General features: G+C 39.9%; 4 protein-coding genes across 8 annotated transcripts; 2 read left to right on the plus strand and 2 right to left on the minus strand.

The window, feature by feature from the left end:
• Positions 1 to 180,338: 180,338 nt before the first annotated feature.
• On the minus strand, positions 180,339 to 504,412 carry LOC126483668 (molybdenum cofactor biosynthesis protein 1-like). The gene is made up of 8 exons (XM_050106732.1): positions 504,388 to 504,412; positions 491,374 to 491,572; positions 472,881 to 472,994; positions 367,023 to 367,247; positions 358,422 to 358,532; positions 214,132 to 214,166; positions 202,646 to 202,731; positions 180,339 to 180,394 (listed from the first exon to the last, which is right to left on the minus strand). Exons 1-8 carry the CDS (start codon positions 504,408 to 504,410, stop codon positions 180,339 to 180,341), a joined length of 849 nt encoding a protein of 282 aa, XP_049962689.1. The 5' UTR covers positions 504,411 to 504,412.
• On the minus strand, positions 279,208 to 358,521 carry LOC126483669 (cyclic pyranopterin monophosphate synthase-like). The gene is made up of 4 exons (XM_050106733.1): positions 358,387 to 358,521; positions 353,408 to 353,493; positions 293,637 to 294,437; positions 279,208 to 279,390 (listed from the first exon to the last, which is right to left on the minus strand). The coding sequence occupies exons 2-3, from the start codon at positions 353,448 to 353,450 to the stop codon at positions 293,662 to 293,664; spliced, it is 819 nt and encodes a 272-aa protein (XP_049962690.1). The 5' UTR covers positions 353,451 to 353,493; positions 358,387 to 358,521; the 3' UTR covers positions 279,208 to 279,390; positions 293,637 to 293,661.
• A 12,831-nt stretch (positions 504,413 to 517,243) lies between the features above and the next one.
• On the plus strand, positions 517,244 to 565,275 carry LOC126484159 (sex-regulated protein janus-A-like). 5 transcript variants are annotated; one of them, XR_007587818.1, is made up of 6 exons: positions 517,244 to 517,389; positions 517,474 to 519,944; positions 528,780 to 528,915; positions 537,265 to 537,467; positions 541,705 to 541,860; positions 564,982 to 565,275. XR_007587818.1 is itself a non-coding variant. In XM_050107557.1 (4 exons), exons 2-4 carry the CDS (start codon positions 520,516 to 520,518, stop codon positions 565,219 to 565,221), a joined length of 480 nt encoding a protein of 159 aa, XP_049963514.1. In that variant the 5' UTR covers positions 520,224 to 520,319; positions 520,421 to 520,515; the 3' UTR covers positions 565,222 to 565,275. The 5 variants fall into 5 exon arrangements, 2 of the variants coding, with proteins under 2 accessions (XP_049963515.1, XP_049963514.1); XR_007587819.1 differs by lacking the exon at positions 541,705 to 541,860; XR_007587817.1 differs by lacking the exons at positions 537,265 to 537,467; positions 541,705 to 541,860.
• Positions 565,276 to 565,841: 566 nt separating this feature from the next.
• Positions 565,842 to 676,605, plus strand: LOC126484190 (molybdenum cofactor biosynthesis protein 1-like). Its single transcript, XM_050107602.1, has 7 exons — positions 565,842 to 565,895; positions 608,861 to 609,081; positions 613,258 to 613,513; positions 627,324 to 627,548; positions 636,774 to 636,919; positions 649,567 to 649,652; positions 676,526 to 676,605. The coding sequence occupies exons 1-7, from the start codon at positions 565,842 to 565,844 to the stop codon at positions 676,579 to 676,581; spliced, it is 1,044 nt and encodes a 347-aa protein (XP_049963559.1). The 3' UTR covers positions 676,582 to 676,605.
• The last annotated feature ends 476,828 nt before the right edge of the window (positions 676,606 to 1,153,433 follow it).

A 1,153,433-nucleotide genomic window follows, 5' to 3' on the forward strand; every position in this document is an offset into this window, starting at 1 on the left:
AAATACAAAAGGCACAATGCCGTCTCAAGTACAAGAATACTGGCTCTTCCTACTGTCTATGTTTTGAACCATTCCTGTGACACTAGCAATAGATTCCCATGCTTCACTGCAGGTTCACTGTGTCACTCTGACCTCCTTATTGACGATGAAACACAGAAATTGCATCGGAATTAAACACAAAAGGCACAATGCCGACTCAAGTACAAGAAGGCTGGCTCATCATACTGTCTATGTTTTGAACCATTCCTGTGACACTAGTTATTGATTCCGTTGGTTCACTTCAGGTTTACTGTATCCCTCTGACCTTCTTATTGACAATGAAAAACAGAAATTGCATCGGAATTAAATACAAAAGGCACAAAGCCGACTTAAGTACAAGAAAACTGACTCTTCTTAGTGTCTATGTTTTGAACCATTCCTGTGACACTAGTTATAGTTTCCGATGCTTCACTTCAGGTTTACTGTATCCCTCTGACCTTGTTATTGACGATGAAACACAGAAATAGCATCGGAATTCAATAGATAAGGCACAATGCCGACTCAAGTACAAGAAGACTGGCTCTTCTTACTGTCTACGTTTTGAACCTTTCCTGTGAGACCGGTTTTAGATTCCAATGCTTCACTTCAGGTTTACTGTATCCCTTGGACCTTCTTATTGACGACGAAACACAGAAATTGCATCGGATTTAAATACATAGGCACAATGCCGACCTACGTACAAGAGAGCTGACTCTTCTTAATGTCTATGTTTGAACCATTCCTGTGCCACTAGTTATAGATTCCGATGCTTCACTTCAGGTTTACTGTATCCCTCCGACCTTCTTATTGATGACGAAACACAGAAATCGCATCGGAATTAAATACAAAAGGCACAATCCCGACTTAAGTACAAGAAAACTGACTCATCTTACTGTCTATGTTTTGAACCATTCTTGTGACATTAGTTATAGATTCCGATGCTTCTCTTCAGGATTACTGCATCCCTCTGACCTTCTTATTGACGATGAAACACAGAAATTGCATCATAATTAAATACAAAATTCACAATGCCGACTTAAGTACAAGATCACTGACTCTTCTTACTGTCTATGTTTTGAACCATTCCTGTGACACTAGTTATAGATTCAGATGCTTCACTTCATGTTTACTGAATAACTCTGACTTTCTTATTGACGATGAAACACAGAAATTGCATCGGAATTAAATGCAATAGGCACAATGCCGACTTAAGTACGAAAAGACTGACTCTTCTTACTGTCTATGTTTTGAACCATTCCTGTGACACTAGTTTTAGATTGGGATGCTTCATTTCAGGTTTACTGTATCCCTCTTACCTTCTTATTGACGATGAAACACAGAAATTGCATCGTATTTAAATAGAAAAGGCACAATGCCGACTTAAGTACAAGAAAACTGACTCTTCTTACTGTCTATGATTTGAACCATTCCTGTGACACTAGTTATAGATTCCGATACTTCACTTCAGGTTTACTGTATCCCTTTGACCTTCTTATTGACGACGAAACACAGAAATTGCATCGGAATTAAATACAATAGGCACAATGCCGACCTAAGTAGAAGAAAACTGACTCTTCTTACTGTCTATGTTTTGAACCATTCCTGTGACACTAGTTATAGATTCCGATGCTTCACTTCAGGTCTACGGTATCCCTCTGACTTTCTTATTGACGATGAAACACAGAAATTGCATCAGAATTAAATACAATAGGCACAATGCTGACTTAAGTACAAGAAAACTGACTCTTCTTACTGTCTCTGATTTGAACCATTCCTGTGACACTAGTTATAGATTCCGATACTTCACTTCAGGTTTACTGTATCCCTCTGACCTTCTTATTGACGATGAAACACAGAAATTGCATCGGAATTAAATACAAAAATCACAATGCCGACTTAAGTACAAGGAAACTGACTCTTCTAACTGTCTATGTTTTGAACCATTCCTGTGACACTAGTTATAGATTCAGATGCTTCACTTCATGTTTACTGTATAACTCTGACTTTCTTATTGACGATGAAACACAGGAATTGCATCGGAATTAAATGCAATAGGCACAATGCCGACTTAAGTACGAAAAGACTGACTCTTCTTACTGTCTGTGTTTTGAACCATTCCTGTGACACTAGTTTTAGATTGGGATGCTTCATTTCAGGTTTACTGTATCCCTCTTACCTTCTTATTGACGATGAAACACAGAAATTGCATCGGAATTAAATACAAAAGGCACAATGCCGTCTCAAGTACAAGAATACTGGCTCTTCCTACTGTCTATGTTTTGAACCATTCCTGTGACACTAGCAATAGATTCCCATGCTTCACTGCAGGTTCACTGTGTCACTCTGACCTCCTTATTGACGATGAAACACAGAAATTGCATCGGAATTAAACACAAAAGGCACAATGCCGACTCAAGTACAAGAAGGCTGGCTCATCATACTGTCTATGTTTTGAACCATTCCTGTGACACTAGTTATTGATTCCGTTGGTTCACTTCAGGTTTACTGTATCCCTCTGACCTTCTTATTGACAATGAAAAACAGAAATTGCATCGGAATTAAATACAAAAGGCACAAAGCCGACTTAAGTACAAGAAAACTGACTCTTCTTAGTGTCTATGTTTTGAACCATTCCTGTGACACTAGTTATAGTTTCCGATGCTTCACTTCAGGTTTACTGTATCCCTCTGACCTTGTTATTGACGATGAAACACAGAAATAGCATCGGAATTCAATAGATAAGGCACAATGCCGACTCAAGTACAAGAAGACTGGCTCTTCTTACTGTCTACGTTTTGAACCTTTCCTGTGAGACCGGTTTTAGATTCCAATGCTTCACTTCAGGTTTACTGTATCCCTTGGACCTTCTTATTGACGACGAAACACAGAAATTGCATCGGATTTAAATACATAGGCACAATGCCGACCTACGTACAAGAGAGCTGACTCTTCTTAATGTCTATGTTTGAACCATTCCTGTGCCACTAGTTATAGATTCCGATGCTTCACTTCAGGTTTACTGTATCCCTCCGACCTTCTTATTGATGACGAAACACAGAAATCGCATCGGAATTAAATACAAAAGGCACAATCCCGACTTAAGTACAAGAAAACTGACTCATCTTACTGTCTATGTTTTGAACCATTCTTGTGACATTAGTTATAGATTCCGATGCTTCTCTTCAGGATTACTGCATCCCTCTGACCTTCTTATTGACGATGAAACACAGAAATTGCATCATAATTAAATACAAAATTCACAATGCCGACTTAAGTACAAGATCACTGACTCTTCTTACTGTCTATGTTTTGAACCATTCCTGTGACACTAGTTATAGATTCAGATGCTTCACTTCATGTTTACTGAATAACTCTGACTTTCTTATTGACGATGAAACACAGAAATTGCATCGGAATTAAATGCAATAGGCACAATGCCGACTTAAGTACGAAAAGACTGACTCTTCTTACTGTCTATGTTTTGAACCATTCCTGTGACACTAGTTTTAGATTGGGATGCTTCATTTCAGGTTTACTGTATCCCTCTTACCTTCTTATTGACGATGAAACACAGAAATTGCATCGGAATTAAATACAAAAGGCACAATGCCGTCTCAAGTACAAGAATACTGGCTCTTCCTACTGTCTATGTTTTGAACCATTCCTGTGACACTAGTAATAGATACCCATGCTTCACTGCAAGGTTCACTGTATCACTCTGACATCCTTATTGACGATGAAACACAGAAATTGCATCGGAATTAGACACAAAAGGCACAATGCCGACTCAAGTACAAGAAGGCTGGCTCATCATACTGTCTATGTTTTGAACCATTCCTGTGACACTAGTTATTGATTCCGTTGGTTCACTTCAGGTTACTGTATCCCTCTGACCTTCTTATTGACGATGAAACTCAGAAATTGCATCGGAATTAAATAGAAAAGGCACAATTCCGACTTAAGGACAAGAAAACTGACTCTTCTTAGAGTCTATGTTTTGAACCATTCCTGTGCCACTAGTTATAGATTACGATGCTTCACTTCAGGTTTACTGTATCCCTCTGACTCTCTTAGTGACGATGAAACACAGAAATTGCATCGGAAATTAATACGATAGGCACAATGCCGACCTAAGTAAAAGAAGTCTGACACTTCTTACTGTCTATGTTTGAACCATTCCTGTGACACTAGTTATAGATTCCGATGCTTCACTTCAGGTTTACTGTATCCCTCTGACCTTCTTATTGACAATGAAACACAGAAATTGCATCGGAATTAAATACAAAAGGCACAAAGCCGACTTAAGTACAAGAAAACTGACTCTTCTTAGTGTCTATGTTTTGAACCATTCCTGTGACACTAGTTATAGTTTCCGATGCTTCACTTCAGGTTTACTGTATCCCTCTGACCTTGTTATTGACGATGAAACACAGAAATAGCATCGGAATTCAATAGATAAGGCACAATGCCGACTCAAGTACAAGAAGACTGGCTCTTCTTACTGTCTACGTTTTGAACCTTTCCTGTGAGACCGGTTTTAGATTCCAATGCTTCACTTCAGGTTTACTGTATCCCTTGGACCTTCTTATTGACGACGAAACACAGAAATTGCATCGGATTTAAATACATAGGCACAATGCCGACCTACGTACAAGAGAGCTGGCTCTTCTAAATGTCTATGTTTGAACCATTCCCGTGCCACTAGTTATAGATTCCGATGCTTCACTTCAGGTTTACTGTATCCCTCCGACCTTCTTATTGACGACGAAACACAGAAATCGCATCGGAATTAAATACAAAAGGCACAATGCCGACTTAAGTACAAGAAAACTGACTCATCTTACTGTCTATGTTTTGAACCATTCTTGGGACATTAGTTATAGATTCCGATGCTTCTCTTCAGGATTACTGCATCCCTCTGACCTTCTTATTGATGATGAAACACAGAAATTGCATCGGAATTATATACAGAAGGCACAATGCCGACTTAAGTACAAGAAAACTGACTCTTCCTACTGTCTATGTTTTGAACCATTCCTGTGACACTAGTTATAGTTTCCGATGCTACACTTCGGGTTTACTGTATCCCTCTGACCTTCTTATTGACGATGAAACACAGAAATTGCATTGTAATTAAATACAAAAGGCACAACGCCGACTTATGTACAAGAAGACTGATTCTTCTTACTGTTTATGTTTTGAACCATTCCTGTGACAGTAGTTTTAGATTCCGATGCTTCACTATAGATTTACTGTATCCCTCTGACCTTCTTATTGACGATAAAACACAGAAATTGCATCTGAATTAAATACAAAAGGCACAATGCCGACTAAAGTACAAGAAGACTGGCTCTTGTTACTGTCTATGTTTTGAAACATTCCTGTGACACTAGTTATAGTTTCCGATGCTTCACTTCATATTTACTGTATCCCTCTGACCTTCTTATTGACGATGAAACACAGAAATTGCATCGGAATTAAATACAAAAGGCACAATGCCGACTTATGAACAAGAAAACTGACTCTTCTTACTGTCTATGTTTTGAACCACTGCTGTGACACTAGTTATAGAATCCCATACTTCACTTCAGGTTTACTGTATCCCTCTGACCATCTTATTGACGATGAAACACAGAAATTGCATCGGAATTAATTAGAAAAGGCACAATGCCGACTTAAGTACAAGAAAACTGACTCTTCTTACTGTCTATGTTTTGAACCATTTCTGTGACACTAGTTATAGATTCCGATGCTTCACTTCAGGTTTGCTATATCCCTCGGACCTCCTTATTGACGATGAAACACAGAAATTGCAGCGGAATTAAATAGAAAAGGCACAATGCCGACTTAAGTACAAGAAAACTGACTCTTCCTACTGTCTATGATTTGAATTAATCCTGTGACACTAGTTATAGGTACCGATGGTTCACTTCAGGTTTACTGTATCCCTCTGACATTCGTACTGACGATGAAACACAGAATTTGAATCAAAAAGAAATAGAAAAGGCACAGTGCCGACTCAAGTACAAGAAAACTGACTCTTCTTACTGTCTATGTTTTAAACCATTCCTGTGACACTAGTTACAGATTCCGATGCTTCACTTCACGTTTACTGTATCCCTCTGACCTCCGTATTGACGATGAAACACAGAAATTGCATCGGAATATAATACAAAAGGCACAAAGCCGACTTAAGTACAAGAAAACTGACTCTTCTTACTGTCTATGTTTTGAACCATTTCTGTGACACTAGTTACAGATTCCGATGCTTCACTTCAGGTTTACTGTATCCATCTGACCTTCTTATTGACGATGAAACACATAAATTGCATCGGAAATAAATCCAAAATTCACAATGCCGACTCAAGTACAAGAGAGCTGGCTCTTTTTACTGTCTATGTTTTGAACCATTCCTGTGACACTAGTTATAGATTCCGATGCTTCACTTCAGGTTTACTGTATCCCTCTGACCTTCGTATTGACGATGGAACACAGAAATTGCATCGTATTTAAATAGAAAAGGCACAATGCCGACTTAAGTACAAGAAAACTGACTCTTCTTACTGTCTATGATTTGAACCATTCCTGTGACACTAGTTATAGATTCCGATGCTTCACTTCAGGTTTACTGTATCCCTTTGACCTTCTTATTGACGACGAAACACAGAAATTGCATCGGAATTAAATACAATAGGCACATTGCCGACCTAAGTAGAAGAAAACTGACTCTTCTTACTGTCTATGTTTTGAACCATTCCTGTGACACTAGTTATAGATTCCGATGCTTCACTTCAGGTTTACTGTATCCCTCCGACCTTCTTATTGACGACGAAACACAGAAATCGCATCGGAATTAAATACAAAAGGCACAATGCCGACTTAAGTACAAGAAAACTGACTCATCTTACTGTCTATGTTTTGAACCATTCTTGTGACATTAGTTATAGATTCCGATGCTTCTCTTCAGGATTACTGCATCCCTCTGACCTTCTTATTGACGATGAAACACAGAAATTGCATCGGAATTATATACAAAAGGCACAATGCCGACTTAAGTACAAGAAAACTGACTCTTCTTACTGTCTCTGATTTGAACCATTCCTGTGACACTAGTTATAGATTCTGATACTTCACTTCAGGTTTACTGTATCCCTCTTACCTTCTTATTGACGATGAAACACAGAAATTGCATCGGAATTAAATACAAAAGGCACAATGCCGTCTCAAGTACAAGAATACTGGCTCTTCCTACTGTCTATGTTTTGAACCATTCCTGTGACACTAGTAATAGATTCCCATGCTTCACTGCAGGTTCACTGTATCACTCTGACCTCCTTATTGACGATGAAACACAGAAATTGCATCGGAATTAAACACAAAAGGCACAATGCCGACTCATGTACAAGAAGGCTGGCTCATCATACTGTCTATGTTTTGAACCATTCCTGTGACACTAGTTATTGATTCCGTTGGTTCACTTCAGGTTTACTGTATCCCTCTGAACTTCTTATTGACAATGAAACACAGAAATTGCATCGGAAATAAATACAAAAGGCACAAAGCCGACTTAAGTACAAGAAAACTGACTCTTCTTAGTGTCTATGTTTTGAACCATTCCTGTGACACTAGTTATAGTTTCCGATGCTTCACTTCAGGTTTACTGTATCCCTCTGACCTTGTTATTAACGATGAAACACAGAAATAGCATCGGAATTTAATAGATAAGGCACAATGCCGACTCAAGTACAAGAAGACTGGCTCTTCTTACTGTCTACGTTTTGAACCTTTCCTGTGAGACCGGTTTTAGATTCCAATGCTTCACTTCAGGTTTACTGTATCCCTTGGACCTTCTTATTGACGACGAAACACAGAAATTGCATCGGATTTAAATACATAGGCACAATGCCGACCTACGCACAAGAGAGCTGACTCTTCTTAATGTCTATGTTTGAACAATTCCTGTGCCACTAGTTATAGATTCCGATGCTTCACTTCAGGTTTACTGTATCCCTCCGACCTTCTTATTGACGACGAAACACAGAAATCGCATCGGAATTAAATACAAAAGGCACAATGCCGACTTAAGTACAAGAAAACTGACTCATCTTACTGTCTATGTTTTGAACCATTCTTGTGACATTAGTTATAGATTCCGATGCTTCTCTTCAGGATTACTGCATCCCTCTGACCTTCTTATTGACGATGAAACACAGAAAATGCATCGGAATTATATACAAAAGGCACAATGCCGACTTAAGTACAAGAAAACTGACTCTTCTTACTGTCTATGTTTTGAACCATTCCTGTGACTCTAGTTATAGTTTCCGATGCTACACTTCGGGTTTACTGTATCCCTCTGACCTTCTTATTGACGATGAAACACAGAAATTGCATTGTAATTAAACACAAAAGGCACAACGCCGACTTATGTACAAGAAGACTGATTCTTCTTACTGTTTATGTTTTGAACCATTCCTGTTACACTAGTTTTAGATTCCGATGCTTCACTATAGATTTACTGTAAATCTCTGACCTTCTTATTGACGATAAAACACAGTAATTGCATCGGAATTAAATACAAAAGGCACAATGCCGACTCAAGTACAAGAAGACTGGCTCTTGTTACTGTCTATGTTTTGAAACATTCCTGTGACACTAGTTATAGTTTCCGATGCTTCACTTCAGGTTTACTGTATCCCTCTGACCTTCTTATTGACGATGAAACACAGAAATTGCATCGGAATTAAATACAAAAGGCACAATGCCGACTTATGAACAAGAAAACTGACTCTTCTTACTGTCTATGTTTTGAACCACTGCTGTGACACTAGTTATAGAATCCCATACTTCACTTCAGGTTTACTGTATCCCTCTGACCATCTTATTGACGATGAAACACAGAAATTGCATCGGAATTAAATAGAAGAGGCACAATGCCGACTTAAGTACAAGAAAACTGACTCTTCCTACTGTCTATGATTTGAATTATTCCTGTGACACTAGTTATAGGTTCCGATGGTTCACTTCAGGTTTACTGTATCCCTCTGACATTCGTACTGACGATGGAACACAGAAATTGCATCGTATTTAAATAGAAAAGGCACAATGCCGACTTAAGTACAAGAAAACTGACTCTTCTTACTGTCTATGATCTGAACCATTCCTGTGACACTAGTTATAGATTCCGATACTTCACTTCAGGTTTACTGTATCCCTCTGACCTTCGTAATGACGATGGAACACAGAAATTGCATCGTATTTAAATAGAAAAGGCACAATGCCGACTTAAGTACAAGAAAACTGACTCTTCTTACTGTCTATGATCTGAACCATTCCTGTGACACTAGTTATAGATTCCGATACTTCACTTCAGGTTTACTGTATCCCTTTGACCTTCTTATTGACGACGAAACACAGAAATTGCATCGGAATTAAATACAATAGGCACAATGCCGACCTAAGTAGAAGAAAACTGACTCTTCTTACTGTCTATGTTTTGAACCATTCCTGTGAGCCTAGTTATAGATTCCGATGCTTCACTTCAGGTCTACTGTATCCCTCTGACTTTCTTATTGACGATGAAACACAGAAATTGCATCGGAATTAAATACAATAGGCACAATGCTGACTTAAGTACAAGAAAACTGACTCTTCTTACTGTCTCTGATTTGAACCATTCCTGTGACACTAGTTATAGATTCCGATACTTCACTTCAGGTTTACTGTATCCCTCTGACCTTCTTATTGACGATGAAACACAGAAATTGCATCGGAATTAAATACAAAAATCACAATGCCGACTTAAGTACAAGGAAACTGACTCTTCTAACTGTCTATGTTGTGAACCATTCCTGTGACACTAGTTATACATTCCGATGCTTCACTTCAGGTTTACTGTATCCCTCTGACTTTCTTAATGACGATGAAACACAGAAATTTCATCGGAATTAAATACAAAAGGCACAATGCCGACTTAAGTACAAGAAAACTGACTCTTCTTACTGTCTATGATTTGAACCATTCCTGTGACACTAGTTATAGATTCCGATGCTTCACTTCATGTTTACTGTATCCCTCTGGCCTTCTTATTGACGATGAAACACAGATATTGCATCGGAATTAAATACAAATGGCACAATGCCGACTTAAGTACAAGAAAACTGACTCTTCTTACTGTCTATGTTTTGAACCATTCCTGTGACACTGGTTATAGATTCCGATGCTTCACTTCAGGTTTACTGTATCACTCTGACCCTCATAATGACGATGGATCACAGAAATTGCATCGGAATTAAATACAAAAGGCACAATGCCGACTTAAGTAAAAGAAAACTGACTTTTCTTACTGTATATGGTTTGAACCATTCCTGTGACACTAGTTATTGATTCCGATGCTTCACTTCAGGTTTACTGTATCCCTCTGACCTTCTTATTGACGATGAGACACAGAAATTCCATCAGAATTAAATACAAAATTCACAATGCTGACTTAAGTACAAGAAAACTGACTCTTCTTACTGTCTATGTTTTGAACCATTCCTGTGACACTAGTTACAGATTCAGATGCTTCACTTCATGTTTACTGTATAACTCTGACTTTCTTATTGACGATGAAACACAGAAATTGCATCGCAATTAAATGCAATAGCCACAATGCCGACTTAAGTACGAGAAGACTGACTCTTCTTACTGTCTATGTTTTGAACCATTCCTGTGACACTAGTTTTAGATTGCGATGCTTCATTTTAGGTTTACTGTATACCTCTTACCTTCTTATTGACGATGAAACACAGAAATTGCATCGGAATTAAACACATAAGGCACAATGCCGTCTCAAGTACAAGAAGACTGGCTCTTCTTACTGTCTACGTTTTGAACCATTCCTGTGACACTAGTAATAGATTCCCATGATTCACTTCAGGTTCACTGTATCACTATGACCTCCTTATTGACGATGAAACACAGAAATTGCATCGGAATTAAATACAAAAGGCACAATGCCGACTCAAGTACAAGAAGGCTGGCTCATCATACTGTCTATGTTTTGAACCATTCCTGTGACACTAGTTATTGATTCCGTTGCTTCACTTTAGGTTTACTGTATCCCTCTGACCTTCTTATTGACGATGAAACTCAGAAATTGCATCGGAATTAAATAGAAAAGGCACAATTCCGACTTAAGAACAAGAAAACTGACTCTTCTTAGTGTCTATGTTTTGAACCATTCCTGTGACACTAGTTATAGATTCCGATGCTTCACTTCAGGTTTACTGTATCCCTCGGACTTTCTTATTGACGATGAAACACAGAAATTGCATCGGAATTAATACGATAGGCACAATGCCGACTTAAGTAAAAGAAGTCTGACACTTCCCACTGTCTATGCTTTGAACCATTCCTGTGATACTAGTTACAGATTCCGATGCTTCACTTCAGGTTTACTGTATCCCTCTGACCTTCTTATTGACAATGAAACACAGAAATTGCATCGGAATTAAATACAAAAGGCACAATGCCGACTTAAGTACAAGAAAACTGACTCTTCTTACTGTCTATGTTTTGTACCATTCCTGTGACACTAGTTATAGTTTCCGATGCTTCACTTCAGGTTTACTGTATCCCTCTGACCTTGTTATTGACGATGAAACACAGAAATAGCATCGGAATTCAATAGATAAGGCACAATGCCGACTCAAGTACAAGAAGACTGGCTCTTCTTACTGTCTACGTTTTGAACCTTTCCTGTGAGACCGGTTTTAGATTCCAATGCTTCACTTCAGGATTACTGTATCCCTTGGACCTTCTTATTGACGACGAAACACAGAAATTGCATCGGATTTAAATACAAAGGCACAATGCCGACCTACGTACAAGAGAACTGACTCTTCTTACTGTCTATGTTTTGAACCATTCCTGTGCCACTAGTTATAGATTCCGATGCTTCACTTCAAGTTTACTGTATCCCTCCGACCTACTTATTGATGATGAAACACAGAAATTGCATCGGAATTAAATACAAAAGGCACAATGATGACTTAACTACAAGAAAACTGACTCGTCTTACTGTCTATGCTTTGAACCATTCTTGTGACATTAGTTATAGATTCCGATGCTTCTCTTCAGGATTACTGCATCCCTCTGACCTTCTAATTGACGATGAAACACAAAAATTGCATCGGAATTATATACAAAAGGCACAATGCCAACTTAAGTACAAGAAAATTGACTCTTCCTACTGTCTATGCTATGAACCATTCCTGTGACACTAGTTATAGTTTCCGATGCTACACTTCGGGTTTACTGTATCCCTCTGACCTTCTTATTGACGATGAAACACAGAAATTGCATCGGAATTAAATAGGAAGGACACAATGCCGACTTAAGTACAAGAAAACTGACTCTTCCAACTGTCTATGTTTTGAACCATTCCTGTGACACTAGTTATAGGTTCCGATGGTTCACTTCAGGTTTACTGTATCCCTCTGACATTCGTATTGGCGATGAAACACAGAATTTGAATCAAAAAGAAATAGAAAAGGCACAATGCCCAATCAAGTACAAGAAAACTGACTCTTCTTACTGTCTATGTTTTAAACCATTCCTGTGACACTAGTTACAGATTCCGATGCTTCACTTCAGGTTTACTGTATCCCTCTGACCTCCTTATTGACGATGAAACACAGAAATTGCATCGGAATTTAATACAAAAGGCACAAAGCCGACTTAAGTACAAGAAAACTGACTCTTCTTACTGTCTATGTTTTGAACCATTTTTGTGACACTAGATACAGATTCCGATGCTTCACTTCAGGTTTACTGTATCCATCTGACTGTCTTATTGACGATGAAACACAGAAATTGCGTCGGAAATAAATCCAAAAGGCACAATGCCGGCTCAAGTACAAGAAGGCTGGCTCTTTTTACTGTCTATCTTTCGAACCATTCCTGTGACACTAGTTATAGATTCCGTTGCTTCACTTCAGGATCACTGTATCCCTCTGACCTTCTTATTGACGATTAAACACAGAAATTGCATCGGAGTTAAATACAAAAGGCACAATGCCGACTAAAGTACAAGAGGACTGGCTCATCTTACTGTCTATGTTTGGAACCATTCCTGTGACACTAGTTATAGATTCCGTTGCTACACTTCAGGTTTACTGTATCCCTCTGACCTTCTTATTGACGATGAATCACAGAAATTAAATCGGAATTAAATAGAAAAGGCACAAGGCCGACTTAAGTACAAGAAAACTGACTCTTCCTACTGTCTATGTTTTGAACCATTTCTGTGACACTAGTTATAGATTCCGATGCTTCACTTCAGGTTTACTGTATCCCTCTGACCTCCTTATTGACGATGAAACACAGAAATTGCATCGGAATGAAATAGAAAAGGCACAATGCCGACTTAACTACAAGAAAACTTACTCTTCTTACTGTCTATGTTTTGAACCATTCCTGTGGCACTAGTTATAGATTCCGATGCTTCAATTCATGTTTACTGTATCCCTCTGACAATCATATTGACGATGAAACACAGAAATTGCATCGGAATCATATACAAAACGCACAATGCCGACTCAAGTAAAAGAGGACTGGCTCATCTTACTGTCTATGCTTTAAACCTTCCCTGTGAGACCGGTTTTAGATTCCGACGCTTCACTTAAGGTTTACTGTATCCCTTGGACCTCCTTATTGACGATGAAACACAGAAATTGCATCGGAATCAAATTGAAAAGTTTTAAAGCTGATTTAAGTACAAAAAAACTGAGTCTTCTTACTGTCTATGTTTTTGAACCATTCCTGTGACACTAGTTATAGATTCCGATGGTTCACTTGAGGTTTACTGTATCCCTCTGACATTCTTATTGACGATGAAACACAGACATTGCATCGGAATTAAATAGAAAAGGCACAATGCCGATTCATGTACAACAAAACAGACTCTTTTTATTGTCTATGTTTTGATCCATTCCTGTGACACTAGTTACAGATTCCGAAGCTTCACTTCTGGTTTACTGTATCCCTCCGACCTTCTTATTGACGATGAAACACAGAAATTGCTTCGGAATTAAATAGAAAAGGCACAATGCCGACTTAAGTACAAGAAAACTGACTCTTCTTACTGTCTATGTTTTGAACCATTCCTGTGACACTAGTTATAGATTCCGATGCTTCACTTCAGGTTTACTGTATCCCTCTGACCTCCTTATTGACGATGAAACACAGAAATTGCATCGGAATTAAATAGAAAAGGCACAATGTCGACTTAAGAACAAGACAACTGACTCTTCTTACTGTCTATGTTTTGAACCTTTCCTGTGAGACCGGTTTTTGATTCCGACGCTTCACTTCAGGTTCACTGTAACCCTTGGACCCCATTGTTGACGATGAAACACAGAAATTGCATTGGAATTAAATACAAAAGGCACAATGCTGACTTAAGTACAAGAAAACTGACTCTTCTTACTGTCTATGTTTTAAACCATTCCTCTGACGCTAGTTATAGATTCCGATGGTTCACTTCAGGTTTACTGTATCCCTCTGACATTCTTATTGACGATGAAACACAGACATTGCATCGGAATTAAATAGAAAAGACACAATGCCGATTCAAGTACAAGAAAATTGACTCTTCTTACTGTCTATGTTTTGAACCATTTCTGTGACACTAGTTATAGATTCCGATGCTTCAGTTCAGGTTTACTGTATCCCTCTGACCTTCTTATTGACGATGAAACACAGAAATTGCATCGGAATTAAATAGAAAACGCACAATGCCGACTTAAGTACAAGAAAACTGACTCTTCTTACTGTCTATGTTTTGAACCATTTCTGTGACACTAGTTATAGATTCCGATGCTTCACTTCAGGTTCACTGCATCCCTCTGACCTCCTTATTGACGATGACACATAGAAATTGCATCGGAATTAAATACAAAAGGCACAATGCCGACTCAAGTACAAGAAGACTGGCTTTTCTTTCTGTCTATGTTTTGAACCATTCCTGTGACACTAGTTATAGATTCCGATGATTCACTTCAGGTTCACTGTATCCCTCTGACCTCCTTATTGACGATGACACACAGAAATTGCATCGGAATTAAATGCAAAAGGCACAATGCCGACTCAAGTACAAGAAGGCTGGCTCATCTTACTGTCTATCTTTCGAACCATTCCTGTGACACTAGTTACAGATTCCGATGCTTCACTTCAGGTTTACTGTATCCCTCTGACCTTCTTATTGACGATGAAATACAAAAATTGCTTTAAATTAAATAGAAAAGGCACAATGCCGACTTAAGTACTAGAAAACTGACTCTTCTTACTGTCTATGATTTGAACCGTTTCTGTGACACTAGTTATAGATTCCGATGCTTCACTTCAGGTTTACTGTATCCCTCTGACCTTCTTATTGACGATGAAACACAGAAATTGCATCGTAATTAAATAGAAAACGCACAATGCCGACTTAAGTACAAGAAAACTGACTCTTCTTACTGTCTATGTTTTGAACCATTTCTGTGACACTAGTTATAGATTCCGATGCTTCACTTCAGGTTTACTGTATCCCTCTGACCTCCTTATTGACCATGAAACACAGAAATTGCATCGGAATTATATACAAAGGGCACAATGCCGACTCAAGTACAAGAGGACTGGCTCTTCTTACTGCCTATGTTTTGAACCTTTCCTGTGAGACCGGTTTTAGATTGCGATGCTTCACTTCAGGTTTACTATATCCCTTGGACCTTCTTATTGACGACGTAACACAGAAATTGCATCGGAATTAAATACAAAAGGCACAATGCCGACTCAAGTACAAGAAGACTGGCTCTTCTTCCTGTCTATGATTTGAACCATTCCTGTGACACTAGTTATAGTTTCTGATGCTTCACTTCAGGTTTACTGTATCCCTCTGACCTTCTTATTGACGATGAAACACAGAAATTGCATCAGAATTAAATAGAACAGGCACAATGCCGACTTAAGTTCAAGAGGGCTGGCTCTTCTTACTGTCTATGTTTTGAACCTTTCCCTTGAGACCGATTTTAAATTCTGATGCTTCACTTCAGGTTTACTGTATCCCTTGGACCTTCTTATTGACGACGAAACACAGAAATTGCATTGGAATTAAATAGAAAAGGCACAATGCCGACTTAAAAACAAGAAGACTGACTCTTCTTACTGTCTATGTTTTGAACCATTCCTGTGACACTAGTTATAGATTCCGATGCTTCACTTCAGGTTTACTGTATCCCTCTGACCTCCTTATTGACGATGAAACACGGAAATTGCATCGGAATTATATACAAAAGGCACAATGCCGACTCAAGTACAAGAGGACTGGCTCTTCTTACTGTCTATGTTTTGAACCTTTCCTGTGAGACCGGTTTTAGATTGCGATGCTTCACTTCAGGTTTACTATATCCCTTGGACCTTCTTATTGACGACGTAACACAGAAATTGCATCGGAATTAAATACAAAAGGCACAATGCCGACTCAAGTACAAGAAGACTGGCTCTTCTTCCTGTCTATGATTTGAACCATTCCTGTGACACTAGTTATAGTTTCCGATGCTTCACTTCAGGTTTACTGTATCCCCCTGACCTCCTTATTGACGATGAAACACAGAATTTGCATCGGAATTAAATAGAAAAGGCACATTGCGGACTGAAGTACAAGACGCCTGACTCTTCTTACTGTCTATGTTTTGGACCACTCCTGTGACACTAGTTATAGATTCCGTTGCTTCACTTCAGGTTTACTGTATCCCTCTGACCTCCTTATTGACGATGAAACACAGAAATTGCATCAGAATTAAATACAAAAAGCACAATGCCGACTCAAGTACGAGAGGACTGGCTCTCCTTATTGTCTATGTTTTGAACCTTTCCTGTGAGACCGGTTTTAAATTGCGATGCTTCACTTCAGGTTTACTGTATCTCTTGGACCTTCTTATTGACGACGAAACACAGAAATTGCATCGGAATTAAATACAAAAAGCACAATGCCGACTCAAGTACAAGAAGACTGGCTTTTCTTTCTGTCTATGTTTTGAACCATTCCTGTGATACTAGTTATAGATTCCGATGATTCACTTCAGGTTCACTGTATCCCTCTGACCTCCTTATTGACGATGACACACAGAAATTGCATCGGAATTAAATACAAAAGGCACAATGCCGACTCAACTACAAGAAGGCTGGCTCATCTTACTGTCTATCTTTCGAACCATTCCTGTGACACTAGTTATAGATTCCGTTGCTTCACTTCAGGATTACTGTATCCCTCTGACCTTCTTATTGACGATGAAACACAGAAATTGCATCAGAATTAAATAGAACAGGCACAATGCCGACTTAAGTTCAAGAGGGCTGGCTCTTCTTACTGTCTATGTTTTGAACCCTTCCCTTGAGACCGACTTTAGATTCTGATGCTTCACTTCAGGTTTACTGTATCCCTTGGACCTTCTTATTGACGACGAAACACAGAAATTGCATTGGAATTAAATAGAAAAGGCACAATGCCGACTTAAGAACAAGAAGACTGACTCTTCTTACTGTCTATGTTTTGAACCATTCCTGTGACACTAGTTACAGATTCCGATGCTTCACTTCGGGTTCACTGTATCCCTCTGACCTTCTTATTGACGATGAAACACAGAAATTGCATCGGAATTAAATAGAAAAGGCACAATGACGACTCAAGTACATGAAAACTGACTCTTCTTACTGCATATGCTTTCAACCATTCCTGTGACACTAGTTATAGATTCCGATGCTTCACTTCAGGTTTACTGTATCCCTCTGACCTTCTTATTGACGATGAAACACAGAAACTGCATCGGAATTATATACAAAAGGCACAATGCCAACTCAAGTACATGAGGACCGCCTCTTCTTACTGTCTATGTTTTGAGCCCTTCCTGTGAGACCGGTTTTAGATTCCGATGCTTCACTTCAGGTTTACTGTATCCCTTGCACCTTCTTATTGACGACGAAACACAGAAAATGCATTGGAATTAAATAGAAAGGGCACAATGCCGACTTAAGTACAAGAAGACTGACTCTTCTTACTGTCTACGTTTTGAACCATTCCTGTGACACTAGTTATAGATTCCGATGCTTCACTTCAGGTTCACTGTATTCCCCTGACCTCCTTATTGACGATGTATCACAGAATTTGCATCGGAATTAAATAGAAAAGGCACAATGCCGACTGAAGTAAGAGACAACTGACTCTTCTTACTGTCTATGTTTTGGACCACTCCTGTGACACCAGGTATAGATTCCGTTGCTCCACTTGAGGTGTACTGTATCCCTCTGACCTTCTTGGTGACGATGAAACACAGAAATTGCATCGGAATTAAACAGAAAAGGCACAATGCCGACTTAAGTACAAGACAACTGACTCTTCTTACTGTCTATGTTTTCAACCATTCCTGTGCCACTAGTTATAGATTCCGATTCTTCACTTCATGTTTACTGTATCCCTCTGACCTTCTTATTGACGATGAAACACAGAAATTGCATCGGAATTATATACAAAACGCACAATGCCGACTCAAGTAAAAGAGGACTGGCTCTTCCTACTGTCTGTGTTTTGAACCTCTCCTGTGAGACCCGTTTTAGATTCCGATGCTTCAGTTCAGGTTTACTGTATCCCTTGGCCCTTCTTATTGACGACGAAACACAGAAATTGCAACGGAATTAAATAGAAAAGTCACAATGCCGACTTACATACAAGAAGACTGACTCTTCTTACTGTCTACGTTTTGAACCATTCCTGTGACACTAGTTATAGATTCCGATGCTTCACTTCAGGTTTACTGTATCCCTCTGACCTCCTTATTGAAGATGAAACACAGAAATTGCATCGTATTTAAATAGAAAAGGCACAATGCCGACTTAAGTACAAGACAACTGACTCATCTTACTGTCTATGTTTTGAACTATTCCTGTGACACTAGTTATAGATTCCGATGCTTCACTTCAGGTTTACTGTATCCCTCTGACCTCCTTATTGACGATGAAACACAGAAATTGCATTGGAATTAAATACAAAAGGCACAATACTGACTTAAGTACAAGAAAACTGACTCTTCTTACTGTCTATGTTTTGAACCATTCCTGTGACACAAGTTATAGATTCCGATGGTTCACTTCAGGTTTACTATATCCCACTGACATTCTGATTGACGATGAAACACAGACATTGCATCGGAATTAAATAGAAAAGACACAATGCCGATTCAAGTACAAGAAAATTGACTCTTCTTACTGTCTATGTTTGGAACCATTCCCGTGACACTAGTTACAGATTCCGATGCTTCACTTCAGGTTTACTGTATCCCTCTGACCTTCTTATTGACGATGAAATACAGAAATTGCATCAGAATTAAATAGAAAAGGCACAATGCCGACTTAAGTACAAGAAAACTGACTCTTCTTACTGTCTATGATTTGAACCATTTCTGTTACACTAGTTATAGGTTCCGATGCTTCACTTCAGGTTTACTGTATCCCTCTGCCCCGCTTATTGACGATGAAACACAGAAATTGCATCGGAATTAAATAGAAAACGCACAATGCCGACTTAAGTACAAGAAAACTGACTCTTCTTACTGTCTATGTTTTGAACCATTTCTGTGACACTAGTTATAGATTCCGATGCTTCACTTCAGGTTTACTGTATCCCTCTGACCTCCGTATTGACGATGAAACACAGAAATTGCATCGGAATTATCTACAAAAGGCACAATGCCGACTCAAGTACAAGAGGACTGGCTCTTCTTACTGTCTATGTTTTGAACCTTTCCTGTGAGACCGTTTTTAGATTGCGATGCTTCACTTCAGGTTTACTATATCCCTTGGACCTTCTTATTGACGACGTAACACGGAAATTGCATCGGAATTAAATACAAAATGCACAATACCGACTTAAGTACAAGAAGACTGGCTCTTCTTCCTGTCTATGATTTGAACCATTCCTGTGACACTAGTTATAGATTCCGATGCTTCACTTCAGGTTTACTGTATCCCCCTGACCTCCTTATTGACGATGAAACACAGAATTTGCATCGGAATTAAGTAGAAAATGCACATTGCGGACTGAAGTACAAGACAACTGACTCTTCTTACTGTCTATGTTTTGGACCTCTCCTGTGACACTAGTTATAGATTCCGTTTCTTCACTTCAGGTTTACTGTATCCCTCTGACCTCCTTATTGACGATGAAACACAGAAATTGCATCGGAATTATATACAAAAGGCACAATGCCGACTCAAGTACAATAGGACTGGCTCTTCTTACTGTCTATATTTTGAACCTCTCCTGTGAGGCCGGTTTTAGATTGCGATGCTTCACTTCAGGTTTACTGTATTCCTTGGACCTTCTTATTGACGACGAAACACAAAAATTGCATCGGAATTATATACAAAAGGCACAATGCCAAGTCAAGTACAAGAGGACCGGCTCTTCTTACTGTCTATGTTTTGAACCCTTCCTGTGAGACTGGTTTTAGATTCCGATGCTTCACTTCAGGTTTACTGTATCCCTTGCACCTTCTTATTGACGACGAAACACAGAAATTGCATCGGAATTAAATAGAAAAGGCACAATGCCGACTTAAGTACAAGACAACTGACTCTTCTTACTGTCTATGTTTTGAACCATTCCTGTGACACTAGTTATAGATTCCGATGCTTCACTTTATGTTTACTGTATCCCTCTGACCTTCTTATTGACGATGAAACACAGAAATATCATCGGAATGATATACAAAAAGCACAATGCCGACTCAAGTACAAGAGGACTGGCTCTTCTTACTGTCTATGTTTTGAACCTTTCCTGTGAGACCGGTTTTTGATTCCGACGCTTCACTTTAGGTTTACTGTATCCCTTGGACCTCATTATTGACGATGAAACACAGAAATTGCATTGGAATAAAATACAAAAGGCACAATGCTGACTTGAGTACAAGAGAACTGACCCTTCTTACTGTCTATGTTTTGAACCATTCCTGTGACACTAGTTATTGATTCAGATGGTTCACTTCAGGTGTACTGTATCCCTCTGACATTCTTATTGACGATTAAACACAGACATTGCGTCGGAATTAAATAGAAAAGACACAATGCCGATTCAAGTACAAGAAAACTCACTCTTCTTACTGTCTATGTTTTGAACCATTCCTGTGACACTAGTTACAGATTCCGATGCTTCACTTCAGGTTTACTGTATCCCTCTGACCTTCTTATTGACGATGAAACATAGAAATTGCATCAGAATTAAATAGAAAAGGCACAATGCCGACTTAAGTAAAAGAAAACTGACTCTTCTTACTGTCTATGTTTTGAACCATTTCTGTGACACTAGTTATAGATTCCGATGCTTCACTTCATGTTTACTGTATCCCTCTGACCTCCTTATTGACGATGAAACACAGAAATCGCATCGCAATTATGTACAAAAGGCACAATGCCGACGCAAGTACAAGAGGACTGGCTCTTCTTACTGTCTATGTTTTGAACCTTTCCTGTGAGACCAGTTTTAGATTGCGATGCTTCACTTCAGGTTTACTGTATCCCTTGGACCTTCTTATTGACGACGTAACACAGAAATTGCATCGGAATTAAATACAAAAGGCACAATGCCGACTCAAGTACAATATGACTAGCTCTTCTTTCTGTCTATGATTTGAACCATTCCTGTGACACTAGTTATAGATTCCGATGCTTCACTTCAGGTTCACTGTATCCCTCTGATCTCCTTATTGACGATGAAACACAGAAATTGCATCGGAATTAAATACAAAAGGCACAATGCAGACTCGAGTACAAGAGGACTGGCTCTTCGTACTGTCTATGTTTTGAATCTTTCCTGTGAGACCGGTTCTAGATTGCGATGCTTCACTACAGGTTTACTGTATCCCTTGGACCTTCTTATTGAAGACGAAACACAGAAATTGCATCGGAATTAAATACAAAAGGCACAATGCCGACTTAAAAACAAGAAGACTGACTCTTCTTAGTGTCTATGTTTTGAAACATTCCTGTGACACTAGTTACAGATTCCGATGCTTCACTTCGGGTCTACTGTATCCCTCTGACCTTCTTATTGACGAAGAAACACAGAAATTGCATCGGAATTAAATAGAAAAGTCACAATGCCGACTTACGTACTAGAAGACTGACTCTTCTTACTGTCTACGTTTTGAACCATTCCTGTGACACTAGTTATAGATTCCGATGCTTCACTTCAGGTTTACTGTATCCCTCTGACCTCCTTATTGAAGATGAAACACAGAAATTGCATCGTAATTAAATAGAAAAGACACAATGCCGACTTAAGTACAAGACAACTGACTCATCTTACTGTCTATGTTTTGAACCATTCCTGTGACACTAGTTATAGATTCCGATGCTTCACTTCAGGTTTACTGTATCCCTCTGACCTCCTTATTGACGATGAAACACAGAAATTGCATCGGAATTAAATAGAAAAGGCACAATGCCGACTTAAGTACAAGACAATTGACCCTTCTTACTGTCTATGTTTTGAACCATTCCTGTGACACTAGTTACAGATTCCGGTGCTTCACTTCAGGTTTATTGTATCTCTCTGACATTCTTATTGACGATGAAACACAGAAATTGCATTGGAATTAAATACAAAAGGCACAATACTGACTTAAGTACAAGAAAACTGACTCTGCTTACTGTCTATGTTTTGAACCATTCCTGTGACACTAGTTATAGATTCCGATGGTTCACTTCAGGTTTACTGTATCCCTCTGACATTCTCATTGACGATGAAACACAGACATTGCATCGGAATTAAATAGAAAAGACACAATGCCGATTCAAGTAGAAGAAAACTGACTCTTCTTACTGTCTATGTTTTGAACCATTCCCGTGACACTAGTTACAGATTCCGATGCTTCACTTCAGGTTTACTGTATCCCTCTGACCTTCTTATTGACGATGAAACACAGAAATTGCATCAGAATTAAATAGAAAAGGCACAATGCCGACTTAAGTAAAAGAAAACTGACTCTTCTTACTGTCTATGTTTTGAACCATTTCTGTGACACTAGTTATAGATTCCGATGCTTCACTTCATGTTTACTGTATCCCTCTGACCTCCTTATTGACGATGAAACACAGAAATCGCATCGCAATTATGTACAAAAGGCACAATGCCGACGCAAGTACAAGAGGACTGGCTCTTCTTACTGTCTATGTTTTGAACCTTTCCTGTGAGACCAGTTTTAGATTGCGATGCTTCACTTCAGGTTTACTGTATCCCTTGGACCTTCTTATTGACGACGTAACACAGAAATTGCATCGGAATTAAATACAAAAGGCACAATGCCGACTCAAGTACAATATGACTAGCTCTTCTTTCTGTCTATGATTTGAACCATTCCTGTGACACTAGTTATAGATTCCGATGCTTCACTTCAGGTTCACTGTATCCCTCTGATCTCCTTATTGACGATGAAACACAGAAATTGCATCGGAATTAAATACAAAAGGCACAATGCAGACTCGAGTACAAGAGGACTGGCTCTTCGTACTGTCTATGTTTTGAATCTTTCCTGTGAGACCGGTTCTAGATTGCGATGCTTCACTACAGGTTTACTGTATCCCTTGGACCTTCTTATTGAAGACGAAACACAGAAATTGCACCGGAATTAAATACAAAAGGCACAATGCCGACTTAAAAACAACAAGACTGACTCTTCTTACTGTCTATGTTTTGAAACATTCCTGTGACACTAGTTACAGATTCCGATGCTTCACTTCGAGTCTACTGTATCCCTCTGACCTTCTTATTGACGAAGAAACACAGAAATTGCATCGGAATTAAATAGAAAAGTCACAATGCCGACTTACGTACTAGAAGACTGACTCTTCTTACTGTCTACGTTTTGAACCATTCCTGTGACACTAGTTATAGATTCCGATGCTTCACTTCAGGTTTACTGTATCCCTCTGACCTCCTTATTGAAGATGAAACACAGAAATTGCATCGTAATTAAATAGAAAAGACACAATGCCGACTTAAGTACAAGACAACTGACTCATCTTACTGTCTATGTTTTGAACCATTCCTGTGACTCTAGTTATAGATTCCGATGCTTCACTTCAGGTTTACTGTATCCCTCTGACCTCCTTATTGACGATGAAACACAGAAATTGCATCGGAATTAAATAGAAAAGGCACAATGCCGACTTAAGTACAAGACAATTGACCCTTCTTACTGTCTATGTTTTGAACCATTCCTGTGACACTAGTTACAGATTCCGATGCTTCACTTCAGGTTTATTGTATCTCTCTGACCTTCTTATTGACGATGAAACACAGAAATTGCATTGGAATTAAATACAAAAGGCACAATACTGACTTAAGTACAAGAAAACTGACTCTGCTTACTGTCTATGTTTTGAACCATTCCTGTGACACTAGTTATAGATTCCGATGGTTCACTTCAGGTTTACTGTATCCCTCTGACATTCTTATTGACGATGAAACACAGACATTGCATCGGAATTAAATAGAAAAGACACAATGCCGATTCAAGTAGAAGAAAACTGACTCTTCTTACTGTCTATGTTTTGAACCATTCCCGTGACACTAGTTACAGATTCCGATGCTTCACTTCAGGTTTACTGTATCCCTCTGACCATCTTATTGACGATGAATTACAGAAATTGCATCAGAATTAAATAGAATAGGCACAATGCCGACTTACGTACAAGAAAACTGACTCTTCTTACTGTCTATGATTTGAACCATTCCTGTGACACTAGTTATAGATTCCGATGCTTCACTTCAGGTTTACTGTATCCCTCTGACCTCCTTATTGACGATGAAACACAGAAATTGCATAGGAATTATATACAAATGGCACAATGCCGACTCAAGTACAAGAGGACTGGCTCTACTTACTGTCTATGTTTTGAACCTTTCCTGTGAGACCGGTTTTAGATTGCGATGCTTCACTTCAGGTTTACTATATCCCTTGGACCTTCTAATTGACGACGTAACACAGAAATTGCATCGGAATTAAATACAAAAGGCACAATGCCGACTCAAGTACAAGAAGACTGGCTCTTCTTCCTGTCTATGATTTGAACCATTCCTGTGACACTAGTTATAGATTCCGATGCTTCACTTCAGGTTTACTGTATCCCCCTGACCTCCTTATTGACGATGAAACACAGAATTTGCATCGGAATGAAATAGAAAAGGCACATTGCGGACTGAAGTAAAAGACATCTGAATCTTCTTACTGTCTATGCTTTGGACCACTCCTGTGACACTAGTTATAGATTCCGTTGCTTCACTTCAGGTTTACTGTATCCCTCTGACCTCCTTATTGACGATGAAACACAGAAATTGCGTCGGAATTATATACAAATGGCACAATGCCGACTCAAGTACAAGAGGACTGGCTCTACTTACTGTCTATGTTTTGAATCTTTCCTGAGAGACCGGTTTTAGATTGCGATGCTTCAGTTCTGGTTTACTGTATCCCTTGGAGCGTCTTATTGACGACGAAACACAGAAATTGCATCGCAATTATATACAAAAGGCACAATGCCAAGTCAAGTACAAGAGGACCGGCTCTTCTTACTGTCTATGTTTTGAACCCTTCCTGTGAGACCGGTTTTAGATTCCGACGCTTCACTTCAGGTTCACTGTATCCCCCTGACCTCCTTATTGACGATGAAACACAGATTTTGCATCGGAATTAAATAGAAAAGGCACATTGCGGACTGTAGGACAAGACAACTGACTCTTCTTACTGTCTATGTTTTGGACCACTCCTGTGACACTAGTTATAGATTCTGTTTCTTCACTTCAGGTTTACTGTACCCTCTGACCACCTTATTGACGATGAAACACAGAAATTGCATCGGAATTATATACAAAAGGCACAATGCCGACTCAAGTACAAGAGGACTGGCTCTTCTTACTGCCTATATTTTGAACCTTTCCTGTGAGACCGGTTTTAGATTGCGATGCTTCACTTCAGGTTTACTGTATCCCTTGGACCTTCTTATTGACGACGAAACACAAAAATTGCATCGGAATTATATACAAAAGGCACAATGCCAAGTCAAGTACAAGAGGACCGGCTCTTCTTACTGTCTATGTTTTGAACCCTTCCTGTGAGACCGGTTTTAGATTCCGATGCTTCACTTCAGGTTACTGCATCCCTTGCACCTTGTTATTGGCGACGAAACACAGAAATTGCATCGGAATTAAATTGAAAAGGCACAATGCCGACTTAAGTACAAGACAACTGACTCTTCTTACTGTCTATGTTTTGGACCACTCCTGTGACACTAGTTATAGATTCTGTTTCTTCACTTCAGGTTTACTGTACCCTCTGACCTTCTTATTGACGATGAAACACAGAAATTGCATCGGAATGAAATACAAAAGGCATAATGCCGACTTAAGTACAAGAAAACTGACTCTTCTTACTGTCTATGTTTTGAACCATTCCTGTGACACTAGATATAAATTTCGATGCTTCGCTTCAGGTTTACTATATCCCTCTGACCTTCTTATTGACGATGAAACACAGAAATTGCATCGGAATGATATACAAAAAGCACAATGCCGACTCAAGTACAAGAGGACTGGCTCTTCTTACTGTGTATGTTTTGAACCTTTCCTGTGAGACCGGTTTTTGATTCCGACGCTTCACCTTAGGTTTACTGTAACCCTTGGACCCCATTATTGACGATGAAACACAGAAATTGCATTGGAATTAAATACAAAAGGCACAATGCTGACTTAAGTACAAGAGAACTCACCCTTCTTACTGTCTATGTTTTGAACCATTCCTGTGACACTAGATATAGATTCCGATGGTTCACTTCAGGTGTACTGTATCCCTCTGACATTCTTATTGACGATGAAACACAGACATTGCATCTGAATTCAATAGAAAAGACACAATGCCGATTCAAGTACAACAAAACTGACTCTTCTTACTGTCTATCTTTTGAACCATTTCTGTGACACTAGTTATATTTTCCGATGCTTCACTTCAGGTTTACTGTATACCTCTGACCTTCTTATTGACGATGAAACACAGAAATTGCATCGAAATTAAATAGAAAACGCACAATGCCGACTTAAGTACAAGAAAACTGACTCTTCTTACTGTCTATGTTTTGAACCATTTCTGTGACACTAGTTATAGATTCCGATGCTTCACTTCATGTTTACTGTATCCCTCTGACCTCCTTATTGACGATGAAACACTGAAATCGCATCGGAATTATATACAAAAGGCACAATGCCGACTCAAGTACAAGAGGACTGGCTCATCTTACTGTCTATGTTTTGAACCTTTCCTGTGAGACCGGTTTTAGATTGCGATGCTTCACTTCAGGTTTACTGTATCCCTTGGACCTTCTTATTGACGACGTAACACAGAAATTACATCGGAATTAAATACAAAAGGCACAATGCCGACTCAAGTACAAGAAGACTAGCTCTTCTTTCTGTCTATGATTTGAACCATTCCTGTGACACTAGTTATAGATTCCGATGCTTCACTTCAGGTTCACTGTATCCCTCTGATCTCCTTATTGACGATGAAACACAGAAATTGCATCGGAATTAAATACAAAAGGCACAATGCCGACTCGAGTACAAGAGGACTGGCTCTTCTTACTGTCTATGTTTTGAACCTTTTCTGTTAGACCGGTTCTAGATTGCGATGCTTCACTTCAGGTTTACTGTATCCCTCTGACCTTCTTATTGACGAAGAAACACAGAAATTGCATCGGAATTAGATTGAAAAGGCACAATGCCGACTCAAGTACATGACAACTGACTCTTCTTACTGTCTATGTTTTGAACCATTCCTGTGACACTAGTTATAGATTCCGATGCTTCACTTCAGGTTTACTGTATCCCTCTGACCTTCTTATGGACGATGAAACACAGAAACTGCATCGGAATTATATACAAAAGGCACAATGCCATCTCATGTACAGGAGGACCGGCTCTTCTTACTGTCTATGTTTTGAACCCTTCCTGTGAGACCGGTTTTAGATTCCGATGCTTCACTTCAAGTTTACTGTATCCCTTGCACCTTCTTATTGACGACGAAACACAGAAATTGCATTGGAATTAAATAGAAAAGGCAAAATGCCGACTTAAGTACAAGAAGACTGACTCTTCTTACTGTCTATGTTTTGAACCATTCCTGTGACACTAGTTACAGATTCCGATGCTTCACTTCAGGTTTACTGTAAATCTCTGACCTTCTTATTGACGATGAAACACAGAAATTGCATCGGAATTAAATACAAAAGGTACAATGCCGACTTAAGTACAAGAAAACTGACTCTTCTTACTGCCTATGTTTTGAACCATTCCTGTGACACTAGTTATAAATTCCGATGCTCCACTTCAGGTTTACTGTATCCCTCTGACCTTCCTATTGACGATGAAACACAGAAATTGCATCGGAATGATATACAAAAGGCACAATGCCGACTCAAGTACAAGAGGACTGGCTCTTCTTACTGTCTATGTTTTGAACCTTTCCTGTGAGACCGGTTTTTGACTCCGACGCTTCACTTCAGGTTTACTGTATCCCTTGGACCTCATTACTGACGATGAAACACAGAAATTGCATTGGAATTAAATAGAAAAGCACAATGCTGACTTAGGTACAAGAAAACTGACTCTTCTTACTGTCTATGTTTTGAACCATTCCTGTGACACTAGTTATAGATTCCGATGGTTCACTTCAGGATTACTGTATACCTCTGACATTCTTATTGACGATGAAACACAGACAATGCATCGGAATTAAATAGAAAAGGCACAATGCCGATTCAAGTACAAGAATACTGACTCTTCTTAATGTCTATGTTTTGAACCATTCCTGTGACACTAGTTACAGATTCCGATGCTTCACTTCAGGTTTACTGTATCCCTCTGACCTTCCTATTGACGATGAAACACAGAAATTGCATTCAGAATTAAATAGAAAAGGCACAATGCCGACTTAAGTACAAGACAACTGACTCTTCTTACTGTCTATGTTTTGAACCATTCCTTTGACACTAGTTATAGATTCCGATGCTTCACTTCATGTTTACTGTATCCCTCTGACCTTCTTATTGACGATGAAACACAGAAATTGCATCGGAATGAAATACAAAAGGCATAATGCCGACTTAAGTACAAGAAAACTGACTCTTCTTACAATCTATGTTTTGAACCATTCCTGTGACACTAGATATAAATTTCGATGCTTCGCTTCAGGTTTACTATATCCCTCTGACCTTCTTATTGACGATGAAACACAGAAATTGCATTGGAATTAAATACAAAAGGCACAATGCTGACTTAAGTACAAGAGAACTCACCCTTCTTACTGTCTATGTTTTGAACCATTCCTGTGACACTAGTTATAGATTCCGATGGTTCACTTCAGGTGTACTGTATCCCTCTGACATTCTTATTGACGATGAAACACAGACATTGCATCGGAATTGAATAGAAAAGACACAATGCCGATTCAAGTACAAGAAAACTGACTCTTCTTACTGTCTATGCTTTGAACCATTTCTGTGACACTAGTTACAGATTCCGATGCTTCACTTCAGGTTTACTGTATCCCTCTGACCTTCTTATTGACGATGAAACACAGAAATTGCATCAGAATTAAATAGAAAAGGCACAATGCCGACTTAAGTACAAGAAAACTGACTCTTCTTACTGTCTATCTTTTGAACCATTTCTGTGACACTAGTTATATTTTCCGATGCTTCACTTCAGGTTTACTGTATCCCTCTGACCTTCTTATTGACGATGAAACACAGAAATTGCATCGGAATTAAATAGAAAACGCACAATGCCGACTTAAGTACAAGAAAACTGACTCTTCTTACTGTCTATGTTTTGAACCATTTCTGTGACACTAGTTATAGATTCCGATGCTTCACTTCATGTTTACTGTATCCCTCTGACCTCCTTATTGACGATGAAACACAGAAATCGCATCGGAATTATGTACAAAAGGCACAATGCCGACTCAAGTACAAGAGGACTGGCTCATCTTACTGTCTATGTTTGAACATTTCCTGTGAGACCGGTTTTAGATTGCGATGCTTCACTTCAGGTTTACTGTATCCCTTGGACCTTCTTATTGACGACGTAACACAGAAATTGCATCGGAATTAAATACAAAAGGCACAATGCCGACTCAAGTACAAGAAGACTAGCTCTTCTTTCTGTCTATGATTTGAACCATTCCTGTGACACTAGTTATAGATTCCGATGCTTCACTTCAGGTTCACTGTATCCCTCTGATCTCCTTATTGACGATGAAACACAGAAATTGCATCGGAATTAAATACAAAAGGCACAATGCCGACTCGAGTACAAGAGGACTGGCTCTTCTTACTGTCTATGTTTTGAACCTTTCCTGTGAGACCGGTTATAGATTGCGATGCTTCACTTCAGGTTTACTGTATCCCTTGGACCTTCTTATTGACGACGAAACACAGAAATTGCATCGGAATTAAATACAAAAGGCACAATGCCGACTTACGTACAAGAAAACTGACTCTTCCTACTGCCTATGTTTTGAACCATTCCTGTGACACTAGTTATAAATTCCGATGCTCCACTTCAGGTTTACTGAATCCCTCTGACCTTCCTATTGACGATGAAACACAGAAATTGCATCGGAATGATATACAAAAGGCACAATGCCGACTTAAGTACAAGAAAACTGACTCTTCCTACTGCCTATGTTTTGAACCATTCCTGTGACACTAGTTATAAAATCCGATGCTCCACTTCAGGTTTACTGTATCCCTCTGACCTTCCTATTGACGATGAAACACAGAAATTGCATCAGAATTAAATAGAAAAGGCACAATGCCGACTTAAGTACAAGAAAACTGACTCTTCTTACTGCCTATGTTTTGAACCATTTCTGTGACACTAGTTGTAGATTCCGATGCTTCACTTCAGGTTTACTGTGTCCCTCTGACCTTCTTATCGACGATGAAACACAGAAGTTGCATCGGAATTAATTAGAAAAGGCACAATGCCGATTTAAGTACAAGAAAACTGGCTCTTCTTACTGTCTATGTTTTGAACCATTCCTGTGACACTAGTTATAGATTCCGATGCTTCACTTCAGGTTTACTGCACCCCTTGCACCTTGTTATTGACGACGAAACACAGAAATTGCATCGGAATTAAATTGAAAAGGCACAATGCCGACTTAAGTACAAGACAACTGACTCTTCTTACTCTCTATGTTTTGAACCATTCCTGTGACACTAGTTATAGATTCCGATGCTTCACTTCATGTTTACTGTATCCCTCTGACCTTCTTATTGACGATGAAACACAGAAATTGCATCGGAATGAAATACAAAAGGCACAATGCCGACTTAAGTACAAGAAAACTGACTCTTCTTACTGTCTATGTTTTGAACCATTCCTGTGACACTAGATATAAATTTCGATGCTTCGCTTCAGGTTTGCTATGTCCCTCTGACCTTCTCATTGACGATGAAACACAGAAATTGCATTGGAATTAAATACAAAAGGCACAATGCTGACTTAAGTACAAGAGAACTCACCCTTCTTACTGTCTATGTTTTGAACCATTCCTGTGACACTAGTTATAGATTCCGATGGTTCACTTCAAATGTACTGTATCCCTCTGACATTCTTATTGACGATGAAACACAGACATTGCATCGGAATTCAATAGAAAAGACACAATGCCGATTCAAGTACAAGAAAACTGACTCTTCTTACTGTCTATGCTTTGAACCATTCCTGTGACACTAGTTACAGATTCCGATGCTTCACTTCAGGTTTACTGTATCCCTCTGACCTTCTTATTGACGATGAAACACAGAAATTGCATCAGAATTAAATAGAAAAGGCACAATGCCGACTTAAGTACAAGAAAACTGACTCTTCTTACTGTCTATCTTTTGAACCATTTCTGTGACACTAGTTATATTTTCCGATTCTTCATTTCAGGTTTACTGTATCCCTCTGACCTTCTTATTGACGATGAAACACGGAAATTGCATCGGAATTAAATAGAAAACGCACAACGCCGACTTAAGTACAAGAAAACTGACTCTTCTTACTGTCTATGTTTTGAACCATTTCTGTGACACTAGTTATAGATTCCGATGCTTCACTTCATGTTTACTGTATCCCTCTGACCTCCTTATTGACGATGAAACACAGAAATCGCATCGGAATTATATACAAAAGGCACAATGCCGACTCAAGTACAAGAGGAGTGGCTCATCTTACTGTCTATGTTTTGAACCTTTCCTGTGAGACCGGTTTTAGATTGCGATGCTTCACTTCAGGTTTACTGTATCCCTTGGACCTTCTTATTGACGACGACACAGAAATTGCATCGGAATTAAATACAAAAGGCACAGTGCCGACTCAAGTACAAGAAGACTAGCTCTTCTTTCTGTCTATGATTTGAACCATTCCTGTGACACTAGTTATAGATTCCGATGCTTCACTTCAGGTTCACTGTATCCCTCTGATCTCCTTATTGACGATGAAACACAGAAATTGCATCGGAATTAAATACAAAAGGCACAATGCCGACTCGAGTACAAGAGGACTGGCTCTTCTTACTGTCTATGTTTTGAACCTTTCCTGTGAGACCGGTTCTAGATTGCGATGCTTCACTTCAGGTTTACTGTATCCCTTGGACCTTCTTATTGACGACGGAACACAGAAATTGCATCGGAATTAAATACAAAAGGCACAATTCCGACTTAAAAACAAGATGACTGACTATTCTTACTGTCTATGTTTTGAACCATTCCTGTGACACTAGTTACAGATTCCGATGCTTCACTTCGGGTTTATGTATCCCTCTGACCTTCTTATTGACGAAGAAACACAGAAATTGCATCGGAATTAAATAGAAAAGGCACAATGCCGACTCAAGTACATGACAACTGACTCTTCTTACTGTCAATGTTTTGAACCATTCCTGTGACTCTAGTTATAGATTCCGATGCTTCACTTCAGGTTTACTGTATCCCTCTGTCCTTCTTATGGACGATGAAACACAGAAACTGCATCGGAATTATATGCAAAAGGCACAATACCATCTCAAGTACAAGAGGACCGGCTCTTCTTACTGTCTATGTTTTGAACCCTTCCTGTGAGACCGGTTTTAGATTCCGATGCTTCACTTCAAGTTTACTGTATCCCTTGCACCTTCTTATTGACGACGAAACACAGAAATTGCATTGGAATTAAATAGAAAAGGCAAAATGCCGACTTAAGTACAAGAAGACTGACTCTTCCTACTGTCTATGTTTTGAACCATTCCTGTGACACTAGTTACAGATTCCGATGCTTCACTTCAGGTTTACTGTATCTCTCTGACCTTCTTATTGACGATGAAACACAGAAATTGCGTCGGAATGATATACAAAAAGCACAATGCCGACTCAAGTACAAGAGGACTGGCTCTTTTTACTGTCTATGTTTTGAAACTTTCCTGTGGGACCGGTTTTTGATTCCGACGCTTCACTTTAGGTTTACTGTAACCCTTGGACCTCATTATTGACGATGAAACACAGAAATTGCATTGGAATTAAATACAAAAGGCACAATGCTGACTTAAGTACAAGAGAACTCACCCTTCTTACTGTCTATGTTTTGAACCATTCCTGTGACACTAGTTATAGATTCCGATGGTTCACTTCAAATGTACTGTATCCCTCTGACATTCTTATTGACGATGAAACACAGACATTGCATCGGAATTCAATAGAAAAGACACAATGCCGATTCAAGTACAAGAAAACTGACTCTTCTTACTGTCTATGCTTTGAACCATTCCTGTGACACTAGTTACAGATTCCGATGCTTCACTTCAGGTTTACTGTATCCCTCTGACCTTCTTATTGACGATGAAACACAGAAATTGCATCAGAATTAAATAGAAAAGGCACAATGCCGACTTAAGTACAAGAAAACTGACTCTTCTTACTGTCTATCTTTTGAACCATTTCTGTGACACTAGTTATATTTTCCGATTCTTCATTTCAGGTTTACTGTATCCCTCTGACCTTCTTATTGACGATGAAACACGGAAATTGCATCGGAATTAAATAGAAAACGCACAACGCCGACTTAAGTACAAGAAAACTGACTCTTCTTACTGTCTATGTTTTGAACCATTTCTGTGACACTAGTTATAGATTCCGATGCTTCACTTCATGTTTACTGTATCCCTCTGACCTCCTTATTGACGATGAAACACAGAAATCGCATCGGAATTATATACAAAAGGCACAATGCCGACTCAAGTACAAGAGGAGTGGCTCATCTTACTGTCTATGTTTTGAACCTTTCCTGTGAGACCGGTTTTAGATTGCGATGCTTCACTTCAGGTTTACTGTATCCCTTGGACCTTCTTATTGACGACGACACAGAAATTGCATCGGAATTAAATACAAAAGGCACAGTGCCGACTCAAGTACAAGAAGACTAGCTCTTCTTTCTGTCTATGATTTGAACCATTCCTGTGACACTAGTTATAGATTCCGATGCTTCACTTCAGGTTCACTGTATCCCTCTGATCTCCTTATTGACGATGAAACACAGAAATTGCATCGGAATTAAATACAAAAGGCACAATGCCGACTCGAGTACAAGAGGACTGGCTCTTCTTACTGTCTATGTTTTGAACCTTTCCTGTGAGACCGGTTCTAGATTGCGATGCTTCACTTCAGGTTTACTGTATCCCTTGGACCTTCTTATTGACGACGGAACACAGAAATTGCATCGGAATTAAATACAAAAGGCACAATGCCGACTTAAAAACAAGATGACTGACTATTCTTACTGTCTATGTTTTGAACCATTCCTGTGACACTAGTTACAGATTCCGATGCTTCACTTCGGGTTTATGTATCCCTCTGACCTTCTTATTGACGAAGAAACACAGAAATTGCATCGGAATTAAATAGAAAAGGCACAATGCCGACTCAAATACATGACAACTGACTCTTCTTACTGTCAATGTTTTGAACCATTCCTGTGACTCTAGTTATAGATTCCGATGCTTCACTTCAGGTTTACTGTATCCCTCTGTCCTTCTTATGGACGATGAAACACAGAAACTGCATCGGAATTATATGCAAAAGGCACAATACCATCTCAAGTACAAGAGGACCGGCTCTTCTTACTGTCTATGTTTTGAACCCTTCCTGTGAGACCGGTTTTAGATTCCGATGCTTCACTTCAAGTTTACTGTATCCCTTGCACCTTCTTATTGACGACGAAACACAGAAATTGCATTGGAATTAAATAGAAAAGGCAAAATGCCGACTTAAGTACAAGAAGACTGACTCTTCCTACTGTCTATGTTTTGAACCATTCCTGTGACACTAGTTACAGATTCCGATGCTTCACTTCAGGTTTACTGTATCTCTCTGACCTTCTTATTGACGATGAAACACAGAAATTGCATCGGAATTAAATACAAAAGGCACAATGCCGACTTAAGTACAAGAAAACTGACTCTTCTTACTGCCTATGTTTTGAACCATTCCTGAGACACTAGTTATAAATTCCGATGCTCCACTTCAGGTTTACTGTATCCCTCTGACCTTCCTATTGACGATGAAACACAGAAATTGCATCGGAATGATATACAAAAGGCACAATGCCGACTCAAGTACAAGTGGACTGGCTCTTCTTACTGTGTATGTTTTGAACCTTTCCTGTGAGACCGGTTTTTGATTCCGACGCTTCACGTCAGGTTTACTGTATCCCTTGGACCTCATTATTGACGATGAAACACAGAAATTGCATTGGAATTAAATAGAAAAGGCACAATGCTGACTTAAGTACAAGAAAACTGACTCTTCTTACTGTCTATGTTTTGAACCATTCCTGTGACACTAGTTATAGATTCCGATGGTTCACTTCAGGTTTCCTGTATACCTCTGACATTCTTATTGACGATGAAACACAGACTATGCATCGGAATTAAATAGAAAAGGCACAATGCCGATTCAAGTACAAGAATACTAACTCTTCTTAATGTCTATGTTTTGAACCATTCCTGTGACACTAGTTACAGATTCCGATGCTTCACTTCAGGTTTACTGTATCCCTCTGACCTTCCGATTGACGATGAAACACAGAAATTGCATCAGAATTAAATAGAAAAGGCACAATGCCGACTTACGTACAAGAAGACTGACTCTTCTTACTGTCTACGTTTTGAACCATTCCTGTGACACTAATTATAGATTCCGATGCTTCACTTCATGTTTACTGTATCCCTCTGACCTCCTTATTGAAGATGAAACACAGAATTAGCATCGGAATTAAATAGAAAAGGCACAATGCCGACTTAAGTACAAGACAACTGTCTCTTCTTACTGTCTATGTTTAGAACCATTCCTGTGACACTAGTTACAGATTCCGATGCTTCACTTCAGGTTTACTGTATTTCTCTGACCTTCTTATTGACGATGAAACACAGAAATAGCATCGGATTTAAATACAAAAGGCACAATGCCGACTTAAGTACAAGAAAACTGACTCTTCTTACTGTCTATGTTTTGAACCATTCCTGTGACACTAGTTATAAATTCCGATGCTTCACTTCAGGTTTACTGTATCCCTCTGACCTTCTTATTGACGATGAAACACAGAAATTGCATCGGAATGATGTACAAAAGGCACAATGCCGACTCAAGTACAAGAGGACTGGCTCTTCTTACTGTCTATGTTTTGAACCTTTCCTGGGATACCGGTTTTTGATTCCGACGCTTCACTTCAAGTTTACTGTATCCCTTGGACCTCATTATTGACGATGAAACACAGAAATTGCATTGGAATTAAATAGAAAAGGCACAATGCTGACTTAAGTACAAGAAAACTGACTCTTCTTACTGTCTATGTTTTGAACCATTCCTGTGCCACTAGTTATAGATTCCGATGCTTCACTTCAGGTTTACTGTATCCCTCTGACCTTCTTATTGACGATGAAACACAGAAATTGAATTAGAATTAAATAGAAGAGGCACAATGCCGACTTAAGTACAAGAAAACTGACTCTTCTTACTGTCTATGTTTTGAACCATGTCTGTGACACTAGTTGTAGATTCCGATGCTTCACTTCAGGTTTACTGTATCCCTCTGACCTTCTTATTGACGATGAAACACAGAAATTGCATCGGAATTAATTAGAAAAGGCACAATGCCGACTTAAGTACAAGAAAACTGACTCTTCTTACAGTCTATGTTTTGAACCATTTCTGTGACACTAGTTTTAGATTCCGATGCTTCACTTCAGGTTTACTGTATCCCTCTGACCTCCTTATTGACGATGAAACACAGATATTGCATCGGAATTAAATACAAAAGGCACAATGCCGACTCAAGTACAAGAAGACTGGCTCTTCTTTCTGTCTATGATTTGAACCATTCCTGTGACACTAGTTATAGATTCCGATGCTTCACTTCAGGTTCACTGTATCCCTCTGATTTTATTATTGATGACGAAACACAGAAATTGCATCGGAATTAAATACAAAAGGCACAATGCCGACTCAAGTACAAGTGGACTGGCTCTTCTTACTGTCTATGTTTTGAACCTTTCCTGTGAGACCGGTTTTTGATTCCGACGCTTCACGTCAGGTTTACTGTATCCCTTGGACCTCATTATTGACGATGAAACACAGAAATTGCATTGGAATTAAATAGAAAAGGCACAATGCTGACTTAAGTACAAGAAAACTGACTCTTCTTACTGTCTATGTTTTGAACCATTCCTGTGACACTAGTTATAGATTCCGATGGTTCACTTCAGGTTTCCTGTATACCTCTGACATTCTTATTGACGATGAAACACAGACAATGCATCGGAATTAAATAGAAAAGGCACAATGCCGATTCAAGTACAAGAATACTGACTCTTCTTAATGTCTATGTTTTGAACCATTCCTGTGACACTAGTTACAGATTCCGATGCTTCACTTCAGGTTTACTGTATCCCTCTGACCTTCCTATTGACGATGAAACACAGAAATTGCATCAGAATTAAATAGAAAAGGCACAATGCCGACTTACGTACAAGAAGACTGACTCTTCTTACTGTCTACGTTTTGAACCATTCCTGTGACACTAATTATAGATTCCGATGCTTCACTTCATGTTTACTGTATCCCTCTGACCTCCTTATTGAAGATGAAACACAGAATTAGCATCGGAATTAAATAGAAAAGGCACAATGCCGACTTAAGTACAAGACAACTGTCTCTTCTTACTGTCTATGTTTAGAACCATTCCTGTGACACTAATTATAGATTCCGATGCTTCACTTCATGTTTACTGTATCCCTCTGACCTCCTTATTGAAGATGAAACACAGAATTAGCATCGGAATTAAATAGAAAAGGCACAATGCCGACTTAAGTACAAGACAACTGTCTCTTCTTACTGTCTATGTTTAGAACCATTCCTGTGACACTAGTTACAGATTCCGATGCTTCACTTCAGGTTTACTGTATTTCTCTGACCTTCTTATTGACGATGAAACACAGAAATAGCATCGGATTTAAATACAAAAGGCACAATGCCGACTTAAGTACAAGAAAACTGACTCTTCTTACTGTCTATGTTTTGAACCATTCCTGTGACACTAGTTATAAATTCCGATGCTTCACTTCAGGTTTACTGTATCCCTCTGACCTTCTTATTGACGATGAAACACAGAAATTGCATCGGAATGATGTACAAAAGGCACAATGCCGACTCAAGTACAAGAGGACTGGCTCTTCTTACTGTCTATGTTTTGAACCTTTCCTGGGATACCGGTTTTTGATTCCGACGCTTCACTTCAGGTTTACTGTATCCCTTGGACCTCATTATTGACGATGAAACACAGAAATTGCATTGGAATTAAATAGAAAAGGCACAATGCTGACTTAAGTACAAGAAAACTGACTCTTCTTACTGTCTATGTTTTGAACCATTCCTGTGCCACTAGTTATAGATTCCGATGCTTCACTTCAGGTTTACTGTATCCCTCTGACCTTCTTATTGACGATGAAACACAGAAATTGAATTAGAATTAAATAGAAGAGGCACAATGCCGACTTAAGTACAAGAAAACTGACTCTTCTTACTGTCTATGTTTTGAACCATGTCTGTGACACTAGTTGTAGATTCCGATGCTTCACTTCAGGTTTACTGTATCCCTCTGACCTTCTTATTGACGATGAAACACAGAAATTGCATCGGAATTAATTAGAAAAGGCACAATGCCGACTTAAGTACAAGAAAACTGACTCTTCTTACAGTCTATGTTTTGAACCATTTCTGTGACACTAGTTTTAGATTCCGATGCTTCACTTCAGGTTTACTGTATCCCTCTGACCTCCTTATTGACGATGAAACACAGATATTGCATCGGAATTAAATACAAAAGGCACAATGCCGACTCAAGTACAAGAAGACTGGCTCTTCTTTCTGTCTATGATTTGAACCATTCCTGTGACACTAGTTATAGATTCCGATGCTTCACTTCAGGTTCACTGTATCCCTCTGATTTTATTATTGATGACGAAACACAGAAATTGCATCGGAATTAAATACAAAAGGCACAATGCCGACTCAAGTACAAGTGGACTGGCTCTTCTTACTGTCTATGTTTTGAACCTTTCCTGTGAGACCGGTTTTTGATTCCGACGCTTCACGTCAGGTTTACTGTATCCCTTGGACCTCATTATTGACGATGAAACACAGAAATTGCATTGGAATTAAATAGAAAAGGCACAATGCTGACTTAAGTACAAGAAAACTGACTCTTCTTACTGTCTATGTTTTGAACCATTCCTGTGACACTAGTTATAGATTCCGATGGTTCACTTCAGGTTTCCTGTATACCTCTGACATTCTTATTGACGATGAAACACAGACAATGCATCGGAATTAAATAGAAAAGGCACAATGCCGATTCAAGTACAAGAATACTGACTCTTCTTAATGTCTATGTTTTGAACCATTCCTGTGACACTAGTTACAGATTCCGATGCTTCACTTCAGGTTTACTGTATCCCTCTGACCTTCCTATTGACGATGAAACACAGAAATTGCATCAGAATTAAATAGAAAAGGCACAATGCCGACTTACGTACAAGAAGACTGACTCTTCTTACTGTCTACGTTTTGAACCATTCCTGTGACACTAATTATAGATTCCGATGCTTCACTTCATGTTTACTGTATCCCTCTGACCTCCTTATTGAAGATGAAACACAGAATTAGCATCGGAATTAAATAGAAAAGGCACAATGCCGACTTAAGTACAAGACAACTGTCTCTTCTTACTGTCTATGTTTAGAACCATTCCTGTGACACTAGTTACAGATTCCGATGCTTCACTTCAGGTTTACTGTATTTCTCTGACCTTCTTATTGACGATGAAACACAGAAATAGCATCGGATTTAAATACAAAAGGCACAATGCCGACTTAAGTACAAGAAAACTGACTCTTCTTACTGTCTATGTTTTGAACCATTCCTGTGACACTAGTTATAAATTCCGATGCTTCACTTCTGGTTTACTGTATCCCTCTGACCTTCTTATTGACGATGAAACACAGAAATTGCATCGGAATGATGTACAAAAGGCACAATGCCGACTCAAGTACAAGAGGACTGGCTCTTCTTACTGTCTATGTTTTGAACCTTTCCTGGGATACCGGTTTTTGATTCCGACGCTTCACTTCAGGTTTACTGTATCCCTTGGACCTCATTATTGACGATGAAACACAGAAATTGCATTGGAATTAAATAGAAAAGGCACAATGCTGACTTAAGTACAAGAAAACTGACTCTTCTTACTGTCTATGTTTTGAACCATTCCTGTGACACTAGTTATAGATTCCGATGCTTCACTTCAGGTTTACTGTATCCCTCTGACCTTCTTATTGACGATGAAACACAGAAATTGAATTAGAATTAAATAGAAGAGGCACAATGCCGACTTAAGTACAAGAAAACTGACTCTTCTTACTGTCTATGTTTTGAACCATGTCTGTGACACTAGTTGTAGATTCCGATGCTTCACTTCAGGTTTACTGTATCCCTCTGACCTTCTTATTGACGATGAAACACAGAAATTGCATCGGAATTAATTAGAAAAGGCACAATGCCGACTTAAGTACAAGAAAACTGACTCTTCTTACAGTCTATGTTTTGAACCATTTCTGTGACACTAGTTTTAGATTCCGATGCTTCACTTCAGGTTTACTGTATCCCTCTGACCTCCTTATTGACGATGAAACACAGATATTGCATCGGAATTAAATACAAAAGGCACAATGCCGACTCAAGTACAAGAAGACTGGCTCTTCTTTCTGTCTATGATTTGAACCATTCCTGTGACACTAGTTATAGATTCCGATGCTTCACTTCAGGTTCACTGTATCCCTCTGATTTTATTATTGATGACGAAACACAGAAATTGCATCGGAATTAAATACAAAAGGCACAATGCCGACTCAAGTACAAGAGGACTGGCTCTTCTTACTGACTATGCTTTGAACCTTTCCTGTGAGACCGGTTTTAGATTGCGATGCTTCACTTCAGGTTTACTGTATCCCATGGACCTTCTTTTTGACGACGAAACACAGAAATTGCATCGGAATTAAATACAAAAGGCACAATGCCGACTCAAGTACAAGAAAACTGACATTTCTTACTGTCTATGTTTTGAACCATTCCTGTGACACTAGTTATAGATTCCGATGCTTCACTTCAGGGTTACTGTATCCCTCTGACATTCTTATTGACGATGAAACACAGAAATTGCATCGGGATTGAATATAAAAGGCAGTGTGCATACTTAAGTACAATAAGAGTGATACTTCTAAGAGTTAGTGATTTGAGCGGCTCCTTGGAGACCAGTATTAGATTCCGATGCACCAGTGCAGGTTTACTGTAAGCCTAGGACCTTCACATTGACCATAAAACACAGATATTGCATCGGGATTGAATGCAAAAGACACAATGCCAACTTAAGTACAAGTAGAGTGAGTCTTCTAAGAGTTTGTGCATTGAGCAACACCTGGCAAACCAGTATTAGATTCCGATGCATCAGTGCAGGTTTACTGTATCCCTTGGACCTTCACATTTATAATGAAACACAGAAATTGCATCGGGATTCAATACAAAATTCAGAATGAATACTTAAGTACAAGAAGAGTGAATCTTCTAAGAGTTAGTGCTTTGAGCGACTCCTGGAAGACCAGTATTAGATTCCGATGGACCAGTGTAGGTATACTGTATCCCTTGGAGCTTCACATTGACTACGAGTTTCAGGAATTGCATCGGGACTGAATACGTAAGGCTAAATGCCGTCTTAAGTACAAGAAGAGTTAATCTTCGAAGTGTCTGTGCTTTGAGGGTCTCCTGCGAGACCACTATTAGTATCCGATACAGCAGTGCATTTTTACGGTACCCTTTGGAACTTAACATTGACCATGAAACACAGACATTGCGTCGGGATTGGATACAAAATGCACAATGCCGACTTAAGTACAAGATGTGTGAATCTCCTAAGTGTTTGAACAATGAGCGGCTCCTGGGGGACCAGTATTAGACTCCGAAGCACCAGTGCAGGTTTACTGTATCCCTGGGACCTACGCATTGACCATGATACACATAATATGCATCGGGATCGAATAAAAACGGCACAATGCCGACTTAAGTACAGGAAGAGTGAATCTTCTAAAAAATAGTGCTTTGAGCGGCTCCTGGGAGACAAGTATTAGATTCCGATGCACCAGTGCAGGTTCACTGTAAAACTTGGACCTTCACATTGACCATCAATCACAGATATTACATCGGGATTGAATACAAAAAGCACAATGCCGACATAAGTACACGAACTGTGAATATTGTAAGAGTTTGTGCTTTTAACGGCTCCTGGGAGACCAGTATTAGATTCCGATGCACCAGTGTAGGTATACTGTATCCCTTGGACATTCACATTGACCATGAATCACAGGAATTGCATCGGGATTGAATACATAAGGCTAAATGCCGTCTTAAGTACAAAAAGTGTGAATCATCTAAGAATTTGTGCTTTGAGCGGCTCCTGGGAGCCCAGAAATAGATTCCGATGCACCAGTGCAGGTTTACTGTAGCCCTCGGACCTTCACATTGACCATGAAACACAGAAATTGCATCGGGATTGAATTCAAAAACACAATGACGACATAAGTACAAGATGACTGAATCCTCTAAGACTGTGTGCTATGAGCGGCTCCTGGGGGTTCAGTATTAGATTCGGATGCATCAGTGCAGGTTAACTGCATCACTTGGACCTTCACATTGACCACGAATCACAGAAATTGCATCGGGATTGAATACAAAAGGCACAATGCCGACTTAAGTACGGGAAGAGTGAATCCTTTAAGCGTTCGTGATTTGAACGGTATCTGGGAGACCAGTATTAGATTCCGATGCATCAGTGCAGGTTTACTGTATCCCTTGGACCTTCACATTGACCATGAAACACAGGAATTGCATAGGGATTGAATACAAAAGGCACAATGCCGACTTAAGTAAAAGAAGACTGAATCTTTTAAGAGTTTGTGCTTTGAGCGGCTCCTGGGAGACCAGTATTAGATTCCGATGCCCCAGTGCAGGTTTATTGTATCCCATGGCCCTTCACATTGACCATGAAACACAGAAATTCCATCGGCATTGAATACAAAGAGCACAATGCCGACTTAAGGAAAAGACGAGTGAATATTCTATGAGTTTTTGCTTTGAACGGCTCCTGGGAGACCAGAATTAGATTCCGATGCACCAGTGCAGGTTTACTGTGTCCCTTGGACCTTCACATTGTCCATGAAACACAGTAATTGCATCGGGATTGAATACAAAATGCACAATGCCGACTTAAGTAAAAGAAGACTGAATCTTCTAAGAGTTTGTGGTTTGAGCGGCTCCTGGGAGACCTGTATTACATTCCGATGCACCAGTGCAGGTTTACTATAAACCTTGGACCTCCACATTGACCATGAAACACAGAAATTGCATCGGGATTGAATACATACGGAACAATGCCGACTTAAGTACAAGAAGAGTGAATCCTCTAAGCGTTCGTGATTTGAACGGTCTCTGGGAGACCAGTATTAGATTCCGATGCATCAGTGCAGGTTTACTGTATCCCTTAGACCTTCACATTGACCATGAAGCAGAGGAATTGCATAGGGATTGAATACAAAAGCACAATGCCGACTTAAGTACAAGAAGAGTGAATCTTCTAAGAGTGTGTGATTTGAGCGCCTCCAGGGAGACCAATATTCCGATGCACCAATGTAGGTATACTGTATCCCTTGGACCTTCACATTGCCCATGAATCATAGGAATTGCTTCGGGATTGAATGCATAAGGCTCATTGCCGTTTTAAGTACAAGAAGAGTGGATCTTGTAAGAGTGTGTGATTTGAGCGGCTCCTGGGAGACCAGTAATAGAATCCGATGCTCCAGTGCACGTTTACAGCATCCCATGGACCTTCACATTGACCATGAAACACAGAAATTGTATCGGGATTGAATACTAAAGGCACAATGACGGCTTAAGTACAAGTAGAGTGAATCTTCCAAGCCTTTGGGTTTTGAGCGGGTCCTGGGATTCCAGTATTAGATTCCGATGCACCAGTGCTGGCTTACTGTATTCCTTGGACCGTCACATTGACCATGAATCACAGGAATCGCATCGGGATTGAATACAAAAGGCAAAATGCCGTCTTAAGTACAAGAAGAGTGAATCTACCAAGAGTTTGTGATTTCAGCGGCTCCTGGGAGACCAGTACTAGATTCCGATGCAGCAGTGCAGGTTTACCGTATCCCTTGGGCATTCTAATTGACCATAAAATACAGAAATTGCATCGGGATTGAATACAAAAGGCTTAATGCCGGCTTAAATACAAGAAGCGGAATCTTGTAAGAGTTTGTGCTTTGAGTGGATGCTTGGGACCAGAATTAGATTCCGATGCACCAGTGCAGGTTTACTGCAATCCTTGGCCCTTCACATTAACCATGAAACACAGAAATTGCATCGCGACTGAATACAAAATGCACAATGCCGATATAAGTACAAGAAGAGTGAATCCTCTAAGTGTGTGTGCTTTGAGCGACTCCTGGAAGACCGGTATTAGAGTCCGATGCACCAGTGCAGATATACCGCATCCCTTGGACCGTCACATTGTCTATGAATCACAGGAATTGCGTCGGGATTGTATACAAAAGGCTAAATGCTGTCTTAAGTACTAGGAGAGTGAATCTTCTAAGAGTTTGTGCTTTGAGCGGCTCCTATGAGACCAGAATTAGATACCGATGCACCAGTCCACGTTTACTGCATCCCATGGTCAATCGCATTGACCATGAAACACAGAAATTGTATCGGGATTGAATACAAAAGGCACAATGCCGACTTAAGTACATGTAGAGTGAATCTTCTAAGAATATGTGCTTTGAGCGGCTCCTGGGAGGCCTGTGTTAGTTTGCGACTCATCTGTGCAGGTTTACTGTATCCTATGGACTGTCACATTGACCATGAAACACAGTAATTGCATCGGGATTGAATACTGAAAGCACAACACCGACTTAAGTACAAGAAGAGTGAATCTTCTACGAATTTTTTCTTTGAGCGGCTCCTGGAAGACCAGTATTAGATTCCGATGCACCAGTGCAGGTTTACTCTACCCCCTCAGACCTTCCTAATGACCATGAAACACAGAAATTGCATCGGGATTGAATACAAATTTCACAATGTCGACTTAAGTACAAGAAGAGTTAATCATCTAAGAAAGTGTGTTTTGAGCGGCTCCTGGGAGACCATAATTAGATACCGATGCACCAGTCCACGTTTACTGCATCCCATGGACCTTCACATTGACCATGAAACACAGAAACTGCATCGGGAATGAATGCAATATTTACAATGCCGACTTAAGTACTAGAAGAGTGAATCTTCTAAGAGGTTGTGGTTTGAGCAGCTCCTGGGACACCAGTATTAGATTCCGATGCACAAGTGCAAGTTTACCGTGTCCCTTGGACCTTCACATTGACCATGAAACACAGAACTTGCATCGTGATTCAATATTAAAGTCACAATACCGACTTAAGTACAAGAAAAGTGAAACATCTTAGAGTTTGTGTTTAGAGCGGCTTCTAGGAAACCAGTATTAGACTCCGATGCGCCAGTGCAGGTTTACTGTATCCCTTGGACCTTCACATTGACCATGAGTCACAGACATTGCATCGGCATTGAAACAAAAGGGACAATGCCGACATAAGTACAAGAAGTGTGTATCTTCTTAGAGTTTGTGGTTTGAGCGGCTCCTGGGAGACTAGTATTAGATTCCGATGCCCCAGTGCAGGATTACTGTTTCCCTTGGACCTTCACAATGACCACGAAACACAGATATCGCATTTGGATTGAACACATAAGGACCATGACGTTTTAAGTACAAGAGGAGAGAATCTTATAAGAGTTTGTGGTTTGAGCGGCTGCCGGGAGACCAGTAGTAGATTCCGATGCACCAGTGCAGGTTTGCTGTATCCCTTGGTCCTTCACATTGACGATGAAACACAGAAATTGCATCGGGATTGAATACAAAAAGCACAATGCCGACTTAAGTACAAGAAGAGTGAATCTTCTGAGCGTTTATGCTCTGAGCGGCTCCTGGGTGACCAGTACTAGATTCCAATGCGCCAGTGCAGGTTTAATTTATCCCTTGGACATTCACATTGACCATGGAACACAGAAATCGCATCGGGATTAAATACAAAAGGGACAATGCCGACTTAAGTATAAGAAGAGGGAAGCTTCTAAGAGTTTGTGGTTTGTGTGGCTGCCGGGAGACCAGCATTAGATTCCGATGCACCAGTGCAGTTTTACTGTATCCCTTGGACCTTCACATTGACCATGAGAAACAGAAATTGCATCGTGATTCAATACAAAATGGACAATGCCGACTTAAGTACATGAAGAGTGAATCTTCTAATAGATTATGCTCTGAGCGGCTCCTGGGAGACCAGAATTGGATTCCGATGCACCAGTGCAGGTTTACTGTATCCCTTGGACCTTCAAATTGACCATGATACACAGAAATTGCATCAGGATTGAATACAAAAGGCACAATGCAGACTTAAGTACAAGAAGAGTGAATCTTCTAAGAATTTGAGCTAGGAGCGTCTGCTGCGAGACCAGTATTAGACTCCGATGCACCAGTGCAGGTTTACCGTATCCCTTGGACCCTCACATTGACCATGAAACACAGAAATTGCATCGGGATTGAATACAAAATGGACAATGCCGACATAACTGCAAGAACAGTGAATCTTCTAAGAGTTTATGTTTTGAGCGGCTACTGGGAGACCAGTATTAGATTCCCATGCACCAGTGCAAGATTACCGTGTCCCTTGGACCTTCACATTGACCATGAAACACAGAAATTGCATCGTGATTCAATATTAAAGGCACAATGCCGACTTAAGTACAAGAAGAGCGAAACTTCTTAGAGTCTGTGCTTTGAGCGGCTTCTGGGAGACCAGTATTAGATTCCGATGCACCAGTGCAATTTTACTGTATCCCTTGCACCTTCACATTGACCATGAAACACAGTAATTGCATCGGTAATGAATACAAAAAGGACAATGCCAACTTAAGTTCAAGAAGAGTCAATCTTCTAAGAGTCTTTGCTTTGAGCGGCTCCTGGCTGACCAGTTCTAGAATCCGATGCACCAGTGCAAGTTTACTGTATCCCTTGGACCTTCACATTGATCATGAAACACAGAAATTGCATCGGGATTGAATACAAAAGGCACAATGCCAACGTAAGTACAAAAAGAGTGAATCTTCTAAGAGTTTGTGTTTTGAGCGGCTACTGGAAGACCATAATTAGATTCCGATGCCCCAGTGCAGGATTACTGTAACGCATGGACCTTCACAATGACCATGTAACACAGAAATTGCATTTGGATTGAATACAAAAGGACCATGACGTTTTAAGTGCAAGAGGAGAGAATCTTATAAGAGTTTGTGGTTTGAACGGCTGCCGGGATACCAGTACTAGATTCCGATGCACCAGTGCAGGTTTACTGTATCCCTTGGACCTTCACGATGACCATGAAACACAGAAATTGCATCTGGATTGAATACAAAAAGCACAATGCCGACTTAAACACAAGAAGATTGAATCTTCTAAGCGTTTATGATCTGAGCGGCTCCTGGGAGACCAGTATTAGATTCCGATGCACCAGTGCAGGTTTACTGTATCCCTTGGACCTTCACATTGATCATGAATCACAGAAATTGCATCGGGATTGAATACAAACGGCACAATGCCAACGTAAGTACAAAAAGAGTGAATCTTCTAAGAGTTCGTGCTTTGAGCGTGACCTAGGAGACCACTATTGCATTCCGATGCACAAGTGCAGGTTTACTGAATCCCTTGGACCTTCACATTGACCATGAAACACAGAAATTGCATAAAGATTGAATACAAAAGTGACAATGCCGACTTAAGTACAAGAAGAGTGAATCTTCTAAGAGTTTATGATTTGAGTGGCTGCCGGGAGACCAGTATTCGATTCCGATGCACCAGTGCAGGTTAACTGTATCCCTTGGACCATCACATTGACCATGAAACACAGAAAATGCATCGGGACTGAATACAAAATGGACAATGCCGACTTAAGTGCAAGAAGAGTGAATCTTCTAAGAGTTTGTGTTTTGAGCGGCTTCTGGGAGACCAGCATTAGATTCCGATGCACCACAGCAAGTTTACCGTGTCCCTTGGACCTTCACATTGACGATGAAACACATAAATTGCATCGTGATTCAATATTAAAGTCCCAATACCGACTTAAGTACAAGAAGAGTGAAACTTCTTAGAGTTTGTTTTTAGAGCGGCTCCTGGGAGACCAGTATTAGATTCCGATGCGCCAGTGCAGGTTTACTGTATCCCTTGGACCTTCACATTGACCATGAGTCACAGAAATTGCATCGGCATTGATTACAAAAGGGACAATGCCGACTTTAGTGCAAGAGGAGAGAATCTTATAAGAGTTTGTGGTTTGAGCGGCTGCCGGGAGACCAGTAGTAGATTCCGATGCACCAGTGCAGGTTTACTGTATCCCTTGGACCTTCACATTGACCATGAAACACAGAAATTGCATCGGGATTGAATACAAAAGAGACAATGCCGACTTAAGTACAAGAGGAGAGAATCTTATAAGAGTTTGTGGATTGAGCGGCCGCCGGGAGACCAGTACTAGATTCCGATGCACCAATGCAAGTTTACCGTGTCACGTGGACCTTCACATTGACCATGAAACACAGAAACTGCATCGGGATTGAATACCAATGGGACAATGCCGACTTAAGTACAAGAAGAGTGAATCTTCTAAGAGTTTGTGGTTTGTGTGGCTGCCGGGAGACCAGCATTAGATTCCGATGCACCAGTGCAATTTTATTGTATCCGTTGGACCTTCACATTGGCCATGAAACACAGAAATTGCATCGGGATTCAATACAAAAGGCACAATGCTGACTTAAGTACAAGAAGAGTGAATCTTCTAAGAGTTTGAGCTTAGAGCTGCTCCTGGGAGACCAGTATTATGTTCCGATGCACAGCTGCAGGTTTACTGTTTCCCTTGGACCTTCACATTGATCATGAAACACAGAAATTGAATAGGGATTACGTACAAATAGTACAATGCCGATTTAAGTACAAGAAGAGTGTATCTTCTAAGAATTTGTGCTATGTGCGTCTGCTGCGAGACCAGTATTAGACTCCGATGCACCAGTGCAGGTTTACTGTATCCGTTGAACCTTCACATTGATCATGAAACACAGAAATTGCATCGGGATTGAATACAAACGGCACAATGCCAACGAAAGTACAAAAAGAGTGCATCTTCTAAGAGTTCGTGCTTTGAGCGTGACCTGGGAGACCAGTATTACATTCCGATGCACAAGTGCAGGTTTACTGTATCCCTTGGACCTTCACATTGACCATGAAACACAGAAATTGCATAAAGATTGAATACAAAAGTGACAATGCCGACTTCAGTACAAGAAGAGTGAATCTTCTAAGAGTTTATGATTTGAGTGGCTTCCGGGAGACCAGTAATCGATTCCGATGCACCAGTGCAGGTTAACTGTATCCCTTGGACCATCACATTGACCATGAAACACAGAAAATGCATCGGGACTGAACACAAAATGGACAATGCCGACTTAAGTGCAAGAAGAGTGATTCTTCTAAGAGTTTGTGTTTTGAGCGGCTTCTGGGAGACCAGTATTAGATTCCGATGCACCACTGCAAGTTTACCGTGTCCCTTGGACCTTCACATAGACCATGAAACACAGAAATTGCATCGTGATTCAATATTAGTCACAATACCGACTTAAGTACAAGAAGAGTTAAACTTCTTAGAGTTTGTTCATAGAGCAGCTCCTGGGAGACCAGTATTAGATTCCGATGCACCAGAGCAAGTTTACCGTGTCACTTGGACATTCACATTGACCATGAAACACAGAAATTGCATCGTGATTCAATATTAAAGTCACAATACCGACTTAAGTACAAGAAGAGTGTATCTTCGTAGAGTTTGTGGTTTGAGCGGCTCCTGGGAGACTAGTATTAGATTCCCATGCCCCAGTGCAGGATTTCTGTTTCCCTTGGACCTTCACAATGACCATGAAACACAGATATTTCATTTGGATTGAATACAAAAGGACCATGACGTTTAAAGTACAAGAGGAGAGAATCTTATAAGAGTTTGTGGTTTGAGCGGCTGCCGGGAGACCAGTAGTAGATTCCGATGCACCAGTGGAGGTTTACTGTATCCCTTGGACCTTCACATTGAGCATGAAACACAGAAATTGCATCGGGATTGAATACAAAAAGCACAATGCCGACTTAAGTACAAGAAGAGTTAATCTTCTAAGCGTTTATGATCTGAGCGGCTCCTGGGAGCCCAGTACTAGATTCCGATGCACCAGTGCAGGTTTACTTTATCCCTTGGACATTCACATTGACCATGGAACACAGAAATCGCATCGGGATTGAATACAAAAGGCACAGTGCCGACTTAAGTATAAGAAGAGTGAGTCTACCAAGCGTTTGTGCTTTGGGCGGATCCTGGGAGACCAGTATTAGATTCCGATGCACCAGTACAGGTTTACTGCATCCCTTGCACCTTCACATTGACCATGACACACAAAAATCGTGTCGGGATTGTATACAAAATGCACGATACTGACTTAAGTACAAGAAGAGTTAATCATCTAAGAAAGTGTGTTTTGAGCGGCTCCTGGGAGACCATAATTAGATACCGATGCACCAGTCCACGTTTACTGCATCCCATGGACCTTCACATTGACCATGAAACACAGAAACTGCATCGGGATGGAATACAAAAGCCACAATGCTGACTTAAGTACAAGAAGATTGAATCATCTAAGAGTGTGTGCTTTGAACGGCTCCTGGGAGACCAGTATCAGATTCCGATGCACCAGTGCTTGTTTACTACTTCCCATGGTAGTTCACATTGACCATGAAACACAGAAATTGTATCGGGATTGAGTACAAAAGGCACAATGCCGACATAAGTACAAGAAGAGTGAATCTTCTAAGAGTTTGTGTTTGAGCATCTCCTGGGAGACCAGTATTAGATTCCGATGCACCAGTGCAGGTTTACAGCATCCCATGGACCTTCACATTGACCATGAACCACAGAAATTGCATCGGGGTTGAATACAAAATGCACAATGCCGACTTAAGTACAAGAAAGTGAATCATCTAAGAAAGTGTGCTTTGAGCGGCTCCTGGGAGACCAGAATTAGAAACCGATGCACCAGTCCTCGTTTACTGCATCCCATGGATCTTCACATACGCCGTGAAGCACACAAATCGCATCGGGATTGAATACAATATTCACAATGCCGACTTAAGTACAAGAAGAGTGAATCTTCTAAGGGTTTGTGCTTTGAGCGGTTCCTGGGAGACCAGTATTAGATTCCGATGCACCAGTGTATGTATACTGTATCCCTTAGACCTTCACATTGACCATAAGAACCCAGAAATTGCATCGGGATTGAATACAAAGCACAATACCGACTTAAGTACAAGAAGAGTGAATCTCGTTAGAGTGTGTCCTTTGAGCGGCTCCTGGGACACCAGTATTAGAATCCGATGCACCAGTGCTGGTTTACTGCATCCCATGGACCTTCACATTGCCCATGAAACACTGAAATTTTTCGGGATTGAATACTAATGGCACAATGCCGACTTAAGTACAAGTAGAGTGAATCTTCCAAGAATTTGTGCTTTGAGCGGCTCCTGGGAGGCCAGTATTAGATTCCGATGCACGAGTGCAGGTTTACTGTATCCCTTGGACCGTCACATTGACCATGATACAAAGAAATTGCATCGGGGTTGAATACAAAAGGCACAAGGCCGACTTTAGTACAAGAAGAGTGAATCATCTGAAAGTTTGTGCTTCGAGCGGCTCCTGGGAGACCAGTATATGATTCCTATGCAGCTGTGCAGGTTTACTGCATCCCTTGAACCTTCACATTGACCATGAAAGACAGAACTTGCATCGGGATATAAATCAAAAGGGACAATGCCGACTTGAGTACAACAAGAGTGAATCTTCTGAGGGTTTCTGCTTTGAGCGGCTCCTGGGATAGCAGTATTAGATTCCGATGCACCAGTGCAGGATTCACTTATCCCCTGGACCTTCACATCGACCATGAAACATAGAAATTGCATCGGGATTGAATACAAAAGGCACAATGGCGACTTAAGTACAAGAAGAGTGAATCTTCTAAGAGTTTTTGCTTTGAGCGGATAATTGTGAGACCAGTATTAGATTCCGATGCACCAGTGCAGGTTTACTGTGTCCCTTCGACTTTCACATTGACCATGAAGCACAGAACTTGCATCGGATTAGAGTACAAAAAGCACAAAGCCGACTTAATAACAAGAAGAGAGACTTTTCTAAGATGTTGTGGTTTGAGCGGCTCCTGGGAGCCCAGTATTAGATTCCGATGCACCAGTGCAGGTTTACTGTATCCCTTGGACCTTCACATTGACCATGAAACACAGAAATTGCATCGGGATTGAATACAAAATGCACAATGTGGACTTAGGTACAAGAAGAGTGAATCTTCTAAGAATTTGTGCTTTGAGCGGCTCATGAGAGACCAGTATTAGATTCCGACGCACCAGTGCAGGTTTTCTGTATCCGTTTGACCTTCACTTTGACCGTGAAACACGGAAATTGCATCGGGATTGAATACAGAAGGGACAATGCCGACTTAGGTAAAGGAAGAGTGAATTTTCTAAGAGTTTGTGTTTTGAGCGGCTCCTAGGAGACCTGTATTAGATTCCAATGCACCAGTGCAGGTTTACTGTATCCCTTGGACCTTCACATTGACCGTGAAGCACAGAAATCACATCGGGATTAAATAGAAAAGGCACAATGCCGACTTAAGTACAAGAAGAGTGAATCTTCTAAGAGTTTGTGCTTTGAGCGGCTCATGGGAGACCAGTATTAGATTCCGATGCACCAGTGCAGGTTTACTGTATACATTGCACCTTCACATTGACCTTGAAACACAGATATTGCATCGGGATTGAAACCAAAAGGGACAATGCCGACTTAAGTACAAGAAGAGTGAATCTTCTGAGAATTTGTGCTTTGAGCGGCTCCTGGGAGACCAGTATTTGATTCCGATGCAGCAGTGCAGGTTTACACTATCCCTTGGACTATCACATTGACCATGAAAGACAGACATTGCATCGGGATTGAAATCAAAAGGGACAATGCCGACTTAAGTACAAGAAGAGTGAATCTTCTGAGAATTTGTGCTTTGAGCGGCTTTTGGGATACCAGTATTAGATTCCGATGCACCAGTGCATATTTAACGTATCCCTTGGACCTTCACATCGACCATCAAAGACAGATATTGCATCGGGATTAAATACAAAAGGCACAATGGCGACATAAGTACAAGAAGAGTGAATCGTCTAAGATTTTGTGTTTTGAGCGGCTCCTTGGGAGACCAGTATTAGATTCCGATGCACCAGTGCAAGTTTACTGTATCCCTTGCACTTTCACATTGACCATGAAGCACCGAAATCGCATTGGGGTTGAATACAAAAGGCACAAATCCGGCTTAATTACAAGAAGAGTGAATCTTCTAAGAGTTGTGCTTTGGGCGGCTCCTGGGAGACCAGTATTAGATTCCGATGCACCAGTGCAGGTTTACTGTATCCCTTGGACCTTCACATTGACCATGATACAAAGAAATTGCATCGGGGTTGAATACAAAAGGCACAAGGCCGACTTTAGTGCAAGAAGAGTGAATCATCTGAAAGTTTGTGCTTCGAGCGGCTCCTGGGAGACCAGTATATGATTCCTATGCAGCTGTGCAGGTTTACTGCATCCCTTGAACCTTCACATTGACCATGAAAGACAGAACTTGCATCGGGATATAAATCAAAAGGGACAATGCCGACTTGAGTACAACAAGAGTGAATCTTCTGAGGGTTTCTGCTTTGAGCGGCTCCTGGGATAGCAGTATTAGATTCCGATGCACCAGTGCAGGATTCACTTATCCCCTGGACCTTCACATCGACCATGAAACATAGAAATTGCATCGGGATTGAATACAAAAGGCACAATGGCGACTTAAGTACAAGAAGAGTGAATCTTCTAAGAGTTTTTGCTTTGAGCGGATAATTGTGAGACCAGTATTAGATTCCGATGCACCAGTGCAGGTTTACTGTGTCCCTTCGACTTTCACATTGACCATGAAGCACAGAACTTGCATCGGATTAGAGTACAAAAAGCACAAAGCCGACTTAATAACAAGAAGAGTGACTTTTCTAAGATGTTGTGGTTTGAGCGGCTCCTGGGAGCCCAGTATTAGATTCCGATGCACCAGTGCAGGTTTACTGTATCCCTTGGACCTTCACATTGTCCATGAAACACAGAAATTGCATCGGGATTGAATACAAAATGCACAATGTGGACTTAGGTACAAGAAGAGTGAATCTTCTAAGAATTTGTGCTTTGAGCGGCTCATGAGAGACCAGTATTAGATTCCGACGCACCAGTGCAGGTTTTCTGTATCCGTTTGACCTTCACTTTGACCGTGAAACACGGAATTTGCATCGGGATTGAATACAGAAGGGACAATGCCAACTTAGGTAAAGGAAGAGTGAATTTTCTAAGAGTTTGTGTTTTGAGCGGCTCCTAGGAGACCTGTATTAGATTCCAATGCACCAGTGCAGGTTTACTGTATCCCTTGGACCGTCACATTGACCGTGAAGCACAGAAATCACATCGGGATTAAATAGAAAAGGCACAATGCCGACTTAAGTACAAGAAGAGTGAATCTTCTAAGAGTTTGTGCTTTGAGCGGCTCATGGGAGACCAGTATTAGATTCCGATGCACCAGTGCAGGTTTACTGTATACATTGCACCTTCACATTGACCTTGAAACACAGATATTGCATCGGGATTGAATACAAAACGCACAATGCCGACTTAAGTACAAGAAGAGTGAGTCTTCTACGAGTTTGTGCTTTGAGCGTCTCCTGGGAGATGAGTGTTACATTCCGATGCACCAGTGCAGGTTTGCTGTATCTTTTGGACCTTCACATTGACCATGAAAGAAAGAAATTGCTTCGGAATTTGAATACAAAAAGCACATTGCCGACTTAGTTAAGAGAAGCGTGATTCTTCTAAGAGTTTGTGCTTTGAGCGGCTTTTGAGAGTACAGTATTAGATTCCGATGCACCAGTGCATGTTTACTGCATCCCATGGACCTACACATTGACAATGAAACGCAGAAATTGCATCTGGATTGGACACAAAAAGCACAATGACGACCTAAGTAGAAGATGAGTGAATCTCCCAAGATTTTGTGCTTTGAGCGGGTCCAGGGAGACCAGTATTAGATTCCGATGCACCAGTGCAGGTTTATTGTAACCCTTGGACCATCACATTTACCATGAAACACAGAAATTGCATTCGGATTGAATACAAAATGCACAATGCCGACTTAAGTACAAGAAGAGTGAATCTTCTAACAGATTTTGCTTTTAGCGGCTCCTGGGAGACCAGTATTTGATTCCGATGCAGCAGTGCAGGTTTACAGTATCCCTTGGACTTTCACATTGACCATGAAAGACAGATATTGCATCGGGATTGAAATCAAAAGGGACAATGCCGACTTATGTACAAGAAGAGTGAATCTTCTGAGAATTTGTGCTTTGAGCGGCTTTTGGGATACCAGTATTAGATTCCGATGCACGAGTGCATATTTAACGTATCCCTTGGACCTTCACATCGACCACGAAACATAGAAATTGCATCGGGATTGAATACAAAAGGCACAATAGCCACTCAAGTACAAGAAGAGTGAATCTTCTAAGAGTTTTTGCTTTGAGCGGCTCCTTCTGAGACCAGTATTAGATTCCGATGCACCAGTGCAGGTTTATTGTAACCCTTGGACTTTCACATTGACCACGAAGCACAGAGATTGCATTGGGGTTAAATACAAAAGGCACAAATCCGGCTTACTTACAAGAAGAGTGAATCTTCTAAGAGTTTGTGCTTTGAGCGGCTCCTGGGAGACCAGAATTTGATTCCTATGCAGCTGTGCAGGTTTACTGCATCCCTTGGACCTTCACATTGACCATGAAACACAGAAATCGCATCGGGATTAAATAGAAAAGGCACAATGCCTACTTAAGTACAAGAAGAGTGAATATTCTAAGAGTTTGTGCTTTGAGCGGCTCATGGGAGACGAGTATTAGATTCCGATGCACCAGTGCAGGTTTACTGTATCCCTTGCACCTTCACATTGACCATGCAACACAGATATTGCATCGGGATTGAATACAAAACGCACAATGCCGACTTGAGTATAAGAAGAGTGAGTCTTCTTTGAGTTTGTGTTTTGAGTGGCTCCTGAGAGACCAGTATTAGATTCCGGTGCACCAGTGCAGGTTTACTGTAACCCTTGGAGCATCACATTGACCATGAAACACAGAAATTGCATTCGGATTGAATACAAAATGCTCAATGCCGACCGAAGTACAAGAAGAGTGAATCTTCTAAGAGATTGTGCTTTGAGCGGCTCCTGGGAGACCAGTATTTGATTCCGACGCAGCAGTGCATGTTTACAGTATCCCTTGGACTTTTACATTGACCATGAAAGACAGATATTGCATCGGGATTGAAATCAAAATGGACAATGCCGGCTTAAGTACAAGAAGAGTGAATCTTCTGAGAATTTGTGCTTTGAGCGGCTTTTGGGATACCAGTAATAGATTTCGATGCACCAGGGATATTTAACGTATCCCTTGGACCTTCACATCGACTATGAAACATAGAAATTGCATCGGGATTGAATACAAAAGGCACAATGGCGACATAAGTACAAGAAGAGTGAATCTTCTAAGATTTTGTGTTTTGAGCGGCTCCTTGGGAGACCAGTATTAGATTCCGATGCACCAGTGCAGGTTTACTGTATCCCTTGGACTTTCACATTGACCATGAAACACAGATATTGCATTGGGGTTGAATACAAAAGGCACAAATCCGGCTTAATTACAAGAAGAGTGTATCTTCTAAGAGTTTGTGCTTTGAGCGGCTCCTGGGACACCAGTATTTGATTACGATGCAGCAGTGCAGGTTTTCAGTATCCCTTGGACCCTCACATTGACCATGAAACACAGAAATTGCATCGGGATTGAATAACAAAGGCACAATGCCGACTTAAGTACAAGAAAACTGAATCTTCTAAGGGGTTGTGCTTTCAGCGGCTCATGGGAGACCAGTATAAGATTCCGATGCAGCAGTGCATTGTTTCTGTATCCCTATCACCTTCACATTGACCATGAAACACAGATATTGCATCGGGATTGAATACAAAAGGCACAATGCCGACTTAAGTACTAGAAGAGAGAGTCTTCTACGACTTTGTGCTTAGAGCGGCTCCTATGAGGCGAGTATTTGATTCTGATGCACCAGTGCAGGTTTACTGTATCCCTTGATCCTTCACATTGACCATGAAACACAGAAATTGCATCGGGATGGAATACAAAATGGACAATGCCGACTTAAGTACAAGAAAAGTGAATCTTCTAAGAGTTTGTGGTTTGAGCGGCTACAAGGAGACCAGTATTATTTCGATGCACCAATGGCAGTTTTCTGTACCCCTTGAACCGTCAAATTGACGATGAAATACAGATATTGCATCGGGATTGAATACAAAATGCACAATGCCGACTGAAGTACAAGAAGAGTGAATCTATTTATAATTTGTGCTTTGAGCGGGTCATGGGAGACTAGTACTAGATTCAGACACACCAGTGCAGGTTTTCTGCATACGTTTGACCTTCACTTTGACCTCGAAGTACAAAAATTGCATCGGGATTGAATACAAAATGCACAATGCCGACTTAGGTACAAGAAGAGTGAATCTACTAAGAAATTGTGCTTTGAGCGGATCATGAGAGACCAGTATTAGAATCCGGCGCACCAGTGCAGGTTTTCTGTATACGTTTGACCTTCACTTTGACCATGATCACGGAAATTGCATCGGGATTGAATACAGAAGGGACAATGCCGACTTAAGTACAAGAAGAGCGAATTTTCTAAGAGTTTGTGGTTTGAGCGGCTCCTGGGAGATCGGTATTAGATTCCGATGCACCATTGCATGTTTACTGTATCCCCTGGACCTTCACATTGACAATGAAACACAGAAATTACATCAGGATTGAATACAAATGGCACAATGACGACCTAAGTACAAGATGAGTGAATCTCCCGGCCGGCCGCGTTGGTCTAGCGGTTCTGGCGCTGCAGTCCGGAACCACGGCACTGCTACGGTCGCAGGTTCGAATCCTGCCTCGGGCATGGGTGTGTGTGATGTCCTTAGGTTAGTTAGGTTTAAGTAGTTCTAAGTTCCAGGGGACATGACCTAAGATGTTGAGTCCCATAGTGCTCAGACCATTTGAGTGAATCTCCCAAGATTTTGTTTTTTGAGCGGGTCCAGGGAGACCAGTATTAGATTCCGATGCATCAGTGCTGGTTTACTGTAACCCTTGGACCATCGCATTGACCATGAAACACAGAAATTGCATTCGGATTGAATACAAAATGCACAATGCCGACTGATGTACAAGAAGAGTGAATCTTCTAAGAGATTGTGCTTTGAGCGGCTCCTGGGAGACCAGTATTTGATTCCGATGCAGCAGTGCAGGTTTACACTATCCCTTGGACTTTCACATTGACCATGAAAGACAGATATTGCATCGGGATTGAAATCAAAAGGGACAATGCCGACTTAAGTACAAGAAGAGTGAATCTTCTGAGAATTTGTGCTTTGAGCGGCTTTTGGGATACCAGTATTAGATTCCGATGCACCAGTGCATATTTAACGTATCCCTTGGACCTTCACATCGACCATGAAAGGCAGATATTGCATCGGGATCAAATACAAAAGGCACAATGGCGACATAAGTACAAGAAGAGTGAATCTTCTAAGAGTTTTTGCTTTGAGCGGATAATTGTGAGACCAGTATTAGATTCCGATGCACCAGTGCAGGTTTACTGTGTCCCTTCGACTTTCACATTGACCATGAAGCACAGAACTTGCATCGGATTAGAATACAAAAAGCACAAAGCCGACTTAATAACAAGAAGAGTGACTTTTCTAAGATGTTGTGGTTTGAGCGGCTCCTTGGGAGACCAGTATTAGATTCCGATGCACCAGTGCAAGTTTACTGTATCCCTTGGACTTTCACATTGACCATGAAGCACAGAAATCGCATTGGGGTTGAATACAAAAGGCACAAATCCGGCTTAATTACAAGAAGAGTGAATCTTCTAAGAGTTTGTGCTTTGGGCGGCTCCTGGGAGACCAGTATTAGATTCCGATGCACCAGTGCAGGTTTACTGTATCCCTTGGACCTTCACATTGACCATGATACAAAGAAATTGCATCGGGGTTGAATACAAAAGGCACAAGGCCGACCTAAGTACAAGAAGAGTGAATCATCTGAAAGTTTGTGCTTCGAGCATCTCCTGGGAGACCAGTATATGATTCCTATGCAGCTGTGCAGGTTTACTGCATCCCTTGAACCTTCACATTGACCATGAAAGACAGAACTTGCATCGGGATATAAATCAAAAGGGACAATGCCGACTTGAGTACAACAAGAGTGAATCTTCTGAGGGTTTCTGCTTTGAGCGGCTCCTGGGATACCAGTATTAGATTCCGATGCACCAGTGCAGGATTCACTTATCCCCTGGACCTTCACATCGACCATGAAACATAGAAATTGCATCGGGATTGAATACAAAAGGCACAATGGCGACTTAAGTACAAGAAGAGTGAATCTTCTAAGAGTTTTTGCTTTGAGCGGATAATTGTGAGACCAGTATTAGATTCCGATGCACCAGTGCAGGTTTACTGTGTCCCTTCGACTTTCACATTGACCATGAAGCACAGAACTTGCATCGGATTAGAATACAAAAAGCACAAAGCCGACTTAATAACAAGAATTGTGACTTTTCTAAGATGTTGTGGTTTGAGCGGCTCCTGGGAGCCCAGTATTAGATTCCGATGCACCAGTGCAGGTTTACTGTATCCCTTGGACCTTCACATTGACCATGAAACACAGAAATTGCATCGGGATTGAATACAAAATGCACAATGTGGACTTAGGTACAAGAAGAGTGAATCTTCTAAGAATTTGTGCTTTGAGCGGCTCATGAGAGACCAGTATTAGATTCCGACGCACCAGTGCAGGTTTTCTGTATCCGTTTGACCTTCACTTTGACCGTGAAACACGGAAATTGCATCGGGATTGAATACAGAAGGGACAATGCCGACTTAGGTAAAGGAAGAGTGAATTTTCTAAGAGTTTGTGTTTTGAGCGGCTCCTAGGAGACCTGTATTAGATTCCAATGCACCAGTGCAGGTTTACTGTATCCCTTGGACCTTCACATTGACCGTGAAACACAGAAATCACATCGGGATTAAATAGAAAAGGCACAATGCCGACTTAAGTACAAGAAGAGTGAATCTTCTAAGAGTTTGTGCTTTGAGCGGCTCATGGGAGACCAGTATTAGATTCCGATGCACCAGTGCAGGTTTACTGTATCCATTGCACCTTCGCATTGACCATGAAACACAGATATTGCATCGGGATTGAATACAAAACGCACAATGCCGACTTAAGTACAAGAAGAGTGAGTCTTCTACGAGTTTGTGCTTTGAGCGTCTCCTGGGAGACGAGTGTTACATTCCGATGCACCAGTGCAGGTTTGCTGTATCTTTTGGACCTTCGCATTGACCATGAAAGAAAGAAATTGCTTCGGAATTTGAATACAAAAAGCACATTGCCGACTTAGTTAAGAGAAGCGTGATTCTTCTAAGAGTTTGTGCTTTGAGCGGCTTTTGAGAGTACAGTATTAGATTCCGATGCACCAGTGCATGTTTACTGCATCCCATGGACCTACACATTGACAATGAAACGCAGAAATTGCATCTGGATTGGGCACAAAAGGCACAATGACGACCTAAGTACAAGATGAGTGAATCTCCCAAGATTTTGTGCTTTGAGCGGGTGCAGGGAGACCAGTATAAGATTCCGATGCACCAGTGCAGGTTTACTGTAACCCTTGGACCATCACATTTACCATGAAACACAGAAATTGCATTCGGATTGAATACAAAATGCACAATGCCGACTGAAGTACAAGAAGAGTGAATCTTCTAACAGATTGTGCTTTTAGCGGCTCCTGGGAGACCAGTATTTGATTCCGATGCAGCAGTGCAGGTTTACAGTATCCCTTGGACTTTCACATTGACCATGAAAGACAGATATTGCATCGGGATTGAAATCAAAAGGGACAATGCCGACTTATGTACAAGAAGAGTGAATCTTCTGAGAATTTGTGCTTTGAGCGGCTTTTGGGATACCAGTATTAGATTCCGATGCACGAGTGCATATTTAACGTATCCCTTGGACCTTCACATCGACCACGAAACATAGAAATTGCATCGGGATTGAATACAAAAGGCACAATAGCGACTCAAGTACAAGAAGAGTGAATCTTCTAAGAGTTTTTGCTTTGAGCGGCTCCTTCTGAGACCAGTATTAGATTCCGATGCACCAGTGCAGGTTTATTGTAACCCTTGGACTTTCACATTGACCATGAAGCACAGAGATTGCATTGGGGTTGAATACAAAAGGCACAAATCCGGCTTACTTACAAGAAGAGTGAATCTTCTAAGAGTTTGTGCTTTGAGCGGCTCCTGGTAGACCAGAATTTGATTCCTATGCAGCTGTGCAGGTTTACTGCATCCCTTGGACCTTCACATTGACCATGAAACACAGAAATCGCATCGGGATTCAATAGAAAAGGCACAATTCCTACTTAAGTACAAGAAGAGTGAATATTCTAAGAGTTTGTGCTTTGAGCGGCTCATGGGAGACGAGTATTAGATTCCGATGCACCAGTGCAGGTTTACTGTATCCCTTGCACCTTCACATTGACCATGCAACACAGATATTGCATCGGGATTGAATACAAAACGCACAATGCCGACTTGAGTATAAGAAGAGTGAGTCTTCTTTGAGTTTGTGTTTTGAGTGGCTCCTGAGAGACCAGTATTAGATTCCGGTGCACCAGTGCAGGTTTACTGTAACCCTTGGACCATCACATTGACCATGAAACACAGAAATTGCATTCGGATTGAATACAAAATGCTCAATGCCGACCGAAGTACAAGAAGAGTGAATCTTCTAAGAGATTGTGCTTTGAGCGGCTCCTGGGAGACCAGTATTTGATTCCGACGCAGCAGTGCATGTTTACAGTATCCCTTGGACTTTTACATTGACCATGAAAGACAGATATTGCATCGGGATTGAAATCAAAATGGACAATGCCGGCTTAAGTACAAGAAGAGTGAATCTTCTGAGAATTTGTGCTTTGAGCGGCTTTTGGGATACCAGTAATAGATTTCGATGCACCAGGGATATTTAACGTATCCCTTGGACCTTCACATCGACTATGAAACATAGAAATTGCATCGGGATTGAATACAAAAGGCACAATGGCGACATAAGTACAAGAAGAGTGAATCTTCTAAGATTTTGTGTTTTGAGCGGCTCCTTTGGAGACCAGTATTAGATTCCGATGCACCAGTGCAGGTTTACTGTATCCCTTGGACTTTCACATTGACCATGAAACACAGAAATTGCATTGGGGTTGAATACAAAAGGCACAAATCCGGCTTAATTACAAGAAGAGTGTATCTTCTAAGAGTTTGTGCTTTGAGCGGCTCCTGGGACACCAGTATTTGATTACGATGCAGCAGTGCAGGTTTTCAGTAACCATTGGACCCTCACATTGACCATGAAACACAGATATTGAATCGGGATTGAATAACAAATGCACAATGCCGACTTAAGTACAAGAAAACTGAATCTTCTAAGGGGTTGTGCTTTCAGCGGCTCATGGGAGACCAGTATTAGATTCCGATGCAGCAGTGCATTGTTTCTGTATCCCTATCACCTTCACATTGACCATGAAACACAGATATTGCATCGGGATTGAATACAAAAGGCACAATGCCGACTTAAGTACTAGAAGAGAGAGTCTTCTACGACTTTGTGCTTAGAGCGGCTCCTGGGAGACGAGTATTTGATTCTGATGCACCAGTGCAGGTTTACTGTATCCCTTGATCCTTCACATTGACCATGAAACACAGAAATTGCATCGGGATGGAATACAAAATGGACAATGCCGACTTAAGTACAAGAAAAGTGAATCTTCTAAGAGTTTGTGGTCTGAGCGGCAACAAGGAGACCTGTATTAGATTCCAATGCACCAGTGCAGGTTTACTGTATCCCTTGGACCTTCACATTGACCATGAAACACAGAAATCGCATCGGGATTAAATATAAAAGGCACAATGCCGACTTACGTACAAGAAGAGTGAATCTTCTAAGAGTATGTGCTTTGAGCGGCTCATGGGAGACGAGTATTAGATTCCGATGCACCAGTGCAGGTTTACTGTATCCCTTGGACCTTCACATTGAGCATAAAAGAAAGAAATTGCTTCGGAATTTGAATACAAAAAGCACATTGCCCACTTATTTAAGAGAAGAGTGATTCTTCTAAGAGTTTGTGCTTTGAGCGGCTCCTGGGAGATCGGTATTAGATTCCGATGCACCATTGCATGTTTACTGTATCCCATGGACCTTCACATTGACAATGAAACACAGAAATTACATCAGGATTGAATACAAATGGCACAATGACGACCTAAGTACAAGATGAGTGAATCTCCCGGCCGGCCGCGTTGGTCTAGCGGTTCTGGCGCTGCAGTCCGGAACCGCGGCACTGCTACGGTCGCAGGTTCGAATCCTGCCTCGGGCATTGGTGTGTGTGATGTCCTTAGGTTAGTTAGGTTTAAGTAGTTCTAAGTTCCAGGGGACATGACTAAGATGTTGAGTCCCATAGTCCTCACAGCCATTTCAGTGAATCTCCCAAGATTTTGTTTTTTGAGCGGGTCCAGGGAGACCAGTATTAGATTCCGATGCATCAGTGCAGGTTTACTGTAACCCTTGGACCATCGCATTGACCATGAAACACAGAAATTGCATTCGGATTGAATACAAAATGCACAATGCCGACTGATGTACAAGAAGAGTGAATCTTCTAAGAGATTGTGCTTTGAGCGGCTCCTGGGAGACCAGTATTTGATTCCGATGCAGCAGTGCAGGTTTACACTATCCCTTGGACTTTCACATTGACCATGAAAGACAGATATTGCATCGGGATTGAAATCAAAAGGGACAATGCCGACATAAGTACAAGAAGAGTGAATCTTCTGAGAATTTGTGCTTTGAGCGGCTTTTGGGATACCAGTATTTGATTCCGATGCACCAGTGCATATTTAACGTATCCCATGGACCTTCACATCGACCATGAAAGACAGATATTGCATCGGGATTAAATACAAAAGGCACAATGGCGACATAAGTACAAGAAGAGTGAATCTTCTAAGAGTTTTTGCTTTGAGCGGATAATTGTGAGACCAGTATTAGATTCCGATGCACCAGTGCAGGTTTACTGTGTCCCTTCGACTTTCACATTGACCATGAAGCACAGAACTTGCATCGGATTAGAATACAAAAAGCACAAAGCCGACTTAATAACAAGAAGAGTGACTTTTCTAAGATGTTGTGGTTTGAGCGGCTCCTTGGGAGACCAGTATTAGATTCCAATGCACCAGTGCAAGTTTACTGTATCCCTTGGACTTTCACATTGACCATGAAGCACAGAAATCGCATTGGGGTTGAATACAAAAGGCACAAATCCGGCTTAATTACAAGAAGAGTGAATCTTCTAAGAGTTTGTGCTTTGGGCGGCTCCTGGGAGACCAGTATTAGATTCCGATGCACCAGTGCAGGTTTACTGTATCCCTTGGACCTTCACATTGACCATGATACAAAGAAATTGCATCGGGGTTGAATACAAAAGGCACAAGGCCGACTTAAGTACAAGAAGAGTGAATCATCTGAAAGTTTGTGCTTCGAGCATCTCCTGGGAGACCAGTATATGATTCCTATGCAGCTGTGCAGGTTTACTGCATCCCTTGAACCCTCACATTGACCATGAAAGACAGAACTTGCATCGGGATATAAATCAAAAGGGACAATGCCGACTTGAGTACAACAAGAGTGAATCTTCTGAGGGTTTCTGCTTTGAGCGGCTCCTGGGATACCAGTATTAGATTCCGATGCACCAGTGCAGGATTCACTTATCCCCTGGACCTTCACATCGACCATGAAACATAGAAATTGCATCGGGATTGAATACAAAAGGCACAATGGCGACTTAAGTACAAGAAGAGTGAATCTTCTAAGAGTTTTTGCTTTGAGCGGATAATTGTGAGACCAATATTAGATTCCGATGCACCAGTGCAGGTTTACTGTGTCCCTTCGACTTTCACATTGACCATGAAGCACAGAACTTGCATCGGATTAGAATACAAAAAGCACAAAGCCGACTTAATAACAAGAAGAGTGACTTTTCTAAGATGTTGTGGTTTGAGCGGCTCCTGGGAGCCCAGTATTAGATTCCGATGCACCAGTGCAGGTTTACTGTATCCCTTGGACCTTCACATTGACCATGAAACACAGAAATTGCATCGGGATTGAATACAAAATGCACAATGTGGACTTAGGTACAAGAAGAGTGAATCTTCTAAGAATTTGTGCTTTGAGCGTCTCATGAGAGACCAGTATTACATTCCGACGCACCAGTGCAGGTTTTCTGTATCCGTTTGACCTTCACTTTGACCGTGAAACACGGAAATTGCATCGGGATTGAATACAGAAGGGACAATGCCGACTTAAGTACAAGAAGAGTGAGTCTTCTACGAGTTTGTGCTTTGAGCGTCTCCTGGGAGACGAGTGTTACATTCCGATGCACCAGTGCAGGTTTGCTGTATCTTTTGGACCTTCGCATTGACCATGAAAGAAAGAAATTGCTTCGGAATTTGAATACAAAAAGCACATTGCCGACTTAGTTAAGAGAAGCGTGATTCTTCTAAGAGTTTGTGCTTTGAGCGGCTTTTGAGAGTACAGTATTAGATTCCGATGCACCAGTGCATGTTTACTGCATCCCATGGACCTACACATTGACAATGAAACGCAGAAATTGCATCTGGATTGGACAAAAAGGGCACAATGCCGACTGAAGTACAAGAAGAGTGAATCTTCTAACAGATTGTGCTTTTAGCGGCTCCTGGGAGACCAGTATTTGATTCCGATGCAGCAGTGCAGGTTTACAGTATCCCTTGGACTTTCACATTGACCATGAAAGACAGATATTGCATCGGGATTGAAATCAAAAGGGACAATGCCGACTTATGTACAAGAACAGTGAATCTTCTGAGAATTTGTGCTTTGAGCGGCTTTTGGGATACCAGTATTAGATTCCGATGCACGAGTGCATATTTAACGTATCCCTTGGACCTTCACATCGACCACGAAACATAGAAATTGCATCGGGATTGAATACAAAAGGCACAATAGCGACTCAAGCACAAGAAGAGTGAATCTTCTAAGAGTTTTTGCTTTGAGCGGCTCCTTCTGAGACCAGTATTAGATTCCGATGCACCAGTGCAGGTTTATTGTAACCCTTGGACTTTCACATTGACCATGAAGCACAGAGATTGCATTGGGGTTGAATACAAAAGGCACAAATCCGGCTTACTTACAAGAAGAAAGAATCTTCTAAGAGTTTGTGCTTTGAGCGGCTCCTGGGAGACCAGAATTTGATTCCTATGCAGATGTGCAGGTTTACTGCATCCCTTGGACCTTCACATTGACCGTGAAACACAGAAATCGCATCGGGATTAAATAGAAAAGGCACAATGCCTACTTAAGTACAAGAAGAGTGAATATTCTAAGAGTTTATGCTTTGAGCGGCTCATGGGAGACGAGTATTAGATTCCGATGCACCAGTGCAGGTTTACTGTATCCCTTGCACCTTCACATTGACCATGCAACACAGATATTGCATCGGGATTGAATACAAAACGCACAATGCCGACTTGAGTATAAGAAGAGTGAGTCTTCTTTGAGTTTGTGTTTTGAGTGGCTCCTGAGAGACCAGTATTAGATTCCGGTGCACCAGTGCAGGTTTACTGTAACCCTTGGACCATCACATTGACCATGAAACACAGAAATTGCATTCGGATTGAATACAAAATGCTCAATGCCGACCGAAGTACAAGAAGAGTGAATCTTCTAAGAGATTGTGCTTTGAGCGGCTCCTGGGAGACCAGTATTTGATTCCGACGCAGCAGTGCATGTTTACAGTATCCCTTGGACTTTTACATTGACCATGAAAGACAGATATTGCATCGGGATTGAAATCAAAATGGACAATGCCGGCTTAAGTACAAGAAGAGTGACTCTTCTGAGAATTTGTGCTTTGAGCGGCTTTTGGGATACCAGTAATAGATTTCGATGCACCAGGGATATTTAACGTATACCTTGGACCTTCACATCGACTATGAAACATAGAAATTGCATCGGGATTGAATACAAAAGGCACAATGGCGACATAAGTACAAGAAGAGTGAATCTTCTAAGATTTTGTGTTTTGAGCGGGTCCTTGGGAGACCAGTATTAGATTCCGATGCACCAGTGCAGGTTTACTGTATCCCTTGGACTTTCACATTGACCATGAAACACAGAAATTGCATTGGGGTTGAATACAAAAGGCACAAATCCGGCTTAATTACAAGAAGAGTGTATCTTCTAAGAGTTTGTGCTTTGAGCGGCTCCTGGGACACCAGTATTTGATTACGATGCAGCAGTGCAGGTTTTCAGTATCCCTTGGACCCTCACATTGACCATGAAACACAGAAATTGAATCGGGATTGAATAACAAAGGCACAATGCCGACTTAAGTACAAGAAAACTGAATCTTCTAAGGGGTTGTGTTTTCAGCGGCTCATGGGAGACCAGTATTAGATTCCGATGCAGCAGTGCATTGTTTCTGTATCCCTATCACCTTCACATTGACCATGAAACACAGATATTGCATCGGGATTGAATACAAAACGCACAATGCCGACTTAAGTACTAGAAGAGAGAGTCTTCTACGACTTTGTGCTTAGAGCGGCTCCTGGGAGACGAGTATTTGATTCTGATGCACCAGTGCAGGTTTACTGTATCCCTTGATCCTTCACATTGACCATGAAACACAGAAATTGCATCGGGATGGAATACAAAATGGACAATGCCGACTTAAGTACAAGAAAAGTGAATCTTCTAAGAGTTTGTGGTCTGAGCGGCAACAAGGAGACCAGTATTATTTCGATGCACCAATGGCAGTTTTCTGTACCCCTTGAACCGTCAAATTGACGATGAAATACAGATATTGCATCGGGATTGAATACAAAATGCACAATGCCGACTGAAGTACAAGAAGAGTGAATCTATTTATAATTTGTGCTTTAAGCGGGTCATGGGAGACTAGTACTAGATTCAGACACACCAGTGCAGGTTTTCTGCATACGTTTGACCTTCACTTTGACCATGAAGTACAAAAATTGCATCGGGATTGAATACAAAATGCACAATGCCGACTTAGGTACAAGAAGAGTGAATCTACTAAGAAATTGTGCTTTGAGCGGATCATGAGAGACCAGTATTAGAATCCGGCGCACCAGTGCAGGTTTTCTGTATACGTTTGACCTTCACTTTGACCATGAAACACGGAAATTGCATCGGGATTGAATACAGAAGGGACAATGCCGACTTAAGTACAAGAAGAGCGAATTTTCTAAGAGTTTGTGGTTTGAGCGGCTCCTAGGAGACCTGTATTAGATTCCAATGCACCAGTGCAGGTTTACTGTATCCCTTGGACCTTCACATTGACCATGAAACACAGAAATCGCATCGGGATTAAATATAAAAGGCACAATGCCGACTTACGTACAAGAAGAGTGAATCTTCTAAGAGTTTGTGCTTTGAGCGGCTCATGGGAGACCAGTATTAGATTCCGATGCACCAGTGCTGGTTTACTGTATCCCTTGCACCTTCACATTGACCATGAAACACAGATATTGCATCGGGATTGAATACAAAACGCACAATGCCGACTTAAGTATAAGAAGAGTGAGTCTTCTACGAGTTTGTGCGTTGAGTGGCTCCTGAGAGATCAGTATTAGATTCCGAAGCACCAGTGCACGTTTACTGTATCCCATGGACCTTCACATTGACAATAAAACACAGAAATTGCATCAGGATTGAACACAAAAGGCACAATGACGAACTAAGTACAAGATGAGTGAATCACCCAAGATTTTGTGTTTTGAGCGGGTCCAGGGAGACCAGTATCAGATCCCGATGCACCAGTGCAGGTTTATTGTAACCCTTGGACTTTCACATTGACCATGAAGCACAGAGATTGCATTGGGGTTGAATACAAAAGGCACAAATCCGGCTTACTTACAAGAAGAAAGAATCTTCTAAGAGTTTGTGCTTTGAGCGGCTCCTGGGAGACCAGAATTTGATTCCTATGCAGATGTGCAGGTTTACTGCATCCCTTGGACCTTCACATTGACCGTGAAACACAGAAATCGCATCGGGATTAAATAGAAAAGGCACAATGCCTACTTAAGTACAAGAAGAGTGAATATTCTAAGAGATTATGCTTTGAGCGGCTCATGGGAGACGAGTATTAGATTCCGATGCACCAGTGTAGGTTTACTGTATCCCTTGCACCTTCACATTGACCATGCAACACAGATATTGCATCGGGATTGAATACAAAACGCACAATGCCGACTTGAGTATAAGAAGAGTGAGTCTTCTTTGAGTTTGTGTTTTGAGTGGCTCCTGAGAGACCAGTATTAGATTCCGGTGCACCAGTGCAGGTTTACTGTAACCCTTGGACCATCACATTGACCATGAAACACAGAAATTGCATTCGGATTGAATACAAAATGCTCAATGCCGACCGAAGTACAAGAAGAGTGAATCTTCTAAGAGATTGTGCTTTGAGCGGCTCCTGGGAGACCAGTATTTGATTCCGACGCAGCAGTGCATGTTTACAGTATCCCTTGGACTTTTACATTGACCATGAAAGACAGATATTGCATCGGGATTGAAATCAAAATGGACAATGCCGGCTTAAGTACAAGAAGAGTGACTCTTCTGAGAATTTGTGCTTTGAGCGGCTTTTGGGATACCAGTAATAGATATCGATGCACCAGGGATATTTAACGTATACCTTGGACCTTCACATCGACTATGAAACATAGAAATTGCATCGGGATTGAATACAAAAGGCACAATGGCGACATAAGTACAAGAAGAGTGAATCTTCTAAGATTTTGTGTTTTGAGCGGGTCCTTGGGAGACCAGTATTAGATTCCGATGCACCAGTGCAGGTTTACTGTATCCCTTGGACTTTCACATTGACCATGAAACACAGAAATTGCATTGGGGTTGAATACAAAAGGCACAAATCCGGCTTAATTACAAGAAGAGTGTATCTTCTAAGAGTTTGTGCTTTGAGCGGCTCCTGGGACACCAGTATTTGATTACGATGCAGCAGTGCAGGTTTTCAGTATCCCTTGGACCCTCACATTGACCATGAAACACAGAAATTGAATCGGGATTGAATAACAAAGGCACAATGCCGACTTAAGTACAAGAAAACTGAATCTTCTAAGGGGTTGTGCTTTCAGCGGCTCATGGGAGACCAGTATTAGATTCCGATGCAGCAGTGCATTGTTTCTGTATCCCTATCACCTTCACATTGACCATGAAACACAGATATTGCATCGGGATTGAATACAAAACGCACAATGCCGACTTAAGTACTAGAAGAGAGAGTCTTCTACGACTTTGTGCTTAGAGCGGCTCCTGGGAGACGAGTATTTGATTCTGATGCACCAGTGCAGGTTTACTGTATCCCTTGATCCTTCACATTGACCATGAAACACAGAAATTGCATCGGGATGGAATACAAAATGGACAATGCCGACTTAAGTACAAGAAAAGTGAATCTTCTAAGAGTTTGTGGTCTGAGCGGCAACAAGGAGACCAGTATTATTTCGATGCACCAATGGCAGTTTTCTATACCCCTTGAACCGTCAAATTGACGATGAAATACAGATATTGCATCGGGATTGAATACAAAATGCACAATGCCGACTGAAGTACAAGAAGAGTGAATCTATTTATAATTTGTGCTTTAAGCGGTTCATGGGAGACTAGTACTAGATTCAGACACACCAGTGCAGGTTTTCTGCATACGTTTGACCTTCACTTTGACCATGAAGTACAAAAATTGCATCGGGATTGAATACAAAATGCACAATGCCGACTTAGGTACAAGAAGAGTGAATCTACTAAGAAATTGTGCTTTGAGCGGATCATGAGAGACCAGTATTAGAATCCGGCGCACCAGTGCAGGTTTTCTGTATACGTTTGACCTTCACTTTAACCATGAAACACGGAAATTGCATCGGGATTGAATACAGAAGGGACAATGCCGACTTAAGTACAAGAAGAGCGAATTTTCTAAGAGTTTGTGGTTTGAGCGGCTCCTAGGAGACCTGTATTAGATTCCAATGCACCAGTGCAGGTTTACTGTATCCCTTGGACCTTCACATTGACCATGAAACACAGAAATCGCATCGGGATTAAATATAAAAGGCACAATGCCGACTTACGTACAAGAAGAGTGAATCTTCTAAGAGTTTGTGCTTTGAGCGGCTCATGGGAGACCAGTATTAGATTCCGATGCACCAGTGCAGGTTTACTGTATCCCTTGCACCTTCACATTGACCATGAAACACAGATATTGCATCGGGATTGAATACAAAACGCACAATGCCGACTTAAGTATAAGAAGAGTGAGTCTTCTACGAGTTTGTGCGTTGAGTGGCTCCTGAGAGATCAGTATTAGATTCCGAAGCACCAGTGCACGTTTACTGTATCCCATGGACCTTCACATTGACAATGAAACACAGAAATTGCATCAGGATTGAACACAAAAGGCACAATGACGAACTAAGTACAAGATGAGTGAATCACCCAAGATTTTGTGTTTTGAGCGGGTCCAGGGAGACCAGTAATAGATCCCGATGCACCAGTGCAAGTTTACTGTAACCCTTGGACCATCACATTGACCATGAAACACAGAAATTGCATTCGGATTGAATACAAAATGCACAATGCCGACTGAAGTACAAGAAGAGTGAATCTTCTAAGAGATTGTGCTTTGAGCATCTCCTGGGAGACTAGTAATTCATTCCGATGCAGCAGTGCAGGTTTACAGTATCCCTTGGACTTTCACATTGACCATGAAAGACAGATATTGCATCGGGATTGAAATCAAAAGGGACAATGCCGGCTTAAGTACAAGAAGAGCGAATCTTCTGAGAATTTGTGCTTTGAGCGGCTTTTGGGATACCAGTAATAGATTTCGATGCACCAGTGCATATTTAACGTATCCCTTGGACGTTCACATCGACCATGAAACATAGAAATTGCATCGTCATTGAATACAAAAGGCACAATGGCGACATAAGTTCAAGAAGAGTGAATCTTCTAAGATTTTGTGTTTTGAGCGGCTCCTTGGGAGACCAGTATTAGATTCCGATGCACCAGTGCAGGTTTATTGTATCCCTTGGACTTGCACATTGACCATGAAGCACAGAAATTGCATTGGGGTTGAATACAAGAGGCACAAATCCGGCTTAATTACAAGAAGAGTGAATCTTCTAAGGGTTTGTGCTTTGAGCGGCTCCTGGGAAACCAGTATTAAATTCAGATGCACGAGTGCAGGTTTACTGTATCTCTTAGACCTTCACATTGACCATAAAACACAGATATTGCATCGGGATTAAATACAAGAGGGACAATTCCAACTTAAATACAAGATGAGTGAATCTTCTAAGATTTTGTGATTTGAGCGACTCCTGGGAGACCAGTATTAGATTCCGATGCACCAGTGCAGATTTACTGTATCCCCTGGACCTTCACATTGACCATGAAACACAGAAATTGCATCGGGATGGAATACAAAATGGACAATGCCGACTTAAGTACAGGAAAAGTGAATCTTCTAAGAGTTTGTGGTTTGAGCGGCTATAGGGAGACCAGTATTAGATTCCGATGCACCATTGCAGGTTTTCTGTATCCCTTGAACCGTCACATTGACGATGAAATACAGAAATTGCATCGGGATTGAATACAAAATGCACAATGCCGACTGAAGTACAAGAAGAGTGAATCTGTTTATAATTTGTGCTTTGGTCGGGTCATGGGAGACCAGTATTAGATTCAGACACACCAGTGCAGGTTTTCTGCATCCGTTTGACCTTCACTTTGACCATGTAGTGTAGAAATTGCATCGGGATTGAATACTAAAGTCACAATGACGACTTAACTACAGGAAGAGTGAATCTTCTAAGAGTTTTTACTTTGAGCGGGTCATGGGAGACCAGTATTAGATTCATATGCACCAGTGCGGGTTTTCTGTGTAAGTTTGTCCTTCACATTGACCATGAAACACAGAAATTGCATCGGGATTGATTACGAAAAGGACAACGCCGACCTAAGTACAAGAAGAGTGAATCTTCCAAGAGTTTGTGTATTGAGCGGCTCCTGGGAGTTCAGTATTAGATTCCGATGCACCAGTGCAGGTTTACTGTATCCCTTGGACCTTCACATTGACCATGAAACACAGAAATTGGATCGGGATGGAATAAGAAAGGCACAATTCCGCCTTATGTACTAAAAAATGAATCTTCTAAGAGTTTGTGCTTTGAGTGGGTCCAGGGAGACCAGTATTAGATTCCGATGCACCAGTGCAGGTTTTCTGTATCCCTTGAACAGTCACATTGACGATGAAACACAGAAATTGCATCGGGATTGAATACAAAATGCACAATGCCGACAGAAGTACAAGAAGAGATAATCTTCTAAGAGTTTGTGCTTCGAGCGGCTCCTGGGAGACCAGTATTAGATTCCGATGCACCAGTCCAGGTTTACTGTATCCCTTGGACCTTCACATTGACCACGAAAGACGGAAATTGCATCGGGATTGAAACCAAAAGGGACAATGCCCACTTAAGTACAAGAAGAGTGACTCATCTGTTAGTTTGTGCTTTGAGCGGCTCCTGGGATACCAGTATTAGATTCCGATGCACCAGTGCAGGTTTCACTTATCCCCTGGACCTTCACATCGACCATGAAACATAGAAATTGCATCGGGATTGAACACATAAGGCACAATGTCGACCTATGTTCAAGATGAGTGAATCTCCCAAGATTTTGTGTTTTGAGCGGGTCCAGGGAGACCAGTATTAGATTCCGATGAACCAGTGCAGGTTTACTGCATCCCTTGGACCTTCAAATTGACCATGAGACACAGATATAGCATCGGGATTAAATACAAAATGCACAATGCCGACTTAGGTACAATAAGAGTGAATCTTCGAAGAATTTGTGCTTTGAGCGGCTCATGAGAGACCAGTATTAGAATCCGACGCACCAGTGCAGGTTTTCTGTATACGTTTGACCTTCACTTTGACCATGAAACAGGGAAATTACATCGGGATTGAATACAGAAGGGACAATGCCGACTTAAGTACAAGAAGAGAGAATTTTCTAAGAGTTTGTGGTTTGAGCGGCTCCTAGGAGACCAGTATTAGATTCCGATGCCCCAGTGCAGGTTTACTGTATCCCTTGGACCTTCACATTGACCATGAAACACAGGATATTGCATCGGGATTGAATACAAAACCCACAATGCCGACTTAAGTATAAGAAGAGTGAGTCTTCTACGAGTTTGTGCTTTGAGCGGCTCCTGAGAGATCAGTATTAGATTCTGATGCACCAGTGCACGTTTACTGTATCCCATGGACTTTCACATTGACATTGAAACACAGAAATTGCATCATGATTGAACACATAAGGCACAATGACGACCTATGTTCAAGATGAGTGAATCTCCCAAGATTTTGTGCTTTGAGCGGGTCCAGGGAGACCAGTATTAGATTCCGATGCACCAGTGCAGGTTTACTGTAACCCTTGGAACATCACATTGACCATGAAACACAGAAATTGCATTCGGATTGAATACAAAATGCACAATGCCGACTGAAGTACAAGAGGAGTGAATCTTCTAAGAGATTGTGCTTTGAGCGGCTCCTGGGAGACCAGTATTTGATTCTGATGCAGCAGTGCAGGTTTACAGTATCCCTTGGACCCTCACATTGACCATGAAACACAGAAATTGCATCGGGATTGAAATCAAAAGGGACAATGCCGGCTTAAGTACAAGAAGAGTGAATCTTCAGAGAATTTGTGCTTTGAGCGGCTTTTGGGATACCAGTAATAAATTTCCATGCATCAGTGCATATTTAACGTATCCCTTGGACCTTCACATCGACCATGAAACATAGAAATTGCATAGTGATTGATTACAAAAGGCACAATGGCGACATAAGTACAAGAAGAGTGAATCTTCTAAGATTTTGTGTTTTGAGCGGCTCCTTGGGAGACCAGTATTAGATTCCGATGCACCAGTGCAGGTTTACTGTATCCCTTGGACTTTCACATTGACCATGAAGCACAGAAATTGCATTGGGGTTGAATACAAAAGGCACAAATCCGGCTTAATTACAAGAAGAGTGAATCTTCTAAGGGTTTGTGCTTTGAGCGGCTCCTGGGACACCAGTATTTGATTACGATGCAGCAGTGCAGGTTTTCAGTATCCCGTGGACCCTCACATTGACCATGAAACACAGAAATTGCATCGGGATTGAATAATAAAGGCACAATGGGGCCTTAAGTACAAGCAGACTTAATCTTCTAAGAGGTTGTCCTTTCAGCGGCTCATGGGAGACCTGTATTAGATTCCGATGCAGCAGTGCATTGTTTCTGTATCCCTATCACCTTCACATTGACTATGAAACACAGATATTGCATCAGGATTGAATACAAAAGGCACAATGCCGACTTAAGTACTAGAAGAGAGAGTCTTGTACGACTTTGTGCTTAGAGCGGCTCCGGGGAGACGAGTATTTGATTCTGACGCACCAGTGCAGGTTTACTGTATCCCTTGGACCTTCACATTGAGCATGAAACAAAGATATTGCATCGGGATTGAATATTAAAGGTAAAATGTCGACTTAAGTACAAGAAGTGTGAATCTTCTTAGAGTTTGTGCTTTGAACGGCTCCTGGGAGACCTATATTAAATTCCGTTGCACGAGTGCAGGTTTACTGTATCCCTTAGACCTTCACATTGACCATAAAACACACATATTGCATCGGGAGTGAATACAAGAGGGACAATTCCAACTTAATGGCAAGATGAGTGAATCTTCTAAAATTTTGTGCTTTGAGCGACTCCTGGGAGACCAGTATTAGATTCCGATGCACCAGTGCAGATTTACTGTATCCCCTGGACCTTCACATTGACCATGAAACACAGAAATTGCATCGGGATTGATTACGAAAAGGACAACGCTGACTTAAGTACAAGAAGAGTGAATCTTCCAAGAGTTTGTGCATTGAGCGGCTCCTGGGAGTTCAGTATTAGATTCCGATGCACCAGTGCAGGTTTACTGTATCCCTTGGACCTTCACATTGACCATGAAACACAGAAATTGCATCGGGATGGAATAGGAAAGGGACAATGCCGCTTTATGTACTAGAAAAATGAGTCTTCTGAGAGTTAGTGCTTTGAGCAGGTCCAAGGAGACCAGTATTAGATTCCGATGCACCAGTGCAGGTTTTCTGTATCCCTTGAACCGTCACATTGAAGATGCAACACAGAAATTGCATCGGGATTGAATACAAAATGCACAATGCCGACAAAAGTACAAGAAGAGTGAATCTTCTAAGAGTTAATGCTTCGAGCGCCTCCTGGGAGACCAGTATTAGATTCCGATGCACCAGTGCAGGTTTACTGTATCCCATGGACCTTCACATTGACCATGAAATACGGAAATTGCATCGGGATTGAAACCAAAAGGGACAAATCCGACTTAAGTACAAGAAGGGTGAATCTTCTTATAGTTTGTGCTTTGAGCGGCTCCTGGGATACCAGTATTAGATTTCGATGCACCAGTGTTCTTTTGACATATCCCTTGGACCTTCAGATTGACCATGAAAAATAGAAATTGCATCGGGATGGGATACAAAAGGCACAACGGCGACTTAAGTACAAGAAGAGTGAATCTTCTAAGAGTTCGTGCTTTGAGCGGCTGCTTGGGAGACCAGAATTAGATTCCGATGCCTCAGTGCAGGTTTACCGTATCTCTTGGACCTTCACATTAACCATGAAACACAGAAATTGCATCGGGATTGAATACGTAAGGGACAATGCCGACGTAAGTACAAGAAGAGTGAATCTTCTATGAGTTTGTGCTTTGAGCGGCTCCTGGGAGACCAGTATTAGATTCCGATGCACCAGTGCAGGTTTACTGTATCCCTTGGACCTTCACATTGACCTTGATACAAAGAAATTGCATCGGGATTGAATACAACCGCACAATGCCGACTTAAGTACAAGAAGAGTGAATCTTCTAACAGTTTGTGCTTCGAGTGGCTCCTGGGAGACCAATATTTGATTCCGATGCAGCTGTGCAGGTTTACTGCATCCCTTGGTAACCATGAAAGACAGAACGTGCATCGGGATATAAATTAAAAGGGACAATGCCGACTTAAGTACAAGTAGAGTGAATTTTCTAAATATTTGTGCTTTGAGCGGCTCCTAGGATTCCAGTAACAGATTCCGATGCACCAGTGCAGGTTTACTGTATCCCCTGGACCTTCACATTGACCATGATACAAAGAAATTGCATCGGGATTGAATACAAATGGATCAATGCCGACTTAAGTAAAAGAAGAGTGAATCTTCTAAGAGTTTGTGCTTCGAGCGGCTCCTGGGAGACCAGTATTTGATTCCGATGCAGCTGTGCAGGTTTACTGTTGGACCTTCACATTGACCATGAAACACAGAAATTGCATCGGGATGGAATACAAAACGGACAATGCCGCCTTAAGTACTAGAAAAGTGAATCTTCTGAGAGTTTGTGCTTTGTGCGGCTCCAGGGAGACCAGTATTAGATTCCGATGCACCAGTGCAGGTTTACTGTATACGTTTGTCCTTCACATTGACCACGAAACACATAAATTGCATCGGGTTTGATTACAAATGGGACTATGCCGACTTAAGTACAGGAAGAGTGAATCTTCTAAGAGTTTGTGCTTCGAGCGGCTCCTGGGACACCAGTATTTGATTCCGATGCAGCTGTGCAGGTTTACTGTATCCCTTGGAACGTCACATTGACGATGAAACACAGAGATTGCATCGAGAATCAATACAAAATGCACAATGCCGACTGAAGTACAAGAAGAGAGAATCTTCTAAGAGTTTGTGTTTCGAGCGGCTCCTGGGAGACCAGTATTTGATTCCGATGCAGCTGTTCAGGTTTACTGTATACCTTGGAACTTCACATTGACCATGAAAGACAGAAATTGCATCGAGATTGAAACCAAAAGGGACAATGCCGACTTAAGTACTAGAATTGTGAATCTTCTGAGAGTGTGTGCTTTGAGCGGCTCCAGGGATTCTAGTATTAGATTCAGATGCACCAGTGCTGGTTTAACGTATCCCTAGGACCTTCACATTGACCATGAAACATAGAAATTGCATCAGGATTGAATACAAAAGGCACAACATCGACTTAAATACAAGAAGAGTGAATCCTCTAAGAGTCCGTGCTTTGAGCTGCTACTTGGGAGACCAGTATTAGATTCCGATGCACCAATGCAAATTTACTGTATCCCATGGACTTTCTCATTGACCATGAAGCACAGAAATTGCATCGGGGATGAATACAAAAGGCACAAAGCCGACTTAAGTACAAGAAGAGTGAATCTAATAAGAATTTGTGCTTTGAGCGGCACATGGCAGACCAGTACTAGATTCAGATGCACCAGTGCAGGTTTTCTGTATCCGTTTGACCTTCACTTTGACCATGAAACACGGAAATTGCATCGAGATTGAAAACAAAAGGGACAATGCCGACTGAAGTACAAGAAGAGTGAATTTTCTAAGAGTTTGTGGTTTGAGCGGCTCCTGGGAGACCTGTATTAGATTCCGATGCACCAGTTCATTTTTACTGTATCCCTTGGACTTTCACATTAACCATGAAACAAAGAAATTGCATCGGGATTAAATACTAAGAGCACGATGAGGACTTAAGTACAAGATGAGTGAATCTCCTAAGAGTTTGTGCTTTCAGCGGCTCCCGGGATACCACTATCAGATTCCGATGCACCAGTGCAGGTTTACCATTTCCCTTGGACCTACACATTGACCATGAAACACAGAAAATGCATCGGGATTGAATACGAAAGGGACAATGCCGACTTAAGTGCAAGAAGAGTGAATCTTCTACAAGTTTGTGCTTTGAGCGGCTCCTGGGAGACCAGTATTAGTTTCCGATGCACCAGTGCAGGTTTACAGTATCCCTTGGTCCTTCACATTGACCATGATACAAAGAAATTGCTTCGGGATTCAATACAGAAGGCACAATGCCGACTTAAGTACAAGAAGAGTGATTCCTCTAAGAGTTTGTGCTTTGAGAAGCTCCTGGGAGACCGGTATTAGATTCCGATGCACCAGTGCAGGTTTACTTTATCCCATGGACCTTCACATTAACAATGAGACACAGATATTTCATCGGGATTGGATAATAAAGGCACAATGCCGACTTAAGTACAAGAAGACTGAATCTTCTAAGAGGTTGTGCTTTCAGCGGCTCATGGGAGACCAATATTAGATTCCGATGCACCACTGCAGGTTTACTGTATCCCATGGACCTTCCCATTGACCATGAAACACAGATATTGCATCGGGATCGTATAGAAAAGCACAATGCCGACTTAAGTACAAGTAGAGTGAGTCTTCTATGAGTTTGTGCTTTGAGCGGCTCCTAGGAGACCAGTATTAGATTCCGAGGCACCAGTGCAGGTTTACTGTATCCCTTCGACCCTCATATTTACCATGAAACACAGAAATCGCATCGGGATTGAATACAAAAGCACAATGCCGACTTAAGTACAAGACGAGTGAATCTTCTGAGAATTTTTGCCTTGAGCGGCTCATGGGATACCAGTATTAGATTCAGATGCACCAATGCAGGTTTTCTGTATCCGTTTGACCTTCACATTGACCATGAAACACAGAAATTGCATCGGGATTGATTACAAAATGCACAATGCCGACTGACGTACAAGAAGAGTGACTCATCTAAGAGTTTGTGGTTCGAGCGGCTCCTGGGAGACCAGTATTTGATTCCGATGCAGCTGTGGAGGTAATTGTATTTGTTGGACCTTCACATTGACCATGAAACACAGAAATTGCATCGGGATGGAATACAAAACGGACAATGCCGCCTTAAGTACTAGAAAAGTGAATCTTCCGAGAGTTTGTGCTTTGAGCGGCTCCAGGGAGACCAGTATTGGATTCCGATGCACCAGTGCAGGTTTACTGTATACGTTTGTCCTTCACATTGACCATGGAACACAAAAATTGCATCGGGATTGATTACGAAAGGGACTATGCCGACTTAAGTACAAGAAGAGTGTATCTTCTAAGAGTTTGGGCTCAGAGCGGCGCCTGGGAGACCAGTATTTGATTCCTATGCAGCTGTGCAGGTTTACTGCATCCCTTGGACCTTCACATTGACCATGAGAGACAGAAATTGCATCGGGATTGAAACCAAAAGGGACAATGCCGACTTAAGTACAAGAAGAGTGATTCTTCTATGTGTTTGTGCTTTGAGCGGCTCCTGGGAGACCAAAATTAGATTAGATGCACCAGTGCACGTTTACAGTATCCCTTGGACATTCACATTGACCATGATACAACGAAATTGCATCGGGAGTGAATACAAAAGGCACAATGCCGACTTAAGTACAGGAAGAAAGAATCTTCTAAGAGTTTGTGCTTCGAGCGGCTCCTGGGAGACCAGTATTTGATTCCTATGCAGCTGTGCAGGTTTACTGCATCCCTTGGACCTTCACATTGACCATGAAAGACAGAACTTGCATCGGGATATAAATCAAAACGGACAATGCAGACTTAAGTACAAGAAGAGCGAATCTTCTGAGAGTTTGTGGTTTGAGCGGCTACTCGGATACCAGTATTAGATTCCGATGCACCAGTGCAGGTTTACTGTATCCCTTGGACCGTCACATTGACGATGAAACACAGAGATTGCATCGAGAATCAATACAAAATGCACAATGCCGACTGAAGTACAAGAAGAGAGAATCTTCTAAGAGTTTGTGTTTCGAGCGGCTATTGGGAGACCAGTATTTGATTCCGATGCAGCTGTTAAGGTTTACTGTATACCTTGGACCTTCACATTGACCATGAAAGACAGAAATTGCATCGAGATTGAAACCAAAAGGGACAATGCCGACTTAAGTACTAGAATTGTGAATCTTCTGAGAGTGTGTGCTTTGAGCGGCTCCAGGGATTCTAGTATTAGATTCAGATGCACCAGTGCTGGTTTAGCGTATCCCTAGGACCTTCACATTGACCATGAAACATAGAAATTGCATCAGGATTGAATACAAAAGGCACAACGGCGACTTAAATACAAGAAGAGTGAATCTTCTAAGAGTTCGTGCTTTGAGCTGCTACTTGGGAGACCAGTATTAGATTCCGATGCACCAATGCAGGTTTACTGTATCCCATGGACTTTCTCATTGACCATGAAGCACAGAAATTGCATCGGGGATGAATACAAAAGGCACAAAGCCGACTTAAGTACAAGAAGAGTGAATCTAACAAGAATTTGTGCTTTGAGCGGCACATGGGAGACCAGTATTAGATTCAGATGCACCAGTGCAGGTTTTCTGTATCCGTTTGACCTTCACTTTGACCATGAAACACGGAAATTGCATCGAGATTGAAAACAAAAGGGACAATGCCGACTGAAGTACAAGAAGAGTGAATTTTCTAAGAGTTTGTGGTTTGAGCGGCTCCTGGGAGACCTGTATTAGATTCCGATGCACCAGTGAAGGTTTACTGTATCCCTCGGACCTTCACATTGACTATGAAACACAGATATTGCATCAGGATCGTATAGAAAAGCACAATGCCGACTTAAGTCCAAGAAGAGTGAGTCTTCTATGAGTTTGTGCTTTGAGCGGCTTCTGGGAGACCAGTATTAGATTCCGAGGCACCACTGCAGGTTTACTGTATCCCTTGGACTTTCACATTGACCATGAAACACACAAATTGCATCGGGATTAAATACGAAAGGGACAATGCCGACTTAAGTGCAAGAAGATTTAATCTTCTACGAGTTTGTGCTTTGAGCAGCTCCTGGGAGTCCAGTATTAGTTTTCCGATGCACCAGTGCAGGTTTACAGTATCCCTTGCTCCTTCACATTGACCATGATACAAAGAATTTGCTTCGGGATTGAATACAGATGGCAGAATGCCGACTTAAGTACAAGAAAAGTGATTCCTCTAAGAGTTTGTGCTTTGAGCAGCTCCTAGGAAACCAGTACTAGTTTCTGATGCACCAGTGCAGGTTTACTTTATCCCATGGACCTTCACATTAACAATGAGACACAGATATTGCGTTGGGATTGAATAAAAAAGGCACAATGCCGACTTAAGTACAAGAAGAGTGAATCTTCTAAGAGTTTGTGCTTTGAGCGTCTAATGGGAGACCAGTATTAGATTCCGATGCACCAGTGCAGGTTTACTGTATCCCTTGGACCTTCACATTGACCATGAAACACAGATATTGCATCAGGATCGTATAGAAAAGCACAATGCCGACTTAAGTCCAAGAAGAGTGAGTCTTCTATGAGTTTGTGCTTTGAGCGGCTTCTGGGAGACCAGTATTAGATTCCGAGGCACCACTGCAGGTTTACTGTATCCCTTGGACTTTCACATTGACCATGAAACACACAAATTGCATCGGGATGGAATACAAAAGGGACAATGCCGCCTTAAGTACTAGAAAAGTGAATCTTCTGAGATTTTGAGCTTTGCACGGCTCCAGGGAGACCAGTATTAGATTCCGATGCACCACTGTAGGTTTACTGTATCCCTTGGACCGTCACATTGACGATGAAACACAGACATTGCATCGGAATTGAATACAAAATGCACAATGCTGACTGAAGTACAAGAAGAGTGATTCTTCTAAGAATTTGTGCTTCGACCGGCTCCTGGGAGACCAGTATTTGATTGCGATGCAGCTGTGTAGGTTTACTGTGTACCTTGGACCTTCACATTGACCATGAAAGACAGAAATTGCATCGGTTTTGAAACCAAAAGGGACAATGCCGACTTGAGTACTAGAAGAGTGAATCTTCTGAGAGTTTGTGTTTGAGCGGTTCGTGGGATACTAGTATTAAATTCCGATGCAGCAGTGCTGGTTTAACGTATCCCTTGGACCTTCACATTGACCATGAAACATAGAAATTGCATCGGGATTGAATACAAAAGGCACAACAGCGACATAAATACAAGAAGAGTGAATCTTCTAAGAGTTCGTGCTTTGAGCGGCTACTTGGGAGACCAGTATTAGATTCCGATGCACCAATGCAGGTTTACTGTATCCCTTGGAGTTTCTCATTGACCATGAAGCACAGAAATTGCATCGGGGTTGAAATCAAAAGGGACAATGCCGACTTAAGTACAAGAAGAGTGAATCTCCTGTGAGTTTGTGCTTTGAGCGGCTCCTGGGATACCAGTATTAGATTCCGATGCACCAGTGCTGGTTTAACGTATCCCTTGGACCTTCCCATTGACCATGAAACATAGATATTGCATCGGGATTGAATACAAAAGGTACAACGGCGATTTAAGTACAAGAAGAATGAATCTTCTAAGAGTTCGTGCTTTGAGCGGTTGCTTGGGAGACCAGTATTAGGATCCTATGCTTCAGTGCAGGTTTACCGTATCCCTTGGACCTTCACATTGAACGTGAAACACAGAAATTGCATCGGGATTGAATACGAAAGGGACAATGCCGACTTAAGTACAAAAAGAGTGAATCTTCTAAGAGTTTTTGCTTCGAGCGGCTCCTGGGAGACCTGTATTTGTTTCCGATGCAGCTGTGCAGGTTTACTGCACCCCTTGGACTTTCACATTGGCCATGAAAGACAGAACTTGCATCGAGATATAAATCAAAAGGGACAATGCAGACTTTAGTAGTAGAAGAGTGAATCTTCTGAGAGTTTGTGCTTTGAGCGGCTCATGGGAGACCAGTGTTAGTTTCCGATGCACCAGTGCAGGTTTACTGTATCGCTTGGACCTTCACATTGACCATGAAACACAGATATTGCATCGGGATTGTATAGAAAAGCACAATGCCGACTTAAATACAAGAAGAGTGAGTCTTCTATGAGTTTGTGCTTTGAGCGGCTCCTGGGAGACCAATATTAGATTCCGAGGCACCAGTGCAGGTTTACTGTATCCCTTGGACCCTCATATTGACCATGAAAAACAGAAATAGCATAGGGATTGTATACAAAAGCACAATGCCGACTTAAGTATAAGAAGAGTGAATCTTCAAAGAATTTTTGCCTTGAGCGGCTCATGGGAGCCCAGTATTAGATTCAGATGCACCAGTGCAGGTTTTCTGTATCCGTTTGACCTTCACATTGACCATGAAACACAGAAATTGCATCGGGATTTATTACAAAATGCACAATGCCGACTGACGTACAAGAAGAGTGAGTCATCTAAGAGTTTGTGCTTCGAGCGGCTCCTGAGAGACCAGTAATTGATTCCGATGCAGCTGCGCAGGTTTACTGTATCCCTTGGACCTTCACATTGACTATGAAAGACAGAAATTGCATCGGGATTGAAACCAAAAGGGACAATGCCGACTTAAGTAAAAGAAGTGTGAATCTTCTGCGAGTTTGTGCTTTGAGCGGCTCCTGGGATACCAGTAATAGATTCCGTAGCACTAGTGCTGGTTTAACGTATCCTGTGGACCTTTACATCGACCATGAAACATAGAAATTGCATCGGGATTCAATACAAAAGGCACAACGGCGACTTAAATACAAGAAGAGTGAATGTGCTAAGAGTTCGTGCTTCGAGCGGCTACTTGTGAGACCAGAATTAGATTCCGATGCACCAATGCAGGTTTACTGTATTCCTTGGACTTTCTCATTGACCATGAAGCACAGAAATTGCATCGGGGTTGAATACATAAGGCACAATGACGACTTAAGTAATAGATGAGTGAATCTTCTAAGAATTTGAGATTTGAGCTGCTCATGGGAGAACAGTATCAGACTCAGATGCACCAGTGCAGGTTTTCTGTATGCGTTTGACCTTCACTTTGACCATGAAACGCGGAAGTGGCATCGGTAACGAATACAAAAGGGACAATGCCGACTTAAGTACAAGGACAGTGAATTTTCTATGAGTTTGTGCTTTGAGCGTCTCCTGGGTGACCAGTAATAAATTCCGATGCACCAGTGCAGGTTTACTGTATCCCTTGGACCTTCACATTGTCCATGATACAAAGAAATTGCATCGGGATTGATTACAAAAGGCACAATGCCAACTAAAGTACAAGAAGAGTGAATCTTCTAAGAGTTTGTGATTTGAGCGGCTTCTGGCAGACGAGTATTAGATTTCGATGCACCAGTGCATTTTTACTTTATCCCTTGGACTTTCACATTGACCATGAAACAAAGAAATTGCATCGGGATTCTATACTAAGAGCACAATGACGACTTAAGTACAAGATGAGTGAATCTTTCAAGAATTTTTGCCTTGAGCGGCTCATGGGATACCAGTATCAGATTCCGATGCACCAGTGCATGTTTACCGTTTCCCTTGGACCTTCACATTGACCATGAAACACAGATATTGCATCGGGATTGTATAGAAAAGCACAATGAAAACTTAAATACAAGAAGAGTGAGTCTTCTATGAGTTTGTGCTTTGAGCGGCTCCTGAGAGACCAGTATTAGATACCGAGGCACCAGTGCAGGTTTACTGTATCCCTTGGACCCTGTTATTGACCATGAAAAACAGAAATCGCATCGGGATTGAATACAAAAGGCACAATGCCGACTTAAGTACAAGAAGAGTGAATCTCTCAAGAATTTTTGCTTGAGCGGCTCATGGGAGACCAGTATTAGATTCAGATGCACCTGTGCAGGTTTTCCGTATCCCTTTGACCTTCACATTGACCATAAAACACAGAAATTGCATCGGGATTGATTACAAAATGCACAATGCCGACTGACGTACAAGAAGAGTGAGTCATCTAAGAGTTTGTGCTTCGAGCGGCTCCTGAGCGACCAGTATTTGAATGCGATGCAGCTGTGCAGGTTTACTGTATCCCTTGGACCTACACATCGACCATGAAACATAGAAATTGCATCGGGATTGAATACAAAGAAACAACGGCGACTTAAATACTAAAAGAGTGAATCTTCTAAGTGTTCGTGCTTTGAGCGGTTACTTGTGAGACCAGTATTAGATTCCGATGCACCAATGGAGGTTTACTGTATTTCTTGGACTTTCTCATTGACCATGAAGCACAGAAATCGCATCGGGGTTGCATACATAAGGCACAAAGCCGACATAATTACAAGAAGAGTGAATTTTCTCAGAGTTTGTGGATTGAGCGGCTCCTGGGAGACCAGTATTAGACTCCGATGCACCAGTGCACGTTGACTGTATCCCTTGGACCTTCAAATTGACCATGAAACACAGATATCGCATCGGGATTGAATACGATGGGCACAATGACGACTTAAGTACAAGCAGAGTGAATCTTCTAAGAATTTGAGCTTTGAGCGGCACATGGGAGAACAGTATCAGACTCAGATGCACCAGTGCAGGTTTTCTGTATGCGTTTGACCTTCACTTTGACCATGAAACACGGAAATTGCATCGGGATCGAATACGAAAGGGACTATGCCGACTTAAGTACAAGAAGAGTGAATTTTCTGAGAGTTTGTGGTTTGAGCGGCTCCTTGGAGTACCGTCTTAGATTCTGATGCACCAGCGCAGGTTTACTGTATCCCTTGGACCTTCACATTGACCATGAAACTCAGAAATTGCACCGGGATTGAATACGAAACGGACAATGCCGACTTAAGTACAAGAGGAGTGAATTTTCTATGAGTTTGTGCTATGAGCGGCTCTTGGGAGACCAGTATTAAATTCCGATGCAAAAGTGCAGGTTTACTGTATCCCTTGGACCTTCACATTGACCTTGAAACACAGAATTAGCATCGGGATTGAATACAAATGGGACAGTCCCGACTTAAGTACAAGAAGAGTGAATTTTCTAAGAGTTTGTGGTTTGAGCTGCTCCTGGGAGACAAGTATTAGATTCCGATGCACCAGTGCAGGTTTACTGTAGCCCTTGGACCTTCACATTGAGCATGAATCACAGAAATTGCATCGGCAACGTATACAAAATTCACAATGCTGAATTAAGTTCAAGAAAAGTGAATCTTCAAAGAGTTTGTGCTTTGAGCGGCCCCTGGGAGACCAGTATCAGATTCCGATGCACCAGGGCAGGTTTACTGTATTCTTCGGACCTTCACGTTGACCATGAAACACAGATATTGCATCGGGATTGAATACGAAAGGCACAATGCCGTCTTGAGTACAAGAAGAGTGAATCTTCTAAGAGTTTGTGCTTTGAGCGGCTCCTGGGAGACCAGTATTAAATTCCTATGCACCAGTGCCGGTTTAATGTATCCCTCGGACCTTCACGTGGACCATGAAACACAGAAATTGCATCGGGATTGAATACAAAATGCACAATGCCAACTTAAGTACAAGAAGAGTGAATCACCTAAGAGTTTGTGGTTTGAGCGGCTCCTGGGAGACCTGTATAGATTCCGATGCACCAGTTCACGTTCACTGTATTCCTTGGACCTTCACATTGACCATGAAGCACAGTAATTGCATCGGGATGGAATGCAAAAGGCACATTGTCGACTTAAGTACAAGAAGAGTGAATCTTCTAAGAGTTTGTGAGCGGCTCCTTTGGGACCAGTATTAGATTACGATGCACCATTGCACGTTTACTGCTTCTTTTGGACCGTCACGTTCACCATGAAACACAGAAATAGCATCGGTGTCGATTACAAAAGGGACAATGCCGACTTAAGTACCAGAAGAGTGATTCTTCTAAGTGTTCTTGCTTTGAGCGGCTCCTGGGAGACAAGTATTAGATTCGGATGCACCAGTGCAGGTTTACTGTATCCCTTGGACTTTCACATTGACCATGAAGCGCAGAAATTGCATCGGGGTTGAATACAAAAGGCACAAAGCCGACTTAATTACAAGAAGAGTGAATTTTCTAAGAGTTTGTGGTTTTTTGGGGCTCCTGCGGGACCAGTATTAAACTCCGATGCACCATGAAGCGCAGAAATTGCATTGGGTTTGAATACAAACGCACAATGCAGACTTAAGTAAAAGAAGAGTGAACCTTCTAAGAATTTGTGATTTGAGCGGCTCATGGGAGACCAGTATTAGATTCCGATGCAACAGGGCAGGTTTACTGTATCCCTTGGACCTTCACATTGACCATGAAACACAGAAATTGCATCGGGATTGAATACAAGAGGGGCAAAGCCGACTTAAGTACAAGAAGTGTGAACCCACTAAGAATTTGTGGTTTGAGCGGCTGCTGGGAGACCAGTATTAGATTCCGATGCACCAGTGCAGGTTTACTGTATACCTTGGTCCTTCACATTGACCATGGAGCTCAGAAATTACATCGGGATTGAATCCAAATATCACAATGGCGACTGATGTACAAGAAGAGTTAATCTTCTAAGAGTTTCTACTTTGAGCGGCTCCTTGGGGACCAGTATTAGATTCCGGTGCACCAGTGCAGGTTTACTGTATCTTTTGGACCTTAACGTTCGCCATGAAACACATGAAAACAATGACAATGAAATACAGAAATTACTTCGGGACTGAAAACCAAAGAGACAGTGCCGACTTAAATACAAAAAGAGTGAATTTTCTTAGAGTTTGAGATTTTAGAGGCTCCTGGGAGACCAGTATTAGATTTCGTTGTACCAGTGCAGGTTTACTGTATCCCTTGGACCTTCACATTGACCATGAAACACAGAAATTGCATCGGAATTGAATACAAAAAGCACAATGCTGACTTAAGTACAAGAGGAGTGAATTTTCTAAGATTTTGTGCTTTGAGCGGTTCCTGGGAGACCAGGATAAGATTCCGATTTACCTGTGCTCGTTTACTGTATCCCTTGGACCTTCACATTGACCATAAAATACAGAAATTGCATCGGGATTGAATGCAAGAGGGACAATGCCGACTTAAGTACAAGAAGAGTGAATCCTCTAAGAGGTTGTGGTTTGAGCGGCTCCTGGGAGACCAGTTTCAGATTACGATGCACCATTGGAGGTTTACTGTACCCCTTGGACGTTCACATTGACAATGAAACACAGAAATTGCATTGGGATTGAATACAAAAGGCACAATGCTGAATAAGTACAAGTTCAGTGTATCTTTTAAGAGTTTGTGATTTGAGCGTCTCCTGGGAGAAAAGTATTAGATTCCGGGCGTCAGTGCAGGTTTGCTGTATCCCTTTGACATTCACATTGACCATGAATGACAGAAATTGCATCGGGATTGAAATCAAAAGGGACAATGCCGACTTAAGTACAAGAAGAGTGAATTTTCTAAGAGTTTGTGGTTTGAGCGGCTCCTGGGAGACCAGTATTAGATTCTGATGCGCCAGTGGAAGCTTACCGTATCCCTTGGACCTTCACATTGACCATGTATCACAGAAACTGCATTGGGATTGAATCCAAAAGCACAATGCTGACTTAAGTACAAGAAGAGTGAATCTTCTAAGAGTTTGTGCTTTGAGTGGCTCGATGGGAGACCAGTATTAGATTCCGATGCACCAGTGCGGGTTTACTGTATCCCTTGGACCTTCATATTGACCATGAAACACACAAATTGCATCGGGATTGATTACACGATAGACAACGAGGACTTATGTACAAGAACAGTGAATCTTCTAAGAGTTAGTGGTTTGAGCGGCGCCTGGGAGACCAGTATTAGATTCCGATGCACCAGTGCAGGTTTACTGTTTCCCTTGGACCATCACATTAACCAGGAAAGACAGAAATTGCATCGGGATTGAAATCAAAAAGGACAATGCCGACTAAAGTACAAGCACAGTAAATCTTCTAAGAGTTTGTGCATTGAGCGGCTCCTGGGACACCAGTACTAGATTCCAACGCACCAGTGCAGGTTTCCCATATCCCTTGGACCTTCACTTTGACCATGAAACACAAAAATTGCATCGGGATTGAATACAAAAGGGACAATGCCAACTTAAGTACAAGAAGAGTGAATCTCCTAAGAGTTTGTGCTTTGAGAGGCTCCCGGCAGACCAGTGTTAGATTCCGATGCACCAGTGCTGTCCTACTGTATCCCTTGGACCTTTGCATTCACCGTGGAACACAGACATTGCATCGGGATTGAATACAAAAGGCACAATGCCGACTTAAGTACAAGAAGAGTGTATCTTCTAAGAGTGTGACCTTTGAGCGGCCCCTGGGAGACCAGTATTAGATTCCGATGCACCAGTGCAGGTTAACTGTATCCCTTGGACTTTCACATTGACCATGAAACACAGAAATTGCATCGGGTTTGAATACGAAAGGAACAATGCCGACTTAAGTACAAGAAGAATGAATGTTCTAAGTGTTTTTGCTTTGAGCGGCTCCTTGGGGGACCAGTATTAGATTCCGATGCACCAGTGCAGGTTTGCAGCATCCCTTGGACTTTCACATTAACCATGAAGCACAGAAATTTCATCGGGATTGAATACAAAAGGAACGATGCCGACCTAAGTACAAGAAGAGTGAATTTTCTAAGAGTTAGTGTTTTGAACGGCTCCTGGGAGACCAGTATTAGATTCCGATGCACCAGTGCAGGTTAACTGTATCCCTTGGACCTTCACATTGACCATGAAACATCGAAATTGCATCGGCATTGAATACAAAAGGGACAGTGCCGACTTAGGTACAAGAAGAGCAAATCTTTTAAGAGATTGTGCTTTGAATAGCTTCTCGGACACCAGTATTGGATTCCGATGCACCAGTTCCGGTTTACTGTATCCCTTGGACCTTCACATTGACCTTGAAACAGAGAATTAGCATCGGGATTGAATGCAAAAGGGACAGTCCCGACTTAAGTACAAGAAGAGTGAATTTTCTAAGAGTTTGTGGTTTGAGCTGCTCCTGGGAGACAAGTATTAGATTCCGATGCACCAGTGCAGGTTTACTGTAGCCCTCGGACCTTCACATTGAGCATGAATCACAGAAATTGCGTCGGGAACGTATACAAAATTCACAATGCTGAATTAAGTTCAAGAAAAGTGAATCTTCAAAGAGTTTGTGCTTTGAGCGGCCCCTGGGAGACCAGTATCAGATTCCGATGCACCAGGGCAGGTTTACTGTATTCTTTGGACCTTCACGTTGACCATGAAACACAGATATTGCATCGGGATTGAATACGAAAGGCACAATGCCGTCTTGAGTACAAGAAGAGTGAATCTTCTAAGAGTTTGTGCTTTGAGCGGCTCCTGGGAGACCAGTATTAAATTCCTATGCACCAGTGCAGGTTTACTGTATCCCTCGGACCTTCACGTGGACCATGAAACACAGAAATTGAATCGGGATTGAATACAAAATGCACAATGCCAACTTAAGTACAAGAAGAGTGAATCACCTAAGAGTTTGTGGTTTGAGCGGCTCCTGGGAGACCTGTATAGATTCCGATGCACCAGTTCACGTTCACTGTATTCCTTGGACCTTCACATTGACCATGAAGCACAGTAATTGCATCGGGATGGAATGCAAAAGGCACATTGTCGACTTAAGTACAAGAAGAGTGAATCTTCTAAGAGTTTGTGATTTGTGCGTCTCCTGGGTGACCAGTATTAGAATCCGATGCACCAGTGCACGGTTACTGTATCCCTCTTACCTTCACATTGACCATCAAACACAGAAATTGAATCGGGGTTGGATACAAAAAGGACAATGCCGACTTAAGTACAAGTAGAGTAAATTTTCTAAGAGTTTGTGGTTTGAGCGGCTCTTGGGAGACCAGCATTCGATTCCGATGCACCAGTGAAGGTTTACTGCATAACGTGTACCTTCAAATTGACCATGAAACATAGAAATCGCATCGTGATTGAATACAAAAGGCACAATGCCGGATAAAGTACAATAAGAGCGAATCTTCTAAGAGCTTGTGGTTTCAGCGGCTCATGGGAGACCAGTATTAGATTCCGATGCACCGCTGCAGGTTTACCGTATCCTTTGGACCTTCACATTGTCCATGTAACACAGAAATTGCATCGAGATTAATACAAAAGGTACAACGCCGACTTAGGTAAAAGAAGAGTGAATCTGCTAAAAATTTGTGCTTTGAGCGGCTCCTGGGAGACCAGTATTAGATTCCGATGCACCAGTGCAGGTTTACCATATCCATTGGACCATTACATTGACCATAAAACACAGAAATTGCATCGGGATTGAATACACAGGGCACAATGCCGACTAAAGTACAAGAAGAGAGAATCTTCTAAGAGTTTTTGCTTTGAGCATCTCCTGGGAGACCAGTATTATATTCCGTTGCACCAGGGCAGGTTTACTTTATCACTTGGACCTGCACATTGACCATGAAACACAGAAATTGCATCGGGACTGAATACAAAATGCACAATGCCGACTAAAGTACAAGAAGAGAGAATCTTCTAAGAGTTTTTGCTTTGAGCATCTCCTGGGAGACCAGTATTAGATTCCGATGCACCAGTGCAGGTTTACCATATCCATTGGACCATTACATTGACCATGAAACACAGAAATTGCATCGGGATTGAATACAAAAGGCACAATGCCGACTAAAGTGCAAGAAGAGAGAATCTTCTAAGAGTTTTTGCTTTGAGCATCTCCTGGGAGATTATATCCCGATGCACCAGTGCAGGATTACTTTATCACTTGGACCTGCACATTGGCCATGAAACACAGAAATAGCATCGGGATTGAATACAAGAGTGACAATGCGGACTTATGTACAAGAAGAGTGAATCTTCTAAGAGTTTGTGGTTTGAGCGGCTCCTGGGAGACCAGTATTAGATTCCGATGCCCCAGTGCAGGTTTACTGTCTACATCTACATCTACATCTATATTGATACTCCGCAAGCCACCCAACGGTGTGTGGCGGAGGGCACTTTACGTGCCACTGTCATTACCTCCCTTTCCTGTTCCAGTCGTGTATGGTTCGCGGGAAGAACGACTGTCTGAAAGCCTCCGTGGGCGCTCTAATCTCTCTAATTTTACATTCGTGATCTCCTCGGGAGGTATAAGTAGGGGGAAGCAATATACTCGATACCTCATCCAGAAACGCACCCTCTCGAAACCTGGCGAGCAAGCTACACCGCGATGCAGAGCGCCTCTCTTGCACAGTCTGCCACTTGAGTTTATTAAACATCTCCGTAACGCTATCACGGTTACCAAATAACCCTGTGATGAAACGCGCCGCTCTTCTTTGGATCTTCTCTATCTCCTCCGTCAGACCGATCTGGTACGGATCCCACACTGATGAGCAATACTCAAGTATAGGTCGAACGAGTGTTTTGTAAGCCACCTCCTTTGTTGATGGACTACATTTTCTAAGCACTCTCCCAATGAATCTCAACCTGGTACCCGCCTTACCAACAATTAATTTTATGTGCTCATTCCACTTCAAATCGTTCTGCACGCATACTCCCAGATATTTTACAGAAGTAACTGCTACCAGTGTTTGTTCCGCTATCATATAATCATACAATAAAGGATCCTTCTTTCTATGTTTTCGCAATACACTACATTTGTCTATGTTAAGGGTCAGTTCCCACTCCCTGCACCAAGTGCCTATCTGCTGCAGATCTTCTTGCATTTCGCTACAATTTTCTAATGCTGCAACTTCTCTGTATACTACAGCATCATCCGCGAAAAGCCGCATGGAACTTCCGACAATATCTACTAGGTCATTTATATATATTGTGAAAAGCAATGGTCCCATAACACTCCCCTGTGGCACGCCAGAGGTTACTTTAACGTCTGTAGACGTCTCTCCATTGATAACAACATGCTGTGTTCTGTTTGCTAAAAACTCTTCAATCCAGCCACACAGCTGGTCTGATATTCCGTAGGCTCTTACTTTGTTTATCAGGCGACAGTGCGGAACTGTATCGAACGCCTTCCGGAAGTCAAGAAAAATAGCATCTACCTGGGAGCCTGTATCTAATATTTTCTGGGTCTCATGAACAAATAAAGCGAGTTGGGTCTCACACGATCGCTGTTTCCGGAATCCATGTTGATTCCTATATAGTAGATTCTGGGTTTCCAGAAATGACATGATACGCGAGCAAAAAACATGTTCTAAAATTCTACAAGAGATCGACGTCAGAGATATAGGTCTATAGTTTTGCGCATCTGCTCGACGACCCTTCTTGAAGACTGGGACTACCTGTGCTCTTTTCCAATCATTTGGAACGCTCCGTTCCTCTAGAGACTTGCGGTACACGGCTGTTAGAAGGGGGGCAAGTTCTTTCGCGTACTCTGTGTAGAATCGAATTGGTATCCCATCAGGTCCAGTGGGCTTTCCTCTATTGAGTGATTGCAGTTGCTTTTCTATTCCTTGGACACTTATTTCGATGTCAGCCATTTTTTCGTTTGTGCGAGGATTTAGAGTAGGAACTGCAGTGCGGTCTTCCTCTGTGAAACAGCTTTGGAAAAAGGTGTATAGTATTTCAGCTTTACGCATGTCATCCTCTGTTTCAATGCCATCATGACCCCGTAGTGTCTGGATATGCTGTTTCGAGCCACTTACTGATTTAACGTAAGACCAGAACTTCCTAGGATTTTCTGTCAAGTCGGTACACAGAATTTTACTTTCGAATTCAATGAACGCTTCACGCATAGCCCTCCTTACGCTAACTTTGACATCGTTTAGCTTCTGTTTGTCTGAGAGGTTTTGGCTGCGTTTAAACTTGGAGTGGAGCTCTCTTTGCTTTCACAGTAGTTTCCTAACTTTGATGTTGTACCACGGTGGGTTTTTCCCGTCCCTCACAGTTTTACTCGGCACGTACCTGTGTAAAACGCATTTTACGATTGCCTTGAACTTTTTCCATAAACACTCAACATTGTCAGTTTCGGAACAGAAATTTTCGTTTTGATCTGTTAGGTAGTCTGAAATCTGCCTTCTAATACTCTTGCTAAACAGATAAACCTTCCTCCCTTTTTTTATATTCCTATTAACTTCCATATTCAGGGATCCTGCAACGGCCTTATGATCACTGATTCCCTGTTCTGTACATACAGAGTCGAAAAGTTCGGGTGTGTTTGTTATCAGTAGGTCCGAGATGTTATCTCCACGAGTCGGTTCTCTGTTTAATTGCTCGAGGTAATTTTCGGATAGTGCACTCAGTATAATGTCACTCGATGCTCTGTCCCTACCACCCGTCCTAAACATCTGAGTGTCCCAGTCTATATCTGGTAAATTGAAATCTCCACCTAAGACTGTAACATGCTGAGAAAATTTATGTGAAATGTATTCCAAATTTTCTCTCAGGTGTTCTGCCACTAATGCTGCTGAGTCGGGAGGTCGGTAAAAGGAGCCAATTATTAACCTAGTTCGGTTGTTTAGTGCAACCTCCACCCATAATAATTCACAGGAACTATCCACTTCTACTTCACTACAGGATAAAGAACTACTAACAGCGACGAACACTCCATCACCGGTTGCATGCAATCTATCCTTTCTAAACACCGTCTGTACCTTTGTAAAAATTTCGGCAGAATTTATCTCTGGCTTAAGCCAGCTTTCTGTACCTATAACGATTTCAGCTTGGACCTTCACATTGACCATGAGACACAGAAATATCATCGGGATTGAATACAAAAGGCACAATACTGATTTAAGTACGAGAAGAGTGAATCTTCTAAGAGTTTGTGCTTTGAGCGGCTCCTGGGCGACCAGTATTAGATTCTGATGCACCAGTGCAGATTAACTATATCCCTTGGAGCTTCACATTGACCATGAAACACAGAAATTGTATCGGGATTGAATCCAAAAGGCACAATGCCGACTTAAATACAAGATGAGAGAATCTTCTAAGAGTTTGTGATTTGAGCGGCTCCTGAGAGACCAGTACTAGTTTCCGACGCACCAGTGCAGGTTTACCGTATCCCATGGACCTTACCTTTGACCATGAAACACAGAAATTGCATCGGGATTGAATACAAAAGGCACAATGCCAACTTAAGTACAAGAAGTGTGGATCTTCTAAGAGTTTGTGCTTTGAGAGGCTCCTGGCAGACCAGTATTAGATTCCGATGCATCAGTGCTGGTTTATTGTATCCCTTGGACCTTTACATTCACCATGGAACACAGAAATTGCATCGGAATTGAATACAAAAGGCACAATGCCGACTTAAGTACAAAAAGAGTGAATCTTCTAAGAGTTAAAGATTTAAGCGGCTCCTGGCAGACCATTATTAGATTCCGATGCACCAGTGCAGGTTTACTGTATCACTTGCACCTTCACATTGCCCATTTAACACAGAAATTGCATCGGGACTGAATACAAGATGCACAATACCGTCTTAAGTACAAGAAGGGTGAATCTTCTAAAAGTATGTGCTTTGAGCGGCTCATGGGAGCCCAGTATTAGATTCCGATGCACAAGTGCAGGTCTACTGTATTCCTTGGAGCTTCACATTGACCATGAAACACAGATTTTGCGTTGGGATTCAACACAAAAGGCACAATGCCGACTTAAGTACAAGAAGAATGAGTCTTCTCAGAGTTTGTGCATTGAGCGGCTCCTGGGAGACCAGTATTAGATTCCGATGCACCAGTGCAGGTTTACTGTATCCCTTGGACCTTCACATTAACCATCAAACACAGAAATTGCATCGGGATTGAATTCAAAAGACACAATGCCGACTTAAGTACAGGAAGAGTGAATCTTCTAAGAGTTTGTGCTTTGAGCGGCTCCTGGGAGACCAGTATTGGATTCCGATGCCCCAGTGCAGGTTTACTGTATCCCTTGGACCTTCACATTGAGCATGAATCACAGAATTTCCATCGGGAATGTATACAAAAGGGACAATGCTGAATTAAGTACAAGAAAAGTGAATCTTCAAAGAGTTTGTGCTTTGAGCGGCCCCTGGGAGACCAGTATAAGATTCCGATGCACCAGTGCAGGTTTACTGTATTCTTTGGACCTTCACGTTGACCATGAAACACAGATATTGCATCGGGATTGAATACGAAAGGCACAATGCCGTCTTGAGTACAAGAAGAGTGAATCTTCTAAGAGTTTGTGCTTTGAGCGGCTCCTGGGAGACCAGTATTAGTTTCCGATGCACAAGTGCTGGTTTACTGTATCCCTTGGAGCTTCACATTGACCATGAAACGCAGATATTGCATTGGGATTCAACACAAAAGGCACAATGCCGACTTAAGTACAAGAAGAGTGAGTCTTCTAAGAGTTTGTGCATTGAGCGGCTCCTGGGAGACCAGTATTAGATTACGATGCACCAGTGCAGGTTTACTGTATCCCTTGGACCTTCACATTGACCATCAAACACAGAAATTGCATCGGGATTGAATTCAAAAGACACAATGCCGACTTAAGTACAAGAAGAGTGAATCTTCTAAGAGTTTGTGCTTTGAGCGGCTCCTGGGAGACCAGTACTAGATTCCGATGCACCAGTGCAGGTTTACTGTATCCCTTGGACCTTCACATTCTCCATGAAACACAAAAATTGCTTCGGGATTGAATACAAAAGGGACAATGCCGACTTAAGTACAACAAGAATGAATGTTCTAAGAGTTTGTGCTTTGAGCGGCTCATGGGAGACCAGTATTAGTTTGCGATGCCCCAGTGCAGGTTTACTGTATCCCTTTGACCTTCACATTGAGCATGAATCACAGAAATTGCATCGGGAATGTATACAAAATTCACAATGCTGAATTATGTACAAGAAAAGTGAATCTTCAAAGAGTTTGTGCTTTGAGCGGCTCCTGGGAGACCAGTATTAAATTCCTATGCACCAGTGCAGGTTTACTGTATCCCTCGGACCTTCACGTGGACCATGAAACACAGAAATTGCATCGGAATTGAATACAAAATGCACAATGCCAACTTAAGTACAAGAAGAGTGAATCACCTAAGAGTTTGTGGTTTGAGCGGCTCCTGGGAGACCTGTAATAGATTCCGATGCACCAGTTCACGTTCACTGTATTCCTTGGACCTTCACATTGACCATGAAGCACAGTAATTGCATCGGGATGGAATGCAAAAGGCACAATGTCGACTTAAGTACACGAAGAGTGAATCTTCTAAGAGTTTGTGATTTGTGCGTCTCCTGGGTGACCAGTATTAGAATCCGATGCACCAGTGCACGTTTACTGTATCCCTCTTACCTTCACATTGACTATCAAACACAGAAATTGCATCGGGGTTGGATACAAAAAGGACAATGCCAACTTAAGTACAAGTAGAGTAAATTTTCTAAGAGTTTGTGGTTTGAGCGGCTCTTGGGAGACCAGCATTCGATTCCGATGCACCAGTGAAGGTTTACTGCATAACTTGTACCTTCAAATTGACCATGAAACATAGAAATCGCATCGTGATTGAATACAAAAGGCACAATGCCGGATAAAGTACAATAAGAGCGAATCTTCTAAGAGCTTGTGGTTTCAGCGGCTCATGGGAGACCAGTATTAGATTCCGATGCACCGCTGCAGGTTTACCGTATCCTTTGGACCTTCACATTGTCCATGTAACACAGAAATTGCATCGAGATTAATACAAAAGGTACAATGCCGACTTAAGTAAAAGAAGAGTGAATCTTCTAAAAATTTGTGCTTTGAGCGGCTCCTGGGAGACCAGTATTAGATTCCGATGCACCAGTGCAGGTTTACCATATCCATTGGACCATTACATTGACCATGAAACACAGAAATTGCATCGGGATTGAATACACAAGGCACAATGCCGACTAAAGTACAAGAAGAGAGAATCTTCTAAGAGTTTTTGCTTTGAGCATCTCCTGGGAGACCAGTATTATATTCCGTTGCACCAGGGCAGGTTTACTTTATCACTTGGACCTGCACATTGACCATGAAACACAGAAATTGCATCGGGACTGAATACAAAATGCACAATGCCGACTAAAGTACAAGAAGAGAGAATCTTCTAAGAGTTTTTGCTTTGAGCATCTTCTGGGAGGCCAGTATTAGATTCCGATGCACCAGTGCAGGTTTACTGTATCCCTTGGACCTTCACATTGACCATGAAACACAGAAATTGCATCGGGATTGAATACAAGAGTGACAATGCGGACTTATGTACAAGAAGAGTGAATCTTCTAAGAGTTTGTGGTTTGAGCGGCTCCTGGGAGACCAGTATTAGATTCCGATGCATCAGTGCAGGTTTACTGTCTACATCTACATATACATCTATATTGATACTCCGCAAGCCACCCAACGGTGTGTGGCGGAGGGCACTTTACGTGCCACTGTCATTACCTCCCTTTCCTGTTCCAGTCGCGTATGGTTCGCGGGAAGAACGACTGTCTGAAAGCCTCCGTGCGCGCTCTAATCTCTCTAATTTTACATTCGTGATCTCCTCGGGAGGTATAAGTAGGGGGAAGCAATATACTCGATACCTCATCCAGAAACGCACCCTCTCGAAACCTGGCGAGCAAGCTACACCGCGATGCAGAGCGCCTCTTTTGCAGAGTCTGCCACTTGAGTTTATTAAACATCTCCGTAACGCTATCACGGTTACCAAATAACCCTGTGACGAAACGCGCCGCTCTTCTTTGGATCTTCTCTATCTCCTCCGTCAGACCGATCTGGTACGGATCCCACACTGATGAGCAATACTCAAGTATAGGTCGAACGAGTGTTTCGTAAGCCACCTCCTTTGTTGATGGACTACATTTTCTAAGCACTCTCCCAATGAATCTCAACCTGGTACCCGCCTTACCAACAATTAATTTTATGTGATCATTCCACTTCAAAACGTTCTGCACGCATACTCCCAGATATTTTACAGAAGTAACTGCTACCAGTGTTTGTTCCGCTATCATATAATCATACAATAAAGGATCCTTCTTTCTATGTTTTCGCAATACACTACATTTGTCTATGTTAAGGGTCAGTTCCCACTCCCTGCACCAAGTGCCTATCCGCAGCAGATCTTCTTGCATTTCGCTACAATTTTCTAATGCTGCTACTTCTCTGTATACTACAGCATCATCCGCGAAAAGCCGCATGGAACTTCCGACAATATCTACTAGGTCATTTATATATATTGTGAAAAGCAATGGTCCCATAACACTCCCCTGTGGCACGCCAGAGGTTACTTTAACGTCTGTAGACGTCTCTCCATTGATAACAACATGCTGTGTTCTGTTTGCTAAAAACTCTTCAATCCAGCCACACAGCTGGTCTGATATTCCGTAGGCTCTTACTTTGTTTATCAGGTGACAGTGCGGAACTGTATCGAACGCCTTCCGGAAGTCAAGAAAAATAGCATCTACCTGGGAGCCTGTATCTAATATTTTCTGGGTCTCATGAACAAATAAAGCGAGTTGGGTCTCACACGATCGCTGTTTCCGGAATCCATGTTGAGTCCTACATAGTAGATTCTGGGTTTCCAGAAATGACATGATACGCGAGCAAAAAACATGTTCTAAAATTCTACAAGAGATCGAAGTCAGAGATATTGGTCTATAGTTTTGCGCATCTGCTCGACGACCCTTCTTGAAGACTGGGACTACCTGTGCTCTTTTCCAATCATTTGGAACGCTCCGTTCCTCTAGAGACTTGCGGTACACGGCTGTTAGAAGGGGGGCAAGTTCTTTCGCGTACTCTGTGTAGAATCGAATTGGTATCCCATCAGGTCCAGTGGGCTTTCCTCTATTGAGTGATTGCAGTTGCTTTTCTATTCCTTGGACACTTATTTCGATGTCAGCCATTTTTTCGTTTGTGCGAGGATTTAGAGTAGGAACTGCAGTGCGGTCTTCCTCTGTGAAACAGCTTTGGAAAAAGGTGTATAGTATTTCAGCTTTATGCGTGTCATCCTCTGTTTCAATGCCATCATGACCCCGTAGTGTCTGGATATGCTGTTTCGAGCCACTTACTGATTTAACGTAAGACCAGAACTTCCTAGGATTTTCTGTCAAGTCGGTACACAGAATTTTACTTTCGAATTCAATGAACGCTTCACGCATAGCCCTCCTTACGCTAACTTTGACATCGTTTAGCTTCTGTTTGTCTGAGAGGTTTTGGCTGCGTTTAAACTTGGAGTGGAGCTCTCTTTGCTTTCACAGTAGTTTCCTAACTTTGATGTTGTACCACAGTGGGTTTTTCCCGTCCCTCACAGTTTTACTCGGCACGTACCTGTGTAAAACGCATTTTACGATTGCCTTGAACTTTTTCCATAAACACTCAACATTGTCAGTTTCGGAACAGAAATTTTGGTTTTGATCTGTTAGGTAGTCTGAAATCTGCCTTCTAATACTCTTGCTAAACAGATAAACCTTCCTAACTTTTTTTATATTCCTATTAACTTCCATATTCAGGGATCCTGCAACGGCCTTATGATCACTGATTCCCTGTTCTGTACATACAGAGTCGAAAAGTTCGGGTGTGTTTGTTATCAGTAGGTCCGAGATGTTATCTCCACGAGTCGGTTCTCTGTTTAATTGCTCGAGGTAATTTTCGGATAGTGCACTCAGTATAATGTCACTCGATGCTCTGTCCCTACCACCCGTCCTAAACATCTGAGTGTCCCAGTCTATATCTGGTAAATTGAAATCTCCACCTAAGACTATAACATGCTGAGAAAATTTATGTGAAATGTATTCCAAATTTTCTCTCAGGTGTTCTGCCACTAATGCTGCTGAGTCGGGAGGTCGGTAAAAGGAGCCAATTATTAACCTAGTTCGGTTGTTTAGTGCAACCTCCACCCATAATAATTCACAGGAACTATCCACTTCTACTTCACTACAGGATAAAGAACTACTAACAGCGACGAACACTCCATCACCGGTTGCATGCAATCTATCCTTTCTAAACACCGTCTGCACCTTTGTAAAAATTTCGGCAGAATTTATCTCTGGCTTAAGCCAGCTTTCTGTACCTATAACGATTTCAGCTTGGACCTTCACATTGACCATGAGACACAGAAATATCATCGGGATTGAATACAAAAGGCACAATACTGATTTAAGTACGAGAAGAGTGAATCTTCTAAGAGTTTGTGCTTTGAGCGGCTCCTGGGAGACCAGTATTAGATTCTGATGCACCAGTGCAGGTTTACCGTATCCCTTGGAGCTTCACATTGACCATGAAACACAGAAATTGTATCGGGATTGAATCCAAAAGGCACAATGAAAACTTAAATACAAGATGAGAGAATCTTCTAAGAGTTTGTGGTTTGAGCGGCTCCTGGGAGACCAGTATTAGATTCCGATGCACCAGTGCAGGTTTACTGTATCCCTTGGACCTTCATATTGACCATGAGACACAGAAATATCATCGGGATTGAATACAAAAGGCACAATGCTGATTTAAGTACAAGAAGAGTGAATCTTCTAAGAGTTTGTGCTTTGAGCGGCTCCTGGGCGACCAGTATTAGATTCTGATGCACCAGTGCAGATTAACTATATCCCTTGGAGCTTCACATTGACCATGAAACACAGAAATTGTATCGGGATTGAATCCAAAAGGCACAATGCCGACTTAAATACAAGATGAGAGAATCTTCTAAGAGTTTGTGATTTGAGCGGCTCCTGAGAGACCAGTACTAGTTTCCGACGCACCAGTGCAGGTTTACCGTATCCCATGGACCTTACCTTTGACCATGAAACACAGAAATTGCATCGGGATTGAATACAAAAGGCACAATGCCAACTTAAGTACAAGAAGTGTGGATCTTCTAAGAGTTTGTGCTTTGAGAGGCTCCTGGCAGACCAGTATTAGATTCCGATGCATCAGTGCTGGTTTACTGTATCCCTTGGACCTTTACATTCACCATGGAACACAGAAATTGCATCGGAATTGAATACAAAAGGCACAATGCCGACTTAAGTACAAAAAGAGTGAATCTTCTAAGAGTTAAAGATTTAAGCGGCTCCTGGCAGACCATTATTAGATTCCGATGCACCAGTGCAGGTTTACTGTATCACTTGCACCTTCACATTGCCCATTTAACACAGAAATTGCATCGGGACTGAATACAAGATGCACAATACCGTCTTAAGTACAAGAAGAGTGAATCTTCTAAAAGTATGTGCTTTGAGCGGCTCATGGGAGCCCAGTATTAGATTCCGATGCACAAGTGCAGGTCTACTGTATTCCTTGGAGCTTCACATTGACCATGAAACACAGATTTTGCGTTGGGATTCAACACAAAAGGCACAATGCCGACTTAAGTACAAGAAGAATGAGTCTTCTCAGAGTTTGTGCATTGAGCGGCTCCTGGGAGACCAGTATTAGATTCCGATGCACCAGTGCAGGTTTACTGTATCCCTTGGACCTTCACATTAACCATCAAACACAGAAATTGCATCGGGATTGAATTCAAAAGACACAATGCCGACTTAAGTACAAGAAGAGTGAATCTTCTAAGAGTTTGTGCTTTGAGCGGCTCCTGGGAGACCAGTATTGGATTCCGATGCCCCAGTGCAGGTTTACTGTATCCCTTGGACCTTCACATTGAGCATGAATCACAGAATTTCCATCGGGAATGTATACAAAAGGGACAATTCTGAATTAAGTACAAGAAAAGTGAATCTTCAAAGAGTTTGTGCTTTGAGCGGCCCCTGGGAGACCAGTATAAGATTCCGATGCACCAGTGCAGGTTTACTGTATTCTTTGGACCTTCACGTTGACCATGAAACACAGATATTGCATCGGGATTGAATACGAAAGGCACAATGCCGTCTTGAGTACAAGAAGAGTGAATCTTCTAAGAGTTTGTGCTTTGAGCGGCTCCTGGGAGACCAGTATTAGTTTCCGATGCACAAGTGCTGGTTTACTGTATCCCTTGGAGCTTCACATTGACCATGAAACGCAGATATTGCATTGGGATTCAACACAAAAGGCACAATGCCGACTTAAGTACAAGAAGAGTGAGTCTTCTAAGAGTTTGTGCATTGAGCGGCTCCTGGGAGACCAGTATTAGATTACGATGCACCAGTGCAGGTTTACTGTATCCCTTGGACCTTCACATTGACCATCAAACACAGAAATTGCATCGGGATTGAATTCAAAAGACACAATGCCGACTTAAGTACAAGAAGAGTGAATCTTCTAAGAGTTTGTGCTTTGAGCGGCTCCTGGGAGACCAGTACTAGATTCCGATGCACCAGTGCAGGTTTACTGTATCCCTTGGACCTTCACATTCTCTATGAAACACAAAAATTGCTTCGGGATTGAATACAAAAGGGACAATGCCGACTTAAGTACAACAAGAATGAATGTTCTAAGAGTTTGTGCTTTGAGCGGCTCATGGGAGACCAGTATTAGTTTGCGATGCCCCAGTGCAGGTTTACTGTATCCCTTTGACCTTCACATTGAGCATGAATCACAGAAATTGCATCGGGAATGTATACAAAATTCACAATGCTGAATTATGTACAAGAAAAGTGAATCTTCAAAGAGTTTGTGCTTTGAGCGGCTCCTGGGAGACCAGTATTAAATTCCTATGCACCAGTGCAGGTTTACTGTATCCCTCGGACCTTCACGTGTACCATGAAACACAGAAATTGCATCGGAATTGAATACAAAATGCACAATGCCAACTTAAGTACAAGAAGAGTGAATCACCTAAGAGTTTGTGGTTTGAGCGGCTCCTGGGAGACCTGTAATAGATTCCGATGCACCAGTTCACGTTCACTGTATTCCTTGGACCTTCACATTGACCATGAAGCACAGTAATTGCATCGGGATGGAATGCAAAAGGCACAATGTCGACTTAAGTACACGAAGAGTGAATCTTCTAAGAGTTTGTGATTTGTGCGTCTCCTGGGTGACCAGTATTAGAATCCGATGCACCAGTGCACGTTTACTGTATCCCTCTTACCTTCACATTGACTATCAAACACAGAAATTGCATCGGGGTTGGATACAAAAAGGACAATGCCAACTTAAGTACAAGTAGAGTAAATTTTCTAAGAGTTTGTGGTTTGAGCGGCTCTTGGGAGACCAGCATTCGATTCCGATGCACCAGTGAAGGTTTACTGCATAACTTGTACCTTCAAATTGACCATGAAACATAGAAATCGCATCGTGATTGAATACAAAAGGCACAATGCCGGATAAAGTACAATAAGAGCGAATCTTCTAAGAGCTTGTGGTTTCAGCGGCTCATGGGAGACCAGTATTAGATTCCGATGCACCGCTGCAGGTTTACCGTATCCTTTGGACCTTCACATTGTCCATGTAACACAGAAATTGCATCGAGATTAATACAAAAGGTACAATGCCGACTTAAGTAAAAGAAGAGTGAATCTTCTAAAAATTTGTGCTTTGAGCGGCTCCTGGGAGACCAGTATTAGATTCCGATGCACCAGTGCAGGTTTACCATATCCATTGGACCATTACATTGACCATGAAACACAGAAATTGCATCGGGATTGAATACACAAGGCACAATGCCGACTAAAGTACAAGAAGAGAGAATCTTCTAAGAGTTTTTGCTTTGAGCATCTCCTGGGAGACCAGTATTATATTCCGTTGCACCAGGGCAGGTTTACTTTATCACTTGGACCTGCACATTGACCATGAAACACAGAAATTGCATCGGGACTGAATACAAAATGCACAATGCCGACTAAAGTACAAGAAGAGAGAATCTTCTAAGAGTTTTTGCTTTGAGCATCTTCTGGGAGGCCAGTATTAGATTCCGATGCACCAGTGCAGGTTTACTGTATCCCTTGGACCTTCACATTGACCATGAAACACAGAAATTGCATCGGGATTGAATACAAGAGTGACAATGCGGACTTATGTACAAGAAGAGTGAATCTTCTAAGAGTTTGTGGTTTGAGCGGCTCCTGGGAGACCAGTATTAGATTCCGATGCATCAGTGCAGGTTTACTGTCTACATCTACATATACATCTATATTGATACTCCGCAAGCCACCCAACGGTGTGTGGCGGAGGGCACTTTACGTGCCACTGTCATTACCTCCCTTTCCTGTTCCAGTCGCGTATGGTTCGCGGGAAGAACGACTGTCTGAAAGCCTCCGTGCGCGCTCTAATCTCTCTAATTTTACATTCGTGATCTCCTCGGGAGGTATAAGTAGGGGGAAGCAATATACTCGATACCTCATCCAGAAACGCACCCTCTCGAAACCTGGCGAGCAAGCTACACCGCGATGCAGAGCGCCTCTTTTGCAGAGTCTGCCACTTGAGTTTATTAAACATCTCCGTAACGCTATCACGGTTACCAAATAACCCTGTGACGAAACGCGCCGCTCTTCTTTGGATCTTCTCTATCTCCTCCGTCAGACCGATCTGGTACGGATCCCACACTGATGAGCAATACTCAAGTATAGGTCGAACGAGTGTTTCGTAAGCCACCTCCTTTGTTGATGGACTACATTTTCTAAGCACTCTCCCAATGAATCTCAACCTGGTACCCGCCTTACCAACAATTAATTTTATGTGATCATTCCACTTCAAAACGTTCTGCACGCATACTCCCAGATATTTTACAGAAGTAACTGCTACCAGTGTTTGTTCCGCTATCATATAATCATACAATAAAGGATCCTTCTTTCTATGTTTTCGCAATACACTACATTTGTCTATGTTAAGGGTCAGTTCCCACTCCCTGCACCAAGTGCCTATCCGCAGCAGATCTTCTTGCATTTCGCTACAATTTTCTAATGCTGCTACTTCTCTGTATACTACAGCATCATCCGCGAAAAGCCGCATGGAACTTCCGACAATATCTACTAGGTCATTTATATATATTGTGAAAAGCAATGGTCCCATAACACTCCCCTGTGGCACGCCAGAGGTTACTTTAACGTCTGTAGACGTCTCTCCATTGATAACAACATGCTGTGTTCTGTTTGCTAAAAACTCTTCAATCCAGCCACACAGCTGGTCTGATATTCCGTAGGCTCTTACTTTGTTTATCAGGTGACAGTGCGGAACTGTATCGAACGCCTTCCGGAAGTCAAGAAAAATAGCATCTACCTGGGAGCCTGTATCTAATATTTTCTGGGTCTCATGAACAAATAAAGCGAGTTGGGTCTCACACGATCGCTGTTTCCGGAATCCATGTTGAGTCCTACATAGTAGATTCTGGGTTTCCAGAAATGACATGATACGCGAGCAAAAAACATGTTCTAAAATTCTACAAGAGATCGAAGTCAGAGATATTGGTCTATAGTTTTGCGCATCTGCTCGACGACCCTTCTTGAAGACTGGGACTACCTGTGCTCTTTTCCAATCATTTGGAACGCTCCGTTCCTCTAGAGACTTGCGGTACACGGCTGTTAGAAGGGGGGCAAGTTCTTTCGCGTATTCTGTGTAGAATCGAATTGGTATCCCATCAGGTCCAGTGGACTTTCCTCTTTTGAGTGATTCCAGTTGCTTTTCTATTCCTTGGACACTTATTTCAATGTCAGCCATTTTTTCGTTTGTGCGAGGATTTAGAGTAGGAACTGCAGTGCGGTCTTCCTCTGTGAAACAGCTTTGGAAAAAGGTGTATAGTATTTCAGCTTTACGCGTGTCATCCTCTGTTTCAATGCCATCATGACCCCGTAGTGTCTGGATATGCTGTTTCGAGCCACTTACTGATTTAACGTAAGACCAGAACTTCCTAGGATTTTCTGTCAAGTCGGTACATAGAATTTTACTTTCGAATTCAATGAACGCTTCACGCATAGCCCTCCTTACGCTAACTTTGACATCGTTTAGCTTCTGTTTGTCTGAGAGGTTTTGGCTGCGTTTAAACTTGGAGTGGAGCTCTCTTTGCTTTCACAGTAGTTTCCTAACTTTGATGTTGTACCACGATGGGTTTTTCCCGTCCCTCACAGTTTTACTCGGCACGTACCTGTCTAAAACGCATTTTACGATTGCCTTGAACTTTTTCCATAAACACTCAACACTGTCAGTTTCGGAACAGAAATTTTCGTTTTGATCTGTTAGGTAGTCTGAAATCTGCCTTCTATTACTCTTGCTAAACAGATAAACCGTCCTCCCTTTTTTTATATTCCTATTAACTTCCATATTCAGGGATCCTGCAACGGCCTTATGATCACTGATTCCCTATTCTGTACATACAGAGTCGAAAAGTTCGGGTGTGTTTGTTATCAGTAGGTCCGAGATGATCTCCACGAGTCAGTTCTCTGTTTAATTGCTCGAGGTAATTTTCGGATAGTGCACTCAGTATAATGTCACTCGATGCTCTGTCCCTACCACCCGTCCTAAACATCTGAGTGTCCCAGTCTATATCTGGTAAATTGAAATCTCCACCTAAGACTATAACATGCGGAGAAAATTTATGTGAAATGTATTCCAAATTTTCTCTCAGGTGTTCTGCCACTAATGCTGCTGAGTCGGGAGGTCGGTAAAAGGAGCCAATTATTAACCTAGTTCGGTTGTTTAGTGTAACCTCCACCCATACTAATTCACAGGAACTATCCACTTCTACTTCACTACAGGATAAAGAACTACTAACAGCGACGAACACTCCATCACCGGTTGCATGCAATCTATCCTTTCTAAACACCGTCTGTACCTTTGTAAAAATTTCGGCAGAATTTATCTCTGGCTTAAGCCAGCTTTCTGTACCAATATCGATTTCAGCTTGGACCTTCACATTGACCATGAGACACAGAAATATCATCGGGATTGAATACAAAAGGCACAATGCTGATTTAAGTACAAGAAGAGTGAATCTTCTAAGAGTTTGTGCTTTGAGCGGCTCCTGGGAGACCAGTATTAGATTCTGATGCACCAGTGCAGGTTTACCGTATCCCTTGGAGCTTCACATTGACCATGAAACACAGAAATTGTATCGGGATTGAATCCAAAAGGCACAATGCCAACTTAAGTACAAGAAGTGTGGATCTTCTAAGAGTTTGTGATTTGAGAGGCTCCTGGCAGACCAGTATTAGATTCCGATGCATCAGTGCTGGTTTACTGTATCCCTTGGACCTTTACATTCACCATGGAACACAGAAATTGCATTGGGATTGAATACAAAAGGCACAATGCCGACTTAAGTACAAAAAGAGTGAATCTTCTAAGAGTTTAAGATTTAAGCGGCTCCTGGCAGACCATTATTAGATTCCGATGCACCAGTGCAGGTTTACTGTATCACTTGCATCTTCACATTGTCCATTTAACACAGAAATTGCATCGGGATTGAATACAAGATGCACAATACCGTCTTAAGTACAGGAAGAGTGAATCTTCTAAAAGTATGTGCTTTGAGCGGCTCATGGGAGCCCAGTATTAGATTCCGATGCACAAGTGCAGGTCTACTGTATCCCTTGGAGCTTCACATTGACCATGAAACACAGATTTTGCATTGGGATTTAACACAAAAGGCACAATGCCGACTTAAGTACAAGAAGAGTGAGTCTTCTAAGAGTTTGTGCATTGAGCGGCTCCTGGGAGACCAGTATTAGATTCCGATGCACCAGTGCAAGTTTACTGTATCCCTTGGACCTTCACATTGACCATCAAACACAGAAATTGCATCGGGATTGAATTCAAAAGACACAATGCCGACTTAAGTACAAGAAGAGTGAATCTTCTAAGAGTTTGTGCTTTGAGCGGCTCCTGGGAGACCAGTATTGGATTCCGATGCCCCAGTGCAGGTTTACTGTATCCCTTGGACCTTCACATTGAGCATGAATCACAGAATTTGCATCGGGAATGTATACAAAAGGGACAATGCTGAATTAAGTACAAGAAAAGTGAATCTTCAAAGAGTTTGTGCTTTGAGCGGCCCCTGGGAGACCAGTATTAGATTCCGATGCCCCAGTGCAGGTTTACTGTATCCCCTGGACCTTCACATTGACCATGAAACACAGATATTGCATCGGGATTGAATACGAAAGGCACAATGCCGTCTTGAGTACAAGAAGAGTAAATCTTCTAAAAGTCTGTGCTTTGAGCGGCTCCTGGGAGACCAGTATTAGTTTCCGATGCACAAGTGCTGGTTTACTGTATCCCTTGGAGCTTCACATTGACCATGAAACACAGACATTGACTTGGGACTCAACACAAAAGGCACAATGCCGACTTAAGTACAAGAAGAGTGAGTCTTCTAAGAGTTTGTGCATTGAGCGGCTCCTGGGAGACCAGTATTAGATTACGATGCACCAGTGCAGGTTCACTGTATCCCTTGGACCTTCACATTGACCATCAAACACAGAAATTGCATCGGGATTGAATTCAAAAGACACAATGCCGACTTAAGTACAAGAAGATTGAATCTTCTAAGAGTTTGTGCTTTGAGCGGCTCCTGGGAGACCAGTACTAGATTCCGATGCACCAGTGCAGGTTTACTGTATCCTCTGGAGCTTCACATTCTCCATGAAACTCAAAAATTGCTTCAGGATTGAATACAAAAGGGACAATGCCGACTTAAGTACAACAAGAATGAATGTTCTAAGAGTTTGTGCTTTGAGCGGCTCATGGGAGACCAGTATTAGTTTGCGATGCCCCAGTGCTGGTTTACTGTATCCCTTGGACCTTCACATTGAGCACGAATCACAGAAATTGCATCGGGAATGTATACAAAATTCACAATGCTGAATTAAGTACAAGAAAAGTGAATCTTCAAAGAGTTTGTGCTTTGAGCGGCCCCTGGGAGACCAGTATTAGATTCCGATGCACCAGGGCAGGTTCACTGTATTCTTTGGACGTTCACGTGGACCATAAAACACAGAAATTGCATCGGGATTGAATACAAAATGCACAATGCCAACTTAAGTACAAGAAGAGTGAATCACCTAAGAGTTTGTGGTTTGAGCGGCTCCTGGGAGACCTGGAATAGATTCCGATGCACCAGTTCACGTTCACTGTATTCCTTGGACCTTCACATTGACCATGAAGCACAGTAATTGCATCGGGATGGAATGCAAAAGGCACAATGTCGACTTAAGTACAAGAAGAGTGAATCTTCTAAGATTTTGTGATTTGTGCGTCTCCTGGGTGACCAGTATTAGAATCCGATGCACCAGTGCACGTTTACTGTATCCCTCTTACCTTCACATTGACCATCAAACACAGAAACTGCATCGGGGTTGGATACAAAAAGGACAATGCCGACTTAAGTACAAGTGGAGTAAATTTTCTAAGAGTTTGTGGTTTGAGCGGCTCTTGGGAGACCAGCATTCGATTCCGATGCACCAGTGAAGGTTTACTGCATAACTTGTACCTTCAAATTAACCATGAAACATAGAAATCGCATCGTGATTGAATACAAAAGGCACAATGCCGGATAAAGTACAATAAGAGCGAATCTTCTAGGAGCTTGTGGTTTCAGCGGCTCATTGGAGACCAGTATTAGATTCCGATGCACCGCTACAGGTTTACCGTATCCTTTGGACCTTCACATTGTCCATGTAACACAGAAATTGCATCGAGATTAATACAAAAGGTACAATGCCGACTTCAGTTAAAGAAGAGTGAATCTTCTAAAAATTTGTGCTTTGAGCGGCTCCTGGGAGACCAGTATTAGATTCCGATGCACCAGTGCAGGTTTACCATATCCATTGGACCATTACATTGACCATGAAACACAGAAATTGCATCGGGATTGAATACACAAGGCACAATGCCGACTAAAGTACAAGAAGAGAGAATCTTCTAAGAGTTTTTGCTTTGAGCATCTCCTGGGAGACCAGTATTATATTCCGTTGCACCAGGGCAGGTTTACTTTATCACTTGGACCTGCACATTGAATATGAAACACAGAAATTGCATCGGGACTGAATACAAAATGCACAATGCCGACTAAAGTACAAGAAGAGAATATCTTCTAAGAGTTTTTGCTTTGAGCATCTCCTGGGAGACCAGTATTAGATTCCGATGCACCAGTGCAGGTTTACCATATCCATTGGACCATTACATTGACCATGAAACACAGAAATTGCATCGGGATTGAATACAAAAGGCACAATGCCGACTAAAGTGCAGGAAGAGAGAATCTTCTAAGAGTTTTTGCTTTGAGCATCTCCTGGGAGATTATACTCCGATGCACCAGTGCAGGATTACGTTATCACTTGGACCTGCACATTGGCCATGAAACACAGAAATAGCATCGGGAATGAATACAAAAGGACAATGCCGACTAAAGTACAAGGAGAGTGAGTTTTCTAAGAGTTTGTGGTTTTAGCGGCTCCTGGGAGACCAGTATTAAATTCCGATGCACCAATGTAGGTTTACTGTATCCGTTGGACCTTCACATTGACCATGAAACACAGAAATCGCATCGTGACTGAATACAAAATTCACAATGCCGAATTAAGTACAAGAAAAGTGAATCTTATAAGGGTTTGTGGTTTGAGCGGCTCACGGGAGACCAGTATTAGATTAAGATGCACCAGTGCAGGTTTACTCTATCCCTTGGACATTCACATTGATTATGAAACACAGATATTGCAACGGGATTGAACACAAAAGCCACAATGCCGACTTAAGTACAAGATGAGTGAATCTTCTAAGAGTTTGTGCTTCCAGCGGCTACTGGGAGACCAGTATTAAATTCCGATGCACCGCTGCAGGTTTACCGTATCCCTTGGATCTTCGCATTGACAACGAAACACAGATATTCCATCGGGATTGACTACAAAAGTACAATGCCGACTTAAGTACAAGAAGAGTGAATCTTCTAAGAGTTTGTGCTTTGGGCGGCACCTGGGAGACCAGTATTAGATTGCGATGCACCAGTGCAGGTTTACCGTATCCATTGGACATTCACATTGACCATGATACACAGAAAATGCATTAGGATTGAATACAAAAGGGACAATGCCGAATTATGTACAAGAAGAGTGAATCTTCTAAGAGTTTGTGTTTTGAGCAGCTCCTGGGAGACCAGTATTAGATTCCGATGAACCAGTGCCGGTTTGCCATACCCCTTGGACCTTCACATTGACTATGAAACACAGAAATTGCATCGGGATTGAATACAGAAGGGACCATGCCGACATAAGTAGAAGAAGAGTGAATCTTCTAAGAGTTCGTGCTGTGAGCAACTGCTGGGAGACCAGTACTAGATTCCGATGCACCAATGGAGGATTACATTATCCCTTCGACTTTCAAATTGACCATGAAACACAGAAATTGCATCGGGATTGAATACAAAAGGCACAATGCCGACTAAAGTACAAGAAGAGTGTATCTTCTAAGAGTTTATGCTTTGAGCGTCTCCTGGGATACCAGTATTATATTCCGATGGACCAGTGCAGGTTCAGTTTATCACTTGGACCTGCACATTATCAAGAAACACAGAAATTGCATCGGGATTGAAATTAAAAGGGACAATGCCAACTTAAGAACAGGAAGAGTGAAACTTCTAAGAGTTTGTGCTTTGAGCGGCTCTTCGGAGACCAGTAGTAGATTCCGATGCACCAGAGCAGGTTACTGTATCCCTTGCCTCTTAACACTGACCAAGAAACACAGAAATCGCATCGTGATTGAATACAAAAGGCACAATGCCGAATTTAGTACAAGAAGAGTGAATCTTCTAAGGGTTTGTGGTTTGAGCGGCTCATGGGAGACCAGTATTTGATTCCGATGCACCAGTGCAGATTTACTGTATCCCTTAGACCTTCTCATCGACCAAGAGACACAGATATTGCATCGGGATTCAATACAAAAGGCACAATGCCGACTTAAGTACAAGAAGAGTGAATCTTCTAAGAGTTTGTGGTTTGAGCGGCTCTTGGGAGACCAGCATTCGATTCCGATACACCAGTGAAGGTTTACCGTATAACTTGGACCTTCAAATTTACCATGAAACACAGAAATCGCATCGTGATTGAAAACAAAAGGCACAAGGCCGGATTAAGTACAATAAGAGCGAATCTTCTAAGAGTTTGTGGTTTGAGCGGCTCGTGGGAGACCAGTATTTGATTCCAATGCACCAGTGCAGATTTACTGTATCCCTTAGACCTTCACCTTGACCATGAAACACAGATATTGCATCGGGATTGAATACAAAATAGAAAATGCCGACTTAAGTACAAGAAGAGTGAGTTTTCTAAGAGTTTGTGGTTTGAGCGGCTCCTGGGAGACTAGTAATAGATTACGATGCACCAGTGAAGGTTTACTGTATCCCTTGGACCTTCACATTGACCATGAAACAAAATAATCGCATCGTGATTAAGTAAAAAACACAATGACGAATTAAGTACAAGAAGAGTGAATCTTCTAAGAGTTTGTGGTTTGAGCGGCTCATGGGAGACCAGTATTAGATTCCGATGCACCAGTGCAGGTTTACCGTATCCTTTGGTCCTTCACATTGACCATGACACACAGAAATTTCACCGGGATTAATACAAATGGCACAATGACGACTTAAGTACAAGAAGAGTGAATCCTCAAAGAGTATGTGCTTTGAGCGGCTCCTGGGAGACCACTATTAGATTCCGATGCACCAGTTCAGGTTGACTGTATCATTTGGACCTTCATATTGACCGTGAAACACAGAAATCCCATCGTGATTGAATACAAAAGGCACAATGCCGAATTAAGTACAAGAAGAGTGAATCTTCTATGGGTTTGTGGTTTGAGCGGCTCATGGGAGACCAGTATTTGATTCCAAAGCACCAGTGCAGATTTACTGTATCCCTTAGACCTTCTCATTGACCATGAAACACAGAAATTGCATCGGGATTGAATACAAAAGGCACAATGCTGACTTAAGTACAAGAAGAGTGAATCTTCTAAGAGTTCATGTTTTGAGCGGCTGCTGGGAGACCTGTAATACATTCCGATGCACCAGTAGAGATTTACTATATCCCTTGGACCTTCGCATTGACCATGAAACACTGAAATTGCATCGGGATTGAATACAAAAGGCACAATGCCGACTTAAGTACAAGAAGAGTGAATCTTCTAAGGGTTTGTGGTTTGAGCGACTCATGGGAGACCAGTATTAGATTCCGATGCACCAGTGCTGGTTTACTGTATCGGTTGGTCCTTCACATTAACCATGAAACACAGAAATTGCATCGGGATTGAATAGAAAAGGGACAGCCTACTTATGTACAAGAAGAGTTAATCATCTAAGAGTTTGTGTTTTGAACAGCTCCTGGGAGACCAGTATTAGTTTCCGATGCACCAGTGCAGGTTTACTGTATCCCTTGGACCTTCACATTGACCATGAAACACAGAAATTGCATCGGGATTGAATACAAAAGGACAATGGCGACTTAAGAACAAGAAGAGTGAATAATCTAAGGGATTGTGCTTTGAGCGTCTCCTGGCAGACCAGTATTAGATTCCGATGCACCAGTGCAGGTTTACTGTATCAATTGGACGTTCACATTGACCATGAAACACAGAAACAGCATCAGGATTGAATACAAGATACACAATATTAAACTATAGTACAAGAAGAGTGAATTTTCTAAGAGTTAGTGATTTGAGCGCCTCCTCGGAGACCAGTGTTCTAATCCAATGCACCAGTGCAGGTTTACTGTATCCCTTGGACCTTCACATTGACCATGAAACACAGAAATAGCATCGGGATGGAATACATAAGGGACAATGCCGACTGAAGTACAAGAAAAGTGAATCTTCTAAGAGTTTGAGCTTTGAGCGGCTCCTGGGTGTCCAGTATAAGATTCCGATGGACCTGTGCAGGTTTACTGTATCCCTTGGCCCTTCGCATTGACCATGAAACACAGAAATTGCTCGGGATTGAAAACAAGAATGACAATGCCGACTTAAGTACAAGAAGAGTGAATCCTCGAACAGTTTGTGCTTGGAACGGTTCCTGGGAGACCAGTATTAGATTCCGATGCACCAGTGCTGGTTTACTGTATACCTTGGACCTTCACATTGACCATGAAACACAGAAATTGAATCGGGATTGAATACAAAAGGGTTATAACGACATAAGTACAAGAAGAGTGAATCCTCTAAGAGTTAGGGATTTGAGCGGTTCCTGAGTGTCCAGTATTAGATTACGATGCACCTGTGCAGTTTAACTGTATCCCTTGGACCTTCACATTGACCATGAAACAAAGAAATCGCATCGGGGATGAATACAATATGCACAATGCCGATTTAAGTACAAGGAGAGTGAATCTTCTAAGGGTTTGTGGTATGAGCGGATTATAGGAGACCAGTAATAGATTCCGATGCATCAGTGCGGGTTTACTGTATCCCATGGACCTTCACATTGAACATGAAACAGAGAAATTGCATCGGGATTGAATACAAAAGGGTCAAGCTGACGAAAGTAGAAGAACAGTGTATCATCTAATTGTTTGAGCTTTGAGCGGCACTTGGTTGTCCAGTATTACATTCCGATGCACCTGTGCAGGTTTACTGTATCCCTTAGACCTTCCCATTGACCACGAAACACATAAATTGCATCGCAATTCAATAAAAAATGCACAATGCCAACTTAATTACAAGAAGAGTGAATTTTCTAAGTGTTTGTGCTTTGAGCGGCTCCTCGGAGACCAGAATTACATTCCGATGCACCAGTGCAGGTTTACTGTATCCCTTGGACTTTCACATTGACCATGAAACACAGAAATAGCATCGGGATTGAATACAAAAGAGACAATGCCGTCTTAAGAACAAGAGGAGTGAATCTTCTAAGAGTTTGTGTTTTGAGCGGCTCTTGGGAGACCATTATTTGGTTCCGATGCACCAGTGCAGGTTTACTGTATCCCTTGGTCCATCACACTGATCATGAAGCACAGATATTGCATCGGGATTCTATACAAAAGGGGCAATGCCGACTTAAGTACAAGAAGAATGAATCTCTTAAGAGTTTGTGCTTTGAGCGGCTCCTGGGATACCAGTATTAGATTCCGATGCACCAGTGCAGATTTAATCTCTCCCTTGGACCTTCTCATTGACCAAGAAACACAGAAATTGCATCGGGATTGAATACAAAATGCACAATTCCGCCTTAAGTACGAGAAGAGTTAATACTCTAAGAGTTTGTGTATTGAGCGGCTCCTGGGAGACCAGTATAAGATTCCGATGCACCAGTGCAGGTTTACTGTATCCCTTGCACCTTCACATTGACCATGAAGCACACAAATCTCATCGGGATTGAGAACAAAAGGGACAATGCCGACATAAGTAAAAGAAGAGTGAATCTTCTTAGGGTTTGTGCTTTGAGCGGCTCCTGGGACACCAGTATTAGATTGCGATGCACAGGTGCAGTTTTACTGTATCCCTTGGACCTTCACATTGACCATGAAACACAGATATATCATCGGGATTGAATACAAAATGCCAATGCCGTCTTAAGTACAAGATGAGTTAATATTCTATGAGTTTGTGCTTTGAGCGGCTCATGGGAGACCAGTATTAGATTCCGATGCGCCAGTGCAGGTTTACTATATCCCTTGGACCTTCACATTTACCATGATACACAGAAATTGCATCGGGATTGAATAGAAAAGTGACAGCCTACTTATGTACAAGAAGAGTTAATCATCTAAGAGCTTGTGTTTTGAACAGCTCCTGGGAGACCAGTATTAGATTCCAATGCACCAGTGCAGGTTTACTGTATCCCTTGGACCTTCACATTGACCATGAAACACAGAAATTGCATCGGGATTGAATACAAAAGGACAATGGCGACTTAAGAACACGAAGAGTGAATCTTCTAAGGGATTGTGCTTTGAGCGTCTCCTGGGAGACCAGTATTAGATTCCGATGCACCAGTGCAGGTTTACTGTATCCATTGGACGTTCACATTGACCATGAAACACAGAAACTGCATCGGGACTGAATACAAGATACACAATATTAAACCATAGTTCAAGAAGAGTGAATTTTCTAAGAGTTAGTGCTTTGAGCGCCTCCTCGGAGACCAGTGTTCTAATCCGATGCACCAGTGCAGGTTTACTGTATCCCTTGGACCTTCACATTGACCATGAGACACAGAAATTGCTCGGAATTGAATACAAGAGGGACAATGCCGACTTAAGTACCAGAAGAGTGAATCTTCGAACGGTTTGTCCTTTGAGCTGTTCCTGGGAGACCAGTATTAGATTCTGATGCACCAGTGCAGGTTTACTGTATCCCTAGGACCTTCACATTGACCATGAAACACAGAAATTGTATCGGGATTAAATACAAATGGGACTGCCGACTTAAGTACAAGAAGAGTTCATCATCTAAGAGTTTGTGCTTTGAGCGGCTCCTGGGAGACCAATATTAGATTCCGATGCACCAGTGCACGTTTACTGTATCCCTTCGACCTTCACATTGACCATGAAACACAGAAAATGCATCGGGATTGAATACAAAAAGGACAATGAGAACTAAAGTGCTAGAAGAGTTAATCTTTTAAGGGTTTGTGCTTTGAGCGGCTCCTCGGAGACCAGTATTAGATTCCAATGCACCAGTGCAGATTTTCTGTAGCCATTGGACCTTCACATTGAGCATAAAACACATAAATTGCTCGGGATTGAATTCAAGAGGGACAATGCCAACTTAATTACAAGAAGAGTGAATCTTCGAAGGGTTTGTGCTTTGAGCGAGTCCTGGGAGGCCACTATTAGATTCCGATGCACCAGTGCAGGTTTACTGTATACCTTGGACCTTTTTATTGAGCAGCAAACACAGGTATTGCATCGAAATTGTATACAAAAGGGACAATTCCGACTAAAGTACAAGGAGAGTGAATTTTCTAAGATTTTGTGGGTTGAGCAGCTCCTGGGAGACCAGTATAAGATTCTGATGCCCCAGTGCAGGTTTACTGTATCCCTTGGGCCTTCACATTGACCATGAAACATAGAAATGCATCGGGATTGAATACAAAACGGACTGCCGACTTCAGTACAAGAAGAGTTAATCATCTAAGAGTTTGTGCTTTGAGTGGCTCCTGGGAGACCAGTATTAATTCCGATGCACCAGTGCAGGTTTGCTGTATCCCTCCGATATTCACATTGACCATTGTAATATTAGTAATTTTCGCCTCACAAACATTAATATACGCTTAATAGTAAACGCCTGTTGGCCTAAAGTTATCGAACAATTGTAAAGTAAACGTAATGAACCATCGCATAGCAGCGACATAATCCATTATTCTTTATCTTTGTCATTCTTGCGCGGTGCCAGTAAATCTCTATGTACATGTATCGATTAATGGTATAAAAAAGAATTCTGTATTTCAAGACAAATGAGGCTGTTGGCGCCTCACCTTTCACTGTTTGTATTCCATGAGAGGCGGACGTGGACTTGCTGCGTTCTACAACTGTATTTTATATTTGATGTGAAAATATTGAGTGAATATGCTAATTGTTATTTTTTACAATTAGAAAAGATGTAGTTTCTAGTAACTGATATCGAACAGACAGCATCAAGAGGACATTTTGACTGTTATGTATAAAGTATTTAACCACAATGGTCATCTATTGTAATTTAATATGAAAAGGTATGTAGCATTAAAAAAAAACGTGTGTTAAAGATAAGTGTGTTTATTTTCGTAAATTAACCTTGATGAGTCCATCTCCTCATTTACTTAACTTAATTATTTTGTGTTACTTCATCATCAGAAATTACGATCATCCTGATGGGCCGAACGCAGCATGAGGCAGAAGGAACATTATCGTTTTCCTATTATTTCTGAACCAATTTTTTTTAATTGTGTAGTGCTGCATTTCTTTTAAAGTCTATAAATCTTCTGGTCCCTTAGTGTTGTTCCGGGTATGACTGTATCGCGACTATAAAAATGCACAGAAATGATAATGTTTCTTCTGAGCGATCTCAAATATATATATATATATATCAATATGCTGCTCTTATTCAGGTATTTAATGGTCAACGTATGTTATTATAATAGCGTAATAAATCTCTGATTCTGTTGCCAAGTGGCCCACCAAAATATTCACTTTTTCGACATTAAAAAAAAAAAGTAACAATTCTTTTTATTGTTTGTCCCCCAAGAGCAACGCTACACTTGGCGCCCGAACAGGGACATGATCAAAAATCATTTCATGTATGTGTTTATTAATTTTTCAGTGCTTGTTCTAATAACTGTTTCATTTTTTCATGTGGATGCTATTCAACCAAGAAAGAGAAGTGGGAAAACCTTTTAATTTATTCAGAAGAACGATTGATGAAATTACCAAAAAACGCGAGTATCCAGCTGTATCATTATCAAGACAGCCATAGTAAGTTAAATTTTTATACGCAGTAGCCAAGCTTTCGTAGTGACGTAGCATCTTTCGAGTTGATCAGAACGTAAACCTGTCTTTCCTTGCCTTGAAACAGCTTTATTTCAATTTGTCCATAGTCCATTCTTATGTAGTTAAATTCAGTGAAAGTGTACCATTGTTGTCAGTGCATAAAAAAAATTGCGATATGGCGGATAACTACGCTCAAAACGGGTAAAACGTGTGATATTTCATTTGTTTGTAATTAGTAGGAACCATCTTGTCTTCTTGGCGTAAATGAACGTCAGTTACCCAGAGTTAAAATTTTATCTTAGGTCCCAGTAAGCCATAGCACTACGTCACAGACAAACGACTGACGGCAGTGACAAACAGTATCTGTAGCATTTTGACATTTGACAAATAATTCACGACCATGGCTGACGGTAAACAGCGCACACAAACAAAACCAGACGACAGCGGTGATGCGAATGGACCTCACCATCCATTACGATCACGCGCGATAGGTACACGAGCGGAAGCAGAAGCAGCCTCGACCTAAGTTTTAGAAGCTGGTCCTAGTGTGCAAACTATTCCCGCATTTGAAAAAAATGACTTGGCTGCAATGATCGAAGCCATAATGGAACGCAAGTTCGAAAGCTAAAAACAGGAAAGATTAGATGAAAAGGCCCGCGAAGAAAAAGAGAAGGCCGAAAGACGGCATAATAAAAATCAGGTCCTTACAAATCTGTGCAACTCAGTAAAAGAAGACATAAATTCAATAAAAACAGAAATAAATTCGTTAAAAATAGACATAAATTCAGTAAAAACAGATCTGCAAACGGAGATAAATGACCTAAATACACAGTTAAATTCGGTAAAGGCCGAACTAAAGGCAGACATAACAGCTGATTTAAATACCCTGTTGGGTAATGTCCAAAGCCAAATCAGTAGTCAGATCACGATCATGAGCCTAGAAATTGACACACAAGTAGAGTCAAAAATAGAGGATATTTCAAAACGGTTAGATGAAAAAATCGAAGCAGCCCAGTTAGAGATAAATTCAAAAGTGATAGAATATCAAAAACAAGCTGCGACCTTAAAACAAGATTATACTGCAATCTCTGATGAGGTCAAAGGAGTTAAAACCGCAGTAGACACGATCGAGAATCTTGCTGATGATCTTTCCAAACAGATTGAGACTCTTAATGTAGAGGATCAAATAAGGAATACTGTTAAGGCACATGCTGAAGCATTGTCCGACCACTACCAAGAGTGGATTAAAAACAAAAACGGATTCATAGAAAACAAGGTCAAGAACGAACTCAGGGGAACGGTCAAAAACGTGGCCTTTGAAATATTGGCAGCCCCTGGAAAAACAGGAGACACAGTGATGTCAGAATTAGGCCAGATAAGACGAACGTTAGCTCAAGATTTACCTGAATGGCGTCAACAGATAGTTGATGAAGTTCGTACACTAAAATGTCAAATTGAAAATTCCCCACCTTCCGTGTCAGGAGAGTGGAATAATTCACCACGAAGTAATGAACAACAGCAGGTACACTACCGTTCACCATTTGATAACGCACAAACTCATAGTTCTATAGAAGCACAAGTTAACCAGACTACCAGCCCACCCACTTTTGTCAGTTTGATGCAGGAGGAAAGCGTGATCAAACATCGTATTTTTCCGACCTTTCACCCACAGAAAAGAGAAATTCATCCTATAGTGTTCCTCCGAAATTTTTCAGGAATTTTCCCGAATAGCTGGAGTGACCGATAGCGAATTCAATTCGTTAGTGGATTTATCGTAGGCGATGCTGCCTTATGGGGAACCGAAATGGTCGACTCTTGTAAAAGTTACAAAGAGTTTGAACAGATGTTTTTAGCTAAATTCTGGAGTTCTGGTGTGCAGCAGCGCCTGAGAAAAGAGGTTTACAACGCCGAAGTGTTTAACAGCAAGCGCGGTGGTTTGAGAAGATATTTTGAAAAGTATTTAGCGAAAATCAAGTTCTGGGATTCGCCGATCACCGCCAAAGACGTTATTATGATTCTAAAAACTAAGCTACCGATTGGGATCAGAGAAAAGTTAGTAAACGTGTCTGAGGACGATACGGACACTTTCCTATCTGTGTTAGACTCGTTAGATCTGATTTACGAGGACGCTAGAGTTGATGTTGGCAACGCTCACTTCAGTGCAGGCGGCCAGCACAATACAGATTACGTAGGCAACACTGGTGGCCGAGCGAAAGCGCGTCACAGCGACAACCAGTACCAACCCCACAACGGTTTCAAAAATAAGAACACTACGTACTCCAACAGCAAATACAAAAATAAGTACAATAACGGCCAGAGATACAATCCAATATATAATTCGTCACCACCTCAGTACGAAAATGCACATTATAACAAACAGCCCCAGCAATATGGAAACGCGCAACCGATCAACGGGAATTATCAAAACGATCAGTCTTACGATTCAAATCGACAGTGGAAAAGAAATAAATGCCATAATCAAGGTGGACACCAATGTACACCTTTCACTAACGGTTACAATCAACACAAGCCACAGCAAAATACTTTTCAGCCACACCTTCGGGAACTCTGAAGCCTAAACGCCCGCATAATACGCAAATTTATTATGCGCAAGCGAATACGCCAGGACAACAAGAATCGTTTCCAACCGAGTTCGTACCACAAAACCAACACCAGTTCCAGACGGAAGAAACATTAAGAAATATAAATCAGCAGGAAAGTAAGCGTCGAGCGGAAAATTAAAAGCAGCACCTTTGAGCCTCCTAGATGATGCTGCAGGTTTGAATGGGGGCACCCTGTCCCTTAGTCCACACGAAATTAAAAAAATTAGGTATGACAAAGAGACAAACTTACGGGATGATCTAGTAGCAGACACTGAGACGAAAGACAATGATGACGTATGGGACGAACAAGTTCAAGCTTCCATAAGAGTATCAATTGCCAACATACCAGTAACAGCCATTGTAGATACAGGAGCTAATATAAATGTCTTATCTTTATGTTTATTTAAGCCAATATCCTCTGTATGCAAAGTTTTATCACTTCCAATTCAAGGTTGCACCGTATCGGGAGCAATTGGTCCACTAACAGAACGTGTAAATCTTCAGACTCAGCTTCAAATCCAGATAGAGTCTATTTCAGTAACGTGCATTTTTCTTATTGTTAAAAACCTATCAGTGCCATGTATCCTGAGTATGGAATTCTTGAGGCAGACGAAAGCTAAAATTGACATCGAGTGTGGAATCTGTACTCTAGTAGCGAGTCAGCAACAAGTAACTGTAAATTTGTTAAGAAGTAAGGTGAAGACAAACTTTGGGGTGCTTCAAATAGCAGTACGGCCATGGACTAAAAGACAACAGTACAGTCAGACAGAAGACATGACAGATCTTGAAAGTGTTAATGACGATGAGTATAAAGACCTAATTCCCAGTCAGAATGAATTATACGGTAAAGCTAGTGAGTCCATTGAATTATCCAAACAACAGAAGAATGAGCTTTACAATTTGTTAACAGATTACGTTCAAGTATTTTCTAAGAAACCTGGACTAATAAAAGGCTTTGAATATCGAATGGATGTCCTGCCCCATTCAACCTACTGTAGAACAAGCTATTACATTCCATATGCGAGACGAGAAGCTGTCAAATGCGAGATCAAGAAAATGTTACGCTGGAATGTGATAGAAGTATCTCATTCACCTTATTCGAGTCCTTTATTGTCTGCGCTAAAATCAGATGGTAGCGTAAGGCTAGTCCTAGATGCAAGATTAATCAATAAAATTATAGTACCCATAAGAACGAGACCAGAGGCTCTTGAAGAGCATCTACAGAAGTTTCATGGAGTTAAGTATTTGAGTACCCTTGATTTGAAAAGCAGTTACTGGCAAGTAAAACTTGCGCAGGAGTCAAGGAAGTACACTGCCTTTATATTTGCAGGTAGATCTTACCATTTCAAAGTTGTACCATTTGGACTAAATGTGAGTTCCGGAATTTTTATTTCTGCCCTTGACTATGTACTAGGTCCTGAACTTTTAGATGAGGTAACAGTCTATGTGGATGACGTTCTTGTAGCATCGAAAAATTGGGAAGATCATGTGGCCCTTCTGCAAAAGATATTTCAACGATTCAGAGAGTATGGTGTTACAGCAAATCTTAAGAAATCCAAGTTTGGAAAAAGTGAAATTAAATTTTTAGGACACATCATCACCCCTGAAGGAATTAAACCCGACCCGGAAAAATTGTCTGCTATAAAATACTTTCCAACCCCTGTTACAAAAAGGCAACTGAGAGGATTTATCGGTCTTACGTCATTTTTCAGACGTTTTGTTCCTAATCAGGTATTGAACAATCCCGCTCTTCACAACCTTTTAAAAAAGAATTCACATTGGAATTGGACGCCGGAATGCCAAGACGGATTTAAGAAAATTAAAGACAGTCTGGTTAACAGTAACATTCTCCATCATCCTCAGATGGATAAGGAATTTTGTATTACTGCAGACGCTTCCTTTGTGGGTATCGGCGCTTGTCTTTTCCAGATTCAATTAGTAAATGGACACGAGCAAATCCAAGTGATTAGCTTTGCGAGTCGAGTGTTATCAGAGTGTGAGAAGTCTTATTCGGTTACGGAGTTGGAGGCACTTGCCGTAATATGGGCTTTTAGGCGATTTAACTATTATATCTATGGAAGAAAAATTAAAGTCTATTCAGACCATCAAGCTTTATCATTCCTCCTTACATGCAAGTTGCAACACCCTCGTCTTACTCGATGGTGCTTATTCCTGCAGGAATATGACTTTGACATTGTATATATAAAAGGTAAAGATAATGGTATAGCAGACGCACTTTCTCGCTCACCTGAGGGCTTACTAGAAACCTGCGAACTGGTGGAACAAATGTCTAATTATAAAGTTTTGTTAATGAAAGATCCAATTCACAGAAAGTATTTTCTTCAGTTATGTAGGCAGATTCAGATTCTTCAAAATACAGATCCAAAATGGAAAAAGGTTAGACAAATTCTTCACGAAAATCCAGCCCACAAGTTGTCCAAGTTTTATAAAGTTCATAACCAAGTGCTATTTCATAAGACGTCTGAGTCATCTGAGGGGTGGTGTGTTTGCATCCCTCGAAATTTCATTGAACATCTCTGTGGTACACTCACATTTCATGGGGTCACTACGGACCAGAAAAATGTAAAAGGAAAATCTCGACTTACTGTTATGTTCCGAATCTGCACCAGAGAATTCATAAATTATTGAGAAACTGTGTCATCTGTCAAAAGGCAAAATCCTTAAACATTTCCACTTCAATTCCACTAAATCCAATAGTTGCTGAAAGGCCAAACCAGCTTCTTAGTATTGATTTAGCAGGTCCACTACCCACCGGTAGGGGAGGCGTTAAATACTTAGTAGCAATCCTGGACAATTTTTCTAAGCACATAAGACTGTACGCAGTAAAATCTTCTTGTGCAAATCCAATAATTCGTCGCATTGAAAATGATTATTTCCCACGATTCGGGGTTCCAGAATCAATCTTGTCTGATAATGCTTCAAATTTCACATCACGCCCGTGGCGTGCATTTCTTGCTCGCCATGGAATCAAACAAATTTTGATATCCCTGTTTCGACCGCAATCGAATCCGACAGAAAGAATCTTCAAAGAATTTAACAGATTTATAAGGACGTACATTCGGAATAAGCAATCTAAGTGGGTAGACTTCGTAACACCATTCGAACAGATTGTAAACCACCTTCCTCATCTGTCGACCGGATTCACGCCACATGAGTTAATGTCAAGATCAAAAGAGAGGAATGAGTGGATAGACCCCCTTCCAAAGTTACAAGACAACGAATTGGACCTAGACGCAAAAATCAGGCAAGCTCTCATATCATTGACAACGTATGCTAACCTCCGAAAAAAGGCATTTGATAAGAAGGTAAACAGAGTTATAGATTTCAAAGAAGGAGAAAAGGTTTTAGTCAGGACTCACTTTAAACCATCCCTGTTGTTAAAGAAGAATCGTAAGTGGCAACACATTTATGAAGGTCCCTTTGTGATAATGAGGAAACCACACATTGGTAGCTATTTGTTATCTGACCCTGCCACGAATAAAATCAAAGGTTTGTTCCACCATCAAGATTTAAGAAAATTTTATAACGCCAGGAATTAAGTTAATTTAAGCTGTAAGAAAATTCTAAGGTATTGGAGATCAGGATTAACCAATGAGTAACAAGAACGGAACTGAACTGACTATGGACGTTAACCGGTGCTGAAAGGAAACCTTATGTATTAAAACAACGCGTCTGGAAAATAAAATACAGAATAAGTTGTAGACGAGTATTTACATGAATAATCTTTATGCAAACAGGAGGACATGTCCTAGAGGCGATTTTCAATTTTAGTTATAAGTTAGTATGTAAGGAAAATGATGTACTCGAGAGGTATTAATTAGCCCCAAAGTACTAAAATGAGGAAAGAGGAAGGAGCGAATAATGCACTTCTCTCGCTAAATAGTAATTTGAGAATGAGCAGGAAGGAGCGAATAATGCACTTCTCTCACTAAATAGTAATATGAAAATGATGATTATATGTGCTTAGTATTAGTAAGTGAAATTTAATCGAGGACAAATTAATGACCTGTTTTAAAAGGAAATACTTAAACGTCCAGACAAAAGAGGAAAGTTGTGAGAAAGATTCGATTCCATGAGGTTATTCCCTATTTTCAAAGGTGACGTAAATAAGGCACCACCTGTTAGCGTAAAACAGTCGGTAGATTTAACTTGTAAATTCCAGCACAGTGCTGTGCCAGCGATAAAATAACATCTCTTTGAAGTGAACAGATACATAGGATTAAGCATGAACAGATTGATAACGCAGTGCAATTGTTCTAAAAAGGCCTGACGTTAACCTTAAGTAAAAGCGTGATGGAATAAAAAGGAAGTTTATTATATAACGCAAGGTAAGATGAGTCCACACTATAAACAAGCTGAGTAAAAGAACATATGAGTAACATGGTTTATTATGTCAACTTCACGGTACTATTGAGCATTAGCGATACTGCAAATTCACAAGCTAGCAGCACATAGAATAAGGATCTCGCCCAAGCTTCACAGGTAGCGACAGCAGCAAACAGCACTCTAGTGAGAGGCTTATATATACAAATGATAATTAATACCCAAATGCGTAATGCATAACTTGACTTAGTCTAAGAAATGAGCAAAGAGTAGTAAGCAAGCTGCAGCAAGATACATATTAGATATACATGCTTGAAGTGATAGATTTTATTTTAAGTGTGCACTGCAATATTTATTGTTTTCTCTGTGATTATGTGATTATTGAATCCCTTTCCTAAGTGCAAATCCTTTAAGATCCTTGATCCTATCCACTCCTCAGGATCAACTTGTAAAGATGCACGTGTGCTTAGGAAGTGAGGCACTACATTTAAAAATGAGTAGGTTCGCGACGCGCATATTGCTTTTGTAATGCGCAAGGTAAATTAAAGTTTCGACCTGGTTGAGGAGTAACTTAAATTCTGTCGACGATCAGCGAGTAGACCCGCTTTTCCCACCTTTCTTTTTTCGACTGTTTGTATTTCTACACGAAACTCAGAGGCGGAATTGCTATTTTCAAATCTGTCCTCGAACTTTCTTTAAAGACAAGCACATACGAGAAAAACTTTTGACATAAATGAAGCTCCCCTCACAAGTCACTAAATAAGACGAGCACTAAAAGAAAAAGTATTGGTCCTACAAAATGAATAAGCAAGCGTGATAAAGATTACTATGAATGAAATTAATTTGTAAAGGAGATTGGAATGGATTTGGTCAAAGAAAAAGGACTTATAATAGCCTACCTGTGACCGTAGGCTTAAATAAAAAAAAACTAATTAAGAAACAATTGTTTTGATTCAAAGTGGTCAATTAGATTATTTATCGATTTATATGAACTCTTGTAAATATTAGTATGTAAATCAACTTGTAAACACCGTGTGATGTTATGACGCGAGAATTTCTTTTAATACACCGTTCATGCAGACGCTCGACACAGTGCAAGTGAAGTTTTAAAGTTCGACGGTTTTCAGTGGCAGTATTCTACTGCACCATATGTGTGAAAAATCCGTTGATGTGTGCAGTGTGTAATAATCAGTGTCATTCCACACATGCAGTTGCAGTGGTAGCTACCACTTACCTGTGAATCCGTAACTGGATAGTGGACAGGAAGTGATGTGAGGCAGTTTCGGTGGCAGAAGCTCCCTCCAGCAATCTAAAAAGCACAAAGCCACGATCCGCCGAACAAAAGCGACGCACGGCACCTCAAGCGCGAAATCAACGCTCTGCAAGAAAGCTCCGGTCACGTGCGCGCGCACAGACTGAATTTCAAGATTGCTCGCAACAGTGGAGGCGGACAGCCACCACGTGACGAAATAATGTAAACGTTCAACCGCCAACGCAGTTGCTGTGCGCTACATTCTGTAGCAAAAACATTCACACCCAGTACTGAAAACATTTTATATGTATCATAAACCTTCCGAGAGACTCTAAGATAGAGAAGTTAACGTAATTATTGTAATGACTGATTGTACACAGAGACAAGTCACAAGGTCACCTCTGAACACTGTTGAAATGTAAACTTTGACGAGAGGTCACGATACGAATGAAAATAAGCACACGAAAATACGTCAAAGGATCCGATCCTTCCTATATCCCATCCCACATGTATATAAAATTAGTTTTGTAAGCTATTCTAATATAAGATATTTTATCTGTTTCATATGTGAAATAATTCGGAGAGCCACACACGAGCCCTGAAAGTGAAAGATATGGACTTCCTTGTCGAAGCCATCACCAGTGGCCGCTCTACAATCCACGTCTATCATAAATAGTGTATGTGCGACGAAAATAAATGTATAATTAAGTGCGACGACGGACAAGGCAATCAATCGACAAGACGATGACAATATAATGAATACTGTCAAAAGAGAAAGTTGTGTACCAGTTGTGATAGTCAAATTACTTTTGCAACGATGAAAAATGAAGTGTGACTCTATTTCCTTATAAATTTTGTAAATATGTGTACTTATAGCCTTAATTTTAAGAATCATCAAGATAGACTGAATCCATACAAACACTGATAGAAACACAGAACAAATTCACAATGATCCACCGTCAGTAATTACAAATTGAAACGTTAATTCTTTTTTTATGGAATGAATATGAAATGAAACTTTTAATAACCTGTGTGTTACACCCGAAAATTACAAATATTCCAATGGGCATGAGGATGAAAGTAATACCTTCGGTATTCCTTCCCTCCTCATGGGAGGCAGTGTAATATTAGTAATTTTCGCCTCACAAACATTAATATACGCTCAATAGTAAACGCCTGTTGGCCTAAAGTTATCGAACAATTGTAAAGTAAACGAAATGAACCATCGCATAGCAGCGACAGAATCAATTATTCTTTATCTTTGCCGTTCTTGCGCGGTGCCAGTAAATCTCTATGTACATGTATCGATTAATGGTATAAAAAAGAATTCTGTTATTTCAAGACAAATGAGGCTTTTGGCGCCTCACCTTTTACTGTTTGTATTCCATGAGAGGCGGACGTGGACTTGCTGCGTTCTACAACTGTATTTTATATTTGATGTGAAAATATTGAGTGAATATGCTAATTGTTATTTTTTACAATTAGAAAAGATGTAGTTTCTAGTAACTGATATCGAACAGACAGCATCAAGAGGACATTTTGACTGTTATGTATAAAGTATTTAACCACAATGGTCATCTATTGTAATTTAATATGAAAAGGTATGTAGCATTAAAAAAAAAGTGTGTTAAAGATAAGTGTGCTTATTTTCGTATATTAACCTTGATGAGTCCATCTCCTTATTTACTTAACTTAATTATTTTGTGTTACTTCATCATCAGAAATTACGATCACACTGATGGGCCGAACGCAGCATGAGGCAGAAGGAACATTATCGTTTTCCTATTATTTCTGAACCAATTTTTTTTTTAATTGTGTTGTGTTGCTTTTCTTTTAAAGTCTATAAATCTTCTGGTCCCTTAGTGTTGTTCCGGGTATGACTGTATCGCGACTATAAAAATGCACAGAAATGATAATGTTTCTTCCGAGTGATCTCAAGTATATATATATATCAATATGCTGCTCTTATTCAGGTATTTAATGGTCAACATATGTTATTATAATAGCGTAATAAATCCCTGATTCTATGGCCAAGTGGCCCACCAAAATATTCAATTTTTCGACATTAAAAAAAAAGTAACAATTCATTTTATTTTTTGTCCCCCAAGAGCAACGCTACACCATGAAACACAGAAATTGCATCGGGATTGAATACATAAGGGACAATGCCGACTGAAGTACAAAATGAGTTAATCTTCTAAGGGCTTGTGCTTTGAGCGGCTCCTGGGAGACCAGTATTAGATTATGATGCACCAGTGCAGGTTTACTGTAGCCATTGGACCTTCACACTGATCATGAAACACAGAAATTGCATTGGGATTGAATACAAAAAGCACAATGCCGACGTAAGTACAAGAAGAGTGAATCTTCTAAGAATTGGTGCTTTGAGCGGCTCCTGGGAGACCAGTATTAGATTCCGTTGCACCAGTGCAGGTTTACTGTATCCCTTGGACCTTCGCATTGACCATGAAACACAGAAATTGCATCAGGATTAAATACAAAATGCACAATGCCAACTTAAGTGCAAGAAGAGTGAGGATTCTAAGAATTTGTGCTTTGAGCGGCTCCTCGGAGACCAGTATTACATTCCGATGCACCAGTGAAGGTTTACCGTATCCCTTGGACCTTCACATTGACCATGAAACACAGAAATTGCATCAGGATGGAATACATAAGGGAAAATTCCGACTAAAGTACAAGAAGAGTGAATTTTGGAAGAGTTTGTGCTTTGAGCGGCTCCTGGGAGACCAGTATTAAATTCCGATGCACCAGTGTAGGTTTGCTGTATCTCTTGCACCTTCACATTAACCAAGAAACATAGAAATCGCATCGGGATTGAATACAAAAGGGACAATGCCGACTTAAGAACAAGAAGAGTGAGTCTTCTAAGAGTTTCTGCTCTGAGCGGCTCCTGGGAGACCAATATTAGATTCCGTTGCACCAGTGCAGGTTTATTGAATTCCTTGGACCTTCACATTGACCATGAAACACAGAAATCGCATCGGGATCGAATACAAAAGCACAATGCCGACTTGAGTACACGAAGACTGATCTTCTAAGAGTTTGTGCTTTGAGAGGCTCCTGGGTGACCAGTATTGGATTCCGATGCACCAGTACAGGTTTACTGTATCCCTTAGAGCTTGACATTGACCATCAAACACAGAAATTGCACGCGGACCAATACAAAAGATACATTGTCGACTTAAGTACAGGAAGAGAGAATCTTCTAATAATTTGTGATTTGAGGGGCTCCTGGGAGACCAGAATTACATTCCGTTGCACCAGTGCAGGTTTACTGTATCCCTTGCACCTTCACTTTGACCATGAAGTGGAGAAATTACATTGGGATTGAATACAAAATGCACAATGCCAACTTACGTACAAGAAGAGTGAATCTTCTAAGAGTTTGTGCTTTGAGCGGCTCATGGGAGACCAGTATTTGATTTCGATGCACAAGTGCAGGTTTACTGTATCCCTTGGACCTTCACATTGACCATGAAACACAGAAATTGCTTCGGGATTGAATACAAAAGAGACTATCCCAACCTACGTACAAGAAGAGTGAATCTTCTAAGAGTTTGTGCTTTGAGCGGCTCCTCGGCGACCAGTGTTCGTTTCCGATGCACCAGTGCAGGTTTACTGTATCATTTGGACCTTCACATTGACCATGGAACACAGAAATTGCATCGGGATGGAATACATAAGGGACAATGCCGACTGAAGTACAAGAAGAGTGAATCCTCGAACGGTTTGTGCTTTGAGCGGTTCCTGGGTGACCAGTATTAGATTCCGATGCACGAGTGCTGGTTTACTGTATCCCTTGGACGTTCACATGGACCATGAAACACAATAAATGCATCAGGATTGAATACAAAAGGGACTGCAAACTTAACTACAAGAAGAGTTAATCATCTAAGTGTTTGTGCTTTGAGCGGCTCCTGGGAGACCAGTGTTAGATTCCGATGCACCAGTGAAGGTTTACTGTATCCCTTCGACCTTCACATTGACCACGAAACACAGAAATTGCATCGGGATTGAATACAAAAGGACAATGCCAACTTAAGTACATGAAGAGGTAATCTTTTAAGGGTTTGTGCTTTAAACGGCTCCTGGGAGACCAGTATTAGATTCCGATGCACCAGTGCAGGTTTACTGTAGCCATTGGACCTTCACATTGACCATGAAACACAGAAATTGCTCAGGGATTAAATACAAAATGCACAATGCCAACTTTAGTACAAGAGGAGTGAATCTTCTAAGAGTTTGTGCTTTGAGCGGCTCATGGGAGATCACTATTAGATTCCGATGCACCAGTGCAGGTTGACTGTATCCCTTGGCCCTTCACATTGACCATGAAACACAGAAATTGCATCGGGATTGAATACATAAGGCACAATGCCGACTTAAGTACAAGAAGAGTGAATCTTCTAAGAGTTTGTGCTATGACCGGCGCCTGAGATACCAGTATTAGATTACGATGCACCAGTGCAGGTTTACTGTATCCCCTGGAGCTTCACATTGACCATGAAACATAGAAATTGCATCGGGATGGTATACATAAGGGACAATGCCGACTGAAGTACAAGAAGCGTGAATCTTCTAAGAGTTTGAGCTTTGAGCGACTCCTGGTTGTCCAGTATTAGATTCCGATGCTCCTCTGCAGGTTTACTGTATCCCTTGGACCTTCGCATTGACCATGAAACACAGAAATTGCTCGGGATTGAATACAAGAGGGACAATGCCGACTTAAGTACAAGAAGAGTGAATCCTCGAACGGTTTGTGCTTTGAACGGTTCCTGGGAGACCAGTATTAGATTACGATGCACCTGTGCTGGTTTACTGTATCCCTTGGACCTTCACATTGACCATGAAACACAGAAATTGCATCTGGATTGAATACAAAATGGACTGCCGACTTAATTACACGAAGAGTTAATCATCTAAGAGTTAGTGCTTTGAGCGGCTCCTGAGAGACCAGTATTAGATTCCGATACACCAGTGCCGGTTTACTGTATCCCTTCAACCTTCACATTGACCACGAAACACAGAAATTGCATCGGGATTGTATACAAAAGGGACAATGCCGACTTAAGTACAAGAAGAGTTAATCTTTTAAGGGTTTGTTCTTTGAGCGGCTCCTGGGAGATTAGTAGTAGATTCCGATGCACCAGTGCAAGTTAACTGTATCCCTTGGACCTTCACATTGACCATGAAACACAGAAATTGCATCGGGATTGAATACAAAATACACAATGACGACTTTAGTACAAGAATAGTGAAACTTCTAAGAGTTTGTGCTTTGATCAGCTCATGGGAGACCAGTATTACATTCCGATGCACCAGTGCAGGTTTACTGTATCCCTTGGCCCTTTACATTGACCATGAAACACAGAAATTTCATCGGGATTGAATACAAAATACACAATGCCAACTTAAGTACAAGAAGAATAAATTTTCTAAGAAATTGTGCTTTCACCGACTCCATGGAGACCAGTGATCGATTCCGATGCACCAGTGCAGGTTTACTGTATCCCTTGGACCTTCACATTGACCATGCAACATAGAAATTGCATGGTTACCAATACAAAAGGTACAATGATGACTTAAGTACAAGAGGAGTGATTCTTCTATTATGTTGTGATTTGAGCGGCTCCTGGGAGACCAGTATTAAATTCCGATGCACCAGTGCAGGTTAACTGTATCCCTTGGACCCTTGGACCTCCACGTTGCCCATGAAACGCAGAAATCGAATCGGGATTGAATTCATAAGGGTCACGCCGACTGAAGTACAAGAAGAGTGAATCTTCTAAGAGTTTGAGCTTTGAGCGGCTCCTGGGTGTCCAGTATTAGATTCCGATGCACCTGTGCAGGTTTACTGTATCCCTTGGAGCTTCACATTGACCATGAAAGACGGAAATTGCTCGGGATTGAATGCAGGAAGGACAATGCCGACTTAAGTACAAGATGAGTGAATCTTCGAAGGGTTTGTGTTTTGAGCGGCTCCTGGGAGGCCACTATTAGATTTCGATGCACAAGTGCAGGTTTACTGTATCCCTTGGACCTTCACATTGACCATGAAACACAGAAATTGCTTCGGGATTGAATACAAGAGAGACAATCCCAACCTAAGTACAAGAAGAGTGAATCTTCTAAGAGTTTGTGCTTTGAGCGGCTAATCGGCGACCAGTGTTCGTTTCCGATGCACCAGTGCAGGTTTACTGTATCCCTTGGACCTTCACATTGACCATGGAACACAGAAATTGCATCGGGATGGAATACATAAGGGACAATGCCGACTGAAGTACAAGAAGAGTGAATCCTCGAACGGTTTGTGCTTTGAGCGGTTCCTGGGTGACCAGTATTAGATTCCGATGCACCAGTGCTGGTTTACTGTATCCCTTGGAAGTTCACATGGACCATGAAACACAATAAATGCATCAGGATTGAATACAAAAGGGACTGCAAACTTAACTACAAGAAGAGTTAATCATCTAATTGTTAGTGCTTTGAGCGGCTCCTGGGAGACCAGTGTTAGATTCCGATGCACCAGTGAAGGTTTACTGTATCCCTTCGACCTTCACATTGACCACGAAACACAGAAATTGCATCGGGATTGAATACAAAAGGACAATGCCAACTTAAGTACATGAAGAGGTAATCTTTTAAGGGTTTGTGCTTTAAACGGCTCCTGGGAGACCAGTATTAGATTCCGATGCACCAGTGCAGGTTTACTGTAGCCATTGGACCTTCACATTGACCATGAAACACAGAAATTGCATAGGGATTAAATACAAAATGCACAATGCCAACTTTAGTACAAGAGGAGTGAATCTTCTACGAGTTTGTGCTTTGAGCGGCTCATGGGAGATCAGTATTAGATTCCGATGCACCAGTGCAGGTTAACTGTATCCCTTGGCCCTTCACATTGACCATGAAACACAGAAATTGCATCGGGATTGAATACATAAGGCACAATGCCGACTTAAGTACAAGAAGAGTGAATCTTCTAAGAGTTTGTGCTATGACCGGCGTCTGAGATACCAGTATTAGATTACGATGCACCAGTGCAGGTTTACTGTATCCCCTGGAGCTTCACATTGAAAATGAAACATAGAAATTGCATCGGGATGGTATACATAAGGGACAATGCCGACTGAAGTACAAGAAGCGTGAATCTTCTAAGAGTTTGAGCTTTGAGCGACTCCTGGTTGTCCAGTATTAGATTCCGATGCTCCTCTGCAGGTTTACTGTATTCCTTGGACCTTCGCATTGACCATGAAACACAGAAATTGCTCGGGATTGAATACAAGAGGGACAATGCCGACTTAAGTAAAAGAAGAGTGAATCCTCGAACAATTTGTGCTTTGAACGGTTCCTGGGAGGCCGGTATTAGATTACGATGCACCTGTGCTGGTTTACTGTATCCCTTGGACCTTCCCATTGACCATGAAACACAGAAATTGCTTCTGGATTGAATACAAAATGGACTGCCGACTTAATTACACGAAGAGTTAATCATCTAAGAGTTTGTGTTTTGAGCGGCTCCTGAGAGACCAGTATTAGATTCCGATACACCAGTGCCGGTTTACTGTATCCCTTCGACCTTCACATTGACCACGAAACACAGAAATTGCATCGGGATTGAATACAAAAGGGACAATGCCGACTTAAGTACAAGATGAGTTAATCTTTTAAGGGTTTGTTCTTTGAGCGGCTCCTGGGAGACCAGTAGTAGATTCCGATGCACCAGTGCAAGTTAACTGTATGCCTTGGACCTTCACATTGACCATGAAACACAGAAATTGCATCGGGATTGAATACAAAATACACAATGACGACTTTAGTACAATAATAGTGAAACTTCTAAGAGTTTGTGTTTTGATCGGCTCATGGGAGACCAGTATTACATTCCGATGCACCAGTGCAGGTTTACTGTATCCCTTGGCCCTTTACATTGACCATGAAAAACAGAAATTTCATCGTGATTGAATACATAAGGCACAATGTCGACTTCAGTATAAGAAGAGTGAATCTTCCAAGAGTTTGTGCTTTGAGCGGCTCCTGGGAGACCAGTATTAGATTCCGATGCACCAGTGCAGGTTAACTGTATCATTTGGACCCTTGGACCTCCACATTGCCCATGAAACGCAGAAATCGAATCGGGATTGAATTCATAAGGGTCACGCCGACTGAAGTACGAGAAGAGTGAATCTTCTAAGAGTTTGAGCTTTGAGCGGTTCCTGGGTGTCCAGTATTAGATTCCGATGCACCTGTGCAGGTGTACTGTATCCCTTGGAGCTTCACATTGACCATGAAACACGGAAATTGCTCGGGATTGAATGCAAGAGGGACAATGCCGACTTAAGTACAAGATGAGTGAATCTTCGAAGGATTTGTGTTTGAGCGGCTCCTGGGAGATCAGTATTAGATTCCGATGCACCTGTGCAGGTTTACTGTATCCCTTGGACCTTCAATTTCACCATGAAACACAGAAATTTCATCGGGATTGAATACAAAATACACAATGCCAACTTAAGTACAAGAAGAATGAATTTTCTAAGAAATTGTGCTTTGACCGACTCCATGGAGACCAGTGATCGATTCCGATGCACCAGTGCAGGTTTACTGTATCCCTTGGACATTCACATTGACCATGCAACATAGAAATTGCATGGGGACCAATACAAAACATACAATGATGACTTAAGTACAAGAGGAGTGATTCTTCTATTAGGTTGTGATTTGAGCGGCTCCTGGGAGACCAGTATTAAATTCCGATGCACCAGTGCAGGTTAACTGTATCATTTGGACCCTTGGACCTCCACATTGCCCATGAAACGCAGAAATCGAATCGGGATTGAATTCATAAGGGTCACGCCGACTGAAGTACGAGAAGAGTGAATCTTCTAAGAGTTTGAGCTTTGAGCGGCTCCTGGGTGTCCAGTATTAGATTCCGATGCACCTGTGCAGGTTTACTGTATCCCTTGGAGCTTCACAGTGACCATGAAACACGGAAATTGCTCGGGATTGAATGCAAGAGGGACAATGCCGACTTAAGTACAAGATGAGTGAATCTTCGAAGGATTTGTGTTTGCGCGGCTCCTGGGACACCACTATTAGATTCCGATGCACCAGTGCAGGTTTACTGTATCCCTTCGACCTATACATTGACCATGAAACACATAAATTGCATCGGGATTGAATACAAAAGGACTGCCGACTTAAGTGCAAGAAGAGTTAATCGACTAAGAGTTTGTGCTTTGAGCGGCTCCTGGGAGACCAGTTTTAGATTCCGATGCATCAGTGCAGTTTTACCGTATCCCTTGGACCTTCACATTGGCCATGAAACACAGAAATTGCATCAGGATGGAATACTAAAATGAAAATCCGACCCAAGTACAAGAAGAGTGAATTTTGTAAGATTTTGTGCTTTGAGCGGCTCCAGAAAGACCAGTATTAAATTCCGATGCACCAGTGGAGGTTTACTTTGTCCCTTTGACCCTCACATTGCCCAAGAAACACAGAAATCGCATCGGGATTGAATACAAAAGGGATAATGCCGACTTGAGAACAAGAAGAGTGAGTCTTCTAAGAGTTTGTACTTGGAGCGGCTCATGGGAGACCACTATTAAATTCCGATGCACCAGTGCAGGTTTACTGTATCCCTTGGCCCTTCACATTGACCATGAAACACAGAAATCGCATCAGGATCAAATACAAAAGCACAATGCCGACTTGAGTACAAGAAAGGTGAATCTTCTAAGAGTTTGTGCTTTGAGAGGCTATTGGGTGACCATTATTAGATTCCGATGCACCAGTAGAGGTTTACTGTATTCCTTGGAGCTTGACATTGACTATGAAACACAGAAATTGCACGCGGACCAATACAAACGATACAATGTCGACTTCAGTACAAGAAGAGTGAATCTTCTAATAGTTTGTGATTTGAGGGGCTCCTGGGAGACCAGTATTACATTCCGATGCACCAGTGCAGGTTTACTGTATCCCTTGGACCTACTCATTGACCATGAAACACATAAATTGCTTCGGGATTGAATACAAAAGAGACAATCCCAACCTAAGTACAATAAGAGTGAATCTTCTAAGAGTTTGTGTTTTGAGCGGCTCCTGGGAGACCAGTATTAGGATCCGATGCACCGGTGCAGGTTAACTGTATCTGTTGGTCCTTCACATTGACCATGAAACACAGATATTGCGACGGGATTGAATACAAAAGGGACAATGTCGACTTAAGTACAAGAAGAGTGATCTCCTCAGAGGTTGTGCTATAAGCGGAGCCTGGGATACCAGTATTGGATTATGGTGCACCAGTGCAGGTTTACTGTATCCCTTGGAGCTTCACATTGACCATGAAACACGGAAATTGCATCGGGATGGAATTCATAAGGGACAATGCCGACTGAAGTACAAGAAGAGTGAATTTTCTAAGAAATTGAGCTTTGAGCGCCTCCTGGGTGTCCACTATTAGATTCCGATGCACCTGTGCAGGTTTACTGTATCACGTCGACCTTCACATTGACCATGAGACACAGAAATTGCTCGGGATTGATACAAGAGGGACAATGCCGAATTAAGTACAAGAAGAGTGAATCCTCGAATGGCTTGTGCTTTCAGCGGTTCCTGGGAGACCAGTATTAGATTTCGATGCACCAGTGCTGGTTTACTGTATCCCTTAGACCTTCACATGGACCATGAAACACAGTAATTGCATCGGGATTGAATACAAATGGGCTACCGACTTAACTACAAGAAGAGTCAATCATCTAAGAGTTTGTGCTTTGAGCGGCTCCTGGGTGTCCAGTATTTGATTCCGATGCACCTGTGCAGGTCTACTGTATCCCTTGGACCTTCATATTGACCATGAAACACAGAAATTGCATCGGGATGGAATACATAAGGGACAATGCCGACTTAAGTACAAGAAGAGTGTATCTTCGAAGGGTTTGTGTTTGAGCGGCTCCTGGGAGGCCACTATTAGATTCCGATGCACCAGTGCAAGTTTACTGTAGCCCTTGGATCTTCAGATTGACCATGCAACACAGAAATTGCATGGGGACCAATACAAAAGATACAATGATGACCTAAGTACAAGAGGAGTGATTCTTCTATTAGGTTGTGATTTGAGCGGCTCCTGGGAGACCAGTATTAAATTTCGATGCACCAGTGCAGGTTAACTATATCCCTTGGACCCTTGGACCTCCACATTGCCTATGAAACGCAGAAATCGAATCGGGATTGAATTTATAAGGGACACGCCGACTGAAGTACAAGAAGAGTGAATCTTCTAAGAGTTTGAGCTTTGAGCGGCTCCTGGGTGTCCAGTATTTGATTCCGATGCACCTGTGCAGGTCTACTGTATCCCTTGGACCTTCATATTGACCATGAAACACAGAAATTGCATCGGGATGGAATACATAAGGGACAATGCCGACTGAAGTACAAGAAGAGTGCATCTTCTAAGAGTTTGAGCTTTGAGTGGCTCCTGGGTGTCCAGTATTAGATTCCGATGCACCTGTGCAGGTTTACTGTATCCCTTCGACCTTCACATTGACCATGAAACACAGAAATTGCATCGGGATGGAATACATAAGGGACAATGCCGACTTAAGTACAAGAAGAGTGTATCTTCGAAGGGTTTGTGTTTGAGCGGCTCCTGGGAGGCCACTATTAGATTCCGATGCACCAGTGCAGGTTTACTGTATCATTTGGACCTTCACATTGACCATGGAAGACAGAAATTGCATCGGGATGGAATACATAAGGGACAATGCCGACTGAAGTACAAGAAGAGAGAATCCTCGAACGGTTTGTGCTTTGAGCGGTTCCTGGGTGACCAGTATTAGATTCCGATGCACCAGTGCTGGTTTACTGTATCCCTTGGAAGTTCACATGGACCATGAAACACAATAAATGCATCAGGATTGAATACAAAAGGGACTGCAAACTTAACTACAAGAAAAGTTAATCATCTAAGTGTTTGTGCTTTGAGCGGCTCCTGGGAGACCAGTGTTAGATTCCGATGCACCAGTGAAGGTTTACTGTATCCCTTCGACCTTCACATTGACCACGAAACACAGAAATTGCATCGGGATTGAATACAAAAGGACAATGCCAACTTAAGTACATGAAGAGGTAATCTTTTAAGGGTTTGTGCTTTAAACGGCTCCTGGGAGACCAGTATTAGATTCCGATGCACCAGTGCAGGTTTACTGTAGCCATTGGACCTTCACATTGACCATGAAACACAGAAATTGCTCAGGGATTAAATACAAAATGCACAATGCCAACTTTAGTACAAGAGGAGTGAATCTTCTAAGAGTTTGTGCTTTGAGCGGCTCATGGGAGATCACTATTAGATTCCGATGCACCAGTGCAGGTTGACTGTATCCCTTGGCCCTTCACATTGACCATGAAACACAGAAATTGCATCGGGATTGAATACATAAGGCACAATGCCGACTTAAGTACAAGAAGAGTGAATCTTCTAAGAGTTTGTGCTATGACCGGCGCCTGAGATACCAGTATTAGATTACGATGCACCAGTGCAGGTTTACTGTATCCCCTGGAGCTTCACATTGAAAATGAAACATAGAAATTGCATCGGGATGGTATACATAAGGGACAATGCCGACTGAAGTACAAGAAGCGTGAATCTTCTAAGAGTTTGAGCTTTGAGCGACTCCTGGGTGTCCAGTATTAGATTCCGATGCTCCTCTGCAGGTTTACTGTATCCCTTGGACCTTCGCATTGACCATGAAACACAGAAATTGCTCGGGATTGAATACAAGAGGGACAATGCCGACTTAAGTACAAGAAGAGTGAATCCTCGAACGGTTTGTGCTTTGAACGGTTCCTGGGAGACCAGTATTAGATTACGATGCACCTGTGCTGGTTTACTGTATCCCTTGGACCTTCACATTGACCATGAAACACAGAAATTGCATCTGGATTGAATACAAAATGGACTGCCGACTTAATTACACGAAGAGTTAATCATCTAAGAGTTAGTGCTTTGAGCGGCTCCTGAGAGACCAGTATTAGATTCCGATACACCAGTGCCGGTTTACTGTATCCCTTCAACCTTCACATTGACCACGAAACACAGAAATTGCATCGGGATTGTATACAAAAGGGACAATGCCGACTTAAGTACAAGAAGAGTTAATCTTTTAAGGGTTTGTTCTTTGAGCGGCTCCTGGGAGATTAGTAGTAGATTCCGATGCACCAGTGCAAGTTAACTGTATCCCTTGGACCTTCACATTGACCATGAAACACAGAAATTGCATCGGGATTGAATACAAAATACACAATGACGACTTTAGTACAAGAATAGTGAAACTTCTAAGAGTTTGTGCTTTGATCAGCTCATGGGAGACCAGTATTACATTCCGATGCACCAGTGCAGGTTTACTGTATCCCTTGGCCCTTTACATTGACCATGAAACACAGAAATTTCATCGGGATTGAATACATAAGGCACAATGCCGACTTCAGTATAAGAAGAGTGAATCTTCCAAGAGTTTGTGCTTTGAGCGGCTCCTGGGAGACCAGTATTAGATTCCGATGCACCAGCGCAGGTTTACTGTATCCCTTCGACCTTCACATTGACTATGAAACACAGAAATTGCATCGAGATTTTATACAAACGGGACAATGCCGACTTAAGTACCAGAAGTGCGAATGTTCTAAGAATTTGTGTTTGAGCGGCACCTGGGAGATCAGTATTAGATTCCGATGCACCTGTGCAGATTTACTGTATCCCTTGGACCTTCAATTTCACCATGAAACACAGAAATTTCATCGGGATTGAATACAAAATACACAATGCCAACTTAAGTACAAGAAGAATAAATTTTCTAAGAAATTGTGCTTTCACCGACTCCATGGTGACCAGTGATCGATTCCGATGCACCAGTGCAGGTTTACTGTATCCCTTGGACCTTCACATTGACCATGCAACATAGAAATTGCATGGGGACCAATACAAAAGGTACAATGATGACTTAAGTACAAGAGGAGTGATTCTTCTATTATGTTGTGATTTGAGCGGCTCCTGGGAGACCAGTATTAAATTCCGATGCACCAGTGCAGGTTAACTGTATCCCTTGGACCCTTGGACCTCCACGTTGCCCATGAAACGCAGAAATCGAATCGGGATTGAATTCATAAGGGTCACGCCGACTGAAGTACAAGAAGAGTGAATCTTCTAAGAGTTTGAGCTTTGAGCGGCTCCTGGGTGTCCAGTATTAGATTCCGATGCACCTGTGCAGGTTTACTGTATCCCTTGGAGCTTCACATTGACCATGAAAGACGGAAATTGCTCGGGATTGAATGCAAGAAGGACAATGCCGACTTAAGTACAAGATGAGTGAATCTTCGAAGGGTTTGTGTTTTGAGCGGCTCCTGGGAGGCCACTATTAGATTTCGATGCACAAGTGCAGGTTTACTGTATCCCTTGGACCTTCACATTGACCATGAAACACAGAAATTGCTTCGGGATTGAATACAAGAGAGACAATCCCAACCTAAGTACAAGAAGAGTGAATCTTCTAAGAGTTTGTGCTTTGAGCGGCTCCTCGGCGACCAGTGTTCGTTTCCGATGCACCAGTGAAGGTTTACTGTATCCCTTGGACCTTCACATTGACCATGGAACACAGAAATTGCATCGGGATGGAATACATAAGGGACAATGCCGACTGAAGTACAAGAAGAGTGAATCCTCGAACGGTTTGTGCTTTGAGCGGTTCCTGGGTGACCAGTATTAGATTCCGATGCACCAGTGCTGGTTTACTGTATCCCTTGGAAGTTCACATGGACCATGAAACACAATAAATGCATCAGGATTGAATACAAAAGGGACTGCAAACTTAACTACAAGAAGAGTTAATCATCTAATTGTTAGTGCTTTGAGCGGCTCCTGGGAGACCAGTGTTAGATTCCGATGCACCAGTGAAGGTTTACTGTATCCCTTCGACCTTCACATTGACCACGAAACACAGAAATTGCATCGGGATTGAATACAAAAGGACAATGCCAACTTAAGTACATGAAGAGGTAATCTTTTAAGGGTTTGTGCTTTAAACGGCTCCTGGGAGACCAGTATTAGATTCCGATGCACCAGTGCAGGTTTACTGTAGCCATTGGACCTTCACATTGACCATGAAACACAGAAATTGCATAGGGATTAAATACAAAATGCACAATACCAACTTTAGTACAAGAGGAGTGAATCTTCTACGAGTTTGTGCTTTGAGCGGCTCATGGGAGATCAGTATTAGATTCCGATGCACCAGTGCAGGTTAACTGTATCCCTTGGCCCTTCACATTGACCATGAAACACAGAAATTTCATCGGGATTGAATACATAAGGCACAATGCCGACTTAAGTACAAGAAGAGTGAATCTTCTAAGAGTTTGTGCTATGACCGGCGTCTGAGATACCAGTATTAGATTACGATGCACCAGTGCAGGTTTACTGTATCCCCTGGAGCTTCACATTGAAAATGAATCATAGAAATTGCATCGGGATGGTATACATAAGGGACAATGCCGACTGAAGTACAAGAAGCGTGAATCTTCTAAGAGTTTGAGCTTTGAGCGACTCCTGGTTGTCCAGTATTAGATTCCGATGCTCCTCTGCAGGTTTACTGTATTCCTTGGACCTTCGCATTGACCATGAAACACAGAAATTGCTCGGGATTGAATACAAGAGGGACAATGCCGACTTAAGTAAAAGAAGAGTGAATCCTCGAACAATTTGTGCTTTGAACGGTTCCTGGGAGGCCGGTATTAGATTACGATGCACCTGTGCTGGTTTACTGTATCCCTTGGACCTTCACATTGACCATGAAACACAGAAATTGCTTCTGGATTGAATACAAAATGGACTGCCGACTTAATTACACGAAGAGTTAATCATCTAAGAGTTTGTGTTTTGAGCGGCTCCTGAGAGACCAGTATTAGATTCCGATACACCAGTGCCGGTTTACTGTATCCCTTCGACCTTCACATTGACCACGAAACACAGAAATTGCATCGGGATTGAATACAAAAGGGACAATGCCGACTTAAGTACAAGATGAGTTAATCTTTTAAGGGTTTGTTCTTTGAGCGGCTCCTGGGAGACCAGTAGTAGTTTCCGATGCACCAGTGCAAGTTAACTGTATCCCTTGGACCTTCACATTGACCATGAAACACAGAAATTGCATCGGGATTGAATACAAAATACACAATGACGACTTTAGTACAATAATAGTGAAACTTCTAAGAGTTTGTGTTTTGATCGGCTCATGGGAGACCAGTATTACATTCCGATGCACCAGTGCAGGTTTACTGTATCCCTTGGCCCTTTACATTGACCATGAAACACAGAAATTTCATCGTGATTGCATACATAAGGCACAATGTCGACTTCAGTATAAGAAGAGTGAATCTTCCAAGAGTTTGTGCTTTGAGCGGCTCCTGGGAGACCAGTATTAGATTCCGATGCACCAGTGCAGGTTAACTGTATCATTTGGACCCTTGGACCTCCACATTGCCCATGAAACGCAGAAATCGAATCGGGATTGAATTCATAAGGGTCACGCCGACTGAAGTACGAGAAGAGTGAATCTTCTAAGAGTTTGAGCTTTGAGCGGCTCCTGGGTGTCCAGTATTAGATTCCGATGCACCTGTGCAGGTTTACTGTATCCCTTGGAGCTTCACAGTGACCATGAAACACGGAAATTGCTCGGGATTGAATGCAAGAGGGACAATGCCGACTTAAGTACAAGATGAGTGAATCTTCGAAGGATTTGTGTTTGCGCGGCTCCTGGGACACCACTATTAGATTCCGATGCACCAGTGCAGGTTTACTGTATCCCTTCGACCTATACATTGACCATGAAACACATAAATTGCATCGGGATTGAATACAAAAGGACTGCCGACTTAAGTGCAAGAAGAGTTAATCGACTAAGAGTTTGTGCTTTGAGCGGCTCCTGGGAGACCAGTTTTAGATTCCGATGCATCAGTGCAGTTTTACCGTATCCCTTGGACCTTCACATTGGCCATGAAACACAGAAATTGCATCAGGATGGAATACTAAAATGAAAATCCGACCCAAGTACAAGAAGAGTGAATTTTGTAAGATTTTGTGCTTTGAGCGGCTCCAGAAAGACCAGTATTAAATTCCGATGCACCAGTGGAGGTTTACTTTGTCCCTTTGACCCTCACATTGCCCAAGAAACACAGAAATCGCATCGGGATTGAATACAAAAGGGATAATGCCGACTTGAGAACAAGAAGAGTGAGTCTTCTAAGAGTTTGTGCTTGGAGCGGCTCATGGGAGACCACTATTAAATTCCGATGCACCAGTGCAGGTTTACTGTATCCCTTGGCCCTTCACATTGACCATGAAACACAGAAATCGCATCAGGATCAAATACAAAAGCACAATGCCGACTTGAGTACAAGAAAGGTGAATCTTCTAAGAGTTTGTGCTTTGAGAGGCTATTGGGTGACCATTATTAGATTCCGATGCACCAGTAGAGGTTTACTGTATTCCTTGGAGCTTGACATTGACTATGAAACACAGAAATTGCACGCGGACCAATACAAACGATACAATGTCGACTTCAGTACAAGAAGAGTGAATCTTCTAATAGTTTGTGATTTGAGGGGCTCCTGGGAGACCAGTATTACATTCCGATGCACCAGTGCAGGTTTACTGTATCCCTTGGACCTACTCATTGACCATGAAACACATAAATTGCTTCGGGATTGAATACAAAAGAGACAATCCCAACCTAAGTACAATAAGAGTGAATCTTCTAAGAGTTTGTGTTTTGAGCGGCTCCTGGGAGACCAGTATTAGGATCCGATGCACCGGTGCAGGTTAACGGTATCTGTTGGTCCTTCACATTGACCATGAAACACAGATATTGCGACGGGATTGAATACAAAAGGGACAATGTCGACTTAAGTACAAGAAGAGTGATCTCCTCAGAGGTTGTGCTATAAGCGGAGCCTGGGATACCAGTATTGGATTATGGTGCACCAGTGCAGGTTTACTGTATCCCTTGGAGCTTCACATTGACCATGAAACACGGAAATTGCACCGGGATGGAATTCATAAGGGACAATGCCGACTGAAGTACAAGAAGAGTGAATTTTCTAAGAAATTGAGCTTTGAGCGCCTCCTGGGTGTCCACTATTAGATTCCGATGCACCTGTGCAGGTTTACTGTATCACGTCGACCTTCACATTGACCATGAGACACAGAAATTGCTCGGGATTGATACAAGAGGGACAATGCCGAATTAAGTACAAGAAGAGTGAATCCTCGAATGGCTTGTGCTTTCAGCGGTTCCTGGGAGACCAGTATTAGATTTCGATGCACCAGTGCTGGTTTACTGTATCCCTTAGACCTTCACATGGACCATGAAACACAGTAATTGCATCGGGATTGAATACAAATGGGCTACCGACTTAACTACAAGAAGAGTCAATCATCTAAGAGTTTGTGCTTTGAGCGGCTCCTGGGTGTCCAGTATTTGATTCCGATGCACCTGTGCAGGTCTACTGTATCCCTTGGACCTTCATATTGACCATGAAACACAGAAATTGCATCGGGATGGAATACATAAGGGACAATGCCGACTTAAGTACAAGAAGAGTGTATCTTCGAAGGGTTTGTGTTTGAGCGGCTCCTGGGAGGCCACTATTAGATTCCGATGCACCAGTGCAAGTTTACTGTAGCCCTTGGATCTTCAGATTGACCATGCAACACAGAAATTGCATGGGGACCAATACAAAAGATACAATGATGACCTAAGTACAAGAGGAGTGATTCTTCTATTAGGTTGTGATTTGAGCGGCTCCTGGGAGACCAGTATTAAATTTCGATGCACCAGTGCAGGTTAACTGTATCCCTTGGACCCTTGGACCTCCACATTGCCTATGAAACGCAGAAATCGAATCGGGATTGAATTTATAAGGGACACGCCGACTGAAGTACAAGAAGAGTGAATCTTCTAAGAGTTTGAGCTTTGAGCGGCTCCTGGGTGTCCAGTATTTGATTCCGATGCACCTGTGCAGGTCTACTGTATCCCTTGGACCTTCATATTGACCATGAAACACAGAAATTGCATCGGGATGGAATACATAAGGGACAATGCCGACTGAAGTACAAGAAGAGTGCATCTTCTAAGAGTTTGAGCTTTGAGTGGCTCCTGGGTGTCCAGTATTAGATTCCGATGCACCTGTGCAGGTTTACTGTATCCCTTCGACCTTCACATTGACCATGAAACACAGAAATTGCATCGGGATGGAATACATAAGGGACAATGCCGACTTAAGTACAAGAAGAGTGTATCTTCGAAGGGTTTGTGTTTGAGCGGCTCCTGGGAGGCCACTATTAGATTCCGATGCACCAGTGCAGGTTTACTGTATCCCTTGGCTCATCGCATTGACCATGAAACACAGAAATTGCATCGGGATTGAATACATAAGGCACAATGCCGACTTAAGTACAAGAAGAGTGAATCTTCTAAGTGTTTGTGATTTGAGCGGCTCCTGGGAGACCAGTATTAGATTCCGACGCACCAGCGCACGTTCACTGTATCCCTTCGACCTTCACATTGACCATGAAACACAGAAATTGCATCGAGATTGAATACAAACGGGACAATTCCGACTTAAGTACCAGAAGAGAGAATCTTCTAAGTGTTTGAGCTTTAAGCGGCTCCTGGGTGTCCAGTATTAGATTCCGATGCACCTGTGCAGGTTTGCTGTATCCCTTGGGCCTCCCAATTGACCATGAAACACAGAAATAGAATGCAAGATGGACAATGCCGACTTAAGTACAAGAACAGTGAATCTTCGAAGGGCTTGTGCTTTGAGCGGTTCCTGGGAGACCAGTATTCGATTCCGATGCACCAGTGCAGGTTTACTGTATCCGTTGGACCTTCACATTAACCATGAAACACAGAAATTGCATCGGCATTGAATACAAAAGGATCTGCCGACTTAAGTACAAGAAGAGTTAATCATCTAAGAGTTTGTGCTTTGAGCGGCTCCTGGGAGTCCAGTATTAGATTCCGATGCACTAGTACAGGTTTACTGTATCCCTTGGACCTTCTTATTGACCATGAAAAACAGATATTGCATTGCGACCAATACAAATGACACAATGTAGACTTAAGTACAAGAAGAGTAATTCTTCTAATAGTTTGTGATTTGAGCGGCTCCGGGGAGACCAGTATTTAATTCCGATGCACCAGTGAAGGATAACTGTTCCCCTTGGACCACCACATTGACCATGAAACACAGAAATCGAATCCGGATTGAATACAAAGGGAACAATGAGCACTTAAGTACGAGAAGAGTGAATCTTCTAAGAGTTTGCGGTTTGAGCGGCTCTCAGGAGACCTGTATTAGATTCCGATGCACCAGCGCAAGTTTACTGTATCCCTTGGACCTTCACATTGACCATGAAACACAGAAATTGCATCGGGATTGAATACAAAAGGGACATTGCCGACTGAAGTACCATAAGAGTGAATCTTCTAAGAGTTTGAGCTTTGAGCGGCTCCTGGGTGTCCAGTATTAGATTCCGATGCACCTGTGCAGGTTCACTGTATCCCTTGGAGCTTCACATTGACCATGAAACACGGAAATTGCTCGGGATTGAATGCAAGAGGGACAATGCCGACTTAAGTACAAGATGAGTGAATCTTCGAAGGGTTTGTGTTTTGAGCGGCTCCTGGGAGGCCACTATTAGATTCCGATGCACCAGTGCAAGTTTACTGTATCCCTTGGACCTTCACATTGACCATGAAACACAGAAATTGCATCGGGATGGAATATATAAGGGACAATGCCGACTGAAGTACACGATGAGTGAATCTTTTAAGAGTTTGAGCTTTGAGCGGCTCCTGGGTGTCCAGTATTAGATTCCGATGCACCAGTGCAGGTTAACTATATCCCTTGGACCCTTGGACCTCCACATTGCCCATGAAACGCAGAAATCGAATCGAGATTGAATTCTTGAGGGACACGCCGACTGAAGTACAAGAAGAGTGAATCTTCTAAGAGTTTGAGCTTTGAGCGGCTCCTGGGTGTCCAGTATTAGATTCCGATGCACCTGTGCAGGTTTACTGTATCCCTTGGAGCTTCACATTGACCATGAAACACAGAAATTGTATCGGGATTGATTACAAAATGGACTGCCGACTTAAGTGCAAGAAGAGTTAATCATCAAAGTGTTTGTGCTTTGAGCGGCTCCTGGGAGACCAGTATTAGATTCCGATGCACCTGCGCAGGTTTTTTGCATCCCTTCGACATCCACATTGCCCATGAAACGAAGAAATCGAATCGGGATTGAATTCTTAAGGGACACGACGACTGAAGTACAAGAAGAGTGAATCTTCTAAGAGTTTGAGCTTTGCGCGGCTCCTGGGTGTCCAGTATTTGATTCCGATGCACCTGTGCAGGTCTACTGTATCCCTACGACCTTCATATTGACCATGAAACACAGAAATTGCATCGGGATTGAATACAAAAGAGACAATAACCACATAAGTACAAGAAGAGTGAATCTTCTAAGGGTTTGTGCTTTGAGCGGCTCATGGGAGACCGGTTTTAGATTCCGATGCACCTGTGCAGGTTGCTGTATCCCTTGGACCTTCAATTTGACCATGAAACACAGATATTGCATCGGGATTGAATATTGAACGCACAATGCCAACTTAAGTGCAAGATGACTGAATTTTCTAAGAGTTTGTGCTTTGAGCGGATCCTTGGAGACCAGTTTTAGATTCCGATGCACCAGTGCAGGTTTACCGTATCCCTTGGACCTTCACATTGGCCATGAAATACAGAAATTGCGTCAGGATGAAATACATAACTGACAATGCCGACCGAAGTACAAGAAGAGTGAATTTTGTAAGAGTTTGTGCTTTGAGCGGCTCCAGGAAGACCAGTATCAGATTCCGATGCACCAGCGCAGTTTCACTGTATCCCTTCGACCTTCACATTCACCATGAAACACATAAATTGCATCGGGATTGAATACAAAAGTGACAATAACCACATAAATACCGGAAGAGCGAATCTTCTAAGTGTTTGTGTTTGAGCGGCTCCTGGGAGATCAGTATTAGTTTCCGATGCACCAGTGCAGGTTTACTGTATCCGTTGGACCTTCAATTTGACCATGAAACACAGAATTTTCATCGGAGTTGATTACAAAATTCACAATGCCAACTTAAGTACAAGAAGAGTGAATTTTCTAAGAATTTGTGCTTTGAGCGACTCATTGGAGACCACTGTTCGAATCCGATGCACCAGTGCAGGTTCACTGCATCTTTTGGACCTTCATATTGACCATGAAACACAGAAATTGCATCGGGATGGAATACATAAGGGACAATGCCGACTGAAGTACAAGAAGAGTGAATCTTTTAAGAGTTTGAGTTTTGAGCGGCTCCTGGGTGTCCAGTATTAGATTCCGATGCACCTGTGCAGGTTTACTGTATCCCTTCGACCTTCACATTGACCATGAAACACAGAAATTGCTCGGGATTGAATACAAGATGGACAATGCCGACTTAAGTACAAGAACAGTGATTCTTCGAAGGGCTTGTGCTTTGAAAGGCTCCTGCGAGACCAGTATTGGATTCCGATGCACCAGTGCAGGTTTACTGTATCTGTTGGACCTTCACTTTGACCATGAAACGTAGAAATTGCATCGGGATTGAATACAAAATGCACGATGCCGACTTAAGTGCATGAAGAGTGAATCTTCTAAGAGTTTGTGCTTTGAGCGGCTCCTGGGAGACCAGTATTAGATGCCGATGCACCAGTGCAGGTTTACTGTATCCCTTGGACCTCCACATTGACCATGAAACATAGAAATCGAATCGGGATTGAATACAAAGGGAACAATGCAGACTTAAGTTCAAGAAGAGTGAATCTTCTTTGAGTTTGTGCTTTTAGCGGCTCCTGGGAGACCAGTATTAGATTCCGATGCACCAGTGCTGGTTTACTGTATCCCTTTAACATTCACTTTGACCAAGAAACACAGAAATCGCATCGGGATTGAACACAAAGGGGACAATGCCGACTTAAGAACAAGAAGAGTGAGTCTTCTAAGAGTGTGTGCTTTGAGCGGCTCATGGGAGACCAGTATTAGATTCCGATGCACCAGTGCAGGTTTACTGTATCCCTTGGCCCTTCGCATTGACCATGAAACACAGAAATTGCATCGGGATTGAATACATAAGGCACAATGCCGACTTAAGTACAAGAAGAGTGAATCTTCTAAGTGTTTGTGATTTGAGCGGCTCCTGGGAGACCAGTATTAGATTCCGACGCACCAGCGCACGTTCACTGTATCCCTTCGACCTTCACATTGACCATGACACACAGAAATTGCATCGAGATTGAATACAAACGGGACAATTCCGACTTAAGTACCAGAAGAGCGAATCTTCTAAGTGTTTGAGCTTTAAGCGGCTCCTGGGTGTCCAGTATTAGATTCAGATGCACCTGTGCAAGTTTGCTGTATCCCTTGGACCTTCACATTGACCATGAAACACAGAAATTGCTCGGGATTGAATATAAGATGGACAATGCCGACTTAAGTACAAGAACAGTGAATCTTCGGAGGGCTTGTGCTTTGAGCGGCTCCTGGGTGACCAGTATTCGATTCCGATGCACCAGTGCAGGTTTACTGTATCCATTGGACCTTCACATTAACCATGAAACACAGAAATTGCATCGATATTGGAAACAAACGGGAATATGCCGACTTCAGTACAAGGAGAGTGATATTTCTAAGAGGTTGTGGGTTGAGCAGCTCCAGGGAGACCAGTATTAGATTCCGATGATCCAGTGCTGGTGTACTGTATCCCTTGGACTTTCAAATTGCCCATGAAACTGAGAAATTGCACCGGGAATGAACACAAAAGGGACAATGCCGACTTAAGTACCATAAGAGCGAGTCTTCTAAGAATTTGTCTTTTCAGCGGCTCCTGGGAGACCAGTATTAGATTCCGATTACCAGTGCAGGTTTACTGTATCCCTTCGGCCTTCACATTGACCATGAAACACAGAAATTGCATCGGGATTGAATACAAAAGGGACATTGCCGGCTTAAGTACAAAAAGAGGTGATCTTCTAAGGGTTTGTGCTTTGAGCGGCTCCTGGGAGGCCAGTATTACATTTCGATGCACCAGTGCAGGTTTACTGTAGCCATTGGACCTTCCCATTGACCATGAAACACAGAAATTGCATCGGGATTGAATACAAAATACACAATGCCAACTTAAGTACAAGAAGAGTGTATTTTCTAAGAGTTTGTGCTTTGAGCGGCTCCTCGGAGACCAGTGTTCGATTTCGTTGCACCAGTGAAGGTTTACTGTATCCCTTGGACCATCACATTGACCTTGAAACACAGAAATTGCATCGGGATGGAATACATAAGGGACAATGCCGACTGAAGTACCAGAAGAGTGAATCTTCTAAGTGTTTGAGCTTTGAGCGGCTCCTGGGTGTCCAGTATTGGATTCCGATGCACCTGTGCAGATTTACTGTATATCTTGGACCCTCTCATTGACCATGAAACACAGAAATAGCTCGGGATTGAATACAAGAGGGACAATGCCGACTTAAGTACAAGAAGAGTGAATCTTCGGAGGGTTTGTGCTTTGAGCGGGTTCTGGGAGACCAGTATTAGATTCCGATGCACCAGCGCAGGTTTACTGTACCCCTTCGACCTTCACATTGACCATGAAACACAGAAATTGCATCGAGATTAAATACAAACGGGACAATGCCGACTTAAGTACCAGAAGAGCGATTCCTCTAAGAGTTTGCGTCTGAACTGCTCCTGGGAGATCAGTATTAGATTCCGATGCACCAGTGCAGGTTTACTGTATCCCTTGGACCTTCAATTTGACCATGAAACAAAGAATTTTCGTCGGGATTGATTACAAAACACACAATGCCAACTTAAGTACAAGAAGAGTGAATTTTCTACGAATTTGTGCTTTGAGCGACTCCTTGGAGACCACTGTTCGATTCGGATGCACCAGTGCAGGTTTACTGTATCCCTTGGACCTTCACAATGACCATGAAACATAGAAATTGCATCGGGATGGAATACATAAGGGACAATGCCGCCTGAAGTACATGAAGAGCGAATCTTCTAAGAGTTTGAGATTTGAGCAGCTCCTGGGAGTCCAGTATTAGATTCCGATGATCCTGTGCAGGTTTACTGTATCCCTTGGACCTTCACATTGACCATGAAACACAGAAATTGCATCGAGATTGAATACATACGGGACAATGCCGACTTAAGTACTAGAACAGCGAATCTTCTAGGAGTTTGTGTTTTAACGGCTCCTGGTGATCAGTATTACATTCCGATGCACCAGTGCAGGTTTACTGTATGCCTTGGACCTCCAATTTGACAATCAAACACAGAATTTTCATCGGGATTGATTACAAAATACACAATGCCAACTTAGGTACAAGAAGAGTGAATTTTCTAAGAATTTGTGCTTTGAGCGGCTCCTTGGAGACCACTGTTCGATTCCGATGCATCAGTGCAGGTTTACTGTATCCCTTGCACCTTCACATTAATTATGAAACACAGAAATTGCATCGATATTGAAAACAAACGGGAATATGCCGACTTAAGTACAAGGAGTGTGATATTTCTAAGAGGTTGTTGGTTGAGCAGCTCCAGGAAGACCAGTATTAGATTCCGATGATCCAGTGCAGGTTTACTGTATCCCTTGGACTTTCACATTGCCCATGAAACTCAGAAATTGCACCGGGATTGAATACAAAAGGGACAATGCCGACTTAAGTACCAGAAGAGCGAGTCTACTAAGGGTTTGTGCTTTCAGCGGCTCCTGGGAGACCAGTATTATATTCCGATGCACCAGTGCAGGTTTACTGTATCCCTTGGACCTTTACATTGACCATGAAACACAGAAATTGCATCGGGATTGAATATAAAATGCACAATGCCAACTTAAGTGCAAAAAGAGTGAATTTTCTTAGGGTTTGTGCTCTCAGCGGCTCCTCGGAGACGAGTATTAGATTCCGATGCACCAGTGCAGGTTTACCGTATCCCTTGGACCTTCACACACAGAAACACAGAAATTGCATCAGGATGGAATACATAAGGGACAATGCCAACTCAAGTACAAGAAGAGTGAATTTTGTAAGAGTATGTGCTTTGAGCGGCTCCAGGGAGACCAGTATTAAAATCCGATTCACCAGTGCAGGATAACTGTATCCCTTTGACCTTCACATTGACCAAGACACACAGAAATCGCATTGGGATTGAATACAAAATGGAAAATGCCGACTTAATAACAAGAAGTGTGAGTCTCCTAAGAGTTTGTGCGTTGAGCGGCACATGGGAGACCAGTATAAGATTCCGACGCACCAGTGCAGGTTTACTGTATCCCTTGGACTTTCACATTGCCCATGAAACACAGAAATTGCATGGGGACCAATACAAAAGAACCAATGCCGACTTAAGTACAAGAAGAGTGAATCATCTACAAGTTTGTGTTTGAGCGGTTACTGGGAAACCGGTATTAGATTCCGATGCACTAGTGCAAGTTTACTGTATCTTTTGGACCTTCACATTGACCATGAAACACAGAAATTGCTTCGGGAATGAATACAAAAGGGACAATGCCGACTTAAGTACCAGAAGAGCGAGTCTACTAAGGGTTTGTGCTTTCAGCGGCTCCTGGGAGACCAGTATTATATTCCGATGCACCAGTGCAGGTTTACTGTATCCCTTGGACCTTCACATTCACCATGAAACACAGAAATTGCATCATGATTTAATACATAAGGGACAATACCGTCTGAAGTAGAAGAAAAGTGAATCTTTCAGGATGTTTGAGCTTTGCGCGGCTCCTGGGTGTCCAGTATTAGATTCTGATGCACCTGTGCAGGTTTACTGTATCCCCTGGGCTTTCACGATGACCATGAAACACAGTAATTGCTCGGGATTGAATTCAAGAGGGACAATGCCGACGTAAGTACAAGAAGAGCGAATCTTCGACGGGGTTGTGCTTTGAACGGCTCCTGGGAGACCAGTATTAGATTCCGATGCCCCAGTGCAGGTTTGCTGTATCCCTTGGACCTTCACATTGACCATGAAACACTGAAATTGCATCGGGATAGAATATAAAAGGCACAATGCCAAACTAAGTACAAGAAGAGTGAATCTTATAGAGTTTCTGGTTTGAGCGGCTCCTGGGAGACCAGTATTACATTCCGATGCACCAGTGCAGGTTTACTGTATCCCTTCGACCTTCACATTGACCATGAATCACAGATATTTGCATCGAGATTGAATACAAACGGGACAATGCCGACTTAAGTTCAAGACGAGTGAATTCTCTTAGAGTTTATGGGTTGAGCAGCTCCTGGGAGACCAGTATTAGAATCCGATGCACTAGTGCAGGTTTACTGAATCCCTTGGACCTTCAATTTGACCATGAAACACAGAAATTGCATCGGAATTGAATACAAAATACACTATGCCAACTTAAGTACAAGTAGAGTGAATTTTCTAAGAGTTTGTGCTTTGAGCAGCTCCTCAGAGACCTGTGTTCGATTCCGATGCACCAGTGCCGGTTTACTGTATCCCTTGGACCTACACATTCACCATGAAACACAGAAATTGCATCATGATATAATACATAAGGGACAATACCGTCTGAAGTACAAGAAAAATGAATCTTTCAGGATGTTTGAGACTTGAGCGGCTCCTGGGTGTCCAGTATTAGATTCCGATGCACCTGTGCAGGTTTACTGTATCCCTTGGACTTTCACGTTGACCATGAAACACAGTAATTGCTCGGGATTGAATTCAAGAGTGTCAATGCCGACGTAAGTACAAGAAGAGTGAATCTTCGACGGGGTTGTGCTTTGAGCGGCTCCTGGGAGACCAGTATTAGATTCCGATGCCCCAGTGGAGGTTTACTGTATCCCTTGGACCTTCACATTGACCATGAAACACAGAAATTGTATCGGGATTGAATTCAAGAGTGTCAATGCCGACGTAAGTACAAGAAGAGTGAATCTTCGACGGGGTTGTGCTTTGAGCGGCGCCTGGGAGACCAGTATTAGATTCCGATGCTCCAGTGCACGTTTACTGTATCCCTTGGACCTTCACATTGACCATGAAACACAGAAATCGCATCGGGATTGAATACAAAAGACACAATGCCGACTTGAGTACAAGAAGACCGAATCTTCTAAGGGTTTGTGCTTTGAGCGGCTCCTGGGAGACCAGTTTTAGATTCCGATGCACCAGTACAGGTTTACTGTATCCCTTGGACATTCACATTGACCATGAAACACAGATATTGCATGGGGACCAATACAAAAGAAACAATGTCGACTTAAGTCTAGAAGAGTGAATCTTCCAATAGTTTGTGATTTGAGCGGCTCCTGGGAGACCAGTATTAAATTCCGATGCACCAGTGCAGGTTTACTGTATCCCTTGGACCTTCAATTTGACTATGATATACAGAAATTGCATCGGGATTGGATACAAAACACACAATGCCAACTTAAGTACAAGATGAGTGAATCTTCGAAGAGTTTGTGCTTTGAACGCCTCGTGGGAGACCTGTATTAGATTCCGAAGCACCAGTGCACGATTACTGTATCCCTTTGACCTTCACATTGACAATGAAACACAGAAATTGCATCAGGATTGAATACAAAAGGGACAATGCCGACTTAAGTACAAGTAGTTGAATTTTCTAAGAGTTTGTGGTTTGCGCGGCTGCTGGGAGACCAGTATTGGATTCCGATGCACCAATGCAGGTTTTCTGTATCCCTTGGACCATCACATTGGCCATGAAACACAGAAATCGCATCGAGATTGAATACAAGAGGCACAATGCCGACTTAAGTACAAGAAGAGTGAATCTTCTAAGAGTTTGTGGTTTGAGCGGGACAAGGGAGGCCAGTATTCGATTCCGATGAACCAGTGCAGGTTTTCTGTATCCCTTGGACATTCTCATTGACCATATAAAATAGAGTTTGCTTCGGGATTGATTACAAAACGCACAATACCGACTTAAGTTCAAGAAGAGTGAATCTTCTAAGAATTTGTGCTTTGAGCGGCTCCTGGAAGCCCAGTATTAGATTCCGATGCACCAGTGCTGGTTGACTGTATCATTTGGACCTTCACATTGACCACGAAACACAGAAATTGCATCGGGATTGAATACAAAAGGGACAATGCTGACTTAAGTACAAGAAGAATGATTCTTCTAGGAGTTTGTGCTTTCAGCGGCTCCTGGGAGACCAGTATTAGATTCCGATGCACCAGTGCAGGTTTACTGTATCCCTTGGACCTTAAATTGAGCATGAAACACAGATATTGCACTGGGACCAATACAAAAGATACAATGTCGACTTAAGTACAAGAAGAGTGAATCTTCTAATAAATTGTGATTTGAGCGGCTCCTGGGAGACCAGTATTGAATTCCAATGCACCATTGCAAGTTTACTGTATCCCTTGGACCGCCACATTCACCATGAAATTCAGAAATCGAATCGGGATTGAATACAAAGGGAACAAAGCCGTCTTAAGTACAAGAATAGTGAATCTTCTAAGACTTTGTGCTTTGAGCGGCTCCTGGAAGACCAGTATTAGATTCTGATGCACCAGTGCAGGTTTACTGTAACCCTCGGACCTTCACATTGACCATGAAACACAGATATTGCATCGGGATTGAATACAAAAGGCACAATGCCGTCATAAGTACAAGAAGAGTTAATCTTCTAACAGTTTGTGATTAGAGCGGCGCCTGGGAGACCAGTATTAGATTCCGATGCTCCAGCGCACGTTTACTGTATCCCTTGGAACTTCACATTGACCATGAAACACAGATATTGCATCGGGATTGAATACAAAAGGGACTGCCGACGTAAGTACAAGAACAGTTAATCATCTAAGAGTTTGTATTTTGAGTGGCCCCTGGGAGACCAGTATTGGATTCCGATACACCAGTGCAGGTTTACTGCATACCTTGGCCCTTCACATTGACCATGAATCGCAGAAATTGCATCGGCATTAAATACAAAATGCACAATGCCGACTTAAGTACAAGAAAAGTGAATCTTCTAAGAGTTTGTGCTTTGAGCTGCTCCTGGGAGACCAGTATTAGGGTCCGATGTACCAGTACAGGTTTACTGTATCCCGTGGTCCTTCACATTGGCCATGAAACACAGACATTGTGTCGAGATTGAATACAAAAGAGACAATGACAACTTAAGTACAAGAAGAGTGAATCTCTTCAGAGTTTCTGCTTTGAGCGGCTCCTGGGAGGCCAGTATTGGAATCCGATGCTCCAGTGCAGGTGTACTGTATCTTTTCGACCTTCACATTGACAATGAAACGCAGAAATTGCATCGGGATTGAATTCAAAAGGGACAATGCCAACTTAAGTACAACAAGAGTAAATCTTACAAGAGTTTGAGCTTTTAGCGGCTCCTGGGTATCCAGTATTAGATTTCGATGCACCTGCGCAGGTTTACTGTATCCCTTGGACCTTCACATTGACCATGAAACACAGAAATTGCATCGGGATTGAATACAAAAGGGACAATAGCTACATAAGTACAAGAAGAGTGAATCTTCTAAGGGTTTGTGCATTGAGCGGCTCCTGGGAGACCAGTATTACATTCCGATGTACCAGTGTACCGGTACTGTATCCCTTGGACCTTCACATTGACCATGAAACACAGAAATTGCATCGGGATTGAATACAAAATGCACAATGCCAACTTAAGTGCAAAATGAGTGAATTTTCTAAAAGTTTGTGATTTGAGAGGCTCCTCGGAGACCAGTAATAGATTCCGATGCACCAGTGCAGGTTTACCGTATCCCTTGGATCTTCACATTGACCATGAAACACCGAAATTGCTTCAGGAGGGAATACATAAGGGACAATGACGACTCAAGTAGAAGAAGGGTGAATTTTTAAGAGTTTGTGATTTGGGCAGCTCCTGGGAGACCAGTATTAAATTCCGATGCACCAGTGCAGGTGTACTGTATCCCTTGGACCTTCACAATGACCATGAAACACAGGAATAGTATCGGCATTGAATGCAAAAGGGACTACCGACTTAAGTACAAGAAGAGTTAATCATCTAAGAGTTTGTGCTCTGAGCGGCTCCTGAGAGACCAGTACTTGATTCCGATGCAACAGTGCAGGTTTACTCTATCCCTTGGACCTTCACATTGACCATGAAACACAGAAACTTCGTCGGGATTGCATACAAATTGGACAATGCCGACATAAGTACAAGATGAGAGAATTTTCTAAGAGTTTGTGGTTTGAGCTGCTCCTGGGAGACCAGTATTAGATTCCGATGAACCAGTGCAGGTTTATTGTATCCCTTGGACCTTCACATTGACCAAGAATACACGGAAATCGCATCGGGATTGAATACAAAATGCACAATGCCGACTTGGGTACAAGAAGAGCGAATCTTCTAGGAGTTTGTGCTTTCAGCGACTCCTGGGAGACCAGTATTAGATTCCGATGCACCAGTACAGGTTTACTGTATCCCTTGGACCTTCACATTGACCATGAAACACACAAATTGCATTCGGACCAATACAAAAGATACAATGTCGACTTAAGTACAAGAAGACTGAATCTTCTAATAGTTTGTGCTTTGAGTGGCTCATGGGAGACCAGTATAAGATTCCGATGCACCAGTACTGGTAAACTGTATCCCTTGGCCCTTCACATTGACCATGAAACACAGAAATTGCATCGGGATTAGAACATAAGGCACAGTGCTGTTTTAAGTACAAGAAGAGTGAATCTTCTAAGAGTTTCTGCTCTGAGCGGCCCCTGGAAGACCAATATTAGATTCCGTTGCACCAGTGCAGGTTTCCTCTATCCCTTGGACCTTCACATTGACCATGAAACACAGAAACTGCATTGGGGGATGAATCCAAAAGGGACAATGCCGACCTAAGTACAATAAGAGTTTTTTTCTAAGAGTTTGTGGTTTGAGCGGCTCGTGGTGGGCCAGTGATAGATACCATGGCACCAGTGCAGGTTTACTATATCCCTTGGACCTTCACATTGACCATGAAACACAGAAATTGCATCGGGATTGAATACAAAAGGGACAATGCCGACTTAAGTACAAGATGGGTGATTCTTATAAGAGATTGTGCTTTGAGCGGCTCCTGGGAGACGAGTATAAAATTCCGATGCACAAGTACTAGTTAACTGTAGTCCTTGGACCTCCACATTGACCATGAAACACAGAAATTGCATCAGGATTGAATACAAAAGAGACAATGCCGACTTAAGCACAAGAAGCCTGAATCTTCTAACAGTTTGTGCTTTGAGCGGCTCCTGTGGGACCAGTATTAGGTTCCAAAGCACCGGTGAGGTTTTACCGTATCCCTTGGTCCTTCACATTGACGATGAAACACAGATATTGCATCGGGATTGAATACAAAAGGGACAATGCCGACGTAAGTTCAAGAAGAGTGAATCACTTCAGAGTTTGTGCTTTGAGCGGCCCCTGGGATACCAGTATTAGATTCCGATGCACAAGTGCAGGTTTACTGTATCCCTTGGAACTTCACATTGACCATGAAACACAGAAATTGCATCGGGATTTAATACAAAAGGGACTGCCGACTTAAGTACAAGAAGAGTTATTCATCTAAGAGTTTGTACTTTGAGCGGCTCTTGGGAGACCAGTATTAGATTCCGATGCACCAGTGCAGGTTTAGTGCATCCCTTGGCCCTCAACATTGACCATGTAACACAGAAATTGCATCGGGATTGAATACAAAATGCACAATGCCGATAAGTACAAGAAGAGTGAATCTTCTAATAGTTTGTGATTTGGGCGGCTCCTGGGAGACTAGTATTAAATTCCAATGCACCAGTGAAGGTTTACTGTATCCCTTGGACCGCCACATTCACCATGAAATTCAGAATTCGAATCAGGAATGAATACAAGGGGAACAATGCCGTCTTAAGTACTAGAAGAGTGAATCTTCTAAGAGTTTGTGATTTGCGCGGCTCCTGGGAGACCAGTATTAGATTCCGATGCACCAGTGCAGGTTTACTGTATCCCTCGGACCTTCACAATGACCATCAAACTCAGATATTGCATCGGGATAGAATACAAAAGGCACAATTCCGCCTTAAGTACAAGAGGAGTTAATCTTCTAACAGTTTGTGCTTTCAGCGGCGCCTGGGAGACCAGTATCAGATTCCGATGCTCCAGTGTAGGTTTACTGTATCCCTTGGACCTTCACATAGACCATGAAACACAGAAATTGCAACGGGATTAAATACAATAGGCACAATGCCGTCTTTAGTACAAGAAGAGTGAATCTTCTAAGATATTGTGCTTTGAGCGGCTCCTAGGAGACCTGTATTAGATTCCGATGCACCTGTGTTGATTTGTTGTATCCCTTGGACCCTCACATGGACCATCAAACACAGATATTGCATCGGGATTGAAAACAAAATGCACAATGCCCACTTAAGTATAAGAAGAGTGAATCTTGTAAGAGTTTGTGCTTTGAGCGGGTCCTGGGAGACCAGTATTAGATTCCGAAACACCAGTGCAGGTCTACTGTATCCTTTGAACCTTCACATTGACCATGAAACACAGAAATTGCATCGGGATTGAATACAAAAGGGACAATGCCGACTTAAGTACAAGAAAAGTTAATCATCTAAGAGTTTGTGCTTTGAGCGGCTCCTGGGAGACCAGTATTAGATTCCGATGCTCCAGTGCAGGTGTACCGTATCCCTTGGACCTTCACATTGACCATGAAACGCAGAAATTGCATCGGGATTGAATACAAAATGCACAATGCCGACTTACGTACAAGAAGAGTAAATCATCTAAGAGTTTGTGCTTTGAGCGGCTCATGGGAGACCAGTATTAGATTCCGATGCACCAGGGCAGGTTTACTGTATCCCTTCGACATTCACATTGACCATGAAACACAGAAATTGCATCGGGATTGAATTCAAATGGGACAATGCCGACTTAAGTACAAGAAGAGTGAATCTTACAAGAGTTTAAGATTTGAGTGGCTCCTGGGTGTCCAGTATTAGATTTTGATGCACCTGTGCAGATTTACTGTATCCCTTACACCTTCACATTGACCATGAAACACAGCAATTGCATTGGGATTGAATACAAAGGGAACAATAACTACATAAGTACAAGAAGAGTGAATCTTGTAAGGGTTTGTGCTTTGAGCGGCTCCTGGGAGACCAGTATTACATTCCGATGTACCAGTGCAGGTTTACTGTATCCCTTGGACCTTCACATTGACCATGAAACACAGAAATTGCATCGGTATTGATTACAAAATGCACAATGCCGATTACGTACAAGAAGAGTAAATCTTCTAAGAGTTTGTGATTTGAGCGGCTCATGGGAGACCTGTATTAGATTCCGATGCACTAGTGCAGGTTTACCGTATCCTTTGGACCTTCACATTGACAATGAAACACCGAAATTGCTTCTTGAGGGAATACATAAGGGACAATGCCAACTCAAGTAGAAGAAGAGTGAATTTTTAAGAGTTTGTGCTTTGAGCGGCTCCTGGGAGACCAGTATTAAATTTCGATACACCAGTGCAGGCTTACTGTATCCCTTGGAATTTCACATTGATCATGAAACACAGAAATTGCATCGGGATTGAATACAAAAGGCACAACGCCTACGTAAGGACAAGAAGAGTGAATCTTTTAAGAGTTTGTGATTTGAGCGGCTCCTGGGAGACCAGTATTAGATTCCGATGCACCAGCGCAGGTTTACTGTTTCCCTTGGACCTTCACATTGACCATGAAACACAGAAATTTCATCGGGATTGAGTACAAAATGGACAATGCCGACATAAGTACAGGTTGAGAGAATTTTCCAAGCGTTTGTGGTTTTAGCTGCTCCTGGGAGACCAGTAGTAGATTCCGTTGAACCAGTGCAGGTTTATTGTATCCCTTGACCTTCACATTGACTATGAAACACAGAAATCGCATCGGGATTGAATAAAAAACGCACAATGCCGACTTGAGTACAAGAAGAGTGAATCTTCTAAGAGTTGTGCTTTCAGCGGCTCCTGGGAGACCAGTATTAGATTCGGATGCACCAGTACAGGTTTAATGTATCCCTTGGACCTTCACATTGACCATGAAACACACAAATTGCATTCGGACCAATACAAAAGATACAATGTTGACTTAAGTACAAGAAGAGTGAATCTTTTAGTAATTTGTGAATTGAGCGGCTCCTGGGAGACCACTATTGAAGTCCGATGCACCAGTGCAGGTTTACTGTATTCCTTGATCATCCACATTGACCATGAAACACAGAAATCGAATCGGGATTGAATACAAAGGGAACAATGCTGACTTAAATACAAGAAGAGTGAATCTTCTAAGAAATTGTGCTAATGAGTGGCTCCTGGGAGACCAGTATTAGATTCCGATGCACCAGTGCTGGTTTACTGTATCCCTTGGACCTTTACATTGCCCATGAAACACAGAAATTTCATCGGGATTGAATACAAAAGGGATAATGACGACTTAAGTACAGGATGAGTGAATCTTCTTACAGTTTGTGCTTTGAGCGGCTCCTGGGAGCCCAGTATTAGATTCTGATACACCAGTGCAAGTTTACTGTATCCCTTGGACTTTCATATTGACCATGAAATACAGAAATTGCATCGGGATTGAATACAAGACTGTCATTGCCGTTTTAAGTACAAGAAGAGTGAAGCTTCTAAGAGTTAGTGCTTTGAGCGGCTCCTGGGAGACCAGTTTCAGATTCCAATGCAGCAGCGTGGGTTTACTCTATCCCTTGGACTTTCACATTGACCATGAAACACTGAAATTGCACCAGGATGAATGCAAAAGGGACTGCCGACTAAAGTACAAGAGGAGTTAATCATCTAAGAGTTTGTAATATGAGCTGCTCCTGGGAGACCTGTATTAGATTCCAATGCAGCAGCGTAGGTTTACTGTATCCCTTGGACTTTCTCATTGACCATGAAACACAGAAATTGCATCGGGATTGAATACTAAAGGGACTGCCGACTTAAGTGCAAGAAGAGTTAACCATCTAAGAGTTTGTGCTTTGAGCGGCTCATGGGAGACCAGTATTAGATTCTGATGCACCCGTGCAGGTTTACTGTATCCCTTCGACATTCACATTGACCATGAAACACAGAAATTGCATTGGGATTGAATTCAAATGGGACAACGCCGACGTAAGTACAAGAAGAGTGAATCTTACAAGTGTATAAGATTTGAGTGGCTCCTGGGTGTCCAGTATTAGATTTCGATGCACCTGTGAAGATTTACTGTATCCCTTAGACCTTCACATTGACCATGAAACACAGAAATTGCATTGGGATTGAATACAAAGGGAACAATAACTACATAAGTACAAGAAGAGTGAATCTTGTAAGGGTTTGTGCTTCGAGCGGCTCGTGGGAGACCAGTATTACATTCCAATGTACCAGTGCAGGTTTACTGTATCCCTTGGACCTTCACATTGACCATGAAACACAGATATTGCATCGGGATTGATTACAAAATGCACAATGCCGATTACGTACAAGAAGAGTAAATCTTCTAAGAGTTTGTGCTTTAGCGGCTCATGGGAGACCTGTATTAGATTCCGATGCACTAGTGCAGGTTTACCGTATCCTTTGGACCTTCACATTGACCATGAAACACCGAAATTGCTTCGGGAGGGAATACATAAGGGACAATGCCAACTCAAGTAGGAGAAAAGTGAATTTTTAAGAGTTTGTGCTTTGAGCGGCTCCTACGAGACCAGTATTAAATTTCGATGTACCAGTGCAGGTTTACTGTATCCCTTGGACCTTCACATTGACCAAGAAACACAGAAATCGCATCGGCATTCAATACAAAATGGACAATGCCGACTTAAGAACAAGAAGAGTGACACTTCTATGAGTTTGTGCTTTGAGCGTCTCATGGGAGACCAGTATTAGATTCCCATGCACCAGTGCAGGTTTACTTTATCCCTTGGCCCCCAACATTGACCATGCAGCACAGAAATTGCATCGGGATTAATACATAAGGCACAATGCCGACGTAAGTTCAAGAAGAGTGAATCTTCTAAGAGTTTCTGCTCTGAGCGGCTCCTGGGAGACCAGTATTAGATTCCGTTGCACCAGTGCAGGTTTGCTCTATCGCTTGGACCTTCCTATTGACCATGAAACACAGAAATTGCACCGGGATTGAATACAAAATGGACAATGCCGACTTAAGTACAATAAGAGTGAATTTTCTAAGAGTTTGTGGTTTGAGCGGCTCGTGGGAGACCAGTGGTAGTTTCCGATGCACCAGTGCAGGTTTACTGTATCCCTTGGACCTTCACATTGACCATGAAACACAGGAATTGCATTGGGATTGAATACAAAAGGGACAATGCCGACTTAAGTACAAGAAGGGTGAATCTTATAACCGATTGTGCTTTGAGCGGCACCTGGGAGACCAGTATTAGGTTCCGATGCACCAGTGCAGGTTTACTGTACCCCTTGTTCCTTCACATTGACCATGAAACACAGATATTGCATCGGGATTGAATACAAAAAGGACAATGCCGACTTAAGTACAAGAATAGTGAATCACTTCAGAGTTTGTGCATTGAGCGGCTCCTGGGATACCAGTATTAGATTCCGATGCACCAGTACTGGTTTACTGTATCCCTTGGAATTTCACATTGATCATGAAACACAGAAATTGCATCGGGATTGAATACAAAAGGCACAATGCCTACGTAAATACAAGTAGGGTGAATCTTTTAAGAGTTTGTGATTTGAGCGGCTCCTGGAAGACCAGTATTAGATTCCGATGCACCAGCGCAGGTTTACTGTTTCCCTTGGACCTTCACATTGTCCATGAAACACAGAAATTTCATCGGGATTGAGTACAAAATGGACAATGCCGACATAAGTACAGGATGAGAGAATTTTCCAAGCGTTTGTGGTTTGAGCTGCTCCTGGGAGACCAGTAGTAGATTCCGTTGAACCAGTGCAGGTTTATTGTATCCCTTGACTTTCACATTGACCAATAAACACAGAAATCACATCGGGATTGAATAAAAAACTAACAATGCCGACTTGAGTACAAGAAGAGTGAATCTTCTAAGAGTTGTGCTTTCAGCGGCTCCTGGGAGACCAGTATTAGATTCGGATGCACCAGTACTGGTTTACTGTATCCCTTGGACCTTCACATTGACCATGAAACACACAAATTGCATCGGGATTGAATACAAAAGGCACAATGCCTACATAAGTACAAGGAGAGTGATTCTTCTAAGAGTTTGTGCTTTGAGCGGCTCATGGGAGACCAGTATTAGTTTCTGATGCACCAGTGCAGGTTTACTGTACCCCTTCGACATTCACATTGACCATGAAACACAGAAATTGCATCGGGATTGAATTCAAATGGGACAATGCCGACTTAAGTACAAGAAGAGTGAATTTTACAAGTGTATAAGATTTGTGTGGCTCCTGGGCGTCCAGTATTAGATTTCGATGCACCTGTGCAGATTTACTGTATCCCTTAGACCTTCACATTGACCATGAAACACAGAAATTGCATTGGGGTTGAATACAAAGGGAACAATAACTACATAAGTACAAGAAGAGTGAATCTTGTAAGGGTTTGTGCTTCGAGCGGCTCGTGGGAGACCAGTATTACATTCCAATGTACCAGTGCAGGTTTACTGTATCCCGTGGACCTTCACATTGACCATGAAACACAGAAATTGCATCGGGATTGATTACAAAATGCACAATGCCCATTACGTACCAGAAGAGTAAATCTTCTAAGAGTTTGTGCTTTAGCGACTCATGGGAGACCTGTATTAGATTCCGATGCACTAGTGCAGGTTTACCGTATCCTTTGGACCTTCACATTGACCATGAAACACCGAAATTGCTTCGGGAGGGAATACATTAGGGACAATGCCAACTCAAGTAGAAGAAAAGTGAATTTTTAAGAGTTTGTGCTTTGAGCGGCTCCTAGGAGACCAGTATTAAATTTCGATGTACCAGTGCAGGTTTACTGTATCCCTTGGACCTTCACATTGACCAAGAAACACAGAAATTGCACCGGGATTGAATTCAAAACGGACAATGCCGACTTAAGTACAATAAGAGTGAATTTTCTAAGAGTTTGTGGTTTGAGCGGCACCTGCTAGACCAGTATTAGGTTCCGATGCACCAGTGCAGGTTTACTGTACCCCTTGGTCCTTCACAATTACCATGAAACACAGATATTGCATCGGGATTGAATACAAAAAGGACAATGCCGACTTAAGTACAAGAATAGTGAATCACTTCAGAGTTTGTGCTTTGAGCGGCTCCTGGGATACGAGTATTAGATTCCGATGCACCAGTGCAGGTTTACTGTATCCCTTGGAATTTCACATTGATCATGAAACACAGAAATTGCATCGGGATTGAATACAAAACGCACAATGCCTACGTAAATACAAGAAGAGTGAATCTTTTAAGAGTTTGTGATTTGAGCGGCTCCTGAAAGACCAGTATTAGATTCCGATGCACCAGCGCAGGTTTACTGTTTACCTTGGACCTTCACATTGTCCATGAAACACAGAAATTTCATAGGGATTGAGTACAAAATGGTCAATGCCGACATAAGTACAGGATGAGAGAATTTTCCAAGCGTTTGTGGTTTGAGCTGCTCCTGGGAGACCAGTAGTAGATTCTGTTGAACCAGTGCAGGTTTATTGTATCCCTTGACCTTCACATTGACCATGAAACACAGAAATCACATCGGGATTGAATAAAAAACGCACAATGCCGACTTGAGTACAAGAAGAGTGAATCTTCTAAGAGTTGTGCTTTCAGCGGCTCCTGGGAGGCCAGTATTAGATTGGGATGCACCAGTACAGGTTTACTGTATCCCTTGGACCTTCACATTGACCATGAAACACACAAATTGCCTTCGGACCAATACGAAAGATACAATGTCGACTTAAGTACAAGAAGAGTTAATCTTCTAGTAATTTGTGAGTTGAGCGGCGCCTGGGAGACCAGTATTGAAGTCCGATGCACCAGTGCAGGTTTACTGTATCCCTTGGACATCCACATTGACCATGAAACACAGAAATCGAATCGGGATTGAATACAAAGGGAACAATGCTGACTTAAGTACAAGAAGAGTGAATCTTCTAAGAATTTTGGGCTTTGAGTGGCTCCTGGGAGACCAGTATTAGATTCCGATGCACCAGTGCTGGTTTACTGTATCCCTTGGACCTTTACATTGCCCATGAAACACAGAAATTTCATCGGGATTGAATACAAAAGGGACAATGTCGACTTAAGTACAAGAAGAGTGAATCTTCTAGTAATTTGTGAATTGAGTGGCTCCTGGGAGACCAGTATTGAAGTCCGATGCACCAGTGCAGGTTTACTGTATCCCTTGGACATCCACATTGACCATGAAACACAGAAATCGAATCGGGATTGAATACAAAGGGAACAATGTTGACTTAAGTACAAGAAGAGTGAATCTTCTAAGAATTTGTGCCTTGAGCGTTTCCTGGGAGACCTGTATGAGATTCCGATGCACCAGTGCACGTTTACTGTATCCCTTTGACCTTGACATTGACCATGAAACACAGAAATTGCATCAGGATTGAATACAAAAGGGACAATGCCGACTTAAGTACAAGAAGGTGAATTTTCTAAGAGTTTGTGGTTTGGGCGGCTGCTGAGAGACCAGTATCAGATTCCGATGCACCAGTGCAGGTTTACTGTATCCCTTGGACCATCACATTGACCATGAAACACAGAAATCGCATCGGCATTGAATACAAGGGGCACAATGCCGACTTAAGAACAAGAGGAGTGAATCTTCTAAGAGTTTGTACTTTGAACGGCTTCAGAAAGTCCTGAATTAGTTTCCGATTCACCAGCGATGGTTTACTGTAACCCTTAGACCTTCACATTGAGCATGAAACAGAGATATTGCTTCGGGATTGAATACAAAAGGGACAATGTCGACCTAAGTACAAGAAGAGTGATTCATCTAAGAGTTTGTGCTTTGAACGGCACCTGGGGGCCAGTGTGAGATTCCGATGCCCCAGTGTAGGTTTGCTGTATCCCTTGGACCTTCACATTGACCATGAAACATAGAAATTACATCGGGATTGAATACAAAGGGACAAACCGAACTTAAGTACAAGAAGAGATAATCTTCTAACAGTTTGTGCTTTGAGCGGCTCCTGGGAGTCTAGTGTTAGATTCTGATGCACTAGTGCAGGATTACTGTATACCCTTGGACTTCCACATTGACCATGAATGACAGATATCGCATCGGGATTGAATACAAAAGGTACAATGCCGACTTAAGTACCAGAAGAGCGAATCTTCTAAGATTTTGTGCTTTGAGCAACTCCTGGGGGAACAGTATTAGATTCCAATGCACCAGTGCAGGTTTACTATATCCCTTGGACCTTCACATTGACCCGGAAACACAGAAATTGCATCGACATTGTATACAAAAAGGACAATTCCGACTAATGTACAAGAACAGTGAGTTTTCTAAGAGATTGTGGTTTGAGCGGTACCTGCGAGACCAGTATTAGAATCCGATGCACCAGTGCAGGTTTACTGTATCCAATGGACATTCACATTGACCATGAAACGCAGAAATCGCATCGGGATTGGATACAAACGGTACAATTCCGACTTAAGTACCAGAAGTGCGAATCTTCTAAGAATTTAAGCGGCTCCTGAGAGATCAGTATTATATTCCGATGCACCTGTGCAGGTTTACTGTATCCCTTTTGTCCTTCACATTGACCATGAAACACAGAAATTGCATGGGGATTGAATTCAAAACGGACAATGCCGACTTAAGTACAATAAGAGTGAATTTTCTAAGAGTTTGTGGTTTGAGCGGCACCTGCTAGACCAGTATTAGGTTCCGATGCACCAGTGCAGGTTTACTGTACCCCTTGGTCCTTCACAATTACCATGAAACACAGATATTGCATCGGGATTGAATACAAAAAGGACAATGCCGACTTAAGTACAAGAATAGTGAATCACTTCAGAGTTTGTGCTTTGAGCGGCTCCTGGGATACGAGTATTAGATTCCGATGCACCAGTGCAGGTTTACTGTATCCCTTGGAATTTCACATTGATCATGAAACACAGAAATTGCATCGGGATTGAATACAAAACGCACAATGCCTACGTAAATACAAGAAGAGTGAATCTTTTAAGAGTTTGTGATTTGAGCGGCTCCTGAAAGACCAGTATTAGATTCCGATGCACCAGCGCAGGTTTACTGTTTACCTTGGACCTTCACATTGTCCATGAAACACAGAAATTTCATAGGGATTGAGTACAAAATGGTCAATGCCGACATAAGTACAGGATGAGAGAATTTTCCAAGCGTTTGTGGTTTGAGCTGCTCCTGGGAGACCAGTAGTAGATTCTGTTGAACCAGTGCAGGTTTATTGTATCCCTTGACCTTCACATTGACCATGAAACACAGAAATCACATCGGGATTGAATAAAAAACGCACAATGCCGACTTGAGTACAAGAAGAGTGAATCTTCTAAGAGTTGTGCTTTCAGCGGCTCCTGGGAGGCCAGTATTAGATTGGGATGCACCAGTACAGGTTTACTGTATCCCTTGGACCTTCACATTGACCATGAAACACACAAATTGCCTTCGGACCAATACGAAAGATACAATGTCGACTTAAGTACAAGAAGAGTTAATCTTCTAGTAATTTGTGAGTTGAGCGGCGCCTGGGAGACCAGTATTGAAGTCCGATGCACCAGTGCAGGTTTACTGTATCCCTTGGACATCCACATTGACCATGAAACACAGAAATCGAATCGGGATTGAATACAAAGGGAACAATGCTGACTTAAGTACAAGAAGAGTGAATCTTCTAAGAATTTTGGGCTTTGAGTGGCTCCTGGGAGACCAGTATTAGATTCCGATGCACCAGTGCTGGTTTACTGTATCCCTTGGACCTTCACATTGCCCATGAAACACAGAAATTTCATCGGGATTGAATACAAAAGGGACAATGTCGACTTAAGTACAAGAAGAGTGAATCTTCTAGTAATTTGTGAATTGAGTGGCTCCTGGGAGACCAGTATTGAAGTCCGATGCACCAGTGCAGGTTTACTGTATCCCTTGGACATCCACATTGACCATGAAACACAGAAATCGAATCGGGATTGAATACAAAGGGAACAATGTTGACTTAAGTACAAGAAGAGTGAATCTTCTAAGAATTTGTGCCTTGAGCGTTTCCTGGGAGACCTGTATGAGATTCCGATGCACCAGTGCACGTTTACTGTATCCCTTTGACCTTGACATTGACCATGAAACACAGAAATTGCATCAGGATTGAATACAAAAGGGACAATGCCGACTTAAGTACAAGAAGGTGAATTTTCTAAGAGTTTGTGGTTTGGGCGGCTGCTGAGAGACCAGTATCAGATTCCGATGCACCAGTGCAGGTTTACTGTATCCCTTGGACCATCACATTGACCATGAAACACAGAAATCGCATCGGCATTGAATACAAGGGGCACAATGCCGACTTAAGAACAAGAGGAGTGAATCTTCTAAGAGTTTGTACTTTGAACGGCTTCAGAAAGTCCTGAATTAGTTTCCGATTCACCAGCGATGGTTTACTGTAACCCTTAGACCTTCACATTGAGCATGAAACAGAGATATTGCTTCGGGATTGAATACAAAAGGGACAATGTCGACCTAAGTACAAGAAGAGTGATTCATCTAAGAGTTTGTGCTTTGAACGGCACCTGGGGGCCAGTGTGAGATTCCGATGCCCCAGTGTAGGTTTGCTGTATCCCTTGGACCTTCACATTGACCATGAAACATAGAAATTACATCGGGATTGAATACAAAGGGACAAACCGAACTTAAGTACAAGAAGAGATAATCTTCTAACAGTTTGTGCTTTGAGCGGCTCCTGGGAGTCTAGTGTTAGATTCTGATGCACTAGTGCAGGATTACTGTATACCCTTGGACTTCCACATTGACCATGAATGACAGATATCGCATCGGGATTGAATACAAAAGGTACAATGCCGACTTAAGTACCAGAAGAGCGAATCTTCTAAGATTTTGTGCTTTGAGCAACTCCTGGGGGAACAGTATTAGATTCCAATGCACCAGTGCAGGTTTACTGTATCCCTTGGACCTTCACATTGAACATGAAACACAGAAATCGCATCGGGATTGAATACTAAATGCACAATGCCGACTTAAGTACAAGAAGAGTGAATCTTCTAAGAGTTTGTGGTTTGAGCGGCTCATGGGAGACCAGTATTAGATTCCGATGAACCAGTGCCAGTTTACTGTATCCCTTGGACGATCATATTGACCATGAAACACAGAAATTTCATCGGGATTGAATACAAAATGGACAATGCCGACTGAAGTACAAGATGAGAGAATTTTCTAAGATTTTGCGGTTTGAGCTGCTCCTGGGAGACCAGTATTAGATTCCGATGCACCAGTGCAGGTTTACTGTATTCCTTGAACCTTCACATTGACCATGAACCACAGAAATGGCATCGGGGTGAATACAAAACTATCAATGCCATCTTTAGTACAAGAAGAGTGGATCTTCGAAGAGTTTGTGATTTGAGCGCCTCCTGGGAGACCAGTATTAGATTCCGATGCACCAGTGCACGTTTACTGTATCCCTTTTGACCTTCACATTGACCATGAAACACAGATATTGCATGGGGATTGAATACAAAAGGGACAATGCCGACTTAAGTATAAGAAGAGTGAGTTTTCTAATAGATTGTGGTTTGAGCGGCTCCTGCGAGACCAGTATTAGATTCCGATGCACCAGTGCAGGTTTACTGTATCCCTTGGACCTTCGCATTGACCATGAAACACAGAAATAGCATCGGGATTGAATACTAAATGCACAATGCCGACTTAAGTACAAGAAGAGTGAATCTTCTAAGAGTTTGTGGTTTGAGCGGCTCATGGGAGACCAGTATTAGATTCCGATGAACCAGTGCAGGTTTACAGTATCCCTTGGAACTTCTTAATGACCATGAAACACAGAAATTGCATCGGCATTGAATACAAATGCACAATGCCTACTTAAGTACAAGAAGAGTGAGTCTTCTAAGAGTATGTGCTTTGAGCGGCTCCTGGGAGACCAGTATTAGATTCCAATTCACCAGTGCAGGTTTACTGTATCCCTTGGAGCTTCACATTGATCATGAAACACAGAATTGGCATCGGGATTGAATTCAAAAGGCACAATGACGACTTAAGTACAAGAAGAGTGATCGTCTACGAGTTTGTGTTTTGAACGGCACCTGGGGGCCAGTATGCGATTCCGATGCACCAGTGCAGGTACACTGTATCCCTTGGACCTTCACATTGACCATGAAACACAGAAATTTCATCGGGATTGAATACAAAAGGCACAAAGCCAAAGTAAGTACAAGAAGAGTGAATCTTAAAGAGTTTGTGGTATGAGCGGCTCCTGGGCGACCAGTATTATATCCCGATGACCCAATGCGGGTTTACTGTATCCATCGGACCTTCACATGGACCATCAAACACAGAAATTGCATCGGGATTGAAAACAAAAACCACAATGCCGACTTAAGTACAAGAAGAGTGAATCTTCTAAGAGTTTGGGCTTTGAGCGATTCCTGGGAGACCAGTATTAGATTCCAATGCACCAGTGCAGGTTTACTGTATCCCTTGGACATTCACATTGACCATAAAACACAGAAATTGCATTGGGATTGAATAGAAAAGGGACTACCAACTTAAGTACAAGAAGAGTTAATCATCTATGAAATTGATTTGAGCGGCTCCTTGGAGACCAGTATTGGATTCTGATGCTCCAGTGCAGGTGTACTGTATCCCTTGGACCTTCACATTGACCATGAAAGGCAGAAATTGGATCGGGATTGAATACCAAATGCACAATGCCGACTTACATACAAGAAGAGTAAATCTTCTAAGAGTTTGTTATTTGAGCGGCTCCTAGAAGACCAGTATTAGATTCCGATTCACCAGTGCAGGTTTACTGTATCTCTTGGACCTTCACATTGACCATGAAACACAGAAATCGCATCGGGATTGAATACTAAATGCACAATGCCGACTTAAGTACAAGAAGAGTGAATCTTTTAAGAGTTTGTGGTTTGAGCGGCTCATGGGAGACCAGTATTGGATTCCGATGAACCAGTGCAGGTTTACTGTATCCCTTGGAACTTCTCAATGACCATGAAACACAGAAATTGCATCGCGATTGAAATCAAATGCACAATGCCAACTTAAGTACAAGAAGAGTGAATCTTCTAAGAGTTTGTGCTTTGAGCGGCTCCTGGGAAACCAGTATTACATTCCCATTCACCAGTGCAGGTTGACTCTATCATTTGGACCTTCACATTGACCATGAAACACAGTAATTGCATCGGGATTAAATACAAAATGGACAATGCCAATTTAAGTACAAAAAGAATGAATCTTCTAGGAATTTGTGCTTTCAGCGGCTCCTGGGAGAATAGTATTAGATTCCGATGCACCAGTGTAAGTTTACTGTATCCCTTGGATCTCCACATTGACCATGAAACACAGAAATTGCATCGGGATTGTGTACAAAAGGCACAATGCTGACTTAAGTACAAGGAGAGTGAATCTTCTATGAGTTTGTGGTTTGAGCGGCTCCTGGGAGACCAGTATTAGATTCTGATGCACCAGTGCACGTTAAATGTATCCCTTTGACCTTCACATTGACCATGAAACACAGAAATCGCATCGGGATTGAATACTTAATGCACAATGCTGACTTACGTACAAGAAGATTGAATCTTCTAAGAGTTTGTGCTTTGAGCGGCTCCTGGGAGACCAGTATTAGATTCCGATGTACCAGCGCAGGTTCACTGTATCCCTTTGACCTTCACATTGAAGATGAAACACAGAAATTGCATCGAGATTGAATAGAAACGGGACAAAGCCGACTTAAGTACAAGAAGAGTGAATTTTCTAAGCGGTTGTGGGTTGAGCAGCTCCATGGAGACCAGTATTATATTCTGATGCACCAGTACAGGTTTACTGTATCCCTTGGACCTTTACATTGCCCATGAAACACAGAAATTTCATCGGGATTGAATACAAAAGGGACAATGCCGACTTAAGTACAAGAAGAGTGAATCTTCTAACTGTTTGTGTTTTGAGCGGCTCCTGGGAGACCAGTATTAGATTCCGATTCACCAGTGCAGGTTTACTGTATCCCTTGGACCTTCACATTGACCATGAAACACAGAAATTGCATCAGGATTGAATACAAGAGGGACAATGCCGACTTAAGTACAAGAAGAGTGAATCTTCTAAGAGTTAGTGCTTTGAGCCGCGCTTGGGAGACCAGTATCAAATTCCAATGCAGCACTGCGGGTTTACTGTATCCCTTGGATCTTCACATTACCATGAAACACAAAAATTGCACCGGGATTGAATACAAAAGGGACTGCCGACTTAAGTACAAGAAGAGTTAATCTTCTAAGAGTTTGTGCTTTGAGCGGCTCCTGGGAAACCAGTATTACATTCCCATTCACCAGTGCAGGTTGACTCTATCATTTGGACCTTCACATTGACCATGAAATACAGATATTGCATCGGGATTGAATGCAAATAGGACAATGATGACTTAAGTACAAGAAGAGTGAATCCTCTAGGAGTTTGTGCTTTCAGCGGCTCCTGGGAGACCAGTATTGGATTCGGATGCACCAGCGCAGGTTTACTGTATCCCTTGGACCTTCTCATTGACCATGAATCACAGAAATCGCAACGGGATTGAATACAAAAGGCACAATGACGACTTAAGTACAAGAAGAGTGATCGTCTAAGAGTTTGTGCTTTGAGCGGCTCCTGGGAGGCCGGTACTACATTCCGATGCACCAGTGCAAGTTTACTGTATCCCTTGGATCTTCACATTGACCATGAAACGCAGATATTGCATCGGGATTGTGTACAAAAGGCACAATGCCAACTTAAGTGCAAGGAGAGTGAATCTTCTAAGAGTTTGTGGTTTGAGCGGCTCCTGGGAGACCAGTATTAGTTTCCGATGCACCAGTGCAGGTTTACTGTATCCCTTGGTCCTTCACATTGACCATGAATCATAGAAATTGCATCGGGATTGAATACAAAAGGCACAATGCCAATTAAGTAAAAGAAGAGTGAATCTTCTAAGCGTTTGTGGTTTGAGCGGCTCCTGGGAGACCTGTATTAGATTCCGATGCACCAGTGAACGTTAAATGTATCCCTTTGACCTTCACATTGACCATGAAACACAGAAATCGCATCGGGATTGAATACTTAATGCACAATGCTGACTTACGTACAAGAAGATTGAATCTTCTAAGAGTTTGTGCTTTCAGCGGCTCCTATGAGACCAGTATTAGATTCCGATGTACCAGTGCTGGTTTACTGTATTACTTGGACCTTCACATTGACCATGAAACACAGTAATTGCATCGGGATTGAATACAAATGAGACAATGTAGCCTTAAGTACAAGAAGAGTGAATCTTCTTATAGTTTGTGCTTTCAGTGGCTCCTGGGAGACCAGTATTGGATTCTGATGCACCAGTGCAGGTTTTCTGTATCCCTTGGACCTTCACATTGACTATGAAACACAGAAATTGCATTGGGATTGAATACAAAAGTGACAATGCTGACTTAAGTACAAGAAGAGTGAATCTTCTAAGAGTTTGTGGTTTGAGAGGTTCCTGGGAGCTAACTCGTTACAATACACCCAGGAAGTGGAGAGGAACCCGCACTGGACACCTCAAAAGGCTGAACATTGGGAATAATTGTAGATGTAGCTAAATGGAATATCTGAAGGGAAGTAACAAAATAATGTGTACTAGGATATGACAAACCTGCCCAAGTCCTCTACAAAGGATACCAAGGGTCTAAATAATTTTTTGATAACATTTTGTATTTAAAAATATTTGTGTGTATAAATTGTTCATGTTGATGTAAATTTGACAATTTAAGAAATGGTCATGCTTAGGAACAATATAAGAAATAGGCGTTATGTAAAAGCCAGTGTGCTTTTGTTTGAAACGAAAATGGCTATGGAGAGTGGAAAAGGTTCGGAAGGCGAATTGGCGTGCTACCTTGAGCAAGTGCGGGAAGTAAGTCACACAGTCTGTAGGCAGCAGTGATTGAGGTAACTCCTTTGTGGAGCAGAAGCTTTGCCTGCAAATTTTCATAAAAATGCCTCGGTTGAAGACTGCAAACAGCTTGCAGCATAGCTGCGAGTTGTTGAGCTACTGTATGTAGAACTGAATGAAGCCAAGTAGAGAAATTGAGCCCATACAGCAAGAAACTTGCAGGCTGTTATGTGGGTAGTTTAGCCGTCATAACTGTTCGCCACACCCAAGCCTACAGCCCACAGATAAGATTTTTTTCTATTTTTACCTTTGTAGGGCATGAACCATTAATTTAAACTGTGTTTTAATAATCATTCTTGAACTTTACGGAAACTGGTTCACCCTGTTATTTCATCCTAATCATACATCTGTATAGGGTTCCTTCCTGGTGTTTGATTAATCCGAGTGTCCTGTTTTACAGACTTATGAAGTTCCAAGTTAATATAAAGAGGCACCATTTAAATAGCTTTAGTGTAAATAATAAAAATGTTTTCTTAACTATTGCAAAGTGTTGTAGTTTGGTTACATAAAATTCAATCACAGTGAAGCCAAGTTACTAAAACCTGTTAGATGGCTATACAGAATTAGTTCAAAGAATAATAGCTTTTGAAAGTTAATTCCACCATGAAAGAGGTTTTCTTTAAGTGAAATGTTCAGTTAAAAAGTGTGTGCTTTAGTGTCTAAGTATTTAAGTTTCTTGATTATGGAAAGTGCTTTTCTAAAGGTTGTCCCCCCCACCCCGGCTAATTTTTTTTACCTTCCTCGAAGTTATCTACTGGGCTTTTTCTTTTTTAAAAACATAATGCATAAAGATGTAGCCCAAAATTGTTTAAGTGGGGTAATTTATTTGAAGAGCCAAACTAAACAGTAGCAAGAAAGTAGGCAAAATTCACATTTCTGCTTCTCCAATACTTCACTATTTCATTGCCAGGATAGGTTGGTGACCATTAAGTACATGTTTCATACCACTAAATGAACTTGGAAATGAGTTGTCCTAGCTTCAGTATATTATTATTCATACTGTGTTTCTATCTAGCCACTGGGTAAGATCTTAGGAAAAGAAGTGAATAGTCAAATTTTCTTATCCATTAGATGCAACACATGGTAAATCCTGTAAGAAGGATAACTCTATTGATTATCTTTTCCTATAAACAGGATTATCCTTCCATAGTGTATTTTATTTGGAAACTAAATTAAATTTTAGTAAGAGGGTTATACGTGGCAACATAGAGACAGGGTTTCTGTTATTTACGTAAAAGCATGCTAATATCATAATGGTAGTGTTATAAGGTCCTATTAATGTGTGGTCATGACATTTGTTAAATGTCTCACCACATTCCTATTGAAACTATTTACTCTTCTTGTAAATAACACCTATGACAATTTTATACAAAAGACCACTAAGACTTTGCTCGTCAACTTTCATTTAGGTAACAGCGATCTTTAGATGTATTTAAATCAGTACTGTTAAGAAATACTGACTAGCTTTATTTTCAAGAATCTCAAGTTTAAGTTATACATACTGTTATCCTCCAATAAGAATCATTGGCCGATTCTTCATCTTTGACAGGTTTAGCATGCCTGCAATGCAAAACATTATCTTTTGTATTAACAGATGAAATCCAACTTTTTAAATTTAATAAATGCTTATACAAACATAAAGTTTCTTCAAAAAATGTATTTCTGACAACTTCCTGTCACAGATAATTTTCACTGAATGTTGCAACCCAGTTATATTGCTGATGAGAAGCAAATGTTGATCTTTTCCCTCTCTTCCTTCACCATCTCCTGTTTTCAGAATGAGATTTTCACTCTGCAGCGGAAACGAGGTACTGGCAGAAGTAAAGCTGTGAGTACCGGACGTGAGTCGTGCTTTGGTAGAGCACTTGCCTGCGAAAGGCAAAGGTCCCGAGTTCGAGTCTCGGTCGGGCAAACAGTTTTAATCTGCCAGGAAGTTTCATCTCCTGTTTTGTTCACCTTGACATATTTCTACCAAAAAGACTACCCCAATGGATCCACTGCTTATATTTAACACACAGTAAATTCAGTTCAAATATTTCCTTAACACAGGATGTGCATTGACGAGCTTGAATTAATCAGAAAAATATAAACAGATACTAACCATTCCACAGCTCTTACAAAATACTTGCATTAAGTAATCATCAAAGCTACTTTTTGTACAGCAAGAGGACTAACAGTCAAAATGGTGCTACATGCTACAGGCAGTGCAATACAATTTATTTTACTCATTGCTACAGCAATAAATGTACTTATAAAAATATTCAGACTTAGACTATAATCAAATACAGAGAGAGAAAATATTCTAACTAAAGAGATATAGCAGCCATAGGCAGAAACAAATAAAAAAACTGATACTAATCTTAGCTTTGAGGACCAAAAGTTTCTTCATCTGGAAAATGTAAAAAGAGAAATGAGACTGTTCAAGAATTACGGATGAAAATTCAGGATCTTGAGTCAAGGAAGATGGATGGTTAAATGAATGAAAAAACTAGACTGGACATGATGAAATTGAATTGCGAAAGAGCAGCAGATGATGTAATTTTAAATGCTGAGAAATGAGATCTCTTCAAGAGGAGCCACCAAAAGGTCAAATAAGTGAAAAACAAGCTGAAAATACCGGTAAATGGGCTAAAATGGCGGCAAATAGATAAACGAAACAGAAAGATAGTGCTGAAGAACAGGCAACCAAACAACCACAACAACAACAACAATAATAATAACAGCACATTGTAGCAATATATAATAGCAGTCCCACAACATCTGGAGGAAGATTTTCCACTAACAGAACAATAAATTCATGAAGCCATCAAATCATTCCAACACTTCAAAGCAACAAATGAAGACTCCACTACAGAAAAATTATTGAAATAGTCAGAAGACACAAATGATCTACGACTGCTGTTTGAGAACATTTGGAAAGCTGAAGAGATTATGGAAAGCATTAATCCACAGCTATGAAAAAAAGGGGACACACAAAATGTCAACAATTGCAGAGATGCCTCACTTCTGCCAGTGGTATACAAAATATTATCAAAAATTCTCTGGACAGAGTTGTAGAAACTTTAGACAAATAACTGGGAGAATCTCAAGGAGCTCTAGAAAGGGAAGACCCTGCACAGAGCAGATGTTTATTAGAAAATTGATAATTCTCCACATACTGTTAATCACCAAACCTATAATAGTATCATGTATTGGTTTCAAGAAAACATTTGATTTGGTAGGCAGAGAAATTATAGGTAAAATCATCAAAGAATTTTGTGTTAAAGCAAACATAATCCTCAAAACACTAGCAAATAGGATGGCAGAAGCTAAATTTATGGGAGAAGTATCTCAACCATTTGAAATAAAAACTGATGTTAGACAAGGGGACAGTTTATCACCTTTACTGTACACTGAATTCTAGAAAAAATAGAAAGTATCTGGAATTTGGAGAAAAAAAAATCACAAAATTGAACCAATAATTTTAGGATGAAAAACAAATGGAATTAAGGTAAACTGCCTGGCTTCTGCAGATGATTCTGATATACTTTCAAAAAATCTGGCAGACAGTTATTGAAAGAAATCTTTTGGAAGAAATAGCAAAGGGAGCTGGTCCCAAAATTTCAGCCGAAAAAACAACATTGATGACAATTTCAAACAATGCATCAACACTCTTAGAAAAACAAAAATGTAAAATAGCATTAGGAAGCAAATTTAAATATATTGGACAAACTGTACAACAAAATGGACTAGAAGAATTAACAGTAGATGCAAGAGTCAGAAAACTGGAGAGAGCAAATTGTTTGACAAAGGATATTTACAACAAGAAATGTACAACTAAAAAAACAAAACTAAGACACTATCCCACAGTGGTATGACCAGGATGTTTATATGGTTGAGGATGCCTAATGATGAACTATAAGCTGGACAGAACAGAGGTTCCTCAAAGGAGCATTATTAGAAAATAATGGTTGCAATACAAGCTACAGATGGCTGGAAAATGAGAAGTAATGAGGAGATCTACAAAAATTTTGAGAAAATATCAGAAGTAATGGCTAAAAGAAGATTAATCTTTTTTAGAGACCTCTACTGAATGAGTAGTTCTGGAAGAAGGAATCAATGATAGCATGGATTACAGAAATAAGAAAGAAACAACATCAAACAATCAGAAATAATAGAAAGAAACCTTTTTACAGATAAAATACTGAATTTAAAAGGATCATCACCTCTCCAAGATCAAAATTAATTTCATCCCTCTCAATAAGACCATGAAAACCGGAAATAAAATTCATAAATATGATATTGCGAAGCTCAAAATCAATCAAAACATATTGGAACAACGCCACCAGTAACTGACAGTTGAATCCCATAAATGGGCAGACATTGACTCCATGATCCAACAAGCAGCTAATACTAAAATCCTGACAGCTAAAAAGAGGAATCATACATGGTGGAATGAGGTTTGTGGTGAGGTGGTGGGCCAAACAGCAAGTGCATGGAAAAAGTGGAACTCTACCAGGAGACCTGATGATTTTGATGTATTCCATGAAGTTCGAAAATATGCAGCCAGAACTCTACGAAGGGCTAAGCAGTTGCATGAGAAACAGCAGTTATAACAGATCGATCAGCGTTTCCAGATAAACAATGTCAGAGACTTCTATCAGACGTTCAAATCGAATTTGAAAGGATAGCAAGCCCCTAGTTTTTGTTTTAGAGACGAAAATGGAAAGCTCAGTGTTGTGTACATAGTTCCACATATTCAGCGCGTACACAAATTTCCCACTAGAGTGAGCCCCGCTAAGCACAACAGCGCAGGCGCAGCACTCGTCCATCTCCGCACTACGAGATTGCGCTGCCACAGAGACGGACCAAATTCTGCTTCCGCCGATCCGCGTATTAATATGTAACACAGCCAATGAGATTGCTGCTAAGATAGAACACTTTCTCCTCGCGCATCACACTCGCGCAGTGATACATGAACGTGCGAGGTATTATAACGAGTGTAAAGACCTTCGACCAGTCAGTCTGCATTTGTCTGCACCAGTCTGCATTAGTCTGTACCAGTCTGCATAGTCTGTACCAGTCTGTACGAGTTCTACAATTGTCTGTACCAGTCCATAGTCAAGATTCAGTCTGCGCCTAATAAGATTACCATATTCCTGTACATTGCCATGAAGATAAATGTATAGACACTTTCGTCAAGTACCCGAGATATATGTGAGAATAAGATTAATGTATCAATACCAAAGGAACTTCAGATTGTCAATTGTAAATAGCATCCAGAACCAAGTTAAGTAATTTTTATATTTGTTATTATTTTAATAAATGTATGTGAAAATTAATCAAGTTCTGTTTAAAGTTGGTCACCGTCAATCTGCTACTCTCAGCGTGCAAGTGGCATTTCTATCGTCTGACCTAATGGCAGAAGATAAATACGCCATGATAAGACCACGAGACATATTGCTGACACTCGCTTACTTTGTTAGAGCAACAAGTCAAATAATCTGATGGTGTGTGCACTGAAGGTCTTACAGTACACACACCACACTCGGCCTGACCAACAAAAAAACTGCAAGATAATGTCTCGTTACTTTGAAAACCTACTTAATTGTGATGAACCGAAAGAAAGATTCCCTGTATGTGCCCCAATCCACAAACTACCCCTCATCTCCATCTAGTAAAGAGGAGACCAAAGAGATCATCAACAACTTTAAGAATAATAAGGCAGCTGGAGAGGATTCAATAGTCGTGGAACTACTAAAGCTGGCAAATAATGAAACTCTAGATATACTAGTCCAACTTTTTGAGGAGATCTGGAGAGCTAGGATGATACCAACTGAATGGCAGTCAGCTTTAATCCATCGTCTACACAAAAAAGGTGATAAATAGAATGTCAATAACTATAGGGGTACCTCTTTAGTATCTGTTCCATATAAGATTCTCTCGAAAGTGATACAGAATAGAACAGAAGATCATTGTAACCAACTGATTGGGGACTATCAAGCTGGTTTCCAAAAGGGTGATTCTTGCGCAGAACAGATCTTTAACCTGAAGAACATCATGAGGTACAAAAAAAAATTGGAAGAAATAACTATGTGGTCATGTTTGTTGATTTTCAGAAAGTATATGACTCCATCGACTGACATGCATTAATGAATATTTTGGAAAAGTTTGGGGTGGATAATACATCAAGAAAGCTGATCAAACAAACTCTTGCTAACACAGTGTCGAAAATTAAACTTATGGGTGAGGTATCTGAACCCTTTACAATCAGAACGGACATAAGACGAGGAGATGGACTATCCCTCTCCTTTTCAATTGTGTCTTGGAAAAGGTCATTCGAGAGTGGAGAAAGTTATTAGCCCAAGAAGAAACAAATGAAGAGTGGTTCAGACTTGGTCCTAAGAACAAAGGGGTGTGCATTGACTGCTTAGATTTTGCGGCTGACCTGGCCATTTTTGCTAACAACATAGAGTCAGCAATCAACAAGATAAATAGGCTGTCAGAAATTGATGAAAAAAGTTAGACTCCAGATCTCTATTCAAAACACAAAATATATGACGAACATCTGTGACGGACCTGAATGGAAGATAACCAACCTGGGAAAAAATCGGATGAGTTAAGAATTTCAGGTATCTCGGTGAAGTCATCCACCAGGAGAATGGATTAAAAGAAGAAGCAATTGTCGGGATGAGGAAGTTAGACCAAGCATACCAACTGACAAAGAATACTTATAACAAAAAGTCTATGAGTATATGGGCCAAGTTCCAACATTATAATACAGTTGTACAACCTGAGGGCTTATAAGCATCCAAAACTTTGACCACGAATAGACAAGGTCAAGCTGAGTGGCTGGAAAAGCGTGAGTGTAGGATATTAAGGAAAATCCTAAGGTAATAGATGGGTCGATGGACAATGACGAATGAGAGCAAATGAGGACACGTGCAGTGAGACAGAACCTATCACAGCATCCATTACAAAGAAATGATTGTTATTTTATGGTCATCTCATGAAAATGGACGGTGATTGACTAACAAAAAGAATACGGAGTTTCATCCTATCTAAGAAAACGAGGCCGAGATGGTTCAAAGAATGTGAAAAAGATCTTAAGCAGATTGGTATCTCAGAGAGAAATTCCTGAAAGGAACAAATTTAGAAGATTGGTGACCAACTACCAAGGTTTTAACATGGCATCAACATCCGAAAGACAGTGAGGACCATTATCTGAAGAGCATAAAAAGGCACTTCTTGCAGGGGCTCAGAAGATACTGGCAGGAAGTCAAAGCTGGAGCAAGAACAAGACCTGGACACTAGAGTGAAGTCGGTTGTTACCACGCAGTCCGTAGAGACTCACCTCAATAAAAAAAATAAGTAAATAAAAATAAAAGGCTTTCAATGCAGAAGAAATAGGGGATTGAGAACAACACGAATAGAATAAAGGGGGAAAAACATGAGGAGGAGATGGACGAGTACTGGAAAAACAGGAGACGACAAGGGAAGAAGAAGAAGTGAAGTTATTACATGATGAGAGATGGTGATTGGATTTGATTTGATTCAGTTTTCATTACATACACCGAAAAAATGAGATGATTCTCGAGGGTGTGGAACATGTCAGAATGTATAACACAAAACATTTTAATATAATGAATACTTCCCTGATCATTTGTCACGAGATTGTCAAAATAGGTGAATACAATACAGTAAACTGGAAAAGCTAATATTTACAGAATTAATACACTGTCAGAATGAAACATTGTTATGCACTATTAATAAATTTATCATACACAAAATACTTAATATTGACTGTTGCAACCAAGTGCTGTCAAATCTTAAATCTAACATATTTTTACTTAAGCTGGCCTTTCAGTCTCTGTTAGGATATTCATCTATAGAGTAGAAGGCATTGCCTATCAAAAAGTCATTCAAACTCTGTTTAAACTGTGCTTTATCTGAAACCAAGTTTTTAATGGGTGCTGGTAATTTATTGAAAATGTGTGTTCCTGAATATTGGACCCCCTTTTGGACCAACATAAGTGATTTTAGGTCTTTATGTAGATTGTTCTTATTCCTAGTATTGATAATATGTATTGAGCTATTTGTTGGAAATATAGATATGTAACTTGCAACAAATTTCATTAAGGAGTAAGTATACTGAGAAGCAATGGTTGGAATTCAAAGTTCCTTGAATAGGTTCTACACAATGTTCTTCAAAGACTGGTCCCAGATACTCCATTGCACCATTCACCGAACCTGATAACCCCGAGCCGTCAGTAACAAAAATTAAGTCTTGCTTAAGAGATTTACAACACTACATGCACTTGTTACCAAAGCCTCATCTACTTTTAGAGCTATCTGTTCCACTTCCTTTTTGGCCCCACTTCTATCTGTCTTCACTATATCCCATACAGTTCTTATTTTGTTGATACAATTATCTTTTTCTCTTAATAAAGCTACTTCAATTTCTGGATTACTTGATTCAATATTTTGCAGTATTCTTTGTAATGCATTACAATGCTAATATCAGAAATGTTCCTAGATAGTAGATACAGTCTCCTTTTTCCCCACATGATATCTTTATTCCTTGTGTAATCCATGGTTTATCTTTTGACTTCTGTGTGATTTGAGTTACGTTTAGGGGAAAACAATTTTCAAAAGAGGAGGTAACTTTATTAATAAATGCTTTGTATTTTCCATTTGAGTCAGGTAAACATCTCTCCAGTTCATGTCTTTGAGCAATTTCCTGAATTCCTCAATTTCTGGCTTATTTATTATCCTCCTGTACTCAGATTTAATATTTTTTTTATCCTGACAAGTTTCAACATTTAACACAGGATGCTGCACGTTGTGATCAGATAGTCCATTTACTATTGGTTTTGTGATATGACTTTTTTCCCCTAGATTTGTTCATAAAGATATTATCAATAGCAGTCTCAGAGTATTTACATATCCTAGCTGCAAAGTTCACAATAGGAACTAAATTGAATGATAGTGTTAAAAACACCAGCAACCACTATTTCCTCTTTTTTTTTTTTTTTTTTTTTTTACACACACACAAGCCATTCCTTTCGCTTTGTGAAATGAAGCACTGCCTAGTTCCAAAACACAGGACTACTATGACAAGGTGAAATGTTCTCAGAGTGCTACATGTATGATAGTAAATGTAATCAGCACTATAGTTGTTTTCTGAGTAGTTATGCTGTGTGTGTTTCATTCAATCAGATGAAATGGAATAAAATCATCTATTTATTTATTTGGGCTCTTTATCACCAAGATACATTCAATGTTGGTTGAGGTTTATCTTTTGAATTCACTCCAGTGTAGATTGTCAAAATTTTATCAGTTGTCAAAGTACTTGTAACACAGTTTTCGAATTTACTGCCATCCAGGAAAGTCTCGCACTCAAATTATTCTCAGAGACTGAGAGCTGGCTGAAACCCAGAGTTGAAAGCTCTGACATATTTAGTGATTAATGGAATATATATCGGAAAGGCAGGTTAGACACTGTAGGAGAGGGAGTGTCCATTGTCTCTATTGAGGTCAAAGCTGATTGTGACAGTGAAGTTATCTGGTTGCATATAACAAGTCTACGTGAAATCAAGTTAATTAATGAATGTTTTAATCAGCCACCCGGTTCTGCTATGACAGTTTTGGAGCCATTCACAGAAAGTCTACAGACAGTAGCACGTCAATACCTAGATCATGCAATACTAGTTGGAGGTTAATTTAGCCTACTGAGTATAGATGGTAGCCTATGGCTTCATTGCAGGGGGTGCAGTCAATCTTGTGAAGCACTTTTGAATGTGGTTTTCAAAAATTGTCTTGAGCACCTAGTTTGGCATGCCACATGCAATGGAAATATCTTAGACCTTGTAGTTACAAACAGGCCAGATATCATCAATGACTTCAGCATAGAAATGGGGATTAATAATCATGATAACATCATAATAACTAAGGTTACAAAAATTAATAAATCAGTCAAAAAGGCTAGGAAAACGTTCATGCCAGAAAGAGCAGATAAGCAGATGTTAGCATCTCACTTAGACAGAACTGACATCACTTAGTTCCATTAAGATGGACGTAGAGAGATTATGGTCAAAGCTTAAACAGATCGTGAATTGCACTCTCAACAAGTCTGTACCTAGTAAACGAATTAAGGATGCAAAAGAGCCACTGTGGTTTAACAATGAAATTCGGAAAATACTGAGGAAGGAAAAGCTACTGCACTCTTGGTTCAAAAGAGAATGCCAAATGGCAACAAGGAAAGGTTACTACCACTGTCATACCTCAGCAAAAGATCTGGCTGAGAAGCAGGGGAAATTATTGTCCTATGTAAAATCACTAAGTGAGTCAAAGGTTTCCATCATGTCACTTGACCAGTCTGGTGTGGCAGTAGGAGATAAATGTTTTAAATTTTACATTTAAGAAATAATTCATGCAAGAGAATCATATAAACATACCGTCATTTGACAATAGCACAAAGACACCTAACAACAATCACCTGTAAACATGTGCCATGTCAGTGCTCTTGGAAGAGAGCTGTGGCAGTGACACGGCTCTGTTGTTGTTCCTGTGTAGTGATCTGCAAAGACGGGGGGGGGGGGAAGGGGGGGGGGGGACGGGTAGAGATTCAAGCAGTGATGAAGTACTTCATAAAGATAGGTATAAAAGCGAAGGACATTCATGCCGATTTCCAGAATACACCAGGGGCTCTGCTCCTTTGTCTTCAACTGTTGCCAAGTGGATAAATGAATTTAAATTTGGTCAGGAGAGCTTAGATTATGATCATCCATGAATAGGTCAGCCAAGATGTGTCACTACTCTAGAAATCATCGCAAAAGTGCGCATAATGATCAAGGAGGATAACCAATTTAGAGTGCATGAAATTGCTCACGCTTGCCAGATGTCATCTGAAAGGTATTCACAAGATGGGTGCCGCGACTCTTGATGCTGGGTCAAAAACACATGAGAATGGACATATCACAACAATGTTTGGCCTGTTTTAGGAGAAACAAACAAGAACTTTTGTGCTGGTTTGTGACCACGAGGAAACTTTGGTTTACTACTATACCCCAGAGACAAAGCAACAATCAAAGCATTGGAAACATGCTGAATCTCCGCCGCCAAACTCCTTCAGCGGGGAAGGACATGGCGTCAGTGTTCTGGGATGCGCCACCAAATTCCTTCAGCGGGGAAGATCATGGCATCAGTGTTCTGGGATGAGAAGGGGATTCTGTTTGTACTTTATCTCCCCACTGGGCAAACAATTACTGGAGAATACTATGCTAACCTTCTGGACAAATTGCAACAAAAGATATGAGAAAAAGGCCAGGTTTAATAAGGAAGAAAGTCATCTAGCATCAAGCCAATGCACGCTCGCACGCATGTGCCATCGCCATGGTAAAATTACACAAACTAAGGTATGAATTGTTGCCACACGTGCCTCTTCCCTAAACTGAAAATTTTTCTTTGTGGATGAAGATTCACTTAAATTAAGAATTGATAGCCTGAGTTGACAACTATTTTGTAGGCCTGGAGGAAAATCATTGTCGAGATGGGATCAAGGTATTGGAACACTGTTGGACCAAGTGAATTAATCTACAAGCAGGGTACATTGAAAAACAAAAAAGTTTCAGTGACATAAGTACTTTTTTTCTATTCTGTTTCAAGAACTTTTCAAACCACCCTCGTAAGCATCCCTGACACCTGAAATAATTAAAAACAAATAAGTCACCAGTTGCAGATGGAATCTCAATTTGGTTTTACAAAGAGTGCTATATGGCACTAGACCCTTACTTAGCTTGTATTTATTGTGAATCTCTCACCCAGCAGAAAGACCTAAGCAACTGGGGAAAAAATACAGAGGCGTCTCCTGTATGTACGAAGGGCGAAAGAACAGACCCGCGAAATTACAGACCAATACCCGTAACATCAGTTTGCTGCAGAATTCTTGAACATATTCTGGGTTTGAATCTAATCAGTTTCACAGAGACCAATAAGTTTATGTCCACAAATCAGTACAAAGCATCACTCATGGGCAACTCAGCATGCCCTTTTGTCATACAATGTCTGTTCAAAAAATTCCAGAACTTTGTCCACAAAATTTTCTATGCTTATCTTTTAGTTACTATGGATTGTCTCCTTCAAAATACTCTACTCCAAAATTGATACACTGCTCCCAATATCATTTCCACTTCCAGGAGCAGTCTTGACACACATCTTGCTGGGTCGCATAAAGTGCCGTCTGCGAATTTTCTTTTATCTCATCTACCATTGCAAAACTTCATCCTTTTCACCTTTGGAAATAAAAAGAAGTCTGCAGGGGTCATACTATTCTCACAAGGAACATCTCAGTCTCATTTGTAAGATCCAAAAAGTTTTTTTGGTCTTGACTCATGAGTGTGGAATGAACTTGACGGCAACACAATGCATTCCAAGATGCTGTGTCATTTCATAACATGATCCAATTGAAATGTTACATTCTTCTACAATCTCTCGGACAGTGAATCTTCGACTGGCACACACAATTTCGTTGACGTTCCTGACACAAGCATCATCAGTGGACATCTAAGAGCGTCCTGAACAAGGATCATGTTTGACTTTTGTAAAGCCATTTTTAAAACGTGTGAATAATATGTAACACCGAGTATGGGTTAAGTACTCATCGCTATAGGCTCCCAGCATCATTTGGTGTGTCTCTGTAAAGGTTTTCTTGAGTTTCACACAAAATTTAATGCAGATGCATTGCTCCTCTAACTTTGCCATCACAAAATTCACAAACCCAGATTCCATATTTCTTGATTTCCGAGAAGCATTTGACATAATGACTCAATGCAGACTTTTAACAAAGGTACAAGCACATGGAATACATTCCCAGACATGTGAGTGGCTCAAAGACTTCTGAAGTAATAGAACCCACTACATTATCCCGACGGTGAGTGTCCATCAGTGACTGGGGTATCATTAGGATCGTTCCAGGGATGTGTGATAGGAGCACTATTACTCATATTTTCTATGTGCATAACTGATTTGATGGACAAAGTGGACAGTAATCTATGGTTGTTTGCTGATGATGTTGTGGTGTATGGAAGGTGTCATCGTTGAGTGATTTAGGAGGATAAAAGATGACCTGGACAAAGTTCCCAGTTGGTGTGATAAATGACAGCTAACCCTAAATGTAGAAAAATATAAGTTACTGCAGAGGAGTTGGAAAAACAAATCCATAATGCCAGAATCCAGCATTAGTAGTGTCATGAATGAAGAAGTCACATTGTTTCAATATCTGGACGTAACATTGCAATGCGATATGAAATGGAACAAACGTGTGAGGGTCATGGTAGGGAAGGCGAATAATCATCTTTTGTTTGTTGGGTGGATTTTACTACAGTGTGGCTCAGCTGTGATGGACATCACATATAGGATGCTAGTGTGATCTCTTCTTGAGTACAGTTTGAGTGTCTGGTATCCGCAAGGGGTCGAATTAAAGCAGACATTGAGGTAATTCAGAGGCAGGATACTAGATTTGTTAACAGTAGGTTGAAACAACAACATACAAGTATTATGGAGATGTTTCTGGAACTCAAATGGGAATCCCTGGAGGGATTTTAAGGAACACTGTGCTGACTGCAGAACAATTCTGCTTGCACCAACATACATTATGCGTAAGGACCACAAAGATAAGAGACAACAAATTAGGACTCATAGAGAGGCATATAGACATTCACTTTTTCCTCACTCAATTGGCAGATGGAACGGGAAAGGAACTGACTACAGTTGAAATAAAATTACTTGATAGTTGGCACTTCAAACGCCAATAAGAGTAGTCAGCGTCACGCTTGAACTGTCTGCTGTTGCCAAACTCCACCAAAATTGGCCAGTCACTTCCAATTCCTGGTTCAGCATTCTTTCTTGATGTATTTGTATCCCGAATTATGAGCCCGACACTTTTATTATGTATTTCATGACACGCGATAGCTACACCAAAAACAACACACATTAACAATGCTAATGAAAGACACACATTTCATTCATAGCACTAACCAAACACTACTGAATAACTCAGCACAAGGTGTGATTCAGTATCATACATATAGTTATCATATTCACAGAGATCATCTTACATTAGATAAGCTTTTCACTACACTGCGTGAAACTGAAATTTTTAAGGTTGCAATTCATAGTTGCAACTGGGTCACTACATTCACATATATAAATACTTCATGCAGTGCTGTGGCATAGCACAATGGTTGGCAGATTAATCTAATATGTAGCATGTTGTAGGTTTGAATCTCATCAATGTAGCAAAATTTTTATTTTTAAATCTAACCAAAAGAGTGTGATTATTATTTTCATTCAATTAATTGGTTTAAATATATTTTTTTCTATTTTTAATAATTTGCTGCATCATTTTTCATCATTGTTTTGACTGTTCTATTTGGTCTTATTTTTCTTCCTGTCATTATTTCTTCATTTGGAATCTGCCTCAGTCATCTATAATCCACGACCAAGTGCCCACATGGACTGTTCACTGGTTTCTAACATGGCAGCATGTGCAGCTAGTGTAAGGATAGTTACAGGTAACAAATGACATGGAGAAATTTCAATTTGCTTTCAGCCCTGAAATTGAGTTTTTGTTGTCGTGCGTTTACCCTTAAGGGTTAGCTTTAATTGCCATGAACAAAGCGATCATGATATTAGTACTGCTGCAGACTGTTGACCACAATTTTCTCGGCTGGGTTAGGACACAAGTTTACAGTCAGGGATACAAAACGGGTCGTCTGCCCCAGTTCAGTCACTGGTCACTTTAAATCAATAGTCGACAGAGTATCCAACATTTCTGACATACCTTGCACCAGCCACTAGAAAAATTGCTCTGTGTTAAACATTTAACATAATTTGTGAAGTGAGCTGCTTGTTTGTTGTCACCTGTAACCAAACGGTAGCTGGTAGCCAATGTGGCAACATTGTTGCAGCAAGTGATTGATGTCAACTATCAAGTAATTTTATTTAGACTATTGTAGTGAGACAGGGTACCTTCTGCCATGCACCATATGGTGGCTAGTGGAGTATGTATGTAGATGTGGAATCACATCCCATCTGGAAAGTCAGCCCTTGATCTGCAGTTCTGGGTAACTTTCTCAAAATCTACCCTTTTTCCTAGACCTATCCTTCACCCCTCTTCCTTCAACTTCAACCCTTCTGCCTGAAGAATGAGCTACTGGCTCTGAAGCTCGCCTAATTATAATCTTCTTTTATGTGTGTGTTCTGCCGCCACTTAGCAAGTAGGTTGTTTATCTATCCAATTCAATTATCATGTAAACAAAAGCTGCATTTAACACACCAAGTCTCTTTTACCAATCACTTTTAATATGTCCTACAGAATGTACTGTCTATCCTGTCCTTTTTTGAGATTACTGTTTTGTTGTACTTTTCTACAGGCATCATCTTACTTATTAGGAGTCAGTTCCTTCATGTTGTTGTTGTTGTTGTGGTCTTCAGTCCTGAGACTGGTTTGATGCAGCTCTCCATGCTACTCTATCCTGTGCAAGCTTCTTCATCTCCCAGTACCTACTGCAACCTACATCCTTCTGAATCTGCTTAGTGTATTCATCTCTTGGTCTCCCTCTACGATTTTTACCCTCCACGCTGCCCTCCAATGCTAAATTTGTGATCCCTTGATGCCTCAAAACATGTCCTACCAACCGATCTCTTCTTCTAGTCAAGTTGAAGAGCTGCATGTCCTCGGGAAAAATTATGGCTGTAGTTTCCCCTTGCTTTCAGCCGTTCGCAGTACCAGCACAGCAAGGTGTTTTGGTTAATGTTACATGGCCAGATCAGTCAATCATCCAGACTGTTGCCCCTGCAACTACTGAAAAGGCTGCTGCCCCTCTTCAGGAACCACATGTTTATCTGGCCTCTCAACAGAAACCCCTCCGTTGTGGTTGCACCTACGGTACGGCCATCTGTATCGCTGAGGCACACAAGCCTCCCCACCAACGGTAAGGTCCATGGTTCATGGGGGGAGTTCCTTCATAGTCAACAGTTAAGTAATGGGTGGCTGAATTCATATGTGGCATATGTCTCTGTAAGATGACTCATGAACTACTTCCTAGAATTACAATCAAATATGAAAATGCTGAGAAAGAACACAGTGTGATATTGCAAGATCAGTAATTAAAAAGATGTGCAAAACAGTTGATGCCGTGGCCATACCAGAAAGTGAGTGGCATGTCTGTTGAAGCCTGACTACAACCTAATGTGAAAAACAATTTGGGACAATCTGACACACAACTGATTCTATGCACCAATCTGTTCCCGTGGATGAAATGAAACAGCAGTTGCACAAAAATAGCCAAGGTGACTTAATCGGAGAGAAAGAGTGGTCATTGTTTTCTAGGATGCTAAAGGGATTGTATTTTAGATTAGCTTGCAAGACTGAAACAATACCTCACAAATACTATGCAAGTATTCTGACTCAACCGGATGAAAAAATATGGAGCCAAGACCCAGGGGGAAAAAAAAGTTTATCATCAGTGAAATGCATATGGTCACAAAGGCACTTTCACAATAGGAAAACTGGGAGTTTCAAGTGTGAAGTCTTCAAATATCTATTCCATTCTCCAATTTTTTCACATTCTGACTTTAGCTTCCTCTTCTTTTCTTTTTGTATGAATGATTCACTTAAGACTACATGCGTCACAGCTCAAAACCGCTTTGTGAGTCAACAACTGGATATGTTTTCACTGCTCTGTCTCTTGTAACTCCGTTGGACATGGAGGTAGCAAATGAGGATGCTGTGCTGTCAGAGTGACCTGAAGTCATATCCGATGCTGCCCCAAACGCCCTCTCCCTATGTCGTTGTCATACTCACTGACAACTGTCATCGCGGGTCTTGTAGAATGTGACTCACTGCTGATCACATGACAGGTGCAGGTGTGAAAGGGTTACAATGTGCTCGGCGTACTTGCAGCAATTCTCCCATGGGCTCGTCAGACACGGTCAACCGGAAGCTTGCTGACAAGCAAACCGCCCTTACGTACCCAAGCAGTCCAACATGGGGACACTACCACATCTGAATGTCTCACAAATCTGCATACTGCATAATTCAATCAGCCTGGCAAATGGAGACACACAATTAGGCCCCTTCAAATTTTGTTACGTGCTGATAATGCTGACTCACAGAAGTACAGGGCATCTGTGTCCTTAACAGGGATCACTCGACATCTTACGCTCTTCACATCTCTTATAGCTCCTACCAGTCACGGTAACAATCCGAGACACAAACAAAGCTAATGCAATCTGGTGACCTTTTTATCCATTTCAGAGAGTTGCGACTCTCATAATTTACCACTGGTATGCACACTCGTGAAACTACGTTGCTTCAGGGAGCTTCCCTTTTTTTTCTTCAAGCAGTTTAGTTCTTTGAATCCATTTTTCTTGTAGCTCAGAATAATTATTTTATTGTGTAGCAAACTTACAGGCTAGCATTCTGGCCTGAGCTGTCTGAGTTGGTGGTCATGTGTGTGTGTGGTGTGCTTGCTTGTGTGAATGAATGGTGTGTATTTCTATTTCTTTTTCTGATGAAGGTTGTGGCCAAAAGCTTATGTGTAAGTGTCTTAACTGTGCCTGTCTGCATTTTAACGTGCCATCTTTATGGTAATTAGCACTCTATCTTTTCCTACACTGCTGATATTCCAACCTGTAGTTTCCATTGTTTGAACTTACGGTCTACTGTTTTATGTTGCAGTGCACTTCTACAAGTGTAATACACAAATGTTGCCTTAGGAAAGTGTCACAATAACATCCATGTCTACCGTTTGCTATTTTTTACGAAATAGCATGTCACACTCGAAATTTAACTTAGCCAATGAAATAAGTTTGAAGATTTATTGTGTGTAAGAGACACGAGGGCCCACTGTGTGGGAAATGTGGGAAGTTCTGTGCAGAGATGGAGTTATCCACAGACGCAGTAAGTCTTGTGAGCTATACGGGTGTTTAAACATCGCCACCTGCTGGGATGAGGGGCCACTTACTCTGAGGTGGCGCTGTGCCAGCAACGAGCTCGACCCATTGATTAGCACCACAGATGACAATGAGCAACCAGCTGCTTCTCTGTGCAGAGATATAAAATTTATCGATTTTGGACATCGGGTGACAATCTGTCACATGGAGAACAATGTTTACTCTGGCAATTTTAACACTAATCTAGTGTTCTGCAACATATTAATGTGAAATGTTGTCTATGATGTTGAAGAGTTTAAGTTAAACTGATATCTGAGAATTTGTTGTTTTTGTGGCACTATCCGGAAAATGGCCTCTCTTGCAGCTCCAAGCATAAATGTATAGTGAAGAAGAATAATTAGCACAGCACACTGGAACCGAGTAGGGATCCGGTTTACTGCTCGGCCATAAATTAGCATATTGTGAGTACACCAGAAGAGACGCTGTACACACTTGCATATACTACATGCACAAGTACAAGCATCGATCAAGCTACTGTGAAACTGCACTCTGTGTGACTCATCACTACATCAGAATACTGTAAATGTGGTGATTCCAATTTCGTAAGGTCTCTTCCTGTTTGTTTTCATCAGTTGGATCTTATTTTTCAAGTATGTGGGAATCCAATGAGCTGCCTGTTTGGATACATTCTTTCTGTATGTCCCACAAGTTGGATTCTTTGGAGACACATTGTAACAAGAGTTTTTTGGAATTTGCCTGGAGATTTCACACTGGGTTCTGTGTGATGTATTCCATCTTTTATTCTTGGACCTAAGATTTTTACTACAATTTTACATTCTTCTAATTCAGTTTGCTGTTTTCATGTCTTGTGTTGGACAAAGAGTCTCTCTCATGCATAAAGAAATTCTAATTTGATCACTGTTGTGCAATGTTAGATTTTAGAGTTCCAGGAAAAATACTTTTAGTTAACTGAGAGACAGTTTGTATTTTCTGAAGTCTGGATTCTATGCCTTCTTTTCATTATGATGTTCAGTGGTCTTTTTCACCTAATTATTTAAACTCTTTATCACCGAATACTATGTTGTTGCCTATATAAGTTCACCCAGTGCCATTTTGGTATCGTCCATTAATTTTTTATCCAGGTGAAATTATTAGTCCAATTTTCCTAGATTGCTCCCTTAATATTTCAATTTGCTTTAGCACATCAGTGATGTTTTTGTCAATTAGTATTATGTCATCGGTATAGGTTACACAATATAATTCTATCTTTAAGTTTACGTTCTAGTCAGTGTAATAGTGCACCTGCTCTTCTCCATTATCTTACAATTTTCTTAGGGGCATAGTTGAATAGCAATGTGTTATGCCATCCCATTTTCATATACTTATGTCTGTCTTAAATTACACTGCTTGAAAAAAAGTGAGACACTCAGAAGGTGGGGAGAAAACAAATTGAAACATAGCTAATTTAGAGGGTATGTGATGTTATTTCAGTGATAAGAAAACAGAGTCAAATTTACACAGAACTTATCAGTTTGAGCCCACTTATCAACACAGCAATGCACCCTGTCTGGCCTGGACAGTGCGGGAGGATGTCGTAAAGCTGCTGCATACCCTCCTGAGAAAGGTGATCCACAACTGTTGTAACTGGACATTGCAATCATGGATACAGGCAGTGGGATGGAGTTGACGTCCATGTTGGTCCCATAATGTTCTATCGGGGACAGATATGGGGATTTTTCTGGCCACAGGAGTATATCAACATCACGCAGACAACTTAAAGAGACACACACTACATGTGGACAAGCACTGGCCTGTTGAAAAATAGCACCACAATACTATTACACACTGCTGTACCATCAGAGTTCCCTCGGCCATTACAAGCCGTGACCTGAAGTCATACCCAATGGCTCCCCACACCATGGGACTGCTTTGTGACCCCCCCCCCCCCAAAATGTGGAAGAATGGGACCTCTCCCCATCTCCCCGGGTCACTGTCGAACTTCTCCACGATAGTCATTTGGAGCAGTGCAGGACTGGGACTCATTAGTGAACATAATGTGACACCATTCATTAGCAGTCCGTACTTCTCGATCATGGCACCACTTCGCATGCAGTCATTTGCTTGGGTGTTAATGGCAGCCTATGTGCAGGACGGCAATTCCATAGTCTGGCTGCTCCTAGCTGTATGACACAGCATGTTGCAAGGAGTCTATTACAGTGAACTCCTGTTTATCCTAAATGATCGGGACGGTGGCCGGTTCCGATAACAAAAATTTCAGATAAATCAAAGTCCCCCTGTTTTCACATGTGAACACTCCAAATTGCATCAATATTGCGAAATACGATCGTAAAACGTGCGTAGGGTATGTAAAACGTTACTGATATGGTTGCAAATAACCCTGCACTTTTTTACTGAAAAAATTGTGTTGACATGTTAAAAACGCACCAAACTATGATTGAAAACTCAAAGTTTTTAAGTGCTGTATAACAAAGCTCGTTTATTTTGCATTCTTACAGAAAAAATCTCCCTTATTTGGCAGCAGGAAATAACAGGAGTTTTAATATTATTACCTACTCTTTTGAGTAAAAAATAAACTACTGAACAAAATTATGAAACAAATCTAAAGATTACTCAAAGGAACAAAAAGTCTGTCTAGAGGAACTTTCAAGAAAATTAAAAAAAAAAAAAACTTTTTAAGTTATGGACATAGAAGTTCTAGGATGCTTCATTAGAGTTTATTTTTTGGTAACGAAGTCACAAACGTCTTTTTTTTTGTTTTTTTGCTTGAGAAACTATTGCTGCAACAATACATCTCCAACGTTGAAATCAAACTATTTCAAGATAAATCGTCTCCGCCTGTTGGCTGATGTACTCCAGGGCAGTTTGGATCACTTCGTAACAGAATGTGTGAGGAATATTTTTCTCTGATTCATCATCAGAAACATAGTCTTCTGACACTTTATGATCGGTCACAATTTGGACGATTTCATCCTCAGTCACATGAAAAAATGCCATTTTCTATCCACTCTTCAATGTCTTCGAAGTGTGTGTCTTTACAACCAGCTTCTCCAGTAAATTCACCAAAATTATGTCAGCTTGAGTTTCGGTGTTGCCTCCTCCTTCCCACCACTTAGGTTGCCTTACGATCTAAGAGTTTTTTCCAAGACCTAACAAGAGGAACTGGAGGAATTAGATTCCAAGCTTCAGCAATCAATGAATGACACTTAAAACATCGATTTTTTTAAGAGCTTCCACAAAATCATCTGCAGCATCAATCACACCTATTAATTATTCCAGCATCTTGCGTCTGTAATGTTTTTCCATCGCCTCAAGAATACCTTGGTCCATTGGTTGACATAGAGATGTGACATTTTGTGGGAGAAATACAACTTTGATATCCCCATCTTGCAGATCACCTGGGTGAGAAGGAGCATTGTCCACAAGAAGTAGCACTTTTCAAGGAAGTCCTTTTCCTTCCATGTAATTTACTACAGTTGGAACAAACTCTGCCTGGAACCACTCTCTGAAGATGGCACTGTTCATACATGCCTTAAGACTGACTCGTGTACCTCAGTGGCAAACTGGTTGGTTGGTGTCTAAATGCTCTTGGTGTTTTGGATTTGCCAATTAAAGTAAGACACAGTTTATGATTGCCAGTGGCATTACTGCAAGCAAGGACAGTAAATCTTTCTTGGATTTTTTTGTATCCTGAAGCCATTTCTTCTTCTTTAGAGGCAAGGGTTTTCATTGGCAGCATTTTGTAATTCAACCCAGTTTCATCACATTTGTAAAGTTGATTGCCAGTATAACCTCCTTTGTCAATGATTGTGTGCAGTTTCTTCTTAAAATCAGTGTAGCAGCTTCATCCCCAGATAATGATTTGGCACTGATGGCAATTTCATGAATGCCATGCTGCTTCTTGAAACGATCCTGCTGGCCATTACTTCCGAGCAATTCTTGCTTCTTTCCTTCAATCAGCTCATCAGCTCATTTTGACAAAGTAGAGGACCTGAAACTGACACACCTTTGGCTCTTATTTATTCGTGCCACAAAAATAATGCCTCTTCTAACTGAGGATGTGCACCTTTTCTCATTGCTTTTCAAGATTTCACTGCGCTGCCCAATGCTTGGATGGAACAAAATTTTTAAATTCCTGATCAATTTGTCTTCCAATCAGTAATTGTACTCCTACTCTGCAGCAACTTTTGTGGGTGGCTCACCAGCATCAATTCTCTGCAAAGTGTGAAGCTCTTTTTCCAACAAGATCGCATTCATTTTATGTTTCGTGCCTGTAGTCACGTTCAGTGTTCTTTCTACAGACACTCGACTGAGTCCTTTATGGTTTTTGGCCCCTTTTATCTCTGGACACTTTAAGGCACATAGTGGGAGCACGAAACCTCAAATCAGAAACACACAGATGCACAACTTGACAACACTCGAGATGCACTAGACAAACTTTTGACTTTTGAAACCAGGCTGTGGCAGCCATCAAATGAAAGCATTCGATACATCTATGCCATTTCCTCTGTTCTACCCAAGCCCACGTGGCAACACAACAGGGTGTTGTACATTCACTGTTAAACACTCAGCTTTGATGTACCGACAACAAGTGGAAAGTGTTAGGGGGCGCACTCTAATTGTCGGTTTTGACAGGGCTACGTTGCGCTGCATAGAACAATACTGTATGTACTGTACTACCAAGGAGTTCCAATAGATGGCAGTGGCATGAAACCATGCAATATGAATAAGAAACACACTAGAGCTTCAACCAACACACGCACGAATTGATGATACTTGGACTTTTGACACGCACCAGTGCACTGATTAGCAGTAGATTGCCAAAAAACACCAGCAAATGCTTGGCTCCAGGTGCACGCAAACTGAAACTTGTCAAGTGTCAATCTAGCTAGCCAAAAGTGTAGCTGCACGAGAGTTTACTGTACTTGTTCTCAGATGGCAGTCACAGATGTGAACAGGTTACAATGTACTCAGTACACTACACAGTGATGCTCCCTTGTAGTGGTCTCATGTAGTCAACTGGAACATTGATGATGAGTATGCCCTTACTTTCCAACATCAGGCCACTGTCAGATCCAAATACTCCAAAAATACAGATGTTGCAAGGTTTAACCAGGCGACCAAATGGACATCCACAATGAGGTTTCTTTCAAACTCTCATCAGATAATGCTGTCTCACACCAATATGCAGCACCTTCATATCCTCCAGAGTGATGATTCATCTGACGCTATTTGCATCCCTTATATACCACATGATGCTTGCTAAACAGCAATAAAAACAAAGAACACTAATGAATAATGAAGGAAAAGACAGACTGTTACTTACCATAAAGAAGATACCTTAGGCTGCAGATGGGCAGAATTAAAAGACACTTACATAAAGCTTTCAGCCACAGCCTTCACCAGTAAGTAGTAATCTGCCTTTTCCAATATTGTTGATATTCCTACTGGAGTTTCCATTGTTTCAAGGACACTGATGCTTTTCTGTGAGTGTTTGCTTTTTGATGTTTTCTGCATTTTAGCTTTTTTTTAAAAAAAGAAAAAAAAGAAAGAAAGAAAGAAAAAAAAAGGATTTGTTGCTGGAAAACTTCTGAAGTCCAATAAAGGAGTTACAACAGCCATATATGGTTATCTGGTGGACCTTGCAGAACCAAATTCTAGGGCTGAAATATCTTGTTGACCAATGGGCATTAATCAGAATGAATACTAAATAAAAATTAAATCCAAGTTTACACAAAAAACACAGGTTCTATCACTGTTGTTTTTCGTTCTATTTTGCTCTTATGTTTGCTATGACTTGTTAAACAGAAATTTTCTTTCTATCTATAGAGTTACATTTGCTGTAATGTATCTTACCTCGATGTTGTTTCTTCCTTCTTCTCACTGCTGCCCCAATCATGGCAAGCAAGTCATCCTCACTGCATTTGCTTCGTATTGCATCTCTGAAACAACTGTTAAAACACCCGTTAAACAGTACCAGGCAATTACCACACAGTGAAATGTTGGTACACTAAAAAGGAAGAAAAACTTTGCAGAAATCTTCAACAGTAATCTTGTAGTCTGCAGTAGGCAACAGCAGGATAACAAACCCACTGGACAAGAATGGGAAAGTCATGATAGAAGTTACTTTTATTTTTATAAATAAACAGGTATCTTACACAAATGCTCAAGAGTGTACATAGGATCTTGGGCTGAAGAGGTGGAGCAGAAACTGACATTAGTTTTGTTGAAGAGGGAGTACTGGAACACAGCACAATTTCTTGCAAAATGAAGCCAAATTTATTGATAAACTCTTAATTAATTGCCAAGCTCACTAATGTGATCATTTTACGACAGGTACTTACTGCTTGGAGTATATGTGACTTTTCAGGCTTGCCTGATAGATCTGTTGCAAAAACACTTTGGGTTCCCCACCAGATAACATTATGCAAGTCCCTCCCTCAATATTTAAGTGACACAACGTTTTGGCATCTACAGGTGGTGGTGATTTCCACCATCACTGCTGCAAGATGCAACTGGCAATTTCCACATGACAGCTTTGAAATTTAACATGTGGATGACTATGACCATCATACACTCCGGGAAATGGAAAAAAGAACACATTGACACCGGTGTGTCAGACCCACCATACTTGCTCCGGACACTGCGAGAGGGCTGTACAAGCAATGATCACACGCACGGCACAGCGGACACACCAGGAACCGCGGTGTTGGCCGTCGAATGGCGCTAGCTGCGCAGCATTTGTGCACCGCCGCCGTCAGTGTCAGCCAGTTTGCCGTGGCATACGGAGCTCCATCGCAGTCTTTAACACTGGTAGCATGCCGCGACAGCGTGCACGTGAACCGTATGTGCAGTTGACGGACTTTGAGCGAGGGCGTATAGTGGGCATGTGGGAGGCCGGGTGGACGTACCGCCGAATTGCTCAACACGTGGGGCGTGAGGTCTCCACAGTACATCGATGTTGTCACCAGTGGTCGGCGGAATGTGCACGTGCCCGTCGACCTGGGACTGGACCGCAGCGACGCACGGATGCACGCCAAGACCGTAGGATCCTACGCAGTGCCGTAGGTAACCGCACCGCCACTTCCCAGCAAATTAGGGACACTGTTGCTCCTGGGGTATCGGCGAGGACCATTCGCAACCGTCTCCATGAAGCTGGGCTACGGTCCTGCACACCGTTAGGCCGTCTTCCGCTCACGCCCCAACATCGTGCAGCCCGCCTCCAGTGGTGTCGCGACAGGCGTGAATGGAGGGACGAATGGAGACGTGTCGTCTTCAGCGATGAGAGTCGCTTCTGCCTTGGTGCCAATGATGGCCGTATGCGTGTTTGGCGCCGTGCAGGTGAGCACCACAATCAGGACTGCATACGACCGAGGCACACAGGGCCAACACCCGGCATCATGGTGTGGGGAGCGATCTCCTACACTGGCCGTACACCACTGGTGACCGTCGAGGGGACACTGAATAGTGCACGGTACATCCAAACCGTCATCGAACCCATCGTTCTACCATTCCTAGACCGGCAAGGTAACTTGCTGTTCCAACAGGACAATGCACGTCCGCATGTATCTCGTGCCACCCAACGTGCTCTAGAAGGTGTAAGTCAACTACCCTGGCCAGCAAGATCTCCGGATCTGTCCCCGATTGAGCATGTTTGGGACTGGATGAAGTGCCGTCTCACGCGGTCTGCACGTCCAGCACGAACGCTGGTCCAACTGAGGCGCCAGGTGGAAATGGCATGGCAAGCCATTCCACAGGACTACATCCAGCATCTCTACGATCGTCTCCATGGGAGAATAGCAGCCTGCATTGCTGCGAAAGGTGGATATACACTGTACTAGTGCCGACATTGTGCATGCTCTGTTGCTTGTGTCTATGTGCCTGTGGTTCTGCCAGTGTGATCATGTGATGTATCTGACCCCAGGAATGTGTCCATAAAGTTTCCCCTTCCTGGGACAATGAATTCACGGTGTTCTTATTTCAATTTCCAGGAGTGTATTTAGAATTCAGAGGATTTCATAGAATACCTGAAGATGCTTAAACTAGAACTTTCAGATCTTTTAGTTAGCTCAAATGTTATATCATTACTTACAAAAGTGCCCCTGCAGCCCTCATTAGAGGTTATTAACAGCAAGTTTGAGAAAGAAATTGTGGTGCTGTTTAAACATGTGCATACCTCATCCTATTTCTTATGTAACACCAACTACTTTAATCAAGTGGACAGTGTTCCCATGGGAGATCCTCTATTTCCCTTAGTAAATATCCAACATTCCTCCTTCTGGCAGAATGCTGAAGAGACATTTGTGGTGTGGCCCACATAATACAGACACTACCTATGTCCCTGCAGCATTTGCACTCGCTCCATCTGAATATTCAGTTCACTGTGGAAGTACAAAAAGATAGCAGCTTACCATTCCTGGATGTCACAGTTAGAAGAAAAGCTGACAGAACACTGGGGCATAGTCTCTACTGCAAACTGATACACGCAGAGTTATATTTGCGGTCCAAAAGTTGCCATCACCCTGCACAATGTGGTAGTGTCTTACACTCCCTGGCACATAGAGCACACGTGATCTCAGATACCAACAGTCTGCCTGGTGAACTGTAAAACCTAATAACAGTGTTGCAGCAGAACGTTTATTCTTGTAAATAGATTTGCAATGTGTTCTGAGCAAAGCAAGTTCAGTGTAGGGATGTAAATGAAGATACTTAGACAAGCATTGCAAATGGCTTTCTTACCATATTTCAGTGGCATGTTTTCAAAAATAGAAAGAATCGCTAGGAGAAACAGAATCAAGTGTGTTTTTCGTCTACCAGCGAAACTAAGGAAGTGTTTGTGTTAAGTTAAAGACAATCTTGACCCTAGAAAACATAGATCATATATAAGATCTGATGCCATTATGGGAAATCTTATATAGGGCAGACACCTCACATTGTGCAAGAACACTGTGTTCAACAGCACTGACAAAAATGCCACCCAGTAAATTAGTGGTAGCAGAGCACTGCCTGAATACAGGGCACCACACGTTTCCCAAGAGGCCATACGGTGGGCAATCTTACCAACAGGAATATGGAATTTTGACTAAGCACTGCCCAGAATCCAGCACTGACTGCCATGAAATTAAAACAGTAGAAACCAGATCCTCCGATGTATGACCTGATGCAGCACCTTGCAGAGAGTTAATTCAGCTTTTAACCACACGAGTGTCCAGAAGTGCAGTCATTGCCCACAACACATAAGCAGAAGGCTACTATGAATGGCATTTCCATCCAACTGGGAGTGCCTGTCCACACATTCATACTCCTGCTTCTAGCCTGACAAATTTCAATTCTGCTGTGCGAATATCACCAGTCACATCTTGCAGCAGTGATGACAGGACCCACCACTACCTGAAGATGACGAACAGTTGTGTTGGTGAAATATTGCGAGGCTTGCACAAAGTTATTCAGTGGCCAATCTGAGAAGATTTGTATACATTATTTTTCTGTGACACAGGTATTGTGCAGCAAAATGTGATAACTTTCTGCATTTGCCTTTTTGTAAATTTCAAAATACCCCAAAAATTGGTGAGAAACACTGAACATATGACGTAACCAGATGACATACCCCACAGCATGTGCAGCAGTCGGGGTTGAGTGTAAAGGAATGATTGAGCAGTGCAATACTTTCATTTGAGAAAACAGAGCAAATTTCAAAACATTTTGTAAATATGATCTGTTGTAAATGTAGATGTTACAAAATTACTGTCCTTGCTGTAATCAAGCAAAAGCAGTTCTGATTTTGTGTTTTTTGCTTCTGTCACTTCTCTTTTTGTTTACAGACATTAGTTAGTAAAGAAAACAAAGGTCATTTAATGGCGATGATGCTATTCTGAAGTTTACACTCATCTACTTATGGTAGGTTTTCATTGTACTGTACTTTGCAAGAAATCAAGGAAACTGCAAGACCGGTAAATAAAATAATAAACTTCAATATAAATACATAATTGTTTAACACAATGAAAAAATACTGCCTGCCAGATGCAAGACGCAAATCCTGAACGCCATCACTAAAGTCGCACACATGTATCCGTAGCCACAACGATATGAATACTTGACTTGGGTTGGGATGATCAAGTGTGACAGACCAAGAGGCTCAACCACTGCAAGCATGGCAAGGTACATCATCTGGTGACATTTGTCATTCGCTTTTGACACATTTCCCAACATTTGTATCGTATCCAACATTTGTGATCCACTGTGTCTTGTATTAAATTACTTGTCTCAGGGTCATCTACAGTGCTTTGGAGGTTTTTAAATGTTAATACGCATCACCCTGTGTGTGTGTGTGTGTGTGTGTGTGTGTGTGTGTGTGTGTGTGTGTGAGTATGTGTGTGTATGTGTGTGTTTATATATATGAAACAAATACTAACAAAGAGATAGAGGGCCTGGTGAGTACTTACCTCAGCTCAGTACAGCCGATAGATACACAAAACAGAACAGAAAATTGACGTATCCTAGCTTTCGGAACTTCGTTCCTTCATCAGGGAGGACAGAGGGGAAAAAAGGGGAAGAAGGGAAAGTGGATTCAGTTATTCACAACCCAGGTTATGAAGCAACAGGGGAAAGGTAAACAGGGAGGGTAGCAAAGATGGAGGCATGGATGTCAGAGGGAAGCCAAAGATATTCTACTGTAATTACTGTGCCAGCTTCAAACCAAGGAGGATGAATACAGAAGTAAAGAGGTACATAGTATAAAGATAAACACAACTATGTAGGATAAAAAGATGCGTGAATGGCTAAAGTGGAAAGGGAAAGAGGAGAAGACTAAAGAGTAAATGGGAGTGAGGTTGGTTAACATTGGTTCAGTCCAGGGGGATGGCGGGATGAAAGGATGTGTTGGAGTGCAAGTTCCCATCTCCGCAGTTCCGAGGTACTGGTGTTGGGTGGGAGAAGCCAAATGGCACATATGGTGTAGCAGGTTCCTAGGTCCCTAGAATTATGCTGGAGGGCATGCTCCGCTACTGGGTATTGGACATCTCCTAGGTGGACAGTTCGTCTGTGCCCATTCATGCGCTCAGCCAGTTTAGTTGTCGTCATACCAATGTAAAAGGCTGTGCAGTGCAGGCATGTCAGCTGATAAATGACGTGCTGTCTCACATGTGGCCCTGCCTTGAGTTGTGTATGTTATACCAGTAGCGGGGCTGGAGTAGTTGGTTGTGGGGGGATGCATGGGGCAGGTTTTGCATCGGGGTCGGTTACAGGGGTAGGAACCGCTGGGTAGAGAAGGTGGTCTGGGAATATTGTAGGGTTTGACAAGGATGTTACGGAGGTTAGGGGGTCGGCAAAAGGCAACTCTGGGTGGTGTGGGGAGAATATTGTCAAGGGATGATCTCACTTCAGGGCTTGACTTGAGAAATTCATATCCGTGGCGGAGTAATTAGTTGATGTATTCGAGGCCAGGATAATATTTTGTGACAAGGGGGATGCTTCTGTGTGGTCTGGGGGTAGTAACATTGTTGTTGGGTGGGGAGGAATGTATTGTTTGGGAGATCTGTTTGTGGACAAGGTCTGCAGGATAGTTGTGGGAGAGGAAAGCACTGATATATAATATAATACAGGGAAACATTCCAAATGGGAAAAATATATCTAAAAACAAAGATGATGTAACTTACCAAACGAAAGCGTTGGTATGTTGATAGACACACAAACAAACACACACACAAAATTCATGCTTTCGCAACCCACAGTTGCTTCATCAGGAAAGAGGGAAGGAGAGGGAAAGACGAAAGGATGTGGGTTTTAAGGGAGAGGGTAAGGAGTCATTCCAACCCTGGGAGTCGAAAGACTTACCTTAGGGGGGAAAAAGGACAGGTATACACTCGCACACACACACACACACACACACACACGGGAAGTTTTTTGATCACTCCTTATTTTGCACCCTGCCACCTTGGCAATATGTACCGCAAATCATCAGACAGACGACCTTCCTGCATGCTTCGAGCATCCCCCGGTGCTGTTCCGAACCAATGCTAATCTTTGTAACTGTGACGAGCAGTGTGCAGATTGCATCTTTGTATCCCACAAAGAGGTGATAGTTCCCAGTGGCATGAATGGTTACTGTTTATTGACTGTCACTGAGTTGGTGAGTCATTTGCTACATTGTGGCCCACCTGTTCGCTGCTAAAGCCATGCTAGTCAGTGGTAACCCCTGTCAATGATATCCTGTTGCCCATAGCAGTTCACTCTGCTGATTGTGGTAGTATTTTCCTTGAATAAATCTGCTCACAGTACACCTTTGACACTGTGGTACAAGAAAGCCCAATGACTACACACCCATATAGAATAAGTGTCTCGAGCCATGGTTACCCACGATATGGCAGTGATAAAATCACCCTGTGATCAACCGTCACACTGCAGCTGTAAGCTGCACCTCCTTTTTCAGAATACTCAGGTTTATTAATTTGAAGTAAATCAGATCTTTTGCAGGAAGGTTTAACAAAAAGAGCACATCCACGAAAGGATGAAACCATGTCTAATTAACTGGAACACAAAATTAATAATTAGTGGTGACAAAGATCCTCTGCAATAAAAAATAATGTCCACTTACTTCATGTATTAGTCTTCAAGTGACAGAATATATGTAACTGTGTCCTTCTTATTTACACTGATTAAACAATGGAAATTCCAGGTAGGAATATCAACAGTGCAGAGAAAGATAGATCACTATTTACCATAAAGAAAACAAAGTTGCACACAGGCACAACACACAAGCAAGCACTCCACGCGCGCACGCACGCACACACACACAGAGAAAAAAAAACTGCCAAGTCCAGCAGCTAGGGGCAAGGTACTGGAGTTGTCAGTCATATGTGTGTGACACGTGCTTGCCTGTGTGTATGAATGTGTGTGTTTCTCTGTATCTCTTTTGCTGACGAAGGCTGTGACCGAAAGCTTTGTGTAAGTGCCTTTTTAATTGTGCCTGTCTACAATGTAACATGTCTCCTTTACAGTAAGCAGCAATCTATGTTTTCCTATATTTTTCATTTACACAGATGTAATTAACAAATCAGAGTCTATTTATTCCAGAGAAGTGACAGTTTGTTCATGACAGTTCAGCACAAATCTGATTTTTTATATACAGCAAGGCTACCTATAAATTATTCTGTGTGCCAGTGTTCATGCTGACTATAGGGATTCACACGGATCATGTGTAATTTGACATCTGGTCCTGTAAACTTACTTCTGCTCAACGTGAAAAATTCTCCAATCCACATTTTATAATTAACCTTAGCATATCAAATAATGCACCCTTCGATATAACTGCTTATTGTCCACTTCCCATCACTCTATTCCCAATGTCAACCCAGTTGACCTCTTCTTCTAATCCAAAAACCATGGTTGACTCAATGTTTGCTATTGCAAGCTATTGCTATTGCAGCACAAAAGTGCCAGAGGCACCAGTAATGATATATAATTAAAAATACTAGAAAGTAAGGCTCACTGGTCCGTACATGCTAAGACAAACACTACAAGTGTGTAAGACACCGCGCTCTCACACAACAAGTACAAGGTCTGAATACATTCCATTTACGATACACTAAACTGTTTCATTCACGGTGCAATATACATACTCTCTCCCCAATAAACAGAATAGTTATAACTCAATTGTTCACAAGTGTATATTATGACTCTTGCCACAGCTATGCAGTCAGTATGCCACAGGGGTGCCATAGAAAGGGATCAGGTTCAATTCCTTGTAGAGCCGGGAAATTCTGCTCGGTGGACGGACTGGAATAGGGTACACTCTGCTTGTAGTTCCAGCTGAGGAGCTACTCAAGTGAGAAGCAGTGTCTTCAACTTCTGGAAGTTGATAACAGCCTGGAGAGTTGTATACTGACCCCCTAACTCTCCATAGATACGAGGGTCGGTCAAAAAGTAATGCCTCCCATTTTTTTTCTACTTAAAGAAATTAAGTTAAGTGAAAAATTTGAATTTGGCGCCATTCCTCAAACCTTCTTCTGCAATCCACTGCAGTAGTAACTTTCTGTGTCAACAGGTGGCAGCACAGCAGAAGTTTGTAAGATGGGCGACATCGATGTTCGTTTGAGACAGCGTTGTGTGATTGAATTCTTGAATGCAGAAGGTGAAACGCCCATACGCATTCATGAAAGACTGAAGAAGGTGTATGGTGTTGTGACAGTGGATGTCAGCACTGTTAGACGATGGGTTCGTCGTAAGGAAGCTGAAGGGCAAACACCGTTGACTGACGAAAAGCGGAGCGGCAGGCCGGTGAGTGCAGTGACTCCAAACAACATTCAGCAAGTTGATGACATCATTCGTGGTGACCGTCGGGTGACTGCAGATGAAGTGTGTCGCATTATTTCTCTTAGTAAAGGCAGTGTGATCACGATTATTAAACAATTGGGGTACTCAAAAGTTTGTGCACTGTGGGTTCCAAGAATGTTAACCGATCAGAATAAAGAGGCAAGGAAAACAATAGCCTCCCAACACTTGCAGCGCTTCCGTTTGGAGGGAGATGAGTTTCTGAAAAAAATTGTGACCGGAGACGAAACATGGGTGCATTTTTTTGAGCCCGAATCAAAGAGGCAGTCAATGGAGTGGCGTCACACAAGCTCGCCGAGGAAGAAAAAATTCACAACTGTGCGATCGGCAGGGAAAGTTATGGCAACAGTTTTCTGGGATACAGAGGGTGTGATTCTGGTTGATTTTTTGGAGCAGGGATGCACAATAAATTCTGTTCAATACGTCACAACCCTCAACAAACTTAAAGCACGTCTTCAGCGAGTTCGCCCAACAAAATCAATGGCAGATGTTCTTCTTTTGCATGACAATGCAAGACCACACACCAGTCGTCACACCTCTGACGAGACTGTCAAAATTGGATGGGAAGTTTTGCCTCATCCCCCATACAGCCCTGACCTGGCACCATCAGACTTCCATCTGTTCGGGCCACTAAAAGAAGCTCATCATGGGATTCATTTTGAAGATGAGGAGGCCATCAAAACATCCGTGCGTCAATGGCTTAGGAAGCAGAGCTGTGATTTTTACCGTGCTGGGATACATGCCCTTGTTCAAAGATGGACCAAAACTGTAGAGATGGGTGGAGATTACATTGAAAAATGACAAAATGATCCTCAATGTTGTGGTTTTCAACCCATGTAATTGCATTTAAATTTCCTGACAATTAAACGTAGAAAAAAAAATAGGAGGCATTACTTTTTGACTGACCCTCGTATATAGTAGAGGACATCTCTCGAAGGGCATTGCGTGGTCTTCTGGGCCCAATGCAGAGTTCCTTTATCAATGTATATTGTATATCACCACTTGTACACACTCATCAGCACAGTACTATATTGTCTCTTCGCGTGGCAAATTTTTATTCCCTTGTTTCCAGATCAAGATTTTTCCACTTCCTCTTCTTCTTCTTCTTCTTCTTCTTCTTCTTCTTCTTCTTCTTCTTCTTCTTTTTTTTTTTTTTTTTTTTTTTTTTTTTTTTTTTTTTTTTTTTTTTTTTTTTTTTTTTTTTTTTACCACACATATTCCACACGGTTTATGCTCACTCCTTCAATGATACTTCCTATCCTCCTCTAGTGTCCGAGTTGTCCCTGCTTTCCTGCGTGTTTGTTGGTTTAAACACCCTTGTTTCAAAAGAGAGTGACAGCTTCGATACAGTCTTGTCAACATTTTGTATTTTTATTTAGCAATTATTGTTTGAGCCTTATAGGCGAATGTCACAAGATATTGTCAACCACTGCATTCACTAGATTGGAATGGGGTTCATGGTAACTTATCAATTCATTTTTTAAGTTGCTGTTATCTTTTTCATCTTATCTTGGACTAGCTTTTCCATACTCCCACTCTATTTTACGTAGTCAAACAGTTATCTGCCCTTGCAAACTTGCTCCTTTACTACCAAGTTAACTAATACTGGGCAGCCTAACAGAAGTTCCAATATCCAGTCTTTCACCACAATTCACCTACACACACTTTTCACTCACTGATTTTCTTTTTTCAATGTCATAAATATTTTGCTTTCACAGACTGCTGTGCTATGAACATAAAATTGTAGGAACATCTGCCTCACAGGTCATTTTTTTTTTTTATTAAAGAATATGTTCCTTGCTTATTCCTATTTGCTTCTGATACATTTCCATTCTCACTTTTATTTTGTTTTGATCCATTTCTTTTTTCTTTGATAGACAAGTCAAACAACAATGGCTATATGTTGCAGCCCCTTGTGTTTCACCCTACTTACTATGAACTTACTTTTCTTAGCTTCCAATTTTGTTAGTCATTTGGTTTTTAAGATACTTAAATTAATTGTTTGTCCCTGTATTTTTATATCTTATTTTACCTTCGGTTGATAAAGGATTTCTGGTATGCTCACAAAGAGAGAGCTGATTCTTCCCACCCCTCACCCCCCTTACCTTGTCCTGAAGCAAACTTATCGCCAAGTATCTTGCAGTTTTTTTCCTATTATTAATCTCTTAGTCTAGTCATCAATTTAAAAGTGTCAGTTGTTGGTCCCATTGTCTAATAATTTGTACATTTATACACATGAAGTTCCAATTTTTATTTGGAACATATAGACTCTGATAATCATGAATCACAGTTCAAATGGCTCTGGGCACTATAGGACTTAACATCTGAGCCAAGGCAGGATTCAAACCTGCGACCGTAGCAGTCACGCAGTTCTGGACTGAAGCGCCTAGAACCGCTCGGCAACAGTGGCTGACGAATCATAGTTACCATCACATGGACAGAAATATTGTGTTAACTTTATTACAACATAGGGACATAACTAAAAATGTCTTTACATAATTTCCAGTTCTGATTACTTTCCTTTAATTTAATCTCACAAATAGGTTAGTGTAACATGATGTTGACAGAGGCAAATTATATATACTCACAAATTATTTAGCTAGAGGTATCTGGTTTGTATGTCTGGGAGGGAGGAGGGTGCAAGCTGAAAACTTCAAGAAAAGATTACTCATTTCATACCTGCTGGATTTAACTGCAGTTTATCTCTTCCATATACCAACCACATACCTAATGTGCATGGCAAACAGTTTGAAAGTATTATTCTATACTCAGCATTTGGAACTATCAGTTCCTTAATGAGAGAGGAAAGAGGGATAAGTTTCTGAAGGTCTCAAAGGTCACTCGGACTCCATGACTAATGTGAGGACAAGAGGAACAAATGTGTCTATAAGAAGTTTTGGAATTTCACCTCCTGGAGGTAAAATACTGATCAGTCTGTCAGTCTTCTAGTAATTTTATGGTTTCCTCACATGAATTTTCACTTGGACACGATTATTCTATGTTTCATCACTCACCTGAGAGATATCTCTGAATTCCCAAAGAGACACACCTTCAAATTGCCATCAGCTGTTATCCGTAAACGGTTGCACATGCCACAGAAGTGTTCACTCATTGAGGTAATAAATCCCACATGTCCCTTGAAGCCCGGCACATGGTATGCCTGCAAAAAGAAATTGTAAGAAAATAGCTACTGCTGTTGTGAAAATACTATAAATGTGTTGCTCACCAAGTGGAGGAAGGAGAAAATGTGCATTAAGGGGAGTTTGAACGCCATATCCTGACAATGTTAAATTTAGTGACTTAACTTCCCCGTATTTCAGGAACAACTGTAGCCATTGACAAGAAACTTTTACAGGACATTAAACTATATGTTCTGAGTCTTACAATAATTGCATTTCAGCCACTGCTTTTGGAAATACAATTTTTTAATTACACAGTTAAAATTTTGTGTACTTTTTTGTATGTTATTCTAAATAATTTTATTTATACATAACATTATGTTCTTCTTTTAGTCCAGAAGGCTCAGGATACATACTGAAAATTTGAATTCGCTATTCGAATTAGTTACTGAGATTTAGGGAAAAATGCAAGACAAAATGTAAATTTTCAGGAAGAGTTTTTAAAGTTTTAATAGACTGTAACTCAATATATGCTTAACATTTTATTTTTAGTCACTCAGAAGCACCCTGCACCATACTGTATATCATCCTCTTGATCTTTTTTAAGTTTTTTCTTGTTTTCTTCTTTCTGGACTCTGTAGTGGCCAACTGTGCTGCATACTCTGCTATACCAGTGCAAACCTTGTCCATCCATTCAAATTCTCTGATGCAGTTTGCTCCAGAATTAATTCCCATATGTTGTAGCACTTTCACGCTACCAATGTTGCCATCAGTAAAAGCAATAACAGCATGACTGACCCCCACTTTAGTGTCTTCATTACAAGAAAAACATTTTTTGGTCTACATCTACATCCATACTCCTCAAGCCACCTGATGGTGTAGGGTACCTTGAGTACCTCTATTGGTTCTCCCTTCTATTCCAGTCTCGTATTGTTCGTGGAAAGAAGCATTGTCGGTATGCCTATGTGCGGGCTCTAATCTCTCTCATTTTATCCTCATGGTCTCTTTGCGAGATATACGTAGGAGGGAGCAATATACTGCTTGACTCCTCGGTGAAAGTATGTTCTTGAAACTTCAACAAAAGCCCGTACCGAGCTACTGAGCGTCCCCCCTGCAGAGTCTTCCACTGGAGTTTATCTAACACCTCTGTAACTCTTTCCCGATTACTAAATGATCCTATAACGAAGCATGCTGCTCTCTGTTGGATCTTCTCTATCTCTTCTATCAACCCTATCTGGTACGGATCCCACACTGCTGAGCAGTATTCAAACAGTGGGCGAACAAGTGTACTGTAACCTAATTCCTTTGTTTTCGGATTGCATTTCCTTAGGATTCTTCCAATGAATCTCAGTCTGGCATCTGATTTACCCACGATCAACTTTATATGATCATTCCATTTTAAATCACTCCTAATGCATACTCCCAGATAATTTATGGAATTAACTGCTTCCAATTGCTGACCTGCTATATTGTAGCTAAATGATATGGGATCTTTCTTTCTATGTATTCGCAGCACATTACACTTGTCTACATTGAGATTCAATTGCCATTCCCTAAACCATGCATCAATTCGCTGCAGATCATCCTGCATTTCAGTACCATTTTCCATTGTTGCAACCTCTCGATATACCACAGCATCATCCGCAAAAAGCCTCAGTGAACTTCCGATGTCATTCACAAGGTCATTTATGTATATTGTGAATAGCAACGGTCCTACGACACTCCCCTGCAGCACACCTGAAATCACTCTTACTTCGGAAGACTTCTCTCCATTGAGAATGACATGCTACGTTCTGTTATCTAGCAACTCTTCAATCCAATCACATAATTGGTCTGATAGTCCATATGCTTTTATTTTGTTCATTAAACGATTGCGGAGAACTGTATCGAACGCCTTGCGGAAGTCAAGAAACACAGCATCTACCTGGGAACCCGTGTCCATGGCCCTCTGATTCTCGTGGACGAATAGCGCGAGCTGGGTTTCACACGATCGTCTTTTTCGAAACCCATGCTGATTCCTACAGAGTAGATTTCTAGTTTACAGAAAAGTCATAATATTCAAACATAATACATGTTCTAAAATTCTACAACTGATCGATGTTAGAGATATAGGTCTACAGTTCTGCACATCTGTTCGACGTCCCTTCTTGAAAACGGGGATGACCTGTGCCCTTTTCCAATTCTTTGGAACGCTACACTCTTGTAGAGACCTACGGCACATTACTGCAAGAAGGGGGGCAAGTTCCTTCACATACTCTGTGTAAAACTGAACTGGTATCCCATCAGGTCCAGCGGCCTTTCCTCTTTTGAGTGATTTTAATTGTTTCTCTATCCCTCAATTTCAATATCTACCATTTTGTCATCTGTGCGACAATCTAGAGAAGGAACTACAGTGCAGTCTTCCTCTGTGAAACAGCTTTGGAAAAAGACATTTAGTATTTCGGCTTTAGTCCACCATCCTCTGTTTCAGTACCTTTTTGGTCACAGAGTGTCTGGACATTTTGTTTTGATCCACCTACCGCTTTGACATAAGAGCAAAATTTCTTAGGATTTTCTGCCAAGTCAGTACATAGAACTTTACTTTCGAATTCATTTAACGCCTCTCGCATGGCCCTCCTCACATTACATTTCGCTTTGCGTAATTTTTGTTTGTCTGCAAGGTGTTGGCTATGTTTATGTTTGCTGTGAAGTTCCCTTTGCTTCCTCAGCAGTTTTCTAACTCGGTTGTTGTACCACGCTGGCTCTTTTCCATCTCTTATGAGCTTGATTGGCATATACTCATCTAACGCATATTGTACGATGGTTTTGAACTTTGTCCACTGATCCTCAACACTATCTGTACTTAAAACAAAACTTTTGTGTTGAGCCATCAGGTACTCTGAAATCAGATTTTTGTCACTTTTGCTAACCAGAAAGATTTTTGTACCTTTTTTAATATTTCTATTTATGGCTGAAATCATCGATGCAGTAACCGCTTTATGATCACTGATTCCCTGTTCTGCGTTAACCGTTTCAAATAGTTCGGGTCTGTTTGTCACTAATATGTTATCGCCATGCATCAGTTCTCTGTTTAACTGCTCAAGGTAGTTTTCAGATAAAGCTCTTAAAAAATTTCACTGGATTCTTTGTCCCTGCCACCCATTATGAAAGTTTGAGTCTCCCAGTCCATATCGGGCAAATTAAAATCTCCACCCAGAACTATAACATGTTGGGCAAATCTAATCGAAATATTTTCCAAATTATCCTTCAGGTGCTCAGCTACAACAGCTGCTGAGCCAGGGGGCCTATAGAGACATCCAATTACTATGTCTGAGCCTGGTTTAACCGTGACCTTCACCTAAATTATTTCACATTTCGGATCTCCGTCAACTTCCTTCGATACTATTGCACTTCTTATCACTTTAAACATGCCTCCCCCTTCACTTTCCAGCCTGTCTCTGCGGTATACATTCCAATCTGAGTTTAGAATTTATTATTGTTTACATAGGGTTTCAGCCAACTTTCTGTCCCTAGTACTATGTGGGCATTGTGACCGTTTATTAATGAGAGCAGTTCTGGGACCTTTCTATAGACGCTCCTGCAGTTTACTATTAGCACATTAATATTGTTATTCCCTGTTGCATTTTGTCTACTCCTACCTTGCCGCATCTCAGGAGGTGTCTTGTCGGGCCTAGGGAGGGAATTCTCTAACCTAAAAAACCCACATGTGCACTCCACACATACTCCGCTACACTTGTAGCCACTTCCTGCATGTAGTGCACGCGTGACCTATTCAGGGGGACCCTACATTTCTCCACCCGATAGCGGATGTCGAGAAATTTGCACCCCAGATCTCCGCAGAATCGTCTGAGCCCCTGGTTTAAGCCTTCCACTCGGCTCCAAACCAGAGGACCACTATCGGTTCTCGGAACGATACTACAAATAGCTAGCTCAGATTCCACCCCGCGAGGCTTTCCGCCTTCACCAACTCCACTAACCGCCTGTATGAACTGAGGATGACCTCTGAACCCAGACGGCAGGAGTCATTGGTGCCGACATGAGCAACAATTTGCAGTCGGGTGCACCCAGTGCTCTCTATCACTGCCGGCACGGCCTCCTCCACATCTCGGATGAGACCCCCGGCAAGCAGACAGAGTGAACACTGTCCTTCTTCCCCGACCTTTCCGCTATTTCCCTAAGGTGCTCCATCACCCGCCTAACGTTGGAGCTCCCAATAACTAATAAACCCCTCCCCCCATGTGCCTGCTCAGACCTTGCTGAAGGAGTGGCCACATGTCCACTCACAGGCAGAACAGGCGATGCCACACAGCCAGCCTCCACACTGACCCTCCGCCTCGTGCGCCGCGAATGCTGCTGAACCCGCCACTCCCCTTGGGAAGAGGGTGGCCCAACCGCGCCCGGTACCCGCAAAGATGTGTCGACAGAAGGGTCAGTGGGTGAAGCATGTATCACCTGGGGTGTACCATGCAAAGCACCAGACTCCCCACTGCCGCTACACTCCAAGGCAGCAGCCTGAAGATGGGTAACCGCGGCCATCAACACGTTCAGCTGTTCGCGAACAGTGGCCAGCTCCACCTGTGTCCATACACAGCAGTCACACATCCTATCCATCCTAAGAAATCAATTTACTGTAGAGAGTTAATCAACTTATAACTAGACTGCTAATTCACTAAAGGTGGCTGATAGTTGACTAAACTGTGGTTACTAGACACTTCCTGTAGAAAACAATGAAAATAGCCCTACCTGTCTCTGGACTGTATTGAAAACAAACACTAGCACTACTGGCACTATGGCTTACTAAACGGACTCTCTCTGACTGTATTCAAAACAAACACAAAATCTATGGAACACTATTACTAGCACTCGACAATAAAAAGCTTCCTAAAAGCAAAAACACATGGAAGAAGAAGTGACAAGTAAGAAAAATAGAGTTAATACTTAAATTAGCGTAGCTCGCTGCACAGCAGACATGACGCAGACGGCAGTTACGACAACACTGACACTATAAGATTATTGAACGACTCATTGGGATTTTGAGTCTGACAATGCAGACACTTCTTCAATAATTCCAGATTGCCAGGTCTCTGTAAACAGGTTTTATGATATCCACAACTGCTGCTGGGATAGAATGTTTATGGCTGTATGACCTGTTTAAGTACTGGGCATTGGGGTAATTGCACCGTGAACCAGATCCAGGAGGGCAAAGATGGTGTACTGGTTTATCATCAGCTGACAGTCTCTGGAAGAAGGTAGCCCGTACTGCCTGCTTCAATTTCAACAAATCCTCAGTATTATTTCTAATGGCAATCTCATAATACTGTTGTAATTGATCAATCATTTTGTCTGTCAGCCTGCTTCTTATGGTCTTACCACCTGAAAGTTTCTTGTCTCTCAAACTTTGTTTCAACTTCCTCAATCTGGTACCCATCCTCTTCTGGACATGACCAACACATTCCAGTTCTGTGATAGGCTTCTCACCATAAGGCTGAGTGGCTACTACACTGTTATATGCATTTGAGTCTGCATAACCTAAGAACTTAGTGTAACACACTCGCCTTTAGTTTACAGATCGATTATAAATTTCAACAGCTGCACAGGCCTCCGTACGACTAGTTGTCCTTCATAATTTCTGTCACAGATATGCCCTTCTTCATGCCCTGATTTATACTTATAACAATGTTTGGTTAAAATCTGGAAATCTATTAGCTTTCCAGTATCCACACTGGTCACTGTAGCAACAGAATTCTTAGAAATGCAGCTGCGCTTCTACCAAGTGCCCCAAAAGCTACGGATATGTCAATCATACCATCGTTTATTTCAGCAGCTTCATTTGCAGCACACTTAATTGACTCACATGCAGCAGATTTCACAGCAGCTCCAATAAATCCTGCATACTTGTCCATTTTACAAAGTGGGCGTGGCATATACATCATGACACACATTGTTTCTGCTGCAGTGTAACCTTTGCCAATAGCTCTCAATCCATAAAACCACCTAACATTTATTTCAAAATAATTATCTTTACACTTATCAGAACTCCAAAATGAATGAGTATATTTACAACTGGCAGAATTAATGATACGTTTCCTGGCTAGTCCATTTGATACCTCAATGTCTTCATGTAAACTAACTGGCCCTCCACATACATACAGCACGCACATTCACATAACACCCCTGTTAGGTTGTGTAAATGTATCAGAATATAACCTAACCTACCGTTTACATGAGTTTTGTTTTGAGATAACTGTGTTATCACTATGTTTCATTTTAATCTTCGAAGCACTAATGGGTGTTTCGCTAGATACTCATGAGTTTGCCAGTATTTCGTTGTCTGTAACTTCACACACCACATGCTGAACGCAAAGTTTCTCTTTATACAAAAATTTATTACCATGAAACCCACATTTCTTAAAAACACTTCATTTTGGAGTCATACTTTTTGAGAGATTTACCAGTCTATTCGTCACTTTTCCTCGGAAGAACGTTAGCACTTCGATATACAAAGCATGTTTATACTATGAAAAGATACGATACTATTTTTGACAGTGCTACCAATACAAACACATAATTTAACATTTGTAACACAGTAATCCACAGCATTCTACAGGGTGGTCCATTGATAGTGACCGGGCCAAATATCTCACGAAATAAGCATCAAATGAAAAAACTACAAAGAATGAAATTCGTCTAGCTTGAAGGGAGAAACCAGATGGCGCTATGGTTGGCCTGCTAGATGGCACTGCCATAGGTCAAACTCATATCAACTGCATTTTTTTAAAATAGGAACCCCCATTTTTTATTACATACTCATGTAGTACGTAAAGAAATATGAATGTTTTAGCTGGACCACTTTTTTCGCTTTGTGATAGATGGGGCTGTAATAGTCAAAAATGGTTCAAATGGCTCTGAGCACTATGGGACTTAACTTCTGAGGTCATCAGTCCCCTAGAACTTAGAACTACTTAAACCTAACTAACCTAAGGACATCACACACATCCATGCCCGAGGCAGGATTCGAACCTGCGAACGTAGCGGTCGCACGTTTCCAGACTGTAGCGCCTAGCACCGCTCGGCAACTCCGGCCAGCTGCTGTAATAGTCACAAACATATAAGTATGTGGTATCACATAACATTCCGCCAGTGCGGACGGTATTTGCTTCATGATACATTACCCGTTTTAAAATGGACCGTTTACCAATTGCGGAAAAGGTCGATATCATGTTGATGTATGGCTATTGTGATCAAAATGCCCAAGGGGCGTGTGCTATGTTTGCTGCTCGGTATCCTGGACGACATCATCGAAGTGTCCGAACCATTCGCCGGATAGTTACATTATTTAAGGAAACAGGAAGTGTCCAGCCACATGTGGAACACCAACCACAACCTGCAACAAATGATGATGCCCTAGTAGATGTCTTAGCTGCTGGGGCAGCTAATCCTCACATCAGTAGCAGAAAAATTGCGCGAGAATTGGGAATCTCAAAAACGTCGGTGTTGAGAATGCTACATCAACATCGATTGCACCCGTACCATATTTCTATGCACTATGAATTGCATGATGATGACTTTGAACGTCATGTACAGTTCTGCCACAGGGCACAAGAGAAATTACGTGACGATGAAAGATTTTTTGCATACGTTCTATTTAGCGATGAAGCATCATTCACCAACAGCGGTAACCTAAACCGCCATAATATGCACTATTGGGCAACGGAAAATCTACGATGGCAGCGACAAGTGGAACAGCAGCGACCTTGGCAGGTTAATGTATGGTGTGGCATTAAGAGAGGAAGGATAATTGGCCCCCATTTTATCGATGGCAATCTAAATGGTGCAATGTATGCTGATTTTCTGCGTAATGTTCTACCAATGTTACTACAAGATGTTTCACTGCATGACAGAATGGCGATGTACTTCCAACATGATGGATGTCCGGCACATAGTTTGCGTGCGGTTGAAGCAGTATTGAATAGCATATTTCATGAAAGGTGGATTGGTCGTCAAAGCACCATACCATGGCCCGCACGTTCACTGGATCTGACATCCCCGGATTTCTTTCTGTGGGGAAAGTTGAAGGATATTTGATATCGTGATCCACCGACAATGCCTGACAACATGCGTCAGTGCATTGTCAATGCATGTGCGAACATTACGGAAGGCGAGCTACTCACTGTTGAGAGGAATGTCATTACACGTATTGCCAAAGGCATTGAGGTTGACAGAAATCATTTTGAGCATTTATTGCATTAATGTGGTATTCACAGGTAATCACGCCATAACAGCATGCGTTCTCAGAAATGATAAGTTCACAAAGGTACATGTATCACATTGGAACAACCGAAATAAAATGTTCAAATGTACCTACATTCTGTATTTTAATTTAAAAAACCTACCTGTTACCAACTGTTCGTCTAAAATTATGAAACATATGTTTGTGACTATTACAGCGACATCTATCACAAAGCGAAGAAAGTGGTCCAACTAAAACATTCATATTTCTTTACGTATTACACGAATATGTAATAAAAAATGGGGTTCCTATTTAAAAAAAAACACAGATGATATCAGTTTGAGCTATGGCAGCGCCTTATAGCAGGCCAACCATTGCGCCAGCTGGTTTCCCCCTTCGAGCTAGACAAATTTCTTTCTTTGTAGTTTTTTCGTTTGACACTTATTTCGTGAGATATTTGGCCCGGTCACAATCAATGGACTACCCTGTATATAAAAAATTACCGATTTTATTAGGTCTTGACGTAATGCATGTAAAAATTTTAACATTTTCAACTGGTGTAGATTATATTTTAGAAAATAAAATAAAATACTTCCCACACAAGTTTATAAGTAATATACATATCATTTTAGTTGGAGAATTGCAAATTTTATAATCAGATAAAAACCCAAAAAAGTGAAAAAGAATGTTTTTCCCTTCTAACTCCCCTTAAAGTTATGGAAATGTGCAAGCTTTTGGAGTCAGTGGCTTCTTCTTCTGGCAGAAACAATGAAGGGGAAGGAAAAGGGAAGAAATAAAAGGATTGTCAAGGTTTAGGAAATGGGGAGAGTTGCAAAGAAGCTGCAGAGAAACCCAGGCCAGGACAGACTTACTGAATGGGATGAGAAATATGTAACTAAACCAGTCCATCTCTCATACCACCAGCAGATGTGAAGTATTCTTGTGATCGGTAGTAAGTCATAAACATTAAATTATTTTCAATGTATGTTCATATGTAATACTGCACGTACCTTTGAGGTATCATTGGGCCCATTGGGAAGAGGATCAAAATCAGGCCACTGCTTTCTAATTATTTGGAGCATTTCACTAAAGGAGACCATTATCCCATCATTCCATTTGTTGCCGCTGAAAGGCATGTACTCGATAAATCTTACATCAACATTTTTCTCTTTTGTTAACTCCACAAAACTGCACACTTCATCTTCATTAAAACCTTGCATTACAACACAAATTATCTGTGGAAGAAAGACACCATTAAAAACTTGGTATCAGATAAAGCATGGTTTAAACAGAGTTTGAAAGACTTTTTGATAGGCAACTCATCCTACTCTATACATGAATATCTTAACAGTGGCTGTTAGGCCAGCTTAAATAAGAATGTCTGTTAGATTTCAGTTCTGAGAGCACTTTGTCATAACAGTCAAGATTATGTACTTTTTGTTTGATAAATTTATGAATAGTGCATAACAATGTTTCGGTCTGACAGCGTATCAATTCTGAAAATATTAGCTGTTACAGTTTGTATTGTATTCACCTAGTTTGACAATCTCCTGACAAATGATCAGGGTATTCAAATGTTTTATATTTTTTATGTTATACTTTCTGGCATGTTACTCACCCATGAGAATCATCTCATGTTTTGGGTCTTGGAACAAAAGCTGAATCTAATCTAATCTAACCTACAAAATAATGGTTCTACAAGTCTGTTGTTATATTTGTATACCTCACTGATTCTGTTAAATTAATCTTTTTCTCTCTTTTTAGAGAATGTGGGAATTTATCTTAGCATGCCAAACTGTTAACCTTCTTAACAATTTAAGAAAATTAAACTACATACGTCTCCAATCCTTTTTCCCACTCCAACGCACACATCTTTTGCTGAAGGTATTATTTTAACTATTACATTAAATTATGAAGCTTTCTTGAAACTGTGCTGCCATTTGTGAAACAAAGTTAAAAGTGTTCTCAAGATAAAAGGTCTTCACAAAAGGAGCATTTAGTATCTGTGCAGGTAGTAACACTGACAACCTTCATATAAACAAGCCCATATGGTAGAACATCCTGCTTGACACATACACGCAATGGCAGAAAAAAGGAAAAGAGCACACCTTTCATTCAAGCATTGAATATATAAACTGATGAGACAAAACACTATGACATCCTGTTTGATAATGTGTTTGTCCACTGTTGGAACACAATACAGCAGTGATTTTGTGTGGGACAAGTTCAATAAATTTCAGGTATGTTCCCAACATTATGTGAGGTATGTTCCCAGCATTATGCAGCACCGCATGTCTAAGCACAGGTCATGTAATTCCCATAAATTGGAGATCAGTGGTTTCTGGGTGCAGAACTGGTATCTGATATCATCGCAGATGTATTCCATCAGATTCAGAAGGGGTGAATTTGATTCTGGCCTCGTGACACTGAAAGTCATATTGTTGAAACATGTCACCTTCATTAGGGACAGAGTGCGGACAGTGCACAATAATGTTCACACAGAACAAAGCTGTTATGGAGCCTTCAGTTCCTACCACAGGACCCATAGAAGACCAGGTGAATGTCCTCCATAGCATAATATTGCTCCCACTGGCCTAAGTCTGTAGCAAAGTGCACCTTTCAAGCACCAATTCACTCTGTTGACAGTGTATGTGCACAAAACCGTCAAGCAGGTGTAATGCGAAACACGAATGATTCAACCAGATGACACATTTCTATTGATTCACTGCCCAATCTCAATGCTCCTGAGCCACAGAAATTGTAATTCAACAGTGTTGTCAACATGGGAACATACAGGGGTTGTCTACAGCAGAGCCCTATGTTTAACAATGTGCAATGATTGGTGTGCTCTGAAATACTCGTGCTTCCACCAGCACTGTGTCATCAGACCTGCCACAGAAATTAGCTTCCTCAACCGAATGTCATCTTTTTCAAAGGAACCATCCCAGCATTTGCCTTAAATCAATTAGGGAAATCAAGGGAAACCCAAATTTTGGTGGCCCGATGGGTCTCGGGTCCGTTGTTCTCTCGAAGGCAAGTCCACTGTCTGACCACTGTGGTGGCATGACCTAGTCTTAATTAAGCCAGAAAATCCTGGGAAATGCTGACATACTTATTGATTTAAGATATAACAATTTAAAACAATCCTTTCATGAATTTCACTACAATTTTCTGCTCTTTTGAAAAAAAATTTCTTTTGACTGTTTTGATGTTGTTTAGTATGTTTAAATAATGATGGCAGTCTCTATAAAAGGGCAGTTTGACTTTTAAGTTTAGTTATACTGTTTTAAACTACATCCTTCATCTATTTGTCCACCCAGAAGTGCTATAGGATATAACTTGAAGACTATGGTGAGATGGTGGGGGACAGTCATGTGTTGAGAAGGAGGTGCTGCCAGAAACGAAGTGTGTGAGGTGACGTTATTGACACTGCATACAGGGAGAATAAAAATACTCTATTCCATATTCATTTACAATCTACGTCTGGCCCCCATATGGTTTTACTTTTCTCCAATAAGAAAAAAAGAAATTGTCAGTAACTGTCTTTATAAGGTATTAAAAGGAAACAAACAATAGAAAATCTAGGCTGGAATAATGACCATATTATAAAAAAGATACATTGCTATTCACTGTATACAGGAAATGTTAGGTCACAGACAAGCACAACAAAAAGACTACTAAACAAGTAAGCTTTCGATCAGAAAGTCTTCTTCCAAAGTGGACAACACACACACACACACACACACACACACACACACACACACACACACACACACACACCCATGACCGTTGTTTCTCCCATTATGCGCAGTTGCTCCCAGTCTGGCCCTAGCAGCCAGAGACAGTGGTCATGTATGTGTGATCTGCATTTGCGCGTGTGTGTGTGTGTGTGTGTGTGTGTGTGTGTGTGTGTGTGTGTGTGTGGGAATGGGGGGGGGGGGGGGGGGCGTTTGCACCAAAAGCTTACGTGTTTAATAGGTGGTGTTTCCCCCCCCCCCCCCTGCCAGCAACACAACATCTACACTATACAGTGAGTGCCAATCTATCCTTTTCATAATACTGTCGTTACCACCTTGCCAAGAGGCATATTGTGGAGTAATCCGAAGGGCTCTACTAATTTGTACAAGAGGAAGGAGAGCACAATCTCAATGTAAGTTTTTAGAAAACTGGTATGTGCGTTACTTCTCCAAACCTTTCAGAAAAGACACGGTATGCTCTTCATTCAGCAAGATGCGTAATAAACAATATTAGCAATACTGCATCAAACTTGTTCACTTTCATCTTTGGATTAAACATTCGATTTCAGAGAGTACAGAATTTGGCAGAATCAAATTTTGGGGATATGTGGAACTGGGACAATGGCAAATTTTTTACCCATTCAACAAACTAAGCACTGCTGATTGCTACTTTTATTGTGTCTGCTGCTGCAATGCATATATGAAACTGTAAGTGCAGCATCTATGATGGAATAAAATGTTATACAAATGAAACAAACAGGCACAGTGAAATAGAGTAGTATGGCTCATCATTTCGGTCTCACAGATTAGCAGGTGTTGACTTGAAAGATAATACTTAAGAAGTATTTACTCAAATCCAAGCCGCACTTTTTTTCCGGTTTTTGTAATCCAAAAAACCGCCTGCGGCTTAGAATCGAGTGCAAAGCAAGTGGAAGTTCTGAAAAATGTCAGTAGGTGCTGAAACAACTAACTTCTGCCGTCGAATATATGTAGCGCTACACAGGCATGCTTCATAGGCACAAAGATAAATACTGGCGCCAAAACCTCTGCGTCAGTAAATAAATTAAAAAAAAAAAGGTGGAAGACAATTTTCATACATTATCCAAAGAAGTAAATACAAATTCCGTATTGTTCATCTTCGAATGTAGCAGAACTTCAATGTATTACGAAAATCCGACTGGCAAGACTGTTTGGGATGTTTGTCAATATGGCCAACTCTACGTTCTGAATGTTTTCCTACCTGTGAGAAGAGATGGTTGCTAATAGGAACCTGATGAAATGTGAATCAAATGCAGTATTCTCTTCATCATAAGAGTAATACGAATATAAACATTTTGCCACATATTCTTTCGTGTTTGCTGCTATCTTATTTAAATCCTGTCTGCCTAATAAACTACGAAACTAGAGTGAGACAACAGCAAATGCGGAAGAATATACGTATCGTGTCATGTTTATATTCGTATTATTCTTATGCCTAATAGTGATACAGTCAGAAATGAAGCATGGCAACTGACTAGATTTTTATATCTAAGATGACTCTAATTTCTGTTCAGAATTTGATGTACTAAAGAAGCGGCCGCAAAGATTTTCAAATGGAGAAAAATTTTCGCCTAACTCTCGTTCAGAACATGTTCTATCATACGCAGTCTATTATTTGGTTCTTGTTGACCATTATCAAAGAAAGCAGCAGTGTAAGTAACAAGAAATAGTAGTCTCTTGCCATTGTTCTGCTAATGAGACAATTTCTCTCTCTCATTGTTTTTTAAAAAAATTGTAAGCGGCGGTAGCGTGCACAAAAGCAAGCCATGCCGCGAGCGACGAAAGGCTGCAAACACGCACTATCAGAATGCGACAAACAATGCATGACACAGTACAGTAATGCATTTTCAGCTTAGAGTGACATAAACGCCTATAACAAGGAAAATGGCACTTATCAGATCAAAGCAAAATAAGCAATCGATTCAAACCAGATGAAGCACGTGAAAAAGGAAGGGTACCAGTATAAATACGGACGGAGCGCCTGACGCATAGCAATGGCTACCTGGTAAAGCTTAAGTGCTACGCTTACGACTCGAACCAAACTACTGTAGCTGTATCGTCATTCACTCGAACTAAATTGTGTCTCATATTACAATGGACTGACTTTGTTTCGATTTGGAGGTGCGGCCTAAAACTTTTCTCTCCCCTTCAACTTCGAGTCTCAAATTTCAGGTGCGGCTTAGATTCGGGAAATTTTTTTTTTCCTTCCTTTATTTCGAGTCTCATTTTTCAGGTTTGAGTGCGGCTTAGATTTGAGTAAATACGATAGGTGGTATTTCACCTAATTCTGACTATGAAATAAAACAAAGTACAGCAGGGAGCTCTGACGAATTAAAGAGCAGCGATGAAGATTCTGATGAATAGTAAAGTATGAGTTAAGAAATAAGATGCTACTGAGATCATAAATTTTTCTTGTGTTGATGAATCTGTTAACAAACATATTCAAAAATGCACTGAAACATTGGCACATGTAGTGTTGGGAGGTGATAAACTGTCATTACTGTTAGAGGAGCTACGTATTTCTTGCTGTTCTACTCCTACATGACACTGTATCTGAAGGTATAGAATGAATCTTCACTGGCTAGAGAAATGGGTAACACAATTTTACAAGTCTCTGCTGTCATGTAATCTCTTCAGGGAAATCATGACTGTACTACGATTCGGTTTGTGGTTGACAAGGTCAGAGTCATTAAGAAATGCAAGGCAGCTACCATATCAGTCCTAGAAGAAAGAGACGTAGCAAACTGTCAAAGCATGTACATCCCTGGTCCTTATGTTTGTGGTGATGTACTAACCAAGTAATACTGAAGTGTGATCCAAGTCGCACAAATATGGCTTTAATAATAACCTCCGAACAATATGCCTCTAAGGACTCAACAAGACACAGAACGCTGATGTGCACATTACAAACTAGAATCACACAGAGAGTCAGTCAGCACTGTTCCACACTTACATATGTGCAAGTCGCCAGCAGATGGCATGGCAGGGACCACACGGCACGCTTGGCTCCCAGAGACGGCCTCCAGCAGCCAGCCTGCAATGATCAGTCGGTGACCAATTTAAAGACGCAAGTACGGCAACACCACTCTCGGTGCACTCACACAGACACGTACTAGTAGCACGATACAGCAGTGATGAGCAGTAGTACCCCTCCTGTCTTGCGCGCCTTTTATCTGGCCCTACAATTTACTTTCCTAGACCCACACAAATGCCTGATCCTCCTAATTCAATTTGCTCTGCAGACTATTTAAAATTCATAAAGAAAAAGGAGCCACAATTGCACTTTGTGTGCCAGTTACTTTCCAATACATTGGCACCAGCTGATCTTATTTAAGAATACTCAACTTTCGTAGCCATACTTACAGCACATCCTTTGCTTCCTGGTCTAAATCCAAGTTAACTCCCAGCCCCCTCCCCCCCCCCCCACACACACACACGCCCCTCCCCCCCCTCTCCCCCCCCCCCCTCGCAATCAGCTAGTTGTGTGCTGTTATCTCACGTCACACCCTAGTCTATGAGTACCCAGCTGTCTGTCACCTGACCCCTCTACCTGCACCCCTAGCTAGCCCACAGATGGCTCCCCACTCTCCCACGAGCCACTAAATGCTTCCCTCCAAACCCCTCCCATCTCTCTCCATCCCTCACATTGCCTCAACCCACCCCATCCTACCCCACTCTAAAGCCCCACCTTACTCCAGAACACTCACTGTGGGCCAGTAAAGAGCTGGCAGTTGAGCGACCACAAAATAAGGAGACGTGCATGCGCATGTGAGTGTGTGTGTGTGTGAGTGTGTGTGTGTGTGTGTGTGTGTGTGTGTGTGTGTGAAAGTGTGCTCGTGCTCATGTTTTCCCTACAGCTAGAAAAAGAAAGTGCATTCTGGAAGCTCGCCAAGCAACGTACCTTTTAGTTTGGAAGGTAGAAGACGAGGTACTGGTGGAAGTAAAGCTGTGAGTACGGGTTGTGAGTCGTGCATGGATAGCTCAGATGGTAGAGCACTTGCGCATGAAAGGCAAAGGTCCCAAGTTCGACTCTTGGTCCGGCACACAGTTTTAATCTGCCAGGAAATTTTCATATCAGTGCACACTCCACCGCACAGTGAAAATCTCATTCTACATACCTTTTGTTCATGTGCCTATCGATGAGACAGTGCTTCTGCCTTTTGGTGAGCCATCTCCTTTATTCCTAAATAATTCGTAATTTTCAACAGAAACTTTCCGTACGTTATTATTGTATCCTACATTACAATATGCAATTTCCACAATATGTGGTCCTCTGTGAATATAATGGGGGTAACAACTGTAGGAGACCAAAAACTGACTGCAGTAAGCAAGTTCAAGTTATTGTACGCTGCAGTAGTTATGCAGAGGTGAAGAGGGTCACACAGGATAGGCTAGCATGGTCAACTCCATGAAACCAATCTTCAGATGGAAGATCACAACAATAAAAACATTTGATTCAGCATACACCAGACTCCAAACAGCGTACACAACCTGTATGCTCAGAAACACAGAAAATCATATTGGTTCCATCAGCAGGAAACTTCAGCCCGTAATTGTTATGGAACACTGTGGCGATTTTGTTCATTAATAAAACCCAAAACTGGGGAGTAATAAGAGAGGATTGTTGTAACTTCTTATCAACCTGGTTACCAAAATACATATTAAGAACACTGGTAAAGTGTTATTTTAAAGGGGTCACTCCAAAGCGCCACGAAAGTATTTGAGCAATGTATAAAATTAGAGAATCAGTGCACAATATTGAAAGCCTATCTACATAATCTATATCTGCATGACTAGTCTGTAATTCACAATTAAATGCTGGCAGAGGGTTCAGAGAACCACCCTCAACCTATTTATCTACCATTCCACTCCCCTACAGCATTTGAGGAAAAACAAACACTTCAATATTTCCGTACAAGCTCTGATTTCTCTATTTTATTACAATGATCATTTCTCCCTATGTAAGAGGGCTCTAACAAAATATTTTCACATTCGGAGGAGAAAGTTGATGATTGAAATTTTAAGAACCTGCTCCAGCAAATTGCTTTTGCTTTAATGACTGCTACCCCAATTCACATGTGATATCTGTGGCATGCACTTTCCTGTTTGCCAATAATACAAAATGAGCTGCCCTTCTTTGAACTTTTAAATGATGTCCTCTGTCAGTCCTATCTGGTAAGGATCCCACACCATGCAGAATACTCCAAAAGAGGACAGACAAGTATAGTTGTAGATAGTCTCTTTAGTAATCCTAATCTTCTAAATGTTTTACTATTAAATCACAGTCTTTTGTTTGCTTTCCCACCGCATTATCTATGTGAGCATTCCAATTTAAGTTATTTGTAAATGTAATTCCTAAGTATTCAGTAGACTTCACAGCCTTTAGATCTGCGTGAATTATCACGTAACCAAAATTTAGTAGATGCCTTTTACTACTCATGCGGATGACATAACAATTTTTATTATTTAAGGTCAGTTACCACTTTTTGCATCATATGGATACGTAGCCTAAATCATTTTGCAGTTCATTTTGATCATCTGATCACTTTACAAGACAGTAAATGATTTGCAAGACTGTAAATGATAGCATCATCTAAGAGGACTGCTCAGATTCTCTCTTAAATTGTTAATGTAGATCGGCAACAGCAGGTGGTCTATAACACTTCCTTGAGGAATTTCAGATATCACTTCTGTTTTACTTGATGATTTTCCTTCAACTACTATGAACTGTGACCTTTCTGACAGGAAACCACACATCCAGTTGCACAACTGAGACAATACGCCATAGGCACACAATATGATTAGAAAATGCTTGTGAGGAACTGTTTCAAAAAGTCTTCTGGAAATCTACAAATATGGAATAAATTTGAGATCCCCAGACGACAGCACTTATTACTTTGTGTGACTAAAGAGCTAGCTGTGTTTTAAAAGGTCGATATTTCTGAATCTATCTTGGCTATTTATCAATGAATCATTATCTTTGAGATAATTCATAATATTCAAACACAATATATGTTCCAAAATCCTAATGCAAATCAACATTAGTGATGTGAGTCTGTTATTTAATAGATTACTCCTCTTTTCTTTCTTGAGCATTGGTGTGACCTGTGCAACTTTTCAGTCTCTAGGTATGGATCTTTATCAAATGAGCAGCTATATATGATTTCTAAAGGAGCTATTGTATCAGCATTCTCTGAAAGAAACATAACCGCTTTATTACACTGAGGAGAGCTACTACTAAGTTACTCACAGTTGCAGTTGTTCTTGATTTGAATACTGCAATATTTACTTTGTTGTCTTTGGTGAAGAAATTTCAGAAATCCGTGTTTAGTAACCCTGCTTTAGTAGCACTGTCATCAGTAACATTACCACAGCTATTGAGCAGTGAAGGTATTGGTTGTGTCTTGCCATTGGTGTACTACACATGCAACCAGAACCTCTTTGGATTTTCTTCCAGATTTCAAAATGAAGTTTCACTATGGGAACTATTAAACACATCTTGCACTGAAACCCACCCTAAGTTTCGAGCTTCAGTAAAACATCGCTAATCTTGGAGATTTTGCATTCTTTTAAATTTTGACATGCTTTTTTTCATTGCTTCTGCAGCTGAGTTTTGACATATTTTGTGCACCACCCTTTTAATTTATTTGGTATCCTTTCAATTGCACAAACAGAATGTGCAAAGTAAGTGGAAATTACTCGTCTCTTCCCTGATTACAGTGCAATAGAAGATACTACAAGATGTTGACAGATTGCCATATCTCGGTAGCTTTATATGTAATAATGAGGTCACAGATGCAGAAATCACCAGCAGAACTGGAAAATCAGTCCATATGGTAATTAGGTCTGTAATATGTCAACAAAGCTTTGACTGTACTCCTTTATCATTTATATGTGTGAGACTTGGAAAATATCAGTAAAATCAGCACACAGTCTCCATATTTTTCACCAACAATGCTAGAGACGAATTCTGAAGATGTTAACCCAACCAAGTTACAAACGATGAAGTGCTGAGAATACGAGGTCTACACAGCCTGCACGTAATTATTGTTGAAAGAAGACTGAAGATTGCAGGTTATGTTCTACGCATGTAAGGTGGAAGAATCCCAAAATCAACACTGTTGTGGAAATCAATGGACAGATACAGATGTACAGGAAGACCTTTTAACACCTGGAACTTTTGCAATGAATCTTCAATGCATGGACACAAACTTGGAGGAAGGTGAGAACTTGGCAGCTGATCGAGTGAACTCTGTGAAACCAGTTCCTTGTATGGTACACAGCAAATCTGAGTAAGTTAGTAAGTAAGTAAGTAAGTAAGTAAAGTAAGTACAACTGGGGATTTTGCAAAACTGCTGGATGATCGATATTATTGTCTAGATTTGTCACTGTTGGACTTCTACCTTTTCCTTGATGTGTATTCTTCAGATTGTGAGTTTTATGAGAAAGCTGATAGGTACTTACCAATCAACCTTCCCTCACATGAACTGACATTGTCTCTTTATAAATTCTACTGTGCTAACAATTATCTACTGAGAATCCTCAACTAGGTCTCCGCAGCTCAAATGAGCCAGTTTCTTTTAAATTTCTGTCTTTGGCTATAATTGTCTTCCAAGTATGGTGACACAACATCCTGTCATGAAACTTTTGCCTTTACATTTGTTTACTTTTCTGGACACTGCCTTTTTCTGCACTGTGCACCAAATACACTATGTGAGTAACGCCCAATCTCCAACAACCAATCGTGAACTGTAATCAGTTGTGAACTCTACCAGGGCACATAACAAACAATTAACATTTGCGTTTTAGTGTTCTAAGCTGTGAAGTCATCAGCGGACAAATAATTTAGTACCTATTCCTGGACAGCCGGAGTGGCCGTGTGGTTCTAGGCGCTACAGTCTGGAACTGAGTGACCGCTACGTTCGCAGGTTCGAATCCTGCCTCGGGCATGGATGTGTGTGATGTCCTTAGGTTAGTTAGGTTTAATTAGTTCTAAGTTCTAGGTGACTGATGACCTCAGAAGTCGCATAGTGCTCAGAGCCATTTCAACCTATTTCTGACATGCTGTTGTTTGGAACAACAACTGACATGATCCAAAATATTACTTTTTTTTATTATAGCTTCACTTTTATTTTGTCTAATGATTACTAATTTCAGTATCAAATTCCATCATCAAGCCACTATATGATTGGAAAGCAAAGTGTATCGTTAAAATATTGTTTATTAAACAGATTACCATTATATCATCATTCCTTAAAGTAATGTCCAAAGTGGAAGGACAGATGATTGATTTTGAGTATATACAAAAGTCAGAGTACTGAACCGGATATGAAAGAAGGAAAACCAGAAGGGCAGTGAGAGACGGGTGCCTTCTATCACCTTACTTCCTTAATATTTTCATCAAGGAAGTAATAACAACAACAAAGAAAAGATGACAAGAATCAAAAGGTAATTTCTGGAATACTCCAAGGAAATGTGATAGGACCGTTACATTTACAATGAATATAAATGATCCAGTAGAAAGTGTCAGAGGCTCCTTAATATTGTTCACAGGTACTCTCACTTGTCCATCAGAAAGTAGCAACAACAGAAGGCAGTATCAATTTGCACAATGACCTGCAGAGGATTGGTGAATGATGCAGGCTCTGGCAGTTGACCCTGCACATAAATAAATGTAACATATCACTCACACACACACACACACACACACACACACACACACACACAGGAAAAGAAATCCAATACTGTACAACTACACTATTAATGACAAATTGCTGGAAACAGAATCTACCATAAAATATCTAGAAGTAACTATCCAGAGCAACCTTAAAGTGGAATGACCACATACAACTGCAATAGAAAAGCAGATGCCAGACTAACATCCACAGGAAGAATCTTAAGTGAATGTAAATTACCCCTGTGTCCTTACCCAGTAGGACTGACAGAAGAGAGAAAGAAGATCCAACGAAGTGCGGAGTGTTTTGTCGCAGGATCATTTAGTCACTGTGAGATCATTACAGAGATGCTCAGCAACTCCAGTGGTAGATGCCATAAGAGAGCAGTTGTGCATCACGGAAAGATTTACTACCCAAATTTCGAGAGAGTAGTTTCCGAGAAGAGTCTGACAACATAATAGTTTCTCTCATATACAATTCACGAAATGATCACGTGAAGAAAATTTGAGAAGTTAGAGATAATACAGAAGTGTACTGACAGTCACTCTTCTCAGGCACTGTTCACAAGTGGAACAAGGCAGAGGGGATCAGTTGGTGGCATGAGACGTACCCCCTGCCACACACAGTTAGGTGGTTTTTGGAGCATGATGTCGATATGGAAATTTAATTGCATGCATATACACTGCAGATTGATGACATCACAATAGTAAATCAGAGTAGGAACTAAATAAAATGTTTCAGGCCTTAAATCAAGAAGTGGTAAAACTAAAGCTAAAAATGAATACAAAGAAGACAAAAGTTATGGCTACAGACAAGAAAGGAGGTGGAGGTAGGACTGACACAAGAACAGGCAATGAGCAACTCAAGAAAGCAACTGAAATTCAATATCTCAGTAGCTTTTTGAAAGAAAACAATCAATATTTCAAGACATTCAAGAAAAGAATAGCACAGGTGAAGAATTCCTTCCAAAATAAGAAGAAGCTGCAAGTGAATAACCATATCAGCTTCCACATTAACAAAATATTTGTAAAGACCTTTGTGTGGAGTGTTCTGACACACAGATGCAAAATCTGTACATTAGAAAAGCCAAAGGAAGCTCGCCTCAAACCTGCTGAAATGTGGTTCTGGAGGAGAAGTACAAGAACTAGCTGCATTGACAGAAAAATTAAAGGAAATAGGAGAGAAGAAAAAACCACTGAAAGTTATAGGCCAGGGCAAAGCAAAATACACTGGACACTTAACTGGAGACGATAATCTTTTAAAAAACATTTCTGAAGGCAAGATCGTAGGTAAGAAAACAAGGGGATGACTGAGAACATCCTACTTAAACAATGTGATCAATGAATGGGATTTTCTTCACACATGGAGATGAAGACAACTGCTGAAGAGAGGAAGCTGTCGCTGCAGAGACAAGGTTTAACCTTTTGGAAGAGTAAGGACAAACAAATACGAAAAAAGTGAGTCTACATGGTAGCTACATACGGAATAAATGACAACTTCTTGTGTGCAGTCATCAAGTCACTTACCCCAGTAGGTGTCTTATCTACTAAAAGTAAAGGTCACTGTTGTGCTTTCAATAGATGTGAACTGCACCCTGAAAATGGTATGTCTAGTTTGTAGTTGTACAGAAGCTTTTTATTTTGCAAAATGGTTCAAATGGCTCTAAGCACTATGGGACTTAACATCTGAGGTCATCAGTCCCCCAAATTTAGAACTACTTAAACCTAACTAACCTAAGGACATCCCTGCCTGAGGCAGGATTCGAACCTGCGACCGTAGCAGCAGCACGGTTCCGGACTGAAGTGCCTAGAACCGCTTGGCCACAGTGGTCAGCTTTTATTTTGCAAAGAAATTTTTGATAATAAGATGAACTGATGCTGATACTTGCTACTGAAACCAGTAGTACTTAGATACAACAAAAGTGTGACTATAGAATTAAGAATAATTTTTCCAAACAATCGAGTATTTTTTTCAAAATGGCACCACAATAGAGGATACTTATTTTAAACTAAAGACACAAAAGAAAAAAAGAGAAACTGTAAAGATCTTGAGTTTCATAATGCTCCCTTGGGAGGAAAATATAAGATACCAATTACAAATTATTTGTTTCAGTTGCTTTAGAATAATTTCCTGTTTCACAGGTGCCTTGAAGAAAATAAAGATCTCAAAAGTGTCTTAATGACAACCGATGGCCTCATGTTGACAATAATTGGTAAACTTGCAAGCCATACTTTTTTATGTTGTATAAACTACGAAACTGTTAGCATCGTCAGCTAAAATTTACTTCTTCTGTCTTAATATACCTTCCTTCACTTACAGCTGCAGTGTGGAGACAGCGGTGAGGGTGGGAGCGGGGATGGGGGTGAGGGTGAGGGCGTACTGCTTTAAAATGGTGATTCTTGTATTGATATTCTTAACAACAGATTTATATCTTTTGTTTATGAAAGTCTGCATGCGATGACAGCTGCACTAGTAATACCTTCACAGGTTCGTATTCAAGTTGCAAGGCTAGATCTATGCCAGCCATGACACGCTCCCAGCCTTTCCTCCTCATGATCTGGTTGTAGCGTTGGGACTGCAGGGTGTCTAAGCTGATGTTCAGACCGTCAAGCCCTGCCCTCTGCAAGGCAACCAGCTGTCTTGTCAACATGAGGCCATCGGGTGTCATTAAGACACTTTCGAGATCTTTTATTTTCTTCAAGGCACCTGTGAAACAGCAAATTATTCTAAAGAAACTGAAACAAATAATTTGTAACATTGTTGCTGCATATGAAACAAAACTCCAGTTGATAAATTGAAAATACAAATTCCTTAAAAGTTAACTGTACATTTGCCCTAATACAAAGAGATAAGAAGGGTTAATAAACTGAACTGGAGAATGCAAGTTAAGATAGCAATGAAAAAATAATTAGAGGCATAAGATCACCTACTGCAACAGGGAAATGGGAATCAATATGAACCATTACCCAGCTACTGTCAACTGATTCCATGTCTCCATGCACACTGTATAAACCACTGTGGGTTTGTCCGACAAAGTACATTGTTGTACCACACATTATGGCTTATCCTCATTCAATGCTCATGTGGAGTGTGGGAAGAATGATTCTTTAAATGGTTCTGTGCATGCTGTAATTAATCTTGCCTTCATGGTCCCTATAGGAGTGATACATATGTAGTTATTGTATAATCCCTAAATACCTCGCTTAATACAGGTTCCTGAAATTTCATAAGTTGGGTTTTGTCATATATTTGGCGTCTATCTTCACTTGTCTGGCATTTCCAATTTTTAGTAGCTTCTTGATGCTCTCCCATGCATCAAATAAATCTATGATCAATCATGCTACACTATTTTGTATACATTCAATGTCTGCCATTAGCCTTATTTGTTATGGGTCGTACTTAAGCAATATTCTAGAATGGGCCACACAAGTATTTTGTAAGCAATGTCCTCTATAGACTGATTGCATTTTCCAGTATCTTACCAATGAATTGAAGTCTGCATTCTGCTTTGCCTACAAGTGAGTCTATGTCACCATTTCATTTCATCCAGATATTTGTATGAGTTGACCAATTAAAACTGTGATTATTTGATAATGTAGTCATACAATACTGTCTTTTATTTGTTTTGTGATGTGCTCCAATGTACATTTCTGAAAACTTAAACTCAGTTGCCTATCTTTGGAGCAATTTGAAATGTTATGATCTGACTCAAATTTGTGCAGATTTTTTTCAGGCAATAATTCATTATAGACAACTCTATCATCCAGGAAAAGTATGACGTTCCTTATAATATCATCTTCCAGAACATTAAGGTACAACATTAATGTAATAGTATAAATTACTATAACTGTATAAATAAGTTTATAAGTGTGTAAAATACATTGAACTATTTGTTACAACAAAACATTGTACTGGTATACTCAGCAAGATGTTAAATCAGCAGATAGCTACATTTTATGTTCAACATTTTGTGTACAGCATATATGCTGGAAAGGATTTATACCCAAATTAAATAAATCTGAAGAAATGGTAGTGTGTCTCTGGAAAAATAATCCATAAAAACTTGTACAGTCCAATTTGCTATTATGTCACTGTTGCTGAAATATAATACAAAGTAACTGAATTCGATGAACATTCTCAGAGTGCAATATGCCTCAGAGTGAAATGCACAGTAATGTCAACATTATTTTTCAAGGCTATGTTTGTGAAAATGGATGAAAGCAAACCACACATTTTGTTCTCAATCTGCGGAAGCATTATGCACTGTGAAACACTGTACTGCTGTTATACATAAAAGCTGTCTCATTGTCAACATCTTTCCCCTGCTGGCTGTTCTACACTTCTCATCATTGATTCAACACATTGTAAGATATTTTATGCTGTATGACACCACAGTCCAGTCTGGTTAGGACAGCATAAAAATAATATATGAATTTCAGTATTGAAACTGGAACAGCAGAACAGCTCTCATCACACTGGATATTAAATCGAGGTTGGATTACAGCCGTGGGTACATCATTTCATGCTACTCAACTGTATGTCATATGTCAGAGTTCTTCAACTGTAGTAGCTGGTGACTGGTGGCTGGCGACTGGTGGCATACCCATCTCTTGGCATCCTGTGAACAGACGTTCTCCACAGGTGACAGATTTGAAGGAAATGCTGGATACGGCAACAGTGGAACACTCTCTGTATCGAGGTAGCTCAGTACAGATCAGGTGATGTAAAGTCTTGCATTATCCTGTTAAAAGATAACATCACGGAGCCCTTGAAAATAGGGTACAGCGATAGGCCTTAACAAAACACAAATGCAATGGCTGCTGTCCAAATTACTGGCTATGTGAACCAGAGGTTGTGACATGTATCCAGTTGCACCCCAAACCATCACATCACATGCTGGACCTGCATGTGAATGACAGGTACAATCTGGCCAGGTCTGTTGGCATCAGAGCCTCCACACACAAGTACATCAATTGTGACGATGTTGCAGAACCGAGACTCATCTGATACAATGACACAGTGAAATTCCTGTGTCTGGCATTGTTGTCAGTTGCACCGCTGTCAGTTCAACTCTCTCTAGAGCTGCATTAATGGCTTGACAGTCTGTGCTGCTCCAGATGCCATCACATTGTATGTGTGGATACTTGTCTCACTGTATACAAGCCCACTTCCTGACTAAATGTACACAACTTCACTGCAGGATCATGTACGCATGAGCGAACACTTGTCTGCCCTCTCAGGTGCTAGTTGGATGGCACTACGGAGGCCCTGCAAGGCATTTAGCATGGCCCTCCTGAACCTACCAATTCTATGTTCACACAAAATGAGATTCTGAGCAATGCAAGCAGCAATATAGTGAAACAATAAACCAGAGTCTCACCAGACCATGAGCCTGCCACTGCCAAATCTGGAATGCTGATAAACATTTCTCCTTCTTCCATTATGCTTAACACGGTCTTTGTGTACACAACCAACACTGAAATAGAATTTCTGAATGAGAAACCTGCTTTCTTGCATACAGAATATGCATGGGAGTGCTGAAAAGTAATGCCTCTGAATTTTTTATTCTGTTCTCAATATCGGTCGAGGTATGACACGTCACGCATATTACTTGGTCAACTTTCCCACTTCACTGACTCGTGGCACACCCCCCTCCCGCTAACAGATGGAGTCGCAATAGGCAGCCCACTCTGACCAGAGATTGTGAATATGTTTACGGTGCACTTCAAGGAAGAGGCCCTGATGTCATCCAAATGGAAATCCATCTTCTTCTTCTTCTTCTGTTATGTGGATAACACACTTGTCATCTGGCCTCATGGAAGAGACAAACTTCTTGACTTCTTTGTACATCTGAACTCCACACGCCACAAAATCAAATTCACTATGGAGACCAAAGAAGAAGGAAGACTACCATTCCTGGACATCATAGTCAGGAGAATAACGGACAGCACCCTGTGCCACAGTGTGTATCTGACTCTATAAAACACATAAACTCAGTTCTCCCTATGTCACTGTGAATAATTTCAATAACAAAAACTGAGATGAATGTTGCAGCGTACATTTAATTTCCACTTTGGCTTTGCATTCAAGATCAGTCTTACCTGAGAGTGCAACATTACATCTTTGTTTAATTTAATTATATGTTCATTAGATTTTGTTTGTAAGGCACGTTTTGCTTCCTAATGTTTCATCTCCAAATGCTGGAAACAATCCATGGAGGAAGAGGAGTATGTAAGACATTGGTGGACCAGGTTGGAAGTATCTGTGAATTTCAATACTCTGTAGAAGAGCTCAATCATTTGAAAATAACTTTCAGACCTTGTGGCTATTCTAACAGATATACATAGGGCACTACATTCTAAAATATTTGCATCTTTCAGTGACAAAACAAGCAACAAGATTAAACGTTCTCTTGCCACTTGTAAAAACAGTCGCAGATCGCGACCTCTGAGTGCTATAAAGACTTGCATGCCAACAACAACACCATCTATCCAATCTGTTTTTATTTCACTTTCATGTAAAGCTTTCTCCACAAAGGATATCATCTGCCATGTAGGCAGTGCAAGAGGAAATTCCACACTCACATTTGGGTAACCAAGTGGATTCTGTGTCTTGTCAGAACCAAGTACAATCAACCCAATTTCATCTTTACCACTGGTAAATATCTGGAAACATATTAAATGGTAAAAATAAGTTTTGTTTATAACAAGTTGTATACCAATAAAAACATCACACACAGGTACTCTTTATAAAATCATTTAATTCGATAGATAAAAAATCTACTCACCAAGCAATGGCAGAACACACACATAAAACACTGTTGTGATAGGCAAGCGTTTGGAGCCAGTGACTCCTTCTTCAGGCTGAAGGGTTGCAGGGGAAGCAAGAAGGGTGAAGGAAAAGGACTGGAGAGGTCTAAAAAAAGGGGTAGATTTTGGTAAAGTTACCCAGAAACATGGGTCATGGGTGACTTACCGTACAGGATGAGAAGGAGAGACTAATTGTTGGGGAGTGCATCGGGCAAGATTCGGAAACCTGAGAGCTTAAAGGTGGAAGACAGGGTAATATGCAAGACAGAGATTACTACTAAAACTGTACATGAGTTAATAAGAGTGAGAAGCTAAGTGTATTGTATGCAACAGCTGTGGGAGGGGGCAGTGAAAACAGACGGGAAAGACAATGAAAGATGTAGAAAGCTAAAACGGAGTGAAGCAAAGAGTAATTACAGTGAAGAATAGCTGAGACAGGAGAAATTAACGTAAATTAAGGCGAGGTGGGTGGTGAGAACCAAGGACATGTTTTAGTGCTAGTTCCCACCTGCGGAGTTCTGAGAAACTGGTGTCTGGCGGAAGAATACAGGTGGCATGTGTGGTGAAACAAGTGCTGAGGTCACGTATGCCATGTTGAAGAGCATGCTCTGCAACAGGATATTGCGAGTTCCCAGTATATACACTACGCCTGTGCCCATTTATCCTAACTGATAATTTGGTGGTAGTCATGCAGATGTAGAAAGCTGAACAGTGTTTACATAATAGCTGGTATATGACATGTGTCGTTTCTATTTCTCGCCTGATCCGCAGTTCTGTGTGACTTTCCCAAAATCTACACCTTTTCATGGAACTCTCCAGGCCTTTTCCTTTACCCTTCTTCCTTCCCCTTCAACGCTTCTGTCTGGAAGAGCCACTGTCTTTTATGTGTATGTTCTGCTGCCGCTTGGTGAGTAGATTTTTTATCTATTCAATTAAATAAATGTATCAATAATTTATTGTTTTTGTTGTTATAGTTACTCTTTATAACCTACTTAAAATACATCACGTACCCTCCTCTCCACAATTCTTCGAACACATAGTTTTGCCTTTTGTAAAAAATCACTGCGTTTCTGTATAACATACTTGGAGTCAAAGCGTCCAACATCTATTACAATTATAAACAGATGAAAGAAAGTCATTGTATTTATTGGCAGTATTACGCAATCAAATATTTTGAAAGAGTTCCAGTGGTATAAATTTACAATATCCTACAAATAAATATATACGTTTATTCTTTATATCAATTCTTAGCAATAATATAATAGTATAAATTGCAGAATCAATATAGCCAATTTTAATGTAATGACTGCAATACTAATACAAAATAACAGCGGTAAGTTATTACAAATGAGAGGGAGAGAGAGAGAGAGAGAGAGAGAGAGAGAGAGAGAGAGAGAGAGAGAGAGGCATTTAGACAATGTTTCATTACAGTGTGAAACTTATTAGAATTAAAATGAAGCCATAGTGAATTATTACATTCCAAAAATAATAATTATTGTGTTCTTTCACATCAAAATAATACATTCATTAGGCAATGTATACTTTTAATTTCAGAAATTTTTACAACAGCTCTGAACTTCACTGTTTCGATGAATTTATTACATGTGTCAATGAATGAGGGTTGATAACATTGCTTTAGTCATTCATTGCTTTGTTCATCATGTGATATGCACAATGTTCTTAATAACTTCTTATGTAAAGTTCTATCATCAAAAAGATAATCTACGTAAGTTTTAAAAGTCGCGAATCTTTAAACAACAACTTGAAAATGGGTATATCAGTATTTTGTATACATTCTAGCATTGCTAGATTTACTTTTAAATTTTAAAGTATATGAGCAGATTGAGCGACTTTCCATCCAGAAAATTTGCTGTTGGCAAGACCTCACTACAAAGAAGAATGGTCTTTCCGGAGTCAAATGCTAAAAAATTCATAAATACCAGCATTGTAAGTTATACAAACAGGTATTAAGCAATGGGCATAAATATCGTTCTGCTTGACTTGAAAAAAAGTAGGTAGATGAAAGAGTAAATTGGGTGCAAGGATTGAACATAAACTCACCCAAATTGCAAAGGTTTAAAAAAAAAAAAAAAAAAAAAAAAAAAAAAAAAAAAAAAAAAAAGGACCAAGAGGGTCACTGCTCAAGAATTGAGAACAGCCCCCCCCCCCCCCCCCTTCCCTTTCTTTTACAGGCATGCTTTCACTTTTCAGATGAGACCATGTCCCCCATATGTGAAGAAAATAGCCAATACGTAAAGAGAATTACAGATAAAGCTTTTTCTAGAATGAGATTTTCACTCTGCAGCATAGTGTGCACTGATATGAAACTTCCTGGCAGATTAAAACTGTGTGCTGGACCAAGACTCTAACTTGGTGATCTTAACCCCAGATCTGTGTTGCCGATTTGGGAGGTAGATCTCGTATCTGGAAAGAGGAGATGACAGTTAGGGTACTATGGGTGAGCAGCTGCCATCAATTTTTGATGGTGCAGAACCCACAATAGTGGAACTGCTCCCTAGTCCAAAGGCACCTGTTACCAGTCTTACCCCACAATAGTGTATCGAATCCAGACGTAATGTCGAAGCTGATGAAAAGTCATATGAGAGATTCCTGTAATCTAGGTGTGACTTCACCAATGCTGCATACAGCCATATCAAAGTAGAGTGGACCACACCGTGGTCAGTGTCGCTGAGGCATAGAAGAGCATTCAGGTGCGACCTACATGTCTACTTTAGTTGACAAAGACGGGGAACCCATGTCAACTAGGCATCTAAGACCGGTCCTAAAAAACACAATGACAGAAATGCATAACATAGGTCATGGCAGGCAAAAAATGGATGCTATGAGTGAAAGCCCAGGATTGTGCTTGGTGTATTGCTCCCTGCATTCTGCCTCCAGCAATAGCCGTCGTGGATGAACAGGAAAGATGGGGACACCATATGCCATGCAGCTGCCACCAGATCATTGATAGCCACAAAAAGGAGAGTGGCACTCAAAACAGAACCTTGTGCAAGCCCCTTCTCCTGCAGGGGGGGATGCTACAGGAGGCACCAACCTGTACCCAAAAAGTGTGACATGGAAGAAAGTTCTGGATAAAAATCAGGAGTGGGCCATGGAGGCCCCACTCCTTTAAGGTGGCAAGGACGTTATGGCACCATGTGGTATCATAAGATATACACGCAGATCAATGAAAACTGCAACAAGGAACTGATGCTGAGCAAAAGCTGTTCAGCTAGCACACTTCAAGTGGACTAAATTATCTTCAGTAGAGCACCCTTGGCGAAAAGCACCCTGGATCGAAGCCAAAAGATCCGGGGATTCAAGGACACAATACAGCCTTCGACTAACCATATGTTCAAGTAACTTGCAGGACACTGAGTAAACAATCTGGACGACAGCTGTCCGTTTGAAGAGGCAATTTATCTGATTTAAAAACTGGAAAAACGGCATTTTCTCGCTACTGGGAAGAGAATTCTGCATTGCACCAGGGATGGTTAAAGAAAGGCCAGGTACTCTGACGGAAAAATTTGCAACACCCAAAAATAATTAATGTAGAGTAATGAAATACCAGGAATATATTTGTTGAGACAATGTATGTAAAGTGATTAACGTTGCAGGATCAGAGATCAATGTGAGTGTGAGATAAGCCACTGCAAATGTAAATGTAAATGCTGATACGCTGTTGTACATGTGTCATGTGTGTGTGTTTGTGGGATGTAGTTCCATGCCTGTTGCACTTGGTTGGCCAATATAAGGACAGTTAATGATGTTTGTGGATGGGTTGAAGCTGTCATCAGATGATGTCCAATATGTGCTCGATTGGAGGTAGAGCTGGTTATCGAGCAAGCCAAGGCAATATGTTGACACACTATAGCATGTTGGCTTACAACAGCAGTATGTGAGCAAGTGTTATCCTGTACGAAAACACCTCCTGGAATGCTGTTTGTGAATGGCAGCACAACAGGTCAAATAACCAGACGGACATACAAATTTGCAGTCAGCGTTCGTGGGATTCATACAGACAGTTTTGTCAGTGGAAAAGCGAAAGCCATTGTTGATGCTCCAGGAGTAAAGACAATCAAGACATTGCTGAAGATGCCACTAAGTGAGACAGGTTCATAGAGAACTGCAATAGAAGGCAAAATCGTCAAAAAAAAGGGAGCCGGAGATGCCCAGTGGGAGACATGCCATTATAGGGTTAATGGTGATAGCAAAGAGAATGACACTCAGAATGGAACCCTGAGACACACCATTTTCCTGGATAAAGGTGTCCGACAAGGCAGACCTTTCATGAACCTCGAAAACTCGGTCTTTTAAAAATGTCTGAAGGAAACAGGGTAGGTGGCCATGGAAGCCCCACATGTGAAGAGTATGGAGGGTACTAGCTCTCTAGCAGGTGTCATAGGCCTTCTCACAAATCAAAAAACACAGCGACAATCTGGGATTTCTGCAGAAAACCATTCATGACATGGATGGGCAAAATAATGAGACGGTCCACTGCAGAATGCCGTGTTGAAAGCCACACTGTGCATTCATCAAAAATTGTGAGACTCGAGCCACCATATCATCCGGGCATGAATCATATGTCCCATCACCTTGCGAACACACTGGTAAGAGAGATGGAGTGGTAGCTAGTAGGAAGAGTGTGTGTGTGTGTGTGTGTGTTTTTGTGTGTGTGTGTGTGTGTGTGTGTGTGTCAGAGAGAGAGAGAGAGAGAGAGAGAGAGAGAGAGAGAGTGAGAGAGAGAGAGACAGAGACCTAATTTCGGCAAGAGCTGGATTTCAATCAATAAACTGAGTTGAAGTCTGCTGTTGTGGTCTTCATCCAGCTACTGGTTTGGTGCATCTCACCAGCCTATTCCAGCCTTTGTAAGCCTCTTCATCTGCATAGTATTTCAACCTAAATCCACTTAGAATGGAGAACCACCATTCAGAGAATAACTTTTTAACAACACAGTTCGACTTCTCTAAAGGCTTCTATACTGAGAATCCAACATAATATCTCACAAATTCAATTCCAGTAGAATTAAATAGTGGAAATTAACCCCTCTGTCATCTTTCCAAAGCCTTTGACTGTTTAGATTAAAAAATTCTGTGAGGGGAAGCTAAAATAGTATGGCATTAAAAGTCTTCCCCTTGCATGGATTGAGTTGTACTTTAACTACAGAAAATGGAAGGTCACATTAACAAATGATAAGACAGGAAGTGGGCGCCATGTGTAGAGAGTACAAACGATACTAGTCCCCAACAAATGTCGTAGGCTTTCTCCAAATTGAAAAACACAGCCAGTCTGGGATTTCCACAGAAAACCATTCATGACATGGGTAAACAAAGTGGGTGATAGCCAGAAGGAAGTTGTTTGTCCTTACCGGGCTTAGGTGTGGGTATAACAGTGGCTTCACAACAGTGGCTTAATAACATGCCCTCTGCCCAGGTCCGGTTGTACGTATTAAGCAAAAAGTGCTTGCCCACAAGAGAAAGGTGCTGCAACATTTGAAAATTAACAGTGTCTGGTCCAGGGCAGAGGATTGAGATAAAGTGAGAACGTGAGCTAGCTTCCTCATAGTAAAGGCAGCACAGTAACACACACGATTCTGAGAAGAGAAGGGTATTGCCTGAGTCTTCTCTGCCCATTTCCAATAGAGGTAGGCAGGATGATAGTGGGAGGAGCTCAAAATTTCTGCAAAATGGCGACCCAAGGTGTTGGAGATAGCAATATGGTACACGATGATACTGTCTGCTACTGTCAGGATGAAAATTGGGGAATGGATCTTGCTCCCAGAGAACCATCGGAAGTTGGTGCACACGATGGAAGAGGGGGGTGAAACTGTTAAAAGAACTAGTGAACGAAGTTCAGCTACCTTTTTGGTTATCCTGAAGAATGCGAATTCCATCGCAGCAGGCTTCAGTCCACCAAAGGATTGGGACACAGCATGGTAAAGAGGAAGTGTGAGGAATGGAATGTTCTGCGACGGTAAGGATAATGTTTGTAAGAAATTCCACCTGTGACAACTGTGGAAATCATGTTCGTTGAAGGTCGCCAGGGCGGGGTAAAGTCTCCAGTCAGCCTTAGTGTGCTGCCATTTCGATGTGCACGAAGGTGGGGTAGGAGTCAGCAAATGGATAGCACACAGGAAATGGTCGCTCGAGTAGGTGTCAGAAAGAACGGACCGTTCAAGATGATGTGCAGGACGGGCAGTGAAGAAGGAAAGGTCCAAATGGGAATGGGAGTGCGACGAGTCTGAAAGCAACATGGGTGCTTCTGTGTTAAAGATGAAAAGGTTAAGTTGATTAAGAATGGCAGCGAAGAGGGCACCTCTCGGATAGGTTCTGGAAGAGCCCCAAACGGGATGGTGTGCATTAAAGTCCCCAAGCAGCAGAAATCGCCGAGGAAGCTGTCCAATAAGCTGGAGGAAGTCGAACCTGGTGACATCAAATGATTGAGGGATGTAAATGGTAGAAAGGGAAAAGTTCAAGTGAGGAAGGAAAAGACAGACTGCAACAGCTTGATGACAGGTAGTCAGGGAGATGGATGGGTTGACTATGAATGTCATCCCATATGAGCAGCATGACTCCTTCATGAGACAGAATGCCAACCTCGAGCGGAAGGTCAAAACAGACCAGGAAGAAATACAAAAGCTCAAAGCAGTCGCGAGGATGCAATTTTGTTTCCTGAAGGCAGAGTACAAGTAGAAGCTGCGATTCTAAAAGCAGTCATAAATCCTCTTTGTTGGATCAAAGTCTGCAAAAGTTCCATTGGAGGACAGTCACGATGAGGACAATAGGAAGGGGTGTCACCTCGGCAGCTGCCAAGTGTCAGTCTGCGAAAACTCACTGCTACAGGGCACAGAGGCAAGAGGATCCTGCTCCATGAGGTCCTACAGAAGTGTCGGCTTTCTTCTGCTGTCGACATGAGGAATTCAGGGCATGTTGTCTGTAGTTCAACAATGCCTAGATGATCCTTACTGCAGTTTGATTGCATCTGCATTATTACACTTTGCCAAGAAGGGCTCTCAGCAAGGGTAGTGTCCAGACATCGTGGAGTGAACCGTGGCAATGTTGTTCGGACATGGAAGAGATAGAGAGGGACAGGAACTATCAGTGACATACCTTGCTCAGGCCACCCGAGGGCTACTACTGCAGTGGGTGCCTGCTACCAACAGATTATGGCTCTGAGGAAGCCTGACAGCAATGCCAATGTGTCGAATAATGCTTTTCGTGCAGCCACCGGACGTCTTAGGCTTGTTGCTCTTCCATTCATTGAAACTACAAAATTCCTGAAGCTCCTGCTTTATACAAAACTATCTTGGTCCTCCGACTTCATGCTCCCTGCAGCTTTTTCGATGGGTGTGAACCCTTCACCATCTTGGCTTCATGCGGCAGCCCATCTTCACCTTGACCTTCAGGCTCGCCTTCAGTTTCACGACCTATGCATGGATTTTTGCAACAGTATCTTTGTGTACACTGATGGCTCTTGGACTGACCATGGTGTCAGGTGTGCCTTCAACGTCAACCAACATTTTTTGGTACTGACTTCCGGCACATTCTCAGTATTTACAGCAGAGCTCTTCACCCTGTATCAGATCATGGAGTACATCTGGTGACATACTCTTTTCAACTGTGTCACTGCTCAGACTCTCTCAGCACCCTTCAAAGCCTCTGTGCACTGTAGACTGTCCATCCCTTAGTGCACCGGTTCCAGGAAAGCTTCCACTTGCTCACTTTTTATGGAGCCACTGTGATGTTTACGTCGGTTCCAGGTCATATCGGTCCAAGAGGTTGCTGACACTGCTGCCAAAGCTGCATTCCTCGTACTTCAGCCCAATAATTCTTGCATTCCCTCTGATGACCTCTTGTTGCTTTCTGTCAGGAGGTGGTGTCACTTTGGCATCGCCACTGGTCCTCCATTCATAGGAATAAGCTCTGGGTTATTAAGCCTCTTCCAGTGGCTTGGACAACCTCCTCTCAGTCGTCCTGGGGCGAGGAGGTCATTTTAACTAGGTTGCATATTGGGCACTGCCTTTTTAGCCATCACCATTTGTTAAGTGGTGCTCCCCCACTACTTTGTGTACATTGCACCCAACTTTTAACTGTCTGCTGTTTCCTCAGAGGGTGCCCTTTTTTTTTACCGTTTACGTTCCCGTTTGGGTTTGCCATCTGAGTTATTGGCCGTTTTAGTGAACAATGCGTGGGCTGTCGACCGTGTTTTACTTCTTATCAGTTGTAGCAATATGGTGAAGGCCATTTAACTTTTAGTTCTGGGCCTCCATTTACCTATTGCGTACTTCATAGACCTTTCTCCACATCCCTGATTGTAGCTGTCCTCTCTCCTGTCATTAAACGTTGACATGTAATCATTTTTAACTCCTCTCCTCACCTTTGTGTTTCACAGTTTTGGCATGGACACATATGACCCTAGTTGTTTTTGCGCCCTAAAACAAAATGGGGGAGAAATACAAAGCCCTTACATTCTTTTGTCGACTTATGTCTTTACCTCCCCTTGAGACCTCAAAATTTGTCGGGGAAAAATTCTAAAATGTGTCTGTGGAATCAGAGATATCAGGGAATTTCACTTGGAGAAACTTGTGGCAGCCCTGATTTTAGGTTTTTATATATGGAAATTATTTTTGCTTCTAGTATTGCAGTTCTGAATTGCTGAGTTCATCCTAAACTCACACGTGAGTGGTATCTGCATACCCAGGAACTTAGAACACGGGAGCCTAATTGCCCATTTATCCCTACTTTTGATATTCGTATCTGTAAGTCACTTTCATTTCTTTAGAACTGCACAATACAAGTTTTTAGGCATTAAGCTGGTACCTGTGGATCAGTACACGCCTGTTCTGTTATTCTCCTGGATGTTTCTGGTATGGATGAGTTTAGATCTTGCATCAATAAGTTTGTGGCACTGCAAAACATTAGAGTTTTTCCTAAGCCCTCCAGTGCCGGAAGTAAATCATTTTTGTGAACTTGGCAGCAAACACTGTGTGCCACATCATACTTTATGTTCTCCCTTTTTGAGTTTAATCTTATTCCTGTCTTATCATTTGTTAATGTGACCTTCCATTTTCTGTAGTTAAAGTACAACTCAATCCATGCAAGGGGAAGACTTTTAATGCCATACTATTTTAGCTTCCCCTCACAGAATTTTTTAATCTAAACAGTCAAAGGCTTTGGCAAGATTACAGAGGGGATAATTTCCACTATTTAATTCTACTGGAATTGAATTTGTGAGATATTATGTTTGATTCTCAGTATAGAAACCTTTACAGAAGTCAAACTGTGTTGTTAAAAAGTTATCCTCTGAATGGTGGTTCACCATTCTAAGTGGATTTAGGTTGAAATACTATGCAGAGATGAAGAGGCTTACAAAGGCTGGAATAGGCTGGTGAGATGCACCAAACCAGTAGTTGGATGAAGACCACAACAGCAGACTTCAACTCAATTTATTGATGGAAATCCAGCTCTTGCCGAAATTAGCTTCTAGCTACCACTCCATCTCTCTTACCAGTGTGTTCGCAAGGTGATGGGACATATGATTCATGCCCGGATGATATGGTGGCTCGAGTCTCACAATTTTTGATGAATGCACAGTGTGGCTTTCAACACGGCATTCTGCAGTGGACCGTCTCATTATTTTGCCCACCCAAGTCATGAATGGATTTCTGCAGAAATCCCAGATTGTCGCCGTGTTTTTCGATTTGGAGAAGGCCTATGACACCTGCTAGAGAGCTAGTACCCTCCATACTCTTCACATGTGGGGCTTCCATGGCCACCTACCCTGTTTCCTTCAGACATTTTTAAAAGACTGAGTTTTCGAGGTGCATGAAGGGTCTGCCTTGTCGGACACCTTTTTCCAGGAAAATGGTGTGTCTCAGGGTTCCATTCTGAGTGTCATTCTCTTTGCTATCGCCATTAACCCTATAATGGCCTGTCTCCCACTGGGCATCTCCGGCTCCCTTTTTTTTTGACGATTTTGCCTTCTATTGCAGTTCTCTATGAACCTGTCTCACTTAGTGGCACCTTCAGCAATGTCTTGATTGTCTTTACTCCTGGAGCATCAACAATGGCTTTTGCTTTTCCACTGACAAAACTGTCTGTATGAATCCCACGAATGCTGACAGCATTCCAGGAGGTGTTTTCCTATAGGATAACACTTGCTCACATACTGCTGTTGTAAGCCAACATGCTATAGTGTGTCAACATATTGCCTTTGCTTGCTTGATAACCAGCTCTACCTCCAATCGAGCACATATTGGACATCATCTGATGACAGCTTCAACCCATCCACAAACATCATTAACTGTCCTTATATTGGCCAACCAAGTGCAACAGGCATGGAACTCCATCCCACAAACTGACACATGACAAGTGTACAACGGCGTACCAGCATTTGCATTTACATTTGCAGTGGCTTATCTCACACTCACATTGATCTCTGATCCTGCAACGTTAATCACTTTACATACGTTGACTCAACAAATATATTCTGTTGTGTGTAGACAAGACAGCCTAGACACAATAAGAGGAAGCCGAAAGGCATGCGCTACGCTCACGCAGATGGGCGTGAGGTCTGAAACAGGATACGTAATGAATGCTATACAGAAAAGTACGTAGCTTCTGTAATACTTAACTTTAATCCATCCTTTTGGTACATCTGGGGAATGTGGTGATACAAGTGAGACTCTTTAGATACATGCAATGTTACTAATGGCGCCTTGCTAGGTCGTAGCCATTGACTTAGCTGAAGGCTATTCTAACTATCGGCTCGACAAAGGAGCGAGGCTTCGTCAGTATAGTCGCTAGCTATGTCGTCCGTACAACTGGGGCGAGTGCTAGTCCGTATCTCGATACCTGCCTTGTGGTGGTGCTCGGTCTGCAATCCCTGACAGTGGCGACACGCGGGTCCGACATGTACTAATGGACCGCGGCCGATTTAAAGCTACCACCTAGCAAGTGTGGTGTCTGGCGGTGACACCACATTCCTCCCCCGCAAATCGGCGAACAGTCGTGTTATAAGGCTTCCGCCCGCCGTGGGGAGGACCCCATGTTGACATATGCGATGAGGTGGGGAAACTAACAACAGGCGAGGCTGTGCCACCCGCACCCAGCCATTCGGTGCGAGGGGATCTAGGAAACGCCTGAAAACCTAGTCCAGGGTGCACGTCAACATGCGGTGTATGTGCCCGTAAAGAGACAGGAGGTGCCGAAGGGTCAACCGCGAAGACGCCATGTGGTCCGGAGCGGGCAAGAGCTCCATGGTGGAGGACAGCTGGTCACGGGAAGCGATCGGTGGCGCGTGACCCAGGGAGGCGCTTGGCGGCTGCAGCGAAGCGTCCACTGTGGGCGGCGCCGGCTGGAGGACAGGCGGCGGCGGCGGAAGCGGCAGCGGCGCGTCGCCATGGGGCAAAATGGAATTCATCGTCGGTAACACCTGGGGATGAGGCGAGCCAGTAGATGGGTCCCCAGGGCGCTGACCGGACGGCACCGTCGCTGAAAGCAGACGGGGAGCGGCAGAACCCGTGCGACGACAGAGGCGCAGCTGATTGAGATGCCGACGCACCTCACCAGAGGCCCCCAAAACCAAATACATCACGCGGCCGAGGCAGCGAAGAATGCGCCCTGCGAGCCAACGCCGTGAACCTCGATAGTTGCGATAAAATACAACGTCGCCTGGAGCAAAAGCAGAAGTCTGCCGCTGCACAGGAACCTGATGCGGCGGGTGCAGCAAAGACATCAAGGTTCGATGAGGACGACCGTGGAGCAACTCAGCCGGCGAGCGACCATCTCGGGGCTGAGAGCAATACGAAGACAAAAAGAGCAACAACGCGTCCTCCCGAGAATGCGACTCTTTCAACTTCAACATCTGTGACTTGAAAGTCCGGACCAATCGTTCAGCGTCACCGTTTGACTGAGGCGAAAACGGCGCGGATGTCAGATGTTGAATACCATTGGCCTGGCAGAATGACTGAAATTCTGCGGACATGAATTGTGGGCCATTGTCAGAAACAATAGTCTGCGGAAGACCTTCAATGCAAAAGATAGCAGACAACGCTTGGATGGTGGCAGTTGACGTCGTGGAAGACATCCGGACAACAAAAGGAAAATTACTGAAGGCATCTACCAGAACAAACCACCGAGCATTCCAGAATGGACCAGCAAAATCGATGTGCAAGCGTTGCCAAGGGGAAGTGGCTTTTGGCCATGCAAATATTTTCCGCGGCGGTGCTGATTGTTGTTCGGCACACGCCATGCAAGAAGAACACATATTCGTAATCGCAGCATCGATGCCGAACCAAGTACAGTGCTGACGAGCAAGTTGTTTCGTTCGCACTATACCCCAATGTCCTTGGTGAAGAAGCCGTAAAACAGAGGACTGTAACGAACGTGGGACCACGACTCTGGACTGATCATTATCAGAACGCAACAACAAAACACCACGTCGAACAAAAAGTCTCTCCTTGTGAGCAAAAAATCGGCGAACCAACGGATCCTCGATCCGAGACTTTGACAAAGGCCATTGCGTAGCAACAAAACGCAAAACGGTAGCAAGGACCGGGTCAGCAGCTGTGGCTGTAGCTACACGACGAAAATCAATCGGAAACGATTTGACCACGTCATCGGTTTCCGAATCAATGAGCATACAAGCAAGTTCGGAAGAGTCGAATGCTCTATCCTCAGCAACAGGCAAACGGGACAACGCATCGGCGTTTCCGTGCTTAGCAGTGGACCGATAAAAGATATCGTAGCGGTAATGCGAGAGGAAAATAGACCAGCGAATGAATTTCTGCGCTGTACACGGAGGTACAGGCTGGTTCACTGATAGGTCCTGATTTACTATAGACATGTTAAACAACTGAAATAAATCTAAACCAAACAAGTTCACTGCAGTAGAAGAACGAAGAACGTAAAATGACACAAGTTTTGTTTGTCCCTTGTATGTTGCAAGAAGGGTGCACTGTCCTAACACAGGGATATTCTGACCTGAATAACTATTTAACTTAACATTTGCGGCACGCAACAGAGGTTTGCCCAGTTGTTTGTACGTGTCATGATTGAGCAATGAAACTGCAGCTCCGGTATCAAGCTGGAATGGTATGACCTTGCCATTTAAGTCCAAATCTACAAAAAGTTTATTGTCCTGGTGACGACAAGAGCGACTGTCTCATGCAATTTGAACTGACACTGGTACAGAAGCACTTGCGACTTGACGCGAGTTCCGGCAACGTCGACGCACAGCATTTGTGGAACGAACACAGTCACTGTTAGAGACAGTGGCACTGGACGAAGTGGAATTAACTACATGAATGTCCATGGGCGAAGGTGCACGAGCCTGAGTATTCTTGGTTCGATTCCGGCGCGAAGCAAAGGGCTTGGAATGATTAAGAGTGTCTGATCTGAGCTTTTTCTGGCAAACACTTTGAACATGTCCTTTCTTATTACAGTAAAAACAAATAGCTTGGCGTGACGGGCAATTTTCACGCAAATGTCTAGTAGCACACCGCGGGCATGATTTCACTGCAGTTGTATGCTGTCACGGCACACCTGGTTTAGAGCGAGGCGGCAGCTGCGCGGACGCGTGCGAGGGCAGTTTACTGGGCCGTGCAGTGCGCCCGGCGGACGGGGTAAATACTTTTCGAAGTTGGACCTAGCAGATGCGTACTTGCAAATCCCAGTGGACGCCGAATCCCAGCGCGTCTTGGTGGTTAACACGCATCTTGGCTTGTACCGATTCAAAAGACTGCCATTCGGGTGTGCATCCACCCCTGCATTGTTTCAGCAATATTTACAAACTGTTTGTGCGTCGGTGATGATGGTAAAGTGACGACCATACAAGAAATCATGGAACTTAGTAACACCAAACACGAGAGCCAAAGCTTCTTAATGTGGTATCACCGCCAGACACCACACTTGCTAGTCCCTAGCTACGTCGTCCGTACAACTGGGGCGAGTGCTAGTCCGCATCTCGAGACCTGCCTTGTGGTGGCGCTCGGTCTGCGATCCCTGACAGTGGCAACACGCGGGTCCGACATGTACTAATGGACCACGGCCGATTTAAAGCTACCACCTAGCAAGTGTGGTGTCTGGCGGTGACACCACATATTCCTGGTATTTCATTACTCTACATAAATTATTATTTGGTGTTGCAAATTTTTCCATCAGTGTACCTGGCCTTTCTTTAACCATCCCTGGTGCAATGCAGAACTCTCTTCCCAGTAGCGAGAAAATGCCGATATTCCAATTTTGAAATCAGATAAATTGCCTCTTCAAACGGACAGCTATCGTCCAGATTGTTTACTCAGTGTCCTGCAAGTTACTTGAACATATGGTTAGTCGAAGGCTGTATTGTGTCCTTGAATCCCCGGATCTTTTGGCTTCGATCCAGGGTGCTTTTCGCCAAGGGCGAAGATAATTTAGTCCACTTGAAGTGTGCTATCTGAACAGCTTTTGCTCAGCATCAGTTCCTTGTTGCAGTTTTCATTGATCTGCATATATATCTTATGATACAACATGGTGCCATAACATCCTTGACACCTTAAAGGAGTGGGGCCTCCATGGCCCACTACTGATTTTTATCCAGAACTTTCTTCCATGTCACACTTTTTGGGTACAGGTTGGTGCCTCCTGTAGCATCCCCCCCCCCCCCCCCTGCAGGAGAAGGGGCTTTCACAAGGTTCTGTTTTGAGTGTCACTCTCCTTTTTGTGGCTATCAATGATCTGGCGGCAGCTGCATGACATATGGTGTCCCCATCTTTTCTGTTCGTCCGCGACGGCTATTGCTGGAGGCAGAATGCAGCTAGCAATACACCAAGCACAATCCTGGGCTTTCACTCATAGCATCCATTTCTTGGCTGCCATGACCTACGTTATGCATTTCTGTCATTGTGTTTTTTAGGACCGGTCTTTGATGCCTAGTTGACATGGCTTCCCCGTCTATGTCAACTAAAGCAGACATGTATGTCACACCTGAATGCTCTTCTATGCCTCAGCAACACCGACCACGGTGTGGTCCACTCTACTTTGATATGGCTGTATGCAGCACTGGTGCAGTCACACCTAGATTACAGGAATCTCTCATATGACTTTTTATCAGCTTCGACATTACATCTGGATTCGATACACTATTGTGGGGTAAGACTGGTAACAGGTGCCTTTGGACTAGGCAGCAGTTCCACTATTGTGGGTTCTGCACCATCAAAAATTGATGGCAGCTTGTCACCCATAGTACCCTAACTGTCATCTCCTCTTTCCAGATATGAGATCTACCTCCCAAAATGGCAACACAGGTCTGTGTTTACGATCACCATGTTTGACTCTTGGTCCAGCACACAGTTTCAATCTGCCAGGAAGTTTCAAATCAGTGCACACTATGCTGCAGAGTGAAAATCTCATTCTAGAAAACGCTTTATCTGTAATTCTCTTTACATATTGGCTATTTTCTTCACATATGGGGGACATGGTCTCATCTGAAAAGTGAAAGCAAGCCTGTAAAAGAAAAGGGGGGGGGGGGGGGGGGGGGGGGCAGTTCTCAATTCTTGAGCAGTGACCCCCTTGTTTTTTTTTTTTTTTTTTTTTTTTAACCTTTGCAATTTGGGTGAGTTTATGTTCAATCCTTGCACCCAATTTACTCTTTCATCTACCTACTTTTTTTCTCGCCAAGCAGAACGATATTTATGCACAGTGCTTAATACCTGTTTGTATCACTTACAATGCTGGTATTTACGAATTTTTTAGCATTTGACTCCGGAAAGACCATTCTTCTTTGTAGTGAGGTCTTGCCAACAGCAAATTTTCTGGATGGAAAGTCGCTCAATCTGCTCATATACTTTAAAATTTAAAAGTAAATCAAGCAATGCTAGAATGTATACAAAATTCTGATATACCCATTTTCAAGTTGTTGTTTAAAGATTCGCGACTTTTAAAACTTACGTAGATTATCTTTTTGATGATAGAACTTTACATAAGAAGTTATTAAGAACATTGCGAATATCACATGATGAACAATTGAATGACTAAAGCAATGTTATCAACCCTCATTCATTGACACATGTAATAAATTCATCGAAACAGTGAAGTTCAGAGCTGTTGTAAAAATTTCTGAAATTAAAAGTATACATTGCCTAATGAATGTATTATTTTGGGGTGAAAGAACACAATAATTATTATTTTTGGAATGTAATAATTCACTATGGCTTCATTTTAATTCTAATAAGTTTCACACTGTAATGAAACATTGTCTAAATGCCTCATTCTCTCTCTCTCTCTCTCTCTCTCTCTCATTTGTTATAACTTACCGCTGTTATTTTGTATTTGTATTGCAGTCATTACATTAAAATTGGCTATATTGATTCTGCAATTTATACTATTATATTATTGCTAAGAATTGATATAAAGAATAAACGTATATATTTAATTGTAAGATATTGTAAATTTATACCACTGGAACTCTTTCAAAATATTTGATTGCGTAATACTGCCAATAAATACAATGACTTTCTTTCATCTGTTTGTAATTGTAATCGATGTTGGACACTTTGACTCCAAGTATGTTATACAGAAACGCAGTGATTTTTTACAAAAGGCAAAACTATGTGTTCGAAGAATTGTGGAGAGGAGGGTATGTGATGTATTTTAAGTAGGTTATAAAGAGTAACTATAACAACAAAAACAATAAATTATTGATACATTTATTTAATTGAATAGATAAAAAATCTACTCACCAAGCGGCAGCAGAACATACACATAAAAGACAGTGGCTCTTCCAGACAGAAGCGTTGAAGGGGAAGGAAGAAGGGTAAAGGAAAAGGCCTGGAGAGTTCCATGAAAAGGTGTAGATTTTGGGAAAGTCACACAGAACTGCGGATCAGGCGAGAAATAGAAACGACACATGTCATATACCAGCTATTATGTAAACACTGTTCAGCTTTCTACATCTGCATGACTACCACCAAATTATCAGTTAGGATAAATTGGCGTAGTCATAGTGTATATACTGGGAACTCGCAATATCCTGTTGCAGAGCATGCTCTACAACATGGCATACGTGACCTCGGCACTTGTTTCACCACACATGCCACCTGTATTCTTCCGCCAGACACCAGTTTCTCAGAACTCCGCAGGTGGGAACTAGCACTACAATGTGTCCTTGGTTCTCACCACCCACCTCGCCTCAATTTACGTTAATTTCTCCTGTCTCAGCTTTTCTTCACTGTAATTACTCTTTGCTTCACTCCGTTTTAGCTTTCTACATCTTTCATTGTCTTTCCCGTCTATTTTCACTGCCCCCTCCCACAACTGTTGCATACAATACACTTACCTTCTCACTCTTATTAACCATATACAGTTTTAGTAGTAATCTCTGTCTTGCATATTACCCTGTCTTCCACCTTTAAGCTCTCAGGTTTCCGAATCTTGCCTGATGCAGTCTCCAACAATTAGTCTTTCCTTCTCATCCTGTACGGTAAGTCACCCATGAGCCATGGTTCTGGGTAACTTTCCCAAAATCTAACCCTTTTCTTAGACCTCTCCAGTCCTTTTCCTTCACCCTTCTTGCTTCCCCTGCAACCATTCAGCCTGAAGAAGGAGTCACTGGTTCCAAACGCTTGCCTATCACAACAGTCTTTTATGTGTGTGTTCTGCCACTGCTTGGTGAGTAGATTTTTTATCTATCCAATTAAATAATTTTATAAAGAGTATCTGTGTGTGATGTTTCTATTGGTATACAACTTGTTATAAGCAAAACTTATTTTTACCATTTAATATGTTTCCAGATATTTACCAGTGGTAAAGATGAAATTGGGTTGATTGTACTTGGTTCTGACAAGACACAGAATCCACTTGATTACCCAAATGTGAGTGTGGAATTTCCTCTTGCACTGCCTACATGGCAGATGACATCCTTTGTGGAGAAATCTTAACATGAAAGTGAAATAAAAACAGATTGGATAGATGGTGTTGTTGTTGGCATGCAAGTCTTGAAAGATGAGCTAGAGTAAGTATTTAAAGCTGTCTGTTTCATGACATTCCTGGAACATGTTCCAGAATGTGTGTTACACAAATCACAGTGACATAGTTGTGACTCTATAAACTTGAATCAATATGTTTTTGTAATGAAAAAGAAACAGAAGGCACAATACCTGCGGAAATAGGAAATTTTTTTGTGCGATTTTACTGTATGAATGTTTTTTACAGTTTTTCAGCTCAATAATTAAGGAGGTATTGATACAAGGCTTTGCCAAAAATCCATCTGTCACCTACAAATCCAGCCCAGTCACTGGCATTCCCTACCCCACAATATGACTGGGCCACAATGAAAGCAGCCACATCATTGTCAAATTCACTGAAACTACTGCATAGCAATTTGCTTGAGTATGGCTGCTGTTGTGGTCTTCAGTTTGGTTTAAGCACTGTGTCAATACCTTCTCTTCATAGCACACGGAGGTCGTTAACTGCGACAGTTTTTACAAATGGCAACAGAACTTTTCCTCTAGTTGCTTGTTTCTCACTGAAAGATGCAAATATTTTAGAATGTAGTGCCCTATGTATATCTGTTAGAATAGCCACAAGGTCTGAAAGTTATTTTCAAATGATTGAGCTCTTCTACAGAGTATTGAAATTCACAGATTCTTCCAACCTGGTCCACCAATGTCTTACATACTCCTCTTCCTCCATGGATTGTTTCCAGTATTTGGAGATGAAACATTAGGCAGCAAAACGTGCCTTATAACCAAAATCTAATGAACATATAATTAAATTAACCAAAGATGTAATGTTGCACTCTCAGGTAAGACTGATCTTGAATGCAAAGACAAAGTGGAAATTAAATGTACACTGCAACATTCATCTCACTTTTTGTTATTGAAATTATTCACAGTGCCATAGGGAGAACTGCGTTTATGTGTTTTATAGAGTCAGATACAAGCTGTGGCACAAGGTGCTATCCGTTATTCTCCTGACTATGATGTCCAGGAATGGTAGTCTTCCCTCTTCTTTGGTCTCCATTGTGAATTTGATTTTGTGGCGTGTGGAGTTCAGATGTACAAAGAAGTCAAGAAGTTTGTCTCTTCCATGAGGCCAGATGACAAGTGTGTTATCCACATAACAGAAGAAGAAGAAGAAGATGGATTTCCATTTGGATGACATCAGGGCCTCTTCTTCGAAGCGCACCATAAACATATTCACAATCTCTGGTCAGAGTGGGCTGCCTATTGCGACACCATCTGTTTGCGGAAGGGAGGTGTGCCACAAGTCAGTGAAGTGGGAAAGTTGACCAAGTAATATGCGTGATGTGTCATACCTCGACCGATATTGAGAACAGAATAAAAAATTCAGAGGCATTACTTTTCAGCACTCCCATGCATATTCTGTATGCAAGAAAAGCTTATAGAGCAGGTTTCTCATTCAGAAATTCTATTTCAGTGTTGGTTGTTTACACGATGACCGTGTTAAGCATAATGGAAGAAGGAGAAATGTTTATCAGCATTCCAGATTTGGCAGTTGCAGGCTCATGGTCTGCTGAGACTCTGGTTTATTGTTTCACTATATTGCTGCTTGCATTGCTCAGAATCTCAATTTGTGTGAACATAGAATTGGTAGGTTCAGGAGGGCCATGCTAAATGCCTTGCAGGGCCTCCGTAGTGCCATCCAACTAGCACCTGAGAGGGCAGACAGGTGTTCGCTCATGCGTACATGATCCTGCAGTGAAGTTGTGTACATTTAGTCAGGAAGTGGGCTTGTATACAGTGAGACAAGTATCCACACATACAATGTGATGGCATCTGGAGCAGCACAGATTGTCAAGCCATTAATGCAGCTCTAGAGAGAGTTGAACTGACAGCAGTGCTACTGACAACAATGCCAGACACAGGAATGGCACTGTGTCATCGTATCAGATGAGTCTCGGTTCTGCAACATCGTCACAATTGATGTACTTGTGTGTGGAGGCTCTGATGCTAACAGACCTGGCCAGATTGTACCTGTCATTCTCATGCGGGTCCAGCATGTGATGTGATGGTATGGGGTGCAACTGGATACATGTCACAACCTCTGGTTCACATAGCCAGTAATTTGGACAGCAGCCATTGCATTTGTGTTTTGTTAAGGCCTATCGCTGTGCCCTATTTTCAAGGGCTCCGTGATGTTATCTTTTAACAAGATAATGCAAGACTACACATCACCTGAGCTGTACTGAGCTACCTCGATACAGAGAGTGTTCCACTGTTGCCGCATCCAGCATTTTCTTCAAATCTGTCACCTGTGGAGAACGTCTGTTCACAGGATGCCAAGAGATGGGTATGCCACCAGTCGCCAGCCACCAGCCGCCAGCCACTACAGTTGAAGAACTCTGACATATGACATACAGTTGAGTAGCATGAAATGATGTACCCATGGCTGTAATCCAACCTCGATTTGATATCCAGTGTGATGAGAACTGTTCTGCTGTTCCAGTTTCAATACTGAAATTCATATATTATTTTTATGCTGTCCTAACCAGACTGGACTGTGGTGTCATACAGCATAAAATATCTTACAACGTGTTGAATCAATGATGAGAAGTGTAGAACAGCCAGCAGGGGAAAGATGTTGGCAATGAGACAGCTTTTATGTAGAGCAGCAGTACAGTGTTTCACAGTGCATAATGCTTCCGCAGATTGAGAACAAAATGTGTGGTTTGCTTTCATCCATTTTCACAAACATAGCCTTGAAAAATAATGTTGACATTACTGTGCATTTCACTCTGAGGCATATTGCACTCTGAGAATGTTCATCAAATTCAGTTACTTTGTATTATATTTCAGTAACAGTGACATAATAGCAAATTGGACTGTATGAGTTTTTACGGATTTTTTTTCCAGACACACACTACCATTTCTTCAGATTTATTTAATTTGGGTATAAATCCTTTCCAGCATATATGCTGTACACAAAATGTTGAACATAAAATGTAGCTATCTGCTGATTTAACATCTTGCTGAGTATACCGGTACAATATTTTGTTGTAACAAATAGTTCAATGTATTTTACACACTTATAAACTTATTTATACAATTATAGTAATTTATACCATTACATTTATGTTGTACCTTAATGTTCTGGAAGACGATATTATAAGGAACCTCATACTTTTCCTGGATGATAGAGTTGTCTATAATGAATTATTGCCTGAAAAAAATCTGCACAAATTTGAGTCAGATCATAACATTTCAATTTGGTCCAAAGATAGGCAACTGAGTTTAAGTTTTCAGAAATGTAATTTGGAGCACATCACAAAACAAAAAAAAGACAGTATTGTATGACTACATTATCAAATAATCACAGTTTTAATTGGTCAACTAATACAAATATCTGGATGAAATGAAATGGTGACGTAGACTCACTTGTAGGCAAAGCAGAATGCAGACTTCAATTCATTGGTAAGATACTGGAAAATGCAATCAGTCTATAGAGGACATTGCTTACAAAATACTTGTGTGGCCCATTCTAGAATATTGCTTAAGTACGACCCATAACAAATAAGGCTAATGGCAGACATTGAATGTATACAAAATAGTGTAGCATGATTGATCATAGATTTATTTGATGCATGGGAGAGCATCAAGAAGCTACTAAAAATTGGAAATGCCAGACAAGTGAAGATAGATGCCAAATATATGACAAAACCTAACTTATGAAATTTCAGGAACCTGTATTAAGTGAGGTATTTAGGGATTATACAATAACCGCATATGTATCACTCCTATAGGGACCATGAAGGCAAGATTAATTACAGCATGCACAGAACCATTTAAAGAATCATTCTTCCCACACTCCACATGAGCATTGAATGGGGAAAAACCGTAATGTGTGGTACAACAATGTACTTTGTCGTACAACCCACAGTGGTTTATACAGTGTGCATGGAGACATGGAATGAGTTGACAGTAGATGGGTAATGGTTCATATTGATTCCCATTTCCCTGTTGCAGTAGGTGATCTTATGCCTCTAATTATTTTTTCGTTGCTATCTTAACTTGCATTCTTCACTTCAGTTTATTTACCCTTCATATCTCTTGGTATTAGGGCAAATGTACAGTTAACTTTTAAGGAATTTGTATTTTCAATTTATCAACTGGAGTTTTGTTTCATATGCAGCAGCAATGTTACAAATTATTTGTTTCAGTTTCTTTAGAATAATTTGCTGTTTCACAGGTGCCTTGAAGGAAATGAAAGATCTCAAAAGTGTCTTAATGACAAACGATGGCCTCATGTTGACAAGACAGCTGGTTGCCTTGCAGAGGGCAGGGCTTGACGGTCTGAACATCAGCTTAGACACCCTGCAGACCCGACGCTACAACCAGATCATGAGGAGGAAAGGCTGGGAGCGTGTCATGGCTGGCATAGATCTAGCCTTGCAACTTGAATACAACCCTGTGAAGGTATTACTAGTGCAGCTGTCATCGCATGCAGACTTTCATAAGCAAAAGATATAAATCTGTTGTTAAGAATATCAATACAATAATCACCATTTTAAAGCAGTACGCCCTCACCCTCACCCCCATCCCTGCTCCCACCCTCACCCCTGTCTCCACACTGCAGCTGTAAGTGAAGGAAGGTATATTAAGACAGAAGAAGTAAATTTTAGCTGACGATGCTAACAGTTTCATAGTTTATACAACATAAAAAAGTATGCCTTGCAAGTTTACCAATTAAATATCTTATATTTTCCTCCCAGGAGAGTCTTATGAGACTCAAGATCTTTACAGTTTCTCTTTTTTTCTTTTGTGTCTTTAGTTTAAAATAAGTTTCCTCTATTGTGGTGTTGATTTGAAAAAAATACTCCATAGTTTGGAAAAATTATTCTTAATTCTGTAGTCACATTTTTGTTGTGTCTAAGTACTACTGGTTTCAGTAGCGAGTACCAGCATCAGTTCATCTTATTATCAAAAATTTCTTTGCAAAATAAAAGCTGACCACTGTGGCCAAGCGGTTCTAGGCACTTCAGTCCGGAACCGTGCTGCTGCTACGGTCGCGGGTTCGAATCCTAACTCAGGCAGGGATGTCCTTAGGTTAGTTAGGTTTAAGTAGTTCTACGTCTGGGGGACTGATGACCTCAGATGTTAAGTCCCATAGTGCTTAGAGCCATTTGAACCATTTTGCAAAATAAAAAACTTCTGTACAACTGCAAACTAGACATACCATTTTCAGGGTGCAGTTCACATCTATTGAAAGCACAACAGTGACCTTTACTTTTAGTAGATAAGACACCTACTGGGGTAAGAGACTAGATGACTGCACACAAGAAGTTGTCATTTATTCCATATGTAGCTACCATGCAGACTCATATTTTGTATTAGTTTGTCCTTACTCTTCCAAAAGGTTAAACCTTGTCTCTGCAGCCACAGCTTCCTCTCTCCAGCAGTTGTCTTCATCTCCATGCGTGATGAAAATACCATTCATTGATCATATTGTTTAAGTAGGATGTTCTCAGTCATCCCCTTGTTTTCTTACCTACAATCTTGCCTTCAGAAATGTTTGTTAAAAGATTATCATCTCCAGTTAAGTGTCCAGTGTATTTTGCTTTGCCCTGGATTATAACATTCTTCTCTCCTATTTCCTTTGATTTTTCTGTCAATGCAGCTAGTTCTTGTATTTCTCCTCCAGAACCACATTTCAGCAGGTTTGAGGCGAGCTTCCTTTGGCTTTTCTATTGTACAGATTTTGCATCTGTGTGTCAGAACACTCCACACAAAGGTCTTTACAAATATTTTCTTAATGTGGAAGCTGATATGTTTATTCAGTTGCAGCTTCTTCTTATTTTGGAAGGAACTCTTCACCTGTGCTATTCTTTTCTTGAATGCTTTGAAATATTGATTGTTTTCTTGCAAAATGCTACTGAGATACTGAATTTCAGTTCCTTTCTTGAGTTGCTCATTGCCTGTTCTTGTGTCAGTTCTACCTCCACCTCCTTTCTTGTCCGTAGCCATAACTTTTGTCTTCTTTGTATTCATTTTTAGCTTTAGTTTTACCACTTCTTGATTTAAGGCCTGAAACATTTTATTTAGTTCCTACTTTGATTTACTATTGTGATGTCATCAATCTGCAGTGTATATGCATGCAATTAAATTTCCATATCGACATCATGCTCCAAAAACCACCTAACTGTGTGTGGCAGGGGGTACGTCTCATGCCACCAACTGATCCCCTCTGCCTTGTTCCACTTGTGAACAGTGCTTGGGAAGAATGACTGTCAGTACGCTTCTGTATTATCTCTAACTTCTCAAATTTTCTTCTCGTGATCATTTCGTGAATTGTATATGAGAGAAACTATTATGTTGTCAGACTCTTCTCAGAAACTACTCTCTCAAAATTTGGGTAGTAAATCTTTCCGTGATGCACAACTGCTCTCTTATGGCATCTACCACTGGAGTTTGCTGAGCATCTCTGTAATGATCTCACAGTGACTAAATGATCCTGTGACAAAACACTCCGCACTTCATTGGATCTTCTTTCTCTCTTCTGTCAGTCCTACTGGGTAAGGACATGGGGGTAATTTACATTCACTTAAGATTCTTCCTGAGAATCTTAGTCTGGCATCTGCTTTTCTATTGCTGTTTTATGTCGTCATTCCACTTTAAGGTTGCTCTGGATAGTTACTTCTAGATATTTTATGGTAGATTCTGTTTCCAGCAATTTGTCATTAATAGTGTAGTTGTACTGTATTGGATTTCTTTTCCTGTGTGTGTGTGTGTGTGTGTGTGTGTGTGATATGTTACATTTATTTATGTGCAGGGTCAACTGCCAGAGCCTGCATCATTCACCAATCCTCTGCAGGTCATTGTGCTAATTGATACTGCCATCTGTTGTTGCTACTTTCTGATGGACAAGTGTAGTACCTGTGAACAATATTAAGGAGCCTCTGACACTTTCTACTGGATCATTTATATACATTGTAAATGTAATGATCCTATCACATTTCCTTGGCGTATTCCAGAAATTACCTTTTGATTCTGGTCATCTTTTCTTTGTTGTTGTTATTACTTCCTTGATGAACATATTAAGGAAGTAAGGTGATAGAAGGCACCCGTCTCTCACTGCCCTTCTGGTTTTCCTTCTTTCATATCCGGTTCAGTACTCTGACTTTTGTATATACTCAAAATTAATCATCTGTCCTTCCACTTTGGACATTATTTTAAGGAATGATGATATAATGGTAATCTGTTTATTAAACAATATTTTAACGATACACTATGCTTTCTGATCATATAGTGGCTTGATGATGGAATTTGATACTGAAATTAGTAATCATTAGACAAAATAAAAGTGAAGCTATAATAAAAGAAAGTAATATTTTGGATCATGTCAGTTGTTGTTCCAAACAACAGCACGTCAGGAATAGGTTCGAATGGCTCTGAGCACTATGCGACTTCTGAGGTAATCAGTCGCCTAGAACTTAGAACTAATTAAACCTAACTAACCTAAGGACATCACACACATCCATGCCCGAGGCAGGATTCAAACCTGCGAACGTAGTGGTCACTCGGTTCCAGACTGTAGCGCCTAGAACCGCACGGCCACTATGGCTGTCCAGGAATAAGTACTAAATTATTTGTCCACTGATGACCTCACAGCTTAGAACACTAAAACACAAATGTTAATTGTTTGTTATGTGCCCTGGTAGAGTTTACAACTGTTTACAGTTCACGATTGGTTGTTGGAGATTGGGCGTTACTCACATAGTGTATTTAGTGCACAGTGCAGAAAAAGGCAGTGTCCAGAAAAGTAAAAAAGTGTAAAGCCAAATGTTTCATGACAGGATGTTGTGTCACCATACTTGGAAGACAATTATAGCCAAAGACAGATATTTAAAAGAAACTGGCTCATTTGAGCTGCGGAGACCTAGTCGAGGATTCTCAGTGGATGATTGTTAGCACAGTAGAATTTATAAAGAGACAATGTCAGTTCATGTGAGGGAAGGTTGGTTGGTAAGTACCTATCAGCTTTCTGATAAAACTCACAATTTGAAGAATACACATCAAGGAAAAGGTAGAAGTCCAACAGTGTCAAATCTAGACAATAATATCTATCATCCAACAGTTTTGCAAAATCCCCAGTTGTACTTACTTTACTTACTTACTTACTTACTTACTAACTTACTCAGATTTACTGTGTACCATACAAGGAACAGGTTTCACAGAGTTCACTCGATCAGCTGCCAAGTTCTCACCTTCCTCCAAGTTTGTGTCCATGCATTGAAGATTCATTGCAAAAGTTCCAGGTGTTAACAGGTCTTCCTGTACATCTGTATCTGTCCATTGATTTCCACAACAGTGTTGATTTTGGGATTCTTCCACCTTACATGCGTAGAACATAACCTGCAATCTTCAGTCTTCTTTCAACATTAAGTTTGTGCAGGCTGTGTAGACCTCGTATTCTCAGCACTTCATCGTTTGTAACTTGGTTGGGTTAACATCTTCAGAATTCATCTATAGCATTGTTGGTGAAAAATATGGAGACTGTGTGCTGATTTTACTGACATTTTCCAAGTCTCACACATATAAACGATAAAGGAGTACAGTCAAAGCTTTGTTGACATATTACAGACCTAATTGCCATATGGACCGATTTTCCAGTTCTGCTGGTGATTTCTGCATCTGTGACCTCATTATTACATATAAAGCTACCGAGATATGGCAATCTGTCAACATCTTGTAATATCTTCTATTGCACTGTAATCGGGGAAGAGACGAGTAATTTCCACTTACTTTGCACATTCTGTTTGCCTTATCTCTATTAATTTCCTGCCCTACACAATAAGGCATTTAATGAGAAAGCAGATAAAAATTAACTTGATGCCTTCCAAGAAGACGGTCTCTACTAAGTCTCTACTCCTTCAAGTCTGACTATGTAAGTGTAGACCAGAGATGGTTTAAATTCAGAGAAATAGTATCGACATCAATTAAGAGATATATACCAAATAAATTGAAAGGATACCAAATAAATTAAAAGGGTGGTGCACAAAATATGTCAAAACTCAGCTGCAGAAGCAATGAAAAACAGCATGTCAAAATTTAAAAGAATGCAAAATCTCCAAGATTAGCAATGTTTTACTGAAGCTCGAAACTTAGGGTGGGTTTCAGTGCAAGATGTGTTTAATAGTTCCCATAGTGAAACTTCGTTTTGAAATCTGGAAGAAAATCCAAAGAGGTTCACGTTGAATGTGTAGTACACCAATGTCAAGACACAACCAATACCATCACTGTGCAATAGCTGTGGTAATGTTACTGATGGCAGTGCTACTAAAGCAGGGTTACTAAACACGGATTTCTGAAATTTCTTCACCAAAGACAACAAAGTAAATATTGCAGTATTCAAATCAAGAACATCTGCAACTGTGAGTAACTTAGTAGTAGCTCTCCTCAGTGTCATAAAGCAATTATGTTTCTTTCAGAGAATGCTGATACAATAGCTCCATTAGAAATCATATATAGCCGCTCATTTGATAAAGATCCATACCTAGAGACTGAAAAGTTGCTCAGGTCACACCAATGCTCAAGAAAGAAAAGAGGAGTAATCTACTAAATAACAGACTCATATCACTAATGTTGATTTGCATTAGGATTTTGGAACATATATTGTGTTTGAATATTTTGAATTATCTCAAAGATAATGATTCATTGATAAATAGCCAAGATAGATTCAGAAATATCGACCTTTTAAAGCACAGCTAGCTCTTTAGTCACACAAAGTAATAAGTGCTGTCGACTGGGGATCTCAAATTGATTCCATATTTGTAGATTTCCAGAAGACTTTTTGAAACAGTTCCTCACAAGCATTTTCTAATCATATTGTGTGCCTATGGTGTATTGTCTCAGTTGTGCAACTGGATGTGTGGTTTCCTGTCAGAAAGGTCACAGTTCATATTAATTGATGGAAAATCGTCAAGTAAAACAGAAGTGATATCTGACATTCCTCAAGGAAGTGTTATAGACCACCTGCTGTTGCTGATATTCATTAACAATTTAAGAGAGAATCTGAGCAGTCCTCTTAGATGATGCTATCATTTACAGTCTTGCAAATCATTTACTGTCTTGTAAAGCGATCAGATGATCAAAATGAACTGCAAAATGATTTAGGCTACCTATCCATATGATGCAAAAAGTGGTAACTGACCTTAAATAATAAAAATTGTTATGTCATCCGCATGAGTAGTAAAAGGCATCTACTAAATTTTGGTTACACGATAATTCACGCAGATCTAAAGGCTGTGAAGTCTACTGAATACTTAGGAATTACATTTACAAATAACTTAAATTGGAATGCTCACATAGATAATGCGGTGGGAAAGCAAACAAAAGACTGTGATTTAATAGTAAAACATTTAGAAGATTAGGATTACTAAAGAGACTATCTACAACTATACTTGTCAGTCCTCTTTTGGAGTATTCTGCATGGTGTGGGATCCTTACCAGATAGGACTGACAGAGGACATCATTTAAAAGTTCAAAGAAGGGCAGCTCATTTTGTATTATTAGCAAACAGGAAAGTGCATGCCACAGATATCGCATGCGAATTAGGGTGGCAGTCAATAAAGCAAAAGCATTTTGCTGGAGCAGGTTCTTAAAATTTCAATCATCAACTTTCTTTGTTTGGCACGGCACTTGGAGGGCGACGGTTCAGTCTTCACCCATCTGTCTCTTTTGTCCCATGTCCTGATTATTTTCTCCTCATGCCTCACTCCTGTCTTTACTTTGAACAGTTCATAGATCTCTCCCATGAACTTCACTTTCGATATTGCATTTTTCATGTTTCTTGTCATATTAACATCAAAGATAATGATAATGTGCAAGAATAATGTAAGGCTAGCATCTTTTTAGTCACATATTTCTGCTGATACAGCTTATATTGTACACCTGGAAATACAATGTCAATTTTGTTCCGATGACAACGTATGTCACCTGGGAGTAGTAGATGTACTGGCAATGGTTTCAGTGTCATCCGCCAACAGATAGTGTAATGGCATAGCTATCAGAGTGCTATATGTGTCTACCCTTTAATAGGAAATGCTCACAGCCAGTGTGATGCAGACATGTGAAGCAAGCAGGCAACCATGCCAGGAAGGCACACTCGTGATTCTTATAGCCAACGAGTCAGTTTAAAAAGGGGTAAAATTGTGGGCTTCCGAGTGGCAGGATGGTGCTTTCGGGGGAATTTCCACACAAGTTGGATGTGCTGCATCAGTTATGCAACGCTGCTAGTATCAGTAGTCACGTAAACATTCTCACACACGTAATCGAGGTTCTGGACATCCACACAGCACAGATGCTCACTAGGATTGTTGTACTGAAAGGGCAGCAGTTGCAGATCGTACGGCTACCACAGCACAGATAAAAGGTCTTGTGAGCCCCAGATGTGTCAACACAAACTGTTGCGAAGCAGTTATTGCCAGTTGCGTTACGGACGTGCACACATCTATCCTGTCTTCCAATCGTGCCTCAGCACTGACATGCATGGTTCGAGTGGTGCCATTAGAGGATCTCTTTGAGGATGGCATGGCACGCCATGGTTGTAAGTGATGAAAGCAGATTCCGCTCACACACAAGTGATGGTCGTATCAGCAAATGACATAAATCTGGTGAGCACTCTCTTGTAGAGTGCATTTGCCCAAGATACAGTGGCCCCACCCCAGGCCTTATGGTCTGTGGTGCGATAAACTACAACTCTCATTCATCTGTGGTGTTTCTGCACTTGGTACATGCAGAATGATGTTACACCTGTTATTTTTGCATTCTTGTAACTGGAAGGTAATGTACTGTTCCAACAGTATAGTGAGGACCCACACGCTGCCCATGAAACTCAGTGTTCTCAGAAAGATGAGCAGTGACTTCCCGGGCCAGCATGTTCTACGAGTTTGTCTCCAACTGAGCACATGTGGGAACATGGGATGAGAAGTGACTCATGCAACTTGTCAACCAACAACTCTTACATAACTATCTGAACAGATTGAGCATGTGTGACATAATTTATCTCAGGACAGTTTTTGCCATCTGTACTATCGACTGAATGCCGTAGTCAGTGCCTGCATTGTCACCAGTGAGGGCTACACCACGTACTAATGTGTGTGTTTTGGCACGGGTCGATACATGCTAGCTGAGAAGCATTTGCAGTATTGATCTGTAAATGTGATCATTTCATGTACTCCATATGCACTGTTGCAACATTAAATCTAGAGTGAATTTTCTTCTGGCAGTGGGCACAGACTTTTACCTCACAACTTTGATACATTTTACTTTTTCTTTTTCTTAGTCTTTATCCCCTGCTATCACAGTCTCAGCATGTTAATGTGGATTTGGCAGTATTAGTGGTAAATTGTGGCCAGATGCCCTTTCCATGCCACCTCCCCCCCCCCCCCTCCCCCCCCTTCCAACCCACACCAGAGTGAAAGTTATGTACCCTGTATCTGTATGTATCTAATATTATCGTGTGTGAAAGTGTGAGAATGTTTTCAAAATGTTTGAGGATCATGTAACTGATGTGGGGTGTGCATACCAGTCTGCTATTCATCTAGTCGGATGTGGACAACAGCCTAAAAACCATGTCCACACTGGCTCTAGCTGCATGCTAACGTTGGCATCTACCCAGGAGTATTACAATTTCGATAGAGTACAGTAGAGTTTTAATGATTTATACAATACTTTTATGTCATGAATTTTAGAGAATTGATTGAAGATGTCTTTCTGCTGTTGTTTAATTTATGATATAGCCGCAACAGAAAATCCAACAGAATATGTTAATTATTCTGGTCTTGTTCATTTCCGTATTTGTTCTGTGTTAAAGTAATTGTTCAGATGCATACAACATAAAAGTAAAAGTAAGGTCTATGATGACAGGCAGTGACTGGGCTGTTGTCCTGACAGCAGGTAGGGTGCAGCCTTTGTTCACTGTGGCACTAGGAGGGAGAGGGTTAATGGCCTATCACCCCAGCTTCCTTTTACCCCTGGGAAATATCCCCAGGAGTCACCTGATAGCAGGTTGGCGTCACCTGGGGGCCATCCTGCAGTCACTGGAACAAGGAAAATTCCCCACCTTTTATGTTTTATGGGGAATCGAGCCCAGGACCTCCTGATTGGAGTCTAGTGCGCTACCCACTAGACCTCCACAACCACCGTGCTTATGGGATATGAAATGTCTGCATCTATATGACTACTCTGCATTTCACAGCTCAGTGCCTGACAGAGGATTTATCAAACCACTTCCATACTGTTTCTCTACCGTTCCACTCTTGAACAATGTGTGGGGAAAAGTAACACTTAAATCGCTCTGTGTGATCTCTGATTTCTTGTGTTTTATTATAACGATCATTTTTCCCTATGAAGGTGAGTGCTATGAAAATTAAAATGTTTTTGCATTTGGAGGATGAAGTTGGAGACTGGAATTTTGTGAAAAGATCTTGCCACAGCAAAAAAGTATTTCTTTTTGTGATTACCATCTCAACTCGCATATCATGTCTGTGACTCTCTCTCTCCTAATATTTTACAATAATACAGACTGAGCTGCCCTCATTTTGACTTTGATTTCCTCCATCATTCGTATCCCATGGTGTACTTGTGCATTGTCATCTTGAAACACAACCAATGATCATCCAAATGTCGACTATATGACAGGACAGTAGGTTCGAGGATCCTATCATCATATTGCACAGCCCTCAAATAGCCTTATTAGAAATGAGATGTGTCAGACATCTGTATACCATACTGGCCCAAAACATGACCGATCCATCTGCCTGCTAAACTTAAAAGACTGGACTGCAGGTCTGAAACACATTTTTCACTGGAGCGGACACAAATGAACAAGAATTATCTATGGCTCTGAACAGTAGCTGAGCACAAGCAGACACCATTCTGTTGCATTTGGTTAGCATTCACAGGTGTTCACTCATGTTCTGCCCATTATCAGTCCTTTGATGAACTGTCAAACGAAGTCTCCATCATCTCTGCATTGGTGAGAGCAGGAGAGAAAGAGCTAAATTCTGGTGTTTCATCAGTGAACTTTTGTCTTCAACTCAAGATCTTTGAGCAGCAGAATGGTCTGAAGAGAATGTAATGTTTCTGATAACAGAATAGATGCTCGTGAATTCCAAGATGTCCACGCCATAAATGCCAAATAAAAAGAAATACAATTGACAGAGAGTTTCCGAGGTACTGGGAACATGAGAAAGATGATAATTACATTAGATACTTTCATCAGCCAGGAATGGAGTGAATAAGCACGAGCTTTGTATTTGTTTTTATTAAAAAAAGAACAGCACAACAAAGTTCCTTGAAAGTAAACATGTACAAAAATGTATCTATCATGCTGATTAAAATTATGTACATACCCCACACGAGCTTTGTATTTGTTTTTATTAAAAAAGAACAGCACAACAAAGTTCCTTGAAAGTAAACATGTACAAAAATGTATCTATCATGCTGATTAAAATTACGTACATACCCCACAAGCCACCTTAGTAATTTCTTGTCCTGTTCCACTGACAAATAGTGCTAGGAAAAGCAATAGTCTATATGCCTCTGTACAAGCCCTAATTTCTCTTGTCCTTGTGGCCTTTACATTAATTGTAAATTGGTGGCTGTAGGATCATCCTGCAGTCAACCTCAAGTACGAGGTACCTAAATAGTTAAATAGTGTTTTGTGAAATGAATATCATCTTCCCTCCAGGGGTTCCTATTTGAGTTCATGAAGCATCTCTATAATACTTATGTGCTGATCAAACTTACTGGTGATAAATCTCTGAATTGGTTCAATGTCTTCCTTTAATCCAATGTCATGCAGATCCCAAACACTCAAGCGATGCTAAAGAATGGGTCACACTAGTGTTGTGTCCTTTACAGATAAGCTACACTTTCCTAAAATTCTTGCAATAAACCTATTTGGCCATTTGCCTTCCCTACAACCAATTTTGCTTGTTTCATGTCTTACTGCTTTGCAACATTATGCCTAGGTATTTAATTGACGTGACTGTCAAGCAGCATACTACTGATGCTGTATTCAAACATCATGGGATTTTTTTTCCTTCTCATCTGCATTAACCTACATTTTTTTTATATTTACAGTAAGCTTCCATTCATCTCACCAATCACAAATTTTGTCTAAGTCATCTTATATCCTCCTATAGTCACTCAATGGCGACATTTGCTCATACACAATAGTGTCATCAGCAAACAGCCTCATAGTGCTGGCCACATTGGCTGTCAGATCCTTAATGTACACTTATTAGCCAAAACATTATGACCACTGCCCACTGCAAGTTGGATGCTGCCTGGTGGCATTGCGGGCATGTGATGCGGTAACAAAAATATGTAAATAGAGCAGAGGGGGGTGGGGGCTCACTTAGGTAAGATATGGGCTGCAAATGGGGAAATCAGTTGAGATAAGTGATTTTGATATATGGCAGATTATTATTATGCTAAGCCTGTGACACACATCTCAAAAGCGGCAATGCTGGTCAAATGTTCATGTGCTATCTATCACTAGGTGCTAAATGGTTAGACATCCATGACTCTTCACAGTACTTGGGGTTTGGCGGCATGTCTGGCTGCAATGTAGGATAGACGGTGATTTGTAGCAACTCTGCTGAAAGAGCACAATGCTAGTGCACGCACAAGTGTTCCATAGCACACTGTTCATTGTAAATTCTGGAACACGGATCTCCGCAGCAGACCACTCCTACATGTTCACATGTCTACCCAACAACATCATCACTTGTGATTGCAGTGGGCACAGGACCATTCGGATTAAACCATCAATCAATGGAAATGTTGGCTCTTTGGGTGAATCCCATTTTTGCTACACTAGGTTGATAGGTGTCTCCACAAAAACCATCATTGAGGTGAATGGCAGCTCCAAATGTGCAGCACACCACGGATGCTGGCTGGTGGGAGCAGCATTATGCTTGGGAGACATTCTCCTGCACTTGCATGTAGTAATCAAAGACATGCCGACAGCTGTGAATCACCTGTGTCCCTTCATGCTTGATGTCTTCCCCGACAGCGATGTCATCTTTCAGCAGTGTAATACTGCCTGCACCAGTCGAGCCAGGAAGACGAAAGTTTGAAGGTCAGGTTGACAAAACAGATTTTTAATACTCTTGGTAACAACCTTTAAGTTTCTGACGTAGTTCAGGGGAATGACAAAGGGATCTTTGACAGGCTGGATTAAATCTGGGCGGCGTCTCAGACCGACCAGAGTTACAACTTTAAAGGCTTCTACACTGAGCAAATACAACGGGCTGTTGGAGGAAGAATGCAAAGGCAGCTTCTAGTAATGTGCAATTGCTATTCTGCATGGTCTTTAATGGCCATTATCAAATTTTAAAAAATTAAGAATAACAATAACACAGTACACAACAGGAAGGGTACAGCAGACTTTCCCTGATGGTTCCTTACATTATCTTTCCTTGATTTTTTTTTTTAATGATAATGTTTCTAAGTCTTTCCTGGTTTCCATTGAAAGGTTTGGATTGTTTCAAAGATTAATTTACACATTTTTTAATATTTTAATGTATTCTAGGACAGGAACTCAAAGAGCACAAGTATAAAAAAACTGCATGTAGGACATTCATGTAAAGCTTCCCATTTTTAACTGCAAGGTAATGGCAATCTATTTTGTTACAAGAAAATGAATTGGGACTTAGTTCTCCAGAGCTGATACTATTATAAGGAGTTGTGATGGAAGAACATGAGTTCCAAACAATGGATGCCTTGGATCTGTTTGCTGCTGCTTCTTTTTAATCTCTGCTGCTAATCCCATGAGTGAAAGATCTCTACCAATGAAAAAGTAGATTTGAATGACATTAAGTTTCTTCTCTTGTCAATAGTTGTTTCTACTGAAGAGAAATGAGTCTGGTCATCTTTGTCCATTTGCAGTAATTCAAAGGTGTCGTAGCACCTGACATGTATGCTTGAAAATAACAAACGATCAAAAATGTAATTAACAGAAGTATTGACAGCAGTAAGCTGTATTTATCACATTCAAAAAGTTTGTAATAGCTGTGGACCCTTGTTTTATCATGTCAATCCATTTGTGCCAATGGCTAACAGAGTACCATTCACCATCATGTCAAGTGGCAATAACAGTTTGCTTGCATCATAAATATTGAGTGTCAAAAGATAATTCTAACAATATGAAATAGGACAGATTGCTACTCACCAGTTAGAGCAGGCAATGGGCAGCAGACAAGCATACTGAAAAAAAAAAGAAACTGTCAGGTACTATATACTCAAAAAAACACTTAGGTACTGAAGGAATTATCGAAATACCAAATAGGGCTGAAATCAGTAAATGTGACATACATGTGAAGACAGAAAAATAATTACAGTTTCAGAAAAAACTGGATGATTTATTCAAGAGAAAGAACATCACAAATTGGATGAGATGGTCCACCTCTGGCCCTTATACAAGCTTGGCTCTGGCTGATAGAGTTGTTGGCTGTCCAACAGAGGGACATCATGAAAAATTCTATTCAAATGTCACTGTAGATAGTCAAAATCCCGAGGTGGTCTAACGGCCCTGCCCATAATGCTCCTTACATTCTCAATTGGGGAGAGATCCAGCAACTTTGCTGGCCAAGGTAGGGTTTGGCAAGCATGAGGACAAGCTGTGTGCAGACAGGCATTATCTTGCTGAAATGTAAGCAATGTATGGCTTGCCAAGAAGGGAAACAAAATAGGATGTACAGTATTGTCAACAGACAACTATGCTGTAGGGGTGACATCCATGTCACCCTTACAGCATAGTTGTCTGTTGACCAAAAGTGATCTGTTACGAAAAGAAATCGCACCCCAGATCATCAGTCCTGGTAGTTGGACCATATGGGATGTGGCATTCACGGTGGTATCCCACCGTCTGGGGCGTCTTCAGACGCATCTGTGATGATCATTGAGGCTCAGTTCATAGTGGGACTCATCACTGAAGCCAATTATATTCCAGTCAATGCAATTCCAGACCAGGGACGTGCCTGGGGACACACCAGATAGCAGTGCGATACCAACCCGGCTGCTGGCTGCCATACAGCCAAACGAGGACTGATGGTCTACTGTGCCATTTCTTTTCATAACAGGACCTCTTTGGTTGTCATCTGTGTCACCATTACAACACAGACATCTGTTGACGATATTATAAACCCCATTTTGTTTCTCGTCATAACAAGCCATCATTTGCTTACATTTCAGCAAGATAATGCCTGCCCACACACAATTTGTCTTCATACTTGCCACACCTTATCTTCGCCAGCTAGGTCACGGGATCTCTCCCCAACTGAGTATGTCTGCGGCATTATGGGCAGGGCCACCCAACCAGCTCATGATTTAGACAATACAATGTGCCACTTGGATAGAATTTGGCTTGATGTCCCTCAGTAGGACATCCAACAAATCTATCAATGACAAACTTGCTCAAGAGTCAGAGGTGGACCAACTTGCTCAATTTGTGAAGCTCTTTCTCTTGAATAAATCATTCAATTTTTCTGACATTGTAATTTTTATTTTATTTATTTATTTATTTATTTATTTTTTTTTTTGTCTGTGCACGTACATCACATCTACATATTTCCATCCCACACAGATAATTCTTTCATGCTGCATAATGTTTATTTTCATCTTACGAGTGTAATCTAATGGACAGAGCCCACCTCAGCATAGGGAGTCTCTGCTGGTTGGGAGTGTGGAGGTGGACAGACAGAGAGAAGTGTACTAGGGGGACGTAATAGTGTGTGAGGTTGGAATGGGAGCAGGGGAGGGCATTGAGGTGTGGGGCCACAGGAACGAAGCCTAGAAACTCTAGCTGCGACATATTCTTCACTCCTGTAAACCCCGTTACCTAAACCTTTGCTAGTCTCTCTGTCTCACATATCTAGGCCTTTACCTGCTCCCACCCCGGCCTCACACCACCACACCTGCTAGATGAGGACTGTCCCATACTTTCTAATATCTAAAAATCTTCCTTCAATGTGCCAGTCTGCCACTCAGTGTCTCCTCTAGGTGGGGAGCAGAAAGCTATCCTATTCCATATTATTGTTATTCCATCCCAGATATCCCAATGCTTAAAAATTAATTTTAGGCTTGCCGTAAAGTATTACACAAACACTAATTGGTTATTTTTTCTGATATTCAAATTATATTTTGCTCTCATTTTTGTCCCTTTATCTAATCAACTTTGCATTGTGACATTTCTGACGAAAGTATGAGTTATTCAGAAATTAGGTAAAAAGTAGTGAATTCTTCCTTTGAATCACTCTCACTTTGTCTCAGGCACGAGCAAATGTGTGTACCTGTATATGCATTTAGCTGTATCAAATTATCTTCCCCAACACACAAAATGGGGGTCATTATTCAATTTATCTTGAAAGTATGTGTGAAATGCACTTTCCACAAAAATGCTCAGATGCATAACTCTCAAAATATGTGTTTGAACAATAGGTCTGGAATTTTTAAAGACAAGGTGAAGAAACCATTGGATTGTATAATTTTTTTATTAATCACAAAGAAACAACATGATTCAAAGACATCAACAATAGCAATGGAAGTTCAAGTGAATTGTCTGCCTCCAATTCTGATCACAGAGAAACACTCCAATAGGAAAGAGGGCACAACATCCTGCTCCATTTTCAAAAGCTGCAATGTCAAATATTACAACCTGTAACAGAAAAAGGTCACGTGATAAATATTGTTTACATATCGATTACAGTAACAGAGGCATATATGGTCTAATAGGAAGGGTGAACACAAGGGCAGGACATGGGGAACAATGAACAGATGAGATGTGAAACCACGGTAAGTTAATAGTGGTGATAATGCCAGTTAATTACATGGGTGGGAAAAGCAACCACTCTTGCAACTCAGAGCTACTCTTGTTTCTGCAACTGATCTTCCGTTCCTTCATTGTTCCTATTTTTCTCATATTAATAATTCTAGTTATAGAAGGTTTTCTAACTAAAAGCTTATTAGCATTTTGTAATGAAACCGATAAACAATACAGTCTCATTCTCTAATGGAAGAACACAGTACATCGCGTTCGTAAATAACTTGATCCAACAAAACAGTGGACATTCATTACATGACATTTAATTTTAAGTATCAATACAAACACTTACATAAAACATTATTTACACTCAAAACCCATTATTCAAAACTGATGTCCATATGTGTAACTGTTTACAGTAGCAATTATTAATATAGTTACTATTGCTAGCTTTAATATGGATTGTTAAAAAGTTTAGAAATGTTAACTTAAAAATGAACTGTAAGCAAAATCTTTTCTGTTAAAAAGTTAATGTTGAAACCACTGGAGAAACATTATAATGTATTATTGTAGTCATCATGTACACTGAAAAAAAAAAAAAAAAAAAAAATTTGCAACACCAAAAAGTAATTAACGTAGAGTAATGAAATTTCAGGAACATATATGTCTAAGTAACTTATTTAAGTGATTAACATTGCAAGATCACAGGATAATATAAGTGCGAGATACACCATTGCAAATGTGATACACTAATGCATTGAAATCCAGTGTAACTGCCCGAATGTAAGCATGCAAACGTGCATGCATTGTGCTGGTTATGAATTTGTGGGATGAAGTTCCATGCCTGTTTCACATTGTCATCAAAACAGGGATGGTTAATGCTGTTTTTGGGAGACACTGGAGTTGTTCGATGATGTCCCGTGTGCACTAAATTGGAGCCAGACCTGGTTATCAAACAGGTCAAGGCAACATGTTGACATACTGTAGAGTATACACCCATGCCTCCATCTTTGCTACCCTCCCTGTTTACCTCTACCCTGTTGCTTCATAACCTGGGTTGTGAGTAACTGAATCCACTTTCTCTTCTTCCCCTTCTTTCCCCTCTCTCCTCCCTGACGAAGGAACAAAGTTCCAAAAGCTAGGATACGTAAATTTTCTGTTATGTTTTGTGTATCTATTGGCTGTACTGGCCAGCCCCTCTATCTCTTTGTTAGTATTTGTTTCACGTCTTTATATGAGATTTTCCATCATCACAGTAATGTTAGTTTATAATTTACGGACAGCCTAATCCATTATTTCCTGTCAAGGTTTGAAACTTTAGAAAATCATAAATTTTGTCTTGGTAAAATAAAGGTGATTAGATGTTTCCCTTATGCACATGTAAAAGACTGTCAGTTCACATCTACGTTTATAATCTGCAATCCACCAGGAGGTGCATGGTACAGGGTAAGTCCCATTGTACCAGTTATCAGGGTTTCTTGCTGTTTCATTCATGTATGGAGCATGGAAGAATGATTGTCTGAATTTGTCTGAATGCCTCCGTGTGAGCAGTAATCATTCTAATCTTATCTTCACGACCCCTGTGAGAGCAATATGTGGTGGCGGGGGGTGGGGGGGGGGGGGGGGGGTTGTGGTATATCCCTAGAGTAATCATTTAAAGACAGTTCCTGAAACTTTGCTAATACACTTTCTTGGGATAGTTTACACCTGTCTTCAACAGTCTGCATTTCAGTTCCTTCAGTATCTCTGTGACACTCTCCCATGGATTAAGCAAACCTGTGACCATGCTGCCTTTCTTTGTATACATTCAATGTCTCCTGCTAGTCTCATCTGGTACAAGTCCCACACACTTTAGCAATAGTCTAGTGGGGGTGGGAGGGGGGGGGGGGGTCACACGAATGACTTGTAAGCATCTCTTTAGTAGACTGATTGCACTTCCCCATTATTATACCAATACACCAAGGTCTACAACCTGCTTTACCCACAACTGAACCTATGTGATCATGCCATTTCATATTCCTACAAAGTGTTACACACAGGTATTTGTACGAGTTGGCAGATTCCGACAGTGACTCACCAATATTATAGTCACAGGATACTAAGTTTATACATTTCTAAACATTCAGAGCAAGTTGCCAATCACTGCACCATGTTGCAATCTCATCAAGATCTGACTGAATATTTATGCAGCTTCTCTGAAATAGCACTTCATTACAGATAGCTGCATCATCTGCAAAAATCCTGATTTACAGCAAGGTCATTAATGGACAAGAACTGCAAGGTCCCCAACACACTTCCCTGGGGCACACCTGAAGTTACTTCTACATCTGATGATGACTCTCCATCCAAGGTAACATGCTGTGTCCTTCTTATCAAAAAGTCCTCAATCCAGTCACGTATTTCACTTGATACCCCATATGATCGTACTTTTCACAGTAAGTGTAGGTGTGGAACAGAATCAAATACTGTTAGGAAATCAAGAAACACAATCTACCTGTTGCCTTGATCCAACGCTTTCAGCAAGTTATGTGAGAAAAGTGAGAGTTGGATTACATATCATCTATATTTTTGAAAACCATGCTGGTTGATTCGAGAAGGTAGTTCCGTTCGAGATACCTCATTATGTTTGAGCTCAAAATATTTTCTAAGAATCTACAACAAATTGATGTCATGGCTACTGGATGGTAGTTTTGTCACTCCTACAACCCTTCTGGTAGACGGGTGTGATCTGTAACTTTTTCCAAAAACTAGGTAAGGTTTTCTGGATAGATTACAGTGAGAAGAGAGGATAACTCAGCCACAAATTCAATATAGAATCTGACTGTGATTCCATCGGGGTCTGGAGCTTTGTTTAATGATTTCAACTGTTTCTCAACACAACTGACACTAATACCTATTTCGTTCATTTTTTCAGTGTACGAGGATTGAATTGGGTCAGTTCTCCTGGGTTTTTATTTGCAAAGGAACATTTGAAAATCGAGTTCAGAATTTCAGCTTTTACTTTGCTACCCTCAATTTCAGTTCCTGTCTCACTTGCTAGGGACTGGACACTAACTTTTTTGCCACTAACAGCCCTTACATACGACCAGAATTTATTTGGATTTTGTGAAATGTCATTTGACAATATTCTGCTACAGTAGTCATTGAAGGCTTCATGCATTGCTCTCTTGACAGCCAAACATGTTTCATCCAGCGTCTCTCAATCTATAATCCTACACTTTGTTTTACACCTATTATGCAGTAATCTCTGTTCCTTTAGAAGTTTTCTTTACAGTGACTGTATACCACGGAGGTTCCATCCCATTATGAACTGTTCTACTAGGAACCTATCTACTCAGTGCGTGGTCAACTGTTCTTTTCAAGTAGAGGAAGAGCACCTCTACATGCTCCTGACCTGTGCTGAAAGTTTCAAGTTCCTCACTGAGATAAGATATTACTGATTTCTACTTAGTTAACTGAACGCATAATAAGAGGGAAACATTCCATGCAGGAAAATATATCTAAAAACAAAAATGATGTGACTTACCATACGAAAGCACTGGCAGGTCGATAGACACACAAACAAACACAATCATACACACAAAATTCTAGCTTTCGCAACCAACGGTTGCTTCATCAGGAAAGAGGGAAAGACGAAAGGATGTGGGTTTTAAGGGAGAGGGTAAGGAGTCATTCCAATCCCGGGAGCGGAAAGACTTACCTTAGGGGGAAAAAAGAACAGGTATACACTTGCACACACACCCATATCCAACCACACATACACAGACACAAGCAGACATTTGTAAAGGCAAAGAGATTCGGCAGAGACGTCAGTCGAGGCAGAAGTACAGAGGCAAAGATGTTGTTGAAAGACAGGTGAGCTATGAGCAGCGGCAACTTGAAATTAGCAGAGGTTGAGGCCTGGCGGATAACGAGAAGAGAGGATATACTGAAGGGCAAGTTCCCATCTCCGGAGTTCTGCCAACGCAGAAAATCTTTTTGGTTTCAATGCCTTTCGCGTTTTTGGGTTCTCCATAGTTGACTCTGTCAATATTGTCTCTGACGCTATTCCTTATGCTCAACTGGATTCCTTGTCGACTACATTTTCGTCCCTTTTTTCTCCCCGTTTAGGCTGTGCGAACGACTTTGAAGCTCATATCATGCTCAAACCCACGGCTCGGCCTAAGTTTTTTCAGGCTCTGCCCATTCCTGTGGCCCTTCGAGATCGGGTAAAATGGGAGTTGGATCGTCTCACTGCGTCAGGGGTCTTACTTCCTGTCACTTCCAGTGAGTGGTCCTCCCCTGTTGTTGTAGTTGCTAAGGCCAATGGTGATATTTGTCTCTGTGGCGATTTCAAAGCCACTGTAAATGCTCAATGCCTCATTGACACTTACCCTATGCCCCGTCCTGAAGAACTGTTCACTAAACTCGCTGGAGGACAGTATTTTTCTAAAATTGACCTGTCAGAAGCTTATCATCAACTTCCTCTCGATGCTGCTTCCTGGCAGTTTCTGGTCCTTAACATGCCTTTCGGCCTCTATCAATACCAACGCTTGCCATTCGGGGTTGCTAGTGCCCCTGCTCTCTTTCAGCGATTCTTGGAACAATTATTGCTCCCTGTCCCTGGGTGTATCAATTACATGGACGACATTGTTGTCACTGCCTCCACCACTGACGAACATCTTCAAAATCTCTGCACACTTTTTAATGTCTTACAGACTGCCAGTCTTAAATGTAATCTTCAGAAATCACAATTTTTTCAGGCATCTATAACGTACTTTGGGTTCCAACTCTCTCGCGATGGTATTCAACTGTTTCAACACACTGTCGCTGTGATCGATGCCCTTCCTCGCCCTACATCTGTTAAGGAACTGCAGGCCTTCTTGGGGAAAGTAGCATACTATCACAAGTTTTTACCATCTGCGGCGTCGGTGGCTCAGCCGTTGCATCCCCTGTTGCATAAAAACGTGCCTTTTCACTGGTCCGCGTCATGTGACGCGGCTTTCCAGAAATTAAAGACTATGCCTGGCTACTTATTGACCTGGCCAACATCTTGTTCTTGCCACAGATGCCTCTCAATACGGGGTTGGTGCAGTCCTTGCACACCATTTTTCTGACGGTTCAGAACAACCCATCGCTTATGCCTCCAAAACGCTCACGGATGCCCAACAAAGGTATTCCCAAATTGAGAAAGAAGCTTTGGCCATTATTTATGCTCTTCATAAGTTTGGTGTTTTTCTCTATGGCTCAAAATTTCATCTTGTTACGGATCACAAACCACTTGTTTCCTTGTTCCATCCATCAACGTCACTTCCCGACAAGGCTGCACACCGCCTCCAGCGTTGGGCTCTTTACTTGTCCCGTTTCAATTATGAGATTCATTTCTGGCCAATGGCTCAACATGCGAATGCTGATGCTTTGTCTCGCCTTCCCATGGGTCCTGATCAGGCATTCAATAGGGACGAACTTTTGTGTTTCCACCTGGATGTTGCCGAGCAGCGGGTTGTGGACGGGTTCCCCATCACTGGGGACAGGCTGGCAGCTGCTACGGGTTCTGACCCTACCCTCTCCCGGGTTTTACACCGTATTCAGGAGGGTTGGCCAGATCGCCCGTCCGCTAAGACTTCTGATCCGTTGCGGAACTACTACACTTTGCGCTACCGCCTTACGGCTAGGGATGGTATTATCCTCCTCTCCACTGACAATGCTTCACCGCGTGTAGTGGTACCTGCATCTATGCGTGTTGCGGTCTTGCGCCTCCTTCACCAGGGGCACTGGGGTGTGTCTCGCACAAAATCTCTGGCGCACCGTCATGTGTACTGGCCTGGCGCTGACTCTGAAATTGCACACATGGTGGCTGCCTGCGGCCCTTGTGCGTCACAGGCCGCTGCCCCGAAGTCATCTTTGTCACCGTGGCCTTCACCTGAGAAGCCCTGGGAGTGCATTCATGCTGACTTTGTGGGACCTTTTTTAGGTACTTATTGGCTCCTTGTAATTGACGCCTAACCTAACTTTCCTTTCATTGTCCGTTGCACGTCACCTACCACCGCGGCAATCACTAGTGCTCTCACCCGCATTTTTTCTTTGGAAGGCCTCCCCTCTACTCTTGTTACTGATAATGGTCCGCAATTTGCCTCTTCCGACTTTGCAGATTTTTGTGCTCGTCACGGCGTTACTCATGTCACGGCCCCGCCGTTCCATCCACAATCCAACGGTGAGGCTGAACGGCTGGTCCGCACATTTAAGGCTCAGATGCGGAAACTTCTGACTTCTTCTGCTGATGATGATGCGCTTCTCCAGTTCCTGGCGTCTTACCGTTTCACCCCCATGGGCGATCACAGCCTGGCTGAGCTCTTACATGGTGACAGCCCCGCACGCTACTTCATCTTCTGCGGCCTCCCTCCTCATGGCCGTGGGTGCCTTCCCTTGGCCGGTTCACCGCCGCCGACCTCGTCTGGGTACGCGGATATGGCAGGCGGCCAAAAAGGAGCCCGGGCCGCATCTTACGACACCGTGGTAGACGCCTGTATGAAATCCAGATGGACACGGGTGTTGCAGTGCGTCATTCGGACCAGCTTCGGCCTCGGGTGCCAGCAACGCCTGTTCCGAATGCTGCCACACCACTTTTGGCTCTACCTGATGCCCGGGATCTTGGCATCTCTCAATACTCACAACGCAGCCCTCTCACCGTCATCGCGATGCCAGCACCAGAACGGACGCCACCAGGAGACGTGCCCATGCAGGAACCGGAGGATCATCCTCTGTCAGAGTACATCTACTCGCTTCCTCCTTCAATGGATGCCGACACATCACCCACGTCTCCTGTCATCTCGACCCGTTATCATCGGGGACACTTCCGTCCGTACGGGAAGCCTCCTCCTCGAGACTTTACATTAGCCATCTCCAGGACACCTCCATCAAGACCAGTGCAACAATTTCAAAGGGGGGAAAAATGTTGTGACTCGCCGATTATTCAAAGTGCTGCCGCGCAATTACACGCGTCCTCTACGTGCGGCGCTGTCTGCCAGCCATGCAGCAGCTGCGCCACCTAAGCGGCCAGCCGAGCAGCGGCCGCTAGACTGAGACTCAGTGTTGAATCGAATGCCGACTTGTACACAGGTCAACTTACTCAGTGACTTATATGTGTTGTTGTGTTGTTCCTAAATATATGTGTTAAACTTGAAGTTCTAACACTTCTCTTTGGCAGTAATCTTTTATACAATTCTATTCTACTAGAATGATCCTGCAGTTAATGAGGTCCCAAATGTTTCATTGTATCCTCAATTGACTGCTCTCTTTCTTGATTTTAGTTTCAATATTACATTTCTCCCCCCCCCCCCCCCCCCCTCTACCCCTCTCCACCCTCACTCCATCATTTTCTATGCCGATCACTTCTGCTTTGCAGTCAATATTAGAGGCGAAACTGGTGACAGAAGACATGCAGAAAATGCAAGTCTTTATGTCTGTCAGTTTCAATATTTTACAATAAAATACGAGCCTAAAGTATGCTTTGTGAGAAAAAGCTATCAGAAACATAATAGTATGTAAAATAACTACCTCTATGTTATTTATATGAAATCAAATAACAACACCAAAACATTTGATGATGAGCACTGTAAACAGAAATTGTAAATGGAAACCACTGAAATTGTAAGGTACCAAAAATGTTGTCTTACACTTGGGACTAAGAGAACTATGTCTACTCTAAGTGACGTTAAAAGGGCAATATCACAGCCCTTGACAATTTGGTACCTCAAAGATTTCCAGTTCTTTGCCCACATTCTCTGCCAACTGAGAACATGAAGGGTGGATTTCACTTCATGGTCTTCTTTCCTGCATTTAGCTTCCAAACATCAACTCTCACATATAATTTCAAATCAACAGTACAGGATGTCAACAGCATAGAAACAAAACCAAATACACACAATTATAATGTTGTTTCCAGACTTAGGCCTGTAAGTTCAATATTATATTCTCTTACTTTTTTGTTCTTTTCGAGGGTTTTGAATGGATTTAAGAACACTAGAAACACACGATTCTATGCCTTTAGCAAACTCAAGTGGTCCACTTTTAACTAAATTTGAGTTTTCTTTTACACTGAATAAGATGCTGCACATTGTTCCCAATTTATTTCTTGGGTTGGTAATAAAATATTTAACCAATGGTGGTCCAAAATTTCTATACAGTTATTTTCTAGTTTCTGTTTTTAGGACTTTTCCAATTTAGGAACACAATAAGGATCTGTTGAACCACATGCTGAAAACTATAAATTTCTACATCAATTCTTTAAGTCTGAAGACAACATAACCATACCATTAAACAGAGACTCACATTACACAGGACTGAAAGAATATGCACATAAAAACACACATCACTAAAAATAAAAATAAAATTATATTTATACACAGGTACTACTCAGGACAGTAAAATGTTATCATAAATGAATCAACCAAAAAGAAGACATCAGGGGTAACATGAGAAACTAAAAAGGTTTTCAGCTAGTGAAGGAGGCAAGTTGAAAGTATATTTTACAACAACAAGCATTTTTGGTTACATTCAAAACATTAGTGGTACATTCAAAACATAAATAAATAATGAAGCTAGTTGTTTATCTCACCATTTTTTCAAGTTGTGTGAAAATTGCACAAAAGTAGGGAACACCATTTGTGCCGTAACAAAGAGCAGAACAGCATTAAATGAAATATAAAATAATCCATTCACTGTTCAATAAAAGATATTAGATATTTATGGCAACTGAGTTTAAATTCACACTAACCACAAAAGCAAATCAGAGTAGTTAGAAACAGGATAAGTTTAAGGAAGAAAAGTTGAAGTACAAGATGGAGGAAAGGAAACATGAACAAGCTTTAATATCTGGTAGAGTGAGATGTACCCTCTGTCATACTCTTCATAGTGGTTTGCAGAGCGTGGATGAACATGTAGATAGCATCATCAAGAACGCAATCAACGTGTATCTGAAACTTGAGCTTCTCCTAGTGTGTAGTGTCACAAACGTTTTGACATTATTATACATACTTCTGCCACTGGGGCAATCATAGGTAATGACTAATTTGGCAGTAATATGCAGTGCTAGATTTGTTAAAAGAAAAAAAATAGACTTCTTAACATTTATTTATGGTAAGTAGCACTCTATCATTTCCTATATTTCTAAGTTCCTACCGAGAGTTTCCATAGTTTGATTTAGACTTCTGAAAAAGTTATAACACTTTTCTGAGCTTTTTAACAGTGTGAATACAACATTTGTATCTTACCGCTTCAACTAGAGCAAAAGTTCTATTGTATCACATCTCAAAATCTTTGGGTCTAATTTTTTTCGTCATCAGCGGTATACTGTCACAAATCAAGCCTTGGTTATGTGTATTGTTAGATTTTGTTTATTTTTATTTATGTGGGGTGTATGAGCAATGCAGCTGACTGGGATTCACCTGCTGCAAGTCATAGACTGACCGCTGCTGTGTTCACTGCCTGGGTCAAAGGTGCTGAAAGGATGTGCTCATTGATGCTATGGAGACACTGTTCTGTGTTTTATTTTAATGACAATTATTGTCAGTTTCTTCTTGTTTTGTTTATAAGAAAGGAATGAGGACATCATTAGATCTTTTGAAGAGTACACTACATAAATCACAAAATGTTATTTCTGTATTAGCAAAAAATTGGACTACATTGTATGATAGAGATGAAAAAGAAACCGTGATTAAATTCTTTCTGTGTTAGATTCCTGAACCTGCTGATCTTTGAGAGAGAGAGAGAGAGAGAGAGAGAGAGAGAGAGAGTGAGAGAGAGAGAGAGAGAGGGGGGGGGGATGGGATTTAATTGTATCTCCCCATGCAGCTGTAGCATTTTGGCATGTCGTACATTGGTCAGATCATCAGTAGCTTGGAGGACTCGTATGTAGGGCATAAGCAACACACACACACACACACACACACACACACACACACACACACACACACTTAATAATAGTCAAGAAAATTTGCAACCGCAAAATATTGCCTCGGTACAGGTCATAGAATCTAATATACAACACAGATATTTCAATATGCATATCCAGTTACTGGAATAGTGTTATTAAGAAAGCTGTTGAGAGACAGAAGTTTTTGCTTAAATTCTTATAATTTACACCAGATGATGTACAAAATAAACTCCAAATTACTGTAACAACATAGTGCACAAAGCACACATTCATTTTCTAATTACAACAATCATACCCCAAACTATAAAAATTAAAATATTGAAGACCAGAATCAAAGTTTAGCTGCTACAAAATTATGTCACAGGTAACAATTATTTAATTCACTTCTTAAACATAACAATTTAATTTAAAAAAGACAACAAATAACATTTTTAAGTACAATATTCAAGTTTAGGTGCTGCAAAGATGCATAACAATCATCTATGTTTCAACATTCATATAAAAAATACAACATAAAAAGGAAGACCTGATTGTAGATCATGGGTGGGCTATGTAAAATAAATGACAAAAATCAGCAGCTGTAAAAGGCAGATTTTTTTCCAACTACAACCAATTCCTCCATTTTACAGCAGCATAAATGAATGCAGCTCTTTTTCCCCAAATTTGCTGCTTCAGATTATTAGTGTCATAATGAAGTCTTTTAAGAATTAGAGGCACAAACAGATTAATAAATACAAACAAAAGCAGGAATATTCAATTTGCTCGAGGCTACCAAATGAAAGAAGAAAGGGGGCTAGGGAGGAAAAAACAAGATCACGTAAGAAAGAAATAAACTGCTGATTGTTTGCATCATTCCTAGACTCAAAACCCTAAGCAAAAGAAACAGTGATGATAGCATTGATTTAAAATCATGTCAGAAAAGACGACAGCTAATTCTAGGTGATCCTCCATAAAGCCATGGTCTCACGTTGTCAAACCCCTAAAGGATTGTTTGAGGGACAATGATTTGACATTGATTGTTAAGTCAAAAAAGCAATGCATCTTTGACTGAAGAAACAATCAAAAATATATTCTTTTAATGGAATATTTACATTGCAGTGTACTGATCTGAGAAACATACTGAAAAGAAACATGTCTATGTTGAGAAATTTTCATTTTGTATTTTCTTATATTTGTAACCGCAGTACATGAAAAAAGTGACACTCGACATTTGAGTTAACTGAAAGATGAAAGATTAGGGTTTCATGCCCTGCCGATCATTGTCCCCAAACGGGGACAGCCCGCAAACAGAATTCTACCAACCAGCTTGGACTGAAAACATAACACACAAGAATCGTGCCCGTGAGTGTAGATGACACTCGGAATATCACGCAACACGGATACCCGAGGATGGTGTCTGTCAGAGCAGATTGCAGATGAAGCACGAAGGCAGAGGGAACAAATTACAGACCTGCTCCATCTGACGGTCAGTCTCAAGTAGCACTTTGTAAAAGCAACAACTAATGTCACCGAAATATGCGAGGAAGACAATGATGTCCGACTGTGCAAAGGACAACTCAGGAATTTCAGCAAACTTCTGGAAAAACCTGAAGAATTAAATTGACAGAAACCTGTTCTGGATTGGTAACTTACAAAATAAAACATTTTCAATCTCTGGACTAGTCACACACAAGAAAGATAATAGGCCTTTAAAAAAGAGGATACCATACAGTGTAAAGCTGAAACATGTAAATTAGTCTGGCCAATATGCTCTACACCTGAGCAAAAGTATCAATGAAGTGGTGCACCTTTTAGGAACTGTTAAAAAAGTGTCATTTTACATCAATGAACACAGCAATGACAACCTGATCCTAGGAGAAAAGAGCCGATACACACTATTTATTTAAGAATGAACACTTCACCTCAACTTTTCACAGCACGGGACCATCAAAAATTGAAACAATAGAGCAACACAGAGGACACTACCACACAGCTGGGGGAGGGCACAGAGAGAGAGAGAGAGAGTTTAATGACCTACTTACTCACTTTTTACTGGCAACAAGATAAGAGTGCAGGTGGTGTCATATCAAAATTGTAGAGAACATGCACGAGAAAAAGTTTTAACAATAGCAAATTAACGTACTTGCTAGTGCTTATTTTTTGTTTTAAATATCTCTCTCAAACTGATCAGGTATTGGAAAAAGAAAGATAAATATTTTGAATTAAGACTTAAAACAGGATGGAAACGGGTACCATATTGGCCTGAATATAAGATACACCATTTCTACAAAAAATCTCCCATAAAAACTGGGACTTATAAATCATAGAAACCTCAACTGTAGTGCTTTTTCTTAAGTTTGAAATGAAACAAAAATATCACTACAGTTTGTAAATCAATTGTTGTGTATGAGGTAGCAATGCAAACATTCTCTTTGTTGCTATCCCATTTAGGTAGTGACTACAGAGGGATCCAGAAAAATGTAGACATTCTCTGATAGTTATTACCTTTGGAACAAAGTGTTATATGGCTGCAATTTTGAGTAGTAGTATAAACCACTGTTTTCCCAACAGATCTTGTCGTGTGGGTTTCCAGCAGATGACAATGCAGCACTGGATGAAGTACAACTATTGTTTGAGCAATGCAAGGCTGTACTGAAACAACAATTTATTGTATTTGGTATAAATTTTAAGCCGACAATGCTGTTTAAAATGTGCACAAGGAAAGGTCCTCTGAACAACAACATCAACCTCCAGGTTCCAGCACTGCTGTATTGCAACATTTTTCTAGATCATCTCAAAAATCTATGAAGCATTGTGTATGGGGAAGTGGGATAAGCTGATCAAGTGCATGATAAATTCTGAAGACTGCAAAGTGGAAAGTGTACATTCCAAGATTGTTTCACACTATGAATGAGGACAACTCGAATCGAAGGATGGAGCACTTCGAGTGGTCTGAAGGCATGCTTCACGAAGATGAATGGTTTGCAGGGAAGGTTATCTGGCCTAATGAGGCACAATTCAACCTGAATGGTAATGTAAACTGTCATAGCTGCGTGTATTGGGCTGCTGAAAATCCTCATGTTCACATGGACAAACATGTTACTTCACTTGGTGATAATGTGTGGTGTGGTCCGTCATAGTATTGTTTCTCTGACCCATTCTTCTTTGAAGGTACATAACTGGTGAGGTGTATCATATACTGCAAACATTGATTTTATTAGCCATCCAAGTGGTGTTTGGAAACAAAAGATTTTTACCTACAAGACTGTACTCCGCCTCACCACCACAGAGATATCAGATTCTACTTAGATGAAAATATACCTGGACGACAGATAAGACGAAGAGGAACTGTCAAGTGCCCACCAAGTTCATGGGACCTTACAATTCTCGACTTCTACCAATGGGGGACCTCAACAAACAAAGTTTACCAACAGAACCCAGCTACACTGAATGAGATATGAGAAACCATCAAGACATCCTGTGCAGCTACCACACTGGCAACATTGACAGCTGTACTTCAGTCAACAATTCAGCAACATTGATGTTGCTTGGCTGCTAACAGGTGTCACTTTGAACACACAAAATGATCTTCCTCCCATGCAAGAATTTTGACACTATGCCATTTTGTTCCATCAATATTGACTATCAAAGAGAGTCTACATTTTTCTGGACCCCTCTGTATTCCCATTCTCACAGTTTCACTATTTTAGACAGTGGAACAGGCACAGTTTTTCTCTAACTAAAGAATATAATTTATTCTTCACCAATGAAGCACAACATTGAGAGAAAATTTTGGAATTCGGTACAGTTATGTTGCAAATTTCAAACTCACAGTTATTCATCTAACAGATGTGCTTTTTAAAGGTACGGTTCAAGAAATGCTGCACATGCAATGCCCGGGATTGTAGCGACGCCACTGTACTTTGGGAGGAGAGTGACAAAAATACTGACAGTGGCAAAACAATGAATGTTAGTGAAGTTAAGAGTGTCTTACATGAAAACTGCAACTGAAAGCTTTGTTTTTGTGTGTAATTTATCTATAGTGTACTACAAAAAACTGGTTAAGGGTAAATCACATTTTGAAAAGCTTTTGTAAATGGGCAACTTGACAAATTATTTTTAATTAAGTTTCTCTCTTTTTCGAAATTAAAGGTGCAACTTATATTCAGGCCAATTCGATGTGTATATAATTTATGATAACTATGAACAGACTTTGAAATTTGCCTACATCACACCAGGTATACTTAACTTATTTCACTGCCCCACACAGATGCTCATGTCCGGTGGAAGTCTCCTCTAGTTCCCCCACTTTTGGCCAGAAGCATTATTTCAGATATCAAAATGTCATGACTCACAGCTTTGCACATATCGTACACTGTTAAGGCAGACACCGATACAGCAGCGAGAACTTCCATCTCCATGCCCGTCTGCCCTCTACACTTTGCCGTGCCAGTTATAATCACACAGTTGAGAGCAGAGTAAAGTTCAATGTCCACAGCCACAGAGGATAAAGATATGTTATGACACAGAGGGATAAGGCTGGACGTCTGCTTGGACCCCACAATTCCCGCCAGGCGAGCAACGCTAAGTACCTTCAGGCCATTTTCTCGTATGAGTTTCATCAGTTCGGGTCCCACAAAAACCTTTGCTCGTGCTGTAGCAGTCCGTTCTGTCACCAGCTTCGAACCCACGTTGACCATTTTCGCCCTGCCAGACCGGTCAACATGAGTCCGACTTTCGGACTGTGCTCCCAAACTGCAGAAACGGCAAGAGAAGACAGAGGGCTGTGCTCTGTGTGTTTGTTTTGTTAGGAGTCCTGCATTGCACATAATGCTTGGGGCACAGGGAAGCAAAAGAAACTGTTTTCTAGATTCAGTCACTACACTCAAATTACGTGACAACAACTGAGACATCTGTGTATCCGACACAAACAGGGGCGAAATATTGGTATCTGAGAAGAAGTACTTTTGAAAATCTTGTTTCTGAAGGTTTAACAACTTCCGACTTTGTGCCTTCACGACATCACTACAGCCATCAAGTTCAGGGCCACCTGGAACAAAAATACAAGCTGTAACAAACAACTCTTCATAATCTGAAAATAAGTTAACTACAAAAGAATTTTTAAGCATTCGTGTTGAAACACCCCCGATTAATTCCTTTACTGGATTTTGGGTAATTTACCGAAGACACCAAACAGTTAATTATTGTGATATATGACCATGTGCTTAATGGATGAAAGGCTATTGGTTGTTCTGCTGTGGTTTCAGGAGTATTTCAACCGAATGCGGCTGTTCTGGGACGGAATAGCTAATGATTGAACGTTTGTCTATTGTTAAGAATCACAAAGGTTGTGATGTACAACTGATGTATATTTCCTACTAACACACAAATTCTGAGGCAGTTGCTACCTTTGCCTTACACGTCTAATTGTGGTTATCTCTTTTTATTGATTGCTGATTTTCAGTACTTTGTCACACGCAATGCTGATGGTTAACATTCACAACAATCCTCACTGCAATCCATGGTTGTTGCTGGCCGACACGGTTGACGTGAAACACGTAATTCGGCACTTGTCACTTTCTGTTTCTTATCACTTGCGAATCGGCATTAGTGAGAGTCAACCCCACGACGATCAGGGGGACGTGCTCACTCGTCATACTCCAGTGAATTTTACCGTTTACAACTCACTCGACCACCATTCTTCCCCATCTTTCCTGCTCTACTGCTCACTTGACACTCTACCATACTACTGCGCACTCAGCACTAGTCTCACTGCCTACTGCAGCGCTCGACAATCTACTCCTGTCCACTATCGACCTGGGCGTCAGATACTAGCATCTTTGTTTGTGGGATCAGGGATCCCTTACAGTGTTCAAGACAAGTTCTTTGAACCTTAATGATCTGTGATGATTCTTTTCTTTCCTAAGCTAAGGTCGAAAATCTGTTTTGTCTGCAGAAGTGTGCAATATGAATATTACACAAAGTTGATAGGAACATCTCACATAAATCTCCTCAGTGGCTGTAGTTTTCACAATCTTGCAGGAGTGGATATAAGGGGAGGTCGTGGCAATGGTGAAAACTACCACCCACTTCCCAAACAACATATTATACTGGGGTGCACTTAAGAAGGCAGCAGTGTGGTGCATTCTGTGCAGAAAGAGATGGGGAATGCTTTATGGTGCTGTCTGTGTGTTCTCTCTCTCTCTCTCTTTCTCTTTGTCCCACGACTCACATTTCAGCCACTTCCAACCCTCGTATCTGGCACAGGCCACTGTGTCTGCTTCTGACTCTGCCTAGTAGAATTTATGCGGTCGGAAAGCTATCGCTGTTGCTTTCTAATGTAATACTTGTCATGTTTACTTTATGCCAGCCATTGTGAACATTAATGGCTAAGTAACCTCATCATACCTAAATGCCTTGTATCGTACACGCACCCCAAAATGCACACTACAGACAGATGTGGCAGAATGACACGATGTCTTTATATTTTTTACTTCACCAATTTCCAAATGCACACATAACTTTTGGAGAAGGAGGTAGCATGGAAACAGAAGTGTGTCAAAAATGCCAAGTTCTTCCAGCAATGACAAGCTACATGTAATAAAGGACACTTTTCAGATGCTCGTGCTAGGGTCTGCCCACAAGGACATGCTTTTGGTCTGATTGACAACATTCCAGCCGGGTAAAGCTGCACACCACTGGGTTGAACATACCAGCTGTCAACAGATCCGATACAACAACAACAGAAAGAATGACTTCCCGAACACAGTTGGAAATCACTGATAGAAACGGTATTCCCCTCATTCACATGTGTTTGCAGACCTCTGTTCAGTCATAACGTTTATTGAAATAATGATGGTGAGCACACACTCTGACAGAGTTCAACTTCGTTGTTACATGGTTGTTCAGCTTTTTCCTTCTTTCCTCCTCCCTTTTCTCTTCCCAAAATCTTTTCATTCTTTGACTGTGTTCCTGTTTCCTTTGATATGTACATATTTTCTCTGTTTTCTTCCTTCCCTTTACTTCAAGTTTTATGTTCATAATTTTGATTCTGAATTTGTCTCTTTCATTCATCATTTCCATTCTGATTCCTGCTCGTTTTGGCATTCTTCTATCTCTTTAAACCAACTGGTTTTTTTGATTAAGGCATTTACTACATCCTAAATCCCTTTGTGAATCTGTCGCTGTTCATTGTGTGTATGTGTCCACAGAATGTTAGTCGGTGTTTTCTGATTGTGACTGAATCTGCCTCTGTGTTCTTATAATTCTCTGGTTGATCTCTTCATCCATATGCCATCTCTGTGCACTGCTCCAAAAAATTTTCTGAGGATTTTGCATTGTATTCTTTCTGCTTTGTGGTGCCTGGTCCACAGATTGTGGTCATTTCTGATGCGAAGAGTGCTTCTGATACTATAACTGTATTATAGCGCATGTGTTTGCCTTGTACTGAAATGTTTCTTTTATTACAGTGTGTCCATGTCAGTTTGTACACTTTATGAAGTTCTTTTGTTTGTTCTACGTTTTCTTCCTTCTTTGATCCACCTATTTGTATTGTTACTATTATATTGAATAATTTAATATATTTTTGTGTGTTTATTATTGTTATTAAAATTGTAGATGTCTGTCGTATGCTAACAGCGACGTTGCTAGCGAGTTGCATTTTTGAGGGAAGCTGGGTGAGGGGGGGCGGAAACAATAACAAACTGTCACTCCCCCCCCCAAATAACCCAACCCTGGATGCCAATACATTTGCTCTGTATAGGTGTTTGTGTCCAGAAGTATGAGTCAATTTAGCAAAAAAAAGCAAAGGAAAGCTTCATGTTCTGGCCCACATAAAAACCAGATGACCAACCACAGTGTAATCCTCTGCAATGGCATCACTGAAAGCAGTATGGTGGGAGGGGGAGGGGGGGGAGTCAGCACACCCTGTTCTGGTCACTGCCAGCTTTCTTGACCTCAGAGTCACTACGTCTCACTCCAACAGTTCCTCAATGGGCATCACAAGGCTTGGTGCACCTCGTTCCAGTCCTCCCACCAAGGAAAACCTCGGGCAGTACTACGGGTGAGTCGCAGCTGAGCAGCTGCCTTCCCCCTGTACCTGCAGTAGCTGCGAGAGGATATTTGTGTTACACATACGCTAAAACTGGTGTAAATGCCACAGGACACTCTTTGGAGTGTCACCTACAAGCACACGCTGCTACACACTTGACAGTGCTAGGTGGCCATGAGTTCTGGCTCAAAGTTCCTGCAACTGTGGTTGGAACTTCCCCAGTGTGACTCTCCCATTCTTTAATAGGGTATTTGAGTGTCCGGGGCACGTTCACATTGGACAACACTGTCTAGTACAGGCTGCTGTCTTCCACCCGTGCTCTCTTGCACTGAGCATTGCATCTTGCACAAGTGAGTCATAAGGACTCCCCTCTTCTGTATGTACACTAAAAAAGCAAAATTGTCTTTTCAGACGAAAAAGTAAAATTGTCTCATATCCACATTCTATCCTTAAAAGTATCCTTATGTCTGGGAGACGCAGATCCACCGAGCAGATCCCACCCGACGACCCGTAGCAAGACTGCAGCACAAGAGGCAGGAGTGCCATCTGTTCCCTTTGACGTTTCTGTCTTGCTTTGCCACCTATCAGTAAGTGATGAACCAGCTAAATCTGGACTTTGCTGCCACAAATCAAGAAGCAATGGCTCGGAGACAGCATGAGCTCATTGTCCAACTGACGGGTGGAAGCAACGCAACAGCAACAGCAACACCAACACCAGTCACACCACCAGTGAATATACTAGAGAGGCCCTCAATACCACCGCAGTAGTCCTCGAGCTGGAAGTGACAGCTCCGTGGAACAAAGATGGACCTTCGAAGCTGGTGGGTCCAAAATGCAATCAGCAGCAACATACACGAACAACTGAGCCTACTGACTCACACGGCAAATGCAGCGTGCTTTTACCAACACCAGTTCTGAGCATCGGTAATATGAGGGACCATACAAACAATTCTGCAGCACCTCAACTACACAACACTACCCCAGCCGCTACGCAGAACACTACACCGACTGGCTTCCCACTGGTCATAATACACAATTACACTTGCCTCGGCAAGCTAAATAAGACATTTGTAGAATGTCACTCCCCACAATATACCAAACACAAAACTCACAAGGGACCATGTATCACTGTATGTATGCAACAAAACAGATTGCACAAATCTCCTGAAAATCGTCAAAGCTGGGGGAATTGAGTATCATAAATATAACACCCAAGGGGGGAAAACTCGAATGTACATCGTGAAAGGAGTTGACACCACAACCCTCAATGACATTCTTCATGGTATAATCACAGCTCTCAGCTGGGACTGTGAGAGCATGAGATGAATTCTTGGATTCGTGACACACAGATTGCAGCCAAACTATTTAGTGGAGTTCGATGACACAGCTTACTCCTGCAACTTTCTGACGCAGATGCTCCTGCTTCACATGGTCGTAGTAGAAATATACACACTTCCGTGTGTCCCCCAACAGTGCCACCACTGCCAGCAGTTTGGCCATGCGGCACCCGATGTGATCTGGCACACGGTGCCGCAAATGCACTGGTAACCGTGTAGCACGACACTTTAAACTTGGTACAACTATCAAATGTACCAAATGTGGAGGGGTCCATGTGCAAACTACAGATGGTGTGCAGCATACAAAGAAGCTCTAAGGTGCAAAAGTGCCAAAGACAGACAAGTGGTAACCAGAACAGCTCCAAGACACTCCCCACCCCCCAGCCAGTAAGGTGTGGAACCTCTTTTACTGGCATTGTCAGTGGAAGTGGATGAACTGAGGATGCACAGAGCTCCACAAACTCACGGCACACTCCCACAACAACAGAACCACAACCCACACCTGCAATGCTAGAAACTGCCCCTGTACTGATGACAATACTGCCGGTCCCAGACAACACCAAGTCAACTCTGTCTAGGCCAGATTGTGACACTTGTGATATCACAGAAGACACACCCAAACTAGGGCAACCACAAACACACGAAATAAAACAGAGGTACCCAAAAAACAAAAGAGGGGACACTATCACACCACAACAAATACACCAACAACAGACCAGACAAACATAGGAACACATTAAAAGGAACAATGTAACTGTAACTCACACTCTTGCCCCCCTCACCACAGCAATAACACAGGTGACCCCAGATGAAATACGAACCATGAATAACACACAAGCCAGCCCATCCAGTACACCAACATAAGGACCACCAGCCACCAACACCACCGCCAGCACCTTGGCTGACATAACAAACATTCTCACCACAATCAGAGGCATAGTGGAGACACTATACCCCACTCACATGGCTTAAGATCCTCTTGAGGCTCTTCATCGTAACACATGCACAAACTCATGACGGCTACACACAGCCAGTGCATGGCTGCTATACAAACTGCTATCACCACACTGCCCACACACTTCCATAGGTAATACACCACAAAACACAAACAACAGTACTTTGACCTAGATGCTGTTCTGGAATGCAGATGGGATTGGCAACAAAAGGGCAGAGCTAGCTGCATTTATGGAGGAGAAGGGAATCTGGAATGCTCTCATGAACGAAGCTGAGCTCCAGTCACACAAACAACTACTCTTCTCAAGATATTACATCTACTGTACTGACCACCTGAAGGCACAACTGTGGATGGAACAGCAATCTTCATATATTGAGACAAAGAATACACAAATATTAAGATCCCTGAACCTGAAAGACTAGAAGCCACAGCTGTTAGGGTCAAGTCAATTGAGTGAACACTACATTGATATCGATATACAATTGATCTGGTAATATCATAACAAGCGATATCAGCACAATACTCAACATAGCATAGTGACTAATAGCCACTGGTGATCTTAATGCTAAACACTCTGCTTGGAACTAACAAAGATCAAACACCAATAGCAAAAAAACTATGCGAACATGCACTGCGCCCAAACTACATTACACTAGTGCCAGCTGAGGTGACACTTAAAACAGGGAACAGAGACTAAATGTGATAGACATTAGATGTGATAGGCATTATAGTCACAATCAACATTGAAATTATACATGATTTGGCCTCATCAAACACCTGTAATACTTTACTCGCAAGAAACACAGCAGTATGATGAATCTCACAGGATACTGAGCTACAAGCGTGTGAATTGGGCATTGTTCAAGGAAATGCTTGAAAAGTCGTATCCCACAAATTCCCAAAATTACACAAAGCAGGAAACTTGTTGAAGCTGTCAAAGCCCTTACCACCGCAGTTCAGGATGCAATAGCAGGTACCATTACAGTACTTATACCACAAGAATGCTCAATGGCCCTGCTCCCAGAAATACAGGGGCCAATGTCAATGAGAGATCATCTCGGGAGATACTGGATGTACAAACAGCATATTAGCAGGCTCCAGGGGATCATACAGGCTAAATTAAAACTTTTAAAACTACAAACTGGGACAATAGACTCGCAGGGCTGCACACCACATGACCTGGAGTGTGGCAAATAGCTGTCCACTCCACCAAGAAGAAATACTACACACCAAGTTTACAAATACCTTACAGACCAGCATACTCCATGGAGGGGAAGCATGAGCTGATGACCAGAACACTAGCAACATCATTCACACTGAATCTGGCTCCTTCCAATCCAGCACTGCTACTTGAAATGGACCAGGAGGTTACATGGCCCGTAACCCAGCCCAAGTGCAATGTAACAATACATACTGCTACACATGAAATTACACAGGTTATTAAGCACAAAACAACTAGAAAAGCTCCTGGTCCCAATCACTTTCAAAACCATGTCACCCAGGAGTTCACGAATAAAGCTATAGAGCATCTCGCACATATGATGAATACCATTCTACAACATCAACACTTCCCTGTCCTGATGTTCAGGAAGCCAGGGAAATACCACTCCCTACCACAAAATTATGGAGCCATCAGCCTGCTGAGCTCCCTGAATAAGATTGTTGAGAAGATGATTCTCAAACATCTTACTATGCACTGCAACACCAATCACTCGCTGAGACTGGAGCAATTTGGATTCAGCAATCACCACTCCACAACACAACAACTCCTCCGTGTAGTAGAACATATTACACACACCCCCAACACCATAAAGCTACAGGAGCACTGTTCCTGGTCTTCAGTCATTTACGGAACAATCGTCTCATTCGCAAACTCTGCACTGCTAGTCTCTCCGACGAGCTCGTACACCTTACACACTCATATCTCACTCACAGAAGCTTCAACACCGACATTCAGGGCAAACAGTCAACACAACACAGTATACAAGTGAGAGTACTCCAAGGCAGCATCCAAGGGCCCCTCTTGTTTAATCTCTACGTCAATGACTTTCCAACTGAACAAAACACAATGGCAACCATCTACGCAGATGACACTACCATCCTAGTGCAAGACTGGAAACCATCAGGCATAATTCGCAACTGCAAACAAAACTGCCTAGCTGGAACGACAGTGTGTTAAAGCAAATGCTGACAAGTGTGAAGCAGTTCTGTTCACTGACAAACCATAACAACTGCACAATCATTAAGTGTTCTGGCATACCCACAAGCACTGGAATGAAAATTAAGATCGCAAGAGCAAAGAAGGCAGTGAACACACCGTCAGCGAATAGCCCACTGGCAAGGACCACACCACAATGGGACCAGGCCCCTAGACAAAGAGAATATAAGTGCCACTCCTGCCAGCCTCGGCCACTCAGTATTTGGACAGGATTAGGACAGTATACGGACAGGCCTAGCGCAGAATGCTACAATAACAGTTATTAGTGATCCACAAGCTGTGTGTGAAACTTGCACGAACATTGTATATAGCAAAGGACTCGGATTTATACTGCATGTCGCCTATTGCTTGCGACACCATTGTAAATTCCAGGTCAAGCATTGTCAAGCTTCTTATTTGTAATAAAAACTATTAATGTTGTTTGCTTGAATTGTTGTATAGCATTTTGAGAATGCAGCATCCTTTAGGCACCCTATATGAGATGAGTGGGTAGGACCCCACATTAAGACTGCAGACAAATAACACTACACACACGCCCAATACGTTTCAGTGTGAAAGTCAAATACTTCAGTGACAGGCCAACTGAGCAAATGCAAGGCTCAAACAGTGTTACTCTAAGCTCAACAGGTAAAGCACACTGAATAGGAGGATATCGAGGTCCGTGTACATGATACTGATTAGACCCATGATGATACATGCAGCTGCAGTCTGGGGTTACGTGGCTCTGACCGCCTGTGCCGCCTACAGGTGATACACAACGAAGTGCACCACAGTCCACACACACTGTCGACCTTCACAGAGAATACTGCCTTGAGACTCACACACAGATATTCAAAAAACTCACCACACTACTGTACAGGAACTTGAGACACTCTGACAATCACTTCATTCTTAACCTGGGAAACTACGACCACAACCACTGGTGAAAACACAACTGCTGAAAAACACTTCTATCTAGGGACAATTAATCACCTGTGGACAGCACAAACTCACAGACAAAATAAACACTGGTGAATCCCTGCATTACAGCAAAACTAAATGGCATTGCCAGCTGCAAATATCTAGCTGACCAACTGGCAATACAGGAAAGCAGTATTGCACACTAAACATAAACATATCCAACCAAACCTCTTTATGGCCAATTGACCACTCGTATAATGACCTTGGCATGTTACAAGTACAGATGCTGCAGGTGGCCCAGGAGAAACTCAGGTGCACAGCCCAGGAGTACCCCTCCTCAATAGGACTGACACCCGTAAAGAGCTTAGGGTTAAGAAAACTGTTTTATATTCAGGTGCAACACCCTTTTAACATCTCCCAGCCGAAATTAGGAGCAATCTGGAAATCCCCAAATATTCAAATTTAAAGTAAAAAATGTTTTATTAGCCAGTCCACCAATAATTTACCTGGATATGTGAATTTACCTACCTGTCCCACCTCAGATACACAACGCACAAACACTTTCTAACAGAAAACCATATTTAGCCATGCAACATATTCTCTAGGAGCAGACAGGAATGGTAGATGGTTTACTCCACAGAGGGAAGCTGGCAGCAGCTTTGGAATGCCTTTTGAAGTGGTGATTCCATCATAATAATAGCCTATGTGCAGGTACGGTTGGTTCTCCACGGAACAGAAACTACTGTACTGTTCCCAACGTGGCATTGACAGCATAAAGGACATTGCACAGGAAGGAAGTATATGAATTTATCAGAATAAGTTTAGATGACAGTGTCCTGTGTAGAATTAAATGCCCATTTAGCATGAAGTATTAAATCAAAATAGTGGCAGAGCAGTTTAAGTAGCAGAGCATTGGCTTTTTTCAAGTAGTTGCTTCTCTGCATATTTATAAAAATAAAATGATGTAGAACTGATCCCCTTGAATAATGATTAATGTGAGCAGATTAGTAGTAGATGAAAATGGTTGTTAGTAGTTCAGTGGCACTTCTCACTTACTCGTTTTACACCCCTGAAGGCTCTCATCGGTGATGGAGCTGTTGGAATATTACATGTGAATGAATGGCTGAACTCGATAATTTTCAAAGTATTCAATATTCTTGTACAGTGCATTCAAAACAAAGTTATATAAAAATGAAGAGGGATGTGTACTTCATAAACTGGCTTGACAACAAGCACACAACGAAGCAGTGTGATGTAGCTTACTCAAGCACCTCAGTTTCGCAGGAGACCCTGAGGCAACAAGTACACGCATCATGTTTGCTCACTGTTTTTTATTGCCTGTGCTCGAGCACAGTATGAAATGTATTAATTTCCTTCTCCAATCTGTGGCTGCTTCCCATCTCTAATTAATTTGTCGTTAACAGGATGTTAATTGTAATATTCCCTTTAATGAACTCATTTTCAGCAAATTGCTAAGCTGGTAATCTTCCTTTTTGTATTGAATAATAATAGTAACTCTGACATTTACATGAAGAGGCATACCAGCAGCAGCAGTTAGCTGTCTTTTAAACTTCATTTGATGCATCCAGAACATTGGAGATATACTGCAACGTCAGTAGGACATATTTACTGAGAAAAATCATACATGACACACTTGCCTCCACTGAACGCATCCACACCCATTAATGTACAGGCAAAAATCCACAAAACCTAACATTCTAGAAGTGGAACAAAATGAATAATATTTTTCAAATACAGTGCTTAAAAAAGTTTCACACTGCCCCCACAGCTTGCATACTTTGTCTTTAACCCATTTGTAGGCACATTTTTTGTAGCAGCCCTGTAAAGTTAATTGTTTTGGTATCATTTTAGAAGTTTCAACTAAATTTAATTTTTGATTATTTTATTTTTGTGATTTAGGAGCAAAAAACTATAGTAGTAAGTATACTTCCCACTGTCTTTAGTAAGCTGTTATGAGTTACTACTACATGTGAAAAAAAGGAATTTTCTGTTTTTATTTGACTATCTATTTTACAATCCTAGAAACTTCATTTAACACTGCTTAAAGAAACGAGCTGAGACAAGTCACAATAGCATATATTGCAGAATGAAACAATGTGTTCTGTTGTAACAAGTGACAACAGCACTGATGTCATGACAAACAGACACCAGTTGTTTAGCATATTATCACAAAAGGTCAACCACATCCAGAGGAGGTACAACATTTTCCCAAGAGCATAGTAAAACAACTAAATTAGTGGTAAGTATGGTCAGTTGGTGGTAAGTATCTTTTCTGCAGTCCAAAAAAGAAATTAATTTTGTGGTAAGTATATTCCCCTTGTATCACGGAAAAATTACTTTGGTAGTAAGCATACTTCCCAGTGGCCTTCAAAACAACATTATTTGGTGGCACGTATATTTGCAACTGCTTCTGAAAGGAACAAGTGACATTTAATGACAATTAAAAGCTACATTTCATAACAGACAGAAAGTTCAGCTGGTGCAGCAAACTAACATCAGGTGCCAGGTGCATACAGAGCTCGTATGATGTGTTCTCAGGAATACAGTAAAGAAATACAGTTGATGGGAAGTACACTTCCCACATCCTGTGAAATGGTTAAATCAGGAACTTCTCTCAAAATATATCGAGCGAGGTGGCACAGTGGTGAGCTCACTGGACTCACATTCAGGGCAACTAACAGTTAAAGTCCATGCATTACTCTCCTGTGGCAACCTGTTCATCTCAGAGTAGCCCTTTCAACCTGAGACAATGTAGGTCGAATGAATGACGATACAGCTACAGTAGTTTGGTGCGTGTGGTAAACTTAGCAGTTAAGCTTTACCACGTAGTCATTGCTATGCGTTAGGCTCTCCATCCATATTTATACTAGAGAGCCTTTTTCACGTGCGTCGTCTGGTTTGAATTGATTGCTTATTTTTCTTTGATCTGATAAGTGCCGTTCTCTTTGTTATAGGTGTTTCCGTCACTCTAAGCTCAAAACGCATTATCATACTGTGCCGTGCATTGTTTGTCACATTCTGATTATGCGTGTTTACGGCCTGTCGCCGCTCGCGGGATGGCTTGCTTTTGCGCACGCTACTGCCGCTTACCATTAAAAAAAAAAAAAAAAAAAGAGAGAGGAATCATCTCATCAGTGAAACAATGGCAAGAGACTGCTATTTGTTGTTACTTACACTGCTGGTTTCTTTGATAATGATCAACAAGAACCATATAATAGACTGCATATGATAGATGTTCCAAACGAAAGTTTAGCAAAAAATTTTCTCCGTTTGAAAATTTTTGCAGACGCCTCTTTAGTGCATTACATTCTGCACAGAAATTAGAGCCATCTTAGGTTTAAAAATCTAGTCAGTTGCCATGCTTCATTTCTGACTATATCACTATTCAGCATAGGAATAATACGAATATAAGCATGACATGATATATATATTCTTCCGCGTTTGCTGTTGTCTCACTCTAGTTTCATAGTTTATTAGGAAGACAGGATTTAAATGAGATAGCAGGAAACATGTAGGAATACATGGCAAAATGTTTACATTCAAATTATTCTTATGGTGAAGAGAATACTGGATGTGATTCACAATTCATAAAAGTTGCTATTAACAACCATCTCTTGTCACAGGTAGGACAAAAATTCAGAACGTAGACTTGGCCATATTGACAAACATCCCAAACAGTCTTCCAGTCGGATTTTCATAGTACATTGAAAGGCTGCAACATTCGGAGATGAAGAATACGGAATTTGTATTTACTTCGTTGGATAAAGTATGGAAATACAGTGGTTGAACCTTGGGGCAGAGAAAAAAGCTCATCTTCCACCCCCACCCCTGTTTTTTTTTAGTTTGTTTACTGACGCATAGGTTTTGGCGCCAGTATTTATCTTTGTGCCTGCAAAGCATGCCTGTGTAGTGCTACATATATTCGACGGCAGAAGTTAGTTGTGGCGGCACCTACCAACATCTTTCAGAACTTCCGCTTACTTTGCACTTGATTCTAAGCCGCAGGCAGTGTTTTGGATTACAAAAACCGGAAAAAAGTGCAGCTTAGATTCAAGTAAACACAATATGTCTTTTGTGAATCTCGGGAAGCATACTTGCCAACCACTTAGTGGTTTTACAAAGCTTTTGGGAATATATATTACCATCTGTAGATGTACCTGGTATCTTGTGATAGTACACTGTACCAGATGCATAAAAATTGCTACAACAAACAGTTTTTGTTTATTGTCAGATCACTACTATCGTCACTTGTGTAGTTGGAAAAAAAAATTGCCTCATTTTCACAGAGGAAAATACCAGCTCACAAAAGGGCTCTAGGAGAAATACACTACCACTACAGTTTTTGTACTAAACCACAAAAATAAAATTACAAAAATAAATAAATAAACAAACTGATCACATGTCCAATATAACATCAAAAAATTTGACGTTGCAAAGGGATTAAAGCGTTAATGCTTAAAGACTGCCCAGGCATTGTTACTTTACAGTAAGAATGCTTGTCAGCATGGAAAGTTACCACACAATTGGCAAACGCTACAGCGACATCAAATGAACATTCCACAGCCTTTGCAGTAACAAAATGTTAAAAATCAGCACTACAGAGATTGCTCAGAGCCAACAACAACTGATGACTGCTAACTTCAAATTATAGCTGACAGGTAATACCTCGGGAACTTACTGTAACTGCACTGTGACTTTTTTTGCAGATAATGGGGAGAGCTGTGTTGACTCACACGGTACACAACCATCTCGACACATTCAGTGGGGTCTCTAGGTGTCCATTATGTACTACAGTACAAACCCCCGAGGAATGTAGTGCACAAAGAATCGTGGTGTACATGGAAACCGGTGGATGGCAAGCGACAATCTTTTTAAGGAGCACTAGTGAGAAAATTTAGAGAAATGGCTGTTGACGCTGACTGCAGAACAATCTACTGCGACTAATAGGCATATAGACAAGTCATTTTGCCCTCACTCTGTTTGTGGTGCAATAGGAAAGGAAATTACTAGTGGTGATACAGGGTGTCCTCCAGCGGAACTTGGATCAGTGGTATTGTATTCCTTTCACAATAAGTGAAGCATTTCTTTGATACCTGATGATCCTTGTAGAAGGGTGCGGAAATGGCCAGGTACCAATGCATGTCTCAAGTGTGAAGACCCACAGATTCAGCACATAGTTGAGTCAGTCTGGTTTTGGTCTGGTGTCACCTATGGATATCAAATGCCTCTAACAACTAGTAAGTATAATTTGAGAGCTGTGCAGTATCAGAACTGAATCCTCCAACCTACTGTCTTGCCAACATAATGTCAAAATTTCAGCAATGGGTCTCTCGACTAATAGTGCACTATGGCATAGGTCCTGTTCTTAGCATGCATTTATTGTAATTTCCTGCTTAATGCAAAGTCCTAAGCAATTGGAAAAAAGCACGGTAATTCCTGTATATAAGAAGAGTAAAAAAATGGACCCACAACATTACAATCCAATATCCTTAACAATGGTTTGCTGCAGAATTCTTGAATGTATTTTCACTTTGATTTCCATGAGACAGAAAAGCTTCTGTTCACAAATCAGCACAGATTTAGAAATCATCGTTCGTGTGAAACTCGACTTGCTCCTTTCTCACAAGATATCCTGCAAATCAGCGATGAAGGGAACAGGCAGATTCCACATTGCTGTTTCCAGAAAGTGTTTGCCACAGTGCGCCACTGCAGACTGTTGATGAAGGTCTGAAATTACAGATTAGGTTTCAAGATATGTGAATGGCTCGAGATGACTTCTTGTGTAGTAGAAGCCAGAATGTCGTCCTTGATGGTGAGTGTTCATCAGAGGCAGGGGTATTGGGGTTATTCTCAGGAGTGCCCCGGGGAGGTATGATAGGATCACTCTCATTCTCTATACAGGATGTTACAAAAAGGTACGGCCAAACTTTCAGGAAACATTCCTCACACACAAATAAAGAAAATACGTTATGTGGACATGTGTCCGGAAATGCTTAATTTCCATGTTAGAGCTCATTTTAGTTTCGTCAGTATGTACTGTACTTCCTCGATTCACCGCCAGTTGGCCCAATTGAAGGAAGGTAATGTTGACTTCGGTGCTTGTGTTGACATGCGACTCATTGCTCTACAGTAACAGCATCAAGCACATCAATACGTAGCATCAACAGGTTAGTGTTTGTCAGGAACGTGGTTTTGCAGTCAGTGCAATGTTTACAAATGCAGAGTTGGCAGATGCCCATTTGATGTATGGATTAGCACTGGGCAATAGCCATGGCGCGGTACGTTTGTATCGAGACAAATTTCCAGAACGAAGGTGTCCCGACAGGAAGACGTTCGAAGAAATTGATCGGCATCTTATGGAGCACGGAACATTCCAGCCTATGACTAAGCAACTGGGGAAGACCTAGAATGACGAGGACACCTGCAATGGACGAGGCAATTCTTCGTGCAGTTGACGATAACCCTAATGTCAGTGTCAGAGAAGTTACTGCTGTACAAGATAACATTGACCACGTCACTGTATGGAGAGTGCTACGGGAGAACCAGTTGTTTCCATACCATGTACAGCGTGTGCAGGCACTATCAGCAGCTGATTGGCCTCCACGGGTACACTTGTGCAAATGGTTCTCCAACATTGTGTCAATCCTCATTTCAGTGCAAATGTTCTCTTTATGGATGAGGTTTCATTCCAACGTGATCAAATTGTAAATTTTCACTGTCAACTTGAGTGGGCTGACGAGAATCTGCACGCAATTGTGCAATCACGTCATCGACACATATTTTCTGTGAACGTTTGGGCAGGCATTGTTGGTGATGTCTTGATTGGGCCCCATGTTCTTCCACCTACACTCTATGGAGCATGTTATCATGATTTCATACCTGTGCTGCTAGAACATGTGCCTTTACAAGTACAACACAACATGTGGTTCATGCACGATGGAGCTCCTGCAGATTTCAGTCGAAGTGTTCGTACGCTTCTCAACAACAGATTCAGTGACCGATGGATTGGTAGAGGGCGACCAATAGCATGACCTCCACACACTCCCAACCTCAACCCTCTTGACTTTCATTTATGGGGGCATTTGAATACTCTTGTCTACGCATCCCCGGTACCAAATGTAGAGACTCTTCATGCTCATATTGTGGACGGCTGTGATACAATACGCCATTCTCCAGGGCTGCATCAGCGCATCAGGGATTCCATGCGACGGAGGGTGGATGCATGTATCCTCACTAATGGAAGACATTTTGAACATTTCCTGTAACAAAGTGTTTGAAGTCATGCTGGTACATTCTGTTGCTGTGTGTTTCCATTCCATGATTAATGTGATTTGAAGAAAAGTAATAAAATAAGCTCTAACATGGAAAGTAAGCGTTTTCGGACACATGACCACATAACATATTTTCTTTCTTTGTGTGTGAGGAATGTTTCCTGAAAGTTTGGCTGTACCTTTTTGTAATATTCTGTTTAGACTGGTGGTCCAAAACATTATGACCTGCTTAATAGCTTGTTTGTCCATCTTTGGGACAAAATACATCACTGATTCTGCATATCAGGAATCAGACAGCTTGTTGTTAGGTTTGAGGAGGTATGAAACATTAGATGTCTACACACAGGTCTTGTAATTCACGTAAATAACATATCACTGATTTGCATACGTGGTAATGATGGTTGATAGCGATCCAGATGGGTTCTTTAGGTTTACATCAGGCAAATTTGGCCACCAAGACATCAACATGACGTCACTATAATGCTTTTCAAACCTCTGTAGCATGATTCTGGCTCTGAGACACAGACATTTACACTGCTGAAAGATTACATTGCTGTCGGGGAAGACATCAAGCATGAAGGGACATAGGTGATTCACAGCTGTCAGCATGTCTTCGATTACTACATGCAAGTGCAGGAGAATGTCTCCCAAGCATAATGCTGCTCCCACCAGCCAGCATCCGTGGTGTGCTGCACATTTGGAGCTGCCATTCACCTCAATGATGGTTTTTGTGGAGACACCTACCAACCTAGTGTAGCAAAAATGGGATTCACCCAAAGAGCCAACATTTCCATTGATTGATGGTTTAATCCGAATGGTCCTGTGCCCACTGCAATCACAACTGATGATGTTGTTAGATAGACATGTGAACATGTAGGAGTGGTCTGCTGCGGAGCTCCGTGTTCCAGAATTTACAATGAACAGTGTGCTATGGAACACTTGTGCGTGCACCAGCATTGTGCTACAAATCACCATCTATCCACATTGCAGCCAGACATGCCTCCAAACCCCAAGTACTGTGAAGAGTCATGTATGTCTAACCACTTAGCACCTAGTGATAGATAGCTCATGAACATTTGACCAGCACTGCCGCTTTTGAGATGTGTGTCACAGGCTCAGCATAATAATAATCTGCCATTTATCAAAATCACTTATCTCAACTGATTTCCCCATTTGCAGCCCATATCTTCCCTAAAGTGAGCCCCCATCTGCGTCTGCTCTATTTACATATTTTTGTTACTGCATCACATGCCCCCAATGCCACCAGGCAGCATCCAACTCGCAGTGGGCAGTGGTCATAATGTTTTGGCTAATAAGTGTACATTAAGGATCTGACAGCCAACGTGGCCAGCACTATGAGGCTGTTTGCTGATGACGCTATTGTGTATGAGCAAATGTCGCCATTGAGTGACTATAGGAGGATATAAGATGACTTGGACAAAATTTGTGATTGGTGAGATGAATGGAAGCTTACTGTAAATATAAAAAAATGTAGGTTAATGCAGATGAGAAGGAAAAAAAAATCCCATGATGTTTGAATACAGCATCAGTAGTATGCTGCTTGACAGTCATGTCAATTAAATACCTAGGCATAATGTTCCAAAGAAGTAAAACATGAAACAAGCAAAATTGGTTGTAGGGAAGGCAAATGGACAAATTGGTTTATTGCAAGAATTTTAGGAAAGTGTAGCTTATCTCTAAAGGACACAACACTAGTGTGACCCATTCTTTAGCATTGCTTGAGTGTTTGGAATCTGCACGACATTGGATTAAAGGAAGACATTGAACCAATTCAGAGATTTGTCACCAGTAAGTTTGACCAGCACATAAGTATTATAGAGATGCTTCATGAACTCAAATAGCAACCCCTGGAGGGAAGATGATATTCTTTTCACAAAACACTATTAAACTATTTAGGTACCTCGCACTTGAAGCTGACTTTAGGTCGATCCTACAGCGACCAATTTACAATTCATGTAAAGGCCACAAAGACAAGAGAAATTAGGGCTTGTACAGAGGTATATAGACTATCATTTTTCCTAGCACTATTTGTCAGTGGAACAGGGCAAGAAATTACTAAGGTGGCTTGTGGGGTATGTACGTAATTTTAATCAGCATGATAGATACATTTTTGTACATGTTTACTTTCAAGGAACTTTGTTGTGCTGTTCTTTTTTAATAAAAACAAATACAAAGCTCGTGTGGGGTATGTACGTAATTTTAATCAGCATGATGGATACATTTTTGTACATGTTTACTTTCAAGGAACTTTGTTGTGGTGTTCTTTTTTAATAAAAACAAATACGAAGCTCGTGCTTATTCACTCCATTCCTGGCTGATGAAAGTATCTATTGTAATTATCATCTTTCTCATGTTCCCAGTACCTCGGAAACTCTCTGTCAATTGCATTTCTTTTTATTTGGCATTTATGGTGTGGACATCTTGGAATTCACGAGCATCTATTCTGTTATCAGAAACATTACATTCTCTTCAGACCATTCTGCTGCTCAAAGATCTTGAGTTGAAGACAAAAGTTCACTGATGAAACACCAGAATTTAGCTCTTTCTCTCCTGCTCTCACCAATGCAGAGATGATGGAGACTTCGTTTGACAGTTCATCGAAGGACTGATAATGGGCAGAACACGAGTGAACACCTGTGAATGCTAACCAAATGCAACAGAATGGTGTCTGCTTGTGCTCAGCTACTGTTCAGAGCCACAGAGAATTCTTGTTCATTTGTGTCCGCTCCAGTGAAAAATGAGTTTCAGACCTGCAGTCCAGTCTTTTAAGTTTAGTAGGCAGATGGATCAGTCATGTTTTGGGCCAGTATGGTATACAGATGTCTGACACATATCATTTCTAATGAGGCTATTTGAGGGCTGTGCAATTTGATGACAGGATCCTCGAAACTACTGACCTGTCATATAGTCGACATTTGGATGATCATTGGTTGTGTTTCAAGATGACAATGCACAAGTACACCATGGGATATGAATGATGGAGGAAATCAAAGTCAAAATGAGGGCAGCTCAGTCTGTATTATTGTAAAATATTAGGAGAGAGAGAGTCACGGACATGATATGCGAGTTGAGATGGTAATCACAAAAAGAAATACTTTTTTGCTGTGGCAAGATCTTTTCACAAAATTCCAGTCTCCAACTTCATCCTCCAAATGCAAAAACATTTTAATTTTCATAGCACTCACCTTCATAGGGAAAAATGATCGTTATAATAAAACACAACAAATCAGAGATCACACAAAGCAATTTAAGTGTTACTTTTCCCCACACATTGTTCAAGAGTAGAACGGTAGAGAAACAGTATGAAAGTGGTTTGATAAATCCTCTGTCAGGCACTGATTTGTGAAATGCAGAGTAGTCATATAGATGCAGACATTTCATATCCCATAAGCACGGTGGTTGTGGTGGTCTAGTGGGTAGCGCACTAGACTCCAATCAGGAGGTCCTGGGCTCGATTCCCCATAAAACATAAAAGTGGGGATTTTTCCTTGTTCCAGTGACTGCAGGATCGCCCCAGGTGACACCAACCTGCTATCAGATGACTAATGGGGATGTTTCCCAGGGGTAAAAGGAAGCTGGGGTGATAGGCCATAACCCTCTCCCTCCTAGTGCCACGGTGAACAAAGGCTGCACCCTACCTGCTGTCAGGACAACAGCCCAGTCACTGCCTGCCATCATAGACCTTACTTTAACTTTTATGTTGTATGCGTCTGAACAATTACTTTAACACAGAACAAATACAGAAATGAACAAGACCAGAATAATTAACATATTCTGTTGGATTTTCTGTTGCGGCTATATCATAAATTAAACAACAACAGAAAGACATCTTCAATCAATTTTCTAAAATTCATGACATAAAAGTATTGTATAAATCATTAAAACTCTACTGTACTCTATCGAAATTGTAATACTCCTGGGTAGACGCCAACGTTAGCATGCAGCTAGAGCCAGTGTTGACATGATTTTTAGGCTGTTGTCCACATCCAACTAGATGAATAGCAGACTGGTATGCACACCCCACATCAGTTACATGATCCTCAAACATTTTGAAAACATTCTCACGCTTTCACACACGATAATATTAGATACATACAGATACAGGGTACATACCTTTCACCCTGGTGTGGGTTGGAAGGTTGGGGGGGAGGGGGGAGGTGGCATGGAAAGGGCATCTGGCCACAATTTACCACTAATACTGCCAAATCCACATTAACATGCTGAGACTGTGATAGCAGGGGATAAAGACTAAGAAAAAGAAAAAGTAAAATGTATCAAAGTTGTGAGGTAAAAGTTTGTGCCCACTGCCAGAAGAAAATTCACTCCAGATTTAATGTTGCAACAGTGCATATGGAGTACATGAAATGATCACATTTACAGATCAATACTGCAAATGCTTCTCAGCTAGCATGTATCGACCCATGCCAAAACACACACATTAGTATGTGGTGTAGCCCTCACTGGTGACAATGCAGGCACTGACTATAGCATTCAGTCGATAGTACAGATGGCAAAAACTGTCCTGAGATAAATTATGTCACACATGCTCAATCTGTTCAGATAGTTATGTAAGAGTTGTTGGTTGACAAGTTGCACGAGTCACTTCTCATCCCATGTTCCCACATGTGCTCGGTTGGAGACAAACTCGTAGAACATGGTGGCCCGGGAAGTCACTGTTCATCTTTCTGAGAACACTGAGTTTCGTGGGCAGTGTGTGGGTCAACACTGTACTGTTGGAACAGTACATTACCTTCCAGTTGCAAGAATGCAAAAATAACAGGTGTAACATCATTCTGTATGTACCAAGTGCAGAAACACCACAGACGAATGAGAGTTGTAGTTTATCGCACCCCAGACCATAAGGCCTGGGGTGGGGCCACTGTATCTTGGACTAATGCACTCTACAAGAGAGTGCTCACCAGATTTATGTCATTTGCTGATACGACCATCACTTGTCTGCGAGCGGAATCTGCTTTCATCACTTACAACCATGGCGTGCCATGCCATCCTCAAAGAGATCCTCTGACGGCACCACTCGAACCATGCATGTCAGTGCTGAGGCACGATTGGAAGACGGGATAGATGTGTGCACGTCCGTAACGCAACTGGCAATAACTGCTTCGCAACAGTTTGTGTTGACACATCTGGGCCTCACAAGACCTTTTATCTGTGCTGTGGTAGCCGTACGATCTGCAACTGCTGCCCTTTCAGTACAACAATCCTAGTGAGCATCTGTGCTGTGTGGATGTCCAGAACCTCGACTATGTGTGTGAGAATGTTCACGTGACTACTGATACTAGCAATGTTGCATAACTGACGCAGCACATCCAACTTGTGTGGCAATTCCCCCGAAAGGACCATCCTGCCACTCGGAAGCCCACAATTTTACCCCTTTTTAAACTCACTCGTTGGCTATAAGAATCACGAGTGTGCCTTCCTGGCATGGTTGCCTGCTTGCTTCACATGTCTGCATCACACTGGCTGTGAGCATTTCCTATTAAAGGGTAGACACATATAGCACTCTGATAGCTATGCCATTACACTATCTGTTGGCGGATGACACTGAAACCATTGCCAGTACATCTACTATTCCCAGGTGACATGTGTTGTCATCAGAACAAAATTGACATTGTGTTTCCAGGTGTACAATATAAGCTGTATCAGCAGAAACATGTGACTAAAAAGATGCTAGCCTTACATTATTCTTGCACATTATCATTATCTTTGATGTTAATATGACAAGAAACATGAAAAATGCAATATTGAAAGTGAAGTTCATGGGAGAGATCTATGAACCGTTCAAAGTAAAGACAGGAGTGAGGCATGAGGATGGCCATCACCCACTCTATTTAACTCAGTTTTGGAGAAAATAATCAGGACATGGGACAAAAGAGACAGATGGGTGAAGACTGAACTGTCGCCCTCCAAGTGCCGTGCCAAACAAAGACTGCACTCTACGTGTAGTCAGATCATGTCACACACCACACCATGACTTTCGAAATATATATGCACATGTAGATAAAATGTCTGGCCTTTGCTGATGATATAGCCATCATAACAAATAACAGAAAAGAAGACAAAAAAGCTCTACAAACTCTTTATCAAATCTCAATCAAAACGGGACTACAAATCTCAAATGAAAAAAACTTGTACATTGACACAATGTAAAGAGACAGACACCCACTGGTAACAAAGTATGGGAAGATATCACATGAAGAAAGTTTCCAGTGCATGGAAGAGATTACACAGAAAATAAGACTGAACTCAACATCCAATGAAAAAAGAATCACAAAACTACATAAGGTATTCAGACTTATATGGAACAATTATAACAAAAGAAGTTTTTCCATCAATGCCAAATTAAGACACTGTAGTACAGTAGTTACCACAGGCCTTGTACACCTCAGAACAACAGCCATGAAGGGAAGAACAAGAATCAAAGAGATGGAAAAACAGAAGGAAAGATCTACAGGCCAGTTCAGAGAGAGGGGATCTGGATAAACATATTGACAAAAGAACTGTACAAATACAAACAGAGGATTAAAAACAGCACCAGGTAAAGAAGGACAAGGTTCTAGAGACACATACAAATTATGCACAAAAACAGACTTACCAAGAATATTTTTTATATAGTTATGACTAATAAAGTGAAAACCAACTGGGTATAGGAAACCATGGAGGACCTCAAGAAACAAAACATCTCCACAGAAGACATCACAGACAGGAAAAAATACAGAGTAAAAAACTGGAAAACAGAAATTTCAGCAGATATTGAAAGAGAAGAAAATGGGGAAGAACGGTACAGAAGAGAGGAAGAGGAATCACAATGAATATATGAGAAGTTTTTGAAAGACAAATGAAATAGACAGAAAAAAAGCCTTGAAAATTGATGGTGCTCTCCTTAAGGGGGTATTAATTAACAATAATTCAATATAATAATAATAATAATAATAATAATAATAACAATAACAATAATAAGAAGAACTAAAAGAAAAATATAGACAAAGACTAACAGAAATACTGAAAACAGAATTGACAGCAAGAAACAAGACAAAAGCTATAAATACTTATGCCATACCAATATTGACCTACTCATTTGGAGTAGTGAAATGGAGTAACACAGACCTAGAAGCACTCAATACACTTACACGATCACAATGCCACAAATATAGAATACATCACATACATTCAGCAACAGAAAGATTCACATTAAGCAGAAAGAAAGCAGGAAGGGGATTTATCGACAGAAAAAAACTACATTATGGACAGGTAGACAATTTAAGAAATTTCTTTCTAGAATGAGCAGAAACTAGCAAAATACACAAAGCAATCACTCATATAAATACATCGGCTACACCACTGCAACTTCATAACCACTTCTACAACCCTTTAGATCACATAACATCAACAGATACGAAGAAAGTAAATTGGAAAAAGAAAACACTTCATGGCAAGCACCCGTATCATCTAACACAGCCACACATCGATCAAGACGCATCCAACACATGGCTAAGAAAAGGCAATATATACAGTGAGACAGAAGGATTCATGATTGCAATACAGGATCAAACAATAAACACCAGGTATTACAGCAAGCATATTATTAAAGATCCCAATACCACAACGGATAAATGCAGACTTTGTAAACAACAAATAGAAACAGTAGATCACATCACAAGCAGATGTACAATACTAGCAAATACAGAATACCCCAGAAGACATGACAATGTCGCAAAAATAATACATCAACAGCTTGCCTTACAACATAAACTTTTAAAACAACATGTTCCTACATACAAGTATACACCACAAAATGTACTGGAGAATGATGAATACAAATTATACTGGAACAGAACCATTATAACAGATAAAACAACGCCACATAACAAACCTGACATCATACTCACCAATAAAAAGAAGAAATTAACACAACTAATCGAAATATCCATACCCAATACAACAAATATACAAAAGAAAATAGGAGAAAAAATTGAAAAATACACCCAACTGGCTGAGGAAGTCAAAGACATGTGGCATCAGGATAAAGTTGACATTATACCAATTATACTATCAACTACAGGAGTCATACCACACAATATCCACCAGTACATCAATGCAATACAGCTACATCCAAACATATATATACAACTACAGAAATCAGTAATTATTGATACATGTTCAATTACCCGAAAGTTCCTAAATGCAATATAACACATACCATACAGTTGAAAGGAAGTGACGCTTTATCAAGGTCCACGTCACTTTCCATTTTTAACCAGACTTAACGTCTGAGGAAGTAAAGAATAACAATAATAATAATGACACTGTCTCTGTCTCAAGAAATTGATCTTCGAAGATCAGCTGAAGTTATCTCCCATGTCTTACTCTGCCTCTGTCCATGTGAATAACAGTAAAATTTAGGCTTATTTGGGAAAACAGCATCAAAGAAATTGTTTATTACAAATGGAACAACAGTATTATAGATTGCACATGACAAAGATTTATTGTCACAAATTGATGTTATCACCACTCTTGATAAATCCTGTTAATACAGTACAATAAAAATAACAACACCCGATAAATCTCTGTACACACGCCACATTACCACAAGTGAAAACTACATGGAGTGGAAACAGGGAGATACTACGATGCAAAATTGTTTCCATCTTATGACCTTTTTGTTGTTGCTGTGGTAGTCTGAAGATTGGATTGCTGCAGCTCTCAATACTAATCTATCCTGTGCAAGCCTCATCACCTCCACCTCTACATATCTATTACAACACCCACCCGTTTAAACCTGCTAGTTGTCGTGAAGTCTTGATCTATTTCTACAGTTTTTATACCCCTTCCCTTCCAACACACACACACACACACACACACACACACACACACACACACACACACACACACTAGCCACCAAGGAAGAGCCTACAGCTTTGATTCAACCCCCTCCCACCCCCCCCCCCCCCCCCCCCCGGTCGTACCCTCATACCTCCCTAACTATGCTTTGTTCGATACTCCATCTTCCACAATCGCAACGAATTCCTCCATCCTCCATGAGATATATACATCCTAAGCACCAATCCTGTAAAACTGTTGTCAACCTTTCTGCCACAACTCTTAGCCCTGCAGACGTCTTGGTACTTTCTAAAGGCCTCACCGTTAGCCCAAAACCTAAATTCAAGTGTGCTGGACTTGTAAAGGACCTTCTTTCCTTACCTAATCTCTGCAGCTGAAATTTCTTCAATGTGCGTTACGGAGGTATGAGGGTATGACTGGAAGAGGCGGGGGGGGGGGGTTTGAATCAAAGCTGTAGGCTCTTCCTTGGTGGCTAGTGTGTGTGTGTTGGAAGGGAAGGGGTATAAAAACTGTTGAAATAGATCAAGACTATGCTCCAGACTGAATGCGGAAAGGCATAATCAGTCTTAAATGATGATGATGATGCATCCCACTAATAACAGCCAACAAAAACCTCACATAGAACCTTGCTTAAAACAGTTCCAGCCTCCCTCCCACCCTGAACCTCCCATTCCAGCCAGTCATCTCTTGGTTATCTTTCAGGAATTCATCACTTCTAAACCGGCCTTACTTTCCTTTCCTAAATCCTCCCTAGTGAGACCAACATCACTCCTATCTAACACACAGCTACCCATATCCTTAAAATCAATCCGTGCCTTATCATCTTTCCTACAGATAAAAGCTTCATCACAGTGTTCATGAATCATAGTGACTATGTGGCTGAGAGTCTTCACCAACTTTCTAACACCTCTGCATACAAACCTTACAACCATGATCACATCCGTGAATTCCAACAAGACTCCAGCAGCTCTCCAAGACCTTAAGTCCATCCCATAACCTGACTCCTGGATCTATCTCCCTCCTCACACCACTCCTTCCTTTTTACCTATTCGCCAACCCAACTACACAGGTCTCTCCACTTGCCCAACTGTGGCTGGGTACAATCCTCCCACTGAACATCACATGCAAACCATTGTCTGTAACCTCCCATCCTACAGTGAAGACAATGCTTACTTCCTTCACCGCCTTTCTGCAGTTCCTGTTTTGCTACCACATGACTCCTTGCTGGTTACTATGGATGCAACATCATTTTACAACATCCCCCATGCCCATGGCCTCACTTTCCAAACATCCTCCTGATACCAAACCCACCACCTCTTTCCAAATCCCCTTCCCCAAACACATCCTGACTCACAATTATTTCACTTTCAAAGACCGAGTCACAGGGTGAAATGCCTAAAGCTCGCACCACAAGTATGAAGTGCTATTGATTTGCGGCTTTGACTGAATGGATTGGTAGACAGGGACTCATTACTGTTACCCAATCAACAGATTGTAAAAATCCTTTCTTGCGCAGATGTACACTTTTTAAATGAAACTGTGCTTACTGACATTAACAAACTAAAAATATGGTAAATCAGAATGTCAGTGGGGTTTGTTGCAGGATTCTAGTACAGGTTGTCAATGAGATACAGTATTTTTAAAAGTTTCCACACCAATACTAGTTTGTGCCACTCAATCTGGGTAGTTGCTAGGTATGATGTTGTTTGCTTACAGTGTGTTTGTGTGTGTGTGTGGGTAGTTGCTAGGTATGATGTTGTTTGCTTACAGTGTGTTTGTGTGTGTGGGTAGTTGCTAGGCAACCTCTTCAACCAGTTATGTGGAAGTCATAGCCTAACTCTTAGCAACATAACAGATGAAACAAGTAGTTGATCCACATGTTACCTCTTGCACAATCGCATGTGGAAATGGCATTAATCGGGCAAGTGTCCTATGCATTCTCCATTGATATAGGTGTATCCCTTTCTATAAAGAGCTGCATGGAATTGATCAAGAGAATTGTGTTAACTTCCATACATGGGAATTAAGACAGGATACTCCAGCTGTATCATGTATCTTGTTTAGCGGTGAAGGAAATTTTAACAATCGTGGCCTGGTAAAGTGCTGAAATAAGCACAATTGGTCTGTTAACAATTGTCTTTGGCTGTGGCAGGTGGAATCTCAGCATCCTTGGAGTGTAAACGTGTGGTGTGAGGCAGTGAACCATCAGCTCATAGGCCCGTTTTTCTTAGAAAGAACACTGAATGCGCACAAGTATCACAGCCTCCTAACAAATCATCTTCCACGGATGCTAGAAGAGATTCCTCTGCAGACTAGGAGCAACTTGTGGTACCAATACGATGGCTGTACAACTCACAGTGCACGAAGTACAACATGGCTTCACAAACTGTTTACAAATCATTAGATTGGATGCAGAGGACCTGTATCTCGGTTGATCCATTCGCCAAATTTCATGCCTGGAGACTTTTTTTCTATGGGGAAAGCTGAAAGACTGTCTACAAGGGCATACCAACTACATCTGATGATATGCAATGATGTATTACTGCAGCCTGTCAGATTGTCCCTGCTGAAATACTGGTATGTGTGCAGCAGTCTTTCCATACCAGAATGGGAGCATATACTGGTGCTGCCAGTGGTCATTTTGAACACAGCCTGTGATGATCAATTGTCTCATTACTGGTCACAATCCACATAACTAGTGTATGGACTTGGACTGTTCTTTGGTGTGTGCTACCGCAGCTAATGTACAAGTGTTGGTGTGGGAACTTTACAGCTAATGTACAAGTGTTGGCGTGGGACCTTTTCAAAATATGATATCTCATGAATGGCTCACACTAGACTCCTGCAACAAACACCGCTGATAGACTAATTTACCCTACTTTTAGTTAATACCGATAGGCATAGTTTCATTTAAAAAAGTTTATGTTTGCACAAAAAATGCACTTTCTAATATCACTACAACCTGTTGGTTGGTTACTAGCATAAGCCCCCAACTACCAATCCATTCTGTGAAAACCACACATCAATAGCACTTTCCATTTCTGCAATGTTTGTGGTGCAGGTTTTAAGTGATTATCCCTGTATAAACAAATCTGTCGTACTGCCATGGGTACTCGCATGGTGCCATCCTATACCAGCTTTTATATTGGCCATCAGGAGAAGTCCTTCCTATCCTGTCAACACCTAAAACCCATTGTCTGATTCAGAGTAATTGAGACATTTTCATGATCTGGACTCATGGTATAGACTGCTTCTTCCATAACCTAAAAACCTACTCCCAAATCATCTTAACCTGATTATTCTCAACTCAATGCGCCATATCACTAGACATCGATATCCATAAATACAAGTCAAGTGGACCAACCACCAACAGTACCTCCCTCCACTTTGACAGCCGTCACCCATTCCATGTCAAAAAGGCTCTTCCATGCAGCCTTGTCACACGTGGACTCACTATCCCCAGTGGAAAGCAGGAGTTGTCTAAATATGGCAATAGCACTACCAGAGCCACAGTATCCTATCCGTCTCATTCATAAATAGACCTCCCGTGCCATCTCCTCATTTCACACCTGTAACCCTGCTAACCAGACAATGGTCAGCACTCATCTAATCACCCAGGCCTTGAAAAGCTCAACCACATCCTTCACTGGGGCTTTGGCTATCTCAGATGGGGTATACTGTACTCAAGATACTACCCTATTCCTGCAAAGTAATGTTCCACTGCCCACACAATCTAGAGAACATCCTTGTCCACCCCTAATCCTGTGAGTGACCCAGGTGCAAGACCTGTCCCACAGATCCACCCACCACCTCCTACAGCAGTCCAGTCGCAGGAATCTCCCACCATATAAAAGGCACGATCATGTGCAAAAGCAACCTGTTAAAAATCAGCTATGCTGCAATTACCATACAATTTTCCATGTAGGGATGACAAGTAACCAACTGTTCACTCGCAGTAATGTCCAGCACCAAACTGTGGCAAACCACAGACTTGACATTGCAGTTGCCAAGAGGCTGTACACCACTTCAACAACTGCTTCACTAGACATACCATTTGGATATTCCCTTCCAGTGCAAGTTTCTCTGACCTACGCAGGTGGAAATTGTCTCTCCAGCACATCTAGTGCCATCCACCTGACCTAAACCTCTGCTAATTTGTTTCCCACTGTATCACTTCACCTTTTCCCTTCTCTCTTCTGTACCCACCAATCTTTTCCCATTCAGACAATGTACTGTCTTCTCCAATCACTCTGCCCCCCCCCCTCCCCCCCCCCCCCAACCCCCCCACCCCACCCCGTGCAGCTACTGCGGGTGTGTACATTTGGGTGTTTGTGTGGTTTCCAAACTAAACCATGTGCATTTTAGATATGTTAGATCCATATACTTTACCTGAAACTAATTCTCTGAGGTACTGAGACTACTGCTTCCTGGCTCTATTTTCAGCTAACACAGAAGTATTGTCTACAAACAAAAGTGTATGGGACAGGATATTTACCAGTGAATCATTCACACGGGACACCAAAAAGACTGTTGTGTGGCATGTAGACAACCCCCGAGATGGTCCACCAAGGCAGTGTGACTGCAGGAGCATACAGCAAAAACTCTACACAAAAGATGGTCCAGCACTTCTCAGAGCTTACAGTCAAAAATTATCAGGCAAGGTGTCCATATTATGCAAATTAACGTAGGATTAACAAGTGACAAATGCAGTTACCAAAGCAAATTAGATGATGAGCATGCCATCAGTATTATAGCTCTATAGGAAATGCATTTAGGTGATAATTCAGAAGCTACATGCAAGATTACGCAATATAAAGCAATATCAATACTCCTCTCAATTGTTAGGTGCTACCACAATAAATGAAAAAAGAAACAGCTCTTGGATTATGCTGGCTTAAGCTGTCAGAAAATTAGTGATGTAGAAGTAATTAGAATAAAACTCAAAGGCCTGGTTATTACATCAGTCCACAAATCACCTAACGGAAAGTGTCTGACACTAGTCTTACACACAGCAACTAGACAGCACGTATATGTTTAAGATTTTAATTCCAAAACACAACCCGGAGATACATAAATAGAGACAAACATAGAGAACCATTGTTCGAATGGATCAACACACAAGAAATTATCTAAGTTTGATGCCAAGGAATTTAAAACGTTTTGGGCAGGCAGATGGAAACTGATACAAAACCTTACCCATCCATCTTTTCCACTGATGAGAACAAATTACCACTGAATCACTCAATAGTGGGTACTGAAACATTTTTCAAGGAGTGTACATTGGCTCACAAAAGTTATCATTGGTGCTGAAATATCAGTTACAAAATACATTGATAAACCCACATGGAAATTTGAAAAAGCTAACTCGATACAATACACCCAGGAAGTGGCGTCGAGTATGCAAGCAGTAGTAAATCGTGCCGTAGAAAATCGTATTACATTTAGTTTAAAGTGCATAGTCTGCCAAAACAGTATTCATAGCGGTATTTGTTTGTGCTCTTTTTCACATATATGGATCCATCTATCGTGTATGAACAACAGAAAAGTGATAAATCCGAATTGTGTATGTGGCTTTGTTAAGTGCAGTGGTCGAAAAAGTGCAGTCAAGATGTATAATGCTGGTACTGAAGAACTCATCTCTGATGTGCTGAAAGAAGAACTTGCAATAGCTAAAAAATATATGAATGACATCGAATCGTTAATTAATTCTTTGAATGTCGATTTTAATCCTTTTGTGAAAAATGTACAAAGTGAAAACTACAACACTCTCAAAGAAACCGTTACTGAAATTCAAAGTGCTCCAATATCTGCTATAGTTACGAAAAACTCGTTTGCGCCCATTGCACAAGAGAAACACCGACAAATGAAATTATTGAGAGAAGACGAGACAAAACCAAAAGTTTATATCTTTGCAGACAGCCATGGATGAGATTTAGCCACTATTCTTACGAATATGCAATCTAAATTTTCCGTTACTGCCACAGTAAAACCCGGGGCTCCTTTCCAGCAAATAATTAAAGATTTAAGCCCTCAACCAAACGATGTTTGTGTAATTATTGCTGGAGCTAACGATGTTTATAAAAATGAGTCGAAAAATGCAATCACAGCATTGCGAAATGCACTGGAAAGAATCTCGCCAAGAAAAACAATCATCGTTAGCATCCCATATAGACATGACCTAATAAACAGTTCATGTGTAAATAATGAAATCAAATTCACAAACAGAATGTTTCAAAAGGTATGCAAAGCATTCAAGGACGTGAAGTTTTTGGACAGTAATTCCGAAGAGAGAAACCATTTTACTCGGCATGGAATGCACAGGAACTGGCTAGGAAAACGTGTACTCGCTAAAGCATTATTAGCAGAAACATTCAAACTATTTGAAAACACCACTCCTCCAATCATTCTAAAAGCACCTGCGTCCATTGAAACTGTACCATTGGAAGAAACACATACAGTGTCGTCAAAATACTCCTTCAAACCTAATGGAACAGCTGAAGGGAAGACTTCATATGCAGCAGCACCTGTATGTGAATCAACACAAACAGGTCCTTTATACAAAAGCAAGACAGCACCAGCAGTTACAACTCAAGTGGGAAACGTTAGTCCACCGCCAACTTGTGAAGCAGCAGCATTTAAGGAGGAAGAACAGTCATCAATAGCAGAAACAGCAACACCAACCCCCACAGGATCAAGTGTATAAGCCGACAGTGTAGAAACCTCACCAACAGGAGATCCACCCTCTATGGCAAAAAGGATCACAGTAGTGACTGCAGCTGCTCCACATAGGATGTGCCTGAGATCAAGAAAGTCCTCAGCTGCAAATGGGGATTTTTTATGGTACTGGGGCAGAAGGGGGAAGGTTCCAATCAGAATGTAAGTAATGTAGTTAATAACAACAAATGTGGGTGTTACCAGCACAACAGCTCCCTCTTCCCTGCAGAAAACTGTTCCTGTAATACTGGTATGTCAAAAGTAATAAAACTCAGTCCTAGCAATGGTAACACCACAACTAATCATGTAATTAAAAATGAGCTCAAAATTTTTCACCAAAATATTCAAAGCCTGCTCTGTAAGTTAGACCAATTTATTGTAAATATTGATGAACCAACAGGCGCAAATTGTGCTCATATTTTCTGTCTGACAGAACACCATATCACTTTTGGCATTGAAATGCTCAATATACCAAATTATGGTTTAGCTACCTCATTTTGTAGAAAGCATATGTGCAAAGGTGGGGCAGTTATTTATGTGAAAAACAGCCTGTCCTTTGATACAATAAATGTAGAGAAATATTGTGTAGAGAAAGACTTTGAGGCATGTGTCACAGAAATAGTAGAAGGTAACAAGAAACTGGTAATCGTAGCAGTATACAGGGCTCCATCTGGTAATTTTAAAGTATTCATGAAACAATTAGATTCTGTGCTATTGTATCTCACAAGAAAAAATAGGGACATTATAGTGACTGGAGATTTTAATATAGATTTCCTAGGAAGCTCATCTTCTAAGACAGAGTTTGCAAACTTAATGCATACCTACAACCTTGTCTCCACTGTCAGTTTTCCCACAAGAACTACTGCCACTTCCAGCACTCTAATAGACAATATCTTTGTAGATATGAGTAAAACTAATCACATCAAAGTTGAAAAAGTCATAAATGGACTCTCTGATCATGATGGGCAAATACTCACAATTGACAACTTTAATACAAATCAGAACAAAGCTAGTGCACAGTGGAAAACCATTAGAAACATGAATGAGGAAAATATCCAAAAATTCAAATTATGCATTCGGGAGACTGACTGGAGGTATGTTTATCTTGCAAATGATGTTAATACAAAATATAATTTATTTACTGATGAATTATCAGATATATTTGAAAATGTCTTTCCAAAAAAGGTCTGTAGACTACAGAACAGGCAATCAAGCAAAAAACCATGGCTGACCAAGGGCATAAAAATATCATGCCAGAGAAAAAGGGAACTGTATATAATATCTAGACAATCCAATAATCCCCTGCAGATGAAATATTATAGGACATACTGCAAAATCTTAACTAAAGTCATTAAAAAATCTAAAAGTATGTGCATGCAATCTAAAATTAACTGTTCAAACAATAAAATCAGAACGATTTGGAATGTAATAAAGAGGGAAACAGGTACTTCACCATCTGACAATGAAAAATCTGCTGTCCTAAAAATTAACGATTTGGAAATAACTGATAGTAAACAGATAGCAGACACATTTAACAACCACTTTCTAAGTGTCACCTCTCAAATAGGTTCAGTGGTGACCTAAGAGAAGCTTTAGATATTCTGAAACTTAACCTCCCACAATGTTTTAATGATATAAATGTAACACCCATAACTGTTAATGAAATAAAAAAAATAATTCACTCATTGAAAAGTAAAGGATCTTCAGGTATAGATAACATCTCTAATAAACTGTTGAAAGCCTGCAGTAATGATGTAAGTGTAGTACTTGCTCACATTTGCAACATGTCTCTTTATGAGGGAGTTGTTCCAGAGAGAATGAAATATGCCACTGTGAGACCTCTTTTCAAGTCTGGCGATGCTACAGATGTAAAAAATTATCGTCCTGTCTCTCTCTTAACAACATTCTCAAAGGTTCTTGAAAAGGCAGTGTATAACAGGATTGTGGCACATCTTGATAAACTTAATATTATTAACCACAGACAGTATGGTTTTCAAAAAGGGGTTTCCACAGAGTCTGCCATATATTCACTCACAAATGATGTCTTGGAGCCTATTAATAGTAAGAAGTCACCAGTTAGTGTCTTCTGTGATATTTCCAAGGCCTTTGATTGTGTAAACCACAAGATACTCTTGGAGAAGGTCTATCATTACGGAATCAAAGGGCCTATAGGTAACTGGCTAAAATCATATCTTCAAGACAGGAAACAAAAGGTGGTTCTACATGGCTGCAACAAAGGATCTCCTAATCTAGTGGATTCTGAATGGGGCAAAATTCAGCATGGAGTTCCCCAGGGATCTGTCCTTGGACCCTTGCTGTTTTTAATATATGTTAATGATTTACCCCTGTCCATTAGTAAAAATTGTGAATTCACAATGTTTGCTGATGATACAAGCATTGTCGTTGATGGTCAGTCTACTGCTGATATGGAGACTGATGTTAATGATATACTCAGAGAAGTTACAGCTTGGTTTTCAATTAATTCTCTTTCAGTTAATATTAAAAAAACTAATTTTATACAGTTCCACACAAAAATAAAACTCTAGAAAGTATAGTAATTGCTCATGACAACCAGGAACTAGAACAGGTGCAATCCACTAAATTCCTGGGGGTTCACATTGACAGTAGGCTCAACTGGGAACAGCATGTGTCCCTTACTCTAAAAAGGCTTTCATCAGCAACTTTTACTCTAAGAATAATTACTCATTTTGGGGACATCAACATTTTAAAATCGTCTTACTTTGGGTACTTTCACTCATTAATGAGTTACGGAATAATATTCTGGGGTAATTCACCAGCCTCAAAAAAAATCTTAAATGCTCAGAAGAGAGCAGTCAGAATCATGTGTGGGATTCCTCCACGAACCTCATGTAGAAAACTTTTTATACAGTTAGGTATTCTGACCACAACATGTCAGTACATATACTCTCTGATGAATGTAGTTAATAAAGACTATGCTCAGTATGAAACAAATTGTTCATACTATAACTACAATACTAGAGGTAAAGATGATCTACATGTTGAACTAAAAAATTTAACACTTGTACAGAAGGGAGTAAAGTATGCGGCTATAAAGACTTTTAATGCATTGCCTAATTATATTAAATGTACAATAGAAAATGAAACGCTGTTCAAAGGTATGTTAAAAAAATACCTGCTCGACCATCCACTGTACTCGTTAGATGAATTCTTTTCCAGAAGTAATGCCCTCCCTTAATAATAGATGTATTTAGTCTCTTAGTTATTAGATGGATGATACAATATTATGTTAATGTTATAGTGTTAATGTTATAGTTATAATGTTATGTTGAGAATTGCTATACTAGTTTAATGACAGCTTGTAATATCTATATCATTGAATTATATTACTATTCTGTAGCATTAATTGTATTTGTACAATTGTATTGACACGTTCCACATCCAGGCGAATCACTCGCATGTACGGATCTATGGAATACGCATATCAAATAAAAAATAAAAACAACCCGCACTGGACACCTCAAAAGGCAGAACATTGGGAATTATTGTAGATGTAGCTAAATGGAATATCTGAAGGGAGGTAACAAAATAATGTGTACTAGGATGGGACAAACCTGCCCAAGTCCTCTACAAAGGATACCAAGGGTCTAAATAATGTTTTGATAACATTTTGTATTTAAAAATATTTGTGTGTATAAATTGTTCATGTTGATGTAAATTTGACAATTTAAGAAATGGTCATGCTTAGGAACAATGTAAGAAATAGGTGTTATGTAAAAGCCAGTGTGCTTTTGTTTGAAACGAAAATAGCTGTGGGGAGTGGAAAAGGTGCGAAAGGCGAATTGGCGTGCTACCTTGAGCAAGTGTGGGAAGTAAGTCACACAGTCTGTAGGCAGCAGTGATTGAGGTAACTCCTTTGTGGAGCAGAAGCTTTGCCTGCAAATTTTCATAAAAATGCCTTGGTTGAAGACTGCAAACAGCTTACAGCATAGCTGCGAGTTGTTGAGCTACTGTATGTAAAACTGAATGAAGCCAAGAAGAGAAATTGAGCCCATACAGCAAGAAACTTGCAGGCCATAGTGTGGGTAGTGTAGCCGTCATAACTGTTCGCCAAACCCAAGCCTATAGCCACCAGATAAGATTTTTTTCTATTTTTACCTTTGTACAGCATGAACCATTAATTTAAACTGTGATTTAATAATCATTCTTGAAATTTACGGAAACTGGCTCACCCTGTCATTTCATCCTAATCATACATCTGTATAGGGTTCCTTCCTGGTGTTTGATTGATCCGAGTGTCCTGTTTTACAGACTTATGAAGTGCCAAGTTAATATAAAGAGGAACCATTTAAATTGCTTTAGTGTAAATAATAAAAATGTTTTCTTAACTATTGCAAAGTGTTATAGTTTGCTTACATAAAATTCAATCAGAGTGAAGTGCCAAGAGGGGACTGATGACCATAGATGTTAAGTCCCATAGTGCTCAGAGCCATTTTGAAGTGCCAAGTTAATATAAAGAGGCACCATTTAAATTGCTTTAGTGTAAATAATAAAAATGTTTTCTTAACTATTGCAAAGTGTTATAGTTTGCTTACATAAAATTCAATCAGAGTGAAGCCAAGTTACTAGAACCTGTTAGATGGCTATACAGAATTAGTTCAAAGAATAATAGCTTTTGAAAGTAAATTCCACCAAGAAAGAGGTTTTCTTTAAGTGAAATGTTCAGTTAAAAAGTGTGTGCTTTAGTGTCTAAGTATTTAAGTTTCTTGATTATGGAAAGTGCTTTTCTAAAGGTTGTTCCCCCCATCCCCGGCTAATTTTTTTTACCTTCCTTGAAGTTATCTACTGGGCTTTTTCTTTTTTTAAATCATAATGTATAAAGATGTAGCCCAAAATTGTTTAAGTGGGGTAATTTATTCGAAGAGCCAAACTAAACAGTAGCAAGAAAGTAGGCAAAATTCACATTTCTGCTTCTCCAATACTTCACTATTTCATTGCCAGGATAGGTTGGTGACCATTAAGTACATGTTTTAAACCACTAAATGAACTTGGAAATGAGTTGTCCTAGCTTCAGTATATTATTATTCATACTGTGTTTCTATCTAGCCACTGGGTAAGATCTTAGGAAAAGAAGTGAATAGTCCAATTTACTTATCCATTAGATGCAACACACGGTAAATCCTGTAAGAAGGATAACTCTATTGATTATCTTTTCCTATAAACAGGACTATCCGTCCACAGTGTATTTTATTTGGAAACTAAACTAAATTTTAGTAAGAGGGTTATACGTGGCAACATAGGGACAGGGTTTCTGTTATTTACATAAAAGCATACTAATATCATAATGGTAGTGTTACAAGGTCCTATTAATGTGTGGTCATCACATTTGTTAAATGTCTCACCACATTCCTATTGAAACTATTTACTCTTCTTGTAAATAACACCTATGACAAATTTATACAAATGTCCACTAAGACTTTGCTCGTCAACTTTCATTTAGGTAACAGCGATCTTTTAGATGTATTTAAATCAGTACTGTTAAGAAATACTGACTAGCTTTATTTTCAAGAATCTCAAGTTTAAGTTATACATACTGTTATCCTCCAATAAGAATCATTGGCCGATTCTTCATCTTTGACAGGTTCAGCATGCCTGCAATGCAAAACATTATCTTTTGTATTAACACATGAAATCCAATTTTTAAATTTAATAAATGCTTATACAAACATAAAGTTTCTTCAAAAAATGTATTTCTGACAACTTCCTGTCACAGATAATTTTCACTGAATGTTTCAACCCAGTTATATTGCTGATGAGAAGCAAATGTTGATCTTTTCCCTCTCTTCCTTCACCATCTCCTGTTTTGTTCACCTTGACATATTTCTACCAAAAAGACTACCCCAATGGATCCACTGCTTATATTTAACACACAGTAAATTCAGTGCAAATATTTCCTTAACACAGGATGTGCATTGACGAGCTTGAATTAATCAGAAAAATATAAACAGATACTAACCATTCCACAGCTCTTACAAAATACTTGCATTAAGTAATCATCAAAGCTACTTTTTGTACAGCAAGAGGACTAACAGTCAAAATGGTGCTACATGCTACAGGCAGTGCAATACAATTTATTTTACTCATTGCTACAGCAATAAATGTACTTATAAAAATATTCAGACTTAGACTATAATCAAATACAGAGAGAGAAAATATTCTAACTAAAGAGATATAGCAGCCATAGGCAGAAACAAATAAAAAAAAGTGATACTAATCTTAGCTTTGAGGACCAAAAGTTTCTTCATCTGGAAAATGTAAAAAGAGAAATGAGACTGTTCAAGAAATAAGGATGAAAATTTAGGATCTTGAGTCATGGAAGATGGATGGTTAAATGAATGAAAAAACTAGACTGGACATGATGAAATTCAGATGCGAAAGAGCAGCAGATAATGTAATTTTAAATGCTGAGAAATAAGATCTCTTCAAGAGGAGCCACCAAAAGGTCAAATAAGTGAAGAACAAGCTGAAAATACCGGTAAATGGGCTAAAATGGTGGCAAATAGATAAACGAAACAGAAAGATAGTGCTGAAGAACAGGCAACCAAACAACAACAACAACAACAACAACAACAATAACAATAACAGCACATTGTAGCAATATATAATAGCAGTCCCACAACATCTGGAGGAAGATTTTCCACTAACAGAACAATAAATTCATGAAGCCATCAAATCATTCCAAAACTTCAAAGCAACAAATGAAGACTCCACTACAGCAAAATTATTGAAATAGTCAGAACACACAAATGATCTACAACTGCTGTTTGAGAACATTTGGAAAGCTGAAGAGATTATTGAAAGCATTAATCCACAGCTATGAAAAAAAGGGGACACACAAAATGTCAACAATTGCAGAGATGCCTGACTTCTGCCAGTGGTATACAAAATATTATCAAAAATTCTCTGGACAGAGTTGTAGAAACTTTAGACAAATAACTGGGAGAATCTCAAGGAGCTCTAGAAAGGGAAGACCCTGCACAGAACAGATGTTTATTAGAAAATTGATAATTCTCCACAGACTGTTAATCACCAAACCAATAATAGTATCACGTATTGGTTTCAAGAAAACATTTGATTTGGTAGGCAGAGAAATTATGGGTAAAATCATCAAAGAATTTTGTGTTAAAGCAAACATAATCCTCAAAACACTAGCAAATAGGGTGACTGAAGCTAAATTTATGGGAGAAGTATCTCAACCATTTGAAATAAAAACTGGTGTTAGACAAGGGGACAGTTTATCACCTTTACTGTAACACTACATTCTAGAAAAAATAGAAAGTTATTGGAATTTGGAGAAAAAAAATCACAAAATTGAACCAATAGTTTTAGGACGAAAAACAAATGGAATTAAGGTAAACTGCCTGGCTTCTGCAGATGATTCTGATATACTTTCAAAAAATCTGACAGACAGTTATTAAAAGAAATCTTTTGGAAGAAATAGCAAAGAGAGCTGGTCCCAAAATTTCAGACGAAAAAACAACATTGATGACAATTTCAAACAATGCATCAACATTCTTAGAAAAACAAAAATGTAAAATAGCATTAGTAAGTAAATTTAAATATATTGGACAAACTGTACAACAAAATGGACTAGAAGAATTAACAGTAGATGCAAGAGTCAGCAAACTGGACAGAGCAAATCGTTTGACAAAGGATATTTACAACAAGAAATGTACAACTAAAAAAAACAAATTTAAACACTATCCCACAGTGGTATGACCAGGATGTTTACATGGATGAGGATGCCTAATGATGAACTATAAGCTGGACAGAACAGAGGTTCCACAAAGGAGCATTATTAGAAAATAATGGTTGCAATACAAGCTACAGATGGCTGGAAAATGAGAAGTAATGAGGAGATATACAAAAATTTTGAGAAAATATCAGAAGTAATGGCTAAAAGAAGATTAATCTTATTTTAGAGACCTCTACTGAATGAGTAGTTCTGGAAGAAGGAATCAATGATAGCATGGATTACAGAAATAAGAAAGAAACAACATCAAACAATCAGAAATAATAGAAAGAAACCTTTTTACAGATAACATACTGAATGTAAAAGGATCATCACCTCTCCAAGATCAAAATTAATTTCATCCCTCTCAATAAGACTGTGAAAACCGGAAATAAATTTCATAAATATGATACTGCGAAGCTCAAAATCAATCAAAACGTAATGGAACAATGCCACCAGTAACTGACAGTTGAATCCCATAAATGGGCAGACATTGCCTCCATGATCCAACAAGCAGCTAATACTACAATCCTGACAGCTAAAAAGAGGAATCATACATGGTGGAATGAGGTTTGTGGTGAGGTGGTGGCCCAAACAGCAAGTGCATGGAAATAGTGGAACTCTACCAGGAGACCTGATGATTTTGATGTATTCCATGAAGTTCAAAAATATGCAGCCAGAACTCTACTGCATGAGAAACAGCAGTTAGAACAGATCGATCAGCGTTTCCAGATAAACAATGTCAGAGATTTCTATCAGACGTTCAAATCGAATTTGAAAGGATACCAAGCCCCTAGTTTTTGTTTTAGAGACGAAAATGGAAAGCTCAGTGTTGTGTACATAGTTCCGCATATTCAGCGCGTACACAAATTTCCCACTAGAGTGCGCCCCGCTAAGCACAACAGCGCAGGCGCAGCACTCGTCCATCTCCCCACTACGAGATGGTGCTGCCATAGAGACGGACCAAATTCTGCTTCCGCCGATCCGCGTATTAATATGTAACGCAGCCAATGAGATTGCTGCTAACATAGAACACTTTCTCCTCGCGCATCACACTCACGCAGTGATACATGAACGTGCGAGGTATTATAACGGGTGTAAAGACCTTCGATCAGTCAGTCTGCATTTGTCTGCACCAGTCTGCATTAGTCTGTACCAGTCTGCATTAGTCTGTACCAGTCTGTACGAGTTCTACAATTGTCTGTGCCAGTCCATAGTCAAGATCCAGTCTGCGCCTAATAAGATTACCATATTCCTGTACATAGCCATGAAGATAAATGTATAGACACTTTTGTCAAGTATCCGAGATATATGTAAGAATAAGATTAACGTACCAATACCAAAGGAACTTCAGATTGTCAATTGTAAATAGCATCCAGAACCAAGTTAAATAATTTTTATATTTGTTATTATTTTAATAAATGTGTGTGAAAATTAATCAAGTTCTATTTAAAGTTGGTCACCATCAATCTGCTACTCTAAGTGTGCAAGTGGCATTTCTATCGTCTGACCTAATGGCAGAAGATAAACATGCCATGATAAGACCACGAGACATATTGCTGACACTCGCTTACTTCGTTAGAGCAACAAGTCAAATAATCTGATGGTGTGTGTACTGAAGGTCTTACAGTACGCACACCACACTCGGCCTGACCAACAAAGAGAACTGCAAGATAATGTCTCGTTACTTTGAAAACCTACTTAATTGTGATGAACCGAAAGAAAGATTCCCTGTACGTGCCCCAATCCACAAACTACCCCTCATCTCCATCTGGTAAAGAGGAGACCAAAGAGATCATCAACAACTTTAAGAATAATAAGGCAGCTGGAGAGGATTCAATAGTGGTGGAACTACTGAAGCTGGCAAATAATGAAACTCTAGATATACTAGTCCAACTTTTTGAGGAGATCTGGAGAGCTGGGATGATACCAACTGAATGGCAGTCAGCTTTAATCCATCGTATACACAAAAAAGGTGATAAATAGAATGTCAATAACTATAAGGGTACCTCATTAGTATCTGTTCCATATAAGATTCTCTCCAAAGTGATACAGAATAGAATAGAAGATCATTGTAACCAACTGGTTGGGGACTATCAAGCTGGTTTCCGAAAGGGCGATTCTTGCGCAGAACAGATCTTTAACCTGAAGAGCATGATCAGGTACAAAAAAAATTGGAAAAATAACTATGTGGTCATATTTGTTGATTTTCAGAAAGTATATGACTCCATCGACTGACAGGCAGTAATGAATATTTTGGAAAAGAAAGCTGATCAAACAAACTCTTACTAACACAGTGTCAAAAATTAAATTTATGGGTGAGGTATCTGAACCTTTTCAATTGTGTCTTGGAAAAGGTCATTCAAGAGTGGAGAAAGTTATTAGCCCAAGGAGAAACAAATGAAGAGTGGTTCAGACTTGGTCCTAAGAACAAAGGGGTATGCATTGGCTGCTTAGATTTTGCGGCTGACCTAGCCATTTTTGCTAACAACATAGAGTCAGCAGTCAACAAGATAAATAGGCTGTCAGAAATTGCTGAAAAAAGTTAGACTCCAGATCTCTATTCAAAAGACAAAACATATGACGAACATCTGTGATGGACCTGAATGGATGATAACCAACCTGGGAAAAAATTGGATGAGTTAAGAAATTCAGGTATCTTGGTGAAGTCATCCACCTGGAGAATGGATTAAAAGAAGAAGCAATTGTCGGGATGAGGAAGTTAGACCAAGCATACCAACTGACAAAGAATACTTATAACAAAAAGTCTATGAGTATATGGGCCAAGTTCCAACATTATAATACAGTTGTAAAACCTGAGGGCTTATAAGCATCCAAATCTTTGACCACGAATAGACAAGGTAAGCTGAGCGGCTGGAAAAGCGTGAGTGTAGGATATTAAGGAAAATCCTAAGGTAATAGATGGGTCAATGGACAATGGCGAATGAGAGCAAATGAGGACTCGTGCAGCAAGACAGAACCTATCACAGCATCCATTACGAAGAAATGATTGTTATTTTATGGTATCTCATGAAAATGGACGGTGATCGACTAACAAAAAGAATATGGAGTTTCATCCCATCTAAGAAAACGAGGCCGAGATGGTTCAAAAAATGTGAAAAAGATCTTAAGCAGATTGGTATCTCAGAGAGAAATTCCTGAAAGGAACAAATTTAGAAGATTGGTGACCAACTACCAAGGTTTTAACATGGCATCAACATCCGAAAGACAGTGAGGACCATTATCTGAAGAGCATAAAAAGGCACTTCTTGCAGGGGCTCAGAAGATACTGGCAGGAAGTCAAAGCTGGAGCAAGAACAAGACCTGGACACTAGAGTGAAGTCGGTTGTTACCACGCAGTCCGTAGAGACTCACCTCAATAAAAAAAATAAGTAAATAAAAATAAAAGGCTTTCAATGCAGAAGAAATAGGGGATTGAGAACAACACGAATAGAATAAAGGGGGAAAAACATGAGGAGGAGATGGACGAGTACTGGAAAAACAGGAGACGACAAGGGAAGAAGAAGAAGTGAAGTTATTACATGATGAGAGATGGTGATTGGATTTGATTTGATTCAGTTTTCATTACATACACCGAAAAAATGAGATGATTCTCGAGGGTGTGGAACATGTCAGAATGTATAACACAAAACATTTTAATATAATGAATACTACCCTGATCATTTGTCATGAGATTGTCAAAATAGGTGAATACAATACAATAAACTGGAAAAGCTAATATTTACAGAATTAATACGCTGTCAGAATGAAACATTGTTATGCACTATTAATAAATTTATCATACACAAAATACCTAATTTTGACTGTTGCAACCAAGTGCTGTCAAAACTTAAATCTAACATATTTTTACTTAAGCTGGCCTTTCAGTCTCTGTTAGGATATTCATCTATAGAGTAGAAGGCATTGCCTATCAAAAAGTCATTCAAACTCTGTTTAAACTGTGCTTTATCTGAAACCAAGTTTTTAATGGTTGCTGGTAATTTATTGAAAATGTGTGTTCCTGAATATTGGACCCCCTTTTGGACCAACATAAGTGATTTTAGGTCTTTATGTAGATTTTTCTTATTCCTAGTATTGATAATATGTATTGAGCTACTTGTTGGAAATATAGATATATAACTTGCAACAAATTTCATTAAGGAGTAAGTATACTGAGAAGCAATGGTTGGAATTCAAAGTTCCTCGAATAGGTTCTACACGATGTTCTTCAAAGACTGGTCCCAGATACTCCATTGCACCATTCACCGAACCTGATAACCCCGAGCCGTCAGTAACAAAAATTAAGTCTTGCTTAAGAGATTTACAACACTACATGCACTTGTTACCAAAGTCTCATTTACTTTTAGAGCTATCTGTTCCACTTCCTTTTTGGCCCCACTTCTCTCTGTCTTCACTATATCTGAAACAGTTCTTATTTTGTTGCCCGATACAATTATCATTTTCTCTTAATAAAGCTACTTCGATTTCTGGATTACTTGATTCAATATTTTGCAGTATTCTTTGTAATGCATTACAATTCTAATATCAGAAACGTTCCTAGATAGTAGATACAGTCTCCTTTTTGCCCCACATGATATCTTTATTCCTTGTATAATCCATGGTTTATCTTTTGACTTCTGTGTGATCTGAGTTACCTTTAGGGGAAAACAATTTTCAAAAGAGGAGGTAACTTTATTAATAAATGCTTTGCATTTTCCATTTGAGTCAGGTAAACATCTCTCCAGTTCATGTCTTTGAGCAATTTCCTGAATTCCTCAATTTCTGGCTTATTTATTATCCTCCTGTACTCAGATTTAATATTTTTTTATCCTGACAAGTTTCAACATTTAACACAAGATGCTGCACGTCGTGATCAGATAGTCCATTTACTATTGGTTTTGTGATATGATGTTTTTCCCCTAGATTTGTTCATAAAGATATTATCAATAGCAGTCTCAGAGCATTTACATATCCTAGCTGCAAAGTTCACAATAGGAACTAAATTGAATGATAGTGTTAAAAGCACCAGCAACCACTATTTCCCCTTCTTTTGTTTTTTACACAAGCTATTCCTTTCGCTTTGTGAAATGAAGCACTGCCTAGTTCCAAAACACAGGACTACTATGACAAGGTGAAATGTTCTCAGAGTGCTACATGTATGATAGTAAATGTAATCAGCACTATAGTTGTTTTCTGAGTAGTTATGCTGTGTGTGTTTCATTCAATCAGATGAAATGGAATAAAATCATCAATTTATTTATTTGGGCTCTTTATCACCAAGATACATTCAATGTTGGTTGAGGTTTATCTTTTGAATTCACTCCAGTGTAGATTGTCAAAATTTTATCAGTTGTCAATGTACTTGTAACACAGTTTCCGAATTTACTGCCATCCAGGAAAGTATCGCACTCAAATTATTCTCAGAGACTGAGAGATGGCTGAAACCGAGAGCAGAAAGCTCTGACATATTTAGTGATTAATGGAATATATATCAGAAAGGCAGGTTAGACACTGTAGGAGAGGGAGTGTCCATTGTCTCTATTGAGGTCAAAGCTGATTGTGACAGTGAAGTTATCTGGTTGCGTATAACAAGTCTAGGTGAAATCACGTTAATTAATGGATAATCAGCCACCCAGTTCTGCTATGACAGTTTTGGAGCCATTCACAGAAAGTCTACAGACAGTAGCACATAAATACCTAGATCATGCAATACTAGTTGGAGGTGAATTTAGCCTACTGAGTATAGATGGTAGCCTATGGCTTCATTGCAGGGGGTGCAGTCAATCTTGTGAAGCACTTTTGAATGTGGTTTTCGAAAATTGTCTTGAGCACCTAGTTTGCCATGCCACATGCAATGGAAATATCTTAGACCTTGTAGTTACAAACAGGCCAGATATCATCAATGACTTCAGCATAGAGATGGGGATTAATAATCATGATAACATAATAACAACTAAGGTTACAAAAATTAATAAATCAGTCAAGAAGGCTAGGAAAATGTTCATGCCAGAAAGAGCAGATAAGCAGATGTTAGCATCTTACTTAGACAGAACTGACATCACTTAGTTCCATTAAGATGGACGTAGAGAGATTATGGTCAAAGCTTAAACAGATCGTGAATTGCACTCTCAACAAGTCTGTACCTAGTAAACGAATTAAGGATGCAAAAGAGCCACTGCGGTTTAACAATGAAATTTGGAAAATACTGAGGAAGGAAAAGCTACTGCACTCTTGGTTCAAAAGAGAATGCCAAATGGCAACAAGGAAAGGTTACTACCACTGTCATACCTCAGCAAAAGATCTGGCTGAGAAGCAGGGGAATTTATTGTCCTATGTAAAATCACTAAGTGAGTCAAAGAATTCCATCAAGTCACTTGACCAGTCTGGTGTGGCAGTAGGAGATAAATGTTTTAAATTTTGCATTTAAGAAATCATTCATGCAAGAGAATCATATAAACATACCGTCATTTGACAATAGCACAAAGACACCTAACAACAATCACCACAAGAGGCCAGCACTAGCACAAGTTGTTCACATGATATTCGTTGGACTGTTGCCTGTAAACCCGTCCCATGTCAGTGCTCTTGGAAGAGAGCTGTGGCAGTGACACGGCTCTGTTGTTGTTCCTGTGCAGTGATCTGCAAAGACGCGACGGTACGGGACGGGGGGTTGGGTCGAGATTCAAGCAGTGATTAAATACTTCATAAAGAAAGGTATGAAAGTGAAGGACATTCATGCCGATTTCCAGAAAACACCAGGGGACTCTGCTCCTTTGTCTTCAACTGTTGCCAAGTGGATAAATGAATTTCAATTTGGTCAGGAGAGCTTAGATGATGATCATCCATGAATAGGTCAGCCAAAACGTGTCACTACTCTAGAAATCATTGCAAAAGTCCGCATAATGATCAAGGAGGATCACCAATTTAGAGTGCATGAAATTGCTCACGCTTGCCAGATGTCATCTGAAAGGTATTCACAAGATGGGTGCCGCGACTCTTGACGCTGTGTCAAAAACGCATGAGAATGGACATATCACAACAATGTTTGGCCTGTTTTAGGAGAAACAAACAAGATCTTTTGTGCTGGTTTGTGACCACGAGGAAACTTTGGTTTACTACTATACCCCAGAGACAAAGCAACAATCAAGGCAGTGGAAACATGCTGAATCTCCACCGCCAAACTCCTTCAGCGGGGAAGGACATGGCGTCAGTGTTCTGGGATGCGCCACCAAATTCCTTCAGCGGGGAAGAGCATGGCATCAGTGTTCTGGGATGAGAAGGGGATTCTGTTTGTACATTATCTCCCCACTGGGCAAACAATTACTGGAGAATACTATGCTAACCTTCTGGACAAATTGCAACAAATGATATGCGAAAAAGGCCAGGTTTAATAAGGAAGAAAGTCGTCTAGCATCAAGCAAATGCACGCTCGCATGCATGTACCATCGCCATGGTAAAATTACACAAACTAAGGTATGAATTGTTGCCACACGTGCCTCTTCCCTAAACTTAAAATTTTTCTTTGTGGATGAAGATTCACTTAAATGAAGAATTGATAGCCTGAGTTGACAACTATTTTATAGGCCTGGAGGAAAATCATTGTCGAGATGGGATCGAGGTATTGGAACACTGTTGGACCAAGTGAATTAATCTACAAGCAGGGTACATTGAAAAACAAAAAAGTTTCAGTGACATAAGTACATTTTTTCTATTCTGTTTCAAGAACTTTTCAAACCACTCTCGTAAGCATCCCCGACGCCTGAAATAATTAAAAACAAATAAGTCGCCAGTTGCAGATGGAATCTCAATTTGGTTTTACAAAGAGTGCTATATGGCACTGGACCCTTACTTAGCTTGTATTTATTGTGAATCTCTCACCCAGCAGAAAGACCTAGCAACTGGGGAAAAAAATACAGAGGCGTCTCCTGTATATACGAAGGGCGAAAGAACAGACCCGCGAAATTACAGACCAATACCCGTAACATCAGTTTGCTGCAGAATTCTTGAACATATTCTGGGTTTGAATCTAATCAGTTTCATAGAAACCAATAAGTTTATGTCCACAAATCAGTACAAAGCATCGCTCATGGGCAACTCAGCATGCCCTTTTGTCATACGACGTCTGTTCAAAAAATTCCAAAACTTTGTCCATAAAATTTTCTATGCTTATCTTTTAATTACTATGGATTGTCTCCTTCGAAATACTCTCCTCCACAATTGATACACTGCTCCCAATATCATTTCCACTTCCAGGAGCAGTCTTGACACACATCTTGCTGGGTCGCATAAAGTGCCGTCTGCGAATTTTCTTTTATCTCATCTACCATAGCAAAACTTCATCCTTTTCAACTTTGGAAATAAAAAGAAGTCTGCAGGGGTCATACTATTCTCGCAAGGAACATCTCATTCTCATTTGTGAGATCCAAAAGTTTTTTTGGTCTTGACTCATGAGCCGTGGAATGAACTTGGCGGCAACACAATGCATTCCAAGATGCTGTGTCATTTCATAACATGATCCAATTGAAATGTTACATTCTTCTACAATCTCTCAGACAGTGTATCTTCGACTGCCACACACAATTTCTTTGACGTTCCTGACACAAGCGTCATCAGGGGACATCTAAGAGCGTCCTGAACAAGGATTATTTTTGACTTTTGTAAAGCCATTTTAAAACGTGTGAATAATACATAACACCAAGTATGGCTTAAGCACTCATCGCTATAGGCTCCCTGCATCATTTGGTGTGTCTGTGTAAAGGTTTTCTTGAGTTTCACGCAAAATTTAATGCAGATGCATTGCTCCTCTAACTTTGCCATCACAAAATTCACAAACCCAGATTCCATATTTCTTGATTTCCGAGAAGCATTTGACATAGTGCCTCACTGCAGACTTTTAACAAAGGTACAAGCACATGGAATAGGTTCCCAGACATGTGAGTGGCTCAAAGACTTCTGAAGTAATAGAACCCACTACATTATCCCGACGGTGAGTGTCCATCAGTGACTAGGGTATCATTAGGATCATTCCAGGGATGTGTGATAGGAGCGCTATTACTCATATTTTCTATGTGCATAACTGATCTGATGGACAAAGTGGACAGTAATCTGTGGTTGTTTGCTGATGATGTTGTGGTGTATGGAAGGTGTCATCGTTGAGTGATTTAGGAGGATAAAAGATGACTTGGGCAAAGTTCCCAGTTGGTGTGATAAATGACAGCTAACCCTAAATGTAGAAAAATATAAGTTACTGCAGATGAGTTGGAAAAACTAATCCATAATGCCAGAATCCAGCATTAGTAGTGTCATGAATGAAGTCACATTGTTTCAATATCTGGACATAACGTTGCAATGTGATATGAAATGGAACAAACTTGTGAGGGTCATGGTAGGGAGGGCGAATAATCATCTTTCGTTTGTTGGGTGGATTTTACTACAGTGTGGCTCAGCTGTGATGGACATCAGATATAGGATGCTAGTGTCTGGGATCCACAAGGGGTCGAATTAAAGCAGACATTGGGGTAATTCAGAGGCAGGATACTAGATTTGTTAACAGTAGGTCGAAACAACAACATACAAGTATTATGGAGATGTTTCTGGAACTCAAATGGGAATCCCTGGAGGGATTTTGAGGAACACTGTGCTGACTGCAGAACAATTCTGATTGCACCAACATACATTATGCGTAAGGACCACGAAGATAAGAGACGACAAATTAGGACTCATAGAGAGGCATATAGACATTCACTTTTTCCTCAATCGATTGGCAGATGGAACGGAAAAGGAACTGACTACAGTTGAAATAAAATTACTTGATAGTTGGCACTTCAAACGCCAATAAGAGTAGTCAGCGTCACACTTGAACTGTCTGCTGTTGCCAAACTCCACCAAAATTGGCCAGTCACTTCCAATTCCTGGTTCAGCATTCTTTCTTGATGTATTTGTATCCCGAATTACGAGCCCGACACTTTTATTATGTATTTCATGACACGCGATAGCTACACCAAAAACAACACACATTAACAATGCTAATGAAAGACACACATTTCATTCATAGCACTAACCAAACACTACCGAATAACTCAGCACAAGGTGTAATTCAGTATCATACATATAGTTATCATATTCACAGAGATCATCTTACATTAGATAAGCTTTTCACTACATTGTGTGAAACTGAAATTTTTAAGGTTGCAGTTCATAGTTGCAACTGGGTCACTACATTCACATATATAAATACTTCATGCAGTGCTGTGGCATAGCACAATGGTTGGCAGATTAATCTAATGTGTAGCATGTCGTAGGTTTGAATCTCATCAATGTAGCAAAATTTTTATTTCTAAATCTAACCAAAAGAGTGTGATTATTATTTTCATTCAATTAATTGGTTTAAATGTATTTTTTTATTTTTAATACTTTGCTGCATCATTTTTCATCATTGTTTTGACTGTTCTATTTGGTCTTATTTTTCTTCCTGTCACTATTTCTTCATTTGGAATCTGCCTCAGTCATCTATAATCCACGAACAAGTGCCCACATGGACTGTTCACTGGTTTCTAACATGGCAGCATGTGCAGCTAGAGTAAGGATAGTTACAGGTAACAAATGAAACGGAGAAATTTTAATTTGCTTTCAGCCCTGAAATTGAGTTTTTGTTGTCTTGAGTTTACCCTTAAGCGTTAGCTTTAATCGCCATGAACAAAGCGATCATGATATTAGTACTGCTGCAGACTGTTGACCACAATTTTCTCAGCTGGGTTAGGACACAAGTTTACAGTCAGGGATACAAAACGGGTCGTCTTCCCCAGTTCAGTCACTGGTCACTTTAAATCAATAGTCGACAGAGTATCCGACATTTCTGACATACCTTGCACCAGCCACTAGAAAAATTGCTCTGTGTTAAACGTTTAACATAATTTGTGAAGTGAGCCGCTTGTTTGTTGTCACCTGTAACCAAACGGTAGCTGGTAGCCAATGTGGCAACATTGTTGCGGCAAGTGATTGATGTCAACTATCAAGTAATTTTATTCAGACTATTGTAGTGAGACAGGGTACCTTCTGCCATGCACCATATGGTGGCTAGTGGAGTATGTATGTAGATGTGGAATCAGTCTTTCCTTCTCATCCCATCTGGAAAGTCTCCCCTGATCTGCAGTTCTGGGTAACTTTCTCAAAATCTACAATTTTTCCTAGACCTATCCTTCACCCCTCTTCCTTCCACTTCAACCCTTCTGCCTGAAGAATGAGCTACTGGCTCTGAAACCTTGCCTAATTATAATCTTCTTTTATGTGTGTGTTCTGCCGCCACTTAGCAAGTAGATTGTTTATCTATCCAATTCAATTATCATGTAACCAAAAGCTGCATTTAACACACCAAGTCTCTTTTACCAATCACTTTTAATATGTCCTACAGAATGTACTGGCTATCCTGTCCTTTTTTGAGATTACTGTTTTGTTGTACTTTTCTACAGGCATCGTCTTACTTATTAGGAGTCAGTTCCTTCATGTTGTTGTTGTTGTGGTCTTCAGTCCTGAGACTGGTTTGATGCAGCTCTCCATGCTACTCTATCCTGTGCAAGCTTCTTCATCTCCCAGTACCTACTGCAACCTACATCCTTCTGAATCTGCTTAGTGTATTCATCTCTTGGTCTCCCTCTACGATTTTTACCCTCCACGCTGCCCTCCAATGCTAAATTTGTGATCCCTTGATGCCTCAAAACATGTCCTACCAACCGATCTCTTCTTCTAGTCAAGTTGTAGAGCTGCATGTACTCGGGAAAAATTACGGCTGTAGTTTCCCCTTGCTTTCAGCCTTTCGCAGTACCAGCACAGCAAGGCCGTTTTGGTTAATGTTACAAGGCCAGATCAGTCAATCATCCAGACTGTTGCCCCTGCAACTACTGAAAAGGCTGCTGCCCCTCTTCAGGAACCACATGTTTGTCTGGCCTCTCAACAGATACCCCTCCGTTGTGGTTGCACCTACGGTACGGCCATCTGTCTCGCTGAGGCACGCAAGCCTCCCCACCAATGGCAAGGTCCATGGTTCATGGGGGGAGTTCCTTCATAGTCAACAGTTAAGGAATGGGTGGCTGAATTCATATGTAGCATATGTCTCTGTAAGATGACTCATGAACAACTTCCTAGAATTACAATCAAATATGAAAATGCTGAGAAAGAACACAGTGTGATATTGCAAGATCAGTAATTAAAAAGATGTGCAAAACATTTGATGCCGTGGCCATACCAGAAAGTGAGTGGCATGTCTGTTGAAGCCTGACTACAACCTAATGTGAAAAACAATTTGGGACAATCTGACACACAACTGATTCTATGCACCAATCTGTTCCCGTGGATGAAATGAAACAGCAGTTGCACAAAAATAGCCAAGGTGACTTAATCGGAGAGAAAGAGTGGTCATTGTTTTCTAGGATGCAAAAGGGATTTCTATTTTAGATTAGCTTGCAAGACTGAAACAATACCTCACAAATACAATGCAAGTATTCTGACTCAACTGGATGAAAAAATATGGAGCCAAGACCCAGGGGGAAAAAAAAAGTTTATTGTCAGTGAAATGCATATGGTCACAAAGGCACTTTCACAATAGGAAAACTGGGAGTTTCAAGTGTGAAGTCTTCAAATATCTATTCCATTCTCCAATTTTTTCACATTCTGACTTTAGCTTCTTCTTCTTTTCTTTTTGTATGAATGATTCACTTAAGACTACATGCGTCACAGCTCAAAACCGTTTTGTGAGTCAACAACTGGATATGTTTTCACTGGTCTGTCTCTTGTAACTCCGTTGGACATGGAGGTAGCAAATGAGGATGTAGGATGTCCATGACATACTGCTGTGCTGTCAGAGTGACCTGAAGTCATATCCGATGCTGCCCCACACGCCCTCTCCCTATGTCGTTGTCATACTCACTGACAACTGTCATCGCGGGTCTTGCAGAATGTCTCACTGCTGGTCACATGACAGGTGCAGGTGTGAAAGGGTTACTATGTGCTCGGCGTACATTACAGCAATTCTCCCATGGGCTCGTCAGACACGGTAAACCGGAAGCTTGCTGACAAGCACACCACCCTTACGTTCCCAAGCAGTCCAACATGGGGCCACTACCACATCTGAATGACTCACAATTCTGCATATTGCATAAATCAATCAGCCTGGCAAATGGAGACACCCAATTAGGCCCCTTCAAATTTTGTTGCGTGCTGATAATGCTGACTCACAGAAGTACAGGGCATCTGTGTCCTTCACAGGGATCACTCAACATCTTACACTCTTCACATCTCTTATAGCTCCTACCATTCTTGGTAACAATCCGAGACACAAACAAAGCTAATGCAATCTGGTGGCCTTTGTATCCATTTCAGAGAGTTGCGACTCTCATAATTTACCACTGGTATGCACACTCGTGAAACTACGTTGCTTCAGGGAGCTTCCCTTTTTTTTCTTCAAGCTGTTTAGTTCTTTGAATCCATTTTTCTTGTAGCTCAGAATAATTATTTTATTGTGTAGCAAACTTACAGACTAGCATTCTGGTCTGAGCTGTCGGAGTTGGCGGTCATGTGTGTGTGAGGTGTGCTTGCTTGTGTGAATGAATGGTGTGTATTTCTATTTCTTTTTCTGATGAAGGTTGTGGCCAAAAGCTTATGTGTAAGTGTCTTAACTGTGCCTGTCTGCATTTTAACGTGCCATCTTTATGGTAATTAGCACTCTATCTTTTCCTACACTGCTGATATTCCAACCTGGAGTTTCCATTGTTTGAACTTACGGTCTACTGTTTTATGTTGCAGTGCACTTCTCCAAGTGTAATACACAAATGTTGCCTTAGGAAAGAGTCACAATAACATCCATGTCTACCGTTTGCTATTTTTTACGAAATAGCACATCACACTCGAAATTTAACTTAGCCAATGAAATAAGTTTGAAGATTTATTGTGTGTAAGAGACACGAGGGCCCACTGTGTGGGAAATGTGGGAAGTTCTGTGCAGAGATGGAGTTATCCACAGACGCAGTAAGTCTTGTGAGCTATACGGGTGTTTAAACATCGACACCTGCTGGGATGAGGGGCCACTTACTCTGAGGTGGCGCTGTGCCAGCAACGAGCTCGACCCATTGATTAGCACCACAGATGACAATGAGCAACCAGCTGCTTCTCTGTGCAGAGATATAAAATTTATCGATTTTGGACATCTTTTGACAATCTGTCACATGGAGAACAATGTTTACTCTGGCAATTTTAACACTAATCTACTGCTCTGCAACATATTAATGTGAAATGTTGTCTATGATGTTGAAGCGTGTAAGTTAAACTGATATCTGAGAATTTGTTGTTTTTGTGGCACTATCTGGAAAATGACCTCTCTTGCAGCTCCAAGCATAAATGTCAAGTGAAGAAGAATAATTAGCACAGCACACTGGAACCGAGTAGGGATCCGGTTTACTGCTCGGCCACTAAATTAGCATATTGTGAGTACACCAGAATAGACGCTGTACACACTTGCATATACTACATACACAAGTACAAGCATCGATCAAGCTACTGTGAAACTGCACTCTGTGTGACTCATCACTACATCAGAATACTGTAAATGTGGTGATTCCAATTTCTTAAGGTCTCTTCCTGTTTGTTTTCATCAGTAGGATCTTATTTTTCAAGTATGTGGGAATCCAATGAGCTGCCTGTTTGGATACATTCTTTCTGTATGTCCCACAAGTTGGATTCCTTGGAGACACATTGTAACAAGAGCTTTTAGGAATTTGCCTGGAGATTTCACACTGGGTTCTGTGTGATGTATCCCATCCTTTATTCTTGGACCTAAGATTTTTACTACAATTTTACATTCTTCTAATTCAGTTTGCTGTTTTCATGTCTTGTGTTGGACAAAGAGTCTCTCTCATGCATAAAGAAATTCTAATTTGATCACTGTTGTACAATGTTAGATTTTAGAGTTCCAGGAAAAATACTTTTAGTTAACTGAGAGACAGTTTGTACTTTCTGAAGTCTGGATTCTATGGCCTTCTTTTCATTATGATGTTCAGTGGTCTTTTTCACCAAATTATTTAAACTATTTAACACCGAATACTATGTCATTGCCTATATAAGTTCACCCAGTGCCATTTTGGTATCAGCCAAGAATTTTTTCTCCAGGTGAAATTAGTAGTCCAATTTTCCTAGCTTGCTCCCTTAATATTTCAATTTGCTTTAGCATATCAGTGATGTTTTTGTCAATTAGTATTATGTCATCGGTATAGGTTACACAATATAATTCTATCTTTAAGTTTACGTTCTAGTCAGTGTAATAGTGCACCTGCTCTTCTCCATTGTCTTACAATTTTCTTAGGGGCATAGTTGAATAGCAATGTGATATGCCATCCCATTTTCATATTCTTATGTCTGTCTTAAATTACACTGCTTGAAAAAAAGTGAGACACTCAGAAGGTGGGGAGAAAACAAATTGAAACATAGCTAATTTAGAGGGTATGTGATGTTATTTCAGTGATAACAAAACAGAGTCAAATTTACACAGAACTTATCAGTTTGAGCCCACTTATCAATACAGCAATGCACCCTGTCTGGACTGGACAGTGCGGGAGGATGTCGTATAGCTGCTGTATACCCTCCTGAGAAAGGTGATCCACAACTGTTGTAACTGGACATTGCAATCATGGATACAGGCAGTGGGATGGAGTTGACGTCCATGTTGGTCCCATAATGTTATATCGGGGACAGATATGGGGATTTTGCTGGCCACAGGAGTATATCAACATCACACAGACAATTTAAAGAGACACACACTACATGTGGACAAGCACCGGCCTGTTGAAAAATAGCACCACAATACTATTACACACTGCTGTACCATCAGAGTTCCCACGGCCATTACAAGCCGTGACCTGAAGTCATACCCAATGGCTCCCCACACCATGGGACTCCTTTGTGACCCACCCCCCCCCAAAATGTGGAAGAATGGGACCTCTCCCCATCTCCCCGGGTCACTGTCAAACTTCTCCACGATAGTCATTTGGAGCAGTGCAGGACTGGAACTCATCAGTGAACATAATGTGACGCCATTCATTAGCAGTCCATACTTCTTGATCATGGCACCACTTCACATGCAGTCATTTGCTTGGGTGTTAATGGCAGCCTATGCGCAGGACGGCAATTCCATAGTCTGGCTGCTCCTAGCTGTATGACACAGCATGTTGCAAGGAGACTATTACAGTGAACTCCTGTTTATCCGAAATGATCAGGACGGTGGTCAGTTCCGATAACGAAAATTCCAGATAAATCAAAGTCCCCCTGTTTTCACATGTGAACACTCCAAATTGCGTCAATATTGCGAAATACGATCGTAAAACGTGCGTAGGGTATGTAAAACATTACTGATATGGTTGCAAATAACCCTACACTTTTTTACTGAAAAAATTGTGTTGACATGTTAAAAAGGCACCAAACTATGATTGAAAACTCAAAGTTTTTAAATGCTGTATAACAAAGCTCGTTTATTTTGCATTCTTACAGAAAAAATCTCCCTTATTTGGCAGCAGGAAAAAACAGGAGTTTTAATTTTATTACCTACTCTTTTGAATAAAAAATAAACTACTGAACAAAATTATGAAACAAATCTAGAGATTACTCAAAGGAACGAAAAGTCTGTCCAGAGGAACTTTCAAGAAAAGTAAAAAAAAAAAAAAGAACTTTTTAAGTTATGGACATAGAAGTTCTAGGATGCTTCATTAGAGTTTATTTTTTGGTAACGAAGTCACGAATGTCTTTTTTTCTTTTTGCTTGAGAAACTATTGCTGCAACAATACATCTCCAATGTTGAAATCAAACTATTTCAGGATAAATTGTCTCCTCCTGTTGGCTGATGTACTCCAGGGCAGTTTGGATCACTTCGTAACAGAATGTGTGAGGAATATTTTTCTTTGATTCATCATCAGAAACATAGTCTTCTAACGCTTTATGATCGGTTAAAATTTGGACGATTTCATCCTCAGTCACATGAAAAAATGCCATTTTCCATCCACTCTTCAATGTCTTCGAAGTGTGTGTCTTTACAACCAGCTTCTCCAGTAAATTCACCAAAATTATGTCAGCTTGAGTTTCGGTGTTGTCCCCTCCTTCCCACCACTTAAGTTGCCTTACGATCTAAGAGTTTTTTCCAAGACCTAACAAGAGGAACTGGAGGAATTAGATTCCAAGCTTCAGCAATCAATGAATGACACTTAAAACATCAATTTTTTTAAGAGCTTCCACAAAATCATCTGCAGCATCAATCACACCTATTAAGTATTCCAGCATCTTGTGTCTGTAATGTTTTTCCATCACCTCAAGAATACCTTGGTCCATCGGTTGACATAGAGATGTGACATTTTGTGGAAGAAATACAACTTTGATGTCCCCATCTTGCAGATCACCTGGGTGAGAAGGAGCATTGTCCACAAGAAGTAGCGCTTTTCAAGGAAGTCCTTTTCCTTCCATGTAATTTACTACAGCTGAAACAAACTCTGCCTGGAACCACTCTCTGAAGATGGCACGGCACTGTTCATACATGCCTTAAGACTGATTCGTGTACCTCAGTGGGAAAGCTGGTTGGTTGGTGTCTAAATGCTCTTGGTGTTTTGGATTTGCCAATTAAAGTAAGACACAGTTTATGATTGCCAGTGGCATTACTGCAAGCGAGGACAGTAAATCTTTCTTTGATTTTTTTGTATCTGGAAGCCATTTCTTCTTCTTTAGAGGCAAGGGTTTTCGTTGGCAGCATTTTGTAATTCAACCCAGTTTCATCACATTTGTAAAGTTGATTGTCAGTATAACCTCCTTTGTCAATGATTGTGTGCAGTTTCTTCTTAAAATCAGCATAGCAGCTTCATCCCCAGATAATGATTTGGCACTGATGGCAATTTCATGGATGCCATGCTGCTTCTTGAAATGATCCTGCCAGCCATTACTTCCGAGGAATTCTTGCTTCTTTCCTTCTATCAGCTCATTAGCTCATTTTGACAAATTAGAGGACCTGAAACTGACACACCTTTGGCTCTTATTTATTCGTGCCACAAAAATAATGCCTCTTCTAACTGAGGATGTGCACCTTTTCTCATTGTTTTTCAAGATTTCACTGCGCTGCCCAATGCTTGGATGGAACAAAAATTTTTCAATTCCTGATCGATTTGTCTTCCGATCAGTAATTGTACTCCTACTCTGCAGCAACTTTTGTGGGTGGCTCACCAGCATCAATTCTCTGCAAAGTGTGATGATCTTTTTCCAACAAGATCACATTCATTTTATGTTACGTGCCCGTAGTCACGTTCAGTGTTCTTTTTACAGACACTCGACTGAGTCCTTTATGGTTTTTGGCCCCTTTTATCTCTGGACACTTTAAGGCACATAGTGGGAGCACAAAACCTCAAATCAGAAACACACAAATGCACAACTTGACAACACTCGAGATGCACTAGACAAACTTTTGATTTTTGAAACCAGGCTGTGGCAGCCATCAAATGAAAGCATTCGATACATCTATGCCATTTCCTCTGTTCTACCCAAGCCCACGTGGCAACACAACAGGGTGTTGTACGTTCACTGTTAAACACTCAGCTTTGATGTACCGACAACAAGTGGAAAGTGTTAGGTGGCGCACTCTAATTGTCAGTTTCGACAGGCCTACGTTGTGCTCCATAGAACAATACTGTATGTACTGTACTTCCAAGGAGTTCCAATAGATGGCAGTGGCATGAAACCATGCAATACGAATAAGAAACGCACTAGAGCTTCAACCAACACACGCACGAATTGACGATACTTGGACTTTTGACACGCACCAGTGCACTGATTAGCAGTAGATTGCCAAAAAACACCAGCAAATGCTTGGCTCCAGGTGCACGCAAATTGAAACTTGTCAAGTGTCAATCTAGCTAGCCAAAAGTGTAGCTGCACGAGAGTTTACTGTACTTGTTCTCAGATGGCAGTCACAGACGTGAACAGGTTACAATGTACTCAGTACACTACACAGTGATGCTCTCTTGTAGTGGTCTGATGTAGTCAACTGGAACATTGATGATGAGTAAGCCCTTACTTTCCAACATCAGGCCACTGTCAGATCCAAATACTCCAAAAATACAGATGTTGCAAGGTTTAACCAGGGGACCAAATGGACATCCACAATGAGGTTTCTTTCAAACTCTCATCAGATAATGCTGTCTCACACCAATATGCAGCACCTTCATATCCTCCAGAGTGATGATTCAACATCTGACGCTATTCACATCCCTTATATACCACACGATGCTTGCTAAACAGCAATAAAAAAAAAGAACACTAATGAATAATGAAGGAAAAGACAGACTGTTACTTACCATAAAGAAGATACCTTAGGCTGCAGATGGGAAGAATTAAAAGACACTTACATAAAGCTTTCAGCCACAGCCTTCATCAGTAAGTAGTAATCTGTCTTTTCCAACATTGTTGATATTCCTACTGGAGTTTCCATTGCTTCAAGGACACTGATGCTTTTCTGTGAGTGTTTGCTTTATGATGTTTTCTGCATTTTAGCTTTTTTTTAAAAAAAGAAAAAAAAGAAAGAAAGAAAGAAAAAAAAAAAAAAAGATTTGTTGCTGGAAAACTTCTGAAGTCCAATAAAGGAGTTACAACAGCCATATATGGTTATCTGGTGGACCTTGCAGAACCAAATTCTAGGGCTGAAATATACTGTTGACCAATGGGCATTAATCAGAATGAATACTAAATAAAAAATTAAATCCAAGTTTACACAAAAAACACAGGTTCTATCACTGTTGCTTTTCATTCTATTTTGCTCTTATGTTTGCTATGACTTGTTAAGCAGAAATTTTCTTTCTATCTACAGAGTTACATTTGCTGTAATGTATCTTACCTCCATGTTGTTTCTTCTTTCTTCTCACTGCTGCCCCAATCATGGCAAGCAAGTCATCCTCACTGCATTTGCTTCGTATTGCATCTCTGAAACAACAGTTAAAACACCCGTTAAACAGTACCAGGCAATTACCACACAGTGAAATGTTGGTACACTAAAACGGAAGAAAAACTTTGCAGAAATCTTCAACAGTAATCTTGTAGTCTGCAGTAGGCAACAGCAGGATAACAAACCCACTGGACAAGAATGGGAAAGTCATGATAGAAGTTACTTTCATTTTTATAAATAAACAGGTATCTTACACAAATGCTCAAGAGTATACATAGGATCTCGGGCTGAAGAGGTGGAGCAGAAACTGACATTAGTTTTGTTGAAGAGGGAGTACTGGAACACAGCACAATTTCTTGCAAAATGAAGCCAAATTTATTGATAAACTCTTAATTAATTGCCAAGCTCACTAATGTGACCATTTTATAACAGGTACTTACTGCTTGGAGTATATGTGACTTTTCAGGCTTGCCTAATAGATCTGTTGCAAAAACACTTTGGGTTTCCCACCAGATAACATTATGCAAGTCCCTCCCTCAATATTTCAGTGACACAACATTTTGGCATCTTCAGGTGGTGGTGATTTCCACCATCACTGCTGCAAGATGCAACTGGCAATTTCCACGTGACAGCTTTGAAATTTATCATGTGGATGACTATGACCATCATATTTAGAATTCAGAGGATTTCATAGAATACCTGAAGATGCTTAAACTAGAACTTTCAGATCTTTTAGTTAGCTCAAATGTTATATCATTACTTACAAAAGTGCCCCTGCAGCCCTCATTAGAGGTTATTAGCAGCAAGTTTGAGAAAGAAATTGTGATGCTGTTTAAACATGTGCATACCTCATCCAATTTCTTATGTAACACCAACTACTTTAATCAAGTGGACAGTGTTCCCATGGGAGATCCTCTATTTCCCTTAGTAAATATCCAACATTCCTCCTTCTGGCAGAATGCTGAAGAGACATTTGTGGTGTGGCCCACATAATACAGACACTACCTATGTCCCTGCAGCATTTGCACTCGCTCCATCTGAATATTCAGTTCACTGTGGAAGTACAAAAAGATAGCAGCTTACCATTCCTGGATGTCACGGTTAGAAGAAAAGCTGACATAGCACTGGGGCTTAGTCTCTACTGCAAACTGATACACGCAGAGTTATATTTGAGGTCCAAAAGTTGCCGTCACCCTGCACAATGTGGTAGTGTCTTACACTCCCTGGCACATAGAGCACACGTGATTTCAGATACCGACAGTCTGCCTGGTGAACTGTAACACCTAAGAACAGTGTTCCAGCAGAATGTTTATTCTTGTAAACAGATTTGCAATGTGTTCTGAGCAAAGCAAGTTCAGTGTAGGGATGTAAATGAAGATACTTAGACAAGCACTGCAAATGGCTTTCTTGCCATATTTCAGTGGCATGTTTTCAAAATTAAAAGAATCGCTAAGAGAAACAGAATCAAGTGTATTTTTCGTCTACCAGCAAAACTAAGGAATTGTTTGTGTTCAGTTAAAGACAATCTTGACCTTAGAAAACACAGATCATATATAAGATCTGATGCCATTATGGGAAACCTTATATAGGGCAGACACCTCACATTGTGCAAGAACACTGTGTTCAACAGCGCTGACAAAAATGCCACCCAGTAAATTAATGGTAGTAGAGCACTGCCTGAATACAGGGCACCACACGTTTCCCAAGAGGACTGAAATTTTATCCTCAGCATCATCACTCTAGGACTGTGTTTTTAAGAATGAGGCATGTATCCATACGGTGGGCAATCTTACCAACAGGAATATGGAATTTTGACTAAGCACTGCCCAGAATCCAGCACTGACTGCCATGAAATTAAAACAGTAGAAACCAGATCCTCTGATGTATGACCTGATGCAGTACCTTGCAGAGAGTTAATTCAGCTCTTAACCACACGAGTGTCCAGAAGTGCAGTCATTGCCCACAACACATAAGCAGAAGGCTACTATGAATGGCATTTACATCCAACTGGGAGTGCCTGTCCACACATTCGTACTCCTGCTTCTAGCCTGACAAATTTCAATTCTGCTGTGCGAATATCACCAGCCACATCTTGCAGCAGTGATGACAGGACCCACCACTACCTGAAGATGACGAACAGTTGTGTTGGTGAAATATTGTGAGGCTTGGACAAAGTTATTCAGTGGCAAATCTGAGAAGATTTGTATACATTATTTTTCTGTGACGCAGGTAATGTGCAGCAAAATGTGATAACTTTCTGCATTTTCCTTTTTGTACATTTCAAAATACCCCAAAAATTGGTGAGAAACACTGAACATATGACATAACCAGATGACACACCCCACAGCATGTGCAGCAGTCGGGGTTGAGTGTAAATGAATTATTGAGCAGTGCAATACATTCATTTGAGCAAACAGAGCAAATTTCGAAAACATTTTGTAAATATGATCTGTTGTAAATGTAGATGTTAAAAATTATTGTCCCTGCTGTAATCAAGCAAAAGCAGTTCTGATTTTGTGTTTATTGCTTCTGTCCCTTCTCTTGTTAGTAAAGAAAACATAGGTCATTTAATGGCGAAGATGCTATTCTGAAGTTTATACTCATCTACTTGTTATGCAATATGGTAGGTTTTCATTGTACTGTACTTTGCAAGAAATCAAGGAAACTGCAAGACCGGTAAATAAAATAATAAACTTCTATATATAAAAATAAAGATGAGGTGACTTACCGAACGAAAGCGCTGGCAGGTCGATAGACACACAAACAAACACAAACATACACACAAAATTCAAGCTTTCGCAACAAACTGTTGCCTCATCAGGAAAGAGGGAAGGAGAGGGGAAGACGAAAGGAAGTGGGTTTTAAGGGAGAGGGTAAGGAGTCATTCCAATCCCGGGAGTGGAAAGACTTACCTTAAGGGGAAAAAAGGACAGGTATACACTCGCACACACGCACATATCCATCCACACATAAAGACACAAGCAGACATATATATATCTGCTTGTGTCTGCGTGTGTGGATGGATATGTGCGTGTGTGCGAGTGTATACCTGTCCTTTTTCCCCCTAAGGTAAGTCTTTCCGCTCCCGGGATTGGAATTTTACTATCATTACTTTTTTTTTTTTTTTTTTTTTTTTTTTTTTTTTTTTTTTTTTTTTTTTACCACACATATTCCACACGGTTCATGCTCACTCCTTCAATGATACTGCCCATCCTTCTCTAGTGTGTGAGTTGTCCATGCTTTCCTGCGTGTTTGTTGGTTTAAACACCCTTGTTTCAAAAGAGAGTGACAGCTTAGATACAGTCTTGTCAACATTTTGTATTTTTATTTAGCAATTATTGTTTGAGCCTTATAGGTGAATGTCACAAGATATTGTCAACCACTGCATTCACTAGATGGGAATGGGGTTCATGGGGTTCATTTTTTAAGTTGCTGTTATCTTTTTCATCCTATCTTGGACTAGCTTTTCCATACTCCCACTCTATTTTACGTAGCCAAACAGTTATCTGCCCTTGCAAACTTGCTCCTTTACTACCAAGTCAACTAATACTGGGCAGCATAACAGAAGTTCCAATATCCAGTCTTTCACCACAGTTCACCTACACACACTTTTCACTCACTGATTTTCTTTTTTCAATGTCATAAATATTTTGCTTTCACAGGCTGCTGTGCTTTGAACATAAAATTGTAGGAACATCTGCCTCACATGTCTTTTTTTTTTTTTTTAATTAAAGAATATGTTCCTTGCTTATTCCTATTTGCTTCTGATACATTTCCATTCTCACTTTTATTTTGTTTTGATCCATTTCTTTTTTCTTTGATAGACAAGTCAAACAACAATGGCTATATGTTGCAGCCCCTTGTGTTTCACCCTACTTACTATGAACTTACTTTTCTTAGCTTCCAATTTTATTAGTCATTTGGTTTTTAAGATACTTAAATTAATTGTTTGACCCTGTATTTTTATATCTTATTTTACCTTCGGTTGATAAAGGATTTCTGGTATGCTCACAAAGAGAGAGCTGATTCTTCCCACCCCTCACCCCCCTTACCATGTCCTGAAACAAACTTATCGCCAAGTCTTAGTCTAGTCATCAATTTAAAAGTGTCAGTTGTTGGTCCCATTGTCTAATAATTTGTACATTTATACACATGAAGTTCCAATTTTTATTTGGAACATATAGACTCTGATAATCATGAATCACAGTTCAAATGGCTCTGGGCACTATGGGACTTAACATCTGAGCCAAGGCAGGATTCAAACCTGCGACCGTAGCAGTCGCGCAGTTCTGGACTGAAGCACCTAGAACCGCTCGGCAACGGTGGCTGGCGAATCATAGTTACCATCACATGGACAGAAATACTATGTTAACTTTAATACAACACAGGGACATAGCCAAAAATGTCTTTACATAATTTCCAGTTCTGATTACTTTCCTTTAATTTAATCTCACAAATAGGTTAGTGTAACATGATGTTGACAGAGGCAAATTATATATACTCACAAATTATTTAGCTAGAGGTATCTGGTTTGTATGTCTGGGAGGGAGGAGGGTGCAAGCTGAAAACTTCAAGAAAAGATTACTCATTTCATACCTGCTGGATTTAACTGCAGTTTATCTCTTCCATATACCAACCACATACCTAATGTGCATGGCAAACAGTTTGAAAGTATTATTCTATACTCAGCATTTGGAACTATCAGTTCCTTCATGAGAGAGGAAAGAGGGATAAGTTTCTGAAGGTCTGAAAGGTCACTCGGACTCCACAACTAATGTGAGGACAAGAGGAACGAATGTGTCTATAAGAAGTTTTGGAATTTCACCTCCTGAAGGTAAAATACTGATCAGTCTGTCAGTCTTCTAGTAATTTTATGGTTTCCTCGCATGAATTTTCACTTGGACATGATTATTCTATGTTTCATCACTCACCTGAGAGATATCTCTGAATACCCAAAGAGTCACACCTCCAAATTGCCATCAGCTGTTATCTGTAAACGGTTGCACGTGCCACAGAAGTGTTCACTCATTGAGGTAATAAATCCCACACGTCCCTTGAAGCCCGGGACATGGTATGCCTGCAAAAAGAAATTGTAAGAAAATAGCTACTGCTGTTGTGTAAATACTATAAATGTGTTGCTCACCAAGTGGAGGAAGGAGAAAATGTGCATTAAGGGGAGTTTGAACGGCCTATCCTGACAATGTTAAATTTGGTGACTTAACTTCCCCGTATTTCAGGAACAACTGTAGCCATTGGCAAGAAACTTTTACAGGACATTAGACTATATGTTCTGAGTCTTACAATAATTGCATTTCAGCCACTGCTTTTGGAAATGCAATTTTTTAATTACACAGTTAAAATTTTGTGTACTTTTTTGTATGTTATTCTAAATAATTTTATTTATGCATAATATTATGTTCTTCTTTTAGTTCAGAAGACTCAGAATACGTATGTTATTACTCCCTGAAAATTTTAATTCGCTACTCGAAGTAGTTTCTGAGATTTAGGGAAAAATGCAAGAGAAAATCTAAATTTTCAAGAAGAGTTTTTAAAGTTTTAATAGACTGTAACCCAATATATGCTTAACATTTTATTTTTAGTCACTCAGAAGCACCCTGCACCATACTGTATATCATCCTCTTGACCTTTTTTAAGTTTTTTCTTGTTTTCTTCTTTCTGGACTCCGTAGTGGCCAACTGTGCTGCATACAGTGCTTTACCATTGCAAACCTTGTCCATCCATTCAAATTCTCTGATGCAGTTTGCTCCAGAATTAATTCCCATATGTTGTAGCACTTTCACGCTATCTGGTACGGATCCCACACTGCTGAGCAGTATTCAAACAGTGGGCGAACAAGTGTACTGTAACCTAATTCCTTTGTTTTCGGATTGCATTTCCTTAGGATTCTTCCAATGAATCTCAGTCTGGCATCTGATTTACCGACGATCAACTTTATATGATCATTCCATTTTAAATCACTCCTAATGCGTACTCCCAGATAATTTATGGAATTAACTGCTTCCAATTGCTGACCTGTTATATTGTAGCTAAATGATATGGGATCTTTCTTTCTATGTATTCGCAGCACATTACTCTTGTCTACATTGAGATTCAATTGCCATTCCCTGCACCATGCATCAATTCGCTGCAGATCATCCTGCATTTCAGTACAATTTACCATTGTTGCAACCTCTTGATATACCACAGTATCATCCGCAAAAAGCCTCAGTGAACTTCCAATTTCATTCACAATGTCATTTATGTCTATTGTGAATAGCAACAGTCCTACGACACTCCCCTGCAGTACACCTGAAATTACTCTTACTTCGGAAGACTTCTCTCCATTGAGAATGACATGCTGCATTCTGTTATCTAGCAACTCTTCAATCCAATCACATAATTGGTCTGACAGTCCATATGCTCTTAAATTGTTCATTAAACGATTGTGGGGAACTGTATCGAACGCCTTGCGGAAGTCAAGAAACACAGCATCTACCTGGGAACCCGTGTCTAAGGCCCTCTGAGTCTCGTGGACGAATAGCGCGAGCTGGGTTTCACACGATCGTCTTTTTCGAAACCCATGCTGATTCCTACAGAGTAGATTTCTAGTTTACAGAAAAGTCATAATACTCGAACATAATACATGTTCTAAAATTCTACAACAGATCGACGTTAGAGATATAGGTCTATAGTTCTGCACATATGTTCGACGTCCCTTCTTGAAAACGGGGATGACCTGTGCCCTTTTCCAATTCTTTGGAACGCTACGATCTTGTAGAGACCTAAGGTACACTGCTGCAATAATGGGGGCAAGTTCCTTCGCATACTCTGTGTAATATTGAACTGGTATCCCATCAGGTCCAGTGGCCTTTCCTCTTTTGAGTGATTTTAATTGTTTCTCTATCCCTCTGTCATCTATTTCAATATCTACCATTTTGTCATCTGTGCGACAATCTAGAGAAGGAACTACAGTGCAGTCTTCCTCTGTGAAACAGCTTTGGAAAAAGACATTTAGTATTTCGGCCTTTAGTCCATCATCCTCAATTTCAGTACCTTTTTGGTCACAGAGTGTCTGGACATTTTGTTCTGATTCACCTACCGCTTTGACATAGAAGCAAAATTTCTTAGGATTTTCTGCCAAGTCAGTACATAGAACTTTACTTTCGAATTCATTTAACGCCTCTCGCATGGCCCTCCTCACATTACATTTCGCTTTGCGTAATTTTTGTTTGTCTGCAAGGTGTTGGCTATGTTTATGTTTGCTGTGAAGTTCCCTTTGCTTCCGCAGCAGTTTTCTAACTCGGTTGTTGTACCACGCTGGCTCTTTTCCATCTCTTACGATCTTGCTTGGCACATACTCATCTGACGCATATTGTACGATGGTTTTGAACTTTGTCCACTGATCCTCAACACTATCTGTACTTAAAACAAATCTTTTGTGTTGAGCCGTCAGGTACTCTGAAATCTGATTTTTGTCACTTTTGCTAACCAGAAAAATCTTCGTACCTTTTTTAATATTTCTATTTACGGCTGAAATCATCGATGCAGTAACCGCTTTATGATCACTGATTCCCTGTTCTGCGTTAACTGTTTCAAATAGTTCAGGTCTGTTTGTCACTAGAAGGTCTAATATGTTATCGCCACGAGTCGGTTCTCTGTTTAACTGCTCAAGGTAGTTTTCAGATAAAGCTCTTAAAAAATTTCACTGGATTCTTTGTCCCCGCCACCCGTTATGAAAGTTTGAGTCTCCCAGTCTATATCCGGCAAATTAAAATCTCCACCCAGAACTATAACATGGTGGGCAAATCTACTCGAAATATTTTCCAAATTATCCTTCAGGTGCTCAGCCACAACAGCTGCTGAGCCAGGGGGCCTATAGAGACATCCCATTACCATGTCTGAGCCTGCTTTAACCGTGACCTTCACCCAAATTATTTCACATTTCGGATCTCCGTCAATTTCCTTCGATACTATTGCACTTCTTATTGCTTTAAACATGCCTCCCCCTTCACTGTCCAGCCTGTCTCTGCGGTATACACTCCAATCTGAGTTTAGAATTTCATTACTGTTTACATCTGGTTTCAGCCAACTTTCTGTCCCTAGTACTATGTGGGCATTGTGACCGCTTATTAATGAGAGCAGTTCTGGGACCTTTCTATAGACACTCCTGCAGTTTACTATTAGCACATTAATATTGTTATTCCCTGTTGCATTTTGTCTACTCCTACCTTGCCGCATCTCAGGAGGTGTCTTGTCGGGCCTAGGGAGGGAATTCTCTAACCTAAAAAACCCACATGTGCACTCCACATATACTCCGCTACCCTTGTAGCCACTTCCTGCATGTAGTGCCTGCGTGACCTATTCAGGGGGACCCTACATTTCTCCACCCGATAGCGGAGGTCGAGAAATTTGCACCCCAGATCTCCGCAGAATCGTCTGAGTCCCTGGTTTAAGCCTTCCACTCGGCTCCCAACCAGAGGATCACTATCGGTTCTGGGAACGATACTACAAATAGCTAGCTCAGATTCCACCCCGCGAGGCTTTCCGCCTTCACCAACTCCGCTAACCGCCTGAATGAACTGAGGATGACCTCTGAACCCAGACGGCAGGAGTCATTGGTGCCGACATGAGCAACAATTTGCAGTCGGGTGCACCCAGTGCTCTCTATCACTGCCGGCGCGGTCTCCTCCACATCTCGGATGAGACCCCCGGCAAGCAGACAGAGTGAACACTGACCTTCTTCCCCGACCTTTCCGCTATTTCCCTAAGCGGCTCCATCACCCACCTAACGTTGGAGCTCCCAATAACTAATAAACCCCTCCCCCCATGTGCCTGCTCGGACCTTGCTGAAGGAGTGGCCACATGTCCACTCACAGGCAGAACGGGCGATGCCACACGGCCAGCCTCCACACTGACCCTCCACCTCGTGCGCCGCGAACGCCGCTGAACCCGCCACTCCCCTTGGGAAGAGGGTGGCACAACCGCGCCCGGTATCCGCAAAGATGTGTCGACAGCAGGGTCAGTGGGTGAAGCATGTAACACCTGGGGTGTACCATGCAACGCACAAGACTCACCACTGCCTGAAGACGGCTAACCGCGGCCATCAACACGTTCAGCTGTTTGCGAACAGTGGCCAGCTCCTCCTGTGTCCGTACACAGCAGTCTCACATCCTATCCATCTTAAGAAATCAATTTACTGTAGAGAGTTAATCAACTTATAACTAGACTGCTAATTCACTAAAGGCGGCTGATAGTTGACTAAACTGTGGTTACTAGACACTTCCTGTAGAAAACAATGAAAATAGCACTACCTGTCTCTGGACTGTATTGAAAACAAACACTAGCACTACTGGCACTATGGCTGACTAAACGGACTTTCTCTGACTGTATTCAAAACAAACACAAAATCTATGGAACACTATTAGTAGCACTCGACAATTAAAGCTTCCTAAAAGCAAAAACACATGGAAGAAGAAGTTACAAGTAAGAAAAATAGAGTTAATACTTAAATCAGCATAGCTCGCTGCACAGCAGACGTGACGCAGACGGCAGTTACGACGACACTGACGCTATAAGATTATTGAACGACTCATTGGGATTTTGAGTCTGACAATGCAGACACTTCTTCAATAATTCAGGATTGCCAGGTCTCTGTAAACAGGTTTTATGATATCCACAACTGCTGCTGGGATATAATGTTTATGGCTGTATGACCTGTTTGAGTACTGGGCATTGCGGTAATTGCACCATGAACCAGATCCAGGAGGGCATGACCAACACATTCCAGTTCTGTGATAAGCTTCTCACCATAAGGCTGAGTGGCTACTACACTGTTATATGCATTTGAGTCTGCACAACCAAAGAACTTAGTGTAACACACTCCCCTTTAGTTTACAGATCGATTATAAATTTCAACAGCTGCACAGGCCTCCGTACGACTAGTTGTCCTTCATAATTTCTGTCACAGATATGCCCTTCTTCATTCCCTGATTTATACTTATAAGAATGTTTGGTTAAAATCTGGAAATCTATTAGCTTTCCAGTATCCACCACTGGTCACTGTAGCAACAGAATTCTTAGAACTTCAGCTGCGCTTCTACCAAGTGCCCCAAAAGCTACTGATATGTCAATCATACCATCGTTTATTTCAGCAGCTTCATTTGCAGCACCCTTAATTGACTCACATGCAGTGGATTTCACAGCAGCTCCAATAAATCCTGCATACTTGTCCATTTTACAAAGTGGGCGTGGCATATACATCACGACACACATTGTTTCTGCTGCAGTGTGTCCTTTGCCAATAGCTCTCAATCCATAAAACCACCTAACATTTATTTCAAAATAATTATCTTTACACTTATCAGAACTCCAAAATGAATGAGTATATTTACAACTGGCAGAACTAATGATAAGTTTCCTGGCTAGTCCATTTGATACCTCAATGTCTTCATGTAAACTAACTGGCCCACCACATACATACAGCACACACATTCACATAACACCCCTGTTACGATGTGTAGATGTATCAGAATATAACCTAACCTACCATTTACATGAGTTTTGTTTTGAGATAACTGTGTTATCACTATGTTTTATTTTAATCTTCGAAGCACTAATGGGTGTTTCTCTAGATACTCATGAGTTTGCGAGTATTTCATTGTCTGTAACTTCACACACCACATGCTGAACACAATGTTTCTCTTTATTCAAAAATTTATTACCATGAAACCCACATTTCTTAAAAACACTTCATTTTGGAGTCATACTTTTTGAGAGATTTACCAGTCTATTCGTCACTATTCCTCAGAAAAATGTTAGCACTTCGATATACAAAGCATGTTTATACTATGAAAAGATACGATACTATTTTTGACAGTGCTACCAATACAAACACATAATTTAACCTTTATAACACAGCAATCCACAGCTTTCTACAGGGTGGTCCATTGATAGTGACCGGGCCAAATATCTCACATAATAAGCATCAAATGAAAAAACTACAAAGAACGAAATTCGTCTAGCTTGAAGGGAGAAACCAGATGGCGCTATGGTTGGCCTGGTAGATGGCACTGCCATGGGTCAAACTCATATCAACTGCATTTTTTTAAAATAGGAACCCCCATTTTTTATTACATATTCATGTAGTACGTAAAGAAATATGAATGTTTTAGCTGGACCACTTTTTTCGCTTTGTGATAGATGGGGCTGTAATAGTCAAAAATGGTTCAAATGGCTCTGAGCACTATGGGACTTAACTTCTGAGGTCATCAGTCCCTTAGAACTTAGAACTACTTAAATCTAACTAACCTAAGGACATCACACACATCCATGCCCGAGGCAGGATCGAACCTGCGACCGTAGCGGTCGCGCGTTTCCAGACTGTAGCGCCTAGCACTGCTCTGCCACTCCAGCCAGCTGCTGTAATAGTCACAAACATATAAGTATGTGGTATCACATAACATTCCGCCAGTGCGGACGGTATTTGCTTCGTGATACATTACCTGTGTTAAAATGGACCGTTTACCAATTGCGGAAAAGGTCGATATCGTGTTGATGTATGGCTATTGTGATCAAAATGCCCAAGGGGCGTGTGCTATGTATGCTGCTTGGTATCCTGGACGATATCATTGAAGTGTCCAGACCATTCGCCGGATAGTTACATTATTTAAGGAAACAGGAAGTGTCCAGCCACATGTGAAACATCAACCACGACCTGCAACAAATGATGATGCCCTAGTAGGTGTTTTAGCTGCTGGGGCAGCTAATCCACACATCAGTAGCAGACAAAAAGCGTGAGAATTGGGAATCTCAAAAATGTCGGTGTTTAGAATGCTACATCAACATCGATTGCACCCGTACCATATTTCTATGCACCAGGAATTGCATGGCGATGACTTTAAACGTCATGTACAGTTCTGCCACTGGGCACAAGAGAAATTACAGGACGATGAAAGATTTTTTGCATGCATTCTATTTAGCGATGAGGCATCATTCACCAACAGCGGTAACCTAAACCGCCATAATATGCACTATTGGGCAACGGAAAATCTATGATGGCAGCAACAAGTGGAACAGCAGCGACCTAGGCAGGTTAATGTATGGTGTGGCATTAAGGGAGGAAGGATAATTGGCCCCCATTTTATCGATGGCAATCTAAATGGTGCAATGTATGCTGATTTCCTGCATAATGTTCAACCAATGTTACTACTACATGTTTCACTGCATGACAGAATGGCGATGTACTTCCAACATGATGGATGTCCGGCAAATAGTTTGCGTGCGGTTGAAGCAGTATTGAATAGCATATTTCATGACAGGTGGATTGGTTGTCAAAGCACCATACCATGGCCCGCACGTTCACCGGATCCGACGTCCCCGGATTTCTTTCTGTGGGGAAAGTTGAAGGATATTTGCTATCGTGATCCACCGACAATGCCTGACAACATGCGTCAGTGCATTGTCAATGCATGTGCGAACATTACGGAAGGCGAACTACTCACTGTTGAGAGGAATGTCGTTACACGTATTGCCAAAGGCATTGAGGTTGACAGACATCATTTTGAGCATTTATTGCATTAATGTCGTATTCACAGGTAATCACGCCATAACAGCATGCGTTCTCAGAAATGATAAGTTCACAAAGGTACATGTATCACATATGGAACAACCAAAATAAAATGTTCAAATGTACCTATGTTCTGTATTTTAATTTAAAAAACCTTCCTGTTACCAACTGTTCGTCTAAAATTATGAGACATATGTTTGTGACTATTACAGCGCCATCTATCACAAAGCGAAAAAAGTGGTCCAACTAAAACATTCACATTTCTTTACGTATTACATGAATATGCAATAAAAAATGGGGTTCCTATTTAAAAAAACACAGTTGATATCAGTTTGAGCTATGGCAGCGCCTTATAGCAGGCCAACCATTGCGCCAGCTGGTTTCCCCCTTCGAGCTAGACAAATTTCGTTCTTTGTAGTTTTTTCGTTTGACACTTATTTCGTGAGATATATGGCCCGGTCACGATCAATGGACTACCCTGTATATAAAAAATTACCGATTTTATTAGGTCTTGAAGTAATGCGTGTAAAAATTTTAACATTTTCAACTAGTGTAGATTATATTTTAGAAAATAAAATATAATACTTCCCACGCAAGTTTATAAGTAATATACATATCATTTTATTTGGAAAATTGCAAATTTTATAATCAGGTAAAAACCCGAAAAAGTGAAAAAGAATGTTTTCCTCTTCTAACTCCCCTTAAAGTTATGGAAATGTGCAAGCTTTCGGAGCCAGTGGCTTCTTCTTCTGGCAGAAACAATAAGGGGACGGAAAAGGGAAGAAAGAAAAGGATTGTCAAGGTTTAGGAAATGGGGAGAGTTGTAGAAAAGCTGCAGAGAAACCCAGGCCAGGACAGACTTACTGAATGGGATGAGAAATATGTAACTAAACCAGTCCATCTCTCATACCACCAGCAGATGTGAAGTATTATTGTGATTGGTAGTAAGTCATAAACATTAAATTATTTTCAATGTATGTTCATATGTAATACTGGACGTACCTTTGAGGTATCATTGGGCCCATTGGGCAGAGGATCAAAATTAGGCCACTGCTTTCTAATTATTTGGACCATTTCACTAAATGAGACCATCTTCCCATCATTCCATTTGTTGCCGCTGAAAGGCATGTACTCGATAAATCTTACATCAACATTTTTCTCTTTTGTTAACTCCACAAAACTGCACACTTCATCTTCATTAAAACCTCGCATTACAACACAATTTATCTGTGGAAGAAAGACACCATTAAAAACTTGGTATCAGATAAAGCATGGTTTAAACAGAGTTTGAAAGACTTTTTGATAGGTAACTCATCCTACTCAATAGATGAATATCTTAACAGTGGCTGTTAGGCCAGCTTAAATAAGAATGTCTGTTAGATTTCAGTTCTGAGAGCACTTTGTCATAACAGTCAAGATTATGTACTTTTTGTTTGATAAATTTATTAATAGTGCATAACAATGTTTCAGTCTGACAGCGTATCAATTCTGAAAATATTAGCTGTTCCAGTTTGTATTGTATTCACCTAGTTTGACAATCTCCTGACAAATGATCAGGGTATTCAAATGTTTTATATTTTTTATGTTATACTTTCTGGCATGTTACTCACCCATGAGAATCGTCTCATGTTTTGGGTCTTGGAACAAAAGCTGAATCTAATCTAATCTAACCTACAAAATAATGGTTCTACAAGTCTGTTGTTATATTTGTATACCTCACTGATTCTGTTAAATTAATCTTTTTCTCTCTTTTTAGAGAATGTCTGAATTTATCTTAGCATGCCAAGCTGTTAACCTTCTTAACAATTTATGAAAATTAAACTACATACATCTCCAATCTTTTTCCCCACTCCAACGCACACATCTTTTGCTGAAAGTGTTATTTTAACAATTACATGAAACTGTGCTGCCATTTGTGAAACAAAGTTGAAAGTGTTCTCAAGATAAAAGGTCTTCAGAAAAGGAGCATTTAGTATCTGTGCAGGTGGTAATACTGACAGCCATCATATAAACAAGCCCAAATGGTAGAACATCCCGCTTTACACATACACGCAATGGCAGAAAAAAGGAAAAGAGCACACCTTTCATTCAAGCATTGAATATATAAACTGATGAGACAAAACACTATGACCTCCTGTTTGATAATGTGTTTGTCCACTGTTGGAACACAATACAGCAGTGATTTTGTGTGGGACAAGTTCAACAAATTTCAGGTATGTTCCCAGCATTATGTGAGGTATGTTCCCAGCATTATGCAGCACCGCATGTCTAAGCACAGGTCATGTAATTCCCATAAATTGGAGATCAGTGGTTTCTGGGTGCAGAACTGGTATCTGATAGCATCGCAGATGTATTCCATCAGATTCAGAAGGGGTGAATTTGATTCTGGCCTCGTGACACTGAAAGTCATATTGTTGAAACATGTCACCTTCATTAGGGACAGGGTGCGGACAGTGCACAATAACGTTCACACAGAACAAAGCTGTTATGGAGCCTTCAGTTACTACCACAGGACCCATAGAAGACCAGGTGAATGTCCTCCATAGCATAATATTGCTCCCACTGGCCTAAGTCTGTAGCAAAGTGCACCTTTCAAGCACCAATTCACTCTGTTGACAGTGTATGTGCACAAAACCGTCAAGTAGGTGTAATGCGAAACTCGAATGATTCAACCAGATGACACATTTCTATTGATTCACTGCCCAATCTCAATGCTCCTGAGCCACAGAAATTGTAATTCAACTGTGTTGTCAACATGGGAACATACAGGGGTTTTCTGCAGCAGAGCCCTATGTTTAACAATGTGCAATGAATGGTGTGCTCTGAAATACTCGTGCTTCCACCAGCACTGTGTCATCAGACATGCCACAGAAATTAACTTCCTCAGCCGAATGTCATCTTTTTCAAAGGAACCATCCCAGCATTTGTCTTAAATCATTTAGGGAAATCAAGGAAAACCCAAATTTTGATGGCCCGATGGGATTCGGGTCCGTTGTCCTCTGGAAGTCAAGTCCACTGTCTGACCACTGTGGTGGCATGACCTAGTCTTAATTAAGCCAGAAAATCCTGGGAAATGCTGACATACTTATTGATTTAAGATATAACAATTTAAAACAATCCTCTCATGAATTTCACTACAATTTTCCGCTCTTTTGAAAAAAAATTTCTTTCGACTGTTTTGATGTTGTTTAGTATGTTTAAATAATGATGGCAGTCTCTATAAAAGGGCAGTTTGACTTTTAAGTTTAGTTATACTGTTTTAAACTACATCCTTCATCTATTTGTCCACCCAGAAGTGCTATAGGATATAACTTGAAGACTATGGTGAGGTGGTGGGGGACAGTCATGTGTTGAGAAGGAGGTGCTGCCAGAAATGAAGTGTGTGAGGTGACGTTATTGACACTGCATACAGGGAGAATAAAAATACTCTATTCCATATTCATTTACAATCTACGTCTGGCCCCCATATGGTTTTACTTTTCTCCAATAAGAAAAAAGAAATTGTCAGTAACTGTCTTTATAAGGTCTTAAAAGGAAACAAACAATAGAAATCTAGGCTGGAGTAATGACCATATTATAAAAAAGATACATTGCTATTCACTGTATACAGGAGATGTTAGGTCACAGACAAGCACAACAAAAAGACTACTAAACACGTAAGTTTTCCATCAGAAAGACTTCTTCCAAAGTGGACAAAAACACACACACACACACACACACACACACACACACACACACACACACACGCACAACCGTTGTTTCTCCCATGATGCACAGTTGCTCCCAGTCTGGCCCTAGCAGCCGGAGACAGTGGTCATGTATGTGTGATCTGCATTTGCGCGCATGTGTGTGCGTGTGCGTGTGTGTGTGTGTGTGTGTGTGTGTGTGTGTGTGAGGGAAGGGGGGGGGGGGGGGGGTTTGCACCAAAAGCTTACGTGTTTAATAATAGGTGGTGTTCCTTTCCACCCCCCCCCCCCCACCCCACCCCACCCCCCTGCCAGCAACACATTTACACTATACAGTGAGTGCCAATCTATCCTTTTCATAATACTGTCATTACCACCTTGCCAAGAGGCATATTGTGGAGTAATCCAAAGGGCTCTACTAATTTGTACAAGAGGAAGGAGAGCACAATCTCAATGTAAGTTTTTAGAAAACTGGTATGTGCATTACTTCTGCAAACCTTTCAGAAAGGATACGGTATGCACTTCATTCAGCAAGATGAGTAATAAACAATATTAGCAATACTGCATCAAACTTGTTCACTTTCATCTTTGGATTAAACATTCGATTTCAGAGAGTACAGAATTTGGCAGAATCAAATTTTGGGGATATGTGGAACTGGGACAATGGCATATTTTTTACCCATTCAACAAACTAAGCACTGCTGATTGCTACTTTTATTGTGTCTGCTGCTGCAATGCATATATGAAACTATAAGTGCAGCATCTATGATGGAATAAAATGTTATACAAATGAAACATACAGGTACAGTGAAATAGAGTAGTATGGCTCATCATTTCGGTCTCACAGATTAGCAGGTGTTGACTTGAAATATAATACTTAAGAAGTTGAATCCAAAGGAGAGGATGTACTGTATTTACTCAAATCTAAGCCGCACTTTTTTTCTGGTTTTTGTAATCCAAAAAACCGCATGCGGCTTGGAATCGAGTGCAAAGCAAGTGGAAGTTCTGAAAAATGTCAGTAGGTGCTGAAACAACTAATTTCTGCCATCGAATATATGTAGCGCTACACAGGCATGCTTCATAGGCACAAAGATAAATACTGGCGGAAAAACCTCTGCGTCAGTAAATAAATTAAAAAAAAAAAGGTGGAAGACAATTTTCATACATTATCCAACGAAGTAAATACAAATTCCGTATTGTTCATCTTCGAATGTAGCAGAACTTCAATGTATTACGAAAATCCGACCGGCAAGACTGTTTGGGATGTTTGTCAATATGGCCAACTCAATGTTCCGAATTTTTTCCTACCTGTGAGAAGAGACGGTTGCTAATAGGAACCTGATGAAATGTGAATCACATGCAGTATTCTCTTCATCATAAGAGTAATACGAATATAAACATTTTGCCACGTATTCTTTCGTGTTTGCTGCTATCTTATTTAAATCCTGTCTGCCTAATAAACTACAAAACTAGAGTGAGACAACAGCAAACGCGGAAGAATATACGTATCGTGTCATGTTTATATTCATATTATTCTTATGCCTAATAGTGATACAGTCAGAAATGAAGCATGGCAACTGACTAGATTTTTATATCCAAGATGACTCTAATTTCTGTGCAGAATTTGATGTACTAAAGAAGCGGCCGCAAAGATTTTCAAATGGAGAAAAATTTTCACCTAACTCTCGTTCAGAACATGTTCTATCATACGCAGTCTATTATTTGGTTCTTGTTGATCATTATCAAAGAAAGCAGCAGTGTAAGGAACAACAAATAGTAGTCTCTTGCCATTGTTTCGCTAATGAGATGATTTCTCTCTCTTCTTTTTTTTTTTTTTTTTTTTTTTTTTTTTTTTTTTTTTTTTTTTTTTTTTTAATTGTAGGCAGCGGTAGCGTGTACAAAAGCAAGCCATGCCACGAGTGACGACAGGCCGCAAACACGCACTATCAGAATGCGACAAACAATGCATGACACAGTACAGTAATGCATTTTCAGCTTAGAGTGACATAAACGCCTATAACAAGGAAAACGGCACTTATCAGATCAAAGCAAAATAAGCAATTGATTCAAACCAGATGAAGCACATGAAAAAGGAAGGCTACCAGTATAAATACGGATGGAGCGCCTGACGCATAGCAAAGGCTACCTGGTAAAGCTTAACTGCTAAGCTTACGACTCGAACCAAACTACTGTAGCTGTATCGTCATTCATTCGACCTAAATTGTGTCTCATATTACAACGGACCAACTTTGTTTCGATTTGGAGGTGCGGCCTAAAACTTTTCTCTCCCCTTGAACTTCGAGTCTCAAATTTCAGGTGTGGCTTAGATTCGGGAATTTTTTTTTTTTTTCTTTCCTTTATTTCGAGTCTCATTTTTCAGGTTTGAGTGCGGCTTAGATTTGGGTAAATACGGTAGGTGGTATTTCAACTAATTCTGACTATGAAATAAAACAAAGTACAGCAGGGAGCTCTGACGAATCAAAGAGCAGCGATGAAGATTCTGATGAATAGTAAAGTATGAGTTAAGAAATAAGATGCTACTGAGATCATAAATTTTTGTTGTGTTGATGAATCTGTTAACAAACATATTCAAAAATGCACTGAAACATTGGCACATGTAGTGTTGGGAGGTGATAAACTGTCATTACTGTTAGAGGAGCTACGTATTTCTTGCTGTTCTACTCCTAAATGACACTGTATCTGAAGGTATAGAATGAATCTTCACTGGCTAGAGAAATGGGTAACACAATTTTACAAGTCTCTGCTGTCATGTAATCTCTTCAGGGAAATCATGACTGTACTAAGATTCAGTTTGTGGTTGACAAGGTCAGAGTCATTAAGAAATGCAAGGCAGCTACCATGTCAGTCCTAGAAGAGAGAGACGTAGCAAACTGTCAAAGCATGTACAGTCCCGGTCCATATGTTTGTGGTGATGTACTAACCAAGTAATACTGTGTGTCAGGCAGCGCATTACTCAAGAACCATCATGGAAAAAGGTGGAGTGGTAATTTATGTAAAAAACAACATATTTTACAATGCATTAGATTTAAAGAGCCATTGTATAGAGCAACAAATTGAAGTATGTGGTGTTGAGATTACTGTAAATGACTTCACGGCTGTAGTGTTAGCACTGTATAGATCTCCCTCAGGGAATTTGAATGTATTTCTTAAGCACTTAGATTCTTTATTATCCATACTGTACTCAAAGTCCAAGAACTTGATAATTACTGGTGACTTTAATGTTGATTTCCTAAATGAGAGCAATAGTAAAGCTGATTTAGTACATTTAATGGAGTCTTATAATCTGATGACAATAGTAGATTTCCCAACTAGGGCTGCTGTTAACAGTAAAAGTCTGATAGATAATATATTTATAGGTAAGTCTACATGGAATGAGATCATTGTACATCCAATCCTTGGCCTTTCTGATCATGGTGGTCAATTGCTTAGGCTCAATTACATCAGTGTGTGCAACAGTTCCGAGCATTCTTGGAAATCTTTTAGGATAATAAATGAACAGGGCCTTAAAAAATTCAGTGATAGCCTAAAAGAGATAGACTGGAGCCGAGTTGATAGGGAAACAGATGTAAACAAAAAGTACAATTCATTTTTAAATGAATTCATGTCTGTATTTGAGTCCATCTTTCCCAAAAAAAAGTAGTTAGAAATAGTCATATAGGCAATGCCAAGAAGTCTTGGATCACTACAGGGATAACAACATCTTGTAGAACAAAAAGGATGTTATACAGTTCTCTCAGGACTTGTAATGATCCAAAGAAATGACAACACTACAAACTTTACTGTAGCATTCTCAAGAAGGTTATAAATAAATCTAAAAGTATGTGCATAAAATCAGAAATTGAAAGCTCAGAAAATAAAATTAAAACTATAAGGAATGTAATAAAGAGGTAAACTGGCAGGACAACAGGGAACATGTCTCAGGTAGAGATTAAAACAGGGGACAGTATCATAAAGAAACCTGAGTTGGTTGCAGAAATATTTAATAACCACTTTTTGAGAGCAGCAGAGAAGACAAGCTGTAATGGTTCTATGGAAGAATCATTGTCCCTCCTACAGAAAGCTATTAGCAACAGAATCCCACAGTTATCCTTATCTCCATTTACTGTAAGCGAAGTCATAAGAGTAATTAGATCATTAAAAAACAAAAATTCTGCTGGTGTGGACAATATTTCTAGTAAAATACTGAAACACTGTTATAAATTTGTTAGTCCCACCTTATGCAACATATACAATGCATCCCTACAAGATGGGATTGTCCCTGACAGACTTAAGTTGGCTGTAGTGATTCCTCTCTTTAAAAAAGGGGATAAAAGCATTGTTACAAACTATCGCCCAATATCCCTATTAACTACCTTCTCGAAAATTCTAGAAAAACTCATGCACAGGAGGATTGTAGACCATCTCAAATTCCATAGTATCTTAAGCAAAAATCAGTTTGGTTTTCGTGCCGGTCTTTGTACTGAACAGGCAATATTCTCTTTCAGCAACCAAGTTTTGGAAGCCATTAACAAAAAAATGTCTCCAGTGGGTATTTTTTGCGATCTTACGAAAGCCTTTGACTGTGTAAACCACCAAATTCTTTGGAAAAAGGCAGAATACTATGGTTTAGGTGGTACTGTTGGCTTGTGGCTACAATCATATCTACAGGATCAGAAGCAGACTGTAATGCTAAATGGCTCTTCTGGAGAACCTGCCTCGTCTGAATGGGGCATGATAACGTGTGGTGTGCCTCAAGGCTCCGTTTTGGGCCCACTGATTTTCCTCATCTTTATTAATGATCTTCCTCTTTGTTCTGAGACAAACAGCAAATTTACCCTGTTTGCCGATGATACCACAATTCTAATTGACGATTTGACTGATCATGATCTTGAAAAAACTACAACTACTGTTTTTAATGACATCTTAAATTGTTTCTCCTCAAATGGTCTCTCACTCAATGCAGATAAAACTCATTATATGAGGTTCCATACATCACAAAGTAATCCCAATGAAATTGACATAAAATGTAGAGATCAACCAATACAGAAAGTTGAAGAAACAAAATTCCTGGGTGCTTACATAGACAGTAAATGTAATTGGTCAGTTCACATTCTTCATCTATGTAAAAAACTTAGCTCGGCAACATTTTCACTACCGGTAATTTCTTCAGTGGCTGAAGTTGACACTATTAAGGTTGCCTACTTTGGCTACTTCCACTCATTGATGTCATATGCTATCATATTCTGGGGGAACCAACCACTTGCAAAACAAGTTTTCACCATCCAAAAAAAAAGCAATCAGAATAACGTGTGGGGTTAATCAAAGACACTCTTGCAGGCACTTGTTTCGGAAGATAGGTATCCTAACAACTGCCTCACAGTATATTTTTTCCTTGCTGACCTTTGTGTGCAAAAATTATTCCATCTACCAAGACAACAGTAAATTCCATGGTTATAACACCAGAAACAAAAACAATCTACATTTAGAAATGAAACATCTCACTCTGGTACAAAAAGGAGTTTACTACTCCAGCATTAAGCTGTTCAATGCTCTACCACTACATATCAAATGTGTTCATACAGAACTGCCAAAATTTAAACGAGTTCTCAAAGATTACCTGACAGAGAAATCTTATTATACTGTGGATGAATACCTGAAAGAAAATGTATACCATCACTAAACTTATTGCGTCTAGAAGTAGTTCAATTGATTTTATTGTGCATTTGGGAATTAGCTCACTTTTTGTAACAACAGATTGGCTATACATGTATTTACTCTTGTAGGCCTAATATCTGATTTAACTTTGTGCTCTTGCCTTTAACCTTTATTTGAAACTCCTTTTTCTGTCAAATGGTTGTTATGTTATCTAGCTGATATTGTATCTGTTACTGTATTTATAGTATGTCTTACTTAAACTATGTACAATTTGCCATTGAATTGCCCTTGTATAGTTTAAATTGAAACCTGTACAATTTGACACGTTCCATATCCTTGTGATTGACTCACTAACTGGATCTATGGAACAAGAAATAAATAAATACTGAAGTGTGATCCAAGTCACACAAATATGGCTTTAATAATAACCTCCGAACAATGTGCCTCTAAGGACTCAACAAGACACAGAACACTGATGTGCACATTACAAACTAGAATCACACAGAGAGTCAGTCAGCACTGTTCCACACTAATATATGTGCGAGTCACCAGCAGATGGCACGGCAGGGACCGCACGGCACGCTTGGCTCCCAGAGACGGCCTCCAGCAGCCAGCCTGCAATGATCAGTCGGTGACCAATTTAAAGACGCATGTACGGCAACACCACTCTCGATGCACTCACACTGACATGTACTAGTAGCACGATACAGCAGTGATGAGTAGTAGTACCCCTCCTGTCTTGTGCGCCTTTTATCTGGCTCTACAATTTACTTTCCTAGACCCACACAAATGCCTGATCCTCCTAATTCAATTTGCTCTGCAGACTATTTAAAACTTTTAAAGAAAAAGGAGCCACAATTGCACTTTGTGTGCCAGTTACTTTCCAATACATTGGCACCAGCTGATCTTATTTAAGAATACTCAACTTTCGTAGCCATACTTACAGCACATCCTTTGCTTCCTGGCCTAAATCCAAGTTAACTCCCAGCCCCCCCCCCCCCCCCCCCACACACACACCCCTCTCTCCCCCCTCGCAAATCAGCTAGTTGTGTGCTGTTATCTCACGTCACACCCTAGTCTATGAGTGCCCAGCTGTCTGTCACCTGACCCCTCTACCTGCACCCCTAGCTAGCCCACAGATGGCTCCCCACTCTCCCACGAGCCACTAAATGCTTCCCTCCAAACCCCTCCCATCTCTCTCCATCTCTCACATTGCCTCAACCCACCCCATCCTACCCCACTCTAAAGCCCCACCTCACTCCAGAACACTCACCATGGGCCAGTAAAGAGCTGGCAGTTGAGCGACCACAGCATAAGGAGACATGCATGCGCATGTGAGAGAGAGAGTGTGTGTGTGTGTGTGTGTGTGTGTGTGGGCGAGCGCACATGTTTTCCCTACAGCTAGAAAAAGAAAGTGCATTCTGGAAGCTCGCCAAGTAACGTACCTTTTAGTTTGGAAGGTAGAAGACGAGGTACTGGTGGAAGTAAAGCTGTGAGGATGGGTCGTGAGTCGTGCAAGGATAGCTCAGCACTTGCCCACGAAAGGCAAAGGTCCCAAGTTTGACTCTTGGTCCGGCACACAGTTTTAATCTGCCAGGAAGTTTCATATCAGTGCACACTCCACTGCACGGTGAAAATCTCATTCTACATACCTTTTGTTCGTGTGCCTATCGATGAGACAGTGCTTCTGCCTTTTGGTGAGCCATCTCCTTTATTCCTAAATAATTCGTAATTTTCAACAGAAACTTTCTGTACCTTATTGTTGCATCCTACATTACAATATGCAATTTCCACAATATGTGGTCATCTGTGAATATAATGGGGGTAACAACTGTAGGAGACCAAAAACTGACTGCAGTAAGCAAGTTCAAGTTATTGTACGCTGCAGTAGTTACCCAGAGGTGAAGAGGGACACAGAGGATAAGCTAGCATGGGCAACTCCATGAAACCAATCTTCAGATGGAAGATCACAACAATAAAAACATTTGATTCAGCATACAACAGGCTCCAAACAGCATACACAACCTGTATGCTCAGAAACACAGAAAATCATATTGGTTCCATCAGCAGGAAACTTCAGCCCGTAATTGTTATGGAACACTGCGGCGATTTTGTTCATTAATAAAACCCAAAACTGGGGAGTAATAAGAGAGTATTGTTGTAACTTCTTATCAACCGGGTTACCAAAATACATATTAAGAAGACTGGTAAAGTGTTATTTTGAAGGGGTCACTCCAAAGCCCCACGAAAGTATTTGAGCAATGTATAAAATTAGAGAATCAGTGCACAATATTGAAAGCCTATCTACATTATCTATATCTGCATGACTAGTCTGTAATTCACAATTAATTGCTGGCAGAGGGTTCAGAGAACCACCCTCAACCTATTTATCTACCATTCCACTCCCCTACAGCATTTGAGGAAAACCAAACACTTCAATATTTCCGTACAAGCTCTGATTTCTCTTATTTTATTACAATGATCATTTCTCCCTATGTAAGAGGGCTCTAACAAAATATTTTCACATTCGGAGGAGAAAATTGATGATTGAAATTTTAAGAACCTGCTCCAGCAAAATGCTTTTGCTTTAATGACTGCCACCCCAATTCACATGCGATATCTGTGGCATGCACTTTCCTGTTTCCCAATAATACAAAATGAGCTGCCCTTCTTTGAACTTTTAAATGATGTCCTTTGTCAGTCCTATCTGGTAAGGATCTCACACCATGCAGAATACTCCAAAAGAGGACAGACAAGTATAGTTGTAGATAGTCTCTTTAGTAATCCTAACCTTCTAAATGTTTTACTATTAAATCACAGTCTTTTGTTTGCTTTCCCACCGCGTTATCTATGTGGGCATTCCAATTTAAGTTATTTGTAAATGTAATTCCTAAGTATTCAATAGACTTCACAGCCTTTAGATCTGCGTGAATTATCATGTAACCAAAATTTAGTAGATACCTTCTACTACTCATGCGGATGACAACAATTTTTATTATTTAAGGTCAGTTACCACTTTTTGCATCATATGGATAGGTAGCCTAAATCATTTTGCAGTTCGTTTTGATCATCTGATCACTTTACAAGACAGTAAATGATATGCAAGACTGTAAATGATATCATCATCTAAGAGGACTGCTCAGATTCTCTCTTAAATTGTTAATGTAGATCGGCAACAGCAGGTGGTCTATAACACTTCCTTGAGGAATGTCAGATATCACTTTTGTTTTACTTGACGATTTTCCATCAATTACTATGAACTGTGACCTTTCTGACAGGAAACCACACATCCAGTTGCACAACTGAGACAATACACCATAGGCACACAAGATGATTAGAAAATACTTGTGAGGAACTGTTTCAAAAAGTCTTCTGGAAATCTACAAATATGGAATCAATTTGAGAGCCCCAGTCGACAGCACTTATTACTTTGTGTGACTAAAGAGCTAGCTGTGTTTTAAAAGGTCAATATTTCTGAATCTATCTTGGCTATTTATCAATGAATCATTATCTTTGAGATAATTCATAATATTCAAACACAATATATGTTCCAAAATCCTAATGCAAATCAACATTAGTGATATGAGTCTGTTATTTAGTAGATTACTCCTCTTTTCTTTCTTGAGCATTGGTGTGACCTGAGCAACTTTTCAGTCTCTAGGTATGGATCTTTATCAAATGAGTGGCTATATGTTGTTGTTGTGGTCTTCAGTCCTGAGACTGGTTTGATGCAGCTCTCCATGCTACTCTATCCAGTGCAAGCTTCTTCATGTCCCAGTACCTACTGCAACCTACATCCTTCTGAATCTGCTTAGTGTATTCATCTCTTGGTCTCCCCCTACTATTTTTACCCTCCACGCTGCCCTCCAATACTAAATTGGTGATCCCTTGATACCTCAGAACATGTCCTACCAACCGATCCCTTCTTCTGGTCAAGTTGTGCCACAAACTTCTTTTCTCCCCAATCCTATTCAATACTTCCTCATTAGTTATGTGATCTACCCATCTAATCTTTAGCATTCTTCTGTAGCACCACATTTTGAAAGCTTCTATTCTCTTCTTGTCCAAACTATTTACCATCCATGTTTCACTTCCATACATGGCTACACTCCATACAAATACTTTCAGAAATGACTTCCTGACACTTACATCTATGCTCGATGTTAACAAATTTCTCTTCTTCAGAAACGCTTTCCTTGCCATTGCCAGTCTACATTTTATATCCTCTCTACTTCGACCAACATCAGTTATTTTGCTCCCCAAATAGCAAAACTCCTTTACTACTTTAAGTGTCTCATTTCCTAACCTAATTCCCTCAGCATCACCTTACTTCATTCGACTACATTCCATTACACTCGTTTTGCTTTTGTTGATGTTCATCTTATATCCTCCCTTCAAGACACCATCCATTCCGTTCATCTGCTCTTCCAAGTCCTTTGCTGTCTCTGACAGAATTACAATGTCATCGGCGAACCTCAACATTTTTATTTCTTCTCCATGGATTTTAATACCTACTCCGAATTTTTCTTTTATTTCTTTTACTGCTTGCTCGATATACAGATTGAATATCATCGGGGAGAGGCTATAACCCTGTCTTACTCCCTTCCCAACCACTGCTTCCCTTTCATGTCCCTCGACTCTTATAACTGCCATTTGGTTTCTGTACAAATTGTAAATAGCCTTTCGCTCCCTGTATTTTACCCCTGCCACCTTTAGAATTTGAAAGAGAGTATTCCAGTCAACATTGTTAAAAGATTTCCCTAAGTCTACAAATGCTAGAAACGTAGGTTTGCCTTTCCTTAATCTTTCTTCCAAGATAAGTCGTAAGGTCAGTAATGCCTCACATGTTCCAGTATTTCTACGGAATCCAAACTGATCTTCCCTGAGGTCGGCTTCTACTAGTTTTTCCATTCGTCTGTAAAGAATTCGTGTTAGTATTTTGCAGCTGTGGCTTATTAAACTGATTGTTCGGTAATTTTCACATCTGTCAACACCTGCTTTCTTTGGGATTGGAATTATTATATTCTTCTTGAAGTCTGATGGTATTTCGCCTGTTTCATACATCTTGCTCACCAGATGGTAGAGTTTTGTCTGGACTGGCTCTCCCAAGGCCGTCAGTAGTTCCAATGGAATGTTGTCTACTCCAGGGGCCTTGTTTCGACTCAGGTCTTTCAGTGCTCTGTCAAACTCTTCACGCAGTATTGTATCTCCCATTTCATCTTCATCTACATCCTCTTCCATTTCCATAATATTGTCCTCAAGTGTATCGCCCTTGTATAGACCCTCTATATACTCCTTCCACCTTTCTGCTTTCCCTTCTTTGCTTAGAACTGGGTTTCCATCTGAGCTCTTGATGTTCATGCAAGTGGTTCTCTTATCTCCAAAGGTCTCTCTAATTTTCCTGTAGGCAGTACCTATCTTACCCCTAGTGAGATAAGCCTCTACATCCCTACATTTGTCCTCTAGCCCTCCCTGCTTAGCCATTTTGCACTTCCTGTCGATCTCATTTTTGAGACATTTGTATTCCTTTTTGCCTGCTTCATTTACTGCATTTTTATATTTTCTCCTTTCATCAATTAAATTCAATATTTCTTCTGTTACCCAAGGATTTCTACTAGCCCTCGTCTTTTTACGTACTTGATCCTCTGCTGCCTTCACTACTTCATCCATCAAAGTTACCCATTATTCTTCTACTGCATTTCTTTCCCCCATTCCTGTCAATTGTTCCCTTATGCTCTCCCTGAAACTCTGTACAACCTATGATTCTTTCAGTTTATCCAGGTCCCATCTCCTTAAATTCCCACCTTTTTGCAGTTTCTTCAGTTTTAATCTACAGGTCATAACCAATAGATTGTGGTCAGAGTCCACATCTGCCCCTGGAAATGTCTTACAATTTAAAACATGGTTCCTAAATCTCTGTCTTACCATTATATAATCTATCTGATACCTTTTAGAATCTCCAGGGCTATATATGATTTCTAATGGAGCTATTGTATCAGCATTCTCTGAAAGAAACATAACTGCTTTATGACACTGAGGAGAGCTACTACTAAGTTACTCACAGTTGCAGTTGTTCTTGATTTGAATACTGCAATAATAACTTTGTTGTCTTTGGTGAAGAAATTTCAGAAATCCGTGTTTAGTAACCCTGCTTTAGTAGCACTGTCATCAGTAATATTACCACAGCTATTGCGCAGTGAAGGTATTGGTTGTGTCTTGCCATTGGTGTACTACACATGCAACCAGAACCTCTTTGGATTTTCTTCCAGATTTCAAAACGAAGTTTCACTATGGGAACTATTAAACACATCTTGCACTGAAACCCACCCTAAGTTTCGAGCTTCAGTAAAACATCGCTAATCTTGGAGATTTTGCATTCTTTTAAATTTTGACATGCTTTTTTTCATTGCTTCTGCAGCTGAGTTTTGACATATTTTGTGCACCACCCTTTTAATTTATTTGGTATCCTTTCAATTTATTTGGTATATATCTCTTAATTGATGTCGATACTATTTCTCTGAATTTAAGCCATGTCTGGTCTACACTTACAAAGTCAGGCTTGAAGGAGTAGAGACTAAGTAGAGACCATCTCCTTGGAAGGCATCAAGTTAATTTTTATATGCTTTCTCATTAAATGCCCTATTGTGTAGGGCTGAAAATTAATAGGGATAAGGTAAACAGAATGTGCAAAGTAAGTGGAAATTACTCGTCTCTTCCCCGATTACAGTGCAATAGAAGATAATACAAGATGTTGACAGATTGCCATATCTCGGTAGCTTTGTATGTAATAATGAGGTCACAGATGCAGAAATCACCAGCAGAACTGGAAAATCAGTCCATATGGCAATTAGGTCTGTAATATGCCAACAAAGCTTTGACTGCACTCCTTTATCGTTTATATGTGTGAGACTTGGAAAATGTCAGTAAAATCAGCACACAGTCTCCATGTTTTTCACCAACAATGCTAGAGATGAATTCTGAAGATGTTAACCCAACCAAGTTACAAACGATGAAGTGCTGAGAATAAGAGGTCTACACAGCCTGCACAAAATTATTGTTGAAAGAAGACTGAGGATTGCAGGTTATGTTCTACGCATGTAAGGTGGAAGAATCCCAAAATCAACACTGTTGTTGAAATCAATGGACAGATACAGATGTACAGGAAGACCTTTTAACACCTGGAACTTTTGCAATGAATCTTCAATCCATGGACACAAACTTGGAGGAAGGTGAGAACTTGGCAGCTGATCAAGTGAACTAGTGGAAACCAGTTCCTTGTATGGTACACAGCAAATCTGAGTAAGTTAGTAAGTAAGTAAGTAAGTAAAGTACAACTGGGGATTTTGCAAAACTGTTGGATGATTGATATTATTGTCTAGATTTGACACTGTTGGACTTCTACCTTTTCCTTGATGTGTATTCTTCAAATTGTGAGTTTTACGAGAAAGCTGATAGATACTTACCAATCAACCTTCCCTGACACGAACTGACATTGTCTCTTTATAAATTCTACTGTGCTAACAATTATCTACTGAGAATCCTCGACTAGGTCTCCGCAGCTCAAATGAGCCAGTTTCTTTTAAATTTCTGTCTTTGGCTATAATTGTCTTCCAAGTATGGTGACACAACATCCTGTCATGAAACTTTTGCCTTTACACTTGTTTACTTTTCTGGACACTGCCTTTTTCTGCACTGTGCACTAAATACACTATGTGAGTAATGTCCAATCTCCAACAACCAATCGTGAACTGTAAACAGCTGTAAACTCTACCAGGGCACATAACAAACAATTAACATTTGTGTTTTAGTGTTCTAAGCTGTGAGGTCATCAGCGGACAAATAATTTAGTACCTATTCCTGGACAGCCAGAGTGGCCGTGTGGTTCTAGGCGCTACAGTCTGGAACCGAATGACCGCTACATTCGCAGGTTCGAATCCTGCCTCGGGCATGGATGTGTGTGATGTCCTTAGGTTAGTTAGGTTTAATTAGTTCTAAGTTCTAGGCGACTGATGACCTCAGAAGTTAAGTCGCATAGTGCTCAGAGCCATTTGAACCTATTCCTGACGTGCTGTTGTTTGGAACAACAACTGACATGATCCAAAATATTACTTTCTTTTATTATAGCTTCACTTTTATTTTGTCTAATGATTACTAATTTCAGTATCAAATTCCATCATAAAGCCACTATATGATCAGAAAGCATAGTGTATCGTTAAAATATTGTTTAATAAACAGATTACCATTATATCATCATTCCTTAAAGTAATGTCCAAAGTGGAAGGACAGATGATTAATTTTGAGTATATACTAAAGTCAGAGTACTGAACCGGATATGAAAGAAGGAAAACCAGAAGGGCAGTGAGATACGGGTGCCTTCTATCACCTTACTTCCTTAATATGTTCATCTAGGAAGTAATAACAACAACAAAGAAAAGATGACCAGAATCAAAAGGTAATTTCTGGAATACGCCATGGAAATGTGATAGGACCATTACATTTACAATGTATATAAATGATCCAGTAGAAAGTGTCAGAGGCTCCTTAATATTGTTCACAGGTACTACACTTGTCCATCAGAAAGTAGCAATAACAGAAGACAGTATCAATTTGCACAATGACCTGCAGAGGATTGGTGAATGATGTAGGCTCTGGCAGTTGACCCTGCACATAAATAAATGTAACATATCACACACACACACACACACACACACACACACACACACACACACACACACACACAGGAAAAGAAATCCAATACTGTACAACTACACTATTAATGACAAATTGCTGGAAACAGAATCTACCATAAAATATCTAGAAGTAACTATCCAGAGCAACCTTAAAGTGGAATGACCACATAAAACAGCAATAGAAAAGCAGATGCCAGACTAAGATTCACAGGAAGAATCTTAAGTGAATGTAAATTACCCCTGTGTCCTTACCCAGTAAGACTGACAGAAGAGAGAAAGAAGATCCAATGAAATGCGGAGTGTTTTGTCACAGGATCATTTAGTCGCTGTGAGATCATTACAGAGATGCTCAGCAACTCCAGTGGTAGATGCCATAAGAGAGCAGTTGTGCATCACGGAAAGATTTACTACCCAAATTTCGAGAGAGTAGTTTCCGAGAAGAGTCTGACAACATAATAGTTTCTCTCATATACAATTCACGAAATGATCACGAGAAGAAAATTTGAGAAGTTAGAGATAATACAGAAGTGTACTGACAGTCATTCTTCCCAAGCACTGTTCACAAGTGGAACAAGGCAGAGGGGATCAGTTGGTGGCATGAGACGTACCCCCTGCCACACACAGTTAGGTGGTTTTTGGAGCATGATGTCGATATGGAAACTTAATTGCATGCATATACACTGCAGATTGATGACATCACAATAGTAAATCAGAGTAGGAACTAAATAAAATGTTTCAGGCCTTAAATCAAGAAGTGGTAAAACTAAAGCTAAAAATGAATACAAAGAAGACAAAAGTTATGGCTACAGACAAGAAAGGAGGAGGAGGTAGGACTGACACAAGAACAGGCAATGAGCAACTCAAGAAAGGAACTGAAATTCAAATTCTCAGTAGCATTTTGCAAGAAAACAATCAATATTTCAAGGCATTCAAGAAAAGAATAGCACAGGTGAAGAGTTCCTTCCAAAATAAGAAGAAGCTGCAACTGAATAAACATATCAGCTTCCACATTAAGAAAATATTTGTAAAGACCTTTGTGTGGAGTGTTCTGACACACAGATGCAAAATCTGTACATTAGAAAAGCCAAAGGAAGCTCGCCTCAGACCTGCTGAAATGTGGTTCTGGAGGAGAAGTACAAGAACTATCTGCATTGACAGAAAAATTAAAGGAAATAGGAGAGAAGAAAGAACCACTGAAAGTTATAGGCCAGGGCAAAGCAAAATACACTGGACACTTAACTGGAGACGATAATCTTTTAAAAAACATTTCTGAAGGCAAGATCGTAGGTAAGAAAACAAGGGGATGACTGAGAACATCCTACTTAAACAATATGATCAATGAATGGGATTTTCTTCACACATGGAGATGAAGACAACTGCTGAAGAGAGGAAGCTGCGGCTGCAGAGACAAGGTTTAACCTTTTGGAAGAGTAAGGACAAACTAATACAAAATATGAGTCTGCATGGTAGCTACATATGGAATAAATGACAACTTCTTGTGTGCAGTCATCAAGTCACTTACCTCAGTAGGTGTCTTATCTACTAAAAGTAAAGGTCACTGTTGTGCTTTCAATAGATGTGAACTGCACCCTGAAAATGGTATGTCTAGTTTGCAGTTGTACAGAAGCTTTTTATTTTGCAAAATGGTTCAAATGGCTCTAAGCACTATGGGACTTAACATCTGAGGTCATCAGTCCCCCAGACTTAGAACTACTTAAACCTAACTAACCTAAGGACATCCCTGCCTGAGGCAGGATTCGAACCCGCGACCATAGCAGCAGCACGGTTCTGGACTGAAGTGCCTAGAACCGCTCGGCCACAGTGGTCAGCTTTTATTTTGCACAGAAATGTTTGATAATAAGATGAACTGATGCTGGCACTTGCTACTGAAACCAGTAGTACTTAGACACAACAAAAATGTGACTACAGAATTAAGAATAATTTTTCCAAACAACCGAGTATTTTTACCAAAACAACACCACAATAGTGGAAACTTATTTTAAACTAAAGACACAAAAGAAAAAAAGAGAAACTGTAAAGATCTTGAGTCTCATAAGACTCTCTTGGGAGGAAAATATAAGATTTTTAATTGGTAAACTTGCAAGGCATCCTTTTTATGTTGTATAAACTACGAAACTGTTAGCATCGTCAGCTAAAATTTACTTCTTCTGTCTTAATATACCTTCCTTCACTTACAGCTGCAGTGTGGAGACAGCGGTGAGGGTGGGAGCGGGGATGGGGGCGAGGGTGTGGGCATACTGCTTTAAAATGGTGATTCTTGTATTGATATTCTTAACAACAGATTTATATATTTTGTTTATGAAAGTCTGCATGCGATGACAGCTGCACTAGTAATACCTTCACAGGGTCGTATTCAAGTTGCAAGGCTAGATTTATGCCAACCATGACACGCTCCCAGCCTTTCCTCCTCGTGATCTGGTTGTAGCGTTGGGACTGCAGGGTGTCTAAGCTGATGTTCAGACCGTCAAGCCCTGCCCTCTGCAAGGCAACCAGCTGTCTTGTCAACATGAGGCCATCGGTTGTCATTAAGACACTTTCGAGATCTTTTATTTCCTTCAAGGCACCCATGAAACAGCAAATTATTGTAAAGAAACTGAAACAAATAATTTGTAACATTGCTGCTGCATATGAAACAAAACTCCAGTTGATAAATTGAAAATACAAATTCCTCAAAAGTTAACTGTACATTTGCCCTAATACAAAGAGATAAGAAGGGTTAATAAACTGAATTGAAGAATGCAAGTTAAGATGGCAATGAAAAAATAATTAAAGGCATAAGATCACCTACTGCAACAGGGAAATGGGAATCAATATGAACCATTACCCAGCTACTGTCAACTGATTCCATGTCTCCATGCACACTGTATAAACCACTGTGGGTTTGTCCGACAAAGTACATTGTTGTACCACACATTATGGTTTTTCCCCATTCAATGCTCATGTGGAGTGTGGGAAGAATGATTCTTTAAATGGTTCTGTGCATGCTGTAATTAATCTTGCCTTCATGGTCCCTATAGGAGTGATACATATGCGGTTATTGTATAATCCCTAAATACCTCACTTAATACAGGTTCCTGAAATTTCATAAATTAGGTTTTGTCATATATTTGGCGTCTATCTTCACTTGTCTGGCATTTCCAATTTTTAGTAGCTTCTTGATGCTCTCCCATGCATCAAATAAATCTATGATCAATCATGCTACACTATTTTGTATACATTCAATGTCTGCCATTAGCCTTATTTGTTATGGGTCATACTTAAGCAATATTCTAGAATGGGCCACACAAGTATTTTGTAAGCAATGTCCTCTATAGACTGATTGCATTTTCCAGTATCTTACCAATGAATTGAAGTCTGCATTCTGCTTTGCCTACAAGTGAGTCTATGTCACCATTTCATTTCATCCAGATATTTGTATGAGTTGACCAATTAAAACTGTGATTATTTGATAATGTAGTCATACAATACTGTCTTTTTTTTGTTTTGTGATGTGCTCCAATTTACATTTCTGAAAACTTAAACTCAGTTGCCTATCTTTGGACCAAATTGAAATGTTATGATCTGACTCAAATTTGTGCAGATTTTTTTCAGGCAATAATTTATTATAGACAACTCTATCATCCAGGAAAAGTATGAGGTTCCTTATAATATCGTCTTCCAGAACATTAAGGTACAACATAAATGCAATGGTATAAATTACTATAACTGTATAAATAAGTTTATAAGTGTGTAAAATACATTGAACTATTTGTTACAACAAAATATTGTACCGGTATACTCAGCAAGATGTTAAATCAGCAGATAGCTACATTTTATGTTCAACATTTTGTGTACAGCATATATGCTGGAAAGGATTTATACCCAAATTAAATAAATCTGAAGAAATGGTAGTGTGTGTCTGGAAAAAAAATCCGTAAAAACTTATACAGTCCAATTTGCTATTATGTCACTGTTACTGAAATATAATACAAAGTAACTGAATTCGATGAACATTCTCAGAGTGCAATATGCCTCAGAGTGAAATGCACAGTAATGTCAACATTATTTTTTAGGCTATGTTTGTGAAAATGGATGAAAGCAAACCACACATTTTGTTCTCAATCTGCGGAAGCATTATGCACTGTGAAACACTGTACTGCTGTTATACATAAAAGCTGTCTCATTGCCAACATCTTTCCCCTGCTGGCTGTTCTACACTTCTCATAACTAATTCAACACGTTGTAAGATATTTTATGCTGTATGACACCACAGTCCAATCTGGTTAGGATAGCATAAAAATAATATATGAATTTCAGTATTGAAACTGGAAAAGCAGAACAGCTCTCATCACACTGGATATCAAATCGAGGTTGGATTACAGCCATGGGTACATCATTTCATGCTACTCAACTGAATGTCATATGTCAGAGTTCTTCAACTGTAGTGGCTGGCGACTGGTGGCTGGCGGCTGGTGGCATACCCATCTCTTGGCATCCTGTGAACAGATGTTCTCCACAGGTGACAGATTTGAAGAAAATGCTGGATACGGCAACAGTGGAACACTCTCTGTATCGAGGTAGCTCAGTACAGCTCAGGTGATGTGTAGTCTTGCATTATCTTGTTAAAAGATAACATCAAAGAAAGACTTGTAAGGGATAGAACAATTTATCAGCTTCCTGAACATCCTTCCAACAGCGAGGAAAACAAAATAAACAAGAAAGAAGAACAAAAATACAACGCTGCTGACATTCCTAATTTAAACTAGAGGTATGTGATGCTGTAAATATGATTCCCAATTACCAAATTGTGAATACGCCCGATTTAAAAATTCATCACCATAATGTGCAATCCCTGCGTAATAAGATCGATGAAATTAACGTTCTATTAACACATGAACTTAATGATATCTCAGTGTTATGCATTTCTGAGCACTGGCTTAACCCAGAATTAATCCAGAATACTAAAATAAACAAATTTGTCTTGGGTGCTTACTACTGCAGGAAAAACAGCAAACAGTGTGGGGTAGCAATTTACACAAAGGATAATGTAGATTTTATTACACTACCTGACTTAACTAGGGCAAATGTCGAAAAGGATTATGAAATTGCAGCTATAAAAATTACTCAGTTCAACCTGGTTATTGCTACAGTTTACCGATCACCGTCTGGGAATTTTGAACTTTTCTTAAACAAAATGGAGTCATTGCTAAATAAAGTAAATAAAATGGATTGTGAATTTATAATCTGTGGTGACTTCAATATTGACTTCCTCACGAATAGTGGAAATAGGGAGACCATTTTGAACCTTGCAACGTCCTTCAATTTAAAGGCTGAAGTAAAAGCAGCTACCCGAGTATCAGAAACTTGTCAAACAGCTCTTGATCAGTTTCTAGTAAATAAGAGTTTACACAACACCTCACTAAAAATTTTCAATGCAGGTTTTAGTGATCATCTTGCTCAAATATTAAGCATAAAAGTACAAGGCAGTATTATTAACAACATGTCTTTTAGAACAGCATATCGAAGCTATAATCAGCATAATGTGAACTACTTCAACAACTTATTACACAAAGAAAAATGGCTAGGAGTGTACAAAATGAATGATATAAATGAAAAATTCGACACTTTCATTGATACATTAACCCATTTCTTTGAACTTGCATTCCCACTGAAAACATTAACCATACGGGGAAACTCTAGAACAAACAGCTGGATCACAAAGGGAATAAGGGTTTCATGCCAGAAGAGAAGACTACTTCATGAAATATGTAACTCGAAAAATTCCTCACCTGTAGTACGCGCATACTATAAAAAATACTCCAAAATATTAAGAAAAGTAATAAAAGCAGCAAAAATAATGCATAATGATGAAATCATTTATAATTCAGCTAATAAATCAAAGGCTATGTGGAGTGTTATAAAAAAAGAATGTGGAGAATACAGACAACCTTGGAAAAATATAACACTATCACATAAAAATAAAAAAGTAACAAACCCCTTAGAAGTAGCTAACACATTTAACAACTTTTTCACAGGTGTTGCTGAAAATATGTTACAATCAAACTTTAAGAGCATCCAGGCAAATGAATATAAAATAAGTACATGTAGAGGATCAATGTACATCGGTTCTGTTTCACAAGATGAAGTAGCTAAAGCAATAAAAGGAATAAAAAATTCCAAATCGGCAGGTATTGATGGTATACCTGCAACAGTGTTAAAGGAGAGCGCATCAAACCTAACTGAAGTACTCACACATTTATGCGACTGCTCACTTCAGGCAGGCACTTTCCCTGATGTGTTAAAAACATCAAAAGTTATTCCTGTATATAAAAAAGGGGATAAAGACAATGTAAATAACTACAGACCCACCACAATTTCCTCCTGCATCTCTAAAGTACTGGAAAAAGTTATGTATGAGAAACTTATGAAATTTATAAATAAAAACAGCATCCTATGTAATGAACAACATGGATTCAGAAATAAGAGGTCAACGACAACTGCTGTCTATGAGTGCATCAATTTCATCCTAAAACTGATGGACAAAAAACAGGAAACAATAGGAGTCTTATTGACTTGTCAAAAGCTTTTGACATGGTGGACCATAAAATTCCGCTATCAAAGCTAGAAAGATATGGTATTCGAGGTCTGTCCAACAAGTGGATCAGTTCCTGCCTGACAAATCGTATGCAGGCAGTGTGCGTCAAGCACACAAATATTGAACTAAAAACTGTATCTAATCACTTATCTGACTATAAACAAATAAAATGTGGTGTACCCCAAGGATCTGTATTGGGACCCCTTCTGTTTCTTCTGTACATAAATGATCTAAGCTTAAATATTGATGCACACAAATCAATCATATTTGCAGATGACACCACGATTCTACTAAAAGGAGACGACGATGAACAGTTACAGCAGACAGTAAACACAGTCACAAAACAACTTAGCAGCTGGGCACAGAGTAATCGGCTTGTAATAAACAGTAAGAAAACTGTTGCTCTAAAATTCCACAATGTTCCTAACAAGGACATGTTTATCCCATCAGTCTCTATCAATGACGAACCAGTTGGTAACAGTACTGAAACCAAATTCTTAGGACTTTGGCTGCAGAGTAACATCAGATGGAACAAGCATATTGAATGTCTCAATGCAGAACTGACCAAAACACGTTATCTTCTTTGTTCATTAAAATCATGCTGTAGTGAGAAAACAGTATTGAATGCATATCATGCGTACTTTCATTCTCGTCTTAGATATGGGGTCACCTTCTGGGGAAACTCTAAAATAGCTAATAGCACTTTTAAACTACAAAAAAAGGGCCATTAGAATCTTGTTTGGGTGTAAGCCTAGAGACTCTTGTAAACCCCTGTTTAAGAAATCTGGTATTCTCCCATTACCGTGTGTATACATTATGGAAACCCTTTTGTTCTTTAAATTAAATGTAATAGGCAAGGACCAGAGGCTAAAAAAAACTGTGATATACATGAGCACTTTACCAGACAAAACAGGAACTTACATATGACTCAAATCAGCATAGCACTGTGCCAAAAAGGTACTTTTCACATGGGAGTTAAGCTTTATAACAAACTTCCTGAAAACATAAAAGCTATCACTGAGGTCAATACATTTGGAAAATCTCTAAAGTCATATTTACAGCATCACTGCTTTTATTCCATTGAAGAATATTTAAATTTATGAAATGTGTTATATAAATACTTGTGTGTAAAGTGTATTATTGTAAGCTTAAATATGTATGCTTTGAAATTACTTTCAGCCTGTATATTTATAACTTGACTTGTCCAATGTCTTATGCATAAGCTGCTATGTAGACAACAGGACCAATAAAATACAATCTACAATCACGGAGCCCTTGAAAATAGGGCACAGCGATAGGCCTTAACAAGACACAAATGCAATGACTGCTGTCCAAATTACTGGCTATGTGAACCAGAAGTTGTGACATGTATCCAGTTGTACCCCATACCATCACATCACATGCTGGACCCGCATGAGAATGACAGGTACAATCTGGCCAGGTCTGTTGGCATCAGAGCCTCCAAACACAAGTACATCAATTGTGACGATGTTGCAGAACCGAGACTCGTCTGACACGATGACACAGTGCCATTCCTGTGTCTGGCATTGTTGTCAGTTGCACCGCTGTCAGTTCACCTCTCTCTAGAGCTGCATTAAGGGCTTCACAGTCTGTGCTGCTCCAGATGCCATCACATTGTCTGTGTGGATATCTGTCTCACTGTATACAAGCCCACTTCCTGACTAAATGTACACAACTTCACTGCAGGATCACGTACGCATGAGCGAACACTTGTCTGCCCTCTCAGGTGCTAGTTGGGTGGCACTACTGAGGCCCTGCAAGGCATTTAGCATGGCCCTCCTGAACCTACCAATTCTATGTTGGCACAAAATGAGATTCTGAGCAATGCAAGCAGCAATATAGTGAAACAATAAACCAGAGTCTCAGCAGACCATGAGCCTGCCACTGCCAAATCTGGAATGCTGATAAACATTTCTCCTTCTTCCATTATGCTTAACACGGTCTTCGTGTAAACAACCAACACTGAAATAGAATTTCTGAATGAGAAACCTGCTCCATAAGCTTTTCTTGCATGCAGAATATGCATGGGAGTGCTGAAAAGTAATGCCTCTGAATTTTTTATTCTGTTCTCAATATCGGTCGAGGTATGACACGTCACGCATATTACTTGGTCAACTTTCCCACTTCACTGACTCATGGCACACCCACCTGCCGCAAACAGATGGAGTCGGAATAGGCAGCCCACTCTGACCAGAGATTGTGAATATGTTTACGGTGCACTTCGAGGAAGAGGCCCTGATGTCAACCAAATGAATATCCATCTTCTTCTTTTCTTCTTCTTCTTCTTCTTCTTCTTCTGTTATGTGGATAACACACTTGTCATCTGGCCTCATGGAAGAGACAAACTTCTTGACTTCTTTGTACATCTGAACTCCACACGCCACAAAATCAAATTCACTATGGAGACCAAAGAAGAAGGAAGACTACCATAGCTGGACATCATAGTCAGGAGAATAATGGACAGCACCCTGTGCCACAGCGTGTATCTGACTCTATAAAACACATAAACTCAGTTCTCCCTATGGCACTGTGAATAATTTCAATAACAAAAAGTGAGATGAATGTTGCAGCTTACAATTAATTTCCACTTTGGCTTTGTATTCAAGATCAGTCTTACCTGAGAGTGCAACATTACATCTTTAGTTAATTTAATTATATGTTCATTAGATTTTGGTTATAAGGCACGTTTTGCTGCCTAATGTTTCATCTCCAAATACTGGAAACAATCCATGGAGGAGAAGGTATTGACGCAGTGCTTAAACCAAACAGAAGACCACAACTGCAGCCATACTCAAGCAAATTGCTATGCAGTAGTTTCAGTGAATTTGACAATGATGTGGCTGCTTTCATAGTGGCCCAGTCATATTGTTGGGTACGGAATGCCAGTGACAGGGCTGGAATTGTAGGTGACAGATGGGTTTTTGGCAAAGCCTTGTATCAATACCTACTTAATTATTGAGCTGAAAAACTGTAAAAAACATTCATGCAGTAAAATCACACAAAAAATTTCCTATTTCTGCAGGTATTGTGCCTTCTGTTACTTTTTCATTACAAAAACATATTGATTCAAGTTTATAAAGTCACAACTATGTCACTGTGATTTGTGTAACACACATTCTGGAACATGTTCCAGGAATGTCATGAAACAGACAGCTTAAAATAATTACTCTAGCTCATCTTTCAAGACTTGCATGCCAACAACAACACCATCTATCCAATCTCTTTTTATTTCACTTTCATGAAAAGATTTCTCCACACAGGATATCATCTGCCATGTAGGTAGTGCAAGAGGAAATTCCACACTAACATTTGGGTAATCAAGTGGATTCTGTGTCTTGTCAGAACCAAGTACAATCAACCCAATTTCATCTTTACCACTGGTAAATATCTGGAAACATATTAAATGGTAAAAATAAGTTTTGTTTATAACAAGTTGTATACCAATAAAACATCACACACAGATAATCTTTATAAAATTATTTAATTGGATAGATAAAAAATCTACTCACCAAGCAGTGGCAGAACACACACATAAAAGACTGTTGTGATAGGCAAGCGTTTGGAGCCAGTGACTCCTTCTTCAGGCTGAAGGGTTGCAGGGGAAGCAAGAAGGATGAAGGAAAAGGACTGAAGAGGTCTAAGAAAAGGGGTAGATTTTGGGAAAGTCACCCAGAACCATGGGTCATGGGTGACTTACCGTACAGGATGAGAAGGAAAGACTAATTGTTGGGGACTACATCGGGCAAGATTCGGAAACCTGAGAGCTTAAAGGTGGAAGACAGGGTAATATGCAAGACAGAGATTACTACTAAAACTGTATATGGTTAATAAGAGTGAGAAGGTAAGTGTATTGTATGCAACAGTTGTGGGAGGGGGCAGTGAAAATAGACGGGAAAGACAATGAAAGATGTAGAAAGCTAAAACGGAGTGAAGCAAAGAGTAATTACAGTGAAGAAAAGCTGAGACAGGAGAAATTAACGTAAATTAAGGCGAGGTGGGTGGTGAGAACCAAGGACACGTTGTAGTGCTAGTTCCCACCTGCGGAGTTCTGAGAAACTGGTGTCTGGCGGAAGAATCCAGGTGGCATGTGTGGTGAAACAAGTGCCGAGGTCACGTATGCCATGTTGTAGAGCATGCTCTGCAACAGGATATTGTGAGTTTCCAGTATATACACTATGCCTATGCCCACTTATCCTAACTGATAATTTGGTGGTAGTCATGCAGATGTAGAAAGCTGAACAGTTTTTACATAATAGCTGGTATATGACATGTGTCGTTTCTATTTTTCGCCTAATCCGAAGTTCTGGGTGACTTTTCCAAAATCTACACCTTTTCCTGGAACTCTCCAGGCCTTTTCCTTTACCCTTCTTCCTTCCCCTTCAACGCTTCTGTCTGGAGGAGCCACTGGCTCCGAAAGCTTGCCAATCACAAATAATTTATTGTTTTTGTTGTTATAGTTACTCTTTATAACCTACTTAAAATACATCACGTACCCTCCTCTCCACAATTCTTCGAACACATAGTTTTGCCTTTTGCAAAAAATCACTGCGTTTCTGTATAACATACTTGGAGTCAAAGTGTCCAACATCTATTACAATTATAAACAGAAGAAAGAAAGTCATTGTATTTATTGGCAGTATTATGCAATCAAATATTTTGAAAGAGTTCCAGTGGTATAAATTTACAAAATCTTACAAATAAATATATACGTTTATTCTTTAAATCAATTCTTAGCAATAACATAATAGTATAAATTGCAGAATCAATATAGCCAATTTTAATGTAATGACTGCAATACAAATACAATATAACAGCGATAAGTTATAACAAATGAGAGAGAGAGAGAGAGAGAGAGAGAGAGAGAAAGAGAGGCATTTAGACAATGTTTCATTACAGTGTGAAACTTATTAGAATTAAAATGAAGCCATAGTGAATTATTACATTCCAAAACTAGTAATTATTGTGTTCTTTCACCCCAAAATAATACATTCATTAGGCAATGTATACTTTTAATTTCAGAAATTTTTACAGCTCTGAACTTCACTGCTTCAATGAATTTATTACATGTGTCAATGAATGAGGGTTGATAACACTGATTTAGTCATTCAATTGTTCGTCATGTGATATTCGCAATGTTCTTAATAACTTCTTATGTAAAGTTCTATCATCAAAAAGATAATCTACGTAAGTTTTAAAAGTCGCGAATCTTTAAACAACAACTTGAAAATGGGTATATCAGTATTTTGTATACATTCTAGCATTGCTAGATTTACTTTCAAATTTTAAAGTATATGAGCAGATTGAGCGACTTTCCATCCAGAAAATTTGCTGTTGGCAAGACCACACTACAAAGAAAAATGGTCTTTCCGGAGTCAAATGCTAAAAAATTCATAAATACCAGCATTATAAGTGATACAAACAGGTATTAAGCACCGGGCATAAATATCATTCTGCTTGACGAGAAAAAAAGTAGGTAGATGAAAGAGTAAATTGGGCGCAAGGATTGAACATAAACTAACCCAAATTGCACAAAAAAAAAAAACATGAGGGTCACTGCTCAAGAATTGAGAACTGCCCCCCCCCCTTTCTTTTACAGGCTTGTTTCACATTTCAGATGAGACCATGTCCCCCATATGTGAAGAAAATAGCCAATATGTAAAGAGAATTACAGATAAAGAGTTTTCTAGAATGAGATTTTCACTCTGCAGCATAGTGTGCACTGATATGAAACTTCCTGGCAGATTAAAACTGTGTGCTTGACCAAGACTCAAACTTGGTGATCGTAGCCCCAGACCTGTGTTGCCGTTTTGGGAGGTAGATCTCATATCTGGAAAGAGGAGATGACAGTTAGGGTACTATGGGTGAGCAGCTGCCATCAATTTTTGATGGTGCAGAACCCAAAATAGTGGAACTGCTCCCTAGTCCAAAGGCACCTGTTACCAGTCTTACCCCACAATAGTGTATCGAATCCAGACGTAATGTCGAAGCTGATAAAAAGTCATATGAGAGATTCCTGTAATCTAGGTGTGACTGCACCAATGCTGCATACAGCCATATCAAAGTAGAGTGGACCACACCGCTGAGGCATAGAAGAGCATTCAGGTGCGACCTACATGTCTGCTTTAGTTGGCAAAGACGGGGAAGCCATGTCAACTAGGCATCAAAGACCAGTCCTAAAAAACACAATGACAGAAATGCATAACGTAGGTCATGGCAGCCAAAAAAGGGATGCTATGAGTCAAAGCCCAGGATTGTGCTTGGTGTATTGCTCCCTGCATTCTGCCTCCAGCAATAGCCGTCGCGGACGAACAAAAATGATGGGGACAAAATATGTCATGCAGCTGCCGCCAGATCATTGATAGCCACAAAAAGGAGAGTGACACTCAAAACAGAACCTTGTGCAAGCCCCTTCTCCTGCAGGGGGGGGATGCTACAGGAGGCACCAACCTGTACCCAAAAAGTGTGACATGGAAGAAAGTTCTGGATAAAAATCAGGAGTGGGCCATGGAGGCCCCACTCCTTTAAGGTGGCAAGGACGTTATGGCACCATGTGGTATCATAAGATATACACGCAGATCAATGAAAACTGCAACAAGGAACTGATGCTGAGCAAAAGCTGTTCAGATAGCACACTTCAAGTGGACTAAATTATCTTCAGTAGAGCGCCCTTGGCGAAAAGCACCCTGGATCGAAGCCAAAAGATCCGGGGATTCAAGGACACAATACAGCCTTCAACTAACCATATGTTCAAGTAACTTGCAGGACACTGAGTAAACAATCTGGACGACAGCTGTCCGTTTGAAGAGGCAATTTATGTGATTTCAAAATTGGAATAACGGCATTTTCTCGCTACTGGGAAGAGAATTCTGCATTGCCCCAGGGATGGTTAAAGAAAGGCCAGGTACACTGACGGAAAAATTTGCAACACCAAAAAATAATTAATGTAGAGTAATGAAATACCAGGAATATATTTGTTGAGGCAACGTATGTAAAGTGATTAACGTTGCAGGATCAATGGGAGTGTGAGACAAGCCACTGCAAATGTAAATGCAAATGCTGGTACGCTATTGTACACGTGTCATGTGTCAGTTTGTGGGATGGAGTTCCATGCCTGTTGCACTTGGTTGGCCAATATAAGGACAGTTAATGATGTTTGTGGATGGGTTGAAGCTGTCATCAGATGATGTCCAATACGTGCTCGATGGGAGGTAGAGCTGGTTATCGAGCAAGCCAAGGCAATATGTTGACACACTATAGCATGTTGGCTTACAACAGCAGTATGTGAGCAAGTGTTATCCTGTAGGAAAACACCTCCTGGAATGCTGTTTGTGAATGGCAGCACAACAGGTCAAATAACCAGACGGACATACAAATTTCCAGTCAGCGTTCGTGGGATTCATACAGACAGTTTTGTCAGTGGAAAAGCGAAAGCCATTGTTGATGCTCCACGAGTAAAGACAATCAAGACATTGCTGAAGATGCCACTAAGTGAGACAGGTTCATAGAGAATTGCAATAGAAGGCAAAATCGTCAAAAAAAAAGAGAGCCGGAGATGCCCAGTGGGAGACAGGCCATTATAGGGTTTATGGTGATAGCAAAGAGAATGACACTCAGAATGGAACCCTGAGACACACCATTTTCCTGGATAAAGGTGTCCAACAAGGCAGACCCTTCATGCACCTCGAAAACTCGGTCTTTTAAAAATGTCTGAAGGAAACAGGGTAGGTGGCCACGGAAGCCCCACATGTGAAGAGTATGGACGTTACTAGCTCTCTAGCAGGTGTCATAGGCCTTCTCCAAATCGAAAAACACAGCGACAATCTGGGATTTCTGCAGAAAACCATTCATGACATGGGTGGGCAAAATAATGAGATGGTCCACTGCAGAATGCCGTGTTGAAAGCCACACTGTGCATTCATAAAAAGTTGTGAGACTCGAGCCACCATATCATCCGGGCATGAATCATATGTCCCATCACCTTGAGAACACACTGGTAAGAGAGATGGAGTGGTAGCTAGAAGGAAGAGTGTGTGTGTGTGTGTGTGTGTGTGTGTGTCAGAAAGAGAGAGAGAGAGAGAGAGAGCTAATTTCGGCAAGAGCTAGATTTCCATCAATAAACTGAGTTGAAGCTGCTGTTGTGGTCTTCATCCAACTACTGCTTTGGTGCAACTCACCAGCCTATTCCTGCCTTTGTAAGCCTCTTCATCTCTGCATAGTATTTCAACCTAAATCCACTTAGAATGGTGAACCACCATTCAGAGAATAACTTTTTAACAACACAGTTTGACTTCTGTAAAGGCTTCTATACTGAGAATCCAACATAATATCTCACAAATTCAATTCCAGTAGAATTAAATAGTGGAAATTATCCCCTCTGTCATCTTGCCAAAGCCTTTGACTGTTTAGATTAAAAAATTCTGTGAGGGGGAGCAAAAAAAGTATGGCATTAAAAGTCTTCCCCTTGCATGGATTGAGTTGTACTTTAACTACAGAAAATGGAAGGTCACATTAACAAATGATAAGACAGGAATAAGATTAAACTCAAAAAGGGAGAACATAAAATATGGTGTGGCACACAGTGTTTGCTGCCAAGTCCACAAAAATGATGTACTTGGGGCACTGGAGGGCTTTGGAAAAACTCTAATGTTTTGCAGTGTCACAAACTTATTGATACAAGATCTAAACTCATCCATACCAGAAACATCCAGGAGAATAACAGAACAGGCTTGTACTGATCAACAGATACCAGCTTAATGCCTAAAAACTTGTATTGTGCAGTTCTAAAGAAATAAAAGCAACTTACAGATACGAATATCAAAAGTAGGGATAAATGTGCAATTAGGCTCCCGTGTTCTAAGTTCCTGGGAATGCAGATACCAATCACGTGTGAGACCAGCATGTGGGTCAGTTAACCGAGAAGCTCAGTTCCGCCCATTTTGTGCTTAGAAATCTCTTACTGTATCAAACTGGACAAAGGATTGCTAACACACTTTCACTCAGTTTACTCATATGGCTTAATCTTCTGAGGTACTTCAGCTAAGCGGAAAAAAATTATTTATTCTACATCTTGAAAAAGCTTCTTCAGGGACCCATGGATTCTCACACTTACATGCCTATAGAAGTTATATTCCCTAATGGTATATGTGATTAATAACAAGATTTAGTTTAAGATGAACTCAGCAATTCAGAACTGCAATACTAGAAGCAAAAATAATTTCCATATATAAAAACCTAAAATCAGGTTTGCCACAAGTTTCTCCAAGTGAAATTCCCTGATATTTCTCTGATTCCACAGACACGTTTTAGAATTTTTCCCCGACAAATTTTGAGGTCTCAAGGGGAGGTAAAGACATAAGTCGACAAAAGAATGTAAGGGCTTTGTATTTCTCCCCCATTTTGTTTTAGGGCGCAAAAACAACTAGGGTCATATGTGTCCATGCCAAAACTGTGAAACACAAAGATGAAGAGAGGAGTTAAAAATGATTACATGTCAACGTTTAATGACGGAAGATAGGACAGCTAGAAACAGGGACGTGGAGAAAGGTCTATGAAGTACGCAATAGTGAAATGGAGGCCCAGAACTAAAAATTAAATGGCCTTCACTATATTGCTACAACTGATAAAAAGTAAAACACGGTCGACAGCCCACGCATTGTTCACTAAAATGGCCAATAACTCAGATGGCAAACCCAAAAGGGAATGTAAACTCTAAAAAAAAAAAGGGCATCCCCTCAGGAAACGGCAGACAGTTAAAAGTTGGGTGCAATGTGCACAAAGTAGTAGGGGAGCACCACTTAACAAATGGTGATGGCTAAAAAGGCAGTGCCCAATATGCAACCTAGTTAAAATGACCTCCTCGCCACAGGAGGACTGAGAGGAGGTTGTCCAAGCCACTGGGAGAGGCTTAATAACCCAGAGCTTATTCCTATGAATGGAGGACCAGTGCCGATGCCAAAGTGACACCACCTCTTGACAGAAAGTAACAAGAGATCATCAGAGTTAATGCAAGAATTATTGGGCTGAAGTACGAGGAATGCAGCTTTGGCAGCAGTGTCAGCAACCTCTTGGACCGATATGACCTGGAACACACATAAACATCACAGTGGCTCCATAAAAAGTGAGCAAGTGGAAGCTTTCCTGGAACCGGTGCACTAAGGGATGGACAGTCTACACTGCACAGAGGCTTTGAAGGGTGCCAAGAGAGTGTGAGCAGTGACACAGTGAAAAGAGTATGTCAGCAGATGTACTCGATGATCTGATACAGGGTGAAGAGCTCTGCTGTAGATACTGAGCAATGTGCCGGACGTCAGTACCAAAAAATGTTGGTTGACGTTGAAGGCACACCCGACACCATGGTCAGTCCAAGAGCCATCAGTGTACACAAAGATACTACTGCAAAATTCCATGCATAGGTCGTGAAACTGAAAGCAATAGACCAAGCCTGGTGCAGTGTCTTTAGAAAGTGAATGAAGGTCAAGGTGAAGATGGGCTGCCGCACGAAGCCAAGATGGTGAAGGGTTCACACCCATCGAAAAAGCTGCAGGGAGCATGAAGTGGGAGGACCAAGATAGTTTTGTATAAAGCAGGAGCCTCAGGAATTTTGTAGTTTCAATGAATGGAAGAGCAACAGGCCCAAGATGTAAAAATGGTGGGAGAAACCAGCTGTGCTGCCAGAAATTCATACAAATGTTTTTGTCAGTAGAAAAACTTAAGCCACTGTCCATGCTCCATAAGTAAAGACGATCAAGACATTGCTGAAGACACCACTCAATGAGACAGGTTCATGAAGAGCAACAGTAGATAGCAAAATTATCAACAAAAAGAGAGCCGGAGATGCCCGGCAGGAGACAGGCCATTGTAGGGTTAATGGCGACAGCAAAGACGACGACACTCAGGACAGAACCCTGAGGTACACCATTTTCCTGGATAAAGGTGTCCGAGGAGGCAGACCCCATACGTACATCGAAAACTCGTCTTTTAAAAATTCCTCAAGGAGATGGCGCAGTTGGCCACATGTGTAGAGAGTACAAACGATACCAGTCCTCCAACAAATGTCGTAGGCTTTCTCCAAATTGAGAAACAAAGCCAGTCTGGGATTTCCACAGAAAACCATTCATGACATGGGTAAACAAAGTGGGTGATAGCCAGAAGGAAGTTGTTTGTCCTTACCGGGCTTAGGTGTGGGTATGACAGTGCCTTCACAACAGTGGCTGGAAAACATGCCCTCTGCCCAGGTCCGGTTGTATGTATTAAGCAAAAAGTGCTTGCCCACAAGAGAAAGGTGCTGCAACACTTGAAAGTTAACAGTGTCTGGTCCAGGGCGGAGGATTGAGATGAAGTGAGAGCGTGGTCTAGCATCCTCATAGTAAAGGCAGCACAGTAACACTCAGGATTCTGAGAAGAGATGTTATTGCCCGAGTCTTCTCTGCTCATCTCCTATAGAGGTAGGCAGGATGATAGTGGGAGAAGCTCAAAATTTCTGCAAAATGGCGATCCAAGGTGTTGGAGATAGCAATAGGGTACACAATGATATTGTCTGCTACTGTCAGGGTGAAAATTGGGGAATGGATCTTGCTCCCAGAGAACCGTCGGAGGTTGGTGCACACGATGGAAGAGGGGGGTGAAACTGTTAAAAGAACTAGTGAATGAAGTTCAGCTGCCTGTTTGGTTATCCCAAAGAATGCGAATTACATCACAGCAGGCTTCAGTCCACCAAAGGACTGGGACACAGCATGGTAAAGAGGAAGTGTGAGGAATGGAATGTTCTGCGACGGTAAGGATAATGTTTGTAAGAAATTCCACCTGGTCATGACAACTGAGGAAATCGTGTTCGTTGAAGGTCGCCAGGGAGGAGTAAAGTCTCCAGTCAGCCTTAGTCAGCTGCCATTTCGATGTGCACGGAGGTGGGGTAGGAGTTAGCAAATGGATAGCACACAGGAAATGGTCGCTCGAGTAGGTGTCAGAAAGAACGGACCGTTCAAGATGATGTGCAGCACAGGCAGTGAAGAAGGAAAGGTCCAAATGGGAATAGGTGTGTGACGAGTCTGAAAGCAACATGGGTGCTTCTGTGCTAAAGAAGAAAAGGTTAAGTTGATTAAGAATGGCAGCGAAGAGGGCACCTCTCAGATAGGTTCTGGAAGAGCCCCAAATGGGATGGTGTGCATTAAAGTCCCCAAGCAGCAGAAATCAGCAAGGAAGCTGTCCAATAAGCTGGAGGAAGTCGAACCTGGTGACATCGAATGACGGAGGGATGTAAATGGTAGAAAGGGAAAAGCTCAAGTGAGGAAGGAATAGACAAACTGCAACAGCTTGATGACAGGTAGTCAGGAAGATGGATGGGTTGACTATGAATGTCATCCCATAAGAGCAGCATGACTCCCCCATGAGACAGAATGCCAACCTCGAGCGGAAGGTCAAAACAGACCAGGAAGAAATGTGAAAGCTCAAAGCAGTCGTGAGGATGAATTTTGTTTCCTGAAGGCAGAGTACAAGTAGAAGCTGCAATTCTAAAAGCAGTCATAAATCCTCTTTGTTGGATCAAAGGCTGCAAAAGTTCCATTGGAGGACAGTCACGATGAGGACAATAGGAAGGGGTGTCACCTCGGCAGCTGCCGAGTGCCAGTCTGCGAAAACTCACTGCTACAGGGCACAGAGGCAAGAGGATCCTGCTCCATGTGGTCCTACAGAAGTGTCGGCTTTCTTCTGCTGTCGACATGAGGAATCCAGGGCACAAGAAAGGTTGGTGGGGCACACTGGCGAAATGGTGGCCGGCCAGGAGAAGGTATCACATGGCGACACCGTCAAAGAGGATCTTTGGGTCAGCGAAACAGAAGACCATTTGCCTTTGTTGGACTTTTTCGAGCCTTTCCAGTTGGCAGAGGGAGACTCATGTGTTGATTGGCTGGAGGGATGTAGCAAGTCTTCAAGGGAGTCTTCCTTCTGTCCTTTCCGGCCTGCCGGTTGTGTAGCTGGTGAGTTGCACAAATACTCTGAGAATCAACGCTAATGAGGATAGTAGCAACTCACGGTAAAGATGATTGCTGAGCCACATCCAGGCATGTAAAAAAGACAATAACATTCTCACAACTAAACTTCCGCCATACCCTTTGTCAGAAAACAAGAGCACACAGATATTCAGACAGTCACCCAGACACAACTCATGTATACGTGATCACCACCTCTGGCTGCTGCGTCAACAATCTCTGAGAATCAGATTCAAATAACCACTCCTCCTGCCTCCCTGTCTCTTGTCGATAGCTGCTAGGCTAGTGGCAAGAAGTGGTGGTGGTACTGATTGCAATTCGAGGGGAGTGGTATAAAGGGGAGAAGCAGTAAGAATAAGGGAGTACGGAAGTTACGCACGTACTCAGCTGCACCCAGCCAGTGATGACACATGACATCTCAGTAAACAAACCATTTCATCTACTGAGACAAAAACAAGATTTTTCCAGTGCTCTTTTCAAAATTCCCTGATACATTTGAAATTCCCTGATTTCCAGGACATGTGGCAACCCTGGAAATACACATGATTGATGTGCCATAATAATATTTATTTCATATTAATAACCATCTAAGCTGTATTATTACACATTTATTGTGTTATGACCAGATTTGTTCACTAAACATATTCAGGTGGCCTACATGTGTAAAGTCATGAGACAAATGGGCAATTTGAAGATGTTCAATCAGTGAAACCAACTGCAACATGATAAATATGTAATAACACATATAATCATTAATATTGGTCTCAGCTGTGGTGCTCAGCATGATCAAAGTCATTTATTTTACAGTTTGTTATGAATCAGATTTTGGCTTTTTTGGACATCATCAGAAATTGTCTGAGGATGACACAGAATGCCAAAAGCTGGTTTATAACTGACTATAAAACAAATACTATTGTGGAAAATCAATGATGTGAATTTAAGCATTAATATATCTATGTTCCCTCAAGTACCAATGGCATATTTCCATGTAGACTGTGCACCTCTCCGTACGGTTCAGATTACAGCTTTATATTCTGCTATAAAAGTGTAACAGCATGACAAGAGACGGACAGGCAAACAAAAATACCCAAATCCTTAAAAATGAAGTAAAAAAATACCCCATGAGACAAGGTGTCCATAATTTATAAGAATACCTGGGCTCCAGAACGTAAATTCTGCATACTAATACTATTATATAGATCCTGACTTTACCCATATATAGAGAGCTGACAGTAGTCTGCGTCCCATTACATGAATGTTTTGTTTGAAGTATTATATAAAAATAGCAGCTAAATAGTATAGGACGAGCAGTGGATATTTTCAAAATCGCTGTTTTACCCCTGACATAACAAATCTACAAGTAATTTCATAATTATCAATTTGAGCAGAGTAGCACTAGCCATAATTTGTTGTTAGCATATTTTACAGACATAGGCAGCAGGGGATTACCAAAAGTTCTTGTTCTCTTATTTGCTTTAACCCGTGGCATCTTCAAGATGGTGACACTCCTATTTCAAGCGTTTTCAATATGGAGACCACGACATCTATCACTACACCCATGAACAAACATAAACAGGCCCTAACAAGTGGAATATTTAACACCAGAAATAAAGTGAAACTAATGGGGGAACCGCTCGAAGTAGGGGTCTTGGGCAGTGTCAATCACCACACACAACAATAAGGATGATGACACCATTCCAAAATAAATATCAAACCAAAAATTATGCACACAAAATCCTCAACAAACCCTCAACAATCATCCCACCCCAAAACTGCGAATAACAGCTATTGGTATCATACATTTTGCCTGAACTAAACAGCTCCAATGAAAACAGTGATACTAGAAACCCACACATACACTGAAACTTTCACTTGGTCTATACGGCTCAAACATAGCCAGAGATACCATGAAACCAGACACAAAAACCTGGTACTGCAAATTTCACTTGACCTATATAGCTCAACCAAGGTGCACAATACTACCAACTGCCACAAATCAACAACACCAGACCACACTCCATAAAACCCACCGATATAAGCAAATAAATACCCCCAAAAAATAATACCAAATTAATCAAACATAAATTACCTCAATGAACCGTAAACAAATCCACTACATTACAAAAAGGAAAAAGGTCTTACCAACCACAGTTTCCCCCCCTCCACTCTCTCTCTCTCTCTCTCTCTCTCTCTCACACACACACACACACACACACACACACACACCTAAGCACCACTTACCAAACAACTGATGCCCATCCCATACATACATACATACATACACACACACATCAAAAAACGTTTTGCATCCCCTCGGTTCCTGAACCTGTGCAGAAATTTGCAATAGAGATCAACATCGTTTCCGCCCTTTCTATTGATCATGAAAACCACACAGTGCATGTTGTACCACCATACAGCGAGACTCTCAGAGGTGTTGGTCCAGACTGCTGTACACACGGGTACCTCTGATACCCAGTAGCACGTCCTCTTGGATTGATGCATGCCTGTGTTCGTCGTGCCATACTATCCACAAGTTCATCAAGGCACTGTCAGTCCTGATTGTCCCACTCCTCAACGGCGATTCGGCGTAGATCCCTCAGAGTGGTTGGCAAGTCACATGCCCATAAACAGCCCTTTTCAATCTATCCCAGGCATGGTCGATAGGGTTCATGTCTGGAGAACATGCTGGCCACTCTAGTCGAGTGATGTAATTATCTTGAAGGAAGTCATTCACAAGATGTGCACAATGGGGATGCGAAATGTCATCCACAAAGACGAATGCCTCGCCAATATGTTGCCAATATGACTGCACTATTGGTCGGAGGATGGCATTCATAAAACTTTGAACATAGCTGCTAAGGTTCAGTGCCCGTGTCAGAATTATATTAGAACAAATAAGCCCTCGGTCACAAATATTAAGTCAAAATTGACCAGGTTTCGATGCTACTATGAGCGTCGTCTTCAGAATTAGCCTGACTGTTCTAAAACATATTAGGTATATAATACATTCATAAAATTAAAGTTTGTACTTCATCTTTTCCAGTCAGTACAAACTTTAATTTTATTAATGTATTATATACATAATATGTTCTAGAACAGTTAGTGTAATTCTGAAAACGACACTCATAGTAGCGTCGAAACCTGGTCAATTTTGACTTAATATTTGTGACCGAGGGCTTATTTGTTCTAATATAAGGATGGTATTCACTTATAGCACAGCTGTCATGGTGCCTACCATGACCACCAACAGTGTGCATCAGCCCCCCATAATCCCACCCAAAACAGCAGGGAACCTCCACCTTGCTTCACTCATTTGACAGTGTGTCTAAGAATCATTCCATGTAGGCTTTCACGGCCGGCGTCTTTATCAGTAAACTCTTCCGGGCTAAGTTGCCGTGGTCGATCTATAGAACTTCTTCTCCCTAAGAAGTTCTATAGATCGACCACGGCAACTTAGCCCGGAAGAGTTTACTGATAAAGTGTGTCTAAGAGTTCAACGTGACCGGGTTGCCTCCAAACACATCTCTGACAATCGTCGGAAGGCATATGTGACACTCATTGGTGCAGAGAACGTGATGCCAATCCTGAGCAGTCCAATTCAGCTTGTTATTGGGTTCATCTGTACCGTGCTGCACGGTGTTGCAGTTGCAAAGATGGACCTCGCCATGGATGTGTGGAGTGAAACTGCACATAATGCAGCCCATTGCACACAGTTTGAGTCGTAATGTGATGTAAGGTGGCTGCACGAAAAGCATTATTCGACACAGCGGCATTGCCGTCAGGATTCCTCAGAGCCATAATCCGTTGGTAGCGTCACCCACTGCAGTAGTAGCCCTCGGGTGGCCTGAGCAAGGTATGTCACCGACAGTTCCTGTCTCTCTGTTTCTCCTCCATGTCCGAACAACATTGCCATGGTTCACTCCACGATGCCTGGACACTACCCTTGTTGAGAGCCCTTCTTGGCACAGTGTAATAATGCAGATGTAATCGAACTGCAGTACTGATCATCTAGGCATTGTTGAACTACAGACAACATGCCCTGGATTCCTCATGTCGACAGCAGAAGAAAGCCGACACTTCTGTAGGACCTCATGGAGCAGGATCCTCTTGCCTCTGTGCCCTGTAGCAGCGAGTTTTCGCAGACTGGCACTCGGCAGCTGCCGAGGTGACACCCCTTCCTATTGTCCTCATCGTGACTGTCCTCCAATGGAACTTTTGCAGCCTTTGATCCAACAAAGAGGATTTATGACTGCTTTTAGAATCGCAGCTTCTATTTGTACTCTGTCTTCAGGAAACAAAATTCATCCTCACGACTGCTTTGAGCTTTCACATTTCTTCCTGGTCTGTTTTGACCTTCCGCTCGAGGTTGGAATTCTGTCTCATGGGGGACTCATGCCGCTCTTATGGGATGACATTCATAGTCAACCCATCCATCTCCCTGACTACCTGTCATCAAGCTGTTGCAGTTTGTCTTTTCCTTCCTCACTTGAGCATTTCCCTTTCTACCATTTACATCCCTCCGTCATTCGATGTCACCAGGTTCGACTTCCTCCAGCTTATTGGACAGCTTCCTCACCGATTTCTGCTGCTTGGGGACTTTAATGCACACCATCCCATTTGGGGCTCTTCCAGAACCTATCCGAGAGGTGCCCTCTTCGCTGCCATTCTTAATCAACTTAACTTTTTCTTCTTTAGCACAGAAGCACCCATGTTGCTTTCAGACTCGTCACACACCTATTCCCATTTGGACCTTTCCTTCTTCACTGCCCGTCCTGCACATAATCTTGAACGGTCCGTTCTTTCTGACACGTACTCGAGCGACCATTTCCTGTGTGCTATCCATTTGCTAACTCCTACCGCACCTCCGTGTACATCGAAATGGCAGCTCACTAAGGCTGACTGAAGACTTTACTCCTCCCTGGTGACCTTCAACGAACACAATTTCCGCAGTTGTCATGACCAGGTGGAATTTCTTACAAACATTATCCTTACCATCGCAGAACATTCCATTCATCACACTTCCTCTTTACCATGCTGTGTCCCAGTCCTTTGGTGGACTGAAGCCAGCTGCAATGCAATTCGCATTCTTCGGGATAACCAAAAAGGCAGCTGAACTTCATTCACTAGTTCTTTTAACAGTTTCACCCCCCTCTTCCATCGTGTGCACCAACCTCCGACGGTTCTCTGGGAGCAAGATCCATTCCCCAATTTTCGACCTGACAGTAGCAGACACTATCATCGTGTACCCTATTGCTATCTCCAACACCTTGGGTCGCCATTTTGCAGAAATTTTGAGCTCCTCCCACTATCGTCCTGCCTACCTCTATTGGAAATGAGCAGAAAAGACTCGAACAATGCCTTTCTCTTCTCAGAATCGTGAGTGTTACTGTGCTGCCTTTACTATGAGGAAGCTAGATCATGCTCTCACTTCATCTCAATCCTCCGCCCTGGACCAGACACTGTTAACTTTCAAAAGTTGCAGCACCTTTCTCTTGTGGGCAAACACTTTTTGCTTAATACGTACAACCGGATCTGGGCAGAGGGCATGTTTCCCAGCCACTGTCGTGAAGCCACTGTCATACCCACACCTAAGCCCGGTAAGGACAAACAACTTCCTTCTGGCTATCACCCACTTTGTTTACCCATGTCATGAATGGTTTTCTGTGGAAATCCCAGACTGGCTGTGTCTTTCAATTTGGAGAAAGCCTATGACATGTCCATCCCTTAGTGCACCCGTTCCAGGAAAGCTTCCACTTGCTCACTTTTTATGGAGCCACTGTGATGTTTATGTGGGTTCCAGGTCATATCGGTCCAAGAGGTTGCTGACACTGCTGCCAAAGCTGCATTCCTCATACTTCAGCCCAATAATTCTTGCATTCCCTCTGATGATCTCTTGTTGCTTTCTGTCAGGAGGTGGTGTCACTTTGGCATCGCCACTGGTCCTCCATTCATAGGAATAAACTCTGGGTTATTATGCCTCTCCCAGTGGCTTGGACAACCTCCTCTCAGTCCTCCTGCGGCAAGGAGGTCATTTTAACTAGGTTGCATATTGGGCACTGCTTTTTTAGCCATCACCATTTGTTAAGTGGTGCTCCCCTACTACTTTGTGCACATTGCACCCAACTTTTAACTGTCTGCCGTTTCCTGATGGGATGCCCTTTTTTTTTTTACCGTTCACATTCCCGTTTGTGTTTGCCATCTGAGTTATTGGCCATTTTAGTGAACAATCCGTGGGCTGTCGACCGTGTTTTACTTTTTATCAGTTGTAGCAATATAGTGAAGGCCATTTAATTTTTAGTTCTGGGCCTCCATTTCCCTATTGCGTACTTCATAGAGCTTTCTCCACGTCCCTGTTTGTAGCTGTCCTATCTTCTGTCATTAAACGTTGACATGTAATCATTTTTAACTCCTCATTTCATCTCTGTGTTTCACAGTTTTGGCATGGACACATATGACCCTAGTTGTTTTTGCGCCCTAAAACAAAATGGGGGAGAAATACAAAGCCCTTACATTCCTTTGTCGACTTATGTCTTTACCTCCCTTTGAGACCTCAAAATTTGTCGGGGAAAAATTCTAAAACGTGTCTGTCGAATCAGAGAAATATCAGGGAATTTCACTTGGAGAAACTTGTGGCAACCCTGATTTTAGGTTTTTTTATATGGAAATTATTTTTGCTTCTAGTATTGCAGTTCTGAATTGCTGAGTTCATCTTAAACTGACTCTTGTTATTAATCACAAATACATTCTTTTGTCGACTTATGTCTTCACCTCCCCTTGAGACCTCCAAATTTGTCGGGAAAAAATTCTAAAACGTGCCTGTGGAATCAGAGAAATATCAGGGAATTTCACTTGGAGAAACTTGTGGCAACCCTGATTTTAGGTTTTTATATATGGAAATTATTTTTGCTTCTAGTATTGCAGTTCTGAATTGCTGAGTTCATCTTAAACTAACTCTTGTTATTAATCACAAATACCATTAGGGAATATAACTTCTATAGGCATGTAAGTGTGAGAATCCATGGGTCCCTGAAGAAGCTTTTTCAAGATGTAGAATAAATATTTTTTTCCGCTTAGCTGAAGTACCTCAGAAGATTATGCCATATGAGTAAACTGAGTGAAAGTGTGTTAGCAATCCTTTGTCCAGTTTGATACAGTAAGAGATTTCTAAGCACAAAATGGGCAGAACTGAGCTTCTCAGTTAACTGACTCACATGCTGGTCTCACATGTGAGTGGTATCTGCATTTCCAGGAACTTAGAACACGGGAGCCTAGTTACCCATTTATCCCTACTTTTGATATTCGTATCTGTAAGTCACTTTTATTTCTTTAGAACTGCACAATACAAGTTTTTAGGCATTAAGCTGGTATCTGTTGATCAGTACAAGCCTGTTCTGTTATTCTCCTGGATGTTTCTGGTATGGATGAGTTTAGATCTTGTATCAATAAGTTTGTGACACTGCAAAACATTAGAGTTTTTCCAAAGCCCTCCAGTGCCCCAAGTACATCATTTTTGTGGACTTGGCAGCAAACACTGTGTGCCACACCATATTTTATGTTCTCCCTTTTTGAGTTTAATCTTATTCCTGTCTTATCATTTGTTAATGTGACCTTCCATTTTCTGTAGTTAAAGTACAACTCAATCCATGCAAGGGGAAGACTTTTAATGCCATACTTTTTTTGCTCCCCCTCACAGAATTTTTTAATCTAAACAGTCAAAGGCTTTGGCAAGATGACAGAGGGGATAATTTCCACTATTTAATTCTACTGGAATTGAATTTGTGAGATATTATGTTGGATTCTCAGTATAGAAGCCTTTACAGAAGTCAAACTGTGTTGTTAAAAAGTTATTCTCTGAATGGTGGTTCACCATTCTAAGTGGATTTAGGTTGAAATACTATGCAGAGATGAAGAGGCTTACAAAGGCAGGAATAGGCTGGTGAGTTGCACCAAAGCAGTAGTTGGATGAAGACCACAACAGCAGCTTCAACTCAGTTTATTGATGGAAATCTAGCTCTTGCCGAAATTAGCTCTCTCTCTCTCTCTCTCTCTTTCTGACACACACACACACACACACACACACTCTTCCTTCTAGCTACCACTCCATCTCTCTTACCAGTGTGTTCTCAAGGTGATGGGACATATGATTCATGCCCGGATGATATGGTGGCTCGAGTCTCACAACTTTTTATGAATGCACAGTGTGGCTTTCAACACGGCATTCTGCAGTTGACCGTCTCATTATTTTGCCCACCCATGTCATGAATGGTTTTCTGCAGAAATCCCAGATTGTCGCTGTGTTTTTCGATTTGGAAAAGGCCTATGACACCTGCTAGAGAGCTAGTACCCTCCATACTCTTCACATGTGGAGCTTCCGTGGCCACCTACCCTGTTTCCTTCAGACATTTTTAAAAGACCGAGTTTTTGAGGTGCATGAAGGGTCTGCCTTGTCGGACACCTTTATCCAGGAAAATGGTGTGTCTCAGGGTTCCATTCTGAGTGTCATTCTCTTTGCTATCACCATAAACCCTATAATGGCCTGTCTCCCACTGGGCATCTCCGGCTCCCTTTTTTTTGACGATTTTGCCTTCTATTGCAATTCTCTATGAACTTGTCTCACTTAGTGGCATCTTCAGCAATGTCTTGCAGTGGCTTATCTCACACTCACATTGATCCTGCAACATTAATCACTTTACATACGTTGTCTCAACAAATATATTCCTGGTATTTCATTACTCTACATTAATTACTTTTTGGTGTTGCAAATTTTTCCATCAGTGTACCTGGCCTTTCTTTAACCATCCCTGGTGCAATGCAGAATTCTCTTCCCAGTAGCGAGAAAATGCTGTTATTCCAATTTTGAAATCAGATAAATTGCCTCTTCAAACGGACAGCTGTCGTCCAGATTGTTTACTCAGTGTCCTGCAAGTTACTTGAACATATGGTTAGTCGAAGGCTGTATTGTGTCCTTGAATCCCCGGATCTTTTGGCTTCGATCCAGGGTGCTTTTCGCCAAGGGCGCTCTACTGAAGATAATTTAGTCCACTTGAAGTGTGCTATCTGAACAGCTTTTGCTCAGCATCAGTTCCTTGTTGCAGTTTTCATTGATCTGCGTGTATATCTTATGATACCACATGGTGCCATAATGTCCTTGCCACCTTAAAGGAGTGGGGCCTCCATGGCCCACTCCCGATTTTTATCCAGAACTTTCTTCCATGTCACACTTTTTGGGTACAGGTTGGTGCCTCCTGTAGCATCTCCCCCTGCAGGAGAAGGGGCTTGCACAAGGTTCTGTTTTGAGTGTCACTCTCCTTTTTGTGGCTATCAATGATCTGGCGGCAGCTGCATGACATATGGTGTCCCCATCGTTTTTGTTCATCCGTGATGGCTATTGCTGGAGGCAGAATGCAGGGAGCAATACACCAAGCACAATCCTGGGCTTTCACTCATAGCATCCATTTTTTGGCTGCCATTACCTACGTTATGCATTTCTGTCATTGTGTTTTTTAGGACTGGTCTTTGATGCCTAGTTGACATGGCTTCCCCGTCTTTGCCAACTAAAGCAGACATGTAGGTCGCACCTGAATGCTCTACTATGCCTCAGCGGTGTGGTCCACTCTACTTTGATATGGCTGTATGCAGCATTGGTGCAGTCACACCTAGATTACAGGAATCTCTCATATGACTTTTTATCAGCTTCGACATTACTTCTGGATTCGATACACTATTGTGGGGTAAGACTGGTAATAGGTGCCTTTGGACTAGGCAGCAGTTCCACTATTGTGGGTTCTGCACCATCAAAAATTGATGGCAGCTGCTCGCCCATAGTATCCTAACTGTCATCACCTCTTTCCAGATACAAGATCTACCTCCCAAAACGGCAACACAGGTCTGGGGTTACGATCACCAAGTTTGAGTCTTGGTCCAGCACACAGTTTTACTCTGCCAGGAAGTTTCATATCAGTGCACACTATGCTGCAGAGGGAAAATCTCATTCTAGAAAACTCTTTATCTGTAATTCTCTTTACATATTGGCTATTTTCTTCACATATGGGGGACATGGTCTCATCTGAAAAGTGAAAGTAAGCCTGTAAAAGGATGGGGTGGGGGGGGGGGGGGGGGGGGGGGGGAGGGGGGGGCAGTTCTCAATTCTTGAGCAGTGACCCTCTTTTTTTTTTTTTTTAACCTTTGCAGTTTATGTTCAATCCTTGCACCCAATTTACTCTTTCATGTACCTACTTTTTTTCTCATCAAGCAGAACGATATTTATGCCCGTTGCTTAATACCTGTTTGTATCACTTACAATGCTGGTATTTATGAATTTTTTAGCATTTGACTCCGGAAAGACCATTTTTCTTTGTAGTGAGGTCTTGCCAACAGTAAATTTTCTGGATGGAAAGTCGCTCAATCTGCTCATATACTTTAAAATTTAAAAGTAAATCTAGCAATGCTAGAATGTATACAAAATACTGATACACCCATTTTCAAGTTGTTGTTTAAAGATTCGCAACTTTTAAAACTTATGTAGATTATCTTTTTGATGATAGAACTTTACATAAGAAGTTATTAAGAACATTGCGAATATCACATGACGAACAATTGAATGACTAAAGCAGTGTTATCAACCCTCATTCATTGTCACATGTAATAAATTCATCGAAGCAGTGAAGTTCAGAGCTGTAAAAATTTCTGAAATTAAAAGTATATATTACCTAATGAATGTATTATTTTGGGGTGAAAGAACACAATAATTATTATTTTTGGAATGTAATAATTCACTATGGCTTCATTTTAATTCTAATAAGTTTCACACTGTAATGAAACATTGTCTAAATGCCTCTCTCTCTCTCTCTCTCTCTCTCTCTCTCTCTCTCTCTCTCTCATTTGTTATAACTTACCACTGTTATATTGTATATGTATTGCAGTCATTACATTAAAATTGGCTATATTGATTCTGCAATTTATACTATTATGTTATTGCTAAGAATTGATTTAAAGAATAAACGTATATATTTATTTGTAAGATTTTGTAAATTTATACCACTGGAACTCTTTCAAAATATTTGATTGCGTAATACTGCCAATAAATACAATGACTTTCTTTCTTCTGTTTATAATTGTAATAGATGTTGGACACTTTGACTCCAAGTATGTTATACAGAAACGCAGTGATTTTTTGCAAAAGGCAAAACTATGTGTTCGAAGAATTGTGGAGAGGAGGGTACGTGATGTACTTTAAGTAGGTTATAATGAGTAACTATAACAACAAAAACAATAAATTATTGATAAAATTATTTAATTGAATAGATAAAAAATCTACTCACCAAGCGGCAGCAGAACATACACATAAAAGACTGTTGTGATTGGCAAGCTTTCGGAGCCAATGGCTCCTCCAGACAGAAGCGTTGAAGGGGAAGGAAGAAGGGTAAAGGAAAGGGCCTGGAGAGTTCCAGGAAAAGGTGTAGATTTTGGAAAAGTCACCCAGAACTGCGGATCAGGCGAAAAATAGAAATGACACATCTCATATACCAGCTATTATGTAAACACTGTTCAGCTTTCTACATCTGCATGACTACCACCAAATTATCAGTTAGGATAAATGGGCATAGGCATAGTGTATATACTGGAAACTCGCAATATCCTGTTGCAGAGCATGCTCTACAACATGGCATACGTGACCTCGGCACTTGTTTCACCACACGTGCCACCTTTATTCTTCCGCCAGACACCAGTTTCTCAGAACTCCGCATCTGGGAACTAGCACTACAACGTGTCCTTGATTCTCACCACCCACCTCGCCATAATTTACGTTATTTTCTCCTGTCTCAGCTTTTCTTCACTGTAATTACTCTTTGCTTCACTCAGTTTTAGCTTTTTACATATGTCATTGTCTTTATCGTCTATTTTCACTGCCCCCTCCCACAGCTATTGCATACAATACACTTAGCTTCTCACTCTTATGAACTCATGTACAGTTTTAGAAGTAATCTCTGTCTTGCATATTACCCTGTCTTCCACCTTTAAGCTCTCAGGTTTCCGAATCTTGCCCGATGCAGTCCCTAACAATTAGTCTTTCCTTCTCATCCTGTACGGTAAGTCACCCATGACCCACGGTTCTGGGTAACTTTCTCAAAATCTACCCCTTTTCTTAGACCTCTCCAGTCCTTTTCCTTCACCCTTCTTGCTTCCCCTGCAACCCTTCAGCCAGAAGAAGGAGTCACTGGCTCCAAACGCTTGCCTATCACAACAGTCTTTTATGTGTGTATTCTGCCACTGCTTGATGAGTAGATTTTTTATCTATCCAATTAAATAATTTTATTAAGAGTATCTGTGTGTGATGTTTTTATTGGTATACAACTTGTTATAAACAAAACTTATTTTTACCATTTAATATGTTTCCAGATATTTACCAGTGGTAAAGATGAAATTGGGTTGATTGTACTTGGTTCTGACAAGACACAGAATCCACTTGATTACCCAAATGTTAGTGTGGAATTTCCTCTTGCACTGCCTACATGGCAGATGATATCCTTTGTGGAGAAATCTTTACATGAAAGTAAAATAAAAACAGATTGGATAGATGGTGTTGTTGTTGGCATGCAAGTCTTGAAAGATGAGCTAGAGTAAGTATTTAAAGCTGTCTGTTTCATGACATTCCTGGAACATGTTCTAGAATGTGTGTTACACAAATCACAGTGACATAGTTGTGACTTTATAAACATGAATCAATATGTTTTTGTAATGAAAAAGAACCAGAAGGCACAATACCTGCAGAAATAGGAAATTTTTTTGTGTGATTTTACTGTATGAATGTTTTTTACAGTTTTTCAGCTCAATAATTAAGGAGGTATTGATACAAGGCTTTGCCAAAAATCCATGTGTCACCTACAATTCCAGCCCTGTCACTGGCATTCCCTACCCCACAATATGACTGGGCCACCATGAAAGCAGCCACATCATTGTCAAATTCACTGAAACTACTGCATAGCAATTTACTTGAGTATGGCTGCTGTTGTGGTCTTCAGTTTGGTTTAAGCACTGCGTCAATACCTTCTCTTCATAGCACTCGGAGGTCACGATCTGCGACAGTTTTTACAAATGGCAAGAGAACTTTTCCTCTAGTTGCTTGTTTTTCAGTGACAGATGCAAATATTTTAGAATGTAGTGCCTTATGTATATCTGTTAGAATAGCCACAAGGTCTGAAAGTTATTTTCAAATGATTGAGCTCTTCTACAGAGTATTGAAATTCACAGATTCTTCCAACCTGGTCCACCAATGTCTTACATACTCCTCTTCCTCCATGGATTGTTTCCAGCATTTGGAGATGAAACATTAGGCACCAAAACGTGCCTTATAACCAAAATCTAATGAACATATAATTAAATTAACCAAAGATGTAATGTTGCACTCTCAGGTAAGACTGATCTTGAATGCAAAGCCACAGAGGAAATTAAATATCCGCTGCAACATTCATCTCACTTTTTGTTATTGAAATTATTCACAGTGCCATAGGGAGAACTGAGTTTATGTGTTTTATAGAGTCAGATACACACTGTGGCACAGGGTGCTGTCCGTTATTCTCCTGACTATGATGTCCAGGAATGGTAGTCTTCCTTCTTCTTTGGTCTCCATAGTGAATTTGATTTTGTGGCGTGTGGAGTTCAGATGTACAAAGAAGTCAAGAAGTTTGTCTCTTCCATGAGGCCAGATGACAAGTGTGTTATCCACATAACAGAAGAAGAAGAAGAAGAAGAAGAAGAAGAAGAAGAAGAAGATGGATTTCCATTTGGATGACATCAGGGCCTCTTCCTCGAAGTGCACCGTAAACATATTCACAATCTCTGGTCAGAGTGGGCTGCCTATTGCGACTCCATCTGTTTGCGGGAGGGGGGTGTGCCACGAGTCAGTGAAGTGGAAAAGCTGACCAAGTAATATGTGTGACGTGTCATACCTCGACCGATATTGAGAACAGAATAAAAAATTCAGAGGCATTACTTTTCAGCACTCCCATGCATATTCTGTATGCAAGAAAAGCATATGGAGCAGGTTTCTCATTCAGAAATTCTATTTCAGTGTTGGTTGTTTACACGAAGACCGTGTTAAGCATAATGGAAGAAGGAGAAATGTTTATCAGCATTCCAGATTTGGCAGTGGCAGGCTCATGGTCTGCTGAGAATCTGGTTTATTGTTTCACTATATTGCCGCTTGCATTGCTCAGAATCTCATTTTGTGCGAACATAGAATTGGTAGGTTCAGGAGGGCCATGCTAAATGCCTTGCAGGGCCTCAGTAGTGCCACCCAACTAGCACCTGAGAGGGCAGACAAGTGTTCGCTCATGCGTACGTGATCCTGCAGTGAAGTTGTGTACATTTAGTCAGGAAGTGGGCTTGTATACAGTGAGACAGATATCCACACAGACAATGTGATGGCATCTGGAGCAGCACAGACTGTCAAGCCCTTAATGCAGCTCTAGAGAGAGGTGAACTGACAGCGGTGCAACTGACAACAATGCCAGGCACAGGAATGGCACTGTGTCATCGTATCGGATGAGTCTCGGTTCTGCAACATCGTCACAATTGATGTACATGTGTGTGGAGGCTCTGATGCCAACAGACCTGGCCAGATTGTATCTGTCATTCTCATGTGAGTCCAGCACGTGATGTGATGGTATGGGGTGCAACTGGATTCATGTCACAACCTCTGGTTCACATAGCCAGTAATTTGGACAGCAGCCATTGCATTTGTGTTTTGTTAAGGCCTATCGCTGTGCCCTATTTTCAAGGGCTCCGTGATGTTATCTTTTAACAAGATAATGCAAGACTACACATCACCTGAGCTACCTCGATACAGAGAGTGTTCCACTGTTGCCGTATCCAGCATTTCCTTCAAATCTGTCACCTGTGGAGAACGTCTGTTCACAGGATGCCAAGAGATGGGTATGCCACCAGTCGCCAGCCACTACAGTTGATGAACTCTGACATATGACATACAGTTGAGTAGCATGAAATGATGTACCCATGGCTGTAATCCAACCTCGATTTGATATCCAGTGTGATGAGAGCTGTTCTGCTGTTCCAGTTCCAATACTGAAATTCATATATTATTTTTATGCTATCCTAACCAGATTGGACTGTGGTGTCATACAGCATAAAATATCTTACAATGTGTTGAATCAGTGATGAGAAGTGTAGAACAGCCAGCAGGGGAAAGATGTCGGCAATGAGACAGCTTTTATGTATAACAACAGTACAGTGTTTCACAGTGCATAATGCTTCCGCAGATTGAGAACAAAATGTGTGGTTTGCTTTCATCCATTTTCACAAACATAGCCTTGAAAAATAATGTTGACATTACTGTGCATTTCACTCTGAGGCATATTGCACTCTGAGAATGTTCATCGAATTCAGTTACTTTGTATTATATTTCAGTAACAGTGACATAATAGCAAATTGGACTGTATGAGTTTTTACAGATTTTTTTTCCAGATACACACTACCATTTCTTCAGATTTATTTAATTTGGGTATAAATCCTTTCCAGCATATATGCTGTACACAAAATGTTGAACATAAAATGTAGCTATCTGCTGATTTAACATCTTGCTGAGTATACCGGTACAATATTTTGTTGTAACAAATAGTTCAATGTATTTTACACACTTATAAACTTATTTATACAGTTATAGTAATTTATACCATTACATTAATGTTGTACCTTAATGTTCTGGAAGACGATATTATAAGGAACCTCATACTTTTCCTGGATGATAGAGTTGTCTATAATGAATTATTACCCGAAAAATATCTGCACAAATTTGAGTCAGATCATAACATCCAAAGATATGTAAATTGGAGCACATCACAAAACAAATAAAAGACAGTATTGTATGACTACATTATCAAATAATCACAGTTTTAATTGGTCAACTCATTCAAATATCAGGATGAAATGAAATGGTGACATAGACTCACTTGTAGGCAAAGCAGAATGCAGACTTCAATTCATTGGTAAGATACTGGAAAATGCAATCAGTCTATAGAGGACATTGCTTACAAAATACTTGTGTGGCCCATTCTAGAATATTGCTTAAGTATGACCCATAACAAATAAGGCTAATGGCAGACATTGAATGTATACAAAATAGTGTAGCATGATTGATCATAGATTTATTTGATGCATGGGAGAGCATCAAGAAGCTACTAAAAATTGGAAATGCCAGACAAGTGAAGATAGACGCCAAATATATGACAAAACCTAACTTATGAAATTTCAGGAACCTGTATTAAGTGAGGTATTTAGGGATTATACAATAACTGCATATGTATCACTCCTATAGGGGCCATGAAGGCAAGATTAATTACAGCATGCACAGAACCATTTAAAGAATCATTCTTCCCACACTCCACATGAGCATTGAATGGGGAAAAACCATAATGTGTGGTACAACAATGTACTGCGGTAGCACACACTAAAGAACAGTCCAAGTCCATACACTAGTTATGTGGATTGCGACCAGTAATGAGACAATTGACCATCACAGGCTGTGTTCAAAATGAGCACTGGCAGCACCAGTATATGCTCCCATTCTGGTATGGAAAGACTGCTGCACACAAACCAGTATTTCAGCAGGGACAATCCGACAGCCTGCAGTAATATATCATTGCATATCATCAGATGTAGTTGGTATGCCCTTGTAGACAGTCTTTCAGCTTTCCCCACAGAAAAATGTCTGCAGGCATGAAATTTGGCGAATGGATCAACCGAGATACAGGTCCTCTACATCCAATCTAATGATTTGTAAACAGTTTGTGAAGCCATGTTGTACTTCGTGCACTGTGGGTTGTACAGCCATCGTATTGGTACCACAAGTTGCTCCTAGTCTGCAGAGGAATCTCTTCTAGCATCCGTGGAAGATGATTTGTTAGGAGGCTGTGATACTCGTGCACATCCAGTGTTCTTTCTAAGAAAAACGGGCCTATGAGCTGATGGTTCACTGCCCCACACCACACGTTTACACTCCAAGGATGCTGACATTCCACCTGCCACAGCCAAAGAGAATTTTTAACAGACCAATTGTGCTTATTTCAGCACTTTACCAGGCCACGATTGTTAATATTTCCTTCACCACTAAACAAGATACATGATACATCTGGAGTATCCTGTCTTAATGGCCATGTATGGAAGTTAACACAATTCTCTTGATCAATTCCATGCATCTCTTTATAGAAAGGGATAAACCTATATCAATGGAGAATGCATAGGACACTTGCCCCATTAATGCCATTTCCACATGCGATTGTGCAAGAGGTAACATGTGGATCAACTACTTGTTTCATCTGTTATGTTGCTAAGAGTTAGGCTATGACTTCCGCATAACTGGTTGAAGAGGTTGATAACATCATACCTAGCAACTACCCAGATTGAGTGGCACAAACTAGTATAGGTGTGGAAACTTTTAAAAATACTGTATCTCATTGACAACTTGTACTAGAATCCTGCAACAAACCCCACTGACATTCTGATTTACCATATTTTTAGTTTGTTAATGTCAGTAAGCACAGTTTCATTTAAAAAGTGTACATCTGCACAAGAAAGGATTTTTACAATCTGTTGATTGGGTAACAATAATGAGTCCCTGACAACCAATCCATTCTGTCAAAGCCGCAAATCAATAGCACTTCATACTTGTGGTGCGAGCTTTAGGCATTTCACCCTGTGACTTGGTCTTCAAAAGTGAAATAATTGTGGGCCAGGATGTGATTGGGTAGGGGGATTAGGAAAGAGGTGGTGGGTTTGGTATCAGGAGGATGTTTGGAAAGTGAGGCCACGGGCATGGGGGATGTTGTAAAATGATGTTGCATCCATAGTAACCAGCAAGGAGTCATGTGGTAGCAAAACAGGAAATGCAGAAAGGCGGTGAAGGAAGTGAGCATTGTCTTCACTGTAGGATGGGAGGTTACAGACAATGGTTTGCATGTGATGTTCAGTGGGAGGCTTGTACCCAGCCACAGTTGGACAAGTGGAGAGACCTGTGTAGTTGGGTTTGTGTAGTTTGGCGAATAGGTAAAAAGGAAGGAGTGGTGTGAGGAGGGAGATAGATCCAGGAGTCAGGTTATGGGATGGACTTAAGGTCTTGGAGAGCTGCTGGAGTCTTGTTGGAATTCAAGGATGTGATCATGGTTGTAAGGTTTGTATGCAGAGGTGTTAGAAAGTTGGTGAAGACTCTCAGCCACATAGTCACTATGATTGATGAACACTGTGATGAAGCTTTTATCTGTAGGGAAGATGATAAGGCACGGATTGATTTTCAGGATATGGGTAGGTGTGTGTTACATAGGAGTGATGTTGGTCTCACTAGGGAGAATTTAGGAAAGGAAAGTAAGGCCGGGTTAGAAGTGACGAATTCCTGAAAGATAACCAAGAGATGACTGGCTGGAATGGGAGGTTCAGGGTGGGAGGGAGGCTGGAACTGTTTTAAGCAAGGTTCTATGTGAGGTTTTTGTTGGCTGTTATTAGTGGGATGCATCATCATCATCATTTAAGACTGATTATGCCTTTCCGCATTCAGTCTGGAGCATAGTCTTGATCTATTTCAACAGTTTTTATACCCCTTCCCTTACAACACACACACACTAGCCACCAAGGAAGAGCCTACAGCTTTGATTCACCCACCCCCCCCCCCCCCCCTCTTCCAGTCATACCCTCATACCTCTCTAATGCACATTGAAGAAATTTCAGCTGCAGAGATTAGGTAAGGAAAGAAGGTCCTTTACAAGTCCAGCACACTTGAATTTAGGTTTTGGGCTAAAGGTGGGCCTTTAGAAAGTACCAAGACTTCTGCAGGGCTAAGAGTTGTGGCAGAAAGGTTGACAACAGTTTTACAGGATTGGTGCTTAGGATGTATATATCTCGTGGAGGATGGAGGAATTCGTAGTGATTGTGGAAGATGGAGTAATGAACAAAGCATAGTTAGGGAGGTATGAGGGTATGACTGGGGGGAGGTTGAATCAAAGCTGTAGGCTCTTCCTTGGTGGCTTGTGTGTGTGTGTGTGTGTGTGTGTGTGTGTGTGTGTGTGTGTGTGTGTGTTGGAAGGGAAGGGGTATAAAAACTGTAGAAATAGATCAAGACTTCACGACAACTAGCAGGTTTAAATGGGTGGGTGTTGTAATAGATATGTAGAGGTGGAGGTGATGAGGCTTGCACAGGATAGATTAGTATTGAGAGCTGCAGCAAACCAATCTTCAGACTACCACAGCAACAACAAGAAGGTCATAAGATGGAAACAATTTTGCGTCGTAGTATCTCCCTCTGTTTCCACTCCATGTAGTTTTCACTTGTGGTAATGTGGCGTGTGTACAGAGATTTATCGGGTGTTGTTATTTTTTATTGGACTGTATTAACAGGATTTATCAAGAGTGGTGATAACATCAATTTGTGACAATAAATCTTTGTCATGTGCAATCTATAATACTGTTGTTCCATTTGTAATAAACAATTTCTTTGATGCTGTTTTCCCAAATAAGCCTAAATTTTACTGTTATTCACATGGACAGAGGCAGAGTAAGACATGGGAGATAACTTCAGCTGATCTTTGAAGATCAATTTCTTGAGACAGAGACAGTGTCATTATTATTATTGTTATTCTTTACTTCCTCAGACGTTAAGTCTGGTTAAAAATGGAAAGTGACGTGGACCTTGATAAAGCGTCACTTCCTTTCAACTGTATGGTATGTGTTATATTGCATTTAGGAACTTTCGGGTAATTGAACATGTATCAATAATTACTGATTTCTGTAGTTGTATATATATGTTTGGATGTAGCTGTATTGCATTGATGTACTGGTGGATATTGTGTGGTATGACTCCTGTAGTTGATAGTATAATTGGTATAATGTCAACTTTATCCTGATGCCACATATCCTTGACTTCCTCAGCCAGTTGGATGTATTTTTCAATTTTTCTCCTGTTTTCTTCTGTATATTTGTTGTATTGGATATGGATATTTCGATTAGTTGAGTTAATTTCTTCTTTTTATTGGTGAGTATGATGTCAGGTTTGTTATGTGGTGTTGTTTTATCTGTTATAATGGTTCTGTTCCAGTATAATTTGTATTCATCATTCTCCAGTACATTTTGTGGTGCATACTTGTATGTGGGACTGTGTTGTTTTATAACTTTATGTTGTAAGGCAAGCTGTTGATGTATTATTTTTGCTACAATGTCATGTCTTCTGGGGTATTCTGTATTTGCTAGTATTGTACATCCGCTTGAGATGTGATCTACTGTTTCTATTTGTTGTTTGCAAAGTCTGCATTTATCTGTTGTGGTATTGGGATCTTTAATAATATGCTTGCTGTAATATCTGGTGTTTTTTGTTTGATCCTGTATTGCAATCTCGAATCCTTCCATCTCACTGTATATATTGCCTTTTCTTAGCCATGTGTTGGATGCGTCTTAATCGATGTGTGGCTGTGTTAAATGATACGGGTGCTTGCCATGTAGTGTTTTCTTTTTCCAATTTATTTTCTTCGTGTCTGTTGATGTTATGTGATCTAAGGGGTTGTAGAAGTGGTTATGAAATTGCAATGGTGTAGCCGATGTATTTATATGAGTGATTGCTTTGTGTATTTTGCTAGTTTCTGCTCGTTCTATAAAGAATTTTCTTAAATTGTCTACCTGTCCATAATGCAGGTTTTTTATGTCGATAAATCCCCTTCCTCCTTCCTTTCTGCTTAATGTGAATCTTTCTGTTGCTGAATGTATGTGATGTATTCTATATTTGTGGCATTGTGATCGTGTAAGTGTATTGAGCGCTTCTAGGTCTGTGTTACTCCATTTCACTACTCCAAATGAGTAGGTCAATATTGGTATAGCATAAGTATTTATATCTTTTGTCTTGTTTCTTGCTGTCAATTCTGTTTTCAGTATTTTTGTTAGTCTTTGTCTATATTTTTTTTTAGTTCTTCTTTAATATTTGTATTATCTATTCCTATTTTTTGTCTGTATCCTATATATTTATAGGCATCTGTTTTTTCCATCGCTTCTATGCAGTCGCTGTGGTTATGCAGTATGTAATCTTCTTGTTTAGTGTGTTTTCCCTTGACTATGCTATTTTTCTTACATTTGTCTGTTCCAAAAGCCATATTTATATCAGTGCTGAATACTTCTGTAATCTTTAGTAATTGGTTGAGTTCTTGATTTGTTGCTGCCAGTAGTTTTAGATCATCCATGTATAGCAAATGTGTGATTTTGTGTGGGTATGTTCCAGTAATATTGTATCCACAATTTGTATTATTTAGGATGTTGGATAGTGGGTTCAGGGCAAGGCAGAACCAGATAGGACTTAATGAGTCTCCTTGGTATATTCCACGCTTAATCTGTATTGGCTGTGATGTGATATTATTTGAATTTGTTTGGATATTAAGTGTGGTTTTCCAATTTTCCATTACTATGTTCAGGAACTGTATCAATTTAGGATCTACTTTGTATATTTCCAATATTTGTAGTAACCATGAGTGGGGTACACTATCAAAAGCTTTTTGGTAATCAATGTATGCGTAGTGTAGCGACCTTTGTTTAGTTTTAGCTTGATATGTCACCTCTGCATCTATTATCAGTTGCTCTTTACATCCTCGTGCTCCTTTGCAACAGCCTTTTTGTTCTTCATTTATAATTTTGTTCTGTGTTGTATGTGTCATTAATTTCTGTGTAATGACTGAAGTTAATATTTTGTATATTGTTGGTAGGCATGTTATGGGGCGATATTTTGCTGTGTTTGCTTGATCTTTAGGTTTCAGACAAGTTATTCCACGTGTAAGTGTATCAGGGAATGTGTATGGGTCTGCAATGTAACTGTTAAATAATTTAGTTAGATGTGAATGTGTTGAGGTGAACTTCTTTAGCCAGAAATTTGCTATTTTATCTTTTCCAGGGGCTTTCCAATTGTGAGTAGAATTAATTGCTTGGGTGACTTCATGTTGCAAAATTATCACTTCAGGCATTTGTGGTATCATCTTGTATGTGTCTGTTTCTGCTTGTATCCACCGTGCATGCCTGTTATGTTGTACCGGGTTTGACCATATGTTGCTCCAGAAGTGTTCCATGTCTGTTATGTTTGGTGGATTGTCTATTTTAATGTGTTTGTTATCTATTGTCTGGTAAAATTTCTTTTGGTTTGTGTTGAATGTTTGGTTTTGTTTCCTCCTATTTTCACTTTTTTTGTATCTTCTGAGTCGTTTGGCTAATGCTTGTAATTTCTGCTTCTTTTCGTCTAATTGCTCTGTCGCTTCTTGTTGTGAGATTTTACCCAACCTTTTTCGTTTTCTTTCCGAGATTTCATTTCTTATAAATTGTGTTAGCTGTCCGATGTCTTTTCTCAGTTTTTCTATTTTGATCTGTAGCCTGTGTTGCCATGCTGGTTTTGTGGGTTTCTTGTGTGTGTTGGTTGGTTCTGATCTCTGCCTAGTGTGTATATTTAGTGTAGTGAGTGCTCCTGTATAAACCAGTAGTTGTAACTCTTCCATAGTTGTGTTTTCATCTATTTTGTTGTGTATGATTGTGTTAATAGTTTTTAACGTTGTTTCGACTTGTGGGTTATTTGGCGGTCTTTGCAAGAATGGTCTAATGTCTGTATTTGTGTCTTTGTATTCTATATATGTCAGCTGAAAGTTTTCTTCTATATCTAACATGTGTGTCACTTCATGTTCTATTTGTGCTTGTTCTGGTGGCTGTCTTAAGATTTCGTTTTCCTCTGATTGTTTAATTGATGCGTGTTGTTCTTTGTTTGTTTGCTCTGGGATGTTTGAGTCCATTACTGTATTTTCTTCTTCTTCTTCTGATTGCACATTATTTTGTTCCAGTATTTTTTGTACTTGTTGTTTGATGTTTTCTAAAGTACAACAAATATTATTATTATTATATTGAATTATTGTTAATTAATACCCCCTTTAGGAGAGCAGTAAAGCACCATCAATTTTCAAGGTTTTTTTCTGTCTCTTTCATTTGTCTTTCAAAAACTTCTCATATATTCATTGTGATTCTTCTTCCTCTCTTCTGTACCGTTCTTCCCCGTTTCCTTCTTTCAATATCTGCTGAAATTTCTGTTTTCCAGTTATTTACTCTGTATTTTTTCCTGTCTGTGATGTCTTCTGCGGAGATGTTTAGTTTCTTGAGGTCCTCCATGGTTTCCTATACCCAGTTGGTTTTCACTTTATTAGTCATAACTATATTAAAAATATTCTTGGTAAGTCTGTTTTTGTGCATAATTTGTATGTGTCTCTAGAACTTTGTCCTTCTTTACCTGGTGTTGTTTTTAATCCTCTGTTTGTATTTGTACAGTTCTTTTGTCAATATGTTTATCCAGATCCCCTCTCTCTGAACTGGCCTGTAGATCTTTCCTTCTGTTTTTCCATCTCTTTGATTTTTGTTCTTCCCTTCATGGCTGTTGTTCTGAGGTGTACAAGGCCTGTGGTAACTACTGTACTACAGTGTCTTAATTTGGCATTGATGGAAAAACTTCTTTTGTTATAATTGTTCCATATAAGTCTGAATACCTTATGTAGTTTTGTGATTCTTTTTTCATTGGATGTTGAGTTCAGTCCCATTTTCTGTGTAATCTCTTCCAGGCACTGGAAACTTTCTTCATGTGATATCGTTCCATACTTTGTTACTAGTGGGTGTCTGTCTCTTCACATTGTGTCAATGTACAAGTTTTTTTCATGTAAGATTTGTAGTCCCGTTTTGACTGAGATTTGATAAGTAGTTTGTAGAGCTTTTTTGTCTTCTTTTCTGTTATTTGTTATGATGGCTATATCATCAGCAAAGGCCAGACATTTTATCTACATGTGCATATATATTCCGCAAGCCATGGTGTGGTGTGTGACATGATCTGACTACACGTAGAGTGCAGTCTTTGTTTGGCACGGCACTTGGAGGGCGACGGTTCAGTCTTCACCCATCTGTCTCTTTTGTCCCATGTCCTGATTATTTTCTCCTCATGCCTCACTCCTGTCTTTACTTTGAACGGTTCATAGATCTCTCCCATGAACTTCACTTTCGATATTGCATTTTTCATGTTTCTTGTCATATTAACATCAAAGATAATGATAATGTGCAAGAATAATGTAAGGCTAGCATCTTTTTAGTCACATGTTTCTGCTGATACAGCTTATATTGTACACCTGGCAATACAATGTCAATTTTGTTCTGATGACAACACATGTCACCTGGGAATAGTAGATGTACTGGCAATGGTTTCAGTGTCATCCGCCAACAGATAGTGTAATGGCATAGCTATCAGAGTGCTATATGTGTCTACCCTTTAATATGAAATGCTCACAGCCAGTGTGATGCAGACATGTGAAGCAAGCAGGCAACCATGCCAGGAAGGCACACTTGTGATTCTTATAGCCAACGAGTGAGTTTAAAAAGTGGTCAAATTGTGGGCTTCCGAGTGGCAGGATGGTCCTTTCGGGGGAATTGCCACACAAGTTGGATGTGCTGCGTCAATTATGCAACATTGCTAGTATCAGTAGTCACGTGAACATTCTCACACACGTAGTCGAGGTTCTGGACATCCACACAGCACAGATGCTCACTAGGATTGTTGTACTGAAAGGGCAGCAGTTGCAGATCGTACGGCTACCACAGCACAGATAAAAGGTCTTGTGAGCCCCAGATGTGTCAACACAAACTGTTGCGAAGCAGTTATTGCCAGTTGCGTTACGGACGTGCACACATCTATCCCGTCTTCCAATCGTGCCTCAGCACTGACATGCATGGCTCGAGTGGTGCCATCAGAGGATCTCTTTGAGGATAGCATGGCACGCCATGGTTGTAAGTGATGAAAGCAGATTCTGCTCCCACACAAGTGATGGTCGTATCAGCAAATGACATAAATCTGGTGAGCACTCTCTTGTAGAGTGCATTCGTCCAAGATACAGTGGCCCCACCCCAGGCCTTATGGTCTGGGGTGCGATAAACTACAACTCTCATTCGTCTGTTGTGTTTCTGCACTTGGTACATGCAGAATGATGTTACACCCGTTATTTTTGCATTCTTGCAACTGGAAGGTAATGTACTGTTCCGACAGTACAGTGCTGACCCACACGCTGCCCACGAATCTCAGTGTTCTCCGAAAGATGAGCAGTGACTTCCTGGGCCAGCATGTTCTACGAGTTTGTCTCCAACCGAGCACATGTGGGAACATGGGATGAGAAGTGACTCGTGCAACTTGTCAACCAACAACTCTTACATAACTATGTGAACAGATTGAGCATGTGTGACATAATTTATCTCAGGACAGTATTTGCCATCTGTACTATCGACTGCATGCCACAGTCAGTGCCTGCATTGTCACCAGTGAGGGCTACACCACATACTAATGTGTGTGTTTTAGCACGGGTCGATACATGCTAGCTGAGAAGCATTTGCAGTATTGATCTGTAAATGTGATCATTTCATGTACTCCATATGCACTGTTACAACATTAAATCTGGAGTGAATTTTCTTCTGGCAGTGGGCACAGACTTTTACCTCACAACTTTGATACATTTTACTTTTTCTTAGTCTTTATCCCCTGCTATCACAGTCTCAGCATGTTAATGTGGATTTGGTAGTATTAGTGGTAAATTGTGGCCAGATGCCCTTTCCGTGCCACCTCCCCCCCCCCCCTTCCAACCCACACCAGGATGAAAGTTATGTACCCTGTATCTGTATGTATCTAATATTATCGTGTGTGAAAGTGTGAGAATGTTTTCAAAATGTTTGAGGATCATGTAACTGATGTGGGGTGTGCATACCAGTCTGCTATTCATCTAGTCGGATGTGGACAACAACCTAAAAACTATGTCCACACTGGCTCTAGCTGCATGCTAACGTTGGCATCTACCCAGGAGTATTACAATTTCGATAGAGTACAGTAGAGTTTTAATGATTTATACAATACTTTTATGTCATGAATTTTAGAAAATTGATTGAAGATGTCTTTCTGTTGTTGTTTAATTTATGATATAGCCGCAACAGAAAATCCAACAGAATATGTTAATTATTCTGGTCTTGTTCATTTCCGTATTTGTTCTGTGTTAAAGTAATTGTTCAGATGCATACAACATAGAAGTTAAAGTAAGGTCTATGATGGCAGGCAGTGACTGGGCTGTTGTCCTGACAGCAGGTAGGGTGCAGCCTTTGTTCACCGTGGCACTAGGAGGGAGAGGGTTATGGCCTATCACCCCAGCTTCCTTTTACCCCTGGGAAATATCCCCAGGAGTCATCTGATAACAGGTTGGCGTCACCTGGGGCCACCCTGCAGTCACTGGAACAAGGAAAAATCCCCACCTTTTATGTTTTATTGGGAATTGAGCCCAGGACCCCCTGATTGGAGACTAGTGCGCTACCCACTAGACCACCACAACCACCGTGCTTATGGGATATGAAATGTCTGCATCTATATGACTACTCTGCATTTCACAGCTCAGTGCCTGACAGAGGATTTATCAAACCACTTTCATACTTTTTCTCCACCGTTCCACTCTTGAACAATGTGTGGGGAAAAGGAACACTTTAATTGCTCTGTGTGATCTCTGATTTGTTGTGTTTTATTATAACGATCATATTTCCCTATGAAGGTGAGTGCTATGAAAATGAAAATGTTTTTGCATTTGGAGGATGAAGTTGGAGACTGGAATTTTGTGAAAAGATCTTGCCACAGCAAAAAAGTATTTCTTATTGTGATTACCATCTCAACTTGCATATCATGTCCGTGACTCTCTCTCTCCTAATATTTTACAATAATACAGACTGAGCTGCCCTCATTTTGACTTTGATTTCCTCCATCATTCGTATCCCATGGTGTACTTGTGCATTGTCATCTTGTAACACAGCCAACGATCATCCAAACGTCGACTATATGACAGGACAGTAGGTTCGAGGATCCTATCATCACATTGCACAGCCCTCAAATAGCCTCATTCGAAATGAGATGTGTCAGACATCTGTATACCATACTGGCCCAAAATATGACCGATCCATCTGCCTGCTAAACTTAAAAGACTGGACTGCAGGTCTGAAACTCATTTTTCACTGGAGCCGACACAAATGAACAAGAATTCTCTGTGGCTCTGAACAGTAGCTGAGCACAAGCAGACACCATTCTGTTGCATTTGGTTAGCATTCACAGGTGTTCACTCATGTTCTGCCCATTATCAGTCTTTCGATGAACTGTCAAACGAAGTCTCCATTATCTCTGCATTGGTGAGAGCAGGAGAGAAAGAGCTAAATTCTGGTGTTTCATCAGTGAACTTTTGTCTTCAACTCAAGATCTTTGAGCAGCATAATGGTCTGAAGAGAATGTAATGTTTCTGATAACAGAATAGATGCTCGTGAATTCCAAGATGTCTACACCATAAATGCCAAATAAAAAGAAATACAATTGACAGAGAGTTTCCGAGGTACTGGGAACATGAGGAAGATGATAATTGCAATAGACACTTTCATCAGCCAGGAATGGAGTGAATAAGCACGTGCTTCGTATTTGTTTTTATTAAAAAAGAACAGCACAACAAAGTTCCTTGAAAGTAAACATGTACAAAAATGTATCTATCGTGCTGATTAAAATTACGTACATACCCCACAAGCCACCTTAGTAATTTCTTGTCCTGTTCCACTGACAAATAGTGCTAGGAAAAACGACAGTCTATATGCCTCTGTACAAGCCCTAATTTCTCTTGTCTTTGTGGCCTTTAAATGAATTGTAAATTGGTGGCTGTAGGATCGTCCTGCAGTCAGCTTCAAGTACGAGGTACCTAAATAGTTTAATAGTGTTTTGTGAAAAGAATATCATCTTCCCTCCAGGGGTTACTATTTGAGTTCATGAAGCATCTCTATAATACTTATGTGCTGGTCAAACTTACTGGTGATAAATCTCTGAATTGGTTCAATGTCTTCCTTTAATCCTATGTCATGCAGATCCCAAACACTCAAGCAATGCTAAAGAATGGGTCACACTAGTGTTGTGTCCTTTACAGATAAGCTACACTTTCCTAAAATTCTTGCAATAAACCAGTTTGGCCATTTGCCTTCCCTACAACCAAATTTGCTTGTTTCATGTCTTACTGCTTTGCAACATTATGCCTAGGTATTTAATTGACATGACTGTCAAGCAGCATACTACTGATGCTGTATTCAAACATCATGGGATTTTTTTTCCTTCTCATCTGCATTAACCTACATTTTTTTTTATATTTACAATAAGCTTCCATTCATCTCACCAATCACAAATTTTGTCTAAGTCATCTTATATCCTCCTATAGTCACTCAATGGCGACATTTGCTCATACACAATAGCGTCATCAGCAAACAGCCTCATAGTGCTGGCCACGTTGGCTGTCAGATCCTTAATGTACACTTATTAGCCAAAACATTATGACCACTGCCCACTGCGAGTTGGATGCTGCCTGGTGGCATTGCGGGCATGTGATGCGGTAACAAAAATATGTAAATAGAGCAGACACAGATGGGGGCTCACTTTAGGGAAGATATGGGCTGCAAATGGGAAAATCAGTTGAGATAAGTGATTATGATAAATGGCAGATTATTATTATGCTGAGCCTGTGACACACATCTCAAAAGCAGCAATGCTGGTCAAATGTTCATGTGCTATCTATCACTAGGTGCTAAATGGTTAGACATCCATGACGCTTCACAGTACTTGGGGTTTGAGGGCATGTCTGTCTGCAATGTAGGATAGACGGTGATTTGTAGCAACTCTGCTGAAAGAGCACAATGCTGGTGCACGCACAAGTGTTCCATAGCACACTGTTCATTGTAAATTCTGGAACACGGAACTCCACAGCAGACCACTCCTACATGTTCACATGTCTACCCAACAACATCATCAGTTGTGATTGCAATGGGCACAGGACCATTCGGATTAAACCATCAATCAATGGAATTGTTGGCTCTTTGCTACACCAGGTTGATAGGTGTCTCCACAAAAACCATCATTGAGGAGAATGGCGGCTCCAAATGTGCAGCACACCACGGATGCCGGCTGGTGGGAGCAGCATTATGCTTGGGAGACATTCTCCTGCACTTGCATGTAGTAATCGAAGACATGCCGACAGCTGTGAATCACCTATGTCCCTTCATGCTTGATGTCTTCCCCGACAGCGATGTCATCTTTCAGCAGTGTAAATGTCTGTGTCTCAGAGCCAGAATCATGCTACAGAGGTTTGAAAAGCATTATAGTGACGTCACATTGATGTCTTGGTGGCCAAATTTGCATGATGTAAACCTAAAGAACCCATCTGGATCACTATCGAGCGTCATTACCACGTATGCAAATCAGTGAAATGTTATTTACGTGAATTACAAGACCTGTGTGCAGACATCTAATGCTTCATACCTCCTCAAACCTAACAACAAGCCGTCTGATCCCTCATACGCAACATCAGTGATGTATTTTGTCCCAAAGATGGACAAACAAGCTATTAAGCAGGTCATAATGTCTTGGACCACCAGTCTATACAGGATGTTACAAAAAGATACGGCCAAATTTTCAGGAAACATTCCTCACACGCAAAGAAAGAATGTATGTTATGTGGATGTGTCCGAAAACGCTTACTTTCCATGTTAGAGCGTATTTTATTACTTTTCTTCAAATCACATTAATCATGGAATGGAAACACACAGCAACAGAATGTACCAGCATGACTTCAAACACTTTGTTACAGGAAATGTTCAAAATGTCCTCCGTTAGCGAGGATACATGCATCCACCCTCCATCGCATGGAATCCCTGATGCGCTGATGCAGCCCTGGAGAATGGCGTATTGTATCACAGCCGTCCACAATATGAGCACGAAGAGTCTCTACATTTGGTACCGGGGTTGCGTAGACAAGAGCATTCAAATGCCCCCATAAATGAAAGTCAAGAGGGTTGAGGTCGGGAGAGTGTGGAGGCCATGGAATTGGTATGCCTCTACCAATCCATCAGTCACCAAATCTGTTGTTGAGAAGCATACGAACACTTCGACTGAAATGTGCAGGAGCTCCATCGTGCATGAACCACATGTTGTGTTGTACTTGTAAAGGCACATGTTCTAGCTGCACAGGTATGAAATCATGATAACAAGCTCCATAGAGCGTAGGTGGAAGAACATGGGGACCAATCAACACATCACCAACAATGCCTGCCCAAACGTTCACAGAAAATATGTGTCGATAACGTGATTGCACAATTGCGTGCGGATTCTCGTCAGCCCATTCATGTTGACTGTGAAAATTTACAATTTGATCACGTTGGAATGAAGCCTCATCTGTAAAGAGAACATTTGCACTGTAATGAGGATTGACACAATGTTGGAGAACCATTCGCAGAAGTGTACCCGTGGAGGCCAATCAGCTGCTGATAGTGCCTGCACACGCTGTACATGGTACGGAAACAACTGGTTCTCCCGTAGCACTCTCCATACAGTGACGTGGTCTACGTTACCTTGTACAGCAGCAACTTCTCTGATGCTGACATCAGGGTTATCGTCAACTGCACGAAGAATTGCCTCGTCCATTGCAGGTGTCCTCGTCGTTCTAGGTCTTCCCCAGTCGCTTAGTCGTAGGCTGGAATGTTCCGTGCTCCCTAAGATGCCGATCAATTTCTTCGAACGTCTTGCTGTCGGGACACCTTCGTTCTGTAAATTTGTCTCGATACAAACGTACCACGCCATGGCTATTGCCCCGTGCTAATCCATACATCAAATGGGCATCTGCCAACTCTGCATTTGTAAACATTGCACCGACTGCAAAACCATGTTCCTGACAAACACTAACCTGTTGATGCTGCGTATTGATGTGCTTGATGCTATTACTGTAGAGCAATGAGTCGCATGTCAACACAAGCACCGAAGTAAACATTACCTTCCTTCAATTGGGCCAACTGGCGGTGAATCGAGGAAGTATAGTACATACTGACGAAACTAAAATGAGCTCTAACATGGAAATTAAGCATTTCTGGACACATGTCCACATAACGTATTTTCTTTATTTGTGTGTGAGGAATGTTTCCTGAAAGTTTGGCCGTACCTTTTTGTAACACCCTGTATAGAGAATGAGAGTGGTCCTATCATACTTCCCCGGGGCACTCCTGAGAATAACCCCAATACCCCTGCCTCTGATGAACACTCACCATCAAGGACGACATTCTGGCTTCTACTACACAAGAAGTCATCTCGAGCCATTCACATATCTTGAAACCTAATCTGTAATTTCAGACCTTCATCAACAGTCTGCAGTGGCGCACTGTGGCAAACACTTTCTGGAAATAACAATGTGGAATCTGCCTGTTCCCTTCATCCGTGATTTGCAGGATATCTTGTGAGAAAGGGGCAAGTCAAGTTTCACACGAACGATGATTTCTAAATCTGTGCTGATTTGTGAACAGAAGCTTTTCTGTCTCGTGGAAATCAAAGTGAAAATACATTCAAGAATTCTGCAGCAAACCAATGTTAAGGATATTGGTTTGTAATGTTGTGGGTCCATATTTTTACTCTTCTTATATACAGGAATTACCGTGCTTTTTCCAATTGCTTAGGACTTTGTATTAAGCAGGAAATTACAATAAATGCATGCTAAGAACAGGACCTATGCCATAGTGCACTATTTGTCGAGAGACCCATTGCTGAAATTTTGACATTATGTTGGCTAGACAGTAGGCTGGAGGATTCAGTTCTGATACTGCACAGCTCTCAAATTATACTTACTAGTTATTAGAGGCATTTGATATCCATAGGTGACACCAGACCAAAACCAGGCTGACTCAACTATGTGCTGAATCTGTGGGTCTTCACACTTCAGACATGCATTGGTACCTGGTCATTTCCGCACCCTTCTACAAGGATCATCAGGTATCAAAGAAATGCTTCACTTATTGTGAAAGGAATACAATACCACTGATCCAAGTTCCGCTGGAGGTCACCCTGTATCACCACTAGTAATTTCCTTTCCTGTTGTACCACAAACAGAGTGAGGGCAAAATGACTTGTCTATATGCCTCTGAATGAGCCCTAATCTCACTAAACTTGTCTTCATGGCCCTTACATGGAATGTACATTAGTTGCAGTAGATTGTTCTGCAGTCAGCGTCAACAGCCATTTCTCTAAATTTTCTCACTAGTGCTCCTTAAAAAGAATGTCGCTTTCCATCCATCGGTTTCCATGTACACCACGATTCTTTGTGCACTACATTGCCCGGGGGTTTGTACTGTAGTACATAATGGACACGTAGAGACCCCACTCAATGGGTCGAGATGGTTGTGTACCGTGTGAGTCAACACAGCTCTCCCCATTAGCTGCAAAAAAAGTCACAGTGCAGTTACATTAATTTCCCGAGGTACTACCTGTCAGCTATAATTTGAAGTTAGCAGTCGTCAGTTGTTGTTGGCTCTGAGCAATCTCTGTAGTGCCGATTTTTAACATTTTGTTACTGCAAAGGCTGTGGAATGTTCATATGACGTCGCTGTAGTGTTTGCCAATTGTGTGGTAACTTTCCATGCTGACAAACATTCTTACTGTAAAGTAACGATGCTTGGGCAGTCTTTAAGCGTTAACGCTTTAATCCCTTTGCAAAGTCAAATTTTTTGATGTTATATTGGAGATGTGATCAGTTTGTTTATTTATTTATTTTTGTAATTTTATTTTGTGGTTTAGGACAAAAACTGTAGTGGTAGTGTATTTCTCCTAAAGCCCTTTTGTGAGCTGCTATTTCCCACTGTGAAAATGAGGCAATTTTTTTTCCAACTACACAGGTGACGATAGTAGTGATCAGACAACAAACAAAAACTATTTGTTGTAGCAATTTTTATGCATCTGGTACAGTGTACTATCACAAGATACCAGGTACATCTACAGATGGTAATATATATTCCCAAAAGCTTCGTAAAACCACTAAGTGGTTGGCAAGTATGCTTCCCGAGATTCACAAAAGACATAATTGTGTAATACCGTGTTTACTCGAATCTAAGCTGCACTTTCTTCCGGTTTTTGTAATCCAAAACACCGCCTGTGGCTTAGAATCAAGTGCAAAGTAAGCGGAAGTTCTGAAAAATGTTGGTAGGTGCCGCCACAACTAACTTCTGCCATCGAATATTTGTAGCACTACACAGGCATGCTTTGCAGGCACAAAGATAAATACTGGCGCCAAAACCTCTGCGTCAGTAAACAAATTAAAAAAAAACGGGGGTGGGGGGGTGGAAGACGAGCTTTTTTCTCTGCCCCAAGTTTCGACCACTGCATTTTCATACTTTATCCAATGAAGTAAATACAAATTCCGTATTCTTCATCTCCGAATGTTGCAGCCTTTCAATGTACTACGAAAATCCAACTGGAAGAGTGTTTGGGATGTTTGTCAATATGGCCAAGTCTACGTTCTGAATTTTTGTCCCACCTGTGACAAGAGATGGTTGTTAATAGCAATTTTTATGAATTGTGAATCACATGCAGTATTCTCTTCACCATAAGAATAATTCGAATGTAAACATTTTGCCATGTATTCCTACGTGTTTCCTGCTATCTCATTTAAATCCTGTCTTCCTAATAAACTACAAAACTAGAGAGAGACAACAGCAAACGCGGAAGAATATATATATCATGTCATGTTTATATTCGTATTATTCCTATGCTGAATAGTGATACAGTCGGAAATGAAGCATGGCAACTGACTAGATTTTTAAACCTAAGATGGATCTAATTTCTGTGCAGAATGTAATGCACTAAAGAGGCGTCTGCAAAAATTTTCAAACGGAGAAAATTTTTCGCTAAACTTTCGTTTGGAACATCTATCATATGCAGTCTATTATATGGTTCTTGTTGATCATTATCAAAGAAAGTGGCAGTGTAAGTAACAACAAATAGCAGTCTCTTCCCATTGTTTTGCTGATGAGACGATTCCTCTCTTTTTTTTTTTTTTAATTGTAAGCGGCGGTAGCGTGCGCAAAAGCAAGCCATCCCGCGAGCGGTGACAGGCTGTAAACACGCATAATCAGAATGCGACAAACAATGCATGGCACAGTATGATAATGCATTTTGAGCTTAGACTGACGGAAACACCTATAACAGAGAGAACGGCACTTATCAGATCAAAGAAAAATAAGCAATCAATTCAAACCAGACGAAGCACGTGAAAAAGGCTCTCTAGTATAAATACGGACAGAGAGCCTGACACATAGCAATGACTACGTGGTAAAGCTTAACTGCTAAGTTTACCACACGCACCAAACTACTGTAGCTGTATCATCATTCATTCGACCTAAATTGTCTCATATTACAATGGACCAACTTTGTTTCGGTTTGGAGATGTGGTCTAAAACGTTTCTCCCCCTTGAATTTCGAGGCACAAATTTCAAGTGCGGCTTAGATTCCAGAAAATTTTTTTTCCTTGATTTCTAGTCTCATTTTTCAGGTGCGGCTTAGATTCGAGTGCGGCTTAGATTCGGGTAAATACAGTAAGTGTACTTCCCAAACCATTTTGAGAAACTATTTTGATGGAAAGCATATTTTCCAAGAGCCATTAAAACACTGTTATTTGGTGGGCTGTATACTTCTCACAGCCCTAAAAGCTATGTTTCATAACAAAAAGAAAGTAAACTGGTGCAGCGGACTATCACTGGATGCCAGGAGCATGCAGAGTGGTTCAATGTATTCCCATAAATGCAGTAAAGAAACACAGCTACTGCTAAGTATATCTCTCATGACCAGTAAAAGCCTTAAGGGATTCTTTGCAGCAGGTCGACAGACTGTACGGCCCACGTGAGTCACACTGTCCCATTAACGAATGGAGACACAGTGCACTCTGCTAAGGTAAATGAGAGTGCAGGTTCGCTTTCACCTACATTACACAGTCAGTTGTACTTAGTGATTTCTGGTAGACAAAAGAATATTGAGAAAGGAGAAATGAAGGAAGATAAGTGTTTAATGTCCCATAAACATTGAGGTCTTTAGTGTCTGAGCACAAACTCTGATTGTTTCAAGCATGGGAAGGCTATTTATTGTGCCCTTTCAGAGAAACCATCTCGGCATTTGCCTATACTGATTTAGAGAAAGCTCAGGAAACCCAAGTCTGGGTGGACTAGATGGAGCTGTAGAGAGCAAAAACTGTAGAGGAAAACAGAGACTGGAATACATCCAGCAGATAATTGAGGCTGTAGGTCGAAAGGGCTACTCTGAGATGAACAGGTTGCCACAGGAGAGTAATGCATGGACTTTAACTGTTAGTCGCCCTGAATGTGAGTCCAGTGAGCTCACCACTGTGCCACCTTGCTCGATATATTGTGAGAGAAGTTCCTGAGCTCTGTATGCACCTGGCACCTGATGTTAGTTTGCTGCACCAGCTGAACTCTCTGTCTGTTATGAAATGTAGCTTTTAATTGTCATTAAATGTCACTTGTTCCTTTCAGAAGCAGTTGCAACTATATGTGCCACCAAATAATGTTGTTTTGAAGGCCACTGGGAAGTATGCTTATTACCAAAGTAATTTTTCCATGATACAAGGGGAATATACTTACCACAAAATTAATTTCTTTTTTGGACAGCGGAAAGGATACTTACCACCAACTGACCATACTTACCACTAATTTAGTTGTTTTACTATGCTCTTGGGAAAATGTTGTACCTCCTCTGGATGTGGTTGACCTTTTGTGATAATATGCTAAACAACTGGTGTCTGTTTGTCATGACATCAGTGCTTTTGTCACTTGTTACAACAGAACACATTGTTTCATTCTGCAATATATGCTATTGTGACTTGTCTCAGCTCGTTTCTTTACGTAGTGTTGAATGAAGTTTCTAGGATTGTAAAATAGATAGTCAAATAAAAACAGAAAATTCCTTTTTTTCACATGTAGTAGTAACTCATAACAGCTTACTAAAGACAGTGGGAAATATACTTACCACTATAGTTTTCTGCTCCTAAATCACAAAAATAAAATAATCAAAAATGAAATGTAGTTGACACTTCTAAAATGATACCAAAACAATTAACTTTACAGGGCTGCTGCCCTTTATGCTGTCAATGCCACGTTGGGACCAGTACAGTAGTTTCTGTTCCGTGGAGAACCAACCGTACCTGCACATAGGCTATTACTAAGGTGGAATCACCACTTCAAAAGGCATTCCAAAGCTGCTGCCAGCTTCCCTCTGTGGAATAAACCATCTGCCATTCCTGTCTGCTCCTAGAGAATATGTTGCATGGCTAAATATGGTTTCTGTTAGAAAGTGTTTGTGCGTTGTGTATCTGAGGTGGGACAGGTAGGTAAATTCACATATCCAGGTAAATTATTGGTGGACTGGCTAATAAAACATTTTTTACTTTAATTTTGAATATTTGGGGATTTCCAGATTGCTCCTAATGTCGGCTGGCAGATGTTAAAAGGGTGTTGCACCTGAATATAAAACAGTTTTCTTAACCCTAAGCTTCAATGCATATTCTCTATGGAAATTATTTATATTGTGATTGTTATGGTTGCAAACTTTGCAATTAATGCTAAATTCTCTCTTGTCCATTTGAGCAGCTCAGAGGTCAGCATATCTTGCTGCTATGTGGAGGACCCAGGTCCAATTCGTGGTAATGCCTTTTTCTTTAAAGGGCGAAGCTACTCCACACCCACACTGACATGGTGACCATCACCAAAGTTCTACCATCACCTCCGTTTGCTTCGTTACAATTGAGAAGTGCACAGGATGTGGGGTCATGATGCTGTCCGTAGGATTACCCACTAATACAGGTACTTTGAGGCGATAGAAGTGGTCAAGAAGTGAGCAGAACGTAGCAGTTTTAAGGGCAGAGGGAGAAAAGTGCTGAGGCAAGCACCAAATGAAAAGAACTTCTGCAATAGTCTGGACAGATAGTAAGAGCAATAGCAGTTTCTTTCTGTCTGCAAGAGTGAGGTTGTCGTTAGTTTTGGGTATCGTGCGATGCTCAATACCACTGTCGCAGCTTAAAACACTCTTTACGAGTGTCAGTCCTATTGAGGAGGGGTACTCCTGGGCTGTGCACCTGAGTGTCTCCTGGGCCACCTGCAGCATCTGTACTTGTAACATGCCAAGGTCATTATACAAGTGGTCAATTGGCCATAAAGAGGTTTGGTTGGATATGTTTATGTTTAGTGTGCAATACTGCTTTCCCGTATTGCCAGTTCGTCAGCTAGATATTTGCAGCTGGCAATGCCATTTAGTTTTGCTGTAATGCAGGGATTCACCAGTGTTTATTTTGTCTGTGAGCTTGTGCTGTCCACAGGTGATTAATTGTCCCTAGATAGATGTGTTTTTCAGCAGTTGTGTTTTCACCCATGGTTGTGGTCGTAGTTTCCCAGGTTAAGAATGAAGTGATTGTCAGAGTGTCTCAACTTCCTGTACAGTCATGTGGTGAGTTTTTTGAATATCTGTGTGTGAGTCTCAAGGCAGTATTCTCTGTGAAGGTCGACAGTGTGTGTGTGGACTGTGGTGCACTTCGTTCTGTATCACCTGTAGGCAGCACAGGCGGTCAGAGCCACGTAACCCCAGACTGCAGCTGCATGTATCATCATGGGTCTAATCAGTATCATGTACACGGACCTCGATACCCTCCTATTCAGTGTGCTTTACCTGCTGAGCTTAGAGTAACACTGTTTGAGCCTTGCATTTGCTCAGTTGGCCTGTCACTGAAGTGTTTGACTTTCACACTGAAACGTATCGGGCGTGTGTGTAGTGTTATTCGTCTGCAGTCTTAATGTGGGGTCCTGCCCACTCATCTCGTATAGGGTGCCTAAAGGATGCTGCATTCTCAAAATGCTATACAACAATTCAAGCAAACAACATTAATAGTTTTTATTACAAATAAGAAGCTTGACAATGCTTAACCTGGAATTTACAATGGTGTCGCAAGCAATAGGCGACATGCAGTATAAATCAGAGTCCTTTGCTATATACAATGTTCGTGCAAGTTTGACACACAGTTTGTGGATCACTAATAACTGTTATTGTAGCATTCTGCGCTAGGCCTGTCCGTATACTGTCCTAATCCTGTCCAAATACTGAGTGGCCGAGGCTGGCAGGAGCGGCACTTATATTCCCTTGGTCTAGGGGCCTGCTCCCGTCGTGGTGTGGTCCTTGCCAATGGGCTATTGGCTGCCTTCTTTGCTCTTGCGATCTTAATTTTCATTCCAGAGCTTGTGGGTATGCCAGAACACTTAATGTTTGTGCAGTTGTTATGGCTTGTCAATGAACAGAACTGCTTCACACTTGTCAGCATTTGCTTTAACACACTGTCATTCCAGCTAGGCAGTTTTGCTTGCAGTTGCGAATTATGCCTGATGGTTTCCAGTCTTGCACTAGGATGGTAGTGTCATCTGCGTAGATGGTTGCCATTGTGTTTTGTTCAGTTGGAAAGTCATTGACGTAGAGATTAAACAAGAGGGGCCCTTGGATGCTGCCTTGGGGTACTCCCACTTGTATACTGTGTTGTGTTGACTGTTTGCCCTGAATGTCGGTGTTGAAGCTTCTGTGGGTGAGATATGAGTGTGTAAGATGTATGAGCTTGTCGGAGAGACTAGCAGTGCAGAGTTTGCGAATGAGACGATTGTGCTGTAGATGACTGAAGACCGGGAACAGCGCTCCTGTAGCTTTGTTGGTGTTGGGGGTGTGTGTAATATGTTCTACTACGCGGAGGAGTTGTTGTGTTGTGGAGTGGTGATTGCTGAATCCAAATTGCTCCAGTCTCAGCGAGTCATTGGTGTTGCAGTGCATAGTAAGATGTTTGAGAATCATCTTCTCAACAATCTTATTTAGGGAGCTCAGCAGGCTGATGGCTCCGTAATTTTGTGGTAGGGAGTGGTATTTCCCTGGCTTCCTGAACATCAGGACAGGGAAGTGTTGATGTTGTAGAATGGTATTCGTCATATGTGTGAGATGCTCTATAGCTTTATTCATGAACTCCTGGGTGACACGGTTTTGAAAGTGATTGGGACCAGGAGCTTTTCTAGCTGTTTTGTGCTTAATAACCTGTGTAATTTCATGTGTAGCAGTATGTATTGTTACACTGCACTTGGGCTGGGTTACAAGCCATGTAACCTCCTGGTCCATTTCAAGTAGCAGTGCTGGATTGGAAGGAGCCAGATTCAGTGTGAATGATGTTGCTAGTGTTCTGGTCATCAGCTCATGCTTCTCCTCCATGGAGTATGCTGGTCTGTAAGGTATTTGTAAACTTGGTGTGTAGTATTTCTTCTTGGTGGAGTGGACAGCTATTTGCCACACTCCAGGTCATGTGGTGTGCAGCCCTGCGAGTGTATTGTCCCAGTTTGTGGTTTTAAAAGTTTTAATTTAGCCCGTATGATCTCCTGGAGCCTGCTAATATTCTGTTTGTACAGCCAGTATCTCCCGAGATGATCTCTCATTGACATCGGCCCCTGTATTTCTGGGAGCAGGGCCATTGAGCATTCTTGTGGTATAAGTACTGTAATGGTACCTGCTATTGCATCCTGAACTGCGGTGGTAAGGGCTTTGACAGCTTCAACAAGTTTCCTGCTTTGTGTAATTTTGGGAATTTGTGGGATACGACTTTTCAAGCATTTCCTTGAACAATGCCCAATTCACATGCTTGTAGCTCAGTATCCTGTGAGATTCATCATACTGCTGTGTTTCTTCCGAGTAAAGTACTACAGGTGTTTGGTGAGGCCAAATCATGTAACTAAAGGATGTTCTGAAATTCCCGCTTTTTTCCATGCAGTTGCTTCTTGTGATAATCAGAGGCTGATTTTGACTAGTTAGAAATACTGCCAACTCCCCAATGAAATGTTGGTTGTGGTCAGATTTATATGTAGCGTAGCTAGAGTATGGGTTGCTCCAGAGTGGTTAATTTTGTTTTACCTTGTACGGAAGCAACAAAGAGCGTCCAGTGGAGTTAAATACCCTTGGCAGCAGAAATAAGTTTCACATGAAGTACACACAGCCTATCCTGTCTCAAACGCTTGACAGCTACACAGCGAACATTATTCAAATGTAGATGGCAGCTGTACCTTGAAAGTAAGCGTACCTCATGAGTATATCAGCAGTACATCTTCTGACATGCTTGATGTGAATGTGAACATAGAATAATAGTTAAAAACAACTATAGAATTGGTCAGCAGAATCACCATTTGAGGTTCCGTAAACGTCCCCATTGGTTGTTTTCATGTCAGGTCTCCAGGTGGAACACATCGTCATCTGGTCACAATACTATGGCTGTGAGCCGTCGCACTATCAGCCGGAACACAAATATCCATCGACCGTGGGTCCACCGCGCGTGCGCGAACACAACTGCCCTCTAGCGACAGGCACAACAGCGCACAGGTGGTGAAAGCTCGTGGGAACAATAGATATAAAAAACTGACAGTTTCTGATGACCGAAACAGGGACCATTGTGTTTCTTAACATCAAACAGAACAAGGTTCTAATTGTTAGTTAAAGGGTACCTCTTATCTCAATTCAGAGTATTGTTAGATAGCGGCATTCCAATGACTTCTTCCACTACACAGTCCCAATACAGCGACGCAGGGTCAACCACTTGTCTCATCGTACAACATTTCATATTTTTCAGTAAGACAATGTTCAGACACTCAGATTTTTCTGGCTGAATTAAATGTGCGTGCCGATCGTGCTTCACGCAACGATACTGGAGCGTACGAATAGTTAGTCCAATACAGGCTTTCCCGCAACTGCGGGAATTGTGTAGATCCCGGGCTTTCTCGAACCAAAGTTATCCTTCACTAAGCCCAGCAGAGCTGTGGTCTCAGGCGGTGGACGGAAAATACTTTGAATATCAAACTTCTTTAAACTTTTTCCTGTTTCTGAAGATATGCTCCCCGCAAAATGTAGGAATTCCGCAGATTTGCTTGTATCTTCTGTTAGTTCCCGCGAATGTCCAGTCTCCAGTTCTTGCGTCAAACTGTCTGCATCTCAGATAGCGTAAACCCTTTTCACCAATGTAAGTAGGACCTCGTTGCGTTGGTAGGATTGATAACTGCCTGATGGATAAAGATATCTGTTCGTATGCGTGTGCTTCAGATAAACTGTCCTAATGTCCCATCACCCCTCCTGTGGACCAAGACACCTAAAAACGGATGTTCGCCGTCCTCTTTGACTTCCATAATGAACTCAATATTGGGATGCACACAATTAAAATGATACAGAAAACGATCCAGAACATCCCTCCCAAATGGCCATCCCATAAACGTATGGTCGACGTATCTCCATGAACAAGTTGGTTTAAAGAACCATGTTGCAATGTCCTCAATCTTCCACAAATTGGCGACCACGGGGGATAATGGACTCCCAATAGCCACTCAGTTTGTTTAAAACTTTTGTCATTAAGTAAAAAAATACGTCAACATCAACACATGGCGACAAAGCTTGTTGTTTCTTCGTCCAATTTTTCACAAATTAACTGCAAAGAATCCTCAAGAGGAACTTTGGAAAACAGAGACGCAACATCAAAACTAAAGAGCCAATTCTTGGGATTGAGACTCAGAAGTCATATGTTGAATAAAAACCAGAGAATTGGAAATAAGATTATAGCAATTTCCGACAGGGGGACTGAGCATGGACGCTAGATACTTAGCCAACTTATAAGTAGGAGTGCCCAAATTTCTAACAAAAAGCCGAAGAGAAAGTACTTCCTGTCTACCTTAGGCAAACCGTATAATCTCGGCTGGACTGCAGAACCAGGTCGACGTTTTTCCCAGAACTTCATCAGATAATGAAGTCTCTTTTAATGACTGGAAGAGTCTTGAGAGTCTTGGGTTTTATACGGTGAGTTGGATAGTTCTGCAATCTTTGGTATGCCAAGTGTGCAAGAGAGAGATAAATTTTAAGCACATAATTGTCCCGCAAAAGAAGAACCGTTGAACTGGCCTTGTCCGCTGGAGGAATTACGAAATCTTCTCTGAAGGACCGGATTGCGGCTCTTTAAAGCGAGATGTTACCTCGCGGGGGTGGCACCTGACACAGCTGAGACACCTCTTACCTAACCTCATCAGCTAGATGGTCGGGAAACCTGGACACGACTTGTTCAACGGCAGAAATGTATTCCGTAATTGGAACATCACTGGGTGTATGGGTAAAATTGAATTCCTGTTCCAATACTGCAGGCATAGCATCGTTCACTCTTTCGTTGTGAGACTGATCACATGTCGACGGGTGTTATCAGTGTAGACTGCGAAGAAAACCGTTGAATTTTCGAAGATTTCCTACTGACGGCGTTTGCCTACACCCAGTCTGATATTGCCCAGGACGAACTGTCGACCCAATTCCAGGATGCAGCGGAAGCAGCGCTGAAACTGCCAAATGCAGATAAAATAAATCTTTGGATATGAAATCCAGTTGTGCGCGTATAAAACTATTGCGTTCCCTTAGTAAGGCAAAACCAGCACGCTTCTTAATGGTGTTGGCCATTCTTGTCTCAATGTAATCAACAATTCTGGCAAATTTAGGTATTAAAACTTCATTCCAGCATCTCAGCCAAAAAGCGAGGTTGCTCAGTAATTTCCCCTTCTTACGAAGTTCATGAAATACCCTTGAAAGTTGAAACGTCCCCTCACCGTAGAGGATCTTCATGTGATTCCGTAATCTCTGCCGGCGTAATAATTGGTTGTATTCATGTCGGGGCTCCAGATTCAAAACATCATCTGATCTGGCTGGAGAGCCGACATGAATACCCATAATCACGTATCAAAGGCCAATGATGCAAACAAAATGGTCTTCGTCTCTTCGGTTTGGAGTGATCATGTGTACATGCGTGAACTCGAGTACACAAGTTATGTGACTAGAAGTGAGACAGGGTCATACAGCGTATAAATTCTCAACCATGCAGTTGAGAAAGATCCAAACACCATTTCAACCTCAATATTCACAATTTTCCATCGTGTTTAGCCTAGGATTATTGTTTGCCCTCAGATAAACCAAAAGTAAAGAAACACATAGTATAGGATGTTATGTTGTCCATACTGCAAATGAAATAAATCTTTGGATATGAAATCCAGTTGTCTGCTGTTAAAGTCTCAGCAAGCCTTAACAGGTAAAGTTCAGACATTTTGTTAAGGTCACGATGTCCAGAAACGAAAGGGCTGTTCTTAAAATTTCGGACAGTTGTCAGACAGGTATACACGGTGCTAAGTCGGAACTGTCCATTACCGCAACTAATTTCCAGCTGTATGAGGGGGCGAAAGAAGCAACACAAGGTACTTTGTTTCAGCAGTGTTCCGAAACGACAGGCAAATGATGTATTTATTATAACGAATGAAACATTGCACAAATAACTGACAGGACACTCAATATTTAGTCTGTCACGAATTACATGCGGGACACATCCAGAAATTAGTGAGAATTCTTAAATGGATGAAGTTTATCGCAGACGCTCATGGTGGGGAGGGAGGGGGGGGGGGGGGTTGGTGGCAAGTGCAACTCCTTGCTGTCTGTCCCCTGACGTCCCCCTCCTCCCTCCCCCCCCCCCCCCCCCCACTTCTGTAGCCTATGACTAAGTATAAATCTACGAAGTGCGACACACTATGAATTAAATTTCAAAATAGGATATAAAAAAGTTTGCTCAAATGCGATTGCACAGATTAGAAATGGAATTCCTGAAAAACCACCCATGCTTTCTGAAAACCGGGGAAAGTATTTTAACAATATAGCTATGCTACTATCTGGGGAAAATCGAATGCATTTCTCGCAGTTACAGTGGAAAATTTACTCACAGAACATCCAGTAATATGCAGGCAGCACTGTGTGGTGGAAAAATTTCATAATTCACACAGTACTTACATGAAACTAAGTTAATTACTGTCTGCCAGCACTGAATCAGAAAAAAAGATGGTTCAGCACTAATCTTGATAACCACAGAGAATACATGCAACTATCTAAATATGTTCCTGAGCTGTCCAGAATGCTGTGTTCCAATAACAGGTACATGGCTGTCCGGACCTCACTGCTGCTCCGTCCCAACACACGACGACCCGGAAATACTAGCGGTCGCTCTAAAGATAGTACGACAGTCCTCTTATCGATAAGCGCCACTGGTGCCACTCACGGGCAGGCAAGCCAGCAACTTAGTGACGCCAGTAAATCTAATAAGAAACAGGACGGCAGTACCGCAAAGACAAGATGTTAAGCAATAAACGGCACTAACACGAGCCGCGCACGGCTCAATCAGGGTATGGTATAATGCAGGACAATATAATTACATGGTTTTCAGTGTATGTAGTATTGCGATCTTCGATTTGCTTCCTTACTTTATACCACTTTATAGAGTAATAACATAGTCCCGAAACATGTTCTGGTTATTATATCACACATTTAACAATTGACGCGAAACATTGTCAGTACTGATTCATGAACCAGTTGTACGTTGCTTGACAAGCTTAGAATTTAGGACCTTAGCCACAGTCTTCCCACGTGGTATTGCTTCAGTTTATCCTGGTGTACAGCTGTGTATCCAAAGTACTGTCTGTTTTTTTAATTCACCTGTCTTTCGACTGGTTTGGAGTCCTACATCGCTTCCTATCTTCTGCACTACTTTTCATCTCTACAGGGTGTCCCCGAAATGTTGCGACAAAATTCAAGGAGTTGTAGAGGGTGTCTTGAGGAACAAATGGAGGATAGGAGTACGTGTCTAGAAATTTCATCCAACGAAGCTACAGAACGTCGAAGTCATAGAAGCCTATGTCTGCCACTAGGGCACCCTTTCGGCAGCAAATTCACATTGTACACTGACGAAATGTAAGAGGAATGCCTCGCAATGTTATTTCTTATTCAGTGATCGCAACTGATTGCCATGATCGCCATTGGAGAGGATGGAGCTAGCTGCTGCGTAGACAGGCCTTGTCTCCAATGAATGCGATGTTCTGTTGCCTTGGTGGATGACTGTTTCGGACACGGGTTTCCATCTGTAGTTTATTTTTCTCCTGTATTTTAGAGGGTTCCAGGAGAAAAATAAACTGCGGGTGGATACTCGTGTCAGAAACCGCCACCAACCGAAGCACCAGAGCATCGTATTCATAGGAAACAAAGCCGTTCTAAGCAGCAGCTAGCTCCACCTTCTCCACTGAAGGTCGCGGTAATCAGTCGATCAGTGAATAAACAAACAACATTAAGAGACTTTCTGCCTACCGTCCGTCAGCGTGCAAAGTCACGTTTGCTGCCAGCGCCTATAACATCGGCGCGCTCTAGCGTCGTTGAACGACGTTCCCCAACACGGGTTTCTACCCGCAACGTATTCCTCAAGATACCATCTACAACCGCTCGAAGTCTGTTTCAACGTATCTAGAACACCAAGTTTATAATTTCTTTGTACTAGGACACGTGTTCTAGTATCTGTCTACACCTACATTACTTTTTTCCATTTCTAATTCCTTCCAGCGCAAAATTAATTTTAGCGGCCTGCGTGGCAAATGTTCCATTAACGTAACCATTCTACTGGTAAGGCTTTCCCATAGATTTAATATAGGGCCTATTTGTTTTTTCAAAATGGTTCAAATGGCTCTGAGCACTATGCGCCTTAACATCTGAGGTCATCAGTCCCCTAGAACTTAGAACTACTTAAACCTAACTAACCTAAGGACATCACACACATCCATGCCCGAGGCAGGATTCGAACCTGCGACTGTAGCGGTCGCGCGGTTCCCGACTGTAGCGCCTAGAACCGCTCGGCCACTGCGGCCGGCTGTTTTTTCAGTACCTCCTTGTTTCGTATCCCGTCTCTCTACTTTACTACCTTCTTCGATAGTACCTCATCTGAAAGGATCAAATTCTCCCCAACTTCTGATCGTTTGAAGTGGCGTAGTGATGAAGGTAAGGGTCTCGTACTGGGGAGGACGGTGGATTCAAATACTCGCTCCACACTGAGATCAGATTTTCGTGGCTTCCCTGAACCACTTCAGGTCACTGCATGGATAGATCCTTTGAAAAGCATACACCGATTTCCCTTCACACCCTTCACACATCTCAGTTTATGCACAGTCTCTAGTCATGATGATGCTGAAAGGAAGCCAAATCTTCGGTCCTTCTAATTTATACTTCTCAAATTTTCGCTTGGTATATATTTCAGTTCCACACAATGATGTGCTCCAGAACTTTCTTCAGGTATGCCACATCCACTTGACGAATCCACCCCTGCAAGAGCTGTCATCTGCAGAGAGGAGTGAGAGTGTTTGTCATACCAGGAACATAAGAATACAACCCTGTGAAAATGGCTGCTGTCATCCTGGAAGACGGGAGGGTCCACAGCATATCCATATCAAAATGTAGAGGGGTAATGCTTAATTACAGATAATGTAGAGATGAATATCGTGGTTTATTTTCATGGCAATGAATGGTCGCAAGTCACGGTGCGAAAACTGCCCCAAAACATCACAGAACCACCTCCGGCCTGATCCACAACTTCCACTCTTCAGTATGGCATGATTGCACTCCAGTCAACTACTGCCCAGATACTGTGTTGTTTGTCCAATTAAAGACGTCCAACTCCACATGCCGCTGAGAGCAATGACCTTTTGCGAAGTACCTCGTTTCGAAAGTCCATGGCATGCAGTTCCATTCGCAACGTTGGTTCGCTGGAAACTTGTTGCATTCTTTCAGTCCTGGATCCTTCCGGTGGGAGAGGTGAGAAAGTAAGAAACTGAGAGCCCCCCCCATTAGGATCCTACTGTGGATCCGTGTCTGCATTGAATGACTGCAGCAATTTCTGTCGGGTTGGAAAAATATTGTCATTGGCGAGGTGTGACATCCGTCACTAGTCACTGTCGGTTAGGGTGTTTTAACAATGGCTGCTCTTAACATGTGTTACATGACTGTGAGTGGTCCACCATTCCTTGTAGACAATCCACAATGATACACCAATCAACCTCTTCATCTCAGAAGAACAATGTCCTCAATTATTTGGTGCATATATTCAAATCTCTGTTTTCACCTACAGTTTTTACCTTCTACAGCTCCCTCTAGTACCATCCAAGTTACTGCCTAATGTCTTAACACATGTACATGTCCTATTACCTCGTCAACCTATCTTACAGCGCAAATTTCGGATAATTGAGTGGCACATACACAGAATTTCATTGTAAAGAGGCACTGTCCTGAATTAGGTCAGCAGTGGAGTGTCACACAACCGTCTGGTATCAGTTCTACGTGACTTAGAGTGATCCAAAGCATTCGCTGTGAGCAGCAATTCCTTGTCATGTTTGAAACCGATTGTATCTGGTAGTGTATGACAATTGTCTCTGGTCCATGTCAGCTAAAGTCTTCTTACTAGTGTTGCTCCTACGCTGTACTACATGGCTGCGAGAGATCTACCATTACTGTCTTGATACATCAACAAATCGGTGGACTGCACTCACGATCTGATCACAGGAGAGTCCAAACACGGTTACTACTAACTGCAATCCTGTCACTTCTCCATGTAGAGCCTTCTTACTGCGGTGTTCCTTATAACTGACTGGCACATAAACCATCTCATCAAAAGTATCTGGACACCGCTATGTGATGCGGAATTGGCGACTATATGTCACGAGAGGTAGACTTGACAGGGTAACTGGAGGTGGGAGCCATTGTCTTATTAGCAGAGAAACAGTACTGTAAAATGGGTTGTTCATGAGGGCTCGGTGATCTCGAACGTAGTGACTGGATGTCACCAGAGTAACAAATCCATCAGGGTCATTTCAGACGTTCTAAAGCTGCCCAAGTCGACTGCTAGCGATGGGAGTGTGCAGTGGAAGTGGAGAGGAAACTTAACAGCTAAACCTAGATGAAGCAGACATCACGTACTGACGGACAGGACCTCCAACCCTAGCAGACGGTGGTTGTAAGAAACCGCAAAAAATGAGTGGAAGGGATCACTCGTGTGTTCCAAAGTACTACCAGTAGTCCAGCTAGCACAATGAATGAGAGTTAAATGGAATGGAGTACGATGGTCACGCAGCTTCTGTCAAGCCACAAATTTCTGTAATTAGTGCTAAGCAAAACATGGGGTGATGTAAAGAATGACGCCATTGGGCAGTGTATCACTGGAAAGGGGTGATTTGAAGTGAGGAACCATGCTACATACTTTGGAAATCCAATGAAAGGGTTTGTAGAATGCCTGCCATCATGCGTAATTCCAACACAGAAGTACAGAAGAGATGATGTTACAATATGGGGCTGTTTATCGTGCTTAGGGTGTCGTTCCCTCATTGCACTTAGGAAAACGCTATATGCAGAAGTATATGAAGACATTTTGTGGAGCTTTAGGCTGCATTCAGCACAGGACGTTTTCGGAGACTATAATTGTTTCAGCGTGATAGTAAACCCTGTTGTGCGGCAGTATCTGTGGTTTGTGAATAACAATATTCCTGAAATGGACTATGCTGCCCAGTGTCCCGACCTGAACCCAATGAAACTCATTTGGGAAGTGTTAAAAGATCGACTTCGCTCCAGAATCCAACATCACTACCACCTCTGGTTTCAGCACTTGAAGAAGAACAGACTGTCATTCCCTCACTGACATTCATGCACCTCACTGGAAATGTCCCCAGCAGAATTCCAGCTATCATAAATTAAAGGGTGGTCATATCCCATGAGTAATAAAGGGACACACACACACACACACACACACACACACACACACACACACACAGCCAACAGCCGACCCACCAGCCCTTCGCATGATCTCCGTCACAATTTCACCCAACCCCTCCCTCCCCCAATCACTCCACCCAAAAAATTATGTTATGTGTAGCGCTGCCCTGCCAGCCGACCAACAGAAGTTCATCTTTTGTCCCTGTAGTCACTCAGTAAAGTAGGTCGTAAAGTGTGTAGGCTGTACAGGAAATTGGTCGGTCGGTTGGTGTGTGTGCGCAGTGCCCTTTATGTCCATTACTAGATGCTGGACACTTTTGATCAGAAGGTGTACCCACCACTTGGCCGGCATGACATACTTCAGAGCGGTGGAGGGTAACATGACAGCTTGGCAGAAGTCCTACACAGGTTGTTGTTGTTGTGGTCTCCAGTCCTGAGACTGGTTTGATGCAGCTCTCCATGTTACTCTATCCTGTGCAAGCTTCTTCATCTCCCAATACCTACTGCAACCTACATCCTTCTGAATCTGCTTAGTGTATTCATCTCTTGGTCTCCCTCTACGATTTTTACCCTCCACGCTGCCCTCCAATGCTAGATTGGTGATCCCTCGATGCCTCAGAACATGTCCAACCGATCCCGTCTTCTAGTCAAGTTGTGCCACAAACTTCTCTTCTCCCCAATTCTATTCAAAACTTCCTCATTAGTTATGTGATCTACCCATCTAATCTTCAGCATTTTTCTGTAGCACCACATTTCGAATGCTTATATTCTCTTCTTGTCTAAACTATTTATTGCCCACGTTTCACTTCCACACATGGCTACACTCCATACAAATACTTTCAGAAACGATTTCCTGACATTTAAATCTATACTTGATGTTAACAAATTTCTCTTCTTCAGAAACGATTTCCTTGCCATTGCCAGTCTACATTTTATATCCTCTATACTTCGACCATCATCAGTTATTTTGCTCCCCAAATAGCAAAACTCCTTTACTACTTTAAGTGTCTCATTTCCTAATCCAATTCCCTCAGCATCACCCGACTTAATTAGACTACATTCCATTATCCTCGTTTTGCTTTTGTTGATGTTCATCTTATACCCTCCTTTCAAGATACTGTCCATTCCGTTCAACTGCTCTTCCAGGTCCTTTGCTGTCTCTGACAGAATTACAACAATATCGGCGAACCTCAAAGTTTTTATTTCTTCTCCATGGATTTTAATACCTACTCCGAACTTTTCCTTTGTTTCCTTTATTGCTTGCTCTGTATACAGATTGAATAACATCGGGGATAGGCTACAACCCTGTTTCACTCACTTCCCAACCACTGCTTCTCTTTCATACCCCTCGACTCTTATAAGTGTCATCTGCTTTCTGTACAAATTGTAAATAGCCTTTCGCTCCCTGTATTTTACCCCTGCCACCTTCAGAGCTCCAAAGCGACGAGTTGAGCTTTTTTGAGGGGGTGGCTGATATTTTGTCCTGTGAGATTGTCTGTAGTGACGGGTGCCGGCGATGTGCCCGCAGGGCCCGACGTGGGAGTGGAGCGGCGAGCTGCCGCATGTGGCGTAGACGATCCAGCACCAACACGCAATCCAGGGTGACGTGACGGAGCTGCAGCTGGCCGCTGTGCGCTGGACGTCCTACTGCCGGCAGGCGCTGTCTTCGCCGCTGGACACTCGCATCCTGCTGCGCCTGCTGCAGGACCTGGACACGCGCTGGCCACACGAGACGCTGTCCCGCGAGGAGGTAAGCGCTAAGCGGCCCGCGCGCGCCCGCATAGCTCGCCAGATATCGGAGGCCCATTTTCACTATCATATTCACACGTTGTCTAATTCGGCTCTGCTATTCTGATCAAATATCGGTTTTCCGAGCGTCAGTTGTTATACACCATGGTCGACCAAGTCGTGCAAAATTTCACTTTTGCACAATGTGCTGCTTCCAAGCGCTCCGAGGTTCGGTCTGTCTCGTCACAGTTTGGTACGTCTCGCCTTTGCTCGGTCCCTCTCGGTATAGCGCCACATTTCATACAGCAGAGCGATGCGACACTTCCTTCCAGCATTTGATGAGGCTTCTTTTGATCGACACGGCTTTCTTCAGCTCGCCAGGGTCTTGGTGTAAGCACTGTTTATCCTTCGCTATTTGTTCGTGGTATAAAGGAAGTTGGTCCAGTGGTTATTCGCACAAAAACAGGCAGTCTAGTGATCTATAGTCACAAGATGTGGATGGGAACGAGAACAGAAGGTTGAAATTCTCCATATCCATAATGCAGTCGCAGTAATATATGAGTAGCAGAAATTTCCTATGGAACATTACACACCACTCAGATAGAATTTAAAGATTTAGTTGACGGGCTGGCCGGGGTGGTCGAGCGGTTCTAGGCACTACAGTCCGGAACCGCGGGACCGCTACGGTCGCAGGTTCGAATCCTGCCTCAGGCATGGATGTGTGTGATGTCCTTAGGTTAGTTAGGTTTAAGTAGTTCTAAGTTCTAGGGGACTGATGGCCTCAGAAGTTAAGTCCCATAGTGCTCACAGCCATTTGAACCATTTTTTTAGTTGACGAGGAAAGAACCAGAAATTACAAAGATTAGCAGACGAGATTCTGTGTTCTGTACATCAAAAAGCACTTTGTTTTAAATTACCAGACGTAGCTGACGTGATGACATTGATGGATCAAGTAGCAAATATTCGGAAGTAGAATACATTACTATGCCGTCAGGTATAACTGTTTCAGTGAAACTGTACGAAGAGTATGGAGACTAATCCATTTCGCAGAAAAAGTTCCAGGACAGGCTTTTTTTATTTCTGAGCTTGCAATACCAAAAGGGAACAAATGTTGCTTTCATGTTAATGTGTGTGTCCTCGAAATGACCTTGCACGTGTTTCCGTGAAACTCACTATGTGGCAAGGCTGTGCTTAGCAACACCCTGTCTGGATTCTTGGCGCATTAGTTTTGGTGACACAATCGATGCTGATTCTGAGCAAAGAGTGAAAAATAAGATATGCGTTAAGCTGGGAAAACCCTAGTGAAATGTGGACGATGATTAAGCAACTGCAGCGAGGCCCTTTCAAGAATGCAACTGAAAGAAAACTCCATCAAGATATCACATACATACGACAGCCTGTGACAAATGAGCTTACAAGCATAGAAGTTGAAAATTTCCCTGCTTTCTTTCAAGACCTCCAGAAACGTTGGTAACTGAAGTACAATTTTCTATATTTTTTTTAATCTGTCCTGTAACATTTCTGACAAAGGGAGTATATTCAGGATGAGTCATGCACGACGTAATACCCCTTTTATTTCGTGAATGATTTTAGATACCGAAGCTAGGTTTTGGGCCAATGATAGCACGCTAAGGGACACGTAATTTGGTGTGTAATACAGAATCTTCACTTTTGTATCGATCGTGATTATGAGGCAAGTATAATTTTTTAAAGAGAATGATATACTTTCTTAACGGCATCCGAAAGCGCATGAGAAGACGACTGCAGTGATACAATGCTTGTTAATTTTGTAGTAGAAACTCCTTGCAAAAGAATGAGAGAAATATTCTAAAACTGAGTCATCCGGAATCAGATATTACATTGTAAACATGGTCATGCCAGTCTACATCGTTGTATTAAGCTTTTCGACTGTTTACTTCTCTGTGCCCCAGAACTAACAAAACTGTGTTGTCTGTCAGCAGATCATTTATGATTCATAATTTCTCGCATGCTGACATGTACACCAATGTGCAAAAGTTAGACACGCTATTATGAGACGAATGTCAAGAAAATTCTGTGAAAATAGTAATGAAAAACTGCTCGAAAAACTGTAGTTGTTCCAACAAAAACCTGGAAAAGTATGTACAATTGAAACAGCTTTCCTTAGTCCCATCTGATACGCCAGAAACTAGCATATGCCATAGTCTCACAAAAAAAATCGTAGGTGTTTCTAGGTCGTATACAAAATGAGGTTTTATTTTAGTAGCGAAGGCGTGCCTTGCTGCATCGGCATATAACGGCTGAGTCTGGTCTGAGAGCTTGGTGTTATTTCACAGCAATGGCCTACTCTCGCCTCATTGCTTCCCAGTTTTAGTGCATTTCTCGGATTCTCTTGCGAAAGGCTTCAGTGTCAGTAATAAAAGCGCTATATCATCGCAACTGCCTTTCCAAGACCTACTGAATATAGTTATGAAAAGTATACATTTCCATTAAAAAAAATCATACTTGTATCAACATCTCGGTTGATGCCTGATATCAGGGCATTATCCATACAAAACAGTGCCCCTCAGGGTACTATCAATTGCACGAAACCTCGTTTCGATATCTGTAACCGTTCAGGAAATTAAAGGGGTGTCAGGTCTTTTGTAACTGGACTATATTATTTCAAAGTACGTTGGTTAAGTCAAGGGGCATGCCTGAAACGATTTTTCAAATTGAAACCCGCTATTGTTAAATTTATGAAAGAAAAATGAAAGGAGGAAAGAAAATTGGAACACCCAGGATGGGCTGAAGACTTTGCATTTTACGTGGATTTGACTGCACACTGCCCACAGTAAGATATTGCAAGGTGAGAAATAATCTATTTTGGATATGACGGGGATATGTTTAAAAAAATAGCATTGTGCGGGTGATAAATTATGAAAAAAAAACACCGTCCATTTCCCTAAACTCACTGGTGTTAAAGAAAACATGAATTTGAACAAACTTCTGTCTCGTTAAAAGAATTACAGAAATAGTTTTCCAAACATTTGAGCGCACTGCCAGTTCTAAATTTCCTTGTGATCTCTTTTAGAGACCGTTTTGCATTTAATTTTAAAGCGCCCCTGGGCAACTGCAGATGGAGCTTATCGATCTGCAACGTATTTCCCGTTTATAAGCCAAATCCATCTGTGTTGAAACTGTCCCGAAGCTCAACATTCCACGTCCATATAATGAGATTGCAAACGTGATAACAATGTTTTGATCAACATAAATGCATGAAAGACTGCTTTCGATTATGAAACTAAATAAGTCACGATTACGTGGTAGCCTGTGATGTAATGTAGAGCTGAATATAACACCAAATATGCAACGAACATTTTATGAAAGTTTGAAACTCGCAATTCAATGGTGTGTTCCTGTAAAAACCGTGTGCCAGTGCTGAAGAGTATCAAACATTAGTATCATCAGTGGACTTGAGTATCGACAAAGCATTCTACCACAGACGTGGTATGGAAAAGAATAAGGGCATTGGAGACTTACGTTGAATCCATTCAATTGCCTCAGAATGCTGACAGCGTGAGCTTGGTTCAACCACTGAAACATGTGGATTATGAGAGGAACAAATGCCTGGGCCATAAATGATGAACCTCCTCACCACAGTATCAATGGTTCCACTATGCACAAGCCTCAGCACACCATGTTCCAGCAAAGGGATGAACACTTTTATTGACTTTGGTAAACAAGTGAAACTGTAGCACATTCATGGACAGTTCAACTTAACAGCAGCATTAACAAACTCAAGTGCGCCTGCACCATATTTCATGTGAGGTGAGCACTCTGGACGATGCCGCAATAGCAGCAGTTAAATTCCAATAATCAAACTACAGACTCTGAATTCAAATGTGCCTGTTGATGCAACCTTTATTTATTCATTTATTATTTTGTAAATAGCGGTAGTAATAATGTGTAAAGTGTACATTAAACAAAATTAGATACAAACATTATGTAATGGCATGTTCTGAGAGTACATGAGGTAAACTTGGGCACAAATGAAGGTCTCAGTACAATGGCAGGCCAAGAGTTTAAGGCACAGAAAAGTTAAATGGTGTTAATGCACCACCACTGCATACTGACATCCAGCGACCAGTGATATGGATCACTCCAGTATACAATAAATGGGGAGGGGTAAGGGGTAAGGGGTGACAAGGGAGGAGGGGGGGGTTGCAATTGTGTAGGTTCTTTAAATGACCTACACATATCAATAAAAAGTCGCACCATCCCCACGTGGCAGAGATATCATAGGGAGGTATGATTACATCTACGTTGACAGAAAATTTAAAAACAAAACTATCGATTTTTATGTACCTCTTTATGTATATATATCTGCTTGTGTCTGTATATGTGCGGATGGATATGTGTGTGTGCGAGTGTATACCTGTCTCTTTCTCCCCCTAAGGCAAGTCTTTCCGCTCCCAGGATTGGAATGACTCCTTACCGTCTCCCTTAAAACCGACATCCTTTTGTCTTTCCCTCTCCTTCCCTCCTTCCTGATGAAGCAACTGTGGGTTGCAAAAGCTTGAATTTTGTGTGTGTGTTTGTTAGTGTGTCTATCAATATACCAACACTTTCGTTTGGTAAGTTACATCATCTTTGTTTATATATATACGAGGGCCGTTCAGAAAGTAACCTCCGGTTGATTTAAAAAAATACACCAAGTTAAATAAAAATATTTTAATATATACATCTTACAACTACATCTTTGCACTATTTTTCTACATAGTCTCCATAGCGATTGAGGCACTTATCGTATCTCTTCACACGCTTTGAAATTCCTTCTGCATAAAAATCACCTGCTTGTGCCTGGAGCCTGCCTGTCACCGCATCTTTGAGCTCTTCGTCGTCATCAAACCGCTGTGACCCGAGCCATTTCTTCAAATGCATGAAGAGGTGATAATCACTTGGCGCCAGGTCTGGGCTGTAAGGTGGATGGTTGATAACGTCCCACTTGAAGGACTCAAGAAGGGCCGTTGTTCTGCGATCAGAGTGAGGACGGGCGTTATCGTGCAAAAAAACGATACCGGAAGTCAGCATACCACGGCGTTTGTTCTGTATAGCCCGTCGTAACTTTTTTATTGTTTCACAGTACACGTCTTGATTAATGGTCGTACCACGTTCCATGAATTCAACCAACAACACCCCTTTGGCATCCCAAAACACCGTTGCCATCAGTTTTCTGGCAGAAAAAATCTTGCGAGGCTTTTCTTGGTTTGGTAGGTGAATTTGAATGTGCCCACATCTTTGATTGTTCTTTTGTCTCAGGGTTCACGTACTTAATCCAGGTTTCGTCACCGGTCACGATTCTGTTTAACAATGGTTCTCCTTCGTCCTCATAACGTGACAGAAAGTCTAATGCAGAGGCCATTCTTTGAGTTTTGTGGTGGTCGGTAAGAATTTTGGGCACCCATCGTGCACAGAACTTACGGTAACCCAATCTTGCTGTCACTATCTCGTACAAGAGAGTCTTAGAAATCAGTGGAAAACCAGTAGACAACTCTGACATTGAGAAACGTCGATTTTCACGAACTTTTGCATCAACTGTCTGAACGAGTTCGTCAGTCACCAATGATGGTCAACCACTCCTCCCTTCATCATGAACGTTTTCTCGTCCACTTTTAAATAAACGTACCCATTCACGGACAACTCCTTCACTCATAACTCTTGGTCCGTACACGGCACAAAGCTCACGATGAATAGCTGCTGCAGAATATCCTTTGGCTGTAAAAAACCTTATGACAGCACGCACTTCACATTTGGCGGGGTTTTCTATTGCAGCACACATTTCAAACTGCCACAAAAACTAAACTAGCGCAGGTACGGCGTTCACTCGACCACGGCTTGATGCCAACTGACCTGTTGAGTGCGTGAACGCACAGATGGCGTCGCTACTCCCCCCACAACCCGCACTGTGACCAATCGGAGGTTACTTTCTGAACCGCCCTCGTATATATATCTCGGTGTCTTGTTGGTCTTTTGAGCTGGTGCAATAAAGACGTATGTAATTGCACTCTACCAGTATTCTTTTAATTAAAAGTTACAATATGCAGAAGACACAAGTTTTCATTCTCGTACCTAGCTACATCTTATTTTCTACTTCCCAATGTGACAAGGGCTTGCATTTTTAAATGGACCTTTTTGGAGATGAAGTCAACCTGAAGAGAGAATAGCCGCCGCAGCCATGTTGTTGTACATCGTTGGGGAGAAAAGGTAAATACCACGACGTGCACCCAAACTAACAGGAATTAACATTTATTGAATGCCACAATGTTCTTAACGTGTACGCATCTATACCTGTGCGCATTTATGGACAAGTTTTGTTGCGGCTAAATGATAATTACTTCAGATCTGGACAATTCACATCATCTCTCCCCCCAACCACTATAATTTTAAAGAATTGTGATAAGTAATTCTTTTTTACACACAGTGATTTACATTCAACTACAGTAAAACACACACACACACACACACACACACACACACACACACACACACACACAAAATATAAACTTACATTTTTTTTTAAATTCTATGTAGTAGAAGCAGTTGTCAATCAAGTATAGCAATTTTGGTTTCTGCTTGAAGTTAATCTGGTTGTTACTACATTTTTTACTAATAATATTGTTCAGTTTTTACTAAAATGATAAACACTGTAACCAATTTTGATGATTGTATCGTTAGACGATCATTTTTTTGAGAAAAATTGTACTTAAAAAGTCTTCACAAAGCCGCATCAGCTGTTTTCACCTTCTGCCGTCACAGAGGTTATAGCTGTGGAGCAACATACACAACATAGTCAGCTCATGTCTCGTGTAGACGACTAATGGAAAGAAATTACTAGCTGAAAAAATATGTACTCGCATCTCAAAGAAGATTGAAGAAAAAAGTATAAGTGACAAACAAACGGAGATTAAGAAGTGCTTTAGACAAGTTACAAGCTGTGCCATCTGCCAAACAGTGTGGTTTAAACCAATTAGGTGAGAAACAAACAATCAAGTCATCAGCCAAACGAAAATTACGAAATGGTTTAAACTGAAGAGGTCAGATGTGGATGAAGCAAAACTTATACAAGCTCCAGAAGTTAACTAACCTACTGATTGCCACCAGAAAACAGAAGCCATACACAAGAAAGGTACTGAAAATTTTTAGGGTAAGTGCTGTATTAGAAATGCCATTGGATAAAGAATCAGAAACCATTTCCACTAAAGTTACTAAATACCCAGGGTTTGCTATCGTACACCATAATGTTCAGTCACTCACAAATAAAATTTCCATGTTGGAAGCACTACTCCAGTATGCACTAAATGTAGATACAATTTGCATTACTGAACACTGGCTATGAAATGCCGAAGTAAAATTAACCTCAATCTCAGGATATAGATTAGCAAGTCATTTTAGCCGAGAGTTTTCCAAACATGGTGGCTCTGCCATCTTTGTGAAAAAAACAAATAAAGTTCTGTGATGTCAGTAAAAGTTATACTGACCCGATTGATCATTATTACTGATTATTCAAAAGCCTACAAAAGAATCTATGGTAGAGTAGTCAAAGAGGCAAAAATTATGTGGAATGACAATTTGATAAGAAACTCATCTAACAAAATGAGATCCACGTGGAGAGTTATAAAGAAAGAAACTTGTAGTTCAGCTCCAAAGAAAAAGAATGTATCATTAACACTAGAAGACTCAAAAGTCACAGACCCAAATTTGATAGTGGAAAAATTCAGTGAATACTTCACTTCACTGGCTGAAGACCTCATTCAAGTACACTATCAAGGACCAGTCCCAAGTTTCTCCAGCAAGTCAGTGATCTTGACTGCTTCTATGTATGTTTATGAAACAAACCCCAATGAAATTATAAGTAAAATTAAATCATTAAGCAATAAAATGTCAAGTGGTCTTGATGAAGTACCTGATTTCATATTAAAAACATGTGCTCACCACATAGAAAACCCCTTGGCAAAAATTTTCAACCTCTCTTTAAAAACTGGTGTATTTCCAGATGTTTTTAAAATAGCAAAAGTTACACCAATGCTAAAAAAAAGGGTCTTCGGAAAAAAATATCAAACTACCGACCCGTGTCACTGTTAAGTTTCTACTTAAAAATTCTAGAAAAACTCTTCTATGACAGGCTTCTAAGTTTCATAAATAAATATGCACCACTTACAGTACAACAACACGGTTTTAGAAAGTCTAAATCTACACAGACACCAATTTTCGAATTCTTAGACTGCATTTTAAAATCCCTTGATCAACATAAATTAGCTGCAGGTATTTTTCTAGATCTATCAAAAGCCTTTGATATCCTGGACCATAACATTCTGCTCGAAAAATTAGAAAGACGAGGAGTAAGAGGTGTAGCACATAGCTGGTTGTTTTCATACCTAAAAAACTGCAGGCAGAAAGTATCACTTCAGCATGAATTCAACAAAATTAATAAAATAAGAAACAACTCCTTACTTTCTAGCGAATTAACAATAAAACTTGGTGTACTGCAGGGCTCAATCTTAGGTCCATTACTCTTCTTGATTTATGTGGATGGCTTAGTTGAATATACGAGTCCCACAAAAACCATCCTGTTTGCCGATGACACCAGCATATTGCTCACTGGATCCAATCCAGAAACTTTGCAGTCCACAGCAAAAAGTTCTATGGAAAGACTTTCTGAGTGGTTCACAAAAAAACAAACTCATTATAAATAGAGAAAAAACTGTGTGTGTCGATTTTCATTTAATTCCTCCAACTAATCAAATGTCTATTCAAGCACAATTAAAAAATGATACCCTAGAAAATGTAAGTGTCACAAAATTTTTGGGTCTATTGGTTCAGCAGGACTTAAAGTGGGGCACACATATAAATAACTTGTCTAGAAAACTATAATCTGTGTGCTATGGCCTAAGAATTTTAAAGGCTACAACAAGCAAAACAACAGTACTGCAGGCATACTATGCACAGTTCCACTCACTAGTCCAATATGGGATCGTTTTCTGGGGATACTCAATTCATAGTATAAAGGTTTTTAGAATGCAACAAGGGCTCTAAGAATAATTTGTGGCCTTAAAAAGATGGACTCCTGTAAATCCCATTTTACTGAGCTTAGTGTTCTAAATGTTCCAAGTTTATTCATTTATGAAACTGTCTTGTTCACTAGGGACTACCTCCTGAAAACAAGCAAACTGCTACAGAACAAAAATGTACACAACTATGGTACCAGAGGGAAATCAAATATACATCAAAAATATCACAGAACAACCACCTATTAGAGGAGCATAATTAACATTGGTGTAATACTACATAATAAGATAACAGAGGAAATAAAAAATGCTACTCATCCAATATTTAAAGCTAAACTAAAGGCATTTCTAATAAAGCACTGTTTCTATTCTGCCAGAGAATTTCTGAATACGTAACAAAATTAATTGTAATAGGTACCTATTTTTAATTTGCCTACTATTTTGCTTATACTACGTATTATTGTAACTTATATTTGACCTGTCCAATATCAATTGTACAATTTGTGCTGTATGATAAAACTGGACCAATAAAAAATCAAATCAAATCAAATCAGATTTTAAAATTTGTTGTTCCACTCACATATTTGAACACATCATCAGTTTTACTTGCTATCTGAGGCAATGTAGGAAGGGTCTCACCCAGATGTAGATGAATGTAGGTTGAAGCAGAATATTAGCTTAAAGGAAAAAACAGGTTGGGATTAAATTAGAATAGGAAAAGAAGAATTCTGCTTCTATGTAGCAGTCATGGGAGGGGTGTAGGCCAGCGGCTTCAGGACGAATTAGGCGCAGGGTAATAGGTCACAAGTTTTGTGAAACCATGTGCTAGCCTTAGCCAGGTGACAGCAAACTTAGGTCAGTTATGCAGGAACTCTGAGAAGGAACATCAGGTTATTATAATTGGAGGAGCAGGAGACAGCCTGGCTATGAATCCAAGATAAATCATTAGGAGTGACCTGGATAAAACAGGAGCAGAAAATGGGAACACAAATGTGGGGTTTGTGGAGCTCTTTCTATGCCATGATCGGCTCTGGATAAACACTGCTATAAGGCACGACTGGACAGGATGCCCCAGACACCGGCAAAATCTCATGTAAGTGTTGTTCCAGTTGATGCTATTGGTAAGTGGGAATACACCTGCACCTAAATATGAAGGGGAAAGACAAGGTCGCTTCTCTATTAGTAGATACTGTAAGGAGGGCCACAGTTACACATGGGACGATCGCTGTGGTTAATGGGACCAGGCAAACAGGTTCTTTAGATTAAAGCCAAAGTCCAGACAGACAACAATCAAGAAAAATAGTACAAATGAAGCCATATGTACAGCAAATAGAGATAAAGCTATGGGTACTATCAACTTACTTCACCAAAATATCAGGGAAACAAAAAATAAAGTAGATGAGCTATTAGTGTGTTTAGATGATCTCAAAAATAAGAATGTGATTGATATACTTTGTCTGTCTGAACACCATGTAACTGTGGGGATGGAAAGTGTCAGTACAAATGGGTATAATTCAGCATCTTACACTTGCAGATCTAGCATGGATAAAGGAGGAATTGCCATTTACACAAAACAAGGGTACAAATACAGAACTGTAGAAGTAAGCAAATTTTGTGTTGATCAGCACTCTGAAGTTTGTGCATGTGAACTACAGCTAGCTAGTGTATGTTGATATTAGCAACAGTGCACAGGTCCCCATTAGGAGAATGGGAGCTATTCATAAAAAACGTTTGACTTCCTATTATGCTGTCCGTCAGACAGAAAGAAGAAGTTATTAATCTGTGGTGATTTCAATATAAACTTTCTAAGCAACTCTGATAGGAAAAGGGAACAAGAAGTGTTATTAATGACATGTAACTTAGAATCAATGATCAATTTCCCTACACATATAGCTCAAGACAGTAGCACTCTAATAGATAATGTATTTGTAAAGCAAGAGGATGCAGAACTAACACATGCTTTCCCTGTGACAAATGGATTATCAGACCATGATGCACAATTGATTAACTTACAAAACCTAGCAGGGTGTACAGTTCAGAAACCATTAAGTAACAGTGTAAGGTTGCTCAGTCCAGTACCTATATAATGAGCCAAATGCTAATGATAAATGCAACATATATCTTGATAGGTTTATATCCCCTTCTGAACATTGTTGCCCAAAAAAATTACTAAATGTAACACCATTTTTCAAAGAAACCTTGGATTGCTAAAAGTATTAAAATGTCTTCAGAAAGAAAAAGAAAACTGTATGAGATAGCAAGAATTAGTATAGACCCAGGAGTAATTTTACACTATAAAGTTATTGTAACATAGTGAAAGAAGTTGTCAGAAAATAAAGAGATACATATGTTAGAGATGAAATTAACAACTCGGGCAATAAAATCAAATCAATATGGAATGTTGTTAGAAGGGAGACAGGAAAAGTAACCACGGGGGTATGTAGTATTACTATTAAGGGGAATGAGACTATTTTAACCAACAGTACACAAGCAGTTAATGTATTTAACAACTACACAAGCAGCTAATGTATTTAACAACCATATCTTAAGTGTAGGTAAAAAACTTGGTGAGAACAGCTCAAGAAAAAAAAAACAAGCAGCACGTGGAAGAGTCAGTTTGGAGAAATCTTAAATTAATTTTCACCTAACAACCTCGTATGAAATAAGGAAAATCATTAAATCTTTGAAAAATAAATGTTCAGTTGGAGTAGATGACATCTCTAACAAGATATTAAAACAATGTGGAGAATTTACAACTGATGTTCTGAGTCACATATGTAATGCATCACTAACTCAAGGTATTTTCCCAGACAGTTTAAAATATGTCATTGTCATAGCCTCTCTAGGAAAAATGGGACACCACATATGTCAATAATTACCGGTCAGTATCCTTGCTTACAGCATTTTCAAAAATCACCAAGAATGTAATGTACTCAAGAATGGTTAGCCATCTCAACAGTAATGGGATACTTAGTAAATCACAGTTCGGATTTCAAAAATGCTGTTCTACTGAGACAGCTATATACAATTTCACTGTCCATGTAATAGAGTCTTTAAATAGTAAAATATCGCCAATAGGAATTTTCTGTGACTTATCCTAAGCATCTGATTGTGTGAACCATGACATTATATTACAGAACTTGCAACTCTACAGTATAAATGGAACAGCATATGAATGGTTTAAGCCATATCTACAAAAGAGGAAACAAAAAAGTTTCTTTCTATGGTTTAGATGATTTAAGGAAGTTTGCCACTTCATGTAACTGGAGTGAAATTACATTAGGTGTTCCACAGGGTTTGATCCCGGGTCTCCTTCTGTTCTTGATATAAATGAATGATCTTCCTACCTTCTCTGAAACAAGAAGCTAACCTGACACTATTTGCTGATTATGCAAGCATCATTATTTATCCAGTAAAAGAAACTCCAATAGAAAATGATACAAATAATGAATTTGCAAAAGTTGTTCATTGCTTTTCTGCAAATGGGCTTGCTCTGAACTTAAAAAAAAAAACACAGTACATCCAATTTTCTGCCACAAGGAGTACAGTTCCTTCAATAAAAATAACACATCAACAGAAGTCAGTAGACAGGGTAGAGCATACTAAGTTTGTAGGTGGACATATAGATGAGATTCTTAATTGGAAAAATTCATATTTTGGATCTCCTAAAGCGACTAGGTTCAGGAACTTTGCAATCAGAATAATTGCCAATTCTGAGAATATAGAAATTAGTAAGCTAACATACTTAGCACAATTTCACTCTCTGATGTCATACGGAATTATATTTTGGGGTAACTCAACACTTGGGCAAATGTATTCACTGTTCAGAAGAAAGAGGTTAGAATAATTTGTGGGACTCATAGTCGCACATCTAGGCATCTGTTTAAAAGGTTAGGAATTCTTACAACAGCCTCATAGTACATTTACTCACTAATGAAATTTGTTCTCAATGACATGGACCATTTTAAAAACAACAGTGACATTCATGATTATGATACTAGAAGGAAGAAAGACTTACACTCTCCTCTTCTTTACCTATATTTGGCACAGGAAGGGGTAAAATATGCTGCTGTAAAACTTTTTGATAAATTACCAGATGAAATAAAATGTTTGACAGACCATACATGAATTCTTGAATAGGAATAAATAAATTTATAGGTATAATATATGAGTTTTGTGCCATTTAATAATATGGGGTACATGATAAAAATTTTAAGCATAAAAAAATTGATTCATGTATGCATTTATTATGCACTTGACACATTCCACATCATAATGGTTACTGTGAGAATGATCAATGGAACACATAACCAAAACAAATGAAACTGATTGTTGCCCACAGCAACAAGGTCTTGCAATGCAGACTTTGTCTGCCCACTCTCTACTGCCTTTCTTATGTAAATCTTGTCCCCTCCACACTTCTCTACTGCTCCACTTCACTGTGTGATAACACCTTCCTACATGGGCTATAGTTTCTACAAAAATACTTAACAGCTATTTAAGAAGCATAAAAAAATCGAAAAATTGTGTAATTTAAGACAGAAATATAGTGAATACACATCTTTTATGAGTTTTTATTGTTTTTAAAAATTTAAGTGAAGGTACTCTATTTTGCAGAAACATACAGACAGAATAAAAACATTCTTGTATTCAGATTTGGGTCTGTTCGCTACTTAATAAATTCATGAATTTCATTTACAGTTCGGCACTGGAATAGACATTCCGGACATTTCTTTTGAAATCTGCCTTTAACGTTAAGGACTTTTGAATCACAGAAATTATTCAATACTCGAGATGAGAGTGAACTCAAGCACAGTTTTATAAAAAATGTCAATAATCCACTCACTCTGCTACGGTCTGCTATAGGAGGAGATCAGTACAAGGAATCAGCTTCAGTTATATATTTGGCAGGATCTAATATAGATTAAGGCATGCATGGCAGTTAAAGTTGAAAAAGTCAATTTGTTTTCACATTGAAAAAATAAGAGGAATTTATAACCCACTGCCTGGCATATTGCCATATAACAACAAGGGAAATTTCTGGATGAACTAAAACATAAAATAAGGACTGTAGAGGACTGATGTATCACACATGTAAACACGCAACAGAAAACATTATTCACACTAGTTTTTGAGCTCTTTACCTTCCTCCAGCAAAAATGCACATATTCACACACACAACCACACAAACTCCCAAGCACACTCTCAAACAACTATAGAAAGGTTGACTAATGATTATTGATTATTGAGAGCAGTTGCCTGCACAGCTGCAGGTGCTGAGGATGTAGAGAAGGACACACAAGGCAAGGAGGTTGGTTGGTTGGTTGGTTGGTTTGGGGAAGGAGACCAGACAGCGTGGTCATCGGTCTCATCGGATTAGGGAAGGATTGGGAAGGAAGTCGGCCGTGCCCTTTCAGAGGAACCATCCCGGCATTTGCCTGGAGTGATTTAGGGAAATCACGGAAAACCTAAATCAGGATGGCCGGACGCGGGATTGAACCGTCGTCCTCCCGAATGCGAGTCCAGTGTCTAACCACTGCGCCACCCCGCTCGGTAGGCAAGGAGGGATAGTGGGATTAATGTGGGGAAGATCTTTCGACAGATGACTCAGTGGCTGCACACCAAGACAAAAGTAGTGCAGAAGATAGAGGGGAAAGGAAAGGGGGGACAGGGGTGAGAGAGAGGGGTGAAGTGGGAAGATGGGGAGGGGTGAGAGAGGGGAGGATATAGGAGGGGGAGGGAGTGAGAGAAGAGGGATAGGGGCAAGAGAGGGAGGGGGTGGGAGGGGAAGGGGGAGAGAGGAGTGGGGAGGGGAAGGGGAGTGAGGAGGGAAGTGGAGAGGGTGCGGGTAAGAGGAGGGGAGGGGAGGTGGCAGATGGGGGGAGGTAGACTGGGAGGAGAGGGGGAGGGAGAGGGGGAGGGAGAGGGGGAGGGAGAGGTGGGAGTGAGAGAAGGGGAGGGGAAGAGAGGGGGAGGGGAGAGAAGAGGGGGGAGAGGGGAGGGGAGAGAAAAAGGGGAGGGAGGGAGGGGAGAGGGAAAAAGAGAGGGGGGAGGGAGGGGGAGAGAGAGAGCCCACTTGACACGACACGAGGCAGGAGGAGGGGGGGAGGGAGCAGCAGGACATAATCTGGACAGGAAACGAATGCTGTAGACAGATGAGAGAAGGGAAAAGGTCAGGTGAGGCAGTGGTAGACAGTTAAATGGAGGTTTAGGCCAAGGGGATTGTACAAGTGCAGGATATGGTGGAGAGACAATTCCCACCTGTGTAGTTATAAGAAACTAGTGCTGCCAGGGAGTATCCAAATGGCTCCCTTAGTGAAATAGTTGTGGGAGTCACCTGTGTTGTGGTGCACAAAATGTTCGGCAACTGGTTGGTCATATTTGCAGTTTGCCATAGTTTGGAGGTAACTATTCATGCGAGTAGATGGTTGATTACTTGTCATGCCCACATAGAACACTGGGTAGTAACTGCAGCATAGCTGACACAAAACATGGTTGCTTTTAAATGTGGCCCTGCCTTTTATTGGCTAAGAAATGACAGTGAGTGGACTGTGATAGGAGATGGTTAGGTGTGTGGGACATATTTTGCACTGGAGTTAACCACACCCATGGGGTGCATTCGGAGTAGGTTTGGAATAGGGACGGATAAGTATATTCTGTAAACTGCGTGGGCAGTAGAACACTGCACGATGTGAACAGGATACTGTCTGTCAATAAGGTTTTATCGAGCTAGTCCACAGACAGATCTGCTGTGTCATCTCCTGAAACACCAGTAAACCTGTTAACCAGCCACCGACCAGAACTCCTCTGATCTGCTAGTATCACCTTGGCCTTGAAAAGATCAACAAAAAGCTCAACCACACCCTTCACCAGGTTTTCAACTACCTCTCATTACTCCCTGAGATGAGGGACATTGTACCTTAAATCATACCCACATCAACCAAAGTAGTGGTTTGCCAAGCACCAGACCAACAGAATATCCTTGCCATACAGCTCCCAATCCTGCACCCCATGGGTCATTTCCTTCTGGTCAACACAGGAGCAAGACACTTCCATACACCAACCCACCATCCACCACCTCGTACTGCAGTCAAGTCATATGCATTGTAATGTTCTGATATAGGCTAGATGAAGTGTATGAGAACTTTAGGGGAGTTTCAGGTGAGACATAGTTTTCGAGCAGTCAGGAGCAAATGCCGAAAGACAAACATCCAGTGATAGCAGGTAGCTCCTTGGGTCAGCACCAAACACTGTCACAGGGAGCACCTAAAAGTGGTGTGGATTTTGCGACTCTTGGAGGACACTTGTAGGAGACTCAAACAATCGAAAAGTCAGGATGGAATGAAGACAATATTATGAAAAGGATAATTGCTACTCACCATATAGCAATGATGCTGGGTCAAAGATGTGGACAACAAAACAACTTTGCGACAGTCTTTTTGTTGTGCCTATCTGACTCGGCATCTCCACTATATGTAGCAACTATCCTTTCACAATATTATAGGAGACTCAAGGAATTCTAGAGTTTCAATTACTTTATTCCAACTTAACTACTACACTGAAGACCATTTATAAACATAGATGAGAGAGAACAGAAGAAGAATCACCCAGTGCTTCATTAAGTACAAACATTTGAGAGCAACATTAAAAGTGAGAAAACAGACTTAAATTGGACATTACCCAAGGTTGGTGTTGAGCAACACGTAATCCCAACACTCTGACTGACAAATACTTGGAATACGAAAACCTGAGGCTTTAGAAAGTATTCTGACAGCACAATGTTTCTGCAGCCACCCCACTAACACTACTGGAATGTCACAGTCATTTGCCAGTCTAACATGGGGCTTTTCTCCTTCATGGTGCCTCCAACCAACTTCATTTTGCATCCTTCCCCTTCTTCTTCTCTGCTGGATGACTGCTTCTAGCATTCAGACTAACAAGCTGTACATTTGGTAGCAACAGCATCCAGCTGAAAGCTAAACATCACTGCCCTTCTTAGTACGGTAAGGAACAACAGTGTTTTACATCGCCATGCTTCACCCTGCAGACGCAGGCTTCTATCTCATGAGCAGAGGCCTCTACTTCAGCAGTTTTCTTCATTTTCCCTCTCAATCTAACTTCTGTGAAACTACTGATGCGGCTATTCTTAGGTGTAATGGTCATTCTTGCTGCATGTGCTAAGAAATGCCTGTTTATGATTATCGCCTACTTACAACAACATGTAGATGGTTGTGGAGATACTAATTAGTTCTCTTTATCATGACTTATACCCTGGGACAGCTGTCCAAGCATTTGCAGTTCGTAAGTTTCCTCCATTACTATTTCCCTAGAGTAACCTAAAAGCTACGATTTACGCCTGTACCTACAGTGTGTCTCTGGTTTCTTGCCTCGGAGCACTCTTGCTGACTCTCAACAGTCTCAAGCTTAACAGTGAATGATTCAATAAGTTGTTAATATATGACAGCATTTCCTTTCCAATGGCCAATGGCCTTGCCACACTGATAATACTGGTTCCCATCAGATGACTGAAGTTAAGTGCTGTCAGGCTTGGCTAGCACTTGGGATGTTGGTAAGCGGGATGCACTCAGCCGTTGAGACAACCACGTAAGGAGCTACTTCATTGAGAAGTAGTAGTTACGGTCACAAAAACTAACAATGGCCAGAACAGCAGTGGGCTGACCACATGCCCCTCCACAACCACATCCCGTGACGCCTATAACCTGCTGTGGCAATCACTTGATACCATTTGGGCCCCCCAGGGCCCATCCAGACAGAGAATTTCCTACCCAATAAAAGGCAAGGTCATGTGTAAAATCCGAAAAGTTTACATCAGCTATGCTGCAATTACTCTGCAGCATGCTATGTGGGCATGACAAGTAACCAATTGTCTACTTGCATGAGTGGCCATCGTCAAACTGTGGCAGTCTGCAAACTTGATCATCCAGTTCCCGAACATGCTGTGTACCACAGCACAAATGACTTCAACAGCTGCTTCAGTAACTGCGCAAATGGATTCCCCTACCAGAATAGTTTCTCTGAACTACATAGGCGGGACTTCCCTCTCCAACACATCCTGCACTCACGCAATTCCTCTGATCTAAACCTCCGTTAATCAGTTCCTCATTACCTTTTCCCTTCTCTCTTCTGTCCTCACCACTCCTTTTCACTCCAGATCATGTACTGTCTTCTCCCAGCACTCTCCCCCCACCCCCAGAGGTGGCATGCATTCTCTCTCTCTCTCCCCCCCCCCCCTCCCTTCTACCCTTTTCCATCCTTCCTCCTTCCTTCCTGTCTCCCTCTTCATCTCTACCTTCCTATCCCTTCCTCCCATCCCTTTCAACCCCACTTCCTTTCTCTATCTCTTACAAACTCTACCCTCTGAATTTCTTTTGTCTTGTTGTGCAGACACTGAGTCATCTGTCGAAAGACCTCCTTCACACTATCCTACTAACCTCTCAGTTCTAGTGCATTGTTCTCTCCTCCCTCCCCACCACCATCTGCGCAGGCAAGTGCTCTCAATAAGCGATAATCAACAGCCAGTCTCACTGCAGGAATGTGGTTGGGTGTCTGTCTGCCTAAATATGTGTACTTTTTCTAGAGAAAGCATAAGAGCTCGAAAGCTAATATGAATACTGTTTTCTACTGCATGTTTCTATATGCCACACCTCACTCCACTGGTTTCTCTTATATTATACTGTTGTTTAGATCTAGCAAGTACACATTAAAAAGGGTTTGAGCCTATTCCTCGAGCCAATATGACATTTAAAGTTACATGTAGCAGTTTAAATAATAAAATGTGTATTAAATAAAACACTCATACTCAAATGTTTACAAGGAAGTAATCAGTTTATTTTAACTTCGAGTCTCTACATTACATAACTTACCCCACCATCTATTATGTATAATCCTTTGTCTTTCTTCACAATATTGCAGTGAGACCTTGACACATACATTGATAGGCAATTGATTTCATTATATCGTGCCCTTCCAACTCTGTACTGTAAACAGAATTTCAAACTGTTATCATATCTGTGTTACATGATATGGAGTATGTGAACTTACACTACATCTTACTTGTTGAACATGTTATACTTGTTGGATAATAGATGAGAAGCAAATATGCCTAAAATGATTGGAGTTATAAATAAAGATGTTTTTGGTTAAAATGAAAGCATGTACTGGAGATGTTATGGTAATAAAACAGTGAGACCACATGACCTAGAGAGAGACGTAAACAAATAAGAATTGTTTCTTCTCTGTAACATCTGAGATTTATAACGAGGTGCACATTTATAAGGAACTATTATAACATCTATTATTTTTGCTTATATAAGGTTCCAACTGTTTGAAGAATAAATTATGACTTCTCAATTAGATATTTTAGCTGTTGTTCTTGTTGTTGTTGTTATCTTCATTCTGAAATATGTCACAATTTTGTACAATAATAGAGAAGCAGATGTGCCTAAACAGAATGGAGCTTTAAATGAGGATACATTTGCTGAAAATAAAACCATATTTACAGAACTTGCTAATAGTGATAAAAGGGCAGGATCATGTGACACACAGAGCTATGTAAACAAATACGAAATGTTTCTTCTCTGTAACATTGGGGATTTATATTGTTACAGCTATTATTTTTGCTCATGTATAAGGCTCCCCACTGTTTCAAGAAAATTCCAACTTGACAATTAGGAGCAGCTGCAAAAGTTGCAAAGTGTAACATAAAACAAACAAGGTATCTGGCCTTGTAAGTAAGATATGGACATAATGTTGAAGGAAATCACGAGTTTACACAGCACACAACATTGTCTTCACTGATAATGATAAAATATTTTGATAAGCTAGATGTTAAAATGATTAAAATAAACAAATACGCCAGGATGTAAAGATCACGATAAAAAGAAAAAGCTTAGCATTGCATGAAACTCTCTCTCTCTCTCTCTCTCTCTCTGTCTTGTAAATTCTTGATTGCCTTCATCATGGTGTCCTAATTCTACCTACTAGGTCCAATGGCCTATTTGTTTTTTCTTATACTTCATAACTTTTGTTGCTGCTGATTGTGAAGTTAGGATTATTTTTTGAAACAATTGGAGCCTTAAGTGAGCAAAAATAATGAGTGCAATAATGGGTCCCTATAAACATCCACCATGTTATAAGTCCCCGATGTCAATGAGAAGAAACAGTTCTTATTTCTTTACAAATCTCTCGGAGTCACAAGGTCTCACTCTTTTATCCCTACAGCATGTCCTGCAAATACATTCTCATTTTTAGCAAAAACACCCTAATTTAGAATTCCAACCTGTATACATTTGTATGTGTGGCAATGAACATCAGACAAAACAGAGATGAGCTAAGCACACTGAAAAACATTAAAGCATCAGCTTTGAAAGACTGAGAAATCAATCAGGCAAAATACAGTTTTAAAAAGAGATCCACAGCAGCTGCATCAACCATAAAAAAAAAGAAAAATATAAAGAAAGAAAGAAAGAAAAATAAAGAAAGAAAGAAAGGAAAGAAAGAAAAGATGTGATCTCCGTTTATCACAATTCCCTTGTCTGTTGTCTGAAAACAGAATGCACCCAGTAAAATGTAATGCACTAACTGTAGAGGGAGAACAAGGCTTGTATACAGTAAGCAGATTAAAGTGGATATAGGTTGCAGTGGTAATGCAAAGATGAAGAGGCTTGCACAAGGTGGTCCATGTGGAGAGCTACATCAAACCAGTCTGAAGATACATCATCTTCATCAAATCATCATCATTGTCAACAACAATTAAAACATAAATAGACAGACCAAGGCTACTGTATTTTCTCTGTCTGAGTGTGCAGATGATATTACATCATGGCAGCAGTATATCTACATGCACACCATAAGCTGGGTGTTCCCAAGTTAGATGACAACCAGCATCCATGTGAAAGTGGAAGTGTCTTTTTCATGACAAGTTATGCAGATTATCATCATCTTGCCTTTCGTTGCTGTGGGTGTGTATACATGCCCTGCTACATTGCTGCTCAGGTGAATAAAGAGCTAGTTGTGTTTCACAGGAACGATGTTTTCTGAACCCATGTTGACTGTGTGTCAATAGGCATAGTGTTGTGGAAAACGGTGGACAGCATACTGCACATGTTTTGCGCCAGTCACATGGAAATTAATAATACGATTTGATTTTTATTGATGCTTTTTATGTGCTTTTTTGCTTCTGGACAATTAAAAACCGATGTGATTGATCCTTTTTATGCGGTTTTTGGCTTCAGGACAATTAAAAACCGATGTGACTGATACTTTTTATGTGGTTTTATGCCTCAGAACAATTAAAAACCCATGCGAGTGATGCTTTTTATGCGGTTTTGACCTCAGGACATTAAAAATAGATTTTTCCCATCTTATGAGATATGACCTTGCCATGGTGGATGGGCTTACTTAACTAACAGTATCACAACTGTACACCCATGCACACTGAGTAGTACAGTTTGTTTAAAGTCAAACATACACCTTAGGTATCGTTGTATGATTCATTCTTCATTTTTAGTTGACCACTATTAAATCATGATGCTTACAGCGCCCTCTTTTGCTACATTTTGTAACTATTTGTTTTTCTTCTGCCATAAGTTTTCCCCCTTCTCCGATAATATTCCATATCAATTTGAAGTTATTCTGACCAGTGGTGTTATTTCTACAGTGGTTTGAAAGTTGAACTTAAATTATAATGTTTCTGTATTTTTAATTATTTCTAGTTCATATTCCACATCATGGTCTCTATCCCATCTCTTTGGATTATCATTAACATAAAATTAGGTAGAAGCAGAAAGTGTGAAAAAGCTATCTATGATGTTAATGTTACTTAACACAAATTTAATCTTTCATTTTGTTGTCACAATGCTACAAAGGCCAGTTCCCCTGCTCTTGGTAATCAGAAGTCCATACCTGGCTCTAAAGCTGGGTTTCTACTGGCATGAATTTCTTACAAGTAGATCCCCTGCTACCACTCCCATAATTCAACATACGTGTGGAAACATGCAATTTGCATGTTGTTATACCAACTTACACCTAACTTTTGAAAGTTAAGTGGCGTTCTACCTCCTCCACCATCATCTACAAGTTTCAGCAACTATGATTAGTGGATCTGCTCTCATTCTACTCTGATTCATTCAACAGCACAGATCTAGAATTGTTTGTTTATTTACTTGAAAAGTTAGTATCATACCAAAATAATGTGCTTGTTCTTCAACTAAGTTAATGAATACCTTCTAAAGTGACAAAATATTCTTAAACTATGTGACAGGGACATCTTTTAACATTCAACAACTCTTTATAATCATTTATTTGTATCAGAGTAACATATCATCTTTCAAAGCGACGAAATGATTAAACAGTATCGTTACTGACAGAATGGACTTGTCGAAGTTCATATTACAGCAGAACACTCAATACTGTAAAGGTATTTTTTATTTCAGTATAGTGATAATAAGGTCTTGCTTTAGTCATTGAGTGTAAGTATTATGGCGAAATAGAAGTTTATTTTTAACTTTAGAGAATTAAAACTACTCTTGTCCATCATTAAAATCCTATGCAAATATGACAGTGTTCATATTGGCGCTGTTACTGAGTGATTACTTTTCTCCACAGCTTTATAAATTCTGATTACAAAATAAGTGCTGCACCAGTGAAAGAAACATATACAAATATTGCAGTGACATCAGTTTGCCAGATGTGTCAGTGTTACTTCTAATTTAATGTGAGGTGGCATGACAGCTTGCATACGTGTACTAGATCTTGCTACAGAGCCACAAATATAGCTCAAAAAAGATTTCAAAATTGATGTTACTCATTCAAAAATGATTTTAAAATGAATGCTGTCTCAAGCAGATAACTTCCTCATTAGCATACTGGATGTTCCCAAGTGATTGCTACAAGATGTTCACTCCCATACCCAACTTTAATAAAAAAAATATGACCTTTTAAGTTGAAAAAACTTTTTGAGTATCCCATTCATCAAAAAACAAAGTTCATTGTATATTTTATTTTTAGTTTCAGAAATGTTGATGTGCGAAATCAGATGATTGTTTTTATACACACTGTTTATAATTCACTAGGTCTCAGTGTGGTTTCAGGCCCCAATGGTTCATATTCAAAGATGTGAAAATGTTATTTCTTTCGTGCAAGCTTCTTTTGAATCAAAAACATCTACTGAAGGCACTCTAGCTGATCTGATTAATGTATTTGATTTAGTAAACTGGAGATACCAAGGCATTATGGCATCCACGACTTGGAACCTTTGCCTAAGGATCAATTCTTCAGTCACTGTCATTTGCAATGTTTGTTAATGATCTTCAGAGTAATTTGTCATGTATATCTGTACATGATGCAGATGACACAATGACTGCAAATTCTGGAAAAGATGTGAACAAACTGAAACTACAAAACGGTGAGTCCTTCAAGTTATCAAATACTTGGTTTAATGCCAATGAATATCTGGTAAACTACTTGGCATGTATATGGATGCAGATTTTATCTGTTGAGTAAACTACATAAATGTCTTTCTGAAAAACTGTACATTTGTTCATATTGTGCATTCTTTCACTTTTACATAAGATTTGGTTTTGTTGGGTGGGGTGATTCTCCTGGAGAAAAAAAAATGTAGCAGAAGTAGAGCATTAGCTGTTTCCATAACTGAAACATCTTGTGGGCCTAATTCCAAACAGTAAATTGTATTAATAGTTACATGTCTCTTCATACAGAGTTGTCCCTTTGCTTTAAAAGAAAACCACCACCAGTATAGCCTAAGGCAGCCTGTGCACAAACATAATACTTATCAAATATTAAAAACAGATACACAAACAACTAGAGAAAACGCAGTGTAGTTACAAGTGTCTAGTTACAAGACGTTTTAGTATATTACCTTCATAGGTACCACAGGTCTCACTAAAGTGGCTGAAAGAGAAGGTCTATCTTAAACTTGAAGAATATGAGAATTGTGTAGCGGTTGATCTTAATTAGTAATTAATTAACAAAGTTTACAGCTTCCACCACCTGAGGAGGTGCAGTGGGGAATTAGTCCACATTAAAGAAGAATTACATGATTGTCAGAACACTCAATAAAGAAGTAGATCAGAAATTGAAATAATGGCCGTAATCTAAACATACTGTCTCACAAAAGAGAAAACACTTCATCCTGACAACTCATTGAAGAGCCCAGACTACTTCTGTGCTGTAAATCTGAATAAGAAAAATAAACAGAAACCCAGGAAAAAATAACGATTTTGAAGGGGGTTTCATCGAAAAATATTGTTGTTGTTCTTAACTATGTGACCAATAGTTGAGATTATAGTAGCACACGAGCCATTACCAGCAATTCAATAAAGAAACTTTAGAATACCTGCTTGGTTGATGAGTAATTATTAAAGCCATCAACTCTGCTGTTGAAGAATGAGTGGGAAGATCGTCAATCACAATTTCTAAGGACTAAAACTGTTTCATTGGTTCCACAACTATGTCATAGAATTGAGAAGCAATGGAGTCCACCTGGCACAGTGATCCAGCTCGCCATCAGTGTCCGCTACACACCATGCTGCACAGCAACTGTGGTGAGCTGTACTTAATTCATACTACTTTTTTGTGACAGTAGTACCTACTGTGAAATAATTTAAAAGTGTCTACATCCAAAAACAGAGACGTTGAACGAAATATATATACGCCAGCTTGACAGTTCATGGGGTCGCGGGTAAATATTCAAATGGTCATTTCTTTTGTTATGTAGTTATGAATAAGCACTTAAATTTTGTGTGCATGCTTTACACCTTCCTTTGATATTTACAAGAGCCTGGAAACTACTTTTGCAGTCTGGCAGAAAGTAGTGGAGAACATACTGAGCATAATTTCCAGTCTGCAAGTCCAGATTCCTCTTTATGCTCACTGAAAGAAAATGTGCCTCTTTGCTGTTTACACAGCAGGATCAGGAACTACGACTATTAGTAAAACTTTTGAGTTTTAACTGATTGCTATATTCTGTAAAAGTTCACATGTACAAAATATAATAATATCCCTGATAATAATAATAATAATGGTAACGACACTGCTAGCCAACTGTAAAATGATTTAAATCCAAATAGAGGTGTTTTGCAGGATATGCTTCCTGCAACCACCCTAGAAGGAAAACAAAGACAGAGGACGAGATGGTCAGATGAAGTTAATCTGTTATTACCAAGCAACAAACCTAGGAACCAACACAACTGGATACAGATCACAAGTATACACAACATTTATTACCAGATACCCAGAATTAAAATTTTTAACAGAACAACGACTAGCTGATCAGATCTGTGTAATAATAAAAAATAACAGGATACCCCAGTCAGAATTAGAAAACATCAAACAACAAGTACAACAAATACTGGAACAAAATAATGTGCAATCAGAAGAAGAAGAAGAAGAAAATACAGTAATGGACTCAAACATCCCAGAGCAAACAAACAAAGAACAACACGCACCAATTAAACAATTAGAGGAAAACGAAATCTTAAGACAGCCAACAGAACAAGCACAAATAGAACACGAAGTGACACAGATGTTAGATATAGAAGAAAAATTTCAGCTAACATATATAGAATACAAAGACACAAATACAGACATTAGACCATTCTTGCATAGACCACCAAATAACCCACAAGTCGAAACAACAATAAAAACTATCAACACAATCATACACAACAAAATAAATGAAAACACAACTATGGAAGAGTTACAACTACTGGTTTATATAGGAGCACTCACTACACTAAATATACACACTAGGCAGAGATCAGAACCAACAAACACACAGAAGAAACCCACAAAACCAGCATGGCAACACAGGCTACAGATCGAAATAGAAAAACTGAGAAAAGACATCGGACAGCTAACACAATTTATAAGAAATGAAATCTCGGAAAGAAAACGAAAAAGGTTGAGTAAAATCTCACAACAAGAAGCGACAGAGCAATTAGACGAAAAGAAGCAGAAATTACAAGCATTAGCCAAACGACTCAGAAGATACAAAAAAAGTGAAAATAGAAGGAAACAAAACCAAACATTCAACACAAACCAAAAGAAATTTTACCAGACAATAGATAACACACACATTAAAATAAACAATCCACCAAACATAACAGACATGGAACACTTCTGGAGCAACATATGGTCAAACCCGGTACAACATAACAGGCATGCACGATGGATACAAGCAGAAACATACACATACAAAATGATACCACAAATGCCTGAAGTGATAATTTTGCAACATGAAGTCACCCAAGCAATTAATTCTACTCACAATTGGAAAGCCCCTGGAAATGATAAAATAGCAAATTTCTGGTTAAAGTAGTTCACCTCAATTCATTCACATCTAACTAAATTATTTAACCAATATAATGGAAGGAAACATTCCACGTGGGAAAAAATATATATAAAAACAAAGATGAGGTGACTTACCGAACAAAAGCGCTGGCAGGTCAATAGACACACAAACAAACACAAACACACACACAAAATTCAAGCTTTCGCAACAAACTGTTGCCTCATCAGGAAAGAGGGAAGGAGAGGGGAAGACGAAAGGAAGTGGGTTTTAAGGGAGAGGGTAAGGAGTCATTCCAATCCCGGGAGCGGAAAGACTTACCTTACTTACATATTTAAATATGTCTGCTTGTGTCTGTATGTGTGGATGGATATGTGCGTGTGTGCGAGTGTATACCTGTCCTTTTTTCCCCCTAAGGTAAGTCTTTCCGCTCCCGGGATTGGAATGACTCCTTACCCTCTCCCTTAAAACCCACTTCCTTTCGTCTTCCCCTCTCCTTCCCTCTTTCCTGATGAGGCAACAGTTTGTTGCGAAAGCTTGAATTTTGTGTGTGTGTTTGTGTTTGTTTGTTTGTGTGTCTATCGACCTGCCACCGCTTTTGTTCGGTAAGTCACCTCATCTTTGTTTTTATATAAATTATTTAAATTTATTTAAATTTATTTAAATTTATTTAAATTATTAAATAAATTATTTAACCATTACATTGCAGACCCATACACATTCCCTGATACACTTACACACGGAATAACATATCTGAAACCTAAAGATCAAGCAGACACAGCGAACCCAGCTAAATATCGGCCCATAACATGCCTACCAACAATATACAAAATATTAACTTCAGTCATTAAACAGAAATTAATGACACATACAACACAGAACAAAATTATAAATGAAGAACAAAAAGGCTGTTGCAAAGGAGCACGAGGGTGTAAAGAGCAACTGATAATAGATGCAGAGGTGACATATCAAGCTAAAACTAAACAAAGGTCGCTACACTACGCATACATTGTTTACCAAAAAGCTTTTGATAGTGTACCCCACTCATGGTTACCACAAATATTGGAACTATACAAAGTAGATCCTAAATTGATACAGTTCCTAAACATGGTAATGAAAAATTGGAAAACCACACTTAATATCCAAACAAATTCAAATAATATCACATCACAGCCAATACAGATTAAGCGTGGAATATACCAAGGAGACTCATTAAGTCCTTTCTGGTTCTGCCTTGCTCTAAACCCACTATCCAACATGCTAAATAATACAAATTATGGATACAATATTACTGGAACATACCCACACAAAATCACACATTTGCTATACATGGGTGATCTAAAACTACTGGCAGCAACAAATCAACAACTCAATCAATTACTAAAGATAACAGAAGGATTCAGCAATGATATAAGTATGGCTTTTGGAACAGACAAATGTAAGAAAAATAGCATAGTCAAGGGAAAACACACTAAACAAGAAGATTACATATTGGATAACCACAGCGACTGCATAGAAGCGATGGAAAAAACGGATGCCTATAAATATCTAGGATACAGACAAAAAATAGGAATAGATAATACAAATATTAAAGAAGAACTAAAAGAAAAATATAGACAAAGACTAACAAAAATACTGAAAACAGAATTGACAGCAAGAAACAAGACAAAAGCTATAAATACTTATGCCATACCAATACTGACCTACTCATTTGGAGTAGTGAAATGGAGTAACACAGACCTAGAAGCACTCAATACACTTACACGATCACAATGCCACAAATATAGAATACATCATATACATTCAGCAACAGAAAGATTCACATTAAGCAGAAAGGAAGAAGGAAGGGGATTTATCGACATAAAAAACCTACATTATGGACAGGTAGACAATTTAAGAAATTTCTTTCTAGAACGAGCAGAAACTAGCAAAATACACAAGGCAATCACTCATATAAATACATCGGCTACACCACTGCAATTTCATAACAACTTCTACAACCCTTTAGATCACATAACATCAACAGATACGAAGAAAGTAAATTGGAAAAAGAAAACACTTCATGGCAAGCACCCGTATCATCTAACACAGCCACACATTGATCAAGACGCATCCAACACATGGCTAAGAAAAGGCAATATATACAGTGAGACAGAAGGATTCATGATTGCAATACAGGATCAAACAATAAACACCAGGTATTACAGCAAGCATATTATTAAAGATCCCAATACCACAACGGATAAATGCAGACTTTGTAAACAACAAATAGAAACAGTAGATCACATCACAAGTGGATGTACAATACTAGCAAATACAGAATACCCCAGAAGACATGACAATGTCACAAAAATAATACATCAACAGCTTGCCTTACAACATAAACTTTTAAAACAACATGTTCCTACATACAAGTATACACCACAAAATGTACTGGAGAATGATGAATACAAATTATACTGGAACAGAACCATTATAACAAATAAAACAACGCCACATAACAAACCTGACATCATACTCACCAATAAAAAGAAGAAATTAACACAACTAATCGAAATATCCATACCCAATACAACAAATATACAAAAGAAAACAGGAGAAAAAATTGAAAAATACATCCAACTGGCTGAGGAAGTCAAAGACATGTGGCATCAGGATAAAGTTGACATCATACCAATTATACTATCAACTACACGAGTCATACCACACAATATCCACCAGTACATCAATGCAATACAGCTACATCCAAACATATATATACAACTACAGAAATCCGTAATTATTGATACATGTTCAATTACCCGAAAGTTCCTAAATGCAATATAACACATACCGTACAGTTAAAAGGAAGTGACGCTTGATCAAGGTCCGCGTCACTCCATTTTTAACCGGACTTAACGTCTGAGAAAGTGAAGGAAATAATAATAATAATAATAATAATAATAATCGTTTCAGAAACAGCACTATTAACAGTGCAGAGATGACCACTGTGGGAACTTCCAAGTAAAATGGTATATCACCCTGATTTCTAATCACCAAAAGTTACTTCCTTGCCAATATAGCGGAAAAATAACTTCCTCACTTGCCACGTGGTTTTGTCAGCATTGTGGGCGACACACTGTTACTTCTGTGAAATTTAAGGGAACCAGGATAGTGGAATATCTTCACAGGTTCACTTCCAGCTTTTATGGAAAATCGCATTCAACTCTGCCAAGCTCTGACGTCGTCCAAGACACCAGGCAAGCAGGCATTTGACTGACATGAACATATTGATATCCTGGTTCAAAGTGTCTCTCCTAACTGCCTCTCAGGCCATATTTATATATGGCCACAGTGGACCACCAAAGGGAACATCTGCTATCAGTCGTCCTAGGGACAGGGTCAGAATCTAAAAGGCCCATTTCTCGGACACGTATTAATTAATAATAATTGTTTAACAATTTGTAATCTTCTCAATTTGTATATAAATAGAATTAAGTTTGGTTTAGTTATTAAAATGTTTTAGCTGGCTACAATTTTTTAAAGCGGAATCGACAGTAGAACATGACCTCTGAACTGCCTTTTTAAGATTCCTTGTTCTCATAGTTATTTATGAACTGTCCCGAAACTTGCTATAGCTGTATTACTGCACTATTGCAATCGCGTACTGTAAGTACAACCTTCTATTACAAATACAAATGATAATCAATTATGAGTAAGGACTTCATTTCAAATTTGGTTTTTAGTAAATAATTTGAAAACCAAAAGAGGTAACTTATTGGTGCTACATATAGAAGAAGTTTACATCTTACTGAGGATGTTTCTAAGTCTAGTATTTAGAGCCTTTAATTTTTCATAAAAACCCAAATAACTTTTGATTGTGATGTACATGATGTGCATTTGTATATTATGACCAGTTTTTAGCTCTCTAGTTCTATTATTTAGTGCCACTATTTTTTCTTAAGGTCGTATATTTTGCCTGACATATGGAGGGCTTATTTCAATAGTATAATTGAATATTTCTGGTATCTCAACTGCAGATTTTTCAGCGCTCATTTAATTTTAGGACTCTGCATCTCAGAATGAACAAAAATGTACTTGTACGACTATTGAAATAAGCCCTTCATATTCATTTGATCATTCTGAGACCTTAAAATGTTAAAAATAATATACTTAAGCCTACACTGATCAAGTTTGGAGCATTTATTTTAGATTTAATGTCACAATTATATTATGGTGTAATCCTTTGTATGTTAAGCACAGATGTTATGATGATGTGACATTGGTAGTAGTGAATTGGAGTAAACCCCTGCACACTAGCTTTCCCCTATGCCTCTTATAACGATACAGCACTTGTTTAGCCTCAAGTTAGCAGCAGTAGAATATTAGGTGCAAACTCGTTATGGTTTTACCATATGCCAATATGAGATGGAAGAGCTATTCAAGATTTTTGCAGAATTAAAATCTGACTTTAATAATAAATTGGATACTACTTATGCAAATATTGAAACTGGAGGTATTAAGTTAAACCCAGAGGCAGATGTACATTCTACATGTTTTTAAAGATATTTTATAAGTCCCTGCTTAAGTGTTGTGATGAATCCAAAAAACTGATTTTTCCCTGAGTTATTTGGAAGAGGATGATGCTAAATGAGGAACTGGTCATTCGAAGAATTCCCTTCTTGGAATGATATTCAGGAAATGTTTAAGAAGTACTGGTTGTCCAGCACACAGGAAAAGTTAATGCTAGAGTTATTTGGCCCAAAATATTATAGTAATAGTTGGCATCCTGGTAGTTATAAGAAATACAGAATGTCCCAAAATAATGTACACATTCTTTGAAACTGAACATCTCTTTAATGAAAGGGGTTAGAAATACAATTTTAGTGGTACTAGGTGCCTCATGGCCCGACTTAAGATGGTAAATGTTCAAAGTGGTGTCTGTCCATCGCAATACACTATCGACAAAGACTTACAACTGAGCGACATGCCAATGTTATTGTTTCCAACGGAATAGCAGCACAGACTTGTTTAATTTGCTCTCTAAGGTCATCCAGTGTGTGTGGTCTCACAGTGTAAACTGTATTCTTGAGAGTACCCCAAAGAAAGAAGTCTAGAGGAGTTAAATCTGGAGATTGAGTGGGATACTCCACACTCCATCTTCGTCCTATCCATGTGGTACGGAATGTATGATTGAGAAATGTCTTCACATCCAGGTGAAAGTGAGGTGGCGCCCCATCCTGTTGAAAGTAATAATCTTCCATTCCAGACACAACGCTAAGACCAGGAGTTATCATTTACAACATTTCCAAGTACGAGTCACCCGTGACAGTGTTGTTGAAGAAGTACAGCCTGATTAACACTCTAGAAGACAGACCACACCAGACTGTTACTCCTAGTAGATTAACATGCCTTTGCTCAGTTACGTATGGATTCTCCCTGGCCCAGTACACGCAATTATGGTTGTTAATTGCTCCATCAAGTTCAAACGTCGCATCATCTGACCAAATAATTCGATCTTGGAAACATTGCTCTTCTTCACATCTGTTAATGTGCCACTCACAAAATTCGCTTCGCCTATCAGGATCATCCTCGTTAAGAGCATGGAGAAGTCTTGGAATGTAAGGCTTAAAGTTCTGAGATGGCAAAGTTGTATGACCCCTGCTTCTGCAGATCCCAGTCCCATGAGAGCATTGCCTCACATATTTCTTCGGGGATCGTGTGTATGCCTGGATTACTGCATCAAAACCCTCGTTGTCTGTTGAACTTCTCTTTCGTCTGCTATTTCTCTTCTTCTCATTCTGCACTGTTTCTTCGATTTCAAACTTATCTCTGATTATTAGAATTGTTACTCTTGTTGGTGGTGGTATTCCAAATTCAGCTCTCCAATGTCTCCAATTTTTCCCGAGGACATGCAGCTTTACTGTATGATTAAATGATGATGGCGTCCTCTTGGGTAAAATATACCGGAGGTAAAATAGTCCCCCATTCAGATCTCCAGGCGGGGACTACTCAAGAGGATGTCGTTATCAGGAGAAAGAAAACTGGCGTTCTACGGATCGGAGCGAGGAATGTCAGATCCCTTAATCGGGCAGGTAGGTTAGAAAATTTAAAAAGGGAAATGGATAGGTTAAAGTTAGATAAAGTGGGAATTAGTGAAGTTCGGTGGCAGGAGGAACAAGACTTTTGGACAGGTGATTACAGGGTTATAAATGCAAAATCAAATAGGGGTAATGCAGGAGTGGGTTTAATAATGAATAAAAAAATAGGAATGCGGATTAGCTACTACAAACAGCATAGTGAACGCATTATTGTCGCCAAGATAGACACAAAGCCCATGCCTACTACAGTAGTACAAGTTTATACGCCAACTAGCTCTGCAGATGATGAAGAAATAGATGAAACGTATGACGAGATAAAAGAAATTATTCAGGTAGTGAAGGGAAACGAAAATTTAATAGTCATGGGTGACTGGAACTCGTCAGTAGGAAAAGGGAGAGAAGGAAACATAGTAGGTGAATATGGGTTGGGGGGAAGAAATGAAAGAGGAAGCCGCCTTGTAGAATTTTGCACAGAGCATGACTTAATCATAGCCAACACTTGGTTCAAGAACCATATAAGAAGGTTGCATACCTGGAAGAATCGCGGAGATACTAAAAGGTATCAGATAGATTATATAATGGTAAGACAGAGATTTAGGAACCTGGTTTTAAATTGTAAGACATTTCCAGGGGCAGATGTGGATTCTGACCACAATCTATTGGTTATGAACTGCAGATTGAAACTGAAGAAACTGCAAAAAGGTGGGAATTTAAGGAGATGGGACCTGGATAAACTGAAAGAACCAGAGGTTGTACAGAGTTTCACAGCATAAGGGAACAATTGACAGGAATGGGGGAAAGAAATACAGTAGAAGAAGAATGGGTAGCTCTGAGGGATGAAGTAGTGAAGGCAGCAGATGATCAAGTAGGTAAAAAGACGAGGGCTAATAGAAATCCTTGGGTAACAGAAGAAATATTGAATTTAATTGATGAAAGGAGAAAATATAAAAATGCAGTAAATCAAGCAGGCAAAAAGGAATACAAACGTCTCAAAAATGAGATCGGCAGGAAGTGCAAAATGGCTAAGCAGGGATGGCTAGAGGACAAATGTAAGGATGTAGAGGCTTGTCTCACTAGGGGTAAGATGGATACTGCCTACAGGAAAATTCAAGAGACCTTTGGAGAGAAGAGAACCACTTGTATGAATATCAAGAGCTCAGATGTCAACCCAGTTCTAAGTAAAGAAGGGAAGGCAGAAAAGTGGAAGGAGTATATAGAGGGTTTATACAAGGGCGATGTACTTGAGGACAATACTATGGAAATGGAAGAGGATGTACATGATGATGAAATGGGAGATATGATTTTGCGTGAAGAGTTTGACAGAGCACTGAAAGACCTGAGTCGAAACAAGGACCCCGGTGTAGACAACATTCCATTAGAACTACTGACAACCTTGGGAGAGCCAGTCCTGACAAAACTCTACCATCTGGTGAGCAAGATGTATGAGACAGGCAAAATACCCTCAGACTTCAAGAAGAATATAATAATTCCAATCCCAAAGAAAGCAGGTGTTGACAGATGTGAAAATTACTGAACTATCAGTTTAATAAGTCACAGCTGCAAAATACTAATGCGAATTCTTTACAGACGAATGGAAAAACTGGTAGAAGCAGACCTCGGGGAAGATCAGTTTGGATTCCGTAGAAACGTTGGAACACGCGAGGCAATACTAACCTTACGACTTATCTTAGAAGAAAGATTAAGAAAAGGAAAACCTACATTTCTAGCATTTGTAGACTTAGAGAAGGCTTTTGACAATGTTAACGGGAATACTCTCTTTCAAATTCTGAAGGTGGCAGGGGTCAAATACAGGGAGCGAAGGGCTATTTACAATTTGTACAGAAACCAGATGGTAGTTATAAGAGTCGAGGGGCATGAAAGGGAAGCAGTGGTTGGGAAAGGAGTGAGACAGGGTTGTAGCCTCTCCCCAATGTTATTCAATCTGTATATTGAGCAAGCAGTAAAGGAAACAAAAGAAAAATTCGGGGAAGGTATTAAAATTCATGGAGAAGAAGTAAAAACTTTGAGGTTCGCCGATGACATTGTAATTCTGTCAGAGACAGCAAAGGACTTGGAAGAGCAGTTGAACGGAATGGACGGTGTCTTGAAAGGAGGATATAAGATGAACATCAACAAAAGCAAAACGAGGATAATGGAATGTAGTCAAATTAAATCGGGTGATGCTGAGGGAATTAGATTAGGAAATAAGACACTTAAAGTAGTAAAGGAGTTTTGCTATTTGGGGAGTAAAATAACTGATGATGGTCAAAGTAGAGAGGATATAAAATGTAGACTGGCAATGGCAAGGAAATCGTTTCTGAAGAAGAGAAATTTGTTAACGTCGAGTGTAGATTTAAGTGTCAGGAAGTCATTTCTGAAAGTATTTGTATGGAGTATAGCCATGTATGGAAGTGAAACATGGACAATAACTAGTTTGGACAAGAAGAGAATAGAAGCTTTCGAAATGTGGTGCTGCAGAAGAATGCTAAAGATAAGGTGGGTAGATCACGTAACTAATGAGGAGGTATTGAATAAGATTGGGGAGAAGAGAAGTTTGTGGCACAACTTGACTAGAAGAAGGGATCGGTTGGTAGGACATGTTTTGAGGCATGAAGGGATCACAAATTTAGCATTGGAGGGCAGCGTGGAGGGTAAAAATCGTAGAGGGAGACCAAGAGATGAATACGTTAAGCAGATTCAGAAGGATGTAGGTTGCAGTAGGTACTGGGAGATGAAGAAGCTTGCACAGGATAGAGTAGCATGGAGAGCTGCATCAAACCAGTCTCAGGACTGAAGACCACAACAACAACAACAACATGTCAGCATACGACACTCACATTCTCTGTTTTCCAGTAACACTATAGCATCCATTTCCTTTGTTCAAACGATAACGCCATGTTCGCTGACAATCCTGAAACAGAAGAAATCATTGTTATGTTTTTCACCGCCTTCTTAATTATTACCCATAAAAATTGTACTTCTGTCTCCTGTAATTAACGATATTCTCTGTTTCAAAGAGCGTACACATTATTTTGGGACACCCTGTATATTGAGTGGTAGCTAAAAAGCTCAAAATACGTGGACAATCCTATAGAGGACAGCCTGTAACTAAAGTGTTGGTGCAGAGGATACCTTACTATGTCAAGAAAGATATATAATATTTTAGCAGATGACGGCAAACTGTTTATTGACATTTATCAAAGGTATTGATATACTGAACAAAGAATGAGGAGACTACGCACAAGGTGACAACTGCCAACCAGACAATAATGAAGAGAAAGGTATCCACACACATTTTAATGAAAAAGTAATACGAAGTATTGTGAAGTAAGGATGTGGAATAATAATAGGAGAAATAATCAAGGAAGTAACGAGGCATAGACAATTCATTCTAGTAATGTAAACAACATCATCAGGAACTTGGTTGACACTTAGTGTGGTGGCTGATGTGAAGGTATCTCCAGCAGCTGTCGCTCCCATCAGCCACCGTGCCGAGTGTCAAATTGTTGTGTGAACAGTAATGTAAGTACTAATATGCTGATTGACTGGAGAACACCTTGCAGTTTGTTGTTCACTTTATTGATCAGATGAACATGAGCTCAATGCAACTCACTTTGCTTGTGTTGCACAATAGACAGGGCATCACACAGTTGAGTACCATCAGCTTACAGTCATGTGATGCCTTTTGATACCACTGGAAAGTTGGCGTTGTTTTGCAAACTCACATCACCAGTTTTGTAAAGGGCTCGTCAATACTGTTGTGGAGGCCGAGTTGCCACCGTGTTACGGCAGGCCAAGTTTGAGAGTTTGTGGAATGGCTTCTGGTGCAGTACACCGCTAAGACAATTTGTCCCTGCCACTATTACACAACTGTGCCCCAGGGTCAGGTGACAGGATAGGTGAATGAAGGTTCAACAACACTCCAACAAATTAGCAACAAAGTCACACAAATGAGTTAAAAAGGTTTACTTGTGTTTGTGACTTGTTGAATGATTAAGTCTGCAATACTGCATGTAATATAAGACAAAAGAGCCCCTCAATGGCTAAGTGCAAATGATTGAAGGTAAACTTCACAGTACATAGCAAATGAAATTTTTACAAGAACTGTCTGTTCACTTTTAAGAGTTCACTAAATGACGTTCCCTGTCCAAGTCAGCCCTGGACGATGATCTATAAACAAGTGGGCGAGAGCTGCTCTTCTATCGTCCGAGCGGGCTTCTTTCCGTTGTCGTCTGGTCATTGGCGGACGGTAATCGGTCAGCAATTGGCTGAGGCGAGGTCGATATCTTTACCCTCAGCGCCATGGAGGTAAGAATAAGGGGAGATGGCGCTACGTATCCCAGCCGTACTACGTTTTGAAGCCATGGGGGCGTGGCTCACTGCCATGACACTCTGACCAAAACATTGTCAGTGTGCTATAGCGCTGCGTGTATTACAGTCGCTAATTGCACCATATACGCATGTAACATCATCAGATTGGTTGTTTCAAAGTTTTTGTTTAAAATAAAATCTCGTAAAGGCGAAATTCCGCATTTCTTCTGATTAAAAATAGTTTTTAATGTAATATTACGAACAGCTAGCCTTCAATGTAAACGATACAATGTTGTTAATTCAGTAATAAACGTGTATCACAAACTAAATAATAGAAACTGAAAACTAAGTTAGCTATACCCTCCCTCCAAAGACCCATAAATACATCTTGTTTGTAATACATGCTGGGACATTTCAGTTACGTTACACTACTGGGAAACACTCTTCATTACCACCAATATTTACTGAAATGAGGTACATAGAATGGCAAATCTACACAGTGTCCTGTTTAGGACAGTTAATGTAGTGTTAGCTTTTAATTTGGTACATCATGAAGACAAAGTGAGTTACTCAACACTTTGATTATCGACGATACGTACGTATTATACTGAAATGTGAACTTGAAAACTAAGAATTTAATTCTTTGAATTAACATACCTTTTGCAAATGTTTTGGGTGTGTAGGGAAAACTGATGGTACAGCATTTTCTCGGAGCCTTACTGTTGAAACGGAAGTTCGGTCTATGTCCTCTTCTCGGAAATGCTGAGAACATATAGTGCTCCATTTCGACGCACACCAATTCTTCCTCCTCACGGCATTCTCCCACAGAGCTTTCCGACTTTCATTTTTAGGAAATCTACAGGAGAAAAACACGCTATAGTACAAGTACCGATGTAGCACACGTTCATTCACAATGAAGTTGTAAAATCACACTTAACGAGACAACTTACACATGAAATGTTATACCCTTCGATTTCGCATCACAATCAGAAAGATTCGTACATCCGAACACCACACAAGTCACCATAATAGCGCAAAATCCTTCCAAAAGTGAGCGACAAGCCTATGCACACAAGTTTACAGCAGCAATGTTTTGGTCGGATTGAGATGGCTACCCTCGGCTTCACATAACTTCACAGCTGTGACATCACGGCGTCTCCCTCTATTCTTACCTCCATGCTCAGCGCCGACAGTGGCGCAGGTGGAACTCGCGCAAGTGGAGAGTCTCTATGGCACTGGCACCAGCTCGCATCTTTGCACCTGTGTCTTGTTCGGATGACACAGCGCGTTGATGTATGTCAAGTTTAGAGACAACGTATCTGTAAAGAACTCTTTGGCAGTTCTGATAGCACTTTATTAATCACTATCAGGCTCAGAAAAGATCGTCTTGTTTTGGTGTAATAGGTACAGTAATACTCAACAACATTAACCCAAGAACCTCATTGTGTAAGTACAAGCTGAGGGGGAAATGGAGGGAAGCTCCCTGTTCTTTAATTTTTGTACTCTTAGTGGAGCTTTCACATAGATTTTCTTGCTAGAGGAGATCGGTTGGCTCACATCAGTGCAATTTAATTTCACCTCTTCTACAGCTCTGTACAATGCGTGTGCAAGGCAAATGATGTGTGCCACACTGGGATAGAGACTCTGAAGTCTGTAGGCTGCTACAGCCATGTATGAAGCACCATTTATTGGTCTCTATTCACACCAACAGTGACAGTAGCTTCATTGAGTTGTCAAACGCAAAGGCAGTTGTCGAGCTGTTTATTCTGCTGAGAGCTTCACACCCTTAGGAGAAACATTTCTCCAGGTCCGTCAACTTTAAGGACACCAACAAAAGTATTTACAATTTAACCCCTATCCAAATTGATGATTTCCGATAGACGCCCTAATCTCTTGGTCAACAACTTTAGTTCGTATTTTGTCGAGCACTTCCTCGTAGCACACAGATAAATAGTCGTTTCTCAGTGTAGCTTCATCTGGAACTGGATTTATTTTGTACTTCAAGAACTGTCTGAAGTGGGGATTCTTCAGCTTCTCCAATAGGACATTGCAAGACACCACCATCTTAAACAAGTTCTTGCACCTCTGAAGATGGACATGTCTACTCAAATAACAGCGTTCGTCTGCTGTCCTTCTCAGCACTTATCTTCGTGCAGCTACTGTGTTTGGAGGTGTTGCAGTGTTTTTACACGTTAAAGCCATTTCCCCCATTAACCTTAACTTCATATAGTTTATAAAATAATATTTCCTTGTCATTGCTGAAGAATTTCTCCCCTGGTTTCGTCGAATAGGACTAAGTTTGTATTCAAACTGAATGGGGCGACTACTTGTGCTATGTTTATTGTGCCAGAAGCCACCCTTGTTGGCTTCGAGAATGTTTTGTAGACTCTGTGCAACAATCTTTATATCAGTGAACGGACTACATAATGTGTTACACTGCTTGTCTACTATAAACCCGATAAATAAATCTTTGTAGTAATTGTGTTTAATTGTGACAACATTACCTCAAACATTGTCATGTGAGTAAAATTTTCGTGTTTATATTCTTGTGTACTTAAAAATACGACAAACATTTGGATTTCTGGAAAAAAATTTGGTCGAAATATGATTCATTATGGAAAAAGTTGTCCGAAATTTGACCTATTACTAAAAAAGATATAAACATAATTTTTGCTACATTAAAGCCTTGTGGATGAATTGCTGTAAAATTCACCCTAAAGTTCAGGAAAAAGATTTGACACTAAGATCCATGCCAAACTAATAATAGAATAGTAGGCCCTCATTCAGAGAAGACAGTAATCCTCACATGGCTGAGACCTATTCTTGAGTAGTTGTTTAAAGAAGGAAAAGTAACAGCTAAGGGAGAACATTGTAAACCAATAGTAGTGAGTGACATTTTTGGAAATAAAGTTGATGTTCACCTATATTCTGTGCATAAAATATCATTAATCTTACACCATGGCTAGCGCTAATGAGGAAGAAATATTGTTGCCTCCTAGTACCAGTAATGGGAGTGTGTGTTACCGGAACCACCTGTAATAAAGGGAAGCAAATTAAAAAAGAAACATGACTACCAGTTACGATTAAAAAGTGGAACTTCCATCAAACATTGTTGCTAGTGCCATAGATCCTGTTAGGATAAGATTGGTTACTTGATAATTATTATCGATTGGATTTCAACCAGAAAATATTTGTGTGGAAAATAGGTAAAAAGGTAGCTAGCATAGCTTTCCAAAGTAATCCATTGAAATCTAAGCAAGGCCCATCATCAGAGGAGCATATTCATTTAGTTGTGTTTACTGATATTATTGCAACAGATGAAAATAAACAAGAAAAAGAAGGGAAGTATTAAATCAAGAGGAGTTGGCATTAAATTGATAGCAAGAGAATCACCTGTAGTGCCAGAAGAACAGAAATCTTAATTAGAAGGTATTCTGTTAAAACATAAAGATGTGGTCACAGATAACTTGGGACTAATGAAGGAATACTTCTGTAAGTTTAAAGTAAAAGATGACACAGTTTTTTTCCTTTTGCAAGTCGTATCCACTACCAATAAACCTTCGAATTGCAGTGAGAGATGAAATATGAAAGGAGATAGACAGCAACATAACTCAATGCATTTTTAGGGTCTGTTGTGGGTACTTAAGAGACTTGTGATAGGTGTTCATTTAGTTTTAGATTCATGATCACTCCATAAACACAAAGAGACAGAAAGGGTTAGAACCCTGAGTACAGAAGTGATGTTATCTAACTTTGATGAAGCAGAATTTCATATTTCCATAGATTTCATGGAAGGATACTGGCAGGTAGCATTACATGACCACTCAAGGCCATACACAGCCTTCTTATTTGAAAGAAAATCTTTTCAGTTTAAAGTAAATGCCATGGAAGTATTACAATTCGCCTTGGGTTGTGAGCTGTACCAAGGAGAATGGAATCCAGGAGAAGGTGATCACAGAACAACAGCTTTCATTAGTTGAAGTCTTGGCAAGCATGATTGAATTACTCCATTACCGAATTGGACATTCCTGTGTCAGTTTTCATTCCTGCTCAATATTTATTAGGGAGGGAATTAGTGCAAGAATTAATAATGTATGTCAATGATTTATTAATAGTCTACAAGACTTGGGAAGACTGTTGACAATTATTGATATATATTTTGAGGTGACTGGAAGAAAAAGGGTTACTAATAAAAGTTTCTAAAACATACTTTTGGTGACAAGAGTTGACTTTTTGGGACACAGTGTGAGAATAATGGGAATACAACTATGTCCAGAAAGAATGCAAGTTATAAAAGACTGTCCAGAGACTAGAAATATTAAGCATCTATGATCACTTAGATTTGGCTGGATTCTATAGGAGCTTTGTAAGAGGCTAGGCTATGAAAGATGCTCATTTATCGAACTTATTGAAATAGAAAACTATATGGAACTGTGATGAAAGTACAAAAGAAGACTTTAGCAATATTAAGCAAGCTAAAGCAAAAGCATGGAAATAAGACAAGTCACTATTTCGCACTGACTATGAACTTCACTACATAATAGATGAGAATAAATATTTTATGAGTAATATCTAGATAAGTATGCATGAGAAGATAGCATTTACTATTAAGGAATTACTCATTACTCACAGAAGTCACCATAATTTACCACAGCCCACATTTAAAAAGAACAAGAGATCAGAAGAGACATCAGAACTGAATAGATTCTCTCTTACATGCATAGCCATCACCACATAGAGAGATGGTAATAAATGGCAAGAATATCCAGATTACATTCTAAGTCCAAAAAGGCTACTCTGTAAAAGGAACAACATATATTTTGTCAAGGACAACCTTGTTCTGTAAGTTCTAAGCTTTTCGATCTCTGATAGTGGCAGGAGCTGAAGTGGTGTAATAAATGAAGAAAATTTAAATATCGGTCTAGACGACTTTACTCAAAATAATGTTTCTTGCTCATGCTGAGTTGAACAAAGAGTAGTATATTTAAGAGACAGTAGTATATTTAAGAGGAAGCTCAGTAATAAGGTATGGGTTCAAAATACAATAGAATTAAGGTAACTAAAGTTATAAGAGGGAAGACGAGAAAGTAGCAGTTTAGTGGGAGTGATGTAATAATGAACAGGCTATGATACGCATATATACATGAATTATATTATGAATAGTGCAGGTGGGATAAAGGGAGTATTACTTAAGTTTAAATGGAGGAAAAATGGAGGCATATATATAGGGCCAATATAGCTATAAAATTTGAATGGTCTTTATGAAGGATTTTTCTGTAGGAGGAGGAGTATTTATGGGTTTCTGCAGAAGTAGGATACTATTAGCTTTGAGGATTACTGTAAAGTTGCAAAATACAGGAACGAACCTGAGTTTTGTGGTCTAATTCTTATACTCATTTCAGAAATGGATAACTAGGACAGAATTGTCTTAACTTTGTGTGCTGCTCTTAACACAGAAAGTAGGAAGTTAACGAGTTCACTACACTAGTTGTTCTCAACATTTATTACATTTGATTGTTTGGAATTGACAGATTAATATATAAACTCCGAAAAGCTCGAAGTGTCTATGGAAAACTATAATTTGCTGTCAGAACTGAATGGATACATCCAACGACTTGGGATGTTTGCATGTTTCACAACTATTCCTTAGAATTTTTTGTACTTTTCTCATGGTTAGCAGTACCTTTGTTTGCTAGGAGCTTTTTACGAGGGGAATTTTTACTTATTTTCGATGGTTAAATCACATGATTTAGTTTATACACATTTTTAGGGAATGTTAGCTTAACTTAGAATAAGTAGGTTAACTGCCTGCTTACCTTATCCTACTTGAAGGATGTGTAGAGGAAATAAGAAATGAGGCTCCTAAGCCTATGTTTCCTCACAAGTTTAGTTGGTAATCCAGATGAAGATACAACTATGATCAATTCATAATAGGAATTAATAATTACTCCATGTCCAGTCAGCATGACTAGGCTACGAATACTCCGTGTGTCTGAATAGACCATTGATAATTAAAACAGAGGTACAGCTGGTTTACCAGCCACCATTGTGGCTGGTCCACATACATAGAGAAATAGAGACAATGAAAAAATAATATATGGTCATAACATTTTAAGACTATAACTTACTTCAAGAATTCAAATTCCTATTGAAGAATGGTTACTTTGCACCAGTGTTTATCCGACCTCAAGCAAAGTATTTGAGATCAGATACATTGAAATGATAAATTTTTACTGAGTCTTTGTAAGTAATCATTAAGTAACGTTAGGGCTATGTCATGAGTAAAGATGTTTTGAAATGGAATTATATGAAATATTACTTAGTTCAAATACCATAAGTAAAGGGTTTTTATTTTACAAAGTTTTAACAATTTTCGTTTCTGAAGACAAATGTACAATCTGAACTAGCAGTATTATTTATTTCTCTACGTCCTGTGGTTGTGATGACATCATTTACATACACAAAAAGGTGACATACAGTATAACATACCACTTGGGTAAGGCAATGTGTTGCACTATGTCTACCAGGCCGACAAATGATGAGTATCATAGTGAGCATACCGGTCTTTTATAAGTTTGTTGTTCTAGAATAGCATGTTGTTTGGAAGTTTATGACTGTCTGTGCATGTACATGGGTAAGGATGGGCGCCACATGTCTGCAAGGTGGAATGACGGCAGCTGCTTTACTATACTTTTGTGGTACTTGCTGGTTCGGCTGTTTATTCCATCGGAGATGTGACTTGCCATGAAACTGCATACTCTGTGACAATATGAATTATTGCATGCAGAGAAAAAAACAAAACAAACATTTTTTATACGTCAAAATGGATTAAGATAACTTTCATTAAGGTTAAGCAGAATGCATGTAACGTTACAGCTCATATTTGAAAACAAACCTTTATGAAGTTTTTTTGCATCATATATGAATGGTCAGTACAATTGTACTTCCAAAGAAATGCTATTTCCTAATTAGCAGAAAGTTACTAATTTGAGAAAAATATACAGCTTACAGCACCAGAAAAGTTACAGTGAAGAGAAATCCATATTAACAAATAATTACACAGACCAACAATGGAAAACTTTTTGGTGAAAATACTTTATTCTTTTTATTGTTAGGGTGGGAAATCTAAATATGATACTTCAAAAACTGTATCACCCACCATTTCTTCACACTTTACAGTTAAATTTATTAAAGTAAGTGATTTTTTAAAGAATTTAACAGCTTTTGTATAGTTAAAATAATTTAAAGTGAGGTGTAATAAATGTAGATGAGAAACATTTGCTGGCACAAAAGGTCAATTCTATTTTTGTGTTAACAGATGGTGGTTCGTATACTGTCAATCTAACTTCACTTTCTCGTTTCCTGTACATGTGCTCAATACAGTGTTTAATCGTGGTTGTAAAAACTCTGCTGACAGTTTTTGTTATATTTGTGTTGAATTTGTGATTAAAAACACCAAAGAAACATTGTTGACTTTTTGAAAAAGGTTTATTTATCATACTTTCGATCTAAACTTGGTCATCAAGATAAATTTTAGGCGCCACACAAGGTATATTGTGTGTGTGTTGGAGACCTGAGAAAATGGTTGAAAAAGGAGAGAAACGCCTTTAGATTTGCTGTTCCCATGATATGGAGGAAGCCAAGAAATCATTCCGATGATTGTTACTTTTGCAGTGTTGATATTACTGGTCATTATGCGGAAAACAAAAAAGGTAATAAGCTACTCTAACCTTTCATCTGCCATCCGACAGGTAAGGCATGGTGTAGATTTGCTGTTTCCTGACCCACCAGATGATTTAAATTCTGTTCTAACAGAAGTATTTTCTGATGCACAATGTGATTTAGATGAACCAGACGATGATGAATTCCAATGTAATACAGAAAGTCTAGAGCCCAAATTGTTTACTGAGACCGAGCTTAACGATTTGGTTAGGGATCTGGGCTTAATGAGAGAAAAAGTTGAATTGCTTGGCTTTAGATTAAAAGAAAAGAACTTATTGGCAGTTGAAACCAGCATATACATGCATAGAAAGAATGAGCAGCAATTTTCCAACTTTTTTCAACAAGAAGGTGATTTAGTGCACTGCTCAGACATTCCAGGTCTGATGAATGAGTTTGGTACTGAATACAACAAGGAAGACTGGAGGATGTTTATGGATTCATCCAAAACTAGTTTTCAGGCTGTTTTATTAGACAATTGTAACATGTATGCATCTATACCTGTTGGACATTCTGTACACATGAAAAAACGCTATGAAAATCTAGAAATAATGTTAAATGAAATAGGCTATTCTGCTCATGGTTGGATGAAATGTGGCGATCTAAAAGTAACATGCATGCTCCTTGGTCAGCAAGGTGGCTTTACCAAATTTCCATGTTTCTTGTGTGAATGGGACAGTAGGGCTAGGGATGAACACTGGTACAGAAAGAACTCGTCTGTGAGGAAGTCTCTAAAACCTGGTGAGAAGAACATTCTACACAAAACCTAGTAGATCCAAATAACGTCCTCCTGCCACCTCTACATATAAAGTTAGGCATAATGAAATAGTTTGTAAAGGCTTTGCCTAAAGATGGACTACTTCTTTTTCTCGATCAGTCGATAAAAGCTGACGTCGACAGATTGTGAGTAAGATATTGGCCACGCCTTCTTTGCCAGCCTCCTCCACTTTCGTCTCGCACACCACTGCTACGTAAGACCACCATGCAGCAGCGAATACTCGATCGCTGCTGCCCTTCGTTTTACAACTGATTGTTAAACCTAAATCGCACTACACTGACTTGTGTCCGCTTTGAGTTTCCCGTCGTTTTGCCTCAGACGAAACTCACACAGGAGTGGGTATGATGACAGTTTTTCATACCGGAAATTATCAGATTTCTAAATTACCACGATTAGTCGTAATTTTTTCTTCATACTTTGTGTTTCTTCACTCATGCCGTAACCACGGCTATAATGGTTCTGCAAACAAATATGCTGCATGAGTGTGGAAAACCACAGGATGGTTGTTGTTTGTCATGATTAACATTTTTTTAAAAAACTTTCGAGAAATCGTGTTTTCACTAATAGAAGCAATAGATTTCTTTTATGTTGCCTCATTTGGTAAGAGGGTTTGAGTTGATTTGGGGTGAGGGGACCAAATAGCGAGATCATCGGTGGTCGCATCGGATTAGGGAAGGACGGGGAAGGTAGTCAGCCGTGCCCTTTCAAAGCTGTCACCCCGGCATTTGCCTGAAGCGATTTAGGGAGATCACAGAAACTTCAATCAGGAAGGCCGAACGTGGGTTTAAACCGTCGTCCTCCCAAATGCGAGTACAGTGAGCTAACCAATGTGTCAGCTTGCCCAGTCGTATGGCAAGAGTATTGCGCAAAAGAAACAGGAAGGACAAAGTCCCGTAGGCTGCCGTCATTCCGTCGGTCACGTGGCGACGTGCTGACACGGGATTGGCTGCCTTGAAGTGGCGTGATACTCTCATAGCAGTACAGAGCAGGGTGTGGTCGCATCCACATCATCTCAGCACACAGATTGTTGGAAAGAGTGATATTGTATTTCTCTAAACACAATTTTAATAACATTCTCGGATTAACACATCAATTCAAAAATGCAAAATTAGCCTCTCAGACAGTGCAATCTTTATGGTTAAAGCCTAACACAACTGTGAAGCTAGTAGCGGTATCCATTCCCTTTGTTTCCAGCGTCTCAAGCATAGTAATAAGGAAAATATAATAGTAATAATGCTACCAATAAAACGTGATGTAGTTGTTGATGTGGTCTTGAATGAAAGACTGGTTTGTGCAGCTCTCCACTTTACTGTATCCTGTGCAAGCCTCCTCATGTTGGCTAAATACAGCAACCTCTATTTGAATCTGCTTAACTGTATTCATCGCTTGGCCTCCCTCTACAATTTTTACTCAGCACACTTCCCTCTACTATCAAACTACCGCTACCTTCATGCCTTAGGACATGTAGTACCAAATGGTCCCTTCTTCTAGTCAAATTCTTCTATAAATTTCTTTTCTCCCCAATTAGATTCAGTACCACCTCATTAGATACTCGATCTACCTATCTAATGTTCAGCATTATTCTGTAGTACCACATTTGGAAAACTTCTATTCTCTTCTTATTTGAACTGCTTGTAATCCACATTTCATTTCTGTAGAAGGCTACACTCCACACAAATAGCTTCAGAGAACACATCCTGACACTGAAATTTGTATTAGATGTTAACAAATTCTGCTTCTTGATAAATGTGTTTCTAGCTACAACCAGTCTGCATTTTATATCCTCTCTGCTCCCGCCATCCTCAGTTACTTTGCTGTCAAAACAGCAAAAATCAACTAAAACTTTTACGTGCCTCATCAGTAAACCCATCACCCAATTCTTTAAAGATTCAAACTCATATGTATGAAACACCTTCAAACGTCTGATAAATACGAGAATGAGGTAAGGTGTTAAATATTCGACACTAACCATGTAAGGGAGAAAAAATTTAACGAAGATTTAAAATTACGTTTAAAGTTGTGTTTCATGCTCTTCGATTTGGGAGCTTAGAATGCTGACTGTGGGTTGCACATTATCCAAACAAACCAAAAAAGAAGCTTCATTTTACTTTAATTATGCAGGTCAGCTCTAAACACTGGATGGTGTGAAAATAATCTAATAAATCCATTCACATGATCAGACTTTACATTTTGTAAGCCAGATGACTTCAAAGTTACTATTTTAATCAGTCACTTTTTATTGTTAGTTTTGTGATATTCAACAAGGTTTATGTAGCCTGTCTGACTTTTTCGTTCTATTGCAGTATTCAGTGACAATCTAAACATTATAAATATATGAATGAAAATATCTTTAGTGAATATTGTCTGCCATAATTTCCCGATTTGTTGAATCATATGCAGATGTCATTTTTGATCGTTTAATTGAAAAGAATGTATCCATATTCATTATTACTAGTACAAAAAGATTTACTTTGCATTTATTTATGAAATATGCTTGCCTTTTGGGTTATGAAAGTAGTGTGTTCTTCAAAATATACTGAGTCAACTACCAATGCTTTGAGATACAATAAAACTGATAATACCATGTTACAATTTATTCTTAGGGTATAATTGTCTGCTGAGGACCATATCAAATACAAAAATTTTAAAACCTTGACCACTCCTGAATAAATTTCTGCAAACATCCACGTTTGCTGCATTTAAATATGGCTGCCATCAATGTTTGCACCATATCATAGCTCAGAAAAGAAAATACACACTGTCATCTGAAGCTGTCAAACCAAACAAATGTGTCCCTTATTAGTTGGTTAGTAGATAACTGCCTATAACAGCTAATTTTACAATGGTGATGTGTAATGTCGTTCTTATGGCGTCAGGTTAGAATTACACAATGACTTTTCAATCGAATTATCGTTTAAACAATTTCAAAGACAACCAAAATGATGTTCAGGTATCCTTACACTCTGTCTCTGTTGTTTCGAGGCAAATCGTGTTTGTAATATATTGACTAAACTGGTTTGGTGTGGGGACAGAAGGGCTAAAAGTTACAAAAACAATAATTACTACAAAATCAAAATTGTACATAATTTAATTGGTATATTAAAAGACTGTATCTGATTAGCACATTATGTATTAGGCGTCGGATTTTGTAAGGTTGAGTTATCTCGAAATTTGCTGCTACATCCTTATTTCTGCTTTAGTTAATTAATAATGACTAAAACATCTTCTTTTAGATTAATCAGATCACTTCCATCACGGCATTTTGACCTCACAGTTTGATCAATCTATCTCATATGCTTCAAAACTATATTTAACGAAAGTACCAAAAAGCAAAGTGAAACACACTTTCGTATCAGAGTTAGTGGGATTAGTCCATAGAAGCCATCCTCCACACACATAATGTTACTGTGGGTGGTTCTGATATCCACTAAGTGTTAGTAATGCTGATGATAGTTTCTAAATAAGAAAACTTAAATTACAAAGTGAAAGCTGATAAAGTAGATATAAGTGAAAAGATTTATATGAAAAGACACAATAACTGATAGCATTTTTATGTTGTATTAGGGACTGTTTCTTATGCTATGAGTGACTGAAATCAGGAAGTACCACAGTGTGTGACTGGCATTTGCATGAAATCAGACTGTGACATGATGTCTTTCTCCCAGTGTAATGTGCTCTTTGTCTTGACTACCACATTTATGAAAGCGCTGCTAAGGATTCGATCATAACTAAATATTTATGACAAAATGTTCAAATATGTGTGAAATCTTATGGGACTTAACTGCTAAGGTCATCAGTCCCTAAGCTTACACACTACTTAACTTAAATTATCCTAAGGACAAACACACACACACCCATGCCCGAGGGAGGACTCGAACCTCCGCCAGGATCAGCCGCACAGTCCTTGACTGCAGTGCCTTAGACCGCTCAGCTAATCCCACGCAGCATTTATGACAAGCAAAACTACAAATATGATTGCTGCTCATTTCATTTGCACCAATTTAAGCTGTGCTCTTAGGTTTGTGTATAACCACACTCTCAAAAATCGTGGCTTATTTCAAAGAAATCACAAAGCATTGGTAACAAGCAAGACTATACATATGATTGCTGCTCGTTTCACTCGCAGTAACTTAAGCTTTACTTGTAGGTTCCCACCTAACCACACCCTCAGGAATCATGACATATTAAAAAAAAGTCAATTATTTGTGATAAGAAAAAATGTAAATTTCATATGATGTAAATGTCTTTACTGCTTGTTTCACTAGCAGCAGTTTCATCGTTCATTTTTTAAGCTTGAAGCCATGAAAGAGAAGAAACTCATTTCATGTAAATAACATCGAATATTGTGGGACATGCTTCTATTACATAAATAAGAAGACCCAGAATGTGTTACAAAAGCAAAGCTGGAGAGAAAAGGTATTAGTGTGTTCTAGGATATTATCCTACTTCTTTCAGTTCTGTAACACTACGTCTCTAACCACAGTGAATGCATTTCATCTTGAAATCTCTTAAGGACTGATGTGTCTAAGAGATATTTAATTATAACAAATTGTATATAGAGTGATGTGTTTGTGATAAATCTTCTATTTGACATTGCCTTCAAATTGCATACTGTCAAAAAATCAAAGTTATAACATGGAAACAACGAAATATGATGGATACAATACTGTGTCTCAAAATTAGTGAGTGAGGAATGTCACATGACCGATTTCTGATTTCAACCAAACACTAGCCACTAATTTCTGATTTCAGCCAAATGCCAGCCACATAACATAATACTTCCTAATTTTAGTGACTCACAATACGTTATGTCATAACCAGTGATTAGTATGTGAAAATTTATGTTATGATGGTACCACTTTTGTTCCAGCTGGTAAAAATTGAGGAGCATTAAAGCAGTAAAGTAGGGATCATTTCAGAGCAGCCAGTAAGTGGTTCCATCTCACTGAATTTTGTATTAATACTGACAAACTGTAAATATTCTCTTTACCTTATCAATTAAAGAGGATGGCAATAACTGCTTCAGCTAAACTTCTTGACTTCTGTCTTCACACGAAATTAACATGGAAGAATTATACCAAATATATCTCTACTAACTTAGTATGTGCTACATATTTGTTAGGTAAACTAAGGTCATGTGTTAATGATAAGCTATTGCTAAATGCATACTATACCTTTTTCCAAGCACAATTGACATGCCATTGTGTTATTGAGGAATTTCCCTGGAGCAAAAAAATATCACATTTGGCAAAAATAAGGAGTTCAGATGCATCTGTGGGGCTATAAATAATGTCTTGGGAACCCTATTTAAAAAAAATATATATATATAAATAAATAAAAATACCCACAGCTACATTCCTCTTCATATTAAGTTGCCTAATACATACAAAAGAAAACTAGCATTATTACAAACTAAAACACTCTATCCATTGATGTTATTTTGGAAATTTGTGGTACGTTCCTATTGGGACAAACTGCTGAGGTCATGAGGTCATTGGTTTACACACTACTTAATCTAAAACTATCTCACGCTAAGGATAACACACCCATCCACGCCCGAGGGAGGATCCGAACCTCTGATGGCGGGGGGGGGGGGGGGGGGGGGGGGGGAGGTGCGGGGGGGGCGGGTTCTGCAGGAACTGTGACAAGGTGCCTCGACCCCGCGGTGGTGTAGCCTCGTGGCCCGTCAATATAATACACACCTAAAACAGAAGACAGACATCACAGTCGCTAGACTTAAGGAAACTCTAGACAGTTACAAATACATGAGGGTAAAACAGTTTAATATGTTGTCACTACAGGTACACAATGTGTCACCAATATGTTTAAAGACGTCGCACAGTTGTGGCTTTGAGAGAAAAAGCATTTTATACAATAGAAGAGTTCGAAATAGGCTTTAAAAATTATCTCAGACAGTAATATAGTTTCATTACATTAAACTTATGTATGTGATTCTACATAATACATCATGCGCAGTATGATGGACAATTTAATGTCGAACAGTAATTACGTAAAATATTTTTTAGTCTGTGCGTGTTATTTATGTAATTGTATTGCTACGTCTGTGTACACAAAAGATTATGTTGGTTGCATTTTTAAAGGTGTATAATAAATAAATAAATGAAACATCCTTCATCTGAAGCACTTGATTAGATAGAAAGTGTGTATTTGTAATTGACCTTGATCTTTTTTCCTTTCAGATAATTTTGCAGTTACAGTCATCTCGAATACAGGCTGCTGTGGCAGACTTATATCCATTTATGGTATTTACCAAACTATTCTATTCGTTATGTTCGGCTGACGTAGAGACCCATAAATCTTCCTGTCTATTCCAGAAATTGGGAATCTAGCACTTTCTGCAGTGTTTGCTTATTTTTACATGACATCCATTTTCTCACTGTCATTTCTTGCGGTGGTAGATTTTATATTGCCACAATATTGTTTTCCAACTAATGAGAACTAATCAAGTAGATATATATGCAAAACAGAACTAACAGCCCCTTGGTTTCCAGAGCTCTTACTTCCATAACATAAGGTGTGCAAAGTTAACGTATCTATAGAAATACCAGTAACTTGATGTTTTTAATTTCTGGATCTGTGTCGTTTACCAGTCATGATTGGACAGACTGTGTGAAGATTAAATATGCAAGAGTTATTTATCATTTTTCATATATATAAGGAAATATATATGATACACACACTGAAGAGCCAAAGAAACTGGTACACCTGCCTAATATCGGGTAGGGCCCCGCGAGTATGCAGAAGTTTTGCAGCATGACGTGGCATGGACTCAACTAATGTCTAAAGTAGCCATGGAGGGAATGACACCATGAATCCTGCAGTGCTGCCCATCAATCTGCTAGAGTAGAAGGGGGTCGAATCTGTACTGAACAGCTTGTTGCAAGGCATCCCAGGTATGCCCAAACATGTTCATGTCTGGAGAGATGGAGGCCAGCGGAAGTGCTGGACGTGTGGGGTGTTGGATTGACCTGCTGGATTTTTCCAAGTCTGTCGGAATGCACAATGGACATGAATGGAGGCAGGTAGACATGATGTTTACATATGTGTCACCTGTCAGAATCGTATCTAGAAGTATAAGGGGTCCCATTTAATTCCAACTGCACACGTCCCACACCATTACAGAGCCTCCACCAGGTCAAATTGCGTGAACATAGGCTTGCAGTGCTGCAGTCTTTAGCTTGATGCAAAGATTCTGACTGCTTTTTTTATGTAGCACTGCCACATACTTGCAGCCTTCAGAATATCCCCATAACAGTAGGCCATGATTGATGTGGCTATTAAATATTGCATAATGCACTGTTATAAGGTATGGGTCAGCTAATACACCTACTGTTCTCCTCAGAAGGTATATTACTGTACACACAAACTAAGTTGACACTCGGCGCGGTGGCTGAAGCGAGTGACAGTGGAGGCATCTCCCATTTACAGTCATTCCCATAAGCCACGGCGCTGAGTGTCAACTTACTTTCTGCAGACAGTACATCGGAGAGCTGGGAGCACACATACACTGTTTGTTCATTCATTATTAATTTGCTGTCAATCAGGAATACCAGCAGTTTGATAGCCTCCATATTATCGGGGTATGCCACATTTGTAAGGCTGCATGTAAAATTTTGTTGTGTTATTTCTTCATTCGTTTTCATTTTATTGTCGAAGAACCATTGTTTGATGTTTTGTAAGATCACATTTGTTGTTTGCAGAGCTTGTGCAGCAGTTTTTATTTTCGCAGATACAAACAGTGCACTGGCAAAAAATAAGTTAAAATCTATGTGAATGATCATTGCTGCCCAACCGAATGAACTGCTGGACAAGGAAATATGCATGTGTGGTTGGACATTTAAAAAAGTCAAATTCGTAATGTCCTGTTGGTGCCGAATTCACTGAAGACATGATACATGCACGGATTGGAGAAGGATAGAACTGTCTCTGTTATTTTCCTTGAGTTATTTAGTGAGATTACAGAATGCATAAGTCTGGCAAATGAGTCAAGGATTATACACTTCAGAAAAGTTGCAGTAACATTTTCAGGGATCAGACCACCGCTATTGTCGCAGGTTCGAATCCTGCCTCGAGCACGGGTGTGTGTGATGTCCTTAGGTTAAATAGGTTTAAGTAGTTCTAGGGGACTGATGACCTCAGAAGTTAAGTCCCATAGTGCTCAGAGCCTTTTGAACCATTTTTTTAAACTAGTAAAGAGTATAGGAAGGTGTTTTGTACTGAGTGACTAAATCAGTCAAACAACACTTCGAAAATGTGCCTCTGTTTAATGGTTTCGTTCAAATTTAAATAAGAAACTCTCGTATTACAACGAGCCAATAATAGCAACCAAAGCATTAAGCCGTAAAAATCATATGCAAAACTTACGATAAAGATAGTGACATTTATAATAAGTATCCTTTACTTCCAAAGCAATTCGTATTTTCTCCTTGAGTTTCATTCTTCTACACATTTTTCTAACGCACACTGTGGACATTTTTATAAGCGGAGGTAAGTTTCTGGAAATTTCTTGTTTAGTTATTAGTGTAAGATCTACAGTCTCTATTGGATTGGATTGGCTTTGTCAATAATGATTTTTAATTCTGTCATAAAATGCCCCCACTTTCGAAGTCAGTACTTTAATCTAAAAAGCCATGGATTCATGTCAGCAAATAACAAAACATTTTAAATTAATCAAATAAACTGGCTTGTTCTAGTGCGTAGTTCAGTTGCTTTGTTGTCTTTGGTTGTCGGTATTATTAAAATCCACTGCTCCGGTATGTCTTCATTTATTAAAATACAATCTCTGAAAAGCAGTTTGTTTGGAGGCGTACAAAAACCGGTGCTGTGTTCATCTAGGTTTGTTATTTTGAGTATGCGTATGGTGTCCATTGTCATGTAATCGTATCGTGTTAAGAAGTTATTTGTGTGTTCGAAGTTTGGTTGCGCGTTGCGCGATTACTTGCTAGTTGCAAGCAGTTATTTTTATCAGTGTACTGCTACAAATTATTCGATTGTTGTAAAAGACGTCTCCAGGGCTATTACGAGTCATAACGTCTCAAAATTGATGAAAATACGTCCTCAAATAATCTCCCTTCATTGTCTCATACCATTATTATATATACTGTCTGATGTTTTGGATTCCGGGGGAGAAAAACCGGTAAATTAAGTTTGTAATCATTTATTTGATGGTTTCAGGTGCATTAGTAACATCCAGTACCGGTATGTAATTTCACTGATAAAATAAAACCATTACCGTCACACCCCTCCAGTTCTGTAGGACTACGGTTTTGTTGAATACACATTTTTAATATTGAACTGTATTAATCATCCCTTTTATGTGTAATCATGCTTATTTCTAGACCTCGGTATATTTATTTTATTACGCATTTTATCGCAGTCATGTTTTACGTGAAGTTTCATTGCTCACATCGAAATAATTGTGACGCATTGGCATTATTTCACCTAAACCAAGTACGTAAAGATCTGTATTTACGAAAACCGGTACATGAAATGTGTAGCTATTGTAATTGGAATTGTGAATAAGTTTTGTTTTAATTGTAGCGTAAATCATTGGTAAGGTTGAAATATGGCATCCCGGCTAAGACACAAGTTGAAAATATGATCACTATTTTTTATTTACTTAAATTTGCCATATTTCGTGACAGTGCCTTTTCCGTTAGACATTTGCAAGGCGAAATTAGTCTTGGCTTCAGTTGTCTAAGTATGATTCTACAATGCATCATTGTCGGCTGCAGAAAAGACGTGGTTCAACGTGTTTCTCTCATTTTGGTGTTTCAAATACAGTTTCTTCAAATGTAGTTTCTTCTTTTTAGTTAATACAAAAATAATAGTAACATAATTCAAATTTATTTATGACGGCGACCTTCACATTGTTCTTCCGTCAACATACACCAAGAGTTAGCTCCCGACTAACTATAGTCGAAGACGACTCCAATGTCAAAGATATTTTACACAATTCACAAGTTTCCACTTGTAATCAGTCTCTTTGCTATTCTTCGATACATTTTCTAATAGTAATCAATATGCTTTTACTCTCAAAAACAGAAGTAAATTAACATATAATAAGACAAATTATAATAAATTCTGACAAAAATATAAGAAAACATTTACAATTCGGTATCGACAAATACGGTAAAAAAATAACATCTCCCAGATCCATTAAACTGCTCCCCAGGGCTTTTGTTGTTATGGACATATACAACAAAATCCCGACAACACTCAGTGATGGATCTGTATTACACAATTAGTACATTAATGACGCAGTCTGATAGCCTCTTCCAAATTTGGACTCTTTGAATCTGTGGACTTATTACTGGCTGTTGTTGCAATGATACATCAATCCCATACACAAAATTTTCAAGTAAAGAAATTATTTAACATGACAAATATACATGGTATAAAACATACATGAGAAATATTCTAACATACAGCATGCAGATTGAAAATAATAGAAAGGTAAAACTCATTTCCTAGAATAAGTTTTAATTTTTTTTTAAATATTAATGTTAATTTCATTATGCTTACATATTGTACAGTAAAAATGATATTGGACATATATAGTGTAATGTGTTTTTCTCTATATTTGCCTTTTATATATATATATTTTTTTAACATCTGATTTTTTTTTTATTTTTATATTTTTTTTATTAGTCATGGATTTTTTGTTTTTTGTATATTTTTTTTTTGCTTATGATTTTCTTTTTAAATTTTTTTACTTAGGTTTTTTTTATTTTGTATTTTTTTATGATTTTCTTCTTTTAGTACAGCTAAAGATACATCAGTATTATCTAAATTTTTTGCAATTATTTATGTACACTTTCCTCTCTACTACAATATTACTACAAGTCACATTCTTGTGAAGAGTACTTTTGCTCCCCACAACATCAGTATAAACAACAATAAACTGCTCATATATCATGAGGCTTTATCTAAAATTGGTTTTGAAACTTATACCTTTGCATGCATGTCCTCACATGCATGCCTTCACCCACAGGGAAGACTTAGCTTCCAAAAATTAGAAAAATTCAGAAATGCTCACTATGGAGACTTTTTTTTGTAAAAAAGTAAAAATAAATCTTTCTCTCATTCTTTGTTAGAACAGTGTTTTTCATCAGTTTCAATTAATATGTGACTTCAAATTATTAATTTATACATGCAAATATACACACTTCGTTGTACAGGCAGTTTTGTTCTAACAAGCGTATTGCAGTGGAGAACTTTTGTTTTAGATGATAATAGGTTATTTAAATTTTGAAATTATGATTTCTGTTTATACAGTTTTTAAGAGACAACATTCCTGAGACCAAATAATTTCTTTGACTTAGGATACACCAAAAGATAAGCATTAGGGTGTGGATTTTCTATGACTTCAACAGGCCCAATATAGATATCAACGAATTTTTTAATTTCTGAAGTTAACATTTTTGATTTTTCATGAGATTTGACCAGAACAAGATCCCCAATTTTAAAAGTGGTTAATCTTACCCTATTGTTATATCTTTTATTCCTCTTTTCCCCTTGTTTCCTCATAGTTTCCCTGACAATATCTTCTCTCTCTTGCATAGTTAAAGGTGTACATTTAGGAAATTCAATAAGTTCTGACATAAGATTTGGAGGTCTAATATTAAACATAATCTCATATGGTGAAAATCCTGTGGAACTATGTTGTAGGCTATTCATAATATCTTCAAAATTTCGAATGTGCTCAAACCAGGTTGGATGCTTATGGCTACAATAGTTTCTACAAAGTCTCCCAATTTCCCTCATATATCTTTCTGCAGGATTGGTGGACGGAGAATAAACAGATATAAGTATATGCTTCAATTTTTATCTTTCAATAAACTTTTTCCAAATTTTAGAGGTGAACTGTGAACCATTATCTGATAATATAGCTTTTGGTTTACCCACCTGTTCGAAATAATCTCTTTCAATTTTTATTATAATTTCATGGCTAGTAGCTTTTTTCACTGGATATAGTTTAATTAATTTTGAAAATACATCTACCATAACAAATATGTAACAGTAACCACCTTTACTCTTTGGTAACATTCCATATACGTCCACTGCGATAAGATCTAAAGGTTTTTCCGGAATAATGTTTTGCATCTCTCCACCACATCTTTGATTGCTCACTTTAACTCTCTGCCATTTGTCACAGGTTGCCAATTCTTTTCTTACCTTCTTTCCAATATTGTAAAAATAAACATTTTCTTGTATCTTTTGAATAGACTTCTGTATCCCACAATGACCGAAACTTTCATGTATGTAAATGATCAGCTTATCAGCATCTGCCTCTGACCAACACAGTTTCCAATTATCAGAATCTACATCTGTTCTCCGAAACAAAATCCCCTTATGCAATCTGTAAAATTTATCAAGTTTCTCATACCCCTTCTTGCCTAAACATTCTTTGATTAATTTCCAACTCTGATCTAAATTTTGATTTTTTCTAATTTTGTTACACATAGCTCTAATTGTTTTTTCATTTTCCACCCCTTTCAAGTATCTAATTTTAAATTGCTTTTCCTCCTCTTGTTCAAAAATCTCCTTTTCTCCCCCAATTGGTAAACTTGAAAGTGAATCAGCTACTACATTCTCAGAACCTTTTATGTGTTTGCTTTCAAAGTCAAACTGTTGCAGTAAAATTGCCCATCTGGTCAATCTACTGTCGTATAATTTGCACTCTTGTAAGTAACTCAAAGCTTTGTGATCCGAAAATACTATGGTTTTATGTCCAACAAGGTAAATTCTAAATTTTGTAAAAGCCCAACGAATTGCCAAAAGTTCCTTCTCTGTGACTGTATAATTTTTCTCATGCTTGAGCAACATTCTGCTTGAAAATGCTATGGTACAATGTATCTTAACTCCATTCTCTACTCTTTCTTGAAATAACTCTGCTCCAAGCCCATAATTACTGCTATCCGTGTTCAAACAAAATGGAAAACTAAAATCAGGTCTGCGTAATAAGTGTTGCTTTCTCAACTCTTGGTTAATTTTATCAAACTCTTCCTGACAACTTTTATCCCAAACCCAAACAGTGTTTTTCTTAAGTAATTGGCTTAAACATGGTGCATTCAGACTCTGATCACTTATATGTTTTCGGTAATAACCGCATAACCCAAAGAACGACTTTAATTGTTTTTTAGTCTTACGAATAGGAGTTTCTGAAATTGCTTTAATTTTTTCTGGATCTGCCAAAATTCCCTTGTCTGTGACAACATGACCCAAAAATTTCAATTCAGAAACTGCAAATTTACATTTCTCTAATTTCAATGTCATCCCCCCTTTCCTAAGTTTTTCACAAACTGACTTCAAAATCAAAAAATGTTCCTCCCAATTTTGCCCTGTAACCAAAATGTCATCTACATAAATTATCAGTTTAGACGCAAGTTCTTGCCCCAGTACATGATCCAAAGCTCTTATAAATTCAGAAACAGAAGAATTTAACCCAAATGGCACAACACAATATTGGTAACAGTAACTCTTACCATTGTACAAGAAAGCAGTATATTTTCTAGGATTAACCGAAAGTGGTACCTGATGAAAACCCGAAGTTAGATCCAAACTTGACATATATTTTAAATCCGTAAATTTATAGAGTAACTCATCAATATTTTCAGGATGGTCTATCTGTCTGAACAAAATTTTGTTTAAGTGTGTAGAGTCCAAAACCAATGTTACTCCACCATCTTTTTTCGAAACTACTACTAGAGGATTATTATATGCACTGATACTCCTTTCTATTATATTACATCCTTCCATCTTTTTCAGCTCTTTCTCAACACCAGGTCTTTTTGATATTGCAATACTGTATGGTTTTATGAAAAATGGTTCATGAGGTTTTACCTGAAGCTCACACTGACAACCCTTTACCCTTCCAGGTATGTCACTGAAAACATCACTGTATTCCCACAGCAGATTTTCTAACTGTTGTTTTCGCTCCCCAGATAAATTTTGTGTTTCTGAAATTTTCAAATTTACTAAATTCCCAAATTCAACTTCATCGGTATCAAATCTATGAGTTTCAATATTCTCCAATCTTTTTTCTTTTAGTAAATTGATACTGTCAAAATTTCCATTACTCTGATCACCAAGTGTGTTCGCAAAATTTGTCTGAATGTACTCCCTTTCACTAGTTTCTACAAAAGTTTTTTTCCAACCCAATCAAATGCTGTATTTGCTTCTACTATCCAATTCATACCCAAAAGAAAATCCTCATTAAATTCCTGAATTACGAAACATCCATGTGTGAACAACTTGCCTCCAATTAAAAATGTCACTAAAGCCTGGCTTTTTACCAATTTACTGCTCTTCCCAGTAGCACCTTTTATCTTTACCCCAACAACTGGCATTTCAACATAATCTTTCCCCACTTTCAATTTCTTGCTTAACCTTTCAGATATTCCCGAGATCTCACTTCCTGTATCAATTAAACATTTACCAATCCATGACCCAATTTGAACTTTTATATAGGGACTGCAAAATTGATCACTTTTCTCAGAACCTGTATCCTCATGTAATAAATCACTTTCAATTTCCCCAAACCTATACTTATCAGAATCATATGGCATATCATTACATGTATTATTTGTCACAGTTATAAAATTTGCACAAGACACAAAATTGTCATGAGTACTCTCTATTATCTCAAATAGCCAAGAATTTTCATCCAAATCACATTGTATACTATTGAAGTACTTATCCTTCAGCTTTTCAAAAATAAAATATCTCATCTTTTTCCACCACTCAGGACATACAGTTTCACATACATTAATAAGCATCTTTCTAAAGTTCTTGTCAAAAGAAATAGTTTCACTGTTGAGCCATATATTCATAAGAAATGTGTGTGTATCATTAGTATCTGTAAAAGTTTCACTTAGGTTACAAGTTATACATGTGTCATTGTCATTTGTGTAGTCAGATTCTTTATCAACAACATCAAAATTCACACTTTCACATACATCCAGCTTGTGAGCTTTATTCATCCTGGTAACATCCCTGGGAATTTCTATAATATTCTCACTATTTAATCCATTTTCAACCATGTATATACCCAATTCCCTATTTAAACTAATGAAATACCTTTCCTCAACATCATCATCAATACCATTACCATCATTATCAACTTTATCAACAACATCATTATCATTACACATATTCAGGTCATACACATTCAAATTATTCCCCAAAATATTATTTCCCCTTTCTAAAGTTACCAGATCCCTTTCACCAACATTTTCATTCTCACAGCATGCATTCTCTCTTTCATTCACACACATCTCTGAACTACTACAAATTACATCATCTGACAAAGTGTTGATCTTTTCTGCCCGAGTGTAAAACTCTGTTAAATTAAATGAATCACAATTACTTTTATCTACTGTATGTTCTTGTGTACTGAAAATTTTATCTTTATCAATATTATTTTCCTCTTGAAATTTTTTCAATAAGTAACAACTAATAACCTCATGTGATAGCTTAGGTTTGGAACTGTCATGTATGGGTTTATGATAGTCACATCCATTGGTCCTTTCATCGTGCTCACCTTCTGCCTCAACCTTGCGGACCTTCAAGGGGGCGTCTACTCGTTTTTTATTTCCGGTTCCTGTATGAACTGGTGATTGTGGTTCTGCCAATGTCTCTGATCAACATTTCTGGTTGGTTGGTTTCGGGGAAGGGGACCAGCCAGCGAGGTCAACGGTCTCATCGGATTAGGGAAGGATGGGGAAGGAATTCGGCCGTGCCCTTTCAGAGGAACCATCCCGGCATTTGCCTGGAGTGATTTAGGGAAATCACGGAAAACCTAAATCAGGATGGCCGGACGCGGGATTGAACCGTCGTCCTCCCGAATGCGAGTCCAGTGTCTAACCACTGCGCCACCTCGCTCGGTTCAACATTTCTGATCCCATTCCTATGCCAAACATTACCTGACTGTTGGTAGTTCCTATTGTACGGACCTCTATCAAAATTTCTGTGATTTTGATCCCTAAAGTGTTCTCTATTTTGTTGATTATTAATGTGAAAATGTTGTTCTTGTTTTGGATAAAATTTATGGTCCTTCTTTTCAAAATTGTTATATCCCCCTGAATTTTGACTGACGCCATGATAATTGTTTTGTTCCCTTTTTTGAAAGTTGTCATTTCCCCAATTTTGACCATTACCTTTCTGAGTAAACCCATCAGGACAATGAACTAAACTCAACTGCATTGCTGATGGCAATCTTCTCTTTAAGGTATCAATTTTGATCAAGTCATCCAAAGGTTTTGTTAAATGAATAAGTTTTTGAAGTTCACTTTTGCAAAATTGTTTCATGCTCCCATCTGATTCTCTATAGTTTCGCCCATTCAAAAATTCACTTTTGATTCTAGTTTGTTTAAGATCATCCCAAAATTTTTCCAGAGTTACAATCTGGTTTGCCCAAGTCAAAGCTTCCCCTTCTAAGAATTTTTTCACAAATTTAATTTTTATTTCATCTGGTGAGTGAGGTAAAAAACAATCCTTACAATACAGCATAAAATCAACAGGATGTAAGGGTCCATCTACCGAAAAGTGCTTCAGTGGAATATTAGATACAAGATTACATGTGTTGACATTGTAATTTTTGCTTTGAAATTCAATGTTAAAACTTTCAATTTTTTCGCTAAGTTCTTTGACAGATTTTTTGTTTTCTAAATCATTGCATTCTACTTTTTCTTCTAGAGTAACCAAACGATTGTCAAACTTTTTGTATTCTCATCCAAATTTTTTATATCACCTTTTATCTCATTAAAATACATTAAATTTCGTTCCCTATCTACCAGTAACTCATTTTTTACAGTATTAATTTCACCGCTCAATTTAGCATCAATTTCATTTACTTTTGCTTCCACAGATTCAATTTTTTCCTCAACACTGCCAACTCTGTTCGAAAGCTGACCCACTTGGGTATTGACTGCTTGGACTTGCAACAAAATGTTATCAATTTTTTCATCCCAGTAAGTCTTATTGTCGTCAACTGATTGTTTAATTTCTTTCGTGAAATTTACAAGAAAACTTTTTAAATCAAATTGATCGGTTCTTTCTCTTTGATTTGACCTGTCCTGATGTTCGAAGTCTATTAAATTACTACTTTCTACTTTAGGCACAATACTCTCGAAAAACTCATAAGTCATTGTGAAGAACAAAAATTTATACACAACAATATAAAACAAGATAAAAATATTGTATTAACAAAATACGAGGTTTTCGTGACTTATCTGGAACACTCTTCTACTGTTGCAAAACCACGTTTTCCATCCATGTGATTGTTGACCAAAATTCTTGAAGTATTTTCTTCTGTCGAAAATTATATTTTTTGCCGAAACCTTTCTTCTCCAAAACTTTTACTTCCCGATGAACACAAACACTGTAACACACATTCTGAAGAAACAGGTATTAACACGCAAAACTGTTCTTCCTCGTAGCACTGTTGAAAATCTCGTGAACACAATATCCCGGCTACAGTCCCCAGTTGAAATATGGCATCCCGGCTAAGACACAAGTTGAAAATATGATCACTATTTTTTATTTACTTAAATTTGCCATATTTCGTGACAGTACCTTTTCCGTTAGACGTTTGCAAGGCGATATTAGTCTTGGCTTCAGTTGTCTAAGTATGATTCCACAATGCATCGTTGTCGGCTGCAGAAAAGACGTGGTTCAACGTGTTTCTCTCATTTTGGTGTTTCAAATACAGTTTCTTCAAATGTAGTTTCTTCTTTTTAGTTAATACAAAAATAATAGTAACATAATTCAAAATTATTTATGACGGCGACCTTCACATTGTTCTTCCGTCAACACACACCAAAACAATAGTCAAAGACGACTCCAACGTCAAAGATATTTTACACAATTCACAAGTTTCCACTTGTAATCAGTCTCTTTGCTATTCTTCGATACATCATAACAGTAGCAACACTTTGCCTCGATTTTGTTGCCTACAGCGCCAGCAGTGCCCCAAGAGGCTGCTGCGTTACACTGTGAATTCGCCGCGATCGTGAAAGAGAATAGTGGTTGTTTATTTCGATTTATACAATGGCTTTTACTGGCGGGAGCGTTTGTAGCGCAATAAATTGCACTAACAACAGGAAGAAGACACCACAGCTGTCTTTTTTTAGGTTTCCTAAGGATCCTGAGAGGTATATACCATCATGTTACTAAACTGTATCGTCAGGATTCACTTGCAAACTATATGTGTATAAATGATGAATGTTTCGTTTTAGGAGCAGAAAATGGCTTGTTAATAGCAGGCGAGAAGGCCTCATTAAGAAAGAACCAGTGTACCTGTATAATAATATTAGGTTTTGTTCGCCACATTTGGAACAAAACCAGTTCATGAACGCAGACAACAGACTCGTGTGGAATGCAGTACCCACACTGTTTGACATTCCAAATAAGCCACCTCAGCTGACGATGAAGAGGAAACTGCCACAAAGATTCGACAGTCAATCTAAAGCAGTAAAACAGTCCTATGACACAGAAGCAGCCGGTTCAACTCTGCATGTATCAGTGCCAGATTCGTGTGAATCGTCAACACAGATTTGCTTTGACGATGAAGTGGTTAGATTAAGTGCAGCTGTTCGTGTCTTACAAAAGCGTGTGAAGTGTCAGAATGTGCAAATCGCTAGACCTTGAGCGAAACTATTACGGGACAAGGAAAGTGCCTACAGACAGCGACAGAAACTGTATCAGAAGGAGCAAGTGAACAAGGACAAACGAATGTTAAAGACTGTAGGATCCCGATATTTAAAAGAAGTGCCCTTGACTTGTTGGTAAGCCAGATTACCATGCCATTGAGAGAAAAACGTGCTGCAAGATGGAAAGACGAAAATAATCTGTTTCCTCTAAATTTATTATATTACAGCACTCAGGCATACAGGTTTTTGTCAGAATGTTTTATGCTTCCATCAGTGCGTACATTACAAAGGTATGTGGAAGGCATACAAATAAAATGTGGGATAAGTGACTATATATTCCATCTTTTAAAGCAAAAGGTGCAACATTTTTCTTATATTGATAAACTTGTGAATATGTCATTGGATGAAATGTCTCTAATGGCAAATTTGACATATGAGGCACAGCTAAAATTGCGAACAGTGTGTTGGTGATAATGATTAGTGGCATTTTTTCATGTTTCAAACAACCATTGCTGTACTGTTTTTGTAAGGGAACAGTGGGAGCTATGCATTTGACTGCTATATTTTATGAAGTACTCAAGAGACTTAAGGAAATTGGCTTGGTTGTAAAGACCTGTGTGACTGATCAGGGTTCAAATTTTGTGGGCTGTAGAAAGAGACTGGGAATTACACAAGACAATCCAAGTTTGGTATATGAGGAGCAGAAGATCTATTTCTTCTATGATACCCCACGTTTGTTTAAGAGCATCAGAAACAACCTATTTAGGTATGGCATAATTCATACATCAAATGATGGTTTGGTTGGTACTGCTTCTTGGAAGGACATTTCTCAGCTCTATTCAAATGACTTGCACAGGAAATACAAGTTAGCTCCGAAGCTGACTAAAAAAGCTGTCAAACTGCCAGCTTTTTCAAAAATGAGAGTGGGTACTGCAGTTCGTGTGTTAAGCCACACAGTGGCAGCTGGTATTGACACACTTGTATTTTGTGGTAGTATGCCATTATCTGCAACTGGCACTTCAGACTTTTGTCAGAAAGTTAATGACATTTTTGATTTCTTTAATACATACAGTGTGAAAGGGCCTGTGCATCTAAGAAACTGTATTAGGAGTGATTCAGAGCATCTGGATGTTCTACATGTGATGAAGCCATGGATTCACTCTTGGAAATTTGTAGGCTCTGATGGAAAAGATTACTCCCTGAGGATAAAATGTGTAAAGGGGCTTCTAAGCAATATATGTGCTTTGGAAATGCTTGCTGCCGAGGTACTGACTGGAACAAAATTGTACTTATTCTCACGTAAAATTAACCAAGACACATTGGAAAACTTTTTTCAACTATGAGGCAGAGAGGTGGTTTTTGCAGCAACCCATTTCCAAGGCAGTTTTGTGCTGCATTTAACAACTGTACACTAAGCAAACTGATAAATTCCTCTAATGTGGCAAGCAGTAATTGTGAAGGAATTGACTGGGGTCAGGCAATACTGGACATGAAATCTGCTCAAACATTAAAGGTCTCTCAGTTGTTATGCAGTAGTGATACAAGTTCTGCAACAAAGCTACCAAATGTGGAAGTTCCAGCAGACCTTGAAGAACAAAACAGTATGAGATATGTGTTTGGTTACATGTTGAAGAAACTTTTTTCTTTACATAATTGTGTCAAGTGCAGGAATCTACTTGTAGACAACAGCCAGGACTTAGATGCAAATGACAAATTTTATTGCCATTTCAAAAGTTACAAAGACAATTTTGAAGCTTGGTTATTTGCAGTGAAAATATTTGTTTATGTTTGAGGGATTGTGAAAATCAGATGGCATCAGTTTTTGATGAACATTCTCACAAGAAAAACTGTGGTGAATTATATGTAAACTTGTTGCTGGCTGTCCCAAGTTTTCCCCCTGGATGTTGTGAAGAAACTAAGCTGCTGTTAATCAAGATATTTGTTAAAGTGAGACTTGTTTACCGGCTCAAATATTGGAATCAAGACTTAGTTTCTAACAACAAGAAAGCAAATAAGAAACTGAAGTAGTTGGCTCATTTGGGCTGCTGATTTCTTTGGTATGTATTTCGTTCACTTCTGTTGTTAGTCACCTAATTTTCCTTGCTTCTTTCGTGTGATGACATTATTTTGTCAGCACCTTGTGCACTGACTGATTGATTGAAAATTATTCAAATATTTGGTTTTTCTTGAAATGTAGTGTAATCAGCTCATTATAATGTTTTTAGCATATTTCTCCCACTATTTTGCAGTTGCTTGTGTCACTTAGAATAATATAAAGATGAAGGTCGTACTTGTGGCAACGGGCGAAAATGACAAACGCAGTAGGCCTACAGTTCGATAAACGAGCTGTCGGTCGTTTTTGCATGTAGAGGTACATGTATGTGCTTCCTACATGTGAATCTGTGTGTTTATAATCTTTTGATATCAACGTGGTAAGCTGCAATTCTGTCCAATGTCAAAAGTGTTTCTTCACGAATGTGTTGTAGCTTGCCACTCTATTCATGATTTTTGTCCTTACTTGCGCTTTTTTTAGAATCATTTTTAGTAACATATATGCCTTCTGGTACCACACAAACCCTTGGAGCCAAGAAAATAACTCAAATAATTCGGAAATGAAGAAGGAAATGGATGCAAACAAACATTATGCTTACGACGCATCTGACGTTCACCTTACCTGCCACTTGGAGCGCTAGTGTCGCTCCATCTGTCAAACGGCAACAATTTTTACAGCAGTGAGTGTCGCGACTGTTATATTAGACTGTGGATACATTTTCTAATAGTAATCAATATGCTTTTACTCTCAAAAACAGAAGTAAATTAACATATAATAAGACAAATTATAATAAATTCTGACAAAAATACAAGAAAACATTTACAATTCGGTATCGACAAATACGGTAAAAAAATAACATCTCCCAGATCCATTACAAGGTCTTGGTAGCATAACTATGACTGTGTAGCTAATATCTAAACCCCAGAAAGCACCAAGCTGGTATTCCGAAGGGGGTGTGGAATCTGAGAAACAACCAGTATTCAAGAATATTGCTATCAAAAAGATGTTTTTGGGAGTTAATTTGACAAACTTAACCACGATAGCCTCATGATACTTATTCAAGAAACTGGACTAAGCAATAAATGCTTGTGTGTGAAAAAATAAACGTGTTTGGAGTCCAGTGAACAACATGAGCCATAGGTAGCCTATATGAAATGTGATGTGATATGGCATCTAGGATATTTCGTTTGTTTCAGTGAAATATTTTGAGTGTGTGTTTTGATCATAATATGAAGTTTATTTTTTGTGGCTGGTAGCTTAGACTGTATTGTTTGCTAGGTGTACTTTAAGTCTAGGCCTACTGGAGATTGTGTTCGACTGGGGGAATGCTTGTGACATACAAGGTGTATATATGTGTTCATTTACATTGACAGGCTGATCTGTAGACTGGTGTAAACATATATCTAGGATAGGTTGGGTTGGTAGGTCATTCCATAGATACATTTAAGTACCTATGTGAGGCTCCATTTTCGAATTGGGGTCTGGTATTTTCAAGTTTTTAATATATTTGAAGGACTAATAGAAAGAACATCCTGGGCCCAAAACTACCTTTTCTCACAGAGATCCTGTTAGTCCCTAGCATTTTATTTCGCTAACATTTACGTGTTATTAGTTAGGTGAGCAGTTGATCAGTTCTGTCTCTTATATCTCCACCACGTTAAGGGTGTTGTCGTTCATAAGCTTGGTATCACATTTTTAACTAATCCTGTTTTTGGCATTTCAAAGATTGATTTGGACACAACAGTTCATAACCAGTTCTTTGTCTTGCCTTTCTCCAACCAGTCAGTTATAGAGAGGTCTGTGGTTTAACATGAACCCTAAAAACAGTGCAGTTTTTATATTAACAGATTGTTGCCAGAGGTTAAAGAGTGATAAATGACAGAAGAAAGGGGTTGTGACATTTTGAAAACTTAAAGTAAGTGCAATTTTAGGGTATGCCTTCTTGGTCACTGTCCACGTTCTCAGACTAACATGTAAAAATCATTTTATGTACTGTGATATCATGTCTTAGAGTTCAAGTTTGTTGTCTAGATAACAATAGGGGGAACAATCTTACACGTGAGGTGACATCAGTGCAAGAATCCAAATATTAAACAATGAAGTTATTAAGGAATTGTTTTATAAAGAAACAGTATGGCTGGTCACTACTGATAGTCAAGTAAGCAAGATCCCAGGAGGCCCTACTGCTGATTAACACTTTTAAAAGTGAAACACTAATCTTATTTTTCAGAACTATTCATTCTTGTCCTCACATCCTGTCTGTCTGCGTGAGGTAGGAACTAAGTTAAGGGGCCATTGGAAGTGTTCTATTCCACCTGTCTCCTTTGACCCATGACATAATGGTGTTGTGTGTGTGTTTTTGAATTGGTTTGTGTTTGTTGAGTTTAACATGTGATATTGGGTTCATTATCACTATGGTAACATGGGTTTATTTGAGTCTGGGTAGCCAGTGCTGCAATGTGGGTTTGGAAATCTTCATTTTTCAGTGATGGTTTTTTATGTGTGTGGCATTTTGTTAGGTTTGATTAGTTTTGTGTGTGTGTGTGTGTGTGTGTGTGTGTGTGTGTGTGTGTGTGTGTGTGTGTGTGTGTGTACTGGTAGCGGCGGTCAACCTAGGTGATTTTGTTGCATGCTTTTGTTGGTAATAAACTTTTATTTGGTTTTAATCTGTAGTAATTTTGATGTTCTGTCTGTTTTACATTTATCGTACTTTGGTTGGTTTTAATTGATCTGGTGTATATACAGGTTTTTGCGTTTTCGAGTTGTTGAAGGTTTTGGTTTTTGTGGTGTTTTTTGAGTTATGTTGGTGTGTGAAGTTTACATTGTTTTCATTATTATTATTATTATTATTATTATTATTATTATTATTGCTGGTAGGTATTGAGAGCTGCATTTGAGCTACATGGGTCAAGGGAAACGTCTGATTCCACTCTTCAGGTTGTAGCTATTGGTTCCTTGGTATCTGGGCTTCCTTTCAGCTGTATTGGTTCCTTGCTATCTGGGCTTCCTTTCAGCTGTAGAGGTCGAGGGAAACATCTGATTCTGCTTTTCGTGGCACTTAGGCAGTCTAGGGAGTACATGCGCTGATCATGAGAAAAGTACCTATTTTTGAAGGAAACACGTATTTCTGAAGATATAAGCATATATATGCGCTGAATGCCAAAAATTTTTTTATTTCAAAACTTGAGTGTTACAGTCATATCTGACGCGCTCTTCACCAAAAAAGTACTTACTTTTCATTTCGATGCAAAGAAAAAAATCAGTTAACTGTCTCAAAAAATTTTTTTGTATCAAAAATGACATATTGCATATGTATGCACGGAATTTAATTTTTTTTTTTCTCTCCTCTCTCTCTCTCTCTCTCTCTCTCTCTCTCTCTCTCTCTTCTAGAAAGGTGGAATTAATAACAAAATTGTGGAATGGGTTTTCCCCAAAACGTTGACACCAGAGAAATTCCGCCAGGTAGTTATTCAGCATAGCACAGTGAGTTCTGAAAGGCCTTATAGGATTTTTTTCTTTAGCTTTTTGCCAGACTGACTCCATGTGATTTGTGGTTGCGTTTGTAAAGGGATCGAGAAAATAGAAACAGTGAAAGTAATCTTACTTCAATGATAAAATGAAACTACAGAACAACCGCGGGAAATAGGGGGTCTAGCGCAAGGACAACCTAATTTTAACAATACAAAACATCACATCACATCACCCCTAAAAAAAGTCTCACCCTACGACATAATGCTACAGCCACAAAGCCAGCAGGAATCGTACAGTTCACTCGACCTATATAGCTCAAACCAAGCCCACAATACCAAAAAACGAACATCTGCAATAACGAAAATGGCACTTACGCAGTTTAGGGGGTACATGCACTGATCATGAGAAAAATACCTATTTTTGAAGCAAACACATATTCTTAAGATATAAGCATATATATGCACAGAATACCAAAAAAGTACTTATTTTCATTGGAGGTGGGGGGGGGGGGGGAAGATTAATTAACTGTCTGCTTTCACCAGCTTATTCATGTTGCTATGCCAATATGCTGCAGACATTTTAATATATTTCTTCACAGAGTTCTTTAGCCATAGGTAATGCTGACAGTTTCATACATCCTTACCATGATAGCTATTGTTGGCTTTGCATATTGTTGCATATGGTATTTGTCCCTGTTGCTCACAGTTATGCATCTTGATCAGTGCGCCCAACAACCTATATTTTTCTGTTGAGGCTGTCCGTTTTGAAGTATCGTATATTACTGCGTGTGTCAAAATGGCGAGAAATTTTCCAGATTTGAGCAATTTGGTAATGGAAGATTTATACCATGTTATGGAGAACACCCGAAGCTCAATACAATGGGCTAGGCAACAAGGTCTTATGAAGAACGATATGGTGTGTGAAAATAGGTATTGTGTTGGATACAACGAGATGAAGCTGGAGAAAACTACAGGGAAAGATGGCGAAATTTGGAGCTGCTCCATTGGCAGGGACTGTAGAAAGAAATGTTCAGTCAGGAAAATGTCATTTTTTGCTGGCAGTCATTTAGACATTTCTAAAATTGTGCAACTGTCTTACATGTGGGTTTTCAAACTCAGTAGGCAAAAGTTTTTAATAAGGGAGCTCAAAATTGGCAGTGAGCACACTGTGTTCGATTGGTGCCAATTTTGTAGAGATATCTGCCATGAATATTTCTTAATTGAGCCAATAGTTTTGGGCGGCCCTGGCCATACCGTTGAAATAGACGAGAGCTGCTTCGTCAGCACCATCGAAGTCATAGGTGCGAGAGCAATGGGTCTTTGGTGGTTATGACGTTGAGACAAAGCAAAGCTTTATGGTTGCTGTGCCACAACGTGATGCTACCCATTTGCTGCCAATTTTGCAACAGTATGTTTTGCTACTGGAAACACAGCAGTTTCTGATTTGTGGCAACGTACAACACCATAGGTAACTTGGGCTACTTGTCGTTGCAGTGTGTGGCTGATTTTGATGAGTGATTTATGTCCAGCATTTTGATGATGTGATAGGTGAAAGCAGACAGTTGGTATTGATAAAAATCAAAATTTCTGTTATGTAAGCTAGGACTAGTGGGCCAGGGAAAAAAGTAACCAGTCGCTCGGTCATTTCAGAAAAAAATTGATATTTGCTGGATGAATTCCCGAATGTTTAATGGGTTTAAAGACATTTTTAAAAAAAATTTATTCTCAACATTTAGAAACAGTGGCTATTTTTTGCTTTTACAGGCATCTGTTTTTATATAAATTATTCAGTACTGAGTTGCCCCAGAAATTTCAAATAAGAATCATTAACTGGACTATAAATTAAAAACCATGATAACCATGCTGAATGTATTCCTTAATATAGGCCCTACTTTTAATGGCTCAAACTTGTTGATTGCAAGCTAAAAAAGCTCATTCTTTAAACTATTTAATTGAATAGATAAAAATTCTACTCGTCAAGCAGCGGCAGAACACATACATAAAAGACAGCTGTAATTAGCAATCTTTTGGAGCCAGTGGCTCCTTCTTCAGGCAGAAGGGTGGAAGGGGAAGTAATCGAGTGAAGGAGAAAGACTGGAGAGGTTTAGGAAAAGGGGTAGATATTGGTTAAGTCACCCAGAACCGCGGGTCAGAGGAGACTTACCGTACGGGATGAGAAGGAAAGACATTACTTACGGCAAGTCTCCTCTGACCCGCTGTTCTGGGTGACTTTCCCGATATCTACCAATTTTCCTAGACGTCTCCAGTTCTCTTCCTTCACTCCTCTTCCGTCTTTTATGTGCGAGTTCTGCTGCCACTTGGTGAGTAGATTTTTTATCTACCCTAATTGTATTTTTCCAAAGTAAGAGTAATTTCTCAGCCTTAATATTTATTGTGCTATTTCACTATACAGTATAACTACTTCTTATAGTGAGAAGCTTACACAAAATGTACACTATTTTAAAAAATTGATTTTTTGAATTTTTTCATTCTTTGACCTACAATATCTTTGTAAGGAGAGCAGATAAAAGTCTGAAAATTACACACTTAATGGATCTTCATGATATCAAACTTAAATTGGAAGTAACAAACAGAAAATATTGTGGGGAAGTGTAATCAAAGACGGCAATTTATTGGCAGTACGAAGGAGATTGCCTACACTACGCTTGTCCGTCCTCTTTTAGAATTCTGCTGCGCGGTGTGGGATCCTTGCCACATAGGACTGACAGAGTACATTGAAAAAGTTCAAAGAAGGGCAGCACATTTTGTATTATTGTGAAATATGAGAGAGAGTGTCACAGAAATGATAATGGATTTGGGCTGGACATAATTAAAAGAAAGGCATTTTTTGTTGCAACAGAATCTTCTCATAAAATTCCAATCACCAACTTTCTCCTCTGAATGTGAAAATATTTTGTTGACACTGACCTACATAGGAAGAAACGATCACCATGATAGAATAAGGGAAATCAGAGCTCGAACGGAAAGATATATGTGTTCCTTCTTTCTGCGCTCTATACGAGATTGGAATAATAGAGAACTGCGAAGGTGGTTCGATGAACCCTCTGCTAGGCACTTAAATGTGATTTGCAGAGTATCCATGTAGATGTAGACAAGCCTGTACAAATCTGTGTGTTGTCATCCCCCTTCCACCAACATCTGTTCACTCACACTTAGTTAATAATGAGCCCTTGAAGTGTGCAGTTGAACAATCGAGTCTCAAAATAATGAGAATAGTTTTTCTAAGTGTTGGTTACTAACCTTGAAAACTCAATAGTGTGTCATTTAATTGCCAAAGTCAGGATAAATTTCTGAAGGACAAAAGCAAACCTTGGCAGTTGATGAATGTATAGTTCTTGCTGACTTTTCTGAAAACTATTCCTTTGTTGTTCAAGTGAAATACAAGGGCACCACTGGGTAAACAAACAGGCCACAGTTTGTCCATTTATGTTCTGTTATAAAGATCCAGATAAACTAGAGTCATAGTTTTTGTGTTGCAAATGATTACTTTGAGCACAAAGCTACAGCAGTGCATGCTTTTCACCTGCAGTTAACAAACTACGTAAAACAGCACGACAGTTCCATAAACAAACTGATGAACTTCTCTGATGGTGCTGCAAGCCAATATAAAAGCAAACAAATATTAATATCTCATTTCTCCAAGAAAAAAAGACCGTTGGCTTGGTGCAGAATAGCACTTTTTTGCATCATGCCCTGGGAAGAGTGAGTGTGATGGCATAAAGGGTACAACAAAGTGAGCTGTCACAAAAGCTAGTCTGCAACGGACCTATGAGAACCAAATCTGGACACGTCAAGAAATGTTCACATTCTGTATAAAGAATAGGTAAAAGGGATTACGTATGTTTCATTAAATGTGAGGAAATACGAGAACTCTATGCCAATGTCTTGGAGGAAAGATTCAAAACTTGTCAGAAGGTTAAAGGCACCTGATCTTTTCATTGTTTTATACCTTAGTCATACAACTTGCTCAACTGTATCACTGTGGAAAACTTGTACCACTGACACTTCAAAGTAAGGACATAGTGGCTTGTGTCTATGACGAACAGTGGTGGATTGCCAAAGTTGGTAACATTGCTCGTCAAAACCAAGATGTGGATGTTACATTTTACCAGCACCAAGAACCCCGTTTAAAAAATTTGAAAAGGATCAATTCGAGAGGCCCGTTAAAAATCATTAAAGGAGTTGTCTTCTCCCCTGGAATTTATGACTGTGACTAGGCGAACATTTAACCCTGTGCCCAACATGAGTGAAGAAATATCTCTGTTGTTCAATAAACAACATAGTAAAAACAAATAAGTTGAGAACGGGATAATGTAATGAATTGTCTCATTTTTTAAAGAGTTATCCTAGATACTTTTAAATTATGTAATTTATACACTGTTTCCATCAGCCCAGATATTGCAAACAGTAAGAAACATATTTTTGACTCGTATTTGAAATTTTTTTGTCCATGGAATCTAAAGGTTGAAATTTATACAGAAGTTTGATATCATAAAGGTCTATTAAATGTGTAATTTTCAGATTTATATCTGGTCCATTAACAAAGATTTGCAGACCAAAGAATGAAAAAATTCAAAACATTTGTTTTTAAAGTGTTTTTAAGTATAAGCTTGTCATAATTGTTTCTCTAAAAAAAAAAAAAAAAAAAAAAAAAAAGTAACTATACTGAGTAGTGTAATACCACAAAATGTATTAAGGCTAAGAAACTACTCTTTGGAAAGATAGTATTAAAAATGGGTTTTTTAAATTTACAACCAACAACTTTGAGACATTAAAAGTGTATTCCCTAATACATTCAGCAGGGTGATCATGGTTTTAATTTATGGTCCAGTGTCTGCTGAAATAAATACCTCTTATATGAAAGGTCTGGCGCAATCCATTACCGAATAATTTAAAAAACCACAGACGCTTATAAAAGTGTAAGAATGCTTGCAGCCTGAAACAAAAATGGCTGCTCTTTCTAAACGATAACCAATAAATGTTTTTAAAAAATATTTTTGAGTCCACCAAACATGAAGGAATTCACCCAGCGAATTCTTTCTACGAGAATGCAGTTGTCTCTCTTTGTAATTTTATTGCTTTCTCAAGTATGTTTCCCTTTGGATACAATTAATTGATAGTTTTATGGTTTGGATGGTGTACGATCTTCCACAGAATGCTTGTATTTATTTAATAGGCACACGTTTCAAAATCCAAATATTAGATCATTATTTCTCTGAAGGAAACATTTTTTCCAGTATAAATCCTAGAGGCAGAATTGTATTGTTTACATTGTGACTGCAGCACTACTCTTCTCTCACCTGTTGTATATAAATATTTCTGGAATAATTTTATCACCTGTTTAACAGGACACTAATGACAGCAGCGGAGAAGCTTGCCGCTGTTCCTGATGTGGATATCGACCCAGAAGGAACATTTAAGTATGTTCTAATAGGTGTCTTTGGTCCAGAGGGTCCTGATGGCAAAGAACCGAGCAAATTAGTGGTCAGTAACTGGTAAACTAATATTTGGTCAACTTTGTGATACATTATTATTTGAGAGACAGTCGTTAGCATCATTTTTCAATTTTCTCAGTTGAATTTTTCTTTTGATGTCGGTGACTTCCAATGGGGAATTGTAGCCTAAGGTTGGTTGTTATCTGCATAACATAGTGTTTCAGTGTTTACTGTTAAATTGGAAGGGAGATGGTGGATGGTGATACAACTGAAAACACACAAAAAATTTTCACTGAAACACTATTGAACTACAGTTGTGGCCCTGTGTGCTATGGTATCTTTGTCAGATAGTGTTGACAGAGGACATGAAAAAGCATTCAAAGAAGAGCAACTTATGTTGTTTTATTGCTAAGAAGGGGGAGTGCGCCATGGACATGCAGGGTGTGTACGACCCGGAAGAGCCGAGGAAAAACCCGGGAAATTTTTCATTGTTTTTGTTTTCAGTTAAATTTGTGTAATTTTGATTGGTAAGAACCAATACTCTAACAAAGGATATTTCTGTGTCTCAATACTGCAGCAATAAAACATGAACAAGAGAAAAAACGAAAATAAAACTTAAATTTCAAGGGAAATGCACCATATACAGCAACAAAACGGTGCTCATACAAGTGTCCGCCAACAGTAAAATGCGTCAAAGGCCTTAGGAAGACTGTGCAATGCTTTGTAACAGCAAATTGCCTCTGCTGAGCGTGACGTCACAACTGTTTACATTAAATTCATTTTAACAGTTACGAGCTCGATCATGCACATGCACAGTTGAGTAGTACCTTCTCCCGCTACTGGCTACAGAAATTGTTGGCTGTGTAAGCAGTCGCAGCAAGCAGCTAGATGCTACTGGGAAAAATTTTACTGGAGCGCCCAAGCTGCCAGATTTATACATGCGCAGGAGGTCCAAATCTAGGGAGGGGGGGCAAATTCATATTCTTGAGGGGGGGGGAGGAAACCTTGTTTCACAAAGCGACTCGCATCCAGCGCACGTTAGTTTGTTAGTTTATCTATTATTCATATTACGTTGAAACTCATCCCTGTCAGTTTTTGAACATTTTTAACACATTCTAAGTTGATTTTGAATGAATCGTAAGTTGATTTGTGAATGCGTGCGTAGTGTACATGTTTCCTCTGTCAGTGGAATCTGACAGAGCTGAGCGAAGTAAGGCTGAACGGATGAATGCCAACCGCTGTCTGATTGTGTGGTTGATTGTGTTTGCGAATGATGAGCGTTGTTGTAATTACTAGCGGAATCCATAGATTCAGATTACAGGAGTGGAAATAAACGAATAACAGGTAAGAATGATTACATATTACGTTCTCGGTGTATACAAGAAAATGAAATTTTGCCAAAAAATTTTTGGGCAGATCGCTATACTAGTAAGGGCGAGTTGTACAGTCCACAGCTAGCAGCTACTTTAAGTTTCTAGTTCACCTTTATCTCTCCCCATATATTTTTATCTTTCATTTTCATTTCAACCTCATGTTACACTTTCCACCTTCTAATACCATGTCACCCTCACAACACCCCCACAAAAAAATGGTCTTTAAATATGTCTGCTTGTGTCTGTATATGAGGGGATGGATATGTGTGTGCGCGCGCGCGAGTGTATACCCGTCCTTTTTTCCCCCTGAGGTAAGTCTTTCCGCTCCCGAGATTGGAATGACTCCTTAAAACCCACATCCTTTCGTCTTTCCCTCTCCTTCCCTCTTTCCTGATGAGGCAACAGTTTGTTGCGAAAGCTTGAATTTTGTGTGTATGTTTGTGTTTGTTTGTGTGTCTGTCGACCTGCCAGCACTTTCATTTGGTAAGTCACATCATCTTTGTTTTTTTTATATATATATATATATATATATATATATATATATATATATATATATATATATATATATATAAAAATGAAATTTTGACAAAAAATTTTTGGGCAGATCGCTATACTAGTAAGGGCGAGTTGTACAGTCCACAGCTAGCAGCTACTTTAAGTTTCTAGTTCACCTTTATCTCTCCCCATATTTTTTTATCTTTCATTTTCATTTCAACCTCATGTTGCACTTTCCACCTTCTAATACCATGTCACCCCCACAAAAAAATGGTCTTTAAATATGTCTGCTTGTGTCTGTATATGTGGTCTTTAAATATGTCTGCTTGTGTCTGTGTATGTGTGGATGGATATGTGTGTGTGCGCGAGTGTATACCCGTCCTTTTTTCCCCCTGAGGTAAGTCTTTCCGCTCCCGGGAGATATATATATATAATTTTTTTTAACGTCCTATCTCAAACGCTCGAGGGGATGGCGGGGTATTGCCCCGGTTCGGAAATATTAGAGATCCGTGACCGATGCGCAGAACAGTCTGAATTACAGTTGGGAAGTGTGTAGTCTCCACGTGACCCATTTTTACATTTAGTGTTTTTGCTGTTTCCTCTTCATTTACTGCTCCCACGTCAAATGAAGACAAAACAGATTTCTGTGGCCGGGAGCTATCAAGTGAATTAAAATACATTCACATAATTATGGAAGGCTAAACTGTGTTATTAGTAGCAGATTTTATTTTATTTCCATCTTTCTGACAGTCAAGCGTTAATTGCCTTTTAGAACAATGAAGTTATTTTTGTTGGTTTGCCAAAGTTATTTTCTTTCATTGATGTTTTCCACTAAGGCAGACAATATAATTGAGACAAAGTGTTTAATTCCACACACTGTGTTTGCTGCATTTCAAGTGCACATTTTCAACTTCTAGCTTATTTGGCATTACGCCATAATAAAGAACCAAATATGAGACAGGACAGTACTGGTACTCCAAGAAAATTTACATCCCAAAAACCACATAGAAAAGCTTAATAACAGGTCGTGGGATTCTGGACATACAAATTTGCACTTTAAATGTGAACATTTTAGTATGGGTCATGAAATTCTGATTCTCTTGGAGTATCCTCTGATGTCTTGTTTCTTACATAATGTAATATCTTTTATTGTTTCACACGTACGAACATGCGGGCTCCCTACGACATCGTAGCTGCGCTTGCGCAGTGATGCCCGTCATCTGGCGCTCTCTGGCAACTGCAGATACGAACCTATTTCTAACAGGTCGTGGGAAAATATTTCGAATGGTGGGTTGAAAATCGTTACCATCAAAGTACCATTCTAGCAGTTACACCAGAACTATGTGAGATAATATACGATGAATTTCTTAAATCACAAAGTGTTTGACTCTCATTTAAAAATCAACTCTTTGATGATGAGCCATTTAGATGAATTTTGAGCCTGGAAGATCAGACATTTATGTCGTTATTAAAAATTTTACTGGCACCTTTGTGTGATACATCTTAAATTGTAATACGCGCATAAAAGACCAACATTTTATGTGAAAGCTTAGCTTCTCTTGCAGCGTATTAATCTGATAGACCAATATTATATGTGAAGGCTTTGCGTTTCGTTTAGCAACACTATTTACATTAATTTGAACCATTAACTTTTTCTGTTTGTGTGTTCGCGCTACTTAACAGTGATGTTGCTGTTGGTTGACTACATCACGTGTCCTAAGCTCTGAATACCTGCTGTGATCGGCTGGCGAAATCGCGTGAAATGAGCTATGACTAACTTACAAAAGCACATCCCAATCTCAATTTCAATGCTTTGGAAAGTAACATGCGGTGTTTGGTGGAATTAGAGTTCATACTTTCCTAATACAAAAATATGCAGCATACATGTTGCTGCACATCAAAGATCTTTCCAAAATGCGTGTTTTTTTTATTTTTTTCCCTAAAGCGCCAGGACATTCTACGCCCGTGTATAAAACCATAATCAAAGGACTTATAAGTTATACAGTTCCAAGAGAAAATATACCGTCAGTTAACAGGGAAAAAGTATGTTTTCACTTGGGAGAAAGTGTATTTTTGACTGAGAAAACTGGGAATTTTTTTTCCTTGTCCGCGTATACCCTGACATGATATACAAGTTGGGGTGACAGTCATTAAAACAAAGGTGTTTTTTGTTGTGATGAGATGTTTTCAGGAAATTTCCTCTGAATGGCAAAATATTTTGTTGGCACCCACGTACATAGGGAGAAATTATTATCGTGATAAAGTAAGAGAAATCAGAGCTCCCACAGAAAGATTTAAATGATATTTTTCCCCAGTGCTGTTGAAGAGTGGAATGTTACAGAAATAGTCTGAAGGCTTTTCGATGAATCCTCTGCCGAACACTTAAGGATACAGGATACTTATAAATGGTGGAAAAATCAAAATTTTTTAAATGACTTTATTAAATTCTATAGTCTTTCCTGATTACATTGATATATACACTGTAGGGTTTGAAATGAAAAAAGACCTATACATACCAAATTTTAAAGTTACGGTCATGTACGAGGTGCGACAATAAAGTAATGAGACTGATTTTCTTTGCAAGGTGTGGCACCCCTGCAGGCTTGCGTAGGCACAATATCTGTGACCTTGGTCTATAAGCCGCTTCTAGTCCAAGCGGCATGTTGAAGCAACTGCTCAGTCACGAGTTGTGCTGTAATAAGTTAACACGTGTTAGTGTCTCTCATCACAGAAATGGAACTGCATAATATTGCGCAACAGTATGCCATTTCTTTTTGCGTTAAATTGAGTGAAAACGCGACGACAACTTACGGTAAGCTTAAGAAGGCTTTTGGAGAGGAGGTTATGTCAAAAGCTCAAGTTTCTGATTGGCATAAAATGTTTAGTGAAGGCAGAACAAATGTTGAAGATGAAGACTGCAGTGGACGACTGTCAACCTCACGGATGGGTGCATGAACTCGTAAAATCTGATAGAAGTTTATCCATGAAAATGCTTGCAGGAGAACTGCACATCAATCGAGGAACGGTTCGTCTAATAATAACATTGCTGATAATTGGATTCTGCATCACGATAATGCACTATCCCATACTGCTCTGTCAGTACAGTAATTTCTAACCTCAAAACAAATTTCGGTACTACCAGAGCCACCTTATTCACCAAATATTGCTCCGTGCAACTTTTTTCTCTGTGAAAGAGTCAAAATGGCGGTCAAGGACACCATTTTCAAATAACACAAGATGTCCCAAGAGCTGTGACGAAGGTCTTGGAGGATATTACAGAAGATTAGTTCCAGAAATGTTACCATCAATGGCAGAAGTGCTAAAGAAAGTGTGTGCAATCAGAAGGGAACTTTGAAGGAGACAACACGAAAATTGACTAAAACTGTAAGCAACATTTTTTTTCACATCAGTGTCATTACTTTACATTCGCACCTTGTATACTGCCATGCCCCCTTTATTTCTGTTACAGAAACCAGTATTATTTTGAAAAGAACTGTGCACTTTCTTTCTGTTTCCAGCGATTATATGTATGATACATTGTATATGTTGGTAACAGTGCAGGTTTCTAGCGTCTGTAAATGATTATCTTTGCAAGTATTTACTTTTGTGTTCTGAAGCAGTTTGTTCACATGTTAATAAACGTTTGTTTCCCAAGTGCTACATATATTTGTGGAAATACATATTTTTTAGTGTGCCACACATCAAGAAATTCAATAAAAGGAAATTCTGTGGTAACCAGTTGACAAACAAAACAAGCCACACTGTTGAAAGTAACCTGCGTGTCAGTTCTTCAGTGAAGAAATTCACATGTGGCACGCCTCCTGGTGATTCAAATTTTTGTGTTAAAAATGACGCTGTTTGTAGTGGATTTGTTGTTGTTGGTGTGGGTATCTTATCTTCTTTGATAAAGGAAGTGGAAAAATGTAAACAATGTGATGGTGTAGGCTGTCTGGAACTAACTGAACAACAAAGTAGCAGGAAGGGTTTAGCGCCAAAATTAGTTGGTCTGTGTAGATCCTGTAATAAATCTACCTCGAAAATGACTTCGAACATTGTGCATAATTCATATGATGTGAATTTGAAGTTCGTGTACGCAATGCGTGCAATAGGAAAAGGAAAAAAAGGCTGCACAAACGTTCTGTCATTTGATTGATCTTCCTCCTCCCAGTAGGTTCAGCAAGTACATAAGAATACTTCTAGGTGCCTTGACGGTTGTGTCTAAAGCATCTATGAAATGTGCAGTAGAAAAAACTGTTAATATTAGTGAAACAAGGGACATTGCTGTTGCACTTGATGGGACATGGCAACATCGAGGACATCGTTCCTTGAATGGTGTTTTAAGTGCTACTTCTGTGGAGAATGGAAAAGTTTTTGATGTTGAGTGCTTATCTAATTATTGCCACACCTGCCATAGTAACACTGAAGGACATATTGAACATCAGTGTTATAATAATTATGATGGTTACAGTAGAGGTATGGAGAGTGATGGAGCTCTAAAATTATTTCAGAGGTCAGTGCCCGTTCATAACCTTAGATATACAAAGTACCTAGGTGATGGGGAATCTAAAGCTTTCAATAAAATTAATGAGTTCAATGTTTATGGTGATAGCTTCGTAACAAAACTGGAGTGTTGTGGACATGTGCAAAAGAGGATGGGTGCTAGATTGAGGAAGCTAAGAAGAGAAATGAAAGGAAAATTGCTATCTGATGGAAAATCTCTGTCTGGCTGAGACAGATTGACAAAAACTGAAATAGACCTCCTTCAGAGGTATTAAGGACTGGCCATTAGACAAACTGCACCTCTGAATGATGATACAGCAATGAGGAAAGCTGTATGGGCCACCTACTTTCATAAGTTGTCCACAGATGACCACACTGTTCATGGACTTTGCCCTAAAGGAGTAGATTCTTAGGTGTGCTTACCAAAAAGCAAAAGAAAGTGGTCAAATATACTATCAAAATATCATAAGCATTATCTTCTTGAGCCTGTTATGAATGAAATAAAACCAATTTTTAGAGACCTGAGTGGACCCTGTTTTGCTTAGTACCACATTTACTAGAATCTAAGACGCACCTGAAAAATGAGACTCGAAATCCAGGAAAAAAAATTTTCCCGAATCTAAGCCGCACCTGAAATTTGAGACTTGAAATTCAAGGGGAGAGAAAAGTTTTAGGCCGCACCTCCAAATCGAAACAAAGTTGGTCCATTGTAATATGAGACACAATTTAGGTCAAATGAATGACGATACAGCTACAGTAGTTTGGTTCGAGTCATAAGCTCAGTAGTTAAGCTTTACCTGGTAGCCATTACTATGCGTCAGGCACTCCGTCCGTATTATACGGGTACCCTTCCTCTTTCGCGTACTTTGTTAGCGAAACAATGGCAAGAGACTGCTATTTACTGTTACCTACACTCCTGCTTTCTTTGAGAATGATCAACAAGAACCAAATAATAGACAGCGTACGATAGAAGATATTCTGAACGGGAGTTTAGCGAAAATTTTTCTCCGTTTGAAAATCTTTGCAGGCACCTCGTTAGTACATTACATTCTGCACTGAAATTAGTCATCTTCGATTTAAAAATCTAGTCAATTGCCGTGCTTCATTTCTGACTGTATCACTATTAGGCATAAGAATAATACAAATATAAATATGGGATGATATCTATATTTTTCCGTGTTTGCTGTTGTCTCACTCTAGTTTCGTAGTTTATTAGGCAGACAGGATTTAAATGAGTTAGCAGCAAACACGAAAGAATACATGGCAAAATGTTTATATTCTAATTATTCTTATGTGAAGAGAATACTGCATGCTATTCACAATTCATAAAAGTTCCTATAAGGAACCATCTCTTCTCACAGTTAGGAAAAAATTCAGAACGTAGAGTTGGCCATATTGACAAACATCCCAAACAGTCTTGCCAGTCGGATTTTCGTAGTGCATTGAAATGCTGCTACATTCAAAGGTGCACAATACGGAATTTGTATTTACTTCGTTGGATAATGTACGAAAATGCAGTGGTCGAAACTCGAGGCGGAGGAAAAACTTGTCTGCCACCCCTTTTTCTTTTTCTTTTTTTTTTTTAATACACTCATGCAGAGGGTTTGGCGCCAGTATTTATCTTTGTGCCTGCAAAGCATGCCTGTGTAGCGCTACGTATATTCGACAGCAGAAGTTAGTTGTGGCGGCACCTACCAACATTTTCCAGAACTTCCGCTTACTTTGCACTCAATTCTAAGCCGCAGGCGGTTTTTTGGATTACAAAAACTGGAAAAGAAGTGCGGCTCAGATTCGAGTAAATACGGTAAATGTCTTCATGGGGGCACTCAGAATACAAATGAAAGTTTCAACCATTCCATACGGGAAAGATTACTCAAGAATGTTTTTGTAGGAATAAATACATTAATAGTTGGTGTACTAGATGGTGTGCTATGTTTCAATGATGGAGTGATAGGAAGGTAGGAAGTCCTGAGAAATTTAGGCATAAAATGTGGCTCTAATATGAAAGATCAATTTCTTCTGTGTGACAGACAACGGGTGCATGAAGCTGAGAGATTCGCTCTTAAAGTTACCAAAGAAGCAAGAAGTGCTAAAAGGAATGCCAAGAGGAAGCTTGAAGATGAAGAAAGGCTGCAGGATGTAGACTATGCTTCAGGAATGTTCTGAGGCACAGTTTAATTGGACTCATATGTTCATTCGCAATTTCCCGCTAGTTGTTTTCTTCAGAATTCAGGTACAAATATTTCCTAAAGTTTATAAAGCATTGCTCTCATTTTTTCTGTAACTTTCGGTAGTCCATACTTATGTAGTAGACCTAAGCTTTATTGCAGAATCAGCTAAATCATAGAAAAAATAACATTTTTACTAGGAAAAAATTATAAATATTAAATGTAAGATGTGATACTTTTTTATCCTTGTAATATACGTAATAGGTGGAATTAAATAGGTCTAGTACCTCAGCCATGTCATGCATGTCTGGTAAAAATTTGGTCTCCTTCAAATGTATAACATTGGATCAAATGGTACCTCAGTTTGAGGAAGAATTTCCTTGTTACTTTTTTTAAATAACTCTAAGCAGGTTCAAAAATATTCAAAATACTTCTAATTTGTTTAGAAAGTGTGATCTATTACCTGATATCAACAAAAAAATCTTAAAACATTTACATTATAAACAGTGCCTGAAAGAAATAGGTGTTGATTTTTACATAATATTGAGCTGGAAAAATGCCGTGTATCCTTAAGTGTGAACTGCCAGATAGCTGTGTAGATTTACACGAGAAATATCGTCTGGTTTGCACTGATGATGTAATGATGTGAGGGGGCTGAATGCATTTTTTTTTTCCAAATTTAATGTGCCATTATCAACAGAATGATTGCATGCAGATCATTATATTGGCGTGTGAGGTTTTGGGATTGACATTTATTTTTTTATCGCGTATCTTGAGACTTTGAGCCAAAGCTCATGGGATGAGGTGGTACCTAGTTTACAGAAAGCTGAATATATAATTTATAAACAAAAAATTACAGAATTAATAAAATATGAAATTAAGAGAAATTAGGATAAATTACATGTTGCATAGAGAAGTTCTCATGTATTGTGAGGGTCTCCTGTGTGGAATTCTAGCATACCACAAGGTAACCTTTGTGTGTGGATTTGAATACTCAGGTGTATCACTCTTTTTTTCTGCCCTGCTGGGAAATTTGGAAAACAAACCCTGAAGAAATCTTGTTTTTTGTCTCAGTAGATGAAACAGTTTGTTTACTGGGATTTCCTGCATCGTCGCTGGCTGGGTGCAGCTTAATACATGCACCGCTTCCCTACTCCCTCATTCTTACTGCTTCTCCACTTCCTACCACTCCCCTCAGCTTGCAGTCAGTGCTGCCACCACTTCTTGCCATTAGCCTAGTAGCTGCCGATGGGTGGCGTGAGGGGTGGTTTGTTTTGATATGATTCTTGGAGATTGTTGACCCAGTGGCTGGAGACAACGGTCATATGTGCACGAGTTGTGTCTGAGTGATTGTGTGAATATGTGTGTGTGTGTGTGTGTGTGTGTTATTTTCCAAGAAAGGCTATGGCCAAAAATTTAGTTGTGAGAGTGTGATTGTCTTTTCTACGTGTCTGTCCATGGTTCAGCGATCATCTTTACGTTGAGTTGCTACCTATCTTCATTAGCATTAATTCTCAGAGTATTTGCACAAATTGATGGATTTATCACCACCATCTCATTTTGTCAACATAATGTCAGTGACTTGTGTAAAGCTGGCCACATGAATGGACTTCCATGATGGGCCAAAACCACAGGCCATTTCTGTGGGTCTCTCTAACGGATTGGGTCTGCCGATTTGAAGCCCATCGTTTCCCAATAATGTGCAAGCCCTGCCCATCGGATCTAGTCTCGCCGATCTGCTCCCAGGCCGGCTCTGTTTGTGTGTGGTATAATGCAGTGGGTTTTCGTGATTTATCCGAGGACTCAGGACTGTGGTGCTCCTCGGCAGGCCAGAGGCCACGGGCGATGGAGTTCAGGAATTGTGACTTTCTCACTGCAAGTACAGTGTGCGGTACATTGTTTTATAAACATTTTATTTCTTCTAGTACATTTTGGGGCTTAGAAAATAATTTATACAGGATGTACATATCTTTTTTTTTTTTTTTTTTTACAAACATTCAGTACGCGAATCATGAGTGACCCGGCAGACATCAATACAATAATCGAATTCGTGCCATACCTGTCCCAGCATGGCATCGTCGATTGTGATATTTGTTTCTCGTATTCTCTCCCGGAGCTCCGCTACATCACGTGGTAGAGACCATACGTACACCGGATCTTAAATGTGTCCCCACAGAAAAAAAGTCACACGGAGTGAGGTCTGGTGATCAGGGAGGCCATTTCATGAAACAGCTGTTCCCTTCTGTAGCACGGCCAGTTCATCGATGCGGCAGCTCCGTATTCAGGTACCCGCAAACTTCACGATGAAAATGGGGGGGAGCCCCATCCTGCTGAAAGATGAACGGAGAGCCCAATTGCATCTGAAGCATCAGCCATTGCTGCAACAAATCCGAGTAGGAATATCCAGTGACAGTTCTCTTGGCGAAGAAGAATGGCCTGTACAGTTTTCGACACAACAAAGCACAAAAAACATTTACATTTAGCGAATCACACCCAAATTCAATGCATTCGTGTGGATGCTTTGCACCCCAGATTCGACAATTATGCCTGTACACTTTCCCATTAGTGTGAAAAGTGGCTTCATTGCTAAAACTTAAGCGATCAAAAATTCCATCCCCGTCCTTATTCAATTGTTGCAACTGTGAACAAAACTCAAAACACTTGTCTTTGTTGTTGTTATTGACCTTCTACCCTAGCTCCAATCTGAATGGTTTCATAGACAACTTCTGTCGCATGACTTGCCACAGTCAGTGGAGCCATTTCGAGTTCATGGGATGCAAGACGCACCAAATTCACTTCACTCACACTGGGATGTCTGCTTCTCTGTGCTGGGCACAAGCAACCCGTCATAATAAATTTGTTGTGCCTTCCTTATTGGTGGTTTCTTACCGTACTTTGTTCTAAACATCCATTGAACAGCTGTAGCAAACACTTTGTTTGTCGAACTCCAACACGCAGAAAGCTCGCTCCGCACCTGAACTTGCAATGTTTATGACTGGTGTTATCGGCAAATCACCAAAGTATGCTGCGGTGGTATACATGAAAAAGAACTTTCAGGGTTTCCTTCAAAAAGACATATGTGTGATATCTGTGCTATGTTTGGTTCTTGTGCAATAAATAATTGAAAGTGTTCCCAGATGTAATGTACACCCTGTATATTAGAAAGTATGAGCGATAGGAAGAACAACTTGTGGCAGTCACAGGCGGTTTGTATGCTATGTACCTGTATATTTTGGCCTGCCTTATATACTACTTTCAATAGGCCTACTTTTTTCTGAGGTTATTTCTGAAATCAGTGTAGGTATTTTAAATCTGTCTTGCGACTCCAAGGAAATGCGTATTTGTGTCACCAAATATGTTTAGTTTTATTGAAATAAAATAACATCAGTGCTCTTCATGGAATATTATATACCATTGTCTTTCTTTCTCCATCTAAAAACTGTTCATTACAAAAGATGCTGACATTACTACTTAAGATTTTTGCTCATGAGGGGAAGAAATACAGAAGTCCTTACATTTTTTTTGTGAACTTATGTCTTTACTTGCCCTTGAGACCTCGAAATTTGTCAGGGAAAAATGCTAAAACTTGCTGGAAATCAGGGAACGTCACTTGGGGAAACTTGCGGCAACCCTGAATGTTCACAAGCTGGCACTGCAGACCTTGCTGACTGCATTTTTCAGGGATGAGAATATTCTTGCCAAGTGCACAGAATTGCCCCAAACTATAACACCATATGAGATAACAGAGCAAAAGTAAACAAGCTTTTGTGTTTGTGTCCAAGACATAGTGTATAGTGAAGACAGAAGTGTTCATTTTCTGCTTAAGGTGTTGAACATGATACTTCTGAGAGAGCTTTTCATCTATTTTCAGTCTTAAGAATTTAAAATGTCTGTTCGACCAGCTCAGGACAAGACTATTTCTATTTTACAAGAGTTCAGTTGTTGGCAGTGAAGTATTAATCCGTTCTCCAAAAGCCATGTGCTGATGTTGCCAACTACCTTGTCAGCTAGATGATTTACGTTATGTTCAGTGTTTTCCGAGAGAACACATGTCCGAATATACAAAAGCTTTCGTTTGCATTTGCAGTAGGTATGGAAAAAAAAAAAAAAAAAAAAAAAAAAACAGAAGCCCCTGTTTGTGTTTCCTATAGATAGTGGATATAACAACAGCTCCTTTAAGTTATGTTTTCAGATTATTTTTGATGCCACAATTTCCACTCACGTTGCTACTTTTGTGTTTTCTTCTTGCTTAGTACTCTTGATACATTTTGTTGAAAGTTTGACTATGGTTCCTGCTACTAGGTGCGAGGATACAAGTGAGTTGGCTTCCATTCAGACATCTACGATGAGACGATGGACAGGGTGAAAGGCCTCGGCGTTGATACCGAGTGCACTGGTGGTGGTAGAATACAGCACGACCCCAGTGCCAACGTCATCAAAGCGTACAGCTACTCACAGGTGATACCAAAAGCAGTGAGTTGTAGAAATGACAGTATGTGTCATCTTGAGCTGTTATTCAACTTAATTTTTTACTGTGTGACTGGTTTCAGTTGAAGACCATTTTCAGGCACCTGTTGTATATACATCGTGGATACGGGAAAATTTGGGATGAAAAGAATGTTTGAAAATTATAGTAACAATACAAGCAACACTTACAGAATTTGATTACCAGCAAAAACTATATATATCAAAAGAATACAATGTCAGAAATATAAATTAAATATCCACAAGCATTGTATGTATTGTTACTACAATTTTGAAGTATCCATTTTGCCTGAATTTTTCCTGTTTCCATGCTGTGGGTACAACAGGTCCTCAAAAATGGTCTTTGACCAAAACTGGTTGCATCATAAAAAAAAATATCAACAGCTTAAGATTAAAAGAATCGATTTCTGTGATTTTATCCTTGCTCAAATGGAAACAGATGAATCTTTCATTTCAAAGATTGTGTTTAGTGATGAAGCAACTTTCCACACTAACGGGAAAGTCAACCGTCACAATGTCTGTGTATGGGGCACTGAGAATCCGCGGGAAACAACTCAGTATGAACATGACTCGCCTAAGGTGAACGTTTTCTGTGCCATTTCAGCCAATAAAGATTTTGGTCCCTTTTTCTTCGAAGGTGCTACTGTAACTGGACTACAGTATCTGGAGATCTTAGAGAATTGGCTGTTCCCTCAGCTCGAACAAGAAGCACAATAATTCGTATTTCAGCAGGATGGAGCGCCACCACATTGGCACTTATCTGTCTGTAACTACCTGAACGTCAACTACCCCAGGCGATGGATCGGCCGCCAGGCAGCCCGTGACAGAGCACTTCGTCACTGGCCTCCAAGAAGCCCTGATCTTACCCCCTGCGATTTTTTTCTTATGGGGGTATGTTAAGGATATGGTGTTTCGGCCACCTCTCCCAGCCACCATTGATGATTTGAAATGAGAAATAACAGCAGCTATCCAAACTGTTACGCCTGATATGCTACAGAGAGTGTGGAACGAGTTGGAGTATCGGGTTGATATTGCTCGAGTGTCTGGAGGGGGCCATATTGAACATCTCTGAACTTGTTTTTGAGTGAAAAAAACCTTTTTAAATACTCTTTGTAATGATGTATAACAGAAGGTTATATTATGTTTCTTTCATTAAATACACATTTTTAAAGTTGTGGTATTCTTTTTGAATCACCCTGTACAGTTAGTTCTGGCCCAAAAATCCATTTTAAATGTTTTTAAAGTACAACAAACAGTAGCATTTCTACTGTAATTTGTAAGCCATGATGAACAGTAGCACATAGTGTGAGTTTGCTGCCTTTTTATTTCTGTGGGACCTCGCTATGTGTGTAAACCGAAAAATGGCTTTTCGAGCTGAAACTAGTTGCTTAATTAAAAATATTTTTAGTAACTCTATTATCTTAAGCCGAAAAATATCATTTTCATCCAATGACATTAATAATTTTTGTGTCCTCTTTTTCACTTTTGCCATATGGGTGTGTTCTGAGAAGGTCTATCACATGTTTGTTTCTAAGATTGGTACAGTTGTTTTCTGTCATTAGTTATTGTATGCTGCTTTTGACCACTGAGAATCAAATTTTTCAACTGTTTAATATCAGGATTTAGCAGCAAGTTTTTTTACTCAAGTGTTAAAAGGTGTTGTATCTAACAACTATTTTTCTGATCTTCACAACTATTTTTCTGATCTGAAGATTGCCATGCAGGAACTCAACAAACTAGTTCTGATCTGATTCAAAGACTGCATTCATTTTGTTGGTAGAGACAGTGGGGAGCTGTCCTCTTCAGTCATCATTATCCAGAGGTGAAGCTAGTTTCTTTCAGTAGTGGCTGTCATTATTGACTTCAGTCTTCAAGAGTGTGTCTCAGAAATCATTAAATCAGCAGCAGACTGTTGGTTTATTGCATGAAGAGATTCCAAATACTGCTTTAAATTCACTTCTATCTTAAATTCAGTGCCATGTATGAATGTTTGCTTTTAAACTCCATTGCTACCTCAGTCTAACTGATGTGTGTACAAAAGGAGTGAACAAGTGGCCCTTGTAATATGCCTAGTGTGTTAACAGTGTACACCACTACACATTGTCTATTTTAAAAAATGAATCACTCTGCAGCAACCCAGAATGTCTCAGAATTCCCACACTATGCAGTACAGTATCCAAAGATTGTTATTCTGTGAACAGAAATCCATTGGTGTTAATTAGATGTGTACTGTACTCTCCATTTAATGTACAAAAGCAGTTGTCCAGTAGCAATTCATTGCAAGAGGAGGGACAATTTCCAGTTTTGTTATTTATTTTATTTGCCCATTTAAATAAAGCTGACTTAGGAATTTTCCCTTATGTGGGGACTGTTTGTACTAGATAATGTGTCTGTTTGAAGTTCTATATTTGTATATTTTGCTGTTCATGTCACTTCTGCGTAATTTTTCATTGATTGTATCGATACTTGTTTGAATTCTGATATGTTGTGAAATTTCAAACATTTGGGAATCCCGTGATAAACCAGTACTATTACCGTCAATTGTAGGCTTAAACTAAACTGTGTTCTTTCAAAAATTTTTAGAACAGTATGCCTATCATCCTCATTCAAAATAGTCTGTCTCTTATTTTGTTGTCCAACTATGTGAGAAATAGTTTAGTTTCAGAATTTTGAGATGCCTGCAAAACTATACTTTGTAAGTTAGTGCTACCAGTGTTTTATATACGTAATTTACGTAGCAAATCAATGCTTTGTGGTTCACAGCTCAGCCAAAGTATACATCACCCCTGAATTTCATTGTATATCGATGCAAATAAATGTGTATTTTTGAGAATTTTCGGAAGTTACCATTGTCCTGTGCATAATCTGTGAGCAGTCGGGGTTTGTGATGTAGTTCCTGTAGCAGATTTTCTGCCAGACATTTTGTGTTACATCTGGTTTTCCCTTAACCCTTTGCTGGCCAAAACTCTATTGGATCTTTTTTTTGCAAACTTTTATACATAAATATGTTACATTGAGTGATAAATTGAATAAAAAGTTGTTTTGAAAAGTTTCAGTTTATTAGAACAAAAACTACAGAAGTCCTCATTTTTGGGACATTGGCCAAATGCGCTATCCAAATTCACAATCTTATTCTCCATGCATAATATTGTAAGAAGCAACACAAACATTAAATAAAGAATATTGTAATGTTATGGAATGTATATTGTACTGGTTGTTACCTATCTCGTTTCTTGATAACTGAATGATGTGGAATCTTACGCGGTATATTGTGGTAGGACCACATTCGCACCACGTGTTTGTAATTGATAATAATATGAGTAGTTCCAGCACAATTTCAGCAAGGCTTATTTATTAGTAGCTGCTGAAAGATTACACACTGCAGATCTCGTTTGTCTAGGGGTTTTGTCTGCAAAACATTACTCTAACAAGCCTGGCCTGGGTTCTCTTCTTGTTTGAAATAAACACTACTGGGTTCGAATTACTTTCGGCTAAAAATAATATTTATTCGTACTCTTTGTTTAGTAACTACAATATTTTCACTTCGAACATTGATACCCTAAAAATGCATTATACTGTACTGGTCACTTAAACACGTCCATCTCCCTCCAATACCGACAAAGAATTGGCGTGCAAGCCAACATGTGCCCGGAAGTTGCAGACATTCCTGCATTCCAGATTCTTTGGTCTTCTGACCTTAATACACTCCAAAGACACATATAAATAAATACATATAAATATACCACATTTATCATCTCAAACAAATCCATTATTTATCATAAAAGAAAATATTCATAAATAAATAAATTAAACACATTGTATGGCAACATAATGAAGTTACCTTAACTCTCTACTGTGGGCATCGTACCTTTCGCATGAGATAAACTTTATCTCTGACAGTTAATTACATTACAATAGCCCACCAGGACTTGCAAGTGTACCTTGGTCCACTTGTCAGTCTGATACAGAAATTGCATCATTGTCTTGGCTTGTATACAACTTTTTATCACAACTGTAGTAAACTGTTTATTCTTTCATCAACCATTGACTTCTTCCTTTGTCTCACAACATAAATACATATGTCGATTTGTTGCCCAGAAATTTACTATAAAATAATACTAAAGTTAAAACATTTTCTCATATTAGAACAAACATAGTACTAACTCCTATATCATCAGTGAGTTTGCAAAAGTATTTCAATTCAACAACACTATTCTCTCATGAGCCTTGTGAATTATGTTATATCAAAATTAAGAGGCAAAATAAGCCAACAAAGTATCTTTATGGGGTTATAAACAGAGCTGAATAAAACCAGTTATGGTGAGCATGATGTAAAACAAAGGCACACTTGCATATACAAGAAAATATATTCTATTAACTATACAATTATTTTATATATATATATATATATATATATATATATATATATATATTAGCATTATGGTCTATTTAAGTGAATGAACAAATTTCAAAATTTATGAGATTTGCTATTCTCAAACTGTGAGGGTGGGTGACATGTCTTGTCTCCTAGCATCATCAATAAAATAAAATCCCTTATTTATCAAGTTTACATATTTTGCAATTCATTAAATACTGTAAAATTACTTTAAAAAACACATAGGAATCATGAAATCTAATCTTATAATATAATTACGTGACAATCAGTCTAGATACAACATCGTTTTGCATGAGATGTGTTACATGGCATAGTATGGTGACTGCATTTTTTTTCTTTCTTTCTTTACTTCCAGTAAAATTCTTTCCAGATAAAGGCATGTTTTTAGGCTCAGTTTGCTCTTTTCTCAATATACGGCTTCAAAGAAACAACATTCCTAAGACCAAACAGCTTTCTCGACTTGGGATATACTAATCGGTACGCATTTGGATGGGGTTCTCAATAATCTCAAATGGCCCAATGTAAATGTCAAAGAACTTCTTGAGTTCTGCTGTTAGTAACTTTGATCGTTCGTGGGATTTCACTAAGACATGGTCACCTACTCTGAATGTGGTAGCCTTTATTTTCCTATTATGTCTGCTTTTCCTAGCTTCACCTAGTTTCTTCATGGTTTTCTTTACAATCTCTTCACGTTCTTTCATTGATATTAAGCTACATTGTGGAAAGTCTATTAATTCAGAAATAAGATTTGCTGGTCTGAGGTGAAACATAATTTCATATGGTGAAAACCCAGTAGAGCTATGCTGCAAGCTGTTCATGATATCCTCGAAGTTGTTTACATGGTCGGACCAACTAGGATGTTTGTGACTACAATATGTCCTACAAAGTCTCCCTATTTCTCTCATGTACCTTTCTGCTGGGTTTGAAGATGGGTTGTACATGGATATCAAGATATGTTTTGTGTTAGTTTTTTTCCATGAATGCTTTCCAGTTTTTTGAAACAAATTGTGAACCATTATCAGATAGTATAGCTTTAGGTTTCCCTACACTCTTGAAGTAATCTCTCTCAATTTTTGCAATGATCTGTTTACTTGTAGCTTTTCGCACAGAATAAAGTTTAATTAGTTTGGAAAATACATCAACCATGACGAATATAAAACAATGGCCACCTTTGCTTTTAGGTAAAGGTCCATAAAAGTCTACAGCTACTAAATCTAATGGTTTATCTGGAATGATGTTCTGCATTTCTCCCTGACATGTTCTGTTGCTTACTTTTACTCTTTGACATTTGTCACATGTTGATATTTCGTTCCTCACCTTCTTTACCATGTTATAAAAGTAGATATTTTCTTGTAACTTTTTTTACACATTTCTGTATTCCACAGTGACCATAACTCTCATGGGTGTACTTCATTAATTTGTCTGCCTCACACTCTGGCCAACATAGCTTCCAATTGTCAGAGTCCACATCTGTTCTTCTAAAGAGTGTTCCCTTAAAGACCTTATAGTACTTGTCAAGTTTATCATACCCTCTTTTGCCTAAACAGTCCTTAACCAATTTCCAATTAGGATCGTTATTCTGTCCCCTCCTGATGTTATTGCAAAGTGTCTTTATGAGCTTTTCATCCTGGATTCCCTTCATGTATCTTATTTTAAATTCCTTTTCTTCCTCTTGATCAAACATTTCCTGATCTCCTCCTACTGGTAACCTGGATAAAGCATCAGCTACTACGTTTTCTGATCCCTTAATATACACAATTTCGTAATCAAACTGTTGCATGAACATTGCCCACCTGGTTAATCTACTGTGATATAGTCTACACTCCTGCAAGTAACTTAAAGCTTTGTGGTCTGAATAGACTTTTATCTTGTGTCCTAACAGGTATGTTTTAAATTATGTAAACGCCCAGTGTACTGCGAGTAATTCTTTTTCTGTGACAGTGTACGTTCTCTCATGTTTAAGTAACATTCTGCTGGCAAATGCAATTGTACAATGAAGATTTTTTTCATTCACAATTTTCTCCTGAAATAGTTCTGCTCCTAGTCCATAATCACTACTGTCAGTGTGAAGACAAAATGGCAAACTAAAATCTGGTCTGTGTAAAAGACTGTTCTTACAAAGTTCATTCTTAATTTTATCAAATGCTTTCTGGCACTCTTCAGACCAATTCCATGGAGTATTTTTTCTAAGTAAGTTGCTTAAACATGTTACATTAAGGCATTGTCCATTTACATATTTTCGATAGAATCCACAGAGTCCGTAGAAAGACTTTAATTGTTTCCGGTTTCTAGGAGATGGAAAGTTTACGATAGATTTTATTTTCTCCGGATCTGCACTTATCCCTTCCTTAGTAATGACATGACCTAAAAATTTGAGTTCTGACACACCAAATTTACATTTTTCCAGTTTTAATGTCATACCACCTCTTCTGAGTTTCTCACACACCTTCTTCAATAACTTCAAATGATCCTCCCAACTTTGATTTGAAACTAATATATCGTCTACATAAATTGTTAATTCTGACGCAACTTCTTGGCCAAGTACATAGTCTAGTGCCCTTATAAATTCGGCGACTGATGAGTTTAATCCGAAAGGCACTACACAATACTGGTAACATCTCCCATTGTATAAGAAAGCAGTGTACTTTCTAGAACTAATTGCAAGAGGTACTTGATGAAAACCTGAAGTTAGGTCAAGGCTTGACATAATTTGGATATTTTTAAATTTATATAACAACTCATCGATGTTCTCTGGGTGGTCAGTTTCTCTGTATAAACATTTGTTTAACTGTCTGGAATCTAGTACTAATCTGACTTGTCCATTAGGTTTATTTACAGTGACTAAGGGATTATTATAAGGGCTTATACTCCTCTCAATGATTTCACACACTTCCATCTTTTGCAATTCTTTCTCCACTGCTACCCTTTTCGAGATTGGAATACTGTATGGTTTTGTAAAGAAAGGTTCATGTGGCTTCAACTGTAAAGTACATTGGTATCAAATTACTTTACCTGGTATATTGCTAAATACATCACTATATTCTCACAAAAATAATTTCAAATCTTGTTTCTGGTTCTCAGTTAGTTCTCTAGCCTCGACTACTTTTTCATTTACTAACTTTTCAAACTCTATCTCATCTGTATCGAAATCTGTGACATGGCTTTCAATGTACTCACCTTCTTTTGTAAATTCAATACTGTTCACAGTCTTATTCATACAAAACACATTTGATTGAAGAAGTTTCGTAGTGATGACTTCACCACTTGGTAGAGTCATCATTAATTTCTGCCCTGCCCAATCAAATGCTGCACTTACTTTTGTTATCCAAGACATGCCTAGGATAAAATCCTCTGTGAGATCAGGAATGACGAGACACCCATGTGACCATGATACTCCTTCAATTTCAAAAGTAATAAAAGCCTGACTCCTTATTGATTTACTGTGCTTCCCGGTAGCACCTCTTATTTTAATTCCTACCACAGGTAACTCGACATAATCCTTATTAGTTTTCAGTTTTTTACTTAATGATTCTGATATCCCAGATACTTGACTTCCTGTGTCAACTAAACACTTTCCTTTCCATGATCCTATCTGCACATCAATAAACGGACTGCTTACATCAAAGTCAAATTTTTTGTTAATATTCTCATGTAATAAGTCATCTTCAATTTCACTGAATCCATATCCCTTTCCAGTATCCTTACCTGTATCATTACTACCAGAGTTATATGCTGTTATTACCCTAATTGCATTTTCTTTGGCCTGATTACTATTTCTGAATATTTCATTAAGCCAACTACATTCATTTGTGCTATTGTGTGTCTCTCCTTTATATTTCTGTCTTAACATTTGTGCAATGTGATACTTAATTCTATGCCACCAGTCTGGATACAAAGTTTCACATATATCAAGTGTTACCTTTCTGAAATTTTCATCATCCTTAATGGCACTACTGTTAACCCATAAGTTAAACAAAAATTGCTCACTATCTGACATTTCATCATCTACTCCCCTAATGCTGTTAAGATTACCTGCTGTCAATTCCTTCTCATTTTTCTTCCATGTATTAAGATCAAATAACTCATTGGCTGAAATTCTGGCATCCTTATCATTGAAATTGTCAACTGTGTTCATGTGTACCTCGCTAATTTCATTACTATCCTCTTTTATATTAGTAATCCCTAAAGCTTCCAACTCCTCACTTACACCAATAAAACATCTATCTTCACTACTATCCTCAATTTCCTCTTCTTCCCAATCAACATCACAAAAATTATCATCTTTATCCTCTGCACTCTTACCTTCAGTATGCAGATACACATTTAAATCATCCTTACTAGGTGCTCTTTTCATTCCTAGCCCACCAGACTCTTCCATAAGTTCTCTAATTCCTAATACACTTTGATCATTTGAACAACTATTTTCCAGCAAGGTGCTCCTCTCAGCCCACTCATAGAATGAATCTAAGTTTAAGTCTTCACAGTTTTCTAAGCAATCAGTGTCTTTAAATAACTTACCTTTTGTTTCTGGTTTATTTGTATGTCATATATTATTTGTAACAGATACTACATTAATGGGATAACACTCCTCTTTGAAATAATTACTCATTATGTCACAGGTATCTTTCTGTTTAGTTAGACAGTTTGGGTTGGCCCTTTCCATTTGTGTATAAGTAGCTCCTACCTTGCGGACCGCCAATGGAGCCTCATTCAGTTTTTTAACTCCTGTTCAGTTCTCCCCATACCATTATGACTATTCCACTCCTTTGGTTTATTTCCAAAGTGTCTGTTACCAGATTGGTTATGATTATTTCCATACTGACCTTTGTAATGGAAATTGTGTCCTTGTGATCCCTTGAAGTTGTACTGGTGATTTCTCTTATGAGAATCACTACTTCCAAAATTGTGTGTTTCCTTTTTATCATGTTGTGTGTTTCCCCAAATTGTATGCCCTGTCCTTTGAAAATGGTTTTGACTATGGTGTGGTGGTTTACCCGTTTTCTCAATAATTCTGTCTAGTTTGTCAACATATTTCAAAAACTGATCTATTGTGTCATCTGGACCATAAGCTAACTCCCACTGTAGTTCACATGGTAGCCTCCTTTTGAGTGCATCAATTTGAGTGAGTTCATCAAAAGGTTTGCTTAGGCGAGTGAGTTTCCTTAACTGATTTCTGCAAAATTGCTTCATGCTACGAAATTCATGTTTATAAACAGGTCCATTCAAGAATTCGCTTTTTATTCTTGCCTGTTCTGTCTCTGACCAGAATTTACTTAAGAACCTCTCCTCGAACTCTGCAAAAGACATTCCCTCAGTACAATAATGATTAGTCCATGACAATGCTTCACCTTCTAGAAATCTTTTCACAAATTTAATTTTCAAATTATCATTCATATTTGGAAAAAAGTTATCCTTGCAATGCTGCAGGAAATCTACCGGATGCATACTGCTCTCATCTGAAAAGTTTTGTACTGGAATATTGTACCACAAAGTGCCAATATTGTTCGGCAAACTATTGCTGACCATATTGCTACTAACACTTTCAAGTTTCTTAGTGATGTCATTAATACTACTTTCTAAACTCTTGACTTCATTTTTGTTTATCTGATTATTTACATCTATTTTTTCAGTAATAATTCCTATCTTTTGTTCAAATTTGCTTTCTACTTTAACAATTTTATCGTCTACAAGAGAAATACGCTCAGATACTGTTTCTTCTACATGTTTGATATCTGAATGCACAACTTTAAACGCATTATGGATTTTCTCTCTACCTGTACTTGCTTCAGTTTTCAGATTTTTTACTTTTGCATCTACATTTTTAACTTTTCTCCCGACATAATTGACCTTACCCGTGATCTTAACCATATTACGACTCAAACTGGAAATTTTTGCTTCTACTTTTTGAAAGTGATTGTCATTTTTCTTTTCATATTCTTTGAATTGTTTTTCAAATTTATCACTCATGAGCTTGAGAGTCTGGTCTAACTGAGCAGCGTTGTTTTGCTCCATTTGATCCAAACGAATCTCATTAGCATCGAGTCTGTCTTTAATATTTCCTAACCACTGTCCGTTTTGTCTGTTAGTGTCATCAATTGCCTTAAATTTTCCCTCCATATAATTCATTATTTTTGATAGCATGTCTTTAACTTCATTCTGTCTTTCCGTATGAGTTCTCCATTTGATCCAAACGAATCTCATTAGCGTCGAGTCTGTCTTTAATATTTCCTAACCACTGTCCGTTTTGTCTGTTAGTGTCATCAATTGCCTTAAATTTTCCCTCCATATAATTCATTATTTTTGATAGCATGTCTTTAACTTCATTCTGTCTTTCCGTATGAGTTTCAACTTTGTCTACAGGATTCGGACTATTACTGTTGCATTCACTTTCGTATGATAAATTCACATCTGTACTAGCGTTGGCGACACCGTCGTCAATACCTTCGTCTTTTACAATAGTGATCTTTTTACACAGGAATAAACAAAACACAACAAATTTATCTTTTCTAAAGGATACTAAACTATTTTACTCACAGTTTACTTATTTTCTTATAAGGTCTTCTTTGTTGATTGGTGTGTGATGGAATTCACAACACTGAAACACTACACTTGTATGAATATTGCTTTTTTGGTTGCACAACACTTTACACTTTTTTCTTCTTTCGTGACTTATTGCGCCGTTATTCTTGCTCCAGTAACTGCATCCTGTTGTCTTGAAGGTATCAGCATTCGACTTCCTTTGTCTTGAAGGTATCAGCATTTGACTTCCTTTAACATTTTCAGCCAGGATGTACGAATTCTGTCGTTTTCTTCGCAATCTCGGTGGTAGTTCATTTCGGTAACATTTTCAATAATCCCGGACGACGCCACCATATTGTACTGGTTGTTACCTATCTCGTTTCTTGATAACTGAATGATGTGGAATCTTACGCGGTATATTGTGGTAGGACCACTTTCGCACAACGTGTTTGTAATTGATAATAATACGAGTAGTTCCAGCACAATTTCAGCAAGGCTTATTTATTAGTAGCTGCCGAAAGATTACACACTGCAGATCTCGTTTGTCTAGGGGTTTTGTCTGCAAAACATTACTCTAACAAGCCTGGCCTGGGTTTTCTTCTTGTTTGAAATAAACATTACCGGGTTCGAATTACTTTCGGCTAAAAATAATATTTATTCGTACTCTTTGTTTAGTAACTACAATATTTTCACTTCGAACATTGATACCCTAAAAATGCATTATACTGTACTGGTCACTTAAACACGTCCATCTCCCTCCAATACCGACAAAGAAGTGGCGTGCAAGCCAACATGTGCCCGGAAGTTGCAGACATTCCTGCATTCCAGATTCTGTGGTCTTCTGACCTTAATACACTCCAAAGACACATATAAATAAATACCTATAAATATACCACATTTATCATCTCAAACAAATCCATTATTTATCATAAAAGAAAATATTCATAAATAAATAAATTAAACACATTGTATGGCAACATAATGAAGTTACCTTAACTCTCTACTGTGGGCATCGTACTTTTCGCATGAGATAAACTTTATCTCTGACAGTTAATTACATTACAATATTCAGTATGAAATGAAGCAAAACACTTGTCATGTCCACCAACATTGCACCTATCACAAATTTTTGTTGTTTTTTTCTTGCAGTAAGCACATTTCTTCTGTGTTTTACTTGGCACAAAGAAATGATTTCCTGGATCTAGTCGTACATCTGTGCTCATCCGTCCTCCCATCAATTTGCTTCCTTGTGCTCCTCTTTGTTTTGGTACTGATCCTTTTTCCTTTGATAGAAAAAACATCACTATTCTCTGTCGGACATCCAAAAGTAAGAGCTTCTCATTAGAGTTAGCAATTTGGTATGCACGCCATGTGTTTACTATGCAGATATATATCATCTGTGTGAATAATGGCCACCACCATTTCTTTGACCTTATCCTCGTCCTATAAAGTGATATCTGCTTGTCCAGTAGATATATGGCACCCATGTGGGCATTGTATTCTTCAATGATATGTGGCAGTGTAACAGATATTTCCTTTTTTTTGCCCGTGAATATATTTTAGTAGAACTCAAGGAATAATAGTACTGTTATTTGTCACTACACATACTGGTTTGTTGTCACTCCATTTCACAACCAGAACTTCATTCTCTTTGTCAAATATGTAGTCATAGAATCCTCGTTCCTTCCTTTTGCCATTCTTTTCGAGTCAATCAAAGGACATGCATTAGTTCGGATCTCTGTTATTGTTCCTGCAGCTTTCATTTTACTCTTTCCGAGTGTGATCAGTGTGTCAACACTGGTGAAAAAGTTGTCAAAGAAAAGCTTATAATTCGGATACTCTGATTCTGGAATCATGGTGGTTAGTTCATTTATTACCCTTGCACCTAAAGGCTCCTGTTTGTTGTCAGTCTTGCTACAGTATGGTGAAAAATTGTAAAGAAAGCCATTGGAACTTGTAAGACACCAAATTTTATATCCAAATTTGATAGGCTTTTCCCTCAGAAACATTTTAGCTGAATGTTTGCCATAATAATGTACCATTATTTCATCAGTTGAGAGTTCTGAATGAAATACGCCAAATTTACCAAATTCCTATTTCAGCATTTCAAATTATAACCTCAGTTTGTACATCTTGTCGTTTCTGTCTATTTTGGAGTTGTCATTGAGATGAATGAATCTCTTTATTTCCCAAAACCTATTTCTTGACACGGAGTTGAAGACTAAAGGAACACCGACGTCAGGAGCCTGTTCCCAGTACTTATTCTTGTGGGGAAGCTTATGATAACCACTCAGAAGTAGTACGCCAATAAATAATTTTAGTTCTTCTTTGGTTAGCAGAAAATTTATTCTGTTATGTTGGCAAGCATAAATTTCGCTTTGTTCAATAATAGTATCCATTAGTTTCTTAGAAAAAAAAATCCTCAAACACCTGGGGCACTGTGTTATTTGCTAGACATTCTGCATCATAATGTTTGTTGCTCTTCCCTGGTTCACTATTGTTTGTGTACGTTGGTTGACATTTATACCACTTACATATATATTTTTTTGTAGATAACATACCACTTTCTCCTCCACCTCCCAACGCTTTCCTTCTTTTGGCTTCTGGATGTACAACTGTAGCATTAACTTCATCTCAGCTGGTTGTGAGCTCTAAAGTACCGGCGTCATCTTGTACAACAGTACATTTTCGTCAGTGTCTTCTTCATCTGTTATTACATCTGCATTGGGTGGAATAATTGCCAATTCTGTATATCATCTTCATCGTCACTCTCTTGATGGTTCTCTAGTTCTGCTAGAATTTCTTCAAATGTAAGTTCACGTGGCATGTTTTTGTCCTGTTGGAATCGTAAAATTCGAATAGAATATGAAAAAAGCAGATATAAAGAACATAAAATGCAATTCTTCTCTGTATATTATGTGTATACAAGAATAGGGCACATCAACAATAAATGATATTTTTTTATATATACACACACACACACACACACACACACACACACACACACACGAAAGGATGTGCGTTTTAAGGGAGAGGGTAAGGAGTCATTCCAATCCCCGGAGCGGAAAGACTTACCTTAGGGGGAAAAAAGAACAGGTTTACACTTGCACACACACCCATATCCAACCACACATACACAGACACAAGCAGACATTTGTAAAGGCAAAGAGATTCGGCAGAGATGTCAGTCAAGGCAGAAGTACAGAGGCAAAAATGATGTTGAAAGACAGGTGAGGTACGAGTGGCGGCAACTTGAAATTAGCGGAGGTTGAGGCCTGGCGGATAACGAGAAGAGAGGATATACTGAAGGGCAAGTTCCCATCTCTGGAGTTCTGACAGGTTGGTGTTAGTGGGAAGTATCCAGATAACCCGGACGGTGTAACACTGTGCCAAGATGTGCTGGCCGTGCACCAAGGCAAGTTTAGCCACAGGGTGATCCTCATTACCAACAAACACTGTCTGCCTGTGTCCATTTCCCCCCTGCGGGTTCGGGGGTTAGAATAGGCCCGCAGTATTCCTGCCTGTCGTAAGAGGTGAGACTAATAGGAGTCTCAACTGTTTCGGCCTTTAATGTGATGGTCCCCATTAGGGTTTGACCTCCATTTTTCCAAATTCAACAGAAGTAAGAGCCTTTTGGGGAAGGACCCCTTACATGGTGCACCATCAGTCCTCTGTGCCCTAAGACCTTGGCACTCTTTATCGTCTGGGTGTCGTAACTGCACCCTCCATCCCTCATTTTGGGCATACACACCTGATGGATTGTGTAAGTTACGCCCTTAGTGCATCATCATCTGCACCCACGATCACTATGGACTACCCATGGCACCCAAAATCCAGCACGGTAGCCAGCCCGTTGTGGTGGGGTCGTCATGTACCCTCTAGGTTGTAGCCCCCTGACAACACAGGGATCGTACTGCCGATGCCTGAACTGCCGCCTCCCCACGTAAGCCTAGGAGTAGATGCCCGTCTCTCCGGGGCATCAGGACTCCCGGCAACGGCCATCCTGCTAGGTGGCCTTTGCTGTGGCTGGGTGCCACCCGTGGGGAGAGCCCCTGGTCGGAGTGGGTGGCATCGGGGCGGATACCCCGCAATGAAATGGGTACAATCTCAATCCGGTGGTCGCACGACCACCAACGTCTCTAAGCGCAATAAAGTAGACTTTAACGCTGTGGCATATAACCCCAAATCGTCCCCTTCCCTAGCCACGCCCTGGGAGGGACGCAGGGCTGCGGACAGACAGGAGCCATATTCACCGCGATATCTTGTGTGCAGCAGAACTGATGGGGATTCATTTTTGGGGACTAAGCCTCTGTTCTTTGTGACCCATCTTGAATATAAGTTCGGGAAAGTGGCCCCTCTTTCCAAAATGCGGAGCGGGGCCATTTTGATACAAGCACCTTCCTCTGCACAGTCAAGGGCATTGCTCGCCTGTGAGAAGCTTGGTGACATACCTGTTAACATCACTCCCCATAAGTCACTAAATTTGGTCCAGGGGATTATCTTTCATAAAGATCTTCTGCTACCATCTGATGACGAGCTACGGGAGAACCTGGCACGACGAGGTGCACACTTCGTTCGTCGTGTCTTTAGGGGACCCAAGGATAATAGGATCGCTTCCGGTGCTTTCATCCTGGCCTTTGAGGGCAACTGCTTGCCTGAGAAGGTCAAGGTCATGATCTACCGGTGCGATTTCAAGCCCTATGTCCCGCCCCCTATGCGATGCTTCCAGTGCTGGAAATTCGGGCACGTGTCCTCCAGATGCACTGCCAGCCCCACATGTCGCGATTGTGGACGACCTTCGCATCCAAATGCTCCGTGTGCTCCACCTCCCACCTGCGTTAACTGTGGGGAGCATCATTCTCCCTGCTCGCCAGATTGTGCAGTCTACCAACGAGAGCGGAAGATACAAGTAATTAAGACCCTGGACCGTTTAACTTACCAAGAGGCGAGGAAGAAATTAGAATGGCTCAACCCCACACCTATGTTGAGGAGTTATGCTGCTGTAACACTGCAGCCACCAGTTCCTGCAAAGACTCCTTTGACAGTTGGCCCACCGAACAGTCATGTTTCGCCTGCCCCACCACTGGTGGGGGCCACTCTCTCTTCCACTGCTCCCAAAACACACAGTTCGGGAGCAGTGCGCCCCAAGCAACCGAGGACGTCGGTCCCCACCTCTCAGCCGGAGCGGCGACAGCCCTCTCCGGCTTCTCAGCCGGGGAAGCGACAGCTCTCTCCGGCTGCTCAGCCGGAGACGCAACAGCCTCCTCTGGCCTCACTTGTTCGGAAGGGATCCCTTGGGGGAGTCCCTTCCAAGGACTTCCCCAGTGTCTCACAAGACACTAGCCAGTGGCTGAAGAAGCCACCAGCTGCTGGTCGAAGGGCTTCACGCTCTTCCTCTGTTCCTGATAATGCGTCAGGAAAGCCCTCCCAGCATGCCAACCCTCCTCCGAAAGACAAGAGAGAGAAGAGGAAGCTCTCCAAGAAGGATAAGGACCCAGTGGTTCCCGCACCAACACTTCCTGTCAGCTCAGCCTCTGAGGATGAGGTCGAGCTCTTTGCGTCCCCTGATGACCTGGATCTCGCCGTCTCCTCAGAAACGATGGCCGTAGCGACGTCCGTCACTCAGTCGGTGGCAGCATGTGACCCTGCCCAGTAATTTGCCTTTTCAGTGCCTGAATGCCTCTACAGGACACGCTTTGTACAATCCTCCAGTGGAATTGTGGCGGTTATTTTAGCCATCTACCTGAGCTGCGTCAGCTTGTAAGCTTGACACCTGCTTTATGCATTGCTCTCCAGGAAACCTGGTTCCCGGCAATGCGGACCCCTGTCCTCCGTGGATACAGGGGTTATTACTGCAACTGAAGCACTTACAATAGTGTGTCAGGTGGAGCCTGCGTGTATGTCCTTACCTCTGTATATAGTGCTCCTGTGCCCCTTCAAACATCTTTGGAAGCTGTGGCTGTCCGCGTAAGGACTACCCAGGACATAAACGTCTGCAGTGTCTATCTCCCTCCAGGTGGTACAGTCTCCCTGACCGAATTGGCTGCACTTGTCGCCCAACTTGCCACGCCTTTTCTTCTCCTTGGGGATTTTAACGCCCACAATCCCCTGTGGGGTGGATCGAAGATTACTGGCCAAGGCAGAGATGGCGAGAATCTCATCTCCCAACTTGATCTCTGCCTCTTAAACACTGGCGCTGCCACGCATTTCAGTGTGGCGCATGGCACGTTCTCGGCCATAGATCTGTTGTTGTGCAGCCCAGGGCTTTTACCATCGGTCCACTGGAGAGTCCATGATGACTTGTGTGGTAGTGACCATTTTCCCATCTTCCTTTCACTACCCCAGCGTCGATCCCATGAACGCCTGCCTAGGTGGGCATTTAGCAAGGCAAACTGGGAAACATTCTCCTCTGCTGCCACTGTTGCATCTCTCCCCCACAGTACCATCGATGTGGCGGTTGAGACACTGACTGCAGCGATTGTTTCCGCTGCAGAACGTACCATTCCTCGTTCGTTAGGGTGCCCCCGGCAAAAGGCAGTGCCTTGGTGGTCTCCGGAGTTCGCTGAATCCATTAAAGAACGTCGGCGGGCTCTTCAGCGACATAAGTGGCACCCGTCTTTGGAGAACCTCATTTTCTTCAAATGTCTCCGTGCTCAGGCACGGCGGCTCATCAAGAGGCGGAAACAGGAGCGCTGGGAGAGGTTCGTTTCCACCATTGGTTCCCGTACTTCACCCTCCCAGGTGTGGATGAAGATTCGGCGCATCTTTGGAGTGCAGCACTCTACAGGTGTCCCAGGGCTTACCATCAACGGGGCGGTATCCACCGATGCTGATGCAATCGCCGAGCATTTCGCACAGCAGTATGTTCGGGCCTCTGCGTCGGGGAATTACCCGCCTGCGATTCGCGCGCTTAAACGCCAGGAGGAAGGCAAATGGCTTTCTTTTGCTTCTCGCCACCCTGAGACGTATAACGCCCCATTTAGTTTGTGGGAGCTCCAAAGCGCCCTGGCACAGTGCCCCGATACGGCCTCTGGGCCAGATGGCATCAACAATCAGATGCTCAAACACCTGTCCCCGGTCTGTCAGCGATGTGTTCTTGCCATCTTCAACCGCATATGGGGCGATGGTGTCTTTCCGTCGCAGTGGCGAGAAAGTACCATCATTCCGGTGCTGAAGCCTGGTAAGGACCCGCTTACTGTGGATAGCTATCGACCCATCAGCTTGACAAATACTCTGTGCAAGCTACTGGAACGTATGGTGAGTCGACGGCTGTGTTGGCTGCTCGAGTCTCGGGGTCTTCTGGCTCAGTGCCAGAGCGGCTTCCGTCAGGGCCGTTCCACCGCCTATACTTTGGTCTTTCTTGAGTCTGCAATCCGCACTGCTTTTTCCAGGCGCCAACACCTTGTCTCCCTCTTTTTCGACCTCTCCAGAGCATATGACACGACGTGGTGGCACCATATACTCGCCACGTTGCACGGATGGGGTCCCCGGGGCTCTCTCCCCATTTTTATTCAGAATTTTTTATCTGTTCGGACATTCCGCGTTTTAATTGGCACATCCCATAGTTCACTTCATATCCAGGAGAATGGCGTTCCACAGGGCTCAGTATTGAGTGTGCCCCTTTTCCTTGTGGCCATAAATGGCCTTGCAGCAGCAGTTGGGTCGTCTGTCTCACCCACGTTATATGCTGATGATTTCTGCATCTTGTTCAGCTCCTCCACCATTAGTGTTGCAGAACGTGGGTTGCAGGGAGCCATACGCAAGGCGCAGGCATGGGCCCTATCTCATGGGTTTCAATTTTCTCCTGCAAAGACTTTTTTTTATGCATTTTTGTCAGTGCCGAACTGTCCATCCCCACCCTGAGCTCTATCTTCAGGATGCCATTCTCAGGGTTGTTGACACTTACCGTTTTCTGGGATTGCTGTTCGATGCCCGGCTTACTTGGCTTCGACATATTCATCAGCTCACGCGTCAGTGCTGGCAGCATCTGAATGCCCTTCGCTGCCTCAGCAACACAACTTGGGGTGCCAATCGTAATACGCTGCTGCAGCTCTACAAAGCCCTTGTGCTGTCCCGGCTTGATTATGGGAGTGTGGCGTATGGCTCAGCGTCGCCCTCAGCATTGCAACTGCTGCACCCCGTTCACCACTGTGGGGTTCGACAGGTGACAGGAGCATTCCGCACCAGCCCTGTGGACAGCATACTTGTGGAGGCAGGTGTACCTCCACTGCGATTGAGGCACCAACATTTACTGGCCGCTTATGCTGCCCATGTTTATAGCTTGCCTGGGCATCCAAACTATCGTCTCCTGTTCCCACAATCGGTCGTCCATCTTCCTGAACGTCGGCCCCGGTCAGGTTGTACGATCGCGGTCCGCGTCAAAGAGCTTCTCTCTGGGCTTAGGGTTTTTACAGTTCCACCTCCTTTCCGGGCCACTTTGCGGACACCCCCATTGTGTGTTCCTCACCCTTGCCTTCGGCTCGACTTGGCACAGGGCCCGAAGGACTCCGTCCCTCCAGAGGCCTTCCGCTGCCGTTTTTATTCCATCTTGGCCACGTATCAGGGCTCTGGCATTGTATACACTGACGGTTCAATGGTTGCTGGTCGTGTCGGATATGCGCTTACTCTAGGGGACCATTCTGAACAACGTTCCTTGCTGGATGGCTGCAGCGTTTACACAGCTGAGCTGGTCGCCATCTTTTGTGCCCTAGAGTATATCCGCTTCTGCTCAGGTGAGTCCTTTGTTATCTGTAGCAATTCCCTGAGCAGTTTACGAGCTCTCGACCAGTATTTCCCTCGTTCTCGTCTGGTGATGGCTGTCCATGAGTCCCTGCTTACTCTTGCACGTAACGGCCGCTCTGTGGTCTTTGTGTGGACCCCAGGCCATGTTGGGATCCCCAGCAATGAGAATGTTGACCGCCTGGTGAAAGAGGCCATCAGTAAACCACCTCTGGAGATTGGCCTCCCGGCGACTGATTCGCGGGCACTATTACGCCGCAAAGTTTTCGAATTCTGGGACACTGAATGGCGCAACCTGCCCGTGCCAAACAAACTCCGTCATATCAAGGAGATGACGACTGTTTGGCGGTCATCCCTGCGAGCCACCCGCAGGGACTCAGTCGTCGTTTGTCGGCTCCACATTGGCTACACCCGACTGACGCACAGTTATTTACTGTGTCGTGAGGATCCTCTTATTATGCGTTCAGTTAACTAAGTAGAAATTAGTAATATCTTATCTCAGTGAGGAACTTGAAACTTTCAGGACAGGTCAGGAGCATGTAGAGGTGCTCTTCCTCTACTTGAAAAGAACTGTTGACCACACACTGAGTAGATAGGTTCCTAGTAGAACAGTTCATAATGGGATGGAACCTCCGTGGTATACAGTCACTGTAAAGAAAACGTCTAAAGGAAGAGAGATTACTGCATAATAGGTGTAAAACAAAGTGTAGGATTATAGATTGAGAGACGCTGGATGAAACATGTTTGGCTGTCAAGAGAGCAATGCATGAAGCCTTCAATGGCTACTGTAGCAGAATATTGTCAAATTACATTTCACAAAATCCAAATAAATTCTGGTCGTATGTAAGGGCTGTTAGTGGCACAAAAGTTAGTGTCCAGTCCCTAGCAAGTGAGACAGGAACTGAAATTGAGGGTAGCAAAGTAAAAGCTGAAATTCTGAACTCGATTTTCAAATGTTCCTTTGCAAATAAAAACCCAGGAGAACTGCCCCAATTCAATCCTCGTACACTGAAAAAATGAACGAAATAGGTATTAGTGTCAGTTGTGTTGAGAAACAGTTGAAATCATTAAACAAAGCTCCAGACCCCGATGGAATCACAGTCAGATTCTATATTGAATTTGTGGCTGAGTTATCCTCTCTTCTCACTGTAATCTATCCAGAAAACCTTACCTAGTTTTTGGAAAAAGTTACAGATCACACCCGTCTACAAGAAGGGTTGTAGGAGTGACAAAACTACCATCCAGTAGCCATGACATCAATTTGTTGTAGATTCTTAGAAAATATTTTGAGCTCAAACATAATGAGGTATCTCGAACGGAACTACCTTCTCAATATCAACCAGCATGGTTTTCAAAAACATAGATGATATGAAATCCAACTCTCACTTTTCTCACATAACTTGCTGAAAGCATTGGATCAAGGCAACAGGTAGATAGTGTTTTTTGATTTCCTAACAGTATTTGACTCTGTTCCACACCTACACTGACTGTGAAAAGTATGATCATATGGGGTATCAAGTGAAATTCATAACTGGACTGAGGACTTTTTGATAGGAAGGACACAGCATGTTACCTTGGATGGAGAGTCATCATCAGATGTAGAAGTAACTTCAGGTGTGCCCCAGGGAAGTGTGTAAACTATCCCAAGAAAGTGTATTAGCAAAGTTTCAAGAACTGTCTTTAAATGATTACTCTAGGGATATACCACAACCCCCCCCCCCCCTCACCCCCCCCCCCCCCCCCCCCCCCACATATTGCTCTCACAGGGGTCGTGAAGATAAGATTAGGATGATTACTGCTCACACAGAGGCATTCAGACAAATTCAGACAATCATTCTTCCACGCTCCATACATGAATGAAACAGCAAGAAACCCTGATAACTGGTACAATGGGACTTACCCTGTACCATGCACCTCCTGGTGGATTGCAGATTACAAACGTAGATGTGAACTGACAGTCTCTTACATGTGCATGAGGGAAACATCTAATCACCTTCATTTTACCAAGACAAAAATTATGATTTACTAAAGTTTCAAACCTTGACAGGAAATAATGGATTAGGCTGTCCATAAATTATAAACTAACATTATTGTGATGATGGAAAGTGAAACAAATACTAACAAAGAGATAGAGGGGCTGGCCAGTACAGCCAATAGATACACAAAACATAACAGAAAATTTACGTATCCTAGCTTTTGGAACTTTGTTCCTTCATCAGGGAGGAGAGAGGGGAAAGAAGGGGAAGAAGAGAAAGTGGATTCAGTTACTCACAACCCAGGTTATGAAGCAACAGGGTAGAGGTAAACAGGAAGGGTAGCAAAGATGGAGGCATGGGTGTATACTCTACAGTATGTCAACATGTTGCCTTGACCTGTTTGATCACCAGGTCTGGCTCCAAATCAGTGCACACGGGACATCATCGAACAACTCCAGTGTCTCCCAAAAACAGCATTAACCATCCCTGTTTCGATGACAATGTGAAACAGGCATGGAACTTCATCCCACAAACTCATATCCAGCACAATGCATGCATGTTTGCATGCTTACATTTTGGCAGTTACACTGGATTTCAATGTATTAGTGTATCACATTTGCAATGGTGTATCTCGCACTTATATTATCCTGTGATCTTGCAACATTAATCACTTAAATAAGTTACTTAGACATATATGTTCCTGAAATTTCATTACTCTACGTTAATTACTTTTTGGTGTTGCAAATTTTTTTTTTTGCAGTGTACATGATGACTGCAATAATACATTATAATGTTTCTCCAGTGGTTTCAACATTAACTTTTTAACAGAAAAGATTTTGCTTACAGTTCATTTTTTAGTTAACATTTCTAAACTTTTTAACAATCCATATTAAAGCTAGCAATAGTAACTATATTAATAATTGCTGCTGTAAACAGTTACACATATGGACATCAGTTTTGAATAATGGGTTTTGAGTGTAAATAATGTTTTATGTAAGTGTTTGTATTGATACTTAAAATTAAATGTCATGTAATGAATGTCCAGATACTCATATAAAAAGTTTTGTTGGATCAAGTTATTTACGAACGCGATGTACTGTGTTCTTCCATTAGAGAATGAGACTGTATTGTTTATCGGTTTCATTACAAAATGCTAATAAGCTTTTAGTTAGAAAACCTTCTATAACTAGAATTATTAATATGAGAAAAATAGGAACAGTGAAAGAACGGAAGATCAGTTGCAGAAACAAGAGTAGCTCTGAGTTGAAAGAGTGGTTGCTTTTCCCACACATGTAATTAACTGGCATTATCGCCACTATTAACTTACCATGGTTTCACATCTCATCTGTTCATTGTTCCCCATGTCCTGCCCTTCTGTTCCCCCTTCCTATTAGATCATATATGCCTCTGTTACTGTAATCGGTATGTAAACAATAATTATCACATGACCTTTTTTTGTTACAGGTTGTAATATTTGACATTGCAGCTTTTGAAAATGGAGCAGGATGTTGTGCCCTCTTTCCTATTGGAGTGTTTCTCTGTGATCAGAATTGGAGGCAGACAATTCACTTGAACGTCTCGACGCGCAGGTCACCGAAGTGGCGTCAAATCGAAAGACCTGCACCAGGCGAACGGTCTACCCGACGGGAGGCCCTAGCCACACGACACTTCCATTTTTACTTGAACGTCCATTGCTGTTGTTGATGTCTTTGAATCATGTTGGTTCTTTGTGATTAATAAAAAAATTATACAATCCAATGGTTTCTTCGCCTTGTCTTTAAAAATTCCAGACCTATTGTGCAAACACATATTTTGAGAGTTATGCATCTGAGCCTTTTTGTGGAAAGTGCGTTTCACACATACTTTCAAGATAAATTGAATAATGACCCCCATTTTGTGTGTTGGGGAAGATAATTTGATACAGCTAAATGCATATACGGGTACACACATTTGATCGCGCCTGAGACAAAGTGAGAGTGATTCAAAGGAAGAATTCACTACTTTTTACCTACTTTCTGAATAACTCGTACTTTCGTCAGAAATGTCACACTGCAAAGTTGATTAGGTAAAGGGACAAAAATGAGAGTAAAATATAATTTGAATATCAGAAAAAATAACCACTTAGTTTCCAGAATGAGATTTTCACTCACCACTTAGTGTTTGTGTAATACTTTACGGCAAGCGTAAAATTAATTTTTAAACATTGGGAAATCTGGGATGGAATAACAATAATATGAAATAGGATAGCTTTCTGCTCCCCACCTAGAGAAGACACTGAGTGGCAGACTGGCACATTCAAGGAAGATTTTTAGATATTAGAAAGTATGGGACAGCCCTCATCAAGCAGGTGTGGTGGTGTGAGGCTGGGGTGGGAGCAGGTAAAGGCCTAGATATGTGAGACAGAGAGACTAGCAAAGGTTTAGGTAACGGGGTTTACAGGAGTGAAGAATATGCCGCAGCTAAAGTTTCTAGGTTTCGTTCCTGTGGCCCCACACCTCAATGCCCTCCCCTGCTCCCATTCCAATCTCACACACTGTTACTGTCCCCCTAGTACACTTCTCTCTGTTTGTCCACCTCCACACTCCCAACCAGCAGAGACTCCCTATGCTGAGGTGGGCTCTGTCCATTCGATTACACTCGTAAGATAAAAATAAACATTATGCAGCATGAAAGAATTATCTGTGTGGGATGGAAATATGTAGATGTGATGTACGTGCACACACAAAAAAAAAAAAAAAAAAAAAATTACAATGTCAGAAAAATTGATTGATTAATTCAAGATAAAGAGCTTCACAAATTGAGCAAGTTGGTTCACCTCTGACTCTTGAGCAAGCTTGGCATTGATAGATTTGTTGGATGTCCTACTGAGTGACATCAAGCCAAATTCTATCCAAGTGGCGCATTGTATTGTCTAAATCATGAGCTGGTTGGGTGGCCCTGCCCATAATGCCCCAGACATACTCAGTTGGGGAGAGATCCCGTGACCTTGCTGGCAAAGATAAGGTGTGGCAAGTATGAAGACGAATTGTGTGTGGGCAGGCATTATCTTGCTGAAATGTAAGCAAATGATGGCTTGTCATGAAAAGAAACAAAATGGGGTTTATAATATCGTCAACAGATGTCTGTGTTGTAATGGTGACACAGATGACAACCAAAGGGGTCCTGTTATGAAAAGAAATGGCACAGTAGACCATCAGTCCTCGTTTGGCTGTATGGCAGCCAGCAGCCAGGTTGGCATCGCACTGCTATCTGGTGTGCCCCCAGGCACGTCCCTGGTCTGGAATTGCATTGACTGGAATATAATTGGCTTCAGTGATGAATCCCACTATGAACTGAGCCCCAATGATCAGCACAGATGTGTCTGAAGACGCCCCAGACGGTGGGATGCCACCGTGAATGTCACATCCCATACGGTCCAACTACCAGGACTGATGATCTGGGGTGCGATTTCTTTTCCTAACAGATCCCTTTTGGTCAACAGACGACTATGCTGTAGGGGTGGCATGGATGCCCCCCCTACAGCATAGTCGTCTGTTGACAATACTGTACATCCTATTTTGTTTCCCTTCTTGGCAAGCCATACATTGCTTACATTTCAGCAAGATAATGCCTGTCCGCACACAGCTTGTCCTCCTGCTTGCCAAACCCTAGCTTGGCCAGCAAAGTTGCTGGATCTCTCCCCAATTGAGAATGTAAGGAGCATTATGGGCAGGGCCATTAGACCACCTCGGGATTTTGACTATCTACCGTGACATTTGAATAGAATTTGGCATGATGTCCCTCTGTTGGACATCCAACAACTCTATCAGCCAGAGCCAAGCTTGTATAAGGGCCAGAGGTGGACCATCTCATCCAATTTGTGATGCTCTTTCTCTTGAATAAATCATCCAGTTTTTTCTGAAACTGTAATTATTTTTCTGTCTTCACATGTATGTCACATTTACTGATTTCAGCCCTATTTGGTACTTGGATAATTCCTTCAGTACCTAAGTGTTTTTTTTGAGTATATAGTATCTGACAGTTTTTTTTTTTCAGTATGCTTGTCTGCTGCCCATTGCCTGTTCTAACTGGTGAGTAGCAATCTGTCCTATTTCATATTGTTGGAATTAACTTTTGACACTCAATATTTATGATGCAAGCAAACTGTTATTGCCACTTGACATGATGGTGAATGGTACTCTGTTAGCCATTGGCACAAATGGATTGACATGATAAAACAAGGGTCCACAGCTTTTACAAACTTTTTGGATGTGATAAATACAGCTTACTGCTGTCAATACTTTTGTTAATTACAATATTGATCGTTTGTTATTTTCAAGCATACATGTCAGGTGCCACGACACCTTTGAATTACTGCAAATGGACAAAGATGACCAGACTCATTTCTCTTCAGTAGAAACAACTATTGACAAGAGAAGAAACTTGATGTCATTCAAATCTACTTTTTCATTGGTAGAGATCTTTCACTCATGGGATTAGCAGCAGAGATTAAAAAGAAGCAGCAGCAAACAGATCCAAGGCATCCATTGTTTGGAACTCATGTTCTTCCATCACAACTCCTTATAATAGTATCAGCTCTGGAGAACTAAGTCCCGATTCATTTTCTTGTAACAAAATAGACTGCCATTACCTTGCAGTTAAAAATGGGAAGCTTTACATGAATGTCCTACATGCAGTTTTTTTATACTTGTGCTCTTTGAGTTCCTGTCCTAGAATACATTAAAATATTAAAAAATGTGTAAATTAATCTTTGAAACAATCCAAACCTTTCAATGGAAACCAGGAAAGACTTAGAAACATTATCATTAAAAAAAATCAAGGAAAGGTAATGTAAGGAACAATCAGGGAAAGTCCGCTGTACCCTTCCTGTTGTGTACTGTGTTATTGTTATTCTTAATTTTTTAAAATTTGATAATGGCCATTAAAGACCACGCAGAATAGCAATTGCACATTACTAGAAGCTGCCTTTGCATTCTTCCTCCAACAGCCCGTTGTATTTGCTCAGCGTAGAAGCCTTTAAAGTTGTAACTCTGGTCGGTCTGAGACGCCGCCTAGATTTAATCCAGCCTGTCAAAGATCCCTTTGTCATTCCCCTGAACTATGTCAGAAACTTTAGGGTTCTTTCCAAGAGTATTAAAAATCTGTTTTGTCAACCTGACCTTCAAACTTTCATCTTCCTGACTCGACAGGTGCAGGCAGTATTTCTCGATTTCTGAACAGCTTTTGACTTAGTGCCAGATTGATGCTTATTATCAAAATTGCTACCGTGAGGGGTATCGAGTGAAATTTGTCACTGTAATTGAGGATATTTTGGTAGGAATGACTTACATGTTATCTTGGCTGGGGAGTCATCATCTGATGTAGAAGTAACCTCAGATGTGTCATAGAGAGGTATGTTGTGACCATTGCTGTTCATGTTCATGTACATTAATGACTTTGCAGACAATATTAATAGTAAAGCACTCTCTTCACAGATAGTGCATTTATCTAGAATAAAGTGCAGTCTGAAAGAAATTGTACAAACATTCGTCAGATCTTGATAATTTCAAACTTTCTTTTAAATGTTCAGACATGTAAAATCGTGCATTTTGCAAAGTGAAGAAAACGCAGTGTGGTATGACTACAGTATCAGGGTGTCTTGCTTGGATTAAGTCTATTTGTACAATTACCTGGGTGAAGCACTTTGTAGGGATATGAAATGAACAGTCATATGGGCCTACTCAGGGGTAAGGCAGGCGAAAGAGTGAGATTTTTTTTTGTAGAATACCATAGAAATGCAGTCATTCTACAAATCGTTTGTATGATCCATCCTAGAATATTGCTCAAATGTGTGGGACCTGTATCAAAATGGATTAATGGGGAATTGAACGCATGCAGAGAAGTGCAGATCAAATGGTCACAGGTTTGTTTGACCCAAGGGAGAGTGTCACAGAGATGGTGAAATAACTGAATTGGCAGACGCTTCAGGATAAGATGTACACTATCCTAAGAAAGTATGCTTACCAAAAGACGACTCTAGGAATATGCTACAACCTTGTAACTATTGCTCCCATAGGAACCATGAGGACAATATTAGATTAATTACAGCATGCAGAGAAAGATTTAAATGGTCTTGAAACATGAACAAGCTTTAATATCTGGTACAGTGAGATGTACCCTCTGTCATACTCTTCATAGTGGTTTGCAGAGTGTGGATGAACATGTGGATAGCATCATCAAGAACGCAATCAATGTGTATCTGAAACTTGAGCTTCTCCTAGTGTGTAGTGTCACAAACGTTTTGACATTATTATACATACGTCTGCCACTGGGGCAATCACAGGTAATTTGGCAGTAATATGCAGTGCTAGATTTGTTAAAAGAAAAAAAATAGACTTCTTAACATGTATTTATGGTAAGTAGCACTCTATCATTTCCTATATTTCTAAGTTCCTACCGAGAGTTTCCGTAGTTTGATTTAGACTTCTGAAAAAGTTATAACACTTTTCTGAGCTTTTTAAAAGTGTGAATACAACATTTGCATCTTACCGCTTCAACTAGAGCAAAAGTTCTATTGTACCACATCTCAAAATCTTTGGGTCCAATTTTTTTCGTCATCAGCGGTATACTGTCACAAATCAAGCCTTGGTTATGTGTATTGTTAGATTTTGTTTATTATTATTTATGTGGGGTGCATGAACAATGCAGCTGACGGGGATTCACCTGCTGCAAGTCATAGACTGACCGCTGCTGTGTTCACTGCCTGGGTCAAAGGTGCTGAAAGGATGTGCTCATTGATGCTATGGAGACACTGTTCTGTGTTTTATTTTAACGACAATTATTGTCAGTTTTTTCTTGTTTTGTTTATAAGAAAGGAATGAGGACATCATTAGATCTTTTGAAGAGTACACAACATAAATCACAAAATGTTATTTCTGTATTAGCAAAAAATTGGACTACATTGTATGATAGAGATGAAAAAGAAACCGTGATTAAATTCTTTCTGTGTTAGATTCCTGAACCTGCCGATCTTTGAGAGAGAGAGAGAGAGAGAGAGAGAGAGAGAGAGAGAGAGAGAGAGAGAGAGGGGGGGGGGGATGGGATTTAATTGTATCTCCCCATGCAGCCGTAGCATTTTGGCATGTCGTACATTGGTCAGATCATCAGTAGCTTGGAGGACTCGTATGTAGGACAAAAATCAGCAGCTGTAAAAGGCAGATTTTTTTTCCAACTACAACCAATTCCTCCATTTTACAACAGCATAAATGAATGCAGCTCTTTTTCCCCAAATTTGCTGCTTCAGAGTATTAGTGTCATAATGAAGTCTTTTAAGAATTAGGGGCACAGACAGATTAATAAATACAAACAAAAGCAGGAATATTCAATTTGCTCGAGGCTACCAAATGAAAGAAGAAAGGGGGGTAGGGAGGAGAAAACAAGATCACGTAAGAAAGAAATAAACTGCTGATTGTTTGCATCATTCCTAGACTCAAAACCCTAAGCAAAAGAAACAGTGATGATAGCATTGATTTAAAATGATGTCAGAAAAGACGGCAGCTAATTCTAGGTGATGCTCCATAAAGCCATGGTCTCACGTTGTCAAACCCCTGCAGGATTGTTTGAGGGACAATGATTTGACATTGATTGTTAAGTCAAAAAGGCAATGCATCTTTGACTGAAGAAACAATCAAAAATATATTCTTTTAATGGAATATTTACATTGCAGTGTACTGATCTGAGAAACTTACTGAAAAGAAACATGACTATGTTGAGAAATTTTCATTTTGTATTTTCTTATATTTGTAACCACAGTACATGAAAAAAGTGACACTCGACATTTGAGTTAACTGAAAGATGAAAGATTAGGGTTTCATGCCCTGCCGATCCTTGTCCCCAAACGGGGACAGCCCGCAAACAGAATTCTACCAACTAGCTTGGACTGAAAACATAACACACAAGAATCGTGCCCGTGAGTGTAGATGACACTCGGAATATCACGCAACACGGATACCCGAGGATGGTGTCTGTCAGAGCAGATTGCAGATGAAGCACGAAGGCAGAGGGAACGAATTACAGACCTGCTCCATCTGACGGTCAGTCTCAAGTAGCACTTTGTAAAAGCAACAACTAATGTCACCGAAATATGCGAGGAAGACAATGATGTCCGACTGTGCAAAGGACAACTCAGGAATTTCAGCAAACTTCTGGAAAAACCTGAAGAATTAAATTGACAGAAACCTGTTCTGGATTGGTAACTTACAAAATAAAACATTTTCAATCTCTGGACAAGTCACACACAAGAAAGATAATAGGCCTTTAAAAAAGAGGATACCATACAGTGTAAAGCTGAAACATGTAAATTGGTCTGGCCAATATGCTCTACACCTGAGCAAAAATGTCAATGAAGTGGTGCACCTTTTAGGAACTGTTAAAAAAGTGTCATTTTACAACAATGACAACCTGATCCTAGGAGAAAAGAGCTGATACACACTATTTATTTAAGAATGAACACTTCACCTCAACTTTTCACAGCACGGGACTATCAAAAATTGAAAAAATAGAGCAACACAGAGGACACTACCACACAGCTGGGGGAGGCCACAGAGAGAGAGAGAGAGTTTAATGACCTACTTACTCACTTTTTACTGGCAACAAGATAAGAGTGCAGGTGGTGTCATATCAAAATTGTAGAGAACATGCACGAGAAAAAGTTTTAACAATAGCAAATTAACGTACTTGCTAGTGCTTATTTTTTGTTTTAAATATCTCTCTCAAACTGATCAGGTATTGGAAAAAGAAAGATAAATATTTTGAATTAAGACTTAAAACAGGATGGAAACGGGTACCATACTGGCCTGAATATAAGATACACCATTTCTACAAAAAATCTCCCATAAAAACTGGGACTTTTATGAATCATAGAAACCTCAACTGTAGTGCTTTTTCTTAAGTTTGAAATGAAACAAAAATATCACTACAGTTTGTAAATCAATTGTTGTGTATGAGGTAGCAATGCAAACATTCTCTTTGTTGCTATCTCATTTAGGTAGTGACTACAGAGGGATCCAGAGAAGTGTAGACATTTTCTGATTGTTATTACCTTTGGAACAAAGTGTTATATGGCTGCAATTTTGAGTGGTAGCATAAACCACTGTTTTCCCAACAGATCTTGTCGTGTGGGTTTCCAGCAGATGACAATGCAGCACTGAATGAAATACAACTATTGTTTGAGCAATGCAAGGCTGTACTGAAACAACAATTTATTGTATTTGGTATAAATTTTAAGCAGACAATACTGTTTAAAATGTGCACAAGGAAAGGTCCTCCGAACAAGAACATCAACCTCCAGGTTCCAGCACTGCTGTATTGCAACATTTTTCTAGATCATCTCAAAAATCTATGAAGCAGGATGTATGGGGAAGTGGGGTAAGCTGATCAAGTGCATGATAAATTCTGAAGACTGCAAAGTGGAAAGTGTACATTCCAAGATTATTTCACACTATGAATGAGGACAACCCGAATCGAAGGATGGAGCACTACGAGTGGTCTGAAGGCATGCTTCACGAAGATGATGGTTTGCAGGGAAGGTTATCTGGCCTAATGAGGCACAATTCAACCTGAATGGTAATGTAAACTGTCATAGCTGCATGTATTGGGCTGCTGAAAATCCTCATGTTCACATGGACAAACATGTTACTTCACATGGTGTTAATGTGTGGTGCGGTCCGTCATAGTATTGTTTCTCTGACCCATTCTTCTTTGAAGGTACATAACTGGTGAGGTGTATCATATGCTGCAAACATTGATTTTATTAGCCATCCAAGAGGTGTTTGGAAACAAAAGATTTTTACCTACAAGACTGTACTCCGCCTCACCACCACAGAGATATCAGATTCTACTTAGATGAAAATCTACCTGGACGACGGATAAGTCGAAGAGGAGCTGTCAAGTGCCCACCAAGGTCACGGGACCTTACAATTCTCGACTTCTACCAATGGGGGACCTCGACAAACAAAGTTTACCAACAGAACCCAGCTACACTGAATGAGATATGAGAAACCATCAAGACATTCTGTGCAGCTACCACACTGGCAACACTGACAGCTGTACTTCAGTCAACAATTCAGCAACATTGATGTTGCTTGGCTGCTAACAGGTGTCACTTTGAACACACAAAATGATCTTCCTCCCATGCAAGAATTTTGACACTATGCCATTTTGTTCCATCAATATTGACTATCAAAGAGATTCTACATTTTTCTGGACCCCTCTGTATTACCATTCTCACAGTTTCACTATTTTAGACAATGGGACAGGCACAGTTTTTCTCTAACTAAAGAATATAATTTATTCTTCACCAATGAAGCACAACATTGAGAGAAAATTTTGGAATTCCATACAGTTACGTTGCAAATTTCAAACTCACAGTTATTCATCTAACAGATGTGCTTTTTAAAGGTACGGTTCAAGAAATGCTGCACATGCAATGCCCGGGATGTAGCGACGCCACTGTACTTTGGGAGGAGAGTGACAAAAATACTGACAGTGACAAAACAATGAATGTTAGTGAAGTTAAGAGTGTCTTACATGAAAACTGCAACTGAAAGCTTTGTTTTGGTGTGTAATTTATCTACAGTGTACTACAAAAAAAAGTGGTTAAGGGTAAATCACATTTTGAAAAGCTTTTGTAAATGGGCAACTTGACAAATTATTTTTAATTAAGTTTCTCTCTTTTTCGAAATTAAAGGTGCAACTTATATTCAGGCCAATTCGATGTGTATATAATTTATGATAACTACGAACAGACTTTGAAATTTGCCTACGTCACACCAGGTATACTTAACTTATTTCACTGACCCACACAGATGCTCATGTCCGGTGGAAGTCTCCTCTAGTTCCCCCACTTTTGGTCAGAAGCATTATTTCAGATATCACAATGTCATGACTAACAGCTTTGCACATATCGTACACTGCTAAGGCAGACACCGATACAGCAGTGAGAGCTTCCATCTCCACTCCCGTCTGCCCTCTACACTTTGCCGTGCCAGTTATAATCACACAGTTGAGAGCAGAGTCCAGTTCAATGTCCACAGCCACAGAGGAGAAAGATATATTATGACACAGAGGGATAAAACTGGACGTCTGCTTGGACCCCACAATTCCCGCCAGGCGAGCAACGCTAAGTACGTCACCTTTCTTCAGGCCATTTTCTCGTACGAGTTTCATCAGTTCGGGTCCCACAAAAACCTTTGCTCATGCTGTAGCAGTCCGTTCTGTCACCAGCTTCGAACCCATGTCGACCATTTTCGCCCTGCCGGTCCGGTCAACATGAGTCAGACTTCCAGACTGTGCTCCCAAACTGCAGAAACGGCAAGAGAAGACAGAGGGCTGTGCTCTGTGTGTTTGTCTTGTTAGGAGTCCTGCATTGCACATAATGCTTGGGGTACAGGGAAGCAAAAGAAACTGTTTTCTAGATTCAGTCACTACACTCAAATTATGTGACAACAACTGAGACATCTGTGTATCCAACACAAACAGGGGCGAAATGTTGGTGTCTGAGAAGAAGTACTTTTGAAAATCTTGTTTCTGAAGGTTTAACAACTTCCAACTCTGTGCCTTCACGACATCACTACAGCCATCAAGTTCAGTGCCACCTGGAACAAAAATACAAGCTGTAACAAAGAACTCTTCATAATCTGAAAATAGGTTAACTACAAAAGAATTTTTAAGCATTTGTGTTGAAACACCCCCGATTAATTCCTTTACTGGATTTTGGGTAATTTACCGAAGCCACCAAACAGTTAATTATTATGATATATGACCGTGTGCTTAATGGATGAAAGGCTATTGGTTGTTCTGCGAATGCGGCTGTTCTGAGACAGAATAGCTAATGATTGAAAGTTTGTCTATTATTAAGTATCACAAAGGTTGCGATGTACAACTGATATATATTTCCTACTAACACACAAATTCTGAGGCAGTTGCTACCTTTGCCTTACACGTCTAATTGCGGTTATCTCTTTTTACTGATTGCTGATTTTCAGTACTTTGTCACACGCAATGCTGATGGTTAACATTCACAACAATCCTCACTGCAATCCATGGTTGTTGCTGGCCGACGCGGTTGACGTGAAACACGTAATTCGGCACTTGTCACTTTCTGTTTCTTATCACTCGCGAATCGGCATTAGTGAGAGTCAACCCCACGACGATCAGGGGGACGTGCTCACTCGTCATACTCCAGTGAATTTTACCGTTTACAACTCACTCGACCACCATTCTTGCAGGTCTTTCCCACTCTACTTCTCACTCGACACTCTACCATACTACTGCGCACTCAGCACTAGTCTCACTGCCTACTGCAGCGCTCGACAATCGACTCCTGTCCGCTATCGACCTGGGCGTCGGATACTAGCATCTATGTTTGTGGGATCACGGATCCCTTACAGTGTTCAAGACAAGTTCTTTGAACCTTAATGATCTGTGATGATTCTTTTCTTTCCTAAGCTAAGGTCGAAAATCTGTTTTGTCTGCAGAAGTGTGCAATATGAATATTACATAAAGTTGATAGGAACATCTCACATAAATCTCCTCAGTGGCTGTAGATTTCACAATCTTGCAGGAGTGGATACAAGTGGAGGTCATAGCAATGATGATAACTACCAAACACTTCCCAAACAACATATTATACTGGGGTGCCCTTAAGAAGGCAGCAGTGTGGTGCATTCTGTGCAGAAAGAGATGGGGAATGTTTTATGGTGCTGTCTGTGTGTTCTCTCTCTCTCTCTCTCTCTCTCTCTCTCTCTCTCTCTCTTTCTCTCTGTCCCACAACTCACATTTCAGCCACTTCCAACCCTCGTATCTGGCACAGGCCACTGTGTCTGCTTCTGACTCTGCCTAGTAGAATTTATGCAGTCGGAAAGCTATCGCTGTTGCTTTCTAATGTAATACTTGTCATGTTTCCTTTATGCCAGCCATTGTGAACACTAATGGCTAAGTAACCTCACCATACCTAAATGCCTTGTATCGTACACGCACTGCAAAATGCACACTACAGACAGATGTGACAGAATGACACGATGTCTTTATATTTTTTACTTCACCAATTTCCAAATGCACACATAACTTTTGGAGAAGGAGGTAGCGTGGAAACAGAAGTGTGTCAAAAATGCCAAGTTCTTCCAGCAATGACAAGCTACATGTAATAAAGGACACTTTTCAGTTGCTCGTGCTAGGGTCTGCCCACAAGGACATGCTTTTGGTCTGATTGACAACATTCCAGCTGGGTAAAGCTGCACACCACTGGGTTGAACATACCAGCTGTCAACAACAGATCCGATACAACAACAACAGAAAGAATGACTTCCCGAACACAGTTGGAAATCACTGATAGAAACAGTATTCCCCTCATTCACATGTGTTTGCAGACCTCTGTTCAGTCATAATGTTTATTGAAATAATGATGGTGAGCACACACTTTGACAGAGTTCAACTTGGTTGTTACGTGATTGTTCAGCTTTTTCCTTCTTTCCTCCTCCCTTTTCTCTTCCCAAAATCTTTTCATTCTTTGACTGTGTTCTTGTTTCCTTTGATATGTACATATTTTCTCTGTTTTCTTCCTTTCCTTTACTTCAAGTTTTATGTTCATAATTTTGTTTCTGAATTTGTCTCTTTCATTCATCATTTCCATTCTGATTCCTGCTTGTTTGTAGCCTTCTTCTATTTCTTGAAACCAACTGGTTTTTTTGATTAAGGCATTTACTACATCCTAAATCCCTTTGTGACTCTGTCGCTATTCATTGTGTGTATGTGTCCACAGAATGTCAGTCGGTGTTTTCTGATTGTGACTGAGTCTGCCTCTGTGTTCATATAATTCTCTGGTTGATCTCTTCATTCATATACCATCTCTGTGCACTGCTCCTAAAAATTTTCTGAGGATTTTGCATTGTATTCTTTCTGCTTTGTGGTGCCTGGTCCTCAGATTGTGGTCATTTCTGATGCGAAGAGTGCTTCTGATACTATAACTGTATTGTAGTGCATGTGTTTGCCTTGTACTGAAATGTTTCTTTTATTATAGTGTGTCCATGTCAGTTTGTACACTTTCTGAAGTTCTTTTGTTTGTTCTATGTTTTCTTCCATCTTTGATCCACCTATTTGTATTGTTACTATTATATTGAATAATTTAATATATTTTTGTGTGTTTATTATTGTTATTAAAATTGTAGATGTCTGTCGTATGCTAACAGCGAGGTTGCTAGCGAGTTGCATTTTTGAGGGAAGCTGGGCGAGGGAGGGTGGAAACAATAACAAATCGTCACTCCCCCCCCCAAAATAACCAAACCCTGGATGCCAATACATTTGCTCTGTATAGGTGTTTGTGTCCAGAAGTAAGAGTCAATTTAGCAAAAAAAAAAAAGCAAAGGAAAGCTTCATGTTCTGGCCCACATCAAAACCAGATGACCAACCACAGTGTAATCCTCTGCAATGGCATCACAGAAAGCAGAAGGCCGGGGGGGGGGGGGGGGGGGGGGGGGTTACCACACCCTGTTCTGGTCACTGCCAGCTTTCTTGACCTCAGAGTCACTACGCCTCAGTCCAACAGTTCCTCAATAGGCATCACAAGGCTTGGTGCACCTCGTTCCAGTCCTCCCACCAAGGAAAACCACAGGCAGTACTACGGGTGAGTCGCAGCTGAGCAGCTGCCTTCCCCCTGTACCTGCAGTAGCTGCGAGCGAGAGGAAATTTGTGTTACACATACGCTAAAACTGGCGTAGATGCCACAGGACACTCTTTGGAGTGTCACTAACAAGCACACACTGCTACACACTTGACAGTGCTAGGTGGCCAAGAGTTCTGGTTCAAAGTTCCTACAAATGTGGTTGGAGCTTCCCCAGTGTGACTCTCCCATTCTTTAATAGGGTATTTCAGTGTCCGGGTCACGTTCACATTGGACAACACTGTCCAGTACAGGCTGCTGTCTTCCACCCGTGCTCTCTTGCAGTGTGCATTGCATCTTGCACAAGTGAGTCATAAGGACTCCCCTCTTCTTTATGTACACTAAAAAAGTAAAATTGTCTTTTCAGACGAAAAAGTAAAATTGTCTCATATCCACATTCTATCCTTAAAAGTATCCTTATGTCTGGGAGACGGCAGATCCACCAAGCAGATCCCACCCGACGACCCGTAGCAAGACTGCAGCACAAGAGGCAGGAGTGCCATCTGTTCCCTTCGACGTTTCTGTCTTGCTTTGCCACCTATCAGTAAGTGATGAACCAGCTAAATCCGGACTTTGCTGCCACAAATCAAGAAGCAATGGCTCGGAGACAGCATGAGCTCATTGTCCAACTGACGGGTGGAAGCAACACAACAGCAACAGCAACACCAACACCAGTCACACCACCAGTGAATATACTAGAGAGGCCCTCAATATCACCGCAGTAGTCCTCGAGCTGGAAGTGAGAGCTCCGTGGAACAAAGATGGACCTTGGAAGCTGGTGGGTCCAAAATGCAATCAGCAGCAACATACACGAACAACTGAGCCTACTGACTCACACGGCAAATGCAGCGTGCTTTTACCAACACCAGTTCCGAGCATCGGTAATATGAGGGACCATACAAACAATTCTGCAGCACCTCAACTACACAACACTACCCCAGCCGCTACACAGAACACTACACCGACTGGCTTCCCACTGGTCAAAGTACACAATTACACTTGCCTCGGCAAGCTAAACAATACATTTGTAGAATGTCACTCCCCACCATATACCAAACACAAAACTCACAAGGGACCATGTATCACGGTATGTATGCAACAAAACAGATTGCACAAATCTCCTGAAATTCGTCAAAGCTGGGGGAATTGAGTATCATAAATATAGCACCCAAGGGGAAAAAACTCGAATGTACATCGTGAAAGGAGTTGACAAAACAACCCTCAATGACATTCTTCATGGTATAATCACAGCTCTCAGCTGGGACTGTGAGAGCATGAGATGAATTCTGGGATTCGTGACACACAGATTGCAGCCAAACTATTTAGTGGAGTTGGACAACGCAGCTTACTCCTGCAACTTTCTGACGCAGATGCTCCTGCTTCACATGGTTGTAGTAGAAATATACACACCTCCGTGTGTCCCCCAACAGTGCCACCACTGCCAGCAGTTTGGCCATGCGGCACCCGATGTGATCTTGCACACGGTGCCGCAAATGCACTGGTAACCGTGTAGCACGACACTTTAAACTTGGTACAACTATCAAATGTACCAAATGTGGAGGGGTCCATGTGCAAACTACAGATGGTGTGCAGCATACAAAGAAGCTCTAAGGTGCAAAAGTGCCAAAGACAGACAAGTGGTAACCAGAACAGCTCCAAGACACTCCCCACCCCCCAACCAGTAAGGTGTGGAATCTCTTTTACTGGCATTGTCAGTGGAAGTGGATGAACTGAGGATGCACAGAGCTCCACAAACTCATGGCACACTCCCACAACAACAGAACCACAACCCACACATGCAATGCTAGAAACTGCCCCTATACTGACAACACTGCCGGTCCCAGACAACACCAAGTCAACTCTGTCTGGGCCAGATTGTGACACTCGTGATATCACAGAAGACACACCCAAACTAGGGCAACCACAAACACACGAAATGAAATGGAGGTACCCAAAAAACAAAAGAGGGGACACTATCACACCACAACAAATACACCAACAACAGACCAGACAAACATAGGAACACATTCAAAGGAACAATGTAACTGTAACTCACACTCTTGCCCCCCTCACCACAGCAATAACACAGGTGACCCCAGATGAAATACGAACCATGAATAACACACAAGCCAGCCCATCCAGTACACCAACATAAGGACCACCAGCCACCAACACCACCGCCAACACTTTGGCTGACATAACAAACATTCTCACCACAATCAGAGGCATAGTGGAGACACTATTCCCCACTCACGTGGCTTAAGATCCTCTTGAGGCTCTTCATCGTAACACATGCACAAACTCATGACGGCTACACCCAGCCAGTGCATGGCTGCTATACAAACTGCTATCACCACACTGCCCACACTCTTCCATAGATAATACACCACAAAACACAAACAACAATACTTTGACCCAGATGCTATTCTGGAATGCAGATGGGATTGGCAACAAAAGGGCAGAGCTAGCTGCATTTATGGAGGAGAAGGGAATCTGGATTGCTCTCATGAACGAAGCTGAGCTCCAGTCACACAAACAACTACTCTTCCCAAGATATTACATCTACTGTACTGACCACCTGAAGGCACAACTGTGGGTGGAACAGCAATCATCATATATTGAGACAAAGAATACACAAATATTAAGATCCCTGAACCTGAAAGACTAGAAGCCACAGCTGTTAGGGTCAAGTCAACTGAGTGAACACTACATTGATATCGATATACAATTGATGTGGTAACATCATAACAAGCGATATCAGCACAATACTCAACATTGCATAGTGACCAATAGCCACTGGTGATCTTAATGCTAAACACTCTGCTTGGAACTAACAAAGATCAAACACCAATAGCAAAAAAACTATGCGAACATGCACTGCGCCCAAACTACATTACACTAGTGCCAGCTGAGGTGACACTTAAAACAGGGAACAGAGACTAGATGTGATAGGCATTATAGTCACAATCAACATTGAAATTATACATGATTTGGCCTCACCAAACACCTGTAATACTTTACTCGGAAGAAACACACCAGTATGATGAATCTCACAGGATACTGACCAACAAGCGTGTGAATTGGGCATTGTTCAAGGAAATGCTTGAAAAGTCGTATCCCACAAATTCCCAAAATTACACAAAGCAGGAAACTTGTTGAAGCTGTCGAAGCCCTTACCACCGCTGTTCAGGATGCAATAGCATTTACCATTACAGTACTTATACCACAAGAATGCTCAATGGCCCTGCTCCCAGAAATACAGGGGCCGATGTCAATGAGAGATCATCTCGGGAGATACTGACTGTACAAACAGCATATTAGCAGGCTCCAGGGGATCATACAGGCTAAATTAAAACTTTTAAAACCACAAACTGGGACAATACACTCGCAGGGCTGCACACCACATGACCTGGAGTGTGGCAAATAGCTGTCCACTCCACGAAGAAGAAATACTACACACCAAGCTTACAAATACCTTACAGACCAGCATACTCCATGGAGGAGAAGCATGAGCCGATGACCAGAACACTAGCAACATCATTCACACTGAATCTGGCTCCTTCCAATCCAGCACTGCTACTTGAAATGGACCAGGAGGTTACATGGCTTGTAACCCAGCCCAAGTGCAATGTAACAATACATACTGCTACACATGAAATTACACAGGTTATTAAGCACAAAACAGCTAGAAAAGCTCCTGGTCCCAATCACTTTCAAAACCGTGTCACCCAGGAGTTCACGAATAAAGCTATAGAGCATCTCACACATATGACGAATACCATTCTACAACATCAACACTTCCCTGTCCTGATGTTCAGGAAGCCAGGGAAATACCACTCTCTACCACAAAATTACAGAGCCGTTAGCTTGCTGAGCTCCCTGAATAAGATTGTTGAGAAGATGATTCTCAGACATCTTACTATGCACTGCATCACCAATGACTCGCTGAGACTGGAGCAATTTGAATTCAGCAATCACCACTCCACAACGCAACAACTCCTCCGTGTAGTAGAACATATTACACACACCCCCAACACCAACAAAGCTACAGGAGCGCTGTTCCTGGTCTTCAGTCATCTACGGCACAATCGTCTCATTCGCAAACTCTGCACTGCTAGTCTCTCCGACGAGCTCATACATCTTACACACTCATATCTCACCCACAGAAGCTTCAACACCGACGTTCAGGGCAAACTGTCAACACAACACAGTATACAAGTGGGAGTTACCCAAGGCAGCATCCAAGGGCCCCTCTTGTTTAATCTCTACGTCAATGACTTTCCAACTGAACAAAACACAATGGCAACCATCTACGCAGATGACACTACCATCCTAGTGCAAGACTGGAAACCATCAGGCATAGTTCGCAACGGCAAACAAAACTGCCTAGCTGGAATGACAGTGTGTTAAAGCAAATGCTGACAAGTGTGAAGCAGTTCTGTTCACTGACAACCATAACAACTGCACAAACATTACGTGTTCTGGCATACCCACAAGCTCTGGAATGAAAATTAAGATCACAAGAGCAAAGAAGGCAGTGAACACACCGTCAGCCAATAGCCCACTGGCAAGGACCACACCACGACGGCGGACGTTTTCCTTTTGTACCGTTTACACTCCATCGTCATCTGCCGTTACCAGGGCAGACGTGATGCAACTTATTGCTCAGCTACCTGCACCATTTTTGTTAACTGGAGACTTTAATGCCCACCATCCCCTTTGGGGCTCTCCAGCATCGTGCCCGAGGGGCTCCTTGTTAGCAGACCTTTTCAACCAGCTCGATCTTGTCTGCCTCAATACTGGCGCCCCTACTTTTCTTTCGGACACATCTCACACCTATTCCCATTTAGACCTCTCTATATGTACTCCCCAACTTGCACGCCGGTTTGAGTGGTATGCACTTTCTGATACATATTCGAGCGACCACTTCCCGTGTGTTATCCATCTCCTGCAGCATACCCCCTCTCCGTGCTTCTCTAATTGGACCATCTCCAAGGCAGACTGGGGGCTCTTCTCTTCCAGGGCGACCTTTCAGGATCAAACCTTTACAAGCTGTGATCGTCAGGTCGCACACCTCACGGAAGTCATTCTCGCTGCTGCTGAATATTCCATCCCTCACCCTCCTTCTTCTCCACGTCGCGTACCGGTCCCCTGGTGGACCGCAGCATGTAGAGACGCTTTACGTGCTCGTCGACGTGCTTTACGCACATTTAAACGCCACCCTACAGTGGCGAATTGTATCAATTATAAACGATTACGTGCTCAGTGTCGTCGTATTATCAAAGAAAGCAAGAAAGCCAGCTGGGCTGCTTTCACAAGCACCTTCAACAGTTTTACTCCTTCTTCTGTTGTCTGGGGTAGCCTGCGCCGGCTATCTGGCACTAAGGTCCACTCACCAGTTTCTGGCTTGAAGGTCGCGAATGACGTCCTTGTGGCCCCTGAGGCTGTCTCCAATGCCTTCGGCCGCTTTTTCGCAGAGGTTTCGAGCTCCGCTCATTACCACCCTGCCTTCCTCCCCCGCAAACAGGCAGAGGAGGCTAGGCCACCTAACTTCCGCTCCTCGAATTGTGAAAGTTATAATGCCCCATTCACCATGCGGGAACTCGAAAACGCACTTGGCCGATCACGGTCCTCTGCTCCAGGGCCAGATTCTATTCATATTCAGATGCTGAAGAACCTTTCTCCTGCGGGTAAAGGTTTTCTTCTTCGTACATACAATCGCATCTGGATTGAGGGACATGTTCCCGCATGCTGGCGCGAGTCTATTGTTGTCCCGATTCCTAAGCCGGGGAAGGACAAGCACTTGCCTTCCAGTTATCGACCTATCTCGCTTACCAGCTGTGTCTGTAAAGTGATGGAGCGAATGGTTAACTCTCGATTGGTTTGGCTGCTCGAGTCTCGACGCCTACTTACCAATGTACAATGTGGATTTCGTAGGCGCCGCTCTGCTGTTGACCATCTGGTTACCTTGTCGACCTTCATTATGAATAACTTCTTGCGGAAGCGCCCGACCGCGGCTGTGTTCTTTGATTTGGAGAAGGCTTACGACACCTGTTGGAAGGCGGGCATTCTCCGCACCATGCATACATGGGGCCTTCGCGGTCGCCTCCCTCTTTTTATTCGTTCCTTTTTAATGGATCGACAGTTCAGGGTACGTGTGGGTTCTGTCCTGTCCGACACCTTTCGCCAGGAGAATGGGGTGCCACAGGGCTCAGTTTTGAGCGTCGCTCTCTTCGCCATCGCGATCAATCCAATAATGGATTGCCTCCCAGCTGATGTATCAGGCTCCCTTTTCGTGGACGATTTTACCATCTATTGCAGCGCGCAGTGTACACGTGTCCTGGAGTGCTGTCTTCAGCGTTCTATTGACCGTCTTTACTCCTGGAGTGTCGCCAATGGCTTCCGTTTTTCTGCCGAGAAGACGGTCTGTATTAACTTCTGGCGCTACAAAGAGTTTCTCCCACCGTCCTTACGGCTCGGTCCCGTTGCTCTCCCAATCGTGGAGACAACCAAATTTTTAGGCCTTACATTTGACAGGAAACTTAGCTGGTCTCCACATGTGTCATATTTGGCCGCCCGTTGTACCCGTTCTTTAAATGTCCTCCGTGTTCTCAGTGGTCTGTCGTGGGGAGCGGATCGAACCGTCCTACTTCGTCTATATCGGTCGATCGTCCGCTCCAAGCTGGATTATGGGAGCTTCGTATACTCCTCTGCACGGCCATCCATCTTACGCCGCCTCAACTCCATACAACATCGGGGTTTATGACTTGCGATCGGAGCATTTTATACCAGTCCCGTAGAGAGTCTTCATGCTGACGCTGGCGAATTGCCACTCACCTACCGGCGCGATATACTGCTTTGTCGGTATGCCTGTCGGCTACTGTCAATGCCCGACCATCCGTCTTATCGTTCCTTTTTTGACGACTCTCTTGACCGTCAATACGGGTTGTATGTCTCTGCCCTGCTACCCCCTGGAGTTCGCTTTCGTCGCCTCCTTCAACACCTTAATTTTTCACTCCCTGCAACCTTTCGAGTGGGCGAGAGCCGCACGCCACCTTGGCTCCAGGCTCAGGTCCGCGTTCACCTTGACCTCAGCTCGCTCCCAAAAGAGGTCACCCCCGGTTCGGTCTACCACTCCCGTTTTTTGGAACTTCGTTCGAAGTTCATCGACATGACTTTCATTTATACAGATGGCTCTAAGACCAATGACGGGGTCGGGTGTTCCTTTATTGTCGAGGCACAAAGTTTCAAATACCGGCTCCATGGCCATTGTTCGGTCTTCACAGCTGAGCTCTTTGCCCTCTACCAGGCTGTTCTTTACATCTGCCGCCACCGACATTCTGCTTATGTCATCTGCTCAGATTCCCTGAGCGCCATCCAGAGCCTCAGTGATCCGTACCCGGTTCACCCCTTCGTACACCGGATCCAACGCTCTCTTCAGCAGCTGGTGGACGTCGGTTCTCCAGTTAGCTTTATGTGGGTTCCTGGCCATGTCGGTATCCCTGGGTACGAAGCTGCAGATGCCGCGGCCAAGGCTGCGGTCCTCCAGCCTCGGACAGCTTCTTGTTGCGTCCCTTCGTCCGATTTTAGCAGGGTGATTTGTCGGCGCATCTTATCTCTGTGGCATACCGATTGGGCTGCACTTACCGACGACAAGCTTCGGGCCTTAAAACCTCTTCCCGTGGCTTGGACGTCCTCCTCACGCCCTTCTCGGCGGGAGGAGGTCGTTTTAGCCCGGTTAAGAATTGGACACTGCCGGTTCAGCCATTGCCATCTGCTGACGGCTGCGCCGGCGCCGTTCTGCCCATGTGGGCACTTGCTGACGGTTACACACATTTTAATGTCCTGTCCAGATCTTAACACACTGCGCCTCGATCTTAACCTGCCAAATACTTTCGATGCCATTTTAGCGGATGACCCACGAGCAGCTGCTCGTGTTCTTCGTTTTATCAATTTGACACACCTCGCTAAGGACATTTGATGATGCTGTTTTTTAATCCAATGCCTGTCAGTCTGTCTTTTATCGTGTTTTCCCTTTTAGTTGTTGTGGTGAACTTGTGCCTCGCGGTGCATTCTTAGAGTAGTCAGGGCGCTAATGACCATTGAAGTTGTGCGCCCTAAAACCACAAAAAAAAAAAAAAAAAAAAAAAACACCACGACGGGAGCAGGCCCCTAGACAAAGAGAATATAAGTGCCGCTCCTGCCAGCCTCGGCCACTCAGTATTTGGACAGGATTAGGACAGTATACGGACAGGCCTAGCGCAGAATGCTACAATAACAGTTATTAGTGATCCACAAGCTGTGTGTCAAACTTGCACGAACATTGTATATAGCAAAGGACTCGGATTTATACTGCATGTCGCCTATTGCTTGCGACACCATTGTAAATTCCAGGTTAAGCATTGTCAAGCTTCTTATTTGTAATAAAAACTATTAATGTTGTTTGCTTGAATTGTTGTATAGCATTTTGAGAATGCAGCATCCTTTAGGCACCCTATACGAGATTAGTGGGCAGGACCCCACATTAAGACTGCAGACAAATAACACTACACACACGCCCAATACGTTTCAGTGTGAAAGTCAAATACTTCAGTGACAGGCCAACTAAGCAAATGCAAGGCTCAAACAGTGTTACTCTAAGCTCAACAGGTAAAGCACACTGAATAGGATTGTATCGAGGTCCGTGTACATGATACTGATTAGACCCATGATGATGCATGCAGCTGCAGTCTGGGGTTACGTGGCTCTGACCGGCTGTGCCGCCTACAGGTGATACAGAACAAAGTGCACCACAGTCCACACACACTGTCGACCTTCACAGAGAATACTGCCTTGAGACTCACACACACATATTCAAAAAACTCACCACATGACTGTACAGGAACTTGAGACACTCTGACAATCACTTCATTCTTAACCTGGGAAACTATGACCACAACCACGGATGAAAACACAACTGCTGAAAAACACTTCTATCTAGGGACAATTAATCACTTGTGGACAGCACAAGCTCACAGACAAAATAAACACTGGTGAATCCCTGCATTACAGCAAAACTAAATGGCATTGCCAGCTGCAAATATCTAGCTGACTGTCAATACGGGAAAGCAGTATTGCACACTAAACATAAACATATCCAACCAAACCTCTTTATGGCCAATTGACCACTCGTATAACGACCTTGGCATGTTACAAGTACAGATGCTGCAGGTGGCCCAGGAGACACTCAGGAGCACAGCCCAGGAGTACCCCTCCTCAATAGGACTGACACTCGTAAAGAGTGTTTTAAGCTGCGACAATGGTATCGAGCATCGCACGATACCCAAAACTAACGATAACCTCACCCTTGCAGACAGAAAGAAACTGCTACTGCTCTTACTATCTGTCCAGACTATTGCAGAAGTTTTGGTGCTTGCCTCAGCACTTTTCTCCCTCTGCCCTTAAAACTGCTACCTTCTGCTCACTTCTCGACCACTTCTATCGCCTCAAAGTGCCTGTATTAGTGGGTAATCCTACGGACAACATCATGACCCCACATCCTGTGCACTTCTCAATTGTAACGAAGCAAACGGAGGTGATGGTAGAACTTTGGTGATGGTCACTATGTCAGTGTGGGTGTGGAGTAGCTTCGCCCTTTAAAAAAAAGGCATTACCACGAATTGGACCTGGGTCCTCCACATAGCAGCAAGATATGCTAACCTCTGAGCTGCTCAAATGGACAAGAGAGAATTTAGCATTAATTGCAAAGCTTGCAACCATAACAATCACAATATAAATAATTTCCATAGAGAATATGCATTGAAGCTTAGGATTAAGAAAACTGTTTTATATTCAGGTGCAGCACCCTTTTAACATCTGCCAGCCAACATTAGGAGCAATCTGGAAATCCCCAAATATTCAAAATTAAAGCAAAAAATGTTTTATTAGCCAGTCCACCAATAATTTACCTGGATATGTGAATTTACCTACCTGTCCCACCTCAGATACACAACGCACAAACACTTTCTAACAGAAGACCATATTTAGCAATGCAACATATTCTCTAGGAGCAGACAGGAATGGTAGATGGTTTACTCCACAGAGGGAAGCTGGCAGCAGCTTTGGAATGCCTTTTGAAGTGGTGATTCCATCATAATAATAGCCTATGTGCAGGTACGGTTGGTTCTCCACGGAACAGAAACTACTGTACCGGTCCCAACGTGGCGTTGACAGCATAAAGGGCATTGCACAGGAAGGAAGTATATGAATTTATCAGAATAAGTTTAGATGACAGTGTCCTGTGTAAAATTAAATGCCCATTTAGCATGAAGTATTAAATCAAAATAGTGGCAGAGCAGTTTAAGTAGCAGAGCATTGGCTTTTTTTAAGTAGTTGCTTCTCTGTATATTTATAAAAATAAAATGATGTAGAACTGATCCCCTTGAATAATGATTAATGTGAGCAGATTAGTAGTAGATGAAAATGGTTGTTAGTAGTTCAGTGGCACTTCTCACTTACTCGTTTTATGCCCCTGAAGGCTCTCATCGGTGTTGGAGCTGTTGGAATATTACATGTGAATGAATGGCTGAACTCGATAATTTTCAAGGTATTCAGTATTCTTGTACAGTGCATTCAAAACAAAGTTATATAAAAATGAAGAGGGATGTGGACTTCATAAACTGGCTTGACAACAAGCACACAACAAAGCAGTGTGATGTAGTTTACTCAAGCACCTCAGTTTCGCAGGAGACCCTGAGGCAACAAGTACACACATCATGTTTGCTCACTGTTTTTTATTGCCTGTGCTCGAGCACAGTATGAAATGTATTAATTTTTATGGAGTCAGCTATCCGTCCAATTTCCTTCCCCAATCTGGGGCTGCTTCGCATCTCTAATTAATTTGTCGTTAACAGGATGTTAATTGTAATACTCCCTTTAATGAACTCATTTTCAGCAAATTGCTAAGCTGGTAATCTTCCTTTCTGTATTGAATAATAATAGTAACTCTGACATTTACATGAAGAGGCATACCAGCAGTAGCAGTTAGCTGTCTTTTAAACTTCATTTGATGCATCCAGAACATTGGAGATATACTGCAACGTCAGTAGGACATATTTACTGAGAAAAATCATACACGACACACTTGCCTCCACTGAACGCATCCACACCCATTAATGTACAGGCAAAAATCCACAAAACCTAACGTTCTGGAAGTGGAACAAAATGAATAATATTTTTCAAATACAGTGCTTAAAAAAGTTTCACACTGCCCCCACAGCTTGCATACTTTGTTTTTAACCCATTTGTGGGCACATTTTTTGTAGCAGCCCTGTAAAGTTAATTGTTTTGGTATCATTTTAGAAGTGTCAACTACATTTAATTTTTGATTATTTTATTTTTGTGGTTTAGGAGCAAAAAGCTACTGTCTTTAGTAAGCTGTTATGAGTTACTACTAGATGTGAAAAAAGGAATTTTCTGTTTTTATTTGACTATCTATTTTACAATCCTAGAAACTTCATTTAACACTACATAAAGAAACGAGCTGAGACAAGTCACAATAGCATATATTGCAGAATGAAACAATGTGTTCTGTTGTAACAAGTGACAACAGCACTGATGTCATGACAAACAGACACCAGTTGTTTAGCATATTATCACAAAAAGTGAACCACATCCAGAGGAGGTAAAACATTTTCCCAAGAGCATAGTAAAACAACTAAATTAGTGGTAAGTATGGTCAGTTGGTGGTAAGTATCCTTTCTGCAGTCCAAAAAAAGAAATTAATTTTGTGGTAAGTATATTCCCCTTGTATCATGGAAAAATTACTTTGGTAGTAAGCATACTTCCCAGTGGCCTTCAAAACAACATTATTTGGTGGCACATATAGTTGCAACTGCTTCTGAAAGGAACAAGTGACATTTAATGACAATTAAAAGCTACATTTCATAACAGACAGAAAGTTCAGCTGGTGCAGCAAACTAACATCAGGTGCCACGTGCATACAGAGCTCGTATGATGTGTTCTCAGGAATACAGTAAAGAAATACAGTTGATGGTAAGTACACTTCCCACATACTGTGAAATGGTTAAATCAGGAACTTCTCTCACAATATATCGAGCGAGGTGGCACAGTGGTGAGCTCACTGGACTCACATTCAGGGCGACTAACAGTTAAAGTCCATGCATTACTCTCCTGAGGCAACCTGTTCATCTCAGAGTAGCCCTTTCAACCTACAGCCTCAATTATCTGCTGGATGTATTCCAATCTCTGTTTTCCTCTACAGTTTTTGCTCTCTACAGCTCCATCTAGTCCACCCAGACTTGGGTTTTCTGAGCTTTCTCTAAATCAGTATAGGCAAATGCCGAGATGGTTTCTCTGAAAGGGCACTATAAATAGCCTTCCCATCCTTGAAACAATCAGAGTTTGTGCTCAGACACTAAAGACCTCAATGTTTATGGGACATTAAACACTTATCTTCCTTCATTTCTCCTTTCTCAATATTCTTTTGTCTACCAGAAATCACTAAGTACAACTGACTGTGTAATGTAGGTGAAAGCAAACCTGCACTCTCATTTACTTTAGCAGAGTGCACTGTGTCTCCATTCGTTAATGGGACAGTGTGACTCACGTGGGCTGTACAGTCTGTCGACCTGCTGCAAAGAGGCACTTAAGGCTTTTACTGGTCATAAGAGATATACTTAGCAATAGCTGTGTTTCTTTACTGCATTTATGGGAATACATTGAACCACTTCTGCATGCTCCTGGCATCCAGTGATAGTCCGCTGCACCAGTTTACTTCCTTTTTGTTATGAAATATAGCTTTTAGGGCTGTGAGAAGTATACAGCCCACCAAATAGCAGTGTTTTAATCGCTCTTGGAAAATATGCTTTCCATCAAAATAGTTTCTCAAAATGGTTTGGGAAGTACACTTACTGTATTTACCCGAATCTAAGCTGCACTCGAATGTAAGCCGCACCTGATAAATGAGACTCGAAATCAAGGAAAAAAAAAATTTTCTTGAATCTAAGCCGCACTTGAAATTTGTGACTCGAAATTCAAGGGGGAGAAACGTTTTAGACCACATCTCCAAACCGAAACAAAGTTGGTCCATTGTAATATGAGACAATTTAGGTCGAATGAATGACGATACAGCTACAGTAGTTTGGTGCGTGTGGTAAACTTAGCTGTTAAGCTTTACCACGTAGTCATTGCTATGCGTCAGGCTCTCCATCCGTATTTCTACTAGAGAGCCTTTCTCATATGCTTCGTCTGGTTGGAATTGATTGCTTACTTTTCTTTGATCTGATAAGTGCCGTTCTCTTTGTTATAGGTGTTTCCGTCACTCTAAGCTCAAAATGCATTATCGTACTGTGCCATGCATTGTTTGTCACATTCTGATTATGCGTGTTTACGGCCTGTCGCCGCTCATGGGATGGCTTGCTTTTGCGCACGCTACCACCGCTTACAATTTTTAAAAAGAAAGAGAGAGGAATCGTCTCATCAGCGAAACAATGGCAAGAGACCACTATTTGTTGTTACTTACACTGCCGCTTTCTTTGATAATGATCAACAAGAACCATATAATAGACTGCATATGATAGATGTTCCAAACAAAAGTTTAGCGAAAAATTTTCTCCGTTTGAAAATTTTTGCAGACGCCTCTTTAGTGCATTACATTCTGCACAGAAATTAGAGCCATCTTAGGTTTAAAAATCTAGTCAGTTGCTGTGCTTCATTTCTGACTGTATCACTATTCAGCATAGGAATAATACGAATATAAACATGACATGATATATATATTCTTCCGCGTTTGCTGTTGTCTCTCTCTAGTTTTGTAGTTTATTAGGAAGACAGGATTTAAATGAGATAGCAGGAAACACGTAGGAATACATGGCAAAATGTTTACATTCGAATTATTCTTATGGTGAAGAGAATACTGCATGTGATTCACAATTCATAAAAATTGCTATTAACAACCATCTCTTGTCACAGGTGGGACAAAAATTCAGAACGTAGACTTGGCCATATTGACAAACATCCCAAACACTCTTCCAGTTGGATTTTCGTAGTACATTGAAAGGCTGCAACATTCGGAGATGAAGAATACGGAATTTGTATTTACTTCGTTGGATAAAGTATGAAAATGCAGTGGTCGAAACTTGGGGCAGAGAAAAAAGCTCATCTTCCACCCCCCACCCCCGTTTTCTTTTCATTTGTTTACTGACGCAGAGGTTTTGGCGCCAGTATTTATCTTTGTGCCTGCAAAGCATGCCTGTGTAGTGCTACATATATTCAATGGCAGAAGTTAGTTGTGGCAGCACCTACCAACATTTTTCAGAACTGCCGCTTACTTTGCACTTGATTCTAAGCCGCAGGCGGTGTTTTGGATTACAAAAACCGGAAAAAAGTGCAGCTTAGATCCGAGTAAATACGGTATTACTCAATTATGTCTTTTGTGAATCTTGGGAAGCATACTTGCCAATCACTTAGTGGTTTTACAAAGCTTTTGGGAATATATATTACCATCTGTAGATGTACCTGGTATCTTGTGATAGTACACTGTACCAGATGCATAAAAATTGCTACAACAAACAGTTTGTGGCTATTCTAACAGATATACATAAGGCACTACATTCTAAAATATTTGCATCTTTCACTGAAAAGCAAGCAACTAGAGGTAAAGTTCTCTTGCCATTTGTAAAAACAGTTGCAGATCGCGACCTCCGAGTGCTATGAAGAGAAGGTATTGACGCAGTGCTTAAACCAAACTGAAGACCAAAACAGCAGCCATACCCAAGTAAACTGCTATGCAGTAGTTTCAGTGAATTTGACAATGATGTGGCTGCTTTCATTGTGGCCCAGTCATATTGTGGGGTAGAAATACGTTTTGTTTATAACAAGTTGTATACCAATAAAAACATCACACACAGATACTCTTTATAAAATTATTTAATTGGATAGATAAAAAATCTACTCACCAAGCAGTGGCAGAGCACACACATAAAAGACTGTTGTGATAGGCAAGCGTTTGGACCCAGTGACTCCTTCTTCAGGCTGAAGGGTTGCAGGGGAAGCAAGAAGGGTGAAGGAAAAGGACTTGGAGAGGTCTAAGAAAAGGGGTAGATTTTGGGAAAGTTACCCAGAACCGTGGGTCATGGATGACTTACAGTACAGGATGAGAAGGAAAGACTAATTGTTGGGGACTGCATCGGGCAAGATTCGGAAACCTGAGAGCTTAAAGGTGGAAGACAGGGTAATATGCAAGACAGAGATTACTACTAAAACTGTACATGAGTTAATAAGAGTGAGAAGCTAAGTGTATTGTATGCAACAGCTGTTGGTGGGGGCAGTGAAAATAGACAGGAAAGACAATGAAAGATGTAGAAAGCTAAAATGGAGTGAAGCAAAGAGTAATTACAGTGAAGAAAAGCTGAAACAGGAGAAATTAACGTAAATTAAGGCAAGGTGGGTGGTGAGAACCAAGGACACGTAGTGCTAGTTCCCACCTGCGGAGTTCTGAGAAACTGGTGTCTGGCAGAAGAATCCAGGTGGCATGTGTGGTGAAACAAGTGTCAGGGTCACGTATGCTATGTTGTAGAGCATGCCCTGCAACAGGATATTGTGAGTTTCCAGTATATACACTATGCCTATGCCCATTTATCGTAACTGATAATTTGGTGGTAGTCATGCAGATGTAGAAAGCTGAACAGTGTTTACATAATAGCTGGTATATGACATGTGTCGTTTCTATTTTTCGCCTGATCCGCAGTTCTGGGTGACTTTCCCAAAATCTACACCTTTTCCTGGAACTCTCCAGGCCTTTTCCTTTACCCTTCTTTCTTCCCCTTCAATGCTTCTGTCTGGAGGAGCCACTGGCTCCGAAAGCTTGCCAATAACAACAGTCTTTTATGTGTATGTTCTGCTGCCACTTGGTGAGTAGATTTTTTATCTATTCAATTAAATAATTTTATCAATAATTTATTGCTTTTGTTGTTATAGTTACTCTTTATAACCTACTTAAAATACATCATGTACCCTCCTCTCCACAATTCTTCGAACACATAGTTTTGCCTTTTGTAAAAAATCACTGCGTTTCTGTATAACATACTTGGAATCAAAGTGTCCAACATCTATTACAATCATAAACAGAAGAAAGAAAGTCATTGTATTTATTGGCAGTATTACCCAATCAAATATTTTGAAAGAGTTCCAGTGGTATAAATTTACAAAATCTTACAAATAAATATATACGTTTATTCTTTAAATCAATTCTTAGCAATAACATAATAGTATAAATTGCAGAATCAATATAGCCAATTTTAATGTAATGACTGCAATACAAATACAAAATAACAGCGGTAAGTTATAACAAATGAGAGAGAGAGAGAGAGAGAGAGAGAGAGAGAGAGAGAGAGAGAGAGAGAGAGGCATTTAGACAATGTTTCATTACAGTGTGAAACTTATTAGAATTAAAATGAAGCCATAGTGAATTATTACATTCCAAAAATAATAATTATTGTGCTCTTTCACCCCAAAATACTACCTTCATTAGGTAATATATACTATTAATTTCAGAAATTTTTACAACAGCTCTGGACATCACTGCCTCGATGAATTTATTACATGTGTCAATGAATGAGGGTTGATAACACTGCTTTAGTCATTCAATTGTTCATCATGTGATATTCACAATGTTCTTAATAACTTCTTATGTAAAGTTCTATCATGAAAAAGATAATCTACGTAAGTTTTAAAAGTCGCGAATCTTTAAACAACAACTTGATAATGGGTATATCAGTATTTTGTATACATTCTAGCATTGCTAGATTTACTTTTAAATTTTAAAGTGTATGAGCAGATTGGCAACTTTCCATCCAGAAAATTTGCTGTTGGCAAGACCTCACTACAATAAAAAATGGTCTTTCCGGAGTCAAATGCTAAAGAATTCATAAATACCAGCATTGTAAGTGATACAAACAGGTATTAAGCAACGGTCATAAATATCGTTCTGCTAGACGAGAAAAAAAGTAGGTAGATGAAAGAGTAAATTGGGTGCAAGGATTGAACATAAACTCACCCAAATTGTAAAGGTTAAAGAAAACAAAAAAAAAACAAGAGGGTCACTGCTCAAGAATTGAGAACTGCCCCCCCCCCCCTTTCTTTTACAGGCTTGCTTTCACTTTTCAGATGAGACCATGTCCCCCATATGTGAAGAAAATAGCCAATATGTAAAGAGAATTACACTTAAAGAGTTTTCTAGAATGAGACTTTCACTCTGCAGCATAGCGTGCACTGATATGAAACTTCCTGGCAGATTAAAACTGTGTGCTGGACCAAGGCTCAAACTTGGTGATCGTAACCCCAGACCTGTGTTGCCGTTTTTGGAGGTAAATCTCGTATCTGGAAAGAGGAGATGACAGTTAGGGTACTATGGGCGAGCAGCTGCCATCAATTTTTGATGGTGCAGAACCCACAATAGTGGAACTGCTGCCTAGTCCAAAGGCACCTGTTACCAGTCTTACCCCGCAATAGTGTATCGAATCCAGGCGTAATGTCGTAGCTGATAAAAAGTCATATGAGAGATTCCTGTAATCTAGGTGTGACTGCACCAATGCTGCATACAGCCATACCAAACTAGAGTGGACCACACCGCGGTCGGTGTCGCTGAGGCATAGAAGAGCATTCAGGTGCGACCTACATGTCTGCTTTAGTTGACAAAGACGGGGAAGCCATGTCAACTAGGCATCAAAGACCGGTCCTAAAAAACACAATGACAGAAATGCATAACGTAAGTCATGGCAGCCAAAAAATGGATGCTATGAGTGAAAGCCCAGGATTGTGCTTGGTGTATTGCTCCCTGCATTCTGCCTCCAGCAATAGCCGTCGCGGACGAACAGAAAAGATGGGGACACCATATGTCATGCAGCTGCCGCCAGATCATTGCTAGCCACAAAAAGGAGAGCGACACTCAAAACAGAACCTTGTGCAAGCCCCTTCTCCTGCAGACGGGGATGCTACAGGAGGCACCAACCTGTACCCAAAAAGTGAGACATGGAAGAAAGTTCTGGATAAAAATCAGGAGTGGGCCATGGAGGCCCCACTCCTTTAAGGTGGCAAGGACGTTATGGCACCATGTGGTATCATAGGATATATACGCAGATCAATGAAAACTGCAACAAGGAACTGATGCTGAGCAAAAGCTGTTCAGATAGCACACTTCAAGTGGACTAAATTATCTTCAGTAGAGCGCCCTTGGCGAAAAGCACCCTGGATCGAAGCCAAAAGATCCGGGGATTCAAGGACACAATACAGCTTTCGACTAACCATATGTTCAAGTAACTTGCAGGACACTGAGTAAACAGTCTGGACGACAGCTGTCCGTTTGAAGAAGCAATTTATCAGATTTCAAAATTGGAATAATGGCATTTTCTCGCTACTGGGAAGAGAATTCTGCATTGCACCAGGGATGGTTAAAGAAAGGCCAGGTACACTGACGGAAAAATTTGCAACACCAAAAAATAATTAATGTAGAGTAATGAAATACCAGGAATATATTTGTTGAGACAACGTATGTAAAGTGATTAATGTTGCAGGATCAGAAAACAATGTAAGTGTGAGATAAGCCACAGCAAATGTAAAAGTAAATGCTGGTACACTGATGTACACGTGTCATGTGTCAGTTTATGGGATGGAGTTCCATGCCTGTTGCACTTGGTTGACCAATAAAAGGACAGTTAATGATGTTTGTGGATGGGTTGAAGCTGTCATCAGATAATGTCCAATATGTGCTCGATTGGAGGTAGAGCTGGTTATCAAGCAAGCCAAGGCAATATGTTGACACACTATAGCATGTTGGCTTACAACAGCAGTATGTGAGCAAGTGTTATCCTGTAGGAAAACACCTCCTGGAATGCTGTTTGTGAATGGCAGCACAACAGGTCAAATAACCAGACGGACATACAAATTTGCAGTCAGCGTTCGTGGGATTCATACAGACAGTTTTGTCAGTGGAAAAGTGAAAGCCATTGTCGATGCTCCAGGAGTAAAGACAATAAAGACATTGCTGAAGATGCCACTAAGTGAGACAGGTTCATAGAGAACTGCAATAGAAGGCAAAATCGTCAAAAAAAAGGGAGCTGGAGATGCCCAGTGGGAGACAGGCCATTATAGGGTTTATGGTGATAGCAAAGAGAATGACACTCAGAATGGAACCCTGAGACACACCATTTTCCTGGATAAAGGTGTCCGACAAGGCAGACCCTTCATGCACCTCGAAAACTCGGTCTTTTAAAAATGTCTGAAGGAAACAGGGTAGGTGGCCACGGAAGCCCCACATGTGAAGAGTATGGAGGGTACTAGCTCTCTAGCAGGTGTCATAGGCCTTCTCCAAATCGAAAAACACGGCGACAGTCTGGGATTTCTGCAGAAAACCATTCATGACATGGGTGGGCAAAATAATGAGATGGTCAACTGCAGTATGCCGTGTTGAAAGCCACACCGTGCATTCATCAAAAATTGTGAGACTTGAGCCACCATATCATCCGGGCATGAATCATATGTCCCAACACCTTGCGAACACACTGGTAAGAGAGATGGAGTGGTAGCTAGAAGGAAGAGTGTGTGTGTGTGTGTGTGTGTGTGTGTGTGTGTGTGTGTGTGTGTGTGTGCAGATGCAATCGAACTGCAGTATTGATCATCTAGACATTGTTGAACTACAGACAACATGCCCTGGATTCCTCTTGTTGACAGCAGAAGAAAGCCGACACTTCTGTAGGACCTCATGGAGCAGGATCCTCTTGCCTCTGTGCCCTGTAGCAGCGAGTTTTTGCAGACTGGCACTCGGCAGCTGCCAAGGTGACACCCCTTTGTATTGTCCTCATCGTGACTGTCCTCCAATGCAACTTTTGCAGCCTTTGATCCAACAAAGAGGATTTATAACTGCTTTTAGAATCGCAGCTTCTACTTGTACTCTGCCTTCAGGAAACAAAATTGCATCCTCACGACTGCTTTGAGCTTTCGCATTTCTTCCTGGTCTGTTTTGACCTTCTGTTCGAGGTTGGCATTCTGTCTCATGGGGAAGTCATGCTGCTCATATGGGATGACATTCATAGTCAACCCATCCATCTCCCTGACTACCAGTCATCAAGCTGTTGCAGTTTGTCTTTTCCTTCCTCACTTGAGTTTTTCCCTTTCTACCATTTACATCCCACCGTCATTCGATGTCACCAGGTTCGATTTCCTCCAGCTTATTGGACAGCTTCCTCGCCGATTTCTGCTGCTTGGGGACTTTAATGCACACCATCCCATTTGGGGCTCTTCCAGAACCTATCCGAGAGGTGCCCTCTTTGCTGCCATTCTTAATCAACTTAACCTTTTCTTCTTTAACACAGAAGCACCCATGTTGCTTTCAGACTCGTCACACACCTATTCCCATTTGGACCTTTCCTTCTTCACTGCCCGTCCTGCACATCATCTTGAACGGTCCGTTCTTTCTGACACCTACTCGAGCGACCATTTCCTGTGTGCTATCCATTTGCTGACTCCTACCCCACCTCCGTGCACATCGAAATGGCAGCACACTAAGGCTGACTGGAGACTTTACTCCTCCCTGGCGACCTTCAACGAACACGATTTCCGCAGTTGTCATGACCAGGTGGAATTTCTTACAAACATTATCCTTACCATCGCAGAACATTCCATTCCTCACACTTCCTCTTTACCATGCTGTGTCCCAGTCCTTTGGTGGACTGAAGCCTGCAGCGATGCAATTCGCATTCTTCGGGATAACCAAAAAGGCAGCTGAACTTCATTCACTAGTTCTTTTAACAGTTTCACCCCCCTCTTCCATCGTGTGCACCAACCTCCGACGGTTCTCTGGAAACAAGATCCATTCCCCAATTTTCGGCCTGACAGTAGCAGACAATATCATCGTGTACCCTATTGCTATCTCCAACACCTTGGGTCGCCATTTTGCAGAAATTTTGAGCTCCTCCCACTATCGTCCTGCCTACCTCTATTGGAAATGAGCAGAGAAGACTCCGGCAATACCCTTCTCTTCTCAGAATCGTGAGTGTTACTGTGCTGCCTTTACTATGAGGAAGCTAGATCACGCTCTCACTTCATCTCAATCCTCCGCCCTGGACCAGACACTGTTAACTTTCAAATGTTGCAGCACCTTTCTCTTGTGGGCAAGCACTTTTTGCTTAATACGTACAACCGGACCTGGGTAGAGGGCATGTTTTCCAGCCACTGTCGTGAAGCAACTGTCATACCCACACCTAAGCCCGGTAAGGACAAACAACTTCCTTCTGGCTATCACCCAATTTGTTTACCCATGTCATGAATGGTTTTCTGTGGAAATCCCAGACTGGCTGTGTTTTTCAATTTGGAGAAAGCCTATGACATTTGTTGGAGGACTAGTATTGTTTGTACTCTCTACACATGGGACCAACTGCCCCATCTCCTTGAGGAACTTTTAAAAGACGAGTTTTCGAAGTACGTATGGGGTCTGCCTCCTCGGACACCTTTATCAAGGAAAATGGTGTACCTCATGGTTCTGTCCTGAGTGTCGTCGTCTTTGCTGTCGCCATTAACACTACAATGGCCTGTCTCCTGCTGGGCATCTCCGGCTCTCTTTTTGTTGATAATTTTGCTATCTACTGCTGCTCTCCATGAACCTGTCTCATTGAGTGGTGTCTTCAGCAATGTCTCGATCATCTTTACTCACGGAGCATCGACAGTGGCTTTCGTTTTTCTACTTACAAAAACATTTGTATGAATTTCTGGCAGCACAGCTGGTTTCTCCCACCATTTCTACATCTTGGGCCTGTTGCTCTTCCATTCATTGAAACTACAAAATTCCTGAGGCTCCTGCTTTATACAAAACTATCTTGGTCCTCCCACTTCATGCTCCCTGCAGCTTTTTTGATGGGTGTGAACCATTCACCATCTTGGCTTCGTGCGGCAGTCCATCTTCACCTTGACCTTCATTCACTTTCTAAAGACACTGCACCAGGCTAGGTCTATTGCCTTCAGTTTCACGACCTATGCATGGAATTTTGCAATAGTATCTTTGTGTACACTGATGGCTCTTTGACTGACCGTGGGGTCGGGTGTGCCTTCAACGTCAACCAACATTTTTTGGTACTGACTTCTGGCACATTGCTCAGTATTTACAGCAGAGCTCTTCACCCTGTATCAGATCATGGAGTACATCTGGTGACATACTCTTTTCAACTGTGTCACTGCTCAGACTCTCTCAGCACCCTTCAAAGCCTCTGTGCACTGTAGACTGTCCATCCCTTAATGCACCGGTTCCAGGAAAACTTCCACTTGCTCACTTTTTATGGAGCCACTGTGATGTTTATGTGGGTTCCAGGTCATATCGGTCCAAGAGGTTGGTGACACTGCTGCCAAAGCTGCATTCCTCGTACTTCAGCCCAATAATTCTTGCATTCCCTCTGATGATCTCTTGTAGCTTTCTGTCAGGAGGTGGTGTCACTTTGGCATCGCCACTGGTCCTCCATTCATAGGAATAAGCTCTTGGTTATTAAGCCTCTCCCAGTGGCTTGGACAACCTCCTCTCAGTCCTCCTGCGGCGAGGAGGTCATTTTAACTAGGTTGCATATTGGGCACTGCCTTTTTAGCCATCACCATTTGTTAAGTGGTGCTCCCCCACTACTTTGTGCACATTGCACCCAACTTTTAACTGTCTGCCGTTTCCTGAGGGAATGCCCTTTTTTTTTTTACCGTTTACATTCCCGTTTGGGTTTGCCACCTGAGTTATTGGCCGTTTTAGTGAACAATGCGTGGGCTGTCGACCGTGTTTTACTTTTTATCAGTTGTAGCAATATGGTGAAGGCCATTTAATTTTTAGTTCTGGGCCTCAATTTCCCTATTGCGTAGTTCGTAGACCTTTCTCCACGTCCCTGTTTATAGCTGTCCTCTCTTCTGTCATTAAACGTTGACATGTAATCATTTTTAACTCCTCTCTTTATCTTTGTGTTTCACAGTTTTGGCATGGACACACATGACCCTAGTTGTTTTTGCGCCCTAAAACAAAATGGGGGAGAAATACAAAGCTCTTACATTCTTTTGTCAACTTATGTCCTTACCTCCCCTTGAGACCTCAAAATTTGTCGGGGAAAAATTCTAAAATGTGTCTGTGGAATCAGAGAAATATCAGGGAATTTCACTTGGAGAAACTTGCGGCAACCGTGATTTCAGGTTTTTATATATGGAAATTATTTTTGCTTCTAGTATTGCAGTTCTGAATTGCTGAGTTCATCTTAAACTAACTCTTGTTATTAATCACAAATACCATTAGGGAATATAACTTCTACAGGCATGTAAGTGTGAGAATCCATGGGTCCCTGAAGAAGCTTTTTCAAGATGTAGAATAAATATTTTTTTCTGCTTAGCTGAAGTACCTCAGAAGATTATGCCATATGAGTAAACTGAGTGAAAGTGTGTTAGCAATCCTTTGTCCAGTTTCATACAGTAAGAGATTTCTAAGCACAAAATGGGCGGAACTAGCTCCTCGGTTAACTGACCCACATGTTGGTCTCACACGTGAGTGGTATCTGCATACCCAGGAACTTAGAACACGGGAGCCTAATTGCCCATTTATCACTACTTTTGATATTCATATCTGTAAGTCGCTTTTATTTCTTTAGAACTGCACAATACAAGTTTTTAGGCATTAAGCTGGTACCTGTGGATCAGTACAAGCTTGTTCTGTTATTCTCCTGGATGTTTCTGGTATGGATGAGTTTTGATCTTGCATCAATAAGTTTGTGACAGTGCAAAACATTAGAGTTTTTCCAAAGCCCTCCAGTGCCCCAAGTAAATCATTTTTGTGGAATTGGCAGCAAACACTGTGTGCCACACCATATTTTATGTTCTCCCTTTTTGAGTTTAATCTTATTCCTGTCTTATCATTTGTTAATGTGACCTTCCATTTTCTGTAGTTAAAGTACAACTCAATCCATGCAAGGGGAAGACTTTTAATGCCATACTATTTTAGCTTCCCCTCACAAAATTACACTCCTGGAAATTGAAATAAGAACACCATGAATTCATTGTCCCAGGAAGGGGAAACTTTATTGACACATTCCTGGGGTCAGATACATCACATGATCACACTGACAGAACCACAGACACATAGACACAGGCAACAGAGCATGCACAATGTCGGCACTAGTACAGTGTATATCCACCTTTCGCAGCAATGCAGGCTGCTATTCTCCCATGGAGACGATCGTAGAGATGCTGGATGTAGTCCTGTGGAACGGCTTGCCATGCCATTTCCACCTGGCGCCTCAGTTGGATCAGCGTTCGTGCTGGACGTGCAGACCGCGTGAGACGACGCTTCATCCAGTCCCAAACATGCTCAATGGGGGACAGATCCGGAGATCTTGCTGGCCAGGGTAGTTGACTTACACCTTCTAGAGCACGTTGGGTGGCACGGGATACATGCGGACGTGCATTGTCCTGTTGGAACAGCAAGTTCCCTTGCCGGTCTAGGAATGGTAGAACGATGGGTTCGATGGCGGTTTGGATGTACCGTGCACTATTCAGTGTCCCCTCGATGATCACCAGTGGTGTACGGCCAGTGTAGGATATCACTCCCCACACCATGATGCTGGGTGTTGGCCCTGTGTGCCTCGGTCGTATGCAGTCCTGATTGTGGCGCTCACCTGCACGGCGCCAAACACGCATACGACCATCATTGGCACCAAGGCAGAAGCGACTCTCATCGCTGAAGACGACGCGTCTCCATTCGTCCCTCCATTCACGCCTGTCGCGACACCACTGGAGGCGGGCTGCACGATGTTGGGGCGTGAGCGGAAGACGGCCTAACGGTGTGTGGGACCGTAGCCCAGCTTCATGGAGACGGTTGCGAATGGTCCTCGCCGATACCCCAGGAGCAACAGTGTCCCTAATTTGCTGGGAAGTGGCGGTGCAGTCCCCTACGGCACTGCGTAGGATCCTACGGTCTTGGCGTGCATCTGTGCATCGCTGCGGTCCGGTCCCAGGTCGACGGGCACGTGCACCTTCCGCCTACCACTGGCGACAACATCGATGTACTGTGGAGACCTCACGCCCCACGTGTTGAGCAATTCGGCGGTACGTCCACCCGGCCTCCCGCATGCCCACTATACGCCCTCGCTCAAAGTCCGTCAACTGCACATACGGTTCACGTCCATGCTGTCACGGCATGCTACCAGTGTTAAAGACTGCGATGGAGCTCCGTATGCCACGGCAAACTGGCTGACACTGACGGCGGCGGTGCACAAATGCTGCGCAGCTAGCGCCATTCGACGGCCAACACCGCGGTTCCTGGTGTGTCCGCTGTGCCGTGCGTGTGATCATTGCTTGTACAGCCCTCTCGCAGTGTCCGGAGCAAGTATGGTGGGTGTGACACACCGGTGTCAATGTGTTCTTTTTTCCATTTCCAGGAGTGTATTTAATCTAAACAGTCAAAGGCTTTGGCAAGATGACAGAGGGGATAATTTCCACTATTTAATTCTACTGGAATTGAATTTGTGAGATATTATGTTGGATTCTCAGTATAGAAGCCTTTACAGAAGTCAAACTGTGTTGTTAAAAAGTTATTCTCTGAATGGTGGTTCACCATTCTAAGTGGATTTAGGTTGAAATACTATGCAGAGATGAAGAGGCTTACAAAGGCTGGTGAGATGCACCAAAGCAGTAGTTGGATGAAGACCACAACAGCAGACTTCAACTCAGTTTATTGATGGAAATCCAGCTCTTGCCGAAATTAGCTCTCTCTCTCTCTCTCTCTCTCTCTCTCTCTCTCTCTCTCTGACACACACACACACACACACACACACACACACACACACACACACACACACACACACACACACTCTTCCTTCTAGCTACCACTCCATCTCTCTTACCAGTGTGTTCGCAAGGTGATGGGACATATGATTCATGCCCGGATGATATGGTGGCTCGAGTCTCACAATTTTTGATGAATGCACAGTGTGGCTTTCAACACGGCATACTGCAGTTGACCGTCTCATTATTTTGCCCACCCATGTCATGAATGGTTTTCTGCAGAAATCCCAGACTGTCGCCGTGTTTTTCGATTTGGAGAAGGCCTATGACACCTGCTAGAGAGCTAGTACCCTCCATACTCTTCACATGTGGGGCTTCCGTGACCACCTAACCTGTTTCCTTCAGACATTTTTAAAAGACCGAGTTTTCGAGGTGCATGAAGGGTCTGCCTTGTTGGACACCTTTATCCAGGAAAATGGTGTGTCTCAGGTTTCCATTCTGAGTGTCATTCTCTTTGCTATCGCCATTAACCCTATAATGGCATGTCTCCCACTGGGCATCTCCGGCTCCCTTTTTTTTGATGATTTTGCCTTCTATTGCAGTTCTCTGTGAACCTGTCTCACTTAGTGGCATCTTCAGCAATGCCTTGATTGTCTTTACTCCTGGAGCATCGACAATGGCTTTCACTTTTCCACTGACAAAACTGTCTGTATGAATCCCACGAACGCTGACTGCAAATTTGTATGTCCGTCTGGTTATTTGACCTGTTGTGCTGCCATTCGCAAACAGCATTCCTGGAGGTGTTTTCCTACAGGATAACACTTGCTCACATACTGCTGTTGTAAGCCAACATGCTATAGTGTGTCAACATATTGCCTTGGCTTGCTCGATAACCAGCTCTACCTCCAATCGAGCACATATTGGACATCATCTGATGACAGCTTCAGCGCATCCACAAACATCATTAACTGTCCTTATATTGGCCAACAAAGTGCAACAGGCATGGAACTCCATTCCACAAACTGACACATGACACGTGTACTACAGCGTACCAGAATTTACATTTACATTTGCTGTGGCTTATCTCACACTTACATTGATCCCTGATCCTGCAACATTAATCACTTTACATATGTTGTCTCAACAAATATATTCCTGGTATTTCATTACTCTACATTAATTATTTTTTGGTGTTGCAAATTTTTCCGTCAGTGTACCTGGCCTTTCTTTAACCATCCCTGGTGCAATGCAGAATTTTCTTCCCAGTAGCGAGAAAATGCTGTTATTCCAATTTTGAAATCAGATAAATTGCCTCTTCAAACGGACAGCTGTCATCCAGATTGTTTACTCAGTGTCCTGCAAGTTACTTGAACATATGGTTAGTCGAAGGCTGTATTGTGTCCTTGAATCCCCGGGTCTTTTGGCTTCTATCCAGTGTGCTTTTCGCCAAGGGCGCTCTACTGAAGATAATTTAGTCCACTTGAAGTGTGTTATCTGAACAGCTTTTGCTCAGCATCAGTTCCTTGTTGCAGTTTTCATTGATCTGCATATATATCTTATGATACCACATGGTGCCATAACGTCCTTGCCACCTTAAAGGAGTGGGGCCTCCATGGTCCACTCATGATTTTTATCCAGAACTTTCTTCCATGTCACACTTTTTGGGTACAGGTTGGTGCCTCCTGTAGCATCCCCGTCTGCATTAGAAGGGGCTTGCACAAGGTTCTGTTTTGAGTGCCGCTCTCCTTTATGTGGCTATCAATGATCTGGCGGCAGCTGCATGACATATGGTGTCCCCATCTTTTTTGTTCGTCCGCGACGGCTATTGCTGGAGGCAGAATGCAGGGAGCAATACACTAAGCACAATCCTGCGCTTTCACTCATAGCATCCATTTTTTGGCTGCCATGACCTACGTTATGCATTTCTGCCATTGTGTTTTTTAGGACTGGTCTTTTATGCCTAGTTGACCTGGCTTCCCCGTCTTTGTCAACTAAAGCAGACATGTAGGTCGCACCTGAATGCTCTTCTATGCCTCAGCGACACCGACCGCGGTGTGGTCCACTCTAGTTTGGTATGGCTGAATGCAGCATTGGTGCAGTCACACCTAGATTACAGGAATCTCTCATATGACTTTTTATCAGCTACGACATTACGCCTGGATTCGATACACTATTGCGGGGTAAGACCGGTAACAGGTGCCTTTGGACTAGGCAGCAGTTCCACTATTGTGGGTTCTGCACCATCAAAAATTGATGGCAGCTGCTCGCCCATAGTACCCTAACTGTCATCTCCTCTTTCCAGATACGAGATTTACCTCCGAAAACGGCAACACAGGTCTGGGGTTACGATCACCAAGTTTGAGCCTTGGTCCAGCACACAGTTTTAATCTGCCAGGAAGTTTCATATCAGTGCACGCTATGCTGCAGAGTGAAAGTCTCATTCTAGAAAACTCTTCAACTGTAATTCCCTTTACATATTGGCTATTTTCTTCTTATATGGGGGACATGGTCTCATCTGAGAAGTGAAAGCAAGCCTGTAAAAGAAAGGGGGGTGGGGGCAGTTCTCAATTCTTGAGCAGTGACACTCTTTTTTTTTTTTTTTTTAAAAAAAAAGAAAGATCCTTTGTAATTTGGGTGAGTTTATGTTCAATCCTTGCACCCAATTTACTCTTTCATCTACCTACTTTTTTTCTCGTCTAGCAGAACGATATTTATGACCGTTGCTTAATACCTGTTTGTATCACTTACACTGCTGGTATTTATGAATTCTTTAGCATTTGACTCTGGAAAGACCATTTTTCTTTATAGTGAGGTCTTGCCAACAGCAAATTTTCTGGATGGAAAGTTGCCAATCTGCTCATATACTTTAAAATTTAAAAGTAAATCTAGCAATGCTAGAATGTATACAAAATACTGATATACCCATTATCAAGTTGTTGTTTAAAGATTCGCGACTTTTAAAACTTACGTAGATTATCTTTTTCATGATAGAACTTTACATAAGAAGTTATTAAGAACATTGTGAATATCACATGATGAACAATTGAATGACTAAAGCAGTGTTATCAACCCTCATTCATTGACACATGTAATAAATTCATCGAGGCAGTGAAGTCCAGAGCTGTTGTAAAAATTTCTGAAATTAAAAGTATATATTACCTAATGAAGGTAGTATTTTGGGGTGAAAGAGCACAATAATTATTATTTTTGGAATGTAATAATTCACTATGGCTTCATTTTAATTCTAATAAGTTTCACACTGTAATGAAACATTGTCTAAATGCCTCTCTCTCTCTCTCTCTCTCTCTCTCTCTCTCTCTCTCTCTCTCTCTCTCTCTCTCTCATTTGTTATAACTTACCGCTGTTATTTTGTATTTGTATTGCAGTCATTACATTAAAATTGGCTATATCGATTCTGCAATTTATACTATTATGTTATTGCTAAGAATTGATTTAAAGAATAAACGTATATATTTATTTATAAGATTTTGTAAATTTATACCACTGGAACTCTTTCAAAATATTTGATTGCGTAATACTGCCAATAAATACAATGACTTTCTTTCTTCTGTTTATGATTGTAATAGATGTTGGACATGTTGATTCCAAGTATGTTATACAGAAACGCAGTGATTTTTTACAAAAGGCAAAACTATGTGTTCGAAGAATTGTGGAGAGGAGGGTACATGATGTATTTTAAGTAGGTTATAAAGAGTGACTATAACAACAAAAACAATATATTATTTATAAAATTATTTAATTGAATAGATAAAAAATCTACTCACCAAGTGGCAGCAGAACATACACATAAAAGACTGTTATGATTGGCAAGCTTTCGGAGCCAGTGGTTCCTCCAGACAGAAGCATTGAAGGGGAAGAAAGAAGGGTAAAGGAAAAGGCCTGGAGAGTTCCAGGAAAAGGTGTAGATTTTGGGAAAGTCACCCAGAACTGCAGATCAGGCGAAAAATAGAAACGACACATGTCATATACCAGCTATTATGTAAACACTGTTCAGCTTTCTACATCTGCATGACTACCACCAAATTATTAGTTACAATAAATGGGCATAGGCATAGTGTATATACTGGAAACTCACAATATCCTGTTGCAGGGCATGCTCTACAACATGGCATACGTGACCTCGACACTTGTTTCACCACACATGCCACCTGGATTCTTCCGCCAGACACCAGTTTCTCAGAACTCCGCAGGTGGGAACTAGCACTACAACGTGTCCTTGGTTCCCACCACCCACCTCGCTTTAATTTACGTTAATTTCTGCTGTCTCAGCCTTTCTTCACTGCAATTACTCTTTGCTTCACTCCGTTTTAGCTTTCTACATCTTTCATTGTCTTTCCCGTCTATTTTCACTACCCCCTTCCGCAGCTGTTGTATACAATACGCTTAGCTTCTCACTCTTATTAACTCATGTACAGTTTTAGTAGTAATCTCTGTCTTGCATATTACCCTGTCTTCCACCTTTAAGCTCTCAGGTTTCCGAATCTTGCCCGATGCAGTCCCCAACAATTAGTCTTTCCTTCTCATCCTGTACGGTAAGTCACCCATGACCCACGGTTCTGGGTAACTTTCCCAAAATCTACCCCTTTTCTTAGACCTCTCCAGTCCTTTTCCTTCACCCTTCTTGCTTCCCCTGCAACCCTTTAGCCTGAAGGAGGAGTCACTGGCTCCAAACGCTTGCCTATCACAACAGTCTTTTATGTGTGTGTTCTGCCACTGCTTGGCGAGTAGATTTTTTATCTATCCAATTAAATAATTTTATAAAGAGTATCTGTGTGTGATGTTTTTATTGGTATACAACTTGTTATAAACAAAACTTATTTTTACCATTTAATATGTTTCCAGATATTTACCAGTGGGAAAGATGAAATTGGGTCGATTGTACTTGGTTCTGACAAGACACAGACTCTACTTGATTACCCAAATGTGAGTGTGGAATTTCCTCTTGCACTGCCTACATGGCAGATGATACCCTTTGTGGAGAAATCTTTACATGAAAGAGAAATAAAAACAGATTGGATAGATGGTGTTGTTGTTGGCATGCAAGTCTTGAAAGATGAGCTAGAGTAAGTATTTAAAGCTGTCTGTTTCATGACATTCCTGGAACATGTTCCAGAATGTGTGTTACACAAATCACAGCGACATAGTTGTGACTTTATAAATTTGAATCAATATGTTTTTGTAATGAAAAGGAAACAGAAGGCACAATACCTGCAGAAATAGGAAATTTTTTTGTGTGATTTTACTGTATGAATGTTTTTTACAGTTTTTCAGCTCAATAATTAAGGAGGTATTGATACAAGGCTTTGCCAAAAATCAATCTGTCACCTACAATTCCAGCCCTGTCACTGGCATTCCCTATCCCCACAACATGACTGGGCCACCATGAAAGCAGCCACATCATTGTCAAATTCACTGAAACTACTGCATAGCAATTTACTTGAGTATGGCTGCTGTTGTGGTCTTCAGTTTGGTTTAAGCACTGCGTCAATACCTTCTCTTCATAGCACTCGGAGGTCGCGATCTGCGACTGTTTTTACAAATGGCAAGAGAACTTTTCCTCTAGTTGCTTGTTTTTCAGTGAAAGATGCAAATATTTTAGAATGTAGTGCCTTATGTATATCTGTTAGAATAGCCACAAGGTCTGAAAGTTATTTTCAAATGATTGAGCTCTTCTACAGAGTATTGAAATTCACAGATTCTTCCAACCTGGTCCACCAATGTCTTACATACTCCTCTTCCTCCATGGATTGTTTCCAGCATTTGGAGATGAAACATTAGGCAGCAAAACGTGCCTTATAACCAAAATCTAATGAACATATAATTAAATTAACCAAAGATGTAATGTTGCACTCTCAGGTAAGACTGATCTTGAATGCAAAGCCTAAGTGGAAATTAAATGTACGCTGCAACATTCATCACACTTTTTGTTATTGAAATTATTCACAGTGCCATAGGGAGAACTGAGTTTATGTGTTTTGTAGAGTCAGATACACGCTGTGGTGCAGGGTGCTGTCCGTTATTCTCCTGACTATGATGTGCAGGAATGGTAGTCTTCCTTCTTCTTTGGTCTCCATAGTGAATTTGATTTTGTGGCGTGTGGAGTTCAGATGTACAAAGAAGTCAAGAAGTTTGTCTCTTCCATGAGGCCAGATGACAAGTGTGTTATCCACATAACAGAAGAAGAAGAAGAGGAAGAAGAAGAAGGATTTCCATTTGGATGACATCAGGGCCTCTTCCTCGAAGTGCACCGTAAATATATTCACAATCTCTGGTCAGAGTGGGCTGCCTATTGTGACTCCATCTGTTTGCGGGAGGGGGGTGTGCCACGAGTCAGTGAAGTGGGAAAGCTGACCAAGTAATATGTGTGACGTGTCATACCTCGACCGATATTGAGAACAGAATAAAAAATTCAGAGGCATTACTTTTCAGCACTCCCATGCATATTCTGTATGCAAGATAAGCTTATGGAGCAGGTTTCTCATTCAGAAATTCTATTTCGGTGTTGATTGTTTACACGAAGACCGTGTTAAGCATAATGGAAGAAGGAGAAATGTTTATCAGCATTCCAGATTTGGCAGTGGCAGGCTCATGGTCTGCTGAGACTCTGGTTTATTGTTTCACTATATTGCTGCTTGCATTGCTCAGAATCTCATTTTGTGCGAACATAGAATTGGTAGGTTCAGGAGGGCCATGCTAAATGCCTTGCAGGGCCTCAGTAGTGCCACCCAACTAGCACCTGAGAGGGCAGACAAGTGTTTGCTCATGCGTACGTGATCCTGCAGTGAAGTTGTGTACATTTAGTCAGGAAGTGGGCTTGTATACAGTGAGACAAGTATCCACACAGACAATGTGATGGCATCTGGAGCAGCACAGACTGTCAAGCCCTTAATGCAGCTCTAGAGAGAGGTGAACTGACAGTGGTGCAACTAACAACAATGCCAGACACAGGAATGGCACTGTGTCATCGTATCAGATGAGTCTCGGTTCTGTAACATCGTCACAATTGATGTACTTGTGTGTGGAGGCTCTGATGCCAACAGACCTGGCCAGATTGTACCTGTCATTCCCATGCGGGTCCAGCATGTGATGTGATGGTATGGGGTGCAACTGGATACATGTCACAACCTCTGGTTCACATAGCCAGTAATTTGGACAGCAGCCATTGCATTTGTGTTTTGTTAAGGCCTATCGCTGTGCCGCATTTTCAAGGGCTCCGTGATGTTATCTTTTAACAAGATAATGCAAGACTACACATCACCTGAGCTGTACTGAGCTACCTCGATACAGAGAGTGTTCCACTGTTGCCATATCCAGCATTTTCTTCAAACCTGTCACCTGTGGAGAACATCTGTTCACAGGATGCCAAGAGATGGGTATGCCACCAGTCGCCAGCCACCAGTCGCCAACCACTACAGTTGATGAACTCTGACATATGACATACAGTTGAGTAGCATGAATTAATGTACCCATGGCTGTAATCCAACCTCGATTTGATATCCAGTGTGATGAGAGCTGTTCTGCTGTTCCAGTTTCAATACTGAAATTCATATATTATTTTTATGCTATCCTTACCAGATTGGACTGTGGTGTCATACAGCATAAAATACCTTACAACATGTTGAATCAGTGATGAGAAGTGTAGAACAGCCAGCAGGGGAAAGATGTTGGCAATGCGACAGCTTTTATGTAGAACAGCAGTACAGTGTTTTACAGTGCATAATGCTTCCTCAGATTGAGAACAAAATGTGCGGTTTGCTGTCATCCATTTTCACAAACATAGCCTTGAAAAATAATGTTGACATTACTGTGCATTTCACTCTGAGGCATATTGCACTCTGAGAATGTTCATCGAATTCAGTTACTTTGTATTATATTTCAGTAACAGTGACATAATAGCAAATTGGACTGTATGAGTTTTTATGGATTTTTTTTCCAGAGACACACTACCATTTCTTCAGATTTATTTTATTTGGGTATAAATCCTTTCCAGCATATATGCTGTACACAAAATGTTGAACATAAAATATAGCTATCTGCTGATTTAACATCTTGCTGAGTATACCAGTACAATGTTTTGTTGTAACAAATAGTTCAATGTATTTTACACACTTATAAACTTATTTATACAGTTATAGTAATTTATACCATTACATTAATGTTGTACCTTAATGTTCTGGAAGATGATATTATAAGGAACCTCATACTTTTCCTGGATGATAGAGTTGTCTATAATGAATTATTGCCTGAAAAAGATCTGTACAAATTTGAGTCAGATCATAACATTTCAAATTGGTCCAAAGATGGGCAACTGAGTTTAAGTTTTCAGAAATGTAAATTGGAGCACATCACAAAACAAATAAAAGACAGTATTGTATGACTACATTATCAAATAATCACAGTTTTAATTGGTCAACTCATACAAATATCTGGATGAAATGAAATGGTGACATAGACTCACTTGTAGGCAAAGCAGAATGCAGACTTCAATTCGTTGGTAAGATACTGGAAAATGCAATCAGTCGATAGAGGACATTGCTTACAAAATACTTGTGTGGCCCATTCTAGAATATTGCTTAAGTATGACCCATAACAAATAAGGGTAATGGCAGACATTGAATGTATACAAAATAGTGTAGCATGAATGATCATAGATTTATTTGATGCATGGGAGAGCATCAAGAAGCTACTAAAAATTGGAAATGCCAGACAAGTGAAGATAGACGCCAAATATATGACAAAACCCAACTTATGAAATTTCAGGAACATGTATTAAGCGAGGTATTTAGGGATTATACAATAACCGCATATGTATCACTCCTATAGGGGCCATGAAGGCAAGATTAATTACAGCATGCACAGAACCATTTAAAGAATCATTCTTCCCACACTCCACATGAGCACTGAATGGGGAAAAACAATAATGTGTGGTACAACAATGTACTTTGTCGGACAAACCCACAGTGGTTTATACAGTGTGCATGGAGACATGGAATCAGTTGACAGTAGTGGTAATGGTTCATATTGATTCCCATTTCTCTGTTTCAGTAGGTGATCTTATGCCTCTAATTATGTTTTCATTGCTATCATAACTTGCATTCTTCAATTCAGTTTATTAACCCTTCTTATCTCTTTGTATTAGGGCAAATGTACAGTTAACTTTTAAGGAATTTGTATTTTCAATTTATCAACTGGAGTTTTGTTTCATATGCAGCAGAAATGTTACAAATTATTTGTTTCAGTTTGTTTAGAATAATTTGCTGTTTCACAGGTGCCCTGAAAAAAATAAAAGATCGCGAAAGTGTCTTAATGACAACCGATGGCCTCATATTGACAAGACAGCTGGTTGCCTTACAGAGGGCAGGGCTTGACGGTCTGAACATCTGCTTAGACACCCTGCAGTCCCAATGCTACAACCAGATCACGAGGAGGAAAGGCTGGGAGCGTGCCATGGCTGGCATAGATCTAGCCTTGCAACTTGAATACGACCCTGTGAAGGTATTACTAGTGCAGCTGTCATCGCATGCAGACTTTCATAAGCAAGAGATATAAATCTGTTGTTAAGAATATCAATACAAGAATCACCATTTTAAAGCAGTACGCCCTCGCCCTCGACTCCATCCCCGCTCCCACCCTCACCCCTGTCTCCACACTGCAGCTGAAAGTGAAGGAAGGTATATTAAGACAGAAGAAGTAAATTTTAGCTGAAGATGCTAACAGTTTCGTAGTTTATACAACATAAAAAAGTATGCCTTGCAAGTTTACCAATTAAATATCTTATATTTTCCTCCCAAGAGAGTCTTATGAGACTCAAGATCTTTACAGTTTCTCTTTTTTTCTTTTGTGTCTTTAGTTTAAAATAAGTTTCCTCTATTGTGGTGTTGTTTTGAAAAAAATACTCAATTGTTTGGAAAAATTATTCTTAATTCTGTAGTCACACTTTTGTTGTGTCTAAGTACTACTGGTTTCAGTAGCGAGTACCAGCATCAGTTCATCTTATTATCAAAAATTTCTTTGCAAAATAAAAGCTGACCACTGTGGCCGAGCGGTTCTAGGCACTTCAGTCCGGAACCATGCTGCTGCTACGGTCGCAGGTTCGAATCCTGCCTCAGGCAGGGATGTCCTTAGGATAGTTAGGTTTAAGTACTTCTAAGTCTGGGGGACTGATGACCTCAGATGTTAAGTCCCATAGTGCTTAGAGCCATTTGAACCATTTTGCAAAATAAAAAGCTTCTGTACAACTGCAAACTAGACATACCATTTTCAGGGTGCAGTTCACATCTATTGAAAGCACAACAGTGACCTTTACTTTTAGTAGATAAGACACCTACTGGGGTAAGTGACTTGATGAATGCACACAAGAAGTTGTCATTTATTCCATATGTAGCTGCCATGCAGAATCATATTTTGTATTAGTTTGTCCTTACTCTTCCAAAAGGTTAAACCTTGTCTCTGCAGCCACAGCTTCCTCTCTTCAGCAGTTGTTTTCATCTCCATGTGTGAAGAAAATCCCATTCATTGATCATATTGTTTAAGTAGGATGTTCTCAGTCATCCCCTTGTTTTCTTACCTATGATCTTGCCTTCAGAAATGTTTTTTAAAAGATTATCATCTCCAGTTAAGTGTCCAGTGTATTTTGCTTTGCTCTGGCCTATAACTTTCAGTGGTTCCTTCTTCTCTCCTATTTCCTTTAATTTTTCTGTCAATGCAGCTAGTTCTTGTACTTCTCCTCCAGAACCACATTTCAGCAGGTTTGAGGTGAGCTTCCTTTGGCTTTTCTAATGTACAGATTTTGCATCTGTGTGTCAGAACACTCCACACAAAGATCTTTACAAATATTTTCTTAATGTGGGAGCTGATATGTTTATTCAGTTGCAGCTTCTTCTTATTTTGGAAGGAGCTCTTCACCTGTGCTATTCTTTTCTTGAATGCCTTGAAATATTGATTGTTTTCTTGCAAAATGCTACTGAGATAGTGAATTTCAGTTCCTTTCTTGAGTTGCTCATTGCCTGTTCTTGCGTCAGTCCTGCCTCCACCTCCTTTCTTGTTTGTAGCCATAACTTTTGTCTTCTTTGTATTCATTTTTAGCTTTAGTTTTACCATTTCTTGATTTAAGGCCTGAAACATTTTATTTAGTTCCTACTCTGATTTACTATTGTGATGTCGTCAATCTGCAGTGTATATGCATGCAATTAAATTTCCATATCGACATGATGCTCCAAAAACCACCTAACTGTGTGTGACAGGGGGTACGTCTCATGCCACCAACTGACCCCCTCTGCCTTGTTCCACTTGTGAACAGTGTTTGGGAAGAATGACTGTCAGTACGCTTCTGTATTATCTCTAACTTCTCAAATTTTCTTCTCGTGATCATTTCGTAAATTGTATATGAGAGAAACTATTATGTTGTCAGACTCTTCTCGGAAACTACTCTCTCGAAACATGGGTAGTAAATCTTTCCGTGATGCACAACTGCTCTCTTATGGCATCTACCGCTGGAGTTGCTGAGCATCTCTGTAATGATCTCACAGTGACTAAATGATTCTGTGACAAAACACTCCGCACTTCATTGGATCTTCTTTCTCTCTTCTGTCAGTCGTACTGGGTAAGGACACAGGGGTAATTTACATTCACTTAAGATTCTTCCTGTGGATGTTAGTCTGGCATCTGCTTTTCTATTGCTGTTTTGTGTGATCATTCCACTTTAAGGTTGCTCTGAATAGTTACTTCTAGATATTTTATGGTAGATTCTGTTTCCAGCAATTTGTCATTAATAGTGTAGTTGTACAGTATTGGATTTCTTTTCCTGTGTGTGTGTGTGTGTGTGTGTGTGTGTGTGTGTGTGTGTGTGTGATATGTTACATTTATTTATGTGCAGGGTCAACTGCCAGAGCCTGCATCATTCACCAATCCTTTGCAGGTCATTGTGCAAATTGATACTGTCTTCTGTTGTTGACACTTTCTTATGGACAAGTGTAATACCTGTGAACAATATTAAGGAGCCTCTGACACTTTCTACTGGATCATTTATATACATTGTAAATGTAATGGCCCTATCACATTTCCTTGGAGTATTCCAGAAATTACCTTTTGATTCTTGTCATCTTTTCTTTGTTGTTGTTACTACTTCCTTGATGAACATATTAAGGAAGTAAGGTGATAGAAGGCACCCGTCTCTCACTGCCCTTCTGGTTTTCCTTCTTTCATATCCGGTTCAGTACTCTGACTTTTGTATATACTCAAAATTAATCATCTGTCCTTCCAGTTTGGACATTACTTTAAGGAATGATGATATAATGGTAATCTGTTTATTAAACAATATTTTAATGATACACTATGCTTTCTGATCATATAGTGGCTTGATGATGGAATTTGATACTGAAATTAGTAATCATTAGACAAAATAAAAGTGAAGCTATAATAAAAGAAAGTAATATTTTGGATCATGTCAGTCGTTGTTCCAAACAACTGCACGTCAGGAATAGGTTCAAATGGCTCTGAGCACTATGCAACTTAACTTCTGAGGTCATCAGTCGCCTAGAACTTAGAACTAATTAAACCTAACTAACCTAAAGACATCACACACATCCATGCCCGAGGCAGGATTCGAACCTGCGAACGTAGCGGTCACTCGGTTCCAGACTGTAGCGCCTAGAACCGCATGGCCACTCCGGCTGCCTAGGAATAGGTACTAAATTATTTGTCCGCTGATGACCTCACAGCTTAGAACACTAAAAAACAAATGTTAATTGTTTGTTATGTGCCCTGGTAGAGTGTACAACTGTTTACAGTTCACAATTGGTTGTTGGAGCTTGGGCGTTACTCACATAGTGTATTTGGTGCACAGTGCAGAAAAAGGCAGTGTCCAGAAAAGTAAACAAATGTAAAGGCAAAAGTTTCATGACAGGATGTTGTGTCACCATACTTGGAAGACAATTATAGCCAAAGACAGAAATTTAAAGGAACTGGCTCATTTGAGCTGTGGAGACCTAGTCGAGGATTCTCAGTAGATAATTGTTAGCACAGTAGAATTTATAAAGAGACAATGTCAGTTCATGTGAGGGAAGGTTGATTGGTAAGTACCTATCAGCTTTCTCATAAAACTCACAATTTGAAGAATACACATCAAGGAAAAGGTAGAAGTCCAACAGTGTCAAATCTAGACAATAATATCGATCATCCAACAGTTTTGCAAAATCCCCAGTTGTACTTACTTTACTTACTTACTTACTAACTTACTCAGATTTGCTGTGTACCATACAAGGAACTGGTTTCCACTAGTTCACTCGATCAGCTGCCAAGTTCTCACCTTCCTCCAAGTTTGTGTCCATGCATTGAAGATTCATTGCAAAAGTTCCAGGTGTTAAAAGGTCTTCCTGTACATCTGTATCAGTCCATTGATTTCCACAACAGTGTTGATTTTGGGATTCTTCCACCTTACATGTGTAGAACATAACCTGCAATCTTCAGTCTTCTTTCAACAATAATTTTGTGCAGGCTGTGTAGACCTCGTATTCTCAGCACTACATCGTTTGTAACTTGGTCGGGTTAACATCTTCAGAATTCATCTCTAGCATTGTTGGTGAAAAATATGGAGACTGTGTGCTGATTTTAATGACATTTTCCAAGTCTCACAAATATAAACAATAAAGGAGTACAGGCAAAGCTTTGTTGACATATTACAGACCTAATTGCCATATGGACTGATTTTCCAGTTCTGCTGGTGATTTCTGCATCTGTGACCTCATTATTACATATAATGCTACCGAGATATGGCAATCTGTCAACATCTTGTAGTATCTTCTATTGCACTGTAATCGGGGAAGAGACGAGTAATTTCCACTTACTTTGCACATTCTGTTTGCCTTATCTCTATTAATTTTCAGCCGTACACAATAGGGCATTTAATGAGAAAGCAGATAAAAATTAACTTGATGCCTTCCAAGGTGACGGTCTCTACTAAGTCTCTACTCCTTCAAGTCTGACTATGTAAGTGTAGACCAGAGATGGTTTAAATTCAGAGAAATAGTATCGACATCAATTAAGAGATATATACCAAATAAATTGAATGGATACCAAATAAATTAAAAGGGTGGTGCACAAAATATGTCAAAACTCAGCTGCAGAAGCAATGAAAAAAAGCATGTCAAAATTTAAAAGAATGCAAAATCTCCAAGATTAGCGATGTTTTACTGAAGCTCGAAACTTAGGGTGGGTTTCAGTGGAAGATGTGTTTAATAATTCCCATAGTGAAACTTCGTTTTGAAATCTGGAAGAAAATCCAAAGAGGTTCTGGTTGAATGTATAGTACACCAATGGCAAGACACAACCAATACCTTCACTGCGCAATAGCTGTGGTAATGTTACTGATGACAGTGCTACTAAAGCAGAGTTACTAAACACGGATTTCTGAAATTTCTTCACCAAAGACAACAAAGTAAATATTGCAGTATTCAAATCAAGAACAACTGCAACTGTGAGTAACTTAGTAGTAGCTCTCCTCAGTGTCATAAACCATTTATGTTTCTTTCAGAGAATGTTGATACAATAGCTCCATTAGAAATCATATATAGCCGCTCATTTGATAAAGATCCATACCTAGAGACTGAAAAGTTGCTCAGGTCACACCAATGCTCAAGAAAGAAAACAGGAGTAATCTACTAAATAACAGACTCATATCACTAAAGTTGATTTGCATTAGGATTTTGGAACATATATTGTGTTTGAATATTTTGAATTATCTCAAAGGTAATGATTCATTGATAAATAGCTAAGATAGATTCAGAAATATCGACCTTTTAAAACACAGCTAGCTCTTTAGTCACACAAAGTAATAAGTGCTGTCGACTGGGGATCTCAAATTGATTCCATATTTGTAGATTTCCAGAAGACTTTTTGAAACAGTTCCTCACAAGCATTTTCTAATCATATTGTGTGCCTATGGAGTATTGTCTGAGTTGTACAACTGGATGTGTGGTTTCCTGTCAGAAAGGTCACAGTTCATAGCTATTGATGGAAAATCGTCAAGTAAAACAGAAGTGATATCTGACATTCCTCAAGGAAGTGTTATAGACCACCTGCTGTTGCCGATCTACATTAACAATTTAAGAGAGAATCTGAGCAGTCCTCTTAGATGATGCTATCATTTACAGTCTCGCAAATCATTTACTGTCTTGTAAAGTGATCAGATGATCAAAATGAACTGCAAAATGATTTAGGCTACCTATCCATATGATGCAAAAAGTGGTAACTGACCTTAAATAATAAAAATTTTTATGTCATCTGCACGAGTAGTAAAAGGCATCTACTAAATTTTGTTTACATGATAATTCACACAGATCTAAAGGCTGTGAAGTCTACTGAATACTTAGGAATTACATTTACAAATAACTTAAATTGGAATGCTCGCATAGATAATGCGGTGGCAAAGCAAACAAAAGACTGTGATTTAATAGTAAAACATTTAGAAGATTAGGATTACTAAAGAGACTATCTACAACTATACTTGTCTGTCCTCTTTTGGAGTATTCTGCATGGTGTGGGATCCTTACCAGATAGGACTGACAGAGGACATCATTTAAAAGTTCAAAGAAAGGCAGCTCATTTTGTATTATTGGGAAACAGGAAAGTGCATGCCACAGATATCACATGTGAATTGGGGTGGCAGTCATTAAAGCAAAAGCATTTTGCTGGAGCAGGTTCTTAAAATTTCAATCATCAACTTTCTCCTCCGAATGTGAAAATATTTTGTTAGAGCCCTCTTACATAGGGAGAAATGATCATTGTAATGAAATAAGAGAAATCAGAGCTTGTACGGAAGTATTGAAGTGTTTGTTTTTCCTCAAATGCTGTAGGGGAGTGGAATGGTAGATAAATAGGTTGAGGGTGGTTCTCTGAACCCTCTGCCAGCATTCAATTGTGAATTACAGACTAGTCATGCAGATATAGATAATGTAGATAGGCTTTCAATATTGTGCACCGATTCTCTAATTTTATACATTGCTCAAATACTTTCGTGGCGCTTTGGAGTGACCCCTTTAAAATAAAAATTTACCAGTCTTCTTAATATGTATTTTGGTAATGAGGTTGATAAGAAGTTACAACAATACTTTCGTATTACTCCCCAGTTTTGGGTTTTATTAATGAACAAAATCGCCGCAGTGTTCCATAACAATTACGGGTTGAAGTTTCCTGCTGATGGAACCAATATGATTTTCTGTGTTTCTGAGCATACAGGTTGTGTACGCTGTTTGGAGTCTGGTGTATGCTGAATCAAATGTTTTTATTGTTGTGATCTTCCATCTGAAGATTGGTTTCATGGAGTTGCCCATGCTAGCCTATCCTGTGTGACCCTCTTCACCTCTGCGTAACTACTACAGCGTACAATAACTTGAACTTGCTTACTGCAGTCAGTTTTTGGTCTCCTACAGTTGTTACCCCCATTATATTCACAGATGACCACATATTGTGGAAATTGCATATTGTAATGTAGGATGCAATAATAACGTACGGAAAGTTTCTGTTGAAAATTACGAATTATTTAGGAATAAAGCAGATGGCTCACCAAAAGGCAGAAGCACTGTCTCATTGATAGGCACACAAACAAAAGGTTTGTAGAATGAGATTTTCACTGTGCAGTGGAGTGTGCACTGATATGAAACTTCGTGGCAGATTAAAAGTGTGTGCCGGACTAAGAGTCAAACTTGGGACCTTTGCCTTTTGTGGGCAAGTGCTCTACCATCTGAGCTATCCATGCATGACTCACGACCCGTACTCACAGCTTTACTTCCACCAGTACCTCGTCTTCTACCTTCCAAGCTAAAAGGTACGTTGCTTGGCGAGCTTCCAGAATGCACTTTCTTTTTCTAGCTGTAGGGAAAACATGCGCGCGCGTGCACACACACACACACACACACACACACACACACACACACACACACACTCACTCACATGCACATGCATGTCTCCTTATGTTGTGGTCGCTCAACTGCCAGCTCTTTACTGGCCCATGGTGAGTGTTCTGGAGTGAGGTGGGGCTTTAGAGTGGGGTAGGATGGGGTGGGTTGAGGCAATGTGAGGGATGGAGAGAGATGGGAGGGGTTTGGAGGGCAGCATTTAGTGGCTCGTGGGAGAGTGGGGAGCCATCTGTGGGCTATCTAGGGGTGCAGGTAGAGGGGTCAGGCGACAGACAGCTGGGCACTCATAGACTAGGGTGTGACGTGAGATAACAGCACACAACTAGCTGATTGGGAAGGGGGGAGAGGGGGGGGAGGGGTGGGGCAGGGGCATGTGTGTGTGTGGGGGGGGGGGGCAGGGGGGCTGGTAGTTAACTTGGATTTAGGCCAGGAAGCAAAGGATGTGCTGTAAGTATGGCTACGAAAGTTGAGTATTCTTAAATAAGATCAGCTGGTGGCAATGTATTGGAAAGTAACTGGCACACAAAGTGCAATTTTGGCTCCTTTTTCTTTGTGAATTTTAAATAGTCTGCAGAGCAAATTGAATTAGGAGGATCAGGCATTTGTGTGGGTCTAGGAAAGTAAATTGTAGAGCCAGATAAAAGGCGCGCAAGACAGGAGGGGTACTACTGCTCATCACTGCTGTATCGTGCTACTAGTACATGTCAGTGTGAGTGCACCGAGAGTGGTGTTGCCGTACATGCGTCTTTAAATTGGTCACCCACTGATCATTGCAGGCTGGCTGCTGGATTCTGTCTCTGGGAGCCAAGCGTGTGGCGCGGTCGCTGCCATGCCATCTGCTGGTGACTCGCACATATATTAGTGTGGAACAGTGCTGACTGATTCTCTGTGTGATTCTAGTTTGTAATGTGCACATCAGTGTTCTGTGCCTTGTTGAGTCCTTAGAGGCATATTGTTCGGAGGTTATTATTAAAGCCATATTTGTGTGACTTGGATCACACTTCAGTATTACTTGGTTATTACATCACCACAAACATATGGACCGGGGATGTACATGCTTTGACAGTTTGCTACGTCTCTCTCTTCTAGGACTGACATGGTAGCTGCCTTGCATTTCTTAATGACTCTGACCTTGTCAACCACAAACCGAATCTTAGTACAGTCATGATTTCCCTGAAGAGATTACATGACAGCAGAGACTTGTAAAATTGTGTTACCCATTTCTCTAGCCAGTGAAGATTCATTCTGTACCTTCAGATACAGTGTCATGTAGGAGTAGAACAGCAAGAAATACGTAGCTCCTCTAACCGTAATGACAGTTTATCACCTCCCAACACTACATGTGCCAATGTTTCAGTGCATTTTTGAATATGTTTGTTAACAGATTCATCAACACAACAAAAATTTACGATCTCAGTAGCATCTTATTTCTTAACTCATACTTTACTATTCATCAGAATCTTCATCGCTGCTCTTTGATTCGTCAGAGCTCCCTGCCATACTTTGTTTTATTTCATAGTCAGAATTAGGTGAAATACCACCTACCGTATTTACTCAAATCTAAGCTGCACTCAAACCTGAAAAATGAGACTCGAAATAAAGAAAGGAAAAAAAAAAAAAATTCCCGAATCTAAGCCGCACCTGAAATTTGAGACTCGAAGTTCAAGGGCAGAGAAAAGTTTTAGGCTGCACCTCCAAATCGAAACAAAGTCGGTCCATTGTAATATGAGACACAATTTAGGTCGAATGAATGACGATACAGCTACAGTAGTTTGGTTTGAGTCGTAAGCTTAGCACTTAAGCTTTACCAGGTAGCCTTTGCTATGCGTCAGGCCCTCCGTCCGTATTTATACTGGTACCCTTCCTTTTTCACGTGCTTCGTCTGGTTTGAATCAATTGCTTATTTTGCTTTGATCTGATAAGTGCCGTTTTCCTTGTTATAGGCGTTTATGTCACTCTAAGCTGAAAATACATTACTGTACTGTGTCATGCATTGTTTGTCGCATTCTGATAGTGCGTGTTTGCGGCCTGTCGTCGCTCGCGGCATGTCTTGCTTTTATGCACGCTACCACCGCCTACAATTAAAAAAAAAAAAAAAAAAAAAAAAAAAAAAAAAAAAAAAAAAAAAAAAAAAAAAGAGAGGGAAATCATCTCATTAGCGAAACAATGGCAAGAGACTATTTGTTGTTACTTACACTGCTGCTTTCTTTGATAATGATCAACAAGAACCAAATAATAGACTGTGTATGATAGAACATGTTCTGAACGAGAGTTAGGCGAAAATTTATCTCCGTTTGAAAATCTTTGCGGCCGCTTCTTTAGTACATCAAATTCTGCACAGAAATTAGAGTCATCTTAGATTTAAAAATCTAGTCAGTTGCCGTGCTTCAGTTCTGACTGTATCACTATTAGGCATAAGAATAATACGAATATAAACATGACACGATACGTATATTCTTCCACATTTGCTGTTGTCTCACTCTAGTTTCGTAGTTTATTAGGCAGACAGGATTTAAATAAGATAGCAGCAAACACGAAAGAATACGTGGCAACATGTTTATATTCGTATTACTCTTATGATGAAGAGAATACTGCATGTGATTCACATTTCATCAGGTTCCTATAAGCAACCATCTCTTCTCACAGGTAGGAAAAAATTCAGAACGTAGAGTTGGCCATATTGACAAACATCCGAAACAGTCTTGCCAGTCGGATTTTCGTAATACATTGAAGTTCTGCTACATTCGAAGATGAACAATACGGAATTTATATTTACTTCGTTGGATAATGTATGAAAATCGTCTTCCACCTTTTTTTTTTAATTTATTTACTGACGCAGAGGTTTTGGCGCAAGTATTTATCTTTGTGCCTACGAAGCATGCCTGTGTAGCGCTACATATATTCGACGGCAAAAGTTAGTTGTGGCAGCACCTACCGACATTTTTCAGAACTTCCACTTGCTTTGCACTCGATTCTAAGCTGCAGGCGGTTTTTTGGATTACAAAAACCAGAAAAAATGCGGCTTACATTTGAGTAAATACGGTACATCCTCTCCTTTGGATTCAACTTCTTAAGTATTATCTTTCAAGTCAACACCTGCTAATCTGTGAGACCGAAATGATGAGCCATACTACTCTATTTCACTGTGCCTGTTTGTTTCATTTGTATAACATTTTATTCCATCATAGATGCTGCACTTACAGTTTCATATATGCATTGCAGCAGCAGACACAATAAAAGTAGCAATCAGCAGTGCTTAGTTTGTGAATGGGTAAAAAATATGCCGTTGTCCCAGTTCCACATATCCCCAAAATTTGATTCTGCCAAATTCTGTACTCTCTGAAATCGAATGTTTAATCCAAAGATGAAAGTGAACAAGTTTGATGCAGTATTGCTAATATTGTTTATTACTCATCTTGCTGGATGAAGTGCATACTGTGTCCTTTCTGAAAGGTTTGCAGAAGTAATGCACATACCAGTTTTCTAAAAACTTACATTGAGATTGTGCTCTCCTTCCTCTTGTACAAATTAGTAGAGCCCTTCGGATTACTCCACAATATGCCTCTTGGCAAGGTGGTAACGACAGTATTATGAAAAGGATAGATTGGCACTCACTGTATAGTGTAGATGTTGTGTTGCAGGCAGGGGGAAAAAAAAAAAAAAAAATACACCACCCATTAAACACGTAAGCTTTTGGTGCAAACCTCCCCCCCCCCCCCCTTCCCACACACACACGCGCACACACACACACACACACACACACACACACACACACACACACACTCACACACACACACACATGCGCGCAAATGCAGATCACACATACATGACCACGGTCTCTGGCTGCTAGGGCCAGACTGGGAGCAACTGCGCATCATGGGAGAAACAACAGTCATATGTGTGTGTGTGTGTGTGTGTGTGTGTGTGTGTGTGTGTGTGTGTGTGTGTGTGTTTTGTCCACTTACGAAGAAGACTTTCTGATCGAATGCTTACGTGTTTAGTAGTCTTTTTGTTGTGCTTGTCTGTGACCTAACATTTCCTGTGTACAGTGAATAGCAATGTATCTTTTTTATAATATGGTCATTATTCCAGCCTAGATTTTCTATTGTTTGTTTCCTTTTAAGACCTTATAGAGACAGTTACTGACAATTTCTTTTTTCTTATTGGAGAAAAGTAAAACCATATGGGGGCAGACGTAGATTGTGAATGAATAAGGAATAGAGTATTTTTATTCTCCCTGTATGCAGTGTCAATATCGTCACCTCACACACTTCATTTCTGGCAGCACCTCCTCCTCAACACATGACTGTCCCCCACCACCTCACCATAGTCTTCAAGTTACATCCTATAGCACTTCTGGGTGGACAAATAGATGAAGGATGTAGTTTAAAACAGTATAACTAAACTTAAAAGCCGAACTGCCCTTTTATAGAGACTGCCATCATTATTTAAACATACTAAACAACATCAAAACAGTCAAAAGAAATTGTTTTTCAAAAGAGCAGAAAATTGTAGTGAAATTCATGAAAGGATTGCTTTAAATTGTTATATCTTAAATCTGTCAGCATTTCCCAAGATTTTCTGGCTTAATTAAGACTAGGTCATGCCACCACAGTGGTCAAACAGTGGACTTGCCTTCGAGAGGACAACGGACCCGAGTCCCATCGGGCCACCAAAATTTGGGTTTTCCTTGATTTCCCTAAATGATTTAAGACAAATTCTGGGATGGTTCCTTTGAAAAAGATGACATTCAGCTGAGGAAGCTACACAGTGCTGGTGGAAGCACGAGTATTTCAGAGCACACCATCCATTGCACATTGTTAAACATAGGGCTCTGCTGCAGACAACCCCTGTATGTTCCCATGTTGACAACACAGTTGAATTACAATTTCGGTGGCTCAGGAGCATTGAGATTGGGCAGTGAATCAATAGAAATGTGTCATCTGGTTGAATCATTCGAGTTTCGCATTACACCTGCGTGACGGTTTTGTGCACATACACTGTCAACAGAGTGAATTGGTGCTTGAAAGGTGCACTTTGCTACAGACTTAGGCCAGTGGGAGCAATATTATGCTATGGAGGACATTCACCTGGTCTTCTATGGGTCCTGTGGTAGTAACTGAAGGCTCCATAACAGCTTTGTTCTGTGTGAACATTATTGTGCACTGTCCGCACCCTGTCCCTAATGAAGGTGACATGTTTCAACAATATGACTTTCAGTGTCACGAGGCCAGAATCAAATTCACCCCTTCTGAATCTGATGGAATACATCTGCAATGCTATCAGATACCAGTTCTGCACCCAGAAACCACTGATCTGCAATTTATGGGAATTACATGACCTGTGCTTAGACATGCGGTGCTGCATAATGCTGGGAACATACCTCACATAATGCTGGGAACATACCTGAAATTTGTTGAACTTGTCCCACACAAAATCACTGCTGTATTGTGTTCCAACAGTGGACAAACACATTATCAAACAGGAGGTCATAGTGTTTTGTCTCATCAGTTTATATATTCAATGCTTGAATGAAAGGTGTGCTCTTTTCCTTTTTTCTGCCATTGCGTGTATGTGTAAAGCAGGATGTTCTACCATTTGGGCTTGTTTATATGATGGCTGTCAGTATTACCACCTGCACAGATACTAAATGCTCCTTTTGTGAAGACCTTTTATCTTGAGAACACTTTCAACTTTGTTTCACAAATGGCAGCACAGTTTCATGTAATAGTTAAAATAATACCTTCAGCAAAAGATGTGTGCGTTGGAGTGGGGAAAAAGATTGGAGATGTATGTAGTTTAATTTTCATAAATTGTTAAGAAGGTTAACAGCTTGGCATGCTAAGATAAATTCAGACATTCTCTAAAAAGAGAGAAAAAGATTAATTTAACAGAATCAGTGAGGTATACAAATATAACAACAGACTTGTAGAACCATTATTTTGTAGGTTAGATTAGATTAGATTCAGCTTTTGTTCCAAGACCCAAAACATGAGACGATTCTCATGGGTGAGTAACATGCCAGAAAGTATAACATAAAAAATATAAAACATTTGAATACCCTGATCATTTGTCAGGAGATTGTCAAACTAGGTGAATACAATACAAACTGGAACAGCTAATATTTTCAGAATTGATACGCTGTCAGACTGAAACATCGTTATGCACTATTAATAAATTTATCAAACAAAAAGTACATAATCTTGACTGTTATGGCAAAGTGCTCTCAGAACTGAAATCTAACAGACATTCTTATTTAAGCTGGCCTAACAGCCACTGTTAAGATATTCATCTATAGAGTAGGATGAGTTATCTATCAAAAAGTCTTTCAAACTCTGTTTAAACCATGCTTTATCTGATACCAAGTTTTTAATGGTGTCTTTCTTCCACAGATAAATTGTGTTGTAATGCGAGGTTTTAATGAAAATGAAGTGTGCAGTTTTGTGGAGTTAACAAAAGAGAAAAATGTTGATGTAAGATTTATCGAGTACATGCCTTTCAGCGGCAACAAATGGAATGATGGGAAGATGGTCTCATTTTGTGACATGCTCCAAATAATTAGAAAGCAGTGGCCTAATTTTGATCCTCTTCCCAATGGGCCCAATGATACCTCAAAGGTACGTGCAGTATTACGTATGAACATACATTGAAAATAATTTAATGTTTATGACTTACTACCAATCACAAGAATACTTCACATCTGCTGGTGGTATGAGAGATGGACTGGTTTAGTTACATATTTCTCATCCCATTCAGTAAGTCTGTCCTGGCCTGGGTTTCTCTGCAGCTTTTCTGCAACTCTCCCCATTTCCTAAACCTTGACAATCCTTTTCTTTCTTCCCTTTTCCTTCCCCTTATTGTTTCTGCCAGAAGAAGAAGCCACTGGCTCCGAAAGCTTACACATTTCCATAACTTTAAGGGAAGTTAGAAGGGGAAAACATTCTTTTTCACTTTTTCGGGTTTTTAGCTGATTATAAAATTTGCCATTTTCCAAATAAAATGATATGTATATTACTTATAAACTTGCGTGAGAAGTATTTTATTTTATTTTCTAAAATATAATCTACACCAGTTGAAAATGTTAAAATTTTTACATGCATTACTTCAAGACCTAATAAAATCGGTAATTTTTTATATACAGGGTAGTCCATTGATCGTGACCGGGCCAAATATCTCACGAAATAAGTGTCAAACGAAAAAACTACAAAGAACGAAATTTGTCTAGCTCGAAGGGGGAAACCAGCTGGCGCAATGGTTGGCCTGCTATAAGGCGCTGCCATAGCTCAAACTGATATCAACTGTGTTTTTTAAAATAGGAACCCCATTTTTTATTACATATTCGTGTAATACATAAAGAAATATGAATGTTTTAGTTGGACCACTTTTTTCAGTTTGTGATAGATGGCACTGTAATAGTCACAAACATATGTCTCATAATTTTAGACGAACAGTTGGTAACAGGTAGGTTTTTTAAATTAAAATACAGAACCTAGGTACATTTGAACATTTTATTTCGGTTGTTCCAATGTGATACATGTACCTTTGTGAACTTATCATTTCTGAGAACGCATGCTGTTACGGCGTGATTACCTGTGAATACCACATTAATGCAATAAATGATCAAAATGATGTCTGTCAACCTCAATGCCTTTGGCAATACGTGTAATGACATTCCTCTCAACACTGAGTAGTTTGCCTTCCGTAGTTCGCACATGCATTGATAATGTACTGACGCATGTTGTCAGGCATTGTCGGTGGATCACGATAGCAAATATCCTTCAACTTTCCCCACAGAAAGAAATCCGGGGACGTCAGATCCGGTGAACGTGCGGGCCATGGTATGGTGCTTTGATGACCAATCCACCTGTCATGAAATGTGCTATTCAATACTGCTTCAACCGCACGCAAACTATGTGCCGGACATCCATCATGTTGGAAGTACATCGCCATTCTGTCATGCAGTGAAACATCTTGTAGTAACATTGGTAGAACATTACGCAGGAAATCAGCATACATTGCACCATTTAGATTGCCATGGATAAAATGGGGGCCAATTAACCTTCCTCCCTTAATGCCACACCATACATTAACTTGCCAAGGTCGCTGCTGTTCCACTTGTCGCTGCCATCGTAGATTTTCCGTTGTCCAATAGTGCATATTATGGCGGTTTAGGTTACCGCTGTTGGTGAATGATGCTTCATCGCTAAATAGAACACATGCAAAAAATCTTTCATCGTCTCGTAATTTCTCTTGTGCCCAGTGGCAGAACTGTTCATGACATTCAAAGTCATTGGCATGCAATTCCTGGTGCATTGAAATATGGTACGGGAGCAATCAATGTTGATGTAGCATTCTCAACACCGACGTTTTTGAGATTCCCAATTCTCGCGCAATTTGTCTGCTACTGATGTGTGGATTAGCTGCCCCAGCAGCTGAAACACCTACTAGGGCATCATCATTTGTTGCAGGTCATGGTTGATGTTTCACATGTGACTGGACACTTCCTGTTTCCTTAAATAATGTAACTATCCGGCGAATGGTCCCGACACTTCAATGATGTTGTCCAGGATACCGAGCAGCATACATAGCACACGCCCCTTGGGCATTTTGATCACAATAGCCATACATCAACACGATACCGACCTTTTCCGCAATTGGTAAATGGTCCATTTTAACACGGGTAATGTATCACGAAGCAAATACCGTCCGCACTGGCGAAAAGTTATGTGATACTACATACTTATATGTTTGTGACTATTACAGCAGCTGGCCAAAGTGGCCGAGCGGTGCTAGGCGCTACAGTCTGGAAACGCACGACCGCTACGGTCGCAGGTTCGAATCCTGCCTTGGGCATGGATGTGTGTAATGTCCTTAGGTTAGTTGGGTTTAAGTAGTTTTAAGTTCTAGGGGACTGATGACCTCAGAAGTTAAGTCCCATAGTGCTCAGAGCCATTTGAACCATTTTTGACTATTACAGCTTCATCTATCCCAAAGTGAAAAAGTGGTCCAGCTAAAACATTCACATTTCTTTACGTACTACATGAATATTTAATAAAAAATGGGGGCTCCTATTTTTTAAAAAATGCAGTTGATATGAGTTTGACCTATGGCAGTGCCATTTAGCAGGCCAACCATAGCGCCATCTGGTTTCTCCCTTCAAGCTAGACGAATTTCGTTCTTTGTAGTTTTTTCATTTCATGCTTATTTCGTGAGATATTTGGCCCGGTCACTATCAATGGACTACCCTGTAGAAAGCTGTGGATTGCTGTGTTATAAAGGTTAAATTATGTGTTTGCATTGGTAGCACTGTCAAAAATAGTATCGTATCTTTTCATAGTATAAACATGCTTTGTATATCAAAGTGCTAACGTTTTTCCAAGGAGAAGTGATGAATAGACTGGTAAATCTCTCAAAAAGTATGACTCCAAAATGAAGTGTTTTTAAGAAATGTGGGTTTCATGGTAATAAATTTTTGAATAAAGAGAAACATTGTGTTCAGCATGTGGTGTGTGAAGTTGCAGACAATGAAATACTGGCAAACTCATGAGTATCTAGCGAAACACCCATTAGTGCTTCGAAGATTAAAATAAAACATAGTGATAACACAGTTATCTCAAAACAAAACTCATGTAAACGGTAGGTTAGGTTATATTCTGATACATTTACACATCCTAACAGGGGTGTTATGTGAATGTGTGTGCTGTATGTATGTGGAGGGCCAGTTAGTTTACATGAAGACATTGAGGTATCAAATGGACTAGCCAGGAAACTTACCATTAATTCTGCCATTTGTAAATACACTCATTCATTTTGGAATTCTGATAAGTGTAAAGATAATTATTTTGACATAAATGTTAGGTGGTTTTATGGATTGAGAGCTATTGGCAAAGGACACACTGCAGCAGAAACAATGTGTGTCGTGATGTATATGCCACGCCCACTTTGTAAAATGGACAAGTATGCAGGATTTATTGGAGCTGCTGTGAAATCCACTGCATGTGAGTCAATTAAGGGTGCTACAAATGAAGCTGCTGAAATAATCGATGGTATGATTGTCATATCAGTAGCTTTTGGGGCACTTGGTAGAAGCGCAGCTGCAGTTCTAAGAATTCTGTTGCTACAGTGACCAGTGTTGATACTGGAAAGCTAATAGATTTCCAGATTTTAACCAAACATTGTTATAAGTATAAATCAGGGAATGAAGAAGGGCATATCTGTGACAGAAATTATGAAGGACAACTAGTCGTACGGAGGCCTGTGCAGCTGTTGAAATTTATAATCGATCTGTAAACTAAAGGGGAGTGTGTTACACTAAGTTCTTAGGTTATGCAGACTCAAATGCATATAACAGTGTAGTAGCCACTCAGCCTTATGGTGAGAAGCTTATCACAGAACTGGAATGTGTTGCTCATGTCCAGAAGAGGATGGATACCAGATTGAGGAAGTTGAAACAAAGTTTGAGAGACAAGAAACTTTCAGGTGGTAAGACCATAAGAAGCAGGCTGACAGACAACATGATTGATGAACTACAACAGTATTATGAGATTGCCATTAGAAATAATACTGAGGATTTGTTGAAAATGAAGCAGGCAGTATGGGCTACCTTCTTCCAGAGACTGTCAGCTGATGATAAACCAGTACACCATCTTTGCCCTCCTAGATCTGGTTCATGGTGCAATTACCGCAATGCCCAGTACTCAAACAGGTCATACAGCCATAAACATTCTATCCCAGCAGCAGTTGTGGATATCATAAAACCTGTTTACAGAGACCTGGCAATCCTGAATTATTGAGGAAGTGTCTGCATTGTCAGACTCAAAATCCCAGTGAGTCGTTCAATAATCTTATTGTGTCAGTGTCGTTGTAACTGCCATCTGCGTCACATCTGCTGTGCAGCGAGCTATGCTAATTGAAGTATTAACTCTATTTTTCTTACTTGTCACTTCCTTTTCCGTGTGTTTTTGCTTTTAGGAAGCTTTAATTGTCGGGTGCTAGTAATAGTGTTCCATAGATTTCGTGTTTGTTTTGAATACAGTCAGAGAGAGTCCGTTTAGTCAGCCATAGTGCCAGTAGTGCTAGTGTTTGTTTTCAATACAGTCCAGAGACAGGTAGTGCTATTTTCATTGTTTTCTACAGGAAGTGTCTAGTAACCACAGTTTAGTCAACTATCAGCCGCCTTTAGTGAATTAGCAGTCTAGTTATAAGTTGATTAACTCTCTACAGTAAATTGATTTCTTATGATGGATAGGATGTGTGACTGCTGTGTACGGACACAGGAGGAGCTGGCCACCGTTCGCAAACAGCTGAATGTGTTGAAGCCGCGGTTAGCCATCTTCAGGCTGCTGCCTCAGAGTGTAGCGGCAGTGGGGAGTCTGGTGCGTTGCATGGTACACCCCAGGTGTTACATTACATGCTTCACCCACTGACCCTGCTGTCAAGACATCTTTGCGGCTACCGGGCACGGTTGGGCCACCCTCTTCCCAAGGGGAGTGGCGGGTTCAGCGGCATTCGCGGTGCATGAGGCGGAGGGTCAGTGTGGAGGCTGGCCGTGTGGCATCGCCTGTTCTGCCTGTGAGTGGACATGTGGCCACTCAGGTCCGAGCAGGCACATGGGGGGAGGGGTATATTAGTTATTGGGAGCTCCAACGTTAGGCGGGTGATGGAGCCCCTTAGGGAAATAGCGGAAAGGTCGGGGAAGAAGGTCAGTGTTCACTCTGTCTGCTTGCCGGGGGTCTCATCTGAGATGTGGAGGAGGCCGTGCTGGCAGTGATAGAGAGCACTGGGTGCACCCGACTGCAAACTGTTGCTCATGTCGGCACCAATGACTCCTGCCGTATGGGTTCAGAGGTCATCCTCAGTTCGTACAGGCAGTTAGCGGAGTTGGTGTAGGCGGAACGCCTCGCGGGGTGGAATCTGAGCTAGCTACTTGTTGTATCGTTCCCAGAACTGATAGTGGTCCTCTGGTTTGGAGCCGAGTGGAAGGCTTAAACCAGGGGCTCAGACGATTCTGCGGAGATCTGGGGTGCAAATTTCTCGACCTCCGCTATCGGGTGCAGAAATGTAGGGTCCCCCTGAATAGGTCACGCGTGCACTACATGCAGGAAGCGGCTACAAGGGTAGCGGAGTATGTGTGGAGTGCACATGTGGGTTTTTTAAGTTAGAGAACTCCCTCCCTAGGCCCGACAAGACACCTCCTGAGATGCGGCAAGGTAGGAGTAGACAAAATGCAGCAGGGAATAACAATATTAATGTGCTAATAGTAAACTGCAGGAGCGTCTATAGAAAGGTCCCAGAACTGCTCTCATTAATAAATGGTCACAATGCCCACATAGTACTAGGGACAGAAAGTAGGCTGAAACCAGATGTAAACAGTAATGAAATTCTATACTCAGATTGGAATGTATACTGCAGAGACAGGCTGGACAGTGAAGGGGGAGGCATGTTTAATGCGATAAGAAGTGCAATAGTATCGAAGGAAATTGATGGAGATCCGAAATGTGAAATAATTTGGGTGAAGGTCACGGTTAAAGCAGGCTCAGACATGGTAATTGGATGTCTCTATAGGCCCCCTGGCTCAGCAGCTGTTGTGGCTGAGCACCTGAAGGATAATTTGGAAAATATTTCGAGTAGATTTGCCCACCAAGTTATAGTTCTGGGTGGAGATTTTAATTTGCCGGATATAGACTGGGAGACTCAAACTTTCATAATGGGTGGCAGGGACAAAGAATCCAGTGAAATTTTTTAAGAGCTTTATCTGAAAACTACCTTGAGCAGTTAAACAGAGAACTGACTCGTGGCGATAACGTATTAGACCTTCTAGTGACAAACAGACCCGAACTATTTGAAACAATTAACGCAGAACAGGGAATCAGCGATCATAAAGCGGTTACTGCAGCAATGATTTCAGCCGTAAATAGAAATATTAAAAAAAGGTACGAAGATTTTTCTGGTTAGCAAAAGTGACAAAAATCAGATATCAGAGTACCTAACGCCTCAACACAAAAGTTTTGTTTTAAGTACAGATAGTGTTGAGGATCAGTGGACAAAGTTCAAAACCATCGTACAATATGCGTTAGATGAGTATGTGCCAAGCAAGATCGTAAGAGATGGAAAAGAGCCAGCGTGGTACAACAACCGAGTTAGAAAACTGCTGTGGAAGCAAAGGGAACTTCACAGCAAACATAAACGTAGCCAACACCTTGCAGACAAACAAAAATTACGTGAAGTGAAATGTAATGTGAGGAGGGCCATGCGAGAGGCGTTAAATGAATTCGAAAGTAAAGTTCTATGTACTGACTTGGCAGAAAATCCTAAGAAATTTTGCTCTTATGTCAAAGCGGTAGGTGGATCAAAACAAAATGTCCAGACACTCTGTGACCAAAAAGGTACTGAAACAGAGGCTGATGGACTGAAGGCCGAAATACTAAATGTCTTTTTCCAAAGCTGTTTCACAGAGGAAGATTGCACTGTAGTTCCTTCTCTAGATTGTCGCACAGATGACAAAATGGTAGATATTGAAATAGATGACAGAGGGATAGAGAAACAATTAAAATCACTCAAAAGAGGGAAGGCCGCTGACCTGATGGGATACCAGTTCAATTTTACACAGAGTATGCGAAGGAACTTACCCCCCTTCTTGCAGCAGTGTACCGTAGGTCTCTACAAGAGCGTAGCGTTCCAAAGAATTGGAAAAGGGCACAGGTCATCCCCGTTTTCAAGAAGGGACGTCGAACAGATGTGCAGAACTATAGACCTATATCTCTAATGTCGATCAGTTGTAGAATTTTAGAACATGTATTATGTTCGAGTATTATGATTTTTCTGTAAACTAGAAATCTACTCTGTAGGAATCAGCATGGGTTTCGAAAAAGACGATCGTGTGAAACCCAGCTCGCACTATTCGTCCACGAGACTCAGAGGGCCATAGACACGGGTTCCCAGGTAGATGCTGTGTTTCTTGACTTCCGCAAGGTGTTCGATACAGTTCCCCGCAATCATTTAATGAACAAAGTGAGAGCATATGGGCTATCAGACCAATTATGTGATTGGATTGAAGAGTTGCTAGATAACAGAACGCAGCCTGTCATTCTCAATGGAGAGAAGTCTTCCGAAGTAAGAGTGATTTCAGGTGTGCTGCAGGGGAGTGTCGTAGGACCGTTGCTATTCACAATACACATAAATGACCTTGTGAATGACATCAGAAGTTCACTGAGGCTTTTTGCGGATGATGCTGTGGTATATCGAGAGGTTGCAACAATGGAAAATTGCACTGAAATGCAGGATGATCTGCAGCGAATTGATGCATGGTGCAGGGAATGGCAATTGAATCTCAATGTAGACAAGTGTAATGTGCTGCGAATACATAGAAAGAAAGATCCCATATCATTTAGCTACAATATAGCAGGTCAGCAATTGGAAGCAGTTAATTCCATAAATTATCTGGGAGTATGCATTAGGAGTGATTTAAAATGGAATGATCATATAAAGTTGATCATCGGTAAATCAGATGCCAGACTGAGATTCATTGGAAGAATCCTAAGGAAATGCAATCCAAAAACAAAGGAATTAGGTTACAGTACACTTGTTCCCCCAATGTTTGAATACTGCTCAGCAGTGTGGGATCTGTACCAGATAGGGTTGATAGAAGAGATAGAGAAGATCCAACAGAGAGCAGCATGCTTCGTTATAGGATCATTTAGTAATCATGAAAGCATTACGGAGATGTTAGATAAACTCCAGTGGAAGACTCTGCGGGAGAGACGCTCAGTAGCTCGGTATGGGCTTTTGTTGAAGTTTCGAGAACATACCTTCACTGAGGAGTCAAGCAGTATATTTCTCCCTCCTACGTATATCTCACGAAGAGACCATGAGGATAAAATGAGAGAGATTAGAGCCCGCACAGAGGCATACCGACAATCCTTCTTTCCACGAACAATACGAGACTGGAATAGAAGGGAGGACCAATAGAGGTACTCAAGGTAGCCTACACCATCAGGTGGCTTGAGGAGTATGGATGTAGATGTAGATGTAGACCAAAAAATGTTTTTCTTGTAATGAAGACACTAAAGTGGGGGTCAGTCATGCTGTTATTGCTTTTAATGATGGCAACATTGGTAGCGTGAAAGTGCTACAACATATGGGAATTAATTCTGGAGCAAACTGCATCAGAGAATTTGAAGGGATGGACAAGGTTTGCACTGGTAAAGCAGAGTATGCAGCACAGTTGGCCACTACGGAGTCCAGAAAGAAGAAAACAAAAAAAAACTTAAAAAAGATCAAGAGGATGATATACAGTATGGTGCAGGGTGCTTCTGAGTGACTAAAAATAAAATGTTAAGCATATATTGAGTTACAGTCTATTGAAACTTTAAAAACTCTTCCTGAAAATTTACATTTTCTCTTGCATTTTTCCCTAAATCTCAGAAACTACGGCAAGTAGCGAATTCAAATTTTCAGGGAGTAATGACATATGTATCCTGAGTCTTCTGAACTAAAAGAAAAACATAATGTTATGTATAAATAAAATTATTTAGAATAACATACAAAAAGGTACACAAAATTTTAACTGTGTAATTAAAAAATTGTATTTCCAAAAGCAGTGGCTGAAATGCAATTATTGTAAGACTCAGAACATATAGTTTAATGTCCTGTAAAAGTTTCTTGTCAATGGCTACAGTTGTTCCTGAAGTACGGGGAAGTTAAGTCACTAAATGTAACATTGTCAGGATAGGGCGTTCAAACTCCCCTTAATGCACATTTTCTCCTTCCTCCACTTGGTGAGCAACACATTTATAGTATTTTCACAACAGCAGTACCTATTTTCTTACAATTTCTTTTTGCAGGCATACCATGTCCCGGGCTTCAAGGGACGTGTGGGATTTATTACCTCAATGAGTGAACACTTCTGTGGCACGTGCAACCGTTTACCGATAACAGCTGATGGCAATTTGAAGGTGTGTCTCTTTGGGAATTCAGAGATATCTCTCAGGTGAGTGATGAAACATAGAATAATCATGTCCAAGTGAAAATTCATGTGAGGAAACCATAAAATTACTAGAAGACTGACAGACTGATCAGTATTTTACCTTCAGGAGGTGAAATTCCAAAACTTCTTATAGACACATTTGTTCCTCTTGTCCTCACATTAGTTGTGGAGTCCGAGTGACCTTTCAGACCTTCAGAAACTTATCCCTCTTCCTCTCTCATGAAGGAACTGATAGTTCCAAATGCTGAGTATAGAATAATACTTTCAAACTGTTTGCCATGCACATTAGGTATGTGGTTGGTATATGGAAGAGATAAACTGCAGTTAAATCCAGCAGGTATGAAATGAGTAATCTTTTCTTGAAGTTTTCAGCTTGCACCCTCCTCCCTCCCAGACATACAAACCAGATACCTCTAGCTAAATAATTTGTGAGTATATATAATTTGCCTCTGTCAACATCATGTTACACTAACCTATTTGTTAGATTAAATTAAAGGAAAGTAATCAGAACTGGAAATTATGTAAAGACATTTTTAGCTATGTCCCTATGTTGTATTAAAGTTAACACAGTATTTCTGTCTGTGTGATGGTAACTATGATTCGCCAGCCACCGTTGCCGAGCGGTTCTAGGCGCTTCAGTCCAGAACTGCGCGACTGCTACGGTCGCAGGTTTGAATCCTGCCTTGGCTCAAATGTTAAGTCCCATAGTGCCCAGAGCCATTTGAACTGTGATTCATGATTATCAGAGTCTATATGTTCCAAATAAAAATTGGAACTTCATGTGTATAAATGTACAAATTATTAGACAATGGGACCAACAACTGACACTTTTAACTTGATGACTAGACAAAGAGATTAATAATAGGAAAAAAACTGCAAGATACTTGGCGAAAAGTTTGTTTCCGGACAAGGTAAGGGGGGTGAGGGGTGGGAAAATCAGCTCTCTCTTTGTGAGCATACCAGAAATCCTTTATCAACCGAAGGTAAAATAAGATATAAAAATACAGGGTCAAACAATTAATTTAAGTATCTTAAAAACCAAATGACTAATAAAATTGGAAGCTAAGAAAAGTAAGTTCGTAGTAAGTAGGGTGAAACACAGGGGGCTGCAACATATTGCCATTGTTGTTTGACTTGTCTATCAAAGAAAAAAGAAATGGATCAAAAGAAAATAAAAGTGAGAATGGAAATGTATCAGAAGCAAATAGGAATAAGCAAGGAACATATTCTTTAATAAAAAAAAAAAAAAAGTGACATGTGAGGCAGATGTTCCTACAATTTTATGTTCAAAGCACAGCAGTCTGTGAAAGCAAAATATTTATGACATTGAAAAAAGAAAATCAATGAGTGAAAAGTGTGTGTAGGTGAATTGTGGTGAAAGACTGGATATTGGAACTTCTGTTAGGCTGCCCAGTATTAGTTAACTTGGTAGTAAAGGAGCAAGTTTGCAAGGGCAGATAACTGTTTGGCTACGTAAAATAGAGTGGGAGTATGGAAAAGCTAGTCCAAGATAGGATGAAAAAGATAACAGCAACTTAAAAAATGAATTGATAAGTTACCATGAACCCCATTCCAATCTAGTGAATCCAGTGGTTGACAATATCTTGTGACATTCGCCTATAAGGCTCAAACAATAATTGCTAAATAAAATTACAAAATGTTGACAAGACTGTATCTAAGCTGTCACTCTCTTTTGAAACAAGGGTGTTTAAACCAAGAAACACGCAGGAAAGCAGGGACAACTCGCACACTAGAGGAGGATGGGAAGTATCATTGAAGGAGTGAGCATAAACCGTGTGGAATATGTGTGGTACAAGTAAAAAAAAAAAAAAAAAAAAAAAAAAAAAAAAAAAAAAAAAAAAAAAAAAAAAAAAAAAAGAGGAAGAGGAAAAGTCTTGATCTGGAAACAAGGGAATAAAAATTTGCCACGTGAAGAGACAATATGATACTGTGCTGATGAGTGTGTACAAGTGGTGATATACAATATACATAGATAATGGAACTCTGCATTGGGCCCAGAAGACCACGCAATGCTCTTCGAGAGATGTCCTCTACTATAAATCTATGGAGAGTTAGGGGGTCAGTATACAACTCTCCAGGCTGTTATCAACTTCCAGAAGTTGAAGACACTACTTCTCACTTGAGTATCTCCTCAGCTGGAACTACAAGCAGAGTGTACCCTATTCCAGTCTGTCCACCGAGCAGAATTTCCCGGCTCTACAAGGAATTGAACCTGATCGCTTTCTATGGCACGCCTGTGGCATACTGACTGCGTGGCTGTGGCAAGAGTCATAATATACACTTGTGAACAATTGAGTTATAACTATTCTGTTTATTGGGGAGAGAGTATGTATATAGCCACTGTGAATGAAACAGTTTAGTGTATCATAACTGGAATGTATTCAGACCTCGTACTTGTTGTGTGAGAGCGCAGTGTCTTAGACACTTGTAGTGTTTGTCTTAGCATGTACTAACCGGTGTGCCTTACTTTCTAGTATTTTTAATTGTATATCATTACTGGTGCCTCTGGCACTTTTGTGTTGCAATAGCAATAGCTTGCAATAGCAAACATTGAGTCAACCATGGTTTTTGGATTAGAAGTAGAGGTCAGCTGGGTTGACATTGGGAATAGAGTGATGGGAAGTGGACAATAAGCAGTTATATCGAAGGGTGCATTATTTGATATGTTAAGGTTAATTACAAAATGGGAATTGGAGAATTTTTCACGTTGAGCAGAAGTAACTTTACAGGACCAGGTGTCAAATTACACATGATCAGTGTGAATCCCTATAGTCAGCATGAACACTGGCACACAGAATAATTTATAGGTAGCCTTGCTGTATATAAAAAATCAGATTTGTGCTGAACTGTCATGAACAAACTGTCACTTCTCTGGAATAAATAGACTCTGATTTGTTAATTACATCTGTGTAAATGAAAAATACAGGAAAACATAGATTGCTGCTTACTGTAAAGGAGACATGTTACATTGTAGACAGGCACAATTAAAAAGGCACTTACACAAAGCTTTCAGCCACAGCCTTCATCAGCAAAAGAGATACAGAGAAACACACACATTCATACACACAGGCAAGCACATGTCACACACATATGACTGCCAACTCCAGCAGCTTGCCCCTAGCTGCTGGACTTGGCAGTTTTTTTTCTCTGTGTGTGTGCAGGGAAAGATAGATCACTATTTACCATAAAGAAAACAAAGTTGCACCAGGCACAACACACAAGCAATCATTACGTATCCTGTTTCAGACCTCACGCCCTCCTTTTTTAACTTAGCACGTGCCTTTCGGCTTCCTCTCATTGTGTCTAGGCTGTCTTGTCTAGACACAACAATTTTTGGCGACAAGTCAATGGAAAGGGTCTTGTTCTTTCAAATTGCTTACATTTACTTGTGTCATGGCTTCGCCAGATGTACTGTCAGAATTTTATCACTTGCAGAATCAGCAGACGCAGGCGTTATTGGATGCCCTTGGACGGCTCGTCCAGGGTCAACGTGAACTGCACAACGATGCGGCAGCCACCGCTCTACTACTACCGCAGCCACAACTCGCAGTTGCACCGCCTTTTAGGCCGTTTGACCCAGCTAAGGAAACATGGACGGAGTGGTCACGCCAGTTTGGATTTCATCTCGCCGCCTACAGAATTCAAGGTAACGAGCGGCAGCAAACGTACCGTGTGATAGTGAAATTATTTCCCCAATGCGACGTAGCAACTCTGTCCTACGAAGAACTTTTGTCTGCTTTAGATGCCTATTTCAAGGAAACAGTTAATGTAGTTGCAAAAAGGTATACGTTCTTTCGTACAAAACGTACGGCCGGTCAAACTAATAATGAGTGGGTTGCAACATTGCAAGGCCTTACAAGGGATTGTGCTTTTGAGTGTGAATGTGGACTCCCTTATTCAGATACAATGGTCCGTGATGCAATTGCACAGAACGTTTCTGATGTTCGTATATGGGAACAGATTTTGAAACTAGTTAATCCCTCCCTTCAGCAAGTGATAGACATATTAGATAGACAAGACACACTTCACTTTGCTCAGGAATCATTTGCAACTTCGCCAGCCGTGTGTAACATTAACCAGCCCGCCGGGCGCGCTGCACGGCCCGGTAAACTGCCCTCGCGCACGTCCACGCAGCTGCCACTACGCTCTAAACCAGGTGTGCCGCGACAGCATACAACTGCAGTAAAATCATGCCCACGGTGTGCTACTAGACATTCGCGTGAAAATCGCCCGTCACGCCAAGCTATTTGCTTTTTCTGTAATAAGAAAGGACATGTTCAAAGTGTTTGCCAGAAAAAGCTCAGATCAGACAATCACAACCATTCCAGGCCTTTTGCTTCGCGCCGGAATCGAACCAAGGACACTCAGGCTCATGGACCTTCGCCCATGGACATTCATGTAGTGAATTACACCCTGTCCAGTGCCACTTTCTCAAACAGTGACAGTGTTCGTCCCACACAAAGCGTGCGTCGATGTCGCCGGAAATCACGTCAATTAGCAAGTGATGCTGTACCTGTATCAGTTCAAATTGCACGAGACAGTTGCTCTTGTCGTCAGCAGGACAATAAACTTTTCGTAGATTTGGATTTTAATGGAATGGTCATACCATTCCAGCTCAATACCGGAGCTGCAGTTTCGTTGCTCAATCACGACACGTACAAACAACTGGGCAAACCTCCGTTGCGTGCCGCAAATGTTAAGTTAAATAGTTATTCAGGTCAGAATATCCCCTGTGTTAGGACAGTGCAGCCTTCTTGCAACATACAAGGGACAAACAAAACTTGTCTCATTTTACGTTCTTCGTTCTTCTACTGCAGTGAACTTGTTTGGTTTAGATTTATTTCAGTTGTTTAACATGTCTATAGTAAATCAGGTCCTATCAGTGAATCAGACTGTGCCTTCAGACAGTGTTTCTCGTCTGTGTGAAGAATTTGCAGACATTTTTGCGCCGGGCTTAGGTTGCGCTAAAAACTATGAAGCACATTTGGAACTGAAAGTCAACGGGCAACCGAAATTTTTCAGAGCGTGCAATGTTCCTCACGCATTGCGTGATGAGGTTGCAAGAACATTACACGATTTAGAATCACAAGGTGTAATTGAACGTGTGCAGGCTTCTCTCTGGGCCTCACCATTAGTAATTTTGCCCAAACCTTCCGGAAAACTGAGACTTTGTGTGGACTTCAAGGCCACTGTGAATCCACAACTAGTGTTTGCAACTTTTCCATTACCCCGCCTGGAAGATCTTTTTGACAAACTGTGCCCGGGTAAATATTTTTCAAAGTTGGACGTCACAGATGCGTACTTCCAAATACCAGTGGACGAAGAATCCCAGCGCGTCTTGGTGGTTAACACGCATCTTGGTTTGTACCGATTCAAAAGACTGCCATTCGGGTGTGCATCCGCCCCTGCATTGTTTCAGCAATATTTACAAACTGTTTGTGCATCAGTCCCAACTGCTGCGAACTATCTGGACGATATTGTGATCTCCGGAAAGACAGCAGACGAGCATTTAGCACACCTACGAACATTATTTCAGGTATTGCGACAAAATGGTCTTCGCTTGCGGAAGGACAAATGTGTGTTTTTTGCTCGTGACTTACCATACCTGGGACATGTCATCAATGCCCAAGGCATACATCCGAGTCCAGAGCACCTCCGTGCCATACAAGACTTGCCTTCGCCGCAGAATTTGAAGCAGCTACAGAGTGTGTTGGGTAAAATTAACTATTATCATCGCTTTCTGCGCAATGCCTCTTCCATTTCAGCTACGATTCATAGCTTACGCCGTAAGGGTGTTCCGTTCGTCTGGACGACGGAATGCGAACGCGCCTTTCGCCAGTTGAGATCGGCGTTGCTTTCTAATACTTGCCTTACGCCATTCAATCCCCAGAAACCCCTTTTGTTGATGGTAGATGCATCGGATTTCGGGATCGGTGCTGTGCTTGCGCACAAAGATGGGTCGCATGATCGCCCTATTGCCTTTGCATCCAAATTGCTCTCGTCTGCGCAAAGAAATTATTCACAGATAGAGAAAGAAGCTTTGGCTCTCGTGTTTGGTGTTACTAAGTTCCATGATTTCTTGTATGGTCGTCACTTTACCATCATCACACACCACAAACCTTTGATGTCGCTTTTTCATCCGAACAAGCCTGTACCTCCGCGTACAGCGCAGAAATTCATTCGCTGGTCTATTTTCCTCTCGCAGTACCGCTACGATATCTTGTATCGGTCCACTGCTAAGCACGGAAACGCCGATGCGTTGTCCCGTTTGCCTGTTGCTGAGGATAAAGCATTCGATTCTTCTGAACTTGCTTGCATGTTCATTGATTCGGAAACCGATGACGTGGTCGACTCGTTTCCGATTGATTTTCGTCGTGTAGCTACAGCCACAGCTGCTGACCCGGTCCTTGCTACCGTTTTGCATTTTGTTGCTACGCAATGGCCTTTGTCAAAGTCTCGGATCGAGGATCCGTTGGTTTGCTGATTTTTTGCTCACAAGGAGAGACTTTTTGTTCGACGCGGTGTTTTGTTGTTGCGTTCTGATAATGATCAGTCCAGAATCGTGGTCCCACGTTCGTTACAGTCCTCTGTTTTACGGCTACTTCACCAAGGACATTGGGGTATAGTGCAAACGAAACAACTTCCTCGTCAGCACTGTACTTGGTTCGGAATCGATGCTGCGATTACGAATATGTGTTCTTCTTGCATGGCGTGTGCCAAAGAACAATCCGCACTGCCGCGGAAAGTCTTTGCATGGCCAAAAGCCACTTCCCCTTGGCAACGCTTGCACATCGATTTTGCTGGTCCATTCTGGTATGCTCGGTGGTTTGTTCTGGTAGATGCCTTCAGTAATTTTCCTTTTGTTGTCCGGATGTCTTCCACGACATCAACTGCCACCATCCAAGCGTTGTCTGCATCTTTTGCATTGAAGGTCTTCCGCAGACTATTGTTTCCGACAATGGCCCACAATTCATGTCCGCAGAATTTCAGTCATTCTGCCAGGCCAATGGTATTCAACATCTGACATCCGCGCCGTTTTCGCCTCAGTCAAACGGTGCCGCTGAACGATTGGTCCGGACTTTCAAGTCACAGATGTTGAAGTTGAAAGAGTCGCATTCTCGGGAGGACGCGTTGTTGCTCTTTTTGTCTTTGTATCGCTCTCAGCCCCGAGATGGTCGCTCGCCAGCTGAGTTGCTCCACAGTCGTCCTCATCGAACCTTGATGTCTTTGCTGCACCCGCCGCATCAGGTTCCTGTGCAGCGGCAGACTTCTGCTTTTGCTCCAGGCGACGTTGTATTTTATCGCAACTATCGAGGTTCATGGCGTTGGCTCGCAGTGCACATTCTTCGCTGCCTCGGCCGCGTGATGTATTTGGTTTTGGGGGCCTCTGGTGAGGTGCGTCGGCATCTCAATCAGCTGCGCCTCTGTCGTCGCACGGGTTCTGCCGCTCCCCGTCTGCTTTCAGCGACGGTGCCATCCGGTCAGCGCCCTGGGGACCCATCTACTGGCTCGCCTCATCCCCAGGTGTTACCAACGATGCCTTCCATTTTGCCCCATGGCGACGCGCCGCTGCCGCCTCCGCCGCCGCCGCCTGTCCAGCTGGTGCCGCCCGCAGTGGACGCTTCGCTGCAGCCACCAAGCGCCTCCCTGGGTCACACACCGCCGATCGCTTCCCGTGACCAGCTGTCCTCCGCCATGGAACTCTTGCCCGCTCCGGACCACATGGCGTCTTCGCGCGTCGGGTACCCCGACGCAATGGAGGTCGACCCTTCGGCCCCTCCTGTCTCTTTACGGGCACATACACCGCATGTTGACGTGCACCCTGGACTAGGTTTTCAGGTGTTTCCTAGCTCCCCTTGGACCGAATGGCCGCGTGCGGGTGGCACAGCCTCGCCTGTTGTTAGGCTCCCCACCTCATCGCATACGTCAACATGGGGTTCTCCCCACGGCGGGCGGAAGCCTTATAACACGACCATTCGCCGATTTGCAGGGGAGGAATGTGGTGTCACCGCCAGACACCACACTTGCTAGGTGGTAGCTTTAAATTGGCCAGGGTCCATTAGTACATGTCGGACCCGCGTGTCGCCACTGTGTGATTGCAGACCGAGCGCCACCACAAGGCAGGTCTCGAGATACGGACTAGCACTCACCCCAGTTGTACGGACGACTTTGCTAGCGACTACATGGACGAAGCATTGCTCATTAGCTGAGCCGATAGTTAGAATAGCCTTCAGCTAAGTCAATGGCTACGACCTAGCAAGGCGCCATTAGTAACATTGCATGTATATAAAGAGTCTCACTTGTATCACCACAATCTCCAGATGTACCAAAAGGATGGATTAAAGTTAAGTATTCCAGAAGCTACGTACTTTTCTTTATAGCATTCATTACGTATCCTGTTTCAGACCTCACGCCCTCCTTTTTTAACTTAGAGCATGCCTTTCGGCTTCCTCTCATTGTGTCTAGGCTGTCTTGTCTAGACACAACATGAAGCATGCAGGAAGGTCGTCTGTCTGATGATTTGCGGTACATATTGCCAAGGTGGCAGGGAGCAAAATAAGGAGTGATCAAAAAACTTCCATTTTAAGGCTGCATAGTTCAGATCAGATCAGTATGCCACACACACACACACACACACACACACACACACACATATATCCATCCACACATATACCCTGCTTGTGTCTGTATATGTGCGGATGGATATATGTGTGTGTGTGTGCGAGTGTATACCTGTCCTTTTTCCCCCCTAAGGTAAGTCCTTCCACTCCCAGGATTGGAATGACTCCTTACCCTCTCCCTTAAAACCCACATCCTTTCGTCTTTCCCTCTCCTTCCCTCTTTGCTGATGAAGCAACTGTGGGTTGCGAAAGCTTGAATTTTGTGTGTGTGTTTGTTTGTGTGTCTATCAACATACCAATGCTTTCGTTTGGTAAGTTACATCATCTTTGTTTTTAGATATATTTTTCCCATTTGGAATGTTTCCCTGTATTATATTATATATCAGTGCTTTCCTCTCCCACAACTATCCTGCAGACCTTGTCCACAAACAGATCTCCCAAGCAATACATTCCTCCCCACCCAACAACAATGGTACTACCCCCAGACCACACAGAAGCATCCCCCTTGTCACCCAGTATTATCCTGGCCTCGAATACATCAACTAATTACTCCGCCAGGGATATGACTTTCTCAAGTCAAGCCCTGAAATGAGATCATCCCTTGACAATATTCTCCCCACACCACCCAGAGTTGCCTTTTGCCAACCCCCTAACCTCCGTATCATCCTTGTCAAACCCTACAATATTCCCAGACCACCTTCTCTACCCAGCGGTTCCTACCCCTGTAACCGACCCCGATGCAAAACCTGAATCCACTTTCCCTTCTTCCCCTTTTTTCCCCTCTCTCCTCCCTGATGAAGGAACGAAGTTCCGAAAGCTAGGATACGTCAATTTTCTGTTCTGTTTTGTGTATGTATCGGCTGTACTGAGCTGAGGTAAGTACTGGCCAGGCCCTCTATCTCTTTGTTAGTATTTGTTTCATATATATAAACACACACACACACACACACACACACACACACACACACACACACACACACACACACACACAGACAGACAGGGTGATGCGTATTAACATTTAAAAACCTCCAAAGCACTGTAGATGACCCTAAGACAAGTAATTTAATACAAGACACATGGGATCACAAATGTTGGATATGATACAAATGTTGGGAAATGTGTCAAAAGTGAATGATAAATGTCACCAGATGATGTACCTTGTCATGCTTGCAGTGGTAGAGCCTCTCGGTCTGTCACACTTGATCATCCCAACCCAAGTCAAGTATTCATATCATTGTGGCTACGGACACACATGTGCGACTTTAGTGATGGCGTTCAGGATTTGAGTCTTGCATCTGGCAGGCAGTATTTTTTCATTGTGTTTAACAATTATGTATTTATATTGAAGTTTATTATTTTATTTACCGATCTTGCAGTTTCCTTGATTTCTTGCAAAGTACAGTACAAATCAAAACCTACCGTATTGCATAAAAAGTAGATGAGTATAAACTTCAGAATAGCATCATTGCCATTAAATGACCTATGTTTTCTTTACTAACTAATGTCTGTAAACAAAAAGAGGACAGAAGCAAAAAACACAAAATCAGAACTGCTTTTGCTTGATTACAGCAGGGACAATAATTTTGTAACATCTACATTTACAACAGATCATATTTACAAAATGTTTTCGAAATTTGCTCTGTTTGCTCAAATGAAAGTATTGCACTGCTCAATCATTCCTTTACACTCAAGCCCGACTGCTGCACATGCTGTGGGGTATGTCATCTGGTTATGTCATATGTTCAGTGTTTCTCGCCAATTTTTGGGGTATTTTGAAATGTACAAAAAGGCAAATGCAGAAAATTATCACATTTGGCTGCACATTACCTGCGTCACAGAAAAATAATGTATACGAATCTTCTCAGATTTTCCACTGAATAACTTTGTGCAAGCCTCACAATATTTCACCAACACAACTGTTCGTCATCTTCAGGTAGTGGTGGGTCCTGTCATCACTGCTGCAAGATGTGACTGGTGATATCTGCACAGCAGAATTGAAATTTGTCAGGCTAGAAGCAGGAGTATGAAGGCACTCCCAGTTGGATGGAAATGCCATTCATAGTAGCCTTCTGCTTATGTGTTGTGGGCAATGACTGCACTTCTGGACACTCGTGTGGTTAAACGCTGAATTAACTCTCTGCAAGGTGCTGCATCAGGTCATACATCGGAGGATCTGGTTTCTACTGTTTTAATTTCATGGCAGTCAGTGCTGGATTCTGGGCAGTGCTTAGTCAAAATTCCATATTCCTGTTGGTAAGATTGCCCACCGTATGGATACATGCCTCATTCTTAAAAACACAATCCTAGAGTGATGATCCTGAGAATAAAATTTCAGTCCTCTTGGGAAACATGTGGTGCCCTGTATTCAGGCAGTGCTCTGCTACCACTAATTTACTGGGTGGGATTTTTGTCAGCTCTGTTGAACACAGTGTTCTTGCACAATGTGAGGTGTCTGCCCTATATAAGATTTCCCATAATGGCATCAGATCTTATATATGATCTGTGTTTTCTAAGGTCAAGATTGTCTTTAACTGAACACAAACAATTCCTTAGTTTTGCTGGTAGACAAAAAACACACTTGATTCTGTTTCTCTTAGTGATTCTTTCTATTTTTGAAAACATGCCGCTGAAATATGGTAGGAAAGCCATTTGCAGTGCTTGTCTAAGTAACTTCATTTACATCCCTACACTGAACTTGCTTTGCTCAGAACACATTGCAAATCTGTTTACAAGAATAAACATTCTGCTGGAACACTGTTCTTAGGTGTTACAGTTCACCAGGCAGACTGTCGGTATCTGAGATCACGTGTGCTCTATGTGCCAGGGAGTGTAAGACACCACCACATTGTGCAGGGTGACGGCAACTTTTGGACCGCAAATATAACTCTGCGTGTATCAGTTTGCAGTAGAGACTAAGCCCCAATGTTCTGTCAGCTTTTCTTCTAACCGTGACATCCAGGAATGGTAAGCTGCTATCTTTTTGTACTTCCACAGTGAACTGAATATTTAGATGGACCGAGTGCAAATGCTGCAGGAACATAGGTAGTGTCTGTATTATGTGGGCCACACCACAAATGTCTCTTCAGCATTCTGCCAGAAGGAGGAATGTTTGATATTTACTAAGGGAAATAGAGGATCTCCCATGGGAACACTGTCCACTTGATTAAAGTAGTTGGTGTTACATAAGAAATAGGATGAGGTATGCACATTTTTAAACAGCACCACAATTTCTTTCTCAAACTTGCTGCTAATAACCTCTAATGAGGGCTGCAGGGCACTTTTGTAAGTAATGATATAACATTTGAGCTAACTAAAAGATCTGAAAGTTCTAGTTTAAGCATTTTCAGGTATTCTATGAAATCCTCTGAATTCTAAATATGATGGTCATAGTCATCCACATGATAAATTTCAAAGCTGTCATGTGGAAATTGCCAGTTCCATCTTGCAGCAGTGATGGTGGAAATCACCATCACCTGAAGATGCCAAAACGTTGTGTCACTGAAATATTGAGGGAGGGACTTGCATAATGTTATCTGGTGGGGAACCCAAAGTGTTTTTGCAACAGATCTATCAGGCAAGCCTGAAAAGTCACATATACTCCAAGCAGTAAGTATCTGTTGTAAAATGGTCACATTAGTGAGCTTCGCAATTAATTAACAGTTTATCAATAAATTTGGCTTCATTTTGCAAGAAATTGTGCTGTGTTCCACTACTCCCTCTTCAACAAAACTAATGTCAGTTTCTGCTCCACCTCTTCAGCCCGAGATCCTATGTATACTCTTGAGCATTTGTGTAAGATACCTGTTTATTTATAAAAATAAAAGTAACTTCTATCATGACTTTCCCATTTTTGTCCAGTGGGTTTGTTATCCTGCTGTTGCCTACTGCAGACTACAAGATTACTGTTGAAGATTTCTGCAAAGTTTTTCTTCCTTTTTAGTGTACCAACATTTCACTGTGTGGTGTTGGCCTGGTACTGTTTAACGGGTGTTTTAACTGTTGTTTCAGAGATGCAATACGAAGCAAATGCAGTGAGGATGACTTGCTTGCCATGATTGGGGCAGCAGTGAGAAGAAAGAAGAAACAACATGCAGGTAAGATACATTACAGCAAATGTAACTCTATAGATAGAAAGAAAATTTCTGTTTAACAAGTCATAGCAAACATAAGAGCAAAACAGAACGAAAAACAACAGTGATAGAACCTGAGTTTTTTGTGTAAAATTGGATTTAATTTTTTATTTAGTATTCATTCTGATTAATGCCCATTGGTCAACAGTACATTTCAGCCCTAGAATTTGGTTCTGCAAGGTCCACCAGATAACCATATATGGCTGTTGTAACTCCTTTATTGGACTTCAGAAGTTTTCCAGCAACAAATCTTTTTTTTTTCTTTCTTTCTTTTTTTTTTCTTTTTTTTTAAAATAGCTAAAATGCAGAAAACATCATAAAGGAAACACTCACAGAAAAGCATCAGTGTCCTTGAAACAATGGAAACTCCAGTAGGAATACCAACAATGTTGGAAAAGACAGATTACTACTTACTGATGAAGGCTGTGGCTGAAAGCTTTGTGTAAGTGTCTTTTAATTCTGCCCATCTGCAGCCTAAGGTATCTTCTTTATGGTAAGTAACAGTCTGTCTTTTCCTTCATTATTCATTAGTGTTCTTTGTTTTTATTGCTGTTTAGCAAGCATCGTGTGGTATATAAGGGATGTGAATAGCGTCAGATGTTGAATCATCACTCTGGAGGATATGAAGGTGCTGCATATTGGTGTGAGACAGCATTATCTGATGAGAGTTTGAAAGAAACCTCATTGTGGATGTCCATTTGGTCGCCTGGTTAAACCTTGCAACATCTGTATTTTTGGAGTATTTGGATCTGACAGTGGCCTGATGTTGGAAAGTAAGGGCATACTCATCATCAATCTTCCAGTTGACTACATCAGGCCGCTACAAGGGAGCATCACTGTGTAGTGTACTGAGTACATTGTAATCTGTTCATGTCTGTGACTGCCATCTGAGAACAAGTACAGTAAACTCTCGTGCAGCTACACTTTTGGCTAGCTAGATTGACGCTTGACAAGTTTCAATTTGCATGCACCTGGAGCCAAGCATTTGCTGGTGTTTTTTGGCAATCTACTGCTAATCAGTGCACTGGTGCGTGTCAAAAGTCCAAGTATCATCAATTCGTGCGTGTGTTGGTTGAAGCTCTAGTGTGTTTCTTATTCGTATGCCACTGCCATCTATTGGAACTCCTTGGAAGTACAGTACATACAGTATTGTTCTATGCAGCGCAACGTAGCCCTGTCGAAACCGACAATTAGAGTGCGCCGCCTAACACTTTCCACTTGTTGTCGGTACACCAAAGCTGAGTGTTTAACAGTGAACGTACAACACCCTGTTGTGTTGCCACGTGGGCTTGGGTAGAACAGAGGAAATGGCATAGATGTATCGAATGCTTTCATTTGATGGCTGCCACAGCCTGGTTTCAAAAATCAAAAGTTTGTCTAGTGCATCTCGAGTGTTGTCAAGTTTTGCATCTGTGTGTTTCTGATTTGAGGTTTTGTGCTCCCACTATGTGCCTTAAAGTGTCCAGAGATAAAAGGGGCCAAAAACCATAAAGGACTCAGTCGAGTGTCTGTAAAAAGAACACTGAACGTGACTACGGGCACAAAACATAAAACGAATGTGATCTTGTTGGAAAAAGAGCTTCACACTTTGCAGATAATTGATGCTGGTGAGCCACCCACAAAAGTTGCTGCAGAGTAGGAGTACAATTACTGATCGGAAGACAAATCGATCAGGAATTGAAAAATTTTGTTCCATCCAAGCATTGGGCAGCGCAGTGAAATCTTGAAAAACAATGAGAAAAGGTGCACATCCTCAGTTAGAAGAGGCATTATTTTTGTGGCACGAATAAATAAGAGCCAAAGATGTGTCAGTTTCACGTCCTCTACTTTGTCAAAATGAGCTGATGAGCTGATTGAAGGAAAGAAGCAAGAATTCCTCGGAAGTAATGGCCGGCAGGATTGTTTCAAGAAGCGGCATGGCATTCATGAAATTGCCGTCAGTGCCAAATCATTATCTGGGGATGAAGCTGCTACGCTGATTTTAAGAAGAAATTGCACACAATCATTGACAAAGGAGGTTATACTGGCAATCAACTTTACAAATGTGATGAGACTGAGTTGAATTACAAAATGCTGCCAACGAAAACCCTTGCCTCTAAAGAAGAAGAAATGGCTTCCGGATACAAAAAAATCAAAGAAAGATTTACTGTCCTCACTTGCAGTAATGCCACTGGCAATCATAAACTGTGCCTTACTTTAATTGGCAAATCCAAAACACCAAGAGCATTTAGACACCAACCAACCAGCTTTGCCACTGAGGTACACGAATCAGTCTTAAGGCATGTATGAACAGTGCCATCTTCAGAGAGTGGTTCCAGGCAGAGTTTGTTCCAGCTGTAGTAAATTACATGGAAGGAAAAGGACTTCCTTGAAAAGCGCTACTTCTTGTGGATAATGCTCCTTATCACCCAGGTGATCTGCAAGATGGGGATATCAAAGTTGTATTTCTCCCACAAAATGTCACATCTCTATGTCAACCGATGGACCAAGGTATTCTTGAGGCGATAGAAAAACATTACAGACGCAAGATGCTGGAATACTTAATAGGTGTGATTGATGCTGCAGATGATTTTGTGGAAGCTCTTAAAAAAATCGATGTTTTAAGTGTCATTCATTGATTGCTGAAGCTTGGAATCTAATTCCTCCAGTTCCTCTTGTTAGGTCTTGGAAAAAACTCTTAGATCGTAAGGCAACCTAAGTGGTGGGAAGGAGGAGGCAACACCGAAACTCAAGCTGACATAATTTTGGTGAATTTACTGGAGAAGCTGGTTGTAAAGACACACACTTCGAAGACATTGAAGAGTGGATGGAAAATGGCATTTTTTCATGTGACTGAGGATGAAATCGTCCAAATTGTGACCGATCATAAAGCGTTAGAAGACTATGTTTCTGATGATGAATCAGAGAAAAATATTCCTCACACATTCTGTTACGAAGTGATCCAAACTGCCCTGGAGTACATCAGCCAACAGGAGGAGACGATTTATCCTGAAATAGTTTGATTTCAATGTTGGAGATGTATTGTTGCAGCAATAGTTCCTCAAGCAAAAAAACAAAACAAAAAAAAAAGACATTCGTGACTTCGTTACCAAAAAATAAACTCTAATGAAGCATCCTAGAACTTCTATGTCGATAACTTAAAAGGTTTCTTTTTTTTAATTTTCTTGAAAGTTCCTCTAGACAGACTTTTCGTTCCTTTGAGTAATCTCTAGATTTGTTTCACAATTTTGTTCAGTAGTTTATTTTTTATTCAAAAGAGCAGGTAATAAAATTAAAACTCCTGTTTTTTCCTGCTGCCAAATAAGGGAGATTTTTTTCTGTAAGAATGCAAAATAAACGAGCTTTGTTATACAGCATTTAAAAACTTTGAGTTTTCAATCATAGTTTGGTGCCTTTTTAACATGTCAACACAATTTTTTCAGTAAAAAAGTACAGGGTTATTTGCAACCGTATCAGAAACGTTTTACATACCCTACGCACGTTTTACGATTGTATTTCGCAATATTGACACAATTTGGAGTGTTCACATGTGAAAACAGGGGGACTTTGATTTATCTGAAATTTTCGTTATCGGAACCGGCCACCGTCCTGATCATTTCGGATAAACAGGAGTTCACTGTAATAGACTCCTTGCAACATGCTGTGTCATACAGCTAGGAGCAGCCAGACTATGGCATTGCCATCCTGCGCATAGGCTGCCATTAACACTCAAGCAAATGACTGCATGCGAAGTGGTGCCATGATCGAGAAGTATGGACTGCTAATGAATGGTGTCACATTATGTTCACTAATGAGTCCCAGTCCTGCACTGCTCCAAATGACTATCGTGGAGAAGTTTGACAGTGACCCGGGGAGATTGGGAGAGGTCCCATTCTTCCACATTTTTGGGGGGGGGGGGGGGGGGGTCACAAAGGAGTCCCATGGTGTGGGGAGCCATTGGGTATGACTTCAAGTCACGGCTTGTAATGGCCGAGGGAACTCTGATGGTACAGCAGTGTGTAATAGTATTGTGGTGCTATTTTTCAACAGGCCAGTGCTTGTCCACATGTAGTATGTGTCTCTTTAAATTGTCTGTGTGATGTTGATATACTCCTGTGGCCAGCAAAATCCCCATATCTGTCCCCGATAGAACATTATGGGACCAACATGGACGTCAACTCCGTCCCACTGCCTGTATCCATGATTGCAATGTCCAGTTACAACAGTTGTGGATCACCTTTCTCAGGAGGGTATGCAGCAGCTTTACGACATCCTCCCGCACTGTCCAGGCCAGACAGGGTGCATTGCTGTATTGATAAGTGGGCTCAAACTGATAACTTCTGTGTAAATTTGACTCTGTTTTGTTATCACTGAAATAACATCACATATCCTCTAAATTTGCTATGTTTCAATTTGTTTTCTCCCCACCTTCTGAGTGTCTCACTTTTTTTCAAGCAGTGTAATTTAAGACAGACATAAGAATATGAAAATGGGATGGCATATCACATTGCTATTCAACTATGCCCCTAAGAAAATGGTAAGGTAATGGAGAAGAGCAGGTGCACTATTACACTGACTAGAACGTAAACTTAAAGATAGAATTATATTGTGTAACCTATACCGATGACATAATACTAATTGACAAAAACATTACTGATGTGCTAAAGCAATTTGAAATATTAAGGGAGCAAGCTAGGAAAATTGGACTACTAATTTCACCTGGAGAAAAAATTCTTGGCTGATACCAAAATGGCACTAGTTGAACTTATATAGGCAACAACATAGTATTTGGTGTTAAAGAGTTTAAATAATTAGGTGAAAAAGACCACTGAACATCATAATGAAAAGAAGGCCATAGAATCCAGACTTCAGAAAATACAAACTGTCTCTCAGTTAACTAAAAGTATTTTTCCTGGAACTTTAAAATCTAACATTGTACAACAGTGATCAAATTAGAATTAGAGACTCTTTGTCCAACACAAGACATGAAAACAGCAAACTGAATTAGAAGAATGTAAAATTGTAGTAAAAATCTTAGGCCCAAGAATAAAAGATGGAACACATCACACAGAACCCAGCGTGAAATCTCCATCAAATTCCTAAAAACTCTTGTTACAATGTGTCTCCAAAGAATCCAACTTGTGGGACATACAGAAAGAATGTGTCCAAACAGGCAGCTCATTGGATTCCCACATACTTGAAAAATAAGATCCAACTGATAAAAACAAACAGGAAGAGACCTTAAGAAATTGGAATCACTACATTTACAGTATTCTGATGTAGTGATGAGTCACACAGAGTGCAGTTTCACAGTAGCTTGATCGATGCTTGTACTTGTGTATGTAGTATATGCAAGTGTGTACAGCGTCTATTCTGGTGTACTCACAATATGCTAATTTAGTGGCCGAGCAGTAAACCGGATCCCTACTCGGTTCCAGTGTGCTGTGCTAATTATTCTTCTTCACTTGACATTTATGCTTGGAGCTGCAAGAGAGGTCATTTTCCAGATAGTGCCACAAAAACAACAAATTCTCAGATATCAGTTTAACTTACACGCTTCAACATCATAGACAACATTTCACATTAATATGTAGTAGAACACTAGATTAGTGTTAAAATTGCCAGAGTAAACATTGTTCTCCATGTGACAGATTGTCACCCGACGTCCAAAATCGATAAATTTTATATCTTTGCACAGAGAAGCAGCTGGTTGGTCATTGTCATGTGTGGTGCTAATCAATGGGTCGAGCTCGTTGCTGGCACAGCGCCACCACAGAGTAAGTGGCCCCTCATCCCAGCAGGTGGCGATGTTTTAACACCCGTATAGCTCCCCAGACTTACCACGTCTGTGGATAACTCCGTCTCTGCACAGAACTTCCCACATTTCCCACACAGTGGGCCATAGTGCCTTTTACACACAATAAATCTTCAAACTTATTTCATTGGCTAAGTTAAATTTCGAGTGTGACATGCTATTTAGTAAAAAATAGCAAACGGTAGACATGGATGTTATTGTGACTCTTTCCTAAGGCAACATTTGTGTATTACACTTGTAGAAGTGCACTGCAAAATAAAACAGTAGACCGTAAGTTCAAACAATGGAAACTCCAGGTTGGAATATCAGCAGTGTAGGAAAAGATAGAGTGCTAATTACCATAAAGATAGCACGTTAAAATGCAGACAGGCGCAGTTAAGACACTTACACATAAGCTTTTGGCCACAACCTTCATCAGAAAAAGAAATAGAAATACACACCATTCATTCACACAAGCAAGCACACCTCACACACACATGACCGCCAACTCCGACAGCTCAGAGCAGAATGCTAGTCTCTAAGTTTGCTACACAATAAAATAATTATTCTGAGCTACAAGAAAAATGGATTCAAAGAACTAAACTGCTTGAAGAAAAAAAAGGGAAGCTCCCTGAAGCAACGTAGTTTCACGAGTGTGCATACCAGTGGTAAATTATGAGAGTCGCAACTCTCTGAAATGGATACAAAGGCCACCAGATTGCATTAGCTTTGTTTGTGTCTCGGATTGTTACCATGAATGGTAGGAGCTATAAGAGATGTGAAGAGTGTAAGATGTTGAGTGATCCCTGTGAAGGACACAGATGACCTGTACTTCTGTGAGTCAGCATTATCAGCACGTAACAAGATTTGAAGGGGCCTAATTGTGTGTCTCCATTTGCCAGGCTGATTGAATTATGCAATATGCAGATTTGTGAGACATTCAGATGTGGTAGTGGCCCCATGTTGGACTGCTTGGGAACGTAAGGGCAGCGTGCTTGTCAGCAAGCTTCCAGTTGACCGTGTCTGACGAGCCCATGGGAGAATCGCTGTAATGTACACCGAGCACATTGTAACCCTTTCACACCTGCACCTGTCATGTGATCAGCAGTGAGTCACATTCTGCAAGACCCACGATTGCAGTTGTCAGTCAGTATGACAACGACATAGGGAGAGGGCGTGTGGGGCAGCATCGGATATGACTTCAGGTCACTCTGACAGCACAGCAGTATGTCATGGACATCCTATATCCTCATTTGCTACCTCCATGTCCAACAGAGTTACAAGAGACAGAGTAGTGAAAACATATCCAGTTGTTGACTCACAAAATGGTTTTGAGCTGTGACGCATATGGTGTTAAGTGAATCATTCATACAAAAAGAAAAGAAGAAGAAGCTAAAGTCAGAATGTGAAAAAATTGGAGAATGGAATAGATATTTGAAGACTTCACACTTGAAACTCCCAGTTTTCCTATTGTGAAAGTGCCTTTGTGACCATATGCATTTCACTGACGATAAACTTTTTTTTTCCCCCTGGGTCTTGGCTCCATATTTTTTCATCCAGTTGAGTCAGAATACTTGCATAGTATTTGTGAGGTATTGTTTCAGTCTTGCAAGCTAATCTAAAATACAAATCCCTTTTGCATCCTAGAAAACAATGACCACTCTTTCTCTCCGATGAAGTCACCTTAGCTATTTTTGTGCAACTGCTGTTTCATTTCGGTCATCTCTCATCCACGGGAACAGATTGGTGCATAGAATCAGTTGTGTGTCAGATTGTCCCAAATTGTTTTTCACATTAGGTTGTAGTGAGGCTTCAACAGATATGCCACTCACTTTCTGGTACAGCCACGGCATCAACTGTTTTGCACATCTTTTTAATTACTGATCTTGCAATATCACACTGTGTTCTTTCTCAGCATTTTCATATTTGATTGTAATTCTAGGAAATTGTTCATGAGTCATCTTACAGACATATGCCACATATGAATTCAGCCACCCATTCCTTAACTGTTGACTATGAAGGAACTCCCCTCATGAACCATGGACCTTACCGTTGGTGGGGAGGCTTGCGTGCCTCAGCGATACAGATGGCCGTACTGTAGGTGCAACCACAATGGAGGGGTATCCGTTGAGAGGCCAGACAAACATGTGGTTCCTGAAGAGGGGCAGCAGCCTTTTCAGTAGTTGCAGGGGCAACAGTCTGGATGATTGACTGATCTGGCTTTGTAACATTAACCAAAATGGCCTTGCTGTGCTGGTACTGCGAACGGCTGAAAGCAAGGGGAAACTACAGCCATAATTTTTCCCGAGGACATGCAGCTCTACAACTAGACTAGAAGAAGAGATCGGTTGGTAGGACACGTTTTGAGGCATCAAGGCATCACAAATTTAGCATTGGAAGGCAGCGTGGAGGGTAAAAATCGTAGAGGGAGACCAAGAGATGAATACACTAAGCAGATTCAGAAGGATGTAGGTTGCAGGAGGTACTGGGAGATGAAGAAGCTCGCACAGGATAGAGTAGCATGGAGAGCTGCATCAAACCAGTCTCAGGACTGAAGACCACAACAACAACAACATGAATGAACTGACTCCTAATAAGTAAGATGATGCCTGTAGAAAAGTACAGCAAAACAGTAATCTCAAAAAAGGACAGGATAGACAGCACATTCTGTAGGACATATTAAAAATGATTGGTAAAAGAGACTTGGCATGTTAAATGCAGCTTTTGATTACATGATAATTGAATTGGATAGATAAACAATCTACTCGCTAAGTGGCGGCAGAACACACACATAAAAGAAGATTATAATTAGGCGAGCTTTCAGAGCCAGTAGCTCATTCTTCAGGCAGAAGGGTTGAAGTGGAAGGAAGAGGGGTGAAGGATAGGTCTAGGAAAAAGGTTAGATTTTGAGAAAGTTACCCAGAACTGCAGATCAGGGGAGACTTTCCAGATGGGATGAGAAGGAAAGACTGATTCCACATCTACATACATACTCCACTAGCCATCATATGGTGCATGGCTGAAGGTACCCTGTCTCACTACAATAGTCTGAATAAAATTACTTGATAGTTGACATCAATCACTTGCTGCAACAATGTTGCCACATTGGCTACCAGCTACCGTTTGGTTACAGGTAACAACAAACAAGCAGCTCACTTCACAAATTATGTTAAATGTTTAACACAGAGCAATTTTTCTAGTGGCTGGTGCAAGGTATGTCAGAAATGTTGGATACTCTGTTGACTATTGATTTAAAGTGACCAGTGACTGAACTGGGGCAGACAACGCGTTTTGTATCCCTGACTGTAAACTTGTGTCCTAACCCAGCTGAGAAAATTGTGGTCAACAGTCTGCAGCAGTACTAATATCATTATCGCTTTGTTCATGGCGATTAAAGCTAACCCTTAGGGGTAAACTCAAGACAAGAAAAACTCAATTTCAGGGCTGAAAGCAAATTGAAATTTCTCCGTGACATTTGTTACCTGTAACTATCCTTAAACTAGCTGCACATGCTGCCATGTTTGAAACCAGTGAACAGTCCGTGTGGGCCCTTAGTCGTGGATTATAGATGACTGAGACAGATTCCAAATGAAGAAATAATGACAAGATGAAAAATAAGACCAAATAGAACAGTCAAAACAATGATGAAAAATGATGCAGCGAAGTATTAAAAATAAAAAAATACATTTAAACCAATTAATTGAATGAAAATAATAATCACACTCATTTGGTTAGATTTAGAATTAAAAATTTTGCTACATTGATGAGATTCAAACCTACGACATGCTACACATTAGATTAATCTGCCAACCATTGTGCTATGCCACAGCACTGCATGAAGTATTTATATATGTGAATGTAGTGACCCAGTTCCAACTATGAATTGCAACCTTAAAAATTTCAGTTTCACGCAGTGTAGTGAAAAGCTTATCTAATGTAAGATGATCTCTGTGAATATGATAACTATAAGTATGATACTGAATTACACCTTGTGCTGATTTATTCAGTAGTGTTTGGTTAGTGCTATGAATGAAATATGTGTCTTTCATTAGCATTGTTAATGTGTGTTGTTTTTGGTGTAGTTATCATGTGTCATGAAATACATAATAAAAGTGTCGGGCTCATAATTCGGGATACAAATACATCAAGAAAGAATGCTGTACCAGGAATTGGAAGTGACTGGCCAATTTTGGTGGAGTTTGGCAACAGCAGACAGTTCAAGTGTGACGCTGACAACTCTTATTGGCGTTTGAAGTGCCAACTATCAAGTAATTTTAATTCGACTGTAGTCAGTTCCTTTCCCGTTCCATCTGCCAATCGAGTGGGGAAAAAGTGAATGTCTATATGCCTCTCTATGAGTCCTAATTTGTCATCTCTTATCTTCGTGGTCCCTATGCGTAATGTATGTTGGTGCAAGCAGAATTGTTCTGCAGTCAGCACAGTGTTCCTCAAAATCCCTCCAGGGATTCCCATTTGAGTTCCAGAAACATCTCCATAATACTTGTATGTTGTTGTTTCAACCTACTGTTAACAAATCTAGTATCCTGCCTCTGAAATACCTCAATGTCTGCTTTAATTTGACCCCTTGCGGATCCCAGACACTCAAACTGTACTCAAGAAGAGATCACACTAGCACCCTATATGTGATGTCCATCACAGCTGAGCCACACTAGTAAAATCCACCCAACAAACGAAAGATGATTATTCACCTTCCCTACCATGACCCTCACAAGTTCGTTCCATTTCATATCACATTGCAAAGTTATGTCCAGATATTGAAACAATATGACTTCTTCATTCATGACACTACTAATGCAGGATTCTGGCATTATGGATTTGTTTTTCCAACTCATTTGCAGTAACTTATACTTTTCTACATTTAGGGTTAGCTGTCACTTATTGCACCAACTGGGAACTTTGTCCAAGTCATCTTTTATCCTCCTAAATCACTCAACAATGACACCTTCCATACACCACATCATCATCAGCAAACAACCATAGATTACTGTCCACTTTGTCCATCAGATCAGTTATGCACATAGAAAATATGAGTAATAGCGCTCCTAGCACACATCCCTGGAACGATCCTAATGATACCCTAGTCACTGATGGACACTCACCGTCGGGATAATGTAGTGGGTTCTATTACTTCAGAAGTCTTTGAGCCACTCACATGTCTGGGAACCTATTCCATGTGCTTGTACCTTTGTTAAAAGTCTGCAGTGAGGCACTATGTCAAATGCTTCTCGGAAATCAAGAACTATGGAATCTGGGTTTGTGAATTTTTGATGGCAAAGTTAGAGGAGCAATGCATCTGCATTAAATTTTGCGTGAAACTCAAGAAAACCTTTACAGAGACACACCAAATGATGCAGGGAGCCTATAGCGATGAGTGCTTAAGCCATACTCGGTGTTACGTATTATTCACACGTTTTAAAAATGGCTTTACAAAAGTCAAAAATGATCCTTGTTCAGGACGCTCTTAGATGTCCCCTGATGACGCTTGTGTCAGGAACGTCAACGAAATTGTGTGTGCCAGTCGAAGATTCACTGTCCGAGAGATTGTAGAAGAATGTAACATTTCAATTGGATCATGTTATGAAATGACACAGCATCTTGGAATGCATTGTGTTGCCGCCAAGTTCATTCCACGGCTCATGAGTCAAAACCAAAAAAACTTTTTGGATCTCACAAAAGAGAATGAGATGTTCCATGTGAGAATAGTATGACCCCTGCAGACTTCTTTTTATTTCCAAAGTTGAAAAGGATGAAGTTTTGCAATGGTAGATGAGATAAAAGAAAATTCGCAGACAGCACTTTATGCGACCCAGCAAGAGGTGTGTCAAGACTGCTCCTGGAAGTGGAAATGATATTGGGAGCAGTGTATCAATTGTGGAGGAGAGTATTTCGAAGGAGACAATCCATAGTAACTAAAAGATAAGCATAGAAAATTTTGTGGACAAAGTTCTGGAATTTTTTGAACAGACGTCGTATGACAAAAGAGCATGCTGAGTTGCCCATGAGTGATGCTTTGTACTGATTTGTGGACATAAACTTATTGGTCACTATGAAACTGATTAGATTCAAACCCAGAATATGTACAAGAATTCTGCAGCAAACTGATGTTACGGATTGGTCTGTAATTTCGTAGGTCTGTTCTTTCGCCCTTCGTATTTACAGGAGACGCCTCTGTATTTTTTTCCCCAGTTGCTTAGGTCTTTCTGCTGGGTGAGAGATTCACAATAAATACAAGCTAAGTAAGGGTCCAGTGCCATATAGCACTCTTTGTAAAACCAAATTGAGATTCCATCTGCAACTGGCGACTTATTTGTTTTTAATTATTTCAGGTGTCAGGGATGCTTACGAGGGTGGTTTGAAAAGTTCTTGAAACAGAATAGAAAAAAAGTACTTATGTCACTGAAACTTTTTTGTTTTTCAATGTACCCTGCTTGTAGATTAATTCACTTGGTCCAACAGTGTTCCAATACCTTGATCCCATCTCGACAATGATTTTCCTCCAGGCCTACAAAATAGTTGTCAACTCAGGCTACCAATTCTTCATTTAAGTGAATCTTCATCCACAAAGAAAAATTTTCAGTTTAGGGAAGAGGCACGTGTGGCAACAATTCATACCTTAGTTTGTGTAATTTTACCATGGCGATGGCACACGCGTGTGAGCGTGCATTGGCTTGATGCTAGATGACTTTCTTCCTTATTAAACCTGGCCTTTTTCGCATACCTTTTGTTATAATTTGTCCAGAAGGTTAGCATAGTATTCTCCAGTAATTGTTTGCCCAGTGGGGAGATAATGTACAAACAGAATCCCCTTCTCATCCCAGAACACTGATGCCATGATCTTCCCCGCTGAAGGAATTTGGTGGCGCATCCCAGAACACTGACGCCAAGTCCTTCCCCGCTGAAGGAGTTTGGCGGCGGAGATTCAGCATGTTTTCACTTCTTTGATTGTTGCTTTGTCTCTGGGGTATAGTAGTAAAACAAAGTTTCTTCGTGGTCACAAACCAGCACAAAAGATCTTGTTTGTTTCTCCTAAAACAGGCCAAACATTGTTGTGATATGTCCATTCTCATGCGTTTTTGACCCAGCGTCAAGAGTCGCGGCACCCATCTTGTGAATACCTTTCAGATACATCTGGCAAGCGTGAGCAATTTCATGCCCTCTAAATTGGTGATCCTCCTTGATCATTATGCGCACTTTTGCAATGATTTCTAGAGTAGTGACACATCTTGGCTGACCTATTCATGGATGATCATCATCTAAGCTCTCCTGACCAAATTTAAATTCATTTATCCACTTGGCAACAGTTGAAGACAAAGGAGCAGAGTCCCCTGGTGTATTCTGGAAATCGGCATGAATGTCCTTCGCTTTCATACCTTTCTTTATGAAGTTCTTAATTACTGCTTGAATCTTGACCCCCCCCTGTACCGTCCCGTCATTGCAGATCACTACACAGGAACAACAACAGAGCCGTGTCACTGCCACAGCTCTCTTCCAAGAGCACTGACATGGCATGTGTTTACAGGCAACAGTCCAACGAATATCATGTGAACAACTTGTGCTAGCGCTGGCCTCTTGTGGTGATTGTTGTTAGGTGTCTTTGTGCTATTGTCAAATGACGGTATGTTTATATGATTCTCTTGCATGAATGATTTCTTGAATGCAAAATTTAAAACATTTATCTCCTACTGCCACACCAGACTGGTCAAGTGACTTGATGGAAAACTTTGACTCACTTAGTGATTTTACATAGGACAATAATTTCCCCTGCTTCTCAGCCAGATCTTTTGCTGAGGTATGACAGTGGTAGTAACCTTTCCTTGTTGGCATTTGGCATTCTCGTTTGAACTAAGAGTGCAGTAGCTTTTCCTTCCTCAGTATTTTCTGAATTTCATTGTTAAACCACAGTGGCTCTTTTGCATCCATAATTCGTTTACTAGGTACAGACTTGTTGAGAGTGCAATTCACGATCTATTTAAGCTTTGACCATAATCTCTCTATGTCCATCTTAATGGAACTAAGTGGGAACTAAGTGATGTCAGTTCTGTCTAAGTGAGATGCTAACATCTGCTTATCTGCTCTTTCTGGCATGAACATTTTCCTAGCCTTCTTGACTGATTTATTAATTTTTGTAATCTTTGTTGTTATGATGTTATCATGATTATTAATCCCCATCTCTATGCTGAAGTCATTGATGATATCTGGACTGTTTGTAACTACAAGGTCTAAGATATTTCCATCGCATGTGGCATGACAAACTAGGTGCTCAAGACAATTTTCGAAAACCACATTCAAAAGTGCTTCACAAGATTGACTGCACCCCCTGAAATAAAGCCATAGGCTACCATCTATACTCAGTAGGCTAAATTAACCTCCAACTAGCATTGCATGATCTAGGTATTTACGTGCTACTGTCTGTAGACTTTCTTTGAATGGCTCCAAAACTGTCATAGCAGAACCGGGTGGATGATTAAAACATCCATTAATTAACGTGATTTCACATAGACTTGTTATAGGCAACCAGGTAACTTCACTGTCACAATCAGCTTTGACCTCAATAGAGACAATGGACACTTCCTCTCCTACAGTGTCTAACCTGCCTTTCCGATATATATTCCATTAATCACTAAATATGTGAGAGCTTTCTACTCTGGGTTTCAGCCAGCTCTCAGTCTCTGAGAATAATTTGAGTGGGAGACTTTCCTGGATGGCAGTAAATTCAGAAACTGTGTTACAAGTACTTTGACAACTGATAAAATTTTGACAATCTACACTGGAGTGAATTCAAAAGATAAACCTCAACCAACATTGAATGTATCTTGGTGATAAAGAGCCAAAATAAATAAATTGATGATTTTATTCCATTTCATCTGATTGAATGAAACACACACAGCATAACTACTCAGAAAACAACTATAGTGCGGATTACATTTACTATCATACATGTAGCACTCTGAGAACATTTCACCTTGTCATAGTAGTCCTGTGTTTTGGAACTAGGCAGTGCTTCATTTCACAAAGCGAAAGGAATAGCTTGTGTAAAAAAAAAAAGAAGAGGAAATAGTGGTTGCTGGTGTTTTTAACACTATCATTCAATTTAGTTCCTACTGTGAACTTTGCAGCTAGGATATGTAAATGCTCTGAGACTGCTATTGATAATATCTTTATGAACAAATCTAGGGGAAAAAAGTCATATCACAAAACCAATAGTAAATGGACTATCTGATCACGACGTGCAGCATCTTGTGTTAAATGTTGAAACTTGTCAGGATAAAAAAATATTAAATCTGAGTACAGGAGGATAATAAATAAGCCAGAAATTGAGGAATTCAGGAAATTGCTCAAAGACATGAACTGGAGAGATGTTTACCTGACTCAAATGGAAAATACAAAGCATTTATTAATAAAGTTACCTCCTCTTTTGAAAATTGTTTTCCCCTAAAGGTAACTCAGATCACACAGAAGTCAAAAGATAAACCATGGATTACACAAGGAATAAAGATATCATGTGGGGCAAAAAGGAGACTGTATCTACTATCTAGGAACATTTCTGATATTAGAATTGTAATGCATTGCAAAGAATACTGCAAAATATTGAATCAAGTAATCCAGAAATCGAAGTAGCTTTATTAAGAGAAAAAGATAATTGTATCGGGCAACAAAATAAGAACTGTATGGGATATAGTGAAGACAGAGAGAAGTGGGGCCAAAAAGGAAGTGGAACCGATAGCTCTAAAAGTAAATGAGACTTTGGTAACAAGTGCATGTAGTGCTGTAAATCTCTTAAGCAAGACTTAATTTTTGTTACTGACGGCTCGGGGTTATCAGGTTTGGTGAATGGTGCAATGGAGTATCTGGGACCAGTCTTTGAAGAACATCGTGCAGAACCTATACGAGGAACTTTGAATTCCAACCATTGCTTCTCAGTATACTTACTCCATAATGAAATTTGATGCAAGTTATATATCTATATTTCCAACAAATAGCTCAATACATATTATCAATACTAGGAATAAGAACAATCTACATAAAGACCTAAAATCACTTATGTTGGTCCAAAAGGGGGCCCAATATTCAGGAACACACATTTTCAATAAATTACCAGCAACCATTAAAAACTTGGTTTCAGATAAAGCACAGTTTAAACAGAGTTTGAATGACTTTTTGATAGGCAATGCCTTCTACTCTACAGATGAATATCCTAACAGAGACTGTTAGGCCAGCGTAAGTAAAAATATGTTAGATTTAAGTTTTGACAGTACTTGGTTGCAACAGTCAATATTAGGTATTTTGTGTATGCTAAATTTATTAATAGTGCATAACATAAATTTATTAATAGTGCATAACAATGTTCCCCCCCCCCCCCATGAACCATGGACCTTGCCGTTGGTGGGGAGGCTTGCGTGCCTCAGCGATACAGATAGCCGTACCGTAGGTGCAACCACAATGGAGGGGTATCTGTTGAGAGGCCAGACAAACGTGTGGTTCCTGAAGAGGGGCAGCAGCCTTTTCAGTAGTTGCAAGGGCAACAGTCTGGATGATTGACTGATCTGGCCTTGTAACAATAACCAAAACGGCCTTGCTGTGCTGGTACTGCGAACGGCTGAAAGCAAGGGGAAACTACAGCCGTAATTTTTCCCGAGGGCATGCAGCTTTACTGTATGATTACATGATGATGGCGTCCTCTTGGGTAAAATATTCCGGAGGTAAAATAGTCCCCCATTCGGATCTCCGGGCGGGGACTACGCAAGAGGATGTCGTTATCAGGAGAAAGAAAACTGGTGTTCTACGGATCGGAGCGTGGAATATCAGATCCCTTAATCGGGCAGGTAGGTTAGAAAATTTAAAAAGGGAAATGGATAGGTTGAAGTTAGATATAGTGGGAATTAGTGAAGTTCGGTGGCAGGAGGAACAAGACTTCTGGTCAGGTGACTACAGGGTTCTAAACACAAAATCAAATAGGGGTAATGCAGGAGTAGGTTTAATAATGAATAGGATAATAGGAATGCGGGTAAGCTACTACAAACAGCATAGTGAACGCATTATTGTGGCCAAGATAGATACGAAGCCCACGCCTACTACAGTAGTACAAGTTTATATGCCAACTAGCTCTGCAGATGACGAAGAAACTGAAGAAATGTATGATGAAATAAAAGAAATTATTCAGATTGTGAAGGGAGACAAAAATTTAATAGTCATGGGTGACTGGAATTCGAGTGTAGGAAAAGGGAGAGAAGGAAACATAGTAGGTGAATATGGACTGGGGGACAGAAATGAAAGAGGAAGCCGCCTGGTCGAATTTTGCACAGAGCACAACATAATCATAACTAACACTTGGTTTAAGAATCATGAAAGAAGGTTGTATACATGGAAGAACCCTGGCGATACTAAAAGGTATCAGATAGATTATTTAATGGTAAGACAGAGATTTAGGAACCAGGTTTTAAATTGTAAGACATTTCCAGGGGCAGATGTGGACTCTGACCACAATCTATTGGTTATGGCCTGTAGATTAAAACTGAAGAAACTGCAAAAAGGTGGGAATTTAAGGAGATGGGACCTGGATAAACTAAAAGAACCAGAGGTTGTACAGAGATTCAGGGAGAGCATAAGGGAGCAATTGACAGGAATGGGGGAAATAAATACAGTAGAAGAAGAATGGGTAGCTTTGAGGGATGAAGTAGTGAAGGCAGCAGAGGATCAAGTAGGTAAAAAGACGAGAGGTAGTAGAAATCCTTGGGTAACAGAAGAAATATTGAATTTAATTGATGAAAGGAGAAAATATAAAAATGCAGTAAGTGAAACAGGCAAAAAGGAATACAAACGTCTCAAAAATGAGATCGACAGGAAGTGCAAAATGGCTAAGCAGGGATGGCTAGAGGACAAATGTAAAGATGTAGAGGCCTATCTCACTAGGGGTAAGATAGATACCGCCTACAGGAAAATTAAAGAGACCTTTGGAGACAAGAGAACGACTTGTATGAATATCAAGACCTCAGATGGAAACCCAGTTCTAAGCAAAGAAGGGAAAGCAGAAAGGTGGAAGGAGTATATAGAGGGTCTATACAAGGGTGATGTACTTGAGGACAATATTATGGAAATGGAAGAGGATGTAGATGAAGATGAAATGGGAGATATGATACTGCGTGAAGAGTTTGACACAGCACTGAAAGACCTGAGTCGAAACAAGGCCCCCGGAGTAGACAATATTCCATTGGAACTACTGACGGCCGTGGGAGAGCCAGTCCTGACAAAACTCTACCATCTGGTGAGCAAGATGTATGAAACAGGCGAAATACCCTCAGACTTCAAGAAGAATATAATAATTCCAATCCCAAAGAAAGCAGGTGTTGACAGATGTGAAAATTACCGAACTATCAGCTTAATAAGTCACAGCTGCAAAATACTAACACGAATTCTTTACAGACGAATGGAAAAACTAGTAGAAGCCAACCTCGGGGAAGATCAGTTTGGATTCCGTAGAAACACTGGAACACGTGAGGCAATACTGACCTTACGACTTATCTTAGAAGAAAGATTAAGGAAAGGCAAACCTATGTTTCTAGCATTTGTAGACTTAGAGAAAGCTTTTGACAATGTTGACTGGAATACTCTCTTTCAAATTCTAAAGGTGTCAGGGGTAAAATACAGGGAGCGAAAGGCTATTTACAATTTGTACAGAAACCAGATGGCAGTTATAAGAGTCAAGGGACATGAAAGGGAAACAGTGGTTGGGAAGGGAGTAAGACAGGGTTGTAGCCTCTCCCCGATGTTGTTCAATCTGTATATTGAGCAAGCAGTAAAGGAAACAAAAGAAAAATTCGGGGTAGGTATTAAAATTCATGGAGAAGAAATAAAAACTTTGAGGTTCACCGATGACATTGTAATTCTGTCAGAGACAGCAAAGGACTTGGAAGAGCAGTTGAATGGAATGGACAGTGTCTTGAAAGGAGGATATAAGATGAACATCAACAAAAGCAAAACAAGGATAATGGAATGTAGTCTAATTAAGTCGGGTGATGCTGAGGGAATTAGATTAGGAAATGAGGCACTTAAAGTAGTAAAGGAGTTTTGCTATTTGGGGAGCAAAATAACTGATGATGGTCGAAGTAGAGAGGATATAAAATGTAGGCTGGCAATGGCAAGGAAAGCGTTTCTGAAGAAGAGAAATTTGTTAACATCCAGTATAGATTTAAGTGTCAGGAAGTCATTTCTGAAAGTATTCGTATGGAGTGTAGCCATGTATGGAAGTGAAACATGGACAATAAATAGTTTGGACAAGAAGAGAATAGAAGCTTTCGAAATGTGGTGCTACAGAAGAATGCTGAAGATTAGATGGGTAGATCACATAACTAATGAGGAAGTATTGAATAGGATTGGGGAGAAGAGAAGTTTGTGGCACAACTTGACCAGAAGAAGGGATCGGTTGGTAGGACATGTTCTGAGGCATCAAGGGATCACCAATTTAGTATTGGAGGGCAGCGTGGAGGGTAAAAATCGTAGAGGGAGACCAAGAGATGAATACACTAAGCAGATTCAGAAGGATGTAGGTTGCAGTAGGTACTGGGAGATGAAAAAGCTTGCACAGGATAGAGTAGCATGGAGAGCTGCATCAAACCAGTCTCAGGACTGAAGACCACAACAACAACAACAACAACAATATTTCATTCTGACAGCGTATTAATTCTGTAAATATTAGCTTCTCCAGTTTACTGTATTGTATTCACCTATTTTGACAATCTCGTGACAAATGATCAGGGTAGTATTCATTATATTAAAATGTTTTGTGTTATACATTCTGACATGTTCCACACCCTTGAGAATCATCTCATTTTTTCGGTGTATGTAACGAAAACTGAATCAAATCAAATGCAATCACCATCTCTCACCATGTAATAACTTCACTTCTTCTTCTTCCCTTGTCGTCTCCTGTTTTTCCAGTACTCATCCATCTCCTCCTCATGTTTTTCCCCCTTTATTCTATTCGTGTTGTTCTCAATCCCCTATTTCTTCTGCATCGAAAGCCTTTTATTTTTATTTTTTTTTTTTTTTATCGAGGTGAGTCTTTATGGACTGCGTGGTAACAACCGACTTCACTGTAGTGTCCATGTCTTGTTCTTGCTCCAGCTTTGACTTCCTGCCAGTATCTTCTGAGCCCCTCCAAGAAGTACCTTTTTATGCCCTTCAGATAAGGGTCCTCACTGTCTTTCGGATGTTGATGCCATGTTAAAACCTTGGTAGTTGGTCACCAATCTTCTAAATTTGTTCCTTTCAGGAATTTCTCTCTGAGATACCAATCTGCTTAAGATCTTTTTCACATTCTTTGAACCATCTCGGCCTCGTTTTCTTAGATAGGATGAAACTCTGTATTCTTTTTGATAGTCGATCACCGTCCATTTTCATGAGATGACCATAAAATAACAATCATTTCTTTGTAATGGATGCTGTGATAGGTTCTGTCTTGCTGCACGATTCCTCATTTGCTCTCATTCGCCATTGTCCATCGACCCATCTATTACCTTAGGATTTTCCTTAATATCCTACACTCACGCTTTTCCAGCTGCTCAGCTTGACCTTGTCTATTCGTGGTCAAAGTTTTGGATGCTTATAAGCCCTCAGGTTTTACAACTGTATTATAATGTTGGAACTTGGCCCACATACTCATAGACTTTTTGTTATAAGTATTCTTTGTCAGTTGGTATGCTTGGTCTAACTTCCTCATCCTGGCAATTGCTTCTTCTTTTAATCCATTCTCCTGGTGGATGACTTCACCGAGATACCTGAAATTCTTAATTCATCCGATTTTTTCCCAGGTTGGTTATCATCCATTCAGGTCCGTTACAGATGTTCGTCATATATTTTGTCTTTTGAATAGAGATCTGGAGTCTAACTTTTTTCAGCAATTTCTGACAGCCTATTTATCTTGTTGACTGCTGACTCTATGTTGTTAGCAAAAATGGCCAGGTCAGCCGCAAAATCTAAGCAGTCAATGCACACCCCTTTGTTCTTAGGACCAAGTCTGAACCACTCTTCATTTGTTTCTTCTTGGGCTAATAACTTTCTCCACTCTCGAGTGACCTTTTCCAAGACACAATTGAAAAGGAGAGGGATAGTCCATCTCCTCGTCTTATGTCCGTTCTGATTGTAAAGGGTTTAGATACCTCACCCATAAATTTAATTTTTGACGCTGTGTTAGTAAGAGTTTATTTGATCAGCTTTCTTGAGGTATTATCCATCCCAAACTTTTCCAAAATATTCATTAATGCCTGTCAGTCGATGGAGTCATATACTTTTTGAAAATCAACAAACATGACCACATAGTTATTTCTTCCAGTTTTTTGGACCTGATGATGTTCTTCAGGCTAAAGATCTGTTCTGCGCAAGAATCGCCCTTTCGGAAACCAGCTTGATAGTCCCCAATCAGTTGGTTACAATGACCTTCTATTCTATTCTGTATCACTTTGGAGAGAATCTTATATGGAACAGATACTAATGAGGTACCCCTATAGTTATTGACATTCTATTTATCACCTTTTTTGTGTAGACGATGGATTAAAGCTGACTGCCGTTCAGTTGGTATCATCCCAGCTCTCCAGATCTCCTCAAAAAGTTGGACTAGTATATCTAGAGTTTCATTATTTGCCAGCTTCAGTAGTTCCACCACTATTGAATCCTCTCCAGTTGCCTTATTATTCTTAAAGTTGTTGATGATCTCTTTGGTCTCCTCTTTACTAGATGGAGATTAGGGGTAGTTTGTGGATTGGGGCACATGCAGGGAATCTTTCTTTCGGTTCATCACAATTAAGTAGGTTTTCAAAGTAACGAGACATGATCTTGCAGTTTTCTTTGTTGGTCAGGCCGAGTGTGGTGTGCATACTGTAAGACCTTCAGTACACACACCATCAGATTATTTGACTTGTTGCTCTAACGAAGTAAGCGAGTGTCAGCAATATGTCTCGTGGTCTTATCATGGTGTGTTTATCTTCTGCCATTCGGTCAGATGATAGAAATGCCACTTGCATGCTTAGAGTAGCAGACTGACGGTGACCAACTTTAAACAGAATTTGATTAATTTTCACACACATTTACTAAAATAATAACAAATATAAAAATTACTTAACTTGGTTCTGGATGCTATTTACAGTTGACAATCTGAAGTTCTTTGGGATTGGTACGTTAATCTTATTCTCACATATATCTCAGATACTTGACAAAAGTGTCTATACATTTATCTTCATGGCTATGTACAGGAATATGGTAATCTTATCAGGCGCAGACTGAATCTTGACTATGGACTGGTACAGACAATTGTAGAACTCGACGGACTGGTACAGACTAATGCAGACTGGTACAGACTAATGCAGACTCATACAGACTGGTGCAGACAAATGCAGACTGACTGATTGAAGGTCTTTACACTCGTTATAATACCTCGCACGTTCATGTATCACTGCGCGAGTGTGATGCGCGAGGAGAAAATGTTCTATGTTAGCAGCAATCTCATTGGCTGCGTTACATACACTCCTGGAAATGGAAAAAAGAACACATTGACACCGGTGTGTCAGTTCCACCAGACTTGCTCCGGACACTGCGAGAGGGCTGTACAAGCAATGATCACACGCACAGCACAGCGGACACACCAGGAACCGCGGTGTTGGCCGTCGAATGGCGCTAGCTGCGCAGCATTTGTGCACCGCCGCCGTCAGTGTCAGCCAGTTTGCCGTGGCATACGGAGCTCCATCGCAGTCTTTAACACTGGTAGCATGTCGCGACAGCGTGGACGTGAACCGTATGTGCAGTTGACGGACTTTGAGCGAGGGCGTATAGTGGGCACGCGGGAGGCCGGGTGGACGTACCGCCGAATTGCTCAACACGTGGGGCGTGAGGTCTCCACAGTACTTCGATGTTGTCGCCAGTGGTCGGCGGAAGGAGCACGTGCCCGTCGACCTGGGACCGGACCGCAGCGACGCACGGATGCATGCCAAGACCGTAGGATCCTACGCAGTGCCGTAGGGGACCGCACCGCCACTTCCCAGCAAATTAGGGACACTGTTGCTCCTGGGGTATCGGCGAGGACCATTCGCAACCGTCTCCATGAAGCTGGGCTACGGTCCCGCACACCGTTAGGCCGTCTTCCGCTCACGCCCCAACATCGTGCAGCCCGCCTCCAGTGGTATCGCGACAGGCGTGAATGGATGGACGAATGGAGACGTGTCATCTTCAGCGATGAGAGTCGCTTCTGCCTTGGTGCCAATGATGGTCGTATGCGTGTTTGGCGCCATGCAGGTGAGCACCACAATCAGGACTGCATACGACCGAGGCACACAGGGCCAACACCCGGCATCATGGTGTGGGGAGCGATCTCCTACACTGGCCGTACACCACTGGTGATCGTCGAGGGGACACTGAATAGTGCACGGTACATCCAAACCGTCATCGAACCCATCGTTCTACCATTCCTAGACCGGCAAGGGAACTTGCTGTTCCAACAGGACAATGCACGTCCGCATGTATCCCGTGCCACCCAACGTGCTCTAGAAGGTGTAAGTCAACTACCCTGGCCAGCAAGATCTCCGGATCTGTCCCCCATTGAGCATGTTTGGGACTGGATGAAGCGTCGTCTCACGCGGTCTGCACGTCCAGCACGAACGCTGGTCCAACTGAGGCGCCAGGTGGAAATGGCATGGCAAGCCGTTCCACAGGACTACATCCAGCATCTCTACGATCGTCTCCATGGGAGAATAGCAGCCTGCATTGCTGCGAAAGGTGGATATACACTGTACTAGTGCCGACATTGTGCACGCTCTGTTGCCTGTGTCTATGTGCCTGTGGTTCTGTCAGTGTGATCATGTGATGTATCTGACCCTAGGAATGTGTCAATAAAGTTTCCCCTTCCTGGGACAATGAATTCACGGTGTTCTTATTTCAATTTCCAGGAGTGTATTAATACGCGGATCGGCGGAAGCAGAATTTGGTCCGTCTCTATGGCAGCGCCATCTCATAGTGCGGAGATGGACGAGCGCTGCGCCTGCGCTGTTTTGCTTAGCGGGGCGCACTCTAGTGGGAAATTTGTGTACGCGCTGAATATGCGGAACTATGTACACAACACTGAGCTTTCCATTTTCGTCTCTAAAACAAAAACTAGGGGCTTGGTATCCTTTCAAGTTCGATTTGATCGTCTGATAGAAGTCTCTGACATTGTTTATCTGGAAACGCTGATCGATCTATTCTAACTGCTGTTTCTCATGCAATTGCTTAGACTTTCATAGAGTTCTGGCTGCATATTTTCGAACTTCATGGAATACATCAAAATCATCAGGACTCCTGGTAGAATTCCACTTTTTCCATGCACTTGCTGTTTGGGCCACCACCTCACCACAAACCTCATTCCACCATGTATGATTCCTCTTTTTAGCTGTCAGGATTGTAGTATTAGCTGCTTGTTGGATCACGGAGGCAATGTCTGCCCATTTATGGGATTCAACTGTCAGTTACTGGTGGCATTGTTCCAATATGTTTTGATTGATTTTGATCTTCGCAATATCATATTTATGAATTTTATTTCCGGTTTTCACGGTCTTATTGAGAGGGATGAAATTAATTTTGATCTTGGAGAGGTGATGATCCTTTTAAATTCAGTATTTTATCTGTAAAAAGGTTTCTTTCTATTATTTCTGATTGTTTGATGTTGTTTCTTTCTTATTTCTGTAATCCATGCTATCATTGAGTCCTTCTTCCAGTACTACTCATTCAGTAGAGGTCTCTAAAAAAAGATTAATCTTCTTTTAGCCATTACTTCTGATATTTTCTCAAAATTTTTGTAGATCTCCTCATTACTTCTCATTTTCCAGCCATCTGTAGCTTGTATTGCAACCATTATTTTCTAATAATGCTCCTTTGAGGAACCTCTGTTCTGTCCAGCTTATAGTTCATCATTAGGCATCCTCATCCATATAAACATCCTGGTCATACCACTGTGGGATAGTGTTTTAGTTTTGTTTTTTTAGTTGTACATTTCTTGTTGTAAATATCCTTTGTAAAACGATTTGCTCTCTCCAGTTTGCTGACTCTTGCATCTACTGTTAATTCTTCTAGTTCATTTTGTTGTACAGTTTGTCCAATATATTTAAATTTACTTACTAATGCTATTTTACATTTTTGTTTTTCTAAGAATGTTGATGCATTGTTTGAAATTGTCATCAATGTTGTTTTTTCGGCTGAAATTTTGGGACCAGCTCTCTTTGCTATTTCTTCCAAAAGATTTCTTTCAATAACTGTCTGTCAGATTTTTTTGAAAGTATATCAGAATCATCTGCAGAAGCCAGGCAGTTTACCTTAATTCCATTTGTTATTCGTCCTAAAATTATTGGTTCAATTTTGTAATTTTTTTTTCTCCAAATTCCAGATACTTTCTATTTTTTCTAGAATGGAGTGTTACAGTAAAGGTGATAAACTGTCCCCTTGTCTAACACCAGTTTTTATTTCAAATGGTTGAGATACTTCTCCCATAAATTTAGCTTCAGTCATCCTATTTGCTAGTGTTTTGAAGATTATGTTTGCTTTAATACAAAATTCTTTGATGATTTTACCTATAATTTCTCTGCCTACCAAATCAAAAGTTTTCTTGAAACAAATACATGATACTATTATAGGTTTGGTGATTAGCAGTCTGTGGAGGATTATCGATTTTCTAATAAACATCTGCTCTGTGCAGGGTCTTCCCTTTCTAGAGCTCCTCGAGATTCTCCCAGTTATTTGTCTAAAGTTTCTACAACTCTGTCCAGAGAATTTTTGATAATATTTTGTATACCACTGGCAGAAGTGAGGCATCTCTGCCATCGTTGACATTTTGAGTGTCCCCTTTTTTTCATAGCTGTGGATTAATGCTTTCCATAATCTCTTCAGCTTTCCAAATGTTCTCAAACAGCAGTTGTAGATCATTTGTGTGTTCTGACTATTTCAATAATTTTGCTGTAGTGGAGTCTTCATTTGTTGCTTTGAAGTTTTGGAAGATTTGATGGCTTCATGAATTTATTGCTCTGTTAGTGGAAAATCTTCCTCCAGATGTTGTGGGACTGCTATTATATATTGCTACAATGTGCTGTTATTGTTGTTGTTGTTGTTGTTTGGTTGCCTGTTCTTCAGCACTTTCTTTCTGTTTCCTTTATCTATTTGCCGCCATTTTAGCCCATTTACCGGTATTTTCAGCTTGTTCTTCACTTATTTGACCTTTTGGTGGCTCCTCTTGAAGAGATCTTATTTCTCAGCATTTAAAATTACATCATCTGCTGCTCTTTCGCAACTGAATTTCATCATGTCCATCTTCCTTGACTCAAGATCCTGAATTTTCATCCTTAATTCTTGAACAGTCTCATTTCTCTTTTTGTGTTTTCCAGATGAAGAAACTTTTGGTCCTCAAAGCTAAGATTAGTATCAGTTTTTTTATTTGTTTCTGCCTATGGCTGCTATATCTCTTTAGTTAGAATATTTTCTCTCTCTGTATTTGATTATAGTCTAAGTCTGAATATTTTTATAAGTACATTTATTGCTGTAGCAATGAGTAAAATAAATTGTATTGCACTGCCTGTAGCATGTAGCACCATTTTGACTTTTAGTCCTCTTGCTGTACAAAAAGTAGCTTTGATGATTACTTAATACAAGTATTTTGTAAGAGCTGTGGAACGGTTAGTATCTGTTTATATTTTTCTGATTAATTCAAGCTCGTCAATGCACATCCTGTGTTAAGGAAATATTTGCACTGAATTTACTGTGTGTTAAATATAAGCAGTGGATCCATTGGGGTAGTCTGTTTGGTAGAAATATGTCAAGGTGAACAAAACAGGAGATGGTGAAGGAAGAGAGGGAAAAGAACAACATTTGCTTCTCATCAGCATTATAACTGGGTTGCAACATTCAGTGAAAATTATCTGTGACAGGAAGTTGTCATAAATACATTTTTTGAAGAAACTTTATGTTTGTATAAGCATTTATTAAATTTAAAAAGTTGGATTTCATCTGTTAATACAAAAGATAATGTTTTGCATTGCAGGCATGATGAACCTGTCAAAGATGAAGAATCGGCCAATGATTCTTATTGGAGGATAACAGTATGTATAACTTAAACTTGAGATTCTTGAAAATAAAGCTAGTCAGTATTTCTTAACAGTACTGATTTAAATACATCTAAAAGATCGCTGTTACCTAAATGAAAGTTGACGAGCAAAGTCTTAGTGGACATTTGTATAAAATTGTCATAGGTGTTATTTACAAGAAGAGTAAATAGTTTCAATAGGAATGTGGTGAGACATTTAACAAATGTCATGACCACACATTAATAGGACCTTATAACACTACCATTATGATATTAGTATGCTTTTACGTAAATAACAGAAACCCTGTCTCTATGTTGCCACGTATAACCCTCTTACTAAAATTTAGTTTAGTTTTAAAATAAAATACACTATCGAAGGATAGTCCTGTTTACAGGAAAAGATAATCAATAGAGTTATCCTTCTTACAGGATTTACCGTGTGTTGCGTCTAATGGATAAGTAAATTGGACTATTCACTTCTTTTCCTAAGATCTTACCCAGTGGCTAGATAGGAACACAGTATGAATAATAATATACTGAAGCTAGGAAAACTCATTTCCAAGTTCATTTAGTGGTTTAAAACATGTACTTAATGGTCACCAACCTATCCTGGCAATGAAATAGTGAAGTATTGGAGAAGCAGAAATGTGAATTTTGCCTACTTTCTTGCTACTGTTTAGTTTGGCTCTTCAAATAAATTACCCCACTTAAACAATTTTGGGCTACATCTTTATACATTATGTTTTTAAAAAAGAAAAAGCCCAGTAGATAACTTCAAGGAAGGTAAAAAAAAATTAGCCGGGGTGGGGGGGACTACCTTTAGAAAAGCACTTTCCATAATCAAGAAACTTAAATACTTAGACACTAAAGCACGCACTTTTTAACTGAACATTTCACTTAAAGAAAACCTCTTTCTTGGTGGAATTTACATTCAAAAGCTATTATTCTTTGAAATAATTCTGTGTAGCCATCTAACAGGTTCTAGTAACTTGGCTTCACTCTGATTGAATTTTATGTAAGCAAACCATAACACTTTACAATAGTTAAGAAAACATTTTTATTATTTACACTAAAGCAATTTAAATGGTGCCTCTTTATATTAACTTGGCACTTCATAAGTCTGTAAAACAGGACACTCGGATTAATCAAACACCAGGAAGGAACCCTATACAGATGTATGATTAGGATGAAATAACAGGGTGAGCCAGTTTCCGTAAAGTTCAAGAATGATTATTAAAACACATTTTAAATTAATGGTTCATGCTGTACAAAGGTAAAAATAGAAAAAAATCTTATCTGGTGGCTGTAGGCTTGAGTGTGGTGAACAGTTATGATGGCTACACTACCCACACTACGGCCTGCAAGTTTCTTGCTGTATGGGCTCAATTTCTCTTCTTGGCTTCATTCAGTTTTACATACAGTAGCTCAACAACTCGCAGCTATGCTGTAAGCTGTTTGCAGTCTTCAACCGAGGCATTTTTATGAAAATTTGCAGGCAAAGCTTCTGCTCCACAAAGGAGTTACCTCAATCACTGCTGCCTTCAGACTGTGTGACTTACTTCCCGAACTTGCTCAAGGTAGCACGCCAGTTCGCCTTTCGCACCTCTTCCGTGCGCCACAGCCATTTTCGTTTCAAACAAAAGCACACTGGTTTTTACATAACACCTATTTCTTACATTGTTCCTAAGCATGACCATTTCTTAAATTGTCAAATATACATCAACATGAACAATTTATACACACACATATTTTTAAATACAAAATGTTATCAAAACATTATTTAGACACTTGGTATCCTTTGTAGAGGACTTGGGCAGGTTTGTCCCATCCTAGTACACATTATTTTGTTACTTCCCTTCAGATATTCCATTTAGCTACATCTACAATAATTCCCAATGTTCTGACTTTTGAGGTGTCCAGTGTGGGTTGCTCGCCACTTCCTGGGTGTATTGTATCGAGTTAGCTTTTTCAAATTTCCATGAGGGTTTATCAATGTATTTTGTAACTGATATTTCAGCACCAATGATAACTTTTGTGAGCCAATGTACACTCCTTGAAAAATGTTTAGGTACTACTATTGAGTGATTCAGTGGTAATTTGTTCTCATCAGTGGAAAAGATGGATGGGTCAGGTTTTGTATCAGTTTCCATCTGCCTGCCCAAAACTTTTTAAATTCCTTGGCATCAAACTTAGATAATTTCTTGTGTGTTGATCCATTCGAACAATGGTTCTCTATTTTTGTCTCTATTTATGTATCTCCAGGTTGTGTTTTGGAATTAAAATCTTAAACATATACGTGCTGTCTAGTTGCTGTGTGTAAGACTAGTGTCAGACACTTTCCGTTAGGTGATTTGTGGACTGATGTAATAACCAGGCCTTTGAGTTTTATCCTAATTACTTCTACATCACTAATTTTCTGACAGCTTAAGCCAGCATAATCCAAGAGCTGTTTCTTTTTTCATTTATTGTGGATGCACCTAACAATTGAGAGGAGTATTGATATTGCTTTATATTGCGTAATCTTGCATGTAGCTGCTGAATTATCACCTAAATGCATTTCCTTTAGAGCTATAATACTGATGGCATGCTCATCATTTAATTTGCTTTGGTAACTGCATTTGTCACTTGTTAATCCTACATTAATTTGCATAATATGGACACCTTGCCTGATAATGTTTGACTGTAAGCTCTGAGACGTGCTGGACCATCTTTTGTGTAGAGTTTTTGCTGTCTGCTCCTGCAGTCACACAGCCTTGGTGCACCATCTCAGGGGTTGTCTACATGCCCCACAACAGTCTTTTTGGTGTCCAGTGTGAATGATTCACTGGTAAATATCCTGTCCCATACACTTTTGTTTGTAGACAATACTACTGTGTTAGCTGAAAATAGAAACCCTGAGCCAGGAAGCAGTAGTCTCAGTACCCCAGAGAATTAGTTTCAGGTAAAGTATATGGATCTAACATATCTAAAATGCACATGGTTTAGTTTGGAAACCACACAGACAGCCAAATGTACACACCCGCAGTAGCTGCTAGGGGTGGGGGGGCAGAGTGATTGGAGAAGACAGTACATGGTCTGAATGGGAAAAGATTGGTGGGTACAGAAGAGAGAAGGGAAAAGGTAAAGTGATACAGTGGGAAACAAATTAGCAGAGGTTTAGGTCAGGTGGATGGCACTAGATGTGCTGGAGAGACAATTTCCACCTGTGTAGTTCAGAGAAACTTGCACTGGAAGGGAATATCCAAATGGTATGTCTAGTGAAGCAGTTGTTGAAGTGGTGTACAGCCTCTTGGCAACTGCAATGTCAAGTCTGTGGTTTCCACAGTTTGATGCTAGACATTACTGCGAGTGAACAGTTGGTTACTTGTCATCCCTACATGGAAAATTGTATGGTAATTGCAGCATAGCTGATTTTTAACAGGTTGCTTTTGCACATGATCGTGCCTTTTATATGGTGGGAGATGCCTGCGACTGGACTGCTGTAGGAGGTGGTGGGTGGATTTGTGGGACAGGTCTTGCACCTGGGTCACTCACAGGATTAGTGGCGGACAAGTATGTTCTCTAGATTGTGCAGGCCGTGGAACACTACTTTGCAGGACATTGACTGTGAAAAACAGAGATTGCATCGGGATTGAATACAAAACACACAATGCCAAGTTAAGCACAAGAAGAGTGAATCTTCTAAGAGTTTGTGCTTCCAGCGGCTCCTGGGAGACCAGTATTAGATTCCGATGCACCAGTGCAGGTTTACTGTATCCTTTATACCTTCACATTGACCATGAAACACAGAAATTCGATCGGGACTGAATACAAAATGCACAATGCCGTCTTAAGTACATTAGGAGTGAATCTTCTAAGAGTTTGTGCTTTGAGTTTCTCCTGGGAGACCAGTATTAGACTCCGATGCACCAATGAAGGTTTACTGTATCCCTTGGTCTTTCACATTGACCACGAAACACAGAAATTGCATCGGGATTGAATACAATTGGCACAATGCAGACTTAAGTACAAGAAGAGTGAATCATCTAAGAGTTTGTGATGTGGGCGTCAACTGGTAGACCAGTATTAGATTCCGATGCACCAGTGCAGGTTTACTGTATCCCTTGGACTTTCATATTGACCATGAAACACAGAAATTGCATCGTGATTGAATAAAAATGGCACAATGCCGACTTAAGTACAAGAAGAGTGAATCTTCTAAGACTTTGTGATTTGAGCGGCTCCTGGGAGACCAGTAATAGATTCCGATGCACCAGTGCAGGTTTACTGTATCCCTTGGACCGTAACATTGACCATGAAACACACAAACTGCGTGGGGATTGAATACAAATAACACAATGCCAACTTAAGTACAAGAAGAGTGAATCTTCTAAGAGTTTGTGTTTTGAGCGGCTCCTGGGAGACCAGGATTAGAATCCGATGCACCAGTGTAGGTTTACTGAATCCGTTGGACCTTCACATTGACCATGATACATAGAAATTGCATCGGGATTGAATACAAAAGGCACAATGCCAACTTAAGTACAGGACGAGTGAATCTTCTAAGAATTTGTGCTTTGAGCGGCTCCTGGGAGACCAGTATTAGATTCCGACGAACGAGTGCAGGTTTACTGTATCCCTTGTACCTTCACATTGACCATGAAACACAGAAATTGGATCGGGATTGAATAGAATAGGCACTATGACGACTTAAGTACAAGAAGAGTGAATCTTCTAAGATTTTGTGCTTTGAGTGGCTCCTGGGAGACCAGTATTAGATTCAGACACACCAGTGCAGGTTTACTGTATCCATTGGACTTTCAGATTGACATGGAACACATAAATTGCATCGGGGCTGAATACAAAAGGCAGAATGCCGACTTAAATACAAGAAGAGTGAATCTTCTAAGAGTTTGTGCTTTGAGCGGTTCCTGGGAGACCAGTATTAGATTCCGTTTCACCAGTGCAGGTTTGCTGAATCCCTTGGACCTTCACATTGACCATGAGAAACAGAAATGCATCAGGATTGAATACAAAAGGCACAATGCCGGCATAAGTACAAGAAGAGTGAATCTTCTAAGAGTTTCTGCTTTGTACAGATTATGGAAGACCAGTATTAGATTGCGGTGCACCAGTGCAGGTCTGCAGAATCCCTTGGACGTTCACATTGACCATGAAACTCCGAAATTCCATCGTGATTGAATACAATTGGCTCTAATCCGACTTATGTACAAGAAGAGTGAATCTTCTAAGAATTTGTGCTTTGAGCGACTCCTGGGGGTAAAGTATTAGATTCCGTTGCACCAGTGCATGTTTACTGTATGCCTTGTACCTTCACTTTGACCATGAAACACAAAAATTGGATCGGGATTGAATAGAATAGGCACTATGACGACTTAAGTACAAGAAGAGTGAAACTTCTAAGAGTTTGTGTTTTGAGCTGCTCGTGGCAGACCAGTATTATATTCCAATGCACCAGTGCAGGATTACTGTATCCCTTGGACTTTCACAGTGACCGTGTAACACAGAAATTGCATTGGGATTGAATACTAATGGCACATTTACGACTTAAGTACAGAAACAGTGAAACGTCTATGAGTTTGTAGTTTGAGCGTCTCCCGGGAGACCAGTAATAGACTCCGATTCACCAGTGCAGGTTTACTGAATCCTTTGGACCCTCACATTGATCATGAAACACAGAAATTGCATCGGGATTGAATACAAAAGGCACAATGCCGATTTAAGTACAAGAGGAGTGAATCTTCTGAGAGTTTGTTCTTTGAGCGGCTCCTGGGAGACCAGTATTAGATTCCGATGCAGCAGTGCAGGTTTCCTGTATCCCTTGGACCTTCTCATTGACCGTGACACACAGAAATTGGATCGGGATTGAATACAAAAGGCACAATGCCGACTTAGGTACAAGAAGACTGAATCTTCTAAGATTTTGAACTTTGAACGGCTCCTGGGAGACCAGTATTAGATTCCGATGCACCAGTGCAGGTTTACTGAATGTCTTGGACCTTCACAATGTGCATGAAACACAGATATTGCATCAGGATTGAATACAAAAGGCACAATGCTGACCTAAGTACAAGAGGAGTGAATCTTCCAAATGTTTGTGCTTTGAGTGGCTCCTGTAATACGTGTATTAGATTCCCATGCACCAGTGCAGGTTTACTGAATCCTTTGGACCTTCACATGGCCAGGATGCACAGAAATTGCATCGGGATTGAATACAAAACACCCAATGCCGACTTAAGTACATGAGGAGTGAATCTCCTAAGTGGTTGTGCTTAGAGCGTCTCCTGGGAGACCAGTATTAGATTCCGCTGCACCAATGCAGGTTTACTCTATCCCTTGGACTGTCATATTGACCATGTAACACAGAAATTGGATCGGGATTGAATACAAACGGCTTAATGCCGACCTAAGTACAAGAAGAGTAAATCATCTAGGAATTTGAGTTTTGAGCGGCTCCTGGGAGACCAGTATTAGATTCCAATGCATCAATGCAGGTTTACTGTATCCCTTCGACTTTCACATTGACCATGATACACAGAAAATGCATCGGGATTGAATTGAAATGGAACAATGCCGACTTAAGTACAGGAAGAGTGTATCTTCCATGCGTTTCTGCTTTGAGCGTATCCTGGGAGACCAGTATTACATTCCGATGCACCAGTTCAGGTTTACTGTATCCGTTTGACCTTCATATTGACCATGAAACGCAGAAATTGCACCGCAATTGAATACAAAAGACACAATGCCGAATTAAGTACAAGAAGAATGAATCTTCTAAGAGTTTGTGATTTGAGCGGCTCCTGGGGGACCAGTATTAGATTCCGATGCACCAGCGCAGGTTTACTGTATCCTTTCGACTTTCACATTAACCACGAAACACAGAAATTTCATCTGCATTGAATACGATAGGCTCTACGCCGCCTTATGTACATGATGAGTGAATCTTCTAAGAGTTTGTGCTTTGAGCGACTCCTAATGGGTAAAGTATTAGATTCCGATGCTCCAGTGCAGGTATACTGTATACCTTGGACCTTCACATTGACCATGAAACACAGAAATTGCATCGGGATTGAATACAAAAGGCTTAATGCCGACATAAGTACAAGAAGAGTGAATCATCTAAGAATATGAGTTTTGAGCGACTACTGGGAGACCAGTATTGGATCCCGATGCACCAGTGCAGTTTTACTGTGTCCCTTGGACCTTAACATTGACCATGAAACACAGAAATTGCATCATAATTGAATACAAAACACCGAATGCCGACTTAAGTACAAGAGGAGTAAATCTCCTAAGAGGTTGTGCTTAAAGCGTCTCCTGCGAGACCAGTATTAGATTCCGCTGCACCAATGCAGGTTTACTCTATCCCTTGGACTGTCACATTGACCATGTAACACAGAAATTGGATCGGGATTGAATACAAACGGCTTAATGCCTCTTAAGTACAAGAAGAGTGAATCATCTAAGAATTTGAGTTTTGAGCGGCTCCTGGCAGACCAGAATTAGATTCCAATGCATCAATGCAGGTTTACTGTATCCCTTCGACTTTCACATTGACCATGAAACACAGAAATTGCATCGGGATTGAATTCAAATGGAACAATGACGACTTAAGTACTAGAAGAGTGAATCTTCTAAGAGTTTGTGATTTGAGCGGCTCCTGGGGGACCAGTATTAGATTCCGTAGCACCAGTGCAGGTTTATCGATTCCCTTGGACTTTCACATTGATCATGAGACATAGAAATTACATCGGGATTGAATACAAAACACACAATGCCGACATAAGTACAAGAAGAGTGATTCTTCTAAGATTTTGTGTATGAGCGGCTCCTTGGGGACCAGTATTAGATTCCGATGCACCAATGCAGGTTTACTGTATCCCTTGTACCTTCACATTGACCATGAGACACAGAAATTGCATCGGGATTGAATACAAAAGGCACAATGCCGACTTAAGTACAAGAAGAGTGAATCATCTAAGAGTTTGAGCTTTGAGCGTCAACTGGTAGACCAGTATTAGATTCCGATGCACCAGTTCAGGGTAACTGTATCCCTTGAACACTCACATTGATCATGAATTTGAGCAAATGGCATCGCGATTGAATACAAAAGGCACAATACCGGCTAAAGTGCAAGAAGAGTGAATCTTCTAAGAGATTGTGCATGAGCGGCTCCTGGGAGACCAGTATTAGATTCCGATGCACCAATGCAGGTTTACTGTATCCCTTGGACCTTCGCATTGACCATGAGGCACAGAAATTGCATCGGGGTTGAATGCAAAATGCAAAATGCCGACTTTAGTACAAGAAGAGTGAAGCTTCTAAGAGTTTCTGCTTTGAGCGGCTCGTGGGAGACCAGTATTAGATTCTGATGCACCAGTGCTGGTTAACTACATCCCTTGGACTTTCAAATTGAGCATGAAACACAGATAGTGCATCGGTATTGAATACAAAAGGCAGAATGCCGACTTAAATACAAGAAGAGTGAATCATCTAAGAGCTTGTGCTTTGAGCGGCTGCTGGGAGACCAGTATTAGATTCCGATGCACCAGTGCAGGTTTATTGAATCCCTTGGACCTTCAAATCGAACATGAAACACAGAAATTGCGTCGGGATTGAGAACAAAAGGCACAATGCCGAATTAAGTACAAGGAGAGATAATCTTCTAAGAGTTTGTGCTTTGAGAATCTCCTGGAGTCCTGTATTAGATTCCGATGTACCAGTGCAGGTTTAGTGAATCCCTTGGACCCTAACATTGACCATGAAACACTGAAAATGCATCGGTATTGAATACAAAAGTCACAATGCCGATTTAAGTACAAGAATAGTGAATCTTCTAATAGTTTGTGCTTTGAACGGCTCCTTGGTGAACAGTAGTAGATTCCTATGCACCGGTGATGGTTTACTGTATCCCTTCGACTTTCGCGTTTACCATGAAACACAGAAATTGCATCGGGATTGAATACATAAGGCACAATGCCGACTTAAGTACAAGAAGTGTGAATCTTCCAAGTGTATGTGCTTTGAAAGGCTCCTGGGTGACCAGTATTAGATTCCAATGCACCAATTGAGGTTAACTGTATCCCTTGGAACTTCACATTGATCATGAATCACAGAAATTGCATCGAGATTGAATTCAAGAGGCAAAATGCCGACTTAAGTGCAAGAAGAAAGAATGGTTTAAGAGTTTGTGCTTTGTGCGGCTCCTGGGAGACCAGTATTAGTTTCCGATGCATCAGTGCTGGTTTACTTTATCCCTTGGACCTTCACATTGACCTTGAGAGACGTAAATTACATCGGGATTGAATACAAAAGGCACAATGCCGACTTAAGTAAAAGAAGAGTGAATCTTCTAAGAGTTTGTGGTTTGAGCGCTCCCTGGGAGAGCAGTATTATATTCCAATGCACCACTGCAGGTTTGCTGTATCCCTCCGACTCTCACATTGACTATGAAGCACAGAAATTGCATTGGGATTGAATACTAAATGCACAATGCCGACTTAAGTACAAGAAGAGTGAATCTTTTACGACTTTGTGCTTTGAGCGGCTCCCTGGAGACCAGTATTAGAATCCGATGCACTATTCTAGCTTTACAGTATCCCTTGGACCTTCATATTGACCATAAAACACAGAAATTGCACCGCGATTTGATACAAAAGACACAATGCCGTATTAAGTACAAGAAGAGTGAATCTTCTACGAGTTGGTGATTTGAGCGGCTCCTGGGAGACCAGTATTAGATTCCGATGCACCAGTGCAGGTTTAATGAATCCCTTAGACCTTCACATTGACCATGAGAGACAGAAACTACATCGGCATTGAATACAAAAATCACAATGCAGACTTAAGTACAAGAAAAGTGAATCTTCTAAGAGTTTCTGCTTTAAGCGACTCTTGGGAGACCAGTGTCAGATTCCAATGCGCCAGTGCAGGTTTACGGTACACCTTGGACCTTCACATTGACCATGAAACACAGAAAAACATCGGGATTGAATACAAAAGGCACAATGCAGACTTAGGTACAAGAAGAGTGAATCTTCCAAGAACTTGTGTTTTGAGCTGCTCCTGGGAGACAAGAATTAAATTCCGATGCACAAGTGCAGGTTTGCAGCATTCCTTGGACCTTCTCATTGACCATGAGACACTGAAAATGCATCGGGATTAAATACAAAATGCACAATGCCGACTTAAGTACAAGAAGAGTGAATCTTCTAAGAGTTTCTGCTTTAAGCGACTCCTGGGAGACCAGTGTTAGATTCCAGTGCACCAGTGCACGTTTACAGTATACCTTGGACCTTCACATTGACCATGAAACACAGAAAATGCATCGGGATTGAATACAAAAGGCACAATGCCGACTCAAGTACAAGAAGAGTGAATCTGCTAAGAGCATGTGTTTTGAGCTGCTCCTGGGAGACCAGTATTAGTATCCGATGCACCAGTGCAGATTTACTGTATCCCTTCGACTGTCACAGTGACCATGAAAAACAGAAATCGCATGGGGATTGAATACCAAATCCTTAATGCCGACCTAAGTACAAGAAGAGTGAATCTTCTAAGAATTTGTGCTATGGGCAACTCCTGCGAGACCAGTATAAGATTCCGAAGCACCAGTTCAGGTTTACTGTATACTTTGGAGCTTCCTATTGACCATGAAACGCTGAAATTGCATCGCGATGAAATACAGTAGGCACAATGCCGACTTAAGTACAAGAACAGTGAATCTTCTAAGCGTTTGTGGTTTGAGCGGCTCCTGGGAGACCAGTTATTGATTCCGATTCACCAATGCAGGTTTAGTGTATCCCTCGGACCTTCACATTGTGCATGAAACACAGAAATTGCATCGCGATTGAATACCAAAGGCACAATGCCGACTTTAGTACAATTAGAGTTAATCTTCTAAGAGTTTGTGTTTGAGCGGACCCTGGGGGTCAAGTATTAGATTCCGATGCACCAGTGCAGGTTACTGTATACCTCGGACCTTCGCATTGACCATGAGACACTGAAAATGCATCGGGATTGAATACAAAATGCACAATGCCCACTTAAGTACAAGAAGAGTGAATCTTCTCAGGGTTTGTGTTTTGAGCTGCTCCAGGGAGACCAGAATTAAATTCCGTTGCACAAGTGCAGGTTTGCAGCATTCCTTGGACATTCTCATTGACCATGAAACACAGGAATTGAATCGGGATTGAATACAATAGGCACAATGCCGACTTAAGTACAAGAAGAGTGAATCTTCTAAGTGTTTGTGCTTTGAGCGGCTCCTGGGAGACCAGTATTAGATTTAGATGCACCAATACAGGTTTACTGTATCCCTTGGACCTTCACATTGACCGAGGAACACAGAAATTGGATCAGGATTGAATACAAAAGGCACAATGCCGACTTAACTACAAGAATAGTGAATCTTCTAAGAGGTTGTGCTTTGAGCGCCTCCTGGGAGACGAGTATTAGATTCCATTGCACCAGTGCTGTTTTACTGTAGCGCTTAAACATTCACATTGACCATGAAACACAGAAAATGCATCAGGATTGAATACAAAAGGCCTATTCGGACTTATGTACATGAAGAGTGAATCGTCTAAGAAATTGTGCTTTGAATATGTCCTGGTATACCAGTATTAGATTCCGATGCACCAGTTCAGGTTTACTGAATGTCTTGGACCTTCACATTGGGCATGAAACACAAAAATTGCATCGCGATTGAATGCCAATGGCACAATGCCTACTTACCTACAATTGTAGTTAATCTTCTAAGTGTTTGTGCTTTGAGCGGTCCCTGTAGGGCAAGTATTAGATTCCAATGCACCAGTGCATGTTACTGTATACCTTGGACCTTCAAATTGACCATGAAGCACAGAAAATGCATCAGGATTGAATACAAAAGGCACAAAGCCGACTTAAGTACATGAAGAGTGAATCTTCTAAGAGTTTGTGCTTTGAGCGGCTCCTTGGAGACCAGTATTAGATTCCAATGCACCAGTGCAGATTTACTGTATCCCTTGGACTTTCACAGTGCCCATGAAACACAGAAAATTCATTGGGATTGAAAACAAAAGGCACACTGCCGATTTAAGTACAAGAAGTGTGAATCTTCCAAGTGTTTGTGGTTTGAGTGGCTCCTGGGAGACCTGTATTAGGTTCCCATATACCAGTGCAGGTTTACTGAATCCCTTGGACCTTCACATTGACCATGATGCACAGAAATTTCATCGGGATGGAATACAAAAGGCTCAATGCCGACTTAAGTACAAGAAGAGTGAATCTTCTAAGAGCTTGTGCTTTGAGCTGCTCCTGGCAGACCAGTATTAGTTTCCGATGCACCAGTGCAGGTTTACTGTATCCCTCGGATGGTCACATTGTGCATGAAACACAGATAATGCATCGCGATTGAATACCAAAGGCATAATTCCGCTTTAAGTACAATTAGAGTTAATCATATAAGAGTTTGTGCTTTGAGCGGCCCCTGGGGGTCAAGTATTAGATTCCTATGCACCAGTGCATGTTTCTGTATACCTTGGACCTTCACATTGACCAAAAAACACAGAAATTGGATCAGGATTGAATACAAAAGGCACAAAGCTGACTTAACTACAAGAATACTGAAACTTCTAAGAGTTTCTGCTTTGAGCGGCTCGTGGGAGACCAGTATTAGATTCTGATGCACCAGTGTGGGTTAACTAAATCCCTTGGACTTTCACATTGAGCATGAAACACAGATAGTGCATCGGGATTGAATACAAAATGCAGAATGCCGACTTAAATACAAGAAGAGAGAATCTTCTACGAGTTTGTGCTTTGAGCAGCTGCTGGGAGACCAGTATTAGATTCCAATGCACCAGTGCAGGTTTATTGAACTCCTTGGACCTTCAAATTGAACATGAAACACAGAAATTGCGTCGGGATTGAAAACAAAAGGCACAATGCCGACTTAAGTACAAGGAGAGTGAATCTTCTAAGAGTTTGTGCTTTGAGCATCTCCTTTGGTCCAGTATTAGATTCCGATGCACCAGTGCAGGTTTGGTGAATCCCTTGGACCCTAACATTGACCATGAAACACTGCAAATGCATCGGGATTGAATACAAAAGTCACAATGACGACTTAAATACAAGTATAGTGAATCTTCTAAGAGTTTGTGCTTTGAGCGGCTCCTTGGTGACCAGTATTAGATTCCTATGCACCAGTGCTGGTTTACTGTATCCCTTCGACTTTTGCGTTTACCATGAAACACAGAAATTGCATCGGGATTGAATACATAAGGCACAATGCCGACTTAAGTACAAGAAGTGTGAATCTTCCAAGTGTATGTGCTTTGAGTGGCTCCTGGGAGACCAGTTTTAGATTCCCATGCACCGTTGCAGGGTTACTGAATCCCTTGGACCTTCACATTGACCGTGATGCACAGAAAATGCATCGGGATTGAATACAAAACGCTCAATGATTTAAGTAGGAGTAGAGTGAATCTTCTAAGAGTTTCTGCCATGTACGGCTGCTGAGAGACCAGTATTAGATTCCGATGCACCAATGCAGGCTTACTGTCTCCCCTGGACCTTCACATTGACCATGAAACACAGAAATTGCACCGCGATTGAATACAAAAGACACAATGCCGCATTAATTACAATAACAGTTAATCTTCTAAGAGTATCTGATTTGAGCGGCTCCTGGGAGACCAGTATTAGATTCCGATGCACCAGTGCAGGTTTACTGAATCCGTTGGACCCTCACATTGACCATGAAACACATAAATTGAATCGGGATTGCATACAAAGGCACAATGCCGACTTAAGTACAAGAAGAGTGAATCTTCTAAGAGTTTGTGCTTTGAGCGGCTCCTGGGAGACCAGTATTAGATTCCAATGCACCAATCGAGGGTTACTGTATACCTTGGAACTTCACATTGATCATGAAACACAGAAATTGCATCGAGATTGAAATCCAAAGGCAAAATGCCGACTTAAGTGCAAGAAGAGTGAATGTTTCAAGAGTTTGTGCTTTGTGCGGCTCCTGAGAGACCAGTATTAGTTTCCGATGCATCAGTGCTGGTTTACTTTATCCCTTGGACTTTCACATTGACCATGAAACATAGAATTTGCTTCGGGATTGAATACAAACGGCACAATGCCGACTTAAGTACAAGAAGAGTGAATCTTCTAAGAGTTTGTGCTTTGAGCTGCTCCTTGGTGACCAGTGTTAGATGCCGATGTACCAGTGCTGGTTTACTGTATCCCTTCGAGTTTCGCGTTTAATACAGAAGGCTCAATGCCGACTTAAGTACAAGAATAGTGAATCTTCTAAGAGTTTCTGCCATGTTCAGCTACTGGGAGACCAGTATTAGATTCCGATGCACCAATGCAGGCTTACTGAATCCCTTGGACTTTCACATTGACCATGAAACACAGAAATTGCACCGCGATTGAATACAAAAGGCACAATGCCGCATTAATTACAATAAGAGTGAATCTTCTAAGAGTTTGTGATTTGAGTGGCTCCTGGGAGACCAGTATTAGATTCCGATGCACCAGTGCAGGTTTACTGAATCCCTGGGACCTTGACATTGACCTTGAGAGACATAAATTACATCGGGATTGAAAACAAAAGGCACAATGCCGACTCAAGTACAAGAAGTGTGAAGCTTCTAAGAGTTTCTGCTTTGTGCGGCTCCTGGGATACCAGTATTACATTCCGATGCACCAGTGTAGGTTTACTGTATCCTTTGGACCTTCACAATGACCATGAAACACAGAAATTGAATCGGGATTGCATACAAAGGCACAATGCCGACTTAAGTACAAGAAGAGTGAATCTGCTATGAGTTTGTGCTTTGAGCGTCTCCTGGGAGACCAGGATTAGATTCCGATGCACCAGTGCCGGTTTACTGAATCCCTTGGACCTTCACATTGACCATGAAACACAGAAACTACATCGGGATTGAATACAAAATGCACAATGCCGACTTATGTACAAGAAGAGTGAATCTTGAAAGAGTTTCTACTTTAAGCGACTCCTGGGAGACCAGTATTAAATTCCGATGCACCAGTGCAGGTTTACTGTATCCCTTTGACTTTCACATTGACCATGAAACACAGAAATTTCATCGGGATTGAATACAATAGGCTCTATGCCGCCTTGTGTACAAGATGAGTGAATCTTCTAAGAATTTGTGCTTTGAGCGATTCCTGATGGGTAAAGTATTAGATTCCGATGCACCTGTGCAGCTATACAGTACACCTTGGACCTTCACATTGACCATGAAACACAGAAAATGTATCAGGATTGAATACAAAAGGCACAATGCCGACTTAAGTACATGAAGAGTGAATTGTCTAAGAGTTTGTGCTTTGAGTTTGTCCTGGTAGACCAGTATTAGATTCCGATGCACCAGTGCAGGATTACTGAATGTCTTGGACCTTCACATTGGGCATGAAACACAGAAATTGCATCGCGATTGAATACCAATGGCACAATGCCGACTTATCTACAATTGTAGTTAATCTTCTAAGTGTTTGTGCTTTGAGCGGCCCCTGGGGGGCAAGTATTATATTCCAATTCACCAGTGCATGTTACTGTATACCTTGGACCTTCACATTAACCATGAAGCACTGAAAATGCATCGGGATTGAATACAACAGGCACAATGCCGACTTAAGTACAAGAAGAGTGAATCTTCTCAGAGTTTGTGGTTTGAGCTGCTACTGGGAGACCCGATCTAAATTCCGAAGCACAAGTGCTGGTTTAAAGCATTCGTTGGACATTCACATTGACCATGAAACACAGAAATTGAATCGGGATTGAATACAATATGCACAATGCCGACTTAAGTACAAGAAGTGTGAATCTTCTAAGAGTTTGTGCTTTGAGCGGCTCCTTGCAGACCAGTAATAGATTCCAATGCACCAGTGCAGATTTACTGTATCCCTTGGACCTTCACAGTGCCCATGAAACACAGAAAATGCATAGGGATTGAAAACAAAAGGCACAAAGCCGATTTAAGTACAAGAAGATTGAAACTTCTAAAAGTTTCTGCTTTGAGCGGCTCCTGGCAGACCAGTATTAGATTTCGATGCACCAGTGCTGGTTTACTGTATCCATTCGACTTTCGCGTTGACCATGAAACACAGAAATTGTATCGGGATTGAATACATAAGGCACAATGCCGACTTAAGTCCAAGTAGTGTGAATCTTCCAAGTGTTTCTTCTTTGAGACACTTCTGGGAGACCTGTATTTGATTCCCATGCATCAGTGCAGGTTTACTGAATCCCTTGGACCTTCACATTGCCCATGATGCACCGAAATTGCATCAGGATTGAATACAAAAGGCTCAATGCCGACTTAAGTACAAGAAGAGTGAATCTTCTAAGAGTTTGCGCTTTGAGCGGCTCCTGGGAGACCAGTATTACATTCCGATGCACCAGTGCAGGTTAACGGAATCCCTTGGACCTTCACATTGACCATGAGACACAGAAATTGCATTTGGGTTGAATACAAAATGCACAATGCCGACTTAAGTACAAGAAGATTGAATCTTCTAAGAGTTTGTGCTTTGAGCGGCTCCTGGGGTCCAGTATTAGATTCCGATGCACCAGTGCAGGTTTAGTGAATCCCTTGGACCCTAACATTGACCATGAAACACTGAAAATGCATCGGGATCGAATACAAAAGTCACAAAGCCGACTTAAATACAAGAATAGTGAATATTCTAAGAGTTTGTGCTTTGAGCGCCTCCTTGGTGACCAGTATTAGATTTCGATGCACCAGTGCTGGTTTACTGTATCCCTTCGACTTTCGCGTTTACCATGAAACACATAAATTGCATTGGGATTGAATAGATAAAGCACAATGCCGACTTAAGTACAAGAAGTGTGAATCTTCCAAGTGTATGTGTTTTGAGTGGCTCCTGGGAGACCAGTTTTAGATTCCCATACACCAGTGCAGGGTTACTGAATCCCTTGGACCCTCACATTGACCATGATGCACAGAAAATGCATCGGGATTGAATACAAGAGGCTCAATGATTTAAGTACAAGACGAGTGAATCTTCAAAGACTTTCTGCCATGTACGGCTGCTGGGAGACCAGTATTAGATTCCAATGCACCAATGCAGGCTTACTGTATCCCTTGGACTTTCACATTGACCATGAAACACAGAAATTGCACCGTGATTGAATACAAAAGACACAATGCCGACTTAAGTACAAGAAGAGCGAATCTTCTAAGAGTTTGTGATTTGAGCGTCTCCTAGGGAAAGAGTATTTGATTCCGATTCACTATTCCAGCTTTACTGTATCCGTTGGACCTTCACATAGACCATGGAACACAGAAATTGCATCGGGAATCAAAACAAAACGCACAACGCCGACTTATGTACAAGAAGAGTGAATCTTCTAAGATTTTGTGCTTTTAGTGACTCCTGATGGGTAAAGTATTAGAGTCCGATGCACCAGTACAGGTATACGATATACCTTGGACCTTCACATTGTCCATGAAGTGCAGATAATGCATCGGGATTGAATACAAATGGCACAATGCCGACTTAAGTACAAGAAGAGCGAATCTTCTAAGAGTTTGTGCTTTGAGCGTCTCCTAGGGGAAGAGTATTTGATTCCGATTCACTATTCCAGCTTTACTGTATCCCTTGGACCTTCACATTGAGCATGAGACACAGAAATTACATCGGGATTGAATACAAATTGCACAATGCCGACTTAAGTACAAGAAGAGTGAATCTTCTAAGAGTTTCTGCTTTGAGCGACTCCTGGGAGACCAGTATTAGATTCCGATGCTTCAGTGCAGGTTTACTGTATACCTTCGACTTTCACATTGACCATGAACTACAGAAATTTCCACGGGATTGAATACAAAAGGCACAATGCCGACTTATGTACAAGAAGAGTGAATCTTCTAAGAGTGCCCGCTTTGTGAAGCTCCTGGGAGACCAGTATTAGATTCTGATGCACTATTCCAGCTTTAATGTATCCCTTGGACCTTCACATTGTCCATGAAACACACAAATTGCTTCGCGATTGAAAACAAATTGCACTATGCCGACATAAGTGCAAGAATAGTGAATCATCTAAGAATTTGAGCTTTGAGCGGCTCCTGGGTGACCAGTATTGGATTCCGATGCACCAGTGCAGTTTTACTGTATCCCTTGGACCTTAACATTGACCATGAAACACAGAAATTTCATCGGGATAGAATACAAAAGACAGAATGCCGACTGAAGTACAAGAGGAGTGAATCTCCTAAGAGGTTGTGCTTATAGCGGCTCCTGGGAGACCAGTATTAGATTCCGATGCACCAGTGCAGGGTTACTGTATCCCTCAGACCTTCACATTGTGCATGAAACACAGAAATTGCATCGCGATTGAATACCAAAGGCACAATGCCTACATAACTGCAATTAGAGTTAATCTTCTAAGAGTTTGTGCTTTGAGCGGCCCCTGTGGGTCAAGTATTAGATTCCGATGCACCAGTGCAGGTTACTATATACCTTGGACCTTCACATTGACCATGAAGCACTGAAAATGCATCGGGATTGAATACAAAATGCACAATGCCGACTTAAGTACAACAAGAGTGAATGTTCTAAGAATTTGTGTTTTGATCGGCTCCTGGGTGACCAGTATTAGATTCCAATGCACCAGTGCAGATTTACTGTATCGCTTGGACTTTCATATTGACCATGAAACACAGAAAATGCATCGGGATTGAATGTAAAAGGCACAGTGCCGACTTAAGTACAAGAAGAGTGAAACTTCTAAAAGTTTCTGCTTTGAGCGGCTCCTGGGAGACCAGTATTAGATTCCGATGCACCAGTTCAGGTTTACTGTATCCCTTTGACCTTCATATTGACCATGAAACATAGAAATTGTACCGCGGCTGAATACAAAAGGCAGAATGCCGACTTAAGTGCAAGAAGAGTGAATTTTATAAGAGTTCGTAATTTGAGCGGCTCCTGGGTCACCAGTATTAGAGTCCGATGCAGCAGTGCAAGTTTACTGTATCCCATGGACCTTCCCATTGACCATGAAACACAGAAATTGCATCGGGATTGGATACAAAAGGCACCAACCAATTAGCATACTGCCTGCTGTTTCCAAAGCACTCGAATATATTGTTCATGACCAAATCACTGAACACTTGCATGAATTCAGCCTATATCACAAATTTCAATCTGGTTTCCGTAAACATCACAGCACAAACACTGCTCTAATTAAGTTTTAGATGACCTGAAATGTGCCATCGACAATCGAAAGGCAGCAATATTGACGCTACTGGACTTCAGCAAAGCTTTTGACACTGGTAACTTTGACATATTGCTCAAAAAAATGCAACAGCTTAATTTCTCTGTTAGTGCAGTGAGATGGTTTGAAAGCTACTTAAAAGACAGACAGCAATGTGTTGTCTGCGTAAATGAAAAATCTCCCTGGAAACATCTTTCCTCGGGACTGCCACAAGGATCAGTCTTAGGACCACTTTTGTTTTCTTTATATGTCAACTATATTTCGTCGGTTCTGTCCTGTAAATATCATTTCTATTCCGACGACCTCCAGCTCTACCTAAGCGTCAGACCTGAAGACGTAAACACTGCAAACGCTCAGATGAATGATGATCTGTCTTCGGTAGTGACATGGGCGAAAAGCCTGGGGCTTAAACTAAATGCAAAGAAGACGCAAGTAATCTTAATAGCCCATCAGAAATTAATAAGTTCAGATCTCCGCGAATGGCTACCTTCTATTCTGCTCGATGGTACTCCAATACCATATCAGAAAACAGTGAAAAATTGGGTGTAACTTTGGATGAGCATCTCAACTGGGCGGAGAATACAGTCGCAGTGTGGCGAAAGACGTCTGCTTGTCTCTATGCTCTCAAAAAGTTTCAGAACATATTTCCACTGGACTTGAAACGCCAGCTCGTGCAAGCACTCTTTCTACCGAACCTCCACTATTGTGATGTGATTCAACAAGGCACGGGTAGTGAAAAGAAAATACGGCTAGAGATAACCATGAATGCCTGTGTGCATTACACCTGCAACATTCGCCGATATGATCATGTTAGTGCTTCATACTCCAAGCTAAAGTGGCTGCGGCCGGACAAATTGCGTGACTACCACACTCTATGTCTACTTCACAAACTCTTCGTCGCGCAAGCACCCCAGTACCTTGCTTCAGAGATTAAAAACCTGCCGTGCCATCATAATCGAAACACGAGGTCACTCTTATTTGGTATCCTAACTGTGCCCTCTCACAAAACAAAAACTTTTGCAAACTCCTTCTCAGTTGCCGCTGTCAGCATCCGGAACAAACTGCCCCTTACCTTGCGCAAAATTCAATCTCCTGCTGCTTTTAAGAAGAAGTTGAAGCATTTCGTACTATCATCCTCATAAAGTTCTCCACAAAATTAATGTACCAGGCCAATCCTCTCATCTGTCAAATAGCAAAGCTAGCGTCTCCCATCTTGCTCCTGAGATGCCTTCCCATTCATCTATCTCTATTAGCCAGGCAATCTTCTTTTCCTTTATATTTCCTTAATTATGTTTCATCATGTGTATTCTTCTCCTCCGTTCACAATGAGTGTCCCTCATACTCCCTGCTGCCAGCACTCCTATCTAAAATTTGTCTCTTCAATAATGTCTAATTATAACAGTACCTATGATCTACGAATATAAACTCTATATGTATATATTTTTCCAGGTGTACCTTTTTAATTGTTTATTTCACTTTTTGTAGAAATGTAGTTTAACATGCCTACTTAAACATATGAATGTAATATAAGTGGGATGCCTGGTTAGATGTAAGAGAGGGCCTGATGGCCCTAATCTTGCAAGGTTTAATAAATAAATAAATAAATAAATTAAGTACAAGAAGAGTGAATCTTCTAAGAGTTTCTGATTTCAGCGGCACCTGGGAGACCAGTATTAGATATCGATGCACCAGTGCAGGTTTACTGTATCCCATGGACTTTCACATTGACCATGAAACACAGAAAATGCACCGGGATTGAATACAAAAGGCACAATGCCGACCTAAGTACAAGAATAGTGAATCATCTAAGAATTTGATCTTTGAGCGGCTCCTGGGTGACCAGTATTGGATTCCGATGCACCAGTGCAGTTTTACTGTATCCCTTGGACCTTAACATTGACCATGAAACACAGAAATTTCATCGGGATTGAATACAAAAGACAGAATGCCGACTGAAGTACAAGAGGAGTGAATCTCCTAAGAGGTTGTGCTTAGAGCGGCTCCTGGGAGACCAGTATTAGATTCCGATGCACCAGTGCAGGGTTACTGTATCCCTCGGACCTTCACATTGTGCATGAAACACAGAAATTGCATCGCGATTGAATACCAAAGGCACAATGCCTACATAACTGCAATTAGAGTTAATCTTCTAAGAGTTTGTGCTTTGAGCGGCCCCTGTGGGTCAAGTATTAGATTCCGATGCACCAGTGCAGGTTACTGTATACCTTGGACCTTCACATTGACCATGAAGCACTAAAAATGCATCGGGATTGAATACAACATGCACAATGCCGACTTAAGTACAACAAGAGTGAATCTTCTAAGAATTTGTGTTTTGAGCGGCTCCTGGGACACCAGTATTAGTTTCCAATGCACCAGTGCAGATTTACTGTATCGCTTGGACTTTGATATTGACCATGAAACACAGAAAATGCATCGGGATTGAATGTAAAAGGCACAATGCCGACTTAAGTACAAGAAGAGTGAAACTTCTAAAAGTTTCTGCTTTGAGCGGCTCCTGGGAGACCAGTATTAGATTCCGATGCACCAGTTCAGGTTTACTGTATCCTTTTGACCTTCATAGTGACCATGAAACACAGAAATTGCACTGCGGTTGAATACAAAAGGCACAATGCCGACTTAAGTACAAGAAGAGTGAATTTTATGAGTTTGTAATTTGAGCGGCTCCTGGGACACCAGTATTAGAGTCCGATGCAGCAGTGCAAGTTTACTGTATCCCATGGACCTTCACATTGACCATGAAACACAGAAATTGCATCGGGATTGGATACAAAAGGCACCAACCAATTAGCATACTGCCTGCTGTTTCCAAAGCACTCGAATATATTGTTCATGACCAAATCACTGAACACTTGCACGAATTCAGCCTATATCACAAATTTCAATCCGGTTTCCGTAAACATCACAGCACCAACACTGCTCTAATTAAAGTATTAGATGACCTGAAATGTGCCATTGACAATCTAAAGGCAGCAATATTGACGCTACTGGACTTCAGCAAAGCTTTTGACTCTGGTAACTTTGACATATTGCTCAAAAAAATGCGACAGCTTAATTTCTCTGTTAGTGCAGTGAGATGGTTTGAAAGCTACTTAAAAGACAGACAGCAATGTGTTGTCTGCGTAAATGAAAAATCTTCCTGGAAACATCTTTCCTCGGGACTGCCACAAGGATCAGTCTTAGGACCACGTTTGTTTTCTTTATATGTCAACTATATTTCGTCGGTTCTGTCCTGTAAATATCATTTCTATTCCGACGACCTCCAGCTCTACCTAAGCGTCAGACCTGAAGACGTAAACACTGCAAACGCTCAGATGAATGATGATCTGTCTTCGGTAGTGACATGGGCGAAAAGCCTGGGGCTTAAACTAAATGCAAAGAAGACGCAAGTAATCTTAATAGCCCATCAGAAATTAATAAGTTCAGATCTCCGCGAATGGCTACCTTCTATTCTGCTCGATGGTACTCCAATACCATATCAGAAAACAGTGAAAAATTGGGTGTAACTTTGGATGAGCATCTCAACTGGGCGGAGAATACAGTCGCAGTGTGGCGAAAGACGTCTGCTTGTCTCTATGCTCTCAAAAAGTTTCAGAACATATTTCCACTGGACTTGAAACGCCAGCTCGTGCAAGCACTCTTTCTACCGAACCTCCACTATTGTGATGTGATTCAACAAGGCACGGGTAGTGAAAAGAAAATACGGCTAGAGATAACCATGAATGCCTGTGTGCATTACACCTGCAACATTCGCCGATATGATCATGTTAGTGCTTCATACTCCGAGCTAAAGTGGCTGCGGCCGGACAAATTGCGTGACTACCACACTCTATGTCTACTTCACAAACTCTTCGTCGCGCAAGCACCCCAGTACCTTGCTTCAGAGATTAAAAACCTGTCGTGCCATCATAATCGAAACACGAGGTCACTCTTATTTGGTATCCTAACTGTGCCCTCTCACAAAACAAAAACTTTTGCAAACTCCTTCTCAGTTGCCGCTGTCAGCATCCGGAACAAACTGCCCCTTACCTTGCGCAAAATTCAATCTCCTGCTGCTTTTAAGAAGAAGTTGAAGCATTTCGTACTATCATCCTCATAAAGTTCTCCACAAAATTAATGTACCAGGCCAATCCTCTCATCTGTCAAATAGCAAAGCTAGCGTCTCCCATCTTGCTCCTGAGATGCCTTCCCATTCATCTATCTCTATTAGCCAGGCAATCTTCTTTTCCTTTATATTTCCTTAATTATGTTTCATCATGTGTATTCTTCTCCTCCGTTCACAATGAGTGTCCCTCATACTCCCTGCTGCCAGCACTCCTATCTAAAATTTGTCTCTTCAATAATGTCTAATTATAAGAGTACTTATGATCTATGAATATAAACTCTATATGTATATATTTTTCCAGGTGTACCTTTCTAATTGTTTATTTCACTTTTTGTAGAAATGTAGTTTAACATGCCTACTTAAACATATGAATCTAAAATAAGTAGGATGCCTGGTTAGATGTAAGAGAGGGCCTGATGGCCCTAATCTTGCCAGGTTAAATAAATCAATAAATAAATAAATTAATTAATTAAGTACAAGAAGAACGAATGTTCTAAGAGTTTCTGATTTCAGCGGCACCTGGGAGACCAGTATTAGATATCGATGCACCAGTGCAGGTTTACTGTATCCCATGGACTTTCACATTGACCATGAAACACAGAAATTGCATTGTGATTGAATACAAAAGGCACAATGCCGACTTAAGTACAAGAAGAAAGAATCATCTAAGAGTTTCTGCTTTGGGCGGCTCCTGTGAAACCAGTATTAAATTCCGATGCACCAGTACAGGTTTACTGTATCCCTTGGACCTTAACTTTGACCATGAAACACAGAAATTCCATCGGGATTGAATACAAAAGGGACAATGCCAACTTAAGTACAAGAAGAGTGAATCTTCTAAGAGCTTGTGCTTTGACCGGCTCCTGGGAGACCAGTATTAGATTCCGATGCACCAGTACAGGTTTAGTAAATCCCTTGGACACTCACATTGACCATGAGACACAGAAATTGCATTGGGATTAAATACAAAAGGCACAATGCCGCCTTAAGTACAAGAAGAGTGAATCTTCGAAGAATTTGTGCTTACAGCGGCTACTGAGAGTCCAGTATTAGATTCCAATACACCAGTGCAGGTTTCCTGTATCTCTTGGACCTTCACAATTACCATTAAATTCAAAAACTGCATCGGGATTGAATACCAAAGGCACAATGCTGACTTTAGTACTAGAAGAAAGAATCTTCTAAGAATTTGTGCTTTGTGCGGCTCCTGGGAGACCAATATTAGATTCCGATCCACCAGGCAGGTTTAATGTATCCCTTGGATCTTCGCAATGACCATGAAACACAGAAATCGCATTGGGATTGAATGCAAAAGGCACAATGCCGACTTAAGGACCAGAAGAGTTAAACTTCTAAGAGTTTGTCCATTGAGCTGCTCCTGGGAGACCAGTATTAGATTCTGATGCACCAGTGAGGGTTTACTGTATTCCTTCGACCTTCACATTGACCATGAAACACAGAAATAGCATCGGGATTGAATACAAAAATCACAATGCCGACTTAAGTACAAGAGGACTGACTCTTCTTACATTCCATGAATTGAACCATTCGTGTGAGATCAGTTTTAGATTCCGATGCTTCAATTCAGGCTCACTGTATCCCTTGGACCTGCTTATTGACGATGATACACAGAAATTGCATCGGAATTAAATACAAGACGCACAATGCCGACATAGGTACAAGAAGACTGACTCTTCTTACTGTCTATATTTTGAACCTTTCCTGTGAGACCAATTTTAGATTCCTATGCTTCATTTCAGGTTTACTGTATCCCTTGGAACTTCTTATTGACGATGAAACACAGAAATTTTATTGGAAATTAATATAAAAGTCACAATGCCGACCTAAGTACAAGACGACTGACTCGTCTTACTCTCTATGTTTTGAACCTTTCCTGTGGGACCAGTTTTGATTACGATGCTTCACTTCAGGTTTACTGTATCCCTTGGACCTTCTTATTGACGAAGAAACACAGAAATTGCATCGGCATTAAATACAAAATGAACAATGCCGATTTAAGTCAAGAAGACTGACTCTTCTTACTGTCTATGATTTGAACCTTTCCTGTGAGACCTGTTTAAGATTATGGTGCTTCACTTCAGGTTTACTGTATCCCTTGAACCTTCTTATTGACGATGAAACACAGAAATTGAATTGGTATTAAATACAAAAGGCACAGTGCCGACTTAAGTACAAGAAGACTGACTCTTCATGATGTCTATGCTTTTGAACCTTTACTGTGAGACCAGTTTTAGATTCCGATGCTTCACTTCAGTGTTAATGTATCCCTTGGACCTTCTTATTGACTATGAAACACAGAAATTGCATCGGAATTAAATACAAAAGCCAAAATGCAGACCTAACTACAAGAAGACTTACTCTTCTTACAGTCTATCCTTTGAACCTTTCCTGTGAGACCAGTTTTAGATTCCGATGCTTCACTTTGGTTTACTGTATCCCTTGCACATTCATATTGATGATGAAACACAGAAATTGCATCGGAAATAAATACAAAAGGAACATTGCCGACCTAAGTACAAGAAGACTGAGTCTTCTTACTGTCTATGATTTAAACCTTTCCTGTGAAACCAGTTTTAGATTACTATGCTTCATTTCAGGTTTACTGTATCCCTTGGACCTTCTTATTGACGATGGAACACAGAAATTGCATCGGAATTAAATACAAAGGGCACAATGCCGACTTAAGTACAAGAGGACTGTCTCTTCTTACATTCCATGATTTGAACCTTTCCTGTGAGATCAGTTTTAGATTCCGATGCCTCACTTCAGGTTAACTGTATCCCTTGGACCCGCTTATTGACGATGATACACAGAAATTGCATCGGAATTAAATACAAAAGTTACAATGCCGACTTAAGTACAAGAAGACTGACTCTTCTTACTGACTATATTTTGATCCTTTATTGTGAGACCTATTTTAGATTACGGTGCTTCACTTCAGGTTTACTGTATCCCTTGGACCATCTTATTGACGATGAAACACAGAAATTGCTTCGGAGTTAATACAAAAGGCACAATGCCGACTTAAGTACAAGAAGACTGACTCTTCTTACTGTCTATGTTTTGAACCTTTCCTGCGAGACCTCTTTTAGATTACGATGATGCACTCCAGGTTTGCTGTATCCCTTGGACCTTTTGACTGACGATGAACCAGAGGAGTTGCATTGGAATTAAATACAAAAGGCACAATGTCGACTTAAGTACAGGAAGACTGACTCTTCTTACGTTCTATGTTTTGAATCTTTACTGTGAGACCAGTTTTAGATTCCGATGCTTCACTTCTGGTTTACTGTATCCCTTGGACCTTCTTATTGACGATGAAACACAGATATTGCATCGGAATTAAATAGAAAAGTCAAAATGGCGACTTAAGTACAAGAAGGCTGGCTCATCTTACTGTCTTTATTTTGAACCTTTCCTGTGAGACCCGTTTTATATTCTGATGCTTCACTTTGGTTTACTGTATCCCTTGGACCTTCATATTGACGATGAAACACAGAAATTGCATCGGAATTAAATACAAAAGGCACAATGCCGACATAAGTACAAGAAGACTGAGTCTTCTTACTGTCTATGATTTAAACCTTTCCTGTGAGACCAGTTATAGATTCCGATGCTTCACTTCAGGTTTACTGTATCCCTTGGACCTTTATATTGACGATGAAACACAGAAACTGCATCGGAAAAAAATATAAAAGGCACAATGCCGACTTAAGTACAAGAGACTCTTCTTACGTTTTACGATTTGAACCTTTCCTGTGAGACCAGTTTTGATTCCGATGTTTCACTTCAGGTTTACTGTATCCCTTGGATCTTCATATTGACGATGAATCACAGAAATTGCATCGGAATTAAATACAAAAGGTACAACGCCGACTTAAGTACAAGAGGACTGACTCTTCTTACATTCTATGAATTGAGCCTTTACTGTGAGACCAGTTTTAGATTCCGATGCTTCACTTCAGGGTTAATGTATCCCTTGGACCTTCTTATTGACGATGAAACACAGAAATTGCGTCGGAATTAAATACAAATTTCATAATGCCCACTTAGAAACAAGAAGACTGACTCTTCTCACTGTCTATGATTTGAACCTTTCCTATGAGACCAGTTTTAGATGCCGATGGTTTACTTCAGGTTTACTGTATCCCTTGGACCTTCTTGTTGACGATGAAACACAGAAATTGCGTCGGAATTAAATACAAAAGGCACAATGCCGACATAAAAACAAGAAGACTGACTCTTCTTACTGACTATGTTTTGAACCTCTCCTGTGAGACCAGTTATAGATTCCGATGCTTTACTTCAGGTTTACTGTATCCCTTGGACCTTCTTATTGACAATGAAACACAGAAATTGCATCGAAGTTAAATACAAAAGGCACAATGCCGACTTAAGTACCAGAAGACTGACTCTTCTTACATTCTACGATTTGAACCTTTCCTGTGAGACCAGTGTTGATTCCGATGCTTCACTTCAGGTTTACTGTATCCCTTAGATCTTCATATTGACGATGAAGCACAGAAACTGTATCGGAAGTAAATACAAAAGGCACAATGCCGACTTAAGTACAAGAGGACTGACTCTTCTTACAATCTGTGAATTGAACCTTTACTGTGAGACCAGTTTTAGATTCCGATGCTTCACTTCAGGTTTACTGTATCCCTTGGACCTTTTTATTGACGATGAAACAAAGAAATTGCATCGGCAGTAAATACAAAAATCACAATGCCGACTTATGTACAAGAATACTGAGTCTTCTTACTGTCTATGATTTGAAACTTCCCTGTGAGACCAGTTTTGGATTCCTATGCTTCATTTCAGGTTTATTGTATCCCTTGTACGTTCTTATTGACGATGAAACACAGAAATTGCATCGGAATTAAATACAAGAGGCACAATGCCGAGTTTAGTACAAGAAGACTGACTCCTCTTACTGTCTATGTTTTGACCTTTCCTGTGAGACCAGTTTTTATTCCTATGCTTCATTTCAGGTTTACTGTATCCCTTGTACCTTCTTATTGACGATAAAACACAGAAATTGCATCGGAATTAAATACAAGAGGCACAATGCCGAGTTTAGTACAAGAAGACTGACTCCTCTTACTGTCTATGTTTTGACCTTTCCTGTGAGACCAGTTTTTATTCCTATGCTTCATTTCAGGTTTACTGTATCCCTTGTACCTTCTTATTGACGATAAAACACAGAAATTGCATCGGAATTAAATACAAGAGGCACAATGCCGAGTTTAGTACAAGAAGACTGACTCCTCTTACTGTCTATGTTTTGAACCTTTCCTGCGAGAACTGATTTAAATTACGATGCTTCACTTCAGGTTTACTGTATCCCATGGACCTCCTGACTGACGATGAACCACAGAAGTTGCATTGGAATTAAATACAAAAGGTACAATTCCGACTTAAGTGCAAGAAGACTGACTCTTCCTACTGTCTATGTTTTGAATCTTTACTGTGAAACCAGTTTTAGATTCAGATGCTTCACTTCAGGTTTACTGTATCCCTTGGACCTTCTTATTAACGAGGAAACACAGAAATTGCAACGGAATTAAATACAAAAATCAAAATACCAACTTAAATACAAGAAGACTGACTCATCTTACTGCCTATATTTTGAACCTCTCCCGTGAGACCAGTTTTAGATTCCGATGCTTCACTTTGGTTTACTGTATCCCTTGGACCCTCATATTGACGATGAAACACAGAAATTGCATCGGAATTACATACAAAAGGCACAATGCCGACTTAAGTACAAGAAGACTGACTCGTGTTACTATGTATGTTATGAACCATTCCTGTGGGACCAGTTTTGATTCCGATGCTTCACTTAGGTTTACTGTATCAATTGGCCTTTCATGTTGAGGATGAAACACAGAAATTGCGTCGGAATTAAATACAAAAGGCACAATGCCCACTTAAAAACAAGAAGACTGACTCTTCCTACTCTCTATGCTTTGAACCTTTCCAGTGTGACCAGTTTTAGATTCCGAAGAGCTCAGATGGAAACCCAGTTCTAAGCAAAGAAGGGAAAGCAGAAAGGTGGAAGGAGTATATAGAGGGTCTATACAAGGGCGATGTACTTGAGGACAATATTATGGAAATGGAAGAGGATGTAGATGAAGATGAAATGGGAGTTACGATACTGCGTGAAGAGTTTGACAGAGCACTGAAAGACCTGAGTCGAAACAAGGCCCCCGGAGTAGACAATATTCCATTGGAACTACTGACGGCCGTGGGAGAGCCAGTCCTGACAAAACTCTACCATCTGGTGAGCAAGATGTATGAAACAGGCGAAATACCCCCAGACTTCAAGAAGAATATAATAATTCCAATCCCAAAGAAAGCAGGTGTTGACAGATGTGAAAATTACCGAACAATCAGTTTAATAAGCCACAGCTGCAAAATACTAACACGAATTCTTTACAGACGAATGGAAAAACTAGTAGAAGCCAACCTCGGGGAAGATCAGTTTGGATTCCGTAGAAACACTGGAACACGTGAGGCAATACTGACCTTACGACTTATCTTAGAAGAAAGATTAAGGAAAGGCAAACCTACGTTTCTAGCATTTGTAGACTTAGAGAAAGCTTTTGACAATGTTGACTGGAATACTCTCTTTCAAATTCTGAAGGTGGCAGGGGTAAAATACAGGGAGCGAAAGGCTATTTACAATTTGTACAGAAACCAGATGGCAGTTATAAGAGTCGAGGGACATGAAAGGGAAGCAGTGGTTGGGAAGGGAGTAAGACAGGGTTGTAGCCTCTCCCCGATGTTGTTCAATCTGTATATTGAGCAAGCAGTAAAGGAAACAAAAGAAAAATTCGGGGTAGGTATTAAAATTCATGGAGAAGAAATAAAAACTTTGAGGTTCGCCGATGACATTGTAATTCTGTCAGAGACAGCAAAGGACTTGGAAGAGCAGTTGAATGGAATGGACAGTGTCCTGAAAGGAGGATATAAGATGAACATCAACAAAAGCAAAACAAGGATAATGGAATGTAGTCTAATTAAGTCGGGTGATGCTGAGGGAATTAGATTAGGAAATGAGGCACTTAAAGTAGTAAAGGAGTTTTGCTATTTGGGGAGCAAAATAACTGATGATGGTCGAAGTAGAGAGGATATAAAATGTAGGCTGGCAATGGCAAGGAAAGCGTTTCTGAGGAAGAGAAATTTGTTAACATCCACTATTGATTTAAGTGTCAGGAAGTCATTTCTGAAAGTATTTGTATGGAGTGTAGCCATGTATGGAAGTGAAACATGGACGATAAATAGTTTGGACAAGAAGAGAATAGAAGCTTTCGAAATGTGGTGCTACAGAAGAATGCTGAAGATTAGATGGGTAGATCACATAACTAATGAGGAAGTATTGAATAGGATTGGGGAGAAGAGAAGTTTGTGGCACAACTTGACCAGAAGAAGGGATCGGTTGGTAGGACATGTTCTGAGGCATCAAGGGATCACCAATTTAGTATTGGAGGGCAGCGTGGAGGGTAAAAATCGTAGAGGGAGACCAAGAGATGAATACACTAAGCAGATTCAGAAGGATGTAGGTTGCAATAGGTACTGGGAGATGAAAAAGCTTGCACAGGATAGAGTAGCATGGAGAGCTGCATCAAACCAGTCTCAGGACTGAAGACCACAACAACAACAACATGCTTCACTTCAGGTTTACTGTATCCCTCAGACTTTCTTATAGACGGTGAAACACAGAAACTGCATCGGAATTAAATACAAAAGGTACAATGCCGACTTAAGTACAAGAGGACTGACTCTTCATACTTTCTACGATTTGAACCTTTCCTGTGAGACCAGTTTTGATTCCGATGCTTCACTTCAGGTTTACTGCATCCCTTGGATCTTCATATAGACGATGAAACACAGAAATTGCATCGGAATTAAATACAAAAGGCACAATGCCGACTTAAGAACAAGAAGACTGTTCTTCTTACTGTCTATGTTTTGAACCATTCCTGTGAGACCAGTTTAGATACCGATGCTTAACTTCAGGCTTACTGTATCCCTTGGACCTTTTTATTGACGATGAAACACAGAAATGCGTCGGTATTAAATACAAAAGGCACAATGTCCACTTAAAAACATGAAGACTGACTCCTCTTACTGTCTATGTTTTGAACCTTTCCTGTGTGATCATTTTTAGATTCCGATGCTTTAGTTCAGGTTTACTGTATTCCTTGCACCTTCTTATTGACGATGAACCACAGAAGTTGCATTGGAATTAAATACAAAAGGAACAATGCATTTTGAGTACGAGAAGACTGACTCTTCTTAATGTCTATATTTGAATCTTTACTGTGAGACCAGTTTTAGATTCCGATGCTTCACTTCAGGTTTACTGTATCCCTTGGACCTTCTTATTGACGATGAAACACATAAATTGCATCGGAATTAAATACAATAGGCACAATGCCGACTTAAGTACATAAAAATTGACTCTTATTACTGTCTATGTTTTGAACCCTTCCTGTGAGACCAGTTTTGATTCCGATGCTTCACTTCAGGTTTACTGTATCCCTCAGACTTTCTTATTGACAATAAAACACAGAAATTGCATTGGAATTAAATACAAAAGGCACAGTGCCGACTCAAAAACAAGAAGACCGACTCTTCTTACTGTCTATGTTTTGAACCTCTCCCGTGAGACCAGTTTTAGATTCCGATGCTTTAGTTCAAGTTTACTGTATCAATTGGACCTTCTTCTTGACGATGAAACACAGAAATTGCATCGGTATTAAATACAAAAGGCACAATGTCGACTTAAAAACATGAAGACTGACTCCTCTTACGGTCTATGTTTTGAACTTTTCCTGTGTGATCAGTTTTAGATTCCGATGCTTTAGTTCAGGTTTACTGTATCCCTTGGACCTTCTTATCGACGATGAAACAAGAAATTGCATCGGATTTAAATACATAAGGCTAAATGCCGATTTAAGTACAAGAGGACTGCCTCTTCTTACATTCTATGATTTGAACCTTCCTGTGAGACCAGTTTTAGTTTCCGATGCTTCACTTCAGGTTTACTGTATCCCTTGGACCTTCTAACTGACGATGAATCACAGAAGTTGCATTGGAATTAAATACAAAAGGAACAATGCCGACTTGAGTACAAGAAGACTGACTCTTCTTAATGTCTATATTTGAATCTTTACTGTGAGACCAGTTTTAGATTCCGATGCTTCACTTCAGGTTTACTGTATCCCTTGGACCTTCTTATTGTCGATGAAACACGGATATTGCAACGGAATTACATACAAAAATCAAAATGCCGACTTAAGTACAGGAAGAGTGACTCATCTTACTGTCTATATTTTGAACCTTTCCTGTGAGACCAGTTTTAGATTCCGATGCGTCACTTTGGTTTACTGTATCCCTTGGACCTTTATATTGTCAATGAAACACAGAAACATCATCGGAATAAAATACAAAAGGCACAATGCCGACTTAAGTACAAGAAGACTGACTCTTTTTACTGTCTATGTTTTGAACCATTCCTGTGAGACAAGTTTTAGATTCCTATGCTTCATTTCAGGTTTACTGTATCCCTTGTACCTTCCTGTTGGCAATGAAACACAGAAATTGGATCGGAATTAAATACAAGAGGCACAATGCCGACTTAAGTACAAGAAGACAGATTCCTCTTACTGTCTATGTTTTGAACCTTCCCTGTGAGACCAGTTTTGATTCCGATTCTTCACTTCAGGTTTACTGTATCCCTTGGACCTTCTTATTGACGATGAAACACAGAAATTGCATCGGAATTAAACACAATATGCACAATGCCGACTTAAGTACAAGAAGACTGACTCAGTTTACTGTCTTTGTTTTGAACCCTTCCTGTGAGACCAGTTTTGTATTCCGATGCTTCACTTCAGGTTTACTGTATCCATCAGACTTTCTTATTGACGGTGAAACACAGCAATTGCATCGGAATTAAACACAATATGCACAATGCCGACTTAAGTACAAGAAGACTGACTCAGTTTACTGTCTTTGTTTTGAACCCTTCCTGTGAGACCAGTTTTGATTCCGATGCTTCACTTCAGGTTTACTGTATCCATCAGACTTTCTTATTGACGGTGAAACACAGAAATTGCATCGGAATTAAATACAAAAGGCACAGTGCCCACTTAAAAACAAGAAGACCGACTCTTCTTACTGTCTATGTTTTGATCCTCGCCCGTGAGACCAGTTTTAGATGCCGATGCTTTACTTCAGGTTTACTGTATCCCTTGGACCTTCTTATTGACGATGAAACACAGAAATTGCATCGGAATTAAATTCAAAAGGCACAATGCCGTCTTAAGTACAAGAGGACTGACTCTTCTTATTTTCTACGATTTGAACCTTTCCTGTGTGACCAGTTTTGATTCCGATGCTTCACTTCAGGTTTACTGTAATCCTTGGATCTTCATATTGACGATGAAACACAGATATTGCGTCGGTATTAAATACAAAAGGCACAATGTCGACTTAAAAACATGAAGACTGACTCCTCTTACTGTCTATGTTTGAATCTTTCCTGTGTGATCAGTTTTAGATTCCGATGCTTTAGTTCAGGTTTACTGTATTCCTTGGACATTCTTATTGACGATGAAGAACAGAAATTGCAACGGATTTAAATACAAAATGCACAATGCCGACTTAAGTACAAGAGGACTGACTCTTCTTACATTCCATGATTTGAACCTTTCCTGTGAGACCAGTTTTGATTCCGATTCTTCACTTCAGGTTTACTGTATCCCTTGGACCTTCTTATTGACGATGAAACACAGAAATTGCACCGGAATTAAACACAATATGCACAATGCCGACTTAAGTACAAGAAGACTGACTCAGTTTACTGTCTTTGTGTTGAACCCTTCCTGTGAGACCAGTTTTGATTCCGATGCTTCACTTCAGGTTTACTGTATCCCTTGGATCTTCATATTGACGATGAAACACAGATATTGCGTCGGTATTAAATACAAAAGGCACAATGTCGACTTAAAAACATGAAGACTGACTCCTCTTACTGTCTATGTTTGAATCTTTCCTGTGTGATCAGTTTTAGATTCCGATGCTTTAGTTCAGGTTTACTGTATCCCTTGGACATTCTTATTGACGATGAAAAAATGAAATTGCATCGGATTTAAATACAAAATGCACAATGCCGACTTAAGTACAAGAGGACTGACTCTTCTTACATTGCATGATTTGAACCTTTCCTGTGAGACCAGTTTTGATTCCGACTCTTCACTTCAGGTTTACTGTATCCCTTGGACCTTCTTATTGACGATGAAACACAGAAATTGCACCGGAATTAACCACAATATGCACAATGCCGACTTAAGTACAAGAAGACTGACTCAGTTTACTGTCTTTGTTTTGAACCCTTCCTGTGAGACCAGTTTTGATTCCGTTGCTTCACTTCAGGTTTACAGTATCCCTTGTACCTTCTTATTGACGATGAAACACAGAAATTGCATCGGAATTAAATACAAAAGGCAGAATGCCGACTTAAGTACAAGAACACTGACTCTTCTTACTGTGTATGTTTTAAACCTTTTCTGTGTGACCAGTTTTAGAATCCGATGTTTCATTTCAGGTTTACTGTATCCCTTGTACCTTCTTATTGACGATGAAACACAGAAATTGCATCGGAAATAAATACAATTGGTAGAATGCCGACTTAAGTACAAGAACACTGACTCTTCTTACTGTGTATGTTTTAAACCTTTCCTGTGTGACCAGTTTTAGAATCGGATGTTTCATTTCAAGTTTACTGTATCCCGTGGACCTTCTTATTGACGATGAAACACAGAAATTGCATCGGAATTAAATATAAAATGCACATTGCGACCTAAGTACAGGAGGACTGATTCTTCTTACTGTCTATGATTTAAACCTTTATAGTGTGACCAGTTTTAGAATCCGATGTTTCATTTCAGGTTTACTGTATCCCTTGGACCTTCTTATTGACGATGAAACACAGAAATTGCATCGGAATTAAATACAAATGCACATTGCGACCTAAGTACAAGAGGACTGATTCTTCTTACTGTCTATGATTTAAACCTTTCCTGTGAGACCAGTTTTAGAATCCGATGTTTCATTTCAGGTTTTGCTGTATCCCTTGGACCTTCTTATAGACGATGGAACACAGAAATTGCATCGGAATTAATTACAAAAGGCACAATGCCGACTTAAGTACAAGAAGACTGACTCTTCTTACTGTCTATGCTTGGAACCTTTCCTGTTAGACTAGTTTTTGATTCCGATGCTTTACTTCAGGTTTACTGTATGCCTAGGACCTTCTTAATGACGATGAAACACAGAAATTGCATCGGAATTAAATACAAAAGGCACAATGCCGACTTAAGTGCAAGATGACTAACTCCTCTTACTGTCTCTGTTTTGAACCATTCCTGTGAGACCAGTTTAGATTCCGATGCTTCACTGCAGGTTTACTGGATCCCTTGGACTTTCTTATTGACGATGAAACACAGAAATTGCGTCGGAATAAAATACAACTGGCACAATGCCCACTTAAAAACAAGAAGACTGACTCTTCTTACTGTCTATGTTTTTAACCTTTCCTGTTAGACCAGTTTTAGATTCCGATGCTTCACTTCAGGTTTACTGTATCCCTTGGACCTGCTTATTGACGATGAAACACATAAACTGCATCGGAATTAAATACAAAAGGCACAAAGCAACTTAAGTACAAGAGGACTGACTCTTCTTACTGTCTATGCTTGGAACCTTTCCTGTTAGACCAGTTTTAGATTCCGATGCTTTACTTCAGGTTTACCGTATGCCTAGGACCTTCTTATTGACGATGAAACACAGAAATTGCATGGGAATTAAATACAAAAGCCACAATGCCGACTTAAAAACAAGAAGACTGACTCTTCTTACTGTCTATACTTTGAACCTCTCCCGTGAGACCAGTTTTAGATTCCGATGCTTCACTTTGGTTTACTGTATCCCTTGGACCCTCATATTGACGTTGAAACACAGAAATTGCATCGGAATTAAATACAAAAGGCACAATGCCGACTGAAGAACAAGAAGACTGTTCTTCTTACTGTCTATGTTTTGAACCATTCCTGTGAGACCAGTTTAGATACCGATGCTTAACTTCAGGTTTACTGTATCCCTTGGTCCTTTTCATTGACGATGAAACACAGAAATTGCGTCGGTATTAAATACAAAAGGCACAATGTCGACTTAAAAACATGAAGACTGACTCCTCTTACTGTCTATGTTTTGAACCTTTCCTGTGTGATCATTTTTAGATTCCGATGCTTTAGTTCAGGTTTACTGTATCCCTTGGACCTTCTTATTGACGATGAAACAAGAAATTGCATCGGATTTAAATACATAAGGCACAATGCCGATTTAAGTACAAGAGGACTGCCTCTTCTTACATTCTATGATTTGAACCTTCCTGTGAGACCAGTTTTAGTTTCCGATGCTTCACTTCAGGTTTACTGTATCCCTTGGACCTTCTGACTGACGATGAATCACAGAAGTTGCATTGGAATTAAATACAAAAGGAACAATGCCGACTTGAGTACAAGAAGACTGACTCTTCTTAATGTCTATATTTGAATCTTTACTGTGAGACCCGTTTTAGATTCCGATGCCTCACTTCAGGTTTACTGTATCCCTTGGACCTTCTTATTGTCGATGAAACACGGAAATTGCAACGGAATTACATACAAAAATCAAAATGCCGACTTAAGTACAGGAAGATTGACTCATCTTACTGTCTATATTTTGAACCTTTCCTGTGAGACCAGTTTTAGATGCCGATGCGTCACTTTGGTTTACTGTATCCCTTGGACCTTTATATTGTCAATGAAACACAGAAACATCATCGGAATAAAATACAAAAGGCACAATGCCGACTTAAGTACAAGAAGACTGACTCTTTTTACTGTCTATGTTTTGAACCTTTCCTGTGAGACTAGTTTTAGATTCCTATGCTTCATTTCAGGTTTACTGTATCCCTTGTACCTTCCTGTTGGCAATGAAACACAGAAATTGGATCGGAATTAAATACAAGAGGCACAATGCCGACTTAAGTACAAGAAGACAGATTCCTCTTACTGTCTATGTTTTGAACCTTTCCTGTGAGACCAGTTTTGATTCCGATTCTTCACTTCAGGTTTACTGTATCCATCAGACTTTCTTATTGACGGTGAAACACAGAAATTGCATCGGAATTAAACACAATGTGCACAATGCCGACTTAAGTACAAGAAGACTGACTCAGTTTACTGTCTTTGTTTTGAACCCTTCCTGTGAGACCAGTTTTGATTCCGATGCTTCACTTCAGGTTTACTGTATCCATCAGACTTTCTTATTGACGGTGAAACACAGAAATTGCATCGGAATTAAATACAAAAGGCACAGTGCCCAATTAAAAACAAGAAGACCGACTTTTCTTACTGTCTATGATTTGATCCTCGCCCGTGAGACCAGTTTTAGATGCCGATGCTTTACTTCAGGTTTACTGTATCCCTCGGACCTTCTTATTGACGATGAAACACAGAAATTGCATCGGAATTAAATTCAAAAGGCACAATGCCGACTTAAGTACAAGAGGACTGACTCTTCTTATTTTCTACGATTTGAACCTTTCCTGTGAGATCAGTTTTGATTCCGATGCTTCACTTCAGGTTTACTGTATCCCTTGGATCTTCATATTGACGATGAAACACAGATATTGCGTCGGTATTAAATACAAAAGGCACAATGTCGACTTAAAAACATGAAGACTGACTCCTCTTACTGTCTATGTTTGAATCTTTCCTGTGTGATCAGTTTTAGATTCCGATGCTTTAGTTCAGGTTTACTGTATCCCTTGGACATTCTTATTGACGGTGAAAAACAGAAATTGCATCGGATTTAAATACAAAATGCACAATGCCGACTTAAGTACAAGAGGACTGGCTCTTCTTACATTCTATGACTTGAAGTTTCCTGTGAGACCAGTTTTAGTTTCCGATGCCTCACGTAAGGTTTACTGTATCCCTTGGCCCTTCTTATTGACGATGAAACACAGAAATTGCATCGGAATTGAATACAAAAGCCAAAATGGCAACTTAAGTACAAGAAGACTGACCGATCCTACTGTCTTTATTTTGATCCTTTCCTGTGAGACCCGTTTTAGATTCCGATGCTTCACTTTGGTTTACTGTATCCCTTGGACCTTCATATTGTCGATGAAACACAGAAATTGCATCGGAATTACATACAAAAGGCACAATGCCGACTTATGTACAAGGAGACTAAGTCTTCTTACTGTCTATGATTTAAACCTTTCCTGTGAGACCAGTTTCAGAATCCTATGCTTCATTTCAGGTTTACTGTATCCCTTGTACCTTCTTATTGACGATGAAACACAGAAATTGCATCGGAATTAAATACAAAAGGCAGAATGCCGACTTAAGTACAAGAACACTGACTCTTCTTACTGTGTATGTTTTAAACCTTTCCTGTGTGACCAGTTTTAGAATCCGATGTTTCATTTCAGGTTTACTGTATCCCTTGTACCTTCTTATTGACGATGAAACACAGAAATTGCATCGGAAATAAATACAAATGGCAGAATGCCGACTTAAGTACAAGAACACTGACTCTTCTTACTGTGTATGTTTTAAACCTTTCCTGTGTGACCAGTTTTAGAATCGGATGTTTCATTTCAGGTTTACTGTATCCCGTGGACCTTCTTATTGACGATGAAACACAGAAATTGCATCGGAATTAAATATAAAATGCACATTGCGACCTAAGTACAAGAGGACTGATTTTTCTTACTGTCTATGATTTAAACCTTTATTGTGTGACCAGTTTTAGAATCCGATGTTTCATTTCAGGTTTACTGTATCCCTTGGACCTTCTTATTGACGATGAGACACAGAAATTGCATCGGAATTAAATACAAATGCACATTGCGACCTAAGTACAAGAGGACTGATTCTTCTTACTGTCTATGATTTAAACCTTTCCTGTGAGACCAGTTTTAGAATCTGATGTTTCATTTCAGGTTTTGCTGTATCCCTTGGACCTTCTTATAGACGATGGAACACAGAAATTGCATCGGAATTAATTACAAAAGGCACAATGCCGACTTAAGTACAAGAGGACTGACTCTTCTTACATACCATGATTTAAACCTTACCTGAGAGACCAGTTTTAGATTGCGATGCTTCACTTCAGGTTCACTGTATCCCTTGGACCTGCTTATTGACGATGATACACAGAAATTGCATCGGAATTAAATACAAAAGGCACAATGCCGACTTAAGTACAAGAAGACTGACTCTTCTTACTGTCTATGCTTGGAACCTTTCCTGTTAGACTAGTTTCAGATTCCGATGCTTTACTTCAGGTTTACTGTATGCCTAGGACCTTCTTAATGGCGATGAAACACAGAAATTGCATCGGAATTAAATACAAAAGGCACAATGCCGACTTAAGTGCAAGATGACTAACTCCTCTTACTGTCTCTGTTTTGAACCATTCCTGTGAGACCAGTTTAGATTCCGATGCTTCACTGCAGGTTTACTGGATCCCTTGGACTTTCTTATTGACGATGAAACACAGAAATTGCGTCGGAATAAAATACAACTGGCACAATGCCCACTTAAAAACAAGAAGACTGACTCTTCCTACTGTCTATGTTTTGAACCTTTCCTGTTAGACCAGTTTTAGATTCCGATGCTTCACTTCAGGTTTACTGTATCCCTTGGACCTGCTTATTGACGATGAAACACATAAACTGCATCGGAATTAAATACAAAAGGCACAGAGCCACTTAAGTACAAGAGGACTGAGTCTTCTTACTGTCTATGCTTCGAACCTTTCGTGTGAGACCAGTTTTAGATTCCGATGCTTCACTTCACGTTTACTGTATCGCTTAGACCTGCTTGTTGACGATGATACACAGAAATAGCATCGGACGTAATACAAAACGCACAATGCCGACATAAGTACAAGAAGACTGACTCTTCTTACAGTCTATGTTTTGAACCTTTTTTGTGAGACCAGTTTTAGATTCCTATGCTTCATTTCAGGTTTACTGTATCCCTTGTACCTTCGAATTGACGATGATACACAGAAATTGCATCGGAATTAAATACAAGAGGCACGATGCCGACTTGAGTACAAGAAGACTGACTCCTCTTACTGACTATGTTTTAAACCTTTCCTGTGAGACCAGTATGATCCGATGCTTCACTTCAGATTTACTGTATCCTTTGGACCTTCTTATTGACGATGAAACACAGAAATTGCATAGGAATTAAATACAATACGCACAATGCCGACTTAAGTACAAGAAGACTGACTCTTCTTACTGTCTATGTTTTGAACCCTTCCTGTGAGACCAGGTTTGATTCCGATGCTTCACTTCAGGTTTACTGTATCCCTCAGACTCTCTTATTGACGATGAGACACAGAAATTGCTTCGGAATTAAATACAAAAGGCACAGTGGCGACATAAAAACAAGAAGACCGACTCCTCTTACTGTCTATATTTTGCACCTCACCCGTGAGACCAGTTTTAGCTTCCAATGCTTTACTTCAGGTTTACTGTATCCCTTGGAGCTTCTTATTGACTATGAAACACATATATTGCATCGGAATTAAATACAAAATGCACATTGCCGACCTAAATACAAGAAGACTGAGTCTTCTTACTGTCTATGATGGAAACCTTTCCTGTGAGCCCAGTTTTAGAATCCTATGCTTCATTTCAGGTTTACTGTATCCCTTGTACCTTCTTATTGTCGATGAAACACAGAAATTGCATCGGAATTAAATACAAAAGGCACAATGCCGACTTAAGTACAAGAGGACTGACTCTTCTTACATTCCATGATTTGAACCTTTCCTGTGAGACCAGTTTTAGATTCCGATGCATCACTTCAGGTTTACTGTATCCCTTAGACCTGTTTATTGACGATGATACACAGAAATTGCATCGGACATAAATACAATACGCACAATGCCGACTTAAGTACAAGAAGGCTGACTCTTCTTACTGTCTATGTTTTGAACCTTTCCTGTGAGACAAGTTTTAGATTCCTATGCTTCATTTCAGGTTTACTGTATCTCTTGGACCTTCTTATTGACTATGATACACAGAAATTGCATCGGAATTAAATACAAGAAGCACAATGCCGATTTAAGTACAAGAACACTTACTCTTCTTACTGTCTATGTTTTGAACCTTTCCTGTGAGACCAGTTTTAGATTCGGTTGCTTTACTTCAGGTTTACTGTATCCCTTGGACCTTCTTATTGACGATGAAACACAGAAATTGCATCGGATTTAAATACAAAAGGCACAATGCGGACTTAAGTACAAGAGGACTGACTCTTCTTACATTCCATGATTTGAACCTTTAATATGAGACCAGTTTTAACTTTCCGATGCTTCACCTCAGGTTTACTGTATCCCTTGGAATTGCTTATTGACGATGAAACACAGAAATTTCATCGGAATTAAGTACAAAACGCACAATTCCGACTTAAGTACAAGAAGACTGACTCTTCTTACTGTCTATGTTTTGAAGGTTTCCTGTGAGACCAGTTTTGATTCCGGTGTTTCACTTCAGGTTTACTGTATCCCTTGGACCTTCTTATTGAAGATGGAACACAGAAATTGCATCAAAATTAAATACAAAAGGCACAATGCCGACATAAGTACAAGAAGACTGACTCTTCTTACGGTCTATGTTTGAACCTTTCCTGTGAGACCAGTTTTAGATTCCGATGTTTCATTTCAGGTTTAATGTATGCCTTAGACCTTCTTATTGACGGTGAAACACAGAAATTGCATCGGAATTAAATACAAAAGGCACAATGGCGACTTAATTACAATAAGACTGACTCTTCTTACTGTCTATATTTTGAACATTTCTTGTGAGACCAGTTTAGATTCTGATGCCTCACTTCAGGTTTACTGTATCCCTTAGACCTTCTTAATGACGATGAAACACAGAAATTGCGTCGGTATTAATTACAAAATGCACAATGCTGACTCAAAAACAAGAAGACTGACTCCACTTACTGTCTATGTTTTGAACCTTTCCTGTGAGATCAGTTTTAGATTCCGATGCTTTACTTCAGGTTTACTGTATCCCTTGGACCTTCTTATTGACGATGAAACACAGAAATTGCATCGGAAATATATACAAAGGGCACAATGCCGACATAAGTACAAGAAGACTGGCTCTTCTTACTGTCTATGATTTGAACCTTTCCTGTGAGACCAGTTTCAGATTCCTATGCTTCACTTCAAGTTTACTGTGTCCGTTGGACCTACTTATTGACGATGAAACACAGAAATTGCATCGGAATTAATTACTAAACGCACAATGCCTACAAAGGACAAGAGGACTGACTCTTCTTACGGTCTATACTTTGAACCGTTCCTCTGAGACCAATTTAAGAATCCGATGCTACACTTCAGGTATACTGTATCCCTTGGAGCTTCATATTGACGATGAAACACCGAATTTCGATCGGAACTAAATACAAAAGGCACCATGCCGAATTAAGTACATGATGTCTGACTCATCTTACTGTCTATGTTTTGAACCTTCCCTATGAGACCTGTTTTAGATTCCTATGCTTCATTTAAGGTTTACTGTATCCCTTGGACTTTCGTATTGACGATGAAACATAGAAATTGCATCGGAATTAAAAAAAAAGGCACAATGCCGACTTAAGTACAAGAAGACTGACTCTTCTTACCGTCTATGTTTTGAACCTTTACTGTGAGACCAGTTTTAGATTCCGATGCTTCACTTCAGGTTTACTGTATCCGTTGGACCTTCTTATTGACGATGAAACACAGAAATTGCATCGGAATTAAATACAAAAGTCAAAATGCCGACTTAAAGACATTAATACCGACTCTTCTTACTGTCTATGTTTTGATCCTTTCCTGTGAGACCGGTTTTAGATTCCTATGGTTCACTTCAGGTTTACTGTATCCCTTGCACCTTCTAATTGGCGATGAAACACAGAAATTGCATCGGAAATAAATACAAAAGGCACAATGCCGACTTAAAGACAAGAACACTGACTCTTCTCACTGTCATTGTTTTGAACCTTTCCTGTGTGACCAGTTTTAGATTCCGACGCTTTACTTCAGGTTTACTGTATGCCTTGGACCTTCTTATTGACGATGAAACACTGAAAGTGCATCGGAATTAAATACAAAAGGCACAATGCCGACTTAAGTACAAGAAGACTGACTCTTCTTACCGTCTATGTTTTGAATCTTTACTGTGAGACCCGTTTTAGTTTCCGATGCTTCACGTCAGGGTTACTGTATCCCTCCGACCCTCTTACTGACGATGAAACACAGAAATAGCATCGGAATTAAATACAAAAGTCAAAATGCCGACTTAAAAACCAGAAGACTGACTCTTCTTACTGTCTATGTTTTGAAGCTTTCCAGTGAGACCAGTTTTGATTCCGGTGCTTCACTTCAGGTTTACTGTACCCCTTGGACCTTCTTAGTGACGATGAAACACAGAAATTGCGTCGGAATGAAATACAAAAGGCACAATGAAAACATAAAAACAAGAATACTGACTGTTCTTACTGTCTGTGATTTGAACTTTCCTGTGAAACCATTTTTGATTGCGATGCTTCACTTCAGGTTTACTGAATCCCACAGACTTACTTATTGACGATGAAACACAGAAATTGCATCGAAATTAAATACAAAAGGCACAATGCCGACTTAAAGACAAGAAGACCGACTCTCCTTACTGTCTATGTTATGAACCTTTCCTGTGTGAACAGTTTTAAATTCCGATGCTTTACTTCAGGTTCACTGTATGCCTTGGACCATCTTATTGACGATAAAACACAGAGAGTGCATCGGAATTAATTACAAATGGCACAATGCCGACTTTAGTACAAGAAGACTGTCTCTTCTTACTGTCTATGTTTTGACCCTTTCCTGTGAGACCAGTTTTAGTTTTCGATGCTTCACTTCAGGTTTACTGTATCCCTTGGACCTTTTTATTGACGTTGAAACACAGAAATAGCATCGGAATTAAATACAAAATGCACAATTCCGACTTAAGTACAAGAAGACTGACTCCTCTTACTGTCTATGTTTTGAAGATTTCCTGTGAGACCAGTTTCGATTCCGGTGCTTCACGTCAAGTTTACTGTATCCCTTGGACCTTCTTATTGACGTGAAACACAAACATTACATCGGAATTAAATACAAAAGCCACAATGCCGACTTAAGTACAAGGAGACTGACTCTTCTTACTGTCAATTATTTTAACCTTTCCTGTGAGACCAGCCTCAGATTCCTAGGTTTCCTTTCAGGTTTACTGTATCCCTTGGACCTTCTTATTGGCGATGAAACACAGATTTTGCATCGGAATTACATACAAAATTCAGAATGCCGACTTCAGTACATGAAGACTGACTCTTCTTACTGTCTATGTTTTGAACCTTTCCTGTGAGACCAGTTTTAGATTCCGATGCTTCATTTCAGGTTTACTGTATCCCTTGGACCTTCTTATTGACGACGAAACACAGGAATTGCATCGGAATTAAATACAAAATGCACAATGCCGACTTAAGTACAAGAAGACTGAGTCTTCTTACTGTCTATGCTTTGAATCTTTCCTGTGAGACCAGTTTTACATTCCGATGCTTTACTTCATTTTTACTGTATCCCTTGGACATTCTTATTCACGACAAAACACAGAAATGGCATCGGAATTAAATACAAAAGGCACAATGCCGACTGAAGTACAAGAGGACTGACTCTTCTTACATTCTATGATTTGAACCTTTCCTGTGAGACCAGTTCTAGTTTCCGAAGCTTCACTTCAGGTTTACTGTATCCCTTGGACCTTCTTTTTGACGATGAAACACAGTAATTGCATCCGAATTAAGTTCAAAAGGCACAAATGCCGACTTATGTACAACGAGATTGTTTCTTCTTACTGACTATGATTTGAACTTTTCCTGTGAGACCAGTTTTAGATTACGATGCTTCACTTCAGGTTTACTGTATCCCTTGGACCTTCTTATTGACGATGAAACACAGAAATTGCATCGGAATTAAATACAAAAGCAAAATGCCGACTTAAGTACAAGAAGACAAACTCTTCTTACTGTCAATAAGTTGAACCTCTCCTGTGAGACCAGTTTTAGCTTCTGATGCTCCACTTCAGGTTTACTGTATCCCTTGGACCTTCATGTTGACGATGAAACACACAAATTGATGTGTCGACAGAAGTGCCGACACAGTGTTATTTTGAGGGGGCCGATGGGAACGCCATCTAACGCAGACGGGCGTGAAGTCTGGAACAGGATGACTATTGAATGGTAGCAAGAAAAGTACGTAGCTGGAATATACTTAACTTTATTCACTCCTGGTGATACATCTCTCTCGACTATACTAATGCGACTCGTAAGATACATGCACTGTTACAATTGGCGCCTTGCTAGGTCGTAGCCATGGACTTAGCAGAAGGCTATTCTAACTGTCTCTCGGCAAATGAGAGGAAGGCCTCGTCCGTATTGTCGCTAGCAATGTCGTCGTATAACTGGGGCGAGTGCTCTATCGTATATCGAGACCTGCCTTGTGGTGGCGCTAGGTCTGCGATCACACAGTGGCGACACGCGGGTCCGACATGTACTAAAAGGACCGCGGCCGATTTAAGCTACCACCTAGCAAGTGTGGTGTCTGGCGGTGACACCACACAAATTGCATCGGAACTAAACACAAAAGGCACAATGCCGACTTAAGTACAAGATGACTAAATCTTCTTACTGTCTATGATTTGAACCTTTCCTGTGAGACCAGTTTTAGATTCTTATGCTTCATTTCAGGTATACTGTATCCCTTGGACCTTCTTATTGACGATGAAACACAGATATAGCGTCGGAGTTAAATACAAAAGGCACAATGCCGACTTAAGTACAAGATGTCTGACTCTTCTTACTGTCTATGTTTTGAACCTTTCCTGTGAGACCAGTTTTAGATTCCGATGCTTTACTTCAGGTTTACTGTATCCCTTGGATCTGCTTATTGACGATGAAACACAAAATTGCATCGGAATTAAATACAAAAGGCACAATGCCGACTGAAGTACAAGATGACTGACTCTTCTTACTGTCTATGATTTGAACTTTTCCTGTGAAACCAGTTTTACATTCCGTTGTTCCATTTCAGGTTTACTGTGTCCCTTGGACCTTATTATTGACGATGAAACACAGAAATTGCATCGGAATTAAATACAAAAAGCACAATGCCGACTTAAGTACAAGAAGACTGACACTCCTTACTGTCTATGTTTTGAACCTTGCCTGTGAGACCAGTTTTAATTTCCGATGCTTCACTTCAGGTTTACAGTATCCCTTGGACCTACTTATTGACGATGAAACACAAAAATTACATCGGAATTAAATACAAAAGGCACAATGCCGACTTAAGAACAAGATGACTCTGTCTTCTTACTGTCTATGATTTGAACCTTTCCTGTGAGACGAGTTTTAGATTCCGATGCCTTACTTCAGGCTTACTGTATCCCTTGGACCTTCTTATTTACGATGAGACACAGAAATTGCATCGGAATTAAATGCAAAAGGCACAATGCCGACTTTCGTACAAGACGACTGACTCTCCTTACATTCTATGATTTGAACCTTTCATGTGAGACCAGTTCTAGATTCCGATGCTTTATTTCAGGTTTACTGTATCCCTTGGACCTTCTTATTGTCGATGAAACACAGATATTGCATCGGAATTAAATACAAAAGGCACAATGCCGACTTAAAAACAAGAAGACTGGTTCTTCTTACTGTCTATGCTTCGAACCTTTCGTGTGAGACCAGTTTTAGATTCCGATGCTTCACTTCACGTTTACTGTATCGCTTAGACCTGCTTGTTGACGATGATACACAGAAATAGCATCGGACGTAATACAAAACGCACAATGCCGACTTAAGTACAAGAAGACTGACTCTTCTTACAGTCTATGTTTTGAACCTTTTTTGTGAGACCAGTTTTAGATTCCTATGCTTCATTTCAGGTTTACTGTATCCCTTGTACCTTCGAATTGACGATGATACACAGAAATTGCATCGGAATTAAATACAAGAGGCACAATGCCGACTTGAGTACAAGAAGACTGACTCCTCTTACTGACTATGTTTTAAACCTTTCCTGTGAGACCAGTTTTGATCCGATGCTTCACTTCAGATTTACTGTATCCTTTGGACCTTCTTATTGACGATGAAACACAGAAATTGCATAGGAATTAAATACAATACGCACAATGCCGACTCAAGTACAAGAAGACTGACTCTTCTTACTGTCTATGTTTTGAACCCTTCCTGTGAGACCAGGTTTGATTCTGATGCTTCACTTCAGGTTTACTGTATCCCTCAGACTCTCTTATTGACGATGAGACACAGAAATTGCTTCGGAATTAAATACAAAAGGCACAGTGACGACATAAAAACAAGAAGACCGACTCCTCTTACTGTCTATATTTTGCACCTCACCCGTGAGACCAGTTTTAGCTTCCAATGCTTTACTTCAGGTTTACTGTATCCCTTGGAGCTTCTTATTGACGATGAAACACAGAAATTGCATCGGAATTAAATACAAAAGGCACAATGCCGACATAAGTACAAGAGGACCGACTCCTCTTACTGTCTATGTTTTGAACCTTTCCTGTGATCCCAGTTTTAGATTCCGATGCTTCACTTCAGGTTTACTGTATGCCTTGGACCTCATAATTGACGATGAAACACATATATTGCATCGGAATTAAATACAAAAGGCACATTGCCGACCTAAATACAAGAAGACTGAGTCTTCTTACTGTCTATGATGGAAACCTTTCCTGTGAGCCCAGTTTGAGAATCCTATGCTTCATTTCAGGTTTACTGTATCCCTTGGACCTTCCTATTGACGATGAAACACAGAAATTGCATCGGAATTAAATACAAAAGGCACAATGCCGACTTAAGTACAAGAGGACTGACTCTTCTTACATTCCATGATATGAACCTTTCCTGTGAGACCAGTTTTAGATTCCGATGCATCACTTCAGGTTTACTGTATCCCTTAGACCTGTTTACTGACGATGATACACAGAAATTGCATCGGACATAAATACAATACGCACAATGCCGACTTAAGTACAAGAAGACTGACTCTTCTTACTGTCTATGTTTTGAACCTTACCTGTGAGACAAGTTTTAGATTCCTATGCTTCATTTCAGGTTTACTATATCTCTTGGACCTTCTTATTGACTATGATACACAGAAATTGCATCGGAATTAAATACAAGAGGCACAATGCCGATTTAAGTACAAGAACACTGACTCTTCTTACTGTCTATGTTTTGAACCTTTCCTGTGAGACCGGTTTTAGATTCGGTTGCCTTACTTCAGGTTTACTGTATCCCTTGGAATTGCTTATTGACGATGAAACACAGAAATTTCATCGGAATTAAGTACAAAACGCACAATTCCGACTTAAGTACAAGAAGACTGACTCTTCTTACTGTCTATGTTTTGAAGGTTTCCTGTGAGACCAGTTTTGATTCCGGTGTTTCACTTCAGGTTTACTGTATCCCTTGGACCTTCTTATTGAAGATGGAACACAGAAATTGCATCAAAATTATATACAAAAGGCACAATGCCGACATAAGTACAAGAAGACTGACTCTTCTTACGGTCTATGTTTGAACCTTTCCTGTGAGACCAGTTTTAGATTCCGATGTTTCATTTCAGGTTTAATGTATGCCTTAGACCTTCTTATTGACGGTGAAACACAGAAATTGCATCGGAATTAAATACAAAAGGCACAATGCCGACTTAATTACAAGAAGACTGACTCTTCTTACTGTCTATATTTTGAACATTTCTTGTGAGACCAGTTTAGATTCTGATGCCTCACTTCAGGTTTACTGTATCCCTTAGACCTTCTTAATGACGATGAAACACAGAAATTGCGTCGGTATTAAATACAAAATGCACAATGCTGACTCAAAAACAAGAAGACTGACTCCACTTACTGTCTATGTTTTGAACCTTTCCTGTGAGTTCAGTTTTAGATTCCGATGCTTTACTTCAGGTTTACTGTATCCCCTGGACCTTCTTATTGACGATGAAACACAGAAATTGCATCGGAAATATATACAAAGGGCACAATGCCAACATAAGTACAAGAAAACTGGCTCTTCTTACTGTCTATGATTTGAACCTTTCCTGTGAGACCAGTTTCAGATTCCTATGCTTCACTTCAAGTTTACTGTGTCCGTTGGACCTTCTTATTGACGATGAAACACAGAAATTGCATCGGAATTAATTACTAAACGCACAATGCCTACTTAAGTACAAGAGGACTGACTCTTCTTACGGTCTATACTTTGAACCGTTCCTCTGAGACCAATTTAAGAATCCGATGCTTCACTTCAGGTATACTGTATCCCTTGGAGCTTCATATTGACGATGAAACACAGAATTTCGATCGGAACTAAATACAAAAGGCACCATGCCGAATTAAGTACATGATGTCTGACTCATCTTACTGTCTATGTTTTGAACCTTCTCTATGAGACCTGTTTCAGATTCCTATGCTTCATTTAAGGTTTACTGTATCCCTTGGACTTTCGTATTGACGATGAAACATAGAAATTGCATCGGAATTAAAAAAAAAGGCACAATGCCGACTTAAGTACAAGAAGACTGACTGTTCTTACCGTCTATGTTTTGAACCTTTACTGTGAGACCAGTTTTAGATTCCGATGCTTCACTTCAGGTTTACTGTATCCGTTGGACCTTCTTATTGACGATGAAACACAGAAATTGCATCGGAATTAAATACAAAAGTCAAAATGCCGACTTAAAGACATTAATACCGACTCTTCTTACTGTCTATGTTTTGATCCTTTCCTGTGAGACCTGTTTTAGATTCCTATGGTTCACTTCAGGTTTTACTGTATTTCTTGCACCTTCTAATTGGCGATGAAACACAGAAATTGCATCGGAAATAAATACAAAAGGCACAATGCCGACTTAAAGACAAGAACACTGACTCTTCTCACTGTCATTGTTTTGAACCTTTCCTGTGTGACCAGTTTTAGATTCCGACGCTTTACTTCAGGTTTACTGTATGCCTTGGACCTTCTTATTGACGATGAAACACTGAAAGTGCATCGGAATTAAATACAAAAGGCACAATGCCGACTTAAGTACAAGAAGACTGACTCTTCTTACCGTCTATGTTTTGAATCTTTACTGTGAGACCCGTTTTAGTTTCCGATGCTTCACGTCAGGGTTACTGTATCCCTCCGACCCTCTTACTGACGATGAAACACAGAAATAGCATCGGAATTAAATACAAAAGTCAAAATGCCGACTTAAAAACCAGAAGACTGACTCTTGTTACTGTCTATGTTTTGAAGCTTTCCAGTGAGACCAGTTTTGATCCCGGTGCTTCACTTCAGGTTTACTGTACCCCTTGGACCTTCTTAGTGACGATGAAACATAGAAATTGCGTCGGAATGAAATACAAAAGGCACAATGAAAACATAAAAACATGAATACTGACTGTTCTTACTGTCTGTGATTTGAACTTTCCTGTGAAACCATTTTTGATTGCGATGCTTCACTTCAGGTTTACTGAATCCCACAGATTTACTTATTGACGATGAAACACAGAATTTGCATCGAAATTAAATACAAAAATCACAATGCCGACTTAAAGACAAGAAGACCGACTCTCCTTACTGTCTATGTTATGAACCTTTCCTGTGTGAACAGTTTTAAATTCCGATGCTTTACTTCAGGTTTACTGTATGCCTTGGACCATATTATTGACGATAAAACACAGAGAGTGCATCGGAATTAATTACAAATGGCACAATGCCGACTTAAGTACAAGAGGACTGACTCTTCTTACATTCCATGATTTGAACCTTTCCTGTGACACCAGTTTTAGATTCCGATGCTTCAGTTCAGGTTTACTGTATCCCTTGGACCTTCTCATTGACGATGAAACACAGAAATTGTGTCGGAATTAAATACAAAAGGCACAATGCCGACTTTAGTACAAGAAGACTGTCTCTTCTTACTGTCTATGTTTTGACCCTTTCCTGTGAGACCAGTTTTAGTTTTCGATGCTTCACTTCAGGTTTACTGTATCCCTTGGACCTTCTTATTGACGATGAAACACAGAAATTGCATCGGAATTAAATACAAAAGTCAAAAAGCCGACTTAAGTACAAGAAGACTGACTCTTCTTACTGTCTATGTTTTGAATCTTTAAGTGAGACCAGTTTTAGATTCCGATGCTTCACTTCAGGTTTACTGTATCCCTTGGACCTTTTTATTGACGTTGAAACACAGAAATAGCATCGGAATTAAATACAAAATGCACAATTCCGACTTAAGTACAAGAAGACTGACTCCTCTTACTGTCTATGTTTTGAAGATTTCCTGTGAGACCAGTTTCGATTCCGGTGCTTCACGTCAAGTTTACTGTATCCCTTGGACCTTCTTATTGACGTGAAACACAAACATTACATCGGAATTAAATACAAAAGCCACAATGCCGACTTAAGTACAAGGAGACTGACTCTTCTTACTGTCAATTATTTTAACCTTTCCTGTGAGACCAGCCTCAGATTCCTAGGTTTCCTTTCAGGTTTACTGTATCCCTTGGACCTTCTTATTGGCGATGAAACACAGATTTTGCATCGGAATTACATACAAAATTCAGAATGCCGACTTCAGTACATGAAGACTGACTCTTCTTACTGTCTATGTTTTGAACCTTTCCTGTGAGACCAGTTTTAGATTCCGATGCTTCATTTCAGGTTTACTGTATCCCTTGGACCTTCTTATTGACGACGAAACACAGGAATTGCATCGGAATTAAATACAAAATGCACAATGCCGACTTAAGTACAAGAAGACTGAGTCTTCTTACTGTCTATGCTTTGAATCTTTCCTGTGAGACCAGTTTTACATTCCGATGCTTTACTTCATTTTTACTGTATCCCTTGGACATTCTTATTCACGACAAAACACAGAAATGGCATCGGAATTAAATACAAAAGGCACAATGCCGACTGAAGTACAAGAGGACTGACTCTTCTTACATTCTATGATTTGAACCTTTCCTGTGAGACCAGTTCTAGTTTCCGAAGCTTCACTTCAGGTTTACTGTATCCCTTGGACCTTCTTTTTGACGATGAAACACAGTAATTGCATCCGAATTAAGTTCAAAAGGCACAAATGCCGACTTATGTACAACGAGATTGTTTCTTCTTACTGACTATGATTTGAACTTTTCCTGTGAGACCAGTTTTAGATTACGATGCTTCACTTCAGGTTTACTGTATCCCTTGGACCTTCTTATTGACGATGAAACACAGAAATTGCATCGGAATTAAATACAAAAGCAAAATGCCGACTTAAGTACAAGAAGACAAACTCTTCTTACTGTCAATAAGTTGAACCTCTCCTGTGAGACCAGTTTTAGCTTCTGATGCTCCACTTCAGGTTTACTGTATCCCTTGGACCTTCATGTTGACGATGAAACACACAAATTGATGTGTCGACAGAAGTGCCGACACAGTGTTATTTTGAGGGGGCCGATGGGAACGCCATCTAACGCAGACGGGCGTGAAGTCTGGAACAGGATGACTATTGAATGGTAGCAAGAAAAGTACGTAGCTGGAATATACTTAACTTTATTCACTCCTGGTGATACATCTCTCTCGACTATACTAATGCGACTCGTAAGATACATGCACTGTTACAATTGGCGCCTTGCTAGGTCGTAGCCATGGACTTAGCAGAAGGCTATTCTAACTGTCTCTCGGCAAATGAGAGGAAGGCCTCGTCCGTATTGTCGCTAGCAATGTCGTCGTATAACTGGGGCGAGTGCTCTATCGTATATCGAGACCTGCCTTGTGGTGGCGCTAGGTCTGCGATCACACAGTGGCGACACGCGGGTCCGACATGTACTAAAAGGACCGCGGCCGATTTAAGCTACCACCTAGCAAGTGTGGTGTCTGGCGGTGACACCACACAAATTGCATCGGAACTAAATACAAAAGGCACAATGCCGACTTAAGTACAAGATGACTAAATCTTCTTACTGTCTATGATTTGAACCTTTCCTGTGAGACCAGTTTTAGATTCTTATGCTTCATTTCAGGTATACTGTATCCCTTGGACCTTCTTATTGACGATGAAACACAGATATAGCGTCGGAGTTAAATACAAAAGGCACAATGCCGACTTAAGTACAAGATGTCTGACTCTTCTTACTGTCTATGTTTTGAACCTTTCCTGTGAGACCAGTTTTAGATTCCGATGCTTTACTTCAGGTTTACTGTATCCCTTGGATCTGCTTATTGACGATGAAACACAAAATTGCATCGGAATTAAATACAAAAGGCACAATGCCGACTGAAGTACAAGATGACTGACTCTTCTTACTGTCTATGATTTGAACTTTTCCTGTGAAACCAGTTTTACATTCCGTTGTTCCATTTCAGGTTTACTGTGTCCCTTGGACCTTATTATTGACGATGAAACACAGAAATTGCATCGGAATTAAATACAAAAAGCACAATGCCGACTTAAGTACAAGAAGACTGACACTCCTTACTGTCTATGTTTTGAACCTTGCCTGTGAGACCAGTTTTAATTTCCGATGCTTCACTTCAGGTTTACAGTATCCCTTGGACCTACTTATTGACGATGAAACACAAAAATTACATCGGAATTAAATACAAAAGGCACAATGCCGACTTAAGAACAAGATGACTCTGTCTTCTTACTGTCTATGATTTGAACCTTTCCTGTGAGACGAGTTTTAGATTCCGATGCCTTACTTCAGGCTTACTGTATCCCTTGGACCTTCTTATTTACGATGAGACACAGAAATTGCATCGGAATTAAATGCAAAAGGCACAATGCCGACTTTCGTACAAGACGACTGACTCTCCTTACATTCTATGATTTGAACCTTTCATGTGAGACCAGTTCTAGATTCCGATGCTTTATTTCAGGTTTACTGTATCCCTTGGACCTTCTTATTGTCGATGAAACACAGATATTGCATCGGAATTAAATACAAAAGGCACAATGCCGACTTAAAAACAAGAAGACTGGTTCTTCTTACTGTCTATGCTTCGAACCTTTCGTGTGAGACCAGTTTTAGATTCCGATGCTTCACTTCACGTTTACTGTATCGCTTAGACCTGCTTGTTGACGATGATACACAGAAATAGCATCGGACGTAATACAAAACGCACAATGCCGACTTAAGTACAAGAAGACTGACTCTTCTTACAGTCTATGTTTTGAACCTTTTTTGTGAGACCAGTTTTAGATTCCTATGCTTCATTTCAGGTTTACTGTATCCCTTGTACCTTCGAATTGACGATGATACACAGAAATTGCATCGGAATTAAATACAAGAGGCACAATGCCGACTTGAGTACAAGAAGACTGACTCCTCTTACTGACTATGTTTTAAACCTTTCCTGTGAGACCAGTTTTGATCCGATGCTTCACTTCAGATTTACTGTATCCTTTGGACCTTCTTATTGACGATGAAACGCAGAAATTGCATAGGAATTAAATACAATACGCACAATGCCGACTCAAGTACAAGAAGACTGACTCTTCTTACTGTCTATGTTTTGAACCCTTCCTGTGAGACCAGGTTTGATTCTGATGCTTCACTTCAGGTTTACTGTATCCCTCAGACTCTCTTATTGACGATGAGACACAGAAATTGCTTCGGAATTAAATACAAAAGGCACAGTGACGACATAAAAACAAGAAGACCGACTCCTCTTACTGTCTATATTTTGCACCTCACCCGTGAGACCAGTTTTAGCTTCCAATGCTTTACTTCAGGTTTACTGTATCCCTTGGAGCTTCTTATTGACGATGAAACACAGAAATTGCATCGGAATTAAATACAAAAGGCACAATGCCGACATAAGTACAAGAGGACCGACTCCTCTTACTGTCTATGTTTTGAACCTTTCCTGTGATCCCAGTTTTAGATTCCGATGCTTCACTTCAGGTTTACTGTATGCCTTGGACCTCATAATTGACGATGAAACACATATATTGCATCGGAATTAAATACAAAAGGCACATTGCCGACCTAAATACAAGAAGACTGAGTCTTCTTACTGTCTATGATGGAAACCTTTCCTGTGAGCCCAGTTTGAGAATCCTATGCTTCATTTCAGGTTTACTGTATCCCTTGGACCTTCCTATTGACGATGAAACACAGAAATTGCATCGGAATTAAATACAAAAGGCACAATGCCGACTTAAGTACAAGAGGACTGACTCTTCTTACATTCCATGATATGAACCTTTCCTGTGAGACCAGTTTTAGATTCCGATGCATCACTTCAGGTTTACTGTATCCCTTAGACCTGTTTACTGACGATGATACACAGAAATTGCATCGGACATAAATACAATACGCACAATGCCGACTTAAGTACAAGAAGACTGACTCTTCTTACTGTCTATGTTTTGAACCTTACCTGTGAGACAAGTTTTAGATTCCTATGCTTCATTTCAGGTTTACTATATCTCTTGGACCTTCTTATTGACTATGATACACAGAAATTGCATCGGAATTAAATACAAGAGGCACAATGCCGATTTAAGTACAAGAACACTGACTCTTCTTACTGTCTATGTTTTGAACCTTTCCTGTGAGACCGGTTTTAGATTCGGTTGCTTTACTTCAGGTTTACTGTATCCCTTGGAATTGCTTATTGACGATGAAACACAGAAATTTCATCGGAATTAAGTACAAAACGCACAATTCCGACTTAAGTACAAGAAGACTGACTCTTCTTACTGTCTATGTTTTGAAGGTTTCCTGTGAGACCAGTTTTGATTCCGGTGTTTCACTTCAGGTTTACTGTATCCCTTGGACCTTCTTATTGAAGATGGAACACAGAAATTGCATCAAAATTATATACAAAAGGCACAATGCCGACATAAGTACAAGAAGACTGACTCTTCTTACGGTCTATGTTTGAACCTTTCCTGTGAGACCAGTTTTAGATTCCGATGTTTCATTTCAGGTTTAATGTATGCCTTAGACCTTCTTATTGACGGTGAAACACAGAAATTGCATCGGAATTAAATACAAAAGGCACAATGCCGACTTAATTACAAGAAGACTGACTCTTCTTACTGTCTATATTTTGAACATTTCTTGTGAGACCAGTTTAGATTCTGATGCCTCACTTCAGGTTTACTGTATCCCTTAGACCTTCTTAATGACGATGAAACACAGAAATTGCGTCGGTATTAAATACAAAATGCACAATGCTGACTCAAAAACAAGAAGACTGACTCCACTTACTGTCTATGTTTTGAACCTTTCCTGTGAGTTCAGTTTTAGATTCCGATGCTTTACTTCAGGTTTACTGTATCCCCTGGACCTTCTTATTGACGATGAAACACAGAAATTGCATCGGAAATATATACAAAGGGCACAATGCCAACATAAGTACAAGAAAACTGGCTCTTCTTACTGTCTATGATTTGAACCTTTCCTGTGAGACCAGTTTCAGATTCCTATGCTTCACTTCAAGTTTACTGTGTCCGTTGGACCTTCTTATTGACGATGAAACACAGAAATTGCATCGGAATTAATTACTAAACGCACAATGCCTACTTAAGTACAAGAGGACTGACTCTTCTTACGGTCTATACTTTGAACCGTTCCTCTGAGACCAATTTAAGAATCCGATGCTTCACTTCAGGTATACTGTATCCCTTGGAGCTTCATATTGACGATGAAACACAGAATTTCGATCGGAACTAAATACAAAAGGCACCATGCCGAATTAAGTACATGATGTCTGACTCATCTTACTGTCTATGTTTTGAACCTTCTCTATGAGACCTGTTTTAGATTCCTATGCTTCATTTAAGGTTTACTGTATCCCTTGGACTTTCGTATTGACGATGAAACATAGAAATTGCATCGGAATTAAAAAAAAAGGCACAATGCCGACTTAAGTACAAGAAGACTGACTGTTCTTACCGTCTATGTTTTGAACCTTTACTGTGAGACCAGTTTTAGATTCCGATGCTTCACTTCAGGTTTACTGTATCCGTTGGACCTTCTTATTGACGATGAAACACAGAAATTGCATCGGAATTAAATACAAAAGTCAAAATGCCGACTTAAAGACATTAATACCGACTCTTCTTACTGTCTATGTTTTGATCCTTTCCTGTGAGACCTGTTTTAGATTCCTATGGTTCACTTCAGGTTTTACTGTATTTCTTGCACCTTCTAATTGGCGATGAAACACAGAAATTGCATCGGAAATAAATACAAAAGGCACAATGCCGACTTAAAGACAAGAACACTGACTCTTCTCACTGTCATTGTTTTGAACCTTTCCTGTGTGACCAGTTTTAGATTCCGACGCTTTACTTCAGGTTTACTGTATGCCTTGGACCTTCTTATTGACGATGAAACACTGAAAGTGCATCGGAATTAAATACAAAAGGCACAATGCCGACTTAAGTACAAGAAGACTGACTCTTCTTACCGTCTATGTTTTGAATCTTTACTGTGAGACCCGTTTTAGTTTCCGATGCTTCACGTCAGGGTTACTGTATCCCTCCGACCCTCTTACTGACGATGAAACACAGAAATAGCATCGGAATTAAATACAAAAGTCAAAATGCCGACTTAAAAACCAGAAGACTGACTCTTGTTACTGTCTATGTTTTGAAGCTTTCCAGTGAGACCAGTTTTGATTCCGGTGCTTCACTTCAGGTTTACTGTACCCCTTGGACCTTCTTAGTGACGATGAAACACAGAAATTGCGTCGGAATGAAATACAAAAGGCACAATGAAAACATAAAAACATGAATACTGACTGTTCTTACTGTCTGTGATTTGAACTTTCCTGTGAAACCATTTTTGATTGCGATGCTTCACTTCAGGTTTACTGAATCCCACAGATTTACTTATTGACGATGAAACACAGAATTTGCATCGAAATTAAATACAAAAATCACAATGCCGACTTAAAGACAAGAAGACCGACTCTCCTTACTGTCTATGTTATGAACCTTTCCTGTGTGAACAGTTTTAAATTCCGATGCTTTACTTCAGGTTTACTGTATGCCTTGGACCATATTATTGACGATAAAACACAGAGAGTGCATCGGAATTAATTACAAATGGCACAATGCCGACTTAAGTACAAGAGGACTGACTCTTCTTACATTCCATGATTTGAACCTTTCCTGTGACACCAGTTTTAGATTCCGATGCTTCAGTTCAGGTTTACTGTATCCCTTGGACCTTCTCATTGACGATGAAACACAGAAATTGTGTCGGAATTAAATACAAAAGGCACAATGCCGACTTTAGTACAAGAAGACTGTCTCTTCTTACTGTCTATGTTTTGACCCTTTCCTGTGAGACCAGTTTTAGTTTTCGATGCTTCACTTCAGGTTTACTGTATCCCTTGGACCTTCTTATTGACGATGAAACACAGAAATTGCATCGGAATTAAATACAAAAGTCAAAAAGCCGACTTAAGTACAAGAAGACTGACTCTTCTTACTGTCTATGTTTTGAATCTTTAAGTGAGACCAGTTTTAGATTCCGATGCTTCACTTCAGGTTTACTGTATCCCTTGGACCTTTTTATTGACGTTGAAACACAGAAATAGCATCGGAATTAAATACAAAATGCACAATTCCGACTTAAGTACAAGAAGACTGACTCCTCTTACTGTCTATGTTTTGAAGATTTCCTGTGAGACCAGTTTCGATTCCGGTGCTTCACGTCAAGTTTACTGTATCCCTTGGACCTTCTTATTGACGTGAAACACAAACATTACATCGGAATTAAATACAAAAGCCACAATGCCGACTTAAGTACAAGGAGACTGACTCTTCTTACTGTCAATTATTTTAACCTTTCCTGTGAGACCAGCCTCAGTTTCCTAGGTTTCCTTTCAGGTTTACTGTATCCCTTGGACCTTCTTATTGACGATGAAACACAGATTTTGCATCGGAATTAAATACAAAAGGCAGAATGCCGACTTCAGTACATGAAGACTGACTCTTCTTACTGTCTATGTTTTGAACCTTTCCTGTGAGACCAGTTTTAGATTCTGATGCTTCATTTCAGGTTTACTGTATCCCTTGGACCTTCTTATTGACGATGAAACACAGGAATTGCATCGGAATTAAATACAAAATGCACAATGCCGACTTAAGTACAAGAAAACTGAGTCTTCTTACTGTCTATGCTTTGAATCTTTCCTGTGAGACCAGTTTTACATTCCGATGCTCTACTTCATTTTTACTGTATCCCTTGGACATTCTTATTCACGACAAAACACAGAAATGGCATCGGAATTAAATACAAAAGGCACAATGCCGACTGAAGTACAAGAGGACTGACTCTTCTTACATTCTATGATTTGAACCTTTCCTGTGAGACCAGTTCTAGTTTCCGAAGCTTCACTTCAGGTTTACTGTATCCCTTGGACCTTCTTTTTGACGATGAAACACAGTAATTGCATCCGAATTAAATTCAAAAGGCACAAATGCCGACTTATGTACAACGAGATTGTTTCTTCTTACTGACTATGATTTGAACTTTCCCTGTGAGACCATTTTTAGATTACGATGCTTCACTTCAGGTTTACTGTATCCCTTGGACCTTCTTATTGACGATGAAACACAGAAATTGCATCGGAATTAAATACAAAAGCAAAATGCCGACTTAAGTACAAGAAGACAAACTCTTATTACTGTCAATAAGTTGAACCTCTCCTGTGAGACCAGTTTTAGCTTCCGATGCTTCACTTCAGGTTTACTGTATCCCTTGGACCTTCATGTTGACGATGAAACACACAAATTGATGTGTCGACAGAAGTGCCGACACAGTGTTATTTTGAGGGGGCCGATGGGCACGCTATCTATCGCAGACGGGCGTGAAGTCTGGAACAGGATGACTATTGAATGGTAGCAAGAAAAGTACGTAGCTGGAATATACTTAACTTTATTCACTCCTGGTGATACATCTCTCTCGACTATACTAATGCGACTCGTAAGATACATGCACTGTTACAATTGGCGCCTTGCTAGGTCGTAGCCATGGACTTAGCAGAAGGCTATTCTAACTGTCTCTCGGCAAATGAGAGGAAGGTCTCGTCCGTATTGTCGCTAGCAATGTCGTCGTACAACTGGGGCGAGTGCTCTATCGTATATCGGGACCTGCCTTGTGGTGGCGCTAGGTCTGCGATCACACAGTGGCGACACGCGGGTCCGACATGTACTAAAAGGACCGCGGCCGATTTAAGCTACCAACTAGCAAGTGTGGTGTCTGGCGGCGACACCACACAAATTGCATCGGAACTAAATACAAAAGGCACAATGCCGACTTAAGTACAAGATGACTAAATCTTCTTACTGTCTATGATTTGAACCTTTCCTGTGAGACCAGTTTTAGATTCTTATGCTTCATTTCAGGTATACTGTATCCCTTGGACCTTCTTATTGACGATGAAACACAGATATAGCGTCGGAGTTAAATACAAAAGGCACAATGCCGACTTAAGTACAAGATGACTGACTCTTCTTACTGTCTATGTTTTGATCCTTTCCTGTGAGACCAGTTTTACATTCCGATGTTTCATTTCAGGTTTACTGTGTGCCTTGGAGCTTCTTATTGACGATGAAACACAGAAATTGCATCGGAATTAAATACAAAAGGCACAATGCCCACATAAAAACAAGACGACTGACTCTTCTTAATGTCTATGGTTTGAACCTTTCCCATGAGACCAGTTTTAGATTCAGATGCTTTACTTCAGGTTTACTCTATCCCTTGGACCTTCTTATTGACGATGAAATACAGAAATTGCATCGGAATTAAATACAAAAGGCACAATGCCGACTTAAGTACATGAAGACTGACTCTTCTTACTGTCTATGTTTTGAACGTTTCCTGTGAGACCAGTTTTAGATTCCGATGCTTTACTTCAGGTTTACTGTATCCCTTGGATCTGCTTATTGACGATGAAACACAAAATTGCATCGGAATTAAATACAAAAGGCACAATGCCGACTTAAGTACAAGATGACTGACTCTTCTTACTGTCTATGATTTGAACTTTTCCTGTGAAACCAGTTTTACATTCCGATGTTCTATTTCAGGTTTACTGTGTCCCTTGGACCTTATTATTGACGATGAAACACAGAAATTGCATCGGAATTAAATACAAAAAGCACAATGCCGACTTAAGTACAAGAAGACTGACACTCCTTACTGTCTATGTTTTGAACCTTGCCTGTGAGACCAGTTTTAATTTCCGATGCTTCACTTCAGGTTTACAGTATCCCTTGGACCTACTTATTGACGATGAAACACAAAAATTACATCGGAATTAAATACAAAAGGCACAATGCCGACTTAAGGACAAGATGACTCTGTCTTCTTACTGTCTATGATTTGAACCTTTCCTGTAAGACGAGTTTTAGATTCCGATGCCTTACTTCAGGCTTACTGTATCCCTTGGACCTTCTTATTTACGATGAGACACAGAAATTGCATCGGAATTAAATGCAAAAGGCACAATGCCGACTTTCGTACAAGGCGACTGACTCTCCTTACATTCTATGATTTGAACCTTTCATGTGAGACCAGTTCTAGATTCCGATGCTTTATTTCAGGTTTACTGTATCCCTTGGACCTTCTTATTGTCGATGAAACACAGATATTGCAACGGAATTAAATACAAAAGGCACAATGCCGACTCAACTACAAGAAGACTGACTCTTCTTACTGTCTATGCGTTGAACCTTTCCTGTGAGAGCAGTTTTACATTCCGATGCTTTACTTCAGTTTTACTGTATCCCTTGGACCTTCTTATTCACGATGAAACACAGAAATGGCATCGGAATCAAATACAAAAGTCACAATGCCGACTTAAGTACAATAGGACTGACTCTCTTTACATTCTATGATTTGAACCTTTCCTGTGAGACCAGTTCTAGATTACGAAGCTTCACTTCAGGTTTACTATATCCCATGGACCTTCTTAATGACGATGAAACACAGATATTGCATCGGAATTAAATACAAAAGGCACAGTGCCGACTTCAGTACATGAAGACTGACACTTCTTAATGTCTATGTTTTGAACCTTTCCTGTGAGACCAGTTTTAGATTCCGATGCTTTACTTCAGGTTTACTGTATCTATGGGACCTTCTTATTTGCGATGACACACAGAAATTGCATCGGAATTAAATGCAAAAAGCACAATGCCGACTTTCGTACAAGACGACTAACTCTTCGTACATTCTATGATTTGAACCTTTCATGTGAGACCAGGTTTATATTCCGATGCTTCATTTCAGGTTTACTGTATCCCTTGGACCTTCTTATCGACGATGAAACACAGATATTGCATCGGAATTAAATACAAAAGGCACTATGCCGGCTTCAGAACAAGAAGACTGACTCTTCTTGCTGTCCATTTTTAAAAACCTTTCCTGTGAGACCAGTTATAGATTCCGATGCTTCACTTCAGGTTTGCTGTATCCCTTGGACCTTCGTATTGACGATCAAACAAAAAAATTGCATCGGAATTAAATACTAAATGAGCAATACCGACTTAAGTACAAGAAGACTGAGTCTTCTTACTGTCAACGATTTCAACGATTCCTGTGAGACGAGTTTCAGATTCCTATGTTTAGTTTCAGATTTACTGTATCCCTTGGACCTTCTTATTGACGATGAAACACAGAGATTGCATCGGAATTAAATGCAAAAGGCACAATGCCGGCTTTCGTTCAAGACGACTGACTCTTCTTACATTCTATGATTTGAACCTTTCATGTGAGACCAGTTTTAGATTCAGATGCTTCATTTCCGGTTTACTGTATCCGTTGGACCTTCTTATTGACGATGAAACACAGAAATTGCATCAGAATTAAATACAAAAGGCACAATGCCGACTCAAGTACAAGAAGACTGACTCTTCTTACTGTCTATGCTTTGAACCTTTCCTGTGAGACCAGTTTTAGATTCCGAAGCTTCTCTTCAGGTTTACTGTATCCCTTGGACCTTCTTATTGATGATGAAACACAGTAATTGCGTCCGAATTAAATAGAAAAGGCACAATGCCGACATAAGTACAAGAAGATTGACTCTTCTTACTGACTATGTTTTGAACCTTTCCTGTGAGACCATTTTTAGATTACGATGCTTCACTTTAGGTTTACTGTATCCCTTGGACCTTCTTATTGACGATGAAGCACGTAAATTGAATTGGAATTAAATACAAATGGCACTATGCCGACTTCAGAACAAGAAGACTGACTCATCTTGCTGTCTATATTTTGAACCTTTCCTGTTCGACCAGTTATAGATTCCGATGCTTCACTTCAGGTTTGCTGTATCCCTTGGACCTTCATATTGACGATGAAACACAGAAATTGCATCGGAATTAAATACAAAAGTCAAAATGCCGACATAAGTACAAGAAGACTGACTCTTCTCACTGTCTATAATTTGAACTTTTCCTGTGAGACCACTTTTAGATTCCGATGCTTCACTTCAGGTTTACTGTATCCCTTAGACTTTCATGTTGACGATGAAACACACAAATTGCATCGGAGCTAAATACAAAAGGCACAATGCCGACTTAAGTACGAGATGACTGAGTCTTCTTACTGTCTATGATTTGAACCTTTCCTGTTCGACCAGTTATAGATTCCGATGCTTTACTTCAGGTTTGCTGTATCCCTTGGACCTTCTTATTGACGATGAAACACAGAAATAGCATAGGAATTTAATACAAAAGGCACAATGCTGACTTAAGTACAAGAAGACTGACTCCTCTTACTGTCTATGTTTTGAACCAATCCGGTGAGACCAGTTTTGATTCCGGTGTTTCACTTTAGGTTTACTGTATCCCTTGGACCTTCTTATTGAAGATGAAACACCGAAATTGCATCGGAATTAAATACAAAAGTCAAAATGCCGACTTAAGTACGAGTAGACTGACTCTTCTTACTGTCTATAATTTGAACCTTTCCTGTGAGACCAGTTTTAGATTCCGATGCCTCACTTTAGGTTTACTGTATCCCTTAGACTTTCTTATTGACGATGAAACACAGAAATTTGTCGGAATTAAATACAAAAGGCACAATGCCCACTTAAAAACAAGAAGACTGACTCTTCTTACTGTCTATGTTTTGAACCTTTCCTGTGAGACCAGTTTTAGATTCGGTTGCTTTACTTCAGGTTTACTGTATCCCTTGGACCTTCTTATTGACGATGAAACACAGAAATTGCATCGGATTTAAATACAAAAGGCACAATGCGGACTTAAGTACAAGAGGACTGACTCTTCTTACATTCCATGATTTGAACCTTTCCTATGAGACCAGTTTTAACTTTCCGATGCTTCACCTCAGGTTTACTGTATCCCTTGGAATTGCTTATTGACGATGAAACACAGAAATTTCATCGGAATTAAGTACAAAACGCACAATTCCGACTTAAGTACAAGAAGACTGACTCTTCTTACTGTCTATGTTTTGAAGGTTTCCTGTGAGACCAGTTTTGATTCCGGTGTTTCACTTCAGGTTTACTGTATCCCTTGGACCTTCTTATTGAAGATGGAACACAGAAATTGCATCAAAATTATATACAAAAGGCACAATGCCGACATAAGTACAAGAAGACTGACTCTTCTTACGGTCTATGTTTGAACCTTTCCTGTGAGACCAGTTTTAGTTTCCGATGTTTCATTTCAGGTTTAAAGTATGCCTTAGACCTTCTTATTGACGGTGAAACACAGTAATTGCATCGGAATTAAATACAAAAGGCACAATGCCGATTTAATTACAAGAAGACTGACTCTTCTTACTGTCTATATTTTGAACATTTCTTGTGAGACCAGTTTAGATTCTGATGCCTCACTTCAGGTTTACTGTATCCCTTAGACCTTCTTAATGACGATGAAACACAGAAATTGCGTCGGTATTAAATACAAAATGCACAATGCTGACTCAAAAACAAGAAGACTGACTCCACTTACTGTCTATGTTTTGAACCTTTCCTGTGAGATCAGTTTTAGATTCCGATGCTTCACTTCAAGTTTACTGTGTCCGTTGGACCTTCTTATTGACGATGAAACACAGAAATTGCATCGGAATTAATTACTAAACGCACAATGCCTACTTAAGTACAAGAGGACTGACTCTTCTTACGGTCTATACTTTGAACCGTTCCTCTGAGACCAATTTAAGAATCCGATGCCTCACTTCAGGTATACTGTATCCCTTGGAGCTTCATATTGACGATGAAACAAAGAATTTCGATCGGAACTAAATACAAAAGGCACCATGCCGAATTAAGTACATGATGTCTGACTCATCTTACTGTCTATGTTTTGAACCTTCCCTATGAGACCTGTTTTAGATTCCTATGCTTCATTTAAGGTTTACTGTATCCCTTGGACTTTCGTATTGACGATGAAACATAGAAATTGCATCGGAATTAAAAAAAAAGGCACAATGCCGACTTAAGTACAAGAAGACTGACTCTTCTTACCGTCTATGTTTTGAACCTTTACTGTGAGACCAGTTTTAGATTCCGATGCTTCACTTCAGGTTTACTGTATCCGTTGGACTTTCTTATTGACGATGAAACACAGAAATTGCATCGGAATTAAATACAAAAGTGAAAATGCCGACTTAAAGACATTAATACCTACTCTTCTTACTGTCTATGTTTTGATCCTTTCCCGTGAGACCGGTTTTAGATTCCTATGGTTCACTTCAGGTTTACTGTATCCCTTGCACCTTCTAATTGGCGATGAAACACAGAAATTGCATCGGAAATAAATACAAAAGGCACAATGCCGACTTAAAGACAAGAACACTGACTCTTCTTACCGTCTATGTTTTGAATCTTTACTGTGAGACCCGTTTTAGTTTCCGATGCTTCACGTCAGGGTTACTGTATCCCTCCGACCCTCTTACTGACGATGAAACACAGAAATAGCATCGGAATTAAATACAAAAGTCAAAATGCCGACTTAAAAACCAGAAGACTGACTCTTCTTACTGTCTATGTTTTGAAGCTTTCCAGTGAGACCAGTTTTGATTCCGGTGCATCACTTCAGGTTTACTGTACCCCTTGGACCTTCTTAGTGACGATGAAACACAGAAATTGCGTCGGAATGAAATACAAAAGGCACAATGAAAACATAAAAACAAGAATACTGACTGTTCTTACTGTCTGTGATTTGAACTTTCCTGTGAAACCATTTTTGATTGCGATGCTTCACTTCAGGTTTACTGAATCCCACAGACTTACTTATTGACGATGAAACACAGAATTTGCATCGAAATTAAATACAAAAGGCACAATGCCGACTTAAAGACAAGAAGACCGACTCTCCTAACTGTCTATGTTATGAACCTTTCCTGTGTGAACAGTTTTAAATTAAGATCCTTTACTTCAGGTTTACTGTATGCCTTGGACCAATTTATTGACGATAAAACACAGAGAGTGCATCGGAATTAAATACAAATGGCACAATGCCGACTTCAGTACAAGAGGACTGACTCTTCTAACATTCCATGATTTGAACCTTTCCTGTGACACCAGTTTTAGATTCCGATGCTTCAGTTCAGGTTTAGTGTATCCCTTGGACCTTCTCATTGACGATGAAACACATAAATTGTGTCGGAATTAAATTCAAAAGGCACAATGCCGACTTTAGTACAAGAAGACTGTCTCTTCTTACTGTCTATGTTTTGACCCTTTCCTGTGAGACCAGTTTTAGTTTTCGATGCTTCACTTCAGGTTTACTGTATCCCTTGGACCTTCTTATTGACGATGAAACACAGAAATTGCATCGGAATTAAATACAAAAGTCAAAAAGCCGACTTAAGTACAAGAAGACTGACTCTTCTTACTGTCTATGTTTTGAATCTTTAAGTGAGACCAGTTTTAGATTCCGATGCTTCACTTCAGGTTTACTGTATCCCTTGGACCTTTTTATTGACGTTGAAACACAGAAATAGCATCGGAATTAAATACAAAATGCACAATTCCGACTTAAGTACAAGAAGACTGACTCCTCTTACTGTCTATGTTTTGAAGATTTCCTGTGAGACCAGTTTCGATTCCGGTGCTTCACGTCAAGTTTACTGTATCCCTTGGACCTTCTTATTGACGTGAAACACAAACATTACATCGGAATTAAATACAAAAGCCACAATGCCGACTTAAGTACAAGGAGACTGACTCTTCTTACTGTCAATTATTTTAACCTTTCCTGTGAGACCAGCCTCAGATTCCTAGGTTTCCTTTCAGGTTTACTGTATCCCTTGGACCTTCTTATTGACGATGAAACACAGATTTTGCATCGGAATTAAATACAAAAGGCAGAATGCCGACTTCAGTACATGAAGACTGACTCTTCTTACTGTCTATGTTTTGAACCTTTCCTGTGAGACCAGTTTTAGATTCCGATGCTTCATTTCAGGTTTACTGTATCCCTTGGACCTTCTTATTGACGATGAAACACAGGAATTGCATCGGAATTAAATACAAAATGCACAATGCCGACTTAAGTACAAGAAGACTGAGTCTTCTTACTGTCTATGCTTTGAATCTTTCCTGTGAGACCAGTTTTACATTCCGATGCTTTACTTCATTTTTACTGTATCCCTTGGACATTCTTATTCACGACAAAACACAGAAATGGCATCGGAATTAAATACAAAAGGCACAATGCCGACTGAAGTACAAGAGGACTGACTCTTCTTACATTCTATGATTTGAACCTTTCCTGTGAGACCAGTTCTAGTTTCCGAAGCTTCACTTCAGGTTTACTGTATCCCTTGGACCTTCTTTTTGACGATGAAACACAGTAATTGCATCCGAATTAAATTCAAAAGGCACAAATGCCGAGTTATGTACAACGAGATTGTTTCTTCTTACTGACTATGATTTGAACTTTTCCTGTGAGACCATTTTTAGATTACGATGCTTCACTTAGGTTTACTGTATCCCTTAGACCTTCTTATTGACGATGAAACACAGAAATTGCATCGGAATTAAATACAAAAGCAAAATGCCGACTTAAGTACAAGAAGACAAACTCTTCTTACTGTCAATAAGTTGAACCTCTCCTGTGAGACCAGTTTTAGCTTCCGATGCTTCACATCAGGTTTACTGTATCCCTTGGACCTTCATGTTGACGATGAAACACACAAATTGATGTGTCGACAGAAGTGCCGACACAGTGTTATTTTGAGGGGGCCGATGGGCACGCTATCTATCGCAGACGGGCGTGAAGTCTGGAACAGGATGACTATTGAATGGTAGCAAGAAAAGCACGTAGCTGGAATATACTTAACTTTATTCACTCCTGGTGATACATCTCTCTCGACTATACTAATGCGACTCGTAAGATACATGCACTGTTACAATTGGCGCCTTGCTAGGTCGTAGCCATGGACTTAGCAGAAGGCTATTCTAACTGTCTCTCGGCAAATGAGAGGAAGGCCTCGTCCGTATTGTCGCTAGCAATGTCGTCGTACAACTGGGGCGAGTGCTCTATCGTATATCGGGACCTGCCTTGTGGTGGCGCTAGGTCTGCGATGACACAGTGGCGACACGCGGGTCCGACATGTACTAAAAGGACCGCGGCCGATTTAAGCTACCAACTAGCAAGTGTGGTGTCTGGCGGTGACACCACACAAATTGCATCGGAACTAAATACAAAAGGCACAATGCCGACTTAAGTACAAGATGACTAAATCTTCTTACTGTCTATGATTTGAACCTTTCCTGTGAGACCAGTTTTAGATTCTTATGCTTCATTTCAGGTATACTGTATCCCTTGGACCTTCTTATTGACGATGAAACACAGATATAGCGTCGGAGTTAAATACAAAAGGCACAATGCCGACTTAAGTACAAGATGACTGACTCTTCTTACTGTCTATGTTTTGAACCTTTCCTGTGAGACCAGTTGTACATTCAGATGTTTCATTTCAGGTTTACTGTGTCCCTTGGACCTTCTTATTGACGATGAAACACAGAAATTGCATCGGAATTAAATACAAAAGGCACAATGACAACATAAAAACAAGACGACTGACTCTTCTTAATGTCTATGGTTTGAACCTTTCCCATGAGACCAGTTTTAGACTCAGATGCTTTACTTCAGGTTTACTGTATCCCTTGGACCTTCTTATTGACGATGAAACACAAAATTGCATCGGAATTAAATACAAAAAGCACAATGCCGACTTAAGTACAAGATGACTGACTCTTCTTACTGTCTATGATTTGAACCTTTCCTGTGAAACCAGTTTTACATTCCGATGTTCCATTTCAGGTTTACTGTGTCCCTTGGACCTTATTATTGACGATGAAACACAGAAATTGCATCGGAATTAAATACAAAAAGCACAATGCCGACTTAAGTACAAGAAGACTGACACTCCTTACTGTCTATGTTTTGAACCTTGCCTGTGAGACCAGTTTTAATTTCCGATGCTTCACTTCAGGTTTACAGTATCCCTTGGACCTACTTATTGACGATGAAACACAAAAATTACATCGGAATTAAATACAAAAGGCACAATGCCGACTTAAGGACAAGATGACTCTGTCTTCTTACTGTCTATGATTTGAACCTTTCCTGTGAGACGAGTTTTAGATTCCGATGCCTTACTTCAGGCTTACTGTATCCCTTGGACCTTCTTATTTACGATGAGACACAGAAATTGCATCGGAATTAAATGCAAAAGGCACAATGCCGACTTTCGTACAAGACGACTGACTCTCCTTACATTCTATGATTTGAACCTTTCATGTGAGACCAGTTCTAGATTCCGATGCTTTATTTCAGGTTTACTGTATCCCTTGGACCTTCTTATTGTCGATGAAACACAGATATTGCATCGGAATTAAATACAAAAAGCACAATGCCGACTCAACTACAAGAAGACTGACTCTTCTTACTGTCTATGCGTTGAACCTTTCCTGTGAGAGCAGTTTTACATTCCGATGCTTTACTTCAGGTTTACTGTATCCCTTGGACCTTTTTATTCACGATGAAACACAGAAATGGCATCGGAATCAAATACAAAAGTCACAATGCCGACTTAAGTACAATAGGACTGACTCTTTTTACATTCTATGATTTGAACCTTTCCTGTGAGACCAGTTCTAGATTCCGAAGCTTCACTTCAGGTTTACTATATCCCATGGACCTTCTTAATGACGATGAAACACAGATATTGCATCGAAATTAAATACAAAAGGCACAATGCCGACTTCAGTACATGAAGACTGACACTTCTTAATGTCTATGTTTTGAACCTTTCCTGTGAGACCAGTTTTAGATTCCGATGCTTTACTTCAGGTTTACTGTATCTATTGGACCTTCTTATTTGCGATGAGACACAGAAATTGCATCGGAATTAAATGCAAAAGGCACAATGCCGACTTTCGTACAAGACGACTAACTCTTCTTACATTCTATGATTTGAACCTTTCATGTGAGACCAGGTTTAGATTCCGATGCTTCATTTCAGGTTTACTGTATCCCTTGGACCTTCTTATCGACGATGAAACACAGATATTGCATCGGAATTAAATACAAAAGGCACTATGCCGGCTTCAGAACAAGAAGACTGACTCTTCTTGCTGTCCATTTTTAAAAACCTTTCCTGTGAGACCAGTTATAGATTCCGATGCTTCACTTCAGGTTTGCTGTATCCCTTGGACCTTCTTATTGACGATCAAACAAAAAAATTGCATCGGAATTAAATAATAAATGAACAATACCGACTTAAGTACAAGAAGACTGACTCTTCTTACTGTCGACGATTTCAACGATTCCTGTGAGACGAGTTTCAGATTCCTATGTTTAGTTTCAGATTTACTGTATCCCTTCGACCTTCTTATTGAAGATGAAACACAGAGATTGCATCGGAATTAAATGCAAAAGGCACAATGCCGGCTTTCGTTCAAGACGACTGACTCTTCTTACATTCTATGATTTGAACCTTTCATGTGAGACCAGTTTTAGATTCAGATGCTTCATTTCCAGTTTACTGTATCCCTTGGACCTTCTTATTGACGATGAAACACAGAAATTGCATCAGAATTAAATACAAAAGGCACAATGCCGACTCAAGTACAAGAAGACTGACTCTTCTTACTGTCTATGCTTTGAACCTTTCCTGTGAGACCAGTTTTAGATTCCGAAGCTTCTCTTCAGGTTTACTGTATCCCTTGGACCTTCTTATTGATGATGAAACACAGTAATTGCATCCGAATTAAATAGAAAAGGCACAATGCCGACTTAAGTACAAGAAGATTGACTCTTCTTACTGACTATGTTTTGAACCTTTCCTGTGAGACCATTTTTAGATTACGATGCTTCACTTTAGGTTTACTGTATCCCTTGGACCTTCTTATTGACGATGAAGCACAGAAATTGAATTGGAATTAAATACAAATGGCACTATGCCGACTTCAGAACAAGAAGACTGACTTTTCTTGCTGTCTATATTTTGAACCTTTCCTGTTCGACCAGTTATAGATTCCGATGCTTCACTTCAGGTTTGCTGTATCCCTTGGACCTTCATATTGACGATGAAACACAGAAATTGCATCGGAATTAAACACAAAAGTAAAAATGCCGACATAAGTACAAGAAGACTGACTCTTCTCACTGTCTATAATTTGAACTTTTCCTGTGAGACCACTTTTAGATTCCGATGCTTCACTTCAGGTTTACTGTATCCCTTAGACTTTCATGTTGACGATGAAACACACAAATTGCATCGGAACTAAATACAAAAGGCACAATGCCGACTTAAGTACGAGATGACTGGGTCTTCTTACTGTCTATGATTTGAACCTTTCCTGTTCGACCAGTTATAGATTCCGATGCTTCACTTCAGGTTTGCTGTATCCCTTGGACCTTCTTATTGACGATGAAACACAGAAATAGCATAGGAATTTAATACAAAAGGCACAATGCTGACTTAAGTACAAGAAGACTGACTCCTCTTACTGTCTATGTTTTGAACCAATCCGGTGAGACCAGTTTTGATTCCGGGGTCTCACTTCAGGTTTACTGTATCCCTTGGACCATCTTATTGAAGATGAAACACCGAAATTTGTCGGAATTAAATACAAAAGTCAAAATGCCGACTTAAGTACGAGTAGACTGACTCTTCTTACTGTCTATAATTTGAACCTTTCCTGTGAGACCAGTTTTAGATTCCGATGCCTCACTTTAGGTTTACTGTATCCCTTGGACTTTCTTATTGACGATGAAACACAGAAATTTGTCGGAATTAAATACAAAAGTCACAATGCCCACTTAAAAACAAGAAGACTGACTCTTCTTACTGTCTATGTTTTGAACCTTTCCTGTGAGACCAGTTTTAGATTCGGTTGCTTTACTTCAGGTTTACTGTATCCCTTGGACCTTCTTATTGACGATGAAACACAGAAATTGCATCGGATTTAAATACAAAAGGCACAATGCGGACTTAAGTACAAGAGGGTTGACTCTTCTTACATTCCATGATTTGAACCTTTCCTATGAGACCAGTTTTAACTTTCCGATGCTTCACCTCAGGTTTACTGTATCCCTTAGAATTGCTTATTGACGATGAAACACAGAAATTTCATCGGAATTAAGTACAAAACGCACAATTCCGACTTAAGTACAAGAAGACTGACTCCTCTTACTGTCTATGTTTTGAAGGTTTCCTGTGAGACCAGTTTTGATTCCGGTGTTTCACTTCAGGTTTACTGTATCCCTTAGACATTCTTATTGAAGATGGAACACAGAAATTGCATCAAAATTATATACAAAAGGCACAATGCCGACTTAAGTACAACTAGACTGACTCTTCTTTGTGTCTATATTTTGAACCTTTCCTGTGAGACCAGTTATAGATTCCGATGCTTCACTTCAGGTTTACTGTATCCCTTGGACTTTCATAATGACGATGAAACACAGAAATTCGATCGGAATTAAATACAAAAGGCACAATGCCGACTTAAGTACAAGATGACTGAGTCTTCTTACTGTCTATAATTTTAACGTTTCCTGTGAGACCATTTTTAGATTCCTATGCTTCATTTCAGATTTACTGTATCCCTTGGGCCTTCTTATTGACGATGAAGCACAGAAATGGCATCGGAATTAAATACAAAAGGCACGATGCCCACTTAAGTACTAGAAGACTGTCTCTTCTTACTGTCTATGCTTTGAACCTTTCCTGTCAGACCAGTTTTACATTCCGATGCTGTATTTCATTTATACTCTATCCCTTGGACCTTCTTATTCACGACGAAAAACAGAAATGGCATCGGAATTAAATACAAAAGGCACAATGCCGACTTAAGTACAAGAGGACTGACTCTTCTTACATTCTATGAATTGAACCTTTCCTGTGAGACCTGTTTTAGATTCCGAAGTTTCACTTCAAGTTTACTGTATCCTTTGGACCTTCTTATTGACGATGAAACACAGTAATTGCATCCGAATTAAATACAAAAGGCACAATGCCGACTTAAGTACAAGAAGACTGACTCTTCTTTCTGTCAATGTTTTGCACCATTCCTGTGAGACCAGTTTTTGATTCCGATGCTGTACTTCAGGTTTACTGTATCCCTTGGACCTTCTTATTGATGATGAAACACAGAAATTGCATCGGAATTAAATACAAAAAGCACAATGCCGACTTAAGTACAAGAAGGCATACTCTTTTTACTGTCTATGTTTTGAACGTTTCCTGTGAGACCAGTTTTGGATTCCGATGCTTTACTTCAGGTTTACTGTATATCTTGGACCTTCTTATTGACGATGAAGAACAAAAATTGCATTGGAATAAATACTGAATGAAGAATGCCGACTTAAGTACAAGAAGACTGAATCTTCTTACTGTCTATATTTTGAAGCATTCCTGTGAGACCAGTTTTGATTCCGGTGCTTCACTTCAGGTTTACTGTACCCCTTGGACATTCTTATTGACGATGAAACACAGAAATTACATCGGAATTAAATACAAAAGGCGCAATGACGACCTGAGTACAAGAAGACTGACTCTTCTTACTGTCTATGATTTGAACCTTTCCTGTGAGACCAGTTTTAGATTCCGATGATTTACTTCAGGTTTAATATATCCCTTGGACCTTCTTATTTACGATGAGACACAGAAATTGCATTGGAATTAAATGCAAAAGGCACAATGTTGCCTTTCGTACAAGACGACTGACTCATCTTACATTCTATGATTTGAACCTTTCATGTGAGACCAGTTTTAGATTCCGATGCTTCATTTTAGGTTTACTGTATCCTTTGGACCTTCTTATTGACGATGAAACGCAGAAATTGCACCGGAATTAAATACAAAATTCAAAATGCCGACTTCAGTACAAGTAGACTGTTTTTTCTTGCTGTCTGTGCTTTTAACCTTTCCTGTGAGACCAGTTTTAGATTCTTATGCTTCATTTCAGGTATACTGTATCCCTTGGATCTTCTTATTGACGATGAAACACAGAAATAGCATCGGAATTAAATACAAAAGGCACAATGCTGACTTAAGTACAAGAGGACTGACTCATCTTACATTCTATGATTTGAACCTTTCCTGTGAGACCAGTTTTAAGATTCCGATGCTTCACATCAGGTTTACTGTATCCCTTGGACCTTCTTGTTGACGTTGAAACACAGAAATTGATTTGGAATTAAATAAAAATGGGACTATGCCGACCCAGAACAAGAAGACTCACTCTTCTCACTGTCTATAATTTGAACTTTTCTTGTGAGACAAGTTTTAGATTCCGATGCTTCACTTCAGGTTTACTGTATCCCTTGGACCTTCATGTTGACGATGAAATACACATATTGCATCGGAACTAAATACAAAAGGCACAATGCCGACTTAAGTACAAGATGACTGAGTCTTCCTACTGTCTATGATTTGAAGCTTTCCTCTGAGACCAGTTTTAGATTCTTATGCTTCATTTCAGGTATTCTGTATCCCTTGGATCTTCTTATTGACGATGAAACACAGAAATAGCATCGGAATTAAATACAAAAGGCACAATGCTGACTTAAGTACAAGAGGACTGACTCATCTTACATTCTATGATTTGCACCTTTCCTGTGAGACCAGTTTTAAGATTCCGATGCTTCACTTCAGGTTTACTGTATCCCTTGGAATTGCTTATTGACGATGAAACACAGAAACAGCATCGGAATTTAATACAAAAAGCACTATGCCGACGTAAGTACAAGATGACTGACTCTTCTTACAGTCTATGTTTTGAACGTTTCTTGTGAGACCAGTTTCAGATTCCGATGCTTCATTTCTGGTTTACCTTATCCCTTGGACCTTCTTATTGACGATGAAACACAGAAATTGGATCGGAATTAGGTACAAAACGCACAATTCCGACGTAAGTACAAGAAGTCTGCCTCTTCTTACTGTCTTTGTTTTGAATGGTTGCTGTGAGACCAGTTTTGATTCCGGTGTTTCACTTCAGGTTTACTGTATCCCTTGTACCTTCTTATTGAAGATGAAACACAGAAATTGCATCATAAACAAATGCAAAAGGCACAATGCCGACTTAAGTACAAGAAGACTGACTCTTCTTAGTGTCTATATTTTGAACCTTTCCTGTGAGACCAGTTATAGATTCCGATGCTTCACTTCAGGTTTACTGTATCCCTTGGACTTTCATAATGACGATGAAACACAGAAATTACATCGGAATTAAATACAAAAGACAAAATGCCGATTTAAGTACAAGAAGACTGACTCTTCATACTGTCTATAATTTAAACCTTTCCCGTGAGACCAGTTTTAGATTCCGGTGCTTCATTTCAGGTTTACTGTATCCCTTGGACCTTCTTATTGACGATGAAACAAAGAAATTGCATCGGAATTAAATACTAATGGCACAATGCCGTCTTAAGTACAAGAAGACTGACTAATCTTACTGTCTATGTTTTGAACCATTCCTGTGAGACCCCATTTGATTCCGATGCTTCACTTCAGGTTGACGGTATCCCTTGGACTTTCTTATTGACGATGAAACACAGAAATTTGGCCGGAATTAAATACATACGGCACAATGCCCACTTAAAAACAATTTGGAATTGCTTATTGACGATGAAACACAGAAACAGCATCGGAATTTAATACAAAAAGCACTATGCCGACGTAAGTACAAGATGACTGACTCTTCTTACAGTCTATGTTTTGAACCTTTCTTGTGAGACCAGTTTCAGATTCCGATGCTTCATTTCCGGTTTACCTTATCCCTTGGACCTCCTTATTGACGATGAAACACAGAAATTGCATCGGAATTAAGTACAAAAAGCACAATACCGACGTAAGTACAAGAAGTCTGCCTCTTCTTACTGTCTTTGTTTTGAATGGTTGCTGTGAGACCAGTTTTGATTCCGGTGTTTCACTTCAGGTTTACTGTATCCCTTGTACCTTCTTATTGAAGATGAAACACAGAAATTGCATCATAAACAAATGCAAAAGGCACAATGCCGACTTAAGTACAAGAAGACTGACTCTTCTTAGTGTCTATATTTTGAACCTTTCCTGTGAGACCAGTTATAGATTCCGATGCTTCACTTCAGGTTTACTGTATCCCTTGGACTTTCATAATGACGATGAAACACAGAAATTACATCGGAATTAAGTACAAAAGTCAAAATACCGATTTAAGTACAAGAAGACTGACTCTTCATACTGTCTATAATTTAAACCTTTCCCGTGAGACCAGTTTTAGATTCCGGTGCTTCACTTCGGGTTTAGTGTATCCCTTGGACCTTCATATTGACGATGAAACACAGAAATTCTATCGGAATTAAATACAAAAGGCACATTGCCGACTTAAGTACAAGATGACTGAGTCTTCTTACTGTCTATGAATTGAACCTTTCCTGTGAGACCATTTTTAGATTCCTATGCTTCATTTCAGGTTTACTGTATCCCTTGGACCTTCTTATTGACGATGAAACAAAGAAATTGCATCGGAATTAAATACTAATGGCACAATGCCGTCTTAAGTACAAGAAGACTGACTAATCTTACTGTCTATGTTTTGAACCATTCCTGTGAGACCCCATTTGATTCCGATGCTTCACTTCAGGTTGACGGTATCCCTTGGACTTTCTTATTGACGATGAAACACAGAAATTTGGCCGGAATTAAATACATACGGCACAATGCCCACTTAAAAACAAAAAGACTGACTCTTCGTACTGTCTGTGTTTTGAACCTTTCCTGTGATCTCAGTTTAAGATTCCGATGCTTTACTTCAGGTTTACTGTATCCCATGGACGTTCTTATTGACGATGAAACACAGAAATTGCATCGGAATTAATTACAAAGGGCACAATGCGGAATTAAGTTCAAGAAGACTGACTCTTCTTACATTCCGTGATTTGAACCTTTCCTGTGAGACCAGTTTTAGATTCCGATGCTTCACTTCAGGTTTACTGTATTCCTTGGACCTGCTTATTGACGATGAAACACAGAAATTGCACCGGAATTAATTACAAGAGGCACATTGCCGACTTAAGTACAAGAAGACTGAGACTTCTTACTGTCTGTGGTTTGAATCTTTCCTGTGAGACCAGTTATAAATTCCGATGCTCCATTTCAGGTTTACTGTATCCGTTGGACCTTCTCATTGACGATGAAACACAGATATTGCATCGGAATGAAATACAAAAGGCACAATGCCGACTTAAGTACAAGAAGACTGATTCTTCTTACTGTCTATGTTTTGAAGCTTTGCTGTGAGACCAGTTTTGATTCCGGTGCCTCACTTCAGGTTTAGTGTATCCCTTGCACCTTCATATTGACGATGAAACACAGAAATTCAATCGGAATTAAATACAAAAGGCACAATGCCGACTTAAGTACAAGATGACTGATTCTTCTTACTGTCTATGATTTGAACCTTTCCTGTGAGACCATTTTTAGATTCCTATGCTTCATTTCAGGTTTACTGTATCCCTTGGACCTTCTTATTGACGATGAAAAAAGAAATTGCATCGGAATTAAATGCAAAAGGCACAATGACGACTTAAGTACAAGAAGACTGAATCTTCTTACTGTCTATGATTTGAACTATTCCTGTGAGACCAGTATCAGATTCCTATGTTACCCTTCAGGTTTACTGTATCGCTTGGACCTTCTTATTGACGATAAAACACAGATATGGCATCGGAATTAAATACAAAAGGCACAATGCCGACTTCAGTACATGAAGACTGACTCTTCTTACTGTCTATGTTTTGAACCTTCCCCGTGTAACCAGTTTTAGATTCCGTTGCTTTACTTCAGGTTTCCTGTATCCCTTTGACCTTCTTATTGACGATGAAACACAGAAATTGCATCGGAATTAAATGCAAATGGCACAATGCCGACTTTAGTACAAGAGGACTGACTCCTCTTACATTCTATGATTTGAACCTTTCCAGTGGGAAGACTTTTAGATTCCGATGCTTCATTTCAGGTTTACTGTATTCCTTGGACCTTCTTACTGACGATGAAACACAGAATTTGCATCGGAATTAAATACAAAAGGCACAATGCCGACTTAAGTACACGAAGACTGACTCTTCTTACTGCCTATGCTTTGAACCATTCCTGTGAGACCAGTTTTGATTCCGGTGCTTCACTTCAGGTTTACTGTACCCCTTGGACATTCTTATTGACGATGAAACACAGAAATTACATCGGAATTAAATACAAAAGGCGCAATGACGACCTGAGTACAAGAAGACTGACTCTTCTTACTGTCTATGATTTGAACCTTTCCTGTGAGACCAGTTTTAGATTCCGATGATTTACTTCAGGTTTACTATATCCCTTGGACCTTCTTAATTACGATGAGACACAGAAATTGCATCGGAATTAAATGCAAAAGGCACAATGTTGACTTTCGTACAAGACGACTGACTCATCTTACATTCTATGATTTGAACCTTTCATGTGAGACCAGTTTTAGATTCCGATGCTTCATTTCAGGTTTACTGTATCCTTTGGACCTTCTTATTGACGATGAAACGCAGAAATTGCACCGGAATTAAATACAAAATTCAAAATGCCGACTTCAGTACAAGTAGACTGTTTCTTCTTACTGTCTGTGCTTTTAACCTTTCCTGTGAGACCAGTTTTAGATTCTTATGCTTCATTTCAGGTATACTGCATCCCTTGGATCTTCTTATTGACGATGAAACACAGAAATAGCATCGGAATTAAATACAAAAGGCACAATGCTGACTTAAGTACAAGAGGACTGACTCATCTTACATTCTATGATTTGAACCTTTCCTGTGAGACCAGTTTTAAGATTCCGATGCTTCACTTCAGGTTTACTGTATCCCTTGGAATTGCTTATTGACGATGAAACACAGAAACAGCATCGGAATTTAATACAAAAAGCACTATGCCGACGTAAGTACAAGATGACTGACTCTTCTTACAGTCTATGTTTTGAACCTTTCTTGTGAGACCAGTTTCAGATTCCGATGCTTCATTTCCGGTTTACCTTATCCCTTGGACCTCCTTATTGACGATGAAACACAGAAATTGCATCGGAATTAAGTACAAAAAGCACAATACCGACGTAAGTACAAGAAGTCTGCCTCTTCTTACTGTCTTTGTTTTGAATGGTTGCTGTGAGACCAGTTTTGATTCCGGTGTTTCACTTCAGGTTTACTGTATCCCTTGTACCTTCTTATTGAAGATGAAACACAGAAATTGCATCATAAACAAATGCAAAAGGCACAATGCCGACTTAAGTACAAGAAGACTGACTCTTCTTAGTGTCTATATTTTGAACCTTTCCTGTGAGACCAGTTATAGATTCCGATGCTTCACTTCAGGTTTACTGTATCCCTTGGACTTTCATAATGACGATGAAACACAGAAATTACATCGGAATTAAGTACAAAAGTCAAAATACCGATTTAAGTACAAGAAGACTGACTCTTCATACTGTCTATAATTTAAACCTTTCCCGTGAGACCAGTTTTAGATTCCGGTGCTTCACTTCGGGTTTAGTGTATCCCTTGGACCTTCATATTGACGATGAAACACAGAAATTCTATCGGAATTAAATACAAAAGGCACATTGCCGACTTAAGTACAAGATGACTGAGTCTTCTTACTGTCTATGAATTGAACCTTTCCTGTGAGACCATTTTTAGATTCCTATGCTTCATTTCAGGTTTACTGTATCCCTTGGACCTTCTTATTGACGATGAAACAAAGAAATTGCATCGGAATTAAATACTAATGGCACAATGCCGTCTTAAGTACAAGAAGACTGACTAATCTTACTGTCTATGTTTTGAACCATTCCTGTGAGACCCCATTTGATTCCGATGCTTCACTTCAGGTTGACGGTATCCCTTGGACTTTCTTATTGACGATGAAACACAGAAATTTGGCCGGAATTAAATACATACGGCACAATGCCCACTTAAAAACAAAAAGACTGACTCTTCGTACTGTCTGTGTTTTGAACCTTTCCTGTGATCTCAGTTTAAGATTCCGATGCTTTACTTCAGGTTTACTGTATCCCATGGACGTTCTTATTGACGATGAAACACAGAAATTGCATCGGAATTAATTACAAAGGGCACAATGCGGAATTAAGTTCAAGAAGACTGACTCTTCTTACATTCCGTGATTTGAACCTTTCCTGTGAGACCAGTTTTAGATTCCGATGCTTCACTTCAGGTTTACTGTATTCCTTGGACCTGCTTATTGACGATGAAACACAGAAATTGCACCGGAATTAATTACAAGAGGCACATTGCCGACTTAAGTACAAGAAGACTGAGACTTCTTACTGTCTGTGGTTTGAATCTTTCCTGTGAGACCAGTTATAAATTCCGATGCTCCATTTCAGGTTTACTGTATCCGTTGGACCTTCTCATTGACGATGAAACACAGATATTGCATCGGAATGAAATACAAAAGGCACAATGCCGACTTAAGTACAAGAAGACTGATTCTTCTTACTGTCTATGTTTTGAAGCTTTGCTGTGAGACCAGTTTTGATTCCGGTGCCTCACTTCAGGTTTAGTGTATCCCTTGCACCTTCATATTGACGATGAAACACAGAAATTCAATCGGAATTAAATACAAAAGGCACAATGCCGACTTAAGTACAAGATGACTGATTCTTCTTACTGTCTATGATTTGAACCTTTCCTGTGAGACCATTTTTAGATTCCTATGCTTCATTTCAGGTTTACTGTATCCCTTGGACCTTCTTATTGACGATGAAAAAAGAAATTGCATCGGAATTAAATGCAAAAGGCACAATGACGACTTAAGTACAAGAAGACTGAATCTTCTTACTGTCTATGATTTGAACTATTCCTGTGAGACCAGTATCAGATTCCTATGTTACCCTTCAGGTTTACTGTATCGCTTGGACCTTCTTATTGACGATAAAACACAGATATGGCATCGGAATTAAATACAAAAGGCACAATGCCGACTTCAGTACATGAAGACTGACTCTTCTTACTGTCTATGTTTTGAACCTTCCCCGTGTAACCAGTTTTAGATTCCGTTGCTTTACTTCAGGTTTCCTGTATCCCTTTGACCTTCTTATTGACGATGAAACACAGAAATTGCATCGGAATTAAATGCAAATGGCACAATGCCGACTTTAGTACAAGAGGACTGACTCCTCTTACATTCTATGATTTGAACCTTTCCAGTGGGAAGACTTTTAGATTCCGATGCTTCATTTCAGGTTTACTGTATTCCTTGGACCTTCTTACTGACGATGAAACACAGAATTTGCATCGGAATTAAATACAAAAGGCACAATGCCGACTTAAGTACACGAAGACTGACTCTTCTTACTGCCTATGCTTTGAACCATTCCTGTGAGATCAGTTTTACATTCCGATGCTTTACTTCAGGTGTACTGTATCCCTTGGACCTTCTTGCTGACGATGAAACACAGAAATTACATCGGAATTAAGTACAAAAGGCGCAATGACGACTTAAGTACAAGAAGACTGACTCTTCTTACTGTCTATGACTAGAACCATTCCTGTGAGATCAGTTTCAGATTCCTATGGTTCCTTTCGGGTTTACCTTATCCCTTGGACCTTCTTATTGACGATGAAACACAGAAATTGCATCGGAATTAAATACATAAGGCACAATGCCGACATTCGTACGAGACGACTGTCTCTTCTTACATTCTATGACTTGAACCTTTCATTTGAGACCAGTTTTAGATTCCGATGCTTTACTTCAGGTTTACTGTATATCTTTGACCTTCTTTTTGACGATGAAGAACAAAAATTACATCGGAATTAAATACTAAATGAACATTGCCGACATAGGTACAAGAAGACTGAGTCCTCTTACTGTCTATGTTTTGAAGCATTCCTGTGAGACCAGTTTTGATTCCGGTGCTTCACTTTAGGTTTACTGTATCCCTTGGACCTTCTTATTGACGATGAAACACAGAAATCACATCTGAATTAAATACGAAAGGCGCAATGACGACCTAAGTACAAGAAGACTGACTCTTCTTACAGTCTAGGTTTTGAACCTTTCCTGTGAGACCAGTTTTAGATTCCGATGCTTGATTTCAGGTTTACTATATCCCTTGGACCTTCTTACTTACGATGACACACAGAAATTGCATCGAAATTGAATGCAAAAGGCACAATGCCGACTTTCGTACAAGACGACTGACTCTTCTTACATTCTATGATTTGAACCTTTTATGTGGGACCAGTTTTAGATTCCTATGCTTCATTTCAGGTTTACTGTATCCCTTGGACCTTCTTATTGACGATGAAACACAGATATTACATCGGAATTAAATACAAAAGGCACAATGCCGACTCAAGTACAAGAGGACTGACTATTCTTACTCTCTATGTTTTGAACCTTTCCTCTGAGACCAGTCTTAGATTCCGATGCTTTACTTCAGGTTTACTGTATCCCTTGGGCCTTGTTATTGACGATGAAACACAGAAATTGCATCGGAATTAAGTGCAAAAGGCACAATGCCGACTTCAGTACAAGAGGACTGACTCCTCCTACTTTCTATGTTTTGAACCTTTCCTGTGAGACCAGTTCTAGATTCCGAAGCTTCACTTCAGGTTTGCAATGTCCCTTGGACCTTTTTATTGAAGATGAAACACAGAAATTGCATCGGAATTAAACACAAAAGGCACAATGCCGACTTAAGTACAAGAAGACTGACTCTTCTTACTGTCTATGCTTTGAACCTTTCCTGTGAGACCAGTTTTACATTCCGATGCTTTACTTCAGGTTTACTGTATCCCTTGGACCTTTTTATTCACGATGAAACACAGAAATTGCAACGGAATGCAATGCGCAAGGCACAATGCCGACTTTAGTACAAGAGGACCGACTCCTCTTACATGCTATGATTTGAACCTTTCCTGTGAGACCAGTTTTAGATTCCGATGCTTCATTTCAGGTTTACTGTATCCCTTGGACCTTCTTATTGACGATGAAACACAGAAATTGCATCGGAATTAAATACAAAAGGCACAATGCCGACTTAAGTACAAGAAGACTGACTCTTTTTACTGTCTATGCTTTGAACATTTCCTGTGAGACCAGTTTTACATTCCGATGCTTTACTTCAGGTTTACTCTATCCCTTGGACCTTCTTATTGACGATGAAACACAGAAATTACATCGGAATTAAATACAAAAGGCGCAATGACGACTTAAGTACAAGAAGACTGACTCTTCTTACTGTCTATGACTAGAACCATTCCTGTGAGATCAGTTTTACATTCCGATGCTTTACTTCAGGTGTACTGTATCCCTTGGACCATCTTACTGACGATGAAACACAGAAATTGCAACGGAATTCAATGCACAAGGCACAATGCCGACTTTAGTACAAGAGGACCGACTCTTCTTACATGTTATGATTTGAACCTTTCCTGTGAGACCAGTTTTAGATTCCGATGCTTCATTTCAGGTTTACTGTATCCCTTGGACCTTCTTATTGACGATGAAACACAGAAATTGCATCGGAATTAAATACAAAAGGCACAATGCCGACTTAAGTACAAGAAGACTGACTCTTCTTACTGTCTATGCTTTGAACCTTTCCTGTGAGACCAGTTTTACATTCCGATGCTTTACTTCAGGTTTACTCTATCCCTTGGACCTTCTTATTGACGATGAAACACAGAAATTACATCGGAATTAAATACAAAAGGCGCAATGACGACTTAAGTACAAGAAGACTGACTCTTCTTACTGTCTATGACTAGAACCATTCCTGCGAGACCAGTTTCAGATTCCTATGGTTCCTTTCAGGTTTACTTTATCCCTTGGACCTCCTTATTGACGATGAAACACAGAAATTGCATCGCAATTAAATACATAAGGCACAATGCCGACTTTCGTACAAGACGACTGTCTCTTCTTACATTCTATGATTTGAACCTTTCATTTGAGACCAGTTTTAGATTCCGATGCTTCATTTCATGTTTACTGTATCCCTTGGATCTTCTTATCAACGATGAAACACAGATAATGCAGCGGAATGTAATACAAAAGGCACAATGCCGACTTAAGTACATGAAGACGGACACTTCTTACTGTCTATGTTTTGAACGTTTCCTGTGAGACCAGGTTTAGATTTCGATGCTTTACTTCAGGTTTACTGTATATCTTTGACCTTCTTATTGACGATGAAGAACAAAAATTACATCGGAATTAAATACTAAATGAACAATGCCGACTTAAGTACAAGAAGACTGAGTCCTCTTACTGTCTATGTTTTGAAGCATTCCTGTGATACCAGTTTTGATTCCGGTGCTTCACTTCAGGTTTACTGTATCCCTTGGACCTTCTTATTGACGATGAAACACAGAAATTGCATCGGAATTAAATGCAAAAGGCACAATGCCGACTTCAGTACAAGAGGACTGACTCCTCCTACGTTCTATGTTTTGAACCTTTCCTGTGAGACCAGTTCTAGATTCCGAAGCTTCACTTCAGGTTTGCAATGTCCCTTGGACCTTTTTATTGAAGATGAAACACAGAAATTGCATCGGAATTAAATACAAAAGGCACAATGCCGACTTAAGTACAAGAAGTCTGACTCTTCTTACTGTCTATGTTTGAACCTTTCCTGTGAGACCAGTTTTACATTCCGATGCTTTACTTCAGGTTTACTGTATCCCTTGGACCTTTTTATTCACGATGAAACACAGAAATGGAAACGGAATTAAATTCAAAAGGCAAAATGCCGACTTAAGTACAAGAGGCATGACTCTTCTTACATTCTATGAATTGAACCTTTCCTGTGAGACCAGTTTTAGATTCCGAAGCTTCAATTCAGTCTTACTGTATCCCTTGGACCTTCTTATTGACGATGGAACACAGTAATTGCATCCGAATTGAATACAAAAGGTACAATGCCGACTTAAGTACAAGAAGACTGACTCTTCTTACTGTCAATATTTTGAACCATTCCTGTGAGACCAGTTTTAGATTCCGATGCTTTACTTCAGGTTTACTGTATCCCTTGGACCTTATTATTGACGATGAAACACAGAAATCGCATCGGAATTAAATACAAAATGCACAATGTCGACTTAAGTACAAGAAGACTGACTCTTCTTACTTACTATGTTTTGAAGCTATCCTGTGAGACCAGTTTTGATTCCGACCCTTCACGTCAGGTTTACTGTAACCCTTGGACCATCTTATTGGCGTGAAACACAAATATTACATCGGAATTAATTACAAACGCCACATTGCCGACTTAAGTACAAGGAGACTGGCTCTTCTTACTGAATATGATTTGAACCTTTCCTGTGAGATCAGCCTCAGAATCCGAGGTTTCTTTTCAGGTTTACTGTATCCCATGGACCTTCTTATTGACGATGAAACACAGATATTGCATCGGAATGAAATACAAAAGGCACAATGCCGACTTAAGTACATGAAGACTGACTCTTCTTACTGTCTATGTTTTGAATGTTTCCTTTGAGACCAGTTTTAGATTCCGATGCTTTACTTCAGGTTTACTGTTTATCTTGGACCTTCTTATTGACGATGAAACACGAAAATTGCATCGGAATTAAATACTACATGAACAATGCCGACTTAAGTACATGAAGACTGACTCTTCTTACTGTCTATGTTTTGAAGCTTTCCTGTGAGACCAGTTTTGATTCCGGTGCTTCACTTCAGGTTTACTGTATCCCTTGGACCTTCTTATTGACGGTGAAACACAGAAATTACATCGGATTTAAATACTAAAGGCACAATGACGACATAAGTACATGAAGACTGATTCTTCTTACTGTCTATGATTTGAACCATTCCTGTGAGACCACTTTAAGTTTTCTATGTCTCGTTTCATGTTTACTGTATCCCTGGGACCTTCTTATTTACAATGAAACACAGATATTGCATCGGAGTTAAATACAAAAGGTACAATGCCGACTTAAGTACTAGAAGACTGACTTTTCTTACTGTCTATATTTTGAACCTTCCCTCTGAGACCAGTCTTAGATTCCGATGCTTTACTTCAGGTGTACTGTATCCCTTGGACCTTCTTATTGACGATGAAACACAGAAATTGCATCGGAATTATGCCGACTTAAGTACAAGAGGACTGACTCTTCTTACATTCTATGAATTGAACCTTTCCTGTGAAACCTGTTTTAGACTCCGAATCTTCACGTCAAATTTACTGTATCCCTTGGACCTGCTTATTGACGATGAAACACAGTAATTGCATCCGAATTAAATACAAAAAGCACAATGCCGACTTAAGTACAAGAAGACTGACTCCTCTTACTGTCAATGTTTTGAACCATTCCTGTGAGACCAGTTTTAGATTCCGATGCTTTACTTCAGGTTTACTGTATCCATTGGACCTTGTTATTGACGATGAAACACAGAAATTGCATCGGAATTAAATACAAAATGCACAATGCAGACTTAAGTACAAGAAGACTGACTCTTCTTACTGTCTATGTTTTGAAGCTTTCCTGTGAGGCCAGTTTTGATTCTGGTGCTTTTCGTCAGGTTTACTGTATCCCTTGGACCTTCTTATTGACGTGAAGCACAAAAATGAGATCGGAATTAAATACAAACGCCACAATGCCGACAAAAGTACAAGGAGACTGACTCCTCTTACTGTCTATGATTTGAACCATTCCTGTTAGACAGCCTCAGATTCGTAGGTTTTCTTTCAGGTTTACTGTATCCCTTGGACCTTCTTAGTGACGATGAATCACAGATATTGCATCGGAATGAATTACAAAAGGCACAATTCCGACTTACGTACATGAAGACTGACTCTTCTTACTGTCTATGTTTTGAACGTTTCCAGTGAGACCAGTTTTACGTTCCGATGCTTTACTCCAGGTTTGCTGTATATCTTGGACCTTCTTATTGACGATGGAGAACAAGAATTGCATCGGAATTAAATACTATATGAACAGTGCCGACTTAAGTACAAGAAGACTGACTCTTCTTACTGCCTATGTTTTGAAGCTTTATTGTGAGACCAGTTTTGATTCCGGTGCTTCACTTCAGGTTTACTGTATCCCTTGGACCTTCTTATTGACGATGAAACACAGAATTTATATCGGAATTAATTACAAAAGTCGCAATGACGACTTAAGTACCAGAAGACTGACTCTTCTTACTGTCTATATTTTGAACCGTCCCTCTGAGACCAGTCTTAGATTCCGATGCTTTACTTCAGGTTTACTGTATCCCTTGGACCTTCTTATTGACGATGAAACACAGAAATTGCATCGGAATTAAATGCAAAAGGCACAATGCCGACTTCAGTACAAGAGGACTGACTCCTCTTACATTCTATGATTTGAACCTTTCCTGTGAGACCAGTTTTAGATTCCGATGCTTCATTTCAGGTTTACTGTATCCCTTGGTCCTTTTTATTGACGATGAAACACAGAAATTGCATCGGAATTAAATACAAAAGGCACAATGCCGACTTAAGTACAAGAAGACTGACTCTTCTTACTGTCTATGTTTTGAACCTTTCCTGTGAGACCAGTTTTACATTCCGATGCTTTACTTCAGGTTTACTGTATCCCTTGGAAGTTTTTATTCACGATGAAACACAGAAATGGCAACGGAATTAAATACAAAAGGCAAAATGCCGACTTAAGTACAAGAGGACTGACTCTTTTTACATTGTATGAATTGAACCTTTCCTGTGAGACCAGTTTTAGATTCCGAAGCTTCACTTCTGGTTTATTGTATCCCTTGGACCTTCTTATTGACGATGAAACACAGTAATTGCATCCGAATTAAATACAAAAGGCACAATGCCGACTTAAGTACAAGAAGACTGACTCTCCTTACTGTCAATGTTTTGAACCATTCCTGTGAGACAAGTTTTAGATTCCGATGCTTTACTTCAGGTTTACTGTTTCCCTTGGACCTTCTTATTGACGATGAAACACAGAAATTGCATCGGAATTAATTACAAAATGCACAATGCCGACTTAAGTTCAAGAAGACTGACTCTACTTACTGTCTATGTTTTGAAGCTATCCTGTGAGACCAGTTTTGATTCCGATGCTTCACGTCAGGTTTGCTGTATCCCTTGGACCATCTTATTGACGTGAGGCACAAAAAATTCACCGGAATTAAATACAAACGCCACATTGCCGACTTAAGTACAAGGAGACTGGCTCTTCTTACTGTCTATGATTTGAACCTTTCCTGTGAGATCAGCCTCAGATTCCTAGGTTTCCTTTCAGGTTTACTGTATCCTTTGGAACTTCTTATTGACGATGAAACACAGATATTGCATCGGAATTGAATACAAAAGGCACAATGCCGACTTAAGGACATGAAGACTGACTCTTCTTACTGTCTATGCTTTGAACGTTTCCATTGAGACCAGTTTCAGATTCCGATGCTTTACTTCAGGTTTACTGTATATCTTGGACCTTCTTATTGACGATGAAACACAAAAATTGCATCGGGATTAAATACTAAATGAAAAATGCCGACTTAAGTACAAGAAGGCTGACTCTTCTTACTGTCTATGTTTTGAAGCTTTCCTGTGAGACCAGTTTTTATTCCGGTGCTTCACTTCAGGTTTACTATATCCCTTGGAACTTCTTATTGACGATGAAACACAGAAATTGCATCGGATTAAAATACAAAAGGCACAATGACGACTTAAGTACAAGAAGACTGACTCTTCTTACTGTCTATGACTAGAACCATTCCTGCGAGACCAGTTTCAGATTCCTATGGTTCCTTTCAGGTTTACTTTATCCCTTGGACCTCCTTATTGACGATGAAACACCGAAATTGCATCGCAATTAAATACATAAGGCACAATGCCGACTTTCGTACAAGACGACTGTCTCTTCTTACATTCTATGATTTGAACCTTTCATTTGAGACCAGTTTTAGATTCCGATGCTTCATTTCATGTTTACTGTATCCCTTGGATCTTCTTATTAACGATGAAACACAGATAATGCAGCGGAATGTAATACAAAAGGCACAATGCCGACTTAAGTACATGAAGACGGACACTCCTTACTGTCTATGTTTTGAACGTTTCCTGTGAGACCAGGTTTAGATTTCGATGCTTTACTTCAGGTTTACTGTATATCTTTGACCTTCTTATTGACGATGAAACACAAAAATTGCATCGGGATTAAATACTAAATGAAAAATGCCGACTTAAGTACAAGAAGGCTGACTCTTCTTACTGTCTATGTTTTGAAGCTTTCCTGTGAGACCAGTTTTTATTCCGGTGCTTCACTTCAGGTTTACTATATCCCTTGGAACTTCTTATTGACGATGAAACACAGAAATTACATCGGATTAAAATACAAAAGGCACAATGACGACTTAAGTACAAGAAGACTGACTCTTCTTACTGTCTATGACTAGAACCATTCCTGCGAGACCAGTTTCAGATTCCTATGGTTCCTTTCAGGTTTACTTTATCCCTTGGACCTCCTTATTGACGATGAAACACCGAAATTGCATCGCAATTAAATACATAAGGCACAATGCCGACTTTCGTACAAGACGACTGTCTCTTCTTACATTCTATGATTTGAACCTTTCATTTGAGACCAGTTTTAGATTCCGATGCTTCATTTCATGTTTACTATATCCCTTGGATCTTCTTATTAACGATGAAACACAGATATTGCATCGGAATGAAATACAAAAGGCACAATGCCGACTTAAGTACATGAAGACTGACTCTTCTTACTGTCTATGTTTTGAACGTTCCCTTTGAGACCAGTTTTAGATTCCGATGCTTTACTTCAGGTTTACTATTTATCTTGGACCTTCTTATTGACGATGAAACACGAAAATTGCATCGGAATTAAATACTACATGAACAATGCCGACTTAAGTACATGAAGACTGACTCTTCTTACTGTCTATGTTTTGAAGCTTTCCTGTGAGACCAGTTTTGATTCCGGTGCTTCACTTCAGGTTTACTGTATCCCTTGGACCTTCTTATTGACGGTGAAACACAGAAATTACATCGGATTTAAATACTAAAGGCACAATGACGACATAAGTACATGAAGACTGACTCTTCTTACTGTCTATGATTTGAACCATTCCTGTGAGACCACTTTAAGTTTTCTATGTCTCGTTTCAGGTGTACTGTATCCCTGGGACCTTCTTATTGACAATGAAACACAGATATTGCATCGGAGTTAAATACAAAAGGTACAATGCCGACTTAAGTACTAGAAGACTGACTTTTCTTACTGTCTATATTTTGAACCTTCCCTCTGAGACCAGTCTTAGATTCCGATGCTTTACTTCAGGTGTACTGTATCCCTTGGACCTTCTTATTGACGATGAAACACAGAAATTGCATCGGAATTATGCCGACTTAAGTACAAGAGGACTGACTCTTCTTACATTCTATGAATTGAACCTTTCCTGTGAAACCTGTTTTAGACTCCGAAGCTTCACGTCAAGTTTACTGTATCCCTTGGACCTTCTTATTGACGATGAAACACAGAAATTGCATCGGAATTAATTACAAAATGCACAATGCCGACTTAAGTTCAAGAAGACTGACTCTTCTTACTGTCTGTGTTTTGAAGTTATCCTGTGAGACCAGTTTTGATTCCGATGCTTCACGTCAGGTTTGCTGTACCCCTTGGACCATCTTATTGACGTGAGGCACAAAAAATTCATCGGAATTAAATACAAACGCCACATTGCCGACTTAAGTACAAGGAGACTGGCTCTTCTTACAGTCTATGATTTGAACCTTTCCTGTGAGATCAGCCTCAGATTCCTAGGTTTCCTTTCAGGTTTACTGTATCCTTTGGACCTTCTTATTGACGATGAAACACAGATATTGCATCGGAATGGAATACAAAAGGCACAATGCCGACTTAAGGACATGAAGACTGACTCTTCTTACTGTCTATGCTTTGAACGTTTCCTTTGAGACCAGTTTCAGATTCCGATGCTTCACTTCAGGTTTACTGTATATCTTGGACCTTCTTATTGACGATGAAACACAAAAATTGCATCGGAATTAAATACTAAATGAAAAATGCCGACTTAAGTACAAGAAGGCTGACTCTTCTTACTGTCTATGTTTTGAAGCTTTCCTGTGAGACCAGTTTTTATTCCGGTGCTTCACTTCAGGTTTACTATATCCCTTGGACCTTCTTATTGACGATGAAACACAGAAATTACATCGGATTAAAATACAAAAGGCACAATGACGACTTAAGTACAAGAAGACTGACTATTCTTACTGTCTATGATTTGAACCTTTCCTGTGAGACCAATTTCAGATTCCGAAGCTTCATTTCAGGTTTACTGTGTCCCTTGGACCTACTTATTGACGATAAAACACAGAAATTGCATCTGAATTATGTACAAAATGCACAATTCCGACTTAAGTACAAGAAGACTGACTCTTCTTACTGTCTATGTTTTGAAGCTTTCCTGTGAGACCAGTTTTGATTCCGGTGTTTCACTTCAGGTATACTGTATCCCTTGGACCATCTTATTGAAGATGAAACACAGAAACTACATCGGAATTAAATACAAAAAGCACAACGCCGACTTAAGTACAAGAAGACTGACTCTTCTTATTGTCTATGTTTTGAACCTCTCCTGTGAGACCAGTTTTAATTTCCGATGATTCACTTCAGGTTTACCATATCTCTTGGACCTACTTATTGACGATGAAACACAGAAAATGCATCAAAATAAAACACAAAATGCACAATGGCGACTTAAGTACAAGAAGACTGACTCTTCTTACTGTCTATATTTTGAAACTTTCCTTTGAGACCAGTTTTAGATTCTGATGCTTCACTTCAGGTTAATTGTATCCCTTGGACCTTCATATTGACGACGAAACACAGAAATTCTATCGGCATTAAATACAAAATGTACAATGCCAACTTAAGTACAAGATGACTGAGTCCTCTTACTGTCTATGATTTGAACCTTTCCTGTGAGGCCAGCTTCAGATTCCGATGCTTCATTTCAGGTTTACTGTATCCCTTGGACCTTTTTATTGACGATGAAACACAGAAATTGCATCGGAATTAGTTACAAAAGGCACAATGCCGACTTAAGTACAAGAAGACTGACTCTTCTTACTGTCTATGTTTTGAACCTTTCCTGTGAGACCAGTTTTACATTCCGATGCTTTACTTCAGGTTTACTGTATCCCTTGGAAGTTTTTATTCACGATGAAACACAGAAATGGCAACGGAATTAAATACAAAAGGCAAAATGCCGACTTAAATACAAGAGGACTGACTCTTCTTACATTGTATGAATAGAACCTTTCCTGTGAGACCAGTTTTAGATTCCGAAGCTTCACTTCTGGTTTATTGTATCCCTTGGACCCTCTTATTGACGATGAAACACAGTAATTGCATCCGAATTAAATACAAAAGGCACAATGCCGACTTAAGTACAAGAAGACTGACTCTCCTTACTGTCAATGTTTTGAACCATTCCTGTGAGACAAGTTTTAGATTCCGATGCTTCACTTCAGGTTTACTGTTTCCCTTGGACCTTCTTATTGACGATGAAACACAGAAATTGCATCGGAATTAATTACAAAATGCTCAATGCCGACTTAAGTTCAAGAAGACTGACTCTACTTACTTTCTATGTTTTGAAGCTATCCTGTGAGACCAGTTTTGATTCCGATGCTTCACGTCAGGTTTGCTGTATCCCTTGGACCATCTTATTGACGTGAGGCACAAAAAATTCATCGGTATTAAATACAAACGCCACATTGCCGACTTAAGTACAAGGAGACTGGCTCTTCTTACTGTCTATGATTTGAAACTTTCCTGTGAGATCAGCCTCAGATTCCTAGGTTTCCTTTCAGGTTTACTGTATCCTTTGGACCTTCTTATTGACGATGAAACACAGATATTGCATCGGAAATAAATACAAAAGGCACAATGCAGACTTTACATGAAGACTGACTCTTTATACTGTCTATGCTTTGAACCTTTCCTGTGAGACCAGTTTTAGATTCCGATGCTTTGTTTCAGGTTTACTGTATCCCTTGGACCTCCTTATTTACGATGAGACACAGAAATTGCATCGGAATTAAATGCAAAAGGCACAATGCCGACTTTCGTACAAGACGACTGAGTCTTCTTACATTCTATGATTTGAACCATTCATGTGAGACCAGTTTTAGATTCCGATGCCTCATTTCAGGTATACCGTATCCCTTGGACCTTCTTATTGACGATGAAACACAGATATTGCATCGGAATTAAATACAAAAGGCACTATGATGACTTCAGAACAAGAAGACTGACTCTTCTTGCTGTCAATATTTTGAAGCTTTCCTGTTAGTCCAGTTTTAGATTCCGATGATTCACTTCAGGTTTACTGCATCCTTTGGTCCTTCATGTTGACGATGAAACACACAAATTGCATCGGAACTAAATACAAATGGCACAAAGCCGACTTAAGTACTAGATGACTGAGTCTCCTTACTGTCTATGATTTGAACCTTTCCTGTGAGACCAGTTTTAGATTCTTATGCTTCATTTCAGGTATGCTGCATCCCTTGGACCTTCTTATTGACGATGAAACACAGAAATTGCGACGGAATTAAATACAAAAGCCACAAGGCACAATGCCCACATAAAAACAAGAAGACTGACTCTTCTTACTATCTATGTTTTGAACCTTTCCTGTGAGACCAGTTTTAGATTCGGATGCTTCACTTCAGGTTTACTGTATCCCTTGGACCTGCTTATAGGCGATGAAACACAGAAAGTGCATCGGTATCAAATACAAAAGGCACAATGCCAACTTAAGTACAAGATGACTGACTCTTCTTACTGTCTATGATTTGAACCTTTCCTGTGAGACCAATTTCAGATTCCGAAGCTTCATTTCAGGTTCACTGTGTCCCTTGGACCTACTTATTGACGATAAAACACAGAAATTGCATCTGAATTAAGTACAAAATGCACAATTCCGACTTAAGTACAAGAAGACTGACTCCTCTTACTGTCTATGTTTTGAAGATTTCCTGTGAGACCAGTTTTGATTCCGGTGTTTCACTTCAGGTATACTGTATCCCTTGGACCATCTTATTGAAGATGAAACACAGAAACTACATCGGAATTATATACAAAAAGCACAATGCCGACTTAAGTACAAGAAGACTGACTCTTCTTATTGTCTATGTTTTTAACCTCTCCTGTGAGACCAGTTTTAATTTCCGATGCTTCACTTCAGGTTTACCATATCTCTTGGACCTACTTATTGACGATGAAACACAGAAAATGCATCAAAATAAAATACAAAATGCACAATGCCGACTTAAGTACAAGAAGACTGACTCTTCTTACTGTCTATATTTTGAAACTTTCCTTTGAGACCAGTTTTAGATTCTGATGCTTCACTTCAGGTTAATTGTATCCCTTGGACCTTCATATTGACGACGAAACACAGAAATTCTATCGGAATTAAATACAAAAGGTACAATGCCAACTTAAGTACAAGATGACTGAGTCCTCTTACTGTCTATGATTTGAACCTTTCCTGTGAGACCAGCTTCAGATTCCGATGCTTCATTTCAGGTTTACTGTATCCCTTGGACCTACTTATTGACGATGAAACACAGAAATTGCATCGGAATTAAATACAAAATGCAAATTCCGACTTAAGTACAAGAAGACTGAATCTTCTTACTGTCTATGTTTTGAGGCTTTCCTGTGAGACCAGTTTCGATTCCGGTGTTTCACATCAGGATTACTGTATCCCTTGGACCACCTTATTGACGATGAAACACAGAAATTGCATCGGAATTAAATGCAAAAGGCACAATGCCGACTTTAGTACAAGAGGACTGACTCCTATTACTTTTTATGATTTGAACCTTGCCTGTGAGACCAGTTTCAGATTCCGGTGCCTCAAATCACGTTTACTGTATCCCTTGGAAATTCTTATTGACGATGAAACACAGAAATTGCATCGGAATTAAATACAAAAGTCAAAATGCCGACTTAAGTACAAGAAGGCTGACTCTTTTTAAAGTCTATAATTTGAACCTTTCCTGTGAGACCAGTTTTTGATTCCGATGCTTCACTTCAGGTTTACTGTATCCCTTGGACATGCTTATTGACGATGGAACACAGAAACTGCATCGGAATTAAATACAAAAGGCACAATGCCGACTTAAGTACAAGATGACTGACTCTTCTAATTGTCTATGTTTTGAACCTTTCCTGTGAGACAGGTTTCAGATTCCGATGCTTCATTTCAGGTTTACTGTATCACTTGGACCTTCGTATTGACGATGAAACACAGAAATTGCATCGGAATTGAATGCAAAAGGCACAATGCCGACTTTAGTACAAGAGGACTGACTCCTATTACATTCTACGGTATGAACCTTTCCTGTGAGACCAGTTTTAGATTACAGTGCTTCACATCAGGTTAACTGTATCCCTCGGACCTTCTTATTCACGATGAAACACAGAAATTGCATTGGAATTAAATACAAAAGGCATAATGCCGACATAAGTACGAGAAGACTGACTCTGCTTACTGTCTATGTTTAGAAGCTTTCCTGTGAGACCAGTGGTGATTCCGATGCTTCACTTCAGGTTTACTGTATCCCTTTTACCTTATTGACGATGAAACACAGATATGTATCGGAATTAAATACAAAAGGCACAATGCCGACGTAAGTACAAGAGGACTGACTCTTCTTACATTCCATGATATGAACCTATCCTGTGAGACCAGTTTTAGATTCCAATGCTTCACTTCAATTTTACTGTATCCCTTGGACTTGCTTATTGACGATGAAACACAGAAATTGCATCGGAAATAAATACAAAAGGCTCAATGCCGACCTAAGTACAAGAAGACTGACTCTTGTTACTGTCTATGTTTTGAAGCTTTCCTGTGGGACCAGTTTTGATTCCGATCCGTCACTTCAGGTTTGCTGTATCCCTTGGACCAACTTCTTGACGATGAAACACAGAAATTACATCGGAATTAAATACAAAATGCAAAATGCTGACTTAAGTACAAGAAGACTGACTCTTCTTACTGTCTATGATTTGAACCTTTCCTGTGAGACCAGTTTTAGATTCCGGTGCTTCACATCAGGTTTACTGTGTCCCTTGGTCCTTCTTATTGACGTGAAGCACAAAAATTGCATCGGAATTAAATACAAAAAAGCACAATGCCGACTTAAGTACAAGAAGACTGACTCTTCATACTGTCTATGCTTTGAACCTTTCCTGTGAGTCCAGTTTTACATTACGAAGCTATACTTCTGGTTTACTGTATCCCTTGGACCTTCTTATTCACGATGAAACACAGAAATGGCATCGGAATTAAATACAAAAGTCACAATGCCGACTTAAGTACAAGAGGACTGACTCTTCTTACATTCTATGAATTTTACGTTTCCTTTGAGACCAGTTTTAGATTCCGAAGCTTCACTTCAGGTTTACTGTATCCCTTGGACCTTCTTATAGGCGATGAAACACAGATATTGCATCGGAAATAAATACAAAAGGCACAATGCCGACATCAGTACATGAAGACTGACTCTTTTTACTGTCTATGTTTTGAACCTTTCCTGTGAGACCAGTTTTAGATTCCGATGCTTTGTTTCAGGTTTACTGTATCCCTTGGACCTCCTTATTTACGATGAGACACAGAAATTGCATCGGAATTAAATGCAAAAGGCACAATGCCGACTTTCGTACAAGACGACTGAGTGTTCTTACATTCTATGATTTGAACCATTCATGTGAGACCAGTTTTAGATTCCGATGCCTCATTTCAGGTATACCGTATCCCTTGGACCATCTTATTGACGATGAAACACAGATATTGCATCGGAATTAAATACAAAAGGCACTATGATGACTTCAGAACAAGAAGACTGACTCTTCTTGCTGTCAATATTTTGAAGCTTTCCTGTGAGTCCAGTTTTAGATTCCGATGATTCACTTCAGGTTTACTGCATCCCTTGGTCCTTCATGTTGACGATGAAACACACAAATTGTATCGGAACTAAATACAAATGGCACAAAGCCGACTTAAGTACTAGATGACTGAGTCTCCTTACTGTCTATGATTTGAACCTTTCCTGTGAGACCAGTTTTAGATTCTTATGCTTCATTTCAGGTATGCTGTATCCCTTGGACCTTCTTATTGACGATGAAACACAGAAATTGCGACGGAATTAAATACAAAAGCCACAAGGCACAATGCCCACGTAAAAACAAGAAGACTGACTCTTCTTACTGTCTATGTTTTGAACCTTTCCTGTGAGACCAGTTTTAGATTCGGATGCTTCACTTCAGGTTTACTGTATCCCTTGGACCTGCTTATTGGCGATGAAACACAGAAACTGCATCGGTATCAAATACAAAAGGCACAATGCCAACTTAAGTACAAGATGACTGACTCTTCTTACTGTCTATGATTTGAACCTTTCCTGTGAGACCAATTTCAGATTCCGAAGCTTCATTTCAGGTTCACTGTGTCCCTTGGACCTACTTATTGACGATAAAACACAGAAATTGCATCTGAATTAAGTACAAAATGCACAATTCCGACTTAAGTACAAGAAGACTGACTCTTCTTACTGTCTATGTTTTGAAGCTTTCCTGTGAGACCAGTTTTGAATCCGGTGTTTCACTTCAGGTATACTGTATCCCTTGGACCATCTTATTGAAGATGAAACACAGAAACTACATCGGAATTAAATACAAAAAGCACAATGCCGACTTAAGTACAAGAAGACTGACTCTTCTTATTGTCTATGTTTTGAACCTCTCCTGTGAGACCAGTTTTAATTTCCGATGCTTCACTTCAGGTTTACCATATCTCTTGTACCTACTTATTGACGATGAAACACAGAAAATGCATCAAAATATAATACAAAATGCACAATGCCGACTTAAGTACAAGAAGACTGACTCTTCTTACAGTCTATATTTTGAAACTTTCCTTTGAGACCAGTTTTAGATTCTGATGCTTCACTTCAGGTTAATTGTATCCCTTGGACCTTCATATTGACGACGAAACACAGAAATTCTATCGGAATTAAATACAAAAGTTACAATGCCAACTTAAGTACAAGATGACTGAGTCCTCTTACTGTCTATGATTTGAACCTTTCCTGTGAGACCAGCTTCAGATTCCGATGCTTCATTTCAGGTTTACTGTATCCCTTGGACCTACTTATTGACGATGAAACATAGAAATTGCGTCGGAATTAAATACAAAATGCAAATTCCGACTTAAGTACAAGAAGACTGAATCTTCTTACTGTCTATGTTTTGAAGCTTTCCAGTGAGACCAGTTTTGATTCCGGTGTCTCACATCAGGTTTACTGTATCCCTTGGACCATCTTATTGACGATGAAACACAGAAATTGCATCGGAATGTAATGCAAAAGGGACAATGCCGACTTTAGTACAAGAGGACTGACTCCTATTACATTTTATGATTTGAACCTTTCCTGTGAGACCAGTTTTAGATTCCGGTGCCTCACATCACGTTTACTGTATCCCTTGGAAATTCTTATTAAAGATGAAACACAGAAATTGCATCGGAATTAAATACAAAAGTCAAAATGCCGGCTTAAGTACAAGAAGACTGACTCTTTTTAAAGTCTATAATTTGAACCTTTCCTGTGAGACCAGTTTTTGATTCCGATGCTTCACTTCAGGTTTACTGTATCCCTTGGTCCTGCTTATTGACGATGGAACACAGAAACTGCATCGGAATTAAATACAAAAGGCACAATGCCGACTTAAGTACAAGATGACTGACTCTTCTTATTGTCTATGTTTTGAACCTTTCCTGTGAGACAGGTTTCAGATTCCGATGCTTCATTTCAGGTTTACTGTATCACTTGGACCTTCTTATTAACGATGACATACAGAAATTGCATCGGAATTAAGTACAAAATGCACAATTCCGACTTAAGTACAAGAAGACTGACTCTTCTTACTGTCTATGTTTTGAAGCTTTCCTGTGAGGCCAGTTTTCATCCGGTGATTCACTTCAGGTTTACTGTATCCCTTGGACCATCATATTCAAGATGAATCACAGAAATTCCGTCGGAATTAAATACAAAAGGCACAATGCCGACTTAATTACAAGAAGACTAACTCTTCTTATTGTCTATGTTTTGAACCTTTCCTGTGAGACCAGTTTTAATTTCCGATGCCTCACTTCAAGTTTACTGTATCTCTTGGACCTACTTATTGACGATGAAACACAGAAATTGCATGAAAATCAAATACAAAAGGCACAATGCCGACATCAGTACATGAAGACTGACTCTTCTTACTGCCTATGTTTTTAACATATCCTGTGTGACCAGTTTCAGATTCCGATGCTTTACTTCAGGTTTACTGTATCCCTTGGACCTTCTTATTGACGATGAAACACAGAAATTGCATCGGAATTTAATGCAAAAGGCACAATGCCGACTTTAGTACAAGAGGACTGACTCCTATTACATTCTACGATTTGAACCTTTCCTGTGAGACCAGTTTTAGATTACAGTGCTTCACATCAGGTTAACTGTATCCCTCGGACCTTCTTATTCACGATGAAACACAGAAATTGCATTGGAATTAAATACAAAAGGCATAATGCCGACATAAGTACGAGAAGACTGACTCTGCTTACTGTCTATGTTTAGAAGCTTTCCTGTGAGACCAGTGGTGATTCCGATGCTTCACTTCAGGTTTACTGTATCCCTTGGACCTTATTGACGATGAAACACAGATATGCATCGGAATTAAATACAAAAGGCTCAATGCCGACCTAAGTACAAGAAGACTGACTCTTGTTACTGTCTATGTTTTGAAGCTTTCCTGTGGGACCAGTTTTGATTCTGATCCGTCACTTCAGGTTTGCTGTATCCCTTGGACCAACTTCTTGACGATGAAACACAGAAATTACATCGGAATTAAATACAAAAGGCACAATGCTGACTTAAGTACAAGAAGACTGACTCTTCTTACTGTCTATGATTTGAACCTTTCCTGTGAGACCAGTTTTAGATTCCGGTGCTTCACATCAGGTTTACTGTGTCCCTTGGTCCTTCTTATTGACGTGAAGCACAAAAATTGCATCGGAATTAAATACAAAAAAGCACAATGCCGACTTAAGTACAAGAAGACTGACTCTTCATACTGTCTATGCTCTGAACCTTTCCTGTGAGACCAGTTTTACATTACGAAGCTATACTTCTGGTTTACTGTATCCCTTGGACCTTCTTATTCACGATGAAACACAGAAATGGCATCGGAATTAAATACAAAAGTCACAATGCCGACTTAAGTACAAGAGGACTGACTCTTCTTACATTCTATGAATTTTACGTTTCCTTTGAGACCAGTTTTAGATTCCGAAGCTTCACTTCAGGTTTACTGTATCCCTTGGACCTTCTTATTGACGATGAAACACAGAAATTGCATCGGAATTAAATACAAAAGTCACAATGCCGACATCAGTACATGAAGACTGACTCTTCTTACTGTCTATGTTTTGAACCTTTCCTGTGTGACCAGTTTTAGATTCCGATGCTTTACTTCAGGTTTACTGTATGCCTTATACCTTCTTATTGTCGATGAAACACAGAAACTGCATCGGTATCAAATACAAAAGGCACAATGCCAACTTAAGTACAAGATGACTGACTCTTCTTACTGTCTATGATTTGAACCTTTCCTGTGAGACCAGTTTCAGAATCCGATGCTTCAATTCAGGTTTACCGTGTCCCTTGGACCTACTTATTGACGATGAAACACAGAAATTGCATCGGAATTAAGTACAAAATGCACAATTCTGACTTAAGTACAAGAAGACTGACTCTTCTTACTGTCTATGTTTTGAACCTTTCCTTTGAGACCAGTTTTAGATTCTCATGCTTCACTTCAGGTTTACTGTATCCCTTTGGACCTTCATATTGACGACGAAACACAGAAATTCTATCGGAATTAAATACAAAAGGTACAATGCCGACTTAAGTATAAGATGACTGAGTCCTCTTACTGTCTATGATTTGAACCTTTCCTGTGAGACCAGTTTCAGATTCCGATGCTTCATTTCAGGTTTACTGTATCCCTTGGACCTACTTATTGACGATGAATCACAGAAATTGCATCGGAATTAAATACAAAAGTCAAAATGCCGACTTATGTAAAGAAGACTGACTCTTCTTACTGTCTATAATTTGAACCTTTCCTGTGAGACCAGTTTTAGATTCCGATGCTTCACTTCAGGTTTACTGTATCCCTTGGACTTTCTTATTGACGGTGAAACACAGAAATTGCGTCGGAATTAAATACAAAAGGCACAATGCCCACTTAAAAACAAGAAGACTGACTCTTCTTACTGTCAATGTTTTGACCCTTTCCTGTGTGACCAGGTTTAGCTTCTGATGCTTCCCTTCAGGTTTACTGTATCCCTTGGACTTTCTTATTAACGGTGAAACACAGAAATTGCGTCGGAATTAAATACAAAAGGCACAATGCCCACATAAAGACAAAAAGACTGACTCTTCCTACTGTCTATGTTTAGAAGCTTTCCTGTGAGACCAGTGGTGATTCCGATGCTTCACTTCAGGTTTACTGTATCCCTTGGACCTTATTGACGATGAAACACAGATATGCATCGGAATTAAATATAAAAGGCACAATGCCGACGTAAGTACAAGAGGACTGACTCTTCTTACATTCCATGATTTGAACCTTTCCTGTGAGACCAGTTTTCGATTCCGATGCTTCACTTCCGGTTTACTGTATCCCTTGGACCTGCTTATTGACGATGAAACACAGAAACTGCATCGGAATTAATTACAAAAGGCACAGTGCCGACTTAAGTACAAGATGACTGACTCTTTTTATTGTCTATGTTTTGAACCTTTCCTGTGAGACAGGTTTCAGATTCCGATGCTTCATTTCAGGTTTACTGTATCCCTCGGACCTTCTTATTGACGATGAAACACAGAAATTGCATCAGAATTAAGTACAAAATGCACAATTCCGACTTAAGAACAAGAAGACTGACTCTTCTTACTGTCTATGTTTTGAAGCTTTCCTGTGAGACCAGTTTTCATTCCGGTGATTGACTTCAGGTTTACTGTATCCCTTGGACCATCATATTGAAGATGAATCACAGAAATTCCATCGGAATTAAATACAGAAGGCACAATGCCGACTTAATTACAAGAAGACTAACTCATCTTATTGTCTATGTTTTGAACCTTTCCTGTGAGACCAGTTTTAATTTCCGATGCCTCACTTCAGGTTTACTGTATCTCTTGGACCTACTTATTGACGATGAAACACAGAAATTGCATCGGAATTAAGTACAAAATGCACAATTCCGACTTAAGTACATGAAGACTGACTCTTCTTACTGCCTATGTTTTGAACCTTTCCTGTGTGACAAGTTTTAGATTCCGATGCTTTACTTCAGGTTTACTGTATCTCTTGGACCTTTTTATTGACGATGAAACACAGAAATTGCATCGGAATTTAATGCAAAAGGCACAATGCCGACTTTAGTACAAGAGGACTGACTCCTATTACATTCTACAAATTGAACCTTTCCTGTGAGACCAGTTTTAGATTACAGTGCTTCACATCAGGTTAACTGTATCCCTCGGACCTTCTTATTCACGATGAAACACAGAAATTGCATTGGAATTAAATACAAAAGGCATAATGCCGACATAAGTACGAGAAGACTGACTCTGCTTACTGTCTATGTTTAGAAGCTTTCCTGTGAGACCAGTGGTGATTCCGATGCCTCACTTCAGGTTTGCTGTATCCCTTGGACCAACTTCTTGACGATGAAACACAGAAATTACATCGGAATTAAATACAAAATGCAAAATGCTGACTTAAGTACAAGAAGACTGACTCTTCTTACTGTCTATGATTTGAACCTTTCCTGTGAGACCAGTTTTAGATTCCGGTGCTTCACATCAGGTTTACTGTGTCCCTTGGTCCTTCTTATTGACGTGAAGCACAAAAATTGCATCGGAATTAAATACAAAAAAGCACAATGCCGACTTAGGTACAAGAAGACTGACTCTTCATACTGTCTATGCTTTGAACCTTTCCTGTGAGTCCAGTTTTACATTACGAAGCTATACTTCTGGTTTACTGTATCCCTTGGATCTTCTTGTTCACGATGAAACACAGAAATGGCATCGGAATTAAATACAAAAGTCACAATGCCGACTTAAGTACAAGAGGACTGACTCTTCTTACATTCTATGAATTTTACGTTTCCTTTGAGACCAGTTTTAGATTCCGAAGCTTCACTTCAGGTTTACTGTATCCCTTGGACCTTCTTATAGACGATGAAACACAGATATTGCATCGGAAATAAATACAAAAGGCACAATGCCGACATCAGTACATGAAGACTGACTCTTTTTACTGTCTATGTTTTGAACCTTTCCTGTGAGACCAGTTTTAGATTCCGATGCTTTGTTTCAGGTTTACTGTATCCCTTGGACCTCCTTATTTACGATGAGACACAGAAATTGCATCGGAATTAAATGCAAAAGGCACAATGCCGACTTTCGTACAAGACGACTGAGTCTTCTTACATTCTATGATTTGAACCATTCATGTGAGACCAGTTTTAGATTCCGATGCCTCATTTCAGGTATACCGTATCCCTTGGACCATCTTATTGACGATGAAACACAGATATTGCATCGGAATTAAATACAAAAGGCACTATGATGACTTCAGAACAAGAAGACTGACTCTTCTTGCTGTCAATATTTTGAAGCTTTCCTGTGAGTCCAGTTTTAGATTCCGATGATTCACTTCAGGTTTACTGCATCCCTTGGTCCTTCATGTTGACGATGAAACACACAAATTGTATCGGAACTAAATACAAATGGCACAAAGCCGACTTAAGTACTAGATGACTGAGTCTCCTTACTGTCTATGATTTGAACCTTTCCTGTGAGACCAGTTTTAGATTCTTATGCTTCATTTCAGGTATGCTGTATCCCTTGGACCTTCTTATTGACGATGAAACACAGAAATTGCGACGGAATTAAATACAAAAGCCACAAGGCACAATGCCCACGTAAAAACAAGAAGACTGATTCTTCTTACTGTCTATGTTTTGAACCTTTCCTGTGAGACCAGTTTTAGATTCGGATGCTTCACTTCAGGTTTACTGTATCCCTTGGACCTGCTTATTGGCGATGAAACACAGAAACTGCATCGGTATCAAATACAAAAGGCACAATGCCAACTTAAGTACAAGATGACTGACTCTTCTTACTGTCTATGATTTGAACCTTTCCTGTGAGACCAATTTCAGATTCCGAAGCTTCATTTCAGGTTCACTGTGTCCCTTGGACCTACTTATTGACGATAAAACACAGAAATTGCATCTGAATTAAGTACAAAATGCACAATTCCGACTTAAGTACAAGAAGACTGACTCTTCTTACTGTCTATGTTTTGAAGCTTTCCTGTGAGACCAGTTTTGAATCCGGTGTTTCACTTCAGGTATACTGTATCCCTTGGACCATCTTATTGAAGATGAAACACAGAAACTACATCGGAATTAAATACAAAAAGCACAATGCCGACTTAAGTACAAGAAGACTGACTCTTCTTATTGTCTATGTTTTGAACCTCTCCTGTGAGACCAGTTTTAATTTCCGATGCTTCACTTCAGGTTTACCATATCTCTTGTACCTACTTATTGACGATGAAACACAGAAAATGCATCAAAATATAATACAAAATGCACAATGCCGACTTAAGTACAAGAAGACTGACTCTTCTTACAGTCTATATTTTGAAACTTTCCTTTGAGACCAGTTTTAGATTCTGATGCTTCACTTCAGGTTAATTGTATCCCTTGGACCTTCATATTGACGACGAAACACAGAAATTCTATCGGAATTAAATACAAAAGTTACAATGCCAACTTAAGTACAAGATGACTGAGTCCTCTTACTGTCTATGATTTGAACCTTTCCTGTGAGACCAGCTTCAGATTCCGATGCTTCATTTCAGGTTTACTGTATCCCTTGGACCTACTTATTGACGATGAAACATAGAAATTGCGTCGGAATTAAATACAAAATGCAAATTCCGACTTAAGTACAAGAAGACTGAATCTTCTTACTGTCTATGTTTTGAGGCTTTCCAGTGAGACCAGTTTTGATTCCGGTGTCTCACATCAGGTTTACTGTATCCCTTGGACCATCTTATTGACGATGAAACACAGAAATTGCATCGGAATGTAATGCAAAAGGGACAATGCCGACTTTAGTACAAGAGGACTGACTCCTATTACATTTTATGATTTGAACCTTTCCTGTGAGACCAGTTTTAGATTCCGGTGCCTCACATCACGTTTACTGTATCCCTTGGAAATTCTTATTAAAGATGAAACACAGAAATTGCATCGGAATTAAATACAAAAGTCAAAATGCCGGCTTAAGTACAAGAAGACTGACTCTTTTTAAAGTCTATAATTTGAACCTTTCCTGTGAGACCAGTTTTTGATTCCGATGCTTCACTTCAGGTTTACTGTATCCCTTGGTCCTGCTTATTGACGATGGAACACAGAAACTGCATCGGAATTAAATACAAAAGGCACAATGCCGACTTAAGTACAAGATGACTGACTCTTCTTATTGTCTATGTTTTGAACCTTTCCTGTGAGACAGGTTTCAGATTCCGATGCTTCATTTCAGGTTTACTGTATCACTTGGACCTTCTTATTAACGATGACATACAGAAATTGCATCGGAATTAAGTACAAAATGCACAATTCCGACTTAAGTACAAGAAGACTGACTCTTCTTACTGTCTATGTTTTGAAGCTTTCCTGTGAGGCCAGTTTTCATCCGGTGATTCACTTCAGGTTTACTGTATCCCTTGGACCATCATATTCAAGATGAATCACAGAAATTCCGTCGGAATTAAATACAAAAGGCACAATGCCGACTTAATTACAAGAAGACTAACTCTTCTTATTGTCTATGTTTTGAACCTTTCCTGTGAGACCAGTTTTAATTTCCGATGCCTCACTTCAAGTTTACTGTATCTCTTGGACCTACTTATTGACGATGAAACACAGAAATTGCATGAAAATCAAATACAAAAGGCACAATGCCGACATCAGTACATGAAGACTGACTCTTCTTACTGCCTATGTTTTTAACATATCCTGTGTGACCAGTTTCAGATTCCGATGCTTTACTTCAGGTTTACTGTATCCCTTGGACCTTCTTATTGACGATGAAACACAGAAATTGCATCGGAATTTAATGCAAAAGGCACAATGCCGACTTTAGTACAAGAGGACTGACTCCTATTACATTCTACGATTTGAACCTTTCCTGTGAGACCAGTTTTAGATTACAGTGCTTCACATCAGGTTAACTGTATCCCTCGGACCTTCTTATTCACGATGAAACACAGAAATTGCATTGGAATTAAATACAAAAGGCATAATGCCGACATAAGTACGAGAAGACTGACTCTGCTTACTGTCTATGTTTAGAAGCTTTCCTGTGAGACCAGTGGTGATTCCGATGCTTCACTTCAGGTTTACTGTATCCCTTGGACCTTATTGACGATGAAACACAGATATGCATCGGAATTAAATACAAAAGGCTCAATGCCGACCTAAGTACAAGAAGACTGACTCTTGTTACTGTCTATGTTTTGAAGCTTTCCTGTGGGACCAGTTTTGATTCTGATCCGTCACTTCAGGTTTGCTGTATCCCTTGGACCAACTTCTTGACGATGAAACACAGAAATTACATCGGAATTAAATACAAAAGGCACAATGCTGACTTAAGTACAAGAAGACTGACTCTTCTTACTGTCTATGATTTGAACCTTTCCTGTGAGACCAGTTTTAGATTCCGGTGCTTCACATCAGGTTTACTGTGTCCCTTGGTCCTTCTTATTGACGTGAAGCACAAAAATTGCATCGGAATTAAATACAAAAAAGCACAATGCCGACTTAAGTACAAGAGGACTGACTCTTCTTACATTCCATGATTTGAACCTTTCCTGTGAGACCAGTTTTCGATTCCGATGCTTCACTTCCGGTTTACTGTATCCCTTGGACCTGCTTATTGACGATGAAACACAGAAACTGCATCGGAATTAATTACAAAAGGCACAGTGCCGACTTAAGTACAAGATGACTGACTCTTTTTATTGTCTATGTTTTGAACCTTTCCTGTGAGACAGGTTTCAGATTCCGATGCTTCATTTCAGGTTTACTGTATCCCTCGGACCTTCTTATTGACGATGAAACACAGAAATTGCATCAGAATTAAGTACAAAATGCACAATTCCGACTTAAGAACAAGAAGACTGACTCTTCTTACTGTCTATGTTTTGAAGCTTTCCTGTGAGACCAGTTTTCATTCCGGTGATTGACTTCAGGTTTACTGTATCCCTTGGACCATCATATTGAAGATGAATCACAGAAATTCCATCGGAATTAAATACAGAAGGCACAATGCCGACTTAATTACAAGAAGACTAACTCATCTTATTGTCTATGTTTTGAACCTTTCCTGTGAGACCAGTTTTAATTTCCGATGCCTCACTTCAGGTTTACTGTATCTCTTGGACCTACTTATTGACGATGAAACACAGAAATTGCATCGGAATTAAGTACAAAATGCACAATTCCGACTTAAGTACATGAAGACTGACTCTTCTTACTGCCTATGTTTTGAACCTTTCCTGTGTGACAAGTTTTAGATTCCGATGCTTTACTTCAGGTTTACTGTATCTCTTGGACCTTTTTATTGACGATGAAACACAGAAATTGCATCGGAATTTAATGCAAAAGGCACAATGCCGACTTTAGTACAAGAGGACTGACTCCTATTACATTCTACAAATTGAACCTTTCCTGTGAAACCAGTTTTAGATTACAGTGCTTCACATCAGGTTAACTGTATCCCTCGGACCTTCTTATTCACGATGAAACACAGAAATTGCATTGGAATTAAATACAAAAGGCATAATGCCGACATAAGTACGAGAAGACTGACTCTGCTTACTGTCTATGTTTAGAAGCTTTCCTGTGAGACCAGTGGTGATTCCGATGCTTCACTTCAGGTTTACTGTATCCCTTGGACCTTATTGACGATGAAACACAGATATGCATCGGAATTAAATACAAAAGGCGCAATGCCGACGTAAGTACAAGAGGACTGACTCTTCTTACATTCCATGATATGAACCTATCCTGTGAGACCAGTTTTGGATTCCAATGCTTCACTTCAATTTTACTGTATCCCTTGGACTTACTTATTGACGATGAAACACAGAAATTGCATCGGAAATAAATACAAAAGGCTCAATGCCGACCTAAGTACAAGAAGACTGACTCTTGTTACTGTCTATGTTTTGAAGCTTTCCTGTGGGACCAGTTTTGATTCCGATCCGTCACTTCAGGTTTGCTGTATCCCTTGGACCAACTTCTTGACGATGAAACACAGAAATTACATCGGAATTAAATACAAAAGGCACAATGCTAACTTAAGTACAAGAAGACTGACTCTTCTTACTGTCTATGATTTGAACCTTTCCTGTGAGACCAGTTTTAGATTCCGGTGCTTCACGTCAGGTTTACTGTGTCCCTTGGTCCTTCTTATTGACGTGAAGCACAAAAATTGCATCGGAATTAAATACAAAAAAGCACAATGCCGACTTAAGTACAAGAAGACTGACTCTTCATACTGTCTATGCTTTGAACCTTTCCTGTGAGACCAGTTTTACATTACGAAGCTATACTTCTGGTTTACTGTATCCCTTGGACCTTCTTATTCACGATGAAACACAGAAATGGCATCGGAATTAAATACAAAAGTCACAATGCCGACTTAAGTACAAGAGGACTGACTCTTCTTACATTCTATGAATTTTACGTTTCCTTTGAGACCAGTTTTAGATTCCGAAGCTTCACTTCAGGTTTACTGTATCCCTTGGACCTTCTTGTTGACGATGAAACACAGAAATTGCATCGGAATTAAATACAAAAGTCACAATGCCGACATCAGTACATGAAGACTGACTCTTCTTACTGTCTATGTTTTGAACCTTTCCTGTGTGACCAGTTTTAGATTCCGATGCTTTACTTCAGGTTTACTGTATCCCTTGGACCTTCTTATTGTCGATGAAACACAGAAACTGCATCGGTATCAAATACAAAAGGCACAATGCCAACTTAAGTACAAGATGACTGACTCTTCTTACTGTCTATGATTTGAACCTTTCCTGTGAGACCAGTTTCAGATTCCGATGCTTCAATTCAGGTTTACTGTGTCCCTTGGACCTACTTATTGTCGATGAAACACAGAAATTGCATCGGAATTAAGTACAAAATGCACAATTCTGACTTAAGTACAAGAAGACTGACTCTTCTTACTGTCTATATTTTGAACCTTTCCTTTGAGACCAGTTTTAGATTCTCATGCTTCACTTCAGGTACTGTATCCCTTTGGACCTTCATATTGACGACGAAACACAGAAATTCTATCGGAATTAAATACAAAAGGTACAATGCCGACTTAAGTACAAGATGACTGAGTCCTCTTACTGTCTATGATTTGAACCTTTCCTGTGAGACCAGTTTCAGATTCCGATGCTTCATTTCAGGTTTACTGTATCCCTTGGACCTACTTATTGACGATGAAACACAGAAATTGCATCGGAATTAAATACAAAAGTCAAAATGCCGACTTAAGTACAAGAAGACTGACTCTTCTTACTGTCTATAATTTGAACCTTTCCTGTGAGACCAGTTTTAGATTCCGATGCTTCACTTCAGGTTTACTGTATCCCTTGGACTTTCTTATTGACGGTGAAACACAGAAATTGCGTCGGAATTAAATACAAAAGGCACAATGCCCACTTAAAAACAAGAAGACTGACTCTTCTTACTGTCAATGTTTTGAACCTTTCCTGTGTGACCAGTTTTAGCTTCTGATGCTTCCCTTCAGGTTTACTGTATCCCTTGGACTTTATTATTAACGGTGAGACACAGAAATTGCGTCGGAATTAAATACAAAAGGCACAATGCCCACATAAAGACAAAAAGACTGACTCTTCTTACTGTCTATGTTTTGAACCTTTCCTGTGAGACCAGTTTTAGATTCCTATGTTTTACTTCATGTTTACTGTATCCCTTGGACCTTCTTATTGACAATGAAACACAGAAATTGCATCGGAATTAAATACAAAAGGCACAATGCCGACTTAAGTACAAGAGGACTGACTCTTCTTACATTCCATGATTTGAACCTTTCCTGTGAGACCAGTTTTCGATTCCGATGCTTCACTTCCGGTTTACTGTATCCCTTGGACCTGCTTATTGACGATGAAACACAGAAACTGCATCGGAATTAAATACAAAAGGCATAATGCCGACTTAAGTACAAGATGACTGACTCTTTTTATTGTCTATGTTTTGAACCTTTCCTGTGAGACAGGTTTCAGATTCCGATTCTTCATTTCTGGTTTACTGTATCCCTTGGACCTTCTTATTGACGATGAAACACAGAAATTGCATCAGAATTAAGTACAAAATGCACAATTCCGACTTAAGTACAAGAAGACTGACTCTTCTTACTGTCTATGTTTTGAAGCTTTCCTGTGAGACCAGTTTTCATTCCGGTGAGGGACTTCAGGTTTACTGTATCCCTTGGACCATCATATTGAAGATGAATCACAGAAATTCCATCGGAATTAAATACAAAAGGCACAATGCCGACTTAATTACAAGAAGACTAACTCATCTTATTGTCTATGTTTTGAACCTTTCCTGTGAGACCAGTTTTAATTTCCGATGCCTCACTTCAGGTTTACTGTATCTCTTGGACCTACTTATTGACGATGAAACACAGAAATTGCATCGGAATTAAGTACAAAATGCACAATTCCGACTTAAGTACATGAAGACTGACTCTTCTTACTGCCTATGTTTTGAACCTTTCCTGTGTGACCAGTTTTAGATTCCGATGCTTTACTTCAGGTTTACTGTATCTCTTGGACCTTTTTATTGACGATGAAACACAGAAATTGCATCGGAATTTAATGCAAAAGGCACAATGCCGACTTTAGTACAAGAGGACTGACTCCTATTACATTCTACAAATTGAACCTTTCCTGTGAAACCAGTTTTAGATTACAGTGCTTCACATCAGGTTAACTGTATCCCTCGGACCTTCTTATTCACGATGAAACACAGAAATTGCATTGGAATTAAATACAAAAGGCATAATGCCGACATAAGTACGAGAAGACTGACTCTGCTTACTGTCTATGTTTAGAAGCTTTCCTGTGAGACCAGTGGTGATTCCGATGCTTCACTTCAGGTTTACTGTATTCCTTAGACCTTATTGACGATGAAACACAGATATGCATCGGAATTAAATACAAAAGGCACAATGCCGACGTAAGTACAAGAGGACTGACTCTTCTTACATTCCATGATATGAACCTATCCTGTGAGACCAGTTTTGGATTCCAATGCTTCACTTCAATTTTACTGTATCCCTTGGACTTGCTTATTGACGATGAAACACAGAAATTGCATCGGAAATAAATACAAAAGGCTCAATGCCGTCCTAAGTACAAGAAGACTGACTCTTGTTACTGTCTATGTTTTGAAGCTTTCCTGTGGGACCAGTTTTGATTCCGATCCGTCACTTCAGGTTTGCTGTATCCCTTGGACCAACTTCTTTACGATGAAACACAGAAATTACATCGGAATTAAATACAAAAGGCACAATGCTGACTTAAGTACAAGAAGACTGACTCTTCTTACTGTCTATGATTTGAACCTTTCCTGTGAGACCAGTTTTAGATTCCGGTGCTTCACATCAGGTTTACTGTGTCCCTTGGTCCTTCTTATTGACGTGAAGCACAAAAATTGCATCGGAATTAAATACAAAAAAGCACAATGCCGACTTAAGTACAAGAAGACTGACTCTTCATACTGTCTATGCTTTGAACCTTTCCTGTGAGACCAGTTTTACATTACGAAGCTATACTTCTGGTTTACTGTATCCCTTGGACCTTCTTATTCACGATGAAACACAGAAATGGCATCGGAATTAAATACAAAAGTCACAATGCCGACTTAAGTACAAGAGGACTGACTCTTCTTACATTCTATGAATTTTACGTTTCCTTTGAGACCAGTTTTAGATTCCGAAGCTTCACTTCAGGTTTACTGTATCCCTTGGACCTTCTTATTGACGATGAAACACAGAAATTGCATCGGAATTAAATACAAAAGTCACAATGCCGACATCAGTACATGAATACTGACTCTTCTTACTATCTATGTTTTGAACCTATCCTGTGTGACCAGTTGTAGATTCCGATGCTTTACTTCAGGTTTACTGTATCCCTTGGACCTTCTTATTGTCGATGAAACACAGAAACTGCATCGGTATCAAATACAAAAGGCACAATGCCAACTTAAGTACAAGATGACTGACTCTTCTTACTGTCTATGATTTGAACCTTTCCTGTGAGACCAGTTTCAGATTCCGATGCTTCAATTCAGATTTACTGTGTCCCTTGGACCTACTTATTGACGATGAAACACAGAAATTGCATCGGAATTAAGTACAAAATGCACAATTCTGACTTAAGTACAAGAAGACTGACTCTTCTTACTGTCTATATTTTGAACCTTTCCTTTGAGACCAGTTTTAGATTCTCATGCTTCACTTCAGGTTTACTGTATCCCTTTGGACCTTCATATTGACGACGAAACACAGAAATTCTATCGGAATTAAATACAAAAGGTACAATGCCGACTTAAGTACAAGATGACTGAGTCCTCTTACTGTCTATGATTTGAACCTTTCCTGTGAGACCAGTTTCAGATTCCGATGCTTCATTTCAGGTTTACTGTATCCCTTGGACCTACTTATTGACGATGAAACACAAAAATTGCATCGGAATTAAATACAAAAGTCAAAATGCCGACTTAAGTACAAGAAGACTGACTCTTCTTACTGTCAATAATTTGAACCTTTTCTGTGAGACCAGTTTTAGATTCCGATGCTTCACTTCAGGTTTACTGTATCCCTTGGACTTTCTTGTTGACGGTGAAACACAGAAATTGCGTCGGAATTAAATACAAAAGGCACAATGCCCACTTAAAAACAAGAAGACTGACTCTTCTTACTGTCAATGTTTTGAACCTTTCCTGTGTGACCAGTATTAGCTTCTGATGCTTCACTTCAGGTTGACTGTATCCCATGGACTTTCTTATTAACGGTGAAACACAGAAATTGCGTCGGAATTAAATACAAAAGACACAATGCCCACATAAAGACAAAAAGACTGACTCTTCTTACTGTCTATGTTTTGAAGCTTTCCTGTGAGACCAGTTTTAGATTCCTATGTTTTACTTCAGGTTTACTGTATCCCTTGGACCTTCTTATTGACAATGAAACACAGAAATTGCATCGGAATTAAATACAAAAGGCACAATGCCGACTTAAGTACAAGAGGACTGACTCTTCTTACATTCCATGATTTGAACCTTTCCTGTGAGACCAGTTTTCGATTCCGATGCTTCACTTCCGGTTTACTGTATCCCTTGGACCTGCTTATTGACGATGAAACACAGAAACTGCATCGGAATTAAATACAAAAGGCACAATGCCGACTTAAGTACAAGATGACTGACTCTTTTTATTGTCTATGTTTTGAACCTTTCCTGTGAGACAGGTTTCAGATTCCGATGCTTCATTTCAGGTTTACTGTATCCCTTGGACCTTCTTATTGACGATGAAACACAGAAATTGCATCAGAATTAAGTACAAAATGCACAATTCCGACTTAAGTACAAGAAGACTGACTCTTCTTACTGTCTATGTTTTGAAGCTTTCCTGTGAGACCAGTTTTAATTTCCGATGCCTCACTTCAGGTTTACTGTATCTCTTGGACCTACTTATTGACGATGAAACACAGAAATTGCATCGGAATTAAGTACAAAATGCACAATTCCGACTTAAGTACATGAAGACTGACTCTTCTTACTGCCTATGTTTTGAACCTTTCCTGTGTGACAAGTTTTAGATTCCGATGCTTTACTTCAGGTTTACTGTATCTCTTGGACCTTTTTATTGACGATGAAACACAGAAATTGCATCGGAATTTAATGCAAAAGGCACAATGCCGACTTTAGTACAAGAGGACTGACTCCTATTACATTCTACAAATTGAACCTTTCCTGTGAAACCAGTTTTAGATTACAGTGCTTCACATCAGGTTAACTGTATCCCTCGGACCTTCTTATTCACGATGAAACAGAGAAATTGCATTGGAATTAAATACAAAAGGCATAATTCCGACATAAGTACGAGAAGATTGACTCTTCTTACTGTCTATGTTTTGAAGCTTTCCTGTGAAACCAGTGTTGATTCCGATGCTTCACTTCAGGTTTACTGTATCCCTTGGACCTTATTGACGATGAAACATAGAAATTCATCGGAATTAAATACAAAAGGCACAATGCCGACGTAATTACAAGAGGACTGACTCTTCTTACATTCCATGATATGAACCTATCCTGTGAGACCAGTTTTGGATTCCAATGCTTCACTTCAATTTCCCTGTATCCCTTGGACCTGCTTATTGACGATGAAACACAGAAATTGCATCGGAATTAAATACAGAAGGCTCAATGCCGACCTAAGAACAAGAAGACTGACTCTTGTTACTGTCTATGTTTTGAAGCTTTCCTGTGAGATCAGTTTTGATTCCGATCCGTCACTTCACGTTTGCTGTATCCCTTGGACCTACTTATTGACGATGAAACACAGAAATTACATCGGAATTAAATACAAAAGGCACAATGCTGACTTAAGTACAAGAAGACTGACTCTTCTTACTGTCTATGATTTGAACCTTTCCTGAGAGACCAGTTTTAGATTCCGGTGCTTCACATCAGGTTTACAGTGTCCCTTGGACCTTCTTATTGACGTGAAGCACAAAAATTGCATCGGAATTAAATACAAAAAAGCACAATGCCGACTTATGTACAAGAAGACTGACTCTTCTTACTGTCTATGCTTTGAACCTCTCCTGTGAGACCAGTTTTACATTACAAAGCTATACTTCTGGTTTACTGTATCCCTTGGACCTTCTTATTCACTATGAAACACAGAAATGGCATCGGAATTAAATACAAAAGTCACAATGCCGACTTAAGTACAAGAGGACTGACACTTCTTACATTCTATGAATTTTACCTTTCCTGTGAGACCAGTTTTAGATTCCGATGCTTCAGTTCAGGTTTACTGTATCCCTTGTACCTTCTTATTGACGATGAAACACAGAAATAGCATCGGAATTAAATACAAAACTCAAAATGCTGACTTAAGTACAAGTACACGGACTCTTCTTACTGTCTATGTTTTGGACCTTTCCCATGAGACCAGTTTTAGATTCCGATGGTTCTAATCAGGTTTACTGTATCCCTTGGACCTTCTAATTGACGATGAAGCACAGAATTTGCATCGGAATTAAATACAAAAGGCACAATGCCGTCTTAAGTACAAGAAGACTGACTCTTCTCTCAGTCTATGTTTTCAATCTTCCCTGTGAGACCAGTTGTAGATTCCTATGCTTCATTTCAGGTTTACTGTATCTCTTGGACCTTCTTATTGACGATGAAACACAGAAATTGCATCGGAATTAAATACAAAAAGCATAATGCCGACATATGTACGAGAAAACTGACTTTTCTTACTGTCTATGTTTTGAAGCTTTCCTGTGAGACCAGTGTTAATTCCGATGCTTCACTTCAGGTTTACTGTATCCCTTGGACCTTCTTGTTGACGATGAAACACAGAAATTGCATCGGAATTAAATACAAAAGGCACAATGCAGACATAAGTACAAGAGGGCTGACTCTTCTTACATTCCATGATATGAACCTTTCCTGTGAGACCAGTTTTAGATTCCAATGCTTCACTTCAGGTTTACTGTATCCCTTGGACCTGCTTATTGACGATGAAACACAGAAATTGCATCGGAATTACATACAAAAGGCACAATGCCATCTTAAGTTCAAGAAGACTGAGTCTTGTTACTGTCTATGTTTTACAGCTTTCCTGTGAGACCAGTTTTGATTCCGATGCTACACTTCAGATTTACTGTATCCCTTGGACCTTCTTATTGACGATGGAACACAGACATTGCATCGGAATTAAATACAAATGGCACAATGCCGACTTAAGTTCAAGAGGACTGACTCTTCTAACATTCTATGATTTGAATCTTTCCCGTGAGACTATTTTTAGATTCCGATGCTTCACTTCAGGATTACTGTATCCCTTGGACCTTCTTATTGACGATGAAACACAGATATTGCATCGGAATTAAATACAAAAGGCACAATGCCGATTTAAGTACAAGAAGACTGACTCTTCTAACTGTCTACGTTGTGAACCATTCCTGTGAGACCAGTTTTAGTTTCCGATGCTTCACTTCGGGTTTACTGTATCCCTTGGACCGTCTTATTGACGATGAAAAACAGAATTAGCATCGGAATTAAATACAAAAGGCACAAAGCCGACTTAAGTACAAAAAGACTGACTCTGCTTACTGTCTATGATTTGAACCTTTCCTGTGAGACAAGTTTTAGATTCCGATGCTTCACTTCAGGTTTACTGTATCCCTTGGACCTTCTAATTGACGATGAAACACACATATTGCATTGCAATTGAATACAAAAGGCACAATGCCGTCTTAAGTACAAGAAGGCTGAATCTTCTTCTGGCTATGTTGTGAACCTTTCCTGTGAGACCAGTTTAGTTTCCGATGCCTCACTTCGGGTTTACTGTATCCCTTGGACCTTCATATTGACGATGAAACACAGAATTAGCATCGGAATTAAATACAAAAGGCACAAAGCCGACTTAAGTACAAAAAGACTAACTCTTCTTACTGTCTATGATTTGAACCTTTCCTGTGAGACCAGTTTTAGATTCCTATGGTTCTCTTCAGGTTTACTGTATCCCTTGGACCTTCTTATTGACGATGAAAGACAGAAAGTGCATCGGAATCGAATACAAAAGGCACAATGCCGACTTAAGTACAAGAGGACTGACTATTCTTACATTCTATGATTTGAACCTTTCGTGTGAGACCAGTTGCAGAGTCCGATGCTTCACTTCAGGTTTACTGTATCCCTTGCACTTTCTTATTGACGATGAGACACAGAAATTGCGTCGGAATTAATTAAAAATGGCACAATGCCGACTTAAGTACAAGAAGACTGACTCTTCTTACTGTCTATGTTTTGAACCTTACTTGTGAGACCAGTCTTAGTTTCCGATGCTTCACTTCAGGTATACTGTATCCCTTGGACCTTCTTAGTGACGTTGGAACACAGAAATTGCATCGGAATTAAATACAAAAGGCACAATGCCGGCTAATGTACAAGAAGACTGACTCATCTTACTGTCTATAATTTGAACCTTTCCTGTGAGACCAGTTTTATATTCCGATGCTTCACTTCAGGTTTACTGTATCCTTGGACTTTCGTATTGACCATGAAACACAGAAATTGCATCGGAATTAAATACAAAAATCATAATGCCGACTTAAGTACATGATGACTGAGTCTACTTACTGTCTATGATTTGAACCTTTCCTGTGAGACCAGTTTTAGATTCCTAAGCTTCATTTCAGATTTACTGTAACCCTTGGACCTTCTTTTGTACGATGAAACACAGAAATTGCATCGGAATTAAATACAAAAAGCACAATGCAGACTTAAGTACAAGATGACTGACTCTTCCTACTGTCTATGTTTTGAACCTTCCCTGTGAGACCAGTTTAGGTACCTGTGCTTCATTTCCTGTTTACTGTATCCCTTGGACCTTCTTATTGACGATGAAACACAGAAATTGCATCGTAATTATATACAAAAGGCACAATGCCGACTTAAGTACAAGAAGACTGACTCTTACTACGGTCTATGTTTTAAATCTTTTCTGTGAGACAAGTTTTAGATTCCGATGCTGCATATCAGGTTTAATGTATGCCTTGGACGTTCTATTTGACAATGAAACACAGAAATTGCATCGGAAGGAAATACAAAAGGCACAATGCCGACTTAAGTACAATAAGACTAACTCCTCCTACAGTCTATGTTTTAAACGTTTCCTGTGAGACCAGTTTTGATTCGGGTGCTTCACATCAGGTTTACCGAATCCCTTGGACCTTCTTATTGTCGATGAAACACCGATATTACATCGGAATTAGATACAAAAGGCACAATGGCGACTTAAGTGCAAGACGACAGACTCTTCTTACTGTCTATGTTGTGAACCATTCCTGTGAGACCAGTTTTGGTTTCCGATGCTTCCCATCGGGGTTACTGTATCCCTTGGACCTTCTTATTGACGATGAAACACAGAAATTGCATCGGAATTAAATACAAAACGTATAATGCCGTCTTAAGTACAAGAAGTCTGACTCTTCTTACTGTCTATGATTTGAACCTTTCCTGTGAGACCAGTTTTAGATTCCGATGCTTTTCATCAGGTTTACTGTATCCCACAGACGTACGTATTAACGATAAAACACAAAATTTGCATCGGAATTAATTACGAAAAGCACAGTGCCGACTTGAGTTCAAGAAGACTGACTTCCCTTACTGTTTACGTTTTAAACCTTTCTTGTGAGACTAGTTTTGATTCCGATGCTTCACTGCAGGTTTACTGTATCCCGCAGAGTTACTTATTGACGATGAAACACAGAAATTGCATCGGAATTAAATACAAAAGCCACAATGCCGACTTAAAGACAAGAAGACCGACTCTTCTTACTGTCTATGTTTTGAACCTTTCCTGTGAGACCAGTTTTGGATTCCGATGCTTTACGTCGGGTTTACTGTATCCCTTGGACCATCTAATTGACGATGAAACACAGAAATTGCATCGGAATTAAATACAAAGGGCACAATGCCGACTTAAGTACAAGAAGACTGACTCTTCTTACGGTCTATGGTTTGAACCTTTCCTGTGAGACCAGTTTTTGATTCCGATGCTTCACTTTCGGTATACTGTATACCTTGGACCTTCATATTGACGATGAGACACAGAATTTGCATCGGAATTAAATACAAAAGACACAATGCCGACTTAAGTACAAGATGACTGACTCTTCTTACTGTCTATGTTTTGAACCTTCCCTGTGAGACCAGTTTTAGGTTCCTGTGTTTCATTTCCTGTTTACTGTATCCCTTGGACCTTTTTATTGACGATGAAACACAGAAATTGCATCGTAATAATATACAAAATGCACAATGCCGACTTAAGTACAAGAAGACTGACTCTTACTACGGTCTATGTTTAGAATCTTTCCCGTGAGACCAGTTTTAGATTCCGATGCTTCATATCAGGTTTAATGTATGCCTTGGATCTTCTATTTGATAATGAAACACAGAAATTGCATCGGAAGTAAATACAAAAGGCACAATGCCTACTTAAGTACAAGAAGACTGACTCTTCTTACTGTCTATGTTTTGAACCTTTCCTGTGAGACCAGTCTTAGTTTCCGATGCTTCACTTCAGGTATACTGTATCCCTTGGACCTTCTTATTGACCATAAAACACAGAATTTGCATCGGAATTAAATACAATAGGCACAATGCCGACTTAAGTACAAGAGGACTAACCCTTGTTACATTCTGCGATTTGTACCTTTCGTGTGAGACCAGTTCTGATTCCGATGCTTCACATCAGGTTTACTGTATCTCTTGGATCTTCACATTGACGATGAAACACAGAAATTGCATCGGAATTAAATACAAAAGGCATAATGCCAACTTCAGTACAAGAAGACTGACTCTTCTTACTGTCTATGATTTGAAACTTTCCTGTGAGTGCAGTTTCAGATTCCTATGTTTCAATTCAGGTTTACTGTATCCCTTGGACCTTCTTATTGACGATGAAACACAGAAATTGCATCGGAATTAAATACAAAAGGCACAATGCCGACTTAAGTACAAGAAGACTGACTCTTCTTACTGTCTATGTTTTGAACCATTCCTGTCAGACCAGTTTGGATTCCGATGCTTCGCTTCAGGTTTACTGTATCCTTTGGACCTGCGTATTGACGATGAAACACAGAAATTGCGTCGGAATAAAATACAAAAGGCACAATGCCGATTCAAGTACAAGAGGACTGACTCTTCTTACATTCTATGATTTATACCTTTCCAGTGAGACCAGTTTTAGATTACGATCCTTCACTTCAGGTTTAATGTATCCCTTGGACCTTCATATTGGCGATGCAACACAGAAATTGCATCGGAATTAAAATCAAATGTCACAATGCCGACTTAAGTACAAGAAGACTGAATCTTCTTACTGTCTATGTTTAAACCTTCTCTGTGAGACCAGTTTTAGATTCCTATGCTTCATTTCAGTGTTACTGTATCCCTTGGACCTTCTTATTGACGATGAAACACAGAAATTGCATCGGAATTAAATACAAAAGGCACGATGCCGACTTAAGTACAAGAAGACTGACTCCTCTTACTGTCTATATTTTGAACCCTTCCTGTGAGACCAGTTATAGATTCCGATGCTTTACTTCAAATTAACTGTATCCCTTGGACCTTCTTATTGACGATGAAACACAGAAATTCGACCGAACGAAATACAAAAGGCACAATACCGACTTAAGTACAAGAGGACTTTCTCTTCTTACATTCTATGATTTGAACCTTTCCTGTGAGACCAGTTTTAGGATCCGATGCTTCACTTCATGTTTACTGTATCCCTTTGACCTTGTTATTGACGATGAAACACAGATATTGCATCGGAATTAAATTCAAAAGTCAAAATGCCGTCTTAAGTACAAGAAGACCGACTCTTCAACCTGTCTATGATTTGAACTTTTCCTGTGAGACCAGTTTTAGATTCCGATGCGTCACTTCAGGTTTGCTGTATCCCTTGGACTTCCATATTGACGGTGGAACATAGCAAATTACATCGGAATTAAATACAAAAGGCACTATGTCGACTTAGGTACAAGAAGACTGACTCTTCTTAAAGTCTACGTTTCGAACCTTTCCTGTGAGACTAGTTTTGATTCCGATGCTTCACTTCAGGTTTACTGTATCCCTCTGACTTACTTGATGACGATAAAACACAGAAACGCATCGGAATTAAATACAAAAAGCACAATGCCAACTTAAGTCCAAGATGACTGACTCTTCTTACTGGCTAAGTTTGGGATCTCTCCTGTGAGACCAGTTTTAGTCTCCGATGCTTCACTTCAGGTTTACTGTATCCCTTGGACCTTCATATTGACGATGACACAGAAATTGCATCGGAATTAAACACAATAAGCACAATGCCGACTTAGGTACAAGAGGACTGACTCTTCTTACATTCTTTGATTTGAACCTTTCCTATAGGACCAGTTTTAGATTCCGATGCTTCACTTCAGGTTTACTGTATCCCTTGTACCTGCTTATTGACGATGAAACACAGAAATTGCATCGGAATTAAAAAAAAAAGGCACAATGCCAACTTAAGTACAAGAAGACTGACTCTTCTTACTGTCTATGTTATGAACGTTTCCTGTGAGACCAGTTTTATAAATCGAAGCTTCACTTCTGTTTTACTGTATCCCTTATACCTTCTAATTGACGATGAAACACAGAAATTGCATCGGAATTAAATACAAAAGGCACAATGCCGACTTAAATACAAGAGGACTGACTCTTCTTAAAGTCTATATTTAGAACGTTTCCTCTGAGACCAGTTTTAGATTCCGATGCTTCACTTCAGGTATACTGTATCTCTTGGCCCTTCAAATTAACGATGAAACACAGAATTTGCATCGGAATTAAATACAAAAGGCACAATGCCGACTTAAGAACAAGAAGTCTGACTCTTCTTACATTCTTTGATTTGAACCTTTCCTATTTGACCAGTTTTAGATTCCGATGCTTCACTTCAGGTTTACTGTATCCCTTGGACTTTGTTATTGACGATAAAACCCAGAAATTGCATCGGAATTAAACACAATAAGCACAATGCCGACTTAAGTACAAGAAGACTGACTCTTCTGACATTCTTTGAATTGAACCTTTCCTATTTGACCAGTTTTAGATTCCGATGCTTCACTTCAGGTTTACTGTATCCCTTGGACTTTGTTATTGACGATAAAACCCAGAAATTGCATCGGAATTAAACACAATAAGCACAATGCCGACTTAAGTACAAGAGGACTGACTCTTCTTACATTCTTTTATTTGAACCTTTCCTATTTGACCAGTTTTAGATTCCGATGCTTCACTTCAGGTTTTCTGTATCCCTTGTTGCTTATTGACGATGAAACACAGAAATTGCATCGGAATTAAATACAAAAGGCACAATGCCAACTTAAGTACAAGAAGACTGACTCTTCTTACTGTCTATGTTTTGAACCATCCCTGTGAGACCAGTTTTAGATTCCTATGCTTGAATTCAGGTTTACTGTATCCCTTTTACCTTCTTTTTGACGATGAAACACAGAAATTGCATCGGGATTAAATACAAAATCTAAATGCCTACTTAAGTACAAGGACACTGACTCTTCTTCCTGTCTATGTTTTGAACCTTAGCTGTGAGACGATTTTTGATTCCGAGGCTTCACTTCAGGTTTACTGTATCCCTTGGACCTTCTTATTGACGATGAAGCACAGAAATTGCAATGGAATTAAATACAAAAGGCACAATGACAATGTAAATACAAGAAGACTGACTCTTCTTGCTGTCTATGTTTTGAACCTTCCCTGTGAGACCAGTCTCATATTCCAATGCTTAAATTCAGGGTTACTGTATCCCTTGGACCTTCTTATTGACGATGAAATACAGAAATTGCATCGGAATTAAATACAAAAGCACAATGCCGACTTAAGTACAAGAAGACCGACTCTTCTTACTGTCTATGTTTTGAACCTTAGCTGTGAGACCAGTTTTGATTCCGAAGCTTCACTTCAGGTTTACTGTATCCATTGGACCTTCTTGTTGACGATGAAACACAGAAATTGCATTGGAATTAAATACAAAAGGCACAGTGCCGATTTAAATACAAGAAGACTGACTCTTCTTGCTGACTATGGTCTGATCCTTTTAAGTGAGACCAGTTTTAGATCCTGATGGTTTACTTCAGGTTCACTGTATCCCTTGGACCACCTTATTGACGATGAAACACAGAAATTGCATTGGAATTAAATGCAAAAGGCACAATGCCGACTTACGTCTAGGAAGACTGACTCTTCTTACTGTCTATAATTTGAACCTTTCCTGTGAGACCAGTTTTGATTCCGATGCTTCACTTTAGGTTTACTGTATCCCTCAGACTTACTTATTGACCATGAAACGCAGAAATTGGATCGGAATTAAGTACAAAAGGCACAATGCCGGCTTAAGTACAAGAAGACAGACTCTTCATACTGTCTATGCTTTGAACCTTTACTTTGAGACCAGTTTTAGTTTCCGATGCTTCACTTCAGGTTTACTGAATCCCTAGGGCCTTCTTATTGACGATGAACCACAGATATTGCATCGGGATTAAATACAAAAGGCACAATTCCGACTTAAGTACAAGAATACTGACTCTTCTTACTGTCTATGTTCTGAATCTCTAGTGTGAGACCGGTTTTAGATTCCGATGCTTTACTTCAGGTTTACTGTATGCCTTGGACCTTCATATTGACGATGAAACACAGAAATTGCATCGGAATTAAATACAAAAGTCAAAATGCCGGCTTAAGTACAAGAAGACAGACTCTTCTAATTGTCTATGCTTTGAACCTTTCCTGTGAGACCAGTGTTAGTTTCCGATGCTTACCTTCAGGTTTACTGTATCCCTTGGACCTTCTTATTGACGATGAAACACAGAAATTGCATCGGAATTAATTACAAAAGGCACAATGCCGACTTTAGTACAAGAAGACTGACTCTTCTTACTGTCTATGTTTTGAACCATTCCTGTGAGACCAGTTTTGATTCCGATGCTTCACTTCAGGTTTACCGTATCCCTTGGACTTTCTTGTTGACGATGAAACACAGAATTTGCGTCGGAATTAAATACAAAAGGCACAATGCCCGCTTAAAAACAAGAAGACTCACTCTTCTTACTGTCTATGTTTTGAACCTTTCCTGTGTGACCAGTTTTAGATTCCGATGCTTTACTTCAGGTTTACTGTGTCATTTGGACCTTCTTATTGACGATAAAACCCAGAAATTGCATCTGAATTAAATACAAAAGGCACAATGCCGATTTCAGTACAAGAGGACTGACTCTTCTTACATTCTAAGATTTGAACCTTTCCTGTGAGACCAGATTTAGATTCCTATGCTTCATTTCTAGTTTACTGTATCCCTTGGACATTCGTATTGACGATGAAACACAGAAATTGCATCGAAATTAAATACAAAAGGCACAATGCCGACTTTAGTACAAGAAGACTGACTCTTCTTACTGTCTATGTTTTGAACCATTCCTGTGAGACCAGTTTTGATTCCGATGCTTCACTTCAGGTTTACTGTATCCCTTGGACCTTGTTATTGACGATGAAACACAGAAATTGCATTGGAATTAAATACAAAATTCACAATGCCGCCTTAAGTACAAGAGACATACTCTTCTTACTATCTATGTTTTGAACCTTTACTGTGAGACCAGGTTTAGATTCCGATGCTTCACTTCAGGTTTACTGTATCCCTTGGACCTTCTTATTGACGATGAAACACAGAAATTGCATTGGAATTAAATACAAAAGGCACAATGCCGATTTAAAAACAAGAAGACTGACTCTTCTTACATTCTATGACTTGCCTTTCCTGTGAGATCAGTTTTAGATTCCGATGCTTCACTTCAGATTTACTGTATCCCGGACCTTCTCATTGACGATGAATCACAGAAATTGCATCGGAATTAAACACAAAAGGGACAATTCCGACATAAGTACAAGAAGACGGACTCTTCTTACTGTCTATGCTTTGAACCTTTCCTGTGGGACCAGTTTTAGATTCCGATGCTTCACTTCAGGTTTACTGTATCCCTTGGACCTTCTTTTTGACGATGAAACAAAGAAATTGGTCGGAATTAAATACAAAATCAAAATGCCAACATAAGTACAAGACGACTGACTCTTCTTACTGTCTATACTTTGAACATTTCCTCTGAGACCAGTTATAGATTCCGATGATTTACCTTAGGTTTACTGTATCCGTTGGACCCTCATATTGACGATGAAACACAGAAATTGCATCGGAATTATATACAAAAGCACAATGCCGACTTAAGTACAAGAGGACTGACTCTTCTTACATTCTATGATTTGAACCTTTCCTGCGAGACCAGTTTTAGATTCCGATTACTCACTTCAGGATTACTGTATCCTTTGGATCTGCTTATTGACGATGAAACACAGAAATTGCATCGGAATTAAATACAAAAGCACGATGCCGACTTAAGTACAAGATGACTGACTCTTCTTACTGTCTATGTTTTGAACCTTTTCTGTGACTCCAGTTTTAGATTCCGCTGATTTACTTCAGGTTTACTGTATCCCTTGGACCCTCTTATAGACGATAAAACCCAGAAATTGCATCGGAATTAAACACAATAAGCACAATGCCGACTTAAGTACAAGAGGACTGATTCTTCTTACATTCTTTGATTTGAACCTTTCCTATAGGACCAGTTTTAGATTCCGATGCTTCACTTCAGGTTTACTGTATCCCTTGTACCTGCTTATTGACGATGAAACACAGAAATTGCATCGGAATTAAATACAAAAGCACAATGCCAACTTAAGTACAAGAAGACTGACTCTTCTTCCTGTCTATGTTTTGAACCTTAGCTGTGAGACGATTTTTGATTCCGAGGCTTCACTTCAGGTTTACTGTATCCCTTGGACCTTCTTATTGACGATGAAACACAGAAATTGCAATGGAAATAAATACAAAAGGCACAATGCCGTTTTAAATACAAGAAGACTGACTCTTCTTGCTGACTATTGTTTGATCCTTTTCAGTGAGACCAGTTTTAGATTTCGATGCTTTACTTCAGGTTTACTGTATCCCTTGGACCACTTTATTGACGATGAAACACAGAAATTGCATTGGAATTAAATGCAAAAGGCACAATGCCGACTTACGTCTAAGAAGACTGACTCTTCTTACTGTCTATAATTTGAACCTTTCCTGTGAGACCAGTTTTGATTCCGATGCTTCACTTTAGGTTTACTGTATCGCTCAGACTTACTTATTGACCATGAAACACAGAAATTGGATCAGAATTAAGTACAAAAAGGCACAATGCGGACTTAAGTACAAGAAGACTGACTCTTCTTACGGTCTATGTTTTGAACCTTTCCTGTGAGACCAGTTTCAGATTCCGATTCCTCATTTCAGGTTTAATGTATCCCGTGGACCTTGTTATTGACGATGAAACACAGAAATTGCGTCGTAATTAAATACAAAAGTCACATTGCCGGCTTAAGTACACGAGGACTGACTCTTCTTACATTCTATGATTTGAACCTATCCTCTGAGAGCAGTTTTCATTATGATGCTCCACTTCAGGTTTACTGTGTCCCTTGATTCTTCATATTGACGATGAAACACAGAAATTGCATCGGAATTAAATACAAAAGGCACAATGCCGACTTTAGTACAAGAAGACTGACTCTTCTTACTGTCTATGTTTTGAACCATTCCTGTGAGACCAGTTTTGATTCCGATGCTTCACTTCAGGTTTAACGTATCTCTTGGACTTTCTTATTGACGATGAAACACAGAAATTGCGTCGGAATTAAATACAAAAGGCACAATGCCCACTTAAAAACAAGAAGACTGACTCTTCTTGCTGTCTATGTTTTGAACCTTTCCTGTGTGACCATATTTAGATTCCTACGCTTCATTTCTAGTTTAGTGTATCCCTTGGACAATCTTATTGACGATGAAACACAGGAATTGCATCGAAATTAAATACAAAAGGCACAATGCCGACTTTAGTACAAGAAGATTGACTCTTCTTACTGTCTATGTTTTGAACCTTTCCTGTGAGACCAGTTTTAGTTTCCGATGCTTCATTTCTGGTTTACTGTATCCCTTGGACCTTCATATTGACGATGAAACACAGAAATTACATCGGAATTAAAGACAAAAGGCACAATGCCGACTGAAGTACAAGGAGACTGACACTTCTTACTGTCTATGATTTGAACCTTTCCTGTGAGACCGGTTTCAGATTCCTATGCTTCATTTCCGGTTTACTGTATCCATTGGACCTTCTTATTGACGAAGAAACACAGAAATTGCACCGGAATTAAATACAAAAGGCACAATGCCGGTTTAAGTACATGAAGACTGACTCTTCTTACTGCCCATGCTTTGAACCTTTCCTGTGAGACCAGTTTCAGATTCCGATGGTTTACTTCAGATTTACTGTATCCCTTGGACCTTCTTATTGACGATGAGGCACAGAAATTGCTTTGGAATTAAATACAAAATCTAAATGCCTACTTAAGTACAAGGAGACTGACTCTTCTTCGTGTCTATGTTTTGAACCTTAGCTGTGAGACCATTTTTGATTCCGAAGCTTCACTTCAGGTTTACTGTATTACTTGGACCTTCTTATTGACGATGAAACACAGAAATTGCAACGGAATTAAATACAAAAGGCACAATGCCGACTTTAGTACAAGAAGATTGACTCTTCTTACTGTCTATGGTTTGAACCTTTCCTGTGAGACCAGTTATAGTTTCCGATGCTTCATTTCTGGTTTACTGTATCCCTTGGACCTTCTTATTGACGATGAAACACAGAAATTACATCGGAATTAAAGACAAAAGGCACAATGCCGACTGAAGTACAAGAAGATTGACTCTTCTTACTGTCTATGTTTTGAACCTTTCCTGTGAGACCAGTTTTAGTTCCCGATGCTTCATTTCTGGTTTACGGTATCCCTTGGACATTCGTATTGACGATGAAACACAGAAATTGCATCGGAATTAAATACAAAATGAAAAATGCCGACTTAAGTAAAAGAAGACTGACTCTTCTTACAGTCTATGCTTTGAACCTTTCCTGAGAGACCAGTTTTGATTCCGATGCTTCACTTCAGATTTACTGTATCCCTTGGACATTCTTATTGACGATGAAACACAGAAATTACATCGGAATTAAATGCAAAAAACACAATGCCGACTTAAGTACAAGAAGACTGACACTTCTTACTGTCTATGATTTGAACCATTCCTGTGAGACCAGTTTCAGATTCCGATTGTTTACTTCAGGTTTACTGTATCCCTTGGACCTTCTTACTGACGATGAAACACAGAAATTGCATCGGAACTAAATGCAAAAGGCACAATGCCGACTTAAGTACAAGAGGACTGACTCTTCTTACATTCTAAGATTTGAACCTTTCCTGTTAGACCAGTTTTAGACTCCGATGCTTCATTTCAGGTTTAGTGTATTCCTTGGACCATCTTATTGACGATGAAACACAGAAATTTCCTCGGAATTAAACACAATACGCACAATGCCGACTTAAGCACATGAAGACTGACTCTTCTTACTGTCTATGATTGGTACCTTACCTGGGAGAAAAGTTTTAGATTCCGATGCTTTACTTCAGGTTTACTGTATCCCTTGGACCTTCTTATTGACGATAAAACCTAGAAATTGCATCGGAATTTAAATACAATAAGCACAATGCCGACTTAAGTACAAGAGGACTGCCACTTCTTACATTCTTTGATTTGTACCTTTCCAGTGAGGCCAGTTTTAGATTCCGATGCTTCACTTCAGGTTTACTGTATCCCTTGGACCTGCTTATTGACGATGAAACACAGAAATTTGCATCGGAATTAAACACAAAAGGCACAATGCCAACTTAGGTACAAGAAGACTGACTCTTCGTACTGTCTATGGTCTGAACCTTTCCTGTGAGACCAGTTTTGGTTTCCGATGCTTCATTTTTGCTTTACTGTATCCTTTGGACCTTATTATTGGCGATGAAACACAGAAATTGCATCGGAATGAAATACAAAATGCACAATGCCAACTTAAGTACAAGAAGACTGACTCTCCTTACTGTCCACGTTTTGAACCTTTCCTGTAAGACCAGTTAGATTCCGATGCTTCAGTTCAGGTTTACTGTATCTGTCGGACCTTCTTATTGACGATGAAACACAGAAATTACATCGGAATTATGTACAAAAGGCACAATGCCGATTTAAGTACGAGAAGACTGACTCTTCATACTGTCTATGATTTGAACCTTTCCTGTGAGACCAGTTTCAGATTCCTATGCTTCATTTCAGGTTTACTGTATCCCTTGGACCTTCTTATTGACGATGAAACACAGAACTTGCATCAGAATAAAATACAAAATGCACAATGCCGACTTTAGTACAAGAAGACTGACTCATCTTACTATCTAAGTTTTGAACCTTTCCTGTGAGACCAGTCTAGATTCCGATGCTTCACATCAGGTTTACCGTATCCCTTGGACTTTCTTATTGACGATAAAACCCAGAAATTGTATCGGAATTAAATACAAAATGCACAATGGCGACTTAAGTACAAGAAGACTGACTCTTCTTACTGTCTATGTTTTGAACCTTACCTGTGAGACCAGTTTTAGTTTCCGATGCTTCACCTAAGGTTTACTGTATCCCTTGGACCTTCTTATCAACGATGAAACGCATAAATTGCATCGGAATTAAATACAAAAGGCACACTGCCGACTTAAGTACAAGAAGACTGAGTCTTCTTACTCTCTATGATTTGAACCTTTCCTGTGAGACCAGTTTTAGTTTCCGATGCTTCATTTCTGGTTTACTGTATCCTTTGGACCTTCTTATTGACGATGAAACACAGAAATTGCATTGGAATTAAATACAAAATGCACAATGCCGACTTAAGTACATGAAGACTGACTCTTCTTACTGTCTATATTTTGAATCTTTACTGTGAGACCAGTTTTAGATTCCGATGCTCTACTTCAGGTTTACTGTATCCCATGGATCTTCTTATTGACGATGAAACACAGAAATTGCATCGGAATTAAATACAAAATCAAAATGCCGACTTAAGTACAAGAAGACTGACTCTTCTTACTGTCTATATCTTGAACCTTTCCTGTGAGACCAGTTTTAGATTCCGATGTTTTACTTCAGGTTTACTGTATCCCTTGGACCTTCATATTGACGATGAAACACAGAAATTGCGTCGGAATTATACTCAAAAGGCATAATGCCGACTTAAGTGCAAGAAGACAGACTCTTCTTACGGTCTATGTTTTGAACCTCTCCTGTGAGACCAGTTTTAGATTCCGATTCTTCATTTCAGGTTTAATGTATCTCTAGGACCTTGTTATTGACGATGAAACACAGAAATGGCATCGGAATTAAATACCAAAGGGACAATGCCAACTTAAATACAAGAGGACTGACTCTTCTTACATTCTATGATTTGTACCTATCCTGTGAGACCAGTTTTGATTCCAATGCTTCACTTCAGGTTTACTGTATCCCTTGGACCTGCTTATTGACGATGAAACACAGAAATTGCATCATAATAAAATCAAAAGGCACAAAGTCGACTTTAGTACAAGAAGAATGACTCTTCTTACTGCCTATGTTTTGAACCATTCCTGTGAGTCCAGTTTTGATTCCGATGCTTCACGTCAGGTTTACCGTATCCCTTGGACTTTCTTATTGATGATGAAACATAGAAATTGCGGCGGAATTAAATACAAAAGGCACAATGCCCACTTAAAAACAAGAAGACTGACTCTTCTTACAATCTATGTTTTGAACCTTTCCTGTGTGACTGGTTTTAGATTCCGATTCTTTACTTTAGGTTTACAGTTTCCCTTGGACCTTCTTATTGACGATAAAACCCAGAAATTGCATCGGAATTAAATACAAAAGGCACAATGCCGACTTCAGTACAAGAGGCCTGACTCTTCTTACGTTCTACGATTTGAACCTTTCCTGTGAGACCAATTTTAGATTCCGATGCTTCACTTCAGGATTACTGTATCCCTTGGATCTGATTATTGACGATGAAACACAGAAATTGCATCGGAATTAAATACAAAAGGCACATTGCCGACTTAAGTACAAGACGACTGACTCTTCTTACTGTCTATGATTTGAACCTTTCCTGTGAGACCGGTTTTAGTTTCTGATGCTTAATTCCTGGTTTACTGTATCCCTTGGACCTTCTTATTGTCGATGAAACACAGAAATTACATCGGAATTAAATACAAAACGCACAATGCCGACTTAAGTACAAGAAGACTGCCTCTTCTTACTGGCTATGCTTTGAAAGTATCCTGTGAGACCAGTTTTAGATTGCGATACTTCACTTCAGGTTTACTGTATCCCTTGGACTTTCTTATTAACGATGAAACACAGAAATTGCGTCGGAATTAAATGCAAAAGGCACAATGACCACTTAAAAGCAAGAAGAATGACTCTTCTTACTGTCTATGTTTGAACCTTACCTGAGAGACCAGTTTTAGATTCCGATGCTTTACTTCAGGTTTACTGTATCCCTTGGACCTTCTTATTGACGATAAAACCGAGAAATTGCATCGGAATTAAATACAATAAGCACAATGCCTACTTATGTACAAGAGGACTGACTCTTCTGACATTCTTTGATTTGTACCTTTCCTGTGGGACCAGTTTTAGATTCCGATACTTCACTTCCGGTTTACTGTATCCCTTGGACCCGCTTATTGACGATGAAGCACAGAAATTGCATCGGAATTAAATACAAAAGGCACAATGCCCTCTTAGGTACAAGAAGACTGACTTTTTGTACTGTCTATGTCATGAACCTTTCATGTGAGACCTGATTTGGAAATCGTAGCTTCACTTCCGGTTTACTGTATCTTTTGGACCTTCTTCTTGACAATGAAACACAGAAAATGCATCGGAATGAAATACAAAAGGCACAATGCCGACATAATTACAAGAAGGTTGACCCTTCTTACTGTCTATGTTTTGAACCTTTCATGTGAGACCAGTTTTAGTTTCCGATGCTTCACCTAAGGTTTACTGTATCCCTTGGACCGTCTTATTAACGATGGAACACATAAATTGCATCGGAATTTAATACAAAAGGCGCACAGCCGACTTAAGTACAAGAAGACTGACTCTTATTACTGTCTATGTTTTGAACCTTTCCTGTGAGACCAGTTTTGATCCCGATGCTTCACTTCAGGTTAGCTGTATCCCTTGGACCATCGTAATGACGAAGAAACACAGAAATTACAGCGGAAGTAAATACAAAATGCACAATTCCGAGTGAAGTACAAGAAGACTGACTCTTCTTACTGTCTATGTTTTGAACCTTTCCTGTGAGACCAATTTTAGATTTCGAAGCTCTACTTCAAGTTTACTGCACGCCTTGGACCCTTTTTTTTGAAGATAAAACACAGATATTGCATCGGAATTTAATACAAAAGCACAATGCCGATTTAAGTACAAGAGGACTGACTCTTGTTACTTTCATTGATTTGAACCTTTCCTATGAGACCAGTTCTAGATTCCGATGCTTCAATTCAGGTTTACTGTATCCCTTGGACCTTCACAATGACGATGAAACACAGATATTGCATCGGAATTATATAAAAATGGCACAATGCCGACTTAAGTACAAGAAGACTGACTTTTCTTTCGGTCTACATTTTGAACCTCTCCTGTGAGACCAGTTTTAGATTCCGATGCTCCATTTCAGGTTTCATGTATCCCCTGGACCTTAATATTGACGATAAAACACAGAAATTTCATCGGAATTAAATACAAAATGCACAATGCCGACTTAAGTACAAGAAGACCGACTCTTATTACCGTCTATGTTTTGAACCGTTCCTGTGACACAAGTTTTAGTTTCCGATGCTTCAATTCAGGTTTGCTGTATCACTTGGACCTTCTTATTGACGATGAAACACAGAAATTGCATCGGAATGAAATTCTAAAGGCACAAGGCCGACTTAAGTAAAAGAGGACGGACCCTTCGTACATTCTATCATTTGAACCTTTCCTGTGAGACCAGTTTTAGATTACGATGCTTTATTTCCGGTTTACTGTCTCCCTTGGTCCTTCTAATTGACGATGAAACACAGAAATTGCATGGGAATTAAATACAAAAGGCACAATGCTGACATAAGTACAATAAGTCTGACTCTTCTTACTGTCTATGATTAGAGCCTTTGCTGCGGCACCAGTTTTAGATATCGATGCGTCACTTCAGGTTTACTGTATCCCTTGGACCTTCTTATTGAAGATGATACACAGAAATTGCATCGGAAGTAAATACAAAACGCACGATGACGACTTAAGTACAAGAAGGCTGACTCTTCTTACTGTCTACGATTTGAACTTTTCCCGTGAGACCAGTTTTGATTCCGATGCTTCACTTCAGGTTTACTGTATCCTTTGGATCTTCATATTGACGAAGAAACACAGAAATTGCTCGGAATTAAATATAAAAGGCACAATGCCGACTTAAGTACAAGAAGACTGAGTCTTCTTACTGTCTATGATTTGAACCTTTCCAGTGAGACCAGTGTTAGATTCCTATGCTTTATTTCCGGTTTACTGTCTCCCTTGGTCCTTCTAATTGACGATGAAACACAGAAATTGCATCGGAATTAAATGCAAAATGCACAATGGCACCTTAAGAACAAGAAGACTGACTCATTCTTAGTGTCTATGTTTTAACCATTCCTGTGACATTAGTTTTGAATCCGATGCTTTACTTCGGGCTTACTGTATCCCTAGGACTTTCTTGTTGACGATGAAACACAGAATTTGCGTCGGAATTAAATACAAAAGGAACAATGTCCGCTTAAAGACAAGAAGACTGACACTTCTTACTGCCTATGTTGTGATCCTTTCCTGTGAGACCAGTTTTAGTTTCCGATGCTTAACTTCAGGTTTACTGTATTCTTATTGACGATGAAACACAGAAATAGCATCGGAATTATATACAAAAGGCACAATGCCGATTTAAGTACAAGAAGACTGACTCTTCTTATTGTCTATGATTTGAACCTTTCCTGTGAGACCAGTTTCAGATTCCTGTGTTTCCTTTCAGGTTTACTGTATAACATGGACCTTCTTATTAATGATGAAACACAGAAATTGCGTCGGAATGAAATACAAAAGGCACAATGCCAACTTAAAAACAAGAAGACTGACTCTTCTTACTATCTATGATTTGAACCTTTCCTGTGAGACCGGCTTTAGATTCCGATGCTTTACTTCCGGTTTACTGTATCCCTTGGACCTTCTTATTGACGATGGAACACAGACATTGCATCGGAATTAAATACAAATGGCACAATGCCGACATAAGTACAAGAGGACTGACTCTTCTAACATTCTATGATTTGAACCTTTCCCGTGAGACTATTTTTAGATTCCGATGCTTCACTTCAGGATTACTGTATCCCTTGGACCTTCTTATTGACGATGAAACACAGATATTGCATCGGAATTAAATACAAAAGGCACAATGCCGATTTAAGTACAAGAAGACTGACTCTTCTAACTGTCTACGTTGTGAACCATTCCTGTGAGACCAGTTTTAGTTTCCGATGCTTCACTTCGGGTTTACTGTATCCCTTGGACCGTCTTATTGACGATGAAAAACAGAATTAGCATCGGAATTAAATACAAAAGGCACAAAGCCGACTTAAGTACAAAAAGACTGACTCTTCTTACTGTCTATGATTTGAACCTTTCCTGTGAGACAAGTTTTAGATTCCGATGCTTCACTTCAGGTTTACTGTATCCCTTGGACCTTCTAATTGACGATGAAACACACATATTGCATTGCAATTGAATACAAAAGGCACAATGCCGTCTTAAGTACAAGAAGGCTGAATCTTCTTCTTTCTATGTTGTGAACCTTTCCTGTGAGACCAGTTTAGTTTCCGATGCCTCACTTCGGGTTTACTGTATCCCTTGGACCTTCATATTGACGATGAAACACAGAATTAGCATCGGAATTAAATACAAAAGGCACAAAGCCGACTTAAGTGCAAGAAGACCGACTCTTCTTACTGTCTATGTTTTGATCCTTTCCTGTGAGACCAGTTTTAGATTCCTATGGTTCTCTTCAGGTTTACTGTATCCCTTGGACCTTCTTATTGACGATGAAAGACAGAAAGTGCATCGGAATCGAATACAAAAGGCACAATGCCGACTTAAGTACAAGAGGACTGACTATTCTTACATTCTATGATTTGAACCTTTCGTGTGAGACCAGTTGCAGAGTCCGATGCTTCACTTCAGGTTTACTGTATCCCTTGCACTTTCTTATTGACGATGAGACACAGAAATTGCGTCGGAATTAATTAAAAAAGGCACAATGCCGACTTAAGTACAAGAAGACTGACTCTTCTTACTGTCTATGCTTTGAACCTTACCTGTGAGACCAGTCTTAGTTTCCGATGCTTCACTTCAGGTATACTGTATCCCTTGGACTTTCATATTGACGTTGGAACACAGAAATTGCATCGGAATTAAATACAAAAGGCACAATGCCGGCTAATGTACAAGAAGACTGACTCATCTTACTGTCTATAATTTGAACCTTTCCTGTGAGACCAGTTTTATATTCCGATGCTTCACTTCAGGTTTACTGTATCCCTGGACTTTCATATTGACCATGAAACACAGAAATTGCATCGGAATTAAATACAAAAATCATAATGCCGACTTAAGTACATGATGACTGAGTCTACTTACTGTCTATGATTTGAACCTTTCCTGTGAGACCAGTTTTAGATTCCTTAGCTTCATTTCAGATTTACTGTAACCCTTGGACCTTCTTTTGTACGATGAAACACGGAAATTGCATCGGAATTAAATACAAAAAGCACAATGCAGACTTAAGTACAAGATGACTGACTCTTCCTACTGTCAATGTTTTGAACCTTCCCTGTGAGACCAGTTTAGGTACCTGTGCTTCATTTCCTGTTTATTGTATCCCTTGGACCTTCTTATTGACGATGAAACACAGAAATTGCATCGTAATTATATACAAAAGGCACAATGCCGACTTAAGTACAAGACAACTGACTCTTACTACGGTCTATGTTTTAAATCTTTTCTGTGAGACAAGTTTTAGATTCCGATGCTGCATATCAGGTTTAATGTATGCCTTGGACGTTCTATTTGACAATGAAACACAGAAATTGCATCGGAAGGAAATACAAAAGGCACAATGCCGACTTAAGTACAATAAGACTAACTGCTCTTACAGTCTATGTTTTAAACGTTTCCTGTGAGACCAGTTTTGATTCGGGTGCTTCACATCAGGTTTACCGAATCCCTTGGACCTTCTTATTGTCGATGAAACACCGATATTACATCGGAATTAAATACAAAAGGCACAATGACCACTTAAGTCCAAGACGACAGACTCTTCTTACTGTCTATGTTTTGAACCATTCCTGTGAGACCAGTTTTGGTTTCCGATGCTTCCCTTCGGGGTTACTGTATCCCTTGGACCTTCTTATTGACGATGAAACACAGAAATTGCATCGGAATTAAATACAAAACGTATAATGCCGTCTTAAGTACAAGAAGTCTGACTCTTCTTACTGTCTATGATTTGAACCTTTCCTGTGAGACCAGTTTTAGATTCCGATGCTTTTCATCAGGTTTACTGTATCCCACAGACGTACGTATTAACGATGAAACACAAAATTTGCATCGGAATTAATTACGAAAAGCACAGTGCCGACTTGAGTTCAAGAAGACAGACTCCTCTTACTGTTTACGTTTTAAACCTTTCTTGTGAGACTAGTTTTGATTCCGATGCTTCACTGCAGGTTTACTGTATCCCGCAGAGTTACTTATTGACGATGAAACACAGAAATTGCATCGGAATTAAATACAAAAGCCACAATGCCGACTTAAAGACAAGAAGACCGACTCTTCTTACTGTCTATGTTTTGAACCTTTCCTGTGAGACCAGTTTTGGATTCCGATGCTTTACGTCGGGTTTACTGTATCCCTTGGACCATCTAATTGACGATGAAACACAGAAATTGCATCGGAATTAAATACAAAGGGCACAATGCCGACTTAAGTACAAGAAGACTGACTCTTCTTACGGTCTATGGTTTGAACCTTTCCTGTGAGACCAGTTTTTGATTCCGATGCTTCACTTTCGGTATACTGTATACCTTGGACCTTCAATTTGACGATGAAACACAGAATTTGCATCGGAATTAAATACAAAAGACACAATGCCGACTTAAGTACAAGATGACTGACGCTTCTTACTGTCTATGTTTTGAACCTTCCCTGTGAGACCAGTTTTAGGTTCCTGTGCTTCATTTCCTGTTTACTGTATCCCTTGGACCTTTTTATTGACGATGAAAAACAGAAATTGCATCGTAATAATATACAAAATGCACAATGCCGACTTAAGTACAAGAAGACTGACTCTTACTACGGTCTATGTTTTGAATCTTTCCTGTGAGACCAGTTTTAGATTCCGATGCTTCATATCAGGTTTAATGTATGCCTTGGATCTTCTATTTGATAATGAAACACAGAAATTGCATCGGAAGTAAATACAAAAGGCACAATGCCTACTTAAGTACAAGAAGACTGACTCTTCTTACTGTCTATGTTTTGAACCTTTCCTGTGAGACCAGTCTTAGTTTCCGATGCTTCACTTCAGGTATACTGTATCCCTTGGACCTTCTTATTGACCATAAAACACAGAAATTGCATCGGAATTAAATACAACAAGCATAATGCCGAATTAAGTACAAGATGACTGAGTTTACTTACTGGCTATGATTTCAACCTCTCCTGTGAGACCAGTTTTAGATTCCTATGCTTCATTTCAGGTTTACTGAAACCCTAGGACCTTCTTTTGTACGATGAAACACAGAAATTGCATCGGAATTAAATACAAAAGGCACAATGCCGACTTAAGTACAAGATGACTGACTTTTCTTACTGTCTATGTTTTGAACCTTCCCTGTGAGACCAGTTTCAGGTACCTGTGCTTCATTTCCTGTTTACTGTATCCCTTGGACCTTCTTATTGTCGATGAAACACCGATATTACATCTGAATTAAATACAAAAGGCACAATGGCGGCTTAAGTGCAAGACGACAGACTCTTCTTACTGTCTATGTTGTGAACCTTTCCTGTGAGACCAGTTTTAGTTTCCGATGCTTCACTTCAGCATTACTGTATCCCTTGGACCTTCTTACAGACGATAAAACACAGAAATTGCATCGGAATTAAATACAATAGGCACAATGCCGACTTAAGTACAAGAGGACTAACCCTTGTTACATTCTGCGATTTTTACCTTTCGTGAGAGATCAGTTCTGATTCCGATGCTTCACATCAGGTTTACTGTATCTCTTGGATCTTCACATTGACGATGAAACACAGAAATTGCATCGGAATTAAATACAAAAGGCATAATGCCAACTTCAGTACAAGAAGACTGACTCTTCTTACTGTCTATGATTTGAACCTTTCCTGTGAGTGCAGTTTCAGATTCCTATGTTTCAATTCAGGTTTACTGTATCCCTTGGACCTTCTTATTGACGATGAAACACAGAAATTGCATCGGAATTAAATACAAAAGGCACAATGCCGACTTAAGTACAAGAAGACTGACTCTTCTTACTGTCTATGTTTTGAACCATTCCTGTCAGACCAGTTTGGATTCCGATGCTTCGCTTCAGGTTTACTGTATCCTTTGGACCTGCGTATTGACGATGAAACACAGAAATTGCGTCGGAATAAAATACAAAAGGCACAATGCCGATTCAAGTACAAGAGGACTGACTCTTCTTACATTCTATGATTTATACCTTTCCAGTGAGACCAGTTTTAGATTCCGATGCTTCACTTCAGGTTTAATGTATCCCTTGGACCTTCATAATGGCGATGCAACACAGAAATTGCATCGGAATTATAATCAAATGTCACAATGCCGACTTAAGTACAAGAAGACTGAATCTTCTTACTGTCTATGTTTAAACCTTCTCTGTGAGACCAGTTTTAGATTCCTATGCTTCATTTCAGTGTTACTGTATCCCTTGGACCTTCTTATTGACGATGAAACACAGAAATTGCATCGGAATTAAATACAATAGGCACAATGCCGACTTAAGTACAAGAAGACGGTCTGTTCTTACTGTCTATGATTTGAATATTTACTGTGAGACCAGTTTTAGATTCCGATGCTTTACTTTAGGTTTACTGTATGCCTTGGACCATCTTTTTGACGATGAAACACAGAAATTGCATTGGAATTAATTACAAAAGACACAATGCCGACTTAAGTACAAGAGGACTGACGCTTCTTACATTCTATGACTCGAACCTTTCCTGTAAGACCAGTTTTAGATTCCGATGTTTCACTTCAGGTTTACTGTATCCCTTGGACTTTGTTATTGACGATGAAACACAGAAATTGCATCGGAATTAAATTCAAAAGTTACAATGCCGACTTAAGTACAAGAAGACTGACTCTTCTTACTGTCTATGGTTTGAATCTTTACTGTGAGACCAGTTTTAGATTCCGATGCTTCACTTCAGGTTTACTGTATCCCTTGGACCTTCATATTGACGATGACACAGAAATTGCATCGGAATTAAACACAATAAGCACAATGCCGACTTAGGTACAAGAGGACTGACTCTTCTTACATTCTTTGATTTGAACCTTTCCTATAGGACCAGTTTTAGATTCCGATGCTTCACTTCAGGTTTACTGTATCCCTTGTACCTGCTTATTGACGATGAAACACAGAAATTGCATCGGAATTAAATACAAAAGGCACAATGCCAACTTAAGTACAAGAAGACTGACTCTTCTTTCTGACTATGTTATGAACGTTTCCTGTGAGACTAGTTTTATAAATCGAAGCTTCACTTCAGTTTTACTGTATCCCATATACCTTCTAATTGACGATGAAACACAGAAATTGCATCGGAATTAAATACAAAAGGCACAATGCCGACTTAAATACAAGAGGACTGACTCTTCTTAAAGTCTATATTTAGAACTTTTCCTCTGAGACCAGTTTTAGATTCCGATGCTTCACTTCAGGTATACTGTATCCCTTGGCCCTTCAAATTAACGATGAAACACAGAATTTGCATCGGAATTAAATACAAAAGGCACAATGCCGACTTAAGAACAAGAAGTCTGACTCTTCTTACATTCTTTGATTTGAACCTTTCCTATTTGACCAGTTTTAGATTCCGATGCTTCACTTCAGGTTTACTATATCCCTTGGACTTTGTTATTGACGATAAAACCCAGAAATTGCATCGGAATTAAACACAATAAGCACAATGCCGACTTAAGTACAAGAATACTGACTCTTCTTACATTCTTTGATTTGAACCTTTCCTATTTGTCCAGTTTTAGATTCCGATGCTTCACTTCAGGTTTACTGTATCCCTTGTTGCTTATTGACGATGAAACACAGAAATTGCATCGGAATTAAATACAAAAGGCACAATGCCAACTAAAGTACAGGAAGACTGACTCTTCTTACTGTCTATGTTTTGAACCATCCCTGTGAGACCAGTTTTAGATTCCTATGCTTGAATTCAGGTTTACTGTATCCCTTGGACCTTCTTATTGACGATGAAACATAGAAATTGCATCGGGATTAAATACAAAATCTAAATGCCTACTTAAGTACAAGGACACTGACTCGTCTTACTGTCTATGTTTTGAACCTTAGCTGTGAGACGATTTTTGATTCCGAGGCTTCACTTCAGGTTTACTGTATCCCTTGGACCTTCTTATTGACGATGAAACATAGAAATTGCAATGGAATGAAATACAAAAGGCACAATGACAATGTAAATACAAGAAGACTGACTCTTCTTGCTGTCTATGTTTTGAACCTTCCCTGTGAGACCAGTCTCAGATTCCAATGCTTAAATTCAGGGTTACTGTATCCCTTGGACCTTCTTATTGACGATGAAACACAGAAATTGCATCGGAATTAAATACAAAAGGCACAATGCCGACTTTAGTACAAGAAGACTGACTCTTCTTACTGTCTATGTTTTGAACCATTCCTGTGAGACCAGTTTTGATTCCGATGCTTCACTTCAGGTTTACCGTATCCCTTGGACTTTCTTATTGACGATGAAATATAGGATTTGCGTCGGAATTAAATACAAAAGGCACAATGCCCGCTTAAAAACAAGAAGACTCACTCTTCTTACTGTCTATGTTTTGAACCTTTCCTGTGTGACCAGTTTTAGATTCCGATGCTTTACTTCAGGTTTACTGTGTCATTTGGACCTTCTTATTGACGATAAAATCCAGAAATTGCATCTGAATTAAATACAAAAGGCACAATGCCGATTTCAGTACAAGAAGACGGTCTGTTCTTACTGTCTATGATTTGAATATTTACTGTGAGACCAGTTTTAGATTCCGATGCTTTACTTTAGGTTTACTGTATGCCTTGGACCATCTTATTGACGATGAAACACAGAAATTGCATCGGAATTAATTACAAAAGACACAATGCCGACTTAAGTACAAGAGGACTGACGCTTCTTACATTTTATGACTCGAACCTTTCCTGTGAGACCAGTTTTAGATTCCGATGTTTCACTTCAGGTTTACTGTATCCCTTGGACTTTGTTATTGACGATGAAACACAGAAATTGCATCGGAATTAAATTCAAAAGTTACAATGCCGACTTAAGTACAAGAAGACTGACTCTTCTTACTGTCTATGGTTTGAATCTTTACTGTGAGACCAGTTTTACATTCCGATGCTTCACTTCAGGTTTACTGTATCCCTTGGACCTTCATATTGACGATGACACAGAAATTGCATCGGAATTAAACACAATAAGCACAATGCCGACTTAGGTACAAGAGGACTGACTCTTCTTACATTCTTTGATTTGAACCTTTCCTATAGGACCAGTTTTAGATTCCGATGCTTCACTTCAGGTTTACTGTATCCCTTGTACCTGCTTATTGACGATGAAACACAGAAATTTCATCGGAATTAAATACAAAAGGCACAATGCCTACTTAAGTACAAGAAGACTGACTCTTCTTACTGTCTATGTTATGAACCTTTCCTGTGAGACCAGTTTTATAAATCGAAGCTTCACTTCAGTTTTACTGTATCCCTTATAGCTTCTAATTGACGATGAAACACAGAAATTGCATCGGAATTAAATACAAAAGGCACAATGCCGACTTAAATACAAGAGGACTGACTCTTCTTATGGTCTATATTTAGAACGTTTTCTCTGAGACCAGTTTTAGATTCCGATGCTTCACTTCAGGTATACTGTATCCCTTGGCCCTTCAAATTAACGATGAAACACAGAATTTGCATCGGAATTAAATACAAAAGGCACAATGCCGACTTAAGTACAAGAAGACTGACTCTTCTGACATCCTTTGAATTGAACCTTTCCTATTTGACCAGTTTTAGATTCCGATGCTTCACTTCAGGTTTACTGTATCCCTTGGACTTTGTTATTGACGATAAAACCCAGAAATTGCATCGGAATTAAACACAATAAGCACAATGCCGACTTAAGTACAAGAGGACTGACTCTTCTTACATTCTTTTATTTGACCCTTTCCTATTTGACCAGTTTTAGATTCCGATGCTTCACTTCAGGTTTTCTGTATCCCTTGTTGCTTATTGACGACGAAACACAGAAATTGCATCGGAATTAAATACAAAAAGCACAATGCCAACTTAAGTACAAGAAGACTGACTCTTCTTACTGTCTATGTTTTGAACCATCCCTGTTTGACCAGTTTTAGATTCCTATGCTTGAATTCAGGTTTACTGTATCCCTTGGACCTTCTTATTGACGATGAAACACAGAAATTGCATCGGGATTAAATACAAAATCTAAATGCCTACTTAAGTACAAGGACACTGACTCTTCTTCCTGTCTATGTTTTGAACCTTAGCTGTGAGACGATTTTTGATTCCGAGGCATCACTTCAGGTTTACTGTATCCCTTGGACCTTCTTATTGACGATGAAACACAGAAATTGCAATGGAATTAAATACAAAAGGCACAATGACAATGTAAATACAAGAAGACTGACTCTTCTTGCTGTCTATGTTTTGAACCTTCCCTGTGAGACCAGTCTCATATTCCAATGCTTAAATTCAGGGTTACTGTATCCCTTGGACCTTCTTATTGACGATGAAATACAGAAATTGCATCGGAATTAAATACAAAAGAACAATGCCGACTTAAGTACAAGAAGACCGACTCTTCTTACTGTCTATGTTTTGAACCTTAGCTGTGAGACCAGTTTTGATTCCGAAGCTTCACTTCAGGTTTACTGTATCCATTGGACCTTCTTGTTGACGATGAAACACAGAAATTGCATTGGAATTAAATACAAAAGGCACAATGCCGATTTAAATACAAGAAGACTGACTCTTCTTGCTGACTATGGTCTGATCCTTTTAAGTGAGACCAGTTTTAGATCCCGATGGTTTACTTCAGGTTCACTGTATCCCTTGGACCACCTTATTGACGATGAAACACAGAAATTGCATTGGAATTAAATGCAAAAGGCACAATGCCGACTTACGTCTAGGAAGACTGACTCTTCTTACTGTCTATAATTTGAACCTTTCATGTGAGACCAGTTTTGATTCCGATGCTTCACTTTAGGTTTACTGTATCCCTCAGACTTACTTATTGACCATGAAACGCAGAAATTGGATCGGAATTAAGTACAAAAGGCACAATGCCGACTTAAGTACAAGAAGACAGACTCTTCATACAGTCTATGCTTTGAACCTTTACTTTGAGACCAGTTTTAGTTTCCGATGCTTCACTTCAGGTTTACTGAATCCCTAGGGCCTTCTTATTGACGATGAACCACAGATATTGCATCGGGATTAAATACAAAAGGCACAATTCCGACTTAAGTACAAGAAGACTGACTCTTCTTACTGTCTATGTTCTGAATCTCTAGTGTGAGACCAGTTTTAGATTCCGATGCTTTACTTCAGGTTTACTGTATGCCTTGGACCTTCATATTGACGATGAAACACAGAAATTGCATCGGAATTAAATAAAAAAACCACAATGCCGACTTAAGTACAAGAAGACAGACTCTTCTAATTGTCTATGCTTTGAACCTTTCCTGTGAGACCAGTGTTAGTTTCCGATGCTTTCCTTCAGGTTTACTGTATCCCTTGGACCTTCTTATTGACGATGAAACACAGAAATTGCATCGGAATTAATTACAAAAGGCACAATGCCGACTTTAGTACAAGAAGACTGACTCTTCTTACTGTCTATGTTTTGAACCATTCCTGTGAGACCAGTTTTGATTCCGATGCTTCACTTCAGGTTTACCGTATCCCTTGGACTTTCTTGTTGACGATGAAACACAGAATTTGCGTCGGAATTAAATACAAAAGGCACAATGCCCGCTTAAAAACAAGAAGACTCACTCTTCTTACTGTCTATGTTTTGAACCTTTCCTGTGTGACCAGTTTTAGATTCCGATGCTTTACTTCAGGTTTACTGTGTCATTTGGACCTTCTTATTGACAATAAAACCCAGAAATTGCATCTGAATTAAATACAAAAGGCACAATGCCGATTTAAAAACAAGAAGACTGACTCTTCTTACATTCTATGACTTGAACCTTTCCTGTGAGATCAGTTTTAGATTCCGATGCTTCACTTCAGATTTACTGTATCCCGGACCTTCTCATTGACGATGAATCACAGAAATTGCATCGGAATTAAACACAAAAGGGACAATTCCGACTTAAGTACAAGAAGACGGACTCTTCTTACTGTCTATGCTTTGAACCTTTCCTGTGGGACCAGTTTTAGATTCCGATGCTTCACTTCAGGTTTACTGTATCCCTTGGACCTTCTTTTTGACGATGAAACAAAGAAATTGGTCGGTATTAAATACAAAATCAAAATGCCGACTTAAGTACAAGACGACTGTCTCTTCTTACTGTCTATACTTTGAACATTTCCTCTGAGACCAGTTATAGATTCCGATGATTTACCTTAGGTTTACTGTATCCGTTGGACCCTCATATTGACGATGAAACACAGAAATTGCATCGGAATTATATACAAAAGCACAATGCCGACTTAAGTACAAGAGGACTGACTCTTCTTACATTCTATGATTTGAACCTATCCTGTGAGACCAGTTTTGATACCGATGCTCCACTTCAGGTTTACTGTATCCCTTGGTCCTTCTTACTGACGATAAAACACAGAAATTACATCGGAATTAAATACAAAAAGCGCAATGCCGACTTAAGTACAAGAGGAATGACGCTTCTTACATTCTATGATTTGAACCTTTCCTGCGAGACCAGTTTTAGATTCCGATTATTCACTTCAGGATTACTGTATCCTTTGGATCTGCTTATTGACGATGAAACACAGAAATTGCATCGGAATTAAATACAAAAGCACGATGCCGACTTAAGTACAAGATGACTGACTCTTCTTACTGTCTATGTTTTGAACCTTTCCTGTGACTCCAGTTTTAGATTCCGCTGATTTACTTCAGGTTTACTGTATCCCTTGGACCTTCTTATAGACGATAAAACCCAGAAATTGCATCGGAAATAAACACAATAAGCACAATGCCGACTTAAGTACAAGAGGACTGACTCTTCTTACATTCTTTGATTTGAACCTTTCCTATAGGACCAGTTTTAGATTCCGATGCTTCACTTCAGGTTTACTGTATCCCTTGTACCTGCTTATTGACGATGAAACACAGAAATTGCATCGGAATTAAATACAAAAGGCACAATGCCAACTTAAGTACAAGAAGACTGACTCTTCTTACTGTCTATGTTATGAACCTTTCCTGTGAGACCAGTTATATAAATCGAAGCTTCACTTCAGTTTTACTGTATCCCTTATACCTTCTAATTGACGATGAAACACAGAAATTGCATCGGAATTAAATACAAAAGGCACAATGCCGACTTAAATACAAGAGGACTGACTCTTCTTACGGTCTATATTTAGAACGTTTCCTCTGAGACCAGTTTTAGATCCGATGCTTCACTTCAGGTTTACTGTATCCCTTGGCCCTTCAAATTAACGATGAAACACAGAATTTGCATCGGAATTAAATACAAATGGCACAATGCCGACTTAAGTACAAGAAGACTAACTCTTCTTACATTCTTTGATTTGAACCTTTCCTATTTGACCAGTTTTAGATTCCGATGCTTCACTTCAGGTTTACTGTATCCCTTGGACTTTGTTATTGACGATAAAACCCAGAAATTGCATCGGAATTAAACACAATAAGCACAATGCCGACTTAAGTACAAGAGGACTGACTCTTCTTACATTCTTTGATTTGAACCTTTCCTATTTGACCAGTTTTAGATTCCGATGCTTCACTTCAGGTTTATTGTATCCCCTGTTGCTTATTGACGATGAAACACAGAAATTGCATCGGAATTAAATACAAAAGGCACAATGCCAACTTAAGTACAAGAAGACTGACTCTTCTTCCTGTCTATGTTTTGAACCTTAGCTGTGAGACGATTTTTGATTCCGAGGCTTCACTTCAGGTTTACTGTATCCCTTGGACCTTCTTATTGACGATGAAACACAGAAATTGCAATGGTAATAAATACAAAAGGCACAATGCCGTTTTAAATACAAGAAGACTGTCTCTTCTTGCTGACTATTGTTTGATCCTTTTCAGTGAGACCAGTTTTAGATTTCGATGCTTTACTTCAGGTTTACTGTATCCCTTGGACCACTTTATTGACGATGAAACACAGAAATTGCATTGGAATTAAATGCAAAAGGCACAATGCCGACTTACGTCTAAGAAGACTGACTCTTCTTACTGTCTATAATTTGAACCTTTCCTGTGAGACCAGTTTTGATTCCGATGCTTCACTTTAGGTTTACTGTATCGCTCAGACGTACTTATTGACCATGAAACACAGAAATTGGATCAGAATTAAGTACAAAAAGCACAATGCCGACTTAAGTACAAGAAGACAGACCCTTCATACTGTCTATGCTTTGAACCTTTACTTTGAGACCAGTTTTTGTTTCCGATGCTTCACTTCAGGTTTACTGTATCCCTAGGACCTTCTTATTGACGCTGAACCACAGATATTGCATCGGGATTAAATACAAAAGGCACAATTCCGACTTAAGTACAAGAAGACTGACTCTTCTTACTGCCTATGTTTTGAATCTCTACTGTGAGACCAGTTTTTATATTCCGATGCTTTACTTCAGGTTTACTGTATGCCTTGGACCTTCTTATTGACGATGAAACACCGATATTGCATCGGAATTAAATACAAAAAGGCACAATGCGGACTTAAGTACAAGAAGACTGACTCTTCTTACGGTCTATGTTTTGAACCTTTCCTGTGTGACCAGATTTAGATTCCTATGCTTCATTTCTAGTTTACTGTATCCCTTGGACAATCTTATTGACGATGAAACACAGGAATTGCATCGAAATTAAATACAAAAGGCACAATGCCGACTTTAGTACAAGAAGATTGACTCTTCTTACTGCCTATGTTTTGAACCATTCCTGTGAGACCAGTTTTGGTTTCCGATGCTTCATTTCTGGTTTACTGTATCCCTTGGACCTTCTTATTGACGATGAAACACAGAAATTACATCGGAATTAAAGACAAAAGGCACAATGCCGACTGAAGTACAAGGAGACTGACACTTCTTACTGTCTATGATTTGAACCTTTCCTGTGAGACCAGTTTCAGATTCCTATGCTTCATTTCCGGTTTACTGTATCCATTGGACCTTCTTATTGACGAAGAAACACAGAAATTGCACCGGAATTAAATACAAAAGGCACAATGCCGGTTTAAGTACATGAAGACTGACTCTTCTTACTGCCCATGCTTTGAACCTTTCCTGTGAGACCAGTTTCAGATTCCGATGGTTTACTTCAGTTTTACTGTATCCCTTGGACCTTCTTATTGACGATGAGGCACAGAAATTGCTTTGGAATTAAATACAAAATCTAAATGCCTACTTAAGTACAAGGAGACTGACTCTTCTTCCTGTCTATGTTTTGAACCTTAGCTGTGAGACCATTTTTGATTCCGAAGCTTCACTTCAGGTTTACTGTATTACTTGGACCTTCTTATTGACGATGAAACACAGAAATTGCAATGGAATTAAATACAAAAGGCACAATGACAATGTAAATACAAGAAGACTGACTCTTCTTGCTGTCTATGTTTTGAACCTTCCCTGTGAGACCAGTTTCAGATTCCAATGCTTCAATTCAGGGTTACTGTATCCCTTGGACCTTCTTATTGACGACGAAACACAGAAATTGCATCGGAATTAAATACAAATGCACAATGCTGACTTAAGTACAAGAAGACTGACTCTGCTTACTGTCGATGTTTTGAACCTTAGCTGTGAGACCAGTATTGATTCCGAAGCTTCACTTCAGGTTTACTGTATCCCTTGTACCTTCTTATTGACCATGAAACACAGAAATTGGATCGGAATTAAGTACAAAAGGCACAATGCCGACTTTAGTACAAGAGGACTGACTCTTCTTACATTCTATGATTTGAACCTTTCCTGTGAGACCAGATTTAGATTCCTATGCTTCATTTCTAGTTTACTGTATCCCTTGGACATTCTTATTGACGATGAAACACAGAAATTGCATCGAAATTAAATACAAAAGGCACAATGCCGACTTTAGTACAAGAAAACTGATTCTTCTTACTGTCTGTGCTTTGAACCATTCCTGTGAGACCAGATTTAGTTTCCGATCCTTCATTTCTGGTTTACGGTATCCCTTGGACATTCGTATTGACGATGAAACACAGAAATTGCATCGGAATTAAATACAAAATGAAAAATGCCGACTTAAGTAAAAGAAGACTGACTCTTCTTACAGTCTATGCTTTGAACCTTTCCTGAGAGACCAGTTTTGATTCCGATGCTTCACTTCAGATTTACTGTATCCCTTGGACATTCTTATTGACGATGAAACACAGAAATTACAACGGAATTAAATACAAAAAACACAATGCCGACTGAAGTACAAGAAGACTGACACTTCTTACTGTCTATGATTTGAACCCTTCCTGTGAGACCAGTTTCAGATTCCGATGGTTTACTTCAGGTTTACTGTATCCCTTGGACCTTCTTACTGACGATGAAACACAGAAATTGCATGGGAACTAAATGCAAAAGGCACAATGCCGACTTAAGTACAAGAGGACTGACTCTTCTTACATTCTATGATTTGAACCTTTCCTGTTAGACCAGTTTTAGACTCCGATGCTTCATTTCAGGTTTACTGTATTCCTTGGACCATCTTATTGACGATGAAACACAGAAATTTCCTCGGAATTAAACACAATACGCACAATGCCGATTTAAGCACATGAAGACTGACTCTTCTTACTGTCTATGATTGGTACCTTACCTGGGAGAAAAGTTTTAGATTCCGATGCTTTACTTCAGGTTTACTGTATCCCTTGGACCTTCTTATTGACGATAAAACCTAGAAATTGCATCGGAATTTAAATACAATAAGCACAATGCCGACTTAAGTACAAGAGGACTGCCTCTTCTTACATTCTTTGATTTGTACCTTTCCTGTGAGGCCAGTTTTAGATTCCGATGCTTCACTTCAGGTTTACTGTATCCCTTGGACCTGCTTATTGACGATGAAACACAGAAATTTGCATCGGAATTAAATACAAAAGGCACAATGCCAACTTAGGTACAAGAAGACAGACTCTTTTTACTGTCTATGTTATGAACCTTTCATGTGAGACCAGATTTAGAAATCGAAGCTTCACTTCAGGTTTACTGTATCCCTTGGACCTTCTTTTTGACGGCGAAACACAGAAATTGCATCGGAATTAAATACAAAAGTCACAATGCCGACTTAAGTACAAGAAGACTGACTCTTCGTACTGTCTATGTTCTGAACCTTTCCTGTGAGACCAGTTTTAGTTTCCGATGCTTCATATTTGCTTTACTGTATCCTTTGGACCTTATTATTGGCGATGAAACACAGAAATTGCATCGGAATGAAATACAAAATGCACAATGCCAACTTAAGTACTAGAAGACTGACTCTCCTTACTGTCCACGTTTTGAACCTTTCCTGTAAGACCAGTTAGATTCCGATGCTTCACTTCAGGTTTACTGTATCTGTCGGACCTTCTTATTGACGATGAAACACAGAAATTACATCGGAATTATGTACAAAAGGCACAATGCCGATTTAAGTACGAGAAGACTGACTCTTCATACTGTCTATGATATGAACCTTTCCTGTGAGACCAGTTTCAGATTCCTATGCTTCATTTCAGGTTTACTGTATCCCTTGGACCTTCTTATTGACGATGAAACACAGAACTTGCATCAGAATAAAATACAAAATGCACAATGCCGACTTTAGTACAAGAAGACTGACTCTTCTTACTATCTACGTTTTGAACCATTCCTGTGAGACCAGTCTAGATTCCGATGCTTCACATCAGGTTTACCGTATCCCTTGGACTTTCTTATTGACGATAAAACCCAGAAATTGTATCGGAATTAAATACAAAATGCACAATGGCGACTTAAGTACAAGAAGACTGACTCTTCTTACTGTCTATGTTTTGAACCTTACCTGTGAGACCAGTTTTAGTTTCCGATGCTTCACCTAAGGTTTACTGTATCCCTTGGACCTTCTTATCAACGATGAAACGCATAAATTGCATCGGAATTAAATACAAAAGGCACACTGCCGACTTAAGTACAAGAAGACTGACTCTTCTTACTCTCTATGATTTGAACCTTTCCTGTGAGACCAGTTTTAGTTTCCGATGCTTCATTTCTGGTTTACTGTATCCTTTGGACCTTCTTATTGACGATGAAACACAGAAATTGCATTGGAATTAAATACAAAATGCACAATGCCGACTTAAGTACATGAAGACTGACTCTTCTTACTGTCTATATTTTGAATCTTTACTGTGAGACCAGTTTTAGATTCCGATGCTCTACTTCAGGTTTACTGTGTCATTTGGATCTTCTTATTGACGATGAAACACAGAAATTGCATCGGAATTAAATACAAAATCAAAATGCCGACTTAAGTACAAGAAGACTGACTCTTCTTACTGTCTATATCTTGAACCTTTCCTGTGAGACCAGTTTTAGATTCCGATGTTTTACTTCAGGTTTACTGTATCCCTTGGACCTTCATATTGACGATGAAACACAGAAATTGCGTCGGAATTATACTCAAAAGGCATAATGCCGACTTAAGTGCAAGAAGACAGACTCTTCTTACGGTCTATGTTTTGAACCTCTCCTGTGAGACCAGTTTTAGAGACCGATTCTTCATTTCAGGTTTAAAGTATCTCTTGGACCTTGTTATTGACGATGAAACACAGAAATGGCATCGGAATTAAATACCAAAGGGACAATGCCAACTTAAATACAAGAGGACTGACTCTTCTTACATTCTATGATTTGTACCTATCCTGTGAGACCAGTTTTGATTCCAATGCTTCACTTCAGGTTTACTGTATCCCTTGGACCTGCTTATTGACGATGAAACACAGAAATTGCATCATAATAAAATCAAAAGGCGCAAAGTCGACTTTAGTACAAGAAGAATGACTCTTCTTACTGCCTATGTTTTGAACCATTCCTGTGAGTCCAGTTTTGATTCCGATGCTTCACGTCAGGTTTACCGTATCCCTTGGACTTTCTTATTGATGATGAAACACAGAAATTGCGGCGGAATTAAATACAAAAGGCACAATGCCCACTTAAAAACAAGAAGACTGACTCTTCTTACAATCTATGTTTTGAACCTTTCCTGTGTGACTAGTTTTAGATTCCGATTCTTTACTTTAGGTTTACTGTTTCCCTTGGACCTTCTTATTGACGATAAAACCCAGAAATTGCATCGGAATTAAATACAAAAGGCACAATGCCGACATCAGTACAAGAGGCCTGACTCTTCTTACGTTCTATGATTTGATCCTTTCCTGTGAGACCAATTTTAGATTCCGATGCTTCACTTCAGGATTACTGTATCCCTTGGATCTGATTATTGACGATGAAACACAGAAATTGCATCGGAATTAAATACAAAAGGCACACTGCCGACTTAAGTACAAGACGACTGACTCTTCTTACTGTCTATGATTTGAACCTTTCCTGTGAGATGCTTAATTCCTGGTTTACTGTATCCCTTGGACCTTCTTATTGTCGATGAAACACAGAAATTACATCGGAATTAAATACAAAACGCACAATGCCGACTTAAGTACAAGAAGACTGCCTCTTCTTACTGGCTATGCTTTGAAAGTATCCTGTGAGACGAGTTTTAGATTGCGATACTTCACTTCAGGTTTACTGTATAACTTGGACTTTCTTATTAACGATGAAACACAGAAATTGCATCGGAGTAAAATACAAAAGGCACAATGCCGACTTTAGTACAAGAAGACTGACTCTTCTTACAGTCTATGTTTTGAACCATTCCTGTGAGACCAGTTTTGATTCCGATGCTTCACTTCAGGTTTACCGTATCCCTTGGACTTTCTTATTGACGATGAAACACAGAATTTGTGTCGGAATTAGACACAAAAGGCACAATGCCCACTTAAAAACAAGAAGACTGACTCTTCTTACCGTCTATGTTTTGAACCTTTCCTGTGTGACCAGTTTTAGATTCCAATGCCTTACTTCAGGTTTACTGTATCCCTTGGACCTTCTTATTGACGATAAAAAATAGAAATTGTATCGGAATTACATACAAAAGGCACAATGCCGACTTAATTACAAGAGGACCGACTCTTCTTACATTCTATGATTTGAACCTGTCCTGTGAGACCAGTTTTAGATTACGATGCGTCACTTCAGCTTTACTGTATCCCTTGGACCTTCTTATTGACGATGAAACACAGAAATTGGATCGGAATGAAATACAAAAGGCACAATGCCGACTTTAGTACAACAAGACTGACTCTTCTTAATGTCTATGTTTTGAACCATTCCTGTCAGACCAGTTTTGATTCCGATGCTTCACTTCAGGTTTACCGTATCCCTTGGACTATCTTATTGGCGATGAAACACAGAAATTGTGTCGGAATTAAATAGAAAAGGCACAATGCCCACTTAAAAACAAGAAGACTGACTCTTCTTACCGTCTATGTTTTGAACCTTTCCTGTGTGACCAGTTTTAGATTCCGATGTTTTACTTCAGGTTTACTGTATCCCTAGGACCTTCTTATTGACAATGAAACACAGAAAATGCATCGGAATGAAATACAAAAGGCACAATGCCGACTTACGTACAAGAAGACTGAGTCTTCTTACTATCTATGATTTGAACCTTTAGTGTGAGACCAGTTTTAGATTCCTATGCTTCATATCAGGTTTACTGTATCCCTTGGACCTTCTTATTGACGATGAAACACAGAAATTGCATCGGAATAAAATACAAAAGGCACAATGCCGACTTTAGTACAAGAAGACTGACTCTTCTTACTGTCTATGTTTTGAACCATTCCTGTGAGACCAGTTTTGATTCCGATGCTTCACTTTAGGTTTACCGTATCCCTTGGACTATCTTATTGGCGATGAAACACAGAAATTGTGTCTGAATTAAATACAAAAGGCACAATGCCGACTTAATTACAAGAAGGTTGACCCTTCTTACTGTCTATGTTTTGAACCTTTCCTGTGAGACCAGTTTTAGTTTCCGATGCTTCACCTAAGGGTTACTGTATCCCTTGGACCGTCTTATTAACGATGGAACACATAAATTGCATCGGAATTTAATGCAAAAGGCGCACTGCCGAGTGAAGTACAAGAAGACTGACTCTTCTTACTGTCTATGTTTTGAACCTTTCCTGTGAGACCAATTTTAGATTTCGAAGCTCTACTTCAAGTTTACTGCACGCCTTGGACCCTTTTTTTGAAGATAAAACACAGATATTGCATCGGAATTTAATACAAAAGCACAATGCCGATTTAAGTACAGGAAGACTGACTCTTCATACTATATATGCTTTAAAAGTTTCCTGTGAGACCAGTTTTAGATTCCGATGTTTCACTTCAGGTTTACTGTCTCCCTTGGACTTTCTTATTGACGATGAAACACAGAGATTGCGTCGGAATTACATACAAAAGGCACAATGCCCACTTAAAAGCAAGAAGACTGACTCGTTTTACTGTCTATGTTCAGAACCTGTCCTTTGAGACCAGTTTTAGATTCAGATGCTTAACTTAAGGTTTACTGTATCCCTTGGACATTCTTATTGATGATAAAACCCGAAAATTGCATCGGAATTAAATACAATAAGCACAATGCCGACTTAAAAACAAGAGGACTGACTCTTCTTACTTTCATTGATTTGAACCTTTCCTATGAGACCAGTTCTAGATTCCGATGCTTCAATTCAGGTTTACTGTATCCCTTGGACCTTCATAATGACGATGAAACACAGATATTGCATCGGAATTATATAAAAATGGCACAATGCCGACTGAAGTACAAGAAGACTGACTTTTCTTACGGTCTACATTTTGAACCTCTCCTGTGAGAACAGTTTTAGATTCCGATGCTCCATTTCAGGTTTCATGTATCCCCTGGACCTTAATATTGACGATAAAACACAGAAATTTCATCGGAATTAAATACAAAATGCGCAATGCCGACTTAAGTACAAGAAGACCGACGCTTCTTACAGTCTATGTTTTGAACCTTTCCTGTGACACAAGTTTTAGTTTCCGATGCTTGATTTCAGGTTTGCTGTATCCCTTGGTCCTTCTAATTGACGATGAAACACAGAAATTGCATCGGAATTAAATACAAAAATCACAATGCTGACATAAGTACAATAAGTCTGAGTCTTCTTACTGTCTATGATTAGAGCCTTTGTTGCGGCACCAGTTTTAGATATCGATGCGTCACTTCAGGTTTACTGTATCCCTTGGACCTTCTTATTGAAGATGATACACAGAAATTGCATAGGAAGTAAATACAAAACGCACGAAGCCGACTTAAGTACAAGAAGGCTGACTCTTCTTACTGTCTACGATTTGAACTTTTCCTGTGAGACCAGTTTTGATTCCGATGCTTCACTTCAGGTTTACTGTATCCTTTGGATCTTCATATTGACGAAGAAACACAGAAATTGTTCGGAATTAAATATAAGAGGCACAATGCCGACTTAAGTACAAGAAGACTGAGTCTTCTTACTGTCTATGATTTGAACCTTTCCAGTGAGACCAGTGTTAGATTCCTATGCTTTATTTCCGGTTTACTGTCTCCCTTGGTCCTTCTAATTGACGATGAAACACAGAAATTGCATCGGAATTAAATACAAAAGGCACAATGCCGCCTTAAGGACAAGAAGACTGACTCTTCTTAGTGTCTATGTTTTAACCATTCGTGTGAGATTAGTTTTGAATCCGATGCTTTACTTCGGGCTTACTGTATCCCTTGGAATTTCTTGTTGACGATGATACACAGAATTTACGTCGGAATTAAATACAAAAGGCACAATGTCCGCTTAAAAACAAGAAGACTGACACTTCTTACTGCCTATGTTGTGATCCTTTCCTGTGAGACCAGTTTTAGTTTCCGATGCTTAACTTCAGGTTTACTGTATTCTTATTGACGATGAAACACAGAAATAGCATCGGAATTATATACAAAAGGCACAATGCCGATTTAAGTACAAGAAGACTGACTCATCTTACAGTCGATGTTTTGAACATTTCCTGTGAGACCTGTTTTAGATTACGATGCTTCTCTTCAGGTTTAATGTTTCCCTAGGACCTACTGACTGACGATGAAACACAGAAATTGCGTTGGAATTAAATAAAAAAAGCACAATGCCGACTTAAGTACAAGAAGACTGAGTCTTCTTACTATCTATGATTTGAACCTTTAGTGTGAGACCAGTTTTAGATTCCTATGCTTCATATCAGGTATACTGTATCCCTTGGACCTTCTTATTGACAATGAAACACAGAAAATGCATCGGAATTAAATACAAAAGGCACAATGCCGACTTAAGTACAAGAAGACTGACTCTTCTAGTGTCTATGTTTTGAACCATTCCTGTGAGACCAGTTTTGATTCCGATGCTTTACTTCGGGTTTACTGTATCCCTTGGACTTTCTTGTTGACGATGAAACACAGAAATTGCGTCGGAATGAAATACAAAAGGCACAATGACCACTTAAAAGCAAGAAGACTGACTCCACTTACTGTCTATGATTTGAAGCTTTCCTGTGACACAAGTTTTAGTTTCCGGTGTTTCACTTCAGGTTTACTGTATCCCTTGGACCTTCTTATTGACGATGAAACACAGAAATTTCATCGGAATTAAATACAAAATGCACAATGCCGAATTAAGTACAAGAAGACTGACTCTTCTTACAGTCTATGTTTTGAACCTTTCCTGTGAGACCAGTTTTGATTCCGATGCTCCACTTCAGGTTTACTGTATCCCTTGGATCTTCATATTGACGATGAAATCCAGAAATTGCATCGGAATTAAATACATATGGCACAATGCCGACCTAAGTATAAGAAGACTGAGACTTATTACTGTCTATATTTTGAACCTTACCAGTGAGACCAGTATTAGATTCCTATGCTACATTTCTAGTTTACTGTATCCCTTGGACTTTCTTATTGACGATGAAACATAGAAATTGCATCGGAACTAAATACAAAATGCACAATGCCGACTTAAGTACAAGAAGACTGACTCTTCTTGCTGTCTAGGTTTTGAACCTTTCCTGTGATACCAGTTTTGATTCCGATGCTTCACTTCATGTTTACTGTATCCCTTGGACCTTCATATTGACGTTGAAACACAGAAATTACTTCGGAATTAATTACAAAGGGCACAATGCCGACTTAAGTACATTAAGATTGACTCTTCTTACCGTCTATGTTTTGAACCCTTCCTGTGAGACCAGTTTTAGATTCCGATGCCTTACTTCAGGTTTACTGCATCCCTTGGACCTTCTTGGTGACGAAGAAACACAGAAATTGCGTCGGAATTAAATACAAAAGGCACAATGCCCACTTAAAAACAAAAAGACTGACTCTTCTTACTGTCTATGATTTGAACCTTTCCTGTGAGACCAGTTTTAGATTCCGAAGATTTACTTCAAGTTTACTGTATCCCTTGGACCTTATTATTGACGATAAAACACAGAAATTGCATCGGAATTTAATACTAAATGCACAATGCCGACTTAAGTACAAGAGGACTGTCTCTTCTTACATTCTATGATTTGAACCTTTCCTGTGAGTCTAGTTTTCGATTCCGATGCTTCATTTCAGGTATACTGTATCCCTTAAACCTTCTAATTGACGATAAAACACAGAAATTGCATCTGAATTAAATACAAAACGCACGATGCCGACATAAGTACAATAGGAATTCCTCTTTTTACATTCTACGATTTGAGCCTTACCTCTGAGATCAGTTTTAGATATCGATGCTTCACTTCAGGTTTACTGTATTCCTTGGACCTTCTTTTTGACGATGAAACACAGAAATTGCATCGGAATTAAATACAAAACTCACAATGCCGACTTAAGTACAAGAAGACTGACTCTTTTTACTGTCTATGTTGTGAACCTTTCCTGTGAGACCAGTTTTAGATTCCGGTGCTTCACTTCAAGTTTAGTGTGTTCCTTGGACCCTCGTATTGACGATGTAGCACAGAAATTGCAACGGAATTAAATACAAGAGGCACAATGGCCACTTAAGTACAAGAAGACTGACTCTTCTCACTGTCTATGTTTTGAACCTTTCCTGTGAGACCAGTTTTAGTTTCCCCTGTTTCACGTCAGGTTTACTGTATTCTTATTGACGATGAAACACAGAAATTGCATCGGAATTATATACAAAAGGCACAATGCCGACTTAAGTACAAGAAGACTGACTCTTCTTACAGTCGATGTTTTGAACTTTTCCTGTGAGACCTGTTTTATTTTCCGATCCTTCATTTCTGTTTTACGGTATCCCTTGGACCTTCTTATTAACGATGAAACACAGAAATTGCATCGGAACTAAATAAAAAATGCACAATGCCGACTTAAGTACAAGAAGACTAACTCTTTTTACTGTCTATGTTGTGAACCTTTCCTGTGAGACCAGTTTTAGATTCCGGTGCTTCACTTCAGGTTTACTGTGTTCCTTGGACCTTCGTATTGACGTTGTAGCACAGAAATAGCAACGGAATTAAATACAAGAGGCACAATGGCGACATAAGTACAAGAAGACTGACTCTTCTTTCGGTCTATATTGTGAACCTTTCCTGTGAGACCAGTTTTAGATTCCGATGCTTCATTTCAGGTTTCATGTATCCCTTGGACCTTCTTATTGACGATGAAACACAGAAATAGCATCGGAAATAGATACAAAAGGCACAATGCCGACTTAAGGACAAGAGTACTGACTCTTCTTACATTCAATGATTTGACCCTATCCTGTGAGACCAGTTTTGATTCCGATGCTTCACTTCAGGTTTACTAAATCCTTTGGATCTTCATATTGACGATGAAGCACAGAAATTGCAATGGAATTAAATACAAAAGGCACAATGCCGACCTAAGTACAAGAAGACTGACTCCTCTTACTGTCTATGCTTTGAAGCTTTCCTGTGACACAAGTTTTAGATTCCGATGCTTCACTTCAGGTATGCTGTATCCCTTGGAGCTTCTTATTGACGATGAAACACATAATTTGCATCGGAATTAAGTACAAAAGGCACAATGCCGGCTTAAGTACAAGAGATCTTACTCTTCTTACTTTCTATGATTTGAACCTTTCATGTGAGACCAGTGTTAGATTCCGATGCTACACTTCAGGCTTACTGTAGCCCTTGGACCTTCTTATTGACGATGAAACACAGAAAATGCAATGGACTTAAGTACAAAAGGCACAATGCCAATTAAATACAAGAGGATTGGTTCTTCTTACATTCTATGATTTTAGCCTTTCCTGTGAGACCACTTTTAGATATCGATGCTTCACTTCAGGTTTACTGTATCCCTTGGACCTTCCTTTTGACGATGAAACACAGAAATTGCATCGGAATTAAATACAAAAGGCATAATGCCGACTTAAGTGCAAGAAGACTGACTCTTCTTATTGTCTATGTTTTGAACCTTTCCTGTGAGACCAGTTTTAGACTCTAATGCTTGACTTCAGGTTTACTGTATCCCTTGGACCTTCTTGTTGACGATGAAACACAGTAATGGCATTGGAATAACATACAAGAGGCACAACGCCGATTGAAGTACAAGAGGTCTGCCTCTTCTTACATTCTATGATTCTAGCCTTTCCTGTGAGACCAGTTTTAGATATCGATGCTTCCTTCAGGTTTATTGTATCCCTTGGACCTTCTTATTGCCGATGAAACACAGACATTGCTTCGGAAATACATACAAAAGGCACAATGCCGACTTAAGTACAAAAAGACTGACTCTTCTTACAGTCTATGTTTTGAATCTTTCCTGTGACACCAGTTTTAGATTCCGATGCTTCACTTCAAGTTTACTGTATCCCTTGGACCTTCTTGTTGACGATGAAACACAGTAATGGCATTGGAATTACATACAAGAGGCACAATACCGACTTAAGTACAAGAGGTCTGACTCTTCTTACATTCTATGATATTAGCCTCTCCTGTGGGACCAGTTTTAGATATCGATGCTTCACTTCAGGTTTACTGTATCCCTTGGACCTTTTTATGGACGATGAAACACAGAAATTGCATCGGAATTTAATACAAAAGGCACAATGCCGACTTAAGTACAAGAAGACTCACTCTTCTTACTGTCTATGATTGGAACCTTTCGTGTGAGACCAGTTTTTGATTCCGATGCTTCACCATAGGTTTACTGTATCAGTTAGATCTTCTTATTGACGATGAGACACAGAAATTGCATCGGAATTAAATACATAGGGCACAATGCCGACATAAGTACAAGATGACTGACTTTTCTTATTTTCTACGTTTTGAACCTTTCCTGTTAGACCAATTTTAGATTCCGATACTTCACTTCAGATTTACTGTATAATTTGGACCTTCTAAGTGATGATGTAACACAGAAATTGCATCGGAATTAAATACAAAATGCTCAATGCTGACATAAGTACAAGAAGACTGACTCCTCTTACTGTCTCTGGTTTAAACATTTCCTGTGAGACCAGTTTTAGATTCCGATGCTTCACTGCCGGTTTACTGTATCCCTTGGACCTTATTGACGATGAAACACTGAAATTGCATCAGATATATATGCAAAAGGCACAATGCCAACTTAAGTACAAGAGGACTGACTCTTCTTAGTTTCTATGATTTGAACCTTTCCTGTAACACCAGATTTAGATATCGATGCTTCACTTCAGGTTTACTGTATCCCTTGGACCTTCTAATTGACGATGAAAGACAGATATTGCATCGGAATTAAATACAAAAATCACAATGCCGGCTTAAGTACAAGAAGACTGACTATTCTTACTGTGTATGATTTGAACCTTTCCTGTGAGACCAGTTTTCGAATCCGATGCTTCACTTCAGGTTTACTCTATCCCTTGAAGCTTCATATCGACGATGAAACACTGAAATCGCATCGGAATTAAATGCAAAAATCACATTGCCGACTGAAGTACAAGAAGACTGACTCTTCTTACTGTCTATGTTTTGAACCATTCCTGTGAGACCAGTTTTAGATTCCGATAGTTCACTTCTGGTTTACTGTATGCCTTGGACCTTCTTATTGACGATGAAACACATAACTTCATCGGAATTAAATAAAAATGGCACAATCCTGACTTAAGTACACGATGTCTGACTCTTCTTAGTGACTTCGTTTTTAACCTCTCCTGTGAGACCAGTTTTAGATTCCGATGCTTCACTTCAGGTTTACTGTATCCCTTGGACCTTCGTATTGACGATGAAACACAGAAATTGCATAAGAATTAAATACAAAAGGCAAAATGCCGACTTAAGTACAAGAAGACAGACTCTTCTTACAGTTTATGTTTTGAACCTTTCCTGTGAGACCAGTTTTAGATTCCGATGCTTCACTTCAGGTTTACTGTATCCCTCGCACCTTCTTTTTGACAATGAATTACAGAAATTGCATCGGAATTAAATACAAAGGGCACAGTGCCGACTTAAGTACAAGAAGTGTGACTCTTCTTACTGTCTATGATTTGAGCTTTTCCAGTGAGACCAGTTTTAGATTCCGATGCTTCGCTTCAGGTTTAATGTATCCATTGGATCTTCTTATTGACGATGAGACAGAGTAATTGCATCGTAATTAAATACAAAAGGCACAATGACGACTTAAGTACGAGAGGATTGACTCTTCTAACATTCTATGATTTTAGCCTTTCCTGTGGGACCAGTTTCAGATATCGATGCTTCACTTCAGGTTACCTGTATCCCTTGGACCTTCTTGTTGACGATGAAACACAGAAATTGCATCTGAATTAAATACGGAAGGCAGAATACCGACTTAAGTACAAGAAGACAAACTCTTCTTACTGTCTATGTTTTGTATCTTGCCTGTGAGACCAGTTTTAGATTCCGATGCTTCATTTCAGGTTTACTGTATCCCTTGTACCTTCTTTTTGACGATGAAACACAGAAATTGCATCGAAATTTAATACAAAAGGCACCATGCTGACTTAAGTACAAGAAGATTGACTCTTCTTACTGTCTATGATTTGAATCTTTCGTGTGAGATCAGTTTTTGATTCCGATGCTTCACCATAGGTTTACTGTATCAGTTAGATCTTCTTATTGACGATGAAACACAGAAGTTGCATCGGAATTAAATACATAATTCACAAAGCCGACTTAAGTACAAGAAGACTGACTATTCTTACTGAGTATGCTTTGAACCTTTCCTGTGACACCAGTATTCGATTCCGATGCTTCACCATAGGTTTACTGTATCAGTTAGATCTTCTTATTGACGATGAAACACAGAAATTGCATCGGATTTAAATTCATAAGGCACAATGCTGACATAAGTACAAGAAGACTGACTTTTCTTACTGTCTATGTTTTGAACCTTTCCTGTTAGACCAGCTTTAGATTCCGATACTTCACTTCAGGTTTACTGTATAATTTGGACCTACTAAGTGATGATGAAACACAGAAATTGCATCGGAATTAAATACAAAAGGCACAATGCCGACTTAAGTAAAAGAGGACTGTCTCTTCGTACATTCTATGATTTTAGCGCTTCCTGTGAGACCAGTTTTAGATATCGATGCTTCACGTCAGGTTTGCTGTATCCCTTGGACCTTCTTACTGACGATGATACACAGAAATTGCATCGGAATTAAATACAAAAGGCAAAATGCCGACTGAAGTACAAGAAGACTGACTCTTCTTACAGTCTTTGTTTTGAACCTTTCCTGTGGGACCAGTTTTAGATTCCGATGCTTCACTTCAGGTGTACTGTATCCCTCGGACCTTCTTTTTGACAATGAAACACAGAAATTGCATCGGAATTAAATACAAAGGGCACTATGCCGACATAAGTACAAGAAGTGTTACTCTTCTTACTGTCTATGTTCTGAATCTTTCCAGTGAGACCAGTTTTAGATTCCGATGCTTCGCTTCAGGTTTAACGTATCCATTGGACCTTCTTATTGACGGTGAGACAGAGAAATTGCATCGGAATGTAATACAAAAGGCACAATGCCGACTTAAGTACAAGAGGATTGTCTCTTCTAACATTCTATGATTTTAGCTTTTCCTGTGAGACCAGTTTCAGATATCGATGATTCACTTCAGGTTACCTGTATCCCTTGGACCTTCTTATTGACGATGAAAAACAGAAATTGCATCGGAATTAAATACAAAAGGCAGAATGCCGACTTACGTACAAGAAGACTAACTCTTCTTACTGTCTATGTTTTGTATCATTCCTGTGAGACCAGTTTAAATTCCAATGCTTCACTTCAGGTATACTGTATCCCTTGGACCTTTTTTTTGACGATGAAACACAGAAATTGCATCGGAATTTAATACAAAAGGCACCATGCTGACTTAAGTACAAGAGGACTGACTCTTCTTACTGTCTATGATTTGAACCTTTCGTGTGAGACCAGTTTTTGATTCCGATGCTTCACCATAGGTTTACTGTATCAGTTAGATCTTCTTATTGACGATGAAACACAGAAATTGCATCGGAATTAAATACATAAGGCACAATGCCGACATAAGTACAAGAAGACTGACTTTTCTTACTGTCTATGTTTTGAACCTTTCCTGTGAGGCCAGTTTTGGATTCCGATGCTTCGCTTCTGGTTTACTGTATCCCTTGGACCTTCTTATTGACGATGAAACACAGAAGTTGCATCGGAATTAAATACAAAATTCAAAAGCCGACTTAAGTACAAGATGACCGACTCTTGTTACCGTCTATGATTCTAACCGTTCCTGTGAGACCCGTTTCAGATTCCGATGCTTTACTTCTGGTTTACTGTATCCTTGGACCTTCTTATTGTTGATGAAACACAGAAATTGCGTCGGAATGAAAGACAAAAGGCGGAATGCCGACTTAAGTACAAGAAGACTGACTCTTCTTACTGTCTGCGTTTTGAACCATTCCTGTGAGACAAGTTTTAGATTCCGATGCTTCACTTCAGGTTTACTGGATCCCTTGGACCTTCTTATTGACGATGAAACACAGAAATTGCATCTGAATGTAATACAAAAGGCACACTGCCGACTTAAGTACAAGAAGACTGACTCTTCTTACTGTCTATGCTTTGAACCTTTCCAGTGAGACCAGTTTTAGAATATGATGCTTCACCTCAGGTTTACTGTATCCCGTATACCTTCTTATTGACGACGAAACACAAAAATTGCATCGGAACTAATTGCAAAAGGCACAATGCCTACTTAAGTACATAAGAACTGACCATCTTACATTCTATGATTGGAACCTTCCTTGTGAGATCGGTTTTAGATTCCGATGCCTCACCTCAGGTTTACTGTATGCCTTGGACCTTCATATTGACGATGAAACACAGAGATTGCATCGGAATGAAATACAAATGGCACAAAGCCGACTGAAGTACAAGATGACTGACTCATCTTACTGTCTATGTTTTGAACCATTCCTGTGAGACCTGTTTTAGATTCCGATGCTTCACTTCAGGTTTACTGTATCCCTTGGACCTTCTTATTGACGATGGAACACAGAAACTGCATAGGAATTAAATAGACAATGCACAATGCCGACTTAAGTACAAGAAGACTGACTCTTCCTACTGTCTATGTTTTGAACCATTCCTGTGACACAAGTTATGGATTCCGATGCTTCATTTCTGATTTACTGTATCCCTTGGACCTTCTTATTGACGATGAAACACAGAAATTGCATCGGAATTAATAAGAATAGGTACAATGCCGAACAAGTACAAGAAGACTGACTCTTCTTACTGTCTATGCTTTGAACCATTCCTGTGACACTAGTTATAGACTCCGATGCTTCACTTCAGGTTTACTGTATCCCTCTGACCTTCCAATTGAAGATGAAACACAGAGATTGCATCGGAATTAAATAGAAAAGGCACAATGCTGAATTAGGTACAAGAAGACTGACTCTACTTACTGTCTATGTTGTGAATCAATCCTGTGACACTAGTTATAGATTCCCATGCTTCACTTCAGGTTTACTGTATCCCTTGTACCTTCTTATTGACGATGAATCACAGAAATTGCATCGGAATTAAATAGAAACGGCACTTTGCTGACTTATGTACAAGAAGACTGACCCATCTTACTGTGTATGTTTTGAACCATTCCTGTGACACTAGTTATAGATTCCGATGCTTCACGTCAGGTTTACTGTATCCCTTGGACCTTCTTATTGACGATGAAACAAAGAAATTTCATCGGAATTAAATACAAAAGGCTCAATGCCGACTTAAGTACAAGAAGACTGACTCTTCTTACTCTCTATGTTTGAACAAATCCTGTGACACTAGTTATAGATTCCGATGCTTCACTTCAGGTTTACTGTATCCCTTGGACCTTCTTACCGACGATGAAACACAGAAATTGCATCGGAATTAAATACAAAAGGCACAATGCCAACTTAAGTACAAGAAGACTGACTCTTCTTACGGTCTATGTTTTGAACCATTCCTGTGACACTCGTTATAGATTCCGATGCTTCACTTCAGGTTTACTGTATCCCTCTGACCTTCTTATTGACGATGAAACACAGATATTGCATCGGAATTAAATACAAAAGGCACAATGCCGACTTAAGTACAAGAAGACTGACTCTTCTTACTGACTATGTTGTGAACATTTCCTGTGAGACGAGTTTTAAATTCCGATGATTCACAATATGTTTACTGTATCCCTTGGTCCTCGTTATTGACGAAGAAACACAGAAATTGCATCGGAATTAAATACAAAAGGCACAATGCCGACTTAAGTACAAGAAGACTGACTCTTCTTACTGTCTATGATTTGAACCATTCCTGTGACACTAGTTTTAGATTCCGATGCTTCATTTCAGGTGTACTGTATCCCTTGAACCTTTTTATTGACGATGAAACACAGAAATTGCATCGGAATTAAATACAAAAGTCACAATGTCGACTTAAGTACAAGAAGACAGACTCTTCCCACTGTGTATGCTTTGAACCATTCCTGTGACACTAGTTATAGATTTCGATGCTTCACTTCAGGTGAACTGTATCCCTTGGACCTTCTTATTGACGATGAAACACAGAAATTGCATCGGAATTAAATACAAATGGCACAATGCCGACTTAAGTACAAGTAGACTGACTCATCTTACAGTCTATGTTTTGAACCATTCCTGTGACACTAGTTATAGATTCTGATGCTTCACTTCAGGTTTACTGTATCCCTCTGACCTTCGTATTGACGATGAAACACAGAAATTGCATCGGAATTAAATACAAAAGGCACAATGCCGACTTAAGTACATGTAGACTGACTCTTCCTACTGTCTATGTTTTGAACCATTCCTGTGACACTAGGTATAGATTCTGATGCTTCACTTCAGGTTTACTGTATCCCTCTGACATTCGTATTGACGATGAAACACAGAAATTGCATCGGAATTAAATACAAAAGGCACAATGCCGACTTAAGTACATGTAGACTGACTCTTCCTACTGTCTATGTTGTGAACCATTCCTGTGACACTAGTTGTAGATTCCGATGATTCACTTCAGGTTTTTCTGTCTCCCTCTGACCTTCTTATCGACGATGAAACACAGAAATGGCATCGGAATTAAATAGAAAACTCACAATGCCGACTTAAGTACAAGAAGATTGACTCTTTCTACTGTCTATGTTTTGAACTATTCCTGTGACACTAGTTATAGATTCCGATGCTTCAATTCAGGTTTCTGTATCTCTCTGACATTCTTATTGACGATGAAACACAGAAATTGCAACGGAAATAAATACAAAAGGCACAATGCGACTCAAGTACAAGAAGAGTGACTCTTCCTACTGTCTATGTTTTGAACCATTCCTGTGACACTAGTTATAGATTCTGATGCTTCACTTCAGGTTTACTGTATCCCTCTGACCTTCGTATTGACGATGAAACACAGAAATTGCATCGGAATTAAATACAAAAGGCACAATGCCGACTTAAGTACATGTAGACTGACTCTTCCTACTGTCTATGTTTTGAACCATTCCTGTGACACTAGGTATACATTCCGATGCTTCACTTAAGGTTTACTGCATCCCTCTGACCTTCTTATTGACGATGAAACACAGAAATTGCATCGGAATTAAATAGAAATGGCACAATGCCGACTTAAGTACAAGAAGACTGATTCTCCTTACTGACTATGTTATGAATCATTTCTGTGTCACTAGTTATAGATTCCGAAGCTTCACTTCAGGTTTACTGTATCCCTTGGACCTTCTTATTGACGATGAAACACAGATATTGCATCGGAATTAAATAAAAAGGCACAAAGCCGAATTAAGTACAAGTAAACTGACTCTTCTTACTGACTATGTTTTCATCCATTCCTGTGACACTAGTTATAGATTCCGATGCATGACTTCAGGTTTACTGTATCCCTCTGTCCTTCTTATTGATGATGAAACAAATTGCATCGGAATTAAATACAAAAGGCACAATGCTGACTTAAGTACAAGAAGACTGACTCTTCCTACTCTCTATGATTTGAACCATTCCTGTGACACTAGTTATAGACTCCGATGCTTCACTTCAGGTTTTCTGTATCCCTCTTACCTTCCTATTGACGATGAAACACAGAAATTGCATCGGAATTAAATACAAAAGGCACAATGCCGACTTAAGTACAAGAAGACTTACTCTTATTACTGTCTTTGTTTTGAACCATTCCTGTGACGCCAGTTATAGATTCCGATGCTTCACTTCAGGGTTACTGTATCCCTCGGTCCTTCTTATTGACGATGAAACACAGAAATTGCATCGGAATTAAATACAAAAGGCAGAATGCCGACTTAAGTACAAGAAGACTGACTCTTCTTACTGACTATGTTGCGAACATTTTCTGTGAGACCAGTTTTAGATTCTGATGCTTCACTATATGTTTACTGTATCCCTCTGACCTTCTTATTGACGATGAAACACAGAAATTGCATCGGAATTAAATAGAAAAGGCACAATGCTGGCTTAATTACAAGAAGACTGACTCTTCTTACTGTCTATGATTTGAACCATTCCTGTGACACTAGTTATAGATTTCGATGCTTCACTTCAGGTGAACTGTATCCCTTGGACCTTCTTATTGACGATGAAACACAGAAATTGCATCGGAATTAAATACAAAAGGCACAATGCCGACTTAAGTACAAGTAGACTGACTCGTCTTACTGTCTATGTTTTGAACCATTCCTGTGACACTAGTTATAGATTCTGATGCTTCACTTCAGGTTTACTGTATCCCTCTGACCTTCGTATTGACGATGAAACACAGAAATTGCATCGGAATTAAATACAAAAGGCACAATGCCGACTTAAGTACATGTAGACTGACTCTTCCTACTGTCTATGTTTTGAACCATTCCTGTGACACTAGTTGTAGATTCCGATGATTCACTTCAGGTTTTTCTGTCTCCCTCTGACCTTCTTATTTACGATGAAACACAGAAATGGCATCGGAATTAAATAGAAAAGGCACAATGCCGACTTATGTACAAGAAGACTGCCTCATCTTACTGTCTATGTTTTGAACCATTCCTGTGACACTAGTTATAGATTCCGATGCTTCACTTCTGGTTTACTGTATCTGTTGGACCTTCTTATTGACGATGAAACAAAGAAATTTCATCTGAATTAAATACAAAAGGCACAATGCCGACTTAAGTACAAGAAGACTGACTCTTCTTACTGTCTATGTTTGAACAATTCCTGTGACACTAGTTATAGATTCCGATGCATCACTTCAGGTTTACTGTATCCCTTGAACCTTCTTATTGACGACGAAACACAGAAATTGCATCGGAATTAAATAGAAAAGGCACAAAGCCGACTTAAGTACAAGAAGACTGACCCTTCGTATTCTCTATGTTTTGAACCATTCCTGTGACACTAGTTATAGATTCCGATGCTTCGCTTCAGGTTTACTGTATCCCTCTGACCTTCTTTTTGACGATGATACACAGAAATTGCATCGGATATAAATACAAGAGGCACAATGACGACTCAAGTAGAAGAAGACTGACTTTTCCTACTGTCTATGTTTTGAACGATTCCTGTGACACTAGTTATAGATTCCGATGCTTCACTTCAGGTTTACTGTCTCCCTCTGACCTTTTTATCGATGATGAAACACAGAAATTGCATCGGAATTAAATACAAAAGGCACAATGCCGACTCAGGTACAAGAAGAGTTACTCTTCTTACTGTCTATGTTTTGAAGCTTTCCTGTGACACTAGTTATAGATTCCGATGCTTCACTTCAGGTTTACTGTATCCCTTGGACCTTCTTATTGACGATGAAACAAAGAAATTTCATCTGAATTAAATACAAAAGGCACAATGCCGACTTAAGTACAAGAAGACTGTCTCTTCTTACTGTCTATGTTTGAACAATTCCTGTGACACTAGTTATAGATTCCGATGCATCACTTCAGGTTTACTGTATCCCTTGAACCTTCTTATTGACGACGAAACACAGAAATTGCATCGGAATTAAATTGAAAAGGCACAAAGCCGACTTAAGTACAAGAAGACTGACCCTTCGTATTGTCTATGTTTTGAACCATTCCTTTGACACTAGTTATAGATTCCGATGCTTCGCTTCAGGTTTACTGTATCCTTCTGACCTTCTTTTTGACGATGATACACAGAAATTGCATCGGATATAAATACAAGAGGCACAATGCCGACTCAAGTAGAAGAAGACTGACTTTTCCTACTGTCTATGTTTTGAACGATTCCTGTGACACTAGTTATAGATTCCGATGCTTCACTTCAGGTTTACTGTCTCCCTCTGACCTTTTTAATGACGATGAAACACAGAAATGCATGGGAATTAAATACAGAAGGCACAATGCCGACTTAAGTACAAGAACACTGACTCTTCTTACTGACTATGTTGCGAACATTTTCTGTGAGACCAGTTTTAGATTCCGATGCTTCACTATATGTTTACTGTATCCCTCTGACCTTCTTATTGACGATGAAACACAGAAATTGCATCGGAATTAAATAGAAAAGGCACAGTGCTGACTTAATTACAAGAAGACTGACTCTTCTTACTGTCTATGATTTGAACCATTCCTGTGACACTAGTTATAGATTTCGATGCTTCACTTCAGGTGAACTGTATCCCTTGGACCTTCTTATTGACGATGAAACACAGAAATTGCATCGGAATTAAATACAAAAGGCACAATGCCGACTTAAGTACAAGTAGACTGACTCGTCTTACTGTCTATGTTTTGAACCATTCCTGTGACACTAGTTATAGATTCTGATGCTTCACTTCAGGTTTACTGTATCCCTCTGTCCTTCATATTGACGATGAAACACAGAAATTGCATCGGAATTAAATACAAAAGGCACAATGCCGACTTAAGTACATGTAGACTGACTCTTCCTACTGTCTATGTTTTGAACCATTCCTGTGACACTAGTTGTAGATTCCGATGATTCACTTCAGGTTTTTCTGTCTCCCTCTGACCTTCTTATTTACGATGAAACACAGAAATGGCATCGGAATTAAATAGAAAAGGCAAAATGCCGACTTAAGTACAAGAAGAATGACTCTTCCTACTGTCTATGTTTTGAACCATTCCTGTGACACTAGTTAAAGATTCCGATGCTTCACTTCAGGTTTACTGTAACCCTCTGACCTTCCTATTGAAGGTGAAACACAGAAATTACATCGGAATTAAATAGAAAAGGCACAATGCCGACTTAAGTACAAGAAGACTGACTCTTCTTACTGTCTATGTTTGAACAATTCCTGTGACACTAGTTATAGATTCCGATGCATCACTTCAGGTTTACTGTATCCCTCGGACCTTCTTATTGACGATGAAACAAAGAAATTTCGTCTGAATTAAATACAAAAGGCACAATGCCGACTTAAGTACAAGAAGACTGACTCTTCTTACTGTCTATGTTTGAACAATTCCTGTGACACTAGTTATAGATTCCGATGCTTCGCTTCAGGTTTACTGTATCCCTCTGACCTTCTTTTTGACGATGATACACAGAAATTGCATCGGATATAAATACAAGAGGCACAATGCCGACTCAAGTAGAAGAAGACTGACTTTTCCTACTGTCTATGTTTTGAACGATTCCTGTGACACTAGTTATAGATTCCGATGCTTCACTTCAGGTTTACTGTCTCCCTCTGACCTTTTTATTGACGATGAAACACAGAAATTGCATGGGAATTAAATACAGAAGGCACAATGCCGACTTAAGTACAAGAAGACTGACTCTTCTTACTGACTATGTTGCGAACATTTTCTGTGAGACCAGTTTTAGATTCCGATGCTTCACTATATGTTTACTGTATCCCTCTGACCTTCTTATTGACGATGAAACACAGAAATTGCATCGGAATTAAATAGAAAAGGCACAATGCTGACTTAATTACAAGAAGACTGACTCTTCTTACTGTCTATGATTTGAACCATTCCTGTGACACTAGTTATAGATTTTGATGCTTCACTTCAGGTGAACTGTATCCCTTGGACCTTCTTATTGACGATGAAACACAGAAATTGCATCGGAATTAAATACAAAAGGCACAATGCCGACTTAAGTACAAGTAGACTGACTCGTCTTACTGTCTATGTTTTGAACCATTCCTGTGACACTAGTTATAGATTCTGATGCTTCACTTCAGGTTTACTGTATCCCTCTGACCTTCGTATTGACGATGAAACACAGAAATTGCATCGGAATTAAATACAAAATGCACAATGCCGACTTAAGTACATGTAGACTGACTCTTCCTACTGTCTATGTTTTGAACCATTCCTGTGACACTAGTTGTAGATTCCGATGATTCACTTCAGGTTTTTCTGTCTCCCTCTGACCTTCTTATTTACGATGAAACACAGAAATGGCATCGGAATTAAATAGAAAAGGCACAATGCCGACTTAAGTACAAGAAGAATGACTCTTCCTACTGTCTATGTTTTGAACCATTCCTGTGACACTAGTTATAGATTCTGATGCTTCAATTCAAGTTTCTGTATCTCTCTGACATTCTTATTGACGATGAAACACAGAAATTGCAACGGAAATAAATACAAAGGGCACAATGCCGACTCAAGTACAAGAAGAGTGACTCTTCCTACTGTCTATGTTTTGAACCATTCCTGTGACACAAGTTATAGATTCCGAGGCTTCACTTCAGGTTTGCTGTATCCCTTGGACCTTCTTATTTACGATGAATCACAGAAATTGCATCGGATTTAAATAGAAAAGGCACAATGCCGACTTATGTACAAGAAGACTGACTCATCTTACTGTCTATGTTTTGAACCATTCCTGTGACACTAGTTATAGATTCCGATGCTTCACTTCTGGTTTACTGTATCCCTATGGCCTTCGTATCGATGATGAAGCACAGAAATTGCATCGGAATTAAATACAAAAGGCACAATGCCGACTTAGGTACAAGAAGAGTTACTCTTCTTACTCTATGTTTTGAACCTTTCCTGTGACACTAGTTATAGATTCCGATGCTTCACTTCAGGTTTACTGTATCCCTTGGACCTTCTTATTGACGATGAAACAAAGAAATTTTATCGGAATTAAATACAAAAGGCACAATGCCGACTTAAGTACAAGAAGACTGACTCTTCTTACTGTCTATTTTTGAACAATTCCTGTGACACTAGTTATAGATTCCGATGCTTCACTTCACTTTTACTGTATCCCTTGAACCTTCTTATTGACGACGAAACACAGAAATTGCATCGGAATTAAATAGAAAAGGCACAAAGCCGACTTAAGTACAAAAAGACTGACCCTTCGTATTGTCTATGTTTTGAACCATTCCTGTGACACTAGTTATAGATTCCGATGCTGCACTTCAGGTTTACTGTATCCCTCTGACCTTCTTTTTGACGATGATACACAGAAATTGCATCGGATATAAATACAAGAGGCACAATGCCGACTCAAGTAGAAGAAGACTGACTCTTCCTACTGTCTATGTTTTGAACGATTCCTGTGACACTAGTTATAGATTCCGATGCTTCACTTCAGGTTTACTGTATCCCTCTGACCTTTTTATTGACGATGAAACACAGAAATTGCATGGGAATTAAATACAAAAGGCACAATGCCGACTTAAGTACAAGAAGACTGACTCTTCTTACTGACTATGTTGTGAACATTTTCTGTGAGATCAGTTTTAGATTCCGATGCTTCACTATATGTTTACTGTATCCCTCTGACCTTCTTGTTGGCGATGAAACACAGAAATTGCATCGGAATTAAATAGAAAAGGCACAATGCTGACTTAAGTACAAGAAGACTGACTCTTCTTACTGTCTAAGATTTGAACCATTCCTGTGACACTAGTTATAGAATCCGGTGCTTCACTTCAGGTGTACTGTATCCCTTGGACCTTTTTATTGACGATGAAACACAGAAATTGCATCGGAATTAAATACCAAAGGCATAATGCCGACTTAAGTACAAGTAGTCTGACTCTTCTTACTGTCTATGTTTTGAACCACTCCTGTGACACTAGTTATAGAGTCTGATGCTACACTTCAGGTTTACTGTATCCCTCTGACCTTCTTATTGACGATTAAAAACAGAAATTGCATCGGAATTAAATACAAAAGGCACAATGCCGACTTAGGTACATGTGGACTGACTCTTCCTACTGTCTATGTTTTGAACCATTCCTGTGACACTAGTTATAGATTCCGATGACTCACTTCAGGTTGACTGTATCCCTCTGCCCTTCTTATTGGCGATGAAACACAGAAATTGCATCGGAATTAAATAGAAAAGGCACAATGCCGACTTAAGTACAAGAAGTCTGACTCTACCTAATGTCTATGTTTTGAACCATTCCTGTGACACTAGTTATAGATTCCGATGCTTAACTTCAGGTGTACTGTATCCCTTGGACCTTCTTATTGACGATGAAACAGTGAAATTGCATCGGAATTAAATACAAAAGGCACAATGCCTACTTAAGTACAAGTAGACTGACTCTTCTTACTGTCTATGTTTCAACAATTCCTGTGACACTAGTTATAGATTCCGATGCTTCACTACAGGTTTACTGTATCCCTTGGACGTTCTTATCGACGATGAAACACAGAAATTGCATCGGAATTAAATAGAAAAGGCACAATGCTGACTTAATTACAAGAAGACTGACTCTTCTTAATATCTATGATTTGAACCATTCCTGTGACACTAGTTATAGATTCCGATGCTTCACTTCTGGTTTACTGTATCCCTATGGCCTTCGTATCGATGATGAAACACAGAAATTGCATCGGAATTAAATACAAAAGGCACAATGCCGACTTAGGTACAAGAAGAGTTACTCTTTTTACTGTCTATGTTCTGAACGATTCCTGTGACACTAGTTATAGTTTCCGATGCTTCACTTCAGGTTTACTGTATCCCTCTGACCTTTTTATTGACGATGAAACACAGAAATTGCATGGGAATTAAATACAAAAGGCACAATGCCGACTTAAGTACAAGAAGACTGACTGTTCTTACTGACTATGTTGAGAACATTTTCTGTGACACTAGTTATAGAATCCGGTGCTTCACTTCAGGTGTACTGTATCCCTTGGACCTTCTTATTGACGATGAAACACAGCAATTTCATCGGAATTAAATACCAAAGGCACAATGCCGACTTAAGTACAAGTAGTCTGACTTTTCTTACTGTCTATGTTTTGAACCACTCCTGTGTACTTGTAGACTGACTCTTCCTACTGTCTATGTTTTGAACCATTCCTGTGACACTAGTTATAAATTCCGATGACTCACTTCAGGTTGACTGTATCCCTCTGACCTTGTTATTGGCGATGAAACACAGAAATTGCATCGGAATTAAATAGAAAAGGCACAATGCCGACTTAAGTACGAGAAGACTGACCCTTCCTATTGTCTATGTTTTGAACCATTCCTGTGACACTAGTTATAGATTCCGATGCTTCACTTCAGTTTTAATGTATCCCTCTGACCTTCTTATGGACGATGAAACACAGACATTTCATCGGAATTAAATAGAAAAGGCACAATGGTGACTTAATTACAAGAAGACTGACTCTTCTTACTGTCTATGATTTGAACCATTCCTGTGACACTAGTTATAGATTTCGATGCTTCACTTCAGGTGAACTGTATCCCTTGGACCTTCTTGTTGACGATGAAACACAGAAATTGCATCGGAATTAAATACAAAAGGCACAATGCCGACTTAAGTACAAGTAGACTGACTCGTCTTACTGTCTATGTTTTGAACCATTCCTGTGACACTACTTATAGATTCTGATGCTTCACTTCAGGTTCACTGTATCCCTCTGACCTTCGTATTGACAATGAAACAATGAAATTGCATCGGAATTAAATACAAAAGGCACAATGCCGACTTCAGTACATGTAGACTGACTCTTCCTACTGTCTATGTTTTGAACCATTCCTGTGACACTAGTTGTAGATTCCGATGATTCACTTCAGGTTTTTCAGTCTCCCTCTGACATTCTTATTGACGATGAAACACAGAAATGGCATCGGAATTAAATAGAAAAGACACAATGCCGACTTAAGTACAAGAAGAATGACTCTTCCTACTGTCTATGTTTTGAACCATTCCTTTGACACTAGTTATAGATTCCGATGCTTCAATTCAGGTTTCTGTATCTCTCTGACATTCTTATTGACGATGAAACACAGAAATTGCAACGGAAATAAATACAAAAGGCACAATGCCGACTCAAGTACAAGAAGAGTGACTCTTCCTACTGTCTATGTTTTGGACCATTCCTGTGACACAAGTTATAGATTCCGAGGCTTCACTTCAGGTTTGCTGTATCCCTTGGACCTTCTTATTTACGATGAATCACAGAAATTGCATCGGATTTAAATAGAAAAGGCACAATGCCGACTTATGTACAAGAAGACTGACTCATCTTACTGTCTATGTTTTGAACCATTCCTGTGACACTAGTTATAGATTCCGATGCTTCACTTCTGGTTTACTGTATCCCTATGGCCTTCGTATCGATGATGAAGCACAGAAATTGCATCGGAATTAAATACAAAAGGCACAATGCCGACTTAGGTACAAGAAGAGTTACTCTTCTTACTCTATGTTTTGAACCTTTCCTGTGACACTAGTTATAGATTCCGATGCTTCACTTCAGGTTTACTGTATCCCTTGACCCTTCTTATTGACGATGAAACAAAGAAATGTTATCGGAATTAAATACAAAAGGCACAATGCCGACTTAAGTACAAGAAGACTGACTCTTCTTACTGTCTATTTTTGAACAATTCCTGTGACACTAGTTATAGATTCCGATGCTTCACTTCACTTTTACTGTATCCCTTGAACCTTCTTATTGACGACGAAACACAGAAATTGCATCGGAATTAAATAGAAAAGGCACAAAGCCGACTTAAGTACAAAAAGACTGACCCTTCGTATTGTCTATGTTTTGAACCATTCCTGTGACACTAGTTATAGATTCCGATGCTGCACTTCAGGTTTACTGTATCCCTCTGACCTTCTTTTTGACGATGATACACAGAAATTGCATCGGATATAAATACAAGAGGCACAATGCCGACTCAAGTAGAAGAAGACTGACTCTTCCTACTGTCTATGTTTTGAACGATTCCTGTGACACTAGTTATAGATTCCGATGCTTCACTTCAGGTTTACTGTATCCCTCTGACCTTTTTATTGACGATGAAACACAGAAATTGCATGGGAATTAAATACAAAAGGCACAATGCCGACTTAAGTACAAGAAGTCTGACTCTTCTTACTGACTATGTTGTGAACATTTTCTGTGAGATCAGTTTTAGATTCCGATGCTTCACTATATGTTTACTGTATCCCTCTGACCTTCTTGTTGGCGATGAAACACAGAAATTGCATCGGAATTAAATAGAAAAGGCACAATGCTGACTTAAGTACAAGAAGACTGACTCTTCTTACTGTCTAAGATTTGAACCATTCCTGTGACACTAGTTATAGAATCCGTTGCTTCACTTCAGGTGTACTGTATCCCTTGGACCTTTTTATTGACGATGAAACACAGAAATTGCATCGGAATTAAATACCAAAGGCATAATGCCGACTTAAGTACAAGTAGTCTGACTCTTCTTACTGTCTATGTTTTGAACCACTCCTGTGACACTAGTTATAGAGTCTGATGCTACACTTCAGGTTTACTGTATCCCTCTGACCTTCTTATTGACGATTAAAAACAGAAATTGCATCGGAATTAAATACAAAAGGCACAATGCCGACTTAGGTACATGTGGACTGACTCTTCCTACTGTCTATGTTTTGAACCATTCCTGTGACACTAGTTATAGATTCCGATGACTCACTTCAGGTTGACTGTATCCCTCTGCCCTTCTTATTGGCGATGAAACACAGAAATTGCATCGGAATTAAATAGAAAAGGCACAATGCCGACTTAAGTACAAGAAGTCTGACTCTACCTAATGTCTATGTTTTGAACCATTCCTGTGACACTAGTTATAGATTCCGATGCTTAACTTCAGGTGTACTGTATCCCTTGGACCTTCTTATTGACGATGAAACAGTGAAATTGCATCGGAATTAAATACAAAAGGCACAATGCCTACTTAAGTACAAGTAGACTGACTCTTCTTACTGTCTATGTTTCAACAATTCCTGTGACACTAGTTATAGATTCCGATGCTTCACTACAGGTTTACTGTATCCCTTGGACGTTCTTATCGACGATGAAACACAGAAATTGCATCGGAATTAAATAGAAAAGGCACAATGCTGACTTAATTACAAGAAGACTGACTCTTCTTAATATCTATGATTTGAACCATTCCTGTGACACTAGTTATAGATTCCGATGCTTCACTTCTGGTTTACTGTATCCCTATGGCCTTCGTATCGATGATGAAACACAGAAATTGCATCGGAATTAAATACAAAAGGCACAATGCCGACTTAGGTACAAGAAGAGTTACTCTTTTTACTGTCTATGTTCTGAACGATTCCTGTGACACTAGTTATAGTTTCCGATGCTTCACTTCAGGTTTACTGTATCCCTCTGACCTTTTTATTGACGATGAAACACAGAAATTGCATGGGAATTAAATACAAAAGGCACAATGCCGACTTAAGTACAAGAAGACTGACTGTTCTTACTGACTATGTTGAGAACATTTTCTGTGACACTAGTTATAGAATCCGGTGCTTCACTTCAGGTGTACTGTATCCCTTGGACCTTCTTATTGACGATGAAACACAGCAATTTCATCGGAATTAAATACCAAAGGCACAATGCCGACTTAAGTACAAGTAGTCTGACTCTTCTTACTGTCTATGTTTTGAACCACTCCTGTGTACTTGTAGACTGACTCTTCCTACTGTCTATGTTTTGAACCATTCCTGTGACACTAGTTATAAATTCCGATGACTCACTTCAGGTTGACTGTATCCCTCTGACCTTGTTATTGGCGATGAAACACAGAAATTGCATCGGAATTAAATAGAAAATTCACAATGCCGACTTAAGTACGAGAAGACTGACCCTTCCTATTGTCTATGTTTTGAACCATTCCTGTGACACTAGTTATAGATTCCGATGCTTCACTTCAGTTTTAATGTATCCCTCTGACCTTCTTATTGACGATGAAACACAGACATTTCATCGGAATTAAATAGAAAAGGCACAATGCTGACTTAATTACAAGAAGACTGACTCTTCTTACTGTCTATGATTTGAACCATTCCTGTGACACTAGTTATAGATTTCGATGCTTCACTTCAGGTGAACTGTATCCCTTGGACCTTCTTGTTGACGATGAAACACAGAAATTGCATCGGAATTAAATACAAAAGGCACAATGCCGACTTAAGTACAAGTAGACTGACTCGTCTTACTGTCTATGTTTTGAACCATTCCTGTGACACTACTTATAGATTCTGATGCTTCACTTCAGGTTCACTGTATCCCTCTGACCTTCGTATTGACAATGAAACAATGAAATTGCATCGGAATTAAATACAAAAGGCACAATGCCGACTTCAGTACATGTAGACTGACTCTTCCTACTGTCTATGTTTTGAACCATTCCTGTGACACTAGTTGTAGATTCCGATGATTCACTTCAGGTTATTCAGTCTCCCTCTGACATTCTTATTGACGATGAAACACAGAAATGGCATCGGAATTAAATAGAAAAGACACAATGCCGACTTAAGTACAAGAAGAATGACTCTTCCTACTGTCTATGTTTTGAACCATTCCTTTGACACTAGTTATAGATTCCGATGCTTCAATTCAGGTTTCTGTATCTCTCTGACATTCTTATTGACGATGAAACACAGAAATTGCAACGGAAATAAATACAAAAGGCACAATGCCGACTCAAGTACAAGAAGAGTGACTCTTCCTACTGTCTATGTTTTGGACCATTCCTGTGACACAAGTTATAGATTCCGTGGCTTCACTTCAGGTTTGCTGTATCCCTTGGACCTTCTTATTTACGATGAATCACAGAAATTGCATCGGATTTAAATAGAAAAGGCACAATGCCGACTTAAGTACAAGAAGACTGACTCTTCTTACTGACTATGTTGTGAACATTTTCTGTGAGATCAGTTTTAGATTCCGATGCTTCACTATATGTTTACTGTATCCCTCTGACCTTCTTGTTGGCGATGAAACACAGAAATTGCATCGGAATTAAATAGAAAAGGCACAATGCTGACTTAAGTACAAGAAGACTGACTCTTCTTACTGTCTAAGATTTGAACCATTCCTGTGACACTAGTTATAGAATCCGGTGCTTCACTTCAGGTGTACTGTATCCCTTGGACCTTTTTATTGACGATGAAACACAGAAATTGCATCGGAATTAAATACCAAAGGCATAATGCCGACTTAAGTACAAGTAGTCTGACTCTTCTTACTGTCTATGTTTTGAACCACTCCTGTGACACTAGTTATAGAGTCTGATGCTACACTTCAGGTTTACTGTATCCCTCTGACCTTCTTATTGACGATTAAAAACAGAAATTGCATCGGAATTAAATACAAAAGGCACAATGCCGACTTAGGTACATGTGGACTGACTCTTCCTACTGTCTATGTTTTGAACCATTCCTGTGACACTAGTTATAGATTCCGATGACTCACTTCAGGTTGACTGTATCCCTCTGCCCTTCTTATTGGCGATGAAACACAGAAATTGCATCGGAATTAAATAGAAAAGGCACAATGCCGACTTAAGTACAAGAAGTCTGACTCTACCTAATGTCTATGTTTTGAACCATTCCTGTGACACTAGTTATAGATTCCGATGCTTAACTTCAGGTGTACTGTATCCCTTGGACCTTCTTATTGACGATGAAACAGTGAAATTGCATCGGAATTAAATACAAAAGGCACAATGCCTACTTAAGTACAAGTAGACTGACTCTTCTTACTGTCTATGTTTCAACAATTCCTGTGACACTAGTTATAGATTCCGATGCTTCACTACAGGTTTACTGTATCCCTTGGACGTTCTTATCGACGATGAAACACAGAAATTGCATCGGAATTAAATAGAAAAGGCACAATGCTGACTTAATTACAAGAAGACTGACTCTTCTTAATATCTATGATTTGAACCATTCCTGTGACACTAGTTATAGATTCCGATGCTTCACTTCTGGTTTACTGTATCCCTATGGCCTTCGTATCGATGATGAAACACAGAAATTGCATCGGAATTAAATACAAAAGGCACAATGCCGACTTAGGTACAAGAAGAGTTACTCTTTTTACTGTCTATGTTCTGAACGATTCCTGTGACACTAGTTATAGTTTCCGATGCTTCACTTCAGGTTTACTGTATCCCTCTGACCTTTTTATTGACGATGAAACACAGAAATTGCATGGGAATTAAATACAAAAGGCACAATGCCGACTTAAGTACAAGAAGACTGACTGTTCTTACTGACTATGTTGAGAACATTTTCTGTGACACTAGTTATAGAATCCGGTGCTTCACTTCAGGTGTACTGTATCCCTTGGACCTTCTTATTGACGATGAAACACAGCAATTTCATCGGAATTAAATACCAAAGGCACAATGCCGACTTAAGTACAAGTAGTCTGACTCTTCTTACTGTCTATGTTTTGAACCACTCCTGTGTACTTGTAGACTGACTCTTCCTACTGTCTATGTTTTGAACCATTCCTGTGACACTAGTTATAAATTCCGATGACTCACTTCAGGTTGACTGTATCCCTCTGACCTTGTTATTGGCGATGAAACACAGAAATTGCATCGGAATTAAATAGAAAAGGCACAATGCCGACTTAAGTACGAGAAGACTGACCCTTCCTATTGTCTATGTTTTGAACCATTCCTGTGACACTAGTTATAGATTCCGATGCTTCACTTCAGTTTTAATGTATCCCTCTGACCTTCTTATGGACGATGAAACACAGACATTTCATCGGAATTAAATAGAAAAGGCACAATGGTGACTTAATTACAAGAAGACTGACTCTTCTTACTGTCTATGTTTTGAACCATTCCTGTGACACTACTTATAGATTCTGATGCTTCACTTCAGGTTCACTGTATCCCTCTGACCTTCGTATTGACAATGAAACAATGAAATTGCATCGGAATTAAATACAAAAGGCACAATGCCGACTTCAGTACATGTAGACTGACTCTTCCTACTGTCTATGTTTTGAACCATTCCTGTGACACTAGTTGTAGATTCCGATGATTCACTTCAGGTTTTTCAGTCTCCCTCTGACATTCTTATTGACGATGAAACACAGAAATGGCATCGGAATTAAATAGAAAAGACACAATGCCGACTTAAGTACAAGAAGAATGACTCTTCCTACTGTCTATGTTTTGAACCATTCCTTTGACACTAGTTATAGATTCCGATGCTTCAATTCAGGTTTCTGTATCTCTCTGACATTCTTATTGACGATGAAACACAGAAATTGCAACGGAAATAAATACAAAAGGCACAATGCCGACTCAAGTACAAGAAGAGTGACTCTTCCTACTGTCTATGTTTTGGACCATTCCTGTGACACAAGTTATAGATTCCGAGGCTTCACTTCAGGTTTGCTGTATCCCTTGGACCTTCTTATTTACGATGAATCACAGAAATTGCATCGGATTTAAATAGAAAAGGCACAATGCCGACTTATGTACAAGAAGACTGACTCATCTTACTGTCTATGTTTTGAACCATTCCTGTGACACTAGTTATAGATTCCGATGCTTCACTTCTGGTTTACTGTATCCCTATGGCCTTCGTATCGATGATGAAGCACAGAAATTGCATCGGAATTAAATACAAAAGGCACAATGCCGACTTAGGTACAAGAAGAGTTACTCTTCTTACTCTATGTTTTGAACCTTTCCTGTGACACTAGTTATAGATTCCGATGCTTCACTTCAGGTTTACTGTATCCCTTGACCCTTCTTATTGACGATGAAACAAAGAAATGTTATCGGAATTAAATACAAAAGGCACAATGCCGACTTAAGTACAAGAAGACTGACTCTTCTTACTGTCTATTTTTGAACAATTCCTGTGACACTAGTTATAGATTCCGATGCTTCACTTCACTTTTACTGTATCCCTTGAACCTTCTTATTGACGACGAAACACAGAAATTGCATCGGAATTAAATAGAAAAGGCACAAAGCCGACTTAAGTACAAAAAGACTGACCCTTCGTATTGTCTATGTTTTGAACCATTCCTGTGACACTAGTTATAGATTCCGATGCTGCACTTCAGGTTTACTGTATCCCTCTGACCTTCTTTTTGACGATGATACACAGAAATTGCATCGGATATAAATACAAGAGGCACAATGCCGACTCAAGTAGAAGAAGACTGACTCTTCCTACTGTCTATGTTTTGAACGATTCCTGTGACACTAGTTATAGATTCCGATGCTTCACTTCAGGTTTACTGTATCCCTCTGACCTTTTTATTGACGATGAAACACAGAAATTGCATGGGAATTAAATACAAAAGGCACAATGCCGACTTAAGTACAAGAAGTCTGACTCTTCTTACTGACTATGTTGTGAACATTTTCTGTGAGATCAGTTTTAGATTCCGATGCTTCACTATATGTTTACTGTATCCCTCTGACCTTCTTGTTGGCGATGAAACACAGAAATTGCATCGGAATTAAATAGAAAAGGCACAATGCTGACTTAAGTACAAGAAGACTGACTCTTCTTACTGTCTAAGATTTGAACCATTCCTGTGACACTAGTTATAGAATCCGTTGCTTCACTTCAGGTGTACTGTATCCCTTGGACCTTTTTATTGACGATGAAACACAGAAATTGCATCGGAATTAAATACCAAAGGCATAATGCCGACTTAAGTACAAGTAGTCTGACTCTTCTTACTGTCTATGTTTTGAACCACTCCTGTGACACTAGTTATAGAGTCTGATGCTACACTTCAGGTTTACTGTATCCCTCTGACCTTCTTATTGACGATTAAAAACAGAAATTGCATCGGAATTAAATACAAAAGGCACAATGCCGACTTAGGTACATGTGGACTGACTCTTCCTACTGTCTATGTTTTGAACCATTCCTGTGACACTAGTTATAGATTCCGATGACTCACTTCAGGTTGACTGTATCCCTCTGCCCTTCTTATTGGCGATGAAACACAGAAATTGCATCGGAATTAAATAGAAAAGGCACAATGCCGACTTAAGTACAAGAAGTCTGACTCTACCTAATGTCTATGTTTTGAACCATTCCTGTGACACTAGTTATAGATTCCGATGCTTAACTTCAGGTGTACTGTATCCCTTGGACCTTCTTATTGACGATGAAACAGTGAAATTGCATCGGAATTAAATACAAAAGGCACAATGCCTACTTAAGTACAAGTAGACTGACTCTTCTTACTGTCTATGTTTCAACAATTCCTGTGACACTAGTTATAGATTCCGATGCTTCACTACAGGTTTACTGTATCCCTTGGACGTTCTTATCGACGATGAAACACAGAAATTGCATCGGAATTAAATAGAAAAGGCACAATGCTGACTTAATTACAAGAAGACTGACTCTTCTTAATATCTATGATTTGAACCATTCCTGTGACACTAGTTATAGATTCCGATGCTTCACTTCTGGTTTACTGTATCCCTATGGCCTTCGTATCGATGATGAAACACAGAAATTGCATCGGAATTAAATACAAAAGGCACAATGCCGACTTAGGTACAAGAAGAGTTACTCTTTTTACTGTCTATGTTCTGAACGATTCCTGTGACACTAGTTATAGTTTCCGATGCTTCACTTCAGGTTTACTGTATCCCTCTGACCTTTTTATTGACGATGAAACACAGAAATTGCATGGGAATTAAATACAAAAGGCACAATGCCGACTTAAGTACAAGAAGACTGACTGTTCTTACTGACTATGTTGAGAACATTTTCTGTGACACTAGTTATAGAATCCGGTGCTTCACTTCAGGTGTACTGTATCCCTTGGACCTTCTTATTGACGATGAAACACAGCAATTTCATCGGAATTAAATACCAAAGGCACAATGCCGACTTAAGTACAAGTAGTCTGACTCTTCTTACTGTCTATGTTTTGAACCACTCCTGTGTACTTGTAGACTGACTCTTCCTACTGTCTATGTTTTGAACCATTCCTGTGACACTAGTTATAAATTCCGATGACTCACTTCAGGTTGACTGTATCCCTCTGACCTTGTTATTGGCGATGAAACACAGAAATTGCATCGGAATTAAATAGAAAATTCACAATGCCGACTTAAGTACGAGAAGACTGACCCTTCCTATTGTCTATGTTTTGAACCATTCCTGTGACACTAGTTATAGATTCCGATGCTTCACTTCAGTTTTAATGTATCCCTCTGACCTTCTTATTGACGATGAAACACAGACATTTCATCGGAATTAAATAGAAAAGGCACAATGCTGACTTAATTACAAGAAGACTGACTCTTCTTACTGTCTATGATTTGAACCATTCCTGTGACACTAGTTATAGATTTCGATGCTTCACTTCAGGTGAACTGTATCCCTTGGACCTTCTTGTTGACGATGAAACACAGAAATTGCATCGGAATTAAATACAAAAGGCACAATGCCGACTTAAGTACAAGTAGACTGACTCGTCTTACTGTCTATGTTTTGAACCATTCCTGTGACACTACTTATAGATTCTGATGCTTCACTTCAGGTTCACTGTATCCCTCTGACCTTCGTATTGACAATGAAACAATGAAATTGCATCGGAATTAAATACAAAAGGCACAATGCCGACTTCAGTACATGTAGACTGACTCTTCCTACTGTCTATGTTTTGAACCATTCCTGTGACACTAGTTGTAGATTCCGATGATTCACTTCAGGTTATTCAGTCTCCCTCTGACATTCTTATTGACGATGAAACACAGAAATGGCATCGGAATTAAATAGAAAAGACACAATGCCGACTTAAGTACAAGAAGAATGACTCTTCCTACTGTCTATGTTTTGAACCATTCCTTTGACACTAGTTATAGATTCCGATGCTTCAATTCAGGTTTCTGTATCTCTCTGACATTCTTATTGACGATGAAACACAGAAATTGCAACGGAAATAAATACAAAAGGCACAATGCCGACTCAAGTACAAGAAGAGTGACTCTTCCTACTGTCTATGTTTTGGACCATTCCTGTGACACAAGTTATAGATTCCGTGGCTTCACTTCAGGTTTGCTGTATCCCTTGGACCTTCTTATTTACGATGAATCACAGAAATTGCATCGGATTTAAATAGAAAAGGCACAATGCCGACTTATGTACAAGAAGACTGACTCATCTTACTGTCTATGTTTTGAACCATTCCTGTGACACTAGTTATAGATTCCGATGCTTCACTTCTGGTTTACTGTATCCCTATGGCCTTCGTATCGATGATGAAGCACAGAAATTGCATCGGAATTAAATACAAAAGGCACAATGCCGACTTAGGTACAAGAAGAGTTACTCTTCTTACTCTATGTTTTGAACCTTTCCTGTGACACTAGTTATAGATTCCGATGCTTCACTTCAGGTTTACTGTATCCCTTGGACCTTCTTATTGACGATGAAACAAAGAAATTTTATCGGAATTAAATACAAAAGGCACAATGCCGACTTAAGTACAAGAAGACTGACTCTTCTTACTGTCTATTTTTGAACAATTCCTGTGACACTAGTTATAGATTCCGATGCTTCACTTCACTTTTACTGTATCCCTTGAACCTTCTTATTGACGACGAAACACAGAAATTGCATCGGAATTAAATAGAAAAGGCACAAAGCCGACTTAAGTACAAAAAGACTGACCCTTCGTATTGTCTATGTTTTGAACCATTCCTGTGACACTAGTTATAGATTCCGATGCTGCACTTCAGGTTTACTGTATCCCTCTGACCTTCTTTTTGACGATGATACACAGAAATTGCATCGGATATAAATACAAGAGGCACAATGCCGACTCAAGTAGAAGAAGACTGACTCTTCCTACTGTCTATGTTTTGAACGATTCCTGTGACACTAGTTATAGATTCCGATGCTTCACTTCAGGTTTACTGTATCCCTCTGACCTTTTTATTGACGATGAAACACAGAAATTGCATGGGAATTAAATACAAAAGGCACAATGCCGACTTAAGTACAAGAAGACTGACTCTTCTTACTGACTATGTTTTGAACCATTCCTGTGACACTAGTTATAGATTCCGATTCCTCACTTCAGGTTTACTGTATTCCTTGGACCTTCTTATTGACGATGAAACACAGAAATTGCATCGGAATTAAATACAAAAGGCACAATGCCGACTTAAGTACAAGAAGACTGACTCTTCTTACTGACTATGTTGTGAACATTTTCTGTGAGATCAGTTTTAGATTCCGATGCTTCACTATATGTTTACTGTATCCCTCTGACCTTCTTGTTGGCGATGAAACACAGAAATTGCATCGGAATTAAATAGAAAAGGCACAATGCTGACTTAAGTACAAGAAGACTGACTCTTCTTACTGTCTAAGATTTGAACCATTCCTGTGACACTAGTTATAGAATCCGGTGCTTCACTTCAGGTGTACTGTATCCCTTGGACCTTTTTATTGACGATGAAACACAGAAATTGCATCGGAATTAAATACCAAAGGCATAATGCCGACTTAAGTACAAGTAGTCTGACTCTTCTTACTGTCTATGTTTTGAACCACTCCTGTGACACTAGTTATAGAGTCTGATGCTACACTTCAGGTTTACTGTATCCCTCTGACCTTCTTATTGACGATTAAAAACAGAAATTGCATCGGAATTAAATACAAAAGGCACAATGCCGACTTAGGTACATGTGGACTGACTCTTCCTACTGTCTATGTTTTGAACCATTCCTGTGACACTAGTTATAGATTCCGATGACTCACTTCAGGTTGACTGTATCCCTCTGCCCTTCTTATTGGCGATGAAACACAGAAATTGCATCGGAATTAAATAGAAAAGGCACAATGCCGACTTAAGTACAAGAAGTCTGACTCTACCTAATGTCTATGTTTTGAACCATTCCTGTGACACTAGTTATAGATTCCGATGCTTAACTTCAGGTGTACTGCATCCCTTGGACCTTCTTATTGACGATGAAACAGTGAAATTGCATCGGAATTAAATACAAAAGGCACAATGCCTACTTAAGTGCAAGTAGACTGACTCTTCTTACTGTCTATGTTTCAACAATTCCTGTGACACTAGTTATAGATTCCGATGCTTCACTACAGGTTTACTGTATCCCTTGGACGTTCTTATCGACGATGAAACACAGAAATTGCATCGGAATTAAATAGAAAAGGCACAATGCTGACTTAATTAGAAGAAGACTGACTCTTCTTAATATCTATGATTTGAACCATTCCTGTGACACTAGTTATAGATTCCGATGCTTCACTTCTGGTTTACTGTATCCCAATGGCCTTCGTATCGATGATGAAACACAGAAATTGCATCGGAATTAAATACAAAAGGCACAATGCCGACTTAGGTACAAGAAGAGTTACTCTTTTTACTGTCTATGTTCTGAACGATTCCTGTGACACTAGTTATAGTTTCCGATGCTTCACTTCAGGTTTACTGTATCCCTCTGACCTTTTTATTGACGATGAAACACAGAAATTGCATGGGAATTAAATACAAAAGGCACAATGCCGACTTAAGTACAAGAAGACTGACTGTTCTTACTGACTATGTTGAGAACATTTTCTGTGACACTAGTTATAGAATCCGGTGCTTCACTTCAGGTGTACTGTATCCCTTGGACCTTCTTATTGACGATGAAACACAGCAATTTCATCGGAATTAAATACCAAAGGCACAATGCCGACTTAAGTACAAGTAGACTGACTCTTCTTACTGTCTATGTTTTGAACCACTCCTGTGTACTTGTAGACTGACTCTTCCTACTGTCTATGTTTTGAACCATTCCTGTGACACTAGTTATAAATTCCGATGACTCACTTCAGGTTGACTGTATCCCTCTGACCTTGTTATTGGCGATGAAACACAGAAATTGCATCGGAATTAAATAGAAAAGGCACAATGCCGACTTAAGTACGAGAAGACTGACCCTTCCTATTGTCTATGTTTTGAACCATTCCTGTGACACTAGTTATAGATTCCGATGCTTCACTTCAGTTTTAATGTATCCCTCTGACCTTCTTATTGACGATGAAACACAGACATTTCATCGGAATTAAATAGAAAAGGCACAATGCTGACTTAATTACAAGAAGACTGACTCTTCTTACTGTCTATGATTTGAACCATTCCTGTGACACTAGTTATAGATTTCGATGCTTCACTTCAGGTGAACTGTATCCCTTGGACCTTCTTGTTGACGATGAAACACAGAAATTGCATCGGAATTAAATACAAAAGGCACAATGCCGACTTAAGTACAAGTAGACTGACTCGTCTTACTGTCTATGTTTTGAACCATTCCTGTGACACTACTTATAGATTCTGATGCTTCACTTCAGGTTCACTGTATCCCTCTGACCTTCGTATTGACAATGAAACAATGAAATTGCATCGGAATTAAATACAAAAGGCACAATGCCGACTTCAGTACATGTAGACTGACTCTTCCTACTGTCTATGTTTTGAACCATTCCTGTGACACTAGTTGTAGATTCCGATGATTCACTTCAGGTTTTTCAGTCTCCCTCTGACATTCTTATTGACGATGAAACACAGAAATGGCATCGGAATTAAATAGAAAAGACACAATGCCGACTTAAGTACAAGAAGAATGACTCTTCCTACTGTCTATGTTTTGAACCATTCCTTTGACACTAGTTATAGATTCCGATGCTTCAATTCAGGTTTCTGTATCTCTCTGACATTCTTATTGACGATGAAACACAGAAATTGCAACGGAAATAAATACAAAAGGCACAATGCCGACTCAAGTACAAGAAGAGTGACTCTTCCTACTGTCTATGTTTTGAACCATGCCTGTGACACTAGTTATAGATTCCGATGCTTCACTTCAGGTTTACTGTATCCCTCTGACCTTCTTGTTGATGATGAAACACAGAAATTGCATCGGAATTAAATAGAAAAGGCACAATGCCGACTTATGTACAAGAAGACTGATTCTTTTTACTGTCTATGCTTTGAACCATTCCTGTGACACTAGTTAAAGATTCCGATGCTTCACTTCAGGTTTACTGTAACCCTCTGACCTTCCTATTGAAGGTGAAACACAGAAATTACATCGGAATTAAATAGAAAAGGCACAATGCCGACTGAAGTACAAGAAGACTGACTCTTCTTACTGTCTATGTTTTGAACCATTCCTGTGACACAAGTTATAGATTCCGATGCTTCACTTCAGGTTTGCTGTATCCCTTGGACCTTCTTATTTACGATGAATCACAGAAATTGCATCGGAATTAAATAGAAAAGGCACAATGCCGACTTATGTACAAGAAGACTGACTCATCTTACTGTCTATGTTTTGAACCAATCCTGTGACACTAGTTGTAGATTCCGATGCTTCACTTCTGGTTTACTGTATCCCTATGGCCTTCGTATCGATGATGAAACACAGAAATTGCATCAGAATTAAATACAAAAGACACAATGCCGACTTAGGTACAAGAAGAGTTACACTTCTTACTGTCTATGTTTCGAACCTTTCCTGTGACACTAGTTATAGATTCCGATGCTTCACTTCAGGTTTACTGTATCCCTTGGACCTTCTTATTGACGATGAAACAAAGAAATTTCATCGGAATTAAATACAAAAGGCACAATGCCGACTTATGTACAAGAAGACTGACTCTTCTTACTGTCTACGTTTGAACAATTCCTGTGACACTAGTTATAGATTCCGATGCTTCACTTCAGGTTTACTGTATCCCTTGAACCGTCTTATTGACGACGAAACACAGAAATTGCATCGGAATTAAATAGAAAAGGCACAAAGCCGACTTAAGTACAAGAAGACTGACCCTTCGTATTGTCTATGTTTTGAACCATTCCTGTGACACTAGTTATAGATTCCGATGCTTCACTTCAGGTTTACTGTATCCCTCTGACCTTCTTTTTGACGATGATACACAGAAATTGCATCGGATATAAATACAAGAGGCACAATGCCGACTCAAGTAGACGAAGACTGACTCTTCCTACTGTCTATGTTTTTAAGGATTCCTGTGACACTAGTTATAGATTCTGATGCTTCACTTCAGGTTTACTGTATCCCTCTGACCTTTTTATTGACGATGAAACACAGAAATTGCATGGGAATTAAATACAAAAGGCACAATGCCGACTTAAGTACAAGAAGACTGACTCTTCTTACTGACTATGTTGTGAACATTTTCTGTGAGATTAGTTTTAGATTCCGATGCTTCACTATATGTTTACTGTATCCCTCTGACCTTCTTATTGGCGATGAAACACAGAAATTGCATCGGAATTAAATACAAAAGGCACAATGCCGACTTAAGTACAAGTAGACTGATTCGTCTTACAGTCTATGATTTGAACCATTCCTGTGACACTAGTTATAGATTCTGATGCTTCACTTCAGGTTTACTGTATCCCTCTGACCTTCGTATTGACGATGAAACACAGGAATTGCATCGGAATTAAATACAAAAGGCACAATGCCGACTTAAGTACATGTAGACTGACTCTTCCTACTGTCTATGTCTTGAACCATTCCTGTGACACTAGTTGTAGATTCCGATGATTCACTTCAGGTTTTCCTGTCTCCCTCTGACCTTCTTATTGACGATGAAACACAGAAATGGCATCGGAATTAAATAGAAAAGGCACAATGCCGACTTAAGTACAAGAGGAATGACTCTTCCTATTGTCTATGTTTTGAACCATTCCTGTGACACTAGTTATAGATTCCGATGCTTCAATTCAGGGTTCTGTATCTCACTGACATTCTTATTGACGATGAAACACAGAAATTGCAACGGAAATAAATACAAAAGGCACAATGCTGACTCAAGTACAAGAAGAGTGACTCTTCCTACTGTCTATGTTTTGAACCATTCCTGTGACACTAGTTATAGATTCCGATGCTTCACTTCAGGTTTACTGTATCCCTCTGACCTTCTTGTTGACGATGAAACACAGAAATTGCATCGGAATTAAATAGAAAAGGCACAATGCCGACTTATGTACAAGAAGACTGATTCTTTTTACTGTCTATGTTTTAAACCATTCCTGTGACACTAGATAAAGATTCCGATGCTTCACTTCAGTTTTACTGTAATCCTCTGACCTTCCTATTGAAGGTGAAATACAGAAATTACATCGGAATTAAATAGAAAAGGCACAATGCCGACTGAAGTACAAGATGACTGACTCTTCTTACTGTCTATGTTTTGAACCATTCCTGTGACAGTAGTTATAGATTCTGATGCTTCACTTCAGGTTTACTGTATTCCTCTGACCTTCGTATTGACGATGAAACACAGAAATTGCATCGGAATTAAATACATAAGGCACAATGCCGACTTAAGTACATGTAGACTGACTCTTCCTACTGTCTATGTTTTGAACCATTCCTGTGACACTAGTTGTAGATTCCGATGATTCACTTCAGGTTTTTCTGTCTCCCTCTGACCTTCTTATTGACGATGAAACACAGAAATGGCATCGGAATTAAATAGAAAAGGCACAATGCCGACTTAAGTACAAGAAGAATGACTCTTCCTACTGTCTATGTTTTGAACCATTCCTGTGACACTAGTTATAGATTCCGATGCTTCAATTCAGGTTTCTGTATCTCTCTGGCATTCTTATTGACGATGAAACACAGAAATTGCAACGGAAATAAATACAAAAGGCACAATGCCGACTCAAGTACAAGAAGATTGACTCTTCCTACTGTCTATGTTTTGAACCATTCCTGTGACACTAGTTATAGATTCCGATGCTTCACTTCAGGTTTACTGTATCCCTCTGACCTTCTTGTTGACGATGAAACACAGAAATTGCATCGGAATTAAATAGAAAAGGCACAATGCCGACTTATGTACAAGAAGACTGATTCTTTTTACTGTCTATGTTTTGAACCATTCCTGTGACACTAGTTAAAGATTCCGATGCTTAACTTCAGGTTTACTGTAACCCTCTGACCTTCTTATTGACGATTAAAAACAGAAATTGCATGGGAACTAAATACAAACGGCACAATGCCAACTTATGTACAAGAAGACTGACTCTTCTTACTGACTATGTTGTGAACATTTTCTGTGAGACCAGTTTTAGATTCCGATGCTTCACTATATGTTTACTGTATCCCTCTGACCTTCTTATTGGCGATGAAACACAGAAATTGCATCGGAATTAAATACAAAAGGCACAATGCCGACTTAAGTACAAGTAGACTGACTCGTCTTACTGTCTATGTTTTGAACCATTCCTGTGACACTAGTTATAGATTCTGATGCTTCACTTCAGGTTTACTGTATCCCTCTGACCTTCGTATTGACGATGAAACACAGAAATTGCATCGGAATTAAATACAAAAGGCACAATGCCGACTTAAGTACATGTAGACTGACTTTTCCTACTGTCTATGTTTTGAACCATTCCTGTGACACTAGTTGTAGATTCCGATGATTCACTTCAGGTTTTTCTGTCTCCCTCTGACCTTCTTATTGACGATGAAACGCAGAAATGGCATCGGAATTAAATAGAAAAGGCACAATGCCGACTTAAGTACAAGAAGAATGACTCTTCCTACTGTCTATGTTTTGAACCATTCCTGTGACACTAGTTATAGATTCCGATGCTTCACTTCAGGTTTACTGTATCCCTCTGACCTTCTTGTTGACGATGAAACACAGAAATTGCATCGGAATTAAATAGAAAAGGCACAATGCCGACTTATGTACAAGAAGACTGATTCTTTTTACTGTCTATGTTTTGAACCATTCCTGTGACACTAGATAAAGATTCCGATGCTTCACTTCAGTTTTACTGTAATCCTCTGACCTTCCTATTGAAGGTGAAACACAGAAATTACATCGGATTTAAATAGAAAAGGCACAATGCCGACTGAAGTACAAGAAGACTGACTCTTCTTACTGTCTATGTTTTGAACCATTCCTGTGACACTAGTTATAGATTCTGATGCTTCACTTCAGGTTTACTGTATCCCTCTGACCTTCGTATTGACGAAGAAACACAGAAATTGCATCGGAATTAAATACAAAAGGCACAATGCCGACTTAAGTACATGTAGACTGACTCTTCCTACTGTCTATGTTTTGAACCATTCCTGTGACACTAGTTGTAGATTCCGATGATTCACTTCAGGTTTTTCTGTCTCCCTCTGACCTTCTTATTGACGATGAAACACAGAAATGGCATCGGAATTAAATAGAAAAGGCACAATGCCGACTTAAGTACAAGAAGAATGACTCTTCCTACTGTCTATGTTTTGAACCATTCCTGTGACACTAGTTATAGATTCTGATGCTTCACTTCAGGTTTACTGTATCCCTCCGACCTTCTTGTTGACGATGAAACACAGAAATTGCATCGGAATTAAATAGAAAAGGCACAATGCCGACTTATGTAGGAGAAGACTGATTCTTTTTACTGTCTAAGTTTTGAACCATTCCTGTGACACTAGTTAAAGATTCCGATGCTTCACTTCAGGTTTACTGTAACTCTCTGACCTTCCTATTGAAGGTGAAACACAGAAATTACATTGGAATTAAATAGAAAAGGCACAATGCCGACTGAAGTACAAGAAGACTGACTCTTCTTACTGCCTATGTTTTGAACCATTCCTGTGACACAAGTTATAGATTCCGATGCTTCACTTCACGTTTGCTGTATCCCTTGGACCTTCTTATTTACGATGAATCACAGAAATTACATCGGAATTAAATAGAAAAGGCACAATGCCGACTTATGTACAAGAAGACTGACTCATCTTACTGTCTATGTTTTGAACCATTCCTGTGACACTAGTTATAGATTCCGATGCTTCACTTCTGGTTTACTGTATCCCTATGGCCTTCGTATCGATGATGAAACACAGAAATTGCATCGGAATTAAATACAAAAGGCACAATGCCGACTTAGGTACAAGAAGAGTTACTCTTCCTACTGTCTATGTTTTGAACCTTTCCTGTGACACTAGTTATAGATTCCGTTGCTTCACTTCAGGTTTACTGTATCCCTTGGACCTTCTTATTGACGATGAAACAAGGAAATTTCATCGGAATTAAATACAAAAGGCACAATGCCGACTTAAGTACAAGAAGACTGACTCTTCTTAGTGTCTATGTTTGAACAATTCCTGTGACACTAGTTATAGATTCCGATGCTTCACTTCAGGTTTACTGTATCCCTTGAACCTTCTTATGACGACGAAACACAGAAATTGCATCGGAATTAAATAGAAAAGGCACAAAGCCGACTTAAGTACAAGAAGACTGACCCTTCGTATTGTCTATGTTTTGAATCATTCCTGTGACACTAGTTATAGATTCCGATGCTTCACTTCAGGTTTACTGTATCCCTCTGACCTTCTTTTTGACGATGATACACAGAAATTGCATCGGATATAAATACAAGAGGCACAATGCCGACTCAAGTAGAAGAAGACTGACTCTTCCTACTGTCTACATCTACATCTACATTGATACTCCGCAAGCCACCCAACGGTGTGTGGCGGAGGGCACTTTACGTGCCACTGTCATTACCTCCCTTTCCTGTTTCAGTCGCGTATGGTTCGCGGGAAGAACGACTGTCTGAAAGCCTCCGTGCGCGCTCTAATCTCTCTAATTTTACATTCGTGATCTCCTCGGGAAGTATAAGTAGGGGGAAGCAATATATTCGATACCTCATCCAGAAACGCACCCTCTCGAAACCTGGCGAGCAAGCTACACCGCGATGCAGAGCGCCTCTCTTGCAGAGTCTGCCACTTGAGTTTATTAAACATCTCCGTAACGCTATCACGGTTACCAAATAACCCAGTGACGAAACGCGCCGCTCTTCTTTGGATCTTCTCTATCTCCTCCGTCAACCCGACCTGGTACGGATCCCACACTGATGAGCAATACTCAAGTATAGGTCGAACGAGTGTTTTGTAAGCCACGTCCTTTGTTGATGGACTACATTTTCTAAGCACTCTCCCAATGAATCTCAACCTGGTACCCGCCTTACCAACAATTAGTTTTATATGATCATTCCACTTCAAATCGTTCCGTACGCATACTCCCAGATATTTTACAGAAGTAACTGCTACCAGTGTTTGTTCCGCTATCATATAATCATACAATAAAGGATCCTTCTTTCTATGTATTCGCAATACATTACATTTGTCTATGTTAAGGGTCAGTTGCCACTCCCCGCACCAAGTGCCTATCCGCTGCAGATCTTCCTGTATTTCGCAACAATTTTCTAATGCAGCAACTTCTCTGTATACTACAGCATCATCCGCGAAAAGCCGTATGGAACTTCCGACACTATCTACTAAGTCATTTATATATATTGTGAAAAGCAATGGTCCCATAACACTCCCCTGTGGCACGCCAGAGGTTACTTTAACGTCTGTAGACGTCTCTCCATTGATAACAACATGCTGTGTTCTATTTGCTAAAAACTCTTCAATCCAGCCACACAGCTGGTCTGATATTCCGTAGGCTCTTACTTTGTTTATCAGGCGACAGTGCGGAACTGTATCGAACGCCTTCCGGAAGTCAAGAAAAATAGCATCTACCTGGGAGCCTGTATCTAATATCTTCTGGGTCTCATGAACAAATAAGGCGAGTTGGGTCTCACACGATCGCTGTTTCCGGAATCCATGTTGATTCCTACATAGTAGATTCTGGGTTTCCAGAAATGACATGATACGCGAGCAAAAAACATGTTCTAAAATTCTACAAGAGATCGACGTAAGAGATATAGGTCTATAGTTTTGCGCATCTGCTCGACGACCCTTCTTGAAGACTGGGACTATCTGTGGTCTTTTCCAATCATTTGGAACCCTCCGTTCCTCTAGAGACTTGCGGTACACGGCTGTTAGAAGGGGGGCAAGTTCTTTCGCGTACTCTGTCTATGTTTTGAACGATTCCTGTGACACTAGTTATAGATTCCGATGCTTCACTTCAGGTTTACTGTAACCCTCTGACCACTTTATTGACGATGAAACACAGAAATTGCATGGGAATTAAATTCAAAAGGCACAAAGCCGACAAGAAGACTGACTCTTCTTACTGACTATGTTGTGAACATTTTCTGTGAGACCAGTTTTAGATTCCGATGCTTCACTATATGTTTACTGTATCCGTCTGACCTTCTTATTGGCGATGAAACACAGAAATTGCATCGGAATTAAATATAAAAGGCACAATGCTGACTTAAGTACAAGAAGACTGACTCTTCTTACTGTCTAAGATTTGAACCATTCCTGTGACACTAGTTATAGAATCCGGTGCTTCACTTCAGGCGAACTGTATCCCTTGGACCTTCTTATTGACGATGAAACACAGAAATTGCATCGGAATTAAATACAAAAGGCACAATGCCGACTTAAGTACAAGTAGACTGACTCGTCTTACTGTCTATGTTTTGAACCATTCCTGTGACACTAGTTATAGATTCTGATGCTTCACTTCAGTTTCACTGTATCCCTCTGACCTTCGTATTGACGATGAAACACAGAAATTGCATCGGAATTAAATACAAAAGGCACAATGCCGACTTAAGTACAAGTAGAATGACTCTTCCTACTGTCTATGTTTTGAACCATTCCTGTGACACTAGTTATAGATTCCGATGCTTCAATTCAGGTTTCTGTATCTCTCTGACATTCTTATTGACGATGAAACACAGAAATTGCAACGGAATTAAATACAAAAGGCACAATGCCGACTCAAGTACAAGAAGAGTGACTCTTCCTACTGTCTATGTTTTGAACCATTCCTGTGACACTAGTTATAGATTCCGATGCTTCACTTCAGGTTTACTGTATCCCTCTGACCTTCTTGTTGACGATGAAACACAGAAATTGCATCGGAATTAAATAGAAAAGGCACAATGCCGACTTATGTACAAGAAGACTGATTCTTTTTACTGTCTATGTTTTGAACCATTCCTGTGACACTAGTTAAAGATTCCGATGCTTCACTTCAGGTTTACTGTAACCCTCTGACCTTCCTATTGAAGGTGAAACACAGAAATTACATCGGAATTAAATAGAAAAGGCACAATGCCGACTGAAGTACAAGAAGACTGACTCTTCTTACTGTCTATGTTTTGAACCATTCCTGTGACACAAGTTATAGATTCCGATGCTTCACTTCAGGTTTGCTGTATCCCTTGGACCTTCTTATTTACGATGAATCACAGAAATTGCATCGGAATTAAATAGAAAAGGCACAATGCCGACTTATGTACAAGAAGACTGACTCATCTTACTGTCTATGTTTTGAACCATTCCTGTAAAACTAGTTATAGATTCCGATGCTTCACTTCTGGTTTACTGTATCCCTATGGCCTTCGTATCGATGATGAAACACAGAAATTGCATCGGAATTAAATACAAAAGGCACAATGCCGACTTAGGTACAAGAGGAGTTACTCTTCTTACTGTCTATGTTTTGAACCTTTCCTGTGACACTAGTTATAGATTCCGATGCTTCACTTCAGGTTTACTGTATCCCTTGGACTTTCTTATTGACGATGAAACAAAGAAATTTCATTGGAATTACATACAAAAGGCACAATGCCGACTTAAGTACAAGAAGACTGACTCTTCTTACTGTCTACGTTTGAACAATTCCGGTGACCATAGTTATAGATTCCGATGCTTCACTTCAGGTTTACTGTATCCCTTGAACCTTCTTATTGACGACGAAACACAGAAATAGCATCGGAATTAAATAGAAAAAGCACAAAGCCGACTTAAGTACAAGAAGACTGACCCTTCGTATTGTCTATGTTTTGAACCATTCCTGTGACACTAGTTATAGATTCCGATGCTTCACTTCAGGTTTACTGTATCCCTCTGACCTTCTTTTTGACGATGATACACAGAAATTGCATCGGATATAAATACAAGAGGCACAATGCCGACTCAAGTAGAAGAAGACTGACTCTTCCTACTGTCTATGTTTTGAACGATTCCTGTGACACTAGTTATAGATTCCGATGCTTCACTTCAGGTTTACTGTATCCCTCTGACCTTTTTATTGACGATGAAACACAGAAATTGCATGGGAATTAAATACAAAAGGCACAATGCCGACTTAAGTACAAGAAGACTGACTCTTCTTACTGACTATGTTGTGAACATTTTCTGTGAGACCAGTTTTAGATTCCGATGCTTCACTATATGTTTACTGTATCCCTCTGACCTTCTTATTGGCGATGAAACACAGAAATTGCATCGGAATTAAATAGAAAAGGCACAATGCTGACTTAAGTACAAGAAGACTGACTCTTCTTACTGTCTAAGATTTGAACCATTCCTGTGACACTAGTTATAGAATCCGGTGCTTCACTTCAGGTGTACTGTATCCCTTGGACCTTCTTATTGACGATGAAACACAGAAATTTCATCGGAATTAAATACCAAAGGCACAATGCCGACTTAAGTACAAGTAGTCTGACTCTTCTTACTGTCTATGTTTTGAACCACTCCTGTGACACTAGTTATAGATTCTGATGCTTCACTTCAGGTTTACTGTATCCCTCTGACGTTCTTATTGACGATTAAAAACAGAAATTGCATGGGAATTAAATACAAAAGGCACAATGCCGACTTAAGTACAAGAAGACTGACTCTTCTTACTGACTATGTTGTGAACATTTTCTGTGAGACCAGTTTTAGATTCCCATGCTTCACTATATGTTTACTGTATCCCTCTGACCTTCTTATTGGCGATGAAACACAGAAATTGCATCGGAATTAAATACAAAAGACACAATGCCGACTTAAGTACAAGTAGACTGACTCGTCTTACTGTCTATGTTTTGAACCATTCCTGTGACACTAGTTATAGATTCTGATGCTTCACTTCAGGTTTACTGTATCCCTCTGACCTTCGTATTGACGATGAAACACAGAAATTGCATCGGAATTAAATACAAAAGGCACAATGCCGACTTAAGTACATGTAGACTGACTCTTCCTACTGTCTATGTTTTGAACCATTCCTGTGACACTAGTTGTAGATTCCGATGATTCACTTCAGGTTTTTCTGTCTCCCTCTGACCTTCTTATTGACGATGAAACACAGAAATGGCATCGGAATTAAATAGAAAAGGCACAATGCCGACTTAAGTACAAGAAGAATGACTCTTCCTACTGTCTATGTTTTGAACCATTCCTGTGAAACTAGTTATAGATTCCGATGCTTCAATTCAGGTTTCTGTATCTCTCTGACATTCTTATTGACGATGAAACACAGAAATTGCAACGGAAATAAATACAAAAGGCACAATGCCGACTCAAGTACAAGAAGAGTGACTCTTCCTACTGTCTATGTTTTGAACCATTCCTGTGACACTAGTTATAGATTCCGATGCTTCACTTCAGGTTTACTGTATCCCTCTGACCTTCTTGTTGACGATGAAACACAGAAATTGCATCGGAATTAAATAGAAAAGGCACAATGCCGACTTATGTACAATAAGACTGATTCTTTTTACTGTCTATGTTTTGAACCATTCCTGTGACACTAGTTAAAGATTCCGATGCTTCACTTCAGTTTTACTGTAATCCTCTGACCTTCCTATTGAAGGTGAAACACAGAAATTACATCGGAATTAAATAGAAAAGGCACAATGCCGACTGAAGTACAAGAAGACTGACTCTTCTTACTGTCTATGTTTTGAACCATTCCTGTGACACTAGTTATAGATTCTGATGCTTCACTTCAGGTTTACTGTATCCCTCTGACCTTCGTATTGACGATGAAACATAGAAATTGCATCGGAATTAAATACAAAAGGCACAATGCCGACTTAAGTACATGTAGACTGACTCTTCCTACTGTCTATATTTTGAACCATTCCTGTGACACTAGTTGTAGATTCCGATGATTCACTTCAGGTTTTTCTGTCTCCCTCTGACCTTCTTATTGACGATGAAACACAGAAATGGCATCGGAATTAAATAGAAAAGGCACAATGCCGACATAAGTACAAGAAGAATGACTCTTCCTACTGTCTCTGTTTTGAACCATTCCTGTGACACTAGTTATAGATTCCGATGCTTCAATTCAGGTTTCTGTATCTCTCTGACATTCTTATTGACGATGAAACACAGAAATTGCAACGGAAATAAATACAAAAGGCACAATGCCGAATCAAGTACAAGAAGAGTGACTCTTCCTACTGTCTATGTTTTGAACCATTCCTGTGACACTAGTTATAGATTCCGATGCTTCACTTCAGGTTTACTGTATCCCTCTGACCTTCTTGTTAACGATGAAACACAGAAATTGCATCGGAATTAAATAGAAAAGGCACAATGCCGACTTATGTACAAGAAGACTGATTCTTTTTACTGTCTATGTTTTGAACCATTCCTGTGACACTAGTTAAAGATTCCGATGCTTCACTTCAGGTTTACTGTAACCCTCTGACATTCCTATTGAAGGTGAAACACAGAAATTACATCGGAATTAAATAGAAAAGGCACAATGCCGACTGAAGTACAAGAAGACTGACTCGTCTTACTGTCTATGTTTTGAACCATTCCTGTGACACAAGTTATAGATTCCGATGCTTCACTTCAGGTTTGCTGTATCCCTTGGACCTTCTTATTTACGATGAATCACAGAAATTGCATCGGAATTAAATAGAAAAGGCACAATGCCAACTTATGTACAAGAAGACTGACTCATCTTACTGTCTATGTCTTGAACCATTCCTGTGACACTAGTTATAGATTCCGATGCTTCACTTCTGGTTTACTGTATCCCTATGGCCTTCGTATCGATGATGAAACACAGAAATTGCATCGGATTAAATACAAAAGGCACAATGCTGACTTAGGTACAAGAAGAGTTACTCTTCTTACTGTCTATGTTTTGAACCATTCCTGTGACACAAGTTATAGATTCCGATGCTTCACTTCACGTTTGCTGTATCCCTTGGACCTTCTTATTTACGATGAATCACAGAAATTACATCGGAATTAAATAGAAAAGGCACAATGCCGACTTATGTACAAGAAGACTGACTCATCTTACTGTCTATGTTTTGAACCATTCCTGTGACACTAGTTATAGATTCCGATGCTTCACTTCTGGTTTACTGTATCCCTATGGCCTTCGTATCGATGATGAAACACAGAAATTGCATCGGAATTAAATACAAAAGGCACAATGCCGACTTAGGTACAAGAAGAGTTACTCTTCCTACTGTCTATGTTTTGAACCTTTCCTGTGACACTAGTTATAGATTCCGTTGCTTCACTTCAGGTTTACTGTATCCCTTGGACCTTCTTATTGACGATGAAACAAGGAAATTTCATCGGAATTAAATACAAAAGGCACAATGCCGACTTAAGTACAAGAAGACTGACTCTTCTTAGTGTCTATGTTTGAACAATTCCTGTGACACTAGTTATAGATTCCGATGCTTCACTTCAGGTTTACTGTATCCCTTGAACCTTCTTATGACGACGAAACACAGAAATTGCATCGGAATTAAATAGAAAAGGCACAAAGCCGACTTAAGTACAAGAAGACTGACCCTTCGTATTGTCTATGTTTTGAATCATTCCTGTGACACTAGTTATAGATTCCGATGCTTCACTTCAGGTTTACTGTATCCCTCTGACCTTCTTTTTGACGATGATACACAGAAATTGCATCGGATATAAATACAAGAGGCACAATGCCGACTCAAGTAGAAGAAGACTGACTCTTCCTACTGTCTACATCTACATCTACATTGATACTCCGCAAGCCACCCAACGGTGTGTGGCGGAGGGCACTTTACGTGCCACTGTCATTACCTCCCTTTCCTGTTCCAGTCGCGTATGGTTCGCGGGAAGAACGACTGTCTGAAAGCCTCCGTGCGCGCTCTAATCTCTCTAATTTTACATTCGTGATCTCCTCGGGAAGTATAAGTAGGGGGAAGCAATATATTCGATACCTCATCCAGAAACGCACCCTCTCGAAACCTGGCGAGCAAGCTACACCGCGATGCAGAGCGCCTCTCTTGCAGAGTCTGCCACTTGAGTTTATTAAACATCTCCGTAACGCTATCACGGTTACCAAATAACCCAGTGACGAAACGCGCCGCTCTTCTTTGGATCTTCTCTATCTCCTCCGTCAACCCGACCTGGTACGGATCCCACACTGATGAGCAATACTCAAGTATAGGTCGAACGAGTGTTTTGTAAGCCACGTCCTTTGTTGATGGACTACATTTTCTAAGCACTCTCCCAATGAATCTCAACCTGGTACCCGCCTTACCAACAATTAGTTTTATATGATCATTCCACTTCAAATCGTTCCGTACGCATACTCCCAGATATTTTACAGAAGTAACTGCTACCAGTGTTTGTTCTGCTATCATATAATCATACAATAAAGGATCCTTCTTTCTATGTATTCGCAATACATTACATTTGTCTATGTTAAGGGTCAGTTGCCACTCCCTGCACCAAGTGCCTATCCGCTGCAGATCTTCCTGTATTTCGCAACAATTTTCTAATGCAGCAACTTCTCTGTATACTACAGCATCATCCGCGAAAAGCCGTATGGAACTTCCGACACTATCTACTAAGTCATTTATATATATTGTGAAAAGCAATGGTCCCATAACACTCCCCTGTGGCACGCCAGAGGTTACTTTAACGTCTGTAGACGTCTCTCCATTGATAACAACATGCTGTGTTCTATTTGCTAAAAACTCTTCAATCCAGCCACACAGCTGGTCTGATATTCCGTAGGCTCTTACTTTGTTTATCAGGCGACAGTGCGGAACTGTATCGAACGCCTTCCGGAAGTCAAGAAAAATAGCATCTACCTGGGAGCCTGTATCTAATATTTTCTGGGTCTCATGAACAAATAAGGCGAGTTGGGTCTCACACGATCGCTGTTTCCGGAATCCATGTTGATTCCTACATAGTAGATTCTGGGTTTCCAGAAATGACATGATACGCGAGCAAAAAACATGTTCTAAAATTCTACAAGAGATCGACGTAAGAGATATAGGTCTATAGTTTTGCGCATCTGCTCGACGACCCTTCTTGAAGACTGGGACTATCTGTGCTCTTTTCCAATCATTTGGAACCCTCCGTTCCTCTAGAGACTTGCGGTACACGGCTGTTAGAAGGGGGGCAAGTTCTTTCGCGTACTCTGTCTATGTTTTGAACGATTCCTGTGACACTAGTTATAGATTCCGATGCTTCACTTCAGGTTTACTGTAACCCTCTGACCACTTTATTGACGATGAAACACAGAAATTGCATGGGAATTAAATTCAAAAGGCACAAAGCCGACAAGAAGACTGACTCTTCTTACTGACTATGTTGTGAACATTTTCTGTGAGACCAGTTTTAGATTCCGATGCTTCACTATATGTTTACTGTATCCGTCTGACCTTCTTATTGGCGATGAAACACAGAAATTGCATCGGAATTAAATATAAAAGGCACAATGCTGACTTAAGTACAAGAAGACTGACTCTTCTTACTGTCTAAGATTTGAACCATTCCTGTGACACTAGTTATAGAATCCGGTGCTTCACTTCAGGCGAACTGTATCCCTTGGACCTTCTTATTGACGATGAAACACAGAAATTGCATCGGAATTAAATACAAAAGGCACAATGCCGACTTAAGTACAAGTAGACTGACTCGTCTTACTGTCTATGTTTTGAACCATTCCTGTGACACTAGTTATAGATTCTGATGCTTCACTTCAGTTTCACTGTATCCCTCTGACCTTCGTATTGACGATGAAACACAGAAATTGCATCGGAATTAAATACAAAAGGCACAATGCCGACTTAAGTACAAGTAGAATGACTCTTCCTACTGTCTATGTTTTGAACCATTCCTGTGACACTAGTTATAGATTCCGATGCTTCAATTCAGGTTTCTGTATCTCTCTGACATTCTTATTGACGATGAAACACAGAAATTGCAACGGAATTAAATACAAAAGGCACAATGCCGACTCAAGTACAAGAAGAGTGACTCTTCCTACTGTCTATGTTTTGAACCATTCCCGTGACACTAGTTATAGATTCCGATGCTTCACTTCAGGTTTACTGTATCCCTCTGACCTTCTTGTTGACGATGAAACACAGAAATTGCATCGGAATTAAATAGAAAAGGCACAATGCCGACTTATGTACAAGAAGACTGATTCTTTTTACTGTCTATGTTTTGAACCATTCCTGTGACACTAGTTAAAGATTCCGATGCTTCACTTCAGGTTTACTGTAACCCTCTGACCTTCCTATTGAAGGTGAAACACAGAAATTACATCGGAATTAAATAGAAAAGGCACAATGCCGACTGAAGTACAAGAAGACTGACTCTTCTTACTGTCTATGTTTTGAACCATTCCTGTGACACAAGTTATAGATTCCGATGCTTCACTTCAGGTTTGCTGTATCCCTTGGACCTTCTTATTTACGATGAATCACAGAAATTGCATCGGAATTAAATAGAAAAGGCACAATGCCGACTTATGTACAAGAAGACTGACTCATCTTACTGTCTCTGTTTTGAACCATTCCTGTAAAACTAGTTATAGATTCCGATGCTTCACTTCTGGTTTACTGTATCCCTATGGCCTTCGTATCGATGATGAAACACAGAAATTGCATCGGAATTAAATACAAAAGGCACAATGCCGACTTAGGTACAAGAGGAGTTACTCTTCTTACTGTCTATGTTTTGAACCTTTCCTGTGACACTAGTTATAGATTCCGATGCTTCACTTCAGGTTTACTGTATCCCTTGGACTTTCTTATTGACGATGAAACAAAGAAATTTCATTGGAATTATATACAAAAGGCACAATGCCGACTTAAGTACAAGAAGACTGACTCTTCTTACTGTCTACGTTTGAACAATTCCGGTGACCATAGTTATAGATTCCGATGCTTCACTTCAGGTTTACTGTATCCCTTGAACCTTCTTATTGACGACGAAACACAGAAATAGCATCGGAATTAAATAGAAAAAGCACAAAGCCGACTTAAGTACAAGAAGACTGACCCTTCGTATTGTCTATGTTTTGAACCATTCCTGTGACACTAGTTATAGATTCCGATGCTTCACTTCAGGTTTACTGTATCCCTCTGACCTTCTTTTTGACGATGATACACAGAAATTGCATCGGATATAAATACAAGAGGCACAATGCCGACTCAAGTAGAAGAAGACTGACTCTTCCTACTGTCTATGTTTTGAACGATTCCTGTGACACTAGTTATAGATTCCGATGCTTCACTTCAGGTTTACTGTATCCCTCTGACCTTTTTATTGACGATGAAACACAGAAATTGCATGGGAATTAAATACAAAAGGCACAATGCCGACTTAAGTACAAGAAGACTGACTCTTCTTACTGACTATGTTGTGAACATTTTCTGTGAGACCAGTTTTAGATTCCGATGCTTCACTATATGTTTACTGTATCCCTCTGACCTTCTTATTGGCGATGAAACACAGAAATTGCATCGGAATTAAATAGAAAAGGCACAATGCTGACTTAAGTACAAGAAGACTGACTCTTCTTACTGTCTAAGATTTGAACCATTCCTGTGACACTAGTTATAGAATCCGGTGCTTCACTTCAGGTGTACTGTATCCCTTGGACCTTCTTATTGACGATGAAACACAGAAATTTCATCGGAATTAAAGACCAAAGGCACAATGCCGACTTAAGTACAAGTAGTCTGACTCTTCTTACTGTCTATGTTTTGAACCACTCCTGTGACACTAGTTATAGATTCTGATGCTTCACTTCAGGTTTACTGTATCCCTCTGACGTTCTTATTGACGATTAAAAACAGAAATTGCATGGGAATTAAATACAAAAGGCACAATGCCGACTTAAGTACAAGAAGACTGACTCTTCTTACTGACTATGTTGTGAACATTTTCTGTGAGACCAGTTTTAAATTCAGATGCTTCACTATATGTTTACTGTATCCCTCTGACCTTCTTATTGGCGATGAAACACAGAAATTGCATCGGAATTAAATACAAAAGGCACAATGCCGACTTAAGTACAAGTAGACTGACTCGTCTTACTGTCTATGTTTTGAACCATTCCTGTGACACTAGTTATAGATTCTGATGCTTCACTTCAGGTTTACTGTATCCCTCTGACCTTCGTATTGACGATGAAACACAGAAATTGCATCGGAATTAAATACAAAAGGCACAATGCCGACTTAAGTACATGTAGACTGACTCTTCCTACTGTCTATGTTTTGAACCATTCCTGTGACACTAGTTGTAGATTCCGATGATTCACTTCAGGTTTTTCTGTCTCCCTCTGACCTTCTTATTGACGATGAAACACAGAAATGGCATCGGAATTAAATAGAAAAGGCACAATGCCGACTTAAGTACAAGAAGAATGACTCTTCCTACTGTCTATGTTTTGAACCATTCCTGTGAAACTAGTTATAGATTCCGATGCTTCAATTCAGGTTTCTGTATCTCTCTGACATTCTTATTGACGATGAAACACAGAAATTGCAACGGAAATAAATACAAAAGGCACAATGCCGACTCAAGTACAAGAAGAGTGACTCTTCCTACTGTCTATGTTTTGAACCATTCCTGTGACACTAGTTATAGATTCCGATGCTTCACTTCAGGTTTACTGTATCCCTCTGACCTTCTTGTTGACGATGAAACACAGAAATTGCATCGGAATTAAATAGAAAAGGCACAATGCCGACTTATGTACAATAAGACTGATTCTTTTTACTGTCTATGTTTTGAACCATTCCTGTGACACTAGTTAAAGATTCCGATGCTTCACTTCAGTTTTACTGTAATCCTCTGACCTTCCTATTGAAGGTGAAACACAGAAATTACATCGGAATTAAATAGAAAAGGCACAATGCCGACTGAAGTACAAGAAGACTGACTCTTCTTACTGTCTATGTTTTGAACCATTCCTGTGACACTAGTTATAGATTCTGATGCTTCACTTCAGGTTTACTGTATCCCTCTGACCTTCGTATTGACGATGAAACATAGAAATTGCATCGGAATTAAATACAAAAGGCACAATGCCGACTTAAGTACATGTAGACTGACTCTTCCTACTGTCTATATTTTGAACCATTCCCGTGACACTAGTTGTAGATTCCGATGATTCACTTCAGGTTTTTCTGTCTCCCTCTGACCTTCTTATTGACGATGAAACACAGAAATGGCATCGGAATTAAATAGAAAAGGCACAATGCCGACATAAGTACAAGAAGAATGACTCTTCCTACTGTCTCTGTTTTGAACCATTCCTGTGACACTAGTTATAGATTCCGATGCTTCAATTCAGGTTTCTGTATCTCTCTGACATTCTTATTGACGATGAAACACAGAAATTGCAACGGAAATAAATACAAAAGGCACAATGCCGAATCAAGTACAAGAAGAGTGACTCTTCCTACTGTCTATGTTTTGAACCATTCCTGTGACACTAGTTATAGATTCCGATGCTTCACTTCAGGTTTACTGTATCCCTCTGACCTTCTTGTTGACGATGAAACACAGAAATTGCATCGGAATTAAATAGAAAAGGCACATTGCCGACTTATGTACAAGAAGACTGATTCTTTTTACTGTCTATGTTTTGAACCATTCCTGTGACACTAGTTAAAGATTCCGATGCTTCACTTCAGGTTTACTGTAACCCTCTGACATTCCTATTGAAGGTGAAACACAGAAATTACATCGGAATTAAATAGAAAAGGCACAATGCCGACTGAAGTACAAGAAGACTGACTCGTCTTACTGTCTATGTTTTGAACCATTCCTGTGACACAAGTTATAGATTCCGATGCTTCACTTCAGGTTTGCTGTATCCCTTGGACCTTCTTATTTACGATGAATCACAGAAATTGCATCGGAATTAAATAGAAAAGGCACAATGCCAACTTATGTACAAGAAGACTGACTCATCTTACTGTCTATGTCTTGAACCATTCCTGTGACACTAGTTATAGATTCCGATGCTTCACTTCTGGTTTACTGTATCCCTATGGCCTTCGTATCGATGATGAAACACAGAAATTGCATCGGATTAAATACAAAAGGCACAATGCTGACTTAGGTACAAGAAGAGTTACTCTTCTTACTGTCTATGTTTTGAACCTTTCCTGTGACACTAGTTATAGATTCCGATGCTTCACTTCAGGTTTACTGTATCCCTTGGACCTTCTTATTGACGATGAAACAAAGAAATTTCATCGGAATTAAATACAAAAGGCACAATGCCGACTTAAGTACAAGAAGACTGACTCTTCTTACTGTCTATGTTTGAACAATTCCTGTGACACTAGTTATAGATTCCGATGCTTCACTTCAGGTGTACTGTATCCCTTGAACCTTCTTATTGACGACGAAACACAGAAATTGCATCGGAATTAAATAGAAAAGGCACAAAGCCGACTTAAGTACAAGAAGACTGACCCTTCGTATTGTCTATGTTTTGAACCATTCCTGTGACACTAGTTATAGATTCCGATGCTTCACTTCAGGTTTACTGTATCCCTCTGACCTTCTTATTGACGATTAAAAACAGAAATTGCATGGGAATTAAATACAAAATGCACAATGCCGACTAAATTACAAGAAGACTGACTCTTCTTACTGACTATGCTGTGAACATTTTCTGTGAGACCAGTTTTTGATTCCGATGCTTCACTATATGTTTACTGTATCCCTCTGACCTTCTTATTGGCGATGAAACACAGAAATTGCATCGGAATTAAATACAAAAGGCACAATGCCGACTTAAGTACAAGTAGACTGACTCGTCTTACTGTCTATGTTTTGAACCATTCCTGTGACACTAGTTATAGATTCTGATGCTTCACTTCAGGTTTACTGTATCCCTCTGACCTTCGTATTGACGATGAAACACAGAAATTGCATCGGAATTACATCCAAAAGCACAATGCCGACTTAAGTACATGTAGACTGACTCTTCCTACTGTCTATGTTTTGAACCATTCCTGTGACACTAGTTGTAGATTCCGATGATTCACTTCAGGTTTTTCTGTCTCCCTCTGACCTTCGTATTGACGATGAAACACAGAAATGGCATCGGAATTAAATAGAAAAGGCACAATGCCGACTTAAGTACAAGAAGAATGACTCTTCCTACTGTCTATGTTTTGAACCATTCCTGTGACACTAGTTATAGATTCCGATGCTTCAATACAGGTTTCTGTATCTCTCTGACATTCTTATTGACGATGAAACACAGAAATTGCAACGGAAATAAATACAAAAGGCACAATGCCGACTCAAGTACAAGAAGAGTGACTCTTCCTACTGTCTATATTTTGAACCATTCCTGTGACACTAGTTATAGATTCCGATGCTTCACTTCAGGTTTACTGTATCCCTCTAACCTTCTTGTTGACGATGAAACACAGAAATTGCATCGGAATCAAATAGAAAAGGCACAATGCCGACTTATGTACAAGAAGACTGATTCTTTTTACTGTCTATGTTTTGAACCATTCCTGTGACACTAGTTAAAGATTCCGATGCTTCACTTCAGTTTTACTGTAATCCTCTGACCTTCCTATTGAAGGTGAAACACAGAAATTACATCGGAATTAAATAGAAAAGGCACAATGCCGACTTAAGTACAAGAAGAATGACTCTTCCTACTGTCTATGTTTTGAACCATTCCTGTGACACTAGTTATAGATTCCGATGCTTCAATTCAGGTTTCTGTATCTCTCTGACATTCTTATTGACGATGAAACACAGAAATTGCAACGGAAATAAATACAAAAGGCACAATGCCGACTCAAGTACAAGAAGAGTGACTCTTCCTATTGTCTATGTTTTGAACCATTCCTGTGACACTAGTTATAGATTCCGATGCTTCACTTCAGGTTTACTGTATCCCTCTGACCTTCTTGTTGACGATGAAACACAGAAATTGCATCGGAAATAAATAGAAAAGGCACAATGCCGACTTATGTACAAGAAGACTGATTCATTTTACTGTCTATGTTTTGAACCATTCCTGTGACACTAGTTAAAGATTCCGATGCTTCACTTCAGGTTTACTGTAACCCTCTGACCTTCCTATTGAAGGTGAAACACAGAAATTACATCGGAATTAAATAGAAAAGGCACAATGCCGACTGAAGTACAAGAAGACTGACTCTTCTTACTGTCTATGTTTTGAACCATTCCTGTGACACAAGTTATAGATTCCGATGCTTCACATCAGGTTTGCTGTATCCCTTGGACCTTCTTATTTACGATGAATCACAGAAATTGCATCGGAATTAAATAGAAAAGGCACAATGCCGACTTATGTACAAGAAGACTGACTCATCTTACTGTCTATGTTTTGAACCATTCCTGTGACACTAGTTATAGATTCCGATGCTTCACTTCTGGTTTACTGTATCCCTATGGCCTTCGTATCGAAGATGAAACACAGAAATTGCATCGGAATTAAATACAAAAGGCACAATGCCGACTTAGGTACAAGAAGAGTTACTCTTCTTACTGTCTATGTTTTGAACCTTTCCTGTGACACTAGTTATAGATTCCGATGCTTCACTTCAGGTTTACTGAATCCCTTGGACCTTCTTATTGACGATGAAACAAAGAAATTTCATCGGAATTAAATACAAAAGGCACAATGCCGACTTAAGTACAAGAAGACTGACTCTTCTTACTGTCTATGTTTGAACAAATCCTGTGACACTAGTTATAGATTCCGATGCTTCACTTCAGGTGTACTGTATCCCTTGAACCTTCTTATTGACGACGAAACACAGAAATTGCATCGGAATTAAATAGAAAAGGCACAAAGCCGACTTAAGTACGAGAAGACTGACCCTTCGTATTATCTATGTTTTGAACCATTCCTGTGACACTAGTTATAGATTCCGATGCTTCACTTCAGGTTTACTGTATCCCTCTGACCTTCTTTTTGACGATGATACACAGAAATTGCATCGGATATAAATACAAGAGGCACAATGCCGACTCAAGTAGAAGAAGACTGACTCTTCCTACTGTCTATGTTTTGAACGATTCCTGTGACAGTAGTTATAGATTCCGATGCTTCATTTCAGGTTTACTGTATCCCTCTGACCATTTTATTGATGATGAAACACAGAAATTGCACGGGAATTAAATACAAAAGGCACAATGCCGACATAAGTACAAGAAGACTGACTCTTCTTACTGACTATGTTGTGAACATTTTCTGTGAGACCAGATTTAGATTCCGATGCTTCACTATATGTTTACTGTATCCCTCTGACCTTCTTATTGGCGATGAAACAACGAAATTGCATCGGAATTAAATAGAAAAGGCACAATGCTGACTTAAGTACAAGAAGACTGACTCTTCTTACTGTCTAAGATTTGAACCATTCCTGTGACAGTAGTTATAGAATCCGGTGCTTCACTTCAGGTGAACTGTATCCCTTGGACCTTCTTATTGACGATGTAACACAGAAATTGCATTGGAATTAAATAGAAAAGGCACAATGCCGACTTATGTACAAGAAGACTGATTCTTTTTACTGTCTATGTTTTGAACCATTCCTGTGACACTAGTTAAAGATTCCGATGCTTCACTTCAGGTTTACTGTAACCCTCTGACCTTCCTATTGAAGGTGAAACACAGAAATTACTTCGGAATTAAATAGAAAAGGCACAATGCCGACTGAAGTACAAGAAGACTGATTCTTCTTACTGTCTATGTTTTGAACCATTCCTGTGACACAAGTTATAGATTCCGATGCTTCACTTCAGGTTTGCTGTATCCCTTGGACCTTCTTATTTACGATGAATCACAGAAATTGCATCGGAATTAAATAGAAATGGCACAATGCCGACTTATGTACAAGAAGACTGACTCATCTTACTGTCTATGTTTTGAACCATTCCTGTGACACTAGTTATAGATTCCGATGCTTCACTTCTGGTTTACTGTATCCCTATGGCCTTCGTATCGATGATGAAACACAGAAATTGCATCGGAATTAAATACAAAAGGCACAATGCCGACTTAGGTACAAGAAGAGTTACTCTTCTTACTGTCTATGTTTTGAACCTTTCCTGTGACACTAGTTATAGATTCCGATGCTTCACTTCAGTTTTACTGTATCCCTTGGACCTTCTTATTGACGATAAAGAAATTTCATCGGAATTAAATACAAGAGGCACAATGCCGACTTAAGTACAAGAAGACTGACTCTTCTTACTGTCTACGTTTGAACAATTCCTGTGACACTAGTTATAGATTCCGATGCTTCACTTCAGGTTTACTGTATCCCTTGAACCTTCTTATTGACGACGAAACACAGAAAATGCATCGGAATTAAATAGAAATGGCACAAAGCCGACTTAAGTACAAGAAGACTGACCCTTCGTATTGTCTATGTTTTGAACCATTCCTGTGACGCTAGTTATGGATTCCGATGCTTCACTTCAGGTTTACTGTATCCCTCTGACCTTCTTTTTGACGATGATACACAGAAATTGCATCGGATATAAATACAAGAGGCACAATGCCGACTCAAGTAGAAGAAGACTGACTCTTCCTACTGTCTATGTTTTGAACGATTCCTGTGACACTAGTTATAGATTCCGATGCTTCACTTCAGGTTTACTGTATCCCTCTGACCTTCCTATTGACGATTAAAAACAGAAATCGCATGGGGATTAAATACAAAAGGCACAATGCCGACTTAAGTACAAGTAGACTGACTCTTCTTACTGACTATGTTGTGAACATTTTCTGTGAGACCAGTTTTAGATTCCGATGCTTCACTATATGTTTACTGTATCCCTCTAACCTTCTTATTGGCGATGAAACACAGAAATTGCATCGGAATTAAATACAAAAGGCACAATGCCGACTTAAGCACAAGTAGACTGACTCGTCTTGCTGTCTATGTTTTGAACCATTCCTGTGACACTAGTTATAGATTCTGATGCTTCACTTCAGGTTTACTGTATCCCTCTGACCTTCGTATTGACGATGAAACAAAGAAATTGCATCGGAATTAAATACAAAAGGCACAATGCCGACTTAAGTACATGTAGACTGACTCTTCCTACTGTCTATGATTTGAACCATTCCTGTGACACTAGTTGTAGATTCCGATGATTCACTTCAGGTTTTTCTGTCTCCCTCTGACCTTCTTATTGACGATGAAACACAGAAATGGCATCGGAATTAAATAGAAAAGGCACAATGCCGACTTAAGTACAAGAAGAATGACTCTTCCTACTGTCTATGTTTTGAACCATTCCTGTGAGACTAGTTATAGATTATGATGCTTCAATTCAGGTTTCTGTATCTCTCTGACATTCTTATTGACGATGAAACACAGAAATTGCAACGGAAATATATACAAAAGGCACAATGCCGACTCAAGTACAAGAAGAGTGACTCTTCCTACTGTATATGTTTTGAACCATTCCTGTGACACTAGTTATAGATTCCGATGCTTCACTTCAGGTTTACTGTATCCCTCTGACCTTCTTGTTGACGATGAAACACAGAAATTGCATCGGAATTAAATAGAAAAGGCACAATGCCGACTTATGTACAAGAAGACTGATTCTTTTTACTGTCTATGTTTTGAACCATTCCTGTGACTTTAGTTAAAGATTCTGATGCTTCACTTCAGTTTTACTGTAATCCTATGACCTTCCTATTGAAGGTGAAACACAGAAATTACATCGGAATTAAATAGAAAAGGCACAATGCCGACTGAAGTACAAGAAGACTGACTCTTCTTACTGTCTATGTTTTGAACCATTCCTGTGACACTAGTTATAGATTCTGATGCTTCACTTCAGGTTTACTGTATCCCTCTGCCTTCGTATTGACGATGAAACACAGAAAATGCATCGGAATTAAATACAAAAGGCACAATGCCGACTTATGTACATGTAGACTGACTCTTCCTACTGTCTATGTTTTGAACCATTCCTGTGACATTAGTTGTAGGTTCCGATGATTCACTTCAGGTTTCTCTGTCTCCCTCTGACCTTCTTATTGACGATGAAACACAGAAATGGCATCGGAATTAAATAGAAAAGGCACAATGCCGACTTAAGTACAAGAAGAATGACTCTTCCTACTGTCTATGTTTTGAACCATTCCTGTGACACTAGTTATAGATTCCGATGCTTCAATTCAGGTTTCTGTATCTCTCTGACATTCTTATTGACGATGAAACACAGAAATTGCAACGGAAATAAATACAAAAAAAGGCACAATGCCGACTCAAGTACAAGAAGAGTGACTCTTCCTACTGTCTATGTTTTGAACAATTCCTGTGACACTAGTTATAGATTCCGATGCTTCACTTCAGGTTTACTGTATCCCTCTGACCTTCTTGTTGACGATGAAACACAGAAATTGCATCGGAAATAAATAGAAAAGGCACAATCTCGACTTATGTACAAGAAGACTGATTCTTTTTACTGTCTATGTTTTGAACCATTCCTGTGACACTAGATATAGATTCCGATGCTTCACTTCTGGTTTACTGTATCCCTATGGCCTTCGTATCGATGATGAAACACAGAAGTTGCATCGGAATTAAATACAAAAGGCACAATGCCGACTTAGGTACAAGAAGAGTTACTCTTCTTACTGTCTACGTTTTGAACCTTTCCTGTGACACTAGTTATAGATTCCGATGCTTCACTTCAGGTTTACTGTATCCCTTGGACCTTCTTATTGTCGATGAAACAAAGAAATTTCATCGGAATTAAATACAAAAGGCACAATGACGACTTAAGTACAAGAAGACTGACTCTTCTTACTGTCTATGTTTGAACAATTCCTGTGACACTAGTTATAGATTCCGATGCTTCACTTCAGGTGTACTGTATCCCTTGAACCTTCTTATTGACGACGAAACACAGAAATTGCATCGGAATTAAATAGAAAAGGCACAAAGCCGACTTAAGTACAAGAAGACTGACCCTTCGTATTATCTATGTTTTGAACCATTCCTGTGACACTAGTTATAGATTCCGATGCTTCACTTCAGGTTTACTGTATCCCTCTGACCTTCTTTTTGACGATGATACACAGAAATTGCATCGGATATAAATACAAGAGGCACAATGCCGACTCAAGTAGAAGAAGACTGACTCTTCCTACTGTCTATGTTTTGAACGATTCCTGTGACAGTAGTTATAGATTCCGATGCTTCACTTCAGGTTTACTGTATCCCTCTGACCATTTTATTGACGATGAAACACAGAAATTGCATGGGAATTAAATACAAAAGGCACAATGCCGACATAAGTACAAGAAGACTGACTCTTCTTACTGACTATGTTGTGAACATTTTCTGTGAGACCTGTTTTAGATTCCGATGCTTCACTATATGTTTACTGTATCCCTCTGACCTTCTTATTGGCGATGAAACACAGAAATTGCATCGGAATTAAATAGAAAGGGCACAATGCTGACTTAAGTACAAGAAGACTGACTCTTCTTACTGTCTAAGATTTGAACCATTCCTGTGACACTAGTTATAGAATCCGGTGCTTCACTTCAGGTGAACTGTATCCCTTGGACCTTCTTATTGACGATGAAACACAGAAATTGCATTGGAATTAAATAGAAAAGGCACAATGCCGACTTATGTACAAGAAGACTGATTCTTTTTACTGTCTATGTTTTGAACCATTCCTGTGACACTAGTTAAAGATTCCGATGCTTCACTTCAGGTTTACTGTAACCCTCTGACCTTCCTATTGAAGGTGAAACACAGAAATTACTTCGGAATTAAATAGAAAAGGCACAATGCCGACTGAAGTACAAGAAGACTGACTCTTCTTACTGTCTATGTTTTGAACCATTCCTGTGACACAAGTTATAGATTCCGACGCTTCACTTCAGGTTTGCTGTATCCCTTGGACCTTCTTATTTACGATGAATCACAGAAATTGCATCGGAATTAAATAGAAATGGCACAATGCCGACTTATGTACAAGAAGACTGACTCATCTTACTGTCTATGTTTTGAACCATTCCTGTGACACTAGTTATAGATTCCGATGCTTCACTTCTGGTTTACTTTATCCCTATGGCCTTCGTATCGATGATGAAACACAGAAATTGCATCGGAATTAAATACAAAAGGCACAATGCCGACTTAGGTACAAGAAGAGTTACTCTTCCTACTGTCTATGTTTTGAACCTTTCCTGTGACACTAGTTATAGATTCCGATGCTTCACTTCAGTTTTACTGTATCCCTTGGACCTTCTTATTGACGATAAAGAAATTTCATCGGAATTAAATACAAAAGGCACAATGCCGACTTAAGTACAAGAAGACTGACTCTTCTTACTGTCTACGTTTGAACAATTCCTGTGACACTAGTTATAGATTCCGATGCTTCACTTCAGGTTTACTGTATCCCTTGAACCTTCTTATTGACGACGAAACACAGAAATTGCATCGGAATTAAATAGAAAAGGCACAAAGCCGACTTAAGTACAAGAAGACTGACCCTTCGTATTGTCTATGTTTTGAACCATTCCTGTGACACTAGTTATAGATTCCGATGCTTCACTTCAGGTTTACTGTATCCCTCTGACCTTCTTTTTGACGATGATACACAGAAATTGCATCGGATATAAATACAAGAGGCACAATGCCGACTCAAGTAGAAGAAGACTGACTCTTCCTACTGTCTATGTTTTGAACGATTCCTGTGACACTAGTTATAGATTCCGATGCTTCACTTCAGGTTTACTGTATCCCTCTGACCTTCCTATTGACGATTAAAAACAGAAATCGCATGGGGATTAAATACAAAAGGCACAATGCCGACTTAAGTACAAGAAGACTGACTCTTCTTACTGACTATGCTGTGAACATTTTCTGTGAGACCAGTTTTAGATTCCGATGCTTCACTATATGTTTACTGTATCCCTCTAACCTTCTTATTGGCGATGAAACACAGAAATTGCATCGGAATTAAATACAAAAGGCACAATGCCGACTTAAGCACAAGTAGACTGACTCGTCTTACTGTCTATGTTTTGAACCATTCCTGTGACACTAGTTATAGATTCTGATGCTTCACTTCAGGTTTACTGTATCCCTCTGACCTTCGTATTGACGATGAAACAAAGAAATTGCATCGGAATTAAATACAAAAGGCACAATGCCGACTTAAGTACATGTAGACTGACTCTTCCTACTGTCTATGATTTGAACCATTCCTGTGACACTAGTTGTAGATTCCAATGATTCACTTCAGGTTTTTCTGGCTCCCTCTGACCTTCTTATTGACGATGAAACACAGAAATGGCATCGGAATTAAATAGAAAAGGCACAATGCCGACTTAAGTACAAGAAGAATGACTCTTCCTACTGTCTATGTTTTGAACCATTCCTGTGACACTAGTTATAGATTCCGATGCTTCACTTCAGGATTACTGTATCCCTCTGACCTTCTTGTTGACGATGAAACACAGAAATTGCATCGGAATTAAATAGAAAAGGCACAATGCCGACTTATGTACAAGAAGACTGATTCTTTTTACTGTCTATGTTTTGAACCATTCCTGTGACTTTAGTTAAAGATTCCGATGCTTCACTTCAGTTTTACTGTAATCCTCTGACCTTCCTATTGAAGGTGAAACACAGAAATTACATCGGAATTAAATAGAAAAGGCACAATGCCGACTGAAGTACAAGAGGACTGACTCTTCTTACTGTCTATGTTTTGAACCATTCCTGTGACACTAGTTATAGATTCTGATGCTTCACTTCAGGTTTACTGTATCCCTCTGACCTTCGTATTGACGATGAAACACAGAAAATGCATCGGAATTAAATACAAAAGGCACAATGCCGACTTAAGTACATGTAGACTGACTCTTCCTACTGTCTATGTTTTGAACCATTCCTGTGACATTAGTTGTAGGTTCCGATGATTCACTTCAGGTTTCTCTGTCTCCCTCTGACCTTCTTATTGACGATGAAACACAGAAATGGCATCGGAATTAAATAGAAAAGGCACAATGCCGACTTAAGTACAAGAAGAATGACTCTTCCTACTGTCTATGTTTTGAACCATTCCTGTGACACTAGTTATAGATTCCGATGCTTCACTTCAGGTTTCCTGTATCCCTCTGACCTTCTTGTTGACGATGAAACACAGAAATTGCATCGGAAATAAATAGAAAAGGCACAATCTCGACTTATGTACAAGAAGACTGATTCTTTTTACTGTCTATGTTTTGAACCATTCCTGTGACACTAGATATAGATTCCGTTGCTTCACTTCTGGTTTACTGTATCCCTATGGCCTTCGTATCGATGATGAAACACAGAAGTTGCTTCGGAATTAAATACAAAAGGCACAATGCCGACTTAGGTACAAGAAGAGTTACTCTTCTTACTGTCTACGTTTTGAACCATTCCTGTGACACTAGTTATAGATTCCGATGCTTCACTTCAGGTTTACTGTATCCCTTGGACCTTCTTATTGTCGATGAAACAAAGAAATTTCATCGGAATTAAATACAAAAGGCACAATGACGACTTAAGTACAAGAAGACTGACTCTTCTTACTGTCTATGTTTGAACAATTCCTGTGACACTAGTTATAGATTCCGATGCTTCACTTCAGGCTTACTGTATCCCTTGAACCTTCTTATTGACGACGAAACACAGAAATTGCATCGGAATTAAATAGAAAAGGCACATAGCCGACTTAAGTACAAGAAGACTGACCCTTCGTATTGTCTACGTATTGAACCATTCCTGTGACACTAGTTATAGATTCCGATGCTACACTTCAGGTTTACTGTATCCCTCTGACCTTCTTGTTGACGATGAAACACAGAAATTGCATCGGAATTAAATAGAAAAGGCACAATGCCGACTTAGGTACGAGAAGACTGACCCTTCCTCTTGTCTATGTTTTGAACCATTCCTGTGACACTAGTTATAGATTCCGATGCTTCACTTCAGGTTTACTGTTTCCCTCGGACCTTCTTATTGACGATGAAACACAGAAATTGCATCGGAATTAAATAGAAAAGGCACAATGCTGACTTAATTACAAGAAGACTGACTCTTCTTACTGTCTATGATTTGAACCATTCCTGTGACACTAGTTATAGATTTCGATGCTTCACTTCAGGTGAACTGTATCCCTTGGACCTTCTTATTGACGATGAAACACAGAAATTGCATCGGAATTAAATACAAAAGGCACAATGCCGATTTAAGTACAAGTAGACTGACTCGTCTTACTGTCTATGTTTTGAACCATTCCTGTGACACTAGTTATAGATTCTGATGCTTCACTTCAGGTTTACTGTATCCCTCTGACCTTCGTATTGACGATGAAACACAGAAATTGCATCGGAATTAAATACAAAAGCACAATGCCGACTTAAGTACATGTAGACTGACTCTTCCTACTGTCTATGTTTTGAACCATTCCTGTGACACTAGTTGTAGATTCCGATGCTTCAATTCAGGTTTCTGTATCTCTCTGACATTCTTATTGACGATGAAACACAGAAATTGCAACGGAAATAAATACAAAAGGCACAATGCCGACTCAAGTACAAGAAGAGTGACTCTTCCTACTGTCTATGTTTTGAACCATTCCTATGACACTAGTTATAGATTCCGATACTTCACCTCAGGTTTACTGTATCCCTCTGACCTTCTTGTTGACGATGAAACACAGAAATTGCATCGGAATGAAATAGAAAAGGCACAATGCCGACTTATGTACAAGAAGAATGACTCTTCCTACTGTCTATGTTTTGAACCATTCCTGTGACACTAGTTATAGATTCCGATGCTTCAATTCAGGTTTCTGTATCTCTCTGACATTCTTATTGACGATGAAACACAGAAATTGCAACGGAAATAAATACAAAAGGCACAATGCCGACTCAAGTACAAGAGGAGTGACTCTTCCTACTGTCTATGTTTTGAACCATTCCTGTGACATTGGTTATAGATTCCGATGCTTCACTTCAGGTTTACTGTATCCCTCTGACCTTCTTGTTGACGATGAAACACAGAAATTGCATCGGAATTAAATAGAAAAGGCACAATGCCGACTTATGTACAAGAAGACTGATTCTTTTTTTTGTCTATGTTTTGAACCATTCCTGTGACACTAGTTAAAGATTCCGATGCTTCACTTCAGGTTTAGTGTAACCCTCTGACCTTCCTATTGAAGGTGAAACACAGAAATTACATCGGAATTAAATAGAAAAGGCACAATGCCGACTTAAGTACAAGAAGACTGACTCTTCTTACTGTCTATGTTTTGAACCATTCCTGTGACATTAGTTATAGATTCCGATGCTTCACTTCAGGTTTGCTGTATCCCTTGGACCTTCTTATTTACGATGAATCACAGAAATTGCATCGGAATTAAATAGAAAAGGCACAATGCCGACTTATGTACAAGAAGACTGACTCATCTTACTGTCTATGTTTTGAACCATTTCTGTGACACTAGTTATAGATTCCGATGCTTCACTTCTGGTTTACTGTATCCCTATGGCCTTCGTATCGATGATGAAACACAGAAATTGCGTCGGAATTAAATACAAAAGGCACAATGCCGACTTAGGTACAAGAAGAGTTACTCTTCTTACTGTCTATGTTTTGAACCATTTCTGTGACACTAGTTATAGATTCGATGCTTCACTTCAGGTTTACTGTATCCCTTGGACCTTCTTATTGACGATGAAACAAAGAAATTTCATCGGAATTAAATACAAAAGGCACAATGCCGACTTAAGTACAAGAAGACTGACTCTTCTTACTGTTTATGTTTGAACAATTCCTGTGACACTAGTTATAGATTCCGATGCTTCACTTCAGGTTTACTGTATCCCTTGAACCTTCTTATTGACGACGAAACACAGAAATTGCATCGGAATTATATAGAAAAGGCACAAAGCCGACTTAAGTACAAGAAGACTGACCCTTCGTATTGTCAATGTTTTGAACCATTACTGTGACACAAGTTATAGATTCCGATGCTTCACTTCAGGTTTACTGTATCCCTCTGACCTTCTTGTTGACGATGAAACACAGAAATTGCATCGGAATTAAATAGAAAAGGCACAATGCCGACTTATGTACGAGAAGACTGATTCTTTTTACTGTCTATGTTTTGAACCATTCCTGTGACACTAGTTAAAGATTCCGATGCTTCACTTGAGGTTTACTGTATCCCTCTGACCTTCCTATTGAAGGTGAAACACAGAAATTACATCGGAATTAAGTAGAAAAGGCACAATGCCGACTTAAGTACAAGAAGACTGACTCTTCTTACTGTCTATGTTTTGAACCATTCCTGTGACATAAGTTATAGATTCCGATGCTTCACTTCAGGTTTGCTGTATCCCTTGGACCATCTTATTTACGATGAATCACAGAAATTGCATCGGAATTAAATAGAGAAGGCACAATGCCGACTTATGTACAAGAAGACTGACTCATCTTACTGTCTATGTTTTTAACCATTCCTGTGACACTAGTTATAGATTCCGATGCTTCACTTCTGGTTTACTGTATCCCTATGGCGTTCGTATCGATGATGAAACACAGAAATTGCATCGGAATTAAATACAAAAGGCACAATGCCGACATAGGTACAAGAAGAGTTACTCTTCTTACTGTCTATGTTTTGAACCTTTCCTGTGACACTAGTTATAGATTCCGATGCTTCACTTCAGGTTTACTGTATCCCTTGGACCTTCTTATTGACGATGAAATTAAGAAATTTCATCGGAATTAAATACAAAAGGCACAATGCCGACTTAAGTACAAGAAGACTGACTCTTCTTACTGTCTATGTTTGAACAATTCCTGTGACACTAGTTATAGATTCCGATGCTTCACTTTAAGTTTACTGTATCCCTTGAACCTTCTTATTGACGACGAAACACAGAAATTGCATCGGAATTAAATAGAAAAGGCACAAAGCCGACTTAAGTACAAGAAGACTGACCCTTCGTATTGTCTATGTTTTGAACCATTCCTGTGACACTAGTTACAGATTCCGATGCTTCACTTCAGGTTTACTGTATCCCTGTGACCTTCTTTTTGACGATGATACACAGAAATTGCATCGGATATAAATACAAGAGGCACAATGCCAACTCAAGTAAAAGAAGACTGACTCTTCCTACTGTCTATGTTTTGAACGATTCCTGTGACACTAGTTATAGATTCCGATGCTTCACTTCAGGTTTACTGTATCCCTTGAACCTTCTTATTGACGACGAAACACAGAAATTGCATCGGAATTATATAGAAAAGGCACAAAGCCGACTTAAGTACAAGAAGACTGACCCTTCGTATTGTCAATGTTTTGAACCATTACTGTGACACAAGTTATAGATTCCGATGCTTCACTTCAGGTTTACTGTATCCCTCTGACCTTCTTGTTGACGATGAAACACAGAAATTGCATCGGAATTAAATAGAAAAGGCACAATGCCGACTTATGTACGAGAAGACTGATTCTTTTTACTGTCTATGTTTTGAACCATTCCTGTGACACTAGTTAAAGATTCCGATGCTTCACTTGAGGTTTACTGTATCCCTCTGACCTTCCTATTGAAGGTGAAACACAGAAATTACATCGGAATTAAGTAGAAAAGGCACAATGCCGACTTAAGTACAAGAAGACTGACTCTTCTTACTGTCTATGTTTTGAACCATTTCTGTGACATAAGTTATAGATTCCGATGCTTCACTTCAGGTTTGCTGTATCCCTTGGACCATCTTATTTACGATGAATCACAGAAATTGCATCGGAATTAAATAGAGAAGGCACAATGCCGACTTATGTACAAGAAGACTGACTCATCTTACTGTCTATGTTTTTAACCATTCCTGTGACACTAGTTATAGATTCCGATGCTTCACTTCTGGTTTACTGTATCCCTATGGCGTTCGTATCGATGATGAAACACAGAAATTGCATCGGAATTAAATACAAAAGGCACAATGCCGACATAGGTACAAGAAGAGTTACTCTTCTTACTGTCTATGTTTTGAACCTTTCCTGTGACACTAGTTATAGATTCCGATGCTTCACTTCAGGTTTACTGTATCCCTTGGACCTTCTTATTGACGATGAAATTAAGAAATTTCATCGGAATTAAATACAAAAGGCACAATGCCGACTTAAGTACAAGAAGACTGACTCTTCTTACTGTCTATGTTTGAACAATTCCTGTGACACTAGTTATAGATTCCGATGCTTCACTTTAAGTTTACTGTATCCCTTGAACCTTCTTATTGACGACGAAACACAGAAATTGCATCGGAATTAAATAGAAAAGGCACAAAGCCGACTTAAGTACAAGAAGACTGACCCTTCGTATTGTCTATGTTTTGAACCATTCCTGTGACACTAGTTACAGATTCCGATGCTTCACTTCAGGTTTACTGTATCCCTGTGACCTTCTTTTTGACGATGATACACAGAAATTGCATCGGATATAAATACAAGAGGCACAATGCCAACTCAAGTAAAAGAAGACTGACTCTTCCTACTGTCTATGTTTTGAACGATTCCTGTGACACTAGTTATAGATTCCGATGCTTCACTTCAGGTTTACTGTATCCCTTGAACCTTCTTATTGACGACGAAACACAGAAATTGCATCGGAATTATATAGAAAAGGCACAAAGCCGACTTAAGTACAAGAAGACTGACCCTTCGTATTGTCAATGTTTTGAACCATTACTGTGACACAAGTTATAGATTCCGATGCTTCACTTCAGGTTTACTGTATCCCTCTGACCTTCTTGTTGACGATGAAACACAGAAATTGCATCGGAATTAAATAGAAAAGGCACAATGCCGACTTATGTACGAGAAGACTGATTCTTTTTACTGTCTATGTTTTGAACCATTCCTGTGACACTAGTTAAAGATTCCGATGCTTCACTTGAGGTTTACTGTATCCCTCTGACCTTCCTATTGAAGGTGAAACACAGAAATTACATCGGAATTAAGTAGAAAAGGCACAATGCCGACTTAAGTACAAGAAGACTGACTCTTCTTACTGTCTATGTTTTGAACCATTCCTGTGACATAAGTTATAGATTCCGATGCTTCACTTCAGGTTTGCTGTATCCCTTGGACCATCTTATTTACGATGAATCACAGAAATTGCATCGGAATTAAATAGAGAAGGCACAATGCCGACTTATGTACAAGAAGACTGACTCATCTTACTGTCTATGTTTTTAACCATTCCTGTGACACTAGTTATAGATTCCGATGCTTCACTTCTGGTTTACTGTATCCCTATGGCGTTCGTATCGATGATGAAACACAGAAATTGCATCGGAATTAAATACAAAAGGCACAATGCCGACATAGGTACAAGAAGAGTTACTCTTCTTACTGTCTATGTTTTGAACCTTTCCTGTGACACTAGTTATAGATTCCGATGCTTCACTTCAGGTTTACTGTATCCCTTGGACCTTCTTATTGACGATGAAATTAAGAAATTTCATCGGAATTAAATACAAAAGGCACAATGCCGACTTAAGTACAAGAAGGCTGACTCTTCTTACTGTCTATGTTTGAACAATTCCTGTGACACTAGTTATAGATTCCGATGCTTCACTTTAAGTTTACTGTATCCCTTGAACCTTCTTATTGACGACGAAACACAGAAATTGCATCGGAATTAAATAGAAAAGGCACAAAGCCGACTTAAGTACAAGAAGACTGACCCTTCGTATTGTCTATGTTTTGAACCATTCCTGTGACACTAGTTACAGATTCCGATGCTTCACTTCAGGTTTACTGTATCCCTGTGACCTTCTTTTTGACGATGATACACAGAAATTGCATCGGATATAAATACAAGAGGCACAATGCCAACTCAAGTAAAAGAAGACTGACTCTTCCTACTGTCTATGTTTTGAACGATTCCTGTGACACTAGTTATAGATTCCGATGCTTCACTTCAGGTTTACTGTATCCCTCTGACCTTTTTATTGACGATGAAACACAGAAATTGCATGGGAATTAAATACAAAAGGCACAATGCCGACTTAAGTACAAGTAGTCTGACTCTTCTTACTGTCTATGTTTTGAACCACTCCTGTGACACTAGTTATAGATTCTGATGCTTCACTTCAGGTTTACTGTATACCTCTGACCTTCTTATTGACGATTAAAAACAGAAATTGCATCGGAATTAAGTACAAATGGCACAATGCCGACTTAGGTACATGTAGACTGACTTCCTACTGTCTATGTTTTGAACCATTCCTGTGACACTAGTTATAGATTCCGATGACTCACTTCAGGTTGACTGTATCCCTCTGACCTTCTTATTGGCGATGAAACACAGAAATTGCATCGGAATTAAATAGAAAAGGCACAATGCCGACTTAAGTACAAGAAGTCTGACTCTACCTAATGTCTAAGTTTTGAACCATTCCTGTGACACTAGTTATAGATTCCGATGCTTAACTTCAGGTGTACTGTATCCCTTGGACCTTCTTATTGACGATGAAACAGTGAAATTGCATCGGAATTAAATACAAAAGGCACAATGCCTACTTAAGTACAAGTAGACTGACTCTTCTTACTGTCTATGTTTTGAACCATTCCAGTGACACTAGTTATAGATTCCGATGCTTCACTACAGGTTTACTGTATCCCTTGGACGTTCTCATCGACGATGAAACACAGAAATTGCATCGGAACTAAATAGAAAAGGCACAATGCTGACTTAATTACAAGAAGCCTGACTCTTCTTAATATCTATGATTTGAACCATTCCTGTGACACTAGTTATAGATTCCGATGCTTCACTTCAGGTGTACTATATCCCTTGGAACTTCTTACTGACGATGAAACACAAAAATTGCATCGGAATTAAATACAAAAGGCACAATGCCGACTTAAGTACAAGTACACTGACTCTTCTTACTGTCTATGCTTTGAACCATTCCTGTGACACTAGTTATAGATTCCGATGCTACACTTCAGGTTTACTGTATCCCTGTGACCTTCTTATTAACGATGAAACACTGAAATTGCATGGGATGTAAATAGAAAAGGCACAATGCTGACTTAAAGACAAGAAGACTGACTCTTCTTACTGTCTATGATTTGAACCATTCCTGAGACACTAGTTATAGATTCCGATGCTTCACTTCAAGTGTACTGTATCCCGTGGACCTTCCTATTGACGATGAAACACAGAAATTGCATTGGAATTAAATAGAAAAGGCACAATGCCGACTTAAGTACAAGTAGACTGACTCTTCGTACTGTCTATGTTTTGAACCATTTCTGTGACACTAGTTATAGATTCTGATGCTTCACTTCAGGATTTACTGTATCCTACTGACCTTCTTATTGACGATGAAACACAGAAATTGCATCGGAATTAAATACAAAAGGCACAATGCCGACTTAAGTACATATAGACTGACTCTTCCTACTGTCTATGTTTTGAACCAATCCTGTGATTTTAGTTAGAGATTCCGATGACTCACTTCAGGTTGACTGTATCCCTCTGCCTTCATATTGACGATGAAACACAGAAATTGCATCGGAGTTAAATAGAAAAGGCACAATGCCGACTTAAGTACAAGAAGAATGCCTCTTCCTACTGTCTATGTTTTGAACCATTCCTGTGACACTAGTTATAGATTCCGATGCTTCACTTCAGGTTTACTGTATCCCTCTGACCTTCTTATTTACGATGATACACAGAAATAGCATCGGAATTAGATACAAAAAGCACAATGCCGACTTAAGTACAAGAGGCCTGACTCTTCTTGCTGTCTATGTTTTGAAACATTCCTGTGACACTGGTTATAGATTCCGATGCTTCACTTCAGGCTTACTGTATCCCTTGGACCTTCTTATCGACGATGAAACACAGAAATTGCATCGGAATTAAATACAAAAGGCACAATGCCGACTTAAGTACATATAGACTGACTCTTCCTACTGTCTATGTTTTGAACCATTCCTGTGACTCTCGTTATAGATTCCGATGACTCACTTCAGGTTGACTGTATCCCTCTGCCTTCATATTGACGATGAAACACAGAAATTGCATCGGAATTAAATAGAAAAGGCACAATGCCGACTTAAGTACAAGAAGAATGACTCTTCCTACTGTCTGTGTTTTGAACCATTCCTGTGACACTAGTTATAGATTCCGATGCTTCAATTCAGGTTTCTGTATCTCTCTGACATTCGTATTGACGATGAAACACAGAAATTGCAACGGAAATAAACACAAAAGGCGCAATGCCGACTCAAGTACAAGAAGAGTGACTCTTCCTACTGTCTATGTTTTGAACCATTCCTGTGACACTAGTTATAGATTCCGATGCTTCACTTCAGGTTTACTGTATCCCTCTGACCTTCTTGTTGACGATGAAACACAGAAATTGCATCGGAATTAAATAGAAAAGGCACAATGCCGACTTATGTACAAGAAGAATGACTCTTCCTACTGTCTATGTTTTGAACCATTCCTGTGACACTAGTTATAGATTCCGATGCTTCAATTCAGGTTTCTGTATCTCTCTGACATTCTTATTGACGATGAAACACAGAAATTGCAACGGAAATAAATACAAAAGTCACAATGCCGACTCAAGTACAAGAAGAGTGACTCTTCCTACTGTCTATGTTTTGAACCATTCCTGTGACACAAGTTATAGATTCCGATGCTTCACTTCAGGTTTACTGTATCCCTCTGACCTTCTTGTTGACGATGAAACACAGAAATTGCATCGGAATTAAATAGAAAAGGCACAATGCCGACTTATGTACAAGAAGTGTGATTCTTTTTACTGTCTATGTTTTGAACCATTCCTGTGACACTAGTTAAAGATTCCGATGCTTCACTTGAGGTTTACTGTATCCCTCTGACCTTCCTATTGAAGGTGAAACACAGAAATTACATCGGAATTAAATAGAAAAGGCACAATGCCGACTTAAGTACAAGAAGACTGACTCTTCTTACTGTCTATGTTTTGAACCATTCCTGTGACGTAAGTTATAGATTCCGATGCTTCACTTCAGGTTTGCTGTATCCCTTGGCCCTTCTTATTTACGATGAATCACAGAAATTGCATCGGAATTAAATAGAGAAGGCACAATGCCGACTTATGTACAAGAAGACTGACTCATCTTACTGTCTATGTTTTTAACCATTCCTGTGACACTAGTTATAGATTCCGATGATTCACTTCTGGTTTACTGTATCCCTATGGCGTTCGTATCGATGATGAAACACAGAAATTGCATCGGAATTAAATACAAAAGGCACAATGCCGACTTAGGTACAAGAAGAGTTACTCTTCCTACTGTCTATGTTTTGAACCTTTCCTGTGACACTAGTTATAGATTCCGATGCTTCACTTCAGGTTTACTGTATCCCTTGGACCTTCTTATTGACGATGAAATTAAGAAATTTCATCGGAATTAAATACAAAAGGCACAATGCCGACTTAAGTACAAGAAGACTGACTCTTCTTACTGTCTATGTTTGAACAATTCCTGTGACACTAGTTATAGATTCCGATGCTTCACTTCAAGTTTACTGTATCCCTTGAACCTTCTTATTGACGACGAAACACAGAAATTGCATCGGAATTAAATAGAAAAGGCACAAAGCCGACTTAAGTATAAGAAGACTGACCCTTCGTATTGTCTATGTTTTGAACCATTCCTGTGACACTAGTTATAGATTCCGATGCTTCACTTCAGGTTTACTGTATTTCTCTGACCTTCTTTTTGAAGATGATACACAGAAATTGCATCGGATATAAATACAAGAGGCACAATGCCGACTCAAGTAGAAGAAGACTGACTCTTCCTGCTGTCTATGTTTTAAACGTTTCGTGTGACACTAGTTATAGATTCCGATGCTTCACTTCAGGTTTACTGTATCCCTCTGACCTTTTTATTGACGATAAAACACAGAAATTGCATGGGAATTAAATACAAAAGGCACAATGCCGACTTAAGTACAAGAAGACTGACTCTTCTTACTGACTATGTTGTGAACATTTTCTGTGAGACCAGTTTTAGATTCCGATGCTTCACTATATGTTTACTGTATCCCTCTGACCTTCTTATTGGCGATGAAACACAGAAATTGCATCGGAATTAAATAGAAAAGGCACAATGCTGACTTAAGTACAAGAAGACTGACTCCTCTTACTGTCTAAGATTTGAACAATTCCTGTGACACTAGTTATAGAATCCAGTGCTTCACTTCAGGTGTACTGTATCCCTTGGACCTTCTTATTGGCGATGAAACACAGAAATTGCATCGGAATTAAATACCAAAGGCACAATGCCGACTTAAGTACAAGTAGTCTGACTCTTCTTACTGTCTATGTTTTGAACCACTCCTGTGACACTAGTTATAGATTCTGATGCTTCACTTCAGGTTTACTGTATACCTCTGACCTTCTTATTGACGATTAAAAACAGAAATTGCATCGGAATTAAGTACAAATGGCACAATGCCGACTTAGGTACATGTAGACTGACTTCCTACTGTCTATGTTTTGAACCATTCCTGTGACACTAGTTATAGATTCCGATGACTCACTTCAGGTTGACTGTATCCCTCTGACCTTCTTATTGGCGATGAAACACAGAAATTGCATCGGAATTAAATAGAAAAGGCACAATGCCGACTTAAGTACAAGAAGTCTGACTCTACCTAATGTCTAAGTTTTGAACCATTCCTGTGACACTAGTTATAGATTCCGATGCTTAACTTCAGGTGTACTGTATCCCTTGGACCTTCTTATTGACGATGAAACAGTGAAATTGCATCGGAATTAAATACAAAAGGCACAATGCCTACTTAAGTACAAGTAGACTGACTCTTCTTACTGTCTATGTTTTGAACCATTCCAGTGACACTAGTTATAGATTCCGATGCTTCACTACAGGTTTACTGTATCCCTTGGACGTTCTCATCGACGATGAAACACAGAAATTGCATCGGAACTAAATAGAAAAGGCACAATGCTGACTTAATTACAAGAAGCCTGACTCTTCTTAATATCTATGATTTGAACCATTCCTGTGACACTAGTTATAGATTCCGATGCTTCACTTCAGGTGTACTATATCCCTTGGAATTTCTTACTGACGATGAAACACAAAAATTGCATCGGAATTAAATACGAAAGGCACAATGCCGACTTAACTACAAGTAGACTGACTCTTCTTACTGTCTATGCTTTGAACCATTCCTGTGACACTAGTTATAGATTCCGATGCTACACTTCAGGTTCACTGTATCCCTGTGACCTTCTTATTAACGATGAAACACTGAAATTGCATGGGATGTAAATAGAAAAGGCACAATGCTGACTTAAAGACAAGAAGACTGACTCTTCTTACTGTCTATGATTTGAACCATTCCTGAGACACTAGTTATAGATTCCGATGCTTCACTTCAAGTGTACTGTATCCCGTGGACCTTCCTATTGACGATGAAACACAGAAATTGCATAGGAATTAAATAGAAAAGGCACAATGCCGACTTAAGTACAAGTAGACTGACTCTTCGTACTGTCTATGTTTTGAACCATTCCTGTGACACTAGTTATAGATTCCGATGCTTCAATTCAGGTTTCTGTATCTCTCTGACATTCTTATTGACGATGAAACACAGAAATTGCAACGGAAATAAATACAAAAGTCACAATGCCGACTCAAGTACAAGAAGAGTGACTCTTCCTACTGTCTATGTTTTGAACCATTCCTGTGACACAAGTTATAGATTCCGATGCTTCACTTCAGGTTTACTGTATCCCTCTGACCTTCTTGTTGACGATGAAACACAGAAATTGCATCGGAATTAAATAGAAAAGGCACAATGCCGACTTATGTACAAGAAGAGTGATTCTTTTTACTGTCTATGTTTTGAACCATTCCTGTGACACTAGTTAAAGATTCCGATGCTTCACTTGAGGTTTACTGTATCCCTCTGACCTTCCTATTGAAGGTGAAACACAGAAATTACATCGGAATTAAATAGAAAAGGCACAATGCCGACTTAAGTACAAGAAGACTGACTCTTCTTACTGTCTATGTTTTGAACCATTCCTGTGACGTAAGTTATAGATTCCGATGCTTCACTTCAGGTTTGCTGTATCCCTTGGCCCTTCTTATTTACGATGAATCACAGAAATTGCATCGGAATTAAATAGAGAAGGCACAATGCCGACTTATGTACAAGAAGACTGACTCATCTTACTGTCTATGTTTTTAACCATTCCTGTGACACTAGTTATAGATTCCGATGATTCACTTCTGGTTTACTGTATCCCTATGGCGTTCGTATCGATGATGAAACACAGAAATTGCATCGGAATTAAATACAAAAGGCACAATGCCGACTTAGGTACAAGAAGAGTTACTCTTCCTACTGTCTATGTTTTGAACCTTTCCTGTGACACTAGTTATAGATTCCGATGCTTCACTTCAGGTTTACTGTATCCCTTGGACCTTCTTATTGACGATGAAATTAAGAAATTTCATCGGAATTAAATACAAAAGGCACAATGCCGACTTAAGTACAAGAAGACTGACTCTTCTTACTGTCTATGTTTGAACAATTCCTGTGACACTAGTTATAGATTCCGATGCTTCACTTCAAGTTTACTGTATCCCTTGAACCTTCTTATTGACGACGAAACACAGAAATTGCATCGGAATTAAATAGAAAAGGCACAAAGCCGACTTAAGCATAAGAAGACTGACCCTTCGTATTGTCTATGTTTTGAACCATTCCTGTGACACTAGTTATAGATTCCGATGCTTCACTTCAGGTTTACTGTATTTCTCTGACCTTCTTTTTGAAGATGATACACAGAAATTGCATCGGATATAAATACAAGAGGCACAATGCCGACTCAAGTAGAAGAAGACTGACTCTTCCTGCTGTCTATGTTTTAAACGTTTCGTGTGACACTAGTTATAGATTCCGATGCTTCACTTCAGGTTTACTGTATCCCTCTGACCTTTTTATTGACGATAAAACACAGAAATTGCATGGGAATTAAATACAAAAGGCACAATGCCGACTTAAGTACAAGAAGACTGACTCTTTTTACTGACTATGTTGTGAACATTTTCTGTGAGACCAGTTTTAGATTCCGATGCTTCACTATATGTTTACTGTATCCCTCTGACCTTCTTATTGGCGATGAAACACAGAAATTGCATCGGAATTAAATAGAAAAGGCACAATGCTGACTTAAGTACAAGAAGACTGACTCCTCTTACTGTCTAAGATTTGAACAATTCCTGTGACACTAGTTATAGAATCCAGTGCTTCACTTCAGGTGTACTGTATCCCTTGGACCTTCTTATTGGCGATGAAACACAGAAATTGCATCGGAATTAAATACCAAAGGCACAATGCCGACTTAAGTACAAGTAGTCTGACTCTTCTTACTGTCTATGTTTTGAACCACTCCTGTGACACTAGTTATAGATTCTGATGCTTCACTTCAGGTTTACTGTATACCTCTGACCTTCTTATTGACGATTAAAAACAGAAATTGCATCGGAATTAAGTACAAATGGCACAATGCCGACTTAGGTACATGTAGACTGACTTCCTACTGTCTATGTTTTGAACCATTCCTGTGACACTAGTTATAGATTCCGATGACTCACTTCAGGTTGACTGTATCCCTCTGACCTTCTTATTGGCGATGAAACACAGAAATTGCATCGGAATTAAATAGAAAAGGCACAATGCCGACTTAAGTACAAGAAGTCTGACTCTACCTAATGTCTAAGTTTTGAACCATTCCTGTGACACTAGTTATAGATTCCGATGCTACACTTCAGGTTTACTGTATCCCTGTGACCTTCTTATTAACGATGAAACACTGAAATTGCATGGGATGTAAATAGAAAAGGCACAATGCTGACTTAAAGACAAGAAGACTGACTCTTCTTACTGTCTATGATTTGAACCATTCCTGAGACACTAGTTATAGATTCCGATGCTTCACTTCAAGTGTACTGTATCCCGTGGACCTTCCTATTGACGATGAAACACAGAAATTGCATTGGAATTAAATAGAAAAGGCACAATGCCGACTTAAGTACAAGTAGACTGACTCTTCGTACTGTCTATGTTTTGAACCATTTCTGTGACACTAGTTATAGATTCTGATGCTTCACTTCAGGATTTACTGTATCCTACTGACCTTCTTATTGACGATGAAACACAGAAATTGCATCGGAATTAAATACAAAAGGCACAATGCCGACTTAAGTACATATAGACTGACTCTTCCTACTGTCTATGTTTTGAACCAATCCTGTGATTTTAGTTAGAGATTCCGATGACTCACTTCAGGTTGACTGTATCCCTCTGCCTTCATATTGACGATGAAACACAGAAATTGCATCGGAGTTAAATAGAAAAGGCACAATGCCGACTTAAGTACAAGAAGAATGCCTCTTCCTACTGTCTATGTTTTGAACCATTCCTGTGACACTAGTTATAGATTCCGATGCTTCACTTCAGGTTTACTGTATCCCTCTGACCTTCTTATTGACGATGATACACAGAAATAGCATCGGAATTAGATACAAAAAGCACAATGCCGACTTAAGTACAAGAGGCCTGACTCTTCTTGCTGTCTATGTTTTGAAACATTCCTGTGACACTGGTTATAGATTCCGATGCTTCACTTCAGGCTTACTGTATCCCTTGGACCTTCTTATCGACGATGAAACACAGAAATTGCATCGGAATTAAATACAAAAGGCACAATGCCGACTTAAGTACATATAGACTGACTCTTCCTACTGTCTATGTTTTGAACCATTCCTGTGACTCTCGTTATAGATTCCGATGACTCACTTCAGGTTGACTGTATCCCTCTGCCTTCATATTGACGATGAAACACAGAAATTGCATCGGAATTAAATAGAAAAGGCACAATGCCGACTTAAGTACAAGAAGAATGACTCTTCCTACTGTCTGTGTTTTGAACCATTCCTGTGACACTAGTTATAGATTCCGATGCTTCAATTCAGGTTTCTGTATCTCTCTGACATTCTTATTGACGATGAAACACAGAAATTGCAACGGAAATAAACACAAAAGGCGCAATGCCGACTCAAGTACAAGAAGAGTGACTCTTCCTACTGTCTATGTTTTGAACCATTCCTGTGACACTAGTTATAGATTCCGATGCTTCACTTCAGGTTTACTGTATCCCTCTGACCTTCTTGTTGACGATGAAACACAGAAATTGCATCGGAATTAAATAGAAAAGGCACAATGCCGACTTATGTACAAGAAGAATGACTCTTCCTACTGTCTATGTTTTGAACCATTCCTGTGACACTAGTTATAGATTCCGATGCTTCAATTCAGGTTTCTGTATCTCTCTGACATTCTTATTGACGATGAAACACAGAAATTGCAACGGAAATAAATACAAAAGTCACAATGCCGACTCAAGTACAAGAAGAGTGACTCTTCCTACTGTCTATGTTTTGAACCATTCCTGTGACACAAGTTATAGATTCCAATGCTTCACTTCAGGTTTACTGTATCCCTCTGACCTTCTTGTTGACGATGAAACACAGAAATTGCATCGGAATTAAATAGAAAAGGCACAATGCCGACTTATGTACAAGAAGAGTGATTCTTTTTACTGTCTATGTTTTGAACCATTCCTGTGACACTAGTTAAAGATTCCGATGCTTCACTTGAGGTTTACTGTATCCCTCTGACCTTCCTATTGAAGGTGAAACACAGAAATTACATCGGAATTAAATAGAAAAGGCACAATGCCGACTTAAGTACAAGAAGACTGACTCTTCTTACTGTCTATGTTTTGAACCATTCCTGTGACATAAGTTATAGATTCCGATGCTTCACTTCAGGTTTGCTGTATCCCTTGGCCCTTCTTATTTACGATGAATCACAGAAATTGCATCGGAATTAAATAGAGAAGGCACAATGCCGACTTATGTACAAGAAGACTGACTCATCTTACTGTCTATGTTTTTAACCATTCCTGTGACACTAGTTATAGATTCCGATGATTCACTTCTGGTTTGCTGTATCCCTATGGCGTTCGTATCGATGATGAAACACAGAAATTGCATCGAAATTAAATACAAAAGGCACAATGCCGACTTAGGTACAAGAAGAGTTACTCTTCCTACTGTCTATGTTTTGAACCTTTCCTGTGACACTAGTTATAGATTCCGATGCTTCACTTCAGGTTTACTGTATCCCTTGGACCTTCTTATTGACGATGAAATTAAGAAATTTCATCGGAATTAAATACAAAAGGCACAATGCCGACTTAAGTACAAGAAGACTGACTCTTCTTACTGTCTATGTTTGAACAATTCCTGTGACACTAGTTATAGATTCCGATGCTTCACTTCAAGTTTACTGTATCCCTTGAACCTTCTTATTGACGACGAAACACAGAAATTGCATCGGAATTAAATAGAAAAGGCACAAAGCCGACTTAAGTATAAGAAGACTGACCCTTCGTATTGTCTATGTTTTGAACCATTCCTGTGACACTAGTTATAGATTCCGATGCTTCACTTCAGGTTTACTGTATTTCTCTGACCTTCTTTTTGAAGATGATACACAGAAATTGCATCGGATATAAATACAAGAGGCACAATGCCGACTCAAGTAGAAGAAGACTGACTCTTCCTGCTGTCTATGTTTTAAACGTTTCGTGTGACACTAGTTATAGATTCCGATGCTTCACTTCAGGTTTACTGTATCCCTCTGACCTTTTTATTGACGATAAAACACAGAAAATGCATGGGAATTAAATACAAAAGGCACAATGCCGACTTAAGTACAAGAAGACTGACTCTTCTTACTGACTATGTTGTGAACATTTTCTGTGAGACCAGTTTTAGATTCCGATGCTTCACTATATGTTTACTGTATCCCTCTGACCTTCTTATTGGCGATGAAACACAGAAATTGCATCGGAATGAAATAGAAAGGCACAATGCTGACTTAAGTACAAGAAGACTGACTCTTCTTACTGTCTAAGGTTTGAACCATTCCTGTGACACTAGTTATAGAATCCGCTGCTTCACTTCAGGTGTACTGTATCCCTTGGACCTTCTTATTGACGTTGAAACACAGAAATTGCATCGGATTTAAATACCAAAGGCAAAATGCCGACTTATGTACAAGTAGTCTGACTCTTCTTACTGTCTATGTTTTGAACCACTCCTGTGACACTAGTTATAGATTCTGATGCTTCACTTCAAGTTTACTGTATCCCTCTGACCTTCTTATTGACGATTAAAAACAGAAATTGCATCGGAATTAAATAAAAAAGGCACAATGCCGACTTAGGTACATGTAGACTGACTCTTCCTACTGTCTATGTTTTGAACCATTCCTGAGACACTAGTTATAGATTCCGATGCTTCACTTCAGGGGTACTGTATCCCGTGGACCTTCCTATTGACGATGAAACACCAAAATTGCATTGGAATTAAATAGAAAAGGCACAATGCCGACTTAAGTACAAGTAGACTGACTCTTCGTACTGTCTATGTTTTGAACCATTTCTGTGACATTAGTTATAGATTCTGATGCTTCACTTCAGGATTTACTGTATCCCTCTGACCTTCATATTGACGATGAAACACAGAAATTGCATCGGAATTAAATAGAAAAGGCACAATGCCGACTTAAGTACAAGAAGAATGCCTCTTCCTACTGTCTATGTTTTGAACCATTCCTGTGACACTAGTTATAGATTCCGATGCTTCACTTCAGATTTACTGTATCCCTCTGACCTTCTTATTGACGATCATACACAGAAATAGCATCGGAATTAGATACAAAAAGCACAATGCCGACTTAAGTACAAGAGGCCTGACTCTTCTTGCTGTCTATGTTTTGAAACATTCCTGTGAAACTGGTTATAGATTCCGATGCTTCACTTCAGGTTTACTGTATCCCTTGGACCTTCTTATCGACGATGAAACACAGATATTGCATCGGAATTAAATAGAAAAGGCACAATGCCGACTTAAGTTCAAGAAGTCTGACCCTTCCTATTGTCTGTGATTTGAACCATTCCTGTGACACTAGTTATAGATTCCGATGCTTCACTTGAGGTTAACTGTATCCCTCTGACCTTCCTATTGACGATGAAACACAGAAATTGCGTCGGAATTAAATAGGAAAGGCACAATGCCGTCTTAAGTACAAGAAGACTGACTCTTGTCCTGTCTATGTTTTGAACCATTCCTGTGACACTAGTTATAGATTCCGATGCTTCACCTCAGGTTACTGTATCCCTCTGACCTTCCTATTGAAGATGAAACACAGAGATTGCATCGGAATTAGGTAGAAAATCCACAATGCCGACTTAAGTACAAGAAGAGTGACTCTTCTTACTGTCTATATTTTGAACCATTCCTGTGACACTAGTTATAGTTTCCGTTGCTTCACTTCAGGTTTACTGTATCCCTTGGACCTTCTTATTGACGATGAATCACAGAAATTACATCGGAATTAAGTAGAAGAGACACAATGCCGAATTATGTACAAGAAGACTGACTGATTTTACTTACTATGTTTTGAACCATTCTTGTGACACTAGTTATAGATTTCGATGCTTCACTTCAGGTTTACTGTATCCCTCTGACCTTCTTATTGACGATGAAACACAAAAATTGCATCGGAATTAAATACAAAAGGCAAAATGCCGTTTTAAGTACAAGAAGACTGACTCTTCTTACTGTCTATGTTTTGAACCATTCCTGTGACCCTAGTTATCGATTCCGATGCTTCACTTTAGGTTTACTGTATCGCTTGGACCATCTTGTTGACGATGAAACCCCGAAATTTCATCGGAATTAAATAGAAAAGGCACAATGCCGAGTTAAGTACAAGAAGACTGACTCTTCTTACTGTCTATTTTTTAACCATTCCTGTGACACTTGTTATAGATTCCGATGCTTCACTTCAGGTTTACTGTATCCCTCTGACCTTCTTATTGACGATGAAACACATAAATTGCATCGGAATTAAATACAAAAGGCAGAATGCCGACTCAAATACAAGATGACTGGTTCTTGTTACTCTCTATGTTTTGAACCTTTCCTGTGGGACCGGTTTTAGATTCCGATGCTTCACTTCAGGTTTACTGTATTACTTGTACCTTCCAATTGTCGACGAAACACAGAAATTGCATCGGAATTAAATTGAAAAGGCACAATGCCGACTTAAGTACGAGAAGACATACTCTTCTTACTGACTATGTTTTGAACCATTCCTGTGACACTAGTTGTAGATTCTGATGCCTCACTTCAGGTTTACTGTATCCCTTGGACCTTCTTATTGACGATGAAACACAGAAATTGCATCGGAATTAAATAGAAAAAGCACAATGCCGACTTAAGGACAAGAAGACTGACTCTTCTTGCTGACTATGCTTTGAACCATTCCTGTGACACTAGTTATAGCCTCCGATGCTACACTTCAGGTTTACTGTATCCCTCCGACCTTCTTATTGATGATGAAACACAGAAATTGCATCGGAATTAAATAGAAAAGGCACAATGCCGACTTAAGTACAAGAAGACTGACTCTTCTTACTGTCTATGATTTGAACCATTCCTGTGACACTAGTTATAGATTCCGATGCTTCACTTCAGGTTTACTGTATCCCTTGGACCTTCTTATTGACGATGAAACACCTTAATTGCATCGGAATTGAATACGAAATGCACCATGCCGACTTAAGTACAAGAAGACTGATTCTTCTTACTGACTATGCTTTGAACCATTCCTGTGGCACCACTTATTGATTCCGATGCTTCACTTTAGGTTTACTGTATCCCTCTGACCTTCTTATTGACGATGAAACACAGAAATTGCATCGGAATTAAATAGAAAAGGCACAAAGCCGACTTAAGTACAGGAAGACTGGCTCTTCTTGCTGTCTCTGTTTTGAACCATTCCTGTGACACTAGTTATAGATTCCGATGCCTCACTTCAGGTTTACTGTATCCCTTGGACTTTCTTATTGACGATGAAAAACAGAAATTGCATCGGAATTAAATACAAAAGGCACAATGCCGACTTACGTAGAAGAAGACTGACTCTTCTTACTCTCTATGTTTTGAACCATCCCTGTGACACTAGTTATAGATTCCGATGCTTCACTTCAGGTTTACTGTATCCCTCTGACCTTCTTATTGACGATAAATCACAGAAATTGCATAGGAATTAAATACAAAAGGCACAATGCCGACTTAAGTTCAAGAAGACTGACCCTTCTTACTGTCTATTTTTTAACCATTCCTGTGACACTAGTTATAGATTCCGATGCTTCACTTCAGGTTAACTGTATCCCTCTGACGTTCTTATTGACGATGAAACACTAAATTGCATCGGAATTAAATACAAAAGGCACAATGCCGACTCAAATACAAGATGACTGGCTCTTGTTACTCTCTATGTTTTGAACCTTTCCTGTGTGACCGGTTTTAGATTCCGATGCTTGACTTCAGGTTTACTGTATTACTTGTACCTTCCCATTGACGACGAAACACAGAAATTGCATCGGAATTAAATAGAAAAGGCACAATGCCGATTTAAGTACAAGAAGACTGACTCTTCTTAATGACTATGTTTTGAACATTTCCTGTGAGACAAGTTTTAGATTCCGATGCTTCACTATATGTTTACTGTATCCCTTGGACTTTCTTATTGACAATGAAACCCGGAAATTGCATCGGAATTAAATACAAAAGGCACAATGCCGACTTAAGTACAAGAAGACTGACTCTTCTTACTGACTATGTTTTGAAACTTTCCTGTGACACTAGTTATAGATTCTGATGCCTCACTTCAGGTTTACTGTATCCCTTGGACCTTCTTATTGACGATGAAACACAGAAATTGCATCGGAATTAAATACAATAAGCACAATGCCGACTTAAGTACAAGAAGACTGACTCTTCCTACTATCTATGTTTTGAACCATTCCTGTGACACTAGTTATAGATTCCGATGCTTCACTTCAGGTTTACTGTATCCCTCTGACCTTCTTATTGACGATGAAACACAGATATTGCATCGGAATTAAATAGATAAAGCACAATGCCGACTTAAGTACAAGAAGACTGACTCTTCTTACTGTCAATGCTTTGAAGCATTCCTGTGACACTAGTTATAGCCTCCGATGCTACACTTCAGGTTTACTGTATCCCTCAGGCGTTCTTATTGATGTTGAAACACTGAAATTGCATCGGAATTAAATAGAAAAGGCACAATGCCGACTTAAGTTCAAGAAGACTGACTCTTCTTACTGTCTATGTTTTGTACCATTCCTGTGACACTAGTTATAGAATCCGATGCTTTGCTTCAGAATTACTGTATCACTTGGACCTTCTTATTGACGATGAAACACCGAAATTGCATCGGAATTGAATACGAACTGCACAATGCCGACCTAAGAACAAGAAGACTGACTCTTCTTACTGACTATGTCTTGAACCATTCTTGTGACACCACATATTGATTCCGATGCTTCACTTCAGGTTCACTGTGTCCCTCTGACCTTCTTATTGACAATGAAACACAGAAATTGCATCGAAATTAAATAGAAAAGGCACAATGCCGACTTAAGTACAAGAAGACTGACTCTTCTTACTGACTATGCTTTGAACCATTCCTTTGACACTAGTTATAGCCTCCGATGCTACACTTCAGGTTTGCTGTATCGCTCCGACCTTCCTATTGATGATGAAACGCAGAAATTGCAACGGAATTAAATAGAAAGGGCACAATGCCGACTTAAGTACAAGAAGACTGACTCTTCATACTGTCCCTGTTTTGAACCATTCCTGTGACACTAGTTATAGATTCCGATGCCTCACTTCAGTTTTACTATATCCCTCTGACCTTCTTATTGACGATGAAACACATAAATTGCATCGGAATTAAATACAAAAGGCACAATGCCGACTCAAATACAAGATGCCTGGCTCTTGTTACTCTCTATGTTTTGAACCTTTCCTGTGAGACCTGTTTTAGATTCCGATGCTTCACTTCAGGTTCACTGTATTACTTGTACCTTCCTATTGACGACGAAACACAGAAATTACATCGGAATTAAATAGAAAAGGCACAATGCCGACTTAAGTACAAGAAGACTGACTCTTCTTAATGACTATGTTTTGAACATTTCCTGTGAGACAAGTTTTAGATTCCGATGCTTCACTATATGTTTACTGTCTCCCTTGGACCTTCTTATTGACGATGAAACACAGAAAAAGAATCGGAATTAAATACAAAAGGCACAATGCAGACTTAAGTACAAGAAGACTGACTCTTCTTACTGTCTATAATTTGAACCATTCCCGTGACACTAGTTATAGATTCCGATGCTACACTTCAGGTTTACTGTATCCCTCTGACCGTCTTATTGACGATGATACACAGAAATAGCATCGGAATTAGATACAAAAAGCACAATGCCGACTTAGGTACAAGAGGACTGACTCTTCTTGCTGTCTATGTTTTGAAACATTCCTGTGACACTGGTTATCGATTCCGATGCTTCACTTCAGGTTTACTGTATCCCATGGACCTTCTTATCGACGATGAAACACAGAAATTGCATCGGAATTAGATAGAAAAGGCACAATGCCGACTTAAGTTCAAGAAGTCTGACCCTTCCTATTGCCTATGATTTGAACCATTCCTGTGACACTAGTTATAGATTCCGATGCTTCACTTCAGGTTAACTGTATCCCTCTGACCTTCCTATTGACGATGAAACACAGAAATTGCGTCGGAATTAAATAGGAAAGGCACAATGCCGTCTTAAGTACAAGAAGACTGACTCTTGTTACTGTCTATGTTTTGAACCATTTCTGTAACACTAGTTATAGATTCCGATGCTTCACCTCAGGTTGACTGTATCCCTCTGACCTTCCTATTGCAGATGAAACACAGATATTGCATCGGAATTAAGTAGAAAATGCACAATGCCGACTTAAGTACAAGAAGACTGACTCTTCTTACTGTATATATTTTGAACCATTCCTGTGACACTAGTTATAGATTCCGATGCTTCACTTCAGGTTTACTGTATCCCTTGGACCTTCTTATTGACGATGAATCACAGAAACTACATCGGAATTAAATAGAAGAGGCACAATGCCGAATTATGTACAAGAAGACTGAACCATCTTACTTACTATGTTTTGAACCATTCCTGTGACACTAGTTATAGATTCCGATGCTTCACTTCAGGTTTACTGTATCCCTCTGACCTTCTTATTGACGATGAAACACAAAAATTGCATCGGAATTAAATACAAAAGGCAAAATGCCGTTCTAAGTACAAGAAGACTGACTCTTCTTACTGTCTATGTTTTGAACCATTCCTGTGACCCTAGTTATAGATTCCGATGCTTCACTTCAGGTTTACTGTATCTCTTGGACCTTCTTATTGACGATGAAACATCGAAATTGCATCGGAATTAAATAGAAAAGGCACAATGCCGATTTAAGTACAAGAAGACTGACTCTTCTTACTGTCTATTTTTTAACCATTCCTGTGACACTAGTTATAGATTACGATGCTTCACTTTAGGTTTACTGTATCCCTCTGACCTTCTTATTCGCGACGAAACACAGAAATTGCATAGGAATTAAATAAAAAAGGCACAATGCCGACTTAAGTACAAGAAGACTGACTCTTCTCACTGACTATGTTTTGAACCATTCCTGTGACACTAGTTATAGATTCTGATGCCTCACTTCAGGTTTACTGTATCCCTTGGACCTTCTTATTGACGATGAAACACAGAAATTGCATCGGAATTAAATAGAAAAAGCACAATGCCGACTTAAGGACAAGAAGACTGACTCTTCTTGCTGACTATGCTTTGAACCATTCCTGTGACACTAGTTATAGCCTCCGATGCTACACTTCAGGTTTACTGTATCCCTCCGACCTTCTTATTGATGATGAAACACAGAAATTGCATCGGAATTAAATAGAAAAGGCACAATGCCGACTTAAGTACAAGATGACTGACTCTTCTTACTGTCTATGATTTGAACCATTCCTGTGACACTAGTTATAGATTCCGATGCTTCACTTCAGGTTTACTGTATCCCTTGGACCTTCATATTGACGATGAAACACCGAAACTGCATCGGAATTGAATACGAAATGCACCATGCCGACTTAAGTACAAGAAGACTGATTCTTCTTACTGACTATGCTTTGAACCATTCCTGTGGCACCACTTATTGATTCCGATGCTTCACTTTAGGTTTACTGTATCCCTCTGACCTTCTTATTGACGATGAAACACATAAATTGCATCGGAATTAAATAGAAAAGTCACAATGCCGACTTAAGTACAGGAAGACTGGCTCTTCTTGCTGTCTCTGTTTTGAACCATTCCTGTGACACTAGTTATGGATTCCGGGGCCTCACTTCAGGTTTACTGTATCCCTTGGACTTTCTTATTGACGATGAAACACTGAAATTGCATCGGAATTAAATAGAAAAGGCACAATGCCGACTTAAGTACAAGAAGACTGACTCTTCTTACTGACTATGTTTTGAACCATTCTTGTGACACCACATATTGATTCCGATGCTTCACTTCAGGTTTACTGTATCCCTCTGACCTTCTTATTGACGATGAAACACAGAAATTGCATCGAAATTAAATAGAAAAGGCACAATGCCGACTTAAGTACAAGAAGACTGACTCTTCTTACTGACTATGCTTTGAACCATTCCTGTGACAGTAGTTATAGCCTCCGATGCTACACTTTAGGTTTGCTGTATCCCTCCGACCTTCTTATTGATGATGAAACACAGAAATTGCATCGGAATTAAATAGAAAGGGCACAATGCCGACTTAAGTACAAGAAGACTGACTCTTCTTACTGCTCTTTTTTGAACCATTCCTGTGACACTAGTTATAGATTCCGAAGCCTCACTTGAGTTTTACTGTATCCCTCTGACCTTCTTATTGACGATGAAACACATAAATTGCATCGGAATTAAATACAAAAGGCACAACGCCGACTCAAATACAAGATGACTGGCTCTTGTTCTCTCAATGTTTTGAACCTTTCCTGTGAGACCTGTTTTAGATTCCGATGCTTCACTTCAGGTTCACTGTATTACTTGTACCTTCCTATTGACGACGAAACACAGAAATTACATCCGAATTAAATAGAAAAGGCACAATGCCGACTTAAGTACAAGAAGACTGACTCCTCTTAATGACTATGTTTGAACATTTCCTGTGAGACAAGTTTTAGATTCCGATGCTTCGCTATATGTTTACTGTATCCCTTGGACCTTCTTATTGACGACGAAACACAGAAATTGCATCGGAATTAAATACAAAAGGCACAATGCCGACTTAAGTACAGGAAGACTGGCTCTTCTTACTGACTATGTTTTGAACCATTCCTGTGACACCACTTATAGATTCCGATGCTTCACTTCAGGTATACTGTATCCCTCTGTTCTTCTTATTGTCGATGAAACACAGAAATTGCATCGGAATAGAATAGAAAAGGCACAATGCCCGCTTAAGTACAAGAAGACTGACTCTTCTTACTGTCTATAATTTGAACCATTCCTGTGACACTGGTTATAGATTCCGATGCTTCACTTCGGGTGTACTGCATCCCTTGGACCTTCTTATTGACGATCAAAAACACTTAAATTGCTTCGGAATTAAATACAAAAGGCACAATGCAGACTTAAGTACAAGAAGACTGATTCTTCTAACTGACTATGATTTGAACCATTCCTGTGACACTAGTTATAGATTCCGATGCCTCACTTCAGGTTTACTGTATCCCTTGGACCTTCTTATTGACGATGAAACACAGTAATTGCATCGGAATTAAATACTAAAGGCACAATGCCGACTTAAGTACAGGAAGACTGACTCTTCATACTATGTTTTGAACCATTCCTGTGACACTAGTTATAGATTCCGATGCCTCACTTCAGGTTTACTGTATCCCTTGGACCTTCTTATTGACGATGAAACACAGTAATTGCATCGGAATTAAATACTAAAGGCACAATGCCGACTTAAGTACAGGAAGACTGACTCTTTCTACTGTCTATGTTTTGAACCATTCCTGTGACACTAGTTATAGATTCCGATGCTACACTTCAGGTTTACTGTATCCCTGCGACCTTCTTATTGACGATGAAACACTGAAATTTGCATCGGAAGTAAATAGAAAAGGCACAATGCCGACTTAAGTACAAGAGGACTGACTCTTCTTACTGACTATGTTTTGAACCATTCCTGTGACACTAGTTATAGATTCCGATTCTTCACTTCAGGTTTACTGTATCCCTTGGACCTTCTTATTGACGATGAAACACAAAAATTGGATCGGAATTAAATTCAAAAGGCACAGTGCCGACTTAAGTACATGTAGACTGACACTTCCTACTGTGTATGTCGTGAACCATTCTTGTGACACTAGTTATAGATTCCTATGATTCACTTCAGGTTTATTGTATCCCTTGGACCTTCTTATTGACGATGAAACACCGAAATTTCATCGGAATCAAATACGAAACACAATGGTGACTTAAGTACAAGAAGACTGACTCTTCTTACTGACTATGTTTGAACCATTCCTGTGTCCCCACTTATAGATTCCGATGCTTCACTTCAGGTTTACTGTATCCCTCTGACCTTCTTATTGACGATGAAACACAGAGATTGCGTCGGAATTAAATAGAAAAGGCACAATGCCGACTTAAGTACAAGAAGACTGACTCTTGTTACTGTGTATGTTATGAACCATTCCTGTGACACTAGTTATAGATTCCGATGCCTCACTTCAGGTGTACTGCATCACTTGCACCTTCTTATTGCCAATAAAACACAGAAATTGCATCGGAATTAAATAGAAAAGGCACAATGCCGACTTAAGTACAAGAAGACTGACTCTTCCTAGTGACTATGTTTTGAACCATTCCTGTGACACTAGTTATAGATTCCAATGCCTCACTTCAGGTTTACTGTATTCCTTGGACCTTCAGATTGACGATGAAACACAGAAATTGCAACGGAATTAAATACAAAAGGCACAATGCCAACTTAAGTACAAGAAGACTGACTCTTCCTACTGTCTATGTTTTGAACCACTCCAGTGACACTAGTTATAGATTCCGTTGCTTCACTTCGGGTTTACTGAATCCCTCTGACCTTCTTATTGACGATGAAACACAGAAATTGCATCGGAACTAAATAGAAAAGTCACAATGCCGACATAAGAACAAGAAGACTGACTCATCCTACTGTCTATGTTTTGAACCATTCCAGTGATACTAGTTATAGATTCCGATGAGTCACTTCAGGTGTACTGTATCCCTCTGACTTTCATATTGAAGATGAAACACCGAAATTGCATCGGAAATAAATACAAAAGGCACAATGCCGACTCAAGTACAAGGAGACTGACTCTTCCTACTGTCTATGTTTTGAACCATTCCTTTGACACTAGTTATACATTCCGAAGCTTCACTTCAGACTTACTGTATCCCTCTGACCTTCTTATTGACGATGAAACACAGAAATTGCATCGGAATTAAATAGAAAAGTCACAATGCCGACTTAAGTACAAGAAGACTGACTCTTCTTACTGACTATGTTTGAACCATTCCTGTGACACTAGTTATAGATTCCGATGCTTCACTTCATATTTATTGTATCCCTTGGACCTTCTTATTGACGATGAAACACCGAAATTTCATCGGAATTAAATACGAAAGACACAGTGCCGACTTAAGTACAAGAAGACTGACTCTTCTTACTGACTATGTTTGAACCGTTCCTGTAACACCACTTATAGATTCCGATGCTTCACTTCAGGTGTACTGCATCCCTTGGATCTTCTTATTGCCGATAAAACACAGAAATTGCATCGGAATTAAATACAAAAGGCACAATGCCGACTTAAGTACAAGAAGACTGACTCTTCCTACTGTCTATGCTTTGAACCAATCCTGTGACACTAGTTATGAATTCCGATGCTTCACTTCAGGTTTACTGTATCCCTCTGACCTTCTTATTGACGCTGAAACACAGAAATTGCATCGGAATTAAATAGAAAATGCACAATGCCGACTTAAGTACATGAAGACTGATTCTTCCAACTGTCTATGTTTTGAATCATTCCTGTGACACTAGTTATACATTCCGATGCTTCACTTCAGGTTTACTGTATCCCTCTGACCTTCTTTTTGACGATGAAACACAGGAATTGCATCGGAATTCAATACAAAAGGCACAATGCCGAATCAAGTAGAAGAAGACTGACTCTTCCTACTGTCTATGCTTTGAACGATTCCTGTGACACTAGTTATACATTCCGATGCCTCACTTGAGGTTTACTGTATCCCTCTGGCCTTCGTATTGACGATGAAACACAGAAATGGCATCGGAATTAAATAGGAAAGTCACAATGCCGACTTAAGAACAAGAAGACTGACTCTTCCTACTGTCTATGTTTTGAACCATTCCAGTGACACTAGTTATAGATTCCGTTGTTTCACTTCAGGTTTACTGTATCCCTCTCACCTTCTTATTGACGATGAAACACAGAAATTGCATCGGAAATAAATAGAAAAGGCACAATGGCGACTTAAGTACAAGAAGACTGACTCTTCTTACTGACTACGTTTTGAACCATTCCTGTGACACTAGTTATAGATTCCGATGCCTCACTTCAGGTTTACTGTATTCCTTGGACCTTATTATTGTCGATAAAACACATAAATTGCATCGGAATTAAATACAAAAGGCACAATGCCGACTTACGAACAAGAAGACTGACTCTTCCTACTGTCTATGATTTGAACCAATCGTGTGACACTAGTTATGGATTCCGATGCTTCACTTCAGGTTTACTGTATCCCTCTGACCTTCTTATTGACGATGAAACTCAGAGATTGCGTCGGAATTAAATAGAAAAGGCACAATGCCGACTTAAGTACAAGGAGACTGACTCTTCTTACTGTTTATGTTATGAACCATTCCTGTGACACTAGTTATAGATTCCGATGCTTCACTTCAGGTGTACTGCATCCCTTGGACCTTCTTATTGCCGATAAAACACAGAAATTGCATCGGAATTAAATACAAAAGGCACAATGCCGACTTAAGTACAAGAAGACTGACTCTTCCTACTGTCTATGCTTTGAACCAATCCTGTGACACTAGTTATGAATTCCGATGCTTCACTTCAGGTTTACTGTATCCCTATGACCTTCTTATTGACGATGAAACACAGAACTTGCATCGGAAATAAATACAAAAGGCACAATGCCGAATCAAGTAGAAGAAGACTGACTCTTCCTACTGTATATGCTTTGAACGATTCCTGTGACACTAGTTATACATTCCGATGCCTCACTTCAGGTTTACTGTATCCCTCTGGCCTTCGTATTGACGATGAAACACAGAAATGGCATGGGAAATAAATAGAAAAGGCACAATGGCGACTTAAGTACAAGAAGACTGACTCTTCTTTTTGACTACGTTTTGAACCATTCCTGTGACACTAGTTATAGATTCCGATGCCTCACTTCAGGTTTACTGTATTCCTTGGACCTTATTATTGACGATAAAACACAGAAATTGCATCGGAATTAAATACAAAAGGCACAATGCCGACTTACGAACAAGAAGACTGACTCTTCCTACTGTCTGTGTTTTGAACCAATCGTGTGACACTAGTTATGGATTCCGATGCTTCACTTCAGGTTATTCTGTATCCCTCTGACCTTCTTGTTGACGATGAAGCACAGAAATTGCATCGGAATGAAATAGAAAAGGCACAATGCAGACTTAAGTACAAGAAGACTGATTCTTCCTACAGCCTATGTTTTGAATCATTCCTGTGACGCTAGTTATACATTCCGATGCTTCACTTCAGGTTTGCTGTATCCGTCTGACCTTCTTATTGACGATGAAACACAGAAATTGCATCGGAATTAAATACAATAGGCACAATGCCGACTTAAGTACGAGAAGACTGACTCTTCCTACTGTCATTGCTTTGAACCATTCCTGTGACACTAGTTATAGATTCCGATTCTGCACTTCAGGTGTACTGCATCCCTTGGACCTTCGTATTGTCGATAAAATACAGAAATTGCATCGGATTTTAATAGAATAGTCACAATGCCGACTTAAGTACAAGAAGATTGACTCTTCTTACTGACTATGTTTTGAACCATTCCTGTGACACTAGTTATAGATTCCGATTCCTCACTTCAGGTTTACTGTATTCCTTGGACCTTCTTATTGACGATGAAACACAGAAATTGCATCGGAATTAAATACAAAAGGCACAATGTCGACTTAAGAACAAGAAGACTGACTCTTCCTACTGTCTATGTTTTGAACCATTCCTGTGACACTAGTTATAGATTCCGTTGCTTCACTTCAGGTTTACTGTATCCCTCTGACTTTCTTATTGACGATGAAACACAGAAATTGCATCGGAAGAAAATAGAAAAGGCACAATGCCGACTTAAGTACAAGAAGACTGACTCTTCTTGCTGACTATGTTTTGAACCATTCCTGTGACACTAGTTTTAGATTCCGATTCTTCACTTCAGGTTTACTGTATCCCTTGGACCTTCCTATCTACGATGAAACACAAAAATTGCATCGGAATTAAATACAAAAGGCACAATGCAGATTTAAGTACATGTAGACTGACTCTTCCTACTCCCTATGTTTTGAACTATTCCTGTGTCACTAGTTATAGATTCCGATGATTCACTTTAGGTTTACTGTATCCCTCTGACCTTCTTATTGATGATGAAACACAGAAATTGCATCGGAATTAAATAGAAAAAGCACAATGCCGACTAAAGTACAAGAAGAAAGACTCTTCCTGCTGTCTATGTTTTGAACCATTCCTGTGAGACTAGTTATAGAATCTGATGCTTCACTTCAGGTTTACTGTATACCTCTGACCATCTTATTGATGATGAAACACAGAGATTGCATCGGAAACAAATACAAAATGCACAATGCCGACTCAAGTACAAGGAGACTGACTCTTCCTACTGTCTATGGCGCGTAATGGGGCCCCTTTGGGAAATGGCAGCAAGAGAGGGGAAGAAAACCAATGTGCACTCCGTGTGCATACCGGGGGGAGTCATTCCAGATGTGGAAAGGGTCCTTCCGGATGCAATGAAGGGTACAGGGTGCACCCATCTGCAGGTGGTCGCTCATGTCGGCACCAATGATGTGTGTCGCTATGGATCGGAGGAAATCCTCTCTGGCTTCCGGCGGCTATCTGATTTGGTGAAGACTGCCAGTCTCGCTAGCGGGATGAAAGCAGAGCTCACCATCTGCAGCATCGTCGACAGGACTGACTGCGGACCTTTGGTACAGAGCCGAGTGGAGGGTCTGAATCAGAGGCTGAGACGGTTCTGCGACCGTGTGGGCTACAGATTCCTCGACTTGCGCCATAGGGTGGTGGGGTTTCGGGTTCCGCTGGATAGGTCAGGAGTCCACTACACGCAACAAGCGGCTACACGGGTAGCAGGGGTTGTGTGGCGTGGGCTGGGCGGTTTTTTAGGTTAGATGGCCTTGGGCAAGTACAGAAAGGGCAACAGCCTCAACGGGTGCGGGGCAAAGTCAGGACATGCGGGGACCAAGCAGCAATCGGTATTGTAATTGTCAACTGTCGAAGCTGCGTTGGTAAAGTACCGGAACTTCAAGCGCTGATAGAAGGCACCGAAGCTGAAATCGTTATAGGTACAGAAAGCTGGCTTAAGCCAGAGATAAATTCTGCCGAAATTTTTACAAAGGTACAGACGGTGTTTAGAAAGGATAGATTGCATGCAACCGGTGGTGGAGTGCTCATCGCCATTAGTAGTAGTTTATCCTGTAGTGAAGTAGAAGTGGATAGTTCCTGTGAATTATTATGGGTGGAGGTTACACTAAACAACCGAACTAGGTTAATAATTGGCTCCTTTTACCGACCTCCCGACTCAGCAGCATTAGTGGCAGAACAACTGAGAGAAAATTTGGAATACATTTCACATAAATTTTCTCAGCATGTTATAGTCTTAGGTGGAGATTTCAATTTACCAGATATAGACTGGGACACTCAGATGTTTAGGACGGGTGGTAGGGACAGAGCATCGAGTGACATTATACTGAGTGCACTATCCGAAAATTACCTCGAGCAATTAAACAGAGAACCGACTCGTGGAGATAACATATTGGACCTACTGATAACAAACAGACCCGAACTTTTCGAATCTGTATGTACAGAACAGGGAATCAGTGATCATAAGGCCGTTGCAGCATCCCTGAATATGGAAGTTAATAGGAATATAAAAAAAGGGAGGAAGGTTTATCTGTTTAGCAAGAGTAATAGAAGGCAGATTTCAGACTACCTAACAGATCAAAACGAAAATTTCTGTTCCGACACTGACAATGTTGAGTGTTTATGGAAAAAGTTCAAGGCAATCGTAAAATGCGTTTTAGACAGGTACGTGCCGAGTAATACTGTGAGGGACGGGAAAAACCCACCGTGGTACAACAACAAAGTTAGGAAACTACTGCGAAAGCAAAGAGAGCTCCACTCCAAGTTTAAACGCAGCCAAAACCTCTCAGACAAACAGAAGCTAAACGATGTCAAAGTTAGCGTAAGGAGGGCTATGCGTGAAGCGTTCATTGAATTCGAAAGTAAAATTCTATGTACCGACTTGACAGAAAATCCTAGGAAGTTCTGGTCTTACGTTAAATCAGTAAGTGGCTCGAAACAGCATATCCAGACACTACGGGATGATGATGGCATTGAAACAGAGGATGACACGCGTAAAGCTGAAATACTAAACACCTTTTTCCAAAGCTGTTTCACAGAGGAAGACCGCACTGCAGTTCCTTCTCTAAATCCTCGCACAAACGAAAAAATGGCTGACATCGAAATAAGTGTCCAAGGAATAGAAAAGCAACTGGAATCACTCAATAGAGGAAAGTCCACTGGACCTGACGGGATACCAATTCGATTCTACACAGAGTACGCGAAAGAACTTGCCCCCCTTCTAACAGCCGTGTACCGCAAGTCTCTAGAGGAACGGAGGGTTCCAAATGATTGGAAAAGAGCACAGATAGTCCCAGTCTTCAAGAAGGGTCGTCGAGCAGATGCGCAAAACTATAGACCTATATCTCTTACGTCGATCTCTTGTAGAATTTTAGAACATGTTTTTTGCTCGCGTATCATGTCATTTCTGGAAACCCAGAATCTACTATGTAGGAATCAACATGGATTCCGGAAACAGCGATCGTGTGAGACCCAACTCGCCTTATTTGTTCATGAGACCCAGAAAATATTAGATACAGGCTCCCAGGTAGATGCTATTTTTCTTGACTTCCGGAAGGCGTTCGATACGGTTCCGCACTGTCGCCTGATAAACAAAGTAAGAGCCTACGGAATATCAGACCAGCTGTGTGGCTGGATTGAAGAGTTTTTAGCAAACAGAACACAGCATGTTGTTATCAATGGAGAGACGTCTACAGACGTTAAAGTAACCTCTGGCGTGCCACAGGGGAGTGTTATGGGACCATTGCTTTTCACAATATATATAAATGACTTAGTAGATAGTGTCGGAAGTTCCATGCGGCTTTTCGCGGATGATGCTGTAGTATACAGAGAAGTTGCTGCATTAGAAAATTGTAGCGAAATACAGGAAGATCTGCAGCGGATAGGCACTTGGTGCAGGGAGTGGCAACTGACCCTTAACATAGACAAATGTAATGTATTGCGAATACATAGAAAGAAGGATCCTTTATTGTATGATTATATGATAGCGGAACAAACACTGGTAGCAGTTACTTCTGTAAAATATCTGGGAGTATGCGTACGGAACGATTTGAAGTGGAATGATCATATAAAATTAATTGTTGGTAAGGTGGGTACCCGGTTGAGATTCATTGGGAGAGTGCTTAGAAAATGTAGTCCATCAACAAAGGAGGTGGCTTACAAAACACTCGTTCGCCCTATACTTGAGTATTGCTCATCAGTGTGGGATCCGTACCAGGTCGGGTTGACGGAGGAGATAGAGAAGATCCAAAGAAGAGCGGCGCGTTTCGTCACAGGGTTATTTGGTAACCGTGATAGCGTTACGGAGATGTTTAACAAACTCAAGTGGCAGACTCTGCAAGAGAGGCGCTCTGCATCGCGGTGTAGCATGCTCGCCAGGTTTCGAGAGGGTGCGTTTCTGGATGAGGTATCGAATATATTGCTTTCCCCTACTTATACTTCCCGAGGAGATCACGAATGTAAAATTAGAGAGATTAGAGCGCGCACGGAGGCTTTCAGACAGTCGTTCTTCCCGCGAACCATACGCGACTGGAACAGGAAAGGGAGGTAATGACAGTGGCACGTAAAGTGCCCTCCGCCACACACCGTTGGGTGGCTTGCGGAGTATCAATGTAGATGTAGATGTAGATGTATGTTTTGAACCATTCCACGGACACTAGTTATACATTCCGATGCTTCACTTCAGATTTTCTGTATCCCTCTGACCTTCTTATTGACGATGAAACACCGAATTTGCATCGGAATTAAATAGAAAAGGCACAATGCCGACTTAAGTACAAGAAGACTGACTCTTCTTACTGACTATGTTTGAACCATTCCTGTGACACCACTTATAGAGTCCGATGCTTCACTTCAGGTTTACTGTATCCCTCTGACCTTCTTATTGACGATGAAACACAGAGATTGCGTCGGAATTAAATAGAAAAGGCACAATGCCGACTTAGGTACAAGAAGACTGACTCTTCTTACTGTCTATGTTTTGAACCATTCCTGTGACACTAGTTATAGATTACGATGTTTCATTTCATGTTTACTGTATCCCTCTGAGCTTCTTATTGACGATGAAACACAGAAATTGCATCGGAAATAAATACAAAAGGCACAATGCCGAATCAAGTATAAGAAGACTGACTCTTCCTACTGTCTATGCTTTGAGCGATTCCTGTGACACAAGTTATACATTCCGATGCTTCACTTCAGGTTTACTGTATCCCTCTGACCTTCTTATTGACGATGAAACGCAGAAATTGCATCGGAATTAAATACAAAAGGCACAATGCCGACTTAAGTACAAGAAGACTGACTCTTCCTACTGTCAATCATTTGAACCATTCCTGTGACACTAGTTATAGATTCCGATGCTTCGCCTCAGGTTTACTGTATGCATCTGACCTTCTTATTGACGATGAAACACAGAAATTGCATCGGAATTAAATAGAAAAGGCACAATGCCGACTTAAATACAAGAAGACTGACTCTTCCTACTGTCTACGTTTTGAGTCATTCCTGTAACACTAGTTATAGATTCCGATGCGTCGCATCACGTTTACTGTATCTCTCTGACCTTCTTCTTGACGATGAAACACAGAAATTGCATCGGAATTAAATACAAAAGGCACAATGACTACTTAAGTACAAAAAGACTGACTCTCCCTACTGTCTATGTTTTGAACCATTCCTGTGACACTAGTTATAGATTCCGATGCTTCACTTCAGGTTTACTGTATCCCTCTGACCTTCTTATTGACGATGAAACACAGAAATTGCATCGGAATTAAATACAAAAGGCACAATGCCGACTTAAGTACAAGAAGACTGACTCTTCCTACTGTCAATCATTTGAACCATTCCTGTGACACTAGTTATAGATTCCGATGCTTCGCCTCAGGTTTACTGTATGCATCTGACCTTCTTATTGACGATGAAACACAGAAATTGCATCGGAATTAAATAGAAAAGGCACAATGCCGACTTAAATACAAGAAGACTGACTCTTCCTACTGTCTACGTTTTGAGTCATTCCTGTAACACTAGTTATAGATTCCGATGCGTCGCATCACGTTTACTGTATCTCTCTGACCTTCTTCTTGACGATGAAACACAGAAATTGCATCGGAATTAAATACAAAAGGCACAATGACTACTTAAGTACAAAAAGACTGACTCTCCCTACTGTCTATGTTTTGAACCATTCCTGTGACACTAGTTATAGATTCCGATGCTTCACTTCAGGTTTACTGTATCCCTCTGACCTTCTTATTGACGATGAAACACAGAAATTGCATCGGAATTAAATACAAAAGGCACAATGCCGACTTAAGTACATGAAGACTGACTCTTCCTACTGTCTATGCTTTGAACCAATCCTGTGACACTAGTTATGAATTCCGATGATTCACTTCAGGTTTACTGTATCCCTCTGACCTTCTTATTGAGGATGAAACACAGAAATTGCATCGGAATTAAATAGAAAATGCACAACGCCGACTTAAGTACATGAAGACTGATTCTTCCAACTGTCTATGTTTTGAATCATTCCTGTGACACTAGTTATACATTCCGATGCTTCACTTCAGGTTTACTGTATCCCTCTGACCTTCTTTTTGACGATGAAACACAGGAATTGCATCGGAAATAAATACAAAAGGCACAATGCCGAATCAAGTAGAAGAAGACTGACTCTTCCTACTGTCTATGCTTTGAACGATTCCTGTGACACTAGTTATACATTCCGATGCCTCACGTCAGGTTTACTGTATCCCTCTGGCCTTCGTATTGACGATGAAACACAGAAATGGCATCGGAACTAAATAGAAAAGTAACAATGCCGACTTCAGAACAAGAAGACTGACTCCTCCTACTGTCTATGTTTTGAACCATTCCAGTGACACTAGTTATAGATTCCGTTGCTTCACTTCAGTTTTACTGTATCCCTCTGACCTTCTTATTGACGATGAAACACAAAAATTGCATCGGAAATAAATAGAAAAGGCACAATGGCGACTTAAGTACAAGAAAACTGACTCTTCTTACTGACTACGTTTTGAACCATTCCTGTGACACTAGTTATAGATTCCGATGCCTCACTTCAGGTTTACTGTATTCCTTCGACCTTATTATTGACGATAAAACACAGAAATTGCATCGGAATTAAATACAAAAGGCACAATGCCGACTTACGAACAAGAAGACTGACTCTTCCTACTGTCTATGTTTTGAACCAATCGTGTGACACTAGTTATGGATTCCGATGCTTCACTTCAGGTTTACTGTATCCCTCTGACCTTCTTGTTGACGATGAAGCACAGAAATTGCATCGGAATTAAATAGAAAAGGCACAATGCAGACTTAAGTACAAGAAGACTGATTCTTCCTACAGTCTATGTTTTGAATCATTCCAGTGACATAAATAGAAAATGCACAATGCCGACTTAAGTACATGAAGACTGATTCTTCCAACTGTCTATGTTTTGAATCATTCCTGTGACACTAGTTATACATTCCGATGCTTCACTTCAGGTTTACTGTATCCCTCTGACCTTCTTTTTGACGATGAATCATAGGAATTGCATCGGAAATAAATACAAAAGGCACAATGCCGAATCAAGTAGAAGAAGACTGACTCTTCCTACTGTCTATGCTTTGAACGATTCCTGTGACGCTAGTTATACATTCCGATGCTTCACTTCAGCTTTGCTGTATCCCTCTAACCTTCTTATTGACGATGAAACACAGAAATTGCATCGGAATTAAATACAATAGGCACAATGCCGACTTAAGTACGAGAAGACTGACTCTTCCTACTGTCATTGTTTTGAACCATTCCTGTGACACTAGTTATAGATTCCGTTGCTTCACTTCAGGTTTACTGTATCCCTCTGACCTTCTTATGGACGATGAAACACAGAAATTGCATCGGAAATAAATAGAAAAGACACAATGGCGACCTAAGTACAAGAAGACTGACTCCTCTTACTGACTATGTTTTGAACCATTCCTGTGACACTAGTTATAGATTCCGATTCTGCACTTCAGGTGTACTGCATCCCTTGGACCTTCGTATTGTCTATAAAATACAGAAATTGCATTGGAATTAAATAGAAAAGTCAAAATGCCGACTTAAGTACAAGAAGATTGACTCTTCTTACTGACTATGTTTGAACCATTCCTGTGACACTAGTTATAGATTCTGATGCCTCACTTCAGGTTTACTGTATTCCTTGGACCTTCTTATTGACGATAAAACACAGAAATTGCATCGGAATTAAATACAAAAGGCACAATGTCGACTTAAGAACAAGAAGACTGACTCTTCCTACTGTCATTGTTTTGAACCATTCCTGTGACACTAGTTATAGATTCCGTTGCTTCACTTCAGGTTTACTGTATCCCTCTGACCTTCTTATGGACGATGAAACACAGAAATTGCATCGGAATTAAATAGAAAAGGCACAATGCCGACTTAAATACAAGAAGACTGACTCTTCCTACTGTCTACGTTTTGAGTCATTCCTGTAAGACTAGTTATAGATTCCGATGCCTCGCATGACGTTTACTGTATCCCTCTGACCTTCTTGTTGACGATGAAACACAGAAATTGCATCGGAATTAAATACAAATGGCACAATGACTACTTAAGTACAAAAAGACTGACTCTCCCTACTGTCTATGTTTGAACCATTCCTGTGACACTAGTTATAGATTCCGATGCTTCACTTCAGGTTTACTGTAACCCTCTGACCTTCTTATTGGCGATGAAACACACAAATTGCATCGGAATTAAATAGAAAAGGCACAATGCCGACTTAAGTACATGATGACTGATTCTTCCAACTGTCTATGTTTTGAATCGTTCCTGTGACTCTAGTTATACATTCCGATGCTTCACTTCAGGTTTACTGTATCCCTCTGACTTTCTTATTGACGATGAAACACAGATATTGCATCGGAATTAAATAGAAAAGTCTCAATGCCGACTTAAGAACAAGAAGACTGACTCTTCCTACTGTCTACATTTTGAACCATTCCAGTGACACTAGTTATAGTTCCCGTTGCTTCACTTCAGGTTTACTGTATCACTCTGACCTTCTTATTGACGATGAAACACAGAAATTGCATCGGAAATAAATAGAAAAGGCACAATGGCGACCTAAGTACAAGAAAACTGACTCTTCTTACTGACTATGTTTTGAACCATTCCTGTGACACTAGTTATAGATTCCGATTCTGCACTTCAGGTGTACTGCATCCCTTGGACCTTCGCATTGTCGATAACATACAGAAATTGCATCGGAGTTAAATAGAAAAGTCACAATGCCGACCTAAGTACAAGAAGATTGAATCTTCCTACTGACTATGTTTTGAACCATTCCTGTGACACTAGTTATAGATTCCGATGCCTCACTTCAGGTTTACTGTATTCCTTGGACCTTCTTATTGACGATAAAACACAGAAATTGCATCGGAATTAAATACAAAAGGCACAATGCCGACTCAAGTACAAGGAGACTGACTCTTCCTACTGTCTATGTTTTGAACCATTCCTGTGACACTAGTTATAGATTCCGTTGCTTCACTTCAGGTTTACTGTATCCCTTGGACCTTCCTATTGACGATGAAACACAAAAATTGCATCGTAATTAAATACAAAAGGCACAATGCAGACTTAAGTACATGTAGACTGACTCTTCCTACTGTCTATGTTTTGAACTATTCCTGTGACACTAGTTATAGATTCCGATGATTCACTTTAGGTTTACTGTATCCCTCTGACCTTCTTATTGATGATAAAACACAGAAATTGCATCGGAAATAAATACAAAAGGCACAATGCCGACTCAAGTACAAGGAGACTGACTCTTCCTACTGTCTATGTTATGAACCATTCCATGCACACTAGTTATACATTCCGATGCTTCACTTCAGATTTACTGTATCCCTCTGACCGTCTTATTGACGATGAGACACAGAAATTGCATCGGAATTAAATAGAAAAGGCACAATGCCGACTTAAGTACAAGAAGACTGACTCTTCTTACCGACTATGTTTTGAACCATTCCTGTGACAATAGTTATAGATTCCCATGCCTCACTTCAGGTTTACTGTATCCCTTGGACCTTCTTATTGACGATGAAACACAGAAATTGCATCGGAATTAAATACAAAATGCACAATGCCGACTTAAGTACAAGAAGACTGACTCTTCCTACTGTCTATGTTTTGAACCATTCCTGTGACACTAGTAGTAGATTCCGATGCTTCACTTCAGGTGTAGTGTATCCCTCTGACCTTCTTATTGACGATGAAACACAGAAATTGCATCGGAATTAAATAGAAAAGCCACAATGCTGACTTAAGTACAACAAGACTGACTCCTCATACTGACTATGTTTTGAACCATTCCTGTGACACTAGGTATAGATTCCGATTCTTCACTTCAGTTTTACTGTATCCCTTGGACCTTCTTATTGACGATGAAACACAAAAATTGCGTTGGAATTAAATACAAAATGCACAATGCCGACTTAAGTACATGTAGACTGACTCTTCCTACTGTCTAAGATTTGAACCATTCCTGTGACACTAGTTATAGTTTCCGTTGCTTCACTTCAGGTCTACTGTATCCCTCTGACTTTCGTATTGACGATGAAACACAGAAATTGCATCGGAAGTAAATAGAAAAGGCACAATGGCGACCTAAGTACAAGAAGACTGACTCTTCTTGCTGACTATGTTTTGAACCATTTCTGTGACACTAGTTATAGGTTCCGATGCTTCAGGATTACTGTATCCCTTTGAACTTCTTATTAAAGATGAAACACAGGAATTGCATCGGAATTAAATAAAAAGGCACAATGCCGAATTAAGTACAAGAAGACTGATCCTTCTTACTGACTGTGATTTGAACCATTCCTGTGACACTAGTTATAGATTCCGATGCTTCACTTCAGGTTTACTGTATCCCTCTGACATTCTTATTGACTATGAAACATAGAAATTGCATCGGAATAAAATACAAAAGGCACAATGCCGACTTAAGTACAAGAAGACAGACTCTTCCTACTCTCTATGCTATAAACCATTCCTGTGACACTAGTTATAGATTCCGATGCTTCACTTCAGGTTTACTGTATCCCTTGGACCATCTTATTGACGACGAAACACAGAAACTGAATCGGAATTAAATAGAAAAGGCACAATGCCGACCTAAGTACAAGAAAACTGACTCTTCTTACTGACTATGTTTTGAACCATTCCTGTGACACAACTTATAGATTCCGATGCTTCACTTCAGGTTTACTGTATCCCTCCGACCTTCTTATTGACGATGAAACACAGAAATAGCATCGGAATTAAATAGAAAAGGCACAATGCCGACTTAAGTACAAGAAGACTGACTCTTCTTACTGACTATGTTTTGAACCATTCCTGTGACACTAGTTATAGATTCCGATGCCTCACTTCAGGTTTACTGTATCCCTTGGACCTTCATATTGACGATGAAACACAGAAATTGCATCGGAATTAAATACCAAAGGCACAATGCCGACTTAAGTACAAGAAGACTGACTCTCTCTACTGTCTATTTTTTGAACCATTCCTGTGACACTAGTTATAGATTCCGATTCTTCACTTCAGGTTTACTGTATCCCTCTGTCCTTCTTATTGACGATGAAACATAGAAATTGCATCGGAATTAAATAGAAAAGGCACAATGCCGACTTAAGTACAAAAAGACTGACTGTTCCTACTGTCTATGTTTTGAACCATTCCTGTGACACTAGTTATAGATTGCGATGCTTCACTTCAGGTTTACTGTATCCCTCTGACTTTCTTATTGACGATGAAAAACAGAAATAGCATCGGAATTAAAAACAAAACGCACAATGCCGGTTCAAGTACAAGAAGACTCACTCTTTCTTCTGTCTATACTCTGAACCATTCCTGTGACACTAGTTATAGATTCCGATGCTTCACTTCAGGTTTACTGTATCCCTCTGACCTTCATATTGTCGATGAAACACAGAAATTGCGTCGGAATTAAATAGAAAAGGCACAATGCCGACATAAGTACAAGAAGACTGACTCTTCTTACTGTCTATGATTTGAACCATTCCTGCGACACTAGTTATAGATTCCGATGCTTCACTTCAGGTGCACTATATACCTCCGACCTTCTTATTGACGATGAAACACAGAAATCCCATCGGAATAAAATAGAAAAGGCACAATGCCGGCTTAAGTACAAGTAGACTGACTCTTCTTACTGTCTATGATTTGAACCATTCCTGTGACTCTAGTTATAGATTATGATGATTAACTTCAGGTTTCCTGTATCCCTCTGACCCTCTTATTGACGATGAAACACAGAAATTACATCGGAATTAAATACAAAAGGCACAATGCCGACTTAAGTACAAGAAGACTGACTCATCTTACTGACAATGTTTTGAACCATTACTGTGACACTAGAATTTGACTCCGACGCTTCACTTCAGGTTTACTGTATCACTCTGACATTCTTATTGATGATGAAACACAGAAATTGCTTCGGAATTAAATTGAAAAGGCACAATGCCGACATAAGTAGAAGAAGACAGACTCTTCTTACTGTCTATGTATTGAACCGAACCTGTGACACTAGTTATAGATTCCGATGCTTCACTTCTGGTTTACTGTATCCCTTGGAACTTCTTATTGACGATGAAAGACCGAAATTGCATCTGAATTAAATACGAAAGGCACAATGCCGACTTAAGTACAAGAAGACTGACTCTTCTTACAGTCTATGATTTGAACCATTCCTGAGACACTAGTTATAGATTCCGATGCTTCACTTCATGTGTACTGTATCCCTTGGACCTTCTTATTGACGATGAAACACAGAAATTGCATCGGAATTAAATACAAAAGGCACAATTCCGACTTTAGTACAAGTAGACTGACTCTTCTTACGGTCTATGTTTTGAACCATTCCTGTGACACTAGTTATAGATTCTGATGCTTCACTTCAGGTTTACTGCATTCCTCTGACCCTCTTATAGACGATGAAACACAGAAATTGCATCCAAATGAAATACAAAAGGCACAATGCCGACTTAAGTACAAGAAGATTGACTCTTCCTACTGTATACGTTTTGAAACATCCCTGTGACACTAGTTATAAATTCCGATGCTTCACTTCAGGTGTACTGTATCCCTTGGACCTTCTTATTGACGATGAACCACAGAAATTGCATCGGAATTAAATACAAATTTCACAATGCCGACTTAAGTACAAGAAGACTGACTCTTCCTACTGTCTACGTTTTGAACCATCCCTGTGACACTAGATATATATTCCGATGCTTCACTTCAGGCTTACTGTATCCCTCTGACCTTCTTATTGACGATGAAACACATAAATTGCATCGGCATTAAATACAAAAGGCACAATGCCGACTTAGTACAAGGAGACTGACTCTTCTTACTGTCTATGCTTTTAACCATTCCTGTGACACTAGTTATAGATTTCGATGCTCCGTTTCACTTTTTCTGTATCCCTCTGAGCTTCTTTTTGACGATGAGACCTAGAAATTGCATCGGAATTAAATACAAAAGGCACAATGCCGACTCAAATACAAGATGAACGGCTCTTCTTACTGTCTATGATTTGAACCTTTCCTGTGAGACCGGTTTTAGATTCCGATGCTTCACTTCAGGTTTACTGTATCCCTTGGACCTTCTTATTGACGATGAAACACAGAAATTGCATCGGAATTAAATACAAAAGGCACAATGCCGACTTAAGTACAAGAAGACTGACTCTACCTACTGTCTATGTTTTGAACCATTCCTGTGACACTAATTATAGATTCCGATGCCTCAGTTCAGGTTTACTGTATCCCTTGGACCTTCTTATAGACGATGAAACACAGAAATTGCATCGGAATTAAATACAAAAGGCACAATGCCGACTTAAGTACAAGAAGACTGAGTCCTCCTACTGCCTATTTTTTGAACCATTCCTGTGACACTTGTTATAGATTCCGATGCTTCACCTCAGGTTTACTGTATCCCTCTGACTTTATTATTGACGATGAAACAGAGAAATTGCATCGGAATTAAATAGGAAAGGCACAATGACGACTTATGTACAAGAACACTGACTCTTCCTACTGTCTATGATTTGAACCATTCCTGTGACACTAGTTATTGATTCCGATGCCTCACTTCAGGTTTACTGCATCCCTTGGACCTTCTTATTGACGATGAAACACAGAAATTGCATCGGAATTAAATACAAAAGGCACAATGCCGACTTAAGTACAAGAAGACTGACTCTTCCTACTGTCTATTTTTTGAACCATTGCTGTGACACTAGTTATTGATTCCGATGCCTCACTTCAGGTTTACTGTATCCCTCTGACCTTCTTATTGACGATGAAACACGGAAATTGCATCGGATTTAAATACAAAAGGCACAATGCCGACTCAAGTACATGAAGACTGACTCTTCCTACTGTCAATGTTTTGAACCATTCCTGTTACACTAGTTATGCATTCTATTGCTTCAATTCAGGTTTACTTTGTCCCTCTGACCTACTTCTTGATGATGAAACCTAGAAATTGCATCGGAATTAAATAGAAACGGCACAATGCCGACTTAAGTACAAGAAGACTGACTCTTCTTACAGTCTATGATTTGAACCATTCCTGTGACACTAGTTATAGATTCCGATGCTTCAGTTCAGGTTTACTGTATCCATCTGACCTTCTTATTGACGATGAAAAACAGCAATTGCGTCGGAATTAAATACAAAAGGCACAATGCCGACTCAAGTACAAGAAGACTGACTCTTCCTACTGTCTATGTTTTGAACCAATCCTGTGACAGTAGTTATAGATTCCGATGATTCACTTCAGGTTTACTGTATACCTCTGACCTTCTTATAGACGATGAAACACAGAAATTGAATCGGGTTTAAATAGAAAAGGCACAATGCCGATATAAGTACAAGAAGACTGACTCTTCTCGCTGTCTATGATTTGAACCACTCCTGTGACACTAGTTATAGATTCCGATTCTTCACTTCAGGTGTGCTGTATCTCTTGGACCTTCTTATTGACGATGTAACACGGAAATTGCATCGGCATTAAATACAAAAGGCACAATGCCGACTTAAGTACAAGGAGACTGACTCTTCTTACTGACTATGTTTTGAACATTTCTGTGATACCAGATTTAGAATCCGTTGCTTCACTATATGATTACAGTATCTCTTGGACCTTCTTATTGACAATGAAACACAGAAATTGCATCGGAAATAAATACTAAAGGCACAATGCCGACTTAAGTACAAGAAGACTGACTCTTCTTACTGAGTTTGTTTTGAACCATTCCTGTGAGACCACTTATAGATTCCGATGCTTCACTTCAGGTTTACTGTATCCCTCAGACCTTCTTATGGACAATGAAACACAGCAATTGCATCGGAAATAAATAGAAAAGGAACAATGCCGACTTAAGTACAAGAAAACTGACTCTTCTTACTGTCTATGTTTTGAACCATTCCTGTGACACTAGTTTTAGATTCCGATGCCTCACTTCAGGTTTAGTGTATCCGTTGGACCTTCTTATTGACGATGAAACACAGAAATTGCATCGGAATTAAATACAAAAGGCACAATGCCGACTTAAGTACAAGAAGACCGACTCTTATTACTGTCTATGTTTTGAACCATTCCTGTGACACTAATTATAGATTCCGATGCTTCACAACAGGTGTACTGTATCCCTCTGACCTCCTTATTGACGATGAAACATAGAAATTGCATCGGAATTAAATAGAAAAGGCACAATGCCGACTTAAGTACAAGAAGACTGAATCTTCCTACTGTCTATGTTTTGAACAACTCCTGTGACACTAGTTATAGATTCCGATGCTTCACTTCAGGTTTACTGTATCCCTCTGACCTTGTTATTGACGATAAAACACAGAAATTGCATCGGAATTAAATAGAAAGGGCACAATGCCGACATCAGTACAACAAGACTGTCTTTTCTTACTGCTTATGTTTTGAACCATTCCTGTGACACTAGTTTTAGGTTCCGATGCTTTACTTTAGGTTTGCTGTATCCCTTGTACGATCATATTGACGATGAAACACAGAAAATGCATCGGAATTAAATACAAATGGCACAATGCCGACTTAAGAACAAAAAGACTGACTCTTCTTACTGTCTATGCTTTTAACCATTCCTGTGACACTAGTTATAGATTTCGATGCTCCGTTTCACTTTTTCTGTATCCCTCTGAGCTTCTTTTTGACGATGAGACCTAGAAATTGCATCGGAATTAAATACAACAGGCACAATGCCGACTCAAATACAAGATGAACGGCTCTTCTTACTCTCTATGTTTTGAACCTTTCCTGTGAGACCGGTTTTAGATTCCGATGCTTCACTTCAGGTTTACTGTATCCCTTGTACGATCATATTGACGATGAAACACAGAAAATGCATCGGAATTAAATACAAATGGCACAATGCCGACTTAAGAACAAAAAGACTGACTCTTCTTACTGTCTATGCTTTGAACCATTCCTGTGACACTAATTATAGATTCCGATGCCTCAGTTCAGGTTTACTGTATCCCTTGGACCTTCTTATAGACGATGAAACACAGAAATTGCATCGGAATTAAATACAAAAGGCACAATGCCGACTTAAGTACAAGAAGACTGAGTCCTCCTACTGCCTATTTTTTGAACCATTCCTGTGACACTTGTTATAGATTCCGATGCTTCACCTCAGGTTTACTGTATCCCTCTGACTTTATTATTGACGATGAAACAGAGAAATTGCATCGGAATTAAATAGGAAAGGCACAATGACGACTTATGTACAAGAACACTGACTCTTCCTACTGTCTATGTTTTGAACCATTCCTGTGACACTAGTTATTGATTCCGATGCCTCACTTCAGGTCTACTGCATCCCTTGGACCTTCTTATTGACGATGAAACACAGAAATTGCATCGGAATTAAATACAAAAGGCACAATGTCGACTTAAGTACAAGAAGACTGACTCTTCCTACTGTCTATTTTTTGAACCATTGCTGTGACACTAGTTATTGATTCCGATGCCTCACTTCAGGTTTACTGTATCCCTCTGACCTTCTTATTGACGATGAAACACGGAAATTGCATCGGATTTAAATACAAAAGGCACAATGCCGACTCAAGTACATGAAGACTGACTCTTCCTACTGTCAATGTTTTGAACCATTCCTGTTACACTAGTTATGCATTCTGATGCTTCAATTCAGGTTTACTTTATCCCTCTGACCTACTTCTTGATGATGAAACCTAGAAATTGCATCGGAATTAAATAGAAACGGCACAATGCCGACTTAAGTACAAGAAGACTGACTCATCTTACTGTCTATGATTTGAACCATTCCCGTGTCACTAGTTATAGATTATGATGCTTCACTTCAGGTGTACTGTATCCCTCTGACCTTCTTATTGACGATGAAACACAGAAATTGCATCGGAATTAAATACAAAAGGCACAATGCCGACTTAAGTACAAGAAGACTGTCTTTTCCTACTGTCTATGTTTTGAACCATTCCTGTGACACTAGTTATAGATTGCGATGCCACACTTCAGGTTTACTGTATCCCTTGGACCTTCATATTGGCGATGAAAGACAGAAATTGCATCGGAATTAAACAGAAAAGGCACAATGCCGACTTAAGTACAAGAAAACTGACTCTCATTACTGTCTATGTTTTGAACCATTCCTGTGACACTAGTTATAGTTACCGATGCTTCACTTCAGGTTTACTGTAACCCTCTGACCTTCGTATTGACGATGAAACATAGAAATTGCATCGAAATAAAATAGAAAAGGCACAATGCCGAAGTAAGTACAAGAAGACTGACTCCTCCTACTGTCTATGATTTGAACAATTCCTGTGACACTAGTTATAGATTCCGATGCTTCAGTTCAGGTTTACTGTATCCCTCTGACCTTCTTATTGACGATGAAAAACAGCAATTGCGTCGGAATTAAATACAAAAGGCACAATGCCGACTCAAGTACAAGAAGACTGACTCTTCCTACTGTCTATGTTTTGAACCAATCCTGGGACAGTAGTTATAGATTCCGATGATTCACTTCAGGTTTACTGTATACCTCTGACCTTCTTATAGACGATGAAACACAGAAATTGAATCGGGTTTAAATAGAAAAGGCACAATGCCGATATAAGTACAAGAAGACTGACTCTTCTCGCTGCCTATGATTTGAACCACTCCTGTGACACTAGTTATAGATTCCGATTCTTCACTTCAGGTGTGCTGTATCTCTTGGACCTTCTTATTGACGATGTAACACGGAAATTGCATCGGAATTAAATACAAAAGGCACAATGCCGACTTAAGTACAAGCAGACTGACTCTTCTTACTGTCTATGTTTTTAACCATTCCTGTGACATTAGTTATAGATTCTGATGCTTCACTTCAGTTTTACTGTATCCCTCTGACCTTCTTATTGACGATGAAACGCAGAAATTGCATCGGAATTAAATACAAAAGGCACAATGCCGACTTAAGTACAAGAGGACTGTCTTTTCCTACTGTCTATGTTTTGAACCATTCCTGTGACACTAGTTATAGATTCCGATGCCACACTTCAGGTTTACTGTATCCCTTGGACCTTCATATTGGCGATGAAAGACAGAAATTGCATCGGAATTAAACAGAAAAGGCACAATGCCGACTTAAGTACAAGGAAACTGACTCTTATTACTGTCTATGTTTTGAACCATTCCTGTGACACTAGTTATAGATTCCGATGCCACACTTCAGGTTTACTGTATCCCTTGGACCTTCATATTGGCGATGAAAGACAGAAATTGCATCGGATTTAAATAGAAAAGGCACAATGCCGACATAAGTACAAGAAGACTGACTCTTCTCGCTGTCTATGATTTGAACCACTCCTGTGACACTAGTTATAGATTCCGATTCTTCACTTGAGGTGTGCTGTATCTCTTGGACCTTCTTATTGACGATGAAAAACAGAAATTGCATCGGAATTAAATACAACAGGCACAATGCCGACTTAAGTACAAGTAGACTGACTCTTCTTACTGTCTATGTTTTGAACCATTCCTGTGACACTAGTTATGGATTCTGATGCCTCACTTCAGGTTTACTGTATCCCTCTGGCCCTCTTATTGACGATGAAACACATAAATTGCATCGGAATTAAATTCAAAAGTTACAATGCCACTCAAATACAAGTTGACTGGCTCTTCTTACTCTCTATGTTTTGAACATTTCCTGTGAGACAGGTTTTAGATTCCGATGCTTAACATCAGGTTTACTGTATCCCTCTGACCTTCTTATTGACGATGAAACATAGAAATTGCATCGGAATTAAATAGAAAAGGCACAATGCCGAATTAAGTACAAGAAGACTGACTCTTCCTAGTGTCTATGTTTTGAACAATTCCTGTGACACTAGTTATAGATTCCGATGCTTCACTTCAGGTTTACTGTATCCCACTGACCTTCTTATTGACGATGAAAAACAGAAATTGCATCGGAAGTAAATACAAAAGGCACAATGCCGACTCAAGTACAAGAAGACTGACTCTTCCTACAGTCTATGTTTAGAACCATTCCTGTGAAATTAATTATAGATTCCGATGATTCACTTCATGATTACTGTATCCCTCTAACCTTCTTATTGACGATGAAACACAGAAATTGCAACGGAATTAAATAGAAAAGGCACAATGCTGACTTAAGTACAGGGAGACTGACTCTTCCTACTGTCTTCGTTTTGAACCATCCCTGTGACACTAGTTATAGATTCCGATGCTTCACTTCAAGTTTACTGTATCCCTCCGAACCTCTTACTGACGATAAAACACAGAAATTGCATCGGAATTAAATAGAAAAGGCACAATGCTGACTTAAGTACAGGAAGACTGACTCTTCCTACTGTCAATGTTTTGAACCATTCCTGTGACACTAGTTAGAGATTCCGATGCTTCACTTCAAGTTTACTGTATCCCTCTGACCTTCGTATTGATGATAAAACACAGAAATTGCATCGGAATTAAATAGAAAAGGCACAATGCTGACTTAAGTACAAGAAGACTGGCTCTTCTTACTCTCTATGTTTTGAACCTTTCCTGTGAGACCGGTTTTAAATTCCGATGCTTCACTTCAGGTTTACTGTATCCCTTGGACCTTCTTATTGACGACGAAACACAGATATTGCATCGGAATTAAATAGAAAAGCCACATTGCCGACTTAAGTACAAGAAGACTGACTCTTCTTACTTACTATGCTTTGAACATTTCCTGTGAGACCAGTTTTAGATTCCGATGCTTCACTGTATGTTTACTGTATCCCTTGGACCTTCTTATTGACGATGAAACACAGAAATTACATCGGAATTAAATACAAAAGGCACCATGCCGACTTAGGTACAAGAAGACTGACTCTTCTTACCGACTATGTTTTGAACCATTCCTGTGACACTTGTTATAGATTCCGATGCTTCACTTCGGGTTTACTGTATCCCTCTGGCTTTCTTATTGACGATGAAACAGAGATATTGCATCGGAATTAAATAGAAAAGGCACAATGCCGACTTAAGTACAAGAAGACTGACTCTTCCTACTAACAATGTTTTGAACCATACCTGTGACACTAGTTATAGATTCCGATGGTTCACTTCAGGTTTACTGTATCCCTCTGACCTTCTTACTGACGATGAAACACTGAAATTGCATCGGAATTAAATACAAAAGGCACAATGCCGACTAAAGTACATGAAGACTGACTCTTCCTACTGTCTATGTTTTGAGCCATTCCTGTGAGACTAGTTATACATTCCGATGCTTCACTTCAGGTTTACTGTATCCCTCTGACCTTCTTCTTGATGATGAAACCCAGAAATTGCATCGGAATTAAATAGAAAGGGCACAATGCCGACTTAAGTACAAGAAGACTGACTCTTCTTACTGTCTATGATTTGAACCATTCCTGTGACACTAGTTATAGATTCCGATGCTTCACTTCAGGTGTACTGTATCCCTTGGACCTTCTTATTGACGATGAAACACAGAAATTGCATAGGGATTAAATACAAAAGGCACAATGCCGACTTAAGTACAAGTAGACTGACTCTTCTTACTGTCCATGTTTTGAACCATTCCTGTGACACTAGTTATAGATTCTGATGCTTCACTTCAGTTTTACTGTTTGCCTCTGACCTTCTTATTGACGATGATACATAGAAATTGCATCGGAATTAAATACAAAAGGCACAATGCCGACTTAAGTACAAGAAGACTGTCTCTTCCTACTCTCTATGTATTGAACCATTCCTGTGACACTAGATATAGATTCCGATGCTTCACTTCAGGTTTACTGTATCCCTCCGACCTTCTTATTGACGATGAAACACAGAAATTGCATCGGAATTAAATACAAAAGGCACAATGCCGACTTAAGTGCAAGAAGAATGACTCCTCCTACTGTCTATTTTTTGAACCATCCTGTGACACTTGTTATAGATTCAGATGCTTCACTTCAGGTTTACTGTATCCCTGCGACCTTCTTATTGACGATGAAACACAGAAATTGCATCGGAATTAAATACAAAAGGCACAATGGCGACTCAAGTACAAGAAGACTGACTCTTCCTACTGTCTATGTTTTGAACCATTCCTGTGACACTAGTTATAGATTCCGATGCCTCACTTCAGGTTTACTGTATCCCTTGGACCTTCTTGTTGACGATGAAAGACAGAAATTGCATCGGAATTAAATAGAAAAGGCACAATGCCGACTTCAGTACAAGAAGACTGACTCTTTCTACTGTCTACGTTTTGAACCATCCCTGTGACACTAGTTATAGATTCCGATGCCTCACTTCAGGTCTACTGTATCCCTTGGACCTTCTTATTGAAGATGAAACACAGAAGTTGCATCGGAATTAAATACAAAGGGCACAATGCCGACTTAAGTACAAGAAGATTGACTCTTCCTACTGTCTATCCTTTGAACCATTCCTGTGACACTAGTTATTGATTCTGATGCCTCACTACAGGTTCACTGTATCCCTCCGACCCTCTTATTGACGATGAAACACAGAAATTGCATCGGAATTAAATACAAAAATCACAATGCCGACTCAAGTACAAGAAGACTGACTCTTCCTACTGTCTATGTTTTGAACCAATCCTGTGACACTAGTTATAGATTCCGATATTTCACGTCAGGTTTTCTGTATCCCTCTGACCTTCTTATTGACGATGAAACACAGAAATTGCATCGGATTTAAATAGAAAAGGCACAATGCCGACATAAGTACAACAACACTGACTCTTCTCACTGTATATGATTTGAACCATTCCTGTGACAGTAGTTATAGATTCCGATTCTTCACTTCAGGTGTGCTGTATCCCTTGGATCTTCTTATTGACGATGAAACACAGAAATTGCATCGGAATTAAATACAAAAGGCACAATGCCGACTGAAGTACAAGTAGACTGACTCTTCTTACTGTCTATGTTTTGAGCCATTCCTGTGACACTAGTTATAGATTCCGATGCCTCACTTCAGGTTTACTGTATCCCTCTGACCCTCTTATTGACGATGAAACACAGAAATTGCATCGGAAATTAATAGAAAAGGCACAATGCTGACTTATGTACAAGAAGACTGACTCTTCTTACTGTTTATGTTTTGAACCATTCCTGTGACAGTAGTAAAGGATTCCGATGCCTCACTTCAGGTTTACTGTATCCCCTGGACCTTCCTATTGACGATGAAACACAGAAGTTGCATCGGAATTAAATACAAAAGGCACAATACCGGCTTAAGTACAATAAGACTGACTCTTCTTACTTGCTATGCATTGAACATTTGCAGTGAGACCAGTTTTAGATTCCGATGCTTCACTGTATGTTTACTGTATCCCTAGGACCTTCTTATTGACGATGAAGCACAGAAATTGCTTTGGAATTAAATAGAAAAGGCACCATGCCGACTTAGGTGCAGGATGACTGACTCTTCTTACTGACTATGTTTTGAACCATTCCTGTGACACTTGTTATAGATTCCGATGCTTCACTTAAGCTTTACTGTATCCCTCTAACTTTCTTATTGACGATGAAACAGAGATATTGCATTATAATTAAATGGAAAAGGCACAATGCCGACTTAAGTACAAGAGGACTGACTCTTCTTACTGACTATGCTTTGAACATTTCCTGTGAGACCAGATTTAGATTCCGATGCTTCACGATATGTTTACTGTATATCTTGGACCTTCTTATTGACGTTGAAACACAGAAATTGCATCGGAATTAAATACAAAAGGCACAATGCCGACTCGAATACAAGATGACTGGCTCTTCTTACACTCTATGATTTGATCCTTTCCTGTGCGACCGGTTTTAGATTCCGATGCTTCACTTCAAGTTTACTGTATCCCTCTGACCTTCTTATTGACGATGAAACACAGAAATTGCATCGGAATTAAATTCAAAAGGCACAATGCCGACTTAAGTACAAGAAGACTGACTCTTCCTACTGTCTATGATTTGAACAATTCCTGTGACACTAGTTATAGATTCCGATGCTTCACTTCAGGTTTACTCTATCCCTCTGACCTTCTTATTGACGATGAAAAACAGCAATTGCGTCGGAATTAAATACAAAAGGCACAATGCCGACTCAAGTACAAGAAGACTGACTCTTCCTACTGTCTATGTTTTGAACCAATCCTGTGACACTAGTTATAGACTCCGATGATTCACTTCAGGTTTACTGTATCCCTCTGACCTTCTTATTGACGATGAAACACAGAAATTGCATTGGATTTAAATAGAAAAGGCACAATGCCGACATAAGTACAAGAAGACTGACTCTTCTCGCTGTCTATGATTTGAACCACTCCTGTGACACTAGTTATAGATTCCGATTCTTCACTTGAGGTGTGCTGTATCTCTTGGACCTTCTTATTGACGATGAAAAACAGAAATTGCATCGGAATTAAATACAACAGGCACAATGCCGACTTAAGTACAAGTAGACTGACTCTTCTTACTGTCTATGTTTTGAACCATTCCTGTGACACTAGTTATGGATTCTGATGCCTCACTTCAGGTTTACTGTATCCCTCTGGCCCTCTTATTGACGATGAAACACATAAATTGCATCGGAATTAAATTCAAAAGTTACAATGCCACTCAAATACAAGTTGACTGGCTCTTCTTACTCTCTATGTTTTGAACATTTCCTGTGAGACAGGTTTTAGATTCCGATGCTTAACATCAGGTTTACTGTATCCCTCTGACCTTCTTATTGACGATGAAACATAGAAATTGCATCGGAATTAAATAGAAAAGGCACAATGCCGAATTAAGTACAAGAAGACTGACTCTTCCTAGTGTCTATGTTTTGAACAATTCCTGTGACACTAGTTATAGATTCCGATGCTTCACTTCAGGTTTACTGTATCCCACTGACCTTCTTATTGACGATGAAAAACAGAAATTGCATCGGAAGTAAATACAAAAGGCACAATGCCGACTCAAGTACAAGAAGACTGACTCTTCCTACAGTCTATGTTTAGAACCATTCCTGTGAAATTAATTATAGATTCCGATGATTCACTTCATGATTACTGTATCCCTCTAACCTTCTTATTGACGATGAAACACAGAAATTGCAACGGAATTAAATAGAAAAGGCACAATGCTGACTTAAGTACAGGGAGACTGACTCTTCCTACTGTCTTCGTTTTGAACCATCCCTGTGACACTAGTTATAGATTCCGATGCTTCACTTCAAGTTTACTGTATCCCTCCGAACCTCTTACTGACGATAAAACACAGAAATTGCATCGGAATTAAATAGAAAAGGCACAATGCTGACTTAAGTACAGGAAGACTGACTCTTCCTACTGTCAATGTTTTGAACCATTCCTGTGACACTAGTTAGAGATTCCGATGCTTCACTTCAAGTTTACTGTATCCCTCTGACCTTCGTATTGATGATAAAACACAGAAATTGCATCGGAATTAAATAGAAAAGGCACAATGCTGACTTAAGTACAAGAAGACTGGCTCTTCTTACTCTCTATGTTTTGAACCTTTCCTGTGAGACCGGTTTTAAATTCCGATGCTTCACTTCAGTTTTACTGTATCCCTTGGACCTTCTTATTGACGACGAAACACAGATATTGCATCGGAATTAAATAGAAAAGCCACATTGCCGACTTAAGTACAAGAAGACTGACTCTTCTTACTTACTATGCTTTGAACATTTCCTGTGAGACCAGTTTTAGATTCCGATGCTGCACTGTATGTTTACTGTATCCCTTGGACCTTCTTATTGACGATGAAACACAGAAATTACATCGGAATTAAATACAAAAGGCACCATGCCGACTTAGGTACAAGAAGACTGACTCTTCTTACCGACTATGTTTTGAACCATTCCTGTGAAACTTGTTATAGATTCCGATGCTTCACTTCGGGTTTACTGTATCCCTCTGGCTTTCTTATTGACGATGAAACAGAGATATTGCATCGGAATTAAATAGAAAAGGCACAATGCCGACTTAAGTACAAGAAGACTGACTCTTCCTACTAACAATGTTTTGAACCATACCTGTGACACTAGTTATAGATTCCGATGGTTCACTTCAGGTTTACTGTATCCCTCTGACCTTCTTACTGACGATGAAACACTGAAATTGCATCGGAATTAAATACAAAAGGCACAATGCCGACTAAAGTACATGAAGACTGACTCTTCCTACTGTCTATGCTTTGAGCCATTCCTGTGAGACTAGTTATACATTCCGATGCTTCACTTCAGGTTTACTGTATCCCTCTGACCTTCTTCTTGATGATGAAACCCAGAAATTGCATCGGAATTAAATAGAAAGGGCACAATGCCGACTTAAGTACAAGAAGACTGACTCTTCTTACTGTCTATGATTTGAACCATTCCTGTGACACTAGTTATAGATTCCGATGCTTCACGTCAGGTGTACTGTATCCCTTGGACCTTCTTATTGACGATGAAACACAGAAATTGCATAGGGATTAAATACAAAAGGCACAATGCCGACATAAGTACAAGTAGACTGACTCTTCTTACTGTCCATGTTTTGAACCATTCCTGTGACACTAGTTATAGATTCTGATGCTTCACTTCAGTTTTACTGTTTGCCTCTGACCTTCTTATTGACGATGATACATAGAAATTGCATCGGAATTAAATACAAAAGGCACAATGCCGACTTAAGTACAAGAAGACTGTCTCTTCCTACTCTCTATGTATTGAACCATTCCTGTGACACTAGATATAGATTCCGATGCTTCACTTCAGGTTTACTGTATCCCTCCGACCTTCTTATTGACGATGAAACACAGAAATTGCATCGGAATTAAATACAAGAGGCACAATGCCGACTTAAGTACAAGAAGAATGACTCCTCCTACTGTCTATTTTTTGAACCATCCTGTGACACTTGTTATAGATTCCGATGCTTCACTTCAGGTTTACTGTATCCCTCCGACCTTCTTATTGACGATGAAACACAGAAATTGCATCGGAATTAAATACAAAAGGCACAATGGCGACTCAAGTACAAGAAGACTGACTCTTCCTACTGTCTATGTTTTGAACCATTCCTGTGACACTAGTTATAGATTCCGATGCCTCACTTCAGGTTTACTGTATCCCTTGGACCTTCTTGTTGACGATGAAAGACAGAAATTGCATCGGAATTAAATAGAAAAGGCACAATGCCGACTTCAGTACAAGAAGACTGACTCTTTCTACTGTCTACGTTTTGAACCATCCCTGTGACACTAGTTATAGATTCCGATGCCTCACTTCAGGTCTACTGTATCCCTTGGACCTTCTTATTGAAGATGAAACACAGAAGTTGCATCGGAATTAAATACAATGGGCACAATGCCGACTTAAGTACAAGAAGACTGACTCTTCCTACCGTCTATCCTTTGAACCATTCCTGTGACACTAGTTATTGATTCTGATGCCTCACTACAGGTTCACTGTATCCCTCCGACCCTCTTATTGACGATGAAACACAGAAATTGCATCGGAATTAAATACAAAAATCACAATGCCGACTCAAGTACAAGAAGACTGACTCTTCCTACTGTCTATGTTTTGAACCAATCCTGTGACACTAGTTATAGATTCCGATATTTCACGTCAGGTTTTCTGTATCCCTCTGACCTTCTTATTGACGATGAAACACAGAAATTGCATCGGATTTAAATAGAAAAGGCACAATGCCGACATAAGTACAACAACACTGACTCTTCTCACTGTATATGATTTGAACCATTCCTGTGACAGTAGTTATAGATTCCGATTCTTCACTTCAGGTGTGCTGTATCCCTTGGATCTTCTTATTGACGATGAAACACAGAAATTGCATCGGAATTAAATACAAAAGGCACAATGCCGACTGAAGTACAAGTAGACTGACTCTTCTTACTGTCTATGTTTTGAGCCATTCCTGTGACACTAGTTATAGATTCCGATGCCTCACTTCAGGTTTACTGTATCCCTCTGACCCTCTTATTGACGATGAAACACAGAAATTGCATCGGAAATTAATAGAAAAGGCACAATGCTGACTTATGTACAAGAAGACTGACTCTTCTTACTGTTTATGTTTTGAACCATTCCTGTGACAGTAGTAAAGGATTCCGATGCCTCACTTCAGGTTTACTGTATCCCCTGGACCTTCCTATTGACGATGAAACACAGAAGTTGCATCGGAATTAAATACAAAAGGCACAATACCGGCTTAAGTACAATAAGACTGACTCTTCTTACTTGCTATGCATTGAACATTTGCAGTGAGACCAGTTTTAGATTCCGATGCTTCACTGTATGTTTACTGTATCCCTAGGACCTTCTTATTGACGATGAAGCACAGAAATTGCTTTGGAATTAAATAGAAAAGGCACCATGCCGACTTAGGTACAGGATGACTGACTCTTCTTACTGACTATGTTTTGAACCATTCCTGTGACACTTGTTATAGATTCCGATGCTTCACTTAAGCTTTACTGTATCCCTCTAACTTTCTTATTGACGATGAAACAGAGATATTGCATTATAATTAAATGGAAAAGGCACAATGCCGACTTAAGTACAAGAGGACTGACTCTTCTTACTGACTATGCTTTGAACATTTCCTGTGAGACCAGATTAAGATTCCGATGCTTCACGATATGTTTACTGTATATCTTGGACCTTCTTATTGACGTTGAAACACAGAAATTGCATCGGAATTAAATACAAAAGGCACAATGCCGACTTAAGTACAAGAAGAATGACTCCTCCTACTGTCTATTTTTTGAACCATTCCTGTGACACTTGTAATAGATTCCGATGCTTCACTTCAGGTTTACTGTATCCCTCTGACCTTCTTATTGACGATGAAACACAGAAATTGCATCGGAATTAAATACAGCAGGCACAATGCCGACTCAAGTACAAGAAGACTGACACTTCCTACTGTCTATGTTTTGAACCATTCCTGTGACACTAGTTATACATTCCGATGTTTCTCTTTAGGTTTACTGTATCCCTCTGACCTTCTTCTTGATGATGAAACCCAGAAATTGCATCGGAATTAAATAGAAAAGTCACAATGCCGCCTTAAGTACAAGAAGACTGACTCTTCTTACTGTCTATGTTTTGAACCATTCCTGTGATACTAGTTATAGATTCCGATGCCTCGCTTCAGGTTTACTGTATCCCTCTGACCCTCTTATTGACGATGAAAAACAGAAATTGCATCGGAAATTAATAGAAAAGGCACAATGCTGACTTATGTATAAGAGTACTGATTCATCTTACTGTCTATGTTTTGAACCATTCCTGTGACAGTAGTAACAGATTCCGATGCCTCACTTCAGGTTCACTGTATCCGCTGGTCCTTCCTACTGACGATGAAACACAGAAGTTGCATCGGAATTAAATACAAAAGGCACAATGCCGGCTTAAGTACAAGAAGACTGACTCTTCTTACTTACTATGCTTTGAACATTTCCTGTGAGACCAGTTTTAGATTCCGATGCTTCACTGTATGTTTACTGTATCCCTTGGACCTTCTTATTGACGATGAAACACAGAAATTGCATCGGAATTAAATACAAAAGGCACCATGCCGACTTAGGTACAAGAAGACTGACTCTTCTTACTGACTATGTTTTGAACCATTCCTGTGACACTAGTTATAGATTCTGATGCTTCACTTCAGTTTTACTGTATCCCTCTGACCTTCTTATTGACGATGAAACACAGAAATTGCATCGGAATAAAATACAAAAGGCACAATGCCGACTTAAGTACAAGAAGACTGTCTCTTCCTACTGTCTATGTTTTGAACCATTCCTGTGACACTAGTTGTTGATTCCGATGCCTCAGTTCAGGTTTACGGTATCCCTTGGACCTTCTTATTGACGATGAAAGACAGAAATTGCATCGGAATGAAATACAAAAAGCACAATGCCGACTAAAGTACAAGAAGACTGACTCTTCCTACTGTCTGTGATTTGAACCATTCCTGTGAGACTAGTTATACATTCCGATGTTTCTCTTCAGGTTTACTGTATCCCTCTGACCTTCTTCTTGATGATGAAACCCAGAAATTGCATCGGAATTAAATAGAAAAGGCACAATGCCGACTTAAGTACAAGAAGACTGACTCTTCTTACTGTCTATGATTTGAACCATTCCTGTGACACTAGTTATAGATTCCGATGCTTCACTTCAGGTGTACTGTATCGCTTGGACCTTCGTATTGACGATGAAACACAGAAATTGCATAGGGATTAAATACAAAAGGCACAATGCCGACTTAAGTACAAGTAGACTGACTCTTCTTACTGTCTATGTTTTGAACCATTCCTGTGACAGTAGTAACAGATTCCGATGCCTCACTTCAGGTTCACTGTATCCGCTGGTCCTTCCTATTGACGATGAAACACAGAAGTTGCATCGGAATTAAATACAAAAGGCACAATGCCGGCTTAAGTACAAGAAGACTGACTCTTCTTACTTACTATGCTTTGAACATTTCCTGTGTGACCAGTTTTAGATTCCGATGCTTCACTGTATGTTTACTGTATCCCTTGGACCTTCTTATTGACGATGAAACACAGAAATTGCATCGGAATTAAATACAAAAGGCACCATGCCGACTTAGGTACAAGAAGACTGACTCTTCTTACTGACTATGCTTTGAACCATTCCTGTGACACTAGTTATAGATTCTGATGCTTCACTTCAGTTTTACTGTATCTCTCTGACCTTCTTATTGACGTTGAAACACAGAAATTGCATCGGAATAAAATACAAGAGGCACAATGCCGACTTAAGTACAAGAAGACTGTCTCTTCCTACTGTCTATGTTTTGAACCATTCCTGTGACACTAGTTATAGTTTCCGATGCCTCAGTTCAGGTTTACTGTATCCCTTGGACCTTCTTATTGACGATGAGAGACAGAAATTGCATCGGAATTAAATAGAAAAGGCACAATGCCGACTTCAGTAAGAGAAGACTGACTCTTCCTACTGTATACGTTTTGAACCATCCCTGTGACACTAGTTATAGATTCCGATGCTTCACTTCGGGTTTACTGTATCCCGCTGACCTTCTTATTGACGATGAAACACAGAAATTGCATCGGAATTAAATAGAAAAGGCACAATGCTGTCTTAAGTACAAGAAGCCTGACTCTTCTTACTGACTATGTTTTGAACCATTCCTGTGACACTAGTTATAGATTCTGATGCCTCACTTCAGGTTTACTGTATCCCTCTGACCCTCTTATTGACGATGAAACACAGAAATTGCATCGGAATTAAATAGAAAAGGCACAATGCTGTCTTAAGTACAAGAAGACTGACTCTTCCTACTGTCTATATTTGAATCATTCCTGTGAGACTAGTTATACATTCCGATGCTTCTCTTCAGGTTTACTGTATCCCTCTGACCTTCTTCTTGATGATGAAACCCAGAAATTGCATCGGAATTAAATATAAAAGGCACAACGCCGACTTAAGTACAAGAAGACTGACTCTTCTTACTGTCTATGATTTGAACCATTCCTGCGACACTAGTTATAGATTCCGATGCTTCACTTCAGGTGTACTGTATCCCTTGGACCTTCGTATTGACGATGAAACACAGAAATTGCATAGGGATTTAATACAAATGGCACAATGCCGACTTAAGTACAAGTAGACTGACTCTTCTTACTGTCTATGTTTTGAACCATTCCTGTGACACTACTTATAGATTCTGATGCTTCACTTCAGTTTTACTGCATGCCTCAGACCTTCGTATTGACGATGAAACACAGAAATTGCATCGGAATTAAATACAAAAGGCACAATGCCGTCTCAAATACAAGATGACTGGCTCTTCTTACTCACTATGCTTTGAACCTTTCCTGTGAGACCGGTATTAGATTCCGATGCTTCACTTCAGGTTTACTGTATCCCTTGGACCTTCTTATTGACGACGAAACACAGAAATTTCATCGGAATTAAATAGAAAAGGCACAATGCCGACTTACGTACAAGATGACTGACTCTTCTTACTGACTATGATTTGAACATTTCCTGTGAGACCAGATTTAGATTCCGATGCTTCACTATATGTTTACTGTATATCTTGGACCTTCTTATTGACGATGAAACACAGAAATTGCATCGGAATTAAATACAAAAGTCACCATGCCGACTTAAGTACAAGAAGACTGACTCTTCTTACTGACTATGTTTTGAACCATTCCTGTGACACTAGTTATAGATTCCGATGCCTCACTTCAGGTTTACTGTACCCCATGGACCTTCGTATTGATGATGAAACACTGAAATTGCATCGGAATTAAATAAAAAAGGCACAATGCCGACTTAAGTACAAGAAGACTGACTCTTCTTACTGTCTATGCTTTTGAACCATTCCTGTGACACTAGTTATAGATTCCGATGCCTCACTTCAGGTTTACTGTATCCTTTGGACCTTCTTATTGACGATGAAACACAGAAATTGCATCGGAATTAATTACAAAAGGCACAATGCCGACTTAAGTACAAGAAGAATGACTCCTTCTACTGTCTATTTTTTGAACCATTCCTGTGACACTTGTTGTAGATTCCGATGCTTCACTTCAGGTTTACTGTATCCCTCTGACCTTCTTATTGACGATGAAACACAGAAATTGCATCGGAATTAAATACAAAAGGCACAATGCCGACTCAAGTACAAGAAGACTGACACTTCCTACTGTCTATGCTTTGAACCATTCCTGTGACACTAGTTATACATTCCGATGCTTCACTTCAGGTGTACTGTATCCCTTGGACCTTCGTATTGACTATGAATCACAGAAATTGCATCGGGATTAAATACAAAAGGCACAATGCCGACTTAAGTACAAGTAGACTGACTCTTCTTACTGTCTATCCTTTGAACCATTCCTGTGACACTAGTTATAGATTCTGATGCTTCACTTCACTTTTACTGTATCCCTCTGACCTTCTTATTGACGATGAAACACAGAAATTGCATCGGAATAAAATACAAAAGGCACAATGCCGACTTAAGTACAAGAAGACTGTCTCTTCCTACTGTCCATGTTTTGAACCATTCCTGTGACACTAGTTATAGATTTCGATGCCTCAGTTCAGGTATACTGTATCCCTTGGACCTTCTTATTGACGATGAAAGACAGAAATTGCATCGGAATTAAATAAAAAAGGCACAATGCCGACTTAAGTACAAGAAGACTGACTCTTCCTACTGTATACGTTTTGAACCATCCCTGTGACACTAGTAATAGATTCCGATGCTTCACTTCAGGTTTACTGTATCCCTCTGACCTTCTTATTGACGATGAAACACAGAAATTGCATCGGAATTAAATACAAAAGGCACAATGCCGACTTAAGTACAAGTAGACTGACTCTTCTTACTGTCTATGTTTTGAACCATTCCTGTGACACTAGTTATAGATTCCGATGCCTCACTTCAGGTTTACTGTATCAATCTGACCCTCTTATTGACAATGAAACACAGAAATTGCATCGGAAATTAATAGAAAAGGCACAATGCTGACTTATGTACAAGAAGACTGACTCTTCTTACTGTCTATGTTTTGAACCAATTATGTGACACTAGTTATAGATTCCGATGATTCACGGCCGGTTTTCTGTATCCCTCTGACCTTCTTATTGACGATGAAACACAGAAATTGAATCGGATTTAAATAGAAAAGGCACAATGCCGACATAAGTACAAGAAGACTGACTCTTCTCACTGTCTATGATTTGAACCATTCCTGTGACACTAGTTATAGATTCCGATTCTTCACTTCAGGTGTGCTGTATCCCTTGGACCTTCTTATTGACGATGAAACACAAAAAATTGCTTCGGAATTAAATACAAAAGGCACAATGCCGACTAAAGTACAAGTAGACTGACTCTTCTTACTGTCTATGTTTTGAACCATTCCTGTGACACTAGTTATAGATTCCGATGCCTCACTTCAGGTTTACTGTATCCCTCTGACCCTCTTATTGACGATGAAACACAGAAATTGCATCGGAAATTAATAGAATAGGCACAATGCTGACTTATGTACAAGAAGACTGACTCTTCTTACTGTCTATGTTTTGAACCATTCCTGTGACAGTAGTAACAGATTCCGATGCCTCACTTCAGGTTTACTGTATCCCTTGGACCTTCTTATTGACGATGAATTACAGAAGTTGCATCGGAATTGAATACAAAAGGCACAATTCCGGCTTAAGTACAAGAAGACTGACTCTTCCTACTGTCTACGTTTTGAACCATTCCTGTGACACGAGTTATAGATTCCGATGCTTCACATCAGGTTTACTGTATCCCTCTGACCCTCTTATTGACGATGAAACACAGAAATTGCATCGGAATTAAATACAAAAGTCACAATGCCGAATCAAGTACAAGAAGACTGACTCTTCCTACTGTCTATGTTTTGAACCAATCCTGTGACACTAGTTATAGATTCCGATGATTCACGGCCGGTTTTCTGTATCCCTCTGACCTTCTTATTGACGATGAAACACAGAAATTGAATCAGGTTTAAATATAAAAGGCACAATGCCGACATAAGTACAAGAAGACTGACTCTTCTCACTGTCTATGATTTAAACCATTCCTGTGACACTAGTTATAGATTCCGATTCTTCACTTCAGGTGTGCTGTATCCCTTGGACCTTCTTATTGACGATGGAACACAAAAATTGCATCGGAATTAAATACAAAAGGCACAATGCCGACTTACGTACACGTAGACTGAAACTTCTTACTGTCTATGTTTTGAACCATTCCTGTGACAGTAGTTATAGATTCCGATGCCTCACTTCAGGTTTACTGTATCCCTCTGACCCTCTTATTGACGATGAAACACAGAAATTGCATCGAAATTAAATACAAATGGCACAATGCCGACACAAGTACAAGAAGACTGACTCTTCCTACTGTCTATGTTTGAAACATTCATGTGACACTAGTTATACATTCCGATGCTTCACATCAGGTTTGCTGTATCCCTCTGACCTTCTTATTGACGATGAAACATAGAAATTGCATCGGAATTAATTAGAAAAGGCACAATGTCGAATTAAGTACGAGAAGACTGACTCTTCCTACTGTCTATGTTTAGAACCATTCCTGTGACACTAATTATAGTTTCCGATGATTCACCTCATGATTACTGTATCCCTCTAACCTTCTTATTGACGATGAAACACAGAAATTGCGTCGGAATTAAATAGAAAAGGCACAATGCCGACATAGGTAAAAGAAGACTGACTGTTCTTACTGTCTATGATTTGAACCATTCCTGTGACACTAGTTATAGATTCCGATGCTTCACTTCAAGTTTACTGTATCCTTCTGACCTTCTTATTGACGATAAAACACAGAAATTGCATCGGAATTAAATAGAAATGGCCCAATGCTGACTTAAGTACAAGAAGACTGGCTCTTCTTACTCTCTATGTTTTGAACCTTTCCTGTGAGACCGGTTTTAGATTCCGATGCTTCACTTCAGGTTTACTGTATCCCTTGGACCTTATTATTGACGACGAAACACAGATATTGCACCGGAATTAAATAGAAAAGGCACATTGCCGACTTAAGTACAAGAAGACTGACTCTTTTTATTTACTATGCTTTGAACATTTCCTGTGAGGCCAGTTTTAGATTCCGATGCTTCACTGTATGTTTACTGTATCCCTTGGACCTTCTTATTGACGATGAAACACATAAATTGCATCGGAATTAAATACAAAAGGCACATTGCCGACTTAAGTACAAGAAGATTGTATCTTCCTACTGTCTATGTATTGAACCATTCCTGTGACACTAGTTATAGATTCCGATGCTTCACTTCAGGTTTACTGTATCCCCCTGACCTTCTTATTGGCGATGAAACTTAGAAATTGCATCGGAATTAAATACAAAAGGCACAATTCCGAATCAAATACAAGATGACTGGCTCTTCTTACTCACTATGCTTTGAACCTTTCCTGTGATACCGGTATTAGATTCCGATGCTTCACTTCTGGTTTACTGTAACCCTTGGACCTTCTTATTGACGACGAAACACAGAAATTTCATCGGAATTAAATAGAAAAGGCACAATGCCGACTTACGTACAAGGAGACTGACTCTTCTTACTGACTATGCTTTTGAACATTTCCTGTGATACCAGATTTAGATTCCGATGCTTCACTATATGTTTACTGTATATCTTGTACCTTCTTATTGACGATGAAACACAGAAATTGCATCGGAATTAAATACAAAAGGCACCTTGCCGACTTAAGTACAAGAAGACTGACTCTTCTTACTGACTGTGTTTTGAACCATTCCTGTGACACTAGTTATAGATTCCGATGCCTCACTTCAGGTTTACTGTATCCCACGGACCTTCGTATTGATGATGAAACACAGAAATTGCATCGGAATTAAATACAAGAGGCACAATGCCGACTTAAGTACAAGAAGACTGACTCTCGTTACTGTCTATGCTTTTAACCATTCCTGTGACACTAGTTATAGATTCCGATGCCTCACTTCAGGTTTGCTGTATCATTTGGACCTTCTTATTGACAATAAAACACAGAAATTGCATCGGAATTAAACACAAAAGGCACATTGCCGACTCAAGTACAAGAAGACTGACTCTTCCTACTGTCTATGTTATGAACCATTCTTGTGACACTAGTTATACATTCCGATGCTTCACTTCAGGTTTACTGTATCCCTGTGACCTTCTTCTTGATGATGAAACACAGAAATTGCATCGGAATGAAATAGAAAAGGCACAATGCCGACTTAAGTACAAGAAGACCGACTCTTCTTACTGTCTATGATTTGAACCATTCCTGTGACACTAGTTATAGATTCCGATGCTTCACTTCAGGTGTACTGTATCCCTTGGACCTTCGTATTGACTATGAAACACAGAAATTGCATCGGGATTAAATACAAAAGGCACAATGCCGACTTAAGTACAAGTAGACTGACTCTTCTTACTGTCTACGTTTTGAACCATTCCAGTGACACTAGTTATAGATTCTGATGCTTCACTTCAGTTTTACTGTATACCTCTGACTTTCTTATTGACGATGAAACACAGAAATTGCATCGGAATAAAATACAATAGGCACAGTGCCGACTTAAGTACAAGAAGACTGTCTCTTAATACTGTCTATGTTTGAACCATTCCTGTGACACTAGTTACAGATTCCGATGCCTCACTTCAGGTTTACCGTATCCCATGGACGTTCTTATTGACGATGAAACAAAGAAATTGCATCGGAATTAAATAGAAAAGGCACAATGCCGACTTCAGTACAAGAAGACGACTCTTCCTACTGTCTACGTTTTGAACCATCCCTGTGACACTAGTTATAGATTCCGATGCTTCACTTCAGGTTTACTGTATCCCTCTGACCTTCTTATTGACGATGAAACACAGAAATTGCATCGGAATGAAATAGAAAAGGCACAATGCTGACTTAAGTACAAGAACACTGACTCTTCTTACTGTCTATGTTTTGAACCATTCCTGTGACACTAGTTATAGATTCCGATGCTTCACTTCAGGTTTACTGTATCCCTTGGACCTTCCAATTGAAGATGAAACACAGAAGTTGCATCGGAATTAAATACAAAAGGCACACTGCTGAATCATGTACAAGAAGACTGACTCTTCTTACTGTCTATGTTTTGAACCATTCCTGTGAGAGTAGTAACAGATTCCATTGCCTCACTTCAGGTTTACTGTATCCCTTGGACGTTCTTATTGACGATGAAACACAGAAGTTGCATCGGAATTAAATACAAATGGCACAATGCCGGCTTAAGTACAAGAAGACTGACTCTTCCTACTGTCTATGATTTGTACCATTCCTGTGACACTAGTTATAGATTCCGATGCTTCACTTTAGGTTTACTGTATCTCTCTGACCCTCTAATTGACGATGAAACACAGAAATTGCATCGGAAATATATACAAAAATCACAATGCCAACTTAAGTACAAGAAGACTGACTCTTCCTACTGTCTACGGTTTGAACCATCCCTGTGACACTAGTTATAGATTCCGATGCCTCACTTCAGGTTTACCGTATCCCATGGACGTTCTTATTGACGATGAAACACAGAAATTGCATCGGAATTAAATAGAAAAGGCACAATGCCGACTTCAGTACAAGAAGACGACTCTTCCTACTGTCTACGTTTTGAACCATCCCTGTGACACTAGTTATAGATTCCGATGCTTCACTTTAGGTTTACTGTATCTCTTAGACCCTCTAATTGACGATGAAACACAGAAATTGCATCGGAAATAATTACAAAAATCACAATGCCAACTTAAGTACAAGAAGACTGACTCTTTTTACTGTCTACGGTTTGAACCATCCCTGTGACACTAGTTATAGATTCCGATGCTTCACTTCAAGTTTACTGTATCCCTCTTTCCTTCTTATTGACGATAAAACACAGAAATTGCATCGGAAATAAATAGAAAAGGCACAATGCTGACTTAAGTACAAGAAGACTGACTCTTCTTACTGCCTATGTTTTGAACTATTCCTGTGACACTAGTTGTAGATTCCGATGCTTCACTTTAGGTTTACTGTATCACTTGGACCTTCTTATTGACGATGAAACACAGAAATTGCATCTGAATTAAATAGAAAAGGCACAATGCCGACTTAGGTACAAGAAGACTGACTCTTCTTACTGTCAATGCTTTTAACCATTCCTGTGACACTAGTTATAGATTCCGATGCTTCACTTCAGCTTTACTGTATCCCACTGACCTTCTTATTGACGATGAAACTTAGAAATTACATGGGAATTAAATACAAAAGGCACAATGCCGACTTAAGTGCAAGAAGATTGACGCTTCCTACTGTCAATGTTTTGAACCATTCCTGTGACACTAGTTATAGATTCCGATGCATCACTTCAAGTTTACTGTATCCCTCTGACCTTCTTATTGACGATAAAACACAGAAATTGCATCGGAATTAAATAGAAAAGGCACAATGCTGACTTAAGTACAAGAAGACTGGCTCTTCTTACTCTCTATGCTTTGAACCTTTCCTGTGAGACAGGTTTTAGATTCCGATGCTTCACTTCACGTTTACTGTATCCCTTGGACCTTCTTATTGACGACGAAACACAGAATATGCATCGGAATTAAATAGAAAAGGCACATTGCCGACTTAAGTACAAGAAGACTGATTCTTCTTACTGACTATGCTTTGAGCATTTCCTGTGAGACCAGTTTTAGATTCCGATGCTTCACTATATGTTTACTGTATATCTTGGACCTTCTTATTGACGATGAAACACAGAAATTGCATCGGAATTAAATACAAAAGGCACCATGCCGACTTAAGTACAAGAAGAATGACTCCTCCTACTGTCTATTTTTTGAACCATTCCTGTGACACTAGTTATACATTCCGATGCTTCACTTCAAGTTTACTGTATCCCTCTGACCTTCTTCTTGATGATGAAACACGGAAATTGCTTCGGAATTAAATAGAAAAGGCACAATGCCGACTTAAGTACAAGAAGACTGACTCTTCTTACCGTCTATGATTTGAACCATTCCTGTGACACTAGTTATAGATTGCGATGCTTCACTTCAGGTGTACTGTATCCCTTGGACCTTCGTATTGACGATGAAACACAGAAATTGCATCGGGATTAAATACAAAAGGCACAATGCCGACTTCAGTACAAGAAGACTGACTCTTCCCACTGTCTACGTTTTGAACCATCCCTGTGGCACTAGTTATAGATTCCGATGCTTCACTTCAGGTTTACTGTATCCCTCTGACCTTCTTATTGACGATGAAACACAGAAATTGCATCGGAATTAAATAGAAAAAGCACAATCCTGATTTAAGTACAAGAAGACAGACTCTTCTTACAGTCTATGTTTTGAACTATTCCTGTGACACTAGTTATAGATTCCGATGCCTCACTTCAGGTTTACTGTATCCCTTGGACCTTCTTATTGAAGATGAAACACAGACGTTGCATCGGAATTAAATACAAAAGGCACAATGCCGACTTAAGTACAAGAAGACTGACTCTTCCTACTGTCTATGCTTTGAACCATTCCTGTGACACTAGTTATAGATTCTGATGCCTCACTTCAGGATAACTGTATCCCTCGGTCCCTCTTATTGACGATGAAACATAGAAATTGTATCGGAATTAAATACAAAAATCACAATGCCGACTCAAGTACAAGAAGACTGACTCTTCCTACTGTCTATGTTTAGAACCAATCCTGTGACACTAGTTATAGATTCCGATGATTCACGTCAGGTTTACTGTATCCCTCTGACCTTCTTACTGACGATGAAAAACAGAAATTGCATCGGATTTAAATAGAAAAGGCACAATGCCGACTTAAGTACAAGAAGACTGACTCTTCTTACTGACTATGTTTTGAAATATTCCTGTGACACTAGTTATAGATTCCGATGCTTCACTTCAAGTTTACTGTACCCTCTGACCTTCTTATTGACGATAAAACACAGAAATTGCATCGGAATTAAATAGAAAAGGCACAATGCTGACTTAAGTACAAGAAGACTGGCTCTTCTTACACTCTATGTTTTGAAACTTTCCAGTGAGACCGGTTATAGATTCCGATGCTTCACTTCAGGTTTACTGTATCCCTTGGACCTTCGTATTGATGACGAAACACAGAAATTGCATCGGAATTAAATAGAAAAGGCACATTGCCGACTTAAGTACAAGAAGACTGACTCTTCTTACTGACTATGTTTTGAACCATTCCTGTGACACTTGTTATAGATTCCGATGCTTCACTTCAGGTTCACTGTATCCCTTGGACCTTCTTATTGATGACGAAACACAGAAAATGCATCGGAGTTAAATAGATAAGGCACAATGCCGACTTAAGTACAAGAAGACTGTCTCTTCCTACTGTCAATGTTTTGAAACATTCCTGTGACACTAGTTATTGATTCCGATGCTTCACTTCAGGTTTACTGTATCCCTCTGACCCTCTTATTGACGATGAAACACAGAAATTGCATCGGAAATTAATAGAAAAGGCACTATGCTGACTTATGTACAAGAAGACTGACTCTTCTTACTGCCTATGTTTTGAACCATTCCTGTGACAGTAGTAATAGATTCCGATGCCTCACTTCAGGTTTACTGTATCCCTCTGACCTTCTTATTGACGATGAAAAACAGAAATTGCATCGGAAGTAAATACAAAAGGCACAATGCCGACTCAAGTACAAGATGACTGACTCTTCCTACTGTCTATGTTTAGAACCATTCCTGTGACACTAATTATAGATTCCGATGATTCACTTCATGTATACTGTATCCCTCTAACCTTCTTATTGACGATGAAACACAGAAATTGCATCGGAATTAAATAGAAAAGGCACAATGCCGACATAAGTACAAGAAGACTGACTCTTCTTACTGTCTATGATTTGAACAATTCCTGTCACACTAGTTATAGATTCCGATGCTTCACTTCAGGTTTACTGTATCCCTCTGACTTTCTTATTGACGTTGAAACAGAGAAATTGCATCGGAATTAAATAGATAAGGCACAATGCCGACTTAAGTACAAGAAGACTGTCTCTTCCTACTGTCAATGTTTTGAAACATTCCTGTGACAGTAGTTACAGATTCCGATGCTTCACTTCAGGTTTACTGTATCCCTCTGACCTTCTTATTGACGATAAAACATAGAAATTGCATCGGAATTAAATACAAAACCACAATGCCAACTCAAGTACAAGAAGACTGACTCTTCCTACTGTCTATGTTTTGAACCATTCCTGTGAGACTAGTTATACATTCCGATGCTTCACTTCAGGTGTACTGTATCCCTTGGACCTTCTTATTGACGATGAAACACAGATATTGCATCGGGATTAAATACGAAAGGCACAATGCCGACTTAAGTACAAGTAGACTGACTCTTCTTACTGTCTATGTTTTGAACCATTCCTGTGACACTCGTTATAGATTCTGATGTTTCACTTCAGTTTTACTGTATCCCTCTGACCGTCTTATTGACGATGAAACACAGAAATTGCATCGAAATTAAATACAAAAGGCACAATGCCGACTTAAGTACAAGAAGACTGTCTCTTCCTACTGTCTATGTTTTGAACCATTCCTGTGACACTAGTTGTAGATTCCGATGCCTCACTTCAGGTTTACTGTATCCCTTGGACCTTCTTATTGACGATGAAAGACAGAAGTTGCATCCTAATTAAATACAAAAGGCACAATGCCGATTTAAGTACAAGAAGACTGACTCTTCCTACCGCCTATGCTTCGAACCATTCCTGTGACACTAGTTATAGATTCCGATGCTTCACTTCAGGTTTACTGTATCCCTCTGACCTTCTTATTGACGATGAAACATAGAAATTGCATCGGAATTAAATAGAAAAGACACAATGCCGAATTAAGTACAAGTAGACTGACTCTTCTTACTGTCTATGTTTTGAACCATTCCTGTGAGACTAGTTATAGATTCTGATGCCTCACTTCAGGTTTACTGTATCCCTCTGTCCCTCTTATTGAGGATGATACACAGAAATTGCATTGGAATTAAATACAAAAGGCACAATGTCGAAGTAAGTACAAGAGGACTGACTCTTCATACTGTCTACGTTTTGAAACATCCCTGTGACACTAGTTATAGATTCCGATGCTTCACTTCAGGTTTACTGTATGCCTCCGACCTTCTTATTGACGATAAATCACAGAAATTGCATCGGAATTAAATAGAAAAGGCACAATGCTGACTTAAGTACAAGAAGACTGACTCTTCGTACTGACTATGTTTTGAACGATTCCTGTGACATTTGTTATAGATTCAGATGCTTCACTTCAAGTTTACTGTATCCCTCTGACCTTCTTATTGACGATAACACAAAGAAATTGCATCGGAATTAAATAGAAAAGGCACAATGCTGACTTCAGTACAAGAAGACTGACTCTTCTTACTGACTATCTTTTGAACCATTCCTGTGACACTAGTTATAGATTCCGATGTTTCACTTTAGGTTTACTGTATCACTTGGACCTTCTTATTGACTATAAAACAAAGAAATTGCATCGGAATTTAAATAGAAAAGGCACAGTGCTGACTTATGTACAAGAAGACTGACTCTTCTTACTGACTATGTTTTGAACCATTCCTGTGACACTAGTTATAGATTCCGATGCTTCACTTTAGGTTTACTGTATCACTTGGACCTTCTTATTGACGATAAAACACAGAAATTGCATCGGAATTAAATAGAAAAGGCACAATGCTGACTTAAGTACAAGAAGACTGGCTCTTCTTACTCTCTATGTTTTGAAACTTTCCAGTGAGACCGGTTTTAGATTCCGATGCTTCACTTCAGGTTTAATGTATCCCTTGGACCTTCTTATTGATGACGAAACACAGAAATTGCATCGGAATTAAATAGAAAAGGCACATTGCCGACTTAAGTACAAGAAGACTGACTCTTCTTACTTACTATGTTTAGAACATTTGCTGTGAGACCAGTTTTAGATTCCGATGCTTCACTGTGTGTTTACTGTATCCCTTGGATCTTCTTATTGACGATGAAACACAGAAATTGCATCGGAATTAAATACAAAAGGCACCATGCCGACTAAAGTACAAGAAGACTGACTCTTCTTACTGACTATGTTTTGAACCATTCCTGTGACACTTGTTATAGATTCAGATGCTTCACTTCATGTTTACTGTATCCCTTGGACCTCCTTATTGTTGACGAAACACAGAAATTGCATCGGAATTAAATAGATAAGGCACAATGCCGACTTAAGTACAAGAAGACTGTCTCTTCCTACTGTCAATGTTTTGAAACATTCCTGTGACACTAGTTATTGATTCCGATGCTTCACTTCAGGTTTACTGTATCCCTCTGACCCTCTTATTGACGATGAAAAACAGAAATTGCATCGGAAGTAAATACAAAAGTCACAATGCCGACTCAAGTACAAGATGACTGACTCTTCCTACTGTCTATGTTTAGAACCATTCCTGTGACACTAATTATTGATTCCGATGATTCACTTCATGTATACTGTATCCCTCTAACCTTCTTATTGACGATGAAACACAGAAATTGCATCGGAATTAAATAGAAAAGGCACAATGCCGACATAAGTACAAGAACACTGACTCTTCTTACTGTCTATGATTTGAACAATTCCTGTCACTCTAGTTATAGATTCCGATGCTTCACTTCAGGTTTACTGTATCCCTCTGACTTTCTTATTGACGATGAAACAGAGAAATTGCATCGGAATTAAATAGATAAGGCACAATGCCGACTTAAGTACAAGAAGACTGTCTCTTCCTACTGTCAATGTTTTGAAACATTCCTGTGACAGTAGTTATAGATTCCGATGCTTCACTTCAGGTTCACTGTATCCCTCTGACCTTCTTATTGACGATGAAACACAGAAATAGGATCGGAATTAAATACAAAAGGCACAATGCCAACTGAAGTACAAGAAGAATGACTCTTCCTACTGTCTATGTTTTGAACCATTCCTGTGAGACTAGTTATACATTCCGATGCTTCACTTCAGGTTTACAGTATCCCTCTGACCTTCTTCTTGATGATGGAACCCAGAAATTGCATCGGAATTAAGTAGAAAAGGCACAATGCCGACTTAAGTACAAGAAGACTCACTCTTCTTACTGTCTATGATTTGAACCATTCCTGCGACACTAGTTGTCGATTCCGATGCCTCACTTCAGGTTTACTGTATCCCTTGGACCTTCTTATTGACGATGAAAGACAGAAATTGCATCGGAATTAAACAGAAAAGGCACAATGCCGAGTTTAGTACAAGAAAACTCACTCTTTTTACTGTCTATGTTTTGAACCATTCCTGTGACACTAGTTATAGATTCCAATGCCTCACTTCAGGTTTACTGTATCCCTTGGACCTTCTTATTGACGATGAAAGACAGAAGTTGCATCCTAATTAAATACAAAAGGCACAATGCCGATTTAAGTACAAGAAGACTGACTCTTCCTACCGGTTATGCTTCGAACCATTCCTGTGACACTAGTTATGGATTCCGATGCTTCACTTCAGGTTTACTGTATCCCTCTGACCTTCTTATTGACGATGAAACATAGAAATTGCATCGGAATTAATTAGAAAAGGCACAATGCCGAATTAAGTACAAGTAGACTGACTCTTCTTACTGTCTATGTTTTGAACCATTCCTGTGAGACTAGTTATAGATTCTGATGCCTCACTTCAGGTTTACTGTATCCCTCTGTCCCTCTTATTGAGGATGAAACACAGAAATTGCATTGGAATTAAATACAAAAGGCACAATTCCGACTTAAGTACAAGAAGACTGTATCTCTTTACTGTCAATGTTTGTAATCATTCCTGTGAAACTAGTTATAGATTCCGATGCTTCACTTCAGGTTTACTGTATCCCTCTGACCTTCTTCTTGATGATGAAACACAGAAATTGCATCGGAATTAAATAGAAAAGGCACAATGCCGACTTGAGTACAAGAAGACTGACTCCTCTTACTGTCTATGATTTGAATCATCCCCGTGACACTAGTTATAGAATCCGATGCTTCACTTCAAGTTTACTGTATCCCTCTGACCTTCTTATTGACGATAAAACAAAGAAATTGCATCGGAATTAAATAGAAAAGGCACAATGCTGACTTAAATACAAGAAGACTGACTCTTCTTACTGACTATGTTTTGAACCATTCCTGTGACACTAGTTATAGATTCCGATGCTTCACTTTAGGTTTACTGTATCACTTGGACCTTCTTATTGACGATAAAACAAAGAAATTGCATCGGAATTAAATAGAAAAGGCACATTGCCGACTTAAGTACAAGAAGACTGACTCCTCTTACTTACTATGTTTTGAACATTTCGTGTGAGACCAGTTGACGATTCCGATGCTATACTGTACGTTTACTGTATCCCTTGGACCTTCTTATAGACGATGAAACACAGAAATTGCATCGGAATTAAATACAAAAGGCACCATGATGACTTAAGTACAAGAAGACTGACTCTTCTTACTGACTATGTTTTGAACCATTCCTGTGACACTTGTTATAGATTCCGATGCTTCACTTCAGGTTTACTGTATCCCTTGGACCTTCGTATTGATGATGAAACACAGAAATTGCATCGGAATTAAATACAAAAGGCACAATTCCGACTTAAGTACAAGAAGACTGACTCTTCCTACTGTCTATGTTTTGAACCATTCGTGTGACACTAGTTATAGATTCTGATGTCTCACTTCAGGTTTACTGTATCCCTTGGACCTTCTTATTGACGATGAAACACAGAAATTGCATCGGAATTAAATACAAAAGGCACAATGCCGACTTAAGTACAAGAAGACTGACTCCTCCTACTGTCTTTTTTTTGAACCATTCCTGTGACACTTGTTATAGATTCCGATGCTTCACTTCTGGTTTACTGTATCCCTCTGACCTTCTTATTGACGATGAAACACAGAAATTGCATCGGAATTAAATACAAAAGACACAATGCCGACTCAAGTACAAGAAGACTGACTCTTCCTACTGTCTATGTTTTGAACCATTCCTGTGACACTAGTTATAGATTCTGATGCCTCACTTCAGGTTTACTGTATCCCTCTGACCCTCTTATTGACGATGAAACACAGAAATTGCATCAGAATTAAATACAAAAATCACAATGCCTACTTAAGTACAAGAAGATTGACTCTTCCTACTGTCTACGTTTTGAACCATCCCTGTGACACTAGTTATAGATTCAGATGCTTCGCTTCAAGTTTACTGTATCCCTCTGACCATCTTATTGACGATAAAACACAGAAATAGCATCGGAATTAAATAGAAAAGGCACAATGCTGACTTAAGTACAAGAAGACTGACTCTTCTTACTGTCTATGTTTTGAACCATTCCTGTGACACTAGTTATAGATTCCGATGCTTCACTTTAGGTTTACTGTATCATTTGGTCCTTCTTATTGACGATGAAACACAGAAATGGCATCGGAATTAAATACAAAAATCACAATGCCGACATAAGTACAAAATGACAGATTCTTCCTACTGTCTACGTTTTGAACCATCCCTGTGACACTAGTTATTGATTCCGATGCCTCACTTCAAGTTTACTGTATCCCTCTGAACTTCTTAATGACGATAAAACACAGAAATTGCATCGGAATTAAATAGAAAAGCACAATGATGAATAAAGTACAAGAAGACTGACTCTTCTTACTGACTATGTCTTGAACCATTCCTGTGACACTAGTTATAGATTCCGATGCTTCGCTTTAGGTTTACTGTATCCCACTGACCTTCTTATTGACGATGAAACTTAGTAATTGCATCGGAATTAAATACAAAAGGCACAAAGCCGACTTAAGTACAAGAAGACTGATTCTTCCAACTGTCAATGTTTTGAACCATTCCTGTGACACTAGTTATAGATTCCGATGCTTCACTTCAAGTTTACTGTATCCCTCTGACCTTCATATTGACGATAAAAACAGAAATTGCATCGGAATTAAATAGAAAAGGCACAATGCTGGCTTAAGTACAAGAAGATTGGCTCTTCTTACTCTCTATGATTTGAACCTTTCCAGTGAGACCGGTTTTCGATTTGGATGCTTCACTTCAGGTTTACTGTATCCCTTGGACCTTCTTATTGATGACGAAACACAGAAATTGCATCGGAATTAAATAGAAAAGGCACATTGCCGACTTAAGTACAAGAAGACTGACTCTTCTTACTTACTATGTTTTGAACCGTTCCTGTGACACTTGTTATAGATTCCGATGCTTCGCTTCATTTGTACTGTATCCCTTGGACCTTCGTATTGATGATGAAACACAGAAATTGCATCGGAATTAAATACAAAAGGCACAATTCCGGCTTACGTACAAGAAGACTGACTGTTCCTACTGTCTATGTTTTGAACCATTCCTGTGACACTTGTTATAGATTCCGATGCTGCACTTCAGGTTAACTGTATCCCTGTGACCTTCTTATTGACGATGAAACACAGAAATTGGATCGGAATTATATACAAAAGGCACAATGCCGACTCAAGTACAAGAAGACTGACTCTTCCTACTGTCTATGTTTTGAACCATTCCTGTGACACTAGTTATACATTCCGATGCTTCACTTCAGGTTTACTGTGTCCCTCTGACCTTCTTCTTGATGATGAAACACAGAAATTGCATCGGAATTAAATAGAAAAGGCACAATGCCGACTTAAGTACAAGAAGACTGACTCCTCTAACTGTCTATGATTTGAACCATCCCTGTGACACAAGTTATAGATTCCGATGCTTCACCTCAAGTTTAACGTATCCCTCTGACCTTCTTATTGACGATAAAACAAAGAAATTGCATCGGAATTAAATAGAAAAGGCACAATGCTGACTTAAGTACAAGAAGACTGACTCTTCTTACTGACTATGTTTTGAACCATTCCTGTGACACTAGTTATAGATTCCGATGCTTCACTTTATGTTAAATGTATCACTTGGACCTTCTTATTGACGATGAGACACAGAAATTGCATCGGAATTAAATAGAAAAGTCACAATGCCGACTTAGGTGCAAGAAGACTGACTCTTCTTACTGTCAAAGTTTTCAACCATTCCTGTGACACTAGTTATAGATTCCGATGCTTCACTTCAGGTTTACTGTATCCCACTGACCTTCTTATTGACGATGAAACTTAGAAATTGCATCGGAATTAGATACAAAAGGCACAATGCCGACTTAAGTACAAGAAGACTGACTCTTCCTACTGTCAATGTTTGAACCATTCCTGTGACACTAGTTATAGATTCCGATGATTCACTTCAAGTTTACTGTATTCCTCTGACCTTCTTATTAACGATAAAAAACAGAAATTGCATCGGAATTACATAGAAAAGGCACAATGCTGACTTAAGTACAAGAACACTGGCTCTTCTTACTCTCTATGTTTTGAACCTTTCCAGTGAGACCGGTTTTAGATTCCGATGCTTCACTTCAGGTTTACTGTATCCTTTGGACCTTCTTATTGATGACGAAACACGGATATTGCATCGGAATTAAATAGAAAAGGCACATTGCCGACTTAGGTACTAGAAGACTGACTCTTCTTACTTACTATGTTTTGAACATTTCCTGTGGGACCAGTTTACGATTCCGATGCTATACTGTATGTTTACTGTATCCCTTGGACCTTCTTATAGACGATGAAACACAGAAATTGCATCGGAATTAAATACAAAAGGCACCATGCCGACATGAGTACAAGAAGACTGACTCTTCATACTGACTATGTTTTTAACCATTCCTGTGAAACTTGTTATAGATTCCGATGCTTCACTTCAGGTTTACTGTATGCCTTGGACCTTCGCATTGATGATGAAACACAGAAATTGCATCGGAATTAAATACAAAAGGCACAATTCCGACTTAAGTACAAGAAGACTGACTCTTCCTACCGTCTATGTTTTCAACCATTCCTGTGACACTAGTTATAGATTCCGATGCCTCACTTCACGTTTACTGTATCCCTTGGACCTTCTTATTGACGATGAAGTACAGAAATTGCATCGGAATTAAATACAAAAGGCACAATGCCGACTCTAGTACAAGAAGACTGACTCTTCCTACTGTCTATGTTTTGAACCATTCCTGTGACACTAGTTATACATTCCGATGCTTCACTTCAGGTTTACTGTGTCCCTCTGACCTTCTTCTTGATGATGAAACACAGAAATTGCATCGGAATTAAATAGAAAAGGCACAATGCCGACTTAAGTACAAGAAGACTGACTCCTCTAACTGTCTATGATTTGAACCATCCCTGTGACACAAGTTATAGATTCCGATGCTTCACCTCAAGTTTAACGTATCCCTCTGACCTTCTTATTGACGATAAAACAAAGAAATTGCATCGGAATTAAATAGAAAAGGCACAATGCTGACTTAAGTACAAGAAGACTGACTCTTCTTACTGACTATGTTTTGAACCATTCCTGTGACACTAGTTATACATTCCGATGCTTCACTTTAGGTTTACTGTATCACTTGGACCTTCTTATTGACGATGAGACACAGAAATTGCATCGGAATTAAATAGAAAAGTCACAATGCCGACTTAGGTGCAAGAAGACTGACTCTTCTTACTGTCAAAGTTTGTAACCATTCCTGTGACACTAGTTATAGATTCCGATGCTTCACTTCAGGTTTACTGTATCCCACTGACCTTCGTATTGACGATGAAACTTAGAAATTGCATCGGAAATAAATACAAAAGGCACAATTCCGACTTAAGTACAAGAACACTGGCTCTTCTTACTCTCTATGTTTTGAACCTTTCCAGTGAGACCGGTTTTAGATTCCGTTGCTTAACTTCAGGTTTACTGTATCCCTTGGACCTTCTTATTGATGACGAAACACAGAAATTGCATCGAAATTAAGTACAAAATGCACAATGCCGACTCAAATACAAGAAGACTGACTCTTCCTACTGTCTATGTTTTGAACCATTCCTGTGACACTAGTTATACATTCCGATGCATCACTTTTGGTTTACTGTATCACATGGACCTTCTTATTGACGATGAAACACAGAAATTGCATCGGAATTAAATACAAAAGGCACAGTGCCGACTTAAGTACAAGACGACTGACTCTTCTTACTGTCAATGTTTTTAACCATTCCTGTGACACTAGTTATAGATTCCGATGCAACACTTCAGGTTTGCTGTATACCTCTGACCGTCTTATTGACGATGAATCTTAGAAATTGCATCGGAATTAAATACAAGAGGGAGAATGCCGACTCAAATACAAGATGACTGGCTCTTCTTAATCTCTATGTTTTGAATCGTTCCTGTGAGACCGGTTTCAGATTCCGATGCTTCACTTCAGGTTTACTGTATCCCTTGGACCTTCTTATTGACGACGAAACACAGAATTTGCATCGGAATTAAATAGAGAAGGCACAATGCCGACTTAAGTACAAAAAGACTGACTCTTCTTACTGACTATGTTTTGAACATTTCCTGTGAGACCAGTTTTAGATTCCGATGCTTCACTATATATTTAATGTATCCCTTGGACCTTCTTATTGACGATGAGACACAGAAATTGCATCGGAATTAAATACAAAAGGCACCATGCCGACTTAAGTACAAGAAGGCTGACTCATCTTACTGACTATGTTTTGAACCATTTCTGTGACACTTGTTATAGATTCCGATGCTTCACTTCAGGTTTACTCTATCCCTCTGACATTCGTCTTGACAATGAAACAGAGAAATTGCATCGGAATTAATTAGAAAAGGCACAATTCTGACTTAAGTACAAGAAGACTGACTCTTCTTACTGTCTATGTTTTGAACCACTCCTGTGTCACTAGTTATAGATTCTGATGCCTCACTTCAGGTTTACTGTATCCTTTGGACCTACTTATTGACGATGAAACACAGAAGTTGCATCGGAATTAAATACAAAAGGCACAATGGCGACTTAAGTACAAGAAGACTAACTCTTCCTACTGTCTATGCTTTGCACCATTCCTGTGACACTAGTTACAGATTCAGATGCCTCACTTCAGGTTTACTGTATCCCTCTGACCCTCTCATTGACGATGAAACACAGAAATTGCATCGGAATTAAATACAAAAGGCACAATGCCGACTCTAGTACAAGAAGACTGACTCTTCCTACTGTCTATGTTTTGAACCATTCCTGTGACACAAGTTATACATTCCGATGCTTCACTTCAGGTTTACTGTATCCCTCTGACATTCTTCTTGATGATGAAACACAGAAATTGCATCGGAATTAAATAGAAAAGGCGCAATGCCGACTTAAGTACAAGAAGACTGTCTCCTCTTACTGTCGATGATTTGAACCATCCCTGTGACACTAGTTATAGATTCCGATGCTTCACTTCAAGTTTTCTGTATCCCTCTGACCTTCTTATTGACGATAAAACAAAGAAATTGCATCGGAATTAAATAGAAAAGGCACAATGCTGACTTAAGAACAAGAAGACTGACTCTTGTTACTGACTATGTTTTGAACCATTCCTGTGACACTAGTTATAGATTCCGATGCTTCACTTTAGGTTTACTGTATCACTTGGACCTTCTTATTGACGATGAGACACAGAAATTGCATCGGAATTAAATAGAAAAGTCACAATGATGACTTAGGTGCAAGAAGACTGACTCTTCTTACTGTCAAAGTTTGTAACCATTCCTGTGACACTAGTTATAGATTCCGATGCTTCACTTCAGGTTTACTGTATCCCACTGACCTTCTTATTGACGATGAAACTTAGAAATTGCATCGGAATTAAATACAAAAGGCACAATTCTGACTTAAGTACAAGAACACTGGCTCTTCTTACTCTCTATGCTTTGAACCTTTCCAGTGAGACCGGTTTTAGATTCCGTTGCTTCACTTCAGGTTTACTGTATCCCTTGGACCTTCTTATTGATGACGAAACACAGAAATTGCATCGAAATTAGGTACAAAATGCACAATGCCGACTCAAATACAAGAAGACTGACTCTTCCTACTGTCTATGTTTTGAACCATTCCTGTGACACTAGTTATACATTCCGATGCATCACTTTTGGTTTACTGTATCACATGGACCTTCTTATTGACGATGAAACACAGAAATTGGATCGGAATTAAATACAAAAGGCACAATGCCGACTTAAGTACAAGACGACTGACTCTTCTTACTGTCAATGTTTTTAACCATTCCTGTGACACTAGTTATAGATTCCGATGCAACACTTCAGGTTTGCTGTATACCTCTGACCGTCTTATTGACGATGAATCTTAGAAATTGCATCGGAATTAAATACAAGAGGGACAATGCCGACTCAAATACAAGATGACTGTCTCTTCTTAATCTCTATGTTTTGAACCGTTCCTGTGAGACCGGTTTCAGATTCCGATGCTTCACTTCAGGTTTACTGTATCCCTTGGACCTTCTTATTGACGACGAAACACAGAAATTGCATCGGAATTAAATAGAAAAGGCACAATGCCGACTTAAATACAAAGAGACTGACTCTTCTTACTGACTATGTTTTGAACATTTCCTGTGAGACCAGTTTTAGATTACGATGCTTCACTATATATCTAATGTATCCCTTGGACCTTCTTATTGACGATGAGACACAGAAATTGCATGGGAATTAAATACAAAAGGCACCATGCCGACTTAAGTACAAGAAGGCTGACTCATCTTACTGACTATGTTTTGAACCATTCCTGTGACACTTGTTATAGATTCCGATGCTTCACTTCAGGTTTACTCTATCCCTCTGACATTCTTATTGACAATGAAACAGAGAAATTGCATCGGAATTAACTAGAAAAGGCACAATGCTGACTTAAGTACAAGAAGACTGACTCTTCTTACTGTCTATGTTTTGAACCACTCCTGTGTCACTAGTTATAGATTCCGATGCCTCACTTCATGTTTACTGTATCCCTTAGACCTACTTATTGACGATGAAACACAGAAGTTGCATCGGAATTAAATACAAAAGGCACAATGGCGAGCTAAGTACAAGAAGACTAACTCTTCCTACTGTCTATGCTTTGCACCATTCCTGTGACACTAGTTACAGATTCTGATGCCTCACTTCAGGTTTACTGTATCCCTCTGACCCTCTTATTGACGATGAAACACAGAAATTGCATCAGAATTAAATACAAAAATCACAATGCCGACTTAAGTACAAGAAGATTGACTCTTCCTACTGTCTACGTTTTGAACAATCCCTGTGACACTAGTTATTGATTCCGATGCTTCACTTCGAGTTTACTGTATCCCTCTGACCTTCTTATTGACGATAAAACACAGAAATAGCATCGGAATTAAATAGAAAAGGCACAATGCTGACTTAAGTACAAGAAGACTGACTCTTCTTACTGACTATGTTTGAACCATTCCTGTGACACTAGTTATAGATTCCGATGCTTCCCTTTAGGTTTACTGTATCAATTGGACCTTCTTATTGACGATGAAACACAGAAATGGCATCGGAATTAAATAGAAAAAGCACAATGCCGACTTAAGTACAAGAAGACTGACTCTTCCTACTGTCTATGTTTTGAAGCATTCCTGTGACACTATTTATAGATTCTGATGCCTCACTTCAGGTTCACTGTAACCCGCGGACCCTCTTATTGACGATGAAACACAGAAATTGCATCGGAATTAAATATAAAAATCACAATGCCGACATAAGTACAAGATGACAGATTCTTCCTACTGTCTACGTTTTGAACCATCCCTGTGACACTAGTTATTGATTCCGATGCTTCACTTCGAGTTTACTGTATCCCTCTGACCTTCTTAATGACGATAAAACACAGAAATTGCATCGGAATTAAATAAAAAGGCACAATGATGACTAAAGTGCAAGAAGACTGACTCTTCTTACTGACTATGTTTTGAACCATTCCTGTGACACTAGTTATAGATTCCGATGCTTCGCTTTAGGTTTACTCTATCACTTGGACCTTCTTATTGACGATGAAACACAGAAATTGCATCGGAATTAAATACAAAAGGCACAATGCCGACTTAAGTACAAGAAGACTGACTGTTCTTGCTGTCAATGTTTTTAACCATACCTGTGACACTAGTTATGGTTTCCGATGCTTCACTTCAGGTTTACTGTATCCTTCTGACCTTCATATTGACGATGAAACTTAGAAATTGCATCGGAATTAAATACAAAAGGCACAATGCCGACTCAAATATAAGATGACTGGCTCTTCTTACACTCTATGTTTTGAACCTTTCCTGTGAGACCATTTTTAGATTCCGATGCTTCTCTTCAGGTTTACTAAATCCCGTGGACCCTCTTATTGACGACGACACACAGAAATTGCATCGGAATTAAATAGAAAAGGCACAATGCCGACTTAAGTACAAGAAGACTGACTCTTCTTACTGACTATGTTTTGAACATTTCCTGTGAGACCAGTTTTAGATTCAGATGCGTCACTATATGATTACTGTATCCCTTGGACTCTCTTATTCACGATGAAACACAGAAATTGCATCGGATTTAAACAGAAAAGGCACAATGCTGACTTAAGTACAAGATGACTGACTCTTCTTACTGTCTATGTTTTGAACCATTCCTGTGACACTACTTATGGATTTCGATGCCACACTTCAGGTTTACTGTATCCCTTGGACCTTCTTATTGACGATGAAACACAGAAATTGCATCGGAATAAAATACAAAAGGCACAATGCCGACTTAAGTACAAGAAGACAGACTCTTCTTACTGTCAATGTTTTTAACAATTCCTGTGACACTAGTTATAGATTCCGATGCTTCACTTCAGGTTTACTGTATCCCTCTGACCCACTTATTGACGAGGAAACACAGAAATTGCATCGGAATTAAATACAAGAGGCACAATGCCGACTTAAGTACAAGAAGATTGACTCTTCTTACTGACTATGTTCTAAAAACCATTCCTGTGACACTAGTGATAGATTCCGATGTTTCACTTAAGGTTTACTGTATCCCTCTGACCTTCTTCTTGATGATAAAACACAGAAATTGCATCGGAATCAAATCGAAAAGGTACAATGCCGACCTAAGTACAAGAAGACTGTTTCTTCTTACTGTCTATGATTTGAACCATTCCTGTGTCACTAGTTATAGATTCCGGTTCTTCACTTCAGGTGTGCTGTATCCCTTAGACCTTCTTATTGACGATGAAACACAGAAATTGCATCGGAATTAAATACAAAAGGCACAATGCTGACTTAAGTACAAGTAGACTGACTCTTCTGACTGTCTATGTTTTGAACCATTCCTGTGGCACTAGTTATAGATTGTGATGCCTCACTTCAGGTTTACTGTATCCCTCTGACCCACTTATTGACGAGGAAACACAGAAATTGCATCGGAATTAAATACAAAAGGCACAATGCCGACTTAAGTACAAGAAGACTGACTCTTTTTACTGTCAATGATTTTAACCATTCCTGTGACACTAGTTATACATTCCGATGCTTCACTTCAGTTTCACTGTATCCCTCTGACCTTCTTATTGACGATGAAACTTAGAAATTGCATCGGAATTAAATACAAAAGGCACCATGCCGACTTATGTACAAGAAGACTGACTCTTCTTACTGACTATGGTTTGAACCATTCCTGTGACACTAGTTATAGATTCCGATGCCTAACTTCAGGTTTACTGTATCCCTTGGACCTTCTTATTGATGATGAAACACAGAATTTGCATCGGAATTAAATACAAAAGGCACAATGCCGACTTAAGTACTAGAAGACTGACTCTTCCTACTGTCTATTTTTGAACCATTCCTGTGACACTTGTTATAGATTCCGATGCTTCACTTCAGGTTTACTGTATCCCTCTGACCATCTTATTGACGATGAAACACAGAAATTGCGTTGGAATTAAATACAAAAGGCACAATGCTGACTCAAGTACAAGAAAACTGACTCTTCCTACTGTCAATGTTTTGAACCATTCCTGTGAGACCGGTATTAGATTCCGATGCTTTACTTCAGGTTTACTGTATCCCCTTGACCTTCTTATTGACGACGAAACACAGAAATTGCATCGGAATTAAATAGAAAAGGCTCAATGCCGACTTAAGTACAAGAGGACTGGCTCTTCTTACTGGCTATGTTTTGAACATTTCCCGTGAGACCAGTTTTAGATTCCGATGCTTCAAAATATGTTTACTGTATCCCTTGGACCTTCTTATTGACGATGAAACACAGAAATTGCATCGGAATTAAATACAAAAGACACCATGCCGACTTAAGTACAAGAAGACTGAGTCTTCTTACTGACTATGTTTTGAACCATTCCTGTGACACTAGTTATAGATTCCGATGCCTCACTTCAGGTTTACTGCATCCCTCTGACCCTTTTAATGATGATGAAACACAGAAATTGCATCGGAATTAAATACAAAAGGCACAATGCCGACTTAAGTACAAGAAGACTTACTCTTCCTACTCTCTATGGTTTGAACCATTCCTGTGACACTACTTATAGATTCCGATGCCTCACTACAGGTTTACTGTATCCCTTGGACCTTCTTATTGACGGTGAAACACAGAAGTTGCATCGGAATTAAATCCTAAAGGCACAATGCCGACTTAAGTACAAGAAGACTGACTCTTCCTACTGTCTATTTTTTGAACCATTCCTGTGACACTTGTTATAGATTCCGATGCTTCACTTCAGGTTTACTGTATATCTCTGACCTTCTTATTGACGATGAAACTTAGAAATTGCATCGGAATTAAATACAAAAGGCACAATGCCGACTCAAATACAAGATGACTGGCTCTTCTAACTCTCTATGTTTTGAACCTTTCCTGTGAGACCATTTTTAGATTCCGATGTTTCACTTCAGGTTTACTGTATCCCGTGGACCCTCTTATTGACGACGACACACAGAAATTGCATCGGAATTAAATAGAAATGGCAAAATGCCGACTTAAGTACAAGAAGACTGACTCTTCTTACTGACTATCTTTTGAACATTTCCTGTGAGACCAGTTTTAGATTCCGATGCTTCACTATATGTTTACTCTATCCCTCGGCCCTTCTTATTGACGATGAAACACAGAAATTGCATCGGAATTAAATAGAAAAAGCACAAGGATGACTAAAGTACAAGAAGACTGACTCTTCTTACTGACTATGTTTTCAACCACTCCTGTGACACTAGTTATAGATTCCGATGCTTCACTTTAGGTTTACTGTATCACTTGGACCTTCTTATTAACGATAAAACACAGAAATTACATTGGAATTAAATACAAAAGGCACAATGCCGACTCAAATAGAAGATGACTGGCTCTTCTTACTCTCTATGCTTTGAGCCTTTCCTATGAGACGAGTTTTAGATTGCGATGCTTCACTTCAGGTTTACTGTATCCCTTGGACCTTCTTATTGATGACGAAACACAGAAATGGCATCGGAATTAAATAGAAAAGGCACAATGCCGACTTAAGTACAAGAAGACTGACTCTTCTTACTGACTATGTTTTGAACACTTCCTGTGAGACCAGTTTTAGATTCAGATGCGTCACTATATGTTTACTGTATCCCTTGGACTCGCTTATTGACGATGAAACACAGAAATTGCATCGGAAGTAAATACAAAATTCATAATGCCGACTTAAGGACAAGAATACTGACTCTTCCTACTGTCTACGTTTTGAACCATCCCTGTGACACTAGTTATAGATTCCGTTGCTTCACTTCAGGTTTACTGTATCCCTCTGACCTTCTTATTGACGATAAAACACAGAAATTGCATCGGAATTAAATAGAAAAGGCACAATGCCGACCTAAGTACAAGAAGACTGACTCTTCTTACTGTCTATGATTTGAACCATTCCTGTGTTACTAGTTATAGATTCCGATTCTTCACTTCAGGTGTGCTGTATCCCTTAGACCTTCTTATTGACGATGAAACACAGAAATTGCATCGGAATTAAATACAAAAGGCACAATGCCGACTTAAGTACAAGTAGGCTGACTCTTCTGACTGTCTATGTTTTGAACCATTCCTGTGGCACTAGTTATAGATTCTGATACCTCACTTCAGGATTACTGTATCCCTCTGACCCTCTTATCGACGATGAAACTCAGAAATTGCATCGGAAGTAAATACAAAAGGCATAATGCCGACTTAAGGACAAGAATACTGACTCTTCCTACTGTCTACGTTTTGAACCATCCCTGTGACACTAGTTATAGATTCCGTTGCTTCACTTCAGGTTTACTGTATCCCTCTGACCTTCTTATTGACGATAAAACACAGAAATTGCATCGGAATTAAATAGAAAAGGCACAATGCTGACTTAAGTACAAGAAGATTGACTCTTCTTACTGACTATGTTTAAAAAAATTATTCCTGTGACACTAGTGATAGATTCCGATGCTTCACTTTAGGTTTACTGTATCACTTGGACCTTCTTATTGATGATGAAACACAGTATTTGCATCGGAATTAAATACAAAAGGCACAATGCCGACTTAAGTACTAGAAGACTTACTCTTCCTACTGACTATGTTTTGAAATATTCCTGTGAACACTAGTTATAGATTCCGATGCCTCACTTCAGGTTTACTGTATCAATTGGAGCTTCTTATTGACGATGAAACACAGAAAATGCATCGGAATTAAATACAAAAGGCACAATGCCGACTTTAGTACAAGAAGACTGACTCTTCCTTCTGTCTATTTTTTGAACCATTCCTGTGACACTTGTTATAGATTCCGATGCTTCACTTCAGGTTTACTGTATCCCTTGGACCTTCTTATTGACGATGAAACACAGAAATTGCATCGGAATTAAATACAAAAGACACCATGCCGACTTAAGTACAAGAAGACTGACTCTTCTTACTGACTATGTTTTGAACATTTCCTGTGAGACCAGTTTTAGATTCAGATGCGTCACTATATGTTTACCGTATCCCTTGGACTCTCCTATTGACGATGAAACACAGAAATTGCATTGGAATTAAACAGAAAAGGCACAATGCTGACTTAAGTACAAGAAGACTGACTCTTCTTACTGTCTATGTTTTGAACCATTCCTGTGACACTACGTATAGATTCCGATGCCTCACTTCAAGTTTACTGTATCCCTTGGACCTTCTTATTGACGATGAAACACAGAAATTGCATCGGAGTTAAATACAAAAGGCACAATGCTGACTTAAGTACAAGAAGATTGACTCTTCTTACTGACTATGTTTTAAAAACCATTCCTGTGACACTAGTGATAGATTCCGATGCTTCACTTCAGGTTTACTGTATCCCTCTGACCTTCTTCTTGATGATAAAACACAGAAATTGCATCGGAATTAAATCGAAAAGGCACAATGCCGACCTAAGTACAAGAAGACTGACTCTTCTTACTGTCTATGATTTGAACCATTCCTGTGTTACTAGTTATAGATTCCGATTCTTCACTTCAGGTGTGCTGTATCCCTTAGACCTTCTTATTGACGATGAAACACAGAAATTGCATCGGAATTAAATACAAAAGGCACAATGCCGACTTAAGTACAAGTAGGCTGACTCTTCTGACTGTCTATGTTTTGAACCATTCCTGTGGCACTAGTTATAGATTCTGATACCTCACTTCAGGATTACTGTATCCCTCTGACCCTCTTATCGACGATGAAACTCAGAAATTGCATCGGAAGTAAATACAAAAGGCATAATGCCGACTTAAGGACAAGAATACTGACTCTTCCTACTGTCTACGTTTTGAACCATCCCTGTGACACTAGTTATAGATTCCGTTGCTTCACTTCAGGTTTACTGTATCCCTCTGACCTTCTTATTGACGATAAAACACAGAAATTGCATCGGAATTAAATAGAAAAGGCACAATGCTGACTTAAGTACAAGAAGTATGACTCTTCTTACTGACTATGTTTAAAAAAATTATTCCTGTGACACTAGTGATAGATTCCGATGCTTCACTTTAGGTTTACTGTATCACTTGGACCTTCTTATTGATGATGAAACACAGTATTTGCATCGGAATTAAATACAAAAGGCACAATGCCGACTTAAGTACTAGAAGACTTACTCTTCCTACTGACTATGTTTTGAAATATTCCTGTGAACACTAGTTATAGATTCCGATGCCTCACTTCAGGTTTACTGTATCAATTGGAGCTTCTTATTGACGATGAAACACAGAAAATGCATCGGAATTAAATACAAAAGGCACAATGCCGACTTTAGTACAAGAAGACTGACTCTTCCTTCTGTCTATTTTTTGAACCATTCCTGTGACACTTGTTATAGATTCCGATGCTTCACTTCAGGTTTACTGTATCCCTTGGACCTTCTTATTGACGATGAAACACAGAAATTGCATCGGAATTAAATACAAAAGACACCATGCCGACTTAAGTACAAGAAGACTGACTCTTCTTACTGACTATGTTTTGAACATTTCCTGTGAGACCAGTTTTAGATTCAGATGCGTCACTATATGTTTACCGTATCCCTTGGACTCTCCTATTGACGATGAAACACAGAAATTGCATTGGAATTAAACAGAAAAGGCACAATGCTGACTTAAGTACAAGAAGACTGACTCTTCTTACTGTCTATGTTTTGAACCATTCCTGTGACACTACGTATAGATTCCGATGCCTCACTTCAAGTTTACTGTATCCCTTGGACCTTCTTATTGACGATGAACCACAGAAATTGCATCGGAATAAAATACAAAAGGCACAATGTCGACTTAAGTACAAGAAGACAGACTCTTCTTACTGTCAATGTTTTTAACTATTCCTGTGACACTAGTTACAGATTCCGATGCTTCACTTCAGGTTTACTGTATACCTCTCTTCTTCTTATTGACGATGAATCTTAGAAATTGCATCGGAATTAAACACAAAAGGCACAATGCCGACTCAAATACAAGAAGACTGGCTCTTCTTACTGACTATGTTTTGATCCATTCCTGTGACACTAGTTATTGATTGCGATGCTTCACTTCAGGCTTACTGTATCCCTTGGACCTTCTTATGTACGATGAAACACAGAAATTGCATCGGAGTTAAATACAAAAAGCACAATGCTGACTTAAGTACAGGAAAATTGACTCTTCTTATTGACTATGTTTTAAAAACCAATCCTGTGACACTAGTGATAGATTCCGATGCCTCACTTCAGGTTTACTGTATCCCTCTGACCTTCTTCTTGATGATAAAACACAGAAATTGCATCGGAATTAAATCGAAAAGGCACAATGCCGACCTAAGTACAAGAAGACTGACTCTTCTTACTGTCTATGATTTGAACCATTCCTGTGTCACTAGTTATAGATTCCGATTCTTCACTTCAGGTGTGCTTTATCCCTCTGACCTTCTTCTTGATGATAAAACACAGAAATTGCATCGGAATTAAATAGAAAAGGCTCAATGCCGACTTAAGTACAAGAGGACTGGCTCTTCTTACTGGCTATGTTTTGAACATTTCCTGTGAGACCAGTTTTAGATTCCGATGCTCAAAATGTGTTTACTGTATCCCTTGGACCTTCTTATTGACGATGAAACACAGAAATTGCATCGGAATTAAATACAAAAGACACCATGCCGACTTAAGTACAAGAAGACTGAGTCTTCTTACTGACTATGTTTTGAACCATTCCTGTGACACTAGTTATAGATTCCGATGCCTCACTTCAGGTTTACTGCATCCCTCTGACCCTTTTAATGATGATGAAACACAGAAATTGCATCGGAATTAAATACAAAAGGCACAATGCCGACTTAAGTACAAGAAGACTGACTCTTCTGACTGACTATGTTTTGAACATTTTCTGTGAGACCAGTTTTAGATTCAGATGCGTCACTATATGTTTACTGTATCCCTTGGACTCTCTTATTGACGATGAAACACAGAAATTGCATCGGAATTAAACAGAAAAGGCGCAAAGCCGACTCAAAAACAAGAAGACTGGCTCTTCTTACTGACTATGTTTTGAACCATTCCTGGGACACTAGTTATAGATTGCGATGCTTCACTTCAGGCTTACTGTATCCCTTGGACCTTCTTATTGACGATGAAACACAGAAATTGCATAGGAGTTAAATACAAAAGGCACAATGCTGACTTAAGTACAACAAGATTGACTCTTCTTACTGACTATGTTTTAAAAACCATTCCTGTGACACTAGTGATAGCTTCCGATGATTCACTTCAGGTTTACTGTATCCCTCTGACCTTCTTCTTGATGATAAAACACAGAAATTGCATCGGAATTAAATCGAAATGGCACAATGCCGACCTAAGTACAAGAAGACTGACTCTTCTTACTGTCTATGATTTGAACCATTCCTGTTGTCACTAGTTATAGATTCTGATGCCTCACTTCAGGTTTACTGTATCCCTCTGACCCTCTTATTGACGAGGAAACACAGAAATTGCATCGGAAGTAAATACAAAAGGCACAATGCCGACTTAAGGACAAGAATACTGACTCTTCCTACTGTCTACGTTTTGAACCATCACTGTGACACTAGTTATAGATTCCGATGCTTCACTTCAGGTTTACTGTATCCCACTGACCTTCTTATTGACGATAAAACACAGAAATTACATCGGAATTAAATAGAAAAGGCACAATGCTGACTTAAGTATAAGAAGATTAACTCTTCTTACTGACTATGTTTCAAAAAACCATTCCTGTGACACTAGTGATAGATTCCGATGCTTCACTTTAGGTTTACTGTATCACTTGGATCTTCTTATTGACGATGAAACACAGAAATTGCATCGGAATTAAATACAAAAGGCACAATGCCGACTTAAGTACAAGATGACTGACTCTTTTTACTGTCAATGATTTTAACCATTCCTGTGACACTAGTTATAGATTCCGATGCTTCACTTCAGTCTCACTGTATCCCTCTGACCTTCTTATTGACGATGAAACTTAGAAATTGCATCGGAGTTAAATACAAAAGGCACAATGCCGACTCAAATACAAGATGACTGGCTCTTCTTACTCTCTATGCTATGAACCTTTCCTGTGAGATCGGTATTAGATTCCGATGCTTCACTTCAGGTTCACTGTTTCCCTTGGATCTTCTTATTGACGACGAAACACAGAAATTGCATCGGAATTAAATACAAAAGGCACCATGCCGACTTATGTACAAGAAGACTGACTCTTCTTACTCACTATGTTTTGAACCATTCCTGTGACACTAGTTATAGATTCCGATGCCTATCTTCAGGTTTACTGTATCCCTTGGACCTTCTTATTGATGATGAAACACAGTATTTGCATCGGAATTAAATACAAAAGGCACAATGCCGACTTAAGTTTAAGATGACTGACTCTTTTTACTGTCAATGATTTTAACCATTCCTGTGACACTTGTTATAGATTCCGATGCTTCACTTCAGGTTTACTGTATCCCTCAGACCTTCTTATTGACGATGAAACACAGAAATTGCGTCGGAATTAAATACAAAAGGCACAATGCTGACTCAAGTACAAGAAAACTGACTCTTCCTACTGTCAATTTTTTGAACCATTCCTGTGTGACCGGTATTAGATTCCAATGCTTCACTTCAGGTTTACTGTATCCCCTTGACCTTCTTATTGACGACGAAACACAGAAATTGCATCGGAATTAAATAGAAAAGGCTCTACACCGACTTAAGTACAAGAGGACTGGCTCTTCTTACTGGCTATGTTTTGAACATTTCCTGTGAGACCAGTTTTAGATTCCGATGCTTCAAAATATGTTTACTGTATCCCTTGGACCTTCTTATTGACGATGAAACACCTAAGTTGCATCGGAATTAAATACAAAAGACACCAAGCCGACTTAAGTACAAGAAGACTGAGTCTTCTTACTGACTACGTTTTGAACCATTCCTGTGACACTAGTTATAGATTCCGATGCCTCACTTCAGGTTCACTGCATCCCTCTGACCCTTTTAATGATGATGAAACCCAGAAATTGCATCGGAATTAAATACAAAAATCACAATGCCGACTTAAGTACACGAAGACTTACTCTTCCTACTCTCTATGTTTTGAACCATTCCTGTGACACTACTTATAGATTCCGATGCCTCACTTCAAGTTTACTGTATCCCTTGGACCTTCTTATTGACGATGAAACACATTAATTGCATCGGAATTAAATCCAAAAGGCACAATGCCGACTTAAGTACAAGAAGACTGACTCTTTGTACTGTCTATTTTTTGAACCATTCCTGTGACACTTGTTATAGATTCCGATGCTTCACTTCAGGTTTACTGTATCCCTCTGACCTTCTTATTGACGATGAAACACAGAAATTGCATCAAAATTAAATGCAAAAGGCACAATGCCGACTCAAGTACAAGAAAACTGACTCATTATACTGTCTATGTTTTGAACCGTTCCTGTGACACTAGTTATACATTCCGATGCTTCACTTCAGGTTTACTGTATCCCTCTGACCTTCTTCTTGATGATGAAACACAGAAATTGCATCGGAATTAAATAGAAAAGGCTCAATGCCGACTTAAGTACAAGAGGACTGGCTCTTCTTACTGGCTACGTTTTGAACATTTCCTGTTGGACCAGTTTTAGATTCCGATGTTCAAAATTTGTTTACTGTATCCCTTGGACCTTCTTATTGACGATGAAACACAGAAATTGCATCGGAATTAAATACAAAAGACACCATGCCGATATAAGTACAAGAAGACTGATTCTTCTTACTGACTATGTTTTGAACCATTCCTGTGACACTAGTTATAGATTCCGATGCCTCACTTCAGGTTTACTGCATCCCTCTGACCCTTTTAATGATGATGAAACACAGAAATTGCATCGGAATTAAATACAAAAGCACAAAGCCGACTTAAGCACAAGAAGACTTACTCTTCCTACTCTCTATGGTTTGAACCATTCCTGTGACACTACTTATAGATTCCGATACCTCACTTCAGGTGTACTGTATCCCTTGGACCTTCTTATTGACGACGAAACGCAGAAATGGCATCGGAATTAAATAGAAAGGGCACAATGCCGACTTAAGTACAAGAAGACTGACTCTTCTTACTGACTATGTTTTGAACATTTCCTGTGAGACCAGTTTTAGATTCAGATGCGTCACTATATGTTTACTGTATCCCTTGGACTCTCCTATTGACGATGAAACACAGAAATTGCATCGGAATTAAACAGAAAAGGCACAATGCTGACTTAAGTACAAGAAGACTGACTCTTCTTACTGTCTATGTTTTGAACCATTCATGTGACACTACGTATAGATTCCGATGCCTCACTTCAAGTTTACTGTATCCCTTGGACCTTCTTATTGACGATGAACCACAGAAATTGCATCGGAATAAAATACAAAAGGCACAATGTCGACTTAAGTACAAGAAGACAGAATCTTCTTACTGTCAATGTTTTTAACTATTCCTGTGACACTAGTTACAGATTCCGATGCTTCACTTCAGGTTTACTGTATACCTCTCTTCTTCTTATTGACGATGAATCTTAGAAATTGCATCGGAATTAAACACAAAAGGCACAATGCCGACTCAAACACAAGAAGACTGACTCTTCTGACTGACTATGTTTTGAACATTTCCTGTGAGACCAGTTTTAGATTCAGATGCGTCACTATATGTTTACTGTATCCCTTGGACTCTCTTATTGACGATGAAACACAGAAATTGCATCGGAATTAAACAGAAAAGGCACAAAGCCGACTCAAAAACAAGAAGACTGGCTCTTCTTACTGACTATGTTTTGAACCATTCCTGGGACACTAGTTATAGATTGCGATGCTTCACTTCTGGCTTACTGTATCCCTTGGACCTTCTTATTGACGATGAAACACAGAAATTGCATCGGAGTTAAATACAAAAGGCACAATGTCGACTTAAGTACAAGAAGACAGACTCTTCTTACTGTCAATGTTTTAACTATTCCTGTGACACTAGTTACAGATTCCGATGCTTCACTTCAGGTTTACTGTATACCTCTCTTCTTCTTATTGACGATGAACCACAGAAATTGCATCGGAATTAAACAGAAAAGGCACAAAGCCGACTCAAAAACAAGAAGACTGGCTCTTCTTACTGACTATGTTTTGAACCATTCCTGGGACACTAGTTATAGATTGCGATGCTTCACTTCAAGCTTACTGTATCCCTTGGACCTTCTTATTGACGATGAAACACAGAAATTGCATCGGAGTTAAATACAAAAGGCACAATGCCGACTTAAGTACAACAAGATTGACTCTTCTTACTGACTATGTTTTAAAAACCATTCCAGTGACACTAGTGATAGCTTCCGATGATTCACTTCAGGTTTACTGTATCCCTCTGACCTTCTTCTTGATGATAAAACACAGAAATTGCATCGGAATTAAATCGAAATGGCACAATGCAGACCTAAGTACAAGAAGACTGACTCTTCTTACTGTCTATGATTTGAACCATTCCTGTGTCACTAGTGATAGATTCCGATGCTTCACTTTAGGTTTACTGTATCACTTGGATCTTCTTATTGACGATGAAACACAGAAATTGCATCGGAATTAAATACAAAAGGCACAATGCTGACTTAAGTACAAGATGACTGACTCTTTTTACTGTCAATGATTTTAACCATTCCTGTGACACTAGTTATAGATTCCGATGCTTCACTTCAGTCTCACTGTATCCCTCTGACCTTCTTATTGACGATGAAACTTAGAAATTGCATCGGAGTTAAATACAAAAGGCACAATGCCGACTCAAATACAAGATGACTGGCTCTTCTTACTCTCTATGCTATGAACCTTTCCTGTGAGATCGGTATTAGATTCCGATGCTTCACTTCAGGTTCACTGTTTCCCTTGGATCTTCTTATTGACGACGAAACACAGAAATTGCATCGGAATTAAATACAAAAGGCACCATGCCGACTTATGTACAAGAAGACTGACTCTTCTTACTCACTATGTTTTGAACCATTCCTGTGACACTAGTTATAGTTTCCGATGCCTATCTTCAGGTTTACTGTATCCCTTGGACCTTCTTATTGATGATGAAACACAGAATTTGCATCGGAATTAAATACAAAAGGCACAATGCCGACTTAAGTACAAGATGACTGACTCTTTTTACTGTCAATGATTTTAACCATTCCTGTGACACTTGTTATAGATTCCGATGCTTCACTTCAGGTTTACTGTATCCCTCTGACCTCCTTATTGACGATGAAACACAGAAATTGCGTCGGAATTAATAACAAAAGGCACAATGCTGACTCAAGTACAAGAAAACTGACTCTTCCTACTGTCAATTTTTTGAACCATTCCTGTGAGACCGGTATTAGATTCCAATGCTTCACTTCAGGTTTACTGTATCCCCTTGACCTTCTTATTGACGACGAAACACAGAAATTGCATCGGAATTAAATAGAAAAGGCTCAATACCGACTTAAGTACAAGAGGACTGGCTCTTCTTACTGGCTATGTTTTGAACATTTCCTGTGAGACCAGTTTTAGATTCCGATGCTTCAAAATATGTTTACTGTATCCCTTGGACCTTCTTATTGACGATGAAACACCTAAGTTGCATCGGAATTAAATACAAAAGACACCAAGCCGACTTAAGTACAAGAAGACTGAGTCTTCTTACTGACTACGTTTTGAACCATTCCTGTGACACTAGTTATAGATTCCGATGCCTCACTTCAGGTTCACTGCATCCCTCTGACCCTTTTAATGATGATGAAACCCAGAAATTGCATCGGAAATAAATACAAAAGGCACAATGCCGACTTAAATACACGAAGACTTACTCTTCCTACTCTCTATGTTTTGAACCATTCCTGTGACACTACTTATAGATTCCGATGCCTCACTTCAGGTTTACTGTATCCCTTGGACCTTCTTATTGACGATGAAACACATTAATTGCATCGGAATTAAATCCAAAAGGCACAATGCCGACTTAAGTACAAGAAGACTGACTCTTTCTACTGTCTATTTTTTGAACCATTCCTGTGACACTTGTTATAGATTCCGGTGCTTCACTTCAGGTTTACTGTATCCCTCTGACCTTCTTATTGACGATGAAACACAGAAATTGCATCAAAATTAAATGCAAAAGGCACAATGCCGACTCAAGTACAAGAAAACTGACTCATCCTACTGTGTATATTTTGAACCGTTCCTGTGACACTAGTTATACATTCCGATGCTTCACTTCAGGTTTACTGTATCCCTCTGACCTTCTTCTTGATGATGAAACACAGAAATTGGATCGGAACTAAATAGAAAAGGCACAATGCCGACTTAAGGTCAAGAAGACTGACTTTTCTTACTGTCTATGTTTTGAACCATTCGTGTGGCACTAGTTATAGATTCCGATGCTTCACTTCAGGTTTACTGCATCCCTTGGACCTTCTTATTGACGATGAAACACAGATATTGCATCGGAATTAAATACAAAAGGCACAATGCAGACTTAAGTACAAGAAGGCTGACTCTTCTTACTGTCTATGTTTAGAACCATTCCTGTGACACTAGTTACAGATTCCGTTGCTTCACTTCAGGTTTACTGTATCCCTCTGACCTTCTAATTTACGATGAAACACAGAAATTGCATCGGAATTAAATACAAAAGGCACAATGCCGACTTAAGTACAAGAAGACTGACTCTTCTTACTGTCTATGTTTTGAACCATTCGGGTGACACTAGTTATAGTTTCCGATGCTTTACTTTAGGTTGACTGTATCACTTGGACCTTCTTATTGACGATGAAACACAGAAATTGCATCGGAATTAAATACAAAAGGCACAATGCCGACTCAAGTACAAGAAATCTGACTCTTCCTACTGTCTATGTTTTGAACCATTCCTGAGACACTAGTTATACATTCCGATGCTTCACTTCAGGTCTACTGTATCCCTCTGACCTTCTAATAGACGATGAAACACAGAAATTGCATCGGAATTACATACAAAAGGCACAATGCCGACTTACGTACAAGAAGACCGAGTCATCCTTCTGTCTATGTTTTGAACCATTCCTGTGACACTAGTTATAGATTCCGATGCTTCAGTTCAGGTTTACTGTATCCCTTGGACCTTCGTATTGACGACGAAACACAGAATATGCGTCGGAATTAAATAGAAAAGGCACAATGCCGACTTAAGTACAAGAAGACTGACTCTTCCTACTGTCTCTGTTTTGAACCATTCCTGTGACAGTAGTTATAGATTCCGATGCTTCACTTCAGGTTTACTGTAGCCCTCTGACCTTCTTATTGACGACGAAACATAGACATTGCATCGGATTTAAATACAAAAGGCACAATGCCACTCAAATACAAGATGACTGGCTCTTCTTACTCTGTATGCTATGAACCTTTCCTGTGAGACCGGTATTTGATTCCGATGCTTCACTTCAGGTTTACTGTATCCCTTGGACCGTCGTATTGACGACGAAACACAGAAATTGCATCGGAATTAAATAGATAAGGCCCAATGCCGACTTAAGTACAAGAGGACTGACTCTTCCTACTGACTATGTTTTGAACATTTGCTGTGAGACCAGTTTTAGATTCCAATGCTTCACTTCAGGTTTACTGTATCCCTTGGACCTTCTTATTGACGATGAAACACAGAAATTGCATCGAAATATAATACAGAAGGCACCATGCCGGCTTAAGTACAAGAAGACTGACTCTTCTTACTGACTATGCTTTGAACCATCCCTTTGACACTAGTTATAGATTCCGATGACTCACTTCAGGTTTACTGTATCCCTTGGACCTTCTTATTGATGATGAAACACAGAAATTGCATCGGAATTAAATACAAAAGCACAATGCCGCCTTTAGTACAAGAAGACGGACTCTTCCTACTGCCTATTTTTTTAACCATTCCTGTGACACTTGTTATAGATTCCGATGCTTCACTTCAGGTTTACCGTATCCCTCTGACCTTTTAATTGACGATGAAACACAGAAATTGCATCGGAATTAAATACAAAAGGCACAATGCCGACTCAAGTACAAGAGAACTGACTCTTCCTACTGTCTACGTTTTGAACCATTCCTGTGACACTAGTTATACATTCCGATGCTTTACTTCAGGTTTTCTGTATCCCTCTGACCTTATTCTTGATGATGAAACACAGAAATAGCATCGGAATTAAATAGAAAAGGCACAATGCCGACATAAGTACAAGAAGACTGACTTTTCTTACTGTCTATGCTTTGAACCATTCCTGTGACACTAGTTATAGATTCCGATGCTTCACTTCAGGTTTACTGTATCCCTTGGACCTTCTTATTGACGACGAAACACAGAATTTGCATCGGAATAAATAGAAAAGGCACTATGCCGACTTAAGTACAAGAAGACTGACTCTTCCTACTCTCTCTGTTTTGAACCATTCCTGTGACACTAGCTATAGATTCCGATGCTTCACTTCAGGTTTACTTTAGCCCGCTGACCTTCTTATTGACGATGAAACGCAGAAATTGCATCGGAATAAAATACAAAAGGCACAATGCCGACTCAAATACAAGATGACTGGCTCTTCTTACTCTCTATGCTATGAACCTTTCCTGTGAGACCGGTATTAGATTCCGATGCTTCACTTCAGCTTTACTGTATCCCTTGGACCTTCTTATTGACGACGAAACACTGAAATTGCATCGGAATTAGATAGAAAAGGCACAATGTCGACTTAAGTACAAGAGGACTGACTCTTCTTACTGGCTATGTTTTGAACATTTCCTGTGAGACCAGTTTTAGATTCCGATGCTTCACAATATGTTTACTGTATCCCTTGGACCTTCTTATTGACGATGAAACACAGAAATTGCATCGGAATTAAATACATAAGGTACCATGCCGACTTAAGTACAAGAAGACTGACCCTTCTTACTGACTATGTTTTCAACCATTCCTGTGACACTAGTTATAGATTCCGATGCCTCACTTCAGGTTTACTGTATCCCTCTGACCTTCTTATTGATGATGAAACACAGAAATTGCATCGGAATTAAATACAAAAGGCACAATGCCGACTTAAGTACAAGAAGACTTACTCTTCCTACTGTCTATGTTTTGAACCATTCCTGTGACACTACTTATAGATTCCGATGCCACACTTCAGGTTTACTGTATCCCTTGGACCTTCTTATTGACGATGAAACACAGAAATTGCATCGGAATTAAATACAAAAGGCACAATCCCTACTTAAGTACAAGAAGACTGACTCTTCCTACTGTCTATTTTATGAACCATTCCTGCAACACTTGTTATAGGTTCCGATGCTTCACTTCAGGTGTACTGTATCCCTCTGACCTTCTTATTGACGAAGAAACACAGAAATTGCATCGGAATTAAATACAAAAGGCACAATGCCGACTCAATTACAAGTAAACTGACTTTTCTTACTGTTTATGTTTTGAACCTTTCCTGTTGCACTAGTTATAGATTCCGATGCCTCAATTCAGGTTTACTGTATCCCTTGGACCTTCTTCTTGACGACGAAACACAGAATTTGCATCGGAATGAAATAGAAAAGGCACAATGCCGATTTAAGTACAAGAAGACTGACACTTCCTACTGTCTCTGTTTTGAACCATTCCTGTGACACTAGCTATAGATTCCGATGCTTCACTTCAGGTTTACTGTAGCCCTCTGACCTTCTTATTTACGACGAAACACAGAAATTGCATCGGAATTAAATACAAAAGGCACCATGCCGTCTTAAGTACAAGAAGACTGTCTCTTCTTTCTGACTATGTTGTGAACATTTCCTGTGAGTCCAGTTTTAGATTCCGATGTTTCACAATATGTTTATTGTATCCCTTGGACCTTCTTATTGACGATGAAACACAGATATTGCATCGGAATTTAATACAAAAGGCACAATGCCGACTTAAGTACAAGAAGACTGACACTTCTTACTGCCTATGATTAGAACTATTCCTGTGACACAAGTTACAGATTCCGATGCTTCACGTCAGGTTTACGGTATCCCTCTGACCTTCTTATTTACGATGAAACACAGAAATTGCATCGGAATTAAATACAAAAGGCACAATGCCGACTTAAGTACAAGAAGACTGACTCTTCTACTGTCTATGTTTTGAACCACTCCGGTGACACTAGTTATAGTTTCCGATGCTTCACTTTAGGTTTACTGTATCACTTGGACCTTCTTATTGACGATGAAACACAGACATTGCATCGGAATTAAATACAAAAGGCACAATAACGACTCAAGTACTGGAAATCTGACACTTCCTACTGTCTATAATTTGAACCATTCCTGTGACACTAGTCATACATTCCGATGCTTCACTTCAGGTTTACTGTATCCCTCTGACCTTCTAATTGACGATGAAACACAGAAATTGCATCGGTATTAAATACAAGACTCACAGTGCCCACTTAAGTATAAGAAGACTGACTCTTCCTAATCTCTATGTTTTGAACCATTCCCGTGATACCAGTTATAGATTCCGATGCATCACTTCAGGTTTACTGTATCCCTCTGCCCTTCTTATTGTCGATGAAACACAGAAATTGCATCGGATTTAAATACAAGAGGCGCAATGCCGACTTAAGTACAAGAGGACTGACTCTTCTTACTGACTATGTTTTGAACCATTCCTGTGACACTAGCTATGGATTTCGAAGCTTAACTTCAGGTTTACTGTAGCCCTCTGACCTTCTTATTGACGATGAAACACAGAAATTGCGCGGAATTAAATACAAAAGGCACAATGCTGACTCAAATACAAGATGACTGGCTCCTCTTACTCTCTATGCTATGAACCTTACCTGTGAGACCGGTATTAGATTCCGATGCTTCTCTTCAGGTTTACTGTATCCCTTGGACCTTCTTATTGACGACGAAACACAGAAATTATATCGGAATTAAAAACAAAAGCCACAATGCCGACTTAAGTACAACAGAACTGACTATTCTTACTTGCTATGTTTTGAACATTTCCTATGAGACCAGTTTTAGATTCCGATGCTTCACAATATGTTTACTGTATCCCTTGGACCTTCTTATTGACGATGAAACACAGAAATTGCATCGGAATTAAATACAAAAGGCATAATGCCGACTTAAGTACGAAAAGACTGACTCTTCCTACTGACTATGTTTTGAACCTTTCCTGTGACACTAGTTATAGATTTCGATGCCTCACTTCAGGTTTACTGTATCCCTCTGACCTTCTTATTGACGATGAAACACAGATATTGCATCGGAATTAAATACAAAAGGCACAATGCCGACTTAAGTACAAGAAGACTGACTCTTCCTACTGTCTATTATTTGAACCATTCCTGTGACACTTGTTATAGATTCCGATGCTTCACTTCAGGTTTTCTGTATCTCTGACCTTCTTCTTGATGATGAAACACAGAAATTGCATCGGAATTAAATAGAAAAGTCACAATGCCGACTAAAGTACAGGAAGACTGACTTTTCATACTGTCTTTGTTTTGAACCATTCCTGTGACACTAGTTATAGATTCCGATGCTTCAGTTCAGGTTTACTGTATCCCTTGGACCTTCTTATTGACGACGAAACACAGAATTTGCATCGGAATTAAATAGAAAAGGCACAATGCCGACTTAAGTACAAGAAGACTGACTCTTCCTACTGTCTCTGTTTTGAACCATTCCTGTGACACTAGCTATAGATTCCGATGCTTCACTTCAGGTTTACTGTAGCCCTCTGACCTTCTTATTGTCGACGAAACACAGAAATTGCATAGGATTTAAATACAAAAGGCACAATGCCACTCAAATACAAGATGACTGGCTCTTCTCACTCTCTATGCTATGAACCTTTCCTGTGAGACCAGTTTTAGATTCCGATGCTTCACAATATGTTTACTGTATCCCTTGGAATTCTTATTGACGATGTAACACAGAAATTGCATCGCAATTAAATACAGAAGGCACCATGCCGACTTAAGTACAAGAAGACTGACTCTTCTTACTGACTATGTTTTGAACCATTCCTGTGACACTAGTTACAGATTCCGATGCCTCACTTCAGGTTTACTGTATCCCTTGGACCTTCGTATTGATGATGAAACACAGAAATTGCATGAGAATTAAATACAAAAGCACAATGCCGACTTAAGTACTAGAAGACTTACTCTTCCTACTGTCTATGTTTTGAACAATTCCTGTGACACTAGTTATGGATTCCGATGCCTCACTTCAGGTGTACGGTATCCCTTGGACCTTCTTATTGACGATGAAACACAGAAATTGCATCGCAATTAAATACAAGAGGCACAATGCCGCCTTTAGTACAAGAAGACTGACTCTTCCTACTGACTATGCTTTGAACCATTCCTGTGTCACTAGTTATAGATTCCGATGCCTCACTTCACGTTTACTGTATCCCTTCGACCTTCTTATTGATGATGAAACACAGAAATTGCATCGGAATTAAGTACAAAAGCAAAATGCCGACTTAAGTACTAGAAGACTTACTCTTCCTACTGTCTATGTTTTGAACAATTCCTGTGACACTAGTTGTAGATTCCGATGCCTCACTTCAGGTTTACTGTATCCCTTGGACCTTCTTATTGACGATGAAACACAGAAATTGCATCGCAATGAAATACAAAATTCACAATGCCGCCTTTAGTACAAGAAGACTGACTCTTCCTACTGTCTATTTTTTAACCATTCCTGTGACACTTGTTATAGATTCCGATGCTTCACTTCAGGGTTACCGTATCCCTCTGACCTTATTATTGACGATGAAACACAGAAATTGCATCCGAATTAAATACAAAAGGCACAATGCCGACTCAAGTACAAGAGAACTGACTCTTCCTACTGTCTACGTTTTGAACCATTCCTGTGACACTAGTTATACATTCCGATGCTTCACTTCAGGTTTACTGTATCCCTCTGACCTTATTCTTGGTGATGAAACACAGAAATAGCATCGGAATTAAATAGAAAAGGCACAATGCCGACTTAAGTACAAGAAGACTGACTTTTCTTACTGTCTATGTTTTGAACCATTCCTGTGACACTAGTTATAGATTCCGATGCTTCACTTCAGGTTTACTGTATCCCTTGGACCTTCTTATTGACGACGAAACACAGAATTTGCATCGGAATAAATAGAAAAGGCACAATGCCGACTTAAGTACAAGAAGACTGACTCTTCTTACTGTCTATGATTTGAACCATTCCGGTGACACTAGTTATAGTTTCCGATGCCTCACTTCAGGTTTACTGTATTCCTTGGACCTTCGTATTGATGATGAAACACAGAAATTGCATCAGAATTAAATACAAAAGCACAATGCCGACTTAAGTACTAGAAGACTTACTCTTCCTACTGTCCATGTTTTGAACAATTCCTGTGACACTAGTTATAGATTCCGATGCCTCACTTCAGGTTTACTGTATCCCTTGGACCTTCTTATTGACGATGAAACACAGATATTGCATCGGAATTAAATACAAAAGTCACAATGCCGACTTAAGTACAAGAAGACTGACTCTTCTTACTGCCTATGTTTAGAACCATTCCTGAGACACTAGTTACAGATTCCGATGCTTCAATTCAGGTTTACTGTATCCCTCTGACCTTCTTAGTTACGATGAAACACAATAATTGCATCGCAATTAAATACAAAAGGCACAATGCCGACTTAAGTACAAGAAGACTGACTCTTCTTACTGTCTAAGATTTGAACCATTCCGGTGACACTAGTTATAGTTTCCGATGCTTCACTTTAGGTTTACTGTATCACTTGGACCTTCTTATTGACGATGAAACACAGACATTGCATCGGAATTAAATACAAAAGGCACAATAACGACTGAAGTACTAGAAATCTGACACTTCCTACTGTCTATGATATGAACCATTCCTGTGACACTAGTTATACATTCCGATGCTTCACTTCAGGTTTACTGTATCCCTTGCACCTTCTCATTGACGACGAAACACAGAAACTGCATCGGAATTAAATAGAAAAGGCACAACGCCGACTAAAGTATAAGAGGACTGACTCTTCCTAATCTCTATGTTTTGAACCATTCCCGTGATACTAGTTAAAGATTCCGATGCTACACTTCAGGTTTACTGTATCCCTCTGACATTCTTATTGACGATGAAACACAGAAATTGCATCGGAATTAAATACAAAAGGCACAATGCCGACTTGCGTACAAGAAGACTGACTCAACCTTCTGTCTATGTTTTGAACCATTCCCGTGACACTAGCTATAGATTCCGATGCTTCACTTCAGGTTTACTGTAGCCCTCTGACCTTCTTATTGTCGACGAAACACAGAAATTGCATAGTATTTAAATACAAAAGGCACAATGCCACTCAAATACAAGATGACTGGCTCTTCTCACTCTCTATGCTATGAACCTTTCCTGTGAGACCAGTTTCAGACTCCGATGCTTCACAATATGTTTACTGTATCCCTAGCACCTTCTCATTGACGACGAAACACAGAAACTGCATCGGAATTAAATAGAAAAGGCACAACGCCGACTAAAGAATAAGAGGACTGACCCTTCCTAATGTCTATGTTTAGAACCATTCCTGTGACACTAGTTACAGATTCCGATGCTTCACTTCAGGTTTACTGTATCCCTCTGACCTTCTTAGTTACCATGAAACACAGAAATTTCATCGGAATTAAATACAAAAGGCTCAATGCCGACTTAAGTACAAGAAGACTGACTCTTCTTACTGTCTATGATTTGAACCATTCCTGTGACACTAGTTACAGATTCCGATGCCTCACTTCAGGTTTACTGTATTCCTTGGACCTTCGTATTGATGATGAAACACAGAAATTGCATCAGAATTAAATACAAAAGCACAATGCCGACTTAAGTACTAGAAGACTTACTCTTCCTACTGTCTATGTTTTGAACAATTCCTGTGACACTAGTTATAGATTCCGATGCCTCACTTCAGGTTTACTGTATCCCTTGGAACTTCTTATTGACGATGAAACACAGAAATTGCATCGGAATTAAATTGAAAAGTCACAATGCCGACTAAAGTACAGGAAGACTGACTTTTCTTACTGTCTATGTTTTGAACCATTCCTGTGACACTAGTTATAGATTCCGATGCTTCAGTTCAGGTTTACTGTATCCCTTGGACCTTCTTATTGACGACGAAACACAGAATTTGCATCGGAATTAAATAGAAAAGGCACAATGCCGACTTAAGTACAAGAAGACTGACTCTTCCTACTGTCTCTGTTTTGAACCATTCCTGTGACACTAGCTATAGATTCCGATGCTTCACTTCAGGTTTACTTTAGCCCTCTGACCTTCTTATTGACGATGAAACACAAAAATTGCATCGGAATTAAATTCAAAAGGCACAATGCCGACTCAAATACAAGATGACTGGCTCTTCTTACTCTCTATGCTATGAACCTTTCCTGTGAGACCGGTATTAGATTCCGATGCTTCACTTCAGGTTTACTGTATCCCTTGGACCTTCTTATTGACGACGAAACACAGAAATTGCATCATAATTAAATAGAAAAAGCACAATGCCGACTTAAGTACAAGAGGACTGACTCTTCCTAGTGGCTATGTTTTGAACATTTCCTGTGAGACCAGTTTCAGTCTCCGATGCTTCACAATATGTTTACTGTATCCCTTGGACCTTCTTATTGACGATGAAACGACAGAAATTGCATCGGAATTAAATACAGAAGGCACCATGCCGACTTAAGTACAAGAAGACTGACTCTTCTTACTGACTATGCTTTGAACCATTCCTGTGTCACTAGTTATAGATTCCGATGCCTCACTTCACGTTTACTGTATCCCTTCGACCTTCTTATTGATGATGAAACACAGAAATTGCATCGGAATTAAGTACAAAAGCAAAATGCCGACTTAAGTACTAGAAGACTTACTCTTCCTACTGTCTATGTTTTGAACAATTCCTGTGACACTAGTTGTAGATTCCGATGCCTCACTTCAGGTTTACTGTATCCCTTGGACCTTCTTATTGACGATGAAACACAGAAATTGCATCGCAATGAAATACAAAATTCACAATGCCGCCTTTAGTACAAGAAGACTGACTCTTCCTACTGTCTATTTTTTAACCATTCCTGTGACACTTGTTATAGATTCCGATGCTTCACTTCAGGGTTACCGTATCCCTCTGACCTTATTATTGACGATGAAACACAGAAATTGCATCCGAATTAAATACAAAAGGCACAATGCCGACTCAAGTACAAGAGAACTGACTCTTCCTACTGTCTACGTTTTGAACCATTCCTGTGACACTAGTTATACATTCCGATGCTTCACTTCAGGTTTACTGTATCCCTCTGACCTTATTCTTGGTGATGAAACACAGAAATAGCATCGGAATTAAATAGAAAAGGCACAATGCCGACTTAAGTACAAGAAGACTGACTTTTCTTACTGTCTATGTTTTGAACCATTCCTGTGACACTAGTTATAGATTCCGATGCTTCACTTCAGGTTTACTGTATCCCTTGGACCTTCTTATTGACGACGAAACACAGAATTTGCATCGGAATAAATAGAAAAGGCACAATGCCGACTTAAGTACAAGAAGACTGACTCTTCTTACTGTCTATGATTTGAACCATTCCGGTGACACTAGTTATAGTTTCCGATGCCTCACTTCAGGTTTACTGTATTCCTTGGACCTTCGTATTGATGATGAAACACAGAAATTGCATCAGAATTAAATACAAAAGCACAATGCCGACTTAAGTACTAGAAGACTTACTCTTCCTACTGTCCATGTTTTGAACAATTCCTGTGACACTAGTTATAGATTCCGATGCCTCACTTCAGGTTTACTGTATCCCTTGGACCTTCTTATTGACGATGAAACACAGATATTGCATCGGAATTAAATACAAAAGTCACAATGCCGACTTAAGTACAAGAAGACTGACTCTTCTTACTGCCTATGTTTAGAACCATTCCTGAGACACTAGTTACAGATTCCGATGCTTCAATTCAGGTTTACTGTATCCCTCTGACCTTCTTAGTTACGATGAAACACAATAATTGCATCGCAATTAAATACAAAAGGCACAATGCCGACTTAAGTACAAGAAGACTGACTCTTCTTACTGTCTAAGATTTGAACCATTCCGGTGACACTAGTTATAGTTTCCGATGCTTCACTTTAGGTTTACTGTATCACTTGGACCTTCTTATTGACGATGAAACACAGACATTGCATCGGAATTAAATACAAAAGGCACAATAACGACTGAAGTACTAGAAATCTGACACTTCCTACTGTCTATGATATGAACCATTCCTGTGACACTAGTTATACATTCCGATGCTTCACTTCAGGTTTACTGTATCCCTTGCACCTTCTCATTGACGACGAAACACAGAAACTGCATCGGAATTAAATAGAAAAGGCACAACGCCGACTAAAGTATAAGAGGACTGACTCTTCCTAATCTCTATGTTTTGAACCATTCCCGTGATACTAGTTAAAGATTCCGATGCTACACTTCAGGTTTACTGTATCCCTCTGACATTCTTATTGACGATGAAACACAGAAATTGCATCGGAATTAAATACAAAAGGCACAATGCCGACTTGCGTACAAGAAGACTGACTCAACCTTCTGTCTATGTTTTGAACCATTCCCGTGACACTAGCTATAGATTCCGATGCTTCACTTCAGGTTTACTGTAGCCCTCTGACCTTCTTATTGTCGACGAAACACAGAAATTGCATAGTATTTAAATACAAAAGGCACAATGCCACTCAAATACAAGATGACTGGCTCTTCTCACTCTCTATGCTATGAACCTTTCCTGTGAGACCAGTTTCAGACTCCGATGCTTCACAATATGTTTACTGTATCCCTAGCACCTTCTCATTGACGACGAAACACAGAAACTGCATCGGAATTAAATAGAAAAGGCACAACGCCGACTAAAGAATAAGAGGACTGACCCTTCCTAATGTCTATGTTTAGAACCATTCCTGTGACACTAGTTACAGATTCCGATGCTTCACTTCAGGTTTACTGTATCCCTCTGACCTTCTTAGTTACCATGAAACACAGAAATTTCATCGGAATTAAATACAAAAGGCTCAATGCCGACTTAAGTACAAGAAGACTGACTCTTCTTACTGTCTATGATTTGAACCATTCCTGTGACACTAGTTACAGATTCCGATGCCTCACTTCAGGTTTACTGTATTCCTTGGACCTTCGTATTGATGATGAAACACAGAAATTGCATCAGAATTAAATACAAAAGCACAATGCCGACTTAAGTACTAGAAGACTTACTCTTCCTACTGTCTATGTTTTGAACAATTCCTGTGACACTAGTTATAGATTCCGATGCCTCACTTCAGGTTTACTGTATCCCTTGGACCTTCTTATTGACGATGAAACACAGAAATTGCATCGGAATTAAATTGAAAAGTCACAATGCCGACTAAAGTACAGGAAGACTGACTTTTCTTACTGTCTATGTTTTGAACCATTCCTGTGACACTAGTTATAGATTCCGATGCTTCAGTTCAGGTTTACTGTATCCCTTGGACCTTCTTATTGACGACGAAACACAGAATTTGCATCGGAATTAAATAGAAAAGGCACAATGCCGACTTAAGTACAAGAAGACTGACTCTTCCTACTGTCTCTGTTTTGAACCATTCCTGTGACACTAGCTATAGATTCCGATGCTTCACTTCAGGTTTACTGTAGCCCTCTGACCTTCTTATTGTCGTCGAAACACAGAAATTGCATAGGATTTAAATACAAAAGGCACAATGCCACTCAAATACAAGATGACTGGCTCTTCTCACTCTCTATGCTATGAACCTTTCCTGTGAGACCAGTTTTAGATTCCGATGCTTCATAATATGTTTACTGTATCCCTTGGAAATTCTTATTGACGATGAAACACAGAAATTGCATCGCAATTAAATACAGAAGGCACCATGCCGACTTAAGTACAAGAAGACTGACTCTTCTTACTGACTCTGATTTGAACCATTCCTGTGACACTAGTTATAGATTCCGATGCCTCACTTCAGGTTTACTGTATCCCTTCGACCTTCTTATTGATGATGAAACACAGAAATTGCATCGGAATTAAATACAAAAGCACAATGCCGACTTAAGTACTAGAAGACTTACTCTTCCTACTGTCTATGTTTTGAACAATTCCACTGACACTAGTTGTAGATTCCGATGCCTCACTTCAGGTTTACTGTATCTCTTGGACCTTCTTATTGACGATGAAACACAGAAATTGCATCGCAATGAAATACAAAATTCACAATGCCGCCTTTAGTACAAGAAGACTGACTCTTCCTACTGTCTATTTTTTTAACCATTCCTGTGACACTTGTTATAGATTCCGATGCTTCACTTCAGGGTTACCGTATCCCTCTGACCTTATTGTTGACGATGAAACACAGAAATTGCATCGGAATTAAATACAAAAGGCACAATGCCAACTCAAGTACAAGAGAACTGACTCTTCCTACTGTCTACGTTTTGAACCATTCCTGTGACACTAGTTATACATTCCGATGCTTCACTTCAGGTTTACTGTATCCCTCTGACCTTATTCTTGATGATGAAACACAGAAATAGCATCGGAATTAAATAGAAAAGGCACAATGCCGACTTAAGTACAAGAAGACTGACTTTTCTTACTGTCTATGTTTTGAACCATTAGTGTGAAACTAGTTATAGATTCCGATGCTTCACTTCAGGTTTACTGTATCCCTTGGACCTTCTTATTGACGACGAAACACAGAATTTGCATCGGAATAAATAGAAAGGGCACAATGCCGACTTAAGTACAAGAAGACTGACTCTTCCTACTGTCTCTGTTTTGAACCATTCCTGTGACACTAGCTATAGATTCCGATGCTTACCTTCAGGTTTACTGTAGCCCTCTGACCTTCTTATTGACGACTAAACACAGAAATTGCATCGGAATTAAATACAAAAGGCACAATGCCGTCTTAAGTACAAGAAGAATGTCTCTTCTTTCTGACTATGTAGTGAACATTTCCCGTGAGTCCAGTTTTAGATTCCGATGCTTCACAATATGTTTATTGTATCCCTTGGACCTTCTTATTGACGATGAAACACAGATATTGCATCGGAATTGAATACAAAAGTCACAATGCTGACTTAAGTACAAGAAGACTGACTCTTCTTACTGCCTATGTTTAGAACCATTCCTGAGACACTAGTTACAGATTCCGATGCTTCACTTCAGGTTTACTGTATCCCTCTGACCTTCTTAGTTACGATGAAACACAGAAATTGCATCGGAATTAAAAACAAAAGGCACAATGAAGACTTAAGTACAATAATACTGACTCTTCTTACTGTCTATGATTTGAACCATTCCGGTGACACTAGTTATAGTTTCCGATGCTTCACTTTAGGTTTACTGTATCACTTGGACCTTCTTATTGACGATGAAACACAGACATTGCATCGGAATTAAATACAAAAGGCACAATAACGACTCAAGTACTAGAAATCTGACACTTCCTACTGTCTATGATATGAACCATTCCTGTGACACTAGTTATACATTCCGATGCTTCACTTCAGGTTTACTGTATCCCTTGCACCTTCTCATTGACGACGGAACACAGAAACTGCATCGGAATTAAATAGAAAAGGCACAACGCCGACTAAAGTATAAGAGGACTGACCCTTCCTAATCTCTATGTTTTGAACCATTCCCGTGATACTAGTTATAGATTCCGATGCTACACTTCAGGTTTACTGTGTCCCTCTGACATTCTTATTGACGATGAAACACAGAAATTGCATCGGAATTAAATACAAAAGGCACAATGCCGACTTGCGTACAAGAAGACTGACTCAACCTTCTGTCTATGTTTTGAACCATTCCCGTGACACTAGCTATAGATTCCGATGCTTCACTTCAGGTTTACTGTAGCCCTCTGACCTTCTTATTGTCGACGAAACACAGAAATTGCATAGTATTTAAATACAAAAGGCACAATGCCACTCAAATACAAGATGACTGGCTCTTCTCACTCTCTATGCTATGAACCTTTCCTGTGAGACCAGTTTTAGATTCCGATGCTTCACAATATGTTTACTGTATCCCTTGCACCTTCTCATTGACGACGAAACACAGAAACTGCATCGGAATTAAATAGAAAAGCCACAACGCCGACTAAAGAATAAGAGGACTGACCCTTCCTAATCTCTATGTTTAGAACCATTCCTGTGACACTAGTTACAGATTCCGATGCTTCACTTCAGGTTTACTGTATCCCTCTGACCTTCTTAGTTACCATGAAACACAGAAATTTCATCGGAAGTAAATACAAAAGGCACAATGCCGACTTAAGTACAAGAAGACTGACTCTTCTTACTGTCTATGATTTGAACCATTCCTGTGACACTAGTTACAGATTCCGATGCCTCACTTCAGGTTTACTGTAATCCTTGGACCTTCGTATTGATGATGAAACACAGAAATTGCATCAGAATTAAATACAAAAGCACAATGCCGACTTAAGTACTAGAAGACTTACTCTTCCTACTGTCTATGCTTTGAACAATTCCTGTGACACTAGTTATAGATTCCGATGCCTCACTTCAGGTTTACTGTATCCCTTGGACCTTCTTATTGACGATGAAACACAGAAATTGCATCGGAATTAAATTGAAAAGTCACAATGCCGACTAAAGTACAGGAAGACTGACTTTTCTTACTGTCTATGTTTTGAACCATTCCTGTGACACTAGTTATAGATTCCGATGCTTCAGTTCAGGTTTACTGTATCCCTTGGACCTTCTTATTGACGACGAAACACAGAATTTGCATCGGAATTAAATAGAAAAGGCACAATGCCGACTTAAGTACAAGAAGACTGACTCTTCCTACTGTCTCTGTTTTGAACCATTCCTGTGACACTAGCTATAGATTCCGATGCTTCACTTCAGGTTTACTGTAGCCCTCTGACCTTCTTATTGTCGTCGAAACACAGAAATTGCATAGGATTTAAATACAAAAGGCACAATGCCACTCAAATACAAGATGACTGGCTCTTCTCACTCTCTATGCTATGAACCTTTCCTGTGAGACCAGTTTTAGATTCCGATGCTTCATAATATGTTTACTGTATCCCTTGGAAATTCTTATTGACGATGAAACACAGAAATTGCATCGCAATTAAATACAGAAGGCACCATGCCGACTTAAGTACAAGAAGACTGACTCTTCTTACTGACTATGATATGAACAATTCCTGTGACACTAGTTATAGATTCCGATGCCTCACTTCAGGTTTACTGTATCCCTTCGACCTTCTTATTGATGATGAAACACAGAAATTGCATCGGAATTAAATACAAAAGCACAATGCCGACTTAAGTACTAGAAGACTTACTCTTCCTACTGTCTATGTTTTGAACAATTCCTGTGACACTAGTTGTAGATTCCGATGCCTCACTTCAGGTTTACTGTATCCCTTGGACCTTCTTATTGACGATGAAACACAGAAATTGCATCGCAATGAAATACAAAATTCACAATGCTGCCTTTAGTACAAGAAGACTGACTCTTCCTACTGTCTATTTTTTTAACCATTCCTGTGACACTTGTTATAGATTCCGATGCTTCACTTCAGGGTTACCGTATCCCTCTGACCTTATTATTGACGATGAAACACAGAAATTGCATTGGAATTAAATACAAAAGGCACAATGCCGACTCAAGTACAAGAGAACTGACTCTTCCTACTGTCTACGTTTTGAACCATTCCTGTGACACTAGTTATACATTCCGATGCTTCACTTCAGGTTTACTGTATCCCTCTGACCTTATTCTTGATGATGAAACACAGAAATAGCATCGGAATTAAATAGAAAAGGCACAATGCCGACTTAAGTACAAGAAGACTGACTTTTCTTACTGTCTATGTTTTGAACCATTCCTGTGACACTAGTTATAGATTCCGATGCTTCACTTCAGGTTTACTGTATCCCTTGGACCCTCTTATTGACGACAAAACACAGAATTTGCATCGGAATAAATAGAAAAGGCACAATGCCGACTTAAGTACAAGAAGACTGACTCTTCCTACTGTCTCTGTTTTGAACCATTCCTGTGACACTAGCTATAGATTCCGATGCTTAACTTCAGGTTTACTGTAGCCCTCTGACCTTCTTATTGACGACGAAACACAGAAATTGCATCGGAATTAAATACAAAAGGCACAATGCCGTCTTAAGTACAAGAAGAATGTCTCTTCTTTCTGACTATGTAGTGAACATTTCCCGTGAGTCCAGTTTTAGATTCCGATGCTTCACAATATGTTTATTGTATCCCTTGGTCCTTCTTATTGACGATGAAACACAGATATTGCATCGGAATTGAATACAAAAGTCACAATGCCGACTTAAGTACAAGAAGACTGACTCTTCTTACTGCCTATGTTTAGAACCATTCCTGAGGCCCTAGTTACAGATTCCGATGCTTCACTTCAGGTTTACTGTATCCCTCTGACCTTCTTAGTTACGATGAAACACAGAAATTGCATCGGAATTAAATACAAAAGGCACAATGAAGACTTAAGTACAAGAAGACTGACTCTTCTTACTGTCTATGATTTGAACCATTCTGGTGACACTAGTTATAGTTTCCGATGCTTCACTTTAGGTTTACTGTATCACTTGGACCTTCTTATTGACGATCAAACACAGACATTGCATCGGAATTAAATACAAAAGGCACAATAACGACTCAAGTACTAGAAATCTGACACTTCCTACTGTCTATGATATGAACCATTCCTGTGACACTAGTTATACATTCCGATGCTTCACTTCAGGTTTACTGTATCCCTTGCACCTTCTCATTGACGACGAAACACAGAAACTGCATCGGAATTAAATAGAAAAGGCACAACGCCGACTAAAGTATAAGAGGACTGACTCTTCCTAATCTCTATTCTTTGAACCATTCCCGTGATACTAGTTATAGATTCCGATGCTACACTTCAGGTTTACTGTATCCCTCTGACATTCTTATTGACGATGAAACACAGAAATTGCATCGGAATTAAATACAAAAGGCACAATGCCGACTTGCGTACAAGAAGACTGACTCAACCTTCTGTCTATGTTTTGAACCATTCCCGTGACACTAGCTATAGATTCCGATGCTTCACTTCAGGTTTACTGTAGCCCTCTGACCTTCTTATTGTCGACGAAACACAGAAATTGCATAGGATTTAAATACAAAAGGCACAATGCCACTCAAATACAAGATGACTGGCTCTTCTCACTCTCTATGCTATGAACCTTTCCTGGGAGACCAGTTTCAGATTCCGATGCTTCACAATATGTTTACTGTATCCCTTGCACCTTCTCATTGACGACGAAACACAGAAACTGCATCGGAATTAAATAGAAAAGGCACAACGCCGACTAAAGTATAAGAGGACTGACTCTTCCTAATCTCTATGTTTAGAACCATTCCTGTGACACTAGTTACAGATTCCGATGCTTCACTTCGGGTTTACTGTATCCCTCTGACCTTCTTAGTTACGATGAAACACAGAAATTGCATCGGAATTAAATACAAAAGGCACAATTACGACTTAAGTACAAGAAGACTGACTCTTCTTACTGTCTATGATTTGAACCATTCCTGTGACACTAGTTACAGATTCCGATGCCTCACTTCAGGTTTACTGTATTCCTTGGACCTTCGTATTGATGATGAAACACAGAAATTGCATCAGAATTAAATACAAAAGCACAATGCCGACTTAAGTACTAGAAGACTTACTCTTCCTACTGTCTATGTTTTGAACAATTCCTGTGACACTAGTTATAGATTCCGATGCCTCACTTCAGGTTTACTGTATCCCTTGGACCTTCTTTTTGACGATGAAACACAGAAATTGCATCGCAATTAAATACAAAAGGCACAATGCCGCCTTTAGTACAAGAAGACTGACTCTTCCTACTGTCTATTTTTTTAACCATTCCTGTGACACTTGTTATAGATTCCGATGCTTCACTTCAGGTTTACCGTATCCCTCTGACCATCTTATTGACGATGAAACACAGAAATAGCATCGGAATTAAATAGAAAAGGCACAATGCCGACTTAAGTACAAGAAGACTGACTCTTCCTACTGTCTCTGTTTTGAACCATTCCTGTGACACTAGCTATAGATTCCGATGCTTCACTTCAGGTTTACTTTAGCCCTCTGACCTTCTTATTGACGATGAAACACAAAAATTGCATCGGAATTAAATACAAAAGGCACAATGCCGACTCAAAGACAAGATGACTGGCCCTCCTTACTTTCTATGCTATGAACCTTTCCTGTGAGACCGGTATTAGATTCCGATGCTTCACTTCAGGTTTACTGTATCCCTTGGACCTTCTTATTGACGACGAAACACAGAAATTGCATCATAATTAAATAGAAAAAGCACAATGCCGACTTAAGTACAAGAGGACTGACTCTTCTTAGTGGCTATGTTTTGAACATTTCCTGTGAGACCAGTTTTAGATTCCGATGCTTCACAATATGTTTACTGTATCCCTTGGACCTTCTTATTGACGATGAAACACAGAAATTGCATCGGAATTAAATACAGAAGGCACCATGCCGACTTAAGTACAAGAAGACTGACTCTTCGTACTGACTATGCTTTGAACCATTCCTGTGACACTAGTTATAGATTCCGATGCCTCACTTCAGGTTTACTGTATCCCTTCGACCTTCTTATTGATGATGAAACACAGAAATTGCATCGGAATTAAATACAAAAGCACAATGCCGACTTAAGTACTAGAAGACTTACTCTTCCTACTGTCTATGTTTTGAACAATTCCTGTGACACTAGTTGTAGATTCCGATGCCTCACTTCAGGTTTACTGTATCCCTTGGACCTTCTTATTGACGATGAAACACAGAAATTGCATCGCAATGAAATACAAAATTCACAATGCCGCCTTTAGTACAAGAAGACTGACTCTTCCTACTGTCTATTTTTTTAACCACTCCTGTGACACTTGTTATAGATTCCGATGCTTCACTTCAGGGTTACCGTATCCCTCTGACCTTTTTATTGACGATGAAACACAGAAATTGCACCGGAATTAAATACAAAAGGCACAATGCCGACTCAAGTACAAGAGAACTGACTCTTCCTACTGTCTACGTTTTGAACCATTCCTGTGACACTAGTTATACATTCCGATGCTTCACTTCAGGTTTACTGTATCCCTCTGACCTTATTCTTGATGATGAAACACAGAAATAGCATCGGAATTAAATAGAAACGGCACAATACCGACTTAAGTACAAGAAGACTGACTTTTCTTACTGTCTATGTTTTGAACCATTCCTGTGACACTAGTTATAGATTCCGATGCTTCACTTCAGGTTTACTGTATCCCTTGGACCTTCTTATTGACGACGAAACACAGATATTGCATCGGAATTAAATACAAAAGTCACAATGCCGACTTAAGTACAAGAAGACTGACTCTTCCCACTGTCTACTTTTTGAACCATTCCTGTGACACTAGCTATAGATTCCAATGCTTCACTTCAGGTTTACTGTAGCCCTCTGACCATCTTATTGTCGACGAAACACAGAAATTGCATAGGATTTAAATACAAAAGGCACAATGCCTCTCAAATACAAGATGACTGTGTCTTCTCACTCTCTATGCTATGAACCTTTCCTGTGAGACCAGTTTTAGATTCCGATGCTTCACAATATGTTTATTGTATCCCTTGGACCTTCTTATTGACGATGAAACACAGAAATTGCATCGGAATTAAATACAAAAGGCACAATGCCGACTTTAGTACAAGAAGACTGACTCTTCCCACTGTCTACTTTTTGAACCATTCCTGTGACACTTGTTATAGATTCCGATGCTTCACTTCAGGTTTTCTGTTTCTCTCTGACCTTCTTCTAGATGATGAAACACAGAAATTGCATCGGAATTAAATAGAAAAGGCACAATGCCGACTTAAGTACAGGAAGACTGACTTTTCTTACTGTCTATGTTTTGAACCATTCCTGTGACACTAGTTATAGATTCCGATGCTTCAGTTCAGGTTTACTGTAGCCCTCTGACCTTCTTATTGACGACGAAACACAGAATTTGCATCGGAATTAAATAGAAAAGGCACAATGCCGACTTAAGTACAAGAAGACTGACTCTTCCTACTGTCTCTGTTTTGAACCATTCCTGTGACACTAGCTATAGATTCCGATGCTTCCGTTCAGGTTTACTGTAGCCCTCTGACCTTCTTATTGACGACGAAACACAGAAATTGCAACGGAATTAAATACAAAAGGCACAATGCCGTCTTAAGTACAAGAAGACTGTCTCTTCTTTCTGACTATGTTGTGAACATTTCCTGTGAGTCCAGTTTTAGATTCCGATGCTTCACAATATGTTTATTGTATCCCTTGGACCTTCTTATTGACGATGAAAGACAGATATTGCATCGGAATTAAATACAAAAGTCACAATGCCGACTTAAGTACAAGAAGACTGACTCTTCTTACTGCCTATGTTCAGAACCATTCCTGTGACACTAGTTACAGATTCCGATGCTTCACTTCAGGTTTACTGTATCCCTCTGACATTCTTAGTTACGATGAAACACAGAAATTGCATCGGAATTAAATACAAAAGGCACAATGACGACTTAAGTACAAGAAGACTGACTCTTCTTACTGTCTATGTTTTGAACCATTCCGGTGACACTAGTTATACTTTCCGATGCTTCACTTTAGGTTTACTGTATCACTTGGACCTTCTTATTGAAGATGAAACACAGACATTGCATCGGAATTAAATAGAAAATGCACAACGCCGACTAAAGTATAAGAGGACTGACTCTTCCTAATCTCTACGTTTTAAACCATTCCCGTGATACTAGTTATAGATTCCGATGCTACACTTCAGGTTTACTGTATCCCTCTGACATTCTTATTGACGATGAAACACAGAAAGTGCATCGGAATTAAATACAAAAGGCACAATGCCGACTTGCGTACAAGAAGACTGACTCAACCTTCTGTTTATGTTTTGAACCATTCCCGTGACACTAGTTATAGATTCCGATGCTTCACTTCAGGTTTACTGTATCCCTTGCACCTTCTCATAGACGACGAAACACAGAAATTGCATGGGAAATAAATAGAAAAGGCACAATGCCGACTTAAGTACAAGAAGACTGACTCTTCCAACTCTCTATGTTTTAAACCATTCCTGTGACACTAGTTATAGATTCCGATGCTTCACTTCAGGTTTACTGTATCCCTTGGACATTCTTATTGACGACGAAACACAGAAATTGCATCGGAATTAAAAAGAAAAGCCACAATGCCGACTTAAGTACAAGAGAACTGACTCTTCTTACCGGCTATGTTTTGAACATTTCCTGTGTGACCAGTTTTAGATTCCGATGCTTCACAATATGTTTACTGTATCCCTTGGACCTTCTTATTGACGATGAAACACATAAATTGCATCGGAATTAAATACAAAAGGCACCATGCCGACTTGAGTACAAGAAGACTGACTCTTCTTACTGACTATGTCTTGAACCATTCCTGTGACACTAGTTATAGATTCCGATGCCTCACTTCAGGTTTACTGTTTCCCTCTGACCTTCTTATTGATGTTGAAACACAGAAATTGCAACGGAATTAAATACAAAAGGCACAATGCCGACTTAAGTACAAGAAGACTTACTCTTCCTACTGTCTATGATTTGAACCATTCCTGTGACACTACTTATAGATTCCGATGCCTCACTTCAGGTTTACAGTATCCCTTGGACCTTCTTATTGACGATGAAACACAGAAATTGCATCGGAATTAAATACAAAAGGCACAATGCCGACTTAAGCACAAGAAGACTGACTCTTCCCACTGTCTACTTTTTGAACCATTCCTGTGACACTTGTTATAGATTCCGATGCTTCACTTCAGGTTTTCTGTTTCTCTCTGACCTCCTTCTAGATGATGAAACACAGAAATTGCATCGGAATTAAATAGAAAAGGCACAATGCCGACTTAAGTACAGGAAGACTGACTTTTCTTACTGTCTATGTTTTGAACCATTGCTGTGAAACTAGTTATAGATTCCGATGCTCAACTTCAGGCTTACTGTATCCCTTGGACCTTCTTATTGACGATGAAACACAGAATTTGCATCGGAATTAAATAGAAAAGGCACAATGCCGACTTAAGTACAAGAAGACTGACTCTTCCTACTGTCTCTGCTTTGAACCATTCCTGTGACACTAGCTATAGATTCTGATGCTTCACTTCAGGTTTACTGTAGCCCTCTGACCTTCTTATTGACGACGAAACACAGAAATTGCATCGGAATTAAATACAAAAGGCACAATGCCGACTTAAGTACAAGAAGACTGTCTCTTCTTTCTGACTATGTTGTGAACATTTCCTGTGAGTGCAGTTTTAGATTCCGATGCCTCACTTCAGGTTTACTGTTTCCCTCTGACCTTCTTATTGATGTTGAAACACAGAAATTGCAACGGAATTAAATACAAAAGGCACAATGCCGACTTAAGTACAAGAAGACTGTCTCTTCTTACTGTCTATGTTTTGAACAATTCCTGTGACAGTAGTTATAGATTCCGATGCTTCACTTCAGGTTTATTGTATCCCTTGGACCTTCTTATTGAGAATGAAAGACAGAAATTGCATCGGAAATAAACAGAAAAGGCACAATGCCAACTTAAGTACAAGAAAACTGACTCTTCTTACTGTCTATGTTTGGAACCATTCCTGTGACACTAGTTATAGATTCCGATGCCTCACTTCAGGTTTACTGTATCCCTTGGACCTTCTTATTGACGGTGAAACACAGAAGTTGCATCGGAATTAAATACAAAAGGCATAATGCCGACTTAATTACAAGATGACCACTCTTCCTACTGTCTCCGTTTTGAACCATTCCTGTGACACTAGCTATAGATTACGATGCTTCACTTCAGGTTTACTTTAGCCCTCTGACCTTCTTATTGACGATGAAACACAGAAATTGCATCGGAATTAAATACAAAAGGCACAATGCTGAATAAAGTAGAAGAAGACTGACACTTCCTACTGTCTATTTTTTGAACCATTACTATGACTCTTGTTATAGATTCCTATGCTTCACCTCAGGTTTACTGTATCCCTTGGACCTTCTTATTGACGATGAAACACAGAAATTGCATCAGAATTAAATACAAAAGGCACAATGTCGACATAAGTACAAGAAGACTGACTCTTCCTACTGTCAATGTTTTTAACCATTCCTGTGACACTAGTTACAGATTCCGATGCTTCACTTCAGGTTTACTGCATCCCTTGGACCTTCTTATTGACGTTAAAAAACAGAAATTGCATCGGAATTAAATAGAAAAGGCACAATGCTGACTTAAGTACAAGCAGACTGACTCATCTTACTCACAATGTTTTGAACTATTCCTGAGACACTAGTTATAGATTCCGATGCTACACTTTGGGATTACTGTATCACTTGGAACTTCTTATTGGCGATGAAACACAGAAATTGCATCGGAATTAAATACAAAAGGCACAGTGCCGACTTAAGTACAAGAAGACTGACTCTTCTTACTGTCAATGTTTTTAACCATTCCTGTGACACTAGTTACAGATTCCGATGCTTCACTTCAGGTTTACTGTATCCGTCTGACCTTGTAATTGACGATGAAACTTAGAAATTGCATCGGAATTAAATACAAAAGGCACAATGCCGACTCAAATAATAGATGACTGGCTCTTCGTACTCTCTATGCTTTGAGCCTTTCCTGTGAGACCAGTTTTAGATTCCGATGCTTCCCTTCAGGTTTACTGTATCCCTCTGACTTTCTTATTTACGATGAAACAGAGAAATTGCATCGGAATTAAATACAAAAGGCACAATGCCGACTTAAGTACAAGAATACTGACTCTTCCTACTGTCTGTGTTTTGAACCATTCCTGTGACGCTAGTTATAGATTCCGATGCTTCACTTCAGGTTTACTGTATCCCTCAGACATTCTTATTGACGATGAAACTCAGAAATTGCATCGGAATTAAATACAAATGGCACAATGCCGACACAAGTACAAGAAGACTGACTCTTCCTACTGTCTATGTTTGAAACATTCCTGTGACACTAGTTATACATTCTGATGCTTCACTTCAGGTTTGCAGTATCGCTCTGACCTTCTTCTTGATAATGAAACACAAAAATTGCATCGGAATTAAATAGAAAAGGCACTATGCCGACTTAAGTACAAGAAGACTGACTCTTCTTACTGTCTATGATTTGAACCATTCTTGTGACACTAGTTATAGATTCCGATGCTTCACTTCAGGTTTACTGTATCCCTCAGACATTCTTATTGACGATGAAACACAGAAATTGCATCGGGATTAAATACAACAGGCACAATGCCGACTTAAGTACAGGTAAAAGTGACTCTTCTTACTGTCTATGTTTTGAAACATTCCTGTGACAATAGTTATAGATTCTGATGCTTCACATCAGTCTCACTGTATCCCTCTGACCTTCTCATTGACGATGAAACACAGAAATAGCATCGGAATTAAATACAAAACGCACAATGCCGACTTAAGTACAACAAGACTGACTCTTCCTACTGACTATGCTTTGAACCATCCCTGTGACTCTAGTTATAGATTCCGATGCTTTACTTCAGGTTTACTGTATCCCTTGGCCTTCTTGTTGACGATGCAACACAGAAATTGCATCGGAATTAAATACAAAAGGCACAATGACGACTTAAGTACAAGAGGCCTGACTCTTCCTACTGTCTATGTTTTGAACCATTCCTGTGTCACTAGTTATACATTCCGATGCTTCACTTAATGTTTACTGTATCCCTCTGACCTTCTTATTGACGATGAAACACAGAAGTTGCATCGGAATTAAATACAAAATGCACAATGCGACTTAAGTACAAGAAGACTGACTCTCCCTACTGTCTATGATTTGAACCATTCCTGTGACACAAGTTATAGATTCCGATTCTTCACTTCAGGTTTACTATATCCCTTGGACTTTATTATTGACGATGACACACAGAAATTGCATCGGAATTAAATAGAAAATGCACAATGCCGACTTAAGTACAAGAAGACTGACTCATCTTACTGTCTATGTTTTGAACCATTCCTGTGACACTAGTAATAGATTCCGATTCTTCACTTCAGGTTGACTGTATCCCTTGGACCTTCTTATTGTCGACGAAACACAGAATTTTCATCGGAATTAAATAGAAAAGGCACAATGCCGACTCAAGTACAAGAACACTGACTCTTCCTACTGTCTATTGTTTGAATCATTCCTGTAACACTAGTTATACATTCCGATGCTTCAATTCAGGTTTACTGTATCCCTCTGACCTTCTTGTTGGCAATGAAATCAGAAATTGCATCGGAATTAAATACAAAACGCACAATGCCGACTTAAGTACAAGAAGACTGACTCTTCCTACTGTCCACGTTTTGAACCATCCCTGTGATACTAGTTATAGATTCCGACGCTTCACTTCAGGTTTATTGTATCCCTCTGACCTTCTTATTGACGTTAAAACACAGAAATTGCATCGGAATTAAATAGAAAAGGCACAATGCTGACTTAAGTACAAGCAGACTGACTCTTCTTACTCACTATGTTTTGAACTATTCCTGAGACACTAGTTATAGATTCCGATGCTACACTTTGGGTTTACTGTATCACTTGGAACTTCTTATTGACGATGAAACACAGAAATTGCATCGGAATTAAATACAAAAGGCACAGTGCCGACTTAAGTACAAGAAGACTGACCCTTCTTACTGTCAATGTTTTAACCATCCCTGTGACACTAGTTATAGATTCCGATGCTTCACTTCAGGTTTACTGTATCCCTCTGACCTTCTTGTTGACGATGAAATTTAGAAATTGCATCGGAATTAAATACAAAAGGCACAATGCCGATTCAAATAATAGATGACTGGGTCTTCTTACTCTCTATGCTTTGAACATTTCCTGTGAGCCCAGTTTTTGATTCCGATGCTGCACTTCAGGTTTACTGCATCCCTCTGACCTTCTTCTTGATGATGAAACACAGAAATTGCATCGGAATTAAATAGAAAAGGCACTATGCCGACATAAGTACAAGAAGACTGACTCTTCTTACTGTCTATGAATTGAACCATTCTTGTGACACTAGTTATAGATTCCGATGCTTCACTTCAGGTGTACTGTATCCCTTGGACCTTCTAATTGACGATGAAACACAGAAGTTGCATCGGAATTAAATACAAAAGGCACAGTGCCGACTTAAGTATCAGAAGATTGACTCTTCCTAATCTCTATGTTTTGAACCATTTCCGTGATACTAGTTATAGAGTCTGATGCTTCACTTCAGGTTTACTGTATCCCTCTGACCTTCTTATTGACGATGAAACACAGAAATTGCATCGGAATTAAATACAAAAGGCACAATGCCGACTTACGTACAAGAAGACTGACTCATCCTTCTGTCTATGTTTTGAACCATTCCGGTGACACTAGTAATAGATTCCGATGCCTCACTTCAGGTTTCTGTATCCCTTGGGCCTTCTCATTGACGACGAAACACAAAAACTGCATCGGAATTAGATAGAAAAGGCACAATGCCGACTTAAGTACAAGAAGACTGTCTGTTCCAACTTTCTATGTTTTGAACCATTCCTGTGACATTAGTTATACATTCCAATGCTTCACTTCAGGTTTACTGTTTCCCTCTGACCTTCTTATTGTCGATGAAACACAGAAATTGCATCGGATTTAAATACGAAAGACGCAATGCCGACTTAAGTACAAGAGGACTGACTCTTTTTACTGACTATGTTTTGAACCATTCCTGTGACACTAGCTATAGATTCTGAAGCTTCACTTAGATTTACTGTGGCCCTCTGACCTTCTTATTGACGATGAAACACAGAAGTTGCATCGGAATTGATTACAAAAGGCACAATGCCGACACAAATACAAGATGACTGGCTCTTCTTACTCTCTATGCTATGAACCTTTCCTGTGAGACCAGTATTAGATTCCGATGCTTCACTTCAGGTTTACTGTATCCCTCTGACCTTCTTATTGATGTTGAAACACAGAAATTGCATCGGAATTAAATACAAAGGGCATAATGCCGACTTAAGTACAAGAAGACTTCCTCTTCCTACTGTCTATGTTTTGAACCATTCCTGTGACACTACTTATAGATTCCGATGCCTAACTTCCGGTTTACTGTATCCCTTGGACCTTATTATTGACGATGAAACACAGAATTTGCATCGGAATTGAAAAGAAAATGCACAATGCCGACTTAAGTACAAGAGAACTCACTCTTCTTACTGGCTATGTTTTGAACATTTCCTGTGAGACCAGTTTTAGATTCCGATGCTTCACAATATGTTTACAGTATCCCTTGGACCTTCTTATTGACGATGAAACACAGAAATCGCATCGGAATTAAATACAAAAGGCACCATGCCGACTTAAATACAAGAAGACTGCCTCTTCTTGCTGACTATGTTTTGTACCATTCCTGTGACACTAGTTATAGATTCCTATGCCTCACTTCAGGTTTACTGTATCCCTCTGACCTTCTTATTGACGATGAAACACAGAAATTGCATTGGTATTAAATACAAAAGTCACAATGCCGACTTAAGTACAGGAAGACTGACTCTTCTTACTGTCTATGTTTTGAACCATTCCGGTGACACTAGTTATAGTTTCCGATGCTTCACTTTAGGTTTACTGTATCACTTCGAACTTCATATTGACGATGAAACACAGAAATTGCATCGGAATTAAATACAAAATTCACATAGCCGACTCAAGTACAAGAAATCTGACTCTTCCTACTGTCTATGATTTGAACCATTCCTGTGACACTAGTTATACATTCCGATGCTTCACTTCAGGTTTGCTGTATCCCTCTGATCTTCTGACTGACGATGAAACACAGAAATTGCATCGAAATTAAATACAAAAGGCACAGTGCCGACTTAAGTATAAGAAGACTGACTCTTCCTAATCTCTATGTTTTGAACCATTCCCGTGACACTAGTTATAGATTCCGATGCTTCACTTCAGGTTTACTGTATCCCTCTGACCTTCTTATTGACGATGAAACACAGAAATTGCATCGGCATTAAATACAAAAGACACAATGCCGACTTACGTACAAGAAGACTGACTCATCCTTCTGTCTATGTTTTGAACCATTCCTGTGACACTAGTTATAGATTCCGATGCTTCACTTCAGGTTTACTGTATCCCTTGGACCTTCTCATTGGCGACGAAACACAGAAACTGCATCGGAATTAAATAGAAAAGGCACAATGCCGACTTAGGTACATGAAGACTGACTCTTCAAACTCTCTATGTTTTGAACCATTCCTGTGAAACAAGTTATAGATTCCGATGCTTCGCTTCAGGTTTACTGTATCCCTCTGACCTTCTTATTGACGATGAAACACAGAAATTGCATCGGAAATAAATACAAAAGGCACAATGCCGACTTACGTACAAGAAGACTGACTCATCCTTCTGTCCATGTTTTGAACCATTCCTGTGACACTAGTAATAGATTCCGATGCTTCACTTCAGGTTTCTGTATCCCTTGGACGTTCTCATTGACGACGAAACACAAAAACTGCATCGGAATTAAATAGAAAAGGCACAATGCCGACTTAAGTACAAGAAGACTGACTGTTCCAACCTTCTATGTTTTGAACCATTCCTGTGACATTAGTTATAGATTCCAATGCTTCACTTCAGGTATACTGTATCCCTCTGACCTTCTTATTGTCGATGAAACACAGAAATTGCATCGGATTTAAATACAAAAAGCGCAATGCCGACATAAGTACAAGAGGACTGACTCTTTTTACTGACTACGTTTTGAACCATTCCTGTGACACTAGCTATAGATTAAGAAGCTTCACTTGGGTTTACTGTAGCCCTCTGACCTTCTTATTGACGATGAAACATAGAAATTGCATCGGAATTATATACAAAAGACACAATGCCGACTCAAATACAAGAAGACTGGCTCTTCTTACTCTCTATGCTATGAACCTTTCCTGTGAGACCGGTAATAGATTCCGATGCTTCACTTCAGGTTTACTGTATCCCTCTGACCTTCTTATTGATGTTGAAACACAGAAATTGCATCGGAATTAAAAAGAAAAGGCACAATGCCGACTTAAGTACAAGAGAACTCACTCTTCTAACTGGCTGTGTTTTTAACATTTCCTGTGGGACCAGTTTTAGATTACGATGCTTCACAATATGTTTACTGTATCCCTTGGACCTTCTTATTGACGATGAAACACAGAAATTGCTTCGGAATTAAATACAAAAGGCACCATGCCGACTTAAATGCAAGAAGACTGACTCTTCTTACTGACTATATTTTGAATCATTCCTGTGACACTAGTTATAGATTCCGATTCCTCACTTCAGGTTTACTGTATCCCTCTGACCTTCTTATTGATGTTGAATCACAGAAATTGGATCGGAATTAAATACAAGAGGCACAATGCCGACTTAAGTACAAGAAGACTGACTCTTCTTACTGTCTATGTTTTGAACCATTCCGGTGACACTAGTTATAGTTTCCGATGCTTCACTTTAGGTTTACTGTATCACTTGGAACTTCTTATTGACGATGAAACACAGAAATTGCATCGGAATTAAATACAAAAGGCACAATGCCGACTCAAGCACAAGAAATCTGGTTCTTCCTACTGTCTACGATTTGAACCATTCCTGTGACACTAGTTATAAATTCCGATGCTTCACTTCAGGTTTACTGTATCCCTCTGATCTTCTAATTGACGATGAAACACAGAAATTGCTTCGAAATTAAATACCAAAGGCACAGTGCCGACTTAAGTATAAGAAGACTGACTCTTCCTAATCTCTATGTTTTGAACCATTCCCGTGACACTAGTTATAGACTCCGATGCTTCACTTCAGGTTTACTGTATCCCTCTGACCTTCTTATTGACGATGAAACACAGAAATTGCATCGGAATTAAATAGAAAAGGCACAATGCCGACTTACGTACAAGAAGACTGATTCATCCTTCTGTCTATGTTTTGAACCATTCCTGTGACACTAGTTATAGATTCCGATGCTTCACTTCAGGTTTACTGTATCCCTTGGACCTTCTCGTTGACGACGAAACACAGAAACTGCATCGGAATTAAATAGAAAAGGCACAATGCCGACATAAGTACAGGAAGACTGACTCTTCAAACTGTCTATGTTTTGAACCATTCCTGTGATACTAGTTATAGATTCCGATGCTTCACTTCAGGTTTACTGTATCCCTCCTCCCTTCTTATTGTCGATGAAAGACAGAAATTGCATCGGAATTAAATACAAAAGGCACAATGCCGACTTAAGTACAAGAGGACTGACTCTTCTTACTGTCTATGTTTTGAACCATTCCTGTGACACTAGCTATAGATTCCGATGCTTCATTTCAGGTTTACTGCATCCCTTGGACCTTCTTATTAACGACGAAACACAGAAATTGCATCGGAATTACTTAGGAAAGGCAGAATGCCGACTTAAGTACAAGAAGACTGCCACTTCTTACTGTCTATGATTTGAACCATTCCTGTGACACTAGTTATAGATTCCGATGCTTCACATTAGGTTTACTGTATAACTTGGACCTTCTTATTGACGATGAAACACAGAAATTGCATCGGAATTAAATACAAAAGGCACAATGCCGACATAAGTACAAGAAGACTGACTCTTCTTACTGTCAAGGTTATTAATCATTCGTGTGACACTAGTTATAGATTCCAATGCTTCACTTCTGGTTTACTGTATCCCTCTGACCTTCTTATTGTCGATGAAACACAGAAATTGCATCGGAATTAAATACAAAAGGCACAATGCCGACTCAAATACAAGATGACTGGCTCTTCTTACTCTCTATACTATGAACCTTTCCTGTGAGACCGGTATTAGATTCCGAGCCTTAACTTCAGGTTTACTGTATCCCTCTGACCTTCTTATTGATGTTGAAACACAGAAATTGCATCGGAATTAAATACAAAGGGCACAATGCCGACTTAAGCACAAGAAGACTTACTCTTCCTACTGTCTATGTTTTGAACCATTCCTGTGACACTACTTATAGATTCCGATGCCTAACTTCAGGTTTACTGTATCCCTTGGACCTTCTTATTGACGATGAAACAGAGAAATTGCATCGGAATTAAAAAGAAAAGGCACAATGCCGACTTAGGTACAACAGAAATCACTCTTCTTACTGGCTATGTTTTGAACATTTCCTGTGAGACCAGTTTTAGATTCCGATGCTTCACAATATGTTTACTGTATCCCTTGGACCTTCTTATTGACGATGAAACACAGAAATTGCATCGGAATTAAATACAAAAGGCTCCATGCCGACTGAAATACAAGAAGACTGACTCTTCTTGTTGACTATGTTTTGTACCATTCCTGTGACACTAGTTATAGATTCCGATGCCTCACTTCAGGTTTACTGTATCCCTCTGACCTTCTTATTGATGTTGAAACACAGAAATTGCATCGGAATTAAATACAAAGGGCACAATGCCGACTTAAGTACAAGAAGACTTACTCTTTCTACTGTCTATGTTCTGAACCATTCCTGTGACACTACTTATAGATTCCGATGCCTCACTTCAGGTTTACAGTATCCCTTGGACCTTCTTATTGATGACGAAACACAGAATTTGCATCGGAATTAAATAGAAAAGGCACAATGCCGACTTAAGTACAAGAAGGCTGACTCTTCCCACTGTCTCTGTTTTGAACCATTCCTGTGACACTAGCTATGGATTCCGATGCTTCACTTCAGGTTTACTGTAGCCCTCTGACCTTCTTATTGACGATGAAACACAGATATTGCATCGGAATTAAATACAAAAGGCACAGTGCCGACTTAAGTATAAGAAGACTGACTCTTCCTAATCTCTATGTTTTGAACCATTCCCGTGACACTAGTTATAGATTCCGATGCTTCACTTCAGGTTTACTGTATCCCTCTGACCTTCTTATTGACGATGAAACACAGAAATTGCATCGGAATTAAATACAAAAGGCACAAAGCCGACTAACGTACAAGAAGACTGACTCATCATTCTGTCTATATTTGAACCATTCCTGTGACACTAGTTATAGATTCCGATGCTTCACTTCAGGTTTACTGTATCCCTTGGACCTTCTCATTGACGACGAAACACAGAAACTGCATCGGAATTAAATAGAAAAGGCACAATGCCGACTTAAGTACAAGAAGACTAACTCTTCAAACTGTTTATGTTTTGAACCATTCCTGTGACACTAGTTATAGATTCCAATGCTTCACTTCAGGTTTACTGTATCCCTCCTCCCTTCTTATTGTCGATGAAACACAGAAATTGCATCGGAATTAAATACAAAAGGCACAATGCCGACTTAAGAACAAGAGGACTGCTTCTTCTTACTGTCTATGTTTTGAACCATTCCTGTGACACTAGGTATAGATTCCGATGCTTAACTTCAGGTTTACTGCATCCCTTGGACCTTCTTATTGACAACGAAACACAGAAATTGCATCGGAATTACTTAGGAAAGGCACAATGCCGACTTAAGTACAAGAAGACTGACTCTTCTTACTGTCTATGCTTTGAACCATTCCTGTGACACTAGTTATAGATTCCGATGCTTCACTTTAGGTTTACTGTATCACTTGGACCTTCTTATTGACGATGAAACACAGAAATTGAATCGGAATTAAATACAAAAGGCACAATGCCAACTTAATTACAAGAAGACTGACTCTTCTTACTGTCAATGTGATTAACCATTCGTGTGACACTAGTTATAGATTCCGATGCTTCAGTTCAGGTTTACTGTATCCCTCTGACCTTCTTATTGACGATGAAACACAGAAATTGCATCGGAATTAAATACAAAAGGCACAATGCCGACTTACGTGCAAGAAGACTGACTCATCCTTCTGTCTATGTTTTGAACCATTCCTGTGACACTAGTTATAGATTCCGATGCTTCACTTCAGGTTTACTGTATCCCTTGGACCTTCTCATTGACGACGAAACACAGAAACTGCATCGGAATTAAATAGGAAAGGCACAATGCCGACTTAAGTACAGGAAGACTGACTCTTCAAACTGTCTATGTTTTGAACCATTCCTGTGATACTAGTTATAGATTCCGATGCTTCACTTCAGGTTTACTGTATCCCTCCTCCCTTCTTATTGTCGATGAAACACAGAAATTGCATCGGAATTAAATACAAAAGGCACAATGCCGACTTAAGTACAAGAGGACTGACTCTTCTTACTGTCTTTGTTTTGAACCATTCCTGTGACACTAGTTATAGATTCCGATGCTTCATTTCAGGTTTACTGCATCCCTTGGACCTTCTTATTGATGACGAAACACAGAAATTGCATCGGAATTACTTAGGAAAGGCACAATGCCGACTTAAGTACAAGAAGACTGACTCTTCTTACTGTCTATGATTTGAACCATACCTGTGACACTAGTTATAGATTCCGATGCTTCACTTTAGGTTTAATGTATAACTTGGACCTTCTTATTGACGATGAAACACAGAAATTGCATCGGAATTAAATACAAAAGGCACAATGCCGACTTATGTACAAGAAGACTGACTGTTCCAACTTTCTATGTTTTGAACCATTCCTGTGACATTAGTTATAGATTCCAATGCTTCACCTCAGGTATACTGTATCCCTCTGACCTTCATATTGTCGATGAAACACAGAAATTGCATCGGATTTAAATACAAAAGGCGCAATGCCGACTTAAGTACAAGAGGACTGACACTTTTTACTGACTATGTTTTGAACCAATCCTGTGACACTAGCTATAGATTCCGAAGCTTCACTTAGGTTTACTGTAGCCCTCTGACCTTATTGACGATGAAACACAGAAATTGCATCGGAATTAAATACAAAAGGCACAATGCCGACTCAAATACAAGATGACTGGCTCTTCTTACTCTCTATGCTATGAACCCTTCCTGTGAGACCGGTATTAGATTCCGATGCTTCACTTCAGGTTTACTGTATCCCTCTGACCTTCTTATTGATGTTGAAACTTAGATATTGCATCGGAATTAAATAGAGAAGGCACAATGCTGACTTAAGTACAAGTAGACTGACTCTTCTTACTGACTATGCTTTGAACTTTTCCTGTGAGACCAGTTTTAGATTCCGATGCTTCGCTATATGTTTACTGTATCCCTTGGATCTTCTTATTGACGATGAAACACAGGAATTGCATCGGAATTAAATACAAAAGGCACCATGCCGTCTTAAGTACAAGAAGAATGACTCCGCTTACTGACTATGTTTTGAACCATTCCTGTGACACTAGTTATAGATTCCGATGCCTCACTTCAGGTTTACTTTATCCCTTGGACCTTCTTATTAATGATGAAGCACAGAAATTGCATCGGAATTACATACAAAAGGCACAATGCCGACTTAAGTACAAGAAGACTGACTCCTCCTACTGTCTATGTTTCGCAGCATTCCTGTGACGCTAGTTATAGATTCCGATGCCTCACTTCAGGTTTACTGTATCCCTTGGACCTTCTTATTGACGATGAAACACAGAAATTCCATCGGAAATAAATACAAAAGGCACAATGCTGACTTAAGTACAAGAAGACTGACTCTTCCTACTGTCTACTTTTTGAACCATTCCTGTGACACTTGTTATAGATTCCGATGCTTCACTTCAGGTTTACTGTATCCCTTGGACCTTCTCATTGACGATGAAACACAGAAATTACATCAGAATTAAATACGAAAGGCACAATGCCGACTTAAGTGCAAGAGGACTGACTCTTCTTACTGTCTGTGATTTGAACCATTCCATTGACACTAGTTATAGATTCCGATGGTTCACTCCAGGTTTACTGTATCCCTTTGACCTTTTTATTGACGATGAAACACAGAAATTGCATCGGAATTAAATAGAAAAGGCACAATGTCAAAATAAGTACAAGAAGACTGACTCTTCTTACTGACTATGTTTTGAACCATTCCTGTGACACTAGTTACAAATTCCGATGCTTCACTTTAGGTTTACTGTATCACTTGGACCTTCTTCTTGACGATGAAACACAGAAATTGCATCGGAATTAAATACAAAAGGCACAATGCCGACTCAAATACAAGATGACTGGCTCTTCTTACACTCTATGTTTTGATCTTTTCCTGTGAGACCGGTTTTAGATTCCGATGCTTCACTTCATTTTTACTGTATCCCTCTGACCTTCTTATTGACGATGAAACACAGAAATTGCATCGGAATTAAATACAAAAGGCACAATGCCGACTCAAGTACAAGAAGACTGACTCTTCCTACTGGCTATGTTTTGAACAATTCCTGTGACACTAGTTATACATTCCGATGCTTCACTTCAGGTTTACTGTATCCCTCTGACCTTCTTCTTGATGATCAAACACAGAAATTGCATCGGAATTAAATAGAAAAGGCACAACGCCGACTTCAGTACAAGAAGACTGACTCTCCTTACTGTCTATGATTTGAAGGATTCCTGTGACACTAGTTATAGATTCCGATGCTTCATTTCAGGTGTACGGTATCCCTTGGACCTTCCTATTGACGATGAAACACAGAAGTTGCATCGGAATTAAATACAAAATGCACAATGCCGACTTAAGTACAAGAAGACTGACTCTTCCTACTGTCTTTTTTTTGAACCATTCCTGTGACACTAGTTATATATTCCGATTCTTCACTTCAGGTTTACTATATCCCTTGGACTTAATTATTGACGATGACACACAGAAATTGCATCGGAATTAAATAGAAAATGCTCAATGCCGACTTAAGTACAAGAAGACTGACTCTTCTTACTGTCTATGTTTTGAACCATTCCTGTGACACTAGTTATAAATTCCGATGCTTCACTTCAGGTTTACTGCATCCCTTGGACCTTCTTATTGACGACGAAACACAGAAATTGCATCGGAATTACTTAGGAAAGGCACAATGCCGACTTAAGTACAAGAAGACTGACTCATCTTACTGTCAATGTCTTTAACCATTTCTTTGACACTAGTTATAGATTCCTGTGCTTCACTTCAGGTTTTCTGTATCCCTCTGACCTTCTTATTGACGATGAAACTTAGAAATTGCATCGGAATTAAATACAAAAGGCACAATGCCGACTCGAATACAAGATGACTCTCTCTTCTTACACTCTATGTTTTGATCCTTTCCTGTGCGACCGGTTTTAGATTCCGATGCTTCACTTCATGTTTACTGTATCCCTCTGACCTACTTATTGACGATGAAACACAGAAATTGCATCGGAATTAAATACAAAAGGCACAATGCCGACTTAAGTACAAGAAGACTGACTCCTCCTAATGTCTATGATTTGAACGATTCCTGTGACACTAGTTATAGATTCTGATGCTTCATTTCAGGTGTACTGTATCCCTTATACCTTCTTATTGACGATGTAACACAGATGTTGCAGCGGAATTAAATACAAAATGCACAATGCCTACTTAAGTAGAAGTAGACTGACTCTTCCTACTGTCTATGTTTTGAAGCATTCCTGTGACACTAGTTATAGATTCCGTTTCTTCATTTCAGATTAACTATATCCCTTGGACTTTATTATTGACGATGACACACAGAAATTGCATCGGAATTAAATACAAAAGGCACAATGCCGACTCAAATAATAGATGACTGGATCTTCTTACTCTCTATGTTTTGAACCTTTCCAGTGAGACCAGTTTTAGATTCCGATGCTTCACTTCAGGTTTACTGTATCCCTCTTACTTTCTAATTGACGATGAAACAGAGAAATTGCATCGGAATTAAATACAAGAAGAACAATGCCAACTTAAGTACAAGAATACTGACTCTTCCTACTGTCCGTGTTTTGAACCGTTCTTGTGACACTAGATATAGATTCCGATAACTCACTTTACGTTTACTGTATCCCTCTGACCTTCTTATTGACGATGAAACACAGAAGTTGCATCGGAATTAAATACAAAATGCACAATGCCGACTTAAGTACAAGAAGACTGACTCTTCCTACTGTCTATGTTTTGAACCATTCCTGTGACACTAGTTATAGATTCCGATTCTTCACTTCAGGTTTACTATAACCCTTGGACTTTATTATTGACGATGACACACAGAAATTGCATCGGAATTAAATAGAAAACGCACAATGCCGACTTAAGTGCAAGAAGACTGACTCTTCCTACTGTCTACGTTTTGAACCATCCCTGTGTCACTAGTTATAGATTCCGACGCTTTACTTCAGGTTTATTGTATCCCTCTGACCTTCTTATTGACGTTAAAACACAGAAATTGCATCGGAATTAAATACAAAAGGCACAATGCCGACTCAAATAATAGATGACTGGCTCTTCTTACTGTCTATGCTTTGAATCTTTCCTGTGAGACCAGTTTTAGATTCCGATGCTTCACTTCAGGTTTACTGTATCCCTCTGACTTTCTTATTGACGATGTAACAGGGAAATTGCATCGGAATTAAATACAAAAGGCACAATGCCGACTTAAGTACAAGAATACTGATTCTTCCTACTGTCTGTGGTTTGAACCATTCCTGTGACACTAGTTATAGATTCCGATGCTTCACTTCAGGTTTACTGCATCCCTCTGACCTTCTTATTGACGATGAAACTCAGAAATTGCATCGGAATTAAATACAAATGGCACAATGCCGACACAAGTACAAGAAGACTGACTCTTCCCACTGTCTATGTTTGAAACATTCCTGTGACACTAGTTATACATTCCGATGCTTCACTTCAGGTTTACAGTATCGCCCTGGCCTTCTTCTTGATGATGAAACACAGAAATTGCATCGGAATTAAATAGAAAAGGCACTATGCCGACTTAAGTACAAGAAGACTGACTCTTCTTACTGTCTATGATTTGCACCATTCTTGTGACACTAGTTATAGATTCCGATGCTTCACTTCAGGTGTACTGTATCCCTTGGACCTTCTTATTGACGATGAAACACAGAAATTGCATCGGGATTAAATACAAAAGGCACAATGCCGACTTAAGTACAGGTAGACTGACTCTTCTTACTGTCTATGTTTTGAACCATTCCTGTGAGACCAGTTATAGATTCTGATGCTTCACATCAGTCTCACTGTATCCCTCTGACCTTCTCATTGACGATGAAACACAGAAATAGCATCGGAATTAAATACAAAGCGCACAATGCCGACTTAAGTACAACAAGACTGACTCTTCCTACTGACTAAGCTTTGAACCATTCTTGTGACACTAGTTATAAATTCCGATGCTTTACTTCAGGTTTACTGTATCACTCTGACCTTGTTATTGACGATGAAACACAGAAATGGCATCGGAAATAAATACAAAAGGCACAATGCCGACACAAGTACAAGAAGACTGACTCTTCCTACTGTCTATGTTTTGAACCATTCCTGTGGCACTAGTAATACATTCCGATGCTTCACTTAAGGTTTACTGTATCCCTCTGACCTTCTTATTGACGATGAAACACAGAAATTGCATCGGAATTAAATACAAAAGGCACAATGCCGACTTACGTACAAGAAGACTGACTCCTCCTTCTGTCTATGTTTTGAACCACTCCTGTGACACTAGTTATTGATTCCGATGCTTCACTTCAGGTTTACTGTATCCCTTGGACCTTCTCATTGGCGACGAAACACAGAAACTGCATCGGAATTACATAGAAAAGGCACAATGCCGACTTAAGTACAAGAAGACTGACTCTTCAAACTCTCTATGTTTTGAACAATTCCTGTGACACTAGTTATAAAATCCGAAGCTTCACTTCAGGTTTACTGTATCCCTCTGACCTTCTTATTGTCGATGAAACACAGAAATTGCATCGGATTTAAATACAAAAGGCGCAATGCCGACTTAAGTACAAGACGACTGACTCTTTTTACTGACTATGTTTTGAACCATTCCTGTGACACTAGCTATAGATTCCGAAGCTTCACTTAGGTTTACTGTAGCCCTCTGACCTTCTTATTGACGATGAAACACAGAAATTGCATCGGAATTAAATACAAAAGGCACAATGCCGACTCAAATACAAGATGACTGGCTCTTCTTAATCTCTATGCTATGAACCTTTCCTGTGAGACCGGTATTAGATTCCGATGCTTCACTTCAGGTTTTCTGTATCCCTCTGACCTTCTTATTGATGTTGAAACACAGAAATTGCATCGGAATTAAATACAAAGGGCACAGGGAAGACTTAAGTACAAGAAGACTTACTCTTTCTACTGTCTATGTTTTGAACCATTCCTGTGACAACTACTTATAGATTCCGATGCCTCACTTCAGGTTTACTGTATAACTTGGACCTTCTTATTGACGATGAATCACAGAAATTGCATCGGCATTAAAAAGAAAAGGCACAATGCCGACTTAAGTACAAGAGCACTCACTCTTCCTACTGGCTATGTTTTGAACATATCCTGTGAGACCAGTTATAGATTCCGATGCTTCAAAATATGTTTACTGTATCCCTTGGACCTTCTTATTGACGATGAAACACAGAAATTGCATCGGAATTAAATACAAAAGCACAATGCCAACTTAAGTACAAGAAGACTGAATCTTCTTACTGTCAATGTGATTAACCATTCGTGTGACGCCAGTTATAGATTCCGATGCTTCGCTTCAGGTTTACTGTATCCCTCTGACCTTCTTATTGACGATGAAACACAGAAATTGCATCGGAATTAAATACAAAAGGCACAATGCCGACTTACGTACAAGAAGACTGACTCATCCTTCTGTCTATGTTTTGAACCATTCCTGTGACACTAGTTATTGATTCCGATGCTTCACTTCAGGTTTACTGTATCCCTTGGACCTTCTCATTGGCGACGAAACACAGAAACTGCATCGGAATTAAATAGAAAAGGTACAATGCCGACTTAAGTACAAGAAGACTGACTCTTCAAACTCTCTATGTTTTGAACCATTCCTGTGACACTAGTTATAGATTCCGATGCTTCACTTCAGGTTCACTGTATCCCTCTGACCTTCTTATTGACGATGAAAAACAGAAATTGCATCGGATTTAAATACAAAAGGCGCAATGCCGACTTAAGTACAAGAGGACTGACTCTTTTTACTGACTATGTTTTGAACCATTCATGTGACACTAGCTATAGATTCCGAAGTTTCACTTAGGTTTACTGTAGCCCTCTGACCTTCTTATTGACGATGAAACACAGAAATTGCATCGGAATTAAATACAAAGGGCACAATGCCGACTTAAGTACAAGAAGACTTACTCTTCCTACTGTCTATGTTTTGAACCATTTCTGTGACACTACTTATAGATTCCGATGCCTCACTTCAGGTTTACTGTATCCCTTGGACCTTCTTATTGACGATGAATCACAGAAATTGCATCGGAATTAAAAAGAAAAGGCACAATGCCGACTTAAGTACAAGAGAACTCACTCTTCTTACTGGCTATGTTTTGAACATATCCTGTGAGACCAGTTTTAGATTCCGATGCTTCACTTTAGGTTTACTGTATCCCTTGGACCTTCTTATTGACGATGAAACACAGAAATTGCATCGGAATTAAATACAAAAGGCACAATGCCGACTCAAGTGCAAGAAATCTGGTTCTTCCTACTGTCTATGATTTGAACCATTCCTGTGACACTAGTTATACATTCCGATGCTTCACTTCAGGTTTACTGTATCCCTCTGATCTTCTAATTGACGATGAAACACAGAAATTGCTTCGAAATTAAATACAAAAGGCACAGTGCCGACTTAAGTATAAGAAGACTGACACTTCCTAATCTCTATGTTTTGAACCATTCCCGTGACACTAGTTATAGATTCCGATGCTTCACTTCAGGTTTACTGTATCCCTCTGACCTTCTTATTGACGATGAAACACAGAAATTGCATCGGAAATAAATACAAAAGGCACAATGCCGACTTAAGTACAAGAAGACTGACTCTTCTTACTGTCAAGGTTATTAACCATTCGTGTGACACTAGTTGCAGATTCCGATGCTTCACTTCAGGTTTACTGTATCCCTCTGACCTTCTTATTGTCGATGAAACACAGAAATTGCATCGGAATTAAATACAAAAGGCACAATGCCGACTCAAATACAAGATGACTGGCTCTTCTTACTCTCTATGCTATGAACCTTTCCTGTGAGACCGGTATTAGATTCCGATGCTTCACTTCAGGTTTACTGTATCTCTCTGACCTTCTTATTGATATTGAAACACAGAAATTGCATCGGAATTAAATACAAAGGCACAATGTCGACTTAAGTACAAGAAGACTGACTATTCTTACTGACTATGTTTTGAAACATTCCTGTGACACTACTTAGAGATTCCGATGCCTAACTTCAGGTTTACTGTATCCCTTGGACCTTCTTATTGACGATGAAACACAGAAAGTGCATCGGAATTAAAAAGAAAAGGCACAATGCCGGCTTAGGTACAAGAGAAATCACTCTTCTTACTGGCTATGTTTTGAACATTTCCTGTGAGACCAGTTTTAGATTCCGATGCTTCACAATATGTTTACTGTATCCCTTGGACCTTCTTATTGACGATGAAACACAGACATTGCATCGGAATTAAATACAAAGGGCTCCATGCCGACAGAAATACAAGAAGACTGAGTCTTCTTACTGACTATGTTTTGTACCATTCCTGTGACACTAGTTATAGATTCCGATGCCTCACCTCAGGTTTACTGTATCCCTCTGACCTTCTTATTGATGTTGAAACACAGAAATTGCATCGGAATTAAATACAAAAGGCAAAATGCCGACTTACGTACAAGAAGACTGACTCATCCTTCTGTCTATGTTTTGAACCATTCCTGTGACACTAGTTATAGATTCCGATGCTTCACTTCAGGTTTACTGTATCCCTTGGACCTTCTCAATGGCGACGAAACACAGAAACTGCTTCGGAATTAAATAGAAAAGGCACAATGCCGACTTAAGTACAAGAAGACTGACTCTTCAAACTCTCTATGTTTTGAACCATTTCTGTGACAATAGTTATAGATTCCGATGCTTCACTTCAGGTTTACTGTATCCCTCTGACCTTCTTATTGTCGATGAAACACAGAAATTGCATCGGATTTAAATACAAAAGGCGCAATGCCGACTTAAGTACAAGACGACTGACTCTTTTTACTGACTATGTTTTGAACCATTCGTGTGACACTACTTAGAGATTCCGATGCCTAACTTCAGGTTTACTGTATCCCTTGGACCTTCTTATTGACGATGAAACACAGAAAGTGCATCGGAATTAAAAAGAAAAGGCACAATGCCGGCTTAGGTACAAGAGAAATCACTCTTCTTACTGGCTATGTTTTGAACATTTCCTGTGAGACCAGTTTTAGATTCCGATGCTTCACAATATGTTTACTGTATCCCTTGGAACTTCTTATTGACGATGAAACACAGACATTGCATCGGAATTAAATGCAAAGGGCTCCATGCCGACAGAAATACAAGAAGACTGAGTCTTCTTACTGAGTATGTTTTGTACCATTCCTGTGACACTAGTTATAGATTCCGATGCCTCACTTCAGGTTTACTGTATCCCTCTGACCTTCTTATTGATGTTGAAACACAAAAATAGCATCGGAATTAAATACAAAGGGCACAATGCCGACTTAAGTACATGAAGACTTACTCTTCCTACTGTCTATGTTTTGAACCATTCCTGTGACACTACTTATTGATTCCGATGCCTCACTTCAGGTTTACTGTATCCCTTGGACCTTCGTATTGACGACGAAACACAGAATATGCATCGGAATTAAATACAAAAAGCACAATGCCGACTTAAGTACAAGAGGACTGACTCTTCTTACTGTCTATGTTTTGAACCATTCCTGTGACACTAGTTATAGATTCCGATGCTTCACTTCAGGTTTACTGCATCCCTTGGACCATCTTATTGACGACGAAACACAGAATTTGCATCGGAACTACTTAGGAACGGCACAATGCCGACTTTAGTACAAGACGACTGACTCTTCTTACTGTCTATGTTTTGAACCATTCCTGTGACACTAGTTATAGATTCCGATGCTTCACTTCAGGTTTACTGCATCCCTTGGACCATCTTATTGACGACGAAACACAGAATTTGCATCGGAACTACTTAGGAACGGCACAATGCCGACTTTAGTACAAGACGACTGACTCTTCTTACTGTCTATGTTTTGAACCATTCCTGTGACACTAGTTATAAATTCCGATGCTTCACTTTAGGTTTACTGTATCACTTGGACCTTCTTATTGACGATGAAACACAGAAATTGCATCGGAATTAAATACAAAAGGCACAATGCCAACTTAAGTACAAGAAGACTGACTCTTCTTACTGTCAATGAGATTAACCATTCGTGTGACACTAGTTATAGATTCCGATGCTTCACTTCAGGTTTACTGTATCCCTCTGACCTTCTTATTGACGATGAAACACAGAAATTGCATCGGAATTAAATACAAAAGGCAAAATGCCGACTTACGTACAAGAAGACTGACTCATCCTTCTGTCTATGTTTTGAACCATTCCTGTGACACTAGTTATAGATTCCGATGCTTCACTTCAGGTTTACTGTATCCCTTGGACCTTCTCAATGGCGACGAAACACAGAAACTGCATCGGAATTAAATAGAAAAGGCACAATGCCGACTTAAGTACAAGAAGACTGACTCTTCAAACTCTCTATGTTTTGAACCATTTCTGTGACAATAGTTATAGATTCCGATGATTCACTTCAGGTTTACTGTATCCCTCTGACCTTCTTATTGTCGATGAAACACAGAAATTGCATCGGATTTAAATACAAAAGGCGCAATGCCGACTTAAGTACAAGACGACTATCTCTTTTTACTGACTATGTTTTGAACCATTCGTGTGACACTAGCTATAGATTCCGAAGCTTCACTTAGGTTTACTGTAGCCCTCTGACCTTCTTATTGACGATGAAACACAGAAATTGCATCGGAATTAAATACAAAAAGCACAATGCCGACTCAAATACAAGATGATTGGCTCTTCTTACTCTCTATGCTATGAACCTTTCCTGTGAGACCGGTATTAGATTCCGATGCTTCACTTCAGGTTTACTGTATCCCTCTGACCTTCTTATTGATATTGAAACACAGAAATTGCATCGGAATTAAATACAAAGGCACAATGTCGACTTAAGTACAAGAAGACTTACTCTTCCTACTGTCTATGTTTTGAACCACTCCTGTGACACTACTTAGAGATTCCGAAGCCTAACTTCAGGTTTACTGTATCACTTGGTTATTCTTATTGACGATGAAACACAGAAAGTGCATCGGAATTAAAAAGAAAAGGCACAATGCCGGCTTAGGTACAAGAGAAATCACACTTCTTACTGGCTATGTTTTGAACATTTCCTGTGAGACCAGTTTTAGATTCCGATGCTTCACAATATGTTTACTGTATCCCTTGGACCTTCTTATTGACGATGAAACACAGACATTGCATCGGAATTAAATACAAAGGGCACAATGCCGACTTAAGTACATAAGGACTTACTCTTCCTACTGTCTATGTTTTGAACCATTCCTGTGACACTACTTATAGATTCCGATGCCTCACTTCAGGTTTACTGTATCCCTTGGACCTTCGTATTGACGACGAAACACAGAATTTGCATCGGAATTAAATAGAAAAGGCACAATGCCGACTTAAGTACAAGAAGGCTGACTCTTCCCACTGTCTCGGTCTTGACCATTCCTGTGACACTAGCTATAGATTCCGATGCTTCACTTCAGGTTACTGTAGCCCTCTGACCTTCTTATTGACGATGAAACACAGAAATTGCATCGTAATTAAATACAAAAGGCACAAAGCCGACTTAAGTACAGGAAGACTGACTCTTCTTATTGTCTATGTTTTGATCCATTCCGGTGACACTAGTTATAGCTTCCGATGCTTCACTTTAGGTTTACTGTATCACTTGGAACTTCCTATGGACGATGAAACACAGAAATTGCATCGAAATTAAATACAAAAGGCACAGTGCCGACTTAAGTATAAGTAGACTGACTCTTCCTAATCTCTATGTTTTGAACCATTCCCGTGACACTAGTTATAGATTCCGATGCTTCACTTCAGGTTTACTGTATCCCTCTGACCTTCTTATTGACGATGAAACACAGAAATTGCATCGGAATTAAATACAAAAGGCACAATGCCGACTTACGTACAAGAAGACTGACTCATCCTTCTGTCTATATTTGAACCATTCCTGTGACACTAGTTATAGATTCCGATGCTTCACTTCAGGTTTACTGTATCCTTTGGACCTTCTCATTGACGACGAAACACAGAAACTGCATCGGAATTAAATAGAAAAGGCACAATGCCGACTTAAGTACAAGAAGACTGACTCTTCAAACTGTTTATGTTTTGAACCATTCCTGTGACACTAGTTATAGATTCCGATGCTTCACTTTAGGTTTACTGTATCCCTCCTCCCTTCTTATTGTCGATGAAACACAGAAATTGCATCGGAATTAAATACAAAAGGCACAATGCCGACTTAAGTACAAGAGGACTGACTCTTCTTACTGTCTATGTTTTGAACCATTCCTGTGACACTAGTTATAGATTCCGATGCTTCACTTCAGGTTTACTGCATCCCTTGGACCTTCTTATTGACGACGAAACACAGAAATGGCATCGGAACTACTTAGGAAAGGCACAATGCCGACTTAAGTACAAGAAGACTGACTCTTCTTACTGTCTATGTTTTGAACCATTCCTGTGACACTAGTTATAGATTCCGATGCTTCACTTTAGGTTTACTGTATCACTTGGACCTTCTTATTGACGATGAAACACAGAAATTGCATCGGAATTAAATACAAAAGGCACAATGCCAACTTAAGTACAAGAAGACTGACTCTTCTTACTGTCAATGTGATTAACCATTCGTGTGACACTAGTTATAGATTCCGATGCTTCACTTCAGGTTTACTGTATCCCTCTGACCTTCTTATTGACGATGAAACACAGAAATTGCATCGGAATTAAATACAAAAGGCAAAATGCCGACTTACGTACAAGAAGACTGACTCATCCTTCTGTCTATGTTTTGAACCATTCCTGTGACACTAGTTATAGATTCCGATGCTTCACTTCCGGTTTACTGTATCCCTTGGACCTTCTCAATGGCGACGAAACACAGAAACCGCATCGGAATTAAATAGAAAAGGCACAATGCCGACTTAAGTACAAGAAGACTGACTCTCCAAACTCTCTATGTTTTGAACCATTTCTGTGACAATAGTTATAGATTCCGATGCTTCACTTCAGTGTTACTGTATCCCTCTGACCTTCTTATTGTCGATGAAACACAGAAATTGCATCGGATTTAAATACAAAAGGCGCAATGCCGACTTAAGTACAAGACGACTGACTCTTTTTACTGACTATGTTTTGAACCATTCGTGTGACACTAGCTATAGATTCCGAAGCTTCACTTAGGTTTACTGTAGCCCTCTGACCTTCTTATTGACGATGAAACACAGAAATTGCATCGGAATTAAATACAAAATGCACAATGCCGACTCAAATACAAGATGATTGGCTCTTCTTACTCTCTATGCTATGAACCTTTCCTGTGAGACCGATATTAGATTCCGATGCTTCACTTCAGGTTTACTGTATCCCTCTGACCTTCTTATTGATGTTGAAACACAGAAATTGCATCGGAATTAAATACAAAGGGCACAATGCCGACTTAAGTACAAGAAGACTTACTCTTCCTACTGTCTATGTTTTGAACCATTCCTGTGACACTACTTATTGATTCCGATGCCTCACTTCAGGTTTACTGTATCCCTTGGACCTTCTTATTGACGATGAAACACAGAAATTGCATCGGAATTAAAAAGAAAAGGCACAATGCCGACTTAAGTACAAGAGAACTCACTCTTCTTACTGGCTATGTTTCGAACATTTCCTGTGAGACCAGTTTAAGATTCCGATGCTTCACAATATGTTTACTGTATCCCTTGGACCTTCTTATTGACGATGAAACACAGAAATTGCATCGGAATTAAATAAAAAAGGCACAATGCCGACTTACGTACAAGAAGACTGACTCATCCTTCTGTCTATGTTTTGAACCATTCCTGTGACACTAGTTATAGATTCCGATGCTTCACTTCATGTTTACTGTATCCTTGGACCTTCTCATTGACGACGAAACACAGAAACTGCATCGGAATTAAATAGAAAAGGCACAATGACGACTTAAGTACAAGAAGACTGACTCTTCAAACTGTCTATGTTTTGAACCATTCCTGTGATACTAGTTATAGATTCCGATGCTTCACTTCAGGTTTACTGTATCCCTCCTCCCTTCTTATTGCCGATGAAACACAGAAATTGCATCGGAATTAAATACAAAAGGCACAATGCCGAGTTAAGTACAAGAGGACTGACTCTTCTTACTGTCTATGTTTTGAACCATTCCTGTGACACTAGTTATAGATTCCGATGCTTCATTTCAGGTTTACTGCATCCCTTGGACCTTCTTATTGACGACGAAACACATAAATTGAATCGGAATTACTTAGGAAAGGCACAATGCCGACTTAATTACAAGAAGACTGACTCTTCTTACTGTCTATGTTTTGAACTATTCCTGTGACACTAGTTATAGATTCCGATGCTTCACTTTAGGTTTACTGTATAACTTGGACCTTCTTATTGACGATGAAACACAGAAATTGCATCGGAATTAAATACAAAAGGCACAACGCCGACTTAAGTACAGGAAGACTGACTCTTCTTGCTGTCAATGGTATTAACCATTCGTGTGACACTAGTTATAGATTCCGATGCTTCACTTCAGGTTTACTGTATCCCTCTGACCTTCTTATTGACGATGAAACTTTTATATTGCATCGGAATTAAATAGAGAAGGCCCAATGCCGACTTAAGTACAAGTAGACTGACTCTTCTTACTGACTCTGCTTTGAACTTTTCCTGTGAGACCAGTTTAAGATTCCGATGCTTCGCTATATGTTTACTGTATCCCTTGGACCTTCTTATTGACGATGAAACACAGAAATTGCATCGGAATTAAATACAAAAGGCACCATGCTGACTTAAGTACAAGAAGACTGACTCTTCCTACTGTCTATGTTTTGAAGCATTCCTGTGACGCTAGTTATAGATTCCGATGCCTCACTTCAGGTTTACTGTATCCCTTGGACCTTCTTATTGACGATGAAACACAGATATTGCATCGGAATTAAATACAAAAGTCACAATGCCGACTTAAGTACAAGAAGACTGACTCTTCCCACTGTCTACTTTTTGAACCATTCCTGTGACACTAGCTATAGATTCCAATGCTTCACTTCAGGTTTACTGTAGCCCTCTGACCATCTTATTGTCGACGAAACACAGAAATTGCATAGGATTTAAATACAAAAGGCACAATGCCTCTCAAATACAAGATGACTGGGTCTTCTCACTCTCTATGCTATGAACCTTTCCTGTGAGACCAGTTTTAGATTCCGATGCTTCACAATATGTTTATTGTATAACTTGGACCTTCTTATTGACGATGAAACACAGAAATTGCATCGGAATTAAATACAAAAGGCACAATGCCGACTTTAGTACAAGAAGACTGACTCTTCCCACTGTCTACTTTTTGAACCATTCCTGTGACACTTGTTATAGATTCCGATGCTTCACTTCAGGTTTTCTGTTTCTCTCTGACCTTATTCTAGATGATGAAACACAGAAATTGCATCGGAATTAAATAGAAAAGGCACAATGCCGACTTAAGTACAGGAAGACTGACTTTTCTTACTGTCTATGTTTTGAACCATTCCTCTGACACTAGTTATAGATTCCGATGCTTCAGTTCAGGTTTACTGTAGCCCTCTGACCTTCTTATTGACGACGAAACACAGAATTTGCATCGGAATTAAATAGAAAAGGCACAATGCCGACTTAAGTACAAGAAGACTGACTCTTCCTACTGTCTCTGTTTTGAACCATTCCTGTGACACTAGCTATAGATTCCGATGCTTCAGTTCAGGTTTACTGTAGCCCTCTGACCTTCTTATTGACGACGAAACACAGAAATTGCATCGGAAATAAATAAAAAAGGCACAATGCCGTCTTAAGTACAAGAAGACTGTCTCTTCTTTCTGACTATGTTGTGAACATTTCCTGTGAGTCCAGTTTTAGATTCCGGTGCTTCACAATATGTTTATTGTATCCCTTGGACCTTCTTATTGACGATGAAAGACAGATATTGCATCGGAATTAAATACAAAAGTCACAATGCCGACTTAAGTACAAGAAGACTGACTCTTCTTACTGCCTATGTTTAGAACCATTCCTGTGACACTAGTTACAGATTCCGATGCTTCACTTCAGGTTTACTGTATCCCTCTGACATTCTTAGTTACGATGAAACACAGAAATTGCATCGGAATTAAATACAAAAGGCACAATGACGACTTAAGTACAAGAAGACTGACTCTTCTTACTGTCTATGTTTTGAACCATTCCGGTGACACTAGTTATACTTTCCGATGCTTCACTTTAGGTTTACTGTATCACTTGGACCTTCTTATTGACGATGAAACACAGACATTGCATCGGAATTAAATACAAAAGGCACAATAACGATTCAAGTACTAGAAATCTAACACTTCCTACTGTCTATGATATGAACCATTCCTGTGACACTAGTTATACATTCCGATGCTTCACTTCAGGTTTACTGTATCCCTTGCACCTTCTCATTGACGACGAAACACAGAAACTGCATCGGAATTAAATAGAAAATGCACAACGCCGACTAAAGTATAAGAGGACTGACTCTTCCTAATCTCTATGTTTTGAACCATTCCCGTGATACTAGTTATAGATTCCGATGCTACACTTCAGGTTTACTGTATCCCTCTGACATTCTTATTGACGATGAAACACAGAAAGTGCATCGGAATTAAATACAAAAGGCACAATGCCGACTTGCGTACAAGAAGACTGACTCAACCTTCTGTTTATGTTTTGAACCATTCCCGTGACACTAGTTATAGATTCCGATGCTTCACTTCAGGTTTACTGTATCCCTTGCACCTTCTCATAGACGACGAAACACAGAAACTGCATCGGAATCAAATAGAAAAGGCACAATGCCGACTTAAGTACAAGAAGACTGACTCTTCCAACTCTCTATGTTTTAAACCATTCCTGTGACACTAGTTATAGATTCCGATGCTTCACTTCAGGTTTACTGTATCCCTTGGACATTCTTATTGACGACGAAACACAGAAATTGCATCGGAATTAAAAAGAAAAGCCACAATGCCGACTTAAGTACAAGAGAACTGTCTCTTCTTACCGGCTATGTTTTGAACATTTCCTGTGTGACCAGTTTTAGATTCCGATGCTTCACAATATGTTTACTGTATCCCTTGGACCTTCTTATTGACGATGAAACACATAAATTGCATCGGAATTAAATACAAAAGGCACCATGCCGACTTGAGTACAAGAAGACTGACTCTTCTTACTGACTATGTTTTGAACCATTCCTGTGACACTAGTTATAGATTCCGATGCCTCACTTCAGGTTTACTGTTTCCCTCTGACTTTCTTATTGATGTTGAAACACAGAAATTGCAACGGAATTAAATACAAAAGGCACAATGCCGACTTAAGTACAAGAAGACTTACTCTTCCTACTGTCTATGATTTAAACCATTCCTGTGACACTACTTATAGATTCCGATGCCTCACTTCAGGTTTACAGTATCCCTTGGAAATTCTTATTGACGATGAAACACAGAAATTGCATCGGAATTAAATACAAAAGGCACAATGCCGACTTAAGCACAAGAAGACTGACTCTTCCCACTGTCTACTTTTTGAACCATTCCTGTGACACTTGTTATAGATTCCGATGCTTCACTTCAGGTTTTCTGTTTCTCTCTGACCTCCTTCTAGATGATGAAACACAGAAATTGCATCGGAATTAAATAGAAAAGGCACAATGCCGACTTAAGTACAGGAAGACTGACTTTTCTTACTGTCTATGTTTTGAACCATTGCTGTGACACTAGTTATAGATTCCGATGCTCAACTTCAGGCTTACTGTATCCCTTGGACCTTCTTATTGACGATGAAACACAGAATTTGCATCGGAATTAAATAGAAAAGGCACAATGCCGACTTAAGTACAAGAAGACTGTCTCTTCTTTCTGACTATGTTGTGAACATTTCCTGTGAGTGCAGTTTTAGATTCCGATGCTTCACAATATGTTTATTGTATCCCTTGGACCTACTTATTGACGATGAATCACAGATATTGCATCGGAATTAAATACAAAAGGCACAATGCCGACTTAAGTACAAGAAGACTGACTCTTCTTACTGTCTATGTTTTGAACCATTCCGGTGACACTAGTTATAGTTTCCGATGCTTCACCTTAGGTTTACTGTATCACTTGGAACTTCTTATTGACGATGAAACACAGAAATCGCATCGGAATAAAAATACAAAAGGCACAGTGCCGACTTAAGTACAAGAAGACTGTCTCTTCTTACTGTCTATGTTTAGAACAATTCCTGTGACAGTAGTTATAGATTCCGATGCTTCACTTCAGGTTTATTGTATCCCTTGGACCTTCTTATTGAGAATGAAAGACAGAAATTGCATCGGAATTAAACAGAAAAGGCACAATGCCAACTTAAGTACAAGAAAACTGACGCTTCTTACTGTCTATGTTTGGAACCATTCCTGTGACACTAGTTATAGATTCCGATGCCTCACTTCAGGTTTACTGTATCCCTTGGACCTTCTTATTGACGGTGAAACACAGAAGTTGCATCGGAATTAAATACAAAAGGCATAATGCCGACTTAAGTACAAGATGACCACTCTTCCTACTGTCTCCGTTTTGAACCATTCCTGTGACACTAGCTATAGATTACGATGCTTCACTTCAGGTTTACTGTAGCCCTCTGACCTTCTTATTGACGATGAAACACAGAAATTACATCGGAATTAAATACAAAAGGCACAATGCCGACTTACGTACAAGAAGACCGACTCATCCTTCTGTCTATGTTTTGAACTATTCCTGTGACACTAGTTATAGATTCCGATTCTTCACTTCAGGTTTACTATATCCCTTGGACTTTATTATTGACGATGACACACAGAAATTGCATCGGAATTAAGTAGAAAATGCACAATGGCGACTTAAGGGGAGTTGGAATGCCGGTAAATGGAAAAAATTCACATTTTCAGTTTTTAACCTTATAACTTAATTTGAAATTTTCTGCTTAAAATGGTGCAAAATTTGTTAAGAAATTCCAATTGGAAGTATTTTTATTTAATTTTTCAAAATTACATGTGCGCCCAGCAAAGTTACCCATCTTGTGATTTGTACACATTTAAATCTTCGCATTTCCGAAAACATTACATATAGAAGGCTGTGGATTTCACTCTTCAGTTGTAGAATCTTTGATCCTTCCATAGGTACCATTGTTTTTACGACTAGCTGTGTTTATTGTTCAGTTTTTGATCTGTGAGTGTTTGTTTTGAGCCTCGAGTTTAGTTTGTCGCTCATTTGGAGTTTGTTATCTGTCTTGTTTTGACTTTCAGTGGTGAGTGCGTAGTTTCTACGATGCCTAGGAGTGCATCATTATTTAAAAAGCGAAAGTTTCGCGGTAATAGATTTACAAATAACGTTTGTTCAAGTGATTCTGCTTCAGCACCTGTTGATGCTGGTGAAAGTTCTGACGTTTGTACAGCTGAGATGTGTGAAGGAGACACGCCCACCAGTGCATCAAAAAAGAAGTTATCAAACTGTGCAAGTGAAATTACAGATGAAGCTTCTAATGAACAATATGTTTTAGTCGACTTTCCTGTTTTTACTGAGTTTATGAAGAAATGTTTGTGTTGTAATCTTTGTGGAGGTTCTTTTGATATGAACATAACAAAATCTATAGGACTTTCCTGCAAAATTGCTATAGTTTGTGCCAGTTGTGAAAATGAGACCTGTTTTTGGAGCTCTAAAACATGCAGTAGCAATTTGTTTGAGAGTAATATCAGGCTAATGTATGCAATGAGAGCAATTGGTAAAGGACATACTGCTGCTCAAACATTTTGTGCCATAATGAATCTTCCACCTCCACCTGCTAAAATTGACAATTACACTGAAGTGATAGGAGATGCTGTTCAGTCTGTAGCAGATTTATCAATGAAAGCTGCTGCCAGTGAAGCAAAATATATAAATGAAGGAAACCCAGATATCCCTGTTGCTTTTGATGGAACCTGGCAGAAAAGGGGTCACACATCCAAAAATGCTGTTGCTACTGTTACTAGTGTGGACAGCGGTAAAGTTTTGGACTATGAAGTGCTCACTAAACATTGTTACCATTGTGCATCTGGTAAGATAGAAGCAGCTCACATATGTAGCAAGAATTATGAAGGTACGAGTGGAGGCATGGAGGCTGCCGCTGCTGTGAAAATGTTTAGCAGATCAGAAAAAGAACGGGGAGTATTTTACACAAAATTCCTTGGAGATGGGGACTCCAAGGCATACAAAAGTGTTACAGAATCCATGCCATATGTCAATAAGACAATAACTAAACTAGAATGTGTCGGTCATGTTCAGAAACGAATGGGCACTCGTCTAAGGAAACTGAAACAGAATCTGAAGGACAAAATTTTGTCAGATGGTAAAACCATTAGAGGTCGCCTGTCAGATAAAATTATAAATGAATTACAACAATACTATGGTATGGCAATAAGAAATAATGCAAATAATTTGCAGGAAATGAGACAAGCTGTATGGGCCACATATTTACATCGATCATCAACTGATGATAATCCTCAACATTTTGCTTGTCCAGATGGTCCTCAGTCATGGTGCAATTATAGAAAATCTCAAGCTACTGGGGATCCTTATCACCATAAAAATTATATTCCATTGGCTGTTATGGAAGTAATTAAACCAATATATAGAGACTTGGGGCATCCTGATCTTCTGCGAAAATGTCTTCATGGTTGTACCCAGAATCAAAACGAGTCGTTCAACAACCTCATTTGGACTCGTGTACCTAAGAATGTATTTGTTGGGATAAAAACATTGAAATGGGGAGTCAGTGATGCTGTTATTTCATTCAATGATGGTCATATGGGTAGGCTAAAGGTCATGGCAAGGCTCGGCATTGCTCCTGGTATCAACACCATCAGAGGTCTTCAGCTTCTGGACAGCGTGCGAGTAAGGAAGGCTCAGTATGCAGCTGAATTTAATACAAAAAAAGCAAGGGCAGCAAGGAGAAGAAAGCTTCTAGGTGAAGAAGAAGAACTAGAAGATGACCCTGATTACTCTGCTGGACACTTTTGATAATAGAATAAAAGGTATTTGTGAATTTTCATAATAAATTACTTTAATCGCATTTTCTGGCATTTGACATTTTTAGTGTTACATGTACCTTTATCTCATAAACCACTCAACCAACAACATTCAAATTTTCAGAAATGCTGCAAAACAGTTCAAAGAGGCCACTGAACTAGAATCATGACAAGAACTGGCTTATTCTCTGAACTAGGGAAGTTTATGTTATACTTTTTCCAATAAAAAATGGCTTAATGGTAAAAAATTCATAAATACTATACCAACAAAAAGAAAACATTGGTTCTAGTTCAGTGGGCTCACAATATATGCTGAAAACCTCTGCCAGAATTTCAAAGTTCTGAAGATAATAGTTCCAAAGAAAAAGGTACACAAAGTTAGCAAATTTAACATTGGCGAGATAGGGCATTCCAACTCCCCTTAAGTACAAGAAGACTGACTCTTCTTACTGTCTATGTTTTGAACCATTCCTGTGACACTAGTTATAGATTCCGATGCTTCACTTCAGGTTTACTGCATCCCTTGGACCTTCTTATTGACGACGAAACACAGAAATTGCATCGGAATTACTTAGGTAAGGCACAATGCCGACTTAAGTACAAGAAGACTGACTCTTCTTACTGCCTATGTTTCGAACCATTCCTGTGACACTAGTTATAGATTCCGATGCTTCACTTTAGGTTTACTGTATCACTTGGACCTTCTTATTGACGATGAAACACAGAAATTGCATCGGAATTAAATACAAAAGGCACAATGCTGAATAAAGTAGAAGATGACTGACACTTCCTACTGTCTATTTTTTGAACCATTCCTATGACTCCTGTTATAGATTCCTATGCTTCACTTCAGGTTTACTGTATCCCTTGGACCTTCTTATTGACGATGAAACACAGAAATTGCATCAGAATTAAATACAAAAGGCACAATGTCGACATAAGTACAAGAAGACTGACTCTTCTTACTGTCAATGTTTTTAACCATTCCTGTGACACTAGTTACAGATTCCGATGCTTCACTTCAGGTTTACTGCATCCCTTGGACCTTCTTATTGACGTTAAAAAACAGAAATTGCATCGGAATTAAATAGAAAAGGCACAATGCTGACTTAAGTACAAGCAGACTGACTCATCTTACTCACAATGTTTTGAACTATTCCTGAGACACTAGTTATAGATTCCGATGCTACACTTTGGGATTACTGTATCACTTGGAACTTCTTATTGGCGATGAAACACAGAAATTGCATCGGAATAAAATACTAAAGGCACAGTGTCGACTTAAGTACAAGAAGACTGACTCTTCTTACTGTCAATGTTTTTAACCATTCCTGTGACACTAGTTACAGTTTCCGATGCTTCACTTCAGGTTTACTGTATCCGTCTGACCTTGTAATTGACGATGAAACTTAGAAATTGCATCGGAATTAAATACAAAAGGCACAATGCCGACTCAAATAATAGATGACTGGCTCTTCTTACTCTCTATGCTTTGAGCCTTTCCTGTGAGACCAGTTTTAGATTCCGATGCTTCCCTTCAGCTTTACTGTATCCCTCTGACTTTCTTATTTACGATGAAACAGAGAAATTGCATCGGAATTAAATACAAAAGGCACAATGCCGACTTAAGTACAAGAATACTGACTCTTCCTACTGTCTGTGTTTTGAACCATTCCTGTGACGCTAGTTATAGATTCCGATGCTTCACTTCAGGTTTACTGTATCCCTCTGACATTCTTATTGACGATGAAACTCAGAAATTGCATCGGAATTAAATACAAATGGCACAATGCCGACACAAGTACAAGAAGACTGACTCTTCCTACTGTCTATGTTTGAAACATTCCTGTGACACTAGTTATACATTCTGATGCTTCACTTCAGGTTTGCAGTATCGCTCTGACCTTCTTCTTGATAATGAAACACAAAAATTGCATCGGAATTAAATAGAAAAGGCACTATGCCGACTTAAGTACAACAAGACTGACTCTTCCTACTGACTATGCTTTGAACCATCCCTGTGACTCTAGTTATAGATTCCGATGCTTTACTTCAGGTTTACTGTATCCCTTGGACCTTCTTGTTGACGATGCAACACAGAAATTGCATCGGAATTAAATACAAAAGGCACAATGACGACTTAAGTACAAGAGGACTGACTCTTCCTACTGTCTATGTTTTGAACCATTCCTGTGTCACTAGTTATACATTCCGATGCTTCACTTAATGTTTACTGTATCCCTCTGACCTTCTTATTGACGATGAAACACAGAAGTTGCTTCGGAATTAAATACAAAATGCACAATGCGACTTAAGTACAAGAAGACTGACTCTCCCTACTGTCTATGATTTGAACCATTCCTGTGACACAAGTTATAGATTCCGATTCTTCACTTCAGGTTTACTATATCCCTTGGACTTTATTATTGACGATGACACACAGAAATTGCATCGGAATTAAATAGAAAATGCACAATGCCGACTTAAGTACAAGAAGACTGACTCATCTTACTGTCTATGATTTGAACCATTATTGTGACACTAGTTATAGATTCCGATGCTTCACTGTAGGTGTACTGTATCCCTCTGACCTTCTTATTGACGATGAAACACAGAAATTGCATCGTAATGAAATAGAAAAGGCACAATGCCGACTTATGTACAAGGAGACTGACTCTTCCCACTGTCTATGTTTTGAACCATTCCTGTGACACTAGTAATAGATTCCGATTCTTCACTTCAGGTTGACTGTATCCCTTGGACCTTCTTATTGTCGACGAAACACAGAATTTGCATCGGAATTAAATAGAAAAGGCACAATGCCGACTCAAGTACAAGAACACTGACTCTTCCTACTGTCTATTGTTTGAATCATTCCTGTAACACTAGTTATACATTCCGATGCTTCAATTCAGGTTTACTGTATCCCTCTGACCTTCTTGTTGGCAATGAAACACAGAAATTGCATCGGAATTAAATACAAAACGCACAATGCCGACCTAAGTACAAGAAGACTGACACTTCTTACTGTCAATGTTTTAACCATCCCTGTGACACTAGTTATAGATTCCGATGCTTCACCTCAGGTTTACTGTATCCCTCTGACCTTCTTGTTGACGATGAAACTTAGAAATTGCATCGGAATTAAATACAAAAGGCACAATGCCGATTCAAATAATAGATGACTGGGTCTTCTTACTCTCTATGCTTTGAACATTTCCTGTGAGCCCAGTTTTTGATTCCGATGCTGCACTTCAGGTTTACTGCATCCCTCTGACCTTCTTCTTGATGATGAAACACAGAAATTGCATCGGAATTAAATAGAAAAGGCACTATGCCGACTTAAGTACAAGAAGACTGACTCTTCTTACTGTCTATGAATTGAACCATTCTTGTGACACTAGTTATAGATTCCGATGCTTCACTTCAGGTGTACTGTATCCCTTGGACCTTCTAATTGACGATGAAACACAGAAGTTGCATCGGAATTAAATACAAAAGGCACAGTGCCGACTTAAGTATCAGAAGATTGACTCTTCCTAATCTCTATGTTTTGAACCATTTCCGTGATACTAGTTATAGAGTCTGATGCTTCACTTCGGGTTTACTGTATCCCTCTGACCTTCTTATTGACGATGAAACACAGAAATTGCATCGGAATTAAATACAAAAGGCACAATGCCGACTTACGTACAAGAAGACTGACTCATCCTTCTGTCTATGTTTTGAACCATTCCGGTGACACTAGTAATAGATTCCGATGCCTCACTTCAGGTTTCTGTATCCCTTGGACCTTCTCATTGACGACGAAACACAAAAACTGGATCGGAATTAGATAGAAAAGGCACAATGCCGACTTAAGTACAAGAAGACTGTCTGTTCCAACTTTCTATGTTTTGAACCATTCCTGTGACATTAGTTATACATTCCAATGCTTCACTTCAGGTTTACTGTTTCCCTCTGACCTTCTTATTGTCGATGAAACACAGAAATTGCATCGGATTTAAATACAAAAGACGCAATGCCGACTTAAGTACAAAATGACTGGCTCTTCTTACTCTCTATGCTATGAACCTTTCCTGTGAGACCGGTATTAGATTCCGATGCTTCACTTCAGGTTTACTGTATCCCTCTGACCTTCTTATTGATGTTGAAACACAGAAATTGCATCGGAATTAAATACAAAGGGCACAATGCCGACTTAAGTACAAGAAGACTTCCTCTTCCTACTGTCTATGTTTTGAACCATTCCTGTGACACTACTTATAGATTCTGATGCCTAACTTCCGGTTTACTGTATCCCTTGGACCTTATTATTGACGATGAAACACAGAATTTGCATCGGAATTAAAAAGAAAATGCACAATGCCGACTTAAGTACAAGAGAACTCACTCTTCTTACTGGCTATGTTTTGAACATTTCCTGTGAGACCAGTTTTAGATTCCGATGCTTCACAATATGTTTACTGTATCCCTTGGACCTTCTTATTGACGATGAAACACAGAAATCGCATCGGAATTAAATACAAAAGGCACCATGCCGACTTAAATACAAGAAGACTGCCTCTTCTTGCTGACTATGTTTTGTACCATTCCTGTGACACTAGTTATAGATTCCTATGCCTCACTTCAGGTTTACTGTATCCCTCTAACCTTCTTATTGATGTTGAAACACAGAAATTGCATCGGAATTAAATGGAAAGGGCACAATGCCGACTTAAGTACAAGAAGACTTACTCTTCCTACGGTCTATGATTTGAACCATTCTTGTGACACTAGTTATAGATTCCGATGCTTCACTTCAGGTTTACTGTATCTCTCTGACCTTCTTATTGACGATGAAACACAGAAATTGCATTGGAATTAAATACAAAAGTCACAATGCCGACTTAAGTACAGGAAGACTGACTCTTCTTACTGTCTATGTTTTGAACCATTCCGGTGACACTAGTTATAGTTTCCGATGCTTCACTTTAGGTTTACTGTATCACTTCGAACTTCATATTGACGATGAAACACAGAAATTGCATCGGAATTAAATACAAAATTCACAGTGCCGACTCAAGTACAAGAAATCTGACTCTTCCTACTGTCTATGATTTGAACCATTCCTGTGACACTAGTTATACATTCCGATGCTTCACTTCAGGTTTGCTGTATCCCTCTGATCTTCTGACTGACGATGAAACACAGAAATTGCATCGAAATTAAATACAAAAGGCACAGTGCCGACTTAAGTATAAGAAGACTGACTCTTCCTAATCTCTATGTTTTGAACCATTCCCGTGACACTAGTTATAGATTCCGATGCTTCACTTCAGGTTTACTGTATCCCACTGACCTTCTTTTTGACGATGAAACACAGAAATTGCATCGGAATTAAATACAAAAGACACAATGCCGACTTACGTACAAGAAGACTGACTCATCCTTCTGTCTATGTTTTGAACCATTCCTGTGACACTAGTTATAGATTCCGATGCTTCACTTCAGGTTTACTGTATCCCTTGGACCTTCTCATTGGCGACGAAACACAGAAACTGCATCGGAATTAAATAGAAAAGGCACAATGCCGACTTAAGTACATGAAGACTGACTCTTCAAACTCTCTATGTTTTGAACCATTCCTGTGAAACTAGTTATAGATTCCGATGCTTCACTTCAGGTTTACTGTATCCCTCTGACCTTCTTATTGACGATGAAACACAGAAATCGCATCGGAATTAAATACAAAAGGCACCATGCCGACTTAAATACAAGAAGACTGCCTCTTCTTGCTGACTATGTTTTGTACCATTCCTGTGACACTACTTATAGATTCCTATGCCTCACTTCCGGTTTACTGTATCCCTCTAACCTTCTTATTGATGTTGAAACACAGAAATTGCATCGGAATTAAATGGAAAGGGCACAATGCCGACTTAAGTACAAGAAGACTTACTCTTCCTACGGTCTATGATTTGAACCATTCTTGTGACACTAGTTATAGATTCCGATGCTTCACTTCAGGTTTACTGTATCCCTCTGACATTCTTATTGACGATGAAACACAGAAATTGCATTGGAATTAAATACAAAAGTCACAATGCCGACTTAAGTACAGGAAGACTGACTCTTCTTACTGTCTATGTTTTGAACCATTCCGGTGACACTAGTTATAGTTTCCGATGCTTCACTTTAGGTTTACTGTATCACTTCGAACTTCATATTGACGATGAAACACAGAAATTGCATCGGAATTAAATACAAAATTCACAATGCCGACTCAAGTACAAGAAATCTGACTCTTCCTACTGTCTATGATTTGAACCATTCCTGTGACACTAGTTATACATTCCGATGCTTCACTTCAGGTTTGCTGTATCCCTCTGATCTTCTGACTGACGATGAAACACAGAAATTGCATCGAAATTAAATACAAAAGGCACAGTGCCGACTTAAGTATAAGAAGACTGACTCTTCCTAATCTCTATGTGTTGAACCATTCCCGTGACACTAGTTATAGATTCCGATGCTTCACTTCAGGTTTACTGTATCCCTCTGACCTTCTTAATGACGATGAAACACAGAAATTGCATCGGAATTAAATACAAAAGACACAATGCCGACTTACGTACAAGAAGACTGACTCATCCTTCTGTCTATGTTTTGAACCATTCCTGTGACACTAGTTATAGATTCCGATGCTTCACTTCAGGTTTACTGTATCCCTTGGACCTTCTCATTGGCGACGAAACACAGAAACTGCATCGGAATTAAATAGAAAAGGCACAATGCCGACTTAAGTACATGAAGACTGACTCTTCAAACTCTCTATGTTTTGAACCATTCCTGTGAAACTAGTTATAGATTCCGATGCTTCACTTCAGGTTTACTGTATCCCTCTGACCTTCTTATTGACGATGAAACACAGAAATTGCATCGGAATTAAATACAAAAGGCACAATGCCGACTTACATACAAGAAGACTGACTCATCCTTCTGTCCATGTTTTGAACCATTCCTGTGACACTAGTAATAGATTCCGATGCTTCACTTCACGTTTCTGTATCCCTTGGACGTTCTCATTGACGACGAAACTCAAAAACTGCATCGGAATTAAATAGAAAAGGCACAATGCCGACTTAAGTACAAGAAGACTGACTGTTCCAACCTCCTATGTTTTGAACCATTCCTGTGACATTAGTTATAGATTCCAATGCTTCACTTCAGGTATACTGTATCCCTCTGACCTTCTTATTGTCGATGAAACACAGAAATTGCATCGGATTTAAATACAAAAAGCGCAATGCCGACATAATTACAAGAGGACTGACTCTTTTTACTGACTACGTTTTGAACCATTCCTGTGACACTAGCTATAGATTAAGAAGCTTCACTTGGGTTTACTGTAGCCCTCTGACCTTCTTATTGACGATGAAACACAGAAATTGCAACGGAATTATATACAAAGGACACAATGCCGACTCAAATACAAGAAGACTGGCTCTTCTTACTCTCTATGCTATGAACCTTTCCTGTGAGACCGGTAATAGATTCCGATGCTTCACTTCAGGTTTACTGTATCCCTCTGACCTTCTTATTGATGTTGAAACACAGAAATTGCATCGGAATTAAAAAGAAAAGGCACAATGCCGACTTAAGTACAAGAGAACTCACTCTTCTAACTGGCTGTGTTTTTAACATTTCCTGTGAGACCAGTTTTAGATTACGATGCTTCACAATATGTTTACTGTATCCCTTGGACCTTCTTATTGACGATGAAACACAGAAATTGCTTCGGAATTAAATACAAAAGGCACCATGCCGACTTAAATGCAAGAAGACTGACTCTTCTTATTGACTATATTTTGAATCATTCCTGTGACACTAGTTATAGATTCCGATACCTCACTTCAGGTTTACTGTATCCCTCTGACCTTCTTATTGATGTTGAATCACAGACATTGCATCGGAATTAAATACAAGAGGCACAATGCCGACTTAAGTACAAGAAGACTGACTCTTCTTACTGTCTATGTTTTGAACCATTCCGGTGACACTAGTTATAGTTTCCGATGCTTCACTTTAGGTTTACTGTATCACTTGGAACTTCTTATTGACGATGAAACACAGAAATTGCATCGGAATTACTTAGGAAAGGCACAATGCCGACTTAAGTACAAGAAGACTGACTCTTCTTACTGTCTATGATTTGAACCATTCCTGTGACACTAGTTATAGATTCCGATGCTTCACTTTAGGTTTACTGTATAACTTGGACCTTCTTATTGACGATGAAACACAGAAATTGCATCGGAATTAAATACAAAAGGCACAATGCCGACTTATGTACAAGAAGACTGACTGTTCCAACTTTCTATGTTTTGAACCATTCCCGTGACACTAGTTATAGATTCCGATGCTTCACTTCAGGCTTACTGTATCCCTCTGACCTTCTTATTGACGATGAAACACAGAAATTGCATCGGAATTAAATAGAAAAGGCACAATGCCGACTTACGTACAAGAAGACTGACTCATCCTTCTGTCTATGTTTTGAACCATTCCTGTGACACTAGTTATAGATTCCGATGCTTCACTTCAGGTTTACTGTATCCCTTGGACCTTCTCATTGACGACGAAACACAGAAACTGCATCGGAATTAAATAGAAAAGGCACAATGCCGACATAAGTACAGGAAGACTGACTCTTCAAACTGTCTATGTTTTGAACCATTCCTGTGATACTAGTTATAGATTCCGATGCTTCACCTCAGGTTTACTGTATCCCTCCTTGCTTCTTATTGTCGATGAAAGACAGAAATTGCATCGGAATTAAATACAAAAGGCACAATGCCGACTTAAGTACAAGAGGACTGACTCTTCTTACTGTCTATGTTTTGAACCATTCCTGTGACACTAGCTATAGATTCCGATGCTTCATTTCAGGTTTACTGCATCCCTTGGACCTTCTTATTGACGACGAAACACAGAAATTGCATCGGAATTACTTAGGAAAGGCAGAATGCCGACTTAAGTACAAGAAGACTGCCACTTCTTACTGTCTATGATTTGAACCATTCCTGTGACACTAGTTATAGATTCCGATGCTTCACATTAGGTTTACTGTATAACTTGGACCTTCTTATTGACGATGAAACACAGAAATTGCATCGGAATTAAATACAAAAGGCACAATGCCGACTTAAGTACAAGAAGACTGACTCTTCTTACTGTCAAGGTTATTAACCATTCGTGTGACACTAGTTATAGATTCCAATGCTTCACTTCTGGTTTACTGTATCCCTCTGACCTTCTTATTGTCGATGAAACACAGAAATTGCATCGGAATTAAATACAAAAGGCACAATGCCGACTCAAATACAAGATGACTGGCTCTTCTTACTCTCTATACTATGAACCTTTCCTGTGAGACCGGTATTAGATTCCGAGCCTTAACTTCAGGTTTACTGTATCCCTCTGACCTTCTTATTGATGTTGAAACACAGAAATTGCATCGGAATTAAATACAAAGGGCACAATGCCGACTTAAGCACAAGAAGACTTATTCTTCCTACTGTCTATGTTTTGAACCATTCCTGTGACACTACTTATAGATTCCGATGCCTAACTTCAGGTTTACTGTATCCCTTGGACCTTCTTATTGACGATGAAACACAGAAATTGCATCGGAATTAAAAAGAAAAGGCACAATGCCGACTTAGGTACAACAGAAATCACTCTTCTTACTGGCTATGTTTTGAACATTTCCTGTGAGACCAGTTTTAGATTCCGATGCTTCACAATATGTTTACTGTATCCCTTGGACCTTCTTATTGACGATGAAACACAGAAATTGCATCGGAATTAAATACAAAAGGCTCCATGCCGACTGAAATACAAGAAGACTGACTCATCTTTCTGTCTATATTTGAACCATTCCTGTGACACTAGTTATAGATTCCGATGCTTCACTTCAGGTTTACTGTATCCCTTGGACCTTCTCATTGACGACGAAACACAGAAACTGCATCGGAATTAAATAGAAAAGGCACAATGCCGACTTAAGTACAAGAAGACTGACTCTTCAAACTGTTTATGTTTTGAACCATTCCTGTGACACTAGTTATAGATTCCAATGCTTCACTTCAGGTTTACTGTATCCCTCCTCCCTTCTTATTGTCGATGAAACACAGAAATTGCATCGGAATTAAATACAAAAGGCACAATGCCGACTTAAGAACAAGAGGACTGACTCTTCTTACTGTCTATGTTTTGAACCATTCCTGTGACACTAGGTATAGATTCCGATGCTTAACTTCAGGTTTACTGCATCCCTTGGACCTTCTTATTGACGACGAAACACAGAAATTGCATCGGAATTACTTAGGAAAGGCACAATGCCGACTTAAGTACAAGAAGACTGACTCTTCTTACTGTCTATGCTTTGAACCATTCCTGTGACACTAGTTATAGATTCCGATGCTTCACTTTAGGTTTACTGTATCACTTGGACCTTCTTATTGACGATGAAACACAGAAATTGCATCGGAATTAAATACAAAAGGCACAATGCCAACTTAATTACAAGAAGACTGACTCTTCTTACTGTCAATGTGATTAACCATTCGTGTGACACTAGTTATAGATTCCGATGCTTCAGTTCAGGTTTACTGTATCCCTCTGACCTTCTTATTGACGATGAAACACAGAAATTGCATCGGAATTAAATACAAAAGGCACAATGCCGACTTACGTACAAGAAGACTGACTCATCCTTCTGTCTATGTTTTGAACCATTCCTGTGACACTAGTTATAGATTCCGATGCTTCACTTCAGGTTTACTGTATCCCTTGGACCTTCTCATTCACGACGAAACACAGAAATTGCATCGGAATTACTTAGGAAAGGCACAATGCCGACTTAAGTACAAGAAGACTGACTCTTCTTACTGTCTATGATTTGAACCATTCCTGTGACACTAGTTATAGATTCCGATGCTTCACTTTTGGTTTAATGTATAACTTGGACCTTCTTATTGACGATGAAACACAGAAATTGCATCGGAATTAAATACAAAAGGCACAATGCCGACTTATGTACAAGAAGACTGACTGTTCCAACTTTCTATGTTTTGAACCATTCCTGTGACATTAGTTATAGATTCCAATGCTTCACCTCAGGTATACTGTATCCCTCTGACCTTCATATTGTCGATGAAACACAGAAATTGCATCGGATTTAAATACAAAAGGCGCAATGCCGACTTAAGTACAAGAGGACTGACACTTTTTACTGACTATGTTTTGAACCAATCCTGTGACACTAGCTATAGATTCCGAAGCTTCACTTAGGTTTACTGTAGCCCTCTGACCTTATTGACGATGAAACACAGAAATTGCATCGGAATTAAATACAAAAGGCACAATGCCGACTCAAATACAAGATGACTGGCTCTTCTTACTCTCTATGCTATGAACATTTCCTGTGAGACCGGTATTAGATTCCGATGCTTCACTTCAGGTTTACTGTATCCCTCTGACCTTCTTATTGATGTTGAAACTTAGATATTGCATCGGAATTAAATAGAGAAGGCACAATGCTGACTTAAGTACAAGTAGACTGACTCTTCTTACTGACTATGCTTTGAACTTTTCCTGTGAGACCAGTTTTAGATTCCGATGCTTCGCTATATGTTTACTGTATCCCTTGGATCTTCTTATCGACGATGAAACACAGGAATTGCATCGGAATTACATACAAAAGGCACAATGCCGACTTAAGTACAAGAAGACTGACTCCTCCTACTGTCTATGTTTCGCAGCATTCCTGTGACGCTAGTTATAGATTCCGATGCCTCACTTCAGGTTTACTGTATCCCTTGGACCTTCTTATTGACGATGAAACACAGAAATTCCATCGGAAATAAATACAAAAGGCACAATGCTGACTTAAGTACAAGAAGACTGACTCTTCCTACTGTCTACTTTTTGAACCATTCCTGTGACACTTGTTATAGATTCCGATGCTTCACTTCAGGTTTACTGTATCCCTTGGACCTTCTCATTGACGATGAAACACAGAAATTACATCAGAATTAAATACGAAAGGCACAATGCCGACTTAAGTGCAAGAGGACTGACTCTTCTTACTGTCTGTGATTTGAACCGTTCCATTGACATTAGTTATAGATTCCGATGATCCACTCCAGGTTTACTCTATCCGTTTGACCTTTTTATTGACGATGAAACACAGAAATTGCATCGGAATTAAATAGAAAAGGCACAATGTCAAAATAAGTACAAGAAGACTGACTCTTCTTACTGACTATGTTTTGAACCATTCCTGTGACACTAGTTATAAATTCCGATGCTTCACTTTAGGTTTACTGTATCACTTGGACCTTCTTCTTGACGATGAAACACAGAAATTGCATCGGAATTAAATACAAAAGGCACAATGCCGACTCAAATACAAGATGACTGGCTCTTCTTACACTCTATGTTTTGATCTTTTCCTGTGAGACCGGTTTTAGATTCCGATGCTTCACTTCATTTTTACTGTATCCCTCTGACCTTCTTATTGACGATGAGACACAGAAATTGCATCGGAATTAAATACAAAAGGCACAATGCCGACTCAAGTACAAGAAGACTGACTCTTCCTACTGGCTATGTTTTGAACAATTCCTGTGACACTAGTTATACATTCCGATGCTTCACTTCAGGTTTACTGTATCCCTCTGACCTTCTTCTTGATGATCAAACACAGAAATTGCATCGGAATTAAATAGAAAAGGCACAACGCCGACTTCAGTACAAGAAGACTGACTCTCCTTACTGTCTATGATTTGAAGGATTCCTGTGACACTAGTTATAGATTCCGATGCTTCATTTCAGGTGTACGGTATCCCTTGGACCTTCCTATTGAGGATGAAACACAGAAGTTGCATCGGAATTAAATACAAAATGCACAATGCCGACTTAAGTACAAGAAGACTGACTCTTCCTACTGTCTTTTTTTTGAACCATTCCTGTGACACTAGTTATATATTCCGATTCTTCACTTCAGGTTTACTATATCCCTTGGACTTAATTATTGACGATGACACACAGAAATTGCATCGGAATTAAATAGAAAATGCTCAATGCCGACTTAAGTACAAGAAGATTGACTCTTCTTACTGTCTATGTTTTGAACCATTCCTGTGACACTAGTTATAAATTCCGATGCTTCACTTCAGGTTTACTGCATCCCTTGGATCTTCTTATTGACGACGAAACACAGAAATTGCATCGGAATTACTTAGGAAAGGCACAATGCCGACTTAAGTACAAGAAGACTGACTCATCTTACTGTCAATGTCTTTAACCATTTCTTTGACACTAGTTATAGATTCCTGTGCTTCACTTCAGGTTTTCTGTATCCCTCTGACCTTCTTATTGACGATGAAACTTAGAAATTGCATCGGAATTAAATACAAAAGGCACAATGCCGACTCGAATACAAGATGACTGGCTCTTCTTACACTCTATGTTTTGATCCTTTCCTGTGCGACCGGTTTTAGATTCCGATGCTTCACTTCATGTTTACTGTATCCCTCTGACCTACTTATTGACGATGAAACACAGAAATTGCATCGGAATTAAATACAAAAGGCGCAATGCCGACTTAAGTACAAGAAGACTGACTCCTCCTACTGTCTATGATTTGAACGATTCCTGTGACACTAGTTATAGATTCTGATGCTTCATTTCAGGTGTACTGTATCCCTTATACCTTCTTATTGACGATGTAACACAGATGTTGCAGCGGAATTAAATACAAAATGCACAATGCCGACTTAAGTAGAAGTAGACTGACTCTTCCTACTGTCTATGTTTTGAAGCATTCCTGTGACACTAGTTATAGATTCCGTTTCTTCATTTCAGATTAACTATATCCCTTGGACTTTATTATTGACGATGACACACAGAAATTGCATCGGAATTAAATAGAAAATGCACGATGCCGACTTAAGTACAAGAAGACTGACTCTTCTTACTGTCTATGATTTGAACCATTCCTGTGACACTAGTTATAGATTCCGATGCTTCACTTTAGGTTTACTGTATAACTTGGACCTTCTTATTGACGATGAAACACAGAAATTGCATCGGAATTAAATACAAAAGGCACAATGCCGACTTATGTACAAGAAGACTGACTGTTCCAACTTTCTATGTTTTGAACCATTCCTGTGACATTAGTTATAGATTCCAATGCTTCACCTCAGGTATACTGTATCCCTCTGACCTTCATATTGTCGATGAAACACAGAAATTGCATCGGATTTAAATACAAAAGGCGCAATGCCGACTTAAGTACAAGAGGACTGACACTTTTTACTGACTATGTTTTGAACCAATCCTGTGACACTAGCTATAGATTCCGAAGCTTCACTTAGGTTTACTGTAGCCCTCTGACCTTATTGACGATGAAACACAGAAATTGCATCGGAATTAAATACAAAAGGCACAATGCCGACTCAAATACAAGATGACTGGCTCTTCTTACTCTCTATGCTATGAACCTTTCCTGTGAGACCGGTATTAGATTCCGATGCTTCACTTCAGGTTTACTGTATCCCTCTGACCTTCTTATTGATGTTGAAACTTAGATATTGCATCGGAATTAAATAGAGAAGGCACAATGCTGACTTAAGTACAAGTAGACTGACTCTTCTTACTGACTATGCTTTGAACTTTTCCTGTGAGACCAGTTTTAGATTCCGATGCTTCGCTATATGTTTACTGTATCCCTTGGATCTTCTTATTGACGATGAAACACAGGAATTGCATCGGAATTACATACAAAAGGCACAATGCCGACTTAAGTACAAGAAGACTGACTCTTCCTACTGTCTACTTTTTGAACCATTCCTGTGACACTTGTTATAGATTCCGATGCTTCACTTCAGGTTTACTGTATCCCTTGGACCTTCTCATTGACGATGAAACACAGAAATTACATCAGAATTAAATACGAAAGGCACAATGCCGACTTAAGTGCAAGAGGACTGACTCTTCTTACTGTCTGTGATTTGAACCATTCCATTGACATTAGTTATAGATTCCGATGATCCACTCCAGGTTTACTCTATCCGTTTGACCTTTTTATTGACGATGAAACACAGAAATTGCATCGGAATTAAATAGAAAAGGCACAATGTCAAAATAAGTACAAGAAGACTGACTCTTCTTACTGACTATGTTTTGAACCACTCCTGTGACACTAGTTATAAATTCCGATGCTTCACTTTAGGTTTACTGTATCACTTGGACCTTCTTCTTGACGATGAAACACAGAAATTGCATCGGAATTAAATACAAAAGGCACAATGCCGACTCAAATACAAGATGACTGGCTCTTCTTACACTCTATGTTTTGATCTTTTCCTGTGAGACCGGTTTTAGATTCCGATGCTTCACTTCATTTTTACTGTATCCCTCTGACCTTCTTATTGACGATGAAACACAGAAATTGCATCGGAATTAAATACAAAAGGCACAATGCCGACTCAAGTACAAGAAGACTGACTCTTCCTACTGGCTATGTTTTGAACAATTCCTGTGACACTAGTTATACATTCCGATGCTTCACTTCAGGTTTACTGTATCCCTCTGACCTTCTTCTTGATGATCAAACACAGAAATTGCATCGGAATTAAATAGAAAAGGCACAACGCCGACTTCAGTACAAGAAGACTGACTCTCCTTACTGTCTATGATTTGAAGGATTCCTGTGACACTAGTTATAGATTCCGATGCTTCATTTCAGGTGTACGGTATCCCTTGGACCTTCCTATTGACGATGAAACACAGAAGTTGCATCGGAATTAAATACAAAATGCACAATGCCGACTTAAGTACAAGAAGACTGACTCTTCCTACTGTCTTTTTTTTGAACCATTCCTGTGACACTAGTTATATATTCCGATTCTTCACTTCAGGTTTACTATATCCCTTGGACTTAATTATTGACGATGACACACAGAAATTGCATCGGAATTAAATAGAAAATGCTCAATGCCGACTTAAGTACAAGAAGACTGACTCTTCTTACTGTCTATGTTTTGAACCATTCCTGTGACACTAGTTATAAATTCCGATGCTTCACTTCAGGTTTACTGCATCCCTTGGATCTTCTTATTGACGACGAAACACAGAAATTGCATCGGAATTACTTAGGAAAGGCACAATGCCGACTTAAGTACAAGAAGACTGACTCATCTTACTGTCAATGTCTTTAACCATTTCTTTGACACTAGTTATAGATTCCTGTGCTTCACTTCAGGTTTTCTGTATCCCTCTGACCTTCTTATTGACGATGAAACTTAGAAATTGCATCGGAATTAAATACAAAAGGCACAATGCCGACTCGAATACAAGATGACTGGCTCTTCTTACACTCTATGTTTTGATCCTTTCCTGTGCGACCGGTTTTAGATTCCGATGCTTCACTTCATGTTTACTGTATCCCTCTGACCTACTTATTGACGACGAAACACAGAAATTGCATCGGAATTAAATACAAAAGGCGCAATGCCGACTTAAGTACAAGAAGACTGACTCCTCCTACTGTCTATGATTTGAACGATTCCTGTGACACTAGTTATAGATTCTGATGCTTCATTTCAGGTGTACTGTATCCCTTATACCTTCTTATTGACGATGTAACACAGATGTTGCAGCGGAATTAAATACAAAATGCACAATGCCGACTTAAGTAGAAGTAGACTGACTCTTCCTACTGTCTATGTTTTGAAGCATTCCGGTGGCACTAGTTATAGATTCCGTTTCTTCATTTCAGATTAACTATATCCCTTGGACTTTATTATTGACGATGACACACAGAAATTGCATCGGAATTAAATAGAAAATGCACGATGCCGACTTAAGTACAAGAAGACTGACTCTTCTTACTGTCTATGTTTTGAACCATTCCTGAGACACTAGTTACAGATTCCGATGCTTCACTTCAGGTGTACTGTATCTCTCTGACCTTCTTATTGTCGATGAAACACAGAAATTGCATCGTAATTAAATAGAAAAGGCACAATGCCGACTTATGTACAAGGAGACTGACCCTTCCCACTGTCTATGTTTTGAACCATTCCTGTGACACTAGTTATAGATTCCGATTCTTCACTTCAGGTTTACTGTAGCCCTTGGACCTTCTTATTGTCGACGAAACACAGAATTTGCATCGGAATTAAATAGAAAAGGCACAATGCCGACTCAAGTACAAGAACACTGACTCTTCTTACTGTCTATGTTTTGAACCATTCCTTTGACACTAGTTATAGATTCCGATGCTACACTTTTTGTTTACTGTATCACTTGGAACTTCTTATTGACGATGAAACACAGAAATTGCATCGGAATTAAATACAAAAGGCACAGTGCCGACTTAAGTACAAGAAGACTGACTCTTCTTACTGTCAATGTTTTTAATTATTCCTGTGACACTAGTTATAGAATCCGATGCTTCACTTCAGGTTTACTGTATCCCTCTGACCTTCTTATTGACGATGAAACTTAGAAATTGCATCGGAATTAAATACAAAAGGCACAATGCCGACTCAAATAATAGATGACTGGATCTTCTTACTCTCTATGTTTTGAACCTTTTCTGTGAGACCAGTTTTAGATTCCGATGCTTCACTTCAGGTTTACTGTATCCCTCTTACTTTCTAATTGACGATGAAACAGAGAAATTGCATCGGAATTAAATACAAGAAGAACAATGCCGACTTAAGTACAAGAATACTGACTCTTCCTACTGTCCGTGTATTGAACCATTCTTGTGACACTAGATATAGATTCCGATAACTCACTTTACGTTTACTGTATCCCTCTGACCTTCTTATTGACGATGAAACACAGAAGTTGCATCGGAATTAAATACAAAATGCACAATGCCGACTTAAGTACAAGAAGACTGACTCTTCCTACTGTCTACGTTTTGAACCATTCCTGTGACACTAGTTATAGATTCCGATTCTTCACTTCAGGTTTACTATATCCCTTGGACTTTATTATTGACGGTGACACACAGAAATTGCATCGGAATTAAATAGAAAACGCACAATGCCGACTTAAGTGCTAGAAGACTGACTCTTCCTACTGTCTACGTTTTGAACCATCCCTGTGTCACTAGTTATAGATTCCGACGCTTCACTTCAGGTTTATTGTATCCCTCCGACCTTCTTATTGACGTTAAAACACAGAAATTGCATCGGAATTAAATACAAAAGGCACAATTCCGACTCAAATAATAGATGACTGGCTCTTCTTACTGTCTATGCTTTGAACCTTTCCTGTGAGACCAGTTTTAGATTCCGATGCTTCACTTCAGGTTTACTGTATCCCTCTGACTTTCTTATTGACGATGTAACAGAGAAATTGCATCGGAATTAAATACAAAAGGCACAATGCCGACTTAAGTACAAGAATTTTGATTCTTCCTACTGTCTGTGGTTTGAACCATTCCTGTGACACTAGTTATAGATTCCGATGCTTCACTTCAGGTTTACTGCATCCCTCTGACCTTCTTATTGACGATGAAACTCAGAAATTGCATCGGAATTAAATACAAATGGCACAATGCCGACACAAGTACAAGAAGACTGACTCTTCCCACTGTCTATGTTTGAAACATTCCTGTGACACTAGTTATACATTCCGATGCTTCACTTCAGGTTTACAGTATCGCCCTGGCCTTCTTCTTGATGATGAAACACAGAAATTGCATCGGAATTAAACAGAAAAGGCACTATGCCGACATAAGTACAAGAAGACTGACTCTTCTTACTGTCTATGTTTTGAACCATTCCTGTGAGACCAGTTATAGATTCTGATGCTTCACATCAGTCTCACTGTATCCCTCTGACCTTCTCATTGACGGTGAAACACAGAAATAGCATCGGAATTAAATACAAATCGCACAATGCCGACTTAAGTACAACAAGACTGACTCTTCCTACTGACTAAGCTTTGAACCATCCTTGTGACACTAGTTATAAATTCCGATGCTTTACTTCAGGTTTACTGTATCACTCTGACCTTGTTATTGACGATGAAACACAGAAATGGCATCGGAAATAAATACAAAAGGCACAATGCCGACACAAGTACAAGAAGACTGACTCTTCCTACTGTCTATGTTTTGAACCATTCCTGTGTCACTAGTTATACATTCCGATGCTTCACTTAAGGTTTACTGTATCCCTCTGACCTTCTTATTGACGATGAAACACAGAAATTGCATCGGAATTAAATACAAAAGGCACAATGCCGACTTACGTACAAGAAGACTGACTCCTCCTTCTGTCTATGTTTTGAACGACTCCTGTGACACTAGTTATTGATTCCGATGCTTCACTTCAGGTTTACTGTATCCCTTGGACCTTCTCATTGGCGACGAAACACAGAAACTGCATCGGAATTAGATAGAAAAGGCACAATGCCGACTTAAGTACAAGAAGACTGACTCTTCAAACTCTCTATGTTTTGAACAACTCCTGTGACACTAGTTATAAAATCCGAAGCTTCACTTCAGGTTTAATGTATCCCTCTGACCTTCTTATTGTCGATGAAACACAGAAATTGCATCGGATTTAAATACAAAAGGCGCAATGCCGACTTAAGTACAAGACGACTGACTCTTCTTAATCTCTATGCTATGAACCTTTCCTGTGAGACCGGTGTTAGATTCCGATGCTTCACTTCAGGTTTTCTGTATCCCTCTGACCTTCTTATTGATGTTGAAACACAGAAATTGCATCGGAATTAAATACAAAGGGCACAGGGAAGACTTAAGTACAAGAAGACTTACTCTTCCTACTGTCTATGTTTTGAACCATTCCTGTGACAACTACTTATAGATTCCGATGCCTCACTTCAGGTTTACTGTATAACTTGGACCTTCTTATTGACGATGAATCACAGAAATTGCATCGGAATTAAAAAGAAAAGGCACAATGCCGACTTAAGTACAAGAGCACTCACTCTTCTTACTGGCTATGTTTTGAACATATCCTGTGAGACCAGTTTTAGATTCCGATGCTTCACAATATGTTTACTGTATCCCTTGGACCTTCTTATTGACGATGAAACACAGAAATTGCATCGGATTTAAATACAAAAGGCGCAATGCCGACTTAAGTACAAGAGGACAGACTCTTTTTACTGACTATGTTTTGAACCATTCCTGTGACACTAGCTATAGATTCCGAAGTTTCACTTAGGTTTACTGTAGCCCTCTGACCTTCTTATTGACGATGAAACACAGAAATTGCATCGGAATTAAATACAAAGGGCACAATGCCGACTTAAGTACATGAAGACTTACTCTTCCTACTGTCTATGTTTTGAACCATTCCTGTGACACTACTTATAGATTCCGATGCCTCACTTCAGGTTTACTGTATCCCTTGGACCTTCGTATTGACGACGAAACACAGAATTTGCATCGGAATTAAATAGAAAAGGCACAATGCCGACTTAAGTACAAGAAGGCTGACTCTTCCCACTGTCTCGGTCTTGACCATTCCTGTGACACTAGCTATAGATTCCGATGCTTCACTTCAGGTTTACTGCATCCCTTGGACCTTCTAATTGACGACGAAACACAGAAATTGCATCGGAACTACTTAGGAAAAACACAATGCCGACTTAAGTACAAGAAGACTGACTCTTCTTACTGTCTATGTTTTGAACCATTCCTGTGACACTAGTTATAGATTCCGATGCTTCACTTTAGGTTTACTGTATCACTTGGACCTTCTTATTGACGATGAAACACAGAAATTGCATCGGAATTAAATACAAAAGGCACAATGCCAACTTAAGTACAAGAAGACTGACTCTTCTTACTGTCAATGTGATTAACCATTCGTGTGACACTAGTTATAGATTCCGATGCTTCACTTCAGGTTTACTGTATCCCTCTGACCTTCTTATTGACGATGAAACACAGAAATTGCATCGGATTTAAATACAAAAGGCGCAATGCCGACTTAAGTACAAGACGACTGACTCTTTTTACTGACTATGTTTTGAACCATTCGTGTGACACTACTTAGAGATTCCGATGCCTAACTTCAGGTTTACTGTATCCCTTGGACCTTCTTATTGACGATGAAACACAGAAAGTGCATCGGAATTAAATAGAAAAGGCACAAAGCCGACTCAAGTACAAGAACACTGACTCTTCTTACTGTCTATGTTTTGAACCATTCCTTTGACACTAGTTATAGATTCCGATGCTACACTTTTTGTTTACTGTATCACTTGGAACTTCTTATTGACGATGAAACACAGAAATTGCATCGGAATTAAATACAAAAGGCACAGTGCCGACTTAAGTACAAGAAGACTGACTCTTCTTACTGTCAATGTTTTTAATTATTCCTGTGACACTAGTTATAGAATCCGATGCTTCACTTCAGGTTTACTGTATCCCTCTGACCTTCTTATTGACGATGAAACTTAGAAATTGCATCGGAATTAAATACAAAAGGCACAATGCCGACTCAAATAATAGATGACTGGATCTTCTTACTCTCTATGTTTTGAACCTTTCCTGTGAGACCAGTTTTAGATTCCGATGCTTCACTTCAGGTTTACTGTATCCCTCTTACTTTCTAATTGACGATGAAACAGAGAAATTGCATCGGAATTAAATACAAGAAGAACAATGCCGACTTAAGTACAAGAATACTGACTCTTCCTACTGTCCGTGTATTGAACCATTCTTGTGACACTAGATATAGATTCCGATAACTCACTTTACGTTTACTGTATCCCTCTGACCTTCTTATTGACGATGAAACACAGAAGTTGCATCGGAATTAAATACAAAATGCACAATGCCGACTTAAGTACAAGAAGACTGACTCTTCCTACTGTCTATGTTTTGAACCATTCCTGTGACACTAGTTATAGATTCCGATTCTTCACTTCAGGTTTACTATAACCCTTGGACTTTATTATTGACGATGACACACAGAAATTGCATCGGAATTAAATAGAAAACGCACAATGCCGACTTAAGTGCTAGAAGACTGACTCTTCCTACTGTCTACGTTTTGAACCATCCCTGTGTCACTAGTTATAGATTCCGACGCTTCACTTCAGGTTTATTGTATCCCTCTGACCTTCTTATTGACGTTAAAACACAGAAATTGCATCGGAATTAAATACAAAAGGCACAATTCCGAATCAAATAATAGATGACTGGCTCTTCTTACTGTCTATGCTTTGAACCTTTCCTGTGAGACCAGTTTTAGATTCCGATGCTTCACTTCAGGTTTACTGTATCCCTCTGACTTTCTTATTGACGATGTAACAGAGAAATTGCATCGGAATTAAATACAAAAGGCACAATGCCGACTTAAGTACAAGAATTTTGATTCTTCCTACTGTCTGTGGTTTGAACCATTCCTGTGACACTAGTTATAGATTCCGATGCTTCACTTCAGGTTTACTGCATCCCTCTGACCTTCTTATTGACGATGAAACTCAGAAATTGCATCGGAATTAAATACAAATGGCACAATGCCGACACAAGTACAAGAAGACTGACTCTTCCCACTGTCTATGTTTGAAACATTCCTGTGACACTAGTTATACATTCCGATGCTTCACTTCAGGTTTACAGTATCGCCCTGGCCTTCTTCTTGATGATGAAACACAGAAATTGCATCGGAATTAAATAGAAAAGGCACTATGCCGACATAAGTACAAGAAGACTGACTCTTCTTACTGTCTATGATTTGCACCATTCTTGTGACACTAGTTATAGATTCCGATGCTTCACTTCAGGTGTACTGTATCCCTTGGACCTTCTTATTGACGATGAAACACAGAAATTGCATCGGTATTAAATACAAAAGGCACAATGCCGACTTAAGTACAGGTAGACTGACTCTTCTTACTGTCTATGTTTTGAACCATTCCTGTGAGACCAGTTATAGATTCTGATGCTTCACATCAGTCTCACTGTATCCCTCTGACCTTCTCATTGACGGTGAAACACAGAAATAGCATCGGAATTAAATACAAATCGCACAATGCCGACTTAAGTACAACAAGACTGACTCTTCCTACTGACTAAGCTTTGAACCATCCTTGTGACACTAGTTATAAATTCCGATGCTTTACTTCAGGTTTACTGTATCACTCTGACCTTGTTATTGACGATGAAACACAGAAATGGCATCGGAAATAAATACAAAAGGCACAATGCCGACACAAGTACAAGAAGACTGACTCTTCCTACTGTCTATGTTTTGAACCATTCCTGTGTCACTAGTTATACATTCCGATGCTTCACTTAAGGTTTACTGTATCCCTCTGACCTTCTTATTGACGATGAAACACAGAAATTGCATCGGAATTAAATACAAAAGGCACAATGCCGACTTACGTACAAGAAGACTGACTCCTCCTTCTGTCTATGTTTTGAACCACTCCTGTGACACTAGTTATTGATTCCGATGCTTCACTTCAGGTTTACTGTATCCCTTGGACCTTCTCATTGGCGACGAAACACAGAAACTGCATCGGAATTAGATAGAAAAGGCACAATGCCGACTTAAGTACAAGAAGACTGACTCTCCAAACTCTCTATGTTTTGAACAATTCCTGTGACACTAGTTATAAAATCCGAAGCTTCACTTCAGGTTTAATGTATCCCTCTGACCTTCTTATTGTCGATGAAACACAGAAATTGCATCGGATTTAAATACAAAAGGCGCAATGCCGACTTAAGTACAAGACGACTGACTCTTCTTAATCTCTATGCTATGAACCTTTCCTGTGAGACCGGTGTTAGATTCCGATGCTTCACTTCAGGTTTTCTGTATCCCTCTGACCTTCTTATTGATGTTGAAACACAGAAATTGCATCGGAATTAAATACAAAGGGCACAGGGAAGACTTAAGTACAAGAAGACTTACTCTTCCTACTGTCTATGTTTTGAACCATTCCTGTGACAACTACTTATAGATTCCGATGCCTCACTTCAGGTTTACTGTATAACTTGGACCTTCTTATTGACGATGAATCACAGAAATTGCATCGGAATTAAAAAGAAAAGGCACAATGCCGACTTAAGTACAAGAGCACTCACTCTTCTTACTGGCTATGTTTTGAACATATCCTGTGAGACCAGTTTTAGATTCCGATGCTTCACAATATGTTTACTGTATCCCTTGGACCTTCTTATTGACGATGAAACACAGAAATTGCATCGGAATTAAATACAAAAGGCACAATGCCGACTTACGTACAAGAAGACTGACTCCTCCTTCTGTCTATGTTTTGAACCACTCCTGTGACACTAGTTATTGATTCCGATGCTTCACTTCAGGTTTACTGTATCCCTTGGACCTTCTCATTGGCGACGAAACACAGAAACTGCATCGGAATTAAATAGAAAAGGCACAATGCCGACTTAAGTACAAGAAGACTGACTCTTCAAACTCTCTATGTTTTGAACCATTCCTGTGACACTAGTTATAGATTCCGATGCTTCACTTCAGGTTCACTGTATCCCTCTGACCTTCTTATTGACGATGAAACACAGAAATTGCATCGGATTTAAATACAAAAGGCGCAATGCCGACTTAAGTACAAGAGGACTGACTCTTTTTACTGACTATGTTTTGAACCATTCCTGTGACACTAGCTATAGATTCCGAAGTTTCACTTAGGTTTACTGTAGCCCTCTGACCTTCTTATTGACGATGAAACACAGAAATTGCATCGGAATTAAATACAAAGGGCACAATGCCGACTTAAGTACAAGAAGACTTACTCTTCCTACTGTCTATGTTTTGAACCATTTCTGTGACACTACTTATAGATTCCGATGCCTAACTTCAGGTTTACTGTATCCCTTGGACCTTCTTATTGACGACGAAACACAGAAATTGCATCGGAATTACTTAGGAAAGGCACAATGCCGACTTAAGTACAAGAAGACTGACTCTTCTTACTGTCTATGTTTTGAACCATTCCTGTGACACCAGTTATAGATTCCGATGCTTCACAATATGTTTACTGTATCCCTTGGACCTTCTTATTGACGATGAAACACAGACATTGCATCGGAATTAAATACAAAGGGCTCCATGCCGACAGAAATACAAGAAGACTGAGTCTTCTTACTGACTATGTTTTGTACCATTCCTGTGACACTAGTTATAGATTCCGATGCCTCACTTCAGGTTTACTGTATCCCTCTGACCTTCTTATTGATGTTGAATCACAGAAATTGCATCGGAATTAAATACAAGGGGCACAATGCCGACTTAAGTACATGAAGACTTACTCTTCCTACTGTCTATGTTTTGAACCATTCCTGTGACACTACTTATAGATTCCGATGCCTCACTTCAGGTTTACTGTATCCCTTGGACCTTCGTATTGACGACGAAACACAGAATTTGCATCGGAATTAAATAGAAAAGGCACAATGCCGACTTAAGTACAAGAAGGCTGACTCTTCCCACTGTCTCGGTCTTGACCATTCCTGTGACACTAGCTATAGATTCCGATGCTTCACTTCAGGTTTACTGCATCCCTTGGACCTTCTAATTGACGACGAAACACAGAAATTGCATCGGAACTACTTAGGAAAAACACAATGCCGACTTAAGTACAAGAAGACTGACTCTTCTTACTGTCTATGTTTTGAACCATTCCTGTGACACTAGTTATAGATTCCGATGCTTCACTTTAGGTTTACTGTATCACTTGGACCTTCTTATTGACGATGAAACACAGAAATTGCATCGGAATTAAATACAAAAGGCACAATGCCAACTTAAGTACAAGAAGACTGACTCTTCTTACTGTCAATGTGATTAACCATTCGTGTGACACTAGTTATAGACTCCGATGCTTCACTTCAGGTTTACTGTATCCCTCTGACCTTCTTATTGACGATGAAACACAGAAATTGCATCGGATTTAAATACAAAAGGCGCAATGCCGACTTAAGTACAAGACGACTGACTCTTTTTACTGACTATGTTTTGAACCATTCGTGTGACACTACTTAGAGATTCCGATGCCTAACTTCAGGTTTACTGTATCCCTTGGACCTTCTTATTGACGATGAAACACAGAACGTGCATCGGAATTAAATAGAAAAGGCACAATGCCGACTCAAGTACAAGAACACTGACTCTTCTTACTGTCTATGTTTTGAACCATTCCTTTGACACTAGTTATAGATTCCGATGCTACACTTTTTGTTTACTGTATCACTTGGAACTTCTTATTGACGATGAAACACAGAAATTGCATCGGAATTAAATACAAAAGGCACAGTGCCGACTTAAGTACAAGAAGACTGACTCTTCTTACTGTCAATGTTTTTAATTATTCCTGTGACACTAGTTATAGAATCCGATGCTTCACTTCAGGTTTACTGTATCCCTCTGACCTTCTTATTGACGATGAAACTTAGAAATTGCATCGGAATTAAATACAAAAGGCAAAATGCCGACTCAAATAATAGATGTCTGGATCTTCTTACTCTCTATGTTTTGAACCTTTCCTGTGAGACCAGTTTTAGATTCCGATGCTTCACTTCAGGTTTACTGTATCCCTCTTACTTTCTAATTGACGATGAAACAGAGAAATTGCATCGGAATTAAATACAAGAAGAACAATGCCGACTTAAGTACAAGAATACTGACTCTTCCTACTGTCCGTGTATTGAACCATTCTTGTGACACTAGATATAGATTCCGATAACTCACTTTACGTTTACTGTATCCCTCTGACCTTCTTATTGACGATGAAACACAGAAGTTGCATCGGAATTAAATACAAAATGCACAATGCCGACTTAAGTACAAGAAGACTGACTCTTCCTACTGTCTATGTTTTGAACCATTCCTGTGACACTAGTTATAGATTCCGATTCTTCACTTCAGGTTTACTATATCCCTTGGACTTTATTATTGACGATGACACACAGAAATTGCATCGGAATTAAATAGAAAACGCACAATGCCGACTTAAGTGCTAGAAGACTGACTCTTCCTACTGTCTACGTTTTGAACCATCCCTGTGTCACTAGTTATAGATTCCGACGCTTCACTTCAGGTTTATTGTATCCCTCTGACCTTCTTATTGACGTTAAAACACAGAAATTGCATCGGAATTAAGTACAAAAGGCACAATTCCGACTCAAATAATAGATGACTGGCTCTTCTTACTGTCAATGCTTTGAACCTTTCCTGTGAGACCAGTTTTAGATTCTGATGCTTCACTTCAGGTTCACTGTATCCCTCTGACCTTCTTATTGACGATGAAACACAGAAATTGCATCGGATTTAAATACAAAAGGCGCAATGCCGACTTAAGTACAAGAGGACTGACTCTTTTTACTGACTATGTTTTGAACCATTCCTGTGACACTAGCTATAGATTCCGAAGTTTCACTTAGGTTTACTGTAGCCCTCTGACCTTCTTATTGACGATGAAACACAGAAATTGCATCGGAATTAAATACAAAGGGCACAATTCCGACTTAAGTACAAGAAGACTTACTCTTCCTACTGTCTATGTTTTGAACCATTTCTGTGACACTACTTATAGATTCCGATGCCTCACTTCAGGTTTACTGTATCCCTTGGACCTTCTTACTGACGATGAATCACAGAAATTGCATCGGAATTAAAAAGAAAAGGCACAATGCCGACTTAAGTACAAGAGAACTCACTCTTCTTACTGGCTATGTTTTGAACATATCCTGTGAGACCAGTTTTAGATTCCGATGCTGCACAATATGTTTACTGTATCCCTTGGACCTTCTTATTGACGATGAAACACAGAAATTGCATCGGAATTAAATACAAAAGGCACAATGCCGACTCAAGTACAAGAAATCTGGTTCTTCCTACTGTCTATGATTTGAACCATTCCCGTGACACTAGTTATACATTCCGATGCTTCACTTCAGGTTTACTGTATCCCTCTGATCTTCTAATTGACGATGAAACACAGAAATTGCTTCGAAATTAAATACAAAAGGCACAATGCCGACTTAAGTATAAGAAGACTGACACTTCCTAATCTCTATGTTTTGAACCATTCCCGTGACACTAGTTATAGATTCCGATGCTTCACTTCAGGTTTACTGTATCCCTCTGACCTTCTTATTGACGATGAAACACAGAAATTGCATCGGAATTAAATACAAAAGGCACAATGCCGACTTAAGTACAAGAAGACTGACTCTTCTTACTGTCAAGGTTATTAACCATTCGTGTGACACTAGTTGCAGATTCCGATGCTTCACTTCAGGTTTCCTGTATCCCTCTGACCTTCTTATTGTCGATGAAACACAGATATTGCATCGGAATTAAATACAAAAGGCACAATGCCGACTCAAATACAAGATGACTGGCTCTTCTTACTCTCTATGCTATGAACCTTTCCTGTGAGACCGGTATTAGATTCCGATGCTTCACTTCAGGTTTACTGTATCTCTCTGACCTTCTTATTGATATTGAAACACAGAAATTGCATCGGAATTAAATACAAAGGCACAATGTCGACCTAAGTACAAGAAGACTGACTATTCTTACTGACTATGTTTTGAAACATTCCTGTGACACTACTTAGAGATTCCGATGCCTAACTTCAGGTTTACTGTATCCCTTGGACCTTCTTATTGACGACGAAACACAGAAATTGCATCGGAATTACTTAGGAAAGGCACAATGCCGACTTAAGTACAAGAAGACTGACTCTTCTTACTGTCTATGTTTTGAACCATTCCTGTGACACCAGTTATAGATTCCGATGCTTCACAATATGTTTACTGTATCCCTTGGACCTTCTTATTGACGATGAAACACAGACATTGCATCGGAATTAAATACAAAGGGCTCCATGCCGACAGAAATAAAAGAAGACTGAGTCTTCTTACTGACTATGTTTTGTACCATTCCTGTGACACTAGTTATAGATTCCGATGCCTCACTTCAGGTTTACTGTATCCCTCTGACCTTCTTATTGATGTTGAAACACAGAAATTGCATCGGAATTAAATACAAAGGGCACAATGCCGACTTAAGTACATGAAGACTTACTCTTCCTACTGTCTATGTTTTGAACCATTCCTGTGACACTACTTATAGATTCCGATGCCTCACTTCAGGTTTACTGTATCCCTTGGACCTTCGTATTGACGACGAAACACACAATGTGCATCGGAATTAAATAGAAAAGGCACAATGCCGACTTAAGTACAAGAAGACTGACTCTTCAAACTGTTTATGTTTTGAACCATTCCTGTGACACTAGTTATAGATTCCGATGCTTCACTTCAGGTTTACTGTATCCCTCCTCCCTTTTTATTGTCGATGAAACACAGAAATTGCATCGGAATTAAATACAAAAGGCACAATGCCGACTTAAGTACAAGACGACTGACTCTTCTTACTGTCAATGTTTTGAACCATTCCTGTGACACTAGTTTTAGATTCCGATGCTTCAAGTTAGGTTTACTGTATCACTTGGACCTTCTTATTGACGATGAAACACAGAAATTGCATCGGAATTAAATACAAAAGGCACAATGCCAACTTAAGTACAAGAAGACTGACTCTTCTTACTGTCAATGAGATTAACCATTCGTGTGACACTAGTTATAGATTCCGATGCTTCACTTCAGGTTTACTGTATCCCTCTGACCTTCTTATTGACGATGAAACACAGAAATTGCATCGGAATTAAATACAAAAGGCAAAATGCCGACTTACGTACAAGAAGACTGACTCATCCTTCTGTCTATGTGTTGAACCATTCCTGTGACACTAGTTATAGATTCCGATGCTTCACTTCAGGTTTACTGTATCCCTTGGACCTTCTCAATGGCGACGAAACACAGAAACTGCATCGGAATTAAATAGAAAAGGCACAATGCCGACTTCAGTACAAGAAGACTGACTCTTCAAACTCTCTATGTTTTGAACCATTTCCGTGACAATAGTTATAGATTCCGATGATTCACTTCAGGTTTACTGTATCCCTCTGACCTTCTTATTGTCGATGAAACACAGAAATTGCATCGGATTTAAATACAAAAGGCGCAATGCCGACTTAAGTACAAGACGACTGACTCTTTTTACTGACTATGTTTTGAACCATTCGTGTGACACTAGCTATAGATTCCGAAGCTTCACTTAGGTTTACTGTAGCCCTCTGACCTTCTTATTGACGATGAAACACAGAAATTGCATCGGAATTAAATACAAAAGCACAATGCCGACTCAAATACAAGATGATTGGCTCTTCTTACTCTCTATGCTATGAACCTTTCCTGTGAGACCGGTATTAGATTCCGATGCTTCACTTCAGGTTTACTGTATCCCTCTGACCTTCTTATTGATATTGAAACACAGAAATTGCATCGGAATTAAATACAAAGGCACAATGTCGACTTAAGTACAAGAAGACTTACTCTTCCTACTGTCTATGTTTTGAACCATTCCTGTGACACTACTTAGAGATTCCGATGCCTAACTTCAGGTTTACTGTATCCCTTGGTTATTCTTATTGACGATGAAACACAGAAAGTGCATCGGAATTAAAAAGAAAAGGCACAATGCCGGCTTAGGTACAAGAGAAATCACACTTCTTACTGGCTATGTTTTGAACATTTCCTGTGAGACCAGTTTTAGATTCCGATGCTTCACAATATGTTTACTGTATCCCTTGGACCTTCTTATTGACGATGAAACACAGACATTGCATCGGAATTAAATACAAAGGGCTCCATGCCGACAGAAATACAAGAAGACTGAGTCTTCTTACTGACTATGTTTTGTACCATTCCTGTGACACTAGTTATAGATTCCGATGCCTCACTTCAGGTTTACTGTATCCCTCTGACCTTCTTATTGATGTTGAAACACAGAAATTGCATCGGAATTAAATACAAAGGGCACAATGTCGACTTAAGTACAAGAAGACTTACTCTTCCTACTGTCTATGTTTTGAACCATTCCTGTGACACTACTTATAGATTCCGATGCCTCACTTCAGGTTTACTGTATCCCTTGGACCTTCGTATTGACGACGAAACACAGAATTTGCATCGGAATTAAATAGAAAAGGCACAATGCCGACTTAAGTACAAGAAGGCTGACTCTTCCCACTGTCTCGGTCTTGACCATTCCTGTGACACTAGCTATAGATTCCGATGCTTCACTTCAGGTTTACTGTATCCCTCTGACCTTCTTATTGATGTTGAAACACAGAAATTGCATCGGAATTAAATACAAAGGGCACAATGCCGACTTAAGTACAAGAAGACTTACTCTTCCTACTGTCTATGTTTTGAACCATTCCTGTGACACTACTTATAGATTCCGATGCCTCACTTCAGGTTTACTGTATCCCTTGGACCTTCTTATTGACGATGAAACACAGAAATTGCATCGGAATTAAAAAGAAAAGGCACAATGCCGACTTAAGTACAAGAGAACTCACTCTTCTTACTGGCTATGTTTCGAACATTTCCTGTGAGACCAGTTTAAGATTCCGATGCTTCACAATATGTTTACTGTATCCCTTGGACCTTCTTATTGACGATGAAACACAGAAATTGCATCGGAATTAAATAAAAAAGGCACAATGCCGACTTACGTACAAGAAGACTGACTCATCCTTCTGTCTATGTTTTGAACCATTCCTGTGACACTAGTTATAGATTCCGATGCTTCACTTCATGTTTACTGTATCCGTGGACTTTCTCATTGACGACGAAACACAGAAACTGCATCGGAATTAAATAGAAAAGGCACAATGACGACATAAGTACAAGAAGACTGACTCTTCAAACTGTCTATGTTTTGAACCATTCCTGTGATACTAGTTATAGATTCCGATGCTTCACTTCAGGTTTACTGTATCCCTCCTCCCTTCTTATTGCCGATGAAACACAGAAATTGCATCGGAATTAAATACAAAAGGCACAATGCCGAGTTAAGTACAAGAGGACTGAATCTTCTTACTGTCTATGTTTTGAACCATTCCTGTGACACTAGTTATAGATTCCGATGCTTCATTTCAGGTTTACTGCATCCCTTGGACCTTCTTATTGACGACGAAACACATAAATTGAATCGGAATTACTTAGGAAAGGCACAATGCCGACTTAAGTACAAGAAGACTGACTCTTCTTACTGTCTATGTTTTGAACTATTCCTGTGACACTAGTTATAGATTCCGATGCTTCACTTTAGGTTTACTGTATAACTTGGACCTTCTTATTGACGATGAAACACAGAAATTGCATCGGAATTAAATACAAAAGGCACAACGCCGACTTAAGTACAGGAAGACTGACTCTTCTTGCTGTCAATGGTATTAACCATTCGTGTGACACTAGTTATAGATTCCGATGCTTCACTTCAGGTTTACTGTATCCCTCTGACCTTCTTATTGACGATGAAACTTTTATATTGCATCGGAATTAAATAGAGAAGGCCCAATGCCGACTTAAGTACAAGTAGACTGACTCTTCTTACTGACTCTGCTTTGAACTTTTCCTGTGAGACCAGTTTAAGATTCCGATGCTTCGCTATATGTTTACTGTATCCCTTGGACCTTCTTATTGACGATGAAACACAGAAATTGCATCGGAATTAAATACAAAAGGCACCATGCTGACTTAAGTACAAGAAGACTGACTCTTCCTACTGTCTATGTTTTGAAGCATTCCTGTGACGCTAGTTATAGATTCCGATGCCTCACTTCAGGTTTACTGTATCCCTTGGACTTTCTTATTGACTATGAAACACAGAAATTGCATCGGAATTAAATACAAAAGGCACAATGCTGACTTAAGTACAAGAAGACTGACTCTTCCTACTGTCTATTTTTTGGACCATTCCTGTGACACTTGTTATAGATTCCGATGCTTCACTTCAGGTTTACTGTATCCCTTGGACCTTCTCATTGACGATGAAACACAGAAATTACATCAGAATTAAATACAAAAGGCACAATGCCGACTTAAGTACAAGAGGACTGACCCTTCTTACTGTCTATGATTTGAACCATTCCATTGACACTAGTTATAGATTCCGATGGTTCACTCCAGGTTTACTGTATCCCTTTGACCTTGTTATTGACGACGAAACACAGAAATTGCATCGGAATTAAATAGAAAAGGCACAATGTCGACATAAGTACAAGAAGACTGACTCTTCTTACTGACTATGTTTTGAACCACTCCTGTGACACTAGTTATTGATTCCGATGATTCACTTCAGGTTTACTGTAGCCCTTGGACCTTCTTGTTTATGATGAAACACAGAAATTGCATCGGGATTAAATACAAAAGGAACAAAGCCGACTTAAGTACAAGTAGACTGACTCTTCTTACTATCAATGATTTGAACCATTCCTGTGACACTAGTTATAGATTCCGATGCTTCACTTCAGGTTTACTGCATCCCTTGGACCTTCTTATTGACGACGAAACACAGAAAATGCACCGGAATCAAATAGGAAAGGCACAATGCCGACTTAAGTACAAGAAGACTGACTCTTCTTATTGTCTATGTTTTGAACCGTTCCTGTGACACTAGTTATAGATTCCGATGCTTCACTTTAGATTTACTGTATCACTTGGACCTTCTTCTTGACGATGAAACACAGAAATTGCATCGGAATTAAATACAAAAGGCACAATGCCGACTTAAGTACAAGAAGACTGACTCATCTTACTGTCAATGTTTTTAACCATTTCTGTGACACTAGTTATAGATTCCTGTGCTTCACTTCAGGTTTACTGTATCCCTCTGACCTTCTTATTGACGATGAAACGTAGAAATTGCATCGGAATTAAATACAAAAGGCACAATGCCGACTTAAGTACAAGAAGACTGACTCTTTTTACTGTCAATGTTGTTAACCATTCGTGTGACACTAGTTATAGATTCCAATGCTTCACTTCAGGTTTACTGTATCCCTCTGACCCTCGTATTGACGATGAAACTTGGAAATTGCATCGGAATTAAATAGAAAATGCACAATGCCTACTTAAGTACAAGAAGACTGACTCTTCTTACTGTCTATGTTTGGAACCATTCCTGTGACACTAGTTATAGATTCCGATGCCTCACTTCAGGTTTACTGTATCCCTTGGACCTTCTTATTGTTGATGGAACACAGAAATTGCATCGGAATTAAATACAAAAGGCACAATGCCGACTTAAGTACAAGAAGACTGACTCTGCCTACTGTCTATGTTTTGAAGCATTCCTGTGACACTAGTTATAGATTCCGATGCCTCACATCAGGTTTACTGTATCCCTTGGACCTTCTTATTGACGATGAAACACAGAAATTGCTTCGGAATTAAATACAAAAGGCACAATGCTGACTTAAGTACAAGAAGACTGACTCTTCCTACTGTCTATTTTTTGAACCATTCCTGTGACACTTGTTATAGATTCCTATGCTTCACTTCAGGTTTACTGTATCCCTTGGACCTTCTTATTGACGATGAAACACAAAAATTGCATCAGAATTAAATACAAAAGGCACAATGCCGACTTAAGTACAAGAAAACTGACTCTTCTTACTGTCAATGATTTGAACCATTCCTGTGACACTAGTTATAGATTCCGATGCTTCACTTCAGGTTTACTGCATCCCTTGGACCTGCTTATTGACGACGAAACACAGAAATTGCACCGGAATTAAATAGGAAAGGCACAATGCCGACTTAAGTACAAGAAGACTGACTCTTCTTACTGTCTATGTTTTGAACCATTCCTGTGACACTAGTTATAGATTCCGATGCATCACTTTAGGTATACTGTATCACTTGGACCTTCTTCTTGACGATGAAACACAGAAATTGCATCGGAATTGAATACAAAAAGCACAATGCCGACTTAAGTACAAGAAGACTGACTCATCTTACTGTCAATGCTTTTAACCATTCCTGTGACACTAGTTATAGATTCCTGTGCTTCACTTCAGGTTTACTGTATCCCTCAGACCTTCTTATTGACGATGAAACTTAGAAATTGCATCGGAATTAAATACAAAAGGCACAATGCCGACTCGAATACAAGATGACTGGCTCTTCTTACACTCTATGTTTTGATCCTTTCCTGTGAGACCGGTTTTAGATTCCGATGCTTCACTTCATGTTTACTGTATCCCTCTGACCTCCTTATTGACGATGAAACACAGAAATTGCATCGGAATTAAATACAAAAGGCACAATGCCGACTCAAGTACAAAAAGACTGACTCTTCCTACTGGCTGTGTTTTGAACAATTCCTGTGACACTAGTTATAGATTCCGATTCTTCACTTCAGGTTTACTATATCCCTTGGACTTTATTATTGACGATGACACACAGAAATTGCATCGGAATTAAATAGAAAATGCACAATGCCGACTTAAGTACAAAAACACTGACTCTTCTTACTGTCTATGTTTTGAACCATTTCTGTGACACTAGTTACGGATTCCGATGCTTCACTTCAGGTTTGCTGTATCCCTCTGACACTCATATTGACGATGAAACACAGAAATTGCATCGCAATTAAATACAAAACGCACAATGCCGACTCAAGTACAAGAAGACTGACTCTTCCTACTGTCTACGTTTTGAACCATCCCTGTGACACTAGTTATAGTTTCCGACGCTTCCCTTCAGGTGTATTGTATCCCTCTGACCTTCTTATTGACGTTAAAACACAGAAATTGCATCGGAATTAAAAGGAAAAGGCACAATGCTGACTTAAGTACAAGCAGACTGATTCTTCTTACTCACTATGTTTTGAACTATTCCTGAGACACTAGTTATAGATTCCGATGCTTCACTTCAGGTTTACTGTATCCCTCTGACCTTCTTATTGACGATGAAACTTAGAAATTGCATCGGAATTAAATACAAAAGGCACAATGCCGACTCAAATAATAGATGACTGGCTCTTCTTACTCTCTATGCTTTGAACCTTTCCTGTGAGACCAGTTTTAGATTCCGATGCTTCACTTCAGGTTTACTGTATCCCTCTTACTTTCTTTTTGACGATGAAACAGAGAAATTGCATCGGAATTAAATACAAGAAGCACAATGGCGACTTAAGTACAAGAATACTGACTCTTCCTACTGTCCGTGTTTTGAACCATTCCTGTGACACTAGTTATAGATTCCGATGCTTCACTTCAGGTTTACTGCATCCCTCTGACCTTCTTATTGACGATGAAACTCAGAAATTGCATCGGAATTAAATACAAATGGCACAATGCCGCCACAAGTACAAGAAGACTGGCTCTTCCTACTGTCTATGTTTGAAACATTCCTGTGACACTAGTTATACATTCCGATGCTTCACTTCAGGTTTACAGTATCGCTCTGACCTTCTTCTTGATGATGAAACACAGAAATTGCATCGGAATTAAATAGAAAAGGCATTATGCCGACTTAAGTACAAGAAGACTGACTCTTCTTACTGTCTATGATTTGAACCATTCTTGTGACACTAGTTATAGATTCCGATGACTCACTTTACGTTTACCGTATCCCTTTGACCTTCTTATTGACGATGAAACACAGAATTTGCTTCGGAATTAAATAGAAAAATCACAATGCCGATTTAAGTACAAGAAGAATGACTCTTCCTACTGTCTATGTTTTGAACAATTCTTGTGACACTAGTTATAGATTCCGATGCTTCACTTTAGGTTTACTGTATCCCTCTGACCTTCTTATTGACGTTGAAACACAGAAATGGCATCGGAAATAAATACAAAAGGCACAATGCCGACACACGTACAAGAAAACTGACCCTTCCTACTGTCTATGTTTTGAACCATTCCTGTGTCACTAGTTATACATTCCGATGCTTCACTTAAGGTTTACTGTATCCCTCTGACCTTCTTATTGACGATTAAACACAGAAATTGCATCGTAATTAAATAGAAAAGGCACAATGCCGACTTATGTACAAGGAGACTGACTCTTCCCACTGTCTATGTTTCGTGCCATTCCTGTGACACTAGTTATAGATTCCGATTCTTCACTTCAGGTTTACTGTATCCCTTGGAGCTTCTTATTGTCGACGAAACACAGAATTTGCATCGGAATTAAATAGAAAAGGCACTATGCCGACTCAAGTACAAGAACACTGACTCTTCCTACTGTCTATGTTTTGAATCATTCCTGTAACACCAGTTATACATTCCGATGCTTCAATTCAGGTTTACTGTATCCCTCTGACCTTCTTATTGGCGATGAAACACAGAAATAGCATCGGAATTAAATACAAAACGCACAATGCCGACTCAAATAATAGATGACGGGCTCTTCTTACTGTCTATGCTTTGAAAATTTTCCTGCGAGACCAGTTTTAGATTCCCATGCTTCACTTCAGGTTTACTGTATCCCTCTGACTTTCTTATTGACGAAGAAACAGAGATATTGCATCGGAAATAAATACAAAAGGCACAATGCCGACTTAAGTACAAGAATACTGACTCTTCCTACTGTCTGTGTTTGAACCATTCCTGTGACACTACTTATAGATTCCGATGCTTCACTTCAGGTTTACTGCATCCCTCTGACCTTCTAATTGACGATGAAACTCAGAAATTGCATCAGAATTAAATACAAATGGCACAATGCCGACACAAGTACAAGACGACTGACTCTTCCTACTGTCTATGTTTGAAACATTCCTGTGACACTAGTTATACATTCCAATGCTTCACTTCAGGTTTACAGTATCGCTCTGGCCTTCTTCTTGATGATGAAACACAGAAATTGCATCGGAATTAAATAGAAAAGACACTATGCCGACTTAAGTACAAGAAGACTGACTCTTCTTACTGTCTATGATTTGAACCATTCTTGTGACACTAGTTATAGATTACGATGCTTCACTTCAGGTGTACTGTATCCCTTGGACCTTCTTATTGACGATGAAACACAGAAATTGCATCGGGATTAAATACAAAAGGCACAATGCCGACTTAAGTACAGGTAGACTGACTCTTCATACTGCCTATGTTTTGAACCATTCCTGTGACACTAGTTATAGATTCTGATGCTTCACATCAGTCTCACTGTATCCCTCTGACCTTCTCATTGACGATGAAACACAGAAATAGCATCGGAATTAAATACAAAGCGCACAATGCCGACTTAAGTACAACAAGACTGATTCTTCCTACTGACTATGCTTTGAACCATCCTTGTGACACTAGTTATAGATTCCCATGCTTTACTTCAGGTTTACTGTATCCCTCTGACCTTCTTATTGACGATGAAACACAGAAATGGCATCGGAAATAAATACAAAAGGCACAATGCCGACACAAGTACAAGAAGACTGACTCTTCCTACTGTCTATGTTTTGAACCATTCCTGTGTCACTAGTTATACATTCCGATGCTTCACTTAAGGTTTACTGTATCCCTCTGACCTTCTTATTGACGATGAAACACAGAAATTGCATCGGAATTAAATACAAAAGGCACAATAACGACTCAAGTACGAGAAATCTGACTCTTCCTACTGTCTATGATTTGAACCAATCCCGTGACACTAGTTATACATTCCGATGCTTCATTTCAGGTTTACTGCATCCCTTGGACCTTCTTATTGACGACGAAACACATAAATTGAATCGGAATTACTTAGGAAAGGCACAATGCCGACTTAAGTACAAGAAGACTGACTCTTCTTACTGTCTATGTTTTGAACTATTCCTGTGACACTAGTTATAGATTCCGATGCTTCACTTTAGGTTTACTGTATAACTTGGACCTTCTTATTGACGATGAAACACAGAAATTGCATCGGAATTAAATACAAAAGGCACAACGCCGACTTAAGTACAGGAAGACTGACTCTTCTTGCTGTCAATGGTATTAACCATTCGTGTGACACTAGTTATAGATTCCGATGCTTCACTTCAGGTTTACTGTATCCCTCTGACCTTCTTATTGACGATGAAACTTTTATATTGCATCGGAATTAAACAGAGAAGGCCCAATGCCGACTTAAGTACAAGTAGACTGACTCTTCTTACTGACTCTGCTTTGAACTTTTCCTGTGAGACCAGTTTAAGATTCCGATGCTTCGCTATATGTTTACTGTATCCCTTGGACCTTCTTATTGACGATGAAACACAGAAATTGCATCGGAATTAAATACAAAAGGCACCATGCTGACTTAAGTACAAGAAGACTGACTCTTCCTACTGTCTATGTTTTGAAGCATTCCTGTGACGCTAGTTATAGATTCCGATGCCTCACTTCAGGTTTACTGTATCCCTTGGACTTTCTTATTGACTATGAAACACAGAAATTGCATCGGAATTAAATACAAAAGGCACAATGCTGACTTAAGTACAAGAAGACTGACTCTTCCTACTGTCTATTTTTTGGACCATTCCTGTGACACTTGTTATAGATTCCGATGCTTCACTTCAGGTTTACTGTATCCCTTGGACCTTCTCATTGACGATGAAACACAGAAATTACATCAGAATTAAATACAAAAGGCACAATGCCGACTTAAGTACAAGAGGACTGACCCTTCTTACTGTCTATGATTTGAACCATTCCATTGACACTAGTTATAGATTCCGATGGTTCACTCCAGGTTTACTGTATCCCTTTGACCTTGTTATTGACGACGAAACACAGAAATTGCATCGGAATTAAATAGAAAAGGCACAATGTCGACATAAGTACAAGAAGACTGACTCTTCTTACTGACTATGTTTTGAACCACTCCTGTGACACTAGTTATTGATTCCGATGATTCACTTCAGGTTTACTGTAGCCCTTGGACCTTCTTGTTTATGATGAAACACAGAAATTGCATCGGGATTAAATACAAAAGGAACAAAGCCGACTTAAGTACAAGTAGACTGACTCTTCTTACTATCAATGATTTGAACCATTCCTGTGACACTAGTTATAGATTCCGATGCTTCACTTCAGGTTTACTGCATCCCTTGGACCTTCTTATTGACGACGAAACACAGAAAATGCACCGGAATCAAATAGGAAAGGCACAATGCCGACTTAAGTACAAGAAGACTGACTCTTCTTATTGTCTATGTTTTGAACCGTTCCTGTGACACTAGTTATAGATTCCGATGCTTCACTTTAGATTTACTGTATCACTTGGACCTTCTTCTTGACGATGAAACACAGAAATTGCATCGGAATTAAATACAAAAGGCACAATGCCGACTTAAGTACAAGAAGACTGACTCATCTTACTGTCAATGTTTTTAACCATTTCTGTGACACTAGTTATAGATTCCTGTGCTTCACTTCAGGTTTACTGTATCCCTCTGACCTTCTTATTGACGATGAAACGTAGAAATTGCATCGGAATTAAATACAAAAGGCACAATGCCGACTTAAGTACAAGAAGACTGACTCTTTTTACTGTCAATGTTGTTAACCATTCGTGTGACACTAGTTATAGATTCCAATGCTTCACTTCAGGTTTACTGTATCCCTCTGACCCTCGTATTGACGATGAAACTTGGAAATTGCATCGGAATTAAATAGAAAATGCACAATGCCTACTTAAGTACAAGAAGACTGACTCTTCTTACTGTCTATGTTTGGAACCATTCCTGTGACACTAGTTATAGATTCCGATGCCTCACTTCAGGTTTACTGTATCCCTTGGACCTTCTTATTGTTGATGGAACACAGAAATTGCATCGGAATTAAATACAAAAGGCACAATGCCGACTTAAGTACAAGAAGACTGACTCTGCCTACTGTCTATGTTTTGAAGCATTCCTGTGACACTAGTTATAGATTCCGATGCCTCACATCAGGTTTACTGTATCCCTTGGACCTTCTTATTGACGATGAAACACAGAAATTGCATCGGAATTAAATACAAAAGGCACAATGCCGACTTAAGTACAAGAAGACTGACTCTTTTTACTGTCAATGTTGTTAACCATTCCTGTGACACTAGTTATAGATTCCGATGCCTCACATCAGGTTTACTGTATCCCTTGGACCTTCTTATTGACGATGAAACACAAAAATTGCATCAGAATTAAATACAAAAGGCACAATGCCGACTCGAATACAAGATGACTGGCTCTTCTTACACTCTATGTTTTGATCCTTTCCTGTGAGACCGGTTTTAGATTCCGATGCTTCACTTCATGTTTACTGTATCCCTCTGACCTCCTTATTGACGATGAAACACAGAAATTGCATCGGAATTAAATACAAAAGGCACAATGCCGACTCAAGTACAAAAAGACTGACTCTTCCTACTGGCTGTGTTTTGAACAATTCCTGTGACACTAGTACTAGATTCCGATTCTTCACTTCAGGTTTACTATATCCCTTGGACTTTATTATTGACGATGACACACAGAAATTGCATCGGAATTAAATAGAAAATGCACAATGCCGACTTAAGTACAAAAACACTGACTCTTCTTACTGTCTATGTTTTGAACCATTTCTGTGACACTAGTTACAGATTCCGATGCTTCACTTCAGGTGTACTGTATCCCTCTGACCATCTTATTGACGATGAAACACAGAAATTGCATCGCAATTAAATACAAAACGCACAATGCCGACTTAAGTACAAGAAGACTGACTCTTCCTACTGTCTACGTTTTGAACCATCCCTGTGACACTAGTTATAGTTTCCGACGCTTCCCTTCAGGTGTATTGTATCCCTCTGACCTTCTTATTGACGTTAAAACACAGAAATTGCATCGGAATTAAAAGGAAAAGGCACAATGCTGACTTAAGTACAAGCAGACTGATTCTTCTTACTCACTATGTTTTGAACTATTCCTGAGACACTAGTTATAGATTCCGATGCTTCACTTCAGGTTTACTGTATCCCTCTGACCTTCTTATTGACGATGAAACTTAGAAATTGCATCGGAATTAAATACAAAAGGCACAATGCCGATTTAAATAATAGATGACTGGCTCTTCTTACTCTCTATGCTTTGAACCTTTCCTGTGAGACCAGTTTTAGATTCCGATGCTTCACTTCAGGTTTACTGTATCCCTCTTACTTTCTTTTTGACGATGAAACAGAGAAATTGCATCGGAATTAAATACAAGAAGCACAATGGCGACTTAAGTACAAGAATACTGACTCTTCCTACTGTCCGTGTTTTGAACCATTCCTGTGACACTAGTTATAGATTCCGATGCTTCACTTCAGGTTTACTGCATCCCTCTGACCTTCTTATTGACGATGAAACTCAGAAATTGCATCGGAATTAAATACAAATGGCACAATGCCGCCACAAGTACAAGAAGACTGGCTCTTCCTACTGTCTATGTTTGAAACATTCCTGTGACACTAGTTATACATTCCGATGCTTCACTTCAGGTTTACAGTATCGCTCTGACCTTCTTCTTGATGATGAAACACAGAAATTGCATCGGAATTAAATAGAAAAGGCATTATGCCGACTTAAGTACAAGAAGACTGACTCTTCTTACTGTCTATGATTTGAACCATTCTTGTGACACTAGTTATAGATTCCGATGACTCACTTTACGTTTACCGTATCCCTTTGACCTTCTTATTGACGATGAAACACAGAATTTGCTTCGGAATTAAATAGAAAAATCACGATGCCGATTTAAGTACAAGAAGAATGACTCTTCCTACTGTCTATGTTTTGAACAATTCTTGTGACACTAGTTATAGATTCCGATGCTTCACTTTAGGTTTACTGTATCCCTCTGACCTTCTTATTGACGTTGAAACACAGAAATGGCATCGGAAATAAATACAAAAGGCACAATGCCGACACACGTACAAGAAAACTGACCCTTCCTACTGTCTATGTTTTGAACCATTCCTGTGTCACTAGTTATACATTCCGATGCTTCACTTAAGGTTTACTGTATCCCTCTGACCTTCTTATTGACGATTAAACACAGAAATTGCATCGTAATTAAATAGAAAAGGCACAATGCCGACTTATGTACAAGGAGGCTGACTCTTCCCACTGTCTATGTTTCGTGCCATTCCTGTGACACTAGTTATAGATTCCGATTCTTCACTTCAGGTTTACTGTATCCCTTGGAGCTTCTTATTGTCGACGAAACACAGAATTTGCATCGGAATTAAATAGAAAAGGCACTATGCCGACTCAAGTACAAGAACACTGACTCTTCCTACTGTCTATGTTTTGAATCATTCCTGTAACACCAGTTATACATTCCGATGCTTCAATTCAGGTTTACTGTATCCCTCTGACCTTCTTATTGGCGATGAAACACAGAAATAGCATCGGAATTAAATACAAAACGCACAATGCCGACTCAAATAATAGATGACGGGCTCTTCTTACTGTCTATGCTTTGAACCTTTCCTGCGAGACCAGTTTTAGATTCCCATGCTTCACTTCAGGTTTACTGTATCCCTCTGACTTTCTTATTGACGAAGAAACAGAGATATTGCATCGGAAATAAATACAAAAGGCACAATGCCGACTTAAGTACAAGAATACTGACTCTTCCTACTGTCTGTGTTTGAACCATTCCTGTGACACTACTTATAGATTCCGATGCTTCACTTCAGGTTTACTGCATCCCTCTGACCTTCTAATTGACGATGAAACTCAGAAATTGCATCAGAATTAAATACAAATGGCACAATGCCGACACAAGTACAAGACGACTGACTCTTCCTACTGTCTATGTTTGAAACATTCCTGTGACACTAGTTATACATTCCAATGCTTCACTTCAGGTTTACAGTATCGCTCTGGCCTTCTTCTTGATGATGAAACACAGAAATTGCATCGGAATTAAATAGAAAAGACACTATGCCGACTTAAGTACAAGAAGACTGACTCTTCTTACTGTCTATGATTTGAACCATTCTTGTGACACTAGTTATAGATTACGATGCTTCACTTCAGGTGTACTGTATCCCTTGGACCTTCTTATTGACGATGAAACACAGAAATTGCATCGGGATTAAATACAAAAGGCACAATGCCGACTTAAGTACAGGTAGACTGACTCTTCATACTGTCTATGTTTTGAACCATTCCTGTGACACTAGTTATAGATTCTGATGCTTCACATCAGTCTCACTGTATCCCTCTGACCTTCTCATTGACGATGAAACACAGAAATAGCATCGGAATTAAATACAAAGCGCACAGTGCCGACTTAAGTACAACAAGACTGATTCTTCCTACTGACTATGCTTTGAACCATCCTTGTGACACTAGTTATAGATTCCCATGCTTTACTTCAGGTTTACTGTATCCCTCTGACCTTCTTATTGACGATGAAACACAGAAATGGCATCGGAAATAAATACAAAAGTCACAATGCCGACACAAGTACAAGAAGACTGACTCTTCCTACTGTCTATGTTTTGAACCATTCCTGTGTCACTAGTTATACATTCCGATGCTTCACTTAAGGTTTACTGTATCCCTCTGACCTTCTTATTGACGATGAAACACAGAAATTGCATCGGAATTAAATACAAAAGGCACAATAACGACTCAAGTACGAGAAATCTGACTCTTCCTACTGTCTATGATTTGAACCAATCCCGTGACACTAGTTATACATTCCGATGCTTCACTTCAGGTTTACTGTATCCCTCTGACCTTCTTATTGACGATGAAACACAGAAATTGCATCGGAATTAAATACAAAAGGCTCAATGCCGACTTACGTACAAGAAGACTGACTCATCCTTCTGTCTATGTTTTGAACCATTCCTGTGACACTAGTTATAGATTCCGATGCTTCACTTCAGGTTTCTGTATCCCTTGGACCTTCTCAATGACGACGAAACACAAAAACTGTATCGGAATTAAATAGAAAAGGCACAATGCCGACATAAGTACAAGAAGACTGACTCTTCCAACTTTCTATGTTTTGAACCATTCCTGTGACATTAGTTATAGATTCCAATGCTTCACTTCAGGTTTACTGTATCCCTCTGACCTTCTTATTGTCGATGAAACACAGAAATTGCATCGGATTTAAATACAAAAGGCGCAATGCCGACTTAAGTACAAGAGGACTGACTCTTTTTACTGACTATGTTTTGAACCATTCCTGTGACACTAGCTATAGATTCCGAAGCTTCACTTAGGTTTACTGTAGCCCTCTGACCTTCTTATTGACGATGAAACACAGAAATTGCATCGGAATTAAATACAAAAGGCACAATGCCGACTCAAATACAAGATGACTGGCTCATCTTACTCTCTATGCTATGAACCTTTCCTGTGAGACCGGTATTAGATTCTGATGCTTCACTTCAGGTTTACTGTATCCCTCTGACCATCTTATTGATGTTGAAACACAGAAATTGCATCGGAAGTAAATACAAAGGGCACAATGCCGACTTAAGTACAAGAAGACTTACTCTTCCTACTGTCTATGTTTTGAACCATTCCTGTGACACTACTTATAGATTCGGATGCTTAAATTCAGGTTTACTGTATCCCTTGGACCTTCTTATTGACGATGAAACACAGAAATTGCATCGGAATTATAAAGAAAAGGCACAATGCCGACTTAAGTACAAGAGAACTCACTCTTCTTGCTTGCTATGTTTTGAACATTTCCTGTGTGACCGGTTTTAGATTCCGATGCTTCACAATATGTTTACTGTATCCCTTGGACCTTCTTATTGACGATGAAACACAGAAATTGCATCGGAATTAAACACAAAAGGCACCATGCCGACTTAAATACAAGAAGACTGACTCTTATTACTGACTATGTTTTGAACCATTCCTGTGACACTAGTTATAGATTCCGATGCCTCACTCCAGGTTTACTGTATCCCTCTGACCTTCTTATTGACGATGAAACACAGAAATTGCATCGGAATTAAATGCAAAGGGCACAATGCCTACTTAAGTACAAGAAGACTTGCTCTTCCTACTGTCTTTGTTTTGAACCATTCCTGTGACACTACTTATAGATTCCGATGCCTCATTTCAGGTTTACTGTATCCCTTGGACCTTCTTATTGACGACGAAACACAGAATTTGCATCGGAATTAAATACAAAGGGCACAATGCCGACTTACGTACAAGAAGACTGACTCATCCTTCTGTCTATGTTTTGAACCATTACTGTGACACTAGTTATAGATTCCGATGCTTCACTTCAGGTTTACTGTATCCCTTGGACCTTCTCATTGACGACGAAACACAGAAACTGCATCGGAATTAAATAGAAAAGGCACAATGCCGACTTAAGTACAAGAAGACTGACTCATCAAACTGTCTATGTTTTGAACCATTCCTGTGACACTACTTATAGATTCCGATGCTTCACTTCAGGTTTACTTTATCCCTCCTTGCTTCTTATTGACGATGAAACACAGAAATTGCATCGGAATTAAATACAAAAGGCACAATGCCGACTTAAGTACAAGAGGACTGACTCTTCTTACTGTCTAAGTTTTGAACCATTCCTGTGACACTAGTTATAGATTCCGATGCTTCACTTCAGGTTTACTGCATCCCTTGGACCTTCTTATTGACGACGAAACACAGAAATTGCATCGGAATTAATTAGGAAAGGCACAATGCCGACTTAAGTACAAGAAGACTGACTCTTCTTACTGTCTATGTTTTGAACCATTCCTGTGACACTAGTTATAGATTCCGATGCCTCGCTTTAGGTATACTGTATCACTTGGACCTTCTTATTGACGATGAAACACAGAAATTGCATCGGAATTAAAAACAAAAGGCACAATGCCAACTTAAGTAGAAGAAGACTGACTCTTCTTACTGTCAATGTTATTAACCATTCGTGTGGCACTAGTTATAGATTCCGATGCTTCACTTCAGGTTTACTGTATCCCTCTGACCTTCTTATTGACGATGAAACTTAGAAATTGCATCGGAATAAAATAGAAAAAGCACAATGCCGACTTAAGTACAAGTAGACTGACTCTTCTTACTGACTATGCTTTGAACTATTCCTGTGAGACCAGTTTTAGATTCCGATGCTTCGCTATATGTTTACTGTATCCCTTGGACCTTCTTATTGACGATGAAACACAGAAATTGCATCGGAATTAAATACAAAAGGCACCATGCCGACTTAAGTAGAAGATGACTGACTCCTCTTACTGACTATGTTTTGAACCATTCCTGTGACACTAGTTATAGATTCCGATGCCTCACTTCAGGTTTACTGTATCTCTTGGACCTTCTTATTGACGACGAAACACAGAATTTGCATCGGAATGAAATACAAAGGGCACAATGCCGACTTAAGTACAAGACGACTGACTCTTCTTACTGTCAATGTTATTAAAAATTCGTGTGACACTAGTTATAGATTCCGAAGCTTCACTTAGGTTTACTGTAGCCCTCTGACTTTCTTATTGACGATGAAACACAGAAATTGCATCGGAATTAAATACAAATGGCACAATGCCGACTTAAGTACAAGAAGACTCACTCATCCTACTGTCTATGTTTTGAACCATTCCTGTGACACTACTTATAGATTCCGATGCCCTACTTCAGGTTTACTGTATCCCTTGGACCTTCTTATCGACGATGAAACACAGAAATTGCATCGGAATTAAATACAAAAGGCACAATGCCGACTTAAGTACAAGAAGACTGACTCTTCTTACTGTCTATGTTTTGAACCATTCCGGTGACACTACTTATAGTTACCGATGCTTCACTTCAGGTTTACTGTATCACTTGGAACTTCTTATTGACGATGAAACACAGAAATAGCATCGGAATTAAATACAAAAGGCACAATGCCGACTCAAGTACAAGAAATCTGACTCTTCCTACTGTCTATGATTTGAACCATTCCTGTGACACTAGTTATACATTCCGATGCTTCACTTCAGGTTTACTGTATCCCTCTGATCTTCTAATTGACGATGAAACACAGAAATTGCATCGAAATTAAATACAAAAGGCACAGTGCCGACTTAAGTATAAGAAGACTGACTCTTCCTAATCTCTATGTTTTGAACCATTCCCGTGACATTAGTTATAGATTCCGATGCTTCACTTGAGGTTTACTGTATCCCTCTGACCTTCTTATTGACGATGAAACACAGAAATTGCATCGGAATTAAATACAAAAGGCACAATGCCGTCTTACGTACAAGAAGACTGACTCATACTTCTGTCTATGTTTTGAACCATTCCTGTGACACTAGTTATAGATTCCGATGCTTCACTTCAGGTTTCTGTATCCCTTGGACCTTCTCATTGACGACGAAACACAAAAACTGCATCGGAATTAAATAGAAAAGGCACAATGCCGACTTAAGTACAAGAAGACTGACTGTTCCAAATTTCTATGTTTTGAACCATTCCTGTGACATTAGTTATAGATTCCAATGCTTCACTTCAGGTATACTGTATCCCTCTGACCTTCTTATTGTCGATGAAACACAGAAATTGCATCGGATTTAAATACAAAAGGCGCAATGCCGTTTAAGTACAAGAGGACTGACTCTTTTTACTGACTATGTTTTGAACCATTCCTGTGACACTAGCTATAGATTCCGAAGCTTCACTTAGGTTTACTGTAGCCCTCTGACCTTCTTATTGACGATGAAACACAGAAATTGCATCGGAATTAATACAAAAGGCACAATGCCGACTCAAATACAAGATGACTGGCTCTTCTTACTCTCTATGCTATGAACCTTTCCTGTGAGACCGGTATTAGATTCCGATGCTTCACTTCAGGTATACTGTATCCCTCTGACCTTCTTATTGTCGATGAAACACAGAAATTGCATCGGAATTAAATACAAAGGGCACAATGCCGACTTAAGTACAAGAAGACTGACTCTTCTTACTGTCTATGTTTTGAACCATTCCTGTGACACTAGTTATAGATTCCGATGCTTCACTTTAGGTTTACTGTATCACTTGGACCTTCTTATTGACGATGAAACACAGAAATTGCATCGGAATTAAATACAAAAGGCACAATGCCGACTTACGTACAAGAAGAATGACTCATCCTTCTGTCTATGTTTTGAAATATTCCTGTGACACTAGTTATAGATTCCGATGCTTCACTTCAGGTTTACTGTATCCCTTGGACCTCCTTATTGACGACGAAACACAGAAATTGCATCGGAATTACTTAGGAAAGGCACAATGCCGACTTAAGTACAAGAAGACTGACTCTTCTTACTGTCTATGTTTTGAACCATTCCTGTGACACCAGTTATAGATTCCGATGCTTCACTTTAGGTTTACTGTATCACTTGGACCTTCTAATTGACGATGAAACACAGAAATTGCATCGGAATTAAATACAAAAGGCACAATGCCGACTTAAGTACAAGAAGACTGACTCTTCTTACTGTCAATGTTATTAACCATTCGTGTGACACTAGTTATAGATTCCGATGCTTCACTTCAGGTTTACTGTATCCCTCTGACCTTCTTGTTGACGATGAAACTTATAAATTGCATCGGAATTAAATAGAAAAGGCACAATGCCGACTTAAGTACAAGTAGACTGACTCTTCTTACTGACTATGCTTTGAACTTTTCCTGTGAGACCAGTTTTAGATTCCGATGCTTCGCTATATGTTTACTGTATCCCTTAGACCTTCTTATTGACGATGAAACACAGAAATTGCATCGGAATTTAATACAAAAGGCACCATGCCGACTTAAGTACAAGAAGACTGACTCCTCTTACTGACTGTGTTTTGAACCATTCCTGTGAAACTAGTTATAGATTCCGATGCCTCACTTCAAATTTACTGTATGCCTTGGACCTTCTTATAGATAATGAAACACAGAAATTGCATCGGAATTAAATACAAAAGGCACAATGCCGACTTAAGTACAAGAAGACTGACTCTTCCTACTGTCTATATTTTGAAGCTTTCCTGTGACGCTAGTTATAGATTCCGATGCCTCACTTCAGGTTTACTGTATCCCTTGGACCTTCTTATTGACGATGAAACACAGAAATTGCATCGGAATTAAATACAAAAGGCACAATGCTGACTTAAGTACAAGAAGACTGACTCTTCCTACTGTCTATTTTTTGAACCATTCCTGTGACACTTGTTATAGATTCCGATGCTTCACTTCAGGTTTACTGTATCCCTTGGACCTTCTTATTGACGATGAAACACGGAAATTGCATCAGAATTAAATACAAAAGGCACAATGCCGACTTAAGTACAAGAAGACTGACTCTTCTTACTGTCAATGATTTGAACCATTCCATTGACACTAGTTAAAGATTCCGATGGTTCACTCCAGGTTTACTGTTTCCCTTTGACCTTGTTATTGACGATGAAACACCGAAATTGCATCGGAATTAAATAGAAAAGGCACAATGCCGACTTAAGTACAAGAGAACTCGCTCTTCTTAGTGGCTATGTTTTGAACATTTCCTGTGAGACCAGTTTTAGATTCCGATGCTTCACAATATGTTTACTGTATCACTTGGACCTTCTTATTGACGATGAAACACAGAAATTGCATCGGAATTAAATACAAAAGGCACAATGCCGACTCAAGTACAAGAAATCTGACTCTTCCTACTGTCTATGATTTGAACCATTCCTGTGACACTAGTTATACATTCCGATGCTTCACTTCAGGTTTACTTTATCCCTCCTCGCTTCTTATTGTCGATGAAACACAGAAATTGCATCGGAATTAAATACAAAAGGCACAATGCCGACTTAAGTACAAGAGGACTGACTCTTCTTACTGTCTAAGTTTTGAACCATTCCTGTGACACTAGTTATAGATTCCGATGCTTCACTTCAGGTTTACTGCATCCCTTGGACCTTCTTATTGACGATGAAACACAGAAATTGCATCGGAATTATAAAGAAAAGGCACAATGCCGACTTAAGTACAAGAGAACTCACTCTTCTTGCTTGCTATGTTTTGAACATTTCCTGTGTGACCGGTTTTGGATTCCGATGCTTCACAATATGTTTACTGTATCCCTTGGACCTTCTTATTGACGATGAAACACAGAAATTGCATCGGAATTAAACACAAAAGGCACCATGCCGACTTAAATACAAGAAGACTGACTCTTATTACTGACTATGTTTTGAACCATTCCTGTGACACTAGTTATAGATTCCGATGCCTCACTTCAGGTTTACTGTATCCCTCTGACCTTCTTATTGACGATGAAACACAGAAATTGCATCGGAATTAAATGCAAAGGGCACAATGCCTACTTAAGTACAAGAAGACTTGCTATTCCTACTGTCTTTGTTTTGAACCATTCCTGTGACACTACTTATAGATTCCGATGCCTCATTTCAGGTTTACTGTATCCCTTGGACCTTCTAATTGACGACGAAACACAGAATTTGCATCGGAATTAAATACAAAGGGCACAATGCCGACTTACGTACAAGAAGACTGACTCATCCTTCTGTCTATGTTTTGAACCATTACTGTGACACTAGTTATAGATTCCGATGCTTCACTTCAGGTTTACTGTATCCCTTGGACCTTCTCATTGACGACGAAACACAGAAACTGCATCGGAATTAAATAGAAAAGGCACAATGCCGACTTAAGTACAAGAAGACTGACTCATCAAACTGTCTATGTTTTGAACCATTCCTGTGACACTACTTATAGATTCCGATGCTTCACTTCAGGTTTACTTTATCCCTCCTCGCTTCTTATTGTCGATGAAACACAGACATTGCATCGGAATTAAATACAAAAGGCACAATGCCGACTTAAGTACAAGAGGACTGACTCTTCTTACTGCCTAAGTTTTGAACCATTCCTGTGACACTAGTTATAGATTCCGATGCTTCACTTCAGGTTTACTGCATCCCTTGGACCTTCTTATTGACGACGAAACACAGAAATTGCATCGGAATTAATTAGGAAAGGCAAAATGCCGACTTAAGTACAAGAAGACTGACTCTTCTTACTGTCTATGTTTTGAACCATTCCTGTGACACTAGTTATAGATTCCGATGCCTCACTTTAGGTATACTGTATCACTTGGACCTTCTTATTGACGATGAAACACAGAAATTGCATCGGAATTAAAAACAAAAGGCACAATGCCAACTTAAGTAGAAGAAGACTGATTCTTCTTACTGTCAATGTTATTAACCATTCGTGTGGCACTAGTTATAGATTCCGATGCTTCACTTCAGGTTTACTGTATCCCTCTGACCTTCTTATTGACGATGAAACTTAGAAATTGCATCGGAATAAAATAGAAAAAGCACAATGCCGACTTAAGTACAAGTAGACTGACTCTTCTTACTGACTATGCTTTGAACTATTCCTGTGAGACCAGTTTTAGATTCCGATGCTTCGCTATATGTTTACTGTATCCCTTGGACCTTCTTATTGACGATGAAACACAGAAATTGCATCGGAATTAAATACAAAAGGCACCATGCCGACTTAAGTAGAAGATGACTGACTCCTCTTACTGACTATGTTTTGAACCATTCCTGTGACACTAGTTATAGATTCCGATGCCTCACTTCAGGTTTACTGTATCTCTTGGACCTTCTTATTGACGACGAAACACAGAATTTGCATCGGAATGAAATACAAAGGGCACAATGCCGACTTAAGTACAAGACGACTGACTCTTCTTACTGTCAATGTTATTAAAAATTCGTGTGACACTAGTTATAGATTCCGAAGCTTCACTTAGGTTTACTGTAGCCCTCTGACTTTCTTATTGACGATGAAACACAGAAATTGCATCGGAATTAAATACAAATGGCACAATGCCGACTTAAGTACAAGAAGACTCACTCATCCTACTGTCTATGTTTTGAACCATTCCTGTGACACTACTTATAGATTCCGATGCCCTACTTCAGGTTTACTGTATCCCTTGGACCTTCTTATCGACGATGAAACACAGAAATTGCATCGGAATTAAATACAAAAGGCACAATGCCGACTTAAGTACAAGAAGACTGACTCTTCTTACTGTCTATGTTTTGAACCATTCCGGTGACACTAGTTATAGTTACCGATGCTTCACTTCAGGTTTACTGTATCACTTGGAACTTCTTATTGACGATGAAACACAGAAATAGCATCGGAATTAAATACAAAAGGCACAATGCCGACTCAAGTACAAGAAATCTGACTCTTCCTACTGTCTATGATTTGAACCATTCCTGTGACACTAGTTATACATTCCGATGCTTCACTTCAGGTTTACTGTATCCCTCTGATCTTCTAATTGACGATGAAACACAGAAATTGCATCGAAATTAAATACAAAAGGCACAATGCCGACTTAAGAACAATAAGACTGACTCATCCTTCTGTCTATGTTTTGAACCATTCCTGTGACACTAGTTATAGATTCCGATGCTTCACTTCAGGTTTACTGTATCCCTTGGACCCTCTCATTGGCGACGAAACACAGAAACTGCATCGGAATTAAATAGAAAAGGAACAATGCCGACTTAGGTACAAGTAGACTGGCTCTTCAAACTGTCTATGTTTTGAACCATTCCTGTGACACTAGTTATAGATTCCGATGCTTCACTTCAGGTTTACTGTATCCCTCTGACCTTCTTATTGACGATGAAACACAGAAATTGCATCGGAATTAAATACAAAAGGCACAATGCCGTCTTACGTACAAGAAGACTGACTCATACTTCTGTCTATGTTTTGAACCATTCCTGTGACACTAGTTATAGATTCCGATGCTTCACTTCAGGTTTCTGTATCCCTTGGACCTTCTCATTGACGACGAAACACAAAAACTGCATCGGAATTAAATAGAAAAGGCACAATGCCGACTTAAGTACAAGAAGACTGACTGTTCCAAATTTCTATGTTTTGAACCATTCCTGTGACATTAGTTATAGATTCCAATGCTTCACTTCAGGTATACTGTATCCCTCTGACCTTCTTATTGTCGATGAAACACAGAAATTGCATCGGATTTAAATACAAAAGGCGCAATGCCGACTTAAGTACAAGAGGACTGACTCTTTTTACTGACTATGTTTTGAACCATTCCTGTGACACTAGCTATAGATTCCGAAGCTTCACTTAGGTTTACTGTAGCCCTCTGACCTTCTTATTGACGATGAAACACAGAAATTGCATCGGAATTAATACAAAAGGCACAATGCCGACTCAAATACAAGATGACTGGCACTTCTTACTCTCTATGCTATGAACCTTTCCTGTGAGACCGGTATTAGATTCCGATGCTTCACTTCAGGTTTACGGTATCCCTCTGACCTTCTTATTGATGTTGAAACACAGAAATTGCATCGGAATTAAATACAAAGGGCACAATGCCGACTTAAGTACAAGAAGACTGACTCTTCTTACTGTCTATGTTTTGAACCATTCCTGTGACACTAGTTGTAGATTCCGATTCTTCACTTCAGGTTAACTATATCCCTTGGACTTTATTATTGACGATGACACACAGAAATTGCATCGGAATTAAAAAGAAAAGGCACAATGCCGACTTAAGTACAAGAGAACTCGCTCTTCTTATTGGCTATGTTTTGAACATTTCCTGTGAGACCAGTTTTAGATTCCGATGCTTCACAATATGTTTACTGTATCCCTTGGACCTTCTTATTGACGATGAAACACAGAAATTGCATCGGAATTAAATACAAAAGGCACAATGCCGACTCAAGTACAAGAAATCTGACTCTTCCTACTGTCTATGATTTGAACCATTCCTGTGACACTAGTTATACATTCCGATGCTTCACTTCAGGTTTACTGTATCCCTCTGATCTTCTAATTGACGATGAAACACAGAACTTGCATCGAAATTAAATACAAAAGGCACAGTGCACACTTAAGTATAAGAAGACTGACTCTCCCTAATCTCTATGTTTTGAACCATTCCCGTGACACTAGTTATAGATTCCGATGCTTCACTTCAGGTTTACGGTATCCCTCTGACCTTCTTATTGACGATGAAACACAGAAATTGCATCGGAATTAAATACAAAAGGCACAATGCCGACTTACGTACAAGAAGACTGACTCATCCTTCTGTCTATGTTTTGAACCATTCCTGTGACACTAGTTATAGATTCCGATGCTTCACTTCAGGTTTACTGTATCCCTTGGACCTTCTCATTGACGACGAAACACAGAAACTGCATCGGAATTAAACAGAAAAGGCACAATGCCGACTTAAGTACAAGAAGACTGACTCTTCTTACTGTCTATGTTTTGAACCATTCCTGTGACACTAGTTATAGATTCCGATGCTTCACTTTAGGTTTACTGTATCACTTGGACCTTCTTATTGACGATGATACACAGAAATTGCATCGGAATTAAATACAAAAGGCACAATGCCGACTTACGTACAAGAAGAATGACTCATCCTTCTGTCTATGTTTTGAAATATTCCTGTGACACTAGTTATAGATTCCGATGCTTCACTTCAGGTTTACTGTATCCCTTGGACCTCCTTATTGACGACGAAACACAGAAATTGCATCGGAATTACTTAGGAAAGGCACAATGCCGACTTAAGTACAAGAAGACTGACTCTTCTTACTGTCTATGTTTTGAACCATTCCTGTGACACCAGTTATAGATTCCGATGCTTCACTTTAGGTTTACTGTATCACTTGGACCTTCTTATTGACGATGAAACACAGAAATTGCATCGGAATTAAATACAAAAGGCACAATGCCGACTTAAGTACAAGAAGACTGACTCTTCTTACTGTCAATGTTATTAACCATTCGTGTGACACTAGTTATAGATTCCGATGCTTCACTTCAGGTTTACTGTATCCCTCTGACCTTCTTGTTGGCGATGAAACTTATAAATTGCATCGGAATTAAATAGAAAAGGCACAATGCCGACTTAAGTACAAGTAGACTGACTCTTCTTACTGACTATGCTTTGAACTTTTCCTGTGAGACCAGTTTTAGATTCCGATGCTTCGCTATATGTTTACTGTATCCCTTAGACCTTCTTATTGACGATGAAACACAGAAATTGCATCGGAATTTAATACAAAAGGCACCATGCCGACTTAAGTACAAGAAGACTGACTCCTCTTACTGACTGTGTTTTGAACCATTCCTGTGAAACTAGTTATAGATTCCGATGCCTCACTTCAAATTTACTGTATGCCTTGGACCTTCTTATAGATGATGAAACACAGAAATTGCATCGGAATTAAATACAAAAGGCACAATGCCGACTTAAGTACAAGAAGACTGACTCTTCCTACTGTCTATATTTTGAAGCTTTCCTGTGACGCTAGTTATAGATTCCGATGCCTCACTTCAGGTTTACTGTATCCCTTGGACCTTCTTATTGACGATGAAACACAGAAATTGCATCGGAATTAAATACAAAAGGCACAATGCTGACTTAAGTACAAGAAGACTGACTCTTCCTACTGTCTATTTTTTGAACCATTCCTGTGACACTTGTTATAGATTCCGATGCTTCACTTCTGGTTTACTGTATCCCTTGGATCTTCTTATTGACGATGAAACACGGAAATTGCATCAGAATTAAATACAAAAGGCACAATGCCGACTTAAGTACAAGAAGACTGACTCTTCTTACTGTCTATGATTTGAACCATTCCATTGACACTAGTTAAAGATTCCGATGGTTCACTCCAGGTTTACTGTTTCCCTTTGACCTTGTTATTGACGATGAAACACCGAAATTGCATCGGAATTAAATAGAAAAGGCACAATGCCGACTTAAGTACAAGAGAACTCGCTCTTCTTAGTGGCTATGTTTTGAACATTTCCTGTGAGACCAGTTTTAGATTCCGATGCTTCACAATATGTTTACTGTATCCCTTGGACCTTCTTATTGACGATGAAACACAGAAATTGCATCGGAATTAAATACAAAAGGCACAATGCCGACTCAAGTACAAGAAATCTGACTCTTCCTACTGTCTATGATTTGAACCATTCCTGTGACACTAGTTATACATTCCGATGCTTCACTTCAGGTTTACTGTATCCCTCTGATCTTCTAATTGACGATGAAACACAGAACTTGCACCGAAATTAAATACAAAAGGCACAGTGCCGACTTAAGTATAAGAAGACTGACTCTTCCTAATCTCTATGTTTTGAACCATTCCTGTGACACTAGTTATAGATTCCGATGCTTCACTTCAGGTTTACGGTATCCCTCTGACCTTCTTATTGACGATGAAACACAGAAATTGCATCGGAATTAAATACAAAAGGCACAATGCCGACTTACGTACAAGAAGACTGACTCATCCTTCTGTCTATGTTTTGAACCATTCCTGTGACACTAGTTATAGATTCCGATGCTTCACTTCAGGTTTACTGTATCCCTTGGACCTTCTCATTGACGACGAAACACAGAAACTGCATCGGAATTAAACAGAAAAGGCACAATGCCGACTTAAGTACAAGAAGACTGACTCTTCTTACTGTCTATGTTTTGAACCATTCCTGTGACACTAGTTATAGATTCCGATGCTTCACTTTAGGTTTACTGTATCACTTGAACCTTCTTATTGACGATGAAACACAGAAATTGCATCGGAATTAAATACAAAAGGCACAATGCCGACTTACGTACAAGAAGAATGACTCATCCTTCTGTCTATGTTTTGAACCATTCCTGTGACACTAGTTGTAGATTCCGATGCATCACTTCAGGTTTACTGTATTCCTTGGACCTTCTTATTGACGACGAAACACAGAAATTGCATCGGAATTACTTAGGAAAGGCACAATGCCGACTTAAGTACAAGAAGACTGACTCTTCTTACTGTCTATGTTTCGAACCATTCCTGTGACACTAGTTATAGATTCCGATGCTTCACTTTAGGTTTACTGTATCACTTGGACCTTCTTATTGACGATGAAACACAGAAATTGCATCGGAATTAAATACAAAAAGCACAATGCCGACTTAAGTACAAGAAGACTGACTCTTCTTACTGTCAATGTTATTAACCATTCGTGTGACACTAGTTATAGATTCCGATGCTTCACTTCCGGTTTACTGTATCCCTCTGACCTTCTTGTTGACGATGAAACTTATAAATTGCATCGGACTTAAATAGAAAAAGCACAATGCCGACTTAAGTACAAGTAGACTGACTCTTCTTACTGACTATGCTTTGAACTTCTCCTGTGAGACCAGTTTTAGATTCCGATGCTTCGCTATATGTTTACTGTATCCCTTAGACCTTCTTATTGACGATGAAACACAGAAATTGCATCGGAATTTAATACAAAAGGCACCATGCCGACTTAAGTACAAGAAGACTGACTCCTCTTACTGACTGTGTTTTGAACCATTCCTGTGACACTAGTTATAGATTCCGATGCCTCACTTCAAATTTACGGTATGCCTTGGACCTTCTTATAGATGATGAAACACAGAAATTGCATCGGAATTAAATACAAAAGGCACAATGCCGACTTAAGTACAAGAAGACTGACTCTTCCTACTGTCTATATTTTGAAGCTTTCCTGTGACGCTAGTTATAGATTCCGATGCCTCACTTCAGGTTTACTGTATCCCTTGGACCTTCTTATTGACGATGAAACACAGAAATTGCATCGGAATTAAATACAAAGGCCACAATGCTGACTTAAGTACAAGAAGACTGACTCTTCCTACTGTCTATTTTTTGAACCATTCCTGTGACACTTGTTATAGATTCCGATGCTTCACTTCAGGTTTACTGTATCCCTTGGACCTTCTTATTGACGATGAAACACAGAAATTGCATCAGAATTTAATACAAAAGGCACAATGCCGACTTAAGTACAAGAAGACTGACTCTTCTTACTGTCTATGATTTGAACCATTCCATTGACACTAGTTATAGATTTCGATGGTTCACTCCAGGTTTACTGTTTCCCTTTGACCTTGTTATTGACGATGAAACACAGAAATTGCATCGGAATTAAGTAGAAAAGGCACAATGCCGACTTAAGTACAAGAAGACTGACTCTTCTTACTGTCTATGTTTTGAACCATTCCTGTGACACTAGTTATAGATTCCGATGCTTCACTTTAGGTTTACTGTATCACTTGGACCTTCTTCTTGACGATGAAACACAGAAATTGCATCGGAATTAAATACAAAAGGCACAATGCCGACTTAAGTACAAGAAGACTGATTCATCTTATTGTCAATGTTTTTAACCATTACTGTGACACTAGTTAATGATTCCTGTGCTTCACTTCAGGTTTATTGTATCCCTCTGACCTTCTTCGTGATGATCAAACACAGAAATTGCATCGGAATTAAATAGAAAAGTCACAATGCCGACTTAAGTACAAGAAGACTGACTCTCCTGACTGTCTATGATTTGAACGATTCCTGTGACACTAGTTATAGATTCCGATTCTTCACTTCAGGTTTACTATATCCCTTGGACTTTATTATTGACGATGACACACAGAAATTGCATCGGAATTAAAAAGAAAAGGCACAATGCCGACTTAAGTACAAGAGAACTCGCTCTTCTTACTGGCTATGTTTTGAACATTTCCTGTGAGACCAGTTTTAGATTCCGATGCTTCACAATATGTTTACTGTATCCCTTGGAACTTCTTATTGACGATGAAACACAGAAATTGCATCGGAATTAAATACAAAAGGCACAATGGCGACTCAAGTACAAGAAATCTGACTCTTCCTACTGTCTATGATTTGAACCATTCCTGTGACACTAGTTATACATTCCGATGCTTCACTTCAGGTTTACTGTATCCCTCTGATCTTCTAATTGACGATGAAACACAGAACTTGCATCGAAATTAAATACAAAAGGCACAGTGCCGACTTAAGTATAAGAAGACTGACTCTTCCTAATCTCTATGTTTTGAACCATTCCCGTGACACTAGTTATAGACTCCGATGCTTCACTTCAGGTTTACGGTATCCCTCTGACCTTCTTATTGACGATGAAACACAGAAATTGCATCGGAATTAAATACAAAAGGCACAATGCCGACTTACGTACAAGAAGACTGACTCATCCTTCTGTCTATGTTTTGAACCATTCCTGTGACACTAGTTATAGATTCCGATGCTTCACTTCAGGTTTACTGTATCCCTTGGACCTTCTCATTGACGACGAAACACAGAAACTGCATCGGAATTAAACAGAAAAGGCACAATGCCGACTTAAGTACAAGAAGACTGACTCTTCTTACTGTCTATGTTTTGAACCATTCCTGTGACACTAGTTATAGATTCCGATGCTTCACTTTAGGTTTACTGTATCACTTGGACCTTCTTATTGACGATGAAACACAGAAATTGCATCGGAATTAAATACAAAAGGCACAATGCCGACTTACGTACAAGAAGAATGACTCATCCTTCTGTCTATGTTTTGAACCATTCCTGTGACACTAGTTATAGATTCCGATGCTTCACTTCAGGTTTACTGTATCCCTTGGACCTTCTTATTGACGACGAAACACAGAAATTGCATCGGAATTACTTAGGAAAGGCACAATGCCGACAAAAGTACAAGAAGACTGACTCTTCTTACTGTCTATGTTTTGAACCATTCCTGTGACACTAGTTATAGATTCCGATGCTTCACTTCAGGTTTACTGTATCCCTCTGACCTTCTTATTGACGATGAAACTTGGAAATTGCATCGGAATTAAATACAAAAGGCACAATGCTGACTTAAGTACAAGAAGACGGACTCTTCCTACTGTCTATTTTTTGAACCATTCCTGTGACAGTAGATATAGATTCCGATGCTTCACTTCAGGTTTATTGTATCCCTCTGACCTTCTTATTGACGATGAAACACAGAAATTGCATCGGAATTAAATACAAAAGGCTCAATGCCCACCTAAGTACAAGAAGACTGTTTCTTCTTTCTGACTATGTAGTGAACATTTCCTGTGAGACCAGTTTTACATTCCGATGCTTCACTATATGTTTATTGTATCCTTGGAACTTCTTATTGACGATGAAACACAGAAATTGCATCGGAATTAAATACAAAAGGCACAATGCCGACTTAAATACAAGAAGACTGACTCTTCTTACTGTCTATGTTTTGAACCATTCCGGTGACACTAGTTATAGTTTCCGATGCTTCACTTCAGGTTTACTGTATCACTTGGACCTTCTTATTGACGATGAAAAACAGAAATTGCATCGGAATTAAATACAAAATGCACAATGCCGAATCAAATACATGAAGACTGACTCTTCCTACTGTCTACGTTTTGAACCATGCCTGTGACACTAGTTATAGATTCCGACGCTTCACTTCAGGTTTATTGTATCCCTCTGACCTTCTTATTGACGTTAAAACACAGAAATTGCATCGGAATTAAATAGAAAAGGCACAATGCTGACTTAAGTACAAGCAGACTGACTCTTCTTACTCACTATGTTTTGAACTATTATCCTGAGACACTAGTTATAGATTCCGATGCTACACTTTGGGTTTACTGTATCACTTGGAACTTCTTATTGACGACGAAACACAGAAATTACATCGGCATTAAATACAAAAGGCACAGTGCCGACTTAAGTACAAGAAGACTGACTCTTCTTACTATCAATGTTTTTAACCATTCCTGTGACACTAGTTATAGATTCCGATGCTTCACTTCAGGTTTACTGTATCCATCTGACCTTCTTATTGACGATGAAACTTAGAAATTGCATCGGAATTAAATACAAAAGGCACAATGCCGACTTAAGTACAAGAATACTGACTCTTCCTACTGTCTGTGTTTTGAACCATTCCTGTGACACTAGTTATAGATTCCGATGCTTCACTTCAGGTTTACTGCATCCCTCTGACCTTCTTATTGACGATGAAACTCAGAAATTGCATCGGAATTAAATACAAATGGCACAATGCCGACACAAGTGCAAGAAGACTGGCTCTTCCTACTGTCTATGTTTGAAACATTTCTGTGACACTAGTTATACATTCCGATGCTTCACTTCAGGTTTACAGTATCGCTCTGACCTTCTCCTTGATGATGAAACACAGAAATTGCAACGGAATTAAATAGAAAAGGCACAATGCCGACTTAAGTACAGGTAGGCTGACTCTTCTTACTGTCTATGTTTTGAACCACTCATGTGACACTAGTTATAGATTCCGATGATTCACGTTACATTCACTGTATCCCTTTGACCTTCTTATTGACGATGAAACACAGAATTTGCTTCGGAATTAAATAGAAAAGGCACAATGCCGACTTAAGTTCAAGAAGACTGGCTCTTCTTACTGTCTATGTTTTGACCGTTACTGTGTCACTAGTTATAGATTCCGATGCTTCACTTCAGGTTTATTGTATCCCTTGGATCTTCTTATTGACGATGAAACACAGAATTTGCATCGGAATCAAATAGAAAAGGCACAATGCCGACTTAAGTACAAGAAGACTGACTCTTCCTACTGTCTCTGTTTTGAACCATTCCTGTGACACTAGTTATAGATTCCGATGCTTCACTTCAGGTTTACTGTATCCCTCTGACCTTCTTATTGACGATGAAACACAGAAATTGCATCGGAATTAAATACAAAAGGCTCATTGCCCACCTAGGTACAAGAAGACTGTTTCTTCTTTCTGACTATGTTGTTAACATTTCCTGTGAGACCAGTTTTACATTCCGATGCTTCACTATATGTTTATTGTATCCCTTTAAACTTCTTATTGACGATGAAACACAGAAATTGCATCGGAATTAAATACAAAGGGCACAATGCCGACTTTAGTACAAGTAGACTGACTCTTCTTACTGTCTATGATTAAAACCATTCTGTGACACTAGTTATAGATTCCGATGCTTCACTTCAGGTTTACTGTATCCCTCTGACATTATTATTGACGATGAAACACAGAAATTGCATCGGAAGTAAATAGAAAAGGCACAATGCCGACTTAAGTACAAGAAGACTGACACTTCTTACTGTCTATGTTTTGAACCATTCCGGTGACACTAGTTATAGTTTCCGATGCTTCACTTCAGGTTTACTGTATCACTTGGACCTTCTTATTGACGATGAAAAACAGAAATTGCATCGGAATTAAATACAAAATGCACAATGCCGACTCAAGTACAAGAAGACTGTCTCTTCCTACTGTCTATGTTTTGAACCATCCTGTGACACTAGTTATACATTCCGATGCTTCACTTCAGGTTTACTGTATCCCTCTGACCATCTTATTGACGATGAAACATGGAAATTGCATCGGAATTAAATACAAAAGGCACAATGCCGACTTAAGTACAAGAGGACTGTCTCTTCTTTCTGACTATGTTGTGAACTTTTCCTGTGAGACAAGTTTCAGATTCCGATGCTTCACTATATGTTTATTGTATCCCTTGGACCTTATTATTGACGATGAATCACAGAAATTGCATCGCAATTAAATACAAAAGCACAATGCCGATTTAAGTACAAGAAGACTGACTCTACTTACTGTCTAAGTTTACAACTATTCCTGTGACACTAGTTATAGATTCCGATTCTTCACTTCAGGTTTACTGTATCCCTCTGACCTTATTTACGATGAAACACAGAAATTGCATCGGAATTAAATAGAAAAGGCACAATGCCGACTTAAGTACAAGAAGACTGACGCTTCTTACTGTCTATGTTTTGAACCATTCCGGTGACACTAGTTATAGTTTCCGATGCTTCACTTCAGGTTTACTGTATCACTTGGACCTTCTTATTGACGATAAAACACAGAAATTGCATCGGAAATAAATACAAAATACACAATGCCGACTCAAGTACAAGAAGACTGACTCTTCCTACTGTCTATGTTTTGAACCATTCTTGTGACACTCGTTATACATTCCGATGCTTCACTTAAGGTTTACTGTATCCCTATGACCTTCTTATTGACGATGAAACACAGAAATTGCATCGGAATTAAATACAAAAGGCACAGTGCCGATTTAAGTATAAGATGACTGACTCTTTCTAATCTCTATGATTTGAACCATTCCTGTGACACTAGTTATAGATTCCGATGCTTCACTTCAGGTTTACTGTATCCCTCTGACCTTATTGACGATGAAACACAGAAATTGCATCGGAATTAAATACAAAAGGCACAATGCCGACTTACGTACAAGAAGACTGACTCATCTTACTGTCTATTTTTTGAACCATTCCTGTGACACTAGTTATAGATTCCGATGCTTCACTTCAGGTTTACTGCATCCCTTTGACCTTCTTATTGACGACGAAACACAGAAATTGCATCGGAATAAAATAGGAAAGGCACAATGCCGACTTAAGTACAAGAAGACTGGCCCTTCCTATTGTCTATGTTTTGAACGATTCCTGTGACAATAGTTATGGATTCCGATGCTTCACTTCAGGTTTACTGTATCCCTCTGACCTTCTTATTTACGATGAAACACAGAAATTGCATCGGAATTAAATACAAAAGGCACAATGCCGACTTAAGTACAAGAAGACTGACACTTCTTACTGTCTGTGTTTTGAAGCATTCCGGTGACACTAGCTATAGTTTCCGATGCTTCACTTCAGGTTTACTGTATCACTTGGACCTTCTTGTTGACGATGAAACACAGAAATTGCATCGGAATGAAATACATAGGGCACAATGCCGACTTAAGTACAAGAAGACTGACTCTTCTTACTGTCTATGTTTTGAACCATTCCGGTGACACTAGTTATAGTTTCAGATGCTTCACTTCAGGTTTACTGTATCACTTGGACCTTCTTATTGACGACGAAACACAGAAATTGCATCGGAATTAAATACAAAAGGCACAATGCCGACTTAAGTACAAGAAGACTGACTCTTCTTAATGTCTATGTTTTGAACCATTCCTGTGACACTAGTTATAGATTCCGATGCTTCACTTTAGGTTTACTGTATCACTTGGACCTTCTTATTGACGATGAAACACAGAAATTGCATCGGAATTAAATACAAAAGGCACAATGCCGACTTACGTACAAGAAGACTGATTCTTATTACTGTAAATGTTATTAACCATTCGTGTGACACGAGTTATAGATTCCGATGCTTCACTTCAGGTTTACTGTATCCCTCTGACCTTCTTATTGACGATGAAACTTGGAAATTGCATCGGAATTAAATAGAAAATGCACAATGCCGACTTAAGTACAAGAAGACTGACTCTTCTTACTGTCTATGTTTTGAACCATTCCTGTGACACTAGTTATAGATTCCGATGCCTTACTTCAGGTTTACTGTATCCCTTGGACCTTCTTATTGACGATGAAACACAGAAATTGCATCGGAATTAAATACAAAAGGCACAATGCCGACTTAAATACAAGAAGACTGACTCTTCTTACTGTCTATGTTTTGAACCATTCCGGTGACACTAGTTATAGTTTCCGATGCTTCACTTCAGGTTTACTGTATCACTTGGACCTTCTTATTGACGATGAAAAACAGAAATTGCATCGGAATTAAATACAAAATGCACAATGCCGAATCAAATACATGAAGACTGACTCTTCCTACTGTCTACGTTTTGAACCATGCCTGTGACACTAGTTATAGATTCCGACGCTTCACTTCAGGTTTATTGTATCCCTCTGACCTTCTTATTGACGTTAAAACACAGAAATTGCATCGGAATTAAATAGAAAAGGCACAATGCTGACTTAAGTACAAGCAGACTGACTCTTCTTACTCACTATGTTTTGAACTATTATCCTGAGACACTAGTTATAGATTCCGATGCTACACTTTGGGTTTACTGTATCACTTGGAACTTCTTATTGACGACGAAACACAGAAATTACATCGGCATTAAATACAAAAGGCACAGTGCCGACTTAAGTACAAGAAGACTGACTCTTCTTACTATCAATGTTTTTAACCATTCCTGTGACACTAGTTATAGATTCCGATGCTTCACTTCAGGTTTACTGTATCCATCTGACCTTCTTATTGACGATGAAACTTAGAAATTGCATCGGAATTAAATACAAAAGGCACAATGCCGACTTAAGTACAAGAATACTGACTCTTCCTACTGTCTGTGTTTTGAACCATTCCTGTGACACTAGTTATAGATTCCGATGCTTCACTTCAGGTTTACTGCATCCCTCTGACCTTCTTATTGACGATGAAACTCAGAAATTGCATCGGAATTAAATACAAATGGCACAATGCCGACACAAGTGCAAGAAGACTGGCTCTTCCTACTGTCTATGTTTGAAACATTTCTGTGACACTAGTTATACATTCCGATGCTTCACTTCAGGTTTACAGTATCGCTCTGACCTTCTCCTTGATGATGAAACACAGAAATTGCAACGGAATTAAATAGAAAAGGCACAATGCCGACTTAAGTACAGGTAGGCTGACTCTTCTTACTGTCTATGTTTTGAACCACTCATGTGACACTAGTTATAGATTCCGATGATTCACGTTACATTCACTGTATCCCTTTGACCTTCTTATTGACGATGAAACACAGAATTTGCTTCGGAATTAAATAGAAAAGGCACAATGCCGACTTAAGTTCAAGAAGACTGGCTCTTCTTACTGTCTATGTTTTGACCGTTACTGTGTCACTAGTTATAGATTCCGATGCTTCACTTCAGGTTTATTGTATCCCTTGGATCTTCTTATTGACGATGAAACACAGAATTTGCATCGGAATCAAATAGAAAAGGCACAATGCCGACTTAAGTACAAGAAGACTGACTCTTCCTACTGTCTCTGTTTTGAACCATTCCTGTGACACTAGTTATAGATTCCGATGCTTCACTTCAGGTTTACTGTATCCCTCTGACCTTCTTATTGACGATGAAACACAGAAATTGCATCGGAATTAAATACAAAAGGCTCATTGCCCACCTAGGTACAAGAAGACTGTTTCTTCTTTCTGACTATGTTGTTAACATTTCCTGTGAGACCAGTTTTACATTCCGATGCTTCACTATATGTTTATTGTATCCCTTTAAACTTCTTATTGACGATGAAACACAGAAATTGCATCGGAATTAAATACAAAGGGCACAATGCCGACTTTAGTACAAGTAGACTGACTCTTCTTACTGTCTATGATTAAAACCATTCTGTGACACTAGTTATAGATTCCGATGCTTCACTTCAGGTTTACTGTATCCCTCTGACATTATTATTGACGATGAAACACAGAAATTGCATCGGAAGTAAATAGAAAAGGCACAATGCCGACTTAAGTACAAGAAGACTGACACTTCTTACTGTCTATGTTTTGAACCATTCCGGTGACACTAGTTATAGTTTCCGATGCTTCACTTCAGGTTTACTGTATCACTTGGACCTTCTTATTGACGATGAAAAACAGAAATTGCATCGGAATTAAATACAAAATGCACAATGCCGACTCAAGTACAAGAAGACTGTCTCTTCCTACTGTCTATGTTTTGAACCATCCTGTGACACTAGTTATACATTCCGATGCTTCACTTCAGGTTTACTGTATCCCTCTGACCATCTTATTGACGATGAAACATGGAAATTGCATCGGAATTAAATACAAAAGGCACAATGCCGACTTAAGTACAAGAGGACTGTCTCTTCTTTCTGACTATGTTGTGAACTTTTCCTGTGAGACAAGTTTCAGATTCCGATGCTTCACTATATGTTTATTGTATCCCTTGGACCTTATTATTGACGATGAATCACAGAAATTGCATCGCAATTAAATACAAAAGCACAATGCCGATTTAAGTACAAGAAGACTGACTCTACTTACTGTCTAAGTTTACAACTATTCCTGTGACACTAGTTATAGATTCCGATTCTTCACTTCAGGTTTACTGTATCCCTCTGACCTTATTTACGATGAAACACAGAAATTGCATCGGAATTAAATAGAAAAGGCACAATGCCGACTTAAGTACAAGAAGACTGACGCTTCTTACTGTCTATGTTTTGAACCATTCCGGTGACACTAGTTATAGTTTCCGATGCTTCACTTCAGGTTTACTGTATCACTTGGACCTTCTTATTGACGATAAAACACAGAAATTGCATCGGAAATAAATACAAAATACACAATGCCGACTCAAGTACAAGAAGACTGACTCTTCCTACTGTCTATGTTTTGAACCATTCTTGTGACACTCGTTATACATTCCGATGCTTCACTTAAGGTTTACTGTATCCCTATGACCTTCTTATTGACGATGAAACACAGAAATTGCATCGGAATTAAATACAAAAGGCACAGTGCCGATTTAAGTATAAGATGACTGACTCTTTCTAATCTCTATGATTTGAACCATTCCTGTGACACTAGTTATAGATTCCGATGCTTCACTTCAGGTTTACTGTATCCCTCTGACCTTATTGACGATGAAACACAGAAATTGCATCGGAATTAAATACAAAAGGCACAATGCCGACTTACGTACAAGAAGACTGACTCATCTTACTGTCTATTTTTTGAACCATTCCTGTGACACTAGTTATAGATTCCGATGCTTCACTTCAGGTTTACTGCATCCCTTTGACCTTCTTATTGACGACGAAACACAGAAATTGCATCGGAATAAAATAGGAAAGGCACAATGCCGACTTAAGTACAAGAAGACTGGCCCTTCCTATTGTCTATGTTTTGAACGATTCCTGTGACAATAGTTATGGATTCCGATGCTTCACTTCAGGTTTACTGTATCCCTCTGACCTTCTTATTTACGATGAAACACAGAAATTGCATCGGAATTAAATACAAAAGGCACAATGCCGACTTAAGTACAAGAAGACTGACACTTCTTACTGTCTGTGTTTTGAAGCATTCCGGTGACACTAGCTATAGTTTCCGATGCTTCACTTCAGGTTTACTGTATCACTTGGACCTTCTTGTTGACGATGAAACACAGAAATTGCATCGGAATGAAATACATAGGGCACAATGCCGACTTAAGTACAAGAAGACTGACTCTTCTTACTGTCTATGTTTTGAACCATTCCGGTGACACTAGTTATAGTTTCAGATGCTTCACTTCAGGTTTACTGTATCACTTGGACCTTCTTATTGACGACGAAACACAGAAATTGCATCGGAATTAAATACAAAAGGCACAATGCCGACTTAAGTACAAGAAGACTGACTCTTCTTAATGTCTATGTTTTGAACCATTCCTGTGACACTAGTTATAGATTCCGATGCTTCACTTTAGGTTTACTGTATCACTTGGACCTTCTTATTGACGATGAAACACAGAAATTGCATCGGAATTAAATACAAAAGGCACAATGCCGACTTACGTACAAGAAGACTGATTCTTATTACTGTAAATGTTATTAACCATTCGTGTGACACGAGTTATAGATTCCGATGCTTCACTTCAGGTTTACTGTATCCCTCTGACCTTCTTATTGACGATGAAACTTGGAAATTGCATCGGAATTAAATAGAAAATGCACAATGCCGACTTAAGTACAAGAAGACTGACTCTTCTTACTGTCTATGTTTTGAACCATTCCTGTGACACTAGTTATAGATTCCGATGCCTTACTTCAGGTTTACTGTATCCCTTGGACCTTCTTATTGATGATGAAACACAGAAATTGCATCGGAATTAAATACAAAATTCACAATGCCGACTTAAGTACAAGAAGACTGACTCTTCCTAATGTCTACGATTTGAAGCATTCCTGTGACGCTAGTTATAGATTCCGATGCCTCACTTCTGGTTTACTGTATCCCTTGGACCTTCTTATTGACGATGAAACACAGAAATTGCATCGGAATTAAATACAAAAGGCACTATGCTGACTTAAGTACAAGAAGACTGACTCTTCCTACTGTTTTTTTTTGAACCATTCCTGTGACACTTGTTATAGATTCCTATGCTTCACTTCAGGTTTACTGTATCCCTTGGACCTTCTTATTGACGATGAAACACAGAAATTGCATCAGAATTAAATACAAAAGGCACAATGCTGACTTAAGTACAAGAAAACTGACTCTTCTTACTGTCTATGATTTGAACCTTTCCATTGACACTAGTTATAGATTCCGATGGTTCACTCCAGGTTTACTGTATCCCTTTGACCTTGTTATTGACGATGAAACACAGAAATTGCACCGGAATGAAATAGGAAAGGCACAATGCTGACTTAAGTACAAGAAGACTAACTTTTCTTACTGTCTATGATTTGAACGATTCCTGTGACACTAGTTATAGATTCCGACGCTTCACTTTGGGTTTACTGTATCACTTGGACCATCTTCTTGACGATGAAACACAGAAATTGCATCGGAATTAAATACAAAAAGCACAATGCCGACTTAAGTACAAGAAGACTGACTCGACTTATTGTCAATGCTTTTAACCATTCCTGTGACACTAGTTATAGATTCCTGTGCTTCACTTCAGGTTTACTGTATCCCTCTGACCTTCCTATTGACGATGAAACTTAGAAATTGCATCGGAATTAAATACAAAAGCACAATGCCGACTCAAATACAAGATGACTGCCTCTTCTTACACTCTATGTTTTGATCCTTTCCTGTGAGACCGGTTTTAGATTCCGATGCTTCACTTCATGTTTACTGTATCCCTCTGACCTTCTTATTGACGATGAAACACAGAAATTGCATCGGAATTAAATATCAAAGGCACAATGACGACTCAAGTACAAGAAGACTGACTCTTCCTACTGGCTATGTTTTGAACTCTTCCTGTGACACTAGTTATACATTCCGATGCTTCCCTTCAGGTTTACTGTATCCCTCTGACCTTCTTCTTGATGATCAAACACAGAAATTGCATCGGAATTAAATAGAAAAGGCACAATGCCGACTTAAGTACAAGAAGACTGACTCTCCTTACTGTCTATGATTTGAACGATTCCTGTGACACTAGTTATAGATTCCGATGCTTCATTTCAGGTGTACTGTATCCCTTGGACCTTCTTCTTGACGATGAAACACAGAAGTTGCATCGGAATTAAATACAAAATGCACAATGCCGACTTAAGTACAAGAAGACTGACTCTTCCTACTGTCTATGTTTTGAACCATTCCTGTGACACTAGTTATAGATTCCGATTCTTCACTTCAGGTTTACTATATCCCTTGGACTTTATTATTGACGATGACACACAGAAATTGCATCGGAATTAAATAGAAAATGCACAATGCCGACTTAAGTACAAGAAGACTGACTCTTCTTGTTGTCTATGTTTTGAACCATTCCTGTGACACTAGTTATAGATTCCGATGCTTCACTTCAGGTGCACTGTATCCCTCTGACCTTCTTATTGACGATGAAACACAGAAATTGCATCGTAATTAAATAGAAAAGGCACAATGCCGACTTATGTACAAGGAGACTGACTCTTCCCACTGTCTATGTTTTGAACCATTCCTGTGACACTAGTTATAGATTCCGATTCTTCACTTCAGGTTTACTGTATCCCGTGGACCTTCTTACTGTCGACGAAACACAGAATTTGCATCGGAGTTAAATACAAAAGGCACAATGTCGACTCAAATACAAGATGAGTGGCTCTTCTTACACTCTATGTTTTGATCCTTTCCTGTGAGACCGGTTTTAGAATCCGATGCTTCACTTCATGTTTACTGTATCCTTCTGACCTTATTGACGATGAAACACAGATATTGCATCGGAATTAAATACAAAAGGCACAATGCCGACACAAGTACAAGAAGACTGACTCTTCCTACTGGCTATGTTTTGAACAATTCCTGTGACACTAGTTATACATTCCGATGCTTCACTTCAGGTTTACTGTATCCCTCTGACCTTCTTCTTGATGATCAAACACAGAAATTGCATCGGAATTAAATAGAAAAGGCACAATGCCGACTTAAGTACAAGAAGACTGACTCTCCTTACTGTCTATGATTTGAACGATTCCTGTGACACTAGTTATAGATTCCGAAGCTTCACTCCAGGTTTACTGTATCCCTCTGACCTTCTTATTGACGATGAAACACAGAAATTGCATCGGAATTAAATACAAAAGGCTCAATGCCCACCTAAGTACAAGAAGACAGTTTCATCTTTCTGACTATGTTGTTAACATTTCCTGTGAGACCAGTTTTACATTCCGATGCTTCACTATATGTTTATTGTATCCCTTGGACCTTCTTATTGACGATGAAACACATAAATTGCATCGGAAATAAATACAAAATACACAATGCCGACTCAAGTACAAGAAGACTGACTCTTCCTACTGTCTATGTTTTGAACCATCCTGTGACACTAGTTATACATTCCGATGCTTCACTTCAGGTTTACTGTATCCCTCTGACCTTCTTATTGACGATGAAACACGGAAATTGCATCGGAATTAAATACAAAAGGCACAATGCCGTCTTAAGTACAAGAAGACTGTCTCTTCTTTCTGACTATGTTGTGAACATTTCGTGTGAGACCAGTTTTAGATTCCGATGTTTCACTATATGTTTATTGTATCCCTTGGACCTTCTTATTGACGATGAATGACAAAAATGGCATCGCAATTAAATACAAAAGCACAATGCCGATTTAAGTACAAGAAGACTGACTCTACTTACTGTCTAAGTTTAGAACCATTCCTGTGACACTAGTTATAGATTCCGATTCTTCACTTCAGGTTTACTGTATCCCTCTGACCTTCTTATTTACGATGAAACACAGAAATTGCATCGGAATTAAATAGAAAAGGCACAATGCCGACTTAAGTATAAGAAGACTGACACTTCTTACTGTCTATGTTTTGAACCATTCCGGTGAAACTAGTTATAGTTTCCGATGCTTCACTTCAGGTTTACTGTATCACTTGGACCTTCTTATTGACGATAAAACACAGAAATTGCATCGGAAATAAATACAAAATACACAATGCCGACTCAAGTACAAGAAGACTGACTCTTCCTACTGTCTATGTTTTGAACCATTCTTGTGACACTAGTTATACATTCCGATGCTTCACTTAAGGTTTACCGTATCCCTATGACCTTCTTATTGACGATGAAACACAGAAATTGCATCGGAATTAAATACAAAAGGCACAGTGCCGATTTAAGTATAAGAAGACTGACTCTTTCTAATCTCTATGATTTGAACCATTCCTGTGACACTAGTTATAGATTCCGATGCTTCGCTTCAGGTATACTGTATCCCTCTGACCTTATTGACGATGAAACACAGAAATTGCATCGGAATTAAATACAAAAAGCACAATGCCGACTTACGTACAAGAAGACTGACCCATCTTACTGTCTATTTTTTGAACCATTCCTGTGACACTAGTTATAGATTCCGATGCTTCACTTCAGGTTTACTGCATCCCTTTGACCTTCTTATTGACGACGAAACACAGAAATTGCATCGGAATAAAATAGGAAAGGCACAATGCCGACTTAAGTACAAGAAGACTGGCCCTTCCTATTGTCTATGTTTTGAACGATTCCTGTGACACTAGTTATGGATTCCGATGCTTCACTTCAGGTTTGCTGTATCACTCTGACCCTCTTGTTGACGATGAAACACAGAAATTGCATCGAAATCAAATAGAAACAGCACAATGCCGACTTAAGTACAAGAAGAGTGACTCTTCTTACTGTCTATGTTTTGAACCATTACTGTGACACTAGTTATAGATTCCGATGCTTCACTTCAGGATTATTGTATCCCTTGGATCTTCTTATTGACGACGAAACACAGAATTTGCATCGTAATTAAATAGAAGAGGCACAATGCCGACTTAAGTACAAAAAGACTGACTCTTCCTACTGTCTCTGTTTTGAACCATTCCTGCGACACTAGTTATAGATTCCGATGCTTCACTTCAGGTTTCCTGTATCCCTCTGACCTTCTTATTGACGATGAAACACAGAAATTGCATCGGAATTAAATACAAAGGGCACAATGCCCAGTTAAGTACAATAAGACTGTCTCTTCTTTAAGACTATGTTGTGAACATTTCCTGTGAGGCCAGTTTTAGATTCCGATGCTGCACTATATGTTTATTGTATCCCTTGGACCTTCTTATTGACGATGAAACACAGAAATTGCATCGCAATTAAATACAAAAGCACAATGCCGACTTAAGTACAAGAAGACTGACTCTACTTACTGTCTATGTTTAGAACCGAACCTGTGACACTAGTTATAGATTCCGATGCTTCACTTCAGGTTTACTGTATCCCTCTGACCTTCTTATGTACGATGAAACACAGAAATTGCATTGGAATTAAATACAAAAGGCACAATGCCGACTTAAGTACAAGAAGACTGACACTTCTTACTGTCTGTGTTTTGAACCATTCCGGTGACACTAGTTATAGTTTCCGATGCTTCACTTCAGGTTTGCTTTATCACTTGGACCTTCTTATTGACGATGAAACACAGAAATTGCATAGGAATCAAATACAAAAGGCACAATGCCGACTTAAGTACAAGAAGACTGACTCTTCTTACTGTCTATGTTTTGAACCATTCCGGTGACACTAGTTATAGTTTCAGATGCTTCACTTCAGGTGGACTGTATCACTTGGACCTTCTAATTGACGATGAAACACAGAAATTGCATCGGAATTAAATACAAAAGGCACAATGCCGACTTAAGTACAAGAAGACTGACTCTTCTTACTGTCTATGTTTTGAACCATTCCTGTGACACTAGTTATAGATTCCGATGCTTCACTTTAGGTTTACTGTATCACTTGCACCTTCTTATTGACGATGAAACACAGAAATTGCATCGGAATTAAATACAAAAGGCACAATGCCGACTTACGTACAAGAAGACTGACTCTTATTACTGTAAATGTTATTAACCATTCGTGTGACACGAGTTATAGATACCGATGCTTCACTTCAGGTTTACTGTATCCCTCTGACCTTCCTATTGACGATGAAACTAAGAAATTGCATCGGAATTAAATACAAAAGGCACAATGCCGACTCAAATACAAGATGACTGGCTCTTCTTACACTCTATGGTTTGATCCTTTCCTGTGAGACCGGTTTTAGATTCCGATGCTTCGCTTCATGTTTACTGTATCCCTCTGACCTTCTTATTGACAATGAAACACAGAAATTGCATCGGAATTAAATACAAAAGGCACAATGCCGACTCAAGTAAATGAAGACTGACTCTTCCTACTGGCTATGTTTGAACAATTCCTGTGACACTAGTTATACATTCCGATGCTTCACTTCAGGTTTACTGTATCCCTCTGACCTTCTTCTTGATGATCAAACACAGAAATTGCATCGGAATTAAATAGAAAAGGCACAATGCCGACTTAAGTACAAGAAGACTGACTCTCCTTACTGTCTATGATTTGAACGATTCCTGTGACACTAGTTATAGATTCCGATGCTTCATTTCTGGTGTAGTGTATCCCTTGGACCTTCTTCTTGACGATGAAACACAGAAGTTGCATCGGAATTAAATACAAAATGCACAATGCCGACTTAAGTACAAGAAGACTGACTCTTCCTACTGTCTATGTTTTGAACCATTCCTGTGACACTAGTTATAGATTCCGATTCTTCACTTCAGGTTTACTATATCCCTTGGACTTTATTATTGACGATGACACACAGAAATTGCATCGGAATTAAATAGAAAATGCACAATGCCGACTTAAGTACAAGAAGACTGACTCTTCTTACTGTCTATGTTTTGAACCATTCCTGTGACACTAGTTATAGATTCCGATGCTTCACTTCAGGTGTACTGTATCCCTCTGACATTCTTATTGACGATGAAACACAGAAATTGCATCGTAATTAAATAGAAAAGGCACAATGCCGACTCAAGTACAAGAACACTGACTCTTCCTACTGTCTATGTTTTGAATCATTCCTGTAACACTAGTTATTCATTCCGATGCTTCAATTCAGGTTTACTGTATCCCTCTGACCTTCTTATTGGCGATGAAACACAGAAATTGCATCGGAATTAAATACAAAAGGCACAATGCCGACTCAAATACAAGATGACTGGCTCTTCTTACACTCTATGCTTTGATCCTTTCCTGTGAGACCGGTTTTAGAATCCGATGCTTCACTTCAGGTTTACTGTATCCCTCTGACTTTCTTATTGACGATGAAACAGAGAAATTGCATCGGAATTAAATAGAAAAGGCACAATGCTGACTTAAGTACAAGCAGACTGACTCTTCTTACTCACTATGTTTTGAACTATTCCTGAGGCACTAATTATAGATTCCGATGCTACACTTTGGGTTTACTGTATCACTTGGAACTTTTTATTGACGATGAAACACAGAAATTGCATCGGAATTAAATACAAAAGGCACAGTGCCGACTTAAGTACAAGAAGACTGACTCTTCTTACTGTCAATGTTTTTAACCATTCCTGTGACACTAGTTATAGATTCCGATGCTTCACTTCAGGTTTACTGTATACCTCTGACCTTCTTATTGACGATGAAACTTAGAAATTGCATCGGAATTAAATACAAAAGGCACAATGCCGACTCAAATAATAGATGACTGGCTCTTCTTACTCTCTATGCTTTGAACCTTTCCTGTGAGACCAGTTTTAGATTCCGATGCTTCACTTCAGGTTTACTGTATCCCTCTGACTTTCTTATTGACGATGAAACAGAGAAATTGCATCGGAATTAAATACAAAAGGCACAATGCCGACTTAAGTACAAGAATACTGACTCTTCCTACTGTCTGTGTATTGAACCATTCCTGTGACACTAGTTATAGATTCCGATGCTTCACTTCAGGTTTACTGCATCCCTCTGACCTTCTTATTGACGATGAAACTCAGAAATGGCATCGGAATTAAATACAAATGGCACATTGCCAACACAAGTACATAAAGACTGACTCTTCCTACTGTCTATGTTTGAAACATTCCTGTGACACTAGTTATACCTTCCGATGCTCACTTTCAGGTTTACAGTATCGCTCTGACCTTCTTCTTGATGATGAAACACAGAAATTGCATCGGAATTAAATAGAACAGGCACTATGCCGACTTAAGTACAAGAAGACTGACTCTTCTTACTGTCTATGATTAAAACCATTCCTGTGACACTAGTTATAGATTCCGATGCTTCATTTCAGGTTTACTGTATCCCTCTGACATTCTTATTCACGATGAAACACAGAAATTGCATCGGAATTAAATAGAAAAGGCACAATGCCGACTTAAGTACAAGAAGACTGACTCTTCTTACTGTCTATGTTTTGAACCATTCCGGTGACACTAGTTATAGTTTCCGATGCTTCACTTCAGGTTTACTGTATCACTTGGACCTTCTTATTGACGATGAAAAACAGAAATTGCATCGGAATTAAATACAAAATGCACAATGCCGACTCAAGTACAAGAAGACTGACTCTTCCTACTGTCTATGTTTTGAACCATCCTGTGACACTAGTTATACATTCCGATGCTTCACTTCAGGTTTACTGTATCCCTCTGACCTTCTTATTGACGATGAAACACAGAAATTGCATCGGAAATAAATACAAAAGGCACAATGCTGACTTAAGTACAAGAAGACTGTCTCTTCTGTCTGACTATGTTGTGAAAATTTCCTGTGAGACCTGTTTTAGATTCCGATGCTTCACTATATGTTTATTGTATCCCTTGGACCTTCTTATTGACGATGAAACACAGAAATTGCATCGCAATTAAATACAAAAGCACAATGCCGACTTAAGTACAAGAAGACTGACTGTACTTACTGTCTAAGTTTAGAACCATTCATGTGAGACTAGTTATAGATTCCGATGCTACACTTCAGGTTTACTGTATTCCTCTGACCTTCTTATTGACGATGAAACACAGAAATTGCATCGGAATTAAATAGAAAAGGCACAATGCCGACTTAAGTAAAAGAAGACTGACACTTCTTACTGTCTACGTTTTGAACCATTCCGGTGACACTAGTTATATTTTCCGATGCTTCACTTCAGGTTTACTGTATCACTTGGACCTTCTTATTGACGATAAAACACAGAAATTGCATCGGAATCAAACACAAAAGGCACAATGCCGACTTAAGTACAAGAATACTGACTCTTCCTACTGTCTGTTTTTGAACCATTCCTGTGACACTAGTTATAGATTCCGATGCTTCACTTCAGGTTTAGTGCATCCCTCTGACCTTCTTATTGACGATGAAACCCAGAAATTGCATCGGAATTAAATACAAATGGCACAATGCCGACACAAGTACAAGAAGACTGACTCTTCCTACTGTCAATGTTTGAAACATTCCTGTGACACTAGTTATACATTCCGATGCTTCACTTCAGGTTTACAGTACCGCTCTGACCTTCTTCTTGTTGGTGAAACACAGAAATTGCATCGGAATTAAATACAAAAGGCACAGTGCCGATTTAAGTATAAGAAGACTGACTCTTTCTAACCTCTATGATTTGAACCATTCCTGTGACACTAGTTAAAGATTCCGATGCTTCACTTCAGGTTTACTGTATCCCTCTGACCTTATTGACGATGAAACACAGAAATTGCATCGGAATTAAATACAAAAGGCACAATGCCGACTTAAGTACAAGAAGACTGACTCTACTTACTGTCTATGATTAGAGCCGTTCCTGTGACACTAGTTATAGGTTCCGATGCTACACTTTAGATTTGCTGTATCCCTCTGACCTTCTTATTTACGATGAAACACAGAAATTGCATTGGAATTAAATACAAAGGGCACAATGCCGACTTAAGTACAAGAAGACTGACACTTCTTACTGTCTATGTTTTGAACCATTCCGGTGACACTAGTTATAGTTTCCGATGCCTCACTTCAATCTTACTGTATCACTTGGACATTCTTATTAACGATGAAACACAGAAATTGCATCGGAATCAAATACAAAAGGCACAATGCCGACTTAAGTACAAGAAGACTGACTCTTCTTACTGTCTATGTTTTGAACCATTCCGGTGGCACTAGTTATAGTTTCAGATGCTTCACTTCAGGTTTACTGTATCACTTGGACCTTCTTATTGACGATGAAACACAGAAATTGCATCGGAATTAAATACAAAAGGCACAATGCCGACTTAAGTACAAGAAGACTGACTCTTCCTACTGAATATGTTTTGAACCATTCCTGTGACACTAGTTATATATTCCGATGCTTCACTTAAGGTTTACTGTATCCCTATGACCTTCTTATTGACGATGAAACACTGAAATTGCATCGGAATTAAATAAAAAAGGCACAGTGCCGATTTAAGTATAAGAAGACTGACTCTTTCTAATCTCTATGATTTGAACCTTTCCTGTGACACTAGTTATAGATTCCGATGCTTCACTTCAGGTTTACTGTATCCCTCTGACCTTATTGACGATGAAACACAGAAATTGCATCGGAATTAAATACAAAAGGCACAATGCCGATTTACGTACAAGAAGACTGACTCATCTTACTGTCTATTTTTTGAACCATTCCTGTGACACTAGTTATAGATTCCGATGCTTCACTTCAGGTTTACTGCATCCCTTTGACCTTCTTATTGACGACGAAACACAGAAATTGCATCGGAATAAAATAGGAAAGGCACAATGCCGACTTAAGTACAAGAAGACTGACCCTTCCTATTGTCTATGTTTTGAACGATTCCTGTGACACTAGTTATAGATTCCGATGCTACACTTCAGGTTTACTGTATCCCTCTGACCTTCTTATTGACGATGAAACACAGAAATTGCATCGAAATCAAATAGATAAAGCAGAATGCAGAATTAAGTACAAGACGACTGACTCTTCTTACTGTCTATGTTTTGAACCATTACTGAGACACTAGTTATAGATTCCGATGCTTCATTTCAGGTTTATTGTATCCCTTGGATCTTCTTATTGACGACGAACCACAGAATTTGCATCGGAATTAAATAGTAAAGGCACAATGCCGACTTAAGTTCAAGAAGACTGTTTCTTCTTTCTGACTATGTTGTGAACATTTCCTGTGAGACCAGTTTTACATTCCGATGCTTCACTATATGTTTATTGTATCCCTTGGACCTTCTTGTTGACGATGAAACACAGAAATTGCATCGGAATTAAATACAAAGGGCACAATGCCGACTTTAGTAGAAGTAGACTGACTCTTCTTACTGTCTATGTTTAGAACCATTCCTGTGACACTAGTTATAGATTCCGATGCTTCACTTCAGGTTTACTGTATTCCGCTGAGTTTCTTATTTACGATGAAACACAGAAATTGCATCGGAATTAAATAGAAAACGCACAATGCCGACTTAAGTACAAGAAGACTTACACTTCTTACAGTCTATGTTTTGAACCATTCCGGTGACACTAGTTATAGTTTCCGATGCTTCAGTTCAGGTTTACTGTATCACTTGGACCTTCTTATTGACGATAAAACACAGAAATTGTATCGGAATCAAATACAAAAGGCACAATGCCGACTTAAGTACAAGAATACTGACTCTCCCTACTGTCTGTGTTTTGAACCATTCCTGTGGCACTAGTTATAGATTCCGATGCTTCACTTTAGGTTTACTGCATCCCTCTGACCTTCTTATTGACGATGAAACTCAGAAATTGCATCGGAATTGAATACAAATGGCACAATGCCGACACAAGTACAAGAAGACTGACTCTTCCTACTGTCTATGTTTGAAACATTCCTGTGACACTAGTTATACATTCCGATGCTTCACTTCAGGTTTACAGTATCGCTCTGACCTTCTTCTTGATGATGAAACACAGAAATTGCATCGGAATTAAATAGAAAAGGCACTATGCCGACTTAAGTACAAGAAGAATGACTCTTCCTACTGTCTATGTTTTGAACCATTCCTGTGACACTAGTTATAGATTCCGATGCTTCACTTCAGGTTTACTGTATCCCTCTGACCTTATTGACGATGAAAAACAGAAATTGCATCGGAATTAAACACAAAAGGCACAATGGCGACTCAAGTACAAGAAGACTGACTCATCTTACTGTCTATTCTTTGAACCATTCCTGTGACACTAGTTATAGATTCCGATGCTTCACTTCAGGTTTACTGCATCCCTTTGACCTTCTTATTGACGACGAAACACAGAAATTGCATCGGAATAAAATAGGAAAGGCACAGTGCCGACATAAGTACAAGAAGACTGACCCTTCCTATTGTCTATGTTTTGAACGATTCCTGTGACACTAGTTATAGATTCCGATGCTTCACTTCAGGTTTACTGTATCCCTCGGACCCCCTTGTTGACGATGTAACACAGAAATTGCATCGGAATTAAATACAAAAGGCACAATGCCGACTCAAATAATAGATGACTGGCTCTTCTTACTCTCTATGCTTTGAACCTTTCCTGTGAGACCAGTTTTAGATTCCGATGCTTCACTTCAGGTTTACTGTATCCCTCTGACTTTCTTATTGACGATGAAACAGAGAAATTGCATCGGAATTAAATACAAAAGGCACAATGCCGACTTAAGTACAAGAATACTGACTCTTCCTACTGTCTGTGTATTGAACCATTCCTGTGACACTAGTTATAGATTCCGATGCTTCACTTCAGGTTTACTGCATCCCTCTGACCTTCTTATTGACGATGAAACTCAGAAATTGCATCGGAATTAAATACAAATGGCACATTGCCAACACAAGTACATAAAGACTGACTCTTCCTACTGTCTATGTTTGAAACATTCCTGTGACACTAGTTATACCTTCCGATGCTCACTTTCAGGTTTACAGTATCGCTCTGACCTTCTTCTTGATGATGAAACACAGAAATTGCATCGGAATTAAATAGAACAGGCACTATGCCGACTTAAGTACAAGAAGACTGACTCTTCTTACTGTCTATGATTAAAACCATTCCTGTGACACTAGTTATAGATTCCGATGCTTCATTTCAGGTTTACTGTATCCCTCTGACATTCTTATTCACGATGAAACACAGAAATTGCATCGGAATTAAATAGAAAAGGCACAATGCCGACTTAAGTACAAGAAGACTGACTCTTCTTACTGTCTATGTTTTGAACCATTCCGGTGACACTAGTTATAGTTTCCGATGCTTCACTTCAGGTTTACTGTATCACTTGGACCTTCTTATTGACGATGAAAAACTGAAATTGCATCGGAATTAAATACAAAATGCACAATGCCGACTCAAGTACAAGAAGACTGACTCTTCCTACTGTCTATGTTTTGAACCATCCTGTGACACTAGTTATACATTCCGATGCTTCACTTCAGGTTTACTGTATCCCTCTGACCTTCTTATTGACGATGAAACACAGAAATTGCATCGGAAATAAATACAAAAGGCACAATGCCGACTTAAGTACAAGAAGACTGTCTCTTCTGTCTGACTATGTTGTGAAAATTTCCTGTGAGACCTGTTTTAGATTCCGATGCTTCACTATATGTTTATTGTATCCCTTGGACCTTCTTATTGACGATGAAACACAGAAATTGCATCGCAATTAAATACAAAAGCACAATGCCGACTTAAGTACAAGAAGACTGACTGTACTTACTGTCTAAGTTTAGAACCATTCATGTGAGACTAGTTATAGATTCCGATGCTACACTTCAGGTTTACTGTATCCCTCTGACCTTCTTATTGACGATGAAACACAGAAATTGCATCGGAATTAAATAGAAAAGGCACAATGCCGACTTAAGTAAAAGAAGACTGACACTTCTTACTGTCTACGTTTTGAACCATTCCGGTGACACTAGTTATATTTTCCGATGCTTCACTTCAGGTTTACTGTATCACTTGGACCTCCTTATTGACGATAAAACACAGAAATTGCATCGGAATCAAACACAAAAGGCACAATGCCGACTTAAGTACAAGAATACTGACTCTTCCTACTGTCTGTGTTTTGAACCATTCCTGTGACACTAGTTATAGATTCCGATGCTTCACTTCAGGTTTAGTGCATCCCTCTGACCTTCTTATTGACGATGAAACCCAGAAATTGCATCGGAATTAAATACAAATGGCACAATGCCGACACAAGTACAAGAAGACTGACTCTTCCTACTGTCAATGTTTGAAACATTCCTGTGACACTAGTTATACATTCCGATGCTTCACTTCAGGTTTACAGTACCGCTCTGACCTTCTTCTTGTTGGTGAAACACAGAAATTGCATCGGAATTAAATACAAAAGGCACAGTGCCGATTTAAGTATAAGAAGACTGACTCTTTCTAACCTCTATGATTTGAACCATTCCTGTGACACTAGTTAAAGATTCCGATGCTTCACTTCAGGTTTACTGTATCCCTCTGACCTTATTGACGATGAAACACAGAAATTGCATCGGAATTAAATACAAGAGGCACAATGCCGACTTAAGTACAAGAAGACTGACTCTACTTACTGTCTATGATTAGAGCCGTTCCTGTGACACTAGTTATAGGTTCCGATGCTACACTTTAGATTTGCTGTATCCCTCTGACCTTCTTATTTACGATGAAACACAGAAATTGCATTGGAATTAAATACAAAGGGCACAATGCCGACTTAAGTACAAGAAGACTGACACTTCTTACTGTCTATGTTTTGAACCATTCCGGTGACACTAGTTATAGTTTCCGATGCCTCACTTCAATCTTACTGTATCACTTGGACCTTCTTATTAACGATGAAACACAGAAATTGCATCGGAATCAAATACAAAAGGCACAATGCCGACTTAAGTACAAGAAGACTGACTCTTCTTACTGTCTATGTTTTGAACCATTCCGGTGGCACTAGTTATAGTTTCAGATGCTTCACTTCAGGTTTACTGTATCACTTGGACCTTCTTATTGACGATGAAACACAGAAATTGCATCGGAATTAAATACAAAAGGCACAATGCCGACTTAAGTACAAGAAGACTGACTCTTCCTACTGAATATGTTTTGAACCATTCCTGTGACACTAGTTATATATTCCGATGCTTCACTTAAGGTTTACTGTATCCCTATGACCTTCTTATTGACGATGAAACACTGAAATTGCATCGGAATTAAATACAAAAGGCACAGTGCCGATTTAAGTATAAGAAGACTGACTCTTTCTAATCTCTATGATTTGAACCTTTCCTGTGACACTAGTTATAGATTCCGATGCTTCACTTCAGGTTTACTGTATCCCTCTGACCTTATTGACGATGAAACACAGAAATTGCATCGGAATTAAATACAAAAGGCACAATGCCGATTTACGTACAAGAAGACTGACCCTTCCTATTGTCTATGTTTTGAACGATTCCTGTGACACTAGTTATAGATTCCGATGCTACACTTCAGGTTTACTGTATCCCTCTGACCCTCTTATTGACGATGAAACACAGAAATTGCATCGAAATCAAATAGATAAAGCAGAATGCAGAATTAAGTACAAGACGACTGACTCTTCTTACTGTCTATGTTTTGAACCATTACTGTGACACTAGTTATAGATTCCGATGCTTCATTTCAGGTTTATTGTATCCCTTGGATCTTCTTATTGACGACGAACCACAGAATTTGCATCGGAATTAAATGGTAAAGGCACAATGCCGACTTAAGTTCAAGAAGACTGTTTCTTCTTTCTGACTATGTTGTGAACATTTCCTGTGAGACCAGTTTTACATTCCGATGCTTCACTATATGTTTATTGTATCCCTTGGACCTTCTTGTTGACGATGAATCACAGAAATTGCATCGGAATTAAATACAAAGGGCACAATGCCGACTTTAGTAGAAGTAGACTGACTCTTCTTACTGTCTATGTTTAGAACCATTCCTGTGACACTAGTTATAGATTCCGATGCTTCACTTCAGGTTTACTGTATTCCGCTGAGTTTCTTATTTACGATGAAACACAGAAATTGCATCGGAATTAAATAGAAAACGCACAATGCCGACTTAAGTACAAGAAGACTTACACTTCTTACAGTCTATGTTTTGAACCATTCCGGTGACACTAGTTATAGTTTCCGATGCTTCAGTTCAGGTTTACTGTATCACTTGGACCTTCTTATTGACGATAAAACACAGAAATTGTATCGGAATCAAATACAAAAGGCACAATGCCGACTTAAGTACAAGTATACTGACTCTCCCTACTGTCTGTGTTTTGAACCATTCCTGTGACACTAGTTATAGATTCCGATGCTTCACTTCAGGTTTACTGTATCCCTCTGACCTTATTGACGATGAAAAACAGAAATTGCATCGGAATTAAATACAAAAGGCACAATGCCGACTTACGTACAAGAAGACTGACTCATCTTACTGTCTATTCTTTGAACCATTCCTGTGACACTAGTTATAGATTCCGATGCTTCACTTCAGGTTTACTGCATCCCTTTGACCTTCTTATTGACGACGAAACACAGAAATTGCATCGGAATAAAATAGGAAAGGCACAGTGCCGACATAAGTACAAGAAGACTGACCCTTCCTATTGTCTATGTTTTGAACGATTCCTGTGACACTAGTTATAGATTCCGATGCTTCACTTCAGGTTTACTGTATCCCTCGGACCCTCTTGTTGACGATGTAACACAGAAATTGCATCGGAATTAAATACAAAAGGCACAATGCCGACATAAGTACAAGAAGATTGACACTTCTTACTGTGTATGTTTTGAACCATTCCTGTGACACTAGTCACAGTTTACGATGCTTCACTTCAGGTTTACTGTATCACTTGGACCTTCTTATTGACGATGAAACACAGAAATTGCATCGGAATCAAATACAAAAGGCACAATGCCGACTTAAGTACAAGAGACTGACTCTTCTTACTGTCTATGTTTTGAACCATTCCGGTGACACTAGTTATAGTTTCAGATGCTTCACTTCAGGTTTACTGTATCACTTGGACCTTCTTATTGACGATGAAAAACAGAAATTGCATCGGAATTAAATACAAAAGGCACAATGCCGACTTAAATACAAGAAGACTGACTCTTCTTACTGTCTATGTTTTGAACAATTCCTGTGATACTAGTTATGGATTCCGATGCTTCACTTCAGGTTTACTGTATCACTTGGACCTTCTTATCGACGATGAAACACAGAAATTGCATCGGAATTAAATACAAGAGTCACAATGCCGACATAAGTACAAGAAGACTGACTCTTCTTACTGTCTATGATTTGAACCATTCCTGTGACACTAGTTATAGATTCCGATGCTTCATTTTAGGTTTACTGTATCCTTTTGACCTTCTTATTGACGACGAAACACAGAAATTGCATCGGAATTAAATAGAAAAGGCACAATGCCGACTTAAGTACAAGAAGACTGACTCTTCCTACTGAATATGTTTTGAACCATTCCTGTGACACTAGTTATACATTCCGATGCTTCACTTAAGGTTTACTGTATCCCTATGACCTTCGTATTGACGATGAAACACAGAAATTGCATCGGAATTAAATACAAAAGGCACAGTGCCGATTTAAGTATAAGAAGACTGACTCTTTCGAATCTCTATGATTTGAACCATTCCTGTGACACTAGTTATAGATTCCGATGCTTCACTTCAGGTTTACTGTTTCCCTCTGACCTTATTGACGATGAAACACAGAAATTGCATCGGAATTAAATACAAAAGGCACAATGCCGACATACGTACAAGAAGACTGACACATCTTACTGTCTACTTTTTGAACCATTCCTGTGACACTAGTTATAAATTCCGATGCTTCACTTCAGGTTTACTGCATCCCTTTGACCTTCTTACTGACGACGAAACACAGAAATTGCATCGGAATAAAATAGGAAAGGCACAATGCCGACTTAAGTACAAGAAGACTGACCCTTCCTATTGTCTACGTTTTGAACGATTCCTGTGACACTAGTTATAGATTCCGATGCTTCACTTCAGGTTTACTGTATCCCTCTGACCCTCTTATTGACGATGAAACACAGAAATTGCATCGAAATGAAATAGAAAAGCACAATGTCGACTTAAGTACAAGAAGACTGACTCTTCTTACTGTCTATGTTTTGAACCATTACTGTGACACTAGTTATAGATTCCGATGCTTCACTTCAGGTTTATTGTATCCCTTGGATCTTCTTATTGACGACGAAACACAGAATATGCATCGCAATTAAATACAAAAGCACAATGCCGACTTAAGTACAAGAAGACTGAGTCTACTTACTGTCTATGTTTAGGACCGTTCCTGTGACACTAGTTATAGGTTCCGATGCTTCACTTTAGGTTTACTGTATCCCTCTGACCTTCTTATTTACGATGAAACACAGAAATTGCATCGGAATTTAATACAAAGGGCACAATGCCGACTTAAGTACAAGAAGACTGACACTTCTTACTGTCTATGTTTTGAACCATTCCGGTGACACTAGTTATACATTCCGATGCTTCACTTAAGGTTTACTGTATCCCCATGACCTTCTTATTGCCGATGAAACACTGAAATTGCATCGGAATTAAATACAAAAGGCACAGTGCCGATTTAAGTATAAGAAGACTGACTTTTCCTAATCTCTATGATTTGAACCATTCCTGTGACACTAGTTATAGATTCCGATGCTTCACTTCAGGTTTACTGTATCCCTCTGACCTTATTGACGATGAAACACAGAAATTGCATCGGAATTAAATACAAAAGGCACAATGCCGACTTACGTACAAGAAGACTGACTCATCTTACTGTCTATTTTTTGAACCATTCCTGTGACACTAGTTATTGATTCCGATGCTTCACTTCAGGTTTACTGCAACCCTTTGACCTTCTTATTGACGACGAAACACAGAAATTGCATCGGAATAAAATAGGAAAGGCACAATGCCGACTTAAGTACAAGAAGACTGACCCTTCCTATTGTCTATGTTTTGAACGATTCCTGTGACACTAGTTATAGATTCCGATGCTTCACTTCATGTTTACTGTATCTCTCTGACCCTCTTATTGACGATGAAACACAGAAATTGCATCGAAATCAAATAGAAAAAGCACAATGCAGACTTAAGTACAAGACGAGTGACTCTTCTTAATGTCTATGTTTTGAACCATTACTGTGACACTAGTTATAGATTCCGATGCTCCACTTCAGGTTTATTGTATCCCTTGGATCTTCTTATTGACGACGAAACACAGAATTTGCATCGGAATTAAATAGAAAAGGCACAATGCCGACTTAAGTACAAAAAGACTGACTCTTCCTACTGACTCTGTTTTGAACCATTCCTGTGACACTAGTTATAGATTCCGATGCTTCACTTCAGGTTTACTGTATCCCTCTGACCTTCTTATTGACGATGAAACACAGAAATTGCATCGGAATTAAATACAAAAGGCACAATGCCCACTTAAGTACAAGAAGACTGTTTCTTCTTTCTGACTATGTTGTGAACATTTCCTGTGAGACCAGTTTTACATTCCGATGCTTCACTATATGTTTATTGTAGCCCTTGGACTTTCTTATTGACGATGAAACACAGAAATTGCTTTGGAATTAAATACAAAGGGCACAATGCCGACTTTAGTAGAAGTAGACTGACTCTTCTTACTGTCTAAGTTTAGAACCATTCCTGTGACACTAGTTATAGATTCCGATGCTGCACTTCAGGTTTACTGTGTCCCTCTGACCTTCTTATTTACGATGAAACACAGAAATTGCATCGGAATTAAATAGAAAACGCACAATGCCGACTTAAGTACAAGAAGACTGACACTTCTTACTGTCTATGTTTTGAACCATTCCGGTGACACTAGTTATAGTTTCCGATGCTTCACTTCTGGTTTACTGTATCACTTGGACCTTCTTATTGACGATAAGACACAGAAATTGCATCGGAATCAAATACAAAAGGCACAATGCCGACTTAAGTACAAGAATACTGACTCTCCCTACTGTCTGTGTTTTGAACCATTTCTGTGACACTAGTTATAGATTCCGATGCTTCACTTTAGGTTTACTGCATTTCTCTGACCTTCTTATTGACGATGAAACTCAGAAATTGTATCGGAATTGAATACAAATGGCACAATGCCGACACAAGTACAAGAAGACTGACTCTTCCTACTGTCTATGTTTGAAACATTCCTGTGACACTAGTTATACATTTTGATGCTTCACTTCAGGTTTACAGTATCGCTCTGACCTACTTCTTGATGATGAAACACATTAATTGCATCGGCATTAAATAGAAAAGGCACTATGCCGACTTAAGTACAAGAAGAATGACTCTTCCTACTGTCTATGTTTTGAACCATTCCTGTGACACTAGTTATAGTTTCCGATGCTTCACTTCAGGTTTACTGTAACCCTCTGACCTTCTTATTGACGATGAAACACAGAAATGGCATCGGAAATAAATACAAAATACACAATGCCGACTCAAGTACAAGAAGACTGACTCTTCCTACTGTCTATGTTTGAACCATTCCTGTGAGATTAGTTATACAATCCGATGCTTCACTTAAGGTTTACTGTATCCCTATGACCTTCTTATTGACGATGAAACACAGAAACTACATCGGAATTAAATACAAAAGGCACAGTGCCGATTTAAGTATAAGAAGACTGACTCTTTCTAATCTCTATGATTTGAACCACTCCTGTGACACTAGTTATAGATTCCGATGCTTCACTTCAGGTTTACTGTATCCCTCTGACCTTACTGACGATGAAACACAGAAATTGCATCGGAATTAAATACAAAAGGCACATTGCCGACTTACGTACAAGAAGACTGACTCATCTTACTGTCTATTCTTTGAACCATTCCTGTGACACTAGTTATAGATTCCGATGCTTCACTTCAGGTTTACTGTTTCCCTCTGACCTTATTGACGATGAAACACAGAAATTGCATCGGAATTAAATACAAAAGGCACAATGCCGACATACGTACAAGAAGACTGACACATCTTACTGTCTACTTTTTGAACCATTCCTGTGACACTAGTTATAAATTCCGATGCTTCACTTCAGGTTTACTGCATCCCTTTGACCTTCTTACTGACGACGAAACACAGAAATTGCATCGGAATAAAATAGGAAAGGCACAATGCCGACTTAAGTACAAGAAGACTGACCCTTCCTATTGTCTACGTTTTGAACGATTCCTGTGACACTAGTTATAGATTCCGATGCTTCACTTCAGGTTTACTGTATCCCTCTGACCCTCTTATTGACGATGAAACACAGAAATTGCATCGAAATGAAATAGAAAAGCACAATGTCGACTTAAGTACAAGAAGACTGACTCTTCTTACTGTCTATGTTTTGAACCATTACTGTGACACTAGTTATAGATTCCGATGCTTCACTTCAGGTTTATTGTATCCCTTGGATCTTCTTATTGACGACGAAACACAGAATATGCATCGCAATTAAATACAAAAGCACAATGCCGACTTAAGTACAAGAAGACTGAGTCTACTTACTGTCTATGTTTAGGACCGTTCCTGTGACACTAGTTATAAGTTCCGATGCTTCACTTTAGGTTTACTGTATCCCTCTGACCTTCTTATTTACGATGAAACACAGAAATTGCATCGGAATTTAATACAAAGGGCACAATGCCGACTTAAGTACAAGAAGACTGACACTTCTTACTGTCTATGTTTTGAACCATTCCGGTGACACTAGTTATACATTCCGATGCTTCACTTAAGGTTTACTGTATCCCTATGACCTTCTTATTGCCGATGAAACACTGAAATTGCATCGGAATTAAATACAAAAGGCACAGTGCCGATTTAAGTATAAGAAGACTGACTTTTCCTAATCTCTATGTTTTGAACCATTCCTGTGACACTAGTTATAGATTCCGATGCTTCACTTCAGGTTTACTGTATCCCTCTGACCTTATTGACGATGGAACACAGAAATTGCATCGGAATTAAATACAAAAGGCACAATGCCGACTTACGTACAAGAAGACTGACTCATCTTACTGTCTATTTTTTGAACCATTCCTGTGACACTAGTTATTGATTCCGATGCTTCACTTCAGGTTTACTGCAACCCTTTGACCTTCTTATTGACGACGAAACACAGAAATTGCATCGGAATAAAATAGGAAAGGCACAATGACGACTTAAGTACAAGAAGACTGACCCTTCCTATTGTCTATGTTTTGAACGATTCCTGTGACACTAGTTATAGATTCCGATGCTTCACTTCATGTTTACTGTATCTCTCTGGCCCTCTTATTGACGATGAAACACAGAAATTGCATCGAAATCAAATAGAAAAAGCACAATGCAGACTTAAGTACAAGACGAGTGACTCTTCTTAATGTCTATGTTTTGAACCATTACTGTGACACTAGTTATAGATTCCGATGCTCCACTTCAGGTTTATTGTATCCCTTGGATCTTCTTATTGACGACGAAACACAGAATTTGCATCGGAATTAAATAGAAAAGGCACAATGCCGACTTAAGTACAAAAAGACTGACTCTTCCTACTGACTCTGTTTTGAACCATTCCTGTGACACTAGTTATAGATTCCGATGCTTCACTTCAGGTTTACTGTATCCCTCTGACCTTCTTATTGACGATGAAACACAGAAATTGCATCGGAATTAAATACAAAAGGCACAATGCCCACTTAAGTACAAGAAGACTGTTTCTTCTTTCTGACTATGTTGTGAACATTTCCTGTGAGACCAGTTTTACATTCCGATGCTTCACTATATGTTTATTGTAGCCCTTGGACTTTCTTATTGACGATGAAACACAGAAATTGCTTTGGAATTAAATACAAAGGGCACAATGCCGACTTTAGTAGAAGTAGACTGACTCTTCTTACTGTCTAAGTTTAGAACCATTCCTGTGACACTAGTTATAGATTCCGATGCTGCACTTCAGGTTTACTGTGTCCCTCTGACCTTCTTATTTACGATGAAACACAGAAATTGCATCGGAATTAAATAGAAAACGCACAATGCCGACTTAAGTACAAGAAGACTGACACTTCTTACTGTCTATGTTTTGAACCATTCCGGTGACACTAGTTATAGTTTCCGATGCTTCACTTCTGGTTTACTGTATCACTTGGACCTTCTTATTGACGATAAGACACAGAAATTGCATCGGAATCAAATACAAAAGGCACAATGCCGACTTAAGTACAAGAATACTGACTCTCCCTACTGTCTGTGTTTTGAACCATTTCTGTGACACTAGTTATAGATTCCGATGCTTCACTTTAGGTTTACTGCATTTCTCTGACCTTCTTATTGACGATGAAACTCAGAAATTGTATCGGAATTGAATACAAATGGCACAATGCCGACACAAGTACAAGAAGACTGACTCTTCCTACTGTCTATGTTTGAAACATTCCTGTGACACTAGTTATACATTTTGATGCTTCACTTCAGGTTTACAGTATCGCTCTGACCTACTTCTTGATGATGAAACACATTAATTGCATCGGCATTAAATAGAAAAGGCACTATGCCGACTTAAGTACAAGAAGAATGACTCTTCCTACTGTCTATGTTTTGAACCATTCCTGTGACACTAGTTATGGTTTCCGATGCTTCACTTCAGGTTTACTGTAACCCTCTGACCTTCTTATTGACGATGAATCACAGAAATGGCATCGGAAATAAATACAAAATACACAATGCCGACTCAAGTACAAGAAGACTGACTCTTCCTACTGTCTATGTTTGAACCATTCCTGTGACATTAGTTATACAATCCGATGCTTCACTTAAGGTTTACTGTATCCCTATGACCTTCTTATTGACGATGAAACACAGAAACTACATCGGAATTAAATACAAAAGGCACAGTGCCGATTTAAGTATAAGAAGACTGACTCTTTCTAATCTCTATGATTTGAACCACTCCTGTGACACTAGTTATAGATTCCGATGCTTCACTTCAGGTTTACTGTATCCCTCTGACCTTACTGACGATGAAACACAGAAATTGCATCGGAATTAAATACAAAAGGCACATTGCCGACTTACGTACAAGAAGACTGACTCATCTTACTGTCTATTCTTTGAACCATTCCTGTGACACTAGTTATAGATTCCGATGCTTCACTTCAGGTTTACTCTATCCCTCTGACCCTCGTGTTGACGATGAAACACAGAAATTGCATCGGAATTAAATACAAAAGGCACAATGCCGACATAAGTACAAGAAGACTGACACTTCTTACTGTCTATGTTTTGAACCATTCCGGTGACACTAGTTACAGTTTACGATGCTTCACTTCAGGTTTACTGTATCACTTGGACCTTCTTATTGACGATGAAACACAGAGATTGCATCGGAATCAAATACAAAAGGCACAATGCCGACTTAAGTAAAAGAAGACTGATTCTTCTTACTGTCTATGTTTTGAACCATTCCGGTGACACTAGTTATAGTTTCAGATGCTTCACTTCAGGTTTACTGTATCACTTGGACCTTCTTATTGACGATGAAACACAGAAATTGCATCGGAATTCAATACAAAAGGCACAATGCCGACTTAAATACAAGAAGACTGACTCTTCTTACTGTCTATGTTTTGAACAATTCCTGTGATACTAGTTATGGATTCCGATGCTTCACTTCAGGTTTACTGTATCCCTTGGACCTTCTTATCGACGATGAAACACAGAAATTGCATCGGAATTAAATACAAGAGGCACAATGCCGACATAAGAACAAGAAGACTGACTCTTCTTACTGTCTATGCTTTGAACCATTCCTGTGACACTAGTTATAGATTCCGATGCTTCATTTTAGGTTTACTGTATCCTTTTGACCTTCTTATTGACGACGAAACACAGAAATTGCATCGGAATTAAATTGAAAAGGCACAATGCCGACTTAAGTACAAGAAGACTGACTCTTCCAACTGAATATGTTTTGAACCATTCCTGTGACACTAGTTATACATCCGATGCTTCACTTAAGGTTTACTGTATCCCTATGACCTTCGTATTGACGATGAAACACAGAAATTGCATCGGAATTAAATACAAGAGGCACAGTGCCGATTTAAGTATAAGAAGACTGACTCTTTCTAATCTCTATCATTTGAACCATTCCTGTGACACTAGTTATAGATTCCGATGCTTCACTTCAGGTTTACTGTATCCCTTGGACCTTCTTATTGACGACGAAACACAGAAATTGCATCAAAATTACATAGAAAAGGCACAATGCCGACTTAAGTGAAAGACGACTGACTCCTCTTACTTACTATGACTTGATCAATTTCCTGTGAGACCAGTCTCAGATTCCGATGCTTCACTATGTGTTTACTGTATCCCTTGGCCCTTCGTATTGACGATGAAACACAGAAATTGCATCGAAATCAAATAGAAAAGGCACAATGCCGACTTAAGTACAAGAAGACTGACTCTTCTTACTATCTATGTTTTGAACCATTACTGTGACACTAGTTATAGATTCCGATGCTTCACTTCAGGTTTATTGTATCCCTTGGATCTTCTTATTGACGGCGAAACACAGAATTTGCATCGGAATTAAATAGAAAAGGCACAATGCCGACTTAAGTACAAAAAGACTGACTCTTCCTACTGTCTCTGTTTTGAACCATTCCTGTGACACTAGTTATAGATTCCGATGCTTCACTTCAGGTTTACTGTATGCCTCTGACCTTCTTATTGACGATGAAACACAGAAATTGCATCGGAATTAAGTACAAAAGGCACAATGCCCACTTAAGTACAATAAGACTGTCTCTTCTTTCTGACTATGTTGTGAACATTTCCTGTGAGACCAGTTTTAGATTACGATGCTTCACTATATGTTTATTGTATCCCTTGGACCTTCTTATTGACGATGAAACACAGAAATTGCATCGCAATTAAATACAAAAGCACAATTCCGACTTAAGTACAAGAAGAATGACTCTACCTACTGTCTATGTTTAGAACCGTTCCCGTGACACTAGTTATAGATTAAGATGCTTCACTTCAGGTTTACTGTATCCCTCTGACCTTCGTATTTACGATGAAACACAGAAATTGCATCGGAATTAAATATAAAAGGCACAATGCCGAATTAAGTACAAGAAGGCTGACTCTTCTTACTGTCTATGTTTTGAACAATTCCTGTGATACTAGTTATAGATTCCGATGCTTCACTTCAGGTTTACTGTATCCCTTGGACCTTCTTATCGACGGCGAAACACAGAAATTGCATCGGAATTAAATACAAGAGGCACAATGCCGACATAAGTACAAGAAGACTGACTCTTCTTACAGTCTATGTTTTGAACCATTAGTGTGACACTAGTTATAGATTCCGATACTTCATTTTAGGTTTACTGTATCCTTTTGACCTTCTTATTGACGACGAAACACAAAAATTTCATCGGAATTAAATAGAAAAGGCACAATGCCGACTTAAGTACAAGAAGACTGACTCTTCCTACTGTCTATGATTTGAACCAATCCTGTGACACTAGTTATAGATTCCGTTATTTCACTTCAGGTTTACTGTATCCCTCTGTCCTTCTTATTGATGATGAAACACAGAAATTGCATCGGAATTAAATACAAAATGCACAATGCTGACTTAAGTACAAGAAGACTGACTCTTCTTACTGACTATGTTGTGAACATTTCCTGTGAGACCAGTTTTAGATTCCGATGCTTCACTATATGTTTACTGTATCCCTTGGACCTTCTTATTGACGATGAAACACATACATTGCATCGGAATTAAATAGAAAAGGCACAATGCCGACTTAAGTACAAGAACACAGACTCTTCCTACTGTCTATGTTTTAACCATTCCTGTGACACTAGTTATAGATTCCGATGCTTCACTTCAGGTTTACTGATTCCCTCTGACCTTCTTATTGACGATGAAACACAGAACCTGCATCGGAATTAAATACAAAAGGCACAATGCCGACTCAAATACAAGATGACTGGCTCTTCTTACTCTCTATGTTTTGCCCTTTCCTGAGAGACCGGTTTTAGATTCCGGTGCTTCACTTCTGGTTCACTGTATCAGTTGGACCTTCTTATAGACGACGAAACACATAAATTTCATCAAAATTACATAGAAGAGGCACAATGCCGACTTAAGTAAAAGAAGACTGACTCCTCTTACTTACTATGATTTGAACATTTCCTGTGAGACCAGTTTTAGATTCCGATGCTTCACTATGTGTTTACTGTATCCCTTGGACCTCCTTATTGACGATGAAACACAGAAATTGCATCGAAATTAAAGACAACAGGCACAAAGCCGACGTAAGTACAAGAAGACTGACTCTTCTTACTGTCTATGTTTTAAACCACTCCTGTGACACTAGTTATAGATTCCGATGTTTCACTTCTGGTTTACTGTATCCCTTGGACCTTCTTATTGACGATGAAACACAGAAATTGCATCGGAATTAAATACAAAAGGCACAATGCCGACTTAAGTATAAGAAGACTGACACTTCCTACTGACTATGTTTTGAACCATTCCTGTGACACTAGTTATAGATTCCGTTATTTCACTTCAGGTTTACTGTATCCCTCTGACCTTCTTATTGACGATGAAACACAGAAATGGCATCGGAAATAAATACAAAATACACAATGCCGACTCAAGTACAAGAAGACTGACTCTTCCTACTGTCTATGTTTGAACCATTCCTGTGACATTAGTTATACAATCCGATGCTTCACTTAAGGTTTACTGTATCCCTATGACCTTCTTATTGACGATGAAACACAGAAATTACATCGGAATTAAATACAAAAGGCACAGTGCCGATTTAAGTATAAGAAGACTGACTCTTTCTAATCTCTATGATTTGAACCACTCCTGTGACACTAGTTATAGATTCCGATGCTTCACTTCAGGTTTACTGTATCCCTCTGACCTTATTGACGATGAAACACAGAAATTGGATCGGAATTAAATACAAAAGGCACATTGCCGACTTACGTACAAGAAGACTGACTCATCTTACTGTCTATTCTTTGAACCATTCCTGTGTCACTAGTTATAGATTCCGATGCTTCACTTCAGGTTTACTGCATCCCTTTGACCTTCTTATTGACGACGAAACACAGAAATTGCATCGGAATAAAATAGGAAAGGCACAATGCCGACTTAAGTACAAGAAGACTGACCCTTCCAATTGTCTATGTTTTGAACGATTCCTGTGACACCAGTTATAGATTCCGATGCTTCACTTCAGGTTTACACTATCCCTCTGACCCTCGTGTTGACGATGAAACACAGAAATTGCATCGGAATTGAATACAAAAGGCACAATGCCGACATAAGTACAAGAAGACTGACACTTCTTACTGTCTATGTTTTGAACCATTCCGGTGACACTAGTTACAGTTTACGATGCTTCACTTCAGGTTTACTGTATCACTTGGACCTTCTTATTGACGATGAAACACAGAGATTGCATCGGAATCAAATACAAAAGCACAATGCCGACTTAAGTAAAAGAAGACTGATTCTTCTTACTGTCTATGTTTTGAACCATTCCGGTGACACTAGTTATAGTTTCAGATGCTTCACTTCAGGTTTACTGTATCACTTGGACCTTCTTATTGACGATGAAACACAGAAATTGCATCGGAATTAAATACAAAAGGCATAATGCCGACTTAAATACAAGAAGACTGACTCTTCTTACTGTCTATGTTTTGAACAATTCCTGTGATACTAGTTATGGATTCCGATGCTTCACTTCAGGTTTACTGTATCCCTTGGACCTTCTTATCGACGATGAAACACAGAAATTGCATCGGAATTAAATACAAGAGGCACAATGCCGACATAAGTACAAGAAGACTGACTCTTCTTACTGTCTATGTTTTGAACCATTCCTGTGACACTAGTTATAGATTCCGATGCTACATTTTAGGTTTACTGTATTCTTTTGACCTTCTTATTGACGACGAAACACAGAAATTGCATCGGAATTAAATTGAAAAGGCACAATGCCGACTTAAGTACAAGAAGACTGACTCTTCCAACTGAATATGTTTTGAACCATTCCTGTGACACTAGTTATACATCCGATGCTTCACTTAAGGTTTACTGTATCCCTATGACCTTCGTATTGACGATGAAACACAGAAATTGCATCGGAATTAAATACAAAAGGCACAGTGCCGATTTAAGTATAAGAAGACTGACTCTTTCTAATCTCTATCATTTGAAACCATTCCTGTGACACTAGTTATAGATTCCGATGCTTCACTTCAGGTTTACTGTATCCCTTGGACTTTCTTATTGACGACGAAACACAGAAATTGCATCAAAATTACATAGAAAAGGCACAATGCCGACTTAAGTGAAAGAAGACTGACTCCTCTTACTTACTATGACTTGATCAATTTCCTGTGAGACCAGTCTCAGATTCCGATGCTTCACTATGTGTTTACTGTATCCCTTGGCCCTTCGTATTGACGATGAAACACAGAAATTGCATCGAAATCAAATAGAAAAGGCACAATGCCGACTTAAGTACAAGAAGACTGACTCTTCTTACTATCTATGTTTTGAACCATTACTGTGACACTAGTTATAGATTCCGATGCTTCACTTCAGGTTTATTGTATCCCTTGGATCTTCTTATTGACGCCGAAACACAGAATTTGCATCGGAATTAAATAGAAAAGGCACAATGCCTACTTAAGTACAAAAAGACTGACTCTTCCTACTGTCTCTGTTTTGAACCATTCCTGTGATACTAGTTATAGATTCCGATGCTTCATTTTAGGTTTACTGTATCCTTTTGACCTTCTTATTGACGACGAAACACAGAAATTTCATCGGAATTAAATAGAAAAGGCACAATGCCGAATTAGGTACAAGAAGACTGACTCTTCTTGCTGTCTATGTTTTGAACAATTCCTGTGATACTAGTTATAGATTCCGATGCTTCACTTCAGGTTTACTGTATCCCTTGGACCTTCTTATCGACGATGAAACACAGAAATTGCATCGGAATTAAATACAAGAGGCACAATGCCGACATAAGTACAAGAAGACTGACTCTTCTTACAGTCTATGTTTTGAACCATTAGTGTGACACTAGTTATAGATTCCGATACTTCATTTTAGGTTTACTGTATCCTTTTGACCTTCTTATTGACGACGAAACACAGAAATTTCATCGGAAATTAATAGAAAAGGCACAATGCCGACTTAAGTACAAGAAGACTGACTCTTCCTACTGTCTATGATTTGAACCAATCCTGTGACACTAGTTACAGATTCCGTTATTTCACTTCAGGTTTACTGTATCCCTCTGACCTTCTTATTGATGATGAAACACAGAAATTGCATCGGAATTAAATACAAAATGCACAATGCTGACTTAAGTACAAGAAGACTGACTCTTCTTACTGACTATGTTGTGAACATTTCCTGTGAGACCAGTTTTAGATTCCGATGCTTCACTATATGTTTACTGTATCCCTTGGACCTTCTTATTGACGATGAAACACATACATTGCATCGGAATTAAATAGAAAAGGCACAATGCCGACTTAAGTACAAGAACACAGACTCTTCCTACTGTCTATGTTTTAACCATTCCTGTGACACTAGTTATAGATTCCGATGCTTCACTTCAGGTTTACTGATTCCCTCTGACCTTCTTATTGACGATGAAACACAGAACCTGCATCGGAATTAAATACAAAAGGCACAATGCCGACTCAAATACAAGATGACTGGCTCTTCTTACTCTCTATGTTTTGCCCTTTCCTGAGAGACCGGTTTTAGATTCCGGTGCTTCACTTCTGGTTCACTGTATCAGTTGGACCTTCTTATAGACGACGAAACACAGAAATTTCATCAAAATTACATAGAAGAGGCACAATGCCGACTTAAGTAAAAGAAAACTGACTCCTCTTACTTACTATGATTTGAACATTTCCTGTGAGACCAGTTTTAGATTCCGATGCTTCACTATGTGTTTACTGTATCCCTTGGACCTCCTTATTGACGATGAAACACAGAAATTGCATCGAAATTAAAGACAACAGGCACAAAGCCGACGTAAGTACAAGAAGACTGACTCTTCTTACTGTCTATGTTTTAAACCACTCCTGTGACACTAGTTATAGATTCCGATGTTTCACTTCTGGTTTACTGTCTCCCTTGGACCTTCTTATTGATGATGAAACACAGAAATTGCATCGGAATTAAATACAAAAGGCACAATGCCGACTTAAGTATTAGAAGACTGACACTTCCTACTGACTATGTTTTGAACCATTCCTGTGACACTAGTTATAGATTCCGATGCATCACTTCAGGTTTACTGTATCCCTTGGACCTTCTTATTGACGATGAAACACACAAATTGCATCGGGATTAAATACAAAAGGCACAATGCCGACTTAAGTACAAGTAGACTGACTCTTCTTGCTGTGTATGTTTTGAACCATTAATGTGACACTAGTTATAGATTCCGATGCTTCACTTCAGGTTTACTGTATCCCTCAGACCTTCTAATTGACGATGAAACACAGAAATTGCATCGGAATTAAATACAAAAGGCACAATGTCGACTTTAGTACAAGACGACGGACTTTTCTTACTTTCTATGTTTTGAACCTTTTCTGTGACACCAGTTATAGATTCCGTTGCTTTACTTCAGGTTTACTGCATCCATCTGACCTTCTTCTTGATGATGAAACACATAATTTGCATCGGAATTAAATGGAAAAAGCACAATGCCGACTTACGTACAAGAAGACTGACTCATCTTACTGTCCATATTTTGAACCATTCCTGTGACACTAGTTATAGATTCCGAAGCTTCTCTTCAGGTTTACTGTATCCCTTGGACCTTCTTATTGACGACGAAACACAGAAATTGAATCGGAATTAAATACAAAAGGCACAATGCCGACTTAAGTACAAGAAGACTGACACTTCTTACTGTCTATGTTTTGAACCATTCCGGTGACACTAATTATAGTTTCAGATGTTTCACTTCAGGTGTCCTGTATCCCTCTGACCTTGTTATTGACGATGAAACACAGAAATTGCATCGCAATTAAATACAAAAGCACAATGCCGACTTAAGTACATGAAGACTGACTCTACCTACTGTCTATGTTTAGAACCGTTCCTGTGAAACTAGTTATAGATTCCGATGCTTCATTTCAGGTTTACTGTATCCCTCTGACCTTCTTATTTACGATGAAACACAGAAATTGAACCGGAATTAAATACAAAAGGCACAATGCCGACTTAAGTACAAGAAGACTGATACTTCTTACTGTCTATGTTTTGAACCATTCCGGTGACACTAGTTATAGTTTCCGATGCTTCACTTCAGGTTTACTGTATCACTTGGACCTTCCTATTGACGATGAAACACAGAAATTGCATCGGAATTAAATACAAAAGGCACAATGCCGAATTAAGTACAAGAAGACTGACTCTTCTTACTGTCTATGTTTTGAACAATTCCTGTGATACTAGTTATAGATTCCGATGCTTCACTTCAGGTTTACCGTATCCCTTGGACCTTCTTATCGACGATGAAACACAGAAATTGCATCGGAATTAAATACAAGAGGCACAATGCCGACATAAGTACAAGAAGACTGACTCTTCATACAGTCTATGTTTTGAACCAATCCTGTGATACTAGTTATAGTTTCCGATGCTTCATTTTAGGTTTACTGTATCCTTTTGACCTTCTTATTGACGACGAAACACAGAAATTGCATCGGAATTAAATAGAAAAGGCACAATGCCGACTTAAGTACAAGAACACTGACTCTTCTTACAGTCTATGATTTGAACCATTCCTGTGACACTAGTTATAGATTCCGTTACTTCACTTCAGGTTTACTGTATCCCTCTGACCTTCTTATTGATGATGAAACACAGAAATTGCATCGGAATTAAATACAAAATGCACAATGCA

The sequence above is a fragment of the Schistocerca serialis genome, chromosome 6 (assembly GCF_023864345.2).
Source record: "Schistocerca serialis cubense isolate TAMUIC-IGC-003099 chromosome 6, iqSchSeri2.2, whole genome shotgun sequence".
Classification (NCBI taxonomy): Eukaryota; Metazoa; Arthropoda; class Insecta; order Orthoptera; family Acrididae; genus Schistocerca; species Schistocerca serialis.

What these genes read in the sequence shown, in the direction of transcription:
- LOC126483669 (XM_050106733.1), bottom strand. Translation starts at nt 353,450, where the DNA reads ATGATTGGGGCAGCAGTGAGAAGAAAGAAGAAACAACATGGAG. An exon ending in AAAGAAGAAACAACATGGAG is followed by an intron (nt 294,438 to 353,407) that starts GTAAGATACATT and finishes TTTTTGTTCCAG; the next exon opens with GTGGCCCTGAACTTGATGGC.
- LOC126483668 (XM_050106732.1), bottom strand. Translation starts at nt 504,410, where the DNA reads ATGTCAATTGTGCTTGGAAAAAG. An exon ending in CAGCTGATGGCAATTTGGAG is followed by an intron (nt 214,167 to 358,421) that starts GTGTGACTCTTT and finishes GGCAATTTGAAG; the next exon opens with GTGTGTCTCTTTGGGAATTC. An exon ending in AATTCAGAGATATCTCTCAG is followed by an intron (nt 202,732 to 214,131) that starts GTGAGTGATGAA and finishes CAGTTGTTTCAG; the next exon opens with AGATGCAATACGAAGCAAAT.
- LOC126484159 (XM_050107557.1), top strand. Translation starts at nt 520,516, where the DNA reads ATGCAAACAAACATTATGCTTACGACGCATCTGACGTTCACCTTACCT. An exon ending in CGGCAACAATTTTTACAGCA is followed by an intron (nt 520,620 to 528,779) that starts GTGAGTGTCGCG and finishes CCTGTTTAACAG; the next exon opens with GACACTAATGACAGCAGCGG. An exon ending in AAGAACCGAGCAAATTAGTG is followed by an intron (nt 528,916 to 564,981) that starts GTCAGTAACTGG and finishes TTTTTGTTACAG; the next exon opens with GTTGTAATATTTGACATTGC.
- LOC126484190 (XM_050107602.1), top strand. Translation starts at nt 565,842, where the DNA reads ATGGGACAGCCCTCATCAAGCAGGTGTGGTGGTGTGAGGCTGGGGTGG. An exon ending in TTGAATACGACCCTGTGAAG is followed by an intron (nt 613,514 to 627,323) that starts GTATTACTAGTG and finishes TTTCTTCCACAG; the next exon opens with ATAAATTGTGTTGTAATGCG. An exon ending in GGCCCAATGATACCTCAAAG is followed by an intron (nt 627,549 to 636,773) that starts GTACGTGCAGTA and finishes TTCTTTTTGCAG; the next exon opens with GCATACCATGTCCCGGGCTT.